Here is a 1153433-nt window from a genome sequence, read left to right on the forward strand (position 1 = left end):
ATTAGTGATGTGTAATCTCAAGGGGAGTAATACATGTTTTTCCTTGATGATGATTCTCATGCTTGTTTTTTATTTTCATACCGCTTATACTACTAACAGTTCCTCTGGTATAGTATCAATACACATGTATAGATAGAATAGACTCAGGGGGAGTTGAAAGTGTGAAATTTCACTATTTCACTTTCTATACGCGGATCTTATGAAGACAAGTCATGTGTATACACGAGTTCTGAACTGAACAATCATGTATATCTTGGTTTGATGAAGAAACAATGGGACAGACTCAGGAGAAGGGTCTAATATGCTTTAGTCAATTATGTTTTGGCTTTTCTGCTCTGATGGTTGATGGCTACAATCTATTGATGCTATTCATAAGTGCTTTTTGTCTTTATAAGTTTTTGATACCTTGATGGATGGCTGGTTGATGAAGATACATGGATGTCCTAACTGATGGATGATAGGTTAATTATGATGCTTTGATTATTCTTACTGATATATGAAATGATATGATCAGATCTAACAGTGAATAACTGGCACAGGTTTAGGGGGAGCATTTTCTATGCTTCTAATAATGCATTGTTGGAATTATGTTTGCTTCATACATAATGATTCTTTGGTGATGCTACATATGAAGTTATTGTTGGAAACAATGTTAATACTGAGAGACGGGGGTGAATCAGTATTAAGGATAATTTTTAAATTCTTTATGCCAATTTACTTTTCCTTTTTAACTTAGAATTCATCCATATAACCAGCAACAATATATAATGTGGCAACAACATAAACTCAACACACTAGCAAACAAACCAGAAGCATAATACACATAGACACAAGTTTTTTCACATGGAAACCCTTTCAGGGAAAAACCACAAAGCTTGTTGTTATTATTGATGCAAGTTAAGAGCACCCACTCACAGGAAGCACCAACTCCCTTTGATTGTTTGCTAGAACTAACTAGAAGGAAGCCCCAACTCCCTATTTTTGTAGACAACTGTCCAACTTACCAGAAGCACCACTTTAGGCACCGACATCATGGATTTGTTGCAAGCATCAACTTGTAGCTCCTTAGATTTATGCAAGCATAAACTTTCACGAGGCATTGACCCCCAAGCCTTCCCAAGCTCCACTAGAGATGGAAGCACCAACTTCTTGATTGTAGGCACCAACCCACACTCAAATAAGAACTGGTTGTTCTCTGTAGTTTAGCAGCAACTCTACCTAATAAATCTTTTGATCCCAACTCAGTTTGCTGAAATTTGCAGCTCTCTGCAACACTCTTCAGTAGCTCACTGATCTACTTAATAACAGTCTCTCATCACCATCTATGGAGCTTTATTTCTTCCCCTTCAACAACATGCACTCAGCTCTCAACCACTCTGCTCTCCACAAAACACATTCTTCTTTCAGCCTTGCTTCACACAACACAGGCTCAACTCTCAACCTTCTACTCACAGCAGGTCATAGGCTCCTTCGGCCTTTCACATAGCACATAGGAAACTCACAGCCTTTCATACATAGTAGGTTACTCTTTCCTTTCACACACAACTCACTTCTCTCGGGGTCTCTTTTTCTTCTACTTACTCGGCCTTTACACACAAAACTGGCTCTTACACAACCTCTCACAGTAATACACTTGATCAAAGCTCTTTCCTCTTGGATCTATGGAAACAATATTGTTTTCCCCCACATGTTCAATTGAGCTCCTCGGTTTTGTTCCCCTATTGTCTCCCTGATCGACGTTGCCACACTGTCCTGTGTCAACACTGCACATTATACCTTGGCATGGCCCTATATTCTATTGTCTACATTGGACTTGGTCCCTACCACTGCATTCACTTGAGAATGGGCCTCTGACTGTCTTGATTGTTTTCTCCATACTAAGAATTAATTCTCAGTCCACCTGCTTACTCAAGCTAGGCACAATCCTCTCTATCTATAGCTCTCCCATCACTGAGACTCTCCATACCTATTCAAATATCATAGAGCTTGATATCACTTCAGCATGGCTTCTTTGCTCTTCACACATGGACATTCTATGGACCATTGTCCTTGTTGCCTTATTCTCATAGATCTTTGACTAATCCATGATAGTCGCCATTCATCCTATGACCAAACCATTATTCTGCATTCACTCCTACAACTACCCACCCATATTTCATCAATACACCTCTATACTAAGATATCAAAGCTTTTCATTGCAGCACCATAGTGGCACAATGTTTCACATTTCTGATTTCCAATCTTTGATATTCAAGTCCCTTCTGCTTTAGCTCCCTGATATATCTCAACCATAGGATCAGTTGTTGTGATCGGGGGCTTTCCTTTAAGGCGCTAGGTCTTTTAGACTCCTTCCAAGGGCCCTTTTCCTTTGTTAAAGCTTTTCACCCTTGGTTTATTATTCATTTCTCAACCAAGCACTAGCACCATCGGAGCTCCCTTATCAACATTTTTCAATTGTTTCCCATGTGCCAATAATTGTAACCCTACTTCTCCAATTTCTGAGCCGCTACTTCTTAGCGCTTTTCACACATTTCTCACCATGGGACCGAGGGTCATGACCAGTCGCTTACACTTAAGGTGCTTAAGCCTTTAGACTCCCGCCGGGGGCTACACTCCCTTTGTTAATGCACTATGCCCTTTGGTTTTCTAAGTTTCCTCTAGACCATGTGCTAGCCATATATCGAAGCCCCCTTATCAGCGATTTCCATATCGCAACCAATGTGCTAAAAACTGCAAACCTCTGATCTTCGATCGTCGATGGCCCTCTATATTTAGACCTAGCCCTTGGTTCTATATCTCTTCACGACCACATGCCAACCCTTATATCTGACCCCCTTAATTGGTGATTTCCAATTGTGACCAATGTGCCAACAACCACAAACCTCTGATTGTTGATGTAACGTCATCACCTCCCACGTGGCACTCCCTGAGTGGTGACACATGTCACCTAGATATGGCCCATTAGGCCACCCAAAATGGTCACAAATGAATGCCACGTGTCCTTCCATACTGCCACATCATGCTAATGTTAGCTACCACTTGGCCTTATCAGAACCAATCAAATCCTACCATGTGTCGTCATCGGAGCTCTCCACCTACTTTCATGTGTCCTTATCAAATCTTATTAGATGTTTCTATCTATCCTTATTGGAGCCAACAAGGCTATTCCATTTGTCCTTATTGGAGCCCATCACTGGTTGCCATGTGTCCTTATCAAACCCAATCGGATGCCTCCACGTGTCCTCCTGGAGGAGAGAGAAAGAGGCCTACCAACCTTTGTTTTGCAATGAATTCCCTTGTATTTTCATTTTTGGTTCTCTTCATGATTTAACACTAGAGGCTCAAATCCCAGCATTTTTCCATTTATTGCATTGATGCCAACCACCAAGGATCGCTGATTGCGATTCGTCAGGAGCTCTGATATGCGGGATCACTAATCGTTAATTGGTGATTCAAAATGTTGTACGTTGCTCCTTAGGTTCCTCTGATCACCAATTGCTGGGATGGATTGGCCTTTGATCTTTGATTGTCGATATGGCTTGGACTCCAACCTCACTACACCTTCGATTTACGTGACTTGCGATATGGAAGATTCCTCCCCGCTTAAGGCTTTAGCACCCTGAACTTTAGCAAGTCATAACCTTTGACCCACAAGTCCATTTTTGGACTTCTGAATATCATTGGAAATCTCTTCTAGAGAAATTTCCAATGGAAGGGGTCTGATTATCCATTGAGCCCATATGATACCTCAAAATATGGCTCCAACCTCACTACCAATCTTCTACTCCTGAACTCTTCAAACAACTAGGAATCACATCCACAATGTGTCCTTAGCATGAGGCCTGCAACTCCCATGGACTTCATCCTGGGCCATCACTGTAATCATCATTTTATGGCTTTTCCAATAAGCCTACTACTGTGATGATTCTCTACATGAAGCCTGCAGCTACCATGAGATTCTTCCTAAGCCATTACTACCAGCATTTGCTGCAACAAGCATCCAAGCTTGTCTGGTTGACATCAATGCCAACACTCCTACCAACTATTAGGCCTACCAAATTCCCAACACATGTCTACATAATGACTATTGACATCAATGCCAACACACTTGTAGATGCCTTCTCTACGCCACTAACCATGCACACAATGCCAACGGTCCAACAATTCTTGAATGATGAAATTGTTATCTCATACTATGATGAATAGTTGATTATGTCTTCTTAAGTTGCATATTGATGGAATATCTCTTGATGAAGTGGTGTTGGTATGATAGTTATTCTTGGATGAAGAAAATGGGACAAGAGCATGGCATTATTGCAGGTTTCATGAAGACATGGCTATTTGAAGATATGGCATACTTAGTCACATATTGATGATGTTAAGGAATGATTATATTTCTCCCTATATTCTTTATGATGATATGCTTGTTGATTGATGCATGAGTTGCTAATCATGGTTGATGCTTATCAGATGTGGGATGTTAGAAAACTCCCTAGTGATGATACATGTATGATATGTTTGGGATTATTGTGGAAAGAACATGTAGTTCTTGCTATGATTATTTGTTGATGATGTTGTTTTCATGGATGATGATTATGGTTCTTACACATGTACATTATATGATATGGTCATTGCTGCTTGGAGATATGGAATATGCTTAGTTGATGCATGAAAGCTATGCTTTGATGAACATGGATTAAGGAATTTTCTACTAAGGGAAAAAGAGCAAGTTGACCTTGATGAGGTCAAAAAGATAAGTTGATAACAAAAAATATTATGCTACATACTTGGTCACAAGTTAATGATATTGAAGCTACATTGTCTTATCTTACAAATTGATTATGGACATATAAATGTTGTTGTTCTTGCTACTGATAGATGCTTATGGTGCATATCATATATGGTGTATGGCAGTAATTGATAACTATTATGGTCTTATTGAGGTATTTGGTCTTGGTTAAATATTTATTATCTATCATTTGATGTAAAGGTCATATAAAGACCTATGATGTACTCATTGTAAAATTCAATTATTTATTGACTATTATGGTCAAGTCATTTTCGAAATGAGATGTAATTTGTAATCCCATTATGTTTGGGAAGTTGACGTCATATATGTAAACCCACTGTGATTGGGTGATGGATGTAATTTTGAGTCCTTGGTGATAGGAAAAGTCATAGAGTAAATCAGAAATTTTTACATGGGCTTAGGGGGAGCATGATCAGTGTTCATACTTAGCAATTCATAAGTCTTCATTCAACATTAGTCAACCATTTTCCCTTGATGTCAAAGGGGGAGAGTAGCTTGGTTTTTGGAGAGTAAATTGGCTTGGTTCTTAACTTGATGTGTTTTATAGGTATCTACATGTTGTCGTGATCAAACACCAAAGTGGTTGCCATCAAGTCCAAAAGGGGATATTGTTGCCATTATAAATTATGTGTTGTCCTTGATGGAAACCTACCTGATGAATGGCAACCTACTTGATGGTTTGTCTCTTGATGGAAACTTGCTTGTTGAAGATGTAAACATGATGTGTCTACAAATGTGATAGAGTGTTTTGACAAAGGCATAGTAGTTCAAAGACAAAGGTATGATAAAGTTGAAAGTTCAAGAAGTATACCCGAGTTCTATTAAGAAAAACTATGTACACACGTGAGTATGAAGAAGTAAAGGAGCATACAGTTTCCGCACCATGGTATTATAAATACCAAGGGTCCTTACCATGGTATTGTCCTATGGTATTGAGCCCAGTAATGGATGAATTGATCCCGTCTAAGAAAACCATCGGCTAGAGTATGGTTTTGACATGTGGTATTAGATAAATGGTAAGCTATATAAGGTGATGAATATCAAAGTGGTAGTTGGTGTGCAAGCGATGGAAATCTTATGAATAGTTAGATATGAAGAAAATATGCATGTAATGGGCTATTGATGCTTTGCTTGATCTAAACTAAGTATGCACCTGGGGGTTTAATGATGGATAAGATCTAATAGATATAAGATGACAATCATGATTATTAGATGATTTGTTTTGTGTTAACATGTGATTTTTCTATGTATGTCGAGATCTGGGTATGTCTGAAGTTCTGTGTTGCAACAAAGATTTGATTTTGAATTTGCAGATATGTATGTGGGTTTGATAGCCTGTAAGGCAAGTGCACATGCTAGTGTGATTCTGGTAAGCCACGTACACACGGATTTGTTTCCTTAAAAGCATGTAAACACGCAGATATGCTTTGAAGAAAGCACATACAAAAAGTAGGGTTTTGGTGAAAAGGATTTGTAATCAGTTTAATTAGTTTTTATGTGTTTATGTTGTCTGTCAATGAAGTCTTCTTGATGATTTGGGTTTGAACAATGATTTTTTGGTTATGGATTGACTGATTAAAGAATTCTGAAGTTACTTGTTTATTGTGATTAAGTATTTTCTTCATGACCAAATTTATTGCAAATAGAACATTCAACTTCATTATGAAGAGGGGAGAAAGCATTAAAAGAAGACTTATTTGTCTTGTTTCCATTATGTTTTTTTCTTGCTTCTCTAGTCATAATCATTTTATAAGAAACATAGTGAATTATTTTCTGACCAAAGTTTTAACAAGTGAAGCATTGACCATTGAAGTAAAAGTACAAAGGATTATAATACCTTTTAGAGTACCTTGCCCTCTTTTCATGGAAAGGTTGTTTTTCCTAAGAATAGTTTGACCCTCCATTATTTTGTTGAGTCCTATAATTCTAATGAATTCTTCCTTTTACTGCATTAATGTAGATTTGTGTACCTATTTCAAAATATTTCGTAGGTTCTGATGCTTCACCATTTTCATTTGGATTGTATCCAAGACCTGTCATGATTAGTGGAGAACACAGAACTTTATTGATTTTTTCTAAAGTTTCAGATCCTTTAGAAAATTTAAGATTTAGAGCTTTTGTTTCCTCAAGTTTCTTTCTTAGGCCCACAATTTCAAGTTCTAAGTATTCACAATTCTTTTCCCATTCTTAGACTTGTTTCTTCAACTCTTGTTCTACTAATTTAGCTTCTTTTGAATAGATCTTTAGCTTGGTTATTTCTTCAACAACGGTGTTTTATTTATACATACTGATTTCCTTTTCTTGATTCTTGCTTATGACCCTGAATCTGTCAATTTTTTCTAGAGAATCCATAAAGATATCATCAGACTCATCTACACATTGTTCTTTGAATTCCATAAGTAATTGACAATCTTGATATGATTCACCATTCTCGTTATTGGAATAATATTCACTATTGTCACGAGTATAAAAACTTTTCTTGCTAGTAAAGCCTCTTTTAACATTCTTCTTTGAAACAGTCTTTCCTTTTTCATGATTTTCTTTATAAGGGCACTTAGAGGCATAGTGACATACTTTTACACAAGCAAAACAATTGAAAGGAAGCTTACCTTTGAACCTTCCAATTCCTACTTGGAGCCTCTTCACAAAATTCACTTCTTCTCCATCTGAAATGTAACTTGTTTCCTTAGGAACTTATTTTTATTTCCCTCTATTTGTGGCTTTGAATGTTACTTCTATAATACCAGTGTATCCCATTTTCTCTTCTCATAAGTTTTCAAGATCCCATGGAGTTCTTCAATAGTGAGATTCTTCAAATCCTGCATTTCTTCAACAGTGGAGACATTGGAATCAAACTTTGGGGTTAGTGATCTCAAAATATCTTCAACAACAGTAGTAGCATTTATTTCGTCACTAAGATTTTTCATTCAGTTAACAGTCTCATCTACTCTAAGGGAAATGTTGAAAAATGTGCAACAAGAAATGCTAAATTTAGAATGTCTGAAAATAGCCTGTCTAAAAATAGCAGTTTGGCTAGTGAGGTCGTTGTCCACATTGGGTGAGAGATGAAACTACTAAAAATAGAAAGTTCTAAAAATAGCATTTCTAGGTACCTTCCTATTTATAGTAGTCCCTAGTCTATCTATAGGAAGTAAAATTAATTTTGGTCTTAACAGCGTTGGAAATATTAATTAATTAATTCAGTTGAGTTAATTAGTTAAGGAAATTCGAATTTGAAGTCTTTGTGAGCATGCACATGAGTTGTTCCACTGATTTAGGGAATAAGTATGAGTTCTATAATGAGAGAATCAGCTGACTTAGTTCTAACTAGTCAAGTCCAGTTAGATTATTTTAACAAGTTGTTAAAATAATAAAATATAGTTTGTTAATGCTTGCATGCATGTGACAACTATTATTTTAGATAACTGAGAATTCACTTATGGATAACTGTTGCATGTCAGTTTTGTCAGAGACCCAGTTGAGATCAGATGTGGGACAATGTACTATCAGATGCTTGGATATTTCTAGTAAGTATTCCTTGAATGGAGAAGGATCTATTATAAGAGATTGGAGGACTTGTGGCCTATATATTGAGGCCTAGGTAGTCCATGATTTTCATCTTCTAATTGAATATCATCAGAGTATAGAGAGAGTAGGATAGCTATTGAGCTAATTCTTTTTGTATTGTGAAGAGGATTTCCACTTTATTGATAATACATGGTTGGGGTTTTATGTTGGTGCTTTCCCCTGGATATATCTTGTGTTATGTGTGATCATTTCTCTTGAACAGTTATGCATGTTTCTACTTGATGTTGCTCATGAATTTGATTATGCTTCCACTTAATGTTTTGTAGAAGTAGAACAAGTATTATGCTTTAGGACATTGCATATATCGGTTTGTTCTACAGGTGAAATTTCTACATGGTATCGAAGCTAGCTGATTTGTAGAAAAATCCTACATGGTATCAGAGCACAGGTGATCAAGCAAGAACAATATACTATTAGGAGAAATTTGAAGTTTTTTATTCAGGATATATATCTCAAGTTCTTATCACATCTATTTCATCGATGGCGTTCTATGGTTTGAGGCTTGAGTATGCCCTTAATGGCAGCTCAAACTATATAGCTTGGAAGGAGCTCACGGAGGTAGTTTTGGAAGATAATGGTCTTAAGGATTTCATTGATCAAGAAATCCCTAAGCCTATTGACAAGACAGAGTACGTGGAATGGAGGAAGTGTGTGGTTAGAGCTAGGAGAATTCTCTTGGAGGGAGTGCGAGATCACATTGTCTCGAGCCTCCATGGGAAGGAGACTCCGCATGCAATGTGGAAAACATTGAAAGATTTATATCAGAATAGCAGTGTTCAGAGGAAGCTGGCACTAAAGGACAAACTTCGAAAGATCAAGTGTGAAAGGGATGATACAATCTCTATGTATTTGACCAAACTCATCACATGTAGGGATGAGCTTACAAATGTAGGGGTCATGACATCAGATGAGGATATGGTGAGTCTACCACTCCTTGGCCTTCCTAAGAGCTGACATAGCTACCAAGACTTGATGAATGGAAGGGAGAAACTACCAAATTTGGAACGACTATGGTCAGATTTGATGCAGGAGGAGATCAGACGGAGCACCAGAGACAATTCTTCATCCATGCATGATAAGGAGAACGGTGCCTTAGCGAATAAGGTGAAGAAGTGGAAGGAGAAGGTTTCTCTTTCTGAATCCAGTTCTTCCAATGATGGGAAGAAGGTTGACAAATCAAAAGTGTGATGCTTTCATTGTCATGAGGTGGGGCATTATGCCGCAAATTGTCCACAGAGGAAATCCAAGAAGGGATCTGGGGAAGGATTTGAAGGTGAGGCACTTGCTTCACAGTTTGAGTTGGATTTCACACTCTTCGCATGCATGGTTTCATCCATGGTGGGAATTGGTTGGTTTCTTGACAGTGGAGCTTCTTTCCACATGACCGGCGACAAGAGTTTTTTCACTACTTTGGAGGAGAAAGATCTCCAGATACTCATAGTGATGGGTAATGATGAGAAGTATAGTGTCTCAGGTGTAGGCATGGTTATTTTTCAGAGGGAGCATGGATCTCGCCTTACCTTGACCAATGTCAAGTATGTACGAGGATTGAAGAGAAACTTGGTGTTGATTGTGATGCTGGAAGACAGAGGCTATGATGTAGTCTTCAGTAAGGGAAAGGTTTTCCTTAGACACATCATCACTAGACAAGTGAAGCAGATTGGTTCATGGGTCAAGAACTTGTATGCTCTTGAGGTTCAAGATGCAGCAAAGCCTTGAGCAGCAAGGCAACTGATGGATACTTGGTGGTTGAGAGGGAGGGTATATTACCTCTCAACATGCAGAGCCAAAAGAAGTCCCAGATGATTGTGGAGGAGCCACGATTGGTATTGCAGCTTCAGGAGGTTGTGGAGCAGCCATAATAGGGGAAGCTGAGAGGAAATCGAGTAGAGACATCTACTCATGCAAAGACCTCCACTAGGGGGAAACTTCGAGCCAGGTGGGCAGAGGGATCACATGCAGCCATACCTCCAGGTAGGAGGTGGGGTGATATAGAGTGATCGTCCCAAGGAGGAGGGGAAGGATCCTTGAGGTACTCAACCTCTTGGATGAGACCTTGATACGGGAGCCCGGATGTGGAGCATCAGGAACTGACTGATTGGGTAGAGATAGATGCGGTTGGAGTGGCAGAGAGAGTGACAGTGTAGAGAATCCCATCACAGTGCATAGCTAGCAAGCTGTAGCAATGCGAGAGGCACAAGTGTTTTGCACAGTGCTAGGTGGCACAGAGAGGTGTGCAATGGTGCGAGATGCATGGAGATGCTGCAGCAGCGCAGATGTTAGAGAGGGAGCACTTGTCAGCGACAGGTAGAGCTTTAGCATCAGAGTATGTTCCTAGCCCAATAGAGTGGTCAGTTGGGAGTGTTTTTGTTCCAAGTGTTATTGGAGCAAGTGGACCGGGTAGATGTGTTGCATGCAGAACATTTCGAAGTTACAGGATCGAGTTTGAGAGGAAGCCTTTCTTGTTGAGAGGGAGTGTTGAAAAATGTGCAACAAGAAATGCTAAATTTAGAGTGTCTAAAAATAGCCTGTTTAAAAATAGCAGTTTGGCAAGTGAGGTCATTGGCCACATTGGGTGAGAGGTGAAACTGCTAAAAATAGAAAGTTCTAAAAATAGCATTTCTGGGTCCCTTCCTATTTATAGCAGTCCATTGTCTATCTATATGAAGTAAAATTAATTTTGGTCTTAACAGCAGTTGGAAATATTAATTAATTAATCCAGTTGAATTAATTAGTTAAGGAAATTCGAATTTGAATTATTTGTGAGCATGCACATGAGTTGTCCCACTGATTGAGGAATTTATCCTTAATTTCCTCCATTGATTGAGGGAATAAGTATGAGTTCTATAATGAGAGAATTAGTTGACTTAGTTCTAACTAGTCAAGTCCAGTTAGATTATTTTAACAAGTTGTTAAAATAATAAAATATAGTTTGTTAATACTTCATGCATGTGACAACTATTATTTTAGATAACTGAGAATTCACCCATGGATAACTGTTGCATGTCAGTTCTGTCAGAGACCCAATTGAGATCAGATGTGCGAGAGTGTACTATCAGATGCTTGGATATTTCTAGTAAGTATTCCTTGAATGGAGAAGGATCTATCATAGGAGATTGGAGGACTTGTGGCCTATATATTGAGGCCTAGGCAGTCCATGATTTTCATCTTCTGATTGAAGATCATCAGAGTATAGAGAGAGCAGGATGGCTATTGAGATAATTCTTTTTGTATTGTGAAGAGGATTTCCACTTTATTGATAATACATGGTTGGGGTTTTATGTTGGTGCTTTCCCCTGGATATATCTTGTGTTATGTGTGATCATTTCTCTTGAACAGTTATGCATGTTTCTACTTGATGTTGCTCATGAATTCGATTATGCTTCCGCTTAATGTTTTGTAGAAGTAGAACAAGTATTATGTTTTAGGACATTGCATATATCGGTTTGTTCTACAGGTGAAATTTCTACAGGAAAATATTGCAATGATTTCATCATCGTGCACTCTAAGAGCCTCATACTGAATTTTATATGTTTGAAGTTTAGCACATTTTACCTTAGTGTCACCTTCATAGATTTGGATAAGCTTATCCCATATTGCCTTTGTGGTGTTCAGCTGCATGAATTTCACAAACCCATATTCAACTAAACTTCCCAAGATATTATTCACAACATTTTCATTATTCTTGTATTGCTTCTTTCTCGCATTATTTGTGGGAAGGGAGGTTCGGTATTGGTATCCACCTTCAACAATTTCCCATTCTTCAACTCCTAGTGCCCACAAATATGCTCTCATTCTGACTTTCCAAAATACAAGTTTAGTTCCATTAAACAAGGGTGTCTTGGAAGAAAATACTCCCTCTTGATGGCTCATATTGAAATATCTCACTTTAAGTGATCAAGCTTCTTCTGAGGGACCTAATTTGATACCAATTGTTTGAAAAATACTTTGGGGGGGGGGGGGGGGGGGGGTGAATCAGTATTTTTAATTCACTTTAACTTTCAATTTCACATTTAGAATTTTGTACACTATTATTCTTCATGTAACCCATGTGTGTACGCAACTCTAGTTAATGAAAACTATGTATATCCAAATTTCTTAATTTATCATATCTTTCATCAGTGACTTAACTTAACCATTGCATTATTAATTAATTAACCATCCAAAATCTTGTAAAGAAAAGATAAATCATAGCACATAAGAATCACACTAGAACACCAAGATTTTAGGTGGAAACCCAATTTGGGAGAAACCACTTTTTTCATCGTCTTTGTCTTCTTTCTTATTATATAAAAAGAATCTACATTACATATTGTACTGGTGCATACTCTTACCAAAACGTAGGCACTCGTCCATAAGAGGCTACGAACTCCACTTGTTCTCCAACGCCCACTGGAAGGGAGCTACAACCCCCCAATCATGTTTACCATCTCCTTCCTAAGGGGGGGGGGCCTACCCCATCACTGAAGATTACAACCCTTAGCACCTTCTAGGCCATGTTTTAGAATGTTTCACACTAGATCCACCCGTTAAACAATCATCAAACAACTTGTAGGACACTGATCCAAATGGATCCAAGAACACTCTCTAAGTCTTCATGAACTCTTTAAAAACCATGCCAAAGAACAAAATCTTTTAAAATATCAAAGTTATCGCAAGAGGAAACACCCTTAGTAGGGTAGAGAAACACTATCGGGAGGCCCAAAACCCATGAAAACAGAGAAAACAAAGTATCAGCGGTTCTAAGGCAACGTTGAATCAAATCCATCAGATCTAGCCGATCAACGGTCCAGATCCGATCGGTGAATCACTATCGGCGGTGGATAGGGGCACTTATCGACGGAATCCACATGATGGTTGCGATTGTGATAGCGCGGATCAACGAGGACCATCGATCAAACGTGCAGATTGACGGCCCATGTTAATGCGCGCTATCGCAATCAGCAAATGCATAGGAGCGATTACAATCGGCCGGGGTCATGTGTGATATGCGATATCGTGTCAGTACATGGAGTAGGGCCGATACCAATACACCATGCAACAACTAGACCTGATAGCATTATAAAGGAAATTTGATATAATTTCAAGTCTAGTTAAAGGACTTTTTCAATATTTTAATGTACTTTTAACTACAAAGGAATAGGGCCATTCCGATATGCGATAGTGACTTGTGGGCAGACCCGATAGAGGAATGAATCATATTTAAGGACTTTTAAAGTTCGGTATATTTAGTTTTGGCAGACTTTCTCTGTTAAAACACATTTTCCCTGTGTTTAACAGAGCGCGGCTATTTCAGGAATCGCAGAGGCCTAAGGAACTCTGGCATTACGAAATGGGTGGCCACCTCCTCTCTAGGCGTTAAATAATGATTGTATCATTGTTGTGGGGAAAAATGCCTATGCAGGACGATCCTATCCACCTAAGGTGTGATAGTGCCTTAGCAACAAATAGAGACAGCTATTCTAGTATTCTTCCTTTATGAATTAAGAATGAAGAGAGAGATAAATGGACTAACCGGTGTCTTCTGTTTGTCCCTCGATCCGGCTTCTCTTCTCTTGGAGAGTTCCCAGCTACTTGCCTTCTCGCTCGCCCAGTTTCAAGAGGTTTCTGCAAGATCACAAGAAGAGAACGCTACACAAGACATGGATTCATATTCATAACTAGTTCAGGATTAGAAGTAAACTAAACATACTAATGCAATCATACATCAAGAATACATCAGCATATAGGAGAAACCAAGATAGCTTTATTGATGAATAACAAGGTTCAGGAAGAGATACAACCCAGAGGGCTCCAATCCAGCATCTCCTTCCCAGCAAATGGAATTCCTATCTTCACCCCCTTCAAAGCATTAAGCACCCAATGATTCCAATCTCAAACCAACAGCAATTCTTTGCAATAACAAAATTCCAGCCCCTAGATCTCATGGAGGAGAGATCCATATATAGATGTTTGGAGAGAGGATGAGTCAGCTTGAGATCTGACTAGTGTCCTCTCCCTCTGTCAGTTCTTGATTCCACTTGGAGGTTCTTGCTTCCACTTGGATATTTGGAAGCTCTTACTCATCACCAGTCGAATTCCCTAAGGCAAGTGTCATTTTGGAAGCTTCCTGGGTTTTGACACCTTGAGAAATGAACTTGCCACATGTCCACTCTCGTTCAGCGCAGGTAGCCAGCGTTCCCTTTGACATTCAACGCAGGTAGCCAGTGTTGGCTTTGACATTTAGCGCAAACAACTAGTGGATCCACTGAAATGATCCTGAATTGACTTGTTTTTGAGCAGTTTCTAGTGGAGAACTTCTGTGAATTGTTGTGGTTTGTTAGCCTTGTTCCTCTAGGGGTAGGAACAACATGTTTAGGGACTTTGGATCCCTTAGATTATGGAAATTTCATGCTCAATGCTCTAAGGCACAAAAATGCCTATAACAGTTGCCCCCTAAAGTATGAGGCTGTTTATCGGGTGAAATGCTTTATCAGGGGGATCCGAAGTTCATCCAATGCTGGGAGGAGACCTATAATAAGATACAATACAATACATTATTTTTCATACTGCTTTCATGATCTAGCTGAGGCGGGCATTCCCATGCTCAGATTTATAAATTCATTTTTCTGTACATAGAACAGACAATCGTCTGATGGTAGACTGATAATTTTGATGAAATTATCATCCTTTGAGTAGGATGATTATCTACTGCAATGATGTACATGTCAATGTCTTTATCTTTCCTGAATATATATCGCAGCCCGGATGGATGAAACTAGATCCGAGGTCTTCAAACTCGTTCGATCTTCACTCTAAGTACAAGTCGATCCATGTGAGAAATGTTCTGAAGTCGAACATGGAAAGACATCACTTGATTACCGGTCAATGATGTAAACTGTTAACAAGCGCGAGAGGAATCACCGATAATGATAATGACCCTCAAGGTACTGCAGTACAATTCATGTGGTGTGAATAAAGGACTTGGCGTCGAACACCACGCAAAATCTTTTGGTCGAAGGTCATTGATGTATACCTGTCGCCGGAAGTGAGAAACTTGCCATTGAGGCATGCAAGCTTCAAAGTACTGAAAGGGTTGTTCCTAGATCAACTTCTTGGATAATGAGCTGATGTCAACAAGAAGCAATCCGTCAAAGGAGGTCCTTAATGAATCCCACATCAGTGACACGGAACAGAGCTAATGATTTTGATGGAGGTGAAAACGATCTGTGACATATGATTCAGGGTGGCGTTCATGAAAGGATGAAGGATAATGTATGGCAGTCGATGGGACACAGTTGACTTTTCTGAACGACTTCTCTTGAACATATGGCGACACTGATGCGATCGATTGGTAGCATTACCCCAAATATGGATGGTATGGCGAGACCATGGATGTGACTGGTGAATGAAACAATCCAACCCGATTGTGGTACGGAGGAAAAGTGTCATGTTCAAGAGTGACGTGCTACCATCAAAGTTTTCTTTAGTTTCTCCCAATTTTTCCCCAGTCATTGCTGACCAGTACCTCTTTATTTTTGTCAAGCTTGAGGAGGATAACATATGCTTCTTCTATAACCTGCCCTTCGGGCAAGCCCATGGCTATGTTTTAACGAGCTTAGCAATAGTGAAACTCGTTCTCGTCTACAGACAAGTTTGTCGCTATTTAATGATTTTAACGAGTCTAACGACAAGGATAACTCGGTCCTTTTCATTTTTAGAGAGTCTGAAAAGGTACATAAAGTTAAATCCAAATGTCCTTTTTCGTCATCTAATCCCTTAAGTTTGAAAAAGTATAAAACAATACAGAAGGGATGAGTTTTCGATAGTTTTAACGAGCCGAACAAAACAAGTGCTCGATCTTTTTGTGCAATAATCCCTCAGGTCCAAAAAGATTAAAATCTAGAGGAGGGATAGCTCTTCCGGTCGCTTTAACGAGCTAGAAGGCCAAAACTCGGCAATCTTTTCATATTTTACGAGTCAGTTGAAAAGAGCTTAAAGAAGACTCGTCTTTTGAGGAACGAGTGATAAACAGGGTTAGCAGCTGATTCCAGGTACAGGTTGGAATTTTCCAATCACGGAAGTGTCACAAGGATGGCTAGGTGAAATCACTCTTCGCAGTTGTTCCTCAAAATGGGTAAACAAACATATGGAGGTGAACGATCGGCCAAATGAAAAGTGGAGGTGACGGTGCAAACACGGCCAAGGCTTTAATGGCTGATGATATTAGATTCACAGTGGTTATTTACCGGGTAGGTTCATTTTTTATTTTAAAATGAGCTTAAACGCTGGTGGAAACACTTGCTCATTGCTTATGTTTATTTTTTAACGGGCATGAAGTCCGCGTTAAAACTGCTCGGATCTTGCGTTTATTTTTTAACGAGAATGAAATTTGTGCTAAAACTGCTTGAATCTTGCGTTTATTTTTTAACGAGCATGAACTTTGTGCTAAAACTGCTCGATTATATGGTCAAATTTTGATTTTTTACCATGACTAGCTTTTCCCTTTTCAAAGATAGTACTGTATCTTCAATTGCTGCATCAAACTAGTTAGAAATGAATAACATTTGCTTGAATATGAGATTAGAACCCTAATATTTCGCTTTGAACTACGTAAAAAACAATTAAAAGGTGTTTTTACCTCTCATTTTTCCATTTCATTTGAACTTGGTTTGTTGGAGCTTTGGAGGTGCCTCTTCCCCCTTGATTTTCATCAGCTGATCCCGGGAGATTCTGCAGATGATTTTCGGTGCCGTCTGGACCAGGTAGGAGCTAAACCCTAGCTCTTTCTCTTCATGGTTTCCTTTTCCCATTCTGTGCTTGTGGGGTTTTGCTAGGGCGCTCTGCCATCAGCGCAGGTAGTCCATTCGAAACCTGTGTTGAATGTCAAGCTGCATGAAGGCAGTTTGACCTTCAACGCAGGTGGAACACTTGCCAGTTGCATTGGGAATAGAAAAACAACCTTGTTGCACAGTTTTTGATGAAAAATTTCCCAGTTTCTCATCAAATCCAGGATCTTACTCTTTCTCTTGTTTGTTTTGCAGGGACCTTTGAGCAAAATGACCCTTACATGGCGAGAACGAGAACATGAAGAAGAGGACATGATTTCCCTCCGTGACCCTGTCACAGTGAATGCGCTGCGGAACTGTGGCCTGCTGAAGTTCTTCCGTATCTCTAGTATGAGAGCACAGATCTCCTTACTGCAGTATATTCTTGATGCTTGGGATCCAATCAACCAAGTATTTTAGATTAGGGGCAAATCTATCCCCCTGACCGTAGTAGACATTTACTTCTTGACTGGCTTGTCGAGGCGGGGTGCTCCCATTTCTTTGTCAGGTTCGGCCCGAGGGAATGACTCCGTGAGAGATTATGTCCGCCAGTATTGCAGGGAAGGATCTCAGCCGAGCAGAGACGGCAAGGTCTTTATCTGTGAGATTGCTGACAGATCTCTCAGGTCCATTCTGTATACTATTGGTCGGATGGCTGGTAGCGCATCTCTTCATGTTGCCAACAAATCCTATGTGCAGCATGCCTTGGAGTGTCTCCAACCGAAAATATTCAACTAGTGTGATGCAGTACTTCTTCAGATGAAAATTCAGTTGAACAAGGTAAAGGACGACAAGCTGAAGAAATTTGGATTTGGTTCTATTCTGACTGCCTTTGCCTTGGAGAAAATACCACTGATGCAGCCTCAGTACATCGCACTCGACTTGCCTTCTCCTACCGAGCCACGCATGCAGAGATGGGTTGATCACATGTCTAGGCATGTTGGTCAATCTCAGATTTCTTTCACTGAGACCTTCTTCAGGTGGTTCGAGCGTCAGGAGATGGTCTCTTCCGAGTATCCATATGTTGGTATGGATTTCCGAGGTGATCCGGACTTGGTTCTGCTGGATGGCGAACAGTGGGGCGCTATTGGTAAAATATTTGACCATATTATTGTTTACTGTCCTTATTTATAATGTCCTTGTGCTTTATTCTATCAAGACTTTAATCAAACTCATGTGTGCATGCAGATGTTGGTCCTGTTCGTCCAGCAGTTCGCCCGAGAGTGCCAGTCGCTGCCCCAGCAGGGGAGACTGCTAGGAGGGTTATTCTCCGCGACCTTGACATGGCCGAGACCCTTACAGCTGTGCAGGAGCAGGTTGAGAGCCTTACTCTCGGCATTCCCGATGTGAGGATTGATGAGTTATCTTTACAGTTGCAGCGGCATACTACTGGTGTGCCTAGACGATGGACACGTCTTTTACGCATGATCGCACAGGCCGTGACGTGCTATCATGAGAATCACTAGACTAGGGTGCCCCCTAGCATTTTAGAGTTTTTGGGTCATGCGACCGATTTTTGTCTTGGTTACAGAACATTATGTATGAACGATAAACAGCTTATATACATATTTTGATTTTCGGGGTTTATTTTGGTTGAGTTATATGATCCATATGTACAACATTGATGATGTGTCTCTTTTTATAAATGTCGCGAATGTCTATCTAACACATAGTTTTCTAATGAGTCGGTTAATGTGTTTAAGTTTCTGGAAATATGTTGGTATTGAATTAAATCAAATTGTCTTTCCAAAATCTTAACCCTTAGGAACATGTGATAAATAGCTGGGTTGCGAATGGAATATATACCATTGAGTTGTAGTATTACGAGTTGTGAGTCTAGCCTGACGATTAGTTGGTGTATACCATGGGTGATGGCATCAGAGAGTAGTTCTATCAACGCGCTATACTCAGCGATATTATTCATTGATTGACCAATACATACACCTCTGAAACTTACTAACTCGCCGCTTGGATCGAAAATGGCCCAGGCTACGGAGGACAGGTTCCGCGAACTACGACTTGCTCCGTCGGCATATCCAACACATGTCTCCAGAAGGTTTGACATCTGCAATAAATGTAAAAAGGTGGATTACTTGACCAAAACAAACACTTTAGCGAAAACAAAATACAACAAAAGCATACAGGTTACTATTTAGGCATAGTAACGCTTGAGGTACAACCCATTACGGGGTTGCGCCAGTGGAATTCCGTCATAATCCATTAACTCGTAGGCTCCTTTTGCTAACACTCGTTTAACAATATAGGGGCCCATCCATAAAGAATTAAATTTACCTGCTCCCAATTTATCAGATTCTTGGTCATAAAGCAAAACCAAGTCACCTTCTGAGAAGACACGGGGTTTGACATTTTTGTCGAACTGGGCCTTGACTCATTTCTTATGGGCTTCGTTAGCCAAAGCGGCGTCACGACGGGTTTCATCCAATTGGATTAATTCCAAGAAACAGGCCTCTTCTTCCGAAGTTCCGGGGAGGAGATCAATTGCGAGTTTAAGAGACGAAATTTCGCACTGGATTGGAAAGACTGCTTCCAGGCCATACACCAGTTGGAAAGGTGTGAACCCAGTCGCATTCCTTACCGATGTTTGGTAAGCCCACAAGGATGAGTACAGGATTAGGTGCCACCTTCTTTTGTGAACCCCGACCATGCTTTGCAACATACTCTTCAGGACCTTGTTGATTGCTTCAACATGTCCGTTGGCTTGCGGATAATACGGGGTAGAGCTGTCGTGAGATAGCCCTAGCTTGGCAGCTAATTCAACCATCATGTGATTGCGAAAATGCGACCCATGATCTGTAACTATAGCCTATGGTACGCCGAACCTGGCGACTACATGATTGAAAAAGAAAAGGGCAGTTGTTTCACCAAAGTTATCTAATGTAGGCATCGCCTCGGCCCATTTGGTAAAATAGTCAACGGTGACTATAATATACCCATGCCCCCCGGTCGAGGTGGGGTTACATGTCATGAAATCGATGCCCCATTTGGCGAAAGGCCCAACAACAACTATTGGTTGTAAAGATGTGGGTGGTCTTCTTGTTTTGCTATCAAAAATTTGACAAGCATGGCAACTTCTGACTGCAGTTATGCAATCTTTGAACATGGTTGGCCAGAAGTATCCTGCTCGTAAGATTTTTTGTGCTGTAGCATATCCAGATTGATGCCCCCCACACGCGCTTGAATGACACTCATTCATGGCTTTTTCGGCCTCTTCATGGGTTAGGCACCTCCTCAGAACTGTATCAATACCACGACGGTAAAGCGTATCACCGACGATCATGTAGTCTTTTGCTTGGTATCGTATACATTTCTGTTCTGAGTGAGAGGTGTCAGGCCTGAACTTTTGGGTTTGGAGATAAATGATTATATCTCCATACCACTCATTGCTTGTAGATATCAGAAACAAACTTTCGTCCACGATTGATTCTTCGAATGTTTCATCGTTGGACGACGATGGGAGATCGCACAATAATTCTACGAAGACTAAAGCTTTCTTTAATTTGGATGTTACAAATTCCAGATCAAACTCTTGAAGGATCGCTATCCATTTTGAATATTTGCCCCCCAGCAACTGTCGCGACAATATATAAGTCATGGGGTTGCAATATGATAGAATGGTAGTTTTCCGAAAGAGGACATAATGTTGAAATCTTTGTATCGCTTGAACAACAGCAAGTGCTAGCTTTTCAACGTAAGAATATTTGCTTTATGTATCATTTAAGTTTTTACTTAAATAATATATAGGATGTTTAATTCCATCGACTTCTTGAACTAAAACCATCGCAATGGTCGTATCTGCTGCAGCCAGATACAGGTTAAAATCTCTTTGATAGTCCGGGGCATACATTAATGATGCTTTTACTAGAGAATCTTTCAGAGCATCAAAAGAAGCTTGCGCCACCTGATCCCAGACAAAAGGTACATCCTTTTTTAAAAGACGAGTATAACCTTTAGCAAGTTCTGCGTAATTTGGAATGAACCTCCTCAGAAAGTTCGCTTTCCCTTGGAGTTTCTGAATCTGAAGAAAATTTGAAGGTGGAGGCAAATTAATGATTGCCTGAACCTTGCAAGGGTCGAGATGAATCCCATCCTTAGAGACCACAAAGCCAAGTAAACGACCAGAACCGATGCAAAATCCACATTTGTGCAGATTGAGTCTTATCTTGTAGTGTCGGCAACGTAGAAATATCGCTCTTAAACGCTGCGGATGATCAGTCCACTTTCGCGAATGAGCCGGAAGGTCGTCGAGGTATGGTTGAACGATGTTCTTGATGTCATGGAAGGCATAATTCATTGCCCTCTGAAATGTCGCCCCTGCGTTCTTTAAAACAAAGGGTAATTTTCGATAAGCGAATGTGCCCCACGGACAAATGAATGCAGTCTTTGACTGGACCTATGGGCGGATATTTATTTGATTGTACCCGGAAAATCCATCCATGAATGAAAAGATTTCACATCCAGCGCATTCATCAATTATCTGGTCGATGAAGGGTGTAGGGTAGCTGTCTTTCGGACAAGCTTGGTTTACATCCCTATAATCGACACACACTCTAATTGTCCCTTGTTTCTTCATAACAGGGACAATATTCGATACCCAATCGGTTAGAGGAACCGGGTAGATGAAACCAGCATGGAGAAGCTTTTCAACTTCTGTTTTAATGGCAGTGGCTTTCTTGGGGTGCACCTGCCGAAGCCGTTGTCTTACTGGTTTGACATCAGGATACATCTTAATTTCATGTTCAATGATACTCGAGTCAATGCCTGGAATTTCATCATATGACCAAGCAAAGACATCTCTGAACTCACGAAAAAGAGCGTTATATATTTCCAGTTCTGAAAGAGAACATCCTTTGCCGACATAAATATTTTCTACAACATTTGTTTTAGTCAAGATATTTATGGCTATAGTCTCTTCAATATTGGATAAGTTTCGCTCGGAATCCACTGTATTTACAGTATTTGATAGGAATTCAAAAACTGAAGGGTGGTAAAGGTCATGTTGAGTATCTTCTTCATATTCTGGAAGAAGGGAACGATGGTGGCAAGCATTCCATGGTGTCCCCTCAATCAACATTGATTGTAGAATTCCTTCGTCAGTCCCATGTACTTTCGACCAAGGATCTAATGGGGTACCATATTCTCTAGACATATCTAACCAAACGCTTGATGAGTGTTGATTTGGGTTCGCCTCCCATGCCCAAAACATTGATTGCTACAATATTTCTATAGGGCTTGGGGGCAAAACCATTGCATGATCCATGTTGATATCGTCTTCTGAGATCTTCGTGGAAGATATCATGTTGCAGGCTCCTACCAACGCTACTTCTCCTATATAGATTGGAGGTGGAAGTGCGAAAGTTCCCATTAATGTGGGGTCTTTCAGTAGGCCTACCCCGATGTCTTGAAGCGAATGGTTGCTTCCATGGATCATGGGAATGCTTCCTATAACTTGTGAACCATTAGGAAGGAAGTCTTGTTGGTCGACGATCGTAATCCCTCCTTGAAAAGGGAATGCGATCTTCCTAAAATAAGTTGACACTACAGCTGCCATGGCATAGATCCACAGTCTTCCTAGTAGGATGTTGTAGTCAAGATTCCCATCGATGACTTAAACATCTATTTCTATTGTTTTTCCTCCCATTTCAACTTTCAAGTTATTAAGGATACCGCACGGGGTATAGGTCCTTCCGTCGAATGCTTTCAATGTCGTCGAAGATCGCGACAAGGTCAGAGACCCTAAAGTTTTCCAGTAACTCATCGACATAATACATGTGGATGCCCCCTCATCAATAATTGTTCGGTGAACAGTTTTTTTGAGGGCTTTCACTTGAATAAGGAAAGCTAGTTGAGCTGGTAACTGAGGATCGTATCCTTTGTGGTCGAAGGATACAAGATTGGAATCCTTAGGATCAACCCCACCAATAGCCGATAACAAAGCCTGCCTTTGGGATGGACAATTTTGTAGTACTTCAAGAGTCGACATAGCGGATGGCGATTGGGCCAAATCTTCCACTATATTATAATGCTACGCCGCTCTGGCGCGAGGGTTAAATGTTGACTTGTGTACTACTCCCTTTGGCGGTTTTATCGTTGATTCAGGAATTATGGGCGGTACAACTTCTGTCGAAGTTGTTGTCGAACTACTTGGTTGATCTTTATCCTTGCCGTTCGACAGGTGCGGATTCCCGTAATCTTTGTTCCTTGTCGAAATCAAAGCATCATTTTGCTGTTTTGAAACCGACAACATAAGCACTTGATGAACACCATAGATGAAAGGTCATCACGTGATTCGATGGATCTTCACCCGGATTTCCATTAAATTTAGGAATGTCCGAAGGAAGTTTGTGAGGAATTGCTGGTCACCAAGGGGCATAAGCAATTGGATCGTTTGTTAACCGGTGTAAATCGGGTAACTCTAAAGTTGCCACGAATGGTAACTGGTGATTCAGGTTAGGTGAAGCATACCCAGGGTACGATGGAATTGCCTGAACAGTTGGCCTGTGCATACCAGCATAATGTAATTGATGTTGGTACGACTGATACGGTTGGTGGACTGGACCACTGTAAAGTGGTTAGTTTTGACCGTTTTGAATATATGGTTGTCCACTGTTCGCAAACATCTGCTGCTCAGAACCTTGGTATACTTGCTGGAATTGTGGTCGTTGGTATTGCACCAGCCACGGTTGTGAAGCCATGTTCTGTTGCGCTATACTAACTGTTGGACCAAGGTGCGGGGTAATTGTACCCGTTTGGACCTGTGTTGCCCCACCAGTTGGCGATCGTGGTTGTGTCACAGGGTCAAGGGGCTGTTGCATTACAACCTGAGAAAACTGAGGCTGACATACAACAGGCATCGCTTGAACTTGTGACACTGTTACAATAGCTGGTGTGGTCGGGATGTTCGACATAGGTACACATTGTTGCATAGAATATACAACCCTTGGTTTTTGAGGTAGCATAGGTACCCAACCACTTGATGTAATTCCAGTATAACCTGAATACTGTTGTGAACTCCCGTATGGATACCCTCCCGGAGGGGGTAATGAAAGGGCATACTGCCCCCCATACAGTAGCAATCCGGAACTCAAGGGAATTGTTTGTCCTTGGGGACTGGATTGCCCAAATTGACCTCCAAATGGATCAATCTGGCGAGTTTCAACATTAGAGTTGCCGGATATTATTCCGGAGGAACAAACTGGAACAGACCACACTGTCGAAATAGTCCCTGGGTGGACTCCTTCTAGCGGTTGTGAGCTAGTTGGGACAGATGGCATGCCGGCAAACATTGTCGGCGTGACGGTAGGGAGTTCTGCTGTCACTGTGTCATTCGACACAGTCCTAGATGTTGTCGGTTGCTCAGACATTTTGAGTCTATCCAAGAGATTACCTAGCGATTCTACAGGAACTTCCACTTGTGGTAGACTAACTTCTGATGTAGAAGGAAATAGAGTGACCCCTACTCCAAAATGTGTTGGAGTACTTGCTTGCGGATCCTCTACAATTTCCTCTATCGCAATCAAACCAGGTGGAAGGGGAAGACCGTCAGGTCCGTAAAATATTTCTGGTGCCAAAGAAGGGGTTGAATCGACAGCGACAGTTGTTTGAGGAGCAAGACTCTCTGAACCGGTTATAGATGGAACTGGTTCAGTGACGCAAGTATTTTCTCCCAGACTAGGATCAATGTTACTGTCCCTCTGTGGCTATTGAACTTCTTCTATAGAGGCAGGGTTTCTAAAAATGTTTTAAGTAACGGGAATCTCAGATGTCGTTGGAACACTTGTTCTAACTTTGATAGGAGATTTCGAACCGGTTAAAGGAGTCCACTTTGTCCGTACTGTTTTCGATTCCGGAGACAAAGACGGTTGACTCGTAAGCCTCCGCGAACGACGGGGTTTCAATTGACTTTCTTCCACGATTGCGGATTACTCAATCAACCAAAATACAAAAGGGGAAAGTGTGTTTCCGAATTAAATGAATTTTTTAGATGCTTTTAGACACAACTTGCTTTTTCACTTTTAAAGAGTCGAGAAAAAGCTAAAGATGACTCTAGTCTCCTTCGATGTTTTAACGAGCCCGAAGTGACAAATGCTCGGATGGACTTTTTCCGTTATAGAGTCTGAAAAATGCCAAAAGGGACTACTCTAGAGTTCTAGGCAAAGGGTGTGCCAAACTTTTCGCAAAACCGCAGAATACTTTTTAGGGTACGGGCGGTCGATCTTCCTGAATGTTGTGTTCAGTGCATTGCGATCAGTAGGGCGGCCGAGACGGCTTCCTAAGGATAAAGGTTTTATGTCTATAGGGGTCTCCCAATATATACGCAACGGTACGTGGGAGCACAATCCGTACTGGCGCTATCGTCCCTCAAGAGGAATCACCCACCATCCACGAGATCGACAGTCACCAGCCTTTACGACGCCGGAACACGTCTCTAGCCTAGACCTCTATGTTGTGCGTTATGTTGCAAAGCGTTGTTAAGTTCATTCAATTTATTTTAGGTTGATCTTTTTAGAAGTTTTCCTTTCAAGGTTCACCACGAGATGTATGATACAATTCCTAAATGCAGTCTAAATATGATAAGCAAGCTTTATATCTTTTCAACTTTGAAAATCCTAGCTACTAAGGGAAAAGAAAGACACCATCTTTTCTCAAAGAGAAATCAGCACACTCTAATGCACTTTTCCTAAATCAAACGTGCAAACTATCAAGATGCAAATGCACAATGCAGGTGTTTGTTTTCCGCTTTCTTAGTATTGATGCCTACCAAAGAAAGCTTTTTGTACAACTTTGAATTTGCTTTTAAATGACAAATACAAACAAGTTCACTTTTCCGAAATCAGAGAGGGTAGAAGAGATTACAACACTTAACGATTTTCGAAATGAATACTTGTTTCGACACTTAAAAAAGACAAACTCAAACCAATAAGCAAAAGCAAATGTATAATCAACTGTAAATGGCCAATGAACTCTCTCCTCAGATCACAATCCACAGATTTGAATCAAGGGCTACAGGATGATTATTTCACTCATGCAAAGGAAAACTGCAAATGATGCCACAAACACATAAAAACACTCACAGTCTTTTTGTACAAAAGGAGGCGGAATCTAAGCAGAGAAAAGGAGTTATCAGACTGGTACCTATGCTGGTTACAGGCTGCAAAAATCAGAGATCAAAACAAGGAAAAACATAGCAGAGAACCCCAGCTGCACAAGGCCAAACTGGTTCAGCGCAACCTCAACACAGGGGTTTTGACATTCAGTGCAGGTAGCCTTCACGGGACCTGTGTTGAAATGCAGAACCTCTTCACAGCTGTCGCGTTGAAGGAGAAACAAGAGTTTCTCACTGGGTTCTGGGTCACAGATTGCTATTTAATTCACTGTTTTAGGCCAAATAAAAGCAACAAGCAAGGTACAATCAAAGGGATGCTTTGAGGGAGTACTAAGATCTATCACAAAGGATCATCAAATCATTTGTGAGTCCATTATTCAGATCATAGACAAGTCCAGTGATTGGATCAAAGTAGCAACTGTCTACTTTGCATCTGGGAATAACAGATGCAGTTTGATTGTTGCTGTCAAGTCTATGAAACAAACAATGATAGAAACACAAATAAAATGACTAAACAGATCTCCCCAGTGGAGTCGCCAATTTTTTGTGGGAAAAATGCCTATGCAGGACGATCCTATCCACCTAAGGTGTGACAGTGCCTTAGCAACAAACAGAGACAGTTGTTCTAGTATTCTTCCTTTATGAATTAAGAATGAAGAGAGAGATAAATGGACTAACTGGTGTCTTCCGTTTTTCCCTTGATCCGGATTCTCTTCTCTTGGAGAGTTCCCAGCTACTTGCCTTCTCGCTCGCCCAGCTTCAAGAGGTTTCTGCAAGATCACAAGAAGAGAATGCTACACAAGACATGGATTCATATTCATAACTAGTTCAGGATTAGAAGTAAACTAAACATACTAATGCAATCATACATCAAGAATACATCAGCATATAGGAGAAACCAAGATAGCTTTATTGATGAATAACAAGGTTCAGGAAGAGATACAACCCAGAGGGCTCCAATCCAGCATCTCCTTCCCAGCAAATGGAATTCCTATCTTCACCCCCTTCAAAGCATTAAGCACCCAATGATTCCAATCTCAAACCAACAACAATTCTTTGCAATAACAAAACTCCAGCCCCTAGATCTCATGGAGGAGAGATCCATATATAGATGTTTGGAGAGAGGATGAGTCATCTTGAGATCTGACTAGTGTCCTCTCCCTCTGTCAGTTCTTGATTCCACTTGGAGGTTCTTGCTTCCACTTCGAGATTTGGATCCTCTTACTCATCACCAGTCGAATTCCCTTAAGCAAGTGTCATTTTTGGATGCTTCCTGGGTTTTGACACCTTGAGAAATGAACTTGCCACATGTCCACTCTCATTCAGCGCAAGTAGCCAGTGTTCCCTTTGACATTCAACGTAGGTAGCCAGTGTTGGCTTTGACATTCAGCGCAAACAGCTAGTGGAGCCACTGAAATGATCCTGAATTGACTTGTTTTTGAGTAGTTTCTGGTGGAGAACTTCTGTGAATTGTTGTGGTTTGTTAGCCTTGTTCCTCTAGGGGTAGGAACAACATGTTTAGGGACTTTGGATCCCTTAGATTATGAACATTTCATGCTCAATGCTGTAAGGCACAAAAATGTCTATAACAATCATGCTGAGAGAGGAATTTGAAGCAGATAGAGACCGGGGAGACCGAGAGACGGGAACATGAAACGAATAGGCAACGCATTTTTGGCTATAAAGCCACAGACAAAGAGCACAGGAGGAAGAGGCAGTATTGCAGGCAAATTCCAAGATGGAGTTAGCACAGAGATAGAGAGCATTGAGGGAGTCTTTATACTCATAGAGTACTTGAGAGGTTCAAGTAAGCTCTTGTTATTGTATTCTGTTGTGTGTGAGTCTCAAATAGAACTCATTGTTGTAAAAAGAACTCTGCTTGAAGACATAATAGAGAGGCCACCACTAAAGGCTGGACCAGGAGATGTAGCCCACGAGTATTGGGTGAACTCCTCATTAAATTTGTTGTGTTATGTGTTGTTTATTATGTTTTGTTTACTGCTTCATAGTCTGTGCATTTTTCAATCTTATAGATCCATTGCATAAAATGACATAGACTAATCCATGCACATAAGTATATAATACCTTATTATTGTCTTAGATCTCATTATCAGATCAAGTGGTATCAAAGCTTTAGGTTGCTAAGGTTAGACAAGCTTGTGCTGGACTATTTGTGAATGCTAAGTAGGTCAAAACTTAAATTAGGAGAAGGAGAACTGGTTGAAACTAACCTAGAAATTGGTAGAGTCTATCCTAAGAGAAAAATGACAGAAGAAATTACCTTGGAATCAGACCGTCAGTTCATGGATAGTTTCATGACCATGAGAGCCATGGTAGAAGAAATGTATAGAGAATTTAAGAAAGGTCAAAGTGAAGATTCTTCAACTTCCATACAAGACAAAGGAACAGAAGAATCTCTTATAGATGGCCATTCTGAAGGTAAAGGGAAAGGAAAAGAGACTCCTTTATCCACACCTCCTGATAGCCCTAAAAATACAAAGAAGAAAACATCTTTGATTAAATTAGATGTTAAATTTGATTTGCCAATATATGATGGGGAGTTAAATGCAGAGAAGCTAGATAACTAGATTAGATAGATTGATGTGTATTGCAGGGTGTAGAGCATTGACTCAGATAGAAGTAAAATTCAGCTAGCTAGCCTACACCTTGTAGGAATTGCCTTAGTATGGTGGGAAGGCAGGACAGACACTGACTTGAAGAAGCATGGTAAAACTCTTTCTGTCTGGAGTGAATTTGTTTCTGCAATTAAAAAACAATTCTATACACTAGCTTATCTGCAGCAAGCTATGATGAGTTGGCAAACTCTTCACCAATTAAAAGGGAAAAGTGTACAAAGTTACACCCAAGAATTTAGAAAAAGAGCTTTGATTCTAGGCATTTCTTTAGACTCACCTGAAACTTTGCTGAAGTATATCGGTGGTATACATAGTTGTTTGAGGCACACCATTCTCATGTTTAACCCTACTAGCATAGATGAGGATTTCTGTTCAAGCTACCCATCTAGAAGCAAGAGGCAAGAATGTGAACCCAGAGATTGGGGGATCATCAAAACCCACTGCAAGCAAGAACAAGGAAAAGAGGAAGCAGAAATGGAAAGAGAGGAAGGCAAATGCTGTACAAAAGGCCAAACCTTCATGCACTCACTACAAGAAGGATGGACATGATGATGAACATTGTTGGTCTTTGCATCTAGAGCTGAAACCCAAGAAGTTTGATGGCAAGAAGAAGAAGGTTGCTGCTACTGTTTAGAGATATTCGGGGTCAGACTCAGGTGATGAAACAACCATCACAGGCACAGGCATATAAGGTAAAAATTATGAAGCATCTACTAGTAATTCTGCCCAAACTATTGATGGTAAAGAAAATGAGAGAAGAAGACATGAGCTTTTTCATATTAGAGTTATTCCCAAGCATCAAAAGATTGATACTTTGTTTGATAGTGAATCACAACTTAATTTCTGAAGCAATTGTAAAGAAGCTAGGATTACTAACCACACCTCACAAGAAGCCATATCCATTGGGTTGGGTATGTGATAAAGCAAAGCTACAAGTGACTAGACAATGTAAACTTAGGTTTTCTTTTGGGTCAACATTTTTAGATGAGGTTGACTTAGATATCGTTCCCTTGGATATATGTTGAATTGTTTTAGGAAGTCCTTACTTGTATGATAGAAAAGCCATTTTCTATAGAGCTGAAAATAAGTATCAACTCATTAAAGATGGAATCGAATATATTGTAAGAGCTCATAAACTCAAAAATAATTATACTCTCATAAACTCAGGGCAGATGAAAAGGATTGTAAATTCATGCAAACAATTTTTACTGATGGTTGTGAAGGAAAAGAAACCTGATAAAACCAATATATTTGAAGGTTGTGATGCTAAACAGCAAGCTGATTTAGAAAAATTTGTTTCAGAATATGATATATTATTTTAAGAACCTAAAGGTCTGCCACACAAAAGGGAAATTGTACATGATATTAATTTGCAACAAGATGCTCCATTGCCTAACATCAGAATGTACAGGTCATCCACTTTAGAGAATGTAGAAATCAAGAATCGGGTACAAGAGCTGCTCGAGAAAGGGTTCATAAGACCAAGCACATCACCATGTGGATCTCCAATCGTGTTGGTGAGGAAGAAAGATGGTTCGTGGAGGATGTGCATTGATTACCGAGCACTGAATAAAATAACGATCAAGAATTGTTATCCCCTTCCTCGCATTGATGATCTATTGGATCAACTAAAAGAGGTTGTTTACTTTTCCAACTTGGACCTACATAGTGGTTACCATCAGGTTAGAGTGGCAGAGCAAGATGCATGGAAGACTGCTTTCAAAACAAAGCAAGGGATGTATGAATGGCTAGTTTTGCCTTTTGGCTTAACTAATGCTCCTGCCACTTTCATGAGGGTTATGAATGATGTACTCAGTCCTTTTATTGATGATTTTGTAATTGTATTTCTAGATGACATTCTTGTATTCAGTAAAACATGGGAAGAACATTTGAAGCATGTAAAGCAGACTCTAGATGTTTTGAAAAAGAAAATCTTTATGTTAAATTATAAAAGTGTGAGTTTGGTAAAACATCTTTTAATTATTTGGGTCATATTGTAGGGGGTGGTGAAATGAAGATAGATCCCTCTAAGCTTGCAATCATTGTAAACTGGCCTAAACCCAAGTCTGCTATAGAAGATAAAAGCTTCCTAGGGGCAACACAATATTGGAGAAAGTTTATTGCTAACCTTTCCTTAATTTCATCTCCCTTACATGTTTTGACAGGATTGAGCATGGTGTTTCAGTGGGGAGGAAAACAGGAGAAAGCCTTCGACACCTTGAAATAAAAAATTAGTACAGCACCAGTACTAGCATTGCCAAATCTTCAACAACCATTTGTTATTGAAACAAATGCCCGTGATTATGCCATGGGAGCAGTGTTGATTCAACATGGTAAACCCATATGCTATCATTCTGAGACTTTTAATTCTGCATTAGTTAATTATCCTACATATGATAAAGAATTGTATGCATTAGTTCAAAATGTGAAGAAGTGGAAACATTACTTAATGGGCAAAGAAACAATAATACATACTGATCATCAGCCACTTCAGTACTTGCACTCACAAACTAAATTGCAGCAATCAAGACACTATAGGTGGATGGGTTTCCTACAGAAGTTTCATTTAGTCATTAGATATAAAAAGGGCATACACAATAAAGTTGTAGATATGTTGTCTAGACCAATCATAAATGCATCTACTATAATTAAGCATGACTCAGTCATGCATGAAAGCTACATTGAACAATATGCTCAAGATATAGACTTTAAAGATGTATATGAAGCTTTAAGTAATGGAAAAAAGGTAGAAGAATTGGATTACTATATTAAGGACCAACTGTTGTATCATTTGGGAAAGCTATGAATTCCACAAATAGAGAGAATTAACATAATTAGGGAGGCACATACTTCTGTGATATCAGGTCATTTTGGTGTAAGTAAAACAGTTGCACAGCTGCAAAGATACTGCTTTTGGCAAAAAATGAATGAAATAGTTTCTAGATATGTAAAAGGGTGTACCATGTGTGCTAAAAGAAATCCCAACAATAGAAAACTAGGCTTGTACACTCCACTGCCAGTTCCTTCCTGCCTTGGGAAAGTGTTTCCGTGGACTTTGTTGGGGGATTGCCAAAATCTAGAAAGGGGCATGACCATTTATATGTTATTGTGGATAGGTTGAGCAAAAGGTATATTTTAATACCTTGTAATAAGCAAATTACAGCTGAACAAACAACAAAATTGTTCTTTCAGCATGTCTAGGTGCATTTTGGGATACCCACTTCCATAGTATCTGATCGAGACTCGCGTTTTGTTGGGAAGTTTTGGTCAAGCCTATGGAAATTAATGGACACCAGAATGAAGAAAAGAACAACCTTTCATCCACAGATAGATGGCCAAACAGAGATAGTCAACAAGACAGTGATCCAGTTGCTCAAGGGTTATTGCAGCAAGCATCCCAAGCTTTAGGATGAACACTTATGTTATGTGCAACATGCTTACAACTGTGCTAAACATTCTTCTACACAGAGATCTCCTTTTGAGACCTATTTTGGTTTCATACCAAGGTCTCCCTTGGATTTTGTCATTGAAAAAGACATAGTAGTTGCTGGACACAGTGGTGTGGACAAAGCAACCAGATTCATTGAACAGATCCAAGAAATTCACTAGGTAGTGTAGCTACAGCTGGAAAAGAGCCAAGCCAAATACAAGACAAGGCATGATAAACACTAAGTGGAGTACAGCTTCCAAGTTGGTGATCAAGTATGGCTGTATATTAGCAAAGATAGAATGCAAGGTGAAGGAAAGAAGCTGAAGCCAATAAGGCACAGGCATTTTAAGGTACTTGAGAGAATTATGAGAATTCTTTCCACCTTGCTTTGCTAGCACAAATGCACATCTATCCAGTAATAAATGCAGAAAATTTAAGACTGTTTGAACCTTCTTTAATTGAATATCCTGAAGGGAAAAGTCAATTGCCTTCCATTGATGATCTGTTGCCTGAATACCTTAATGAGCTGCAGGAAAACACAGTTCTGGACAAGAAGGTGAAGACTACATGCAGAGGGGATGTGGAGTACCTTAGAATTAGACTCAAAGGTTCAAAACCCAGTAGTGCCAAATGGATAGAGATTCGACAAGTGAGGCAGTTGTATCCTCACTTAAGTGATGCTTGAAAACCAACTTTTGGTGGTCCAAAATCCTTTTTCAATGGGAAGGCGTGATCCCAATGGATCCAAGAACACTCTCTAAGTCTTCACAAACTCTTTAAAAATCATGCCAAAGATCAAACTCTTTCAAAAGATCAAAGTTATCACAAGAGGAAAGGCCCTTAGCAGGGTGGAGGAACACTATCGGGAGGCCCAAAACCCATGAAAATAGAGAAAACAAAGTATCAGTGGTTTTAAGGCAATGTTGAATCAGATCCGTCGGATTTGGCTAATCAACGGTCTACATCCGATCAGCGAATCACTATCAGTGGTGGCTATTGGCACTTATCGGCGGAATCCACATGATAGTTGTGATTGCGATAGCATGGATCAACGAGAATCGTCGATCAAGCGTGCAAATCGACAACCCATGTTAATGCGCGCTATCGTAATTGGCAACTGCAGAGGAGCGATTACAATCAGTGGGGGTCATGTGCGATATGCGATATCGCATCGAAACATGGAGCGGGGCCGATACCAATACACCATGCGACAAGAGGACCTGATAGCATTATAAAGGAAATTTTAATATAATTTCAAGTCCGGTTAAAGGGCTTTTTCAATATTTTAATGAATTTTTAAATACAAAGGAATAGGGCCATTCCAATATGTGATAGCGACTTGTGGGTGGACCCGATAGAGGAATGAATCATATTTAAGGACTTTTAAAGTCCGATATATTGAGTTTTGGTAGACTTCCTTTGTTAAAACACATTTTCCCTATGTTTAACAAAGCGTGACTATTTCAGGAATTGCAGAGGCTCGAGGCACTTTGGCGTTATAGAATGGGTGGCCACCTCCTCTCTAGGCATTAAACAATGATTGTATCATGCTGAGAGAGGGATTCGAAGTGGATAGAGGCCAGGGAGACCGAGAGATGGGAACATGAAATGAACAGGCAGCACATTTTTGGCTATAAAGCCACTGACAGAGAGCACAGTAGGAAGAGGCAGTATTGCAGGCAAATGCCAAGACGGAGTTAGCACAGAGACAAAGAGCATTGAGGGAGTCTGTGTACTCATAGAGAACTTGAGAGGTTCAAGTAAGCTCTTGTTATTGTATTCTGTTGTGTGTGAGGCTCAAATAGAGCTCATTGTTGTAAAAAGAACTCTGCTTGAAGACATAATAGAGAGGCCACCACTGAAGGCTGGACCAGGAGATGTAGCCCACGAGTATTAGGTGAACTCCTCATTAAATTTGTTGTGTTATTTGTTGTCTATTATGTTTTGTTTACTGCTTCATAATCTGTGAATTTCGTAATCTTATCGATCTGTTGCATAAAATGACATAGACTAATCCATGCACATAAGTCTGTAATACCTTAATATTGTGTTAGATCTCATTATCAGATCAGACACCTTCCATCAAATTTTAACATTGGATCCACATAAACAATAATCCCAAAACAATATACCAATATGAATACTTAATCACAAAATATGAATACAATCACCGAATCATCGTTGAATACCAACTAAATCACTAAAGCATTGTAAACCAATTGAATCATTGAAACATCAAGTTACTAAATATTGAATCAACAACTACAGCTAGATTAAATCAATTCATAACCAAATCACTGTATATATAAACCATCCAGATCAAGGCATCATTGAAAGACATCAAAAAATATAATAGAACTCATCAACTGTCATCATCAAGTAGCACTACAAACCCTGGCCAGATATAACTCAAAATATATGCTACTTTTATTAAGAAGACATGTGCATATATCTGTTTATCATGTGCAACACCCATGTACAAGTTTGAATATATTGAAAAACATATCTCATAATATATATGCGAATAACTAGAAACAAATATGAGTATGTACACAACTATCCAAAACTAAACCTATGTATAGATCACAAATTACTAAAACATAACTCCACATTCTGCAATCTTCACTATCAAAACTACAGACTTCTAAAAACTCATTCAGATCACAACATCACTATAACCACAGATCTATCATTGTTAGCTACTTAAAAATTTGCAATAATGAAATCAATCAAGAATATATATCAACATATCTTCAGATCTTTCAAATTTGAGTCTTCTCCTTGCTTCTTGGTGCACACATGTTCCAGATCAGATCACACATGAACAAACCATTTTATTTGCACACATAACAACTTGATCCCCATCTCCTTACATATATTTTTCCTTAGCCAATACCTTAGGAAAATCCCTTAATAATGTTGTTAGTATTTTTTAACGGGATCAAATTAACATTCTCACCCCAATTACTATGGGTAATTACTATGATAATGACCCCTAGTATCCAAATTTCCATTGTTCGGATTATGCACGTGACGTTTACTCACATGACCTGCATATTTATGTGAACTTGCATCACAATAACTGCACATGCTTTTCAAACTTTACATTTTTCATCCATTTGTACTTGAACTACCATTTCTTTGTCTATATCTCAAATTCCATCTAGATACCAATATTCCTAATATCTACATTAGTTCCACAATCATCATATTATCACTATGCTGAGATCAAGTACATATTTTTCAAGTAGGTTTCCATCAGGGAAAACATATTACCTATAATGCCAACATGTGTGTGTGTGTGTGTCAAAAATAAATGTTAAAGAGAAGTAGGTATTATGGATGGGTGATGTCTAGATGTGATCGATGCTAAGGAAAAAGGTTGTGCTCATATGTGTTAAATGGTATTCATTATCCACGAGGGATAGGCCATGTGTCCCCACAATCACATGTTATAATTGAGGGAGGAACTTAGGTTCATTTGGATGGTAGAGATCCTTTCTAGAGATCTACAGTTGGGAGGCAAACGGGACCCTTCCCCTATGAGATAAGTGAGGGGAGTGGGGAGTTCTTTCCTTGATCGTGGTAATTGGATGAGTCATGGGGAGTCAATGGCTAAGATTTTGGAAAGGCCTCCCCCCCATAATATCAATGAGGGGAGGATGAGGCCTCACAAACCGTCCAATGGGTGGATTGATAGCGGGTCATCATATTGTGACCTATGAACCATGCTTGGGAACCAAAATAGCAGACCCCCTCCTTTGACATCAACGAGGTGAAGGGGGGTGTGATATTGAATGTGAGCCATCAGATAAGTTAAATGAGTAGTGACCATTGGATCATTACCTTGGAACTGTAAGGTGGAACTAGGATAACGGAGCGCCCCCTTGTAACATCAGTGATGGGAGGGGAGTCTACTATTGAATGATGACAATTGATTTGAATCTACAATGTGGGTTGTCATATGGCAAAGGGCCATAAACATATATATTTTTATGTGTGAGGTTCCTATGATCACGCCACTATATTGTGACATGCCACATGGGGACCACGTGGCAGCAAAAGATAAGTGGTTCTTTTGAATCAATAAAACTTTAAAGGGACATAATTTGCAATCTTGGAGTATAATTTGGACAAAATTTATATCACTGAAATAGTCTCATTGAGACAAATATGATGAGGATATCAAAACTGAGTTTTGGAAGCTTGGAAGAAGTCAAAAAAATCAAAATGTATGCAATTTCTCTAGCCTTACCATGGAAGTTGGGCTAGCATAGTGGACACTTCCATGAGGGTAAGGGGGTGTGTTTATATCCTACAAGAATCAGGTGGAGGCTCTACGAACTTAGAGTTCCCAAGTGAATGGAAATTTGACTAGTGAATATCCCTAAGAACTTCCCTTCACAAGCTTTGAATCGGGCTTGGGGTGGTTGGCTATAAAAAATACAATAGTACAGTTAGCCTATGGTTGGGTAGAGAGTTAGAGTCCCAATCTGAGTTTCCAGGTTTTTCTACAGCACAAGATAAGTTAGTTATTTATGTTGTTGTAAATTGTATTTCATTATAATCATTTCATTGTCGTTAGATAACATGTATGGTGAATTAGAATATCCATTTTCTTTGTGTAATTATATGAATGCTTGGATGCTTTGACATTAGATGTGTTTCCATCTTGTATCTTGAAGGTTTGGACAACCTATTATTGTGATCCTGGATGCTCGTCAACTCCTTAACAGTTGTAGGGATTCTTGTATGGTTGTATGTATGGTTATTTTCATTATACCAACATTCTTGGTCCAATGATGTGCTTTTACATGCTTGGAATGAGATGCATATGAGGATGTTCAAATGGCATATGGAATTTTGGGGAGTCCCTGTGTTACATGTATTTTCATAGCATTGGCACGATCTAACTGAATGTTTAGGTGTTTATATACATATATAACTCTACTAATTGGGGTGTGGGAATCCCATGGTTATATTTTGTAAGTGGAAGGGATCCTTTGTGGATTGGAGGTTGGTTGTTTATATAAATGCTACTTAATTATTAACATGACTTCTTTGTTTTTCTTTCCATTGATGGTTAGTGCCTTATTGCTCATGGAATGTCATATAATCCATGGAAAGGCTAGATAAATCCTATAGTAGATGTGATATTAGTGTGACTGTTTTATGTCATTATGTTCTTACATGTACAAATAATAAGTACAGTTTGTTCCTTTTATGTTTTGAATTAATTATTGAATGGGATATGTTCATGAAAGGGGAGCTTGATACTTCCTGAAATATCTACCATGCTTATGATAACTTGTGATGGGATTTGAATGGCTTAATGCTCTAGTATAATGGCTAAGAGTCCCTTGAGCAAGCTCTATATAAAACCAGAGAAGGGGGTGTGCTTGAGAGCCATTTTTAATTAATTAAAGCTCAAGAGAGATAGCTTAAACCACATCTATATGTTTATGAATATTGGGTTGAGCATTGTTTAAGCACATGAGGAACGGATGTGTATGTGTGTGTGCATGTCTGTGCGCGCTTATGAAGCTCAGCAGGGGGTCGCGAATGCTATATATATCTATATATCTATATATATATCTATATATATATATATATATTGACATGAATATGTGTCGGCTGCCCCTTAAACTCTGTAATTGTTGAGGAATAGAATCAAAGTCCTTATCCTTTATATAACAGGTAGAATTCCCATCGCGCCCTAGTGAAAATTCTTGGTAACAAGGTTGAGGAAAGAGGGCACAAGGTGAGGTGAGAGACGTCATCATGACATCGTCATGGAGTCTCAGGCCCTTGGCCCCCGGAAGGGGTTGTGGTGCACACACTAGGTAACAGGCAAGGTGAGAAACGAGTGACAAATGATGATGGGACATTCGTATTGTAAGACATAAAGTTTTATATCTTAGTCTTAGGCCTAAGCAAAGGTTGTGTCTTGTGTGGTAGTGTTGGGCGAGACTGGGGTGAGGTGACGTGGAGACCTGTAGTAGGGCTTCATAATGGAAGTGTCATAGCCTTTAAACCTAGAGAAAAAGGGGGCTAAGAAAGTTATACAGGGATGGTGCATTTACCAAGGGACCAATATCATGCTAGGACCCTAACTTGGGCCAATGTGGCGTGGTAGTGACATGGATTCGAGGGTGATCTGGCTCACAGGTGATGTGCCACATGGTTAGTTCCAATGGACATAATGGAGGGCCAAATGGCCCATAAATGGGTGACACATGGAATCCTCATAGAGGGCCATGTGGATGTCATGAAATTAGTATGAAATCTTTTTGGGACCTAGAGAGGAGTTGACATGTGAAAAGTAGCAAGGAGAGTGAGTGTAATGGAGGGAAAAACAATGATTTCCTTTGAAAATGATAGACATTTTTCTATTCCAAACCTCAGGGGTCTCATACCATGGAATAGTTTTCATGGGATGCAGGATAGTCGAGCTGTGGTTGACTGGGCTAAGCGATGGAATTGTCCCCGAAGCAAACCACAACATTTCTTGTCATGGATTTTGGGCCTTAAAACTTGAGGGAAGATGTGTTTAGAGCAAGACAGGGTAACTCAAGGGAGATAGGGACTGGGAGATGGAGGTGATATCTATTTGTTCACATTCAAATGGAGTGTTTCTTGACCCCAATGCTTGGTATATTGGAATCTACAATGTAGGGCCTAATACATATAAAAACATGTATAATGGGGAAATGATGGTGTGACAAGTTAAGGGCCCTGTTTTGCAAAGCCCTAGGGAGAGGTGACATGGCTTATGACATGGGGGCATGTTATAAGCAAGGTGTGATGACGTGAAACCTCTAGATAATGTGGGATTGACACATGGCACCATGCGGGACCATGTGGATGTGCCCTACTGACATGGCAAGGAGTTAATGGTCAATTTTCAAATGGCCATAACTTATAATTCAAGAGTTGGAATTTGATCAAATTTATATTGAGAAACTGAAATCGGATATTCCACAGTCTTCATCTTTAATTTGTCCAGAAAGGTCTTGATGATCCAGATGTGAGGGCGATGTTTATTTTTAGTTTTAAGAAAGTTGAAAACAATGAATTTTTAAGATCCCATTTATAAGACAAGACCATGGAGTTTGGGTCAATGATAGTAATGTTTTCTTTTGTCCCTTAGGATGGTATATGGGATGTATGGGGGTGTTACAATGTTTTTTTTGCTACACTATTGTTGTTACATAGTTACTACTACACAATTGTTGTTACATTGTTAGGATGTTATTATTGTTATAATGTTGCTACTACACAATTGTTGTTGCATAGTTGTTGTTACGCTATCACTACCAAGATGATGTTTTTGTTACATTTTTTCTATGACATAATTGTTGTTACATAATTTATATTTTACTATTTGATTTACATCAATTCATGACCACCAAGAAATGTCATAGATTTGGAATATCATTGATGGCTTTTGGTATGGAAATGATTTTAGAATTATGAAAAATTATTAGTTTTAGTTGTTAAAAAGTATTTTGGAATTATGTATGAGTCATTGAATTGTTTACTAATTGTTAGACAACAACATTAGAAACCTGTATATTTCATTTATTATTTTCTATTTTATTTTTAAACAAAATGGATGTATAAAAAGAGTTCCTTTTGTATTGTACATGAGGACTCTTGATCATGAGCCCATATCATGATGAATAAAAATATATTTTCTTAGTTCTTACTTTAGTTTAGAATATTATTTTATAATTTCCAAAATATGTTTTTGAAATTAAATTTTTTATATTATACATTACTTGTAAAGTAATTAATTTAAATGTAATGAGCGTTGATATAGAATAATAGGACTACGTTTAATGCAGGACGAGCTTACTCCAATGGACCATAGTGCTATGTAATTTAGGTAGTTTTATTTAATTTCTTGTTGCGTGAGTTAATCCATTTGCGTAATCAATTACTCATGTATGGTTGTATTTTATATTACCTAGTTACATATTTGGTTCATCCAATTAGATGTTACCACATAGAGGCTTCCTATGCAACTTAGATTAGGTTAGCTTTCTTTCCTTTCCATCAATTAGTTAAAATTTATTTTCTACAAGTAGTTAATTTCCTTTTAGCACGTGCATTTGTTTCCTACAAGTAGCTTAGTTACTTTCTAAAAGTGTTATTTTATTTGAAAATTTTGTAGAAACTTGCCAAAATGTGTAAAACAATGTAAGAAACATGGTTGAAAATTTAATATTGACTTTCTAGTTATCTTCGTGATAAATTAGGGAGGTAATTAGAAAGGATCTCCACAATACACTCTTCAACTAATATTTTCTTTTTACAATAATAATTTTCACCTCCCATTACATTTCTTATACTTTTATTATAATACTACCTATCTGTTGTTGGGAAAAGTATCTATTCAGAACGCCCCTATCCCACTCTAAGGTGTGATAGTGCCTTAGCAACAAACAAGGAAAACTACTTGAGTATTCTTCTTTATGAAATGTAAATGAGGAGAAAGGATGTAACTAACCTGTGTCTTTCGCTAGTTTGTTGATCCAATCACTCCTCTCTTCAATAGCTCCCAGCTCCCTGCTCCCTTAACGGCCCAGCTTCACCGAATTCCTGCAAGATCACAAGAGAGAGAAACTACACGAAGATATAGATATACATTCATAAAAATCTCAGGATCAGATTAAGCTAAACATGCAAATATAACAAAACATCATTGATACACAGCATGTAGGAGAAACTCAAATAGTTTATTGATATGATAATAAAGTCCAAGAGGAGATACAACCAAGTGAGTACCGATCCAACATCTACCTCCCAGCAAAGGAATCCCTTCCTCTCCTCCAACAAAGCATAAATCACCCAATGTACTAATCTCAATCTCAAACCAACAGCAATTCTCTGCAAAGTACAAAAATTCCCCCCTTTGGATCTCTGGGATGAGGGATCCATATATAGATGTAAGCAGAGAGGATGCGTCAGCTCATGTTTTGACTTGTGGCTTCTCTCTGTCAGTTCTTCCTTCCACTTGGAGACTGAGAGCCTCTTACTCATCACTTGGTCGAATTCAGTGAGGCAAGTGTCATTGGAGAAGATTCTGGAAGCTTCCATGGTCTTTCCACCTCGTTGAAAGACTCTGCCACTTGTCATTTCCCGCTCAACGCACCTGGGTAGGGCATTCAATTGCATTGCAACACACCTAGACAGTGTACTGGGGTGCTTTGCAACATAGGCAGCTAGTGGAGCACTTGAATTGATCCTGAATTGATTGTTTCTGAGTGGTTTTTGGTGGAGAACTTCTGGGAGTAGCTGTCATTGGTTGACCTTGTTCCTTTAGGAGCTGTAACAACATCTTTAGGGACTTTGGATCCCTTGAATTATGGACATTTCATGCCCATAGCTGTAACACACAAAAATGTCTATAACAGTTGCCCCCTAAAGTATGAGGCCGTTTATTGGGTGAAATGCTTTATTAGGAGGATCCGAAGTTCTTTCAATGCTGGGAGGAGACCTGTAATAAGATACAATACAATACATTATTTTTCATACTATTTTCATGATCTAGCTGAGGCGGGCATTCCCATGCTCAGCTTTATAAATTTATTTTTATGTACATAGGACAGACAATCGTCTGATGGTAGACTGATGATTCTGATGAAATCATCATCCTTTTGGTAGGATGATTATTTGTTCTGCAGTGTTGTACATGTCAATGTCTTTATTTTTCCTGAATATATATCGCAGCCCGGATGGATGAAACTAGATCCACGGTCTTCAATCTCGTCCGATCTTCACTCTAAGTACAAGTCGATCCATGTGAGAAATGTTTTGAAGTCGAACATGGAAAGACATCGCTTGATTACCAGTCAATGATGTAAACTGTTAACAAGCGCGAGAGGAATCACCGATAATGATAATGACCCTCAAGGTACTGCAGTACAATTCACGTGGTGTGAATAAAGGACATGGCGTCGAACACCATGCAAAATCTTTTGGTCGAAGGTCATTGATGTATACCTGTCGCCGGAAGTGAGAAACTTGCCATTGAGGCATGCAAGCTTCAAAGTACTGAACGGGGTGTTCCTAGATCAACTTCTTGGATAATGAGATGATGTTGACAAGAAGCGATCCATCAAAGGAGGGCCTTAATGTACCCCACATCAATGACACGGAACGGAGAAAATGATTTTGATGGAGGTGAAAACGATCTGATGATATATGGTTCAGGATGGCGGTCATGAAAGAATGAAGTATAATGTATGGTAGTGGATGGGACACGGTTGACTTCTCTGGATGACTTCTCTTGAACATATCGGCGACACTTATATGATGGATTGGTAGCATTTACCCCAAAGGTGGATGGTATGGCAAGACCATGGTGATGTGACCGGTGAATGAAACAACCCAACCCAACTCAGGCACGGAGTGGAAGTGTCATGTTCAAGAGTGACTTGCTACCAATAAAGGTTCTTTGAGTTTCTTCCCAATTTTTCCCCAGTCATTCCTGACCAGTACCTCTTTATTTTTGTCAAGCTTGAGGAGGATAACATATGCTTGTTCTATAATTTTCCCTTCGGGTAAACCCATCGCTATGTTTTAACGAGCCTAGCGATAGTGAAACTCGTTCTCGTCTAAAGACAAGTTTTTCGCTATTAATTTTTTTAACGAGTCTAAAGACAAAGATAACTTGGTCCTTTTCATTTTTAGAGAGTCTGAAAAGGTACGTAAATTTAACTCTGAAAGTACTTTTTCGTCATCTAATCCCTTAGGTCCAAAAAAGTATAAAACAATACAGGAGGGATGAATTTTCGATAGTTTTAACAAGCCGAACAAAACAAGCGCTCGATCTTTTTGTGCAATAATCCCTCAGGTCCAAAAAGATTAAAATCTAGAGGAGGGATAGCTCTTCCTGTCGCTTTAACGAGCTAGAAGGCCAAAACTCGGCAATCTTTTCATATTTTACGAGTCAAATGAAAAGAGCTTAAAGAAGACTCGTCTTTTGAGGAACGAGTGATAAAATGGGTAGCAGCTGATTCCAGGTAAGGGTTGGAATTTTCCAAGCACGACAGTGTCACAAGGATGGCTAGTGAAATCACTCTTCGCAGCTGTTCCTCAAAATGGGTAAACAATCATATGGAGGTGAATGATCGGCCAATGGAAAAGTGGAGGTGGCGGTGCAAACACGACCAAGGCTTTAATGGCTGATAATGTTACATTCATGATGGTTATTTACCAAAAGGATAGTTCATTTTTTAACGAGCTTAAACGCGGGTTGAAACACTTGCTCGATCTTATGTTTATTTTTTAACGAGCATGAACTATGTGCTAAAACTGCTCGATGCAGGTTTATTTTTTAACGAGCTTGAACCCTGCAGTAACACTGCTCGTGATAAGTTTGCATGCCCCCAGCATAATAACGCAAATCGAGGTGCATGCCCCCGAAGCTTCATTGCATTCAACTTGGTGGTTGGAATGAAGGTTTACCTTTGATATTTGAAAAGGGGATTTGTTTCATTTTTTAATGAGGTTGACACAGTAAAAGAACTATCCTCATGACTCCTTGTTTCATTTTTTAACGACGTTGACACGAGATAAGAACCGTCCTTGGAGCCCACTGTATTTACAGTATTTGATAGAAAACCGAAAACTGAAGGATGATAAAGGTCATCTTTAGTATCTTCTCCGCAATCCGGGAGAATGGAACGATAGTGGGAATCATTCCATGGTGCCCCGTCAATTACCATTGATTGAATGATTCCTTCGTTTGTAGAATGTACCAGTGACGAAGGATTTGAAGAGGTGCCATATTCCTTAGACCTATGTATCCAAACACTCGATGAGTGTTGATTTTGGTTTTCTCCCCAGGCCAAGAAAATTGATTGCTACAATATTTCTATTAGGGCGATGATCCATGCTGACAAAATGTTTAGGAATCTTCCGAATCTATTAGATATAGAAGATTTCATATTGTGGGTTTCCACTGTGGCCACTTTCACCAGATTTCTTAGAGGCGGTAGGGCAAAAGTACCCATTAAGGCAGGGTCTTTTCGGAGGCCAACTCCAATATTTTGAAGCGAATGATCGCTTCCATGGATCATTGGAATGCTTCCCGTAACTTGTGAACCGTTGGGGAGAAATGTTTGTTGGTCGATGATTGTAATTCTCCCTTGAAAGGGAAATGCAATCTTCCTGAAGTAGGTCAACACAACTGCGGCCATGGCATATATCCAGGGCCTTCCCAGTAGGATGTTGTAGTCGAGGTTTTCGTTGATTACTTCAACATCAATTTCTATTGTTTTGCCCCCTAGTTCAACTTTCAAGTTACTTAAAATCCCGTATGGAGTGTATGATCGTCCATCAAATGCTTTTAACGTCGTTGACGATATCGACAAGGGTGGTGAGCCTAAATTTTTCCAGCAACTCATCGACATAATACATGTAGATGCCCCCTCATCAATAATTGTTCGATGAACAATTTTGTTGATGGCTTTCACTTGAATAAGGAAATCTAGTTGAGCTGGTAACTAAGGGTCATATCCTTTATGATCAAAGGCCACAAGATTGGAATCCATTGGGTCAATCGCACCTATTGCTGATAATAAAGCTTGCTCTTGGGAGAGGAAATTTTGTGGTGCCTCAAGTGTCGACATAGCAGATGGCGATTGGGCCAAGTCCTCTATTATATTATAATTCTGTGCTACTTTTGCACGAGGATTAAATGTCTACTTTTGTACTACTCCCTTTGGCGACTTTATCATTTGTTCAGGAATGATGGGTGGCACAACTTCGGTCAAAGTTGTTGTCGAACTACTAGGTTGTTCATTAGCCTTGTTATTCGACAGCTATGGATTCCCATAATCTTTATTCCTTGTCAAAGCATCATTTTGCTGCTTTGAGATAGACAACATAAGAACTTGGGATTGGGAAGCATTTTGATTAGCAACCAGTTTGGTTCCCGGGTTTGGAAACAGATCAGTCAATACTGCTGAGGTTTTCGAACTCTTAAAAAATATTTTAAGCTCAGCTTTGTATGGACATTCATTCGTCCAATGGTCCTCATCGCATATTTGACACCCGAAAGGGGGTTTGCTTCGCCCAGAAGGGTTTGCAGAAGCTTTTTCAGGAGATGACTCATCCTGCTTCTTTTTCTTCCCTTTCTTTTTCTTCTTGCCCCCTGGTTGCTTCAGTTTTTTGCCCTTGTCGGTCGACATGGCATTTACTTCCGAGGCAAGAAGTTCGTCTTTTGCATTTTGATCTGAAATCTTACGAGCTTTCTTGGATGTAGCCTTTGTCGATTTCACGTTTGTCGTGCCAATCACGCCATCGCCAGCGTGAGAGTCATTGTTTGATTTAGGAGGAGGAGGAATTGAGAATTCTGGTCTAGGGGCGTCAGGTATTTTGTCGTAGAGCGTGCCAAACTGAGTATAGACCAAGTCTAGATATTGCGCACGAGCGATAACTTTCTCTTCCGTTACGACTCCTCCCTTTGCCACATCTTTCGTTATGGCAGGAAGTAACGACTTGATAAACCATTCAGCTAATAGCTGATCGGGAACATATGTTTTTACCATCCTACGACAACGTCGCCACTGATGTATATGATCAGATATGTGAGTGGTCGTTGTCTGTTTGAAGTTGGTTAGGAGTTCTGTTCCCGTTTCATACCTTATCGGTAATTGAAAATGGGTTAAGAAAGTAGTGGCTAAGGTATCGAAATTGTCGAACGAAGCTCTAGGCAATTCAATATACCATTTTGCCGCTAGACCCATTAACGTTCTCTGAAAAAGGAGAAGCCTTATCGAATCATCGTTTAGGGTGTTTGATGAACACCATAGATGAAATGTCATCACGTGATTCGATGGATCTTCACCCGGATTTCCATTAAATTTAGGAATATCTGATTGAAGTTTATGAGGGATCACTGGCCACCAAGGGGCGTAAGCAATTGGATCGTTTGTTAACCGGTGTAAATCAGGTAACTCTAAAGTTGCCACGAATGGTAACTGTTGATTCAGGTTAGGTGAAGCATACCCAGGATATGATGGAATTGCTTGAGCAGTTGGCCTTTACATACCAGCATAATGTAGTTGATGCTAGTATGACTGATACGGTTGGTGGACATGACCATTGTAAAGTGGTTGATTTTGACCGTTTTGAATGTACGGCTGTCCACTGTTCACAAAGATATGTTGCTCAGAACCTTGGTATACTTGTTGGAATTGTGGTTGTTGGTATTGCACCAGCCACGGTTGTGAAGCCATGTTCTATTGCGCTATACTAACCGTTGGACCAAGGTGTGGGGTAATTGTACCCGTTTGGACCTGTGTCGCCCCACCAGTCGGTGATTGTGGTTGAGTCACAGGGTCAAGGGGCTGTTGCATTACAACCTGAGAAATCTGAGGTTGACATACAACAGGAAGCATTTGAACTTGTGAAACTGTCACAATAGCTGGTGTAGTCGGGATGTTCGACATAGGTACACATTGTTGCATAGAATACACAACCCTTGGTTGTTGGGGTAGTATAGGTACCCAACCACTTGATGTAATTCCAGTATAACCTGAATACTGTTGTGAACTCCCATATGGATATCCTCCCAGAGGGGATAATGAAAGGGCATACTGCCCCCCATACGGTGGTAATCCGGAACTCAAGGGGATTGTCTGCCCTTGGGGACTGGATTGCCCAAATTGACCTCCAAATGGATCAATTTGGAGAGTCTCAACATAAGAGTTGCTGGATATTATTCCGGAGGAACAAACAGGAACGGACCATACTATCGAAATAGCCCCTGGATGGACTCCTTCTAGCGGTTGTGAGCTAGTCGGGACAGATGGTACGCCGGCAAACATTGTCAGAGTGACGGCAGGGAGTTCTGCTGTCGCTGTGTCAACCGAAACAGTCCTAGATGTTGATGGTTGTTCAGACATTTTGAGTCTATCCAAAAGATTACCTAGCGATTCTACAGGAACTTCCACTGGTGGCAGACTAACTTCTGATGTCGAAAGAAATAGAGTGACCCCGACTCAAAAATGTGTTGGAGTACTTGCTTGCGGATCTTCTACAATTTCCTCTATCGCAATCAAACCAGGTGGAAGGGGAAGACCGTCAGGTCCGTAAAATATTTCTGGTGCCGAAGAAGGGGTTGAATCGACAGCGACAGATGTTTGAGGAGAAAGACTCTCTGAACCAGTTGCGGATGGAACTGGTTCAGTAACACAAGTGTTTGCTCTCAGACTAGGATCAGTATCATTGTCCCTCTGTGGCTGTCGAACTTCTTCTGTAGAGGCAAGGTTTCCAGAAATGTTTGGAGTAACCGGAATCTCGGATGTTGTTGGAACACTTGTTCTAACTTTAATAGGAGATTTCAAACCGGTTAAACGAGTTCGCTTTGTCCGTATTGTTTTCGATTCCGGAGACAAAGACGTTTGACTCGTAAGCCTCCGCGAACGACGGGGTTTCAATTAACTTTCTTCCACGATTGCGGATTACTCGATCAACTAAAATACAAAAGGGGAAATGTGTTTCCGAATTAAATGAATTTTAGACGTTTTAGACACAACTTGCTTTTTCAATTTTAAAGAGTCGAGAAAAAGCAAAAGATGACTCTAGTCGCCTTCGATGTTTTAACGAGCCCGAAGTGACAAATGCTCGGATGGACTTTTTCCGTTATAGAGTCTGAAAAAGGCCAAAAGGAACTACTCTGGAGATCTAGGTAGAGGGTGTGTCAAACCAATCGCAAAATCGCAGAATACTTTTTAAGGTACGGACGGTCAATCTTCCCGAATGCTGTGTTTAGTGCATTGCGATCAGTAGGGCGGCCGACACGGCTTCCTATGGATAAAGGTTTTATGTCTATAGGGGTCTCCCAATATATACTCGACGGTACGTGGGAGCACAATCCGTACTGGCGCTTATCGTCTCTTAGGAGGAATCACCCAACCATCAGCGAGACCGACAGTCACCAGGTTTTACGACGTCGGAACACATCTCTAGCCTAGACCTCTATGTTGTGCGTTAAGTTACAAAGCGTTTTTAAGTTCATTCAATTTATTTTAGGTTCATCTTTCTTAGAAGTTTTCCTTTTTGGATCACCATGAGATGTAGATACAATTTCCTAAATGCAGTCTAAAGATGATAAGCAAGCATTTATCTATTTTCAACAATGAAAATCCTAGCTACAAGGGGAAAAGAAAGACACAATATTTTCTCAAAGAGCAAAGAGCACACTGTAAATGCACTTTTCCTAAATCAAACCATACAAACTATCATTATGCAAATGCACAAATGCATGTATTTGTTTTCACTTTCTTAATATTGATGCCTAAAAAGAAAGTTGTTGTACAAAATTTGAATTCGATTTCAAGTGAAAACACAAACAAGTTTCTTTTTGAAATCAAAAAGACGATTATGACACTTATGATTTTGAAGTAAACACTTGTTTCGATACTTAGAAATTCATAAATTCAAACCAAAAGACAAAAGCAAAAGCACAATCAACTGTCAACAGCAACAAACTTTCTCCTAAGATCAAAAGGGCTAGATCTAAGGGCGACAGTATGACTAGTTTACTTTTGTAATGGGAAACTGCAAATGATGTAACAAATACACAAAAACAAATACAGTTTCTTTTATACAAATAAGGCGGAATTAAGGCAGATAAAAGGGGTTTTCAGATAGGTACACACAATGATAACAGGCTGCAAAAAACAGAGATAAAACTGAACACAAGGATGCAAAGAACCACAGCTGCACAGGGCAAAGGCTGATCAGCGCACCTGTTGCACAGAGAAACTGAATTGCAGCGCAGGTAGCCCTCTCGGGACCTACGTTGAAATGTAGAGTCTCTTCACAGAGCCTGCGCTGAAGCAGAAATGAGAATTGTCTCTGGGTTCTGGGTCATGGTTTGCAGTTTGATCTGAGGTTTTTGGCCGGATAAAAGCTACCAATAAGGTACAATTAGAAGGATGATTTAAAGGAGGACTAAGACCTATCACAAAGGGCAGTTAGAGCATTTGTGGATCAACTGTTCAGATCATAAACAGGCCCAGTGAGTGGACTAGAGTAGCAGATCTCTACTTTGCATTTGTAAATGGAAAATGCAGTTCGATTCTCCACTCCTAAGTTTATGAGAAGAACAACAATAGAAACACAAATAAACTAACTAGATATGATCCCCAGCGGAGTCGCCAATTTGTTGTTGGGAAAAGTATCTATTCAAAACACCCCTATCCCACTCTAAGGCGTGATAGTGCCTTAGCAACAAACAAGGAAAACTACTTGAGTATTCTTCTTTATGAAATGTAAATGAGGAGAAAGGATGTAACTAACTTGTGTCTTTCGCTAGTTTGTTGATCCAATCACTCCTCTCTTCAGTAGCTCCCAGCTCCCTGCTCCCTTACCGGCCCAGCTTCCCGAATTCCTGCAAGATCACAAGAGAGAGAAACTACACGAAGATATAGATATACATTCATAAAAAGCTCAGGATCAGATTAAGCTAAACATGCAAATATAACAAAACATCATTGATACACAGCATGTAGGAGAAACTCAAATAGTTTATTGATATGATAATAAAGTCCAAGAGGAGATACAACCAAGTGAGTCCTGATCCAGCATCTACCTCCCAGCAAAGGAATCCCTTCCTCTCCTCCAACAAAGCATAAATCACCCAATGTACTAATCTCAATCTCAAACCAACAGCAATTCTCTGCAAAGTACAAAAATTCCCCCCTCTGGATCTCTGGGATGAGGGATCCATATATAGATGTAAGTAGAGAGGATGAGTCAGCTCATGTTTTGACTTGTGGCTTCTATCTGTCAGTTCTTTCTTCCACTTAGAGACTGAGAGCCTCTTACTCATCACTTGGTCGAATTCAGTGAGGCAAGTGTCATTGGAGAAGATTCTGGAAGCTTCCATGGTCTTTCCACCTCGTTGAAAGACTCTGCCACTTGTCATTTCCCACTCAACGCACCTGTGTAGTGCATTCAAGTGCGTTGCAACGCACCTAGACAGTGTACTGGGGTGCTTTGCAACGCAGGCAGCTAGTGGAGCACTTGAATTGATCTTGAATTGACTGTTTCTGAGTGGTTTTTGGTGGAGAACTTCTGGGAGGAGCTGTCATTGGTTGACCTTGTTCCTTTAGGAGCTGTAACAACATCTTTAGGGACTTTGGATCCCTTGAATTATGGACATTTCATGCCCATAGCTGTAAGGCACAAAAATGTCTATAACACTATCTCCTACAACTATTCTAAAGGAACATTCTAGGTGGTGGAACCTTCTACTAAGCCTTCTTACATTATTTGTGTTCACACTACTACATGAGCCTTATTTACTATAAATGTCTCTATACACAATGATGTATAAATTCCTATCTATTATTATTCCCCTAGTTACCTTCTATTCTAGCGGCTGCAACACCCTCCAAATTTTGGCCTGTATCCAATTTTGGAGCCTTCCTTGGGTTTTTTCTTGATGTTTGCAAGCACTCGGGCTCATCCAATGAGCTTATGTTGAGTCTTTACACCCTCCTCACTTGACCATTCACTAGACACCTTTTAGCGTGTTGGTCACCATGTCATGCTTGCAACCATGTTTTGGATGTGCCCAAAGTCTGTCTTCATGTGTACAAGTTGTATTCTCTATGTAAGCATCTACTACAATCACACACAAAGTTGTATGCAATGTCGCGTAAGTGTCGTTTTGGTCATTCAATGATCTATCATAAGTGTTGCACTTATCGCTCACACTTGTCAATCAGTGACACTGAGTGTATGTTGTCTTGATGGTTCAAGGTGTCTTGTCGTCAAGTCATGTTGAGTGTGTGTTTGCAAGCTCATGCATGTACAAAGTCACTCATTCAGACACTTAGTCATTTTTGTTGAAACTCTGTCAATCGAACCACCCTTCAATAACCGGACCTTTGGTGAGCTGCACTACACAGTCTCAACTCTCAGTGAACATCTACTACTCCCTAGAATTGTGCAAAGCTTGAGGATCTTTCCAAGGAAGTCTGCACTGCGAAATCCTGTAGTCGACCGGACTGACTATCACCCAGAATAGTGCAAAAGTTTCTTAACAAGCCATCTCAATCTGCACTACCCGTAAGAAAATCCATCAAGCCTCTAGCTGGTAAACCGAAGAGTTTGACCAAGTAGTGACCCCATGCCTCACTCCTCCAAAGAATTGCGTAGAAGCTTCCAAGAATGACCGCTTCCACTGACTGAAGGAATTGTACATACATGCCAGAAAGACACCCGCTACCTGTCGCTGCACTATCCTAAAAAATTATGCAGTTCTGTCAGCTAGTCATCCTGACAGTCAGCCTCCTGTTCCTCCTGAAAACTGTGCATTTTTCATGGGCAGTATCCTAGCTCCCCAGCATCTCGCTCAGTGCAAAAACTGCCGAGGGATGTCCTAGAGGCCAGCCTCCCAGCTCTACGCAGTTTTGGCCAGCAACCTCTCGCAGCCCACTACTAGCCTCCCTGGAGAATCTACGCAGTCTTCACTACCAGTGTCCCCTTACTCCCTACACTATCTCCCTAGAAAAATTACGCAGATCTTCCCTCTAGTTGAGCTAGATCTCTCAGATAGTCGTTGCTGATATAGACTGCTCATCTCAGCCTCCCGGTGACCTCTGCACAATTTTCATTGACAGTGCCTAGAGCCCGCATCCCGGCCTGAAATGTGCTCTATGCAGTTTTAGATCCTTGTCCTCTCTCATGGTCACCTGTACCCTAAGGAAAAAGATAATCCATCATGGTAGACTAGGATATTTATGGATTTGATGTCGTCTCGTCATGAGCGAGATTCGAAGGGCTTAATGTCTCTGGTAACAGGGATAGGATGCTCCAAGGCTGGCTACCTTCTAGGAATACTATATTTTATTTTCTTCTATCATATTTGTCGTATCTCTTTAAGAAAGAAGGCTCTTTAGTGATTGTAATCATGCTGGTTTCTACATCCAACTTCAAGGAAAATTTTAAGGATGGAAAATTTTCTGGAAGTTTAAAAACATTGGCGAATCTCACTAATCCCTAATATGCAAACTATAAATTTTTTAATGATATATTTGCAAAATTATTCAAATTTATAATGATTTTATATATAGTCTCTATATAATGTTGGTGATTTTTAAGATAAAATAATTTTATATTCTAAAATTTGGGCAAATCATCTTTTATAAAAATTGGAAATTGGCGAATCATTTTTTGGAAAAATCATGGAAAATTAGCCCACTGGGCGAACATTAGCCCCTAAAATTTTCCATGTCCAACTTCCTATTTCTTGTTGTTATATTTACTAAGAGATTCTTCCTCCTATCAAAGGCAATTGAATGGAGATCAGCCATCTCCTCCACTGGCTCGAACACCAGTTGGTCCCCCCAAGTGATAGGTACATGGATGCGACATGGCACGACGGCGAACGAGATGAACAAGGAGTGCATGTCAAGTACAAACGAAGGAGAGACATGTATGTGAAACATCAAGCGAACACCAATACCATTGAAGACTCCACACAACTTGCCATGATACACCAATAGCACATCCATCACTCAACAACACTGCAGCTCAACATGGACACCACCACCAACATGAACGTACTAGCTCTATTGTGTCGAGTCATGTCATGAGTCATCTCGGCCACATCACTACTATGGTCCATACTGTTGTAATCAATGTAATGTAACGTGGAAGTCCAAGAGACCCACATGTAAAGTTGAAGATTCATGTAAGTCAATCAATCATGAGGGAAATCGAACAGTCACAAGGGTTAGTTTCACCCTTGTCTATATATACCCCTCATTTGTACATGCAACGAACTTTTCACCTTGGCTCCTCCCACATAGCCTTGATAGTCTGTCGTCTTTTCTTTGAGGAGTGAGCAGTGGCTCCAATGCCATGCTATCAAGGTTAGTGATGTAATGGTGTGATAATGTGTCTTGGAACTTTTTCTTAATTCAGAAGCCTCATTACAGGCCAGCACGTTTTCACACATGTATTTTATTTGTTTGTAAGGATATTCTTTGGACACTTGCAATGCATGTTGCTTTAACCTGTATTAATAGAATTGAACTATTTAGGCTGTTCCAATACATATGCTTACAAAAATGTGTTGTATAAGTTGTTAATGATTTCCCACCCATGTGGGCTATCCCGCCGGACACTCAAAAGAACCATTCTCATAAACTTGTTATAACGACTGTTGCACTCATGTGGACTATTCCGTTGGGTGTTGTATGTGCTATCTGTTCACTGTATATTTGTGGCTTTCACATCTGTGTGGAGTAATCTAGCGGAAGTTTTGCATGTCATGTTGTGTTGTGTGTCTCTGACGAAGTTGGGACTATTCCCTTTCAACTTGAGACTCACTTCCACCCTCTCCCTCTGCAGTGAAAGAACCTTGACACAAGTAACACTAAGCGCTCACCAAGCACGTGAACCTTGATGTTCAAAGAAAAATCAGACAACTCTCATGGGCTATCAAGAAAGAGCTAAGGAAAACCTTTAAGATAATGGCAACTGAGCCATCATACTAGATGGGACTCCTACACCAAACGGTGTAAGGTCTAGCTGGGACTTCATACTGGGGAGATCCCCTGAATGTTAGCGGGTCCAACACCGTCAACATTTCTGGCACTAGAAGGAGGCTCACCAGTTGTTTATGGTTGAATGTCCTCTCACCCCCCCCCCCATCAATCATCTGGTCAAGGTAATAACTCTCACTCCCTCTCACCTACGCGCAAATATGAAGTTGTTTACTCCTCACCTCCCAGACGTTAACACGAAATTTTGTATGAGAACCTTTGCTTTGTCCGTCCTATCACCCATCAGTTTGCAAAGGCAGTCAGAATGATCCCATGGCTACAAGATCTTCCATATGCATCAAGGAAGCAAAAGATCACTCCCATAGGAGTTGTTGTATCATCAATGGAAGAAGCATTTCTTTCCACACTTGAAGGTCTAGCAGAAGTTGTTGAGAACAGAGAGGAACCTCCAGTCTTCCAACAGGGAGAATGAGACACCCTCATGATATTGGGCTCAGATTCTGGTACAGGAGGTGGAGGGGAAGGTAGTGGAGGAGGCAGAGGTGGAGACAAACCAACAGACTCAGAGCCAAAACCATTAGATTCTGAAGAAGAGGAGGAGGACGAAGAAGAAGAAGACATGGCTGACCAAAACTTGGAATGGATGACGTAGGGACCATTGGCTCTCCTAGGTGCTTTGGAAAGGATGCCGAAGAGTTCGGAGAGAATGCTCATAAAGTATGACCCTGACATAGAAGTGAAGGAATAAGATCACTTGGACAACTTCTACCTACAGCTGTAGATGCTCAAGGTATGGTACGACGATGTTGCATGCAGATTGTTCCCGTGTACCTTGGATGGTCGTGCAATAGTGTGGTATCACAGCCTCCCTGTCAAATCCATCCATAACTAGGGTATGTTCAAATGCAGGTTTCTAGAAAAATTTGCTGATGACAAGACCCCGGCCATGTTTCTCAAAGAGTTGGGTAGCCTAAAGATGGAGGCAAAAGAAAAGGTAAAAGAATTCAATCAGATGTTTTTACGCATATTGAATAAGTTTGCAGTGGACACGAAACCTCATGACTCCATCATTGTCAACTACTATACATCTGCACTGCTAACTAGTATTGCGCAGTTCATCAAGTGAGCTATGAAACGAACACTACTAGAAAATTGCAAAGAGGAAATTGCAGTGGAGAAAGACCTACGTGCGATTGGAGTAATCAAGGATGATGAACTAGAGAAAGACTCCAGAGATGAGAGTAGGAAGCCCCATGCTATGGCAAGAAAGGGTAAAGACAAGGAAGTAAGTGACATTGAAACCCTTACTCATTTTATCAAGAACTTGACAACAAAAGTATCTAAGCTGAAACAATGAATAATCGACACATCTACAAATAGCCGACCACCCAAACAACAGAAAGGAAGCATGTCATTAGGAAGCAACTTCTTTCCGACTAAAACTGCACAAAGCTACAACTCAGTGTTTCAGTTAGAACAATACGCAAATGATTAATTTTGCTCATTCCATGAAGATGATCATCCAGAAGGGTCCTGTTCGGAATGGAAACGAGTTGCACGCTCAGTATGCAATCACACACTAAACATAGTGAGCAGTATGAAGTGCCAGTGGAGAGACACAGATGATGATGAATATGTTGCACCTGATGTGGCACCCAACACTGGGCAGGTGATCAATATGTATCATTGCTCACAAGTAGTGTAGAAAACGAACACCGAGAAGCTACCCCAAAAGAAAAATGGTTGATATAATCTCAGAAGTCAAGGGGCTCCCCCTACATTTAGGGAAATGTGAGAAAATATTGAACTGTCGAGGAAGGTTGATCCACCAACCATCCAAAAGGAAAAAAACAAAGCAAGCCTAGGAAGACAACAATGAACAAGAGTGCGTCCATGAGAAGTAAACTATAGAACACTCTGCCAAATAGTACGGACACAATTCTGACCCCGAACATCTTGGCGAATCTATCTACTCTTGACTACAACATTGTGGAAGACTTGAAGAAAACTCGCGCAAACATCACTTTTTTCGAGTTGGCTAAGATTCAAAGACAGCGGGATATTCTGTTGCACGCACTGGGGTAAACATCTACAAACAAGGCAACCTCTACCAGTAAGGGAGCAAGCACATCTCCTAGTTCACTCACAACTGTGCTCAACATACTCTGAATGGAAGAAGAAAACTTTGTTTTCCCTCTGTTCTTGCTTTCATTTGAAATATTTAATTGCAATGTTCACAACTATTTGGTTTATTTAGGCTCATCAGCCAATGTCATGCAACTCTCCATCAGCAAGAAGATCAATGTGCAATGGAGCAAGACATGTGTGTATATCATCCAACTTGATCAAAAATCTCTATGAATTGCAGAACCACTTTCAGTGGCCAAGGAATAGAAAAACCCATAGCTCCACCATGATGCACAAATAGATAAACCTAGGAACAAAACAAGATTCAAATTTTTTCAATCTTGGTATGTGTTGCACACAGTAGGAGTGGCAAGCCTTTGTTCACTTATTCAAACAGTACCAAGATGTTTTCGTGTGGACATATGACGATCTGAAAACTTATGACATGTGAATAATCCAACATGTGATTCCAATCAAAGAAGGGATCAATCCATTCTAGCAGAATCTGAGGAAAGTACATTCGTCCCTTGAACCCCTCATACAGAAAGAGTTGACCAAGTTGTTGGATACAATGATCATATATAGAGTTCGTCATTCCACATGGGTTTCCAACCTTGTTCCTGTACGTACGAAGTCTGGGGAGATCCGCTTGTGCGTTGATTTCTAAAACTTGAACCACACATTAGATAAAGACAATTACCCCATTCTATCTATCGAGCATATTTTACAGACAGTATCTGGGGTAGAGATGTTTTCCTTACTCGACAGGTTCTGAGGATACAACAAGGTTCTGGTAGTGGAACCCGATGGACTCAAAACTACCTTTCGTACTAAGTGGGGTACGTTCGCATACAAACGAATGTCATTTGGGCTTAAGAATGAAGGTGCAACCTTTCATAGTGCCATGGACATCACCTTCCATGGACTCATCCGACAAAGCCCAATGGTGTACTTGGATGATGTGATTATCTTTTCAAGAAAATGGTCAGACCACATACGCCAACTAAAGAAAATATTTGAGTGATGCCAGAAATACGAGCTTTCCTTGAATCGTAAAAAGAGTGTATTTGATGTGTCTGAGAGGAACCTCCTTGGGCACATCATTGCCAAAAGTGGAATCAAGGTTGATCTAGACCGAGTTTGGACCATTACATAGATACCTCACCCAACCAATAAGAAAGCAATGCGATCCTTGTTGGGAAAGATAAACTTCCTCCAGAAGTTCATCTCAGACTATGCACAGATAGTAAAACCAATGCAAGACATGAACAAGAGGAATGCAGTCTACAACTGGGGCAAGAGGGAAAAGAACACATTCACCAGTATCAAGAAGGCTATAGAAGAAGTACATGCACTTTACAGCCTAGATTTCAACAAAGATTTCTTTCTATACACCTTCGCCTTTGACAATGTGCTTGCTGTAGTAATCACTAAGAAGGATGAGCTGAACGACGAACATCCCATCTCCTTCATGAGCGCAAGCATGCAGGTACCCGAACTCAACTACCCCATCATTGAAAAACAAGCATATGTAGTATACAAGGTGGTCAAACACTTTAGACCCTGCTTGTTGAAGAATCATTGCATATTCGATGTGCCTCACCCAACAGTCTGCTTACTGCTTGTACTTTAATAATTGGGTGAACGATGTGCGAACTAGATGATAGGCTTGCAAGAGTATGATCTTGACATCAAGCCTATTCACACTATCAAGGGTCATGGTCTCTGCAGACTCACAGCTGAAGAAATCCATGCATAGTAGGAAGAAGAAGAGTTCATTGGTTGGGAGAAAGAAATCAAGATGTATGATGTAGAGCGAGAACTACCCACTGCATGTGCAAACTCTTGGTACAAAAATGTGCACTAGTAACTTGAGCAAGGAACCATACCCTCTCACTTATCCATGAGACATAAGAGGGCACTGCACCTCAAATATTTATCCTATTAGTTGGTGCATGGAGTGCTTTACAGAAAGAACAGTAATGGAATCTTGCTCAGGTGCCTAGAGGAACATGATTAAGAGAAGGTCTTGCATGATTTACATGACAGACTAGTCAGGAACCACTTCGAGGGAAACACCACTGTGAAAAAATTTATGCAAGTCGGTTTCTGATGGACCACATTTTTCAAGGATGCACACGCTTATGCCTGCAAGTGCTTGGTATGTCAGCGATGCACCGACAGAACACGAAGGTCAGCAGCCCTGCTGCACCTTGTTGAAGTGACTGAACTGTTCCAACAATGGGGTCTAGACATTATTGGGGAAATTTTTCCTGCATTCATTGAAAAAACATCACTACATCTTGATAGCTACAAATTACTTCACGCAGTGGACAGAAGCAATTTCGCTCAAGCAAGTGAATGACTAGGAAGTCATTGACTTCCTCCAATAGAACATCATCTCATGCTTTGGTGTTCTGGTATCACTTGTTTTTGACCTCGCAACTTACTTCTCATCCTTGAAGCTTTATGATTTTGCATTGCAGTATAGTATTGTGCTTAAACACTCATCTATGTACTACTTGCAGGAAAATGGTCTCGCAGAATCTACAAATAAAAACCTTATCCGCATTATCAAGAAGACCATTTGCTTTGAACAACGTAACTGGCACTCCTCCTTGACGAATGCCTTACGGGCTGACCGTGTAACACCCAAACCCTCTCTACACACTTCTCCATACTTCTCAGTTTATGGGAAAGAAGCTATCCTACCACCAAACATCTACTTTCTTGTGCTCCAATTATCCCAAGAATCCCAAGGCGAGCCTTGTCTATTAGTTCAGCGTAGGATGGATACACTTCACAAGCTGCAAGAAGAAAGTATGAAAGAAAAATAAAAATTTACACTCCACCAGAACTATATCAAGAGATGGTTCAACAAGAAGTTTGCAGGGAACATTAACTTCAATGTTGGTGACTTGGTCTTGAAATGGGACAAACCCCATGAATAAAAAGGAAAACATACGAAGTTCTAGACCCTGTGAATTAGTTCATACATTGTACAAGAGAAGCTTAGCTGACACACATACCGTCTGCAATCACTTGAAGAGAAGATTGATAACCTTCCTATCAATGACCAAGATCTCAAACATTATTTTCAATAAGTCGGGGCCCGCGCCATGTACATAGTTTGTTTACTACTTGTTGATTTTTCACTTTGCTTAATATTTTTGTTTCGCTTTGTTTTCTTTGCTTAGTATCATGTTATTTTTGGTTTTGTAATAACTATTGCCCTCTACTGAGTTCTGGCTTTTGAATGAGTATGTCAATGAGATCCAAAGAGTCTTGTGACACTGCAGCACTTGGTCAGTCCTATGTCCGTCTTCTTTGTGCTGGTTATAACCTTTGGCCAATGAAGTCTTGATGAAAAATACGAGCCGTCTGCAATGGAATCTTGGGTCCAACTATGAACCTATGTTCACACTAGGAAACACCATGCCTTTACTCAGTCTTTTTCTCTATGTATTCAAGCTCATCCAACTAGTAGAAATGGAGAAGTGGAAAATATAAACCAACAAACCAATGTTAGAGGTCTTACATGCTTCTCTAAAGGAACAACCTCTTCTACTCTCAATAAGTCGAGATCCATATTTTGCCCCAAAAAGTAAATAAGTGCCTATGCACAGTCCTCTTAAAAATACAAAGGAAAAAGAAGAGAAACGCTTCTTGCGTAGAGACATGAAGCATGCAACTCCACCGGGGTACTGACCAGGCTTGCTGGTAGTGGAGAAATGTGTGTGTTCCTGTGTGACTCTGCTGAAATACTCTCCACGCCTGCTGGAAGCGGAGCAACACTAGAGATGAAAACTTATACTTTGAATTTTTTTTAACTCATGAGCCAAACTACCCTTCCCGTTTTCAAAACATTTTGATCAAGATGAAACCTGTTGTTGTCTTTGACTGAGTTGGTGAAAGGTGAACCATGTTTGTCCATGGGGTAAGTGGGGAAGCTGAAGTAACCCACACAATGATTCAATACTCCCTGAAAGTTCAAGGCCCTGTGCTATCAATGGACCAAAACAGAGAAGCTGGAATTCAACCAGTGTGTCGCTAAGTGTTGTAGTGGCTGCAACACCCTCCAAAATTTTGGCCCGCATCCAATTTCGAAGCATTCCTTAGGCTTTTCCTTGATCTTTGCAAGCACTCGGATTCATCCCATGAGATTGTGTTGACTCTTTGCACCCTCCTTGCTTGACCATTCACCGGACACCTTTTACAATGTTGGTCATCATGTCATGCTTGCAACCATGTTCTAGCTGTGAAAAAGGTTTGTCTTCATGTGTACAAGTTGTATTCATTAGAATCTATCGCACTGACACACGAAGTTGTATGCAATGTCGCACAAGTGCATCGCGGTTTTCAATGATCTATCACAAGTGTCGCGCTTGCCACTCGCACCCATCGGTCAGTCACACTGAGTGTATGATGTCTTGATGGTTCAAGGTGTCTTGTCGTTAAGTCATGTTGAGTGCGTGTTTGCAAGTTCATGCATGTACAAAGTCACTCGTTCACACACTTAGTCATTTTTGTTGAAACTCTATCGACCGGACCACCCTCCAATAGTCGTACCTTCACTGAGCTACATTGCGCAGTCTCTGCTCTCACTGAACATCTACTGCTGCCCAGAATTGTGAAAATCTTGAGGCTACCTCCCACTCAATTTGCACTACACAATGTTGGAATTGACCGGACTGAATGTCACCAAGAACAACGCATAAGTTTCTCAACAAGCCATCTCAATCTGCGCTACCCACAAGCAAAGCCATCAATCCTCTAGCTCGTCAACCAGAGAGTTTGACTGGGCAGTGACCTCGGGCCTCACTCCTCTAATAAATTGTGCAGAATCTGCCAAGCATGCTTGCTTCAACTGACTAAATAAATTGCAGACATGCCGGACAAACACCCGTTGCTTGTCACTACACTTTCCTCAAAAATTATGCAGTTATGTTAGCCAGTCATCCTGAGAGCCAGCATGCTGCTCCTCCTAAAAACTGTGTAGCTTTCATGGGCAGTCTCCTAGCTGCCCAAAATCCAGCTCAGCCCAGAACCTGTGCAGGAATGTCCTGCATGCCAGCTTCCCAGCTCTACGTAGTTTTGGCCAACAGCCTCCCGCAACCCACTGCGAACCTCCCTAGAGAATCTCTGCAGTTTTCACTGCTAGTGTCCACTTGTTGCCTACACTATCTCCCTAGAAAAATTGCACAGATCTTCCCTCCAGTGGAGCCAGATCTGAAAGACATTCACTACTAATCTGGACAGCCCATCTCATCCTCCCAGTGACCTTTGCGCAATTTTCATTGATAGTGCCCGAAGCCTGCATCCCGGCTTGAAATGTGCTCTGTGCAGTTTGAGAGCCTTGTCCTATCTCCCTGTCACCTGCACCCGAAAGCGAAAGATAATGCATCATGGCAGACTAGAAGATTTCTGGATTTGATGTCGTCTCATCATGAGAGATTGCAGATATAGATACATGGATGAGACATGGCGTAATGACAAATGGGATGAATAAGGAGCACATGCTAGGAGACTTGTTCACGAACAGACGAACACATGGAGCATGACAAGTACAAGCGAAGGAGAGACATGCACATGAAACATCAATCAAACACCAAGACCATCAAAGACTTCACATACCATGCCATGCAGAGGTGAAACCATGATACACCAAGAGCATATCCATCACTCAACAACACTGTAGCTCGACATGGACACCACCAGTAGCATGAACATACCAGCTCTGTCGTGTCGAGTCATGTCATGGGTCATCTTGACCACATCACTTTTGTGGGCCATACTGTTGTAATCAATGTAATGTAACATGGAAGTCCAAGGGACCCACATATAAATTTGAAGAGTCATGTAAGTAAAACAGTCATGAGGGAAGTCAAATAGTCACAAGGGTCAGTTTCACCCTTGGCTATATATACCCCTCATTTGTACATGCAACATAATTTTCAACTTCGCTCCTCCCACATAGCCTTGAGAGTATGTAGTCTTTTCTTTGAGGAGCGAGCAATGGCTCCAATGCCCCACTATCAGGGTTAGTGATGTAATGGTGTACCAATGTGTCTTGGTACTTTCTCTTAATTCAGAAGCCTGATAATAGGCCAACACATTTTCACACATGTATTGTATTTGTTTGTAAGACTATTCTTTGGACACTTGTAATGCATGTTTCTTTAACCTCTATTAATATAGTTGAACTATTTTGGTTATTCTAATACATATTCTTACGAAAATGTGTTGTATAAGTTGTTAACGTTGTCTCGCCCATGTGGGCTATCACGTTGGACACTTGACAAAACCATTCTCATAAACTTGTTATAACGACCGTCGTAATTTTGTGGACTATTATGCTCGATGATGTACGTGATATCTGGTCACTTTGTGTTTGTGACTATCGCATATGTGTGGACTACTTTGATGGAAGTTGCACATGTCCTGTTGTATTGTGTGTCTTTGACAGAGTTGGGACTATTCCCTTTCGACTTGAGACTCACTTCCACCCTCTCCCTCTACGATGAAAGAACCTTGACACAAGTAACACTAAACACTCACCAGGCATGCGAACCTTGTTGCTCGAAGACAAAGAAGACCACTCTCATGTGCTGACAAGCAAGAGCTAAGGAAAACCTTTAAGACAATGGCGATCGAGTCATCATCCAGGATGGGACTCCTACACCCAACGATGTGAGGTCTCGTTAGGACTTCATACCAGGGAGATCCCCTGAATGTTGGTTGGTCCAGCACCATCAACACCTTCATAGGCATCTTCATATTACCCGTAAAGTATACTACATAAAGAGAGAAAGAAATCTTTGTCGCCTAAAGAGAATCTTTATATATTACAATATGAGTAGATTTATAATTTCTTCTATGCTAAACATTGAGTTGACATATGTCATTTAAAAGGGATCTCTCTTTATTTTATTTTTCCCAAGGAAAAATCATAATTTTCTTCATAATGAGAAAAATTAGATGTTTTAGATGCTAAAGAGCATATGCATAATAACCAGATCCTAATTTGTTAGGATCTACAGAAAAAAACATCCAGCAAACTATTCTGTTCTTTTCTACATTTCTTTTTTTCCACTTTTCACCAACCACCAGTGTTGGGTGTGGATGTCACATTGGACATTTAATTCTCTTTTGTAGTTTTGGGGATTTCTTTATCAGAATCAGAGCCTTCTGATACATGTATTCAATTGTTTCCACTTGCCTCTTTCCCAGGGGTGTGCTGCTCATTCTGCTATTGTGGGATGGTTGACTTCAAAATTAATGTGGAGTTGTGCTCGTTCTCATTCTGCTGTGTGATGATCTGTTCATTGTTGTTGGTGGTATTTTCTGGGAGTTCTACTTCATCTACTGCCTCTTCCAGGGGATTAGTGCATTGCCAACCTTCTGGATTTTGTGATTGTTTCTTCATTCTTTTGTGATCTTTTTTAGATAATGGGCATGCACTTTGAAGGTGGCCTGTTTGTAGACATCCACAACAACGGAATGTCGTATTTTCATAATCTAGTGGTTGTATCCATTGAATATTTTTGTGAACTAATATAATGTGATCAGATAAACCTTGGCTTAGATCTACTTCACCGCAGATTATGGCAAAGGTAAAAATGGCTTTTGAAAGTTTATCACCATCGATCTTAAGAAATTTACCTAGGTAATTCCAAATTCCTTCTAATACTTTGTGGTGCCAAAAATGCAGTGGAAGATTATGTATCCTGATCCATAGAGGCATTTTGGATACCACCATGGTGGTAGCATCAAAATCTGGGAATCGAAGTGTCATGAAGAGCCCTGCATTGCTCCAGAACCATTTTCGCTCATTTAGGACATAGTCTTTACCTTTTATTGTTTTAAATTTGACAACAAAAAACTCCTTGGAACATAGACGAATATCACAGTTTGGTGTCCATGTAGAAAATATCCATTAATGTAGGGCATCTAATTTAGGTCAATATCCGTTAAATCTCTCTTTACATATATATATTAAACATTTGTTTTCTCCTAAAGTTTGGTTTTGGGTTTTTATATAGAGCCATTTCAAGAGAATGAAATGTGGAATTGAAAAAAGAAATATATATATATATATATATATCTAAAATATGTCATATATATTTGAAGTCGCTTTTTGATATATATGTCAACTCCTTGTTGATAAATAAATAAATTACACATACAACTTTGAAATGTTTGAATCATCTCTTCAATTTATATATATATAAAATGTTTGAATCATATATACGAATTGAATGGATGATTCAAACATTTCAAAGTTGTATTGTGTAATTTCTTTATTGGCCAACAAGGAGTTGACATATATATTAAAAATCTACTTCAGACCTATCATGTATATAGAGGGATCAAATTTTTGGATATGTAAAATTATTTTAAATTGCAAATCTTGATGAAAGGTTTGCACCATATCAGATTTGATCTCTCTACATGATAGATGCAAAGTTAGTAAGGATGTACACTACTTAATGTGTTGAGGGGATAGTATGGAAGAGATGTTGTAATGTGATATCTTGTTATGTTATGCATTGATTGTCAAATTACATAAAAACTAAATTAAAGTAAAATAAAATAACAAGATTAATAATTATAACTATTAATTAAAACATTTGAGTCAAATTACATAAAATAAAAGTATAAAATATAAATAATTATTAATAATTAAATAATTCTAGATCCATCTTAAAGGGGATCAAATCACTTAAGGTGCAAACTTCTTTTAGAGTGAAAAGAGATTTAATCCCTCAAGATGCTTTGTAAACTCTGAGTTAAGATTGATCCATGAATTAGATAAAATAAAAATATAAAATTAAATAATTATTAATAATTAAATAATTCTAGATCCATCTTAACCCGATATCAAATCACTTAAGGTGCAAACTTCCTTTAGAGTGAAAAGAGATTTAATCCCACAAAATGCTTTGGAAATCCAAAATTAAGACGGATCTAGACTACTTAAATAAATATAAACAATTTTATCAATAATAATAATAAAAAACAAATTAGAAATACTTAGTTGAATAGTGAGATTTAAAAATGTATTAATTGGATAATAAAATTAAAAACACCTCTCATTGGAAACTGAAGGAAAAAAAACTAAACCTATCATGTGTAACGAGGATTATTCAAAGTTGGAAATAAAGAATGATTGTTGGGTATCCATAGAAATGAATGATTGCTTTAAACATTGAGTGATTGAGAAGAGAATTAATGTCGCCCATGAATCTTGAATAACATGCTAAGAAAGTTTGGAAAAAAGGCTGTTCAGCAGAAAGCGCTAGATTTGCTCATGATAAAATTTCTAAGTGGGTAAGCAATATTTTTTACGAGTTTGTTATGAAAAAAATCGAAGAAGTGTAATTTCTGCATATACATTGATTGATGACATGACTTTCTGTATCGAGGGTGTGCATGAAAATAATTTGTTGAAATATATCTTTGATATTTCTGGTGGAATCGAGTGGCCACAGCTTTAAATATAAATTATTCTGCTCCACCCATACTGTTTGTTGGCGATGTCCAGACACATCTACATGCATTACCTGCAGTCCATAGGTAGGTTGTTGCATTATATTTGCAGTCCATAGGTTGTTGCATTATATTTGGCTGTTTGTTGGCGATGTCCAGACACATCTACATGCAGTCCATAGGTAGGTTGTTGCATTATATTTGCAGTCCATAGGTTGCTGCATTATATTAATTGGCTGTAATCTAACGGGGTGTAATCTTTGTCTCCAAAAAAATAATGGAAATTTTGGTACGATGGTAATAAAATTTTTTGGAAATTTAAATTACAATTATTTCAGAATTTTGGATGTCCATAAATTTTTTTAGAGTTAATCCATTTCTACAATTAAAAACACTATTCAGGCAATATTCTTAATAATTCTCGACCGTCTGCGAAATTGACGCTATTCCTTTTCTTACCATGTGTGCAATTGTTGCTTGGGCAGCAAGCCATTCAAAGACATGCAGTACATTTTACCGCACTTTGAACACTGGTCTAAATATATATGTTGTGCGTATCAGAGAGTGCAATGAACGAAGACTCGTGATTTTGTTTAAGACTAGCTCATCCCAGGCATGTAGAAAATGTCGATGAGCATGTGATCGACCACATATGACCATTATGGAAGAGACATGCAGTGCTGCATTGATGATTCAATTATGTTAAAGTTATGATAGAATATTTTAGGTAAATTAGATATCAATTTTTGTTGTTTACTAGTTTAAAATCACAACATCATGAATCAATTTTTGTTTACTTGTTTACTGGTTTAAAGATGATATTATTTCCTCCACCTCTAGTAACCCTATTCACTCAAAAAAAATAAATGGGGCTATCATGAAAGTGGATTTAAAAAAGGCATTTGACTGTTTAGATTGGGGCTATCTGAGACTGGTTCTTCACAAAATTGGTATACAAGCCAGTGTTCCTAAGTGGATTATGGCCTGTGTTTCAAATGTTCAATATGTTGTGGTTATTAATTGATATCCTAAGGCATTTTTCTAGGGCATTCTTCAAGGCTAAGAGAGGTCTTCGACATGGCTGCTCTCTATCCCCACTTTTATTCATTCTGGCTATGGAAGGGCTGAGTCTCCATATTAAAAATGTTGTGGCTAAGGGCCATTTCCAAGCACTCCACCTTGGCAGGAATATCCATATCCTCAACAGGTTTGCTTGGCTAATCTTTTGCATATCTTTACTAAGTTTGGGAATGCATCTAGTTTAATAATGAATCATATGAAATCTACTATAATTTATGACCAATGTGATATGGAAGTTATTGGTTACATTCGAAGGCTATTGGGGGTGGCTTCTGAGGTATTGGCTCCCTCTCATATCAAACCATGCAGTTACAAAATCAATGACTCAATGTGGCTTGTGGATAGATTCTAAAAAAAAATATTTCACTGGGAATACACATGCCTATCCATAGGGGGTCGCATCACATTGACACAAGTAGTGATCATGCAAATGGGAGTATACTGGGCACACTTATTCCATGTGCCACTCACCATCATCAAAAAACTCAATGGGATCATTTCCAAATTCATCTGGTGTGGTATGAAAAGCAAGCATAAATACCATCTTACCAAACTGGACCATCTTACCATGCCGAAGCTTTTGGGAGGCTGGGGCATTTTGAATTTGAGGAGATTCAACTGTGCATTATTACTTAAATCTTTGTGGAGAGGGATGTTTGGGGATAGTAAGTGGGGTATGATCATTAGAGATAAATACTTGAAGGACCTTGATTTTCCTATGGGAAACAAATAGGGCTCAACTATATGGCTCAGTGTTACAAAAGTCTGTCATTACTCTCTTATGCTACTTGCATGGAAATTGGGCACAAGTAATCGCATTGTCATCAGTTTGGACAAAATTCTGGGTATTGAAGCTGCTGAAAGACTACCTGATAGTCTCATAAGTGGTTTAAAACAGCCACGACATATTCTTTTCGCAACAGGTTATATCGACTTGGCATGATAGATGCCCCATCTAGAAGTGGAATGGGACTTGGGATTGGATGGACGGGCAGCAAAGGAATGGGATAGGCTTCGAACTTCCTTGCTACTTGCAAGAGTTAGTCGCAATGCGGATAGGGACAAGATCACCTGGTCTGGTAAAATGAAGGGGGATAATGTCATGGTGGCGGATACATACCTCACACTCTATCGTGTATGTTGATTCTTTAAATATTGAAAAACAAATATCCCCTTTAAGATCATTCTTTTCCTTTGGCTACTTTGGAAAAATAAAAATCTAACGTGGGCAAACCTCAAGAAGAGAAATTGGTATGGACTGAGGATATGTGTTATTTGCAATGTGGAGGAAAAGAATCTTCACCTATTCTTAACATGTCCTATGGATACTCAGATTTCGCAAAACCTTGCTTGACATATTGGCTTCCAATACATTCAGTTCAACTATTTCTGACTACTTACAATAGTGGAGCCAACAAAATACCACTCAGGGTAATATTCCTCCTATTCTCTTTTGGGAGATTTAGAGGTGGAGGAATAATATCGTCTTTAAAAATTTAAGAGAAACTGCTACAAAGGTGTTGGAACTCATTAAATAAATACACTCCATTGGACAACAACATGCATGGGATCAAAAAAACTAAACAAATCCATCTTGTATGAAGATAGATTATCCTTCTGGTTTCTTTGAGGGAGCATCACAAAGAAGTAGATGTGGATGTGGGTTTTTGATACTTCATTCATCGGATCAGAATTTTTGGGTTCAATGAGGTGCTAGCAGTGGCACAAACACTAGGGCAGAAGCCATGGCATTATGGGGATTACTCTGGTTCTCTAAATTTTTGAACATCCCTAAAATCCACATATACAAAGATTCTAATATTATTATTGATTATGTCAAGGGACATGCAAAAATATACCAACCTACACTCCAAGGTTGGCTGCAACAAATCACATATCTCTGGAGCACTCAAAAGGACTCTAAGATTGAGCATATTGGTAGAGATTTCAATCAAAGCATGGATGGACTTTCAAAGCGAGGGCTACTGGACAAGCTGGATGGGATGCACATCGAGATCAAGATGGGGGACCATTCCATGGAAGTCATGATGCTGCCACTCCCAAGATAATTCCACTTCTTCCTAGATCCATTTTGCTTCTACTAATGGAATATATCAGACATTTTTTTTGTTTATATCTCTTAATCATTGTATTGTCTTACATATAATATCTAGGTTTACAAGACTTAGCATACTGAACAAAAGAACTATTAGACTACTCTGTTTTATTGAATATTAAGTAAACATGTTTAGAACCGTGCATATAGACATGATAACTGAAAATAATAACATTACATGTTTTATAATCTAGTCAAATAGACCTGTATATATGTTGTATCATTATGATGTTTATGTACTCATTTAGAATATAAATATATTGTTTTTTTCCTACTAAAAATATTGATGATAGTGTAAAAATTTAAAAGATCATAGATAACCATAAATGATATCCTGAAAAAATTTCCACATTTCCAACCACCGTTGGGTTTAAAAAGATAACTTATTGCATTAACTTATCCATCATTAAGTTACTCAATGATACTTGACTCTCAAATAATTCCCTTGTCAAATGCAATAAGTAATCCATTATTATCTTACTCCATGATACTTTACTCTCAGATAATTCCCTTGTTGAATAAGTTTTAACGATAGTGTGAAAACTGAAAAGATTATAAGTAGCTGATAAATGATACGGTGAAACAATTCCACGTGCCAACCATCAATTTTGACCAGTTTTGCAACTGTGATGTATTCTTGGGTTTGACCAGATTTGCAACTATATTTATGTATTCTTGGTTGATGGAACTCTAATTCTACCCAACCATGTGAAAAAAGAATCATTTCATCAAATCACTGTTTCAGTTAACTCAATGGATCATGCGAGTAAACCAGTCATCTCATGCTCAGTAAGGCTGCACCTTTGTCAGTTCCACATGTGATACATGCACTATATGATAACAGTTTTGAAATCAATTGTTTAATTATATAAATGATCTCACTTTCTCGTACTTGTTCAATGACCTATATGCTGCAAACACAGTTTTTGCATTTTCCGAAGAGAGTATGACTCTACGGCATGAACAATAAAAACAATTTTGTTTATCTGAGGTTTAGAAGAGTAAAGTTTGTGGAGTGAGAACTTCTTCCAGATTGACATAACTATTCGTTGCTGTTGTGAATTTTAATGATAATATGTGTGGGATTTTGTCCTTTCATTATTTTTAATTAGTTGGATCTATTTATCATTGGGGTTTGAGCTTGGAGTTTTGTGTTGGTTGGACAAGCATTTGTGGTTATTTATGAGTTCATTGGGTACTGTTTTGTACAGAGGTCCTTGGAAGGGACTCTTAGGTTTATGCAAACGTTCATGTTATATATGAAAAAGGGAATTTAAATGGATAATCCCTTATTGATTTATAATTTATGAGTTCATTGGGTAGTGTTTTGTGCAGAGGTCCTTGGAAGGGACTCTTAGGTTTATGCAAACGTTCATCAAATATATTTAGATGTTATATATGAAAAAGGGAATTTAAATGGATAATCCGTTAGTGATTTATAATTTAGTTAGCTTTTTTGGGTATATAAAAATGTATAAATAAGGAATGTAAAGTAGTTGGGTTGATTAATTTAAAATTTTATATTTTGAAATTATTTTTTAAAAGGGAAAATGCTATTTAGCCATAATGGTTTAAACTAATGAAATAAAGAAATCTATCAATGTAAAAAGTCTTTATCAATTAAGGAAGAAAGAAAAATATGACTATCTTATTCATAAAATGAATGATTGCTTTACTAAAAGGTATTTATTAAGGAAGAAAGAAAATGGTGACTACTCTATTCATAAAATGAATGATTGCTTCACTCATTCCATGATTGAGAAGAGAAATGCCTTTGGATGAAAGAAAAGGGTGACTACTCTATTTATAAAATGAATGATTGCTTCACTCCTTCCATGCTTGAGAAGAGAAATGCTAATGCCTTTCAATCTTGAATTAAGTGAAGAAGAAGTTTGAGCAAAAGCTGCTTGTTTGAGAGATAAGTCTTAGCATAATAAAATTTCAAATTGAATATAATTTTTTTCCTATAAATTTGTTATGGAAAAAAAATTGTAGTTTTTGCAATAATTGATGAGATGAAACTTAGTGAGGGTAAATTTGATTATTCTTTAAATTTAGTTATATTAACGTATCAAACCCTAGTTTGTAAACTTACTAAAAATGGGTTAATTTGAAAAATAAGTTAATTTAATGTTGCATTTATCTTTGAAAAATGGGTTAATTTTTATTTGTAACATAATCAACTAACACTATTGTTATTGCTATAATATAAAATCTAAGTGGATACCTGAGATTTTTAAGGAAAGACATTATCATGTCAATATAGGTTTATCCTCAAAAAATGTAGACAAGGGATGTCATAATTTAAAAAAAAAAACAACTTTTTTATTATTTGTTGCAACACCTCATAGTTGTTGTAACAACTCACAATTGTTGTGACACCTCACAGAAGCTTTGACACATCACAAATGCTCCAACACCCATGTAGAAGTTGTAACACTTAACATTAAGCCACAGTTATCAGTGATGTTGCTATAAACCCTCATAGCCACATTTTTGTAACACCTATGAGTGTCGTTTTTGTAACATTTACCGATGCCATTTCTATAATGATTAGGGTAAGAACATGGAGTTGGGTTACACTTTTTGGCAAGAGAAGGTGCATTTTGGGTGAAAACTATAGTTCCATCGAGCCATTTTAAGTGCTCAATCGAGCAATGTTTGAGCCCTTGATCAAGTTGTTTGAGGGCTTAAACAATGTAACTTGGGGTTATCTAGGTGTTTGATCGAGCCATGTTTTTTAAATTTCCCACCAATACAACCCAGTAATGGAATTAAAAAAGGTGACTTGATCGACCCTTAAACCTAGATCTAGTCTTAATGCTAGATCTAGTTATAGGCTCGATCGAACTTTAAAGCTAGATTGAAACTTTATTTAACCACTTTAAGAGCTCGATCAAAGGTTTGTTAAATCCTTGATCGATCTATTTGAATTTCGAAATCAAGCGCTCAATTGAGTGTTTTAAGCGCTTCATTGAGCTCCCAAGGTCATAAAAATCACAGCTTTAGCACCCCTTTTGTATATTTCTCTGCAACCCCAATTTGTACCCTAGCAGATTTAGGGAAGAATTTTCCCTTAAGTGGCAGGGTTGATCATGTTCAATTCATGAAAGAATCCTCTATGCAATGGCATAGTTTGACACTTTCTAATTCATATGATATTTTTCATCTATATTCTTTTAAACATAATGCTTGAAATTTTTTAGGATAGTTTCAAAGGGACTTAATAATAAAAAAATAACATAAAATATACATCACAAAAAAAATCAAAAAATACCACAATCTTCATTCGTGAGTCCTCTTGAAAATGCTACTCTTGGCTTTTCAATTTATTTAAAGAGTTGAAAAAAATCTTATGTGAACACATGTGTCTTCAAAATGCAATTGAAATAATACTTCAACTTTGAAAAATAATAAAAAAATATAATTTTGCATAAAAAAGTAAAATTTTAATATGTAAAACTTAGTTCTCTCCATGCTCATATATATATATATATATATATATATATATATATATTAAATTACACATTTTACTAAGTTATGCTGCGTGAACATGCACATACCTCTTAAGTTGCGTGAAAATTTGCAAGGACAAGTATTGCATTTAATGGAAATTTGAGAGATTATACTACACTAAAAAAAATTGCAAAAAATATCATTAATTCTCCACAAAAATTTCATGCCCACATTTGGCCCAAAATGTAACCCATCTTCATTCATTCACCCTTACTTGTTACATTTTTTAACACCTATTGTTACACAATTGTTGTTACAATGTCAAGATATTGCTTTTATTATTGTGTTGTTGTTATATAGTTGTTGTTACACTGTCATGATTTTTTTGTTGTTCTATTGCTACTACACAATTGTTGCTACATATTTGTTGTTATACTACCACTACCAAGATGTTGTTGATGTTACATTGTTTCTATGACATTACTGCTACTACATAGTCTACGTTACATTCAAAGATTTAGATCAATTCACAACAATCAAGATATTCCATGAATTTGAAATATCATTGACTATTTTGAAATAATTATGGTATTGTTAGATATGATTAATTTGAGTTGTTAATATGTATGTTGGAATTATGTATTAATTGTTAGAAAACAACATGAGAAACTTTTGTATTGCATTTAGTATTTTCTATTTTTTTTCTAAACAATATGTGTATAAAACAGTTCCTATTTTATTCTATGGGTGGAATCTTAGAACAAGTACATATTAATAAGAATTAAATTATATTTTATGAGTTCTTATTTTAATTTAGTATATAATTTTATATTTTATGCAATATGTTATTGGAATTAATTTATTTATATTATAGATTAGTTGCAAAGAAATTAAATTAAATGTAACAAGTGTTGATATAGAATAATAGCAGTACCCTATTCTCTTACTCCATTAGAATATTCTCTTACTCTAGTAGAATAGAGTATTATGTAATTTAGGTAGTTTTCTTTAATTTATTATTATGTGATTTAATTCATTTAAGTAGTTTTATTTAATTTATTATTATGTGATTTAATTCATTTATGCCATCAATTATTCATGTGTGGTTGTATTTATTCATGCAATTGATAATTCATATAAAATTGCATTTATTTATTTATAATTTGACATACTTGTATTTCAAATTGTGATTGCAATCTTTTATATAATTTTCTAATAAATGTGTCCAACACAAGGATTGCATTTGCTGGTCTATGTAAAAGTGGTAATCATTTTGGCAAAGACTAGATTAAGTTATTTTCTCTTTTGCAATTTCAATTTGATTTAGTTGGGAGCTATGACATATGGTTAGATATTACAATAGAGTGCTCCTATGCTACCTAGATATATTATTTTTCCTTCTTATAATTTGGTTAGACTTTAGTTTTCTTTCTTACAATTTAGTTAGCCTTTACATATCTTGATTTTCCAAGTTAGGGGTTATTAGTTTTCTTTCATTTCCTACAATTAGTTAAAAAATTCTTTCCTACAAGTAATTAATTTCCTTTCAGAACATGTGGATTTTTTTACCTACAAGTATATTTAGTCACTTTACTTTCTCCATGTATGATTTTATTTTCAAAGTTTATAGAACATTTTCAAAACTATTGAGCAATTAATACTCTATGTGTAAAATAATAATTGGTATTACAATTACAAAACAAACCAATGAAAGTAGAAAGTGTGATCTACATTCATAGTGCAATATAACTCACAAGTTCCATATGAGCCCTTGGTTGACAATTAAATGCATAGTCTTTCTAACTATCTTCCTTAATTAAAAAGGCATCACTTAGTTGACAAGTAAATGTGTAGTCTTTCTAGCTATCTTCCTTAATTAAATAGGCAAGCCATAATACACTCCTCAAGTAATATTTTTTTTGTTACAATAATATTCTTCACCTCCTGTCACATTTCATATACTTCTATTATAAAGTGCTATCAACATGAGAGGAAAATTTACTTAGTGGAACTTTCTAGTAAGTCTTCTTACATTATTTGTGTTCACACTACTACATTAGTGTTATTTACTCGAAATGATCTTTATACATAACAATGGATAAAGTAGTGTTACTTACTAGAAATGATCTTTATACATAACAACGAATAAATGTCTATCTATTATTTTTCCCTTAGGTACCTTCCTAAGTATCACCATATTACACCCTAAAAGTATACAGCACAAAAAGAGAACAATATTTATTGTGTGAAGAGAACTAAAAGCTCTCTATAATACAACATGAGGCGATCCTAATTATTTCCATGCTCAGAGTTAACACATGTCATTTAACAAATATATGTCTCCCCACTCACCCTACACACATAAAATATTATAAGTAACCAATAAATTTGTACTCATATTATGTTCTTTGTTGAAAGCAATGTGAGGAAAATGTGCTTTTGTACTTAAAAGTGCATTCCCCACATATATATATATATATATTTCAGTATCAACTTTCTTTATATATATATATATATATATATAAACAAACATATATATATATATAATATGATTCGAACATTAAAATAGTGTACTATATAATTTCTTAATCAATTAAGAAAGACTTGATATTTTTATTAAAAATAAACTTACTTCATATTATCATATTTTTGGAAGATCAAATTTTGATATGAACAAACTTTTCTAAACTATAAACTTTGATAAAAAATTTACATTATAAAGGATTTGATTTCTCTCCATTCAATCCATGATAGAATCAAAATTATAATAAATATACACTATGTACAACCAACTTTTTTTTATGGTATAAATATTTATAAACCACCAATGCAAAGTAAATAGTTAACCTTACTAATTAATATACATATTTATTTGCTAATATGTATATTAAAACCCTAATTTTAACATTTTCGCAACATTACCTTTATTAAATTTGAATAATACTAATAATAAATAAAGTTGGTTTAAACCTAAAAGGACGGTGAGATGAAAACCTAATTATACGGAGATGAAAAGGGTGGTTGATTGTTCTATTCATATAAATGAATTATTGGTTTACTGATTGGATGATTGACAAGAGAATTGATGTCACCCTTGAACAACATGCTGAGAAAGCTGGACAATAGAGAGCTAAGATTGCACATGGTAAAACTTTTAATTGAGTAAGCAATTTTCAGTTTTTTTATGACTTTGTTATGAAAAAAAGGGATCAAATCAAAAAACTGTAGCATAGACAATGATTGATGACATGACACTTTGTATCGAAGATATCATGAAGATGAAAATATTTTTTTTTAAGAGAGAAAAAATTAAATAGATTATATTAAGAGAATATAATGAAACACATACATAGTCAGATATTCATGTTGGATGAATCTCAGCCTTCCTGAAAAGAAATAAGAAAGAGAGAAATGCAAATAATGGATGATGCACATATATCTTTGATATTTCTGGATATTTCGTGTGAATTTGGATTGAGATAGCTTTGAAGATAAATTATTCTGCTCCATCCATGGTCTTTGTTGGCAGTGTGCGGATAGATCTAGATGCGTTAACTGCACTCCGTATTTGTGCAATTGTTGCTTCGGCAGGAAGCTATTCAAACATATGCAGTAAATCGCAACTTGGCTCGATGGATCAATACGGATTCTGTGGAAACAAGTACAAATGGAAGAATGAAAATAGTTGATTTGACAGGACTAACCTGTGTTTCCTGGAGAGTTTTTAACCTTAGTTTGAATACCGTTCTAAATATATATGTTGTGCTTATCAGAAAGTGCAATGAAAAATGACTAGGGACTGTCAATATAACACTAAGAATATACGTTGGTTGGGTCTGTATCAGAAAGTACATTGAAAATGAAAAAAGCACCAGTGACTACTATTATATCACAGTATAAGTATATTTGTTTTTATTTTTGTTCTTTAAGTTTTATTACAAAGAATATACGTTGGTTGGGTCTGTATCTGAGAGTACATTGAAAATGAAAAAAGCACCAGTGACTACTATTATATCACAGTATAAGTATATTTGTTTTTATTTTTATTCTTTAAGTTTTATTACAAAGAACCAAAAATTTCTAGATAATAAACATAATATCTTATTCTCATATCCAAAGATAAAATCTTATTCTCATATCTGGTATGTTAAAATATTAAAATAAAAGAATTAAAAAATAACTTTAATGAGATTTTAAATGCATGACAAATATAAGATGAAAATGGTAACTTATCGTATGAACTCATCCATCATTAATTTGCTGCATGACAACTTCACTCTCAGTTGATTTCCTTGTTGAATAAGCTTTGATGATGGTGTGAAAACTTAAAATGGTGTAACTAGCCAATAAATGATATGGCGAAACAATTCCACGTGCAAACCATCAACTTTGACCAGATTTGCCACTGTTATGTATTCTTGGATGATGGGACTCTAAATATAAAATAAAGATCATTTCATCGAATCACTGTTTGATTCACTCACTGGATCATGCAAGTAAACCAATCATCTCACGCTCAGTAAGGCTGCACCTGTCAGTTCCACATGTGATACATGCACTATATGATAACAGTTCAGTTACCAATTGTTTGATTACGGATGATCTCACTTTCCTCTTACTTGTTGAATGATCTATATGCTACACACATAGTTGTTGACTTTTTGGTCGAATTACAGTGGAAGAGCGTAGGACTCTACAGCATGAACTATAAATGCATTTTTGTTTATCTGAGGTTTAGATGAGTTAAGCTTCTGGAATGAGAACTTCTTCTTCCGGATTGACATAACTATTCGTTGTCGATGTGAATTTTAATGACAATTTGTGGGGCTTGGTCTTTTCTTTATTATTAATTTGTGCTTGGGTTGGTTGGACAGGGCATGTGTGGTTAATTATGAGTTCATGGAGTAGTGTTCTGTAGACAGGTTGTTAGTACTTGGCATTTGGTGTTTGTTGGACAAAGCATATGTGGTTATTTATGAGTTCATTGAGTAGTGTTATGCACAGAGGTAGTTAGAACATGGGAGTTGGGATTTGTTGGAGAGGGTATCTGTGGGTATTTATGAGTTCATTGAGTAGTGTTATGTACAGAGGTAGTTAGGATATGGGAGTTGGGGTTTGTTGGAGAGGGTATTTGCAGTTATTTATGAGTTTATTGACTATTGTTTTGTATAAAAGTTGTTAAAAATGAAATTTTAGGTTTATGTAATCTGAAATGTCATCTACTGATATATTTAGAAATTAGTACATGATAAAGGGAATTTAAATGGATGGCCACTTTACATTTCCAGTTAATTAAATGTTTTAAGTGTAGAAATATGTATAAAGAATGAATGTAAAATGATATATATATATTATAACACTTTTAACATTTTAATAATGTATAGTTAAATATGTTACTCAATCAAGATGGTTTAAACCTGAAAAGATAATGAAATAAAGAAACTTGTCGTGCAATTCTTTATTAAGGATGAAAGAAAAAAGTGATGACTTTATTCATAAAAATAAATGATTTTTCCACTCATTTGATGCTTGAGAAGAGAAATGGTGTTACCCTTAGATCTTGAATTCTTCTACAGAAAAAGAATTAGAAAAACCTGCTCACTTGAAAGAGCTTGTCATTACATTAGAAAAATTCAAATTGAAAATGAATTTTTTTTATAAATTTATTATAGAAAAGTAAATTTCTAATTTCTGATTTCTAATTTTTATTTTTTTGGTAAAGTGAACCTTAGATGTAATCAAAATCAAATCAAAATAATTTGTTTAAGACATATTATTTATGATTACTGGTGCGTTGAGTTGAGACAACTTTGATGAAATGAAGCTTAGTATATAAGGTAGGAAGAAAATCAAAATAATTTGTTGAAGAAATATTACTGGTGATTACTTCTTGTGAATTAGATTGAGACAGCTATGATGAGATGAAGTTTAATATATAAAATGTCATAAAAATTAAAATAATTTGTTAAGGAAACATTATTGGTGATTACTTCTTATGAATTTGATGAGATGAAGTTTAATATATAAAATGTCATAAAAATTAAAATAATTTGTTAAGGAAACATTATTGGTGATTACTTCTTATGAATTTAATTGAAATTGCTTTCAGTGTTTATTGGTTATGTGGAAAACGCTTTTGGATCATATTTTTTCACCTTCTATGAAATTGATAAGAACAATACCTACTCTGTGAAAACTAGTAAGAAAACTAGTAAGAAAAGTTTATGATAGATTTTTTGGCGAAATTCACATGAGAAATCATTTGTCGACGCGTTTCGAACCAACCAGTGTGGTTCATCGTCAAGACAAGTTGAGAAAAGTATTAAAACATATATATTGATATAAAGAATGGAAATACTGCTTTTGTATTAACTAATATGTGTTTCTTACTAAGTTTTCTCCCGCAATTTGAAATAAAGTCTATAGACATATGTTGTCCATATCAGAGGCTGCTAATAAAGACTGGAAATAGTTGTTTTTTATTAACTAATGTGTGTTTCTAACAAAGTTTTCTCTCGCAATTTGAAGATAAGTCAAAAGATATATGTTGTCCCCATCAGAGGGTGTTAGGAAAAGAGACCGATGATTTTGGTGAAGCAAGCGCATCCGCACCCATTTAGAAAATATGGATGAGCATGGGATTAACTACAAAAGATCGCTGGAAATATTTGTAATGCTGCATGGATGACTCAATTCTCCTCATTAAAATATCATAACCAAATGAAAACTTTATGTCAATACGAATTAGTTATGGATCCAGCATGTAAGAGAATTCAGGTATGGGTACTGATTGTCTAGATAAAAACCATTTGAACTGAGTAATGATCACCCATTCCCTACGACGATGCCACTGGTGACGAGACTTTTAAGCGGTGAAAAGAACATAATTATTCAAGATGATAAAGTGAACCAATTGGATCAGTCAAATTTCCATTTTGATCAGCTTTGTAACTGTGATGTATTTTTGCCATAAAATTGTGAAAAATAGAGTGAATATATGGTAAGTATTTAGAGAGAGGTCATGTATTTTGGTGTGATTATATTAATGAGTTTTAAAATTGCTGAAAATATTTAAAAAGAAAAGTAAATAGAAAGATGAAGGATAAAAAAAACTTGTAAATATTTGGAAAGATGAAAGATGAAAGATAAAAAAAAACTTATAAAAATATAAAATATGTTCTGACAACAATTTTTGATAGAATATTTTCTGATGTGCCATGAATAGTTATATTATCTTAATGTGAAAATAGAAATATTCTTTAATATATCACAAACACAAATGTGAAAACCCCCCTCTAAATCTACCCAACTGAATAACACAATCCAAAAATGTGAAAAAATGTACAGCAAATCAGTCATCTCATGCTCAGTAGAGCTGAACCTTTGTCAGCTCAACATGTGATACATACACTACATAACAAGAAGTGAGTTATCAATGATCAGATTACAGATGGTGTCACCTTCCTCGTGCTGGTTGAATAACCTATATTCTACACACAGTTGTCAACTTTTTCCAAGTTTGGTCGAACTATAGTGCAGGAGAATATGACTCTATGGCGTAAACAACAAAAAGAATTTTGTTGATTTGAGGTACATAGGACTTAACTTTCTGTAACGACAGCCTTCTCCAGCTTGACATTACTATTGCTTGGTTGCTGATGTGATTTTTTATGACCAAGAACGTGTATGTGGAGGTATGTTTGGTCTCTATTGCTATTTGAATGTGCCGCTGGAAGGTCACACCCGATGATCAAATTAAGAAAGGCTGGACAATCAACTTGGAGAACATGTTCATATATTAGATGCCTAAAATAGTTCAATTGAAAAGCCATCCTCAACAAGAACCCTTTTTTCCTATGAGGCAGCTTAGAGGGTGAAAATGTTCAAACTAGGCATAGCACGAACCTTTTTTTTACTATGAGGCAGCTTAGATGGTGAAAATGTTCAAATTAGGCATAGCACGATTGAAGGGACTTTAAAATCCCAAATATCAAGAAAGTGAGAAGCATGTGAAAGATGGTGTATTGTTGACCATTGTCACGAGGATTCATTATCCATGATTGAGTTGATCAGGTATATGATAGGAGTTACACGGTGAAAAGTACTCCTTCCACATGAAACAACATTAAGATTCTTTAATTACAATATTTTAAGTTTATGAGTTAAGGTCATTCACGAGTTTATTTAAGGCATATCTAAGGCTTTTGTGGGTCACTTTAAAGCATTGAGATGTGGGGATTTTTCATTTTTGGGTCATATTAGAGTATTAGAGTAATAATAGCAATTTAATATATACATAAAGAGTTAAAAAAAGGGTTTGTGGTTGTTTAGTTGAGTTGATGCATTAAATATAAAAATAACTTGATTTGCATTATGACTAGATTTCTTGCAAGATTCTCTTCGTGGGACGCCATGGACTGGAATCGCAGATCTTAATTATTTTTCAAATGAAAACATTCAATCTAGCATGCTTTTTCCCGTAGCGGAAAGGTCATCATCTTGGGGTTTTATACTCATGGCTTCGAGGGTATGAGTTTACAAGACTTAGCCATATCCATTTTCGCTTGGGATCGACAAGGGCCCATGGGCATGGCCTTGTTTGGCCAGTGTTTAGAGCTTATGCTGGGTTGCGACAACCAAGTCTTACAAGGTTGTTATGTGGCCCACACAGCACTCATACTTTGGTCCCTCAAGCATATGCTACTTTGTGAGTGTTTTGATCTGTGGGGGGTTTGTCTTCTGCTTTGAAATTAAAGATTAGATCTGCAAATCACCCATTCAGTAGGCCCTTCGCAGTTTGTGGCACTATCAGATGTATGACACACATGGAAAATTTGAGTTTGGATGTCTCCTCTTCTTCAGATCAGGATAGGGATGAGGTCAAGAAGGTCTCGTGGCTCATGACGAATGTGGACAATGCCATGAAGGACTCTCCAACCTTGTTCTTCCGCATGCAGTGACTAGTTTCTCAGAATCTCTTTTTGTTGAAGGAGCAATCTTCAATAGATCTGATTCACAATAGGGATACAAGCTCCTATGAGCTTCCTCTTAGCCTTTTATCTCCAAATCTAGACAAAAGACAGACAGAGGAAGGAAAAACCAGATGTTCCTAAAAAATCTTAATTGGTCGAACTCTCTCTTTTGGATCTAAGGCTAAGATCTAATGGAAAACATGAAGCAAAGTATCAGATTAACTTGGGAATACCAACAACTCTTCAATGCTTTTTATATGAGGGGAAAGTGCTTTAGGATTCCTTTTGGTTGAAAGATTATGGCATGGGAAGAAACTCTGCCATAATATTAAATCTACGGCTACGAGGTGGAGCTTCAGGCTCTAAAAACCCTAATGGTTCAATGTCATTCAAGGATGCATTGAAATGGAATGTTCATCCCCATAGAGAAAATCCAAAACATACCATGACACTACATAGTCCAACAAATGGCACAAGTTACAACCATGGAGGTCGAAAACACACAGGTAAGCATGTTTTTTTTTTTCTGATCTTCAATCCATCATGATAATATGCAGGTTCAAAGGATTCTGGTTGAGATATGAAGATTCACCCCAATGGTTATTTTCTTCCTAAACATCCAATTGTAGCATTTACTTATGTTCCAAAGGCTTCTTCGTAGTTGAATTTGATATGCAAAAGGATCTGGAGGAAGTCCTAAATGATGGACCATGATTCTGGGGTAGGGTAGAGCTCCTTATTACCCCATGGTTCCCAGATTTCGATGCCACAAGCAAGGTGGTAGCAATAATGTCAATTTGGGTGAAATTACCAAACCTCCCACTTCACCTCTAGCACCATTAGGTTATGGAGGACATTGGAATATTCTAGGAAAATATAAAAGATAAACCGTGATAGATGAAAAAAAGGTATCTTCATTTTCGCCACAATATGTATCGAGATAGAGCTTAGTAAAGGTCTATCTGATCATATCCACTTGAAACAAGAAAAATTTCAATGTGCCCAATATTTATATTATCATAACACAACATTTAGATGTCAAATGTGTTATGAAATGAGACACTTACATAACACTTTACCACAGGCAAATAAGATCCCAAAAAGGAAAAAGAAGCAAGCCCATAAGCCAAAGGGATGGCAAGTATCAAATTCTTTACTTTTTGAGGAAGAAGAAGAGGAAGAGAACGAGGCGGAAAATCCAACTCAGGAACAACAAGCACACCATAATAGCCAAACATACAGAGGGGGTGTGGACTAGTTAGGAACCATGAACCACGTTCAAAAGGATACTAAATTAGTTGAGACCAAAACAACAGAGCGGTGGAAAGATGAAACTCTCAACAAATTGGGTATAAAGAGAATTCATGTATTTGAGATTTTAAACTCAAACAAAGAAGCCCCTGTGCACGAAGTTGGAAATGAATTGGCCATGGTAATAGTTGAACCCAGCCAAGAATTTTGCAAAATAGTTTAGAAGAAGAAAGGCAACATGGGGAAGTTAAGTGGTTTTTATCACACTTAACCCGAGCAAACTTTATGTATCGCTTATTTGTTTATTTTTATTGCTCTTCAACCGAAAGGATGACTTCACCAAATGCTTAACAACATTTGCATAATGTAACTTTGCTCCTTATTTTTTAGGTTGAATAAAATTATGATTTTTTCCATGGAAAAAAGGAAGCAGGTTTCTCGCTGATGAGATAAACTTTTCTCTGGTGCCAGTCGATATTTAATGCATAACATTTTGAGTTCAATCATTAAATATTTATTAAAAAAAATTAGTTTTGTAATTGAGGTATACTAGCAATGTAGGTGTCTTATAGTCATAGTAATTGTGTGTTAGTCAACATGCACATGCATAGAGTTCTAGAATAGCATGTCAAAGTCATCCTTCATGCAATGCAAATATATAAATTCTAGCACATTGTGAAATACTTGAAATAACTGCTAAAGATTTTAAGAATTGATAAATCATCCATTGAGAACACCCATGATCCACATAGATATCAGTGGCAACACATCTCTTCCATTGCCAAACAGTTCTCTTTATTTTTGTTAGCTTTTCTACGGTTTTTCAAGTCCAAAACTTACGAAGCCATTTTCAAGCCCTAAATGGTGTTTTCTAGAAATTTTGTGCGGAAAGGATTACCAAGACATCTCCAGCCCCATCCAAAATTTGCAATCCTTGATTAGTTGTTTCAAACAAGATATTGTGCACCCAAAAGGAGATCGCATGCAAAATTTACGTGCCCATGAATTTGATGTATAAACTAATCACCTAAGGGTATCTTATACGGTTAGTGTTTTGGACCTTTACACTACAAGGAAACGACCTTCTAGCGGAGGTTTTAATAGAACTTCATTACAACTGAAAAACTTTAGGTAGTTGGAGGTTCTAGAGGATGTTTTTTCTTTCTATGCACTTAATGAAACAATTAACACCATTGCACTACATACATAAAAGCATCAAGAAGCATACATAACTAAAATCACAGAGATGTTGAATGAAAAGAATATCAGTGTATAATATATACGATACTAGTGCTAAGAGATATAAAAGCACTGGGACGTTCTTCTAAGGAATGACAGCGGGGCATGCAAAAAAAAATTGTTGTCCTTGTGCTTTTTTTAAATTTGCAGCGCTAATGTGTATCATTAGTACAAAGGACTGGGTGCGTTAGTTTTCAAAAGGATCAGTGTTGTTAGTTATCTTAAAGCACAGGGGTGGAAATAATATGTTTTAGGATCACGAAGTTAGTTATATGAAAGCACTGCTGTGTTAAGAATTACAATGCACTGGGGCATTAATCTCAAACATGATTGGTGCTTGAAGGGATAAACACACCAGTGCTCTCATTTTCTTAAAAGGCATCAGGAATGAAAAAATATGTTATCACGGTGCTTTTATATGTTATAAATGCATTGGTTTTTTGAATGATATTTTCTTTTTTTTGAAAGATTGACTTGTGGCAGTGTAATTATTGTAATTTTTTAAATTCTTTATTCATCAAAAAATCGACATGTATCTTATAACAATATTCATATAAATTAAAATTTGATTAGTGCATTTGTATATGATGTTTGGATTAATTTGTTATATTATCAAATTTTTCATCTCTTCATTATAATATATAATCATCCATATATTTAATCAGTGGTGTAACATTTCACGCAACATTGGATAACATAATGGAATCAATTAAAATGTATTTTATTATATATTAATAAGAGGTTTTTTTTCATACAAAATGGGATTGTTATTGGTAACCCCTTTTCTTTCAATTGGGACACTATGTCCATTACATTAAACAAAATGTCTAATTTTCATAGACAATTATTTCAAAAAATACAACAGGTTGCATTGATATCCAAATCGATCATCATTCTTCACTGGAACTATTGTTAGTGCTCGAGCTACTTCCATGACTTGGGTTATTTGGAGGAATGTTTTTTTTATTTCATCAATTATTTTCGTCTTCTTCATCTTGCAGTTCCATCTACAAACATAAAAATAAAGTGTAATGACTTTATATACATTGGTGATAAAAATAAAAATTGAAATAAATAATATACATCATTGTAAATTGAAAAGAAATGTACCATAACAAGAAGTGACTCGTGAATTATACGCATTCTTTCAAAGCCAAATCTCATGCCTTATTTCAACAACTCTTCTGTTGGCGTAGTTCCATACTTTGTTTCCTGCAACTTGTATACCCCATAATAAATCATATATTTAATATAAATGATTTTTTTGTTCTATTAATTATAAATTCAGAGAAGTAAAACAACATAGATACTTGCAAATTCCATAATTAATTTTTGATATGTGAACATATACTCACCATTATTTAACCCAATGTCAATCAATTCTTCTGATGGTTCTTCTTTGCATGTTAGCACCTATTTGAAGACATTCAAGGATGCTTGTTGTAAAACAACTTAAAATATACAAATATAAAAACTTGAGTTGTTATAAGGAAATATTAACAATTACTCACAAACTTTGAAATCAACCATTTTCTTCCTTGTCGCCCTGTTTTATGTGATGAATGAGTTCCATCTTGTTTTCTTTTCTACAAGAAAATGCTTGAAAATTAATATTTAATACTAAATTATTTGTTTATATGTACAAAGTCAATCATGATTACTTACATTTGAAGCACGTTGTTGTTGAGATGGCTCCTCTTGTGATGTAATTATGTCTATTTCTTCGACCATCTCCTTATACACTTTTTTGGACATTCCCACTGGCATGTTCCACATATTAGCGTGTTGATCATTTTCGATTTTCATAATCTTCCTAAAAAAAAGTAATAAACTATTTTTATAATGATATATGAAAACTAAATATAACAAAATCGATATTAATAAATTAATGGATTGTAGTAATATATACATATAATTATAGAAAATCATTTTATACAATTAGGAATATTACCTTTTGAATGATTTTTTTCTTTATTGTTGTATGTTTTTTCTATTGCAAGTTTGACATGCCACATTGACCATTACTCTAGAAACACTTCTTGTAGTTTACATATAATTTGGTTCTTAGAATCACTGGATTGATTTTTGTATTGTAAGTGGAAAATACATTTATACGTTCATTCCACTAGATCCCTCATAGTTTTGTAAAAAAAATTCCCCCTTTCATTAACCTCCAACACCACTCCAGATGAGCTAAGGACCAATTCATTGTCATTTACATGTTCTATAATTTTTCTTTTCTTAGAAGGACATTGATATTTTCCTTCATTGTTTCTCCCTGTAGAACATTAAGTATATATGAATTAATAGATTGTTTGAAACATGTTTTTTCCCAAGGAAAAATTATAACTTTCATTATTTGGTTGAAAATTACATGTTGTAGATGGTTCAATGAAGAATATATCAAAAAATTGGTGGCCAAGCCACATACTAATATGTATGTATGTTACATTGTTGTAACTAATACACTGATAATAAATAGACAAAAATAACATGTCTGTAAAGATATGAAAAAAATGATATATGTAAGAAAGTGATGTCAAAATAAAGGTTCATCCCAATATTAGGGCAGATTTCCCCCCTATAACTACTGATCATCAAAAGGTTGATGGAAGTACTGGTAAAAGTCATGTCGATTATGATCTTGTATCATCTAGTGACCATGTGGCTAGAGCATTGCCTCCTTGGATAGGTGATCAGAAAGATGGTTCCTTTCCCTGTAAATATGTTGGCAAGAAATGGAGTCAAACTGTGATTTTAATAATAAACATTGTCCAATAGGTTTCAAAGTGTCTGCACATGACAAACAGATTGTTGATTGAGCCAGATAATGACAAGTTTTGAATCACCAAAGATCTGAAGATGCATGCATCCTTTCTCTAATGCAAAGTGGAGAAGATGTCTGAGATTGATAAGTTCTGCAAAATTATTTGTGCCACATCCTAATCCCATCCTTAGTTTGTAGTAATAATCTTCATTGAGGTATAAAATAGCACCACCACCACATCATGTCTAATGTGTGGATCCATCAAAATATTCCCATGGGAGGGATTTGTCAATGGGTTTAGTTGTATGTTTTTGTGGGATTATTTGGGTTCGTCATCAAGTATCAAGTTGTATAGTGTAGTGATATGAGTAGAAGCAAGTGAACAGTTGGGAGGTTTGCCAAGAAAAATAAGCTTGTTCTTGCTTAGCCAAATACACCAGCAAACCAGAAGTGGGATATTCCTAAGTTTTATCGGGTGTGCTTGATTCCACCACAATTCCTAGGCTGATAAAATTGTCTTTCCACTCCATCTGATGTTCAAATCCAATGATTGTTGTAATTGATTCCATAAAGCTAATGTAGAGGGACAATGGAGGAAAAGGTGATCAATGCTCTCTTCAGCATTCCTGCATAGTGCACACCACGAAGGATCCTTGAAATACTGAAGCTAAAGATTGTCCCCAGTGGGAGCTTTGTTACACAAGATGCACCACATGAAAATATTTTCTCTAGGAGGGCCTTTTAGTTTCCAAAGAGGGTGCCACCACCATACAGTGGTTGGGGGCTTATGCTCAACATAGATTATGGGGTAGCCATCCTTTGGAGAGTATGTTTTGTGCTGAGATAGGACCCAAATGAGCTCGTCTTCCTTGTCCAGGATCTTGACATGTGATTCAACTAGTTCATTTTTATATCTAGTCCATTCATGTTGTCAGGTCATAGGTATGCCGAGATCCAACATTGATTTCCAAGCCTGAGAGAATATAACATTGTTTTCCAGATCGGCAATGTGATCCAATGTTGATATGCCAGAATTCTCCATATATTGGATGAGCTCAGGAGAAAGAGATTAAGTGTTCCCACATCCTGACCAGGGATCCAATCTGATATGGACCTGATTACCCGAGCCTATTCTCCAGACCAAACTAGCTCAAATGTGGTCAATAGAGTTTAGCACCGCATGCCAAACCAAGGAAATATTGGATTTTTTTCAATTTAGTCTCCTAATCCAATAAACTGATTGGGAGTGGACTGATATAAATTTGGGTAACTACCTTGGTCCACAGATTTTTTGTTGTAAGAACATGCCAACCCAATTTTGTTGCAAGATCTTTTGAGAAAGCTACAAGTTTTTTCATACCCCAGCCTCCCCATTTCTTTGGCAGGGCAATATGCTCCCATTTAACCCATGAAAAGGTATTTCGATCCTTGTTTCCTCTCCAAATGAATTTGCAGCAAAGTTGTTGTATTCTAGATAGTATGCCTCTGGGGATCCATGCTAGCGACATCTAGTAAACAGGAATTGCTTCTAACATTGATTTGATTAAGATGAGGTGACCCGCTATAGAAAGCCATCTATGATGCCAAATATTTAGCCTTCTTTCAATTTTTTCCACGAGCCATGGCCGTCAACAATTTTATATTTATTTGGCTTGAGCTGGAAACCCAAGTATTTAAGACCATGTTCAAATTCAAGGGGAGAGAAGGGGAATCTTTGTTAAGCATACTGCACTTCAAACTGTGAGCACCTGAATGTAGACAATCTAGATTTTGAGTGATTACATACTATACCAATGGCTTTACAAAAAAGCTTGAGAGTGGTGTTAAAGACAGGGGAGTTACTAATAGGTCCATTCAGGAAAATGAAGACGTCATCCACAAAAAGATGTGACAGTACATAGTTTTCAGCAATTTTGATTCCCTTTATTCTCCCATTTTGCTTTTCCTCAGCAATTAATCTACTCAAACCTTCCATAACTAATAAGAAGAGCAAGGGTGAAAGGGTTCAACCTTACTTGAGTACATGCTCAGCTTGAAAGAAATGTGATGCAGATCCATTTATGAGAACACTGTAAGTCACAGTTGAGATGTAGAGCTTAATCCAATTAATGGCAGAAATAGGGAAGCCTAGGTGAGTCAAAAGCATCCACAAATATAACTAGTTGGTCTTGTCAAAATCCTTTGAAAGGTCAATTTTGAGAATCATGCCCTTCAAATTCTTAACTTTAATGGAGTTAACACCTTCCTGTGTTATACCTATAGTGTCATGAATCTGTCAATTTTCCAGGAAGGAAAATTGTTCCTGAGAGATATGTTGAGATATGATAGACTTAAGATGATTAGCTATGATTTTGGCAATGATCTTGTAAATGAAATTGCAGAAAGAGATTGGTCTGAAACCATTAAAGGTTCGAGGCAAGTCAGATTTAGGGATAAGTGAAATCAAACTGGATTTAAAAGCATCATACATCTGACCATTGGTTCTACAGTCTTCAATAACTCGAAGGAGATCATGACCAAGCACTTCATAGAAAGGTAGATAAAACTCCTTCGGCTAGCAATCCAGTCCCGGGCTCTTATCTTTCTTGAACAATTTGAGTGCAGTCTCTAGTTCCCCCATTGACATAAGCTTGGTGAGGTCCTCGGTTGTATCACTATCAACGAATCTCAAAATATACTAGTTATTTTAATCACTTCCACCAATGAGGCATCATGTGAGGCTTTGAGTAATTGTCCAAAGTGAGAATTTCCCAGGGAAGCAGCTTGATTGAAAGAGTGGACAGGTTGACCATCCTTATTATCTAGGGACAATATGGTATTGATGGCCTTATGACCTTTTTCAAATTGTTGATAAAACTTGGTATTTTCATCTCCATCTTGAAACAATATGGCTTTGCTCTTAAACCTCCAGGTCTCTTCTATATCCTTGAATATTCTGAGCTTATCTGCTTCTAGTTTAATTACTCAATCTTTAGATTCAATTATGTTGAAACCTCCTCCACCTGGCTCTTATATCCTGACTAATTCCTCTTCAATCGATCTGAGAGTGATGTCATCCTTATTTTTCTTGTCCTTGGCCCAATAAATTGTCTCATTTTTAAGACAAGTAAGCTTAGATGCAAAGCACTCAGTTGCAGATTGCCCATGTTCAGGGTGATGAGATTACCAAAAATCTGTAACCAATTGAATATAGGCATCATCCTTAAGCCAAGTTGAGTTGAATTTAAAGGGATATTTTGTTTAGGGTGAGGAACCGGCAATATATAAGCATATCAGGGAGTGATATGAGATTCCACTTGATCCTACCCATTACCTGAACATGGTCAGTTTGTCAAGAAGTACATATTTGATAAGGAAACGATCCAAATTCTTGGCAAGCATGGCATCCTCGGTCCTCCTATTACAGCAGGTAGGTTGTAGGTGAGCCACAGATATGTCAATCAAGTGGTGATTGTCCAAAAGGGGGCCAATTATATCTAAGAGAGGATCAATCTAGGCATGATTTCCCCAGGTTTCTGCAAGTCTCAAAGAAAAATTTAGGTCACCCCCTAGAATGATATTATGCCCTTGCATATATGATGAGTTCAAGATCATCTCCTAGAACACCTCTCGGTTATGACATGGGTCATATATATTAACCATTATAAGGTCCATCCCATGCTCCTCAGAGTCCACAACCACCACTAAAACCCCTTCCTTCCCTCGGATATTAAGGAGCTTCATAAATATGGGATTAATACCAATCACGATTCCCCTAGAATGATCACGAGCATCTAGTGCATGAAAGGTCCATCTGGGAAGTATCACTTCAAAAGCAAGAATAATAAATTCACAGACACTAAGAGTCTCATGTAATAGAATCACAACCACCCTCTCTATACCTAGGAGCCTCTAAAGGGCTATTGTTTTAGCCGAATTAGCCAACCCGTGGTAATTGAAGGAGAGCCATTTCATTAAGGAACTGAATGTGGGGCATTTATTTCTCTAGGAACCCCATTAATGGATAGTTGCCTACCTTCCACTATGTCCAGACCAGCCTTTTGAATGGCTTTGGATATGTTAGAATTTCTGCCCTGAGTGGGCTTGAAAGTCTTCAAGGGAGGGATTAAATCAAGTCCACAACCATCTGAAGCTATAGATTTGGCTAGGGAATGCAAGTTATATTTGTGGCTAGTATGTGAATAAGAGGAATCCTTATTTTTGGGGGCAATGGATAGAGAGATAGCAGGAATGGAAGGGAGAGAGATAGAGAATACAACAGGGGAGGGTGTTGAAGAACAAGTAATCGAATTAATATCACAATGAGATAAATGGATCCCTAATTGTTGTGACTTACAAGTAACAGATGGCTCATTCAAAATAAAAGGAACAGAGAAAGGGAGGGTGGAGACAATACCCGGAGGTAGACTAGATGTTGTTGATCAAGCTCTAGTGATCCCAGGCAAAGGTGGATGAGTAGGGGTTATTTCTTTCCCTTTGTCTGGAACCTTTGATTTTGACAAGCGAGCCACAACATTCCGAGTTCATGGTTCCTAAGAGGTAGGTTCCGTTTCCTTACCTGAATTTCCTTCCTTTGTTTTCGGTAGAGAATTGACTTTGGAAAGTAAAGGGTAGTCCTTGTAAAGATGGCCTACTTTGTGAAATAACTTGCACCTAAAGGGCACCCCTTCATAGTCTAGCTTCTACAATCAGATAGATTTTTTCCACTAAATTTTCAGGTTTTCCTCTAGCCCTTCGCGGGTGTCAAGATGAACCAATATGCGAGTGAAACCCATCTTCCCAGAATCAATGAATGATTTTTCGTAATCAAGGAACACTCCAAGTTCATTGCCAATGCACTTGAAGATATCCGTGAACCAGAAGTGGAGAGGCAACCCAAGTAAACAAACCCATATAGGTCCTGCCCCTAACAATTCTTGATCCTGATCAAAGAGTGGACTCCACCTTCTGAGCAGTACTAGTGCCATTTCTATATGCCAATACTTTGTGAGGACCCATGAGGCATGTTTCAGACTGTGAAAATGAAAGGGAAACCAAACACATGTCATAGTTGCTATAGATGTAAATACCTCTAGAATCTAGCCCCAAATCTCAGAGACCCATTTCCTTAATCGGGCAGTGGTGTAATTTTTTCCACACACCCGCCAACCAAAACCCTATCAGCAGTGTTGATGACTTTGTCTATCCATAGCCCTTCCCTGAGAATCAAAAAACTCCCTTTTTTGTTGACCTTAATGCACTTCAATTTCTTCCCTCTACATTTTAGTGAACCTGCATCAGAATTTACAGCATTGATAGAAGGGGAGTCTGATGAGTAACTAACCCTAGCTTCATCACATTGGTCATCCAGTTGAGGGACAGAGGCACCTTCAAACAACCCGATGTGTGGTGGGGGGAGTGACCTAAGGAGCAGGGTAGGGGGAACATAGGGTAAAGGGCGTTCGTTCATCACCAAATAAAAATCCCTAAAGGACCCACAAGCAGAGAAATATGCAGAAGGTCCAACTGAGGAATGATGTATCAAAGGATCGAGCGAAGGGACATTAGGGAGAGGAGGTTCAAGACAAGATTCCAGAAACTGCAAAGAATATGGAGAGGGAGACAGGAATCAGATTATGAAGGTAGTAGGGGTCATTAGGTGATTTGGAGCACTGGTAATCAAGGGATGTATGACAGGATGCCAAAAAGGATTCAAAATTAGGAGATTTAGGGATTTTTATGGTAGGTTCCAGTGAAACCCTAGAAGTGACAACCAGAGGTGTCGGTGGATCTTGAGCGACCAGTGGAGCCATAACGATCTGGATATTTGGAGGCTCAATCCAAATGGGCATGGACTCATAGGGGTCTTCAGAGTAATCGACAAGCACCTCATCCGTCTCAGTAGACTGAAAATGGTTAACCTACATCAGAAAACCAAAATACCGACAGATGCCTCAACCTGTGATAAAATTGTGTGATCCCCCAGGTGTAGACGTTGATCCGTATGGAGGAAAGAAGGGTGCAGCTATAAGATAACCAGGAGGATCACAGTCGAATGGCCGACCTTATTCGAAACCCCACATGAGACGCAAGATCGAAACCTTTGGCGACTTCAGATCCATCCTTTCTCATCACATCAACTATCATGCAATAACATATTATTGTATATTTCTCTTGTTATCTAATATTATTAAGTATATTTTAATGAAAAAAAAAGAAAAACCCATATTGAATAGTAATTTTTCATTCACCCGTTTCATCATTCTACAATTTTTCTATCAGGATTTTACGTTCATTTGCACTTAGATGAGAAATAATCTTATCAACCTTGTTCATTTTGTAGCTCTACATGACACCCATCAGCCAATACATATTAGTTAAACTTACATGTATCCCAAACATATTAATTTTGTAAATAATTTACAAAGAACTTGTCTTCTTTGTTTTTTTGATGTGCTATCATTGTGCTGATCGTTATTTTTGTTACTTGAGACCTTCTAAGACATTTTTTTTATTAATATAAAACATGTAAAATTCAATATAGAAGTCATTAAATATATTTTACAAATAAATCAAATAATTTTCAGCCAAAAAAGCTCTAGTAACCGGTGTGTTTATCTAAATAAATACACTGGTGTGTTTAGAACATTAAACACACATGGCATTTAATTGTTTAGGCGCACCATCATGGAAAATTAATTTTAAATTATTACAGTGTGATTTGTAAGGATAAATGCACCGAAAAAATTTAACGATGCTATTTGGAAGAGGCGCGCTGGTGTGTTATATTACACCGGGAGCAACGATTAATAGACTAGAAATAATCAAGAGCGTTCTAATATGTCGGTGTGTTGTATTACACAGGGAGCACCTGTGTGTCATATTATAGAAGGTGCACCATGAAATATATATATGTTTAAAAAAAAAAAGAGGCGGTTGATAGGATTTGGATCTAATTCAATAGTTGATTCCCCTACTTTACTTGTCAAACACCCTATATATAGTAAGTACGCAAACCTATTAAATCTAAAATCCCTAAATTGAAAAACCCTAATCGTGAAGTGGTAGAGGAAGTTAAACCCTAAGGTGAAATTTTGCCGGAAGAAGCAAGGGTTTAAGGTAAATATTGATTTTTTTTTGTTTTTTGTCTAAATTTTAATTAAATTTAATTAGGAAAATAGATTGTAAAAAATTTTACCAATAAAATCTATAGTAATTTTTTTATTATATAGGGGTTTTAATTTTTATTTTTATTTTTCTCAATTGTGAATAAATCTAATAGAAATTGTAAAATAATTTAAAAGTAAAAATTAAGATTTTTTATATCTAGGGTTTTGAGTGAACCACCATACCTTTCAACTTCTGATCTTTCTATTGATCCAATATATTTTGCAGCTCCACGGTGCTTTCAATATGTCTCTCTTACAAATGATCTCTCTTTTAATTAAACCCTAACAGAAATTGTAAATTTTTTATTAGTAAAATAAACAATAAAATTTAGAATCTTTATTATGTAGTTTTTTCATTGAATCACCATACCTTTTAGTTTCTAATCTTCTCAATAGTTTTGCTACTCCAAAGTATTTTGTTGTTGCACAGTGCTCCTGGTATGTCTATCTCACAAATCACTCACTTGCAATTTTGGGTAAAATTATAAAATGGTGAATAACTTTGTACTACTTAAAACACTTTATGAAATTAGAGTTAGAAAAATCGATTGCCACTCATTTTTTAATTTTAAAAAAGAAACAAAAACGTGTTTTTTTTTCAATTTCTCTGCACGTTGGTGCATTCAATAGTCAAGTGCACCAATGTATTTATAAAAAACTACACCAATATTTCCTAAGTGGAAAAGTGTTTCAAGATACCAACATTAGTCAAGTGCACCAGTGCATTTATAAAAAACTGCACCAATATTTCCTAAGCGGAAAAGTGTTTCAACATACCAACATGATACAATTTTTTATTATTTTTGAAATCCCAAAATGGTGCAATTAAATTTTTTAACACAATGGTGTTGTTTCTATTTAAAAGCATCAGTTCTCTAATTGTTATAAGAGCACTGAGTTGGTTGAATTCATTTCTATTTTTTTAAATCGTGAAACAAATGCTTAGTGGTGTTGTTTTTTCTGAAACTCATCGGTGAGTTTTTGTAGAAGAGCACCGATATGATAACATATTTTTTGGAATGTTAGAAACTAGTGCAGGTTTTATTTAAACACATCGATATTGTCATTATTTAAATGCATCATTGCACTTTGCTGTGATAAGCACACTAGTATGGTTTAAAAACTATCTGAAATTTAATTTTCACATAAAATGTCATATTAATCTCCAATTATCCTTTAGGATGCATCCACATGAACTATGGTAGTTCATAGTATACATTTTCTTCTTAAATTCACCTTATCCTTGAAAATTTGTTTGAAAACTATATTGAAATTCAGATTGTGGTTATATGGTTCTCGAGATTAATTTTAAATATGCACAAAAATTTTTATTTCTGATTTTTCTCAAATGCAAGGACAAAATCTCAATAATATATGCAAATGGCCAATTCTTCAAATTCCATCTCGTTCCATATTGTTGATCAAAGTCCTTCACGAAGTTCTCCCTTTCCATCTCCAGTAAGTTCAAATTTTATTTATATTTTGATTATCTAATTGAATTTATTTATTTTTAATCCATGTCAATTTGAATAAAAATGTATCCAAAATTTGTAGGAAGCTGATTTAGAATCAAGTGCAGATACTGAAAATATTACTCCATATTATTTTGAAAAATGTAAGAATCTCTTATCAGGAGTAGCATATCGCAAGAAGTTGGTAGATGAAAATGGATAGCCTCTTCACCCTACCAATTGGAACATGACATCTTCTAGCCACAATCCTGGATCAACAATGATAATAGTTGTTTGGTATAATGTAATTTTGACAAACCAATTGCACTGATGTCCTTACTAATATCATTAATATTATACTAATGACATTCAATATTTTTTAAAATTGTTTGGTATAATGTAATTTTGACAAACCAATTGCACTGACGTCCTTACACATATCGTTAATATTATACTAATGACGTTCAATATTTTTTGAAATTAGGATTCTACTGATGATGAGAAACTCACCTACCATCTTCTGGAGCACCCCACTACAAATTAAACTCGAGAGAAGGTTGCATTAAGATCAATAATCGGAGAGGAATCATAAAAAGAATGGTTGAATCAACCACAAATTCAATTCCCACTACGTACAGATTCACCAATTAGGAATGACTATAGAAATAGTAGTTCCTCATCACAAGTTGGCAATGTAAGAGGCAATCAAATGGAGGTTGGTATGGATGATTACTTACGAGATACGAATACCATGGAGGTAATGTTGTTAGATGCATTTCAAAACGATGGGCTAGGGGATGATGCTCATATCATTGATACCTTATTCGAAAGCCTGAAATCTGCTTCCACCACCCCTCTCTTTGGACTTGGAGAGAAGTCAAAGTCTACTCAGTTGGGGACAATGATGTTGTTGTACAACGTGAAAGAAAATTTTGGCATGTCAAATTCATGTCTCTCAACAATATTGAGGAATTGACATTCATGATCGATCAAGTTCCTTATATTTTGTCACAAAATCAAATTTAAAAATGGTTGATTTTATGAATGTTAAATATTGACATTGTACAATTATATTCCCCACCAACTATAGGATATTCAAAGATAAGGTTCTTCCGAGTGATAATGTCTTGTCAGGTAGTTGCGAAGAGGAAAAGAAACTATTGAAAATGTTGCATGTTGAGTACATATCATATAATGCATGTTCGAATGATTGTATTCTATATAAAGGAGAATATGCAGACAAAGAGATATGCCCAAAATGTGGGCATGACAGGTACCATAATTAAAAAAAAAAAAAGGTAAATCACATGATCCTCCTCATAAGATATTAACGTCACATCCCTATAATTCAAAGGATTCAAAGACTCTTTCATTGCAAAGAATTAGCTATGTTGCAGGGATGACATACCTCACATAGAAATGATTAAGGAGTTATGTGAATCCCAATAGATTCAACAGCCATTAATCATATAGATGATACATGGCCTGAAAACTTCAAGGATAAAGTGCAAAGTCTATGACTCAGCATAGCCATGGATGTCATTAACCCATATTCCCTCCAAAATACCAACTATTCTATTGGACTATAGAAGTGATCAATAACAATATCCCCCCATGGTTGTCTGTGAAGAATGAACATATTATGGTTGCAGTCATAATCCCTAGTAGAATACAAGTGAAGAATATGGATGTCTACTTACAACCATTGGTAGATGAATTGAAGGAATTATGGGAAGGGATACATGTGTACGATGTATCAAGACCCATTGCAATAGAGAGGAGTTTTACATTGTATGACAAATGTGCTTACACCATACATGATCATCCAGGCTTAGGAGTTTGCTCTGATCAATTACATTCTTATTCATATGTTTAGTAACAATATTGTTTCCCATATTAATTAATTTGCTGCAATTTTTCAAATCTTCATGGTCACTAATTTTCCAGCCGATATATAATAATTTCGTAGGTATTGTAACAAAAGGGTATCATGGATGTAAAAGTTTGTTTGACCTTTTTTGAAGGCTAGGTAGTCTGACCACCTATGAAATCTAGTGTATGACTTCTCCAGGGTATTCCTCCCAGAAGAACACCCTTATAGAAGAGAAACATTTGATTTCAATGGTAAACCAAACAGAACCCAAAGGCTTGCAATAATGACACCACTTGAATGGATCATATGAGAGAGAAAAGGAGAAGGAGTTTGCATAAATGTTCGATTCAAATGGGGAGCCTATGTTTGATGATCCATAATTCTTTGACACCTATGTTGATAAATTTCCCGTTGGGATGAAAAGGAAATTGTCTTTTATGTGCTCCCATATTGGGAGCATCTTAAGATTACCTACTTACTATATCCCATGCATATATTTAAAATGTTTCATCTTCCTTATGGAGGCACATATCATTGAAATAAAGTGACACATTAGCTAATAGGAAAGATCTTATTTCTTCAAAAACTAAACAGAAACATTGGCCAAGACAAAAAGCTAGAGGAGAGGTTGGTCCCTCTTGGTCTTTCAAAGAAGGTGATGTCCCATGGATTTTAAGGAATGATGATGTTTCTTTGGAAAATGAATTTATAATAAGTGTGAGGGTGCCTTGTTTATATGGGTCTTCACTACGACGTTGCTTCATTGTGGAAGATCATTTGTCGGGGATTAAATTGCATGTCCATTTGAACCTTCTAAGAGTACGTATGTCAAAAACATGATTTTATTATTATCATTATTTTTATGTAATGGGATAATTTATAATTAATCTTTTTATAAGGTAATATTTAATGTGCAATTTCATTATCCTCTGCTCGTGTTTTGTGTGTGAACCATGACTTCCCCCAAGATCTATGATGTGCCACATTTGAATTATTTTCATTTGTGTGTTGGATCACATTAAAGGAAATTCATGTCTAGTATTCCACAGTGGCATCAAGAGATAGTTGAGATTGTTTGTATCTTTAAGAAGGAGTTGTCGACGAGTTTCACGGACTTGCAAGTTCCTATTCTAATTCGCCTAGTAGATGAGGTTGAATTAGTTGGGGTTGTTTCTTGTCGTTGGATGTTGTTCTTAGAGAGGTACATGAAGAAATTGAAATTTTTTGTTTGACAAAGGGAAAACCTGAGGGGTTTATGGAAAAGGGGTTTATATCATATGAGTATTTCTATTATGCCAGTGAGTACATCAAGTAGATCAACAGCACACCAAGTGTGAAAGATTCAAACGATGAAAGGGATGAAGAGAAAAGAGAAGGGGATATTCAAGAAACGAATGGAAAGAGATGCATGATAAAGAGTAAGTGTAGGTTTATCATTTGTCAAATTAATACACAGTAACTATCCACACTAAACTTCATATTAAAACAAATTTTCATCTCATATGTACTAAATATATATATTTTGGTTTGATTTTATAATTAGCGAATTTAGACATTGAAGCCACCAACAAATTCATTCTTTACATTATGGCAGGGACACAACGTGGGTCGTATTGTACGAAGAGAAGAGGAGGAAATGGGATAGTGATAGGAAATAATTCTAATGGTTGAATGGTAGAAGTGTGCCTTATCCTAATCATTTAAAAGAAAACATGCCACTGACACGCCTTAATAGTTTGGTTCTTGATCAAGTCAGAGAGAAATATGGTGCATTTGTTCGTTACCTGCATACTGAACATGATGCACTAAACATAGGCATTGGATGCAACAACTTGGTAATTATATTCTCTTTTTGTACATTTTTAACTTCATACTGCACCTTTGAATTGTAACATACATATATTTTTAATTATGTTCGGGTTATTAGACACATGAAACTATGATTTTTTCACCTTTTTATAATTGAATTTGTTCCCATCTATATTGGCATATGGAAATCATTTTCACACGAAGGATGTCGATGATGGATGCATGACACAAGACTATGGAGTGTAAGTCGAATTCGACAAATCTAGTCGTGCTAGCCACCACGATAAAAACCTAATGCATGGGACATTAGGTTACATTAAAAAGATACAAGAGATCATTCAAGTGGACTTCTCTTCATTCCAATGTGTTATTTTTTGGTGGAAATGATGGGACACCTTTGATCTGAATAATGTAAAGGAAGCTCACGATAGTGGGCTGATATCTATCTACTCTAGAAAGATGTGGCATGAAGCTAGGGAGCCCTATGTTTTCCCAAAACATTTCAACCAAGTGGCTTTTTACCCAGATGTGTTGGATAGGGATTGGTGGTTCGTATTAAGACATGACCCTAGATCAAAACATATTTTTGAGAATAATATTCTTATCATGCCAAGTGAGGAAGATAATCAGGTGATGACAATGGAGAATGGAGAGTGATATGTACTTTTTTTTCATCATTTATACTATTGTTATATGTTTTTGTTGTCATTATTTTGCTAATTATATTATTTTTTTACTCATCATGTTGACATTTTATAATATAATTGGTAAGATTCACATACATTTTTACACCTTCTTTTGCAATGGAAACATTTTTACAATACTTAAAACTAAGTATTTCTAGTTGTGTACATTATCTATGATAATAATGATTCAAGGTCACAACCCTTCTCAAATAGGAACATATCAAACACGATTTTTGATGGAGATTAAGAGGCATTTGTTTGACTCTCAAATAGACGGGTGATGCATTTTTGTCTTCCCATTTAGATTATGTGAAATAAATATCTATTTTTTATGTATTTATAGCTAAATTATTTAAATTACATGTCTTTATCATTGTGAACATGATGTAATATTAGCTAGGAGAAATGTGAAAAACATGAATTTTAGTGATTATGTCGTGATAAGTATATGGAAAAAATAAATAAATAAAATTGAGTTGCTCATTAAGAAATAATCAAATATATTATTAGTCAAAAGATTATATCTAATTTATTATCATTTTATGTATTATTTAACTCATATTTATTATTAAAAAGAGTTAAATTACACGAGTACAATAGAAAATAAAGAACCAAAATAACATCAAATTGTTATAGCTTTATTACTAGGAAAAAATTCACTTGCCTCTTTAACGGAGAACTTCTAATAGAGGAAATCTACAACTACAAGTAACTTCACATGAATCTTTATCATGTTATATTTATTTATCCTCATCTTTAGAGAGAGAAAATTATAATTTAAATTGGTAAGAGTTGCAATAAATATTAAATTTACATTGCTTGAAAATCTCATAACTTCAGCAATAAATTAAATTTTATAAAAATATAATTTTTAAGTTATATTAAATCTAAATTAATTAAGTTATATTAAATTTAAATTTTTTAAGTTATGCTAAATCTATAGCTCACTATGGGAGAGATGTTATCACGTAATGTTACATTTAAAAATAGTAAAACAATAATTTAAATTAACAAATTAAAAATAGTAATAACAAAAGAAATTAATGTCAGTCATAATTACAATAATTCAATTTACACCTTAATCTTATATAAATTTATATAGAGATATAAAATAACAAAAAGTAACAAAAATAATTTAGCTTTTATTATGAGGAAGAAATGTAATGAGTAAAAAAATATAATTTACTTTTTACTGCAAGGAAGAAATGTAATATTTTCACATGACAAGAAATAGTATTATTGATATCACATTATGTGCAATCCATTCTATGTTCCATTTAGAGGTGATATTTAAAACAAAAATACATTTATAACAAAAAATATTTTATTGACAACCATAAGTAAAATATTTTAATGTTCATATTAAATAACATAATTTTTATAGATACTTTATATAGAGAGAAGGAAAGTAATTTAAATTGAAAATTTTCTTATATTTTCATTTTAGTGAGAAAGATTGAGATAATTGTTATTCTATTAATAGTTGCTTTCTAATTCAATGTATAATAGTTTTTATCAATTTTTCAATGTTTAACATGGATTTTATATGAAATATTTTACAAAATATTAATAATAAAAATAATTAAATGTATACATAGAGGAAAATATTTTGAGGACACATATTTTAACATTTTAATGTGGAGAATGTGAATTATAATTAAAATATTTCAATGTCAACTACATATATATAATACTAGCCTAAATCCATATCGGCCTAATTTTACAATCATAGTTTCAACCATACTAAACATTATAATTTATAAAAATATCTTTGCATTTTTTAAATTCATTTTGCATGCAATTTCATATATAAAAGTTTCATATAATTTCACCAATACATAATCTATAATAAATATTATTTTACAAAAATAAACGTCATGATGATAACCATCTAACAATCATAAACTTCAACTAAGATCTAGCACATACAAATGTCATTACCTAGCACACAAATCTAATAATCTAACAGACATCATCATTATGATCACATCTAACAAAAAAAAAAACATTCTAATCTAACATCATGAGCACACACATCCTCAAATTAATATAAATCTCATGTCAAATAACTGCTATTACATACACATCTATCTGCAAGAACATTAAATGAACATATCTAACATGACCTAACAATATACACATCAACAACAACATATAAATTAAGTACATAAACATGAACAAAATTTTGCACCATATATATATACACACACACACACACACAAACAAGTCAAATAAGTGCAACCAAATCCCTGACAAAACAGACTTAGTGCCAACCTTGTCTACAATAAAAGACGATGGATGGTCAACTACTACATGATAAACACCTATCGAACTCAACGGGGGTGGAGAAGAAGGTGCTTGGTCTACATGAGTAGAAGACAATGGATGGTCAACTACGTTTGCACCCTCAACGCAGGCTAGTGAACTCTGAGGTGGAGGAGGAGTTCGTTGGTCTGCTATATCATGAGAAACATGAGGCACATCCTCTAGCTCTGGTATCTCTTCATCAGGTAACTGAGGAGGTGTATTTCCATATGGATCACTAACAACCTAATGGCCATGATTTGATGGGTGGTACTACCAAAAGCATCATGATCAGCACCCTCATCATCATGATCATGATCATCACCTTGATCATCATCATCACCACCCTCATCTGATGTATCTTCTGTTGCATGATGTTGGCCTACATCCGTCCTCACTATCAGTACCCTACTAGCTCTGATTATATATTGCATAAGAGATGTCATCTCCCGCGGACAGTCCCTATGCAGACCCATGAAACTATGATCCATGTGACATATCGAGGCCTCACAGGGAGGGCTCCCACATCAAACAAAACTTTGGCCAATCTGTCACAGTAGTCCATTTAAACTCATAGACTAGGCCTACAGCCTTGGACACCCATGCCCCCTTGAGGATGTTGTAGAAATTTCTCTATAGATCAGCTAGCTCTGATACCATGTAGAAATTCTCACTGTAGATTAAACTGATTATGCAATGTACTAAAGAAAAATACTTAATCTACTTCTACAATCAAACCTGTAGAAGCTTAATCGATTTTGAGCAAGATCAACCAAAACACATATAACAGAGAAGAAGATTCAATCACACATGAAACATAGAAGAATACTCTGGGGAAGGCCTCAACTAAAAAACCCGCTATTTGTATTATCATACAAGTGGAAATATCTCAGGATTACACAAAGCTTTAGCTCTCAAGCTCTCCACCTCTTAGCACAATCCCTCCTTGCTGATCATAGACAGAATAGACAACACATATGCCTTCCTTCAGTCCTCCAAGCCTCCTATTTCCTTGCGCAGTTTCTCCTAGGTCCTCCAGCTGCAACCTGTGTGATTCTCACCTCACACACAACACTGACCTCTGAAATAACTGCGCAATCCTGAAGGAGTGAATTCCTTCTGCATGGATGAGTTTCCTTTATAGGAAAATTTCCCCAACTGATAGTACATTGTCCCTTCCTTTAATCTCAACTGGGTCTCTATCTGAACTAACATGCATTGGTTATTTATGAGAGAATATTTAGTTATCTGGAGAACACTAGTTGCATGCATGCATGCATTAACTAACCGAACTCACAATCAATTCCACAAACTATTTAGAACTAATCTAACTGGATTTAACTCAGTTAATTGAGCTAAATAATTACAACTCAAATACAACTCATCCTTATCTCCTGAATTAAGGGATAACTTCCTCAATCAAAGGGATAACTATTGCATGTCTTCACAAAGACTTCATGTTTAAATTTCTCCAACTAATTAACTCAAGATGAATTAATTAATTATTTTTCAAGCAGTGAGTGAGACTAAATTCAAAATTTTATTCTCAATTTTTATTCAAGGACAAATCAAAATTGGAATATATCCTGAAATGCTATTTATAGCACTGCTATTTTTAGCATTTCTACTTTTTTACTATTTATAATAGAGTTGGAGTATATCCTGAAATTCTATTTATAGCAATGCTATTTTTAGAATTTCTATTTTTAACATTTCTTGTTCCTATTTTCAACAAAGTTGGAGTATATCTTGAAATGCTATTTTTAGCATTTCTATTTTTATCATTTCTTGTTGCTATTTTCAACACTCCCTCTCAACAAGAAAGGAACTCAACTCGATCCCGATCCTGAACCTTTGGAATGTTCTGCATGCAACACTTATCACTAGTGTTGTTGCTGAAGCAACTCAGAAACAAAAAAATTATCCAACCTGAATCAGAATGATGACTCTGTCATCAAAGTCTCTCACTGCTATTTCCTCTGTCAACTGAAAACTCTGCACCTTTGTTCTCTTCAGTATCTGACTACTCTAGCCTCTATCACTTTGATCTTTGACTACATCAATCACACCGATTCCTCCTACTACATCTGTGTTGTTGCTGGTCCTATCTCCCAGCATGCATCTACACTGCACCTCCTCTCATCATGTTGCATCGTGCTACCCACTGCTACACTGCAACTCAGTTACTAAGAAGTAAGTAACTGATCTCCCAACTGACCTCCCTGTTGGGCTAGAAACACCCTTTGATGATGAATGTCCCTCTGCCGCTCCATCCGCATCTGTCTCTACCCATTCAGCCAATCCTACTACTCCTCGTCGGGGCTCCTGTAGTAAGGTCTAATCAAAGAGGTTGGGTACCTCAAGGATGTTGCCCTATTTCAGCCTTCTTTAGACTATCACTTCACATCGCCCTACCTCACACCTAGAGGTATGGCTGCATGTGATCCCTCTATCCACTTGGCTCGAAATTCCCCCCTACTAGAGGTCTCTACATGAGTGGATGCCTCCACTCGATCTCCTCTTGGCTTCTCTAGTTGTGGATGCTCCACAACCTCCTAAAGTTGCTTCACCAATTGTAGCTCCCCCATAATTGTCTAAGACTTCTTCTGGCACTACATGTTGAGGGGTAATGTACTCTCCCTCTCAACCACCAAGTCTCTAACATTTGCCTTGCTCCTTAAGGCCTTGCATGCATCTTGAACCTCAATAGCATACAGGTTCTATACCCGTGAACCAATCTGTTTCACTTGTCTCATGGTGATGTGTCTAAGGAAAAACTTTCCCTTACTGAAGACAACATCGTAGCCTTTGTCCTCCACCATTGTGATCGATACCAAGTTCTTCAGTCCTGGCACATACTTCACATCTGTCAAGGTGATGCGAGCTCCATGCTCCATCTGAAACACAACCATACCTTCACCTAAAACACAGTACTTTCCATCATCGCCCATCTCTATGTGCATCTGGAGGTCTTTCTCCTCCAAGATACTGAACAATCTCTTATCATCGGTCATGTGGAATGAGGCTCCATTGTCAAGAAACCAACCACTACCCATCATCAATGAAACCATGCATGCGGTGAGGGTAAAATCCAATTCAAACTGAGAGGCCAATGCCTCACCATCAGATCCTTCCGAGGATCCCTTCCTAGATTTCTTCAATGGACAATTAGTTGCATAATGGCCCACCTCATGACAATTAAAGAATCTCACTTTAGATTTTTCAATATTCTTCCCACCATCAGAAGAACTCGATTTGGAATGAGAATCCTTCTCCTTCCCTTTCCTTGCCTTACTGGCTAAGGCATGATTTTCTTCATCATCCTTTGATGAAGAACCATCTCTGGTGCTCCTCCTGATCTCCTCCTGCATCATATCCGACCACAGTTGTTCCCAATCTGGCAGTTTCTGTCTTCCATTCACTGAGTCCTGGTAGCTATGCTAGCTCTTAGGAAGACCGAGGAGAGCAAGACTCACCATGTCATCATCGGCTATCGTGATTCCTACACTTCAAAGCTCAACTCTGCAAGTGGTGAGCTTGTTCAAATATGTAGAGATCGTGTCACCCTTTTCACACTTGATTTTTTGAAGCTTATCTTTTTGCGCCAGCTTCCTCTAGTCACTATTGTTCTGATATAGATCCTTCAATGTCTTCCACATTGAAAACAAAGTCTCCTTCCCATGGAGACTTGAGACAATATGATCTCAAACTCCCTCCAGAAGAATCCTCCTCGCTCTCGCCACACATTTCTTCCATTCCGCCAATTCTTGGGCATTAGTTGCTGCTGGCTTGGGGACTTTTTGATCATTGAAGTCCTTCAAACCATTATCTTCTAATACCGCTTCCATGCGATCCTTCCAGGCTATGTAATTCAAGCTGCCATCCAGGGCATACTCGAGTCTCAATCCATTGAACACCATTGGTGAAATTTGAGATGTGATAAGAAATTGATTTTGTACCTACAATTAAGAACTTCAAACTTTGAACTTCGAACTTCTTTGTATATTGTTCTCCACTTTGATCACCTTTGCTCTGATACCATGTAGAAATTCTCACTGTAGATTAAACTGATTATGCAATGTACTAAAGAAAAATACTTAATCTACTTCTACAATCAAACTTGCGGAAGCTTAATCGATTTTGAGCAACATCAACTAGAATGCATATAATAGAGAAGAAGATTTAATCACACATGAAACACAAAAGAATACTCTGGGGAAAGCCTCAGCTAAAAACCCCGCTATCTGTATTATCATACAAGTGGAAATATCTCAGGATTACACAAAGATTTAGCTCTCAAGCTATCCACCTCTCAATACAATCCTCCCAGCTGCTCATAGATAGAATAGACGACACATATGCCTTCTTTCAGTCCTCCAAGCCTTCTATTTCCTTGCGCAATTTCTCTTGGGTCCTCTAGCTGCAACCTCTATGATTCTCACCTCACACACAACACTAACCTCTAAAATAACTACGAAATCCTAAAGGATTGAATTCCTTCTACATGGATGAGTTTCCTATATAGGAAAATTGCTCCAACTGATAGTACATTGTCCCTTCCTTTAATCTCAACTAGGTCTCTGTCTGAACTAGCATGCATTGGTAATTTATGAGAGAATATTTGGTGATCTAGAGAACACTAGTTGCATGCATGCATGCATTAACTAACTAAACTCACAATCAGTTCCAAAAACTGTTTGGAACTAATCTAACTGGACTTAACTCAGTTAACTGAGCTAACTAATTACAACTCAAATAAAACTCATCCTTATCTCCTTAATTAAGTGATAACTTCCTCAATCAAAGGGATAACTATTGCTGGTCTTCATAAAGACTTTATGTTTGAATTTCTCCAACTAATTAACTCAAGATGAATTAATTAATTATTTTTCAAACAACTAGTGAGACTAAGTTCGAATTTTAATTCTCAATTTTGATTCAAGGACAAATCATAATTGGAATATATCCCGAAATGCTATTTATAGCACTACTATTTTTAGCATTTCTATTTTTTTGCTATTTCTAACAGAGTTGGAGTATATCTTGAAATTTTATTTATAGCAATGTTATTTTTAGCATTTCTATTTTTAGAATTTCTTCTTGCTATTTTCAACAGAGTTGTATATCCTGAAATGCTATTTATAGCAATTTTATTTTTAGCATTTCTATTTTTATCATTTCTTGTTGCTATTTTCAACAGATGTCCCTCACCCTCTTGGGACTCACCCATCTCCTCATCTCCTCCAACATTCGGTGGGGGAGGAGGCACAGTCTCATCGAATGTCTCGATATCTACAAAATATATAATACAGATAAATAATTAGACAATTTCATTAAACAATTTAATAAAACAAGTTAAATAATGTTCTATAATCAATTCTATTCTAATTCATTAAAACAAGGAAATGAAACTTGTTGATTAATTTAAAGAAAAAAATAATATTACCGCTATCATATGGAGGCACAACATTTGTTAATAAGATGTTTGGATACCCTCTCCAATCAATCCCCGCATACAAAAATGCCAACGTGACAAATGCATAGTCATCCTCACTGGCTAGTAGTGTTAGTGCCTCATGAGAAATCTTGGTCAGAAAATTTGGTGGACCCCTCTTGGGAAACATCTTCGCCCACATGTGCAACAAGACCTTAGTGATTATCCTAGGATGGCGATAGAAAAATGTAGGCATCATCTCTGGAATCCTCTCAAAAAATAAACAAAAAAGATCGGAAGCAAAAGGGAAGGTCTCCCTCTCATGTCTCAATGTACAACATCTATCTAAATCCATGCAAAAATTCCTCAAAAAAATGGTAGTCAATCTGATGCAACGTGGAACCACAATCAAAGAATCAACATATCACAAAATAGGGCAACTAATGTGTTTCCCATTAGTACTAGAGTGTGCAATGATGGTGACTAATAACAAGAGGCACCTAACCTCCTTTGCAGCAAAAGAAGAAATTCGTAGTTGTCCATCACTAACCTAAAAAGCTGATGGATGGACCGCATGCGGCTTGACATATCTCAGAGTGTACACAAGCTAACTCTTAGCTGCAACCCCATGGGGAACATCAGGGAACTGGGGAAAATCCTCCCCTCTCCTAGATAGGCCAATGATAAAGTATATGTCCACCTCGGTGAGCCTATACCATACCCTAGGACTGACACAAAAATCTTTCTCCCGCAAATTCCATCAGCAGTTTATATGTGCTAAAAAGACAGAGTCTTCCTTCATGGATGTAGCCTCCTCATAGTACTTGAGGAGGCCTACATTCCTCAAGAGCGCTCGAGTCACTGCAGTTGTAATAATTCTATTCAAAAATCCATGTAAAAATTAATAAAGTTAAAATAAGAAATTGGTCATGGGAATGTATTCCAAGATGAATGTTGGGAAAAAATATAGTGATGGGGATCACTTGTGATTAATTAATGGCTAAGGAAATTGGAAAAGGAAATGGCTAAGGCTTTGGAAAGGAAAAGTGGAAATTGTTTGCATTTTATTTATGAAAATAATGGAAATTAGGAGAAAAGGGAGGTGAAATGTCATAGGTTGCATGTAAGGAGGAAAACAAAGGAAAATAATGGAAAATGAAGAAAATAGAGGCCTCATTAATAAAAAGTCTTTTGAGGATCAGTTCGTAGACTTTTGTCTATTCAGTTTTGGAGGTCTCTTTCTATTCTCTCTCTCTCATACTCTTGGAAACTTATAGTTTTATTGGATCACTATTGGAGGAGTGTGGCATACTTGGAGTTTTGTTGCAAGAAGGAAAAGGAAGAGTAGGAAAGCACAAGAGGATATCAGGATGATCAGTTATAGTGGGTTTTTCTTCCAGGTACTAAGTTGCATGTATGTTTTCCTCACTATTTTTTGCATGCATGGCATATGCATGTGGTTTCTTGGTTATAATTTGCAATTTGCGTGGAGGATTGCTTGGATTGATAGTTGTTTTGCCTAGCCTTTCCATTTCCTAGATAGCCATGATGTTGTGGGTTTTACTTTTGTTTACTGGTTTTTTTTTCTTATGCCTTTGGTTGTGGGTTGAGTTAATAGTTCTTGGAAGGTTTAGTTGGAAAAACACTCTAGAAGCCCTCTAACAACTTGGGTTGACTTACTCATCCTAAAAGCCTTGGTTGGACAAACACTCTAGAAGCCCTTGGAAGGTTGAGTTACTAGTCTTGGAAGCCCTAGTCAAACAAACTCTTTGGAAGCTTAATGGCAGCTATGGGTTGAGTTACTAGTCCTAGAAGGTTTGGTTGGAACAAATGCTCTAAAGCCCTGGACATCTTGGGTAGAGTCCAACCTGGTGATGGTTAGTGATGTCTGACCATGAGATGGAATCATTGGTTGAGGGTTGAGGTAGTTTCACCTCTGAAATTCTGGATGGTTTTGATTGATTTGTTTTATGAGATACCACATTCATGCATGGAATATGGCATGGGAGTGACTAAATAAAAGAAAGATTTGGTTCAACCTAGTCTACGGTCGAGTGGTTCGTGGAAGTCCCATACCTGGTCATCCTATTCAATCATCAATAAGATCTCTCTTTCTCCTTGGTATTTTATGGGTAAATATACTTATTTATATGTGGTTTATATGGCTATTATATCCTTGATATTTCTATTGGTTATATCATGGTTATGAATGAGTTTTATGACAGTGAAAATGTATGGCTCTCATCATGTTTTGGTTAATCACTAAATGCACAATGAATATATGGCATAATAGATGGTAATGCAGTTATTGTGATGATGCATCAACACTTCTTAGTGGTTCTTAGATAAGTATGACACCCCTATGCTTATATCTATTGTTTAAACTTGTATATTGTATCTTTGTGACATGTTTGAAAAAATGCTTGCCATGGCTGGTAGGGGTCCAGTTAAGTCCTTGTTCAAGTAATTACATTTGTATCATTATTCTTCTATTATCTTTCATTTATGGAAGTGTCAAGGAGTTTTGGGCAGTGACCTGTGCCCTGGGCCTGAAATAGTGACAAAAAAGTCAGAGTCATAGGCACAAAACTACTTGGGAATATCAGTAGGTGCAAGCATAGCCATGTTGTGGGATAGAATGGAGGGTCCCAGTTGCACTCATGCTCATTTCATAGGAGTGATTGGGGGGTTAATGAGGTAAAACATTAGTTTGTCTCAGGGGCTAGTTTCCTAGAAGGTTGGATGGCTCATGGGGGTTCGGTAGTGGGTCTAGAAGGTATGTGTTGTTGTGCTCTATCAGTTCCACTTCCTTAACTGACACATAGGGAGTTGAATAATATCATAGTAACTCTTTCTCACATGTTTACCCCCATTGGCTGGTTACTTAGGTAGATGTGGGAGGAGGGTGTCACAACAATAATAGGGCAAGGGTAAAAATTCCTCTCCCTCTCTATGGCCTACCATGTTTAGACCATATTGTTTGGGTCCACTTGCTGCTCCTGCTCCTGCTCCTACTCTTGTTGCTACTCCCTCTGCTAACATTTCTGCTACATGATTAACATATAAAATACATGAGCCTCATACATAAAATAAAATTATCTTAAGTAAATGAAACATGCATGTATAAATATGAAAACATAACTTTCAATTAAAAAAATAAAAAAATATTGGTGCGCACAAAACACAGTCATGAACTGGTGTCGGTGCATGTTGAAGTAAAACCACACCACTAACAATGCACACATAAGTATGACACACCACTATTGGTTCACAATTTTAACCTTTTATAATAGTGTGAAAAACTTGTGCATCGGTGCCCACTAATAACCTTTTCGCACCAGTATGGAATGTTCAAGTTATAGAACGCACTGAGCTATAGCTCTATTTTTAAATATTAAGTTTGTGGTGTGTGTGGTAAATATAAATGACCAAGTGTGACACACCGATGTATAATATGTCACATCAATCCTAGTGCATTTTAGTTTACAAAACACACCGCAACAATGGTGGTGCATTATCTTCACGCACCAATATGTGGTGCACCCTGTAAATTTACAGGGTGCATCGCTAACGGTGGGAACCAAACATATCAAATGCACTGTGCGGTGAAAACAAAAAATGAAAAAAAGTGGAAAATTTAGCCTAATTTACAATCTTGATCTGCTAAAAACTTAAATTGCAAAGAAACATATACATTACTTGGACATTTTGTCGTCAGGGAGGCATTGTGGACATGTAATGGAGAAAAAGAAATTAACGCAGTTTGAAAATTTGAAAACTGAAACAGTGAGTAGTGAGCACGATATGGAAGGATGGTGAGCAAGAGTAGCATTGACGTTAGGGCACTTGCATGTGGCAAGAGTGGAACCTGTGCTTCAAATCTCTCCCACACTGTAGATTGTAAAAATGAAAATTATGGTCGGGATGGATTTTTTTGTTTAACCCTCTTCTGGTGTATTTTCCAAAAGCACCGATGTTAGTTATATCCAAAAAAACTTCTTTTTTTTTAATTAGAAAATATCATGGTGCTTTTCTTCAGATGCCTTGGGTTGTTTCGCTACTAGTATTGCACTAGTGTTGTGTTTTTACTATAGCACTGCCATTTTTTTTTAAATTTAAAAGCTACCTAGTGGTGCTCTTAAGAGGATGGTCCGAGGTGTTTTATTAATCATACCACATCAGGGCTTTGTTGGAAAATAACATCGTATTTGTTATCACAAAACCTAACCCTGATAGGCTATTGATCAGGAAGACCTTGAGTAACTATTTCAAACCAACTTATGGCTGAGGCTTAGCCTCCTCAACCTGAGAGGGCTCTTTCACTAGGTTAAAGATTTTAGTAAAAGATTAGATGGCTAACTCTATAAAACAAATGAAGGAGTGTGAATGGTTGAAACATAGTCAATAAACATCCATTGGGCTTATCGAGTCAGAAATTTTTTAGTATGACAACAATATTAGCTTAACATGGAAGTCAGGGCATCAAGAGTCCAATATATCAATTAACACATAAGAACATGTATGAAACACAGTCTACAAATGCATGAAGGAAGTTAGAGCATTGCAAATGAGTTCTAAGTAACATACATTCATACTACTGCAAATAAGGAAATGAGAGACAATCATAAACAAGAAAGCATTGAACACTTGCTGAATCCTGAGAAGTAAAGCCAAACTCTGTATTTCATAAAAACATAGTCTTCTACAATGACACAATATGAGTGTTTTTTCACAAAAATTTCCAACCCTTGGTGCATTACATCTCTTGCCATATGTAGAGTTTCATTACAAGCCTGGATTCCTTCCTCCAGCATGAGGGGAATTCGAATTTCACTTGACCTGACACCTACTGATCCTTAAACCAACTATTAATTACAACTAGCTGTTAACTAGCAGTCCTAGAGACCTAATACAATTAGGAGTGTAACTCTTTATTATGCTGGCAAAAACCTTGACTTTGAAATAAATTCGGTTTTTGATAGTTGCTCCTTCTTAACTTCGAACTTGGTGATGTCCATAACCCCCCAGCTGGCCTCCAATAGCTTCTCCTTCATCTGCCCTAAAAACTAGGAAATTGTCCCCTGCTCTGTTCTAGCTGAAAAATAGGTGTTGGGACAAAGATTTTTTCTCATCATCAAAAATGTATTTTGAAAAACTGAAGGAGGATTTTGTAGACCACTCTGTGTTGAACAAAAACCTCTCTTGGTTTTTTGCAATACCTTTCCTACTGCCCAAAAACTGTCTTTGAATATCAGGTGTAAACTGGAAATTGTGATTTCTGAAAAACTGCTCCTACAGCAGTTTCATAGCGCAATTTGAGTCATCAATTTCTCCCAGATCATAATGAATTTGAAGAAACTGAAAGATTTTTTTGTATGTCAGCATGTTAGGAATAAAAACATCTTTCAGGTTTTGAAAATATGCTTTCAATTTCTCAAGAGGCCTCCTGGAAGTTGAATACTAAAAACAATTTTTTCTGCTGAAAAAGGCTACTTTAGTGATTTCGTAGCGCAAGGTTTGGTATGTGTATATGTCTTCATTTCTTGAATTTACCTCTTGCTTAGGGCTCAAAACTTCTCAAGTGATATTCTTACACTTCTGCAGTAGCACCCTTTCCAAAATAATCTCCTTTTCCTTTCGAAATAGATCCACAAAAAACAAAACTGGCAGCTACAACAGTTTCGTAGCACATCCAGTGCAAATTCTGGGTTTTGCGCTACGAAAACTCCTAACTATGAATCCCTGATTTCATAGCACATATAGTTTGTTTTCTGAGTTTTTTTCTACGAAAACTCCTAGGCAATTTCGTAGCACATTTTAATTTTGGAACAGCCTTAACACATGACACTTTTGAAATAATGTGGAATCAATTATAAGTAAAACAAGATTTTTGACCTTATTTGATAATGGGAACAAGACTCCACTCTATGATTTAGACGTTAAGAAACATAAAAATGACTTGACCATGTCTAACACAAAAACTTTGGAACCATGCCGGTTGTCCAAAATTTTAGAAAACGTTTTCAGTGATAACAGTATTTCTCTGAAATTTAAAATTATAGCGGTGCTCCTTACTAGTATGCACCCAAACATTTTACTATGGCAAGGGCTTTGGTGCTATTGACTATTCAAGCATAGGTGTGTTATGTTATGTATCACATAGTGTTTTTTTAATTTTATTAAAGCAAATTTTTGATAGTGCACCATGTTATTTGCAGCACTGTACTTATATGGATAGTAAAGCACTGGTGCATTTGTATATTTTAGAGGAACCTTTCAAAAAGAATCTGCAAAAACATCCACCTGCCCACCTCCACTATTGACCTTCGCTGAAAACAGATATTTGGGCTATTTTTATAGGGGCTTCCACAAAAACCTCTACTAGAAGGTCTTTTCCTTGTAGTGTTAGGGTTATTTCTTCATGTTAAAAGACCATTCTTTTAGCCTATTGTAATAGCTATGGAAAATGAGCATATCTTCCATCCCTCTCTTTCTACATAAATAAGCTAACGCTATTCTATCCAATTCATATTCTACTATTTTATTCATTAATAGAATTTGGATTATTAGTATATTATTTTTCTCTCTAATATATGTTTTCGTATGTGTGTATTATGTTTCCTTTCTTTCCTTTCATTTCATTCCTTGTACAACCGAGAGAAACAGTATTAGAACAATTCATTCCCTATTGTTTCTCAATGTATGTTCCTAATGATGTCATGGTATAGAGAGTTGTATTTCAAACTAGCTTTAATTGTGAATGATCATTCTCACTATCCCAAGCATATGTCCACAGAAAAATCAAAGAGAAATGTCATAGCAGAAGATCATATCAAGTTATTGCCTAAACAATCACTCACACAATGGAGGAATGAAATAAGAGAGAGTTTCACCTAGATCCTTTAATGACTTCCAAGGATGGTTAAAGCAACTTCAACAAGCGATAATTTCATAGGTATACAACCCTTCAAGGGATATTTTAAATTTTATCCATTTATTTGAAGGTTAGATAGACGAAAATCCTTTGGAGAAATGTTTAAGTCTATTAGAGATTTATTACTCTATCCAATAAAAAAAAATGACAATGAAACTATTTCCTTCACACTCATAAAATCTCTTCCCCACATCAAAGATTGGCGGGGAGGTTATTGGGTAAGATACAATGAAGATGAGTGTTGAGCCCTGGTATTGCACCAAGAGTGCTGCAACTCCCAAGGTCTCCTCAACTCTATTTATCAATCTGGGGTTTGTACAAACTTTGAGGTGATAGTGCTATATGAAGAGCAGATGGAATTCTACTCATGTCACCCTCAATTAGGACATCTGATCAATATTACTCCAAGACTATTCCCCCTACTGAATTAGAATGAAATTTACCTAATGATGGTTCAATTTTAGAATCTATCTCTAACTATGAAAAGGAGAATGCTATTGAATTTCACTTGCAAATGCTATAGAAACAATTCATGTAAAGGCAAGAGCTAAATTACTTGCAAAAAGGAAACTACATTATCTTGCAATCATCCATCTAGTTATCAAATCTATTTTCAAAAAATAAGTTAACCTACAAAACCATAATCCAAATTTTTGTGTACCATCTAACTATCTCATACTTGCATGTAAATCAATGTTCTATTTGTGCCAAATCTGTGATAAGGAAACTAATCACTATTCTATTTTTTGTAGTGAAGGAAAAGGAGGGTTTGGAGTGGCCTAAGAGCTTCCCTTAATCATGAAGTCACCGCTGGGGGTCAACATCCTTTTAATCCAAGTCCAAATTTTAGAAAGGATCAAAATTGGTGAAGAGACAAGCTACTACACGTGCCTTGTATTGCTATAGGAAGGCCTGTAATGCTACAAGAGGGATGCCAAGAAGGTTAACAAGGTGGAAATGATGGTTTAATTGCATGGGGAGGTGGATGTAGGCTAAGGTAAATAAGTGAAGGGTGGCTAAATCCCCTAGCCAAGATCAGAGCCTTTGGAAGGCATGTTTTTCACTAGAAGGGATCCTCTCAGTGGCCCTAGGAAAATGATCTCATGACCAGAATTTTAGGAAAAAATTTGGGGTTCACAAGAGAAGGTGAGGAAGTATAAGATGGAGCTATTGAAATTTCCCTTTCCTACAAATCCAAACATCCCTATAATCATCACATGCATATACCCATTTATCATTGACAAAATGAAACAACTAGTAGTGGAAAAGATGAGTTGAATTTAAATGTTATCTAATCTATGCCAAAACTTTGGTCTAATAAATAAACCAACTCCTAAGCTACAACAAGAACATGAAAAGTAATATTACTAACAAAACCATTCTTCCAATAAATCATAAAAATAATGCTTTTGGACTGTGGTTGTAAATCCTTTTATTCATGCTCCCATGAAAGAGATGAGTTAGAGGTTGCAATCACATATTTTGATGAGTTGTTCTCTACTGGAATGCAAGAAACTAAGAAGTAATATGAAACTAAAAGAGATACAAATACACAAGAGAGAACTAAGCCGTTGGGGTTGAGCCCAAACCCAAGAGCCTCAACCCTCTGGAACTAACTCAGTGATTAATCAATAAGCAACTTCACATTATCATTGAATTAATGTCTAATACATCACATAATAGTAAAAAATAACAATGCAAAGTACTTGAGCTCAATATCTACCTAGATGAAAACAAAACTCAAATCCTAATGAGCTCTTCTTCATGATTATTTATACAAGAGGGTAGCTACTAGAACCTCCCAAGAAAATAGGAATATTTATCTCCTACAAATCGAGAATGGTGGATCTTGTTCCTCATTACTTGCACTTGCTTAGCTGTCAATGACCTCGTTCTTGCTTGGCTGCCAATGACCATGAGATGATGGGAGAGGGTATTGTGATCTTGGGCTTATTATGGGATTTAAGGAGGTCGAAAAACCCCTAGATTCTCTCCTTATTGTCTAGTTTGAGCCCCTACATCAAAATCATCTCAAAAATTGCTCCATTTCCTGCTATTAAATAATATTATGCCACATGACATGAAAAACATCTTATATCCTTCTCACTAAGAATAATATAACAAAATATGTAAATAAGTGTGAGAAAGAGATAGTTCTAAGTCTGGAGGATGGCATTATGACCCTCATAATGTACCTATTGATGAGCCTCATCATCATCCCCCACTGAAAGTGTTTCTCATCCTCCGAGCAACTCAGACATCCATGTGTATTTCTTTCACAACCCTCATGGCCTCCTTGACATCCCAAGGCTCCTCAGATGGTTTTCCCTCTTGGGGATAGAAACTTGCATTCTTCTCTATTTTTTCCCACTCCTTCTACTCTTCTGCTTCATTTCTTCCTTCTTGTAGGCTTAGCAGAAAGGGTGGAATAAGCTTGAGTCCTATCCATTTTACCTTCAACATTTGCATGGTCCTTATTTATAAGGGTGTTCTCTCCAAGGCATTCCTTAGCCTTTCAGGAGAGAAATATTCTTTGATCTGGAGGTTGTGGTCTAATGCATGCCATCTCCTCTGGCAAGATTGCAGCCTTTTTGTTCCCAATAACCTGAATGTATCTTCAAAATCTAGGATGGATTTTTCCTAGTTGGAAATTTATTTAGGTGCTAAATCAACATTATTGGAGATGATTCCATGATTGCTAATGAAAACTATTGGGCTCACTAGCTCTACCCTGATATGTAGTGGTTCCTTTTCTTCCTTTGCAATTAATCATTTCACTTCCTCAACTTTTTCTTTCTCATGATTCATCCAGAATGCTAAGGCCATCACCTGTGTATCCCCCAATCTTGCATTGGGAACCAAAAAATTCATTATGTCAGTGTGAGGTTGTGTATGTAAAATTCAGCCAATTTTTCTTTGTTCTCCATGTTAGCTTGGTTTCAAAATTCAATGAACTATTTGTAATCATGAATGGGCATATATCCATGTTGTGCTAAGGTTCTGATTTGGAATTTCAACCATTGTTCTTTGAGAAAGATGGCATAAGAATTTTATGGTTGTCTTCAAAGTAGTGCCTCCATGGAGAGGATTGCCATGGTGGCAAGTTGTGTTTCTTTCTCCTGTAGCTTCTCTTTCAGCCTCATATTTTATTCCTGTAGCTGCTACTTCATTATAGATTCTCTCATTCTCAACTCACTCAATTCTTTGCTCATTTCAAGGACCTTTTCTTCCATGAGGCCCACATCCTCTACCTTCTTAGATTTATCAATTTTCATCCACCTGTGGGTTCTTCCTCTTTCTATTTCTAGCTCATAAAGAAGTGGGACTGCAAATTTTTGGGGAATAATCCTCCCTCCTTTAATGAATTTGTAGTAGGAGCTCAGGCTAGGTTGTGGACTAGGCTCTTGGAGCTCTAGGAAGTCCTTCTCAAATGTTCTTGGGGAGGTTGTTGCCTCCTGTAGCTATTGTGTCACATTCTACCTTTCTAGTAGCACATTCTTCTCTTCTAGTAGCACATTCTGCTCCTCCTGTAGCATCCTTTGTCCCTTCGGTTGCATACTTTGTCCCTCTATATCTTACATTGTCCCTTCTGTAGCTTCCCTTTTTCTTCTTGTTGGAGGTTTTTTGGTGTTTTGGGTTGTTTGAAGGTGGTTGATCTAGTGGTAGGCCTCCTTACATATGCTATAGGAGTCTTTGTTTTGGGTTTTGGAGAGGTGACCTCTTCAATTTTTCCTTCAGTGGGTCCTACCTCCTCTTTCTTTCTTGGGGTCTCATCAATTGTGATGGGGACCTTTGTGGGAATTTATGACATCCGTTGCTTGATCCTGATGCTTTTTCTGGTATTAAAATAGAGGGGAGTTTTCCTTTTCCTCTTCCTTTGTGGTTTTATTGGGATGCTTAAGGTAGCTAAAGTTGAAGCTACCTCATATTCAAGGGTTCCTGTGGACAAACTTGTTTTCTTTTGGGGTATCTCTATTTCTCTGGGCTTAGTATTCCCCTTAGGACTTAATGTCTCTTTTCCTTGTTTTTTCCCCTCTTATTTTTCATCTTTGTCTTCTCATACCTCTACCTCTATTTCTTTTTCTTCCTTTGTTTTCATCTTTTCTTCTTCTACTGTCCTTTCTACTTATGTATCTCTTTCTTTTTCTTCTGACTCTACTACATCTTCCTCTTCTATCCTTTCCCCTTTTTCTTCTCCATTTTTTTTTCCCTCTCTTCCTCCAACACTAGAGGTTGGGGTCTCGTCTGGTGTGAGGTTTTGTGTCTCTATGAAATTTTCTCTATCCATTTCTATGAATTTGGACCAAAGGACGGGGATTCTCAAATTCTTCAAGGCATTCACCACTATCATTTTAATAAGGCCATGGTGACCTAGGTATTGATGTTTCCCCTCTCTTATTTTTTGACTCATTTCCTTGATGAACTACAAGAGGAAGTATGGCACACTAAGTTTTTTAGCAAGAGGTAATTCTGCCTTGAACCTAAGTTCATGAAGTAATCTAAAATGGTAAGCATATACCACACTCATTCTTCCCTCACGGGATATGTACTTCAAAATATGTTAGGACACCTCATCGCAAGGATAAGGTAGGATTTCCCTCCTAACTCCGGTTTCTTCCTCAATAGGATTTTCATTAGTAGTGAAGAAATTATTTTTGGCAAGTGACACTGGTGGATCCCTCCTATATATTCTTTACGTTCTTAATTGGGTCAGGAAGAGATTCTTATTAAGTGGAAGTAGTGAGTCAAAGACTCCATGTTAATGACAATTTCCTATGTTTCTATCACTATACTTCTCAAAGAGACCTTTTAGTTACACAATTAGACTGTCATTGTCTGTATAATTGAGTAGAATTTGCATGAAATTCAATGGATGGATGAGGGAGATGGTGATACTTGCTTCTTTTCAATTATTCTAGGATGAAAATGGTAAATTGGAAATCAACTCGACCCTATGTGGCCCTTTTTAACTTTCTCAAGCTTCATGTAACAGTCTCTCAACCCTCCTATAGCAATTGCAAGCCTGCCTATACCTCCTTCCTATTGTAATTGCAGAACGGGGTTCGAAACTCCTCAATGGCACACCAAGCTTGTCCTTTCCTTATTTTTTTTTAAATGAGTGGGTATGCAAAAGAAATTGGCCCCGAGTACATAATATGAAATTTTTGAGTTGAGGCTTGGAGCATTGTGGTGACCTGGTATCACACTAGGTTTCCTCTTTTGGACCATTGTCACCACTCTGAGTAATTATTTCTCCTTCCCTCACAATAACCACCCATTATTTTTTATCCCAACATGGCTGATGTGATATCTCCATGTTGCATGAGTGCTCACTATAACATTCAGTTCACTAATTGAGCATGGCCAAGTTAGTTGACCACCTCCATCTTATTAAAGGAACCTCTCTCGACATTCATACATTTTTGTTATTCATACATAAGGAGGAGGTAAGTGTTTGCCATACTTGTGCCTACCTCATGATCGAATTACTACAAGGAGTTGCATGATGGAGTTGGATGATATCATTGGCATCAACGAAGTTGACTTGCTGACTTATTTCCTATGTAATTTTCATTTCTCCTCATGATACTTTGACTGTTGTGTTTTTTGTGTGTGTGCAGTTACCTTGTTGATATTTATGTTGTTGTTGTTGCTGCTATAAAGTCCTCCTAGGATGACTCCTCAAAGTTTTCTCATAAGCTTCCATCATCCAACCCCATGATGAGAAAAAACAAGATCAATGCTCTCTGTCATGTATGCACAGGCTGCTACAAGAGGAGGTTTTCCTTCTTGTAGCAGTATTTTCCTTTTATTCTAGGGTCTCCAATTTTCATGGGGGTGATGAGAGAAATTGTAACAAGTCTTGAGGACAATACTAAGATCATGCAGGATCAATATAGACTTGTATAAATGAAGATTATGGCTTCTGTGTTTAAAAAAATGGGTAGGACAAAGTGGACGATTTGAGTGAATTTTTTTGTGAAATGAGATGGATAAGTGATGGATGGATGATGGAAAATAATGGGGGAACCTTCTTCATCATTTTTAGATTCATAAGGTCCTTTTTGGGTTACCCTTGTCCTCAAATATCCCTCTTGTAGCTTTTCAAAACACTCTTGTAGCACTACAGAACCTTCCTGTAGCAACTACAGATCCTTCATGTAGGAGTCTAAAGAGGAGGTGAAACTTGAATTTCAGGCTACTTGTATGGTGGAGAGAGGTGATCACATGACTGGATATGATCGACAGGAAATGGATGGATGGAAGAATGAAATAAATCTTAAGAATTTTGGACTTGTAGCCATGAAATATGTCGCTGTGTATAATCCAACAAAATGGAAAACAAAGTTAGCAGACATTGTAAACTTCTTTCCTTATGCTTTCTCTTTTCTTTTTGTTTTTTTTTGTTTATTATTTTTTCTTGAGACACACAGGCTACCTCATAGGAGGTTTTCAACCTACAAGCTTTCCCTAGGTGCCTCAAGAAATATTTTCACCTAGGGATCTTTATTATTTTTTTCTCTCTTTTTTTGCCCCTAGGCTGCCTCAAAGAGGTTTTCAACCCAAGAGTTGGCATTGGATTCCTCGTAGATGTTTTCATCTAGGCATTTATTTTTTATTTTTCAAAAAAATATCTAAAAGTGTTGAGGACTAGAAGTTATGACACTCCCAATCACATTGACTTTTTTGCTGATGGTACTAATGAATTCTGCCTTAGACATTGGTTTCCTATATAAATTTAGCCTATAACCATTGACAAGAAAGGGGATCTATTCCTCATCAATGGTTCTGATTTGGACAGCTCCACTGTCATTACATTTTTCTACCAAGTATCGGCCTAACCATATTGTCATCATTCTTTCTTTAAAATATCTGAACCTAGAATCATATAATAAGGCCTAATCCCCTTCTTGAAAAACCTTTTCCATGATATGCTTATCATGCCAGACCTTCCTTTGAAATTTTATAACTTATGTGTAGAGGAGGGCCTGCATTCTAAACTCATCCAAGCCATTCAATTGGAGTCTCCTTTCTTATTGTGCTTTGGTGACATCTAAATCCAATTGGGTCACCATTCTCAAAGTGTTATATTCAAACTCAATGGAAATTAGAGCTTTCTTCCCATAAACTAAATCACATGGAGTGAACCTAGTAGTTGTCTTCCAAGTGGTGTTATAGACCCAAGTGACCTCCACTAATCTTTCGGCCCAATCATTCCTGTTGTTGCTCACAACCTCGGTGAGGATGTTCTACAATGTCCTATTTTTAACCTCTACTTGCCCATTTTCTTGAGGGTGGTAGGTAGTAGATGTTCTTTGTTTGATGTTATGTTGCCTCTGGAAATTCCCAATCAAATGTGATGCAAATTAAGCCCCCTAATCAGTGACTATCTCCCTTGGATACCAAAACTTGTAGAAAATATTTTCCCTTAAGAACTCAACCACTTTCTCCTTTGTTATTTGTTTGATAGCCTTTGTCTCAGCCCACTTTGTCATGTAGTCAATGCACACAAGGATGTACTTTTTTCTACCCTGATGGTGGATCAATTGGCCCAATGAAATCCACGCCCCACTTGTCAAATGGATCTAAGACCACTTAAGGTTGTAGAGGTATCTCATCCCTAGGTGGGGGTTTCCCCATCCTCTGGCACTGATTACATCTATTGGTATATCTTCTTCCATCTTGATGGCGAGTGGGATAATAGTAGCCAACTTCTAAAGCTTTGAAAGTTGTTCTCTTGGCATAAAAATGACCCCCATAGGGCCCATTGTGGCAGGGTGATAAGATTTCAAAGACCTCCTCTTCCCTGATACATCTCCTTAAAATATGATCTAGTCTCAGTTTGAAAATATTTTCCACAACCCAAGTGAAAGGGGGACTTTTCCTTACAATTATGCTCTTCTCCCTAGATGACATATTTGGAGGAAATCTCCCAGCAACCAGATAGTTGGCTATGTCAGAAAACCAGGGAAATAACACTGAAATAGAAAATAGGTGCTCATTTGGAAGTTGATCATTGACCATCCCTTCATCACCTACAGGCAATTAAGTAAGTCTAGAAAAAAAATCTACAACTACATTTTCTTTTCCCAGCTTTCCAATGATAGTCAAATCAAATTGTTGTAACAATAAAAACCATGTAATGATCCTAGCATTCACATCAGGCTTATTCATCAAATATTTAATAGTTTCATGGTCAGTATGCACAAAATTTTGGTATCCAATGATGTAGTGCCTGCATTTGGTTAAGGAGTGAACAATAGCTAAGAGTTCTTTTTCAGTGACATTGTAGTTCAATTTAGCCTTAGACATATTTTTACTAATGAAATAAATGGCAAAGGGTAACTTATCATCTAATTGCCCCAATGCTACCCCCACAACTTTGTCTGATGAATCAGTATGGATATGAAAAGGCAGAGCCCAATTGGGACCTCGAAGTATGGGTGCAGTGGTCAATTTCTCTTTTAATATCTCAAGGGGCTCTTGGTAGCTACCTGTCAAACAATTCTAAGTCTTTGGTCAACAATCCAAACAATGGTGAAGCCACTTTACTAAAATCTTTGATAAACCTCATATAATAGGCAGCTAAGCCCAAGAAACTCCTAATATACCTCTATTTTTAGGGGTGGGACCCTTTTGTTGATGGCAATCTTATTTGGGTCCACTTGTATCCTTTCCTAAGATATTGAATGGCCAAGGATAATCCCTGCATTCATTAAGAATTCACATTTATCAGGACTCCGTGAGAGGTTCATTTGAATGCATTTTCTTAGGACTTTACCCAAATTAGAGAGAGCCTCCAAGAAGTCACACCCATAGGGAGTGGAGTCATCCATGTAGATCTCCACATAGTCATGAACAAGCTCAGTAAAAATGCTCAAAACTTCCCTTTGAAAATTGGCAGGGGCATTGCATAGATCGAATGGGAGGAATCTATAAGAAAAGGTACCCCAAGGGCATGTGACGTCTCACCATATAAAAACTACCCATATTGTAATGTCTCACCATATAAAATATCCATGGGAAGGATAAAGTTCCCATAGAAGGAAAACTTTAATAAAATATTTATTCCATTCATAACTACTAAGTAGATATGAAGCATGCATATCATCTTGTGAGTTGTGTCCTTCCTCCCCTATGGATGATTCTAAATTCTCATCCACTTATTATTAGACCCTCTTAAGGGACTGTAGCAATATATTTTCCTATTGACGACTATTAGTTTAGCTTTGACTAATGAAAGTTATAATGTTTAACTTTAAAATATAAAAATTTATTTTTGAATATTATCAAAAAATCCATTTTTCATACATTTGATTGGGCCATAACTTTAGGGTCTTAAAATGCCACATGGATAACTACCCTGCAATGATTTATAGATGAAGTTGCAATATTCATGCCATGATTTTTAGATATTTGTGTAGTAATTTTTTATTGTTAATCCTTGCAAGAAAACCATCCAAAAATAATATCCTTGAAAATAGCTCATGCTCAAGTAAATAACATATTTACCCTCAATTGTGCCCATCATAATTTAAGCAAGTCTTTGCATAAAAAATGGATAAGAACTATTGCAACCATATAAACTAAATGTTGGTAAATGATGATAGACAACAATCCATGATAAGCATCAAAACACTTACCCCATTATACATCTCATATTACCCACACTAAAAAAATCATAAAAATTAACTAAATTATAAATGTATTTTAATTATTATTGTCATTAACTATCAAAATAATTTACGTATGTTTAATAATTTATATATGAATTAAACATATATAAATTTTAAAAAACATGAAACAATATTCTTAACTATGGAGATTCAACCCCCACCTTACCATGGAAATTCCCAACTTGTAAATAGAAATTCTTACAACACCATGAGCCAATAGCACGGCTTATCATTATGGCATTCCCAATATGTCATGTGTTGATATGACATTTTCTTTAATTAATTAATAAATTAACTAAAAGAGAATAATAACTTGGAGATAAATCTTAACCCTTCATTTGTGAATACTACTATGAATATTCTAGCTTATTAAATGGAGGTTAAAATGGAAGCATAATAAGTGGTAAATAAATATATTGTCTAAGTCCTTAATTATTTCCAGTGTTTAAGGAAGTCTTTGAATCAAATATGGATAGGAATAAGATGTAAAAAAAAAACTCATTGGATGCTTCTATTTTACAGGTTGCTTATACCTTTAGAGAGGCATTGAAACTCTAAACCATTGGCCACAATTCAATAATCCAAAGCTATTTTCTAAATATGCCTCAACTATTTTGTAATCATGTCTACACTTTCAATTTTAAATGGGTGTAACAAAGTTTATGGAAAACAAATAGAGTTTTCAAGATGTGTGGTTATACTTTGATCTATTCACCCTACACAATTATCTAACATTTTTCTTGTAAGCATATGCATACCAATCCATCCTTACATAATAATTTCTAAGGTTCATATGAATAATGATGATACATTGCAATTAAGGATAGTGAAAACTAGCATTATTAACTCCCCACACTTTGTTATGCAGCCTCAAGTGTCATTGAGGGCACTGCAATGCTCTAACCATGCCTAGGACCAGATAGCCCATAACATGGAAGCTGAGTGAGATGACCATGCTTAGGACCATATAACCCATAGGATGGAAGTTAAGTGTGACAATTTTTTTGGGAATATAGTATGTTAGAAACTTTTTGTGTTGTGATTAACACATAACCATTTAATATTTTCAATCTTCCTACATTCTCTAATTCCCCTAACTCTTCAAAATTCCTATTAATTATAGCTCAAGCTCAAATTTAATGGACCCATCAAATGATTCTAAGTTAATTTGGACAAACTATTTTATATGCAATTTTTATAAGAGCATAATTTCTAACTCGATTGGTTTCTATCTTGAGTGGCAGGGACCAAGATGTCTAACATAACTTGTTAATATGATTTATGTGTTATCTTTAAGTTATTAGAATGAATATATTTTATTAGATTAGTTTATGATGTGATAAATGTTAAATATTTTAAATTATATGTGTCATCATATTATATATTAAGATAATACTAAATTTCATGATCATCATCAAGTTAATGATTTGGATCCTCCCACTATATCACTATCCCATATTATCGTAGCCTTTTACTTTAATACCTTGGATGTATTCCACTAGATGCAAATTTTATTGCCTCATATAACCATTTTAGAATGAGAACTGTTTAAAATAGGTAAACAAAACCATTAAAAGGAACTTGTTGGAGGGTTTGTGATACTAGGATAGGTATTGACATCACTAGATAATAAGTCCATTGTTTTTACAAAGGATTAAACCGTTAGTGGTAATAGTGGTGTATGTATTACGATGAATTAAGGTTGTGTCTAATGTTTTTAAAATGAATGAGATCTTACATATTGGTTTGCACAGGGTCAAGTTTTTTCAACAAAAGGGGATAGTATCAATCATTATTTATCTCATAAAGGTGACAGTGGGACAAGTCTTGTCAAAGGTTGAGACATAGATACTCTTCTTGTTCAGTGGAGGGTTTTTTCTACCAAGGTTTGTGAAGGTGCTCATGGATAGAAGGAGGCCATGGTTTCTCAACACTTTTTTGGTGTTGGTGGTGGTAATACAATTTGGTATTCAAGATCCATGCAAAGGGATTCATGAAACATTTATATTCAAAGTGTTTGATGCAATGCCTATATGAAAAATATATGCCAATTTAGCTTGCTCTCAAGGATACTAACAAGGCACTAGTTTCTAATGCCACAATAATATTTTAGCCAATGATAAACACTTTCTAGGAAAATCATTTATCTATGGGTAACTTCTATTGATTTTGTGGTGGATATCAAGCCCAAATTGGAGCTACCACAAGGAATTCATGTGGCTCAATGTTTTCTCTATGAAGGAAAACAACTTGAGGATCAAAATCCATTCTATATCTATTACATGGTAAATATTCAACTCTCTTTTTGGTGCTATGGTTGTGTGGAGGAATGCCTATTTTTAGGGGGGTTGTTATGGTTATGAATGAACATACACAAAGGGTTGTTTCTCTATGATTTTTTCCCTGAATATTACTAGATGTATATGTGTGCAATTGGAAAACAAACAAGTAAATGACTATCTCATGCATGCATCATACATTCATGCTTTCACTACTTCTCAAGAATATGGGTAGAAAGGAGGATTATGAACCCTTATTGATTGATCTTATGTATTAATCCTAATGTGAACCAATAGATCTTTGCCCCTACATAAAGATCCCACTCCAAGAAACCTTGATCATAAACCCTGCACACATACATCACCAAATATGACAATTTTACGTTGTATAGAAGGAAGATTAGCTCATACAAAATAACAACATGAATACAGTAACCATAAAAAGATATATGTAGGAGGGGAATCAAATGATTATATTAATATCCAAAAGGTACAATTATACCTTCCAACATGAGTAATATCTTCTTCAACTTGGAAACCTAGCCTCCTCTTGCCTCACAAGATAATAGAGCTCTATGACAATGATCTCATTTTTGCTCTTACTATCTCCACTACTCTTGCCAAACTAGCTTGAGCCTTTTGAATGACTGGTATATATAGGCCTGTAGGCCTCCCTGGAGAGTGCATTGGATAGTGTTGTAGAAGCTATAACCACCCACCAAAATTTTTCATATGCTTTGATTTTGGAGCCTTCCTTCTTATCCACAGGAGCTCATCTTGAATTGTTTCAGGTATTCATGCTTTCATTGATACTTATATTTTTCATTTGTTCCTGTGATTGCTTGTTTTGACACTTAGCTAATCTTTCTAACTCACAAGTTGATCTGCCAACTTGGTCTCATAGTAGTCTTGGGCTTGCCTCCAAAAAAATCGCAATCCTTGAGGGCAGTCAACCTTAATGATGGGAATTGTGCAGTTTTGATTGGTATTCAACCTTGTGCTCAGAAATTGCACAGTCATGGAAGGCAGCCTAACACTAAGCCCAGAAGATGTGCAATCTATCATTGAGCTCAGAAACTGTGCAATGCGCTGAGATGGAAAGTTTCCCAGTTCCCCAGAACTGCACAGTCTTTCCCAGTAATATGCTTGGAAAGTTTCCCTGGAAAAAGTAAAAAGCTAAAACAAGAAAAAATTATCCCTAAAAAATAGGGATCTATTTTTAGTATCCTGAAGGAGACACTTTTCCTATTTTTGGAAACTTCTACTAAGTGTCGCTTTTTTCTTGATTTTAGGCGTGTGTGTCATAAACCCTAATTCACTCAAATATATTTAATCGACACCTCTAGAGCTCATTTTCACATTCAATCTTGGAGCTCTATTATTCTCAAGGATATTGAGGAACCTTCAGTGCAATTTTCTTCACTTTTCTAGGTGAGTTTCGCTTTTGTCGTCCCTTGTCGCCTTTTTTGTTGCTTTTTGTCATTTTGCTTGTGTGAGTGTTTATTTACCTATTTCTCTTCAAGGTTTCTAGTGTTTCAACTTGTTTTAACTTGTAGAAGTGTTGTTTTAAGTTTTTGTGTGCCTTTCACAAGTGTCGCATTGGTTTACCTATTTTTTCACTGATGGTTGTCATTTGTTTTCATAGATCAAGTGCAAAAACTAATCACATACCTGATTTTCCTTCAATTTGATTAGTTTATGCACGTGATCTACATGGATTTACTCATAATTCGTCATTTTTTCACTCAACCTCACATCATCACTCACTTATGCTCATTTTTAACACTTCCTTAGGTAGATTTGTACTCTCCTTAGCCATATCTTGACTTAGCGAACTGAGCACTATGCAATACTAAGGCTCAAGCCACAAACTTGGCCTCTAGAACTGCATAGTGCATAGTACAAGTTGGCTCCAAATATACACTGTGCAATTCTAGGGATCAACTTGTCACCTTGGCCACTGAGATTGCGTAATGTGTAATCTCTCCTAGTCTCTTCCCAAGTAGGGACTGTGCATTACATAGTCCCAAGCCTCAAGATTCCTCCTTGATTGCTGGGATTTTATAGTGCCTAGTTCCCAAATGTATCCAGACCCCCTTGTCAATGAAAATTGTGCAATCCTTCCCATCATATGCCTGGTTTGCTACTAGATCATGCATTGTAAGTAGATTTTCTTAAGACTGATATTTGCTCTCCATGCATGTCTTTTATGTCCCATAGGTACAACAATTATTCAGCACCTCTCCAGCAGTCACTTTAACAATGGACCCAAAGAGAGCTGCTTCAAAAGAGACCACTGAAAGAAATATTGGGGAAGTAGTAGAGAAAAAATTAGTAGAATTGCCACTGTATGTAGACACTTGATTGTTTATAGAAAAGGGATCACCACTGATATGGTAGCAGGTTATGCAAAGGACTTTGAGGGAGACTTAGAGGACCGGTAAGTTTATCTCAGTATCCAATAGTCAGGACTACACAAGGTTGCATGTAGATATCCATCTTTCCTGTGTGTAGATGTCATCAGTTGGATTGTCTCACACATTGATGAGAAGACTATGAGATGGAACAGTGCCAGTGGACAGAGGCTTGCCACCTTTCGAGAAGAAGATTATTAGTGCATGTATCACTTGCCCGAGCTAGTGAAGCTCATGGACTCATTTTTCTATGCCACCCATAGCTATGTGAACACAAGATACATTTTTAAAGTTTAGGTGAAAGAGCCATTGAAGTTTCGTTAGACACCAACCCATGTATATAAGACAAATTCCCTCAAGAAGGTGTACTGGCTCTTAGTTATCTTAGCTTGCAAGATCCATGGTCAGCAGAGCACAGAAACATTTCCTTAAGGGTGGGCAGTCTTATTGGACCAGGTCCTAAACGAGAGGAAGCCATTCAACTGGTCTAATTTTTTGGTTTGACAGTTGAGGGCCCATGTAGCACGGGCTCAGAGTCCTCCTGATGGTGAGCAACCAATATTCTATATTTCTGCATATTTACTAGATGCAATATGTGCACAACAACAGTTCCCTGGCATGAACTAGAAATGGACACCATGAGAATTTTTCATGAACATCTATTGCAAGTTTATTTTGGATTACAGTCATTGAGGAATAATGACATATCTAACTGACCACTTGATCATCCCACTTTACAAGCTCATCCTTGAAGAAGATCCACCTTGCATGTCACAAGGAGAAATGGAGGAAATAACAAACATCATAGATTGGTATGCCTCACCAGGTGGTACCTTCCTTAGAGTGTTCGGTTTAGAGAAGCCTTTGCATGTCTTACCAATGTATGCCACTGACAAGCTTGTCAAAAAGAAGTATCTCATATCTCGCCATAAGGTTTTTAGCATCTTTGCACAGGAATAAGAAAGCACCATGGCACATTTTTCCTTTTCAAATTAGATTATAGAGATAAAGAACTTGAAATTCACGTATTTCGAGGGAAATGAAATAGTCATATTTGCATTTAGTACTCAATACATTAATCCATATGATCCCCATGGTATGTGTAAAGACCACTATGCAAGAGTTTACTTTTCGCAGATCGACAGGGAATTCTATTGGCGAGAGGAGGAACCATGGAGGAATTACTACAATTCCTCCAAACTCTATGAGACAGTTAGTTTAGTAGAGACTTCATAAGCTACTCCACAGACGATAGAAATTTTGGAAGAAACAATAGCACAAGGAAGCAAATCCCTTTCAGGACAAGGGAAAGAGGAAAATTTTCGACAGTCTAGAGGGAGAACAAAGATGCAAGATGAAAGAAAATCCTATTCTCATGAAAGAAACTTTAGCAAAAAAAGAAAAGACAAAGAAAATGATACAAAGACCAGAGTGAAGGAAGGGAGAAAAGTAGAGGTCACAAGAGGAAGACTTGAAGTTACAGGAGATAGAGTAGAAACTGAAGGAAGAATAGGAGTTGAGGAGGAGGGAACAAGAAGAGAAGTAGAAGCTGGAGAAAGAAGAAAGGAAAGATTAAATGACAGAAGAAACAACATTGATACAAGTTGAAGAGTAGGAACAGAACCAACCAGCAGGTGATGAGGAAGGTGAACAGGTGCCGGATCAGGAGCTTTCACAGCATATTGAGCACTTGATTGAAGTAATAGACATGAGATGGAATAGGATCCACATAATGAATATGTTGATCTGATGTTGAGCACACCACCAGTCACCACTTAGTCTCCACCACCTCCAGCAGCAAAGCTAGCCTATAGCAAGGAAGGGGATGTTGTTACCCTTGATGATGATCTAGTAATGGATGTGTACAATACGTCATTTGATGAGTTCTAAAAAAGGATTGTACAAGAACATGGATAGCATTTTCTGGGTGATCATGCATGACCTACATTCGTTAGAGAATGGTTGAGAGTGGCGGACACCAAGAAGCATCCAAATGCCATTGTCAAAGCCAACTTGGCCTTTGCAGGAGCAACGAGGTCAAACATTCAATATTTGATGGCCAAGAATTAGCAATTGGCATAGAACTTACAGGTTGTTAGGAAGGAGGCAGAACAAATCCACACAGCAGCATAGAGTGCAGTTTCAGCATAGGTTTACATGCAGGAGATGAGAGAAGCAACACTTGCTAAAGTATCAACACTGGGAGAAACCATGCAGAAGCTCTATGAGGGGTTTGTGACCATACATAAATCAATTTTTCGTTTGCATGGTCCATGGCAATAGAGCAAAGAGTTTTTTTAAAATATCAAGAACATACAAGATGCCATTACTTATGTTCAAGAGTGGACAATGTGATATAATGGGGCACTAGTTGACTTGGTGAAGAAAATGAAGCTATATGCAGAGATGAAGAAATCAAAAGTTCAGATGTTGATTTGAAACAACAAGCAACTCGCCTCATTTATTGGTAACATTCTTGACTCATATGTATAGTTGTTCAGTAGTTTGGATTTCTTGGTGAAAAAACAATAGATCCCATCAGTCGGTTCACTCACCAAAGCCAAACCCAGGAACCAAGTCTAGTAGGAGATTGAAGAGTACTTGTAGTAGTTAAGACAAATTTCCACCAAGGAGGATCTAGAGCTGAAGAAACAAAACACACATAATTACATCGGTGGTCCTATCCGAATCAGAAAAATGTTGGTCATGCTTCATAAGGAACTTAAAACTGGTTCCAAGACATTGTACCTAGATTCCATGGAGGCTAGAGTCCTTTTCCAGCCATACACCATCATGCAGTTTGGGTACATCATCACACAGTGCCGAGATTGGCACCAATATGTGACCGAGAAGAAGCAAGTGAATTTTTTTTGAGCTAGAGTTTTCACAAACTCAAGTATCATAATGTTATGTCTTGTTAGGTCGTCATGTTGTCTCTACCCCATTTTTTCTTATATGGGTACAAGTCTAAAATGTGATATTATTTGTAATTATGTTGTAAGTGAAATTCCAACTGTCAATATTGGAATATGAAGAGTCATGATGTAATGTAATGATTCATTTTGTAAAGAAGATGTAGAGTCATGAGGATAGTCCAAAGGTGACAAAGGGGCATTGAAGAGCCACCCCTTCTTGTTATAAATAGAACCTCATAACTCATGTAAGAAGCTTTTGGGAGGAAAACTTTTGTCTAGGCTTAGGCTTAGAAGGAGCTTGGGAGTATTGTGAATAGCCTTGCCTTCTCCGTAGCGTAGAGTGAGTATACTTCTTTGGAGGAGTAGGTGTTCTTTATTTTAACATTCCACTGTTGGGGCTAGTTCTCCATCAGTGGTGTATGTATGAATGGAACCTTCACTTATAATAAAATCAGAATTAGCATGCTTTCATGCATATGTTGTGGATATAGTAGGAATATTCTTGTTGTATTTGCAATGTATATCATTTAACTTACGCTTATGCTTATGAACTATTTCATTTGAATTTGTATGAATCTTGTTGAATGCATGTTGTTGTATGAATTTATCACTTTAAATTGTGGACTATTTCACATCTTATATTGTGATGTCATTACACCCATGTGTTCCTTTCAAGATGCGTACTATTATAGGCTTCCAAGGGGAACACTTCATTTTCTCATCATGTGTTGGAACCTTCATGCATCGCACTTGACCTTCCACATGGTAACACACTTTCTCTCACCCAAAGCTACCATACTTCACTCTACGCTTTCTCGCAGTCAAGCCATAACATTACCACCCATTGCTGAGACTCCTACTCCAAATGGTGTGAGATATAGTTGGGACTTCATATCAGGGAGATCCCCTGAATGTTGGCTGGTCCAGCACCATCAACATTTCTAGCTCTAGAAGGAGGGCCAGATGAAAAGTTGAGCCCTTGAAGTATGTTTTGAATTTAGGCACACATTTAATGAATTCTCCAAAAATCATAATCCTAGCATGTTTTTCTAGAAACAAAATTCTACAAGTGTTGGCGAGTGTCATAGATGACTTGTCAACTAGAAAATTTGATGGTGATGGTGAAACAACCTTATTTGAGCATACTACTCATTTTCTTAAATTCTACATAGAACACAACATCCATTGTGAGGATGTTGGTCTTAGGTTATTCCTTCTCACTTTCGAAGGGTGCCTAAGGTAATGGTGTTGCACATTGTCTGATGTCTCCATACACTCTTTCAAACATCTTGTCATAGAATTGTTTCGCACTTTTGATATGTATGATTGTAAATGCCTATGCAAGAAAATTTTGCAATTGTGAAAATCACCTAATGAATCACTGCATCATTTTCACAATTGTTTCATGCATTTTTGTTTTGAAATTCCTAAATATGAAGTTGATTGGCCTTTCTTGACAGGGATATTTCAATATCTTATTCATATTTCAGAAAATCCACATGAGCTTGAATCTTTCCAACCTATCCCAAAATACCTCAGTATTAAAGCTTCTAAATCTACGATGGATGAGGTTGTTGTTCCAAGTGACCCTCCATCCCCTTCTCATCAAATAGCTCTAGCTCTATAGGTTGAGGTGGGAGAAGTTGAGAATTCATCCAATGATCTACCACCATCTTCTCCTACCTCATGTACTCATAATTTCAGTGCAGGTTTGGATTGTGAGTCTGATTGTTGTGATGAAGTGTTATCTCCTCATCGTCCATCCTTTGGTCCCTCTGATCCTCCAGATTGTGATGTGTTGTGTTCACCTATTTTGAATCTCTCTTGTGATGTTCACGAGGATCAAGTTCTTGATGAAGTTGGTGTTGAATAGCCAACTTGCAATATCATTTTTGATGAGTATGTGTGGGAGTCTGAACACAAATATGCGATGAAGGATGACCTCCTTCCTCCCACACCTCTTCTACATTATCCTGACATTCTCCTTGATTCCATCATTCCAGTGGAATCTTGTGAAAATATAGTTTCTATTAATGTTACTACTTTCAATCATTCTCAAAACACATGGAATGCCCATTTTTAATATGAATGTAGAGAGGACAAATATTTTCTGCCTAATCCTCCCAATCTCTTATCTTATCTTTCTAGAAATATAGAGGGTAAAATTTCTTGTTCTCCATCATCCCCTCTTTACTATTTGTCATATCATGAGGATGCATCTATTTGTAATATTGAATTTTCTGATTGTGGCTATCGTGATCTTTTCATTGATTCATTTGATGGTGATTCTGGTTTTTCCACTATTGATCTTTCCAAGACACTGATCTTTGATGATCCATCTTAGTGTGAATTGGAACTTCCCCAAGTTGTCTAAGCACTTCAACCCAAGATGACGATTATGTCAGGTTCTTGTAGACTTGAGGTTAGTTTCACTTCCGATCAAAAATTTGTTGAATCTTTCCAGGATCCTCATCACTCTGTTGCACACATTGAAAATCAATCCGTTTTACAATTTTCGCATCCTCCATCTGTATCACACGATCCTATCGCTCAGTCATTGGATGAGTCATATGTGGCGAGCACAATTGCAAAGTGAAAATTTTCTTCTTTATTTATGTTCACCCATTTTCGTAGTTTGAAAGTTTGTGCTTGCATGTCTTTAGGTTGCAATGTGTTTAAACACCACCGTACACTCGCAGAATGTCTTCCATGCACATTTATTTCTTTCTTTCTATGCATTCTTTCAAACTTCAAATATTTTGGTTTGCACTGCCTTATCTTTCTTGTCCACTATTTTTCTTGTATGTCTTTCTTGACATGCATTCCCTTGCCCACATACGCCATCCAATGCATCTGTGGATGTATTGGAAGTATCATTTCATGTAAGTGTGGCCTATTCACTATTAGGTTAGGAGTAGGAGAAGTTGTTTTATTTTCTTGTTTGTTTCTCTAAATTGCTTTCTTTCACTTTCTGCTCTGCTTCTTTCCTTTTGTTTGTTTTCTTTTCAGTCATAGGATAGCTTTCGTATGAGACAGTGTTTGGATTCTCAGACAAGCTCGGTGAAGTCCAAGAGGAATTTGTGTTGCTGTCAACACTTGGTTATTTTTTTATTCCCTCTCTTTAACTGAACATTGCATTTATTTTAGTCAATGATACTCTGATGGAAAATATATTCCTTTTGAAGAAAGTCACAAGTGAAATCATGAGGCTTGCACTTTTAACTAGTATCACCTACTCTAATCGGTCTTCTATTTTCGGTTAATCCTTGTCAAATAAGTCTAGTAGAGTAAGGAGGGGAGTAAAACCTTAAGAAGTATGCCATAGGTGTATATAAATATCCTTCTCTGAAGGGACAACCTCTTATGCTCTCAATAAGTCAGGATCCCTCTTCCGCCCCATGAAATAAATAAGTTCCTATGAAGATAAATTCTTCCTACACAGAGAGGTGAAGCAAGCAACTCCATCGGGATACTTTTCGGGCTCGCTAGTAGCGAAGCAATGCTTGTGTTCCTAAAGTGACTCCGTCGGGGTACTCTCCGGGCCTACTAGTAGTGGAGAAACACCAGAGATGAAAACTAAGACTCTGGAAATCTATTTTACTTGTGCATATATATACCCCTCATCCCCAATCGAAACAACTAAATCTGACTTGGCTTGGTATGTGTGTTGTCAATGAAGAGAATGGTAGGGACTATATCTTTAGCTCAAGCTAAGTGAATAAGTTGTGATAATCGATGAATTGAAAAATACTTCCAGAATAGTTAGAACTATTTTACATGAGACTAGATCCATACAGAGAGTTGGAGTTCTACCAGTGTGTCTCTAGTGTTGTAGCGGCTACAACCACCCTCTAAAACTTTACCTATGCTTTGATTTTGGAGCCTTCCTTCTTGTCCATAGGAGCTTATCTTGCACTGTTTCAAGTATTCATGCTTCGAATTACACATATCTTTTTCATTTTTTCTTGTGCTTTCTTATTTTCACACTTAGGTGATCTTTCTAACTCATAAGTTTATCTCCCAACTTGGTCTCACAGCAATCTTGGGCTTGCCTCTAGAAACTGCGCAATCCTTGAGGGTAGCCTGCCTTAATGATGGGAATTGCACAGTTCTAATTGGTAGTCATCCTTGAGCTCAGAAATTATGCATGCATGGAAGCCCACCACTGATCCCAGAAATTATGCAATCCATCACTAAGCTCAGAAACTATGCAGTTCCCTAAGACGGAAAGTAGTTCAGTTCCACAGAACTGTGCAGTATTTCCCCACAATGTGCTTGGAAAGTTTCCCCCAAAAAAGAAAAAAAAAAAAAAGGTATCCCTAAAAAATTGGGATCAATTTTTACTATCCTAAAGTGTCGGCCAGATAAATCCTTCTTGTGAACAGGACCGATCTCCCTAGTATCAATAGATATCTAGCAACAAGCAGGACAAGCAAATCTACCTTTCTCTAAATATATTGCGATTCATTAATAAAAACTACGAGGTGTTTTAGACCCTACCTTATGTCTAACGATAATTTGTGGCAGCCATGCTTCGACCGTCCAAAAGAGTTTCCTTTTGAGAACCTGCAATCACAAACAAGCACACATCAAATAACACCTGCATAGCTAATATAATAAACCATATTCATCATGGTGATCAAGGAGTCCATGAAATAAACCATAAAACACAACTTATTGAGAAAAATAAACTTGATTGTATTAATTTTGAAAATATAAGAACTTTACAACCTTTGTTGCCTTGATGTTGTACAAGCTCCTCCCAGGGTCTGAAACAGTAATCTCCTCTACTTTTACAAGCCTCACACTCTTCCAAATGAGATCAACAAGGTATGTAATCTTTCCTCACTTAAGCTCAATTAGGAAGACTAAGTTCCAGCAGCATTTCACCTCAAAAATCTTTAGCTTTCCACCCCCTCAGTAACCAACCCAATGCTTCATTTTATAGTGCAAAGGAAGGAAGTTACAGGTCCAACTATGAAGGGATAGAGTCCTCCTTCAAAGGGATAAGCTCTTCACATCAAGGGGTTAGCTCCTTAAGGTATAGGATGCATGAACCTTAAAGGAGCGAACTTGCCACCTCAAGATTCCTTCTAGAAGCTTCCAGAAATGACTCAAAGTGAGTTTTTAAGAATATACTTGCGCCTTTCTGACTTTTATAGAGTCCACACCCATTACACAGAGACAGAGCAGTCAGGTACACAGGGGACATGACCAGTAGGTGCAGGACCACAAGTAATGCTAAGAGAAAGTGCAGAACCAGAGTATTAGAGACTTTTAAGGGCTTTCTCTTATTTTCAAGGCTTGACATGAAGAACTCAGGTTTAAGACTTGCAAAGGAGGAAAGTATGAGTGGTGATAGACTCACACCGATTGCAGAATGTCATGGTGACAATATTTTTTGCAACATAAAGGAGGCACTTTGTCTATTTTTGGAAACTTCTGCCAAGGGTCGCTTTTTCCTTGATTTTAGGCATGTGCGTCATAAATCCTAATTCACTCAAATCTATTTAATCGATGACCCTAGAGATCATTTTCACATTTTATCTTGGACCTATAGCATTCTCGAGGAGATCAAGGAACCTTCAGTGCAGTCGTCGTTTCTTTTCTGGGTGAGTTTCGATTTTGTCATCTTTTGTTGTTTTTTCTACTGTTTTTTGTCGTTTCGCTTGTTTGAGTGTTGTTTTACCTATTTCTCTTCATGGTTGTTGGTGTTTCAACTTGTTTTAACTTGTAGAATATTTTTTTTAAGTTTTCTTTTTCCTTTCATGAGTGTTTCATTGGTTTTCTTATTTTTGCACCGATGGTCATCGTTGCGGTGACTCTCCTCACATACTTTATTTTCCTTCTGTTTTATTAGTTATTGCACTTGATCTACATGGATTTACTCATACTTAGACAATTTTTCACTCAACCTCACATCATCACACACTTCTACTCATTTTTCACACTTCCACCGGGCAGATATGTACTCTCCTTGGCCATATCTTGCCTTGCCCAGTTGAGCACAGTGTAATCCTAAGGCTCAAGCCACAAGTTTGGCCTTTGGAAATATGTAGTGCACAGTAAAGGCTAGATCTAATTGCACATTATGTAGTTCCAGGGGTCAGCATGCCACCTTGACTACTAAGACTGTGCAATGCACAGTTTCTCCCAATCTTTGCCCGGGCTGGGACTGCGCAATGTGCAGTCTCTCCCAGTCTCTGCCCAGGCTAGGACTGCGCAATGTGCAGTACTAAGCCTCAAGATTTCCCCTCGGCTAATGGGATTGTGCAATGTGTAGTTCCCAAAGGCATCCAGTCCCTCTTGTAAATGAAAATTGTACAATCTTTCCCATAAGATGCTTGGTTTGCTTCTTGATGATGCCTTGTAAGTAGATTTTCTTAAGAATAATATTTTCTTGTCATGAGTGTCTTTTTTTCCCACGGGTACAATAATTGTTGAGCACCTCTCCAACATTCACTATTACCATGGCCTCAAAGAGAGTTGCTTCAAAAGAGAGCACTAAAAGCAGTACTAGGGAAGTAGTTAAGAAAACATTAGTAGACTTTCCAATGTATGGAAACACTCAATTTTTTATAGAAAAAGGATCATCACTGACATGGAAGTAGGTTAAATATGCCTGTTGGCTTGGTGGGGCCTGACCCAGGTTCAGAGTTAATTAGCCAAACAAATCCATAAACTACTGGCCCTTTCGACATCAGCCTGCGGTGCACAGATTGAAGTCTCACACGAAGCAGTATGGGGGGATGCTGGAACCAAGTTTCCGCACCTTGGAGATGTCTTAGGGGTCAATTTAGTCCAACTATGAATGCCTTCACATAGGTCACTTTGCATGTTATCCTGACCTGCGATACCTTCATGATCTATTATAACCACCTTCATGCAGCCCTCGGCAGGGGATGACGTGCTTTCACGCTGCTCATGGCACCAATCTAAGCTATTTCCCCAAATTACACTTGTATCTTACTTATCTTCGTATAGATTTTAGTTAAATTTGCGTAAATAGATACTTTATCTCACATTTACTTAATCAACACAATCATATCTATTCGCGCATCATATAACAATAGAAATGTAACTTATACCCAATACATTCAATGTAGAAAATAATAAATAAATACACAGGAATGGTATAAAACTTCTCTTTATTAATGCTTCAATCGATTACAGATTTGACCCGCCCTGCGCACTCAGCTGTAGGGTTCCACACACTCAGTTGTAGACTACTAGGCCTCTGCACACTCAACTGTAGAGCCTTCTCCTACTCTATGACCCAAAAACTTAACTGTACGCTTAAATCTTCCGCTATCCTTCTATTCCATCCTTAGATCTTTTTTTTTACAACTTAGAGCCTCGCTCTACTTATACAATCCCATGGTCCGTGGACCATGGCTAGATCTCTAAAGCCAACATTACATTACAAACTTAAGGGCAGACAACCCTATGATTCATTTACAACTTCACACTCCGCACCCACAAAATGTGGAGTCTTTACATCGGATTTACATATTTTGACCAAAATCTGGGCTTTTAGCCCCAAAACTTCCCTTGGGGGATCACATGCACAACAAGCCCCCAACACAAATGTCGTGACTCACCCTCAAGTCACTCTGTTGGTGTGGAGATCTCTGCGTGGAGACCTCCCAACTCTGCCTGGACTACTGCAAGATCGGCAACGCACTGAGCAACTGCCTACCGTACCTCCAGGATGCATTGTTTAGAGATTGCAATGGCTAAACTGCTTCCCTAAACTTGTTTATAGTCCCCTGCCTCCTTTCAACTACCTGGAGTGCTAAGATTGTGCTTCTATCGGCTAGTCAGATAGTTGGGCCACTCGTGTATGGCTTCAATTGACTGCCATTCACTTTTCCTTGGAAAGGTTCTCCATTTAACTTTACCAATTGCACCGCGCCTCCGTCTGTGACCTCCTTAATAACATACGATCCTAGCCAATGCATTCTGAATTTTCTTGAGAATTTATCAAACTTACTATCATATAGTAACACCAAATCATTTACCTTGAAGGTGCGCAACTTAATATGTCGATCGTGCCAGGCCTTTTCGCACTTCTTTTGTACCTGTTAGTGAAAGCCAGCCAAAAATCATTCTTCCTCAAGTTCCTCCAACTACGCGAGCCTCTCCTCAAGGGCTCCATGGGTCATCATACTTGTGAGCACTATTATGCGTAGACTAGGCACGATGTATTCCATTGGCATTACGGCTTCCACTCCATAGTCTAGCCAAAAAGGTGTCTGTCCCATCAGATTCTTTCATGTCATCCTATAAGCCCATAATACTGCAGGTACGCCCAGGTCCTAATCACTTCACTGTGCATTCATACCTTAGTTAGTGCAGTCTCTAGTACTTTGTTAAATTCTTCTACTGTCCTGTTAGCTTGTGGGTGATATGGTGTGCTTTTCTAATGATACACCTGAAACTCTTCTGTCAATGCATTGATCGTTTCATTCAGGAAATGTGTACCATGGTCTCTCATCAAGATCTTTGGACATCCAAATCTTGTTAATACGTGTTCAAACAGAAACTTCGTGGTTGTGCAATCTTTTACCGGCTACGCTTCTACCCAACGAGTCAGGTATTCTGTCGTAGTGATAATATATCTTACGTCCGCTTTTCCTTGAGGTTTGATAGGTCCTACGAAGTTGATCGCCCACTTTTCAAAGGGTTGTAGTGTCATTTGTGGATTCAAAGGAATCTCATCCCTCTGTGATGGTTTACCTGTTCTTTGACATACATCACAGGCCTTGCAATGTGCTTTTGAATCCTGATGAAGGGTCGGCCACCACAACCCTGTGCGGAGAATGTTCTGCACGGTCTCTCTCCTTGCATAATGTCATCCTGCAGCGCCCCCGTGGGTGTCTGCGAGGATATTGCTTCATTCAAATTCAGGCACATACCTTTGCAATATCTCATCATTCCCCATGTTATATAGGTTCCCCGCAATGACAAAGAAATCTGTTGCGCGCACCACTAGTTCCTTCTTTTGCTGGACGGAGTACTCTTGTGATGCAATACTAGATGTGAGAAAGTGGATTATATCTTCAAAATTTCCATCTGCTATGCACATAGGAAAGAGATGTGAGTCAGGTAATCCTTCCTCCAGACTAGTAGGTTCCTCTCCTGTCTCAATGTGCGACAGGTGATCTAGTCCTGTGTTTAATCATCCAGGTTTTACAACTTCAAAATCATATTCTTGGAACAATAAAAGCCAATTGCATATGCGCCCCCCCAACACAAGCTTATTGACCAAGTATTTTAGTGCGGAATGATTTGTATACATTTTGAAGTGTCCCCCTAGCAAGTAGAGTTGATATTTATGGAGCGCATACACCATAGCCAGTCCCTCACATTCAGTGGTGGAATAATTCTTTTCTGCTTTAGATAATCTATGACTTATGAATGCTATAAGGTGATCCAAGCCTTCTCCACCCTCCTCTATTAATACTGCCCCCAGTGCTATGCTCGATGCATCAACATGGACATGAAACTCTTCCTCCCAGTTTGGGAAGACCAAAATTGGCACAGTAACCATCTCTTCTTTCAATACATCTAGGCTTTTCTTACAGTCATCATTCTAGCAGAGCGTGACATCTTTTTTCAATAGATTTTCCATCGGGACGGTGATCTAGGCATAGCTTTTGATGAACTTCCGGTAGTACCCTGTATGTCCCAAAGTAGCACATAGTTTTGTTAGATAATCTTCGGCATAATCAGATAACCAATCTTGTGTCGACGCGTTTCGAACCAGCCAGTGTGGTTCATCGTCAAGACAAGTTGAGGAACCAATCTGGCTTAGCGTGATTAAATAGCGTGTGCAAAGACTCCAACAGCTATAATGCTAACGTAGTTGTTGGAGTCTCTGCACACGCTATTTAATCACGCTAAGCCAGATCGGTTCCTCAACTTGTCCTGACGATGAACCACACTGGCTGGTTCGAAACGCGTCGGCACAAGATTGGTTATGTGATTATGCCGAAGATTATCTAACAATATTATGGATCACAAAAGTCTAAATACCTTAATAGCACATAGTTGTTTAACACTTTGCGGTGCTTCCAAATTTAGAATCACCGCAATCTTTGTGGGATCTACCATCAGTCCCTGTCTACAAACCACGTGTCCCAACAGGTTCCCAAAAGGAACAAGGAACATACACTTCTTGAGGTTAAGTGTGATTTGGTATCTTCGGCAGGTATCCAGCATCAAGCATAAGCTCGCTACATGGTGCTTAACTAGCCCAAATACAGTCTAATCATCAAAATAAACCTCCAAGAACTTGTGAATATATTCCTTGAATTTTGCAACAACCACGCACGAAAAGATGGCCGACACGTTCTTCAATCCAAACCGCATGACAGTGTATTGAAAGCAACCCCACTCAGTTGTGAAGGTTGTCTATCTCCTATATTCCTGTGCAATTTTCATCTGGTGGTACCCGGAGAACCCGTCACTGAAAGAATATACTTCCTGCCCACCGACATTGTCCAACACCTCATCTGTGAATGGAGTTGGGAAAGGATCAGGGACACAAGCGTCATTCAATTTTCTAAGATCCACGCATATTCTTATCTTGTCCTTCTATTTCTTTTCCTCCAACACTGTTGGACTTACCCAATCGAATTCTTCCACTGGCTCAATGATTCCTTCTGCGAGCTTTTTGTCTAGTTCTACACAGACCTTCTCTTTGTATTTCAGATTCAAGCAGTAAGGCCTCTGCTTAACTAACTTTGTGTTGGGTTTTAACGTGATCCTCATCATTCCTAAATCTTTGATGATTCCCTTTAAATCTGAAAACTTGGTCGGGAATAAGTCCTAGTACTCGTGGAGTAACTTAGCGAACTTATCCACTATCGCGTCGTCCCAGTAGTCGCTGAGGATTGCAAACTTAGGTTCGGCCTCTGTACCAATGTTCACCTACTTCATTTTTACCAGTGTGGTTATGTTAGGGTTCTCAATATGTGGTCCTTGAACCTCGCAATGGCCTTCTTTTTCTGGAATGTTAATTTTCCATGAATATTCCTCTACTTCTACAATAATTACATTATAACATTCCAGCGTGTAGCTCAGCGAAGTAGCCCATTCAGGATGAATCAATGCTACCGGCTCCTGCGATATCCTAAAGATAGCTTCTTTGACCTCTTGTAGCACTTCATCAATGTTGTCCCACCATCTATCCTCAAAACTGAAGGTCATCATGAACCCTTCACTCAGGATATCCCATTCACCTGTCCCATGGTGGAGATCCGTCTCTATATACCAATTCATGGTATAACATATGTTGGCTTATTGGGGCCTGACCCAGGTTCAAATTTCATTTAGCCAAACAAATCCTGGTACTACTTTCCCTTTTGGCAATAGTCCATGGAGTGCGGACTAAGGCCTCACCTGAAGTAGTATGGGAGGGTGCTAGAACTAGGTTTCCGCACCCTGGAGATGTATGATGGGTTCAAGTGGTCCGCAGTTCGACCCTACATGCACGTCGCTATGAGCACTTTCCCATACCTCGCAGCCCTACTCGGGGGCCGAACACTATTATTACCCAGTCCTTACTAGGATTCCAATGTTAGTTGATTATTTTAGCCTACTTGCATGCTTTAAATTATACTTAAAAACATAAATCATTCATACAGGTGTGCACAGTAAATAAACAATATATTTTCAATTTACATCAAACATGCATTAACCCAGGAACAAATACATAAATTGATAACAAAATTCTCTTTATTAATCCCTTCTTTGGTTATAGACTTGACTCTGCCCTGCTCACTCAGCTGCAGGGGTCCGCGAACTCAGTTGCGGACTACTAGGCCTCTGCGCACTTAGCTGCAGAGCCTTCTCCTACTCTACAACCCAGAGACACACTTTACCTAGTCATTTAGACTCTTTCTCTTCTCCCTACTACTTCGCTATCTTTTATACTTAGAGCCTCGCTCTATTTATACAATCCCATGGTCCACGAACCATGGGCAGGCCGACATTACATTACAAAACTAGGGCAGACAACCCTGTGACTCTAACATACTTTCACGCCCCGCGCCCACAATTCACGGAGATTTACAACAAAATTCGGTCAAAACTTGGGTTTTGAGGCACAAAACATGCCTTGGGGGGATTCCATGCCCAACAGGCCCCCAACACAAACATCATGACTCACCCTCGAGTCACTTTGTTGGCACGATGATCTTTGCAAGGAGTCCCTCAAACCGTTCTCAAACTACGCGAAGGTCAGCAGTGCACTGAGCTGCTGCTCGCTGGATCTGTTGCATACATTGTCCTGAGAAATCTGTGTCCGAACTGCTTCCTATACCGGTATCTGCTACATATTTTTACAGTCCCTCGCCTTTTTCCGAATCCTTGGAGCATGAAGACTGTGCTCCAGTTGGCTAGTCAGATAGTCAGCCCACCCATGTAGGGATTCAAGCGGTTGCCATTCACTTTGCCTGGGAAGGGTTCTCCATTTAGTTTGACTAGCTAGACCGTGCCTCTGTTTGTAACCTCCTTAACCACATATGGTCCTAGCCAATGCATTCTGAACTTTCCCAGAATTGTTTCAAAGTTACCGTCATATAACAGCATTAGGTCATTTACCTTGAAGGTGCACAACTTGATATGGCAATCGTGCCAGGCCTTTTCATGCTTCTTTTGTACTTGCTGATGAAAACTAGAAAATAACCATTCCTCCTCAAGTTCTTCCAATTTCACAAGCCTTTCTTCCAGAGCTTCGCGGTCCATCATACCTGTGTGTGTTGTTATTTGTAGACTAGGTACAATATATTCCATTGGCATGATAGCTTCCATGCCATAAACTAATCAGAAAGGTGTTTGTCTCATAAGTTTCTTGCACGTTGTCCTATAAGCCCATAGTACTGTAGGTACGCCCAGGTCCCAATTGTTTTGCTGCACGTTCCACACTTTCGTTAGCACAGTCTCCAGTATTTTGTTGAATGCTTCTATGGTCCCATTGGCTGATGGGTGATACGGTGTGCTTTTCTGATGACACACCTGGAACTCTTCTATTAGCACGCTAATGGATTCATTCAGGAAATGTGTACCATGATCACTCATTAAGATTTTTGGAGAGCCAAATTAGGTCAACATGTTTTCAAACAAAAACTTCGCAGCCGTAGCGGCCGTGCAGTCTTTGACCAACTGCGCTTCCACCTAGCATGTTAGGTACTCCATCGCGATGATGATGTAGTGCGCGCCCGTTTTTCCCTGAGGTTTGATAGGTCCCACAAAGTCGCTTGCCCATTTCTCGAATGGCTGCAGCATCATTTTTGGATTCAATGGCATCTTGTCCCACTGCGATGGTTTTCCAGTCCTTTGACATATATCGCAAGCCTTACAATTTGCTTTTGAATCATGGTGAAGGGTTGGGTACCACAACCCTGTGCAAAGAATCTTTTGCGCAATCACTCATCCTGCATAGTGTCCTCCTGCAGTGCCCCAATGTGCTTCCATGAGGATCTAACTTCGTTCAAATTCAGGTACGTACCTTCGCAGTATCTCATCAATACCCATTTTGTATAGGTGCCACATGATGACAGAAAAGTCCATTGCGCACACAACCAATTCCTTCTTTTGTTGAAAGGAGTACTCCTTCAAAGCAGTCCCTATTGTTAGAAAGTGGATGATATCTTCGAAGTGGCCATCCGCGACGTGCACAGCAAAGAGTTGTGCGTCAGGTAATCCTTCCTCCAAACTAGTAGGTTCTTCGCCTATCTCAATACATGACAAGTGATCTGTGCATGCGTTCAGTCCTCCAAGCTTTACCATGACCTCAAAGTCATATTCTTGGAACAATAAGAGTCACCTACAGATGCGCCCCCCCAACACAGGCTTATTGACCAAGTATTTGAGTGCGGAATGGTCTGTATACATCTTGAAATGTCCTCCCAGTAAATAGTGCTGATATTTTTGGAGTGCGTACACCATAGGCAACCCCTCGCATTCGGTGGTGTAATAGTTCTTTTCTACTTTAGACAACCTGTGACTCACGAATGCGATAGGGTGATCCAAGCGCTTTGCACCCTCTTGTGTTAGTACCGCTCCCAGCCCTATACAAGACGTGTCAACATGAACATGAAACTCCACGTCCCATTTTGGGAAGACCATGATTGGTGCAGAGGCCAATTTCTCTTTTAGTACATCCAGGCTCTTCATGCAATCATTATTCCAACAAAACGTGACATCCTTTTTCAATAGTTTCTCCATTGTCGTAGGATCTGGGCATAGCTTTTAATCAACTTCCTGTAGTATCTTGTGTGTCCCAAGGTAGCATGCAATTGTTTCACACTTTGCGATGCTTCCAAATTCAAAATTATTGCAATCTTCTTGGGGTCTACCATTAATCCTTGTTTGTAGACCACATGTCCCAGTAGGTTCCCAAAGGAAATGCAGAACATGCACTTCTTAAGGTTCAGCACAATCTGGTGTTATCGGTAAGTATCCAGCATCAAACATAAGCTTGCTACGTGGTGCTTAACCAATCCAAATATAGTTCAATCATCTAGATAGACCTCCAGGAATTTGTGGATATATTCTTTGAAGGCGGCAACAACTATGCGTGAAAAGATGGCTTGCGCATTCTTTAACCCAAACGGCATGACGGTGTACTGAAAACAGCCCCACTCAGTGGTGAAGGTGGTCTTGCTCCTGCCTTCTAGTGCAATTTTGATCTGGTGGTACCCTGAGAACCCATTGGTGAAAGAATATGCTTCTTTCCCGCCAACATTTTCTAATACTTCATCTGTGAATGGGGTCAGGAATGGGTCATGCACACAGGAATCATTCAATTTCCTGAGGTCCATGCATATTCTTATCTCAACCTTCTGCTTCTTTTCCTATACTACCATAGGGCTTACTGAGTCGGATTCTTCCACCGGCTCAATAATTCTGGCCACAAGCATTTTGTCTAGTTCTACGCAGACCTTTTCCTTGTAATTCGGATTCAAGTGGTAAGGCCTCTACTTAACCGGTGTCACGTCACATTTTAGGGTGATCTTCATCATCCCTAAATCGCCAACGATCCCCTTTAGGTCCATCATCTTAGTTGGGAATATGTCTTGGTACTCGTGGAGCAACTCAGCGACCTAATCCACCATGGCATCATCCCAATAGTCACTGAGCATTGCATACTTTGGTTCAGCCTCTATCCTAATGTTTACTTACTTTGTTTTACTGGCGCGATGATGTTAGGATCTTCAATCAATGGTCCTTAAACCTCGTGATAGCCTCCCGTTTCTGGAATAGTGATTTTTTGTGGATCTTCGTCATCCTCCTCAATGTTTACATTGTAACATTCCAGCGCGCAGCTTAGCTAGGTCACCCATTTTGACTGTAGCACTTCCATTAGCTCCTGAGGTATTTTGAAGATAACTGCTTTTACTGCTTGCACCGCATCATCAACAGTATCCCACCAATAATCCTCAAACGTGAAGGTTAGCAGGAATCCCTCGCGCAAGATATCCCATTCACTTGTGCCATGGCGGAGCTCCGTCTCAGTATACCAATTCATGGGTATGATATCCAGGTATGATAGAATAGGTGCACCTGCTCAGGTTGTGGCTCTTCCCCGTAGACCCTGGTCCATTTCGCAAGGTGTGCACATGGATCATCCCATTCTTCATATTTGTCTATTAACCTCATCTGAGGTTTCCCAAATCGTAGGCGCTTCATCCTTTTGCAGTCACGCGAGTCCTCAAAATTCTACTGGTGCGTACCCCACCACCTTGCAAGCATGGTGGGTAGTACCCATTTTAGAGCATCAAACCACTACTGTTCCAGTACTTCTCTTTCAAATTTTCTTAGGAAATCATCCACCATTGTCAACCTGTCATACATAGGCAGATATCTTACCTCTATTGTCACACAGTGTAGTGACCTTATCATCATGTTATAGTTGAGCGTGGTTACCTCGTGTAGCCAGTTCTACCACCATTCTACTTCTTCATTCAAATCTGAGGTGCAGGAGCTTTCGTGCTCCCATGAATTCCTGTCATCCACTGTTGGATTCACCCAATCCTGCTCCCCCGCGGTTATCTTGTAGATACAGTCTAGTTACTGTCATAGTCGCACACCAACTCTGTGTAGCGTGATCCTTCCGTAGGGTCTAAAGGAACCACTACGTGCAGTGACTATTTATCAAAAATCGTCTTGCACTTCTTTAGATTTATCACTCCATCCATGTCAATGGCCCAATCTATTCCCAGTAGCGCAAGATAGGTATTGCTGTCATCAACAATCTCTATCACTTCAAAATTTACAAGTGTGATAGCACCTTCAATATCCGCCATTATTCCTTGTAGTCTCCCCATAGGTAGGATCTTTTGCTGGTTCACCATTCACAGTTGAATAGGAGACCATTGCAATGCGGGCTTGCCCATGCGCTCCCATGTCTGCTTTGGCAGGACCTTCGCGTCTGATCCTAGATCCAAAATCACTTGATCCATCTCATATTCCCTGATTTGTGCAATCAATCTCATCTTCCTTCCTATTCACGTTGTGTGCTTTCTGAGCTTCCAGACTACACATGGTTCTCCTGGTCCAGCACATCTAGTGATGAGTTCTTGTGGTCCCTTCACCTCTTTTTTGTCACGCAGCAGCTTCATGCATGTCTCCATAAAGGTAGTCAGCATTTATGGGTCCATCTCCGGTTCTAGTTTGTCTTTACTACCTGAAGTGGAGGCCTCCATGAAGCTCTTCTTAGCTTCCATGAATGTCTCCTTAGCACGCTCCAAATCAAATTCTAGTTCCTTTGTTGGAGCCTTACAAAACCAGGCACTCCCTTCAGGCTACTTGCCCTTGTCATCTCCTATCGTGATACTGCTTCAGAGGACGATGTTTACATTTGGGTCCTCCTCGCTTGGCTCAGACCTCATCATTTGAAGATTCTGAGTCAGGGGAGGTTGGAGTGTTCCTTTATCACACAACCTCAGTATTAGTGTGGGGCAGTCCTCCATCTCATGATCAAACTAGGTACAATATAAACATGATGCTCTTGTCGGATTTGTACAATTGCGAGCATAACGCCCTGGCCCTTCGCAATTGTAATAGATCAACTGTCTGCGACCGCTTCCTGGCGCTATTCCACTTTGATCTCGTCTGCACCCCTGAAATCCAGTGTGCACCATCCCTACATTTTGATCGAGGGCTTGCATTTCGATTTGAACTCTGTAGGTAGGAATCTAGTCCATCATCAATTCATAACTTCTATAGGTACTCTCATCATGGCCTACTGACCTGCAGAAATTACAGAACAACTACTGGGATGTCTGTGTATACTTCTATAATAGATGGAAGTTATCTGTAGCATGCTTCCCTCCTATTTGACAAATCGTGCACTATAATGCAGGCACTGCGCTCGGTCCTGCTTGTGCCTCTGGTCTCAATGGCATTGGCCCTCCTCCTACCAAGTAGTTTGTGAAGACTAGATAATGGTCCTTGTCATGTCCCTGGCCTTCTCACTTTATGCACCATACCTCCTCGCGCTCTTCTGGGCGAGTTGTCCTTTCTTATTTCAAACTCTGCATCTCAAGACACAAGTTTTTAAACTGTGCATGCATCTATTGGATGCCTAGGTTAGGATCTTGTATTGGGGTTTCATGCAGTCTCATTGCGATCTCCAAGGCCTTGGCCTGAGTGGATAACTTCTACTGTGATAGCGTGGTCCTTAGATGCAGCGCTAGCGATGCTACAAACCATGCGTGGTGTTGCCCATCCGTCAAGGTCATATTGGCTTCACGAAACATACACTTCAGTCTCTGAGCCAGCACCCAGGGAGTCTCACCTAGAAGCATCGTGATTTCCTTAAATCCGATAATTAACTGTGTCTCTGATTTTGGCCTTCTAAATTCCTTGCTTAGCACAGCTTGGATATCTGTGATCCCTGCGTTTGGATTTTCATTGGAATTCTTAATGTACCACGTCAGTGCGCGATCCTGCAAGGTGCTGACCAGTGTTGCTTTCTTTATGTTGTCATCTGTGAGACCCTGCACTTCCCATACAGCCTTTACCACGAACCAAAATTGGTCTAGATCTTCATTCCCTACTCCTTTGAACACCGGAAATTTTATTGCGCTTGCTACATTGAATTGTAATGGTGGCGGAAGTGGTGTGGGCGAAGATGGGGGTGAAGATGGTGAAACTGGTTGTGGTTTTGGTGGGGGTGGTATGCATGGAATTTTTTGTCTTATCAAACTAATCGCACTTCTTGGTGAAACTTTCACGAGCTCCTCCTCGCTCTCCCACAGAGGTGAAATCAAGGGACTAGTCTCTAATTCTTCACTACCTTCGTTTCTGTAGATCCTCCCACTTCACGTAGCCCCAAAAATCAATTTATTCGCATAACCCGCTTTTGACACAGTAGCATTTTAATCCAAGTGTTCAAATATTTAATGTACTTACCTCGCAGTCCTTTGAGGAAGCGTCGTTCCACCTTGCTATAGCTGACTGAAGTATCTACCACGAACTTGGTGATAAACCCTCCTATAATTCAATCGAGCCAATGGTCCACAGCGCACATGATCTTATCTTCTGATGCTTCTAGTTTGCACACCAACTCTGGAGTCCACACAATAGGTTTGTTGAGCCTACACCTTCCCTGACTATCTGCAACCTTCGCAATCCACTCGTACAACTTAGAGGGGAAGGAAGCAAAGAAAATTTCGTGGATTTCCGTGTACAAGTAGCACTCTAACCACTCTTCCTTTGATACTCGTGGATTCATATTTTCTTGCACTGTGAACTAAGGAATCTTTATATCCAGCCACTCTTCAATTCCTTTCTTTATCGTATTCCAGCGATACGACATCAAACATCTCTTATGCAAATCCCGGTCCTAGTAACGGAACCATTTGTTGGCTTATCGAGGCCTGACCCAGGTTCAGAGTTGATTTAGCCAAACAAATCTAGGTACTACTGGCCCTTTCGGAAATAGTCCACGGAGCACGGATTGAGGTCACACCCGAAGTAGTATGGGAGGGTGCTAGAACCAGGTTTCCGCACCCTGGAGATGTATGATGGGTTCAAGTGGTCCATGGTTCGACCCTACGTGCACGTCACTACGCGTGCTTTCCCATACCTCATAGCCTGAGATGCTGCATTCACACAACCCTACTTAGGGGCCGAATGCTATTATTACCCAATCCTTACGAGGATTCCAATGTTAGTTGATTATTTTATCCTACTTGTGTTCTTTAAGTTATACTTAACAACATAAATCATTCATACAGGTGCGCGTAGTAAATAAACATTATATTTGCAATTTACATCAAACATGCATTAACCCAGGAAAAAATACACAAATTAATAACAAACTTCTCTTTATTAATCCCTTCATTGGTTACAGACTTGACTTTGCCCTGTACACTTAGCTGCAGGGGTTCGCGCACTCAGCTGCGGACAACTAGACCTTTGCACACTTAGCTGCAGATCCTTCTCCTACTCTACGACCCAAAGACACACTTCACCTAGTCACTTAGACTCTTGCTCTTCTCCCTACTACTTCGCTATCTTTTACACTTAGAACCTCCCTCTATTTATACAATCCCATGGTCTGCGGACCATGGGTAGGCTAACATTACATTACAAAACTAGGGCGGACGACCCAGTGACTCTAACATACTTCCACGCCCCGTGCCCGCAATTCACAGAGCTTTACAACAAAATTCGGTCAAAACTTGGGCTTTGAGCCCCAAAACCTACCTTGGGGGGATTCTATTCCCAACAACATCTAGGGTATGACAGAACAGGTGCACCCACTCAAGTTGTGGCTTTTCTCCATAGACCTTCGTCCACTTGGCTAGGTGTGCGCGCGGATCATCCCGTCCATCATACTTGTCTGTTAGTCGCATCTTAAGCTTCCCAAAACACAAGTGCACCATTCTCATGCATTCATGCTAGTCTTCAAAGCTCCCTTTGCGTGTACCCCACCACCTCGTGGGCATAGCGCGCAGTACCCAATTCAAGGCCTAGAAACATTGTTGTTCTGGCACCTCCCTTTCAAACTTATCTAGGAAAGTATCAACCTCACTTAACCCATCATAAGTGGGCAGATCCCTCACTTCCATCGATACACAATGCAACAATCTTTTCATCATATTACAGTTCAGCGTGGTTACCTCCTGTAACCATTTTTTCCATCGTTCTATCTCCTCATCAGAATCCGACATACAGGAGTTTTTGCGCTCCCATGAGTTTTGTCCGTCCGCAGTGGGATTTACCCAATATTGCTCTCACGCAGTTATTTTATAGATGCAGTCCAAATCATCGTCACTTTCATTGTTGCACATCGTCTCTGTATAGCGTGATCCTTCAGCAGGGTCCAAGGGTATAACTTCGCGTAGTGACTTCTTTTCAAAATAATCTTTCACTTCTTTAGATTAATCACCCCATTCATGTCAGTGACCCAATCAATTCCTAAGAGCACAGGGTAGGGATTTTTATCATCAACAATCTCTATTACTTCAAAGTCTGCTAGCAAGCTCGCTTCCTTAATATCCACAGTAATTCCTTGCAATCGCCCCATGGGTATTATTTTCTATTGGTTTGCCATTCGCAGCTAAACAGGAGACCATTGTAGCATAATCCTCCCCATGCGCTCCCATGTCTACTTCGGTAAAACGTTCACGTCTAATCCTAAATCTAGAATTACTTGTTCCATCTCATATTCTCCAATCTACGTGGTTAACCTCATTTCTCTTCCCATCCTCATCTTAAGTTTTCCAATCTTCCGGATACACACGGTTCTCCTTGTGCAATCCCAACACATATGTTAATGAGTTCCTGTAGTCCCTTTACAGCCTTACTGTCAGGAAATAGCTTCATGCATGTTTCTAGGAATGTCATAAGCATAGATGGGTCCATCTCTAGCTCCGGTCTATCTTTGCTTCCTGAAGTGGAGGCATCAACGAAGCTCTTCTTAGCTTCCATGAAGGTTTCCTTAGCATGCTCCAAATCAAACTCTGCTTCTTTTGTTGGAGCCTTATGAACCCAAGTACTATCTTCGAGTTGTTTGCCTTTATCATCTCCTGTCACGATTCCACTTCAGAGCACAATGTTCACATTTGGATCTTCCTCGTGCGGCTCAGACCTCATCATCTGCAAGTTCTAAGTCAGGGGAGGCGATGGCGCTCCCTTGTTGCGTATCCTAGCTATCAGCATAGGACATTCTTCCATCTCATGATGAAACAAGGTATGATACAGACATGATGGACGTGTTAGGTTCATATAATCGTAGGCATAATGTCTTGGCCCTCTACAATTGTAGCATATCATCTTTCTGTGACCTCTTCCAGGTCCTCCTCCACCTCGGCCTCATTTGCGCCCCTGAAATCTTGTTCGTGCCACTCCTGCATTCTGGTCTAGGGGTCGTGTTTCAGCGTGAACTCTGTAGGTGGGAGTTCTATCCATCATTAACTCATAGTTTCTACAAGTGTGCTCATTGTGTCCCACTGACCTACAAAAGTTACAGAACAATTGTTGCGAATTTTGTGTGTACTTCTGTAACAAATGGTAGTTGTCCATAGCATGTTTCCCTCCTATTTGACAAATCGCACAACACAAAGAAGGCTTTGTGCTAGGTCCTACTTCTGCCTCCTGTCTTAATGGCATCGGTCCTTCTCCCGTGAGGTAATTTGAAAACACCGGAAAATGGTCCTTATCATGACCCTGAACCTTGCATTTGATGCACCACACCTCTTCACGCACTTTTGGGCAAGCTGTCATGTCCTGTTTTAGACTCTGCATCTCAAGGCATAATTTTTTCAACTATGCGTGGATTTGCTAAACTCCCAAGTTAGGATCTTGCATCGGGGTCTCATGTAGCCTCATCGCAATCTCTAAGGCCTCTACCTGAGTCGTTAACTTCTACTTTGATAGTGCGCTCCTCAGATGTGGCATTAATGATGCTACAAACTATTTGCGACATTGTTCATCTGTCAGATTCATATTAGCTTCATGAATCGTACACTTCAACCTTTGATCCAACTCCCAAAGAGTTTTGCCTGGTAGCATCATGATTTCTTTGAACCCAATAATCGACTATGCTTCAGACTTCGGCCTACTAAATTCTCTATTTAGCGTTGCTGGGATATCCGTGATTCTAGCATTTGGATTATCATTACAGTGTTTATTATACTAGGTCAGTGCACGATCCTGCAGAGCACTGACCAGCGTCGCTTTCTTTATATTATCATCTGTAACTCCCTGCACTTCCCATATGGATTTTATCACGAACAAAAACTGATTTGGATATTCATTTCCTACTCCCTTAAACACAGGAAAATTTATCATGCTCGCCATATTGACTCGTAGTGGTGGCGGAGGTGGTACGGCTGAAGATGGGGGTGATGGTGGCAGTGTGGGTGGGGGTGGTATGCACGGAATCCTCTATCTTATCAAATGAATCACACTTCATGGAGAGACCTTCGCAAGCTCTTTCTCATCCCTCACAGAGGTGAAATCAGAGAGCTATTCTTTGGTCCCTTCCTTCATTTCTGTAGGTTTTTCTGCTTCACGTAGCTCCGAACATCAAGGTAATTTCATAACCTTATTTTCACACAATAGCATTTTAATCCAAGTATTCAAAGACTTTACTTACTTACCTTGTGGTCCCTTGACAAAGTGTCACTCTGCCTCACTATAGCTAACTGAAGTATCTACCACGAACTTAGTAATGAATCCTCCTATAATCCGATCAAGCCAGTGATCAACAACGCGCGTGATCTGATCCTCTGATGCTTCCAATCTGTGCACAAACTCTTGGGTCCACACAATACGACTTTCGAGCTTCCACCTTCCTTAGCTATCTGCTAGCTTCGTGAGCCACTCGTACAGCTCAGTAGGGAAAGATGCAAAGAAGATTTCATGGATCTCTGTGTATAGGTAGCAGTCTAACCACTCTTTTGTTGTCAGTCACATATTCCTGTTGTCCTGTGTTGTGAACCCGTGAATCCTCATGTCCAACCAACCTTCAATTTTCTTCTTATTTGGATTCCAATGATGCAACATCAGACATCTCTATGCAAATTCTTATCCCGACAACGGAACCATTTGTTGGCTTGGTGGGGCCTGACCTAGGTTCGTAGTTAATTAGCCAAACAAATCCCTACACTACTGGCCCTTTCGGCATCAGCCTGCGGTGTGCAGACTGAAGTCTCACTCGAAGCAGTATGTGGGGATGTTGGAACCAAATTTTCACACCCTAGAGATGTCTGAGGGGTTGATTTAGTCCAACTATGAATGCCTTCGTGCAGGTCACTTCACGCACTATCCTGACCTGTGATACCTTCCTGATCTATTATAACCACCTTCGCGCAGCCCTCACCAGGGGCTGAGGTGCTTTCGCGCTACTTATGGTAGCAATCTAAGCTATTTCCCCAAATTACACTACATATCTTACTTATCTTCTTACAGATGTTAGCTAACTTCGCTTAAATAGCTACTTTATCTCACATTTACTTAATCAACACAATCATTTCTATTTGTGCATCATATAACAGTAGAAATGTAACTTATACCCAATACATTCAATGTAGAAAACAGTTAATTAATACACAGTAATGGTATAAAACTTCTCTTTATTAATGCTTCAAATGGTTATAGATTCAACTCTCCCTACGCACTCAGATGCAGGTGTCCGTGCACTCAACTGCAGACTACTAGGCCTCTGCACACTCAGTTGCAAAGCCTTCTCCTACTCTACAACCCAAAAACTTGATTGTACACTTAGATCTTCCACTATCCTTCTATTCCATCCTTAGATGATTTTTTTTACAACATAGAGCCTCGCTCTACTTATACTATCCCATGGTCTGCGAACCATGGGTAGATCTCTGAAGCCGACATTACATTACAAAATTAAGGGTAGACAATCCTATGAATCATTTACAACTTCGCGCTCTGCACCCACAAAATGCGGAGTCTTTACATCGGATTTACATCTTTTGACCAAAATCTGGGATTTTAGCCCCAAAACTTCCTTTGGGGGATCTCATGCCCAACAATGCTTTTGTAAAGGACTTTTAGGCAAACTTAGAGGATTTGTAAGTTTATCTCAGTATTCACTAGTAAGGAGTACACAAGGTTGCATGCAGATATTCGAACTTCCCGTGTGCAAATGTCATCAGCTAGATTGTCTCACACATTGATGAGAGGACTATGACATTGAGCAATTCCAACAGACAGAGGCTTGCCACCTTTCAGATTGAAGATTATTAGTGCATGTATCACTTGCCCGAACCAGTGAAGCTCATGGAATCATTGTTCTATGCCACCCACAATTATGTGAACACATGAGACATTGTCAAAGGCTGGGTGAAAGAGCCATCAAATTTTCGACAGACACCCACCATGTATACAAGACAAAGTCCCTTAGCAATACCAACCGGCTCTTGGTTATCTTAGCTTGCAAGATCCAAGGCTAGGAGAGCATGGAAACCTTTCCTAAAGGGTGGATAGACTTATTAGACCGGGTTTTGAACGAGGGGGAGTTGTTCAACTGTTCAGATCTATTGGCTTGAGAGTTGAGCACCCATGTAGCACAAGCTTGGAGTTCTCCCAATGGTGAGAAAGGAATATTTTATATGTCTTCATATTTATTGGATGCAATTTGTGCACAACAGCAGTTCCTTGGAATGAATTTGACATGGACACCATGAAAATATGCAATGCATATCTATTGTAAGTTTCTTTCGGAATATAGTCACCAAGGATTAATGGCACAACTAACTGATGACTTCATCATCATGCTTTACAAGTTCATCATTAAAGAAGATCCACCTTGCATGTCACAAGAATCAATGGAGGCAATAGCATACATCACATATTGGTATGCCTTACTAGGTGGCTCCTTCCTTAGAGTGTTCGGTGGAGAGAAGCCTCTTCATGTTTAACCAAGTTATGACATTAACAACCTTGTCATGTAAGAAGTATCATACCATCTCGCCATAGGGTTGTCAGTATCTTTTCACAAGAAGAAGAAAGAACCATGGCCCACTCTTCTTTTTCAAGTTAGATTATACAAGATAAAGAACTTGAAATTCATGGATGTCAAGGGAAAGGAAATAGTCAGGCTTGCATTTAGTACTCGGGACTTTAATCCGTATGATCCCCGTGGTATTTGTAAAGACCAATGTATGAGATTTTACTTTCTGTGGATCGATGAGGAATTCCATTAACCAGAGGAGGATCCATGGAGGAATTTCTACAATTCCTCTAGACTCTATAAGCCAGTCAATTTAGCAATGATTTCATAGGCTGCTCCACAGAAGGCAACAATTCCAAAAGAAACAACAGCAAAAGGCAACAATCCCATGTAGGAAAAGGGAAAGAGGAATATTTCTGACATTCAAGAGGGAGAACGAAGTTGCAAGATGAAAGAAGATCCTATTCCCATGAAAGCAGCTTTAGTAGCAAAATAAAAGAGGAAGCAAAGGATACAAAGAGTAGAGAGTAGGAAGAGAGAAAAGAAGAGGTTGCTGGAAGCATAACTGAAGCTATGGGGGACATAGAAGAAACTAAAGGAAGAATAGGAGTTGAGGAGGATGGAAAAAGAAGATAAGAGGAAGTAGGAGGAAGAAGAAAGGTAAACTGCAATGACAGAAGAAATAACGTTGGTGTAGGTTGAAGAGGAGGTGCTGGAAGCGGGATCCCCCAAGGGAAGTTTTGGGGCTTAAAGCCCAGATTTTGGTCAAAAAAATTGTAAATCCGTGTAAAGACTTCGCATTTTTTGGGCATGAAGTGCGAAGTTTGTACATGAGTCATAGGGTTGTTCGCCCTTAATTTTGTAATGTAATGTCAGCTTTAGAGATCTACCCATGGTCCGTGGACCATGGGATTGTATCAATAGATCGAGGCTCTAAGTTGTAAGAAGGGTATAGAAGATTTAGAATGATGATGGCATAGAAGGATAGCGGAAGATCTAAGTGTAGATTTGAGTAATTGGGTCGTAGAGTAGGAGAAGGCTCTGCAGCTGAGTGTGCGGACACCTAGTAGTCCGCAGCTAAGTGCGTGAACCCCTGTAGCTAAGTGCGCAGGGTTAGTCGAGTTTGTAACCATTGAAGCATTAATAAAGAGAAGTTTCACATCAATTATGTGTATCTACTTCCTGTTTTTATTCTTTGAGTATATTGGGTATGAATTGCATTTTCACTATTTATATGGCGCACGAATATATACGATTGTGTTGATTAAGTAAATGTGAGATAAAGTATATGTTTACGTGAAGTTAACTAACATTTGTAAGAAGATAAGTAAGATACGCAGTGTAATTTGGGGAAATAGCACAGATCACTGCCATAGCAGCATGGAAGCCTCTCAGCTCTTGGTTAGGGTTGTGAGACGATGACTATAACAAATCGCGAAGGTCTCACAGGTCAGAATAGTGTGCGAAGTAACCTGCGTGAAGGTAGGCACAGTTGAACTAAATCAACCACTTAGACATCTCCAAGGTGCTGAAACTTGGTTACAGAATCCCCCCATACTACTTTGGGTGAGACTTCAATCCACACACTATGAGCTGATGCCGAAAGGGCTAGTATTGTAAGGATTTGTTTGGCTAATTAACTCCAAACCTGGGTCAGGCCCCATCAAGCCAACAGGAGGAACAAAACCAACCAGCACCTGATGAGGAAGGTGAACATATGCTAGATCAGGAGCTTGCTCAGCAGATTGAGTACTTGATTAAAGTAGCAGACATGCAGATGGAATAGGAGCCCAAGAATGAAGATGTTGATCTAATGTCAGGTGCGCCATAGGTCACCACTCAATCTCCAACACCTCCAATAGAAGAGCTAGCCTCGAGCAAGGAATGGGATGTTGTTCCCCTTGATGATGATCCGGTAGTGGATGCCTACAATCTGTCATTTGATGAGTTCTAAAAGATGATTGTACAAGCATGGAGAAAGTGTTTTCTGGTTGATCACGCATCATCTTCATTCGTTAGAGAAAGGGTGATGGTGGAAAATACTAGGAAGCATCCAAATTCCGTTTTCGAAGCCAACTTGGCCTTTGCAGGAGAAACGATATCAAACATTCAATATTTGATAGTCGAGAATGAGAAATTGGCACAAAACTTATAGGCTTCTAGGAAAGAGGAAGAAAAACATCGTGCAACATCACTTAGTGCAGTTTCCACATAGGTTTACTTGGAGGATATGAGAGCAGCGATACTTACTAAAGAATCAACACTAGGAGAAAATATGAGAAGATTTATCAGGGGTTTGTAACCGTACATAAAGTGGATGTCTGTTTGCATGGTCCACAATAGCAGAGTAAATATTTTGTTAAAAATATCAGGAAAATACAAGTTTCCATTACTTATGTGCATGAGTGGATAATGTGATACAAAGGGGAACCACTTGACTTTGTGATGACAATGAAGCCACAGGTAGAGATAGACAAAGTGAAATTTTAGATGTTGATTCAGAACAGCAAGCAGCTCACCTCATTTATTGGTAGCATTCAGGCTTCATATGTATAGTTGTTCATTATGTCTTAGTGAAAACACACTAGATCCCATCATTCGGTTCACTCACCAAAGCCAAACCCGGGAACCAAGTCCACCAATAGATCGAAGATTACTTGAAGCAACTGAGACAGATTTCCACCAAGGAGGATTTAGAGTTGAACAGAAGGGACATGCTAAATTACATCGGTGGTCATGTCCAAATCAAGACAATGTTTCTCATGCTTCAAAATGAACTTGAGATTGTTCACAAGACATTGTACCCAGATGCCATGGTGGCTAGAGTCGCCTTCTAGCTAGACACCAACACAAAGTTTGGGGACATAATAACATAGTACCAACCTTGTCACCAATATGTGACTGAGAAGTGACAAGTGAAGGTTTTTCAGATAGATCTTTCCTAAACTCAAGCATCATAGTGTTGTGTCTTGTTAGGTTGTCATGTTTTCTCTACCCTGTTTCGTCTTATATGGGTACAAGTGTAAAATGTAATATTATTTGTAATTATGTTGTAAGTGAAATTCCAAGTGTCAATATTGGAATATGAAGAGTCATGATGTAACATAATGAGTCATTTTGTAAAGAAGATGTAGAGTCGTGAGGGTAGTCCAAAGGTCATAAAGGCGAGTTGAAGATTCCTCCCTCTTGTTATAAATAGAACCTCATAACTCATGTAAGAGTATTTTGGGAGCCAATCTTTTGGCTAGGCTTAGGCTTAGAAGGAGCTTGGGAATATTGCAAAGAGCCTTGGCTTCTCCATAGCATAGAGAGAGTATAGTTCTTTGGAGGAGTAGGTGTTCTTGACTTTAATGTTCCACTATTGGGGCTAGTGGTTTGTCAATGGTGTATGCATGAATGGAAATTTAACATATAATAAAATCAGAGCCAACATGCTTTCATGCATATGTTGTGAATATAGTAGGATTATTCTTGTTTTATTTTCAATGTATGTCATTTAACTTACGCTTATGCTTATGAACTATCTCGTTTTCATTTGTATGAATCTTGTTGAATCCGCGTTGTTGTATTAATTCATCACTTTAACTTGTGGACTATTTCGCATCTTCACTTGTGATGTGATTACGCTCATGCATTCCTTTCAAGTTGTTTACTATTACAGGATTCCAAGGGCTGCACTACCTTTTCCCTTCATGCGTTGGAACTTTCATGCATCACACTTGACTTTCCATAGGGTCACACACTTGCTCTCACCCAAAGTTACCATACTTCACTATGTTCGTTCTCGCAGTCAAGTCATAACATTACCACCCACTGCTAGGACTCCTTCTCCAAACAGTGTGAGGTCTAGTTGGGACTTCATATCAGGGATATACCTTGAATTTTGGTAGGTCCAGCACTGTCAATAGACATTTAGGGGGAAGAGAAGTTAACAAACTTCCACAATTCACCCGTAGCCAGCTCATAAAGTTAATCTCTCGATTGGGTCTCCAAGGGAATGAGATATATTAGAAATCCCAACATATTTACGGGCATGAAAGGTAAAGATAGGGGAATTCTGAAAAAGTACAAAATGAATAGACTGTGGCATTAGGAATATGCACTCTGTATAGATTTTTAAGCCCGTGAAACTAGAGAAATTTGGACAAAATAAAGGTTTAAAGCTATGCATAAAGGTCAATAGTATAGAATCTCATGTAAACAGACTCATATGTGGAAAATTGGTTGATAACAAATACCCCCTAATCCATGAGGTCAGAAGAGTAACTGATGGCCGAAATACATTACAAAAAATTTAACTCAAAGCTCAAAATGGGAGAAAAGAGTGAAGACTAAAAAGTTGAATCAGAGGAACTCAAGTGTTGAAGTCTCAACTCAGTTGATAACATCCCTGAAATGGGCATACCCATGCTCAGTCATAAAGAAGAAATACGCTTGGCTACCAACTATACAATGTGGATTCATCACATATTATGCTAGGACATGGCCACGAACAATACACAATGGATCCATGTGATAATCAAAAATATCATAGCCACCAAAAAATATAATGTGGATCTATGTCATGATTTACATCAATAGGAATATGGAAACATAATAGAGGAGGTGTCCAAGAGTAGTCCTCAAAGTACATAAATGATATATAACACCAACATAGCCTATGAAAGGTGTCACATAAGAGTGAAATGTCCCTATCGTAGGGTCTTCTAAACAACCCCGATGGTACGAATCTTCAACATGCGAATATATGTGTTTATGTCAAGCATGAGAGAAACCATCTAATTACTAGTCAATGAGGTGTACCATTAACAGATGTAAGGGGACCCCCCAATAATGAAAAGTGACCCCAAGGTACCTGGCACAGTCCACTAAATGTGATAAATGAGCTGACATTGAACATTCATGGACTCAAGTGATCATTAACTAAGGACCACAAGCTCTAAGGTACAATAGGGTCCTATATCAAGCTCCTTGAGAATGAGCTGAATTTGATAGGAGAAGATATTTTAAAGGAGAGCCTTGATGTATTCCCCATCAATCGATGTGGAACATATCGAGAGATGATGTGAATGGATGAATTCATGAAGAGATAAAGTACAATTTGCATAGGGATGGCCGACAGGAAAAGGTAAACAAGGACTATAGATGGTTGACTCGGGCTAAGACTTCCCTTGAACACATAATGGCACAACATAGAATTGCTTGGTAGCATGACTAATTAGCACCACGTGATATCATGTAACAACACAAGAGGCATTGGATCACACTCCATAGTGACTGGAAGAGTAACTAGCTCGAGGAGTTTATAGACTCGTGTATGGTGTGACTCCTAGGCAAGCTAAAACCCAGCGATGAGATAATTACTCAAACAGGTTCCATGTTTAAGGGCGACATGACTGATGCTACCATTTTGACTAATAACACAAGCAAATGATTCCCCTTCCCTTTTCATTTTTTAGTCTCCTTCACGTTCTAATGAGCATGAAAGAGAAGAAGAGTAAGCTCAATGGTTCCGTTTTTGTTTAGTTTTAACAAGCCTGAGAAATAGATAAAAGGATACCATATCCCTTTCATGGTAGAAAATTCATAAGAAATACATAAAGGAAGCTCGACTTGGAGGAATGAATGGTATTGTAACATCCCTTGGTTGATTTTCCATGTAAATAAAATAAGACCAAGGTCATGGGACACGTATTCCAAGCTGAATGGTGGGTAAACATTATAGTGGGAATCACTTGTGTTTTAATAATGGTTATGGAAATTGGAAAAGGAAAAGAGGCAATAATTTGTATTTAATTAAGGAAATAAAAGAAAATAGGATAAAAGGGAGATGAAAAGACACAAATAGACATGCGAGTGAAATTAGAGAAAAATAGGAGGAAAATTAAGAAGAAGGAAAAAGGAATGGAAGGGACTAAAAATCAATGATAAAAAGGCATCAGAGAAATATTTCACAGCTTTTGTCAATTTAGCTCTTGATCACTTTTAGAATTGAGCTCTAAGAGAAGAGAGAGGAAGCACTTGCGTAAGAAAACAAGCAAAGGAAAGCAAGGGAGCACTAGGAAACGCTTGGAGTAGCAACTAAAACATGTGTACATTACAAGTAATAGGATGCATGTGTAATTTCCTTGTTGATATTTGAATGCATGGTACATGCATATGGTTCTTTGGTTGCTTTGTTTTCATTAGCATGGGATTTTCCTAGATTGATAGTGGTTTTAGCCTTGCCTTTCCATTTCCTAGATAGCCATGATGTAATGGGTTCTCTATTTGATTTAGCTTTTGATGGCTAGTAGACTTGGACCTTGGTTGAGGTGGTCTTAGGAAAATTCACAAGGGTCAAAGGTGGAGATGGCCTTTCTCCTAGAACTCTTGATGGATGGGTGGAGACAAGAAAATTCCTCTGAAGCTGGTGAAGGAAGTCGGAGGCATCCAAGTTTGTTTTTATGTTAGTGATTTCTGGATCAGTTTAGGTGAAATCATTATGGTTGATGGTTGAGGTGGTTTGGCCTTTGGAAGCCCTTGTTGGTTCTATTTCAGTTTAACCCATATGATCCCACATTCATGCTTGGAATAAGGAATGTGGGTGATTGGCTAAAAGAGAGATATGATTCAGCCCAAACTATGGTTGGGTGGTACATGAAAGTCCCTGACTTGGTTAGATTTTTCATGTGTTAATATGAGCTATTTTCTTATTGTGATTAATAAGCATATGTATTGGTTATTATTTTGATCTTATGGCTAAATTTTCATGGTTTCTATTATGGTTATATGCTTGGTTAGATGATGTGATCTTACTATGGATTATGTTTATGATTTGATAATTTATTGAATGGTTGATGAATGTATAAGCTATCAAGGGTTGTTGAAGCTACCTTTAGAGGGAATTGGACTGATTTTATAATTCTCTAATAAAGTTGAGATGTTTATGATCATATGTGAATTCATGAACTATAGCTTCTATGTTTACTATCTCCTTGACGAAATGTGTATCATGTATTAGGCATGTCTTGGTTAAGATCTTGATTGGACATTAATTTTTAAGACATGTTATCACCTTAGACTTGACTCTGGAAAGTTCTGGGAAATTATGGGTAGTGACCTGTAGGTTAGTCTTGAAAACGTGGCATAGATCTCACTATCGCATGTACAATGCTAGAATATTTCGTTCGTAACTGCATGCAGGAAGTTTTATGGGTATGGTTGGAGCCTTAGAACTGCAACCATAGTGTGTCATGGGTGTGTTTGGGGTGTCAAACTCGAGAAAAGAAATTCCAGCACAGGGATTAATCACCAGGGGTGGTTGTCAGACACCTAAGTGATATGTGGTCCCTAAGGAATGGCAATATGATTTTGGTTAGTAGGCCCCACTTCCACAATAGGAACTTAGAGGTCAGGTCATATCATAGTGATATTCAACTCATGTTTACCTTGGAGAGCTTGTAAAAGTGGGTAAATATGGGAGGAGGCATTAGAAATTGGTATCAGAGTGATTTATGTTCCCTACAACCTTTCCTCTTATATCGGTGTTACATAGTGTTATTAGAGTGAGGTTTTAGCACTGGACCTTGAGGTACATGTAGATGGTTATGGTTATCATGTGTGCATTTATTGTCGTAGTTTGTATTGTTATTATCTATGCATCATGATGTTGATATGTGCTTTTATATATATGTATTGTGATAATATGGACTAAGTTGTGCAAATATGATAGCCTCCCCTAAGATACACTAAGGTATGATTTTGATTATGTATTCTATTTGGTTTATCTAACATGGTATGTTTGCAAGAAATAGAAGATCAGATATGAAGAGCATAGTAGTGGACTACATTTCACATGACTCCCTTATAGGCCTAATGTGAAATTAGTGGAATGGGAAAAGTCAGTTGGGATGCAAGGAGAAGAGTATTCTCCTGATCTTGGAGATACACTAAGGAGCCTAAGGACAGAGATCATAAGTTGCAAGGAATATAATAATAAGTTTATTGAGGCATAGGAAAGACTTTCTAGATCTCAACAAAAGCAAGTCAAAGTCAATGCAGTGTGTTAGCACCTAAATCTGCCTTAGGCTAAAGGAAGTAAAAATTAGGGTAACCACAAACCACGCTCAGTCTGGTAGCTAGCCCTACCAGAACAGGAGAGGGCTCTCTCCGAGTCACGCTCAGTGAATATATAAGCAAAAACGGTATGAGATGATTTACAGTGAAGTATTGATCTTAGGCTAGTAAGTGAATAGGGATACAAGAAACAATTTTTATGAATGACCGAGCTTCTGGGATGGTATGGGACCAACGGTCAGCAAGGAACAAAGAATTTAATACAAAGGCACAGATTATTCTATGAGGCAAGGCAAGCGGAAAATGTAGCAATTTAGTTTGAAGTAACGCGGAATGAATAGATTGCTGAAGAGAGTGAAAAGGGCATAGTTACATGAATCCTTTTCAATAGAAGAAAAACACTGAACATGAAATTTTCCCACAGGTAGAGCAATAAAATTGAATTCTACCTAATCTCACTCCGAAAATTTCACTGGAAATGAACATGAATTGAATTATGAAACATAACGAAATACATATGAAAACATAAGAGACACATTTGCTACACTCACAACCACAAGAATCTCATGAAACAGAGCCGCTGCCTTCCATTAATTCTCTGTCAAAAATATACAGTGAAGAAACAGAGTTTCTTTCCCACAGTCTCCTAGAAGTTACAAGCCAACCAACCCTTTGCAAATAGCTTGCATACAATATATAGAATTTGTAAGGAAGAGATAGAACGCCCAAGGGTTGGGGAGTTACTCGAATCATTACAAAATGGAGATGAAGAGCCAACCATCAGCTACAGGTGCAGCGCTACAAACATGACATTTGGCTTGGGTGACCGTTTGCCTTCCTTCGCAACTTGGATAGAAGCCAATCTGGAGAAAAAATACTTTAAATTCTACCTTTGGTGCCAAAAAACCCAATTGTAGATGAGCGGGCCCACTTGGAGAAGTCGCGAACCGAAATCTCGCAAAACGGAAGCAAATTTGGCAATTTTTCCTCTGTGGGTCGCGCCATTTTCTCTCTGAACCGCGCTATGTTGGGGCATATTTTTGGGCACTTGTAGGTGTCAAAAATGTACCCAAGTGGGCTTGTTGGAAAGCCTGTCCTGTCTACTTTCTAACCCAACTGGAATTTTTGAATTTGGTTCTCATTTGCCCCTCCAAATCTTCATTCTCCCAAGCCTTCTTCCTGTGAGTCAAAAAAGGGGTAGACAGGCCATTTTTTGGGTGTTTTTGACCTCCTGGAGACTCAGATCTTGCCCAAATTTCTTGTCCGGAAACTAGTAGTCGTGATTTTCCATGCTGAATCCAAAAATGCAAACCATTCCTCAGGGAGAAAAACCCTGTGTTTTGCCCAAAAATTTGTTATGTGACCAAAATTTCCCCAAATTTCTTGAAATTTGGGCTGGAGGTTCTCTATGGGGTGCTATGCTATGCCAAAGAAGCCTCAGCCAAGATTCGAAGCCGATATTGCTCTTTTCCCTCTTTTAATTTTCTTGTTGCTTTCTTCAATTTCGCCTTCAAACTCCTTATCTGGGCCTTTGCACTCATATTTCGTGTCCTGTAATGATAAGCCATGTGTCTCAGTAAGGCAAGGTCCCGATCGGCCTTGTCCAACAGCCTCTCCAAGTGCATGTTCATCTCTCGAGATTGGCCTCCCGATCCTCATTGATTTCTTGCTCCAATGATGTGAGCTCAACTCTTCTCCTTTGAGCAGCTTGGTGATGCTCACGAATGTTTTGCAGCTCCATAATCACCTGTTGGTCCTCAAGCTACTTGTTTCTCTGCTCCTAGTACTTCATGTTCCACTTGGCCCTCTCCAAGTCAAGGGATAAGGCCTCAATCACTGATTGCTGCTCCTAGATGATCTTTGTAAGCTCTGCATTTGTTGGTTATGTATCCATCTCATCATCATTGAGGAGAACGAATTCGGTCTCTCGTTCACCTGATGGCCCTTCCTCCTGCACTGGCTCCTTACCTCTGCCCTGCTCCTGTGATGTTGATGTCGGAAGCGAGGCCCCTTCCACCCTGGGTGGAGATAACACTCGCTTTGCTGCTGCAAACAAAGGTCTACTGCCTTTCTGATAGGTGATGTATACTGGCATAGTAGCAGTCTCATGTCACTCATACTGATGAGATGGGCCACCTATCTCACGCTCTGCCTCTGATACTACCTGTGGAGTGCTGAAGAAGTCACGGGAGATGAAGTCCTCCCAAGCAATACCCTGCAATCCCAACTGATGGTCCACCAAAATCCGGATAAGAGCAAAGTGATAAACACTGTTGAGCTGCTGTCGAGGGGTCTTGTTCTTCATGAAATTTTTCATCCTCTCTATGTTCCCGCAAATGAAAAATGGGAGGTTCATCATTCGCACACTGGTAAAGTGCATGAGCAACCTGATGTGATAGGCATAAAGGCGAGAAAACATCCCCTCACAACTGAATTATTTCATGATCAATTTCATGAGCGGAGCATACTCATCTCTCAAAAATCTGAATGGGAAGACCCTTGTAAGCTAACTCAAACAATTGGCCTTAATGTAAGGCTCATAATGATGCCTCTCCACCTTCTCCTTCTTATGCCACTATTCTCCAATGTTTGGTATGCCTATTTCCACTGATACGGTTTCAGGTGTCAATGTGAAAGTGACCCCAACCAAGATAGACTGACCTCCATGTAGGTGAAGCACAAAAGGACGGGCCAACTCATGATGAACTCTGACATTTGCCACCCTTTGACAAAATTCAAGACATTCTAAATGCTGGAAACATGACATAGCAAGAGGGCATGCCTGCAACTCGGTGAGGGTGTTTGGCTCATCTCTAACATGTTTTCCACTCTAGTGATGTCTCCTGGGGACCTGTTCTCCTGAAGCTGTATCACTGTGGGTTTCCTCCTCATACTCTGATGAAACCTCGGACGCCATGACTGTTGTTTTATAAACTGAATTTAGGCTGCCCCTTTGATGATGATGAAAGCTAGGTTGTTTTGATAATCTGCCACCAAAGGGACAATGAAACAAGGGAGTATTAGGAGGGGGATAATATAATGGGAATAGGGGTTATAGGATAATTTTGTTTAGGGATATGTAGGGGGCTTTGGGGTATTTTGATAGGGTAGGGTTTGGTTTTTTGGCAAGGGAGGGTTTTAGGGTTTGTATTGAGTGATAGGAGGAGGGGTAAGGGAATAATGAGTTTGGTAGTGTTTATGGTAGTGATAGTAGGAAGAATGCAATAGGGGAATAAGGAACAGGGGTAGGGTAGGAAAAATAACCTTGGCAGCAACAACACTGTGGCACAAACCCTAGCAGAATAGTTTTTCTTTGATGTCTTCTTGTGTTTGCTTTATGAAATTTTTTTGCATTTAATTACAGGCATAAAAACCCTTATATCACCCATAAAAATTTGATGCACAAGTTATTTTTCGAGCCTACCTTGCAAATAGATGAGCTCCACAAAAGATTTGAGGTGATTTGGTAAAGTTCTAGGCGTTTTCTCCCTCTGTGTCGCACGCAAAGCCCAGTGCGTCGCGCTCTCTGGTGCGCCGCACTGGTTATGATTTAACACTACGAGCAGGCTCTGTGTGCGTTGCGCCCGGTGTGTGCGCTGCACTCCTACCTGTGTGCGTCGCGCACCCTGAAACTCCCTCCAATTGCTCCAAATCGCTCAATTGCTCACCTCACGACCTTGCAACGTTCTCCCAATTCCTTGATTGCACAATGAGTTTGTTTTGTGATGGACACTTATGTATAAGACTTCGAGGACATGATTTAAATTTACTTTTTCAAAAAACCCACTTTTCTAATGTACTGTTCAACACTTTTTTTCACTGACTTTAATAACCCTGATTTTCACTTTTTCTTTGAATTTTGGGCTCAAACGATGAAATTTTCGACACTTTTTTGCAGGGATTGCATGACAAAGCATTTGGTCGGCTCTAAGAGACATCATCATCATTATCGCCAGCATCCTTATAGGAGGAGTGAGAGGGGGTACTTTCCAGATGAGTTTAGGAAATCCAAGCCTCCTACTTTTGATGGGGAAAGAAAGAAATTAGAAGATGCAGAAGCATGGATGCTTGGGATGAAGAATTTTTTCAGATTGCATGATTATTCAAAGAACATGAAAGTCAAGATAGTTATCTTCAGTCTCAAGGGAAAAGCAGATATCTTATGGGAATATGTTAAGTGTGTCAGATGCATCAGGGAAGAGGAGTGGAGTTTGGATGAGTTTAAAAGACTCTCTAGGAAGAAGTACTTGTCTAAGAGATATTATGATGAGAAGGTCAAGGAATTCTGTGAGCTTAAGATGGGTTCCATGATAAATGAAGATTATACGACCAATTTTCTGGAGTTGTTGAGGTTTGCACACTACCTCAAGGATGAGAAGATAGAGGTCCAAAGGTTCATTAGTGCATTTCCTTTAGCATTCAACTATTAGATCAAGTATGGTGTGCCTCGGTCATTGGAGGAAGTCATCGGGAAGCTAAAGCATTGTTATGAGCAATCTAATAGCAAGCTTCAGTTCAAGTATCACTCGAAAGGTAATGAGAAGATAAAAGGAAAATGGACGAAGAAGCAAGGAAGATCTCAAGATGTAAGTGACAAGGAGAATGTGGTACCTCATAAGAATTTTAATGCAGCTAAGAGAGGACATGGGTCTCTGTTGGAATGGGGACCCACAGGTCCAATTTTGTCTAAGTTTTGAGTCAAACTTTGTAATAGTGTAAAGTCTCAGCATTTTGTGGAGCGGAGCGCACATAACGTTAAGAGTCAAAGGTGATTTTAGGTAGGTCAAAGCCCCTTATTTTGTAAAGGGATGGGTTGTTTTGATTATACAATGGAGTCCCCCCATGGTTTGCGGACCATGGTAATGTAATGTAAAATCAACAAAGGGAAGTCATCTAGTAATTATTAGAAGATGTTGATGAATGGGGTCTTGCATCTATTTTTCTATAATTTTGTATTTTGGAAAAGGGGAAAGCTCCTGCAGCTAAGTGCACGGAGACCTTGGTAAGTCTGCAGTTGAGTGTATGGGCCCTGGCTGTTGTGTGTGCAGGGTTAGAAGATGTGTATGTATTGAAGATTTGAAGTAATAAAGCATACTTGAAGCAATTATGTGCATTATGTGTATACTTATATGTTTCTATGTTTTTATGCTCAGTTATGATTCAACTCTTTGTCATATCGTTTTAATTACATCGTGAAGGTTCAGATCTACTTAAGTATATTAACTTATGCATGTTAGAACACTTAGGTTAAGTTCATAGATCTAGTTAAGTAGAAATCGCTTTAAGTCTATGATTCTGAAGAGAAGGGTTCGTGAAGGCCAAATCAAGCCCTAATTTAAGGAAATGCCTCACTGCTACATCACATAGCCTTCTGGATGCAGAAATCTGGTTTTAGCATCCCCCAACACTGCCTCAGGTGAGACTGTAGTCTGCGCTAAGAGGACTATTGCCAAAAGGGCCAGTAGTGTAGGGCTTTGTTGGTTACGGCAACTAACATTGAACCTGGGTCCAATCCCCCTCAAGCCAACAAATGGTTCCATTGTCAGGACCAAGATCTATATGTAGGATGTGTGATGTGGAATCCATGGATAACAACTAAGAAATAACTCGAGAAGTGGATAGATCAGAAGTTGCACGAGTTTGTAGCTCACGAAAATAGGAATCTGCACTGATCCAAAGAAAGGTGGCTACAAATATATCTCTACACAAAAGAGCATGAAGTTTTCTTTTCATCATTCCCTTGCGAATTACATCAGTGGTTGGTTGTCTAAGCTAGAGGATAGCGAACCTACTTGGAAACACGACAATCCTATTGTGTGGATTCCTGAACTGATCAAGCGTCTTGAAGAGTTTGATTAAAAGGTTACAAGGGTTGTCAACTATTGTATTGATAGTATTTTGGGCGATTTCATCACTGAATTTTCAATTGACACGTTTGTATCATATAGCAAAGCTGAACGTTGATTCTTTAAGGGTCTGAGAGGTAAGTACCTGAGATCAGTAAAAACTTCGAGTAAAATGTTGTTGTGTGAAAAGGGTGTTATGCCTTTAAATTGATGTTTAAAAGAGGTCAGACTAGATCAATGTGAAGTGGAAAAATATTCAAAGTCGATTGGTACAATACAGTGAAGGTGCATACAGTCCATTGTTGGGTGAAATGGACAACAAAGTAGAATGGACCATCCCTAACACACCTGGAGGTGCACCACAGATAGAAGGTTAGGGCACTTCTGGGATTTTGCATCCAACCACCCCATCTCCACCTTCATCACCAACTCATACACCTATGCTTCTGCCTCCACCTCCACCTCCAGCGTCATTCTTTAGTATGGCGAATACAGTGAAAATGCATGTATTTAAGGGTCAATGACCAAAGGATCCTTTAGTTTTGGTTCGTAGCTGAAGCTATGTGGAAGGTCCAGAAGATCATTGATAATGAAATGAAGAAAGTGCAACTGGTTACAGCACTATAGGATAGAGCACTTGCATGGTATATCAAATATAGTACAACCAATCCAAATGCTACGTTGGCTAAGACAAAGACTATGCTAAACACAGAATTTAGAAAGTTGAAATCAAAAGCTCAATGTGTTACTGAAATAAAGGAGATCAAGCAGATAGCTAATGAGTCTGCATGGGATATGGATCAGAGGTTGAAGTGTTTACTGAGACAAGCTAATCTTCAGATTTCATACGAACAACATAAGGAATGGTACATAGCTTCATTATTGCCACATTTAAGATTGCCTTTGTCTCAACAAAAGATCAGATCTCAAGCCGAAGCATTAGAGATTGAGATGAAGTTGGAGGCTTCGCCAATCTAGGATACGAATATAGCGGTCCAACAGATCCAGTCACAGTAAGCAAGCCTGCATATGGAGTTGTGGGATCTAAAGAAGGGAAATGAGGTTCAGTCAAAACTATGCCCTGAAGTTTGGTGCTCGAAGTGCAAGGATGTAGGCCACTATAATGATCAATGCCCTATGTACTGGGACTATATAATTGCTGGAGGTCCCGACCCACTGAAACCAGAGTCTCTTGCTGGATCAAGCATTGGTAAAGCATCTGGTGTAGTATCTTCCAAGTACCAGGAATGCATATGACAGACAATTGTTATCTATTACAAAAGTTTGTGCAGTCACCAAAGCAACTCTTCTGCAAATTTTGTAAATTGGTTACCATGATGAAAGATATTGTCGAAGCTATGACTTGATGATAGACAGAACCCCAATGTATAGGATGCAAGCTAGAACCCACACGTAGAATGACCAAGGCTCACCTACGGCTCATGGAGGATTCTAAGGACGGGGAAGAGAAGAAGGAGCAGATGCTAGAAGAGGTCAGGATAGATTGTCTGCTACCGCTGTGGAGAACTAGACATTTTGCACGCGACTATCAGAATCCAACTCACCCTTCTTGTCAATATTGTTAGTAATTTGATCATGTTATAGAAGAGTGTCATGTATTAATAGCAAATATGCATTAAAAGAATAACCAACAGCCAATGCAAAACATTCAAATGATGTGATCTGAACCACACAAAGATAATCCTAGTGTCAATATAGTACCATGAAGTGGTATAACCACTGGCAAAGACAATGTAGAAGGAAAATCGAATACACAGGTTCATAGGGCTGGTGAGAAGAGAGTTGGATTTGACTTACACAAAGAAAAGGAGACATTTATGGAGGCAAGAAAATTTGTTATGGATCCAGGTGCTTCTACATCTAAAACTTAGATACCAATAGTCCCACAAAGAGAGAAATCTGAAGAAAGTACTGCGACAAAGAACTCTGATCCCACAGTGTTGAAATCATTTCTACATACACGCATGAAGTTTTTGAGGGGTCTAAAGGCAGTGGAAGGACTCCAAGAACTGATAGATAATTATGCTAGAAAAGACAAGCCACTACTAGAATAGTGTGCAGTAAATAAGGTGAACCGAAGCAAGAAGAGGACTGGTAGGGAAATGTGGTTGATAGCACAAATTGGTGATTTTGATATGGATCATATAATTCTAGACTTGGGATCTGATGCTAATGTACTGCCCAAACATACATGGGAACGTATGGGGAAACCTAAGTTGTAGTGGTCACCAATCCAGCTGTGCATGGAAAACCAACAAAAGATAATACTGATGGGTCGCCTACATGGAGTGGTTGTAGATATTGAAGGAGCCAGCATGCTCTTTTGAAGTTATTGAAATAGTAGATGATACTAATCTATACCCAAAATTTCTCAGGATTGATTGACCTTTCGACATGAATGCTATTATCAATTTGAAGAAGTGAAGCTTGGTATTTGAAAATAATGTCCTTAGAGTGGTTGTTCCATTAAATGCAGCTGAAGGTGCGCGATACACAGAACCAGTCTGTGATGACTACGACAATGAAGACATTGATCACATATATATGCTCACTGCTCGAGATGAATATTGGATTAATACCACTACAGATGGATGTATTAGTTGGGAGAAATATAGTTCGTGCCAATCAGACTCAGATGAAGAATTAGAAAACTAGCAGAATTGGTTGCATGAGATCTCTACACTATGATGAAATAGACTTACAATGCTTTTGCATTGTATATCAACTAGGGTACATAAATTACATTATTATTATGGGCTAAACGATGTCAATACCTTTCTTGACCATTTTGAAAGAGACGTACCACAGGAGTACAACTTCGAGGCTCTAGATTTGGCTTTAAGAGCTACACCTACAAGATAGTAGGGAACCCACAAGGATAATATTGTCGATTGAAGGAATATCATAGACTGATGAGATTAATATTTGGCTCTGTAACAACATGTCTCAATGAAAACTACTCAGGCAAGGATGACCCATATGAACACCTACCTCGATGGAGTATGGCTTGGGGTGAGGTACCTCAACCGAAGTGGGTACATATCTTTATTCATAACTTAGATGTTATACCAAAAAACTGGTATTTGGACATGGAGCTGCGACATGGGACTATTGATTGGGATGAAATGAAGGAGAGTTTGTTTCTTACATTTGACTTTGAAGATGGGTTCGAATTCATTGATGTGGTTCTTTATGAAATTAAGGCAACGATATTCCAAACACCAATCGAACATATAAATTGGATGCAGCCTGACTGGAGCGCACAGCTACAACATCCACTAGAATGCTACAATGTTACTATGGAAGAAGGTGATTAGGATCCACAAAATATCAACATTCCTGAGTTAGAAGGACTGTGCGAAGTTGCAGGACCTGATGCAAAGATCCCTGATATATCACAATCGGTAAAGACCAAGCTAGTAAATATTGGTTCAGAAGCAAAACCAAAGGTCATGCATATTGGTGACTATTGGGATGATGACATGGTAGGCAAGGTTATTGAACTACTGCATGAATATCAGGACTTATTTCTAACCAAGTTCTCTGAATTGAAGGGCATAGTAGGTGATTTGGGTGTGATGAAGATCAATTTAAAGCTAGACGTGAAGTTGGTTAAGCAGTGCCCATATCCACTGAACCCCAAGTACAAGGAAAAGGTATGGGAAGAGCTGGATAATATACTCGCGGCAGGTATAATTGAGCCAATGGAAGAGTTGGAATGGGTCAGTCTGATGGTGGTCTATGAAAAGAAAACAAAGGGTGATATAAGGATATGCATAGATCTATGGAAGTTAAATGATGCATGTTTGCATGACCCCTTTCCTATGCCTTTTACAAATGAAGTTCTACATCGATATGTACCTGAGTATGAATGACACAGTGATTTGGCTATAGCGCATGTTGGTGTTGCAGGAGGACACTATGCAGGTAACGCAACTGCACAGAAGATTCTGCGAGCAGGACTATGGTGGCCTATGGTACATAAGGATTCTAAGGATTATTTCCGTTCGTGCGACATGTGTCAAAGGGCCGGAAGACCCTCGCGAAGAGATGAATTTCCCTTAAATCCATAAGTCACACTACAAGCATTCGATAAATGGGAAATTGACTTCAGTAGACCAATTAATCCACCAAGGAAGAAGACGGGTACACGTTATATTATCACTGTAACAGACTACTTGACCAGATGGGACAAGACATAGCATGTGAAGGATTGGAGTGTGGAAACTGCTACAAAATTTATCTTCAAATACATTCTATCACAGTTTGGACGCATAAAAATCCTAATGAGTGACCAAGGTTTGCACCTCTTGAATGACACAATTAAGGTGTTGAAAGAAGAGTTCCAAATTCACCATTAGAAGAGTACATAGTATCATGCCGAGGTGAATAGTACTGTCGAAGATTTTAACAAAATATTGGAAAATTCCTTAACGAAGATCTGTAATGTTAATAAGAATGACTGGGATGTATGCATACCAGCGGTTCTATGGGATATAGGACAACTTGTAAGAAATTGATGGGGCAAACACCGTTTAGACTAGTATATGGACAAGAAGCATTGATGCCAATGGAGTATATAGTGCCCAGCTTAAGGATCGCAGCAGTAACTGAAATGGTAAATCGTGACTGCATGGAAGAATGTTTAGCACAACTACTTGTACTGGAGAAGATCGATTTTTGGTTGGTTTAATAATGGATGTTTTGACCTAATGTGTGACAGTAAGTTCACAAAGTTTCAAGGGAAGTTTCAAATGCATTGGCTAGGACCCTATGTAATCAAGGACATTTAGGATGGTAGCGCAGTTCAGCTAGCAAAGCTGAATGGGGAGTTATTTCCTGGAAGGATTAATAGAATTAGATTGAAGGTGTATAGGGATGATCTCATTCTTGCAAGGCTACGATGACTATATGACAACAGGAAATCCTTAGTGCTTGAAGCAGCTGGAAGAAAGCGTAGGACTATAAACTACTTTGCAGAGAAATGATTCCTTTGAAGAAGGAGAGTTGCGTGATGTTTAAGGAGATGGTGCAGGTGGAGAAAGTTGTGACAATTTAGTTGTGCCATAAGGGGGTATCCCGCGCAATCTGCCCAAAATGTGACCATTGGAAAAGCTACAGTTGATTTGACTGTGATTTTTCCTTTAAAGGGAGCGGGAAGTGCATTTAAAAAACATATCTATGAAAATTTACCACCAAATTCACATTTATGAGGAAGATCTGGAGGCATTCAAGGAATTTGAAATTGAATTTTGCTACAAATATGGCCTCCCACCCTACATTCAAACACTTTTCCTATTGAAAAACTCTTGTGAGATTTTGTGCCTAAGTTTGAGCCGAGAGAAGTGTTGCATGTCTGGTGAGGATTGGCAGGACATCTATTTAGCATTTCTGGCACAAGGATTAATAGGCATCATGACTCCTACTCCTCCTATGCATGCCACAACTCCTAGATCGCTGAGACCAAAGCCTAGCGCTACCAGAGAAATAGAAACGGTGGTAGAACTAGTAGAAGCAATAACAATGAAGAAGCAAAAGAAACCACATAAGCCACCCGTGAGACAGTCACCTAGGAAGATGACTATTGAGCAGAGGAGCAAGGAGAAGTTGGAAAAAGAGAAAAATAAGAAACCAATGGAACCGATTGACTTAGAGGAGGAAGAGATTGGGACAGAAATTGAGGATATAAATGTCGACAAAGCCAAACCAATTTCGCAGTTACCTCAATATATGCTGCCAAGAAAGTCGACTGATAAGGTGACCAAAGACCCTAATGCAATGAAATTTTCGATTTGTACACCTTTTTTGCCTAAGTATGTGCCCTTTGAAGGAGCATTTCTGGCACAGGAACCGCAACTGCGCATGGAGGATTGGGATTTGGCAAACAAGGCCAAATTCCCTCATTTTGAGCCAAGCAAATACCTAACGATGGTATATTAAGAGGAGGTTGGTGTCACCCAGGTAGAACCAATGACTTGGGTAGATGGGATTCAGCACATCAGGTTACTTAACATGTTTAGTGTGCCTCACTTTAGGCAACAACATCAATACCATATGTGTTCATCGGTTTCTAACCTTGGTACACGACGAAACTTTATGGTTGGGGGAGAGGAACCCAATTGACGCTATGTTGATCAGAAGGATCACCGTGCTACCATTTGCAGGCATTAGGGGAATTTTGAGGTCTAAAATTGGCCTCCTAAGAAAAATGTACAACCAAAATTAGCTTTATAAGAACCAATAAGATTTAAAATGATGAAGTCAACCATGAGGGATGATTCACCATTTTTGGTGTAAAAAATTAAAATGTTTAAAAAATAATAAGACTAATTTTTCAACTCGTATTTTTAGCTTATCTCCCTAAGGTTTTACTCAAATTCCGAGTGGTAGTACTCATTGGATGAAAAATTTGACTCCTCATCCAAGGAGTACCCATGTTGCATACTTCTGATGAACCCTGCTACACGAAAGATGAGAAATACATGAAAAATGTGATTGAAATCACGTTTTCATGTATTTCTCATTTTTCATGTAGCAGGGTTCATCTTAAATATGCAAAAATATGCGTACTCCTTGGATGAGAGATCAAATTCTGCATCTAATGAGTGTTGCTACTCGAAATTTGAGTAAACCCATAGGGAGATAAGTTGAAAATAGTTGTTGAAAAATAGTTTTTTCTTTTTTCCCTCTAAAATTTGATGATGTAATCTAATATTATTTTAATATTTCGACTATTATTTTATAATTTCCTTAGGACACCCATTTTAGACCTCAAAATTCCCCTAATGCGCAAACCTTGTCAACGGTAGAAATTCCCACCTGTAGATCACCTGGTAATGCAATATACTAAAGAAAAACACTTGATCTACTTCTACAAACAATTTAGCGAAAGCTTAATCGAACATGAGCAACATCAATAAGAACACATATAACTGATAAGAGGGAATCAATCACACAACACAGAAGATATAACCCGAGGGAAGCCTCAACCTAAAACCCCAACTCTATATTATCATACAAGTGGAAATATAACCAGTATTACAAAAAGAGTCAGCTCAAAAGCTATCCTGCTCTCTCTGCAATACCTCTGCTGCTCATAAACAGTCAAAGGCCTCTATCTAGCCTCTGGTCTACCCTCCAAGCATCCTATTTCATTTCACAATTTTGATTGGGGTCGAGTGCAGCCACTTGTGTGAATTGGCCTCTTCACACACTCACTAACCTCTGATCCAACTACGCGGTCCTGAAAGAGATAAATCCTCATCCAAGGATGAGCTTCCTTTATAGGAAAAATTTCATCCAACTGATAGTACATTTTCCCTTCTTTGATATCAACTGGGTCTTTGTCTAAACTAACATGCATGAGTTACTCATGAGAAAATCTTCAGTTATCTGAAGTGCAGTAGTTATATGCAAGCATGCATTAACTAACTAAACTTACTTAATTTAAACAAACTGTTTAAATCAATTATAACTGAACTTGACTCAAATAACTAAGCCAACTAATTACCACTCAAATTAGAACTCATCCTTATCTCTTTAACTAATGGATAAATTCCTCAGTTAATAGATAAACTGTTGCATGTTCTCACATAGACTTCATGTCTGATTTTTCACAACTAATTAACTCATAGAGAATTAATTAATTTATTTTCAAACACCTGTTAAGTTCAAATTCGAATTTTACTTCCTATTTTTAATCTAGGGACTGACTAAAATATGAATCCATCATGAACTGCTAAAAATAGAAATTCTATTTTTAGCACTTCCATTTTTCATTCCATGTTGCCCAATCCAGCACTAGTACCCAAACTGTTATTTTTAGCAATGTTATTTTTAGCACTTCTATTTTTAGCATTTCTTGTTGCCATTTTTCAATTCTCCCTCTCAATAAGAAAGGCTTCCACTTGAACCCAATCCTGTACCTTCGAAATGTTCTGCATGCAACACTTCTACCAAGTGTGGTTGCTCCAGCAACTCTCGAAACAAAAAAAACACCAAATTGACCTCTCTGTTGGGCTAAAAACATACTCTGATGCTGAAGCTCTACGTGTTGTGGACAAGTGCTCCCTCTCTGACCTCTGCGCTACTGCAACATCTCCATGCATCTCGCGTCGTTTTACACCTCACTGTGCCATCCTGCACTGGTGCAACACACTTGTGCCTCTCGGACCGCTGCAGCCTGCTAGCTCTGCGATGTCTTGGGATTCCTGCACTGTAGCTCTCTCTACTGCTCCATCTACATCTCTCTACCTAATCAGTCAGTTATGCTACTCCTCATCGGGGCTCCCATAGCAAAGTTGAATCAAAGAGGTTGGATACCTCAAGGATCCTACCCTTCCTCCTTGGGACGATCACTCCACATCGCCACACCTCCTACCTGGAGGTATGGCTGCATGTCATCCCTTGGCCCACCTGGCTCAAAGTTCCTCCCTACTAAAGGTCTCTGCATGAGTAGATGTCTGCACTCTTTCTCCTCTCAGCGTCCCCAGTTGTGGCTGCTCCACAACCTCCTGAAGCTGCTTCACCAATTGTGGCTCCTCCACAATTGTCTGAGACTTCGTCTCGCGCTGCATGTTGAGAGGTAATTTACTCTCCCTCTTAACCACCAAGTATCTAACCTTTGCCTTGCTCCCCAAGGCCTTGCATGCATATTGTACCTCAAGTGCATACAGGTTCTTAGCTAGCACACCAATCTGTTTCCACTTTACCATTGTCACGAAATTTTCTAGTAAAAGAGATTATTTTAAATAAGCGATATCTCCCTCATACAAACTTCGATTCAGCCGATTTCTTTTTTGAATTTAGGTATTTTTCTGCAGGGAATCCAAATATTCTATCTGTTTCTGAAAATTTTGTATAGAAATTTTCAAATCTGCTCCGCAAACTCTCGGCCCAAAACTAAAAACTTTGAAATCTCCTCTCAGTATATTGTTCTCTCCTTCGATCTGATACCATGTAGAAATGTTTCTACAAATCAGCTAGCTCTGATACCATGTAGAAATTCCCACCTGTAGGTCACCTGGTAATGCAATATACTAAAGCAAAACACTTGATCTACTTCTTCAAACAATTTAGTAGAAGCTTAATCAAACATGAGCAACATCAATAAGAACACATATAACTAATAAGAAGGAATCAATCACGCATAACATAGAAGATATAACCCGGGGAAAGCCTTAGCCTAAAACCCCAAATCTGTATTATCATACAAGTGGAAATATAACCAGTATTACAAAAAGAACTAGCTCAAAAGCTATCCTACTCTCTCTGCAATACCTCTGCTGCTCATAGACAGTCAAAGGTCTCTATCTAACCTCTCGTTTTCCCTCCAAGCCTCCTATTTCTTTGCACAATTTTGATTGAGGTCTAGTGTAGCCACTTGTGTGAATTGGCCTCTTCACACACTCACTAACCTCTGATCCAACTACGAAATCCTGAAGGAGATAAATCCTCATCCATGGATGAGCTTCCTTTATAGGAAAATTCCATCCAACTGATAGTACATTTTCCATTCTTTGATATCAACTGGGTCTCTGTCTGAACTGACATGCATGAGTTATTCATGAGAGAATCTTCAGTTATCTGAAGTGTAGCAGTTATATGTAAGCATGCATTAACTAACTGAACTTACTTAATTTAAACAATCTATTTAAATCAATTATAACTGCACTTAACTCAGTTAACTGAGCCAACTAATTACTACTCAAATTACAACTCATCCTTTCTCTCTTTAACTGATGGATAAATTCCTCAATTAATAGATAAACTATTGCATGTCCTCAAATAGACTTCATGTTTGATTTTTCACAACTAATTAACTCATGGAGAATTAATTAATTAACTTTCAAATAGCCATTAAGTTCAAATTCGAATTTTACTTCCTATTTTTAGTCCAAGGACTGACTAAAATAGGAACCCATCCTGAACTGCTAAAAATAGAAATTCTATTTTTAGCACTTCCATTTTTCATTCCCTATTGCCCAATCTAGCACTGGTACCCAAACTGCTATTTTTAGCATTTCTTATTGCCATTTTTCAACACTCCATCTCAATAAGAAAGGCTTCCACTCAAACCCGATCCTGTACCTTCGGCATGTTCTGCATGCAACACTTCTACCAAATGTGGTTGCTCCAACAACTCTCAGAAAAAAAAAAAACTCCCAACTAACCTCTCTGATGGGCTAGAAACATACTCTGATGCTGAAGCTCTACCTGCTGCTGACAAGTGCTCCCTCTCTGACCTCTGCACTATTGCAACATCTCCATGGATCTTGCACTGTTGCTCACCTCACTATGCCATCCTGCACTGGTGCAACACACTTGTGCCTCTCGCATCGCTACAACCTGATAGCTCTGCATTGTCTTAGGATTCCTGCATTGTAGCTCTCTTTGCTGCTCCATACACATCTGTCTCTACCTAATCATTGAGTTTTGCTACTCCTCATCGGAGCTCCTGTAGAAAAGTCAAATCAAAGAGGTTGGGTACCTCAAGGATCCTGCCCCTCCTCCTTGGGGTGATCACTCCACATCGCCCCACCTCCCACCTGGAGGTATGGCTGCATGTGATCCCTCAGCCCACCTGGGTCAAGTTTTCTCCCTACCGGAGGCCTCTGCATGAGTAGATGTCTCCACTCTTTCTCCTCTCGGCTTCCCCAGTTGTGGCTGCTCCACAACCTCCTGAAATTGTTTCAACAATCGTGGCTCCTCCACAATTGCCTCAAACTTCGTCTAGCATTACATGTTGAGAGGTAATTTACTCTCCCTCTCAACCACCAAGTATCTAACCTTTGCCTTGCTCCTCAAGGCTTTGCATACATCCTGTACCTCAAGTGCATACAGGTTCTTGGTTAGCACACCAATCTATTTCCACTTTCCCGCCGTCATGAAATTTTCTACAAAAAAGAGCTGATTCTAAATCAGCGATACCTCCCTCATCCGAACTCTGATTCAACCGATTTTTCTTTTGAATTTGGGTATTTTTCCACAAGGAATCCAAATCCTTTATTTGTTTCTAAAAATTTTGTACAAAAATTTTCAAATTTTCTCCGCAAACTCTCGGCCCAAAACTAAAAACTTTGAAATCTCCTCTCAGTATACTGTTCTCTCCTTTAATCTGATACCATGTAGAAATTTTTCTACAAATCAGCTAGCTCTGATGCCATGTAGAAATTCCCACCTGTAGATCACCTGGAAATATAATATACTAAAGCAAAACACTTGATCTACTTCTACAAACAATTTAGTAGAAGTTAAATCGAACACGAGCAACATCAATAAGAACACATATAACTGATAAGAAGGAATCAATCACACATAACACAAAAGATATAACTCGGGGAAAGCCTCAGCCTAAAACACCAACTCTGTATTATCATACAAGTGGAAATATAACCAGTATTACAAAAAGAATCAGCTCAAAAGCTATCCTGCTCTCTCTGCAATACCTTTGCTACTCATAGACAGTCAAAGGCCTCTATCTAACCTCTGGTCTATCCTCCAAGCCTCCTATTTCTTTGCGCAATTTTGATTGGGGTCCAATGCAACCACTTCTGTGAATTGACCTTTTCACACACTCACTAACCTCTAATCCAACTACGCAGTCCTAAAGGAGATAAATCCTCATCCATGGATGAGCTTCCTTTATAGAAAAATTACATCCAACTGATAGTACATTTTCCCTTCTTTGATATCAACTGGGTCTCTGTCTGAACTGACATGCATGAGTTATTCATGAGAGAACCTTCAGTTATCTGAAGTGCAGTAGTTATATGCAAGCATGCATTAACTAACAAAACTTACTTAATTTAAACAAATTGTTTAAATCAATTATAACTGGACTTGACTCAGTTAACTACGCCAACTAATTACTACTCAAATTAGAACTCATCCTTATCTCTTTAACTGATGGATAAATTCCTCAATTAATAGATAAACTATTGCATGTCCTCACATAAACTTCAAGTTTGATTTTTCACAACTAATTAACTCATGGAGAATTTATTTATTTATTTTCAAACAGCCGTTAAGTTCAAATTCAAATTTTACTTCCTATTTTTAGTCTAGGGACTGACTAAAATAGTAATCCATCCTGAACTGCTAAAAAATAGAAATTATATTTTAGCATTTCCATTTTTCATTCCCTGTTGCCCAATCTAGCACTAGTACCCAAACTGTTATTTTTAGCAGTGCTATTTTTAGCATTTCTTGTTGCCATTTTTCAACACTCCCTCTCAATAAGAAAGGCTTCCACTTGAACCTGATCCTGTTCCTTCAAAATGTTCTGCATGCAACACTTCCACCAAGTGTGGTTGCTCCAGCAACTCTTGGAACAAAAAAACTCTCAATTGACTTCTCTGTTGGGCTATAAACATACTCTGATGCTGAAGCTCTACCTGTTGCTGACAAGTGCTCCCTCTCTGACCTCTGTGCTACTGTAACATCTTCATGCATCTCGCATCATTGCACACCTCACTGTTCCATCCTGTACTGGTGCAACACACTTGTGCCTCTCGCACCGCTGTAACCTGCTAGCTCTGCGTTGTCTTGAGATTCCTTCACTGTATCTCTCTCTGTTGCTCCATCTGCATCTATCTCTACCCAATCAGTCAGTTCTGCTACTCTTCATTGGGGCTCCCTTAGTAAAGTCGAATCAAAGAGGTTAGGTATATTAAGGATCCTGCCCCTCCTCCTTGGGACGATCACTCCACATCGCCCCACCTCCTACCTGGAGATATGGCTGCATGTGATCCCTGAGCACACCTAGCTCGAATTTTCCCCCTACTAGAGGTCTCTACATGAGTATATGTCTCCACTCTGTCTCCTCTTGACTTCACCAGTTGTGGCTGCTCGACAACCTCCTGAAGCGGCTTCACCAATCGTGCCTCCTCCACAATTGTCTGAGACTTCATCTGGCGCTGCATGTTGAGAGGTAATTTACTCTCCCTCTCAACCACCAAGTATCTAACCTTTGCCTTGCTCCTCAAGTCTTTGCATGCATCTTGTACCTCAAGTGCATACAAGTTCTTGACTAGCACCCTAATCTGTTTCCACTTTCCTGCCATCACGAAATTTTCTAAAAAAGAGCTGATATTAAATCAGCGATATCTCCCTCATCCGAACTCCGATTCAGCCGATTTTTTTTTGAATTTTGGTATTTTTCCACAAGGAATCCAAATCTTCTATTTGTTTCTGAAAATTTTATACATAATTTTTTAGATCTGCTCCACAAACTCTTGGCCCAAAAATCAAAACTTTGAAATCTCCTCTCAGTATATTATTCTCCTTTGACTAATACCATGTAGAAATTTTTCTACAAGTCAGCTAGCTTTGATACCATGTAGAAGTTCCCACCTATATATCACCTGGTAATGCAATATACTAAAGCAAAACACTTGATCTACTTCTACAAACAATTTAGTGGAGGCTTAATCGAACATGAGCAACATCAATAAGAACACATATGACTGATAAGAAGGAATCATTCACACATAACGCAGAAGATATAACCCAGGGAAAGCCTCCGCCTAAAACGCCAACTCTGTATTATCATACAAGTGGAAATATAATCAATATTACAAAAAGAATCATCTCAAAAGCTATCATGCTCTCTCTGTAATACCTCTGTTGCTCATAGACAATCAAAGGCCTCTATCTAACCTCTGGTCTGCCCTCCAAGCCTCCTATTTCTTTGCACAATTTTGATTGGGGTCCAGTGTAGCCACTTGTGTGAATTGGCCTCTTCACACACTCACTAACCTATGATCCAACTATGCAGTCTTGAAGGAGATAAATCCTTATCCAAGAATGACCTTCCTTTTTAGGAAAATTTTCATCCAACTGATAGTACATTTTCCCTTCTTTGATATCAACTGGGTATTTATCTGAGCTGACATGCATGAGTTATTCATGAGATAATCTTTAGTTATCTGAAGTGCAACAGTTATATGCAAGAATGCATTAACTAACTAAACTTACTTAATTTAACAAACTGTTTAAATCAATTATTACTGCACTTGACTCAGTTAACTGAACCAACTAATTACTACTCAAATTAGAACTCATCCCTATCTCTTTAATTGATGGATAAATTCCTCAATTAATAAATAAATTGTTGCATGTTCTCACATTTTTCACAATTAATTAACTCATGGAGAATTAATTAATTTATTTTCAAATAGTTGTTAAGTTCAAATTCGGCTTTTACTTCCTATTTTTAGTCTAGGGACTAACTAAAATAGGAATACATCCTAAACTGTTAAAAATAGAAATTCTATTTTTAGCACTTCCATTTTTCATTCCCTGTTGCCCAATCCAGCACTGGTACCCAAACTGCTATTTTTAGTAGTGTTATTTTTAGCACTTCTATTTTTAGCATTTCTTGTTGCCAGTTTTCAACACTCCCTCTCAATAAGAAAGGCTTCCACTCAAACCCGATCCTGTACCTTCGGAATGTTCTGCATGCAACACTACTACCAAGTGTGGTTGCTCCAGCAACTCTCGAAACAAAAAAGACTCCCAACTGACCTCTCTGTTGGGCTAGAAACATACTCTGATGCTGAAGCTCCACCTGCTGCTGACAAGTGCTCCCTCTCTAACCTCTATACTATTGCAACATCTCCATGCATCTCACACCATTGCACACCTCATTGTGCCATCCTGCATTGGTGCAACACACTTGTGCCTCTCACACTGCTGCAGCCTGCTAGCTCTGTGTTGTCTTGTGATTCCTACATTGTAGCTCTCTCTGCCGCTCCATCTGCATCTGTCTCTACCCAATCATTTAGTTCTGCTACTCCTCATTAGGGCTCCCATAGCAAAGTTGAATCAAAGAGGTTGGGTACCTCAAGGATCCTACCCCTCCTCCTTGGGACAATCACTCCACATCACCCCACCTCCTACCTGAAGGTATGGCTGCATGTGATCCCTCAGCCCACCTAGCTCAATGCTTCCCCCTACTAGAGGTCTCTGCATGAGTAGATGTCTCAACTCTATCTCCTCTTGGCTTCCCCAATTATGGCTGCTCCACAACCTCCTAAAGTTGCTTCACTAATCGTGGCTCCTCCACAATTGCCTGAGACTTTGTCTGGCGATGCATGTTGAGAGGTAATTTACTCCCCCTCTCAACCACCAAGTATCTAACCTTGCCTTGCTCATGAAGGCTTTGCATGCATCTTGCACCTGAAGTGCATACATGTTCTTGGCTAGCACACCAATCTATTTCCACTTTCCCACTTTCACGAAATTTTCTAGAAGAAGAGTTGATTTTAAATCAGCCATATCTCCCTCATCCAAACTCTGATTCAGCCGATTTTTTTTTTGAATTTGGGTATTTTTCCGCAAGGAATCCAAATATTCTATTTTTTTATAAAAATTTTATACAAGAATTTTCATATCTACTCCGCAAACTCTCGGCCCAAAACTAAAAACTTTGAAATCTCCTCTCAGTATAATGTTCTCTCCTTTGATCTGATACCATGTAGAAATTTTTCTACAAATTAGCTAGCTTTGATACCATGTAGAAATTCCCACCTGTAGATCACCTGGTAATGCAATATACTAAATCAAAATACTTGATCTGCTTCTACAAACAATTTAGTGGAAGCTTAATCGAACATCAACAACATCAATAAGAACACATATAACTGATAAGAAGGAATCAATCACACATAACACATAAGATATAACTCGGGGAAAGCCTCAGCCTGAAATCCCAACTCTATATTATCATACAAGTGGAAATATAACCAGTATTACAAAAAGAATCAGCTAAAAATCTATCCTACTCTCTCTGCAATACCTCTGTTGCTCATAGACAGTCAAAGGTCTCTATCTAACCTTTGGTCTGCCCTCCAAGCCTCCTATTTCTTTGTGCAATTTTGATTGGGGTCCAGTGTAGCCACTTGTGAGAATTGGCCTCTTCACACACTCACTAACCTTTGATCCAACTACACAGTCCTGAAGGAGATAAATCCTCATCCAAGGATGAGCTTCCTTTATAGGAAAATTTCATCCAACTGATAGTACATTTTCCCTTCTTTGATATCAACTGGGTCTCTGTCTGAACTGACTTGCATGAGTTATTCATGAGAGAATCTTTAGTTATCTGAAGTATAGCAGTTATATGTAAGCATGCATTAACTAACTAAACTTACTTAATTTAAACAAACTGTTTAAATCAATTATAACTGGACTTGACTCAGTTAACTGAGCCAACTAATTACTACTCAAATTAGGACTCATCCTTATCTCTTTAACTGATGGATAAATTCCTCAATTAATAAATAAACTGTTGCATGTCCTCACATAGACTTCATGTTTGATTTTTCACAACTAATTAACTCATGGAAAGATAATTAATTTATTTTCAAACAGCTATAAGTTCAAATTCGAATTTTACTTCCTATTTTTAGTCTAGGGACTGACTAAAATAGGAATCCATCCTGAACTGCTAAAATAGAAATTCTATTTTAGCACTTCCATTTTTCATTCCCTATTGCCCAATCCATCACTGGTACCCAAACTGCTATTTTTAGCAGTGCTATTTTTAGCACTTATATTTTTAGCATTTCTTGTTGCCATTTTTCAACACTTTTGTTGGAAAGTCTCAAGAAAAGAAGCTTGCAGACCAAGTGAAGAAGGATTTTCAAGTTGTCAACAAATTGCGAGGCTACACTATTAGCTCGACTTATGGTCTGGATATCACCTTTTCCACGTCCATTATTTCCAGTAAAATTATGAGGAAGTGTAGTGCTGATGAGGTGCCATCCCCAATCATTTAGTTGGCTATGCAATGCGCTCAAGGGGTATAGTTTAATTAGGCCAGCTATATCTACCAAGATTTTCTGGATGATTTTCATGAGGCCCTGGAAGAGGGGAGACCATTCCACTATGCATGGCTATTGTTGTTAATTTCTTTAACAACCTAGATAATCCTCGATGAGTCACATTTCCCTAATGTAGATCTAGACTTGTGCGAATTTATGCGGTACGCTTTGCTGTGGGCATCAAAGGATCCCAATCAGGTGGTGGAAAACAAACAATTTTGGGTGTTGTTTGAGATGGATTTGCACATTGTGGTCAGCTAGAAGCCACATATTTCACCTCTATTATTTTCTCAATACCATGGAGTTGTGAACTTCAAAGAATATTTCCACAATGTACATATATAGGTGAAGAAAGATGCAAAGGGCATATGGTATGAGTTTCCATTTTTGGTCATAGAGCGGGACATTTTTTATGCAGTCTCTAACTGGTCAAGTATGTGGCTAGACCCCAGCAACGAAGCCAAAGGATACCAGGCAGGGACTAGCAGAACAAAAGATACATCAAAGGAAGACCCCAAGAAGGTACCTCAAAAGGTCATTATGGACCTTGGGAATAATACTGCGGAGGAGACAGAGTGTGTAAACAAAGAAGAGTCAGACACGAAGGAACTAGAGCAGGGTGGAGCAAACCCTTTTAAGGAGACATAAGACATTGAGTCTCCCTTCATAATAAGGAAGAGGGAGAAATCTTCCACTAGAGGTGTGCATAAGAAGCAAAATTATGACAAGACTTCGAGCATTGAGTCGATGGTCCTCAATCAGGGGGACATCGATGAGATTGAGGACAATATGTGCTCCATCACAGAGGATATGTAGGGACAAATCAAGGCTCAGTACAATTCAGCATTGTCGGAGGTCCAACCGGGCCTCAAAGAGCTACAAGTGCAAGCGAGTGTGGTTCAGTCAAGTGAGCGTGGCAACGACAAGTGCAACACCAACATTTCCTTCAACATTGGTGGTCACCACAGAGATCTGCATAGTGCCTATTATAGGAGGTTCATTGTGCTTTCCTACCACGTTGGATCAGGTAACAGCGCCATATGGAAGGAACTCAGAGCTGAACTTAGCGGTGTTTCCCATTCAGGCATTACATGAATTCCACCAAGGAGTATCTGTTGAATTGAAAATCTGAGAAGAGCAGGCACTCTTTGTGATTAAGGAAATGAAGAGACATAATGAGCAGTTAGTTGAGGAAGTTGTCTGGGCGATGCAGGATAGAGACGTAGTTGTTGTGCATAGGAAGGAGCTGGAGGACACCATCACTCAGACTTGCATTGAGCTGCCAAAGCTCCTCATACAAACTGAAGCAGCTTTAGAAGAGAGGCTCCAAAAGCTGGTAGCAGTGAAGGAGTTGAAAGCGGAGGTTGAACGAGTCAAATTTTAAATGGAGATGAAATTCGTCGAGCTGTAGATGAAGCTACAACCAACAACACCTCCAGAATTTCGAGAGTAGCACGAGGCTGCTGTTAAGGCATATGTGGAAGTCCTAGACGCTACAGTTATGGACTATAGCCAGATATTTGAAAACACCATGGAGATGTGGGTTGTGTTGCATGAGGACCCACATGTACAAAATATTGAAGCAGACATCAAGAACAAGCAACTATATTTTGAAGATATCAGAGCAACAGTGAGGACCTTAGCACCTGTGCAATGGTTCGTTAGACTCCAGGAAGAAAAGGCCCTTCAAGTTCAAATAGATGAGTTGCAATGAAAAGCCTCACTCATTTCAACAAGAACGCAACCTTATGCCAATGAAGTGAGTCAACTCTCTCAGTCTGTCGAGAGAAAGCTGAAAGGAATGTAGCAGACGCAGAGGACCATTGGCTTTGTTGTATAGGGGCCAACTACTAAGAAATTGCTCGAGGAAGTTCGGAAGGCCGTCATGCAGCACACAGTAGAGCTTCAAGCATTAAAGGCAGAGTTCAGTGGCCTCAAAGTGTGCATCGAGGACGTACCAGTAGAGTGACTCAAGAGGAGTCACATCGTTGTCTTGGGGGCCTGTTGGGATGGGGACCACCAGGTCCAATTTTTTCTTAGTTATGAGTCAAATTTTGTAATAGTGTAAAGTCTTTGCATTTTGGGGAGCGAAGCACACAGAATGTTAAGACTCAAAGGGGATTTTAGGCAGATCAAATCCCCTTATTTTGTAAAAGGATGGGTTGGTTTTATTATATAAGAGAATCCCCATAGTTCATGGACCATGGTAATGTAATGTAAAATCTATAAAGGGAAGTCATCTAGGAATTATTAAAGGAAGTTGATGAATGAGGTCTTGAGTCTATTTTGTCCGTAATTCTATATTCTGGTGAAAGGGAAGGCTCCTGTAGTTGAGTGTGTGGAGGCCTTGGTAAGTCCATATTTGAGTGTGTGGGCCCCTGTAGCTGTGTGCGCAGGGTCAGAAGATGTGTATGTATTGAAGATTTGAAGAAATAAAGCATACTTGAAGAAAATTTTTGCGTTCTATGTATATTTATATGCTTCAATGTTCTTATGCCAAATTATGATTTAGTTCTCTATCATATTGTTTTAATTACATCGTGAAGGTTCAGATCTACTTAGGTATATTAACTTATAGATGTCAGAAAACTTAGGCGAAGTTCATAGATCTAGTTAAGTAGAAATCACTTTAAGCTTGTGATTCTGAGGATAAGCATTTGTGAAGGTTGGATCAGGCCCTAATTTAAGGAAGTTCCTCGTTGTTACATCACATATCCTTCTGGATGAAGAAACTTGGTTCTAGCATCCCCCAATACTGCCTTGAGTGAGACTACAGTCTGCGTTAAGTGGATTGTTGCCAAAGGGGATGGTAGTGTAGGTTTTTGTTGGTTACCGTAGTAGCTTTGAACTTTTTGTAGCAGTTACAACCACCCTCCAAAATTTTTCCTTAGCTTCATTTTGGAGCCTCACTACCAACCATCATCAGCAGCATGTCTTGCACTGTCAAGTACATGAGCTTCAGTGGTTTTCTAGCAGATTGCTAGCCTGTGCATGATAGCTTGTTGCATCCCCCTCACAAGTTGTTTCTCCAGACTTGCTTCATTTTGGAGCCTCAATACCAACCATCATCAGTAGCATGTCTTGCAATGTCAAGTACATGAGCTTCAGTAGTTTTCTAGTAGATTGCCAGCCTGTGCATGATAGCTTATTGCATCCCCCTCACAAGTTGTTTCTCCAGACTTGGTCCAGCTATAGGCTGAGCAACTCCCTCAAGAAATTGCGCAGTTCTAGAGGAGAACCAGCCTTCCCTCCAAAAATTGCACAATCCTGACTGCCAGCCTACTGGGCTCCAGAATTCCGCAATTCTCCCTATCAAGCTTCACTAGAAAAACTGTGCAATATGTCTTAGCAGGACTTATCAGCCCAAAAATCACACAATTTTGGGTTGCAGTTAGCTTCTCGGCCCAGAAATTGTGCAATCCCTCTGGGCAGCTAGCCAAGCTCCCTCCCAAAAATGCGCAAATTTTCCCATCAGTCAAGCAGGATGTTGCATGTGCCTTCAGGTTGATTGGTTACCTCTGGGACTGAGCAAAACTGATTTTCATGCATGGAATGCTTCTCCCAAGGTAGCATGCAAAGGCTTCCCTTGATTCAAAGATCTATTTTTACCAGCTGGAGGTTACATGAAAGGATCATTTCAGAAACCCCCCGCAAAGTGTCGTTTTTCCTAGATTTGTGGCATGCACGTCACAACCTCTATTTTATTGAAACTCATCAACTAGATAGTGCAGAGCTCATTCCTCACATTGACCTTGTAGCTCTGATATCCCACACTGCATCGAGGAGTCATCGCCACATTCAGCTCAGTTGTTTTGGAGTATGCCCGCTTTTTATGTCTTGTGTTGCGTTTTTGTCGCTTTATGTGTTTTCCTTCGTGGGAGTGTTGTCTACTTGATTTCAGTGAGTGCTTACTGTCACTTTGATGTATGTTAGCTTGTATAAGCATTGTTTCAATTTTCTTTCGCATCCCACTATTGTCACATGCATGACATTGTTTTGCATGGACAGTCGTTGTTGTGGCGACTCGCTTCACACACATGCATGCTTTCCCATTTTTTGAATCCTGCACTTGTTGTTTGCATGTATGATCATCCACTCTTGTTTGCACTCATCTCACCATGAATTCAGACTCCTCATGTTTTCAGTCGCCCGTCGGCCAGTCTGTGTTGCCTTGGCCCGAACAGTGCCCAACCTAGCTAGCATTGTGCATTTCTGAAAGCGAAGTCTCTACCTTCCCTCCAGAAATTGTGCAAGTCTGGCCTAGCACTGACCTCCAGACTTGCATAGCGCAATTCTTGGAGGCAGTGTCCTACTGGCCCTAGAAACTCCGTAATGCAGTTTACTTGTTACATGTCACTACTGATTGAAATTATGCATTTGGGAGTTTCAGTCCTCAATATGCCAGGCTTGACTATGCATTGGATAGTTCCAGTAGTCAATGCGCCTCCTGATAGCCCCAACTATGCCTTGCACAGTTTTGGCAGTCAGTCTCCCGGCCTCCCAGTGGAAATTGTGCAACCTTCACGATCAATCACACAGGTATGTTGCAAGTCAGCCCTCAAGTTTGTTTTGGGTTTCGACTAATAGATTTCTTGCTATGAGTGTTTCCATGTCTCTAGGCATCGTAGGTGTTCATCTGTCTCTCAGAAACACAAGTACAATGGCCTTCAAGAGAGCAGAGTCAAAGGACATCGTTGAGAGCACAATAGGGTTTGCAGCCAAGCAAGTGTCTATGAGCTTTCCTACCTATGAAGACATCAATTTGTTCATAGAGAAGGACATCAAGATGATATGGCAACAACATCATGATGAGCAACATCATCAGCAGCAGCAAATGGCAACACACCTGCATGTCACAAGTGCAAGAGGAAGGTTGTTGACATCATAGAGGTGAAGCAAAGTTACAAGTTCAAAGCAGATCCACTCACAATGAAAGCAGCTTTGGAGATTGAGGCTATGAGGTGACAGCACAACATGAAGATCATGTGAAGGAAGAGAATGGAACGGAGAAGGAGTTGCATGTGCTGAAGCAGTAACTAAAGGAAGAACAATAGTTGCATACATGAGAGAATGAGTTATAGCAGGAGCAGGTACAGCGAGGGGCGCAACATGCATAGGCGGATGAAACTGCACCTGTACAAGTTATAGATCCATACCAATAGCTGGCATGGAGTAGACAAGGTGAGAAGTGTTGTTGATCGCATGCATAGGAATTCAGCAACATGCATGTCATTGTGCACACGCATGCGATCCCACCCATTTGGTACACTCACCGACGCGAAGAAAAGAAGCAAGTCCAACTGGAGTTGAACATGTATTTTGAGAAGTTGATGTGCACGACCACTAGCACATGCTTGGAGAGAAGCGTAGACACTATGCACGAACATGTTGCCGGTCTGGTCGCACCCAGGATGACCATGCACATACTATTAGATGAGTTGGACAGATGATTCATATCAGTGCACCTGGATGCAGCAAAGGCAGGAGTTCGCTTGAGCAAGATGTCACCATTGAGCACACGGACACCATCACGGACGACCAATCTTGGCATCGTCTCATAACCTTCGACCATCACAAGGATGTCAAAGAGTTAGTCTCACCATAACGGTCTGAGTGTCAGTGATGTATTGCATGGATTTCACAAGCCATTTTGTCTCACATGGGCACATGTGCATTGTAATGCAACGTCTTGTCAAGTGGAAGTTCGAGTGTCGATAGTTGAATGTAACAATCATAGAGTAGTTGAAGAGTAATGAGGATAGATGAACGGTCTCAAAGGGAAATGTTAAGGGTCACCCCACCCTTTTCTATAAATAGTCCCTCATAACCCATTGTATTGGCTTTTGGTCAACCAAGCTTCCAATAGGAGTATATTAGAGAAAGCTTGGATAGTATTGTAATGAGCCTTGACTTCTCCATTATGCAGAGCTAGCATATCTCTTTGGAGGAGTAGGCGGTTGTCACTGTAACATTCCACTATCAGAACTAGTGGTTGGACATGGATATATTGTATGACTGGAACTTACACTTCTTAATATAATAGAGCCAACACGTTTCATGCATATGTTGTATTGTATTTTAGCTATCAATTTACTCTAAATGATATATTTATATGTTTTCTTACGCATGCATGTATGGCTATTTTATATATATGGATGTATGAATCTTACTGAAATGTGTTGTTGGTTTTACCATCACTTTGGATTGTTAGCTAACTTTCCTTCCATGTTGTGATGCATCTTTACTCCTGTATTCCCTTCCTAACTTGCTATCACAGGTTTCCAAGGGGTGCACTCACCTCACCCTCTGTGTGTTAGAACCACTCATGCACCTTCTGTTGGCCCTCAGTTTTGGTCCATTTTTGCTTAAGGAAATTTACTTAATCCTTATATTTTCCATCCATTTTCCATTGCATCCATCTCATTTTGATGTATTTTATGCATATTCAGGTATTTAATTTTAATTTTGCAATTTCTAGAATTTTTTATTAAAATTGAATTTCAAGTGCAATTTTGGACAGAATCGGAAATTCCCGTAATAACTATGTGGATGACATATTTGCAAGACACTTGGGCTCGAGCTGGATACATGAATGGAAATCTTGGGAACTAGGACTAAACTAACTTCAATTGGTTCAGTCAAAACAATCTTTATTAGGCCCGGTCAAGGCTGGTCAAACATGACTAGTCACCTAGAAAATCCCTAGGAAATAGGGCAGTTTTATGATTTCATGGGATTGTCCATATTTCTAGTGATAGATTGGATGGATTCAACTTAGATAGATGGAAATGAACAGATATACTTGTTAGAGATACTTTATATCAGTTTGTTTCATAATATTCTATTTAAGCCAAGACTTTGAAGGCTTATGATAAGTAATTTTGATATAATTTTATGCTGAGACATTTGGATATTGGAGATTAATTAGAAGAACCTATTCTACTTCCATTTTTCTGTTCATTGATGTGGATGAGTGACTGATGTTTCAACATTTGATAGAAGCCTCAAGTGTGCAAAACAAGGGTGGAGGGCCCCCACTCCCAGCTAAGTACACTTCATCGCTAAATTAGCTTAATTTTCATGAACTGGTTACTTTAGATTTGTTTACTTGCTTTGTTTCAGATTTTCTTATGAATTAATGTGTGATAATCTATATTATTGGTGAATCTTAGTTTGTTTATCATTTTAATAAGAAGGGAAAACAAAGTGTTCAAGTTGAATTCTCCTTCTATTAATAGAACAAAACTAGAATTCATCTTTGTTACATTCAAGCAGTTTTTATGTACTTTCAGTTTTCCAATGATAGCATAATGATGAATGAGTTGTGATGAAGAATACCCAAATATCTCTTAAGTTAAGAGTCTCCTTCATTGTTTATTTATGCATCTTCAGCTATCGTTAATTCATGATTTCTGATTTCTATTCATTAAGTGATAATTGAGAGAGAAGGACACAAATGGATCTCTTAAGATAAGAGCCACTTTATCTTTCATACATTTCAAAAGTGAATTAGAAATTGTTAAAAATAGGCTTATATTTGCAATATGTACTTCTTTAGTTCTTCAAATTTCATGTTCTAAGCTTGGCTATACTTGATATCCATACATTGTGGACTTGCCTCCAAGTTTTACAAACCTGGATTGATAATGAATACTTGTGTTAATAAATTAGCTCAACATTTTGGCATCATTGCCGGGGAGGCAGTTATCAGCATAGTCAAATAGAAAGATAAACAAAAACACTAAAATTTTGATAAAACAAAAATAAAAAAATTAGTTAAGATACATTTCTTTTGGTTATGTTTCTTTATGCCTAGAAATGGAGATCCTCAAGGTAGATTTATTAAACAAACCCCCCCATCAATAGAAGTAGGACCATCAAATCTAACAACACCAGTTGCTGGTAAACCAACAATTGAGGAATTGGAAGAAAAACAAAGAACAGGAAAAAGATTAACTTTAATTGAAAGGCAAACTTTGTTAGCCTGGGAGGTGAAAAGAAAACAAACTCCAACAATAGCACCTACTTCAGGAAAACAAAAAGAATTTGTTAAAGAAAAGTAATCCATTTTTGAGTCAATAGATCAACCTATTTTTGAACAACCTGAGCCTCAAGTTGACATTGAGACAACTCAAGCTATGGCAGAAGAGGGACATGGATCTGTTATTCTTACTCCTGAACAAAGACTTGAATATGAAAGACAACAAAGAGAGTGGAGAAGACACAGAGAGGAAGAGGAAAAATGAGAAAATGATAGGAAAGGGGAAGAAGATAGGAAAAGACAAGAAGATGGTGGTGATCAAGAAGCTACTTTTGGCTTTCCAATATTGGATACAAGTGCAGTATTAGGAGAAGATGTAAAAATGAAAAATATTCCACCTTTTATATTGCCTAACTTTTATGGAATGTCAACAGAAGATCTTGATTCCTTTATGTTTGAATTTGACATCTTGTGTAGAACTTATGGATACACCAATGACACACACAAACTTCGTCTCTTTCCTGCTACATTGAAAGCAGCAGCCTTAAAATGGTTCATGGGTTTAGGAGACCAAACAATAGCTTCTTGGGATGAAATGAAGTCAATATTTCTTAAAAAATATCAAGCCTATTGTAGGCCTAGGGACTCGAAAGAGGATGTTTTCAGAATGACACAACAAGAAGACGAGAGACTAGAAGAATATTTAGAAAGATTTGCATATAATCTACAAAAATCTAAACAACACTCTCTAAACCAAGACACCATTAGAACAATATTTATCAAAGGAATAAGAGATGAATACCTTGATATTCTGAATGTAATGGGCAAGGGTGACATTTCAAACTTTCCATTTAATGAAATTGTAGAATTATGTTAAAAATATTCTAGAGGAAGATCAAAAATTGAAAGGAGATATGTAAGTTCAAAAGCAACAAAATTAGCAGCAACAGGAGTAACAAGAGCTGAGATAGGAAGTTTTCTAGAAAACTTCAAAACTAATCTCCTAAGTACATTAGGGACACAAGTAGATGTTCTAAAAGATAGAAGAACAAGAACAAATTTTAGCAATCTTTTGTCCCAAATGTAGAAAGGAACATGCATTAAGAGAATGTCCTTTGGATAGTGTTCAAGTGTGTGGTCTTTGTACAGAAAATCATTCAACAGAAAACTATCTAAAGTTGAATGAATTGAAAATTAATCCAATGGAAGAAGTGCAAAGGAACAAAAGGTTTCTGATATGTGGCACCAAGAAGACCTTGGTAGCCAAGGATTCCTCAACAAAACTATCAGTATCCACCTCAAAATTCTTGGAATACTCCAATGCCATGGCAAGCTTGGCCTCCACAACAATATCAAAACCAACCTGCACAAGGTTGCAGAGGATATGGTTATGGAAATCAGCCACCTCAAGAATACCAGAAACAATATCAATAGCCATTTTCATACCAACAATACCAACAATATCCACAATCCATGCCTTTTCCGCAATAGAATTCTGCATATCCATTGTCCATGCCATTTCCGAAACAGAATTCTCCACCACTACTAACACAACCACAGTAGTTACAACTACCTTCAAACCAACCCAGACCAACTCAACTACCAACCCAGCCAGTGGCGAATCCAAGCAATAAAATGGATAAACCTGCATATAATGTTGAAGAAGCAACATATTTTCCAACATATTCTATTCTTCCCATAAATGATGTCCATTTAAGGTCTAGAAAGGTGCTTAAAAATAATTCTCCTTCGATCATAGAAGAACCAAACGAGCAAGGAGAACAACCTGAAACATCACATTCAGAAAAACAAACTCAGAAAGGAAAAACTATTATAACCTAAACACCACCTTATCCAAAGAGGTTAGTAGAGCAGAATATTCAAATGACCCTTCCTGAATTTGACATTTTGGATGAACTGAAAAACGCTTATGTAAAAATTCCTTTATTACAAGCAATCAAAGAAATACCAATATATGCTAAAACAATAAAGCAATTATGTATCAAGAAAACTAGTAAAAATAAGAGGGATCGTACTACAATCCAAGTCATTGGAAAATTAGCAAGCCTCATGTCAACAAAAACAACAGTAGAAAAATATATTGATCCTGGTATCCCTATGGTTACTATTTCAATAAATAATTTCTCAATTCCAAACACACCAATAGATTTGGGAGCTGTTATAAATGTAATGACTATGGATACAATGAAGTATCTACATTTAAACAACATTAAATCTACTTCTACAATCTTAGAGTTAGTAGATAGATCTAAAGTTGTGCCAGAAGGAATACTAGAAGATATTATAGTCTCTTTGGATTCATGGGAGTATCCTATCGACTTCCTCATTTTGCAACCAAAAACAAGTTTGGGAGGACATCCTCTAATCTTAGGTAGACCATGGTTAGCCGCTACTGATGCCTTTATAGGATGCAGATCTAGAAGTATGATTATTGCACATGGAGATGAGAGAAAACACATTACACTTTACTCTCCTGCATAAGCAGCTTCTTTAGTATCAATGCTTGAAGAACAAGAACAACAGCAAACCAAATCAGTTCTAAGTATTAATCAAGTCCTTGATCTTATAGAAGAAAAAGAGAATGAAGATCTAATGGATCTTTTCATCTCAAAACCAAATATTTCAAAGCATCTTAGAGTGACTCAATATGAAGCTGCAAGTAATATTTGAATCAGTGCTTTCAGGAAACTTGTACAATTCAATCCTTGCAAGAAACCTTTATAAACATTTTTCCTGTAAACGTAATTACCAATTCAACAACAAAAACAATTGAGATATATCCTGGAAAACATTTGAACATTGGTAACCATTTACAATCGTCACAAGAACAAGAGTTAATATAATTACTACAAAAATATTCAAAAGCTTTTGCCTGGGATTATATAGATATGCAATGAATTCATCCCAACACATGCATTCATCACATCTATACAAATGAACAGATTAAACCAATAAGACAACCACAAAGGCAAATGAATCCCATGATGAAAGAAATAGTGAAGGAACAATTGCAGAAATTACTTAAACTCGGGTTCATCTATCCTATTTCAGATAGTCAATGGGTCTCTCCATTAGTGATTGTGCCAAAGAAAAATGGGAAGTGGAGAATATGTGTGGATTATTGAGAATTCAACAAAGCAACATTAAAAGATCATTTTCCGCTACCATTCATTGACCAAGTTCTAGACTCATTAGCTGGGAAGAAATTCTTCTCCTTCCTAGATGGGTTTAGTGGGTATAATCATATTAGAATAGCAATAGAATACTAGGACAAAACAACATTTACCTGCCCATGGGGAACCTACGCATATAATGTTTTGCCATTTGGATTATGTAATGTGCCTGTTACTTTCCAAAGAGCAGTGCTTGCAATATTTGTTGATCTAATCCATGAAAGTGTAGAAATCTATATGGATGATTTCACGGTATATAGAAACACATATGATGATTTCTTAAAAAATATTGAGAATGTTCTAAAACGATGCATAGAGACAAATTTGTCCCTGAGTAATGAAAAATGCTACATGATGTTAACTGAAGAGATAGTTTTGGGACACCATATTTCCTCATCAGGAATTAAGGTGGATCCAGCTAAAATACAAGTCATTGTGAATTTAATGCCACCTACAACTCAAAAGGAGGTATGAAGTTTCTTGGGTTATGCAGGCTACAATAGGCAATTTATAGAAAACTTTAGCAAAATAGCAGAGCCTCTATTCAAGTTACTGGCAAAGGATGTTGAATTCCAATGGACAAATCATTGTCAAAATACATTTCATATATTGAAGGAAAAATTATCAATTGCACCCATTCTTCATGGACCAAACTGGGCTTTGCCATTTCATATTTCAACTGATGCATCTGATATTGCTATAGGTGCATCGCTTGGACAGAAGGAAAACATGTTCAATTATGTTATATACTTTATAAGCAAGAACTTAACACCAGCAGAAATTAACTACACAGTCACAGAAAAAGAAATGTTAGCTGTAGTACATGTAGTGAACAAATTCAGGCATTACATAACAGGATACCAAGTATCCACTCATACAGACCATTCAACAATTAGATACTTAATGAACATATCAATCACAAATGGAAGAATAATAAGATGGTTATTGTTAATGCAAGAAATTCACATTACAATTCAAGATCGACCAGGGAAAGACAATCAAGTGGCCGATTTTCTTTCAAGAAACATACACCCAATGATCCAAATCTTGTTGCAGATAACTTTCCAGATGAACATTTATTTGCAATAACAGTAAAAATGCCATGGTTCGCAGACATAGAAAACTATCTATCCTCTAAGAAATTCCCAACTCGGTTAATAAAGAAACAAAAATGAAAAATCATTAGAGAAAGCTCCAGATATAGTTGGGTAACTGGTGATTTTTTTTATACTAGTTCTGACTTAATAATAAGGAAAAGTGTGAGAGAAGATGAAATACTAGAAATCTTGATAGCATGTCATGACGAACCATGTGGTGGTCACTTTGCAGACAAGCGAACAGCCTATAAGGTACTATAATTGGGCTACTACTAGCCAGCAATCTTCAAAGACTCCAAAGCTTACGTCAAAATATGTGATAGTTGCCAAAGAATAGGGAGACCAATAGTATTAGATGAGATGCCACTTAAACCACAAGTGCTCATAGAACCATTCGAGCAATGGGCTCTAGATTTTGTGGGGCCAATAAATCCACCATCAAATGGAAAGAAGTACATCTTGGTATGTACAGATTATGTAACTAAATGGGTGGAGGCAAAGGCAATCACAAAGGCAACAGAAAATACAGTGGTCACCTTCCTATTTGAGGAAATATTTGTTAGATTTGGCGTGCCTAGACAGATTGTAACTAGAACTATCTGAAGCACAGTAGTAGCGGATAATAGAATTAAATCAATTGGATGAACATAGACAACAAGCAATAGAACACACAACATTGGTGCAGCAACAAAGAATGAAATGGCACGACAGATTCATCAAGAACAATACATTCAACAAAGGAGACTGGGCATTACTGTTTCACTCCAAATTTAAAGATTTCAAGGCCAAGTTCACAACACATTGGTTAGGGCCATATGAGATAGAAGAAATCTTTGACAATGGATCTTTTCAAATCAAAACAATTGATCAAGAATCTACATCATTTTTAGTAAATGGACACAAACTTAAAGTGTACAGTAAGTGTTAGGCCCCTATACTACTAGTGTAACCCCTTATTGTTATTAGTACAACCCACTTATTATATTGATGTACCCATGTAGTGCCCATATTATTACTATTGTGCCACATAGAAGCCCACTATTGTTATTATTGTGCCCTTACATTATTATTGTTATGTCGGCTCTGATTATATTATGACCCCTTAAACTCCTATATATAGAAAGGAGGTATTTTCATTTGAAATCATCCAAGAATTGCTGATTTGTGTAATGTAAGGGAGGTTTCCCCCTCAAAGAGGCTGAATTCTAAGGCGTTGATCTCTCTTTTCTATCTTTTTGTGAGCTGGTTTCATAACATTTGGTATCAGAGCTTTGGATTCTAGGGTTTCGCTGCTCCAAATAGGTCATCGTGGCATTTTCGTTATAACTTTGTTTCTGCGACGTTTCAAAAGCTAAAAAAAAACCCATTTGAGAAGAAATCGCATTGAATCTCGGGTCCAAATTTCAGATCCTTTCGCGCTATATTTGTGGAGATATGATCTGAGGAAGTGGGTCTTCTTGCAGACTCCTGAATTACATTCCAAACAGGTGACCTGGGGAAAATCGTCATAAATTTCTCTCTGAGCATCGGATTGAAATTTCGTAAGAAGGTACAGAAAGAGGAAGGACTTTAGTTTCTTGTATATATTTTTCAGAGCCAAAGGTTGAAACAATTACACGTGGCACTTCATACAACTTCGCTCTTCTGGAAAGGTCTATAGTCAGGTCATCTTGGGAGATTGTGCATAACTCTTTCTTGGAGAATCAAATTTGGATCAGACTGGTGGCATTGGAAAGAGGACATAGAGGGCTACTATAGGTCACAATTTCAGAACTTAAAGATCTGAAAGTATAGAGTCATAGTTGTTTCAAGATCAAGCTCCTAAAATCAAGAAAAAGAAAGATGAGGAAGTTTGATGGCAAGGATCTAGTAAATTGGATACTCCAGATGGAGCAATATTTTGATCTACATGGTATGCCACTATTACAAAAGGTATGTATTGCATCTTCATATTTAGAACCGGATAAATTTTTATGGTATGAAGGTCTTTGTTCTCATAAAAAAATTGTTACGTGGTCAATTTTCACGGAGGAAATGGTAGCACATTATGAGGATACAAAGAGCAACACCTTCTTTAGAGCAACACCACAACAATTGGAAATGGTAAGAGGGATTTGTGACATAGTGGAAAGTAAAATTATCGAAACCAGGAAGCATACCCCTCACAAATATAAAGATGGAAGTGTTGTTTCTCCTAGCCTTCCACAACCTACAAGGGTTACACCACAACAATTGGAAGAAAAAAGAGAAAAAGGGCTTTGTTACAATTGTGATAGAAAATGCACTAAAGGTCATAAGTGTGCTGAGAAGAAATTATTTTACATAGAATATGAAGAGGAGGAAGAAAAGGATCAAGAAACATCAAAAGAAGAGGATATACGCTAGGACCCCACCCCAGAGAAAGAAGAAATGAATCAGACCATATCTTGTAAAGCATTGGCAAGAATTACCACTCCTCAAACTCTCAAGATAGAAGGACATATCAAGAAGAAAAAGGTGCAAGAAGTGAAAGATCACATCGAGAAAGAAGAAATAAATCCAACCATATCTTGTAATTCATTGGTCGAAATTACCACTCCTCAAACTATCAAGATAGAAGGACATATCAAGAAGAAAAATGGTCAACAAGTGAAAGATCACATCGAGCATCAAGAAATGAATCCGACCATATCTTGTAAAGGGTTGGAAGAAATTACCACTCCTCAAACTCTAGAGATAGAAGGACTTATCAAGAAGAAAAAGGTTCAAGGAGAGAAAGATCACATCGAGCATGAACAACAAGTTCTCCAACTTTTAAAGGATAACGCCACTTCGGTGCAAAATCAAACGAAACAACAGGTAGATCAACATCGTAGTGAAAAATGTTTTGATGTAGGTGATTGGTTATTTTACTACTACATCTCAAGCAAGCTATTTATGAGAAGAAAATGTTGGCAATACTACATGCACTTAAATAATGGCGACCTTAGCGAACAGGAAGACTCTTCAAGGATGAGTATGTGGAAGCATTGTTTTGTGCTATTTCTATTATCCAACCAGATTGGATAAACAAAGCAAGGGATGAATGGAAGAAGGACGAAGAAGTATGGCCACTTATTCAAAAGTTGCAAAAGATCCCAATTCAAACAATATTTCCAGAAATTGAAGAGGAAGGAAAAATCATATTGGAACCTGGAGCAGTCACAGAAACAAGAACCCGACAGCTACGAAATCGATCAATTTCAGAGTATCTCATCAAGTGGAAGAACTTACCCGCTAAATATTCCACATGGGAGGACAAGAATTTTATACAGAAGCATCAAGAACTACTCAAGCATTGAGGACAATGCTTTTTGAAGGAGAGGGGCATGTTAGGCCCCTATACTACTAGTGTAACCCCTTATTGTTATTAGTACAGCCCACTTATTATATTGATGTACCCATGTAGTGCCCATATTGTTCCTATTGTGCCACATAGAAGCCCACTATTGTTATTATTGTGCCCTTACATTATTATTGTTATGTCGGCTCTGATTATGTTATGACCCCTTAGACTCCTATATATAGAAAGGAGGTCTTTTCATTTGAAATCATCCAAGAATTGCTCATTTTTGTAATGTAAAGGAGGTTGCCCCCCCCCGAAGAGGCTAAATTCTAAGGCATTGATCTCTCTTTTCTATCTTTTTGTGAGCTGGTTTCATAACAATAAGCCTATCAATAAAGAAGAATTTATGAAACAACAGACATAAGAGACAGATCTGGAAGTAATGGAACGACATAGTCTTGTACCTTCCAATACTCCAGAAGAATAAAAGAAAATGATAAATATACATACATACATATCTATATATATATATATATATATATATATATATATAAAATAAAAAAATAAAAATAAATAAATAAATAAAAAGTTTGCTAGTGAAAACCAGGCAACTGGCACCAAGCAAACAATAATTTAAAGGGGAAAACCAACTCGTTTTAGTCTGTATGAATTCACAACTTCTTGTTCTACTCTTACAACAGCTTTGTTTTGCAGAAAAACCTCCAAAGAAAAATGACTTGAGGACATGTCTTCCCATCAATAAGGGGTAAGGTCGCAAAAGAAACTTAGTTGTGCAGCTGAATTGATGATGGAACTTGTATTGTTCGCAGTTGGGACCTAAAATATTTTTGAAATAAATTGCAGAAGGGACCTAAAATGTTAGACAAAAAACATGTATATATTGCATAAAAATGTACATGACAAAAGGGAACTGAGTTATTATGAATCAATTGCAGAGGGACCTGAATGACATCAACAATCAATGAGGGATGCTAGAACAGAAGGAAGAAATAAATTCTATATTTCAATCTATCTAAGACATTTGATCAGAAGACATCATCCAATATTGTCAGGGAGTACAAGTATTGTGAGTATAAATTTTGCTCTTGCAAATTCGAAATTTTTAGAAATTTTTAGAAATTTTTAGAGCTTGTTAAAATTAAGTTAGTACCTAAATGCATATTTTATATTCATTACATTACCCTCATCCTATACCCATTATCCTATACTTAATTCTATGTACATCCTACATTTATATTCTACATTCCATTCATATATTTCATATTCACTTCATAACTTTAAATATTCCATAACCCTTATATTCTACATTCCCTTCATATATTTCATATTCACTTCATAACTTTAATAACCCTAAGTATTTTTCCATAAAGAAAAAGGGATCAACATGAGGATTTAATAAGTTGAAACCTGCACAACCATATAAAACATTAGTATTATGGAGTTAATTTTAAACATGACCTAAGGTGGTCATTTTAAAATTAAAGAGATATATTGCAATACATATGGACATGCGCATTATGAAAAGTAATAAAGCAAACAAAATCGAAATGATTTATGTGTTAAACCTATCATGGCGCATAAGAGTAATACGATTGATATGATGGCAATACAATACTATTGGGGTGTAAAGGTTATCATAATCCTCATATGATGGCAATACAATGCAAACTTAAGTGATAATGTTTGAAGGGACAGCCGTAGGAAATGGTGAAGGTGGAAGGTGAAATGTGACAAGACTATGATTCATGCAATTAACATGGCAATCAAAACAATACATAACAAAAATAAACCAGTACTCAGAAAGAAATACGATGGTATATATGTCAGTCAAAGTCAAGCCACAACAGAACTATGGGTTGGTGTGCAGGACACCCACAACGGATTGGAGGATGGCCACGAATGCAGCAAATATAAGCTAAGGTATATGGGCGGAAATATAATGAATTAACGTAGCTATAATTATAATAAAAAATGAATTCAAATGCGCAAATGATGAACCGTACAAATAATTGCAAATGGTTCCATTTCTATCAAAATAATTTCGATTTGGTATTACAATGAAGTTTGATGGTGTGGTGCACAGAATAGTCAGAGGGACTAAGCCACGAGGGCATTCCAGTAAGAGGACAGCATACCAAATAGCAAAACGGTCAAATTCATTTTAAATAACAGAGACAAGCCCTTCGCATTTAACAGTGGAAACCTCCGCCATTGAAACCACAGATCTCAGAAATTGTGAATTTTCTTTGCCATCATAGTCGTTGAGGCTCAGAGAAGATGATGGATGTTGTAAGCCATTGGCATACATTTGAGTGAGGTAAAAATAGTTTGACAAAGAAAACAAACTGAGGAAAGGGAGAAAGAGATATAGCACTAAGAAACTAGAGAGATAAGAAGGGTAAGCTGAGAAGACTGGCAGAGGAGGAGGAGTTAGTTAACGAAAATCTCGTGAAGAGATAAGGTAAGAGAAAAATCTGATTCATTTCCTTTAATGCAACAGATATTTTAGAGGAAATATCGGGATATTTTGCAAACATATGGATTGTCTCTCATTTATTTAAAATTCATTTATGCCACTAGTCAACAAATAAAGGTGTTTAACAGTGGGAACCGATATGAAATGTAGGATAATTGGGCCAGGAAACAAGGGAATCATGACACTTCAACGTAGTCAGGTAAATCGATTTCGATCTTCCATGAAATCGCCGAGTTTGTTAATAAAACAAAGTGTTTACACAGTGAGTTTAATTTCACAGACAGTGGGCTTGATTGCACAAGTAATGAACTGTGATATAGCTTCAGGTTAACATGTGATTTTTTAACGAAGGATAGAAAAAATCAAAACAAATCTTCACTGACAGATCAGATTTTCCACGAACAGAGTGTCTTATTGAAGTTTGATTGCATGTTGAGTAATGAAACAAGAATTTTAAGTGTAGTTTGAAAGCGTGTAGCTTCTGAAAAACGCAAAGTTTGCTGAGATTAAACTACACATGTGTTTACAATTACATAAACATGTGTTTTTATGATCAGACAATGTGACAGAAGAATGAGTTTCAGTTTGATTGCATGAAGGATTTGGTGAATAAAAATAGGGTATTGATCTTATATTTGAATGCGCAAAGCAAATTTGTGAAACAATAGTTTATTGCAAATTCACATTGCATGTTGATTGTATAAACAATGAAGTAAAAATGTACACACAGTGGACTCATTAAACAATCAATGAATGAAGAAGCGACTCTAATTTGATGTCATAGGAATATGTTAAGAAAAACAAAAATCGAAGGGAGGAGTTGTGATATATATATATATATATATATATATATATATATATATATATATATATATATATATATATTTCTTTTCCAAAATAGAGTTCAATTTCTTTCTTACAGAGGTGTGTATAAAGATGGATATTTGGTTTGCATGAATAGAGCAGAGTGTTGATAAACAAGAACAGTATTGTTGCAGAGAGGGACAGGGACTAAAATAGACTGGTTTGACTGTTTTAAAGAACATCAAGGGAAAGTATGCCTCCTACAAACTAAACCAGAAAGGATTTTTATGCATAAATGTTTGTTATTTGTCCTTATTAAGAAAAATGAAGTTAATGATAGTAGAAGGATATATCCACTGGTTTACAGAAAATATGACCACCAGGATAGAACTGAAATTTCAAATAGAGAACTAGAGGAAGGAAACAGTAGAAAAGTTGTATCAAGCAGGGCTCATAGGCTTCCTACAAAGATTTAATGGACATAGTGAGGGTATAACAAGGGAATTTGTGAATAATTATACTCAGGAGCAAACAATAGTAGGAAACCTAATCATTCTGGTAACTCAGGAATACATTTCCCAAACATTAGACCTTCCAATGATAGGGGAAAATTATCACAAAGGTCGACATTTCAAGGAGAAAGCATGGACTTTCTTCCTGGAGAATAACAGAAAGGGAACCTTTGACAGAGCTAAAGGTATAGCTAGGGAGTGGTTCAATGAGCCATGGAGAGAACTAGTCTTAATCATTCAAAAAAATTTCACTTGTGATAGGGGATAAAGTGTGGCACATTTGTATCATATTAGGCTCCTTCAACACATTAAAGGGGAGGTCAAGATAAAATTACCATATTTCTTCTTCTGAAGTCTCATTAAGATGATTGAAGCAGTAAAAAATGAAAACAAGCCAAAAGAAGCTCAAGTTTATCATCAAGGGTTGATAAAAAATTTAGTAGAATATCAAGTAAAAACTCAGGGGATAATTTGGAGAGAGTTTTTAAACCAAAACCAATATGAGGAGTAGGTCATTGAGGAACAAAGCAAAGTAGAGCAGGAAACCAGGGGCATTGTGAGTTCACCACTTCATCCCAAAACCAGATCTAAGAAGAAAACCAACACAGTCATGGTTGAAAAGGAAACATCCATCATGTCCACTCCTAGGAGGTTTAGGAAAAAGAGCCCAATTGAAACAGGTAGCAGGGACCAAGAAATACAAATTGTGGAAACATGTTCTATAGAGAAACAGGCAGAGGATATTATTGAGAAAGAAGCTCTAGAGAAAGATTCATATTTTGATGATGTGGCAGCAACATCATTTGTGAAAAACACACAGGAACTTGAAAAGGAATTACACTTGAGCAAAATTAGAGAATTAATAGAGCAAATAGAAATAAATAGGATTCTGGAAAAGCACTTGAAGAAGGAAAACAAGGCAAATAAGAAGAGGAATGCAAAGTTGGTTAAGGAAAATGAAAAATTAACTAAAGAAATAGGAAGACTAAAGAGAAAGAATGATATAATTTGCAAACAAGCATTCAAGTGGCTTAAGGAAAAGAACATGTGGAAAAACAAATATGAAAAATAAAAGGTTAAGGCTACTTTGTATAAAGAAGAACATAACACAGGGATGGATTATCTATTAGAGGCAGCACAGCAAGAGACATCAAGGTCTAGAACAGGATGCACAGCAGGGGTAAGAAGGTCCAAAAGGAAGAATCAAGCATGAGGACATGCTTGAAGATCAGCAAGGGGGAGATGTTGGCCCTCAGTTTTGGTCCATTTTTGCTTAAGAAAACTTACTTAATCCTTATATTTTCCATCCATTTTCCATCACATCCATCTCATTTTGATGTATTTTATGCACATTCAGGTATTTAATTTTAATTTTGCACTTTCTAGAATTTTTTATTAAAATTGAATTTCAAGTGCAATTTTGGACAGAATCAAAAATTCCCATAATAGCTATGTGGATGACATATTTGCAGGACACTTGGGCTCAAGCTGGATACATGAATGGAAAGCTTGGGAACTAGGACTGAGCTAACTCCAATTGGTTTGGTCAAAACAAGGTTTATTAGGCCCGGTCAAGGTTGGTTGAACATGACTAATCACCTAGAAAATCCCTAGGAAATAGGGCAGTTTTATGATTTCATGGGATTGTCCATATTTCTAGTGATAGATTGGATGGATTCGACTTAGATATATGGATATGAATAGATATACTTGTTAGAGAGACTTTAGATCATTTTGTTTCATAATCTTCTATTTAAGCCAAGACTTTGAAGGCTTATGATGTGTAATTTTGATATAATTTTATGCTGAGACATTTGGATATTGGAGATTAATTAGAAGAACCTGTTCTACTTCCATTTTTTTGTTCATTGATGTGGATGAGTGATTTAAGTTTCAGCATTTTATAGCAACCTCAATGTTAAATTAGCTTAATTTTCATGAATTGGTTACTTTAGATTTGTTTACTTGCATTGTTTCAGATTTGCTTATGAGTTAATGTGTGATGATTTATATTATTGGTGAGTCTTAGTATTTTTATCATTTTAATAAGAAGTGACAACAAAGTGTTCAATTTGAATTCTCCTTCTGTTGAATTAATAGATCAAAACTAGAATTCATCTTTGTTACATTCAAGTAGTTTTTATGTAATTTCAGTTTTCCAATGATAGCATAATGATGAATGAGTTGTGATGAAGAATACCCAAAGATATCTTAATTTAAGAGTCTCCTTCATTGTTTATTTATGCATCTTAAGCTATTGTTAATTCATGATTTCTGATTTCTATTCATTAAGTGATAATTGAGAGAGAATGACACAAATGGATCTCTTAAGCTAAGAGCCACTTCATCTTTCATACATTGCAAAAGTGAATTAGAAATTTTTAAAATAGGCTTATATTTGTAATATGTTCTTCTTTAGTTCTTCAATTTTCATCTTCTAAGCTTGGCTATACCTGATATACATACATTGTGGACTTGCCTCCAAGTTTTACAAACCTGGATTGATAATGAATACTTGTGTTAATTTGTGTTAATAAATTAGCTCAACACCTTACTTGACTTTCCACATATGTCACACCCTTTCTACTAGCAGGGACATCTTACTTACCTCTGTGCGAAATCACGGTCAAGGCGATATTGCACGGCCCACTACTGGGACTCCTACACCAAACAGTCTGAGGCCTAGTTGGGACTTCTTACCAGGGAGATCCCCTGACATGTTGGCAGGTCTAGCACCGTCAACATTTTGGTGCAAGAAGGAGGGCTAGATGACAAGCTAAGTCCTCACATATATTTTGAATCTTTGCATATCTATCATGACTAACTACAAAGTTTCTCTTCCGGAGTGTATGTCATATGGAAACAACTTCATTATCTTGGAAAAGCTCTCGGATAACTTGTCACATAAAACATACAATGGTGGAGGCCATGTAGCCTTGGTTAGGCACGCGGTCAATGTTGTAGGCTCATGCGAAAGACATGGAATCTTTGAAGAATACTTGACCTGCACGTTGTTCATCTGCACGCTTTGAGGGAACCCAATGCACTGGTGTGTCACGCGGCCCAAAAAATATATTCATTCTCTTGCTCGTCTGGTCGCAAATATAGATCGTGCTTTCAATCACTTTAACCATAAAGCACTCAATCAAGAAATTATGAAAAGCACTTGATGAATCTATTGAACAGTTTTACACACGCTTTTGTAATCTTTCATACCAATTCCCTGAAGATGAAATTGATTGGGAATTTCTTTATGGAATATCTGAGTATCTTCTTCACATATCTGAAAATCTGAAATCCTTGAAATCATCTGAACCCTACTCAACACATTTCGATGATGGATTTGGACAATCACAGGTAGGCCTAGTTGTTTTCACAAGTGACCATCCACCTTCACCTCATCAAACAATGCCACCACCATAGAGTGATGCGGGAGATTATGCACACACATCTATTGAACTGTCACATCCTCCCACCCCACCTGCTCTTGATATTTGTGTAGATTTGACTTGAAAGCCTATTGGTTGTCACATGGATTCATTCCCTCAACCTCTGTCCCCGTGTTCTATTGATCCTTCAGATTGTACTGTCTTGTGTTCTTCCATTCCGAACTCCTCACCTACTGTGAACGAGGATCAAGTTTTTGACAGAGTTGTTGTTATGCAGCCAACCTGTGCCATAATTCATGATGAGTGTGTGCGGGAACCTAAAGAAGAACCTGTTATCACAAAATCTAGCACTGAAAGGCTGCTGATCAGTTAGACTCTGTGTAACTATTTCAAACCAGACTTTTGACTAAGGCTTAGCCTCCTTAGTCTGAGAGGGCTCTCTCAAAGGTTATGAATGTTGACTAATGACAAGATGGCTAACTCTTATAAGACACATGAACAAGTATGTTGGCTGGACAACATTGAATTGATTCCCATTAGGCTTATGGAGTCACTCATATCTCAGTAAACAACAACACTATCTTTTCATAGAAATCAGGGCACTTAACATCTAAATGTTCAAACATAACTTTGAAACCATAGTTTGCCAAGGCATACAGGAAGTCAGAGCATGATCCATGAGTTCTGAGTGATTATGCATTAACAAAACTGTAAACAAACATTAAAGAAAATATACCATCACACATTTGAACAAGAAAATCCATTGTGAATCCTGAGAAGAAAAAACAGTCATTTGCATTACTGAAATCTGTTTATACATAAACCAAAACAGTCTTCTCCAAAACATCCAACCCTCATTACATCAAAGTTTGATCTATATATAGAGATACACCCTTAACTAATTTGAGCTTCCTCCTCCAGCATGAGGGGACCTCAATGACTGCTACTAATTACCCCTATCTACCATTTAACTAACTCATTAAATACATTGAGTGCTGAGCTGTAATTACAAAGAGTCCTAACTAAACTAAAACTCTGATTCTATTCTCCTCGTAGCATGATTCTTTCTCGATCCTTGACACCTGTCTCCTTTCAGTTTGGCCGAGATAGCTGAGATAAGGATGCAATGAACAAGCTAGCTTTGGATACTGAATGCGCTGATGGTTCATTAATCATAAGGATAAAACCCCTGTTTTTCCGGTCCTTGTCTCCCACCATTCTTCAAAAATTAAGTAGCATGTTCCCAGCTCTTTAATAGCCCAAGAATATAGAGCATCACCATGATCCTGATGTGTTGGAGGCTTTGTTGATTGAACAGGTGTATAAGCCAAAATTCTTCGTATGCATCTCCTTCCAAAACCCTAACAACCGGTAATAAAGTACCTTCATCATAGCTTTAACTTAAGACAAAAAATTTCACGTTTACAAAAAGGTACACTTGTCATTATCTGAAGGGCTAGGGTAGCCTCATGTGGTTTCCTTTATGTTCCTTGGACGTTTCCTTTGAAAATTTCTGATTATTCCATCAAACTATTTGCCTGTATTAAAAACAGCACCTACAGTAGTTTTGCAGTTTCGTAGCGCGCTACGAAACTGCGAAACTGTTTAAACAGTTTATGTTTTCCTTTAGATAGTTGAAAAAAACTTCTTAGTAACAAAACCTTCCAATGTATCAACAGTTACAATCTGGCTGGAGCTGGAAGCCTGACTGCGCGAAAGTGAACCATCTTCAAGACTGATAAATGAGCCTATATCTAGCTCCACATTCAGGGTATTTTCATTTTTAAACCTACCCGAGCCAACAGAGTCATAAGTTATCAATGAAATCTCTTTTTGTGTTCAAAAGCTTCTCAATAATAGGCTGACCAAAGCTCTTCATTACTGAGCCGAGTGAAATCAAGATCATAGTCCTTGGACAGCTTCTCGAACTCAGACCGAAGGGAACTGACATTAACCTTTTTGAATTGAGGACTAAAATACTTTCTGGATTGTTTATATTTAGCAGTGAGAAAAGCCCATCTGTGATATCCTTCAGCAAATAACAATGTATGTTTCGGTATTGTCAGACCTTCAGGAGGAGTCGTATTGATATACTTTCCTATGTTTACGTTGAACCCGGGCGAAACCCTGACATCATTTTCAGAATTCTGGACATGCCTTATCTTGAGCCTCTGAGTTCGTTTCAATCTATGAGAAGTGGTTGTGACAGAAGCAGACATAGATCCCAGAAGGTTATGCTCTTCAACGCACACAATAACATCATCACACAAATCCACTACATAACGTATGAAATTGCAAGAAACCTGTTTCCTTGATGCATCTTTGAGATGACTACCTTGATGCTAATAGAAAACAATTATGCACCGCTTCAAAAGACCAACATACAAACCTGGTTCAAATTTGTCTTCCTCCATTTGCGCATGAACGGAATGATCTATAACACCCATCTCCTTCAATATTCTACCCATCATTCGCTTGTCCCCATAGAAGCCAATTGTCGGCAAAGATTGTTGATTCAAGGAGTTGAAACTGTACAGAGACGAAGAATCTGCTCTTCTGGAAGATTAACCTTCTCTACAAAGCTCAAATCCTGCTTGTCAGATACAATTTTCATAACTTGAAAGAGAGAGACCTCCGAATCCTTGCTTGAGGCTTGATCAGTGGCAGTCTGGTTCGGTAACTCAGGTTGAGGGCCTTCAGAATTCATAAATGCGATTGGGGATTGGTTACGGGTGGTAACCGTTTGTACTAGTGAACCCAGCGTCTTATCTGGAATCAATTCTGTAGGGCTTTCAAATACCGAATTTATCAATGCACTTGGGTTTTGGTTATTGATAAAAACTGTATGAGGTGGTGAATACAGTGTCTCATCTGGAATGGCTTTTGGGTAGCTTTCCATTGCAGATTCTATCACGTTACAATAACCATGCTGTAAGGACGTCGAGTCCTCCAGCATCTCTTCATTCCCCACCCATATAGTATCATCAGAAGTAAAAAATTCAGGCCCAGAAAACATTTCTTCTTTATTTGTAGGTGAAACAGGGCTATTCTTTGCTTCCTCTGTGATTCCGGTGTCTAAGACCTCAGGTGAACTGAGAATTGCCTCCTCCTCCATTTCATTAGGAAAGGGATACCCACCACCCATTGTAAGTAAAGATAATCTGCGGAGAAGAGACGAACCAGAGTTGGTAACATAAGGCAAGACAGTACACCCTGCTACAATTTGCCTGCGAGATTCTGTTGGCCTTGGAAGCCCTGACAATTCCAAAGCAATGGAATACGTGAGAGGATAAAATTGTGACAATAATTATAATGAATATGTACAGTGGTTTGGAATAACTTGTGCCAATCCTCGCACTGCGTCCCAATTCCATCCTCCGTCTTATGCCTTGCGCTGTCTACCTTCTCCATTCACAAAGCTGCTGAATGCCCTCATTACTGCCAGCCTGGGAAAATTCGAACTTGGCTTCAGGCGCACTTCCAATGGGTGCAAGAGTAACTTTTGATTTCTCATTATCTTTGGCAAAAAGATCCATCTTCCAACCATAGGATATTCCTTTTTTCCAGTTGCTCTATTTCAGTCCGAATGTGAGGTAAGGTTTTGATCCGAACACACAGTTGTGACAGCATCATAGGCTTAGAACTATTCATTGACACTATCTGAGATTTCCTTTTCCTTCCGAAACTTTGACCCAGTTGAGCATCTAGTAAGTGCTAGCAAAAGAGGAACATAACTGTTCTTGGATCCACATCCAGATTTAGTTTGGGAAATATAGCGCTGTGGAGCTCTGTCAAATCCAACCACAAGATCTGGGAATAGATCTGAATAAAATGATTTAATACACCATTGACATTTTTCTTTTGCAGGCATCCAATACTTTCTATGTTCTATCGCAACAATGGAATAAGTAGTCAAAACAAAATCATATTGAGAAAACTCGGCCACATCTTTACATCTATTTGCGCCATGATGAACCAACTTTAGTGCTTCCTTCAGCAGTGAACCGAGCAATCTCTTTCCTCCATTGAATAACAGCTACCATGGGACAAACAACAAGGGTGCTTTTAACCTGAGGTAGTACCTTGCAATCACTAAAACTGTCACCTTCAGATTCAGAACTGATGCCAAGCATACACGCAGGAACTTGAGAGCATGCCTCCTGTAAAGTGCATCCACCCCAGAGCTATTTTGCATGACAGCTGCTATGGATTCGAACAAATCCCCAATTTTGTAGCGCAGCCTAAAACATGTTGCGCTGCGAAACTACAAAAAGGCTTTATGCGCTGCGGAAACACTTAAAAATTGTTACATGAGCTACGAAATAACCTAAAGAGCTTTGTGAGCGGTTTTGAAATTTTGGCATTAGAATTTTCAGTGATAACAGAACCCACGATGAAGGGTGACTCCCTTCCATCCTCGCCTCACTCGCTCTATCCTGACATCCCTTATGATTCTTCCACAATTGATTTCCCCAGTGAAAACCCATTTCCAGATGTTTCTACTTCCGATCATTTACAGGACACGTTGGATGTTAGTCTATCATTACATTGCAGAGAGAACACATCTTCCTCTGAAAACCTGTCCAATCTGTCTTTCGTCATTTATGAAAACACAGAGGGTGAACATCCATGATTCTCATCTACCCCTCTGCACGATTCATCAAATCATGAGGATGCCAAAAAAACATCCTAAATTTTCTGATATTAGTTGTTGTGATCTCTCCACTTCTTCATCTGATCATGATGTTGATTTAATCGTTGTTAATTTGTCTAAGACAATGTTCTACAATGATCTATCTGTCGACGAACTCGAAACCCCCAAAACCATCGAGGCACTTCAGCCTGAGTTGATGGCTATGTCAGGCCCTCGCTATCTTGAGGTTGGTTTCACTTACGATCAGGAAATTGTTGAAACACGTAAGGCTCCTCATCACTCTTTGTTTTGCATTGAAGATCAACCAAACACTCAAATTTCACTTCCTCCACTTGAACTACATGATCCCATCACTCATGCATTAGAGGGATCTTACACAGCAAGCACACTTGCGCAACATGAGTGGTCTACCTTTCTCACATTTTCTTGTATGTCACAGTCAAGAGAATGCATACACTCAACATCTGCACGCAGTGTAGCATAGCACCATGGCAAGTCCACAGAGTGCATGTCATGCGCTTTCACTTACTTCCTTTCTATGCCTGCACTTAAGCTCGGAGTGTGTTCGTTTTCATCATTATATCTTTCACGCTTGTTTGTTTACGCAACTACAAAGTTCGTGAACCATGCCTTCACCAACATGGGTCGACCAATGCACAATTAGCCGCATTGGAAATATCACTTCACGTGATCAGGCCCATGCACTGTTAGCTTAGGAGTAGGAGTAGTGTTTTCTTTTGAGTTGTTTGCCTGCATGCCTGTTTGCTTACTTACTTCGCATGTTTGTTTGTCTGCTTGCTTCTTTTCTTTCCACTTTGCTTTCACATTTACTTCTACTTCTGCTTTGTTTTCTGTTTGTTGCTTGTTTCGCACTTGTAGGTTAGTTTCGCATGAAACTGTGTATGACTCTTGAAACAAGCTGGGTAAAGTACAAGAGGACTTGTATAGCTATCAAAATTTGGCTATCTATTTCCTTCTCTCTTATGTAAGAACTTGTTACCTTCATTCCATGATACATAAATGGAAAATACATATTATTCGAAGTGAACCTTGGTTAAAACACAATGCTTGCACACTAACTAGTATCACCTACTCTAATCGGTTGTTTTTGGGTTAATCCTTGTCAGCTTAGTCAAGTAGAGTAAGCTGAAGGAGGAAACCTTAACAAGCACGTCAGAGGTATATAATAAACTAATTCTATAGAGGAACAACCTCTTCTACTCTCAATAAGTTGGGATCCCTTTTTCGCCTCTGAAATGAATAAGTGTTATGCGCAATCATGAAAATGAAAAATGAAAAAATGAAAAAGTGAAAAATTTCCAAAAAAAAATGAAAAATGAATAAGGCAAAAGAAGAGAAAGGCTTCCTATGTAGAGAGGTGATGCAAGTAACTCTGTCGGGGTACTGACCAGGCTCACTAGCAATGGAACGATGCTTGTGTTCCTGTGTGACTCTACTGGGGTACTATCTAGGCCTCCTGACAGCAGAGCAACACCAGAGATGAAACTAAAACTCTAACAACTATATTGCTTGTGCACCAATATACCCCTCATCCCCAATTGAAACAACTGTGTTGGCTTGGCTTGGAATGTGTGTCGACCAACGAAGGGTTTGGCAGATGCTACATATTACAATCAAGCAAGTGTGGAAACCAAGACGAAGAGAGAACTAAACAATACTTCTAGAGGTTTTTGACTTACTTTTCACAAACAAGGTCCATTCAGAGAGCTGGAGTTATACCAGTGTGTCGCCAAGTGTTGTAGTGGTTACAACCACCCTTCAAAAATTTTCCTTAGCTTTATTTTGGAGCCTCCCTACTAACCATCCTCAGTAGCTAGTCTCGCACTATCAAGTACATGAGCTTCAGTGGTTTTCTAGCATATTTCCAGCCTATGCATGATAGCTTATTGCATCCCCCTCATAATTTGTTTCTTGAGACTTGGTCCAGTTGTAGGCTGAACAGCTCCCTCAAGAAATTGCGCAATTATGGAGGGGAACCAACCTTCCCTCCAGAAATTGTGCAATCCTGACTCGTAGCCTACTGGGATCCAGAATTGCGCAATTATGCTTATCAGGCTTCACTAGAAAAAATATGCAATATGTCCCAGCAGGACTGCTTAGCCAAGAAATTGTGTAATCCCTTTGAGCAGCCAGCTAAGCTCCCTTCCAGAAATGCACAAATTTTCCCATCAGTCAAGCAAGTTGTTGCATGTGCCTTCAAGTTGACCTATTCCCTCCGGGTCCAAGAAAAAATGATTTGCATGTATGGACTTCTTCTCCCAAGGCATCATGCCAAGGTATCCCTTGATTCGAGGATCTATTTTTAGCAATTGGAGGTTACATGCAAGGATAATTTCATAAACCCCCCGCCAAGTGTCGCCTTTCCTAGATTTGTGGCATGCACGTCACAACTTCAATTTTATAAAAACTCATCAACTAGACACTGCATAGCTCATTCCTCACATCAACCATAAAACTCTGACATCCCACATTGCATCTAGGAGTTGTCAACACATTCAGCTCAGTTGTTTTGGGGTAAGCCCGCTTTTCATGTCTTGTGTTGCATTTCTGTCACCTTTTGTGTTTCGCTTCTTGTGAGCATTGTCTTCTTGATTTTAGTGAGCGCTTGCTCTCGTTTTGATGTATGTTAGCTTGTAGAAGCATCGTTTCAATTTTCATTTTCATCCCACTATTATCACATGCATGACACTATTCTGCACGGACGGTCGCAGTTGAAGCAACTCGCTTCACACACATGCATGTTTTCCCATTTTCTGAATCCTACACTTGTTATTTGCATGGATTATCATTCACTCTTATTTGCACTCATCTCACCATGCATCCATACTTCTCATGTTTTTGGTTGTGTCTGGGCTGCCTTGTTCCAGACTGTGCCCTACCCGACTAGCATTGTGCATTTCCAGAAGTGAAGGTTTTGCATTCCCTCCAGAAATTGCACAAGTCTAGACCAACACTGACCTATAGACTTGCATTGCACAATTCTTGGATGTAGTGTCCTGCTGGCCCTAGAAACCGCACAATGTAGTTTGCTGGTTGCATGTCACTGCTGACTGAATTTGCGCATTGCGCAGTTTCAGTCCTCAGCATGCCAAGATAGACTGTGCATTGCACATTTCTAGCAATCAGTCAGCTTGCTGATAGTCCCAACTGTGCCTTGTAAAGTTTTGGTAGTCAGTATCCCGACCTCTCACTGGAAATTGCACAACCTTCACGATCAATCACACAGGTATGTTGCAAGTCAGTCCTCAAGTTTGTTTTTGGTTTCGACTGACAGATTGTTTTCCATGAGTTTTTCCATGTCTCCAGGCATCACAGGTGTTCGTCTGTCTCTCAGCAACACAAGTACAATGACCTTCAGGAGAGCAGAGTCAAGGAACACATTTGAGATCACAACGGGGTTTGCAGCCAAGCAAGTGTCTATGAGCTTGCCTACCTATGAAGACATCAAGTTTTTTGTAGACAAGGACATCAAGATGATATGGTAGCAACATCATGAAGAGGGATTAGTGTACAAGTTATAGATCCATCCCAGCATCTAGCACGAAGCAAACAAGGTGATTAGTGTTGTTGATCACATGCAAGGGAATTCAGCAGCATGCATGTCATTGTGCACACGCATGTGATCCCACCCATTTGGTACACTCACCGAGGCGGAGAAAAGAAGCAATTCCAACTGGAGCTGAACATGTACTTTGACAAGTTGATGTGCATGGCCACCAACACATGCTTGGAGAGCAGCGTAGACACTATGCATCAACATGTTTTTGGTCTGGACGCACCCAGGATGACCATGCGCATTCCATTAGACGAGTTGGGTAGAGGAGCCATATCAGTGCACCCGGATGCAACGAAGGCAAGAGTTCGCTTCAGAGAGATGTCACCATTGAGTGCACGGACACCATCACAAATAACTAAGCTTGGCATCAACTCACCACCGTCGACCATCACAAGGATGTCAAAGAGTTGGTCTCACCACAACGGTTTGAGTGTTAGTGATGTCTTGCATTTCTTGCTCAATCCATTTTGTCTCACAGGGGCACATGTGCATTGTAATGTAACGTCTTGTCAAGTGGAAGTTCAAGTGTCTATAGTTGAATGTAACAATCATAGAGTAGTTGAAGAGTCATGAGGATAGATGAATGGTCTGAAAGGGGAATGTCAGGGGTCACCCCACCCTTTTCTCTAAATAGTCCCTCATAACTCATTGTATAGGCTTTTGGTCAGCCAAGCATCCAATAGGAGTATCTTAAAGAAAGCTTGGATAGTATTGTAACGGGCCTTGGCTTCTCTACTTTGTAGAGCTAGTATATCTCTTTGGAGGAGTAGGCGGTTGTGGTTGTAACGTTCTGTTGTCATAACTAGTGGTTGGACATGGATGTATTGTGTGACTGGAACTTACACTTCTTAATATAACAGAGCCAACACATTTCATGCATAGGTTGTATTGTATTTCAGCTGTCTATTTACTCTAGATGATATATGTATATGTTTGCTTACACATGCATGTATGGATATTTTCTGTATATGTATGTATGAATCTTACTGAAATGTATTGTTGGTTTAACCATCACTTTGAATTGCTAGCTAACTTGTATGCCATGTTGTAATGCATATTTGCTCGTGTGTTCCCTTCTTAACTTCATGCTATCATAGGTTTCCAAGGGCGCACTCACCTCACACTCTGTGTGTTAGAACTTCTCATGCACCTTCCTTGACTTGCCGCATATGTCACACCCTTTCTACCAACATGGACATCTTACTTGCCTTTGTGCAAAATCACGGTCAAGGAGATATTGCATGACCCATTGCTAGGACTCCTACACCAAACGGTTTGAGGTCTAGTTGGCACTTCTTACTAACGAGATCCCTTAAAATGTTGGCGTGTCTAGCACCATCAAAAGAACCTAGTTGCAATCCCCCTCAAGCCAACAGTCTCCGCCTGAGGAGCAGAATAATAAAGGTGATGGAAGGAAACCTTTGATGTGTTGGACTTTTGGAAGAGAGAATCACAAGAGAGATTTCCCATCACATCAGGGTGGTAGGCCTCAAATCTATAGTGCTCGGGAGGCACAGACAGATGAAGATGTAGGCTAGAGTATTCCCCATGTTTATGCAGCAGTGGATAATAGGGAGGCAGATCATTAGGAATTTATTATTGATATGGAAGGTAATCTTTGTTATCAAGTTGTTTCTATTTTGATTGATCATGGATCTGATTACATTAGTCCTGACTTAGTGGATCAATGTTAGTTGAGTAAATAAGTGCATGCAGAATCATGGTTGGTGCAATTAGCTATAGGAACCAAGAGAAGAGTTCATCATTGGGTGAGATCTTGTGGATTATGCCTACATCATCACATTTAAATGTGATTCCTTTGGGATCATATAGCATGGTTTTTGGCATGGATTGGTTGTTAATTCATAGGACCAAGGTATATTTCTATGAAAAGGCGATTGAGTGCCCAAATGATGATGGGGAAAGAAGAATATTGCAGGGGAATAAGAAGCCTATATCAGTGAGAATGGGTATAGCTATGAGGAAAAGCACAGTCACAAGAAGGGAGGTGTATTGCTTACAATTCATATTTCTAGTGACAAGGGGAAGGAGGATGAGGATGATGAAGTTCTGAAGAGGTATCTTACTTTGCAGCAGTTTTAGGATGTGTTTCTTACAAAGATTCCACAGTTCACTCCTCATAGAGAGGTGGAATTTTATATTTAGTTGATGCTAGGAGCAACACCAACATCTAAGGTACCGCATAGGATGAGTAGTCCAGAGTTGGTGAACTTGACGTGACATCTTAAAGAGATGATTGATAAGGGATACATTAGGCTAAGTGTATCACCTTGGGGTGCACTAGTTTTGTTTGTAATGAAGAAGGATGGTACTCTCAAAATGTGCATTGATTACAAGTAGCTAAACAAAGTCACCATCAAGAACAAGTATCCATTGTCACCGATTGATGACTTGTTTGATCAGCTAAAGGGAGCAGCAGTGTTTTTGAAGATTGATTTTAGATTGGGATATCATCAAGTGTGCATCAAAGAAGAAGACATCTACAAGACTTCATTCCATATAAGGTATGGGCATTATGGGTTTATGGTAGTTCCTTTTTGTCTTACTAATGCTTCGGGCACCTTCATGTGTTTGATGAATAGTAGGTTACGTCAATTTCTGGACAAGTTTGTGATAGTCTTTGTTGATGATATATTGGTATATTCCAAGAATGAGGAAGAGCATGTAGAGCACCTTGCAGCAGTATTGAGGTTGTTGAGAGAGAATTAGTTGTATTCTAAGCTCAGCAAGTGTAGTTTCTTTCAAACTTAGATTCATTATTTGGGACATGTTGTTTCCCAGGAAGGGATAGCAGTGGACCTGGAAAAGATTAAAGCTATCATGGATTGGCCAACTCCTAGGAATGTGGATGATATCAGATCATTCATGGGATTAGTAGGTTACTATAGGTGTTTCATCAAGAACTTCTCAAAGATTCGATATCCTATCACATCTCTGCATAGGAAATAGAATAAGTTTGAATGGACTGAGGAGTGTGTAGCCAGCTTTGAGCAGTTGAAGAAATTGCATACAAATGCTTTGGTTTTGAAGATTTCAGATCTTGATAAGGACTTTTTGGTTTGTACAGATACATGTAAGGAAGGACTTGGTGGAGTCCTTATGCAGGAAGGACATGTGGTTTTTTATGAATCAAGGAAGTTGAATGAGCATGAGAAGAACTATGTGACTCATGATCTTGAGTTGGAAACTATCATTCATGCATTGAAGATTTTGAGACATTATCTCCTTGGCAGGAGGTTTTTTTTTATGAGTGATCATAGTGGACTGAGGTACTTATTTGACCAACACAATCTAAATGTTAAGTAGGCAAGATGGTTGGCTACCCTCAATGAGTTTGACTTTGATATAAAGTACATTAAGGGTAAGGAGAATGGGGTTTTCGATGCTCTTGGTAGGAGAGTGCAAGTGAATCATATTTTAGTTGTGAGCTCTTCTAGGGCAGATTTACAAGCATGGATCTTGTATGCAGGGTAGCATGATGAGAAGTACCATTAGATGAAGCAGAGATTGCAGCAATAGGGTGAAGGTGATAGGGTTGAGGAGTGTCACCTCACGACATATGGCTTGGTTATATTTAAGAACAGGATTTATGTTCAAGAGAGCAATGAGCTCAAGAAGCTTATCTTGAGGGAGTTTCATGTCAAGCCATATTTTAGCCACCTATGATACTAGAGTACTTTGATAAATGTTAAAAAGTTATATCATTGGACAAACTTGAAGAAAGAGGTGGTTAAGTTTGTTGCAAGATTTTTGGACTGTCAGCTGGTGAAAGTTGAGTGTAAGCACCCAGCTAGACTATTGAAGCCTATTATGATTCCAGAATGGAAATGGGAGGTCATTTCTATGGAATTCATTACAGGTTTATTGAGGACATCAAAGAAGCATGATTCCATCATGGTTGTGGTTGACAGATTGAGAAAGGTAGCTCACTTCATTGTAGTGAATTCTACTAATTCATATAGTGAGGTAGCTCAGATATTCATAAGAGAGATAGTGAGGTTGCATGGTTTTCCCAAGAAGATCATATCATATAGAGATGTCAAGTTCACTTCCAAGTTTTTGAAGGATTTGCTTGCAAGTTTTGGGACAGAGTCAACTTTCATTACAACTTATCTTCCGCAGACACATGGACAGGGAGAGATGGTTAATAGGATTCTCGAGGATATGTTGATGATGTATGACATGCAACAACAGAACAAGTGGGAGGAGCATATTCCGCTGGTGGAGTTTTTGTATAATAATGTGTATTGGAAATCCTTGAAGATGAGTTAATTTGAGGTTCCTTATGGGTGGAGTTGTAATACTCTTATCAGCTGGAGTGATCCAGTGAACAGGGTGTTGATTGGACTAGATATGTTGGTTGAGATGGAGTAGGAGATGCAGGTTATTAGAAGGAATTCGAAGGTACATGTTATTAGAAGGAATTAAAAGGTAGTGCGGGATAGGGAGAAGAGTTATGCATATCGGTATAAAACATTCAAGGATTTTCAATTTGGGGAGCATGTGTATTTGTGCATCAAGCCCAAGAGGAGCTCCTTGAGGATTGGGCCATGTGCCAAGCTAGCACCTCAATATTATGGGCCATTTGAGATCTTAGAGAGGATTGGACCAATGGCCTACAAACTTACATTTCCGCCGACAGTGAAAGTCCATGATGTTTTCCATGTTTCATTGCTTAAGAGATATGTGTAGGATTGTGATCATGTGATTGATTGTTGTGTATTGCAGGTGGAACTAGAGGGAGAGTTATAGCGAGAGCCACAATGCATATTGTAGCGGAAATAGCTCATGCTCTACAACCAAGCAATAGATCATGTTAAAGTGCAGCAGAAGCACTTTGTACCATATGAAGCTACATGGGAGATGGATGATCAGATGTAGGCTTTTCACCCTTCCTTGTTTGTTGGTTAAGCAGATGTATTTGGTATATGAGTTTTTGGTGTGTGTGTGTGTGTGTGTTATTGTAAATATTGCATCAAGCTATGTTATAAATATCCAATAAGCGGTATGTTTTTCATGTTGGCCATGGTTTTTAGCAGTTACTTATTATAAATATTGCATCAAGTTGTGTTATAAAGCTCCATGGGAAGTAGTTTTTGTTAGTCATAAGTTGCAAGATCAAGCAAATCACTGATGATCAAAGCAACTTGGCAGACTCATGCTATGAGGTGACAGTGCGACATGAAGATCGCACGAAGACAGAGAATGGAACAAACAAGGAGTTGCATGTGCTGAAGTAGCAACTTAAGGAAGAACATGAAGTTGCACAGAAATATGAATGAGTTGCAGTAGGAATAGGAACAACAGTGGGCGTAACATGCACTCACTGATGAAACTGCGCCCATACAAGTTAAAGATCCATCCCAGTGGCTGGCATAGAGCAGACATGGTGAGGAGTGTTGTTGATCGCATGAAAGGGATTCAGCAACATGCATGTCATTGTGCACATGCATGAAATCCAACCCATTTAGCACAGTCACCAAGGCGAAGACAAGAAGCAAGTCCAACTGGAGTTGAACATGTACTTCGGCAAGTTGATGTGCATGACCACAAGCACACACTTGAAGATCAGCACAACACTATGCATCAGTGTGTGTCGGTTCAGCCACACCCAAGAAGACCATGTGCATGTTAGCAGATGAGTTGGATGATGGAACTGAACCAATGCACCGGATACAACGGAGGCAAGAGTTCTCTTCAGCAAGATGTCATCATGGGGTGTATGCACACCATCATGGATGACCAAGCTTGGTATCCGCTCGCCACCTTCACCATCACAAGCATGTCAAAGATTTGGTCTCATCACAATGAGGCGAGTGGCAGTGATGTCTTGCATGGCTTTCTCAAGCCATTTTGTCTCACATGAGTACATATGCATTGTAATGTTGAGTCATGTCAAGTGTATGTCATGTGTCAACAGTTGGATGTAAAAGTCATAGAGTAGGTGAAGAGTCATGAGGGTAGTTGAACTGTCACAAAGGGGAATTTCAAGGATCACCCACCCTTTGCTATAAATAGTCCCTCATAACTCATTGTAAGGGCTTTTGGTCAGCCAAGCTTCTGATAAGACTATCTTGGAGAAAGCTTGGATAGTATTGTGACGTGCCTTGGCTTCTCCACTACACAGAGCTAGTTCATCTCTTTGGAGGAGTAGGCGAATGTGGATGTAACATTCCAATATTGGGGCTAGCAGGTTTACATGGATGTATTGTATGATTGGGACTTACACTTCATTATATAATAAGATCCAACACATTTTCATGCATATGTTGTTATTGTAGTTGGACTGCTCCAGTTGCTTACCAATATATGTTGCTTAGCTTATGTAATTGTGTATGAACTGCTTCATATGCGATTATATGAATCTTGTTGCATATGTGATGTTGGTTTAACCATCACTTTGGATTGTCGGCTGATCTGCTTTCCAACGTGTGATGCATCTTCACTTGTGTGTTCCCTCCTCAGCTGAGTACTACTAAAGGTGCTAAGAGGCACACTCATCTCACCCCCCATGCATTAGGACCTCTCATTCACCTTCCTTGACTCACTGTAGTGGTCACACCCTTGCTACTGAAAGAGTTATCTTACTTACCTCTGTGTGACATCGCGATCAAGATATTGCTTTACGACCCACTGCTGGGACTCCTACACCAAATGGTCTGAGGTCTAATTGGGGCTTCTTACTAGGGAGATCCCCTTACATGTTGGCAGGTCTAGCACCATCAAAATTTTGGCGCTAGAATGAGGGCCAGATGACAAGCTGAGCGCTCACATCTGTTTTGAATATCTACACATCTATCATGACTCACTAACAAGCTGCTATTCTGGAATGTATGTCTTATGGCAACGATTTCATCATCCCAAAAAAGCTCTCGGATAACTTGTCTCATAAAAAATTTGATGGTGGAGGCTACATAGTGTTGGTCAAGCATGTGTCGGTGTTGTAGGCTCATGTGAAACACATGGATTCTTTGAAGAATACATGAGTTGCACATTGTTCATCTACACACTTTAAGGGCACCCAATGCACTGGTGTGCCACACAACCCAAAAAATCCATTCACTCTCTTTCTCATCTGGTCCCAGAGATAGACCGTGCTTTCAATCACTTTGATTGTCAAGCACTCAACAAAGAAATTATGAAATTATGAAAAGCACCAGATGAATTCGTTGAACAGTTTTACACACACTTTTGTAATCTTGCATACCGATTCCCAGAAGATGATATTGATTGGGAATTTCTTGATGGAATATTTGAGTATCTTCTTCACATATCAGAACCCCACTTAGCACACTTCGGTGATGAAGCTGCGCAATCACAAGCAGGCACAGTTGCTGTCACAAGTGACTGTACACCTTCACCTCATTAAATAGCTCCACATCCGTGGAGTGATGTGGGATATCATACAAACACCTCAGTTGAACTGTCACATCGCCCCACCCCACCTGCTCTTGATATTTGCTCAAATTTGGCTTACAAACCTATTAGTCGTCACATGGACTCATTCCCTCGACCTCCGTCCTCACGTTCTGTTGATCCTCCGGATTGTACTGTCTTGTGTTCTTCCATTCCGGACTCCTCACCTGTTGTGAATGAGGATCAAGCTATCAATAGAGTTTGTGTTATGCAGCCAACCTGCACCATCATTCATGATGAGTGTGTGCGAGAATCTAAAGAAGATCCTATGGTGAAGGGTGACTCCCTTCCGGCCGCGCCTCATTCGCTTCATCCTGATATCCCTTGTGATTCTTCCACTACTGATTTTCCCTATGAAAACCCATTTCTGGATGCTTCTACTTCCGATCATTCACAGGACACCTCGGATGTCAATCTATCATGGCAGCACCATAGAATGCATGTCATGCACGATCACTCATCTTTGTTTTGTGGTCACTTGTAAGCTCGGAGTGTGTTTGTCTTCACTGTTACATCTTTCTTGTTTGTTGCTTTGCACAGATGTCTTGTTCGCGAACCTTGCCTTCACCAACATGGGTCAACCAATGTGCTGGTGGCTACATTGGAAGTATCACTTCACGTGAGATGGCCCATGCACTATTAGCTTAGGAGTAGGAGTCGTGTCTGCTTTTGAGTTGGTTTATTACATGGTTGTTTGCTTACTTGATTTGTTTATTTGTTTGTCTGCTTGCTTTTTTACTTACTTGCTTTGCTTTCACTTTTTTTTCTGCTCTTGCTTCTCTTTGTTGTCCCTTAGTTCACTTGTTTCATTTCGTAGGATAGTTTCACATGAAACCATGTATGACTCTTGAAGTAAGCTGGGTAAAGTACAAGAGGTCGTGTGCTACTATCACTACTTGGTTATCTATCATCCTCCCTCTGTATGAAGAACTTGTTACTTTCATTCCATGATACGTCGATGGAAAATACGTATTATTCGAAGTGAACCTTGGTGAAAACACAATGCTTGCACACTAACTAGTGTCACCTACTCTAGTCGGTTGTTTTTGGGTTAACTCTTGTCAGCTCAGTCAAATAGAGTAAGGTGAGGGGGGAAACCTTGATAGGCATGTCAGAGGTATAATAAACTAATTCTTTGCAGGAATAACCTCTTCTTCTCTCAATAAGTTGAGATCCCTCTTCCACCTCTGAAATGAATAAGTGTTATGCATAGTTACGAAGATGAAAATGAAAAAAATGAAAAAGTGAAAAAAAAGTTTGAAAAAAATGGAAATGAATAAGGCGAAAGAAGAGAAAGGTTCTCTACACAGAGAGGTGTTGCAAGTAACTCCATCGGGGTACTGACCAAGCTCACTGGAAGTGGAGCCATGCTTGTGTTCCTATGTGACACCACCGGGGTATTGTCCAGGCCTGCTCGCAGCGGAGCGACACCAGAGATGAAACCAAGACTCTGACGACTATACTGCTTGTGCATCAATATACCCCTCAGCCCCAATTGAAACAACTGTGTTGACTTGGCTTGGAATGTGTGTCAATCAACCAAGAGTTTGGTAGATGCTACATCTTACAATCAAGCTAGTGTGAAACCAAGAGGAGCTTAGAACTGAGCAATAATTACTGAGGTGTTAGACTTTCTTTTCACGAACAAGGTCCATTCAGAGAGCTAGATTTCTACCAGTGTGTCACCAAGTGTTGTAGCGGCTAAAACCACCCTCCAAAATTTTTCCTTAGCTTCATTTTGGAGCCTCCCTTCCAACCTTCACAGCAGCTTGTCTTGCTTCATCAAGTTCACAAGCTTCAGTGTTTTGCTTGTGCAAATGCAGCCTGTTGATCAAAGCTTGATGCAATCTCCTCACAAGTTGTTCATCCAGACTTGGTCTAGCTGCAAGCTAAGTAGCTTCCCCAAGAATATTGGTCATTTCTGGAGGGAAACCAGCCTTCCCTCTAGGAATTACGCAATCCTGTCTAGCAGCCTGTTGCGCTCCAAGATTGCATAATTTTGCCAATCAACACTCCAAGTAGGAATTGCTCAATTTTCCCCAACAGGGCTGCTCAACCCAGAATTTGCACAAAACTAGGCAAAAATCAGCTGCTCTACCCAGAAATTACACAAATCTCTTGGGCAGCCAGCCAAGCTCCCAGCCAGAAATGTACATTTTCTCCCAGCAGTATAGCAGTCTCTTGCATGTGCAGCGGAGTTTACTGGTTCCCTCCTAAACCGAGAAAAACTAGCTTTCATGCATGGGCTGCTTCTCCCAAGGTAGCATGCAAAGGCATCCCTTGTTTTAGGGATCTTTTTCTAACAGTTGGAGTTTACATGCAAGGATCATTTCAGAAACCTCCCACCAAGTGTCGCTTTCCCTAGATTTGTGGCATGTGCATCACAATCTCGATGTTATAAAAACTCATCAACCAAATGTTGCAGAGCTCATTCCACACATCAACCTTGCAGCTCTAACATCCCACATCACATCTAGGAGTTGTCCACACATTCAGCTCAGCTGTTTTGGGGTAAGCTCACTTCCCATGCCTTGTATTGCATTTTTGTCGCTTTTTGTGTTTTCTCTTGTATGAGTATTGTTTGCTTGATTTCAGTGACAGCTTGTTGTCATTTACATGTATATTAGCTTGTCCTAGGACTATTTCAGTTTTCATTGCTATCTCATTGTTGTCGCATGCCTAAAATTGTTTTTCACAAACGGTCACCGATTCGGCGACTCGCCTCACCCACATGCATGTTGTTCCATTTTCGGAATCTGTCATTCTCCATTTGCATGCATGATCATTCACTTATTCTTACACTCAGTATCACCATGCATTCGCACTCACATTCACTTTCAGTTACCCATCAAAGAGTCTGGCCAACCTTGGCCCAGACTCTGCCTCACAAAGAGCCTCCCCAAGAAAACATTGCGCAATCCTAAGAGGGAAGGATTTGTCTTCCTCTCAAGAAATGTGCATTTCTGCCTAGTGATTGTCCCCTAGGACTGTTTTACACATTTCTGAGGGAGAGTGACTGCTAGCCAAGAAAATTGCGCAATGCATTCACTGAGCCTACAACCATTGCTAGCTGAGATTGGACATTGCGCAACTCCAGTAGTCAGCAGCCAGACTGGACTATGCATTGCGAAGTTCCACCAGTCAATCAGTCTCCTAGAAGTCGAGATTGTGCCTTGCATAGTCTTGGTAGTCAGTCTCCCGACCTCCTGGCCGAAATTGTGCAACCTTCATGATCATTCACACAGGTGTGTTGCAAGTCAATTCTCAAGTTCATTTTGGTTTTCGACTTGTAGATTGCTTGCAATGAGTGTTTCCATGTCTCCAGGTGTTGCAAGTGTTCATCTGCCTCTTAGCAGTGCAGGTGCAATGGTTTCCAAGAGGGTAGAGTCAAAGACACCGCTCAGAGCACACCTGGAGATGCAATTGATCAAATTTCTATGAGCTTACCTACTCACCAAAACATCAAGTTGTTCGTAGACAAGAACATCAAAATATCATAGTAAGCGGCATCATGAATAGCAGTGGAAGGCAGCATACCATATGTAGTGAGCCCAGCAAATGTAGCGAATGCAATGAATGCAACAATGAATGTAAGAGGAAGCTTATTGACAACATAGAGGTGGAAAAAAGTTGCAAGATCAAGCAGATCCACTGATGATGAAAGCAACTTGGGAGACTCAAGCTATGAGGTGACGATGTGACATGAAGATCGCATGAAGACAGAGAATGGAACAAAGAAGGACTTGCATGTGCTGAAGTAGCAACTCAAACAAGAACATGAAGCTGCATAGACAGACAAATGAGTTGCAGTAGGTACAAGAACAGCAGTGGGTGCAACATGCACTCACGAATGAAACTGCACTCGTACAAGTTAAAGATCCATCCTAGCAGCTAGCACGGAGTATACATGGTGAGCAGTGTTGTTGATCGCATGCAAGGGATTTAGCAACATGCATGTCATTGTGTGCATGCATGCAATCCAACTCATTCAGCACGCTCACTAAGGCGAAGACAAGAAGCAAGTCCAACTGGACTTGAACATGTACTTTGGCAAGTTGATGCGCATGGCCACCAGCACACACTTGAAGATCAACACAGAAACTATGCATCAGTGTGTGCCAGTTCAGCTGCACCCAAGAAGACCATGTGCGTGTTAGCAGATGAGTTGGATGAAGGAACTAAACCAATGCACCGGATACAACAGAGGCAAGAGTTAACTTCAACAAGATGTCACCATGGGGTGTATGCATACCATCATGGAGGACCAACCTTGGCATCATCTCGCCACCTTCACCATCACAAGCATGTAAAATAGTTGGTCTCATCACAACAAACTGAGTGGTAGGGATGTCTTGCATGGCTTTCTCAAGCCATTTTGTCTCACATGAGTACATGTGCATTGTAATTTTGAGTCATGTCAAGTGTAAGTCAAGTGTCAATAGTTGGATGTAACATTCATAGAGTAGGTGAAGAGTCATGAGGGTAGTTGAATTGTCACAAAGGGGAATGTTAAGGGTCACCCCACCCTTTTGCAATAAATAGTCCCTCATAACTCATTGTAAGGGCTTTTGGTTAGCCAAGCTTCTAATAAGACTAGCTTGGAGAAATCTTGGACAATATTGTAACGCGCCTTGGCTTCTCCACTACATGAAGCTAGTTCATCTCTTTGGAGGAGCAGACGGATGTGGTTGTAATGTTCCACTATTGGGGCTATTAGGTTTACATGGATGAAATGTATGATTGGGACTTACACTTATTTATATAATAAGAGCCAACACATTTTCATGCATATGTTGTTATTGTAGTTGGACTGCTCTAGTTTCTTAGCTATATATGTTGTTTAACGTACGTATTTGTGTATGAACTACTTCATATGTGATTATATGAATCTTGTTGCAGATGTGTTGTTGGTTTAACCATCACTTTGGATTGTTAACTGATATGCTTTCTAGCTTGTGATGCATATTCGCTCATGTGTTCCCTTCTCAGCTGAGTATATCTACAGGTTTCTAAGGGGTGCACTCATCTCACCCCCCATGTGTTAGAACTTCTCATTCACCTTCCTTGACTCACTGCAGTGGTCACAACCTTGCTACTAACATTGTTATCTTACTTTCCTCTATGTGACATTGTGATCAAGGCATTGCTTCATGACCCACTGTTGGGACTCCTACACCAAACGGTCTGAGGTATAATTGGGACTTCTTACCGGGGACATCCCCTTACATGTTGGTGGGTCGAGCACCATCAACATTTTGTCACTGGAAGGAGGGCTATATGATAAGCTGATCCCTCACATCTGTTTTTAATCTCTACACATCTATCATGACTCACTACCGAGCTTCTCTTCCAGAATGTATGTCTTATGGAAACGATTTCATCATCCCAAAAAAGCTCTCAGATAACTTGTCTCATAAAACATTTGATGGTGGAGGCTATGTAGCCTTGGTCAGGCACGCGGTTGGCATTATAGGCTCATGAAAAAGACATGGATTCTTTGAAGAATACATGAGTTACGCATTGTTCATCTACATGCTTTGAGGGCACCCAATGCACTGGTGTGCCATGCTGCTTGAAAAATCCATTCATTCTCTTGCTGATCTGGTTGCAGAGATAAACCATGCTTTCAATCACTTCAACCATCAAGCACTCAACAAAGAAATTCTGAAATTACGAAAATCGCCCGATGAATTCGTTGAACAGTTTTAAATGCACTTTTGTAATCTTGCATACCGATTCCTGGAAGATGATATTGTTTGGGAATTTTTTGATGGAAGATTTGAGTATCTTCTTCACATATCTGAACCCCTCTCAGCACACTTCGGTGATGAAGCTGTGCAATCACAGGCAGGCACAATTGATGTCACAAGTGGTTGTCAACCTTCACCTCATCAAATAGCTCCACCACTGTAGAGTGATGTGGGAGATCATACACACACCTTAGTTGAACTATCACATCCTCCCACCCCACCTGCTCTTGATATTTGCGCATATTTGGCTTACAAGCCTGCTGGTTGTCACATGGACTCGTTCCCTTGACCTACGTCCTCCCATTCTATTGATCCTCCAGATTACACTGTCTTGTGTTCTTCCATTCTGGACTCCTCACTTACTGTGAACAAGGATCAAGCTATCGACAGGGCTAGTGTTATGCAACCAACCTGAGCCATCATTCATGATGAGTGTGTGCGGGAATCTAAAGAAGAGCTTGTGGTGAAGGGTGACTCCCTTTTATCCGCTTCTCATCCTCTTCACCCCGACATCCCTTTTGATTCAACCACTGCTAATTTTCCCTATGAAAACCCATTTCCGGATGCTTCTACTTCCGATCATTCACAGGACACCTCGGATGCCAGTCTCTCATTACGGTGCAGAGAGGACACATCTTCCTCGGAAAATTTGTTCAATATTTCATTTATCTTTCTTGAAAACACATAGGGTGAACATCTTTTCTTCTCATCTACCCCTCTTCCTAGTTCATCAAATCATGAGGATGCCTAGAAACGTCTTGAATTTTCTAGTCTTGGTTTTCGTGATCTATTCACTTCCTCATCCGATCACGATGTTGATTCAATCATTGATAATCTATCCAAGGCATTGGTCTATGATGATCTATCTTTCCATGAGGTCGGAACCCCCCAGACTGTTGAGGAACTTCAGCCCAAGCTCATGTTTATTTCAGGCCCTCACTTTCCTGAGGTTGGTCTTACTCCCGGTCAGGAAATTGTTGGAACACTCAAGGCTCCTCATCACTCTCTGCTTTGCACTAAATATCAACCAAACACCTAGATATCACTTCCTCCACTCGAACTACATGATCCCATCGCTCATGCATTGGAGGAATCTTACACAGCAAGCACACATGCACAACACAAGTGGTCTACCTTTCTGATGTTTGCTTGCATGTCACAGTCAAGAGAATGCATACACTGAACATTTGCACGCAGTGTAGCACAACATCATGGCAACACCAAAGAATCCATGTCATGCACTATCACTCATCTTTGTTCTGTGGTCACTTGTAAACTCAGAGTTTGTTTGTCTTCATTGTTACATATTTCTTGTGTGTTGGTTCACACACCTATCTTGTTAACGAACCTTACCTTCACCACCATGGGTCAACCAATGCTCCGGTGGTTGCGTTGGAAGTATCACTTCATGTGAGATGACCCATGCATTGTTAGCTTAGGAGTAGGAGTAGTGTCTGCTTTTGATTTTTTTTCTTGCATTCTTGTTTGCTCACTTGCTTCGTTTGTTTGTTTGACTACTTGCTTGTTTACTTACTTGCTTTGCTTTCACTTTTGATTCTGCTCTTTCTTTTCTTTGTTGTTTTTTAGTTCGCTTGTTACGTTTCGTAGTATAGTTTCGCATGAAACCAGGTATGACTCTTGAAGCAAGTTGGGTAAAGTACAAGAGGTTGTATGCTGCTATCACTACTTGGTTATCTGTCATCCTCCCTCTGTATGAAGAAATTGTTACTTTAAGTCCATGATACATTGATGGAAAATATGTACTATTCAAAGTGAACCTTGGTCAAAACACAATGCTTGAACGCTAACTAGTGTCACCTACTCTACTCGGTTATTTTTGGTTTAACCGTTGTCAGCTCAGTCAAGTAGAGTAAGGTGAGGGGGAAAACCTTAATAGGCATGTCAGAGGTATAATAAACTACTTCTTTGTGGGAACAACCTGTTCTACTCTCAATAAGTCGAGATCCCTCTTCCGCCTCTGAAATGAGTAAGTGTTATGCACAATTACGAAGATGAAAATGAAAAAAGTGAAAAAGTGAAAAAAAAATTGAAAAAAATGGAAATGAATAAGGTGAAAGAAGAAAAGGCTTCCTGCACAAAGAGGTGATGAAAGTAACTCTGTCGGGGTACTAACCAGGGTCACTGCAACAAAGCAATGCTTGTGTTCCTATGTGACTCTATCTGGGTATTTTCCAGGCCTGCTAGAAGTGGAGCGACACCAGAGATGAAACCAAGACTCTAAAAACTATACTACTTGTGCATAAATATACCCCTCAGCCCCAATTGGAACATTTTTTTTTACTTGGCTTGGAATTTTTGTCAATCGACCAAGATTTTAGCAGATGCTACATCTTACAATTAAGCTAGTGGGAAACCAAGAGGAGTTGAGAACTAAGCAATAATTCTAGAGGTGTTAGACTTGCTTTTCACGAACAAGGTCCATTCAGAGAGCTACAGTTCTACTAGTGTCTCACCAAGTATTGTAGCGGCTACAACCACTGTCCAAAATTTTGCCTTATCTTGATTTTCGAGCCTCCCTTCAAACCTTCATAGCATCTTGTCTTGCTTCATCAGGTTCACAAGCTTCGGTGTTTTGCTTCCACAAAGGCAGTTTGTCGATCACAGCTTGATGCATTCCCCTCACAGGTTGTTGACCCAGACTTGGTCCAGTTGCAGGCTCAACAACTTCCCCAGGAAAATTGTGCATTTCTAGAGGGAAACCAGCCTTCCCTCCAGAAATTGTGCAATCTTGTCAACACTCCTCGCAGGAACAATGCAATTCTACTAGTCAACACTCCCAGCAGGAATTGCGCAATTTTCCCCAGTAGGGCTGCTCAACCTAGTATTTGCACAAATTTGGGTAGTAGTTAGCTTCTTTGCCCAAAAATTGCGCAAATCTCCTGGAAAACTAGCCCAGCTCCCAGCCAGAAATGTGAATTTTCTCCCAGCAGTCGAGCAGTCTCTTGCATGTGTAGCTAAGTTTACCGATTCCCTCTAGGACTGAGAAAAACTGGCTTGCATGCATGGGTTGCTTCTCCCAAGGCAGCATGCAAAGGCATCCCTTGTTTTAGGGATCTTTTTCTAGCAGTTGGAGGTTACATGCAAGGATCATTTCAGAAACCTCCCACCAAGTGTCACTTTCTCTATATTTGTGGCATGTGCGTCACAACCTCGATGTGATCAAAACTCATCAACCAAACATTGCAGAGATCATTCCTCACATCGACCTTACAGATCTGACATCCCACATCACATCTAGGAGCTATCAGCACATTCATCTCAACTGTTTTTGGGTAAGATCACTTCCCATGCCTTGTGTGGCATTTCTATCGCTTTTTGTGTTTTTGCTTGTGTGAGTATGATTTTCTTGATTTTAGTGATCACTTGTTTTCATTTACATGTATATTAGCTTATCCTAGCACTGTTTCAGTTTTTGTTTCTATCTCACTATTGTCGCATGAATGAAACTATTTTTCATAAACGGTCACTGATTTGGCAACTCGCCTCACCCACATGCAGCTTGTTCCATTTTCTAAATCTGTCATTTACGTTTTTCATGCATGATCATTGACTTATTCTTACACTCAGTGTCACCATGTATTCGCACTCACATTCACTTCTAGTTTCCCGTCTGAAAATCTGGCCAACCTTGGCCCAGACTCTACCTCGCCAAGACAACATTGTGTAATCTTGAGAGGGAAGGCTCTGTCATCCTCTCGAGAAATGCACATTTCTTCCCATTGAATGTCCCCCAGGACTATTTTGCGCATTTCTAAGGGACAGTGACTGTTGGCCCAGAAAATTGTGTAATGTAGTCATTAAGCCTGCAACCATTGCCAGCTGAGATTGCGCATTACGCAATTCCAGCAGTCACTAGCCAGAATGAGCTATGCATTATGCAGTTCTAGCAGTCAGTCAATCTCTAGTGACCGAGACTGTGCCTTGCACAGTCTTGGAAATCAATCTCCCGACCTCCCGGCCGAAATTGCACAACCTTCATGATCAGTGACACAGGTATTTTCCAAGTCAGTTCTCAAGTTCATTTTGGTTTTCGACTGACAAATTGCTTGCCATGAGTGTTTCCATGTCTCCAAGTATTGTAGGTGTTCATCTGCCTCTTAGCAGTGTAGGTACAATGGTTTCCAAGAGGTCAGAGTCGAAGACACCTCTCAAAGCACACCTCGAGATGCAGTCGATCAAATGTCTATGAGCTTGCCTACTCACAAAGACATCAAGTTGTTCGTAGACAAGAACATCAAGATATCACAGCGAACAGTATAGTGAACAATAGTTGAAGGAAGCATACCAAATGCAGTGAGCATAGTGAACGCAACGAATGCAGTGAATGCAACAAATGTAATGAATGCAAGAGTATGGTTGTTGACAACACAAAGGCGGAACAAAGTTGCAAGATCAAGCAGATCCACTGATGACGAAAGCAACTTGGGAGACTCAGGCTATGAGGTGATGGCACGACATGAAGATCGTGTGAAGAGAGAGAATGGAACAAAGAAGGAGTTGGATGTGTTGAAGCAAAAACTCAAGGCATGAAGCCACATAAACAGATGAATGATTTACTGTAGGAACAGGAATAGTAGTGGGCGCAACATGCACTCACAGATGAAACTATGCCTATACAAGTTAAAAATCCATCCTAGCAGCTGGCATGGAGTAGACATGGTGAGCAATGTTGTTGATCGCATGCAAGGGATTCAGTAGCATGCATGTCCTTGTGTGCACCCATGCAATCCAAGCCATTCAGCACACTCACCAAGGCAAATACAAGAAGCAAGTCCAACTGGAGTTGAACATGTACTTCGGCAAGTTGATGTGCATGACCACTAGCATGCACTTGAACATCATCATGGACACTATGCATCAGTGTGTGCCGGTTCAGCCACACCTAAGAATACCATGTGCATGTTAGCAGATGAGTTGGATGAAGGAACTGAAACAATGCACCAAATATAACAGAGGCAAGAGTTCCCTTCAGCAAGATGTCACCATGGGGTCTATGCACACCATCACGGATGACCAAGCTAAGCATCAGCTCACCACCTTCACCATCACAAGCATGTCAAAGAGTTGGTCTCATCACAACGAACTAAGTGGCAGTGATGTCTTGTATGGCTTTCTCAAGCCATTTTGTCTCACATGAGTACATGTGCATTGTAATGTTGAGTCATGTCAAGTGTGATTCAAGTGTCAATAGTTGGATGTAACAATCATAGAGTAGGTGAAGAGTCATGAGAGTAGTTGAACTATCACAAAGGGGAATATCAAGGGTCACCCCACCCTTTGCTATAAATAGTCCATCATAACTCGTTATAAGGGCTTTTGGTCAGCCAAGCTTCTAATAAGACTATCTTGGAGAAATCTTGGATAGTATTGTAATGGGTCTTGGTTTCTCCACTACACGGAGCTATTTCATCTCTTTCGAGGAGCAGGCGGTTGTAGCCGTAACGTTCTATTGTTGGGGCTAGCATGTTTACATGGACGTATTGTATGATTGTGACTTACACTTCTTTATATAATAAGAGCCAGCACATTTTCGTGCATATGTTGTTATTGTAGTTGGACTACTCAGGTTGCTTAGCAATATATGTTGTTTAACTTACATATTTTTGTATGAACTACTTCATATGCGATTATATGAATCTTGTTGCAGATGTGGTGTTGGTTTAACCATCACTTTGGATTGTCAATTGATCTGCTTTCAAGTTTGTGAAGCACCTTCGCTCATGTGTTCCCTTCTCAGCTGAGTACTACTACAGGTTGCTAAGGGATGCACTCATCTCACCCCCCATGTGTTAGAACCTCTCGTTCACCTTCCTTGACTCACTGCAGCGGTCACACCCTTGCTACTGAAAGAGTTATCTTACTTGCCTTTGTGCGACATCACGGTCAAGGCATTGCTTTACAACCCACTACTAGAACTGTTACACTAAAAAATGTCACCATGACTACTTACAGTTAGTATGGCTCAAATCAACAGTCATGCTACCCTCTTAGGCAAGTCTTATGCCTCTGCTATCCATCTCAAACTCAAAGAAGAGAGAAAGTCTTGTAAAAAATGTGTTTATCTCTGGGGTCGCAGGTTCTCTCTAGCCTTACCTGCGGGGACGCTCACCATGTTCACAAAAGTTGCGTCCATGGACGCTCTGTATGTTAAGGGACAGGTGCGTCCTTCTGTAAAAGGCAAAATGCGCGAGTTTCATCTTAAAAAAGTTACTTGTGGTTACTTCTAGAACCTTCTAGAGGTCGGTTTGATGAAATGGATGCGCCTCCAGTTGGTTCATGTATCTCTATTAAGGGGGAGCTTATCCCATCAATAAGGGAGCTATCCCACCCAAAGAGGGGGATTATCCCATTGATGGTGGACCTGAATAACCTCTTTACAGCACTATAAATAAAGACATTGAGCCAGAGGGAGGAGAGGTTGGAGCTATACATTTTCTTTGGGTAAACGCTGCAGGAATTAGGACTTCCATTTAGAACCTTGTGAGGAGAGATTGTCTTTGCTTGATTCTACTTGGAAGTGGGTGAGCTTTGTCAAAGTAGAGGAAAACCCTTGATGGACCCTGGGAGGAACTTGCACAACACCAAGGCCAGGTTGTAAGAGTTTCTTTGTTTCGTTATTAATACAAACTGGTTTATTTTTCTCAATAGCTTGTGTTAATGAGTTATTTCATGTGTTCCTTGGTCTGCATGTTGAATATATGTTTTATTATATGAAATGCAAGTGCTTGGTAATTGTTTGATTGTTTGTGGTTGCAGGAATTGACATGAAGGAGGAGCTCATCCGGATCGGCAAGGACGGACTACAACAACAGCGTTTTGGAATAAGGTAAGCCTAAACACTTGTAGTTTTCATGTTTTAAAAGGTATTTTTAGAGAAAGATCACTCCATTTTGTCTTGTTTGTCGCTAGAGAGTTTAGACTCCTAGGGAGGTCAGTTGTGTCCGCACAAACGACTTTTTTCGCCACGACAAATTGGCGACTCCGCTGGGGAATCCATTAATGAGAGAGTCTTTTCCTTTGTGTGAACTTTGCTCTGAGAAAATCATTTTTATTTTCTGGTTTTTTACTGTGAGAATTAGTATTTGGGTGGCTTAGCTTTAGATTTAGTTAGATTTGGTTTTTCTTAACTTTTCCAGAAGGATGCACCCTCTGAGTACTGCACAGTGCGTCTTTGGACGCGCTGTTGCCGTTTGCACAGAGCGGGCCCGCACCTGTTATAACGGGTTGCCTGCGTCTTCCTGTAAAATTTAGGAAAATTCCATTTTTTGCTTTAATTGCTTTTAGATTTTGATTTTTCTTAGTGTTTTCTGCCCAGATCCTTTAGTACCCTGTCAAAAATTTTCACCTGAACTTGTTTTGTGAGCTTTGAGTGTTTTAGTGGATTTCAACGAAGTTTAGGCCTAGGGTTTGATTTTTGGATAGGTCCTGTAGTGACTTTGACGGTAGAAAGTTGTCCAGCCTTAGATCTCTCTGGTTAGTCAGCCTTCTTAGAAGTCGGGCCTGTCGTAAAGTCTCCTTGTGTGAGCAGCTTGCCATTTAAGTTGTTTTGGGTCAAATTTCGAATTACTTGTTTATAAAGTGTTGATTTCCATTTTACAAAAGAACAAAAAGATTAGAGTTTTGTTTTGGCTAGTTTTTGATTCTGCAATAAGCTAGTCCTTGATTTGATTGTGATCAAGTAAAACACCTTAGAATAATCATTGTTGGTTTTGGCCTCGTTAAGATTGCTTAGAGTAAATTTACCTTTTAGTTTGCTTATGAGTGAATTTTCGTAGATTTTAATAGTTGTTAAGATTGATTTTTGGTTATATTAGATTTATTTGCTTTATTAAAAGAAAAATACAAAAACATCTTCTTTAAAAGTCTTGTTTCAAGTAGCTTTTTGTTTTTGAAAGAGGAAAAGAATTTTTTTTTCGTGCATGTAAAGAGCGGTCATGTTTTTATGCTTGGAAAAGACAAACGAATTGTTTCTTTGATTGTCTTCAATTAAGAAGTTGCTTTTATAAAGATTGCATTCTCTCAACTTTTTAGTTAAGCAATTCATCGAAAAAGTAAAGTAGTGGGTAAATCATCCTAGGTGCATTTTGTAGTGGTTTCGAGTCGAGTCAACACACCACTGGTTTCACTTCCATCACCTTTTGACTTAAGAAACAACCTTAAAAGTAACGCTTAAATTAAAATCAATCTAGTAATTTTTATTTTCTAGGGCTCTAAAGCACCAACATAGCTTAGGCTAGTGTCTTGGAATAGGTGAGTACTTAACTCTCCAAGGCAGTAAAACAAACAAGTAGTCGATCTTGTGATAGAATCAAATCCAATTGTTACATTTACACTCTGGGAAAGCTCCTCTTAAAGGAGAAGCACGAGCTCGTGTCCGAACCAGTGAGGGGATCATTCCTCCCTCGTTGGGAACGACGCCAGACAGTACGTATTACAAACGGTAAACCTCGGATTAACCATTGTCGAGGAGCCAGGGGTCACTTATCGGTAAACCTTGGATTACTGTCAAGGAGCCGGTAAGGGGATTGAGCTTGCTACTCTGCCCTTGCGTGCTGTCGGAGTTTAGACTGTTCCCCCAGGTGTACTTGTGGCCGTTGGTAACCTTAGTGACCATAATCTCTAGGATTCTACCCAAGGTGACGGTGGAGGGAAGGTCCCACTGTACCTGGAGCAGACGTCGGCTATACTCACTTGGATTTTCTGGGGGGTTCACTTCACTTCGAGACGGTTAAAGTGGAGGAACTTGGTCCAGTCTATTCATTAAGCAGGTTGTCGGCGTAACTGTTCCACCCGCCATTTCTGTACTGAATCCTGCGAGGTTGGACCTAATCACCAACTAGCGCTTTTGGTCCGGAAGATACTGTTTGTGTTTGGTTTGACGCTCTAGATTCTTTAGGCGTGTGCTTCAAATTTGTTTGCTTCTTTAGAAGACTTTAGGTGGTTTGATTTGAAATTTTTACTTTGTTTTCGTGTGTTGTAGTTAAAAATCTTTAATTGTGGCGGAATTACCGAGACAGTCCCGTCGACTTCGGGGCAAGTCTCCTGAGATTGTTACCGGAATAGATTTGTTAAGAAAACTCCGTAAATCACGGGGTGAATCTCCTGAAGACATTCCGGGTCAGTACGAAGGGTTAAAGGTCCTTGTAACTCCTCCTAGTGACAGTAGAGTAGGTTCACCTGAAGAAGGAGAATCTTCCTTGGTAGTCCATCCAGATTACCAAAGTTTAGAAACAGGTTACAATCCCGAAACTGTTACAGTTTCCGAGCTTGCTGGTAGTTTTTCATCTGCCAGTGAAACAGGCGAAGAACCTGAAATTTCTGAACCTGTTACTCCAACTCCTAGTGTTCCTGATTCACCAAGAATAGAAAGAATTATCACCGAAAATCTTCCTGTTGGTTTAATTGCTATAGAAGAACTTGTTCCAGAGGAAGAAATAGGCGTCTCTGATCCTGAAGATCAAATTACCCTTGATCTAAGGGAGCGTGAATCCATCTTTTACAGTCCTCCTAGAAGTACTTCTTGGTACCTTGCGTTAACCAATTTTTTAGACAACTCAGTAGGTTTTTCCACACCTCGAACTCCTTTTCCACCTAGAGGAATTCATACTCCTGTAAATATGTCTGGTCAGTCATCTGTGTTTACACAAAGTCCTGAATCTTTTTTACATGGCGGTCCTTCTGTTCCTACTGGGTATCAATCTCTTTCTGGTACCTTTGCGGGAGCATCTCCTCAACCCATTGATCATGGGTTATTAGTTGGAAACAGTGGTAATATACCATTGAGTATAGGTGACATTTACATGATGTCAGGTTCAGTTCCCGTTACCCAACCTCAAGGTGGCCAATTACCGCCTGGGGGGCAACCTTCGTTAATGCCTGGGGGGCAACCTCAAGGTACTTCATTCGTGTCTGGGGGGCAACCTCAAGGTCAGTACGCTCCTATGGGGCAATACATACCTCAAGGTCAACCCCAGCCTCAATATGTACCCCAAAGTCAACCTCAGTATCAATATCAACCTCAAGGATGGCAACCTCAAGGATGGCAACCCCAAGGATGGCAACCCCAAGGGTATCAACCCCAAGGGTATCAACCTCAAAGATACCAACCTCAAGGTCAAGGTCAACCCCAGTACCCGTATTTACCTCAAGGTTATCAACCTACGAGTCAATACTCTAGTCAAAGTTATCAACCACCTCAAGGGAAATCATATGGGACTGCACCTTACAATTATCAACCCTATCCTCAATCCGGCTATGGATCTCAGTATCCTCAACCTGTTACGGGTCAGTACCCTGGAATGTTAGTGTGGGATCCGTCACAGGGTCAACAGATGTTGCAACCAAGTATACAGTCGGTACCTCAAGCAGGACAACCTGTAGTTCCTGGTCCAACCCAGCAACCGCAACCTGTCCAGTCAAGTGTTCAGATCCCTGTAACTTCGGTAGTTACTCAGCCGCCAGTTGCACCTGGTACTCCATCTCAAACGGCTGCAGCAACTACCGCCACATCTACCATACTTACTTCTGGAGTATCGGCAGCTCCGGTTTCTACTGTCCCTGTAACCACTCCTCAGACATCTGTACCGTTGTCTGGATCTACGATTCAAACCACAGTCCAGATGCCTGTAGGCCAACCTGGTACAAGTACGGTTGTTACTACTCAACCTCAATTTGTTCAACCTCCGTACCAGGGACAGTATCAACCTGGGCAAGCTGCCCAACAACCGGTTTACCAGTATCAACCGTATCCTGGGTACACTTATCAACAACCTCAGCAACCCCAGTACGGTCCGGTTAATCCTGGTTTTCCAGAGGATATAATATCCCAAATGCGACTCCTGTTCCTAGTTATCCTGGATATCCTCCTCCTGGGGCTGGTATTGTGACCCAGAGTTTTAGAGATCCTAACCGGCAGTTACCGTTTATCGCAACTTTGGATTTACCAGACTTGACGCGCCTAACGAACGATCCAATTCAATATCTTCCGTTCTGGCCGCCAATGCCAAATAAGTTGCCCAGCGATATACCCAAGTTCGAAGGTAAGTCTGGAGAGGATCCGTCCAATCACGTGATGACTTACCACCTCTGGTGTGCTTCAAATTCCATCTCGGATGATTCGATCCGTTTACGTCTTTTTCAGCGTACACTCATTGGTCTCGCGACCAAGTGGTACATTGAGTTACCACGGGCCTCTTTTTACGATTTTAGCCAGTTAGCTACCTCGTTCTTAACTCATTTTCAGTTACCAGTCAGATACGATAACGGTACAGAGTTATTAACTTCACTAAAACAATCGACCTCCACGTATATTTCAGATCACATTCATGAGTGGAGACGTCGAAGGAGATTAGTGAAAGTTTTTATCCCGGACCAAATCTTAGCTGAATGGTTTGTTAAATCACTATTACCAAGAATTACTGAAGATGTAGCTAAGGCCGGAGTAGTTACTGAGGAGCAAGTCATTGCTCAGGCACAATACCTTGACTTAGTTTACACTCAGTCGGGTACATTACACGAGAAGATTCCGGATCTTCCAAAGTCGAACCAAATCGCTGCTGCTCCTTCGGGATCTCATGCCGCTGATGGTATGATTGGTATCGTGACTACAAAGAGCAAGAAGAAGTCTTCCAAGGCTTCAACTACTCCATTATCACTTTGCCCGATTCCCCGACAGGAGAGTCTTCTCCTGAACTTACCGCCGATATTCACGCTGTAGAGTCATCTACGGCCAAATCAAAAAACGGTGGAAAGAAGAAAGGAAAGAAGAAGGCTAAAGCAGACAAGGCTCCAAAGGAGAAAACTGAAAAGTCGGAAACCAATGACGAAAAGCGCAAACCTCGATATCCTTGTCTCATTTGTGAAGAGGATCATTTTACGAGAGACTGCCCTCATCGGGCCGAGGTAGTGAAAATAGTCAAAGGTTCTCCCACTCCTGCTGTGTTAAAAAATCCATTTCCGGAGCAGGAAAATAAGATGATAGGTTCTTCTTCGAATGCCAGTGAAGAACCCATTTTGATGATGTCTCATGTGAGGATTGCGACTCGATCGCAAGATTATGGTAGTAAGGCTCCTGTTGATGGCAAGGAAGCAGAATCTTCTCACTCTAACCCATCAACCTCAGCTCCTGGTTCCGATCCACTACAGATCGAAAAACCTAACCCAGACTTAGTGATTAAGCCGCCCGCCAAGGGTGTACTTCGAAGGTCTGCTTTCAATCCACATGCGAGAGCAGCCCAGAATTACAACATTGTTGAGGACTTAGCTGTTTCACCTTCAGCAATGTCGGCACTCGAAGTGCTGCAATCATGCCCAGCACAACGGAAATTGCTTTTGTCGGCTATCGGAGCTGTCGATGTTCAGGACCCGAACCTAATGATCTTTGATCTAGAAAATAGTACGCCACGTCTCCCCCATCAAATGGCTTTCCAAATTCCAGTGATAGTCAAAAACAGGCCTATTCATCGGACTGTGATTGATGAGGGAGCTTCTACGTGTATTATGTCGATTCAATGTTGGAGATCGCTTGGTTCTCCTTCGTTGAACCAATCCCCCACCATCCTTAAGGCCTTTGATGGCCGTGGGTTCCGTCCGTTTGGTATTCTACAAGAATTGCCTATAGGGGTTGAAGGTAAAACCGTTAGTCTGGATGTGGAAGTGGTTGATGCCCCTCTAGACTACAACCTTCTTTTGGGTCGAAGTTGGTCATATGCTATGACAGCGGTCGTTTCATCGGTCTTCAGAGTAATTAAGTTTCCACATAACGGTAAGATCGTGACTATTGATCAGCTGACATACTTTTCATCCGACCCAACCTCTTCAGAGAGTATCCAACATGTTGGTAAGACGACAATCCCTTATAGGGACGTTGGTGTAGGTTTAGTTAAGGATTCCGGTTTACTGGGAACTTTTCCTCTCCCTCCACTCAGCGTAGAACCTTCGTTTGCAACAATTCATATGATCACGTCAGAAAACATTATTTATGATGATCCTTGGTATGTTCCATCTGACTCTGAGATAGACTCATTCGGTGATGTTATGCCGTTGAGTCCGTATGAAATTGCTTATGAAGCTCTTATGTCTTTTACCGATTTTCATTCAACCGAAGTCGACCAAATGAATGTGGTCAGTGAAGAATCACTTTTCACCTCACCCTTAGAACGGATAACGTTTCCCGAAGTCGTGTCATCTGACGAACAACTTCGCGAAATCCTAAGTGTAGACAATCTACCATGGGAGGATCTCCATCACAGATCTTCGTTTTTACCTAAGGATGATGCATTTGAAAATGATTTTTCATCTATCTTTACCGCTGAATATGTCAAAGACGCTCAGGATCCAACGAAACATTCTGATTCAGAGTTGAATTTAGGGAATATTTCTCGTACTATTCCCATTGATATTTCAGTGAAGCCCGGAATCGAGGAGAACATTCATATAGGTGCCGCATGTACTGAAGAAGAAATCCAAACTTACAAGGCCCTATTCCAAGAATTCCGCGACGTGTTTGCCTGGTCTTACGAGGAAATGCCGGGAATCGATCCTGCCATTGTTGTTCATGAAATCAAAACCTACCCGGATGCTAAACCCATTCGGCAACGGTTGCGTCAGATTCACCCTCGAAAAGCGGCTGCGATTAAAGCAGAAGTCGAAAAGCTGTTGAAAGCAGGTTTCATTTATCCGATCCCGTTAACGGATTGGGTATCGAATATTGTTCCCGTCAATAAAAAACAAGGAACAATAAGAATCTGTATCGACTATAGGGATATCAATCGAGCTTGTCCAAAAGACAACTATCCTACGCCTTATATCGATCAAATTATTGATGATTGTGCCGGAAGTGAAATGTTTTCCTTCATGGATGGTTTCTCGGGCTATAATCAAATCAATATTCTACCTGCCGACCAACCAAAAACGGCATTCATTTGTCCATGGGGGACATTTGCTTATTGCAAATTACCTTTTGGGCTTAAGAATGCCGGGGCCACTTTTCAACGGGCGATGTCTTATGCATTTCATGACATCAAGCACATTGTGCAACCCTATCTCGATGATTTGCCTGCTCATTCTTTACATCGAGCTGATCACCTTGTCCACCTACGAGCAATCTTTATGAGGTGTAGGCATTATCGAATTCGGTTGAATCCCCACAAGTGTGTTTTCTGTATAGAAACAGGTCGATTGCTGGGATTTGTTGTTTCAAAAGCCGGCATTCGCGTCGATCCCTCGAAAGTCGAGGCTATCATCAAATTGCCTCCTCCTTCGAGTTTGCGCCAACTCCAAAGTTTGCAAGGGAAAGCGAACTTTTTACGCCGATTCATCCCAAACTACGCCGAGGTCACTAAAGGTTTTACACGGTTGTTGAAACAGAACACACAATTCTTTTGGGACGAGATTGCCCAACAATCTTTTGATGCACTTAAACACGCGTTGACCCATGCACCGTTATTGCATCCTCCCAACTACAACCAGGACTACTTCTTATACCTCGCAGCTTCGCATTCCACCATTGGAATGGTGTTAGTTCAAGAAGATGAATTCGGAGCGGAGCATGTGATATATTATCTTAGTAGGACCTTGAATCCCACTGAGCTAAAATATTCGCATGTGGAGAAATTGGCCCTGGCAGCCGTTCAAGCTGTCCAGCGTTTTCGTCACTACATTCTTCTCCGCAAAACTACAGTTATTTCGGATTGCAACCCTATGATTTATATTTTGACAAAACAACTGCTAGGGGGCAAGTACTCTAAATGGATTGTCATCCTGCAAGAGTTCGACTTGGAGTTCGAGAAGTCCAAGTCTAAGAAATCCTTAGTTTTTGCGGAATTGATGTGTGATTTCCCGAGTGCTGACACAGAGACTGTGGCAGAAGAGTCCATTGCGGACGAATCTTTGTTTCTTATCAGTACTGTAGATCCGTGGTACGGGGATATAATCATTTATCTCCAAACCCAAACCTTTCGGCCTGAAGCTTCCAAAGCAGAACGTCGAAAAATTCGGTTTCAATCCCAGCCATACAAAATTATTGGAGATACACTTTATCGCCGGGGGGCAGACTTAGTTTTTCGACGTTGTTTAACTCACGAAGAGGCTGAGAGGGTTTTGAATGATTGTCACTCTGGAGCATGTGGCGGTCATATGTCTGGGTATGCCACAGCTCAGAAGGTGTTGCGCGCTGGCTATTTCTGGCCGTCTATGTTTAAGGATTGTATCATTGCAGTCAGGAAGTGCCACAACTGTCAAGTGTTTGATCGCAAGATGCGCGCTCCACCTGCTCCTCTCCACCCTATAATTGCCGTTGGTCCATTCGCCAAATGGGGTATCGACTTTATTACTTGTAACCCTCACTCGGCCGGGGGGCATGCGTATATCATCCTTGCGGTTGATTATTTTACTAAATGGGCCGAGGCGATGCCTACATTCGACGCAAGCGGCAAAACAGCTGCAGTTTTCGTATTCAATCATATCATAACTAGGTTTGGTGTCCCACAAGCAATCATTACTGACCATGGGAGCCATTTTCGAAACGTCATGATGACTGAGCTTACAAGCCAGCTTGGTTTGCGCCACGATAGCTCTACTCCTTATTATCCGCAAGCCAACGGTTTGGTTGAGTCTATCAACAAAGTTCTAGTTATCATGATCCGACGAACCATTGGTGTTCATCGGTCGAATTGGCACAACATGTTATTTTCAGCGCTATGGGCATACCGAACCTCAGTGAAAAATTCAACAGGTTCACTCCTTTCCAGCTAGTTTATGGCTTAGAAGCTGTGTTACCCATTGAATGCGAAATCCCATCACTTCAAATGGCTGTCGAATTACTTCCAGCTACTTCCGAAGAGGAGAAACGTTTATTATACTTGGCTAAATTAGATGAGACTCGACGTGACGCTACATTAGCAATCGAGACTCACGCGAAACGAATGAAAGCTCAGTATGATAGAAATGTAACCCCTCGAAGTTTTTCGGAAGGAGACCTAGTACTATTATATGATCAAGCTAACGATAAGCTAGGTGCCGGAAAATTCGTTCCCATGTGGCATGGGCCCTACATTGTAAAGCGAAAGCTAGCAAAAGGGGCTTATGAGCTAGTTGACTTTGATGGGGACTCTTTGGGTAAACCCAGAAATGGACTTTACCTAAAGAGGTATTATGCTTAAAATGATGGGTATGGAGAAATTTTTAGATAGGTTAGATTTTCTTTCTAGCTAGCAAGTGTGTTAGTTTAGTCAGTGTGCTTAGCTTAGAGAGTGTGGTTTTTCGTCGTTATTCTGGCTTATCTTGGTTTTACTCTTGATATTGTAGATGTCGACGCCTCTCCAAACATACATTGGATTTGCTGATGGTGCTTGTCGTAGTACACGGAATATCTCTTCCGCAGCTTGGGTTATCTATTCGCCCTCTGACGAGTTAGTTTCTATGCATGGGGTAAGCCTCGGTCAAACAACGAACAACATTGCAGAATACAGTGCAGTGATTGAATTATTATCCGAATCTATTTCATTTGGAATTCGACGTTTGATAGTGAGGTTAGATTCTGAACTTGTTGTATTACAGCTTAATAGAGTTTATGCCATTAGGAATCCTGTGTTATTAAGGTTGTTTTTGAGAGTGCGTCTCTTGGAACGTGAATTTGATTACATTGAATATCAACATATTCCAAGGTCTTTGAATACATTAGCAGATGCAATTGCTTCTCGAGTGTTGGACAGACATTTACGATAATCATGCAAGTAAATTTAAAAACATTTCATCATACATGTTAAACAAGATAAGCCGGTAATAGTGATATATATAGATAGAAGTGTGTCAAAAATATATACATCGTCTTCGATCATAGGTTGAAAACACCTTATGATCGGCAAAATGATAGTACAAAAAGTCAAAATGTCACATGTGACTACAAAAGTGACTAGTCAATCACTGGTGGTGCTCTCTGTATGACACCACTGCGCGGGCTACCTTACGCAAAAATCTCCTAAACGGTCCAGGGACCGCGACTACGAAACGCTGAAGCCTGATAGGAATGTCGTCCATAGTAGTCTCAGGTATATCTGCCGTGAGACGCTCTAGATCATGCTCCAACTCAGCTAGTACTTCTGCTGCCGCGTCCTGTGGGGCCGGTACCGGTGCAGCTGGATGTAGTCTATCAAAAGGCCGGAGGTTGGCTGGACGCTGTGGACCAACATCTGCATTTTGAAAATTTTACTGTTAGTTTTGAGACGATATATATGAAAAATAAAAAAAATACATAATTAGAAAACTTGTGAAAATAAAAGTACCTCTGTCGTCCCATTGTTCTCCCTGTGGAAGAACCATGTCCGGATCACCTCTAAAATCCATTCCGGCATACGGAAAGTCCTGTATCGAAAAAACCTGGTCCTCTAACCAGTGAAAGTAACTATCTGAGAATCGAACCACTGTCGCACCCTCGTCAGGATGCCGGGCCATCACCGCAACCCATCGTATCAGCTTTGGCTCCCGAGGACCCAAGATATCAACAGTGAGTTGCTGAGGGATCAGCATTGGAACTCTCTCCAAGGCAAAGCTCACGACTATAGGCCCATATCCAAAAGTCTTTAGTCGTCCGTTCTTTGCCTTGGTCAGTTGGCTCTTCATATGAGCCGACACAGCTTCACACCAGTTGAAAATGGTGCCTTGGTAACAGTCAATTGCCATCCGCATTTGGGATCCGGAAGCAATGTGTAAAGCGGCCGCGCCGCAAATTCTGGTAACCGTGAACGCTATGACTTTGAGTTCAGGCAGAGTGATGTGTTTTATCTCTATGCCTTTCGAATGGTGAGCCCCAGGTGTGCACCACTCGTCGCGGAGACTATCAAGGGATTGGCCACCCGGCCTAGTCCCCGCAAGACTGAGTTGCTCGCCTCTGTTCGGCAAGCCAGTGAGAAAGTATACATCCGAGGGCTCTATCTCGAGCTGGTGCCCTCCTATGTAAAAGCATTGTTCTTGAACGTTCCATCGCTCAACCAGCCATTCCAAGAATCTTACCTGGCCCCTCATGCCCGGTATGGTCCAATATTTGTATAATCCGCATGCTCTTAGGGCATCCAGGGAAGGTTGATGATTTATTGCAGCTTCATCTTCCTCTACATGCTCTCTTTCTCTCCAATCTAACATGGTTAATGCCCTGCACATCAAAAATAGCAATTAGAAATTGATTTGGGGATTTTTGGTAGTTTTTTGAGGGAGTTGGGGTTTTGAAATGCGCACTTCTCGGAAGACGCACCCTGGCTTTGTAGCACAGGGCGCCCGGACGCGCCTGGCCTGAAGGCGGGCCGCGTCTTCCGACCATTTTCCCGTATGAGAAAAAGTCGGGGGACGCGGGTCACCCGAAGGGCACCTGCGTCCGCCGAGAGGCGCATTCCAAAACCAAAACCCCCCCAAAAAAATGAAACTAAGACCTAAAAATTGATTCTAAACGGATAGAAATGCAGAGTAGGATGTGTAAAATACCTGGATAAGACGGCGTTCGATTCCGACGGTCGGATTTTCCGCAGCGACCACGGGAAGTTTCTTGTCAAAAGCTCCTTTTTCAACCTCAAAAGTCAAACGGTAAAAATGACATGGTAAAAGGTCTTTTTATAGGTTTTTTGGATGAATTAGTTCATTTTTTACCATGAAAAGATGTTTTTCGATGTATTTTTGCCTATTTTAAACAGGTATGAGTAATGTGTTGCTTTTGTGCAGGACAAAGGGATTTCGAGGGAAATTGTAATTTTTCACAAACAAAAATATCAGAGTCATCTTTTAAGCCCTTTTCTGACTCCTAAAACATGAAAAGATCGCCGAGCGTTTCTTTTACACTCGTTAAAACGGAATTAAAAGACGGTCCCCTTTTAGCTCTTTTCTGACCGCAAAATCAGGAAAAGATTGCCGGGTTTTTGTCGTTTCAAACTCGATAAGGAAATAAAACGACGTGTCCTTGATCGCTTTTTACTTTTCAGGTCAACGACACTATTATGAAAGTACTCCTTGGTCGCAAGATCAAGCGGTTCCCCCAGGTATTATTTTATACTTTTTCGGGCTTGAGGGACACAAATTTACGAAAAAGTTCAACTTGGAGTTTCCTTAAGTTTTTCAGACTCTCTAAAATTGAAAAACGCCGAGTTTCTCCTATACTGGGCTCGTTAAACTTTTACAGTAAAGGACCTGTTCAATTACAAACAGGAACGAACCACTCCTTCCTAGGGTTCGAATTTAAACTAGGTTGGACTCGTCCGAAGGATGAGCTTATAATCAAGCATATGTTATCCTCCTCAAGCTTGTTAAAAATAAAGAGGTACTTGCCAGAAATGGTGGGGGAAAAGAGAGAAGAATGAGCCTATTTGTTACCTTTTGTCTCAAAAGAAACTTTATTACCACTCTTGAACACGACACTTTTCATTCACCTGGGTTGGGAAATCTTTTACCTCACAGTTGACCAAATCACTTTGAAAGTCTTTAACCGGGTTCTAGGGACTAACTTTGAGTTATTCGTCACCAAGCCATCTGTCGTGTCGTTATGTGTTCAAGAGGTCTGCAAGCAAAACTTTCATCTGCAAAATACTTGTCATCCATTTGACCATCCCTGAGTCAGTCCTTACAGCAACATTTCTTCAACTTGAACAATGATTTCGTGTTGCAGGCTTGCCTGCAACGGGTCGCTTTCTATCGACATCGACACATTATCTAGAAAGATGACTTAGGAATCGACAGTACCTTGAAGTCTGCATGCATCAATGGCAGGTTTCTCGCCTTTGACGTCAGTTTACATCATTGACTTTCGATCAAAGGATTCCGTGAAGTGTTCGACATCAAAACATCTATTCACATTTCACGGGTTGTGCTTGGTACTTTGAGAACCATTGACATTACTGGTGGTCTCTCTCACGCTTGTTAACAGTTTACATCATCGACTGGTAATCAAGTGGTTTCTAACATGTTCGACATCAAATCATTTAATCACATGGCTAGAATCGTACCAATTCGGGAAGTAGAAGTGAAGACCCTGGATCTAGTTTCTACCATCCAGGCTGCGAGGAGTTTTGTATTCATTATCTATGTAGACTAATCATAAACAGATGGCTGCGTCCATACTGTGTCTACAAAAGTCTATAAAAAATGATGTACTGCAAGATCATTCCTGTATCAGAATAGTTAGTCCATTAGTTAAAGTTTTGAATCTGAGTATGGGAATGCCTACCTCAGTGATGATATAATCTTATACATGTATTTTGTGTTGAAAATTGCAGGTTCCAACCAGGTCATCCACAAGACAATCCTTGAAATGATAAAGCGCTTCACCCTTCCTAGAATTACAAAACCCTAATCTATTCCAGGCTTCGCACTTTAGGGGGCAATCTGTTACACTAAAAAATGTCACCATGACTACTTACAGTTAGTATGGCTCAAATCAACAGTCATGCTACCCTCTTAGGCAAGTCTTATGCCTCTGCTATCCATCTCAAACTCAAAGAAGAGAGAAAGTCTTGTAAAAAATGTGTTTATCTCTGGGGTCGCAGGTTCTCTCTAGCCTTACCTGCGGGGACGCTCACCATGTTCACAAAAGTTGCGTCCATGGACGCTCTGTATGTTAAGGGACAGGTGCGTCCTTCTGTAAAAGGCAAAATGCGTGAGTTTCATCTTAAAAAAGTTACTTGTGGTTACTTCTAGAACCTTCTAGAGGTCGGTTTGATGAAATGGATGCGCCTCCAGTTGGTTCATGTATCTCTATTAAGGGGGAGCTTATCCCATCAATAAGGGAGCTATCCCACCCAAAGAGGGGGATTATCCCATTGATGGTGGACTTGAATAACCTCTTTACAGCACTATAAATAAAGACATTGAGCCAGAGGGAGGAGAGGTTGGAGCTATACATTTTCTTTGGGTAAACGCTGCAGGAATTAGGACTTCCATTTAGAACCTTGTGAGGAGAGATTGTCTTTGCTTGATTCTACTTGGAAGTGGGTGAGCTTTGTCAAAGTAGAGGAAAACCCTTGATGGACCCTGGGAGGAACTTGCACAACACCAAGGCCAGGTTGTAAGAGTTTCTTTGTTTCGTTATTAATACAAACTGGTTTATTTTTCTCAATAGCTTGTGTTAATGAGTTATTTCATGTGTTCCTTGGTCTGCATGTTGAATATATGTTTTATTATATGAAATGCAAGTGCTTGGTAATTGTTTGATTGTTTGTGGTTGCAGGAATTGACATGAAGGAGGAGCTCATCCGGATCGGCAAGGACGGACTACAACAACAGCGTTTTGGAATAAGGTAAGCCTAAACACTTGTAGTTTTCATGTTTTAAAAGGTATATTTAGAGAAAGATCACTCCATTTTGTCTTGTTTGTCGCTAGAGAGTTTAGAATCCTAGGGAGGTCAGTTGTGTCCGCACAAACGACTTTTTCCGCCACGACAGGAACTCCTACACTAAACAGTCTGAGGTCTAATTGGGACTATTTACCAGTGAGATCCCCTTACATGTTGGCGGGTCCAACACTGTCAACATTTTGGCAAAGAAGGAGGACTAGATGACAAGTTGAGCCCTCACATCTGTTTTGAATATCTACACATCTATCATGACTCACTATCGAGCTACTCTTCCAGAATGTATGTCTTCTAGGAATGATTTCATCATCCCGAAAAATATCTCAGATAACTTGTCTCATAAAACATTTGATGGTGGAGGCCATGTAGCCTTAGTGAGGCACGCGGTCAGCGTTGTAGGCTCATGCGAAAGACATGGATTCTTTGAAGAATACATGAGCTGCGCGTTGTTCATCTACATGCTTTGAGGGCACCCAATGCACTAGTGTGCCACGCTACCTGAAAATTCCATTCATTCTCTTGCTCACCTAGTCGTAGAGATAGACCATGCTTTCAATCACTTCGACCGTCAAGCACTCAAAAAAGAAATTATGAAAAGCACTAGATGAATCCATTGAACAATTTTACACGTGCTTTTATAATCTTGCATATCGATTCTTGGAAGATGATATTGATTGGGAATTTCTTGATGGAATATTTTAGTATCTTCTTCACATGTCTGAACCCTGCTCAGCACACTTTGGTGATGAAGCTCCATAATCACGGGCAGGCACAGTTCCTGTCACAAGTGACTATCCACCTCCACCTCATCAAACAGCTCCACCACCACAGAGTGATGTGGGAGATCATACGCACACCTCGGTTGAATTGTCACATCCTCCCACCCAACCTGCTCTTGACATTTGTGAAAATTTTGCTTACAAGCTGGTTGGTTGTCACATGGACTTGTTCCCTCAATCTCTGTCCTCATGTTCTTTTGATCCTACAGATTGTATTGTCTTGCGTTCTTCCATTTTGGACTCCTAATCTGCTGTGAACAAGGATCAAGCTGTCGAATAATTTTGTGATATGCATCCAACTTGCACCATCATTCATGATGAGTGTGTGCGAGAATCTAAAGAAGAGCCCACGGTGAAAGGTGTCTCCCTTCTGGCCGCGCCTCCTCCTCTTCATCCTAACAACCTTTGTGATTCTACCATTGTTGATTTTCCATATGAAAACTCATTTTTGGATGCTTCTACTTTCGATCATTCACAGGACACCTCAGATGTCAGTCTGTCATTACAGTGCAGAGAGGACACATCTTCCTCGGAAAATCCGTTCAATTTGTCATTTATCTTTCTTGAAAACACAGAGGGTAAACATATTTTCTTTTCATATACCCCTCTGCTCAATTCATCAAATCATGAGGATGCCGACAAACATCTTGAATTTTCTAGTCTTGGTTGTCATGATCAATTCACTTCCTCATCTGATCACGATGTTTATTCAACCGTTGTTACTAGTCTATGATGATCTATCTATCCATGAGGTTGAAACCCCCTAGACTGTTGAGGCAGTTCAGCCTAAGTTGATGGTTATGTCAGGTCCTTGTTGTCCTAAGGTTGGTGTCACTTCCAGTCAGGAAATTGTTGAAACACTCAAGGCTCCTCATCACTCTCTGATTTGCACTAAAGATCAACCAAAAACCCAGATTTCACTTCCTCCACTCGAACTACACAATCCCATCTCTCATGCATGTGAGGAATATTACACAACAAGCACACATGCACAACACAAGTGGTCTACCTTTCTGATGTTTGCTTGCATGTCACAGTCAAGGGAATGCATACACTCAACATCTGCACGCAGTGTAGCACAACATCATGGCAGCACCACAAAATTCATTTCATGCATTATCACTCATATTTGTTCTATAGTCACTTGTAAGCTTGAATTGTGTTTGTCTTCACTGTTACATCTTTCTTGTTTGTTGGCTTGCACACCTATCCTGTTCGCGAACCTTGCCTTCACGAACATGGGTCAACCAATGTAGCAATGGCTACATTGGAAGTATCACTTCACGTGAGATGACCCATGCACTGTTAGCTTAGGAGTAGGAGTAGTGTCTGCTTTTTAGTTGTTTGTTTGTTTGCCTGCTTTCTTACTTTCTTACATGCTTTTCTTTCTCTTTTTCGTTTGCTCTTGCTTTTCTTTGTTGTTTGTTAGTGTTCTTGTTTCATTTCGTAGGATAATTTCGCATGAAACCATGTATGACTCTTTAAGCAAGCTGGGTAAAGTAAAATAGGTCGTGTGGTTCTATCACTACTTGGTTATCTGTCATCCTACCTCTGTATGAAGAACTTGCTACTTTCTATCCATGATACGTCGATGGAAAATACGTATTATTCAAAGTGAACCTTGGTGAAAACACAATGCTTATGTGCTATCTAGTGTCACCTACTGTAGTCGATTATTTTTGGGTTAACCTTTGTCAGCTCAATCAAGTAGGGTAAGGTGAGGGGGAAAACCTTAATAGGCACGTCAGAGGTATAATAAACTACTTCTCTGTAGGAACAACCTCTTCTGCTCTCAATAAGTTGAGATCCCTCTTCCACCTCTGAAATGAATAAGTGATATGCACAGTTACGAAGATGAAAATGAAAAAGTGAAAAAAGTTTGAAAAAAATGGAAATGAATAAGGCAAAAAAAGAGAAAGGCTTCCTACACAGAGAGGTCATGCAACTAACTACATCAGGGTACTGACCAGGCTTGCTGGCAATGGAGCCACGCTTGTGTTTATATGTGACTATGTCTGGGTACTGTCCAAGTCTGCTGGCAGCGGAGCAACACTAGAGATGAAACCAATACTCTGACGAATATACTACATGTGCATCAATATACACCTCAGCCCCAATCGAAACAACTGTGTTGACTTGGCTTGGAATGTGTGTCAATCGACCAATAGTGTGCCAGATGCTACATCTTACTATCAAGCTAGTGTGAAACCAATAGGAGCTGAGAACTGAGCAATACTTCCAGAGGTGTTAGACTTACTTTTCACGAACAAGGTCCATTCAGAGAGCTAGAGTTCTACCAATGTGTCGCCAAGTGTTGTAGCAGCTACAACAACCCTCCAAAATTTTTTCTTAGCTTTGTTTTGGAGCCTCCCTTCCAACCTTCACAACAGATTGTCTTACTTCATTAGATTCACAAGCTTCAGTGTTTTTCTTACACAAAGGTAGCCTGTCAATCAAAGCTTGATGCATTCCTGTCACACACTGTTCACCAGGACTTGGTCCAGCTGCAGGCTGAACAGCTTCCCCAAGAAAATTGTGCATTTCTGGAGGGCAACTAGCCTTCCCTCCATAAATTTTTCAATCTTGTCTGGCAACTTACTGGGCTCCAAGATTGCGCAATTCTGTCAGTCAGCACTCCCAGCAAGAATTGCGCAATTTTCCCCAGCAGGGTTTCTCAGCCCAGAATATGTGCAAATTTGGGCAGCAATTAGCTTCTCTGCCCAAAAATTGCGCAAATCTCCTGGGCAGCCAGCCCAGCTCCCAGCCAGAAATGTGCATTTTCTCCCAGCAGTCGAGCACTCTCTTGCATGTGCAGCTGAGTTTACCGGTTCCCTCTGGGACCGAGAAAAACTGGCTTTCATGCATGGGCTACTTCTCCCAAGGCAGCATGCAAAGGCATCCCTTATTTTAGGGATCTTTTTCTAGCAATTAGAGGTTACATGCAAGGATCATTTCGGAAACCTCCCACCAAGTGTCGCTTTCCCTATATTTGTGGCATGTGCATCACAACCTCGATGTTATCAAGACTCATCAACTAGATGTTGCAAAGCTCATTCCTCACATCAACCTTGTAGCTCTGACATCCCACATCACATCTAGGAGCTCTCCGCACATTAAGATCAGCGATGTTGGGGTAAGCTCGCTTCCCATGCCTTATGTTCCATTTCTGTCGCTTTTTGTCTTTTCGCTTGTGTGATTACTGTTTGCTTGATTTCAGTGAATGCTTGTTGTCGATTACATGTATATTAGCTTTTCCTAGCACGGTTTCAGTTTTTGTTGCTATCTCACTATTGTCACATGCATGAAACTATTTTTCACAAACGGTCGTCAATTCAGAGGCTTGCCTCACCAACTTGCATGTTGTTCCATTTTCTGAATCTGTCATTTTTCTTTGCATGCATGATCATTCACTTATGCTTATACTCAATATCACCATGCATTCACACTCACATTCACTTTTAGTTTCCCATCAGAGAGTCTCTCCAACCTTGGCCCGGAATTTGCCTCACTAAGACAACATTGCACAATCCTAAGAGGGAAGGCTCTGTCTTCCTCTCAGGAAATGTAAATTTCTACCCAGTGACTGTCCCCCAGGACTGTTTTGCACATTTCTAAGGTACAATGACTACTGGCCCAGAAAATTACATAATGCAGTCACTGAGCCTGCAGTCATTGCCAACTGAGATTACGCATTGCACAATTCCAACAATCAACAGTCAGAATGGACTGTGTATTGCATACTTATAGTAGTCAGTCAGTCTCCCAGTAGCCTAAACCATGCCTTGTGTAGTCTTGGCAGTCAGTCTTCCAACCTCTGGACCAAAATTGTTCAACCTTCATGATCAGTCACACATGTATGCTGTAAGTCGGTTCTCAAGTTCATTTTGGTTTTCAACTGACAGAATGCTTTCCATGAGTGTTTCCATGTCTCCAGGTATTGCAGGTGTTCATCTACCTCTCAGCAGTGCAGGTGCAATGGTTTTCAATAGGGCAGAGTCGAAGACACCACTTAGAGCACACCTGGAGATGCAGTCGATCAAATGTCTATAAGCTTGCCTACTCACGAAGACATCAAGTTTTTCGTAGACAAGAACATTAGGATATCATAGTGAGCAGCATCATGAATAGCAATTGAAGATAGCATATCGAATGTAGCGAGTGTAGTGAATGCAACAAATGGAATGAATGCAAGAGGAAGGTTGTTGACAACACAGAGGCGAAACAAAGTTGCAAGATCAAGCAGATCCACTGATGATGAAAGAAACTTGGGAGACTCATGCTATGAGGTGACGACGCGACATGAATATCATGCGAAGATAGAGAATGGAACAAAGAAGGAGTTGCATGTGCTGAAGCAACATCTCAAGGAATAACATGAAGCTACAGTGACAAACGAACGAGTTGCAGCAGGAACAGGAATAGCAGTGGGCGCAACATGCACTCACGGATGAAACTGTGTCTGTACAAGTTAAAGATCCATCCCAGAAGCTAGCACAAAGCAGACATGGTGATTAGTTTTGTTGATTGCACAGAAGGGATTCAACAACATGCATGTCATTGTGTGCACGCATGTAATCCAACCCATTGAGCACACTCACCAAGGCGAATACAAGAAGCAAGTCCAAATGGAATTGAACATGTACTTCAGCAAGTTGATGCACATGACCACCAGCACACACTTGAAGGTCCCAAGAAGACCATGCGCATGTTAGTAGACAAGTTGGATGAAGGAATCGAAACAATGCACCGGATACAACAGAGGCAAGAGTTCACTTCAGCAAGATGTCACCATGGGGTGTATGCACACCATCATGGACAACCAAGCTTGGAATCATCTCACCACCTTCACCATCACAAGCATGTCAAAGAGTTGGTCTCATCATAACAGACCAAGTGGAAGTGATGTCTTGCATGGCTTGCTCAAGTTGTTTTGTCTCACATGAGTACATGTGAATTGTAATGTTGAGTCATGTCAAGTGTCAATAGTTGGATGTAATAGTCATAGAGTAGGTGAAGAGTCATGAAGGTAGTTGAATTTTCACAAAGGGGAATGTCAAGGGTCATCCCACCCTTTGCAATAAATAGTCCCTCATAACTCATTGTAAGGGCTTTTGGTCAGCCAAGCTTCTGATAAGACTATCTTGGAGAAATCTTGGATAGTATTGTAACGCACCTTGGCTTATCCACTGCATGGAGCTAGTTCATCTCTTTAGAGGAGCAGGGGGATGTGGATGTAATGTTCCACTATTGGGGCTAACAGGTTTACATGGATGTATTTTTTGATTGGGACATACACTTCTTTATATAATAAGAGTCAACACATTTTCATGCATATGTTGTTATTGTAGTTGGACTACTCCAGTTGCTTAGAAATATATTTTGTTTAACTTATGTCTTTGTGTATGAACTACTTCGTATGCAATTATATGAATCTTGTTGTAGATGTGTTGTTGGTTTAACCATCACTTTGGATTGTCGATTGATCTGCCTTCAAGCTTGTGATGTATCTTCGCTCATGTGTTCCTTTCTTAGCTGATTACTGCTACAGGTTGCTAAGGGGCTCACTCATCTTGCCCCCCATGTGTTAGAAGCTCTCGTTCACCTTCCTTGACTCACTGCAGCGGTCACACCCTTGCTACTGACAGAGTTATCTTACTTGCCTCTGTGCGACATCGCGGTCAAGGAATTGCTTTACAACCCATTGCTGGGACTCCTACACCAAATGGTCTGAGGTCTAATTGGGACTTCTTACAGGGGATATCCCCTTACATGTTGGAGGGTCCAACACTATCAACAGCTACCTTTCATTCTGGCACTGACCCTGGTACCAACTCAATAGAAAAGTCCACTTCTGTAACAGCCCTGGTGAAAATTTGATGTAAAATATATAAATACCACGGATGATGGGACACGTATTCCAAGCTGAATTGTGGGGGAAACATCCTAATAGGTGTTTATTTGGTTTATTTTGGCTAAAGAAAATTGGCAAAGGCAATGGAAAAGGCTTTGGAAAGGCATGAGGCATTTATTGGCATTTTATTTATGAAAATAAAGGAAATTAGGAGAAAAGAGAGGTGAAATGTCACAAGTTGCATGCGAGGAGGAAAATGAAGGAAAATAATTGAAAATGAAGAAAATAGAGGCCTCATTAATAAAAGTACTTCTGAGGATCAGTTGGCAAGCTCTTGGCTCATACTTGATCAGTTCAGTTTTGGAGCTCTCTCATTATTATCTCTCTTGCTCTCATACTCTTGGATACTTAGATTTTTCATGGAGCACCCTTGGAGGATGTAGCATACTTGGATTATTGGAGCAAGAAGGCAAAGGAAGAGTAGGAAAAAACAATAGGGCATTAGGATCAACAGCTACATCAAATTTTCTTGCAAGTACCGAGCTGCATGTATGTTTCCTTCACTAGTTTTGGCATGCATGGCATATGCATGTGGTTCATTGGTTGTGATCTATCACTGGCATGGAGGATGGTTGAGATTGACAGTGGATTACCTAGCCTTGCCATTTCCTGGATAGCCATGGTGATTGTGGGTTTACTTTCAATGTTGTTTTTTTGTTGGTTCTCATGTTTCCTTAGGCTTGGTTAGGCTTGGTGTTTTGGAGAATTTGATATCTACTAATAAATACTAATTCCCTAGATAAGTAGCCATATCTAGAACAACAATTTAAAGTGTTAAAGTCTTTTCCTATGAGCAATAGATAATATGAGAAGATGAGAAGACCTACTTGTAGTTCCGCTTTCCTCTCGTCTCCTTTGTATCGATCCCGTCGCTCTTTCCCGTACTTAATACACTTGAGAAGTACCTGTAAACACAACAGAAAACAAAGAATCAATCAAATCAAAAGATCTATTGAATATAAGTGAATGGAATTAGATACATTTCACACATATAGGCATTATAAAACAATACAAACATATGGAAGAAAGGTTCAAACACTTTATTGAATAGAAGAAGGAATTACAACCATTTGTGTCTGATTCAAAAACATTCCTCCAGCTTAGATCCCATCCACATCACATCAAAAGCATGAAAGACTTGTAGCATTACAATACTTGCTTCAAAGCCAAATCTCATAGAAACATTATCTCCTTACAATTCAGCATAATCTAGCCCCTGATCACTTAGATGAGTGGTCAATTTATAGGGAGATGAAGGAGGTTTTGTCATAAATGGTGGCATTGAATGGCCTTCCATACTTAGAATTAGTTCCATGGAGTAAGGGATGAGAGGATAGGATGCGTCTTAACTCATTCCTCATCCATTTTCGAGCTCATAGGAGTTGATAAATGAGGGAACCTTCTAGATGACTCCAAAAGATAAGAATATTCCCCAAACCCTATGTCAATTTCACTCAATATCACCTAGCACGGGTGAAAGGAAGCCTAATTGCTCTGAAAAGCACCCTGGCATGGACTTAACTGCTCTGTAGCACACCCTTACATGGGCCTACCTATGCTGGTCCCTCTAGAGGCTATTTCTGGATGTCTTCAAGTCATGGAACTATCTGGGAAGGAGGCATTCAAAGAGGTGACTTGTTTAGGGCATGTAGCAATTGAAATTAGGGTTTGATGAGCCCTAAAACACTAATCTACATGATGGGATTGATATGCCCAAATGGTTCTATAACAGCTGCCCCCTAAAGCATGAAGTAAATGCCAATGTCGAATGAAATGCCTTACGATGTGATGAGGAGGTATCGAAGTGGAAGGTGACCTACATCAATTACAATACATATATCATGATATTTGATTTTTACATGAATCGTTGAGGGAAGGCATACCCATGCTTAGCTTATAAACTTTGATTACATGTACATAAACAGTCGTCTACAGATATAGACCCATGATTGGAATGGCCATCTATGTAAATCCATTGTACATATGATCTAGTACTCCTAAAATCACAGCCCGGATGGATGAAACTAGATCTGGGGTCTTCTATATCATCCAAACATTCGCTCAAGTACGAGTCTAACCATGTGAATATGTGATCTGAAGTCGAACATGGGAAGACACCATCTGATTACCATCCAATGATGTAAGCTATTAACAGATGCGAGAGAAATCATCGATAATGATAATGATCCTCAAGATATTGCAATACATTCTGCATGGTGTGAATGGATGATTTGATGTTGAACACCATAAAAATTCTTTTGGTTTAAGGCCATTGATGTCAACCTATCGCCGGAAGCGAGAAACCTACCATTGATGCATCCAAGCCTCAAGGTACTGGAAGGGTGTTTCTAAGTCAATTTCTTGGGTAAGTGCTAATGTCAACAAGAAGCGACTCTTCACAAGAGGGCCTTGATGTATCGTACATCAATGACATGAAATGAGTGTAGTGATTTTGGAGATGGAATTTGACTGACGACACAAGGTTCAGGAATGGCGATCATGAAAATGAAGGTTTATGGTATTGCAAAGGATGAATTTTGACTGAATGACTTCTCTTGAACATGTCGGCGACACTGAAATGAATTCGAAGCATTGATCCAAAACAAAGTGATGGATGGTATGATATACCAATGGTTTTATAACCATCAAGCTAATAACCCAACCCAATTATTCATGATGATGGAGTGTGTTAGTTCCAGTCTTCGCAGCGTGTCACCAGGGATCAAAATGGGCTCTTACTATGTCTGGTTTCCAAAGATGTTTTTCACATTATCTTCAGTGCAAATCATATCCTAAGTATTTCCATCAGAAGAAGCTCGGAAAAATATTTCCAACGGTATATCACACTCCCGTAACCGGTTTCTGGATCAGAAGATATGATCGAAATGAATGATTGATTCTTGGTTATGCATGTTTTGAGGTCAGTTGCTGCACACAGGGACAAGTTTACTACAAAATAAATTTGGACAGGAATTTTACAAAATTGAAAGAGGATTTTGTCCATCACATACCAAATAACAAAAACCTCCTTCATTTTATGCACAGGTGCTACTATGTGGGAGATATGCGGTGATATTTGGATCCTACATTAAAACAAAGCAAATTTTTCATATTTTTTAATGTTTTAGTCATTTTAGTGTGGTGCCATTTTACAACATATGGAAAGTAATTTTGAAAAACCAAAGGAATTTTTTGTTAACCACGAGCCATATAACACAAACCTCTTTCAATTTATTCATAGGTGTCGCGAATTTGAATATGTAACTAGATCTTTACAGCTCATTTTGACAGATTTAAGTTTTTAATGATTTTCTGTTTTAGAGATGATTTTGTGGCACAGATTCCAAGCAACTAGAAATGAATTTCCAGAATGTGAGAGCGATTTTTCTCCAACATGACCTTATCTACAAAAACCTCTTTCAGTTTTGTAACAAGTGCTATGGTTTATGAGATACGAGTTCATCTTCAACACCTATTTTCAAAAATTCGGTCCAAGTTTAATGTAACTGATTCTATTTTGAAGAAAATGGTTGAGCTCAATTCCCTGAGTACAAGGATGAGAAAATGTATATATTTTATGAATTTCATAGTGTAGAGGTGGGATTTTTGCAGCAAAGAAGCATTTGGACTGTGTAAAGTTTTATTGAATATAATAATAAAGCAGTTTTTGCCCTTTAGGCCTAGAATTCATCATGGTGCTTAAATGTTCAGTATGTTTTTTCTCCTATTATTAATTTACACATTATGTTTTTCTCCTTTGTTTTAGAATTATCTAAGTGATATGTTAGGATTTCATCCATAATGATGCTCCTTTCATGATGATTTTGATGTTAGTTGTAATGGTAGTTTCAGCAGAATTCATCCTTTACTAGATGCTCTGTTGAGCAACCTCGTTATTCTCTTTCATCTAAAGTTGTTGTTGCAGATTCATCCTTTGTCTGATGCCTGTAGGGCAGTGGGATTTCTCCCCTATACTTCTCACACTTACAATCTTCACTTGGCTGAACATGGCACTTAATTCGCCCCAGGTTTGCCGGCAGAAACTGACATCGATTCCATGGTCCAAATCATCCTTTCTCTTACTATTTCGACCCAAAACAAATCCAATCAAATCCTCTAAGCTACTGTACCTAGCCTAAAATCCATATTTGATTCAGCCATATTGACTGAAATTCACAAGGAGAGAGCCCTCTCCCGACCTGGTAGGGCTAGCTACTAGGTTAAGCTTGGTTTGTGGTTATCTTAGGATTTCCTCCCTTCAGCCTGAGGTCAATCTAGGCTCTAACAGAGTGAAAGTGTCATGTTCAAGAGTGACCTGCTACCATAAAGTGGTTTTCCTCTTTTTCCCATTTTCCCCAGTCATTTTTGAGTAGTACCTCTTTATTTTTATCAAGCTTGAAGAGGATAGCATATGCTTGTTATATAGTTCCACCCTTTGTGTGAATCCATTTCTATTTGATGTTTTAACAAGTCTAGTGAAGGTGAAACTCGATCTTGTCTAGATGCATAAGTTTGTCACTATTTTATGTTTTAACGAGTTTAACAACAAAGATAACTCAGTCCTTTTCATGTTTAGAGAGTTTGAAAAGGGACAAAAAGAAAACTCCACAAGTTTTTTTAGTAAATTAATCTCTCAAGTTTGAAAAAGCGTGAAATAATACGAGAGAGATGTCATTTCAAATCCATTAACGAGCTGGAAAGGACAAGCGCTCGACAATATTTTCATGTTTAGGGAGTCTAAAAAGAGCTTAAATAGGACTCCACTTTGAGGAATGAGTGGTGTCTAGGGTAGCAACTGGTTGTGGTGATGTTGGAACTTCTCAAAACACGTTGATTTATGTGAAGAGGCTAGCTAATAAGACCACTCATTGCAATTGTTCCTCAAAAAAGGGTAAAACAACCAAGTGAAAGCGTATGATCATCCAAAGGGATTGTGGTGATGGGATGAAAACAACCAAGGCTCATCTGACGGAAAAGACTGATACAATGGCAATCACGAGGATTAAAAATGGAAATGGGTTCATTTTTACACAAGATTGAACCATAGGGAACTATGCTTGGGTTCAGTTTCATGTTTACACAAGCTTGAAACAACAAACTATGCTTGGATTTAGTTTCATTTTTACACAAGCTTGAAACAAAAAAGCTATGCTTGGATTGGTTTACATGCCCCCAGCATCATGAAAGGGAGACTCTCCTATAACCAAATAGAAGTCGCTATGGTGAAGCAGGATGGTTATCCAACACCTTTTTGACTCTGTCCAGATAGGGACAAATATGAATGGGGTGATTCCCTTCACATAACCTCCAGGGAAACTTAACTTTACCACTATGTGCATGCCCCCCAAGCTTCATTACATTCACCTAAGTAGACTACTTGTGACTATCAAGTGGATGGAATGAAGGTTTGTTTTCAAGATCAAGTGAAAGACTTGACTGGGATTTTACGAGATCTAATCAAAGACTCAAATTGGAACTTTTCTCTAGGGGTCCTTGTTTCATTTTTTAATGAGCTTGACACAAGACAAGGAACTCTGCTCATAGACCCTTGTTTCATTTTTTAACGAGGTTGACACAAGACAAAGAACTATCCTCATGGGAGCTGTTTCACTTTTTAATGAGGTTGATATAGTAAAAGAACTATCCTCATACCCTTGTTTCATTTTTTAACGAGCTTGACACAAGACAAGGAACTATGCTCATATTCATTTGTTTCATTTTTTAACAAGGTTAACACAAGATCAGGAACTATCCTCATATTCCTTGTTTCATTTTTAACGAGCTTGACACAAGGCAAGGAACTATGCTCTGGGACCTGTTTCAGTTTTTAATGAGGTTGACACAATAAAAGAACTATCCTCATACTCCTTGTTTCATTCTTTTAATGAGATTGACACAGGACAAGGAACTCTCCTCATATTCCTTGTTTCATTTTTTAACGAGGTTGACACAAGACAAGGAATTATGCTCATATTCCTTGATCACGACTCATAAGAGGTCATGACTTCTAAGAGGTTCTCATCAGATGGGAGAACAATGCTTTGGAAGGGATCTATATCAAGAAAACCGAGATCTGGTTCCAATGCTCTCAGTACATAATGTACAACATCACGGAATTGATCATTAGTTGATGTAGGCATGGAACAGGTTGATACATAATTGACCCATGGCGAGGATGATACCATTGGTACTAAAAGACCATTTAGGGAAGATGATTGACTGGAAGCCATATTTGAACCGGGAAATGAAAGCTGGTCAACGGTGACAATTCTGCCTTCATGTGGGAAACACATCACTCGAAAGAGTGTGGAAACAATAGCTCCCATGTCATAAACATAGTTTCACCCTATAAGTAAATTGTAATATGAGGGGCCTGGGACTACCATCACATTCAGATAAATGATTTTTCCTCCCAAAGTAATAGGCAACTAAGGAAGGATCCCTAATGGTTGACTGGTTCCTATATTAAAAGCCAACAGATTCTGGGTAACAGGTATAAGCGGCGGCGAGCCGCTCGCTTGCCAAGCAGTTGAGGAAAGGATACTCATAGATGCACCTTCATCTATAATAGTTCCAAATACAATCATATTACAAACTTTTACTATGATATGGAAAGGCACATAAGAAGGAAGACGGAATCCTACCAGTTGATTCCAATCAAAGGAAATGACTAGACTACTTGGAGGGGGTACCGTAAGAACGAGAGAATTATCCCCTTGAGTTACTAGAACAGAAGGATTTTCCTCCTGTCTTGATGGAACAGGAGGGTTTCCTCCAAGCTCATTCGAATCTGAAGAAACAAAAAGAAACTGAGTGGTATCATATTCACTCTCTTCAAGAAAGGTACGATTAACTGAAGGTGAAATTGAGTCAACTGTTTCCTCGACCTGTTGATTTGGGTCAGGTATAGACTCATGAGATTCACTTTTAGAGAGAGTGGGTTTGACCGACGGTTGATTTTGGTCAGTCAATTCATCAACTAGTGAAGGATTTAGGGAGAGTCTCTTGTAACTAGATGGAAGTCGTTGCGGTGAAGCAGGACGGTTATCCAACACTTTTTTGGCTTCATCCAAATAGGGACAAAGGTGAATGGGGAGACTCCCTTCACATAACCTACAGGGAAACTTAACTTTACACTTCCTTCCATGAACTTTACTACCACTAGTTGATGGTGTGTCACTAGCATGATCTCCAGGATTTGATGACACAGAATGATGTGAACGAGAAGACCATTCTTCTAAGATCTGAGGAATATCAGGACAATTTCAAAGAAGATGGTCTCCCACACAAAGTTTGCATGGATATCAAACTTTGTGAGGCTTGACGGATGGTTTCTCATTAGATGTTGCATTCAAATCAATGGTTGCTTGGTTTCCCCTCTGCTAAATTTACTTCTTCTTCTTCTTCTTCTTAGCCACCTGGTTATTAGTACCAATAGTTTCACAAGGTGAATAGGAAGAAGGGGAGGAAGAAACAACTGAGGAAGAAGGAAAAGGGTCAACTTTAGGATCAACTAGAGGTTGATTTTGTCTAGTTGGAGGTGTACTTGATTATGGAGAAATCATGACATTTTGAACCAAGGACGTTGAAAACAACCATACTGGCAAGCTAATGTCAAATCCCGAAAGGGACAATGTAGCCATATAAGGAGCACCAATATTTCTAAAAGGAGGAAAAGGACTAGGATTCCCATCAAAAGGAATTCCTTGATCGGTGGACTCCGGATTTGTCACCATATGTTTTAACCTAAGATCAACTAAGGAACGAGCGTGGAGGATTTTTTCCACGATCAATTAAATTTATTTTAATCAAAGTAACATAACAAAACAAAAGAGGGATAATCTAGGTAAAAGGTTTACCAAGAAACTTTGAACTGCAAAATACCTCCCGACGAACTGAGAAGTACGGGCAGGCAATCTCCCCAAATGTTGTGTTCAGTGTATCACATCGTACAAGGTGGCTGATTCGGTTACCTAAGGATGGATAGCAACCTAGTGTTGTCCTCCCATATATACCCGAAGGTACGTGGCGGCCCAATCCATATAAGCGTTGTCTAATGCAAAACCACACAGTGAGAGAATTCCCATATACTTTACGTACTGTAACATCGCCCTATATACATGAAAGTACGTGGACGAGCTACGATATACTCACGTACGTGTAATGAGGTATCACACTCGGGATGTATTGTAGACAAGTTACTGACAACTGCTTTGTTTTACAATGCCGGAACACATCTCTAGCCTAGACCTCTAAATGTTTTTCGTTAAATGAGAATGTTCCATTAGGTTAATTCAGATAAACTTTAAGTTGATCTTCTTTAGAATTTTCCTTTGAAGGTTCACCACGTGATGTATGTTTGCAATTCCTAAAATGAAACTAATATGATAAGCATTATTTTGATTCAATTGAACAATGAAAACCTTATCTAGTAGGGATAGAGCAATCAGATCTTTGACAAAGAGCAAAGAGCACATCTAATGCAATTTCCCTAGCTATTCCTTTCAAGCATTCACAAACTACAATATGAACGCTGCAAGTTTTTCTTTTCAAATCCCTTAATTTTATGATGAACAAAAAGGAAACCAATGCACATACAATCAATCAATCTTTTATGAGAATGAAGACTTTACAACAGTTCAGTTTGAATCGAAGGAAAAGAAGACTTTTACAACACTTTCTTTCGAACAAATATTAATCAACTATAATCTAACTTTGACTATGGATCGATAATTACAAAGAAAACATTTAAGAAAAATTAATCAATCAAGTCAAAGTAGGGCTGGAAAAGGAGATAAAAACTTGTTTTCTGAGACATGACATTCATTGATCAATCAGCAAGCAATCAAACAGAGGAAAGTTGGTAAAAACTCAATCCAAAGGTGAAAATTTTCCCTAAGGTGGATCAGCGCAGGTCAAAGAGGGCCTAACTGCACTGCAGAGCATTGTCTCTCACTCAAGGGTGCTCTGCAAAGCACTGTCCCTTGACCAAGCCTGCGCTGATTCCTGAGAGGCCACTCAAGAGTCATCTAACCTCAATTTTTGACCAAAATTCAATGCAAAAGAGCTGAAATACAATCAATGAACACAAGTAGGGTCTACAAGAATGTCCTAGGAGGTGGATAAGCTACTAGGAAAGGTGATAGTTCCCCAGTGGAGTCACCAATTTGTTTTGGAGAATTTGGTATCTACGGATAAATACTAATTCCCTAGATAAGTATCCATATCTAGAACAAGAGTTTAAAGTGTTTTATCATTTCCCTATAAGAAATAGATAAGATGAGAAGACCTACTTGTAGTTCCGCTTTCCTCTCTTCTCCTTTGTATCGATCTTGTCGCTCCTTCCCGTACTTAATATGCTTGAGAAGTACCTATAAACACAATAGAAAACAAAGAATCAATCAAAGCAAAAGACCTATTGAATATAAGTGAATGGAATCAGATACATTTCACACATATAAGAATTATAAAACAATACAAACATATGGGAGAAAGGTTCAAACACTTTATTGAATAGAAGAAGGAATTACAACCATTTGTGTCTGATTCTAAGCCATTCCTCTAGCTTGGATCCCATCCACATCACATCAAAAGCATGACAAACTGGTAGCATTACAATACTTTCTTCAAAGCCAAATCTCATAACAACATTATCTCCTTGCAATTCAACATAATCCAATCCTTAATCACTTAGATGAGTGGTCAGTTTATAGCGAGATGAAGGAGGTTTTTTCATAAATGGTGGCATTGAATGGACTTCCAAACATAGAATTAGCTCCATGGATGAAGGGATGAGAGGATAGGATGCATCTTAACTCATTCATCATCCACTTTCGAGCTCATAGGAGTTGATAAGTGAGGGAACCTTCTAGATGAATCCAAAAGATAAGAATATTCCCCAAACCCTATGTGAATTTTGCTCAAACTTGCCTAAGTGCTATGCAAATCACCCTGGCATGGACTTAACTGCTCTGCAGCGCACTCTTACATGGGCCTACCTACACGGGTCCCTCTAGAGGCTATTTTTGGATGTCTTCAAGTCATGAAACTGTCTGGGAAGGAGACATTCAAAGGGGTGACTTTTTTAGGGCATGTAGCAACTGAAATTAGGGTTTGATGAGCACTAAAACACTGATCTAGATGATGGGATTGATGTGCCCAAATGGATTTGTAACACTTGATTAGGTCAAGCCCTTGATCAAGTTTTGTGTTAGAGGCTTTGCCTTGGTGTCATTTATTGTCTTGGAAAGTCTTATCAATTTCTAGGCATTTTTTTGGGGACTATCCCTGAAAAAATTGGCTTAAATCACATGGTCTCTGGCATAGAACTAGCCAAAAAAGACTGCAATCTCTCCCTTGGAGGCATTATGGGAGCGATTATAGGGTTCTAGTTTCATGCATGCCTTGTCATGGGTTGGGAACTTGGAGTGGTGTATTACCTCCTGGGGGTCCTCAAGCACCTAAGGGAGGTTTGTAAGGTCTTATTTTGTTGACTCCATTTCCTTAAGGTTACCTAGGAGGTTGAGTCTTGTCATAGTGGCCTCTGGTCGCATGTTTACCCTGGCTAGTTGGTTGCTTGGGTAGATGTGGGAGGAGGGTGTTACAGAGTGGTAACAGAGCATGGTTCACCCTTTGGACTGGATGGGCTATGTGTTGGTGATGCATGCATGTCAGTTGCATGTGTGTCTCTTACACTTTCATTCCATGAGCTTGTGGAATTTTCCTAGTGTTGATCATGGTTGTAGTGATGTCGCCATGTGAAAGAGGATGATGTTGTTGTGAAGTGTGTCATCATGAGTGTATGATTGATTATGAATTGGTTATGCACGCTAGTATTCACATGTTATCAAGTGCACGTGATGTGGTTGTTGTTACCATGCATGAGGTCATGGTTTTTTTGGTTGATATGGTCATGCATTGATGACTGGACTCTAGCTAGAATGATGTGTATATGGTTTGGTACTTGTGTTATATTCTATGTGCAGTTGTTATGCATGTATGGTCTTGGTTATAGGTATGCATGAATAGAAGGTCAAACATGCCTTGTGAAGTCATTGTATGCAAATTAGGTCATCATGATGCTATTGGTTGTTATGATGCTAATGTGTTGGCTGAGATAGAGCAGGAGATGCAGATCGTCATAATGAGGCTGCAACATTAGACTTTGGGATAAGAGCAGATATTCATACATGTATTGTATGTTTGGAATATAGGTATGTAAGTTAAGGAATGTTATATGCATTAGGTTATATACATTAGGCTTATGTACATGTCTTTTGATGTTATGGTTAGATTCATGATAGATGTTAGTTGATTAGTGTAGTTATATGCACATGTGTCAGATAGTCAAGAATGATAGTATCTTGTAGTTGTATGCATTGTTATGGTTGTTTTGTATTAGATAACCCGGGGATTATGTTATATGTTGTTGATGAGTATTCTATAGGTTACTTGTTGTTGTTATATGACAGTTAGCTCGACAATTAGATTATATGTTATTGATGAGTATGATATATAGCTTATGGTTGTTATGTGCTAGTAACTTGATGATTAGGGTTATTTCATTAAGATCTTGATGTCATATGTATCAAGCTAAATTGGATTGGCCTATGCAAATGGTTAGGGTTACCATTCAGGTATGAATAGACTTATTGTGTTGCATTGTGTGGTACTAATCTAGACCGATCATACGTATGTGATTTCTATGCATAGATGACAAGTGTTTATGAGCTTATGGTGTGAATATGTTAGTTGGTTACTATTATGGATATCATGATATTATTTATGTTTAAGTTGATGTGTTGAGTTATATCATGCTAACTAGATTGATTTTGTAGACAAGATTGCCTCCCTTGAGATACATTAAGGTATGAACTTGTTTATGTCATCTACCTTGTGCTTAATTGTTTGATTATGACATATATTTGTTCTTTTAGTGCTTGGTGTCTAGTTGATTTATTTAACAAGGTATGTTTGCAAGTTGGTTGAATGTTTGATTAATTTCATAATATGAGTATGTGTTCTAATGATCTTGTTTTAAGATTATTGTACTAACGCATATGTGTTGAGATAGTTGATATGTACTTGAATGTAGTTGACAGTTGTAGCATTATGTCTAATGACTATGAGTTGACTATGGGTTATGACATTATTGTTTGTAAAATTTGATTTCAAATTGATAGATATTATTGTCTTGATGATTGGAACATGTGCTTGACAGGTGTGAGTAGTTGCAGGGTAACATGCTTGGTATTAGTAGGAAAAAGTAATGTTCTATGTGTTTATATAACTAACAGTTAGGTGATGTGATAGTACACAGTAAGCCTCTATTGAAACAAGGTAAAAGGGTAAAAGGAAGGAATTGGACAAGAATTCCTTTGGCCATGTTTGGAAACCCTAATTCCAAATGAATGAGTACTTTGCATGCAGGAAGTCTTCTTAACCTTAGTTTTGTCTGACATTATGTGGATAGGTGCTATAGTCATGAACATGTACTTGACAAGTATATTATCTAGTCTCTAGTCACAAGTGGATTTGTCAAGGGAATTGGAGTCCCTTGAGAGGTACTTGGAGCACAACAAGGTAAGGTAATTGGTGTATTGTTATATCTATTTATGCACTGACAGTTATGTGTTTATGGCAGTATGAGGCATAGGATTGCATGGAAAAGAAATTTCCATGAAATTTTGAAGAAGGCTTTGGTTGAGCTTGCCTTGGAAGCACTGGGGACCATGGGGATTTATTCATTGTGTTTATTGTCAGTCTTGTGCTTTTGGTCTTTCATGATTTGTTGTGCTTGATTGGCGGCTTTTTTATGTCTAGTGTATGGTCATACCACTTTGTTTGTGGAGTCATGTTGTTATTGGTTTTCATGGTTTTCTTCTTGTTTGTTTCTTGTGCTTTCATTTTAAGTTTTGAGTCTTAGGAATTGGTTGAGAAAGAGGAAAGTTAATGGAGCTTAGGGAGAGTTGTGTGGTACCCAAAAGGTAATGTAAGATTTAGATGAATCTCAGTGCATGAGCAAGCGTAGTGGAAGGTAAGACTATGACAGTCGATAGGACTGGTTGGGTCCATTGTGGTAAATTGAAGGTGGCAGTGCATACATGAGAAGGGTAACCATAAAATGTAAAGTAAATGGACTCGAGGTGTCAGATGGCTTGACCAAGTTGGGAACGGTGGTTCTTAATGTTGTGCATGTTGTGCACAAATAAGCAATTTCTCTTAACCTAGACCTTATGTTATCTGGTAATTATGTTATGATCATGATTATGTTTATGTTTATATATGTATAAATGTATGTATGTATGTCGTTGTATGACATGATGATCATTTTTTTATGAATGATTATATATGTATGTATCTATGTCACTATCTAATAGGGTTGTCAAGGATCATTCATGTGGAGGAATGATTTATTATGCAGGTGAACGACATGAATAGTTTCCTGGTTCATGAGGAATCAAGTGGGAAGAGTAGTTTGACACATCTATGAGGTCAGTGTCATGTGTTTATGAGTTGATATTATGTGATTATATTATGTATATGTTATGGATAGGTTATGGATAGGTTATACCAAGGGATGCATCAGCAGAATGAAATCTGTGTGGTCTATGGCATGCTAGGATAAGCATGGATGGCGGAGAGACACTAGTAGAAAGGTTACCTGGAAGAGACAGTGTGGTTTGGATGTGTGTTACTATTTTTGTGCATATGTTGTATATGTTGAATCTATGATGTTATGTGCATGCAGTGTTGTGTATATATAGTGTGTGAAGATGTTTATGCAATGTTATGTATAAGATGGTACAGTTAGTGTTGTGTGAATATTACATATGCGATGTTGTACATATTGTACTGTGTGCATGATGTATATGCGGTGTGTGTGCATATGGTGCTCTGTGCATGTTGGATATGCAGTAATGTGTACATATGATGTTATGTACATGTTGGATATGCAGTTCTATGTACATGTGGTGTTGCGTGCATGTTGTACATATGGTGTTGTGAGCATGATTGTACAAGTGGTGTTGTGTGCATGTAGTGCTTTGTACGTCTTGTACAAGTGGCATTGTGTGCTGGTAGTGTTGTGTACATGTCATGCATGTGGCATTGTGTACATGTAGCTTCATGTACATGTCGTGCATGTGGTACTATGTACATGTGGTATTGTGTACACATTGTACAGGTGGTGTAGTGTACATGTGGCGTTGTGTACACGTTGTGCAGGTGGTGCTGTGTACATGTGATGCTATGCACATGTTGTGCAGGTGGTGTGGTGTACAGGTGGTATTGTGTAAATGTTGTACATATGATACTAGTGTACGTGTGGTATTATGTGCATGTCGTACATGTTGTGTTGTGTACATGCGATACTATGTATGTGTATTGTGTAGTTGTGGTATCGTGACATGTGTACTCATTGTGTTGTACTCTGTGTGGGTACATGTATTGTGTGGTGTTGCACATTAGGTATATATATATGAGTTGTGTTGTATATCGAGTGTATGTGTAGTGTCGCAAGTTGTGTGCAGATGCATGTCTTGTGATGTACATTGTGTACGTATACATACATACACTGGGTGTAGGTGTATGTGTTGTATGTCAGGTGTAGGTGCATGTATTTCATGGTGTTGTATGCAGTGTGTGATTGTATGTGTGTGATGCACACTATGTGTATGTGCATATGATTTAGGAGAAGGCACTGGGTGTTTGTCTAGTGTGGAAACCAATCCAAAGTGCGTACGGAATAAATACATGGGTAGAAGCTAAGGATTGATGAAAGGATAAGTATCAGAATTTTATTTCCATTTTATCATGCATGTGATTTATGATTATGGTATATGATGATTATATGTGATCTATGATTCTGGTTTATGATGGTTACATGTAATTTATGATGTTGATCTATGATGGTTGTGTTCTGAGCTAACCTGATGTCATGTGTTTAAAATGATGATTTAATCAAAGATGCTAGTTTGACTTGTTGTGACAAGAAGTAAACAAGATTGCAAGTGTGCATTATTAGCGAGCCACTAATGAGGTATAATTTCAAGTTATTTCAATTTATTTTGAATCTAATGGAAATTATGTTCTTGGAATAGGAATGTATGAAAATGCCCAGCTGAGTGGTTGAAATCGATCGCAAGAATTAGCAGCAGCAGCAAAAGAATTGAAACATGCAGTAGTATGCTGGTAAAGTACTTCAGGAGCAGGGCCATTGTTGGACACTGGTAACCAGTAGTGTCCATTGATTTCCATGAGCATGCTATGACTAGTATGATGGTTTTAAGGCAGGGATATGCCTTGGTTTTTGTATCTTCCGATGCGAGGAAACCTTGCCAAGGGATGGACTGCCCGACATGGGGGTCCCAGTGGAACTTGTAAGGTGAGTGTCTACACGGAAGGGGGTGATCATATTTCCTGACGGACTGTATAGCAGAGAAGGGAAGGTCACAGATGGATTTGTTTTGGTCATTAGCATTTCCAGATGGAATCAAATGCACATTGGGAGTGTGCCCTGGAACAATGAGTCAGTAACTATTCACTGAGAGGACAAGTGGTGTGAGATTGTAGCAGTGGACATTGGATGTTGATTTGACTTTGCAGTGGATTCTGGACTTCCCAGGAAGGAGGTGAATCCTGGTATTACTTTGAGGGTGGAAGTGTGAGCCTCTAGATTCCCTTGTTGCGTATGCAGGCATTGTATCATTTTATTTTTTGGTTGAGAAAATGTGCATATGTGTATATGTGTGGATTATTGTAAACACTGTATCGAGCTGGATTTATAAAGCTCCATAGACAGTATGGTTATTTGCTAGTTGAAGCAAATCTGTTAACCCAAGATATTTTTCTTACAGATGCATCAAAATTACATATAACAGAGCTAATTAACCATGGAACTTAAAAGTACCTAAACAATTTGAAATAATTAGAAGAATAAAAAAACCATGACACAATGATTTGATTACAGAGTTCGTCCAATTTGGACTACATCTCTGGACCCTGCTCAATAGTGGTGAGGCCTTCTTTCAATTAGTGGCATAAAAAGAGATAAAAGTACAAGAAATATTCAATTACAACCCTTATACCTCCAAGCTGGAAGATGGAAAAAGAATGGAGAGCCCAAATTAAAAAAAAAATAGTACCACTAAAATCCTAGTGAAATTTAGTGAAAAAATGCCTATCCAAACTCCCAAATTGGATAATCGGGTCTTCTACACCTTCTCAGAACCTCCCTATTGCTAAAGGTGAGGTCCCGGCCTGCTGTCAGGGTCAGGGTTTGCTATGTGCAATAGAATCTGAGTTATTCGGCATGTCCTCTCTACCCTTTCCCTACACAAATAGTCATATATATAGCATGGCGGCCATCCCTCAAATCCCAGGCAGTTTTAACATAAGAAACCAAGTTAAGTAGGCGGGATTGGGCTAGAATGATACACGGCAACAACCATACAATAATGGTGAAACCCTATTCAAATATGGAAAACCCATTCAACTATTCATGAGGTTTAGTGGCATGTCTATCGGTACACAGTCCAAGGCCAAAACAACAGGCACTTTGCGATACACGGACCCGTCAGACTTATAGAACACAACATATAACATATCATATCCAGTGGTCCCCATCGCAAATCGCAATCAGTGCTTGAACCATCGACGCATCGACCCATACATTGTGGTAACAACAGACCCAACAGCGATATAAAATGTGGCATATAAAAATATCGCGTCTGGCAGTCTTATCGCAAATCGCAATCGGTGATTACTATCAGACCGCTTGCCAAACAAAAACCCTTTTTTGCAATTACGATATGTGATAAATCATATCACAGCCAGGCTTCATCGGGGCCGATTCTTTAATACTCGTCCACCTCCGATATGCAATATGCGATATCGCAAATTGCAAATCAGCGCTTCTGGGTCCGATTCTTAACCCCGCGACCTTTGTTTTTCCCCTATATGCAATATGCGGGATGCAATAGTAGCCTGCCACTTGGTGCTTCCCCATTCACTAGGACCTTTGCCATGCCATATCCTCCTGCCACCTAGACAAGTCAAACTTGAACTTTGACTTGCTCTAACTTCTTCATCTGAACTTGGATTCGAGTGTCATTCACACCGTTGGAATCAGGATGACGAGCACTTAAATATAATGCTAATTTTTTCTAGATTCTTCCACTTTGAGTTTTGAGCCTTTTACCATTCCATTGGTACTTTTCTGAAGATCCACCCAGATCCATCCTTTCCACTGAGAGATTTTGGACCGCCAAAATTCCTTTTAGTCAATTGGCAAGTGAGGAAATTGCTCCCTCACTTTTTCCTTCTCCAGCCATCAAGCTTTTCTTGGATGCATTCCTTTGAAGCCAACACAGATGTACTCCACATCTCCCCATCATGAAGTTCTAGTTTTTTGATCGAGTATGATATCTTCAGGCAACTTATCTAGATACTCTCATGCAAAATCATCCACTGTAGGAATATGTGCAACCTCCTCGGTATCCATAATCAATGGAGGTTCATAAAGCTTCATGTTTTCAACATTTACTACTGAGTACATTTGCATATAAGCAGGCAAGTTAAGATGAAAAGCATTGTCTCCAATATTTGCCAATATGGTGAAGGGACCATATTCGATAGGTCTCAACTTCTTCCCTTCTCCCTTCATTCTATCCTTGCTAATGTGGAGCCATACTTTGTCCCCAACTTGAAATTGATGGTCAACTCAGTGCTTATCATGTCAAGCTTTATACTGAGCTTGATTCTTCTCCAACTACTCATGTACTACCTGATGAGCCACTTGTATCCACTGAATAAACATTCACGCTTTGTCCCTATCATCCCATCCATCTCCATCATCCTCTTTCCCAAAGACAATGTCTAAGGAGCTCTTGGTAGATAGCTAAAACATGTCTCAAACGGTGAGCTCTATGTAAATGCATGTGTTGCTCGATTGTATGCATGTTGCACATAAGGAATATGTTCATCCCACAACTTGGGATGCTTTCCACAATAGCCTCGTAACAAGTGTACCAAGTTGCGGTTGACAACCTCTGTCTTCCCATCGATCTGTAGGTGAAATTACATACTTCTTTTCAGAATAGTGTCCATCATTCTCCACAAGTTGCTCCAAAACTCCCCAAGAAAGTGAGAGTCTTGATCTAACACAATAGATGTGGGCAACCCAAATGGACCCAAACATGATGAAAGAAAAGATAAGAAGTCTGCTCAGCAGTGACCTTCTTTTTACAAGGCATGAAAATACACATTTTACTAAAGTGATCCACAACGAAATACAAATAGTCGTGACCTTTCCTAGACATAGGCAAACCTCCTACAAAGTCCATGGACACACTTTCCCATGGTCGACTTGGAATAAGGAGTGGTGTGTAGAGCCCAAGTTTTCTATTAGAGGGATTTGAAATATAACACAACACACAACCCTTTACAAAGCGAGTCACAATGTTTTTCATATGAGGCCAAAAACAAAACCTTTGTAAATGACATAAATTTTTCTCAATTCCAAAATGACTAGACACCAGAGGGGTATGAACCTCTCGGATTCCATGAACCCTTTCATCAACGGGTATGCACAGTTTGCCAAGGTGGTACAATAGATTCCCCTGCAAGTAATAATTTTCCACCCGCGATCCACAAGTGATCGAAGTGGATATTGGTGGCCACCCGCCAATTCCACTTGTACCCCACCATTGCTTCTTTCAGTTTTTTAGTTTCCTTAATTGTAGTAGAGTTTACTATTTTTAGCAGTTTTCGGGTCCTAACTTCCGGAGCCGTTTTGACGCCCTAAACAACGTTTTTTCGGAAATCTACCACCATCGATTTTCTATCTAAAATCATCTTTTTCATCGTAGTTCTCGGAGAGATATTTCCAAAGGGCTATCATGTGTGTTAAACGGAGATAATATGACCAAGTTGTGACCCCCAGAAGTTGGTTGTCCAACTCACCCCAACGGGGCCCATAAACTCTTAGTGTTACATCTCCTTGGGTCAGGGTTTTGGTTGTTTAGGGTTTGCTCTTATTGTTCAATAATAAAAAGGCCCTTGAGCCTCATTGTAAGGCAATTTAGAGGCATGTAACCACCACATCTCTTCTCAGAGATAAGCTACCATCGCCCTAGTTGGTTTATTTCCATTCCTATTTGTAAGCATATTTCAGTATTTTACATTGATGAAATGAAGTATTATTTCCACTGCATCTCTGTGTTTATGGTTCTCTGTAATTTGTTGTGTTCCTATTTAAATTCAGATCAATGGTATCAGAGCAGCCTGTTTTTTTCTTTGTGTTTCTTTGCATGTCCCCAATGAGGTCGGGATATAAGGAGTTAGGGCTTGAACTAGTCGAACCTTTGGAATACTAGCCTCGCAAATCCCGACGGCCTCCCATGGCGGATGAAAAGAAATACAAGGGGGAAGGAGATCCTATCAAAATATTGTTTGAATAAGCCCTCGAGTGACAAAGGAACACGATGATGAACAAATTTGCCCAGATCCTTCAGTGGCTACCCAGGGGCGATGCATGAGCTTCCAACAACTACTCTGGAAACGCCACACCGTTTAAGGTATAAGTTAATTTTGAAATCCCCATATTCGAGGGTCAGATAGACGCCGATGCCGTCGATAAATGGTTAATTCTGCTACAGGGTTATTTTTCTGTTCATGATTTTTCCAGTTGGGAAAAGATTATTTTTTCTCTTCTCAAAGTAACCCCCCATGTCAAGGATTGGTGGAAAACCTATTGCGAGCAGAAGGATGAAAGTAAAGGCTCACTATTTTCAGCCATACCCACTTGGAATTCATTCCGGGATGCCCTCAAGGAGCAATACTACCCCGTCGAAAGCTATGAGGATCAATACATAAAGTGGACCACGCTGCGGCAGGGAAGGGACAAGGACGTGCCGAAGTTTACCAATATTTTCCATACCCTTTGCACAAAGTTGGGTATCAAGGATACGGAGCAACATTTGGTACTCAAATACCATAGCTGCCTGCACAAGTACATCCAGGAAGAAATAGAATTCCTGAACATCTCCTCGCTCGGCATGACACACCGATATGTCATCAAGGTCGAGAAAAAGTTTAAACAAAAGAAGTCAGACTTTGGATCTTTGAATATGAAGCAAGGGAAAGGTGCCCCCAAACTGTAGAACAAAGTACAAAGCCAAGATGAGAAGGCCCAAGACAACCCGCCAAAGCTGCAAGAAAAGAACAGCACCGCGAAGCCGAAAAAGGACATGGGAAAGTGGTGTGAGTTCCATAAGAGCTCCACTCACAACACAGGTGAGTGTCGCACCAAGCTGTCACTAGTGGTCAAGCTAAAGGTTTCAGAATCAGATGCATGTTCTGACTCTGAGTTAGAACCCGATAAGGGGAATGACAAATGGAAGCAGATTATCGATGCGGAGCCCAACACCATCGTTGCCACCACGAAGATCCAAAAGGAGAAACCTAAATATCTAGAGGAGGAGGAGAGTCTCTTCCACTCCCAGATGTGGGTAAAGGGCTCCCCGCTACAGTTCATTGCCAATAGCGGGAGCCAAAAAAACCTCATTTCAATAGAGGTCGTGAAGTGGTTGGGATTACCAACCATAACACATCCACAACCGTACACCCTCAGGTGGCTTCGCCAAGGATGGGATCTTCGCGTGAGCCAACAATGTCGCTTTCCATACAACTTCAAGCCCTTCACAAATGAGGTATTATGTGACATTGCTCCCCTTGAAGTTTGTGATGTATTATTAGGACAACCATACTTGTGGAAGTGACATGCTGTGTATGAATCAAGGCCCTGTGTTGTTATTGTTACTTTGGCAATTAAGTTGTACAGGATACCAGAGGTAGCACCACCTACTGCCATCTCTTTGGTTACTACAAAACAATGCAGTAAGCTCATTTCCAAAACCGGGAAAAAAAATTTCTTGATGATACGCCCTCAAGGAAAGAAGAAGACGGTGGCCACAACCTCTTGACAGGACCCCTCTACACGAAAACTACAAATGGACAAGGTCGTGGAGGAGTACGAGGAAATCTTCACCTCCCCCACAGGGGTTCCTCTACACTCTCAAGTCAAGCACTCCATCGATCTGACCCCAAGTGTGTCGTTGCCCAATGGAACAATCTATCAACGCTCCGTTCTAGAGAATGATGAAATCAAGAGGCAGATTCAAAAGCTACTACAAAAAGGTCACATCTGTCTGAGTTCATCGCCCTGTGGGAGCCTGATCGTGTTGGTACAAAAGAAGGATGGGACTTGGAGACTATGTATTAACTATCAGGTGCTGAACAAGGTCACTACCCATAATAGGTACACGATCCCATGGATTGATGGCCTCCTGGACCAACTGAAGGGGGGAAAATATTTCAGCAAGATCGATTTGAAGTCAGGATATCACCAGGTACCAATCGAACCCTCCGATGTGTGGAAGACTGCCTTCAAAGCCAAGGAGGGCCTTTTAGAATGGTTGGTTATGCCTTTCGGATTGACGAATGCTCCTGAAACCTTCATGAGGTTAATGGATGACATATTGTGGCCATTCACCAACTCATTTGTAGTGGTATACTTGGATGAAATCTTGATCTTCAACCAGAGTTGGGAAGAGCACCTCCACCACATCTGCCAGGTTCTCCAAACACTGTGGCAACACAAGTTATGTTCCAATTTGGAGAAATAAACTTTTGGCATGACCCAGGTTTAGTATCTGGCGTACATTATTGATGAACACAGGGTGCATGTGGATCCAGCCAAGATCAAAGTCATTTGGGATTGGCCATCTCCAATCACTCTGACATAGCTTTTCAGCTTTCTAGGTCTTGCCAACTTCTACCACAGTTTCGTGTTGGGATTTTCTCATATCACTTGGCCCTTGAGTCAAGTCACCAAGGAAGGAGCGAAAGAAAAATTCTTTTGGTCTGAATCTCAACAGAAGGCATCCACAGAGTTGAAATATCGCCTCTACTCGGCACCAATGCTCGCATTACCAGGCTTGCAACAACCATTTGAAGTTGAGACGGATGCCTCTGACTATGCTATTGGGGCAGTCCTTACTCAACATGGGAATCCAGTGGCATATCACAATGAGACACTTTCAGACACAGTCCAGAAGTATCCCACTTATAACAAAGAGGAGTATTCCATTGTGCAGGCCTACCAACAATGGAAGCATTACATTTTGGGGAAGGAAACGGTCATCCACACAGACCACCGACCCCTGCAGTTCATACAGACCCAAGGGAAATTGCAGAATGATCGCCATCAGAAGTAGTCGACATATCTGCAACAATTCCATTTGAATATCAAGTATAAGAAGGGCAGCACCAATAATGTTGTAGATTGCCTCAGTCGACCACTGATCATAGCATTAACCATCCTGCTCAACTCTTGTGAGCATGAGACTTCTAATTGGCCACTTCTCTACAAAAATGACCCAGAATTCAGCCACACATACTAGACACTCTTGGAGGGTCAGCATGTTCTAGATTTTCACCTCTAGGATGCCCTGTTATGCCACCTGGGTCACCTTTGTGTTCCTTCAAGCGAGCGTGCCAAGATGATTTGGGAAGCACACTACAATTGAGCTGCTGGGCATTTCGGGGTTGAGAAAACTGTGGGAGTACTGCAGAAGTATTTCTATTGACCGAATCTTCGATTGGATGTCGGAAGTACATCAGATCATGCACTGCCTGTGCCATTCCAGAATCGACCATCAAAAAGCAAGGCCTCTATACCCAGCTTCCTACCCCTATTCGACCTTGGGAATCCATATCCATGGATTGCATGTCAAGCCTTCCTTCCACTAAGCATGGAAATGATTGTGTTTTTGTGGTCGTTGACAGGTTCTCAAAGATGGCCATTATGGCGGCCTGCAAGAAGAATGTCACAGCAGAAGCCACTGCTAAAATCTTCTTTGAACGAGTATGGGTACACTTTGGGATACCACAGTCTATCATCTCAGATCAGGACAGCAGGTTCCTCGGTACATTTTGGTCCAGTCTCTGGTCGATGCTGGACACCAAACTCACTAAGTCCACAGCCTTCCATCCTCAAACTGATGGCCAGATAGAGGTTGTCAACAGGATGATCATACACATTCTGTGCATGTACAACTCAAAGCATCCACGCACATGGGACGAGAGCCTCCCCTATTTTCAGCACAGCTACAACCGGGCTCTCCATAGCTCGACTGGCCACAACCCTTTTTAGGTGGGCATGGGATTCTAGCCACTATGTCCCATTGATGTGGCCATGCCACTTGTAGCTACTCACATAGATTCGGATCATGTCTAGTCCGAGACAGATAAGGCAAACAGCTTCATTGAGCACATCCAACATATTCGCCAGCAGGCCCATGACATTCTGGAGAAATCAAATGCCAAGTACAAGCAAAACATGATCAACATCAGGTGCGACACAATATTCAGGTGGGCGACAAAGTCTGGTTGCATTTGCAAAAGGAACGCCTTACCGGAGCCTATTGGAAACTCAAACCACTCTGATATGGTCCTTACACCATTACCAAGACTATGGGAGACAATGCATTTGAGCTCAGCATTCCCCCATTCCTTGGCCTGCACCCAATGTTAAATGTGGACTACCTTCGGCCATACTTTCCACCATTACTAGACACATCCGACATTGAAGAACAACTCACACCCACAGAGTTAAATCCAGATTGCATGGAACAAGTTGCAACTGATCGGATCATGGACACATAGATCGAGAAAACTTGCCAATAGAATATCCAACTCTATCGAGTTGTCAAAGCAGGCCAACTCCTTCACTAGGGCAAGTGGCTCACCCGGGACCAAGTTCAGCGAAAGTTCCCTCATCTCATGGAGGAACTCAACGCAATGGGGACCATTGCTTCCTAAGGGGGGAGGAATGATCCAGGTGGATATTGGTGGCCACCCGCCAATTCCACTTAGACCCCAAGCATTGCTTCTTTCAGTTTTTCAGTTTCCTTAATTGTAGCATAGTTTACTATTTTTAGCAGTTTACGGGTCCTAAACTTTCGGAGCCTTTTTGAGGCCCTAAACGACGTTTTTTGGGAAATCTACCACCAGTGACTTTTTATCTAAAATCGTCTTTTTCATTGTAGTCCTCAGAGAGATATTTCTAATGGGCTATCATGAGCGTCAAATGGGGATAATATGACCAAGTCGCGACCCCAAGAAGTTGGTTGTCCAACTCACCCCAACGGGGCCCATAAAATCTTGGTGTTACATCTCCTCGGGTTAGGGTTTTGGTTGTTTAGGGTTTTCTCTTATTGTTCAATAATAAAAAGGTCCTTGAGACTCATTGTAAGGTAGTTCAGAGGCATGTAGCCACACATCTCTTCTCAGAGATAAGCTACCATCGTCCTAGTTGGTTTATTTCCATTCCTGTTTCTAAGCATATTTCAGTATTTTACAGAAATGAAATGAAGTATTATTTCCGCTGCATCTCTGTGTTTATGGTTATCTCTGTAATTTGTTGCATTCCTGTTTAAATTCAAATCAGTGGTATCAAAGCGGCCTGTTTTTTTTCTCTGTGTTTCTTTACATGTCCCCAACGAGGTCGGGATATAAAGAGTTAGGGCTTGAACTGATCGAACCTTTACAAGACCAGCCTCGCAAATCCCAACTGTTGCCCATGGCAGATGAACAAAGACAAGGGGACAGGAGATCCTATAAAAATCTTACTTGAAGAAGCCCTCAAGTGACAAAGGAACGCAATGATGGACAACTTTTCCCATATCCTTCAGCGGCTACCCAGGGGCGATGCATGAGCTTCCAACAGCTACTCTAGAAACGCCATACCGTTTAAGGTACAAGTTAATTTTGAAATCCCCATATTCGAGGATCAGATAGACACTGATGTCGTCAATAAATGGTTAAGTCTGCTAGAGGGTTATTTTTCTGTTCATGATTTTTCCAGGTGGGAAAAGATTATTTTCACTCTTCTCAAAGCAGCCCCCCACGTCAAGGATTGGTGAGAAACCTACTATGAGCAAAAGGATGAAAGTACAGGCTCACTATTTTCAGCTGCACCCACTTGGAATTCACTCCGTGATGCCATCAAGGAGCAGTAGTACCCTGTCGGAAGCTATGAGGATCAATACATAAAGTGGACCACGCTGCGGCAGGGAAGGGACCAAGAAGTGTCGAAGTTTACCAATATTTTCCATACCCTTCGCAAAAAGTTGGGTATCAAGGATACGGAGCAGCATTTGGTACTCAAATACTACAGCTTCCTACACAAGTACATCTAGGAACAAAAAGAATTCCTAATCATCTCCTCGCTCGGCACAACATACCGATATGTCATCAAGGTCGAGCAAAAGTTTAAACAAAATAAGTGAGACTTTGTATCTGTGAATCCGAAGCAAGGGAAAGGTGCCCCCAAACCGCAGAACAAAGGAAAAAGCCAAGGCAAGGAGGCCCAAGACAACCCGCCAAAGCTGCAAGCAAAGAACAGCACCGTGAAGCCAAAAAAGGACACGGGAAAGTGGTGTGAGTTCCATAAGAGCTCCACTCACAACACAAGTGAGTGTCAGGCCAAGCAGTCACTGGTGGCCAAGCTAAAGGTTTCATAATCAAATGCATGTTTCGACTCTAAGTCAGAACCTAACAAGGGGAATGACAAAGGGAAGTAGATTATCGATGTGGAGCCCAACGCCACCATTTCCACCACAAAGATCCAGAAGGAGGAACCCGAAGATCCAGAGGAGGAGGAGCGACTCTTCCACTCCTAGATGTGGGTAAAGGGCTCCTCACTACAGTTCATTGTAAACAGTGGGGGCCAAAAGAACCTCATTTCGATAGAGGTCATGAAGTGGTTGGGCTTACTGACCACAGCACATCCACAACCGTACACCATCGAGTGGCTTTGCCAAGGACAGGATCTTCGCGTGAGCCAGCAGTGTCACTTTCCATACAACATCAAGCCCTTCATGGATGAGGTATTATGTGACGTTACTCCCCTTGAAGTTTGTGATGTATTATTAGGACAACCATACTTGTGGAAGTGACATACTGTGTATGAATCAAAGCCCCGTGTTGTTATTGTTACTTTGGGAAATAAGTTGTACAGGATACCAAAGGTAGCACCACCTACCGCCATCTCTTTGGTTACTAAAAAACAATGCAGTAAGATCATTTCCAAAACCAAGAAATTTGTTTTCCTGATGATACGCCCTCAAGGAAGGAAGAAGATGGTGGCCATGACCTCCAGACATGGCCCCTCCTCATGACAACTATAGATGGAAAAGGTCATGGAGGAGTTTGAAGACATCTTCACCTCCCCTGCAGGGGTTCCTCTACACTGTCAAGTCAAGCACTCCATCGATTTGACCCCAGGTGTGCAACTGCCCAATGGACCAATCTATCGGCGATCCATTCTGGAAATCGATGAAATCAAGAGGCAGATTCAAGAGCTACTGCAAAAAGGTCACATCCATCCGAGTTCATTGCCCTCTGGGAGCCTGATCGTGTTGGTACAAAAGAAGGATGGGACTTGGAGACTCTGTATTGACTATCGGGCGTTGAACAAGGTCACTGTCCATAATAGGTACCCGATCCCACATATTGATGACCTCCTGGACCAACTAAAGGGGGAAAAATATTTCAGCAATATTGATTTGAGGTCAAGATATCACCAGGTACCAATCGAACCTTCCGATGTGTGGAAGACTACCTTTAAAGGCAAGGAGGGCCTTTTCGAATGGTTGGTTATGCCTTTTGGATTAATGAATGCTCCTGCAACCTTCATGAGGCTAATGGATGACATCTTGTGGCCATTCACCAACTCATTTGTAGTGGTATACTTGGATGACATCCTGATCTTCAGCCAGAGCTGGGAAGAGCACTTCCACCACATCCACCAGGTTCTCCAAACACTGCGGCAACACAAGTTATGTGCCAATCTGGAGAATTGAACTTTTGGCATGACCCAAGTTTAGTATCTGGGATTTATTATTGATGAACACGGGGTTCATGTGGATCCAGCCAAGATCCAAGTCATTTGGGATTGGCCCTCTCCAACTACTCTGACAGAGATTTGCAGCTTTCTAGGTCTTGCCAACTTCTACTATAGGTTTGTGTTGGTATTTTCTCATATCACTTGTCCCTTGAGTCAAGTCACCAAGGGAGGAGCGAAAGAAAAATTCTTTTGGTATGAATCTCAAAATAAGGCATTCACAGAGTTGAAAGGTTACCTCTGCTCAGCACCAGTGCTTGCATTACCAGACTTGCAACAACCATTTGAGGTCGAGATAGATAACTTTGACTATGCTATTGGGGATCTCCTTTCTCAACACGGGCATCCAGTGGCATATCACAGTGAGACACTTTCAGACACAATCTAAAATTATCCCACTTATGACAAAGAGATGTATTCCATTGTGCAGGCCTACCGACAATGGAAGCATTACATTTTGGGGAAGGACACGGTCATCCACACAGACCATCGACCCCTGTAGTTCATACAGACCCAAGGGAAATTACATAATGATCGCCATCAGAATTGGTCCACATACCTGCAACAATTCCATTTGAATATCAAGTATAAGAAGGGCAGCACCAATAATGTTGCAGATTGCCTCAGTCGACCACCGATCATGGCGTTAACCATCGTGCTTAACTCTTGTGGGCACGAGACTTCTGATTGGCCATTTCTCTACAAAAGTGACCCAAAATTCGGCCACACATACCAGACACTCTTGGAGGGTCAGCATGTTCCAGATTTTCACCTCTAGGATGCCCTGTTATGCCACCCGGGTCACCTTTGTGTTCCTTTAAGCGAGCATGCCAAGATGATTTGGGAAGCACACTATAATCGAGTTGTTGGGCATTTCGGGGTTGAGAAAATGGTGGCAGTACTGCAGAAGTATTTCTATTGGCTGAATCTTTGGCAGGATGTCGGAAGTACATCAAGTCATGCACTGCCTGCGCCATTCCCAAACTGACCATCAAAAATCAAGGCCTCTATACACTGCTGCCCACCCCTAGTCGACCTTGGGAATCCATCTCCATGGATTACATGTCAGGCCTTCCTTCCACTAAGCATGGAAATGACTGTGTTTTTGTGGTCGTTGACAGGTTCTTGAAGATGGCCATTATGGTGGCCTGTAAGAAGAATATCATAGCAGAAGCCACTACTAATCTCTTCTTTGAATGAGTGTGGGTACACTTTGGGATCCCACTATCTATCATCTCAAATTGGGACAATAGGTTCCTCAGTACATTTTGGTCCAGTCTCTGGTCGATGCTAGACACCAAATTCACTAAGTCCACGGCCTTCCATCCTCAAATTGATGGCCAGATAGAGGTTGTCAACGAGATGATCGTACACATTCTGTGCATGTACATCTCAAAGCATCCACACACATGGGATGAGAGCCTCCCCTATGTTCAGCATAGCTACAACCGGGCTCTCCATAGCTCAATTGGCCACAACCCTTTTCAGGTGGGCTTGGGATTCCAGCCACTATGTCCCGTTGATGTGGCCATGCCATTTGTAGCTACTTAAGCAGATTCGGCTCATGTCCAATCTGAAACAGATAAGGCAAATAGCTTCATTGAGCACATCCAACATATTCGCCAGCAGGTCCATGACATTCTAGAGAAATCAGATGCCAAGTACAAGTAGTGACATGATCAACATTGGGTGCCACAGAAGTTTCAGGTGGGCGACAGAGTCTGGTTGCATTTGCAAAAGGAACGCATTACCGAAGCCTATCGGAAACTCAGACCACTCCGATATGGTCCTTATACCATTACCAAGGTTTTGGGAGACAATGCACTTGAGTTCAACATTCCCCCATTCCTTAGCCTGCACCCAGTGTTCAATGTGGACCGCCTTCGGCCATACTTTCCACCATTACTAGACACATCCGACATTGCAGAATAGCTCACAACCACAAAGTTAAATCCAGATTGCATGGAACAAGCTGTAATTGATTGGATCATGGACACATAGATCAAGCACACTCACCAACAAAATATCCAATTGTATCGAGTTGTCAAAGCAAGCCAACTCCTTCACTAGGGCAAGTGGCTCACCAGGGACCAAGTTCAGCAGAAGTTCCCTCATCTCATGGAGGAACTCAACGCAATGGGGACCATTTCTTCCTAAGGGGGGAGGTATGATCCAAGTGGATATTGGTGGCCACCCACCAATTCCACTTGGACCCCCACCATTGGTCCTTTCAGTTTTTCAGTTTTCTTAATTGTAGCACAATTTACTATTTTTAACAGCTTTCGAGTCCTAAACTTCTGGAGCCTTTTTGAGGCCCTAAAAGACATTTTTTGGGAAATCTACAACTAGTCGTTTTCTATCTAAAATCATCCTTCTCATCGTAGTCCTCAGAGAGATCTTTCCAATGGGCTATCATGCGCGTCAAATGGAGATAATATGACCAAGTCGTGACCCCGGGAAGTTGGTTGTCCAACTCACCCCAACAGGGCCCATAAACTCTTGGTGTTACATCTCCTCGGGTTAGGGTTTTGGTTGTTTAGGGTTTTCTCTTATTATTCAATAATAAAAAGGCCCTTGAGTCTCATTTTCAATTAGTTCATAGGCATGTAGCCACCACATCTCTTCTCAGAGATAAGCTACCATCGCCCTAGTTGGTTTATTTCCATTCATGTTTGTAAGAATATTTTAGTATTTTACATTAATGAAATGAATTATTATTTCTGCTGCATCTCTGTGTTTATGGTTATCTCTGTAATTTGTTGTGTTCCTGTTTAAATTCAGATCAGTGGTATTAGAGTGGCTTGCTTCTTTTTCTCTGTGTTTCTTTGCATGTCCCCAACGAGGTCGGGATATAAGGAGTTAGGGCTTGAACTGGTCGAACCTTTGCAAGACTAGCCTCGCAAATCCCGATGGCCTCCCATGGCAGATGAAAAGAAAGACGAGGGGGCAAGAGATCCTATCAAAATCTTGCTCGAAGAAGCCATTGAGTGACAAAGGAATGTAATGATGGACAACTTTGCCCAGATCCTTCTGTGGCTACCTAGGGGCGACGCATGAGCTTCCAACAACTACTTTGGAAATGCCACATCGTTTAAGGTACAAGTTAATTTTGAAATCCCCATATTCGAGGGTCAAATAGACGCTGATGTCACCGATAAATGGTTAAGTCTACTAGAGGGTTATTTTTTTGTTCATGATTTTTCCAGTCGGGAGAAAATTATTTTCGCTCTTCTCAAAGTAGCCCCCCACGTCAAGGATTGGTGGGAAACCTATTGCGAGCAGAAGGATGAAAGTATAGGCTCACTATTTTTAGCCGCACCCACTTGGAATTCATTCTGGGATGCCATCAAGGAGCAGTACTACCCTGTTGGAAGCTATGAGGATCAATACATAAAGTGAACCACACTGCGGCAAGGAAGGGACCAAGACGTGCCGAAGTTTACCAATATTTTCCATACCCTTTGCACAAAGTTGGGTATCAAGGATACGGAGCAGCATTTGGTACTCAAATACCACAGCTAGCTGCACAAGTACATCCAAGAATAAATAGAATTCCTTAAAATCTCCTCGCTTGGCATGGCATATCGATATGTCATCAAGGTCAAGCAAAAGTTTAAACAGAAAAAGCGAGACTTTGGATCTATGAATCCAAAGCAAGGGAAAGGTGCCCCCAAACCGCAGAAAAAAGGACAAAGCCAAGGCGGGGCGGCCCAAGACAACCTGCCAAAGCTACAAGCAAAGAACAGCGCCGTGAAGCTGAAAAGGGACACAAGAAACTGGTGTGAGTTCCATAAGAGTTCCACTCACAATGCAAGTGAGTGCCAGGCCAAGCAGTCACTGTTGGTCAAGCTAAAGGTTTCATAATCATATGCATGTTCCGACTTTGAGTCAGAACTTGAGAAGGGGAATGACAAAGGGAAGTAGATTATTGATGCGAAGCCCAACACCACCATTGCCACCACGAAGATCCAGAAGGAGGAACCTGAAGATCCAGAGGAGGAGGACCGTCTCTTCCACTCCTAGATGTGGGTAAAGGGCTCCCCGCTACAGTTCATTGTCAACAGCACGAGCCAAAAGAACCTCATTTCGACAGAGGTCGTGAAGTGGTTGGGCTTATCGAACATAGCACATCCACAACCATACACCATCAGGTGGCTTCGCCAAGGACGGGATCTTTGCATGAGGCAGCAGTGTCACTTTCCATACAACATCAAGCCCTTCACGGATGAGGTATTATGTGACATTGCTCCCCTTGAAGTTGGTGATGTATTATTAGGACAACCATACTTGTGGAAGCAACATGTTGTGTATGATTCAAGGCTCCATGTTGTTATTGTTACTTTTGTATAGGATACCAGAGGTAGCATCGCCTACTGCCATCTCTTTGGTTACTACAAAACAATGTAGTAAGCTCATTTCCAAAAATGAGAAATTTTTTTTCCTGGTGATACGCCCTCAAGGAAAGAAGAAGACGGTGGCCACAACCTCTTGACAGCGCCCCTCTACACGAAAACTACAAATGGACAAGGTCGTGGAGGAGTACGAGGACATATTCACCTCCCCCGCAGGGGTTCCTCTACACTGTCAGGTCAAGCACTCCATCGTTTTGACCCCAGGTGTGTCGCTACCCAATGGACCAATCTATCAGTGCTCCATTCTAGATAATGATGAAATCAATAGGCAGATTCAGGAGCTGCTGCAAAAAGGTCACATCTGTTCGAGTTCAACGCCCTGTGGGAGCCCAATCGTGTTGGTACAAAAGAAGGATGGGACTTGGAGACTCTATATTGACTATCGGGCACTGAACAAGGTCACTGTCCATAATAGGTACCCGATCCCATGGATTGATGATCTCTTGGACCAAGTGAAGGGGGAAAAATATTTCAGCAAGATCGATTTGAAGTCAAGATATCACCAGGTACCAATTGAACCCTCCAATGTGTGGAAGATTGCCTTCAAAGCCAAGGAGGGCCTTTTCGAATGGTTGGTTATGCCTTTCAGATTGATGAATGCTCCTGTAACCTTCATGAGGCTAATGGATGACATCTTGCAGCCATTCACCAACTCATTTGTAGTGGTATACTTGCATGACATCCTGATCTTCAGCCAGAGTTGGGAAGAGCACCTCCACCACATCTTCTAGGTTCTCCAAACACTACGGCAACACAAGTTATGTGCCAATTTGGAGAAATGAACTTTTGGAATGACCCAGGCTTAGTATCTGGGATACATTATTGATGAACAAGGGGTGCATGTGGATCCAGCCAAGATCCATTCATTCGTGATTGGCCATCTCCAATCACTCTGACAGAGCTTTGCAACTTTCTAGGTCTTGCCAACTTCAACCATAGGTTCGTGTTGGTATTTTCTCATATCACTTGGCCCTTGAGTCAAGTCACCAAGGGAGGAGCGAAAGAAAAATTCTTTTGGTATGAATCTCAAAAGAAGGCATTCACAGAGTTGAAAGATCGCCTCTGCTCGGCACCAGTGCTAATATTACCAGACTTGCAACAACCATTTGAGGTCGAGATAGATGCCTCTGACTATGCTATCGGGGCAGTCCTTACGCAACATGAGCATCCAGTGGCATATCGCAATGAGACACTTTCAGACACAGTCCGGAAGTATCCCACTTATGACAAAGAGATGTATTCCATTGTGCAGCCCTACCGACAATGGAAGCATTACATTTTGGGGAAGGAAACAGTCATCCACACAGACTACTGACCCCTGCAGTTCATACCGACCCAAGGGAAATTGCAGAATGATCACCATCAAAAGTGGTCCACATACTTACAACAATTCCATTTGAATATCAAGTATAAGAAGGGCAGCACCAATAATGTTGCAAATTGCCTCAGTTGACCACCAATCATGGTGTTAACCATCATGCTCAACTCTTGTGGGCACGAGACTTCTGATTGGCCACTTCTCTACAAAAGCAACCCAAAATTTGGCTACACATACTAGACAATCTTGGAGGGTCAGCATGTTCCAGATTTTCACCTCCAAGGTGCCCTGTTATGCCACCTTGGTCACCTTTGTGTTCCTTCAAGCGAGCGTGCCAAGATGATTTGGGAAGCACACTACAATCGAGTTGCTAGGCATTTCGGGGTTGAGAAAATGGTGGTAGTACTGCAGAAGTATTTCTATTGGCAGAATCTTTGACACGATGTCAGAAGTACATCAGATCATGCACTGCCTGCGCCATTCCCAAACCGACCATCAAAAAGCAAGGCCTCTATACCTCGCTGCCTACCCTTAGTCGACCTTGGGAATCCATCTCCATGGATTACATGTTAGGTTTTACCTCCACTAAGCATGGAAATGACTGTGTTTTTGTGGTGATTGACAGATTCTCGAAGATTGCCATTATGGCAACCTGCAAGAACAATATCGCAGCAAAAGCCACTGCTAAACTCTTATTTGAACGAGTGTGGGTACTCTTTGGGATCCCATAGTCTATCATCTCAAATCAAGACAGTAGGTTCCTCAGTACAATTTGGTCCAGTCTCTGGTCGATGCTGGACACCAAACTCACTAAGTCCACAGCCTTCCATCCTCAAACTGATGGCTAGACAGAGGTTGTCAACAGGATGATCGTACACATTTTGTGCATGTACAACTCAAAGCATCCACACACATGGGACGAGAGCCTTCCCTATGTTCAGCACAGCTACAACCGGGCTTTCCACATCTCGATTGGCCATAGCCCTTTTCAGGTGGGCTTGGGATTCCAGCCACTATGCCCCATTGATGTGGCCATGCCATTTGTAGCTACTCACGCAGATTTGGCTCATGTCCAGTCTGAAACAGATAAGGCAAATAGTTTCATTGAGCACATCCAACATATTCGCCAGCAAGTCCATGACATTCTGGAGAAATCAAATGCCAAGTACAAGCAGCGACATGATCAACATCGGGTGCCACACAAGTTTGAGGTGGATGACAAAGTCTGGTTGCATTTGCAAAAGGAACGCCTTACCGGAGCCTATCGGAAACTCAGACCACTCTGATATGATCCTTACACCATTACCAAGGCTGTGGAATACAATTCATTTGAGCTCAGCATTCCCCCATTCCTTGGCCTGCACCCAATGTTCAGTGTGGACCGCGTTCGGCCATACTTTCCACCATTACTAGACACATCCGACATTGCAGAATAGCTCACACCCACAGAGTTAAATCCAGATTACATGGAACAAACTGCAACTGATTGGATCATGGACACACAAATCAAGCACGCTCGCCAATAGAATATCCAACTGTATCGAGTTGTCAAAGTAGGCCAACTCCATCACTAGGGCAAGTGGCTCACCAGGGACCAAGTTCAGTAGAAGTTCCCTCATCTCATGGAGGAATTCAACGCAATGGGGACCATTGCTTCTTAAGGGGGGAGGAATGATCCAAGTGGATATTGGTGGCCGCCCACCAATTCCACTTTGACCCCCACCATTGCTTCTTTTAGTTTCTTAGTTTCCTTAATTGTAGCACAATTTACTATTTTTAGCAGTTTTTGGGTCCTAAACTTCCGGAGCCTTTTTGAGGCCCTAAACGACGTTTTTTGGGAAATCTACAACCAGCGATTTTCTATCTAAAATCGTCTTTTCCATCATATTCCTCGAAGAGATATTTCCAACAGGCTATCATGCAAGTCAAACGGAGATAATATGACCAAGTCGTGACCCCGGGAAGTTGGTTGTCCAACTCACTCCAATGGGGCCCATAAACTCTTGGTGTTACATCTCCTCGGGTTCGGGTTTTGTTTGTTTAGGGTTTGATCTTATTGTTCAATAATAAAAGGCCCTTGAGCGTCATTGTAAGGTAGTTCAGAGGCATGTAGCTGCCACATCTCTTCTCAAAGATAAGCTACCATTGCCCTAGTTGGTTTATTTCCATTCCTATTTGTAAGCATATTTCAAGATTTTACATTAATGAAATGAAGTATTATTTCTACTGCATCTCTGTGTTTATGGTTATCTTTGTAATTTGTTGCGTTCCTATTTAAATCCAGATCAACAAGTCAGTTTTTCATATATCTCTTTAAAATCATCATCATTAGCATATTGTTTAGCATAACTTTCTAATGATAAAGAAATAATTTGTAAAACTACAGATGCGGAAGTAGGAGGGTGAGAAAGCATATCTCCTACTTTATTGTTGGCCCCCTTCTTATATTTTATTACCAAATGGAACTATTAGAGGAATCCCATCCATCTGAAGTGACGGGTTTGCTAAAGCTTGGTCTACGACTAAAGGTACTACAAGGGTTGATGATCCATATGGATGAGATTCTCCTTTCCGATCAAGTAGTGTTTCCACTTATTCACACTCTGAACCAAGGCATATAACTCCCTGCCGTATGTGGGATAATTCACAACAGCCTAGGAGAAAGTCTTTGAATGGTAACATACAGGCTTTCTTTGTTGCATCAATATAGTGCCCATGGCATATCTGCTGGCATCTGTTTCAATTTCAAAAGGTCATTGAAGGTATGGTAAGATAGCATTGGTTTTGTGTTGATCTTCTCTTTCAATTTGTCAAAAGATTCCTGTTATTTTCCTCCCCACTGAAAGCTCTGCTTCACACTGGTCAATGCATGCAAGGAAGTTGTGATAATAGAGAAGTTCGCAATGAACCTTCTCCAATAGTGTACCGCACCCAGAAAACTTCAGACCTTTGTAACATTTGTGGGCTCATGCAAATTCATAATCGCCTCCACTTTAGAGGGATCTATCCTCAATTTTCCATTACTGACAATGTGGCCTAAATAAATCAGAGAATTCTTCCCAAACTCACGCTTTGATAGTTTCAAATATAGTTTTCATTTTTCAGAACATCAAGCACTTTCTTTATATGACACATATGTTCATCCCATGTCCTACTATACAAAAGAATATCGTCCAAATACACAAGAAGAAAATGATCAATAAAATGCCTAAATAAATCATTCATTGCCTTCATAAACATCGCTGGAGCGATGCAGATTCTGAATGGCATTACCATCCCTTCGAACAACCCCTGTTTGATTTTGAACGCAGCCTTCCAAATGTCCTATTCTACAATTCTAACCTGGTGATATTCACTACGCAAATCCAGCTTTGTAAAATAAACACCATTTTTCAGCTGATCTAACAATTCATCAATGCAAGGGAGAGGGTATCGATTCTTTACCGTAATCTTGCTTAGCGCCCTATAATCTACGCACATTCTCCATGTGTCATCTTTATTTGGCACCAACACAATCGCTGAGCGACAAGGAGAAGAACTTAGTCTAATGACTCCCTGATTTAATAGTTCCTACACTTGTTTCTTGATCTCCTCCATCTCAATAGAAACCATCTTGTACATGCCAACATTTGGTAAAGGATCATCCTGTTGTAAATGGATCTCATGCTGGATTTCCTGTTTTGGGGGAAATCTTCTCGGCTCCTAAAACAATCCATCATAGTTAGAAATAATTTCAAACAATTATTTTTTATGATCACGATTACAACCTTTGAAAGCGTCATCCATCTCAGCCTCTTTCGCTCTCATTATCATGAGCATGCACCCTTTGCTAGAATTAACGAGTGGTTCAATCTGTCCTGTGGTTACAAGGCTAGCACTAACTTTCGTATGATGAGCTCTGACTATAAATTCTACCCCATCCTTCGTAAAGTGGTATTAGTTTTCATGCCGAAAGAAAAATTCCTTTATGTCATATAGATATGGGCTTCCCAAGATAAATCACATTGTCATCGGGCTTCATCGGGGTTGATTCTTTAATACTCATCCACCTTTGATATTCGATATGCGACATCACAAATCACAAATCAGCACCGTTGGGGGCCGATTCTTAACCCGCGACCTCTATTTTTCCCTGATATGTTATATGCGGACCCAATGGCAGCCTGCCACTTGGCACTTCCCCATTCACTGGGACCTTTGCCATGTCATCTCCTCCTGCCACCTGGACAAGTCAAACTTGAACTTTGACTTGCTCTGACTTCTTCATCTGAACTTGGATTTGAGTTCCGTTCACACTGTTGGAATGAAGATGACGAGCACTTCGATCTGATGCTAAGTTTATCTAGATTCTACCACTTTGAGTTTTGAGCCTTTGACAACGCCACTGGTACTTTTCTGAAGATCCACCTAGATCACGTGTATAAGTATATGTGGATTGTAAATACCATAATGAGCTATGTTATTTTAGCAAATGGCCATTGTAAATAATGTAACGAGTTGTGTTATAAAGCTCTATGGGTAGTATGATTTGTTTTCAGTGGTCTTGTTGGTTATAGGTGTCATTGAACACCGAGGTCGGTGGTCCCCCAAGGGGGAGGGTTCTGTAACAGCCCTGGTGAAAATTCCATGTAAAATATATAAATACCACAAATGATGGGACATGTATTCCAAGCTGAATAGTGGGGGAACATCCTAATGGGTGTTGATTCAATTTATTATGGCTAAAGGAAATTGGCAAAGGCTTTGGAAAGGCATGAGGCATTTATTAGCATTTTATTTATGAAAATAAAGGAAATTAGGAGAAAAGGGAGGTGAAAGGTCATAGGTTGCATGTGAGGAGGAAAATGAAGGAAAATAATGGAAAATAAAGAACATAGAGGCCTCATTAATAAAAAGGCTTCTAAGGATCAGTTAGCAAGCTCTTGGCTCAGACTCGATCAATTCAGCTTTGGATCTCTCTCATTATTCTCTCTCTCTCTCTCATACTCTTGTATACTTATAGTTTTCTTGGAGTACTCTTGGAGGGTGTGGCATACTTGGATTCTTAGAGCAAGAAGGAAAAGGAAGAGCAGGAAAACGTAAGAGGTTATTGGGATCAACAGCTACATCAAATTTTCTTGCAGGTACCGAGTTGCATGTATGTTTCCTTCACTAGTTTTGGCATGCATGGCATATGCATGTGGTTTTTTGGTTGTGATTTGTCATTAGCATGGAGGATGGTTGAGATTGACAGTGGATTGCATAGCCTTGTCATTTCCTGGAGAGCCATGGTGATTATGGGTTTACTTTCATTGTTTGGTTTTGGTTGGTTCTCATGTTTCCTTAGCTTGGGTTGAGTTATTTGTTCCTGGAAGCCTTGGTTGGAAAAAGACTCTAGAAGCCCTGTAACGGCTTGGGTTGAGTTACTAGTTCTAGAATCCCCAATTAGACAAACACTATGGAAGCCCTGTAACATATTTGGTTGAGTTACTAGTCCTAGAAGATTTGGTTGGAAAAATGCTCTAGAAGCCCTTGGTGGGTTGAGTTATTAGTCTTGGAATCCTTGGTTTGACAAACGCTCTAGAAGCCTAGAAAATCTTGTGGGTTGAGTTACTAGTCCTGGGAACCAAGTTGGAACAAATGCTCTGGAGCCCTGGAAGGCTAGGATAGAGATCGATCTGATGATGGTCTATGATGTCAAACCTTGAGGTGGAATCATTGTTTGATGGGTTGAGGTGGATGGCCTCTAGAAGCCCTAGCTGAGTTTTGATTGATGTGTTCTATGAGATCCCACATTCATGCTTGGAATATGGCACAGGGGTGAATGTTTGAAGAGAGATTTGGATCAGCCATTCTATGGTCGGGTGGAATGTGGAAGTCCCATCCTAGGTTTGGATTTTGCATCATTAATGAAAGGTTATTTCTCCTTGTATCTCTATGAGTATTATGATGGATTATATGTGGTGTATATGGTTGTGATTTCATTGATATTTTTGTCCCTATTATGTTGGTTATGTATATGTTTTACGACAGTAGCTATGCATGGCTCTCATCATGTTTTTACTTGTAAATTAATGAACAATGTATCTATGACCTAATGGATGGAATGGTAGTTAAAGTGATAAGGAAACAATGCTTCATGGTGAATCTCAGATAAGTATGAGACCCCTATGCTCAAATCTGTTATTTACACCTGTAGGTTGCATATTTACTAAGTGTTTGACAAAATGTTTGTCATGGTTAGGCTTGGTTAGGTCAAGCCCTTAATCAATTTTTGTGTTAGAGACCTTGACTTGGTGTCATTTATTGCCTTGGAAAGTCTCATCAATTTCTAAGCATTGGTTTGGAGACTAGCCCTGAAAAAGTGGCTTAAATCTCACAGTCTCTGGCATAGAACTGGCTGAAAAAGACTGCAGTCTCTCCCTTGTAGGCATTGTGGGAGCAACTATAGGGTTCTATTCGCATGCATGCCTTGTCATGGGAGAGAATTTAGGTTTAGTTCATTAAAATTCTAGGTTAACTTAGGGGTTGGGCCCCTGGAGTGGTAGATTAGCTCCTAGGGGTCCTGAAGTACCTGAGGGAGGTATGTAAGGTCTTGTTTTGTCAACTCCATTTCCTTAAGGTTACTTAGGAGGTTGAGTCTTATCATAGTGGCCTCTCACCATATCTTTAACCCAGCTGGTCGCTTGCTTGGGTAGATGTGGGAGGAGGGTGTTACAACTTCCCTGTGGGGAGGAAACTCTGGAATCTCTGCTAGAAACATATAGTGAAACTGTTGTAACACAGGGTACCTCTTGAATATTTTTTCATCCTCAAATTCCTTACCCTTGTCACTAGAGATATGGACTGCAAACATCACACACCCTATCCTGCAATTATGCTTAGCCTGCATAGTTTTGACCATCCTCATTGATGTAGGCTTCTTCTTTCCTTGCAGAATTCTCTTTTCCCCATTATCATCCAAGCACTCAATAGCCTCATCATAACAATCTACTTTGGTCTTATGAAGGTACATCCAATCCATACCCAAAAGAATACTATATGATCCCAATGGAAATACATTCAAATGTGTTATGTTAGGCATACCATTCAACTCGAATGCGCAAGATCTTACCCAGTGATGAACTCTCTTCTTAGTACCTATAGCCAACTACACCAATCAAGACTCTACATGCATTTCTTTTCTCAAGCCACACTTATCCACCAAGTTAGGATTAACATAAATATAATTAGATCTAGGATCAATCAAAATAGAAATAACTTGATCACAAAGCTTATTGTCCATCTCAATAATAGATTCTTGGTGATCCCTTGCTTGTTGTCCACAACTGCATAAATCCGAGGAATATTATGACCAACATCCCCAACCTTTTGTGCCTCCTGAGCACTATAAATCTGAGGCCTACCATCATGGTACAATGGGAAATCCTTCTTGCGATGATCTTTTCCACATATGCAACACTGCAACGATCCTCTACTATCACCTCTAATCTACTTCTCTTCAGGCTGCGACCCATGCCCCTTCACAACTATGTTGAACTTCCTATAAGGAACCACATTTTCTTTCTCACCTGCATATTGAGGTCTTCCCCGCTTCAGTGGCTACTTCCCTTTAACTTTCTTATTTCCTTTCAAGTCATGTTTAGGCTCAGCTTTGCACTTTGACTTCTCATAACAATGCTCTAGCTTCTTGATGGCTTCCTCCAATGATCTAGGCTCATCAAACTCAATCTGGTCTCTATATGTTGTTGGCAGCCCACTGATGAATCTCTGGATCTTAGCCTTCTCATCCTTGAGATAAGGCACATACCTCAACAACTCCAAGAACTTGCTAGTGTACTCATCATCTATCATAGAACCCATCTACAACTCATAAAACTCCTTAGCTCTGTCATCATAGTACCTCTCTAACAAGTACTTCTTCTTGAAGAGTATCTCAAACTCATCCCAAATCAACTCGTCTTCATGAATGGCCTTGAAATTCTTCACATCTTCCCACCAAATATATTCTTTCACTTTGAGATTAAAGGTGGTTATCTTAACTTTCATGTTCTCTGAAAAATTGTGCAATCTGATTAATTTCTTTATCCAAGGCATCCATGCCTCTGCATCTTCTTCCTTCTTCATCTCTCCATCAAATGTAGGCAACTTGACTTTCTTGAACTCCTTAGGTAAGTATTCACCCCTCCTATAAGGATGATGATGGTGATGACTGTGATGATGTCTCCTAGATGAGGAACTAGAATGATGCCCATACATATCAGTCCTCCTGTCAGGTGTATCCAATGATCTGCCACCTCTAAATGTATCCCCTCTATCCAACCTATATATGGATTGAGATGTGTTGCCATAGGCAACATTAGTTTTCTCTTCCTCTTCTTGACTGATTCTCATCTATCCCTGTTTCTGCAACTCTAATAAGATATGAAGGATCGTTGCATTAACTTATACCTGTTTCTCTTGAACCCTCGCAAGTATTTCTTGTGCCTCAACCAACCTGTCATTGTTTGATTTGCAACATCTGATCTCTTCCCTCAAGCTCCTCAATGTATCTGCTATACCAGAAGAATACTCTTCTCCTTGCTGCCCAACTGATCTGTAGGGAGAGTCAAGGGAACTGTAGCCTACCATTTTCCTCTTCATCTTTGATTCTCTTCTTCCTGCAAGTGTATCGTGTGAGATAAACCAAATAGATACCAAAATCAAATCCATACCTCAATGATGTTCAAGGGAGGTTTATCTCTTCTGCAAGATCAGTCCACATTAGCATGTACATTTATAAGCATAAGCATATCCATATAATCATATCAACACATCAACATCATAGCAACATAATAACATAATGACATCATGCATGTCCATACCAACTATACACCATGACCCCATGCATGACAACCATAACCTTGACAACATCAAACTTTACCCAAAGAGAGAGCAACCCGCTCTAATACCACCCTATAACGCCACCTCCCACATTTACCCACTTTCACCAGTTTGCCCAGGGTAAACATGAGCTTAGGGTCACTATGATAAGACTCAATCTCCTAAATAAACTTAAGGAAATGGAGTCGACCACTTAATACCTCACTAACTTCCCTTAGGTGCTATAGGACCTTTATGAGCAACCCAACCCCTCCAGATGTCCATGCCCAAAGATGACTCTTTTTCACTAACTAAAACCCCTAGTCGCTCCCTTTCCAAGGAATGCCAACAAATATGGCCCTCCAGTCGCACCGATAAGCCTGCCTCCATGCAACTGTGGACTTTTCTGCTCAGTTCTATGCCAGCAACCCTGAATTCTGAGCCACTTTTTCAGGGCTAGGACTCAAGCTTCTGCCCAGAACTCAATGAAACTTCCAAATATGATAGATGACATAGAAACAATGCTTGTAAATGTTGGGCATGGAATCCCCCCACGCCATGTTTTGGGGCTCAAAGCCAAAGTTTTGAGTTGATATTGTTGTAAAGCTCCACGAATTGTAGGCGTTAAATGTATGTTAGGTTCATAGGGTTGTTCGCCCTAGTTTTGAATGTAATGTCGGCCTACCCAGCAAGGCTCTAAGTTGTAAAGACATCTAATAGAATCGAATAGAGGATAGGTATGAAAGGTCTTAGAGAGTAAGTTGAAGTGTGAAGTGTGTCTTGTGTCGTAGAGTAGGAAAAGGCTCTGCAGCTGAGTGTGTAGAGGCCTAGTAGAGTCTGCAGCTGAGTGCACAGCCCCTGCAGCTGAGTGCGCAGGGTAAAATAGAGTCTGTAACCGAAGGAAGAGAATAATAAAGAGAAGATTTATCTGAATTCCATGTATCTGTTTGTGGGTTATTATCTGTTGGATATGAATTAAAATTATACTGTTTATTTACTGTGCACACTTGTATGAACTGTGAATATTGTTAAGTATAACTGAAGCCATACAGATAAGCTATGTTAATTAACTAATATTATATTACTAGTAAGGAATTGGGTAATAACACTGTTCGACCCCTGAGTAGGGTTGCGCAAAGGCAACATCTCAGGCTGCGAGGTATGGGTAAGTGCACATAGCGACGTGCACACAGGGTCAAACTGCAAACCACTTGAACCCATCATACATCTCCAGGGTGTGGAAACCTGGTTCTGGCACCCTCCCATACTACTTCGAGTGAGACCTCAGTCCACGTTTCGTGGACTATTGCCAAAAGGGCCAATAGTACCAGGATTTTTTTGGGTAAATCACCTCCAAACCTGGGTCAGGCCCCAACAAGCCAACAAATGGTCCCAGCACTAGGACCGAGATCTACATAAGGGATGTTTAATGTCGTGTCACTAGAATCTGACGAAGAAAGAGATTGAAGGGTGGTTGGATAGAAAGATTCACGAGTTCGCGACGCAGGAAAACAAGAATCCGCAAGTATCAAAGGAACAGTGGTTAGAGCGCTACTTATATACGAAAATCCATGAAATTTTCTTTGCATCCTTCCCCTCTGAGTTGTATGAGTGGACCGCGAAGCTAGCAGACAGCCAGAAAAGGTGTAGGCTTAAGAAACCGATGGTGTGGACTCCAGAATTGGTGCGCAGATGATGAGCCCCAATTTTTGGTACAATTTGGGCTCATTTGGCCTACTTACCTTGCTCAACCATTCATCTTTTATCACTTATGCATTCATTTCTTAGTATATTCGTGTTATTTGTAGGAAGAAGGGCAGGCATTATATCTATGTGGCTAATACATGATGATTTCAGGTTTTTGGCATTAAAGAGAGCAAAAGACCACGTAAATGGAGACAAGGAGACAACAAAGGTGACATTGCGGGTTCATAGGGAGGTTGTACACAGTCTTGATGACCTTCCTCGTGATTTTCACCTTAACTCCGAGCTCCAACAGCTCTCCCCACCGAGCTTAAAGGCAGCCAACGGATTCTACAGTATCAGCAGTTTGACTTTCAGTTGGACAGCCAAGCTCCACGAATGGAGGAAGCCAGCTTGATCTTCATTGTGTATAAATATGAAGGCCATAGCCTTTGATAGGAGCTTTTTGAACTTTTGAACTACTATTGTAACTTCTGAGCACGAGCTACAGCTCGGTGTTTGTTTTTGTAAGCTAGTTTTGGCATGACATTAGACTCTTGATTATGAATAAAGGCAAGTAGATTTGGATCTAATTCTGAGCTTTTAAGGGAGCTATAGCTCTCAGGTTAGGGCCCAAACTGAGAGCAATAGACCTCCTCTTCTTTGTAGTGTTATTTGCCTTTCTTTTCAGCATTTTGTTTCTTTGTTTTGACATGTATTTCAAGAACACAGTCTGCTGATTTGATTTCTTTAATGAGATTGAGTAGGATTAGCTTATGGTTAAATCGCTTTCAGTTGCTTAGATTAGAATAGGAGGATTGTAATTCATTGGAGCTCCAAGAAAAGGTTGATAGTGCCTTCACTGCCATCTCTGTTTAGAGATTGGGGTGCAGTCTGTACCAACCACCAAAAAACGCAGTCTTTTACTTTCATGCAAGCTGCAACACAGTCATTTTAATTATAGATCCATCCATGCACTCTGATCTTGAGCCATACTCCTTCATTCCAACTCCATGCATGACTTCCCTTCACGATTTACATTGTTGTTCATTGGTTTAATAGCACAGGTAGCACAGGTTAATGGATTCTCGTTTTTGGTGCAAGACATAAGAAATTTGTTTTATTTACACTGCTCAGTATCATTCCATTTCCTTCTTCTTCTTCTTAACCACGCCTAAAGCCACCTACTCGACCTCTGTTCAGCTCGTTTACCTTCCAACTCTTCCATTGCCCACGTAGCTCCATTTTCTTGACCTTTCGTTGCTTCCATCCTTCTATCCACCAACCAACTTCGTGCACTCTTTCTCCATCTTATTTCTCCGCCCCTGAACCATCACAAGCTCTATCTCCATCTTACCTATCCACCCATACCGCTCCATCACTTCACCATCACCCAAAACTCCCACGGTAAAACATCCTGTAGAAGTTAGCAGACTTCCTGTAGAATTCCTGAGTTTCCTGTAGGATCCCCTGCAGACATCCTGTAGGAGCCTGCAAACTTGGTTGCCGAGCACCTGAACGTTGTGGACTTCTGTGGACTGATGCTAGGGATCCCCTGGGACCTCTCCTGGCCCTCCTGACCTTTCCCAAGCTTTCTCTCCCTTCGCACCACCTCTGCACAGCCAAACCCTAATAAGAAACAAAATCATAATCACTCCAACCACTTAAGCAAAAATACAAAAACAATGTTCTTTTCAATGGAAGTAGTTTAAATTCATGTATTTCATATCACTAGTAGTAATGGCATCATTCTTAGACACTTGCACTCCCACCATTGCATCATAGATATTAAGCTAGTCAGATTAGGGTTTACTAGGGTTTCCATGTTTTGGTTGGATTTCAGTTCATTTTTGAAAAGTAGATTAATTTCCTTTGAGATAGCCTTCGTCCATCAGTTAGAAAGCTTCTTCTGAGAGCATATAGAAGTTGGCTTGAGCCCTAGCGGACTTGTGCCAGCTGACCAAGTGACAGCTGCGACAAGAGCTAGTACTTGTGCATACAGCACCGTCGCTTCCAAGTTTGTACGAACTACCGGGTTGATAAAATTAGAGATAGGAAGCCCCAGGAGTTGTAGCATTATTGCTACAATACTGGAGCCCACCATCTTTTTGGCATCGTTGTCGGGGAAGCGTCAGAGTATTAGTAATTGTTGCTTTTCTTCTATTTTCTTACTCTTGCCTTCTGCTAAGTAGTTTATTTCATTCCATTCTGCAAAAGTAGCATAGACATTTCCTGCTTTTATAGATTATCATTTCCTGCTTTCATAGATTAGCATTTCATTTCTGCAAGCGTAGATTAGTGTTTCCATTCCTGCAATTTCATTTGAGCAAAGTAGATTAGTTCTTTCCTGCTTTCAGTTTAATTCTGCATCTTTATAGTTAGTTGTAGATCAATCTGTTTCAGTTTTGCAGGTACCACAGAAAAACAAAAGCAATCAAAAAAGTATTTCCATTTCATGCCTCGTAGGAATCGAGATAAAACAGGCAAATTCTTACCCAACACCCCCACCACATCACTGAGTCACCCTTCTCTCTTCTTCGGTGACAGTGATCCAGAAGAACCTATAGGTGAACCTCCTGAGATATACGAAGATCCTATAGTAGAAGAAGAATTAGAAACCATCCCATCTGAAGCTATGGCTGACAATAGAAGAGAAGATGAGAGAATAGAAGGTGCCTTCCCCATCCGAGAGACCAATGGAGAGATGAAAATGAAGAACATTAGCCCCTCTGCTTTACCTCACTTCCATGGACTGACTACTGAAGATCCTGATACCTTCCTGTTTGAGTTTGCTGTCCTTTGTAGAACCTATGACTATACTGAAGATGAGCAAAAGCTGAAACTCTTCCCTTCAACTCTTAAGGATGCAGCATTACGCTGGTTCATGGGCTTACCTGGGAATAGTATCACTACTTGGGCTCAGATGCAGCAAGCTTTCAATACCAAGTACCGGAATTACTGTAGGTCCAAGGAAACCAAGGGAGAAATCTTTCGGATGACCATGGGAAATGATGAGTCCTTAGAGGATTATGAGGAGAGGTTCCAACTTAGCTATAAGCGGGCCAGGTGCACACTTGACCCTGAATCCCTCAAGTTGGTCCTTCTCCGAGGAGTCCCTGAAGACCTCTTAGATACCCTTCACATGTTAGCTGGGGGGGACATTTACCAACTGCCTTATGAGGACATCAAGACTCTGTTTAGAAACCACTCCAGGGCAGCACGGAAACGAGGTAGAGGAAACCACCTCTCAACTAGTGTCCCTTTCTCCAAACATGAGCTTGCAAATCAATTAGAAGATCTTAAGAGTGAGGTGAGACAGACCATTGCCATGTAGCTGGACACATTCAGGATCCAACAGAAGAAAGAAGAAGCTGAGAGAGCCTTGGCTGTCTTCTGCCCTAGGTGCACAAGGAGACACCCTAAGAACGAATGCCCATTACATTCGGTTGAAGTATGTTTCGTTTGTGAGGAGGACCATCCCACAAATCAGTGTCCAACCTTACCTAGGTTTAAAGCCATGTACCAAGGGACAGAAGCCCCCACTGAACCTCTCTATTTCATCAACCAAAGGAGGCCACAAGGATCTAGACCTTATCAGCAGGGAATGCAAGGGGCACCTCAAGCTTATTACAGCCCCAACCAATCGACTCATATGCCTTCCTGGGGTCCCCCTGCTCATCCTTCCTGGTCCATGCCTCCTCCATGGTCTTATCCACCTCAGTACCCTACTCAACCTACTTCTCATTCATATCATTCACATGCACCTCAGTCGGGGTGGAGGCCCCAGTACAATACTTCTCCCGCCATTTTGCCTCCACCACCAGTTCAACCTCAGCCATTACCTCCTGCTCCTCCAAGGCAACCTCAAATGCCTGCTCAACCGAACCCAAACCCCAACAATAGACAGGCCCAGCAGGTATACATTGGGGAAACCTCATGCCCTACCTATGTTGTGGAGATCCAGGAGATCAATCTTCGATTTGGAAAGACTCTACCAGATCGCCAACCTCCTCCCCCAGAGGATGAGGAAGATAAACAGGAAAGTGAACCAAAGGCTATTCCACCCTTTCCTGAGAGACTAACAGCCACCACACAACCCAACCCAGAGGAGGATGAGCTTCTAAGAGAGCTCAAGCAGTTGTGTGTGAAAATACCACTTCTCCAAGCCATCAAGGATGTGCCAATATACAACAAACTGGTTAAGGAAAAGTGTTTCAAACACCCAGGCAGGCGGAAGAAAGATGCCTCAACCATCAATGTCATAGGACAACTGTCTGACCTTATGTTAGGACAAGTCATCTGCCCAAAGTACCTAGATCCTGGAAGTCCTGTAGTAGATGTCCACATCAATGGCACCATCATACCACACACCTTGATTGATCTGGGGGCTGCCATTAACGTAATGACCAGGGATACCATGCTCAAACTCAATCTTCAGGGTTCCTTGAGGAAGACCTCGACATTACTGCAATTAGCAGATCGCTCCACTGTGACTCCCGAAGGGATTGTGGAGGATGTCTTGGTCTCTATCGACTCTTGGGAATACCCTGCAGATTTCTTGGTTCTGCAACCCAAGGCAAAGCTTACTGGATATCCTCTCATTTTGGGAAGGCCTTGGTTAGCCACTGCAGATGCTTACATAAGTTGCCGTGCAGGAAATATGACCATAAAAAATGGTCCTATGTCCAAGCAGCTAGTCCTATACCCTCCTGCCCAACCCTCCTTAGAGCATGACTTACCACTCTGGTTGGAGGAAGGAGAGGAAGACGAGGTGTGCTCAACACCTCTGTGCACCCTAGATACCACTAGAAGAGACCCCCCAACCGAGGATGACTTGATCGAGACCTTGATCCAGAATCCACCTTCCAGTGCACTATCCTTAGAGAAATTGGTGGAGGATGCCCAAGCTAGCACCTTAGTGGATCTTTGTACAACCAACCCTGTCACTCCCAGAGTCAAGAATGTGGAGTTTGGCCCTGAGAGAACGTTAAAGATCAGCTCCTCCATGTCTCCTTCCCAGGAAAAGGAGCTGTGTAGCCTGTTGGCCAGCCACCTAGATGCTTTTGCTTGGAGCTATAAGGAGATGAAAGGAGTCCATCCCTCGGTCTGTACCCATCACATATACATCAAAGAGGGTTGTAAACCGGTTAGGCAACCCCAGAGGAGAATGAATCCAGCCCTTAAGGACATTGTCAAGGAAGAACTACAAAAACTGTTGGATGCCGGATTCATTTACCCCATCTCAGATAGTGAATGGGTGTCCCCTCTGGTGTTGGTTCCCAAGAAGAATGGGAAGTGGAGAATCTGTGTGGACAACCGAGAACTGAACAAAGCTACCAAGAAAGACCATTTCCCTCTACCTTTCATAGATCAGGTGTTGGATGGACTGGCAGGAAAGAAGTTCTTCTCTTTCCTGGATGGGTTTAGCGGGTACAACCAGATTCAAATCAGCCCGAAAGACCAAGATAAGACCACCTTCACTTGCCCTTGGGGTACCTTTGCCTACCGAGTCCTTCCCTTTGGGCTATGCAATGCTCCTGCTACCTTCCAGAGAGCTGTCTTAAGCATCTTCTCGGAGTTGGTCCATGATGCAGTGGAAATCTATATGGATGACTTTACTCCTTATGGGGCCAACTTCCAGGAAGCAGTGTCCAATCTGGGAAAAGTCCTAACCAAATGCATTGAGATGAACTTGTCCCTTAGTCCTGAAAAATGTGAATTCCTAATGATTGAAGGGACCGTGCTAGGCCATACCATTTCTTGCCAAGGGTTACAGGTGGATCCTAACAAAATTGCTCTCATCAAGAAGGTTCCACCTCCTCAAAAGGTAAGGGATGTTCGGAGTTTCTTAGGATTAGCAGGATATTACCGGAGATTCATTAAAGACTTCAGCAAACTAGCCTCGCCATTGTTTGGCCTGTTGGCAAAAGATGTGGAGTTTAAATGGACTGACGATTGTCAGAGGGCTTTGAATGAATTGAAGGACAAGTTGGTGTCAGCCCCAATCCTGAGAGGTCCAAACTGGGCCCTACCTTTCCACATCCACACTGATGCCTCGAACAAAGCCATAGGTGTAGCTTTAGGACAAGTTGAGCAAAAACTTCCATATGCCATTTACTTTGTTAGCAAAAACTTGTCCAAAGCTGAGCTGAATTACACTGTAACCGAGAAAGAATTCTTGGCTGTGGTCCATGCACTGAACAAGTTCCGACACTATATCACTGGCTATCAAACATTTGTACATATAGACCATGCTGCCATTAGATATTTAATGAATAAACCAGATGTGAATGCTCGTATTATTAGATGGTTACTTTTGTTGCAGCAGTTTGATTTGACCATTGTTGACAAACCAGGTAAAGAAAATGTTGTTGCTGACTTTTTATCTAGATTGGATTTGTCTGCAGATGAGGATGGAACGGTGGATGACCAGATGCCTGATGAACATCTGTTTTCTATCTCAGCACTCTCTCCATGGTTTGCTGATATAGCAAACTACCTTGTTTCAGCACAGTTCCCTCCGCACCTATCTTCAAGAGAGAAGAGCAGAATCATCAGAAAAAATGCCTCATTTACTTGGATCGGGGGCAATCTGTTCAAGCTTGGCCCCGATCAAATCTTAAGGCGTTGTGTAAGGGAGGAGGAAGTCTTTGATATCCTCCTCACCTATCATCATGGGCCTTGTGGAGGACATTTTGCAGCAAAGAGAACTGCCTTCAAAATCCTGCAGGCAGGCTACTATTGGCCCACACTGCATCAAGATGTCAGAAGATATGTTAGCCAGTGTGACCAATGCCAAAGAATGGGGAAACCGACCCAAAGGGATGAGATGCCTCTCCAACCTCAGGTGACTCTTGAGCCATTTGAGAAGTGGGGTATGGACTTTGTGGGCCCAATCAACCCTCCTTCGAGGCAAATGTCTTACATCATTGTGTGCACTGACTACCTGACAAAGTGGGCAGAGACCAAAGCAATCAAAGCAGCAACAGAAGAAAAGGTGGCCGAGTTCCTAAGAGAAAACATCTTCTACAAGTTTGGCTATCCAAGAGAGCTGGTCACCAATCAAGGGAGCCACTTCACCTCCAACCTGGTTGAAGATCTACTAGCTCATCACAAGATCAAGCATAGGACTTCCACCCCCTATCACCCTCAAGCAAATGGGCAGGTGGAAGTCACCAATAGAGCATTAGAAGGGATCTTAACTAAGGTGGTGAGCAGCAGCAGAAAGGACTGGGTAGATCGCCTGGTTGAAGCCACATGGGCTTACAACACCACTTGGAAGACCACCACCGGCTTCACACCTTATGAGCTGGTCTATGGGAAGAAAGCTTTGCTGTCCATTGAATTTGAATACAACACGTTGAGGATGGCAGCTCAGCTGGACCTAGATCTCAGCCATGCACAACAAGAAAGGTTATTGCAGCTGAATGGACTGGATGAGCACCGAATGCAGGCCCTCCTTCACTCAGAAGTGGTTCAACTTCAGAGAAAGGTGTGGCATGACCAACATCTCCATGGCAAGCAATTTCAGCCAGGAGATTGGGCTTTGTTGTATGACTCCAGATACAAAGATTTCAAGGGGAAGCTGAGAACCAGATGGCTAGGGCCATATTCAGTGGAAAAATGTCATGACAATGGATCTGTTCTTATTCATACCATTGATGAGGAAGCCATCCCCATGCTTGTCAATGGGCATCGATTGAAGATCTACAGGAAGCCTCTCTCAAGACAAGAGTTCATCAAAACTATGGAGAAGGCAGTGTTGGTCATAGAGAAGGGTTCTGCCTCTGCTTTGGGCATACCCTGAAGAATCTAAAATATATATATATATATATAATAAAGATCCTTGGGTGAAAACCTTTCTGAGGCGCCCAAGGCAGGTGGTAGGGTGAAAACCTCATTGAGGCGCCCCTATTGTCTTTCAAAAAAAAAAGAGAGATTGGAAAAAGATCCTTGAGTGAAAACCTCTTTGAGGCGCTTAAGGCAGATGGCAAGGGTGAAAACCTCAATGAGGCGCCCCTGTTATCTTTCAAAGAAAAAAAAAGAGAAAAAAAAAAAGAAAAAAAAACAAGGTCAGCAGATTCATTATGTAAAATTGCATGCAGGTTGCAGGTGTTCTATGGAGGAGAGGGAGCCTCTCAACTCAAAGCCAAGGGTCCTTATCATGCAGTCAGGACACCTCACCAGCACCTCCTCCAAGAATACTCATTTTCTCAAAGGTATGTGCAATTTTATTACAGCTTGAGTCTTCTACAGGAAGACGCAGATTTTCTACAGGAGGATGCAGATTTTCTACAGGAAAGGTGCAGACTCTCTACAGGAAACGCAGCCTTTCTACAGGAAGCTCTGTATTTCTACAGGAAACTTCCTGTAGAAGCTCAGAACGGCCCAGAATTCATTTCATGAGGAGATCTAACGGCTAAGGATCGGTTTGGACGCATGCAAGCCACTGTTGCCACCCTTGCACATTACTGTTATCTTGTTCCACCATCCTTGTCGACATGCAACAAAGTTACCTGCACCAGCAAAGCAGATCGATGAGTTCTCAAGAAAAAGCAAATTTTAAATGAAAAAAACGCTGGAGATCTCACACCATATTCATCCCAGTCATCCAGAAGCTCCGGGAGAGTGATCGTGAGGTCAGATCCTTCGTCGTGCAGCATGCACCCAAGGAGGAAGAACTGTTACAAGACATCCCGTGAGAGTCATGTAACAGTTAAGCCCGCTAGAGTGGATACCATTCACAGCGCCGGCCATATGCAATGAAACGCGGGCGCATGCAACCAAAGCATCCAATCCATCGTCGATAGCCTGTAAACATGGACCTCCGGGCCTGTGTAAGTTCGCCAGCAGCAGGTAGATCCACTCATCATCGTCCAAAAAACCGAAACATCGTGTGCAGCCGCGCAGGTAAGTGTCTCGACCCTTCCTTCCATCAGATTGCATGAATTTTACTTTGAATTGATTGCAAAGTATAAAGGTGAATGGGTTGAGCGGCCGTATGGCCATTTGGCCGGCCACGTCGGCCAGTTAATGGTCTAGTTGGATGTTTGGGTGGCGGCCATGACAAAAAGAATGGGCAGCACGCACGTGAAAGCAATCCCCTCGGAAAAAAAACGAGTTTAACAGAAGAGGCGGCGGCAGATCTGCGGGAATTGATGCGACAGCAAGTGAACGCACAGTTGAATGATGGGATGATGTCGCCCAACGGTCCGGCGGGGACAGCTCACCCCCCGTGCCACGGACTCCGCCGATTCAAAATCTAATCGGCTAGATTGCACTCATGCATTTATCAACCACCGTTTTGAACTCGAGTGGCTATCCTGATCTTTCTGCAGTTCGATACGCCGAGCCCTTGGCTATCAGAACGCTTGTGAAGCACACCCAGAGCGCAGACCAATTGCAGTCTTTCCCGAAAATCGCGCGCTGCTCCTACAGGAACGTTGTTTCTAGAGGAACGCAGTTTCTACAGGAAGGCGGGTGCCTCACGTAAAAAGGTGGCAGATTAAAAAGGTAACCCTGAACTCTTCATGCAACTGGTTTTTAAAGGTGGCAAAATCGTCGTCCACAGTCTGGTCATAGAAAAGTGGTGAAATTGTTGTATGTTGTGCCTATACTGTCATTCTACAGGATGTCAGGGTAATTAAACTGTGTCAAGTTCCTCAGGGATAAGTTTTGTGGATTATGTGCATGACAAAAGCGTAATTCTACGCTCTGTCTCAGTAGACCAAATTTCTTCCACAATCACCACCTCTGGTTAAGGAAACTGTTTTATCATGCCGGGTGGGTTTATTAGACGGGAACCCACTGATTCATCAAAATTAAGAGAAAACCCGGAGGTGGTAGAGCTCTTCACACGGGCACAATGGATATCCTTTTGTGACAAGTTGCAGGGTCATGACGACGAAGTGGCAGAAGAATTTTTACAAGCCTTGAGGCCGAAATCCAAAACGCTGGCCACCGTGAACTTTAGGGGCCTAAGCCTCAAGCTCACCCCGCAGTATATCAGTCGAATTACTGAACTTCCAATGGGTTTGCCATGGGATAAGGAAGAAAGGAAGTTGAGCCAGCAGGCAAAGAAAGAATTCTTTCCACCTGAGGAGGAATTCACGGAGGACAAAAGTGGGGTGTGAAGAACCAGCTTGCTACCACCATGGAATGAAGTTAGCCTGCAAATCATGAAGTATATAACCTGTGAAGGCCATTTTAGCATCGTGTACGCGTATCACTTCAGGTTGCTCACTGAATTGAGACACCAGATTGATCTTCCTGTAGAAAATAAACTGAGCATTCCTTATTTCCTGCTACAGTCTCTAATTGAGTGTGCCACAAAGCTAAAAGAAGGCATACCAGATCAGGTAGCCCACCATGGGTTAATCAAACTTCTTGTGGAGGATGCGCTTCATTCATATAAGGTTCCCCTCTCATGGGAATCATTCAGGAATTTGACAAGAGATGGAGATATAAGGATGTTGACTGAAGAAACGGGTTCTTCCAGCAGTGAGGAAAAAGAATCAGTGGCCGAGGGAAAGAAGGAAACAGGCCAGAAGACCCCGACCACAGTGCAGAAGAAAGAACAAAAGAAGAAGCATGAGAAAAAGGATGACAAAGAAAACGGTGACACACCCATCTTGTCAGCAAGAGAAAAGAGGTTGCAGAGCAGAACGGACAAAGCTGAGATGGTCCACATCAGCCCAAGTACCTCATCAGCACTCGCAACCAAACCAAAAAGCAAAACCCATGCAGCAAAGCAAGCCAAGGTGGCGACACCTGTGTCTACAGGAAAGCAGAAACAGGCTTCTACAGGAAGCCCGAAAACCGAAAAAGGGTCTTCTACAGGAAGCCCGAAATTGGCTAAAACAGGGTCTTCTACAGGAAGCCCTGAAAAGGTGAAACCCAAGGAGAAGAAGGCGGACATTCTAGCAAGGGAGGCAGCAGCTGTACTAGCTAGCCTCAGCACGCCACCTAAGCCAAAAGAAAAGAGAAAGAGGGAGACCCCTCTATACTCCGGAGTTCGAAGAAGTTCGAGGATAAAGACGGGCAAGCCACAGCCCCCATCCAGCAGCCAAGTCACTACAGGGGATGCCCCTACTTCACCCAGTGAGAGGTCCGCCTCGAAGACATCGGTCACCTACGAGAAGGGGAGCCCAAAAGCAACCACTTGGAAAAGAAGGATAGACCAATCGCCTTCAAAAGCCCGGCTCAAGGTCAAGGAAACATAGAAGAGGGAAGGAGCGGCACCCTCATCGCCACCAAGGGCAGAACAGGCAGAGCCACCAAGAGTAGGGAAGAAAGAGCGTATTCCAGAGCCTAGTTCTCGGCCAAGGACAAGGAGCTGGGGAAAAATTGCTCAAGGATGAGCAAATATTTTAGCTGGGGGGTGATGATGAGCCCCAATTTTTGGTACAATTTGGGCTCATTTGGCCTACTTACCTTGCTCACCCATTCATCTTTTATCACTTATGCATTCATTTCTTAGTATATTCGTGTTATTTGTAGGAAGAAGGGCAGGCATTATATCTATGTGGCTAATACATGATGATTTCAGGTTTTTGGCATTAAAGAGAGCAAAAGACCACGCAAATGGAGACAAGGAGACAGCAAAGGTGACATTGCGGGTTCATAGGGAGGTTGTCCACAGTCTTGATGACCTTCCTCGTGATTTTCACCTTAACTCCGAGCTCCAACAGCTCTCCCCACCGAGCTTAAAGGCAGCCAACGGATTCTACAGGATCAGCAGTTTGACTTTCAGTTGGACAGCCAAGCTCCACGAATGGAGGAAGCCAGCTTGATCTTCATTGTGTATAAATATGAAGGTCGTAGCCTTTGATAGGAGCTTTTTGAACTTTTGAACTACTATTGTACTTTCTGAGCACGAGCTACAGCTCGGTGTTTGTTTTTGTAAGCCAGTTTTGGCATGACATTAGAATCTTGATTATGAATAAAGGCAAGCAAATTTGGATCTAATTCTGAGCTTTTAAGGGAGCTATAGCTCTCAGGTTAGGGCCCAAACTGAGAGCAATAGACCTCCTCTTCTTTGTAGTATTATTTGCCTTTCTTTTCAGCATTTTGTTTCTTTGTTTTGACATGTATTTCAAGAACACAGTCTGCTGATTTGATTTCTTTAATGAGATTGAGTAGGATTAGCTTATGGTTAAATTGCTTTCAGTTGCATAGATTAGAATAGGAGGATTGTAATTCATTGGAGCTCCAAGAAAAGGTTGATAGTGCCTTCACTGCCATCTCTGTTTAGAGATTGGGGTGCAGTCTGTACCAACCACCAAAAAACGCAGTCTTTTACTTTCATGCAAGCTGTAACACATTCATTTTAATTATAGATCCATCCATGCACTCTGATCTTGAGCCATACTCCTTCATTCCAACTCCATGCACGACTTCCCTTCACGATATACATTGCTGTTCATTGGTTTAATAGCACAGGTAGCACAGGTTAATGGATTCTCGTTTTTGGTGCAAGACATAAGCAATTTGTTTTATTTACACTACTCAGTATCATTCCATTTCCTTCTTTTTCTTCTTAACCATTCCTAAAGCCACCTACTCGACCTCTGTTCAGCTCGTTTACCTTCCAACTCTTCCATTGCCCACGTAGCTCCATTTTCTTGACCTTTTGTTGCTTCCATCCTTCTATCCACCAACCAACTTCATGCACTCTTTCTCCATCTTATTTCTCTGCCCCTGAGCCATCACAAGCTCCATCTCCATCTTACCTATCCACCCATACCGCTCCATCACTTCACCATCACCCAAAACTCCCACGGTAGAACATCCTGTAGAAGTTAGCAGACTTCCTGTAGAATTCCTGAGTTTCCTGTAGGATCCCCTGCAGACATCCTGTAGGAGCCTGCAAACTCGGTTGCCGAGCACCTGAACGTTGTGGACTTCTGTGGACTGATGCTAGGGATCCCCTGGGACCTCTCCTGGCCCTCCTGACCTTTCCCAAGCTTTCTCTCCCTTCGCACCACCTCTGCACAGCCAAACCCTAATAAGAAACAAAATCATAATCACTCCAACCACTTAAGCAAAAATACAAAAACAATGTTCTTTTCAATGGAAGTAGTTTAAATTCATGTATTTCATATCACTAGCAGTAACGGCATCATTCTTAGACACTTGCACTCCCACCATTGCATCATAGAGATTAAGCTAGTCAGATTAGGGTTTACTAGGGTTTCCATGTTTTGGTTGGCTTTCAGTTCATTTTTGCAAAGTAGATTAATTTCCTTTGAGATAGCCTTCGTCCATCAGTTAGAAAGCTTCTTCTGAGAGCATATAGAAGTTGGCTTGAGCCCTAGCGGACTTGTGCCAGCTGACCAAGTGACAGCTGCGACAAGAGCTAGTACTTGTGCATACAGCACCGTCGCTTCCAAGTTTGTACGAACTACCGGGTTGATAAAATTAGAGATAGGAAGCCCCAGAAGTTGTAGCATTATTGCTACAATACTGGAGCCCACCAGCAGACTAGAAGCATCAGAAGATAAGATTGTGCATGCTATGGACCATTGGCTCAATCGAATTATAGGAGGGTTTATCACCGAGTTCACAGTAGACATGATAGTCAGCTATAGCAAGGCGGAACGACGCTTCCTTAAAGGACCACGAGGTAAGTACATTAAATCTTTAAACACTTGGATTAAAATGCTATTGTGTGAAAAGTAGGTTATGTGAATAAATTTATGTTTGGGGCTATGTGAAGTGGGAGGACCTATAGAAATGAAGGTAGCGCAGAAATAGAAACTAGCCCCTTGATTTTGCCTCGGTGAGAAAGCGAGGAAGAGCTCGCGAAAGTTTCACCAAGAAGTGCGATCAATCTGATAAGACAGCGAATTCCACACATACCACCTCCACCTACACCACCACTGGTTTCACCATCTTCACCCCCATCTCCACCCACACCACCTCTGCCACCACCACAATTCAATATGGCAAGCGCAATAAAATTGTCAGTATTCAGAGGAGTAGGGAACGAAGATCCAGACCAATTTTGGTTTGTGGTAAAAGTTGTATGGGAAGCACAAGGAGTCATGGATGACAATATAAAGAAGGCAACACTGGTAAGCGCGTTGCAGGATCATGCACTGACATGGTACATTAAGCATTCTAATGACCATCCAAACGCGGGGATCGCAGATATCCAGGCTGCGCTGAACAGGGAATTTAGCAGGCCAAAATCGGAGACACAATCGATTATCAGGTTTAAGGAAATCGCAATGCTTCCAGGCGAGACCCCATGGGATCTAGATCAGAGACTGAAGAGTATGATTCATGAAGCCAACATGACCTTGATGGATGGACAGCACCACGCATGGTTTGTAGCGTCACTAACGCCGCATTTAAGGATGGTGCTGTCACAGCAGAAGTTATCCACCTAGGCCAAAGCTTTGGAGATTGCAATGAGACTACACGAGACCCCAATACAAGATCCTAGCCTGGGAGTCCAACAAATCCATGCGCAACTAAAAAATTTGTGTCTGGAAATGCAGAGTTTGAAACAGGACAGGACAACTCGGCCAGAGGCGCGCGAGGAGGTATGGTGCATAAAATGCAAAGGCCAAGGGCATGACAAGGACCATTTTCCAGTCTTCACGAACTACTTGGCGGGAAGAGGGTTGATGCCATTAAGACCAGAGGCACAAGCAGGACCGAGTGCGGCGCATGCATTATGGTGCATGATTTGTCAGATAGGAGGAAAACATGCTACGAATAATTGTCATCTATTACAGAAGTATACGCAGACGTCCCAATAATTGTTCTGTAATTTCTACAGGTCAGTAGGCCATGATGAGCTCACCTACAGAAGTCATGAACTGATGATGGATCAGACTCCTACGTATAGAGTGCAGACTGAAACACAAGCCCTCGATCAAAATGTAGGGATGGCGTGCACTAGATTTCAGGGACGCGGATGAGGTCGAGGTGGAATCGCGAACAGCTGATTTGTTACAATTGCGAAGGACCAAGGCATTATGCCTGTGATTGTACAAATCCGACAAGAGCATCATGTTTATATTGTACTCAGTTTGATCATGAGACGGAGGACTGCCCTACACTAATAGCGAGGCTACACGATAAATGGATACTCCAGCCTCCTCTGACTTAGAATTTGTAAATGATGAGGTTTGTGCTGCACGAAGAGGACCTGAATGTAAACATCATGCTCCAAAGCAGTATCACGATAGGAGATGACAAGGGCAAGCAACCTGAAGAAAGTGCGTGGGTTTGCAAGGCTCCTACAAAGGAACTTGAATTTGATTTGGAGCTGGCAAAGGAGACATTCATGGAAGCTAAGAAGAGCTTCACGGAGGCCTCCACTTCAGATAGTAAGGATCAACTAGAGTCGGAGATGGATCCTTCAATGCTCACTACCTTTCTGGAGACATGCATGAAGCCACTGCGCAACAGCAAAGCAGTGAAGGGACTGCAGGAACTTATCACTAGGTGCATTGGGTAGGAGAACTGCGCGTAGTCTAGAAGCTCGAGAAACATACATCGTGAACAGGGAGGGAAATGAGATTGAATGTGCAAATCAGGGAGTATTAAATGGATCAAGTAATTCTGGATCTAGGATTGGATGCGAATGTACTACCAAAGCAGACAGGGAGTGCATGGGCAGGCCTACGTTGCAATAGTCCCCTATTCAATTGCAAATGGTGAACCAGCAGAAGATTCTATTGATGGGAAGATTGCAGGGAATAACGGTAGACATCGAAGGTGCGAGCGCACTTGCAGATTTCGAAGTGATAGAGATTGTCGATGACAACAATCCCTATCCCACACTACTGGGAATTGATTGGGCCACTGATATGAACAGAGTGATAAACCTAAAGAAGCGCAAAATGATTTTTGAGAAAAAGTCACTACGCGTAGTGGTACCTTTAGACCCTGTGGAAGGATCACACTACACACAGCCAGTGCATGACAATGAGAGCGATGACGAGCTAAACTGTATATACAAGATAACTGCTTGGGAATGGGATTGGGTAAATCCTATAGCGGATGGCAGGATTTCGTGGGAGTGTGAAAGCTACTGCACATCAGATTCAGATGAGGAAACAAAACGATGGCAGAACCAGTTACACAAGGTAACCACACTCAACTGCAACATGATGGTAAGATCACTTCGTTGTGTGACAACAGAGGTAAGGGATCTGCCTATGTATCACGGGTTGATAGCAGTGGAGGAATTCCTGAACAAATTTGAAAGAGAAGTGCCAGAACAACAGGGGTTCGATGCTCTAAAATGGGCACTGTGCACTATGCCCACAAGGTGGTGGGGTACACATCAGAGAAGTTTCGGGGACTGGCGCAAATGCAAAAAGATGATGCACCTACGATTTGGGAAGCCTCAGATGCAGATGGAAGCTGGGCATGATGGAAGAAACAACCTGCGCACCCAACTTTCTAGGTGGGTACAGGTGTATGGTACGCAACCCACACGAACGCACACCGCTCTCACAATAAGAAATAGGAACAACAAGCAGAAGTACGCAAGACAAGTGTACGAACGACAAAGTATGATAAGACCTAGCCCGCCAAAAATCATACACCGGGAAGCCTTTGACAAGGTGTGCAATTTGTTGAACACGGTCCACCAGGTGAGACGTACTAACTGGGACCTACGCATACCAGCAATTCTATGGGCTTATAGGACCATGTGCAAAACCCTGTGTGCACGAGCACTTTCGAAGCTGAAGTATGAAGCAGGGACTGTAATCCCTATGGAGCAAGTGAACCCTAGTCTGCACATAGCAGCGCCCATAGATATGACAGTCCGTGAAGCTCGGAATGAAGGAATCACACAGCCACGAGAAACATAACACCTAAGACTTGAGAAAGAAATCTGACAAGGAAACCTTCGACTTCGCAAACTTGAAAATGTCGGGTACGGATGAGGGAGAAAAGTGCTTTGATGGACGCGGAGGTCAAGAAGCTGGAAAACAAAATAAAGGAATCATTTCTCATAAAAAAAACAAAGGATGGTAAGGCAACATGCGTACGATCATACTAACAAGTTGGAGAACTATCGTTGTGACCCGGTTAGTCTGATGCCTTGGCTTGGACTACATATCGCCAAACGTAGTGACCAGGGTAGTGTGTTGCAAATAGTAGAGTGCATGATGTCGATCACCACAATGAAAGATGGGGATTCTCCACAAACCATGGTGGAGGACGGGATGGAGCCCCACATGGGTAGTGCAACCACCTAACTAGCTACAAGAAGGATAGTCTTAGTGCTCCAGGTAGTTGAAAGGAAGGACGTGACTATAAACTATTCTGCGTGTAAGCTGCACGATATTGGGGATGCGCGCAGAATCAGAGCGTCACAAGGTCCGCGACTGCTAGTGAGCCCCAGTATTGTAGCAATAATGCTGCAACTCCTGGAACTCTCTTCTTTAATTTTATCAACCCGGTAGTTCGTAACAAACTTGGAAGCGACGGTCTTGTATGCACAAGTACTAGCTCTTGCCACAGCTGTCACTTGGTCAGCTGGCACAAGTCCGCTAGGAGCTTAAGCCAGCTTCTATGAGCTCTTAGAAGAATCTTTTTAACTGATGGATGAAAGCTAACTCAAAGAAGGCTAATCTACTTGCAAAAAGAAACTAGAAAGCCGAAAGGAAACGTAAACCCTAACAAACCCAACATTTACCATCTAGCCCTACTGATGCAAGAAAGAGGATGCAAGCTACTGAAAGAGATGCCATTGACTTCTAGAAAGGTAAAATGCATGTGTCTAAGCTACTTCTACAGTAACATCTGAAAAAAAAATAAAAAAAAAATAAAACATCTTTTTGTATTTTTGAATAAGTTGTTAAAACTATCATGCATGTGCTTTTAACTGGTTTTGACTGTGCAGAGGTGGATTGGCGAGAGGAAATGCTTGCAGAAGGTTGGGAAGGTTTGAAGAGGGCCTAAGGGGTCCCTAGCACCCTTCCAGAGAGTTTCACAAATTTTGGCTATCAAGAAACCGCGTTCGTGAGCTTCTACAGGAAGTCTGCAGGGGTTCTACAGGATGTTCTGAAATTTCTACAGGATGTTCTGTAATTTTCTACAGGATGTTCAGAAATGGCATTTTGGAGAATGGGTGGAGGAAGAAAGATGAAGGAGTGGGTATGAAGGTAGGATAAGGGTTGGAGGTGGTCGAGGTCTTGGTGGATGGAGTTGAGGAAAGATGTAGATGGCTGGATTTGTTCAAGGAGGACTGAAGCAATGATGCACAAAAACTAGGGTTATGTGAGCAAATGGCAAACGTAAGGCAAGAAGCTGAGTTGAGGGATGGAGCAGATGGGTTGATGGAGTATGGGTAGGTAGAGAAGCAGTACAGGTGCTCTACAAGTTGTTTTTCCAACTGAACCAACGAAGACTTGTAAAATCAAAGACCTAGTTACGTTGACCTAATCTGATCTAGCTGACAGTAAAGAGAATGAACAGAAGTTTAAACTGCAATGAAACCATGTATACTAACTTATGCAACTAAGCAAGCAAAAATCTGAACATGTAACCAACTTCTACAAATGAAAATCAAACACTAGTGATTGCATGGCAAAGCAAAGTCAGTGTTTTTGTGGGCAGCAAGGTCACCCTGATCCCAGCTCCTGATCCCACTGAGGGAGAGGTGAAATCAGAGGTGTTTGATGGCCCTTTTTTGAAGCTTTTCCCTGTTAACAACCTATCAACTCAATCTGAATATCAGAAGTCCTTTTTAATCATCAAAAGTAACCTAAACAACAAAATAAGATTTAAATCTAAATAGCAGATTTTATTTTGAGAATGCAGCAAAAACACATAAAGGTAAACAAAGGAGGTACTGGGCACTTGAGATGGGCCCAACCCCAAGAGCTACAGCCTCCTAAGAGAGATTTAGAGCTGGTGCAAAGCTGGATTCATCTTTATTGATCAAAAGAATAGTTACATTCCAAAAACAGTCCACAAGGAAAAGCTTGAAAATGTGCTGAAATACAAAGCTAATCTACTGCCTAAAAAATGACTAAAATCGAACTACAAACTAGCTAACTTCTACCCACAAAGTGACTAACTGAAATGAGGCCCTAAGCCCTCTTATTTATACAAATTGAGGACCCCAACAACCCTCCTAAACTTTAGGAACTCGGCTGCCAAAACTTGTAGTTAACAGCACTTTTACTAGCACTTGCTCTGCTACCCTTGTGATAATTGATTTGGTGGCCCTTGAACTCCGAGATGATGGTGGAGAATTCGAGGTAAGGGCCCATAAATGAAGGGGACACCTTCCTACAAATCCTCTCCCTTGTTCTTCCACAAATTTGGCTGCCAAGTGCTTATTAAAACCTTTGATTTTGTCTCAAAATTGACTAAAAATCTGCACAAAGCACCCATTAGACTTGTTGGCATAATGACTAACCCAATTCACTTTATTATCATAAATATAATAAAAAACATGCAATAAAATAATGAGAATGGCGGATTAAGTCGAATTAGGAGGTTGAATGAGCCCATATAATTATCCATTTTTGGGGCTCATCAACTGCACACAGAGGGTTGTGCTGCCATGTGGGTTGGCTGGGAAGTGACCATTGAGGTCAGTATTCATGATGGGATGTGCGATTTGAGGCCAAATGGAGTGGGCGGCAAGCATTTAAGACGCAAGTTATGGGCAATATTTGGGAAAATCTGCCGCCAAGAAAGCATTGATGGCCTGAAATTGGGGGGAACAGTCGAATACGAATTCAAAAGGCACTATAAAACACAAAGGGCTGACCAGTGAACAACACTTGGTCATTTGAGAATTGAGCACTTGAGCAGAGAACTGAGCATTGAGAGCCGAGCGATAATTGAGACCCTAAGTTCGCAAGTGATAGAATACAGCCTATCTACAATGGCCATCATAGTAGATCTATTGGTAGAAGTGCAGATCCACAGTTTGGAAACTAGAGTCCACGAGGCCAGGGAAGAGACGACAAAGGTGTAGCTGGAGCTGAATCTCCAGATCGCTGAGATGTGGTTGAAGGCACAGCCTTCCACTCCCCTAGAAATCAAAGAACAACACGCTAACGCTATCGTAGCAAGGTTGGATGAAATTGGAGGTGCAGTGCGTGACTATACTGGCATGTTGGAATAGGCACTTGAGATCCTCACGACTTTGCAGGAGGACCCCAACATCTAGCGCCTGGAGACAGAGGTGTGCGAACTCCAGCAGCAGTATGACAGTGTTAGAGGAACTATGTAGAAAGTAGCCCTCACTCAATGTCTTGTGAGGATGCAAAAGGCCAAAGCATTAAAGGAGCAAGTGGATGCGGGACACCATAAGGAAGCAGTTCTCAAAGCACACGTTCAACCATGGATTGACGAGGCCTTCACGATCATAGAAAATATCAAAGGGGAGCTTGCGCACATACAGGGGATGCACACGTAGATGCAAGAAAGTGCGTTGGCCACAAAGGTCTCAGAAGAACGGATGCAACAAGTTTAGCAAGTAGCAACTAAGTGCGTTGTAGACATCAGTACCATTCGAGAATAGTTGGAGGGACTCCGCGCCAAGATTGTCGTGCTGACAGAGTGACTCGAGGGTGAGTCACGATGTTTGTGTTGGGGGCCTGTTGCGCATGGAATCTCCCCACAGCATGTTTTGGGGCTCAAAGCCCAAGTTTTGAGTTGATATTGTTGTAAAGCTCCATGAATTGCAGGCAAGAAATGTATGTTAGAGTCATAGGGCTGTCCGCCCTAGTTTTGATTGTAATGTTGGTCTACCCATGGTCCGCGTACCATGGGATTGTCTAAATAGAGGGAGGCTCTAAGTTGTAAAGACATATAATAGAATCAAATAGAGGATAGGCATGAAATGTCTTAGAGAGTAAATCGAAGTAAATGTGTCTTGTGTCGTAGAGTAGGAAAAGGCTCTGCAGCTGAGAGCGCAGAGGCTTAGTAGAGTCTGCAGTTGAGTGTGCGGACCCCTGCAGTTGAGTGCGCAGGGCAGGATAGAGCTTGTAACCAAAGGAAGAGAATAATAAAGAGAAGATTTATCTGAATTCCGTGTATCTGTTCGTGGGTTATTATCTATTAGATATGAATTGTAATTATACTGTTTATTTACTGCGCGCACTTGTATGAACTGTGAATATTGTTAAGTATAACTGAAGGCATACAAATAAGCTAAGTTAATCAACTAATATTAGATTACTAGTAAGGAATTAGGTAATAACATTGTTCGACCCCTGAGTAGGGTTGCGCAAAAGCAGCATCTCAGACTGCGAGGTACGGGTAAGTGCGTGTAGCGTCGTGCGCGTAAGGTCGAACCACAAACCACTTGGACCCATCAGACATCTCTAGGGTGCGGAAACCTAGTTCTAGCACCCTCCCATACTACTTCAGGTGAGACCTCAGTCCATGCTCCAAGGACTATTGTCGAAAGGGCCAGTAGTACCAGGATTTGTTTGGCTAAATCACCTTTGAACCTGGGTCAGGACCCAACAAGCCAACAGTAAACCAAAACTGAAACCAGGACTTGACCTAACCTTCCCCAATTGGGACTGACATTACGTCAAACACTTGGTAAACATGTAACCTACAAGTCATGAATGCAAGTCTTAACATAAGAAGATGAAAACTTATCTGAGGTTTAACAAGAAGGATCACAACCTTCTCACATTAGATGTCATAACATCAATTAGGTCTTGCATTCATTATTCATTCAATTGCAAGTAAAACCGTGGAAAGATCCATGAATAAGAACTTTCAAATAACCATGCTTATAAACAGCATATAACCAGATAAATAACAATGAGAGAATAGTCATTAGAGCCACATAATAACAAGTATTTACTCATCAAAATCAAGAGAAACTTAGCTCTTATTAAACATGAGAGAAAGCCGACTAGGTTCAAGACTTCCACGTACCACCTAACCATAGGTTGGCTGAACCAAAACTTTCTTTCAACAAATCACCCCCGTGCCATATTCCAAGCATGAATGTGGGATCTCATGGGATAAACCAGTCCATAAAAAACCAAGGGAATCCAAGGGTTAAACTACCTCCACCCTCACCATACCATGATCTCACCTAAACCTGTGTCGAGATCATAAAACCAAACCGAGCTTGGATGCCTCAAAAATTCTTCTATGATACCTTAAGGAATTTTCCCATCTCCACCCTCACACTTTACCATGTATCTCACCATGACCGATCAAGGGATTCTTAGGCCTTTGGGAATTTTCCTAAGACCACCTCACCCAAATCCAAAATCTTCTAGCAATCCAAGGCTCAAACCGAGAAAAGTCCCATCATACCATGATGATATGAAAATGGCAAGGCAAGGCTAAAATCCACTGTCGAAACCCAGAAAATTCCATGCCAATGATAGCAAAAGAACCAAATACCAACATGCACATACCATGCATGTCAAAACCAGCAAGGAAATCATACATGCAACTTGTTACCTACAAGTATTCCTGTTGAAGCTTCTTAATCCAACTTTTCTTTGCTTGATCCTTGCTTTCCTTGTCCTTCCTTTACTTGTTTGCTTTCCTTCTCCTCTTGTTGCTCTTCTCGTCTCTAAGACTAATTCCAAAACCGAACTAACAAAAGGCTACCAATTGATGCGTTAATGTCATTTTATTATTAATGCCTCTAATTTCTTCATTTTTTTCTCTATTTTCCTTCAATTTCCTCCTCACATACAACTTGTGACCTTTCACTTCCCTTTCTCCTGGTTTCCTTTATTTTCATAAATAAAATGTTAATTAATGGCTCTTTGCCTTTTCAAAGCCTTTGCCATTGCCTTTGCCAATTTCCCTTAGCCATAAACAAAAACAAGTGATGCACACTAGGATATTTTGCCCAACATTTAACTTGGAATAAGTGTCCCTTGACCTTAGTCTTATTTTCCTTTATTAACTTTTATTAAATGAACTTTTAACCCATGGCTATTGCACCGCAACACTGGGAATCCGCACTATGTATAGAGTTTTAAGGCCACAACACTAGAGAAATTTGACCAAAATAAAGGGCCAAAGCTATGCATAAGGGTCAACGATATAGAAGCCCATGTAGACTGACTCATATGTGGAAAATACATTGATAACAGGGGCTTCAACCTCCAAACCTATGTCTTCTAAAGATGTGGTTAGGAAAAAAATAGTCCACTTTAACTCATTAATCCCCTCTTTTGTTGGTGCACATATAGTGGACAAAGATGAAGAGGAGAAAAGTGGAGATCTGAGCATGAAAGATCCCCCCATCTACATTCAATGTTTAAAATCGATGTGGTTTTTGCATATTTAATGGGTATTCACCTACTTCATTGGCTTTGTACCAATGGACCCACTCAACTTGGACAAACAATTGGGAGGTCCTCCATTATTCCAAAGGTTTTTGTATTGGTTAGTTCTATAATCATGATAATCATAAGAAAGTGTTTGAGGAGGGTCCATGTTTTTTGGTAGGAGTAAAACTTTTAATAAACCCTTGGTTTACATAATTTAATTCTAACTCTATGTCAATTATTAGAATGTCAATTTGATTTTTCCTCCCCATTTGGCCATTACATTTCTAGTATTTATCAATTTTATATTTAACAGTGGGAATACTTTGGATACCTACATAAAATCATATCTTGAGAGAGCTATGGTGAGATTGAAGTGAGATTGTGCACATAAAGCTAGTGTTTATGTTGAGACAAACCTTACTAAATGTCTTTATAAAATTATTCTCGAATTAAAAAACAATAATAATAAATAAATAAAGTCAAGTATTCAATTAGGAGAACATAACAATTTGGTGTTAGATCTATTTACGTACATGATATCTAAAAGATACTTGTCTCCATGTATAAGATCATCCTTCAAGGAAAAAGAGACCAAATGAAAAGATGATTGATTATAATGAGTTAAATTAGCAACAATAAGCACTAATTGGGGATCCCAATCTTTCCTAAAGGGATAAAGTAGAAGATGTGAATATTGAACTTTATTCCTTTAGGAGATAGTTGTGCCTAAAGCCCCTCTAAGTGGAATAAAGAGACTTCATGACATAGGTATAATTCCAATAAGGAATTGATTCATTACATTAACTCCTTCATAGGGGTGACAAGAGCTTAAAACTTAGAGGGAAATAGGTTGAATTTAGGATTATGTTTTAAAGGACCTAAAACAAACATGTATATTAGTTTTGTGAGTTTATTCTTGTAGGCATAGAATGCACCTACATCTATATTGTCTTTATAGTGTTTAGAGCACCTAATGAATGTGATTTTCATTTACAATGAAAAAGTTATTATAATCTTCTTCTTTTTTATACTGTCTTAACTAAAAGTATGTATAATACTATTTTCCCAAACTTTTTCATTTACTAAATAAAAAATGCCATAAACATGTCAATAATTATATCATTAAAATATTTTACAATAAGAAAAAAAAAAAAGTCATTATTATTATATCCTCCTCACATAATAATTGAGTAACTACAATAACAATATTAATTTACCTAACATTATCTTTTAATATTGTCTAACATTACTTTTTAATATTGTCTAACATTACCGTTTAATATTGTATTGTAAAACTTTATAATACTTTTCTCATAAATTTATCTATATACTTATTAAATAAGATAAATATATATTTATTATAATAAAATTATTTTATAATATAAATATATTTTATTTAACCTTTTAAATTTTTCCAAAAAGAATGGTCATCGCCCATCATTATTATTAACTAAATGAAATGAGAGGAAATAATCCAAAGAAATAACATTTTGTTAACCAAGAACAATTTGGTGTACTCATTTCATATTTTTTTAACTATAAATATTAAAATAAGTTTTATAACCATAAATATTAAAATAAGTTTTATAACATTTTATCTAAATATTATAAGAAAAATTTTCATTTTAATATAAAATGATATTTCATATGAGCAAAATAATTCAGTAATGAAGACAATAGCATTTCTTTAACTAACTCATTATAACACTTCTTTACATAGGTTTTAGATAATTAGGTTAAAAAAAAATTACAGTATCAAAACTTTTTATCTGAAACTGTAACACCTTCTGGTAGGTTCCTTTTTAATAATCAAAACTTTCCATCTCAAACGGTCAGGCCTTCTTTTATATGGTTTTTATAATAATTATTATATATTGAAATAACTTTTCCTGATATCAAAACTTTCCATCTGTAACTGTAACACCTTATGATGATTAAAAAAATTGGTCCCAATGATACCGAATAATGTCTCCGCTTCATGTAAATGATTGTGACAGTTTTGGTTCTCAGCAAAACATCCAATCTAAATGAAAGAAATAAATAAATAAAAAATTGGTCCTCAGCCAAAACATCCAATCTAAATGAAAGAAATAAATATAAAAAAAATAAAATAAATTCATTTTAACCTGACAGCCAAAATGAGGTTTGACATCAAAGTTTTTCTGTTTAATAATTTGATTGGATTGTTTATGAAATTTATTTAAGTTGAATGATACTTGATAAGAGAGATATTTACAGCGGTTGAAGTTATAGTGGTGTTTGATACAAATACATGATACGTCCCAGAACAGCAGTTTAGAATTCATATCGTTTTTATTTGGGAGAAATAGAAAGCATGCAAAAGCAAACCATCAAGCTTTTGTGAGGCTTGACTGTAAATATCATCACATATTGATCACTACTTGTCTGCATCGATGACAGGCTACAGGTCTTCAAGTCACTCCTCCAGTACATTACTACAACGGAGGAGGAGCAGCGACTTACCTCTGAAATGCTTACATTCTTGTAAATATTTTCTAAACATAGAAAAATCACAAATCCCATAAAAATAATTCGTCCAGTTAAGGAAAAACTAGCAGTTGGTTGTTTGATGAGTCTACAGGGATACAGCACGGAATTTCCAATATCTCCACGGACATTGGCAAGCCTTGATATCTTCTTTTATTCATACATTCATTCATTCATTCAATCAAGGTAAGGGAAGGGAAGGGAAGCAGAAGTGAAAGGACAAATGAGTTAGAGAAAATTAAAATCTTGCGTTCTCAAAGCCGTGCAAATCACTGACCCGATTCAAAGATTTGCGCATCATGGCAACCTTGGCCAGCTTCTCTGCGGCCCTCCAGGCCGAAGTGGGAGTGAGCGGCTCATCGTTATCGGTCTGCAAACGCATGACGATGTCTAGCATTGAGGGCGTCGTAGGCTCGTAATCTATCCTTCTGTAACCGTTGCTGGATCTTTGACGCTCATTATAATTACTGCTAGTCGATCTAGGCTGCCGCTCGCGAGGGATCTCAGCCGATCTCAGCTCCCTCTCGTAAGTGAAATTTTGCCTCACTTTGGCCTGAATTTCTGCAATCTCCGCCTCCACAGCGCTTCTCAACTCGTCTCCGGTTCGAGACACGGGAGAACACTGCAGCAGGGCTTTGGCGTTGTAGAGGACCTGTTGCGCGCCGTTGGTGTCGCCGGAGTCGGCCAGGGTTCGAGCCTCGGCGATGGCCTGCTCAGTGCGCACTCTATTCTTGCGCTTCTCGACCTCGAGGCTGACGGACGTGGGATATCCACGGACGCTGTCAGGGCGAGGGATGATCAGAATCTGTTCTTTGGCATACATTGTTTGCTGCGAGACTGGATCCTTGAAGGAGCATTTTACACCGAGGACAGCCATGGGGTTTGGATATTTGACGGCCGGGATTTTTAGCTCGACGATGATGTCTTTGTCTTCTTCGGCGTAAAGATCCCCCAATTTGACGGTGCCGTAATCATCCAAAACCCTGGTCTGGCAGCTTCCAGCGTGTATGTTTTGCAGTTCGACGCCTGGAGCCGAGGAGCAAGAAAGCGTCAACTGCACGTCCTGCGCGACCACGCTCAGTAAGCCCCCGATGCGCTCGGCGAAGGCGTCTTGGACTGAAGCTTCGGCTTTAATGAAGGAAAATGTACCGCCGGATTCCTCCGAAATGGTGTGCATCTTGGCCGCGTCGTGGTCATTTCCAAAGCCGAAAGCGTGCACGGGGATCTCAATGTGGCCGTAGCGTGTGCTCTGTCTGATGGATCCGGGCAGGGTTTGTCGATTCTGTAGCGTGCTTATGCTGTTCTTGTCTTGCCCGTCCGAGAGCAGCATGATGGAAGCCACCGGGTTCCGTTCCCGCCGATCTTCTAAGATTTTGGCTGCTTTCTTTAAGCCGTCGGCGATGTTAGTGCCCTCGCTGCAGGCGAGGCCGTCGATTACGCGACGGACGGCTCTCTGGCCTTTGGGAACCATACGCCTAAGGGGAAACATGCGCTTAGCCGTTGAAGAAAATGCGACGACCGAGAGCCGGTCTGCCGGACTCAGTGAAGAAATTACTAACCTCATCGCCCGCTTTAATAGCTGTAATTTGGTTCCTGACATGCTGCCGCTTACATCCAGGACCGTTACCAGATCAATAGGAGCACGGTAGCTAGGATGCGGCAGTAAAGAAGATGAAATCTGCTTCGGGTTTTTCTGCTGTCTGTCGATTGCAGGTGGAGCTTTCACTTGCAGTAATACTGTGAAGTTCTCGCACGATTTCCCCGCTGCTAGTACTCCAACTGCTGGCTGTAAAGTGACCTCGAGATTTCTGGTTAGGCCACCGTTTTTGGCATTATTGCTCACTAACCCCATAGTTTGTTCGGGTTCGACCACGAAACCTTTAAATTCAAACTCCTCCTCTTCTTCATGAATAGTACTGAATGTTCGGCCGTTTTCCCTGAGATTTGTGTCCAGCGGCTCGTCATCGTCGTAAAGGGGCTCAGAAGAAGGAATTTGACGAGTTCCTCTTGGAGTAATTGATTCTTCAGAATTTCTTTCTGGTCGCCTGTATTCAACTTGTTCCGAGGCTTCAGAAGAAGAAGTTGCGTTTCTCCTGCTGCTTCTCGGGGTCAATGCCGAGCCTCTTTCGGCTTTTTCATCCTTCTGGACTGCACTCACCGACGCTTGAGACGGTACTTCCTTCCATTTTGCTCGACAAACGGGACAAATCAGGTTGCCGTGCTTGACATTTGAAGCAATACACGGAAAATGGAACGCGTGAGAACATTCCGCAGTGAATATTGCGTGGCCTTGTCCAGGCTTCATCGTCTGCAAACACATTGCACAGGTACTCTGCAAAAGAAACAAGCGTGGAGTCATTAGAACGGCTTTTAAAAAGCAAGAAAGAATAATAACCATCAGCTTTATCAGATAATGGAAATCCAGCAGTGCTTCAATATGCGTTTGCAAAACGGAGTACGAGAGCTTCATTTTGACAGATTTTGAACTCTGTAGCCTAGAAGTTGGAACTTAGCAGTAAGTCAACTCTCGAGATTCAAAGATTGCTTCTTTCTTGGTTTCGTCTCGATCGGCATTTCAAGTTTACGAGGTAAACTCTCTTACAAAACGCACGCTTTTGTCTTTCTGGTTGAATCACCGAGAACAACGGAACATCTTTATGTCCAGTGTTCAAAATTCGAATTCGCAAAAGAAAAACAAAATATAGCATTCTAATTAAAGATCTTAACAAAAAATGCAAGAAAAAAAACACAGAACTAAGTTAGCGCCAAGAATTGTACAAATAAAACCTGAAATAGTTCGCTTTTTCAGAATTTTTGCTGGATCAACTTAGGGACAGAAATGAAGTCTGAAAGCAGCTCACTTTTTAAGATCTTTTCCAGGGTTAACTTAGGGACAGGAATTGTTCGACTGAGAAGCGTGAAATCAGTTTGCTTTACAGGATTTTTACGATTGGTAACAAGTGGATTGATTGCGAAAAAACAGTAACGAAATTTTGTTCAAAACGAGGATACTCGCTCCTTTTATGCCAAAAATAGTTTATAAAGTTTTCAAGATACTGTACTGCATTTGAAGTTTTAATGCAAAAACAATCAGATTTAGAGAAATACAGATGCCAGAAGACGCTATAATTCACCTTTCAAATCACAAGAATCTTGAAACTGAAAATCTTTAAAGCATTAGAGACTTACTCTGGAAAGCCTAATACCGGTCCTCAACATGCTTAATCTGGAGCGGGGAGACGACGGAATCGAACCTTCAGTCAAGGGAACATTTTCAATATTCCTCACCCTCGGGCTCGCACTAGTCCTGCATTGCAACCGCGGGCTGCACTGAGACTGAGAACACATCCTGGGACTTGAACCCGAGACAACCGACGAAAGAGAAGACTGAACTCTGGGACTGGCGCTCGTTTGGCACCGGAGCCTGGGGCTGGGCGCGGTTTGGCACTGCAACCTGGGGCTGTTAATGGCAATATTTTCCAATTGCTGTAATCTCGGACTAGGGACGCTTTCTGGCAAAAGCCTGGGACTCGAACCATTATCCGTCTGCGACGTCCTGGGACTTACGGAATCCAGAGAGTCCAGGGCACGAGGACTCGATGTACAAACACTTAACCCTAATGCGCTCCGAGCCCTTCTCCATCCAGTTCCCATCTCTGCTTCCAATTTCCTCTTTTCGCTTAAAATCTCTTACCAGATTGAGCCGTGGGATATAATATCCTTCCCGTCTAAATGGACAAAAAAGCGACCAAGTAACAGAGAGCCAAAAGCATGGCCTCCATCGCCTTCAACACAGAGAAACGGACAAAATTAACACAGGCTCATGATAAGCATGGCCTTCAATTCTCCTTGTTTCTCCCCGTTGCCTTGTCTTGTTCGGCTCGCAAAATCCAGATAAATTTCCTCTCCAGGAACCGTGTTTGGAAATGTCCAAGTGGCAGGGTTAAGACAAAAGCTAAATCCCACCTGCCAATATCTCTGCAAAAGCGAAGGCCTCAGTGGCTCCTCTGATCGAATTCTAACTCCGACGAGAAGATACTAGACTAGATGAGATGAGATGAGCTGAGCTTAAGCTGAGATGAGATGAGATGGGTATTGTGTCTGTTTGGCATCAAATATATCATGAGCTCAGAGGAAGATAAGGAGATGATGATGAGCAGCAGATGATGATGCTCATCATCATGGACATCATCATCTTCCTAATCATGCTAATCTTTCTTCACAGGTTTGGGGTTTGTTAATCATCTTTGCTGCTTTTTGGGGCAAGCGCGGCGGGCTTCGGTGAGCTCGAGGTTGCCCGCAACGGGCACAACCCAACCGCCACGTGCCCTTGTCTACACCCATTCATTGCAACATAGTCAACGTCCTACGGGCTCACGGTAGCCGTTGCGGGATATGCCTACGCAGCTACACGCACCTGGTCACCGGCTCCCTCCCCCCCCTATCATTGGTCACTGTCTGCAACCCATCAATCCAGAACTCTGGTTCGGACGCGGTTCCGCTAGCGGTTTCACCACGGCTACCTAAATAAAGCTATTTCAAACATGTCCTGCCCATTTTCTACAAATCTACTGCAGGATTTGCCTCGCATCCTCTTCTGTACTACAATGACATGCATCTTTCTATTTCTTCAGGCAAGTATCTGCCAGACTTTTTATCCAATCTGACAAGTTGTGGACATCGGTTAAGTTTAGCTAGCCGAGCCAAACCGCAGTACGCTAGTAATACGACATTTGCCCGTGAACTCGACGTCCAACGGCGATAAAAGAATGTCGTCTTATGGCGACAAATGTCGTCTTATGGCGCCAAAACTTTATGCCAGATGCATTATTCTCCACGAATATTTTCCATCTTGGACATAACACTGTAGTCTGACGGTGATAGTAACAAGCTACAGTAGTGGACCGGAACTTACTTACTACCCTACCTCTGCACCCCCATGTAAGTGTAGTTAATGTAACGGCGAGACGTGCCCTGCCGTTATGCTTTCACGTCAAATGATTGTGATGCGCCCTCAGGGTTTAATTTCCGTCGTCTACACCTTGTGACCAAAAGCTTCAAGGGTTTTTAGCTTTTGCGGTATGAAACAGCTGACTTTTTGTTAATAGCCGGCTGTCCGCCGGTCACGACTCATGCGGCGTGAGTTTTGAAAACCTGACCGCGCGGGTAACCTAATGGTAATCCTGTGTCCCGTACGTCAAAGTCTGAGAGGTGACGTATCTCTCAAGGTCGACGGGAATTGCGACGAAGTCGTACCGAGCGCCGAATGGTCATTCTCAATTTCTCCCTGACCATCATCCTCACTGGACGGCATCCAATGACGTTGGCGACGTTTCGGTGGGGCAGGGTTGAGCAGCCCAGCCCAGGCCCGGCCCGGGCTAGTCGGGTTTTTCTCTCCCTCCGTTTTCCGGTAACTCTGGACGGAACGGACCGACCACGTTCAAGCAAAGTGGTTCGAAGCCAACGTGCGGTGTGCTGTTAAACTCAACTGCCAATACATGTGAGGGGTTGATCATCGCCAACGTTATCGTAAATTAACGTTTAATGATATTAATTTAAAACGGGGAGAGCTGACTACGTGCATGTGGGCGGCCCCTTTCCTTGTACGGGTTCCTCTCCGTTCACATGGCGGAAATGCTAACCAGGATTTTACTTGAGCCAAAAGCATTGGCTTAACCGTACGAGCTGTTTTATATATATATAGAGTTATATATAAACTACCAAAATTTAGGTGGTAAATAAGATAACAATAGAGGATCTTGGTTAAACTACCAAAATTTTTCATGGTAAATAAGAGAACAATAAAGGATCTTGGTTAAACTACCAAAATTTAGATGGTAAATAAGAGAGCAATAATGGATCCATGACTCCAAGAGATTAAGAGGGATCTTGGTTGACCTGGAGTGTTCAATCTTCATTATTATAAAGGTGAATGTTTATCATGAGCAATTAAAGTAAATATGGAGTGTTCAATCTTCATTATATTCATTTTAATGGTGAATGTTCATCATGAGTAATCAAAGTAAAGAGAAGTAGAGATATTAAGAGGTGTTCAATCTTCATTATTTTCATATTAATGGTGAATGTTCATCATGAGCAATCAAAGTAAAGAGAAGTAGAGAGATTAAGAGGGATTTTGGATGACATAGAATGCTAAATATTCATTATCTTTTTATTAATAGTGAATGCTCATCATGAGCAATCAAAGTAAAGGGATAGTTTTATTGGTTGGTCAAAATGGAGTGTTGTTGTCATGGTTGTTATTGCTCTGTTAAAGTTATTTTTTATAATGATATGTCAGTGTCTGTGGATTCTTATAGTACCAAAAAAAATGTTATAAAAGTTAAAGTTGTCATTAAAGTTATAAGGTTGTGCGAAAAAATGCCCCACCTCTTCATATACAGTGGATACATTTTATTAAAAGCCTTAAAAAGGAATTGTCCACTTATTAAATATTTTTGGGTGCAAAACAAACCTCTTGATATACAGTGGATACTTTTCTATTAAAAAGTCTGAAAAAGACATTTTCCACTCATTAAATATTTTCTTTTTACATATTTTAGGATATCTTTTGAATTGATTCAAGGGTTGATTGCCTTCCATTTTGAATTAGAATAATTTATTCTCTATTTTGGAAAAAAGTAGTCTAAGTGTATATTGTCATATTAAAAGGTTAAAAAATAGGTATTCTCTACTTATTAAATATTTTTTTACTTACTCTAGAGTATCTTTTGAATTGATCCAAGAGGTATATGCCTTTCATTTTGAATTAGAATTATCTACTCTCCATCTTGGGAAAGAGGAGTATCTTTTGAATTGATCCAAGGGGTATCAGCCCTTCATTTTGAATTAGAATTATATGTCTTTGATCTTGGAAAAGAGTTATCTAAATCATGCACCACTGAGTGGATATTTTCATATTAAAAGTTAAAAAAGCAAAGACATTATCCACTTTTTAAATATTATGCTTTAAATCAATTGCAAGGATATTTGTTATCCATTTTGGATTAGAGTTATCTAAAGCATGCATCACTTTAATGTCTTTGATTTGCTATCTAGTAAATAAATTGTTTCATAATGACTTTGGTTATTGTATATGACACTACTAAAGTGGGTTTTGAAATTATTTTTAGGAAGATTCTATCTTTCTTGCTTTTTAGTATTTCCCTAGGTATAATTTTAATATTTTAATAGAGATATTTTAAATAATTTACTACAAACATAGTATGTGATGTAAATCGTTTTGCTCAACAACTACCATCCTTATGTTGATTAGATATTTAGCACATCCAATGGGCACATAACAAAGTCAATTATTGACTCGATCCATGCTTCTTGGAAACCTAAATGTAAAATCAACATAAACTCATAGCTCAAACATAAGTTACTTTTATAAATCCTAACTCAAGTTCAGTGTTATAGAGCAAAGTCAATTGACTTTGATACATGCTTCTTGGAAGCCTAAATGTAAAATCAACATAAACTCATAGCTCAAAAATAAGTTACTTTGATAAATCATAACTCAAGTTCAGTTTTACATAAACACAAAAACAAGACAATCCTTATAAGTTACTTTTATAAATCCTAACTCAAATTTAATTTTAGAGAAACAAAAAAACAAGCAAGACAATCCTTAAAAACTCATTTATTATGAGACTTGTCCAAAATCATTTCCAATCTAGTATAACACAATCATTTTTATGTGGATTGTAAGTTCTCTAATAATTTAGAAATGACATAAGCAAAGTCAAACAATCCTAACTCAAGTTTAGTTTTACACAAACATAAAGATGCCCACAAATAACCAGCCTACCTATGGGCCATAAATGCCGGACAGTTGTATATGCTGCAGTTGGATTAGCGGCTGCGCATTTATCCAGTGACAGGCTGGTTATTTTTAACCCATAAAAATAAGCAAGATAATCCTTAAAAATCAATTTATTATGACTTATCCAAAACAATTTTCGATTTACTATAATATGATTAGATTTTGGAATATTTTAGAAATGATATGAGGAAAGTTAATTGTTTAACTTTACTTTTATACATCATATTTCCAAAATATCATAAAATCTGCAATCTAATTACACTCATTAATATAACACTGTACATAAAAATCACATTAAATTAAATAAAAATAAAGTGTCACAAAATCCCACACAGAAATTCAAATTTTCTAAAATAAAAAAGGAAAAAAAAATAATTAATGGTCTAGAAGAATGTTGAATTACCTACTAACAATTAAAAATGATTACATGTTTATTGTATGTGTCCCACCTTTTCATAGATAGTGAATGTATCTCACTAAAATATTAAAAAGGTATATTTAAAAACAATATACGATAACACTCCTAACACTCATAGGAATAAAATAATAAATTGAACATATAAACCTACACGAAGTAGAGGGGTAATCGGGAGAGTACCGAAAAAGTGAGTTGGGGCCTAACAGCCACCAAAATATTGGAGCCATTTAACAAAGGTTTGCAGCAATCATTCAGGTTTTTGAAAACCAAAAGCACTTTAGTGATAATAGGAGAGTACTCAGGCTAAAATCCTGAAAGTATAAGGAGGAGCCTAACAGTCTCTAAAATATTAGACACAATTAACAAAGATTTGTAGAAATAAAAGTCAAAATGCATTGGTTTATGTATTAGTGAATTGTTTAGTTTAAAGGTGAATATTTTTAGTTAATTTTCTGAAAAAACAAGGTTGCACAAATCAGCGATTTTTTTTTTCAAAATCTATAACAGCAGAATTAATTTAGAAACAAATTTGAATATAAATAAAGTGATATTAGATGGTCCCTTAAACTACAAAATCTTATAGGAATTATTAAAAACTATCTTATTTCATTTCAATAATTTGTATTGTAAGCTCATGCAATGTTTAAACCAAATTAATCGTTGATATTTCCGCAATAAATGCACCTGGGCAGATGGTAAAATGGAATACGAATTATTGTGGAGAGCATCTTTGAAAGAAAGGGGCCCGTGAAGAATAGGAGCTCTATCATCTTCAAATAATTTAATTTATATTATTTATGCTGTTGTAGGATGGGCGTGAGAATTTCTTTCTTTTTCCTGCTACCCTGTGATCATGCGAGGAGAACATGGCATGTTGCAGTTACATGTTTTTATTTTATAATTAAATTTCGACATGACATTTAATGGAAGGTGCAAGGTGCAAATGATTTGGATTCTCTTCACTTCATTCTTATCAAAATAATTCTTTTTTTCCTCATGACTGTTGCTTTAGGCACGGCTTCTTTATTGTTTATCACAGGTAGAGTGGTGGCTCTGTGTTGACCTGTGGACAATGATTTTGTGTAGCAATTTCAATGCGTGAACATGATTTGGTAGGGGAAGAAAAAGAGAAAGAGAGAAGGGGGGCTGCTGCTGCTGAGTCCAAGGCGTTTAAGACATGGATATTATAAAACTTGGCAGGGGAATCTTAGGGGCAGTGAGCATATCAATAAATTCATAAATATATTTTTCTTCTTGGACTCAATCCCTTGGTTGAACTCTAGGCATAAAGCATAATAATATGCATTCCAATCATAATTATCCATTTCTTCTTAAAAGTCTATAAGTGGCCAATGTGTACAGAACACTCCAATGTCAGAATGTTTTGAGCCTCCCAATGGCTCCATGAGATCTCAACAAGTACAGTGTGATCTGATGGGGGTGAATTTTTTTAATGGCACTTGGGTTAGAAAAGATAGAAAGAATTTCAGAGTTAAGATCCACATGGTCAAGTCAATCTGCAACTTGTAAGTGATTTTTTATTTGCCTAGATAGAGGGGCCACATATGAATATTATTAGTGGGCAACACAATTTTTAATTCCCCATGGCCATGAGATGCAACGTGGGGTGTCAAGGGAGGGTGGTGTAGTTGGTGGTTTGGTATAAACACCAATCGCCACTTATCAACAAACATATTCTTAATATAGAACCCCCACCTCCTCCACATCCCAAGATTCCACCTAGAATTAGATTTCTTCTCTGTATCAATAATTTGTCTCCACCCAGACTATATAAAAATTATATCAATAAGTTTTGTCTCGACCCGAGAAAAGGAAAAAGTATTATAAATGGATAACCCCCGCCCCTCGTCTTGGCCTGTGGGGGGCGACCCTACAAATCTGAATAGTGTGATTGCAATACTCTACGGCATAAATATAAAAATTCCACCCGCCGGGGCCTCATAAAGTGCTCGCCAAATATATAATACGAGGGACGCCGAGCGGGATTTGAAATTTCCAACCCTGCATGGCCCCAATTATGCATGTGTATAAAAACTATATAAAATCCTGGACCCGCATGTGACTGTGACAGAAAACGTAGTCGAGACGTGCCGCGGAAGGCGCCGTCAGTCAGCCGTCGGCGCCCGTCACTGCCGCTAACTCATTCCTTATCCCACGCCGCTGTTGCTTTTAAAAATTCCGAACCTCGCTCTCTCACATCCACCCCCCGCAGACGGTTTCCGTCAACGGCGTCAGGCCAAACACCCACCCCCACCCCCTGCGGGAGAAAACCGACACCCGGCCTCTGGCGCGATGACGTCATCGTGTAATTATTTGACAGGATGCGCCTCTGAACCAATGCCAGAGGATGGCATTGGTCTTGTTACCTAGGCGCTTCACAGCGCAGAATCTAAGAATCGCGAACGGTGTGGTGTCACGTGGCGGATTCTTATAGGTTGGAGTGGACAGCAAGCAAAAAAATTAAACGCCGGGCTTGTTCCTTAAAGGCTCGACTGCGGTCGTCGGTCGGTGCTAATAGGAGATTCGTTTCTTCGCTTCGGGAAGTTTCGAATTCGAAAGCGGCAGCGTTAAACATTTGTTTGGTTGCAACGTTTTTAATTTATGTTGTTAATAATAATACTTATTCTAAACGTTAACTTTGTGTGACAACTTATCGTTTTCAATACGTTTCCGTCATGGAACCCCACGACCATCCTAATAATAAAGCTGCCGCAGGGAATTTCCCGAAGTTAACAAGGTCGTTGTGTAAGAATGTGTCTTTTTCTGATTACTCGAAATAACGTGAACCAGAAAATCTATTATTTTAATTTCAAATCTAATCCCAAATAATAAATAATGAACTTCATTTGAGGAATGGTAAAATGTAAAAAAAATATATATATAATCAATTTAGTTAGAGAAAGAAAGAAAGAAAAGTCCACGAGGTTAAAGATAATTTATGAGACAGATTGTTTCTTCATTTGGTTGATGTGCTCGGCCTTTTTTTGATGAAGCCTCACAATAAATACTCAAACCCTTCCCTAAATAGATTATTCCAAGAGCTAGCTGTCAGAATATCGTGGATAACTTTCCCTATTGTCTTTAAAGTCCTCCCATTCATTTATTTATTTTTTATGAAAATAATAAAAACAACACAATAAATTCTGAACAAATTATACATCAAAATTATTACATGGTAAAATAAAAAAATTCAAATATATGACATTTATATATTTAGAATATACAATCAATCTTATTATTAAACATATTTATTAAAAAAAATTGTAGGAAAATCTATAACTAGAATTTACAGTAAATCCTATAACTAGAACATACATTAATTACTAGAATCCTAAATAAAACTCTTTTGGTCAAATCTAATAGACTACAAACCATACAACCTCTCTAACTATTTCAAGAGCTCAAATTTATATTAGTAGTCTAATTGGTAGACATTTCTTCTTTTTTGGAGCATTTTTTTTTGTCAATTGTTTCTTGGAATCATTATTGTGCAATTTTCACAAATCAAGTGTCTTAAGGGTTTTTCACGGCACTAACTCTGGATCTATCAAGCATAGAGAGGTATCCAATCTGTTGAGATGCATTATAATTATTAATTTTATGTTTTATTTTATTTTATTTTATCTTTAGTTTTATGTAATTTCACAAAGTCAAAATAAGACATTACAACATCTCTATTATACTAGGTTAGAATTCGTGATCATCAATTCTAAAAAAAAAGGGGGAAACAAGTCTAGACTGCTTCTTTATATAATATTTAGTCTTAGTGAATAAACTTAATTTTATTTGTGAAAAATATTATTAATAATAATTTAGATGGAAGTTATAGTTCCACTTTATCGATAAGAATTTTTATCAAACAACTTTACCCTTGAGAATTTTGGGTTGTACTAAAATTTATTAGAATTTTGAAAAAAATGATTGGTTATGTGGGATTTTAACTTGCGAACAGAGAATAAATTATTAAAAAATTGAGTTCATCCACTTATTAATTCTTCTTTTCTTCATTTCTAACTAAAATTTCACTTTATTGATGGGAATTTTAACCACTTAACTCTATTTTTAAGAGATTTTGACCTATTTTAAAACTCACCATAATTTTGAAAAACCATAATGGATTCAAGATGGAACTTTAACTAGAAAAGAAAAAAATATGTTCACTAGAAAGATTGAATGTGCACACCCTTTAACTCTTCCTTCCCTCACGACTATAAGTTATGAGCTATCACAACTTGCTAATTAGTTTTGATGGAAGTTATAGTTCCACTTTTTCAATGACAATTTTAACCATGAAATTTTATCTTGGAGTAATTTAGCCTATTTTAAACCTCACAAAATTTTTGAAAAAAAAATAATAATAAGATAACTTTAACTAACCAAAGAAAAAATAAATTTAGAAAAATTAAAGTGATCCACTCATTAATTTCCCATTTTCTCACTACTTCAAATTATGACATTATTAATTAATATATGATTTAAATATGAAATATTATTTTCTAATAATCTTTACGGATTAAAATATGATTATAATATGAAATATTAATTTTCAATAATCTTTATTTAAAAAAATGATATAATAAGTCAGAAAAATAATTAAAAAATTAACATTTCATAAGGTTAAAATAGATGGTAAATATTTTCAAATATTAAAAATGTTAAAGAGTTTAATATTTATTGAGATTTTGTAGTAACAAGTTAAGTATGCATTATTATGAAAAAACTCTATTATTAAGTACACTTAAATTAGAAGAATTTTGGGACAAGTGACCTTTTCAAAAAGTCTTTATTACTAATTACAAGTTCTAAATAATTCTTTATAAGTGAATAATTTTGAATACACAGTTAATCTCAAAAATGATAAATTCAAGTCTCAAAAATGACTCTTAAAAGAATTCTTCATATGTAAATAATTGACAAATAATATATAGTTGTTCAAGTAATTGATAAACACAAATCTTGGAAATGACTCATTGACCTCATCTTTTCACATGAGAATGACTTTGAAAACACCATGAATCTCAAAAGTGATAAGTACAAATTTAAAAGTGATAATTAATACTACTGTATTCAATTTTCTATTTTCAAATATAATTTTGATAAATAATTGACTATAAATGTATATATAATTAAAAATCATAATCATAATTTATAATTAAAAAAAATCAAACTCAATTATTTTTCATATTTTCAATAAATATAATCTTTAAAACAAATTATTTATAATTCTTAAAACTATAAATTTAGTAAACTCATTCATACTCCCCAACACATCATAATAAGATTTTGGAAAATCTCCAAACCCAAAAAAAAATAACAAACACAAAATCAAACCAAATCAAACTAAACTTAACTTCAACCGTTACAAATTTGGGTTATTATAAAAAAAAAAATCAAAACTGAAAATCCAACACTGAAATTTGGGTCATTATAAAGAAAATATCAAAATTGAAAGCCCAAGACCAATGGTCAAGCAAAACTTCAAAAATAAAACCATAAATTTGTGAAACTCATCAACATACCTAGAACTCATAATTAGGGTTAGAAATTTCCCAAATAAAAAAAAAATACTTTTGAAAATCAAAAGACCGACATTTTGTCCCTCACAGTGATGACATGGAATTTATTGTAAAATAACATGGAAGTCCAAGCAAGTCTCAACTCCAGTGACAATAAGGGATGAATTATTAATCATTCAACAAAGAGATGAATGGGGAGGGGAGTCTGCCCCACTTGCCTTGGTTGGAGCAACATGATGATTTCATGAATCTAACTAGGATGGTGACGATCCCAACTATCTGGTCGAAGAGGCCAGGTTTGAAGTCCATATTGCCTTGACAAGTTGTCCTTATTCAAATCCCCTCCTCCCCTTCCCATAGCCTTTCGTTTGGTCATTGTCCATGTGTATCAAAAGTTAGTCACAAATTATGAAATCACTTTATGGTGACAATCCCAAAGATCTAGCATAAGAGGCCAAGTTTCCCATTAAAATCTTAACTAGCCATCTATCCTTTGAAGTCACTGTTGGGGCCACTCCCCACTTTTTCACACCCTTTCATTGAACTCTCGCGTGTTAAAGTTAGTTGCAAGCTCTCTGCCTAAAAGTTGAGATTTTTATTTATTTTTATTTTCATTTTTGACTCTAAGTGATAGTATATGATTTTAATTTCACACTGATATTGTTGTGATTTTGGTGTTATGTCATTCTCCACTTTTTATTTTTTTTTTATAGTTTAGAAAATGTTTTATTTAAAAGTTGATGGTGAATGGTCACTCATTTTTACTTAAAAGTTGATTTGGAAGATAAGTTTTTAAATTAATGTAACATATAATATTATTTTAATTCATATAAAAGTCAAAGTTCACAACTTTTTCCCTCAACTTATAAAATACACCCATGTAAAAATATTGTTTAATTATTATTAAATAGTTTTATTTAAATACGGTATTATATATAATTAATAGTTTTTATATATTATCCATAGATGTAATTATTAATCTCTTTCTTTTATAAATATCATTATTAATCTCTATCGTTTATAAATATAGAGATATTTGAATTTGAATTTATATTATATTATTAATGAATAATATTAGTATTATGAGTTTTATTTTTTATAATAAACATAAATATGTAAATAAATATTATTAAATATAATTTACATAAATATTATTAAATATTATAAATTAAGTGATATTTTAATTAATTAATTTGATTATTTTGATTGTAAATAAGTATATTATTACATTATATTCTATTAATATATTATTTTATATTGAGAAATATTTTTATATTTTAGATGAGGAATATACATGTATCAATCTTGCTTAGATAATAAAGTTCCAAATATTCATTATGAGTATAACATGTCATATTCAGGAATTAAATTTGGGTTGGGAGCATAAGAACATTTTTCCCAACCACCTAAATTGAACTTAATTGTCATTCAGCATATCATATTCAATATTCATTATTCAAATATTAACTGTTTGTCTCATATCTACTTTAATTTATTGTGATGGTGGATATTCCAAATGAATTAATGTTCATTTCTTTTGATATTAATGTTGTGTCGTGATGTAATTCTTAGACTACATTTTTATCAAACATTGTTCAATTAGTCTTTTTAGATATACCAATAATGTATGACTTAGCACAGAGATGTTGCATGGTGGGGTACTTACTTTCTGAGCATTGACATAAGGGGCCAAACATGTCTCTTGGAATTAAGTTCACAAAAGAAACATTCACAAAGGTAAATTATTTCTACTTTTCTACTGAAAAAGGTATATAGAGGTACATCATTATGTGAACTTGGTGACAAGGAAAATAGTTAGGATAACTATCAATAGTATGAAATATAACTAACCAATACCATGATCATGCAATAAAAGGCTCACATATCATCTAGTTGAATTTGCAAATAGACAACTTCATGAGAGTCAATCCTTATGAAGAAAATAGCTTCAATTTCAAGATAAAAGTCATCATCAATACATCCTTAAAAACACATTAATTTTTTGGAGATTGTAATTCGTGAATTACTCCACCAGTTTTGGTAGGCTTATTAATAGAGAAACATGATGAATGTCCCTCTGTGGCTCATTAGTAAACACATATCCTATTTAGTCATAAAAAATAAATGAGATTCAAATTCATTTAACTCGAGTAGGAGAACAAGTAATTCTTTGATTAATAACTAAAAACATGAATGAGGTAGTAATGAATAAAGAAACAACAATTGGTTAACACACTCTCTTGCCTATAATCAAATATGTTTTTTTTTCAAGTTCATATAAATTTAGGTATATTTTTTCAACTATATACTACTAAATATTATAAATATTATAAAATAATAATATATTGGAAATTGTTAACCTATTAAATATTATAGAATAATACTATATGGGAAATTATCCGACAATCTTAAACAAAATTATATTATTTAACTATATTATTTTTGATAAATTTATAGATAAAAGTCAATTTTGGTGTATCTATAATGTAAGTTTAGTTAAAAAAAATATTTAATATAGTTCTCAATTTCAATTATTAAGAAAACAAAATAAAAAAAATTATATTATGTAATATAATTATTATAAATAGTATATATATATATATATATATATACTATACTATATATATATATATTATATATTGTACTTTATTATATATTATATTTACTAAAGTCAATTTCAATTATTAAAAAAACAAAATAAAAACTATTTTATTTTATGTAATGTAATTATTATATATAATATATATTATATTATGTATTGTATTTTTTTTTGTTTTGAATAATATACCAGGTAAATGTTGGTGCAAAGTTATTTAACAAGCAAATATAACAATAAGTTAGTTAAAAGTTTAATATATAATTTAAAAATTAAATTTAAGTAAAAAAACAACAATTTTTTTTCCTAAATCTAATTAATTTATTATAATATGTTATACCTTACTTATAATATAATATATGTTAATTAAATAATATTATTATAATATGTTATACCTTACTTTATTAATATAATATATGTTAATTATAATAAATATATATATTATATAATATAAAAAAAAATAAATTATATTATTTATTAGTTAAATATAATAAGTTATATTATTAAGTCCTATATATATTATTGGTAATCACAATGCAGTGAGGTCACAAGTTCAATTCCGTGGGACTAATTGGGAGCTGTGAGAAGGGCCAGTGCAGAAAATAACAAAAAAATAATAATTTATATTACATTAATATATAATAATATTGGTTATATATATTAAAATTAAATTGTTATTTTTTATATTAATTTAATTTATATTTTAATTATTATTAATAACAAAATAAAATAAATCAATTATATTAACAATTTTAATTTAATATAATGTAACATATTTTTCATATTTTAATATTTACTTTAATTTTAAAAATAATCTATTAAACAATAGAATAAATTAAAAATAATAAGAAAAAATAAATCATGAACAACAATATAAAAATGTCTAACATAAAAATAAATAAACAAATTCAAATAAAGTAAAGATAATATATAACAAAATCATCAAACCGAGAAACCACCGACTACAATATGATAAAGAAAAGTGGAAATACAAGTCTAAAGAGTATACCAAGGGAAAAAGAAAAATCGTGAAAAGGTGCTCGTTGAATATGTAGAATTTGCTCCGTTGATTTAATCATTATTGTTTTTGCATTAATTTAGCATGTGTGATTTTCTATTTTCATAATAGAAATAGTATATTTAATGTATATATGGTCCAAGTTAAGTAAATTAAAAAAAATGTCTTGGTTATCTACTGAAGTTTAAAAAAAAAATAGAATACATTGGGTGGTTGATAATTAGGCATAAATATCACTGGACAGGTATTCAGGGGTATGATAGAGTTAACATAATTGTAAAATGTTAACATGGTTTACATTGGGTTGTTGATAATTAGGCTATACATTAGGTATAAATATCATTGGAAAGGTATTCACGGATACGATAGAGAATATTTGTAAAATGTTAACATTGTTTGATAAAATTTCTATTTCAAGTCATTTTACATTTTTTAAATTGAACTCTTCTCTTATCACGATTCGATCATGAATCTCTTTCAGTTCCTTTTACTTTTACCCGCGAAGTCCAGTTTCAAAGATATCATTGGAGCATCTTCGATGAGTGTGCTGAAAGGGGGCCCAAGCTCCTACTCCCCCTCCCTCTTTCTGGATATTTTTTTAGGGTCCCTAGCAGGCTCTATCAAAGGTGAGAAAACAAAAGCCAACTCCTCGGAATTGCCAATTCTAGGTGCAAAATGGCAAGCCAAATTACAAGGCAAATGTATTCCTCAAGCACCTCAAAACGCTACCTTCGATGTTCCTTCCAAAAGCTTGGAGGACCACTAAAAAAGGCTAAAAGACGATGCCTTCATTTGCAAATTTACAATAGGGTGTCCCTCAGAGAAAGACTTAGAACAATGGATCTCACAAAAATGGTAACCAAAGGGGGAAATAGATCTTCACTTGGGCCCCAAAGGTTTCTTCATTGTTATTTTCTCAAATCTAGAAGACAACGCTAGAATTTTCGATGGAGGACCTTACTTCTATTACAATGCAAGCTTGTACATAAGGGAATGGGAGGAGTGTTTCAACTCTGAAAAAGAGGAATTCATATTTGCGTCGATGTGGGTCGCTTGTATTCACTTCCAAATGATTTATGGATCCCAGAAATACTAGAAGGCATAGGGAATGTACTGGGATGTTTTGTGAATCTCTCAAAAATCACTAAACGAGGTTGGAATATGTCATATGCTCATCTTTGTGTCTATATGAACATCTGCCAACCTCTCCGAGAGTCCATCAACCTAGATTATTAAGGGGAAAGTAGGTCTCAACCACTTGATTATGAGCATGTACCATTTCGATGCAAGCTTTGCCATGAACATGGCCATTTATTCAATGAGTTCCCCATTCGTAGAAAAGACACTGATAGAATGGGCTTGGTGGACACGAATTTACCAAAGCTAATAATTGCAAAAGGAAGTGTAGGATGCACAGTAACATTATTCTGCCGCCACTACCTAGGAAAAATAGTTTTGAGACCCTAGCAATGATGGAAGAATATATGTTGGAGGAATTACCAAATGATATCCAAATGCGGGAACATGACCAATATGCAAAGGAATGGGATATAAAACAAACAAAAAAGCGCAAAATGCCAAAGACTAAAGAAGGGGTAACTGAGAGGATTGATGTTACCGACTTTCCATACATCAAAGAGGTTTCCTAGTTGACAAAATAGGCTTATGAATCTTTGTCCAAGGAAGAAAGCTTGCTAGTTGACCTGCTCAATGAGTGGGTGAAAAAAATACTTGGAAAACATGTCAGTCGCACAACAAGATAATTATGTGAAGGCTTTGCTTTCCTAGAAAACCCAAAGATGGAAACAAGTGTCAAAGGGTTAGGGTATACATTATGTTGCAAAATTTCAGAAAAAAAAAAAACAAATTCCTAATCAAGAAGCTAGTTAAGGAGGGGAAAAATTGGGGTAGTAAATACAAAAGGGATTCTTTGTAGGATATGGGGAAGTCCTAGTAAATTATGTTCAAGACATGTCGCTTGAGGATTATTACCCTACTATCCCCAAACCATCTCAATGAAGATTCTCACATGTAATATATGAGGCCTTAACAGAAATGCAAACAAATGTATGTAAGAGAGCAAATAAAGAAAGAGAAGCCGACAATCCTAATTTTGCAAGAAACAAAATTAGTATGGGACAAATTGAACAAGATTGTTGATTATTTTTGGAAAGGTTGTCAATTTATGTCAATTGATGCTCATGGAATTGTTGGGGACTAGCAATATTATGGAATCTAGGAGAGGTCATATTCCAAGATTGTTTGGCAAGCATTTGCGTTGTAATAGGAATATTCAGATATTTGGGTACAAAATATCTTGTGATCTTGACAACAGTATATGGGCCTCCAATATCCATAGAAAAGCTAAAATTTATAGACCATATTTTTTATCATAAATATTAGTTTTGTCACCTATTTTGGATTGTAGGGGAAGACTTCAATATAATAAGATCATTAACAGAGAAAAAAGGAGGCTCTTATAGATTGGAACCGATATCGAAAACTTATAATATTTTCATTGAAGACTTTGATTTAGTGGATATTTCTATAGTCAATGGAATTTTTACTTGGAATAACAGAAGGGGGAAAGTCCCCAGATAGCTACCAAGTTGGACTGATTCCTTATGACAAGAGAAGTGTCACTCATGGATGTATTTGTTGCAGCTACTATTCTGCCATGTTTGGGGTTTGATCATTGGCCACTTAGATTAGAAATATACCTAAAAGCAACACCAAAAAATCAACCTTTTTGGCTGGAAGGATATTTGCTGGCTGACTCAAAGTTGCTTGAGAAAGTCAAAACCTAGTGGAGAGAAGAATCCATCCATGGCAGGAATAAAATGCATATTTTCCAACTCAAACTACAAAGCTTAAAATGCAAAATCAAGGTTTGGAACAAAACACATTAAATTGGCAATATATTTTAAGAAAATCTTAAGTTGGAAGGAAAAATTCAAGACATACAATCATCATGGAAGGGTGAACTATGGATCTAGTGGTGGAGGAGGAACTCACTCTAAACCAACTTTAACAGCGACGATAACAGGAAGAACTGCTCTAGAAGCAAAAGTCTAGTGTTTAATGGCTAAATAGGGTGAACAAAATACCTAATTCTTTCATAATTCGATGTTGCAGCATAGACACAATATTAGGATATTTTCTATCATTGGGAGTGATGATCAAAGAAAGATTCTTCATTCAGATATCGAGGTTGAACTGGTACACCATTTTAGGGTTTTTTTAACAGAAAATTCCTCCCAAAGGAAACACCATATCAATAAATTCGTAAGAGGAATCCCCAAAATCATCACCAAGGATCAGAAGAAGTTGTCATGGGCTTGCCTAAGAATAAAGCACCCAAACCGAATGGCTTTACTTTTGACTTTTAACGAGCCTATTGATTGTTTATGGGACAGGAGATCTAGGAGTTAGTTGAGGAATCAAGACAAACTCAGTCATTGTGGAAAGGATTAAATACGACATTTATAACTTTGGTACCCAAACAGGGGTCTTAGAGGATCCCAATGGATTTCGACCCATTGCATTATGTAATGTTATCTATAAAATCATATCGATGGTCATAGTAAAGCATTTGAAGCCTCTGATCTCTAGTCTTATTTCACCAGAGAAATCTAGCTTTGTGGAAGGGCGACAAATCATGGATGGCATATTTGTTGCTCAAGAGATTATACACTTACTCAAAGAGACAAATAAACTTGGTATGCTGCTCAAATTGGATTTATCTAAAGTATATGATCATTTGAATTGGGATTATTTACTCAACATCTTAGATGCCTTTAGATTATCCAGTTAGCGGATTTCATGGATTTTCTCACTAATATCTTCCCCCTTTTTTCCATAGTAGTCAATGGCTCCCCTTCTTATACATTTAGGTCATCAAGGGGATTAAGGCAAGGGGACCCTTTGTCTCCATTCCTCTTTATCCTTGCAATGGAAGGCCTACGAAGATTCTTAAAGCATTATTTCTCTAAATAAATTATTAAAGGGCTCTGACTTACTTTGTTTGGGAAAGATTTACAAGTTACACATCAACAATTCATTGATGATGTCTTCTTATTTGGGTTGCAAACCTTACGTGAGGCAAAAATAAATCAAAACATTATGAGGATCTTTGCGGATGCTTCAAGTAGTATGATTAATAAAGAAAAAAACAGGCTTTTATTTTTTAATTGTAAGGATTCAGTGGAAAATCACCTAACTCGGGTGTTGGAATTCAAGAAAGGTTCCATTCTTGTTCAATATTTGGGAGTACCATTACTATTCCATAAAAAATGCCTAGATTGTTGGCAGACGCTAGTAGACAAGGTGGGGAGGAAAATACAAAATCGGGTGTTTCAAGCACTTAATTTTGCAAGGAGATCAGTATTGACTAAAGCAGTTTTGCAATTTGTTCCTCTATATCAGATGACAACCATGCCCCTTCCCAAAGCTATGTTAGGTTGTGTTATATTCTTTCCATGACTAGCATACATAGTTAACTAGGGGGCTAGAGGGGGGGCGGAGCCCCCCCTTCGTTGCACTGATTGTGTAGTGGGGGGGTCTGTTAGGTCCCTATAATACTAGTGATTACCCCATTACTATTGTAGTTGTATCCCTTATTAATATTGTTGTGCCCCTATTGTCCCCATATTGTTATTATTGTGCCCCATAGAATCCCTCTATTGTTATTTTTGTGGCTTTATATTATTATTGTTAGGTCAGCTGGGTTATATTGTGACTCCTTAGACTCCTATATATAGAAAGGAGGTTTTGTCATTTGAATCATCCAATAATTGTTCATTTGTGTAATGCAAAGGAGGTTTCCCCCTTGAAAAGGCTGAATTCTAAGGCGTTCAACTATCTTTTCTATCTTTTTGTGAGCTGGTTTCATAACATTTGGTATCAGAGCTTTGGATTCTAGGGTTTTGCTGCTCCAAATAGGTGATCGTGGCATTTTCGCTAAAACTTTTTTCTGCGACGTTTCAGAAGCTAAAAAAAAAAACATTTGAGAAGAAATCACACTGAACCTCAGGTCCAAATTTCAGAGCTTTTCACGCTATATTTGTGGAGATATGATTTGAGGAAGTTGGTCTTTTTGCAGACTCCTGAATTACATTCCAAACAAGTGACCTGGGGAAAATCGTCATAACTTTCTATTTGAGCATCGGATTGAAATTTCGTAAGAAGGTACAAAAGATGACAAACTGTAGTTTCTTGTATATTTTTCAGATAAAAAGGTTAAAACAGTGACTCATGGAACGTCGTACAAGTTCGCTCTACTGAACTAGTCTATAATCAGGTAACTGTGGGAGATTTGGCATAACTCTTCCTTGGAGAATCCAATTTGGATTAGACTGGTGGCATTGGAAAGAGGACACAGAGGGCTACTACAGGTCGCAATTTTAGAACTGGATGATCTGAAATTACAGAGATACATCAGAGGCAATATCGAGCTCCTACAAAGTCAAAAAAGGTGTGTAGATTTTTTTTTTAATTTTTCTTAAGCTTGGTTTGAAAAATTATTTTGAAGAATTAAAAGGGCATAGTAGAGCATTATTATCGGTAACTGATGCCCCGAGGAAAGAAAATGCAAACACCTAGTAAGCATCCTGAAAGCCCTAGCATGACTCATGAAGAAGAGGAAGAAATGCTACATGACATATCAAAATTACAAGACCAAGTGCAACAAATGTCACTCTCACAAAAGCTAAGATAAATGGCGTGGAATCTAAGATAAATGGCGTGGAATCTAAGATGAATGGCATGGAAGCTAAGATGGACGATTTGAAGATAGATTTGAAGACATGCATGGAAGATTTGAAGACAGATTTGACAAAGTTTCTACAAGAAATGCTTACTAATGGTGAAAGGGTAGTAAAGGAAACTCATGATGAGAACAAAAGAAATGTTAGTGATGATTTCATAGACTCTAATGTTGGACCAAAGACCCACCATATTCCAAAAATCGATATGAGGAAGTTTGATGGCAAGGATCCCGCAACATGGATATTACAAATGGAGCAATTTTTCGATCTCAATAATGTGCAAAACACACAAAAGGTACGTATTGCAACTTTATATTTGGAACCAAATCAGTTTGTATGGTATCAATGGCTTTGCTCTCGTAAACAAATTATCACTTGGGCAATTTTTACGGAAGAATTGATAGCACATTATGAGGATACAAAAAGCAACACTTTTTTTAGCCAATTGATAAGTCTCAAACAAAAGGGTTCAATAATGGAGCACATTGAGGAGTTCCAAAAATTGAACATAAGGGTAAAAAATATTCCATAGGAGCATAGGATTGATGTGTTCATAGGAAACTTAAGGATAATATCCAACATGATGTTCGCTTTTGGGAACCTGATTCATTAGAGAAGGCATTCAGGTTAGCAAGAAAAATGGAAAGCAAAATTATGGCAACCAGGAAGCATACCACTCACAACTATAAAGATGGAAGTGTTGTTGCCCCTAGTCTCCCACAAACTATAAGGTTGAGACCACAACAATTGGAAGAAAAAAGAGCAAAAGGGCTTTGTTACAGTTGTGATAGCAAATACACTAAAGGTCATAAGTGTGCTGAGAAGAAATTATTCTACATCGATTGTGAAGCGGAAGAAGAAAAGGAGCAAGAAAGGTCAAAAGAAGAGGATATACTCCAGGAACAAAGCCTAGATAAAGAAGAAATGAATCCGACCATATCTTGTAATGCATTGTCTGGAATTACCACTCCTCAAACCATCAAGATAGAAGGACAAATCAAAAAGAAAAAGGTAATAGTGTTGATTGATTCAGGAAGTACCCACAATTTTATTCATTGTAAGATAGCAAAAGAATTGAATTGTTTCCTATATCCAGCACCAGAGTGTCAAGTGATGGTTGCAAATGGAGGAACGATAATTGCTCTGGAAAGTGCCATAATATCAAGCTATCCATGGGAGAATATGTATTGAATAGCCCAATGCTTTCCATTCCAATGGGAGGTGTTGATGTTGTACTAGGAGTCCAATGGCTACAATCCTTGGGTACAATAGCTTTTAATTTTCAAGAACTTTTCATGAAATTTTCTGTGGAAGGAAAGGAAGTTGAATTAAGGGGTATTGCAGGGAACCCGGGAAAGATAATCAGCTCTAACGGTATGACAAAGCTTCTAAAAAAGGAACAAAGAGGTGTAATTGTACAATTATGTTCGCTAGATGTTTCCACATTGGAATCATCTATTTCTCCAGATCTCCAAAAAGTCTTGGACAATCATTCCAAGGTATTTGAGACTCCCAAAGGTCTCCCACCTATTCGTGATCATGGCCATGCTATTCATCTGATTCCAGGAAGTGTTCCTCCAAACATCAGGCCGTACAGATATCCCTATGCCCAAAAGAGTGAAATTGAACGTATGGTGGCAGAAATGCTAGAGGCGGGTATAATTCAACCTAGTCAAAGTTCTTTCTTTGCTCCAGTAGTATTGGTGCACAAGAAGGATGGATCATGGAGCATGTGTCCGGATTATAGGGAGCTCAACAAGCTCACTATTAAAGATAAGTTTCCCATTCCTGTCATTGATGAATTACTGGATGAATTGCATGGATCAATTTACTTCACCAAGTTGGATCTTCGTTCAGGATATCATCAAATCAGAATGAATACTAAAGACATTCAGAAAACAACATTTAGAACTCATGAGGGTCATTATGAATTTTTGGTCATGCCTTTTGGCCTTACCAATGCACCTTCTACATTTCAAGGTTTGATGAATTCCATTTTTAAACCCTTCCTTAGAAAATTTGTGTTAGTATTTTTTGATGATATACTAACCTACAACAAGTCTTGGAAGGATCATGTTGAACATGTTGACAAGGTGCTACAACTATTGGAGGAGAAACAATTATATGCAAAAAGATCCAAATGCTTCTATGGAGTACAAGAGGTGGAATATCTAGGTCATATTGTATCTCATGAAGGAGTTAAGGTAGACCCTAGCAAAATTAAAGCCATTAACGAATGGAAAATCCCCACATCCATAAAGCATCTGCAAGGATTTCTCGGGTTGACAGGGTATTATCGGAAGTTTGTTAAGAATTATGGGAGAATAGCAGCACCTCTAACAACATTATTGAAGAAAGATGCATTTTCATGGACTCCAAAAGTAACAAAGGCCTTCGAACATCTTAAAGAGGCAATGTGCGAAGCACTGGTCTTAGCTACACCGGACTTCACAAAAACCTTTATTGTGGAATGTGATGCTTCAGGAAATGGAATTGGTGCCGTTTTAATGCAAGATGAAAGACCCATTGCTTTTGAAAGTCATCCAATCAAGGGAAAGTTTTTACACAAAGCTATTTATGAGAAGGAAATGTTGGCAATACTCCATGCACTTAAGAAATGGCGACCCTACCTAATGGGAAGACACTTCAAGGTAAAAACGGATCATGATAGCCTTAAACACTTTTTAGAACAAATATTATCCTCTGAAGAGCAACAAAAGTGGGTCACAAAGATGTTGGGTTATGATTTTGAAATCATCTACAAAAAAGGGAAGCAAAATGTGGTGGCAGATGCACTCTCAAGAAAGGATGAGGATGTGGAAGCATTGTTGTGCGCCATTTCTATTATCCAACCAGATTGGATAAATGAAGCAAGGGAGGAATGGAAGAATGATGAAGAAGTGTGGGCACTTATTCAAAAGTTACAACAAGATTCCAGTACATCTGATACATTTAGCTGGAAAAATGATTCGTTATGGTACAAAGATCGCTTATACCTCTATAAGAATTCCCAACTAAAACAAAAGATTCTTATGGAATTGCACACTTCTCCCTTAGGAGGGCACTCAGGATTTTTAAAAACTTACCACAGGGTTAAGAAGGAATTTTTTTGGGATGGCCTTAAATCACATATTCAAAAGTTTGTGGCGGAATGTTTGGTTTGCCAACAAAATAAAGTTGAAACAATTAAGACACCGGGTCTATTACAACCTTTATCCATTCCAAGCCAACGTTGGGAGGAGGTTTCAATGGATTTTATCACAGGTTTACCCAAGTCTAAGGGAAAGAGTGTCATCATGGTGGTAGTTGACAGACTTACCAAGTATGCACACTTTTGTGCATTATCACATCCATTTAAAGCCAGTACAGCTTCTACTGCATTTATGGAAACAATTCAAAAGCTACATGGAAACCCAAAGATTATTGTAAGTGACAGAGATCCCATTTTCACTGGAAATTTTTGGACAGAATTATTTTCTTGTCTTGGTACTCAGTTAGCTCATAGCTCATCTTATCATCCTCAATCTGATGGGCAAACTGAGATAGTAAACAAATGTTTGGAAGGATATCTTCGTTGCTTTGTATCTGATAAACATACACAATGGGTCAAATGGTTGCCTCTGGATGAATGGTGGTATAACACTTCCTTCCATACAACAACAAAAATGACCCCATTTATGGCACTTTATGGATATCAGCCACCATCCATCACATCATATTTAAGAGAAAATTCTAAGGTTCAAGCAGTGGAACATCACATCGAACATCAACAACAAGTCCTCCAACTCTTAAAGGATAACCTCGTGTTGGCATAGAATAGAATGAAACAACAGGCAGATCAACATCGCAGTGAAAGAAGTTTTGATGTAGGTGATTGGGTATTCCTACGGCTACAACCATATAAGCAAATGTCCCTCAAGCAAGCTAAGAAGGATAATAAATTATCACCAAAGTATTATGGTCCGTACAAGGTGTTGCAAAAGATTGGTACTATGGCTTACAAATTGGAGCTTCCTGCAACTTCTCGATTACACCCAGTTTTCCATGTTTCATGTTTAAAGAAGGTTATAGGTGACAAGCTCCCAGTTCAAACAATATTCCAGAACTTGACGAGGAAGGAAAAATTATATTGGAACCGGAAGCAGTCACAGAAACAAGAACTCGACAACTACGAAATCGATCAATTTTGGAGTATCTTATCAAGTGGAAGAACTTATCTATTGAAGATTCCACATGGGAGGATGAAAATTTTATACAGAAGCATCCAGAACTACTCAAGCGTTGAGGACAACACTTTTTTGAAGGAGAGGGGCATGTTAGGTCCCTATAATATTAGTGATTACCCCATTACTATTGTAGTTGTATCCCTTATTAATATTTTTGTGCCCCTATTGTCCCCATATTGTTATTACTGTGCCCCATAGAATCCCTCTATTGTTATTTTTGTGGCTTTATATTATTATTGTTAGGTCGGCTGGGTTATATTGTGACTCCTTAGACTCCTATATATAGAAAGGAGGTTTTGTCATTTGAATCATCCAATAATTGTTCATTTGTGTAATGTAAAGGAGGTTGCCCCCTCGAAGAGGCTGAATTCTAAGGCATTCAACTATCTTTTCTATCTTTTTGTGGGGTTTCATAACATTGGGTGTTTCAAGCACTTAATTTTGCAGGGAGATTAGTATTGACTAAAGCAGTTTTGAAATTTGTTCCTCTATATCAGATGACAACCATGCTGTTAGGCCCCTACACTAGTAGTATAGGGGCCTAACATTTTAGGCCCCTATACTACTAGTGTAGGGGCCTAACACATGCCCCTTCCCAAAGCTATCTTAGGTTGTGTTATATTCTTTCCACGACTAGCCTACGTAGTTAACTGGGGGGTTAGAGGGGGGGTGGATCCCCCCCTTCGTTGCGTCGATTGTGTAGTGGGGGGGTCACAGGGAGTTTGAGGGGGGCGCTTAGCCCCCCTCTATGGGGTTCAGGGCAGTGCCCCAGAGAAACTTTTTTGGGACCCTATATTAGGTTGGACGAACCTACCTATGGTTTTGTGCATGGTTTTCGCACATGGTTTTGAACGCGATGATTTTAAGTCCATGGTATTGGATCCTTCAGCATGTATAAATATTTATTGTAACATTGAAAGGAACATAATGAAAAATCAAGCTGGTAGTCCCGGTCGCATTGTTTATTTTCTGTGTTTTAGAATTCGTATGCAAGTAATTTCTGTACGGGATTAAAACCTACTTTTGGTATCATAGTTGTTTTGGCTTCAAGGGGATGCCTTTGTTGCTAAGGGGTTTCACTCGGGCATGTGGTAGACCCTGTTCAGTGGGAGATCTGCAGGATCGATTTTGGTGCTGAAAGAAGATGACGAGCAGTGGAAAGATAGAGATCAAGAAATTTAATGGTCAGAGTTTTGAGTTATGGAAACTCAAGATGGAGGATCTGTTAGTAGATAAAGATTAGTGGATCATGGTAGATCTAGTTGCTAAACCAACGGGAGTGTCTAATGAAGAATGGAAGAAGTTGGATCGGAAGGCAAAGAGCACAATATGATTGTGTGTCTCAGATTCAGTATTGTTGAATGTATCAGGGGAAGCTACGACTAAGGATTTGTGGGACAAGTTAGGGACTTTATACCAATCTAAGTCTCTGGTGAATAAACTGTTCCTGTGGAAAAAGTTGTATAACCCAACGATGAAAGATGGAGACTCGGTGACAGAGCATATGAACGCATTTAATACTGTGGTAAGTCAATTATTGTCTGTTGATATTAAAATTTCAGATGAAGATAAGTGCATTAGTTTGTTGTGTTCTCTACCAGATTCATGGGATAGTCTGGTTATTGCAATAGGTAGCAATGCAACTACCTTGCAGTTTGATGAAATAGTCTCATCCTTACTGACAGAGGAGATGAGATGAAAAATATGGAGAGCCAGAATGGTGATTCCTTGTCTATGCGAGGACGGTCCTAGAACAGAAACAAAAATAAGTCATCGAGTGGGAGATCTAAATCTAGAGGGAGATATAAATCTCTAGGAAAACCTGTAAAGGTGGTGTGCTGGAAATGCAAAAAGGAAGGGCACTACAAAAGGGGCTGTAAATCTAAAGCTCTTGACAAAGGAAAGGGATCTGATGATTCTCCTTCTACAGAGGCAAAAACCACCTCAGATGAAGGTGGGGATGTGTACTTGGCTTCTTCAAGTACACATGTAGATCATGAGGAATGGTTGATTGACTCAGGTGCATCCTTTCACTTCACTCCCCATAGAGAGTGGTTCTATGAGTATGAGAAATATGATGGTGGTAATTTCTTCTTGGGGGATGGCAGGAAGGCTAGAATCGTTGGTCACGGAAAAGTAAAGTTGAAGTTGCAAGGTGGAAGGGTTAGAACACTTCCGGGTGTTCTGCATATTCCTGCATTGGCCAGAAATCTGATTTCCGTAAGCAAGATGGATGATGCAGGTGTAAAAATAGTGTTCGAGAAGGATACCTGCAAGATGGTTCTGGGAGCACTGGTATTGATGCGGGGAGTTCAAATTGGAACTCTATACAAGCTGCAAGGTAGCATTGTTGTTGATGGGTGCAACAGTTCTGTGGTTCCTGAAAGTGGAGCAGAAAATCTAGTGGTCTTTGGAGAGAATACCATGCTTTGGCATCAAAGGCTTGGACATATTGGAGAGAAGGTCCTTCAAGTACTTCATGGTAAAGGTATGAGTAATAGCTCTCTAGATTTTGATTTCTATGAAAATTGTGTATATGGGAAGAAGAATCGGGTAAGTTTCCCCTCTGGTGGTAAGAGGGCGAAACAGATATTAGAGCTTGTGCACAGTGATGTGTTTGGACCTATGAAGGTTTCACCACTAGGTAAGTGTATGTACTATGTATCATTTATAGATGACTTCTCAAGGAATACATGGATATACTTCCTTAAGAAGAAATCTGAAGTCTTTGACAGGTTTAAATAATTTAAGGCTTTGGTGGAAAACCAGACAGAGAAGAAAATAAAGGTGTTGAGTTCAGATAACAACGGAGAGTTTTGCAGCAAGGAATTTGAAGAATTCTATAAGAAGTGTGGTATAGCATGGCAGAAGACTACTCCATATACACGTGAGAAAAATGGAGTTGCAGAAAGAATGAACAAAATGTTGATAGAAAGGGCAAGAAGCATGCTCAGTGGTGCCAGGTTAGGACAAGAATTCTGGGCAGAGGTAGTGGAGACAGCATGTTACCTGGTCAACAGATCACCTTCATCAGCGTTGGAGGATAAGACTCCATAAGAGGTATGGACTGGTAAGAAACCCTATCTTTCACATCTGAGGGTATTTGGATGTGATGAATATGTACATGTTCCAAAGGAGAAAAGAACCAAGTTGGATAGTAAATCTAAAAAGTGCATCTTTATTGGGTATAAGGATGGTTTAAAGGGTTATAAGCTTTGGAACCTAGTAACAAGGAAGGTTGTGCACAACCGAGATGTGGTGTTCAGAGAGGTCAAAGATGTTATTAAACATGAAGTCCCATCAAAGGAACCTGAGAAGATAGAGTTTGAGCTTAAGGAGGAAGAATCAAACTCTACAGCAAAAGAGGAATTAGAAGATGAAGAGCCACAAACTTCGGGTGTGAGAAGATCAGTTCGAGAAAGAAGGCAACAAGAAAGGTATAGTCCATCTGCTTTCTGTTCAAATTTTGCTTTATGTATTACTGGTGATGATCCCAAAACTGTGAAGGAAGCAGTAGATTCAGAGGATGAAAACTATGGAAAGAGGCCATGGTTGATGAAATGGCATCTTTGCACAAAATGAGGCTTGGGATCTGGTGGAGTTGCCGGCTGGAAGGAAACCCATTGGCAGCAAATGGGTGTTCAAGAAGAAGACAAATGCAGAAGGAAATGTGGAGAAATACAAAGCTCGGTTGGTAGCGAAAGGTTATTCCCAGGTACCAGGAATTGATTTTGGTGATATTTTTTCTCCTGTTGCCAAAGTAGCTTCTATTAGGTTACTTTTATCTGTTGTCGTTGCTTTTGATTTTGAGGTAGAACAGATGGATGTGAAGACAACGTTTCTTCATGGGGATCTGGAAGAGGGGATCTACATGAAGCAACCTGAAGGCTTTGTGGTGAATGGTAAGAAAGAATTGGTATGCAAGTTAAAGAAGTCTTTGTATGGGTTAAAACAATCACCAAGGATGTGGTATCATAAATTTGATACATTTATACGGGGACTTGGCTTCACCAGAAGCAAAGTAGATCATTGTGTGTATTTTAAATTAATTGGTGATCATGTTATTTATCTTGTCTTATATGTGGATGATATGTTGTTGGTTGGAAATGACAAAGAAATTATCCAGTATTTGAAGACCCAATTGTCCTCCAAATTCGACATGAAAGATATTGGTGATGCAAACTATATTTTGGGCATGGAAATTAAAAGAGATCAGGAAAAGAGAAAGCTCTGGTTAAACTAGAGGAAGTATGTCGAGACAATACTGTAGAGGTTAATATGCAGGATAGTAAACCGGTGAAGGTTCCTATTCCTGTTGGTGTAAAGTTATCTGCTGAACGGTTTCCCAACATACAAGAAGAGGAAGAGGACATGTCCCATGTTTCATATGCAAGTGAAGTCGGTAGCCTGATGTATGTGATGGTTTGTACTAGAATAGACATTACACATGCAGTGGGAGTATTGAGCAGGTTTATGTCAAAACCGGGAAAGGAGCATTGGACAACAGTTAAGCAGGTTTTCAGGAATTTGTGTGGCACTAGTGATTATGGTTTGTGCTACCAAAGAATATTAGGATTGGACAAAGTTTTGGATATCCATGGCTTTGTTGATGTAGACTGGGTTGGAGATCTAGATCAGAGAAGATCTACAAGTGGGTATGTGTTTAACCTATTTGGAGGTGCAGTCAACTGGATGAGTAAGAAACAATTTGTACATAGAGGCAGAATACATGGCAACCACTCATGCAAGCAAGGAAGTAGTTTGGTTGCAGAGATTGTGTTCAAGTATGGGGTTAGTACAGGGAGTTATAAGGATATACTGTGACAGCCAAAGTACAATTTTCTTGTCAAAGAACCCTGCTTACCATTCAAAGACAAAGCACATTGATGTTCAATATCACTTTGTGAGGGATATGATAGAAGACAAAAAGGTGTTGCTGGTAAAGGTGGAAACTTTGAAGAATACTGCAGATGCATTGACAAAATTTGTGAGCTCTGAGAAGTTCTCTTGGTGTAGAGAAACAATGGGTGTTTCAGGGCTGGATAAATGACTAAGATCTCCTGTGGCCCCCTGTGGAAAGAAAACAGCAAGTGGGAGAATGTTGGGTTGTGTTATATTCTTCCACGACTAGCCTACGTAGTTAACCGGGCAGTTAGAGGGGGGCGAAGCCCCCCCTTCGTTGCACCGACTGCATGGGGGGGGGTCACAGGGGGTTTGAGGTGGGTAGTTAGCCCTCCTCTATGGGGTCCAGGCAACACCCCAGGGAAATTTTTTTGGGACCCTATATTAGGTTGGGTTGACCTACCTATGGTTTTGTGCATGGTTTTTGCACATGGTTTTGGACGCGATGGTTATCGGTCCATGGTATTGGATGCTTCAGCATGTATAAACATGTATTGTAACATTGAAAGGAACATAATGAAAAATCAAGCTGGTAGTCCCGGTTTTGGGATCCAAGGGAAAATCTCTGTGTATATGTGTTTTATGTGTTATGCTCTCGCATTGTTTATTTTTTGTGTTTTAGAATTCATATGCAGGTAATTTCTGTACGGGGTTAAAACCTCCAAGCTATAGCTATTAAATTCAGATCAATCTAGAGATATTTATTATGGAAAGGAGTGATAAAAGGAAAACGATGGATACTTGTAGGTTGGGACAAACTTACTCTACCCAAGTCACAAGGGGGTTTAGGGCTACGAGACCCAAATGTCATTTTCACTGCTATTGGGGCAAAAATATGGTGGCAATGGGTTAGAGGAGGGGAGAAGCTATGGATACAAATATGGAATCACAAATATGCTCAATTGTTAACACCAAAGGAAAGATTGCTAACAAATGATGATTGGGTTAGATCGATTCTATGGAATTGGACACAAAGTAGCAAAGAGATGGTGAGCTAATATGCTTTCTAAAATGTGTGCTCAAGTTATAAAGCCCATATTTGGGATAATTATTGGCAATAGATGCCAAGGCTCAATACCAATACGAAGTACTAGAGATGCAAGTACCTTTAGAAATTCTAGGTCTGATGAAAGTAAAGGATTATTGGAAAAGCTCCAATGACACACCCTTCTGGAGAACATGTAAAGAACGGAAGGACTGGCCTCTATCCCTCCTAACACTCCCATGGGATATGCTTATTCAAGAGTTATGTCAAAGAAGGATTCGATTGTCGAATGGAGAGGACATACTATGTTGGGGGACAAAGAAACTTGGATGTTTTACAGTTAAGGAAGTGCACCGTATTGCAGTACAACACTGACTAGTGGAGAAACAACAAATATGGACGTGGATTTAGTCAGGATTCTAGTGGCCCAAAATTTCTAAATTCCTATGGTTGATTTCATGGAGGAAACTATTAACTTGGGATAAGATTATATGAAGAGGATTTGAAGGGCTCTTTATTTGCTTTCTTTGCAAGGATGCATAAGAAACAATGGAGCACATTTTCATCTCTTGCACTTTTGCTATCAAAGTTTGGGAACTTATTATGCAATGTTTTCAGTGTCCCATTTTGATTATTCGAGATATGATTTCTATTTTTAGTTATTGGTATACTATTCAGTTTAAGAATAATATAGTCAATGGAGCCTAGCATTTAATCCTTGGCTTTACTCTATGGAATCTATGGAAAGAGTGGAATCATAGAATTTTTAGACAATGGGTTAAAACATCAAATATACTCAAAACAATCACACTGAAAAATATGCAAGAAACTATATTGTTGAGTGCCTAGACGCATGGAGATTAGGAAGAAAATTATACAGAAACAAGAATATTAAGAAGGTTGTAATCAAATAGTAGTCTGACCACTTCTAACCTAGTAAATCAGCTAAAATCAATTGTAACGACAAAGGACTATTACCATCCACCACCACTTAATTTCATTAAGTTGAATTTTGATGGAGCAACAAAAGGAAACTCGGGACCAGCAGGTTTCAAGCGTATATTGCGATGATCACATATTTTGCAGTTGATTGTGGTTTTTTAACAAATAACCTATTATAATTCTTGACACATAGAGAAAATTACACATTTCCGATTTTATAGGATTCAAGTTCATACAACTACATGGGGGTTCACTGTGGTGATATAGTGTGTTCGTAAAGTGCTAGATTGCAAGCCAATACAAAAACTATTCATAGATGGAGATTAAAAAACACAGTATCTAATATTGTGAAGAGGCTGCAATAATTTGATTATGTCCTCATTGGGCATACTCGACGAGAAGGTAATGGAGTGGCAGATTACTTGGAAAACTTGGGTTGTCAAGTGCAGGGTTTGGACATGGACACAGAGTGGCCAATCCAAGGTTGCGACATGGAGAAGCAAGTTCTTAAAAAGTTGTTAGAAAAGGACAAATAAGGTAGAGGATCCCTAATGGGGGTGTTAACCAACGGCATGACATCATCATTTAACACATCGCAAAAGGTTCTACATCATGCGAGGAATATCAACAAATGTCTAGAGCTCCACTGAAAGATCTAGAGAAATGAAGACCACTCTCGACAAGTGTCCCCCTACATGACTATGTGTAATATGAGCATGTTAAACATTGTGAAGTATCAAGTGGAAGTGTTCCCTAGTCCAAATGCAAAGGTAATGGGAGATGGGGGGAATTGTTTCCGATTTCAAGTCTATGCATCACCTCTAGGATGTTTGCTTCTCCGATATTTTTCCTTCATTTCTCTAATACTATGAACCATGTGAAGGAATGAAGGATGTCTACAAGCCATTAATGGATCCTCGTACTACAGGGGGAATGTTGGTATTAATTGATGTGCCATAGTACACACCTATCATACCCTCATCCTCTCCAGGTAGCATGATGATCCCTCAATAGTAAGCAACATCTCACCTTTGTGCAATTGTAGAGGACTTCAATCAACCAAGGGGTGGTGCTGGTATGTAACATTATGTAGTGAGGTTGGAAAATTTGAAAGGCCTTTGGTTTTATATGTATCTCTCATGCTTGGTACATCTCATTCAAGGAGCAGACAATAACTTTCACACCTTTGTTGGAAAATATCCCAGGAAGACAAAGATTACATATACATCCAAAGACTTTTTAGTCAATTTTTTTCATTCTATTTATGTACAACGCAGCCTTCGGGCCAGTGTTTGAACTAGTGGTTGTCTTACCCTCATCGACGCTTTAGGGTCTTAACTTCCTTGGTATCTCCTTCAATTGCCCATTTTTTGTATGGAGGGTTTGGTACACAAGTAATTTCTCTATTTGGTTTTAGTGGTGCCTTTATCTTTACCTACATAATATCACGAAGGGGTTTATTCTATTTATTTAGCTATAAAATTTGGAAGGGATCTGGTCAATTAAATGTTTTAGCAAAGTCTACACAATGGTTGTGTCTAGTTTGCAAAAAGGTCTTAGTTCATTTCCCATACAAGCTTTTCTCCCATAGTTAAGTGTCGTGTTTCCCTCTCCTCTCTTAGTAACAAAAAACACAAGTTTTAAGGTGTATTGGCAACCCATACGATCTTTAGCCCCCCAATTGTGTTTTCCTCTACGGCTTTTGAAATTGTGGTCAATCTAGTCTTTGGGCAATATAGTCATATTCCATTGTGGCGGTTTTCCTGCTATGCTAACAAGATAACCATAATTTGAAATAACCCACGTTCTCGCTTTTCCAATTCAGTTTTGTGTCAGTTGAAATATCATTACAGTTACCCTTGTAGATAAGTCATAATATCTTTCTTGTACACACCCCAAATTGGCCATGCCACCTTGACAGAGAATGATAAGTCATAGGGGAGGCTCCAACAGTAGAACTAGCTTTCACTCTAGGAGGTTGTTTGGGTGGAATTTTGTGGCAACCATGTTTGACACAACCCCCCTGGAAGTCCGAAGGGAAATTTGTCAATTGGAATCCCAGGAATTTGGAGACTACCTTTTCAGATTTCAAAGTGGGTAATTCTAACTTCAACTAGATTCCATATCCTAGTAAATTTCATAAAAGAAGATTGGATTTTCTACATTCTATTGCAAGATACCAACAGATGGACTCTTTGTTGCATATGATTATCAGGGACAAGAAGGTGGATCACTACAAGATATTTGTGCGACAAGAGGGCTTGAAAGGTATTCTCAAGAGTATAAGGTATTCTTTGGATGATATCTTAATTCAGATACAAAGGGTAGAGAGTTATGTGGTGTCCAACTCAGACTTTGACTCAAGGAATGCTTCTGACACCCCAACAATAATCAATACTCCACAAAGTAATATTACACCAATTGACTCTATGGTCAACTCTGTATCGTCTGTTCCTAACGTTCCTTTAGCAAACGAGACTCCAATGTCCCCATTAGTTACATTTGACTAATGTTATCTCTCTTCAAGTTGCTCTTCAATGCATATTGGTTCCTCTAGTTTTTAGATTTTAATGGCGAAGGATAAGGAATCTTACTCTACTTCATGTTTTTCCTTGGTATCTCATGCTATCTATGATGGTAAATGTGTGGTTATTTTTTGTACTTAGTCTTTTTGTAAATATTTCTTGCTATTGGGCAAGGCTGCCTACTCCTGAATTTTCAAGGAAGTAAATTAAGTTATGGGTGATATTTTTTGGTGGAAATTAAGTTTTGTACGGAAATAAAGGCCTTACAAGCCTCCATGGCTCAGTTTTAAGCTTTTGCAATATCCAGTATGGTGCTATCTACTTCAATGTTCTCCCTGTAAATAGTATTTTTTTATTAATAAATTATTTTGTGCCGATTTACCAAAAAAAAAAACATAATTGTGAAATGTTCATATTAGTAGGTATTTTTTAATGCATATATTGATTGCTATAGTTAATTCTAAATCGAATAATTATCAATTTTAATCACATAAAAGTATAATATTTGAATATAATACCTAAGTAAGATTATCCATGAGTTATAAACAAATTCGTTTGAGTGAGATTTAGTTTTTACCATGTTTCTAGTTCAAACCTAATGGGAGGGGTTGAGGCTGGAAGCCACTTATGGGAAAGTTAAATTTCCCAAGGGATGTCCAAGTTTGACTAAGCTTCACACAATCCTAGTGATAGCATCCCACTAGTAGATAGATCATTCTTCCATCCAATAGATAGGTTGGCCTCGAGCTATGCTCAACTTAGTTACAAAAAGAAAAGAAAAAAGATTATAAATCATTGTTATCAATTCATGGATATTCCTTAGTTGTTTATATTTACTTGTCACTAAAGTTTTAAAGTTGTGACTATTGGTAAAAGAAAGAGGCAACAAAAATAATAGTTAGCATCACACACCTCAGATGGGGTGACTAAGGTTACAAGCGAGAGGGAAGGGGGCGAGGGCGGGTGGGGGTGAGAATGTTGCCACAGCCTAACCAGCCCATGAGCCAGTGGGACATGACACAAATTCCCCCCCACTAGAGACCATTTAAATGCTACATAACATGACAATGATTGTCATAGTGCACCACCCAATGGTCCTAATCAACATTCATTACCATGGCTGGTTCCCTACACAAAAAGGTATTACAAGATAATTGTGGAGGTAGAGCTTGAATAATAGTGAAACTCCCACGAAGTGGACTAATCAATGAAATCATGTCAATCCTTTCATAATTAATGATAGGCCATAAATGGCCTCCTCGTTGGGATTATACATGCTACATAGGGTTTTTTGTAGTACACACATATGTAAAGAGCATTATCTTCGAGTGCCCCTAACAATTCTCATCCCTACTTCTCTTGTCAGGTTCCCCCTCTTGCGTGATGGGTTGTAGTTAGTTGGAGGTGTCATTCTCCATGTTGGGTTTCATGGATTTTTAATGGCCTAGCTCTATCACCAATTCTGTGTCTAGAAAGGAAAGGTTGGTACAACCACATTGTTTCCTCTTCCTAGATCAAGGAAGGCACCCATTGCATAACACTCTATTTTTTTGGGTCAATTTTGTGCCCAATCGCGTAAAGCTACACTCTGTCTGTCAGGGAAAGTAGGCAGTGTAGTTATGCCCTTTGGGAGAGCCACTTTAGTGCTTGGTATTCCATATGGGCTTAAGTATGTTTGGATCCATGGCCTTTTAGTTTCAATACTAATTCTTGGCTTGGTTTTAGTTACTCTTCCACAAATGGTTTCGATAGTGTTCCTACTCAACCGCTAGAAGACTTGGATAGAGAATTAAGGCTTTGTTGGGAACCTATTACTTTTCTCGGTTTCAATGTGCTTAGCTCTAGTCTCTCTTCCCTCTCATTAGTCGTCATGCCTAGGAAATGGGTCAGAGTTCGAAGAGGAGCTACCTATTATTAGGAATGTGGCCATTCCAAAGCTCAAGCTTGAGTTGAGAGCTTAGTTGCACACTACCTGGAGCTAACACCTCAACCAATTCAAGAAGAAATCACCTCGGTCAAATGAGAGATCTCCAACAAGTGACACATTCTAACAGACACCAATGTGCTTTTGAGGTGGCATATTGGGTTCTAAATGTTGATCATATAAGGGGAAGACACAATATATACATCTATACAATGGATATCCATTGGCATCTCAAATTCCTCTTGGGTAGAATGTTGGTAGACCATAATGAGCTCAAGGATGATATCATCATTTCTTTAAATCAGATGGAACATTCCTAATGACAATGGACCATAGGCTTGTAAGAATTGAATGACAAATGGGACCTCTTCATAATCCTAGTTACTCTCCTGGCAGTAACAAGGATCATGTCCATGTCAAGGCTATGGACTTTGAAAAATAGGCATGCATGTACTTTTGCCTCTTTACTTTTCATTTTTTTTCATGTCCTTTGTTTTAGCACCATGTAGAAGAAAAGCCACTATGGCCAAACATATTATCCAACGATTTTGTATTTTGAAGTCAAAAACTATTTTCTTCCTTTTGATATTTTGGAATAGTTAATGTTTTGGGTTTGGTTTGGTTTCCCTAGTGGCAGGCCAACACATACTTCCCATGCTTACAATGTAAATCTGTATTACCAGGAAATACAAATATTTACATCACAAAAAAAAATAATAGTTAGCATCACATATAATCCCATTCTAACTAGTTTTAACATAACAAGTCATGACTACTGGTAAAAGAAAGAGGCAAAACAAATGACAGCTAGCATCACACATAATCCCGTTCAACCTAGTTTTAACATAGCAATTAAATATTTTATGGTTTTAGAGGTTGAAGGAAGATAAAAGAAGTAACGTTAATTTTTTAAGAAATATAATTAAAGAGTGTGTTATAAGAACTTGGTCTAATGGTTAAGAGTGTATATTACCTAATAAGAAGTGACAAGTTTAAAACTAGAATGAAGTAGAATCTACACTTGCATAGATTTTGATATTCAAATTATTGCATGAAGATAAATTGTTATGCCACAGGCAAAGAGATATTATATACTAATTTAATGTTTAAAGAAATTCTATATACCAATTTGATATTTAACTTAATCGTAATTAAAATATATATATTATTATTATTTTATATTATATTTTTAAAAATAATTTTAAATAATCTTTCTTATATATATATAATAATAATGAAAAACGAGTATAATTTATATATATGCTCAGTAAAATTAAGAAATAAATATAAATATAATTTTATTAAATATTTAAGAAAAATATACAAATATTATTTTTTTTAATAATAAAATATATTATATTAATATTAATTTATGAAATTGATTATTAAGTTTCGAATCAAGTATAATTGATTTTTTTTTTTAAACTTAAAATAGTTATTAATTTATATTCAAATTCACTATTATGTATTAATGAGATGATGACATAATTATAAGCGTAAGTTGGATGGTAACATTGAAGAGTTTGGTATTAAATATGAAAAAGAAAATGTGGATATTTTTCTCCAAGAAGAAGATAACGTGGGAAGACTTTACAATAAAGTCTTCATTAAATAACTTTCAAGGTGTATTAAAGGTGATTATTTAAAAATAATTTGAGAGGGTAGTGGTTAATAAAGATAAAGAATTATTTTCTTAAAAATCATAATCATATATATAAAGAATTTAAAAAGTTAAAATAAAATGCAGTAAGAAATTGTGAAGCAACTTATTAAACAAAATCAATAATGGATAAAGAAGCAAATATTAATCCTATATGGACGTTAGAGAAATCATCGTATGTAAATAAAAAAATCACAAAGATTTTTATATTGAAATCTTATCATTAAAGGTGTCAAAAAGTAAAGTTTCCAAAAATAAGATGTATGATAGAGGGATTCTTTATCATCATTCTAGTTATAAAAGGCATCATATTATTAGATAAAGAAAACAAAGATGAAATCAATATAAGAAATTAAGTGAAGATCATATTATATTAAGAGAAATCTAAGTGTGGAATTTCATCATTTTCCAAATTATAGAAGTTGTAAATTTGAATTACTTTGATACAATATTTTTTCTCAACATTTGATAATTCATATAGTTTTGTATTTTAAACCATTACAACTTCATTCATATAGTTTTGTATTTTTAACCATTACAACTTCATTCATATAGTTTTGTATTTTTAATCATTACAATTTCAAGAACAGAGGATTATGAGCGGGTGTCTAATGATTAAGAACACATGTTTCTTTCTAAGAGGTCATGAGTTCAAATTTAGATGGTGGTAAAGTGTGTACACCTCCATAACCTATAGTAGTCAAATCATTGTGCGTAGGTGGGACCCTTGTTCCACAAACAAAGTGGTCTCCTACACTAACTTGATGTCTAATTTAGCCATGACTTCAAAGATATTAATATTATTATCATAAACTTTTTCAATAAAATATTTAAGAAAAATATCTTAAAAAAATAAGTAATATAATAAACATAAATATATATAAATGAACAACAATAAATAATTTAATAACAATAACAATAATAATAATAAAATAAAGTTACACATCCTAACTAAAAGACAAGACTTCAGTAATGAAGACAACCCATTAACCATGGTAATTTGTCAATACATATAAAAATATTATCAAGTAGCACTATATCAATTTTCTCATCTTATCATATCTATTATTCATTATTTGAATGTTAATCATTTGTCTTTTATGATTTTTTATCTTTTTGTCTTTTATATTAAGTATTTTTTATAAATTAATTATTATTTAATTCATATATTTTATAAAATTAATAGATAATAATGCAGAATTTATCTATATAATAATATTTTCATTAAATAAGAATATCTTATCACATAAACATTATCTTATTACAACTGTAAATTAATTTTAATAAATTTTTTAAAATTAATATTATATAATATATTTTTATATTTTATTATTCATAGACTATAAATCATATTTAAAATAATATAACTCTAACCCTATATTAACTAATTTAAGACTCATTTTTAGTCTAATTCTAAATGGATTCCAAGGTTTTGAAGGTCTCAAGGCCCTACCAATTTTAAAAGTACTATGTTTTAATCTATATCATAAACAAGTATTGTTACTAATTACAACTATAATGTTATTTTCAATGAAGAAAACATAATTCAAGCCTAGACAATTTGGTCTCAAAATGTGTCCTCAATTAAGTTTCAATTTTCCATATGGAGAATAATGTTGATCACACGCTCTGTGATCACAAGTCCACGCTATTTTATTTTATTAGAGAAATGGATAAACATTAAAAAGATTTTTGTCCAATAATTGAGATTCTAAAGTAAAATTTGTATGCAATAAAGTTAAGTGATAATAAAAAATTAGAAAATAAAATTTTAAGTTAACAATTATTGTATGCCAAATTAGGTTGTTTTGAATTTGTTTGTGTTCAATTTTTCTTTTGAATAATGTGATGTTGATAGGTATTATTTCTCTTATGTTTTTTGGTCTAAGTAATTTCACTTGATAATTAATTTAAAGATGTATAATAAATTTAATATAAAAAATAAAAAAAATAATATTTTTATATAATTTAATAAATATAAAGCATACGAAATTAAAGTATAGTTTAATTTATAGATGAAATAGATTTTTTCACCTAAAATAATTTCAAGAAAGAATGTAATTTTTTTTTATGTTTAAACTGTATTTTTGAATGCATAAATAGATTCAGCACCTCGTGGGTTTTTTCGATTGTGAAAGTTGTAGGAAGAATTGTGATTGTGGGGCATACATTGTCATAGAGCCAAGTAACTGCTATCAGTTTTGGTGGGAAGGGGGGCAAGGCACGAATAGCAAGGCAAAGATTGTTGCACTATGGGGAGTGTTGATTGCAATGAAATGACTGGGATTGGAGAGCATACAGATCTATGGGGAGGCTAAAGGAATCACTGATTGGGTCAAAGGCCATAATCACTTCAATCCTCCTACATTAAACAATTGGATGAAGCACATGAGGACACTGGTATGTACTTTCCAGCATACCAATTTTGATCACATATATAGGGAGCAGAACTGGACAACTGATTTATTATCCAAAAGAGGAATTGACAAGGCACCGGGTAAGTTTTTCTTCTCTGTATTTGAGCAAGGTGTTAAGACAAATGGGTGCAACATTAACTTTTCAAAGAGATAGGAGACAATACACTGGGTATAACCTAGATTCCATGGAACAAAAATTATTGTAAACATTATGTTTTCTTTGTTTGACTTTTTTTGGGTTATGGACTATGGAGGATAGATCCGAGACTACAAAACTCTAGAAAACAGAAGATATGGATATTGTAAAGATAGGAAGAGATAGGGAGCTCTTTTTGTTGTGTTTTATTTTTGTTGATGATGTAGACAAAGACTTAAAAACTATGCCAAATGTACTATCTGTCTTATGCAATTTTTTTCTTAAAAATAGATTCAACACCCAACAAAACCCGAGACCACACTAATTCCACAAACTAAACAACACTCAAGTTTTTAAAAATCTCTACCCTTTTTTAAAAATCTCTACTCTAATTTGATTAAAATTAACCAAAAAAATATCTTAAAAAAATAATCCCATTTATAAATTTAGACTACATCCAAAATTATTATCAACTAAATTTATGATTTTTTTAATTAATATTATATAACTATTTGAAAAAAAAATATATAACCTGTATTTAAAAATGTATAATATATATGTTTTTTTCTAATATTAGAACTACATCACCCACTACAGAGACATATTGCATGAATCTACAACATTTATTTTTCTCAACAATGGAATAATATGAAATATAGTCATCCTATGTCATGTGAGCAAATGCTAAGGTTTTCAATCCTTACATACTTTAAAAGTACTCTGGTTTTTATCCTTTTTATCAGTACACAGTATTACCTTTTACCATATGCTAAAAGGTGAATTTCAATAAAGAAAGAATCGAATACAAAAGTAAAAGGTAAATTTCAATAAAGAATGTATCGAATACAAACCTAAACAATGTGCATGTACCGGTCACAAAAAAGTATCCTCATATTCCGTATTAATGTATGTGTTCACTAGAGGTCTCCCTCAATTTGGAGAATAATGATAATCACAAGTATTCGGTATTAATGTATTCCTCAATGTGGAGAATAATGTTGATCACAAGTTTTGTTGTGCTAATGAGAGTTTATTATAAAAAATTTAATGAATAAATTATTTATATTTTTAATTAATGAAAAAAATTGTGATAAATGGAAACAAATTAAAGATAAAAAGAATGTAGAGTGATTGTGACCTTATGCTCATGTTTGGTTCAATTGACAATTAATTAACTAAATTAAAAATTATATTAAATTTACTAATTCAAATTAATCAAATTAAAAATTATCATAAATTTGCTAATTCAAATTTATTATAAAAAATAATATTTCTATTATATATATAATCCACATGTGTAAACTACATCATTGAATTACATCCAACTAACTTATTTTCCAATGTGATTTTGTTATAAGTAATATTGAAGTATTATCCTTCAACATTGAGTGGTGCAACCCGTTGTTTAAAATCACAACCATCATCCTGCAAAATAGTAAGAGTTAAGTTGGTGAGTTTTAAAATGTTAAAAAAATGTTTGCCATGCTATATTTTAAATGGAAAGGTTTAATTTTTTTGGTTATTAATATACTGGTTAGATATGTATGTATTAATTTTTTTTAAAGGAGTGGATAGTAATTACTATTAACAAAATTTGTAGAGGGCCGAAACTTTTATTAGGATTAAATTGTGTAAATTTAAAATGTATCATATAAAATTTAAAATAATATAATTTTTGTAATTCTTTTTAAAATTCAAGATATATTTGGTTATAATTTTATAAAAAAATTCTAAGTCTAGGAAATATTTACATCGCGGTATAAAAACAGATGATAAAAAATAAAGAAGTCTAACCAGAAAGAGCCTATCAACAAATGCCATTCCGGGGAGAGACATTCCTACACTGACAACAAAGTTTTTTTGTGTCTAGTGCTACACTGGAACCGATGCTACCATCATAATCTTGTACAAAGCCTCCCACTAAATACTCCAAAGCAATGATCATGTAATGCCACCTCTCATATCTATCCACTTTCACTGACTTACCCGAGGTAAACATGAGATGAGAGCTACTATGATATGATTCAACTCCCTAAGCGCAGTTAATGAAGTGGAACCGACGAACCAACACTTTATAGACCTCCCTTAGGTGCTACAGGACCCCCATGAGGCAATCAACCACTCCAAGTGCCCAACCCCTGATTTAACCTATCCTTTCATTGAACTAAACCCTCAATCACTCCCATGACAAGGCCCGCATGCGACTGAAACCCTCTAGTCACTCCCACAAGCATGCAAGGGAGAGACTGCATTCTTTTTCAACCAATTTTGTGCTAGAGACTACGAGATTTAAGCCACTTTTTCAGGGCTAGTCTCTAGACCAATCCCAAAACTTTATGAGACTTTCCAAGACAATAAATGACACCAAGACAAAGCCTCTAACACAAAAATTGATCAAGGGCTTGACCTAGCCAAGCCTAACCATGACATACATTCCGTCAAGCACATGATGAACATGAAATTTACAGGTCATGAATGCATATCAAAACATAGATATTTGAAACTTATCTAAGGTTTACCAAGAAGGACTAATGCCTTCTCACAATAGTTGTCATAATACTAATTAGATCATGCATTCATTAACCAGTCATTTTCAACCAAACATGATAAGAGTTATAACCAAAGTTTGTCATAAATCATGCTTATAACCAACATATAACCAAAAGAATAACAATAATAGAACAAGCATTAAAGCCACATAATAACAAGTATAATTACTCATCAAAGATAAGAGAAACTTAGCTCTTATTAACCATGTACAAAATCCAACCAAGTCAGGGACTTCCACGTACCACCTGACCATAGATTAGGTTGAACCAAATCTTTCTTTCATCCAATCACCCCTATGCCATATTCCAACCATGAATGTGGGATCTCATGGGGTAAACCAATCCACACACAACCAAGGGAATCTAGAGGTCAAACCACCTCCATCTTCACCCTTCCATGATCTCACCTAAACCAGTCCCGAGATCACAAAACTTACCGAACTTGGATACCTCAGAATTCCTTCACCATCCCTTGAGGAATTTTCCTGTCTCCAACCACTTGTTGCGGGCTTATCGGAGAAAGCCATCTCCACCCCCAACCCTTGGGATTTTCCTGAGACCACCTCACCCGGATCCAAAACCTTCCAACAATCCAAAGTTCAACGAAGAAGGAATCCCATCACACCATGGCTATCCATAAATGGCAAGGCATCGCTAAAAACCAATGTCAAAACCCAACAAAATCAATGCCACCGACGACATTGAAACCAAATACACACATGCACATACCATGCATGCCAAAACCAGCTAGGAAATCATACATGCAACCTATTACCTGCAAGTATTCTTGTTGAAGCTGCTTGATATGACCTTTCCCTACTTGATCCTTACTTTCCTTGTCCTTCCTTTACTTTACTTGTCTTTCATTTGCTTGCTTGTCCTTCCTTTTCTTGCTTGCTTTCCTTCTCCTCTTGGTGCTCTTCTCCTCTCTGAGACTAATTCGAAAACAAAACTGACAAAAAACTGTGAATTGATCCTTACCAGGGAAAATTTAAGGGGCTAATATTCGCAGGTGGGCTAATTTTCTATGTTTTTTCCAAACAAAAGATTCACCAATCTCCATTTTCCTTAAAAATGATTCACCCAAATTTTATATCATAAATTCTTTTACCTTAAAAATTGCCAAATTTTTATAGAAACTATATTAAATAATTAGAAATTTGAATATTTATACAAACATATTGCTAAACATTGTATAGTTTGCATGTTAGGGACTAATAAGATTCACCAAGGTTTCTAAAATTTAAGATAAATTTTCATCCTTAAAATTTTCCCTGAGATTCCTCATAAGCCTTTTTATTATTGACGCTTCCATTTTCTTCAATTTCCATTATTTTCCTTCAATTTCCTCCTCACATGCAACTTGTGACTTTTCACCTCCCTTTTCTCATATTTTCCTTTATGTTCATAAACTAAAATTCCAATTAATGCCTCTTTGCCTTTCCAAAGTCTTTGTCATTGCCTTTCCCAATTTCCCCTAGCCATAATAAACCAAATGAACACCCACTCTAGGATGTTTTTTCCCAACATTCAGCATGGAATACCTGTCCCATGACCTTGGTCTTATTTTTCCTTTATTAAATTTATTACATGAAATTTTATCTCGGGGTTGTTACATATCCAGGAAGCGAGAGTTGCAACTTCATCATAAGGGTCATTAAATGAAGTTTACAAGCTGCCTATAATCCTTGGAAATTTAGCCTACCCCAGGAGCTGGAAGGACTAACGTTATCGCTCAAGCATTTCATCCTGATTTTTGCTTGCAACCCTTAATACCTGGAGCACACCCAGAAGTTTGTATATTAGGCGATCCACAACATCGAGATCCAGAGTGGGAGGAGGGTCTGTCATGCCACGAGAGAAACGTAGCCACCAAAGCCTAATCACTCCAAATGAACCTACCAACTTCGCAAAACCACCAAGGTTGGAGTCACCATGAAGAAATTGAACAACTGCATTTATATATTTGTAATCAAAGGCAAGATATATCCACGAACCCATTAGAGAATGTGAATCCAAATCGCACCCAGGGATTGACAAAGGAAGCTGAGATGAATGAGGAATGAGAACACAAGATGGCATCATTAACTTAACTACATAACTCGAAATAGAATAAGCAAAGTTCCATACGACATCCCACCAAGCTTGCATAAGGTGATATAAATGTTGACGGGAGGGGGAGAAAACTTGACACATATGAGAGATAAAGGGACACTTGGAGGAGGTGTTTAAAAAATGGCAATGAAGAGGTCTAACACTCCAGATCCTTAAGTTGCTTAATGCAACGGGAATGCCTTGGAATCAAATAATTTGAAAAATGATGGTCCTTTCCTTTTGACACAAGAGAATGCCAACTAGAACATTATGTGAATTAAAAAAAAAAGACGTTTGGGATTTAATGTGGCTATGGGATATGAGCGAATTTGATTTTTTTTTGTGATCTAGCGCAATTAAACCTTGGGCCATCTCAAAGGCATGTTTGGCCAGAGAATCAACCATTGAATTAAGGTGCCTATAAACATATATAAATTATATGTGCTCAAACTATGAAGCTAATAAGAGGATCCAAAAAAGAATGGGAAAAGAGTCATTACTTAGCCCACATTTAGCCTTTATCGTTTATCAAAATATTACTATTGAATCACTGAAAGCCACATTCTTGGAAACATTTATTTTCAAGGCCATTTCCAAGCCCTTCCAAAGAGCCAAGAACTCCACCTAATTCTTTATAACATGTCCCAATCCCCACATAATTTGAACTTCAATTTTCATGGGGGCTAATGAGGAACCCTCCCATTCCTACCTCCCCAAATATGCATTAACTTTAAAAAAAAAAATACACATTTGCAATTATTTTTGAAAGTGAAAAATGTATGGTACTATAAGGTGATAGGTAAAAGTGATGTATTTTAGAAATTAGTTGGGAAGTGGAAATGTGTGAAGTTTTAGAAAGTGAAAACATATTGATGCATTTGAAAGTCTTAAGGGGCACTCTTTTTTGGTTGGTGTGCTCAAGATGTTTTAATGAAACATATATTATTGCATCCTTGGAAATCCCATCCCATTTAAGGAGAGTGTGCGTACATAAGATTTGTTTGCAAGAGTAGATCAATTTTTATGAATTTGGTATATATAGACAACATTTTTTCCTACATTTAATGAGAGAAGTGCATGCACTAATTATTAGTTATTAGCATGAGAATGAGAATTTGAAGTATAAAAAATGAAAAATGTGTAATATATGCCCGTAATTATTGTATCAAAAGATGTAATTGTATCTCTAATTCACGTTACAAATAATTGGTAGAGTTAATGGTATAGTTAACGTTATGTGTATTTTTGTAATATGGGTTAAAACTAGTTGAATGCACTATCATTAGTAAAATTTATTATGCAATGTGGTATAAAATGAAGGAATTGAAACATTATTGGAAAAAGTATCATAAGACATAAATTAGGTAACGTTAATATTGGACAACAATCATCGTAAAAGATCAATGTAATTTGATAAGAAAATATAACTAAAGTTTCCTGAGAAGAATCTTATTAATATGCATATGAAAGTGTTGTTCTAACGTATTGAAGTATTTAATAATTACAATTAAGGAAGTTTTGAGAAGTATATATGGTAGACATGTGAATATGTTATCTTGAGGTTGATGTTTTATGGATATATATTTGGTGTTGGTTGCATAGAATTTGGAAACCTTAGTAGCTTGAAGAAGATAAGGTTTACAAATGAGGGAAAAAAATAAATGAGAGTATTAAAAGGAAAATTTTAATATCGATGGAAAATAAACTATTTATAACTTAAAAAGAAAAAATACCAATTTAATATAATTCTAATAATTTTAGAATGTAGATAACAGAGTCATAAAAATATGGTAATGCTAATGCAAATAAATACAGGGTATTTATTAAAAAAAAAAAGTGATTTGGGAAGTCACAACAATACACAAATTAGATATGAAATGAAAAGAAGAAAGAAAGGAAAATGGTGAGAACTTATAGTTTGGATGGGAATTCCAAATAGATTGAGTATAAATGTAAATCTATATGTTTTTTTGAAAATGATATCTTTTGTTGATGTCCATAATGTAACGTCAAGAGACAATCGAAAGTGTATGGAATTTGTGAACTTTTGGGAACTATTATACTGCATATTTCAAGATATTTATGAATACAAATTTATATAAATTTACAATAAATAAAATTGGGTTAGAAGCCATGAAATGTATGGTTGAATTAATGACAAGTGTTTGGTAAGTTTAGAAGTAGTTACATATGTAATGTGGGTATGAGAGCTCCACTAAAGAGGAGAAATAAAAAGTGAAAATAGACTTGTTTGATGAGAAATTGTGAAGCAAGGTCACTTCTCCTTGCCTTCACATTATGTGGGACTTTTCCTTCATTATTTTATATCTTTCAAAGGTAAATGATGGGGGAGATGTGAAGGTTGTTGAAGGAAGGAACTCTGGATATTGTAATTAAGGTCAAAACTTCTCATTAAATCATATCAATGTCTATTGTAACCTTTGGTAATGTCATCCTTTGTGATTTATGTATTGTTAAATAGCATGCCATTTTTAGTGGAACTTTTGTATGTCTGTCCCTTTATATATGTTGGTTTGGCAAAAAGTATGATTTTTGGGATCTCGTGGGGGCCGATGTACTTGTTGAAGCTCACAACCACAAATGTTGGTAGTTTAGAGGTTTATGGTTTTATTCATATTATATGGTAATGATTTGATTGAGAATTCCATTAACAAGGCCATCTACAAACCATAAGCTAGATGTTAACATCATTTTTCTCTTTGGATAGATCAAGCATTTAAGCTCCAAATATTCATATTCAACCATACAAGAAACATTGTTGTTGTTGTTTTTGGCATTGAAAAGTGCTATTAGAATGTCCAAAAGGTTTGACATTTGTGGATTATGAAGTGTGGCTAGTTTGTTGGCTACAAATATGTGTGTTGAAACATAGAAAGTACATAGCTCATCTTAAACTTGGAAGCAATTTTCCCTTGACATGAGAATGTTATAATCCTCCAAAGGAGGTTGTGTATTTCTAATGTTCTAAAGGATATTCCTAAATGTGATGCAAGCTAGGTCATTCCCTTGTTGCCAAAATATAGTTTCTAGAGTGACCACCATATTAAAGTTGCCCCAAAGTAGAGGTCCATGGGATGATGTTGCATATAGTGAAATGCCCTCCCGAAGTGGTGATTGACAAAGGTATCTAACAAGAATAATACAACAACCCATGATAGGGATGCTTTTATGTTCAAGGAATGATTATTAGAGATGTCGATTGATTTGGTTGAAAAGTGTTGGCCCTAAAAGCTCATTTCATCGATGAGAATGAAATAGATATGCCTAAGATTTGATTGAAGGTGAATTTCCTTCTAAATGAAATACTTGCCTTAAAGGAATGTGAAGGGAATAATGGATGTTATATGCTTGAATGTTGAAGGATGCAATGCTACTAAAAGAAAGTAATATCAAGGGATTTTCTATGAATTATGTGGTTGAGTGAAGTGTTTCTTTAATGCACGTAATCAAGTATGGTTTTCTAGTACTAGTAGTAGCTTGAACAACCATTCTTAATGAAGGGGTATTATTTTTGTTTGTGGAGTGTTGCAAGATAATGATGAGAGATTTTATTTTGATAGGAGACATTGGCTTAGAATTGGATGGATTGGAATAGCATGACCACTTGTGGAAATTGATGGTGTAAGAAATTGCTCTTTGTGAACTATATGGTGATTTATTGCAAGCTAAAGGGGATAGATTTATTATTCTAGTGATGGTCATTGTCAAAGTGTCAATGATATAGAATGTAAAGGTCACTTATTTGGACATCATTGGTAGGGTGGAGTTGGGAGAGAATTTCCCATTCACTCAAGTCCATGGTTTGTATTTCATCTCCAAAAATATTTTCTTGTCAAGGGGAAAAGGTTCAAAGGGTTGTGGTAGACTTGCTAGGGAGTGTAATATTTCTATATCTGTAAATCATGAGTTTACTCTTGTGTAAACATATGTAGGAGCATGCATATATGGTGAGTATTGTAGAGTAAAGTGGTGGAACATGAACAATAGCCTTGGTCTCTCTTAATTTCCATTTTTTTTGTGAACATTATATCACCAAAATTTTGTAACATCTATAGGAGTCATCGATTATAGTAGAGATGGGGTGTTAAATGTATGCATCCATGAAGTTTGTCTTTTAGAAGGACGTGTTAGTTTTTGGCAAGAGATCCTTCAATTTTTTTTTAATTAGTCTTTGAGGAGAAGAAGGGTTGAAAGTAATTAGGAATAGCTTTTGAAAGATATAGCATGTTTCATATGGTCCTTTGTCATAATCAACAATTTATCTTGTAAGTAATTTTTAAGCCATAATTATGGAAAGGTCAAGAAGAGGCAAAACCTACACAATTATGCAAAACATATGATGAAAACTTGCATATTTTGTCTCTAATTTGGATGCAAACTTTATATTGTACATTTGAACAACATGGAGGAAGAGAATTGGTTTACAATCATCTTTCCCATGATAGATTGTTAGTATGAAAAGGTTATTTCTATATTTATTAAAATTCTACATAAGGTTGTAGGCATTATGCTTGTGCTCATCAATAAACATGTTATATGAGCAATGTAACTCCCAATGCAATTTATAACCGCATTCATATCTAGTTCCTTTCTTTCTCATGCAAGTACTTTATATGAATTTTGTCTCTTGTTGAATGCAATCGACTAATTCTTCATGGTCATGCTTTGGATCCATTTTTAATATGTCCTTAGTACCTAGAAAATAATTGTCTAGAATAGAGTGTGGAATGGAGGGGATCTTGTGGTGAATATCTCATGGATTCCAAGTTGAAATATATTAACTAAATTTTTCTTTTTTAATATAAAATGCATTATCCTAGTCAAGGGTGCATTTCCAACCATCTAAAACCATGAATATGTTTAACTTCTTTTTGTTTCCATTCATATCTATCGATGCAATTATTGTCAATAAATGTTTGATTATATACAATTTGATATATAGATGATGTTTGTAGAAGCGTTAAAGAATATATTTATACCAATAGTCTTTTGAATGGAGGTGTTCTTCCAAGTCCTTGTTTTGGATGATTGTGAACCTATGGTACATTTATAATGATGCCAGATGGTGGCCATATGTGGGCTAGATATAATATTTTTAATTCACCAAATTTCTTGCATCATTAGGTGGGTATTAGGCATGACTACATGTAGATTAAGCCATTTAGTGATAGTTGTACTTAGTGTAAAAACAAGATTGGGAAACCTAATTGAAGAACCATATATGCTAGTTAATTACTAAATTTTACTAAAAATATGTAGTTCCATGGATATATGAACCAAAATGCATTAGTTTTTCTACAAGCTTATCATCATGGGAGTGTTCTAGGTGGATGTTAAGACTTCATTAGGGGAATTTTAAGGTCTAAAATGGGCCTCCTAAGGAAATTATAAAATAATAGTGGAAATAATAAAATAAGATTAGATTACATCATCAAATTTTAGAGGGAAAAAAAGAAAAAAACTATTTTTTCAACTTGTATTTTCAACTTATCTCCCTATTGGTTTACTCAAATTTTGAGCGGAAACACTCGTTTGATGCAAAATTTGATTCCTCATCCAAGGAGTACCAATGTTCTATAATTTTTATGGACCCTACTACACGATAAATAAGAAATACATGAAAAACATGATTGCAATAATGTTTTTCATGTATTTCTCATTTTTCATGATGCAAGATCCATCAAAAGTATGCAACATGGGTACTCCTTGGATGATGAATTAATTTTTTCATCCAACGAGCACTCCCGCTCAAAATTTGGGTAAAACCTTAGGGAGATAAGTTAAAAATACGAGTTGAAAAAGTAGTTTTATTATTTTATTATCTTTTAATATTTTTTACTTTTTTACTCCAAAAATGGTGAACCATCCCCCATGGTTGACATCATCATCTTGAATCCTATTGGTTCTTATAAAGTTTATTTTGGTTGTACATTTTTCTTAGGAGGCCCATTTTAGACCTCAAAAGTCCCCTAATGTATGATTATTTTTGGGGAGGCTTATTCAATTTTGTTCTTGACAAAAAAATTGCTACTTAACTACAATGGAATTTTTGTGAGACTATACAAGTGATAACAAAATATTGGGTGCTTAGAAAATCTATTGTTGTGGTACCTTTGTAGGTGCAATGGACAGTCTTACATTTCAATTGATTCAAATCATTGTTTCCTAAATGTGGCAACAGTTGCAAAGAACAATGTGGGTAAGTAGTCCCTTTGTATTGTATTCATTGATTGGTGATCTATGAAATGAAATTATGTTGATATTTCTTAGATTTATATATGTGTGTTAGGGACAATGGCTACAAAAAATGATGTTTGGTGGTCATCTAGGTCTATAAATCATTACGGTATTGATCCATGTCTAAAGAGTTGTTGGTGGCATCTAGAGTAGTATTATTTGAATGGTAAATCAGAAGTGAAATAATAGTGGGGGAAGTTGGAAAATCCCTAAGTGTTGTTTGGTCAAGTTGGAGATCCTTATAATATAATTCCTTTGTTAAATTCTACTTCAAGATATTAATAACATGAGATGTATCAGCAATGTAATAATAAGATTAATTCTAAAATCTCTTGCATGTGAAAATCAAAATTTCCAAGCCCTAAACATGATGAGGTAGGTAGCTAATGATTAAACACCACTACCAAAAGTTGGTAAAGAACCATATAATAGTGGATTTATACACTTGTATTACCCGCATTTTTAACTTTTATGCAACTTGTGTGGATTTTCCTTCAAAAGCCATAGAAATCAATCAAACATGAAATGACTATTCTCAATAGCAAAATCAATATGGATAAACCTCAAGCCTTGTCCACATTAATGGGAAGAGAATTATGGTCGGTAATCATCCTCTCAAACCTAAATGGCATGCCATTCATTTTTTTACCCATTCATATTGTAAAAATGTTTGATCCAAGTAAGAAGATAGCTATAAATGGAAGGCCAAAAAAAAGTTCGGAGAAGGAATAATTGTGCATTATAGTTATGTTATTGAGATAGCCTCTTAGCATATATACTATTTGTTGGAAATAACACTGAGAGGGGGGGGGGGTGAATCAGTATTATCAAGTCAATTATTTCCTTTTTCAAATCCAAATCATATACGCTACTTCAGTTAGTGAAAACCGCGTATATACACAACTACGTATAAGGAAACCCGCGTATACCATGCAAACTTATAATTTAATTTATCTTACAGATGTTGATCATTAATCTGTGTATTAGAATCAAATAAACAGTAACCAGAAATAGTGACACAGAGCAGAAGACAATCACAGACAAGAACACAAGATATAAGGTGGAAACCCAATGTGGGTGAAAACCACCTGCTGCAATTCGTCTCTATCTTCTTTTTAATTAGAAACTTCTTTTTACAATGATTCTGTACTGGTGCAGTCTTTTACCAGTACGCAGGCTGCAACCTGCAGAGAGCTACAACCCTCTCTCGTTCTCTAGCTTCTCCTGGAAGGGAGCTGCAACCCCCTTAGCTCTTGCACTAGCCAAGATACTAGACGTAGGTGCTGGCCTACAGAAGGCTACAACCTTCTGTTTCTTCCAGGGACCACGTTTCATAAATTTTCAGACTGGATCCATGAACATCAATCAATCATCAAAAATTTCTGCATCAAACAATCTCCTTTTCACCAATTAGAACTGAATCAAGTAGACACTTCTCTGACATTTGTACCCAAAACACAGTAACAGTAACCACACACCAAATTCTAAACCCAGAACACTGCAGCAATAAACAGAAGTTGCTAGAACACAACTCAAGAGATATACGCTACTTCAATAACCAGAAACCTGCGTGCATACGCTTCTATGTTTGGACCAACCTGCATATACGCTGTTTTTACTCACAGAACCAACGTGTATACGCACCTTCGCTTCATTGAACCTGCGTACAGATCTATAAAGGATAATTCACTCTTTCAAATATTCAGACATTAATTAACCCAGATTACCAGATTTATAGATCAAGCATGCGCCACATATAACTGATCAAAATCATACAAAAGATACTATTATTCAAGCCTTAAGATTATGACCCATCAATAGAACTTATCCTTCTCTTTGCGCTCAGGTTCCTCCTTCATTCAGATCCAGATCTGCACCATAACCCAATCACCAATATTCCAGATCTAGCACTTTATCAGATATTCAATAATTCAGATGATTGTTTGCCAAATGATCTCCTTCCTCTTTTATAGTCTTAGGCCTTCCACAATACCATGGTCCAAAACCATAACAAAGCAATACCATGGACCCAATACTTGGGATCAACACTCTTGACGAGATACCATGGCCCAAAACCATAGGTTCAATTACGAAAGACTAAATACCACAGACCAAAAGTAAGTTCTCCAACATGTACGCGCTTTTCCTTGCGTGAAAGTGCGTGTATACGCATACGCGCCTTTGTAACGTCTAACCCGCGTGTATACGCACCTTCGTCTAGGTGAACTTGCGTATATATCTTTTCCTTCATTATAAGAGCCTGAACTGAGATCTATCACCAAAGTGAGTTGCCATCAAGGACAACACCTATGCCACACCAGTGCCATAGAGCCAACCTATGTCATAATGCCAACAATCTCCCCCTTTGGACTTGATGGCAACCCCAAGATCCTCAAAGTCATTCTCCCCCTTTGTCATCAAGGGAAAAGGGTTGTTCTCCCCTTGAGTACATGCTGAAATCTCTGCTCTGCTGTGTTGACCATGCTCCCCCTGACTGTAGGCAAGATCTGCAAAAAGATGTTCTTCAAGAAGAACCATGACTTATACATCATAAAAGACCTTCCTATCACCAAAAGACTCTATACATATATCCATCACCCAACCAAGTGGGGATCATCCACCCAAACAAGTGGGAATACATCAGAAATTTACATATGACAACCAAGTACATTACATCATTCATCCCAGGCATAGTGGGGAAACCAAAATAGGTCGTTACATGACCTTGACACCATAAAAGAGATACATGACATAGAGACAAAATATCTAGAGCAATACTTATGAAAGTCACCAATAACTGATATCAGCAACATCTGTCAATCACTATTCAGATCAGCAACCATGTTTTCCTTCTATTCTCCCTCTGCATTTGTTCCACCTGAGATCAACAGCTGTGAACCTGAACCAAGAGCTTCTAATGTAATTCCAACAATGCATTATCAGAAGTTTATCTGCTCCCCCTGAACCTATGACAGATGGTCTCTGTCAGACCCATATCTGACTTTCTTCAACCAGAGTTTGTCCCCACTGATTTCTTTCAAACTGCCATATATGCGACTATCTCTGCATAAACTGACGTATGTACGCGGATCCTCCTCAGGAAACTCGCGTACACCCATTTTTCTCTGAGGTATTCAAAAGTTTCCCTGGGCAGTGGTTTGGTGAGAATATCAGCAACTTGTTCCTTAGAGGGAACATACTCCAATTTGACCTTTTGTTCCAACACTTGTTCCTGGAGAAAATGATGCTTGATCAGTACGTGCTTAGTCTTTGAATGCATGACAGGATTCTTTGAGATATTGATAGCACTTGTATTATCACATAAGATGGAGATAGGTAGAGTACAAGTGATTTGAAAACCCTGCAAAGTTTGCATCATCCAAAGGAGTTGAGTACAACAAGATGCGGCAGCCACATATTCTGCTTCAGCGGTAGATAAGGCAATCGAACTCTGTTTCTTGCTGAACCAAGATAATAATCTGGAACCCATAAAGAATGCACCGCCACTTGTGCTTTTTCTGTCATCCACACTTCCAGCCCAATCTGCATCTATATAAGCATGAAGAGTGAGATCTGTATCTCTCGGATACCACAGGCCATAGTTTTGAGTTCCTTGAAGATACTTGAAAATTCTCTTTACTGCCTGAAGATGAGTTTCCTTAGGATTTGCCTGAAATATTCCAACCATTCCCACTGCATGCATGATGTCTGGTTGGGTACCTGTTAAATAGAGAAGACTTCTAATCATGGATCTATAAGTTGGTTGATGCACTGCTACTGATTCATCATTTTCACTGAGGCTGCATCCTATAACCATAGGGGTACATACTGGTTTCGAATTTTCCATGCCATACTTCTTCAAAATCTGCTTGAGGTACTTGGTTTGAGATAAAAAGATACCGCCTTCATTTTGTTGGATATGTAATCCAAGAAAATATGTCAGTTCTCCAAGCAAGGACATTTCGAATTCTTTCTGCATCACCCAAGCAAAGCTTTGACTCATAGCTTCTTCATTGCTGCCAAAAATGATATCATCAACATACACAACAAGTATTAGCAATTTGTTATTTTCAATTTTTATATAAATATTGCTATCTGCTGATCCTTTTGAGAAACCTTGTTGATGAAGATATTTGTCCAGATGATAATACCAAGCCCTTGGAGCTTTTTTAAGACCATAGAGAGCCTTCTTAAGTATGCATACAAGTTTTGGATCATTTCCAAGAATGAATCCATCTGGTTGCTCAATATACACTTCTTCTTCTAAGTCTCCATTCAGAAAAGCTGATTTCACGTCCATTTGAAATACTTTGAACTTCTGAAAGCTTGAAAGAGCAAGGAACATTCGGATGGCATCAAGTCTAGCAACGGGAGCAAAAGCTTCTTCAAAGTCTATTCCTTTTTGTTGAGCATACCCTTTACAAACAAGTCTGGCCTTGTTTCTAATAACTTCCCCATTTTCATTCAACTTGTTTTTGAATATCCATTTTGTCCCTATGACATTCTTATCTTTTGGTCTAGGAACCAACTCCCAAGTGTTATTCTTTTCAATCTGCTCAAGTTCTTCATCCATTGCCTTGACCCAGCATTCATCTTTGCATGCCTCTTTTACATTTTGTGGTTCAGTGGAGGAGAGCAATGCCAAATAGCTTGAGGCTTCTGCAATTGTTCTTCTTGTTTGTATACCTGCCTCTTTCTGCCCCAAAATTTGAGATTCTGGATGATTCTTCTGAACGTACTTGGATGGAGTCTTATCTTCTATCCTTATCTGTTCTTTTGGTGCCTCTTGAGCTTCTTCTTCATCATAAGTCTGATTTGATGTTGAAGGATAGTCCTCATCATCTTCAAAATCTTCAGATCTTACCTGCCTAGGAGTGTTTTCTTCTTCATCAACTACTACATCAATACTTTCAACAATTTTTCCAAGCCTTTTATTGTAACACTTGTAAGCTTTGCTGTGGGGAGAGTAACCAAGGAGAATGCCTTCATCTGCTCTAGGTTCAAACTTGCCAAGATTTTCATCAGTATTTTTGATATAGCATTTGCTTCCAAAAATTTTGAAATATTTTACCGAAGGAGTCTCACCATACCAGAGCTCATGAGGAGTTTGAGTGTTGTTCACCCGGACATTTGTTTTGTTGAGAATAACAATTGCAGAAAATGCGGCTTCACCCCAAAGGTTGCGGGAGTTCCAGACTCATCAAGCATAGCACGAGCCATTTTTTGAATTGTTCTATTCATCCTTTCCACTATTCCATTTTGCTGAGGAGTCCTAGATATAGAGAATTCCCTTCTTATTCCATGTTCTTCACAAAAATCAAAAAATTCATTCGAGGTAAATTCTCCTCCTCGATCAGACCTGAGGCATTTGATTCTGTGATCTGATTCATTCTCCACCAAGGCTTTGAATGATTTGAACTTTTCAAAGGCTTCGTCTTTGTGCTTCATAAGTCCTATCCAACACATCCTGGAAAAGTCATCAATGAATAATATAAAGTATTCTTCTCCTCGAGGTGACCTTTTCCTAGATGGACCACATACATCAGTATGGACAAGTTCAAGCAGCCTGCTGGCTGATCCTTCCTTCTCAGGGAAGTTAGTTCTGGTTTGCTTACCAAACTGACATGATTTGCATATTGTATTGTCTGGAATTCTGATGTCTGGAAGACCACGAACTGCCTGGTATTTGCATGCTTTCCTTATTTGTGAGAAGCTAAGATGCCCCAATCTTCTGTGCCATAGCCAGTGTTCATCATTCTTGCTTAGATAGCATTGATGTTGTCCTTCTTTGAATATGTATAGATTATTTGGAGTTCTTACGCCTTTGATCACTGTTTTTCCTGTATCAAGGTCACGAACACTACATCCATTTGATCGAAATATTACCTCAGTTCCTTGATCACACATCTGACTGACACTTAATAGATTATGCTTTAAGCCATCAACATACATGACATTTCCATCTTTGACCCTTTCTTTCAACTTAACAGAACCTTTACCTTTTATGAGAGCAGGGGTGTCATTTCCAAAAGGGACCTTCTTCTCCTTCTCTAAGGCACTATATGACTGAAGTTTTTCTTTATCACCTGTCATATGTTTCGAACATCCACTGTCGATGTACCATTGATTTTCCTGCCCTTCAGCATATAAGGCTATACCACATCTTTCTGGTTGTGGTTCTTTTATTCTCCATGATTTGGCACTTGAGGCTTGCCCCTTCTGAGTTGTCTGTCGAAACCTGCTCCTGCATTCAGAATCTTCATGACCGAAATTGTTACAAATAGAACATTCTATTTCATTTTCAAGAGCAAAGAAGTTATTGTAGGTCCTTTTCATGATCCCAGTCATACTCCTCTGTTTATGAGCTTCTCTAGTCATGATTGTCTTATAGGCAACACATTGAGCTGCTTTGTGACCAAAGTTATGACAAGAAAAACATTGGCCATTGAAGAAACTCCTGTGATTATCAAATCTACCAGCCAAATGATTGCAGTTCCTATTGACATCCATTCTTGAGGCAAATTGAGAAGGTTTTACCTGTGGCTGGATGTATCTTCTGTTCATTATAAAAGTAGATTGCCCCCGATTTATCTGATAGTCTTTGTTCATTCTTGAGGTGAATTGTCCCTAATTTACCCAGTGATTTCCATTTGGCCTTTGTTCACTTTTCCTTGCAGCATCAAGATAACTTTTGGAGGTAGATGGTTCCTGCGCTTGAGTTGTTTCTTCATTATTTCCCAGACCTGTCTTGATTAGTGGAGAACGCTGCACTTTTATAATCTCATCTAATGTTTTAGATCCTTTAACAAATCTAAGATTAAGAGCTTTAGATTTCTCAATCTCTTTTCTAAGTCCCACAATTTCACATTCTAACTTTTCATGATGTTTTTCCCTTTCAGCCAGTTGGAATTGCAGAGTATCAATAATCATATTTTTCTCTTCTAAACAAATTTTGAGTTTAGAAATCTCTTCATAAAGACCTTCTTCATCTATAGCATCCATGAAATCTTCATCTTCAAAAGCCATTAAAAGTCTATATTTATTACCTTGTTCATCTTCATCACTATTTGAAAGTCCATCACTGTCTTCATGAGTGTAATAACTTTTCTTATTTACATTCTGTTTCTTGTTCCATCTAACAGGTTCCTTACCCTTGTCAAGCTTATCTTTATGAGGACATTTGGCAGCATAGTGACCGACTCTTCCATAAGCAAAGCATTTGAAAGGTAACTTACCTCTGAATCTTCTAGCACCCCGTTGAAGGTTCTTGACAAAATTTGATTCTTCCTCTTCTTCTGACATATGTCCTGACTCATAGTAATCTCCTTTGCCTGAAGCCTTGAAAGCAGCTTCTCTCTTGTCTGATGGTCCTCCTTTCCTCATTTCGTAAGCAGTCAAAATTCTGTGCAGCTGTGACATGGTAAGGTTTCGTAGATTCTCTTTTTCTTCTATTGCAGAAACTTTAGATTCAAACTTAGAGGACAAAGATCTTAGAACCTTTTCAACCACAACAGCCTCTTTTATTTCTTCACCCAAGTTTTTCATACAATTAACAATCTCATCTACACGAAGGAAATAGTTAGCCACACTTTCATCATTGTGCATTCTGAGATTTTCATACTGAATTCTGAGGGTTTGAAGTTTTGCTCGTTTTACCTGTTCATATCCTTCATAGCTCAGAACAATCTTGTCCCATATTTCTTTTGCGGATTTATACTGCATAACCTTGACGAATTTTGATTGAGATAGACATCCTAATAGAGTATTGTCAGCCTTTGCATTTGTTTCATATTGCTTCTTACCAGCCGAATCTGTAGGAGTTGTGGATGGAAAAGTGTACCCTATGTCTATGATATCCCAGACTTCTGTACCAAGAGATTGAAGATAGGTTGTGACTCTTACCTTCAATAGACGAAGTTGGTCCCATCAAAAATTGGTGGCCTGATAGATGCTTCTCTCTTGTAGTTGCTCATGATGATGGATCTTCCTTCAAGCGATCAAGCTTCTTCAGAAGGACCTGCTCTGATACCAATTGTTGGAAATAATACTGAGAGGGGGGGGGGGGTGAATCAGTATTATCAAGTCAATTATTTCCTTTTTCAAATCCAGATCATATACGCTACTTCAGTTAGTGAAAACCGCGTATATACGCAACTACGTATAAGGAAACCCGCGTATACCATGCAAACTTATAATTTACTTTATCTTACAGATGTTGATCATTAATCTATGTATCAGAATCAAATAAACAGTAACCAGAAACAGTGAAATAGAGCAGAAGACAATCACACACAAGAACACAAGATATAAGGTGGAAACCCAATGTGGGTGAAAACCACCTACTGCAATTCGTCTCTATCTTCTTTTTAATTAGAAACTTCTTTTTACAATGATTCTGTACTGGTGCAGTCTTTTACCAGTACGCAGGCTGCAACCTGCAGAGAGCTACAACCCTCTCTCGTTCTCCAGCTTCTCCTGGAAGGGAGCTACAACCCCCTTAGCTCTTGCACTAGCCAAGATACTAGTACGTAGGTGCTGGCCTATAGAAGGCTACAACCTTCTCTTTCTTCCAGGGACCACGTTTCATAAATTTTTCAGATTGGATCCATGAACAACAATCAATCATCAAGAATTTCTACATCAAACGATCTCATTTTCACCAATTAGAACTAAATCAAGTAGACACTTCTCTGACAACTGTACCCAAAACACAGTAACAGTAACCACACACCAAATTCTAAACCCAGAACACTGCAACAATAAACAGAAGCTGCTAGAACACAACTCAAGAGATATACGCTACTTCAATAACCAGAAACCTACGTGCATACTCTTCTGTGTTTGGACCAACCTGTGTATACGCTGGTTTTACTCACAGAACCAACGTGTATACGCGCCTTCGCTTCACTGAACCTGTGTACAAATCTATAAAGGATAATTCACTCTTTCAAATATTCAGACATTAATTAACCCAGATTACCAGATTTATAGATCAAGCATGCGCCACATATAACTGATCAAAATCATACAAAAGATACTATTATTCAAGCCTTAAGATTATGATCCATCAATAGAACTTATCCTTCTCTTTGTGCTCAGGTTCCTCCTTCATTCAGATCCAGATTTGCACCATAACCCAATCACCAATATTCCAAATCTAGCACTTTATCAGATATTCAATAATTCAGATGATTGTTTGCCAAATGATCTCCTTCCTCTTTTATAGTCTTAGGCCTTCCACAATACCACGGTCCAAAACCATAACAAAACAATACCATGGACCCAATACTTGGGATCAACACTCTTGACGAGATACCATGGCCCAAAACCATAGGTTCAATTACCAAGGACTAAATACCACGGACCAAAAGTAAGTTCTCCAACATGTACGCGCTTTTCCTTGCGTGAAAGTGCGTGTATACGCATACACGCCTTTGTAACGTCTAACCCGCGTGTATACGCGCCTTCGTCTAGGTGAACCTACGTATATATCTTTTCCTTCATTCTGAGAGCCTGAACTGAGATCTGTCACCAAAGTGAGTTGCCATCAAGGACAACACCTGTGCCATAGAGCCAACCTGTGTCATAATGCCAACACTATTTGATTGATTAATCTATCTAATTGCAACCTACTTAGTTAAGTAAAGCATTTTGAGATTTCTACACATGAGATAAGAGAGAGATTGAGAAAGAGTGAATTTGGGTTAAAGAACCCTCCCAAGGAGTGTGGTGGAGATCATAAGAAAACATCCAATCTGTGTTTTTAAAGGCCTATTCATTTGTATACATACCTTATTGCTTCCATTGGTTTATTATGTCACTTTGCAGATTAATTTATGATTCTATCTTCTTTTTTTATACTTTGGATTGCAATATTTTCTTGTTTTCTAACTCTATTAATGCATTTAATTGTTATATAGCTTGCAACTTAGCCATAATCTATAGATTTGGTCATTTATGTTGAAAATTTGTAGAATAGACTAGTGACTTGACTAACTTAGAAATCCTAAATTCTCTATCAATAAGTTCTTTTTAGAGCTTATCTCTCTTTCATTATACTATAGGGAGCCAAATTGGCCTTTATAATAGCATGGAAAATTATTTCTGGGATCTTTTGCTTGTCAATTTCATTTTTTCCCAACAAGGTGACTTGTGCAACTGCTTCATCAAAATACTTGCAAATCTTACAAATGCCAACCATTTGTGTCTCAATAGGTTGCAAAACTCACATGATTATGTATAAACTCACATAAATTTTATAAAACCAAGTTTTTGGTGGAATTTTTACTATAAATGATCGAAAAACTATCGTGGATATTCCACTGGATAGTTTGCCACAATAGATCTGATAATATTATATTAAAAATATGGGATTATACACTATTACAATTTTATTAAACTTCTTAAGATCTGTATATTTAAATATAATTAATGCATGCATGTGAATGTAAATTATACAGAAAAGTAGAGAATGACAAAATAATCTCACATACACACATAAGAGAGAAGATATGCTCTCTGGGAAACCATTTCGGGAGAAACACCAACTGGAAGGTGAGGTTGCTTCGCTCTCTTTGTTTGTCTAGAAATATGGCTACAGGTATTGTTAGGTTCCTAATTTTTCATTATTATTATCACTTCTTAACATTGATTTCATCCATTTCTACTATTCGTTTATCACATTATTTACCATAATTTATTATATAATTCCATTTCATAATTATTTATTCTCTTGTGGATAAGTAATATTTGTTCTTCATTATTTTTGTTCTCTTTCACATCATAATCACGTGGTTAGCCCCTTTTCCATGAATAATGGGGGTTGGCATGACATCCTCCCGAACTATAGGTGTGAAAACAAGAAGGCAAACTTCTGAGTGGCATAACTTTTGCATACATACTCCGATTGACGTGCTTCTTGCACCATTGGAAATATATTTGTGTGTAGAATAACATGAAATGGTGCAAGGCTAAAGTGGAAAAGTTTTAACCCCCAAAAAATTTCTTTTTATGCCTCAACACACTCTCAAGGGGTTTCATACCCCGTTTTGCCAAACTAGGTCCGGTCACTAAAAATGGTCCCGTGAGATGATTCCTCCACTTTTCCCACTCCAAATGCATCAACATGGATGAAAAAAAATACAATGATCCAATTTGGATCAAACCTACCCATTTTGGGAGGCGTCTGGTCCCCAAAAGTATCTATTGAATAAGGTGAGGAAAATTTTCCTCCACTTTCTCTCTGGTGTACCGTTTAGCTTTGCTTGGAAGCTGTCCCTTCAATCCAATCTTCCAAAGGTCATGTTTCCCCTATCTTGTAGTTCTAGACCTCTTCTTTAAAATTGTATCTTCTATCAACTCTGCCTGAGCATTTGGTGCCAAATCCTCCACAGAAGGTAGGACTTGTTCCTCTTCCTGATCTAGCATGGAAGACTCATAGAGTTTCAAATTTTTTACATTCACAACTGAGTAAATGCACATATATGGTGGTAAACTAAGTCGATAGAGATTATCACCCACCTTTTCTAGTATCTCAAAGGGACCATACCTCATAGCCTTGATTTTCTTACTAGGCCCCTGCAGCCTCTCCTTGTTCAACTGTAACCGTGCTTTGTCTCCCTCCTTAAATGAATTCTTTTTTTCTGTGTTGATCATGCCTAGCCGTATACTTCTCCTGTGACTTCTGCAGTGTTTCTTGTACTTGTAGATGGATCTGCCTTATCTTCTCTATAAAATTTTTAGCCCTCAAAGCATCTCCTGTAAGATCTTCCCTCACTCCTCCTTGTTGCCCATATGAAATATCCAAAGGTGAAGGTGGAAAATATCCAAAACAAGTCTCAAATGGGGACTTTCCTATAGAAGTGTGGACTTCTTTGTTGTAAGAATGTTGTATATATACCATATTTTCTTTCTAGGTCTTCAAATGCTTTTGGTTGTATCCCCTCAAAAGCTGCACCAAAGTCCTGTTCACTACTTTTGTCTGCCCATTTGTCTATGGATGGAATGTTGTAGATATCTTCAACTTTGTGTCCATATTCTCCCACAATGTAGTCTAGAATGCATTGATAAATCTTGTGTCCCTGTCTAAAATGTTTCTCTTCCCAAAATGCATCCAGACCTTTCCAAAGAAAAAGTTTGATGCTTCTTACCCGCTGATGGTATTTTTACAGGGCATCATAACACACATCTTACCGAACATGTCAACTACCACAAACATGTAGTCATGTCCCTTTCTGGTTTTTGGTAAACCTCCCACAAAGTCCATGGAAATTCTTTCCCAAGGAGGACTAGGTACAGGTAAGGGATGATATAGACCCAGTTTCCTGTTACTAGGCTTGATCATCCAACAAAGCATGCATCCTCTTATGAACCTAGCTACTTTCTCTTGCATCTTGGGCCAATACACATACCTTTACAAGTTAGCCATGGTCTTCCCTACACCAAAGTTTCCTGCAACCTTGGAGTTGTGAGCCTCCACAATCAACTGCAATCACTCACCTTTAGGAAAACATAGTTTATCCATCTTGTAGAGTAACCCATCTTGGAGATGGTAGTCAACCATGCTATTAACATCGTGCACATGACTCTGAATCTACAACTATTGATACACCTCCTTGAAGTCCTCATCTTTTTAATATGTCTCTTTGTATGCATCATGGGTGAATGTCTCTATGTGCATAAGAGTCCCCAAAGTTGTGATATTTGATATGGGTGGCCTTGAATGCATGTCAACCAACTTGTTTGTGCTTCCCTTGTTATAATTAATCACCAAATGAAACTGTTGTAAAAACCCCATCCACTTGTAATGCATGGTCTGCTGAAGCTTACTCTGGGCCTCGAAGTACTATAACGACTAGTGATCTATGTGGATTACTGTCTCCTTTCCGATTAGATAGTGCTTCAACTTCTTCACATATTGCACTATGGCATAGAGCTCCTTGTCGTAGGTAGGGTATTTAAGGATTGCCCCAAGAAATACTTTAGAATGGTAGTATACAAGCCTTCCTCCCTGCATCATGATAACTCCCATAACATACCCACTCGCATCTGTCTCCACTTCAAAAGGTCGCTACAATTTTGGTAATGCAAGAACTGGTGCTTGGCTGATATTCTTCTTTAGCTCTTCGAAATACCTTTTCTAAACTTTTACCCACTGAAAACTCTTTCCACTTTTTATTATGGCATGGAGTGGTGCTGCTACTGCTGAAAATGAGGTTGTGAACTTCCTCAGGTACTATGTTGCCCCAATGAAAATCTCGACCTGAGAAACATTAGTAGGCACTGACCATTTCATGATGGCTTCTATCTTGGAAGGATTTATCTTCATTTATCCTTCACTGATCACATACCCCAGATACACCAAAGACTACTGTGAAAACTCACACTTCTTGATATTTGCTAGCAGCTAGTGCTTCTTCAATGTTTCTAGCACCGACATCAAATGTGACATATGCTCCTCCTAGGTAGCACTATATACCAATATATCATCCAAACAAACAATAACAAATGAATCTATAAAAGGGTACAGTAAATCATTCATTAATCTCATAAATGTAGCTGGTGCATTACATATGCCAAATGGCATGACTAACCACTCATATAAACCATTCCTGGTTTTGAAGGTGATCTTCCATGTATCTTCTTTTTTGGCTCGAACCTGGTGATATCCAAACTTCATATCCAACTTGGTGAAGAACTTTTCTTGTTGCAACTGATCTAGCAAATCATCTATCCTGGGCCAGGGGTATCTATTCTTGAGTCTGATTTTGTTCAATGCCCTGTAATCTATACACATCCACCAAGTCCCATCCTTCTTCGGCACAATCATGATGGGTGACCACTTGGTGATGTACTTGATCGAATGACACCTTGTTCCAGTAGCTGTTGCAACTATTTCTCTACCTCACTTGCTTCTATAGCAGACTTCCTGTACAACCCAATATTTGACAATAGGGAGTCTGGAAATAGTTGGATCTAATGCTCCACTTCTCTCTTAGGTTGTAACCCTTCAAGCTCTCAGAACACATCCATGTATGCCTGTAAAAACTCTTCCAATTGTTGTTTATGTTTCTTAGTACACCCCTCCAGGTATGCGTTGTCTCTTGTTGACTCATCTTTAGACCGACTTTCTCTTAAAAACATTAAAACATATTTCTTGCTGGAACTGATCACTTTCTTGGCTTCATTGGCACTTACAAGTGAGATTTTATACTTACCTTTGTGTGCGTTGATGATGAACAATTTTCCACCCTTGATGAGCTGATACTAGTTGGATCTCCTCGTGAATATTGCATCACGCATGTACATGTATGGACTCCCAAACATGACTCCACATACATCATGGGGAACCACATCTAGGTTTACTTCGTTAATAAAATCAACACTGATATCAAATCTAATTTTACACTATTTTGTTACCTTCAAATCTACATCCTTATTTACCCATCCTAATGGATATGGGTTTGGATGATCATAGACTTCCAACCCGATCTCCTTGACCAGCTGTGTTGTAACGAGATTCACATGTGATCCTGAGTCAAACAGAGCATCAATTTTTATCTTCTTGACCTATATCTTTATATGGAAGAGTTTGATAATTTCTTTCTCTTCTTATTGCTAATGGATACTTAGATTCACCTCCTTCTGTAATGACATATAGACGATCTTCTCATCCACATCTGAGCTACTTTCAACTTGGTTGCTTGAATTAGTGGCCATGAGATTCTTCTTCTTGTTATCTTTCTTCTTGTTCTTCAGGTTTAGCTCTGGATGCAACTTCCAACATTTTTCCTCTGTATGACCATCGATGTTGCAGTGGTTGGTAGTGTTATCACTAAAAATTCTGTTTCCAAAAATTGCTCAGATTAGCTTAAGGACAAAGTGTTTTCGCAGCGCATGAATCCTTTTAGCAGTTTCGCAGCGCTACCTGTTTAGGTGATTTCGTAGCGTGCTACGAAATTGGGGATTTGTTCGAGTTTTCAGTGAAGGTCCAAAATCCTAGCATGCCTATTGTACAGAGTTCTGCAGATGAGAGCAGCGACAGTGATTTCAAGGAAGCGGTGGTCTCTGCAATGTCTAAACTTGTGCACTCAAATCTTTTGAAGGCATTAAACTCGTTTGTAGATAAAGACAGAAGTAGTGCTGTCTGGTGACAGAATTGATGCATAAGGATCTTCATAGCTTCATCAACGAATGGATGCAAAGTTAAACATTGCGGGATGGGATGGTTAGAAATTATATACTGCTGAAACAACTGCTGAGGTGTATCTCATCTATAGGCGCTCGGCACTATGTATGGAGGTGATTCCAGCTCTGAAGGATGGTATTGTTGCTGGTTGGGATGTTGTGGATAGCAGATGGGATCATGCTTTTCGGGAGCGCTTGCTAATTGACCCAAAGGAGCATCCTATATTGCTAGCTGAACCATCCTCCAATTCACAACAACAAAGGGAGAGAGCAGCAGAGCTTATGTTTGAAAGTCACAAGGTGCCAGCCCTATTTTAAGCAAAGAATGCGGTATTAACTTCCTTTGCTTCAAGACGTCCCACTTCTTTAGTTGTTGACTGTGGTGGTGGATCGACAACTGTTGCTGCAGTCCATGATGGTTATGTTATTCAAAAGGCTGTGGTGTCTTCTCCCATTGGCGCTGTCTGCCGTGTACCAGACACAGTCTTTGATGAATCTTCTTATTCTAACATTCCAACAACAATCTTATGAACTCCCAGATGGACAGATATTAGGATTTGGAGCTGATAGATTCAAATTTCTTGATCTTATATTCAACCCGTCCCCACTTCAGACACTACCTCATATGGAAAAGCTTGATAATTTAGGGCATTCACTTCGCGGGCTTCCCCAGATGGTTATCGAGAGTATAAATAAGTGTAATGTGGATAATTTAGTGCTTCGTTCAGATATGTGTCAATACGCGGGTTTATATGGGAGCACCGCTTTCATATCATGGCTGAGGTCTATACAAATGGGCCGGTGGAGATTTCTTTCCGCTGTGGGTGAAACCGATTATTGGCAGGTGGAAAATTCATGGAATAACATTTATGTCTTGGGCGCAAGTGTTTGATGAAGTGCCAGAGAGAGATGTAGTTCATTATCTTCGTGGCCTAGCTCCACAAGAGTTCTTTTTCCACGCAAACGGGTGGCAGAGAAGGTTTTGTCAATGGCATGCTGAATGGTTTATCTTATGATCATGTTTTTCCTGATGCAAACAACCCAAACAGCCAGGCAATGACTATGTCCCAAAGTATTCGAGATAAATCGGTGAATGGATGGTTGGAAGCTTTTTATGCTCCATGGCCGCGCTCAAGAAACTGGATTGACCTCTTCGATGCCATTTTTGTCAAGGTTCATTTCATTGGAAATGTTCGGTATCTTCCCATTTCTCGGATAAATTCAGTACATGTTTACCTGTTACAAGTGCCACGGTGTTAAGTTGCTAAAGAGTAAGCCCGAAGTCAGAGTGCAATCGGAGAAAAAGATTTTGTCAACTTGCAAACGGCGCAGAGGAAATTGGGAAGGTTTAGAAATCCCCAGAAGAAGTAGACAGTTTGCATGGCGAGCTTCTGTTGAAATGGCAAGGAGTGGATCACAACTAGCTGTACAGATAAGGAACCTTGATGCTTGCATTAGATGGGACGACCTTTTAAATTCAGAGAATTTCTGTCAACTTAAAGTGGTAGGAGACAAAGAGTCTGCGGTCTTCAAGAAGACTGTTATTTGTGCCAAGAATTCAGAAAATGGTCTGATAAAGTATTTGATACACTTTGGGAAACAGAAAGCCATACCAACTTGCATTGTTAAACAGGGAACAAAGGTTGAGGAGGCCTTAGATGGTACATATAAGTATTGGCTTAGCGAGTATCATGTGCCTCTGTGCTTGTTGAAGGATTTTGAAGAGGAAGTGCAATTACGTGCCCACCCAAACAAAGGTTCAAAGAGATTCCGTAAGGTTCATTATAGACTCTCAAAAACTTCCAAGTTGGATGTTTTTACCATCCTCCTGGCAAAATTAAAAGGAGAAGCATTTGTACCTGGTATTGCCAAGTTATTTAAATGTCTTGTTAAAGAATGTGGAGAAACAGTACTCCAATCCTTGCAGAGCCCTTTAGAAGAGTTACTGGAAAAGGAAGGGATGGGAAAACTATATCATTGTTGCGAAAAAATTATGGATTGCCTTGCTGAACCATTACCTAGTACAGTTCCAACTCGCATGGTGGCTAAAAGGTATGAGAATCTGTTGGGACTACGCTTAGTGTTTTGAGCTCAAACATTCGTTTTTCCTCATCTCTCGGGGGTCAAATATCTGATCCAATCAGAAGACTTGATTGGAGTGCACTTCTTGTTGAAAAAGCTTCCTCTTTTACAAAAAGATTCATAGTGCTCTGTGACAGCAAGATTGGATTAGCAATAGTAATTCAATATTTGTTGACCTGGACTTGGATTGCGAAGATATGTGAGCAGAGCCATTCTGAGAGGAACATAAATTTAGATGCTACAGATGGTACCTAAGTTTGGATTTATATTTATATCAGGGCACAATACTTGTAATGCAGAGGTCTTGTTTAAAACCTAATGGTCACAAATCATCGGTCCTTTCAAGAACAGATTTAAAAGAATCAGTATAGGACCAGCATACTCAAGACAGACAGATCCAGCGAGATGATGAATATTATGATGAAGAACGAGCATCAGGCTTTCCTTCTGAAAGTTAAATGCTCCTGAAATTGGTACCATTGCTTCTCCTGACATCTCTGTTGCAATGGACACATCTGAGGATGTCCACATGGAAGTATGGTGAGGCTCGTAAGTTTTGGGATATTAAAGGAGCTGGGACATGTTGCTTAATTTTCGGAGGATGGTAGGAGACAGGGACCATAAAAATAGGGGTTTTGATCCTAATGATAAATGATCCATCAGCGCCTTCAGGTATCCAAAGTCAGCGTTCCTTGCACCTGTAGCTCAGTCATCTCAGCCTAACCAACAGAAGACAGCTGTCAAAGATCAAGAAAAGAATCATGCTACGAGGAGATGAAATTAGAGTTTTAGTTTGATTAGGACTCTTTGTAATTACAGCTCAACACTTTGTGTATTTAATGAGTCTGTTTAAAATAGATAAGGATAGTTAATGATAAGTGATCGAGCTCCCCTCATGCTAGAGGAGGAGACTCAAAGTAGTTAAGTTTGTTTTCCTATATATAGTGAAAACTCTGATGTAATGAGGGTTGGATGTTATTGAAAACAGAGTTTTACATTTGCTTATGTAAAAGACTTGTTGCAGTAATATAATAGATTACTTTTTCTTCTCAAGATTCATATTGTGTTCAAATGCTCAAGATGTATGTGGTTTTGTCTTATCTTTCATATTTTACAGCTCCATAGATGTGCAATCACTCTGAATTCACCTAGTTGCTCAGATTTCCTGTGCATATTTATGAGTTGAGGTTCCTTTGAGAAATGTTTTGAGTGTTTAGACATTATATGCCTTGACTTCCATGAATGAGTAGTTGATAGTTTACTGGAATGGTGTTTGACTCCATGAGCCCAATGGAAGAAATCTTATATTGTCTGTCCAACCAGCATGTTATTAAGTTTTCATTTCAAGAGTTAGCCCTCTTAGTGTTGATCACAATCAGTAGTTTGTTTTGAGAGAGCCCTCTCAGGTTAGGGAGGCTAATCCTTAGCCAAGAGTCTGGTCTGAAATAGTTACATAAAGTCTAACTGGTTAGCAGCCATCAGAACATGATTTTGTGATAACAGGTAGGATCACTGGTGTGTTGTGGATGTGATCTTATTATCCTTCCCCCTTTTGCTTCTTCTTCCCCTCATTAGAAGCTTCTTGTTTCTCCTTCTGCTTTGATCCACTTGATTGTGCTCTCTTCAGGCTTATGTTCTCCAAGTAATGTGTTTGTACATAAGCCTCATCCACAGATTTTGGCTTGAACAACATCACTTGCTCACATAGATGGTGGTGCAGATCCCCCAAACGCTTGAGTAGTACATTTGGGTTCTTTGGAGAGATACCCAACATTATAGCCATCTTCCTGGATTTCGTGGTGTACTCCTGCATGCTTTCGCCTGACTTTTGCCTAAAGTAATGCCACTAGATCCATTGGTCCTCCACGTAATAAATGGGATAAAATTGTGACTTAATGAGGGTTTTTAAATCCTCCTACTTAGTCACTGGAGGTTCTCCCTCCAACCTCAGGGTTTCTGTGTGGCTCTCCCATCAGGTCAGTGCATGGCCCTCTAATTTCAGTCACGCGAATGAGATATTTTTCCCTTCCTCGATCTAATGGACATTGAAATAAAATTCCAGTTGCTGCAACTAGTGGTTTAGCTTCATAGCGTCGATCTCACTGTGGTATGGCTTGAAATCGAATTTTGTTTCCATTTTAAACATGGATTTTGATTGGTTCACGACACTCGAACTGGGTTGATCTTTTTCGGGTCCTTTCTTTGACTAGTTCTCCATTTCTCCCCGACCTTCTGATCTCTGTTCTCATTTTTCCTTTGCATTCGAACCCTAATCTTCTCCAAATATCCCCAAATTTCTATTCAAGTCTACCATTAGGAGGTTTACATTGCGTTTAATATCTCGACTTGTTGTTCCAACCATGTGGCCCATAATGCCTGTGACTTGTGGGCTGTTATAGTGCACAAATCCTCTCTATATGTTCTACCTTCTATCTCTCCTGGCTATTGTTGGGCCATTAATATGTCATTATTATTATCACTTTCGAACGCTTATTCCACCCATTTCTACCATTCTTCATCATGTCATTTATCATGATTTATCATATAATTCTATTTTATAATTATTTATGCTCTTGTGGATAAATATTATTTATTCTCCTTTATTTTTAATAAATTGATGATTATGCATGATTTTACCAATGATGGTTTATTAATAAATTGGTTGTAACATTACTCACCATTTTTTGCCTCCAAAGATATTTTCCAGATTGAAGATTTGATCATTAAATGTGCCAACTCAGAAATTCGCTGAAATAAGGAGTGACAATTTTGTATTGAATGGATCAGGCAAATGGAGAAGAATTTGGAAAATCCAAAACATGGGTTTTGTTTAGAACGGACCAAATTAGTTTTATTGTAAGCAGTTTTCCAAAATTCGGTCCGTACTAAGAGAAACGGAAGGTTCTCTGAAGACGTTTTTCTCAGATTTGTTGTTGTGGTCGTTTTCCAAAATATCTCAGTTGCAATGCCAAATTCGACCTGTTCCTATTAAATGATTGATAAAGAGATATTCTAGATATGATCTTGTTTATCAATTTGTTGTGAGAAATCCAATTTTGTAATGAGAATCATATTGTAATCATCTCTGTTGTAACTGCTCTCTGCTCTCTCTGTATTTAAATGAAAATAGAGATCAGAGAAGGGGATTCAAGATTCAGGATTCATGATTCATGATGGGAGAGGATAAGATAGGAGGAAAATGAGACTGTTGCATTACCATTGTAATTCTCAAGGCTTTTGTTGTTGTAATGATTTCACAGTTTGATGATTAATTAGTAAAAGGGTTGTTGTTCATTCGCCTTATCTGAAGTAGCCCAGCAGCATTCGCTGGCGGCTAAGGGCCTAGCCTCTAGTGGATTAAGCTGCTGCTCTGTATTATATCTTTATGATTTATGCCATGTGACAGTTTGGTTTCATTTCTATTTATTGTAGTTGCATCGCTTTAATGTTTTGTATTGCCAGACTTAATGAATTGCTCTATTTTCTATGCTGTAGTTGAATTGTGTTGCTGTTCACTTCCATCATAACAAGATTATTATTCATTACAACTTAAATTGTTATGCTATTCATTAAAGCTCCGTTGTTCACTTCATATTTTGCTGTTCATTATAGATTGCTGATTTAGTTACATTTATAGTTGTTGTGTATTTTTATATAATTAGCTTTGCTGTTCAATTCATTTCCGCTAAATTTAAGCTTTGTTGTTTAGTTTTTCAATAGACTTAGTCGTTGTTCTTTTCTGCAAGGATTTGATTTCATCTTTTAATTGATATTGCAACAAGTATGTTTTTTTTCAATCAAATTGTTATTATTTGCTTTACTATGGAGGGTAAGATCAACAACTGTAAAGGACATTGGCTATCGCTGCCTAAGTTCTCAGATTGTGGATCTTGTTTATGTTTGATTTCATTTATATCAGTTGACAGAGGAAAGAGCTATCACTACTGCATCCTTGATTGATAAATTGTTGTAGTTTTCTGAGTGAATGATTTATGTTTCAGAGTGTTAAGTTTCTTTTAATTGTAGGTAGATTTTGTTTCCAGCATTCATTTACTTTTGCATTTTAAGCACTATACTGCAAAAAATTACTCTTGAGCAAGTGACTGCCTCAGACTGAGTACACTCTTGAGATAAAAAAATCATCCCTGGGTTGAAAATTAATGTGAAGATAATTAGGAGTTAAAAAGACAACTTTTATCGCTCAACATTTTGGTGTTGTTGCCAAGGAGAGTGTAGCCATTTCTAAGGAGTAGTGTGCATATGATAAGTGCCTGTTAGGAGAGAATTGGGTATTAAAAATAGAAGGTAAGAACCTGCGTACGGAGCATGTAAAAGCCCTACTCCCCTGCCCGCTTTCCAGCAGGATTGTTAAAGAACTTAGGGTAGAAATAAATGTTTGAATTTCTGTGTGAATGACTAAGAAAAAAATAGAAATTTTGAAAAAACAAAACTCATGATTTCACTCAAGTGGTGATGTAAGCACCACCCATTTCACTAACCAATTGACAGGAAAATTTGAAGAAGGAGCCTCAAATAAACACATGAAGAACATCTTCTATTATGGTAAGAAATGGCTCACATTTCTACTTTTGAATTCCCTATCAAAGATCTAGAAGGATTGACACAATTGCACATAACTCCCCCATCTTCTCTACCAAATTTTCATGGCTTGACAAATGAAGACCCAGATACATTCTTATTTGAGTTCAAAATACTTTGTAGATGATATGATTATTATACTAATGATCAAAGGTTGAAAGTGTTTCCTCTTACTTTAAAAGGCGCAGCTCTCCAATGTTCCATGAGCCTAGGTGGGAATTGCATCCAAACATGGGAGGACATGAAGAACATATTCTTGAAGAAGTACCAGGGCTATTGCAAGGATAATGAAGAAATTTTCAATATGTTACAAGGGTAAGATGAAAGTTTGGAGGACTATGTAGAGCGATTTCATTACAACCTTCAAAAATCAAAGCATAAGCATTTGGAAAAAGAGATCTTAAAAACACTCCTACTCAAAGGAATCAAAGATGAATTTTTAGAACTATTAAATCTGATAGGAAAAGGTGATGTTTTTCAGTTGTCATATGTTGATGTTTGTGAATTGTGCATAAGATATTCAAGAGGAATCTCGAAGGCGGTAAAAATTCTAGAGATGTTTGTTATTTCTTTTCCAAATCTGCTACAAGAACAGGAGACATAAGAGCTGAAATCAATGTTTTATTTGAAAATTTTAAAGTTGATTTTATTAGCTCTCTAAGTTCAAAATTGGATGCTTTGCAGGTTCAAAAAAATCAAGAATTTGATGAAGTGTTTTGCCCTCATGACCAAAAGGAGCATCTCATAGATACTCACTCTTCCTTATCTAGGATGGAAGTAGCATATCAAAGAGATGAGGAAGCTGCAACAAGGTCAAAATAATGGAAATCATGGCCTATAGGTATGGTTCAAAACACTTTTTCTCCATTCTCTTACTTTCATAATCCATTATGGAATACTAATGTGTTAGGGTAGCCATGTCAATCTCAATATAACCACCACCAATCTTGTCTACAAATTTTGCATGGTTCATTTGATGATTGCATGATTACTCTCCCTCATCCTGTAGCACAAGCATGTCCTCCATATTCTCCACCAACTCTTCCACAACATCTTGCTTGCCTATCAAAATCATCCACTCAACCCAATCAACTACATCATCAAAATGATCCACTCCGTACACAATTTCATGCTCAACTCATTCCACACCCTCACCATAATAAATCAGTACAACATGCTTACAGTGTTGAACTGCAAAATTTACCCACCCATCCCACCTATTTTATCTCACATGCGCTATTAGAGAAAACTTACAATGAGATTCAGAATGTTTCAAATTCAAAAATTGTAGAAGCTATGGAAAAAAATGAGGTTTCTTTTAGTTTGCATCAACAAACCATTTTAAAAGCTCAAGAACTTCATGATATGATGGAAATGGGAAATCAACAAAGTAAAGGATATATTGAAGATTGGTTTCATTCCATCACTTGTTTGCAACATCACTCCATACTTCAACAATTTTTGACACCATTTTTTCAAGGGAAGTTGGCTTCTCATACCCTAATATTCGTTTATATGCATTTTTCAAATTTGGGTATGTGCATACATGAAGCCTTATTTCGAAAATGGTTCCATTGGAAGTACTCCTATACGTAATCATATTCATTTTTTTAAATCAGAGTAGAGTAAGTGTAAAAAATAAAATAAATAAGGACATAAATAGATACATTTTGTTTGATGTAAAAATAGTTGTTTTTGGTACAACACGTTGTGAAAGTCAACATTGGTGATAAATGTTTTAATCCATTTGTGTATGTAGATAAATTATAATGGAAATAATAGTTCTACAAACACTCATATTCATTTTTATCACAAATTTGGAAAACATGCTTGAATATCATATTTTTTGGCTTGTGGGCTTGATGGAATTTCTGAAAATGCAGTCGGGACAGTCATGTTTTAAGAGACCAAAAGGAAATATTTTTAAAGCCTGTTTATATCATAATTAACCCTTGCTGTATACTTTCCAACCCAATTTGAATCACTCAATTTGGATTTGAAACGAAAAAGTTAGAACCAAAACATTGACAAGGTGACTAGTAGGCAGTTCAGAAACATAGTTGGGATGGTCAGTTTTTGGAGGCCTAAATGACTATATTTTTAAAATATGTTTCTATTCTAAGTAGCCCTTGATGTCTACTTTCCAACCCAGTTTGAATCACTCAATTTGGATTTGAAATGAAAAGGTTAGAACCAAAATAGTGACAAGGTGTCTAGCAGGCAGCTCAGGAACAGAGTTGGGACAATCCATTTTTGAAGGCCTAAATGTCTATATTTTTAAAACCTGTTTCTATGGTAGATTCCCCTATGAATATAGTTTACAAGGCAATTGGAATCACTTATTTTTGATATTGTATGAGGAAGTTATGATCAAAATATTGACTGTCTATCGTAAATCAACACTCTTAAAACTCTGTCTTTTCGGCTGTTCCTTAGAGTATTTGACCTATCAATTCTTCTTTTATTTAAAATCTATTTCTATTGGAGATAAATAAATGAATCTAATTTCATTTCCAATTTGATTCATTCGAATCCGACATCAAACAAAGAATCTATGCTTAAAATATCCACTGTTGTTATAAGTGGGGTAATCAAAAATGACTTTGTTATGCAGGTTGTTCTAACTAAAATTGACATATCATATCATTGAATTTTTAAAACTTGTTTCTATTGGAGATATACCTTTGAATTAGATCTCATCTGTCTTTGGGATCACTCAATTTGGACGAGAAACAAAGAAGTTGTGATTAAAACACTGCAGGTTAGCATGATTGGCCACTGCTCTCCCGCACGAGACAAATAAATTTTACTTTGTTATTTTCTCCTTGGATTTGTTATACAAAGTAACTAATTGTTGTTTTTTTGCATATTTATTAGATTAGGGGAGCCCGATCACCTCTCTTTCTCCATGATTTAATGTTTTATTGCAGGTAGACACTCGTTTTTTTGCAGGTCCTAGGAGAATAAAGAAGGTCAATTTATAGACGAGCGGTTCTTGAAGGAAATTTTAGTGAAATAAGGGAATTTCATCCAACTCATTACCCAACAGATTCATAACAGAAGAAATGAAGAATTGATTTCCATTTGAAGATTCATGTCATGTTTCTGCCGCCAAAACATTTTTCAAAGAGATCATTTTTTTTAATAACATCATAGTTTTTTTTTGTTGATAAGTGGGTGAATCCTAAAAATCACTCTTACCCTGTGGCTGAGAGGCCACGACTCAAGGGCATCTAAGTCGTCAAATTCACCCGGGGATCGCACCCAGCCTGAGCCGCACCAGCGAAAACCATGCTGGATTTTTTGGTATTGGCGAGACTAGAACCGGTGACCTTTGCATACAGAGCGCCTTAACAGCGCGCTCCTTCGCCGACTATTCTATATCTCTTTGATTTAATAACATTATAGTTGTTGTAACTTAATTTATTTATTTACATACTGTTTTTAAATAAAATGTTGTTTCTTTTCTGATTTCTCTTATATTTTGTGTTTCAGGTGTTGCTTCCTTCAAATTGTGGCCCATCCTCAGCATCAATGCAATGAACAACTAATTCGTTTTTTGTGTGACTGCATTTTATAATTGTGCATTTTTGCTGTTCCTTTTTGAAGGAACAACACTTTCAAATTTTTGCTATTCCTTTCTAAAGGAACAACACTTCTGCATTTTTGCTATTCTTTTCCAAAGGAACAACACTTCTGCACTTCTGCATTTTTTCTGTTCCTTTTCAAAGGAACAACACTTCTGCACTTTCGCATTTTTGCCGTTCCTTTCTGAAAGAACAACACTTCTACACTCCTGCATTTTCGTTGTTCCTTTCCGAAGGAACAACACTTCTGCACTCTTGCATTTTTGCTGTTCTTTTCCGAAGGAACAACAGTTCTACACTTCTACATTTTTGTTGTTCCTTTCCGAAAGAACAACACTTCTGCACTTCTGCATTTTTTTGTTCCTTTCCGAAGGAACAATACTTCTGCATTTTTGTTGTTCCTTTCCAAAAGAACAACACTTCTACATTTTTACTGTTCCTTTCCGAAAGAACAACGTTTCTACATTTTTGTTGTTCCTTTCCGAAGGAACAACATTTTCACATTTTTACATTTTCGCATTTTTACTGTCATTTTCAAAGGAACAACACTTTCGCATTTCTGCTATTCTTTTCAAAGGAAAAACCTTTTCGCATTTTTTATTGTTCCCTACAGACAACACTTTTTCACATGCATTTTTTTTTGCTGTTCCCTACAGGGAACAACACCTTTTCGTGTGTATTTTTTCTTTTTAGTGTGCATTTCCTTTGCTGTTCCCTACACGAATATCATGTGATATGAATACTACAGTCTACCATAACTTGTTGATTTGAAAAAATATTAGTATTGCATGTATACAAAAGTTTTTCTGATTGAAATTTTTGCATGCATCTTATTTGTTGTTATTCTTAACTAATAATGTGGATTCAAGAACATTGTATGCAAAATAGTGATTTGTTTACAGGAGAACAAAAACTATGGAGGGAAACTCTATTCGCAACATGACCACACTATTGCAACTAACAGAAGAGGCTCGAGAAACTCGCGAACGTAAACAATTCTTCAGACATGATTTGCTTGCTTGGATTCCACCTTTTGCATCACTTTTAGCACCAACTCTACCTACGTCAGCTTCAACAAATGCCAGTCCATATATGTCATTCCACATTTTTCTTTTTGGAGGTACAACTTGAGGTAAAATAACATAATTTTCTGATTTATTACGAATTTAGGAGAATTTCATGAAAATCCATTTTGAGCATTATTTATCATCATTCATTCCACATCTTTACCACTTCCCATTTTTCAATAGCATATCATCTTTCAGTTTGGGGAAGTGTTGCTTTCATTAATTTCTTTCTTATAACCATGTCATTAATATTATTTATCATCCATTGCTATTCTTATTCATTCTCAACACCTCCTTTATTCCATGTTGTTTTACACCAAGCATAGAATTCAACAGATGGTAGCAACCACCTCAATTTGTTTTCTAGCATTACATGAGGGCATGCTAATTCTTCAGTTTGGGGGAGGAATTGCTACGCATGATGGATGTTTTCTATTTTCTTTCTCATTTAAGGCATACAATTTCATTTTTATACAGTGCAGAAATTGATTTCCATATATTTTTAAAACTATGAACTCAATTCTTGTGATTTCTGGAAAACAGAGACATATCATTAAAATACACAAACCTAGATAATTTCATGTTAAATTAGTTCATAAAATTTTGGAAATCATGCACTATCACCTACAACCATTTTGTTTATATCTCATGATCCGTGCATCAAAACGATCTGATTTTTGGATCATAGAAGTATTAATATAGTAGAAATCTACTTGCAAAATTTCAACAAAATCTGGTTTGTAGCTTTTGAGAAAATAGTTAGTGAAGTTTGTTGTTATCTATATCATATTTTGCTGCAACTTCATACACATAAGTTGAACATCAAATGAAAAAATTGTTACGCCTTCATTAACATTGCTAAAATTGAATATTCATTATTTGAGGAAGAATTTATTGGTTGGTTAACACAGAGTCTTTGGGTTGCATGAGGACATGCAATATATTCAATTTTTGTTGCATGAGGACATGCAATACATTCATTTTGGGGGTGTGTTGGGCCGTTAATATGTCATTATTATCATCACTTTCGAACGCTTATTCCACCCATTTCTACCATTCTTCATCACGTCATTTATCATGATTTATCATATAATTCTATTTTATAATTATTTATGCTCTTATGGATAGATACTATTTATTCTCCTTTATTTTTAATAAATTGATGATTATGCATGATTTTACCAATGGTGGTTTATTAATAAATTGGTTGTAACATTACTCACCATTTTTAGCCTCCAAAGATATTTTCTAGATTGAAGAATTGATCATTAAATGTGCCAACTCAGAAATTCGCTGAAATAAGGAGTGACACATTTGTATTGAACGGATCAGGCAAATGGAGAAGAATCTGGAAAATCCAAAACATGAGTTTTGTTTAGAATGGACCAAATTAGTTTTATTACGAGCAGTTTTCCTAAATTCGGCTCGTACTAAGAGAAACGGAAGGTTCTTTGAAGACGTTTTTTCTCAGATTCACTGTTGTGGCCGTTTTCCAAAATATCTCAGCTGCAATGCCAAATTCGACTTGTTCCTGTTGAATGATTGATGAAGAGATATTCCAGATAGGATCTTGTTTATCAATTTGTTGTGAGAAATCCAATTTTATAATGAGAATCATATTATAATCATATCTGTTGTAACTGCTCTTTGCTCTCTCTGTATTTAAATGAAAACAGAGATCAGAGAAGGGAATTCAAGAATAATGGATTCATGATTCGTGATGGGATAGGATAAGATAGGAGGAAAAGGAGACTGTTGCATTACCATTGTAATTCTCAAGGCTTCTGCTGTTGTAATGATTTCACAGTTTGATGATTAATAAGTAAAAGGGTTGTTGTTCATTCGCCTTATCTGAAGTAGCCCAGTAGCATTCGCTGGCGGCTAATGGCCCAGTCTCTGGTGGATTAAGCTGCTGCTCTGTATTATATATTTACAATTTCTGCCTTGTGATGGTTTGGTTTCATTTCTATTTATTGTAGTTGCATCGCTTTACTGTTTTGTATTGCCAGACTTAATAAATTGCTCTATTTTCTATGCTGTAGTTGAATCATGTTGTTGTTCACTTCCATCATAACAAGATTATTATTCATTACAACTTAAATTATTATGCTATTCATTAAAGCTCTGCTGTTCACTTCAGATTTTGTTGTTCATTACAGATTGCTGATTTAGTTATATTTATAGTTGTGTATTTCTATATAATTAGCTTTGCTATTCAATTCATTTATGCTAAAGTTAAGCTTTGTTGTTCAGTTTTTCAATAGACTTAGTCGTTGTTCTTTTCTGCAAGGATTTGATTTCATATTTTAATTGATATTGCAGCAAGTGTGTTTTTTTCCAATTGAATTGTTATTATTTGCTTTAGTGTGGAGGGTAAGATCAACAACTGTAAAGGACATTGGCTATCGTTGCCTAAGTTCTCAGATTGTGGATCCTGTTTATGTTTGATTTCATTTATATCAGTTGACAGAGGAAAGAGTTATGACTACTACATCCTTGACTGATAAATTGTTGTAGTTTTCTTAGTGAATGATTTAAGTTTCAGAGTGTTAAGTTTCTTTTAATTGTAGGTAGATTTTGTTTCCAACATTCATTTACTTTTGCATTTTAAGCACTATACTGCAAAACATTACTCTTGAGCAAGTGACCGCCTCAGACTGAGTACACTCTTGAGATAAAAAATCGTCCCTGGGTTGACAATTAATGTGAGGATAATTAGGAGTTAAAAAGACACCTTTTATCGCTCAACAGCTATATTTTCTCAGCTATGGAACACAATGCTCTCTAAAGAATGGAATGCCTCTTCCTCCTAGTGGCCCGGTTATAGCACAACCCGATAGCCTACTAGTGGTTAATTTTGACTACATCAACTCTTAACTAGAGTTACAATATATACTCTTCTAGAGTATTTTACATCATAATCACGTGGCTAGCCCCTTTTCCATGAATAATGGGGGCTGTTGTGACATCCTCCCGAACTATAGGTGTGAAAATACGAAGGTCAACTTTTGACTGGCATAACTTTTGCATACGGACTCCGATTGACGTGCTTCTTGCTCCATTGGAAAAATATCTATGTGTAGAATAACATGAAATGATGCAATGCTTGAGCGGCCATTTTTTACCTCCAAAAAATGTCATTTGATACCTCAAAACACTCCTGGAAGATTTCAGACCCCGGTTTGCCAAACTGGGTCCCGCTGCTAAAAACGGTCCCATAATCTGATGCCTCCACTTTTTTCCACTCCAAATGCATCAAGATGGATGGAAAACAATATAATGGTCCAATTCGGATCAATAAAACTAACATTGGGAAGTAGGCTATGGTTTATCATAACCCATAGATTATAATAATCCTTCTTTTCCATTCCTCCATAGTAATTAGCTAACCTAATTAGTAAGAGGTAAAATCATTTTACTTTAGTTTGCCACATGGATTGTTTTTTATTGTTTCATACCACATAGATAGTTATATTAATTTGCAATATTTCCATTTCCATTTATTTAATTTTCAAACAAGAGTTAAATCGTTCATTCTTTTAAAAGTATGCTCTTCACCTTGCATTGAAAAGTGATCTTGTTAAACTATAAAGATTAGAGAGTTTTATTATTCTTCCTTCCTTCAATTTAACATCATATAGGATATCTAAAGGAGCAAGAACCATAAATTTTCACAATTCCTTATACAATCTACTGAGAAAAATGTTGACATCCAAATTTGTGACTAGCTCAATCACATTAATAAATCTGGTTGATAAATGTTGATGGTGTCATTTACTCCTTTTAAAAATTAATCTTCTAATGGTTAATAGAAGAAACACCTATCAACATAATTATAAGAATGTAATATTTTATTATAAAAGTGATTTAAAAAAACATTTTTTTCTATGTGGATCATGGTCCTTGAAATTTAGTGGTTATTAGGTCCACAAAATAATTTTACTACAAAGCCTGACCCCAAAAATATCGAGAGAATTGAATTTTTAATCTCTTGATCACTGAGATAATTTAACAATAAAAACTCGACCACCTAAATTAACCTTTAAAATTGTAATTAATTTAAAAATACATTATCATTTAATAATTAATGTTTTAAAATATATATATATATATATATTAATGTTTTAAAATATATATATATATATATATATATATATATATATATATATATATAAATGAAAAATGGAGGAAAAAACTAACAAAATATCACCTCACTTTGATTTCTTACCTTTGCTTTAAGTGCTTAAGCTTCCTTTTTCCAACCCAAGTTAATATGTATTACATGTCTATTTTTCATATGACCAGCAATGGACAAAGTGGTTAAAGATGCATCATAAATTAAAAATTCAAATTTAAACTAACAAATAATACCTTCCACACAATTTAATAGGTGTAAAGTATAAGGAATTAACATCAACTACATTAATAAATGGGAAAATATAAATCCTTTAATGTTGTACAACTAACTCACCCTACAATAAATGGAATATGCGGAATATATGTTTTTTAAATAACTAACCATTATCTTCTCAACACGAAATTTAAAAGAACACTGGATAATTACCAAATAATGGAATAATTACCACATAATAATGGAATAATGGATAATTACCAAATAATAATGGATAATTACCACCATTCTTTCTCGAAATAATGGAAGAATGAAATGTACTCGTCGAATCTTAAATGGTCATATGCTAAGGCCCTTAGGCCTTTAGGCCTTACAAACTTTAGTAGTACCATGCTTTTAATCTTTTTATCGGTACACATTATTACTTTTACTAGAAGCTAAAAGGTAAACTTCAATAAATAAATAAAATAGCAAATACAAAACTAAACAATGTGCATGTCCGGTCACAAAAATGTATCCTCAAATTCCATATTAACCTATGTCTTCCAAGAGGTATTTTTCAATATGGAGAGCAACGATGATCACAAGTATTTGTGATAATAAATGAAATATGTAGTCTTATCTATTTTGTAATTAAGGCAAATCTAATAAATGCAACATCAAGATAGATAGAGCGAGACATTGTTTATGTAAGGTGGTGTAAATTTATGGGACTAAAATGTTATGGAAAAAAAATTAAGAAGACATAAATTTAGACAATACTAATGAGTTATTGATGTTGGTTGCATAAAAGTTGAAAACCTTAGTAGCTGGAAGGAAATGGGAAGGTTTACCTATGGGGAACAAAATAAATGAGACCTATTGATATGGAAAATTTTAAAGTGAGTGGAAAAGAAATCATTTATGACATATTATTAAACAATTATATAATAGTAGTGAAATATTGTGAAAAATGTAAGAAGACATAAATTAAGTAGCATAAATAATGATGGATTGAAATTGGTTGCATGAAAGTTGAAATCCTCAATAACTTGAAGAAGATGACAAGGCTTATATATGGGGCAACAAAATAAATGTGCCCATTGAAAGGAAAAATCGTAAAGTTGATAGAAGAGAAATTATTTATGAATTATATTAAAAATATTAATTTGACATAAATTTCAAGAATTTTAGAATGGAGATATAGGAGCCATAACGATATGGGAATACCAACACAAATAAACACAACACATTTGTGTAACAACTTTGTCTTGTTATCTTTATTTTTGTATTTGTAATTATAATCATGAAAGTCAACGTGGAAGCCACAGTTGTTAGGACAAGTCCTATAAACAATTTAAGTGCAAAATTATTTTCTTGAAGAGAATAAAAAAAATAAAATGTTGGCCTGAAGGGAGGGACACATGGATCTAAGTTTGAGGGAGAGTAGAGAAGTGGGAAAGTGGAGAAGTGAGGATGACTCCCTCACCCTTGAAGTAGGTTAGATCTCTTTGCAGCAAGGGAAAAATCATTTTGGTTGACCTAAAGATATAGAGAGTGGTATTTCCTTGTCACTCAAGGAATGAGTGTTAAACCCCATGCAAGTTAGATGGATAACATCCATACTCAGTTGAGATTAGCATTTGATATCGATGGAGGCCCCTCCCCCTCCCCTTCATTGTCAATGTTTAACATGCAACGAGAGTGCGGTAGGGATTAGCTCTAAATTGTCCACCTCCGACTGACAACTGAGATTCATTGTGCCCCTCCCTTCCACACATTTGAAACCACCATCGGGGTGGGGGTTTGTGTTATAAATTGTATTTGGTAAATGTGGAAACATAATGAATGGGCATGAAATGGAGGATAATGGGACCAAGGCAGAACCCTGGTTATGGAAAATGCCATTGAGCCATCAGACCTCAGGGAGATTTATAGGAGCCAACTCATGGAGATCAGACTTTGACCATCGGCCCCAAAGTGCTCAAGTGTGAAGAGGCAAGGAACCCTGATGTCGAGACCCCATAAGATCTCAAACCTCATGCCTCGGTTTGAGGTTGGAGTAGAGGGAGTTGAGGAGGAAGCCCTCGATGATGAGGTGTCAAGATGATGTGGGGAAACAACCCCACCTCAAACATTTGGGTGCCACATGACATCCCTGTGATGATACGACATTTATTAATGGATCAAAACTTCTAAAGGGCATAAATTTTGATCCGGAACTAGGATTGAGGTAAATATTATACCGTCGAAAAGCTGTTGATGAGATGGTATTCATAGTGGCATTAGAATTAAATTCCGCAGACTTACAAAAATTATTTTTTTGCTAACCCCATCTTCATAATATACTTTAGGGATCTAGTCAAATATGTAACACCTTCCTCAACCTGAGAACCTTTATGTGGGTGGAAGGGGGGTGATTTCAAAGTGGCATCAAAGCATAGTTCAACACTAGACCTAAAGTGGCTCTCATGTGCATGCATAAGACTTAATATGGTAGTTTAATTATTGTGTATATTGATTTTTGATTTGTAGTTGATGTAGTTGCTAACCTTGGTAAAATATTGATATGTTTATTTTCTCTAGCATATATAACTAACATGGGTTTTGATTTTGTGAACAACTTCAAATCAACATGCTTAATGTTGATAGACCAAGGTAATAAATTATTATATTCATGCCAGATTTAACTAACAAATGTGTGTGTATGACAAAAGATAAGAAGACACAAATTATAATAAGAATTAGAGGAATGAGCAACAAAATGGTAGAATATAGAACAAACAGATCCCATCATAATTAGGAAGAGGACTTAGTTGGGAATAAGTTAGAGAAAAATTCCCCTAATTGGATGGATACTCTCAAGAGCTTGAGAGCTGAATTGAGAAGTTACAAGTTAGACAATGAAAAGATTGTCATAGCACAAGAAAGGCAAGCATAGGTGAATGCGATGAGTTTTTTAGATCTTATCATATCTGCAAATGAAAATATGACATGAGTTCGGTGCTAGCTATCTAGGAAAGAAAAAATCAAAGCACCCATTGGATATTTGAAAACAGGGATTGGAAAATAATAGGGAAGATGTCAAAAAGTCAAGGAAAAGGCATAGGCAAGCAAGTCAATACATGATGATAGGAGAAATCCCACTCAACACTTTAAAAATAGAGAAAAGTAGTTGGGAAAGGTTGCATAGTACTGGACCCAAAAGCCACTACTAGCATGGGAGAAGTGAGAATAGCTCAATGCCAAAAGAGTTCAAGAAAGAAAACCCCCCTACTTTTGATGGAGAAATAAATAATGTTGACGAGGAAGAAGCCTGCTTGTTGGGAATGAAGAAATAATTCAAAGTCCATGACTAATACGAAAAAATGAAAGCTAGAGTGGCCATTTTTAGCTTAAATGGAAAAACTAATATATGGTGGGAAGATTTGAGAAATGTCAAGGGCATTAGAGAAAAGGAACTATCATGGAGAAAATTTGAAAAATATTTCCATGAGAAGTTCCTGTTTGATAGGTAATATGACAACAAAATTAAGGATTTCCATGAACATAAACTAGGGGAGCTTACTTGGGAAGCTTATACAAGCATATTTTTAGAAATATTGAGGTATGTGCCATATATCAAGGATGAGAAATTGAAAATCTAGAGATAACTTAATGGGTTACCACAATCCTATCAAGATAGGATTGACTTTGATGAGCCATCAACATTAGACTCGGCCACCATCTGAAAGGTTAAGTATTGCTATGATTAGTCTAAACATAGGGTTTAATTTCAACCGGAAAGAAAAAAGGACATAAGAAGTCTCAAATAAAAAGGAACCAAAATCCTTAAGACACAAGTAAGGAGGGAAAAATGTTAAGTTTTCCACTCCTACCAAAGGTGAATTCTAATAAAATTTCACTATTGCCAATAGAGACGAGCCTACCAAATCAATAATAGAAGATACTAAGGAGCCCAAGAGAAGGTTGTTATAGTTTTGGGTATGTGGAGAGAACAACAAGTATAGGGGTTGTCCTCTCCAACATCAAAACAACAAGAAGCTATATAATCTACAAGATGCAACAACAATGAATGATGTAGATATGAGTGTACCTTGGATTTATGCAGCAATGGACAAAAGGAAAGTGTATCATTTAGCCTCAATTATCGAAATGGAAGGTATGTTTACCAACAAGTCTATTTCAATTTTAATTGATCCATGTTCTAATTTTCGTTATGTTAGCCCAAGGGTCATAGAGATGTACAACTTGTAAATAAAGATCCATGCAAAGTCGTGGCTGGTCCAACTAGCCATGGGAACCACAAAAAGGGTAACAGAGTTAGTAGAATCATGCCCCCTCAAGTTAGTTGGCATGTCTACAATGACTAATTTCAATATGTTGTTGTTGAGATCATATGACATTTTAATTGGCATGGAATAGCTAGCAACCACATAACCAAGGTGAACTACTATAATAAATCACTGGAGTGCCTAAATAATGAAGGAAAGGAAAAGAAATTGCAAGGAAAGAGAAATTATATCTCGGTCAGAAAAAATTCGACATTGCAAGTAAAAAATGCAACAATAAGGGGCGTGCCCTATTCACAATCCACACAACTAGTGTGACAAAAATTGAAGAACACCCTCTCTTGAAGTAGTTCAATGATGTGTTTCTATAGGGGATATTGAGATTTCCACCCAGGAGAGAAATCAACTTCTAAGTACTTTTGATTCATTGTATGGTAAAAAATTTAACACCGTTATTAGCTGGGATGACCCAGTGAATATAGTGATTCTTGGACTTGACATGTTGAAATAAATTGAGTAGGAAGTAATCAATATCATGAAGAAATTGAAAGAAACCCAGGATAGGAAAAAGAGCTATGCAGATCAGAAGAGAATGAAAATATAATTCCAAGTGGGAGACCAAGGATATCTCTGAATTAGACCAAGGAAGAGATCACTAAAAGTGAGGATGTATGCTAAATTAACACCAAGATTTTGTGGATCATTTCAGATTTTGGAAAGAGTGGGACTAGTAGCTTATAGATTGGCCTTACCACCCATAATAAAAGAATACAATGTATTTCACATTTCCTTGCTTAAAAAGCATGTATGTGATACTAATCATGAAATTGATTGACCTATGATACATGTGGAATCTAAGGGAGAATTCTAACTAGAACCATTGTGCATCCTAAATCGGAAACAAATCACACTCCAAAATCAAGTAATAGAGGAAATCAAGGCGTAACGAAAGCACTTTGGACTAGATGAAGCACCCTGGGAAGATGTCAAACAAATGAGGATACTATACCCATTTTTGTTTTATGTATAAGCGGATTTAATCCTTGTGATTATATTGCTCAATTTTGTTCTTTTTCTTTCTAGTTATAGATGGTTGATGATGGCGTTCCTTTAAGGGGGTGGGGTTTGTAGAAAATCAACATTTTACCCCTATTTTATTATATGTAATCATAACTGTGAAATCCAATGTGGAAGCCATGGTTAGATGGGAAAAATCTTATAAACAATTTAAGTGCGAAATTATTTTCTTAAAAGGAATAAAAAAATAGAATGTTGGCCTAAAGGGAGGGACACATGGATCGAAGTTCGAGGGAGAGCAGAGAAGTGGGAGAGTGGATAAGTGAGGAGAATGCCCTCACCCTCGAAGATGGAGGAGGTGGCATAACAAATTGAACCACCACTTAACATATGGAAAATACATGGGGGGGGGGATTTCCCACATTTTCTTGTTCTGCAACGTGAGGGAAAGGAAGCTCTACATTCTCATAGGCACATGAAGGGATGAAGAGAAGTAAAAAGAGAGAGAGTAAAGATACAAGAAAATTAGCAAGAAAGGAACACTGGTGAAAGGAGGAGGTGATTGGATAAATATTTGCTTGGACACTAAGCATATAGTGCAGGGAGAAATGTTGGAGTTGAAATTGAGGTTAGTGCTTTGAAATTGTGTGTGATATCCCATATATTGATGCCATTGAGGCCATTGTATTGTGTTTGTCCAAGTCTAAGTAGTTAGTAGGAGGCTTAGTGGATGTTAGAATCACTATGGTTCTTGTTGTATAACTATTAACTATCCAGACAGGGAAATATGAGTCATTGTGGTGTGTATTGGAGAGAGTTGTTAACCACCTAGATAGTGGACTACAAACCCTTATGGTAATTTCTATGAAAAGAGAATTGAAAGATCACATGGAGAGTGGATTCAACCTCCTAGACTGAGAAATGCCCAATGTTAGGGTCCCACCCTAACCCCCTTATTTATGTAGTAGGATCGAGTCATAGTTATAGTTAAGTAAGGAGTCAATAAAGCCCATATTAATAATTGTAAGTGGTTAACCCGCAATTAATGACGGGACCACAGTTAGTTGCAAATGGGCCATGGTATTAGATAGATGGTATTAATAAGAACCATGGTATTAATCCATGGTATTGCATGTATGAGTCATATATAAAGGATACAGACTCCCTGCGAGGAGCATCGTGTCTTATTTTGTAATTGAGCTCTGCTCTATTGGAGGTTGCCCCCTCGAAGAGGCAAGTGAACATTGCTTTCTATATAATAAAATACTTGCTGTTGTTTCTCACTATTCCATGTTCTGGGTATATTTCTTCGCATATTCTATATTCTGGTATTGTCTTGCAGGTTAAGAGCATAACAAGTGGTATCAAAGCTCTTTCCAAGGCCGGTGGTATCTCCATTTCTTAGCAATATTTTTTTTGGCTAGAGACATGTTCCGACGTCTTTAAACCACAGGATCTGTCATTGAGCGCATAAACTTGCGGATTTGGGGAGGCATGCACGCAGGAAATACAAGAGGTGGTCATGCTTGTTGGACTCCCTTGTAACCCCTGTGGGTATCCCTTCGAGTAGTAGCGCATTAGACAGAACCGTGCATGGACTGTCTTCCAAGTACCCTTTGGGTATATCAAAAGCCCCCTAGCTCCTGTGAAGCCTCGCCATAGATAAACCGTCGACCGTCTTTCTGCTACAGTACACCGAGAACAACACTCAGAGAGATTACTCACCCGTACGATAGGGTAGTTGGGTTGTACGGCTAAGGGTACGATTGATCCTCCTTAGTTAGAGCCCTGAAACATTGGGCCGAGTACTATTGTCAGACCCTTATGTATATTGCGATCTGTAGCACCTGACACTCCTCGAGACCATAGTTCCCTTTTCTATCTTGGGATCACGCATAATCTCTGCCAGATCAGATCTCGCAAGTGGGGTTGCAGTAGCAGCAGACATCAATCCCGCAGTTCCAAGTTAGTAGACTAGCCTTTCTGATCCATCAAATCCACAGCAGAAATCAGTGCCGCCGCTCAGAGCTCTCAGATCTCTCAAATCCACCAGATCTCTTAGATCCACCAGATCTCTCAGATCCACCAGATCTCTCAGATCCACCAGATCTGAGTAGTTGTGTGGGGTTCCTATACCGGGGCGTCATTTTCACAGGACTTTTGGCAGCATTGACATTTTGGGGATTTGGCTACTGCAGTATTCCTAAGCAAGGAGTAAAACTTCGTTAGGAGTTTTCAGGAAAAAAAAAACGAGTCTGAGACCCCCCGGGGCGCTTATTGGTGATCTAGCCCATAAGAATCAGGATGACGAGCTGAGCAAGGTGGTACCATTCAATTGTTAGTGAAAAAAATTCGGGCGGTCCCAAATTTCAAGAACATCGGATCGGTGCATGGTAGAAACTAGAGCACAAGCTATGGCCAATGAGAAGATCGAAAAAATTGAACAATCCTTGCAAACCATCCAAGCTCAGCTTGACAGACTAACTGACACATTCTTTAAGGGCAAGGAGGAAGCCCGTGAGGAGGCGTATAGTGGCAATGGACACAGTGAGGGTGAGTCTAGCTGCTCTCTTCACCTCTGGGGCACCCACCAACAATCCCGTCCGCGACCTCCCAAGCTGGATATGCATAAATTTGATGGTTCTCACCCGGCCGCATGGATAGCACAAATGGAGCAGTATTTCAATCTGAATAACATCTTAGATAATGAGACTCAGCTTATGGTGGGGAGCATGTACTTGGACAATGCAAGATGGCAATGGTGGGAATGGCATCAACGTTGCAATGGAAGTTTTCTGACTTGGGCCACCTTCAAAAAAGCTCTTACAGAGCGCTATGACCAGGAATCTTCTTTTTTGGGTCCTCTCACTAAGCTCCAACAAACTGGCACAGTGGATGAATATGTTACAGCCTTTGAAGCCTTAGCTTTCCGCACTAGGGATCTCTCAGATGCGTTCTACACAGAATGTTTTATCAGTGGTCTTAAAGAGGCCATACAAACCAACGTCCGACTACACCACCCTCCCACATGGTCGGAGGCTTGCAAGGTAGCTTGTAATGTGGAACGTGTTAGGATATTCCGACACATAGGATATAGTTAAGATCAACTTGGTCTAGTTTAGAGTTAGGTATAGAGTTAGGTAAAGTGTCTTTCTTTACCGTTGTACATATTGTAACTTACAATCCGACGGTCACGATATGTAGTGATCCGACGGTTCACTCTCACCTCGGTATTATCGACACTTGATCCGTGGCTTGACACCCGATTGGTCCATGAGTTCTATTTAAAGCGCATGGAGGGTCATTGTTCGGGTAATCCGTGCATGAGAGAAGCTTATGTAAATTTTCATTCTTTGATTAATAAATTGTCTGTACCCACGTTGGGACAGGCCGTGGACTGTTTCCCTCCTTGCACTCTGAGGGTTTTAACCACGTCAAAAATACTGGTGTATTGATTTGAGATCTGGTTGTGAGTGGTGTCCTTTTGGTATTCTTTCTGAGGAACTTACCCTGTAAATTCCTACATGGTATCAGAGCTATTTGAGGGCCGCGTCCGTTGGTGATCCAAATCTGAAGCCGGTAGAACTGCATGCGGCTGTCGTTTCCTAGATCTGCTGTTTCTGACTGCTTTCGGGCCGAGAGGACTGCTCTGTTGCGTTCGGAGCATCTGTTTCAGTGAGGAACCCCTTTCGTTTCACGCGAAAAGGTTTCCGGTAGCCCTAGCTGCGTCGTTTTTCAGATCGGGAGGTATACAGTGTTTTTTTGCAGTTTACTGTCATTTTCTCTCTGCTTATTTCGGTTTCGGTTTATTTAGCCTTTTTTTTTTTCCCGGATCTATACCTTTCATTTCTGCGTATGCTCTTTGCCCTGCGACTCTGTGCGATCTGGGCAAATCAGAAACAGAAAGAAAGGATTTTTCTCATGCGTATGCTCTTTTCCCTGCACCTTAGTGTGATCTTGGAAAATCAGAAACATTGAGAAAAATATTTAGTTTTTCGGTTAAAAGCTAACTTTGAGATTTTTTTTTAAATTCTAGTTTTTTGGCTAAAGCTAACTTTGAGCCGTAAGGTTCGTTTTTCTTTGCATATTCGTGTTGGGTTTTGTGTTTTGTGTTTTGTAGGGGAAAAGAGCCTTCCCAAGGCAAGCACGCAAATCGAGGCCCCCCCCCCCCCCCCTCTCTCTCTCTCTCTCTCTCTCTCTCTCTCAAATATTTTGTATAGATCAATTGGTTCAAAGACTTTTTAAGAGAGTAGAGGTCTTGGGTTCAAGTCTCCATTTTGTGGGGGCGGATTTTTTCATTCCCGCACATTCGCGCACTTTGCCGGCAACGTCAACAATTTTTTTTTTTTCAAAAAGCCATAACTTCTTCATCCGGAAGCCTTTTTCAGAGCCGTTTTTTTTAAAACCGCCTATTTTTTCGAGATCTATCCATTGGACCACTTACTTTCAGCATCTTCAGCTTCAGTTTTTTTTCAAAAAATGGAAAGTCCATGCCAAGTCATTCTTGACAGCACTAACTACTTCCAATGGGTAGCCTACATGGGAGATTTACTTAGAAGTAAAGGTCTCTTCAGAATAGCCACAGACCAAGAGAAGAAACCCAAAGATGAAGACAAGGCCGAAAAATGGGAAAATAGACAAGATCAAGCACGTGGTTTGATAGGAATGTCTGTTTCTCCTGATCTTAGATTCCACATTGCAGAAATTGAAACTCCTCATGAAGCATTAGAAAAACTTGCTAAAGTTTTTGGGATTAAAAATGAAATTAGAGCCCATCAACTTGAGAATGAGTTGCTTACTTTGGATCCTAATAATTTTTCTTGCATTGAAGATTTCTTGTCCAAATTCAAGACCCTTAGATATCTCTTGGAAGGTGTTAAAGTTAAGAAAGAAGATGGTAACCTTATTTATTCCATCCTTACTAAGTTGGGACCAGCCTACTCTGTATTTGTTTCCACTTTCCATTCTACAAGGGAAGCTTTCATTTGTCAAGGCAAAGACTACAAACCCCCTTCCTTTGACTCCTTTTGTGATTCCTTAATAAGAGAACAAGAAAAACTCTTACACCTTGGTCTTCTTAATCTTGGAAACTCTTCCTCGAAAGCGTTAGCCGCCCAGCAGCAACCAAATTCAAAGAATCCTAAGAAGTCTTATCCTCAAAGGAATGGTCCTAAACCAACTCAGCCTCAAGATGAAAGATCATTTCAGCAAAATGACAAGACCAATAAAAACAAATGGAAGAGGACTGACAGATATTGTAACTTTTGTAATCGAGATGGCCACTTAGAATCTAAATGCTTTAAGAAGATGGAAGCCTTGGAAGCCGCAATGAAGAAACATAACATCCATGTGGAGCCTACTTCAACTTCAACTTCCGGAATGGCACTTTCTGCATGTCGTTGTCAATCATCTCAGTCTGGTTATGCTTTAAATGTATCTTCTTCTTCTTCTCATTCTCATGAGTGGCTCATTGATTCTGGAGCCTCTTATCACATGGCCAAAAACCAAGCCATGTTTTCTTCTTTAAAAGATTGTAACACCAAAAATATATATGTTGGTGATGATAGATCTCTTAGTGTTGTAGGGACTGGAACTGTTCATCTAGACAATGGTCAGTTTAATGATGTATTATGTGTTCCAACCTTATCCTCCAACCTTCTATCTGTCTATCAGATAACTCATTCAGGTGAAGGCAAAATTGTTGAATTTTCACCTCATGATGTTGTAATCAAGGATCTAAAAGATCCTAAACAGATTCTAGCTACTGGTCTTGCTGATGATTCCACAAGGTTGTATAAGTTTCACAACTTTGGGTCATCAAATCTTCCCTCAGCATTTGTTGCTCATAATGATGAAGTGAGCAAACTTTGGCATGAGCGATTTGGTCACTTAAACTATCGCTCCCTTCAGCATCTATGTAAAGAAAATATGGTGACAGGTCTTCCTATGATATCTTGCAGAGATGGTGTTTGTTCCGGATGTGTACTCGGAAAACATCATCGGGACAGTTTTGACAAACGTGCCTCTTGGCACGCCTCAGCCCCTTTACAGCTTGTGCACAGTGATTTATGTGGTCCTCTTCCTGTTGCTTCATTCTCTGGTTGCAAGTACTTCTTAACCTTCATTGATGATTTCTCCAGACGCACTTGGGTATACTTCTTAAAACTCAAGAGCGAAGTATTTAACACTTTTTTGGCCTTCAAAGCCTTTGTTGAAAAACAATCTGGACATCAAATTCTTAAGCTACGAACTGATAATGGTGGAGAATATGTTAAAAACACATTCATCAACTTTTGCACTGAAAATGGAATTCAAATGCAACATACTGTTCCATACACTCCACAACAAAATGGTGTAGCTGAAAGGAAAAATCACACCTTAAAGGAAATGGCTAATTGTATGCTGCAATCTAAAGGACTCAGTCTTAGTTTTTGGGCCGAAGCAATTAATTGTGCAAATTATATAATCAATCGCACTCCTACTAAGGTTCTAGAGAATATCACTCCAGAAGAAGCTTGGAGTTCCATTAAACCAGATGTAAGTCACTTTCGTGTGTTTGGAAGTGAAGCATGGGCCCATATTCCAGATGAAAAGCATAAAGCTTTAGAACCTAAGAGTGAGAAATGCACTTTTGTTGGATATTCTGAAGATGTAAAAGGTTACAGACTTATTCCATTTAAGTCCAAAAATGTTATCATTAGAAGAGATGTAAAATTTGATGAAAATAAATCGGCCTGCGAGCCTAGTCCGGCGGATGTGCCACCTCTTCCTATCTCTTCTACTTTTGAAAACATTTCTTCTTCAGATGATGAAAGTGAGGATGACAATCCTCCCCCACCTTCTCAGGATCCTCAACTTCCAAGATGGGTCCGTGCTACTCGAGATGCAGCAGGTGATCTTGCCGGTGATCCTACAGATCAACGACGTACACGTTCTCAGTTTGAAAGAGCCTCTTCTTTACTGGCTCAAGCTCCAGTAAATCATGATCCTGACACTTTTGCAGAAGCTTCAGGCCATCCACATTGGGAAGCAGCTATGAATGAAGAATATCAGTCATTGATGACAAATGATACATGGGATCTTGTTCCTCTACCAACGGGACGAAAACTTGTAAGATGTAAATGGGTTTACAGAACCAAGTATGGACCAGATGGAAAAATTGATAAACATAAAGCTCGTCTTGTTGCTAAGGGCTTTTCACAGGTTGAAGGAATTGACTACACTGAAACCTTCGCCCCTGTTGCCAAAATGAACTCTATCCGCCTTGTTCTTTCCCTTGCTGCCTCTTTAAAATGGGAAGTCCATCAAATGGATGTTAAATCTGCCTTCTTGCATGGGGACTTGCAGGAAGAAATCTATATGGAACAACCCATTGGCTTCATACAAACAGACTCAAGCCTTGTGTGTCGACTTAAGAAATCCCTTTATGGTCTCAAGCAGGCTCCTCGGGCTTGGTATGCCAAAATGGATAGCTTTCTTTTAGAATCTGGCTTTTCTAGGTGTCATTCTGACAATACTGTCTACACCAAGAAAGTGGGTGACTCTCTTATCATCCTTGTTCTTTATGTTGATGATCTTATCCTTACTGGTAGTGATCCCAACCTTATAAACCATGTGAAGTCTATCCTTAAAAAGAAATTTGAAATGACAGACTTAGGACACTTACACTATTTTCTCGGTCTTCAAGTCTTGCAATCCAAGGAGGGTATTTCCCTTTCCCAGTCCAAGTATGCTTGTGATATTCTTCGTCATTTTCACATGGAAGACTGTAAGCCAGCCCCTTCTCCCTTTTAGTCTGGAGTCAAACTTTCAGTCTCTTGTTCTTCTCCTAAAGTTGATGCTACCTTATACCGTCAACTTGTAGGAAAACTCTTGTACTTAACCCATACTCGTCCTGATCTTTCCTTTGCTGTTGGCCTTGTTGCTCGTTTTATGCAAAACCCCCGTGAAAGTCACTGGAAAGCAGCCAAAAGAATACTTCGTTATGTTCGAGGTACAGTACAGTTTGGGATTCATTACAGTGCCAAAGCAGCTCCTCTGTTAGTTGGTTTCACTGATTCTGATTGGGCTGGTGACCCTGATGATCGGAAGTCTACTGCCGGTTATGTCTTCACTCTTGGTTCAGGACCTATTACATGGGCTTGTAAGAAACAGGCTGCCATTTCTCTTTCGTCAGCAGAAGCAGAGTATCGTGGTGCCGTGGAAGCTAGTAAGGAAGCCTTGTGGCTTCGTCAGATCCTATCAGAGTTTGGCTTTGAGCAGCAACATCCAACCTCCCTTTGGTGTGATAATCAAAGTGCTATTCAGCTATGCAAAGATCCAGTCCAGCATCAGCGCAGCAAACACATCGAACTACACATGCACTTCATCAGAAAACTCATTCATGACCATGCTCTTGAAGTACAATATTGTCCAACAGATGATCAGATTGCAGACATCTTCACAAAGGCTCTCACAGAGGCGAAGTTCACTAAACTTCGATATATGCTTAGAGTTCAGGAAGTTGTCACTAAGGGGGGATAGGCTCTAGTGCCTCCTTCCTTCTCCTATTGTGTCATATTTGTAAATCCTTCAATCCTATCCCAAGTTGTTCTTAAGGGGGGATGTTAGGATATTCCGACACATAGGATATAGTTAAGATCAACTTGGTCTAGTTTAGAGTTAGGTATAGAGTTAGGTAAAGTGTCTTTCTTTACCGTTGTACATATTGTAACTTATAATCCGACGGTCACGATATGTAGTGATCCGACGGTTCACTCTCACCTCGGTATTATCGACACTTGATCCGTGGCTTGACACCCGATTGGTCCATGAGTTCTATTTAAAGCGCATGGAGGGTCATTGTTCGGGTAATCCGTGCATGAGAGAAGCTTATGTAAATTTTCATTCTTTGATTAATAAATTGTCTGTACCCACGTTGGGACAGGCCGTGGACTGTTTCCCTCCTTGCACTCTGAGGGTTTTAACCACGTCAAAAATACTGGTGTATTGATTTGAGATCTGGTTGTGAGCGGTGTCCTTTTGGTATTCTTTCTGAGGAACTTACCCTGTAAATTCCTACAGAACGTGCATTAGCAGCCCAGTCCATTCGCCCAAATTTCACCGCCAAGGGTCGCCCCCCATAGGCTCACAGCACGATTCAAACACTTAAGGTTCAAAAGGTGTCACCTGCAGAAATGGCCGAAAGAAGAAAACAGGGATTATGTTACTACTGTGATGAAAAATACTCCCCAGGTCATAAATGCAAGGAGCCTAAATATTTTCAAATTGATGCCACTGATTACAGCTCATCGAAGGAAGCCCCACCACTTGAGGAACCGGAGGAGGTAGAAGAGGACAACCAGAAGGACAATGTCCCTGATGAACTGGTTATTTCGCTGCATGCTTTGGCAGGGATTTCTTCACCTCAAACTCTCAAAATCAGAGGTTTTATTAAACATCGCCCAGTAGTAGTCTTGATTGATAGTGGAAGTACACATAATTTCATCCATCAAAAGGTCGCGGAAGCAGTGCATTGTTTTGTACGAGCAGTTTCTAACTTCCAAGTCCAAATTGCGGATGGGGGAACAACGAAATGTGAAGGTCGCTGTGAAAATGTCAAACTTCAAATGGGGGATTATCAGTTGAAGACCCACATGTTTGCCATACACATGGGAGGGTACGACATTGTCCTTGGTGCTGAATGGCTTCGCACTCTTGGGCCAATCACAATGGATTTCCAGGAGTTATATATGAGCTTTAAGCAGAACAACTCCACACATACCCTCCGTGGACTCTAGGCGGGAGCTCCCTCTATCATCAACTCACATAGGATGGAAAAATTGCTAAAAAAGAGCCATCATGGAGTTATAGCTCAATTTAATGCCATCCAGGCCGTTGAACCCAATTCTCTGCCGATTCATCCTGAGATGCAATAGATTTTAAATAACCATCTGCCAGTCTTTGACAAGCCTCATGAGCTTCCACCCTCGCGAGGGGAACATGATCATAGCATCACCTTGGTTCCAGGGGCCCAACCACCAAATGTGTGCCCATACAGATATCCGTTCACCCAAAAGAATGAAATAGAAAAAATAATCAAGGAACTTTTGGAAGCAGGTGTCATTCGTCCTAGCATTAGTCCTTATTCATCACCGGTGGTCATGGTGCTCAAGAAAGATGGGGAATGGCGGATGTGTCCAGACTTCAGGGCCCTCAATAAGTTGACAGTCAAAGATAAATTTCCCATCCCAGTAGTTGGTGATTTGCTGGATGAACTCAATGGGGCTCAATTCTTCACTAAGTTGGATCTTCACTCAGGCTACCACCAAATTCGCATGAAGGAAGATGACATTCCAAAGACTGCTTTCAGAACTCATGAAGGCCATTATGAGTTCCTGGTCATGCCATTCGGTCTTTGTAATGCCCCATCTACTTTTCACAGCCTTATGAACCACCTTCTCAAACCATATCTCAGGAAATTTGTCCTTGTCTTCTTCGATGATATCCTCATCTATAGTTGCACTTGGGCCACACATCTTTAGCATGTAGATCTGCTCTTGCAACTGCTCCACAAGCATCAATTATTTGTTAAGATGTCCAAATGTTCTTTTGGCATGGAAGAAGTTGAGTATTTGGGCCACATTGTGGGGCGTGAAGGTGTCAAGGTGGACCCCAAAAGGATCCAGGCAATGTAGGATTGGCCTCAACCTAAGACCTTGAAGGGCCTGAGAGGATTTTTGGGTCTCACAGGCTATTATCGCAAATTTGTCCGCAATTATGGTCGCATTGCGAAGCCCCTCACTCAAATCCTCAAGAAAAATTCATTCTTCTGGAATGATGATGCACAACAGGCATTTACAGCTCTCAAATATGCCATGTGTTCCACTCCAGTCTTAGCACTACCCGATTTCACCAAATCTTTTGTCATTGAATGTGATGCTTCGGGTACGGGTATTGGGCGGTCTTAATGCAAGAAGGTCGACCCTTGGCCTTCACAAACCAAAAACTAAGTGGGAGGAATCTGGGACAATCTACCTATGAGAAGGAAATGATGGCCATCTTACATGCAGTAGATACCTGGCGACCTTACTTACTGGGGCAACGTTTCCAAATCCGCACAGACCATCACAGTCTTAAATATTTTTTGGAGCAACGCCTATCCTCCCTACAACAAAATAAATGGCTCGCCAAAATGCTGGGATATGATTATGAGATCATTTACAAGAAAGGGCGCGAAAATAGTGTAGCAGATGCCTTATCTCGCCAATTTGAGGAGGAAAGTACCATGCTCGCAATTTCCCTTCCCATTCGAGAATGGATTGAAGAGGCTCATAGGGAATGGTTTTCACATCCCTGGCTCTCCCAACTCATTACTCAATTACACGTGGATCCAAATTCCACCAAGGGCTACTCGTGGTAGGATGAGATTCTTCGCTACAAGGACAGAGTCGTAATATCACCAACATCCACCCTCAAAAGCCGCATTTTGGCAGAATTGCACTCATCCCCCATTGCAGGACATTCAGGCTTTCAGAAGACATATGCTCGCAGTAGAAGATCATTTTTTTGGACATGCATGAAAAAGGACATCCTTACTTTTGTAGCGGAATGTGATGTTTGTCAACGCCAAAAAGGGGAGACAGTCAAAGCACCAGGCACATTACAACCGTTGCCCATCCCGGCATTTATATGGACAGAGGTTTCTATGGATTTCATTACAGGTCTTCCAAAGTCAGGAAACAAGTCAGTCATCATGGTGGTTGTGGATTGACTTTCTAAGTATGCTCATTTCTGCGCCCTACCCCACCCGTTTACACCGACTTTGGTCGCTCAATCTTTCATGGATCAGATCTTCAAATTGCATGGCATGCCCACTTCTATTGTGTTTGATCGTGACCCAATATTCACTTGTAATTTTTGGAAGGAACTCTTCAGGCTACAAGGCACCCAACTAAAACTCAGTACTTCCTATCATCCACAAATGGATGGTCAAACTGAAGCCTTCAACAAATGTCTGGAAACCTACCTTAGGTGTTTCACTTCAGAAAAGCAACATCTATGGGTATAGTGGTTGTCTTTAGTTGAATGGTGGTATAAGACCAACTATCATGCCACCACCAAAGTGACTCCCTATGAAGCAGTTTATGGTCAACTCCTTCCTTCCGCTACTTCTTATATCAAGGGGTGCTCCAAGGTACAAGCAGTGGATCAACTCCTACAAAACCGCACAACCATGCTTGCCCATCTTAGAGAGAATCTTCATCAAGCTCAAAACCGCATGAAGCAACAGGTAGATCAGCATCGCTCAGAGCGCCAATTTCAAGAAGGGGATCAGGTTTTTTTGAGGCTGCAACCATATAAGCAAACTTCACTCAAAGACAAGGGTTGTCATAAACTATCTTCAAAATTCTACAGACCATATCAAGTACTTCAGTGCATTGGAGAAGTGGCCTACAAGCTAGATTTGCCACCCACTGCAAAAATCCATCCAGTCTTCCATGTCTCATGCCTTAAGAAAGTGATTGGGAACAATTCCAAAATTCAAACCAGTCTACCTGAATTGGATGAAGAAGGGTCAATCTGGCTCCAACCTGAACAGGTCCTAGACACACGAGAATGGCACCTGCATGGCCGCATGATCAGGGAAGTCCTTGTCAAGTGGAAAGACACCTCTCCGAAAGATGCAACCTGGGAACCGGCCACTATTCTTCAGCAGTTTCTGCAGCTTCAGCCTTGAGGAAAAGGCTATTCTTAAGGGGGAGGGCATGTTAGGGTCCCACCCTAACCCCCTTATTTATGTAGTAGGATCGAGTCATAGTTATAGTTAAGTAAGGAGTCAATAAAGCCCATATTAATAATTGTAAGTGGTTAACCCGCAATTAATGACAGGACCACAGTTAGTTGCAAATGGGCCATTGTATTAGATATATGGTATTAATAAGAACCATGGTATTGATCCATGGTATTGCATGTATGAGTCATATATAAAGGATAGAGACTCCCCGTGAGGAGCGTCATGTCTTATTTTGTAATCGAGCTCTGCTCTATTGGAGGTTTCCCCCTCGAAGAGGCAAGTGAACATTGCTTTCTAAATAATAAAATACTTGCTGTTGTTTCTCACTATTCTATGTTCTGGGTATATTTGTTCGCATATTCTGTATTTTGGTATTGTCTTGCAGGTTAAGAGCATAACACCCAATCTTACCTTAGGTCAAGCCCTATAATTGGACTTAGAGAGGTAAGTGAGTCACTATGGTGTTTAATACCAGAGGGTAGTTGTGAAACCACCTATATAGTGGACTCCAAATATTGAGTGCCTACCAAGCTTGGTGTGAATTTGCCTTGAGTAAGCATCCCTTTAGAATTTGGATTTGGTATTGTAACAAGAGTGTTGCAACTCTCAAGGCTACCAACATTAATTATCAACTCGGGGTTCGTACAAACCTAAGAGGTGATAGTGTTATATGCACAGTAAGTTATGTTCTACTAATGCCACCTTCAAGCAATGGAACATACCAAGGCATATAGAGACCACTATACAAGTTGACTCAAGAAAGGAATTTGCATAAATAGAGAGTTCTACCTTGATTGCATAAATGGAAATATTATTCAACTTACAAAAGCAATGTGAATGCTACTTGTTTAATTGAAAATTTTAACCCTAGTTGTAGGAATGTAAAAGTTATATTACTTGTAGAAATGGAGACACTAATATATTTGCAAAATGTAATCTCTATGCTACTTGCAAGAAGGTAAACACTAGTCAAATTGTAGAATATGAAAAGTTGCATTGAAAAGGAAATTAGCCCGTGCAATAACAACATTTGAAATTGAAACCCTAAAAGAAGCATAAATTCAAAAAAACAATCATAATCTACTTTGCATTGATAAATCACCATTTAATCATTGTGTTCAAGGAAACTTATCTTTAGTGACAGAGTTCAGTAAGCATTTCATAATAAAGTCATCATTGTTCTTCAAATTTGGAAATATGTCCTCTAACCCTAATTGCAGAATTGTGTTGCAGTGAAGAAAAGGGTAGGTCTAAAGTGGTATTTGGTCCTCCTCAATCATGTTTTCAGAGCCTAGGGGCCATTATTAGATCCTAAGAGACAAAAATCAAGCTTTTGGAGCAAATCTAGTTGAATTTGCATAGTGCTACAAGGTTGTTACATGATTGCCCTGTTTGCTACAAGATTGGATTTGTGAGCATCCCGAGGGTGGAAAAGGTATTCTAATACTGGGAAGGGGTATATGAAGGTATATGGAGGGTGTGTGAATTTTTTTACAAGGCTAGCACCCCTACGAGGCCCACTTTGCACAAAAACAGGTGCACACTATGTCCTTTAATGACCCAGAAATGTAGTTTCGGTCGTAGAATTTTGAGAGCACTGTGAGATGAGGAGGGAGAGGTTGATGATGATAGGAGGAAGGTAGGATGAATGTTCCAATCCTGAAAGCCACTGGTAGTACTTGCAAACCAAAAAAACAATCCTTTTTTCAACTTGAAAAGAATGCCAAAATAATTATCAAATTGCAGCAAAATGGATTAAATAAGAAATGATGAGTTGAATTTTATAAAACTAAGTGAAAGGAAAAATGAGTTGAATTCTATTGCATTAGAAGAAAATCTAACTTGCAGAATGCATTTTACCTACATCCATGAAAGCTTTAAGAAGAATGTGATTTAACTCCTAAATATGCAAAAAAATAGAGCATTGATTGAATGTCTAACAATTGCAAAAGAAAATAACCACATATTTTTGGCTTGCTAATGCATATTAATTCACCATAATTCCCACAAGAGAGGTGGTAACCAGTCTCGTAACAACAAAATTTTCAATAAAACTTCTACTAAGAAAGGAATAATGCTGCTACAAAAAGTAATGCATAGATAAGATACACAAAGAGAGACTAGAGCATATGGGTTGGGCCCTAACCTAAGGGGACTCATTCCTTCAAATCAAATCTAGATGTAAGATAATAATAACCTTTTCATTGTATAAAATAGAGTTCAGGTACATCATGCAAAGGACATGAAAATGACAGTCTCAAGTTCCTAGCTCTTAGTAGCTCTTCTCTTCTCAATAATTCGAATCCTATTGAGCCCTTGGGCTTGCTTATTTATACAAAGATCATAAACGTGAAGCATCCTTGGAAAGAGGACTTCTCCCGTCCAAAATCTCAAAAAAAGTGGATCTAGCTCGCTTATATCCTCGCAATCCCTTGAGTGCCTCGGTTTGCTAGTAGATCCCTGAGTTGTAGCTAAGTGATTTTAGGGATCAAGTCAAGTTGTAGGAGAATAAATGCAGGGGAAAAACCTCGTACATATCCACTAGCTACCTCCAACATTCCTCTGCATAGTAAATGAACTAAAAAATGCTCTCTTTGCTACACATTAGCCACATTAGGCCATGAAGTATGACAAACATCCTTCAGTCTCCCTGTTAAGCACATTATAGCCAAAAAGATGTTAATTAATGTGAGAAAGGAGGAAATTATAAGGCGGAAGATATAAAAATGGGCCTTATAATATACCTATTGATAGGACCCATCATCACCCCCATGTTGAAGGCGTTTCTCACTCTCTGAGAAACTTACTCATTGATTTATAGCCCATGCATGGCTCTAGTGGCCTCTCTGACATCCCAAGGCACCTTAGATGGTGTGCCATCTTGTGGATAGAAACCTCCATTTGCCTCTTTGGCTACCCACTCCCTTTTTTCCTCTGCTTGATCTCTTCTTTCTTGTAAGCGTAATGGCAAGGGAGGACTAAGCTTTATCCATATCCAATTGATCTTCAACCTTTAAACAATTATTTTGTAGAGTGGGGTTCTCTCTAGGGCATTCCTCAACCTTTCAAGGGAGTGGTACTCCCTGATTTGTAGACTGTGGGGTAGAGCATGCCATATCCTTTGGAATTCTTGCAAACTCTCGGTCCCCAACAACCTAAATATGTCTTCAAAATGGAGAACAACTTGTTGTTGTTTCTCTAGGTAGTGAGGGGCCAATTTAGGGTCTGCAGAGATAATGCTATAGTTTCTTATGATAGCCTTGGGACTTGTTAACTCTGCTCTGATGTATAGGGCCTCACTTGCTTCCCTGGCCATAACCTTCTTCACTTCCTCAACCCTTGTTTCCTCATGGACAAGATGTAACAACTCTGAGTTAAAAGTTCATGTAATGAATTTAATAAAGTCAAAATAAGACCAAGGTCATCAGAGACGTATTCCAAGATGAATGTTGAGAAAAGCATCCTAGTGGGTGTCACTTTCAGTTTATTATAGCTAAGGAAATTGGAAAAGGAATTGGCAAAGGAAAAGAGGCATTATTTGTCATTTTATTTATGAAAATAAAGGAAAATAAGAGAAAAGGGAGATGAAGGGTCACAAATTTGCATGATAGGAAAATTGAAGGAAAATAAAGTAAAATATAGAAAACAAAGGCCTCAATGATAAATATACTTTTTAGGACCAGTTCATATTTTTTGCTAATTCGGTTCTAGAGCTCTCTTTATTCTCTCATACCATTGCAAACTTGAGCATTGTTGGAGCACTCTAGCATTGGAGAAAGGAAGGAAAGGAAAGAAAAAGAAAGCAAAATGAAGGAAGAGGACAAGCAAGGAAGCTTGGATCAAGAAGCTTTAGTAAGAGGATTTGTAGGTAACAGGTTGCATGTGTGATTTCCTAGTTGATTTGTGAATGCATGTTACATGCATTTTTGTATTTGGTACTTTTTCTATCATTGGCATGGGTTGGCTAGGTTTGGCAGTGGTCTCAGCCTTGCCTTGACATTTATGGATAACCATGGTGTGATGGGATTCTTTTCTTAGTTGAGCTTTGGATTGTTGAAGTTTTTGGAACTCGGTGAGGTGGTCTTAAGAAAATTCCCAAGGGTTGGTGGTGGAGGTGGTTTAATCTCTAGGAAGTCCTTGAAAAGTGGGTGGAGATTGATGAATTCCTCAAGGTATTGGTGAAGAAACTATAAGGCATCCAAGCTTGTTTTGGGCATTATGATCTCTTGATCAGTTTTGGTGAGATCGCAGTAGCTTAAGGGTGGAGGTGGTTTAATCTCTAGGAAGCCTTGGTCGTTTATGTCTTGAGATCCCACATTCATGCTTGGAATATGGCATGGGGGTCATTGGATGAAATGAATATTTGGCTTAGTTGAATCTATGGTCGACTGGTATGTGGAAGTCCTTGACTTGGTTGGATTTTACATAAGTTAATAAGAGCTATTTTCCTATTATAATTGATGAGCAAGTATACTTGTTGTTTTGATGAATTGATGGATGTTATGTCATGGTTAATATTTTGGTTATTTGTTGTGTTAGTATGAAAATTATTAGCAAATGTACCAAAAATACTTCACTTAAGTCACTCGTGACAAGCGATCCTAACAACAAGATGTGGTTGTTTACACTTCATATATGCAACAACAAAATAAGAAAACCATGTAGTAAAAAGATCACATGCAACCCAAAACACATAACAACAAGAAATAACCAATGTAATAACCCAATAGAATCTTTGAATGAAAAATATTTTTATTAGAAAACACATGATGGAGAGGATTTACAACATGGGTATGCAAAATTCCCCTCTATGGGATGGGTCCTTTAATGTCCTTGTGCTTCAGCGATCTGTTTCTCTTTGTCAATATGCATAAAAACCCAAAAGCAAGATGGAACTCAAGTGGGAGCTCAAATGTGGGAAGACGATAGCAGTGACAATGATAACAATAATGGTGAAGAATGAATGGAAAACCCTATTATTTATAACAAAGTATTGAGCTAAATTAGGAATTGGAAAATAATAAAATATTATTGATCAAATCCAAATCTAATCGTTAGGAATACTTTATTATATTTTTTGGAGAGAGAAAATGGTCAAATATCTTTATTTAGAAAATGGTTGAAGTAATTAAAAAATAAAATGATTTATTAATCACTTTGTGAGGATTAAGAAAAGTGTGAATTTCAAATAATTATTAAATACTGGTTTGACAATTATTCCAAAAATAAGAATAAGGAATAATAAATAAATAGTGATTTATTTAATTATTCCAAGATGATTTGGTCAAATGTGTTAAGAAATAATTATGAAATAATGGTTTAATAATTATTTCTAGAGAAGATTAAATGAATAATGATTTATTCAATTATTCTCATGGGTATTTTAATTTTAAACATAAATAATTTAATAAAAATGGTTTACTAAATTATTTTTGATGGTGAAAGTGAAATTACTATGGTAAAATGAATCCTACATAGTGTATTTCAATCCACCTAGTTAGAAATGGGTCAGTGATCATTTTTTAGGTGATAAGAGATTTCCCCCTAATGTACGAGTGTCAGGAGAAAATCATATGAATGAAATACAATGTAGGTTACACTTCCATGAGACACCAAAGGGGAGTCAGAGAGAGAGAGAGAGAGAGAGAGAGAGAGAACTGAAGAAATGCAAGGAAGGACAGAGGAATGGAGGGTGAAAGACCTACTAAGATGATATAAGTTTCCTTTATTTTTGGAGTACATGATCTCAAATGAGGCGGGGGAAGAATACCCATACCTGTCGAGATAGCTGAGTACAAATAATAATGGCATGCTTAGCAATGAGAAGAAATTCCTTGTAGATTCAAACTGCTAATTGTAATTTGCTAAAACAATAGACCTGAATCTACTTTACCAACTGTGGAAACAATTAATAATCACAAAATGATGAAGCATCTGACACAATGAATTGATGGGGAAATCCACAGTTAAAAACCCCTCCTATCTGTATACTGCATTGGTCAGAAAAAATATGAGAAGATTACAATGCTTTTATCAAGCCTGAGCAACCTCTGCACTATCTCTATCCATGTCACTACTTCCTAGACAAGCCTTGGCCAATACTTAACCAATTTTCTACTTGCCCAAGTCCCTATTTCCTTGCACTATTTCCTTGGGAATTAGACCCTATTAGTTAGGGAAATTCCTCATCCACAAATATGCAATACATCATAGACCTTCCTCTGACTGCATGCACCCCCTGTACAATTTGTATGATTATACAACTGATAATAAACTGTCCTCACTACAAAAGAAAGGTCATTGGTGAGGGTCATGCCTATGACAGACCTTTAAGGTTTGTCACCAATGTCGCATATGGTGACGGTCCTTAAAAAAGCGTTGTTGTAAGTGCATATAATGATGTTTATTTAAGGTTTGTCACCAAAGCCATTTTTAGTGACACTTTTGGTGAGGGTTGTTAAAGGTATATCACTGATTCTCTCTTTGGTGACACTTCTAGTGACAATCTTTTATTGAACCTCACCAATTCTCTTTTTGGTTACTTTTGGTGACGGTTAAAAAATGTTCATCGTCATTGATCATTCCAATGATTTTTTTGTTGGCATTATGATACAGGTATTGTCCTTGATAGCAACTCACTCAGATGAAAGATCACAGTATAGCAGGTAAACAACAAAGAATTACAGATCAGTCTTCACAGAATGAAGAAAGAGAGGTATACGTAGGTTCACCATTGACCAAGCTGCGTATACACACAGGTTCACTATATACAAGTCGCGTATACACGCAGGTTCACTATATACAAGTTGTGTATATGTACACATGCACTTTCACAGAAGGAAAAGCAAGTAAACCTTGGAAATTTAAGTTTTTGGTCCGAGGTATTTGGTCCATGGTATTTTGATCCATGGTATTGGTCCAAGGTATCTGGTTCGAGGTATTGACCCTAGGTCTTTGGTCCAAGGTATTGGTCCTAAGTGGTTTTGGTCCATGGTATCGAGAAAGGCCTAAAAACTATAGAAGGAGGAGAAGATCATTAGGCCAAAGGGTGCAAGTATCGAATATCTGATGAAGTGTGAGATCTAGTATGCAGGTTATTGGGTTATGGTGCATTGCTGGATCTAAACCAAGGATGAACCTTAGTGGATGATGAGGGATTAGATCTAATGATGGATTAGGATATTAAGGCGTAAAATGAACTATCATTATGTGTTTTTGCTCATGTATATTCTAGATCTGAATACTGACACATATATTATTCTGTAAATGATATGATCTGGGTATAACTAAAGTCTAGAATAGCTGTAGAACTCTGAATTTATATTTGCAGATGTATACGCTGGTTGGATTTGAGAAAAGTGCGTATACACACAGGTTCGACACATGGAAGTAGCATATACCTTATAAAATATGTTTCAGTTGTTTCTCTTTGCTGTTGCAGAGTTTTTGGTTCTGGTTTGAGTTCTGATTACTGTATTCTGAATGATTAGATTGATGGGTTGTCTAAGTGAATGATTGATTCGGTTGTGGTTGGTTCAAAAGGTGATTGGTTGATGTAGATGTATTTGATGATTGAATGATGTTGTTGATGGATCCAGTCTAAAAATTTATGAAACATGGTCCCTGGAAGAAGAGAGAAGGTCATAGCCTTCTGTAGGTCGGTGCCTACGTACTAGCAAACATATCGGCTAGTACAAGAGCTAGGGGGTTGTAGCTCCCTTCCAGGAGAAGCTGGAGAACGAGAGAAGGTTGTAACCTTCTGCAGGTAGAAGCCTGCGTACTGGTATAAGTCTGCACCAGTACAAAAATTGTAAACATATTTTCTTATTATTAAAAGAAGACAGAGACGACAACAACAGGTGGTTTTCACCCACATTGGGTTTCCACCTTATATCTTGGTGTTCATGTGTGTTGCTTTATTCTGCTTTTACTGCACTATCTAATGAATTCCTGATATACTGGTTAAAGTTCAATGCATGATAAATTGGGTAAATCAAAATATCTCTCCATATACGTTGGTTGCCTTAAGTACAGTCGCGTATACATGCTAGTTCACTTAACTGAAGTAGTGTATATAATTTTTTTTTGAAAATTAAATTATTGATCTGATAATACTGATTCACCCCCCCTCTCAGTATTATTTCCAACAATTGGTATCAGAGCAGGTCCTTCAGAAGAAGCTTGATCGCTTGAAGGAAGATCCATCATCATGAGTAATCAAGAAAGTGGGGGATCCATCAGAGCGACAATCTTTGGTGGGGGAAACTTTGTTTATTGGAAGATAAGAACCACAACCTATCTTCAATCACTTGGAACAGATGTCTGGGAAATCGTGGAAGGAGGATATACATTTCCATCAGCAATTCCTACAGATACGGCAGGTAAAAAGCAATATGAAACCAATGCCAAGGTTGTCAATACATTATTGGGAAGTCTGTCACAATCAAAGTTTGCCAAACTTATGCAGCTCAAATTAGCCAAAGAAATGTGGGAAAAAATCATTCTAAGCTACGAATGAGACTCTTAGGTAAAATGTGCTAAACTACAAACTCTCAGAATTCAATATGAAACTCTTAAGATGCACAATGATGAAAGTATAGCTAGTTGCTTCTTACGTATAGATGAGGTTGTTAATTGCATGAAGAATTTGGGTGAAGAGATAAATGAAGTTACCTTAGTTGAGAAAGTTTTAAGATCCTTTTCTGTTAAATTTGAATCAAAGTCTCTGCCATAAAAGAAAAACAGGATCTACAGACTATTACTATGACACAGCTTCACGGAATCTTAACTGCCTTTGAGATGAGAAAAGGAGGCCCATCAGATATGAGAGAAGTTGCATTTAAAGCTTCAGCAAAAGGAAAATAAGAACTCAATGAATCAGGACATATTTCAGAAGAAGAAGATGAAGTAAACTTTGTCAAGAAGCTTCAATGAGGTTCCGGAAGATTCAGAGGTAAAATACCTTTCAAATGTTTTTCCTGTGGTAGAGTCGGTCATTATTCTGCCAAATGTCCTCATAAAGATAAATATGATAAAGGGAAGGAATCTACAAAATGGAATAGAAAACAAAGTGTAAGTAAAAAGAGCTACTATACTCATGAAGATAGCGATGGTTTATCAAATAGTGATGAAGATGAAAATAGTAATGACTATAGACTTCTGATGGCTTATGAAGATGATAATTTTTGGGATGCTTTAGATGAATATGACCTTTATGAAGAAATATCTAAACTAAAAATCTGTTTAGAAGAAAAGAATATGATTATAGATACCTTGACATACCAACTTGCTGAAAGAGAAAAACACAATGAAAAACTAGAATGTGAAATTGTGGGTCTAAGAAAGGATCTTGAGAAAACAAAAGCTATCAGTCTTAGATTTTCTAAAGGATCAAAAACCTTAAATGAAATTATCAAAGTGCAACATTCTCCTCTGATAAAGACAGGTCCTGGATATACTGAAGAACCATCTCAATCACAGAATTCGTCAACCTCCACTAAAAGCTATCTTGATGCAGCAAAGAACAGTGAACAATATGACAATCGTCAGCATAGGCATAAAGTATATCACTAGGTAAATCAGGCTCCATTTACTTCAAGGATGAATAGAAGCCACAACCAACCTCAGGCAAAACATACTCAATTTTCTTCAAAGATGAATATCAATAGAAAATACAATCACCAGGTTAATAGATTCGATAATCGGAGGAACTTCTTTAATGGTCAATGTTTTTCATGTCATAACTTTGGAGACAAAGCTGCTCAATGTGTTTCTTACAAGACCATCATGACTAGAGAAGCACAAAATCAAAGGAATGTGATAGGGATGAAGAAAAGTTCCTACAATAACTTTTCCCTTCTTGAAAATGAAATAGAATGCTCAATCTGTAACAACTTTGGCCATGAAGAATCTGAATGCAAGAGTAAATTTCGGCAAATATCTCAAAAGGAGCAAACTCCATTAAATCACAAAAGATGGAGAAAGAAAGAACTGCAAACAGAAAGATGTGGTATAACCTTGTACACAGAAGGACAAGAAAATCAGTGGTACATTGACAGTGGATGCTCAAAACACATGACAGGTGACAAAGAAAAACTTCACTCATATAATGCCTTAGAAAAAGAAAAGAATGTGTCATTTGGAAATGACACTCATGCTGTCATAAAAGGTAAAGGCTCAATTTTCTTGAAAGAAAAGGTTAAAACTGGGAATGTTATGTATGTTGATGGTCTAAAGCATAACCTGTTGAGTGTTAGTCAAATGTGTGATCAAGGAAATGAAGTGGTATTTCGATCAAACAGATGTGTTGTTTGTGAGCTTGATATAGGAGAAACAATGATCAAAGGTACAAGAACTTCAAACAACTTATACATACTCAAGGGAGGACAACAACAGTGCTATCTAAGCAAAAATGATGAAAACTGGCTATGGCACAGAAGATTGGGGCATCTAAGCTTTTCTCAAATAAGAAAAGCATGCAGATTCTAGGTTGTTCATGATCTTCTTGATATCAACATTCCTGAAAATACAATATTCAAATCATGTCAATTCGGTAAGAAAACCATATCTCACTTCATTGAAAGAGAAGGGTCAGTTAGTAAGCTTCTTGAACTTGTTCATACTGATTTATGTGGACCATCAAGTAAAAAGTCACCTCGTGGAGAAGAATACTTTATATTGTTCATTGATATTTTTCCAGAATGTGTTGGATAGTTCTTCTAAAGCATAAATATGAAGCATTTGAAAAATTCAAAGCCTTCAAAGCTTTGGTTGAAAATGAATCAGATCTCAAAATCAAATGCCTTAGATATGATCGAGGAGGGGAATTTATCTCAGATGAGTTCTTTGAATTTTGTAAGCAACATGGAATAAAAAGGCAGTTCTCCACCACAAGGACTCCTCAACAAAATGGAGTGGTAGAAAGAATGAACAGAACTATTCAACAAATGACTTGAGCTGTGCTAGATGAATCTAGAACTCCTGTAACCTTATGGGGTGAAGCTGCATTTGTCGCTGTCACTATTCTCAACCAAGCAAATGTTCGGGTAAACAACACTCAAACTCCACATGAACTTTGGTATGGTAAGACTCCTACTGTAAAATACTTCAAAGTGTTTGGAAGCAAATGTTACATCAAAAGGATTGATGAAAAACTTGGTAAGTTTGAACCTAGAGCAGATGAAGGTATTCTTCTTGGCTACTCTTCTCGAAGTAAAGGATATAAATGTTATAATAAAAGACTTGGGAAAATTATTGAAAGTATTGATGTTGTGGTTGATGAAACATGCAAAAATCCAAAACAGATAAAAACCAAAGATTATGACAATGAAGAAGATGAGGATCATTTTCCCACATCAAATCACACTGATTCTGAAGAAGGAACCAATGAAGCACCAAAAGAAGAGATAACGGTAGAAGAAAAGACTCCGTCAGGTATGTTCAGTAAAATCATCCAGAAACTCAAATTTTAGGGGAAAAGGGGTAGGTGTGCAGACAAGAAGAACTATTATGGAAGCCTCAAGCTATCTAGCATTACTATCTTCCACCAAACCTCAAAATGTAAATGAAGCATGCGAATATGAATGTTGGGTCAGGGCCATGAATGAAGAACTTGAGCAAATTGAAAAGAATAATACTTGGGAATTAGTTCCTAGACCTCATGATGAGAATATCATAGGAACTAAATGGATATTCAAAAACAAGCTGAACAAAAATGGATAAGTTATTAGAAACAAGGCCAGACTTGTTTGTAAAGGATATGCTCAACAAGAAGGTATAGATTTTGAAGAAAATTTTGCACTTGTTGGTAGACTTGAAGCCATAAGAATGTTTCTTGCTCTTTCTAGTTTTTATAAATTCAAAGTATACTAAATGGATGTAAAATTTGCCTTTCTTAATGGAGACTTAGAAGAAGAAGTCTATATTGAACAACCAGAAGGATTCATTATTGGAAATGATGCAAAACTTGTATGCAGACTTAGAAAGGCTCTCTATGGTCTAAAACAGGATCCAAGGGCCTGGTATTACTGTCTTGAAAAATATCTCCACCAACAGGGTTTTACAAAGGGGTCAACAGATATCAATCTATATACAAAGATTGACATTGATAAATTGCTAATAATTGTTGTTTATGTTGATGATATCATTTTTGATAGCAATGAAGAATCCATGAGTCAAAATTTTGCTTCAGTAATAAAGCAAGAATTTGAAATGTCCTTGCTTGGTGAGCTTACCTATTTCCTTGTTCTACAAGTTCAACAAAATAAAGATGGTATTTTTCTCTCACAAACCAAATATCTCAAATAGATCCTGAAAAAGTATGGCATGGAAGATTCTAAACTAGTATGTACCCCAATGGTAACAGGATGCAATCTTATCTCAAATGATGAATCAGCAGCAATACATCAACCAACGTATAGACCCATGATTGGCAGTCTACTTTATCTAACAGGTACCCGACCTAACATCATGCATGCAGTAGGAATAGTTGGAAGATTCCAAACAAATCCAAAGGAATCACACCTTCAGGTAGTCAAAAGGATTTTCAATATCTTCAAGGAATATAGAACTTTGGTTTATGGTATCTTAGAGATATAGATCTTACACTTCATGCATATACAAATGCAGATTGGGCAGGAAGTGTTGATGACAGAAAAAGCACTAGTGGTGGTGCATTCTATATGGGTTCCAAATTAGAGTCTTGGTTTAGCAAGAAACAAAGTTCAATTGCATTATCTACAACTGAAGCAGAATACGTGGCTGCTGCTTATTACTGCACACAACTACTTTGGATGATGAAAACCTTGCAAAACATTCAGATCACATGTACTCCACCCATCTCCATTCTATGTGATAATACAAGTGTCATCAATATTTCAAAGAATCCAATCATGAACTCCAAGACCAAACACATACCCATCAAATATCATTTTCTACGTGAACAAGTGCTTGAACAAAAGGTCAAATTGGAGTATGTTCCCTCCAAAGAACAAGTTGCTGATATATTCACTAAACCACTGCCCAAAGAGACATTTGAATATCTCAGACAAAAGCTGGGAGTAGTTACTACATCATCCTACTGTTAAATCCTATTTTTCAGAGAAAGGAGGTTATACGCGAGTTGCATAAAGCGTAGTCGCGTACATACACTGGCTTCTGTGGGCACAATCGCGTATATGTTGGTTTGAAGAAAAGTAGTGGGCCAGACTCAGAAAAAAAGGGGTCTGCTATGGTTCTGTCAATTATATGCCCTGTTTGATGATGGTTACAATCTGCTGAGAACATGTGGAAATATATTGGTCCTCATAAAGTTGTTGAGAACTTGATATATATCTAATTGATGATGATGTTTTGATATCTCTTACTGACAGATGCAATGATAAGATCTAACAGTGAACAGGTGGAACAGGTTCAGGGGGAGAACATGGTTGATACTCACATATGTTGATTATCAAGGTCGATGATGTGGGATGTTCCCTAGTGATGATATAATGAAGGTTCTTGTGGAAAGATCATGCAGTTCCTGATAATGATGGCTATGATGTTTTCACATGCATAAGTGCATGATTTTGTGCTACCGCTTGGAGATATGACATATTCTTAGTTGATTCATGGAAGGTTATAATAAGGGAACGAAGCAAGTTGATCTTGATGTGATCAAAAGGATGAATTGATATATGTCGACATACTTTGACACAGGTTGATTATATTTTGGGAACTAATGATGGACATATACAGGTTGCTGGTCTAGATGCTGTTGACAGATGTTGCTGATGATACAGATCATATGATAGTTGCTGATTACTATCATGGTCTTGTTTAAGATATTTGGTCTCTGTTACATATATCATGTATATCATTTAATGTAAAGGTCATAAAAAGACCTAATTTGTAACCCCACTATGCATGGGATGGATGATGTAATGTTTCTTGTTTTTATCATGTATAAACAATTGGTATATCCCCACTTGGTTGGGTGGATGAGTCAAATTTTGGTATATCCCCACTTGGTTGGGAGATGGATGTATGTATGAGTCATTGGTGATATGAAGGTCATTGGTGATGCATGTATAGAGTCAAGTTATTCTTTTAGAACATCTTTTTGCAGACTTTGCTTTTGCTGAGGGGGAGCATGGAATCGATCATGGGAACTCAATCAACACACTTTAGCATATAAGATAATTCAACATGTATTTAGGGGGAGCATGATCCTTTGCCCTTGATGTCATAAGGGGAGAGTGACTTGGTGTGGTTGTTGCCATCAAGTCCAAAGGGGGAGATTGTTGGCATTATGATACAGGTATTGTCCTTGATGGCAACTCACTCAGATGAAAGATCACAATATAGTAGGTAAACAACAAAGAATTATAGATCAGTATTCACAGAATGAAGAAAGAGAGGTATACACAGGTTCACCATTGACCAAGTTGCGTATACATGCAGGTTCACTGTATACAAGTCGTGTATACGTACACACACACTTTCACAGAAGGAAAAATGCGTATGCCTTGGAAATCTAAGTTTCTGGTCTGAGGTATTTGGTCCATGGTATTTTTATCCATGGTATTGGTCCAAGGTATCTGATTCAAGGTATTGACCCTAGGTATTTGGTCCAAGGTATTGGTCCTAAGTGGTTTTGATCCATGGTATTGAGAAAGGCCTAAAAACTATAAAAGTAAGAGAAGATCATTAGGCCAAAGGGTGCAAGTATCGAATATCTGAAGAAGTGTGAGATCTAGTATGCAATTTAATGGGTTATGGTGCATTGCTGGATCTGAACCAAGGATGAACCTTAGCAAATGATGAGGGATTAGATCAAATTATGGATCAAGATCTTAAGGCATAAAATGAATTATCATTATGTGTTTTTTCTCATGTATATTCTAGATCTAAATACTGACGCATATATTATTCTGAAAATGATATGATTTGGTTATAACTAAAGTCTGGAATAGCTGCAGAACTTTGAATTTATATTTGCAAATGTATACACTGGTTGGATTTGAGAAAAGTGCGTATACACGCAGGTTAGACACATGGAAGTAGTGTATACCTTATAAAATATGTTTTAGTTGTTCTCTTTGTTGTTGCAGAGTTCTGGGTTCTGGTTTGAGTTCTGGTTACTGTATTCCAGTGATAGTATTATGAATGATCAAATTGATGGGTTGTCTAAGTGAATGATTGATTCGGTTGTGGTTGGTTCAAAAGGTGATTGGTTGATGTAGATGTATTTGATGATTGAATGATGTTGTTGATGGATCCAGTCTGAAAATTTATGAAACGTGGTCGGCGCCTATGTACTAGCAAACATGTCAGCTAGTACAAGAGCTAGGGGGTTGTAGCTCCCTTCCAGGAGAAGCTGGAGAATGAGAGAAGGTTGTAACCTTCTACAGGTAGAAGCCTGAGTACTGGTATAAGTCTACACCAGTACAAAAAAAATTGTAAACATATTTTATTATTATTAAAAGAAGACAGAGACGACATTAGCAGATGGTTTTCACCCACATTGGGTTTCCATCTTATATCTTGGTATTCATGTGTGTTTCATATGTGTGATGCTTTATTCTGCTTTTACTGCATTGTCTAATGAATTCTTGATATACTGGTAAAATTTCAATGCATGATAAATTGGGTAAATCAAAAGATCTATGCATATACGCTAGTTTCCTTATGTACAATCACATATACACGCTAGTTCACTTAACTGAAGTAGCGTATACAAATCTGTTTTGAAAATTAAATTATTGATTTGATAATACTAATTCACCCCCCCTCTCAGTATTATTTCCAACATTTTTGATGATGAAATGTGCGTGATACTATTTGTTTTGTGAAAACATAATGATTTAAGACCATTGTTGTGGAGTGTTTTTCATTATGTGTCCAAGGCCATAGTGGTTAGAGTCAATTAATTTGTTAAGAAGTAATTAGTGTGTATCGTTTCCCTCAAGTAATGAGGATATAAATGTCCTATGAGTCAACAAATGATTCATCTCTATTAGGTTTATTAACTAACAAATTCCCTTTAGCTAAAATTCCACTAGTGTGTGTAGGAACTATATTATTTAATACATAATCAAGATCTATTAATTTTATTAATGAGAGAGACCTAACACTCCTCAGCACTCTTGGCACATCTTAACATGTTTTGGAACAAACTAACATTCCTTGGCACCTTGCATGTCTTGGAACATAGTTGTACCTATAACATCTTACCTTGACTAGGACACCCAAGCACATGTTAGCGGGCCCTAACATAACATAACACTGTCCTAGCATGTGTTGGCATGCTGTGTGGTCCCTAACATCCCTGGAACACTTTGGCATGCTTTAACATACATTAAGAGTTGGCACACATTGGCACTTGGCATATATTGGAACTTATTATTAGTGTGCTTAACATGCCCCTTTTGAAAAAGATAAAGTCTTGACTTATTAACCCTCTTATGTGTTCATTTCCTTAACTTGGTTCTTCCTTATGTTTCCTTGACACATATTGACATACCCTGACACCTTGCACATCCTAGCATGCCTTAGCATCTGTCATGTCTTGGCATGCCTTGGCACTATTTGGCACATGTTAACACACACTGGAACTCCCTAGCACACTCTGGCACTTCTTGACATGCCTTGATATTCCCTAGAATGCCTTACCAGTGCTTAGCATACCTTGTCATGCCCTCCTTGGCATGCCAGGCACTCATTGAAACTCCCTGACACACCCTCATATTCATTCACTTCTATGCATTTTGACTTAGTTCCCCTTGTATTTCCCTAGTACTCACTAACACTCCTCAACATGCATTAACACTCTTTGGCACATCTTAGCACTCTTCAACATGCCCTGCCACTTCATAACATGTGTATCAATCCCCAATAGACATTGCCACTTGGCACGTGTTGGCACTTGGCAAGTCTTAGCATGTCCAACATTCGTTGAGATGCCTTGCTATTCTTTGGCATTTTTTAATATTAAAAGTTATTTGAGATGAACTTTTGGAAAGTAGATGAGAAGTAACAGAGGAATATTTGGCACTTAGAATGCACTAAAACTTGGCACTTGGCACCTATTCACACCTAGTTTTGGTGTGCCTAGCATGACCCTATTGGAAAAGGTAAATTGATGACTTATTAACCATCTTATGTGTTAATTTCCTTGTAGTTTAACTTGTTTCTCCTTTTTGTTTCCTTGAAAATCCCTGACACGCATTGTGATAGCCTTGCACATATTATCATACCTTAACACTTGGCACATATTAGCATATTTGTCATGCCTTCACACTATCTAGCACATGTTGGCATTCCCCAACACACCTTGGTACTCACACCCTCACAACTAGCCTTACATTTTGTCACGACTTGGGAACCCATTCAAGTCCTTAGCTACTGTAGTTCATGTGACATTGGCCTGCTTTAGACTCAATAACTTGACCAATTACACCTATTACAAGTAGATTGTTCCTTGTTCACCTAAGAACTACCTATAACTCATCTTAGGCCACTCATGTCCAAGCTCAATTTTTCCCACTTAAGAACTTACCAAGAAAAGGATCACATCTAGCCATGGCCATAAAACAACTAAGCAACATAGCTTACATAGACAATATTTCACATGTATGTCTAGTTGACATAAACAATAGAGCATTAAATAAGAGTTTGCAAGAACCACAAGATGCACAAGACAGACATGATATAAGCCGGCACAAGCTGAGTGCCCCAAAAATTATACACAACAATGTGCAATGTGCAATTCTCTAAAATAATTTAAAACATGAGAATTTGGCCAAAATGTGCCACATGTCATATAAAAATAATAGATAAAGGAAAAACAGTGGTGTGCCTAGCACAAAGTCTCCCTTTGTCTAAAACTTCTCTATCAAGCTCCTTATCACAACCGTAGGATTACCTCTTGTAAATCCTATTAAGAACTTCTCCTAACACACTTCACCCTTGGCACACTTCAATTCACTGGCACTCCCTAGCACACACTCTGCTTTGTTTATTTCCATTCATTTTGACATAGTTCTTCCTAGTGATGCCTCAACACTCCTTAACACTCCTCAACATGAATTGATGTGACTGAAAAATATCCACAGAAGAAGAAGGGTCATGACCCTTAAAGTAAGGTTTATCTCTGCAATATATACCACCCTTAGAGTGAGGTTTATCTCTGCAATATAGACCACCCTTAGAGTGAGGTTTATCTCTGCAATATAGACCACGAATCTAGAAGATGGTTTGCAGAAGTATGTGTGGAGATAAAAGATCCAAAGGAGGGTGGAACCTAAGTAGAATATTGAATAGAAGAAATGTGCCATATGACATGAAGAGGAGTTGATTTTGGTGGAATATCCATAGATTTTTGGATAGAGATCTGAAGCGACCTATAAACAATTTGTCAATGGAGTGTTAGTGGATGATTTGTGACCCTAGTTCAGTCATCTACAAATTGTTAGAAGGATGATAAGGGTAGTTCAGATTTTTTCATAGATTGGAAAATAAAGAAATTGGTACACAAGAATAGTGATTTTGAGAAGACTTGAATCACGATTAGGTGGCAGATTTGAAGGGCCCTAAATGAAGGCAGTGTTATGGGCCCTAGATCGGTATAATAATTGATTATGGTTGGGAAAATTGATGGAAGTAGTAGTACAGTTGGTGGGTTGTTAGGTGACTGTCAAAGAATATCCCTAAGTCTTGTACTTGTGAAGGACAACAATACTGGTAGAAGGGTAGGTGTATTGGGCCTAAGGATGTGCATAATTTTAAGGACTAAAGTAGCAGTCAAGTGGGCTAGCCAACTAGCCCTAGTTCACTGTATTATAGAGCATTGGTTCAGTGAGAAGAAGGTTGATCTCCATAGCCATAGACTTGTCATCTTGGAGCAACAATATGGAAAAAATGGGTAGACCAAAGATTTGTTCACAAACGTAGTTGTGAATAGTTGATCAAAGACCCTAAGTGTTGCAGACCTTGAAGGAAAAAGGAGGTAGCTAGAGGGAAAATTTTGTTGAGTTGAGTTCAGTAACCTAAAGGAGTTGAGTTCATTGATAGAGGTAGATTGAGGAGTTGTAGAATGGGAGGCAAGAGGAATTTCCATAAGTGTTTAGGACACATGGATTGAAAGGATTGTGTGTGGCCACCATCAACAAGTAGGTCAAGTGTTGTCTTGTGCAAGGTATATTGGTTGTCAAAGGACTAACACCAAGCCTCAGTTCTATTCCTTGTATCAGTGTGATTGTAAAGGGACACAATCCCTAGTATAGGAGCTTTAGCCTATACTATTATAGTTTGTAATATAACGAAGAAGATTTTCAAAAATTTAAAAATTGTCATGTGCATTAGATGTTTCCTTGATGTGTGTAGATTTCGTTGTGAAAAGCAAATGTGTTGTGGCACTTGAGTATGTTTGCATCAGAGATTCTAAGACCAAAACTAGATTCTCACGTGCCGTGGAAATTCAACATATGCCTTGTTCACCTAAGAACTACATGTAGCTCATCTTAGGCTACTCATGTCCAATCTCAACTCATCCCACTTAACAAATTGCCAAGACAAGGATCATCACATCCAACTGTGGCCATAAAACAACTAAGTAACATAATTTACATCTTGACATGCCATATCACCTAACATGTCTTAGAATGCCTTAACACTATTTGGCATGTGTTAGCATCCCCTACATTTCTTGGCATGCTTTGACACTCCCTAGCACACCCTATAATTTATCATACCTTGACACTACCTAGCATATAATATTCTCACTCCCTCCTTAACACACCTAGAACTCATTGAAACTCCCTATCACACACTCCTATTCTTTCATTTCCATGAATTTTGACCTAGTTCTTCCTTGTGTTTCCTTGACACTCCTTAGCATGCATTGGAACACCCTAGTATCTGACACATCTTGGCATGTCACCCTAGAACTCTAGCATTCCTTAGCACTACCTAGCATACCTTGTCACTCTCTCCTTAGCACACTTAGAGCTTGTTGACACTCCTAGTCACAAACTCTTATTCATTCATTTCCATGCATTTTGACCTAGTTCTCCCTTGTGTTTCCTTAGCACTCCTTAATACTCCTTGGCATGTGTTGGTACACCCTAGCACCTAGGACATCTTGGCATGTCGCCCTAGCCTCTAGCATGCCTTAACACTGCCTAAAATACCTTATCACTCCCTCCTTAACACATATGGAACTCACTGACACTTCCAATCACAAACTCTTATTTGTTCATTTCCATGCATTTTGACGTAGTTCTCCCTTGTGTTTCCCTGACACTCCCAGCTAGCACTTCCTTTCACACATTGGCACATCTTGGTCACATGCCACCCTAACACTTTAGAATTCCTTAACACTTCCAAACATGCCTTTTCACTCCTCCTTAGCACACTTGGAACTTGTTGACAGTCCCTGTCACACACTCTTATTCATTCATTCCATGCATTATGACCTAGTGCTCCCTTGTGTTTCCCTAGCACTTCTTGATCTGAAAAGTGAGAACTTCGTATTTTGAATACAGAGATTGATTGTAGTGGCATTTACTAGATATGTCACCCTTAAAGAAAGGATGAGATCCAGAAGCTACCCGGCCATTTACAGACTATGCCTAAAGAAATAATAGAAGTAATCACTAATGATCTGGAAATGAAACTACTTGTTTGTTGTTCAAGGAATTCATTATCCATAAACTTATGTGTGCAAACTGTTTAATATGTTTTGCAATTGGAACAAAATGCTTTTGGTGAATTTTTGAGTCTTTTTTATGTGTAGGAAGCTTATTTCTTTTTACTGTTTAACATCTTTAACTCTGGAAAAATACAACAAATAAATCATAGAATATAACACAACATATGATAAGGTAGTTCATCCCTCCTAGACTACATCTACTGGGTCCAAGGCCCCCAAATGCGCATGTCCTTACTCTTATTATGCTCAGAAAATGGTTATATAGTGTGAAGAAATCCTAAAAAGGAAAAAATAACTGTAGAAATGAGTTCAGAACTCAGAAAACAGTAAGGAATGACTACAGTTTCACTTGCAACGGTAAACCATAATCCAATACAGCTCTCCAATCCCCAAGCCCTGGTGGCTCTTCAAGCTTCCTCGCTGATAAAGTACCTAAAGAAATGCTCCGTTGGCTCTACAACCTACACCATTAGCTCTGGAATGCTCCAATTACCCAAAATAAAAGAAAAATTCGCTCCAAAAGGTTTTTCTTAGCAAAAGTTACGACGAAATCCACTTTTCCCCAATCAGGCCTAAAAAACCTCCACCAAAAGTGGAGAAACTGCCAGTTAACATGCTATGTTTGGACTGTCTGCCAACTTTGGCGCGCTTTGCCAGAATCTCCGCACGGTTAATGGTTGACATTAAGTGCTGAACTGCGGTCACATGTCTGCACCTATCGCATTAGATGTTGGAGCCAACGGTTAGATTAACCGTGGCATTTAACATGTTCGAAACCTCCACTAGTTCCATGTGACAGCTCTGCATACATAACTGTTTGGTGTTATCTACTTCATTTAGCCCATGGTTTTCTGCGCCAGGTCATATGGGTAAGGGACTGGCCCTTAGGGGCTAGCCCCTATTTGTGCCCAAACGAAACCTTAAATAGCTTCAAATATAAATGGCTCCCTTAGATCATTAAGAACCAACGTAGGCGGGTCAATCAGGCCTGTGGGCTGGTGGCCACTTGACCCGAGGTCGAATCTCGCGAGCTCCATAAACATTTTGATAAAAACCACTTTGAAGTCTAGTTGCCATGTGTCAGTGCCCTATTGGGCCTCCCAAATAGCATATTCCTCAAATATTCTAGGGAATATTCCATGGAATATTCCTCAAAATATTCCATGGAATATTCCTCAAAATATTCTAATTTTTTTTTCTTTTTAAATTCAAATTTTGAAGAATATTTGGCTTTTTCTAACCGTTCATGGTGCCGGAATTAGGAAGACGAGATCTATCCAGTCGTTTAAGTTCCAACCCATTTTGAGCAGTTTCAATTTTGAGCATTTTTGACACTTAGGACATGAGCACTTGATCACACCTCCCAAATGGGAAGCTTTTGGACCCCAAAAGCCTTCAATTACCTGTTAAGAAGGTGAGGGTACAACTCCCTCACCCTTTCCACCTCCATCCACTTTGCCTTACTTGGTTTGGTGCCTTTAAGACCAACCCGAACATAATCAACATTTCCCCTCCTTGAAGTGCGTGTCCTTCTGTCAAGGATAGCATCTTCTTTCAGCTCCTCCAAAAATTCTGGTGAGAAATCATCTATGGATGGTAGCTAAATGTCACTTTCATGATCAACAATTAAAGGAGGTTCATACAAACATAAGTTTTCCACATTCACAACTGAATACATTTGCATATATGAAGGCAAATCTAGTTGAAAAGCATTATTTCCAACTTGTTTAAGGATCTTGAATGGACCATAACGAATAGGCTTCAGCTTTTTACCTTTTCCTTGCATTCTTTCCTTACCAATATACAACCATACCTCATCCCCTTCTTGAAACTTATGATCAACTCTATGTTTATCATGTCTCTCCTTGTACTTTCCTTGACTTTTTTCAAGCTGTTCTTGAACTTGCTGATGTATGAGATGAATTCTTTCAATGAACATGCGATCTTTGTCAATGTCACTATGCCCATCAATGGCGTCATCCTTCTCAAGAATGAAATCTAAAGGTGACTTAGGCAAATACCAAAAACAAGCTTCAAAAGGTGAAGTATTTGTAGAAGAGTGCTTGGCCCTGTTGTAAGCATGCTGAATGTAATACAAATGCTCATCCCAAAGCTTGGGATGCTTGCTGCAATAACCTCTCAAAAGATGCACAATGGTTTTGTTCACTACCTCTGTTTGGCCATCTGTTTGCGAAAGGAAAGCAATACTCTTCTTCAACTTGGTGTTCATCATCTTCCATAGGTTGGACGAAAAGTTCCCAACAAATCAGGAATCCTTGTCACTAACAATAGAAGTAGGCAAGTCATAATGAACCCATACGTGTTGAAAATATAAATTAGCAGTTTGTTCAGTAGTTATAGTTTTCTTACATGGCATAAGTATACACATCTTGCTGAATCAATCAACTACTACAAAAAGATAATCATGCTGCTTTCTAGATAATGGTAGACCTCCTACAAAATCCATAGAAACACTTTCCCATGGTCTAGAAGGTACCGGCAATGGCGTATACAATCCAAGCTTCCTATTGCTAGGCTTGCTTGTAGCACATAATGAACAACCTCTAATAAACCGTGAAACACTATCTACCATGCGAGGCCAATAACAATACCTTTGTAGATGTGCCACTATTTTGCTTACCCCGAAATGTCCAGCAATAAGAGAAGAATGAGCTTCTCTTATGACACTTAGTCTCTCTCCCTATGGTATACATAACTTGCCCAAATGAAACAGCAAGTTGTTATGCAAATGATAATCATTCTCCTCAACATGGTTCCCTTCACTCAAGTTAGCATACACATCTTTAAAATCATCATCAGATGCATACTATTCTATGTAACTCTCATGTACAATAGAATCATTCTTAAGTAAAGTAGTAGCACTAATAATAGGCCTTGAAAGCATATCAACAACTTTATTGAAAATACCTTTCTTGTACCTTATTACCAAGTGAAATTGTTGTAAGAAGCCCATCCATCTGAAATGTCGTGACTGTTGCAATTTACTTTGCGATTGCAAGCACTGTAAAGACTGATGGTCGGTATGAACAACTGTTTCTTTGCCCATCAAATAGTGTTTCCACTTTTTGACGCTTTGTACCAACACATACAACTCCTTATCATATGTAGAATAATTCACAATAGCACCATTAAACGTCTCAAAATGAAATGCAATAGGCTTACCATGCTGTAAGAGTGCTGCAGCCATGGTGTAATCACTTGCATCGGTCCGAATCTCGAATGGATGTCTCAAGTCAGGTAATGCAAGAACTGGAGCTGAACTTATTTTTTCTTTCAAAGACTCGAAATATTTCTGTTTCTTGCCTCGCCATTGAAAAGAATTCTTCACACTTGTCACTTGCATGCATAGGAGTGACTATGGCAGAGAAGTTAGAAATGAACTTCCTCCAATACTGAGCTGCACCCAAAAAACTTCTTACCTCTATAATGGATTTGGGAGTAGGCCAATTCACAATAGCCTCTCCCTTAGTAGGATCAATTCTCAAAGCACCTCCTCCTACTATATATCCCAAATAAACCAAAGAAGTCTTTACAAATTCACACTTTGACATTTTAAGAAATAACTGTTTCTTCTTCAAAATATCAAGTACTTTCTTAACATGCATGACATGATCTTCTCTAGACTTGCTGAAAATTAAGATTTCATCTAAGTAGACAATAATGAAATCATCAAGAAAAGGACGTAAGACATCATCCATTACCTGCATGAAAGTTGCAGGTGCATTGCACAAACCAAACGGCATCATAAGCCACTCAAAGAGTCCTTGTTTGGTTTTAAAAGATGTCTTCCAAATGTCGCTTTCTTCAATTCTAACTTGATGATAACCACTGCGCAAGTCTAACTTAGTGAAATATTTATCATCTTTCAGCTGATCTAACAAATCATCTATCCTTGGAAGTGGGTAACGATTCTTTACCATTATTTTCTTCAATGCCCTAAAATCCACACACATGTGCCAAGTTCCATCTTTCTTTGGAATCAACACTATCAGTGACTCACATGGCGAAGTGCTTGGTCTTATGAAACATTTGTCCAACAAGTCTTTAATTTGCTTCTTTATTTTAGCATTCTCCATTATAGACATGGGGTACATGCCTATGTTAGGAAGAGGACAATCTAGATGTAAATGGATTTCATGCTGAATCTCCCTTTTAGGAGGTAGCCCTGTTGGTTCTTGAAACATCTCATGATGTGCATCAACTACATCATATAAATCTGATTTAAGCTTGGAATCACAATTTTCAAATGACTCATGATTCACATCAACCTTAGGCTTGATCATAAGAAGTACAAAACTCTTACTTGAATTAACTAGTATTTTTACCTGTCCCGCATTTACCATCACTATATTTTCCTTCTTGCAATGTGCTCTGATAATGTACTCCTTGCCATCTTTGAAAATATGATATTTATTTTCATGGCGATGGAAGATAGATTTCTTGTCAAATGAGTAAGGACTTCCCAAAACAATTCCTGATATATCAAGTGGTACTACATCAAGTTCAATTGTGTCAATAAAATGTGTAGTAATTGAAAAGCGCAATATGCACTTTCTTTAGACTTGTAAGTTTGCATATTTGCATATCCATCCAAGTGGATAAGGCTTTGGATGTAGAATGGTATATCAAGTTTAAGCTATTTGACCAAGTCTTCTGATATAATATTTTCTTGTGATCCACTGTCAAACAGTGTGTCAATTTTAGTATGCTTTGAGACTACCCTCACATGGAACAATTCAATTCTTTCTTCTTCATAGGAGCTTGTACATGACAATTTGAAGTACTAGTGCTTGCTTTAGTTTCAGTTTCCTTTCCCTTTAAGCTTTTCAAACCCATGGCTGCAATTTTGGTTTCATCCCTTGAATCATCACCTAAATCTTGAGGTGTAGTTGTAGTTTTCTTCTTTCCCTTGTTTTTGTGGAATTGATTTCTTTTTTTTAGGATAAAGTTTCCAACAATTTTCCTCTTCATGGCCTTCTTTTGAACAATGTTTACATATCACTTTCTCACCTTCCTTTTCGACAGATGCATTTTTTTTGCCTTTTCCCTTAGATGTTTTCTCTTTGTTTTTACCCTTAAAAGGCTTTTGTCTACCCTCATCAAAAGTGTTTTTCCCTATAGCCTCTAAATGCATAGCTTGTACACAAACTTCATCTAGACTAGTAGGATTGAACATAAGGATAGTATGTCTAAGGTAGTTGTGCAAACCACCCATATACTTAAGCGGAGTGTCTTGACTTTGTAAGTCTACCCCTAATAAGAGTGCTCTTCTCCTAAACTCTTGGGTATAGTCTTGCACATTCTGTCCCTTAAGCTGTCTAAAGTTTTGCCAGTTCATTATAGCCTTTTGAGGCTGAGCAAGAGGATAAAATTATTTCTTGATTACAGTAATAAACTCAGTCCATGATAGAGTAATCTTACCATGTTTCTTGATTTCATCCCTGGTTTTGGCTTCCCACCAAACCAATGCTGCTCCATCCATCCTTAGAGAGGCTAATTGTATTTTGGTGTCATCATCATGCAGATTTTGAATCCTTAAATAGACCTCCAGTTGTTTGATCCAATTATCTAATTTCTCTGCAATAACATCACCATTAAACATGGGCAATTCAAATTTGACATCAAGCTTTAACAAAGGATTTTTACCAGTGGTTTTTGACTTATGTGACTGATTTACCGAAGTCAAAGAGGATGATGTTGAGGAAGAGGATGACGATGGAGATGGTGGATCACCATTTCCTCCATTCCCTTTCTTTGACTTATCATTACCCTTCTTTCCTCCTGAGGAATCCTCTCCTTCTTTTTGGTTTTTAGACCCTTCTCCAGCAATCCTATCATTTCTTTCTTGATAGAGGATCCTTACCATTTCAGTCATATCCAAGAAAGCTTTCCAAAAAATTCTTTCTTCTTCCTTGGGATCCATTTCTTCATGAGCTTCTTCTTCTCTTGAAGACATACTTGTAGCTGCTTCTAAGGCTATTGAGGGTGAGATAGAAGGTGGAGATAATGGCACCCTGGCCCTCCTTGGTTGAGGATTATCTTGTGCTCTAACCAATTTTCCTTCCCCTCTTTTAAGTTTAAGCCTAGTAAGCATCAAATTTGCAAAATAGTAAAATATTTCTTTGCACAAAACTCAAAACTTGAGCTCAAACCTACGCTCTGATACCAATCTGATCTGAAATGTGAGAACTTCTTATTTCTAATATAGAGATTGACTGTAGGGGCATTTACTCGATATGTCACCTTTAAAGAAAGGATGAGATCCAGAAGCTACCTGGCCCTTTACAGACTCTGCCTAAAGAAATAATAGAAGTAATCACTAATGATCTGGAAATGAAACTACTTGTTTGTTGTTCAAGGTATTCATTATCCATAAACTTATGTGTGCAAACTATTTAATATGTTTTGCAATTGGAACAAAATGATTTTGGTGAATTTTTGAGTCTTTTTGTGTGTAGGAGGCTTATTTATTTTTACTGTTTAACATCTTTAACTCTGGAAAAATACAACAAATAAATCACAGAATATAACATAGCATATGATAAGGCAGTTCACCCCTCCTGGGCTACATTTGCTGGGTCCAAGGCCCCCAAATGGGCATGTCCTTACTCTTATTATGCTCAGAAAATGGTTATACAGTGTGAAGAAAGCCTAAAAAGGAAAAAATAGCTGTAGAAATGAGTTCAGAACATAGAAAATAGTAAGGAATGACTATTGTTTCACCTCCAATTATAAAGCATAATCCAATATAGCTCTCCAATCCCCAAGCCCTAGTGGCTCTTCAAGCTTCCTCGCTAATAAAGTACCTAAATAAATACTCTGTTGGCTCTGCAACCTACACCATTGGCTCTGGAATGCTCCAGTTACCCAAAATAAAAAAACAATTTGCTCCAAAAGGTTTTTCGTAGCAAAAGTTATGACAAAATCCACTTTTCCCCAATCAGGCCTAAAAAACCTCCACCAAAAGTGGAGAAACTACCAATTAACATGCTATGTTTGGCCTGTCTACCAACTTTGGTGCGCTCTGCTAGAATCTCCGCACGGTTAATGGTTGACATTAAGTGCTGAACTGCGGTCACATGTCCGCACCCGTCGCATCGGATTTTGGAGCCAATAGTTAGATTAATTGTGGCATTTAACATGTTTGAAACCTCCGTTGGTTCCATGTGACAGCTCTGCATACATAATTATTTGGTGTTATCTGCTTGATTTAGCCCATGGTTTTCCACACCGGGTCATATGGGTAAGGGGTTGGCCCTTAGGGGCTGGCCCCTATTTGCGCCCAAACGAAACCTTAAACAACTTCAAATATAAATGGCACCCTTAGATCATTAAGAACCAACGTAGGCAGGCCACCCAACCTGGGGTTTAATTGCTCGAGCTCCATAAACATTTTGATAAAAACCACTTTGCAGTCTAGGTGCCACGTGTTAGCGCTTGATTGGGCCTCCCAAACAACATATTCCATGAATATTTTAGGGAATATTCCTCAAAATATTTTGTTTTTAATTTAAAAAAAAATTCAAATTTTGAAGAATATTGGGCTTTTTCAAATTGCGATATCTTCTTCATACGGTGTTAGTTTTTTGAACCGTTCACGGCACCGGAGTTAGGAAAACAAGATCTATCCGGTCATTCAGGTTTCAACTCATTCTGAGTAGTTTCAATTTTGAGCATTTTCAACACTTAGGACATGAGCACCTGATCACTCCTTAACACTCCCTGGCACAAATTGGCACAACTTGACACTTGGCACATCTCAACATGCTTTCTTAGCAGCCTATCATGCCTTGATGCCACTTCGCATACCTTATCACTCTCTCCTTAGCAGACCCAGAACTTGCTAACACTCCCTATCACACACTCTTATTCATTCATTTCCAGGCAATTCAAACTAGTCCTCCCTTGTGTTTCCCTGACTCTCCCTAACATGTGTTAGCACCACACCCTAGCACCTAGCACATCTTGGAATGCCTTAGCACTTGGCATGTCTTGGCATACATAACATGCCTTGGAACTTTCTAGCATGTGTTATCACTTCCTAGCATTCCTTGCACACCTTGGCACTCCCTAGTTGTCATGCCCTCATAGATAGCCTTACTTTTTTATGACTTGGGAACCCAACCAAGTCATTAAAAAAATAGTTTTGTCCCTAGCCCAAAGTTTCCCTTTGTCTAAAACTACTTTTTCCATCCCCTTATCACAATCTTAAGCTTACCTATTTCAATTCCTATTCTGAAATACTCCTAACACACTTCGTCCTTGGGACACTTGGAATTCACTAACACTCCCTAGAAGACACACTTATTCGTTCGTTTCCATGCACTTTGACCTAGTTCTCCCTTGTGATTCCCTGACACTCCCCAAAACTCCTCGACATGCATTGACACTGTCTAGCATGTGTTTTCATGCCTTTTCATTCCTTGGCATGTGCTGACACTCCTTAGCTATCATGCCCTCATAACTACCCTTATTTTTTTTAATACTTGGGAACCAACCAAGTCCTACCTCGATTACAACATCTCGACCAAGTTATAGTTACTACAACTATACTATGCCTTGTTCACCTAAGAATGTCATATAACTCATCTTAGGCTACTCAAATCTTAACTTGTCCCACTTAACAAGTTACCAAGTCAAGGCTCACGTCCAACCATGCCCATAAAACAACTAAGCAACATAGTTTACATCTTGACTTGCCATAACACCTTGAAAATCTAACAATCCCTTGACACTATGTGGCACGTGTTGGCATCCCCTGCATTCCTTGGCTTGCCTTAGAACTCCCTAGGACACCATACTACTCCTTGACATGTCCTGGCACTCTTGCATGCCTTGACATTGCCTAGCATATAAATTTGTCACTCCCTCCTTAGCACACTTGGAACTCGCTAACACTCCCTATCACACACTCTTATTCATTTATTTCCATGCATTTTGAACTAGTTCTCCTTTGTGTTTCTGTTTCACTCCCTAACACTCCCTGGCACGCATTGGCACACCCTGGCATTCGAAACATATTGGCATGTCACCCTAGCACTCTAGCATTCCTTGGCACTACCTAACATACCTTCTCACTCTCTCCTTAGGAGACATAAAATTCGCTGACTCTCCCTTGTGTTTCTCTGGCACTCCATAATAGTCCATGGCGTGCATTGGCACACCCTAGCACCTGTCACATCTTGGCATGTTGCCCTAGCCTCTAACATATCTTAGCACTGGCTAGCATAACTTAACACTCCCACCTTATCACACTTGGAATTCACTGACACTTCTTGTCACAATCTCTTAATCGTTCATTTTCATGCATTATTTTCACCTATATCTCCATTGTGTTTCCCTAGCACACCTTAACACTTCCTAGCATCTGTTTTTGATGGAAAAAACACTAAATATAGGGAAGCTTGACCTCCATTTGTGGAGAGGAAAATTCAGTTAAGTAAGTCTACAATAAGAAGTGCGAAGATAACAAACGAAGAGAAGGAAAAAAAGAGTGAATATTTTGGCGTTGTTTATGGGTCTGTTTTAAGGCTAATACCTCCACACATGCGAAGGAAGGAAGATCTATCTATTGCATAAAAGGTCGAAGGTCTTATTTTTATCTAAGAAGTCGAATCAAGGAAGAAGATAAGCAATGTTACAAGGCGAATTATAATAAGAGGTCATACCATCCAAGTGAAGAATATCAAGGTTCAAAAGGTTGGTCAACCACACATGCTAGGGTTTTTGCAGGAGGGCCAAGAACTAGAGATCTGATCTAGGGAACTGAATTTGAAGGATAACCGAGTTATTGAAGGAAAAAAATTGATCATCGCTGACTCAAGGAAAAAGAAGGAAGTTGAATCAAGGAGGATTATGACTTGGTCTTAGAGAGGTGGTTGAGTCAAGGGTCTAGGTCACGGTCTTGGTATTCTTCAATTGAAGTCTCTATAAGAAGAACATTTCGTTTGGGTTTTCCTCTCATGTTGGAGAGGTTTTGGTCCTAGTTCATCACCTATTCTCTGTGTCTCTTGTCTCATTATTTATGCATTGATAGTTGTTTGATGAATAATAACACTACAATAATCTAAGTAAAGAGAAGATTATGATCTTAAGAAGTAAAAATCATTCACAAGCAATTATCATAAGAAGAGAAATCACCTAATTACTATGCCCTAGATTTCTAAACAACCTTGGCACTCCCTAACACTTCTCAGCATGCATTGACACTGTCTATCATGTGTTATCATGCCTTTTCATTCCTTGGCATGCCCTGACACTCCTTAGCTATCATGCCCTCACAACTACCCTTACTTTTTTGGGACTTGGGAACCCAACCAAGTCCTTCCTCGACTAAAAAAACTTGACCAAGTTACAATTACTACAACTAGACTATGCATTGTTCACCTAAGAATTGACTATAACTTATCTTAGGCTACTCATGTCCAATTTCAACTTATCCCACTTAACAAGTTACAAGCTAGAAAGTCAAGGCTCATGTCCAAGCGTGGCCATAAAACAACTAAGAAACATAGTTTACATCTTGACATGCCATAACACCTTGCACGTCTAACAATCCCTTGGCACTATGTGGCATGTGTTAACACCCCTTGCATTCCTTGGCATGCTTTGGCACTCCCTAGCACACCCTACCACTCCTTGACATGCCCTAGCACTCTAGCATGCCTTGGAACTGCCTAACATATAACCTTGTCACTCCCTCCTTAGCACACCTGAAACTCACTAACACTCCCTATCACATATTCTTATCTATTAATTTCCATGCATTTTGAAATAGTTCTCCCTTGTGTTTCCATGGCACTCCCTAACACTCCCTAGCACACATTCACACACCCTTACACTTGACAGATCTTGGCATGCCACCCTGGCACTCTAGCATTCCTTGGCACTAACTAGCATACATTGTCTCTCCCTCCTTAGCACACCTATAACTCGCTGACACTCCCTGTCACACACTATCAGTCATTCATTTCCATGCATTTGAAAATAGTGCTCCCTTATGTTTCCCTAACACTCTTTAACAATCCCTGTCATGCATTGGCACACCCTAGAACGTGACACATATTGGCTTGTTTCCCTGGCCTCTAGCATGCCTTAGCACTGCCTAACATACCTTGTCACTCCCACCTTAGCACATCTAGAACTCACTAACACTTCCTGTCATAAAATCTCATTCATTTAATTCCATGCATTAATTTGACCTTATGCTCCCTTGTGTTTCCCTGACATTCCCTAATACTTCCTAGTATACATTGGCAGACCCTGGCACATGGCACATATTAGATGAATGCTGCCATAACACTCTAACATGCCTTAGTAATGATTAGCATACCATTTCACTCCCTCCTTAGCATAGTTGGAACTCGCTGAAACTCATAAGCCCTTAACCCATAACCAATAAATTCCCTATCCCCTCAACCCCCAAGCCATAATTCCTTGACCCCTACACTCATAACTCATATTCCATTAACCCATTGAGCCATTAAACCTTAATCCACTAACCCCTAACCTAGAATACATGAACACTCTAAGCCCTATCCCCTTATCCTCTCGACCAGTGATCCTTAATCCCTAACCCCTAACCCCTAAACACCTTAACTACTGATACATAAATCCCCAAACAAGATAATTTGCAAAGCCTCGATCTGAATTACTCATAATATCTACACTTCGAGTTGAGATGGAACTTGTAGTGCTCTCCCACATAAGGAGTAGGTAATGAGTAGATCACTCATAAAGAGAATGCCTCTCTAGCTCTAATGAATAAGGAGTGAACCATTGATACAAATATTTTGTTTGCTAAAAAAACTCAATTGTGTCGATGTAGAATTTTTGGCTTATGGGGTCCTAACCCAAGTTTAGTTGCGCCAACCAACAAATGCTTGTAACACTACTGGCCCTTTTGGCAACAACTTGTGTAGCACAGGCTGGAGTCTCACCCTAAGCAGTATGGGGGGATGCAAGAACCAAGTTTCTACATCCAGAGACTAGTGTGATGTCTTTTAGCTCTTCAGATCTGCTGTCACGTAGATCGATAAACTCTTAGGGCACACTATTGCAACTCTGTTAAAAAAGCCTTCAGACCTTCATGAAGGTCTACGATTAGTACTTGTGGAATCTTAACAGTCAATTTATCCACTTATGCGCATCAAAGAACAACCTTAAATTAGTGTTCACGCAAATATATTTAAGTTATTAGTAAACATTAAAGAGATCATCAGAGTCTTCGTGAAAATACATAAACATGCTTTGCGTACATCATTAACATTTATTCAACCGAATCACACAACATTCAATCAATATTCCATAAAACACATTATTCATTGACAACATATATCATAAATAGAAGTAAACAAAAATACACAAGAATTCTTCGGAAACTGTCTTTATTTATCTTCCATTCAGGATTACAGACTCAAAACTACCCTGCGCATTCAGCTGCAGGGGTTCGTGCACTTAGATGTGGACTCTACCTAGACCTCTGCGCACTTAGATTTAGAGCCTTTATTCTCCTAAATGACCCACTTCTCTTCGCTATCACTTCTCTTATATCTACCCATTTCCTATCAATTCTGCCTTATACTCTCTAAGACACCTATTTATAGCCTTTTTCATACAATCCCATGGTCCATGGACCATGGGTGGATCCCAAAACCAACTCAACATTTACATAAACAAGGGGCTAAAACCCTTTTGACTCCTAATCATATGTGCGCTCCATATCCAAAACTCGCAGAGACTTTACATTAGTTACAAAAATGTATCAAAACTTGGGTTATCTTAACCCCAAAACTGACCCAGGGGACCCCATCCCAACAAGAACACTGTAAATAAGATAAATTAATGATATTAGCCACATAAATTATTTCAATAGCCTCACAGAGCCATGAGTGGTGAGCTGGGGGGTGAGCGTGGGGCACTATTAAAGTTACACCATCTTTAATTTTCATTTACATCTTGAGGTTGTTCTCCAGTAAGGTTGATGCATCATCACAAGGGAGCATGTAGACACATTTTTGTGGGGGAGTGATTAAAGTTGTAACACAATTCAAGTGATATACACCTACAATGTAAATGAAATTATTGTATGTTTCTGTCAAGTTGTTACAACAATTATTTATGGACAATATATTCAGTGTAATTTGACTTCATCGTTTCATGGCCTTGACTCTAAGATGGATTTGTACTATGAAAACTTCATGCAAATGAGAGGGGTGCTATTTTTTAACCCACATATGTACAAGATCATTGGATGTTTCCCTTAGATTCCCCTTGTTGTGTTCGAAGTGGGTTTACATTAGCATCGAGTTGAAATTAATCATCATGATCTTCCTCTTCTCAATAACATCTGCTAGCTTTTCCATATACACGAGATAGAGTTAGAGGGTCACCTCATTTGTAGAAGCCCCATTTATTATGAGATTCAAGGAACATTATATTGTCTTTATCAAGATTTGGATGGGTCATTGTCTACATTATTTCAATACATGTCTAGCTCTTTTTACGAGGGAGGTCATTGGATTTAGATATTTATACAAGGCCTTATGTGCCCTTCCCCATTTGAACTCTTTTAAAGGGGTCACCTCCTTCCATGTTTCCTTTCCAACTAAGGGCCAAAATTGACAAACCAAGATTCAAACTTCTTCAACTATCAAATTGGTGAGGCCCCATAGCTCATCTTGGCCTGCAATGGGACATATTTCTTCAAAGATACTTTTTAGGATTTCCCATTATAAATCACAAGATGGATGTCATAGGACTTGTTACCCCACTTTATATATGGGTTTTTAGAGGAAATTTATAAATTTTCATTGTCATCTCAGCCTCTAGGATTATTATCACATTGATCATTTTCCAACTGAGATATATGCATCTATATGTAACTCATGGATGTATAATTTGTTTGATGTCACCTTTCCTTGGCCATATAGGACCCTAGGTGTAGGAAGAGGTTGCTTTAGCTACCACATTTAGCTTCATATATATGATCTGTGTGTATATGGCATCTTCAATGTGTATTATTTTTATTGGATCACTTGGGAACTTTATTCTAACTCTTGATGCTTTGGCTATAAGTTATAAGTTGGATTTCTCCATGTTGTTTCATAATTTTACTCAAAGAAATGTGTCATCTTGATGGTTTGGGAATATACTTGGTGAATTGAGTAAATGCTAGACATCAATCTTATTGTACCCCTTATTTCCTTTAGTAAAATTTGATCCCATGTCATTCCATAGGATATTCATTCATTTTTGTGGGGTTACAACTTTATGATTAAGAATTCATAGATTTCTGACAAATTATTTTCCTTTTTGTCATTCGTGATGAAAGAAAAGAAAAAATCGAAAGCCAAAATCATTAAAGATACACTAGAATTATGTATCTATGTCTAAACTCTAAGTTTGAAGTGAAAATTCATGTAAATTATATATATATGATTTGTTCCAGACTAATAAAAGCCTCATTCCCTAAGTCTTAGATATAAGAAAAAGAAGAAATGAAAATAAGGCCCAATGAATCGCAACCCATGATAATGAAACCCAAGATCTCAAAATGACAACTGAAAATATTGCTAATTGTTTCATTTGAACACTAAATGAGTGGTGTGATGAAGGAAGTATCTCGAGTAGAAATCCACTAGCCTCAGATGAATTCCAAATTCTTGAAATATAATAACAAGAAAGGGTGGCTTTTGGGTAATATCTTGGGTGAAAATTCACATTCTCTAGTTCAATGAAACATCCTTGAATCCCATTTATTTCTATTGCCACCAACATCAATATAATAGAACAAGGGTAAAAACTTAGCGTTGATGATCTATAATAATTTTGGGTTGGAGAGCCATGCTAAATGCATGGAGGGTTGAAATGCTAAATGGAATAGAAGTGGGTATATGTTGCATTTATCTTCAATGTTTATGTAATAGAATTTTGTTGTGAGGGATATAACACAAAGTAAAGGAGAGAGGACTAGAGTGGGGTTGAACAACAAATGAAGCACATAGACATTGAGAAGAACACATTGGAGTGAGGAGCTTCCCCTTTGTTGATAATGATTATATTTACAAAGTTCATCAAATGCATCGATGGGGGTTGCATGCTAAGTACTGTGGGGGAGGGAAAGTAATTAGCACTCTTGGGTGGCTCTAATGCAAAGTGTTAGACATAATACACATTAGATGTGAGTGTGGACCCAACACAATATCACTAATTTACTATTCCATTGATTATTCTTCGAAGATGGGCTAGGCGTCTAGTAGTCTTGAGGTTTAGTTTAAGTAGCCATGAGTAAGGTGTGAGATATCTCTCCCCATTTTGGTGAGGTCACAGGTTCAATTCTCTTGGTCCTCTAAGTGCAAGATACTTGGAACTTGGGAATTGATAGTCTACCTAAGTTACCATCCATCAAAGGTGGTGAAATCTATGGAAGTTTCCCATGGATATATGTATGTAAAAGAAGGCCACACATAAGGTGGGTTGTATCCTTGTGCTTTCACCCCATTGACACAAGCATTTATGTCAGACAAGGCCTCCCTTGGTTTGTTGGAAGAGTATTGTTGAAGGAGAAACATAGGAACTTGGTGGAGAAGAAGCAAAGCTCCTTGTCAATGGAGGGTCGTATTTTGATCACATGAAGGACAAGCAATGCTTGTGGGAGTATTTGGCATTAGGATGCAATGTTAGAGGTATCATTTGTATGAGAGTTCGATGGCGTTTTGTTGAGACAAGGTATGTATGCAATAGTGTAGGCATGACAAACACAACCAAATCACTTATTTATAAAAACTCTCATATGTTATGTAATACACACCCTTTATAAAAAAAAGTAAATAAATAAATACATTTTTTTTTTCTCAATTAGACTAATTTTATATTAGTACAAATAGATAATACAACAAGGCCAAAGCCTTGAAAGTTCTAGCCATTAAAATGGCATTCTAGCAAAATGCTCTTGACAAATTGACAATAAGACCTGCTTGTTTGTAGTTCAGCTGAAAACTGACCCAGACCTGCGCTTACATCGACCATACAGTAAATAAGACTGACGCTTACATTGACCATACAATAAAGAAGAACTGATCCGTGCATAGTTCCAAGACCGACATTTGCTTTGCCAGCTATGGGCATTTTCCAACCAAAGCATAGACACGAATAGACACGAGAAGACCGACCTCATTGGCATGCGAGGCCATTTTCGAGTCATTGTGAAAGGAGCTGGACTGCGGCGATTACCGATGGCACCTGTGGGCTGCCCCTTGCCCACCATCACCATCCTTATCGTACTGGCTCTCTGATCAACCCCTCTCAGCCTGGAGTGAGTAGTCCTGTTGCGCCAGAGCGGTGCATTCATTTTTGAGTTGTTCATCATTTGAATCACTGAGAGGGCCTGAGAAGTAGAGAATCTGCTGGTTGACCCCCTGATTGGCCATTCTATCTGCCACTTTGTTGGCTGTGCGCCTTATATGCTTGAATGTGATGCTCCGGGGTGTCCGCAGCCTTTCCTCCATTTGCTCCAATCTACTAAGTAATCTCCAACTTGTGGCTATTTTAGATGCTGGGGAACCTGCTTGTATTCTGATGATCGCTGCTATTATTATGAGGGAGTCTCCTTCAACCTCAAGAGGATACAAGTTTTCTTGCTCTGCTATGCAGATTCCTTTCCAAATTCCTTCCAGTTCCGCTGCATTGTTGGTATCGTTGCCAATATTTCCATGGTAGATATATCTGATTGTGCCCATTTCATCTCTGAAGACACCTCCGTAGCCAGCTGGCCCAGGGTTTCCTTTAGCCGCGCCATCAAAATTTAATTTGAACGAATTGGGAGTAGGGGGGGACCAATTTAGTGGAGAGGCAGAGCTGGAAGGGGAACTGGAGTTGATTTGGACCAGAGAGGTGAATTCCATGTTCCAGGCCTTTAAGATGAGGCGTTCCTGAGGGAGTTCTGGCAGGTCCGCTGGTTGCCATTGTCTTGTTGCCAAAGTTTCTTGGAGATTTTGCTTGAGGAGAAGCCATAGAGAGTCGATGGGTTTGCTGGTGTTGTTGAAGACTCTGTTGTTTCTCTCTTTCCATAATATCCAGTAAAAGAAACCTGGGATAAGGTTCCACAACGAATTTAACAGAGAGCTTTGGAAGGGTTGCTTTGGCCAGTTTCTGATGGTATCTGCAATATCTCCCTGTCGTTTGCCAGATCTTCTGTTGCAGTGATCAATTTTCTCCCATAATTGAGTGGCAAGAGGACAAGTATCCATTAAATGCAAAGCGGTTTCTGCGTTGAGGTTGCAGTTAGGACATCTAGAAGGTCCTATGAATCCTCTCTTTTGCAGCTTGTCCCATGTGAGAATTCGCTGTTTGCCTAGAAGCCATAAGAAAGTGGAGACCTTAGGCCATATTCCTGGTTGCCAAACCTGGTCCCAAAGCTTATCTTTGTTTGCCTGCGTGGGTGAGTAGCGTAATTGGTGTGCTTCCTTAGTGGTAAACATACCTTTAGGCGTGTGACCCCAGCGAAGCTTGTCCTATTGATCAGAGTGCTTGATTTTCCTTTGATTTAGCTCCTGCTCGATCTCTGTGTAGGTTTCCCCTTGCCAGTTGGCCTGCCAAGTGCTTGCTGATTTCCAGCACTGAAAGTCATGAGATGATTGCTGTTGCCAGAATTGATGAACGTGGATAAGATCAGCGTGATGCATATATGCTTGCCACATTGGCTTGTGAAAGAGAGACACTAGTTTTGGGAGTTGTTGCCATGAATCCTCCCAAAATCTAGCTGAGGTGCCCGAATGAACTTCCCAGAAACTGTGTTCTTGTATGAAGGCGCTGTGGAGCTTGGCAGCGTTCCAGATCAGGGAGCCTGGAGTTGTGGGGCAAGTTCTGATGAGGTCCTTCCATTGACTTCCTGGCACATATTTTTCTTGCCAAAGATGAGCCCAAGGTGTGTGTGGTTTGGAGAGCCAATTCCACCATATTCGGGCTCCCATTGTGTTGTTGCTATGGAGGGGATCCCGCAGTCCTAACCCACCGACTGCTTTTGGTTGGCAGACCTCATTCCAATTGACCAGTGCCCATTTCCTGTTGAGACCAGAGGAGCCCCACAGAAAGTTTCTCTGCAGATTGCGGATGCTTTTGAGGACCCATTTAGGAGTAGCTAAAATGGAAAAGAGATAAAGGGGCATTGCCTGGAGAACGGATTTGATGAGGATAAGTCTGCTAGCCATATTGAGCGAGCGAAAAGTCCAGGAGGAGAGCCTGGATTCCAGCTTGTCTATGAGGGTTCTCCAAGAGGCGTGTTTAATGGCTGAGTCCAAGAGAGGAGCTCCCAAGTATTTCAAGGGAAGCGTTGCAATGGAATATCCCAAAATTCTTGCTATATTTCTTTGAGTAGGGGTTGGAGTATGAAAGAAGAATAGCTGGGATTTGGCGGCGTTGATTGAGGTGCCAGAGGCTTTAGAAAAGAGAGAGAGCAGAACTTTGAAGGCAGAGGCTTCTTGAGAAGAAGGAAGAGCATGGTGTCATCTACAAACTGTTGGTGAGATAAAGGGTGGATACCCTAAAGTGGAATGCCTTTCAGGGTATGAGAGGTGATAGCTGAGTGAAGCAAACAACTGAGGCCTTCGGCCATTAAAACAAAGAGAAAAGGGGAGAGGGGGTCCCCCTGACGGATACCATGGGAAGGATGGAAGGGCTTTGAGGGAGAACCATTGAGCAGGATCGAAAAGCTGGGTGAAGAGATGAGATTCATGATCCACCTTGTCCAAGTTGCATTAAAGCCAAATGCCAATAACATCTGATGTATATAATTCCAACTAAGTTTATCAAATGCTTTTGAGAGATCAAGCTTCAGAATCATACCTGGCTTTTTTAGAAGCTTCAGAGAGTGTATCACTTCATTTGAGAGAATTATGCCGTCCATTATTTGTCTCCCTTCTACATAACCTGTCTGCTCTGGCGAGATGAGAAGTGGGAGGAGAGGTTTGAGCCTATTGGCCAAAACTTTGGATATGAGTTTGTAGATGACGTTACACAGTGCAATAGGCCTGTATTTGTCAGGCGTATTTGATTCATCCCCTTTGGGAATTAGCACTAAAAAAGTAGAGTTTAGCGAAGGGAGAATCCAGTGCATTGATCGTGATTCCTCCACTAATTCCCAAACCTCTGTGCTAACAAGCTCCCAAAATTCGTGAAAAAAGTTAGCAGTGAACCCGTCAGGACCGGGTGCCTTACCATCCTTGATTTGAACCAAGGCATCTTCCACTTCTTTCATTGAGATGGGTTGAAGCAGCTTATTGTTGTGGTCCTCCGTAATGATTTTAGGGATGAGCTGTGTAATTTTTTGAATGGCTTGATCTCTGCTTTCTGGTCGTTCCCTTAGGATTTCCTGAAAGTATGCTTGGAATTCCTTTTCCATTTCTTCATGCTTTTCTAGTTTTTCCCCTTGCTTATTATTGATGAATGCGATATTGTTATGCATCCTTCTTTGGATTGTGGATCTGTGGAAAAACTTCGTGTTTTTCTCCCCCTCCTTAAGCCATCGAATACAGGACTTCTACTACCACAAGGTTTCTTCTTGCTGTCTGCGTGTCTCAATTTCAGTCCAGAGGATCTGCTCCTGTTGCGCCCTGTCTTCTGTTCACCCCTCCATGATAATCTTCTGTTGTAAAGAGCACATTTGCTGCTCTAGCTTTTTTCGTTGCTCAAATATATTGCCGAACTGAGTACGATTCCAATTTTTGAGAACTTGTTTGAGGTTTTTTAATTTCTGTTGGAACTGGAACATTTTGGCTCCTTCAGAGGGTTTGAAGGTTTTCCAGGCCTCCTTAACCACTGCTTTGAAGTTGGGATTTGAGAACCAAAACGCCTCAAATCGAAAAGGTCTGTTGCTTTTTGTACCTGGGCGCGTCCATTGTAACATAATGGGCCAGTGATCGGATCCTCCTTGAGGCACGATAGAGGCGTGAAAATCCCCTCCAAGGTGTATAGCATTATCCGAAATGAGAAAGCGATCCAGCCTTGAAGCAATATGCTGAGATCCTCTTCGTTTATTGGTCCAAGTATAGATTCCATTTGAAGTATGAATGTCCATAAGATGGTTGTTTTGAATGTAATTTCGGAAGCCAATACTGTCCCCTTCTAATTTCGATCTACCGCCACTTTTTTCCTCCAGAGCCCTGATGATGTTGAAATCGCCACCTCCAATCCATAGCGGAAATTGTCTGTTGGAATTGAGAGCTGTAAGAGTGTCCAGAAGAGCCAGTTTCTGATTTAAATGTTGCAGAAAGTAAACATTTGAGAGATGACCGTGAATATTTGTTCCTATGAGATGGAAGGTGGCTTGGATGAAGAAATGAGATGCGTGGAAGTCTTGGAGAGTGAGTAATTGTGGATTCCAAATGATCGCTAGTCCTCCCGAGGCACCTGAGGCATCCACTGTGACTGAGCTGCAGCCTGACCAGATCTTTCTCAGAACCTTTTCTATGATAGTACTGTTGCTTTTTGTTTCTTGAAGAAAAACTATAGTGGGCTTTTCTTGCTGTATCACGTTTTTTAACATTCTGTGTTTGGGAGCGCTGTTCAGCCCTCTTACATTCCAGGAAATAAGCTTCATGAGGAACAATGGGGCTGAGATTTGTAGAACTTTGTCAACTTAGGGAATCTCCCAGATTCCATTAGTAATTCTCCTAAGATGATGGTCCTCTGCAGGTCCGTTTTGCGCCCTCTTTTTTTTGTTTCTTTTAAGATCTTCTTTCCATCCCATGGGCTTCCTGCTTGTATTCCTAGGCATTTATTGTGTTGAGCTTTGCTGAGAACTCCTTCCAGCCTTTCAATTTCCCATGGAGGAATTGTGTTGTACTCTTTCTGTTTACAAGCCGTTTCCAGTTTGAGTATATCTAAACCTTCCAAGTTAATACTCTCTGGATCTTCATCCATTTTTGAAGGAGTGTTTTGATCTTCCACGAGAGTATTTTCATGAATGCTAAGGGCTAGAGCCGCATCCAGCTCCATTGAAGAAGACTGTGCGGCAATCTCTGGTGCAGATTTCTCATAAGAGAGGGGGTTGGGAAGGCTTGAAGGATCGGAGGCAGAGGATGGCAGAGAAATTTTGGAAATCTGGGAGGGAGAAGGAGGCGCAGGGTTAGCCGGGGGTGAAGCTGGAGGATTCTTTGAAGGATCGTGGGGGGTGAGAATCATGAATCTGTTATGGGAATCAAGCTTTTTGGAGTTGTCAGGGGCGGTAGTGGATTTCTTTGCATGGCGGCGGCGAATAGGGACTTTGGTGAAACCTTCTGAGTCTTTGCTGAGATCATTTACATGGGATTTGGATTCGAGATTGAGGGGACAGTCCCTAAAGAGATGGCCATGCTCATGGCACTTTCTACAGCAAAAAGGAATGTGCTCATAATCTAATGTTTGTATCCATTCAAAGTCGTCGTGGAAAAGACTTACCGAGTCTGCTAGAACTTTGGTAAGATGCATTTGGACACAGATCCGGGCGTAAGAAGTGTATCTGCGAGTTTTAGTTTCCTCAAAAGCTTTGATGAAGGTCCCCAGGCTGTTGCCTATATCCCTTAGTGTCTCCTCCTTCCAATATTCTGCAGGGAGGGAATACATTCGAATCCAGATGGGAGCCCAGCTGAAGTCTTCCTTGTCTGGGTTGAATCTTTCTTTCCATTCTCTTAAGTACAATCCAGAAGAATTGAAGAAGTACGGGCCACCTTCAAATATGCGTGATTTGTCCTCCAGGCAGTTGAAGATTGTCGTGAAGAAGCCTTTGGGGCCAAGCTGCAGAGTAACTTGTCCCTTAGGCTTCCATTTTGAAGCAATCCAGCCATGCAAGGCCTTTTCAGTTGGCTAGAATCCGAGGAACTTGCCTATGAGTGCATGGTCCCTCATAAATTGGATTTCGCCATTGATTGCTGGCTGGGGAGGTCGACTTTGATTCTTTCTGCAGTTTTTAGTATGCATGTAGCTGAAGTCGCCTTTGGCTGTGACGTAGGGGCTTTTTGATTCACGCCTTTGTCTTTGCCCGTATCATCAAATGTATCCTTCATTAGTGGCCGGATCTAGTCCTTGATTTGTTTCTGGAAGGCTTTCTGATATGTGCAAAGGATCTTTTTTTTTTTTTTCCGAGAGTTGTCAGAGGATGACCCAAAGTATGGAGGGGGGGAGGATCCCGCCCCTCCTGGGAGCGTATTCATGAAAGAAACCTCAGCGAGGGCGCCACAGATTGAAGGCTGAAGGCCATGGGAAGCAGGGTTTCTGGTTAGTGTTCAGGGGCGATTCAGATCGCAATGCTCAACCGTCTCTCAGTTTCCCTTTCCGCTCATTTTGTTAATTACTAATTTTATTTATTAAATAAATAACATAAATACATTATTATTCTAATTAGATTTTAATTAAATCATTAAATTTATCCACACATATTACTAATTACAGTAGACACATTTTTTCTTTGTAGCTAGGCAGAGCCTAAGTTAGTGCCAACATGCTTATTGGTTGGAAGAAGACCAATCTACCCACAATGGGATGCTTATCACCAGGATTGTGCAAGGATTTGGTCAATATTGGATACCCCTTAGGAAGTTTAATTCCCCAAAAGTGGCTTCCACTCCTCAACCCGTCCCCATGAGGTTTGACCTTGTGACCTGGTAGGGACTAAACCCAACACAAACTAATTAGTCTACACTTCATGGATACAATACACATTTTAAAATAAGATAAATTATCATCTTTGACTAAGCATATAGAAGAAATTATCCCTCCAAAAAAGTTTAAAATTAAAATTAAAAATTATTGACCCTTAACACATAATTAGAAAGAATCTAGTTAGATTCCTCCCCTATTTACAACATTTCACAACCATTACCTAACCATATGTTACCTCCACGCACAATGTCTAAGGGTGGGTAACAAGAAATTTGAAAACCACTACCTGACAACCCATTACCTCTGTGCACAATAGTCTAAGGGTGGGAAACAAAGAATTTTCATGTTTAAAAATTGACTTTTCTATCAAACCATTGATTTAGAGTCCATGAAGAAGAAAATATAGAAGTTGTAGTCTACTCATTGAGTTTTGTGCAAGATGGCTTCTTACTCATTTCCTATCCTGACTGTAAAAGAATTTTATAGCAGTCCAATAGAGTTTGGGTTCAACCCATTACCCACAACTAGCTTCTGAAATCAAGCCCTAATACCATCTCCCATATCTACCATTGATTCACTCAATAAATGACCTAAGCATAGGGCTTCTATGTATGTATGTATCTACCCATTTGGACTTGAATTCACGAGAATGAGTGTGTGCTTTAGGAGTCAGGGTTTAATTTTTCTTATTTACATGCAAGAACAAGACAAAATTACCAATCTTCTATGATCTGGAAGTGTTGGAAAACGAGGAGCCACAAAGAATCTATGGGAAATGTTAATTCTATTTCAAAAATTCAAAATATAATTCCAAATTTTCTGGATTCAGAGATCCCCCTCCTTCTTTGAGCGGAATACCATGGGCATCTGAAGAATCAAAATTTGGACATTCCAGTTTCTGCGTTAGCTCGGAGCTACCCTATCTTCTTATTTTGAGCTTTTAATGGAAAATTACTACACACGTTTTGCTTTCTTGAATGCGGTGAACCCCCACATTGCTTCCTACTTCGCTTAAAAATCTAAGATACCTATTACTAATGACAATCTAAGTGTATTGGAAACATACAAAACCTCTGTGGGTTTTCTACCAAAAGAGGCTCCTTGCCAACAACCGCCATTGGTGGTCTCGTTTTGATAAGAATTGAGAGATTCTATAATACGGTTGATGTATAAGATTGATTTATAAGTATACGGGTTTATGAAGTTCATTAAAGAGTAGGTCAATCTGATCCCAATGTAAGTTGCAACTCTTCCAAAGCTTCAACAAGCATGTCCAAGCACAAAGCATCCAATCTTGTTAGTTCCATCATCAATCCCATGATTTCTCTTTAAAGGATATTTTCAGGCCCAATCACCAGCATACCATCAAGTTCTTCAAGACTCTCATCAATTTCTGCCACTACAGGTGAGTATGTTGCAAGATCCTTGTGCTATCTTTTATATTGGATTTAATGCGTTTTGACATTTTTTCTTCGTACTCAAGGAAAATAAATTATTAGGGCTAAGCCAGTCAATAATGGAATGCAACGAGGAGCTTGAAAATGAATTACTAACAGAAGAGACGAACATCGAGATTTTGTTTGGCCCAAATTCTCATATGAAAAATAATTGGTTTACTTCATAACATTTTGTAAATTTAGCTAGCTTAGTTTTGCATGCATACATACATACATACATACATACATACATACATACATACATACATACATACAGACACACACACACATACATACATACATACATACATACATACATACATACATACACATATATATCTATATATCTATATATATATATATATATATATATATATATATATATATATATATATATATATATATATATATATATATATATATATATATATATATATATATATATATATATATATGCAAATCTAAGCTAGGTAAATTTACAAAAGGTTATTTTAATCTGAGTTGGAATGAGAATTAGCTGAGATTGAGGCAGAGAGACACTCAAAGCAACCTCTAACTTAGGCATTAGAGCCTGAAATTAAGTAGTTGCAACAAAACATTTTGGTCCTGAATAAACAACAATCCAATTTATAGGCTAAAGTGTGGAATCTATAAGAGAAGATTAGTGAGTATAATAATAAGGTGCGATCTTGGAATTGATGGGCTCTTTTCTTTTTTGGAATATTACTTGTGTAGAACTTGGAAAACCTAACTTGGATTCAATTTTAGACTCATTTTATTTTTGAAACCTTTAAATCTATCATTCATTGGTTAAATGTTTTCACCCAATACTTATGAAGTTTTGGATCGTTCCCTTGACTACTCTGTATCATTCTTTCTACTATACTTTCCATTGCTTGAAATACCTCTCACTTATACTAGGAAGAAAGCAAGTAGATATTTATTCTTGCCTTGGAGTGATGGGTGTTTGAAAAACAAGATATGTTTCCATAGGTTAAAAACCTTAAGACAAATATATCACTATCTATCTAGAAATTTCTCGCAATATTTCTTCAAAATCTTGCATTTTCTTTAAGAAAGCTTTGGAAGACCTTCGTTGGTATACCTACACATAGTTACCACTACAATGACCCTAAAAAGATTCAACGAAGCATTTTTAAAGTAACTGCTAATATGAGTGATTGTCCTTAGTTTTTTTCTAACATCCCATCTTCATTCTTCTCAATTAAAACACTACGGACATCACATTTGATCAAACTTTAAGAGGTTTAGGCTTTGGGTATATATATATATATCTATTCACATTTTATAAAACTTTAAGAGGTTTGGAATGTGAATATATATATATATATATCTATATATCTATATCTATATATATATATATATATATATATATATAGATATATATATATATATATATATATATATATATATATATATATATATATATATATATATATATATATATATATATATATATATATATAGATATATATATCTATATTCACATTCCAAACCTCTTAAAGTTTGATAAAATGTGATGTCCATAGTGTTTATATGAAATGATTGTCAATGCCACATGTTTAACTACCTAAATTTTAAGCTATCTATTTTCCTTCCTTATTACTCATGGATTTTGTTAAACAATCACCTTGCACCCAAAAATACATCATTGAAGAGAGAAACTAATTAGATTTAGAGTACAAGGGGATCATCATCCATATTTTGAGTGCAACAAGTCCATTTCTATGAATTCCCTCATTTCCAACTAGCTTACTATCATTCCTTCTAGTTCAGTGAGTTTATTAAAGAAATTTAGCTCAGTGAGTTTATTAATGCAAGAAGTCTACTTTATCTGCAACCAAGATTCACAGTTCCATGCCTTGAAGATAAAACCTAGCATAAATTAGAATACATGCAAGTTTTTGCAAGTTTACATGTTGAATATCTACTTAAGATTCATAAAAAAAGAGGAATCTTCAAACAAATGTGCAACATGGGCTCCTGTCATTACATATCCTAAGAATGTTTTTCCTCTACACTCTTCATTCTATTACAGGTCTCAAAGCCCTGCTTCCAACATAATTTTGTATTGTTTCCCTCACCAATAGATTCTTTGAATAATATCCCCAAGTTTGAGGAATTTGCTTAATGTTGCATCCGCAACCCAGAGAGAATTTGAAGGCTTAAATTTGCCTCAAAACTTGTACATTTGAACAAAAAAAATTATTAGAATAGGTTCTGCATGGTAGTCATGCAGGTTTCTAGGGCATGCTACATGACCACCAACATTTATGTTCCAAGTATATATAGCCTTCCAAAATTGATTCCTTACAATTTATTTTCTTTCACCTGATAAGGATATCTCTGATAAATGATTATGCTAGTGACCGCTAGAGGTAGAGATAACAGAACATATAAAGATGGTTGTATGCCATAAAATACCTATTGCAACAAGGCAATCACTATCAAAGAAGATACAATAATGAAACCCTACCCAATAAAAGTGCACACAAGATGAGGCATGAGTGTCAACTGTTCCAAGATATGGTGCATGTTACAACATGAAGGGTAGATAAAATTGAATTTGTAAATGAAAGTGCAGGACATCATGATGTGCAAAAGCATGAAGTACTCATCACCTTTCAGACACCACCATCCTGGGTAGTTACAAGTCCAACTAAGATTCCACCAACTGCATTAGTGAAAACTGGGATCTGTAAAACAATTGCAAGATAAGCTTCAAAAATGGTGCATATGGAAGGGACCAATCTAACTTTTTGACAGTTGCCTTTAGAATGAATTTAGATAAACTTTAGTTGCAAGTTGAGAGAGAGAGAGAGAGAGAGAGAGAGAGAGAGAGAGAGAGAGAGAGAGAGAGAGAGAGAGAGAGAGAGAGAGAGAGAGAGAGAGAGAGAGAGAGAGAGAGAGAGAGTTTGTTATGTTACAATTTCATCCCACTCCACTAGAATATCTGAAACTCATCATGTTTGTAATTCTAAGTTCTTCATCAAACCTAAAATAATCCATATGATGAAACCACAAATTCAACAACACATTTTATTGACAACAAATGTAGCAAGATTGCAATAAAAGTGTAACTGTATATTGACTTATTTTAATTTATGTGACTTCTTTGTTCAAACTTTTTCTACACTGTCCAAACAAGCACCATTATCTAGGGGAGCTACTAGAGCTTAAAACACACTGCATTGGCATTATTTCAAAATCATCCCTAGTCTACAAGATCACATAAAGGTACACGATATATTTCGCAGGTTTGTTCTAATAATGAAATAGATCAAGAAGAGTATGCCATTCCATCTCTGATAGGATTAATGTTTATGTTTAATGTTGATTTTTAAGGTGAAATCAAGATAAACACAATTTTATGCCAGGTAATTACTTCCAAATTATAATCAATACTACCATACAGACCTCTGAACTATCTCTCTTAAATATAGGAGCAATCCGAAAAGTAATAAATATCCAATATGATGAAAACCTGTATACTCTCTAGAAACCAACTCTAAACCTTGACAATTTAACTGAACCATCCTGCATCTGAGCTCTTGTGTGAACCAACCTCTGACTCAATGAAAATGGTCTCTGGAATCATACTTTGAACACTAGTCTAATGAAATGCACTGGCCCTAAACCCTCCAGTATAACAAGGAGAAAATCTGGGGGTTAACAAGAGGGTAGACATGAAAGGATTGAGATGATTGAGGGAGGAAAATAATTGGTACTAAAATAAAATATTATCGATAACATCAGATTAGATGTGTACAAAGAATGATGCATAGTACAAAGAAAAACTTACATATAATATAAAATAAAACAGAGAAAAGGGAACAATTATTCTCTCTTGACTGCATTAGGAAAAGTTTGGAGAGCAATAATTATGAAAAGGTAACAAGTAAAATGTTTATATTATATGAACTTATTTCATATTTTAATTTTCTTCAGTTTGTATTTTTTTTCCCTATAATTTATTTAAATGACATGCTTCAATGGTGGCACACATATTGTCCTGGATTTTTCTTTGATTGTTTGTAACATTTTTTTGTAGATATCTTGCAATGGTTTTATATCATGTTGGAGATGTGGCAGGAGCAATAATGCAACAACATAAATATATTATCATAAATGAGCGATGCCTTGGTCTGGATCATCTTGATACAACACATAGGTTACAATTTAATTTGTGTTAATAGAGTTACATATTTTATAGGTTACAATTTAATTTTTGTATTAATAGTGTTACATATTTTACACTTTAAGTTTCTGGAATTATTGCAAACTCTACATAATTACAAACTACATATGTTCCATTGTTGTGTGTTTTGCAGCTATGGTAACATAACACTTTTCTACCATGGATTGAACCAAACAGAGCTTACATTGCAGCATATGGATTTCACATTGCTTTTACTAAATGTTTCATGTGGGCCTGACCATCCAAATGCTACTGCAACATTCATTATTATTGCTATGATGTAGCAAGATATAGGAAGGATGAATGTAGCATTGTGTTATCTCCAAGAAGCATTGAAAAAGATGAATGAATTGTTGGACATGACCACATTAAGACAACTATTTTTTATCATGCCCTTGCATTTTCCTTCAATTGCATGGGTGCTAATAAGCTATCCCTTTAGGAAAGTAGTTATTTTCTTTTAGGAAATATTTATATTCTTGGCAGTTCAACTATTTGGAAAAATGGAGATACTGAAAGATTGCTCAATATAATCTGCATTACTAGCATGAATGGAGCACATCAAATATATTGGAAAAAAAACTTGGTGAAGATGATTCAAGGACTTGGGACTTGGAAAAATGGATCAAGACTTTTTAGTTTCGTGATGCACAAGTATTTTCGTGTTAAAGTTACATTGTTGGGTATGTGGCCAATGTGAAATAAGTTTTGTAGGTCTTCTTTCATTTACTTATGCAAGCATAAAAGAAAAAAGGACAGGTCATGGATGGAGTTACTGCTCAAAAAGTCATGGATGCTCTGTAGGTAAAACTGTACCCACTTTTATCTGTGTAGATGTGTAAATAACCTATTTTTATCTATATTCAAATTTATTATCTAAGGAAAACATATTTTTAATTATTAAATTCACTTTCTAAGTACGCAATTTGAAACCAAACTCTGAGAAATATGCATCGACATTAAAATATCATACCATGTTTAAAAAAGGATCCATATTGAAAACCATAATATAGACCTAACATAAATGGCACAGTCAGAATCCAATGAATCCAGTTTACTTAACTTTAAATATGTGGACCATTAACCCTAGTTATGAAATAGTCATCACGCGTAGTTGTTTAGAATGAATGGGGTGTAATGGGCTTTAGATATTATCTGAAGTTTCACTTCAGAATTTTGTGGGGCTTGTGTACTTTGTACCTGATAAGTGCGAATAGATTTGAGCCTTGAGTTAATAATCTAAAATTTAGAAAAGTTATGCAAAATCATCTTTCATATGGGCCATAATATTTGATCGCTAGTAATAATTTTTGATGGGGAGATGATGGATCATTAATGAATTGACTCTGATGATCAAAAATTCATAAATGAATTACTTGGAATACCTAGACCTTCGAGGAAATAGTGAGAATCCAGGCTCCTAACAAACATAAAATAATGTTTGAGTCCTTAGCTTTGATAGCTTAAAATCAAAATCTATTGCTAATGCATTGACTATTGAATGACCATTAATCCTACAGTTTCCTCTCCAAAAAGGCCCCAAAAACATTACATTACATATTAGATTTAGAAACAATTCACTAAACTAAATCCAAAGCTTAAACACTGAAGTAAAACGTTGGTTTTTGTAGAACTTAGGACAAGGTTCAAGCAATGTAGCTACTTATGAATTGTTTAGTCCGCAATAATTGCTAAAAAAAATCTTGAGAAAAATAATTAAGTGTGGGTTGGTTCTCATTAGCTTCGAGGGCATAATTTTCTGAGAAATATCCAAGATTCATTGCATATATTTTCCAAGGGTAAAATGTCATCAAGAATGGCACATAAGTTCATTAAAAGAGTCACATTCTCTTAGATGTATTGAGTGTTGTTTCTAAGAATAAATTATGGGTCGAGTTGACCCTCTAAGAAAGGTGTATTAGTCAAGTTTTAGAGGGTGAATCTCCGTGTGTTGTTTATTGAGTGTTAACAAGGTGTATACCTCCTATACGGGTCGAGCTGCTATGGCAGAAGGGTGCTTTTACAGGCTGTAGATATCTCTAATTAATAATAGCTAGTTAGAGGGGTTTCATTAGCATAAAAAGGGGATCACTTTGAAGAAAATATATGGTTGCACCAACTGGTATCATTAATATTTCATGAGATGAGGGTGAAAGAAGATTTTTTAGGGTCATGGAAGTCTGAAATATAGTGGAAATAAACCCGTAATTATCACTATTTGCAAATAGAACTAAGGTGCCTATTATGGCAGGTACATACTTTTGTTTTAGAGCTGGAAAGTGGCAGAGAATAGAGGAACACAACTTTAGTTTAAGTTTGGGTGTGTTTTGGACCAATAACAATCATCTAAAATAACCATATTTCCAGATCCATACAAACAAAAAGAGGACAACTTGTAATGCATTGGTTTATAACAAAGAATTGGCCATCATCTTTGCGCAAATTGTTGTTGTGTTGGTGTATTATTGTTGGATTTTATTTATCTTGTATTTGCAATGCCATACCAAAATATAAGTTGAAACCCACAACAAAAAAGAAGAAGAGAAAATATTCAAATTGTTTGATGAAATGCGAAAACCAACAATTTTGCAAAAACAATGAGAACTTTCCAAATCTTGGAGGGATAATGGGTTGGTGCACTACAACAATCTAAGTTCCTCAGGTATTTCAGAGTGCTAAATCCATTTATGAATTAAAAAATGCATTTCAAACAATGAAAAATAACAATCTTGATCAAAATTCTATAGTCAAATTCCAACGAAAAAAGTCAAAACGTAGAACAATTAGACTTCACCATTATTAAGCCATCCAATAGTGTCCATATGTGTGGTCTAGGCCACTAGAACAACATGTCAAAAAGAAATGGGTGAAGTGAAAGCATTGGGTGACATTCACAAAGTACTTACATCTCAAAATTTGTATATAAATTGTAGGAACTCTATTATGTGGTGCAACTTGCCACCGAAAAAGTGCGTTTCTAAAAATAATTTATAAAATGGAAACATTGAGTTCTAGAAATTGTCAACACTTACATAAATCATAAGAGATGGTGCTTTGTTACAAATTCTGTGAAATTATTAATACCAAGGGAGAGAAAATATTTCAAAGTGATAGGTTCAAATTGAGGGATAATATGGAAGGTTAGTTGCTAGTTGTCAAGGTCATGTATTTATTGCAAGCGGTAAAGTAAAGGCATTGGTTACTATATTTTTATAGTGGATACATTAGAGCTTGGTTCTAGTTGAATGGTTGGTTTCCCCTTTCTTTGGCCTTTGTGAAGCTAACTCTATTGTTTCAGGTTCTTAAGATAGTTGAATTTCCCAACCATTTTTCTTATCTCCCATAATGAATGTATATTATTGATGTGGTCTATGAATTTGAATGTTCTCTGCTAGCCTTCTTAATCTAGATATCAAGAGAACTGTGGCATACAGTAAGGGTAGGGCCTGTGTATATTTGAAAGGTCATATCTGTTGGCTTTCTGTAAGTGTAATGATGTTCAATTGAGCCTCATAAAGTTCAATAAGTGCCCTTTCTAGCTAACTATACAGTCCCATTTGAATAATACTGAATGGTCTTCTAATTTTTCACAATGCGTCTTTCTTGGTAATATTATGAGAAAATTGATGAAAAGTTTAAAGTCATGCTAAAGAACCATTGGGAAAATCCTAGTGATCTCAACAATTTTTTTGATTTAATAAATGCATGGAGTTCCACAAGTAGCTTGAGTTTTCCTTTCTTGTACAAATTTACTGATTTTTTTTAAGGTGCATAGGACGTCTTCATGGTAAGGGTTAAAGCTTAAAATAGTGCAAGTGATGTCAAGAGTTAAGTCTAGTAGACAACTCATATTTACTATAAGATGAAAAAATCGTTTCTACATTGGAAGAGGAGAATGAAATCTTTATATATGTTTGAATGTGTGTTTGAGAGCTGAAAGCCAATAACCACATTATTTATTCTCCAGTGGCTCCACTCTCTCTTTTCTATGGTGTTGATTGATATTAGTATCTCTACCTTCGAGGTTATACTATATTGCATAGGGTTGATCCATTATGGAGTCACCTCCACTCTATTATGATATTAATTTTTATATTTACTTTAAGTTTATTCATGCCATTCCATCAGATTGGAGCAACAAGCGACAAACTGAGTTCCTAAGTACCATAGATCATAGAGTGGTGAGACCTAAAGCCCCCTCTTAGCCTCCCCCAAAACCTTGACTGATATGTTTGAGATTGGCTTGAAGGTGTAGGACCATACATCCTCATACTGACAGGGTTTAGCTCCAAATGGATCCAAAGAAAGGCACCTCTCACCTGTTGGATTACCTCCCAACCCCAGCAAAGCAGTCAAAGATCTATTTAGAGTTTATTTCCTTTGACCTCGGATGGTAGGAGATCTGAGCTTCCTTACTCCTGCATCACCCTGAGAGTCATATAGATGGATTCCCCTATGGTACTCAAGGACTCCAACAGTGAATGAGTAGAACCCCTGTTGCCCCCTTGCCATTGATCATCAGATCCATGAGACTTTGATCTCATTGGCTTCATCATCAGATATTTCTCTCCTTCTTGACTAGTATCAAGTTGTCCAACTCCTACCTTGGATACTCTCACTTAATATCACTACACCTATGCTACTATTATATACACTTTATTTTTGGTCTTAGATAGACTTAGTGCTTAGCCTTGTCAATTATTTACTTGGAATTTACTTTCAGTTTTCTTGTATCTTTCTTTCTCACATTATATAGGAGCTAATTTTGCACTTCCACATTATATTCACATTATATGTATGATGTATCCTTTAGTCCCACTGAGCTACTTTTGTAGTCATTTGCTCGAAATTAATAAAATAATATTATGTTAAATTATCTTTATTTGTATATTGAGGAAATTCCCTAGAAATTATTTACTTTTCTATTATTATTTGATGTATTTTTCCAATTCCATTGAACTTGTGGTCATTAATCGACATTAATTAAATTTCTTGCTAGTTTAACCATATGGATAATATATCATGTTTTCTTTGTAATATTGTCTTTGTTTCTAAAATTCTAATGAATATATTTTGCAGACTTGTGAATATGCTAAACTATATATGCAATCCAACTTACAGGGTGTCATCTTTTGACTATTTCACAAGAATGATTGTCACATCACTTTGGTAATATGGAAAGGACTAATGTGCGTCAGAGGAAGTGAATCACTAGTTGTAGTTGGGATTTTAGGTATCATGGAGCCTAGATTTAAAAGGGTGAGTCTTACGTATGAAAATTTTCAATTGAACAATGCAAATTATATTAAATAATGGAATTATTTTGTTTGTTGATAAGGTGTACTTATCAATCTAGTCAACAACTGAGAGCATGCTACACTTTGTTTTTAATTTTAGTTTTTGTAACATGATGTCCATATTTACATTTTCTATAGATGTTGTCTATTCAAACATTTTATTAAATGGTTATCTATACTTGCTAGAACTTATTTAGCTCTTCAACTGGAGACAATCTCTTTTTGGTTATCTTGGTTTTCTTAATAAAAGAGCAGTTTACAAATCACTGCTAGCTATGACCTTTTTTATGTTTTTGTTGGCTTGACTGATGGGGACTTGAACCTTGAATTTCATGATTTACATAATACTTCATAAAATGATGATTTCCAATTAAGATCCCCCTATGGGCTCACTTATGATTTTTATCATTCTTCACATTTCATGATTTCTGGAATATCCATCTCATCCCTTTTTTTCCCAAGGAAAACCTTGTAGGGAAACACTTGAGAACTTCCCATAATTTTCTGATTGTATCTAGTGGAAACCCATTGGCACTGATGATGATGCTTGACTTATCAGGGACATTGAGTAAGCAACACAACAGAAGCAATCAACCTGGGAAATTGACCCCAAAACCTCCTACATGAAGCTCAAAACATTTAACCACTTGAGCTAGCCCACTAGGCTAAGTATTCATATTCACATTCTGCACCATACATAATATTTTTTGTCCTTGTGTCTTTCAAATGAAATTAACTCAATATATTAGTTAATAACTCAATATATTTTTGTGTGACATTTATATATTTTTTGTTTTCAATGTTTTCATTTGGAGTGCCTTCAAATTCCAGATATAGGCATACTTTCTTCTATGGTGATCTAAGATCTTTTCATCAAGGAAGACAAAATGGGAGAATCCCTGTGACACAAAATTTTTAAAGTTATTTCATCTTCTATATGAGGAATGACAGTGCAACCAATTATTCAGGGTTCTTTTTATTAGGCTACAAGCCATTAAACAAGTAATTGAGAGAAGCCATAATGACTCAAGAGAAACCTTAGCACCACCACTTTTTTCTGTAAGTCAGCTTTGTAGAAGACCTTTGATGTTTATGATTTCTTATTTTTGAGTAGCATATCAAAGCATTTATGTCATTGCACCTACAAATGGATATTTTTTCATTGATTTCCTTCTAGTTTTCAAGTAGAATCTATGGCATTGTTTGTGTTAGTGGTTATTTATACAAATTATAAAACATTGGATAGATTTGCTTTCATTTTCAAGTGGTAAATTTGTAACTTTGATTTGAACTGTGTTGTTCAATTTGATTTTTGTAGCTTTTCTTATTTTGCACCAAATTGTTGTATGTTATTACCAAGATTTAAAATATAATGAACATGTGTAATTTCCTTTGAGTTACGAGGACTATAAGTTCGGGAGTAGATTTATTTTGGTGATTGCATTGGCTTTAAATAGTTCAATTTTGACAAACTATATCCTTTTTGCAGGATAATATATTGTTTTTGTATATGAGTAAAACACCCATTTGCATAGGACAAATCATTGTGTTTCAGGTTGATGTATGTATCTTTACTCTGTTTCTATACTTTATTTAATATAATTTTACATGTTCCAATCTTTTGCTGTCTATTTTTTAGATCTTGTGTTCAAATAAGCAGAAAATTTGAGCAATCTACCTAGCTTATGCTGAATGCACTTCTAGTGAAAGGGTTGATCTCTTTTGAGTTGTTCTTGAATATGTTTTTGATATGCATGTGCACATGGTGGGAAATGTGAGATAATTCTTTACATATAACTCATGTGTTTATGTATATTCATGCTTCCCTTCTTTAAAGAACTACACTTTTGACAAAATGCAGCCCAAGCTTTCTAACAAAATGCAACAACATTCCAAATGAGCAGCAAATTTAGCCTTAATGTTTGAACCCAAACCAGGAGAATACCTTAAATGAAAGTAATGTGAAGCATTCAAATACAAAACAACTTCCACACCACACTTGGGTAGATGTCCCTAGAAAGCACCATCAAAGTAGCCCCAAGAAACATCAAAATCAAGAGAATGTATAACCATATGATGAGGCTTAGAATTTATAGGTTCACATTTATATTCGTTGATCATCCTTTTAATTAAAGGAAACACCACTTCCACTTGAATCTTCTTATCATAGAAAATATTGAGATTTCTAACCTACCAAATAAAATACACATAACTACAAGGAAATGAACCATAACAGGCAATCAAAGCATTACGCAACCAATTTTTTACATCCTTCAAGAGAAGGAGAGTTCTATCCATCTTTCAAACAATCTTAGTCGACATCCGTTCATAACTCCATCCATCAGTTCGCCACGTGTAGTGCCTATACCAAATTTCTTTTGTTGTAGCAATCTATATGCCAACTGTCTTAAGCTTATCAATGTTTTAGACACAGATTTTTATGTTGTCACAACATATATACATGATACACAAGATGGGAAATCAATATTTGGTGTAATTGAAAATTTCATGTTTGATAATTATAGGTCATTTATAGGCTATAAATTTCTTCAAAGTTTCACTTCTAATTGAGTATTCAATTGAACATATTGAGTATCTTATAAGTAACTATTTTTCCCTCCAACCACTTTTCATAACTTCCATAACCATTAGGTAGGGACTTGCAACTTTGATGCTAGTTTGTTTGTTTAATAAAATATTTTCCAAGGCTATACAAAGTTTTATAATTTATTGGAAGTTGTAAAATTTACAATTTATAAAGTTTCAAGATTTATTTTTTTAAAGTCTAATTCTTTGAAGGGTGCTAGCTCAATGGAAGAGCACCTGCTTTACAAGCAGGAGGTTGGTGGTTCGATTCCATCGTGCCTTGATATTCATATGGAATTGTGATGATAAATTTTTGGTGATGAAGACTCTTTTTACCATCAGCTATGAGCTTATGGTGACATTTTTAAACCCTCACCAAAATATGAAATGGTGATGGTAAACGAACATCACCATATATATGCATCAATAGTGGCGGCCATGAAAGGTACATCACAATAAATTGTTGTTCATATGAAATGGTGATGGTCACTATCCATCATTATAATTATTATTGGTGACAGACCTTGAATGTCACCACAACACCTATACTTTTGGCGACACCACCTTTGGTGACGTTCAATTTTTTAGTGACAGAGGATAAAGTCCATCACCATTGCTCATATGAAAAGGTGTGGTCCCTATCCATCATCATAAATAATTATTGGTGATGAACCTTGAATTTTACCACAACACCTATACTTTTGGCGATGCCACCTTTAGTGACGAAGGCTCTTTTAATTGTCACCAATGAGCTTATGGTGACATTTTTCGACCTTTACCAATGTCCTTTTTTCTTGTAGTGCCTTGAACTCCAATCTCAACTGGGTAACTCGTATATCACACATGCATGAATTATTTATGGCTGATTTATCATTTAACTGGTTTAACACTGAAGTTGCACCCAACTGCTAGACCTCTTACTAGTTCCTCCAACAGTTTGAACTAGTTTAACTAACTTTAACTCAGTTAAACTGAATTAATTAATTACAACTCAAAATAAACTCAACCAGGGCTCCTATGAAGTAGGATCCAATCTACATGACTCAATTTAGACCCTCAAATCAAATTAACTGAACCAACTAAGTGAAATTAACTTAGTTGACTCTTACAAGTTGTCTTGTGATGTGGAATTACAATTTTTCTCCTAATTTAATTCAAGGAAAATTAAATCAAGATTTTCTTGTTACATTTTCAACACTCCCTCTCAACAAGAAAGGGATTATCAGATACCCCAATCCTGCCTCTATGGAACTGGAATTTTGTTAAATTTGGACAACTAGGTCCAAACTCCATGTTCTGATGCTCAGATTAAGAGGCTAATATTTTTGTTGGATTCCTCTTTCTGAGAGGTATAAAATCCATATAAAATTAGTCTTAATCCGATGAGCATAACTTATATTTTGAATTTATTATTCTTAATAAATTATATGTGCAAAGGTCAGCCAGTTTTGTAATGTAGGCTCACATGCCCAACAGATGTGTCACACACCCTCATTGATGGATATATATATACAGGAAAAGTTGGAGAGAATTGGCTCACAACACAACTCACATCTTCCTCTCTCATCCTAAAAAAGTACGAGCTACCTGGAGGACGAATTTCAGCCACACGTGGGAAGGACGAAGAGTATTTTTTCTACTGCTAGGGTTTTGCAGAAGTTTGACCAGCGTTGACTTTGGTCAACGCTTGGTCCAAAAAAGCTGAAAACTTGTGGGAGGTTCGATTTTTGAAGGTCATACTACCTGGCACAAAAATCAAGGTCAAAGGGTTGACCGTTTTGCTGCTGCGTTGACTTTTAGCTTGCTGCCCCTGCGTTGAATTTTCAGGACAGCGTTGACTTTTGTAGAACTGACTTGGGTTGACTCATCTACTAGTTGGAGGGTTGTTGTGACACATGCTGGGCTGGCTGACCAAAGGAGACTTTGCTGGTTGAAGCATCCTGTTGACCGCCGAAACAAACACATACATTTTTCTTGTTTCTGATTTGTCTTCTGTAAGATCTGCTTATATGTTCTATCTGCATTTTGCTTATCTACTTGTATGATTGCTGTGAGAAAAGTGAAATTGCTCTTAGCATAGAACATCTACAAAACTTTACATGGTATCAGAGCTGAGGTGAAGACAAACTCTATCTATAGCAATCATCATCGAAGGAAATGGATTCCTCTAAGCTTGAATTCAGGGAGAATGACAAGCTGACTGGAAGTGATGACTTCCATGCCTGGAAGATGTTATTAGATCTCAAATTAGAAGATCATGATCTCCTAGATCATGTGACAGGGAAGATTCAAGAACCTCCATCAAATGCCTTTGCTACTGTTAAACACAAGTATAAGAAGGGAGAAATCAGAGCAAAACTGTTGATCAGGGAATCCATAAATAAGAGTTTGGTTGCCTACATATCTGAACTAGGCACATCCAAGGAGATGTATGACAAACTGATACTTATGTTCCGAGTAAACAATGTGAACCAAGTGCTATTCCTCAAGAACAAGTTGAAGAATATGAAGAAGGGCCGAGACGAGTCTATTCAAACTTTCTTTATGAAGTTGACCGAAACCAGGAACAATCTGCTAGCTATTGGGGAGACAATCGCTGATCGTGAGATGGTTCTCACCGCACTTGGAGGACTTCCATATGAATGGCAAGTATTCACAACTACCATTCTCAACAATAATACCATCCCTAACTTTGATGAGCTTCTGTCTAGATGTATGCAAGAAGAAACAAGGATGAAGGAATTTGATAATGAAATAAATGCTGCCTATGTTGCTCATTCCCGAAAGAAGAACTCTGGTGGTTCCAAGGACAAAGGAAGGACTAAGACTCAAAAGAAGAAGGGTAAATGTTTCACCTGCCATAGGACTGGACAATATGCTAGAGAATGCCCCTTCCAGAAGAATTCTCCCGATAGTGACGACAACAACAACAACCGAAGGAATGGGAATCAAAGAAATGACAAATCCAAAGGAAAGAGGAAGGCTCACTTTGAAGGAAACCATCCACCTTCTAAAAGGACCAGAAATACCAGGTATGAGGAGTCTAATGTTGTTGATAAAAGAAATGAGTATATTCTAATATCTGCTCTCTCAGCTGCATCTCCGCCCGACACTATGGATGTCTGGCTAATCGATAGTGGTGCCTCAAGACACATCACCGGATTCAAGGAAGCACTTTCTGACATGGTTGAAAGGGATACTAATCTAGAAATTACCCTTGGGATAATGCCACTTATCCTATGAAAGGGACCGGGACTGTGACCCTCCACTTGTCTCAAGGGCAAGTCCTCCATCTACAAGATGTACTCTATGTACCCAAATTGAAGAAGAACCTTGTGTCTGTATCTGCCATGGAAGACAAAGGATTCAATGTAACTTTCTCTGATGGAAAGGTACTCATGTGGAAGAAGAGCTTCAAGGAAGCTATCTCAATTGGTTTTAGAGTTGGTACACTCTACCAGGTTGGAGGGAGTCCGTTGGGAGCTATGACTTGTGATACTATCCGTCAAACCGAACTATGGCACCGAAGATTTGGACACCTTCATTACAAGGCTCTTCCCGAAGCAAGGAAGGTGGTGACAGGGATGCCTGATTTTGGAAATAATCATAAAGGTGTATGTAAGGGCTGTGCTGAAGGAAAACATACAAGGGGACCTTTCCCCTCAAGTGTCACAAAGACATCTGAGATATTGCAACTAGTCCATTCTGATCTTTCCGGTATGTTGCCTGTAACATCCCTGGGGGGATGTTCTTACTATATGACATTTACTGATGACTTCTCTCGCAAAACCTGGATATACTTCTTGAAGAAGAAGGATGAGGCTTTCATGTGGTTCCGTACCTTCAAAGCCTTGGTGGAAAATATGACGGAAAGAAGATCAAGATTTTGAGGACTGACAATGGCACTGAATATGAGTCAAATGAGTTCAAAGATTTTTGCAGAGAAGCTGGCATTAAGAGGGAGACTACCACTGCATATACTCCTGAGCAGAATGGTGTTGCTGAACGCAAGAATAGGACTATTGTGGAAGCTGCCCGTGCCATGCTATGTGACCAGGGTTTTCCAAAGTTTCTGTGGGGAGAAGCTGCAAATACTGCTGTGTACATTCAAAACCGATGCCCTCATTCCGCTTTGGACTCCAAAACTCCTGAAGAGGTTTTCTCTGGTAAGAAACCTGATGTCTCACATTTTAGAATTTTTGGATGTCCTGTCTATTTTCATGTGCCGAAAGAAAAGAGAAGTAAGCTGGATGCTACTAGGAAGAAAGGAATGTTTGTGGGCTATAGTGAGACTTCTAAGGCATATAGAGTCTATGTACCTGGTCAAAGGGAAGTAGAGATAAGCCATGATGTCACTTTTGACGAAGATGCTTCCCTGAAGAAAGTAGTAGATCTTCCTAGATCTGAAGAAAACCATGAAGAAAGACCTGGAAATCTGGAAGAACCCCAGGATGAGACTATGCCTGATGTTGAAGAGCCAATGGACCCTATTGATCCTTCCCCTTCTCTAGGAAAGAGGCCATCATGGCTCAGGGACACCCTCGAAGATGCTGAGGGTCATGCTGCCCCAAGGGGAACATTCCGAGAAAGCAAGAAGCCGTGTAGATACCAAGAGTATCTAGCTGCCATGAGTACTATTATACAATCTGAACCTGGATCTTTTGAAGAAGCCATCAAGCATCAAGTCTGGAAGGATGCTATGCATGAAGAATATGAGGCTATTATGAAGAATTATCTCTGGGATGTGGTCCCGAGACCGAAGGACAAATCTGTTGTCACCGCTAAATGGCTCTACAAGATTAAACATGGATCTGATGGGAGTGCTGAAAAGTTTAAGGCAAGATTTGTTGCCCGTGGCTTCTCTCAAAAGGAAGGAATTGACTATGACGATATATTTGCACCTGTGGCTCGATATACCACCATCCGATCCATCATAGCCCTTGCTGCTACGCAAGGATGGAGTCTTCATCAGATGGATGTCAAGACTGCTTTTCTGCATGGTGCAATAAAGGAAGAGGTGTATGTAGAACAACCTCTGGGATTTGAAGTTCAAGATCGAGACACTTATGTCTGCAGGTTGAAGAAAGCCCTCTATGGGTTAAAGCAAGCACCCAGAGCTTGGTATGAGAGGATGGATAGTTACTTGATGAAGCTGGGCTTCACTCGAAGCAATGCTGATCCAAACCTTTACTTTAAGGTTGAGGAAGGAAAGCCTCTCATTCTAGTGCTGTATGTGGACGACCTCTTCCTGACAGGTGATGACCCTCTCATTCATCAATGTAAGAGGGAGCTTGCTGCTGAGTTCGAGATGAAAGACCTAGGACTGATGCACTATTTCCTAGGCCTGGAGGTCTGGCAGAGACCTGGAGAGATTTTCCTTTCTCAAGGAAAGTATATTGTGAATCTTCTGGAAAGATTTGGGATGGTGGACTGTAAGTCCGTGTCGACACCAATGGAACTCAACTTTAAGAAGTTGAGTGGCAGCGCTGCAGGGCCTATCTTGGCCAATCCTACTGAGTATCGTCAACTCATAGGAGCTTTGATGTTCTTAGTGAACACCCGTCCGGACATATGTTTTGCAGTGAATACTTTGAGTCAACAGATGGTTGAGCCTCATCATTTTCACTGGGTTGGTGCGAAGAATCTTTTGAGATATCTTTGGGGCACTATAAACCATGGGCTGAGATACACTGCCGGGAGTGTGATACTCCGGGGATATACTGATGCCGATTGGGCTGGCAGTGTGGTGGATCGTAAGAGCACATCTGGATGCTGTTTCAATCTTGGTTCTGCTTCGATCTCATGGATGAGCAGGAAGCAGAAGTCGGTGGCTTTGAGCACCGCGGAGGCCGAATACATTGCTGCTAGTATGGCCTGTTGTGAAGCAGTTTGGTTGAGGAAGCTCTTTAGTGAGCTGTTCCAACATGTGCTAGATACCAATGTAATACTCTGTGATAATCAGAGTGGGATTCGTATGACTGAGAATCCTGTGTTCCACGACCGATCCAAGCATATTGATATCAGGTACCACTTTATCCGGGATATGGTACAGCAAGGCACCGTAAGGCTCGATCATATAGGAACTGATGAGCAGGTCGCGGATATTCTCACTAAGCCCCTGGGGAAGGTCAAGTTCCTAACCTTCCGTGAGAGTCTTGGTGTCATGGAAAGACCCTATGATGTGGGTCCTATTGGACGATGAGCTCTGGGAGCTCTGGGGGGCTTTGGGGATAGCTTCTCGGAGCTATAAGCACTCATAATGCTTCTGCCCCACCCTTGTGATTATTGAGTTGGTTCGCCACTCATTTAATCTGTGCCCCGTATGCATCCTACCCATTGAGTTCAGGGCTCATGGGAAGTACCTCTGATTTGGCCAATGAGGTGTGGAAAAGCTAGAGACTATTAGCAAAGACTGATGGACGCATCAGAGATTGCCGTACTCTCTATCTAGGATGGCATGGTCCAACCACTTGATCTGGGATCAAGATTTGTGAGGTCTGGGACCTCTGGACTGATTATGTCAGTCGGGGAATGATGTCTTTGTGACTGACCCACTTCTGTTCTGAAATAAAGAAGCCAGCAAAGCAAGTTTCGGCGGGATGACTCACGATGTTAATTGCACTAATAGATGGAGTTCTCCCTAGTTGAGAGGGAGTGTTAAATTTGGACAACTAGGTCCAAACTCCATGTTCTGATGCTCAGATTAAGAGGCTAATATTTTTGTTGGATTCCTCTTTCTGAGAGGTGTAAAATCCATATAAAATTAGTCTTAATCCGAAGAGCAGAACTTATATTTTGAATTTATTATTCTTAATAAATTATATGTGCAAAGGTCAGCCAGTTTTGTAATGTAGGCTCACATGCCCAACAGATGTGTCACACACCCTCATTGATGGATATATATATACAGGAAAAGTTGGAGAGAATTGGATCACAACACAACTCACATCTTCCTCTCTCATCCTAAAAAAGTACGAGCTACCTGGAGGACGAATTTCAGCCACACGTGGGAAGGACGAAGAGTATTTTTTCTGCTGCTAGGGTTTCTGCTGCTAGGGTTTCGCAGAAGTTTGACCAGCATTGACTTTGGTCAACGCTTGGTCCAAACAAGCTGAAAACTTGTGGGAGGTTCGATTTTTGAAGGTCATACTACCTGGCACAAAAATCGAGGTCAAAGGGTTGACCGTTTTGCTGCTGCGTTGACTTTTAGCTTGCTGCCCCTGCGTTGAATTTTCAGGACAACGTTGACTTTTGTAGAACTGACTTGGGTTGACTCATCTACTGGTTGGAGGGTTGTTGTGACACATGCTGGGCTGGCTGACCAAAGGAGACTTTGCTGGTTGAAGCATCCTATTGACCGCCGAAACAAACACATACATTTTTCTTGTTTCTGATTTGTCTTCTGTAAGATCTGCTTATATGTTCTATCTGCATTTTGCTTATCTACTTGTATGATTGCTGTGAGAAAAGTGAAATTTCTCTTAGCATAGAACATCTACAAAACTTTACAAATTTCCCTCTTGACAGTGCCTTAGTGAATATATCCACATCATGTTCCTCTATAGGAATGTACTTTAGAAAAATGATCCCCATATGCACATAATTTCTGAGATGGTGATACCGGATGTAAATATGCTTGGATTGATCATGAAAAAGTGGATTCTCGGAGAGTTTGATACAACTTTGATTATCATATTAAATCAATGTAGGATCCATTTGCTGACCAAATAACCCAAAAAGTATCTTCCTCATCCAGATAGCCTCACAAGTTGCTTGATTAGCATCCATGTAATATGCTTTTGATGAACTAAGTGCAATTGATCTCTTCTTCCTATTGTAATAAGCAACTGCTACTGATCCAATGTTGAAGATTTCCCCTGATGTGCTCTTCCTGTCTAATGGACAACCTACCCAATCTGCATCTATGAAGCCTTGCAACTTCACTGCCTCTATCCGTCTGTACCAACGACCAAACTGAGTGGTGCCTTTGAGGTATCTCAACACATGTTTAGTTGCCTTCCAATAGAGTTTGGTTTGCTTAACCAATGTTTGAATAAGTTGGTTAACCGTAAAAAACATGTATGGTCATGTGTTCACCAAATACATAAGTGAACCCACAAGCTTCTTGTAAATGGCAGCCTCTACCACTTCACCTGAAGTAACATCTTCCTTCCTCCAATTCCCTGCCAGAGGAGTCTCCATGTATTTGCTACTCTCCATGTGAACTTATTCAATATCTCGTTGGCATACTTGCCCCGAGAGACAAATAGTTCCCCATCTTCTTGCAAAATTTCCAAACCAAGGAAATAATGCATGAGCCCCATGTCTTTTATCTCAAATTCTCTTGCCAAATCCTCTTTGCAATATTTTATCAGCTTCTCATCATCTGTTAGAATTAAATCATAGACATATAATACTGTAATCAATAATTTACCTTCAACCACAATATGGTAAAGGTTTGCACTCACTTCAATTTTGGTGAAGCCCAACCTGGTGAAACAACTGTCGATTCTAGTGTACCAAGCACATGGTGATTGTTTCAATCCATACATTGATCGCTTGAGTATGCACACATGTGACTCTTTGTTGAAGGTCTCAAAACCTTCCGGATGCTCTATGTACACCTCTTCCTCAATCATTCTGTTAAGGAATGATATCTTCACATCAATCTGATTTATCTTCCATCCCATTTGCACTGAAAGTGCTAGAATATATATGATTGAAGAGTACTTTGCTACTAGAGAAAAATTCTCCTTTTGATCAATTCCCACCACCTGAGAGAACCCATTGGCCATAAATTTGGCCTTGTGTCTCTCGACACTCCCATATGCTACTTACTTCACCTTGTAGATCCACCTCGAAATTACCACTGACTTGTCCTCTGGCCTTGGGATAATTTCCCAAGCAGTGTTCCTGATAATGGAATCATATTCCTCTACCATGGCATCAAACCATACTAGTTGCTACACTACTTCCTCGAATGAGGATGGTTTAGTCTCTACATTCTCACTCATCAGATCCATGTATCTAGTGTACTGATCTGGTGACCTCCTCTACCTGTGCTGTGATGTGGGTGATCCCACATTCTCTTTAGCATCATGCATCAATCTGTTAGATTCTCCAATGTTCTTCCTTCCATCTCTGGATGTCTTTGCTTGAGTGGTTTATTCCACCCTCCACTTCTCTACTTGTGGCTTCTCCACAACATCTTGAGGTTCTTCCTTTGGAGCTAAAATCTCCTCAACTACATGCAACTGAATCTCCCTCTCAAGGGAACATATCATGGCCTTCTCCTCACTGATCTTCACATCTCTACGAGAAAATTTCATCCTGTGAGATGGCAGGTACACCTGATAGTTGTGAGGTGTATTAGTGTACCTAAAAAATATGCCCAACTCTGTTGTCGATTCTAGCTTTTTTCTTGCATCCTTCGAAACATGATAGTAAACTAATGAACCAAATATCCTAAAGTGTGCCACATCTAGTTTCTTACCTGAAAAATCTTCTTCTGGTGTACTCATCCCTAGAATCCAATGAGGACTCCTATTTTGCACATATACCGTTGTGTTGCATGCTTCAACCCACAAGTGCAACGATAGGCCTTGATCATGCAACATCTCTCATGAAACTCCCACAATACTTCTTTTATTCCTTTTAGCAACCCCATTCTATTGTGGGTTATGGGGTTCTATTAACTCTCTTTGAATGCCTTTTGATGCACATAATTTCTTGAACTTATTTGACACATATTCTCCACTACTATCACTCCCGAGAGCCTTCACTTTATTACTTGTGTCTTTCTCAAAAAGTGCTTTAAATTCACAAAAAATTGAGAATGTTTGGTTTCTTTGGCATGAAGAATATCTAGCGCTTACGTGAGAAATCATCTACAAATATCACATAATACCTGTGGTTGGCCATGGAGACTATCAAGAATGATCCACAAACATTTGAGTGAACTATTTCAAGGATCGCTTGCGCTCAACTATACTTATCATGGAAGGTGGTTGTGGTGTACTTCCCCAGTGTACACCCTTTGCATGTATCTTGCTGCTGTAGTGCACCCTTGGGAAGTCCTATAGAAATCTATCACATGATCTTCAAAGCTCCATGGTGCAAATGGCCCAATATTCTATGCCATAATTCACTAATGTCTCGACTTTGCACCTTCTTTTCTTTCATGCTCAAAGCAACATAGTCTTCTACATCCAATTTGTAGAGTTTCTTCACTCAAACCCCGATCCGTTTCACTTGTCCTATGGCTATGTGATGAAGGAAATCATTTGCTTTGCTAAACATCACATTGTGGCCATGGTCTTCTAACATAGCAACTGAAACTAATTTTATTTATTTATTTATTTTCAGACCCGTAACATACATGACATATTTTAATTTCAGAGGAGAACCAATCTCCCTTTGAAAAGTAACAATATCGATGTCAGTCGCGCTATACCTTCCATCATATCCCATCTCGTTGTGCATATGGAGGTCCTTATCCTCCAAGTCGCTAAAAAATTCTTTGTTTCCATTCATATGGAATGAGTTTCCATTATCCAGATACCACACACTACCCATCACTGATGTCACTATGCATGCAATGAGGATGAAATCCAACTCGAATTATGAATATATAGCTTCATCAACCACTCCTCTTGAGGGCTTCTTGCCGACATTCTTGTGTAGACACTTCATGGCATAGTGTCCTAGCTCATGGCAATGAAAAAAATTAATTTTCGACAAGTCCTTCTTCTTGCCTGCCTGACTAGAATCTCCTTTGGATTGAGATTTCTTCCCTTTCCATTTGTTTTCCTTTCCATCCGAGGCACAATTCTCCTCCTCATCATGCGTGGATGAGGTTCCATCTTTGTTGTTCCACCTTATCTCTTCTTGCACCAACTCATACCACAAACGCTCACACTTTGGTAGCTTCTCCCTCCCATTTACCAAATCTTGGTAGATGTGCCAACTCTTGGGAAGGCCTGGAAGTGCTATGCTGAACATATCATCTTCAATAAATGTAATACCAACACTCCCAAGTGTCGAGCCATAAAAAGGGTCTTTTTCACCTCTAATTACCTCACATTAACTTGTCAATCCAGGAACGATTTGTTATATCAAAGATTGTACTCAGTTTGAGGCTGTCATTTGTCAGAGTAATGCTAGTAGTATAGCTTAAGAAAATACAAGAGTAAACGGATGCTTGAAACAAGATCTACTTACAGCAAAATACTTTAAAAACTAAATCATGCACTTGGAAAACTAAGCAATTTATCAGTCAAGGGTCTAGTAACAATAACTCATCCCTTTAGAAACTGATGTAACTAAAGGTAATCAAGGAACAGATCATCAATCTGGGGACTAGACAATGAATGCCAACGCTCACTATAGTTTCAGATCGTTCTGCACACCAAAGCAACAGTAATGCAGATAACAGGAAATGGAACAACAACTAGAAAATGCAATAGAAACGAAGTCTGATGAACAACAACACCTTAATCTACAGGAACAAGTGCAACAATCGTATCCTACAGAAATCAGATGGAAATCTTGACTTAAAGGATAAATCGGACAACAAATAGAAATGGAAAGGAAACCAATTACCAATGAAATATAGAACAACGCTTAGAGCCAATTGTGAATACACAGTACCGAAATAAATAACACACATAGCACACAGAGATATTAAGAGAAACAGTAATCTGCGTCTGATACCACAAATATTGATCTTAGTTAGAAAGGATAATGATCGCAATTCATAATGGAACAAAAATGTCAATTGAATAACAATCATAATGAAGTATAAACCATAGACGAATACAGTAATACCAACTTAAGAATATTACAGCTCGGTTACTCTGAAATTGAACAGCAATAACATTCTATAAAGAACAGTAATGTTACATTAATGACTTAAAGGAACAACAATACGCTATAAGGTCAAAATGAACAATACGACTTTCCTGTTGCAGAGAACGATATTGTAAATATAACAGAGTTGTGATATAAAATAACATAACACACCAGATTACCGATCAAAGCTGATAACAAAAACCACACACGAAGTAAAGATAATGATACAAGAGCAGGTGTTCCACCAGGGCCGGGCCCTTAGCCTTCAGGGACACACCACTTGAAATTATTCCAGGATCAAAAATGGAACAGCAACCAAATTTATATTAAAGCATTAAAATAGAGTTACAGTGAATCACTTCTCAACGAGAGTCGATGATCAAAGTTTCAAATACAGAGCAAAGTCACATAAAAATTAACAGTCTTTCCCCCGGGGCTAGCAGTGTTGCCCCTACTTATAACAGCTGAAGCAGAGATATCAAGGATGCAAAAATAGTTAAAGCAGTGATCCCTCAGGGTCAAAGGATCCTGAGGGATTCGCCAAGTTGTTAATCCTTAGTTATCCGGTCATTTTCTTGTGCTGAGTCGATATCTCCTTTTCCTTTCCTTGGCTGAGATGTTTTAATTTAGATTGTCTTGTTTGCATATGGTTCACCGCCAAAGGGACAGTGGTTAGCTTGGCCCTGTCTTTTTCTTTGAAGCGGCAATATTTAGTTTTTCCCTTTCCCTGCATAAGAAATGGAAATTATTAGTGTTTTCATGTTGCATATAAATCTTATAGATTTGTCATGATTTCCCATTATCTACCTAGTTCATGATGCAAAGTTGTTACGAGTTCTAAAGAAAAGATGACAAAATAGTCAATAAAAGCATACCTTCTTCAGTACTCCACACACCCCCCTGCTTACCCTTTTTCATGCCCTCATGAAAACATTGTAGTTGACATGTAAGGCAGTGAGAGAGTAGGCTGGAGATGGGATCTCATGTGGTGGTCTACAGCCATGATGCCTAACTAGGTGTTCAAAAAGATGGCTTGTCTAACCCTCAGGCATTTCATACAAGGCTTGGTATCCAGGTGCAGGGTGCCAAATAATCGGACTCTGAAACCTATATCCTAACCAAGATGGCCCTACCCTCAAGATAATTTCACCATAGAGGTTCAAACGATCAGCGGCTAACTTAAAGTTCTCGTAATTAAATGGTTCCCTGAGTTGGATGTTCGGATTAGAGGTCTGATATTGAAATTTAGTAGCTACAATGGCAAGGTCCTTAATGGTAAAGAAGTATTCTATCCCTTGCCGATTGATTGCTGTATGAATGGGTCCTAACGTGTCAATCATGCTCGGAGTCCTCATGAGGCTCCTGTGTTTGTTCCATAACTGTAATGGATCTCTAGGCTCAGCTCTTACCCATAAATCTAATCTGTTTTCTTGTCTTTGGAAGGCATTATAGGCTTTAATCCATTTGATTTGATTAACTCCAAACAAAATAAATGCCTGTAGTTGGATATCCCCAACGAAAGGGCCAGGGTTCTGCGCTATCTTTTGATCTAACACAAGGTTATGCAGATAGAATTCACACAGTAGTCTTTGAACCTTTACTCCATAGTGCTTACAACAATTTATAAAATCATCAATAGTATTAATTTGTATAGGGGCTCCTCCTTTGACGGCCTTAATTTTCAATTGCAAATATCGCTCCATTAAAATCATGGCATAATTCTTGGCAGGGGCTCTACATGCTAGGACATTAGTGTACAAAGAGCATAAGGTATCCATCTGTCTGATAACTACATCTAATCTATGAGTTACCTTTGCGACTTTTTCTTGCTCTTTTCGCCATCCTTCAAAGGCCTGGCTTTCGGATAAATTGACATTCCTTAGCTATTGTTGTAATTCTTCATACTTTTCTCAAGAAACCATTTGTTCCGTGATTTTTTCTACCGCTTGCTGAGCTTGCATCAAATCCTCTCATAGGGTTATTGTCCTCGGATTGCTGTCCCACGTAGTAGTGGCTAGTGGCAGATTTACTTGAATCTTCTTATTGCGTTGCCTTGTGTTTATAGTCTATATCCCTTCAGAGGATTGTGCCTCTGTCTGAACTTCCTTGTCACAAGCCGATATATCGTCTGTTTGCACTTCAACATGAGCAACAGTGAAATTCTATTCCTTTTGCTTTTGAACGGCAGTCTGCACTTTAACAAGAGTTTGAACAACATATTGTTCTTCAATAGCAGTTTGAACAAAAGACTGTTTTTCGACAGGGTTTTGAACATCATGCTGAATAGGGGTCTTTCGAGCCTTTTTCTTGGGGGGTTTCACCGAAGTGGCTGCATGTCTTCCCCCTGAAGTTCCTTTTGCTCTCTTTCTCATTCTCAAAACCCTGATTTGCTGTCGAAGTCGAGCTATCACATTTAGTAATCTTTGCTGTTATTTTTGTAATCGTTTAATTTCTTCTATTTCCTTAGAAGGAATAGCTGTCTATTTACTCGGGCCTTGACTGTCATTTTGGCCAATTCCCTGGTTTTCCTCTTAGGGTGCTCCTTCGCTGTTTTGTTTAGGTTTCTCAGGAGTAGAATCCCTAGCTGGCTCTGTTATCTCCTGGTTAACTTCTTTGTCCACCCCTTCTTCTTCATGCAATTCTTCTAGTGTAGTATGGCTGGGAGTGGATTGTTCCCTTTCTATATCTTCATCATTTTCTTCTCCCGTCATGCTTTCATCATGAATAGAATGATTCTCTTCAGTTTCCTCCTTGTCGTGAAATTCTTCAGGTGCATTTTTGTCCTGAGCAGAATTCTCTTTTGGTTCTTCCTCAATCTGGAGGCCTAGCGGGCTGAGAGGCTGGCCATATTTGCCCATATTGGCCAGAATTTTTGCCAGTTCATCCTCTTACAATGGACTCTCTTCGCGTTACTCTGTCTCCGTCTCCACCTGCTTAGGCTGCTTGGTCTCTTCCTTTGTTTCTGCTTCCTCATTTCCTCCCACTTCTTTCTCATTCTCGTCTCCTTCCAATTGCGGGGGTTGCTCATCCCCTGAGTCCTCTATCTCCATTGGTTGGTTGGTACTCCCTTGGGGATTTTCCAACCTCCCTCTAATCTGTGCCAATCTAACTGATTTTCTCTATTTTAATGGTCTATTTGGTGTACTAGAAGTATGTTTGCATTTTGGGGCTGGCGGAGTCGGTGCCCCATCTATCATAGCAATTAGCTCTTCCCAGCTGCTCTGTTGCTGAGCAAGACTATGGCTAACTATCAGCCATATCAGTCCATGGTGACTAACTACTGATTCTACATGTTGTGACATTTTCATGCTTCGAGAAAGATCATGAAGTAATGAATTTAAAAATGCAGGTAGGTTCACAGAGCATTTCTCTTTTAATATAGCTAAGAGTTTAAGGTGTCATGGTCTTACCACGTCTTTCCTGCCTTCACAGGTGATGTAGCTCTGGATGATCCTCGCCAATTCTGCCCATGGCTCTCCTAATGCTGCTGGTAGGACTCCCTTTCCTCTGACTGTCAGGTTCTGGCCTTCATCCTGGAAGATCTTCATGATCTTTTGCAGTCTCTCCTTCTTTAGAGTCCACACAGGTCCAGTGGCTAGCAGTCCCGAGACCTCTGCAATTACGTCATCAGTAACTGCTATGTGTTTTCCCCTTACTGTGGAGTGGTATTCTTGCAAGTTCTGCAAGAATTCTATTGCCACGGTCTCGTTGGATTCCTGTAAATGATTAAGATAGTCTAACCATCCCGCCCTTGCCAGGATTTCCCGTGCAGCATTAGGGACTGTCAATACTTGTGGTTCTCTTCGAATTGACCTTCCTCCCATGCTTTAGCTTACTGTAAAAACGCAGAAATGGCAATGGAATAGCAGGCTGTTCAAACTGTTAGAAACACAGAGAAAATAGCAAAATCGCAAGGCTCATTCAAATCTTACTAATTGTTGCAGACTATGATACAGAAATATATTAGGAACAACAAGGCATGCAAATTAAAAAACGAGATACCATTAAGCCTTGCTATTCCCGAGTAAGAGTTTGCTGAATAATAGCTTGACACGTATGTTAGCAAATTATGAAGTCAGCCCCCCCCCGCAATGTGATAGGTCATCCTCGGCCATCAAATGAAGGAGTGGCGGGCCAATCTATTCTAGTACAAGGTCATAAAGGAACAACGTATGCCAAGATGCCATGTTTACAAACGGAGCAGGTTACCAAAATCGAGGTGTATAATAGGATCGCTTAATAAATAAGAAAATGCAGTTACATGATGTGAGGCTGGGAGGATAGAACAACTGACATGCACAACGAGTGTAATGTGATCATTGTCTACTTTTTCCGTCATGATTGGTTATGATGGATTTTCATGTGTTTAATGGTTCGGGGAAGTGATATGCATAATCTTATTTGACAGATTACAAAGGTATAAGACAGAGAAGGGTATTAATGATTACTATTGGTGTATAAGAAATGTGACTTCAATACCATTAACAGAGCTCTGCTACTGACAGGTGTCCATAACCTTGGCAGAGTTGTTTGTTTCACCCATGGAACCATGATCCTTTGTGTATGCCTAGGAAGTATTGTTCAGTGTTAAGATGGAGGTCATTATGCTGGCCTGGTAACCAGTTAAATCATAATGCCATTCACCAAGAAGGAGTGAAAGGTGGGCAGGCCGACTCGTGATGAGACCTCCTGTTCCAAGGACTCTTTATTTTTTCTGATCTGCATCTTGGACCATATCCCTGGTGTGGTGGCCATAGTGGGAATGCCACTTCACTTTCTTCCTTATGATCATGGTAGGCTGGTTCTTGATGAGACCCCCTATCCTGCATTTGACAATTCAAAACATTCTTCTTTTTTTTCTTTTATAAAATGCTTTCCTATTTATACAAAAAGGGTGGTTTGGCCCTCCTTAAGAGTAGGAATGGTGGAAGAAGTCTTAACATCTCAATAGAAAAATATAAACCCTTTGTTCTTATTCCTTAATAATAATAAAAAAAGATTATGGGAATTTAAAAAGAACCAACATGATAAAGATGACCAATCATGTCAGTATTAGTAGGGTAATGACAGCAAAAGTGATGAATAATTGTGTCCTTTCTTTGTTCCTCTTTATCAATTCACAGCAATTTCTTGTAAAAGTAGCGATTTTATATAATTTTCTGATTTCAGTATGCTCTAGCTTTGTATCCATTGCATGAGTGTATAGCTGTGCTCCAAAATACCTGAAACAAGAGGAACAACAGGTATCTTTAAGTAAAAGGGATACGATAATGTTGTCATTCGAAAAAGGAAGGGCAAAGGAATACAAGTGTTGCTCCTTTGAAAAAGGAATAGCAAAAACCGAAAGTGTCGTTACTTTGAAAAAAGGAACAGCAAAAACCGAACATGCCATTCCTTTAGAAAAGGAACAGCAGAAAACCAAAAGTGTCGTTCCTTTGGAAAAGGAACAGCAAAAACGCAAATGCCATTCCTTTGGAAAAGGAACAACAAAAATCAAAAAGTGCTGTTCCTTTGGAAAAGGAACAACAAAAAACTCAAATGTCGTTCCTTTGGAAAAGGAATAACAAAAATCAAAAGTGTTGTTCCTTTGGAAAAGGAACAATAGAAAACTCAAATGCTGTTCCTTTGGAAAAGGAATAGCAAAAATCAAAAGTGTTGTTCCTTTGGAAAAGGAACAACAGAAAACTCAAATGTCGTTCCTTTGGAAAAGGAACAACAAAAATCAAAAGTGCTGTTCCTTTAGAAAAGGAACAGTAGAAAAATCAAATGTCGTTCCTTTGGAAAAGGAACAACAAAAATCAAAAGTGTTGTTCCTTTGGAAAATGAACAACAGAAAACTCAAATGTCGTTCCTTTGGAAAAGGAACAGCAAAAATCAAAAGTGCTATTCCTTTAGAAAAGGAACAATAGAAAACTCAAATGTCATTCCTTTGGAAAAGGAACAACAAAATGAAAAATAAGAAAGAACAGCTGAAGCAAAAGGTGTTGCTCTTTTGAAAAAGGAATAGCAACAACGACAAAAGTGTACACAAATGTTGTCCCTTCAGAAAAGGAACAACAAAACAACAACGCTGTTTCTTCTGAAAAGGAGCAGTAGAAAAAAAAATAAAAACTCAAATACAAAAATATATATACAGAACAAAGAAATTATGTACAAAGTATAAAAATAGGTGAATCACTTAATGAATCATAAGTTAAGAAGATTGCTCTTCCTCCTGTAGAATTTGAATATCGGAGTCTTCGCGTAGTTGCTGCCAGAATGATTCCCGAGTAAGTGGTTTGCGGTATAATCGAACTCGGTGGACATTTACTTTAAAGGCATGTCCAGATCCATCAATAGTGACTAGAGTTAGGGTGCCATTATCACGTACCTTCTGGATTTCATATGGCCCCAGCCAGCGATTCTGAAGTTTCCCGGTAAAATCCTGAAATCTGGAATCGTATAAGAGCGCCCAGTCTCCTTCGCAGAAGACTTTGTTTTTAATGAGAGCGTCATGCCATTTAGCTCGCTGCTGTTGGATTAATGCAGTATGTTGAAGGGTAGAGAGCCTGATTTCATCTAGCTCATTGATCTGCTGTAGTTTATTAATCTGTACCTCGTTTAGATCTAGGTCTACTTCTTGTGCTGTTCGCAATGTTTGGATTTCAAATTCTATGGGGAAAATAGGTTGCTTTCCAAATACCAATTGGTATGGTGAATAGCCAGTAGTGCTTCTCCATGTTGTTTTATAGGCCCACAAGGCTTCTGGTAGTCTTGCAGCCCAATCACGTCTATGTGACGCAATGGTTTTTGTCAAGATTGCTTCTATTATTTTGTTACTGCTTTCTACTTGACCGTTTGCTTGTGGGTGGTATGGAGTAGTAATTTTATGCTGGATATGATAGTTCTTAAGTGTTGCAGCAATATTGTTACCAGCAAACTGTGGTCCACCGTCTGTAATTATGTCTCTTGGAAGCCCATATCGCACAAATATATGAAACAGGAACTGTATGACATAATCCTCTGTAGCTATAGGTAATGCTTCTGCTTCAACCCATTTGGTGACATATTCTGTTGCCACCAGAATAATGTTTTCTGGTTCGAGGATGGGTTAATTAGACCAACAAAATCAACTGCCCATCGCTCGAATGGTTCAATAACCAATTGTGGGTTCAGGGGCATTTCGTCAGACTAGCCAGGGCGTCCTGCCCTTTGAAAACTGTCACAAGTTTGAACGAACTTCTTTGCATCTTTGAAGATCGTAGGCCAATAATACCCTATTTGCAACACCTTATGTCCTGAGTTCTCTTATCAGTAAAGTGTCTGCCACATGGTCCGTCTTGATAAGCTTTCAAAATAACAAAAATTTCATCCTCCTGGACACATCTCCTGATGTGCATATTTGCTCCTGTATGGAACAGGTAGCCCCCAATCCAGGAAAATCAAGCACTTCATTGGACAATCTATTTTCGTTCATTGGGGGTCAGATGTTTTGATAATTTACCTACTACTAAGTAAATCGCAACATCAGCATGCCATGGTGTTTTAACAATGACAACAAACAAATTCTCATCTGGAAATTGATCTTCAACTGCTGTTGCGTCCACTATTTTTGGCATTCACAAGAGAAAGTTAGCTACAAGATTTTCTTTTCCAGGTTTATCCTTGATTGTAATATCAAATTCCTGCAATAAGATCAGCCATCTAGTTATTCTACCATTTGTGATTGGTTTATTTGCTAAATATTTTATGGTAGAGTGATTTGTATACAAGATAACAGGATATCTAGTAATGTAATGCCTGAACTTATTGACAACATGTATTATAGCTAGAAATTCCTTTTCAGTAACAGTATAATTAAATTTAGCAGGGGATAAGTTCTTGCTAATATAATAAATTGCATATGGTTTTTTATCTTCTTCTTGCCCAAGGACTGCTCCAATAGCTGTATCTGAGGCATCTGATGAAATTTGAAAGGGCAGGTCCCAATTTGGTCCTCGAAGGACTGGAGCTATGGACACAAGCTTCTTCAGATCCTGAAAAGCATGGTCACATTTTTCTGTCTAAAGAAAGTCAACATTACCCGTCAGTGCATATAGAGGTGTAGCAATATGTGAAAAATGTTCTATAAACCTTTTATAATAACCAGAGAATCCGAGAAAAATGCGTACCTCTGTTTGAGTGGTAGGAGTGGGAATTAGCAAAAATATTGAATTTTGGCTGGGTCTACTTGTATGCCAGCTGTTGAGATATAATGGCCTAGAATAAGTCCTTCAGTCATCATCATATAGCATTTTTCATGGCTTAAGCAAAGCTTGGTGGCAATGCAGCGCTGCAGGACTTTTTCTAGTGTGTCCAATGCTGGGTCAAAATCATCTCCGTATGGTGTAAAATAATCCATGTAGACTTTGAGCCGCTCATTTATTAGGTCTGAAAAAATGCTGAGGATAGCTCCTTGAAATTTGGCAGGAGCATTGCATAAGCCAAAAGGTAGAACTCTGTAGGCAAATGTTCCTCGGGGACAAGTAAAAGTGGTTTTGTCTTGGTCTTTAGGGGCAATATGAATCTGATTGTATCCACTGAAGCCATCTAAGAAAGAAAAGAATTTCTTTCCTGCTAGAGTTTCTAATACTTGATTAATGAATGGAAGGGGAAAGTGGTCTTTTTGTGTTGCTTTGTTTAGTTTTCTATAGTCTACACAAATCCTCCACTTTCCATTCTTCTTTGGTACCACAACAAGTGGAGAGATCCATTTACTATCGGAGATAGGGTAGATGAAGTTAACATCTAAAAGTTTTTTAAGTTCAGATTTTACAACGTATTTTAGATGAGGATTAAGTCTCCTTTGTGTTTGGTGAACAGGTATCGCATCCTTTTCTATGCAAATGTGGTGTGTACATAACTGGGTGTCAATTCCTTTCATATCAGGGTAGTCCCACGCAAATGCTTCTTTATGTTTCCTCAATAATTGGATGAGCTTCTTTTCTTGTTCAGAAGTCAGGTTGGCATTAATGTTTAAAGTCTTTCTTGGCTCAATTTTCACAATTTTACTATTTGAAACAGAGGTAGTAGGTATTGTTTGATCATGTGTATCTTTAAGAAGATCCTCTTCTAATTCATTATCACATGTTGCTTCTATCATGTGACATTGTACGTGGGATATGGGTTCATCTTGGCTAATGAAATTATTAATGGCATCATCTTCTGTTTGGTCTTTGAAATCGAGGGCCTCTTGTATGGTTAACGGAGATCTAATATTTTCGGTGAGGTATGATACAGGATGCTTGTTAGTTTTTATTATTGTGACACTTGGCTGCACTGGGGGGTATAAAGCTAGATTATTAATATTTGTCCCCCTAGTAATGGTCATATTACCTTGTTGGCAGCCAATATAAGCATTGACAGTTGCGAGCCAAGGTCTGCCTAAGATCAATGGATGTCCATCAAGTCAGTTTTTGGGGTTTATTTCAGAAAATCAGCGAATACTCTCAGGAGTCAACAGATACCATAACATCATGTAGTGTGCCCTCTGGCCTAGCTACATATCTATCAGCTAGTTCTAATAAAGTGGAGGTCGGTTCTACTAATGTAATGCCCAGGTTTTGGCAAGTAGTGGTTGTTAAGATGTTAATTGCAGCTCCTAGATCAACTAAGGCATTTGAGAAGGTTTGACCATAGATTTGTATGGTTACTATTGGATTTCTTGGGTCTTCGTATTTAATGGGTGTTTCTTTTCCTAATAATAAGTCAGATAAAGTGCCAACTACTTGGACTTTTGGGTTATTTGTTATTGTCCTCCTTGGTTTCTTTATACATAGTTCTTTGATAGTCTTTGCATATATCGAGATGTCTTGAATGGCTTGGAGGAGCGGGATTTTTATGTACAGGTTTCGTAATTCTCCCATAATGTCAAAATGAAGATATTGTATAGGTCAAGGTATAATTAAGCGTTCTAGGAATGGAGGAGAAGATGTGGTTGCTGGATCATGACTTTGTTGTGTGGTCACGTCCTCTTCTTGTAATGGTTGTTCTACAAGCAACTGATTTTCAACTTGAACTGTTTTATCTCCCTCTGTTTCAATGATACGCCTAGATCTTAATTGAAGGTCATTACACTCCCTTAGATCGGTTCCTATCTCTGGTGTTTCGATTATTTGAATGGACTGGACCAGTCCGTTATTTGGATTGGGGTTGGGTTGGGCTGGGAGTGGTGGCCTTAAGTTAGACTGGGGGTTTTGTTGTAGGACTGGCAGTGTAGGTTGAGGGAGCGGGATGGTTCCTACTGGCTGGTTCATCGGTCTTTTCCAGTTTGTCTGCCAGATTTGACTCTGTGAAGTAGGAGGAGTCCATTGTGGTGGAAAAGCATTGTTTTGCCAATATGGTGGGTTATAGGGAAAATTTGGCCAATTGGGTTGGCTTGCTTGATTCGGCCATGGAGATGATGAAGGGAATGATTTCTGTGACCAATTCGGGAAGGGGGGTTGATTTTGCCACATTGAATTATATTGTTGAGCATGATATTGCGGAGGCTAGTAAGAAGAAGCTGGGTCTGAAAACATACCTGCTTGTCGCGACTGCCATTGACGGTGCTGATTAAGTAGATACACCGATTCTGGCTCTTCTTCTGCCTCCTTGTATACTGCTTTCAATCCAGGAAGTGAGAGGCAGCTTTTTGTGGAGTGGTCTTTTGTACAAATGGCGCAAACTTGAACTGCATCTAATGGACACTCCTTGTGGCTGTGTTTCTTTCTACATCTGGGACAGAAGATTGCCAAATTCTGTTATGGTTCTACTTGCTCTTGTTTGGCTTGCATAATATCAAGTTGTGTTGTTAGCGTCCCCAATATGTCAGTTTTAAAATTTTCTAATAAATTTCCAATTTCTGCACGAGTTACTCCTTCTGCCAAAATTCTATTATCTCTTACAAATCGATCATGTTCTACTGCTTTTAGCCTTGTGCTACCTCTCGAGCTCTTGATACATAAATCAATAATGTCAGCAAAATTTTCTTGATAAATATCTCCTTTCCCCTTAATGTTTAATGTCTCAATCCATTGTTCCTTCATTCCCCTAATTAATGCTGTTTTTAATACATTATCACGTAAAGGTAATGATGCTTAAGGAGATCTTTGAATATTATACTGGAATCATTCAACATACTCTTCTAATGTTTCATTTGGTTTAGCTACCATCTGAAATATTTCATCTTTTAACTCTTGAGACATGCAATAGTCCTGATACTTTTTTAGAAAAGACTCTTTCATTTGATCCCAATTATTTATAACACGACCACCTAATCCCATAAACCATCTTAAAGCAACTCCTTTTAATGTATAGGGAAATAATTTTAGTTTTTGGGGATCGGTAGTATAGTCATATCCTCTACATAGCACATCGAATTCAAACGGGAATGCATCCGGATCTTCTGATGTAAGGCCATGGAATGTAGGGATATTCTAGAGGGGAATTGCTTTCATAGGTGCATTAGCTGCAATATCCACAATGGGGTATTGTAGTGTAGAGGTTTGGGTGTTAGGCTAATTTTGGGCCATTTGGTCAAATATGTGCCAATAGCCTTTTGGGATATCTAGGAGGGTATTCCTAGGTTGTCGAGGGAGAATGGCTCTAATGGGGATGGCCTTGAAAGAACTTCCTTTATCTGGGATGATGAGAGTGCCAAATGTCTGGGGGGATTCAGGTTCTTGAATTTCGTTATAAATGATTTTTGCAGCACTTCCCTTATCTGGGCTGCTTAATGGCTAAATTACCCTAGGAAGAGATTTTGGTTCTTTAGCTTCTACTGTTTCTCCTCTTCCTTCACAGAGATTACTAAGGTTCCCTTCCTGCAATGATTTTAGGCTAGAATTTTCAATTTCTTGAAAATCTTGCTCTTCGGTTTGACTATGCACCTCAGCAAAGGCTACAGATGGTGATCCTGTGGCCTGAAGGGAACTAGTAGGCAGTCTAGAAGTAACTTTTCTAGGTCCTACTGAAGGATGAGATTCTGCTTTCTTAAGGATTTCATCTATAAAGGTCAATCGGCCCCTTAGCTTTATCAGACTTGGGTAGAGGTTTGAGATTCTTTTCTGGCTTTTTCTGCTTAGTCATGCACACAAATCAACTGCTAGGTTCTACCCAAACAAAATAACAATAAAGCTGTAGGAAAGCGGGCAAGGGAGCAGGGCTATTACATACTCCACACGCAGGTTCTTACGTTCCATTTTTAAAACCCAACTCTTTCCTAATAGTTTCTTACACTACTCTAGAAAAGAAACAAATGGCTACACTCTTCCCCGGCAACGACGCTAAAATGTTGAGCCGTAAAAAGGATCTTTTTCACCTCTAATTACCTCACATTAACTTGTCAATCCAGGAACAATTTTTTATCTCAAACAGTGTACTCAGTTTGAGGCTGTCATTTGTTAGAGTAATGCTAGTAGTATAGCTCAAGAAAATACAAGAGTAAATGGATGCTTGAAACAAGATCTACTTACAACAAAATACTTTAAAAACTAAATCATGCACTTGGAAAACTAAGCAATTTATCAGTCAAGGGTCCAGTAATAATAACTCATCCCTTTGGAAACTGATGTAACTAAAGGTAATCAAGGAACAAATCATCAATCTAGGGGCAAGACAACGAATGCCAATGCCCACTACAATTTCATATCGTTCTGCACACCAAAGCAACAGAAATGCAGATAACAGGAAATGGAACAACAACTAGAAAATGTAACAACAACTAAGTCTGATGAATAGCAACACCTTAATCTACAGGAACAAATGCAGCAATCGTATCCTACAGAAATCGGATGGCGATCTTTACTTAAAGGATAAATCAGACAACAAATTGAAATGCAACGGAAACCAATTACCAATGAAATATAGAACAACGCTTAGATCCAATTGTGAATATACAGTACCGAAATAAATAACACACACAACACACAGAGATATTAAGAGAAATAATAATCTGTGTCTGATACCACAAATATTGATCTCAGTTAGAAAGGATAACGACCAAAATTCATAATGGAACAACAATGTCAATTGAATAACAATCGTAATGAAGTATAAGCCATAGATGAATACAGTAATACCAACTTAAGAATATTACAGCTCGGTTACTCTGCAATTGAATAAAAATAGCATTATGTAAAGAACAATAATGTTACATTAATGACTTAAGGGAACAACAATACGCTATAAGGTCAGAATGAATAATACGACCTTCCTGTTGCAAAGAACAATATTGTAAATATAACAGAGCTATGATATAAAATAAAAAAACACACTAGATTACCGATCAAAGATGATAACGAAAACCACACATGAACTAAAGATAATGATACAGGAGCAGGTGTTCCACCAAGGCCAGGCCCTTAGCCTCCAGGGACACACCACTTGAAATTATTCCAGGATCAAAGATGGAACAACAACCAGATTTATATTAAAGCATTAAAACAAAGTTACAGTGGATCACTTCTCAACGAGAGTCAATGATCAATGTTTCAAATACAGAGCAAAGTCACATAAAAATTAACAGTCTTTCCCCCGGAGCTAGCAGTGCTGCCCCTACTTATAATAGCTGAAGCGGAGCTATCAAGGATGTGAAAATAGTTAAAGCAGCGATCCCTCAGGATCAAATGATCCTGAGGGATTCGCCAAGCTGTTAATCCTCAATTATCCGGTAGTTTTCTTGCACCGAGTCGATATCTCCTTTTCCTTTCCTTGGCTGAGATGTTTTAATTTAGATCATCTTGTTTGCATATGGTTCCCCACCAAAGGGACAACGGTTAGCTTGGCCCTGTCTTTTTCTTTGAAGTGGCAATCTTTAGTTTTTCCCTTTTCCTACATAAGAAATGGAAATTATTAGCGTTTTCATGTTGCATATAAATCCTATAGATTTGTCATGATTTCCCATTATCTACCTAGTTCATGATGCAAATATGTTACGAGTTCTAAAGAAAAGATGACAAAATAGTCAATAAAAGCATACCTTCTTCAGTACTCCACACCAAGTTCATCCCGACATTGGGTGAAATTGCTCAAGTACTGTGGTATTGTGTCACCCTTCTAAATCTTGATTTTCTAAAGCTTGTCCTTCAATGCCATCTTCCCATGGTCACTATTGTTCTGAAACAATTTTGTCAAGGCCTTCCACATTGCATATGGAGTCTCCTTCCCATGAAGGTTTGAGACATTATGATCTCAAACTCATTCCAGTAAGGTCCTTCTTGCCTTGGCTACATTATTCTTCCACTATATTATATTTTGTGCATCTGCAACTACTGGTTTCAGAAAATTACTATAAATGTATTCTTTCAATCCATTATCTTCCATGACTGCTTCCACCCAGTCATTCCAATAAATGTATTTCAAGATACCCTCAAGGGCATACTCGAGCCTCAGACCATAGAACACCATTATGATCCTGTTGGTAACTCTGGAGAATAGATCTGCAAACTCTTTCCTCCTACAAAGACAAACTCGTATTCTTCTATTCTATTGTAATTTTAGCTCCGATATGATGTAGAATTCCTTGTAGATTCAAATTGCTAATTGTAAGTTACTAAAACAATAAACTTGAATCTACTCTACCAACTATGGAAACAATTAACAATCGCAAAATTATGCAGCATACAAGAGAAATAATTCAATCAACACATTACACAATGAATTCTTGGGGAACACCACAACTAAAAACCCATGATATTTGCATATTGCTTTAGTCAGAAAAAACATGAGAAGATTACAATGCTTTACTCAAGCCCGAGTAACCTATGCACTATCTCTATCAGTCTCACTACTTCTTAGATAAGCCTTAGCCAATACTTAACCAATTTTCTACTTGACAAAGTCCTTATTTCCTTGCATTCTTTCCTTGTGAATTATCCCCTATTAATTAGGGAAATTCCTCATCCAAAAATATCCAAGACATCATAGGCCTTCCTCTGACTCCATGCGCCACCTGTACAATTATACAACTGAAAGTACACTTCCCTTGAACTCCAATCTCAACTGGGTAACTCATAGATCAAACATGCATGAGTTATTATTTATCGTTGATTTATCAGTTAATTGGTTGAACATTGAAGCTGCAACCCATTGCTAGACCTCCTACTAGTTCCTCCAACAGTTGGAACTAGTTGAAGTAACTTTAACACAGTGAAACTGAATTAATTAATTACAACTAAAAATAAACTCAACCAAGGATCCTATAAAGTAGGAGCCACTCTAAATGACTCAAGTTAGGCCCTCAAATCATATCAACTAAAAAAACTAAGTGAAATTAGCTTAGTTAACTCTTACAAGTTGTCTTGCGATGTGGAATTACAAATTTTATCCTAATTTAATTCAAGAGAAAATTAAATCAGGATTTTCTTGTTGCATTTTCAACACAATGTGGGACTGAGCTATAAAGTACATAATACACTGGCATTGATGGGAAAAAATGTGATACAATAATACAATGAGTCCCATATACATAATGTGCCTAGAAAATAGAGGAAAGGACCTATACAATAACATCTACTGATCTGAGTACATGAGAATAAATGCCCCTCAATATGACATGGTGAGGTCGAATGACAACTAAAGAAGTCCTATTGCACAAGAAAGGTCTTGGAAGATCTGAATGTATCATCTGAATGAGACATGCATACTATGGGCGCTGCAAGCGACGGGAACCAAACCCATCAAATCTATGGAATTTCATCTAAGGCTGGATCATGATTTGGTGACATCTGGGTGTGTGGGAGGCTACCTAAAGGACCACCCCCTCATGAGGTCTCAAACATCTCACACCCACCTAGGAAATACTAGTACGATTCTTGATCATGCGATAATGAGATGAAGTCAAGCACATGAGAAACAACCAAGTTAAAGGGAAATGATGATTCCCTTTGCTTGATTCTAAGCGTTAAAAAATGATGAAAGATGGAGCCAAGGTGAAGTGCCCTCTAGACCACTCTCTTGGAATAAATGTACTGAAGTCGACAGAAGAGGGCCCACCAGAGGTGAGGCAATGAGGATTCCTCAACAAAGGCATGAGGGTCATAGTAATGTGACTGATGGAATGAAACCAAGGATGGTGATGGAAGGATACAAGGTGAGAGGCAGAATGACGACTTCTCTTGTCAGAGAATTGTATGCATGGTTGACCTGGAAATGACTGACTCGATTCCAGAGGGGATGGTAAATTACTCATACGAGGGCTTTTCAAAGACAGAGCAGTATAGCTGGAGGCCAAATATGAGAAAAATGGGATGGATGTGACACAAATATGTATGGAGCATTGTCACTGGACTCAAGGGGACTCGAAACAGAATCCATAGATGCAAGGGTGACTCATCTCTGATGCCCTGAACAAGGGTGACTCGATGATGTTTCCATAGGTGAGAGGCCCGAAGGTGGACCATAAAAACATGAGAAAAAATGTTTACTCATGATGAAAATTGACACGTGAGTCAATGAGTCCAAAGGTAAAGTGGTACCAGAGTACAAACAACTCATACGAAGAAATTCGATTTTAATAGGTAGCAAAGTGAGACCTCATGGAAAAATATCGCTTCGTGGTGAAGTGTAAAATTACCAAAAACAAATAGAGACACATTATAGAACTCAGTGAGATCTTTCCAATGGTTCATTAGACCGAGCTACAGTTTGGTTGCAATGGGCGACAGAAAAAACTAGGGTTTTTCCTATGAAAAGGCTTCTTGCCCCCAAATCCAATTCATTTGCACACTGAGCTATTAGAGAATTCAGAGAGGAGGATAAGGCCCTAAATCTCAAGGAGATCGTAGTGGACAAACCAACCGTTATACTTTGGATCTGCAAGTTGTAGCTAGGTGGCCTAACCTTACTCATCAATTTTGGTGGACTAAAATTTCAAATTAGGACCTCAACTCAGTGGGAGAAACCCTTGCCTTTCCTCATGGTTGAAATGTACTTGTTTTCCCATTTTCTATGTTTTGGAACATAGAAACTGGGGAAAAAAGTGCGCCCAATGCAGTTTTGATGGCAAAAACTGCGTTTTGGGATGAAGGGAAATGCAAGTATGGGGGTCTCTATTGAGATGAAGCTAAGAACTAGGAGTGGATGCTTTTGACTATGAACTGACAAAATATAATGGTATTTTTTAGGTATGGAAGAGCTAAAGCTGGTATGGTGAGAATGAGACTTTGATACTCTTCGTGCTGAGGTTCAGGGGAACCAAGCAGTTAGAGGGACTCTGGTGCGATATGGGTGACAGAGCACGGATGACACAAGTTAGAATATTATTATACAAATGAGTGCACTGGTCTTCCCTCGAAATGACGTGGTATCACAAGGCACACAACTATGGCGAGTCAGGAAGTTCGAGACTTACGAGCTAGTGTAATGGAACCATTGGCCTGGGATCCTCCAGAGGATAATGATTAGGTATATGGACATGTGGGCCCCTATTTTTGTTATTGTTGTAAAATGCTATGGGCATGTCAGATGTATTTAGTGTAATGGAATCCAATCACTATATGTTAGATATTATGATACATAATATGGTTATGCATCTTTTGTGATGATTTTGGTTCACCATTTGTTTATGTTATGGATGTCTTATTGTATATGCATGTGATAAATGCCAATCTATAATTTTATTTGAAATGGTATCTACATAGTTATTTTGTGCTCTAGGAACATGAATGAATGTAATGGATTCAAATTCATGTGCCAAAATCTTAACTTGTAGATATTTTCTAAATAGGACATGATTACGCACATGATAAATGCCATTCAATTGCATGACAAGTAGCAAGGAATCAAGACAAACATGAAGGTGAAGGATGCGATGATCAAGGGAATCAGCTAACAAACCTATCACTGCATCATACTCAGCTTGGTTATTGGTGGAAGGTCCAATGAAGACGTTGTTGCAGTGAACTAATGAATGCAAAGGGGTGAAAATGGCCCAAGCTGCCGAGGCTAGATTCTTGGAGAAGCGACTCACACCATCGGCATAACTGATATGTGGTGTGGATGATGGATCCATTTGAAAGATGTAGGAAGACAATGAATAAGATGATGGGGAATGAAAGATACCTAAATTTAGAAAGAAAATAGGACATTCATTTGTATAGGAAATGCTATTGGTAAAATTTCTTCAGGTAGAGTGAATTACGAGGGTTAGTAAGGATTTCGCCTTCTAGACCCTCTATGAGGCATGCCCCCTTTCCCAAGAACTTACAAATGATGTAAGGACCTAGCCATAATGGTTCAAACTTCCTATTCCCTAGGACATCATGAGCTTGGTCATAGATGAGAACAAGGTCGCCTTCGTGTAAGGTATGAGGGTGGAAGTTTTAAGCGCTCGATCAAGTTGTTTAAGGATTAAAACAATTTAACCCAAGCTTATCTAGGAGCTTAATTGAGAAATAGGCTCGATCGAGCCATGTTTTTGAAATTTCCCTCTAATACAACCTAGGCATGGAATTAGAAAAGGCGGCTTGATCAAGCCTTAAAGCTAGGTCTAACTATAGGCTAGATCTAGACTTAAAGCTAGATCTAACCTTAAATCTAGATCAAGATATAGGCTAGATCGAGCTTTAACGCTAGATCGAGCCTTTATTTAACTATGTTAAGGGCTCGATCGAGGGTTTCTTAAACCCTCGATTGATCTATTTGAATTTCGAAATCAAGCAGTCGATTGGGTATTTTAAGCACTCGATCAAACCTCTTAAGCCTAAAATCCACAATTTTATCACTCCTTCTGGAAAATTTCCTGCAACACCATTTTGTACCCTAGCAGAATTGATCACGTTGGATTCATGAAGGAATCCTCTATATAATGGCATATCAGTTTGACGTTTAAAATTCATATGATATTTTTCATCTAATTTCTTTTAAACATAATGCTTGAAAATGTTTTGAACTATTTTAAATAGGTTGAATAAAAAATCAATATCATAAAATATATACAACGAAAATATTTCAAAAAATACCACTATCTTCGTGTATGATTCCTCTTCAAAAAGGGTACTTTTAGTTTTTCAATTTATTTAAATAGTTGAAAAAACACTTACGTGAATGCATGTGTCCGTAAAAGGCAATTGAAATATTACTTCACCAACTTCGAAAAATAATGAAAAATATATTTTTTCATAAAAAATATTTTTTTAGTATAAAAAACTTAGCTCTCTCCATTTAGATCATCCTCATATATATATATATATATATATATATATATATATATATATATATATATATAAATTACATAGTTTAGACTCAGTTATGCTACGTGAACACACACATACATCTTGAGATGTGTGAAAATTTGCAAGGACAAGAATTTAGCTTTGATGGGAAATTAACATATTATATGAGACTAAATATTTTTTCAAAAAATATCATTAGGACAATAACATAATTCTCCACAATTTTTTTTTTACTCCGAATCAAAATTCGTAGTGCTTATATGAATTTTAAGGGCTTTATTTTGTTAAAAGAGGAAAGACTTGAAATTTCATCGCCACATTTGACCAAAAAGTGTAATCCATCTTCAAGCTTTCACCCTTGAGAAAAAGCACCTAAGGGTTGTTGTTGGGAGTTTTAATCGATAATTAAACCTCTTACAATTAATTGTCAACCAGATTTGTAAACATGAGTTGTACTACATTTTGGTGCAAGATTTAAATGTAGAGTTTATGATTTCCTTATTATCGTTAAGTACAAAACGACTACCTAAGAATTCACCTCATAAGAAAACTGAAAGCATTGAACTCAATCCACTCTATGCCTATTCTAACTGACTCGAATCAAATGACAAATGAAACTGAAAACCTAAATGAAATTCATCTGAAGTACAAACTGAAGTGAGAATGCAAACTTGGAAAACACCTATGTGATGAAACAGAATAAAGAGGCTAATCTAAGTTTCTGAAATCAAATCGCAAACTATTACTATTGGAAATAATACTAAGAGGGGGGGTGAATCAATATTATCAAGTCAATTATTCTTCATTTCACAATCAGATTTGTATACGCTACTTCAGTTACGGGAAACTGCGTATATACCTACTGTGTCTAAAGCAACCAACATATATCAGTAAACTTATGATTCATTAAATGTTGATCTTTAATTAGTGCATCAAAACTTCATTAACCATAAGAATAGTAAACCGATGTAGTAAAACAGAATAGATCATCACACACATGGACACAAGATATAAGGTGGAAACCCAATGTGGGTGAAAACCACCTACATAAATTCATCTCTATCTTCTTTTAATAAGAAACTTCTTTTTAAAATATTTCTGTATTAGTGCAGTCTTATACCAGTACGCAGGCTTCTACCTGCAGAAGGCTACAACCTTCTCTCATTCTCCAGCTTCTCCTGGAAGGGAGCTACAACCCCCTTAGCTCTTGTACTAGATGATGTACTAGTACGTAGGTGCTGACCTACAGAAGGCTACAACCTTCTCTTTTCAACGAGGGACCACGTTTCATAAATTTTCAAACTGGATCCATCAATAACAGTAATCAATCATCAAATGCATCTGCATCAACTAATCTCCTTTGCTTCAGTCAAAACTGAATCAAACAATTACTTCTCTGAATGTTGTAACCAGAATACATTAACAGTAACCAAAAACCAATCCTGAACCCAGAACACTGCAACAATAAACAGAAGTAGCTAAAACATATTTCATGAGATGTACGCTACTTCAATATGTAGAACTTGCATGCATACACTTCTGTATTAAAGCCAACAAGCGTATACGCTGCTTTGACTTACTGAACCAGTGTGTATATGTGCCTCTGATGTGCCGAACCTGCATACAGATCTATAAAAGATAATTTACCCTTTTCACTTATTCAGACATCAGTTATACCCAGATTATTAGATTTATAGATCAAGTCATGTGCCAAATATAATAGATCAAAATCACACAAAGATACTACTATTCAAGCCTTAAGATCTTGACCCATCAATAGAACTTATCCTTCTTCTAGCGCTCAGGTTCCTCCTTCATTTAGATCCAACTATGCACCATAACCCAATGACCAGTATTCCAGATCTTGCTCTTCATAAGATATTCAATGCTTGAGTGAATGCTTTTGCCTAATGATCTCCTTCCCTTTTATAGTCTTAGGCCTTTCTTAATACCATGGTCCAAAACTAGAGAGAATTAATACCATGGACCCAATACCTGGGTTCAACACTTCAGACGAGATACCATGGTCCAAAAACCATACGTCCAAATATCAAGGACTAAATACCATGGACCAAAAATAAGTTTTCCCACATGTACATTTTTTTCCTTGCATGAAAATGCATGCATATATATATACGCGTCTTTTGATTGTCGAACCCACATGTGTATGCGACTTGGTTAAGAGGAACCTGCATATATCTCTTTTTCCTTCATTCTGAGAGCTTGAACTATGATCTGTCATTTGAGTGAGTTGCCATCAAGGACAACACCTGTGTCATAGTGCAAAACCTGTGTCATAATGCCAACAATCTCCCCCTTTGGACTTGACGGCAACCCCAAGTCTCTCAAAGTCATTCTCCCCCTTTGTCATCAAGGGCAAAGGGTTATGCTCCCCCTGAGTACATGTTGAAATCTCTGCTCTATTGTGCAGTCCATGCTCCCCCTGACTGTAGGCAAGGTCAGCAAGAAGATGTTCTACAAGAAGAAACATGACTTTATACATCATAAATGACCTTCCTACCCCCAAAGACTCATACATACTTCCATCTCCCAACCAAGTGGGGATATACCAATATTGACTTATCCACCCAAAGAAGTGGGGATACACCAAAAGTTTACACATGATAAAACAAAAACATTACATCATCCATCCTGTTAGCGCTCGAATCTGCTTCAGGCTGAAAAAGGCAAAACTCGAGGCAACATCAAACCAAGCTCAGCCTCGTAGCTAGCCCTGCGAGGATAGGAGAGGGCTCTCTCCAGTCAATCTCGATAAAATGAGCAATAGGGTGCGAGATGACTTAAAATGAGAACTGATTTTAGGCTAGTAAATAGATAAGAAAGAGTATTTTGATAAATGACTGGGTTTTCTGGGCAGTGTGGGGTCAAGGAACAACATGAACAGAGAAGTTAAATCAAAGACACATATTATCTCCTGAGGCAAGATAGGCAAGAGATTTAACATCAAATTTGAAATACTGTGGAGTGGGTGAACTGTTGAGAGGTTGACAAGGGCATAGAAGATGAATCCTTGTCAAACAGAAGAAAACATTGAATATGAACACTTTCCAAAAGCAGAGCAATAAATTGGATTCTGCCTTCCTCACTTTAAGAGCATTTAGCTGAAAACAATTATGAATGAACTATGAAACAGAAACAAGAGATGTATGAGACAGGAGAAGAAACAAATGCTAAATTCATACCGCAAGGATCTCATGAAACAGAGCTGTACCATTCAATTATTTTCTCTGTCAAATCTGTACAATGAAGCGCTGGGTTTTTTCCTCCCACACTTTCCTCAGAACTCCAGAACCCTTCAAAAATGATTTTTTATGCAATAAATAAGCTTTACTGTGGGAAAATGGATCAACACAAAGTGGGGGGTTATTTAATCATTGTTAACAGAAACAGAAAGCCAACCGTCTATTCTGAAGAAAAGGAGCATTACACTTGAAAACTTTCTGATAGCCCACGAAGAGGCAACAGCTGTAGCGTAGATACTTTGAATCATAACTGAAGTTCAACAATAGTCCGTCTGTTCCTATTTCTCTGCAGTGACAGATGTCTTTGTTTATGTTTGGCTTTTGGTAGGTGTCGATGTCTCTGAAGGTGTTTCATATCTGGAAAATGTTTAAAATGTTTCTGGCATTATTCCTTGTCTGCGTATTGTTCAAAGGTGATGCCATTATGGAATCGATTTTTTTGAATAATGCATTGTCACCTGTATTGAAGACTTGTGTCATGCTATCCTGATATAAGTGGGAATTTATTCTATCATTTTGCTGTTGAATGTCCTTTGTCCTTGGTAACCATAGTACTCATCAATAGGGACACCAGACTGGAGCTGATGCCGTGAAGAACTACCATAGCTATGACGATGATTCTGATTGTCATTATATCTTTGACCATAACTATTGAAAGCAGATACAGCATAACCCTGCTCATTACTCTGACTGCCATTATACACTCTACGGTTATATTTTTGAGAGCTATCTGAAGGATATCCATGTTCATATACAAGATTATCATCACGTTTTGGATATGAATTAGGACTATAAATCATGTTGGTACCTCCCCAGTACGAGCTTCATGCTGCACACTAAGTGTTTACCTCCTGTGAGCTACTGTTCCTTAGTTGTAGACTGTTGGAAATAAGACGCTGAGCAGATTTTCCTAGATGAGGAGCTGAGGTAGGTCCAGTATGGTGTGGCATTTTCTCGATCATGTGCCTTCCTCCCATCCTTCTGTTGCCCCCAGCACATCCTCTTCAACATTAACTTCATTCTCTCCGATGCCACTAGTCACAAGAGAGACAAGATCCAACCGATTGTTTGCACCAATAGTTGTACCTCTTAATCTTAGACGGATTCTTAGGACAGTAGGTCGTAAACCTGGGTACAAAATGGCTGCCTCAACCTGATCCTTTATCATTGTGTAGCGACCACCAAAGACAGACTCAACTTTTGATGCTCGTCCATGCATAGCTTTTGCAACATCCTTCACCTTCTGAGATGAGTTCTTGTACAAGAACGTACCACTGGGGAAAAAACACATATAGCGATAGTAGCATACCTTAAGATCTACTATAACTCTTCAGTTAAAAGATTTTTTGCCATGGAATTTGAACATCTGATGATTTCATTTTTTCATTTGTGATACTGATTACATCTGTCTTTTCTGGCAGCTGTAATTCCAATGATCTTCCAATCAATAACAAATGCACTGGATTGGTGGTTTTCCATTCTGCAATTCCGACACGAATATAGGTGTTTCGACTAACATACAGTCCATCAAAACAAAGCCTAGGACGATGAAGCCACATTTTACGCCAAGAGCCTCCAAAATCAGTTTTCAGAATCTTATAATTTTCTTCTAGTCCAGAAAGCTGCCAGGTATTAATGCATGCATTGCGCCAAAGACAAGCGGTCCGAAGGGAATTGCGCCATTTTCGACATACACATGTTGCCCTTCCTAAAGTGTAAGGTGTCATACTTTTTACATTTGGGCGTTCGGTCCTTTCACCTTCCCGCTACCGTTTGAATGGAACCGATTTTTGAATAAAAAATAGCCAATAGCCAATTTTTAAATACAATCCTAGCTGCAAGTTCTCCCTTTAAACATACACGACACAAATATGAGGTCTAAAAACTAATTCCATGGAGAGTTTTGGGTGCCATCGTGTTTTACGAGATATTTCTGATCATCAGATTTGCCAAGAATCGCTGCAAATAGAATCAAGACTGTCGCAAAAGAAATAATGGACAGTGCCAATGACAGTGCTATAGTTGCAGTGCACTTCCCCTCCTCTGTTTCTGTAACTAAAACAGTAGACCCATCAAACATTGTAATGGCCAAAATCATCTTAGACATATTTTTATAAACAATGCCCCGCACAGGCAGAGTTTGCTAGTCTTCGATTTCAAATACCACGTCAATTGCTTTTAAGGTAACCTCTCTACAAAAGCAATGTCAAAATCTTATATATGTGAATTATAATTTGAATCCAGAATGAATTGCAACTACTCCACCTGAAAGGTTCTCATATTCAACTTTCTCAAAGCCTGCTTCCTTAATCATTGCAGCGAACCTTTCCTGAGATGGAAACTTGCGTATGCTCTCCACTAAATATTGGTAAGATGCACGATCCCCAACAACAATTTCTCCAATAGATGGAATAACTGAAAGTTAGTAAAAATCATATAATTCTTGGAAGCCAGGGATGTTGACATGACTCAACTCAAGACACAGAAATCTTCCACCCCACCTTAAGACTCTGTATGCTTTGCTCAGAGCTTTTTCTATATGCGTTACATTTCTTATTCCAAAAGCAACGGTGTAACCATCCATTGACGCATCTTCAAATTTAAGGGTTTCTGCATCTCGTTCCGTGCATAGTAGTGAACGGGCCTCTCCCAGCCCAGTCACAGTATCTACATGATTTGGCATGGATTTCACCTTTAGCATTTGCACGTCTTCTACCAACATCCAGTATTGCAGGGTTGATATCACAGATAAAGACTCAAGTCTCATTTTCAACATCTTCATCCACTGCAACATCTGATAACTTTTGACGTTCAAGGGAATGGAGAGCTTCTAAAACACGAAATGCTACATCTCCTGTTCCACTAGCTACATCAAGATGCTGCATTCCTGGAAATGGACTCAGTTTTGAGACAAGTCTATCCTTCCAAAGACGGTGGAGACCAACACTCATTATGTCATTCATGATGTCATATTTGAGGCAACATTACTGAAAACATCACCAACCATTCTGCTCTTTCCCAGTACTTTACAATTACCTGGGCAATTTCTGTTTCTTCAACTTCCCTTACTTTCATATGAAGTGACTTTGCCCACGAACATCATCACTTGCAAAACTTCGCGTAATAACCCACTCCACAGGGAGAGCATGGTAGTTTGAATCGAGACGAGAAGAGTGTACAAAGGATACTTGAGCTTGTTAATTTCAAATGTTGTGTCAGCTGCTATGAGACTATTGTTACCAAAGTGAATCATTTGCTACAATTTCCATTCTGTTTGAATACCCAGAATAAAGGAACCTGTATCAGAAGAATCCTGATAGAAAAACACATTTTTTGGATGTCTTTCAACTTCAGATTTCGAACACTGGATAGATCATCCGGGTCCAATTCATATGTGGACCGCTTCTGAACTGAAGAATGTATGATAGCGCTGTCGAAAAGATGATTTGAATTGAAAAATCACCAAACAGTGATGAATGCAGGGTGAAAGGCTCAACGCGTCGCGCGCACTCCCAGTGCGACGCGCTGGTTTCGTGCACCGCGCGCACACAAAAATGCACTAACAAATGATTTGCCAAGAGTTCATTTTGTGAACGGAGCGTATCATAAAACAAATTTGACAATTTCTTCTTCAAAACAGAGTTTTGAAGAAGAAATATCTTTGAGCATTAATGATGATGAAACTCTTGAAATAAACACTTATTGAACTTCCCTCTGGCCTGCAAGCGTTACTTCACACTTCTGGAGACAAAACCCTGGACTCCAGAATTAAAATGACTCTTTTTGACCAAAATGGCATTTGATGACTGCAAATGACGAGAAATGAACCTTGGTGAATTTGACTCTGACAGAGGAATGACAAGACTGAGTCTAACATTGGCTCCAATTTGGATGGCAGCTGCCGCTCCGTGGCGGTCCCAAGAACTGCAGATCTTTGGATGAGCAGACAATGCCTTCATCCATTGGGTTATGGAGTCATTATTTTGACAACCAACACAGACTTTGACGCATTTATTGATTGAAACTGGACTCAAACCGACTCAATTGTAAATCTGAAATGACTGAAAAATTGACTCGACAAACTGTACTTAAAAACACTAAGACCTGAACTTAAAACTAAAAGCTGGGTGGCAGTACCTAGCCACCTGTGTTTCTTACAAGACAATATATCCTCAAACTATATCAAAATGCCAATGCAACCACTCAAGAAGATGGCTTCTTAACTGATTCTTCTGATCAGATCTCCAGGTCAACAATAGATACTTGTAACTGGGCATCCCAAAAGCTAATTGACCATGATATCCTTCATCTCCAAATACTTCAACAATCACCTTCACTGGTGGCTGTAACAGATTTGACATTGGATCATGAAAAACATGAAGATTTACCTCTTGCTGAGAGAACAAGGTGTCCTTTTCACCTACTTCTGATCTTTCTTCAAAATGTACTTCAGTGAAAGTATGCTCATGGGCTTCAAAAAACTCTGAACAGGTAGATGAGCAAATATCTTCTTGGAAAAACATTTCAACACATGAAACATATGAAGAGGAAACTGAATGGAAACCCTGAATGTTTTGATATTCTGTGGTGTGAATGTACTGTAAGCCATCTTGCTCTTCATGAGCTGACTAGATGACCTTGGTAGGAAAGCTGTGTTCTGATGGGATGAGGGCAGTTAGGCCTGTAACTCTGTCTTCTTCACTTGAGTCAGCCTCAACAATGCAATTCTCTTCTATGAGATCCGGAACAACATGTTTTTCCTCATCACAATCCGTCTCTCGATCTGGTTTATCATCATCTTTTTCAGAGATTGGAACATCATTTTCCTACGTATCCTCATTTATTTCAACCAGATCTGAAATAGTACTTCTTTTTTCATCATTTTCAGTCACATGGAAATCTTTAACCTTCTAATTTTGATCTTGCCGCAAAGTTTCCTCTAAGAGTTATGTAGGCTACCAAAACGGAATTTCATACAATGCTTCCATGATCTCTTCACCCATGAAATTCTCATCTTCATAATATTTCTCAAGTTTTTCAATAAAACTATGAACATGGCTACAATAGTTCTGAACTAAAGTCAAGGATGGATATTATTCTTTGTACCTTTCAAAGAATACTGCATGAAAATCCTTTAAACAATAAATAGAAGCAGGTGGCAAACTTTCATACCAAGATCGGGCTTCGTCTTCTAGGGTAGCCATAAACATTTTCATCAGACAATCTTTAGGAAAATTGATCTTTAACCTATGCACATGAATGTGAAATTTCACCAGATGAAAAGCAGCATCATTACCTTCCACATTTCTGAACACAGGCAAATTCTTTGACCAATCTACCTTGGGCATTTTATTTGGAAAACCTGGGATGTGATCTTGGCTCGTGGGAGTGTATCTTCTTGCAATCTGATCCATCTTAAGAAATCTCAAAGCTACTGATCCCTCTGCAGTGGAGTCACCATAAAGGATTGATTGCATGGATTCTTCAGTGAATGGAGTCGCCAGGTGAATGATTTTAGTCGTCTTCTTATGTCTGATCATTGTTCACCATCAACAATCAGCTCTGAACTTAAGATATGTACTGGGGCAAAACAATCTACAAGTAAACCATTTCGTTTCCCAGTATGGTCGCCACTATGTTAATGCTCGAATCTGCCTCAGGCTGAAAAAGGCAAAACTTGAGGCAACATCAATCCAAGCTCAGCCTCGTAGCTAGCCCTACGAGGACAGGAGAGGGCTCTCTCCAGTCAATCTCGATAAAATGAGCAATAGGGTGCGAGATGACTTAAAATGGGAACTGATTTTAGGCTAGTAAATAGATAAGAATGGGTATTTTGATAAATGACCGGGTTTTCTGGGCAGCATGGGGTCAAGGAACAGCATGAACAGAGAAGTTAAATTAAAGACACAGATTATCTCCTGAGGCAAGATAGGCAAGAGATTTAACATCAAATTTGAAATAATGTGGAGTGGGTGAACTGTTGAGAGGTTGACAAGGGCATAGAAGATGAATCCTTGTCAAACAAAAGAAAACATTGAATATGAACACTTTCCCAAAGTAGAGCAATAAATTGGATTCTGCCTTTCTCACTTTAAAAGCATTCATATGAAAACGATTATGAATGAACTATGAAACAGAAACAAGAGACGTATGAGACAGGAGAAGAAACACATGCTAAATTCATACCGCAAGGATCTCATGAAACAAAGCTGTACCATTCAAATATTTTCTCTGTTAAATCTGTACGATGAAGCGCTGGGTTTTTTCCTCCCACACTTTCCTCAGAACTCCAGAACCCTTCAAAAATGATTTTTTATGCAATAAATAAGCTTTACTGTGGGAAAATGGATCGACCCAAAGTGGGGGGTTATTTAATCATTGTTAACAGAAATGGAAAGCCAACCGTCTGTTCTGAACAAAAGGAGCGTTATACTTGAAAACATTCTGATAGCCCACGAAGAGGCAACACCTGTAGCATAGATACTTTGAATCATAACTGAAGTTTAACAATAGTCCGTCTGTTCCTATTTCTCTGCAGTGACAGATGTCTTTGTTTATGTTTGGCTTTTGGTAGGTGTCGATGTCTCTGAAGGTGTTTCATTTTTGGAAAATGTTTAAAACGTTTCTGCCATGGAATTTGAACATCTGATGATTTCATTTTTTCATTTGTGATACTGATTACATCTGTCTTTTCTAGCAGCTGTAATTCCAATGATCTTCCAATCAATAACAAATGCACTGGATTGGTGGTTTTCCATTCTGCAATTCCGACACGAATATAGGTGTTTCGACTAACATACAGTCCATCAAAACGAAGCCTAGGACGGTGAAGCCACATTTTATGCCAAGAGCCTCCAAAATCAGTTTTCAGAATCTTATAATTTTCTTCTAGTCCTGAAAGCTGCCAGGTATTAATGCATGCATTGCGCCAAAGACAAGGGGTCCGAAGGGCATAGTTCCATTTTCGACATACACATGCTGCCCTTCCTAAAGTGTAAGGTGTCATACTTTTTACATTTGGGCGTTCGGTCCTTTCACCTTCCCGCTACCGTTTGAATGGAACCGATTTTTGAATAAAAAATAGCCAATAGCCAATTTTTAAATACAATCCCAGCTGCAATTTCTCCCTTTAAACATACACAACACAAATATGAGGTCTAAAAACTAATTCCATGGAGAGTTTTGCGTGCCATCGTGTTTTACGAGATATTTCTGATCATCAGATTTGCCAAGAATCACTGCAAATAGAATCAAGACTGTCGCAAAAGAAATAATGGACAGTGACAATGACAGTGCTATAGTTGCAGTGCACTTCCCCTCCTCTGTTTCTGTAATTAAAACAATAGACCCATCAAACATTGTAATGGCCAAAATCATCTTAGACAGATTTTTATAAACAATGCCCTGCACAGGCAGAGGTTGCTAGTCTTCTATTTCAAATACCACGTCAATTGCTTTTAAGGTAGCTTCTCTACAAAAGCAATGTCAAAATCTTATATATGTGAATTATAATTTGAATCCAAAATGAATTGCAAATACTCCGCCTGAAAGGTTCTCATATTCAACTTTCTCAAAGCCTACTTCCTTAATCATTGCAGCAAACCTTTCCTGAGATGGAAACTTGCGTATGCTCTCCACTAAATATTGGTAAGATGCACGATCCTCGGCAACAATTTCTCCAATAGATGGAATAACTGAAAATGAGTAAAAATCATATAATTCTTGGAAACTAGGGATGTTGACATAGCTCAACTCAAGACACAGAAATCTTCCACCCCACCTTAAGACTCTGTATGCTTCGCTCAGAGCTTTTTCTATATGTGTTACGTTTCTTATTCCAAAAGCAATGGTGTAACCATCCATTGACACATCTTCAAATTTAAGGGCTTCTACATCTCGTTCCGTCCATAGTAGTGAACGGGCCTCTCCCAGCCCAGTCACAGTATCTACATGATTTGGCATGGATTTCACCTTTAGCATTTGCACGTCTTCTACCAACATCCCGCATTGCAAGGTTGATATCATAGATAAAGACTCGAGTCTCATTTTCAACATCTTCATCCACTACAGCATTTGAGAACTTTTGGCATTCAAGGGAATGGAGAGCTTCTAAAACACGAAATGCTACATCTCCTGTCCCACTAGCTACATCAAGATGCTGCATTCCTGGAAATGGACTCAGTTTTGAGACAAGTCTATCCTTCCAAAGCCGGTGAAGACCAACACTCATTATGTCATTCATGATGTCATATTTTGAGGCAACATTACTGAAAACATCACCAACCATTCTGCTCTTTCCCAGTACTTTACAATTACATGGGCAATTTCTATTTCTGCAACTTCCCTTACTTTCATATGAAGTGCCTTGGTCCACGAACATCATCACTTGCAAAACTTCGCGTAATAACCCACTCCACAGGGAGAGCATGGTAGTTTGAATCAAGACGAGAAGAGTGTACAAAGGATACTTGAGCTTGTTAATTTCAAATGTTGTGTTAGCTGCTATGAGACTATTGTTACCAAAGTGAATCATTTGCTGCAATTTCCATTCTGTTTGAATACCCAGAATGAAGGAACTTGTATCAGAAGAATCCTGATAGAAAAACACATTTTTTGGATGTCTTTCAACTTCAGATTCGAACACTGGATAGATCATCTGGGTCCAATTCATATGTGGACCGCTTCTGAACTGAAGAATGTATGATAGCGCTGTCGAAAAGATGATTTGAATTGAAAAATCACAAAACAGTGATGAATGCAGGGTGAAAGGCTCAACGCGCCGCACGCACTCCCAGTGCGCCGCGCTGGTTTGGTGCACCGCACGCACACAAAAATGCACTGACAAATGATGCCCAGTGCGCCGCGCGCACTCTATGCGTCGCACACTCTTTGTATGCGCCGCGCGTTGACTGTCAGCACAATTCCGGCCTCAAAACAAAAAAATTCGTCCTTTAACCCTTCAATTAGATCTTTTTGGATGCAAATGGCCCTTCAATCAATGAAAATATCTTGATGACTTTGATTTTGGCAAATTCACTTTGTAAAGTTGTAGAGTCTTGGCACTTTGACAACTTGGACACAAACTCTGATTTCTCGTTTCCTCTGACTTTTGGCCTTGAAATGATGACTTTTTCTTTGATTGATTTCCTGCAGGTGTTGGAGCTGCTGAAACCGTGAAGACTTATTTCGATCCTCTCTATGTGCCTTTGGCATTATTGAACATTTCTGCAAACCATTCAATCAATGTTGTCATATTTTTCACTCGGTCGAGTCTTGCCATAGAAAATATAATGGGTTTTTTATGGTCATTCAAGGCACACATATGTTCAGCTATCTGCCCAAGATTAAACAAGAGTTCCTCAATTGAATCATGTAAAGCAGTAAGGCGGCGCTGCTTTTCTGTGTAAGGGAAATAAATCTCCATGTTTGCCCCAGGAGAAACAATGTTTGAATTTTGGATCAAAAACATTAATTCCATTAACCATGCGGTAGAGACCAGGAAGGGTGAAAGCAATGTGGCTTTCATACTGTCCAACAGTATCCTTACTTCCTGCAATCTCTTGATATGTTAGTGATAATGAAATCTGCGTGATTCATTGCAATTAGATCTGTAGTAAACTGGAAAGAGAAATAGTATTTTTCCTCAAAATCCCTCCAATATTTGTCTGAATCTGGGTATTTCGTCCTCTCCAAAGAATGAGCAATGTTGCACTGAGTAATTCCTTGTTTATGTGCCATCAAAGATGCGACTAAATCCCCATCGCTGTAATTTCCAATAATCAAATCAGGTTGACCTTTCAGCTTTGCACTTACTTCATTGGATACATCCTGTGCATTTGACAATGTTTCAGTTGTCAGTGAACTTGGTCTCAGATTTCAGATTGTCCAACTTCATTTTTGTATAAGTTACTTCTGGACAGCTACAAGCCACACAGGGTTAACTTTCAAGATAATAACCATCAAACTCCACCAAAATGCTGAGCGTGTTGTATATTCGACAATTAGGATGATTTCCCAAGAGTTCATTTTGTGAATGGAGCGTATCATAAAACAAATTTGACAATTTCTTCTTCAAAACAGAGTTTTGAAGAAGAAATATCTTTGAGCATTAATGATGATGAAACTCTTGAAATAAACACTTACTGAACTTCCCTTTGGCGTGCAAGCATTACTTCACACTTCTGGAGACAAAACCCTGGACTCCGGAATTAAAATGACTCTTTTTGACCAAAATGACATTTGATGACAGCAAATGACGAGAAATGAACCTTGGTGAATTTGACTCTGAAAGAGGACTGACAAGATTGAGTCTAACATTGGCTCCAATTTGGATGGCAGCTACCGCTCCGTGGCGGTGTCAAGAACTGTAGATCTTTGGGTGAGCAGACAGTGCCTTCATCCATTGGGCTATGGAGTCATTATTTCGACAACCAACACATAATTTGATGCATTTATTGACTGAAACTGGACTCAAACTGACTCAATTGTAAATCTGAAATGACTGAAAAACTGACTCGACAAACTGTACTTAAAAACACTAAGACCTGAACTTAAAACTGAAAGCTAGGTGGCAGTACCTGGCCACCTGTGTTTCTTACAAGACAATATATCCTCAAACTATATCAAAATGCCAATGCAACCACTCAAGAAGATGGCTTCTTAACTGATTCTTCTGATCAGATCTCCAGGTCAACAACAGATGCTTGTAACTGGGAATCCCAAAAGCTAATTGACCATGATCTTCTTCATCACCGAATATTGCAACAATCACCTTCACTGGTGGCTGCAACATATTTGCCATTGGATCATGAAAAACATGAAGATTTACCTCTTGCTGAGAGAACAAGGTGTCCTTTTCACCTGCTTCTGATCTTTCTTCAAAATGTACTTCAGTGAAAGTATGCTCATGGGCTTCAAAAAACTCTGAACAGGTAGATGAGCAGATATCTTCTTGGAAAAACATTTCAACACATGAAACATATGAAGAGGAAACTGAATGGAAATCCTGAATGTTTTGATCTTCTGTGGTGTGAATGTACTGTAAGTCATCTTGTTGTTCATGAGCTGACTAGATGACCTTGGTAGGAAAGCTGTGTTCTGATGGGATGAGGGCAGTTAGGCCTGTAACTCTGTCTTATTCACTTGAGGCAGCCTCAACAATGCAATTCTCGTCTATGAGATCCGGAACAACATGTTTTTCCTCATCACAATCCGTCTCTCGATCTGGTTTATCATCATCTTTTTCGGAGATTGGAACATCATTTTCCTACGTATCCTCATTTATTTCAACCAGATCTGAAATAGTACTTCTTTTTTCATCATTTTCAGTCACATGGAAATATTTAACCTGCTGATTTTGATCTTGCTGCAAAGTTTCCTCTATGAGTTCTGTAGGCTACCAAAACGGAATTTCATACAATGCTTCCATGATCTCTTCATCCATGAAATTCTCATCTTCATAATATTTCTCAAGTCTTTCAATAAAACTACGAACATGGCTACAATAGTTCTGAACTAAAGTCAAGGATGGATATGATTCTTTGTACCTTTCAAAGAATACTGCATGAAAATCCTTTAAACAATAAATAGAAGCAGGTGGCAAACTTTCATACCAAGATCGGGCTTTGTCTTCCAGGGTAGCCATAAACAATTTCATTAGACAGTCTTCAAGAAAATTGATCTTTAACCTATGCACATGAATGTGAAATTTCCCCAGATGAAAAGCAACATCATTACCTTCCACATTTCTGAACACAGGCAAATTCTTTGACCAATCTACCTTGGGCATTTTATTTGGAAAACCTGGGATGTGATCTCGGCTCATGGGAGCGTATCTTCTTGCAATCCGATCCATCTTAAGAAATCTCAAAGCTACTGATCCCTCTGCAGTGGAGTCACCACAAATGATTGATTGCATGGATTCTTCAGTGAATGGAGTCACCAGGTGAATGATTTCAGCCGTCTTCTTATGTCTGATCGTTAATCACCATCAACAATCAGCTCTAAACTTGAGATATGTACTGGGGAAAAACAATCTACAAGTAAACCATTTCGTTTCCCAGTATAGTCACCACTATGTTAATGCTCGAATCTGCCTCAGGCTGAAAAAGGCAAAAACTCGAGGCAACATCAAACCAAGCTCAGCCTCGTAGCTAGCTCTACGAGGATAGGAGAGGGCTCTCTCGAGTCAATCTCGATAAAATGAGCAATAGGGTGCGAGATGACTTAAAATGGGAACTGATTTTAGGCTAGTAAATAGATAAGAAAGGGTATTTTGATAAATGACTGGGTTTTCTGGGCAGCGTGGGGTCAAGGAACAGCATGAACAGAGAAGTTAAATCAAAGACACAGATTATCTCCTGAGGCAAGATAGGCAAGAGATTTAACATCAAATTTGAAATACTGTGGAGTGGGTGAACTGTTGAGAGGTTGACAAGGGCATAGAAGATGAATCCTTGTCAAACAGAAGAAAACATTAAATATGAACACTTTCCCAAAGTAGAGCAATAAATTGGATTCTGCCTTTCTCACTTTAAAAGCATTCAGCTGAAAACGATTATGAATGAACTATGAAACAGAAACAAGAGACATATGAAATAGGAGAAGAAACACATGCTAAATTCATACCGCAAGGATCTCATGAAACAGAGCTGTACCATTCAATTATTTTCTCTGTCAAATCTGTACAATGAAGCGCTGGGTTTTTTCCTCCCACACTTTCCTCAGAACTCCAGAACCCTTTACAAATGATTTTTTATGCAATAAATAAGCTTTACTGTGGGAAAGTGGATCGACCCAAAGTGGGGGGTTATTTAATCATTTTTAACAGAAATGGAAAGCCAACCGTCTATTCTGAAGAAAAGGAGCGTTACACTTGAAAACCTTCTGATAGCCCACGAAGAGGCAACACCTCTAGCGTAGATACTTTGAATCATAACTAAAGTTCAACAATAGTCCGTCTGTTCCTATAAGTGGGAATTTATTCTGTCATTTTGATGCTGAATGTCCTTTTGTCCTTCGTAACCATAGTACTCATCAATAGGGACACTAGACTAGAACTGATGGCGTGAAGAACTACCATAGCTATGACGATGATTCTGATTGTCATTATATCTTTCACCATAACTATTGAAAGCAGATACAGCATAACCCTGCTCATTAATCTGACTGCCATTATACACTCTACGGTTATATTTTTGAGAGCTATCTAAAGGATATCCATGTTCATATCCAAGATTATCATCTCGTTTTGGATATGAATTAGGACTATAAATCATGTTGGTACCTCCCCAGTACGAGCTTCATGCTGCACACTAAGTGTTACCTCCTGTGAGCTGTTGTTCCTTAGTTGTAGACTGTTGGCAATAAGACGCTGAGCAGATTTTCCTAGATGAGGAGCTGAGGTAGGTCCAGTATGGTGTGGCCTTTTCTCAATCATGTGCCTTCCTCCCATCCTTCTGTTGCCCCCAGCACATCCTCTTCAACATTAACTTCATTCTCTCCGATGCCACTAGTCACAAGAGAGACAAGATCCAACCGATTGTTTACACCAATAGTTGTACCTCTTAATCTTAGACGGATTCTTAGGAGAGTAGGTCGTAAACCTGGGTACAAAATGGTTGCCTCAACCTGATCCTTTATCATTGTCTAGCGACCACCAAAGACAGACTCAGCTTTTGATGCCCGTCCGTGCATAGCTTTTGCAACATCCTTCACCTTCTAAGATGAGTTCTTGTACAAGAATGTACCACTGGGGAAAAACGCATATAGCGATAGTAGCATACCTTAAGATCTACTATAACTCTTGAGTTAAAAGATTTTCTGCCATGGAATTTGAACATCTGATGATTTCATTTTTTCATTTGTGATACTGATTACATCTGTCTTTTCTGGCAGCTGTAATTCCAATGATCTTCCAATCAATAACAAAAGCACTGGATTGGTGGTTTTCCATTCTACAATTCCAGCACTAATATAGGTGTTTCAACTAACATACAGTCCATCAAAACGAAGCCTAGGACGGTGAAGCCACATTTTACGCCAAGAGCCTCCAAAATCAGTTTTCAGAATCTTATAATTTTCTTCTAGTCCAGAAAGCTGCCAGGTATTAATGTATGCATTGCGCCAAAGACAAGGGGCCGAAGGGCATAGCGCCATTTTCTACATACACATGCTGCCCTTCCTAAAGTGTAAGGTGTCATACTTTTTACATTTGGGCGTTTGGTCCTTTCACCTTCCCGCTACCGTTTGAATGGAACCAATTTTTGAATAAAAAATAGCCAATAGCCAATTTTTAAATACAATCCCAGATGCAATTTCTCCCTTTAAACATACACAACACAAATATGAGGTCTAAAAACTAATTCCATGGAGAGTTTTGGGTGCCATCGTGTTTTACGAGATATTTCTGATCATCAGATTTGCCAAGAATCGCTGCAAATAGAATCAAGACTGTCGCAAAAGAAATATTGGACAGTGCCAATGACAGTGCTATAGTTGCAGTGCACTTCCCCTCCTCTGTTTCTGTAATTAAAATAGTAGACCCATCAAACATTGTAATGGCCAAAATCATCTTAGACAGATTTTTATAAACAATGCCCCGCACAGGCAGAGTTTGCTAGTCTTCGATTTCAAATACCACATCAATTGCTTTTAAGGTAGCTGCTCTACAAAAGCAATGTCAAAATCTTATATATGTGAATTATAATTTGAATCCAGAATGAATTGCAACTACTTCGCCTGAAAGGTTCTCATATTCAACTTTCTCAAAGCATGCTTCCTTAATCATTGCAGCGAACCTTTCCTGAGATGGAAACTTGCATATGCTCTCCACTAAATATTGGTAAGATGCACGATCCCCAGCAACAATTTCTCCAATAGATGGAATAACTGAAAATGAGTAAAAATCATATAATTCTTGGAAACCAGGGATGTTGACATGGCTCAACTCAAGACACAGAAATCTTCCACCCCGCCTTAAGACTCTGTATGCCTCGCTCAGAGCTTTTTCTATATGTGTTACATTTCTTATTCCAAAAGCAACGGTGTAACCATCCATTGACGCATCTTCAAATTTAAGGGCTTCTGCATCTCATTCCGTCCATAGTAGTGAATGGGCCTCTCCCAGCCCAGTCATAGTACGTACATGATTTGGTATGGATTTCACCTTTAGCATTTGCACGTCTTCTACCAACATCCAACATTGTAGGGTTGATATCACAGATAAAGACTCGAGTCTCATTTTCAACATCTTCATCCACTGCAACATCTGAGATCTCTTGACATTCAAGGGAATGGAGAGCTTCTAAAACACGAAATGCTACATCTCCTATCCCACTAGCTACATCAAGATGATGCATTCCTGGAAATGGACTCAGTTTTGAGACAAGTCTATCCTTCCAAAGCTGGTGAAGACCAGCACTCATTATGTCATTCATGATGTCATATTTTGAGGCAACATTACTGAAAACATCACCAACCATTCTGCTCTTTCCCAGTACTTTACAATTACATGGGCAATTTCTGTTTCTGCAACTTCCCTTACTTTCATACGAAGTGCCTTGGTCCATGAACATCATCACTTGCAAAACTTCGCGTAATAACCCACTCCACAGGGAGAGCATGGTAGTTTGAATCAAGACGAGAAGAGTGTACAAAGGATACTTGAGCTTGTTAATTTCAAATGTTGTGTCAGCTGTTATGAGACTATTGTTACCAAAGTGAATCATTTGCTGCAATTTCCATTCTGTTTGAATACTCAGAATGAAGGAACCTGTATCAGAAGAATCCTGATAGAAAAAAACATTATTTGGATGTCTTTCAACTTCAGATTCGAACACTGGATAGATCATCCGGGTCCAATTCATATGTGGACCGCTTCTGAACTGAAGAATGTATGATAGCGCTGTCTAAAAGATGATTTGAAATGAAAAATCACCAAACAGTGATGAATGCAGGGTGAAAGGCTCAACGCGCCACGCGCGCTCCCAGTGCGCCGCACTGGTTTGGTGCGCCGCGCTAGTTTTGTGTGCCGCTTGCACACAAAAATGCACTGACAAATGATGCCCAGTGCGCCGTGCGCACTCTATGCGCCGCACGCTCTTTGTATGCGCCGCGCGTTGACTGTCAGCACAATTCCGGCCTCAAAACAAAAAAATTCATCCTTTAACCCTTCAATTAGATCTTGTTGGATGCAAATGGCCCTTCAATCAATGAAAATATCTTGATGACTTTGATTTTGGCAAATTCACTTTGTAAAGTTGTAGAGTCTTGGCACTTTGACAACTTGGACACAAACTCTGATTTCTCGTTTCCTCCGACTTTTGGCCTTGAAATGATGACTTTTTCTTTGATTGATTTCCTGTAGGTGTTGGAGCTGCTGAAACCGTGAAGACTTATTTCGATTCTCTCTATGTGCCTTTGGCATTATTGAACATTTCTGCAAACCATTCAATCAATCTTGTCATATTTTTCACTCGGTCGAGTCTTGCCATAGAAAATATAATGGGTTTTTTATGGTCATTCAAGGCACACATATGTTCAGCTGTCTGCTCAGGATTAAACAAGAGTTCCTCAATTGAATCATGTAAAGCAGTAAGGCGGCGCTGCTTTTCTGTGTAAGGGAAATAAATCTGCATGTCTGCTCCAGGAGAAACAATGTTGAATTTTGGATCAAAAACATTAATTCCATTAACCACACGGTAGAGACCAGGAAGGGTGAAAGAAATGTGGCTTTCATACTGTCCAACAATATCCTTACTTCCTGCAATCTCTTGATATGTTAGTGATAATGAAATCTGCGTGATTCATTGCAATTAGATCTGCAGTAAACTGGCAAGAGAAGTAGTATTTTTCCTCAAAATCCCTCCAATATATGTCTAAATCTGGGTATTTCATCCTCTCCAAAGCATGAGCAATGTTGCACTGAGTAATTCCTTGTTTATGTGCCATCAAAGATGCGACTAAATTCCCATCGCTGTAATTTCCAATAATCAGATCAGGTTGACCTTTCAGCTCTGCACTTACTTCATTTGATACATCCTGTGCATTTGACAATGTTTCAGTTGTCAGTGAACTTGGTCTCAGATTTCAGATTGTCCAACTTCATTCTTGTATAAGGCACTTCTGGACAGCTACAAGCCACACAGGGTTCACTTTCAAGATAATAACCATCAAACTCCACCAAACTGCTGAGCGTGTTGTATATTCGACAATTAGGATGATTTGCCAAGAGTTCATTTTGTGAATGGAGCGTATCATAAAACAAATTTGACAATTTCTTCTTCAAAACAGAGTTCTGAAGAAGAAATATCTTTGAGCATTAATGATGATGAAACTCTTGAAATAAACACTTACTGAACTTCCCTCTGGCCTGCAAGCATTACTTCACACTTCTGGAGACAAAACCCTGGATTCCAGAATTAAAATGACTCTTTTTGACCAAAATGGCATTTGATGATTGCAAATGACGAGAAATGAACCTTGGTGAATTTGACTCTGATAGAGGACTGACAAGACTGAGTCTAAAATTGGCTCCAATTTGGATGGCAGCTGTCGCTCCGTGGCGGTGCCAAGAACTGTAGATCTTTGGGTGAGCAGATAGTGCCTTCGTCCATTGGGCTATGGAGTCATTATTTCGACAACCAACATAGACTTTGACGCATTTATTGACTGAAACTGGACTCAAACCGACTCAATTGTAAATCTGAAATGACTGAAAAACTGACTCGACAAACTGTACTTGAAAACACTAAGACTTGAACTTAAAACTTAAAACTGGATGGCAGTACCTGGCCACCTGTGTTTCTTACAAGACAATATATCCTCAAACTATATCAAAATGCCAATGCAACCACTCAAGAAGATGGCTTCTTAACTGATTCTTCTGATCAGATCTCCAGGTCAACAACAAATACTTGTAACTGGGCATCCCAAAAGCTAATTGACCATGATCTCCTTCATCACCGAATAATGCAACAATCACCTTCACTGGTGGTTGCAACATATTTGCCATTGGATCATGAAAAACATGAAGATTTACCTCTTGCATAGACAACAAGGTGTCCTTTTCACCTGCTTCTGATCTTTCTTCAAAATGTACTTCAGTGAAAGTATGCTCATGGGCTTCAAAAAACTCTGAACAGGTAGATGAGTAGATATCTTCTTGGAAAAACATTTCAACACATGAAACATATGAAGAGGAAATTGAATGGAAATCTTGAATGTTATGATCTTCTGTGGTGTGAATGTACTGTAAGTCATCTTGCTGTTCATGAGCTGACTGGATGACCTTGGTAGGAAAGCTGTGTTCTGATGGGATGAGGGCAGTTAGGCCTGTAACTCTGTCTTCTTTACTTGAGGCAGCCTCAACAATGCAATTCTCTTCTATGAGATCCGGAACAACATGTTTTTCCTCATCACAATCCGTCTCTCGATCTGATTTATCATCATCTTTTTCGGAGATTGGAACATCATTTTCCTGCGTATCCTCATTTATTTCAACCAGATCTGAAATAGTACTTCTTTTTTCATCATTTTCAGTCACATGGAAATCTTTAACCTGCTGATTTTGATCTTGCTGCAAAGTTTCCTCTAAGAGTTCTGTAGGCTACCAAAATGGAATTTCATACAATGCTTCCATGATCTCTTCATCCATGAAATTATCATCTTCATAATATTTCTCAAGTCTTTCAATAAAACTACGAACATGGCTACAACAGTTCTGAACTAAAGTCAAGGATGGATATGATTCTTTGTACCTTTCAAAGTATACTGCATGAAAATCCTTTAAACAATAAATAGAAGCAGGTGGCAAACTTTCATACCAAGATTGGGCTTCGTCTTCCAGGGTAGCCATAAACATTTTCATCAGACAATCTTCAGGAAAATTGATCTTTAACCTATGCACATGAATGTGAAATTTCACCAGATGAAAAGCAGCGTCATTACCTTCCACATTTCTGAACACAGGCAAATTCTTTGACCAATCTACCTTGGGCATTTTATTTGGAAAACCTGGGATGTGATCTCGGCTCATGGGAGCGTATCTTCTTGCAATCCGATCCATCTTAAGAAATCTCAAAGCTACTGATCCCTCTGCAGTGGAGTCACCATGAAGGATTGATTGCATGGATTCTTCAGTGAATGGAGTCGCCAGGTGAATGATTTCAGCCGTCTTCTTATGTCTGATCGTTGTTCACCATCAACAATTAGCTCTGAACTTGAGATATGTACTGGGGCAAAACAATCTACAAGTAAACCATTTCATTTCCTAGTATGGTCGCCACTATGTTAACGCTCGAATCTGCCTCAGGGTGAAAAAGGAAAAGCTCGAGGCAACATGAAACCAAGCTCAGCCTCGTAGCTAGCCCTACGAGGACAGGAGAGGGCTCTCTCGAGTCAATCTCGATAAAATGAGCAATAGGGTGCGAGATGACTTAAAATGGGAACTGATTTTAGGCTAGTAAATAGATAAGAAAGGGTATTTTGATAAATGACTGGGTTTTCTGGGCAGCGTGGGGTCAAGGAACAACATGAACAGAGAAGTTAAATCAAAGACACAGATTATCTCCTGAGGCAAGAGATTTAACATCAAATTTGAAATACTGTGGAGTGGGTGAACTGTTGAGAGGTTGACAAGGGCATAGAATATGAATCCTTGTCAAAGAGAAGAAAACATTGAATATGAACACTTTCCCAAAGCAGAGCAATAAATTGGACTCTGCCTTTCTCACTTTAAAAGCATTCAGCTGAAAACGATTATGAATGAACTATGAAACAGAAACAAGAGACATATGAAACAGGAGAAGAAACACATGCTAAATTCATACCGCAAGGATCTCATGAAACAGAGTTGTACCATTCAATTATTTTCTCTGTCAAATCTGTACAATGAAGCGCTGGGTTTTTTCCTCCCACACTTTCCTCAGAACTCCAGAACCCTTCAAAAATGATTTTTTATGCAATAAATAAGCTTTACTGTGGGAAAATAGATCGACCCAAAGTGGGGAGTTATTTAATCATTGTTTACAGAAATGGAAAGCCAACCGTCTGTTCTGAAGAAAAGGAGCATTACACTTGAAAACTTTCTGATAGCCCACGAAGAGGCAACACCTGTAGCGTAGATACTTTGAATCATAACTGAATTTCAACAATAGTCCGTCTGTGCCTATTTCTCTGCAGTGAGAGATGTCTTTGTTTATGTTTAGCTTTTGGTCGGTGTCGATGTCTCTGAAGGTGTTTCATTTCTGGAAAATGTTTAAAACGTTTATGGAATTATTCCTTGTCTGTGTATTGTTCAAAGGTGATGCCATTATGGAATCGATTTTTTTTAATAATGCATTGTCACCTGTATTGAAGACTTGTGTCATGCTATCCTGATATAAGTGGGAATTTATTCTGTCATTTTGCTGCTGAATTTCCTTTTGTCCTTGGTAACCATAGTACTCATCAATAAGGATACCAGACTGGAACTGATGGCGTGAAGAACTACCATAGCTATGACGATGATTCTGATTGTCATTATATCTTTGACCATAACTATTGAAAGCAGATACAACATAACCCTGCTCATTACTCTGACTGCCATTATACACTCTACGGTTATATTTTTGAGAGCTATCTGAAGGATATCCATGTTCATATCCAAGATTATCATCTCGTTTTGGATATGAATTAGGACTATAAATCATGTTGGTACCTCCCTAGTACGAGCTTCATGCTGCACACTAAGTGTTTACCTCCTGTGAGCTGTTGTTCCTTAGTTGTAGACTGTTGGCAATAAGACGTTGAGCAGATTTTCCTAGATGAGGAGCTGAGGTAGGTCCAGTATGGTGTGGCATTTTCTCGATGATGTGACTTCCTCCCATCCTTCTGTTGCCCCCAGCACATCCTCTTCAACATTAACTTCATTCTCTCCGATGCCACTAGTCACAAGAGAGACAAGATCCAACCGATTGTTTACACCAATAGTTGTACCTCTTAATCTTAGATGGATTCTTAGGACAGTAGGTCGTAAACCTGGGTACAAAATGGTTGCCTCAACCTGATCCTTTATCATTGTGTAGCGACCGCCAAAGACAGACTCAGCTTTTGATGCCTGTCCATGCATAGCTTTTGAAATATCCTTCACCTTCTGAGATGAGTTCTTGTACAAGAATGTACAACTGGGGAAAAACGCATATAGCGATAGTAGCATACCTTAAGATCTACTATAACCCTTCAGTTAAAATATTTTCTGCCATGGAATTTGAACATCTGATGATTTCATTTTTTCATTTGTGATACTGATTACATCTGTCTTTTCTGGCAGCTGTAATTCCAATGATCTTCCAATCAATAAAAAATGCACTGGATTGGTGGTTTTCCATTCTGCAATTCCGGCATGAATATAGGTGTTTCGACTAACATACAGTCCATCAAAACGAAGCCTAGGACGATGAAGCCACATTTTACGCCAAGAGCCTCCAAAATCAGTTTTCAGAATCTTATAATTTTCTTCTAGTCCAGAAAGCTGCCAGGTATTACTGCATGCATTGCGCGAAAGACAAGGGGTCCGAAGGGAATAGCTCCATTTTCGACATACACATGCTACCCTTCCTAAAGTGTAAGGTGTCATACTTTTTACATTTGGGTGTTCGGTCCTTTCACCTTCCTGCTACCGTTTGAATGGAACCGATTTTTGAATAAAAATAGCCAATAGCCAATTTTTAAATACAATCCCAGCTGCAATTTCTCCCTTCAAACATACACAACACAAATATGAGGTCTAAAAACTGATTCCATGGAGAGTTTTGGGTGCCATCGTGTTTTACGAGATATTTCTGATCATCAGATTTGCCAAGAATCGCTGCAAATAGAATCAAGACTGTCGCAAAAGAAATAATGGACAGTGCCAATGACAGTGCTATAGTTGCAGTGCACTTCCCCTCCTCTGTTTCTGTAATTAAAAAAGTAGACCCATCAAACATTGTAATGGCCAAAATCATCTTAGACAGATTTTAATAAACAATGCCCCACACAGGCAGAGTTTGCTAGTCTTCGATTTCAAATACTACGTCAATTGCTTTTAAGGTAGCTGCTCTACAAAATCAATGTTAAAATCTTATATATGTGAATTATAATTTGAATCCAGAATGAATTGCAACTACTCCGCCTGAAAGGTTCTCATATTCAACTTTCTCAAAGCCTGCTTCCTTAATCATTGCAGCGAACCTTTCCTGAGATGGAAACTTGCGTATGCTCTCCACTAAATATTGGTAAGATGCACGATCCCCAACGACAATTTCTCCAATAGATGGAATAACTGAAATTGAGTAAAAATCATATAATTCTTGGAAACCAGGGATGTTGACATAGCTCAACTCAAGACACAAAAATCTTCCACCCCGCCTTAAGACTATGTATGCTTCGCTCAAAGCTTTTTCTATATGTGTTACATTTCTTATTCCAAAAGCAACAGTGTAAACATCCATTGACGCATCTTCAAATTTAAGGGCTTCTGCATCTCGTTCCGTCCATAGTAGTGAACGGGCCTCTCCCAGCCCAGTCACAGTATCTACATGATTTGGCATGGATTTCACCTTTAGCATTTGCACGTCTTCTACCAACATCCAACATTGTAGGGTTGATATCACAGATAAAGACTCGAGTCTCATTTTCAACATCTTCATCCACTGCAACATCTAAGAACTTTTGGCGTTCAAGGGAATGGAGAGCTTCTAAAACACGAAATGCTACATCTCCTGTCCCACTAGCTACATCAAGATGCTGCATTCCTGGAAATGGACTCAGTTTTGAGACAAGTCTATCCTTCCAAAGACGGTGAAGACCAACACTCATTATGTCATTCATGATGTCATATTTTGAGGCAACATTACTGAAAACATCACCAACCATTCTGCTCTTTCCCAGTACTTTACAATTACATGGGCAATTTCTGTTTCTACAACTTCCCTTACTTTCATACGAAGTTCCTTGGTCCACGATCATCATCACTTGCAAAACTTCGCGTAATAACCCACTCCACAGGGAGAGCATGGTAGTTTGAATCGAGACGAGAAGAGTGTACAAAGGATACTTGAGCTTGTTAATTTCAAATGTTGTGTCAGCTGCTATGAGACTATTGTTACCAAAGCGAATCATTTGCTGCAATTTCCATTCTGTTTGAATACCCAGAATGAAGGAACCTGTATCAGAAGAATCCTGATAGAAAAACACATTCTTTGGATGTCTTTCAACTTCAGATTCGAACACTGGATAGATCATCTGGGTCCAATTCATATGTGGACCGCTTCTAAACTAAATAATGTATGATAGCGCTGTCGAAAAGATGATTTGAATTGAAAAATCACCAAACAGTGATGAATGCAGGGTGAAAGGCTCAACGTGCCGTGCGCACTGCCAGTGCACCACGCTGGTTTGGTGTGCCGTGCGCACACAAAAATGCACTGACAAATGATGCCCAGTGCGTCGCGCGCACTCTATGCGCCGCACGCTCTTTGTATGCGCCGCGCGTTGACTGTCAGCACAATTCCGGCCTTAAAACAAAAAAATTCGTCCTTTAACCCTTCAATTAGATCTTGTTGGATGCAAATGGCCCTTCAATCAATGAAAATATCTTGATGACTTTGATTTTGGCAAATTCACTTTGTAAAGTTGTAGAGTCTTGGCACTTTGACAACTTGGACACAAACTCTGATTTCTTGTTTCCTCTGACTTTTGGCCTTGAAATGATGACTTTTTCTTTGATTGATTTCCTGTAGGTGTTGGAGCTACTGAAACCGTGAAGAGTTATTTCGATCCTCTCTATGTGCCTTTTGCATTATTGAACATTTCTGCAAACCATTCAATCAATGCTGTCATATTTTTCACTCGGTCGAGTCTTGCCATAGAAAATATAATGGGTTTTTTTATGGTCATTCAAGGCACACATATGTTCAGCTGTCTGCTCAGGATTAAACAATAGTTCCTCAATTGAATCATGTAAAGCAGTAAGGCGGCACTATTTTTCTGTGTAAGGGAAATAAATCTGCATGTCTACTCCAGGAGAAACAATGTTGAATTTTGGATCAAAAACATTAATTCCATTAACCACACGGTAGAGACCAGGAAGGGTGAAAGCAATGTGGCTTTCATACTGTCCAACAGTATCCTTACTTCCTGCAATCTCCTGATATGTTAGTGATAATGAAATCTGCGTGATTCATTGCAATTAGATCTGCAGTAAACTTGCAAGAGAAGTAGTATTTTTCCTCAAAATCCCTCCAATATATGTCTGAATCTGGGTATTTCGTCCTCTCCAAAGCCTGAGCAATGTTGTGCTGAGTAATTCCTTGTTTATGTGCCATCAAAGATGCGACTAAATCCCCATCGCTGTAATTTCCAATAATCAGATCAGGTTGACCTTTCAGCTCTGCACTTACTTCATTTGATACATCCTGTGCATTTGACAATGTTTCAGTTGTCAGTGAACTTGGTCTCAGATTTCAGATTGTCCAACTTCATTCTTGTATAAGGCACTTCTGGACAGCTACAAGCCACACAGGGTTAAATTTCAAGATAATAACCATCAAACTCCACCAAACTGCTGAGCGTGTTGTGTATTCGACAATTAGGATGATTTGCCAAGAGTTCATTTTGTGAATGGAGCGTATCATAAAACAAATTTGACAATTTCTTCTTCAAAACAGAGTTTTGAAGAAGAAATATCTTTGAGCATTAATGACGATGAAACTCTTGAAATAAACACTTACTGAACTTCCCTCTGGCCTGCAAGCATTACTTCACACTTCTGGAGACAAAACCCTGGACTCCAGAATTAAAATGACTCTTTTTTACCAAAATGGCATTTGATGACAGAAAATGACGAGAAATGAACCTTGGTGAATTTGACTCTGACAGAGGACTGACAAGACTGAGTCTAACATTGGCTCCAATTTGGATGGTAGCTGCCGCTCCATGGCGGTGCCAAGAACTGCAGATCTTTGGGTGAGCAGATAGTGCCTTCGTCCATTGGGCTATGGAGTCATTATTTCGACAACCAACACAGAATTTGACACATTTATTGACTGCAACTGGACTCAAACCGACTCAATTGTAAATCTGGAATGACTGAAAAACTGACTCGACAAACTGTACTTAAAAACACTAAGACCTGAACTTAAAACTTAAAGCTGGGTGGCAGTACCTGGCCACCTGTGTTTCTTACAAGACAATATATCCTCAAACTATATCAAAATGCCAATGCAACCACTCAAGAAGATGGCTTCTTAACTGATTCTTTTGATCAGATCTCCAGGTCAACAACAGATACTTGTAACTGGGCATCCCAAAAGCTAATTGACCATGATCTCCTTCATCATCGAATACTGCAACAATCACCTTCACTGGTGGCTGCAACAGATTTTCCATTGGATCATGAAAAACATGAAGATTTACCTCTTGCTTAGAGAACAAGGTGTCCTTTTCACCCGCTTCTGATCTTTCTTCAAAATGTACTTCAGTGAAAGTATGCTCATGGGCTTCAAAAAACCCTGAACAGGTAGATGAGCAGATATATTCTTGGAAAAACATTTCAACACATGAAACATATGAAGAGGAAATTGAATGGAAATCCTGAATGTTTTGATCTTCTGTGGTGTGTATGTACTGTAAGTCATCTTGCTGTTCATGAGCTGACTGGATGAACTTGGTAGGAAAGCTGTGTTCTGATGGTATGAGGGCAGTTAGGCCTGTAACTCTGTCTTCTTTACTTGAGGCAGCCTCAACAATGCAATTCTCTTCTATGAGATCCAGAACAACATGTTTTTCTTCATCACAATTCGTCTCTCGATCTGGTTTATCATCATCTTTTTCGGAGATTGGAACATCATTTTCCTGCGTATCCTCATTTATTTCAACCAGATCTGAAATAGTACTTCTTTTTTCATCATTTTTAGTCACATGGAAATCTTTAACCTGCTGATTTTGATCTTGCTGCAAAGTTTCCTCTAAGAGTTCTGTAGGCTACCAAAACGGAATTTCATACAATGCTTCCATGATCTCTTCATCCATGAAATTATCATCTTCATAATATTTATCAAGTCTTTCAATAAAACTACGAACATGGCTACAACAGTTCTGAACTAAAGTCAAGGATGGATATGATTCTTTGTACCTTTCAAAGAATACTGCATGAAAATCCTTTGAACAATAAATAGAAGCAGGTGGCAAACTTTCATACCAAGATCGGGCTTCGTCTTCCAGGGTAGCCATAAACATTTTCATCAGACAGTCTTCAGGAAAATTGATCTTTAACCTATGCACATGAATGTGAAATTTCACCAGATGAAAAGCAGCGTCATTACCTTCCACATTTCTGAACACAGGCAAATTCTTTGACCAATATACCTTGGGAATTTTATTTGGAAAACTTGGGATGTGATCTTGGCTCATGGGAGTGTATCTTCTTGCAATCCGATCCATCTTAAGAAATCTCAAAGTTACTGATCCCTCTGCAGTGGATTCACCATAAAGGATTGATTGCATGGATTCTTCAGTGAATGGAGTCGCCAGGTGAATGATTTCAGCCGTCTTCTTATGTCTGATCATTGTTCACCATCAACAATCAGCTCTGAACTTGAGATATGTACTGGGGCAAAACAATCTACAAGTAAACCATTTCATTTCCTAGTATGGTCGCCACTATGTCAACTCTCGAATCTGCCTCAGGGTGAAAAAGGCAAAACGCAAGGCAACATCAAACCAAGCTCAGCCTCGTAGCTAGCCCTACGAGGACAGGAGAGGGCTCTCTCCAGTCAATCTCGATAAAATGAGCAATAGGGTGCGAGATGACTTAAAATGGGAACTGATTTTAGGCTAGTAAATAGATAAGAAAGGGTATTTTGATAAATGACTGGGTTTTCTAGGCAGCGTGGGGTCAAGGAACAACATGAACAGAGAAGTTAAATCAAAGACATAGATTATCTCCTGAGGCAAGATAGGCAAGAGATTTAACATCAAATTTGAAATACTGTGGAGTGGGTGAACTGTTGAGAGGTTGACAAGGGCATAGAAGATGAATCCTTGTCAAAGAGAAGAAAACATTAAATATGAACACTTTCCCAAAGCAGAGCAATAAATTGGATTCTGCCTTTCTCACTTTAAAAGCATTCAGCTGAAAACGATTATGAATGAACTATGAAACAGAAACAAGAGACATATGAGACAGGAGAAGAAACACATGCTAAATTCATACCACAAGGATCTCATAAAACAAAGTTGCACCATTCAATTATTTTCTCTGTCAAATTTGTACAATGAAGTGTTGGGTTTTTTCCTCCCTCACTTTCCTCAGAACTCCAGAACCCTTCACAAATGATTTTTTATGCAATAAATAAGCTTTACTGTGGGAAAATGGATCGACCCAAAGTGGGGGGTTATTTAATCATTGTTAACATAAATGAAAATCCAACCGCCTGTTCTGAAGAAAAGGAGCGTTACACTTGAAAACTTTCTGATAGCCCACGAAGAGGCAACACCTGTAGCGTAGATACTTTGAATCATAACTGAAGTTCAACAATAGTCCGTCTGTTCCTATTTCTCTGCAGCGACAGATGTCTTTGTTTATGTTTGGCTTTTGGTAGGTGTCGATGTCTCTAAGGGTGTTTCATTTCTAGAAAATGTTTAAAACGTTTCTAGCATTATTCCTTGTCTGCGTATTGTTCAAAAGGTGATGCCATTATGGAATCGATTTTTTTGAATAATCCATTGTCACCTGTATTGAAGTCTTGTGTCATGCTATCCTGATATAAGTGGGAATTTATTCTGTCATTTTGTGGCTGAATGTCCTTTTGTCCTTGGTAACCATAGTACTCATCAATAGGGACACCAGACTGGAACTGATGGCGTGAAGAACTACCATAGCTATGATGATGATTCTGATTGTCATTATATCTTTCACCATAACTATTGAAAGCAGATACAGCATAACCCTGCTCATTACTCTGATTGCCATTATACACTCTACGGTTATATTTTTGAGAGCTATCTGAAGGATATCCATGTTCATATCCAAGATTATCATCTCGTTTTGGATATGAATTAGGACTATAAATCATGTTGGTACCTCCCTAGTACGAGCTTCATGCTGCACACTAAGTGTTACCTCCTGTGAGCTGCTGTTCCTTAGTTGTAGACTGTTGGCAATAAGACACTGAGCAGATTTTCCTAGATGAGGAGCTGAGGTAGGTCTAGTATGGTGTGGCCTTTTCTCGATCATGTGCCTTCCTCCCATCCTTCTATTGCCCCCAGCACATCCTCTTCAACATTAACTTCATTCTCTCCGATGCCACTAGTCACAAGAGAGACAAGATCCAACCGATTGTTTGCACCAATAGTTGTACCTCTTAATCTTAGACGGATTCTTAGGACAGTAGGTCGTAAACCTGGGTACAAAATGGCTGCCTCAACCTGATCCTTTATCATTGTTTAGCGACTGCCACAGACAGACTCAGCTTTTGATGCCCGTCTGTGCATAGCTTTTGCAACATCCTTCACCTTCTGAGATGAGTTCTTGTACAAGAATTTACCACTGGGGAAAAAACGCATATAGCGATAGTAACATACCTTAAGATCTACTATAAATCTTCACTTAAAAGATTTTCGGCCATGGAATTTGAACATCTGATGATTTCATTTCTTCATTTGTGATACTGATTACATCTGTATTTTCTGGCAGCTGTAATTCCAATGATCTTCCAATCAATAAAAAATGCACTGGATTGGTGGTTTTCCATTCTGCAATTCCGGCACGAATATAGGTGTTTTGACTAACATACAGTCCATCAAAACGAAGCCTAGGATGATGAAGCCACATTTTACGCCAAGGGCCTCCAAAATCAGTTTTCAGAATCTTATAATTTTCTTCTAGTCGAGAAAGCTGCCAGGTATTAATGCATACATTTCACTGACACTCAGTAGATTATGCTTTAAGCCATCAACATACATAATATTTCTTGATTTGACCTTTTCTTTCAAAAGAATAGAACCTTTACCTTTTATGAGTGCAGGGGTGTCATTTACAAATGAGACGTTCCTTTCCTTTTCTAAGGCACTATATGACTGAAGTTTTTCTTTATCACCTGTCATATGTTTCGAGCATCCGCTGTCGATGTACCACTGATTTTCATGTCCTTCTGCATATAAGGCTATACGACATCTTTTTGGTTGCGGTTCTTTCTTTCTCCATGTTTTGGGACTCAATGAAGCTTGCTCCTTCTCAGTTGTTTGCTGAAACCTACTCCTGCATTCAGAATCTTCATGACCGAAGTTGTTACAAATAGAACATTCTATTTCATTTTCAAGAGTAGAAAAGTTATTGTAGGTTCTTTTCATGATCCCAGTCACACTCCTTTGATTTCGTGCTTCTCTAGTCATGATGGTATTGTAGGCAACACATTGAGCTGCTTTGTGTCCAAAGTTATGACAAGAGAAACATTGGCCATTGAAGAAATTCCTACGATTATCAAACCTTTCATCCAAGTGATTGTAGTTTCCATAGACATTCATTCTTGAGTCAAATTGAGAATGATTTACCTGCAGTTGGTTGTAGCTTCTATTCATCCTTAAATTAGATTTCCCCTGATGTACTTGGTGATATCTGTTCATCCTTGAAGTAGATTGACCTTGATTTACCTAGAGATCTGCTTTATGCCTTTGCTGTTGATTGTCAATCTGTTCACTTCTCCTTGCTGCATCAAGATAACTTTTGGAGGTGGATGGCTTCTGTTCTTGAGATGCTTCTTTAGTATATCCAAGACCTGTCTTGATTAGAGGAGAACGCTGCACTTTGATAATATCATCTAAAGTTTTAGATCCTTTAGCAAATTGAAGATTAAGAGATTTTGTTTTCTCAATATCTTTTCTAAGTCCCACAATTTCACATTCTAACTTTTCATTATGTTTTTCCCTTTCAGCAAGTTGGAATGTCAGAGTATCTCTGATCATACTCTTTTCTTCTAAACAAGAGTTTAAGTTTAGAAATTTCTTCATAGAGATCATTTTCATCTATAGAATCCAAGAAATCATCATCTTCAAAAGCCATCAAAAGTCTATAATCATTACATTGTTCATCTTCATCACTGATTGAAAATCCATCACTGTCTTCATGTGTAGAATAGCTCTTCTTACTTACATTCTGTTTCTGTTCCATCTAACTGGTTCCTTACCTTTATCAAGCTTATCTTTATGAGGACACTTGGCTGCATAGTGACCGACTCTTCCACAAGCAAAGCATTTGAAAGGTAGCTTACCTCCGAATCTTTCAGAACCCCATTGAAGGTTCTTGACAAAGTTTGATTCTTCCTCTCCTTCTGAAATATGTCCTAACTCATTGCAATCTCCTTTTCCTAAAGCTTTGAATGCGGCTTCTCTCCTATATGATGGTCCCCCTTTTCTCATTTCAAAAGCAGTTAGGATTCTGTGCAGCTGTGACATGGTAATGCTCTATAGATCCTATTATTCTTCTATGGCAGATACTTTTGATTCAAACTTAGAAGACAAAGATCTTAGAACCTTTTCAACCAAAGTAACTTCTTTTATCACTTCACCCAAGTTTTTCATACGATTAACGATCTCATCTATACGTAAGAAATAATTAGCCACACTTTCATCATTGTACATTCTAAGAGTTTGAAGTTTTGCACATTTTACTTGATCGTCTCCTTCATAGCTTAGAACGATCTTGTCCCATATTTCTTTTGCAGTTTTGAGATGCATAACCTTGACAAATTTTGATTGAGATAAACTCCCTAATAGAGTATTGACAACCTTTGCATTTGTTTCATACTGCTTCTTACTAGCCGTATCTGTAGGAGTTGCTGATGGAAATGTGTATCCCGTTTCCACGATATCCCAAACTTCTGTACCAAGAGATTGAAGATAGGTTGTGATTCTTACCTTCCAATAGACGAAGTTTCTCCCATCAAAGATTAGTGGCCTGATCGATGCCTCCTTTTCGTAGTTGCTCATGATGTTATATCTTCCTTCAAGCGATCAAGCTTCTTCTGAAGGACCTGCTCTGATACCAATTGTTGGAAATAATACTGAGAGGGGGATGAATCGGTATTAGCAAGTCAATTATTTTTCATTTCACAATCAGATTTGTATACGCTACTTCAGTTATGGGAAACTGCGTATATATGCTACTGTGTCTAAAGCAACCAACATATATCAGTAAACTTATGATTAATTAAATATTGATCTTTAATTAGTGCATCAGAACTTCATTAACCATAGGAACAGTAAACTGGTGCAGTAAAACAGAACAAATAATCACAAACATGGACACAAGATATAGGTGGAAACCCAATGTGGGTGAAAACCACCTACTGCAATTCATCTCTATCTTCTTTTAATAAGAAACTTCTTTTTACAATATTTCTGTACTAGTGTAGTCTTATACTAGTACGCATGATTCTACTTGCAAAAGGCTACAACCTTCTCTTGTTCTCCAGCTTCTTCTTCTCCAGCCGATGTACTAATACGTAGGTGCTGACCTACATAAGGCTACAACCTTCTCTTTTCTTCTAGGGACCATGTTTCATAAATTTTCAGACTGGATCTATCAATAACAATAATCAATCATCAAATACATCTGCATCAACCAATCTCCTTTGCTTCAACCAAAACTGAATCAAACAATTACTTCTCTGAATGCTGTAACTAGAATACATTAACTGTAACCAAAAACCAATCCTGAACCTAGAACACTATAGCAATAAACAGAAGTAGCTAAAACATATTTCATGGGACGTACACTACTTCAATATGTAGAACCTGCATGCATACGCTTCTATATTAAGGCCAACAAGCGTATATGCTGCTTTGACTTACTGAACCAGTGTGTATAAGTGCCTCTGATGTGCCGAACCTGTGTACAGATCTATAAAAGATAATTTACCCTTCTCACTTATTCAGACATCAGTTATACCAAGATTATTAGATTTACAGATCAAGTCATGTGCCAAATATAACCGATCAAAATCACACAAAGATACTACTATTCAAGCCTTAAGATCTTGACCCATCAATAGAACTTATCCTTCTTCTAGCGCTCAGGTTCCTCCTTGATTTAGATCCAGCTATGCACCATAACCTAATGACTAGTATTCCAGATCTTTCCCTTCATAAGATATTCAATGCTTGAGTGAATGCTTTTGCCTAATGATCTCCTTCCCCTTTTATAGTCTTAGGCCTTTCTTAATACCATGGTCCAAAACCATAGAGAATCAATACCATGGACCCAATTCCTGGGTTCAACACTTCGGATGAGATACCATGGTCCAAAAACCATAGGTCCAAATATCAAGGACTAAATACCATGGACCAAAAATAAGTTTTCCCACATGTACGCGCTTTTCCTTGCATGAAAGTGCGTGCATACGTATATGCGTCTTTTCATCATCAAACCTGCGTGTATACATGACTTGGTTAAGAGGAACCTACATATATCTCTTTTTCCTTCATTCTGAGAGCTTGAACTATGATCTGTCATTTGAGTGAGTTGCCATCAAGGACAACACCTGTTTCATAGTGCAAAACCTGTGTCATAATGCCAACAGTTACTTCTACTCACACAAGTTACTTCTACTCACACAAGTCACATTGCTTCTTAAAATGAAAACAAACTTCCTAATTTTACTTAAAATTACTTGCAAGCTAACACTACAGGAATAAGATATCAACCAAAAGTATCTAGATTTATCAAATCCTAGACTACAACGCTGGAATGTAAACTTATTCTATGACTGCATTCAATCACTCAAGACAAGGTAAAAGGAATCACACTGCAATTTAAATCACTCAATTGAACTTTCAAAATCAATCGACAAACTTTATTAAAGAAACTAAGAATCTATCGAGAAACAAGACTAAATTATCCTATGATAATTTAAGCTATTCCAATCGACAATCTGTAAAGAAAGGATCCTATGACACATATTCATGAAAATGACTAAAGGAAAATCAAACGATTTGATAATGAAAAAAAACAAGCAATGCGATTTCTATTTGGAATTAACTAAAATTCACTCAACGCACATTACCAATCAAGCTTCCTATTCTACACAACTAAACCCACACTATATCAACCTTGTTGAAACAATGAATTACATCAATTTTAGCATCCAAAGAGTGTGTTCTTCGTTTTCAAAAATGGACCAACTCATCACAGGTATTCGATTCTCAACGCAATTGAATGAGTTTCATGTGACCACAATTAGCATAGTTAAGACAAAATACCACTCATTGTTTTGGGAAAACAGAGTATGACTTTGTATCAAAGGTAGGCACACAAATCTCTCTGATGCACACAAGAACTATGCATTCATATTTCTAAATTGAAAGGTCTGAAAGTACATACAAGGTTAGCACACTAAAATCATTCCAAGCCAATGAAAGTCTCCACGCAATGTATAAAAGATTTAATAGACGAACTAGAAACAAATGAAAAGTAGTTATGATGAATTGATACACACAACTATGCTTCCTAAAAATTAATACAGAGCTATTCCTAGATGATGGTGGGCCCAACCACACCTGGGGAAGCTTAACTACTTACAGAAAAACAGAAAGATTAACACATTTAATTCACGAACTCATAACAAACCATCAAGTGAATCGATCTGAGCTTAATGCATGGCCATAATCACAGTCTTCAATTTATAAACAATATGTCTGGAAACAATACTTCGATGATACAATGACAATATTCTCTTTAGCTAACTAACTCCCTAGCTATTACAAATCAGGCCTTTATAGGCATCGATTTTAGTTTAAAACAATAATAGACCATACATAGCAAGTCCAATGACTTGGCTAAATTAATCTGTCAAATCAGATCACTGGAACGACCTTGTTCTACTTAGCATAATGAATCCTTAATTAATCGCAATATTGGCATAGGTTTAGTTCAACGAGGATGGTGAAGATCTTCATCATGGCAGATATCAAACTCGTTCGATCATAGCTGTGGGTGGCTCGATCATCTAGAAGCACGAGGCCTATTCATCCTTTATAGCATTGAGTACCGATCCTGAAGTGGTTGTTAAGTATAGAAATGGTAGAACATGGCTTGTGGAAAAGCACTCCCTTGATCTTAACCTTCTCATACTGCTGCAATACTCACACTCAATCATATTGATTAGTTAGATCGTTAGGAACAACTTAAATTCAGTTAAACTTAACCAATAAACAAAAAAATGATACAAATGAAATGCTTTACCTCATGTCAATATTTTGACAGTTTTATGACAATGAAAGTGACAGGAGAGTAGGTATAGGAGTACAAAAATGACAAAAATGGAGGTGGGGAATAGTGGAATTGGGGAAAAAACAAGGCACCAACAATTGTCTTGTATTCATGAGGTGTCCCCTTAGTTTAATAAAAATGGAAGTCATCCCCTGTTATTAAATGATTATAGTAAATGGATTAGGGAAGGGGAGAGATACACATATTGGGAAAGAACAATCCTATGTTTATTTTTTATAACCTTCTCTCATTTGCTCAAAGTGGATCTATGAAAAGTGCACTTTTAACAATTTTTACTATGATGGACATTCGATGTAAAATGAAATCCATAAACATACAATTACATGAAAATATTGTGTGATTATATTTGAATGAATGATTTATTTACACTTGTGCACAATTTGTAAGTCTCTTGGTCAAAATTCAAAACAAATGACTTAAATTCTTGAATTCTTCTATCAAGAACATAGTGCAAATGTACAAAACTAGTCTTAGGAAAATGGCCGCTTAAGAATGCACATATGTCATTAATTGGAAATAAGCCTATGGGGCTGAAGAAAAATATATTTTTGGAAAAAAAATCTTTAATGTTCCTCAAATTTTGTATCATTTTCTTGTAATTCATTTGAAAAAATGACAAATTTTCAGTTTTTAACCCAATTCTACCCAACTCAGAAAAATTCCATCCGTACTGTTATCACTAGGTTAGGTAGGCTAGGTTGTGTCAACCTCCAACCAAGTGTAACTATTTCAAACCAACTTTTGATTGGAAGTTAGCCCTTCTAATTTGAGAAGGTTCTCTCAAAATATTTATGAAATTGATTGTAATAAACTCAAAGTTCAGATGGCTAACTCTAGATTTTTATGTGACTTTTGCAGGGGAAAGAGAGTGATGGCTGCCACCATTGGGCATGGAGTATGTTAAGAGAAAATTCAATTAAAAACAACATTGTTTAAAGGAAGTTGAGACATTTTTGGCTTTGAAATGGAGTGAATTAAGCTTTTACAATAAAACACAACACATTTGAAGGAAGTTGGAGCAATATTACATTGAATTCCAAGTAATCAAACAAGCTATGGAAAATGATAATAACATAAAAACATGAAGGGATGGAATGAGCCCCATGGGTTAGCTCAATCGGTCATGTCGGGGCCTCGCCAGATGGGAGGTCATAGGGTCAATTCCCGAAAGCTCTTGGGGTCAGGTCTTGCAGTAGGTTGAGGGGCATCAGCCCAGATTTTTCAAGTGGACATAGCGCCACCCATTGACCGAAGGTTCTTTTGAACCACCCATAAAATAAAATAAAAATAAAAAATAAAAAAATGAAGGGATGGAATGAAACCAAAATGAAACTGTACTTCTTATTAACTTAAAAAAAACATACAAAATGTGGTCTTTCTCACATTCTCGATCCCCCTTTTCCAAGTGAAAAAGTTCTACATATATAGAGTGTTGGCTTGATGGGCCCTAACCTAGTTTTATTGTTAAGTAGCTAAGAAAATCCCTACACTACTGGCCCTTTCGGCATCAATCCATGGAGAGTGGACTGAAGTCTCACCCGAAGCAGTATGGGGGGATGCAGGAACCAATTTTCCACACCCAAACATGGTTGTGATGTCGTTTTTATACATTAACCCTTCCTTTGCGCAGACCTAGAAGCCCTTTAGGGCTTATCGATGTACTTTTCTTAATCGTCCTGGAGTTCTCTACGAACATCTATGACTATCCTTCATGTACCCTAAATAGATAAATCAAGCACTTACATGCCTCTGTAATTACTCTTCTGTATTTACTCAGATTACTTAGTTTCGTACAGTCTTAACCTGTAATTATGATTATCTTTGTGTAAACAAATACCTTTGCTTGCATTCATATAAAAAATAGAAACAAATAGATTCGTGCATCAGACTAGCATTGAAACATAAACCCAATGTTCAACGTAGCATAATTGCATGTAATTAACAGAAGTAAAATACATAGGTGATTCCAGAATACTTCTCTTTATTGATATTCCAAATTTCCAGTACAGACTCTGACTACCCTGCACACACAGCTGCAGGGGTCCGCACATTCAGCCACAGACTTCTACCCTAGGCCTCTGCACACTCAGCTGCAAAGCCTCTTCCTACGCTAAGACTCTTTGCTCTTAACTCTCACAGACCCAAAAAATTACTTAGAACCCTACCAAAAACTACCTTAGACTATTCTAAGACTCCCTTTTTATACAATCCCATGGTTTGCAGACTAAGGGAGGATCTCATCAAGCCGACACAAACTATCTAAACTAAGGGCAAAAACCCTTTTTGACTATTTACATCTTTGTGTTCTATGACCATAAAATGTGGAGACTTTACTTTCTTTATACAAAATTGGGCCTTTAGCCCCAAAACTTGGGCTTTTAACCCCAAAATTGACCCCAGGGGACCCGTTCCCAATAGGTCCCCAACACAATTCTGGTGACTCACCCTCGAGTCACTCTACTGGCTTGAAGATCTTGTCATGAAGACCTCCCAGCTCCAGCCATACCACTTTGACTTCGACGGTGTACTGTGTTGTCGCTTGCTTCACCTCGCGCTCTCTGCCTATATTTTCTACTCTGTCACCTGCAGACCGGTCAATTTCCCTTCAATGGAGGTACTTAGTACATAGGCTTCCTTTAGCCAAGGCCCCAATCTAGCCTTCAGTACTTCCTCCTTGCACTGAGCTGCATCCAATTCCTCCTATAATGTCTTCGCTTCCTACAGCTTCGCTAACCTTTGTGTAATGGTGACAGTGTGCACCGTCGCTTTAACCTCATCATATCTCTGCTGCAACTCCCGCACCTCTGTTTCTAGCCTTTGCACATTGGGATCCTCTTGTAGGCCGGTGACTACCTCAAGCGATTACTCGAAGAGCGCAGTGCAATCCTTCACTATGGTAACTAAAACTGCTACTGCATCTTTGACAACAGTCGTGCGCTACTCTTTAACCTCTGGTGGAGTCAAAGGCTGGGCCTTCAAATCGAGCTTTGTAATTTTAAGGTTCAGTTCAAACTGAACCTTAGCCAGCTCTATTCTTGCTTCGCACACTCCAGCAGCAAGCTTCCGAATTCTCACATCCACTTGTGCATCTTCAGGTTTATCCAGCTCTAGAACAGTCCTGCATGCCTCGACCACTACCTTGGTCCTGTGCTCATTCTTTTCCGTGATGGCCTTCGGAAGATCAATGGAAAAATTCTTCTATACATCCAACTAAGCATTGTTCACCTTCTTCTCCTTGATAATGTTCAGGGCTCACTGTTCCCAAGCCTGAAGTTCTACGATCACACCATCTTGCAAGGTGTGAAGTGCTTCACTTGGAACTGCGGCCAAATTTAGCCGAACCCTCTTGAGGGCATTGACAGTGGCCCTATTAGATTCTTCTTCTATAGTTAGCGCTCCATCTGGCAAATCTATGGCCCGAGGATCCAGCGTGTGCACCATTTCTACTGCCTCTAATGTTCTAGGTGCCAAACTAGTTGAGGCCACACTGCTTTGTCCCCCAGTGGTTTGTACCTGTGACACCTAGATTTGTAGCTCACGTAAGCCTATTTGAATGGCACCCAAGGCCTGTTACTGATGTTGCTCAAACTGCTGCTGCAGTTCCATGGTCGCATCCCTCACCACATCGCCATTGTCATTCAAATCACTTTCTGTCAAGGTGATTGGGTCGAGGAATGTTTTGTTGGCCTTGGACTTCTTTCGCAGCAGCACTTTCTCCAGCTCCCTATTGCGCTTAACTTGGAATGGAGTGGTCTCCGGGACTTCTCCTCCCTATTCGGATCACTGCTCTTCCTCTTCTATCTCCGGGGAAGTAGATTTTTTACTCTTGTTAGACTCGTGCTCCTCCTCTTCTTCTTGCCCTTCTGTCTGCTTTTTGGCAGCACGCTTCGCTTTCGCTTTGTCCTCAGCCTCTTTCTTCCTATTTTCGGCCAACTGTTCCATCTTTAGTTTGGCCTCTTCCTTCTTACGCTTTGGTGCACACTTGCTAGACCCAGCTGTCAAGTCTGAAGATGTGCACCACTCTATTGGCCAGTGGTCAAGGACCACCGTGATTGCATCATTTGTGGCTAGGTATGGAAGGTCATACCACTTTTGATCAGGGTCCTTCCATGCTCACATGGAGACATAGTGGAAGTCTGCCTTGAAGTCCACATACCCTGCTAATTGTTCGGAGACAGTCGATGATAACCATGGTTTGTGGTTGATGGCTATGTTGATACTCATCTCCATCAAGATCCAAAATATCTTGCTATCCTTAACCCTTTTTGGGTCCTTGGTGGCCAAGAGCGAAGCGAACTTCATTTCTTCTGATAAATCCTACATGACTAGAGGAAACTGACTATCCTCTGGTAACTCCCATGTGACCAGTACTATCGATAGTAGCATCCATGCATAATGAAAAGTTTTTCTTTCATCCTGCACCTCTTTGCAGTTCACGAGGAACTCGCTACAGAGGTAGCATGCCCAGTTGAATTGTATTCCCTCCGCGCAATGGGCCACTAATGATATGACCAGTGCTGACACTTCATCTGTGCGACACTTCCTCATAATTTTCCCAGCTAGGATCTAGGTGGCTACTTTGACCATGGGGTCAGTTACACTAGAAATGGAGTAGCCACACGGCTTCTTGACGAGCTTAAATTAGTCCTTCATTTTCTTGGTGAGGTCGTGCTCACCTATCTTTCCATCAAATGCCATGGCCAGATTTAATCCTGAATGCAGAAGCCAAGTGATCCTATGGATCAACATGTCAGTGATCGGTATTGGTTCAGCTAACCACATGCACCCATCGTGTACCAAGCATAGTAGCTGTTTGATCACTATCATGTTTATGGGCATGGGGTTGTAATGTGGCACCCATAGCATGTTTAGCAGTCCTACCTTGTCCGCCCCTTTTATCCACTTCCTTGGCTCCAACACTATCACACCAAAGTCCTTATAGAAGACACGATACATGAATTGATCGGTTGCTAAGTGGGGAAAGCACTCCATATCGGTCAAATCCCAATCCTCCAGCGTTAAATGGGGAACACGCACCATGCGTAGTCCTTCAAATGAAATCTTGCCCAGCAGAAATGGTGTATGCAGTGTGACTTTTCTCTCATTAATGTCCTTTCGGACCTTTGCCTTGCCTTGGTGCAGAGGAATGTATTCGAGTAGTTTAGAGATAGGGTCGAACCCTTACGTCAACATCCTCTACCCCCATGTCAATGTCTTCCCCACCCATATTGATTTCTTCACTGTCTTCCTCAAGTTCCATGTCAACTACATTGCCATTCTCCCATGCGATGGGCTTTTTCTTCTGTAGGTGTTTTTTGGGTGACGCGTGCACCGACGGTGTCGCTTTCTGATTATCTTTCTTTGTTTTTGAACCCTCTTTGGTCGGAGTAGGCTTCGGCCTGGGTGACCTCGGATATTTGGGTACCTCTAGAGGTACTTCGACATTGGCTATCTCCGGGGTAGCTTCCTCAGCTTCCATTTCTACCTCTGGGGCATCTCCCTCAGCTGCCATTGCTTCTCCAGCACTCACGGTTTCTGTGGGCACTGACATGATGCTAGTCAAAAAATCATGTGTTTCCTTCGACAACCTCTCAAACATTGAACTCGCTATCAAAGCTTCAAAGTTATCACGGTTAATACATGCCTGAGAGCTCAACACCTCAATTCTCAAAATGCCAAGTGTTTTTTGTTGGGTAGCCATCTGTAATTTATAGGCATTTTCGAATTCAAATCCAATCATTCCCCCCAAAATTCATTCATAAATGCTAGATTGGTGACAGATTTTCAAATATCTTGTCCTTAAATTCCGACTTAAATGTGCTCGCCCCACTCTATTTGGCTGTTTTTTCATTGTCAAATCATGAACAGTGACCATAACGATCCCTTTTTAGCTGCCTTGCGCGGTCCCTTCTTCGATAGCGTAGCTCCCCACACATTTCTACTATCACTGTGACATTCCTTCATTCTGCATAGTTGCCCAATTGTGTAACTCCACAACCTGAGCAATGTAGTTTATAGTCTCATGCCTCCTTTCAGCTTCCTAGAGCACTAAGGCTGTGTTTCCATCATGTAGTCATCTAGCAAGATCGCCGGTGTATGGCTTCAACCGGCTGCTATTCACCTTTCTTGGGAATGGTTCTCCATTTAATTTTACCAACTGAACTACTCCACCGTTGGTAATCTCCTTGATGACACATGTCCCTAGCCAATGCATCCTAAATTTTCCTGAAAATTTGTCAAACTTGTTGTCATAGAATAAAACTAAATCATTTACCTTGAAGGTGTGTAGTTTGATGTGCTGATCGTGCCATGCCTTTTCGCGCTCCTTTTGAACTTGTTGATGGAATCCAACTAGAAATATACCCTCTTCAAGCTCTGTTAACTGCACAAGCCTCTCCTCCAGGGCTTCGAAATCTACCATTCCTATGAATGCCACTATGGGAAGACTAGGTACAATGCAATCCATCAGCATCAGAGCTTCTATGCCATAAACCAACCTGAATGGCATTTGTCCAGTCAATTTATTGCAAGTCATTTTATAAGCCCATAGCACCGCGGGTATGCACACATCCTAGTCATTTCTTTGAGAATTGCAAACCTTTGTTAGCACGCCCTCCAATATTTTATTAAATGATTCCACCATCTCATTAGCCTGCGGGTGATAAGGTGTACTTTTCTGATGGTAAACCTGAAATTCATCCGTCAACACGCTGATTGTTTCATTAACAAAATGTGTACCACGATCACTCATAAAAATATTTGGACACCAAAACCTTGTCAGTACATACTCAAAAATGAATTTTGTGGCTTTTGCACTTGTATAGTCCTTCATAGGCTGTGCCTCCACCCATCTAGTTAAGTACTCAGTCGTGGTGATGATGTACCGCACACTCGTCTTCTTTCCTAGAGGATGAATTGGTCCCTCAAAGTCAACCACCCACTTCTCAAAGGGCTATAATGATATCTGTAGATTCATTGGCAGCTCATCCCTCTGCAAGGTTCTGCCAGTCCTTTGGCATGCATCACATGCCCTACAATACACCTTTGAATCCTTATGCAGCATCGTCCACTGCAATCCAGCGCGTAAAATCTTCCGCGTTGTTGCTTTGCTCGCATAATGTCCTCCTATGGCTTCTCCATGAGCTTTAGTGAGGATGTTGTTTCGTTCAAATTCTGGAACATAATGTCACAGTACTTCATCTGATCCCATTTAATACAAGTGTCCTACAATGACAGAAAAGTCTACCGCGCACACCACCAGTTCCATCTTTTGTTGACTTGTATATCCTTCCAGAGCCATTCCTGTCATTAGGAAATGTATAACATCTTCAAAGTGACTGTCTATGATGCACACTGCAAAGAGCTACGCATCAGGCAGTCCTTCCTCCAAATTAGTAGGCTCTTCTCTAGTTTCAATGTACGGCAGATGATCTAGTCCTGCATTCAATCGTCCTAGTTTCATAATGACTTCAAAATCATATTCTTGGAACAAAAATAGCCATCTGCATATTCCCCCCCACCCCCAATAGAGGATTTTTGACCAAGTATTTGAATGCAAAATGGTCTTTATACATCTTAAAATGTCTGCCCAATAGATAATTCCTAAACTTCTAGAGTGCGTACACCATAGCTAATCCTTCACACTCTGTCCTGGAATAATTTTTCTCAGCTTTGGACAGCTTCCTACTTGTGAATGCTATAGGATGATCTAAGTCCCCTTCACCGACCTATGTTAGTACTTCTCCCAGCGCAATACATGACGTGTTCACATGCACATGAAATTCCTTCTTCCAATACGGGAAGACTAGGATCGACGTGGTGACCATTTTCTCTTTTAGCACATCTAAGATCTTCTGACATTCTTCATTCCAATAGAACATAACATCCTTGTTTAACAATTTTTCCATCAACACAATGATCTAGGCATAGCTCTTGATGAATTTATGATAGTATCCCATATGCCCCAACATTGCGTGTAACTGTTTCACACTCCTTGGTGCCTCCAAATTGATTATGACTACGATCTTCGTAGGGTCTACCATCAAGCCTTGTCTACATACCACATGACTTAGCAAGATCCCAAAAGGGACACAAAACAAACATTTCTTAAGATTCAGCGTGACTTGGTACCTCTAACATGTATCTAGCATCAAGCGTAGACTTGCTACATGACGCTTTGCCAATCCAGACACTGTTCAATCATCAAAATATACCTACAGAATTTATGAATGAAGTCCTTGAATGCCGCAATGACTACGTGCAAAAATATTGTTGGTGCATTCTTCATCCCAAAATTCATTACATTGTATTGAAAGCATCCCAACTTGGTCACGAAGGTCTTCTTACTTCTATCCTTCGGTGTGATCTTGATCTGATGGTACCCTGAGAACTCATCAGTAAACGAATATGATTCTTGGTTGCCAACATTATCCAAAACCTCATCGATGAATGATGGTGGGAAAGGATCATGCACGTAGGCATCATTCAACTTGCTGAGGTCTACACATATCCTTATTTCATCATTCTGCTTCTTTTCCTAAACTACTATTGGGCTCACCTAATCAGATTCTTCCAATGGTTCAATAATACCTGCTGCAAGCATTTTATCCAACTCTAAGCGGATATTTTCTTTATACTTCGGATTGAGGCGGTAAGGTCTTTGCTTCACAGGTTTCATGTCCAGTTTTTAGGTGATCTTCATGACACCCAAGTCCCCTATTATCCCTTTCAGATCTAAAAACTTCGTGGGAAACAAATCTTGATATTTGTGGAGTAGTTCGGCGATCTTATCTACTGTCGAGTCATCCCAGTAGTCTCCAATCTTTGCAAACTTCGGCTCTGCCTCTGTGCCAATGTTCACATGCCTAGTTTTGAGCGGCTCGGTTATGTCTGAGTTCTCTAATTGTGGTCCCTCGACTTTGCGGTGACCTTCAGTCTCTGGGATATTAATATTCCTCGGGTCTTTGTCTTCTTCTTCCACTGTTACATTGTAGCATTCAAGTGGGTGGCTCAGCTGGGTAGTCCAATTAGGTTGAATCAGATCTAGAGGATCCTCTTCCTACCCAAGGACTGCTCCAATGGCTGTATCTGAGGCATCAGATGATATATGAAATGGAAAATGCCAATTTGGTCCTCGAAGGACTGGGGCCGTGAACTCAAGCTTATTTTGATCCTAGAAAGCGCGTTCACATTTTTCTGTCCAGATAAAATCAATGTTACCAGCTAGTGCATACAAAGGTGCAGCAATATGCGAAAAATGTTCTATAAACCTCCTATAATAACCAGAAAATCCAAGAAAACTGCATACCTCCGTTTGAGTGGTAGGAGTGGGAATAAGAAAAATTATTTGGATTTTGGCTGGGTCTACCTAAATGCCAACTGCTGAAATATAGTGTCCGAGAATAAGTCCTTCAGTCATCATCATATAGAATTTTTCATGGCTTAAACAAAGCCTAGTAGCAATGCAGCGTTGTAGGACTTTTTCTAGTGTATCCAATGCTGGATCGAAATTGTCTCCATATGGTGTAAAGTCATCCATGTATACTTCAAGTCCTTCATTTATTAAGTCTACAAAAATGCTGAGGATAGCCCTTTGGAATGTGGCTGGAGCATTGCATAAGCCAAAAGGTAGAACTCTATAGGCAAATGTTCCCCAAGGACAAGTAAAAGTGGTTTTGTCTTGGCCTTCAGGGGCAATCTGGATCTGATTGTATCCACTGAAGCCATCCAGGAAAGAAAAAAATTTCTTTCCTGCCAAAGTGTCTAATACTTGGTCGATGAATGGGAGAGGGAAGTGGTCTTTTTGTGTTGCTTTATTTAGTTCTCTGTAGTCCACACAAATTCTCCATTTCCCATTCTTTTTTGGTACCACCACAAGCGGAGAGACCCATTTACTATCGGAGATAGGATAGATGAAGTTGACATCTAAAAGTTTTTGAAGTTCAGCTTTTACCACATCTTTTAGATGAGGATTAAGTCTCCTCTGAGGCTGGCAAACAGGTCTCGCATCTTTTTCTATGTAAATGTGGTGGGTACATAATTGAGGGTCAATTCCTTTCATATCAGGATAGTCCCATGCAAATTCTTCTTTATATTTCCTCAACAGGTGGATGAGCTTCGTTTCTTGTTCGGAGGTGAGGTTGGCATTAATGTTTAAGGTTTTTCCCGGTTCGATTTCCACAATTTTACTATTTGCAACAGAGGTAACAGGTATCGTTTGATCATGTGTATCTTTAAGAGGATATTCTTCTAATTCGTTATCGAATGCTACCTCTATCATGTGACACTGTGTGCGGGATTTGGATTCAGTTTGACTAATAAATTTATTAATGGCATCATCCTCTGTCTGATCTTTAAAATCAAGTGCCTCTTGTATAGTTAATGGAGATCTAATGTTGTCAGTAAGGTATGATACAGGGTGCTTATTAGTTTTGATCATTGTGACACTTGGCTGTGCTGGAGGATATAAGGCTAAGTTCTTGATATTCGCTCCCCTCGTTATGGTCATATTGCCTTGTCGGCAGACAATATAGGTTTTCTGATTGGTGGTTCAGGTCTATCTGTAATGGTCAACCAATCAACCATCTTCTCCACTGTTCGGATCAAAGTATCCATCTTAGCATCTGAAGAAGATGCTTCCTCTTTTATGGTCACTCTATTTTCAGATCTCATTCTTGCTACATTTTCCAATAGATTTGCTTCTACACTTGCAACGTTCTTCTACATGTCTTCTAGTGTGGTGGGATCACGTTCCCGTAACTGATATGCCATATCAGCATCGAAACTGTCTGGAAACTTGAGCAAGGCTAACCCCTCTGGTGGTTTAATTTTGACTGGAATAGAATTATATACTTCATTAAACCTCACAAAATAATCTTGCACACTTTTAGCAGCATTCCTTTTGATATTTTCATACTCAGAAAAATTTTGGAGAGGGTTCTTCTTTACCTCCCACTGATCCAGGAATTGCCTATGCAGGACTGGCAAAGTGGTGATAGAGGGTACGGGTAAAGCTCTGAACCATTTTCAAACTTCACCTCCAAAGCTTTGAACAAACAATCTCATAGTCACATTTTCTACCTCTACCTCATGAAGGTCAAAGAAGTCATTCATTCTATCAACATGTTGCTGAGCTGTAATGTTTTGAGTGGCATCAAAAAGAGGTATTTTACTTTGGTAATTAGCGGGTATATCACCAAGATTCTGAGGTAAAACAAGGGGTGCATACCGAGCAGCCATGACTCGAGGTGGATTTGAAACAACGGTTGGACCACTAGGGTTTAATGGAGTGGTTGAGGGAGAAGTAGGGGTAATAGGTGTTTGATAGGATATGATAGGTTGAAGGGGAAGGGTAGGTATAAACTGAAGTTGGGAATGAACTTCAGAGATTGATGGGAATAATGATGAACTGAGGGTAGTGGATGTCGATTCAGAAAGCTCAGGGATCTTAGCAGCAGTGATGGATGATTGAGGAGAATTTAGGATATATTCGTCAATTGACCAGTTTGCCTTTTGAATTTCAAGATATGCAATAAATTCTGGGTCTAGAACTATATCGTCAAGTGCACTTTCAGATTTGATCCTAAATAGAGAAAGGTCAAAAAAAAAATCAAAAGAGATATATTCTAAGAACAACCACTCATCTAGGCAGGAACCTACTTTAATCAAAGGGGTCAAGCTGACTGAACTTTCTTGTCTTTTGACTCTTCTTGAAATCAAATATGGATTATCCACTACTGGGGTGGGATTGGGATCAGGATTGGCCCTAGTGTATTTTCTTGAAGCCAATGTGCTCAAATTTCGAAGTTTCTATATTTCTTTACAACTTTCTATTTCAGCCTATTAAATTCTAAAACTCATCATCCAAAGTTAAAGAATTTATATGAAAGATATTACCGAGGAGATTAGTCTTTGAGATTCCCAAGTATGGTCACCACTATGTTATCACCTAGATTGACCTCAGGCTGAAGGGAGGCAATCCCAGGGTAACCAAAAACCAAGCTTAGCCTGGTAGCTTTCCCTACTAGGCTGGGAGAGGGCTCTCTCCGTAAGGATCTCAGTCAAGATTACTAGATCAGGTAAAGGATTTTAGGCTAGGTGTTATCACCCAAAAATCTTTGTCTCTAAGCTTTGGAAAGTTGCCTTGTTTTTAGTCATAGTCTTATAAGTTTTGATTCATCTCATTACAATTAGAGTCATTCTAATTTACAAACCCTTCTTCTAGTCATGGTGTTAAAGGGTCTCTAGGTCATTTCATGCTTTAAGGGTTAGCTCATAAGGTTGGAAGTCTTTTAAGGTCATATCTCTTTTCCAAATAATGTTTGATAGCCTCATTCCATGTCCTAGAAGCCTCACCAGGTGTTTAGAAGTCACGTCTCACATCATTTTGGAGAAATTTTGAAACTAGCTACGAAATCACTGAACTAGGAGTTTTCGTAGCGCGCTATGAAACCCCTGAAAAGGCTTGTTTCAGCATTAAAAACTCTTCTTTCTGCGTTTACTAGTCAACTTCCAGAAGGGGTCCTGAGTAGCTGAGAACTCAATTTTGAAAATTGAAAAACACTTTTCTTCCTAACATACCAAAATACAAAAACCTCTTTAATTTTCTTCAAATTCGTTCAGAGGTGGGAGGAATTTATGGTTAAACTTGCGCTACGAAACTGCCGAAAGTCAAGCTTTGTCTTCTGGTTTTAGTAGTCTTTTTCAAGATCAGTTTTTGGTCACAGGTAAAAGTATTTTGGAATTATGAAGGAGGTTTCTCTTTATAAACTCTCCAGATACAATAACCTATCTCACTTTCTTCATAAGTGTTTTCAGTTGGGAGATAATAATATTTCTTTGAAACCCAAATTTCAGAGAACGGATTTTTCCTGTTTGACACGTGTTTTTCGAGGACAGATTTTGGACAGCTGGAGAAGTGTTTTAAAAAACCAAGAGAGGTTTTTGTTCTAGAAAGCATGGAATACGTAAAACTCCTTCAGTTTTTAAAAATGTATCATGGATGAGGATCTGTCCCACGTGCCATTTTCAGGGATCCTAAACCTAAAAACAGGGAAACATGTTCCCTAATTTCTAGGGTTTGTCTTCAATAGTCAGATGACCACGTGGGAGGCTTCATCAAATTCAACTTCTTGAGGTTGAAAGTTGTCAAAAATTCTTTAAATTCTTAGATAAGGTTTTTGTAATCATGATAAGGAGTTACACTCCTAGTTGTATTAGGTCTCTAGGACTGCTAGTTAGGTGTCATTTGCATTTAATAGTTAGTTTTAAGTATCAAAAGGTGTCATAGTAGGATGAATCTGAATTCCCCTCATTCTGGAGGAGGAATCTCAGTTATGTAAAAGGCTCTATATATAGAAGAAGATCTAATTTACAAAAGGTTGGAAATTTTCAGAGAAAGACTCATTGTGCCATTGTAGAAGATTATGTTTTTATGAATGCAAACTTTGGCTTTACTTCTGAGGATTTAGAAAGAGTTCAATGGTGCAATGGTGGCTTGTTTATGTTTGTCCTTATCTCCTTATTTGCAGTATTATGAATGTATGATACTTAGAATTCATTGGTTATGCTCTAACTTCCTTCACACATTTGTAGACTGTGTTTTCCTTTATGCCACTGATGTACCCTTCATATGTTGAATTCTAGATGCCCTGACTTCCATGTAAAGGTAATTTTATTGTCATACTAAAGAATTTCTTAACTCCATAAGCCAAATGGATGCTTACTGATCATGTTCAACCATTCATATTTCTTCACTTGTTTCATAGAGTTAGCCATCTAGTTCATTATCAAAAATCTTTAATCTTGTGAGAGAGACCTCTCAGGTTGGGGAGGTTAAGCCTCAGCCAAAAGTTGGTTTGAAATAGTTACTCAAGGTCTACCTGATTAGCAGCCTATCAGGGATTGGATTTTTTTATAACACCAGGTATAGTAGCTCGAAGGTTTTGATTGAATTTTGTTGGTTTTTTGCCAGATTAGGAGGAGCTAGGTAGTTTAGATCTGGGAAATTAGGTCAGAAATGCAGGGTGTTCTATGGGGCAAGGTAGGAAAAGGCTTTAGCACTTTAGGATTGATGATGTGATGTGTTTAAGACTAATGAGGAGCTAAGAAAGGCATGTGACAATCATGGATCCTTCTTAAATAGTAGATAACATGAAATGTTGAATGATTTCCCAAAGCAGAGCACTGATACAATGGATTCTACCTATCAAACTTGAAAACATTCAACTAGAAGCAATGAAATGAATGATGGCATACATAAAACATGTAAAAAAATGATCACAAAAGAATAAACTGTACTAAAACTCCATATCACAGGGTTCCCATAGAAATAGTTGCAAATCTTATTAATCTCCTTGCCAAACTGCTTACAATGATGTATAATCAAGCTCTGAGCATCCAACTGAGTCCAACCTCTTACAAGGAGAAAGAAGAAGAATATATAGACATTATTTCAACCTCCTCCCATCCTCAGGGGTTGAATCCCCAAGATGAGGAGCTAATCTAACTAATACTGAACAAGAAACATGAATATAGGTGTCATTAACAACTTGCCTCTAAAAGTGAAAAACTGATTCATTTTGGCTCAAACTAACTCCTAAGCAATGAATCTACCTTATATTACTATTTATCCATCATATTTATAAGCCATGACATAATTTACATAGGTAAGTCATCCACCATGAGAGAGGATCCATGATTATAGTAAAAAACTAGAAAAATAGCAACCCTGAGCAACAACTATGAAAAGCACAACACCATTGGGCAAAAGCGCAACGGCAATTTCAGGTCTCGTCTGGAGACCTTCCCAGCATACAAATTGAGCCCATGATAGCTCATTGGAAAGGTATTCAAGTCTACTTTCCAAAACACCTATAACTTCTACAATTGGAGCTCATTTGACCCCTCAAACCTTGATTCTTCCAAGACTTCTTCTTTGTGTCCAAAAAGTGGCAGAAAGGTCATTTTTAGGGTGTTTTTTGACCTTTTGGTGGACCAGTTATGCCCCATAACTTTTGACACTTGGTAGGGTGCATGTCCTCATCACTCTAAATCCAAAAATGCAAGCCCTTTTTTCAATGGGTGCCCCTAGGAAAAGTGCAGCGACGCTGCACTTTTAGGCAGTTTTTCTATGTAATGAAATTGAAAATTGCAAATGACAAAATTTGTTCAAAACTTGCCAAAAATTTTTGTGAAGCACCACCATCATGTGCTTTGATGAGCCAAGGAGGCTTCAACCAACATTCTGATTTTTTCCTCCTCTTTCTTTCCTTTCAAGGCCCACCTTAGCCTAGCTTTCATTCTCTTGACCCTCATATTGCAAATCTTGTTTCAGGTCCTTTAATGGTAGGCCAAGTGTCTCACCATTTGATTATCTCTGTTGGCTTTTCATAGTAGCTTATCAAGGTGTAGGTTGACTCTTTCAAGCCAAGTCTCCCTATCATTTTCAATCTCCTGCTCAATAGGGGTCAAAGTGACTTGTGCCTCTTTGCCACTTTGTCGTTTCATCTTGAGCATTTCTAGCTCCATGAGGACTTGTTTGTCACTCAATTGCTTGTTTTCTTGCTCCAAATATGTGATGACATATTTGGCCCTCTCCAAATTGTCTGCCAAAGCTTGTACTTGAGCTTCCCTTTCTTGTATGATGATGTCTTTGATGGTTTCTTCATCCTGAGCCTCCAAGTCAATGATATCAACTCCATGATGAGTATAACGCTGCTCCGGCTCATCATGCCTAGTCAAGTCAAAAGCTCTTTCCTCTTCATCATCATCCAACATATTTTCCTTTCCTTTTTGAAGCTACTGCACCTGTACCTGTTGTGCTAAAGAAGAAGGCAAAGCCCCTTCCACATCTTTTGGGGCTATCATTTACCTATGAGCTGATGAAGAAGGCAAGGTCCCTTCCACATCTAGTGGGGAAAAGACTCACCTATCTGCTGCAAATAATCTCCTAGTGCCTCTCTGATATGTCATGAAAATGGGCACCTCAGTAGTTCTTGTCTCCTTAGCCTCCTCATCTGTTTTAGCTGGGCTAGAAGGTCCTCCTGCTTCTTGAGGCACTGGTGGAGGAATTTGAGGACCCCCAAATATCTCATGAGAAATGAAGGTCTCCCAAGGGATGTTAAGGAGATTGAGATGATGAAGCACAATGAGCTTGATCAGGGAGTAATGATAAAGGTTGCTCATCTGATAAGGGTAAAGCTTCCTTTGGACAATAAAAGCCATCTTCTCAATACTCTTGAACAAGTAATAAGGGATGTTTAACATCCTCACCTTGGTAAAATGCATGAAGAGACTGATATGATAAGTATATAGCTTGGAGAACCGACCCACACAAGTGAAATACTTCATCATGATTTTCATCATGGGGACATACTTGTTCTCAAGAAACTTGAAAGGAAACAATCTCTTCACCTAATTTCTGTATTGGGGTTTGATATAAGGTTCATAATAGTACTCATCTAGATCCTGGCACTTGAACCACTTTTCCCCTACATTAGGAATCTTGGTATCATTTGCAATAATAGAAGATGAAATGGTGAAAGTTACCCCAGCAAGAGTCACCTTGTTGTCATGAAGATGTGCTGCAAAAAGCCTAGTGAGCTCTGGGTGATATTGCACTCTCTCAACCTGTTCACAGAATTCATAGCAGCCAAGGTACCTGAAGCATGTGACATCCAACTCTAAGGCTTGCAATTCCCTAAGGTTTGATGGCTCTTCTCTGATAATCCTGCCTCCCTTGTGTGGTTTTCTTGGTTGCATGGCTCCATCAGCTGAGGTATCACTGGCTGTGTTCTCCTCCTCATAATCTTGGTCTTCCAGGTCCATGTTTGCAAGGGAGAAATGAGGGGATGGAAAATGGGAAATGAATGGAAATGAGAAGGAGGGTTTTGTGCCTTGAGCTCTTGGGAAAGAGAGACAAAGGGAATGTGAAGGAAAAGTGGGAAAGAGGGAAAGGGGATAGGGTGATTTTAGGACTGTAGGGCTGGGTGTTGAGAGGAGTAGGAAGGAGTTAGGGTTTAGGTAGAATTAGGGAGAATTCTAGGGTTTCAAGATTACAAATGACCAATAATGCTTGCAAACTAGATTTAGCAACCCAAAACCAAGATGAAGGACCTGTACTTACTTGTATAAAGGAGAGAAAAGAAAATTTGTGGTCTTTTGGAAGCTTTGGAGGTTTTGGCCACTTCTAGGAAAAGCGTAGTGCCTTCGCTCAGAAGCGTAGCACCATGACAAAATCGCAGTGCCCATTCAAATTTGCTTTGGAAAAAATGAGGAAAAGTGCAGTGCCGGGTGAAAATCACAGCACCTTCCTCTATAAGTGTAGCACCTGTCTGTCTCGGCCAAAAGCGCATCGCCTTTCAACCAAATGTGCAGCGCTGAGCTTTTTTGCTCAAATTCACTCAAACATGAATTCATTCCTTATCCTTTTCACTTTCATGTTTGGAAAATGAAGATAATGAATTTGAAAATGAAGTATGAGTGTTTAAATAGAAGAAGATTTTAATTTTTCACTTGAAAATCCCACTTTTTCAATGTTTCTAGTTCTTCTTCAAAACTCTGTTTTAATGCCTTTTCTTCTTGTATCTTTGCAGGTGAATAAATGCTCAACTTGACTTGAGTTTTGCTGCATTTTTCGGTCTTGCAACAAGGAGAAATGATCTGATGCATCTGAGATCACTTATTACATATAAGAACTTAAAATTACATATGAAATACAAAATGAACTAAAATACTCTCTTTTCACCTCAAAAACATGTTTTGAGGTGAAAATTACATTAGGTTTAAAAGATAATAATTTCAGCAGCTATGTCTTACAAGCCATCATGCTTGATTTCTTGATCATCCTCATACCCTTGCTAACCTTTATTTACAGTTTGAAATCAGTTTCTCAACCTTGGTGATGAAACCCTAGACCTAATGAAATCATGCCCTATGACCTAATGAAATGAACTGCAGATTAATTATGAAACTCTGACTGAAGACAATATAAAGAAGGATCAGTAAGTATCGTCTATGAGGGAAAGATTTTCTGAAGAGAAAAAAACCATCAGTGGATCAGTATATCATGACCTACTAGAATGATGCAAAAATTTCAGCATGGGACTCCTAAAATGCATATGCAAAGAGTGAATTTTCATCTCTGATGGAAGTCTGCAGATACTGACACTAACAGAGCCAATCCCCATAACTGACATGTTGATCCACAAGATCTCATTATTGCTGCACTCTGGGCTAAATTTGGCCAAGGCGTTTGGTGGAAAGAGGAGCAAGCACGACTTCGCTATGAAGATGAAGGACAAGTTTAAGCTTGTCAAAAAGCTACACATGTATTCAATTCCCAGCAGTACCGACCCTACGGTCAAGATTTCCATGCAAATTCTAGCTGGCAAGGTGATGAGAAAGTGTCACACGGATGAGTTTCCAACACCAGTAGTTTCTTTGTTGACTCAATGCACGAAAGGCATACACTTCAACTGGGTGAGCTACCTGTGTAGCAAGTTCCTCACAAACTACAAAGATGCACAAAACAAGAGTAAGAATTTTCACTATTCATGGCTGCTGCTCTCAATAGTGCTGGTCATGTGGGACTTGCCAAAGGATAACCAATTTCCTCCTATGGAAAAGGATTTACCAGAAGCAGTAAAGTTCATGTCTCTTTGGGCCACGAAATATGTTGTGCGGGTGATGGAAGGCAAAGTCTTCTGGGTGTTGATGGAGGTGAGTATTCACATGGCCATCAACCAGAAGCCATGGTTCTCATCGACCGTGTTCGAGTAGTTGTCGGGGTACATAGATTTCAGGTTACAATTCCACCATGTTTACATTTGGGCGTGCAAGGACCTCAACCAGAAATGGTTTGACTTACCTTACCTAGCCACGGATGACACGATTATAGAAGTCATCAAGCATTGGCCAACAGAGTAGCACGTTCCATCCGATGAGGTTATCAGGACTAGCAGTCCGCGGAGAAAAAAAAAGGAAGTAGCTAGACAAAAGGTACAGTTGTTGGCTGAGAAGAGGAACAAGGAGACTAAAGAGAAGGCCTGAGCAGAAGTGGAGCGCACCACAAAAGACAAAGCTGAGCTGGAAGAGCGTAGCTCCAAAAGGAATCAGAAATCTCCTTCACCACAAACGAAGGAAGAATAGGGGTCAAAGCAAGGTAGTGGAGACCAACAAGAAAGCACTCCCTTCTAGGTGAAGTGGTATAGGCATCAGGAGAAGGAAGGACCATGCAAAAAGACAAAGGCCTCCAAGGCATCACTACATCCAATTACCTTGATAGAAGGCGACCTGGATGATATTGGCGATAAGGTGTGGGACACAATGGAAAAATTGCAGCAACAATTTGAGCAGTAGTAGAATTAAGAACTGGTCACCATACATTCAGGTCTGCGTGAGCTATAGATCCAAACAAATAGACTCTAGGCAGGTGGAGGGCAGAGCAACATGGCATCAACTAGTTTGGCATCGGGGACCACTCAAGTAGCAGAGTTGGTTTGATCCTTGGATCTCCAAGAAGTCACGTTGCCTGATGAAGCCCTAAGCACGGGGGTGGATGCTAACAAGGCTACTATCAACACTTTGAGTAATATTGGTCTGAGCTTGGCCACGCTCCCTAGTGAATTCCTTCGCACATTGCAAGCAGGTGTGATTGCAGAAATTCAGGCCCGAGTGCAGTGCTTGTTGAGCATGATCAGTGAGTACAAGGTCAAAAACGAACAGATGTTCATTGAGAATATGACATCGCCAGAAGCATGGAAGAAGGTTCAAGAGAAAAATGACCAAACCATAGTTGTGGTAGCCGAAGCATGCAGAACTATTCTAGAACTTCATATACCAGAAGCAACGTTGTTGGAGGCCAAGATTAGGAAGTTGGTTGTAGGTGTGCGTGACGCAACAACATAAGTCCCCAAGGTTCAGTTCAAACTGAATCTAAAGATAATAGAGCTCGAGTTGAAGTCACAACCTTCAACTCCACCAGAGGTTAGAGAACAACACGAGGTAGCTATAAAGGATGGAGTTGCAGCAGTAGATGCCACATTAGCGGACTGCACCGTGCTCTTTGAGAAATCCATGGAGGCAGTCACAACACTACAGGAGGATCCTAACCTGTAGAGGTTGAATACAGAAGCCCATGAATTACAGCGGTGGTATGATGAAGCAAGAGGGATGGCATACACCATCACTATATCACAACAATTGGCTAAGCTACATGAGGCAAAGCAGTTGTTCGAATAGGTGGAGGAAACACAAAGGAAAGAGGCGATCCTCAAGGCTAGATTGGGGCCTTAGCTGGATGAGACCTATGTTATATTTGAGACCATTGAAGAGAAGCTGGCGGGCCTACAAAGGACATAACATAAGATAAAGGAAGAGAGTTCAAGACCAACAATGGAGCAGCTAGCGGATTAGATCAAGCAAGTTGCCACATAGAGCATGGTTGAGGTAGTAGTGGCACAGGTCAAACTGGTAGGTATCCTAGTAAGATATTCGTGCCAGCAGAGTGACTCAGGGGCGAGTCACGATATTTGTGTTGGGGACCTGTTGGGACAGGGTCCCCTAGGGTCAATTTTGGGGCAAAAGCCCAAGTTTTGGGGCAAAAATCCCAAGTTTTGTTTTAAAGAATTTAAAGTCTCCTTAAAATGTGGTCGCGGAGCGTGTAGATTGTAAAGTGTCATAAATGGTTTTACCCTTCTATTATGTAAGTTGTGTCGGCTTGTATAGACCTACCCATGGTCCACGGACCATTGGATTGTATAAAAGGGAGAGTCTTAGAGAGTCTAAGGCATAGATAGTAACAAAGAATGAAGATGTAATGGGTCATTAGAAGTAAGAGCAAAGATGTCTTAGAGTAGAAGAGAGGCTTTGAAGCTGTGTGCGTAGAGGTCTAGAGTAGAGTCCACAGCTAAGTACATTGACCCCTACAGCTGAGTGTTCAGGGAAGCCTTGAGTCTATAAGAAGAACAAAAGCATTAATAAAGAGATTATTCTGGAAATATCTGTGTTTTGTCTATCTATTTCTGCTATGAATGAATTCTCTTTTACGCTAGGATGGATGATGGTTTTATGAATTATCACTGTAATGATGCACGATTTTACATGGTTTTCATTGCCATATGAACACAAGTAATAATAATTGTTTACCTGAGGAATATCTTATTGCATGTTAATATTATCAACACTTAAGCTGATCTGGGCAAATACAGACTTAAGGGTAGTTACAAAAGCACGTAAAGGGTTGATTCACATGTTTAGGGACTGTAAAAGACAATCGTAGACTTTCATGGAGGTATAGAATTTGATTAAAAGAAGATATATCGATAAGCCCTCAGGGCTTATTGATCTGCGTGAAGGTAGTTTAGGGCATAAAAGGACATCACGCTCATCTATGAGTGCAGAAACTTGGTTCCAGCATCCCCCCATACTGCTTCGGGTGAGACTTCAGTCTGCGCTCCAAAGGCTAAAGCCGAAAGGGCTAGTAGTGTAGGGATTTGTTTGGAAAACTTAACTCTAAACCTAGTTTAGGACGCACTAAGCAAACACTAGGATCTATGCCGATCTCTTGAGTTATCACATGGAGGACTCCCTCGTCAACCAAAAATCTGGAAAATTTGTCACACTATTCCATTCAAAACCTCAGACCAACCCTATAGGTCTGGATTCCCATGCTCCGCTGAGTATGTGCCTCACCCTCTTGGGCCTTGCCCACCTCCTCATCTACTCCCTTTGGTGGGGGAGGTGGCATGTCCCCTGCAAGGAATATGTCGATGTCTACAAAATATATAGTACACAACAATAATTAGAAAATTTCATTAAACAATTTAATAAAACAAGTTAAAGAACATGTTAGAATAAATTTTACTCTAATTAATTAAGACAATAAAATGAAACTAGATTAATTTAAGGAAAACACTAATATTACCTCTATCATATGCAAGCTCATCCAATGTGAAGAGGATGTTGCGACACTGTCTCTAATTAATACCAATGTATGGAAATGGAAAAAATATAAATGTGTGGTCATCCTCACTGGCCAGTAGCGCCAGTGCCTAGGAGAAGTCCTAGTCAAATAGTCTAGTAGGACCCTCTTGTGTTTAGATTTGTATCTTGGGAGGTACTCCAAACCCTAGGTTTGAGGGTTTTGGAGGATTTGGAACACAAAATTATTTTTTGGGCTTGAAACATAAGCTTGGGGTTTTGTACCCATAAGTGTTGGGGCCAAAAACCATGTAAAGAATATGACATGTCGTGGATGGAGATGATAGAGGATGCTAAGGTGAAACAGATACATAAAAATCCATTAAAATTTGAGTTTTCTATGTGAAGATATTAATTTTTGAAGTTTGTATGCAGGCTTGTTCACTATAAAACAAGTCAATCTTGTTGTTGTAGAGCCCAAGAATGGGTTCAATGTTGCACATGAGACATGTATAAAATGAGGCAATGGATACCTCATTTTACACATACAAGTGCGTCAAAATATCATCATTTCATCTGAGGCAACTGCAGAAGAAAGTGTTACGGGAAAATTTGGCCAAAGAAAGATGATTTCTTTTAACCCATTATATTAAAGAACAATCTACAAAGATTTGTGTGTGTGTTATGAAACTAGCTCACAAAAAGATAGAAAAGATAGATCAACAACTTCAAAATAAACCTCTTCAAGGGGGCAACCTCCTTTACATTACACAAATTAACAATTATTGGATGTTACAAATGAAAAAACTTCCTTTCTATATATATGAGTCTAAGGGGTCCCAATACAATCAGAGCCTACATAACAATAATATTGTAGGGGCACAACAATAACAATAGTGGGCTTCTATGGGGCATAGTAATAAAAACATGGGGACTATATGGGCACAATAATACAATAAGGGGGTTGGACTAATAATAATAAGGGGTTACACTAGTAGTATAGGGACCTAACATGCCCCTCTCATTAAAAAAGTGTTGTCCTCAATGCTTGAGTAGTTCTGGATGCTTCTGTATAAAATTCTCATCCTCCCACGTGGAATCTTCAACAGGTAAGTTCTTCCACTTGATGAGATACTTTAAAATTGATTGATTATGTAGCTCTCGATTTCTAGTTTCCGTCACTGCTTCAGGTTCCAATATAATTTTTCATTCCGTGTCAAGTTCTGATAATATTGTTTGAACTGTGAGCTTGTAACCTATAACCTTCTTTAAGCATGAAACATGGAAAACTGGGGGCACTCAGGAAGATGCAAGAAGCTCCATCTTGTATGCCATAGTACTAATATTTTGCAACACCTTGTAAGGACCATAGTACTTTGGTGATAATTTATTATCATTCTTAGATTTCTTGAGGTAAATTTGTTTGTATGGTTGTATTCGTAAAAATAACCAATCGCCTATATCAAAACTTCTTTTGCTATGACGTTGATTTGCGTGTTGTTTCATTCAATTCTGCATGAAAGTGTGGTTATCCTTTTTCTTCCCGATGTTGATTTCCATGTTATTTCATTCAATTCTGTGCGAAAGTGTGGTTATCCTTCTATTTTGAGAGTTTGGGGAGTGGTAATTTCTGCCAATGCATTACAAGATATGGTCAAATTCATTTCTTCTTTCTTTGGGGTTGGTTCCTGGTGTATATCCTCTTCTTTTGACATTTGTTGATCCTTTTCTTCCTCCTCTTCACAATCAAAGTAAAATAATTTCTTCTCAATACACTTATGACCTTTAGTTTATTTGCTATCACCACTATAACAAGGGCCATTTCTCCTCTTTCTTCTAATTGCTGTGGTGTCAACCTTGTAGGTTGTGGAAGGCTAGGAGCAACAACACTTATATCTTTATAATTGTGAGTGGTAGGATTTCTTGTTGCCATAAGTTTTCTTTCAATTTTTCTTTCCATCCTAAATGCCTTCTCCAATGAATCAAGTTCCCAAAGACGAACTTCATGTTGAATGTTATCCTTTAAAGTCCCTATGAAGACATCAATCCTTTGCTTCTCTCGAATATCATTTACCCTCATATTCACTTTTTGGAAGTCCTCAATGTGCTCTACCATTGAACCCTTTTGTTTGAGATTTATCAATTGGCTAAAGGAGGTGTTTCTCTTTGTATCCTCATAATGTGTTATCATTTCCTCCGTGAAAATTAACCAAGTGACAAGTGGTTTACGAGAAAAAATCGCTTTATACCATAAAATTGATTTGGTTCTAAATATAAATATGCAATACATACCTTTTGTAACAATTGCACATCATGTAGATCAAAATATTTCTCCATCTATGGTATCCATGTTATGGGATCCTTGTCATCAAACTTCCTCATATCGATATTTAAAATATGGTGGGCCTTCAATCCTATGTTAGATTCTATGAAGTCTTGATTAACATATATTTTTTTCTCATCATGAGTTTCATCTACTACCTTTTCATCATTAGGGGGCCTTTCTTGTAGCAGATTTGTCACCCCTTCCTTCAAAACTTCCATGTATTTCTTCAAATGTTCCATACCTTTCTTCATATCTTCTTCCATACCATCGATATTAGCTTCCATGGAACATATAAAACTATTTATCTTAGCTTCGATCGCATTCTTGAAATCATCCATCCAATTTTGCTTACTAGGTGTTTCTATTTTCTTGATTCGAGTCATTATTTTTCTTTCTTTTAGGAGCTCGATATTTAAACGAATGTAACTCTATAATTTTAGATCTTAAAGTTCTGAAATTTTGGCCTGTGGTATCCCTCTAAGTCCTGTTTCTAACTCCACCAGTATGATCAATATTGGATCCTTCAGTAAAATGTTATGCCAAAGCTCCTACAATGACCGAATTATAGGATGGTTCAATAGAGAGTACTTGTATGACATAGCACGTGTCACTGTCTCAACCTTCGGACCTAAAAAAACTACACCGAAAAGTACAGTCCATCATCTTTCTACAATGTCTTACACAATTTCAATCTGATGCTTAGAGAGAAAATTATGACGATTTTCCCAAGGTCACCTGTTTGGAATGTAATTTAGGAGTCTACAAAACCATAAATGTCTTGGCCAGTAGCTCCAAAAATATAGTGAAATGAGATCTGATATTTAGGCTTGAGTTTCATCACAATTTCATCTCAAATGGGTTTTAGTTTGAGAGTCAGAAACTTCGTATAAAAAACATTATAGTGAAAATGCCATGATGGCCTGTTTGAGATGGAATTCTAGAGCTTGCACAAACCCTAACTTCCTTAGATCATATCTCTGATAATATAGCGAGACAAGATCTGAAATTTGATTCTAAGGTTCAGAATGATTTCAGCTCGAATGGGATTTTTTGAGCTTTTGAAACTTCGTAGAGAAAAATTTATAGCGAAAATTCCACGATGACCTGTTTGGAGCAACGAAATCCTAGAATCCAAATCTCTGATATGAAATGTTATTAAACCAGCTCACAAAAATATAGAAAAGATAGATCAACGACTTAAAAATCAGCCTCTTTGAGGGGGAAACCTCCTTTACATTACAAAAATGAACAATTCTTCGATGATACAAATGAAAAGACCTCCATTCTATATATAGGGGTCTAAGGAGTCCCAATACAATCACAACCTACATAGCAATAATATTGTAGGGGCACAACAATAACAATAGTGGGCTTCTATGGGGCATAATAATAACATGGGGACTGTATGGGCACAATAATACAATAAGGGGGTTTCACTAATAACAATAATGGGTTACACTAGTAGTATAGGGACCTAACAGTGTGATCATGAAAAGGATCAAAGCTTCAAACCCCAATCATTTGCTATACAAACAAATACATTCCACACTAAGCACATGATAATATGGAGATTATAAGTTGAAATATGGTATCCTCGTAGATTTGTGAAGCATCTTGAGTGTGATGAAAAGGAAGCATGCTTACACTTTAATATCTCACTCAACCTACAATAAAATAAGACCCTACACACAACACCACAAAATGAGAAAACAATGGCCTTTCCGTAGAGGGTCTATCAGCTTAAAACCAGCATATACAAGCATAAAACATATTCAAAACATGGAAATTGAAAAGGAAAATGTATCTATTAACAAAAATGAAAGTATAACAAATGTATACCTTTCAGCAAATGAGATCCTCTTCTCAAGCTTGTATCATGGTCTCATATCCTAATACAACATAGCTCTCACAATATATCTTGGATACTAGATATAACCCCCTTTCACCTTGGTGATATTATATAGGTCCATTCTATCCTTTGGGAGAATGTATCTAGACACCTAGGGGATTGAGAAGTTAGGAAACTTTTACAATAATGGACCCCTAGCCAACTCATACACAAGTGGGTCAAGTTTATCTCCATGGGAATGGAAAACTCTAGAAACCTTTATCATAGTTATGATATTTTTCTCAATTATCTCAATTATGAAATAATTATTTTATCATAATTATAATAATTTGGAAAATTTATTATGAGAAATAAATCAATCATGTAATTCCGCCCTTTTATCATGGGATAAATCTCACATTAGTAAACGGAAAGGTGAAAAGGGGATGCATTTTAGCCAAACAATTAAGGTACGTTGATATTGTGTTTCTCTAACTATAATGGAGTGGAAAATAGGGTTATAACAAATGCCCCCTAATGCACGAGGTCAGAGCAGAAACTGATGGCCGAAATCCATTACAATAATATTCAAAATTCAGAACGGAAGGAAGGCGTCAAGACTATGAAGCTAGGTTGGAGGAACTCAAGTGCAGAAGTCTCAACTCTATTTATAATGTTATGCAACTGGCTCACAAAATAGAAGAAAAGTGAGATCAACGAGTTCGAAATCAACCTCTTCAAGGGGGAAAGCTCCTTTACATTACACGAATGAACAATTATTGGATGATTCAAATGAAAAACCTCCTTTATAAATATAGAAGTCTAAGGGGTCACAATATAATCAAAGTCAACATAACAATAATAATGTAAGGACATAACAATAATAATAGTGGGCTTCTATGGGGCACAATAATAACAATATGGGGACAACATGGGCACAACAATAATAATAAGGGGTTACTATGACAATAATAATAAGGGAATACACTGGTATTATAGGGACCTTAAGTCAACGCTTGAGTAGTTCTAAATGCTTTTGTATAAAATTCTCATCCTCCCATGTCGAATCTTTAATGGGTAAGTTCTTCCAGTTGATGAGATACTTTGAAATTATCGATTTCTTATTTCTCTAACTGCTTCAGCTTCCAATATGACTTTTCCTTCCTCGTCAAGTTCTGGCAATATTTTTTGAACTAGGAGCTTGTTAACTATAACCTTCTTCAAGCATGAAACACAGAAAATTGGGTGCTCTCGGGAAGATGTAGGAAGCTATGATTTGTATGCCATAGTACTGATCTTTTGTAACACCTTGTAAGGACCATAATACTTTGGTGATAATTTTTTATCCTTATTAGCTTGCTTGAGGGAAATTTGTTTGTATGGTTGTAGTCGTAGAAATACCCAGTCACCTACATCAAATTTTTTTTCACCACGATGTTTATCTGCCTATTGTTTCATTCTATTCTGTGCCAAAGCGAGGTTATACTTTAAGGGTTAGAGAACTTATTGTTGATGCTCGATGTGATATTCCACTGCTTGAACCTTAGAATTTTATTATAAAGATGATGTGATGGACGGTGGATGATATCAATAAAGTGTCATAAATGGGGTCATTTTTGTTGCAATATGGAAGGAAGTGTTATACCACCATTCAGCCAAAGGTAACCACTTGACCCATTTGTTTGTTTGTCATAAACAAAGAAATGAAGATATCCTTCCAAAAATTTGTTCACTATATTAGTTTTCCCATCAAATTGAGGATGATAAGATGAGATATGAGCTAACTGAGTACCCAGACAAGAAAATAATTCTATCCAAACATTTCCAGTGAAAATGGGATCTTTTTTGCTTACAATAATCTTTGGGTTTCCATGTAGCTTTTGATTTGTTTCCATAAATGCGGTAGAAATTGTACTGGCTTTAAATGGATGAGATAATGCACAAAAGTGTGCATAATTGGTAAGCCTATAAACTACCACCATGATGAGACTCTTTCCTTCAGACTTGGGTAAACCTATGATAAAATCCATTGAAACCTCCTCCAAATGTTGACTTGGAATGGATAAAGGTTTTAACAGACTTGGGGTCTTAATTGTCTCAACTTTATTTTGTTGGAAAACCAAACATTTTGCCACAAAATTTTGAATATCTGGTTTAAGTCCATCCCAAAAAAAACCTTCTTAAACTTGTGGTAAGTTTTTAAAAATCCTGAGTGCTCTCCTATGGGAGAGGTGTGCAATTCCAAAATAATATTTTGTTTGATGGGAATTCTTACAGAGGTATAAACAATATTTGTACTATAACAAATCATTTTTAAAGATAAATGTATAAGATGTACTAGGATCTTGTTGTATCTTTTGAATGAGTGCTCACACTTCTTTTTCATTCTTCCATTCATCCCTTTCTTTGTTTATCCAATCTGGTTGGATAATACAAATTGCACAAAGCAATGCTTCCATATCCTCATCCTTTCTTAAGAGTGCACCTGCAACTACATTTTTCTTGCCTTTTTGGTAGATGATTTCGAAGTCATAACCCAACATATTTGTGACCCATTTTTGCTACTCTCTAAAGATAACCTTTGTTCTAAAAATTATTTAAGACTATCATGATCCATTTTTACCTTGAAGTGTCTTCCCATTAGGTAAGGTCGCCATTTATTAAGTGCACGTAGTATTGCCAACATTTCCTTCTCATAAATATCTTTGTGTAAATACTTTCCTTTTATTGGATGACTTTCGAAAGAAATGGGTCTTTCTTCTTACATTAAAACAATGCTAATTCCATTTCCCAAGGCATCACATTCCAAAATAAAGGTTTTTGTGAAGTTTGGTGTATCTAAGACCGATGATTGGCACATTGCCTCTTCGAGATGTTCAAAGGCCTTTGTTGCTTCTAGATTCCAATAAAATGCATCTTTCTTTAGTAATGTTGTTAGAGGTGCTGCTATTCTCCCATAATTCTTAACAAAATTGCCACAATACCCTATCAACCTGAGAAATCCTCACAGATTCTTTATGGATGTGGATATTTTCCATTCCTTAATGACTTTATTTTTTCTAGGGTCTACCTTAACACCTTCATGAGATACAATATGACCCAGATATTCCACCTCTTTTACTCCAAAGAAAAAATTGGATGTTTTTTCATATAATTGTTTCTCCTCCAATGGTTTGAGCACCTTGTCAACATGTTGAACATCATCCTTCCAAGACTTGTTGTAGATTAGTATATCATCAAAAAATAATAACACAAATTTTCTAGGGAAGGGTTTGGAAATGGAATGCATCAAACCTTGAAATGTAGAAGGTACATTGGTAAGGCCAAAAGGCATGACCAAAAATTCATGATGACCCTCATGAGTTCTAAATGTTGTTTTTGGAATGTCTTCATTCTTCATTCTGACTTGATGATATCCTGAACGAAGATCCAACTTGGTGAATTAAATTTCTCCATGTAATTCATCCAATAATTCATCAATGACAGTAGTGGGAAATTTATATTTAATAGTGAGCTTGTTGATCTCCCTATAATCCGGACACATGTGCCATGATCCATCCTTCTTGTGCAGCATTACTACTGGAGCATAGAAATAACTTTGACTAGGTTGAATTATACCAGCCTCTATCATTTCTGCAACCATATGTTCAATTTCACTCTTTTGGGCATATGAATATCTATAAGGCCCAATATTTGGAGGAACAGTTCCTAGAATCAAATGAATAGCTTGAACGTGATCATGAATAGGTACGAGGAATTTGGGAGTCTCAAATACCTTGGAATGATTGTCCAAAACTTTTTGGAGATCTGGAGAAATAGATGATTTCGATGTGGGAACCTCTAGTGAACATAATTGTGCAATTACACCCTGTTGTTTTTTCTTTAGAAGCTTTGTCATGTTGTTAGATATTATTATCTTTCCCAGTTTCCATGTGATACCCCTTAATTCAACTTCCTTTCCTTCCCAAAAAAAATTCAAGAAAATTTAGACTCCTAGTGCAACATCAGCACCACCCATTGGAATGGAAAGCATTGAACTATTCAATACATATTCTCCCATGGATGGTTTGATATTATGGAACTTTCTAGAGAAATTTGTAGCTCCTCCATTTGTAATTATTACTTGACACTCTGGTGACGAATATAGGAAGAAATTCAATTCCTTGGCTATCTTATAATGAATAAAATTATGGGTACTACTCGAATCAATCAACACTATTACCTTTTTCTTCTCGATATGTCCTTCTATATTGAGATTTTAAGGAGTGGTAATTCTTGCCAATCCATTACAAGATATGGTCAAGTTCATTTCTTCTTTCTCTAGGGTTGGTTCCTGGTGTATATCCTCTTCTTTTCACGTTTCCTATTCCTTTTATTCCTCCTCTTCGCAATTTATGTAAAATAATTTCTTCTCAGTAGACTTATGACCTTTAGTGTATTTTCTATAATAACTTTAAAAAAGCCCTTTTGCTCATTTTTCTTCCAATTGTTGAGGTGTCAGGCTTGTAGGTTTTGGAACGCTAGGGACAACAACACTTCCATCTTTATAGTTGTGAGTGGTAGGCTTCCTTGTTGCCATAATTTTCCTTTCAATTTTTCTTCCCAACCTGAATGCTTTCTCCAATAAATTAGGTTCCCAAAGGTGAACCTCATGTTAGATGTTATCCTTTAAATTCCCTATGAACACATCAATCATATGCTCCTCTGGAATATCATTTACCCTTATATTCACTTTTTGGAAGTCCTCAATGTGCTTCACCATTGTACCCTTTTGTTTGAGATTTATCAATTGGCTAAAGAAGGTGTTGTTTTTTGTATTCTCATAATGTGCTATCATTTCCTCCATAAAAATTGACCAAGTGAAAATTTGTTTACGAGAGAAAATCCATCGATACCATACAAACTAATTGGGTTCCAAATATAAAGTTGCAATGCGTACCTTTTGTGTGTTTTGCGCATTATGAAGATCAAAATATTGCTCCATTTGTAGTATCCACATTACGAGATCCTTTCCATCAAACTTCCTCATATCGATCTTTGGAACATGGTGGGCCTTCAATCCAGCATTAGATTCTATTAAATCATGATTAACATTTCTTTTGTTCTCATCATGAGTTTCCTCTACCACCTTTTTTCCATTAGGAAGCATTTCTTGTAGCACCTTTGCCAAACCTCCTTTCAAAACTTCCATGTCTTTCTTCAAATATTCAATGCTTACTTCTAAACCATCCATCTTAGCTTCCACTCCATTCATATTAGCTTCCATGCCTTTCTTTAAACCACCCATCTTAGCTTCTATTACTTTTTGTGAGAGTGAAGTTTGTTGCACTTGGTCTCGTAATTTTGATATATCATGTTGCATTTCTTCCTCTTCTTCATGAGTCATGCAAGAGCTTTCAATTTTCTTACTAGGTGTTTACATTTTATTTCTTTGGGGCATCAATTAATGATAATTATGCTTCAGTGTGCCCTTTGAATCACTTCAAACTAATTTTTCATACCAAAATTATGCAAATTTTTAAAAAGACTACACACCTTTTTTTCGCTTTGTGGGAGCTCGATATTGAATCTATTATATCTCTGTAATTTCGGATCTCAAAGGTCTGAAATTTTGTCTTATGATAAACCTCTGTGTGCAATTTCTAACCCCACAAGTCTGATCAAGTTTGGATTCTCCAAGAAAGACTTATGTCAAATATCCCACAATGACCTTATTATATACGGGTTCATTAGAGAGAATGTGTACGAAGTGACACGTGTCCCTATTTCGACCATCGGACCTAAAGACAATACACAGAAAACTACATTTCGTCCCCTTTCTGTAAGTATCTACAAAATTTCAATCAGATGCTCATAGAGAAAGTTATGATGATTTTCCCAAGGTCACCTGTTTGAGATGTAATTCGGGATCCTGCAAAAGGCCTAACTTCCTTGTATCATATATCCACAAATATAGCGAGACAAGATATGAAATTCAGACCTGAGGTTCATTGTGATTTCGGATCAAATGGGTTTTACGTTTAGCTTCTGAAACTTTGTAGAAACATGGTTATACAAAAAATTCCACGATGACATGTTTGAAGCAATGAAACCCTGGAATCCAAAGCTCTGATACCAAACTTTATGCAACCAACTCCCAAATAGAAGAAAAGAGAGATGAAAGACTTCAAAATTAGCCTCTTCGAGGGGAAAACGTCCTTTACATTACACAAATCAACAATTCCTGGATGGTTCAAATGAAAAACCTCCTTTCTATATATAGGAGTCTAAGGGGTCACACTATAATTAGAACCTACATAATAATAATAATGTAAGGAGACAATAGTAATAATAGTGGGCTTCTATGGGGAAAATAATAACAATATGGGGACAACATGGGCACAATAATAACAATAAGGGGCTACTATGAAAATAATAATAAGTGAATACACTAGTATTATAGGAACCTAACATATAACATCCCTGAGGTGGGTATACCCATGCTCAGTCATAAGAAGATACTAAACATGGCCACCATAAAATACACTGCAGATCCATGACATGAAATGCTAGAAAATGGCCATGAAGACATACACAGTGGATCCATGTGACTCAACAGATATATCATAGCCATCAACAAATATAATGTGGATCTATGTCACAGTATAGAGTAGTAGGACTATGGACACATGACAAACATAGAAGTTTATCAAGATAGTACTCAAAGTACATGAATGATACATAACTCCAATGCATCCTAGGAAGGATGTTATATAAGAGTGATATGTTCCCAATCTAGGGTCTTTGACATAACGCTAATGGTATGAATCTACGTCATGAGAATAGATGTGTTGAGTTAGAAAATGGTAAAAACTGCCTAATTACTAGCCAATGAGGAAAACCGGTAACAAATGTGAGGGAATCCACCAATGAGGAAAATAGACCCCAAGGTACATAGTATAGTCCACCAAGTGTGAATAAACGAGCTAATGTCAAACACTAGTGAAATCAACGAATCAGGAGCTCATAATGCAAACCCAATGTCGATCACAAGGAAGCTTTCCACTAAGGTCTACAAGCTCCAACATATTGCAAGTTCCTAGATCAAGATCTTGGATAATGAGTTGGAGTCGACAGGAAAATACCTATCAAAGGAGGGCCTTGATGTATCCCCCATCAATTAATATGGAATAAACCAAGATGATATGATGTATGGATGACGCCATGAAGTGATGAATTAGAACTAACATAGGGATGGTCAACTCAAAAAGGTCAACAGGCTACTACAGATGGTCAACACAGACTAACACTTCCCTTGCACACATAGTGGCACGACACAAGAGTGACTTGGAAACATGACTAATGAGCACCATATGATATCATGAAACGATGCAGGAGGCATCGCTACATGCTCCAAATGACTAGAAGAGTAACCAGTGGGAGGAGTAGATAGACTCATGTGCATGGTACGACTCCTAGGTAAGCTAAAATCAAAATATGAGACAATGAAACTGATAGATGTCATGTTTAAGGGTAACACAAATGATGTTGTCATCTGATGACTAATGGAAATAAATTTTCCCTCCATTCTCTTTTTATAAGTTTTTTTTTTGTAAAGTCATCCACCAAGCCCGAAAAACAGATAAAAGTATACACGGGAGAACCTCCTAGCCATAGATAACTAGGGTATTCCTTTTTCAAGACTAGTTTATCCCATTATAGAAAAGGGTTAAACTTATACTAGGTAGACGACCCTTCAAGTACGTTTATGAGTGTGAGGGAGACAAGTTCACTCAACAATATTTTCTGAATTAAGGAGTCTAAAAATAGCTTAAAGAAAACTCCTCTTGGAGGAATGAGTATTAGAGAGGATAGCAACTGGTTATGGTAATGATGGAACTTCTCATGACATAATGAGGACAAGAGGTGGGTTAATAAGACCACACATCATAACAATTCCTCCAAGAAAGGGTAGAATGCCAAGTGAAAGTGGATGATAGTGCAAGAAGATGATGACAATGGAAGAGAGAAATGAAAGTGAAAATTGCAAAAATTGGCTAATAAAAAGTGGTAATCATGAGGGATAAAGTGTGGAATCCTCCTAGGGTATGGCCAAAAAATATGAAGAAGAAGAGGACATGAGGCTCAAATTCTAGTTCACAATGGATCAGAAGGAAGGATTTTGAAAATGAGTAAAAATGACTGCATGGACACCAATACAGAAACAAGTGACGCAACCTAAGCCACATCTACCCACATCATGCAAATAAAATTGCATGTCACACTATGTCTCCGGAATTTTAATATTCCTACCCAGTAAAACCTTCTTAAACCAAGGTTTAATGCTCTTAATTAAACTCTATGTGGAAACGTTGATTTAACTATCAAAATTTTGGACCTTTATAAACCTTTGAGCAGAACCTTATAAATCCTTCATAATCTTTGGTTAATTCTTATTACCCGCGCATATTAACCATAACATGGATTTTAGACTTTGGTTAAAACTCACTTAAACCATAATATATATTTCTCGCTTATTTCTATTATAATTTCCATATAATAGAAATATTTGATAAACCACACTTAAACCTTACCTTTCCTCCATTCCACAAACCTTTTCACATATATCAATGTGCTCCTTAGCACATTAAATCTTCACCGTCGATCTCATTCCTAAATCCGATGGTTATTGCGTAATAACTTGCGCCAACTAGCCTGGCCAATCTCCACCGTTTATTTCTCCTACCTCAATCCAATGATGATCATGTCATATCGCGTGATTATATGCACGACTGATATTAGATCGAGAGCGTACGAGAAAAGTGGTTTTCTCATGCTACATTTCAACCCCTCAGGTTAATCACATGAAATCATAGAATACCATTTATAGCTTTTAGGGTGTGTGAGATACTGCTTACCCCTTGCGAATACTACCCTGCGTCCATTAGCACATGGGTTCATATGACCTCTTCATTTCTTGACTTTATTTTGTGTGACTTAATCCTATCCATCTATCTACCTAAATCTCGTTCGTTGACCTGACTGATCTGACGATTGTACTTTCCTGCTACGTTCTTTTGTTTCTTACTGTGTAATATCCCATTCATCTTTCTGCCTATGTATTTGTTCTCGCCTTATGGTCTTGAATTTATTTGATCTTGATCTTCAGCTCTATTACTTCAATCCTTCACACCTTTACACTTCCTTCGTAAATCCTTAGGTTTTTAGGAAACCTTGCAGTTATACCTTCGCTGTAACATTAAAGGTTTTCTCCAATACTATCTGTGTGCAAGCCCATAACACTCCTCTCTGTATTTCATCTTTGGTTCTTCACACCTACAAACCTATGTTACCTAGATTTATTCTAATCCACACAAAATTTATAATTCAATCTCAATCCACACTTGCACAATTTAGAATTAAAATCTCTTTGTATATATAAACAAATAATTAGATAATGAGTCTCTCTCTCTCTCTGTGGCCTGATTTTCTAATTAGTGGCCTTTTCCATTCCTGCCCATAGGCTTACAGTCAACCCTATACAATCTCTGAACTCTAATTCCCTAACTCATTAACTCTCTAACTAAATAACTCTCTCTATGCCTTTTAGGATTACATTTATACAAAAGGTTTTGTAACCCATTTTGGTTCAGATCCTTAATCTTTTGAACTAAATCCTGAATATCCTCTAAGTCCACTTTTGAATCAACTAATCCCTAAGGATCCTCTCTCGTTCCACAAACCATGAAACGAATTCCTAATCTAAGATTTACAATTGATTCCCAAAGCTATCAATCCCTATGGAATCTTAACTAGCCTAAATCTCTCATGTTCTCCAACATTCAGGAACATTTACAAATATGCCTCACAATACTTAATTAAATCCTATTCATAATATCTCTCATAAAATTACTTAAAAACATTAAAATTACATTAATTTAATACTTAGGAAACCAACTTCTTTGAAAACACAAGACCCCCTATGTCTACTAAAATACAATGAAATTGCTAAGCTGGATGCTCCTGCATCAGACTCCCAAGGTTAAAATATTCATGATCTCCACATCATGTGTTCTCATATGTTGATAGAAAACCTCTAGGGTCCCAAACTTTAGTTTGTAGTTGTTTGAATGCTCTGTTCCTTTGTTGCTATTGTATGTTTGTTGTCTTCTATTTCATGTTCTTCTCCTTGTCAATCAGGTTCAAATTCTAATTTATCACTCTTCATGTTGTTGTCAATCTCCTCCATCCGGACTCCTTCATCATTAATTACCATAATTCTTCAATCTCTATCTCGAGCACATCCTTGGGCTAGTACATACTCTGCCATTTATTGTTGTACTTTGTCTACTCATCTTCAAAATGATGTTCATTATCTTCTCTTTGAAGTTGTTAGATTCTTACTATCACCCTTTCATCCTTACCCTCTTGCGACTTTCCAAACAACCTCTGTTCAATATCTATAAATTTACTTTCAAAAAATAAATTGTCCTCCAATTCCCCTTGTACTTGATTCTTCTCAAATACATCACTATCTTGTTCATCAATTCCAGCATATTTTCCTTCCTCTTCCATCTTTGCCTGGTTTCTCATACATTCCAAATTTTCTCCAGCATCTGCAACAAAACATGCACTCACAAAAAAATTATTAAAATGACAAACATAAGGCCTCAGTGCCTCTTCTTCTTTCGGCAACATTTCAATATGTTGCTTTGATTTTTCCTTCTCTGTTAGCACGTCAATATGTTGATTCAACCTCTTTGAAGAATTCTCTAAAGGACTCTCGAAACTATCAGCAAGTTTCTCTTCCACACCATCTGCTTCAATGATGTCTTTCTACTCTTTTCCACTGTAGTGAACTCCTTCATCTGCAATCACACTGTCATACTCTGAGTTTTCCAGCAAATATTCTAGCAATTCAATTTCTCTTTGACACTTCATAAGTATTTCATCATCACTTATAATTCCTGCATTTGTACACAAATTATTAGTTTGAAAATTACAAGGACAATGGTCTCAACTTTTGCTTCACATATCAACTCTTCAGACTGAATTCCATCTCCTTCTTTCACAAGAAATTGTTCTTGTGTTGTAACAGCTTCAAACATCAATGTATTACTAAATTCTTTCTGCTACAATAATTCACTGCTTTTCTCATTCAAGAGACATTCTCCATCATTCTTTACTTCAGAGTATTTATCTTCTGAAAGATACTCTTCCATAATTTTGACAGCTTCAAAAGACTGCTCATCTTCTGCAAAACCTGTAATCACATCAAAATTATTAGATTAAAAAATACAAGGTTTTACATCCTCCTGTTGATCCGAATTTGTCCAACAGTTCAGAAAATCATCAATAATTCCTTCTTTAGCAAAGTAAACTTCTTGTTGTCTTGAATTCACACAATGGTTCATAAGATATTTCACAGATCTTCACTCTTCATCTTCACCCAGAAGTTCACCTTGTTCTACTTCACAAATGGAAATTTTCATTCTCAACTCAGCTTCTCTAAGTTCTTCAGACTTCAATTGAACATTCATTACTTGTTCAAGCTTCAACAGGTCTTCTACTAACTCCATATTCAGCTGCTAATTTTTCTTCTCTTGTAGCCTCTGCCATTTTAATTCTTCCTTATGGCATAGCCATGCTTCTGGTCTTCTTTATTTATCTGCAACATATCCATCAGTAACTCAACATGAACTACAATCTAAGCCTTCTCCCTCTCATATTCTTCTTCACTTAATTTTCTTTGTATGTCATTTGCCTTCGAATCCTCTTTCTTCACCTTTCTTTTACTGTGGTTTTCCTTAGAACCTCTTTTATCTCTATTATGACTATTAGTAGTCATCTCCTCCTCTATCTTCATGAGTTCCTCACTCATTTACTATGAGTTGTACTAAAGCCTCTGCAACAGTGAGTCGTCCCTACTGTCACTTACCTCACCAAGCTTTCCTCTGTACTTGGTCTTTTGGCAAACACTTGGTTCTCTATTCTCTTGAACCTCTTTGAGAACTTCGCTCTACTCCTTCTAGGCTTCAACTCATCTGCACCTTTTAAGAACACAACTGTCCTCTTGTATTTCATTCACAAATGAAATACTAGGTTCTGGCCACCTCTTCTTTCACTCAGAAATTCTTACTAGCTTTCTTCATTACTGCTTCTTTTCTTTTGCTGAGATACCTTCTTTTGTCTACAACCTGAATTCTGTAACCACAATCTTCAAACCAAATTAAAACAAAAACATATCATCTCACCTTCAAGATCTCTACATGATCTTGTTCAACCATTAACCTGCACTTTGAATGGATTGTTCTTTATTTCTTTGCATCTAAAAATTCTGCTGCACTTTATCTCTGTGTGCCTGCTGTTTGTCAGATATAAAATTTGATCTCCTCTTGCATGTATACATACCTCCAAAACATAACTCTATTCTAAATTTCTCAAAGAATTCTTACACGCAAAATTTCGTTGTTTAGCTCTGATACCAAAAATGACGCAGCCTAAGCTGCATCTACCCACATCATGAAAATAAAATTGCATGTCACACTATGTCTCAGCAATTTTAATATTCCTGCCCAGTAAAACCTTCTTAAACAAAGGTTTAATGCTTTTAATGAAACTCTATGCGGAAACGTTTGATTTAACTATCCAAAGTCTGGACCTTTATAAACCTTTGAGTGGAACCTTATAAATCCTTCATAATATTTATTTAATTCTTATTACCTGCTCATATTAACCATACCATTGATTTTAGACTTTGGTTAAAACTCAACTTAAACCATAATACATTAATCCTGCTTATTTCTATTATAATTTCTATATAATAGAAATTTTTCATAAACCACACTTAAACCTTACCTTTCCTCCATTCCACAAACCTTTGCACATAAATCAATGCTCTCCTTAGCACATTAAATATTTTCCATAGATCTCATTCCTCAATCCGACAGTTATCACATACTAAATCGTGCTAACTAGCTTGGCCAATCTCCACCATTTATTTCTCCTACCTCAATCCAACAGTGATCGCATCATATCGCATGATTATATGCACAACCGATATTAGATCGAGAGTGCGCGAGAAAAGTGGTTTTCTCATGCTACATGTCAACCCATCAGGTTAATCATGTGAAATCATAGAATAACATTTACAGCTTTCAGGGTGCACGAGATACTGCTTACCCCTTGCGAATACTACCCCACATCCAATAACACGTGGCTTCATCTGATCTCTTCATTTCTTGACTTTATTTTGCGTGACTTAATCCTATCCATTTATCTACCTCAATCTCGTCCGTTTACCTAACTGATCCGATGACTGTACTTTGCTGCTATGTTCTTTTGTTTCTTACTCTGTAATATCCCATTCGGCTTTCTGCAATGTATTTGTTCTCGCCTTATGGTCTTCAACTGCTCTGATCCCAATCTTCAGCTCTGTTACTTCACTCCTTCGCACCTTTATGCTTCCTTCATAAATCCTTAGGTTTTTAGGAAACCTTGCATTTATACCTTCATTGTAACATTAAAGGTTTTCTCCAATACTGTCTGTGTGCAAGCCCATAACACTACTTTCTGTTTTTCGTCTCTGGTTCTACATGCCTACAAACCTATGTTACGCAGACTTATTCTAATCCACACACAATTTATAATTCAATTACTCAATCCACACTTGCACAATTTAGAATTAAAATCTCTGTGTATATATAAACAAATAATTACATAATGAGTCTCTCTCTCTCTGGCTTGATTTTCTAATCAGTAGCCTTTTCCTTTCTTGCCCATAGGCTTATAGTCAACCCTATCTAATCTTTGAACTCTAATTCCCTAACTTGATAACTCTCTAACTAACTAACCCTCTCTATGCCTTTTAGGCTTACATTTATACAAAAGGTTCTGTAACCCATTTTAGTTCAGATCCTTAATATTTTGAACTAAATCTTGAATATTCTCTAAGTCCACTTTTGACTCAACTAATCCCTAAGGATCCTCTCTCATTCCACAAACCATGAAACCAATTCCTAATCTAAGATTTACAATTAATTCCCAAATCTCTCAATCCCTATGGAATATTAACTAGCCTAAATCTCTCATGTTCTCCAACATTCAGGAACATTTACAAATATGCCTCACAATACTTTATTAAATCCTAATCTTAATATCTCTCATAAAATTACTTAAAAACATTAAAATTACATTAATTTAATCCTCAGGAAACCAACTTCCTTCAAAACACAAGACCCCCTATGTCTACTAAAATACAATGAAATTGCTGAGCTGGATGCTCTTGCATCAACAAGGTGCTAAACTAGGGTGTCCATGTATATGTAAGCTCTATTTCCAAGCTACAGTGTGCATAAAAAAGAGTAGCTAATGTTATAAATTGGTAGGGTCAGACATAATACACAACGTTGGCAATGATGCTCAAGAATGCATTGGTGACGGTGATATGTGGCCTACCCCTATATGCTAGTAAGAGGAAACATACCTTAGGTCTAATGGATGTCGCAATAAAAACACCACCATATCCTATAAAAGCCATCAAGAAATACTAGACCCTTAATTAAATCACACTATGAAATAATTAAACATGGATGAGGTAAAACATGACCATATATTTTGATTTTGTGAATTTTATTAAAAAAATGATTTTTGGCATAAACACGGCATGATAAATACTCACATCACACACCAAACCAAAAAATATGTAAAGCATCACACTCCTATATATAATATGCACAAGCACAACGAAATATAGTAGGTCATTCTAAAGTGTGCCCACATTCAGGCACAAGCTAAGAGTTTTTATACATGAACTCATGGAGGGTAAGGGGACGATATGGCTCACCAATGTGGGGCCATGCTGAAGGAAGTCAAACTACCCAATCCAGAAAGGTTAACCATGCCAGGGACATTCTAACATATTCACACTCTCAAAATTAACCTGAGGACATAAGGGAGGATCAAGAAATAAAGGAGCTACAAGACAGTTGTCAATGGGTTTTAAGGAAGTGGGCAATTGAAAAGTTTTGTAGTGGAAGCCCAAGACTTCACTCAGTCCATGGGTGGCATTTCCAAGGAAGTCCAATGAGGTGCCCTATGGTTCAATTCAAGATTTAAGTTTCCAAGATCTTCTTGTTCCAAACCGTGGAGACTAGAGGTAGAAAGAAGTATAACCTCCCTAACATTATCAATGGGAAGATCCATGATCTCCAATTTGATGAGTTGCGGAGGTTTTTTCATCGAGAGAGTCATGGGGAATAGGAAGAGTGGTGGCATGTGTTGGCAAAGATCCTAGTCATAGTCCATATCAGGATGTATTTTCTGACTACTCTCAAGAGGTACTGACAGGACTTCCAGAGAGGAAATATCTTCCACAAAAGGTGTCGGAGGGTGCTCACTAGCTTGATCAACTTCCATAGGATCAGTCGACACCACCCAAGGATTAGGAGGTTTATGCAACCCATAGTTGTTGAAAGAGATCATATGCATAAGAGCTTTAGAATAGGATGAATGAATGTCAGGTATTGGTCATTGAGGGAATGCCTTGATAAGAGATGAACATTCAAACAAGCCCACACCAACATTCTAATGTTGACTAGGGTTATCTCCCACAAGTGGGACCAAATTCCCCGTAGTGGAAATTTTGGACTATGACACAAAATAGTCAAGCTGGTTGATAGTAAAAACATTTCCTTCATGAGGAAAGCAAAGGACATGAAATACAGATGAGACAATTGTGGTAATGGCATAGAACCAACTACAACTATGGAGAAGGTTATAGTCCAAAGGAGTGTTGACAACTTCATCATCAACATAAATGGTTTTACGACCTAGCTTTATATAAAAATTTGGGAAGAACTCCCTTGGTTACGAAATTATGTCCATAAAATAATTGAATAATAGTATTGAACTTGGCAAGTGCTAGAGAGTTGAGATCCTTCCAACATTATGCTGACATGATACTGGTGGAAGAGCCTTCTTCCACTAAAGTGTGATCCATATTCTTATGGAAAATATGCATGATAATCTGAGAGGCTATCTAGTGGGAAAGTTAAAAGTGAATCCTGTCAACATTGAATGTAATCAGGTTCATGTTGGGAAAAATACTGAGAGGGGGGCTGAATCAGTGTTTAAACTTTCACAATAATAATTTTTGTTTTCAAACTGTATACGCTATTTTACAGAATACAATCAGTGTATGTCCATGACTATAATGAATGGAACCAATGTATATATAATAAACTTGTAAAACAACCAATTTGTTGTATGTTGAACTTAAATTAGCGTGTGATGCATTTACTAAGTAGTAAACAGATGTTGTAAAAACAGAATAAATCAACACACATAAGCAACACACATGAACACCAGGATTTTTCAGGTGGAAACCCAATGTGGGAAAAAACCACCGCTGCTATCATCTCAGTCTTCAATCTTCTTATTATAAAAAGTTTTTACAAGTTTTATACTGGTGTAGACTTTTTCCAGTATGCAGGCATCTACGTGATAAAGGCTACAATATTCACTCATTTTCGAGCTTCTACTGGAAGGGAGTTCCAACCCCCTAGATCTTGTACTGGTTGATATGTTTACTAGTACGTAGGTGTCGGCCTACAGAAGGCTACCACCTTCACTCTTCCTCCGGGGACCATGTTTCATAAATTTTCAAATTCGATACTCCTGGTACAAATCAACACAATATGTAGGCCATGTTTTATCAAATTTTCATACTAGACCCATCAGTAGATTTGAAGTTCAAAATGGATCACCACAACTATAATACAACCATCAAATACAACTGCATCAACCAATCCCTAAAATCCATCAACTTTGAAGAAAAACACAATCAATCAATCTGAATAGTTAGATCATTGTCACCAGAACACAAAGCTGAACCCAGAACATTGCATCAACAACCAGAACCAACTACAACCTCAAAAATCATATGTCAGAATGTATACACTACTTTAATGAGGCAAACCTACATGTATATGCTACTTTCTGTAACCCAACCTGCATATACCTCTAAAGATACTGAATCGTAAAACTTCTAAACCAAAAAATCTAATAACTAAAGACATTTTGTAGATCTACTATCATATTGCAGAGTTCTAAATAGATAGCAAAAAATATCACCCTTCTTACTCAATCAACCAGTCAACCAGACTCAATCTCCTTATACAATCAGTTTAACTTCAAATCTAATGAAGACATCATTAACAAACAACAGTAAAACAACAACACTGATCAAATAGATTTGTCATTTCTGAATAACAAGCCCTTCCTCTGAATACGCAACTTGGAAGTATCAAACCAGCATGTATACACACCTTCACCAAGGCGAACCTGCGTATAGATATGCAAATAATGACTTGCAACTTTGTAGCTTTTCAAGACTTTAGATATACCTAGATCATAGCATATACATGATAAAACATGTGTTAGCAATCATATCTACGCTATCCATTATCAGATCATACAATGATAAGTAATTTTAGGTCTCATGATCCTGATCCAACATTGTATCCATGGGTGCATAAGTTGTTTCAAATCTATATCATAACCATATCCCTTACAACACAAAGTATACTTCAGATAGAAGTATTCATGAAAAACCCTTTTTCTTGCACACTTAGCCCTTTGATATTTTCTTCCTTATATACTAGAGAACTTTCAATACCATGCACCAAAACCACACTTAGAATCTATGGTATTCTTAGACAGGATCAAGTAACCATTATTCTGATCAATATTGTGGACTAATACCATGGTATGGATCCTTTGTATTCTATAATGTTAATATTCCATCCCATACGTGCTTTTCTTTCTGTGAAACTGCGTGCATATGTATACGCGCCTTTTATTATGTGTACCTCTGTGTATACATGACTTGGACTACGTTAACCAGTGTATACAACTTAAAACATCCTCGTTCCTCAATTTCCTAATTCTTATCTATAATCCTCTATCCCATCATCCTGTTCTTCTGTACCATTACTCTATTACCTCTGAATATACCTATTACAATGTGAGTTTCCCTTTATCATTTCTAAACTTACCTCTATGTGGGTTGCCATCAAGGACAACGCATGTACCATAATGCCAACAATCTCCCCCTTTGGAATTGATGGAAACCATATTGATGTTGATCACTTCAATATGTAGAACTTGTTAGATATATCAAGAAACACCAAGATACTCTCCATGCTCCCCCTAAGCACATACAGAGTCTGTAGAAATATGTTTCAAAAGAATAAAATGACTCTATAACTCAACTATGTGAGTATGACCTTCCTATCACCAATGATTCATACATACATCAATCACCCAACTAAGTGGGGATACACCAAATGCTCATACATGATTGAAAATTGTAATTATTACAACATCTTTCCCATGCATAGTGGGGGTACAAATTACATCATATGTCCAAAAGGACTCATTCAAAATAGACTATGACATAAATATCTTTACATGACCTTTTCAACAAATGACATTAATAACGGGGACCACAACTGAATTTAGCAACCATGATGCCAACAATGCATAATATTTTGAAGGCTAATGCTCCCCCTGAACTTGTGCTACCTATGCATTGTCAACAATTCATTCATCAAGGTATCTTCATCAGTCAAAGAAGCATCAATGAGAAAATGATATTAGCATATTGTATCCATCAACATCGTACTGAACAACCGTGTCAGAAACTATTTTTTTTTTTAGTCTTACCCACTGTTCTTCTGTTAGAAAAAAAATATACATTACCGTCGGCACAAAAATTCGTGTGTATATGCAACTCTGTTTCATGAAATCCACTTATAGAAAACAAACCTCTGAATCTGAATAAACTGGTTTTAACAACAAGATGAGACATAAACAATTCCCATCTTTTGTCTGATATATTCAAATGCTTATTTGGGAAGAGGTTTAGTAAATATATCAGAAAGTTGTTCTATGGAGGGAACATACTCCAATTTAACCTTTTGTTCAAGCACTTGCTCTCGTAGAAAGTGGTACTTAATGGGTATGTGCTTGTTCTTGGAGTGCATAAAATGATTTTTTGAAATACTAATAGCACTTGTATTATCACATAAGATGGAGATGGGTGGAGAACATTTAATTTGAATATATTGTAATGTTTGCATCATCTAGAAAATTTGTGTGCAACAAGATGCAACAACCACATGTTTTTCTTCCACTGTATATAAGGAAATCGAACTTTGTTTCTTGTTGAACCAATATACTAATTGTGATCCCATATAAAATGCACCTCCACTAGTTCTTTCTCAGTCATCAACATTTCCAGCCTAATCTGCATCTGTATATGCATGAAGGGTGAGATCTATATCTTTACTATACCATAGACTAAAGTCTTGAGTTCCTTGGAGATATTTGAATATTCTATGTACTGCCTGAAGATGTGATTCCCTTGGATTTTCTTGGAATCTTCCAACTATTCCTACTGCATGCTTGATATCTGGTATGGTACCTGTTATATAAAGTAGACTTCCAATCATAGATTTGTACATTGGTCGATTCACTGTAGGAGAATCACCATTAGAACTAAGACTACATCCTATTACCATTGGAGTACATACTGGTTTGGAATCTTCCATTTCGTACTTCTTCAGAATCCGCTTGAGATATTTAGTTTGTGAGAGAAACATGCCATCCTTTGTTTGTTTCACTTGTAGGCCAAGAAAATAGGTTAGTTCTCCAGGTAAAGACATTTCAAATTATTTCTACATAATAGAAGAAATTTTTTGACTCATAGATTCTTCATTACTGCCAAAGATGATATCATGAACATAAACAACAATAATTAGCAGTTTATCGTTTTCAAGTTTTGTATATAACTTGTTGTCAACATGTTAGGATATTCCGACACATAGGAAATAGTTAAGTACAACTTGTTCTAGTATAGATTTAGGTATACAGTTAGGTAAAGTGTGTTTCTTTACTATGTACATTTTGTAACCTACAATCCGACGGTCATGATATGTAGTGATCCGACGGTTCATTCTCTCCTCGGTATTACCGACACTTGATCTGTGGCTTAACACTCGATTGGTCCATGATCTCTATTTAAAGAGCATGGAGGGTCATTTGTAGGGTAATCCGTCTATGAGAGAAGCATATGTAAATTTTCATTCTTTTATTAATAAATTGCCTGAAGTGGCCGCGTTGGCTCAGGCCGTGGACTGTTTCCATCTTTGAGGGTTTTAACCACGTCAAAATACTGGTGTATTGATCTGTGATCTGTTTTTGAGCAGTGTCCTTTGGTGTTCTGTCTGAGAAACTTACCCTGTAAATTCCTACATGGTATCAGAGCTATTTGAGGGCCGCGTCCATTGGTGATCCAAATCTGAAGCCGGTAGAACTGCATCCGACTACTGTTTCCTATATCTATTGATTCTGACTGCTTTCGGGCCAAGAGGACTGCTTTGTTGTGTTGGGAGCATATTTTCCAGTGAGGAACCCCTTTCATTTCACGTGAAAAGGTTTCCAGTAGCCCTAGCTGCGTCATTTTTAAGATCTGGAGGTATACAGTGTTTATTTGCAGTTTACAGTTATTTTCTCTCTGTTTATTTCGGTTTTCGGTTTATTTAATTTTGTTTTATGACCGGATCTATACCTTTCATTTCTGCGTATGCACTTTGCCCTGCGACTCTGTGCGATCTGGGCAAATCAGAAACAGAAAGGAAGGATTTTTCTCATGCATATGCTCTTTTCCGCTGCGCCTTAGTGTGATCCCGGAAAATCAGAAACATTGAGGAAAATATTTAGTTTCCGGCTAAAGCTAACTTCGAGCCGCAAGGTTCATTTTTTTTTGTATGTCCATGTTGGGTTTTGTGTTTTTTGTTTTGTAGGGAAAAAGAGCTTTCTGAAAGCAAGCACGCAACCCAAAGCATCAACCCCCCCTCTCTCTCTCTCAAACTTTTTGTATAGCTCACTTGGTGCAAATCTAATTTATCTCTCTATCTCTCTCTCTCCCTCTCTCTCAAACTCTTTGTATATCTCACTTGGTGCAAAGCTAATTTATGAGAGTAGAGGTTTTGGGTTCAAGTCTCCATTTTGTGAGGGCGGATTTTTCGTTTCCGCACATTCCCGCACTTCGTCGGTGACTTCATCAAATTTTCTTCAAAAAGCCATAACTTCTTCATCAGGAAGCCGTTTTCAGAACCGTTTTTTTTGAAACAGCCTAATTTTTCGAGATCTTTCCATTGAAACACTTAGTTTTAGCATCTATAGCTTTAGTTTTTTTTTTTTTTTTTAAATGGAAAGTCCATGCTAAGTTATTCTTGACAGCACCAACTACTTCCAATGGTGGTCCTACATTGTGGATTTACTTAGAAGTAAAGGTCTTTACAGAATAGCCACAGGCCAAGAGACCAAACTGAAAGATGAAGACAAGGCAGCTAAATGGGAAAATAGACAAGACCAAGCACGTGGGTTGATAGGGATGTCTATTTCTCCAGATCTTAGATTCCATATTGTAGAACTTGATACTCCTGATGAAGCAATGAAACAGATTACTAAAGTCTTTGGAATTAAAAATGAACTTAAAGCCCATCAACTTGAAAATGAATTGCATACATTGGACCCCAATAATTTTTCTTGCATTGAATATTTTTTGTCCAAGTTCAAGACCCTTAGACTTCTCTTGGAAGGTGTTATGGTTAAGAAAGAAGATAGTAGCCTTATCTACTCCATTCTTACTAAGTTGGGACCAGCCTATTCTGTGTTTGTTTCCACCTTCCATGTTGAGATTGCAACAAGATGATGGAGCTTAGTGAAAAGAGTCGCCTTCACTAAGTGGGCCCGCAGGCTATTTTTGGTGCAAGTCTATTTTTAGATTATGTCTATTTTTAGACATATGGATCATGTCTATGGATTGCAGGTTGCTGTTTATGGATGATTGATCAAGTTGGGAAAAAATAGATGGACTTCTATTTTTGATGAAAGTGTGAGTGATCACAGTGTGAGTGATCAAAGTCTATTTTTAGACTGGCTGTCAAAAATAGAAAAGTCAAATATTATTATCTCACAATAATATTTGGACTATAAACTTAATCTTATTCTCTTGGAGCACTTCAGTTTGAGCTACAGAGGTGGCACATGCAGCTGTCAGAAGGAAATATGCTTTTCTTATGAGTCATTTGAGTTGTTGCATACATGACTTCAGTTAGAACTCAATCAGTTGAGTTTGGTGGAGTTGATTGTGGAGTTGATGGAGTTGTGTTCAATTTAGCTTTGTTAAACTGGTTGTATTTAGTCTAATTGGCAAATAGACTAGAGATGAGTTGGGTGAATTAGTTATTAATTAATTCACAAGTTATTAACTCATAATACAACTAATGAATACATCAGTTAACTCAGTTGCATGTCAGTGCATGTTCAGTTCAACAGGGACAGGTGGTAGAGAATCATATTGCTATCAGTTGTGACTATAGTTGTGCACCAGATCTTGCACAATCAAAGGATTGAGTATGCCAATGAGTTTGCTCATGTATTTGCCCACATTATAGCTTGTGCTCACGTCCAAAAAAGAGTGAGTGACTATTTTGCAGGTGAAAAACGAGTTTGGTGAACCATTCTCATCAGTTCTTGAGCAGGTATTGAGCAGTGGAGGCAGGCAAGCAGTGGAAGAGATTTGGAGATCAGATCTGAGCTGTATTGTGTGTAACAGAGGTGGAGATACTTGTGAGAAGTATTATGCTGTGTAATGTTACATGACTCAATCATTAATATACAGATAGTTGGGGTTTTTAGCGAGATGCTTTCCCCGGGATACATACTGTGTTAATGTGTGAATGCTCTTGATGTTTTATTGTTATTGATGCTGCTATATTGATGATCAACGTAGAGGAGCTTATGTATTGTGTATGTATTCCGCAATAGTACATGATCAGGATAATCTCTGTTGAATATGTGTTAAATTATTCAAAATTTATACATGGTATCGGAGCGAGCTAGATAATTGTAGAAAAAGTTTCTACATGGTATCAGAGGTGCTTGATTTGTAGAAGAGATTTTTACAGGATATCAAGCGAGGATTGATCATCAGATCTACTATTCAGGAAGTGTTTACATTCTATTTCTTCAGGCAAAGTCTGTAATCGGGCCAGGTAGCCTCTGGATTCATCCTTCCTTTGGAAGGTGAGATATCCGGTGAATGCCCATACAATCAATCTCTGTACGAGAAATATTGTGTTCTCACGAATTTTAGATCAGAGGCGGTTGAGTTTGGAGCTGGTGGAAAATCGAATTTGTAGCAGTGTTGTTGAAATATCTTTCAATGTATTGCAAATGTTATTCCAAAGCAAGAGCGACCTGGCGCTCAAGGATAAACTCAGAAACAATAAAGGTGAGAATGGATCTTCATCAAAGGTATCTGATGAAGAGAATTGTGCTTTGGCTGCCAAAGCAAAGAAGGGGAAGAACAAGAAAGCTTCTCAGTCTGGTGCGAAAGGCAAGAAGCAGGATATGTCCAAGGTGAAGTGTTTTCACTGTCACCAGCACGGACACTATGCCACAAATTGTCCGCAGAAGAAGAAGAAAAAGCAAGCTGCTGGATCTGCAGGGGGAGAGGCCTTAGCTTCTCAGTTTGAGCTTGATTTTTCATTGATCGCATGCTTGGTTTCAAGTGTGATGGGATCAGTGTGGTTCTTGGATAGTGGTGCATCTTTTCACATGACGGGAGATAGAGATTTGTTCTCTGATCTGGAGGACAAAGATCTTGGAGTGCACATCGAGATGGGCGATGATGGTAGATACAGTGCGACCGATATCGGTACCATTTCCATTGAGAGGGAGTCTAGTAAACCCTTTGTATTGAAGGAAGTTATGCATGTTCTAGGATTGAAGAAGAATCTCATCTCAGTGGCGATGTTAGAAGACAAGGGGTATGATGTTGTTTTCAGCGAGGGAAAGGCCTTCCTGCGCAGCAAGACAACTGGTGAGACCCGGAAGATAGGGGTTCGAGTGAGGAACCTTTATCAGTTGCATGTAGATGGATGCGTAGCAATGGCAAGCAAGGCAAAAGGATTGGTGAGCCGGGATGATGGCGAGTTGTGGCATAGGAGATTGGGTCACCTTCACCATGGAGCCTTGAAGATACTGCAGCAGATCACTACAGGGATTCCTAAAGGCACACTTGCGCAGTCAGATCAGTGCAAGGGGTGTACTTTAGGGAAGTTTGTGAAAGCCACCTTTCACGAGAAGGATAGTCGTGCCACAACGATCCTTGAGAGAATTCACACAGACGTGTGTGGACCTTTCTCAGTTGCTTCGACAGCAAAACACAGGTATTATGTGATTTTTGTTGATGATTTCTCTCGTAAGTGCTGGATCTTCTTCATGTAGAAGAAGAGCGAGACATATTCAAAGTTCTGTGAATTCAAATCACTGGTCGAGAAGGAGTCGGGGAAGAAGGTGAAGGCTCTTAGGAGTGATAATGGTGGTGAATACATCTCGGACGAGTTCAAGGATTTCTGCAAGACAGAAGGGATTCGTAGAGAGCTCATAGCTCCCCATAACCCACAGTAGAACGGGGTAGCTAAGCGGAAGAATAGAACGATTGTGGGTGCTGCACGGGCAATGTTGCATGATCAGGGCCTACCCCTTCGCTTGTGGGCGTAAGCGTGTAATACAACAGTTTATGTGCAGAACCGTTGTCCTCATAGGATACTTGGCATTAGTACACCTGAGGAGACTTATTCTGGTAAGAAGCCTGATCTTTCTCATTTGAGGATTTTTGGTGCTAACGTTTACATGCATGTGACGAAGGATGCCAGGAAGAAGTTGGAGCCGACCGCAGAGGTTGGGATATTTGTGGGGTACACTGATACGCCCCACAACTATCGTGTGTATTTGCCAGACAGTGGTAAAACTGTTGTGCGACGGGATATAAAATTTCAGGAGGAGAAAGCCATGAAGTGTTCGCTTGAGAGGGAGCTACACTTGCATGCAGATGAGGAGCTATTAGTTCCTAAGGATGAGCTTCAGGACGTGGATCAGCCACAGGACGAGGTTCATGGAGTGGAAGAGACCACTCATGCAGCGCCAACCATCAGAGGGCGAAAGCGCTTGACAGAAGCTGAGCGACTGGCTCAAGATGCAGAGAAAGTTGTAGGACCACCTACAGAACAACGCAGGCAGAGACAGTCACCTGATCGGTACACTGGATACATGGCTCTTATGAGCAAGTGTGTTGTGACTGAGCCATCCTCTTTCAAGGAAGCTGTGGAGGATCCCGCATGGGTAGACGCCATGGTGGAAGAGTATGATTCTATTGTCAGAAACAGTGCATGGGAGATTGTTCCTAGACCGGAAGGGAAATCAGTGGTGGGTTCGAGATGGATCTACAAAGTTAAGCAGGCAGCTGACGGGAGTGTGGAGAAGTACAAGGCAAGATTTGTTGCCCGAGGCTTTTCACAGATAGAGGGGATCGATTATGAGGAGACCTTTGCACCTGTCGCAAGGTATTCTTCCATACAGACGATTCTTGCTCTCTCAGTGCAGATGGGATGGCACATTTGTCAGGCCAGGGTAACTCCAGAATGAATGAGCGGAAGAAAAACTGATTGCATTATTCATTAGCTAACTATCATTTATATACATAAATATGACAGATCAGTTCATCTTCTTGATGACTGTCCAGTTCACCCATCCGTTGAGGATTAGGTGTCAACATTCCCCCCCTTAATCTGAAGGGATGTTGGTGAGTCCAAGCATCGTTCTGAATCTTTCAAGCTTTTCTCTTCCAAGCGCGTTGGTGAAGATGTCTGCAATTTGCTCGTTTGTGGAACAATGACGGAGATGGATTGTTTTGGCCTCAACATGATGTCGGATCAGATGATATTTAGTATTGATGTGCTTAGTACGATCATGGAACTTTGGGTTCTTGGCCAACTTTATTGCAGAGGTGTTATCAATCATGAGTGGAGTTGATTGTATTTGTTTTACCTGCAAATCTTCAAGAATTTTCCTGAGCCACACAATTTCTTTCGTTGCTTCAGCTGCTGCCACATATTCTGCTTCTGTTGTGGAATCTGCTGGTACTGATTGTTTGCGTGATCTCCAGGAGATAGCTCCTGATCCAAGACTCATAGCATATCCTGAAGTAGATACCCCAGTTTCTTTGTCTCCATCGAAGTCTGAATCAGAGTATCCAATCAAGTTGAAGTCGTTCACCTGTGTATACTTGATTCCAAGGTCTTGAGTTCCCTTCAAGTACCTTAGAACTCTTTTTGCAGCAGACCAATGTCCCTCACAAGGCTTTTGCATAAACCTGGAGAGGATTCCAACAACAAATGAAATGTCTGGTCTGGTAGTAGTGAGGTAGATGAGACTTCCTACAAGCTGTCTATACTTTGTTGCATCCTAAAATTCCTTTCCTTCAATAGATGTGAGCTTCAAGTTTTGTTCCATTGGAGTAGAAAGAGGATTGCACTCTGTCATGCCAAATCTGTTTAACAAATCTCCAATGTATTTCTTTTGAGAAAGAAATATGGACTTTGGATGTTGGGTTACTCCAATGCCAAGATAGTAATGAACATAGCCCAAATCAGTTATTTTAAAAAAATTCTCTAATTCTTTCTTTATGGATGCAATATAGCTTTCATTGTTCCCTGTCATTAAAAGATCATCTACATATACCACAAGATATACAACTGTTTTGCCAACTTTCTTGACAAATAAAGTTGCATCATCAAGATCAAAATGATTGAAGTTGAGTTTCAGAAGATGCTCAGTTAGTTTTTCATACCAGGCTCGTGGTGCTTGTTTGAGGCCATACAAGGAATTCACAAGTTTGCATACTTTATGTTCATGTCCTTTCACAGCAAATCCTTCAGGCTGGGACATAAAAACATTCTCTTTTAGATCTCCATTCAAGAATGCAGTTTTTACATCCATTGGATGGACTTTCCAACCGTTCTGAGCAGCTAGTGCAAAGAGTGTCCGGATGGTGGCCCATTTTGCTGTGGGGGAAAAAGTTTCCTCATAATCTACCCCTTCCTTCTGTACAAAACCTTTTGCCACAAGCCTAGCTTTGTGCTTGTCAAGTGAGCCATCATCTTTGTATTTGTTCTTGTAGACCCACTTGTAGCCAATTGGTTTGGTTCCAAATGGAGGATCAACCAGCTTCCAAGTGCCATTCTTTATGAGGGCATCATACTCCTTCTGCATCACTTCTTTCCATTCATCATGAGAAGCAGCTTCTTTGAAGGAAGTTGGTTCAAAATCTGTAGACAATTTCAATTCACAATCATTAGTAACATCCATATCAACAGGTGAATTAGAGTTATCTACATCACCTCCATCTTGTCGGTTTGTATTTCTGGTTCCTGTTTTTCCAATTTCATCAGGATGAACACTTTCAAGTGTCTTTGTCAGCCACTTTGGGGGACCTTTCTGAGATGGTCCAGGCTGCTCTGTTGATTGAGTTGGGTCTGAATCAAGATTGAGTCTCCCAATTCTATCAATTACATCACTTAAAGCATCATCCGTTGTTGGAGTGTCATGCTGGTTTCTTCTCTGCTCAATTTTGTCCCATGGTAGCTTGCATGTAGAAGCATCATGTGATCCATTTCGTTTGCAGTGAATGCAATGCAGATCTACCTCTTCTGCTTGAGAATGTCTGCCCCCCCTGCCTCTGAAGTATCTTCCTCTTCCTCTTCGTCCACCTCTTCCTCTTGTAGAATCTTGAGCAGGATGCTTTTCTTTATGAGCAAGGCAAACAGTCTCTTCAGAAGATTCAGGGACTGTTTTCTTTCCAAAGGCTTTCTCTCTTTCAGCAAAATTTTTCACAAGAGACTCAAAGGTTATGTCTTTAAGATTTCCATTTGCTTGTAAAGACTCAAGATAATTAGAGTAGGTAGGATAGAGTGCTTTGAGAAAGGCAATAAGAGAGATATCCAACTCAACCTTAGTGGATTTAATATCATGCATTATAGACTTTATTTCAGATGCAAGAGCAAGGGGATCATTATTTTTCAGTTCAAGAGTGAAGAGTTTAATCATGAACTGAACAACTTCAAGTGCAGAATGTGAATCATAGAGTTCTTTCAGCTTTTGTAAAGCTTCAAAGGCAGTGGAATAGAATGAAATATGACGACTTACTTCTTCATTTACAGATGCTGCGATCAATGCATAGGCTTTGCTGTTCTTGTTTTCCCAAATGACAAGTTCTTTATCTGATGTAGGCTGCACAGGGTCTTTGTCTTCTTCTCCGACACACACTCCTTTCCACAACTCATTGTAGATGAGGGTGTGTTTTACCATCCGAGACCATTCAGAATAGTTCTCCTTGCCAGTGAGAACTATTCCGACCATAGAGATGATTGAATGCATTCTGTAAAAGAATGTCTCTGCTAAAAAAACTGTAAAAAAAAAAACTTCTGCTGAAAAAATCCTTATGCCACAGCCTTATGCACTTTTTCTTCTAACGTTTGATAGAAGCATCAACATTTATTATATCACTGCAATATTACTATGTTTTGAATGTATTCACTTCAAAACGCATAAAGGATATATTACTTCAATATATATTACTTCAATATATATCAAGCAATACTACAAAACATTCTGGAAACACAACAATGCTTTGAATCATATAAACTGCGTATATCATGAATTCAACAAACTGCTCAACCACTATACAAAAAAAACGCATCTCCACCCTATACAAAAAATGCCATACGAAGTTAAAAAATCAACTGCATAATACTAAAGTCCTAGCAGTCTTCGTAATACCCAGTGTTGCTGGCGACTGTTGAGGCTCTTGCGTTCTGCGAGTCTTTGATTGCAAAAGGTTCTATTTGAGAACTCCATAAAAAAGGTTCTCTATAAAACGGTTTTGGGTTAACAACGCCATTTTGAAGGCGACGGAATTAAGCTGAGCAGCTCGCAATGGCGCTGGATGAGCAGACAAACAAGCTCTTCAGAATCCGACGTACAGTTCTTCAGATGCTCAATGACAGAGATTATCTCGTGGGTGATTTTGAGATCAACACAACCAAAGAGCAGTTCCTGGATAAGTTCGGAGAAGACCCAAAGAAGGAAGATCTTGTTATCAATAAAGCCAAGCGCAACAATCCTTCAGAACAGTTATTTGTCTTCTTTCCGGAAGAGGCGAAAGTGGGAGTGAAGACCATCAAAACATATGTGGAACGTATAAAATCTGAGGGTGTGTTTCGACAGCAGTTGTCGCTGTTGGACAGCACACAAAGACAGCAGTCAACCTTCGACGGGGTTTGAAGGCGGCACCAAAATGCAAGTAAACTCTTCAGAGCCGAACGGTTGTAGAGTATATCCCCGTCAAGAAGTGAAGAATGATGGAAGCTCAAAAAATTTTGCAGAGAAAGGGTAACGGCTCTCTGCCTGAAGATGCAGAACGTGCCAAGGAAGCCGAGTCAAAAACGCAGAGACCAACGAGAAAATTTCCCTGAGCGTTCTCCTGTTCTGAATCGAAATTCTTCGCCTTCTCTCCTCAGGCCGCAGGACAATCAATGAGAGGCCGCAGGAGGCGGCAGACGGAGAGGGAGGAGAGCGAGAGCAGATTATGTCAGGATAGAGAGCAGAGAGCGTTATGTCAGGCAAACGCTCAGGTAGATGCAGCGTTGGTGCGCCAGAGACCAGAGGAGTTATGTCAGGTAAACGCTCAGGCAATGCGCAGAGTAGCGCTCAGGACTGAGCAGCTCTCAGGATAGTAGGAGTTACAACTATTTCTGGGACCTGTGCTCTGATACCAGTTCAGGCCAGGGTAACTCCAGAATGAATGAGCAGAAGAAAAATTGATTGCATTATTCATTAGCTAACTATCATTTATATACATAAATATGACGGATCAGTTCATCTTCTTGATGACTGTCCAGTTCACCCATCCGTTGAGGATTAGGTGTCAACAACATTCATCAGATGGATGTGAAGACTGCGTTCCTCAACAGAGTCATTGAGGAGGAGGTGTACATTGAGCAACCCGAAGGCTTTGAAGTCTTCAGCAGCGAGTCGCATGTGTGCAGGCTTAAGAGAGCGCTGTATGGGTTGAAGCAAGCACCACGTGCTTGGTACACACGGATAGACAGCTATTTCACAGGACTTGGATTCTCCAAGAGCGAGGCGGATCTGAACCTATACCAGATTGTGGTGGAGGGTAAGTTGCTTATCATTGTACTGTATGTTGATGATTTGATTCTAACGGGTGATGAGCTGTTGATATTGTCATGCAAGAAGCATCTTGCTACAGAGTTTGAGATGAAGGATTTGGGCCTCCTTCACTATTTCTTGGGATTGGAAATATGGCAGCGCAGTGGTGGACTGTTTGTTTCTTAGGGCAAGTATGCTCGGGAGATATTGGAGAAGTTCAACATGCATGGCTGCAAGCCTGTTGATACTCCTCTTCCTGGAGGTTGGAGGAAGGATGATGCCACTTCGGGAGAAGAAGTGGATGCCACTGTTTATCAACAATTGGTGGGGTCGCTGATGTATTTGGTCAATACACGACCTGATATATGCTATGCAGTTAACTAGCTTTCACAAGCTATGGTTAAGCCTACCAAGCTCTTTTGGAAGGCGGGCAAGCATGTATTGCGCTACTTGAGAGGCACATCGGGATATGGTTTGTGGTACAGACAGGAGGATGAGGTGAAGCTATGTGGCTTCACGGATGCAGATTGGGCAGGGAGCCCAACAGACAAAAAGAGCACATCAGGAGGGGTCTTCAGTATTGGATCAACAGCAGTTTCTTGATACAGCAGGAAACATAGATCCGTGGCATTCAGTTCAGAGGAGGCCGAGTATATGGCAGCAAGTTTGGCTGCATGAGAGGCTATATGGATGAGGAAGATCCTAGTTGGTTTGTTCAGTTCTCATTTGGATCCTACTGTGATTTACTGTGATAACCAGAGTTGCATTAAACTCTTGGCTAATCCTGTATTTCATGATAGATCTAAACATATTGACATCAGGTACCATCATATCAGAGATTGTGTGCAGCGGAGGATCATGTTACTTTCGTACATTCCAACGGAGGATCAGGATGCTGATATTCTGACGAAGGCTCTCAGCAGGAGCAAATTCGAGTACCACTGAGGTAGGATAGGGGTTGCTGATAATCCATATCTTGTCGAGAGGGAGTGTTGAGATTGCAACAAGATGATGGAGCTTAGTGAAAAGAGTTGCCTTCACTAAGTGGGCCCGCAGGCTATTTTTGGCGCAAGTCTATTTTTAGACTATGTTTATTTTTAGACATATGGATCATGTCTATGGATTGCAGGTTGCTGTTTATGGATGATTGATCAAGTTGGGAAAAAATAGACGGAATTCTATTTTTGATGAAAGTGTGAGTGATCACAGTGTGAGTGATCAAAGTCTATTTTTAGACTGGCTATCAAAAATAGAAAAGTCAAATATTATTATCTCACAATAATATTTGGACTATAAACTTAATCTTATTCTCTTGGAGCACTTCAGTTTAAGCTACAGAGGTGGCACATGCAGCTGTCAGAAGGAAATACGCTTTTCTTATGAGTCAGTTGAGTTGTTGCATGCATGACTTCAGTTAGAACTCAATCAGTTGAGTTTGGTGGAGTTGATTGTGGAGTTGATGGAGTTGTGTTCAGTTTAGCTTTGTTAAAGTGGTTGTATTTAGTCTAACTGGCAAATAGACTAGAGATGAATTGGGTGAATTAGTTATTAATTAATTCACAAGTTATTAACTCATAATAAAACTAATGAATACATCAGTTAACTCAGTTGCATGTCAGTGCATGTTCAGTTCAATAGGGACAGGTGGTGGAGAATCAGATTGCTATCAGTTGTGACTATAGTTGTGCACCAGATCTTGCACAATCAAAGGATTGAGTATGCCAATGAGTTTTCTCACGTATTTTCCCACATTATAGCTTGTGCTCACGTCCAACAAAGAGTGAGTGACTATTTTGCAGGTGAAAAACGAGTTTGGTGAGCCATTCTCATCAGTTCTTGAGCAGGTATTGGGCAGTGGAGGCATGCAAGCAGTGGAAGAGATTTGGAGATCAGATCTGAGCTGTATTGTGTGTAAAAGAGGTGGAGATACTTGTGAGAAGTATTATGCTGTGTAATGTTACATGACCCAATCATTAATATACAGATAGTTGGGGTTTTTGGCGAGATGCTTTCCCCGGGATACATACTGTGTTAATGTGTGAATGCTCTTGATGATTTATTGTTATTGATGCTGCTATATTGATGATCAATGTAGAGGAGCTTATGTATTGTGTATGTATTCCGCAATAGTACATGATCAGGATAATCTCTATTGAATATGTGTTAAATTATTCAAAATTTCTACATTCCATTCTATAAGAGAAGCCTTCATTTCTCAAGGACAAACCTAGAAGTCCCCTTCCTTTGATCCTTTTGTGATTCTTTAATAAGAGAACAAGAAAAAATCTTACACCTTGGTCTTCTTCATCTTGGAAACTCTTATAAGAAAGCGTTAGCCGCCCAGCAGCAACCAAATCCAAAGAATCCTAAGAAGTTGTATCCTAAAAAGAATGGTCTTAAACCAAACAAGGGTCCTAAGCAATTTCAGCCTCAAAATGAAAAATCATTTCAACAAAATGATAAGAAAAATAAAAACAAAGGGAAGAAGACTGATAGACATTGCAACTTTTGTAATCGAGATGGCCACTTAGAATCCAAATGCTTTAAGAAGATGGAAGCCTTGGAAGCAGCAATGAAGAAGCATAACATCAATTTGGAGCACTCTTCAACTTCAACTTCATCTTCAGGAATGGCACTTTCTGCATGTGGTTGTCAAGCATCTTGGTCTGGATATGCCCTAAATGTATCTTCTTCTTCTCATTCTCATGAGTGGCTCATTGATTCTGGAGCTTCTTATCACATGGCCAAAAACAAAGCCATGTTTTCTTCTTTAAATGATTGTAACACCAAAAATATATATGTTGGTGATGATAGATCTCTTAGTGTTGTAGGGACTGGAACTGTTCATATAGACAATGGTCAGTTTAATGATGTATTATGTGTTCCAACCTTATCCTGCAACCTTCTATCTGTATATCAGATAACTCATTCAGGTGAAGGTAAAATCGTTGAATTTTCACCTCACGATGTTGTAATTAAGGACCTAAGAGATCCTAGACAGATTTTAGCTACTGGCATTGCTGATGATTCTACAAGGTTGTATAAGTTTCACAACTTTGGGTCATCAAATCTACCCTCAGTATTTGTTGCTCATAATGATGAAGTGAGCAAACTTTGGCATGAGCGATTTGGTCACTTAAACTATCGCTCTCTTCAGAATCTATGTAAAGAAAATATGGTGACAGGTCTTCCAATGGTATCTTGCAGAGATGGTGTTTGTTCCAGATGTGTACTCGGAAAACATCATCGAGACAGTTTTGAAAAACATGCCTCTTGGCACGCCTCAGCCCCTTTACAGCTTGTGCATAGTGATTTATGTGGTCCACTTCCAGTTGCTTCATTCTCTGGCTACAAGTATTTCTTAACTTTCATTGATGATTTCTCCAGACGTACTTGGGTATACTTCTTAAAACTCAAGAGTGAAGTATTTAACATGTTCTTGGCCTTTAAGGCCTTTGTTGAAAAACAATCTGGACATCAAATTCTTAAGCTAAGATCTGATAATGGCGGAGAATATGTTAAAAACACATTCATCAACTTTTTCACTGAGAATGGAATTCAAATGCAACATACTGTTCCATATACTCCACAAAAAAATGGTGTAGCTGAAAGGAAGAATCGCACCTTAAAGGAAATGGCTAATTGTATGCTTCAATCTAAAGGACTTAGTCTTAATTATTGGGTAGAAGCAATTAACTGTGAAAATTACATAACAAATCGCACTCCTACAAAGGTTTTAAAGAATATCACTCCAGAAGAAGCATGGAGCTCAATCAAACTAGATGTAAGTCACTTTCGTGTTTTTGGAAGTGAAGCATGGGCCCATATTCCAGATGAGAAACATAAAGCTTTAGAACCTAAGAGTGAAAAATGTTTTTTTTCTGGATATTCTGAAGATGTCAAAGGATATAGACCTATTCCACTTAAGTCCAAAAATGTTATCATTAGAAGAGATGTAAAGTTTGCTGAAAATATATCGGCCTGCGAGCCTAGTTCGGTGGATGTGCCACCTCTCAATATTTCTTCTTCAGATGATGAAAGCGAGGATGAAAATCCTCCCCCACCTTCTCAGGATCCTCCTTCATCTCCTTATCTTCCAAAATGGGTCCGTGCTACTCGGGATTCAGTAGGTGATCTTGCCGGTGATCCTACAGATCACCGACGTACACGTTCTCAGTTCGAGAGAACCTCTTCTTTACTGGCTCAAGCTTCAGTGAATTATGATCCTGACACCTTTGCAGAAGCTTTAGGCCATCCATATTGGGAAGCAGCTATGAATGAAGAATATCATTCATTATTGGAAAATGATACATGGGATCTTGTTCCTCTACCAAAGGGGCGAAAACTTGTTAGATGCAAATGGGTTTACAGAACCAAGTATGGACCAGATGGGAAAGTTGATAAACATAAAGCTCGTCTTGTTGCTAAGGGTTTTTCACAAGTTGAAGGCATTGACTATACTGATACCTTCTCCCCTGCTGCCAAAATGAACTCTATCCGCCTTTTTCTTTCCCTTGCTGCCTCTTTCAAATGGGAAGTCCATCAGATGGATGTTAAATCCGCCTTCTTGCATGGGGACTTGCATGAAGAAATCTATATGGAACAACCTAGTGGCTTTATACAAACAAACTCTAGCCTTGTATGTTGGCTTAAGAAATCCCTTTATGGTCTCAAGCAAGCTCCTCAAGCTTGGTATGCCAAAATGGATAACTTTCTTTTAGAAAATGGCTTTTCTAGGTGTTATTCTGACAATACTGTCTACACCAAGAAAGTAGGCAAGTCTCTTATCGTTCTTGTTCTTTATGTTGATGATCTTATCCTGACTGGTAGTGATCCCAACCTTATAAACCATGTGAAGTCTAGCCTTAAAAGGAAGTTTGAAATGACAGACTTAGGACACTTACATTATTTTCTTGGTCTTCAAGTCTTGCAATCCAAGGAAGGTATTTCCCTTTCTCAGTCCAAGTATGCCTATGATATTCTACGCCATTTTCACATGGAAGACTGTAAGCCAGCCCCTTCTCCCTTTCAGTCTGGAGTCAAACTTTCAGTCACTTATACTTCTCCTGAAGTTGATGCTACCTTATACTGTCAACTTGTAGGAAAACTTTTGTATCTAACCCACACTCGTCCTGACCTTTCCTTTGCCGTTGGCCTTGTTGCTCGGTTTATACAAAACCCACATGAAATTCATTGGAAAGAAGCTAAAAGAATACTTCGTTATGTTCAAGGTACAGTTCAGTTTGGGATTCATTACAGTGCCGAAGCATCTCCTCTATTGGTTGGTTTCACTGATTCCGATTGGGCTGGTGACCTTGATGATCGGAAGTCTACTACAGGTTATGTGTTCACTCTTGGTTCAGGACCTATTACATGGGCTTGCAAGAAACAAGGTGCCATTTCTCTTTCTTCAGTAGAAGCAGAGTATCGTGGTGCCGTAGAAGCTAGTAAGGAAGCCTTGTGGCTTCGTCAGATCCTGTCAGAGTTTGGCTTTCAGCAGCAGCATCCGACTGCACTTTGGTGTGATAATAAAAGTGCCATTCAGCTATGCAAAGATCCAGTCCAACATCAGCGCAGCAAACACATTGAACTACACATGCACTTCATCAGAAAGCTCATTCACGACCATGTTCTTGAAGTGCAATATTGTTCAACAGATGATCAAGTTGCAGACATCTTTACAAAGGATCTCACAAAGGCGAAGTTCACTAAACTTCGATTTATGGTTGGAGTTCAGGAAGTTGTCACTAAGGGGGGATAGGCTCTAGTGCCTCCTTCCTTCTCCTATTGTGTCATATTTGTAAATCCTTCAATCCTATCCCAAGTTGTTCTTAAGGGGGGATGTTAGGATATTTCGACACATAGGAAATAGTTAAGTACAACTTGGTCTAGTATAGAGTTAGGTATAGAGTTAGGTAAAGTGTGTTTCTTTACTATGTACATTTTGTAACTTACAATCCGACGGTCACGATATGTAGTGATCCGATGGTTCATTCTCTCCTCAGTATTACTGACACTTGATCCGTGGCTTAGCACCCGATTGGTCCATGATCTCTATTTAAAGAGCATGGAGGGTCATTTGCAGGGTAATCCATCTATGAGAGAAGCATATGTAAATTTTCATTCTTTTATTAATAAATTACCTGAAGTGGCCGCGTTGGCTTAGGCCGTGGACTGTTTCCCTCTTTGAGGGTTTTAACCATGTCAAAATACTGGTGTATTGATCTGTGATCTGTTTGTGAGCGGTGTCCTTTGGTGTTCTATCTGAGGAACTTACCCTGTAAATTCCTACACAACAGATCCTTTTGTGAAGCCTTGTTGTTGAATATATTTGTGAAGATGATAATACCATGACCTCATAGCTTGTTCCAGTCCGTATAAAGACTTTTTGAGTTTGCATACAAGATTTGCATCATTTCCCATAATGAGTTCTTCTGGTTGTTCAACTCATACTTCTTCTTCTAAATCTCCATTAAGAAATGTAGATTTTACATCCATTCGATAAACTTTGAATTTTCGAAAACTTGAAAGAGAAAGAAACATTCTTATGGCTTCAAGTCTAACTACAAGTGCAAAAGTTTCTTCAAAGTCTATACCTTCTTGCTATGCATACCCTTTACAAAAAAGCCTTGTTTTATTCCTAATTACTTCTCCTTTTTCATTCAACTTATTATTGAATATCCATTTTGTTCCTATAACATTTTTATCAAGAGGTCTAGGAATTAATTCCCAAGTATCATTCTTTTCAATTTGGTCAAGTTCCTCATCCATGGACTCAACCCAACATTCATCTCTACTAGCTTCATTTAAATTTTGTGGTTCTATGGAGGATAATAAGGCTAGATAACTAGAATATCCTACAAGAGTTCTTCTTGTTTGTACTCCAGACCCTTTTTCTCCTAGAATTTGAGATTCTGGATGATTCTTTTGAACATACTTGGATGGAGCCTTTTCCCTATCAGATGTATCTTCTTCTGATGCTTCATTGGTTTCTTCCTCTATATCATTTCTATTTGATACAGGAAAGCATTCAGTTCTTCATTATTATCATCTTCTTTTGTTGATGTCACATGTTTCAGATTTCTACATGCTTCGTTAATTACAACATCAATGCATTCAACAATTTTTCGAAGTTTCTTGTTATAAAATTTGTATCCTTTACTTCTAGATGAATAACCAAGAAATATTCCTTCATCTGCTTTGGGTTCAAACTTACCAAGTTTTTCATCAATATTTTTGATGAAACATTTGCTTCCAAAAACTCTAAAGTGTTTTACAGTAGGAGGCTTACCATACCAATGTTCATATCGAGTTTGATCACTATTTACACGTACATGAGCTTTGTTGAGAATATTTATTGCAGTATGTGAAGCTTCACCCCAAAAGGTGTCAGAACATCTAGACTCATCAAGCATAGCTAGAGCCATTTGTTGAACTATTCTATTCATTCTTTCCACCACGCCATTTTGTTGAGGAGTTATGGCAACAGAGAACTATCTCTTTATTCCATGTTGTTCACAAAATTCAAAAATTCATCTAATATGAATTCTCCTCCCCGATAAGATCTTAGACATTTAATTTTTAGATATAATTCATTTTCAACTAAAGCTTTGAAGACTTTAAACTTTTCAAATGCTTGATCTTTATTTTTTTGTAAACCAATCCAACACATTCTGGGAAAATCATCAATGAATCAAATGTAGTATTCTTCTCCACAAGGTGACTTTTTCCTTCTTGGTCCACACAAATCAATATGAATGAGTTCAAGAGGCTTACCTACTGATCCTTCTTTGGCATTGAATTGAACTTTGGTTTGCTTACTGAATTGACATGGTTTGCAGATGGTAATTTTTGGGATGATGATATCTGGAATATCACGAACAACGTTGAGCCTGCATGATTTTGTTTTTTGAGAAAACCTTAGATGCCCCAATCTTCTGTACCATAACCAGTTCTCTTATGTTTTTCTTAAATAACATTATTCTTGACCTCCTTTTATTATAGATAGATTTCTTGGAGTTCTTATACCTATTGGCATTATGTTTCTGGTATGGCTATATGTTACAGATGTTGTACTTGATGGCAACCCCCATGACAAGGCTCTCAATTTATTGAAAAATAAGAAGGACGCAGGAAATCAGTTCAGAAGGTGCGTACCCGCAGGTACACCTTGCAGGGACCGCGTCCAGAGACGCAGGCCAGCCATTCAGGAGGTGCGTCCACCCAGTGCACACATTTCAAGGCAGAGAAAAGCTCACGTGGGGGTTTCTTGTGTTTTACTCTTGGTATCTAGCCGACGGTATTGTGTTATTATGGTGTCGGCTCGTGGTATTGTTCCATGTTTTGAGGAGGAGCTTGCCTATATAAAGCAAAGGAGATCATTTGGATTTTATGTGTCTTTGGTTGAATATCTTATGAGGTGAGATCTAGTCTAGATCTAAAAGGCGAATCTACTGAAGGACTGAGATCTCTTTGGCGCAAGATCAGATCTGTAGATCTGACTGTTTGGGTTACACTTAAAGTCTTGAAATCATTCATACCCGAAAGGACGCAGGTACAGTGAAAGGTAAGTGTGCCGGGACGCAGTGCAGTAGGAGGATACCTGCGTGGGGACGCAGGGTAGACGAAGTTTAGGTGCGTCCGGGATGCAGTTCAGTATCTGGAGATCTGCGTGGGGACGCAGGGCGACCAAGGTTCAGGTGCGTCCCTGAAGCAACAGGACGCGGCGCGATAGTGTCTTTGGGCGCGTCCCTGCAGCAACAGGACGCGGCGCGATAGTGTTTTTGGGTGCGTCCCTGAAGCAACATGACGCGGAGCCGTTGAAGGAACAGTGCGTGGGCACGCAGCGCAGCAGAAGGATCTCTGCGGGTGGTCGCAGGGAAGCAGAAGGTTAACTGCGTCTGGTCGCAGGCCACAGAAGGGAAAACTGCGTCTCTGTCTTAAGATGTTCTGTTGATTGAATTTCTCTGTTGATAAGGTGTTCTGGGTTAGTTCTGTTATTACTGATCTGATAACTGTAGTGGACTGTAACTGTTATGTACTTGATGATCATTTGATGAAAAGAAGTAGGGGGTTGTAGCTCCCTTCCAAGAGAAGACTGGAAAACGAGAGAGAGTTGTAGCTCTCTGCAGGTTGCAGCCTGCGTACTGGTAAAGGACTGCACCAGTACAAAATCATTGTAAAAGGAGTTTCTAATTTGAAAGAAGATAGAGACATATTGCAGCAGGTGGTTTTCACCCACATTGGGTTTCCACCTTACATCTTGTGTTCTTTGGTGTGACTATCTGTTTTCTTTGTTCATGCACATTATTTTATGGTACTGACATGCAAAAATAATTCAAAGATCAAATAAGGAAGGTTCATTAAAAGAATTAGATAATACTGATTCACCCCCCCCCCCCCCCCTCTCAGTATTATTTCCAACAATTGGTATCAGAGCAGGTCCTTCTGAGGAAGCTTGATCGCTTGAAGGAAAAGATCCATCAGAATGGCTAATCCAGAAAGAGAAGCACACATCAGGCCACCAGTCTTTGACGGGAACAATTTTACTCACTGGAAGATAAGAACCACTGCATATCTACAATCACTTGGAGCAGAAGTTTGGGGAATCGTAGAAGGAGGATAAAAATTCCCATCAGTAACTCCTACAGATCCAGCAGAGAAAAAGCAATATGAGCTCAATGCCAAAGCTGTTACTGTCCTATTGAGTAGTTTGACTCAATCAGAATTTATGAAGATCGTGCATTTCAAATTAGCTAAGGAAATATGGGACAAAATCGTCACAAGCTACGAAGGAGATGATCAGGTAAAAAGAGCAAAGCTTCAAACTCTCAGAATCCGGTATGAAACTCTTACGATGCGTAATAATGAAAGCATAGCTAATTATTTCCTGCGTATGGATGAGATTGTGAATTGTATGAGGGATCTGGGTGAAGAATTTGAGGAAGTTGTCTTAGTTGAAAAAGTTTTGAGATCTTTGTCTGCTAAATTTGATTCTAAAGTATCTGCCATAGAAGAAAAGGAGAATGTGCAGAAAATCACCATGTCACAACTTCATGGGATCTTAACTGCTTTTGAAATGCGACAAGAGGTACCACCAGAGGCCGCATTCGAAGTGTCAGAGGAAGAAGATGAGGTAAATTTTGTCAAGAATCTTGAACGGGGAACTGGACGGTTCAAAGGTAAGCTACCTTTCAAATGTTTTCTATGTGGTAGAGTTGGTCACTATGCTGCTAGATGTCCTCATAACAAAGGAAAGATATCTGAAGAAGATGGTAGAAGCTATTATACCCATATTAAAAGTTCATTCAATCATAGTGAAGATATTAGAAGTCTCATGGCACATAAGAAGAAGAATGCTTCATCCAATAATAGCGAAGATATTAAAAGTCTCATGGCACATGAAGAGAAGAATGCAGAAACTGAAGAAGTTGCCAAATTAAAAGAACAATTGGAGACAGAAATCAGGGTAAGGGAGCAATTGCAGGATATAGTAAAGGATCAGAGTACAACTATTCAGAAACTTGAATCAAATATCCTCTCTCTAAAAGAAGATCTTAAAAAATCAAGAGAACAGAACAGAGAAGATCTTGAAGATCAAGAACATGAAGTGACCAAACTAAAGCGACAAGTGGAAGAAGGAAGAAAAGCTGAAGAAGACCTAAGGAATCAATATCTGAAAAAGGAAGAACAACATCAAGTTGAGGTAAATATCTTGAAAGGTAAAATAGAAGAAAAAGATAAGCTTTTATGATTTCAAGATAGTACTAAAGTCTTGGATGATATTCTTAATAGTCAAAGGTCTCCTGCTATCAAGACTGGTCTTGGTTTTCACGAATATGTTGAAGGTGAATCTAGTTCACAAGGTGAGGCAAGAAACTCTAATGAGAAATCTGAAATGCTCAACAAGAAACAACCAAGGAAAGAAATTCCTCAAGGAAGATCCTTTACTCCTAACTATGGACGTGATAGACGATTATTTCCTCCACTGAAAAATGTTGAATGTTATGTATGTCATAATCTTGGACATGTTGCAGCCAGATGTAGAAGTAGAATGGTTCAAGAAAGATCATCGCATCCCAGGTATTTCAGAGGATATTGTTTTGCCTGCAATGCATATGGACACAAAGCAATTGATTGTGATAGAAGGAACATGAAAAATGTAAGATGTTATACATGCAACAACTATGGGCATAAAGCAAGGGAATGCAGGAGCAGATTTCAAAATTCAAAACAAAAGGACCATACATCATCACAGTTGCAGGAATTGAAGAAGACAGAGACAGAAAGGTGTGGCATAATTCAGACAGTGGACATAACAGACACAGGGGAATCTGAAAGTGATGAAATTCAGTATTCCATCTTGCATACGCTGATATAATGAAGGCAAGTCGCGTATATACGCGAGTTATAGGCTGCAAAGTCGCGTATATGAAGAAAGGGCAGCAGAACAGACTCAGGTTCAGTCATGGTTGGCTCAGACTCAGGGGGAGCAGAACAGACTCAGGAAATGGTTCAGTCATGGTTGGCTCACAGGTTCAGGGGGAGCATATAATGCATTGTTGGCATTATGGAGGATGGTCAGAAGGAGATCTTGGAAATAGCTGCAATATGTCTCTATCTCTTTCATGGTGGATTATGGTTCTTTGTTGCAGATTTGGTTTTTTTTTTCAGGGGGAGCATGATCTTAGGGGGAGTATACCCCTTTGCCCTTGATGTCAAAGGGGGAGAATGAAGCTGAAGTTTGTGAGGTTGCCATCAAGTCCAAAGGGGGAGATTGTTGGCATTATGTTTCTGGTATGGCTATATGTTACAGATGTTGTACTTGATGGCAACCCCCATGACAAGGCTCTCAATTTATTGAAAAATAAGAAGGACGCAGGAAATCAGTTCAGAAGGTGCGTACCCGCAGGTACACCTTGCAGGGACCGCGTCCAGAGACGCAGGCCAGCCATTCAGGAGGTGCGTCTACCCAGTGTACACATTTCAAGGCAGAGAAAAGCTCACGTGGGGGTTTCTTGTGTTTTACTCTTGGTATCTAGCCGACGGTATTGTGTTATTATGGTGTCGGCTCGTGGTATTGTTCCATGTTTTGAGGAGGAGCTTGCCTATATAAAGCAAAGGAGATCATTTGGATTTTATGTGTCTTTGGTTGAGTATCTTATGAGGTGAGATCTAGTCTAGATCTAAAAGGCGAATCTACTGAAGGACTGAGATCTCTTTGGTGCAAGATCAGATCTATAGATCTGACTGTTTGGGTTACACTTAAAGTCTTGAAATCATTCATACCTGAAAGGACGCAGGTACAGTGAAAGGTAAGTGCGCCGGGACGCAGTGCAGTAGGAGGATACCTGCGTGGGGATGCAGGGTAGACGAAGTTCAGGTGCGTCCGGGACGCAGTTCAGTATCTGGAGATCTGCGTGGGGACGCAGGGCGACCAAGGTTCAGGTGCGTCCCTGAAGCAACAGGACGCAGCGCGATAGTGTCTTTGGGCACGTCCCTGCAGAAACATGACGCGGCGCGATAGTGTTTTTGGGTGCGTCCCTGAAGCAACATGACGCTGAGCCGTTGAAGGAATAGTGCGTGGGCACGCAGCGCAGCAGAAGGATCTCTGCGGGTGGTCGCAGGGAAGCAGAAGGTTAACTGCGTCTGGTCGCAGGCCACAGAAGGGAAAACTACGTCTCTGTCTTAAGATGTTCTGTTGATTGAATTTCTCTGTTGATAAGGTGTTCTGGGTTAGTTCTGTTATTACTGATCTGATAACTGTAGTGGACTGTAACTGTTATGTACTTGATGATCATTTGATGAAAAGAAGTAGGGGGTTGTAGCTCCCTTCCAGGAGAAGACTGGAAAACGAGAGAGAGTTGTAACTCTCTGCAGGTTGCAGCCTGCGTACTGGTAAAGGACTGCACCAGTACAAAATCATTGTAAAAGGAGTTTCTAATTTGAAAGAAGATAGAGACATATTGCAGCAGGTGGTTTTCACCCACATTGGGTTTCCACCTTACATCTTGTGTTCTTTGGTGTGACTATCTGTTTTCTTTGTTCATGCACATTATTTTATGGTACTGACATGCAAAAATAATTCAAAGATCAAATAAGGAAGGTTCATTAAAAGAATTAGATAATACTGATTCACCCCCCCCCCCCTCTCAGTATTATTTCCAACAATACCTTTGGTTATGGTCTTTACTGTGTTATGATCACGAACCACACATTCTTTTGATCGAAACAAAAATTCATTTCCTTGATCACACATCTGATTAACACTCAATAAGTTATGCTTTAAACCATCAACATACATAAAATTTCCAGCTTTAACTTTTTCTTTTATATAAACAAAACCTTTAGCCTTAATGAAAGCTGGTGTGTCAATTCTAAAAGAGACATTCTTTTCCTTTTATAAAGCACTGTATGGAATGCCTTTATCTTTATCACCTGTCAAGTGTTTTGAGCATCCACTATCAATGTACCACTAATTTTCTTATCCTTCTACAAATGAAGCTATGCCACATCTTTTTGATTGCAGTACCTTCTTTTTCCATACCTTGGAGTTTGATGATGTTTGCTCCTTTTGATATGTTGGCCGAAATTTTCTCTTGCATTCAGATTCCTCATGACCAAAGTTATTGCAAAATGAACATTCAATTTCATGTTCAAGAGGATAAAAGTTATTGAAAGAGCTCTTCCCAATTCCAGTCATGCTCCTTTGTTTTCTTTCTTCTCTATTCATGACAGTTTTGCAAGCAACACATTGAGCAACCTTATGACCAAAGTTATGGCACGAAAAACATTGTCCATTAAAGAAGAAGTTTCTATGATCATAAAATATTTTGGTATTGTTTGCCTTTTGGTTGGTGCTTCTATTGATGTTCACCCTTGGAGTAAAATGATCATGAGTTACCTGGGGAGTACCTTTAGGCTTTTTTTTTAGGATTGACACATTGTTGACTGGTTTTTTATTACATCAAGATAGATTTTGGTGTTGGATGAAGACTTTTTTGGTTGGGATGTTTCTCCATTGTATCCAAGACTCATCTTTATAAGAGGACAATGCTGAACCTTGATGATTTCATCTAAGGTTTCTGATCCTTTAGCAAATCTAAGATTCAAATATTTTTTCTTCTCAAGTTCTTTTCTTAGACCCACTACTTCACATTCTAATTTTTCATTGTGCTTTTCCCTTTCAATGAGTTGATGCTTCAAAGTGTCTATGACCATATTATTTTCTTCCAAGCAGATTTTGAGTTGAGTGATTTCTTCAAGAAAATATTCTTCTTCTAAGGCATCCATAAAGTTATCATTTTCATAGGCCATGAGTAGTTTAATATCTTGTTTAGATTCATCTTCATCACTATTAGACAGGCCATCACTATCTTCATGAGTATAATAACTTCTTCTATTAAAAAATTGTTTCCTATTACCTTTTACAGATTCCTTTCCTTTGTCATGATTATCTTTATGAGGAAATTTAGCAGCATAATGACCAACTCTACCACAAACAAAACATTTGAATGGAATCTTACCTCAGAATCTTTCGGAACCCCATTGAAGTTTCTTCACAAAGTTTACCTCATCTTCTTTTGATATATATCCTGATTCCTTGAGGCATTCCTTTTCTTTTCCCTTTGTCGAGGCTTTGAAAGCGGCTTCTCTAATATATGATGGACCTCCTTTCCTCATTTCAAAGGCAGTTAAAATTCCATCAATCTGAACAACAGTAACATATTTTAGATCCTACTTCTCTTCAATGGTAGATACTTTTGACTCAAATTGAGAAGATAGAGATCTCAAATTTTTCTCTACTAAAGTAGCCTCCTTTATTTCTTCACCCAGATTCTTCATACAATTAACAATCTCATCTACTCATAAAAATTAACTAGCAATACTTTCATCACTATGCATCTTGAGATTTTCATATTGAATTCTAAGAGTTTGGATCTTAACACATTTTACCTCGGAGTCTCCTTCATAGCTCTGAATGATTTTGTCCCATATTGCTTTGGTTGCGTTGAGTTGAATGACTTTGACTAATTATTATTCTGATAGACTTCCCAATAATGCATTAATGGCTTTGGCATTATTTTCATATGATTTATTTTCTACTAGATCTGTGGGAACTACTGCTGGATATTGGTAACCTCCCTCCAAAATTCCCCAAACATTAGCTCTAAGTGATTGAAGATAGGCTCTAGTTCTTATCTTCCAATATGCTAAGTTATTTCTGTTGAATATTAGTGGTCTAATAGATCCCACTCCTTCATGATTGCTCATCTTGATAGATCCTCCTTCAAGTGATAAAGCTTCTTCTAAAGGATCTGCTCTGATACCAATTGTTGGGAAAAATAGTGAGAACGGGGGGTGAATGAATATTTAAACTTTCACAATAATAATTTTCCTTTTAAAATTGTATACACTATTTTATAGAATCTAAGCAATGTATGTGAGTGACTATAATGAATGGAACCATCGTATATATAATAAACTTGTAAAACAACTAATTAATTGTTTGTTTAACTTAAATTAGAGTGTGATGCATTTACTAAGCAGTAAATAGATGCAGTAAAAGCAAAATAAATCAACACACAAGCAGCACACATGAACACCAATATTTTTTAGGTGGAAACCCAATGCGGGAAAAAACCACTGCTCCTATATCATCTGAGTCTTCAATCTTCTTATTATAAAAAGTGCTTACAAATTTTTTACTAGTGCAAACTTTTTCCAGTACGCATGCATATACCTATTGAAGGCTACAACCTTCACTCATTTTCCAGCTTCTAATGGAAGGGAGCTCCAACCCCTTAGCTCTTGTACTAGCTGATATGTTTACCAGTACAAAGGCATTGGCCTATAGAAAGCTACCACCTTCACTCTTCCTCCAGGGACCACGTTTCATAAATTTTTAGATTGGATAGTCCTGGTACACATCAACACAATATGTAGGTCATGTTTTATCAAATTTTCATACTAGACCCATCAGTAACTTTGACGCTCAAAATGAATCACCACAATTATAATAAAACCATCAAATACAATTGCATCAACCAATCACTGAAACCCATCAACTTTGAAGCAAAACACAATCAATCAATCTGAATAGTCAAATCACTATTACCAAAACACAGAGTTGAACCCAGAACACTACATCAACAACTAGAACAGGTTGCAACCTCAAAAATCATATGTCAGAATGTATACACTACTTTAATTAGGCAAACCTATGTGTATACTCTACTTTTTGTAACCCAACTTGCGTATAACTCTAAATATACTGAATCATAAAACTTCTAAACCAAAAACTGTACTAACCAAAGACATTTTGTAGATCTACTATCATCTTGCAAAGTTTTAAGAAGATAGAAACAAATATCACCCTTCTTACTCAATCAATCAGTCAACCAGACTCAATCTCCTTATACAATTTGTTTAACTTCATATCTAATGAACACATCATTGACAAACAACAATAAAAGAGAAGCACTGATTAGATAGATCAGTCACTTCCGAACAACAAGCCCTTCTTCTACATACAAAACTTGGAATTGTTGAACGAGCGTGTATACATGGCTTCAACAAGGCGATCCAGCATTTAGATCCACAAATAATGACTTGCAACTTCGTATCTTTTCAAGACTTCAGATATACCCAGATCATAGCATATAAAGGATAAAACATGTGTTAGCAATCAGATCTACACTATCCATTATCAGATCATACAATGATAGGTCATTTTAGGTCTCATGATCCTGATCCAACTTGTATCCAGGGGTTCACAAGATGTTTTAGATCTATATCATAACCATAGCCCTTACAACACAAAATATACTTTATACAGAAGTATTCATGAAAAGCTTTTTTTCTTGCACACTTAACCCTTTGATCTTTTCCTCTTTAAATACGAAAGCCTTTGTCAATACCATGCACCAAAACCACACTTAAAATCTATGGTATTCTTAGACGGGATCAAGTAACCGTTATTCCGCTCAATATTGTGGACTAATACCATTATATGGACGCTTGGTATTCTATAACCTTAATTTTCCATCCCATACATGCTTTTCTTTCTGTGAAACTACATTCATATGTATAAGCGCATTTTATTCTATGTACCTATGTGTATATATGACTTGGACTAGGTTAACCAGTGTATACAGCTTAAAAAATCTGTCTTCCTCAATTTCTTGATTCTAGTCTATAATCTGTTGTCCCATCATCTTTTGCTTCTGTACCATTACTCTGTTACCTCTGAATAGACTTGTTACAATGTGAGTTTCCCTTTATCATTTATGGACTTACCTATATGTGGGTTGCCATCAAGGACAACACATGTACCATAATGCCAATAGTTCGAGTAAGAAGGATCTACTCAACCAATTATAGACAATAAGGCCTTGCGCTACTAGGGAAATATTTGTAAAACCCCCAAGGTAGACATGACGTAAGGTGCCCAAGAAATATATTCAACAATACTATAATGTTAAGTGACCTGGGAAGAGGGATTGTGTGTTTTCTTACGAACGACACCCTTGGGGGGGTGACAAATAGTGTCCACGGGTTTACCTAATGTGAGATTTCTAGTTGAAGTAGGTGGAGTGGGTGAGTCCTTAGGAGAATAACTTGACTCTGGTACAACATACGATTTGGCTTGCGTGGTAACATTCACATCTTCTTTACACATAAGAATGTAGGAACTGCCGGAGGGGTTGAAAAATAGCCCGACATTTCCCACTTGTGGAGGTTGAGGAGGTTGTGAAACCATTTGTATATGAGGTTATGTAAGGAATGTATGATTCAAGATATTAGGATGTTGGGTATATTGTGTTGGTGCAAGGAGCCTATGAACTTCATCCATTTGAGGGAATTAGTGACTAAGATTTTCACATTGACAAAATTTATAAGGGAAATTAATCTTTCGATGACCCTCACTATTGCCCCTTATCTACTTATGGTATTTTGTTTGATATTCTCGAGCAATTTGTTTTTTTTTATTCTTCTTATTATACTTTTTACCACCAGTTTGTTGGTTATTCTAGGTGTTGTGGACTTCACTGTAAGAATGTTAGTGGATTGCTCAGGAAAAAGGTGTTTTAGTATAGCCAGATGTACCTAATGGGGCTTGTGATTTAACAATAAATTTCCTAAGTTGACCAGAAATTTGGCTCATGGAATCAGGAACATACTCAATCACACCATCAACATGTCGGCTAGAAGCAAGTTTCGGTGGGTCAGTGGAAGGCCTAGGAGCATTAGGATGAACTTCATATAGTGTGCTTGATTGCGAATAAATCAGATCGAAATGTTGGGAAGTTAGAATAACTTGTTCCTTAGTAACATCTTTGAACATAGAAACATCCTTGGAAATATGAAGTCTTAGAGAACAAATGAACCATTTGCATAAAATTTCATCAGGAAGCTTGCTCCTAACCAATCTCTTGCAATGACGTCACTCGTGAATATGGTCAGAGATTAGGGTGGCATCGTCTTGTTTAAAGTTTGACAAGAGGTCAGAATCGATATCATATGTTGTGGGAAGCTGGAAGTGTGTTAAGAATGTATGAGCTAGAGATGAAAAATCAATGTGGAATGCAGTATCCAATTCAATGTACCATTTTGCAGCATCCCCAATTAATGAACATTGGAATAGGCATATTTTAATAAAATCGTCCACAAGAGAGTTGGATGAATACCACCATTGATACATGGTAATATAAGTGGATGGGTTTTCTCTAGGATTTCATTTGAATTTGGGTATGTAGAAGAAAATTTTGCAGGCGTATTTGGTCACCATGGATCATAGTGAATGGGATCTTTGGTCAAATTAGCCAAATATGGTAAATCAAGAGAATATAGAAAGTTATTATGAAGTTGATTGAATGGATAATAGGCAGGAGAAGCCCTTGACCAACCTTATGGTCCCCCCAAATAAGGATTATGATGCATAGTTTACTAGTTAAGGTATGGGTTCTCCTCGACATATGACTTTTGTGGGATAGCATGACTGGTGAAAAGATGTTTCCCCCCATTGTAATTGCCCCTGGAGAGTAAAGGACCCCTAGGAGCATGACTGCTGATGGGGTTGTACCCAGGAGGAAAAGACAGTTTGGCATGTGCACAAGCACCGACATAATGATAATATCTTGTATTAGCAATGACATAAGAAACAAGATTGCCCCCAAGTAAACTAGCTGGTGAGCACTAGTATTACAGGAATAATTCTTCAACTCCTGGGCTGCCTTCTTTACTCGTATCAACCCAATAGTTCGTAACAAACTTGGAAGCAACAGTGATGTATGCATAAGTACTAGTTCTTACTGCAGGTTGTCACTTGGTCACCCGACGCAAGATCACTAGGAGCTCAATGCAACTTATGGATTCCAGAAGAAGCTCTATATGTGATGAAAGGAGAGAAAGACTACTCTACAGATACTACTCTAACTACAGAAAGGAGAAAGACTGAAATATAAAGCAAACCAAGTAAATCCTACTTAACCAACTAATCCTACTTTTGCAGAAAGCACTATGAAAACCATGAAAAGAATGCGATATAACTATTCAAAGAAGTAAACAACATCTAACTAAATTATTTTTGGAAGTAAATAAGCAAAAAACATCTTTTTGGATTTTTAGGTATTTTTATGTGTATTTGACATGTATGTGATTTATTGTTTTCGAATGTGGCAGCAAATAGGTGGTGTTGAAAGGTGGTTTGGGGCTTGAGAGGATGTAGGATGGTGTGGTTGGGTCCTAGGAGGTCTCAGGTGGCCTTCTGGAGGCTTTTCCCACACTCGACCTTCAAAAGAAAGGCTAAAGGAAAATCTACAGGAGGACATAGGAAATCTACAGGAGGAAAAGCAATGCTCTACATGAGGCCTCAGGAGGAGGCCGAGAGCAGTTTTGGCTATTTTGAGGGTGTGAGAGTGGGTGGAAAAGGTGGATGAAGGTTGGAATGAGGTTTTAGGGCACCTAGGGTCTACCAAGAATCATTAGGAGAGAGAAAGATGATTGGATTTGCTCAAGGGGAGAGGAAGGAATTCTATGGAAAATGCAGGAAACTAAGGCAAAGTTGAGGGGAGACTTGGGCGACCTGTAGGGCATGGAGCAGATGGAGGATGGGATGGTTGATAAGCCGATACACTATTAGAAGATATCTACTGCATAGAAAATTGACAATCAACCAATGAGATGAAGCAAGAGATGAAATAAGTGCATCTAGAAAAAGAGAGTTTTGCATCAAACTAATCTAAATTGTGATCTATGAAAGGAAATGCTGATAACTGCTACAAGAAAGGAAAGAATGGAAGAAGACTATGGTAAATATAGAAGTGACCATGATGGAGAAGTTCTGAAGAAAAGAAATCTAGACTATTAACCAACTAAAAAGTTGTAAACGCTAGAAGTCCTATGAATGAGGAAAATCTGTGTTTTTGGGGCAGCAAGAGGGTCTTTACCTCAGATCATGGTCCCAAAGGGAGGAAGAGAGGCCAAGGCACCCTTTCTAGCCTTTTGAATCTTTTCTTTACCACTACTTATCCTGCTATAGAAAGCACAAAATAGAAGCAAACTACTGAATCATCAAAAGCAACCTATTCTTAACCATGAAAGAAATACATCTAACAACAATCTAATCTACAACTGAAATAAAACATACAAATAAAAGTAAAGAGAAGCTTGGCTGCTTGGATTGGGCCCTAATCCAAGATTTTCAGCCCTCTGAGGTAACTCAGTGCTAACTCAAAAAGGATTCCATCTTTATGTCCAAAATAATAACAAAATTACATGAAACTTTCAAAATAATAAGCTCGAAGTTGAGTAGAGTTTACATAAGAAAAAGTACAACAAAAATTCAACAAAAATCCGACCCTACTGAGGCCCTAGGCCTCTCTACTTATACAAATGAAGATAACAACATCTTCCTTAAAATCAGGGAGGCTTGGCTCCCAAAACTCGAGATAGTCATCAATCATCCTCCACTTGCTCGACTGCCTGCTAATGCATGACTTGGCTGCTTGTACTCCGAGCTGAATGAAGGGGAATTTAAAGTGAGGAGTAATAAATTAGGGGGACTCCCTCCTATAAGTCCTCTCCTTTGTCCACTTCGAGGTATTGCTGCCATTTGTCCACTGGATCCTTGACGTTTACCACAAAATTCATCAATAATCTGCATTAAACACATATTATACCACATGGCATCATAACTAACTAAACTCACTCTATAAGCATAAATATAATTAGAAAATCATACAATACACTAAGAGAATGGTTGATTTGACTAGGTTTGGAGGTAAAATGAGCCCATATAATTACCCATTTATGAGGCTCATCACTAGCCTCTCCAAGAAAAGTACTGATAGGTGGCATCCCTCTCGATAGTGAACTATACCATGCTTGTGACATGCTAGAAGCAACGTTTCCCCCAAGCTTACAAGGAACAACTGATGAGACCCCCCCCCCCCCCCCCCCCCCCACACATTTCTAAAAGTAACCATACCTAACTAAGGAACAAGAATCATTGGTTGAGAAAAGCTAGGTGAAAATACTCCTGACCCTACCAGTTGACTAGGATTAATAACCATGGTTGGCATAGATAATGGAGTGGGCATGGAAACATATGGGAAATTTGTAGGAGTGATAGAGGAAACTAGTGGAATTCCCCAAGAAGATGTGAGAGGTGTAGATGGAGGAGTAAGTAGAGCCACACTAAGTGGTGGTAATGATTACATGGTAGTTGACATTGCTGATTTAGAAGGTAAATATGTCTCAGACTACACCATAGGATATAAAACTGACAATAGTAAAAAGGTATAAGCAAGTGTGGAACCATTAGTATTTAGCCATAACAACTTAGGTCCTAGTGGATCAATCAAAGGTGGATTGGTGAGAGCAGCAAAATGATTTGCCAAAGCTTCAATGGAAATCAGATCACTACCGAAAGGACCCAGTATAGATTCCAAACTATGTGTTGATCTAATTCTTGAGCACTAATAGGCACTATCCATGCTGGAGTGAATATTTCACCTCATTTAGGAGGAAAATTGTGAATACAATGTGACTAACTATGACTATATTCATCTAGGGTGAAAAAAATAAATTAACACAATTATGTTAGTGTAAACACCCTATGACCAAAACTACTAACATGGACCAAACAACACACACTAGAAAATTCCTAAGAGGTAGTCACACAAAAAAACCAAATAGAAAGAAGTTGGTGGTGGGATAGTTATACTAGTGACCTACTTCCCAACCTTTTTAGTTGTGAACTCGGTCCAAGTGCCCTTATTAGATGTGGGGCAACCCCCGAGAGGACTGAGAGAGTATGACTAATATTCGTCTTAGGTACAAAGAAGATGAACCTGACCTTGCACCTGCATATGAGCCCTAAAAAGATTGGCCACTAAGGTTACCACCAACAATAATACATCATGGCAGATAGTTGTAATCCAAATTCACACACAAGGGTAGGACACTTAGCCAAAATGGTTAAGACCAAAACCTCCTTTACAGTTGTGTCTAAAGTGGCCCCCAAGTACTATAGTAAAATTCTAATAACACCATTTGTAATACATGAAAATTACACAATCTGTGCCACACGAAACTAAGAGCAATGGGGTATGTCACCTCCCTTAGCCCAATTTTGACCTCGTGACTGACCCTCATGTTAGAAGGGCTTCCTAGGCCGCACTACTGGAAGTGGATTTATCTCCCTAGTGCAAGTTGCTAATTTTTATTTGTAGTCTTGTAGCAATTGGCTCACGCACCTCTCTCCAAGACCCTAGCCTAAGCTAGTGTTGGTGTAGTACCAGTAGAAAGAAAAGGATTAGTCTAGTTGCTTTTATTATCATGTTAATTTTAAGTGGTTATTGTTCACATAGTTGGGATGTGGCATGAAACATAGATGGTGTGAATGACTCTTGTTTTTAAGCCTGATTCAACTATATGAAAATTCTTTCTTTCACTTCGATGAATTCTAACTATAGGAGTGTAAGAGTTTTTCACAACACACCAATGCATATGATAATGCACCTCTCACTATATTCTTAAATGAAAAAACCCCAAATTTATAAATCTTGATGACCCAAAAACAAACCAAAAAGAGGCCAAAGAAAAGTCCCCAAGCTAGAACTCAAATAACTTCAAAAGCATTAAAGCTAGGAAAACAAAACCAAAGAAGAAAACACACTAAAGCGATAAAAAAGAAAGCCAAAAGTGTAAAAGGAAGGAAATTTCAACAAGCTAGAGTTGTAACACAATGGCTCAACAAGTCCAATGTTATACAAAGGTCAAAACCATACTCTAGAGATAGGAAGGCCTAAACAATATCAAATGAGAGTGATAAAAAGCAATGGAAACACACTCAAATAAACTTTTCTAGATGGCAATTACACAATTGATCAGAACACCATAAATTGTGATGAAAATAAACAAGAGAAGAAAGAGATCACTTAGAAATAAGTGAAAAAAACAAAACAAAGGACAAAAGGATCCAAAAGGAGGCTACAAAGAAGATCTAAATAGTCACTGAATGTAGCCAAACAGATCTTAAAATGACATCTAAAGCCAAGAACACAATCTTCAACCAAAGCACCAAAAGATCTTCAAGAAAACCTTGAAAGACAAAAGCTATGGAATATCATGAATAAACCAATGAAATATGGCTTCAGATCAAACATATATCAACAACTAGTAGCAACAAAACTCAGAGATCTAATACATCCCCAGTAGATTGGAAAGAAATGAGAATAAATGCCCAAAAAAATTCAAAAACCTCTCTCAATAAAGAAAACCCAATCCAATGAAACCAAGCATTGAAAGATAGATCTAGATAGAAACAAGTCATCAAACTAAAATCTAATAGAGATATAAAGCAGAGACAAAAATTTTCAGAGATTGAATTTAAGTTTTCAAGTCTAGAAAGATAGTGGCACGTATAAGTTGTGCAACATGAAACCGTAGTCGCAGGCTTGAGACAGAAAAGTAGAGACTAAGAAGAAAATTTGGATGTGTAACCCACTGTGTGTGCAACTAGATGAAAAAATTTCAACTAGCTAACTTCAATTGGCCATAAAATATTCATACGGAGTCCATTTTTAGTGATTTAGTTTTATTTTTGGACCAAATTCTAAGAGGGATCCAGATATATGGTCAAATCATTAAAATTTTGTATAGAAAAATATATAATTTTATTTTAAATGAACAATCTTTTATTCTCTTTTATAAAAAACAAAAACAGAAAGAAGGACAAGGCGTGGAAGAGAGGGATTGTTTTGGGTACATTCTTCCTTCTATTGAAGGTATGAGTTTGTGTAGGAGGAGGCTGTAGGCTTGGAGTGAGCGTTGAATATCTATTTGGGTGTTGTTTTGTGTAAGAGTGCCTATGTTTGAGGGCCACAAAGGATAGTCACCTTACAGGGGTCCGAAAGGCCTAATTAGAGGTTTTTTAGGGCTACTGTAGGGCGTCGTAGGAGTTTGGAAGAGTGTTGGGTAGTTGGGATAGGGTTGTTAGGCAAAATCTAGGGCTGACCTCTTCCTAAGAAGCAGTGCTAAGTAGCAAGGGAAAGGGATAACATTACCGTATTTGTATTGAGAAAGGTTGTGAGGGTTGTAGCAATGGGTCACAAGCCCTGACCAGGAGAAACAAGTAAAACAATTAATAGACTTATAAGACAAGGTATGTTATGATTTTTTTATGTTGATTTCATGCTAGGGATGAAGTCCTAGTGTGGACAAACGTATTTGGTCACTTTGTATTATTGAAGGTGTTAGCCTCCTGTTGCAACAGGTGTTCATCTTTCATGATTGACATTTTTACATGCCAAATATGTCATACTTTGCATGCTGCAATGCTCCATATTTCCTAAAAGAGGCCAAAGAAGAGGCCATGAAAGTGTGCCAGTCTAAATGCCACTACTATACCCCAATTTTGATGAGTTAACCATTTTTGAAGAAGTTTTTGTTAAGGGATGTCCAAATAGCTTAATCTTGGCCTCCCTAGGTTTCAATTTCTTGTTTTAGAATATAGAGAATGAATATCTATCCAAACAGTTTAATCTTGGCAGACTTGTAGATAGGTAGAGAAACAAAGGAGCCCAACTGCTTAATCTGGGCCCTTGGAAGAAATAAGTGCAGATTTAGATAGGATGAAAAAAAAACAGAAAAAAAGAAAAGAAAAAGGATAATCAGGGTTTGCAAGTCCAAGTGCACCCATGCAAAAAGAAGAAAAAATGCTAGGTAAGTAGGCTGGGTAAGTAGTTTTGTGGTTGCAGAATCATGCTATGTGATACATTTCATCTTTTCAAGTGTTATATATATTCATATCACAGGGCAAGGCAATTTCCATTTGGAGGAGCTCAAGTGAGGCCTGTCTAACTCCCCCTTCTTCTCATTCCCCAAATCTCTCACTAACATCCCCTTGAGGACCCTGGGATCTGCCCAACCAGTCCTGTTATCACTTCATTTTTTGTAAAGCACCAAGTCAAGCTTTGACTTTCTTCTATGAAAAGAAGCCACATTTCTTGTCTAAAAACATGTCTCCACAATCCATGCACTTCTTATGTCTAAGTTTCAGCTTACAAACTTAGCCTTCCCCCTAAACTTCACCTCACAAATTCATATTAACTCCTAACTCTATTATCTAGCTCCCTAGATCATCTTCCCTATCCCTATTATACTAAAACCATATAAAATCCCGAAAATAATAATATCCCCACCCCTTGGCATTGTAGCCATATATCCTAAAAATCTGGGGAAATATTAAGTCCATCTGGGACCTATATTTAACCCATCCGCATTCATATTTTGTGATAAAGTTGGTTCGAATCACACCCATGCCGCATTAACCCATAAAAACCCACATCATTAAAGTTCCCCCCCCCCCCCCCCCCGGCCATATAAAAACACACAATAAAATGTGCGTGGGCCCCATCCCTAACCATCCGCCGCCTTATTCCTGCTGCCGACCGTTAGATCTGGCGCGCTCGAGATCTACGATGGGTGGGCCTTTTTGTGCCCCGACGTGCCGAGGGTTAACACCCAGGAGATGGGTGGTTTTCCCGTCGTACTCCCGCCATGCATCACCCTCTCGGCTGTGGCGGAGCCCCCTCCTCCGAAACTTCCTGTGCACAAAAGCGGTGTGCCCGAAACCGGATACCGCCTTCGCCCCTCCTGCATCAGCGCCACGTCATGCTGACATCATCATCCTGCGTCGGCCTCCTGCCGCTGTGTCCTTGCCATGTCACTGCCACATCACCTCCTCCACCGTACCACCACGTCACCTCCTCCACCGTACCGCCACATCACCTGGCCATACTACTGACGTCACCCTGCCACGTCACCGCCGTACTGGGACCCACCGCATGACGTCATGCTGACATCACCGTCAAAAAGCGCGAAAGGTGCAAATCGCAGCCTAGGAAGCCCAGAATCAAAATATGAGGTAGTTTTTGATGCACGATTAGCGCCTAGCGCTAATCGCACATCGCTACGGGAAATAGGCCAAAATGGAAAGCCCTTTCGTGGCTCGGCCTCCAGCAGGCCCGAAAGTCGCTAAATGACATATATTTCTTCGCAGAGATTCAGGAAAAGGGCAAAGACAGTTTTTAATGCAACAGAGGGCCGAACAGCAGCCATGAAAGGTCGATGCAACAGTTTAGAGAGTATCAGAAGTGAGAAATGCACACATTCCTTACCAAAGCATATCAAGGAAGTGGCAAAGAGTATCAGTCGAACGTCTTTAATGAAAAACTTTTATTCCCAATGCAGGTGAACATTGAATGCCCTCCAACAAAGTCAAAGAAAACAGTGGAGCTTTAATCAAGGCTCTCCCATCACAGTTAATGCACTTCAGAACCACTCAAGAGCATGGATCAAAACCCAAAGCACAGTTATGGCTAAGTGGTCAGCACAGAGCCATAAAGACAACACATTAAATTCTTTTTTGAGACAGCTGCACCCAGCGCAGCTCGAGGATATTTTCCCGCATTTATTTCAGACATATGTTAGGTTAAAGACACTTATTACAGCAGATCTATCTGAGATCTGCTTTTTGTAGATATTTTATCTATAAAACCACCCTAATTCACTGATTAAAGGGTTGGTTGGTTGTATGGCTCCAAGAGAGACTCGCTCTGTATACCTGATGTTTTACTTAATCAAAGACTGCTGAAAAGCTTGGAGGAATGACTGTGTGCTGTGTATTAATGTTTTGAAGAATTGAATGTGGAATTCTTGTGCTGCAACATGACTCAATAAGTGTTTCTTACCTTTGTTTTCCATTGATGTATCATGTAAAATAGCAGAAAGAATGAATAGTTTAGAATTGGTTTAAATGCCCTCTATGCTCAATTTTTGCTGTTTCTCTATGTTTTCATCTGAATTAGTAATGAATATGAATTCCCTGTGGCTCATATTTTCCCTAATTCACTCATCTTTGAAAATTATCTAGGGATTCTTCACTGCTCCTAGATAGAGCTCATTCACCTTCCCTCTGCTAAGCTGAATGAGAGATTATTAACTGCCTCTCATTCCTAGCCCTCATTTCATCCTTTTAAGCTTGAAACATTGTTTCATGTGCAGCTAGCTTGCTCCATATTCCCTCTTGTGAGCAAGAAAACGCACCAGCAGTCCTACTCATTGACTCCACACCCAATGGTTCTAAAACTTTCATGCTATCCCTACCTCTTTACTTGAAAGCATCATCCTTCCCACCAAAACTCAAACAAAACCCCTTGAACTCAATAACTATCCTAAAATCATCATCAGCAAAGCTAAATCCTAAAGAGAGAGCCCTCTCTGACTACTGGTGGGCTAGCACCTGCAGTCCAAAGATTGGTTTGTGGTTACCTCGGCCGTATCCCTTGAGGAGCCAAGGGACAACCTGAGTGATAACATAATGGCGACTCCACTGGGGACCATCCTCAGTTAAATCTCACAAATCAGGTTGGAAAACTCCATTGGGGAAAACAATGAATTTTCCAATTGTTGCATATTCCTTAAAACTACAGATGAAGCCTGAATGTTAGCCAAGAAGCCTTTGAAACTGTTCTTACTTTGCATTTACAGGAGTAAACAAATGTTGCTTCAGTCAATCCTCATGCTAGTTTTAAGTTATAGATAGCTATTCCAAAATTTGATCAGTTCCTTGCTAATTCTAAAAAGAATTCACAGAAAATACCAAAACAAGTTCAGAATTTGGCTCCCAAAAGGAATTCACAGTATACAAGGTCAAATCCAGACCCAAACCCCCCAGCTATTTGTGAAAATCCAAATTTAATCCTAAGGAACCTTAGGAAGCTAGAGCAAAGAGGAGATTTTGTTGACTTTAGCCCTGAAACAGTTCAGCCAAGCTGTGTTCCAACCCTTGTCAAGGTTTTATTTCGTTCAACCCCCACTTCCCCTTGTTCATCATCCACCTCTCAAATCACTCCTTCCACACCTCCATTTACTGCACATACTCCCATAACTGCTGTTGTTACAGCTGTTCCAGATGTTCCTATTGTTCCACTTATCCCCGTAAACATGGCTAATAGATATGCACCCCTACAATTACCTGTTAATCCAGGGGCTATGCCTCATGATTATCAAACTAAAATTGCATATTTTGATGGAACTAGTTCTTGCACAGTCCTTCAGCATACAAAGAAGATGCAAGACTATTTTGAGAACTACGAGATAGATGACGATAGCGTGAGAATGAAGATTTTCGTCCAAAGTTTGACAGGTGATGTTAGAACTTGGTTTAGAGCACTCACAGCTAATTCCATAGCAGACCCAGAAGCCTTATACCAGTCATTTATCAACAGATGGGAGAAAAAGAAAGACCCCTTGCACATATTATCTGAATATGACACCATCAAAAGAGGCCCTCAAGAATCTGTCTTGGACTATTGTGCAAGATTTAATAATGTTTATAATGCAATACCACAGAACCTAAGACCTCCACCTGATCTTGCTTTGTATAAATTCCCTGATGGTTTTGACACTGACATGGCTTATCAGTTAAGGGAAAGAGCCCCTCAAACCCTTGCAGACATGCAAAATGTTGTTGTTAGCGTAGAGGCAAATCTAATTGCCAAAAGAAACAGAGCTAGAACTGAGAGAAGAACCACCTTTAAAGAGGAACCCTCAACCTTAGATCAAAAGTTGGATGCTATTATCACTGGCATGCACAGGCTAGGAGATAGAGTAGAGAGTGTTGAGAGGAAATCATCATGGGAAGGAAAACAACCTAATACCATAAGGAACCCAAATTTCCGCAAAACTCAGAATACAAATGCTGGTAGGTCTAGCCCAGACCATGATGTAAGGCCTCCTTTTCATGAAAATTACGCTGAAGCATCTACATCTAGTGAACAGATGGAAGACACTCACATGAACTTGGTGGATTTGAAGTCCGAGCAACAAATTTTCCTAACTCAACAAGACCAAGATGAGCATGACTTTAATCGATTTCAAACTAAATCTGGTGAGTCTTTTGATTTTAAACAAGGCTATGATACGGCTGTGTATGAGGTCCACAAACAATATAAGCTGAGGACAAGAACCATAGATGTGCCTGAAAAGGTTAAACCAAATGATACCAAGCAGCCGAAGAAGATTAAAGAAAAGGTTGTCCTCATAGAAATTGTTGATAAAACAGTCCCTAATCCAAAGGATGTCACCATAGAGGATGTCACGGACATGCAGTCCTCTAATGATCAGCCTCTGCCACCTTCTTCCTCGAAAGAGAATTTGAACAACATTCCAAAAATCCCTCCTAAAACTGAAAAACCGCAAGCAATTACTTCCCTTAACACTGATAAGCTAGACCGAACTGCTGATACTCCAACAGAAAAAGAGAAGCCTGCCTCTCAAAATACTAAAACCCAATCTGAAAAATCATTTGACTTAGAGGTAGAAATAGGTAAACTGAAAATATCCATCCCCTTATCTGAACTTGCCAAACATGATGTGTATAGGCAACAAATTCAAAGATCACTTCAAATGCCAGAGATTAAGGATGATGTGAATGTTCTTGATGATCAGCCTGAACTGCTGTTCAGTCCAGAAGTTAATGGAAAATCAACATATGGATCTGTTCTACCTTTTTATGTCAGTTTGCACATACATGACAAAGTCTTGCATAATGCTATGTTTGAATCAGGTGCCTCACACAACCTAATGCCCAAAGCTGTAATGGAAAAACTGAACCTTGATGTTACAAGACCCTACAAAGATGTATTCTCCTTTGACTCAAGTCAAGTCAAGTGTTTAGGCCTCATCAAAGACTTGTGTGTCTCCTTAGTCCAATATCCCAACAAAACAATCCTCATGGATGTGGTGGTTGTTGACATTCCACCAAAGTATGGCATGCTATTATCAAGATCTTGGGGTGAAAAACTCCAAGGATCCCTTCAATTAGACCTCTCTTATGCCACTATATCTGTCTTTGGGCAACCAAAGAGACTATATAGAGAAACACTGACGAAGTATGTGGTAACTAGTGAGGTCAAGCCCCAAAATTTTCCTATTCACCCAATCCATTCTGATATGGATTCTTTTATTCTATTTAATGATGAAACAAATACTCTCATTAATGACAAGCCCTTGGCTTTAGAACTGAACACACACGCCGATGAGGAATTGGTTGCCCATACTGATGAAATTGTCAAAACAATCAAGGCAACCAGCATACAAGAAAAACCTCCCCAAACAGAAATTTCAAAACTGCCCAATCCTAAAGTGACTGAAACTCTTGATACTAACCACAAGCAAGAAATCACATGGTATTTAGAGTTTGATGGCTCTGTTAACAAGTTAGGAGCAGGGGCAGGTGTCTGGATTCACAATACACATAACAATCATGCAGAAGGTCATGCCTACAGACTAAATTTCAAATGCACCAATAACATGGCAGAGTATGAGGCTCTCCTTTTAGGCCTTAAACTGCTCAAAGATCTAGGAGCTGCCAAAGTGTCTATTCTAGGTGACTCTGATTTAATCATACAACAAATGAAAGGCAATTTTGTTACCAATGACAATAGAATGAGGACCTATAGGATTGCTGCTACTAATATACTCAATGCATTCACTGAATCCAAGCTTGCCAAGATTTCAAGAGATCATAACATTCATGCACACAGCCTAGCCACTTTTGCTAGTACATGCAAGCTTCCCTTTGAGCCAAATCACCATTTTACTGCTGAGATAAAACATAGGCCTGCTATCCCAAATAATGTTAAAGATTGGAAAGTGTTTGAAAGTGATGCCCAGATTAACAACTTCCTCACTCTTGAGCATGAGTTTTCAAATATTAACATTGACATGGATGCTATGACGGATGAACAACAACAAAAAAATGAAAATTAGTAGGCTGTAACTGCTGTAACAGCCAAACAAATGCTGAACCCAACTGTTTTTGACAATGCAAACATAGAAGAGCTGAAACAGATGCATTTGGAGGAAATAAAAGAAACAAAGGCCGTGATCGTTGATCTAAAAGATAACTTTCTCCCTGCTGGCCTCACTCCATTAGAAGATATGTTTGATGCCAATGATGTTCCCAAAAAGCCAAAAATACAGCCCCTAAACACTGCTATAGAAGAACACAACATTGGGATAGTAGACAAGCCCAAAATGATCAAACTATCTCAATCTTTACCACCCGATCAAAAACCAAAATATGTTGATTTTTTCAAAGAATTCCAAGATGTATTTGCTAGGAGTTATGAGGACTTGAAGTCCTATGACACCTCAGTGATCCAACACACCATTCCTTTAAAACCAAACCAAAATCCCTTCAAACAGAAACTTAGAAGAATCAATCCCGTACTCCTTCCTTTGATTGAAAAGGAAGTGAAAAGGATGTTTGAAGCAGGTATCATAGCACCCATCAGATTCTCTGAATGGGTATCCAATCTTGTTCCCACAAGGAAAAAGACAAGTGAGATTAGGCTATGTGTAGACCTAAGAAATTTAAACCAAGTCTCCCTAAAAGACCACTACCCCTTGCCAAAAATGGACCACATTCTACAAAGAGTAGTGGGGTCATCTAGAATATCTTTGATAGATGGCTTTTCAGGTTTCAATCAAATACTGGTTCACCTAGATGACCAAAACAAGACAGCCTTTACCACACCGTGGGGAACATTTAAGTATGTGAAGATGCCTTTCGGACTTAAAAACGCTGGTGCTACCCTTCAAAGGGCAATGGATATTGCATTCGCCAAGGAAATACATGATTTCCTAGTTGTCTACCTTGATGACTTAACCCCTTTCTCCAAATCTGATCAAGAGCACCTCAAACACTTGAGGCAAATATTCATGACATGTAGGAAATATGGCATTTCCTTGAACCCCAAGAAGTCCCTCTTTGGCCTTGAAGAAGGCAAACTCCTTGGCCATATCATCTCAAAATACGGTATTAGAATAGATCCGGAAAGAATCCAAGCCATCCTCCAAATCCCATATCCAAGGAACATAAAAGAGTTGCAAGCATTCCTTGGAAAAATCAACTTCTTAAGAATATTTATTCCAAATCTAGCCGAGCTAATAAGACTGTTAAGCAACATGTTAAAAAAGGATGCTAAGGTAAAATGGTCTCTTGAGACCAAGCAAGCCTTTGAGAGTATCAAAACTGCCTTAACCCAAGCCCCTGTCCTCACCAGTCCACAATTTGACAAATATTTCATCATATTTTCATTTGCATCTAAGCACACCATAGCTGCTGTCCTTTTGCAAAAGGATGATCAGGGAGATGAAAAGCCAATTGGATTTTTCAGCCGAGCCTTAAGAGATGCCCCTTTGAAATATCAAATCATGGAGAATCAGGCCTATTCCCTTATTAAAGAAATCAAAGATTTCCGAGTTTACATTTTATATTCACATGTGATTGCCTATGTCCCAAATGTTGTTGTAAAAGACATATTAACCCAAGAGGGGTTAGAGGGCAAAAGAGGCAAGTGGATTGCTAACATCCTTGAGTATGACATAGAAATTAAACCAACCAAGCTCATAAAGGGACAAGGTTTAGCCAAACTGATGTCTGAAACAAACTTTCAAGCCTTAGACATCAACCAACTGGACAATGAACAGGAGATGGCGACTCCACAGATTAGTGAAACCTTTTTTCAATCCCCATGGTATGCTGATATATGCTTTGTATTGTTAAACCAGTTTGCTCCCCTAGGATAGTCCAGAACCAAGAAAAGATTTTTAAAAATGAAGGCTTCAAAGTTTTGTGTCATAGATGGTGCATTATTTTGGAAAAATCATGAAGGTATATTGCTTAATTGTTTAACCATGAATGAAACTAAGAATGTCATGAAATACTTTCATGCAGGGGACTGTGGAGGACATCTATATTGGAAGTCGACTGCTGATAAAATTTTAAGGGCTGGTTTCTATTGGCCCTCTTTATTTGCAGATATAAAGAAGTTTGCTATCTCATGTCATAAATGCTAAATATTTGAGGGAAAAAGAAAGCTGTTACCCTTGCCCCTTAAGCCCATCTCAACCGAGAAACCTTTTCAACAATGGGGTCTTGACTTCATTGGAGAAATCCACCCCTCTTCCTCAGGCCAGCGCAAGTGGATTTTAACAGCCACCGACTATTTCACTAAATGGATTGAAGCCATCCCATGCAGACAGGCCAATGACTCCATTATTATCCAATTCCTTGAGTGCAATATCCTTTCTAGATTTGGCTGCCCTGAGAAGATCATTTGACAATGCCACTGCTTTCAAATCCAAAAAAATGATCAGTTTTTGCCATAAATTTCACATTACCTTGGGCCACTCCACATCCTATTACCCCCAAGGTAATGGCTTGGCCGAGTCATCTACCAAGAGCCTGGTTAATATTATCAAAAAGATCTTAGAAGAGAACAAGAAGAACTGGCATAAAAAGCTCACAAATGCCCTATGGGTAGACATACTTTCAACAAAGAAATCCATTGGGATGAGCCCTTATGAGCTGGTGTATGGCATGGAGGCCAGATTTCCATCTTCCTTGGGCACTCCTATCATGAAAATGTTACAAGAGATCCAAGCAAAACCAAATGATATTCAAAGAAGAATAAATCAGAGCATTCATCTTCAGCAAACCAGAGAGCAAGTTTACAACAGAGCTCAAATTTTGCAAGAGAAACTCAAAAAGATGTTTGATAAGAGAACTAAGGCTGAGGATTTCTACATTGGCGACAAAGTTCTAAGGTGGGACTCATGAAGAGAAGACAAGGGAAAACATGAAAAATTTGATTTTTTATGGAAAGGGCCATTTGTTATTTTTGTTGTTCAGGGAAATAACACATATTTCCTCAAAAATATAGAGGGCAGCAATGCTGAAGAAGGCCCTGTTAATGACCGAATGCTAAAACATTACCATGATCCCTTTTAAGGGGTACAATGCAGCCCTGTATATATCTCTTTGTACATTGATATTTGTATATATCAGCACTTTGTTTTTGTTTTTTTTTAGATAAGCAGTCTGAGTACTAGGGGAGCAGCAGCAAAGTTTGCTAAGACACAACCAATGCAAGTATTCCAGTTCTAAAAAGCTCTGTCTCTGCATTAATCTCTACAAAACAGCAAGAGTAACGCTGTCATATCACAACAATTCATGGTAAAAAGAAACTGTTTGCAACTGTTTCTAGACTAGAAGCTAACTGAAATACATCAGTTTTGATCCATATTTTGGATCTATTTCAAAGGCAATGCTCAAGCAATATGGTATATAATATCAAGCACGCAGAAGAAAGCAGGCAGTGCTATGAATTTCACAATATTTCAATTAAGGAGATGGCTGCTCCTATTTCAGGAGTTCCACACTTTTGACAACCAGCACAAGGAAATTTTTCAGTCCACAGCAACAATAGAAGATCAAGGCAGTCTGACCTGTTGTTCTTGGCTTTTCACAAGGAAAAGCCATCCCCAAGTGGAGCCACTGTTAGCCTCCTATTGCAACAGGTGTTCATCTTTCATGATTGACATTTTTACATGCCAAATATGTCATACTTTGCATGCTGCAATGCTCCATATTTCCTAAAAGAGGCCAAAGAAGAGGCCATGAAAGTGTGCCAGTCTAAATGCCACTATTGTATCCCAATTTTGATGAGTTAACCATTTTTGAAGAAGTTTCTGTAAAGGGATGTCCAAACAGCTTAATCTTGGCCTCCCTAGGTTTCAATTTCTTGTTTTAGAATATAGAGAATGAATATCTGTCCAAACAGTTTAATCTTGACAGATTTGTAGATAGGTAGAGAAACAAAGGAGCCCAACTGCTTAATCTGGGCCCTTGGAAGAAATAAGTGCAGATTTAGATAGGATGACAAAAAAAGAAAAAAAAAAGAAAAAGGATAATCAGGGTTTTCAAATCCAAGTGCACCCATGAAAAAAGAAGAAAAAATGCTAGGTAAGTAGGCTGGGTAAGTAGTTTTGTGGTTGCAGAATCATGCTGTGTGATACATTTCATGTTTTCAAGTGTTATATCTATTCAGATCATAGGGCAAGGCAATTTCAATTTGGAGGAGCTCAAGCGAGGCCTGTCTAACTCCCCCTTCTTCTCATTCCCCAAATCACTCACTAACATCCCCTTGAGGACCTTGGGATCTGCCCAACCAGTCCTGTTATCACTTTATTTTTTGTAAAGCACCAAGTCAAGCTTTGACTTTCTTCTGTGAAAAGAAGCCACATTTCTTGTGTAAAAACATGTCTCCACAATCCATGCACTTCTTATGTCTAAGTTTCAGCTTACAAACTTAGCCTTCCCCCTAAACTTCACCTCACAAATTCATATTAACTCCTAACTCTATTATCTAGCTCCCTAGATCATCTTCCCTATCCCTATTATACTAAAACCATATAAAATCCTGAAAATAATAATATCCCCACCCCTTGGCATTGTAGCCATATATCCTAAAAATCTGGGGAAATATTAAGTCCATCTGGGACCTATATTTAACCCATCTGCGTTCATATTTTTTGATAAAGTTGGTTCAAGTCACACCCATGCCGCATTAACCCATAAAAACCCACATCATTAAAGTTCCCCCCCCCCGCGGCCATATAAAACCACACAATAAAATGCACGTGGGCCCCGTCCCTAACCATCCGCCGCCTTATTCCTGCCGCTGACCGTCAGATCTGGTGCGCCCGAGATCTACGGTGGGCAGGCCTTTTTGTGCCCCGACGTGCCGAGGGTTAACGCCCAGGAGATGGGCGGTTTTCCCATCGTACTCCCGCCACACGTCACCCTGTCGGCTGTGGCAGAGCCCCCTCCTCCGAAACGACCTGTGCACAAAAGTGGTGTGCCCGAAACCGGATACCGCCTTCCCCCTCCTGCATCAGCGCTGCGTCATGCTGATGTCATCATCCTGCGTCGGCCTCCTGCCGCCGTGTCCTTGCCATGTCACTGCCACGTCACCTCCTCCACCGTACCACCACGTCGCCTCCTCCATCGTACCGCCACGTCACCCGGCCGTACTGCTAATGTTACCCTGCTGATGTCATCCTGCCATGTCATTGCCGTACTGGGACCCACTGCATGACGTCATGCTGATGTCAACATCAAAAAGCGCGAAAGGCGCAAATCATAGCCTAGGAAGCCCGGAATCAAAATCTGAGGCAGTTTTTGGTGCGCGATTAGTGCTTAGCACTAATCGCGCATCACTATGGGAAATAGGCCAAAATGGAAAGCCCATTCGTGGCTCAGCCTCCAGCAGGCCCGAAAGTCGCTAAATGACATATATTTCTTCACAGAGATTCAGGAAAAGGGCAAAGACAGGTTTTAATGCAACAGAGGGCCGAACAGCAGCCATGAAAGGTCGATGCAACAGTTTAAAGAGTATCGGAAGTGAGAAATGCGCACATTCATTACCAAAGCATATCAAGGAAGCGGCAAAGAGTATCAGTCGAACGTCTTTAATGAAAAACTTTTATTCCCAATGCAGGTGAACATTGAATGCCCTCCAACAAGGTCAAAGAAAACGGTGGAGCTTTAATCAAGGCTCTCCCATCACAGTTAATGCACTTCAGAACCACTCAAGAGCATGGATCAAAACCCAAAGCACAGTTATGGCTAAGTGGTCAGCACAGAGCCATAAAGACAACACACTAAATTCTTTTTTGAGACAGCTGCACCCAGCGCAGCTCGAGGATATTTTCCCGCATTTATTTCAGACATATGTTAGGTTAAAGACGGTTATTACAGCAGATCTGTCTGAGATATGCTTTTTGTAGATATTTTATCTATAAAACCACCCTAATTCATTGATTAAAGGGTTGGTTGGTTGTATGGCTCCAAGAGAGACTCGCTCTGTATACCTGATGTTTTACTTAATCAAAGACTGCTGAAAAGCTTGGAGGAATGATTGTGTGCTGTGTATTAATGTTTTGAAGAATTGAATGTGGAATTCTTGTGCTACAACATGACTCAATAAGTGTTTCTTACCTTTGTTTTCCATTGATGTATCATCTAAAATAGCAGAAAGAATGAATAATTTAGAATTGGTTTAAATGCCCTCTATGCTCAATTTCTGTTGTTTCTCTATGTTTTCATCTGAATTAGTAATGAATATGAATTCCCTGTGGCTCATATTTCCCCTAATTCACTCATCTTTGACAGTTATCTAGGGATTCTTCACTGCTCCTAGATAGAGCTTATTCACCTTCCCTCTGCTAAGCTGAACGAGAGATTCTTAACTGCCTCTCATTCCTAGCCCTCATTTCATCCTTTTAAGCTTGAATCATTGTTTCATTTGCAGATAGCTTGCTCCATATTCCCTCTTGTGACCAAGAAAATGCACCAGCAGTCCTACTTCTTGACTCCACGCCCAATGGTTCTAAAACTTTCATGCTATCCCTGCCTCTTTACTTGACAGCATCATCCTTCCCACCAAAACTAAAAAAAAACCCCTTGAACTCAATAACTATCCTAAAATCATCATCAACAAAGCTAAATCCTAAAGAGAGAGCCCTCTCTGACTGCTGGTGGGCTAGCACCTGCAGTCCAAAGATTGGTTTGTGGTTACCTCAGCCATATCCCTTGAGGAGCCAAGGGACAACCTGAGTGATAACAAAAGGAAGGCGCATAAGTGACCCAAGAGTAGCCCTTAATCAAAATTCATAAAGGAGATTGACAACTAAATGTGGGTTAAGTGATTGAGCCTCTGACTAGCTCCTTGATGGACAAAGGAGACTACTAGAAAAGGTAGTTTGGAGCTCAAGAATTGACCAACTAGAGGAGTAGATTTGACAGCCCATGTTCATCATTGGAGAAGTGACATTTGATTGTGATAGGTGCAACCCTATAGCCCTATGTTAGCCTTCATATAGCGGCAGTGGAAGGTTTTAGTGGGAATATGACCCAGAGTATCTAATATTTAGTGGGAATATGACCCGGAGTATTAATATTTGAAGTTTTTAGTGGGAATATGACCCAAAGTATTAATATTTGAAGATTTTATGTAGGCCTGTGCACCATAAAATAAGTTATCCCTTTTTATGGAGATCCCAAGAATGGGTTGGACATTGCACATGATTTCTGTATAAATAAGAGGAAATAGAGACATCATTTGACACATCCAAGTGCATCAAAATATCATCACTTCATATTTGAGGTAGCCACATAAGAAATAAGGACAAGTCTTGTAAGAGAGGGACTATTTTCAGCACATTCTTCCTTCTATTGTAGGTCCAAGTTTTTGTAGGGGGAGGTTGCAGGCTTGGTGTTAGGTTTGAATATCTATTTCGGTATCATTTTATGTAGGATTTCCTACGTTTGATGGAAACAGAGGATAAACACCTTGTAGGGGGGCAAAATTCCTAATTATAGGTTGTTTAGGGTTGTTGTAGGGAGTCCCAAGAGTTTGGAAGAGTGTTGGGCAATTGGGAGAGGGTTGGTAGGCCTAAACTAGGGTTGGCCTCTTCCTAGGAAGAAGTTATAATAAGCAAGAGCAAGGGAAAACATGATTGCAGTTGTAGAAGGAAAATTTGAGCAAGGCTTTGAGGGCTATAGTAGTGGGTCACAAACCATAACTAGGAGCAACAAGTACAAAAGTGAACACACTTATAAACTTAGGTATGTTATGATGAGTGTGTGTTGATTTGATGCTAGGGATGGAGTCCTAGTGTGGATAGAACTATAGGCTGCGTTTAGATTGTTTGAGGGAAGCATGTAGGCAAACCAAGATAGCCCTTGATCAACAGTCATAAATGATTTTTTTAGCTAAATGTGGGTGATGTGATTGAGCTTATGAATAGTTCCTTGATGGACAAAGGAGGCTCCTAGAGAAGGTGGTTTGGATCTCAAGGATTGGCCAACTAGAGGAGAAGATTTGACAACCCGTGTTCATCATTGGGGAAGAAAAAATTGATTGTGATAGGTGGCAACCATCCTACCCTATGTTATCCTTCATATACCAATAATGGAAGGCTATAGTGGGAAGAAGACCCTGAGTAGTTGAGGAGAAACAGGGCAGAGAGAGTTGTGAACAAATGAAGTTGTGAACAACTCAAGCAGAGTCTCAATGTGTTGATGTGTAGATGGAATTATGATTAGAATGAGAGCACCTAGAGTTGTTTTTAGTGGGTATATGGACTTGGTTCATTAATAGAGGCAGAGTTGTGATTGTTTCATATTGAAAGCAATGGAATAACAGGACAAGATATGTCATAGAGGTTGTGATTGTGCACTAGATAAGCAAGAGTTTCATTGCATCTTGTAGTTTGTACCTTTGGATATTTAAGGGCCACTATCCCTGGTACGGAAGCCCTAGACATTTATATTATATGTTGATAATATAACGAAGTTGGGTTACATTTATTGGTTTTGTTGTTCTTATTGTGCATGTGTTGATTTACTGCATTTTGTTGTTCCACCATGAAAAGTACAATTTCACTGTGATTCTTGGTTTGGTAGCATCATTGATCTAATATTCTATCCTAGACACCAGGATCATGGAAAAATAAGATCTTGGGCATCATCTAGCCCCACACACGCATCCACATCTTAGTCATCATCCTAGGAGGGAAATTGTCAAATGTAGGTCTCATCTGTGGAAAAATTTCAAAAAATAAACAAAAAATTTCTAAATCGAAAGGGAAGATCATCCTCCCATTTATCATTGCATGGTAGGCCATCTGATACATCATGGCAGTAGAATTAAAGAATCAACATAATATAAAAGAGGGAAACTAATGTGCTTCCCATCAGTAGTATAGTGTTCAATGGTGGTCACTAATAATGAGAGGCACCCAACCTCCTATGTAGAAAAACAAGAAATTCATAGTTTCCCACCATGCACCTGAACATATGTTGTATGGACTACATGATCTCCAACATATCTTTGAGAGTATACAAGTTGAATCTCTATTGCAACCCCATGGGGGAAATCATGGAACTAGGTTAAAGTCTCGCCTCTCCTAGATAGGGCAGTGATAAAATATGTCCTCCTCGGAGGGCCTATACCATGCCTTAGGACTGTCACAGAAACCCTACTCCTCGACACTCCACCAATGGATTAGATGTGCCAACAAGATAGAGTGTGCCTTCAAGGATGTTGCCTCATCATAGTACTTAAGGAGGCTTGAATTCCTCAGGAGCCCTTATGCTGCTATGCTAATAGGGTGAGGGTATAAATCCCTCGCCCTCTCTCAGGCCTCCCATGGTTAGAACACATTATATTGGTCCATTGTGCTCCTGCTCCTACTGCTTCTCCCTCTGTTGATGTCTTTGCTACATGATTTAAATATAAAATACATCAACCTCATACATAAAAAACAATTTTTTTTTATTAAATGAAAATTTTATTTATAAATATCGAAACATGACTTTTAAGAAATAAGTAAAAATTCCCGGTGTGCCCAAAAAAATTTAATGCGAATGCTCTAATGCACTAATAAACACAATTGCGCTGGAAACAATGTGTAGATACATATCATGCACTGCTTTTGATTCACATATATACGTTTTCATCACTGTGCATCTCCAACTTATGCATTGGTGTGCACATATAACCTTTTCGCACCAGTATGGAACATTCAAGTTATCAAACACACTAAGCTATATTTTTTTTATATTATGTGTGTGGTGTATTTCATAAATATAAATGCACCATTCATAACCTAAAAAGTTATAAGCTAGTTGGTGCATCTAAATCTACAAGGATTTGTTTCTCCATGATCTTGTATCAAAATCATATCACCAGACAGAAAAAGACAAGACCAGTGGAGCAATAGAGTTGTGCCAATCTCAATTGCTCAATTGTACAACAAGTAGTCAGACCTATGGTATAAAGAAAAGAGATCACACCTGGAATCCTCTCATGTCGAGAAAGGGTTTTGAGTTCGATACATATATTGCACTCCACTCGAGCAATCCAACATGTTGGCACTAAATGTCTATCCTTGCACATAATCACAACCAAACAAAGATGTTAGGTGATCTTCCTCAGAAGATCATTAGATAAAATAAATTAGATACAACCATACAAAATGTTGAATACAAATTCATGTAAGGAAGGGAACATATGTTTCCATTAATTATGAAATATCAATACAATGCTATACCTTCGCCTCCAAGATTCCTCTCCACAATCCGATAGAGTTTCCCCACTATGTCTAAGAAATGAGTATGAAGAGTAGTAGACCAATGGAAAAATACCTCACAAGCTCACTCTGGCAGTAAAATAGCAGCATAGGCTCACGAAAAATATCTCAATACTAACTCTCCAAAAAATAGTTGACCTTATCCAATGATCCAGTATAAGTAGGCAGAAGAGATGTCCCGGAAGGATATATCTGGGTGCTCACGAAAAAGAAAAGTCATAGAAGATTCTAATTGATAAGCCCTGGCCATCTTGATTAGATGACAAATTGAACTGATCCCCTACGTACTAAGGCACTCTAGAAGTCATCCCTAGATGCTGGCATTGAAAGAGGGAAAAAATTTCGTAGATGCTCTCACAAAGTAAGCCTTAGAGCATCTGGGAGGCTTTGTGTGCTCCCATAGGTTGTTGTGCCAATGTCTGGGGGGTCAAACTAGAGAAAAAGGAGTCCTGAGTATGGAAAAAACTCAATTAGACTCAAGTACTAAGGGTCACTGATCCAGAGGGGTAAAATATGCTAATAACACCAATGTACAATTTATATCTTTTCCCTGTGTGTTTTCATTTATGAAATGCACAGCAAAAATAACAGTGTGCCAAGTTCACGCACCAAACTACAGTGCACCCCATAAATTTATAGGGTGCATTGCTATCGGTGCGAGACGAAGTTGTCAAATGCACTGCGGAGGAAAAAAAAAATAAAAAACAATGAGTTTTTTGACCCATTTTGCAATTCTAATAGGCCAAAAAATTAAATTAGATAGAAACATATACATTACCTAGACATTTGGTTGTCGGGGAGGCATTTTTGATATGTAATTGAGAAACACAAATTTTACCATTGTTTGAGAAAAATGGAAAGCCAGACACTGATCATGTTATGGAAGGATGGTGAGCAAACGAAGCATCGATGTCAGGGTGCTTGCCTGAGGCAATAGTGGCAATGGTGCTTTAGAGATCTACAACACTATACATGGTAAAAATGAGATTTACGACCAACAAGTGTTTTTTAGTTTAACCCTCCTTCGGTGCATGATTATAGTGGCATTGGTGTGTCAAATATCCATGAGCGCAACGTTTTTTTTTAATTAAAGAACCTATAGCAGTGTTTTGTTAAGATGCATTAGGGCATTCAAATACATGTATTGCACTGGTGCTTCATCATGCTATAGCGGTGTATTTTTTTTAAATTAAAAGCGTCCTAATGGTGCTCTTTCGAAGATGCACTGGGGAATTTTAATACACGAACAACACTGGTGCTTCAAAATAAGATAGTGGCATTTTTTTTAATTAAAAACACTATAGTGGTTCTCTTATTAAGATGCACTAGGGCATTTTAAATAGTTAACAGCACTGGTGCTCCATGCAAATATAGCACCTAATTTTAAAAACCCCCTATTGGTGCTCTTTCTAAGGACTAGGGCATTTTAATACATGAACAACACTGGTGCTTCAATGGAGTATAGCACCACATTTTTTTGAAAATTAAAAATTATAGCAGTGCTCCTTCTAAGTATGCACCAGGGTGTTTTGCTACAAGAAGGGCACTAGTTCTATGGGCCGATATAGCACCAATAAATTTTAAAATCTAACCTTTATCCAGTGTTATCGATTATTCAAGCACCAGTGCATGGTATATTATGCTTTCGCCGAGGCGTTATAGTACTGATTTAGCAATAGGCCATCGTCACATTATAGCAAAGGACCAGAAAAATGACTTTAGCGACTATCATTTTTGTAAATTTAACTCTTTTTTGGTGCTATGTAGTAGTATACGCACCAGTGCTATTTGTTATTTAGTGCACTGCTTTTTTCTTATTTAAAAAAAATAAATATGCCATAATGCACCATGTTCTATTTGGAATTGATGATTATATGTATAGTAAATCCCCAACACATTTGTATATTATAGACACACAATAAAAAAACATTTGCTAAAACATCCTCCTACCCCCTCCACTACAAATGGATTTTTGGGCTACTTTTATAGGGGCTTCCGTAAAAACCTCTGCTAGAAGGTCTTTTCCTTATAGTGTTTCATGTCACTTTCCTCTAGTCATCATAAAAATGTAATTATTTAACCAATCAAATCTTATTAATAGCTTCCTTTAAACATGAAACTAATATTTAGAGTCATCAAAACATGAACATCAGGTTATCTCTTTGTACTGCTACCTTTTAATCCCAATATTAGGTAAACCTCTTGACCATATAATCCTTCAAGGATTACCAAAACCATCCACTCGATCCATGTATTTACTGAATTCATTTAAACAAAGTTGTAGATACACTTGCTTCAACTGCCATTATGCATTTCTATAATATCCTTCCAAGTAGCAAAAATCATATATCAACTGGATAACCAAAACAAAAACATCAATAAAATTACCTCAATATGATTCCCTCTTTGGATTTTGTTTACTTCTTAGATCAACATCCGTTCACATGGTCTATCTTCATATTTTACCAAAGATCCTTCTCTATGTAAATCACTTGTAATCAAAGTGCCCATGGAACAAAGTGACGAGTAAGTTGCATTTTCTTCTTCCTTGGAGTTTTCATTATCAACTCTATATCTTTCTTCAAGAAACCATATTCAAGGTTGATCGTTATCATAAATTATAATTCATGTCATCTTGTGGAAGAGTATTTTTCCTTAACCATTCCAAATTATGCCAAAATTCTTCTACCAAGCATCAGGTAAACATATGGAAGAACTATCGAGCACATTTTTATAACCAATTCCTTTTGCAAGATTCTTGTAGATATGAACCCTACTTTAGAGAAGAGTTACTTAAAGACATGCATACATTTTCTTCCATACAATCATCTAGTCATACTTTCTTTGAATGAGTTTGCTTCCAAACTTAATGAAAATATGATTTCCTTCCTCAAAAGGAGAAATAATTTAACTCTACCTTTCAAACTACCATTCAACCATTTGCATACCTTCATCTTGTAAGACTATTGTTTCCATACTATATGGAATATAGACCAGTCATAATGATTTTTCTAAGAACCTTACTAAATGATGGTTATTATTATAGGATCTTGATGATCCTTCTTTGCAAGATTACTACCTCTAAGAAAATACTAGGATGAAATATAATGTGTAATATAGTTCCAATCTTCTCATTCTTGTAAGCTAGATGATTCCTTCCAAATCTATTTCATCATGTAGATTCTAATTCATTGTCTATCATATGTTTATTTATATGATGCCATGGTTTAAAAAAACCAAGACTCTTCTAGAGCTACTCTACTTTCGACTATCTAATAAAAGAAAGAAAAATTGGAGATGAACTTAATAGAGATGGAGCTTCCTTCAATAATAAATATCCTTGGGATCTTCTCCTTTACAATTCTTCTTAGTTTCTTCCTTTTCTTACACTATGTGAGCTTCACTCCTTTCCTTTATTTTTTTGTTTTTCTTTATTGGAAAATCCCTCTTTAAATTTCCATACTCATTGCATCCAAAACATTGAATCTTGGACACATGTTGTTTTCCTCTGCACTTTCCAAACTTTCCTTTCCTCTTATTCTTGGATTTTGGAATAAAGATTAAGGCTTCTCATTTGATTTAGTGTCATAATTTTCCTTTATCCTTCTTTCTTCAAAGATAAATTGAGCCCATAGTTCATCAAAAGGAGTGGTGTCCTTTCTTGAGTAGACAATAGTTGCAAAACTGCACAATTTAGGTGGCAAAGCATTTAGTAGACAAGTGGTCATTTCTGAATTTGAAATGACTTCCCCAAGCCCTTGCAATTGGTCCATTATTTGTGAGATATTCATAAGAAAAGTGGCCATGTATTCATCCTTTGAATTCCTTATTCTATATAATTGATTCATCATGAATATCTTTTAACCTGATTTACTTATAGAGTAAAACTTCACCAACTTATCATAGACTGCTTTAGATTACTTCAAATCAGCAACAAAGTGAATGAGATTATCTTTTATGGATTCAATAAGAATCCTTTGTGCTCTCACTTATAACTTCTTATATCTTGCTAATTCTTGAGTCTTATGTTTCTCTAGTTGAGTAACTTCACCAATAAGATATTCCATGATGTCATTTTCTGTGAGCATCAAATCAATCCTCTTCTTCCCTACTAGGAAGTTTGCTAACTCAAAAAGATTGAGACATGGAGAATAAATACTACTTACTTCTCAAACAAGTTTCCTTCTTGATGATGTCTCCAACTATCTTGATGCTTTCAAGACCTTCACAAATATTTCAACAATGTCTTGAAATTATGACTTCTAGGATGCCTTCAATAATAGTGTCTTCAACAACTTCAAAGAGTGTATGATGATACCAATATTCTTTGATGCTTCCTTTAAATATGTCTTTTAGCGAGCCTTCAAATTTATAGCTTTCCAAGAGATCAATATCCCTTTCAAGATAAAGCAACCTTCCTTCAATATGTTCCTTTAAAAGCAATGAACCATCAAGAGAGACACAATATTGATGTCATTTCTTTTGATTAATTTCAATGAGAGATTTATGTAGTAGCCTTCCTTCCTTCATTGAGTGCTTTGTTCTTCTTAATATGATGAGGTATTCTTCCTTAATTACTTTTGTAAATGATTCCCCTTGTCAAGAAATAACTTCTTATGTCAAGAAGATTTTATCCAAGCTTCCTTATCTTTCTTCACCTCGGCTCTGATACCATGTTGGAGAATCTAGTAGGGAAACTATAAAACAATTCTCCTTAACGTTGATAAAATCTTGTAAAATTTAGTTATCTTATTATTATTATTTATTAGATCATTTCATTTAACAATTATCGAGAGAATAAACAATAAAGATAATAGACACAATAAGTAGTCTCCAAGTGTTGGGCGTCGAATCCCCCCAAGGCATGTTTTGGGGCTCAAAGCCAAAGTTTTGACCCAATCTTGTTGTAAAGCTCCGCGAATTGTAGGTGCGGGGCGTGAAAGTATGATAAAGTCGCAGGGTTGTCTGCCCTAGTTTTGTAATGTAATGTCGGCTGGATAGACCGACCCATGGTCTATGGACCATGGGATTGTATAAATAGAGTGAGGCTCTAAGTGTAAGAGAAGATGATAGTGGAGAAGCAAGAGTTTAAGTACTAAGTGAAGTGTGTCTTTTGGTCATAGAGTAGGAGAAGGCTCTGCAGCTAAGTGCATAGAGGCCTAGTAGTCTGCAGCTAAGTGCGCGGACCCCTGCAACTAACTGTGCAGGGTGGAGTCGAGTCTGTATCCAAGGAAGGAATTAATAAAGAGAAGTTTTATCATAATTCTATGTATATGTTCTTGGGTTAATGCATGTTTGATATAATTTGTGGATATATTGTTTATTTACCGTGCCCACCTGTATGAATGGTTTATGTTGTTAAGTATAACTCAAAGAATGCAAGTAGGCTAAGATAATCAACTAACATTGGGATATCAGTAAAGTCTTGGGTAATAACACAGAAGCACATTGTTCAGCCCTTGAGTAGGGCTGCTCGAAGGTAGTATCTCAGGTTGCGAGGTACGGGAAGGTGCACGAAGCAACTTGCACATAGGGTCAAATCATGGACCACTTGAACTCATCAGACATCTCTAGGGTGCGAAAACCTGGTTCTAGCACCCTCCCATACTACTTTGGGTGAGACATCATTCTGTGCCCCGTGGAATGTTGCCAAAAGGGTCATTACTACCAGGATTTGTTTTTCTAAATTAACTCTGAACCTGGGTCAAGCCCCAACAAGGCAACAAATGGTTCCCTTGCCGGGACCGAGATCTGCATAAGAGATGTTTGATTTCATATCATTGGAATCCCCCCAAGGCATGTTTTGGGGCTCAAAGCCCAAGTTTTAACCCAATATTGTTGTAAAGCTCCACAAATTGCAGGAGCGAGATGCGAAAGTATGATATAGTCACAAGATTGTCTACCCTAGTTTTGTAATGTAATGTTAGCTTGATAGACCTACCCATGGTCTACGAACCATGGGATTGTGTAAATAGAGCGAGGCTCTAAGTGTAAAAGAAGATGATAGTGGAGAAGCAGGAGTCTAAGTGACTAAGTGAAGTGTGTCTTTGGGTCATAGAGTAGGAGAAGGCTCTGCAACTGAGTGCATAGAGGCCCAGTAGTTCGTAGCTAAGTGTGCGGACCCCTGCAGCCAAGTGCACAGGCGGAGTCGAGTCTATAACCGAGGAAGGAATTAATAAAGAGAATTTTCATCATAATTTTGTGTATATGTTCTTGGGTTAATGTGTTGGGTGTGGAGCCTGATTATCTTTTATATTCAAAGGTATCGCCACATAGGACCCCAGTTCGAAATGGGGGCGGCAACACCACCCGTAAAATATTCGTTGCAGGGGGGGTCCAGGGGGGGCGGCTGCGACCTTTGGGAGCCCCCCCCTGGCGGGGGGTTTCGGGGGCAGGGCCCCCGAAGCTAAAAACAGCTGTAAAATTGCCTTGTAAAAGTATAGTAATTTCTAGTCAATCTGGGCCGTTCCTTAGGTGGATGATCTGACGGTAGAACTTATGTTTAGTTTAGGGTTTTTTGCCCTAGAAGGCAACCCCTCTCTTTGTATGAGGGTATTGTATTTGAGGCTGTGAGATAGATGTGTATTCTGTGAGCGAGAAACAGAGAGGTGAGACTGTGAGAGAAAACAGAGGATATTACAGCGGATTTGCTGTAGGTTGTGTCTCTTCATTTTGCTGGATAATAAAAAGGAAGGACTGGCTGTTCGGGGTGGACGTAGCCCAAACTGGGTGAACCACGTATATCTGTGTCTCTCTTGTTTTGTGCGTTTTCTGTGTTTATATTTCTGCAATATTTTATGTGTTCCATTGCTCTGTAATATATAATTTTCTAACAACTGGTATTAGAGCCGAAGGTCTATTTGGCTGATAAACTCGCAGGAAAGAAGGGTTCCTGGTTCGAGTGGGAGCAATGGCGGAAGATGGTAAGTTTAGGGTCGAGAAATTTAACGGCCAAAACTTCTCGCTGTGGAAGATGCAGATGGAAGATTATCTGTATCAGAAAGATCTATACCTACCATTGGGCGGAAAAACAAAGATGCCAACGGGTATGAAAGACGAAGAATGGAACCTTCTCGATAGAAAGGCACTCAGAACAATACGGTTGTGCCTTGCTGCGTCAGTCACCTTCAACATTTCGAAGGAAACCACGACAGAGGGTTTGATGCAGACGTTGTCGAAACTATATGAAAAACCCTCGGCCTCAAACAAGGTATTTCTTATGAAACGGTTATTTAATATGAATATGTCGGAAGGTGGATCTGTTGCAAACCATTTAAATGATTTTAATACAGTTACAAGTCAGTTAAGTTCTGTAGGGGTAAACTTTGATGATGAAGTTAGAGCTCTGTTATTCTTGTGCTCATTACCAGAAAGTTGGAATGGTTTGGTAATGGCCATTACTAACTCCGTTTCTGGATCTAGTACTTTAAAGTTTGATGATGTTGTCGGTGCCATCCTTAGCGAGGAAATGCGATGGAAAAGCTCCGATGAGACATCGGGAAATGCTTTGAGTGCAGAGTCTAGAGGAAGAAAAATGGAAAGAGGAAAGAGCTCAGGATATCGCAGTAAATCAAGGAAAGGCAGATCCAAGTCCAGATCGGGGATAGTGTGCTGGAAATGTGGAAAGAAAGGACACCTAAAGAAAGACTGTAGATCTCGGAAGGGAAAAGAAGGAGATGCACAGCAAGAAAAAAATCATGAAGCAAATGTGACAGGTGAGGTGTTACAAGATGCTTTGATTCTTTCTTTCGAAAATATTACTGATTCCTGGGTGGTAGATTCATGGGCTTCATTCCATGCCACACTTGATAAGAAATACTTTCATGACTATGTTCAAGGAGATTTTGGACAAGTTCATCTAGGTGATGATAAACCCTGTAAAATCGTTGGAATGGGTAAGGTTCCTGGAAAACAGCAGAATGGAAACCAATGGCTATTAAAGGAGGTAAGGCATGTTCCAGATCTAAAGAAAAATCTGATTTCAACAGGGCAGTTAGGCAGTGAAGGTTGTGTGACAACTTTCACAGATAAAGCTTGGAAGGTCACTAAAGGAGCCCTGGTAATAGCAAAAGGCGAAAAGGTTGGTACATTGTATTTATGCAATGGTATTTCTAACTCTGTTAATGCTTTAACTTCCAGAGGAGCAGATGCAGCATTATGGCATCATAGGCTCGGACACATGAGTGAAAAGGGGATGAAGATTCTTCACTCAAGGAATTTGTTGCCGGGTTTGAAGAATGTTGATTTGGACTTCTGTGAGAACTGCATTTATGGAAAACAGAAGAGAGTCAGATTTCTCAGAGTTGGGAAAGAAAAGAAGAACGAAAAATTAGAGCTTGTGCATACAGACGTATGGGGACCTGCTCAGGTATCATCTCTCGGTGGCTCTCATTATTATGTTACTTTTATTGATGATGCAACTAGAAAAACTTGGATTTATTGTATTAAGAATAAATCTGATGTATTTGATACTTTCAAGAAATGGAAAGCTTTGGTTGAGATTGAGACAGGAAAGAAATTGAAGTGTCTTAGATCAGACAATGGAGGTGAATATTGCAGCAAAGAGTTTGATAGGTACTGTTCAGAGCATGGAATTCGCAGAGAGAAGACAGTTCCAAGAACACCACAAGAAAATGGTGTGTCAGAAAGGATGAACAAAACAATCATGGAGCGTGCAAGGTGCATGAGATTGCATGCAGGATTGCCTTTACAGTTTTGGGCAGATGCTGTAGATACTGCTGTTTATCTAATAAACAGAGGGCCTTCAAGTTCCTTGGATGGTGGTGTTCCATAGGAAGCATGGACAGGTAAAAGGGTAAACTACTCTATTTTAAAGCCTTTTGGTTTTGAGGCCTTTGTCCATATTGATAAAGAAAATAGAACAAAGCTTGAGGCAAAGTCAAAGAAATGTACCTTTATTGGATATGGTGTTAATGATTTTGGTTATTGCTTATATGATTACGAAAATCACAAAATCATTAGGAGCAGAGATGTAATATTCAATGAAAAGGTCTTGTATAAGAATCAGTTGCAGGAAAAGGAAAACAAGGAATACGCAGTTCTTGATGAAATCACTGAAAAAGTAAAGGTGCCTGAAAATAATAATAATCAACAACCACAACAACAGCAACCACCACAACAGCAACAGGCACCCCAAACACCTGAAAGTGGTGTTAGAAGATCTACCAGGATAGATAGACCCCCTGAACGATACTCTCCTTCATTATATTATTTATTGTTGACTGATTCCGGTGAACCCGAATGTTATGAAGAAGCAATGTAGGTTGAAAGCAGGAAGAAGTGGGAGGTAGCCATGGAAGAAGAGATGGACTCCTTAATGCATAACCAGACTTGGGATTTAGTCAGGTTGCCTGTAGGAAAAACTACATTGAAGAATAAATGGGTTTACAGGCTGAAGGAAGAAGATGGAGGAAAACAGAGGTATAAAGCTAGACTTGTGGTGAAGGGGTTTGCACAGAAGAAAGGTATTGATTTTGATGAAATATTTTCTCCTCTTGTTAAAATGACTTCAATCAGAACTATTTTAAGTCTTGCAGCAGCTGAAGATTTGCATCTTGAGCAGTTAGATGTAAAGACAGCCTTTCTCCATGGGGATTTGGAGGAAGAGATATATATGCAGCAGCCACAAGGATATGAGGTGAAAGGGAAGGAGAAACTAGTGTGCAGGTTGAAGAAGAGCTTGTATGGCTTAAAACAGGCTCCAAGGCAATGGTATCTAAAATTTGACAAGTTTATGTCTGAACAAGGTTATACTAGATGTCACTCTGATCATTGTGTTTATTTGAAAAAGCAAAATGATGGCAGCTATATTATATTGTTACTGTATGTAGATGACATGCTTGTTGCAGGATCTAACATGCAGGAAATAAATGTGCTCAAAAGAAAATTGGCAAATTCATTTGCAATGAAGGATTTGGGAGCTGCGAAACAAATCCTTGGTATGAGAATAACTAGAGACAGGAAAAATCATAAATTAACATTGTCTCAGAATGAGTACATACAAAAGGTGTTGAAAAGATTTAACATGCACAATGCAAAACCAGTTAGTACACCCTTTGCTAGCCATTTCAAACTTAGTAAGGAAATGTGCCCAAAGACCCAAGAAGACATGGATTATATGTCTAAAGTTCCATATGCATCAGCAGTTGGAAGCTTAATGTATGCAATGGTCTGCACAAGGCCTTATATTGCACATGCAGTGGGAGTTGTAAGCAGGTACATGAACAATCCAGGAAAGGAACATTGGATGGCAGTGAAATGGATTCTCAGATATTTGAAAGGTACCACAAATCAAGCATTATGCTTTGGTGGTTCAAACATCTCCCTACAAGGATATGTTGATGCAGATATGGCAGGTGACAGAGATAACATGAGGAGCACTACAGGATATGTATTTACTGTTGGAGGAACAGCTGTCAGCTGGGTTTCAAAAATCCAAAGTGTTGTTGCACTTTCAACAACAGAAGCAGAGTATGTTGCTGCTACAAAGGCTAGTAAAGAAATGATTTGGTTACAAAGGTTTATGGGTGAATTGGGTAAGGAGCATGATATGGGCACGTTATACAGTGATAGCCAAAGTGCCATTCATCTTGCAAAGAACTCAGCATTTCATTCCAGGACTAAACACATACAGCTCAAGTACCATTTCATACGATCAGTGTTGGAAGATGGAGAGTTGAAGCTGGAAAAGATACACACTAGCCAAAATCCTGCAGATATGCTAACAAAAGTTGTAACCAGGGAGAAACTGAGAATATGCTCAGTTTCAGTTGGTCTTCAAGGATGACGATGAAGATGAGAAACAGCCAGGTCCAAAGAGGAGTCATTATCCAGCAAATGGAGCAGCGGTGGAGTTGCTACAATCAGTCTCCAAGTGGGAGATTGTTGGGTGTGGAGCCTGATTATCTTCTATATTCAAAGGTATCGCCACATAGGACCCCAGTTCGAAATGGCCGCTCGTAAAATATTCGCTGCAGGGGGGGTCCATGGGGGGCGGCTGCGAGCTTTGGGAGCCCCCCCCTGGCGGGGGGTTTCTGGGGCAGCGCCCCCAAAGCTAAAAACAACTGTAAAATTGCCTTGTAAAAGTATAGTAATTTCTAGTCAATCTGGGCCGTTCATTAGGCGGATGATCTGACGGTAGAACTTATGTTTAGTTTAGGGTTTTTTGCCCTAGAAGGCAACCCCTCTCTTTGTATGAGGGTATTGTATTTGAGACTGTGAGATAGATGTGTATTCTGTGAGCGAGAAACAGAGAGGTGAGACTGTGAGAGAAAACAGAGGATATTACAGCGGATTTGCTGTAGGTTGTGTCTCTTCATTTTGCTGGATAATAAAAAGGAAGGACTGGCTGTTCGGGGTGGACGTAGCCCAAACTGGGTGAACCACGTATATCTGTGTCTCTCTTGTTTTGTGCATTCTCTGTGTTTATATTTCTGCAATATTTTATGTGTTCCATTGCTCCGTAATATATAATTTTCTAACATAATTCATGTTTGATATAATTTTCGGATATACTATTTATTTACTGCACACATATGTATGAATGGTTTATGTTTTTAAGTGTAACTAAAAGTATGCAAGTAGGCCAAGATAATCAACTAACATTGGGATATTAGTAAAGTCTTGGATAATAATGTAGAATTGTAGTGTTCAGCCCCTGAGTAGCTTTGCGTGAAGGCAATATCTCAGGTTGTGAGGTATGGGAAGGTGTGCGAAGCGACTTGCTCGCAGGGTCAAACCGCAGACCACTTGAACTCATTAGACATCTCCAGGGTGCAGAAACCTGGTTCTAGCACCCTCCCATACTACTTCGGGTGAGACCTCAGTCTGCGCCCCGCAGACTATTTCCGAAAGGGCCAATAGTACCGAGATTTGTTTGGCTAAATTAACTCTGAACCTGGGTCAGGCCGCAACAAGCCAACACCAAGCATGGGAAAAACCCCTCCAAGGGGAAGACCTAGAAAGAATATCTTCTCTTCTTATACAATTAGTTCAAATGAGAAATCCAAGAATCCAAGACCAAATTCAAGACATCCTCCTACCACCAAGGCATCCCTCCAATATTTCCTTTCAAATTATTCAAATATTAGCTAGGTCAACCAATGTCAAACCTCTTTTAATCTTTCTCCCAGACACATTTTCGTGTTAGAAATATAGAGCACTACTGAGGGGGGTGAATTAGAACTGAAGGAACTTATATATGTTTCACCATTTAATTAATCCTTTAAAAAGTCATAAGATAAAACACATATGGAGATATCATAGAATCAAAAGCATTATACAAAACTATAAAACATTCAACACAGATTAAATAAAAATTTCTAGTGGAAAACCCCCTTCGGGTCAAAAACCACCCTTGTTTTCATTTCACTTCTCAAAATATGTTATTATCTATTAAGAAAATCATTACATAGATATATCTTTTGGATACTAGTAGTAAGGAAGCCTCTTTCAAAACTCACAACTTTGTGGACAACCATCCACTAGAAGTCTCTACAACCAACAAGCCTTGCCCACTTACAATTGGACTATGGAGAAAACTTCTCCCTATACTGATTTTGTCGGAATCACCCAACTTCTCTCCTTTATGTGGCTCTCATTTCAAAATGTTTAATATGGGAACTAATATGAACTAACCAACATGAACATACAACTTCTATTCTCATTATCTCAAAATCAACATTACAATGAAATTGATAAACACAATAATACCCACTCAACCATTGCAAATCCCAAGCAACAAAAATACGCTAGCATGCACAAATAATAATCTGATGAAAATTTTGGCAGCAACTATACAAGAAATTATATTCAATCATTCCTTACTTTATCTCATCACTTTTGCATAATATGTTGGTTGAATCATGCTTTTGCTACCATATACAATACATGTTGTTAGCACTCTATAAATTTCCCTAGTCTAAGGAGAGAAATTCCAGAGGTAACCATAAACCACTTTTAGGCTATAATCTAGCCCTTCTAGCCTTAAAGAGGGGTCTCTCACTGATGTTACTCAAATAATATGATATTAGGCTAGGTATATAGCTCAATAAGGTATGATTTTCAAAGGGTTGCTAGTAAGAAAAGAGACAGATCCATTGGGCATGGAGTCATGTCAAAGTTATAATTTGTCTAGTGAGATGATGAAGAAAGAAAGGGTTTTTCCACATGGGCACGGTAGGAATTCTTGGTGATGGAATCAAATTTAATCGTTGTAGGAGAGTGATTTAAATAAAGGTGAAAACAAAACTTAAAGCATCAAAATTGTAGATGATTTCTAAATATTTCTTTTAAAGGAAAACATGGATTAGTTAGGAAAACTAAATCAGAGAACCATTAAGATGAATTATGAATTAAAAAATTGTTTCTTCCAGGAATGAATACATAAATTCAAGATATGTAAACACATAAGAAAAACTTACAAGTAGAAATAAGCACAACACCATGAGATCTGACACATGAATCCCTACAAATCACCTTTTGTTTTTCATTCAATGGAAAAAAATATTCAGAAAATGAAATGCACTCAAGGAGTCTTTCTCTCCAATATGACAAACATAACCCTCCCTTAGCTTTTTCCATATTAAATATATATATAATTTTCCACCCTCAGCCATCAAGGTCGAATTTTCCAACAAGAAACTAGTCAAATAGCTAAATATATCAAATTGTTCACCTACTCCACATATACATGGGAACTAATTACAAAACATAGTTTTGTATTTAATACATCAATAAACTTAGAAGAAATTATAATAAACCACAAACCATATCACCCTACGGCTCTATGCCACCTAAAAACATGATTATACAACCCTGGAGACTCAAACAATTCGAAATATCAAGTAAATAGTGTGGATTGTCCAGTTTCACAGCCAAACAAAGTATCCCTCCATGTTCTGTATGGTTGCATCCCTCCTTTGACAAAAAAGAGAAAATGGGTGTTCTTGAAATATCTCTGTGATGGTGTTGAAATCTTCAGATAGGATTCATAGTGTTTGCACCTCCTCATCACCTATAGAAAACTTTCGCAACACATCGTTAAGTTTCTATTGACGGTGTTGGACCCACCAACATGTCAAGGGATCTCCCTGGTAAGAAGTCCCAATTAGACCTCAAGTCGTTTTGTGTAGGAGTCCTAATAGTGGGTCATGCGGTATTGTCTTACCAGCGGTTTCGCACAAAGGCGAGTAATATATCCCCGTCGGTATCAAGGGTGTGTCAGCTGCGACAAGTCAAGGAAGGTGCTTGAACGGTTCTAACACATGGAAAGTGGGGTGAGTGCACCCCTTGAAAACCTGTGATAGCACGTAGCTTGGAAGGGAACAAACGAGTGAAAATGCATCACAAACTGGAAAGAAAGTTAGCTAACAATCCAAAGTGATGGTTGAACCAATCAACACATTTTAGAAATATTCATACATACTTCTACAAAATAGTCCATACGTGCATGCATAAGAAAACATATACATATATCATTTAGAGTAAACAAGATAGCTAGAATACAGTACGACATATGCATGAAACGTGTTGGATTTGTTATATTAAGAAGTGTAAGTTCCAGTCATACAATACATCCATGTCCAACCACTAGTTTCGACAACAAAACGTTACAGTCACAACCACCTACTCCTCCAAAGAGATATACTAGCTCTACACAATGGAGAAGCCAAGGGTCATTACAATACTATCCAAGCTCTCTCTAAGATAGTCTTATCAGAAGCTTGACTGACAAAAAGAATATACAATGAGTTATGAGGGACTATTTATAGCAAAGTGTGGGGTGGCCCTTGACATTCCCCTTTGTGACAGTTCATCTACCCTCATGACTCTTCATTTAATCTATGACTATTATATCCAACTATCGACACTTGAACTTCCACTTGACAAGATGTTACATAAATTCTGCACATGTACCCATGTGAGGCAAAATGGCTTGAGCATACCATGCAAGACATCACTAACACTCGGACCGTTGTGGTGAGACCAACTATTTGACATCATTTTGATGGTTGACGGTGGCAAACTGATGCCAAGCTTGGTCATCTATGATGGTGTCTGTGTGCTCAATGGTGACATCTTACCGAAACAAACTCTTCCCTCTGTTGCATCTAGTTACACTAATATGGATCCTCCATCCAACTCGTCTAATAGCATGCACATAGTTGTCTTGGGTGTGACTTGACTAACAACATGCTTATTCATAATGTCTGCACTGATCTCCAAGCATGTGCTGGTGGCTGTGTGCATTAGCGTGTTAAAATACATGTCTAGCTCCAATTGGACTTGCTTCTTGTCTCACCTTGGTTAGTGTGCCAAATGGGTGAGATCACATGCGTGCGCATAATGACATGCATGCTACTGAATTCCCTTGCATGTGATCAACAACACTGCTAACCTTGTCTAATTCGTGCTAGCTATTGGGATGGATCCATAACTTGTACGGGCACAGTTTCATCTGTCTGTGCATGTTGCACCCCCTGCTGTACCTGTTCATGCTGCAACTCATTCTCTTGTCTATGCACATCCTATTCTTCCTTGAGTTGCTGCTTCAGCACATGAAACTCCTCTATTTCATTCTCTACCTTCACATGATCTTCATGTCATGCCGTCACCTCATAGCCTCAATCTCCAAAGCTGATTTCGTCATGAGTGGATCTACTTTTGAACTTGCAGTTTTTCTTTGCCTCTATGCTGTCAACAACCTTCCTCTTATATTCGTCACATACAGGTGTGCTACCTTCTGTTGCTACTTGATGTGATGTCAATGATATTGATCTTGATATCCTTTTCCATGAACAACTTGATGTCTTCGTGGATAGGCAGGTTCACAGACACTTAATCGATTGCATCCCCATTTTCACTCTTAACAATGTATTTGACTCTGCTCTCTTGGAAGCCATTGTACTTGTGCTGCTAAGAGACAGATGAACACCTGTGATGCCTGGAGACATAGCAACACTCATGGCAAAAAATCTATTAGTAAAAAACCAAACCAAACTTGAGGACTGACTTGCAACATACCTATGTGATTCAATGTGAAGGTTGCACAATTTCTGCCGAGAGGTTGGGAGCCTAACTGCCAAAACTACACAAGGCCCAATTTGGGCTATCAAGAGGCTCACTGACTATTGGAACTATGCAATGCACAGTCCATCCTGACCTGCTAAGGACTGAAACTGCACAATGCACAATTTCAGTTAGTAGTGACATGCAACCAGCAAACTGCATTGCACAGTTTCTAGGGCCAGTAGGACACTGCTTCCAAGAATTGTGTAGTGCAAGCTTGGAGGTCAATGTTGGGCCAAAATTATGCAATTTATAGAGGGAAGGTAGAGCCTTCGCTTCCTGAAATGTGCAGTGCTAGTCAGGTGACGCATGGTCTGGGCCAAGGTAGCCCAGTCTGGCCAACAGACGACTAAAAACATGAGAAGTCTGAATGCATGGTGAGATGAGTGAAAACAAGAGTGAATGACCATAGATGCTAATATAAAGTGTGGGATTTAGAAAATGGGAAAGCATGCATGTGTGTGAAGCGATTTGCCGCAACTCCACACAAAAACAGTGTCATGCATGCGAAAATAGTAATATGCGAACAAAAACTGACATGATGCTTCCAAAAGCTAACATACATCAAAATGACAATAAGTGCTCACTGAATCAAGCAGACAACACTCACACAAAGAAAAACAAAAAAAGCGACAGAAACACAATGTAAGACATGAAAGGCAGGCTTGCCCCAAAATAACTGAGTTGAATGTGTTGACGACTCCTAGATGCAAGGTGGGATGTCAGACTTTCCATGTAGATGTGAGGAATGAGCTCTGTAGTGTCCAGTTGATGAGTTTTGATAAAATTGAGGTTGGATGCGCATACCACAAATATAGGAAAAGTGATACTTGGTGGGAGGTTTCTAAAATGATCCTTGCATGTAACCTCCAGCTGCTAAAAATAGATCCCTGAACAAAGGGATTCATTTGCATGCTACCTTGGGAGAAGTAGTCCATGCATGCAAATCATTTTTTCTCGGTCCCAGAGGGAATCGGTCAACCTGAAGGCACATGCATCGGTGTGCGAGCCTGAGATGAAAATTTGGCAATTTTTGGGCTCAGTAGAGATGGTTGTCCCAAGGAACAGGTGACTGTCTCCTAGGATTGTGCAATTTTTAGGCTAGGCAGCTGTCATGGGTTAGACTACACAATTTTCTCAAGGAAGCATGTCTGACAATATTACGCAATTTCTAAGCCCATCAGGTTTCCCTAGGTCAGACCTCACAATTTTCTCAAGGAAGCCTGTCTCACTATATTGTGCAATTTTTGAGCCCAGGAGGCTACCTGGTTGGATTTACAAAATTTCTGTGAGTAGCTGGGTTGGCTATCCCAGAGGGATTGTGAAATTTCTAGGAGAAACAGGTGACTGCTGCCCATAATTACGCAATTTCTGGGTTGAGCAGGTGTCCTGGGATGAATTGCGCAATTTTTGGGAGGAAGACTGTCAGGAAGAATTGAATAATTTTGGAGCCTACCTGGGTGTCCAGCCATGTTTATGCAATTTCTAGAGGGAAGGTTGGTTCCCCTCCAGAATTGTGTAATTGCCAGAGGGAGCTGCTCAACCAGCAGCTGACACTGAGTCTGGAAAGTGACCTGTGAAGGGGGTGGAACAAGCTTGCATGCACACGCTGACAAGACTGTATGAAACAACTAAACCTAATGTAATTGATAATGCAAGACATGCTACTGAAGATGGTAGGTAGGGAGGCTCCAAAATGAAGCTAAGGAAAAATTTTGGAGGGTGGTTGTAGCTACTACAACACATGGCAACACACTGGTAGAACTCCAGCGCTTTGAATGGACCTTGTTCATGAAAAGCAAGTCTAACACCTCTAGAAATATTGTTCAGTTCTCTAGCCATCTTGGTTTCCACACTTGCTTGATTGTAATATGTAGCATATGCTAAGCTCTTGGTCGGTTGACACACATTCAAAGCCAAGTTAATAGAGCTATTTCAATTGGGGTTGAGGGGTATATTGGTGCACAAGTAGTATAGTTTTTAGAGTCTTAGTTTCATATTTAGTGTTGCTCTGTTGCGAGCAGGCTTGGGTAGTACCCTGGCGGAGTCACACACGAACACAAGCATCGCTCCACTGCTAGCGAGCCTGGTCAGTACCCCGATGGAGTTACTTGCATCACCTCTTTGCGCATGAAGGCTTTCTCTTCCTTCTTCTTATTCATTTTTTCACTTTTCATTTTTTCATTTTTCATTTTCATAATTGTGGATAACACTTATTCATTTGAGAGGCAGAAGAGGTATGTCGACTTATTGAGAGCATAAGAGGTTGTTCCTTCAGAGAATTAGTTTATTATATACCTCTGACGTGCCTATTAAGGTTTTTCCCCTCACCTTACTCTATTTTGACTGAGTTGCCAAAGGTGTTACAGGGAAAAGTGTCTACACAGAACTGCTTATCCCACTAAGGTGTGATAGCTACCTTAGAAACAAACAAAGTAAAGCTACTTTAATTTTTCCTTTATGAAGTATAGATGAGAGAAGAACAAAGAAGACCAACCTCTGTCTTGCGCTAATCTTCTAGTTCGATTCCTCTCTCTCTTGATAGTCTTTCGCTACTTGTTCCCTTGCACGTCCAGCTTCACAAAATACCTGTAATATCACAGTAGCATAGCAATATACAAGAACATGGATCTATAATCATAAACAATCTAGGATCAGATGTAAATTGACCATACAAATGCAGCAAACATAAATGATACAAGAGTATGGAGGAAAACTTGAATAACTTTTATTGATAAACAAGAAAGAGCCAAGGGGAGTTACAACTAGTTGTTCTGACCCAGCATCATCCTCTCAGCAAGGAAGCCCCTCTTCACCTCATACAAAGCTTATATCACCCAACAATCTGATGTTGTCTCAAGAAACCAACAACAATTCCTTACAATATGCAAAATTCCAGCCTTTGGATCTCTGGGATGAGGGATCCATATATAGATATCTGTAAGGGAGATGAGTCAGCTTGTGATTTGATTAGTGTCTTCCCTCTAATAGTTCTTGCTTCCACTTGGAGATTGATGATCTCTTACTCATCCTTGGTCGAATTCAGAGAGGCAAGTGTCACATGAGAAGTTTATGGAAGTTTCCATGCCTCTCCACCTCGCGGAATGACACTGCCATTTGTCACTTCTCTCCCATCGCACCCCATAGAAGGGCATTTTTGCAATGCAACGCACCCACACAGTGTGTTTAGGTGAGATGCAATGCACTTTGCCTATGGAGCAGCTGAAATGATCTTGTTTTGACCAGTTCTGAGTAGTTTTTCATGGAGAACTTCTGCGAGAAGCTGTAATCAGTTGACCTTGTTCCTTTAGGGGCTAGAACAAAACTTTTAGGGACTTAGGAGCCCTTGGTTTATGGACATTTCATGCTTGGGGTTGTAGTGCCCAAAAATGTCTATAACAAAAGGTTAACCCAAAAACAACCAACTAGAGTAGGTGACACTAGTTAGCGTGCAAGTATTGTATTTTCACCAAGGTTCATTTTGAACAATACGTGTTTTCCATCGACGTATCATGGACTAAAAGTAACAAGTTCTTCATACAAAGGCAGGATGACAGATAAACAAGTAGTGATAGCTGCACAAGGCCTCTTGTACTTTACCCATCTTGTTTCAAGATTCATGCATGGTTTCATGTGAGACTAACCTACAAACCAAAACAAGAAAACCAACAAAAACAAAGAGAAAGTAGAAGTAAATGTGAAAGAAAAGTGAGTAAGAAAACAACAAGCAGACAAACAAACATGTAAAGCACGAAAGCAAACAAGCATGCAAGCAAACAAACTGAAAGAAAACACTAATCCTACTCCTAAGCTAATGGTGCATGGGCCTAATCACATGAAATGATACTTCCAGTGCAGTCACCAGCCCATTGGTTGAACTGTGTTGGTGAAGGCTTGGTCCGCCAGAAACCCAGTTGTGAGAACCAGCAAACGAGAAATATATAACAATGAAGACAAACAAACTTCAAGCTTAAATGTGTCCACAAATCATAAGTGAGTGCAAGCACATGAAATGTAGTCCGTGGACTTATCCTAGTGCCATATGACACTGCCTGCTGCTGTGAAGCATACGCATACTCTTGACTGTGACATGCAAGCAAACGAAAGAGACAAATACAGCTTGCATCGTGCACATGTTCTTGCAATGTAAGATTCCTCCAATGCATGAGCGATGGGATTGTGCAATTCGAGTGGAGGAAGTATGATCTATGTGTGAGATTGATATTTAATACATATAGATGAGTGATAAGGAGCCTTGGGTGATTAAACAATTTCTTGATCGGAAGTGAAACCAACCTCAAGACAGTGAGGACCTGACATAACCATCAGCTCGGGCTAAAGTGCCTCGACAGTTTGGGGTGTTTTAACTTCGTCGTCAGATATATCATCATAAAAAAGTGGCTTCAAAATTTTTTTTGCAATAGAATCATCATAATGATTGAATATGAAAGTAAATGGATCATGACAGCTACAATCAGAAAAATCAACGATTTCATTGGCATCCTCATGATCTGATAAATCAAACAAAGGGGTAGATGAGAAGTGGACAAATTCATCCTTTATGTTTCTAGAAAATGCGGATGAAAAGTCAAGTGGATTTTCAATGAATAATTTATCCTCTCATTGTTTGATGATGGACTGACATCTGGTGTGTCCTACGAGTGATCAACAATGGGTGAATCCTTAGATGAAGGTACACATGCGAAATCATGGATGGCAGGTTCACCAAAGATGTCAAGAAATAATGGAGGGGGCTCGAATAGAAAGGGGTCATCTTTCACCGAGTGTTGATACTCAAGCTCCAAGTCATACTCTTCATGAATGATAGCGCATGTTGGTTGTGCAACACAAACTCCGTCAATGGCTTGATCCCTGTTCACAACAAGTGTAGAGTCTAGAATGGAAGAACACAAGACAGTATCATCCGGAGGATCATCCAGGTATGAAGATGGAGGTTGTGGTACAGAATGCGTATGACAACTCGACAGACTCACAACCAAATATGTGCAAAAAATAAGCGAAGTGATCTTGGGAAGATGTGACAGTTGAACTAATGTGTGTGCCTGATCTACCGCATCACTCTGTAGTGGTGGAGCTATTTGATGAGGGGACGATGGAAAGTCATTTGTGATAGTGACCGTATCCATCTGTGATTTCATAGCTCCATCACTGAAGTATGCTGAGCGAGGCTTGGGCTCATATTTTTTCTTAGGACTGACAGATTTGATAAGGCAATACTTGAATATTTCAATGAGATATTGAAATTTCATCTCGATTCTCGGAGCTTGAAACTGCAAAACATGGAAGTGATGCCAAAAATCATCAGGCGATTAATGCAGCACCTTCTGTTGTTGTAACAATTTTTGGTCAAGATGTTCTAGATCAAAATGATAGAAAATATCCTCAATGAGATCATAGAAGTTCTCAGGTGAGTGCAAGTTGTCAGCTGGTAGGCTACACAACCACCGATCTAGGGATTCGTGAAGTGTGTATGCAAGCAACAGACTGGCCTATTCATCATAACATCCATCTTCCTCATCAAGAATGGAAAGGAACTCATGTAAGAACTCAGGCCAGGCCACTTCGCCCTCACCGTCATACGCATATGTAGACCAGAGATCAAAAAACTCCCTCGTGATCGTAACAGGTTCGACATGTGAAACAAATCATGGAGGGTTGAGAGTGAAAGAGTCTGTTAGCTACCTATACCAATAGGTTTCATGTTTCATGATTAGCAGGGGAAGTGCCAATATGATCTGCTTTGGTGATGCAAAGATCTCATATTTTGGTGAAAGACACATGTTTACAGTTGGTTGATGCTGCCCCACTTCTGAATGGGTGATCCAACAGTCTAAGCTGGGTCATGCCATGTTTCAATTTTTTGTTGTAGATTAGAGAAAGAAATCTGTCCAAACAGTTCAATCTTGGCAGATAAAGTAGTTAGGTAGAGAATGAAGGTTCCCAACTGTTTAATCTGGGGCCTTGGAAGCAATAAGGCTAGCCTTAGATAGAAAATCAAAAGAAAAAGCCAAAGGAAAAGAAAAGGCACATAAGGGTTTGCAAGTCTAAGTGCACCCTCCTTGGAGTAACAAAAAATGCTAGGCAATAGAGTGGGTAGGTAGATGGGGTTGCAGAAGCATGATTTCTTTTATGTCACTGGCCCAAGCAAAGGAAAAACATGGTGCCAGTGCAGGTCTCTTATTCAGCAGTTTTGCAGCAATACAATGAAGCATGTCTAACTCCCTGATTATCCCCCATTACATTCATTACTAACATCCCAATACTACCTATGTTCATGAAGGTAGTCAAAGTCTTTTGTTGGTTCTTGTTTCTTTATGAGCCACATTTATTGTGTAAAATTCTTTTCATTTTGATCTACTTCCTAACTAAGTTTGTTTCCTTAAAACTTAGTATCTATCACTTCCCATTCCTATTCCCCTCCAAAACTAACTACTAACTCTATCTATACTTAATTCCCTATGTTCCCCTTTCCTTGTTACTATAACACCATGGTGTATAAAACCTCCACAATATGTATATTCCCTCCCCTTGGAACTATAGCCATATGTCCAAATATTGGACAACCATGCTGAGTCCAAGTCTGAAACAGGATGCTTTGTTCAAAGTCAAGGATTAAACTAACCCCACGTTGGTTTAATAAGCTAAGCCCTACCCCTTTTTCCCTCTACAACCCTCTGAAATGATTTACCCACTTTATTTTGCAAGCAGCCTTGTAAAAACCCACTATTACCCCTAACCCGTGCCATTTGCAAAATACACCAGAAAACCCACCTTCACCCTTTATCCTAAGTTTGTTACTATGCGCATTTGAATATAAATACATTGAAAAACCCACAAATCCGCCAAAATCCAAAGCTCCGCCTGGGCGCACATTTCCAGAAGAACAATAAAATATTCGCACCCCGCTGCCGTATTGTCCTTGCTTTTTATCGACCCGTCGACCGTTGGATCTGGGCTTTCCCATCCGACGGCCCACATCCATATCGGGTCGCCCCCGATGACCGGACGTTACCTCCCGAGAAAGTGTCAGAGGGTGACGTCAGGCCTCTGCCACGCGTCGCTCCCAAATCTTATCGGGAGGCCGCCTGCCAATACCACCACCGTACCATAAGCGGTCCGATGGAACCGCTTACCACCCTTTGTATACCACCTTCCCACGTCACCGCTACGTCATCCCCACGTCGTGCTAACGCAGCGCCGCGTCAGTGCCCGGCCCGCCACTGCTCCAACCTGTCCGCCACCTCACCAGTCCCCGTGGACCACTCGCAGGCCGCCACGTCACCTTTCCATACCCGACCCCACCCGGTGACGTCATGCTGACGTCATCTAAAAAAAGCGCCAATAACCCAAAAAGTCCATATTTTCGCCAAAAATCGCGTTTTTTGTCACTTTTGCCAAAAGAGATATTGTTCCGCTCTGCATGCGAATTACGACCATTTAGTCGCCAACCTGCAAAAATCAACTTAAGGACCATGGGCACTCTCAGTTTGCCCGCACTTGCCACCATTGCCGAAGGTTCACCAGGTATTTATCCAAGTTCTCTTCCGTGCCTGGTTTTTGTATAAATTCACCCAAAACCATTGAGAAAGGAGAGTAAAAAGCAGTGTAATTACCAGTAAATCCCCGGTGACCAGCGTTTATTTTTAGTTGTTGGGTCGAAATTCACCTGCAGAGCCCACATTTAGTCAAGTTTTCATAAATTCACAGTCAGTTCGCGCATTCGTGAACTTAAAACCCGTGCTGCACTAATTTACCGTGAAAACAGTTTTACTAGTCCCAACATTTGCTCACTCAACTCTCTTTGGAGCATTTCAACTGCCTCATCACAATTTACCCCATTTTCCCCTGCAATTTTCCTCACTCTTGCAAAAATACCCCTCTGTGTTGCTCAGTCCAGTAAAACAAGTCCTAATACAATTCAGAGTACTAGTCAACCATGGAAACACCAGTAGCACTGAACATTCCACCTTTGAATGCCCCACACAGAGAGTTAGAGTGGAAGGCCCTAGGTGATAAAGATTACCAGATGACTGAGATATTCTCAATGAATTCCAAGTTTAACATTCATATGCTAAATGACTTAAAGGCCCAACACCTCAATGGAGCTGATATTTTAGGGATTTGGGACTCCAATTTGCCCATTTTCAACCTTCCCCAAGTCAATCTCCTTCCAGACTTGATCCATAGATGCTGTGACAACTATGATCCATGTCAAAGAGCTGTTCTCAACCCGTCAGGATCAGTTTTGTTCCATATCACCCCTGAGGCCATAAATGAGATGCTGCACTTTCACACTGCAAAGCCACTAACTCCTCTCTCTATGATGGATTTGCTAAAAAAAGGGGGTAAGCTGTCCAGCGCCCAGATCATCAAGATTAATCAATTATTTATTCAGCCAAGCTTTGAAGCTGTGAGAACACCTCCTATTGGAAATCCATATCTCAATGACTTGGGCAAAATGCTGGTGGATTTGATCAGCTATGTCTTGGGTTACAGATCATGTGAGGATGTTGATGACACCATTATGGCCATGCTGTCCATATTTTCCCCTGGAATGCCTCCTACTGTGCACTATGATTATGCTGCATACATCGCCAATAAGATTCATGAGCAATTGATGAATCTAGAAAGGGAAAAGGTGTTTAGATACACTTCATACATCTACCACTTGTTCTTATTTTATCAGCCTGACAGTTTCCCTATTCCTCTCAAGAAGCTTGATGCTCAGGGAAACCCAAGGTCTGTGGTATTTTGGACTTCAGTTTTTCATCACACCTCCTGTTCACCATACACCTACTGTGAATTCATAGACCCTTTTATCCATCCAGCTATGACCTTGTTATTGGGTGTCCCTCCTCCAAGATTGACCGATGAGATGCAAAGAGTACTCCAGCTCTCAAAGGCCTACAGCATTGGTGATTGGTACTTTTACCAACACCATACAGTAATCAGAATATATGGCTGTGAGTTGAACCCTTATAGGCTGCCAAGATATGTCCCTATGAGACTCTTTGCCTTAGAGTATTTCAGTCAGTTTGGAAATGCAGACCAGGTCCATTTCCACAGTAAAAACAAGAAGGTGCAACTAAAAGTCAGGAACCAGCTAGGCCCATTTCTTTACAACAAAAGGGAGGAGGGATGGAAGGAAGCAGATAGGATCCTAGAGACCCTCCAATTGCAAACCAGTTTCCGCTGGGTACCTTATGACCCTAATCATTTCATTTCTCTCAGGAGGGTAAAATATAAATTGGGTAGCTATGATCACATCAGATTGCCTCATATTGAGAAATATGCCAATTTGTTAAGTTGGAAAGAGGCACTCTAGAAGAGGCATTTACTAGAGAGAAAATGCTACAAAGAGAGGCAAAGAATATTGAGAAAGAGGCTGACTTGGAAACTTGTGGGCAGGTTTCCTCTTCCTATCAAAGGCAACTTGGAGCAGCTGCCTCATCCTCTACAGCCCACCAACAAGCAGCTAAAACTGCTCATCAGGTATCAAGCAAGGGTAAAGAAAAGCAGATGGAGCAGGAACAACCACCTCCTACAGCAGAACATAAAAAAGAACAGCAAAAAGAAGAGCAACCAATGCAGCGAGAAGAAACAGATGAGGCGCCAAAATCCAAAGAGCAGCAGGCTCAAGAAACTGTGCCTCCTAGGAAAGAAACGACAGTGGAGGCCTCGGTGCTCCAAAGTCCATAGAATGAAGAAAGAAACCGGAAGAGGGATAGAGAGCAGGAGACTCCCCTCACCACATCCACAACTCAAGGGGAGAAAAGACAGAGACTAAATCCCCTTTCAGAAGAAGAGATGCCTATTGGGCAATCCTTGGGCATGGGCCCACCAAGCATGGAGGCATCTACCAGTTCCTTTCAGCAGGAACAAGAAAGAACCCTTGGAGGAGAGGTTAGCTCCTCAAGTCAGCAAAGGAGAGTTGAAACAGGTATCAAGCAACAATTCATTGACATCAAAAAGAGAAATGAGCCACTCAGGCTCCAGCTCTATAATAACTTGCTTAAAATGGCCCCTACAAACCAACAGAGGCTTATGTCAGCTTATGACATAACAGAGGGGAAAATGACCATTAGTCATTTCATGCCAACCATGCTGTAGCCACAGTCAGATGCAGACTATATAAGGACCAACCTTGAGGTTCTTGCAAAAGACATCCACCCTATGGATCAAATAGAACTTCACAAGCAAACGGGTGAGATGGTGTATTCGACACTTGCAGATAAGACCTTCTTGGCACATAAGTTAGAAAATAGCCTGAAAAATACAACTGCCCAACTTGAGTTGGAGAAAGCATCCTCTCAGGCCAAATACAACAGGATCAGGTCTTTAGAAGACATCATTATAGAGCTTGGGCATAACCCAAAGGATCCCAAAGCTATAAAGGAGTTGCTAAAGATAAGAGATTCAAACCTTGCAGCTTTAAGAAAGATGATAAAGATCCCAGCAACCATTCACCCTCAAACAGAAGAGGTTGCCCAGCGAAGGCAGGACCAAGATGTAGCAGCCATGCTAATATCACTCCATAAGCAACTGGTACAGACAGAGCGAAAATTGGTAGAGACAGAGGCTGCATTGCAGGAAGCCCTACAACAGAAAGAAGGAGGCCAAACATCTTAGCCCCCTCAGCAAGTCATCAACCTTGAGGAACCCCCTCAAATTTTTACTCCTCCTACAATACAGACAGTTGAGACAGCTCCATCAACATCAGCACCAGCACCAACATCAGAGCAGGCTCCAAGCCTTGACATGCAGAAGTTGATGAATGAGATTCAAGTCCTAGAAGCCCAGATGGCAGAGCTGAATGAAGCCAAGGAGAAATTAGCTACCCTGAATGAAAAATATGACAAGTCTAAGGAAAGTGTAGCTGAAAAAGGAAGGGAAATAAAAGCTCTTAAGGAGAAGATAAAAGAGCTGGAGAAAGAGCTCACTCTTGACAAAGTGGTGGCGGAGATCAAGAAAGTTTTATGGGCCAACATTGGCCAATCAATAACAGATCAATGGTAGTATATAGAGACTATTCATGAGCACATGGAGCTCATAGTCAGAGCACACAAGGAAGTCCAAAGAGCAAGGGCATCTCTAGGCAATATGCCTGAGATAGCCAACAGAATGATTAATGTTCTCAATAACCGCACAGGTCCTCAGCTAGCAGCAATAGGGATCCCCAATAGAACTGAAACCATCTTGATTGTTACACTAAAATTTGTCACCATGACTATTTGCAGTTAGTATGTCTCCATCAACTGTCATACTATCCTCCTTGGCAAGCCTCATACCTCTGCTCTCCATGTCAAACTTCAAGAAAGAGAGAAAGTCATTAAAAATCTATATATCTCTGGGTACACAGTTTCTCTTAGCCTTACCTGCGTGTATGCACTCCAAGTTCACAATACCTGCGTACTTGTACGCTCTGTATGTAAAGCAATGGGTGCGTACTCCTGTAAAGGTCAAAAGGCGCAAGTTTTACTCCAAAAAAGTTACTTGTGGTCATTTCTAGAGCATTCTAGAAGCTTGTTTGACGTGTATGAAGCGCCTCCAGATGGTTCATGTATCCCTACCAAAGAGGAACTTATCCCATCAAGAGGGGAGCTATCCCATCCAAAGAGGGGCTTATCCCATTGATGGTGGACCTGAATAACTTCCTCTAGAGCACTATAAATATAGGCATTGGGCCAAAGGGAGGGGAGGTTGAAAGCTGAACATTCCTAAGGGTAGATGCTGCTGGAATTAGGACTCCCTTGTAAAGCTTGAGAGGAGAGATTCCCATCCTTTCCTAGCCTTATTTGAGAGTGGGTGAGCTGATCAAAGTAAAGGAAAACTCTTGCTGGACCCTAGGAGGGACTTGCACAACACCAAGGCTCAGGTTGTAATGGTTCCTTTTGTTACCTTTTAATGCAAATGAACTTATTTTTCTCAACAGATTGTTATTCATGGTTTGTTTCATATACTCCTTGGTCTATATGATAGATATGTATTGTTTTATGAGTTTATCAGGTGCTATTTAATATTTTGGCTTGTTAGTGAATGCAGGTTTCGAAGAGAAGGAGGAGCTCATCCGGATCGGGGAGGCTGGACTACTACAAAGCGTTGGACTAAAGGTATGTTAAAGATCCCCTGATTACTTGTATTTGCAATGCATGTTTAGAGAAAGGTAGGATTCATTTGTCTTGTTTGTCACTAGAAAGCTTTCGCTTCTAGGGAGGTCGGTTGTGTCCGCACTAACGACTCTTTCCGCATGACAAAATGGCGACTCCACTGGGGACTCCATTAATGTGAATGTTTTTTCCTTTGTATGAACTTCTGATCTGAGAGAAGTTATTTGTTTTCTGGTTTTTGGCTGTCTGACTGTGTGTTTGGGTGGGCTAGCTTAGGGTTAAATTAGATTTTAGTTTTTCTTTGTTTTGCTAGAAGTACGCAGCCTCTGAGTGGAGCACAGTGCGTACCTGTACGCACTGTCGCTTTGTGCACAGAGCGTACCCGCACCTGTGTAAACAGGTCGCCTGCGTACCCCTGTCAAAACTAAGAAAATTTCATTTTCTCCTTTTTGCCTTTTAGTTTTAGTTTTTTAATTTGTTTTTTCTACCCAGATCCATTAGTTTTCTGCCATAAATCTTCACCTAAGCTTGTTCTGTCAGTGTCGAGGGTTTTAGTGAAATTCATAGGGATTTTGCCTTAGGGTTTGATTTTTAACTGGTCCTGTAGTGACTTTGGCATTAGAGGTTGTCAAACTTTGGATCTCCTTGGTTTTGTTCAGTCCTCTTAGGAGTCGGGCCTATCATAGAAGTCACCCTTGTGAGAGACCTACCTTTGTGTCTTCTCTTTGCGAATCTCGAAAAAGTTTGTGTTTTGAACTTTGAATTTTATTCTTGAGAAAAGAACAAAAAGATTTCGATTTTTTTTTTTGACTGGTTTTTGGTTCTGCATTAACTAGTCCTTAGTTACATTTTGACTGAGTAAAACATCCAGGAATCATCTTTAGTAAGCTTTTGACTCGTTAGATTTACTTTTAGGTGCTTTTCTCTTAGATTTGCTTTTGAGTGAAATTGAGTTGATTTGATTGCCATAGCTTTTTTAACTTTGATTTTTGTTAAAGTAAGTTTTACATGCTTTATTAATTAGGAAAAAATACAAAAATATCTTTTGAAGGAAAGTTTGCTTTGGTAGCATTTGTGTCTTTGAAAGAAAAAGGAATTTTCGTGAAGTGATTAGTGGTCATGTGTCGTATGTTTTGAAAAGATAAAGAGTTTGTTTCTTTGTTTTTCATTGCCAAGAAGGTTGTTTTTATATCAAGTTTGCATTCTCCAACTCACTTAGCTAGGAAATTCATTGAAAAAGAAAATTAGTATAAATCATCCTAAGTGCATCTTTTTAGTGGATTTCGGTCGAGTCTACACACCATCAGTTTCATCTCCACTACCTTTTGTCTTAAAGAAAAAACATAAAAAATTAACGCTTAAAGTAAAATCAACTTAGTAATTTTTATTTGCTAGGGCTCTGAAACACCAATTTAGATTAGGCTAGTGTCTTGGAGTAGGAGAGTAATTAACTCTCCAAGACAGCAAAACCAAACAAGTAGCTCATCTTGTGGTAGGATAAATCCAATTGTTTCATTTGTACTCTGGGAAAGCTCCTCTTAAAGGAGAAGCACGAGCTCATGTCCGAACCAGTGAGGGGATCAATCCTCCCTCGTTGGGAACGACGCCAAACACGCACATATTACAAACGGTAAACCTCAGATTAACCATTGTCGAGGAGCCAGGGGTCACTTGTCGGTAAACCTTGGATTATTGTCAAGGAGCCGGCAAGGGGATTGAGCTTGATACTCTGCCCTTGTGTGCTGTCGGAGTGTAGACTGTTCCCCCAGGTGCATTTGTTGCTGTTGGTAACCTTAGTGACCATTATCTTTAGGATTCTACTGAGGTGACGGTGGAGGGAAGATCCCACTGTGCCTGGAGCAGACGTCGGCTAGACTCACTTGGATTTTCCGGGGGGTTCACTTCACTCGAGACGGTTAAAGTGGAGGAACTTGTGCCGGTCTATTCATTAAGCAGGTTGTCGAGGTAACTGTTCTGCCCACCACTTCTGTACTGAATTCAGCGATGTTGGGTTTCATCTCCAACTAGTGTTTTCAGTCCGGAAGGCTACTGTTTGTGCATGGTTTGACGCCCTAGATTCTTTAGGCGTGTGATTCAAATTTGTTTGGTTCTTTAGAGACTTCACGTGGTTTGCTTTGAGATTTTACTTTGTTTGCGTGTGCAGTAGTTAAAAGTTTTTAACTGTGGCTGAATTACCAAGACAATCTCATAGACTTCGGGGCAAGTCTCCTGAGATTGTTACCGTGGCCGATTTGTTGAGGAAGTCCCGTAGATTGCGGGGCGAACCTCCTGAAGAGGTCCCGAGTCATTACGAAGGTTTAAAGGTCCTTGTGACTCCTAGTGGCAGTAAAGTAGGTTCACCTGAAGAAGGAGAATCGTCGTTGGTAGTCCATCCAGATTACCAAGGTCTAGAAACAGGTTATAATCCTGAAGCTGTTGCAGTTTCTGAGCTTGTTGGTAGTTTTTCATCTACTAGTGATATAGGCGAAGAACCTGAAGTATCTGAACCTGTTACTCCAACTTCTAGTGCACCTGATTCACCTAGGGTAGAAAGAGTCATCACTGAAAATCTTCCTGCTGGTTTGATAGCTATTGAAGAACTTGCTCCAGAGGAAGAATTAGGCGTATCTATCCTTGAAGATCAACCTACTATTGATCTAAGAGAGCGTGAATCTATCTTTTACAGTCCTCCTAGAAGTACTACTTGGTACCTTTCATTAACCAATTATTCAGACAACTCAGGGATAAGTTTTTCTCCACCTCGTACTCCTTTTCCACCTGGAGGTATTTATACTCCTGTAAATATGACTGGTCAGTCGTCTGTGTTCACTCAATCTCCTAAATATTTCTTGTACGGCGGTCCTTCTGTTCCCTTCGGGTATCAGTCACTTTCTGGTACTTTTACGGGAGCATCTCCTCAACCCATTGAACATGGTTTATAAGCTGGAAATAATGGTAATAAACCATTGGGTGTAGGAGACATTTACATGATGTCAGGTTCAGTTCCCGGTTCTCAACCTCAAGGTGGTCAATTACCGCCTTGGGGGCAGCCTCAATTAACGCCTGGGGGGCAACCTCAAGGTACACAAATTGCGTCTAGGGGGCAACCTCAAGGACAGTATGTACCCATAGTACAATACATTCCTCAAGGTCAACCCCAGCCTCAATATGTACCCCAGGGTCAACCTCAGTATCAGTATTTACCTCAAGGGTATCAACCTCAAGGTCAAGGTCAACCCCAGTATCAGTATTTACCCCAAGGTTATCAACCTCAAGGTCAATACTCGAGTCAAGGTTATCAACCACCTCAAGGTCAATGTTATCAATCCTATCCTCAATCCGGTTATGGATCTCAATATCCTCAACCTGTCATGGGTCAATACCCTGGAATGAACATAGTGTGGGATCCATCGCAAGTTCAACAGATATTGCAGCCAAGTATACAGTTGTCATCTCAAGCTGGACAACCCTTAGTTGCTGGTCCATCCCAGCAACCAGTCTAGTCTAATGTTCAAACTTCTGTAACTTCGGTAGTTACTCAGCCGCCAATTGCACCTAGTACTCCATCTCAAACGGCTGCTGCAACTACCGCAACATCTTCTCCTTCCACCACACTTGCTTCTGGAGTATCGACATCTCCGGTTTCTACTGTCTCTGCAACTACTCCTCAGACGTCTTTACCATTGTCTGGATCTACGATTCAAACTACGGTTCAGATGCCTGCAGGACAGCCTGGTTTAAGTACGATTGTCACTAGTCAACCACAATTCACTTATCAACCGTACCAGGGACAGTACCAATACGGGCCTGCTGTCCAACAGCCGGTTTACCAGTATCAACCGTATCCTGGGTACACTTATCAACAACCTCAACAACCCCAGTACGGTCCGGTTAATCCTGGTTTTCCAGGAGGATATAATATCCCAAATGCGATTCCTATTCCAAGTTATCCTGGATATCCTCGTCCTGGGACTGGCCTCGTGACCCAGAGTTTTAGGGATCCTAATCGGCAGTTACCATTTATCGCAACTTTGGATTTACCAGACTTGTCACGCCTAACGAACGATCTAATACAATATCTTCCGTTCTGGCCGCCAATGCCAAATAAGTTGCCCAGCGACATACCCAAGTTCGAAGGTAAGTCTGGAGAGGATCTGTCCAATCATGTGATGACTTACCACCTCTGGTGTGCTTCAAATTCCATCTCAGATGATTCGATCTGCTTACGTCTTTTCCAGCATACGCTCATTGGTCTCGCGGCCAAGTGGTACATTGAGTTACCACGGGCCTCTTTTTACAATTTTAGTCAGTTAGCTACCTCGTTCCTAACTCATTTTCAGTTGCCGGTCAGATACGATAATGACACGGAACTACTAACTTCACTAAAACAGTCGACGTCCACTTATATTTCCGATCATATCCATGAATGGAGACGTCGATGACGATTAGTGAAAGTTTTTATTCCGGACCATAATTTTTATGGGTCGTTTCATCGGTCTTCATAGTTATAAAGTTTCCACATAATGGCAAGATCGTGACTATAGACCAGTTGGCTTATTTTTCATCCGACCCAGCCTCTTCAGAGAGTATCCAGCATGTCGGTAAAACGACTATCCCTTATAAAGATGTTGGCGTAGGATTAGTTAAAGATTCCGGTTTACTGGGAACTTTTCCTTTTCCTCCACTCAATGCAGACCCTTCATTAGCATTCATTCATATGATTACTTCAGACACTATTATTTACGATTATCCTTGGATTGTCCCATCTGAATCTGAGATAGACTCGTTCGGTGATGCAATGCCTTTGAGTCCATATGAAATTGCTTATGAGGCCGTGCAGTCTTTTTCCAACCCAAGTTCAACCCAAATAGACCAAATGAATGTGGTCCATGAGGAATCCCTTTTCGCGTCAACCTCGGAGCTAATAATGTTTCCCGAAGTTGTCTCATCTAACGAACAACTTTGTGAAATCCTGTGTGTAGACGATTTACCATGGGAAGATCTCCATCATAGATCCTCATTTTTACCTGAGGATGATCGTTTTCAAAACGATTTCTCATCAATCTTTACAGCTGAATATGTCAAAGACGCTCAGAGTCCAATGAAACATCCTGATTCAGAGCTGAATTTGGGAAATGTTTCTCGCACTATTCCCATTGACATTTCAGTGAAGCCGGGAATTGTTGAACACATTCATATAGGTGCCTCGTGTTCAGATGACGAAATTCAAACATACAAGGCCCTATTTCAAGAATTCCGCGACGTGTTTGCCTGGTCCTATGAGGAAATGCCAGGAATTGATCCCTCCATTGTTGTTCATGAGATCAAGACTTACCCGGATGCTAAACCCGTTTGGCAACGTCTGCGTCAGATCCACCCTCGGAAAGCGGCTGCAATTAAAGCAGAAGTTGAGAAGCTGTTGAAAGCAGGTTTCATTTATCCGATCCCATTAACGGATTGGGTATCGAATATTGTTCCAGTTAACAAGAAGCAGGGAACAATAAGAATATGTATCGACTATAGGGATATCAATCGTGCTTGTCCCAAGGACAACTATCCAACGCCCTATATCGATCAAATAATTGATGATTGTGCCGGCAGTGAAATATTTTCCTTTATGGACGGTTTTTCCAGTTACAACCAAATCAATATTCTACCTGCCGATCAACCAAAAGCGGCTTTCATTTGTCCATGGGGGACATTTGCTTATTGCAAATTACCCTTTGGGCTTAAGAATGCCAGAGCCACTTTCCAAAGGGCGATGTCTTATGCATTTCATGACATCAAGCACATTGTGCAACAGTATCTCGATGATTTGCCCGCTCACTCCTTACGTCGAGCTGATCACCTTGTCCATTTATAAGCAATTTTTATGAGGTGTAGGCATTATCGTATACGGTTGAACCCACACAAATGTGTCTTCTGCATTGAAGTGGGACGATTACTAGGATTTGTAATTTCAAAAGCCGGCATTCGCGTCGATCCCTCGAAGGTCGAAGCTATCATCAAATTGCCTCCTCCTTCGAGTTTGCGCCAACTCCAAAGTTTGCAAGGGAAAGCAAACTTTTTACGCCGATTCATTCCTAACTACGCCGAGATTACCAAGGGTTTTACCCAGTTGTTGAAACAAAATGCTCAATTCTCTTGGGATGAGATAGCTCAGAAATCTTTTGATGCGCTAAAGCACGCGTTGACCCATGCACCGTTGCTGCATCCTCCCAACTACAACCAGGATTACTTTTTGTACCTCGCCGCCGCTCATTCCACCATTGGAATGGTCTTAGTACAGGAAGATGAATTCGAAACGAAACATGTGATATATTATCTTAGTAGGACGTTAAATCCCACTGAGCTAAAATATTCGCATGTGGAGAAATTGGCCCTGGCAGCTGTTCAAGCTGTCCAACGTTTTCGTCATTACATTCTTCTCCGTAAAACTACAGTCATTTCGGATTGCAACCCTATGATTTATATTTTGACTAAACAATTTCTAGGGGGAAAGTACTCTAAATGGATTGTTATCTTGCAAGAGTTCGACTTGGAGTTTGAAAAATCTAAGTCTAAGAAATCTTTAGTTTTTGCGGAATTGATGTGTGACTTCCCGCGTGCTGACACGGAAACTGTGGCAGAGGAACCCATTGCAGACGAATCTTTGTTTCTCATCAGCACTTTAGATCCATGGTATGGGGATATAATCGTCTATCTCCAATCCCAATCCTTTCGGCCCAAAGCTTCAAAGTCGGAACGTTGGAAAATTCGATTCCAGTCCCAACAGTACAAAATTATTGGGGATACTCTTTATCGTCGTGGGGCGGACTTGGTGTTTCGTCATTGCTTAACTCATGAAGAGGCAAAAAGGGTTATGAATGACTGTCATTCTGGAGCATGTGGCGGTCATATGTCTGGGTATGCCACAGCTCAGAAGGTGTTGCGTGCTGGCTATTTCTGGCTATCCATGTTTAAAGATTGTATCATTGCGGTCCGAAAATGCCACAACTGTCAAGTGTTTGATCGCAAGATGCACACACCACCTGCTCCTCTCCACCCTATAATTGCCGTTGGTCCTTTTGCTAAATGGGGTATCGATTTTATTACATGTAACCCTCACTCGGTCGGGGGGCATGCGTATATCATCCTTGCGGTTGATTATTTTACTAAGTGGGCCGAGGCGATGCCTACATTCGAGGCAGATGGCAAGATAGCTGCGATTTTCATATTCAATCATATTATTGCTAGGTTTGGTGTCCCACAAGCGATAATCACTGACCATGGGCGCCATTTTCGAAACATTATGATGACAGAACTTACAAGCCAGCTTGGTTTACGCCATGATAGTTCTACTCCTTATTATCCTCAAGCAAACGGTTTGGTTGAATCCATCAACAAAGTTCTAGTTATCATGATCCGACGAATCATTGGTATTCATCGGTCGAATTGGCACAACATGTTATTTTCAGCGCTTTGGGCGTACCGAACCTCAGTAAAAACATCAACAGGGTTCACTCCTTTCCAACTAGTTTATGGTTTGGAAGCAGTGTTGCCCATTGAATGCGAAATCCCATCACTTCAAATGGCTATTGAATTACTTCCAGCTACTTCCGAAGAGGAGAAGCGTCTATTATACTTAGCTAAATTAGATGAGACTCGACGTGACGCTGCTTTGGCAATCGAGACTCATGTAAAAAGGATGAAAGCTCAGTATGATCGCAACGTGACCCCTCGTAATTTTTCGGAAGGAGACCTAGTGCTATTATATGATCAAGGTAACGATAAATTAGGTGCATGGGCCCTACATTGTCAAGCGAAAGCTAGCAAAAGGGGCCTATGAGCTGGTAGATTTTGATGGGGACTCTTTGGGTAAGCCCAGAAATGGACTTTACCTAAAGAGGTATTATGCTTAAATGGTGGGTATGGAGATTCAGTTAGGTTAGTTAGGTTAATTTATCTTTCTAGCTGGTGTGTTTGTTAGTTTAGACAGTGTGCTTAGCTTAGAAAGTGTGTTTTCGTCGTTATTCTGGCTTATCTTGGTTTTACTCTTGATATTGCAGATGTCGACGCCTCTCCAAACGTACATTGGATTTGCTGATGGTGCTTGTCGTAGTACATGGAATATCTCTTCCGCAGCTTGGGTTATCTATTCGCCCTCTGACGAGTTAGTTTCTATGCATGGGGTGAGCCTCGGTCAAACAACAAACAACATTGCAGAATACAGTGCAGTGATTGAGTTATTATCTGAATCTATTTCATTCGGGATTCGGAGTTTGATAGTGAGGTTAGATTCTGAACTCGTTGTATTACAGCTTAATAGAGTATATGCCATTAGAAATCCAGTGTTATTAAGGTTATTTTTGAGAGTGCGCCTCTTGGAATGTGAATTTGATTACATTGAATATCAGCATATTCTAAGGTCATTAAATACATTAGCAGATGCAGTTGCTTCTCGAATGTTAGATAGACATTTGCGATAATCATAAATGTAAATTTAAAAACATTTCATCATACATGTTTAATAATATAAGCCGGTAATAATGATATATATATAGATAGGAGTGTGTCAAAAATATACATCGTCTTCGATCATAGGTTGAAAAACACCTTATGATCGGCAAAAATGATAATTACAAAAAACCAAAAATGTCACATGTCTCTACAAAAAGTGACTAGCCAATCACTGGTGGTGCTCTCTATACGAGACCACTGCCCGCGCTACCCTACACAAGAACCTCTTGAAAGGTCTTGGGACTGCGACCACATAGCGCTGAAGTCGGATAGGAATATCGTCTATAGTCGTCTCTGGTATGTCCGCCGTGAGACGCTCTAGGTCCTGTTCCAGCTCGGCTAAGGTCTCTGCGGCCGCATCCTGTAGGACCGGTGCTGGGGCAACTAGTACTCTTCTCTCAAATGGATGGAGGTTGGCCAGACGCTGTGGACCTACATCTGCATTTTGAAAATTGTCACTGTCAGTTTTTAGACGATACAAAAAACAAAAAAGTAAATAATTTAAAAACTTGTGAAACATGAAGTACCTCTGTCGTCCCATTGTTCTCCTTGTGGAAGAACCATGTCCGGATCACCGCGAAAATCTACTCTGGCATAAGGAAAGTCCTGAATCGCAAAGACCTGGTCCTCCAACCAGTGAAAGTAACCTGTAGGAAATCGAACAACTCCCGCTCCCTCATCAGGATGCCGGGCCATCACCGAAACCCATCGCATCAACTTTGGCTCCCGAGGAGGCCCTGCTGCAATAGTGAGATGCTGTGGGATCAGCATTGGAACCCTCTCTAGGGCAAAGCTCACAACTAGAGGCCCATACCCAAAGGTCTTTAATTGCCCGTTCTTTGCCCTAGTCAGTTGGCCCTTCAGATTGGCCAACACAGCATCACAAGAATTGAAAATGGTGCCTCGGTAGCAATCTATCGCCATCCGCATTTGAGACCCGGTGGAAATGTGCAAGGCGGCTGCGCCGCAGAGTCTGGTAACTGTAAAGGCAATTACCATAAGTTCAGGCAAGGATATGTATTTGATTTCTATCCCTTTCTCCTGGTTCTGATTGTTGCACCACTCTAGCCGGAGGCTAGCAAGGGATTGGCCACCCGGCCTAGTCCCAGACAGAGTCAGTTACTCGCCCCTATTAGGCAAACCAGTGGGAAAATATATGTCTGAGGGCTCTATCTCGAGCTGGTGCCCTCCGATGTAGAAGCATTGATCCTGGACGTTCCACCTTTCAACCAGCCATTCTAAGAATCGCACCTGGGCCCTCATGCCAGGTATGGCCCAGTATTTATAGAGACCGCATGTCTTCAAAGCATCAATGGAGGGTTGATGATCTATTGCGGCCAAATCGACATCCTCGTGTTCTCTTTCGTGCCAATCAAGCATGTTGGGCAATCTACACACCAGAAAACATTCATTAGAATTCATTAAATCAAAATTTGATGGTTTGGTTTTGAGTTTTAGGGTTTTGAAATTGCTTTGCGTGGAGTACGCACCCCGCGTTCAGGAAACAGAGCATATGGACGTAGCTGTTCTGAAGGTAGGCTGCGTACTCCGGCCATTTTCCCATTAACGAAAATGTCGGGGTACGTAGGTCGCCCATGGGGCACCTGCGTTCCCCGAAAGGCAGATCCTAAAACCCCAAAGCCCTCAAAAAATCAAACTAGGGCTTAAAATGAAATCCTAAATGGATGAAAACAAAGAGGAGGATGTTGTGAAATACCTGAAAGAGACGGCACTCGATTCCGACGGTCGGATTCTCCGCAAAGTCCACGGGAAGTTTCTTGCCAAAAGCCCTTTTCTCTCCCTCAACAGTAAAATGGTAAAAATGACATGGTAAAAGGTCTTTTTATAGGTTTTTTGGATAAATGAATGCTAAGTTTGTTTATTTTTCACCATGAAAGGATATTTTTCAATGCATTTTTGCTTATCTTAAACAGGTATGAGTAATGTGTCGTTTTTGTGCAGGACAATAGGACTTTCAAGGAAAAGTATCATTTTTCACGAACCAAAACATCAGAGTCATCTTTTAAGCCCTTTTCTGACTCCTAAAACATGAAAAGATCGCCAAGCGTTTCTTTTACACTCGTTAAAATGGAATTAAAAGACAGTCCCCTTATAGCTCTTTTCTGACCGTAAAAACAGGAAAAGATTGCCGGGTTTTTGTCGTTTCAAACTCGATATGGAAATAAAACGACGTGTCCTTGATCGCTTTTTACTTTTTAGGTCAGAGGCACTAATCATGAAAGTACTCCTTGGTCGCAAGACTAAGCAGTTCTCTCAAGTATTATTTTATACTTTTTCGGGCTTGGGAGACACAACTTTACGAAAAAGTTCAACCTGGAGTCTTCTTTAGTTTTTTCAGACTCTCTAAAAATGAAAAATGCCGAGTTTCTCCTATACTGGACTCGTTAATATTTCACAGTAAAGGAAATGTTCGATTACAAACAGGAACGTACCACTCCTTCTTAGGGTTCGAATCAAAACTAAGTTGGACTCATCCGAAGGGTGAGCTTATAATCAAGCATATGTTATCCTCCTCAAGCTTGTAAAAAATAAAGAGGTACTTGCCAGAAATGGTGGGGGAAAAGAGATAAAAATAAGCCCATTTGTTATCCTTTGTCTCAGAAGAAGCCTTATTACCACTCTTGAACACGACACTTTCATTCACCTGGGTTGGGAAATCCTTTGCCTCACAGTTGATTAAGCCACATTGAAAGTCTTTAGCCGGGTATTAACTTTGGGTCAAATGTCACCAAGCCATCTGTCGTGTCGTTATGTGTTCAAGAGGTCTCTGCAATAAACATTCATCTGCAAAATACTTGTCATCCATTTTGACCATCCCTGAGTCAGTCCTTACAACTACATTTCTTCAACTTGATCTATGATTTCATGTTATGGGCTTGCCTGCAACGGGTCGCTTTCTATCGACATCAGCACATTATCTAGAAAGATGACCTAGGAATCGTCAGTACCTTGAAGTCTGCATGCATCAATGGCAGGTTTCTCGCCTTTGACGACAGTTTACATCATTGACTTTCGATCGAAGGATTCCGTGGAATGTTCGACATCAACTCATTCATTCACATCTCATGGATTGTACTGGGTACTTTGAGAACCATTGACATCACTTGTGGTCTCTCTCACACTTGTTAACAGTTTACATCATTGACTGGTAATCAAGTGGTTTCTACCATGTTCGACATCAACTCATTTATTCGCATGGATAGAATCGTACCTATTCGGGAAGTAGAAATGAAGACCCTGGATCTAGTTTCCACCATCCAGGCTGCGAGGAGTTTTGTATTCATTATACAGTAGACTAATCATAAACAGATGGTTGTGTCCATACTGTGTCTACAAAAGTCTATCATTATGATGTACTGCAGAATCATTCCTGTATCAGAGCAGTAGATAGTCAATTAGTTAAAGTTTTCAATCTGAGTATGGGAATGCCTACCTCAGCGATGATATGATCATCTATATGTATTTTGTGTTGAATAATTGCAGGTTCCGACTGGGCTCTCCACAAGATAATCCTTGAAATGATAAAGTACTTCACCCTTCCTAGATGATATGAAACCCTTATCTACTATAGGCTTCGCACTTTAGGGGGCAATCTGTTACACTAAAATTTGTCACCATGACTATTTGCAGTTAGTATGGCTCCATCAACTGTCATACTATCCTCCTTGGCAAGCCTCATACCTCTGCTCTCCATGTCAAACTTCAAGAAAGAGAGAAAGTCATTAAAAATCTATATATCTCTGGGTACGCAGTTTCTCTTAGCCTTACCTGCGTGTACGCACTCCAAGTTCACAATACCTGCGTACTTGTATGCTCTGTATGTAAAGCAATGGGTGCGTACTCCTGCAAAGGTCAAAAGGCGCAAGTTTCACTCCAAAAAAGTTACTTGTGGTCAATTTTAGAGCATTCTAGAAGCTTGTTTGACGTGTATGAAGCGCCTCCAGATGGTTCATGTATCCCTACCAAAGAGGAACTTATCCCATCAAGAGGGGAGCTATCCCATCCAAAGAGGGGCTTATCCCATTGATGGTGGACCTGAATAACTTCCTCTAGAGCACTATAAATACAGGCATTGGGCCAAAGGGAGGGGAGGTTGAAAGCTGAACATTCCTAAGGGTAGATGCTGCTGGAATTAGGACTTCCTTGTAAAGCTTGAGAGGAGAGATTCCCATCCTTTCCTAGCCTTATTTGAGAGTGGGTGAGCTGATCAAAGTAAAGGAAAACTCTTGCTGGACCCTAGGAGGGACTTGCACAACACCAAGGCTCAGGTTGTAATGGTTCCTTTTGTTACCTTTTAATGCAAATGAACTTATTTTTCTCAACAGATTGTTATTCATGGTTTGTTTCATATACTCCTTGGTCTATATGATAGATATGTATTGTTTTATGAGTTTATCAGGTGCTATTTAATCTTTTGGCTTGTTAGTGAATGCAGGTTTCGAAGAGAAGGAGGAGCTCATCCGGATTGGCGAGGCTGGACCACTACAAAGCGTTGGACTAAAGGTATGTTAAAGATCCCCTGATTACTTGTATTTGCAATGCATGTTTAGAGAAAGGTAGGATTCATTTGTCTTGTTTGTCACTAGAATTCTTTCGCTTCTAGGGAGGTCAGTTGTGTCCACACTAACGACTCTTTCCGCATGACATTGATGATAAAGAGGGTCCTCACATTGAGAAATTTGGTGCAGACCTTGGATAGAAGGTGCCAGGAGATGCAAACAGAGGTGAACAAATTCACTGTTAAGTTCAGAGCATTGCACACCCGAGGCCTTCCCAGCTTACTGAATAGCGCAGGAAGGCTACTATCACATGAGAACTATGCAAAAAGGGTAAATGCATTTGCCACCAATCAGATCACTGTAGGATCAAGCACCCCAGAGGAAGCAGGGCCTGCATCTGGGCAGAGCCTTTATGAGAAAGTAGAAAATTTGTTTTTTATCATGAATGAAATCAGACATTTGTTCGAGGTGCCTCCAAATTTCTACAAATATACAGAGGCAGATGAAACCTTAGATGCAATTTTGAGACATCAATTGCCTACACAGGAATGGTGGACCAGCATGATACAGTTATTACTGTAAACAACGGGCTTTCATCAAGTTTTTTTTATCAAAAAAGAAGTCATCATGTTCAGAAAATTTGATGCATTCAGTATGACTGGAAAAGACTGGGTTGAGCCAACTCGGCAGACAGATTCGGCCACTAAAGCAACACTAACAGCTACAGGGGACAGGGCCGAGAAAGCTACAGCATGACACAGCCATAAAGACACATCATTCAGCATTAATGCAGAATGCTCAACCGACTCAGTGGCCTCCAAAGGTCAAAAAGACTTCTGACAGAATTAAAGAGCATTCATTTTGTATTTAGAGCAGCAATAACTTCCTTATCTGCTATTTTGAAAGTTGGTGAATGTATTTATTAATCAAATGACTCAGCGGTTTAGATATTTTTGTAAAACCGATTGTATATATTCCCCCTTGCATAAGCTTGCAGGGGTTGTTGATTTTCTCTTCGAGAGATCCTATGCTGTAATGTTCAGAGTTTTAATACAAAAAGCTGATGGAATTTCCAAAGTTCTGTGTTGTCTGATGCGTTATGCTGTGTTTGTTGAATGCTACAGGATTCCTGCATATTTCATGGCACAATAAGTTTCTTTAACCTCTTCGTTATGTTTGTTATTTCCTTCATAATCCATTCATGTTCTATGTTTCACAGTTTAATGGCAAAGAAAAAGAATAGTCTCAGGATTTATTCATAGAATACCCTCGACTCAATCTATGTTGTTATGAATGTTTTCCTCAGTTATGGTTATAAGAGTGTAATTCTTAATTGCTGCCACTTCAGACTGTACCTTTCACAGTGATTATTGTTCAGGAATTCAAACCTGCTCCTGGGCAATACATCTCTTTATCACACCACCAGCTTAGTGGAAAATTCTTAATTGCCTTCCACTGGTTAAACATACTTCATCATCCCAATTTCAAGTTTATGTCATGAAATATTTAAATGGCCCTGCAGTTTCAACAATCTGACTTAAACATTTCAAACAGCCTGTAACCACAGACTCCATTGCCCAATGACCTAAACTGTCTGAAGATATCATCTTAGGTACTAAAAGACATCATTCAACCAAAATATAAAGCCAAAACCCTCACCTCATAGCTAGCCTAAGATCCCCAAGAACATAGTGAAAAATCATAAGAGAGAGCCCTCTCTGATTACAGGTTGGCTAGAACTTGTAATCCAAAGCTTGGTTAGTGGTTACCCCGGCCGTATTCCCTCAGGAGTCAAAGGGAACAACCTGGGTGTTAACATAAATGGCGACTCCACTGGGGACCTGAATAAACTTCATAACCTCCTGTCTGATCCTTACTACTGTACACAAGGCTTGAATGACAGCCACACAGCCTTAGAGAAACCTCTGCTTTGCATTTGCAGAAGCATATAAAAGCTGCCTCAGTCAATCTTTGTCTGCTCTTAAGTTTCATACAATTGTGCTTTACCTGATCAGTCCTTGTAAAAAACCATTAACTTCCTTGAAATTCTCCTAAAAGGAAATCACAGAAACTGGCTCCTAAGAAGAAAACTCGCTATACAAGATCTAACCCAGATCCTGACCCATCACCTGAGTTTCAAAACCCAAACTTGATTTCAAGAATCCTTAAGAGACATAAATCAGAAGGGACTTTATCAGAATCTAGCTCAGAAGCGGGTATTCAAACTGACATTCCAACCCCTGCTAAGGCTTCTCTTCATCCTCATACCACTGGTCCACAATCTACTAGTTCATCATCCACTTCACAAGGTATTCTTCCAACCCCTCCATCAACTACACATACCCCTTTCATCCCCTTTCCCCCACTTGTCCCATTCATCCCTGTTATTCATATTGTCCCTCCAAACATGGCTAATAGATATGCTCCACTGCAGTTACCGGCCAATCCAGCTCCTATGCCTCAAGAGTACCAAAGCAAGATCTCATACTTTGATGGTACTGGCTCTTATCCAGCCCTTCAACATACTAAGAAAATGTAGGACTATTTTGAAAACTACGAAATAGATGATGATGGGGTTAGAATGAATGGGTTTGATTCAGATATGGCATATCAATTAAGGGAAAGGGCTCCCCGAACTTTAGCTGAAATGCAAGATATAGCAGTGAGTGTAGAAGCCAACCTGATAGCCAAGAGAAATAGGACAAGAACTGAGAGAAAGACTACCTTTAAAGAAGAGCCTTCAGGCTGGGATCAAAAACTGGATGCAATAATCACTGGTATGCAGAGATTAGGTGACAGAGTAGAATCAGTTGAGAGGAAGTCATCATGGGAAGCACCACAAAATAACCCTATTAGGAATCCCAATTTTAGGAGAAGTCAAAACCCTAACGTTGGCAAGGCCAGTTCTGAACCAGAGATTAGACCTCCGTTCCAAGAAAATTATACAGAAGCATCCACTTCAAATGACCAGATAGATGACACCCACATTAACCTAATGGACCTGAACGATGATCAGCAAATTTTTCTAAGTCAAGAAGATCATAAGGATGGTGACATTAAGCAGTTCCAAACCAAATCAGGTGAGTCATTCGATTTTAAACAAGGCTATGACACAGCTGTTTATGAAGTTCATAAGCAATACAAGCTAAGGAGCAGAACTATAAATGTGACACAGCCTGAGAAAACAAAGGATAGCTTGCTGCCCAAGAAAACCATTGTCACAGAGCCAATCGACAAAACTGACTCAATTACAAATGAAGTAACAGTTGAAGAAATAATTGAAGCATCTCCCTCCAAACAACAACCAATGGCTACTTCACCCTTGCAGCATAATCCAAGCAACACTTTTCAAAAGGTAAACAAGAAGGACAAGCCTCAAGATCAAAGTGAGAGTCAAGAAGAAAACTTAATTAGCAAAGAAAAGGTTGTTAAGCAAGACACCAAGACCCAATCTGAAAGACCTTTTGATCTAGAAGCTGAGATTGGAAAATTGAAGATAGCCATTCCTCTTTCAGAGCTAGCCAAGCATAGCATCTATAAACAAAAAAATCAAGAAATCCCTTCAACTCACTCAAAATAAAGATGATGTCAATGTGTTGGATGACACCCCAGAGCTAGTTTTTGGCCCAGAGGTTGATGGAAAGATAGCAGTTACAGGAATCTTACCTTTTTATGTCAGCTTGCATGTTCATGATAAGGTATTACATAATGCAATGTTTTGCTCAGGCGCCTCTCACAACCTGATGCCCAAATCAGTCATGGCAAGATTGAATCTAGATATTACAAGACCATATAAGGACCTATTTTCATTTGACTCCAGCCAAGTTAAATGTTTAGGCCTGATAAAGGATCTCTGCATGTCACTTGTCCAATACCCAAATAAAACAATCTTGATGGATGTTGTAGTTGCTGATATCCCACCCAAGTATGGAATGCTGTTATCAAGATCATGGGGGGCTAAACTCCAAGGTTCCCTACAATTAGACATGTCATATGCCACCATCTCTGTCTTTGGGCAACCCAAGAGGCTATACAGAGAGTCACTTATGAAATACATGGTGAGCAGTGAAGAAAAACCTCAAAATTTCCCTATTTACGCAGTCCATTCAGATATGGACTCCTTTATTCTGTTCAATGATGATATAAGTCAAATGGGCAATAACAAATCTATCATGCTTGAACAAGACATGCATATAAGTGAGGAATCAAGTTCCCAAGAAAACAAGGGTGTGCAATCTAGTAATGAAACTGTTCTAAAAGGCAAACCAGGTGAAAGACAAGAACTCCAACTTATAATCCCAAGTCATAGAGAAAATGTTGAAAATCCCTTAAATCAAGAGATCCTATGGTTCCTTGAGTTTGATGGATCAGTCAACAAATTAGGGGCAGGAGCTGGAGTGTGGATTCATAACAAACAAAGCAATCATGCGGAAGGCCGAGCTTTTAGGCTCAACTTCAGATGTACTAACAATATGGCAGAATATGAAGCTCTTCTACTAGGCCTCAAATTGGTAAAATCATTGCAGGCCACAAAAGTTTCAATTATGGGAGATTCAGACCTCATTATTCAACAAGTGAAAGGCAATTTTGTCACCAATGACAAAAGACTAAGGTCATACAGGTCTGCTGCAATTGAAATGCTCAAAAATTTTAGTGAATTTCAAATAACCAAAATAGCTAGAACCCACAACCTTCATGCACACAGTTTAGCCACATTTGCTAGTACATGCAAATTGCCTTTTGAACCTAACCATTGTTTTACAGCTGAGATAAAACACAGACCTTCTGTCCCAAATAGTGTTAAAGACTGGCAAGTATTTGAGGATGACACACAGATAAATAATTTCTTAACCTTGCAGCATGAATTTTCAGGTTTGAACATTGATGTTGATTCTGTGAAAGACATACAACCATTGAGTGAATAGGACCAGACAGCAATATCACCCAAAACAGCAAATCAAATGCTTTGTCCAACAAACTTTGACAAGGAGAAAATACAAGAACTTGAACAATTCCATTTTGATGAAGTAGCTGGAACAGAGGCTGGAATCATAGAGCTAAAGGATAACTTTCTACCAACATGCCTAACTCCACTGGAGGACATTTTTGACTCAAATGATGTCCCTAGAAAACCGAAAATGCAGCCCCTCAATGCTGCCATTGAAGAATGCAACATTGGGACTCCTGAAAAACCCAAAATAATAAAATTGTCTGCATCTTTACCTCCTGACCAGAAGCCTAAATATGTTGACCTCTTTAAAGAGTTCCAAGATGTCTTTGCATGGAGTTATGAGGATCTTAAATCCTATGACACCTCTGTTATCCAACACACTATCCCTCTCAAGCCTAACCAAAAGCCATTCAAGCAGAAATTGAGAAGGATCAATCCCATGCTTCTTCCTTCAATTGAAAAAGAAGTACAAAAAATGTTTAAAGCTGGTATCATAGCACCAATCAGGTTTTCAGACTGGATTTCAAATTTAGTCCCCACAAGAAAGAAAACCGGTGAGATCAGGCTGTGTGTTGATCTAAGGAATTTGAACCAAGTATCCCTCAAAGACAATTATCCCTTACCTAAGATGGATCACATTCTCCAAAGAGTGGTAGGGGCTTCAAGAATATCATTACTTGATGGATTCTCAGGCTTCAATCAGATCCTGGTCCACCCTGATGATCAAGATAAAACAGCATTCACAACCCCATGGGGAACTTTCAAATATGTTAAAATGCCTTTTGGATTGAAAAATGCAGGAGCTACATTTCAGAGAGCAATGGATATTGCTTTTTCTAAAGAGATTCATGACTTCCCTGTTATTTACTTAGATGACCTCACACCTTTCTCGAAATCTGACCAAGAACATCTAAAACACTTGAGACAGATTTTCATAACATGTAGGAAGTATGGTATTTCCTTAAATCCCAAGAAGTCTCTATTTGGTTTGGAAGAAGGTAAGCTGTTGGGTCATATTATTTCAAATGATGGCATCAGAATTGACCCAGACAGGATACAGGCCATCTTGCAAATGCCCCATCCAAGAAACATCAAAGAATTACAAGCCTTCCTGGGAAAGATCAACTTTTTAAGGAGGTTTATCCCAAATTTAGCAGAATTGATCAGATTACTCAACAACATGCTAAAGAAGGATTCAAAGGTAAAATGGACAGTAGAAGCAAATCAAGCTTTTGAAGGTATAAAATTGGCCCTTACCCAAACCCCAGCCTTAACAAATCCTCAATTTGACAGAGAATTTATCATTTTCTCTTTTGCCTCCCAGCATACCATTGCTGTTGTCTTATTGTAGAAAGATGACCAAGGAAATGAAAAACCTATTGCTTTCTTTAGTAGAGCCCTTAGAGATGCACCTCTAAAATATCAGATCATGGAGAAGCAAGCTTATGCTTTGGTCAAAGCCATCAAAGACTTTAGGATCTACATCTTATACTCCCATGTTATAGCCTATGTACCAAGTCCCATTGTGAAAGACATACTCACTCAAGAAAACTTAGAGGGTAGGAGAGGAAAATGGATTGCCAACATTCTAGAATTCGACATTGAAATAAAACCTACAAAACTGATAAAAGGGCAAGGTTTGGCTAAACTAATGTCTGAAGCAAATTTCCAAGCCTTGGATATAAACCAACTGGACAATGAACCGGAGCTGGCGACTCCAAAGATCAATGCAGCCTTTGAACAATCCCCTTGGTATTCTGATATCTGTTATGTGTTGCAAAACCTGTGTGCTCCCCCAGGATTGTCCAGAACCAAATCTAGATTTCTAAAAATGAAAGCTTCAAAATTCTGTGTTATAGACGGTAATTTACTATGGAAAAATCATGAAGGTATACTGTTGAACTGTCTGAATATGGATGAAACTAACAATGTGATGAAAGAATTTCATGCAGGTGATTGTGGTGGACATTTGTACTGGAAGTCCACTGTGGATAAGATATTAAGGGCAGGATACTATTGGCCTACTCTGTTCTCTGATGTTAAAAAATTTGCCACTACATGTCATAAATGTCAAGTGTTTGAGGGAAAAAGAAAGCTACTTCCACTTCCCTTAAAGCCTGTTGCAACAGAAAGACCCTTTCAGCAATGGGGCTTGGACTTCATTGGGGAAATTCATCCTTCATCCTCAGGCCAACATAGATGGATTCTAACAGCCACAGATTACTTTACTAAATGGATTGAAGCTGTTCCATGTAGGCAGGCAAATGATTCTACTATCATTCAATTCCTTGAGACTAATATCCTTTCTAGATTTGGCTGTCCTGACAAGATTATAACAGACAATGCTGCTGCTTTTAGATCCAAGAAGATGGTGAACTTTTTCCACAAATTCCACATTACCTTGGGCCATTCTACTGCATACTATCCTCAAGGCAATGGGCTAGCTGAATCATCTAACAAAAGTCTTATCAACATCATTAAGAAGGTACTAGAAGAGAATAAGAAAAGTTGGCACAAGAAGCTTGTAAATGCCTTATGGGCAGACAGGCTAACAACCAAGAGATCTATAGGGGTCAGCCCATATGAATTGGTTTATGGAATGGAAGCCAAATTCCCTTCATCCTTAGGGATCCCTGTCATGAAACTTCTTCAAGAAAGTCAAGCTGAACCAAATGACATGCAAAGGCGAGTAAACCAAATTATATGTTTGCAACAAACCAAAGATCAAGTGTATAACAGAGTTCAAATCCTACATGAGAAGCTGAAAAAAGCCTTTGATAGAAGAACCAAGGCTGAAGATTTCTTTATTGGTGATAAAGTGCTTAAATGGGATTCAAGAAGAGAAGACAAGGGCAAGCACGGCAAATTTGACTCACTTTGGAGAGGGCCTTTTGTGATTCAAGCAGTACAAGGAAATAATACTTATTTCTTGGAAAGTTTGGATGGCACTGAAGCTGAAGAGGGCCCTGTAAATGGCTGGATGTTAAAGCACTACTTTGATTACTTGCCATGCGTATAGCATAGCTTCTCCCCTGTACATAATCTGTTGTATATACTACTTTCTTTCAGCATGTAAATAGCTCAGTTTGAAAGGTATTGTATATAAGCAGGAAAAGGCTTTTAGTTCAGCAAGTTCCACAAAGATAGCAGATTCCAGTTTGAAGTCCAAAGAGAAAGTTTTCAAGTTTTGAAGAGAAGTCAAAAGCCAAGGCAGTGTGACCTGCTGTTCTTGGTCTTTCAAGAAGAAAAACCATCCCCAAGTGGAGCCACTGTTAGCTACCTATACCAATAGGTTTCATGTTTCATGATTAGCAGGGGAAGTGCCAATATGATCTGCTTTGGTGATGCAAAGATCTCATATTTTGGTGAAAGACACATGTTTACAGTTGGTTGATGCTGCCCCACTTTTGAATGGGTGATCCAACAGTCTAAGCTGGGTCATGCCATGTTTCAATTTTTTGTTGTAGATTAGAGAAAGAAATCTGTCCAAACAGTTCAATCTTGGAAAATAAAGTAGTTAGGTAGAGAATGAAGGTTCCCAACTGTTTAATCTGGGGCCTTGGAAGCAATAAGGCTAGCCTTAGATAGAAAACCAAAAGAAAAAGCCAAAGGAAACGAAAAGGCACATAAGGGTTTGCAAATCTAAGTGCACCCTCCTTGGAGTGACAAAAAATGCTAGGCAATAGAGTGGGTAGGTAGATGGGGTTGCAGAAGCATGATTTCTTTTATGTCACTGGCCCAAGCAAAGGAAAAACATGGTTCCAGTGCAGGTCTCTTATTCAGCAGTTTTGCAGCAATACAATGAAGCATGTCTAACTCCCTGATTATCCCCCATTACATTCATTACTAACATCCCAATACTACCTATGTTCATGAAAGTAGTCAAAGTCTTTTGTTGGTTCTTGTTTCTTTAAGAGCCACATTTATTGTGTAAAATTCTTTTCATTTTGATCTAGTTCCTAACTAAGTTTGTTTCCTTAAAACTTAGTATCTATCACTTCCCATTCCTATTCCCCTCCAAAACTAACTACTAACTCTATCTATACTTAATTCCCTATGTTCCCCTTTCCTTATTACTATAACACCATGGTGTATAAAACCTCCACAATATGTATATTCCCTCCCATTGGCATTATAGCCATATGTCCAAATATTGGACAACCATGCTGAGTCCAAGTCTGAAACAGGATGCTTTGTTCAAAGTCAGGGATTAAACTAACCCCACGTTGGTTTAATAACCTAAGCCCTACCCCTTTTTCCCTCTACAACCCTCCGAAATGATTTACCCACTTTATTTTGCAAGCAACCTTGTAAAAACCCACTATTACCCCTAACCCGCACCATTTGCAAAATACACCAGAAAACCCACCTTCACCCTTTATCCTAAGTTTGTTACTATGCGCATTTGAATATAAAAACATTGAAAAACCCACAAATCCGCCAAAATCCAAAGTTCCGCCTGGGCGCACATTTCCAGAAGAACAATAAAATATTCGCGCCCCGCTGCCGTATTGTCCTTGCTTTTTATCGACCCGTCGACCGTTGGATCTGGGCTTTCCCATCGACGGCCCACATCCATATCGGGTCGCCCCCGATGACCGGACATTACCTCCCGAGAAAGTGTCAGAGGGTGACGTCAGGCCTCTGCCACGTGTCGCTCCCAAATCTTATTGGGAGGCCACCTGCCAATACCACCACCATACCATAAGCGGTCCGATGGAACCACTTACCACCCTTTGTATACCACCTGCCCACGTCACCGCTACGTCATCCCCACGTCGTGCTAACGCAGCGCCGCGTCAGCGCCCGGCCCGCCACTGCTCCAACCTGTCCGCTACCTCACCAGTCCCCGTGGACCACTCGCAGGCCACCATGTCACCTTTCCGTACCCGACCCCACCCGGTGACGTCATGCTGACGTCATCCAAAAAAAAGCGCCAATAACCCAAAAAGTCCATATTTTCGCCAAAAATCGCGTTTTTTGTCACTTTTGCCAAAAGAGATATTGTTCCGCTCTGCATGCGAATTACGACCATTTAGCCGCCAGCCTGCAAAAATCAACTTAAGGACTGTGGGCGCTCTCAGTCTGCCCGCACTTGCCACCATTGCCGAAGGTTCACCAGGTATTTATCCAAGTTCTCTTTCGTGCCTGGTTTTTGTATAAATTCACCCAAAACCATTGAGAAAGGAGAGTAAAAAGCAGTGTAATTACCAGTAAATCCCCAGTGACCAGCGTTTATTTTCAGTTGTTGGGTTGAAATTCACCTGCAGAGCCCACATTTAGTCAAGTTTTCATAAATTCACAGTTAGTTCGCGCATTCGTGAACTTAAAACCCGTGCTGCACTAATTTACCGTGAAAACAGTTTTACCAGTCCCAGCATTTGCTCACTCAACTCTCTTTGGAGCATTTCAATTGCCCTCACCACAATTTACCCCATTTTCCCCTGCAATTTGCCTCACTCTTGCAAAAATACCCCTCTGTGTTGCTCAGTCCAGTAAAACAAGTCCTAATACAATTCAGAGTACTAGTCAACCATGGAAACACCAGTAGCATTGAACATTCCACCTTTGAATGCCCCACACAGAGAGTTAGAGTGGAAGGCCCTAGGTGATAAAGATTACCAGATGACTGAGATATTCTCAATGAATTCCAAGTTTAACATTCATATGCTAAATGGCTTAAAGGCCCAACACCTCAGTGGAGCTGATATTTTAGGGATTTGGGACTCCAATTTGCCCATTTTCAACCTTCCCCAAGTCAATATCCTTCCAGACTTGATCCATAGATGCTGTGACAACTATGATCCATGTCAAAGAGCTGTTCTCAGCCCCTCAGGATCAGTTCTGTTCCATATCACCATTGAGGCCATAAATGAGATGCTTCACTTTCACACTGCAAAGCCACTAACTCCTCTCTCTATGATGGATTTGCTAAAGAAAGGGGGTAAGCTGTCCAGCGCCCAGATCATCAAGATTAATCAATTATTTATTCAGCCAAGCTCTGAAGCTGTGAGAACACCTCCTATTGGAAATCCATATCTCAATGACTTGGGCAAAATGCTGGTGGATTTGATCAGCTATGTCCTGGGTTACAGATCATGTGAGGATGTTGATGACACCATTATGGCCATGCTGTCCATATTTTCCCCTGGAATGCCTCCTGCTGTGCACTATGATTATGCTGCATACATCGCCAATAAGATTCATGAGCAATTGATGAATCTAGAAAGGGAAAAGGTGTTTAGATACACTTCATACATCTACCACTTGTTCTTATTTTATCATCCTGACAGTTTCCCTATTCCTCTCAAGAAGCTTGATGCTCAGGGAAACCCAAGGTCTGTGGTATTTTGGACTTCAGTTTTTCATCACACCTCCTATTCACCATACACCTACTGTGAATTCATAGACCTTTTTATCCATCCAGCTATGACCTTGTTATTGGGTGTCCCTCCTCCAAGATTGACCGATGAGATGCAAAGAGTACTCCAGCTCTCAAAGGCCTACAGCATTGGTGATTGGTACTTTTACCAACACCATACAGTAATCAGAATATATGGCTGTGAGTTGAACCCTTATAGGCTGCCAAGATATGTCCCTATGAGACTCTTTGCCTTAGAGTATTTCAGGCAGTTTGGAAATGCAGACCAGGTCCATTTCCACAGTAAAAACAAGAAGGTGCAACTAAAAGTCAGGAACCAGCTAGGCCCATTTCTTTACAACAAAAGGGAGGAGGGATGGAAGGAAGCAGATAGGATCCTAGAGACCCTCCAATTGCAAACCAGTTTACGCTGGGTACCTTATGACCCTAATCATTTCATTTCTCTCAGGAGGGTAAAATATAAATTGGGTAGCTATGATCACATCAGATTGCCTCATATTGAGAAATATGCCAATTTGTTAAGTTGGAAAGAGGGCACTCTAGAAGAGGCAATTACTAGAAAGAAAATGCTACAAAGAGAGGCAAAGAATATTGAGAAAGAGGCTGACTTGGAAACTTGTGGGCATATTTCCTCTACCTATCAAAGGCAACTTGGAGCAGCTGCCTCATCCTCTACAGCCCACCAACAAGCAGCTAAAACTGCTCATCAGGTATCAAGCAAGGGTAAAGAAAAGCAGATGGAGCAGGAACAACCACCTCCTATAGCAGAACAGCAAAAAGAACAGCAAAAAGAAGAGCAGCCAATGCAGCGAGAAGAAATAGCTGAGGCCCCAAAATCCAAAGAGCAGTAGGCTCAAGAAACTGTGCCTCCTAGGCAAGAAACGACAGTGGAGGCCTTGGTGCTCCAAACTCCACAGAATGAAGAAAGAAACCAGAAGAGGGATAGAGAGCAGGAGACTCCCCTCACCACATCCACAACTCAAGGGGAGAAAAGACAGAGACTAAATCCCCTTTCAGAAGAAGAGATGCCTATTGGGCAATCCTTGGGCATGGGCCCACCAAGCATGGAGGCATCTGCCAGTTCCTTTCAGCAGGAACAAGAAAGAACCCTTGGAGGAGAGGTCAGCTCCTCAAGTCAGCAAAGGAGAGCTGAAACAGGCATCAAGCAACAATTCATTGACATCAAAAAGAGAAATGAGCCACTCAGGCTCCAGCTCTATAATCACTTGCTTAAAATGGCCCCTACAAACCAACAGAGGCTTATGTCAGCTTATGACATAACAGAGGGGAAAATGACCATGAGTCATTTCATGCCAACCATGCTGCAGCCACAGTCAGCTGCAGACTATATAAGGACCAACCTTGAGTTTCTTGCAAAAGACATCCACCCTATGGATCAAATAGAACTTCACAAGCAAACGGGTGAGATGGTGTATTCGACACTTGTAGATAAGACCTTCTTGGCACATAAGTTATAAAATAGCCTGAACAATACAACTGCCCAACTTGAGTTGGAGAAAGCATCCTCTCAGGCCAAAGACAACAAGATTAGGTCTTTAGAAGACATCATTATAGAGCTTGGGCATAACCCAAAGGATCCCAAAGCTATAAAGGAGCTGCTAAAGATAAGAGATTCAGACCTTGCAGCTTTAAGAAAGATGATAAAGATCCTAGCAACCATTCACCCTCAAACATAAGAGGTTGCCCAGCGAAGGCAGGACCAAGATGTAGCATCCATGCTGATATCACTCCATAAGCAACTGGTACAGACAGAGGGAAAATTGGTAGAGACAGAGGCTGCATTGCAGGCAGCCCTACAACAGAAAGAAGGAGGCCAAACATCTCAGCCCCCTCAGCAAGTAATCAAACTTGAGAAACCCCCTCAAATTGTCACTCCTCCTACAGTACAGACAGTTGAGATAGCTCCATCAACATCAACACCAGCACCAACATCGGAGCAAGCTCCAAGCCTTGACATGCAGAAGTTGATGAATGAGATTCAAGTCCTAGAAGCCCAGATGGCAGAGCTGAATGAAGCCAAGGAGAAATTAGCTACCCTGAATGAAAAATACGACAAGCCTAAGCAAAGTGTAGCTGAAAAAGGAAGAGAAATAAAACCTCTTAAGGAGAAGATAAAAGAGCTCACTCTTGACAAAGTGGTGGCGGAGATCAAGAAAGTTTTATGGGCCAACATTGGCCAATCAATAACAGATCAATGGCAGTATATAGAGACTATTCATGAGCACATGGAGCTCATAGTCAGAGCACACAAGGAAGTCCAAAGAGCAAGGGCATCTCTAGGCAATATGCCTGAGATAGCCAACATAATGATTAATGTTCTCAATAACCGCACAGGTCCTCAGCTAGCAGTAATAGGGATCCCCAATAGAACTGAAACCATCTTGATGATAAAGAGGGTCCTCACATTGAGAAATCTGGTGCAGACCTTGGATAGAAGGTGCCAGGAGATGCAAACAGAGGTGAACAAATTCACTGTTAAGTTCACAACATTGCACACCCAAGGCCTTCCCAGCTTACTGAACAGCGCAGGAAGGCTACTATCACATGAGAACTATGCAAAAAGGGTAAATGCATTTGCCACCAATCAGATCACTGCAGGATCAAGCACCCCAGAGGAAGCAGGGCCTGCATCTGGGCAGAGCCTTTATGAGAAAGTAGAAAATTTGTTTTTTATCATGAATGAAATCAGAAATTTGTTCGAGGTGCCTCCAAATTTCTACAAATATACAGAGGCAGATGAAACCTTAGATGCAATTTTGAGACATCAATTGCCTACACAGGAATGGTGGACCAGCATGATACAGTTATTACTGTAAACAACGGGCTTTCATCAAGTTTTTTTTATCAAAAAAGAAGTCATCATGTTCAGAAAATTTGATGCATTCAGTATGACTAGAAAAGACTGGGCTGAGCCAACTCGGCAGACAGATTCGGCCACCAAAGAAACACTAACAGCTACAGGGGACAGGGCCGAGAATGCTACAGCACGACACAGCCATAAAGACACATCATTCAGCATTAATGCAGAACGCTCAACCGACTCAGTGGCCTCCAAAGGTCAAAAAGACTTCTGACAGAATTAAAGAGCATTCATTTTGTATTTAGAGCAGCAATAACTTCATTATCTGCTATTTTAAAAGTTGGTGAATGTATTTATTAATCAAATGACTCAGCGGTTTAGATATTTTTGTAAAACCGATTGTATATATTCCCCCTTGCATAAGCTTGTAGGGGTTGTTGATTTTCTCTTCGAGAGATCCTATGCTGTAAATGTTCAGAGTTTTAATACAAAAAGCTGATGGAATTTCCAAAGTTCTGTGTTGTCTGATGCGTTATGGTGTGTTTGTTGAATGCTACAGGATTCCTGCGTATTTCATGGCACAATAAGTTTCTTTAACCTCTTTGTTATGTTTGTTATTTCCTTCATAATCCATTCATGTTCTATGTTTCACAGTTTAATGGCAAAGAAAAAGAATAGTCTCAGGATTTATTCATAGAATACCCTCGACTCAATCTATGTTGTTATGAATGTTTTCCTCAGTTATGGTTATAAGAGTGTAATTCTTAATTGCTGCACCTTCAGACTGTACCTTTCACAGTGATTATTGTTCAGGAATTCAAACCTGCTCCTGGGCAATACATCTCTTTCTCACACCACCAGCTTAGTGGAAAATTCTTAATTGCCTTCCATTGGTTAAACATACTTCATCATCCCAATTTCAAGTTTATGTCATGAAATATTTAAATGGCCCTGCAGTTTCAACAATCCCACTTAAACATTTCAAACAGCCTGTAACCACAGACTCCATTGCACAATGACCTAAAATTGTCTGAAGATATCATCTTAGGTACTGAAAGACATCATTCAACCAAAATATAAAGCCAAAACCCTCACCTCATAGCTAGCCTAAGATCCCCAAGAACATAGTGAAAAATCATAAGAGAGAGCCCTCTCTGATTACAGGTTGGCTAGAACCTGTAATCCAAAGCTTGGTTAGTGGTTACCCCAGCCGTATTCCCTCAGGAGTCAAAGGGAACAACCTGGGTGTTAACAGAGTCCACGATAGATATGAAAAGGTTCAAAACAGGATGATAGGACATAGCTTGTCATCTGGCTCTCCTTCTAGCACCAAAAATGTTGACATTGCTAGACCCGCCAACATGTCAAGGGATCTCCCAGGTAAGAAGTCCCAATTAGACCTCAAACCATTTGGTGTAGGGGTCCGAGCAATGGGTCATACAATATCACCTTGACCACGGTTTCACAAAAAGGCAAGTAATATGTCCCGCATTGGTAGCAAGGATGTGACAGCTGCGGCAAGTCAAGGAAGGTGCATGAACAGTTCTAACACACGGAAAGTGGGGTGAGTGCGTCCGTTGGAAACCTGTTATAGCACATGGCTTGGAAGGGGGAACACACGATCAAAAATGCATTACAAACTGGAAATCAAGTTAGCTAACAATCGAAAGTGATAGTTAAACCAATCAACACATTTTAGTAAGATTCATACATACTTATATAGAATAGTCCATACAAGCATGCGTAAGAAAACAGATACATATATCATTTAGAGTAAAGAAGATAGTAGGAATACAATATGACATATGCATGAAACGTGTTGGCTCTGTTATATTAAGAAGTGTAAGTTCCAGTCATACAATACATCCATGTCCAACGACTATTTCTGACAACGTAATGTTATAGTCACAACCACTTGCTCCTCCAAAGAGATATACTAGCTCTACGCAGTGGAGAAGCCAAGGCTCGTTACACTATTGTCCTAGCTCTCTCTAAGATAGTCTATCAGAAGCTTGGCTGACCAAAATCCTCTACAATGAGTTATGAGGGACTATTTATAGCAAAGGGTGGGGTGGCCCTTGACATTCCCCTTTGTGACAATTCATCTACCCTCGTGACTCTTCATCTACTCTATGACTATTACATCCAACTATCGACACTTGAACTTCCACTTGAAAAGACGTTACATACATTCTGCACATGTACCCATGTGAGACAAAATGGCTTGAGCAAGCCATGCAAGACATCACCAACACTCAGATCGTTGTGGTGAGACCAACTCTTTGAAATCCTTGTGACAGTCGATGGTGGTGAACTGATGCCAACCTTGGTCGTTCATGATGGTGTCTGTGTGCTCAATGGTGACATCTTGCTAAAATGAACTCTTGCCTCTGTTTCATTCAGGTACATTGATATGGTTCCTCCATCCAACTCATCTGATAGCATGCACATGGTTTTCATGGGTGCGACTTGACTTGGAACAAGTTGATGTGTAGTGTCTGTGTTGATCTCCAAGCATGTGCTGGTGGTCATGTGCATCAACTTGTTAAAATACATGTCCATCTCCAGTTGGACTTGCTTCTTGTCTTTGCCTTGGTGAGTGTGCCAAATGGGTGGGATTGCATGCATGTGCACAATGACATGCATGCTTCTAAATTCCCTTGCATGTGATCAACAACACTACTCACCTTTTCTTCTCTATGCCAGCTGTTGGGATGGATCCATAACCTGTACGTGTGTAGTTTCATCGTATGTGAATGTTGCCCCCCTTGTAATACCTGTTTCTGCTACAACTCGTTCTGTCACCTATGCAGATCATGTTCTTCATTGAGTTGCTACTTCAGCACATGAAACTCCTTCTTTGTTTCATTCTCTTCCTTCACGTGATCTTCATGTTGTGCCTTAACCTCATAGCCTCAATCTCCAAAGATGATTTCCTCATGAGTGTATCTATTTTGAACTTGCAACTTTTCTCTACCTCTATACTGTCAACAACCTTCCTCTTGCACTCATTGTGTGCAGGTGTCCTGACTTCTATTTACGCTTATTGTTGGGTGTGGAGCCTAATTATCTTCTGTATTCAAAGGTATTGCCACATTGGACCCCAGTTCGAAATGGGGTGGTAACACTACCCGTAAAATATTCGCTGCAAGGGGGGTCCAGGGGGGCCGGCTACGACCTTTGAGGAGCACCCCCCTTGCAGGGAGTTTCGGGGGTTGTGCCCTCGAAGCTAAGAATAGATGTAAAATTGCCTTGTAAAAGTATAATAATTTCTAGTCAATCTGGGCCATTCATTAGGTGGTGATTTGACTGTAGAAGTTATGTTTAATTTAGGGTTTTTTTCCCTAGAAGGCAACCCCTCACTATATATGAGGGAATTGTATTGCGTCTATGTAGATCTGTATTCTGAGTGAGAAAGAGAGAGGAGATTGAGAGCGAAGAGGGTGTTACAACAGATCTGCTGTAGGTTGTATTTCTTCAGTTTGCTGGATAATATAAAATGAAGGACTGGTTGTTTCTCCGTGGGCGTAACCCAAACTGGGTGAACCACATATATTTGTGTCTCTCTTGTTTTATGCGTTTTCTCTGTTTATATTTCTACAATATTTTATGTGTTCCATTGCTCCGTAATATATAATTTTCTAACACTTATGGTGCTGCTCATTGGGATTTCATTGCTATTGATCTTGATATCCCTGTCCATGAACAATTTGATGCCTTCGTGGATAGGCAAATTCATATACACTTGATCTATTGCATCCCCAGTTGCGCTCTTAAGAGTGTCTTTGACTCTGCTCTCTTGAAGCCATTGTACTTGTGTTGCCGAGAGACAAGCTGTTAAAATTGGCAACTAGGGAAAAAATTCATGTGGGTCATCTTATTCATGGCTGATAATATTTTTATTAGATTCCTCGTGTCGAGAGGTGTAGGATTGATATAAATATCATCCGATTCCAATAAGTATTCATGGAGATATGAATTTATTTTGATTATGGAATTACTATCAAGCCGACCTACAACTCATGTAGGCTTAGAAGGCCAAAAGTCGCATCTATTCAAACACCAACGTTGTGTATAAATATAAGAGGACTTTTCCTCATTTGCACTCACTCTTCTCATCACATCTCTCTCTCTCTCTCTACTGCGCAGAAATGGGTCTCTCTCTCACACATGTGAAGCTGGAAGCTGTTGAACCTGAAGTTGCAACTGCAGAAGCAAATATTGACCTATGTGGCCTAGAATATATCCTCTTTGGAACTACACTATAGGTCCATCTGGATCTCCTCTGAAAGCCGTAACTTTTGGTGGTGGAATGAAGTCAATCCGACGAACGGTTTGCAAGATATTGACTGCCCTAGTTTGAAGCCAGAAACTGCTGAAACTGAAGCTGCAACTGAAGAAGTAAAGATTGACCTACGTGGCCTAGAAGATCTCCTCTTTGGAACTGCACTATAGTTCCATCTGGATCTCCTCTAAAATCTACAACTTTCGGTGGTGGAATGAAGTCAATCCGACGAACGGTTTGCAAGATATCGACTACCCTAGTTTGAAGTCGGAAACTGTTGAAATTGAAGCTACAACTGCAGAAGTAAAGATTGACCTGCGTGGCCTAGAAGATCTCCTCATCTGAACAACACTGTAGGTTCATCTGAACCTCCTCTGGAAGCTGAAACTTTTGGTGGTGGAATGAAGTCAATCCGATGGTCGGTTTGTGAGATATCGTTTGCCCTAGTTTGATAATGAAGCCGCTAATGCTGATGCTGCTGATCTAGGGTTTGCTAGTGCTGATATGAATCAGATTTATTGTACTATTTCTCTCTGCTAAGTCATTGAAGATAAAGGAAGATTTGATCAAAGGGTTTCCCCACACATTGTGGGGTTTGTCCCTAGCTAGCCGCCACATCTTGTGTCTCTTGTCTTGGCTTGTTTTCTATCGATCGTTTAATGTTCTATCTACACTTTACTTTATGTACATGTGATTGCTAATCTATGGAATATAATAAGAAAAAGAAGTAAACTGTTATAAGCATAGAACATATCATAACTTAACGAACACCTATGATGCCTGGAGACATAGTAACACACATGGCAAGAAATATGTTAGTCAAAAACCAAAACAAACTTGAGGACTGACTTGCAACATACCTGTGTGATTGAACGTGAAGGTTGCGCAATTTCCACCGAGAGGTCGAGAGGCTGATTGCCAAAGATGCACAAGTCACAGTCTAGGATTTATGAAGGTTGATTGAGTGTTGGAACTACACAATGCATACTCTAGCTTGGCTTGTTAAGGATTGAAACTGTGCAATGCACAATTTCAGTCAATAGTGACATGCAACCAGCATACTGCATTGCACTGTTTCTGGGGCTAGCAGGACACAGCCTCCAAGAATTGCATAATGCAAGCCTGGACATTAATGTTGGGCCAAACTTGTGCAATTTCTAGAGGGAAGGCAGAACCTTCACTTCTGGAATTATGCAATGCTAGCCGGGCAAGGCACGATATGGGCCAAGGCAGCCCAGTCTCGCCTTAGGGTGATTGAAAACATGAGAAGTCTGAATGCATGGTGAGATGAGTGGAAACAAGAGTCAATTATCATAAATTCAAACAAAAATTGCAAGATTTAGGAAACGGGAAAGCATGCATGTGTTTGAAGCGAGTCACCGCAACGTCGACTGTCCATGCAAAAACAGTGTCATGCATGTGACAACAATGAGATGTGAATGAAAACTGAAATGATACTTCCACAAGCTAACATACATCAAAACAACAACAAGAATTCACTGAAATCAAGCAGACATCACTCACACAAAGCGAAACATAAAAAGTGACAGAAACTCAATGCAAGACATGAAAGGTGGGCTTACCCAAAACAATTGAGTTGAATGTGCCAACGACTCCTAGATGCAAGGTGGGATGTCAAAGATACAAGGTCGATGTGAGGAATGAGCTCTAAAACATGCAGTTGATGAGTATTGATAAAATCAAGGTTGTGATGTGTGTTGTAGCATCCATTTTCCTTTTAATTTTATTTTTAGTTTTATCACAAAAAGGGAAAAAATAAAATATTATGTTATAACAGGAAAAGGAGAAAATGTGGAAATTTAAAAGAGATGAGTTTTTTTACTTTATTGAAAACTTTTGAACATGATAAACCCGCGAGAAGATCTGAGCCATCCAATCGACATGCAACAGATCTAACAGTAGTCGTGTGGATAACAAGAACGAAGTTTAATAAAAAATCAGATGCGAGAAGTTATAAAATTGAGTTAACAGCTCAGTTGATCAGTGTCATTCGCTTGAATAATGCAGATCTGGTGGCAATCGCGTGGTTAACAAGGGCAAGGTTTAATCCAGAAAATGGACACGATGGCTTATAGAATGTGATTTAATCCATTTAAGTCCGGATTAATCATAGCCGCACATCGAGAAGCAACGAAATCTGACAAATATCGCGTCGAAAAGTGCATGAAATTTATTATAAATTTCGGACCCAAGAAATCTTTAAATTGCAATTTTGATTCCATATCAGGTCCGTGGAAAAGACAAACGTATGTGGAAAAGGCAGACGCGATCAGATTATGAACCAGAGTCTGAAGTCTTTTCAGTTGTGTGGTAAGCCATATTCTACGTAATCAACCAATTCCGTTGTTTTAGCAGAATAACTAGAATTAGTGGCAAATGATCAAAATTCCAAAGGAACGATCATTGGTCAGGTTCTTTGTGTTTCCGCCAATTGGAACACTCCCGATATACATATGGGCCATAAGGGTTTCTTTATGTTTTAGCTAATTAGAACATTTCCGATACATACATGGGCCCAATTCCACGCACAGAGTTTTGTTAAAATGTAGTTTGTTGTGTTAAAACAGTTTAATTATTATCAGAACATCTATAGAGAGACTTCATTAGCAGTCAAGCCACATATTTGAACAATGAGCAACCATCATCAGTTCTCTAATTTTTGATACTTCTTGTTATTTTGTTTTCTTGAGAATGAGGTGTATTTTACCCTCCAATGTAATATTCTATAATGATTTTTACTTTAGACAAATAGGAGATAGTTAAGCAGTTTGACAATTTTGGTGATTATCAACTGTCACATGATGTATAAAAAGAGGAAAAATTATAGAAATGGGGTTTGAATTTTGAATAACCTGGAGACTAGGCCACTGTATTCTTGATTAAACTATTGATTAATGAAAGAACCAGAAGTTTTCCACACATTGTTGGGTATGATTTTGTAACTTCTCTGTTATGTGTCATCATATGTCTTCTTTCCTTTAAGTATGGTAATGACGCTGTAGGTCTTTGTTTGCGTATGTGAATGAAGATAAATTTCCTTAAAAGAGCGATCCTATACTTGAAGTTCCTACCTCTGCAATTCTTCTAAGTTACAGATAGTAGTTTATGTTTAAAACAACATATTGTCTCTAACTTCTCTAAGCATTCTTCATTCAACAATCAAATGGCATTATGAGACTTTCATGTCACCTAATTATTGAGGGTTTAAAACCAGGTCTTTCAGGTCCTTCATTTGAGAATACAACATACAACTAAGTGACATAAACAATAAACATTAATGTTTTAAGCACAATTTCTACACAGCCAGGAAATTGGTTTCTTAAGGGACAACAGTAATTAGCGCCATTGTCAGGGACAGAAGTCAAGAAACAATTTTCCCTAGGTTTTTAATATTTTCCTCTGGTTGTTTATTGAGGAGGAAAAATTTGTCTGTATTGAATAGAAAGCAATAACTCTGGCTCCAAAGAGGCCCCATACAAAGTTAGATACCTCACAACAAAAATTTCAAGCCCTTTCAGACCCTCAGAGGTTAGTTTCTAAGAGGGTTGGAAGGCCTAAAACTCCAGTTACACCAAGTCCTACACTGTCTGCACCTGGCAGCAATTCAATACATCTTTTATCCAAACATTCACCTTTTATTGACCAAGAGTAACCTTTTACACCCACTTCATTTTAGGAGCCCAACTATCAAGAACAATCTTTAGAGTCTATTTCTTTCTCAATATATGTTATAGTTATTCAACCTGAACCTATAACTACATTTCCACCTTCTCATACTCCATTTACTCCTCAGACAAGTTCTACATTTGTTGGTACTCAAGGTTTAGTAAGTTCAGGAGAAAACATGGTAGCACCTGCATTTTTGTTGAATAGGTATGCACCTATTTACTTTCCACAACAGTTGAATCAAATGCCTCAAGAATACTTGAAGATTCTTCCTCGTTTCTCAGGAGAGGACGAAAAAACAATAGAGAAGCATATAGCAATGTTTTGTAATTTCGCAGAAAATCTAAATGTTGAACACTTGGATGTTGTTTTAAGACTTTTTGTGCAATCCTTGGATGGAGAAGCAAGGAAGTGGTTTAAAGGGCTTCCTAATAACTCTATTCCTACATGGGAAGAGATGGAGCACTTGTTCACCCAGATATGGGGAGATAAAAGAGACCATGGGTATTCACTCATAGAGTTTAATGCTATTAAGAAGAAATCTGATGAAAGTATTGTAGAATTCATCAGAAGGTTCAATAACTTGTAAAATAGTCTTCCAGTGGAGATTAAGCCCCCTCCTGCTGGTGCAAAAATAACTTTAGTAGAGGCTTTTGAATTGATTTTGGATTCACATTGAGGGAGAGAAGATCCACAACCCTTGAATAGATCCAAACTGATGCCTTAGAAATAGAAGAAAATATGGTGGCTGCAGGTAAAGCACCATAGACACCGCATACTCAAGATAAGGGAAAGGCTAAAGTGGAATCCTCTCAAGATCAAACATTAGAGGATATGAATAATGTAATTAAAAAATTATCTAATAAATTGATTAAATTGGAATTGGAGAGTAATAATTCTCAGAGGCAAGTACAACAAAACATAAATTTTAATCCTCAATATAGAAGACAACCTCTACAAATTTTGCAGAAGGAGAGAAAAGACCAAGATCAGGTTCAAGCACCACTTTACTTAGAGGCAGATCCTGATGGAGTACTAGAGCATTCCAAGGATCATGATGATCATATTTTCACATTGTATGCAGGAGATGAAGATGAACTAGGTGTTAAGGGAGAACAATATACTGAAATAGGTGTTATTTATGATGAGAATGAAATTAATGAATATTGGAAGTCGTTTACTGATTTTATGTAGGAAGAATTACATAAGAAGTATGACTTGAGATCAAGGAAAATATCTAGAAATCAAGAAAATATAGGTGAGAAACAAGTTCTAGCTCCCCTACAAAAGGCGACTCCACAAGAACCACAGCTTGCAAAACAATTAAACAAAGGAAAGTAACAGTAGAATACAAATATCAAGACTCAAATACTTCAAGGTGAGTCTTCTCAAGATAAAAGTGACAAAATTCCTTTAGAAAGAATTGTTTACATTCCATATGAAATTTTAGTGATGAAGAAAAGTGAAGATGAAAATGAAAGAAATACTAAATAGGTTCACTTGTTTAGTCTTACTAGAGAGAGAAAAAATCAGAATTCAGGTGCCCTTCACAGAGTTGGTTAAAACATCAGTTTATCAAAGAGAAATTGCTGAGTTTATCAATCTATCTCAGAATCTGAATATAAATGATACTGTGAATCTACAAGAAGATAAACCAGTAGTGGTTTTTGGACCACATATGGAGGAGGTAAATTATTCAACACCCCCTTTCTACATTTATTTATTGATTCATCATTTCCTCTTGCATAATTGTATGTTTGATTTAGGAGCTTCACATAATCTTATGTCACTATCAGTGATGAAACAACTAAACCTTACAGAGACTTGTATTCTTTTGATTCCAATAAAGTCAAGTGTTTTGGGGTCATTAAGGATATGGTGGTCTTACTAGCCTAGATCCCATCTAGAAGCTTGGTAATGGATGTAGTGGTAGAAGATATCCCTGCTAGGTTTGGAATGTTGCTATCTAGGCCATGGGGAGCTAATTTGGGTGGTGTTATGAAATTGGATTTTCCTCATGCTATCGTACCAATTTTTGGTGGGGAATAAAGAAGGCTATACAGAGAATCAATATTTGTTAAAAAAATCATGAAAGACGAAGCAAGTAATTCACCTGTATATAGCCATGAAAAATATGACTTTTCTTGCTTCATGTTGCATGAAAATGCAAAATTGGATGAAGATAATCAGAGGCAGCTTACTTCAGCCTATGTAAATACAGAGCTGCAAATGAAAGGGGTGTGGAAGTGCTCCTTTAATGGAGCCTATTCTAAAGAAGGGACAGGTGCTGGTTTCCTTTCATAGGATGAGCAGATTCAAGATCACAATATTGGAACCCAGAAGGAGCCCAAGTTGGTCAAATTACTGAAGGAAGTTTCACTTAATTATAAGGAGAGATATATTAAGAGTTTCAGGGAATACACTGATGTTTTGGCTTGGTCCTATGTGGATCTCAAGACATATGAGGAAAACATTTTCAATAGATTTGGATGCCCTCTCAAAATCACAATAGACAATGCTCAATTGTTCAGCTCAATTAAGTCTATTGCTTTTTGTCATAAGTATAATGTTATTTTACCTCATTCAACTGCTTATCATCCACAGGGAAATGGATTGGTTGAATCCACTAACAAAACTTTGATGAGAATTCTTAAGAAAACTATTGAAAAAAATAAAAAAGAATAGGACTATAAATTAAAGTTTTCTTTATGGGCTGTTAGAGTGACTACAAGAAGGTCTACAGGCAAATCACCTTTTGAATTAGTGTATGGAACTTAAACTCTATTCCCTACTCAACTTGTGAAGCCTGTGATTGCAATGATTCGGGAGGCAAAAGAAGAGCCCAATTCTTTAATAAGAAGAATGCATAAGGTAGTGGAGTTGAGTGAAAGTAGGGATAATGTAAGAGATAATTTGATTATGTATCAATCAAATATGAAGAGTATTTTTGACAGAAAAGCCATAGAAATTTATTTTAAAGTTGGAGACCTGGTATTAAGGTGGGATACTAGAAGAGAAGATAAGGGTAAACATGGAAAGTTTGATCCTCTTTGGTATGGCCCATTCAAGATCATAGAAGCAAGGGAAAATAATACATTCTTCCTGGAGAATCTTGATGGTGAAACTCTCAACTACCTGTCAATGGGCAGTACCTCAAGCAGTATTTTTAGTTTTGAAGCACAAACATCCTATCATTATAGATACCAGAGTGAATTCATTGTACAAATTCCACAGAATTTAATTTGGCTAAGAAATATATGACTCCATGCCCGAGGTGAAGGCATTGATCTGCTGTTCTTAGTGCTTCTTTGGCAAAAGCACTATCCCCAGGTGGAGCCAGATGTTGTAGCATCCATTTTCCTTTTAATTTTATTTTTAGTTTTATTTCAAAAAAGGAAAAAAATCAAATATTATGTTATAACGGAAAAAACAAAAAATGCGGAAATTTAAAAGAAATTAGTTGTTTTACTCTATTGACGGCTTTTGAACGTGATAACCCCGCGAGAAGAATTGATTTGTCTGATTGATAAGCAGTAGATCCGATGGTAGTCGTGTGGATAACAAGAAGGAAGTTTAATCAGAAATCGAATGCAAGAAGTTATAAAATCAGGTTAACACCTCAGTTGATCAGGGTCGTCCGCTTGAAGAATGCAAATCCAACGGCAATCACGCAGTTAAAAAGGGCGAGGTTTAATTCAGAAAATGGATACAATGGCTTATAGAATGTGATTTAATCTGTTGAAGTCTAGATTAATCACAACCACTCATCTAGATGTGACGAAATCAGACGGATATCGCATCGAAAAGTGCAAGAAATTTATTATAATTTTCGGACCCGAGCAATCTTTAAATTGCAGTTTTGTTTCCATATCAGGTCCATGGGTAAGGAAAACATGTATGGAAAAGGAAAAAGTGATTAGATTATGAACTAGAGTTTGAAGTCTTTTTAGTTCCGTGGTAAGCCATATTCTGCATAATCAACCAATTCCATTGTTTTAGCAGAATAATTAGAATTAGTGGCAAATGACCGAAACTCCAAAGGAATGGTGATTGGCCGGGTTTCTTTGTGTTTCCTCCAATTGGAACACTCCCAATATACATGTGGGCCATAAGGGTTTCTTTATGTTTTATCCAATTAGAACATTTCCGATACATACATGGGCCCAAGTCCATGCATGGAGTTTTGTTAAAATGCAGTTTGTTGTGTTAAAACAATTTAATTATTATCAGAACATCTATAGAAAGACTTCATCAACAGTCAAGCCACATATCCGAACAACAAGCAACCATCATCGGTTTTCTAATTTGTGTTACTTCTTATTATTTTTTTCTTGAGAATGAGGTGTCTTTTACCCTCCAAAGTAATATTCGATAATGATTTTTACTTTAGACAGTTAGGAGATAGTTAAGTAGTCCGATAGTTTTGGTGATTATCAATTGTCACATTATGTATAAAAAGAGGAAAAATTATAGTCTAAAGGGGGTTCAAATTTTGAAGAACCTGGAGACTACGACACTATATTGATAAAATTGTTGATTAATGAAAGAATCAAAAGTTTTCCACATATTGTTGGGTATGATTTTGTAACTTCTCTATTATGTGTCATGATATGTCTTCTTTCCTTTAAGTATGGTAATGAAATTGCAGGCCTTTGTTTTCTTATGTGAATGAAGTTAAATTTCCTTAAAAGAGTGCTCCTATACTTGAAGTTCCTACCTCTGCAATTTTTCTAAGTTACAGATAGTAGTTTTTGTGTAAAACAACATATTGTCCTTAACTTCCCTAAGTGTCACAAATAATAGTTTCTGTGTAAAAAGACATATTGTCTCTGACTTCTCTAAGAATTCTTCATTCAGCATTTGTATTCAACAATTAAATGGAATTTTGACACTTTCATGTCACCTAAGTATTGAGGGTTTAAAACCAGGTCTTTCAGGTCATTAATTTGAGAATACAACATACAACTAAGTGACATAAACAATAAAATTAATGTTTTAAGCACAATTTCTACACAGCCAGGAAATTGGTTTCTTAAGGGACAACATTAATTGGTGTCATTGCCAAGGGAGAAGTCAAGAAACACTTTTCCTTGGGTTTTTAATATTTTCCTTTGGTTGTTCAGTGAGGAGGAAATATTTCGTTGTATTGAATAGAAAGCAAAAACTCTAGCTCCAAAGAGGCCCCATACAAGGTCAGGTACCTCATAGCAAAAAGTTCAAGCCCTTTCAGACCCTAACAAGCTAGTTTCTAAGAGGGTTGGAAGGCCTAAAACTCCAATTACACCAAGCCCTACACTGTCTGCACCTGGCAGCAGTTCAATACATCTTTCATTCAAACATTCACCTCTTATTGACCAAGAGTCACTTTTTACATCCACTTCATTTCAAGAACCCAACTGTCAAGAACAATCTTTAGAGTTTGTTTCTTTCTCAGTATCTGCTATAGTTATTCAACCTGAACCTATAACTACATTGCCACCTTCTCATACTCCATTTACTCCTCAGATAGGTTCTTCATCTGTTGGTACTCAAGGTTCTGTAAGTTCAGGAGAAAACATGGCAACACCTGCATTTTTTTTAATAGGTATGCACCTATTTAGTTTCCACAACAGTTGAATCAAATGCCTCAAGAATACTTGAAGATTCTTCCTCATTTCTGAGGAGAGGATGAAAAAACAATAGAGAAGCATATAATAGTGTTTTGTAATTTTGTAGAAAATCTAAATGTTGAACACTTGGATGTTGTTTTAAGACTTTTTGTGAAATCCTTGGATGGAGAAGCAATGAAGTGGTTTAAAGGGCTTCCTAATAACTCTATTCCTACATGGGAAGAGATGGAGCACCTGTTCACCCAGAGATGGGGAGAGAAAAGAGACCCTAGGTATTCACTCACAAAGTTTAATGCTATTAAGAAAAATCTGATGAAACTGTTGTAGATCAGAAGGTTTAATATCTTGTACAATAGTCTTCCAGTGGAGATTAAGCCCCCTCCAATTGGTGCAAAAATAACTTTTGCAGGGGATTTTGAATCAGATTTTGGATTCACATTGAGGGAGAGAATATCCACAACCCTTGATCAGAGCCAAACTCATGCCTTAGAAATAGAAGCAAATCTAGTGGCTACAAGTAAAGCACCAAAGACACAGCCTACTTAAGATCAGGGAAAGGCTAAAGTGGAATCCTCTCAGGATGAAACATTAGAGGATAGGAATACTGTAATTAAAAAATTGGCTAATAAAGTGATTAAATTGGAATTGGAGAGTAAGAATACTCAGAGGAAAGTGCAACAAAATAGAAATTGTAATCCTCAATATAGAAGACAAGCTCTGCAAATTTTGAGGAAGGAGAGAAAAGACTAAGATCAGGTTCAAGCACCACTTTACTTAGAGGAAGATCCTGATGGAGTACCATAACATTCCAAGGATTATGATGATCATATTTTCACATTGTATGCAAGAGATGAAGATGAACTAGGTGTTGAGGGAGAAGAATATACTGAAACGGGTGCTATTTATGATGAGAATGAAATTGATGAATATTGGAAGCAGTTTACTGATTTTATGCAGGTAGAATTACATAAGAAGTATGACATGAGATCAAGAAAAATATCTAGAAATCAAGAAAATGAAGGTGAGCAGCAAGTTCTAGCTCCCCTACAAAAGGCGACTCTACAAGAACCACAACCTGCAAAACAATTAAACAAAGGAAAGCGACAACAGAATACAAATAGCAAGACTCAAATACTTCAAGGTGAGTCTTTTCAAGATAAAAGTGACAAACTTCCTTTAGGAAGAATTGTTTCCATTCCATAGGAAATTTTAGTGATGAAGAAAAGTGAAGATGAAAATGAAAGGAATACTAAACAGGTTCGCATGTTTAGTCTTACTAGAGAGTTAGAAAAAATTAGAATTCAGGTGCCCCTAACAGAGTTGGTTAAAACATCAGTTTATCAAAGAAAAATTGCTGAGTTTATCAATCTATTTTAGAATATGAATATAAATGACACTTTGAATCTAAAAGAAGATTAACAAGTAGTGGTTTTTGCTCCACATGTGGAGGAGGTAGATTCTTCAACACCTCCTTTCTACATTTCTTTATTGATTCATGATTTCCTCTTGCATAATTGTATGTTTGATTCAGGAGCTTCACATAATCTTATGCCACTATCAGTGATGAAACAACTAAACCTACAAGTTACTAAACCTTACAAAGACCTATATTCTTTTGATTCAAATAAAGTCAAGTGTCTGCGGGTCATTAAGGAAATGGTGGTGTCACTAGCCCAAATCCTAGCTAGGAGCTTGGTAATGGATGTAGTGGTAGCAGATATCCCTGCTAGGTTTGGAATGTTGTTATCTAGGTCACGGGGAACTAAATTGGGTGGTGTTTTGAAATTGGATTTTACTTATGCTATCATACCAACTTTTGGTGGGGAAGAAAGAAGGTTGTACAAAGAATCAAGATTTGTTAAAAAAATCACAAAAGACAAAGCAAGTAATTTACCTGTATATAGCCAAGAAAAAGATGACTTTTCTTACTTCATGCTGCATGACAATGAAGAATTGGCTGAAGATAATCAGAGGCAACTTATGTCAGCCTGTGTAAATACAAAGCTACAAATAAAAGGGGTGTGGAAGTGCTTCTTTGATGGAGCCTATTCTAAAGAAGGAACAGGTGCTGGTTTCCTTTCTCAGGATGAGCAGATTCAAGATCAGAATATTCGAACCTAGAAGGAGCTCAAGTTGGTCAAATTGTTCAAGGAAGTTTCACTTAATTATAAGGAGAGATATATTAAGCTGTTCAGGGAATACACTAATGTTTTTGCTTAGTCCTATGAGGATTTCAAGAGATATGAGGAAAACATTTTCAGTAGATTTGGATGCCCTGTCAAAATAATAACAGACAATGCTCAAGTGTTCAGTTCAAGTAAGTCTGTTGCAGAAGTATAATGTTACTTTATCTCATTCTACTGCTTATCATCCATAGGGAAATGGATTGGTTGAATCCACTAACAAAACTCTGATGAGAATTCTTAAGAAAAATATTTCAGAAAATCAAAAAGATTGGGATTCTAAATTAAAGTTTGCTCTATGGGCTGTTAGAGTGACTACAAGAAGGTCTACATGAAAATCACCTTTTGAATTAGTGTATGGAACTCAAGCTATGTTCCCTAGTCAGCTTGTGAAGCCTGCGAATGCAATGATTCAGGAGGCAAAAGAAGAGCCCAATGCTCTGATAAGAAGAATGGATAAGGTAGTTGAGTTGAGTGAAAGCATGGATAAGGTAAGATATAATTTTATTATGTATCAATCAAAGATGAAGAGTATTCTTTACAGAAAAGCCAGAGAAACTGATTTTAAAGTTGGAGACCTGGTATTAAGGTGGGATACTACAAGAGATGATAAGGGTAAACATGGAAAGTATGATCCTCTCTGGTATGGCCCATTCAAGATCATAGAAGCAAGGGAAAAAAATACATTTTTCTTGGAGAATCTTGATGGTGAAACTCTACAGCTACCTGTCAATGCGCAGTACATCAAACTGTATCTCCAGTTCTAAAGAACAAGCATCCTATCATTGTAGATACCAGAGTGAATTCTTTGTACAAATTCCATAGAATTTAAATTGGCTAAGCAATATATAACTCCATGCCCAAGGTGAAGGCACTGATCTATGGCTCTTAGTGCTTCTATGGCAAAAGCACTATCCCCAGTTGGAGCCAGATGTTGTAGCATCAATTGTCCTTTTAATTTTATTTTTAGTTTTATCGCAAAAATGAAAAAAATCAAATACTATGTTATAACGGAAAAAAGAGAATATGCGAAAATTTAAAAGAAATGAGTTGTTTTACTTTATTGATGACTTTTGAACATGATAAAACCATGAGAAGATCTAAGCCATATGATCAATAGGTAGTAGATTCAATGGTAGTCGCATGGATAAAAAGAACAAAGTTTAGTTAGAAATCGGATGTGAGAAGTTATAAAATCGGGTTAACACCTCAGTTGATCAGGCCCGTCCACTTGAAGAATGCAGATCCAACGGCAATCGCATGGTTAACAAGGGTGAGGTTTAATTCATAAAATAGATGGAATGGCTTATAGAATGTTATTTAATCTGTGGAATTCTGGATTAATCACAACCGCTCATCCAAAAGCGATGAAATCCGATGGATATTGTGTCGAAAAGTGCACAAAATTTATTATAGATTTCAGACTTGAGGAATCTTTAAATTGTAGTTTTGTTTCCATATTGGGTCCATGGGGAAGGAAAATGTCTTTGGAAAAGGCGGGTGCGATCAGATTATGAACTAGAGTCTTGTTGTGGTAAAAACACAACCCCCCATTTTTGACTTGCTCAACTCAAATAATGGGGACCCTTTCTATAAAAATTTGGCTAAACACCTTTTTGGATTTTTATTTAGTTTATTGCCCTACGCTTTTGTTAATTTTTCATTTTCTTTGGATTCTTTTTTGGATTGCTTTGTTAAAATCGATTTTTTTATAAGCTTCCCATTGACGCTTATTTCGCCTCATTTGGTCAATTGGTTTGAAATTGGCACTCCTTTGAAAGTCTGATCATTTATCTAGTTTGGGTTAAAAATGCTATTTTTATTATTTTTATTTTCGGAGTGGTTGTAGTTTAGATAATAAATAACTAACTTCACTAAAATAAAACCAACATAAAAAATTGATGTTCAATATTAAATTTTAAATTAATTAAATTAATTAATATTAAATATAATTAATTAAATTAAATTAAAATTTAAAACATAAAATATATATAAAATAAATAAAAAATATAATATAAAAAATAATTTTTATCGCATCGGGGGATCGGGTCGGAAGTTTTGATCGGACATAGTTTAAACAACCCCGATACCTACCATACCCCGATGCCGATTACCGACACACCTCAACCACTCAATCCTCCCGGTCATTAAATAACATAAAGTATTAAACCAACATTCGTTATAAGCTTTGATCGCATCGGAGGTTTCATGTGTGACAAGTTTAACGAATCCACGAGGACCTCCTTTCCCCGATCGCCGATGTGCGGTGGTTAAAAAGGACTTAAAGCATTAAGCTTAGTTTTCATATGACTTGTTTTTAAGTTTTAAAGCTTTCCATCTGACGTGTGAGTGAAATGAATAAGAATGAGTTAAAATATAATATGAAGTAAAGTAGGAGTGAAGGTAGGGTAGGGGTATTTAATATTAAAATTAATATTTATAATAATAAATTTTATATTAATTAATTTAATTAATATTAAAATTTAATTAAGTTAATTAAATTAAAATTATTATTTAGATTAATTAGTTTATAAATAGTTAATTATATTTTAATTAGTTAGATTTATATTAATTAATGATAGTTTATTAAATAATTAGTTTAGTTTATAATTAACAATTAAATTAGAATTAATTATTAGATAACTAGAAATTCTAATTTAGGATTAAATTTTTAATTTAAAATTCTGATTTTTAGCCCAGCAACAGAATTTCCAGATTTATGCCAGATTTGATCCATCAATTTTGGAAGCTCATAGATTGAGTTTTACTTGGCCAAATGAGGCCCAGGATGGCTCATTGGAAAGATAAAATCAAGGAGAACATTTCTGAGGAGGTTTCACTAATAGATTTGGTCATTTATTGGGTTGAAAATCATGCAGAAGATCAAGCTCCGAATTTCTAAAACAAAATCAATTTTCTGAGTTATTTTCTGCATTTTCATTTGTCCAAGCCTCTTCTAATTGCAGATCCATTCGTCAATGATATCCTTCACCAATCAAACCATCCCAAGCATCAATAGAGAGCTTATATTTTATTTTCAATTATTTATTTAAATAGAATTTGATTGGATTTGATTTAAATGCCAGCAATGCTATTTTGATTTTATTGTTGCATTTTAATTTATTTTGATTTCTTCTTGCAGGAAAACAGTAGAAGAGATATGGAGAAAAGGATTTCAATCAATGAGAATGCTCCAACAATTAAAGATTGGAATTATGAACAAATAAAATTGTATTTGGCAGATTTCTCTTCAATAAACTCTCCTCTCCAAAATTCCTTTGCAAATAGTATAAATAATAGATTGCAGAATGTAATAGGGGGTTGCTCTCCTCTGCAATTCTAGACTTCTAAAAGCACTACTGTAATAGGAATTTAGAGTTGTAGGAGAGAGGAGAGAAAATCTCAGATCTAGGGATTATTGAAGATTTTCCCTTTGTATCTTGAATTATACATGAAGGGCAAAGTTTGCACTATTGTGGCTTTAGCTTTGAAAGTAGAAGTTCAAGCAATGTAAAGAGCTGTTGGAGACCAGGGACAGAGAGATGGATGCAATAAATTGGTATTTCTAATACTACTGTTTCAAATATCAGTTTTATTCTTATGGTAACGGAAATGTGTCATTTTATTCATGTTTGTGCACTATTGTCAATATGGGTAATTTGTCTCAATCTTGTTATTATGTATCTCTGTTTTTATGGATTAATTTCTCATTTTTGAGTAACTACTTACTCAGAAATCTGTCTTATAAAACTGATTTATTGAATGGTAATGTGTTGTGAACTATTTCCACATATCATTATTCAATTATTGGATTTACTGATTTGATAATCAATATCATTTTTGTGAACTACTTCTTGAATGTTGTTGGTTTATTATTTCAGTTAAGAGGTCTCAATAGAATGTGTTTTGGTAACCATAATATCAGTTAATTGAACTACTTCATTAACTTGATATTCATTATAAACAAGACATATTTAAATCTCAATACTTTAATTATCTTGCTCTTAGTTGGGTTAGATCTATATCTGCCTAATTAAGATAGGATTTAAATTAGTTTCTTTTGCTTGCATCATAGAATAAGCTTGCATTTAGAGTAAATTTTACATTCTTTTAAGTCCTCTCCTCAAAGAGGCAAAATTTTAGTTGTGGCTTGGCTGAACCCAAATCAGCTTAAGGGTCATTCTCTTGCCTGATCAGCAAGAAGAAGTGATCTGATATCCTTGTCTATTGGTAGGTAAATATACATCATAAACCAATAGTGATAGGGAGAAGGTAACTGGACCTAGTTAAACCAGTCGGAGCCACCACACCAAACGGAAAAGGAGCTGCTTTAAGGTCTGGACCGGGTGGTTATCCCCCATTGTTGTTGCAGCGATTTTCGAGGCATCAACAATTCTGAAGTCTTTTCAGTTCCATGGTAAACCATATTATACGTAATCAACCAATTCCATTGTTTTAGCATAATAACTATAATTAGTGGTGGATGACCTAAATTCAAAGGAACGGTGATTGGTCAAGTTACTTTGTGTTTCCGCCAATTGGAACACTCCTGAAATACATGTGGGCCATAAGGGTTTCTTTATGTTTTATTCAATTAGAACATTTATGATACATACATGGGCCCAAGTCCATGCACAGAGTTTTCTTAAAATGCAGTTTGTTGTGTTAAAATAGTTTAATTATTATCAGAACATCTATAGAGAGACTTCATCAGCAGTTGAGAATGAGGTGTCTTTTACCCTCCAATGTAATATTCTATAATGATTTTTATTTTAGATAGTTAGGACATAGTTAAGCATTGTGAAATTTTTGGTGATTATGAACTGTCACATGATGTATAAAAAGAGGAAAAATTATAGAAAGGGAATTTAAATTTTGAAGAACCTGGAGACTAGGCCACTGTATTCTTGATAAAATTGTTTATTAATGAAAGAATCAGAACTTTTCCACACATTGTTGGGTATGATTTTGTAACTTCTCTGTTATGTGTCATCATATGTCTTATTTCCTTTAAGTATTGTAATGAAGCTGCGGGTCTTTGTTTGCTTATGTGAATGAAGTTAAATTTCCTTAAAAGAGCACTCTTATACTTGAAGTTCCTACCTCTGCAATTCTTCTAAGTTATAGATAGTAGTTTCTGTGTAAAACAACATATTATCTTTGACTTCCTTAAGTGTCACAGATAATAGTTTATGTGCAAAACAACATATTGTCTATGACTTCTCTAAGCATTCTTTGTTCGACATTTATATTCAGCAATCAAATGGCATTTTGAGACTTTCATATCACCTAAGTATTGAAGCTTTAAAACCAGTTCTTTCAGGTCCTTCATTTGATAATACAACATACAACTAAGTGACATAAACAATAAACGTTAATGTCTTAAGTGTTACAGAAATTTTTGGGCACTGCAACCCCAATCATACATGTCCATAAACCAAGGGCTCCTAAGTCCCTAAAAGTGTTGTTTCATACCCTAAAGGAACAAGGTCAGCTGATTACATCATCTCCCAGAAGTTCTCCATAGAAAACTGCTCAAAACTGGTCAAAGTTGGACCATACAGACTACCCAGTGCAGAGGGTGCGATGCATCCCACCTGCTCAGTGAAAAAGGTTGTGATGCATACTGATGGATCGTCATGGAATCTTCTAGAAACTTCTCCTGTGACACTTGCCTCTCTGAATTCGCCTAGGGATGAGTAAGAGATCATCAATATCCAAGTGGAATCAAGAACTATCAGAGAGAGGACACTAATAAAAATCCTATAAGCTGACTCACCCCCCTGCAATCATCTATATATGGATCCCTCATCCCAGAGATCTAGAGGCTGGAATTTTGTATCTTGTAAGGAAGTGTTGTTGGTTTCTTGGTGGAATATCATATTGTTTGGTGATCTAAGCTTTTCATGAGGTGAAAGAAGGGCTTTCATGTTGGAGGATGACGCTGGGTTGGAACAACTGGTTGTAATCCTCTTTGCTATTCTTGATATTAATAAAGATATTCAAGTTTTCCTCCACATTCTTGTATGTTTGATGATATATGCATTTGTGTGGTCAATATATATCTGGTCCTATATTGTTTATGATTGTAGATCTCTATTCTTCGATAGTATTATGCTGCTTTGATTCCATAGGTGCTCTTTGAAGCTGGGTAGACGAAGGAGAAGCGGTAAGGATTTGTCAGAAGGGAGAGGAATTGAGCAAGGAACCAAGTGCAAGACTCAGGTTGGTGTCCTTCATTCCCCTCTTATCTACTTCTCATAAAGGAAAACGAAAATAGTTTTAGTTTGTTTGTTTCTAAGATAGCTACCAGTCTTAGTGGGACTAGCAACTCCGAGTGGACACCAGATTTCCCGATAACAAAATGGCGACTCCACTGGGGAGCGAATAGATTGTTTGCTTGTCTATATTTGTTTGTTTTATAAACTTACAGATGGGGCCTGAAGTCAAGCCAGCTAGCCTTCGAACTGCATTTGTTATGCAAGTGCAAAGTAGATCAATGCTGCTTCAGTCTATCTCCAGGTTTTGTTTATAAACTGAACAATTGATTTGCAAACCTTATAATTGCCCTAGTGGTGGCTCTAGTAACCTCATTAGATCAGCCCCTGTGATTTCTATTTACTGAATATCATTAGCTCAGCCTAAATCCTTGAACTAAGCTGCAAACTGTGATCCGGAACCAAGTTGAAGTCTCATCCCTAGACCATCACACTTTCTCCTCTTGGGAATCTGGATGCATTGCACCTCCCATGTGCAATAGGTGCGCTACATCGCACTTTCCCTGTGTTGCAGGTGCGCTGATCAGACAAGACCTCTTCTGCTCTCAAATTTTGGTTTCTATGTTCACTCTCTTCAACTTTATTTAGGAGTTTCCTGTCTGTGATCAGTATACCATTGTAGAAACTCCCTTCTTTTGCATGATTCCGCCTCCATAGTACTAAGAATTGTGAATGTTTTTATGTGTTGTGTGCCATTTACAGTTCTCTTTTACAAAAAAGTAGCATAATCTATCTGTTTTCTTTTGATTTGAAAGTGTCACAAGTGTCGTTTTCAGTCAAAGAAAAGAATTCTATTGTTCTTGATGGTCGATTATACAATTACTCTTGTATTTGATTTGAATTAGTAGTTTTTCAAGTGTCGAAAGCAGTTCCCAATTCAAAATAACAAAGTGTCGTCATTATCTTCCTTTTGTTTTTGAAGAGAAATTTTTTAGTACTGTCGCTTTGAAAAGATAATTCAGATTTTTACTTAGCATTCTTCTTGTCATTCACACATTAAGAAAGCTGAAAACAAATACATGCATGTGCATTTTCATTTAGACTGCTTGTTGGTTTGATTTAGGACAGTGCATCTAGTGTGTGCTCTCTGCTCTATGTTGAAAGAATATCGTCTCTCTTTCTTTAGTAGCTAGGATTTTCATTGCAAAAAGAAGATTAAATGATTGTTTATCATCTTAGATTTCATTTTAGGAATTGTATATCTACATCACGCGGTGAACCTGAAAGGAAAATTTCTTAAGAAAGACCAACTGTAAAATAAATTTAATGAACCTAAAAACGCTTTGGAACCTAATGCACAACATCTAGAAGTCTAGGCTAGAGACGTATTCCGGCATCGTAAAGCCTGGTAACTGTCGCTTTCACTGTTGGTTGGGTGATTACTCCTCTTTGAGACGACAAGTGCCGGTACGGACTTGTGCTCCCACGTATCGTCGAGTATATATTGGGAGACCACAATAGGCTATATCCTTTATCCATAGGAAGCCGTGTCTGCCGCCCTATTGATCGCAATGCACTGAACACAACATTCAGGAAGATTGACTGTCGTACCGTAAAAAGTATTCTGTAGTTTTGCGATTGGTTTGGTAATCCCTCTATCTAGATTTCCAGAGTAGTCTCTTTCATTCCTTTTCAGACTCCTTAAAGGAAAAGGTCCATTTGAGCACTTGTCACTTCAGGCTCATTAAAAATCGAAGGCGACTAGAGTCATATTTTGTTTTTTCTCGACTCTTAAAAATTGAAAAAACAAGTTGTGTCAAAGCATCTAAAATTCATTTAATTCGGAAACATTTTCCCCTTTTATTTTTAGTTGATCAAGTAATCTGCAATCGTGGAAGAAAGTAAATTGAAACCCCGTCATTCGCTGAGACTTACGAGTCAACCGTCTTTGTCTCCAAAATCAAAACTATTTCGGACAAAGCGAACTCGTTTAACCAGTTCAAAGTCCCCTCGTCTGGTTGGAACAAGTGTTCCGACACCCTCGAAGACTCCGGTTACTCCAAAAATTTCTGGTACACCTGCCTTTACAGAAGATGTTCCGCAGCCACTAGAGGACAGTAGAACTAATCCTAGTATACCTGAATTGGCTCCATCTACAGCTGATTCGGAAGGTGTTATTCCCCAAACATCTGTTGCTGCAGAATCTATACCTTCTTCGGCAACAGAAATATTTTATGGACCTGACAGTCTACCTCTTCCACCTGGGTTGATTGCTATAGAAGAGATTGTGGAGGATCCCCCATCTAGTACTCCATTGTATTTTGGAGTTGGGATCACCCTATATCCTTCTTCATCAGAAATTACTCTACCGTTATTGGAAGTTCCTGTAGAATCGCTAGGAAATCTTTTGGATAGACTAGATATGTCTGAACAACCATCAACATCTAGGACTGTGTCATCTGACATAGCAGCGGAAGAACTTCCTGCTGCCACTCCAACAATGTTCGCCGGCGTACCATCTGTTGCAACTAGCTCTCAGTCCCTAGATGGAATCCATCCAGGGACTGTTTCGACGGTATGGTCTGTTCCCATTTGTTCATCCAGAATAATATCTGGAATCTCTTATGTTGAGTCTCAGCAAATTGACCCTTCACAATGTCAATTTGGGCAGTCCGGTCCTCAAAGGAAAATCATTCCCTTAAGCAGCAGATTGCCGCCATATGGGGGGCAATATGCCCTTTCATTGTCTCCTCCGGGAGAACAAACATACGAGAGTTCACAACAGAATTAAGGTTATACTGAAATTACATCCAGTTGTTGGATATAAATACTGCCTCAACAACCAAGAGTTGTATACTCAATGCAACAAAGTCTGCCTATGTCAAATATCCCCACTACACCGGCTATTGTGACGGTGTCGCAAGTACAAGCATTGCCTGTTGTATGCCAACCTCAAGTCTCTCAGGTCGCAATCCAACAACCCCTTGTCCCTGTGACGCCACCACAATCATCGATTAGTGGCTCCTTAACTGGAGTGACCCAGGCTCAAATGGGTACCATTACCCCTCATCTTGGTCAAACAACCAGTATTGGACAATAGCACATGGTCTCACAACCATGGCTGGTGCAATATGAACAACCATAATTCCAACAAGTTTACCAAGGATCTGAGCACCAAGTCTTTGCAAGTAATGGGCAGCTGTATATTCAAAATGGTCAACATCAACCATTTCATAATGGTTATGCCCATCAACCTTACCAAAGTTATCAGCATCAAATGCACTATGCTAGTATGCAAAGACCCACTGCTCAGGCAATCCCGTCTTATCCTGGGTATGCTTCGTTGAACCTGAATCAACAGTTGCCCTTCATGGCAACTTTAGAGTTACCAGATCTAAATTGGCTAACAAACGATCCAATCGCTTATGCCCCTTGGCCAGCGATTCCTCATAAACTTTCGTCAGATATTCCTAAATTTAATGGAAATCAGGGTGAAGATCTGTCGAATCATGTGATGACCTTTCATCTGTGGTGTTCATCTAACACTCTAAATGATGATTCGATCAGACTTCACCTTTTTCAGTGAACGTTAACTGGTCCGGCAGAAAAATGTATCGAAATGCCTAGAGCTTTGTTTGATAACTTCAGTACCCTAGCCACAACCTTTTTAACCCATTTTTAGTTACCGATAAGGTACGAAACGGGAACAAAGCTTCTTACCAATTTCAATAAAACGACGGCCACTCACATATCCGATCATATTCACGAGTGTTGACGTCATCGTAGAATGGTAAAAACATATGTTCCTGATCAGCTGGTGGCTGAATGGTTTATTAAGTCGTTGTTACCTTCTATTACAGAAGACGTGGAAAAGGGAGGAGTCGTCATTGAAGAGAAAGTAATTTCTCATGCACAGTATGTAGACTTGATCTATACTAAGTCTGGCACGCTCTATGATAAAATACCTGATGCTCCTAGACCAGAATTTTCCATTCCTCCCTCTCTTAAATCAAACAAAGACTCTCATGCCGGGGACGATGTGATAGGAACGACCAGCATGAAAACCGTAAAGGCTAAGTCGAAGAAGGCCTGTACGGTTTCAGGTCAAAATGAAAATGAAGAACTTCTCACCTCGGAAGTAAATGCTGTATCGACTGACAAAGGCAAAGAAACCAGGCAACCAGGAGGCAAGAAGAAAAAGAAAGGGAAGAAGAAGAAACAGGAGGAGTCGTCCCCTAAAAAATCTTCTACAAACCCTTCTGGAGATAGGAAACCAAATCTTCCATTCCTTATATGTGATGAGGATCACTGGACAAGAGAGTATCCATATAAAGTCGAGCTTAGAAAATTCTTCAAGAATTCAGAAACCTCGGTGGTATTGACTGATTCGTTTCCAAATCTAGGAACAAATCTGGTTGCTAGTGACAATGCTTCCCCATCCCAAGTGCTAATGTTGTCGGTTTCGAAGAAGCAAAATGATGCTTTGATATCGACAAGGAATAAAGATTACGGGAATCCACTGCCGTCGGACAACAAGGCTAATGATCAACCTAGTAGTTCGACAACAACTTCGACCGAAGTTGTGCCACCCATCATTCCTAAACTAATGATAAAACCGCCAAAGGGAGTAGTACACAAATCGACATTTAATCCTCATGCCAGAGCAACACAACATTATAATATAGTGGAGGATCTGGCCCAATCGCCATCCGCTATGTCACACTTGAGGTACTGCAAAATTGCCCCTCCCAAAAGCAGGCTTTATTATCAGCAATAGATGGGATTGACCCAACGGATTCCAATCTTGTGTTCTTTAATCACAAAGGATATGACCTTCAGTTACCAGCTCAACTAGCTTTCCTCATTCAAGTGAAAGCCCTCAACAAAATTGCTCATCGAACAATTATTGATGAGGGGGCATCTACATGTATTATGTCGATGAGTTGCTGGAAAACTTTAAGATCTCCACCCTTGTCACGATCTTCGATGACATTAAAAGCATTTGATGGATGAACATACACCCCATACGGGATTTTGAGTAACTTGCAAGTCGAACTGGGGGGAAAATCAGTAGAAATTGATGTTGAAGTTATCGATGGAAACCTCGATTACAACATCCTACTGGGAAGGCCATGGATTTATGCCATGGCCGCTGTTGTGTCAAATACTTCAGAAAGATTACATTTCCTTTCCAAGGAAGAATTACAATCGTTGACCAACAAACCTTCCTCTCCAACAGTTCACAAGTTATGGGAAGCATTCCGATGATCCACAGAAGCCCTCATTCGCTTCAAAATATCATAGTAGGCCTACTAAAAGACCCTACATTGATGGGGACTTTTTCCCTACCGCCTCCACACAATATGGTGGAAGTGGCCACAGTGGGAACCTACAACATGATATCTTCTAGATTCAGAAGATTCCTGAACATTTTGTCAGCATGAATCATGGCCCTAATAGAAATATTGTAGCAATCAATTTTCTTGGCGTGGGGGGAAAACCCAAATCAACACTCATCGAGTGTTTGGATAGATAGGTCTAAGGAATATGGCACCTCTTCAGATCCTTGTTCGCATGTACATTCTACATACGAAGGAATCATTCAATCAAAGATGATAGGAGAGGCACCATGGGAAGATTACCACCATCGTTCCCATCTTCCGAATTACCACGAAGATTACTCCAGCGACCTTAATCATCCTTCAGTTTTTTATTTTCTATCAAATACTGTAAATACGGTGGATTCCAAGGACAGTTCCTATCTTTTGTCAACCTCATTAAAAAATGAAACAACTCCCTTTCCAAATTGAGTCTTTGATTACGATCTCTTAAAATCCAAGTCGATTATTTCAAAGATCTCGAAGGTAAACCTTCATTCCAACCACCGCAATGAATGCAATGAAGCTTGGGGGGCATGCACCTCGATTTGTGTTATTATGCTGGGGGCATACAAACTTACCATGAGCAGTGTTACCACAGGGTTCAAGCTCATTAAAAAATAAACCTGCCACGAGCAGTTTTTATGCGAAGTTCAAGCTCGTTAAAAATTAAACCTTAGCAATGAGAAAACAATCCCCCAGAGTTTAAGCTCATTAAAAAATGAACCAATTTCCGGTAAATAACCATTGTGAATGCATTATCATCAACTTTTTGAGCCCTGGTCATGTTATTACCATCACTTCCACTCTGTTTTAGCCGATCATTCAACTCCATTTGATTGTTTACCCCTTTTGAGGAACAGCTGTGAAGAGTGATCCTGTTAGCCATCCTTGTGACACTGCCGTGAATGGAAAATTCCAAAACTTACCTGGAATCAGCTGCTGCATGAAATTATCACTCGTTCCTCAAAAGACGAGTCTCCTTTAAGCTCTTTTCATCTGACTCATAAAATATGAAAAGATTGCCGAGCGACTGGCCTCTCTAGCTCGTTAAAGCAACCGAAAGTGCCATCCCTCCTCTAGATTTTAATCTTTTGGACCTGAGGGATTATTACACAAAAAGATCGAGCGCTTGTTTTGTTCGGCTCGTTAAAATTACCGAAAATTCATCTCTTTCATATTATTTTATACTTTTTTGGATTTAACGGATTATATGACGAAAAAGGATTATTGGAGTTTCCTCTACGTCCCTTTTAGACTCTCTAAAATTGAAAAGGACCGAGTTATCTTTGTCGTTAAACTCATTAAAATCGAATAGCGACAAACTTGTACAAGAATTAGTTTCACTGTCGCTAGGCTTGTTAAAACATAGCGACGGGTTTGCCCAAAGGGAAAATTATAGAACAAGCATATGTTATCCTCCTCAAGCTTGACAAAAATAAAGAGGTACTGGTCAACAATGACTGGGGAAAAATTGGGAAGAAAACTTGAAGAAACTTTATTAGTAGCAAGTCGCTCTTGAACATGACACTTTCACTCCACATCGAAGTCAGGTTAGGTTATTCTATTCACCGGTCATATCACCATTGGTCCATCACACAATCCATATTTGGGGTTAATTCTACCAATCCATGTCAGTGTCGTCGGTATGTTCAAGAGAAGTCACTCAGAGAATTCACCTATGTCTAATCTGCTACAATACATTCACGCTCCATTCTTTCATGACCGCCACCCTGAACCCTGTATCATCATATCGTTTTCACCTCCAAAAATCATTTACTCCATTTCGTGTCGTAGATGTGGGATTCATTAAGGCCTTCCTACGACGGGTCACTTCTTGTCGACATCAGCTCATTATCCAAGAAGTCGACTTAGGAACAACCCTTTCAATACTTTGAAGCTTGCATGCCTCAATGGCAAGTTTCTCACTTCTAGCGACAGGTTTACATCAATGGCCTTCGACCGAAAGATTTTGCGTGGTGTTCAACACCAAGTCCCTTTTCACACCATGCAAATTGTACTGTAGTACCTTGAGGGTCATCATCATTATCGGTGATTCCTCTCGCGCCTGTTAATAGCTTACATCATTGGCTGGTAATCAAGCGATGTCTTTCCATGTTCGACTCCAGAACATCTTTCACATGGATCGACTTGTACTCCGAGTGAAGATTGGATGAGTTTGAATACCCCGGATCTAGTTTCATCCATCCAGGCTGCGATATATTCAGGAAAATAAAGACATCAAATGTACATTGTTGCTGCACAGATGATCATCCGAATCAAAGGATGATGACTCTATCAGAATCATCAGTCTGCCACACAGACGGTTATCTGTCTCATGTACATGAAAATGAATTTACAAAGCTGAGCATGGGAATGACCACCTCAGATAGATCATGAAAAATATTATGAAGATAATGTATTGTATTGTATCTTATTACAGGTCACCTTCCAGCTCGAAAGAACTTCGGATCCACATGATAAAGCATTTCACCTGACATCAAAATATTAACGACCTCATGCTTTAGGGGGCAACTGTTATAGACATTTTTGGGCACTGCAACCCCAATCATACATGTCCATAAACCAAGAGCTCCTAAGTCCCTAAAAGTGTTGTTTCATACCCTAAAGGAACAAGGTCAACTGATTACATCATCTCCCAGAAGTTCTCCACAGAAAACTGCTCAGAACTGGTCAAAGCTGGACCATACAGATTGCCCAGTGTAGAGGGTGCGATGCATCCTGCTTGCTCAGTGAAAAAGGGTGTGATGCATACTGAAAAACCCTTCTGTAGGGTGCGATGGACGAGAGTAGATAAATGGGAGAGACAGTTTGCGAGGTGGATCGTCATGGAATCTTCCAGAAACTTCTCCTGTGACACTTGCCTCTCTGAATTCGCCCAGGGATGAGTAAGAGATCATCAATCTCCAAGTGGAATCAAGAACTATCAGAGAGAGGACACTAATCAAAATCCCAGAAGCTGCCTCACCCCCCTGCAATCATCTATATATGGATCCCTCATCCCAGAGATCTAGAGGCTGGAATTTTGTATCTTATAAGGAAGTGTTGTTGGTTTCTTGGTGGAATATCATAGTGTTTGGTGATCTAAGATTTTCATGAGGTGAAAGAAGGGCTTTCATGCTGGAGGATGACATTGGTTCAGAACAATTGGTTGTAATCCTCTTTACTATTCTTGATATTAATAAAGTTATTCCAGTTTTCCTCCACATTCTTGTATGTTTGATGAATATGCATTTGTGTGGTCAATATATATCTGATCCTATATTGTTTATGATTGTAGATCTCTGTTCTTCGATAGTATTATGCTGCTTTGATTCCATAGGTGCTCTTTGAAGTTGGGTAGACGAAGGAGCAGCGACAAGGATCTATCAGAAGGGAGAGGAACAGAGAAAGGAACCAAGCGCAAGACTAAGGTTGGTGTTCTTCATTCCCCTCTTATCTACTTCTCATAAAAGAAAACGAAAGTAGTTTTAGTTTGTTTGTTTCTAAGATAGCTACCAGTCTCAGTGGGACTAGCAGATCCGAGTGGACACTAGATTTCCTAATAACATTAAGCAAAATTTCTACATAGCAAGGAAATTGGTTTCTTAAGGGACAACAACACGCATGCCACAAATCTAGGAAAATAAATACTTGGTAGGAGGTTTCTGAAATGATCCTTGGATTTAACCTCCAGCTGCTAAAAAATAGATCCCTGAATCAAGGGATTCCTTTGCATGTTGCCTTGGGAGAAGCATTCCATGCATGCAAATAAGTTTTTCTCGGGCTTGGAGGGAATCGTTCAACCTGAAGGCACATGCATCGATCTACGAGCCTTAGATAAAAATCTGTGCAGTTTCTGGGCTGAGCACAGATGGTTGTCCTAGAGGGATTGCGAAATTTCTGGGAGGAACATGTGACTGTCTCCCAGGATTACGTAATTTCTGGGTTGAGCAGTTGTCCTAGGTCAGACTATGCAATTTTCTCAAGGAAGCATGTCTGCGGTATTGCGTAATTTCTGAGCTCAGCAGGTTTCCCTGGGTCAGACCTCGCAATTTTCTAAGGGAAGCTTTTCTGACTATATTATGCAATTTCCAAGCTCGGGAGGCTACCTGGACCAATTTGTGCAATTTCTGCTAGTAGTTGGGTTGGTTGTCCTAGAGGGATTTCACAATTGCTGGGAGCAATAGTTGACTGGTGCCTAGGATTGTGCAATTTTTGGGCTGAGCAGTTGTCCTGGGATGAATTGCACAATTTTTTGGAGGAAGACTATTAGGAATAATTGTACAATTCTAGAGCCCAACGAGGTGTCCTTCTGGGTTTGCACAACTTCTAGAGGGAAGGTTGGTTCCCCTCTAGAATTGTGCAATTCCTAGAGGGAGCTGCTCAACCAGAAACTGACATTAAGTCTGGAAAGTAGGCTATGAAGAGGGTGGAACAAGCTTGCATGCAAAAGCTGACAAGACTCTATGAAATAGCTGAAGTTGATGTGCTTGATAGTGCAATACATGTTGTTGAAGATGGTCGGTAGGGAGGCTCCAAAATGAAGTTAAGGCAAAATGTTGGAGGGTGGTTGTAGCCACTACAATAGTTTTGTAGCACCTGTAAACTTTCGCAGCGCCTTCAAATTTTTGAGCATAAGATGGATTCCTCTAATATAAATTGTTGGACAGAACAAGTAGGTATTGTGAAATCCTTATAACATCCCATAATATAACCAAAAACCTCAAAAGTGAGTCATCTCCTCATCATAAAAGACTATACAAAATGTGCATCATGCCCTTGCTACGTTTTTTCAAACTCCATCAAAACTGACATATTTCTGACTTGCTGAGTAAAAAGATAAAATTCAAAACATAGTAGCATCCTCCTGATGAATATTTACCTTTGTGCTATCCTATGCTAGTATATATAACTTTCCCTTCTTCCTCTTTCTTCCATATTTCTTGGTCTCAATCAGCTGCTCCTTTACTAATCTAATCCTCCTCTTCAAAACCAAGTTCTAGACATAGAAACTTCTCACTTGCCTATGTAGAGGCAAGGTCCACTTCAACTTGTATTTAGCTTTGTCAAGGATAGGTTCAACAACTTCTAATCGTTTAAACAAATTATTTTTGTCCCTTTGATCTTTCTTTGCTAGCCAATATACCTATTGTTGAACTCCTTCAAGTTGTTCCAACAATTTTTCAAACTCCTTCTGCTCATCAAATACCATTTTATGTTCTGGTTGAATAGTCTCCTCCATTTGCATTTTCATTTTGGTAGCAAACCTAGTCCTAGGTCTCCTTGACTACTCAACAGTCACCTGCACATTTTCAACATCTATGATTTGCTTGCTTTTGTCCTTAACAACATGTGCCAATGTCTTCTTTGATGGTTCTTTTTCACTGGGGTGGGTAGTTTCTTGTGATACTTTTTGCCTTAGCTCTCTATTTTCTTGTTGTAAATAGGCCACTATTAGGTGAGCTTTGTCCAACTGATCTTGCAGGTCTTTGATTTTTTGATCCCTCTCATCAACTTCCATTTCTCCATGTGCACTTTTTGATATTTCAGCAGCTTGAACAAGTGAAGAATCTATAGGCAATCTTTTAGCTGAAGCTCTTGTTCTCAATCCCCTAGACAATTTTTCTACCTCAGGTGAGAATTGAAGCTTTTTAGCACTTCTTTTGTCAACTAGTTTGATTTCAATCAAAGGATTTTTGACCGAACTAGTTGTTGCAAGTGAGGCCTCTTTAATTGCAACTGATGGGGTATTTTTCTTAGTCTTTTGGTTGTCAAAAGGTTGTGTCATCCACCCTAAAGAGATTATAAATTCCTGCCATGAATAATCTTTCTTATCAAGTTCCTTTACCACCAGTATTTTAATTAATGAGAAATGAAACATACTAGGTTCAATAGGACTCCCTTTGGCTTGAACTCTATCAACCATTTTGCAAAGACTCCTAAATAAGTAGTAAGGGAGATTCAAAGGTTTTTTTCTTGTAAAATGCATTAGGAGTCTAATATGATATTGGTAAACTTTACTAAACCTCTCTTCACATGTGAAATACCTTTGAATTACCTCTATCTATTTACTATTCTGGTCCCGTAGGTAGTTCCTTGGAACAACAAACCCGTACCTGTTATAGACATTTTTGTGCCTTACAGCTCTAAGCATGAAATGTCCATAAACCAAGGGATCCTAAGTCCCTAAAAGTGTTGTTACTGCCCCTAAAGGAACAAGGTCAACAAATTACAGCTTCTCCCAGAAGTTCTCCACCAGAAACTGCTCAGAATCAGTCAAATCAGGATCATTTTAGCTGCTCCACTAGCTAGCTGCGTTGCATAGCACCCTAGTACACTAGCTAGGTGCATTGCAACGCACCTAAATGCACTACCAGGGTGCGCTGAGCGGGAAATGACAAATGGCAGTATCATTCCGCGAGGTGGACAGACAATGGAAGCTTCCAGAATCTTCCGCAATGACACTTGCCTCACTGAGTTCGACCAGGGATGAGTAAGAGGCTCTCATTCTCCAAGTGGAAGTAAGAACTGACAGAGAGAGGCCACAAGTCAAATCATAAGCTAACTCATCCTCTTTGCATAAATCTATATATGGATCCCTCATCCCAGAGATCCAGAGGCTGGAATTTTGTACTTTGCAGATAATTGCTGTTGGTTTTGAGATAGAGATCAGTGCATTGGGTGATTTATGCTTTGTTTGAGGTGAAGAGGGGATTCCTTTGCTGGGGGGTTGATGCTGGATCAGGAATCATCGGTTGTAACTCCTCCTGGACCTTCTTGTGATATCGATAAAACTATTTGAGTTTCTCCTACATGCTTGTGTATCAATGATGTTTTGTTATATTTGCATGTTTAGCTTAAATCTGATCCTAAGCTATTTATGAATGTAAATCCATGTCTTTGTGTAGTTTTCCTCTTCTGTGATCTTGCAGGAACTTGGTGAAGCTGGGCAAGTAAGGGAGCAGGTAGCTGGAAGCTGTCAAAGAGGAGAGAGATTGGATCAAAGGACTAGCGCAAGACACAGGTTGGTTCATCCTATTCCTCTTCGTTTACAGTTCATAAAGAAGAATACGAAAGTAGTTTTCCTTGTTTGTTGCTAAGGTACTGTCACACCTTAGTGGGATAGGGGCGTTCTGAGTAGACACTTTTCCCGTCAACAAAATGGTGACTCCGGTAACATACTCCTCCTAATGGAGGGGCGTTCCTGTTTGTTCAACCGGAATAATATCCGGAAACTCTTGTGTTGAGTCTCAACAAATTGATCCATTTGGAGGTCAATTTGGGCAGTCTGGTCCCCAAGGGCAAACAATCCCCTTTAGTTCTGGATACCACCGTATGGGGGGCAGTATGCCCTATCATTATCCCCTCTGGGAGGATATCCATACGAGAGTTCACAGCAATATTCAGGTTATACTGGAATTACCTCAAGTGGTTAGGTACCTATACTTCCTCAACAACCAAGGGTTGTGTATTCGATGCAACAATGTGTACCTATGTCGAATATCCCGACTACACCAGCTATCGTGACGGTGTCACAAGTTCAAATGCTGCCTGTTGTGTGTCAACCTCAGATTTCTCAGGTCGTAATGCAACAGCCCCTTGACCCTGTGACTCAACCACAATCGCCAACTAGTGGGGCAACACAAGTCCAGACGGGTACAATTACCCCACACCTTGGTCCAACGGTTAGTATAGTGCAACAACACATGGCTTCTCAACCATGGCTGGTGCAATACCAACAACCACAATTCCAACAAGTATACCAAGGTTCTGAGCAGCAAATCTTTGCGAACAGTGGATAGCCGTACATTCAAAACGGTCAAAATCAACCATTTTACAATGGTCATGTCCACCAACCTTATCAGTCATACCAGCATCAAATGCATTATGCTGGCATGCAAAGACCAACTGCTCAGGCAATCCCATCTTACCCTGGGTATGCTTCACCTAACTTGAATCAATAGTTACCATTCGTGGCAACTTTAGAGTTACCTGATTTAAACCGGTTAACAAACGATCCAATTGCTTACGCCCCTTGGTGGCCAGTGATTCCTCATAAACTTCCATCAGATATTCCTAAATTTAATGGAAATCCGGGTGAAGATCCATCGAATCACGTGATGACATTTCATCTATGGTGTTCATCAAACACCCTAAAAGATGATTCGATAAGGCTTCGCCTCTTTTAGAGGACGTTAACGGGTCCAACGGCAAAATGGTACATTGAATTGCCTAGAGCTTCATTCGACAACTTCAGTACCTTAGCCACAACCTTTTTAACCCATTTTCAATTACCGATAAGGTATGAAATGGGAACAGAACTCCTTACCAACTTCAAACAAACAACGGCCACTCACATATCTGATCATATACATGAGTGGCGACGTCGTCGTAGGATGGTAAAAACGTACGTTCCCGATCAGCTATTAGCTGAATGGTTTATCAAGTCATTACTACCTTCCATCACGAAAGATGTGGCAAAGGGGGGAGTCGTAACAGAAGAGCAAGTGATCGCTCGTGCACAATATCTGGACTTGATCTATACTTAATCTGGCACGCTCTACGACAAAATACCTGACGCCCCTAGACCGGAATTCTCAATTCCTCCTCCTCCTAAATCGAACAATGACTCTCATGCCGGCGATGGCGTGATTGGCACAACAGACACGAAATCAACAAGGGCTACATCCAAGAAGGCCCGTAAGATTTCAGATCAAAATGCAAAAGACAAACTTCTTGCTTCGGAAGTAAATGTCGTATCGACAGATAAGGGCAAAGAAACCAAACAACCAAGAAGCAAGAAGAAAGGCAAAGGGAAAAAGAAGAAACAAGATGATTCATCTCCTGAAAAATCTTCTTCAAACCCTCCTGGAAATAGGAAACCCCCTACAGGGTGTCATATATGCGATGAGGATCATTGAACGAGAGAATTTCCATACAAAGCTGAGCTTAAGAAGTTCTTTAAAAGTTCGAAAACCTCAGCTGTGTTAACTGATCCGTTTCCAAGTCCAGGAACGAATCTGGTTGAGAGTGGAAATGCTTCCCCGTCTCAAGTGCTGATGTTGTCGATTTTGAAACAGCAGAATGATGCTTTGATTTCGACAAGGAACAAAGATTACAGGAATCCGTAGTTGCCGAACAACAAGGATAAAGATCAACCAAGTAGTTCGACACCAACTTCGACAGAAGTTGTACCACCCACCATTCCTGAATTGACAATAAAACCGCCGAAGGGAGTAGTACACAAGTCGACATTTAATCCCCGCGCTAGAGTGGCGCAACATTATAACATAGTGGAAGATTTGGCCCAATCGCCATCCGCTATGTCGACTCTTGAAGTACTACAAAATTGCCCATCCCAAAGGCAGGCTTTATTATCGGCCATTGGTGGGATTGATCCAAAGGATTCCAATCTTGTATCCTTCGACCACAAAGGATACGATCCTCAGTTACTGGCTCAACTAGCTTTCCTTGTTCAAGTGAAAGCCCTCAACAAAACTGTTCATCGAACAATTATTGATGAGGGGGCATCTACATGTATTATGTCGATGAGTTGTTGGAAAACTTTAGGATCTCCAACCTTGTCACGGTCTGCGACGACGTTAAAAGCATTCGACGGAAGGACATATACCCCATATGGTATCCTAAATAACTTGAAAGTTGAACTAGGAGGGAAAACAGTAGAAATAGATGTTGAAGTCATAGATGGGAATCTTGATTACAACATCCTACTTGGAAGATCACGGATATATGCCATGGCAGCTGTTGTGTCGACCTATTTCAGAAAGATTGCATTTCCCTTTCAAGGAGGGATTACAATCGTCGATCAACAAAACTTCCTCCCCAGTGGTTCTCAAGTTACTGGAAGCATTCCAATGATCCATGGAAGCAATCATTCGCTCCAAAATATCGGAGTAGGTCTCCTAAAAGACCCTGCCTTAATGGGTACTTTTGCCCTACCACCTCTTAGTAATCTGGCGGAAGTGGCCACAGTGGAATATGAAACCTTCTATATCTAATGGATTTGGACTCCGAGGACGGTTCTTATCTCGCGTCAACCTCGTTAAAAAATGAAACAAGGAGTCATGAGGATAGTTCTTTTACTGTGTCAACCTCATTAAAAAATGAAACAATCCCCTTTCCAAATCTCAAAGGTAAACCTTCATTCCAACCACCAAGTGAATGCAATGAAGCTTGGGGGGCATGCACCTCGATTTGCGTTATTATGCTGGGGGCATACAAACTTATCACGAGCAGTGTTACTGCAGGGTTCAAGCTCGTTAAAGAATAAACCCGCATCAAGCAGTGTTACCATGAGGTTCAAGCTTGTTAAAAAATAAACCCGGACCGAGCAAATGTTTCCACCCGCATTTAAGCTCGTTAAAAAATGAACTATCCCCCGGTAAATAACCACCATGAATGTAGTACTTCAGCCATTAAAGCCTTGGTCGTGTTTGCACCGTCACCTCCACTTTTCATTGGCCGATCATTCACCTCCATTTGATTGTTTACCCATTTTGAGGAACAGCTACGAAGAGTGATTTCACTAGCCATCCTTGTGACACTACCGTGATTGGAAAATTCCAACCATTACCTGGAATCAGCTGCTACCCATTTTATCACTCGTTCCTCAAAAGACGAGTCTTCTTTAAGCTCTTTTCATCTGACTCGTAAAATATGAAAAGATTGCCGAGTTTTGGCCTTCCAGCTCGTTAAAGCGACCGGAAGTGCTATCCCTCCTCTAGATTTTAAGCTTTTTGGACCTGAGCGATTATTGCACAAAAAGATCGAGCACTTGTTTTGTTCGGCTCGTTAAAACTATCGAAAATTCATCCCTTCTGTATTGTTTTATACTTTTTCAGACTTAAGGGATTAGATGATGAAAAAGGAATTTCGGAGTTACCTTTACGTACCTTTTCAGACTCTCTAAAAATGAAAAGGACCGAGTTATCTTTGTCATTAAACTCGTTAAAAAGATTAATAGCGACAAACTTGTCTTTAGACGAGAACGAGTTTCACTATCGCTAGGCTCGTTAAAACATAGCGATGGGTTTGCCCGAAGGGAAAATTATAGAACAAGCATAGGTTATCCTCCTCAAGCTTGACAAAAATAAAGAGGTACTGGTCAGCAATGACTGGGGAAAAATTGGGAAGAAACTCAAAGAATCTTTATTGGTAGCAAGTCGCTCTTGAACATGACACTTCCACTCCGTGCCTGAGTTGGGTTGGGTTGTTTCATTCACCTGTCACATCACAATGGTCACGCCATACCATCCACATTTGGGGTAAATGCTACCAATCCATCACATAAGTGTCGCTGACATGTTCAAGAGAAGTCATCCAGAGAACTCACTCGTGTCCCATCCACTACCATACATTATACTTCATTCTTTCATGACCGCCATCCTGAACCATATATCATCAAACCGTTTTCACCTCCATCAAAATCATTTGCTCCATTCCATGTCATTGATGTGGGATTCATCAAGGCCCTCCTTTGACGGATCGCTTCTTGTCGACACCAGCTCATTATCCAAGAAGTTGATCTAGGAACACCCCATTCAGTACTTTGAAGCTTGCATACCTCAATGGCAAGTTTCTCACTTCCGGCGACAGGTATACATCAATGACCTTCGACTGAAAGATTTTGCGTGGTGTTCGACGGCAAGTCCTTTATTCACACCACGTGAATTGTACTGCAGTACCTTGAGGTTCATCATCCTTATCGGTGATTCCTCTCGCGCTTGTTAACAGTTTACATCATCGACTGGTAATCAAGCGATGTCTTTCCATGTTCGACTTCAAAACATTTCTCACATGGATCAACTTGTACTTCGAGTGAAGATCGGACAAGATTGAAGACCCTGGATCTAGTTTCATCCATCCGGGCTGCGATATATATTCAGGAAAAATAAAGACATTGACATGTACAACATTGCAGCACAGATAATCATCCTACCAAAAGGATGATGACTCCATCAGAATCATCTGTCTACCATCAGACGATTATCTGTCCTATGTACATAAAAATGAATTTATAAAGCTGAGCATGGGGATGCCCGCCTCAGCTAGGTCATGAAAATAGTATGAAGATAATGTATTGTATTGTATCTTATTACAGGTCTCCTCCCAGCATTGAAAGAACTTCGGATCCTCCTAATAAAGCATTTCACCTGATAAACGGCCTCATACTTTAGGGGGCAACTGTTATAGACATTTTTGTGCCTTACAGCTCTAAGCATGAAATGTCCATAAACCAAGGGATCCTAAGTCTGTAAGAGTGTTGTTCCTACCCCTAAAGGAACAAGGTCAACAAATTACAGCTTCTCCCAGAAGTTCTCCACCAGAAACTGCTCAGAATCAGTCAAATCAGGATCATTTCAGCTGCTCCACTAGCTAGCTGCCTTGCATAGCACCCTAGTACACTAGCTAGGTGCATTGCAACGCACCTAAATGCACTACCAGGGTGCGCTGAGCGGGAAATGACAAATGTCAGTATCATTCCGCGAGGTGGACAGACAATGGAAGCTTCCAAAATCTTCCCCAATGACACTTGCCTCACTGAGTTCGACCAGGGATGAGTAAGAGGCTCTCAGTCTCCAAGTGGAAGCAAGAACTGACAGAGAGAGGCCACAAGTCAAATCATAAGCTGACTCATCCTCTTTGCATACATCTATATATGGATCCCTCATCCCAGAGATCCGGAGGCTGGAATTTTGTACTTTGCAGAGAATTGCTGTTGGTTTTGAGATAGAGATCAGTGCATTGGGTGATTTATGCTTTGTTGGAGGTGAAGAGGGGATTCCTTTGCTGGGGGGTTGATGCTGGATCAGGAATCATCGGTTGTAACTCCTCCTGGACCTTCTTGTGATATCAATAAAAGTATTTGAGTTTCTCCTACATGCTTGTGTATCAATGATGTTTTGTTATATTTGCATATTTAGCTTAAATCTGATCCTAAGCTATTTATGAATGTAAATCCATGTCTTTGTGTAGTTTTCCTCTTCTGTGATCTTGCAGGAACTTGGTGAAGCTAGGAAAGTAAGGGAGCAGGTAGCTGGAAGCTGTCAAAGAGGAGAGAGATTGGATCAAAGGACTAGCGCAAGACACAGGTTGGTTCATCCTATTCCTCTTCGTTTACAGTTCATAAAGAAGAATACGAAAGTAGTTTTCCTTGTTTGTTGCTAAGGTACTGTCACACCTTAGTGGGATAGGGGCGTTTTGAGTAGACACTTTTCCCGTCAACAATACCCCTCCTGGTATTGTGGTTTCAAAAAGTATTTGAAATAAACTAAATATAACTTCATACCCTTAAACCATTCCTCCCCCAGAAAAGGGATCATAGTGGCCTCAACTATTGATTGGGTTGTGACTGGAAAATTAAGTGCACCAACCTTTGCCTGGAATCCATTAAAACCCTTGGAAAATTCCTTAATCAAATGGAAAATGTACCCCTGAATAATTTCACAAAACCTTAAACACCCCGCCTCCTCAGAATCCACTGTCATTGTTGGGTTTGCATTAATAATTGTGATATCTTGTGGCTCAAATCGAACAATAGCACCTCCCTTGTGCTTCTTCTCCTCAGGAGTTGACATATTTTTGTTTTTGCAACAGTGAATAGTCTAGGGTTTTGAAACAACTTGTTTTATGCAACAGTGGAGGAGTGGTGATATTTTTAAAACCTCTAATGATGAAAAAGAGAAAACAAACTTTACAAAAAAACTAATGAATGCAGAGTTTCTAAAAAAACCCTAACGACTTGTAAATTTGCAAAAGTTGACAGAGAAATGAAGGGGACAATTGTAACACTTTGTGAAAAACACAATGTTCTAGGAAATTGAGTTTGAAACAAGAATAACAACTGAGTGAGTGCCTTCACAAAATTTTCAACACATTGGACAACCCACACATGGAAGCTCTGCAAGGAAAAATGTGGTCTTGGCAACGAAGAAAAGTGAAGGATGAAGACTGTGTGGTATCGCAGTAGTTAGGAGAAAACACAACAAATTACCAAAAACATAGCGATTATGAATTGGATTTCTTTGTTGGTTTTGAATGGTTTTGTTGGCTCGTGCATACAAATTACAATTTCTTACAGTTAAGGAACACAGAGTGATTCAATTTTTCAGCTGAGAAGAAAGTTTGGACCTTGGATTGAGAAGCAAGATAACACTGTGTGGAAAATGCAATGACTTCAAAAAATGCAGCAAGAATTATATTATTTATCTTGCAGGCTTTCTACGGCTTTTCTAGCTCACACATGCAATTTGGGAATTCATGCAACATTAAGGAACAAGGATAAACTTAGATTTGCACCTGTGAGGAGAATTGTAACTAGGGGAATTTTGAGGTCTGAAATGGGCCTCCTAAGGAAAATGTACAACCAAAATAAAATTAATAAGAACCAACATGATTCAAGATGATGATGTCAACCATGGGGGATGATTCACCATTTTTGCAGTAAAAATGTAAAAAGTTTAAAAAATAATAAAATAATAAAACTACTTTTTCGACTCTTATTTTCAACTTATCTCCCTAAGGTTTTACTCAAATTTCAAGCAAGAGTACTTGTTGGATGCAAAAATTAATTCCTCATCCAAGGAGTGCCCATGTTGCATACTTTAGATTGAACCTGGTACACAAAAAATGAAAAATAAATGAAAAATGTGATTGCAGTCACATTTTTCATGTATTTCTCATTTTTCGTGTAGTAGGGTCCATTGAAAGTATGAAACACAGATACTCCTTGGATGAGGAATCAATTTTTTCATCCAACGAGTGTTTTTGCTCGAACTTTGAGTAATCCCATAGGGGGATAAGTTGAAACTACGAATTGAAAATATAGTTTTTTCTTTTTTTCATCTAAAATTTGACGATGTAATTTAATATTGTTTTATTCTTTCCACTATTATTTCATAATTTCCTTATGAATCCCATTTTAGACCTCAAATTTCCCCTAATGCCAACGGTTTGTGAGTGATGTAGCATTGTGTGGAAACAAAACACCCCTGCCTCCTTTGCATAGCACAGAAACATGGGCACACTATGGATTCCAATGGAAATGAAGAATAACAAAGCAATGCAGAATGAAAATTGAAGTTCAAATAATCTTCCATAGTGGCCTCAAGTGGAGTCAATGGAAAAAATATTTATTTTAAATCGTGATGATGAATGCGCAGCATCTCTTGGAAAACACAATGCTTGAGGAAATGGAAACTAATTGTCCTCGTGACACTTGTACTCCTATTGAGGTCATAACCACTCTTGAGGTGACATCTAGACTGACCTAACAGAACCTCCAAATTTGTTACCAATCATTTGTCAAAATTATTTTGATGTAGGCTCGATTTCCATATTTAGATTATGATAACGAAGGTTGATGACATGATCCCTAGACACTTTGATATTGAAAAATGACCCCTAATGATTTCCAATTCAAATCATGATTCCTTGGTACCTTATAGCTTGAATTATGGAAAACATACTCCTTTTGACTTAACATATTTATAATGACACTTTGATAAATTTGACCTCTTTATACAAAAACCCCTTTAGACCATGACACTCATGAAAACAGGACTAATATTTACAAACATGACCTCAAATGAAATAGTAAGACTAACCTGACCAAGATCCCTAAAATATAGGACCCCAACACTTGCACACTACTTTAGAATTTCTACATCATATCACTCACAGGTTGCACAAACTTCTCTTCTTTCACACTCACTCAACACTTAGCACAACCAACACATCTATCATTGATCTCTCTCCAATATATATATGATCTAAAGTGATTAACTCAATAATTACCAAAAAATACTAAGATCATCAAATCTTTGTTCATATATTCTGGAATTTTGAATCAAATCTTCATTATTGACTCGATCTGTTACTTAGTTCACTTAATAAGAGATAATCTTCACTTTAACCATATTTTAGAAGTTATTCAACCTTTTTCTGACCTTCTCATGAAAATCCTTGAACAATATAATTGGAAAAACTAATTAAACTCCTGAGATGCACGAGGAATGTGGAGAATTTCTAGTTTAGGCTTCAAACACACCCATAACACTAGTAGCTCTCAGTTGAAAGGCTTACATCCGCATGCATCACATTAATAAATCTCAGCTGAAATCTTTCAAATGCACACATGACACTCTCCCCCAACGGTTGGGGTAGAGCATAGGAGAAAACAATAAATCCTCAAATCATAACTTTGCCCAGCTGCTTACACACCTTCAACATTTATACACACCTCCAAACCTCAATAACATGCTCTGCAACTGGTAACACAACCCAAAAACCTCTGCGATAAGTCAGGGACATGAATACCTAATCTTCCAAACTCCTCAACATGGATCAACGTCTCTAATGCATGTAGTAGCATTATCAACCTGTCCATTTACCTCCAGCACATGTATCAGCATCATCAAAATGCCCAACTACCTCCAACACATATCCACTCCACCTTCAGTTCCTGCACTAGGTCATAACCATGTTGACATCAATTACAACCAACAAGACCAGTAAGTGGATCACATCATTGCAACAAACCAATGAATAAACTACCTCTGTATAATGCCAACAACACTCGTCATAATCATAAGGAGAACTAGCACCATCAGGTTGACATAAAGCATATGAAAAATAGTACTAAGGCCATGTTGACATCAGTGCCAAAAAGCTCCCCCTTTTCCATTGATGTTGTTAGCACCTAAATCTACCTTAGGCTGAAGGAAGGCAAAAATTAGGGTAACCACAAACCACGCTCAATCTGGTAGCTAGCCCTACCAGAGCAGGAGAGGGCTCTCTCCGAGTCACGCTCAGTGAATAGATGATCGAAAATGGTCTGATATGACTTACAATGCAATATTTACCTTAGGCTAGTAAGTGAATAGGGATTCTGGAAACAATTTTCATGAATGACCGAGATTCTGGGATGTTATGGGACTGGCGCTCAGCAAAGAACATAGAATTTAATACAAAGGCACAGATTATTCCATGAGGCAAGGTAGGCGGGGAAATGTAACAATTTAGTTTGAGGTACCACGACATGAATAGATTGTTGAAGAAAGTGAAAAGGGCATAGTGACATGAATCCTTTTCAACAGAAGAATAACAATGAACATGAAATTTTCCCATAGGCAGAGCAATAAAATTGAATTCTACCTAATCTCACTCAGAAAATTTCACTGGAAATGAACATGAATTGAATTATGAAACATAACGAAATACATATGAAAACTTAAGAGACACATTTTCTACACTCACAACCACAAGAATCTCATGAAAAAGAGCTGCTGCCTTTCATTAATTCTCTGTCAAAAATACACAGTGAAGAAACAAAGTTTCTTTCCCACAGTCTCCCAGAAGTTACAAGCCAACCAACCCTTTACAAATAAATTTCATACAATATATCAAATGTGTGAGGAAGAGATAGAACGCCCAAGGGTTGGGGAGTTACTCAAATCATTACAAAATGGAGATGGAGAGCCAACCATCAGCTACAGGTGCAGCGCTACAAACATGACATCTGGCTTGGTGTGACTGTTTGCCTTCCTTCGCCACTTGGATAGAAGCCAATCTGGAGAAAAATCTCTTTAAATGCCGCCTTTGGTGCCAAAAAACTGAAGTGTAGATGAGCGGGCCCACAAGGAGAAGTCGCGAATTGAAATTTCATGAAACGGAAGCAAATTGGCAATTTTTTCCTCTGTGCGTCATGCCATTTTTTCTGTGCATCACGCTACTTTGGGGCCTGTTTTGGGGCACTTGCATGTGTCCAAAATGTACCCAAGTGGGATTGCTGGAAAGCCTGTCCTGTCTGCTTTCTAACCCAACTAGAATTTTCAAATTTGGTGCTCATTTTCCCCTCCAAATCTCCATTCTCCCAAGACTGCTTTCTGTGTGTGAAAAAAGTGGCAGAGAGGACATTTTTGTGTGTTTTTTGACCTTTAGGAGACCCAGATCTTGCCCAAATCTCTTGCCTGGACACCAGTAGTCGTAATTTTCCATGCTGAATCCAAAACTGCAAGCCATTCCTCATTTGGAGCTCTAGAATTTTAGCGTCGCGCCAGTGGTGCGACGCAAAGGGAGAAAATCCCTATTTTTTACCAAAAAAATTACCAAGTGACCAAAATTTCCTCAATTTTTTTGAAATTTGGGCCGGAGGATCTCTATGGGGTGTTATGATGGGCCAAGGAAGCCTCAACCAAGATTCAAAGCTGATATTGCTCCTTTTCCATTTTTGCTCTTCTTGTTGCTTTCCTCAATTTTGCCTTCAAGTTCCTTATCCGGGCCTGTAACGGAAAGCCATATGTATCAGTAGAGCAAGGTCCTGGTCAGCTTTTTCCAACAGCCTCTCCAAATGCATGTTGACCCTCTCAAGGTTGGCCTCCCGATCCTCATTGATTGCTTGCTCCAAATACGTGAGTGCAACCCTTCTTCTTTGAGCAGCTTGGCGATGCTCACGAATGTTTTGTAGCTCCATGATCGCCTGTTGGTCCTCAAGCTATTTGTTTCTCTACTCCAGGTACTTCATGTTCCACTTGGCCATCTCCAAGTCAAGGGATAAGGACTCAATCACTGACTGCTGCTCCTGGATGATCTCTGTAAGCTCCACATTTGTTGGTTCTGCATCCGTCTCATTATCCTGGAGGAGAACAAAGTCGGTCTCTCGCTCACCTGATGGCCCTTCCTCCTGCACTGGCTCCTTACCCCTACCCTGCTCCTGTGATGCTGATGTCGGAAGCGAGGCCCCTTCCACCCCGGGTGGAGATAACACTCGCTTTGCTGCTGCAAATAAGGGTCTACTGCCTCTCTGATAGGTGATGTATACTGGCATAGTAGCAGTCTCATGTCGCTCATACTGATGAGATGGGCCCCCTATCTCATGCTCTTCCTCTAAAACCACCTGTGGAGCGCTGAAGAAGTCACGGGAGATGAATTCCTCCCAATCAATACCTTGCAATCCCAACTGATGGTCCACCAAAATCCGGATAAGGGCAAAGTGATAAACACTATTGAGCTACTGTCGAGGGGTCTTGTGCCGCATGAAATTTCTCATCCTCTCTATGTTCCCACAGATGAAAAATGAGAGGTTCATCATCCGCACCCTAGTAAAGTACATGAGTAGCCTGATGTGATAAGCATAAAGGCGAGAAAACCTCCCCTCACAACTGAAGTACTTCATGATCAATTTCATGAGCGGGGCATACTCATCTCTCAAAAATCTGAATGGAAAAGCTCTTGTGAGGTGGCTCAAACAGCTGTCCTTGATGTAAGGCTCGTAATGATGCCTCTCCACCTTCTTCTTCTTATGCCACTACTCTCCTATGTTTGGTATGCCTGTTGCCACTGATATGGTTTCAAGTGTCATTGTGAAAGTGACCCTAGCCAAGATAGACTGTCCTCCATGTAGGTGAAGCGCAAAAAGACAGGCCAACTCATGATGAACTCTGACATTTTCCACCCTCTGACAAAATTCAAAACATGCTAAGTGCTAGAAACAAGACATAGCAAGAGGGCATGCCTGCAACACGGTGAGGGTGTTTGGCTCATCTCTAAGATGTTTGCCACTCCGGTGATGTCTCCTGTGGGCCCTTTCTCCTGAAGTTGTATCATTGTGGGTCTCTTCCTCATATTTTGATGAAACTTCGGATGCCATTACTGCTGTTTGTACCCTGATTTTTATGCTGCCCTTTGATTCCAATGAAGCTGGTAGTTGCTCTGACAATCTCTCGATTTGATAGCATTCACCAAAATTTGGAGTGGTTTGGCAATGTTTTTCGGCCCCTGGTTTGTGTGCACCGCGCGCAAAACCCAGTGTGCCGCGCACTGGGTATGTGCCGCACCCTTAGAAAATTTGAACTGGGGGCAGGCTGCGTGTGCGCCGCGCCCTCTGTGTGCACCGCGCTCCTGGGTATGTGCGCCGCGCCCTCTAAAACCAGCTCCCACTCACTCAAACACTCACGATTTCGCCCTCACACCTTTGCAATGTCTTTCCAAAGATTGTAATAGCACAATGCCCTTGATTTGGATGAAAACATGTATATATAGCCTTGGAAGAGATGGGTTTAATTTTTTCTTCCTTGAAAACCCATTTTCTAATGTTGTGTTTTGCACTTTTTCACTGACTTTAAAACACACTGATTTTCACTTTTCCTTTGAAATTTTGGCTCAAATGATGAAATTTTCGGCGCATCTTTGCAGGGACTGTATGACAAGGCATTTGGCCACGGAAACCATGACTGCATCTAAAAAAGTCAACTGGCGATTTTTTGGAAAATTTTGTCATAAATGACACTGTTTGACTTTTCTTCAAAACAGAGTTTTGAAGAAGAGTCGAAGTCTATCCACATGACGATGAAGCTCTCTAAACCATAGCTATGTAAGGGCCTCCCTCTGGCCTGCATGGCTTTACTGGACATGTTTCAAAGACCAAATTGATGAATTCCTAGACCCAAACATAGAAAATGACCTTTGTCCTGTAAAGGAATAGACCTTGATTGTCATGGACTTTGGTGATTATTGACAAAAGACCTGAGCCAGCAGGAGCCAGACATGAAGGGAAATGATTAGCATGACTTTCTCTGTCAGATCATGGCATGCCCCTAGCAGAATGCAGCTGAATGAATGGATCGGGACACCTAAAGTTGAAATGCACAAAGAGTTTTGATCTCTGACGGAGGGCTGACCAGACCGACTCTAACATTGGCTCCAATGGGGGATGGTAGCTCCTTGGAGGTGCCAAGAACAACAGATCTCTGGAGGAGCTAGACAGTGCCTTTTGTCCATTGGGCTATGGAGTCATCATTTCGATAAATAGCACAGGACTCTGACTTATTTATGAAACTGAAATGACCAAGAAATTGACTCAAACTTGACATTGAAATAACTCAAAAACTAACTTTACAGACTGAAACCAAACTGAAATAAAAATGGTATTTACAATGACAGTGGAAGCAATGTTAATAAATCAGCAGTGATACTGCTTGAGCAGCCGACCGTTGATCGGCCCTCCGGGACAATCTTCCTCGTTCATTTCCTTTAGAAGAAAGGCATTTTGACCCCTATATGCTGCAATCTTGAAAGTACCTTTCCAAATATTTTCAAACTTTCCGTGCTTGCCTTTCTCTTCATTCCTTGCGTCCCACTTTAGCACCACATCATCCAACTGAAATTTATCTGCCTTTGCTTTTCTATCATAGATTTTATTTATCTTCTCCTGCAACTTGGATGTGTTCTTGAAAACCTCTTCTCTTGTTTGCTGCAAGTGGACCATTTGATTCAACCTTCTCTGCATGGGATCTTCTTCACTTCCGGCCTCCTGAAGAAGTCTGACCACTGAGGCAGCAAGAGAGGTAGGAAATACTGTGTCAACTCCGTAAACAAGCTCAAACGGTGACATACCAATGGACTTTTTCTGACTGATCTGATCTGCCCAAAGCGCATGGACCAACCTCTTATTCCAGCTCTTTTTATTTATTTCTAGCAGCTTCTTGATGATTTTGACCAATGATTTATTCGAAGATTCCGCCAATCCATTGCCTTGCGGATGATAGGCAGTTGAATGACCCAAAATGATGTGATATTTATGACAAAATTCTACCATCCTTTTTTATTTGAAAGCTTCTGCATTATCGGTGATTAATTTGTTTGGACAACCAAAGTGAGACAAGATGTTGTTTTCGAGAAATGAAATGATTACCGTGTCTGTAGCTTGTCTAGTGGGAGCTACCTCAATCCATTTTGTGAAATAGTCTGTCGCTGTAAGGATCCATCTATGTTGTCCAGAAGAGGCGGGATGAATTTCCCCAATGAAATACAACCCCCACTGCAGGAAAGGAGCGCTCACCTCAATAGGCTTAAGTGGAAAAGGCTGTAATTTCTGTTTTCCTTCAAAAATCTGACATTTATGACAGTGTTTGACCATCTTATACACATTAGCAAACAATGTAGGCCAGTAGTACCCTGCTCTCAAAATTTTGTTCGCTGTTGACTTCCAAAAAAGGTGACCACCACACTCTCCTCTGTGGAAATCCTCCATGGCTTTCTTTGCCTCCTCTTCCACCAAACAATTTAACAAAATGCCACCGAGATCTTTCCAATACAGTGCAGAATTCAAAATACAAAACTTGGCAGCCTTCAATTTGAGTGTTCTCGCTTTGTTTCTAGTCATGCCGGGCGGTGGTGACAGATTTTTCAGCACATATATTATATCTGAATACCATGGGGACAAAGCAAACATTTCAGATACCTGAATTGACGTTCCTTCCTCATTCTCATCGGACATGGCAGCGATCAGATTTATGTCCAAGGCATGCAAGTTTGATTCGGCCATTAGCTTCGCCAACCCCTGTCCTTTGACCAGCTTTGTGGGCTTTATTTCCACATCATATTCCAGCAAGGCTGCAATCCATTTTCCTCTTCTTCCTTCCGGATCGGTCTGCACTAAAACATCTTTTACAGCAGTATTAGGAACATAGGCTAGAATGTGAGAATGTAGGATATATACCCGGAAATCCTTCAATGCCTTCACCAATGCCAGGGCTTGCTTCTCAATGATGTTGTACTTTAAAGCTGCATCCCTTATAGCCCTGCTGAAGAATGCAATGGGTCTTTCATGATCATCTCTCTTCTGCAATAATACCGCTGCCATAGTGTGCTCAGAAGCAAATGAAAACAATATGAAATCCTGAGTGTAGTCTGGGCTAACTAGAACTGGAGCTGAAGAAAGGGCCAATTTGACCAGGTTGAAATATTTTACAGCCTCCTCTATCCATTTCACTTGGCTTTCCTTCTTAAGCATGTTGGTCATTTCTCTTAAGTGTTTTGCAAGATTAGACACAAAGCGACGTAGAAAATTCATCTTACCATTGAATGATTGTATCTCTTTTTTGTTCCTAGGTAGATCGATTTGCTGAATTGCTTGCACATGTGCTGGGTCTACACGAATGCCATCCTTTGAAATGATGTGCCCAAGTAATTTTCCTTCCTCCGTGGAGAACAAGCTCTTCTTAGGATTTAGCGATAGACCATATTTCCTGCACTTTTGAAAGACAATTTTTAGGTGATGCATGTGCTCTTCATCAGATTTGGAAAATACCATCAAATCATCCAGGTACACCACCAAAAAAACATCCTTCTGATTTGCAAAAGCCAAGTCCATTACCTGCTGAAATGTGGCACCTGCATTCTTTAAACCGAAGGGCATTTTGGCGTAGTGAAAGGTTCCCCATGGAGTGGTGAATGCTGTCTTGTCTCTATCATCTTCATGGACAGAAATTTGGTTATATCCGGAATACCCATCAAGCAGTGACATACGAGATGCCCCCACTACTCGTTGAAGTATATGGTCCATCTTGGGTAGTGGATAGTTGTCCTTCAATGAGACCTTATTTAGATTTCTGAAATCAATGCATAGGTGGATCTCACTGGTCTTATTGCATACATGCACTAAGTTAGATATCCAATCTGAAAATATGATGGGCACAATGATACCTGACTTGTACAACCTGTTTACCTCCTTTTCGATAGATGGCAGCAACTTTGGATTTATCCTTCTCAGCTTCTGTCTAAATGGTTTTTGATTGGGCTTGATGGGTATTGTGTGCTGAATAATATTGGTATCATAGGTCTTTAAATCAGAATTGTCCCAAGAAAACACATCTGCAAATGAAGCCATCAAACTGATGTATTTGTCCTTAATCTTTGGCAGTAATGCTTTAGACAATTTTACCAACTTTGGATTGGTAGTTGTACTGATGTTGACCTCTTCTACACCCTTCTCCGTTGGCTGCAATGCTGGCTTGTGGGCTACATCATCCTGATCAAAATGTTCCTCTAGAGGTATCAAGCCTTTAGGAATGATGTTATTTTTCAGCTGCAACATGTCCATTTCATTGATCTGCACTTCATCTGTACCATTCCCTTTGCCCTCATCGTTTTCTACATCAATTGAGGTTTCTTTGAACTTGCCTTTGTTTAGCAGAAAATCCTTAATCTCCTCATCATCTTGAAACACTTGCCAATATCGTTGATTGTCTGGAATGGTTGGACGATGCTTGGCATGGATTTCAAATTTATTGTTGGAGTTCATGGGGATCTTCAAACTGCTTGCTACCTTGGCAAGAGCATCAATGATATTATTTTTTATACGAGGCACACATGTCAAGGTGTATTCTGAAAATAACTTCAAGATGTCTAAAATTGCATTACAATAGGCCCGCATCCTAGGATGTTTTGCTTGATACTCACCTCTGACCTGCTTTATTACCAATTCGGAGTCGCCATATACCGAAATCCTTTTTGCATTCAGCTTTCTAAGAATCTTCAGGCCAGCAATCAGAGCTTCATACTCAGCTTCATTGTTTGAACACTCAAAGGCTAGCTTGTAAGAGCAAACCCTCACACTGCTAGGCACTTTGTTTGGGGCGAAGAAAGGACTAGGTACCCAAATTCCAATTCCAGTGCCATCATTTCCTACTGCTCCATCGAAATCCATGGTCCACAGACCTTCCTCCTCCTCTTGTAAGTGCTGGAAATCTGTTTGCCGTGCCTTGTCTGTTGCTGTCCATTACTTTCAGCTGGTTGCCCAACCTTTTCCTGCTTTTCTTGTCTTTCTTTCTTCAAAATTTCTCTGAAATTTTCTGTTATTTTCAGAATGTTGTCTACTTCTACTATCTAACTATCTATATCATTTAAACTATCTAAAAACAAAACAAAAGAGTCTAAATATGTATGTACATAGTTAATAGGATGATTTATAGGTTTCTCCTTGCTTGTGATCATATATTTCATTTTTTTTTCTCAATATAACTTCCTCATTTGTCCAAACATTGGGATTGTTGCATAGGAGAAATCCAGCTGTAGTGTCCCTTTCAATTTCGCTACCCAAGACCTGGAAAGAAGCATGCCAAACCTTGGAGGAATATCTGTTACCACCACATCCATCAAAACATTTTTCATAGGAAGCTGATCCAAACTCACAACCAGGTATTTGATGAGTCCTATACATCTTACTCTGCTGGAATCAAATGAATAGAGATCATGATATTGCCGGGTGATGTCCAGACCAAGCTTATCCATGATAGCCTTGGGCATGAGATTGTGAGAAGCTCCGAAATCGAACATGGCATTGTGTAACACAAAATCATGCAATCGTAAACTGATATAGAAGGGTGGCACATCACTATCAGGAGACTCACCATTCGATGCTGGTCCAAAAATCATTTCAGGTTGATCATCTTCTACATTTACCATGTCAGACATTGGGTCAAAATTCAACATTTTAGAAATCTATCCTCTATAACTGTTGTTCTTCATTATTTCAGTCAAGGGGATGGATACCTTTAACTTAGAAATCTCATTCTCTAAGCTAAAAGCGGGAGTCTTTTCTACCTCTTTGACTGGGATCTCTTTCCTTTCCTTTTCTTTTGATGTGGCTTGTTGTTGTGATTGTTCTGCTGATTTTGATTTGCTGCTCTCTGGACCAACCGCCTCCTTTCCTTTTCTTTGTGTAGCTGATGAATCATTTTTTGTTGTTTCAACCTCCTTCTTTTTCTGAATTGGTTTGGCCGGCACATCTCTGTTTCTAAGTGAATATTGCTGCTGTTGTGTGGACAAAGCATTCATATATCCCCTTTGATATTCTTCTGATTCTTCTTCCAACACAGTGTCGCTAGCTAGAATAAAATCAGTGTCTTGGTGTGCAGCTGAATTCACGGTACATTCTTCTTCTTCGGTAATGTAAGTAGGCAGCTCATCTGGAGTAAAGAGGTGGTTTTATTCACCTATTACATTCCCGTCCTCATCTGACTCCGGTCCATGCACAAAATTCTGCTGCAAAGGTGTTTGTACCGGCTGTTGTGCTGTCTGCTCTTGAGTTCGCTGATCTCTCTGTCTTATTCTATATTGTGGCTGCTGCTGGCCACGGAAGTTAGGATTCCTGACTTGTGGCTCTGGCTTGTCAAGTTTTACTCTTTCAAGCATCTGCTCTACCTTTTCGAGAAGTTGATCCATTGAAGAAGATTCTTCTTTCATAGTGGTTTTCTTCTCTGCTTTCGCTCTAGCTCTTTTGGACGACAGATTTGCTTCAACGCTGACCACAATTTTCTGCATGTCTTCCATTGTGGCTGGTTCTCTCTCTCTTAACTGGTACGCCATGTCAGCATCAAAACCATCTGGAAACTTCATCATTTCTAGTCCCACAGGTGGCTTTAGATGATCTGGAATTTCGTTATAGACTGCATTAAATCTAACACAATAGTCTTGGACTGACTTACCAACGTTCTGTTTGATTTGTTCATATTCGGCTAGAATTTGAAGGGGATTCTTTTTCACTTCCCACCGGTTCAAAAATTGTCTTTGTAGTTCAGCCAAGGTAGTGATACTTGCTGCCAGCAAACCTCTAAACCATTTCCTCACATCACCTGCAAATGTCTGTACAAAGAGCCTCATTGCCACATTCTCTGCATCAATCTCATGAAGTTCATAGAAGTCTGTCATTTTGTCTACATGTTGCTAAGCAGTAATGCTGTTAGGAGTGCCATCAAAAAATGGGATTTTACTTTGATAATCCGTTGGCATGTCATCTAGAACTTGGGGTAGAACAAGGGGAGAAAAACGGGTAGCCATCATTCTTGGTGGATTTGGCCTTGGAGGTGTTGGAGGAGTGTGCACAGTTTGCAAGGGGCTTGCAATTGGAGTTTGGGGCTGTGTTGCAATGTAATTATCAATTAACCTATTAGCTCTTTCTGTTTCGAGGTCTACAAGAAATTACAGATTGGGGACAGTATAATCAACAACCCTTTCAGATTTAGACTCAAACAATGATATCTCAAACCGTTCGTCAAACTCAAGCTCTTCAAGATACTCAAAAATGTCAGGACATGAATGGGATTTAAACACGGGAGTTATGGTGCTTTCTTGACAAAGGAGTCTTGGAATCAAATTGGGCTTTTCGTAGATATGAGGAGGATCTGGGTCTGGATTAGCTCTGGTATATCGTCTCTAAGCCAGCGTGCTATTGAGAAAAATCACAGGACATAACCAACTTACTCAACCTTTCCAATCCTAAGCTCATCATCCGGAAGCTTAGAATTATAACGAAATAAGGGGATTTGATTTCAATTCACTCCCCAGTATGGTCGCCACTATGTTAGCACCTAAATCTGCCTTAGGCTGAAGGAAGGCAAAAATTAAGGTAACCACAAACCACGCTCAGTCTGGTAGCTAGCCCTACCAGAGCAGGAGAGGGCTCTCTTCGAGTCACGCTCAGTGAATAGATGATTGAAAACGGTCTGAGATGACTTACAATGCAATATTTACCTTAGGCTAGTAAGTGAATAGGGATTCTGAAAACAATTTTCATGAATGACCGAATTTCTGGGATGTTATGGGACTGGTGCTCAACAAAGAACAAAGAATTTAATACAAAGGCACAGATTATTCCGTGAGGCAAGGTAGGCGGGGAAATGTAACAATTTAGTTTGAGGTACCGCGACATGAATAGATTGCTGAAGAAAGTGAAAAGGGCATAGTGACATGAATCCTTTTCAACAGAAGAATAACACTGAACATGAAATTTTCCCACAGGCAGAGCAATAAAATTGAATTCTACCTAATCTCACTCAGAAAATTTCACTGGAAATGAACATGAATTGAATTATGAAACATAACGAAATACATATGAAAACTTAAGAGACACATTTGCTACAATCACAACCACAAGAATCTCATGAAACAGAGCCACTGCCTTTCATTAATTCTCTGTCAAAAATACACAGTGAAGAAACAAAATTTCTTTCCCACAGTCTCCCAGAAGTTACAAGCCAACCAACCCTTTGCAAATAACTTTCATACAATATATAGAATGTGTGAGGAAGAGATAGAACGCCCAAGGGTTGGGGAGTTACTCAAATCATTACAAAATGGAGATGGAGAGCCAACCATCAGCTACAGGTGCAGCGCTACAAACATGACATTTGGCTTGGGGTGACCGTTTGCCTTCCTTCGCCACTTGGATAGAAGCCAATATGGAGAAAAAACTCTTTAAATGCTACCTTTGGTGCCAAAAAATTGAAGTGTAGATGAGCGGGCCCACATGGAGAAGTCGCGAACTAAAATTTCACGAAACGGAAGCAAATTGGCAATTTTTTCCTCTGTGCGCCGCGCCATTTTTTCTTTGCGTCGTGCTACTTTGGGGCCTGTTTTGGGGCACTTTCATGTGTCCAAAATGTGCCCAAGTGGGATTTCTTGAAAGCTTGTCCTATCTGCTTTCTAACCCAACTAGAATTTTCAAATTTGGTGCTCATTTGCCCCTCCAAATCTCCATTCTCCCAAGACTGCTTTCTGTGTGTCAAAAAAGTGGCAAAGAGGCCATTTTTGGGTGTTTTTTGACCTTTAGGAGACCCAGATCTTGCCCAAATCTCTTGCCCGGACACCAGCAGTCGTAATTTTCCTTGCTGAATCCAAAACTACAAGCCATTCCTCATTTGGAGCTCTAGAATTTTAGCGTCGCGCCAGTGGCACGACGCACAGGGAGAAAATCCCTGTTTTTTACCCAAAAAATTACCAAGTGACCAAAATTTCTCCAATTTTTTTGAAATTTGGGCCGGAGGATCTATATGGGGTGTTATGATGGGCCAAGGAAGCCTCAACCAAGATTCGATGCTGATCTTTCTCTTTTTCCCTTTTTGCTCTTCTTGTTGCTTTCCTCAATTTTGCCTTCAAGTTCCTTATCCGGGGCTGTGCACTCATGTTTCGCACCCTGTAATGAAAAGCCATATGTATCAGTAGAGCAAGGTCCTGGTCAGCTTTTTCCAGCAGCCTCTCCAAATGCATGTTGACCCTCTCAAGGTTGGCCTCCCGATCCTCATTGATTTCTTGCTCCAAAGATGTGAGCACAACCCTTCTTCTTTGAGCAGCTTGGCGATGCTCACGAATGTTTTGCAGCTCCATGATTGTCTGTTGGTCCTCAAGCTATTTGTTTCTATGCTCCAGGTAATTCATGTTCCACTTGGCCCTCTCCAAGTCAAGGGATAAGGGCTCAATCACTGACTACTGCTCCTGGATGATCTCTGTAAGCTCCGCATTTGTTGGTTCTGCATCTGTCTCATCATCCTGGAGGAGAACAAACTCGGTCTCTTGATCACCTGATAGCCCTTCCTCCTGCACTGGCTCCTTACCCTTACCCTGCTCCTGTGATGCTGATGTCAGAAGCAAGGCCCCTTCCACCCTGGGTGGAGATAACACTCGCTTTGCTGCTGCAAATAAGGGTCTACTGCCTCTCTGATAGGTGATGTATATTGGCATAATAGCAGTCTCATGTCACTCATACTGATGAGATGGGCCCCCTATCTCATGCTCTGCCTCTGAAACAACCTGTGGAGCGCTAAAAAAGTCACGGGAGATGAAGTCCTCCCAAGCAATACCCTGCAATCCCAACTGATGGTCCTCCAAAATCCAGATAAGGGCAAAGTGATAAACACTGTTGAGGGGTCTTGTGCTGCATGAAATTTCTCATCCTCTCTATGTTCCCGTAGATGAAAAATGGGAGGTTCATCATCCACACCCTGGTAAAGTGCATGAGCAGCCTGATGTGATAGGCATAAAGGCGAGAAAACCTCCCCTCACAACTGAAGTACTTCATGATCAATTTCATGAGCGGGGCATACTCATCTCTCAAAATGCTGAATGGAAAAACTCTCGTGAGGTGGCTCAAACAGCTGCCCTTGATGTAAGACTCATAATGATGCCTCTCCACCTTCTTCTTCTTATGCCACTACTCTCCAATGTTTGGTATGCCTGTTGCCACTGATATGGTTTCGGGTGTCAATGTGAAAGTGACCCCAGCCAAGATAGACTGTCGTCCATGTAGGTGAAGTGAAAAAAGACGGGCCAACTCATGATGAACTCTGACATTTTCCACCCTTTGACAAAATTCAAAACATGCTAATTGCTGGAAACAAGACATAGCAAGAGGGCATGCCTGCAACTCGGTGAGGGTGTTTGGCTCATCTCTAAGATGTTTGCCACTCTGGTGATGTCTCCTGTGGGCCCTCTCTCCTGAAGCTGTATCACTATGAGTCTCTTCCTCATATTCTGATGAAACTTTGGATGCCATTACTGTTGTTTGTACCCTGAGTTTTATGTTGCCCTTTGATTCCAATGAAGCTGGTAGTTGCTCTGAAAATCTCTCGATTTGATAGCATTCACCAAAATTTGGAGTGGTTTGGCAATGTTTTTCGGCCCCTGGTCTGTGTACGCCGCGCCCTTAGAAAATTTGAATTGGGGGCATGCTGCATGTGTGTCGCGCTCTCTGTGTGCACTACGCTCCTAGGTATGTGCGCTGCGCCCTCTAAAACCAGCTCCCACTCACTCAAACACTCACGATTTCGCCCTCACACCTTTGCAATGTCTCTCCAAAGCTTGTAATAGCACAATGCCCTTGATTTGGATAAAAACATGTATATATAGCCTTGGAAGAGATGGGTTTAATTTTTTCTTCCTTGAAAACCCATTTTCTAATGTTGTGTTTTGCACTTTTTCACTGACTTTAAAACACACTGATTTTCAATTTTCCTTTGAAATTTTGGCTCAAATGATGAAATTAAAGGCACATCTTTGCAGGGACTATATGACAGGGCATTTGGCCACGGAAACCATGACTGCATCTGAAAAAGTCAACTGGCGATTTTTTGGAAAATTTTGTCATAAATGACACTATTTGACTTTTCTTCAAAACAGAGTTTTGAAGAAGAGTCGAAGTTTATCCACATGACGATGAAGCTCTCTGAACCATAGCTGTGTAAGGGCCTCCCTCTGGCCTGCATGGCTATACTGGACATGTTTCAAAGACCAAATTGATGAATTCCTAGACCCAAACATAGAAATTGACCTTTGTCCTGTAAAGGACCAGACCTTGACTGTCATGGAATTTGGTGATTATTAACAAAAGACCTGAGTCAGCAGGAGCCAAACATGAAGGGAAATGATTAGCATGACATTCTCCATCAGATCATGGCATGCCCCTAGCGGAATGTAGTTGAGTGAATGGAGTGTGACACCTAAAGTTGAAATGCACAAAGAGTTTTGATCTCTGACGGAGGGCTGACCAGACCGACTCTAACAGATGTCAACCTCAAACTTTTCTCCAACATCTGAGGATAATCTCCATACACTCTCCAAAACTTAGAAGATGATCTAACTAACCTCCATACATGCCAAATTATCTCCCCCTTTGATACCAATGGAAAAGGGAAATACCAACATTTCCAAAAATGTGTCAAATGAGAGAAATACTACCCTTGTCATACTCAACATGATTTTGATGCAAACCAAAGATGTCTCTCCGACATTATAAGCATTTCACACAAGGAACACAACTGCCAACATGTCTCTAGCCAATGCCATGCAATCTTTGAAACTTAACATGCTCCCCCTAAGCATGTAATGGAGTTGCAACCACACTCTCTTAGTTTTTGTAGCAACCCATCCACTTCTCCTCAATAAGCCTCCTTTCCAAGTGTAATAGACTACACCTGATGGACTCCAACTAAATTTTACCAACAATATACAATGAAGTTCCATACATATACAAAGCTTCATGAAGAAAATACATGGTTAAGACATGTACATAGAATTGACATATCACTCTTCTAGAAGCACACCTATCACCAACTTGTTAATGGTGTTGGACTCGCTAACATTCAGGGGATCTACCCGATATGAAGTCCCAACTAGACCTCACATTATTTGGAGTAAGAGTCCAAACCGTGGGTGGTAAAGTTATGCCTTGATTACGAAAACGTGCAGATTGAAGTATGATAACTTTGCATGAGAGAAAGTGTGTGACCCTACGAAGAGTCAAGTGTGATGCATGAAGGTTCCAACACATGAAGGGAAAAGGAAGTTTTCCCCTTGGAACTGTATAATAGTATGCAACTAGAAAGGAACACACGAGCATAATGACATCACAATCTAAGATGTGGAATAGTCCACAAGTTAAAGTGATGAATTAGTACAACAACATGCATTCAACAAGATTCATACAAATGCAAACGAAATGGTTCATAATCATAAGCCTAAGTTAAATAGTGTACATTGCAAATACAACAAGCCTATAGTCCTACTATATTCACAACATATGCATGAAACTATGTTGGCCCCGATTTTATTATAAGTGAAAGTTATGTTCATACATACACCATTGACGGGCCATTAGCCCCATTAGTGGAACATTAAATTCAAGAACACTTTGTCATCCAAAGAAGTATACTCACTTTACACTACGGAGAAGCCAAGGCTCTTCACGATACTCTCAAGCTCCTTCTAAGCCTAAGCCTAGCCAAAATCTTGGCTCTTGAAATCCCTTTACATGAGTTATGAGGTTCTATTTATAACAGGAGGGGGTGACTCTTCAACTCCCCTTTGTGACCTTTAGACTACCCTCATGACTCTTCAACTTCTTTAAGGAAATACACATTACATTACATCATGGCTCTTCATATTCCAATATTGATACTTGGAATTTTACTTACAACATAATTACAAATAATACATTTTACACTTGTACCCATATAAGACAAAATGGGGTAGAGAAAACTTGACAGCCTAACAAGACACAACACTATGATGCTTGAGTTTGGGGAAACTCTAGCTTAGAAACTTCCATTTGATGCTTCTTGGTCACATATTGGTGCCAAGCTTGGTATTGTATGATGACATCCCCAAATTGCGTGATGGTGTTCGGTTCGAAATGGACTCTAGCCTCCATAGCATTTAGGTACTATGACTTAGAGCCAATATTAACCTGTTTCTCAACTAGGAGAAACATTCTTTTGATCTTATCAGGAACACCAATGTAATTTTTAATGTTTTGTCTGTTTAGCCCCAAATCCTCCTTGGTGGTAGCTTGTTTCAGCTACTCCAAATACTTTTCAAGATCCTGCCTAACTTGAAGTTTGTGCTTAGCTATGGTGAGTGAGCTTACTGATGCGATCTTGTGGGTTCTCACCATGAAATCCAAACTGTTGTATAACCATACATATGAGGCCTGAATTTTTCCACTAAATAGGGTGAGCTTCTCGTTGTTCTGAATAAACATTCGAACTCTTGCTTTCTCCAACTTTGCCTGTGGCTTCATCTTATTTACCAAAGTAAGTGGTGGCCCTTTGTATCGTATTTCCCATTTTTGCACGACGGTGATGGCAGCTTTCACATTCCTTTTGACGAAGTCTCTGCTCTGCTGCTGCAAACCATGCAAGTGAAAAAATGCCTTATGTATGGTTATGAGCTCCTCATAGAGGCCCCTCATGTTCTCTCCAAGTGTTGATACTTCACCAAGTATCTCTGCTCTCATTTCCTCCAAGTAGACCTATGAAGAGATTGTGTTTTGTTCTGTTGCGTAGAGTTGTTTTGTCTCTTGTTAGAAGCCTATAAGTTATGTGCCAATTTCTTATTATCATCCATCAAACACTGAGTGTTTGATATTTCTACACCTACAAAGGCCAAGTTGGCTTCGGAAATTGGTATTTGAGTTCTTGTTGGTGTTCGCCACTATCACTCTCTCTCTCGTGAATGCAGGTAATGCATGATCATCCAGAAAATGCTTTCTCCATGCTTGTACAATTCTTTTCTGGAATTCATCATAAGAGAGATTGTACAAGTCCATTACCGGATCTCATCAAGAGGAACAACATCCCCTTCTAACAATGTAAACTTTGAAACGGGAACTATAAACTCAAAAGGGGAACTCTAGCCAGAAAACCCCAAAAAAACATGAAAAACAGTGCTAAAAATGAGAAGTGTTGATGCTAGAATAACACTTAATTTTTTTCGGGTAAATTTTCAACATGTTTTAAAAATGACAGTGAAAACCAATTTTTTGTGCAAAAAATGTGCAAAAAACACCCTGAAAATGAAAAGTGTTGATGTGTTGATGTTGAAATAGCATCTATTTTTTATTTTTTATTTTTTTATTTTAATTTTTTTCAAGGTAAATTTTCAACATTTTGAAAAAATGGTGTAAATTTTTTTTTATCATGACTCAGGAAAATATTAAAATTTCAAAAGAATAATGAAAACATAAATTTAAAAATAAAAACAAAAATTAAAACAACGAAAAAAAACAAAAAAGTAATATATATATATATATATATATAGATATATATATATATATATATATATATATTAAAAAAAAAACATAAAATTTAAAAAATGACAAAAAAAAATCAAATAGATAAAACACACACAAAAAAAAACAAAATTAACCTATAAAATATAAGAAAGAAAAAAAAAAAAAAAAGGACAAAAAAAAACCAAATATATATATATATATATATATATATATATATATATATATATATAATAACAAAAAACATGCTTTAAAATAAACCTAAAAAAAAATGTAAAAAAAAAAAAATTGAAAAAATTTGAAATATTTGAAAAAAAAAGCAAAATAGAAAATTATAAAAACTAGAAAAATAAATAGATAAGAAAACAACCATTTTTAAAATCTATTTAAAAAAACAAAAAAAAAAAAACTAGAAAATTAACCAAAAAACTAGAAAATATCTTAAATAATTAAAAAAAAATTAAAGACTATTAAAACCAAATTTAAAAAATTCAAAAAAACATTAAAAAATGGTAATAAACCTAAAAAGAACTTAAATAATTAAAAAAAAAATTAAAACTATTAAAACTAAAATTATAAATTCAAAAAAACATTAAAAAAATGTAATAAACCTAAAAAAAATCAAATTTAAAAAAAACAATATAATTAAAAATTTTAAAACTACGATGTTAAGATCATAAAAAAAATATTAAAAAAACTTTGCCTGTGGCTTCATCTTATTTACCAAAGTAAGTGGTGGCCCTTTGTATCGCATTTCCCATTTTTGCACGACAGTGATGGCAGTTTTCACATTCCTTTTGACGAAGTCTCTGCTCTGCTGCTACAAACCATGCAAGTGAAAAAATGCCTTATGTATGGTTATGAGCTCCTCATAGAGGCCCCTCATGTTCTCTCTAAGTGTTGATACTTCACCAAGTATCTCTGCTCTCATTTCCTCCAAGTAGACCTATGCAGAGATTGTGTTTTGTGCTGCTGCATAGAGTTGTTTTGTCTCTTGTCGGAAGCCTGTAAGTTATGTGCCAATTGCTTATTATCATCCATCAAATAATGAGTGTTTGATATTTCTATGCCTACAAAGGCCAAGTTGGCTTCGGCAATTGGTATTTGGATTCTTGTTGGTGTTTGCCACTATCACTCTCTCTCTCGTGAATGCAGGTGATGCATGATCATCCAGAAAATGCTTTCTCCATGCTTGTACAATTCTCTTTTGGAATTCATCATAAGACAGATTGTACAAGTCCATTACCGGATCATCATCAAGAGGAACAACATCCCCTTCTAACAATGTAAACTTTGAAATAGGAACTATAAACTCAAGAGGGGAACTCTAGCAAAAAAAACCCCAAAAAAACATGAAAAACAGTGCTAAAAATTAAAAGTGTTGATGCTAGAATAACGCTTATTTTTACTAGGGTAAACTTTCAACATGTTTTAAAAATGACAGTGAAAACCGATTTTTTGTGCAAAAGATGTGCAGAAAACACCCTGAAAACGAAAAGTGTTGATGTGTTGATGTTGAAATAATGTCTATTTTTTATTTTTTTATTTTTTTTTTCAGGGTAAATTTTCAATATTTTGAAAAAAAGGCGTAATTTTTTTTTTTTTTTATCATGACTCCGAAAAACATTAAAATTTCAAAAGAATAATAAAAAAAAAAAAAAAAAAAAAAAAAAAAAAGACAAAAAAATGAAAAAAACAAAACAAAAAAAGTAAAAAAAATATATATATATATATTTAAAAAAAAAAAACATAAAATTTAAAAAAAGACAAAAAAAATCAAATATATAAAACACACAAAAAAAAAACAAAATTAACCTATAAAAGATAAGAATTAGCAAAAAACAAAAAACAAAAAAACAACAACAACATATATCTATCTATATATATATATAGATCATAACAAAAACATGATTTAAAAAAAAAAAAAACCTAAAAAAAAAAATTGAAAAAAATTGAAATATTTGAAAAAAAAAAAGCAAAATAGAAAATTATAAAAACTAGAAAAGAAAAAAAAAAAAAAAAAAACAACCATTTTTAAAATCTATTTAAAAAACCAAAAAAAAAACTAGAAAATTAGAAAAGCCCTTAAATAATTAAAATAAATAAATAAATAAAGACTATTAAAACCAAATTTAAAAATTCAAAAAAACATAAAAAAAAATGGTAATAAACCTTAAAAAACATAAATAATTAAAAAAAAAATTAAAACTATTAAAACTAAATTTAAAAATTCAAAAAAACATTAAAAAAATGTAATAAACCTAAAAGAAAAATCAAATTTCAAAAAAACAATATAATTAAGATTTTTAAAACTGTGATTTTAAGATCATAAAAAAAATATTAAAAAAACTTTTAAAAAAATTATTAACAAATAAAAAAAAATCGAGTGAGCCCTGCCCAGGGGCTCGGGGAGTGTAGTAGTGTGCGAGCGACATTGCGAGCCTGGGGGCGCGGCCCTGGGTGGGCAGAGTTGCGGGCCCATGAAGGTGAGGCAGCTCTGCCCCCCTGGGCTGTGCCCCTCGGGCACCTAGGCAGGGCTAACATCCAAGATCCAATATTGTTTTTTTTTCTTTCTTTTCTTTCTGGTATTTTTTAAGTTTATTACATTTTTTTATGTTTTTTTTTTTAAATTTAATTTTAATAGTTTAAAAAAAAATTGTTTAGTTTTAATTTTGTTTTTCAAATTATTTTAGATTTTTTAAATTATTTTGGTTAAATTTCTATTTATTTATTTTTAAATGGTTTGTTTTTATTTTTTATCTTTTTAGTTTTTTTAATAGTTTTTGGAAATGGTTGTATTTTGATTTGTTTATTTTTATAGTTTTTATAGAAAAAAAAATGTTTTTTGTTTCAAATTTTATGGTTTACAAGATAATTTTTTTTTACTTTTTTAAAATTTTTATTTTATTTTATTTTATATATATATATATATATATATATATATATATAGTTGTTTTTTAAGTAATGAACATTTTAAAAAAGAGAAATAAGACAACTATAAAATTTGTTAAGTAGTCAACATTTAAAAAAAAATGGACATAAGAAAATTTAAAGTGTCAAAAAATGTAACATTAAAAAAAAAATATATCCATAACTATTAGAAAATATAAAGTGTAAAAAATAAGCCCTCTAAAAAGGGGTTGATGCTACATCAACAAGTTTCAAAATCAACATGAAAATCACTAACATTTAAAAAAAATCTATATTCGATACATAAGAAAATTTAAAGTGTCAGAAATATGCTCCGAAAAAAAATATATGTATTCTACATCACCACTTTTCAAAATCGGTTGACTTTTTTGTTACCTCAACAAAACGGGTAATCATATCAATTCCCGTTTCAAAGTTTACGTTGTTGTCTGCACTCTGAGATAACCCTGTGGTTGGAGACTAAGTGATGACCTATGGTGCACTAAGCATCAGATCAATATCTTCATCCTGCAGCTCTGGTCCCAACTCCATGTCCATAAATTCAATGAAATCTTCAATAAGCTAAGCAAGCTCCCGTCCTGCATTTGTTAACTTTCTCCCTCTGTTGCTCATTGGTTTTTTTTCTTTTTCTTCAACTTGAATCAGCATTGTTTCTTTTTCCATTGCATCTTTCCGTTCTTCTTCTTCCTACTTCTGCTTCTCTTCTTGTTCTTTCCTCCTCAAATCTTGCTCTTCCTTCAGTTCTTGTTCTAGTTGCTTCAATCTTTGTTATGCTTCCTACAAGATTTTCTTTTCTCTCTTCCTTCACTCTACTCTTTATATCTTCTATTTCCTCTTTGCTTTTGCAGCTAAAGTTGCTTTCATAGGGATTGGATACGCTACCAAAGCAAGTGCAAATCTACTCGGTGGAAGTGTGAAAAACGAGCAAAAGTGTTCCATGATGTGAACTTGAGTGTGAAACTATCTAAGTATGAATGAATCAATGTGGATCAAGTGCATAAACTATTCAAACATAAGGAAAATCAAGTATGTGGGGAGAGTCACTGCAACAACGACCATCCGTGCAAAAACAGGAAAACTGATGCGACACTTGTGAAAGGAAACAAAAAATTAGAAAAAAACTTATACAAGTTCAAATACGTTGAACCTTGAGAAACCATGAAGAGAAATAAGCACAAGAACACTCACACAAGAAAAATGACAAAAAGTGACAAAAAAGCAACAAAAGACAATAAAAGCAAAACTCACCTGAAAAAGTGATGACGACCACACTGAAGGGGTTCTTTGATATCCTCAGGAATGCTAGAGATTCAATATCCTATGTGCAAATGAGATCTAGAGGCATCGATTAACTAGATTTGAGTAAATGAGGTTTTATGCCTGACATGCCTAAAATCAAGGAAAAAGGACACTTGGGGGGAACTTCTAAAAATAACATTTTGACTCCTTCGAGATACTAAAAATAGATCCCTATTTCCTAGGGATGTTTTTTCCCTTTAGTTTTCTTTTCCTTTTCGGAGAAACTTTCCATGCACGCTACCAGGAAAGATTGCGTAATTATGGGGAACTAGGCAACTTTCCAGTTCAGTGCACTGTGCAGTTTCTAAGTTCGGTGAGGGATTACGCAATTTCTTTGCTCAATGTTGGGTTGCCTTCCATGAATGCACATTTTCTGTCCTCAAGGATGACTACTAGTCAGAACTACGCAACTCCCATCATCAAGGTTGCTTGCTCTCAAGGATTGCACAGTTTCTGGAGGCAAGCCCAGAACTGTTGTCTGACCAAGTCAGGAGGTTAGCTTATAACTTAGAAAGATCCGTTAACTGTGAAAACAAGTGAACACAAGCACAAGTGAAAAATATAAGTCTCAATCAAATCAATAATACTTGATAGTAGTGCAAGATAATCTCCTATGAATAAAATGTTAGGCTCTAAAATCTAAGCATAGGTAAAATTTTGGAGGGTAGTTGTAGCTGCTACAACATTGGTGACACACTGGTAGAACTCTAGCTCTATGAATGAATCTTTTCTCTTTCAAAATAGGTCTCATTATTCTGAAAGTGTTGTTCAATTCATTGATTACCATGGCTTCCTCACTTAGTTTGAGTTAAATCTATAGTCCCTACCATTCTCTTCATCGGTAGCACACATACCAAGCTAGGTCAGACTAAGTTGTTTTGATTGGGGATAAGGATTATATAAATGCACAAGTAAAAGAGATTGTTAGAGTCTTAGTTTTCATCTCTGGTGTTTCTCCACTTCCAATAGGCCTCGACAATACCCTGGCAGAGTCATTTCAAGAACACAAACATTACTCCATTATTAACGAGCCTGGACAGTACCCCAGTGGAGTTTCTTGCTTCACCTCTCTGCACAGGAATCCTTTCTCTTCTTTTTCCCTTTATTTCATTTTCATTTTTTTCATTTTTATTTGCTCAAATAATTGTCCATATGAACTTATTTAGTTCATGGGGCAAAATATGGATCCCGACTTATTTAGAATAGAAGAGGTTGTCCCTTTAAATAAGGATATTTATATACACCTATGACATAGTTAAGGTTTTCTTCCCCTCCTTACTCTACTCGACTTAGTTGACAATGGTTAACCAAAAATAGAAGACCGATTAGAGTAGGTCATACTAGTTAGAATTGAAAGCATCAGGAATTCACTATGACTCTCTTTGAAACGAACATATCTTCCATAAGAGTATCATAAAAAATAAATAAATGCAAGATTCGCATAAAGAGAGGGAATAGACAAATAACAAACCATTGATAGCAGTACAACTTCCTCTTGGATTTCGCCGAGCTTGTCTAAGAAACAAAACACAGTCTCATGCAAAAGCTATCATATGATAGAAAAGAATACAAACAAAAGGAATGATCCGAATTGGTTCATTATATTGTTTTTCATCCATCTCAATGCATTTGGAGTAAAAAAAGTGGAGGAATCAGCTCACGGGACTGTTTTTACCAGTGGGACCCAGTTTGGCGAAATAGGGTCTGAAACCTTTCAGGAGCATTTTTGGGCATCAAACGAAATTTTTTAGGGACAAAAAATTTCTATGAAAATGCAAAACCTTTTCATGTTATTCTACACATAGAGATATTTCCAACAACGTAAGAATCACATCAATCAGAGTCCATATGCAAAATTTATGCCACTCAGAAGTTGAACTTCCTGTTGTCACACCTATACTTCAGGAGGATGCCATGTCAGCCCCCATTATTCATGGAAAAGGGGCTAGCCACATAAATTAATTCTTTGTATCTATAACCATATTTCCAAACAGATAAAGAGAGTGAAGCGACCTCACCTTCCAGCTGGGTTTTCTCCCAAAAGGGTTTCCCAGAGATAATATCTTGTGTATTATGTGTGTGTGATCTTATTTTGTCATTCTCTACTTTTTTTCTTGATTTAATTTTACATGCATGCACTAATTACAGTTAATTTTATAGATCTAGAAATTAAATAAAACAGTAATAGTGTAGAATCTCACATTTTTAATATAATATTATCAGATTTGTTGTGACGAACTGTCCAGTGGAATATCCATGGAAGTTTAAGTATCATTAGGTATTAGAGTGGGTTTCTTTGGTTATTTTGTGGAGATTGCAGGGATCTAGATCGGTGTTATGAAACCAGCTCAAAAAGATAGAAAAGAAAGATCAATGCCTTAGAAATTAGCCTCTTCAAGGGGGCAACCTCCTTTACAATACACAAATGAACAATTCTTGGATGATACAAATGAAAAAACATCCTTTATATATATAGGAGTCTAAGGGGTCACAATATAATCAAATCTGACATAACAATAATAATATAAGGGCACAATAATAACAATAGTGGGCTTCTATGGGACAAAATAATAACAATATGGGGACAATAGGAACACAACAATAAGAATAAGGGCTACAATGACAATAGTAATGGGGTAATCACTAGTATTATAGGGACTTAACATGCCCCTCTCCTTCAAAAAAAGTGTTTTCCTCAAGGCTTTAGTAGTTATTGATGCTTCTATATAAAATTCTCATCCTCCCATGTGGAAGCTTCAATGGGTAAGTTCTTCCACTTGACAAGATACTCTGAAATTGATCGATTTCGCACCTGTCGAGTTCTTATTTATGTGACTACTTTAGGTTCCAATATGATTTTTCCTTCCTCGTCTGGTTCTAGAAATATTGTTTGAACTAGGAGCTTGTCACCAATAACCTTCTTTAAGCATGAAACATGGAAAACTGGGTGCACATAGGAAGTTGTAGGAAGCTCCAATTTGTATGCCCTAGTACCAATCTTTTGCAACACCTTGTACTGACCACAATATTTTGGTGATAATTTATTATCCTTCTTATATTTCTTGAGGGACATCCGTTTATATGGTTGTAGCCGTAGAAATACCCAGTCACCTATATCAAAACTTCTTTTGTTGTGATGTTGATCTGCCTATTGTTTCATTCTATTATATGCCAAAGCTAGGTTATCCTTTAAGAGTTGGAGAACTTGTTCTTGATGCTCAATGTGATCATCCACTGCTTGAACCTTAGAATTTTCTCTTAAATATGATTTGATGGGCGATGGGTGATATCCATAAAGTGCCATAAATGGGGTCATTTTTGTTGCAGTATGGAAGGAAGTGTTATACCACCAGTCATCCAAAGGTAACCATTTGACCCATTGTGTTTGTTTATCAGATACAAAGGAACGAAGATATCCTTCCAAACATGTGTTTACTATCTTAGTTTCCCATCAGATTGAGGATGATAAGATGAGCTATGAACTGAGTACCAATACAATAAAATAATTTTGTCCAAAAATTTCTAGTGAAAATGGGATCTTTGTCGCTTACAATAATCTTTGGGTTTCCATGTAGCTTTTGAATTGTTTCCATAAATTCAGTAGAAATTGTATTGGCTTCAAATGGATGAGATAATGCACAAAAGTGTGCATACTTGGTAAGTTTTTCAACTGCCACCATGATGACACTCTTTCCTTCGGACTTGGGTAAACCTATGATAAAATCCATTGAAACCTCCTCCCAATGTTGACTTGGAATAGATAAAGGTTGTAATAGACCTGAGGTCTTAATTGTCTCAACTTTATTTTGTTGGAAAACCACACATTTCGCCACGAACTTTTGAATATCATATTTAAGGCCATCCCAAAAAATTCCTTCTTAACCCCATGGTAAGTTTTTAAAAATCCCGAGTGCCCTCCTAAGGGTGAGGTGTGCAATTCCATAAGAATCTTTTGTTTGAGTTGGGAATTTTGACATAGGTATAAGCAATATTTGTACCATAACGAATCATTTTTACAACTAAATGTATCAGATGTATTGGGATCTTGTTGTAACTTTTCAATGAGTGCCCACACTTATTCATCATTCTTCCATTCATCCCTTGCTTCGTTTATCCAATATGGTTGGATAATAGAAATGGCACAAAGCAATGCTTCCACATCCTCATCCTTTCTTAAAAGTGCATCTGCCACAACATTTTTCTTCCCTTTTTTATATATGATTTCAAAGTCATAACCCAACATCTTTGTGACCCATTTCTTTTGCTCTTCTGAAGATAATATTTGTTCGAAAAAGTATTTAAGACTATCATGATCCTTTTTTACGTTGAAGTTTCTTCCCATTAGGTAGGGTCGGCATTTCTTAAGTGCATGTCGTATTGCCAACATTCCCTTCTCATAAATTGCTTTGTGTAAATACTTTCCTTTGATTGGATGGCTTTCGAAAGAAATGGGTCTTTCTTCTTGCATTAAAACAACACCAATTCCATTTCTCGGGGAAACACATTCCACAATAAAGGTTTTTGTGAAGTCCAGCATAACTAAGACCAGTGCTTGGTAAATTGCCTCTTTAAGATGTTCAAAGCCCTTCATTTCTTTTGGAGTCCATAAAATTGCATCTTTCTTCAATAATGTTGTTAGAGGTGCTATTATTCTCCCATAATTCTTAACAAACTTGCGATAATACCCTATCAACACAAGAAATCCTCGCAGATGCTTTATGGATGTGGGGATTTTCCATTCCTTAATGGCTCTGATTTTTATAGGGTCTACCTTAAAACCTTCATGAGATACAATATAACCCGGATACTCCACCTCTTGTACTCCAAAGAAACATTTGGAACTTTTTGCATATAATTGTTTCTCCTCCAATAGTTTGAGCACCTTGTCAACATGTTGAACATGATCCTTCTAAGACTTGCTATATATTAGTATATCATCAAAAAATACTAACACAAATTTTCTAAGGAAGGGTTTGAAAATTGAATTCATCAAACCTTGAAATATAGAAGGTGCATTGGTAAGGTCAAAAGGCATGACAAAAAAGTCATAATGACCCTCATGAGTTCTAAATTTTGTTTTCAGAATGTCTTCAGTCTTCATTCTAATTTGATGATATCCTGAACGAATATCCAACTTGGTGAAGTAAATTGATCCACGCAATTCATCCAACAGTTCATCAATGAAAGGAATGGGAAATTTATCTTTAATAGTGAGCTTGTTGAGTTCCCTATAATCCGAACAGACGTGCCATGATCCATCCTTCTTGTGCACCAATACTACTAGAGCAGAGAAAGAACTTTGACTAGGTTGAATTATACCAGCCTCTAGCATTTTTGCAACCATACGTTCAATTTCACTCTTTTGGGTATAGGGATATCTGTAAGGCCCGATGTTTGGAGGAACACTTCCTAGAATCAAATGAATAGCACAATCATGATCACGAATAGGTGGGAGACCTTTGGGAGTTTCAGATACCTTGGAATGATTGTCCAAGACTTTTTGGATATCTAGAGAAATAGATGATTTCTATGTGGGAACCTCTAGCGAACATAATTGTGCAATTACGCCTCCTTGCTCTTTCTTGAGAAACTTTGTCATTCCATTAGAGCTGATTATCTTTCCTAGTTTCCTTGCAATACCTCTTAATTCAAATTCCTTTCCTTTTGAATAAAATTTTATGAAAAGTTCTTGAAAATTAAAAGCTATCATACCCAAGGGTTGTAGCCATTGGACTCTTAGTACAACATCAACACCACCCATTGGAATGGAAAGCATCGGGCTATTCAATACATATTCTCCCATGGATATCTTGCTATTATGGCACTTTCCAGAGCAATTTATGGTTCCTCCACTTGCAACCATCACTTGACACTCTGGTGATGGATATAGGAATCAATTGAATTCCATGGCTATATTACAATGAATAAAATTATGGGTACTGCCCGAATCAATCAAAACTATTACCTTTTTCTTCTTGATATGTCCTTCTATCTTGATAGTATGAGGAGTGGTAATTCCAGCCAATGCATTACAAGTTATGGTCAGATTCATTTCTTCTTTCTCTAGGGTTTTTTCCTAGTGTATATCCTCTTCTTTTGATGTTTCTTGTTCCTATTCTTCCTCCTCTTCACAATCTATTTAAAATACTTTCTTCTCAACACACTTATGACCTTTAATGTATTTTCTATCTCAACTGTAACAAAACACTCTTTTTCTTTTTTCTTCCAATTGTTGGGGTGTGAACCTTGTAGGTTGTGGAAGGCTAGGGGAAGCAACACTTCCATCCTTATAGGTGTGAGTGGTAGGCTTCCTTGTTGCCACAATTTTGCTTTCCATTTTTCTTGCCAACCTAAATGCCTTCTCCAATGAGTTAGGTTCCCAAAGGTGAACCTCATGTTGGATGTTATCCTTTAAAGTCCCTATGAACACATTAATCCTATGCTCCTCTAGAATATCTTTTACCCTTATATTCAGTTTTTGGAAGTGCTCAATGTGCTCCATCGTTGAACCCTTTTGTTTGAGGTTTATAAATTGGCTAAAAAAAGTGTCGCTTTATGTATCCTCATATTGTGCTATCATTTCTTCCGTAAAAATTGCCCAAGGGACAATTTTTTTATGAGAGCAAAGCCATCGATACCATACAAACTAATTTGGTTCCAAATATAAAGCTGCAATGCATACCGTTTGTGTGTTTTTCACATTATGGAGATCGAAATATTGCTCCATCTATAGTATCCATGTTATGGGATCCTTGCCATCAAACTTCCTCATATTGATCTTTGGAACATGGTGGGTCTTCAATCCAACGTTAGAGTCTATGAAATCATGATTAACATTTCTTTTGTTCTCATCATGAGTTTCCTTTACTACCCTTTCACCATTAGTAAGCATTTCTTGTAGCAACTTTGTCAAATCTATCTTCAAATCTTCCATCTCGCCTTTCAGTTTTTCTTCTATACCATCCATCTTAGCATCCATGCCATTCATCTTAGCTTCCATGCCATCCATATTAGCTTCTACGCCATCCATCTTAGCTTCCATGCCATCTATCTTAACTTGTACACCACTTATATTAGCTTCCATGCCATTCATTCATCTTAGCTTCCACGCCTTTCCTTAAACCATTAATCTTAGCTTCTGTTACCTTTTGTGAGAATGAAATTTTTTGCACTTGGTCTCGTAATTTTGATATATCATGTTGCATTTCTTCCTCTTCTTCATGATTCATGCTAGAGCTTTTATTTTTCTTACTAGGTGTTTCATTTTCTTTCTTCGGGGCATCAATTAATGATAATTATGCTTCACTATGCCCTTTGAACTTCTAACTAATTCTTCATCCCAAACATATGAAAATTTTAAAAAGAATACACACTTTCTTTTCGCTTTGTAGAAGCTCGATATTGAATCTATTATATCTCTATAATTTCGGATCTCCCAGGTTTGAAATTTCTTCTTATGGTATCACTCTGAGTCCTCTTTCCAATATCAGTAGTCTGATCAAAATTTGATTCTCCAAGAAAGAGTTATGCCCAATATGTTGGCATTATGACAAAGGTTTGGCACTATGACACATGTGTTATCCTTGATGGCAACTCACTCAAATGATAGATCATAGTTCAGGCTCTCAAAATGAAGGAAACTGAGATATATGCAGGTTCCCTTTGACCGAGGTGCATATACACGTGGGTTAGATGATCAAAAGGTGCATATACATATGCATGCACTTTCATGCAAGAAAAAGTGCATACAAGTTGGAAAGCTTGGTTTTGGTCCATGGTATTTGGTCCTTGGTATTTTGACCCATGGTATTTGTCCAAGGTATCTTGTCTGAAGCGTTGACCCCATGTATTTGGTTCAAGGTATTGCTTCTAAGTGGTTTTGGACCATGGTATTGAGTAAGGCCTAAGACTATAAAAGGAGGAGATCTTTAGGCAAAGGCACTCAAGCATTGAATATCTAATGAAGAGCAAGATCTAGACCACTGGTCATTGGGTTATATTGCATAGCTGGATCTGAATCAAGGAGGAACCTGAGCGCTTGATGAAGGATAAGTTCTATTGATGGGTCAAGATCTTAAAACTTGAAGAGAAATATCTTTGTGTGGTTTTGGTCTTTTATTATTGGAGCATATCGTAATCTGTAGATTTGATGATCTGGGTATAACTGATGCCTGATTAATTTCAAAGGTTAAATCGTCCTTTACAAATCTGTACGCAGGTTCAGTATATCAAAGGCACGTATACACGCTGGTTCGGCATTCCAAAACAGTGTATATGCAGGTTGGTCTTGGGAAGAGTGCGTATGCACACAGGTTTGTCACATTGAAGTAATGTATATCTCATAGAATATGCTTTAGCTACTTTTGTTTTGCTGCTACAGTATTTTGAGTTCTGGCTTAGGTTCCGGTTACTAGTACAGTATTTTGGTTACAGCTTTCAGAGAAGAGATTTGTGATTCAGTTTGGTTGGTACAAGGAGATTGGTTGATGCAAAAGTTTGATTGATGTTATTGATGGATCTAGTCTGAAAATTTATGAAATGAGGTCCCTGGAAGAAAAGAGAAGGTTGTATCCTTCTGTAGGTCAGCACCTACGTATTAGTAAACACATCAGCTAGTACAAGAGCTAAGGGGGTTGAAGCTCACTTCCATGAGAAACTGGAGAAAGAGAGAAGGTTGTAGCCTTCTGAAGGTAAGGGCCTACGTACTGGTATAAGACTGCACCAATACAGAAACATTGTAAAAAGAAGTTTCTTATTATTAAAAGAAGATAGAGACAAATTGTAGCAGGTGGTTTTCACTCACATTGGGTTTCCACCTTATATCTTGTGTTCTTGTGTGGGATTGTCTACTTTGTTTTTACTGTAGCTGGTTACTGTTTATATGGTTTTGATGCACGGATTAATGATCAACATATGAAGAATTAACTAAATTATAAGTTTGTAGGTTATACACTAGTTTCCTTAACTACAGTTGCGTATATACATAGGTTTCACTAACTGAAGTAGCATATACAAATCTGATTGTGAAATGAAAAATAATTGACTTACTTATTCAACCCCCCCTCTCAATATTATTTCCAACACAATATACCAAGATGACTTGATTATATAATTTTCCAGTAGAGTGAATTTCTACGACGTGCCACGTGTCACTATTTCGACCTTTGGATCTAAAAAGGATACGCAAAAAACTACAGTCCGTCCTCTTTTTGTAATTTCTTACGAAATTTCAATCTGATGTTCAGAGAGAATGTTATGATTTTTTTCCCAAGGTCACCTATTTGGAATGTAATTCGAGAGTTTGCAAAAACCCTAACTTCCTTAGATCATGTCTCTGAACATATAGTGATACAAGATCTAAAATTCTGACCTGAGGTTCAAAACGATTTCTTCTCAAATGGGTTTTTGTTTTAGCTTCTAAAACGACACATAAACAAATTTATAGTGAAAAATCCATGATGACCCGTTTGGAGCAACAAAACCTAGAATCCAAAGCTCTAATACCAAATGTTAGGAAACCAACTCGAAAAGATAGAAAAGAAAGATCAACGCCTTAGAAATCAGCCTATTTGAGGGGGAAACCTCCTTTACATTATACAAATGAACAATTCTTAGATGATACAAATGATAAAACCTTATTTCTATATATTGGAGTCTACGGGGTCACAATATAATCAAAGTCAACATAACAATAATAATATAAGGGCACAACAATAACAATAGTGCGATTATATGGGGCACAATAATAACAATATGGGGAAATAGGGGAACAACAATAACAATAAGGGCTACAATTACAATATTAATGGGGGAATCACTAGTATTATAGGGACCTAACAATTGATGAGGCAGAAAATCGTAAAACCCTAATCATGGGCAACGAATCTATAAACGAACCTTGTGATCCTACAGAGGTGAGGTTTTCAAGGCTTGAAGAACAAGTCGTGGATATAAACCGCAATTTCAACCTCCTCATGATATACCTAAGAAATAAGCTTAGGATATTTCGATAATAAGGGGGTTCAAATAGAGAGGAAAAATTAGAAGGGGGATCGAGAGATCAGGAAGACACATATAACTAGTCGAAGAAAGAACATGGAAAATATTAACCCAGTTCATGTGTCGTGAACCAATCCTTGTTTAAAGTGGAAGAAAAATATGATAGCAAGCCATGGCATGGTGATATCGATGCTCTAAATCTGAACCATTGGTTGCAACAACTAAAATTTTATTTCAATGTCCATCAGATCGAGGAATGTTAGAAGATCTCATTCGCGAGGTTGAAATTAGAGGGCCATGCACTGACTTGGTGGGAGAGCCAAATGGAAACCATGAGGTTGGAGGGAGAACCTCCAGTGACTAAGTGTGAGGATTTCCAAACCCTCATTAAGTAAAAATTTTATCACATTGGGTACGTGGAATACCAGTGGATTTAGTGTCATTACTTCAGGCAAAAGCTGGGCTAAAGTGTGGAGGAGTACACCAGAGAATTCAGAAAGATGGCTATAATGTTGGGTATCTCTCCAAAGAAGCCAAATGTACTCCTCAAGTATTTGGGGGCTCTGCACTACCATCTACGTGAGCAAGTGATGTTGTTCAAGCTGAAAATAGTGGATGAGGCTTGTGTACAGGCATGCTACATGGAGAACATAGGCCTGAAGAGAGCACAATCAAGTGGATCGAAGCAAAAGGAGAAACAATATGCTTCTAAGGATGGGAAGAAGAAGCAAAAAGGGGGAAAAGATAAAAATACAGCAGCCACAGTACACCAGTACAAATATCATAGCGACAACTGCAACATTGATGGTCATACATAGGAGAAGTGTTGGAAGTTGCATCTAGATCTAAACCCGAAGGACAGGAAGAAAGATAATAAGAAGAAGAATCTCATGGCCACTAATTAGAGCAACCAAGTTGAAAGCATCTCAGACGTGGATGAGAAGATCATTTGTACATCAGTGTGGAAGAAGGTGAATCTGAGTAGCCTTTGACAATAGGAAGAGAAATAAATGACCAAACTCTTCCATGTAAAGATACAGGTCAAGAAGATGAAGATTGATGCTTTGTTTGACTCGGGATCATGAGAAAATATCATTGCAATAGATTTGGTCAAGAAGTTGGGGCTGGAAGTTTGTGATCATCCAAACCCATATCCACTAGGATGGGTACATATGCATGCAAAGTTGAAGGTAACAAAACACTATAAAATTAGATTTGCTATCCATGTTAATTTTATTGATGAAGTAGATCTAGATGTGGTTCCCCCTGATGGATGTGGACTCATGTTTGGGAGTCCATACATGTACATGCATGATGCAATATTCATGAGGAGAGCTAACTAGTACTACCTCATCAAGGATGGAAAATCATTCATCATCAACGTGCACAAAGGCAAGTCGAAAATTTCACTCATAGGTTCTAACCAAGCCAAGAAATTGATCAGTTCTAGCAAGAAGTATGGTTTATTGTTTTTAAGAGAAAATAAGTCTGTAGAGGAGTCAATAAGAGGCAAGGCATCCCTAGAGGGGTGTACTAAGAAACAAAAACATAAATTGGAGGAGTTTTTATATGCATACATGGACGTGTTTCGAGAGCCTAAAGGGCTACCCCCTAATATAGAAGTGGAGCACGAGATCCAGTTATTGCCAGACACCCCATTGTGAGATATTGGGTTGTATAGGCAGTCCGTTATAGAAGCAAGTGAGGTGAAGAAACAACTGTAGCAGTTGTTGGAATAGGGTGTCATTCGACTGAGTACATCACCATGTGGGTCACCCATCATCATTGTACCAAAGAAGGATGGGACTTCGTGTATGTGTATAGATTTTAGGGTGTTGAATAAAATCATGCTCAAGAACAGATACCCCCTACCTAGGATAGATGATTTGCTAGATCAGTTGCAGCAAGAAAATTGTTTCACCCGGCTGGACTTGAAGTTTGAATATCATCAAGCTCAATTCAAATAAGAATATACATGGAAGACCACCTTCAAAACTAGGCAAGGTTTGTATGAGTGGTTAGTTATGCCATTTGGCCTATGTAATGCGCTAGCGACATTTATGAGATTAATGAATGATGTACTATACCCTTTTATAGATTCATTTGTTATTATCTATTTCAATGATATACTAGTATATAGTGCTACCATGGAGGAGCATATTTCACATTTGATGTAGGTGCTAGAAACATTGAAGACACACCAGATGCTAAAAAATCTCAAGAAGTGTGAGTTTGCACAGTAGTCCTCGGTGTATTTGGGATATGTGATTGGTGGAAGAGAATTGAAGATATATCCTTTTGTTGAAGCACCGAAAATTGGGTCGACAACAAGGGGGATACCTGCCCGGTCCAGACCTTGGTTGGCAGCTCCTTATCCGTTTGGTATAGCGGGTCCGACTGGGGATAATGGGACCAGTTTCCCAATCTATGGGTGTTCGTGTGTGTAGAATTGGATGTTTCTGATCTAACAGTTCCTATCTAAGCTATTCTAATTCAAACTTTAATCTGATTCTATACTATTGTAATCTAATAAACAGCACATCTAAATCTATGCTAACCCGGGATGTAATTCGTCTATTATGCGATCTAAAGAGATTTCAAATAACAACTGGTAATAAATATCATTCAGCGATTATAAGAAAGGAAATCAATTAAGATGAACTATTTCGCATAAAAAGTTAGGCGAAATAGTTGTGAACAACATATCGCATAATGAGCTATTCATACATTAAACATAAATAAATAGCTACCACCGTACAAAAGTGCCAAATGCTAACTCAAGCATTCATGCAATAACATATAAACAACTAAAAACTGTATATCACTTTAACATATAAGCAGAAATGGTCAAGAGATAAAAGTACCATTTATGACTGGTCCTACTCATAAGCTTCAAGCAACAATGATTTATCTCTCCTTGCTCTAACATTTACTAAGAGTACAAAAGTGCAACATCAATAGAAGATATCAAATGCAAACATCAACAAATCTTGATCCATTCATTCACCAAAACCTCCTCTGAGGGTGCAAAAGTGCATATTCTGCGGACAAGTTTTTGATAAATTTCTGGACCCTTCTCTAAATGCATGAGAAGGGTTTAAATACTACTAACTAAATAACTTAATTACATAGATTTAGGATACGGTTTAAATGACCGCCATTTTTCTAAGCAAAACTATTTCTAAAAATTAAATCTAATATCTAACTACATCTGCATTTGCTCCTTAATGTTGTGAGCGTTCAATATTTGCCTGGGTCGAGTCGGCTGACTGTCTTCCGCTTTTGGTTGAGCTAAGCAAACAGAAATGGTAAGAGTTGGCACCATCTTTTCAGCAAAATAGAAGATATACTTGAGAATCATCCTCTGGCTATGTGGATTTACTGTGTATGCCCAGTAATAATCCAAATTCCACTTGGTTAATCCTCGAATTGCTTCTGCCTTTGCTTTCTTGCATTTTCTGGGCTTACGAGTGACTGAGCAGTTAGGGACTTTGCTTTTTGAGCAATTTTCTCAGCGATGCGCGATTAGCGCTAGGCGCTAATCGCGCATCGGAAACTGCCTCCGTTCTTTGATCCGGGCCTTTCTGGTGCGTTTTTTGCCTTTAGCGCCTTTTCCTTCACTGGGTATAAGCTTCAAAATTTTGTAAACATACTGCTTTTGTGAGCTTCTAACCTTGAGCATTAAATCGCCTGTTGATATCAGCATTGTTCAACTACTCATTCAACCATGGCTCTGACTGAAAGATCTGTAATGGATAGCTCAGCAGTGCTCTAGAATTTGCGGCTCTGTTGCATGCGATATCCGTTCATGAGGGCATCTCTTCTCTGTTTCCGAGCATTTGGAGCTTTACCCTTTTCCTTTATCACTTCCTGCACATTGCTTCATGCTCTTTCTATTTTTCATTCTTGCTGTTCACACATGAGGAGAGAGTAATGATAATAAAAATTGACAAGAAGGTTTTACACTCTACGGATGTACAAAAACATGCCACTTGACGTGAACTGACTCTTCGAAAAACACAAAACTGTCTTTCATTAACACTTGGCGTATCATTCATTAATTTTCATTAAAGCGCGTATCCAATTTTTGGTTTATGGACAACTTTTCTTGAATGTTGAGCCGGGGAAAATCTGCGATGGACAGTTTCTGTGATTCGCATCACAGCATCGCATCATCGCAGTATCGCATTATCGCATTTTTCATTAAGATGTGTTATCGCAGGGTTGCCCGATCGCGCTTATCACAGAATCGCAGATTGCTGTATCGCGCGATCGCAGCATCACACTATCGCAATATTGTTATAATCATTAAATGGTTATGTGTTTTTATGTGATATTGTGATATGCGATATCGCATATCGGCCATCGGCGATTTTTAAGGTTATTCCAATATGAGTGTTTCTTAATACATGCGATGCGATGAAATTCGCGTTGCACTTTCGCAGTTTATCATTTTTACTCATAAGGAAATGTCCTATCGGTCTTTGCACGATGCGATGTTTTCTTAAGGAGTAAAATACATGAGTTTTAATTGAATTTTTGAATTTTTACTAAGGGTCCCCACTTACTTAGTGTTATTTCTAATACTAAATAAGGAGGGGGGTTGTTGGTGGCCACAACAATTGGCGATTCACTTGGAAGGACCAGTTATCTCTGTTTTTCTATTGGATTTTTCAAACTTCCAAAACAGAAATTTTTTCAGAAAATTAAACTTTGTTATGGAAAGATAGAGTACATTATGCTCTAAACTGTCAATGATATTTTGTTTCAACCTCTTTCTACTCTAATTATTTTCTACCTCAGGCTAGTCCTTGTATTTACGTCAGCCATTACTTGGTCTTGTAAAAAAAATAAAGTCTCCTCTGTAAACCAGTTTTAAATATGCTCATTTGTCGTAGGTAGAGCCTCTGCTCCCAGCAGGTGTTTATAGCCTCAACAAGGTTACCTGTTACCCAGCAATGATCCTGTATCCTACTTAAGGTGACTTACAACTTTCAAAGAAAAATCCATATCCACACTTATTGCTTTGATTTTCTTTTTATTCTTAAAGAACAATTTCTTGGTTTGGTAGCCAAATTATGACACAGTCATTCACTTGATTTATAACTTTGCTGAACAAGTCGGCTCATGAAGAGATCTCTCATTCTTCAAGATATAGTGTATCCTTGGATTATTCCTCTGAAAGCTGCAATTTCCTTAGCAGGGAGGAAGTCATTGCTTCCTTAAGATAGCTCTGGACGACAATAATAGAGTTTTTTGGAAACAACTGTTCTACAGAGAATCTTCATTTTGTTATTGATACCTTTCATTGTATTGAGGTAAAACAATTTCTTCACTAAAGGTTGCTTTCATCAAATTCTTTGAAGTTGAAACTAGCATCATATCTAGGTTAAAGTTTTTAATTGTATCTGTCAATAATAAAGATTACTTTTCAAAAAGATTTGCTATTTATACAAGCGAAAAGTTCAAAATCTGAAAGAGAATTGGTGTCTTCTTCGTAAATACCTAATGTAACCATTCACAACTGGTTTTATTAAAAAAGAAAAACTATTCTACAAAAAATAGAAGAATAATATTCTATGGAAAATATTTCTTGAGAATTTGTCCATTAACAGGCAAAGGATCCCTCTTACCTGCTAAATCGTGTAACACAAACGTTGATGGACTATGACTTCAACAATCTGAAAAGGAACAAGCCACATCCTTTGAAATTTTGTATGTTTTCCCTTTTCTTCATGAGCCTTGTCCCACTTTAAAACTAAATCTCCCATCTGAAAATCTTTTTTGGTCATTATGTTTGAATAAAAAGAGGATTTTACTAGTGCTTGATGATGAGCATGCGTTTTCTTAGCTTGTTCTCGTTGTTCTTCTAATTTAATTATTTCCATTTGTCTTAGCTATAAGGAGGAAGCGGGTACTTCATCAATGTATTGTACTAAAGACAAATAAGGAATGGCTAAGTGAGTCGGAAGAACCACTTCTTTCCCATAAACTAAATTAAAGGGAGAAGTGCTGATAGAAGCTTTTGCGTTATCCTATCTGCCCATAAAGTATATATCAAAGCCTTGTGCCAATTCTTTTGATTTTGTTCAACTGTTCTTTTAATAATCTTGATTAGGTTTTTATTTGTTGACTCAGCTAACCCATTACCTTGCGGGTAGTAATTGGCCAAATATTTAAGTTTGAATCCTCTTTTAAGTGCAAATTCAGTCATTGCATTTCCAGAAAAGTATGATGCATTATCAAACATTAAAGCGGATGGCAATCCAAACCTGGTGATTATAAATTGATCTATGAACTCAATGATATTTTTCATAATTAGCTGTCTTGAGCAGAACTGCTTCTACCCATTTAGTAAAATAATCCGTTGCTGTGAGGATGTATCTATGCTATTTAGAAGAGTGAGGAACGATCTCACCTATTATGTCCAAACCCCACTGACTGAAAGGTTGCTCGATGTTTACCGGCTGTAGTGGCAGGGGCGGCTTCTTTTGTTTTCCAGCAGTAGTTTGGCAGACTTGACATGTTCTCACATAACTGTGCGAGTCTTTGAACAGCGTGGGCCAGTAATATCCTGCGCGTAAGATTTTATGTGCAGTAGCATCTACAGCGTAGTGTCCACCTGCTGGCCCATCGTGGAGTTCCTACAAAACTTTTTCAGCTTCAGCTTTCTCAAGACACCTAAGAAGAACAGAATCATAATTTTTTCTAAAAAGAATATCATTTATGAGCTGATATTGTTTAGCTTTCAACCTTAGGGCTCTTTTCTTAGTATGATCAAGGTGTAAAGGAGCATGCCCATTCTTAAGATAATAAATGACATCAGCATATAATGATTCTGCATTGTTTAGGCTTACCTCACACATTTGTACCTCTTCAGATGGAATTTCAGAAATTTGCGATGCTCCGGCTAGCATTTTGCAGAAGCCTTGACCTCTTACAATGTTTGCTGGTTTGATCTCAAGGTCATATTCCTGTAAGGCAGTAACCCAATTGGCCCTTTTCTCACCCACATCCCTCTGTACTAGAAGATTCCTTACCGCTGGAAATGGTACTATGATCTTAGTATGGGTTTTAAGTAAGAAAGGTCTGAAGTATTTGACCACTTTGAAAACAGCATAAGCCTGTTTCTCCACGTCTAAATAATTTAGTTCAGCACCCTGTAAATTTGAGCTAAAAAACGCAATTGGAGCTTCCGCTTTTTCTTGATTTGCTTGAGTTAGAATCGCAGCATATGACTTATCTGAGGCAAATATGTATAAAATAAAATGTTCTGAAAAATTCGGGGTTGCTAAAGATGGAGCATTAATAATAGCTTGCTTGATCAGGTTGAATGCTTCATGTTCATCTTGACCCCATTTAAAATTTGAATTCTTTTTAATCATGGTTTGCAAAGGAGACACGATTCGTGAAAAATCTGGAACAAATCTTTTTACAAAATTGATTTGACCAAGGAAAGATTGCATGGCTTTTTTGTTATGAGGTAGGGATATTCCAGAAATTTCTTTAATTCTGTCGGGATCAATGTGAATACCGGATTTTGACACTATGAATCCTAGAAGTTTCCCTTCACTTAGTGCGAAAAAATATTTCTTTGGGTTAAGTGAAATTCCATACCTTAAACATCGTTGAAAGATTTGTTTTAGGTCTTTGAGATGGTCGCTTCGCTTCTTCAAGTACACTGTTATATCATCCAAATAAATTACTATAGATTTATTGACTAAACCTTTGAATGCAATGTCCATGGCTCTTTGAAATGTGGCACCAGCATTAATCAAACCAAATGGCATCTTCCGATATGTGTATGTACCCCATTTAGTTCTGAATGTGGTTTTCAACTGATCATCAGGATGTACCAACACTTGATTATATCCTGAAAATCCATCCAAGAAAGACATTAATTCTGAGCCCGCCACTGCCTGCAATATTTTTTCCATAGGAGGTAAAGGAAAATTGTCTTTTTGACAGGCTTTGTTAAGGTTCTGAAAGTCAATGCAAATCCTAATATCTCCGTTTTTCTTTCTAACGGGTACCATATTGGAGACACATTTGGAATTTCTGACGGGAAATATTATCCTGGCTTTCAGTAACTTATTGAGCTCAGTTTTTATCTGATTTTCTAAATTGGGGTGGATCTTTCTCAGCTTTTGTTGGACAGGTTTTTCGTTATCAATCATAGGAATAGTATGCTGGATGATAGAAGTGTCGTATGTTTTCAGCTCATCATAATTCCAGGCAAAAACATTTTTATATTGTCTCAAAAGACGAATATACGCTAGTTTCTCTTCAGGGGCTAGGCCAAGGCCTAGATTAATGTTTTGTGGTTTAGCATCGGTCCCTAGGTTTACTAATTCGTAGTTCAAGGTTGAACTTTGGAGTTTTGAATTGGTAGACCTCTTAAACCAATCTTTCAAATCGTATAAGTCTTCTAACTTGACCACCGACCTAGGTATAGCATTATTAGTGCTATTTTGTTGCAATTGTCGATCGTGCTAGTCTTCGTCAATTATTTGATTGGAGTAGGATCCTTCAGATGTGAGGAAATTTACGATATCAGGATCGTCATTGAATACTCTCCAATTTGTGATGTTGTCAGGAATGGATGGTCTAAAGATTAATTCTATTGAGAATCTATCTAGACTAAAATCTTCGGACGAAATAAGCTTAGAAGCTACGTTAGCCAAAAGGTTTGCACTTGCGTTTTGGAGTCTGGTGATTGAAGAAATATTAAACGCTATGAAATGCTCAGTCAGATCTTGTACTAAAGATTGATAGTGTTTTAAGTGACCTGATAAGAAATGTATAGTGTTACGTACCTATTTAACCATATCTCAGAGTCTCCAAAAACTTGAAGATACTTCACGTCTAACCCGATTGCTTTGTACAGGCCTTGAACCAAAGCCTCATATTCTGCTGTATTGTTTGTGCAATCGAATTCGAGTCTGCATGTGAGCATGATTTTATCTCCTTCTGGACTAATCAGAACGCATCCTGCTCCTGCTCCTTCGTTAGATCTAGAACCATCAAAAAATAATTTCCAAAACAAAGATTTATTTACAGGTTTATCTAAAAAATTGATACATTTCGAACTATCAGTTCGAGAAATTTTTTTGACTTGGGACAAAATAGAGTGTTCTAAATAGGGTGACGCATGAGCATTGAAATTTCTGAGGAAAGAATCTACCGAGTAATTGCCGATGATGTTGCTGTTATACGCTACTGGTTCATTTTCTCCCTCTAACTCCGTTACTATGTACTTCTGGTGTAGCTCTTGTTCAACTTTTATTTGATTCGGTTTACTGTTGTAGGGTAGCCACATGTGCGACCAGTCAGTTGCGAAGTATCCATGGAGTTTTTATGACCAATCCCTACTAAGAATTAAGCCATAGAATTCTGGGATATCGGCAACTAGAATGTCAATAACCTGACATACCTTCGGGTTGGATGAAAATCTTATGGTTACTTGATTTAATTCGCCAATCACTTCAACTTGAGATCGATCTAGTTGAACTATGCGCACTGTGGATTTCTGTGGTTGAACATTTAACTTGGCACATATAGATTTGGGTAAAATATTCGATGAAGCACTGGAATCTACCAAACAATTGTGCACATTTTTATTGAAGATTTCATAAGTAAGGAGAAACAGGGGAGTGTGAGATCTTGATCTTCCTCCAATTAAGGCGATGTCATTTGGATAAATCTTATTGATCACGTTAGTTGGAGGTCTTCCCATGTTATGGGAAGCTTGAGAAAGTACAGCGGCAGGCAAAGGTGCAACTGGCACGGCATGTAATTCTTTCATCATTATCTTCTGTTGATGTTTCAACTTGCTCAGTTCGTAAAGGGTGATATTAGCCCTAGTCTTCTTCATGTCATCAATAATATTGTACTCCATTTCATCTGACACTATCAGTGTTTTAGATGGAGTCATTTCATCTGCTTGGACTAGGCTAGTTTGAGTCGCTTTACATGTCGTTTTCTTTGTTGTGACTTTATCCTTTGTTGCAGAGCTTTCACTCTTCGGCTTAGGGGTAGTTTGGGGAGGATCAAGCTGATTTTTGCTTCGTGTGCTAACTGGAAATACTTCTTGATCTTCTTCTTATGGGAGGATGAAATCCCACATTCCTTGTAATTCCACAACTTCTTCGTCATCGGTCTGCCCTTCAGTGGCAATTTCCTCTTCCTCAGATTCAACATTTGAAATGGAATTAGGTGGTTTTGCATCCATTGAAGGACCTCTTTTAAAAGCTCTGTAGGGATTTTTCGAAGAAGTTTCTGCTACTTGCTTTTTTATGTCGACCATCTCATTGGACATGGTCTTTATAACTTTCTGCAATCCTTCCAAATCAAAAGGATCTTTTGCTTGTTTCTTCTTGGAGTCTTCCTTGAAGGTGACTTTTTTGGACTTACGTTCCTCTATCACGGATCTCTTTTCCAGGGCTATTATTCGTTTCTCTACTGCTATCGCCTCTTTCATGTTATCAGCTAAGGTTATTTTATTTGCCCTGTCCACGAAGATTGCTATGTTTGATGGTAGAGCGGTAATATACCATTCACATCGTACTTCTTCGCTGGGCTGGGAAGCAGTAGGAATTTTGTTGAAAATTTTGTTGAACCGTAAATTGAAATCCTTGATAGGCTCTCTAGTTTCAGCTTTAAGATTGGATAGGTCATTGATTAACGTTGCCGTCGACCTGTCATCACCAAACTTGGTTAGGAATTGGTCCTGGAAGATGTCCCAACTTGTGATGGATCTGGAGGGTAATGAAAAGTACCATGACCCAGCTGTTCCTTGCAGTGTATAGGGAAAAAGCCGAACAACAACATCTTCATTAGTAACTCCATTGAGATTAATGGAAAGCATGAAGTTGTTTATGTGCTCTTCTGCTAGCATGCCTTCCTTAGGATTGAATTTAGGCAGCCATTTCTTAGGATGGGCTGGTATTTGACTCAAGGGTGTAGGCATTAAGGCTGCCCCAGGGTTTTTCCATGGAGATTGGGCCATTATTGAACTGCTAATAGAGGAAAGTGCAGAAGATGATCCCTGTGGCTGGGAGGATGAGGATAATACGATTGTATATTATTGAAGAGGGGTTGTGGGGGTTCTAGTGGACGAATGGACGATGATCTGGAGTGGAGGTGTGGATGGTTGACTTCGCGATGAAGTAGTTGAGATGGACGATGCTGACGAAAGAGTCTCACTGTCAGACTCTTGCGGTGATTTCCTCGCTCTTTTCCTGGTGGGAAGAGGTAATTCGGTTGGTTGGACGCAAAACTTTTCACTCTTTAGCCTGGTCAGGGGATGAGCAGGGTTGTACTGCGAAGTCACGCTGCCTTGAGATTTATCAGACTTCTGAGGAGAAATGGAAAATCGCTGAAGTTTGTGAATCAGGGATTCGGCTTCAGGAAGTTCAACGGTAGATTGTTTTGAAATATCAGGGTGTGTAGTAGCGGTTGATACTCGAGCAACTTCTGACTCTGGATTTAAATTTAATGGGGAAGTCGGGGGAGATGATGTGGGCGATTTACTCTCAGAATGGTATTCAGATTTGGATTTACTTGCCATTCATAGATCAGGCCCTCCTTCTAGCGCCAAATATGTTGAAGCCCCGAAAATTGGGTTGACAACAAGGGGGATACCCGCCCGGTCCGGACCTTGGTTGGCATCTCCTTATCCGTTTGGTATAGCGGGTCCGACTGGGGATAATGGGAATAGTTTCCCAATCTATGGGTGTGTGTGTGTGTGTGTGTAGAATTGGATGTTGCTGATCTAACAGTTCCTATCTAAGCTATTCTAATTCAAACTTTAATCTAATTCTATACTATTGTACTCTAATAAACAACACATCTAAATCTATGCTAACCCAGGATGTAATTCATCTATTATGCGATCTAAAGAGATTTCAAATAACAACTGGTAATAAAGATCATTTAGCGATTATAAGAAAGGAAATCAATTAAGATGAAATATTTTGCATAAAAAGTTAGGCGAAACAGTTGTGAACAACATATCGTATAATGAGCTATTCATACATTAAACATAAATAAATAGCTAACACCGTACAAAAGTGCCAAATGATAACTCAAGCATTCATGCAATAACATATAAACAACTAAAAACTGTATATCACTTTAACATATAAGCAGAAATGGTCAAGAGATAAAAGTACCATTTATGACTGGTCCTACTCATAAGCTTCAAGCAACAATGATTTATCTCTCCTTGCTCTAACATCTACTAAGAGTACAAAAGTGCAACATCAGTAGCAGATATCAAATGCAAACATCAACAAATCTTGATCCATTCATTCTCCAAAACCTCCTCTGAGGGTGCAAAAGTGCATGTTCTGAGGACAAGTTTTTGATAAATTTCTGGACCCTTCTCTAAATGCATGAGAATGGATTAAATACTACTAACTAAATAACTTAATTACACAGATTCAGGATACAGTTTAAATGACCGCCCTCTTTCTAAGCAAAACTATTTCTAAAAATTAAATCTAATATCTAACTACTTCTGCATTTGATCCTTAATGTTGTGAGCATTCAATATTTGCCTGGGTAGAGTCGGCTGACTGTCTTCCACTTTTGGTTGAGCTAAGACAACATAAATGGTAAGAGCTGGCACCATCTTTTTAGCAAAATAGAAGATATACTTGAGAATCATCCTCTAGCTATGTGGATTTACTGTGTATGCCCAGTAATAATCCAAGTTCCACTTGGTTAATCCTCGAATTGCTTCTGCCTTTGCTTTCTTGCGTTTTCTGGGCTTACGAGTGACTGAGCAGTTAGGGACTTTGCTTTTTGAACAATTTTCTCAGCGATGCACGATTAGCGCTAGGTGCTAATCGCGCATCGGAAACTGCCTCCGTTCTTTGATCCGGGCCTTTCTGGTGCATTTTTTTGCCTTTAGCGCCTTTTCCTTCACCGGGTATAAGCTTCAAAATTTTGTAAACATACTGCTTTCATGAGCTTCTGACCTTGAGCGTTAAATCGCCTGTTGATATCAACATTGTTCAACTACTCATTCAACCATGGCTCTGACTGAAAGATCTGTAATGGAGAGCTTAGCATCGCTCTGGAATTTGCAGCTCTGTTGCATGCGATATTTGTTCATGAGGGCATCTCTTCTCCCTTTCTGAGCATTTGGAGCTTTACCCTTTTCCTTTATCGCTTCCTGCACATTGCTTCATGTTCTTTCTATTTTTCATTCCTGCATTTCACACACGAGGAGAGAGTAATGATAATAAAAATTGACAAGAAGGTTTTACACTCTACAGATGTACAAAAAACATGCCACTTGACATGAACTGACTCTTCGAAAAACAAAAAACTGTCTTTCATTAACACTTGGCGTATTATTCATTAATTTTCATTAAAGCGCATATCCAATTTTTGGTTTATGGACAACTTTTCTTGAATGTTGAGCTGGGGAAAATCTGCGATGGACAGTTTCTGCGATTCGCATCACAGCATCGCATCATCACAGTATCGCATTATCGCATTTTTCATTAAGATGTGTTATCGCAGGGTTGCCCGATCGTGCTTATCGCAGAATCGCAGATTGTTGTATCGCGCGATCGTAGATCGCAGCATCACGCTATCGCAAGATTGTTATAATCGTTAAATGGTTATGTGTTTTTATGCGATATTGCGATATGCGATATCGCATATCGGCCATCGACGATTTTTAAGGTTATTCCAATATGAGTGTTTCTTAATACATGCGATGCGATGAAATTCGCGTCGCACTTTCGCAGTTTATCATTTTTACTCATAAGGAAATGTCCTATCGGTCTTTGTGCGATGCGATGTTTTCTTAAGGAGTAAAATACATGAGTTTTAATTGAATTTTTGAATTTTTACTAAGGGTCCCCACTTACTTAGTGTTATTGCTAATACTAAATAAGGAGGGGGGTTGTTGGTGGCCACAACACCTTCCAAGATGGAGGCCATCATGAAATGGCCGGTGCCTTCTAATGTTGCTGAGGTTAGGAGTTTCATTGGTGTAGCACAATACCTAAGGAAATTCATAGCCTCATTTTTAGTGGCAGTAGCACTGCTCCATGCCATAACAGTAAGTGGAAAGAATTTCTAATGAGGAAAAGGGCAGCAAAATGCTTTTAATGAATTAAAAAAGAAGATCAGTGAAGCAGCAATTCTGGCATTACCAAACTTGGAAAGACCCTTTGAAGTGGAGACAGATTCTAGTGGGTATGTTATGGCAGTTTTCTTGATGCAAGGAGGAATGCCTGCTTGCTACCATTTTGAAATATTTCATGGGGCAATTCTTAACTACCCTACCTATGATAAGGAGTTCTATGCCAGGGTACAAGATGTGAAGAAGTGGAATCACTATCTAATGGGAAAGGAGACAATAATCCACATGAATCACTAACCGTTACAGTACATGTAGCCCCAAAATTAGATACAATAGACCAGGCATTACAAGTGGACAAGGTTTTCACAACAATTGCATTTGGTGATGAAGTATAAGAAGGGAAACACAAACAAGATGGCCGATATGCTTTCAAGGCCACCCACATAAGAGATCACAACTTTGGGGACTCTTATGCACATGGAGCCATTCACCCATGATGCATACAAAAAGGCATATTTAGAAGATGAGGACTTCAAGGAGGTGTATTAGCAATTTCAGAGTCAGATTCATGTGCATGATGGTAACAACATTGTTGACTACCATCTCTAGGATGGGTTACTCTACAGGCTGGATAAGCTATGTGTTCCTAAAGGTAAGCATTTGCAGCTTATTAGAGAGGCTCACACCTCCAAGCTTGCAACGCACTTTGGTGTAAGGAAGACCGTGCCTAACTTGCATAGGTATGTTTATTAGCCCAACATGCAAGAACAAGTAGCTAGGTCCATAAGGGGATGCATGCTTTGTTGTACCAGCAAGCCTAGAAACAAGAAATAGGGTCTATACCATCCCTTACATGTACCTATTTGTCCTTGGGAAATAATTTCCATGGACTTTGTGGGAGGTTTACTGACAACCAAGAAGGGACATGACTACCTATTCGTGGTAGTTGACAGGTTCATCAAGATGTGTTTTCTGATGCCATGTAAAAATACCATTAATGGACAAGAAGAAACAAATTTGTTCTTTGGATAGGTCTGGGTACACTTTGGTATCACCACAACAAAAAAGTTCATTGGTGAGGGTCATCCCTGTGACATACCTTTAAGGTCTATCACCAATGTCACTTATGGTGATGGTCCTTAAAAAAGTGTTGTTGTAAGTACATAGAGTGATGGTCCTTTAAGGCTTGTCACCAATGACATTTTCAATGACACTTTTGGTGAGGGTTATTAAAAGACCATCACTAATTCTCTCTTTGGTGACACTTTTAGTGGCAATCTTTTATTGACCCTCAATAATGCTCTTTTTGGTTACTTTTGGTGACAATAAAAAAATGTTCCTCATCATTGATCATTCCAATGAGTTTTTCATGACTCTATGTGCATGTTACTATATTTTTTGTCAAAATATAACGATTTAAGACCACTATTGTGGAGTCTTTTTCATTATGTGTCCAATGGCATAGTGGTTAGAGTTAGTCAATTTGTTAATACTTAATTAGTGTGTGTCATTTCCCTCAAGTAATGAGAATATATTTTTCCTATGAGTCAATACATGATTCATCTTTATTAGGTTTATTATGTAAGAAATTCCCTTTAGATAAAGTTCCACTAGTTTGTGTAGGAACTATATTATTTAATACATAATCAAGATCTATGAATTCTATTAATGAGAGATACATAACACTCCTCAACACTCTTGGCACACCTTAACTGCATGCTTTGGCACAGAATAACATTCCTTGGCACCTTACATGTCTTGGAACATATTTATACCTAGAACATATTGCCATGACTAGGACATCCATGCACATGTTGGCAAGCCCTAGCATAGCATAACACTCTCCTAGAATGTGTTTGCATGCCTAGTAATCCCTACCATGCCCGGAAACACTTTGACATGCATTAACATACATTAGCAGTTGGCACACATTCGCACTTGACATGCATTGGAACCTATGATTAGTGTGCCTAGCATGCCCCTTTTGAAAAAGATAAAGTCATGGCTTATTAGCCCTCTTATGTGTCCATTTCCTTGCATTTTATATTGTTTCTTCCTTTTGTTTCCTTGAAAATCCTTGACACATATTGGCATACCCTGACACCCTGCACATCCTAGCATGCCTTAGCATCTAACATGTCTTGGAATTCCTTGGCACTATTGGCCAAATCTTAACACACACTAGAACTCCCTAGAACACTTTGGCACTTCTTTACATGCCTTGATATTCCATATCATGCCTTACGAGTTCTTAACATAAGTTTTCAGTCCCTCCTTGGCATGTTAGCTAACACCCGTTGACACTCCATGGCACACCCTCATATTCATTCACTTCCACACATTTTGATCTAGTGCTCCCTTGTGTTTCCCTAGTACTTCCTAACACTCCTCAGCATGTATTAGCACTCTCTGGTACACCTTAACACTCTTCGACATGCCCTCCCACTTCATAACATGTGTATCACTCCCTAACACACATTGGCACTTGGCACATGTTGGTGCTTGGCAAGTCTTAGCATGTATAACATCCATTGAGATGCCTTGGTATGATTTGGCATGGTTTAATATTAAATTTATTTGAGATAAATTATTGGAAAGTAGATGAGAAGTAACAAAGGAAGATTTCTCACTTAGAATGCACTAACACTTGGCACTTGGAACCTAGTGTTGGTGTTCCTAGCATGAACCTCTTGGAAAAGGTAAATTGATGACTTATTAACCCTCTTATGTGTTCATTTCCTTGTAGTTTAACTTGTTTCTACTATTTGTTTCCTTCACAGTCCCTGACAAGTATTGTAACACCCTTTCACATCTTGGCATGCCTTAGAACATGACACATCTTAGCACATTTGGCAGGGGAAAGCTAAGCCAAGTGCTCGGGAAGGAGAGAGCCGAGCTGAGCGGAGTTTCCCAGCAAACACAAGAAAAGCAAGGATACCTACTATCTTAAGGCCGATGGCTGACTAACCTTCACGGATCACTTCATTACCTTCACGAGCAAGATCACGTCCTTCATTATGAGCTTGTACACAAGCTTCTAGAGAAACCTGATTAGCTACTGCACCAGGTGCATTTCCCCAAGGATGTCCCAAAGTTCCCCCACCAACTATCTCGCACATGTGAGCATTCCATAGTATGCCTTGACACTCATGCTTTCACAATTAGCCTTACATTTTTTCATGACTTGGGATCCCAATCAAGTCCTTAGTTACTACAGTTCATGTGACATTGGCCTACTTCAATTGAAACAACTTGACTAATTGCACCTACTACAAGTAGATTGTGCATTGTTCACCTAAGAACTACATATAACTCATCTCACACCACTCATGTCTAAGCTCAACTTGTCCCACTTAAGAAATTACCAAGACAAGGATCACATCTAGCCATGTCTATAAAACAACTAAGCAACATAGCTTACACAGAAAATATTTCACATGTATGTCTAGTTCATATAAACATGATAGAGCATTAACTAAGAGTTTGAAAGAACCACAATATTTGCAAGAGACACAAGATATAAGTCGGTACAAGTCAACTTCCCCAAAAATTATACACAAAAATGTACAGTATGAAATTGTCTAAAATAGTTTAAAACATGAGCATTTGTCCAAAGTGTGCCACATGTTATATAAAAATAACAGAGAAAGGAAAAACAATGTTGTACCCAACACAAAGTCTCCCTTTGTTTAAAACTACTAAGTTAAGCCCCTTCTCACAACTGTAGGCTTGCCTCCTTCAATCCTATTATGAATTGCTTCTAACACACCGTCATTGGAACACTTGAATTCATTGACACTCCCTCACACACATTCTTATTTGTTCATTTCCATGCATTTTGACCTAGTTCTCCCTTGTGATGGCTCAAAAATCCCTAACCCTCCTCATCATGCATTGACATTGTCTAGCATGTGTTAGCACACCTTTTCATTCCTTGGCATGCCATGACCCTCCCTGGCTATCATGCCATCACAACTACCCTTACTTAATTTGCAACTTGGGAACCCAACCAAGTCCTCGTTTGACTACAAGAGCTTGACCAAGTTACAATTACTACAACTAGACTATGTTGTTGAATTATGTAGCTTGGGAGGTGCTCCACAAACCTAGTGATATGGGTTTGTGAGTTTGATCACAAAAGGCTTTGTGGGCAAAGAACCCAAGTGAAGGGTTTTTTCACCCAAGATGGGGTTTAAAATCTAAAAGAAAATTAATATTTCCTAAGGTATAAGTGGATAAAACCCATAAGTTCTAGAGGGTTCCTAAGAGGCCTAGCTAGGAAAATATATTTAAGGAGGCCTTAGTATGAAGGCAAGAACATCAAGTGAGAAGGACCTCATTTGATCAAGGAGGTGAGGAGAGATGTAGTCCTAAATTAGGTCGAGTTAGAGGGTTGAGTAAGGCCTTATAAAGGGACACCATGATCATCCACCAAGAGAAATATCATCATGTGAGGGTTCACAAGAATGTCACATAGCTTAATGGGTTCGAGATAGGAAGTAGGATGGCATAATGTTAGTTCTCTTTTGTTAGATCGAGCTCAAGATAGGTGGCTCATGAGAATTTGGGCATGTGATTTCAGTGGTGTTTCTGTGCAAAGGCTGCATCAACTTATGAAATAGTAGATAAGGTTGAGACCTTGTCATGTGGTGGTTGGTAGGCTGCAAGTTCTATGATAAAGAACAACACAAATGGAGGAGGGTCCGCACTGGAATTTAGGGCCATAAAAAAAGTATCCATAGGTGTAATATTGATTAGGGCCATAACAAAAGTATCTGTAGGTGCAATATTGATTAGGTAATCATAGTTTAAGGGTTGTAGAGTTCTAAACTTCAAGTCAAGATTTAGTCAAAGAAATTCCCAGAATCTATGGATCCATATGAACTTATAGGTCAAGACTCTTATGGAGGAAAGAGTTGTTAATTTTTCTATGGGTGGATAGGGTTTGTTCTAAAGAAATTAGAATAAAAATATAATGTCCTAGTTAGTGTAGGTTTTAACCCCGTACAAAAATTACCTGCATACAAATTCTAAAAATACAAAATAAACAATGGAGAGAACATAAAACATAAAACATATATACACAAGTATTTTCCCCTGGATCCCAAAACAGGGACTACCAGATTGATTTTTCATTATATTCCTTTCAATGTTACAATACATATATTTACATGTCAAAGCATCCATAAACCCCAATCCATTAACCCTGGATTAGAACATAATCGTAGTTCCCTTGACTGGATCTACAAAATACCATGGACAGAAAACAATCATGCCCAAAACCATGTGTGAAATCCATGCACAAAACCATAGGTAGGTCTGCCCACCTAATATAGGGTCCCAAAAATATTTCCCGAGGCACAGCCCTAGACCCTGTGCATGGGAGCTACCATCCCCCTGCATAACCCCCAATAGGGGGGGAAGTCGTCCCACTGCTGTGCCTGTCGCAATGTACAAGGGGGGCTACCAACCCCCCCGGCACATGTGGTAGTTGTGGAATGCATATAACATGCACACCCAACATTCTACCAGTTGTTGTTTTCTCTCCACAGGGGGCCACAGGAAATTTTAGTCATTCATCCAGCCCTACAATGCCCATTATTTCTCTACACCAAGAGAACATCTCAGTGCTCACAAACTTTCGCAATGCATCTACAATATTCTTCAAAGTGTCCACCTTTACCAGCAACACCTTTTTGTCCTTAACCACATCCCTCACAAAGTGATACTGAACATTAACATGATTTTTCTTTGAATGATAAGCAGGGTTCTTTGGCAAGAAAATTGCACTTTGTCTATCACAATCTATCCTTATAGCTCGTTTTCCTAACCCCATACTTGAACACAATCTCTGGAACCAAACATATTCCTTTCTTGCATGAGTGATTGTCATGTATTCTACCTCTATAGTGTAAAGTGCCACAATAGATATTCTCTTACTGATCCAACTGATTGCACCTCCAAATAGGTTAAACACATACCCACTTGTATATCTTCTCTAATCTAGATCTCCAGCGTAGTCTACATCAACAAAGCCATGGATGTCCAAAACTATGTCCAATCCTGGTCTTCCTTGGTAGCACAAACCATAATCAGTAGTGCGACGCAAATACCTGAAAACCCGTTGCATTGTTGTCCAATGCCCCTTCCCTAGTTTTGACATAAACCTGCTCAATACTCCCACTACATGTTCAATGCCTAGTCTAGTACAGACCATTGCATACATCAGGCTACCGACTACAATTGCATATGGAACACAAGACATGTCCTCTTCCTCTTCTTGTGACTTGGGAAACTACTCAGTAGATAAATTTACACCTACAAGAATAGGAACCTTCACCGGTTTACTATCCTACAAATTAAACCTCTGGATTATTGTCTCAACATACTTCCTCTAGTTTCACTAGAGCTTCCTCTTTTCCTGATATCGTTTAATTTCCATGCCCAAAATATAGTTTGCAACACCAAGATCTTTCATATCGAATTTGGAGGAAAATTGGGTCTTCAATTCCTGGATAATTTCTTTGTTATTTCCAGTCAACAACATATCATCCACATCCAAGACCAAATAAATAACACAGTCACCAATTAATTTAAAATACACACAATGATCTTCTTTGCTTTTGGTGAAGCCAAGTCCCCGTATAAATGTATCAAAATTCTGATACGACATCCTCGGTGACTGTTTTACCCATACAAAGACCTTTTTAACTTACATACCAGTTCTTTGTTACCCTTCACCTCAAGTTCTTCAGGTTGCTTCATGTAGATATATTCTTCCAGGTCCCCATGAAGAAATGTTATCTTCACATCCATGTGTTCTAACTCAAAATCAAAAGTAGCAACAACAGATAAAAGTAATCTAATATAAGTTACCTTGGAAAGAAGATAAAAAATATCACCAACAATCAATGCCCGACATATAAGAATAACCTTTTGCTACCAACTGAGATTTGTATATCTCCACCTTGCCTTCTACATTCATCTTCTTCTTAAACACCCATTTGTTTCCAATGGGTTTCCTTCTAGTCGACAACTCCACTAGGTCCCAAGCCTCATTTTTGTGCAAATATGTCATTTCATCAACCATGGCCTTCAAGATTTTTCCATCCTTTGAATCTACTACTTCCCTCAAAGTTCCAGGATCATCATCAGCGATAGATAAAGACAAATTTGAACAGAAAGAAAATTGATTATACCTTTTTGGCTACCTTCTTTCTCGAACTAATATTCTCACAGCTAGAGTTTGTGGCTCTTCATCTTCTAATTCCTCTTCTGTTGTAGAGTCTAATTCTTCCTCCTTTTGGTAAAACTTTAACTTCTCAAGTTTATTTGGTAGGAATTCATGTTTAATAACAACTTCCACCTCTCTAAACACCACATCTTAGTTTTACACAACCTTCCTTATTTTTGGGTTCCAAATATTATAACCTTTTAAACCATCCTTATACCCAAAAAGATTCACCTTTCAGATTTACTATCGAGATTTGTTCTTTTCTCCTTTGGAACATGTATATATGCATAAGATCCAAATACACTAAGTAGAATATTCAGCAAAAAAAATGTGCCATATCAGGAATGGATTGACATGAAGAGGAGTTGATGGTGGACTGTCCATAGAGTTTTGGACAAAGATCTGAAGCAGCCTATAAACGGTTAGTGAATGGACAATTAGTGGATGATTTGTGACCCTAGTTCATTCAAGTACAAATTGTTAGAAGGATGATAAGATGAGTAGTTCATATTTGTTCATATATTGGAAAACAAAGAAATTTATACACAAGAATAGTGAATTTGAGAGAATTCAAATCACTATTATGTGGCATATTTGAAGAGCCCTATCGGAGGGCACTGTTGTGGGCCCTAGATCAATAAAATAATTGAATGTGGTTGGTCAAATTGATGGCATTCAAAGTACAGTTGAAGGGTTGTTAGGTGATTTTCAAAGAAGATCCCTACATCATGTACTTATGAAGGAAAAAAAGATTGGTAGAAGGGTAGGTGTATTGGGGCTAACGACATGCAGACTTTGAAGAACTAAAGTAGTAGTCGAGTGGGCTAGCAAACTAGCCCTAGTTCATTGTATTTTAGAGGATTGAGTCAGTGAGAAGAAGGGTAGCCACCATAGCCCTAGATTTTTCATCTTGGAGAAGTAGTATGGAAAAAGTTGGATGATCAAACAGTTATTCACAAAGGGAGTTGTGAACAGCTGATCAAAGACCCTAAGTGTTGCAAACCTTGAAGGTAAAAGGAGGTAGCTAGAGGGAAAATTTTGTTGAGCCGAGTTTAGTAGACTAAACGAGTTGATTTCATTGATAGAGGTAGATTAAGGATTTGCAAAATGGGAGGCAAGAGGAACTACCAGATGTGTTGAGGACATGTGGATTGAAAGGGTTGTGTGTGGCCACATTCAATAAGTAGGTCAAGTGTTTCCTTGTTCAAGGTAGATTGGTTGTCAAAGGACTAACACCAAGTCCTAGTTGTATTCCTTGTATTAGTGTGATTGTAAAGGGCCATTATCCTTGGTACATGATATTTAGCTTATTCTATTATAGTTTTTAATATAACGAGGAAGGGTTTGAAAAAATAAAAAATTGTCATGTGCACTAGTTGATTCCCTCTGTGTAGACTTTGTTCTGCAAAGTAGATGTGTTGTGGCACTTGAGTGTGTACGCATCAAATATTATAAGACCAAACCCATATTCTCATGTGTCATGGAAATTCAACATATGACTTATTCACCTAACAACTACCTAGAACTCATCTTAGGCTACTCATGTCCAATCTAACCTCATCCCACTTAACAAGTTACCAAGACAAGGCTCATCACATCTAACTGTGGTCGTGAAAAACCTAAGAAACACAGTTTACATCTTGTCATGCCATAGAACCTAGCATGTATTAAAATTCCTTGGCACTATGTGGAATGTGTTGGCATGTTTGACACTCCCAAGCACACTGTACAACTCACTGACTTATCAGGTGATCAAATTTTAACTCAAAAATGAAAGTGCCTAGAAAGTGTTGAAACCCACGTTAAGTCAAATTTCTCATCATTCTAAATCCAATGATGTTTATTTCACCTTAATCCAACATCGTATGCTCAAGTTATTATGTTCTAATCATTTGGCCCAATAACTAAAAAATGAGTAGGTTGTTAACTGTGCAGCTAATTGGGATTCATAAAGCTAATATCACCCATGGTGACTGTGAAGGTATGAACCAACTAGATTTTTCCAAGTGTCCAGTCTTGGTGCTTCGATTTGGGGCCTAATTTGATTTTTTTATGGGTTTGTGGACAAATGAAATGGTGCCATGTGGCCCAATCACTTGCTACCACGTGGCACCTCCAGAGCCCATTAAAATTTTATGGTCAGACAAAGGCTCGGGAAATATTCAAACCCCTGACCTCTCACTTAGCATTGCAGTGCTCTACTGACTACTCTACAGGTGTGCATTAACCCATATAGCACAAAATTTGAATATAAAGTTTACAATGCCACTCATTTGGGAAAGGGGGTCAGGCTGCTAGCCCCGACCCCCAGTCGCATCCAACATCATATCTCCATGACGTAGAAGGATGGGGCCTATGGACCCGCCCCAACCCCTGATCATGATGATCCCATACAACCGCATCCGAATTGAAAAGACATCAGTGGGAGGAGGCTCCGATTAAGGCCCTAGACATGGGCATATGGATGATGACATAGGACCTCAGGCACGAAGAAAAAAGGGGGCCCAATAGATGGCTGCTTATAGAGGGGGATGGCCCTAGGTCTGTCACAACAATGTGACAATGGTGTGATAAGAATGGGGACCCAACATTTAGGGTGGGTCGTTGGCTTGGCCCTCGGTCTTGTGGACCCAAGATGACAAAGCGCCAAAATTTTAGGTGCTAAGCTAGCGGGGGAAGGCGTTAAGGCCTCGCTTGTAGCCGTTGGCCATGTGGCCTTAATTTTCATCCTGAAGGGGTTATTGGGCAATTTAATTGTCCAACAAATTGCACCATTGGAGGGAAAATTTCTCACAACTTCAGCAGAAAACAAGATGAATTTGTAGGACAGTTAGACTGTTAGTCTAATTTCTAGGACAGATAACATCAAAACTATATGGAGAGCTTGTAGAGCCATATCTTGTGTAACTACCTAAAACTTTGTGACACACATTAGAACACCCTAAGACTTGGCACATATTGGCATGTCACCCTTGCATTCTAGCATTCGCTGGCACTACCTAGCATACCTTGTCACTCCCTCCTTAGCACACCTAGAACTCGCTGAAAATCCCTCTCACACAAGGCTTATTCATTCATTTCCATGCATTTGAAACTAGTGCTCCCTTGTTTTTCCCTGGCACTCCATAACTCTCGCTAGCATGCATTGGCACACCCTAGCACCTGACACATCTTGGCATGTTTCCCTAGCCTCTAGCATGCCTTAGCACTATCTAGTATACCTTGGATCACTCCCTCCTTAGCACACATGGAACTCACTGACAATTTATGTCACAAACTCTTAATCATTCATTTGCATGAATTATTTTTCCCTTGTGATTCCTCTTGGATTAAGGGGGCTTGACCCAGGTTTAGAGTTAATTGCACCAACCAACAAAACGCTAACTTCTGGCCGTTTTGGAAACAACTTGCATAGTGCAGGCTGGAGTGTCACCCGAAGCAGTATTGGGGGATCCTAGAACTAGGTTTCTGCATCCAGAGACCATGTGATATGTGTTCTGAAGCCCTTGTAGCTTAGATCTACCTTTACGTAGATCTGTATCTTCTTATGGTTCACTACTGAAACTCTATCCAAATGGCCTCCAGATCTTCGTGAAGGTCTACAATCAGGCTTTTCAGACCTAAAAGAACTAGAATTAAACACTTTCTCTTAGTAAATAACAACCCTAGATTTGCCTTCGCGCGGATCTACCCATTTCGACTAGTTATATTACCTGATCCTTCGCGAAACTAGTTCTTTACTTATTTTATTTATAGATATTAAATGTTCAATATATTTTCATAGAAGATACACTTCATTTCATAGAAAACATATCATTAAGAAACAATGCGTAAACTTAAATAGAATTAAGAACAAGGTACATATACAAGATATTCAGTCCAAAATCAGTCTTTTTTAGATTCAACATTCAAATTATAGACTCTTCCACCTTGCGCACCCAGCTGCAGTGGCCCACACACTCAAATACGAACTTTCCAAAGTCACCGCACAATTAGCTGCTGGAGCCTTCCCCTTTCTTCTAAGTACAAGAAATAAATCTTTCCTACCTTATCACTTTCCCTTACACTTGTTCTTCTCCAAAAGATATGATTTTCTAGACTCGCTATGACTCAAATATCTATAGACTTTCTATTACAATACCATGGCCCGCAGCCCATGTGTGAGTCTCAAAACCAACCTATCACTTACCCATACAAGGGTCTAAAGGCCCTTTGACTCCTACTTAGCTGCATGATGCGCTTCCACATTTCGAAGAGACTTTACATTCTTTACAAAATTATATTAAGAAAATGATTAAACTATCCCAAAATTGACCCTAGGGACCCTATCCCAATAGACCCCCAACACAAATATGGTTACTGGCCCTCGAGTCACTTAGTTGGCTTCTCGACTTTCTGGTGGAGCTCATTGAACTGTTGCTTCAATGCGTTCAACCCCGCGGTACATTGTACTTCAGCCTTCTTCACTTCTTTGACTAGGTTTTAGTAGTTGGTCCCTCTACTACAAGTTGCATCCTCTGATGAGTCTATTGTAGATCTCTCAACTTCTCCTGAATGGTCTGAGAAATTTGGCTGGCCTATTCTGTCCAAGGTTGAAGCCGAGCCTTTAACACTGATTCTTTTTTTTGCAATTCTTGTACTTGTGTCTGTATCAGCTTACCTTGCAAAGCGCTGGACTAGTGGCAATGTGCACGCAGTTGCCTTGATCTCATCATACTTTTGTTGGGCCTCTATGATTTTTGTGCTCAACCTTTGTAGGTTTGGGTCCTCCTACAAAGTGTCCCATAATTCCATGGCCTAGTTAAAGAGAAAATCACATCCTTTAACTGCAATATCAAAAGTATTCATATGTTCCTTAATGGTTGCATTGTGCTGCTCCCTAACCTCTGGCAGAGTAGTTGGCTATAGCTTTAGCTGTAATTCTGATATCTTCATCTGGAAGTCAAATGTGACTTTACCTATCTCTTCTTTTGATTCACGGACTACAAAACCAATTTCCTGATCTTCGTTGTAGCTGCAACATCTTCTTGAATATTTAACTCTGGGATTGAATTGCATGATTGTGTGATTGTTTTTTCCAGGCTTTGACTTCATGCTTCCAGCTCTTCCTTTACTTTCAAAGGAACATTTGTTTGTTGTTTACCTTAAATTTGTTGATTACTACAAGTGCGTGTTGCTCTATGATTCTAAGCTTTTTCGAGACCCCATGATGCAACGCATGGAGAGTCTGAAGTGGAAACGCGACTAAGTTCACCCCGATGTCTTTGATCTTGCTCAGAAGAGAGAGGTCTTCCTCGATTTTTGTGTGAACTGATCCTTCCAGTAAGGATATGACTTTGAGGTTTAGATTCCTTTCCATCTCCAAACTTTTTTTCTCCCTTGTGGTAGGCTCACTTGCACCCCGCTTTCTTTCCCTACGCTTGCTTGAAGCCTACTTGTTTAGATCTACAACTTGTGCATATCCTTCTAGACACTTTCTAGCATTTGCATGAATTATTGTTCAAATTTTTGCCACAACTCTATTGTGGTGTCTCTGAATTTATCCCCAATTTCATCAAGATCCCACTTTGTGAGTATCATTGGGTCAATGCACACTTGTTTATCTAATTTGTGCTTCTTTCTTGGTTCATAAGTTTTCTCCTTACTCCTCTTCTTTAATGTGAAGGGAGTTCTCTGCTCCTCTCCTCCATCTCCACCCTCCTCAGACAATTCTTGATCCTCGGTATGCTGGGAAGTTGATGCTTCGACTTCCTTTGTGTTAGTGCACTCTTTTTCAGCAGCTACCTTAGTAGCAACTTCTATCTTTCTCTACTCGGCCAATGCTCACAGTGCTTTCTGTGCTACTTCTTTTCGCTTCTTCACAACTTTCATCTACATAGTAGAGATTTCTCCACCTTGACTGGTACCTACACCAACATCCGTGGGTTTTCACCACTCCACTGGCTAGCTTCCCACGATTTTGTGCACATCTGTTTTTGAAACTAAGTATGGAAACTTGTGCCATATATGTTTAGGGTCCTGCCTCGCCCTGATCGATACATTATGGAAGTCGACCTTAAAATTCGCAAAGGCCCTCAACTGATCGAACAAGGCTGGAGACAACCTTGGCCCCTGATTGATTACTTTGCAGAGGTCCATTTCAACCAATATCTAGAAAATATTGGATTCCTTTATCCTCTCCAGATCCTTTGTCGCCCACAACAAAGTGAACTTCACTGCCTCTGGTAAATCTCCTTCCTATAGAGGGAACTGACTATCCTCTGCCAGGCACCATGCTACTAGTAAAATTAGCAACAGGATCCAGGAATAATAAAACGAATTTTTTTCCTCTCGCACTTTGCAGAAATTCACGAGGAATTCCTTACATAAATACTGTGCCCAATTTTATTGTGCTCCCTTCACGCACTAGGCAGCCAATGACACTACTGGTGCTAGAACTTCATTCGCACAATATTTCCTCATAATCTTTGATGTTAGAATTTAGTCAATGAACTGTACCACCTCGTCTCGAATGGAGCAGATATAATATCCATGTGACTTCTTGATCAATCAAAATTCATTTTTCATCCTATCCTCCAGCTCCTTTTCTCCACTTTTCCTTCCAAACTCCTTAGCAGGGTCTGCCCCTTTATAGGGAAGCTTTGTAATACTATGGATTATCATATCGGTGATAGGGATGGGTTCACCGAGCCATAAGCACCCATCATGCACCAGCGAAAGCAGCTGGAGCACACACACAATTTTGATAATCGGCCAGTGGAAGGGTGGTATGCAAAGCATGTGCAGTAAACCAGCTTGCTCGATGTCTTTGACTCATTTCATGGGCTCCAACCATGTAACCCTAGTTTCGTCATAGTAGATCTTATTCATGTATTTATTAGTAGCTAAGTGATGGAATTTCTCATGGCCAACGAGATCCTAATCCTCCATCTTCAACAACAGGATGTGTGCTAAGACCGTGCCTTCAAAAAACAACCTATTCTGCTAACAGTGTCATCGAGACCATAAATTTTCCCTAGTCTGAGTCTTTGGTTACTTTCGTTTTTCCTTTGCATGGAGGGATATACTCTGAGAGCTATGTGATAGGCTTGCCCTCCTCAACATCTAACCCCTCAACTCCATCATGGACTTCTTCTTCCTCCAAGTCCATGATTTTCTCCGGCTTCTTATCCTTCTTCTCCTTCTGTTGAACCTCTGGGTTTTTCCTCGATGAATGCCTCATTGGTATAGGTTTATTTTTCTTCTCCTTAGGAGTTGATTGCTTCCACTGAGGTGACCTCAGTGCCATAGGCACAGGGGGTGCATCTTCCATAGATATGACTTCACGGCCTTTTGCTTGAGAAATTGCGGCTTCAGAACTGACTGGAGCAGACATTTGTGCGAGAATAATCTGCTAGATAATTTCAAGCAATGTTGCAAATGTCAGACTGGAAACTAAGTCCTCCCAGACATTTCAATTCACATAGCTTCAAAAAGAAGGCTCACACATAGTTGACATAATGAAAAGTGTTCTTCGACGGACCAACATGCCCAATTTATAGGAGGTTTTAAATTAAAATCCGACCATTCCCTCCATCTTCTGATCATAAATGCATCTTTGGTGACAGATCTCAAAATATTTTCACCATAAATGACACCTATCTGCTCCTCTTAGTGAGACTTTTTCCATCAAATCATGAATAGTGACTCCAACGACTACATTTGGACCTCGCTACGCAGTACCTCCCTCTATGGTGCAGCTCATCCAACACAGCTTCACCTATCTCACTCCTTTCTTCCATCACACAACCTCCTTACTATATATTTTCTCCTCTTTGAGCATCGTAGTTTATAGTCCTGCAATCCCTTGCATCTTCCTCGATTACTAAGATTATTCTGCTACCATGTAGTCATTACGCAGGGGGAGGATCAACCTACTTCCATTCACTTTTCCAGGAATGGCTCACCATTCAGTTTCGCGAGCTGAACTGCACCACCATCCATGATATCTTTAATAGTATATTGTTTCTGGGAAAATTAGTGTCTTTTAAAATGACTAACCCTCTAGGTTTGGTAGCTAACCTAGAATCCAAAGTCAAAGCAATTCAATATCTTTCCTATGAGTGACAGATAAGAAAGAGATTATGAAAGACCAACCTGTAACTTTTGCTTGAATCCTCGATTGATCTCCCTGTCCTTTGGCTAATCTTGTAACTCCTCCCCATACTTAACATGCTTGGAGAGTACCTGCACAGCTAAAGAAACAAATAACTGTCAAAGAACAATGATCCATCACAGCATAAACATCATAGAATCAGAGATATGATAAACAAATGAATGCATTTACAGTTAACACAATCAATTGGGAAAAATATTGAAAAACTTTATTGATAACAAGGAGAATTACAACCCATAAGAAGTCTTATCCAGTGCCATCCTCCCAACTTCAAGCCTTCTTCACCTCATGAATCAGCAAGAACACACCAACAATAACACAATGTTCTCTTCTCAATACTGAAACTAGCAGCACTTCCTTACAACTCAGAAGAATTTAGCCCCCTGATCTCTTGGATGAGAGATCCTTTTATATATGATTGTAGGAGGTTGAGTCATCAATGGGGATGATGAATGCCTTTCTATTTTTATGAATTAGTTCCATGAAATAGGGGAATATGAGGTGGTTTCCTGATTCCCTTAGTCATCCTTGGGTGAATTCAAAAGGGCAAGTGGCACAGGGGAAGTTTCTAGAAGTTTCCATGAGCAACCAACTCTCAAACACTCCCATAATTTTGTCCTACCTTGCCCATCGCACCTACTAGAGGGCCAAATTATGATGCATGTCACTTTGACAGTGCAGTACCTGCTATACATAGCACCCTAACACAGGGCTTTCAACAATGATTCATTTTAGGCACTTTCTAGATGATTTTTGAGATGGAACTTTTGGGGAATGAGGCATTCATATGACTTAGTTATTTTAGGGCATAAAACAACTATTTTAGGGGTTGATGAACCCTAATACATCGACATGTAAGTTTGGGGTTGATGTGCCCAAATATGTCTATAACAGTTGCCCCCTAAAGCATGAGGTCATAAATGTTCATGTCGGGTGAAATGCTTTATCATGAGGATCGAAAGTTTCGAATTGGAAGGTGACCTGCATCAATTACAATATAATACATGAAAATATGATTTTTTATGATTTATCTGAGGGAGGCATCCCTATGCTCAGCTTTATAAACTTTCATTACATGTACATAGATTAGAGAGGTGTCTGTAGATATAGACTTGTAATCCATGATTGGATGACCATCTGTGTAAAGTTTGTGCACATTTGATGCTTTTGTACTCCTAAATATATCACAGCCTGGATGGATTGTTGGAAATAATACTGAGAGGGGGGGGTGAATCAGTATTATCAGATCAATCAAACCTTTTCAATGCTCAGAAACATATACGCTACTTCAGTTAAGTAAAACAGCGTGTACACGCTACTGTGACTAAATAAAACAGCGTATAAGCAGAAAACTCATAACTTAGTTAGCTTATTCTTCAGTTAAGTTCATCAGGACATTATTCAGCACATTAACAGTAAGCAGATGTAGTATAACAGAACGGATCAAAAGCCACACACATGAACACCAAGATATAAGGTGGAAACCCAATGTGGGTGAAAACCACCTGCTGCAAGTTATCTCTATCTTTCTTTAAGAAACTTCAGTTTACAATCTTTTGTACTGGTGCAGCCTTATACCAGTACGCAGGCTACAACCTGCAGAAGGCTACAACCTTCTCTCGTTCTCCAAACTTCCTTGGAAGGGAGCTCCAACCCCCTTTGTTCTTGTACTAGCCAAGATACTAGTACGTAGGTGCTGACCTACAATCTTCTTTTCTTCAGGTATCACCTTTCATACATTTTCAGACTTGGATATTCCTGAAGCACAACATTACAATCTGAAGACCACAATTCATTCAATTTCCACAACAGATCATTGAAGCATAAAACAACCAAACTCTGAATCACTGAACCACTGAACCCTGTCAATCACCAGTTACCAGAACACAGAGCAGACTACAGAACTCTGCAATAACTGTCAGACCTCACAGTAAACCCAAAAACAAGCTTCAAAATATATACGCTACTTCAAGGAGCAAAACCCGCGTATACACGCTCTTTTACTGAAGCCAACCTGCGTACAGATCTAAAAATAAACTTTCTCAATTTGCAGCTGTACCAGACATTAGTTAGATCCAAAACGTAACATTGCGACAATATGCAGATCTAGAAATACGCATAATCAACCATATCATGATAGTGCATTTCAAACCATTAGATCCCGATCTATCCTTAGATCTAGTCTTCCATCAACCAATGTGATCTCTCCTTGGCTTAGATCAAGCAACCCAGCACCTGCAAATCAGATCTCTTTCACTCTTAGATATTCAAGCCCTTGTCGAAAGATGATTTTGCCTAATGATCTTCTTCTCCTTATATAGTCTTAGGCCTAGCTCAATACCAAGAGCCAAAACCATAGTAACACAATACCATCAACTTCAAAACTAGGGATCGACACGCCCGTCGAGACACAATGGTCCGAAATCATAGGCACAACTTCCAAGGACTAACCACCATGGACCAAAGGAACCTTTCCACATACACGCGCTTTTTATGAATCTAACTAGCGTGTACACGCGACTTGGGCTTAACGAAACGGCGTGTATGAGCTTCCTTGGCATGCTGTACTGAGATCTGTCTTCTGATTAAGTTGCCATCACCTGTACCAACCTCTGAGCACCTGTACCATCCTCTGAGTGAGTTGCCATCAAGGACAACACTTGAATCATAATGCCAACAATCTCCCCCTTTGGACTTGATGGCAACCACCACACCAAGTTACTCTCCCCCTTTGACATCAAGGGCAAAGGGCTGTGCTCCCCCTGAGGACATGCTGATACCTCTGCTTGGCTGTGTTGACTCGTGCTCCCCCTGACAGTAGGCCAGATCTGAAAAAGATGTTCTTCAACAAGAACCAAGACTTATACACCATAAGGGACCTTCCTATCACCAAAAGACTCAATACATACATCCATACTCCCTACCAAGAGGGGACATATCAGAAACAACCAATTATATTACAGCATTCATCCCAGGCATAGTGGGGAAACCAACACAGGCCGTTACATGACCTTGACACCATAAAAGAGATATGACAAGAGAGATACATGACATAGAGACAATAGATCTAGACCAAGATTTAGGAAAGACACCAGCAGCATCTGATAAACATCTTGTTAGATCAGCAACCAGAATTTCTTTCTGAGCTCCTTCTCCTGAAACCAACAACCAAAACATCTGAATGCCAACAATGCTTTATGAGACTTTTGAGCTGCTCCCCCTGAACCTGTGCCTGTTGCACTCCCTGAAACTGTGCCTGAAGAATTCTGACATTCCTATTGCTGTTCAGAACTTCAGAGTTTTCTCTTGCTGTTCAGAACTTCATATACGCGTTTTATCCTGTATAAAACAGCGTATGTACGCGGATGTTCTTTCTGCAACAAGCGTCCAGCATACACGCGACTTACCCAGCATGAATCCGCGTGTATACGCTCATATCCCTTCCGTAACCTGCGTATACCAACTTTTCTGTAGAACAAACAAACTTCAACAACAGGATGAAGCATCAACTACTCCCAGCTTTTGTCTGAGATATTCAAAAGTTTCCCTGGGCAGTGGTTTTGTGAGAATATCAGCAACTTGCTCCTTAGAAGGAACATACTCCAACTTGACCTTCTGCTCAAGCACTTGTTCCCGAAGAAAATGGTACTTGATTGGTATGTGCTTGGTCTTTGAGTGCATGACAGGATTCTTTGAAATGCTGATTGCACTTGTATTATCACATAAGATAGAGACAGGTGGAGTGCAAGTGATTTGAAAGTCCTGCAAGGTCTGCATCATCCAAAGAAGTTGTGTGCAACAAGATGCTGCAGCCACATATTCTGCTTCAGCTGTAGATAAGGCAATCGAACTTTGTTTCTTGCTGAACCAAGATACTAATCTGGAACCCATGAAGAAAGCACCTCCACTTGTGCTTTTCCTATCATCCACACTTCCAGCCCAATCTGCATCTGTGTAAGCATGAAGAGTGAGATCAGTATTTCTAGGATACCATAAGCCATAGTTTTGGGTCCCTTGAAGATATTTGAAGATTCTTTTGACTGCCTGAAGATGAGTTTCCTTTGGGTTGGCTTGAAATCTTCCAACCATTCCTACTGCATGTGTAATATCTGGTCGAGTACCTGTCAAATAAAGCAAACTCCCAATCATGGATCTATAAGTGGGTTGGTGAACTGCTGCTGATTCATCATTTGCACTGAGGCTGCATCCTGTAACCATGGGTGTACATACTGGCTTTGACTCTTCCATGCCATACTTCTTCAAGATCTGCTTGAGGTATTTGGTTTGAGACAAGAAGATACCTCCTTCATTTTGTTGGATTTGCAATCCAAGAAAATATGTCAATTCTCCAAGAAGTGACATTTCGAATTCTTTCTGCATAACCAAGGCAAAGTTTTGACTCATGGTCTCTTCATTGCTGCCAAAAATAATATCATCTACATAAACAACAAGGATTAGCAATTTGTTATTTTCAACTTTTATATAGAGATTGCTATCTGCTGATCCTTTTGAAAAGCCTTGTTGGTGAAGATATTTGTCCAACCGATAGTACCAAGCCCTTGGAGCTTGTTTGAGCCCATAGAGTGCCTTTTTCAATCTGCATACAAGGTTTGGATCATTTCCAAGAATGAACCCATCTGGCTGCTCAATATATACTTCTTCTTCTAAGTCTCCATTTAGGAAGGCTGATTTCACGTCCATTTGAAATACCTTGAAGTTTTGAAAGCTTGAGAGAGCAAGGAACATTCGGATGGCCTCTAGTCTTGCCACAGGAGCAAAGGTCTCTTCAAAATCTATTCCTTCTTGCTGTGCATACCCTTTACAAACAAGTCTGGCCTTGTTTCTAATTACTTCTCCATTTTCATTTAACTTATTCTTGAAGACCCATTTTGTTCCTATTACATTCTTATCTTTTGGTCTAGGAACTAATTCCCAAGTGTTGTTCCTTTCGATTTGCTCAAGTTCTTCATCCATTGCTTTGACCCAACATTCATCTTTGCATGCTTCTTTCACATTTTGAGCCAAGTAGCTTGAAGCTTCTGCAAGTGTCCTTCTTGTTTGTACTCCTGCTTCTTTCTGCCCCACAATCTGAGTTTCTGGATGATTCTTTTGGACATATCTGGATGGAGTCTTCTCTTCTATTCTTGTCTGCTCCTCTGGTTCTTCTTGAGATTCTTCTTCTTCTTGAGGTTCTTCTTCTTCATCATTTCGCCTTTGAGAGTAACCTTCATCTTCTTCAATGTCTTCATGATGAACTTGCCTAGGAATATATCCCTTCTCATCAACCACTATATCAATACTGTCAACAATTCTGCCAAGTCTTTTATTGTAGCACTTGTATGCTTTGCTATGTGGAGAATAACCAAGAAGAATGCCCTCATCTGCTCTAGGTTCAAGTTTGCCAAGTTGCTCATCAGTATTCTTAATATAACATTTGCTCCCAAAGATTTTGAAATGCTTCACGGAAGGAGTTTTACCACTCCAAAGCTCATGAGGTGTTTGAGTGCTGTTTACTCGGACATTTGTTTTGTTAAGAATGATAACAGCAGCATGTGCAGCTTCACCCCAGAAGGTTGCAGGAGTACCTGATTCATCGAGCATAGCACGAGCCATTTGTTGGATAGTTCTGTTCATTCTTTCCACAACCCCATTTTGCTGAGGAGTTCTAGCTGTAGAGAATTCTCTTCTTATCCCATGTTCATCGCAGAAATCGAAAAATTCATTTGATGTGAACTCCCCACCTCTGTCAGATCTGAGGCACTTAATTTTGTGTCCTGATTCATTTTCAGCCAATGCTTTGAAGGATTTGAATTTTTCGAATGCTTCATCTTTGTGCTTCATAAGCCCTAACCAAACAAACCTTGAGAAATCATCAATGAATAATATCAGATATTCTTCTCCTCGAGGTGTCCTTTTCCTAAATGGACCACATACATCTGTATGGACTAGCTCAAGAGGCAAGCTAGCTGATCCTTCCTTTTCTGGAAAGTTAGTTCTGGTTTGCTTTCCAAACTGACAAGATTTGCATATGGTGTTGTCTGGAATTTTGATATCTGGAAGATCGCGAACTGCCTGATATTTGCATGCTTTTCTTATTTGTGAGAAGCTTAGATGTCCCAACCTTCGATGCCATAACCAGTGCTCTTCATCCTTGCTAAGATAGCATTGTTGTTGTCCTTCTTCAAATATGTACAGATTATTTGGAGTTCTTTTGCCTTTGAGAACTGTTTTACCTGTATCAAGATCACGAACAAGACATCCATTCGATCTGAAAATAACCTCGGTTTTTTGATCACACATCTGACTGACACTTAGAAGATTATGCTTCAATCCATCAACATACAAAACATTTCCAGCCTTGACCTTTTCTTTCAAAGGAGCAATACCTTTTCCTTTTATAGTTGCAGGAGTATCATTTCCAAAAGAAACTTTCTTTCCCTTTTCTAAAGTAGAATAAGATTCAAGTTTTTCTTTATCACCTGTCATATGTTTCGAACATCCACTGTCAATGTACCATAGATTTTCCTGTCCTTCTGCATAAAACGCTATCCCACATCTTTCTGTCTGAGGTTCTTTTATTCTCCATTTTTTGGTGCTCGTGGCTTGTTCCTTTTTCTCCTGAAACCTGCTCCTGCATTCAGATTCTTTATGACCAAAATTATTGCAAATAGAACATTCAACTTCATTTTCAAGAACCGAAAAGTTGTTATAGGTCCTCTTTGTAATCCCTGTCATACTTCTTTGTTTTTGAGCTTCCCTAGTCATGATTGTTTTATATGCAACACATTGAGCTGCTTTGTGACCAAAGTTATGGCAAGAAAAGCATTGTCCATTGAAGAAGCTTCTGCGGTTATTGAATCTACCAGCCAACTGATTGTAATTTCTATTTTCATCTATTCTTGTGCCAAACTGAGAAGATTTTACCTGTGGTTGGTTGTAGCTTTTGTTCACCTTTAAGAAGGATTGTCCCTGATAGTTTCTGTTTGTAATTCGTCCCTGCTTTACCTGATTATCTTCATTGTTCTTCTGCTCATTTCTTCTTGCTGCATCAAGATAACTCTTTGAGGTGGATGCTTTAGAGGTTTCTCCATTATAGCCCAAACCTGTCTTGTTTAGAGGAGACCGCTGCACATTGATAATCTCATCCAAAGTTTCAGATCCTTTGACAAACTTAAGATTAATAGCTTTTGTTTTCTCAATTTCTTTTCTGAGACCAACAATTTCACCTTCTAGTTTTTCAAGATGTTTTTCCTTTTCATCAATTTGAAATTGCAAAGTATCAATGATCACACTCTTTTCTTCTATGCATCTCTTGAGTCTAGTAATTTCATTATAGAGATTATCCACATCTACAGCATCCTCATAATCATCATCTTCAAATGCCATTAATAGCTTATATTTATTACCTTGTTCATCTTCATCACTGTTTGATAAGCCATCACTATCTTCATGGGTGTAGTAGCTTTTCTTATTTGCACTTTGTTTCTTATTCCATCTAGCAGGTTCTTTTCCTTTATCTTATTAGGACATTTTGCAGCATAATGACCTACTCTTCCACAAGCAAAGCATTTGAAAGGTAGCTTACCTCTGAACCTTCCAGCACCCCTTTGAAGATTTCTGACAAAATTTGATTCTTCTTCCTCTTCTTCTGGAACATGGCTTGCCTCATAGTAATCTTCTTTTCCTGATGCCTTAAAAGCAGCTTCCCTTCTGTCTGATGGACCTCCCTTTCTCATTTCATAAGCAGTTAGAATTCCATGTAGCTGAGACATAGTGAGAACTTTGAGATTTTCCTTTTCTTCTATTGCAGATACTTTAGATTCAAACTTGGGGGATAATGATCTTAGAATCTTTGAACTACTATAGTCTCTTTTATTTCTTCACCCAAATTTTTCATACAATTAACAATCTCATCTACCCGAAGAAAATAATTTGCCACACTTTCATCATTATACATCTTGAGAGTCTCATATTGAATCCTGAGAGTTTGAAGTTTAGCTTCCTTTACCTGTTCATCTCCTTCATAGCTAGTGATCATTTTGTCCCATATCTCTTTTGCTGATTTGAAGTGCATGACCTTCATGAATTCTGTTTGGGATATACTTCCTAATAGAGTACTGACTGCTTTTGCATTTGTTTCATATGTCTTTTTCTCAGCTGGATCTGTAGGAGTAGCTGAAGGAAAAGCATAGCCTGTTTCTACAATGTTCCAAACTTCTGTACCAAGAGATTGAAGATATGCAGTAACTCTTACCTTCCAATAATTGAAATTTGTTCCATCAAAAACCGGTGGCCTGATTGATGCTTCTTTCTCGTAGTTGCTCATGATGAATGATCTACCTTCAAGCGATCAAGCTTCCCTGAAGGACCTGCTCTGATACCAATTGTTGGAAATAATACTGAGAGGGGGGGTGAATCAGTATTATCAGATCAATCAATCTTTTCAATGCTCAGAAACATATACGCTACTTCAGTTAAGTAAAACAGCGTGTACACGCTACTGTGACTAAATAAAACAGCGTATAAGCAGAAAACTCATAACTTAGTTAGCTTATTCTTCAGTTAAGTTCATCAGGACATTATTCAGCACATTAACAGTAAGCAGATGCAGTATAACAGAACGGATCAAAAGCCACACACATGAACACCAAGATATAAGGTGGAAACCCAATGTGGGTGAAAACCACCTGCTGCAAGTTATCTCTATCTTTCTTTAAGAAACTTCAGTTTACAATCTTTTGTACTGGTGCAGCCTTATACCAGTACGCAGGCTACAACCTGCAGAAGGCTACAACCTTCTCTCGTTCTCCAAACTTCCTTGGAAGGGAGCTCCAACCCCCTTTGTTCTTGTACTAGCCAAGATACTAGTACGTAGGTGCTGACCTACAATCTTCTTTTCTTCAGGTATCACCTTTCATACATTTTCAGACTTGGATATTCCTGAAGCACAACATTACAATCTGAAGACCACAATTCATTCAATTTCCACAACAGATCATTGAAGCATAAAACAACCAAACTCTGAATCACTGAACCACTGAACCCTGTCAATCACCAGTTACCAGAACACAGAGCAGACTACAGAACTCTGCAATAACTGTCAGACCTCACAGTAAACCCAAAAACAAGCTTCAAAATATATACGCTACTTCAAGGAGCCAAACCCGCGTATACACGCTCTTTTACTGAAGCCAACCTGCGTACAGATCTAAAAATAAACTTTCTCAATTTGCAGCTGTACCAGACATTAGTTAGATCCAAAACGTAACATTGCGACAATATGCAGATCTAGAAATACGCATAATCAACCATATCATGATAGTGCATTTCAAACCATTAGATCCCGATCTATCCTTAGATCTAGTCTTCCATCAACCAATGTGATCTCTCCTTGGCTTAGATCAAGCAACCCAGCACCTGCAAATCAGATCTCTTTCACTCTTAGATATTCAAGCCCTTGTCGAAAGATGATCATTGCCTAATGATCTTCTTCTCCTTATATAGTCTTAGGCCTAGCTCAATACCAAGAGCCAAAACCATAGTAACACAATACCATCAACTTCAAAACTAGGGATCGACACGCCCGTCGAGACACAATGGTCCGAAATCATAGGCACAACTTCCAAGGACTAACCACCATGGACCAAAGGAACCTTTCCACATACACGCGCTTTTTATGAATCTAACTAGCGTGTACACGCGACTTGGGCTTAACGAAACGGCGTGTATGAGCTTCCTTGGCATGCTGTACTGAGATCTGTCTTCTGATTAAGTTGCCATCACCTGTACCAACCTCTGAGCACCTGTACCATCCTCTGAGTGAGTTGCCATCAAGGACAACACTTGAATCATAATGCCAACATGGATGAAACTAGATCCGGGGTCTTCAAAATCGTTCAATCTTCTCTCAATGTACAAGTCAAACCATGTGAAAATATGTTCTGAAGTCAAACATGGAGAGACATCGTCTGATTACCAGCCAATGATGTAAGTTGTTAACAGACGCGAGAGAGATCACCGATAATGAAGATGATCCTCAAGGTACGACAATACATTTCACATGGTGTGAATAGATGATTCGATGTCAAACACCATGCAAAATCTTTCAGTCAAAGGCCATTGATGTCAACCTGTCGCTGGAGGAGAGAAAATTGCCATTGATATATGCAAGCTTCAAAGCATTGAAAGGGTGTTTCTACGTCAACTTCTTGGATAATGAGCTGATGTTGACAAGAAGCGACTCGTCATAAGAGGGCCTTGATGTATCCCACATCTATGACACAAAATGGAGCAGGTGATTTTGTAGATGAAAACGACTGACAACACAAGGTTCAGGAATGGTGGTCATGAAAATGAAGGTTTATGGTATTGCAATGGATGAGACTTTAACTGGATGACTTCTTATCTGGATGACTTCTCAACTGGATGACTTCTCTTGAACATATCGGCGACACTGAGATGAATTGGTAGCGTTAACCCAAAAAGATGGATGGTATGATAGACCAATGGTATGATGACCAGTAAACGGAATAACCCAACCCAACTCGATCACGGAGATGAAGTGAAAGTGTCATGTTCAAGAGCGACTTGCTACCATTAATTTTTCAAGATTTTTCCCCTTTTTCCCCAGTCATTGCTGACTAGTACCTCTTTATTTTTTATCAAGCTTGAGGAGGATAACATATGCTTGTTCTATAATTCACCCTTCGGGCAAACCCATTGCTATTTGATGTTTTAACGAGTCTAGCGATAGTGAAACTCGGTCTCGTCTAGATGGACAAGTTTGTCGCTATTATTTTAATGATTTTATTGACAATGACTCGATCCTTTTCATGTTTAGAGAGTTTGAAAAGAGACTAAAATAAAACTCCATAAGTTCTTTTTCATAAAATAATCCCTCAGGTCCGAAAAAGGATAAAATAATACAAGAGGGATGTCGTTTCCAATACTTTAACGAGATGGAAGAGACAAGTGCTCAACTATCTTTTCTTGTTTAAAGAGTCTGAAAAGAGTTTAAAGAGGACTCTATAGTTTTCTTTTCATTTTTTAAATCAAATCTCAAAAGGAAAACAAAAAGTTTGCTTGGCGATCAAAGATGCTCAATTCACCGTTAGCACATCAGATTCTGATCTCAGTTGTTTAACCTACTCAAAACTCCATCAAAATGATTAAAAATACATATTTATGGATGAAAAATGAATAAAATCAATATTTACTTGATGTACATGAAAAAGTAAACATAAAAATAAGTTTTATCATTTCATTTTCACCATTTCATTTCAAACATTGGATTTTGGAGCTCTGAAGCGGTTTTTCCCCCAAATTTCACTAGTCGATTGTGAGAGATTATGTGGATCATTTCGCGTGCCTTTAGGACCAAGTAGGAGCTAACCTTGTGCTCTTCAATTCCATTGCATTCTTTTTCAGTTCTAGGCAGCTTTTCTCAGTTTTCTGAGCCTCTAGGGTTTAAAATCTCATTTTTCAACCATCGCACCCTTCTCCTATCGAAAAGTGCGATGCATACTGGACTGCTAAGAGCTTACCTGCTATGCATAGCACCTTCCTCAAGGGCTAAGTGCGATGGGCTCAGAACACCAAGTTTGAACAACTGTTTTTCATCAAATTTGAACTGATTTTTGCCCAAATTGGATCCTAAATTTCCTATTGATTGTATTTCAGGTATTCATTGGAACAAAATGGTTGTTACATGGCGAGAATGAGAGCACGAAGAGCAGGACATGATTGCCTTAAATGACCAGGGCACAGTAAATGCATTAAGGAACTGTGGTTTGCTAAAGTTTTTCCGCTTATACAGCATGAGACAATAGATGGATTTGCTGCAGTATCTTATTCATGCTTGGGATCCTATTGACTAGGTGTTCCAGATCAGGGGTAAAGCTATTCCTATCACCATTGAGGATATTTATTTTTTGACGGGTTTATCAAGGCATGGTGCCCCACTTTCATTATCAGGACTCGCCCGAGGAGGCGAATCAGTGAGAGATTACATTCGTCAGTTCTGTCGGGAAGGATCCCAACCCAGCAGAGATGGTAAGATTCATATCTGGGATGTTATTGATTGACCTTTGAGGACTATTCTCTTTACCCTTGCTAGATTGGCTGGCAGTGCAACTTTACATTTAGCAAACAAATCTTACATGTAGTATGCCTTGGAATGCCTAGAACCGAAGGTATTCAACTGATGTGAGGTGGTACTTCCACTTATGAAAGATCAACTATCCAAAGTGAAGGCTGGAAGGGCCAAAAATTTTGGTTATGGATCCATTTTGATTTCCTTTGCTTTGGAAATAATCCCACCTATACAGCCACAAAACAATTCTCTCGGAGTGCCTGGACCGAGAGAACCACGGATGAAGCGATGGGTAGATCTTATGGCTAGGCATGCTAGCCTATCACAGATCTCATTTTCATCTTATTTCTTCAAGTGGTTCGACCATTAGGAGATGGCCTTTTCGGAATATCCATATGTGGGGATGGATTTCTGAGGTGATCCAGATTTAGCACTACCAGTTGGGGAGTAGTGGAGTGCTATCGATAAATTGATTTGACCACACTTTTTGATTTTGAGTTTTCCATTTTTTTTTTTGTTTTTTGATTGTTACCAAGACTAAGAAAACTCATATGTGTATGCAGATATTGGACCAGTTCGACCTGTGGCACACCCATGGGAAGCAGATGCTCCAGTGGAGGGAGCTGTCGGGAGGGAAGTCCTTAGAGATTTGGACATAGCAGAGACCCTGGCACAGTTGCAGGATCATGTGGAGAGCTTAAATCTCAGCATTCCGGATGTCCAGATTGATGAGTTAACCATGAGGCTACATCGCCATACCACTGGCGTGTCGAGTCGTTGGATGAGGCTCCTGCATATGATAGCATAGTTGGTGACCTGTTATCATCAGCAGCACTAGTCTAGGATGTTTCTCTGCATTCATTTTGATTTTCTAGGTTAGATGAGCAATTTTGTCTTGGACAAAAAATATTTGTGAAAACTTTTAAATAGATATCTATTTGACTTTTGGAATTTTATTATGGCTAAGTGATGAAATCCTCTGCAAATGATAATGTGAAATCCTTTCTTTACATATGCTGCAAATGTCTATTTAACACATAGTTTGCTAAAGAGTCAGTCAATGTGTTTAAATTTTTGGAAATATGTTGATATTGAATGAAATCAAAATGTCTTTCCAAAATTCTAACTCTTAGGAACATGCAATGAATAGCTGGGTTTCGGACGGAATAAATTCCAGTAAGTTGTAGAATGACAAGTTGTGAATCTAGCCTAACAATGATTCGGCGTATGCCATGTGAAATGGCATCAGAGAGGAGTTCAATCAACGTGCTATACTCAGCGATGTTGTTTGTTGATCGACCAATACATATCCCTCTGAAACTCACTAACTCGTCGCTTGGAACGAAGATGGCCTAGGGTGCAGAAGATAAGTTCTACATACTGTGACTAGCTCTGTCAGCATACCCAACAAATGGTTCTGAAAAGTTTTACATCTGCAACAAATTTGAAGTGGATTACCTAACCAAATTGGAACTCTAAAAGGAAATCTAACACACAAACATGCAATGAAATCATATGTACAGTGAGTTTTACTACACTTAATCCAGCATAGTAACATTTGAGATACAACCCATTTCGGGGCTGCGACAATCGAATCCCATCATAGTCGACTAACTCGTAGGCTCCTTTTATCAACACATGTTTAACAATATAAGGGCCTTCCATAATGGTTCAAATTTCCCTGCTCCTAATTTGTCCGAATCCTGATCGTAAAGCAAGGCCAGGTCACCTTCTGAGAAGACAAGAGGCTTAACATTTTTGTCATATTGTGCCTTGATGCATTTCTTATGTGATTTGTTAGCCAATGTGGAATCACGATAGGTTTCATCCAGATGGATTAATTCCAAGAAACGAGCTTCTTCTTTAGAAGTTTCGGGTAGTAGGTCAATTGCAAGCTTGAGCGATGAGATTTCACATTGAATTGGTAAGACTGCTTCCAAACCATACACCAACTAAAAAGGTGTAAATCTAGTCACATTTCTCATCGAGGTCCGGTATGCCCACCAAGTTGAGCATAGGATTAAATGCCAATTCTACTTATAGACTCCAATCATTTTTTGTAGCATGCGCTTAAGGACTTTGTTGATTGCCTCAACTTGCCTGTTAGCCTGCGAATAATATGGAGTAGAACTGTCATGAGATAGTCCTAACTTTGTAGTTAACTCGATCATCATATGATTGCGAAAATGTGACCCATGATTTGTGACTATCGCTTGTGGCACATCGAATCTAGAAACCACATCATTGAAAAAAAAATAGAGCAGTCGTTTCGCCACTATTGTTCAATGTAGGCATCGCCTCGGCCCATTTGGTAAAGCAGTCGACAACGACTATAATATACCCATGCCCCCCAGCTGAGGTGGGGTTACATGTCATGAAATCAATGCCCCATTTCGTGAATGGGCTAACAACAATGACTGGATGCATTGGTGTAGGTGGTAATCTAGTTTTACGATAAAAAATATGACAAGCATGGCATTTTTTGACAGCAAGTATGAAACCTTTGAATATAGATGGCCAGAAGTAACTAGCTCGTAAGATTTTTTATGCGGTTGTGTAACCAGATAAATGCCCCCCACAAGCACCTAAATGGCATTCATTCAAAGCTTTTTCGGCCTCCTAATGAGTGAGGCACCTTCTTAAAATTGTTTCGACACCACGACAATAAAGTGTATCACCAATGATCAGATAATGTTTGGCTTGCTATCGAGTACGTCGTTGTTCAGAGCAAGAGGTGTAGGCCTAAAAGCTTGGGTTTGGAGATAAATCAGTATATCTCCATACCACAAATCACTTGATGATATTAGAAATAGAGACTCATCCAAGATTGATGCTTCTAATGTTAAATCATTGGAGGACGAGGGAAGGTCACAAAGTAGCTCTGCAAAGACGAGAGATTTCTTTGACTTGGATTTGATGAATTCCAAATAAAAATCCTACAAAATGACTATCCATTTAGAATATTTGCCCCCCAACAATTGACGTGACAAGATGTATGTCATAGGGTTGCAATCTGATACAATGGTAGTTTTGCGAAGGAGAATATAATGTCGAAATCTCTGCACAGCTTGAACAACTGCTAAAGCTAACTTTTCAACATATGAGTATTTACTTTCTATATCATTAAGATTGCGACTTAAATAATATATAGGATGTTCAATACCATTATCTTCTTGTACTAAAACCATATAAGTGGTTGTATCTACAGCGGAAAGAGACAGGTAAAAGTCTTTTTGATAGTTTGGGGCGTACAGTAATGATGCTTTTATCAGGGAATCTTTGAGAGCATCAAAGGAAGCTTGCGCAACCTAATTCTAATGGAAGGGTACCCTTTTCTTCAAAAGATGTGTATAACCCTTAGCTAGCTCAACATAATTTGGAATGAACCTCCTCATAAATTTTTCCTTCCATTCAAGTCTATGGATCTATAACAAATTTGAAGGTGGAGGCATGTCAAGAATTGCCTGAACCTTTATTGGATCGAGTCGAATTCCGTCTTTAGAAACTAAAAAGCCAAGAAATCGACCAAAGCCAACAAAAAACAAACATTTGTGTGGATTGAGTCTTATTTTGTAGTGTCGGAAACGTAAAAATATGGCTATCAAATGTTGCGGGTGATTAGTCCGTTTTGTGAATGAGCAGGCAGATTGTCAAGATATGGTTGAACGATGTGTTTGATGTCATGGAAGGCATAATTCATTGCCCTCTGAAATGTCGCCCCTACGTTATTCAAACTTAAAGGTAATTTGCAATATGTGAATGTGCCCCATGGACATATAAAAGCAGTTTTTGATTGATCTTATGGGTGGATATTGATTTGATTGTAGCCAGAAAATCCATCCATGAATGAAAAGATTTTGCATCTGGCACATTCATCAATAATCTGGTCGATAAAGGGTGTAGGATAGTTTTCCTTTGGACATACTTGATTTACATCCCTATAATCGACGCACACTCTTATCGTTCCTTATTTTTTCATCACTGGAACAATATTTGATACCCAATCAGTGAGAGGTACAGGGTAAATGAAGCCAGCACACAAATTTTTTTCAACCTCTGCTTTAATGGTAGTGGCTTTCTTTGGATGAATAGGTCGAAGCCATTGACATACTGGTTTGACATTAGGATACATCTTGATCTCATGTTCAACAATACTTGAGTCAATACCTAGAATTTCCTCATAAGATCATGTAAAGACATCTCTGAATTCACGAAAGAGAGCACAGTAATTTTCTAGTTCTGATGGTGAACAAGATTTGCCGACGTGAATATTTTCTACAACATTGGGTTTGGTCAAAATATTTATGGAGATTGTTTCTTCAATGTCAGATAGATTTTGCTCAGAATCAACTGTATTTACAGAATTTAATAAAAAATCAACGATTGAAGGGTGATTGAGTTCTTTTGAATAATCTTCATTGTCATCTCGAAGGTAGGAACGATGATGATAATCTTCCCACGACATCTCTCCTATCATCGTTGATTGGATGATTCCTTTGTCTGTATAATGTATACGAGACCAAGGATCAGAAGAGGTGCCATATTCTAAAGACCTATCTACCCAAACAATCATTGAGTGTAGATTCGGGTTTGCCACACAAGCCCAATAAATTGATTTCTACAAAGATTCGATGGGGCTTCGTGGCAATGCCTTGCAATGATCATCACTCTCAAAATAGTTGGAACTCTTCTTAAACTCAGATGATATAGAAGATATCATGTTGCAAGTTTCCACTGTTGCCACTTCCATGAGACCAGATAGTGACGACAGGGTAAAAGTACCCATCAAGGAAGGATCTTTTAGGAGACCCACTCCAACATTTTGAAGTGATTGTGAATTTCCATGTATCAATGGAATGCTTTCAGTAGGTTGTGAACTATTAGAAAAAAAGGCTAGTTGGTCGATGACTACGATTCCACCTTTGAAGTGAAATGCAATCGTTCGAAAGTATGTGGACACAACTGCAGCCATAGCATAAACCGAAGGCCTTCCCAGTAAAATATTGTAATCAAGGAGTCCATCAACAACCTCGACTTCAATATCTACTATTTTCCCCCTAGTTCTACTTGCAAGCTACTTAAAATCCCATATGGAGTGTATGTTCTTCCATCGAAAGCTTTTATTGTTGTTGGTGATCATGACAAGGGTGGTGAAGTAAGAGTTTTCTAGCAACTCATTGACATGATATAGGTAGATGCCCCCTCTTCAATACTGGTTTGATGAACATTTTTGTTGAGGGATTTTACCTGTATAAGGAAAGCGAGTTGTGTCGGTAATTATGGTGTATATCCTACATGATTAAAGACCACAAGATTGGAATCCATAGGATTGATCCCACCTATCGCTAATAATAAAGCCTGCTTTTGGGAGGGACAATTTTGCAATACCTCAAGTGTCGACATAGCAGAAGGTGATTGAGCTAGATCCTCCACTATATTATAATTTTGGGCTGCTCAAGCACGAGGATTAAATGTCAATTTTTGTACAACTCCCCTTGGTGGCTTAATTGTTAATTCAGGAATAATCGGTGGAACAACTTCTAGTGAAGTCGTGGTCAAAGTACTAGGTTGATCAGTAGCCATTTGATGATAATGGATTCCCGTAATATTTATTCCTTGTCGATATCAAAACATCATTTTGCTTATTTGCGATGGATATCATAAGCACTTGGGATGTGGAAGAATTATCAGTGGCAACAAAATGTGTTTCTGGGTTCAGAAATGGATTTGCTAGTACCGCTGAGGTATTTGAAGCCTTTAAAAGTTTAGAAACCTCAAATCAATGTTGAAAATCTCTTGTGAAATGCTTGTCATTGCATATCAAGCATGGATAACGAGGTTTCCTAGTCGCAGTAGGGGTTTCAAATGATTTTTCAGGAGTGGAATTCTCCTGTTTCTTCTTATTATTTTTCCCCTTATTCTTGCCTCCTGGTTGCTTTGGATTTTTGCCTTTGTCAGATGACATAGCATTAATCTCAGAGGCAAGAGTATTTTTAGATGAATTTGCATTTTGACTGGAAATAACAAGAGCTTGATCAAATGGTCCTCTCACTATTTGTGTGCTTGAGGAACCGATCACGCCGTCGCTGGCATGAGAGTCCTTACTCGATTTTGGAGGTGGTGGAATGGTAAAAGTTGGTCTAGGTGCGTCAGGAATCTTGTCATAGAGCATGCCTGATTGTGTATAAATCAGATCCAAATATTGGGCACGAGAAATGACTTGATCTTCTGTGACAACTCCTCCCTTCGCCACATCCTCAGTGATAGATGGCAATAAGGACTTTATAAACCACTCAGCTAAAAGCTGATCAAGAACATACGTCTTTACCATTCGATGACGATGCCGCCACTCATGAATATGATCTGATATGTGAGTGGAGGTAGTCTATTTAAAGTTGGTAAGAAGTTCTGTTCCAGTTTCGTACTTGATAGGTAACTGAAAGTGGGTTAGAAAGGTAGTGGCAAGAATGGTGAAGTTATCAAAAGAAGCTCTAGGTAATTCAATATACCATTTTGTAGCTAGACCAGTGAGTGTTCTCTGGAAAAGATGAAATCTAATCGAATCATCATTCAGGGTGTTGGGTGAACACCACAAATGAAAATTCATTACGTGATTCGATGGATCTTCTCCTGGATTTCCATTGAACTTTGGAATGTCAGACAGAAATTTATGTGGAATCATCAGCCACCAAGGGGCGTATGCAATTGGATCATTAGTGAGCCGGTTCAAATTTGGTAGTTCTAGAGTTGCTAAAAATGGCAATTGTTGATTTAGTTTGGGTAGAGCATACCAAGGATAAGATGGAATCTCCTGTGCAATAGGTCTTTGCATACCAGCATAGGGCATTTGTGCCTGGTAACCTTGATAAGGTTGTTGGACATAACCAATATAGGGCAGTTGTTGATAACCAGTTTGGAAACGTGGTTGTCCATAACCTGCAAAGCCTTGTTGCCCAGATCCTCGGTAGGCTTGATATTGACCAAATCCAGTTTGAGCTTGTGAACCAAGTCCAAACTGGGGTTGGGTTTGCTAGAATTGAGGTTTTTGATATTGCGACAGCCACGGTTGTTGGACTGTTTGCTGTTGTCCAGTACTAGAAGATTGACCAAGTTGTGGATTAACTATACTCATGTGTGCCTGAGTCATTCCTGATAAAGGAACACTAACCTTAGGTTGTGGTTGAGCCCTAGAAACAAGAAGTTATTGTATAACAACCTGAGAAACTTTAGCCTTTTGCCTTGAAACCTAAGGTTGTGAGGAAGAAGGAATAGTTTCTACCAGTTGAGATACAACAGGTTGTGCTTGTTACTATTGCACAGTCGTAACGACAGGTGTAGTAGGAATATTGGACACAGGTTGGATTCATTGTGTTGAATATACAACCCTTGGTTAATCTGGAAATATTGTTTTCCAACCACTATCTCTAACTCCATTTTGACCTGAATACTGTGGGAAACTCTCATATGGTTGTCCCCCGGAAAAAGGATGAAATGGTGAGTAAGCATACTGCTCTCCATATGGTGGCAGTCCAGTGTTTAACGGATATATCGGTCGTTGATAACTGGTTTTCCCAAATTGATATTGGTATGCAGGATCAAATTGCTAAGTTTCCATGTGAGAAAAACCAGATGGAATTCTGGACGAGTAAATGGGACTTGACCATGCTGCCGAAGCAATGCCTAAGTGGGTTCTAGCTAGTGATTGGTAACCAACTGGAACGGATGATGCACCATATAAATGTGACTTAAGTGTACCAGAAAACATCGAAGGAGTAGCAACAGAAGATTCTGCTGCAGCTACATCAAATGATACATTCCTGGATGTTGACGGTTGTTCAGACATGGTTAACTTCTCCAAAAGCTATCCTAATGATTCGACGGGAACTCGTGATGAAGCAGGATTAAAGGAAACAAACTCAGGAGTAGTAGGATACAAATTAATCCTAGTTCCAAAATGAAATGGGGTGTCAGATGGGGGATCCTCTACTATCTCCTCTATAGCAATCAAACCAGGTGGAAGAGGTTGACCGTCAAGTTTGTAAAAGATTTCTAGAGCTGAAGAAGGTGTAGTTTCTATAGTGACAGATGCTAGAGGGGTAACAACTTTTGGATACTGAAATTCAAACTCCAGATGTTTAGGTAAATGAACTACTGTCTCAAAGAAAGGTTCTTGAACAACTCCTGGTTCAAATGTAACCTCGGTTTGAACTGGAATGGGTTCCGGACCAACTCTAGATGGAGTTGTTTCAGGTTCAGAAGTATTTACCATTACACTAGGATTAGTTCTAATGTCCTCTGGTAACTGCAGAACTTCCTCTTTAAAGGTGGATGTACCAGAAATAATTGGAGTAACTAGAGTCTATGAAGATGTTGAAATGAATGTTCCAAATAACCCAGATGAACTAGACTCAGTTAAATGAGACCGCTTTGTCCGAATTGGTTTCGCTTTCAGAGGCAAAGACTTTGACTCACTAATCTCCTCGAATGATGAGGTTTTGATTGACTTTCTTCCACGATTGCGGATTACTTGATCAACTTAAAAATAAACTAAGGGAAAGTGATGTTATTTTGTGGTCAATTTATTTTAACGACACTTGGACACAACTTTGCTTTTTCAGTTTTAAAGAGTTGAGAAAAAGCTAAAGATGACTCTAGTCTCCTTCGATTTTTAATGAGCCTGAAAGGACAAGTGCTCAGATGGACCTTTTCTTTTAGAGAGTCGAAAAGGAACGAAAGTGACTACTCTGGAGAATCTAGACAAAAAGGTTTACCAGACCAATTGCAAAACTACAATATACACCTTGGTGATAAATTAAAGAGAAATTACCAAGGGCTTATGTACAGTAGTCAGTCTTCCCAAATGTTGTGTTCAGTGCATTGCAATCAATAAGGTGGCAGACTCAGTTTCCTATGGATAAAGGATTTAAGCCTATTGTGGTCTCCCAATATATACATGATGGTATAGGGAGCACAAGTCCATGCTAGCACTTGTCATATCAAAGAGGAGGAATCACCCAACCTTCAATGAAAATGATAGCCACTAGGTTTAACGATGCTAGAACACGTCTCTAGCCTAGACCTCTAAATGTGTTGCGTTAGATTCCAAAGCATTGTTAAGTTCATTGAGGTTCATTTTAAAGTTGATCTTTCTTAAAAGTTTGCCTTTGATGGTTCACCACGAAATGTGATCTAAAATTCCTAAAGATGCAATCTACAATGATAAGCAATCTTTTCATTTATTTGACCAATGAAAATCCTAACTACAAGGGATAGAGCATAGAAGTACTTTTAAGAAAACACCAAAGAGCACACACTAATGCAATTTCCCTAAATCATCTTTTTTGCAAACAAACCAAAATACTCAAATGGAAATGCACATATTTGTTTTCAGCTCTCCTTAATGTGAATGATTCAAGAAGGAAAACTAAATGCAGCAATGACTCAAAATGTTGCACACAAAATGACAAATTTAGACAATCTTTCTTTAAAGAGAGAAAGGAAGACTGAAAATGACACTTTCAAATTTGAAGAAATATCTTTTCGACACTTTGAATGAACTCAAATCAAATCAAATTCCATCAAGAATAGTTTAATCGATAGTTTATGAAGGAGGATTTGCGACACTTCACTGTTTCGACAAAAATTGAAGACTTTACGACACTTTTTCTATTGAAAACAACAAATCGATTAACACTACTTTCAAAAAAGGATTGTAAATGAAAAAAAAAAAAACATAGAGAAACATTGACCAATCCTAATCTAAATTGAGGCTGACCTAAGTGATGTAAGTTGATTTCAGTGATAAGGTATTGTTCAAATTCAGCAAGCAACCAAACAAGAATGAAAACTAGTCAAAACCCTCAACTCCTCGATGGGAAAATTGAGTTGCAATCATCCATCGTAGGTACTAGTGGCAAATAGTGTGATGCATAGCAATTTTCCCATTTAGGAACTTAGATGCATCTCACTTTACAGTTCAAGACAGTGCGATGGTCCAAGGAGCGATTTCTCAAAGTGTTTTGGCTCAAATTTGCAGCAATTTTCAATGGATTAAGCTTGATTTTGATGAAAAATGATAAGCAAAGTATGATGGAATGTCCTAAGAGGTTATTAAGCTACCAACAAGGGATTTTGGATGCTTTTGCAAATCGCATGCTCAAGATATAAGCTAAACTAGAGATTGACTAAAGTAGCATTTATCTACTACACAATTATAGAACAAAAGTGGTTCAAAAGCTTCCTAGCTAGCTTTAGACTCTGTCTATAGTTTATATAATCCAACATAGAGCAAGAAATAGCAAAAAACAATCATCGTTCCCCAGTGGAGTCACCAATTTGTTTCTAGGAAAATTAGTGTCTTTTCGAACGACTAACCCTCTAGGTTTGGTAGCTAACCTAGAAACAACAATCAAAGCAATTCAATATCTTTCCTATGAGTGACAAATAAGAAAGAGATTATGAAAGACCAGCCTGTAACATTTTCTTGAATCCTCGCTTGATCTCCCTCTCCTTTGGTTGATCCCATAACTCCTCCCCATACTTAACACACTTGGAGAGTACCTACACAGCTATAGAAACAAAGACCTGTCAAAGCATAATGATCCATCACAGCATAAACATCATAGAATCAGAAATATGATAAACAAATGAATGCATTTACAGTTAACACAATCAATTGGGAAAAATCTTGAAAAATTTTATTGATAACAAGGAGAATTACAACCCATAAGAAGTATGATCCAGCGCCATCCTCCCAGCTTCAAGCCTTCTTCACCTCATGAATCAGCAAGAACACACCAACAATAACACAATGCTCTCTCCTCAATACTGAAACTAGCAGCACTTCCTTACAACTCAGAATAATTCAGCCCCCTGATCTCTTGGATGAGAGATCCTTTTATAGATGATTACAAGAGGTTGAGTCATCAATGGGGATGATGAATTCCTTTCTATTTTTAGGAATTAGTTCCATGAAAGAGGGGAATAGGAGGTGGTTTACTGATTCCCTTATTCATCCTTGGGAAAATTCAGGAGGGCAAGTGGCACAGGAGAAGTTTCTAGAAGTTTCCATGAGCAACCAACTCTCAAATGCTCCCAGAATTTTGTTCTACCTCGCCCATCACACCTACTAGAGGGCCAAACTATCATGCATCTCACTTTGACAGTGCAGTACCTGCTATGCATAGCACCCTAACACAGGGCTTTCAGTAATGATTTGTTTTAGGAGCTTTCTGGATGATTTTTGAGATGGAACTTTTGGGGAATGAGGCATTCAGATGAATTAGTTCTTTTAGGGCATAAAAAAACTATTTTAGGGGTTGATGAACCCTAATACATCAACACGTAAGTTTGGGGTTGATGTGCCCAAATATTTCTATAACACATATGGCCCTAACCAAAGCATTCAAAATTTACCTAGAAATTTTTTGAACCTGATGTGATATAGCAACACTAAATCATCCACCTTGAAAGTGTGCAACTTAATATGCCTATCATGCCATGATTTTTCGCGTTCCTTTTGTACTTTCTGGTGAAATCCTGCAAGAAAGAGGTCCTCTTCTAAGTCCATTAGCTATGCGAGCCGTTCCTCCAAGGTTTCACAATCCGCCATTTCCATCAAAGTTGCAATACATAGACTTGGCACAATGTACTCCATATGCATCACCGGTTCAATCCCATAGACCAACCTAAATAGTGTTTGGCTTGTTAACTTCTTGTAGGTCATCCTATATGCCCATAGAACTCTTGGTATGCGCATATCCAGTCATTCCTCTATGCGTTGTAGACCTTTGTTAATGCATTCTCCAAGATTTTTGTAAATGCTTCCACCGTTCCATTCACTTGTGGGTGATAGGGTGTGCTCTTTTGGTCATATACCTGGAATTATTCAAGAATTGCACTGATCATTTCATTCAAGAAATGTGTACCCCTATCACTCATTAGTATCTTAGGGCATCCAAACTGTGTTAAGACATATTCAAACAAAAAATTCATAGCGGTGGCAGTTGTATAATCCTTCACTAGTTGTGGTTCAACCCATCTAGTTAAATATTTTGTGGCAGTAATAACATACCTCATGCCCATCTTCTTTCCTAGTGGTTCTATTGGGCCTATGAAATCAATAGCCCACTTATCAAATACCTGTAATGAAAGCGAAGGATTTAAAGGAAATTCATCTTATTGCGATGGTTTTCCTGTCCTTTGGAAAGCATCAGATGCCTTGCAGTATGCCTTAGAATCCTTATGTAATGTCAGCCACCTTAACCTAGCTCACAGAATATTTTGCGTAGTCGCTTTTCCTGTGTAGTGTCCTCCTGCCACTCCTCTGTGTGGTTCAGCGAGGATACTAGCGCGTTCAAACATTGGAACATATCTTCGCAGTATTTCAGTTGTTCCCATCTTATACAAGTGACCTGAAATCACTGAAAAGTCTATAGAGCAAATGACTAATTCCTTCTTTTTCTGAGTGGAATATATTTCCAGAGCTGTACCTGTGGTTAGAAACTGAATGATATCAGTAAAATGGTCATTCGCGATGTGCACCACAAAGAGCTATGCATTCAATAGTCCTTCCTCCAAACTATTTGGTTCTTCTTCTGTTTCAATCCTTGACAGGTGGTCAGGACCTGCATTCAGCCTTCCAGGCTTCACAATCACTTCAAAGTCATATTCTTGAAACAACAATAACCATCAGAAAATTCCCCCCCCCCAACACAGGCTTATTGACCAGGTACTTCAGCACGAAGTGATTTGTATACATTTTAAAATATCCACCCAACAAATAATGTTGAAACTTTTGTAGCGCATAGACCATTGCTAGCCCTTCGCACTCTGTAGTGGAATAATTCTTCTTAGCCTTTGATAACTTTTTGCTCGTGAAGGCTATCAGATGATCAATTTCTTCCTCTCCTGCCTATGTTAATATGACACCTAGTGGAATGAAAGAAGCATCTACATGCACATGGAATTCTTTCTTCTAGTTTGGAAACACCAAGATGGGCACATTCACCATCATTTCCTTCAATACATCTAGACTGCATTGACATTCTTCATCCCAACAAAACATCACATCTTTCTTCAATAATTTTTCCATTGGCACAGTTATCTAAGAATATGCCTTGATAAAATTTCTATAATACCCAGTGTGCCGCAATGTTGTGTGCAGCTGTTTTATATTCCTAGGAGCTTCCAAATTCACAATCACATCAATCTTCATAGGGTTTGCCATCAATCCCTACTTACATACTACATGGCCAAGAAAAGTTCCAAAAGGCACACAGAATATGCACTTCTTCAAATTCAGCGCGATCTGATACCTTCGACATGTATCCAGCATAAGACGTAGACTCACAACATGGTGCTTCACCAACCCAAACATAATCCAATCATCAAAATAAGCCTCCAAAAATTTATGAATAAATTCTTTAAATGCCACAATTACTACCTAGGAGAATATCGCAGGCATGTTTTTCAATCCAAATGGAATTACTCTATCCTGGAAGCAACCCCACTCTGTTGTGAAAGTTTTCTTGCTTCAATCTTCTGACACGATCTTTATTTGATGGTATCCCAAAAATCCATCAATAAACAAATAAGTCTCCTATCCTCTAGCATTATGTAATACTTCATCTATAAATGGTGTTGGAAACGGATCGTGCACGCATGCATCGTTAAACTTTCTTAGATCTATGGATATCCTGGTTTCACCTTTTTGTTTCCACTCTTAGACAACCATTGGGCTTACCCAATTAGATTCCTCTAGTGGTTCAATAATACGATCATCTAACATCTTATCAAGCTCTTGGCGCACCTTTTCTTAATGGGCTTTGCATCTGGTTTCAACATAATATTCATAACACGCAAGTCTCCAACGATCCCCTTCGAATCCACAAATTTTGTTAGGAATAGATCCTGGTACTCATGCAATAGTTCAACCACCTTATCAACTGTATATTCATCCCAATAGTCTCCTATCTTTATGAACTTAGGTTGTGCTTTAGATCCAATGTTTACTTGTCTAGTTTTCAAAGTTTTTGATATATCTGAGTTCTCAGCTTTCGGTCCTTCGACTTTGCATTGTCCTTCTATCTATGGAATGTTAATATTTTGTGGGTCTTCTTCTTCCTCTTCAGCAATAACATTGTAACATTCTAGCACATGGTGTAGCTATGTACTCCAATCTGGCTGAGCCCATTCGACTGACTCCTTAGGTGTTCTAAATATAGCCATTTTTATCTCCTCGAGAGCTTCATCAATGCACTCAAACCCATCCTCAAAGCTGAAAGTCAATAAGAAACTCTCTCTTAAGATGTCCCATTCTACTATCCCATGGTGAAGCCCCATTTCCAAATACCAGTTCATTGGGATTTTATTTAAGGTATGAAAAAAATGTACACCCATTCAGGTTGTGGTTCTGTTCCCAGGTCTTAGTCCATTGTGCCAAATGATTGCATGGATCATCCTTCCCACTGTACTTTTTTGTCATCCAGGTATTAGCATATCCAAACCTTAATATCATCATTCTGTTGTATTCCTTCCATCCAATGAAGCTCTCCTTATGCATACCCCACCATTGGGCAGGCGTAGCGTGTAGTACCAACTCCAGTGTTTGGAAGCGATGTTCTTCCGGTACTTCCCTTTCAAATTAATCTAAAAGCAGATCCACATCAGTCAAACCATCATAATGTAGAAGCTTCCTTACCTCAGTTGAGACACACTATAGTGATTTGGTCATCATATTATAACGGAGCGTAGATACTTCATGCAACCGATTCTGCCAGTGTTCAAGCTCTTCATCTGAGGCCGAGGTGCGGGAAATATCCCTATCCCACGCAATTATTCCATCGGCCATAGGATTGATCCAATCTTCATTTTGCACTGTGATATTATATATCTGATCCAGATCATCATCACTTTCCACAAAGTCATGAACAGGTTCAGTATAAAGTGCTCCTTCAGTAGGGTCTAGTGGTACTACAACCCTAAGTGACATCATTTCAAATGTCAGTTTCTGCCTCTTCAAGTTGATTACCACGTCCATATCAAAAGCCCAGTCAATTCCTAGTAGCATGGGATATGAGTTATTATCATCCACTATTCCAATGACCTCAAAGTCAGCTAGCCACTTGTTCCCTCAATGTCTACCATTACACCATATAAGCTCCCCATTAGAATAATCTCCTGTTAATTTTCCATGCATAGCTAAATAGGAGACTACTGCATCGCAGGTCTCCCCATCCTTTCCCGCATATGCTTAGGTAGGACATTTGCATCAGATCTGAGATCCAAGATTAACTGGTCCATTTCATATTCTCCTATTTGCACGGTCAGCCTCATCTCGCCCCCTGTTTTCTTCTCACGCTTACCAATTCTCACGGTGCATTGCTCAGTATGGGTATTTTCTTTATTTGCGCACTTGTCAATTAAATCTTGCAACCCTTCTACTGCTTTCTTATCATGTAGTAAATTCATATAGTTCCTAAAAAATGTAGCTAATACCAAAGGATCTACCTCTTGCATCATATTCGTTTCTGTCATTTTCTCCTGGCTTCCTGAGGAGGAGGCCTCAGCGAAGTCCTTCTTTGCTTCCATGAAGGTCTCTTTAGCGTGATTAAGGTCAAAGAATTTTTATTTATCAGTAGCCTTGTGCACTGACCCATTAGCCTCGGGCTACTTTCCCTTATCTGTACCAGTGGCCATACCACTACCTGTTACTATATTTATGCTCTGATCTTCTTCACAAGGCTCTGCCCTCATCATCCAGATGTTCTACGTAGGCTGTTGGGGTTTCGTCTTCTTCTCTTGCATATTTCCCATAAGGAACGAACATTCCTCTATCACATGGTCAATATTTCGACAATACTGACAGGATGGATGTGTGGGGTTTGTGTAATCTCGCGGGAAGTGTCTTGCTTCGCCACAGTTATAGCAAATTATCTACCTACATCCTTGACTAGTTCTGGCCCCTCTTCCTCGTCCTCGGCCTTGGAATCCTTTGTGCGCTACTCTTGCACCCTAATCTTGAGGTTGAATCTCTGCTTTCATTGGATAGGTAGGGTTTCTATCCATCATTAGCTCATAACTCCTACAATGGCATTCATCATGTCCCACAGATTTACAAAAATTGCAAAACAACAACTCAAAGGTCTGTACAAACTTTTGTAGTAAATGGAAATTATCAGTCGCATGTTGTCCTGTAACCTGACAAGTAGCACACCATGGCACATCTCCCGCAATCAACCCAATGCTATTTTCTAGTTTAAGGGGAACAGGTCCTCCCCTAGTAAGATAGTTCTTATAAACTGAGCAATGGTCCTTATCGTGCCCATGGCTCTTGCATTTCAAACACCAGACTTCAGCGTGCACCTATGGCTTGGCTTCCTTTCCTTTCTTTAGGCTTTGCAACTCCAAGTGCAGGCTTTCCAGTTGTGAGTGAATTTGCTGCACTCCAAGTTTTGTATTATGTATGGGCGAGACATCCAACCTCATCACAATTTCTAAGGCTTCTGCTTGCATTGCTATCTTTTGTTGAGACAAAAGGACTCTTAAGTGCCACAAGAGTGATTCTATATACTAGTCGTGATGTTGGGAATCAGTAATTGCCATATTGGCTTCCCTGATTAGGAATTTCAACCTTTGATTGAAATATCAAGGTTTCTCATCTGCCTTTTGTCAAATTTATTTAAACTCAGTCACCGACTGCACCTTTGACTTGAGCTTTCTAAACTCCTTGTTCAGAGCTTGTTGGGTTTCTACCAATGCCATGGTGGGATTATTGGTGTAGTACTTGATGTAACATGTCGATGCTCGATCTTGTGAGGTTGTGACCAGCTGTGCTTTTTTTATACTATCATCTGTAATCTGTTGTGATGTCCATACGGCTCTTGCAACAAACTAGAACTATTCAGGATATTCACTCATTATCCCTTTAAAAACTGGCTTCTTCATCACGTTCACCATGTTGAATGGTGGAAGTGGAGGTGGAGGTGGAGTGGACGGATGGGGTATCCTCAGGATACTGCTTAATTAACTAAACTTCACTTCGGGTGTAGTCAATATCGTCCCTTTGTCGACACTTGAAGGGGGTTCAATGAGCAGACTATACTCTAAGCTTGTTCCTTTATTTATTCTAAAGAATCTCCCACTTCATGTAGCCCCAAACATCAAGGTAACTGCATAACCCTCTTTTCACATAACAACATTTTAATCTAAGTCTTTAATGATTTCAAATACTTACCTCAAAGTCCCTTAAGGAGCATATGTTCTTCTTCACTATAGCTAATACTTCCATTGATTGCGAACTTAATCAAAAAGATTCCAAGTGTGAGATCAACCCAATGATCCACGTCCCACGTGATATTGCTTCCTAATGTTTCTAGATGTTGCACCAGTTCCAGAATCCACACTATAGGGTCATCAATCATCCACGTCCCTTGACTATCGACCAATTTAAACAACCACTCATTTAGTTCGTTAGGAAAGAAATAGAAGAATGCTTTGGTCTCATTTGTGTATAAATATCTCGGCAACCACTATTCTTTAGATAATTTAGGTCTCATATTCTCTTGAGTCGTAAATGCTTGTACTTTTTGGTCAATCCACTTCTCAATATCTTTCTTTGTAGGAAACCATTTATCACACATCTCTTAGATAGATCCTGGTCCCATCAACGAAACCATTTGTTGGTTTAAGGGGGCTTGACCCAATTTCAGAGTTAATCATGCCAACCAACAAAACCCTAACTGTTGGCCCTTTTGGAAACAACCTGCATAACACAGGCTAGAGTCTCACCCAAAGTAGTATTGGGTGATGCTAGAACCAGGTTTCTACATCCAGAGACCATTTGATATGTGTTCTGAAGCCCTTGTAGATTAGATTTTCTTTCGCGCAAATCTGTATCTTCTTATGGTTATCTACTGCAACTCTATCCAAATGGCTTCCAGATCTTCACAAAGGTCTACAATCAGGCTTTTCAAAACTAAAAGAAGCAAACTTACAACTTTCGCTTAGTAAATAACAACCCTAGATCTGCCTTCACGCAGATTTACCCGTTCTGACTAGTTATATTACCATATCTATCCAATGTCTTTGAGAAACCAATTCTTTACTTATTTTATGCATAGATATTAAAGATTCAATAGATTCATGTAGAAGATACACTTTATTTCATAGAAAATAGATCATTAAGCAACAATGCATAAACTTAAATAGAATTAAGAACAAGGCACATATGCAAGATATTCGATCCAAAACCAGTCTTTATTAGATTCGGTGTTCAAATTATAGACTCTTCCACCCTACGCACCCAGCTGGAGGGGCCCATGCACTTAGCTGTGAACTTGCGAAGGTCTCCATGCACTCAGCTGCTGGAGCCTTCCCCTTTCGCCTAAGTGTAGGAAATAGAGCTTTCTTGCCTTAGCACTTGCCCTTAAACTTGTTATTCTCCAAAAGATATGATTTTCTAGACTCACTATGACTCAAATATGTATAGCCTTTCTATCACAATACCATGGCCCGTGGCCTATCGATGAGTCTCAAAACCAACCTATCACTTACCCATACAAGGGGTTAAAGCCCCTTTGACTCCTACTTAGCTGTGCGCTCCGCTTCCACATTTCACAAAGACTTTACATTATTTACAAAATTATATTCAAAAATTGATTAAACTATCCCAAAATTGACCCTAGGGACCCTATCCAAACATTTACCTAACACTTCCTAACACTTCCTAGCATATGTCGGCACACCCTGACATTGGCACATCTTGGAAACTAATAATTTTCCATGGTTAGATTGATAGGAAAAAGGGCATTGTAGGAAGTCTTATGCATTTTTTATAGCATGATTAGATCCATAGATCAAATTCCATTTGTACATGTTGATGTAGAACTTTGATGGTGATGATAAAAATGTCTTGAAGTCAAAATTTAAAAAGTGTATTGAGCTTAGTTAACCCAATATGGGAGTGCCATCATTTTTCTAAAGTTCATGATTCTAAAAAATAAAAGGCAACATATGAATATCCAATATGAATGTTGAATCCATAATTTGAAGATGTATATGAAGACACCAAGTATGTTCATGACCCTAGAGAAATATGTAGGGAAAATTATTTAGTCACATGTACCATTATCTTTTGTTGATTATTGTAGCCTTGCAATGAAACATTTTTTGATGTAAAGGGAATTATTGGGTTTGCTTGATATGGCATGTTGTAGCTAAAAGGAAAATATAACAAGAGGTTGTATCTCCTCTAGTTTTTCATTGATGAAAGGTTGTTTAATGAATGTGGTTTCATAAGTCCTTAGATTAGTAGGTATAGAGTGCAAGACCAATTTGGATGCATTCTATCTCTATAACATTTTCCTAGAGAAATAGTGGGAACATTATTTGGGTACATAAGTGTCTTGATAGATGGAATTATGTTCATAAAATGCACTATTGTTCAATGTTATAGTTAGGTTGATGTTAGATCCTATAGTACAATAATTTCCTAATTATTTTGTGTGGTCCCAATGTTTGGCCAAAATGTTTGATTGGTCTCCAATTGATATTTTGTTTGAGATGAAAATCCTATAAGTAAATCATAATGGAGGAGCATATATGAGGAATTTGTTTTAGAGATGCTAGAATGTTTCTACAATGAATAACTAGTGGTTGGTTATTATAATGGTGAAAGATGAATTGAAACATTATTTTATGCCCAATGTTAATGGTAGATATTTCTTAGTTGTAATTATGAGTTTTCAACATGGAGGACATGATGTTGTAGACATAATAGAGTTTCTGGAATTTCATCCAAAAGCATAGAAATGATATTCCTTGTGGTAGCAATGGAGATTGGTGGGAGATGGATAAATAAGGTACACCTTTTATTATATTAAATCAAAACCAAGACCACGTGGAAAGATGAATCACATCTTATATTTGGAGGAATTCTAACATGTTGTGTGTAGATTATGTATATTGGTCATTGATGTTTTTGAGCTTGATCTTAGCTAGAGTTGGTACTTGGGAGGAGTGTTGTAATAACATGCGACATTATAAAAGCTTTTACTTATTGCCTGCATGATATGGAGCATGTAAATAGTATGTAACCATATCTATCTATGTATTATGTAAAGGGTGTATCATTGTATGACTCTTGTAAGAAGGCATACCCATTATCCATGTGTCCTTGATGATTGGGATAACTTGTTTAATATAGTGCACAACCTCTGATAGAGTATGGGCCATGTGTCAGTTGAATTCTCTACAGGTGTATTATGTTGGTTGTAAACTCTATGGGGCATGATATGTCTAAAAGCCTAAAGTTTCCTATACATTTAGGTGGATTCATTGAGAATATGAATGAACCATGTACTCAAAGGAGATATTAGTGGGTTAGTAGTTGTAATAGTTAGAAACCCATGTATTTTGGTGGATTGCCACTCCCTTATGTGGATGCTAACAGTTTTGTAATGTCCGCATGATTAAGGAATGAGACGAAAATGTCGAGTTAGATGATATATATACTTTATTGATCAAGAGTGTTGATGATGCATTTAACCAATGGAAGATGATGATGAAGACTTACCTAACAAAGATAAAGCCAAGTCCAACTAACTAAGGGTGAAAGTTGGGATTATTAACTCCTACCTATTATATATAATATTTTTTGAAAACAACAACAAGAAATGCTAAAAATAGAAGTGATAAATTTAGCACTGCTATAAATAGCATTTCGGGATACCTTCTTATTTTAGTTAGTCCCTGAACTAAAATAAAGAAGTAAAATTCGAATTTGATCTTAGCAGTTGTTTGTAAAATAATTAATTAATTCATATTGAGTTAATTAGTTGTAGAAAATCAAACATGAAGTCTATGTGAAGACATGCAATAGTTTCTCCATTGATTGAGGAATTTATCCCTCAGATAAAGAGATAAGGATGAGTTGTAATTAGTTAGCTTAGTTAACTTAGCTAAGTCCAGTTAAATTAGTTCCAAACAATTGGAGGAACTAATTGTGAGTTCAGTTAGTTAATGCATGCATGCATGCAACTAGTGTTCTCCAGATAGTTGAATATTCTCTCATAAATAACCAGTGCATGTCAGTTCAGTGACAGACCCAGTTGAGATCAGAGGAAGGGACAATGTACTATCAGTTGGAGGGATTTTCCTATATAGGGAACCCATCCATGTAGAAGGATCTCATCTCCTTCAGTATTGTGTAGTTAGATTAGATGTTAGTGAGTGTGTGAAGAGGCCAATTCACACAGGTGGTAGCACTGGACCCCAAGGAAAACTACGCAAGGAAATAGGAGGCTTGGAGGTCATAGGATAAGGTTTGTGAGAAGCCTTTGACTATCTATGAGCAACAATGAGGGATTGTACTGAGAGCTAGATAGATTGTGAGCTAAAGCTTTGTGTAATCCTGAGATATTGTCCACTTGCATGATAATACAGAGATTGGGGTTTTAGCTGAGGCTTTCCCCAGAGTATTCTTCTGTGTTCATGTGTGATTGCTTTCTCATTCTCAGTTATATGTGTTCTATTTGATCTTTCTCAAAATCAATTAAGCTTCCGCAAGTTTGTTGTAGAAGTAGATCTTGTATTTTAATTTAGTATATTGCATAATCTGTTGATCTACAGTGAGAATTTTCTACATGGTATCAGAGTAAAGGCGATCAAAGCGAAGAACAATATACAAGAAGGGAGAAGTTCAAAGTTTGAGGTTCATGAATATAGAAATTGAGTTCTTATCACATCTCAATTTCACCAATGATGTTTAGCAGTTTAAGACTCGAGTATGCCCTTGATGGAAGCTTGAATAATATAGCCTAGAAGGATCACATGGAAGCAGTATTACAGGATAATGGTCTAAAGGACTTCATTTATCAAGAAGTCCCCAAGCCTGCAACAGCTAATGCTACAGAATTGGCGGAATGGAAGAAATGTGTGGCTAGAGCAAGGAGAATACTTTTGGAGGGAGTTCGAGACCACATAGTCTCGAGTCTCCATGGGAAGGAGACACCATTTTCAATGTGGAAAACATTGAAATATCTATATCAGAACAACAACAATCAGAGGAAGCTGGCGCTGAAAGACAAGCTTCGGAAAATCAAGTGTGAAAAGGGAAACACGATATCTACATATCTGAACAAGCTCACCACCTACAGGGATGAGCTTGGAAGTGTAGGGATCATGATAGCCAATGATGACATGGTGAGTCTTGTGCTCCTCGGTCTTCCTAAGAGCTAGCATAGCTAGCAAGACTTGGTAAATGGAAGAGAAAAACTGCCAGATTGGGAACGACTTTGGTCGGATCTGATGCAAGAGGAGATAAGAAGAAGCATCAAAGATGGATCCTCATCAAAGCAAGATCATGAGGAAAATCTAGCCTTAGCGAGTAAGGCGAGGAAGGGGAAAGGGAAGGTGTCTCATTCCAAATCTAGTTCTTCCCATGGATACAAGAAGTTTGACAAATCGAAAGTGTGATGCTTTCATTGTCATGAAGTGGGCCATTATGCTACGAATTTTCCACAAAAGAAATCCAAGAAGGGAGCCTCAAAGGGATCTAATGGTGAGGCACTGACCTCACAGTTTGAGTTGGATTTCTCTCTTATCGCATGCATGGTTTCATCCATGGTGGGATGTGTGTGGTACCTAGATAGTGGAGATCATTCCACATGTCAAGTGACAAGAATATTTTCAATACCTTGGAGGAGAAGGATCTCCATATGCAGATCGAGATGGGTGATGATGGAAAGTACCATGTTTCAAGTGAAGGTACGATTGTGTTTCAAAGGGAGCATGGATCTCCTCTTACACTGACTGATGTAAAGTATGTACCAAGTTAGCAGAAGAATCTTGTGTCCATTGATATGCTAGAAGATAAAGGCTATGATGTAGTCTTTAGTAAAGGAAAGGTATTCCTGAGGCATATCAGCACTAGACAGACCAAGCGAATTGGGGTTCGAGTAAAGAATCTCTACAAGTTGGAGGTAGATGACTGTGCTTCATTGAGTTCCAAAGCTAAGATGGTGCAAAGCCAAGATGGTGGCAAGCTATGGCATAGAAGACTGGGCCACTTGAACCATGGAGCCCTGAAGATCATGCAACAGATTTCTACTGGACTTCCCAAGGGAAAGCTGGAGTAGACGAATACATGCAAAGGTTGTACCTTGGGTAAGTATGTGAAATCTTCCTTTCTGAATCAAGACAGTAGAGCTGGACCAATCCTGGAGCGAGTTCACTCAGATGTTTGTGGACTGTTCTCTACAGCCTCCACCACTAAACAAAGGTACTATGTTATTTTTATTGATGATTTTTCTCGTAGATGCTGGATCTACTTTATGCAAAAGAAGGATCAGACCTTCTTGAGGTTTTATGAGTTTAAAGCCTTGGTAGAGAAAGAATTTAGAAAGAAAATAAAAGCCTTACGTAACGTTAATGGTGGAGAGTATGTCTCCCAATAGTTTAAGGACTTCTGCACTGCAGAAGTAATTAAACAGGAGTTGACGGTACCCCATAACCCACAGAAGAATGGGGTGGCCGAAAGGAAGAACAAATCAATTGTGGGAGTAGCTCGAGAAATTTTGCATGACCAAAGCCTACCACTGCATTTGTGGGCTAAGGCATGCAATACAATAGTATACTTGCATAATAGAAGCCCGCACCATATACTGGGAATGAAGACACCTATGGAGGCCTTTTCAGGGAAGTGACTAGATTTGAGTCACTTCCAAATCTTTGGATCATCATTTTACTGTCATGTGACCAAAGATGCCTAGAAGAAGGTAGATCCAACAGTTGAGTTGGGAATACTTGTGGGGTACACTGATACACCCCACAACTATCGGGTGTACCTACTTACCAGTCAGAGGACAGTGGTACGTAGGAAGTTCGACGAGCAGAAAGCATGTGAGTATCACTTGAGAGTGAGTTCAAGTTGCATGCAGAGAAGGAACTTTCAGTTCCTAAGGAGGAGGAGCCTCAGATTGATGTGGAGTAGGTGCATGCAAAGGATCTAGGAGTGGAGACATCCACTCATGCTGAGACTTCCAAAGATGGGCGGAAACTCTCAAGGGAAGCTGACAGGTTGATGCTGGATGCGTGGGAGAATGTGGGACAACCATCTTCTCAGTGCAGACAGAGGAGGTCACGTGAGCGGTACACTAGTTACATGGCCCTGGTTGGGAAGTGTGTAGAGTCTGAGCCTTCTTCATTCGAGGAGGTAGTGCAAAAACTAGTCTGGGTTGATGCAATGGTAGAGGATTACAACTCTATCATCCGGAACAGTGTGTGGAATGTTGTCCCAAGACCTCAGGAAAAGTCAGTGGTGAGTTCGAGATGGTTTTACAAAGTAAAGCAGGTAGATGATGGCAGTGTTGAGAAACATAAGGCAAGGTTTGTTGCCCGTGGTTTCTCACAGGTCAAGGGGATCAAATACAATGAGACCTTTGCTCCTATAGCAAGGTACTCATGTATCAGATCAATGTTGGCACTATCAGCTCAGATGGGTTGGAAGATCCATCAGATGGACATGAAGACAACATTCCTCAATGGGAAGATTGAGGAGGAGGTGTACATTGAGCAACCAGAGGGTTTCGAGACCTTCGATCGTGAGTCGCATGTGTGCTAACTCAAGAGGGCTTTGTATGGGCTGAAGCAAGCACCCCGTGCTTGGTACACTAGGATCGACAGCTATTTCACTAGGTTGGGCTTCACCAAGAGTGATGTAGATGTGAATCTTTACCACACCATGGTAGAAGGTAAGCCATTGATCATTGTTCTTTATGCTGATGATCTAATTTTGACAGGTGATGATCAACTAATCTAGTCTTGCAAGGAGGACATTGCAAGAGAGTTCGAAATGAAAGACGTGGGTCTTATGCACTACTTTCTAGGCATGGAGGTGTGGTAGAAAGATGGTGAAGTATTTGTTTCTCAAGGCAAGTATGCCAATGAGATACTCAGGTGCTTTCACATGGAGAAGTGTAAGCCCATGAAAACTCCTCTACCTGGGAACTGGAGGAAGGAGGATGCTACTTCAGGTGAGGTAGTAGCTGCTACTGTTTATTGGCAACTTGTGGGTTCACTTATGTATCTAGTGAAAAAACGACCCAACTTATGCTTTGCAGTGAACCAGCTGTGTCAAGCTATGGTTCAGCCTACGAAGCTGTTTTGGAAGGTAGCGAAGCATGTGTTGAGATACCTCAGAGGCACATATCAATTTGGATTGTGGTATAGACAGACAGAGGGAGTGAAGCTTCAAGGCTTCATAGATGCGGATTGGGTAGGGAGTCCATCAGATTGGAAGAGCACTTCTGGAGGAATATTCAGCCTTGATTCAGCTGCAGTTTCCTGGTACAGTAGGAAACAAATATCAGTTGCACTTAGCTCAGCAGAGGCTAAATACATGGCTGCTAGTCAGGCTGCATGTGAGGCCATTTGGATGCGGAAGATTCTAGTGGGATTGTTTGGTCAGAGGATGGATCCAACCATGATCTACTGCGATAATTAGAGTTGTATCAAACTCTCTGAGAATCCAATTTTTCATGACAGGTCCAAGAACATTGATATCTGGTATCACCATCTTCGAGATTGTGTGGTCAAGAGGATCATGTTGTTGTTGTATGTTTCGACCAAGGAACAAGATGAATATATTTTGATGAAGGCATTGTGAAAATGAAAGTTCAAGTTCCACAGAGACAGGAATGGGGTTACTGATAATCCCTTTCTTGTTGAGAGGGAGTGTTCAAAATAGCAACAAGAAATGCTAAAAATAGAAGTGTTAAATTTAGCACTGCTATAAATAAAATTTCGGGATACCTTCTTATTTTAGTTAGTACCTAAACTAAAATAGAGAAGTAAAATTCGAATTTGATCTTAGCAGCTGTTTGTAAAATAATTAATTAATTCATCTTGAGTTAATTAGTTGTAGAAAATCAAACATGAAGTCTATGTGAAGACATGCAACAGTTTCTGCATTGATTGAAGAATTTATCCCTCAGTTAAAGAGATAAGGATGAGTTGTAATTTGAGTTGTAATTAGTTAGCTTAGTGAACTGAGTTAAGTCTAGTTAAATTAGTTCCAAACAGTTGGAGGAAATAATTGTGAGTTCAGTCAGTTAATGCATGCATGCATGCAACTAGTGTTCTCCAGATAACTGAATATTCTCTCATAAATAACCAGTGCATGCTAGTTCAATCAGAGATCTAGTTGAGATCAGAGGAAGGGATAGTGTACTATCAATTGGAGGGATTTTCCTATATAGGAAACTAATCCATGCAGAAGGATCTCATCTCCTTCAGGATTTCACTGTTAGATCAGAGGTTAGTGAGTGTGTGAAGAGGCCAATTCACACAGGTGGCAGCATTGGACCCCAAGGAAAACTGTGCAAGGAAATAGGAGGCTTGGAGGGCAGAGGAGAAGGTTTGTGAGAAGCCTTTGACTGTCTATGAGTAGCAGTGAGGGATTGTATTGAGAGCTAGATAGCTTGTGAGCTAAAACTTTGTGTAATCCTGAAATATTTTCCACTTGTATGATAATAGAGAGATTGGGGTTTTAGCTAAGGCTTTCCCCAAAGTATTCTTCTATGTTCATGTGTGATTTCTTTCTCATTCTCAGTTATATGTGTTCTATTTGATCTTGCTCAAAATCGATTAAGCTTCCATAAGTTTGTTGTAGAAGTAGATCTTGTATTTTGCTTTAGTATATTTTATAATCTGTTGATCTACGGTGAATTTTCTACAATATTATGAGATGCTTATGATAATACATGAAAGGATCATGGTTTGTTAATGTATTGATCATTGCGATGTAGAGTTGGTCTCAACATGTGGATTCTTCTTATGTGTTTTTAGGAGGTTATTGGATCATGACTTGATGAAAGATTTTGGTCAAATTTTTTTTTTTAGTTAGTGCATAATTGAAATTTCCTCAACAAGTTTTTAATCTACGAAGATAACATGTCCATGTAAAAAAAAAACTCTTATTTATTTATATATGTACTATTACATTGTTAAATAAACTGAACACACACAATTTTGGTGTATAAAATATGTTCACTCTTTTATTATTTAGATTAAAATTTCAAATTTTTTTTTAATATATATAAAGAAAAAGGAGACAAATTAATCGTACACGAATTTAATTCTATCACATGCATCCATAGGTTATTCATCCATAGTACCTATACAAACCCATGAAAAGAGAACTCTATGGTTAGGTATATCATGATCCAGACAATTTTCCTTGTTAATGCTCAAACAAGCCATGTTGGGAGAAATAAGTGGGAAACAATTAGGGTAGGCCCACAATCCATATGGATCCATATGTTTATCAAGCGGGTTCACTTTAACATATTGATGTCACTTTTAGAGATGGTGTACCAACTACCCTCTATAGAATAGAGATTAAAAATTTAACCACCCATAGGTTTTTTATTGTTTTATCTAGATGGGAAAAGAGAAAAATGTCATGCATGAAAAATAGTATGTAGGTCTCTCCGCCATGAAGGAGACATGTGTGGAAAAAAAGTAGCAGAAGAAAAAAACAAGTGCAAGTGTTAACTATGCAAAGGCCAAGAGTAGAGGTGATATATACATTATTTTCACCTACAATATCTCCTCCCTCTACTCTTATCAACTTTCATTTGCACCTTTTGATGTAATTGCTAGTTTTAATAGGTTAAAATATTAGACAAATAAACACTATAACAACTATTTTGAAATTAAATCACATTAGGAGAGAAATTTTTATATTCCATTAAAAAGGAAAAACATCCCTTTATCTTAACTTTTTAATTAACTATCTCACTTTTTTGAAACCTTCACATCTTTGGTCCAATTCATGGCGGTAGACATTTTTTTCCCTCCTATCACCTACTTTCAAACCCTTTTTTTATGTGGTTATAGTTTTGATCTACCCCATTTTAGGAAAATATGATCCTTTTTATCAACACACAACAACTAAAAATCTGAAAATCTTCGCTCTATTTTCATTATACTACGTCGATATCGTGTTTGATTGCAAAGGAGCCTAGCAGAGCAGGTGCACCAACTCTATGTACTCAGTAACAAAGATGACACATATGTTGGGGTTATGAAAACCCACAAAGTTCGGTAAGAAAAAGGAATCTGATCTCTTTCCTGCAAGTCCTAAAATTCCTTCCACTTCTACAGTTGCAGGTTCAACTAGCCTGACTAGGTAGTTGAGTTCGGTTTAATGGAGAAGTGGGTCCAAGCCTAAGATTCCAATGGTAGTTTCCCTAATTTCAATGATAGGAATTGGATTTGAAAAATGTGCCTGATGTTTTTAACTTCTTTCAACTTTCCCATTTGACAACATGTTTATGCCCTTATTTGAATGCTAGAATTTAAGTCATTTTTCCAATAATTTTTTATAGTATTTTATGTTCTATTTGTAGCAGTAATATTTATTTATTAGGGTTATTCAAATTTATAGGTTCATGTTTAAAGACATTTATATTTTAGTTCCATTGGGTCTAGTTCATTTTATTTCATCCTTCTCTTATATCAATCCTTGTGTTTGTTGGTGATTTACAATTTGGTGATATTAGTTTCTAGCTACAACACCTTGTTGGATTTCTTAAAGATATTTCCTTGGCTTTATCTTATTATCTTTCCTGCGAAGCATCATTATTTATTTTCATATTTAGGGTTTAATTTTAAGTAGTTGGTTCTGCATTTGAAGGATTGTTTTCTTATATTATTTGGTTATGTTTGGCAGGTATATCAACCTCCAGAAGAAGAAGTGATGATATTTTTTGATCCCTATGCAAATATAATTTGCTTAGATTGTAATGAGATTGGTGATGATGCTCTTTTATTATTGTGTGATCATTTTGATTCAGAATGTCATACATATTGTGTTGGCTTTGGAAGGGCTATCCCTGAAGAATACTGGTATTGTCAAGGCTATCAAACATCTATGCCTGGACAATCCAGCACAGATGATGAAGATGTTGAGGATTTTGTGCTTGATTTTGACAATGTGGATGAAGGCTTAAGTATCAGAGGATTTATGAAATATGATCTAGTTGGGATGGTTGCAGAAAGAATAAACTTAGATCTTAATTTATCACCACTTTCTTCTTCTTCTGCTCCTCTTGCAGATAAAATTCCAACTCATGTAAGAACAATTCGCAGAAGGATTTTGTGACGAAGCATTCTAAATCCATCTCCTAGATTTCCAGATCCCACAAGGGATTCACCTAGGATAAATGAAGTATCTGGGTCTACATCTGAAGTATACATTCTATGCGCAAGAACTCTCTCAGGTCAGCGCATACTTCAGGAGTGTGTACATGTTTTACATGACAATTCATCTACACTAGAAAGAGGCTTTCAGCAGTTTTCACCTAGCTCTTCCCTTGACATATTTGGCATTAGATATGGGACTTATTCAATTGTACAACCCACACCCATAAATAGGTCTCTTATCTTTCATGAATTAGCTCGGAGAAGTAATTTATCCCCTGTTTTAGAGATGGAAAATGATGCAGTTAAATCTGATTTTGATTAGGCGTGGGTAATGTTGGAACATGCTATAACATTAAGAGAAGGTAATATAAGTTTGGCTAATTCTCAGAAAGATGGAATACATTGCCAAGGATCAACTTCTAGTCATAAAAAATGATTTATCTTAGTCGATGGCAAATGAAAGGTCAAGTTTTGTGAGTGGAAACATATTAACTACCCCTCTATGATCAAGAACTAGCAATAGTCAAGATAGAGATAGTCCTACAACTGTTAATTACACTGCCAAGATTCAAGGACTACGCGGTAGGCTGGATGTGCAAAAAATGATGGACTCATATTAAAAGAAGCTGTTCACAGGAAGTTGTGCTCTAGAGGGAGGTGCCACGTAGCACAACTAGAAAGTGACAGCTGAAGTCACTGTTCACAATTTAATAGCCATAAGATGGTTAAGAGGAGTGGGTTGGTGGCATTTAAGGCCAAAATATTTGAAGATTTGTCGCCAAAACAACATTAATGATCAAATTTTGGGGGGAATGGTTGGATTTGAATTCAAAAACCCCTATAAATTACATGTGTCGATCCAGCAGAGAACACTTTGCACCCTTAGAGTTTTTGAGTTGTGTTGTCTGTTGCTTATGAACCGCTCATTCTTTGAGGATTTGGTCGTGAGCCCTACATTTTCCAATTTATCAGAGTTGAATCAGAAGTTCATCCTTGACACCATGTTACAACTAAGCCCTACTGAGACTATGAGCACTGGGTGAGATTTCGTGTCCGAAGGAGCTACTCTATAGGTAGTGAGTATGGAAGCTTCGGCTCATGTGCCTATAGCTTCAAGGTCGCATAGGGCGAAGCCTACCCCTATTCAAGAAACCCAAAAGCTGAAGATAGATAAGAAGAAGAAGTCAGTGCCAGTCTGGAAATCACCCAGGAAACATTCTACAACTCAAAAGCAGAAGAAAGAAAAGCAACCTAAGAAGGTTGTTGATTTGGAAGCCAAGGAAGGACAGGGCACCGAGGATATAGACATTGAGGGGTTGGAGCCCCTTACCAAGTTTCCTAACTATATCCCTCCATGAAAGGGAAAGGAAAAGGTCACCAAAGACCCAGACTCAGACACGTTTGTTATTTTTACGCCCCTGCTGCCAGAGAAGGTTCCCTTCAAAGGTCTGCGCCTTGCGCGGATCATGCTGCTAAAGATGGAAGATTGGGACCTGGCAGACCATGAACGGTTACCTCACCTGACGACAACAAATTATATGAAGGGCATCTATTACCTAAACTTAGGTGTCACTGAGATAGAGACGATGGAATGGATCCACGGAGTGGAGAATTCCGAGTTGTGGAACCTACTATGGGTGCCCCATTTTCACTGCACCACTATCAACACAACCTGTGTGCGTTAATTGCTTACATTGGTGCATGATGGGTGCTTATGGCTCGGAGGGCCTATACCCATCACTAACATGCTTATCAATAGAATCACGCACTTGCCACATAAGGGTTTAAATCCGGCCAAGGATTTTGGCAGAAAGGAAGGCAAAAAGGATTTGGCCAACAAGATGGAGAAATAATTTTCTTTTGTCAAAAAGCCACGTGGATACTCCATCACTTCCATAAACAACCCTGCAATGCATATTGACACACAAATCCTAGCAGGGAAGGTCATGAGGATGTACCGCGCAGACGAAGTTCTAGTGCCTGTGGTTTCTCTAGCTGCACAATGTGTGAAGGGTGTGCAGTTCAACTGGTCGTAGTACATATGTAGTGAATTCCTCGCGAATTTCCATGAGGTCCAAGATGGGACCAAGCCATTCCACTATGCTTAGTTGTTGCTCTCCATCATGTTCGTAGCATGGGAGCTACCGAAGGAGAACTAGTTTCCTCCATTGAAAGAAGGATTGTCAGAGGTCACAGAGTTTGCCTCCCTCTGGGCCATAAAGGACCCTGTGCGGGTCACAGAAACAAAGATATTCTGCATTTTGATGGAAGCAAGCATCTACATGGCCATCAACCAGTACCCATGATTGTCTTCGACTTTGTATGAGAAACTGTTATCTTATGTCGCATTCAAGGCTGACTTCCACCGCATTTAAATTCAGACATGGAAGGACCCACAATAGAAATGGTATGATTTACCATACTTGATCACAGATATAGACATCCAGGAGGTGATCAAGCGATGGAAAGAAGAGTGGTGCACCCCATCAAACTTGGATGTTGGAACTAGTAAGGGTGGGGGAAGCTCGGTAGAAAAGAAAAGGAAGGATGTAGCCAAGTAGGCTATGCAAAAGTTGGCCGCACAATGGAAGAAGGAAGCCGCAAATAAGGCTAGGATGGAAAAGGAGTCTGATGCTAAGGAGATGGTTGATCAAGAGCACCGCGAATTGGAGAGAAGTGGCAAGTCCCCTTCACTAGTGACTGAGGAGGAAGAAAAATCCGAATAGGGTGGCGACGGAGATGAGGGGTAGAGCACCCTATTTTGGTTAAGGAAGCACATACAGGAGTAGCAATAAGGTCCCTGGAAAAAGCAAAAATCGAACAAGTCGCTGGTTGACTCCATGGTGTTGATGGAGGGTGATCTCAATGAGATCGATGACAAAGTTCGGGATACTACAACTGAACTGCTGCAACATTTTGAGAAACAGTACATGAAGATGCTGGGGAGCGTCCAAAAGGATCTACACAAGTTGCAGATTCAAACTAGCCGGATACAGGTGGGTGTAGATCAAGCGAGCGTAGCATGAGTGAGCCTAGCACTAGGGACGAGTCAGGCTGTGAAATTGGTAAGGACCCTGGACCTTCATACAGTTTCCTTATTGGAAGGTTCCCAATGTATAGAGTCAGATGATGACCGCATAATATTAAGTACCCTTAAGTACATCGAGCTGAACATTGCAGCGCTCCCTAATGAGCTTGTTCATGCATTGTAGGCAGGGGTGATAGAGGAATTGAGAGCTCGGGAGGAGCGTGCTCTCAATTTTATAAGCGAATATAGGGTGAACAAATAACATATGTTTGCTAATAAAATGCATGCCTTGAAATAAAGAGATACAATGCAGGCACAGAGTTCCAAGCTGGAGGCAACGGTTGCAGAGGCATGCAAAACATTTCTTGTTGGCTTAGTGGGTCCTAACCCAGGTTCAGACTGACTTGTGCCAAAGAAAACCATACACCACTGGCCCTTTTGACATCAACCCATGTAGCACAGGCTGAAGTCTCACTCGAAGCAGTATGGGGAGATGCTGGAACCAAGTTTCCACATCCAGAGATTAATGTGATGTCTTTTATTGCCCTAGATATACCTTCGTGCAAATTTATAAGCCCCTAGGGCCCATCTCCATAGCTCCCTTTAATGGCCTCTAGACCTTTGTCAAGGTCTACAATAGGTCTTTGCAAACCATTAATAGATGAATCATCCACTTACCTGCATCAAAAAAGACACAGAGATATGAGCTCGTGCAGATCTACTTAAGTATTTAATAAACATAACAGAATGTATTATAATCTTCACAAAAGTACTTCACATGCATTGCATATAGTTAATAATACTTACCGCATAGAGTCACGTGTCAATAGATCAATATTTGATAAAGACATTATTCCACCTCAACATATATCACAAACATAAATAACGGAAGTAACAGATAAACATAGAGATTCTTCAATAGTCTTCTTTATTGATCTTCAATATGGTGTTATAGACTTAAAATTTCCATGCGCACTCAGCTGTAGGGTTTTGTGCACTCAGCTGCGGACACTACTCTAGGCCATCGTGCACTCATCTAGACCACCTTTTCCCTTCTATCTACTTGCTACTTACTTGCCCTTTCTTTTTATCTCAGATATAGACATGCCTTAGACTCTCTAAGACACACCTATTTATAGCTTCTTACATACAATCCCATGGTCCACGGACCATGGGTGGATCTCAAAATCGACTCGAATTTACATAGACAAGGGGCTAAAACTCCTTTTAACTTCTAACTATCTACGCAATCTGCATCCACAAATTGTAGAGACTTTACATATTTTACAAAAATTTACATAAATACTTGGGGTTTTAACCCCAAAACTGACCTAGGGGACACCATCCCAACAAGCCACCAATACAAAGGTCATGACCTGCCCTTGAGTCACTCAGCTGATGTGGAGATCTTGCTCCAAATATTCGCCAACTCCACCTGCACAACTGCAACCTCAATAGTGCTCTACGTAGTTGCCTGCTTGACCTCTTCTATGAGATGCTCTATAGATGGTCCTTCTGTGACCAACTTCATCATTTGCTATGTTTGCTGCAAGCCTGTCATCTTCTCTTGAATGTTTGTTGATACTTTGTAAGCTTCTTCTAACCAAGTTCCCAACCTAGCCTTAAGCATGACCTCCTTCTTTTGATCTAATTCTACCTGTGCGAGGAGCTGCTTCCCCTCCTGCGACTTGGCAATGCGCTGTGTTGTAGCAATTGAGCACGTCATCACCCTGACCTCATTGTACTGCTTCTCAAGCTCACGATATTTTGTATTCAATATCTGTAGGTTTGGGTCTTCTTACAAGGTCATTACCAACTCCATCAAATGTTAAAACAAGGTCGTTTAGTCAGTGACTACAGCATCCAAAGTGGCCATCCCTTCCTTGATGGTGCCTCCATGCTGCTCCCTAACCTCAAGTGGAGTCATAGGCTATAATTTGAGTTGCAGCTTCATGATCTTCATATTGAGTCTGAATTGAACACAGCTAACTTCTGCTTTCACCTCACACACTCTTGCAGCTAATTTCCATATCTTGGCTTCCGGCTAGGGTCTTCTAGGATGTACAACTCTGGAATTGTTTTGCACGCCTCTTCTACCGTGACCTCCAGCCTGGAAGTCTATGCCTACATTTTATCCTTTTCCTTCAAGGTCTGCATTTGCTTAGCGAACATCTGTTCATTGTTCACCCTATATTCACTTAACAAATTGAGAGTGCACTTCTCCAGAGTTCTCAATTCCTCATTCACGCTTGCCTACAGTGCATGAATATGATCATTGGGAAGAGCTGCAATGTTTAGCATGATGTTCTTAAGGGTACTTAAGATTATGCGGTCATCAGCCCACTCTGTGTGGAGGGACCCTTCTGGTAAAGCAATTGTGCAAAGGTCTAGGGTCATTACCAATTCCGTAACCTGACTCGTCCCTGATGCCAAGCTCACTTGTGTTGTGCTCGCTTGACCTGCACACACCTATATCCTGCTACTTTGGATCTACAACTCACGCTGGTCCTTTTGGACGCACCTAGTGTTTGCATGTACTGCTACTCAAACTATTGTAGCAATTCGGTTGTAGTATCCCAGACTTTTTCGCTGATCTCATCGAGATCACCCTCCGTCAACACCATGCGGTCAACCTACAATTTTTCCGATTTTTACCTTTTTCTAGGGACCTTCCAACTACTCTCGTCCGTGTGTCCTTAACCAAAATAGGGTGTTATGCCCCTCATCTCCACCATCAGTGTGTTTGAACTGTTCTTCTTATTTAGTCGCAGGTGAAGGGGACTTTTCGCTTCTCTCTGATTCGCGCTTCTATTGCTCAGCCTGCTCCTTAGTAGTGTGCTCCTTTTCCATCCTAGCCTTATATGTAGCTTCCTTATTACATTTCACGACCAACTTTTGCACAGCCTGATTGGCTACATCCTTCCTTTACTTTTCTGCTAAGCTTCCCACGCCCTTACTGGTTCTGGAATCCAAGTCTGATGGGGCATGCCAATCTACTGGCCATCGCTTGATCACCTCCTAGATGTTTGTATCTTTGACCAAGTATGTTAAATCATACCATTTCTTCTATGGGTCCTTTCATTCCTGAATGTAAATGTGGTGGAAGTCAGCCTTCAATGCGGCATAAGCTGACAATCACTCGTATAAAGTCAGAGACCACCGTGGGCACTGGTTGATGGCCATGCAGATGCTTTCTTCCATCAAAACCCAAAATATCTTTGTTTCTGTGACCCACACGAGGTCTTTTGTGGCCCAGAGGGAGGCAAACTGTGTGGCCTCCTGCAATCCTTCTTTCAATGGAGGAAACTAGTTGTCCTCCAGTAGCTCCCATGTTACCAACGCGATGGAAAGCAGCAACCAAGCATAGTGGAATGGTTTGGTCTCATCTAGGACCTCACAGCAATTCGTGAGGAATTCACTGCATAAGTACTGTGACCAGTTGAACTGCACACCCTTCGTGCATTGTGTAGCTAGCGAAACCATGGGCGTCAGAACCTCATCTACACGACAATTCCTCATGACCTTCCTTGCTAGGATTTGTGTGGCAATCTGTACCGCAGCATCATTTATGGAAGTGATGGCATGTCTACACAGCTTTTTGACCATGGAAAATTCTTTCTCCATCTTGTTGGCCAAATCCTTTTCACCTACCTTTCCACCAAACTCCTTGGCCAAATTTAAACCCTCATGTGGTAGGTGTGTGATTCTATGGATAAGCATGTCAGTGATGGATATATGCCCTTCGAGCCATAAGCACCCATCATGCACCATCTTAAGAAATTGACACACATAGGCTGTGTTGATGGTGGTGTGGTGAAAATTGGGTGCCCATAGCAGGTTCAACAACCCAGAATTCTCCACTCTGCGGATCCCTTCCACCATCTCTAACTTAGTAACACCTGAGTCCGAGTAATAGACACACTTCATATAATTTTCTATCGCGAGGTGATGGAAACGCTCATGGTCTACCAGGTCCCAATCTTCCATCTTTAGCAGGGGGATTCGCGCAAGGCACGGACCTTCAAAGGGAACCTTCTCTGGCAGCAGTGGCATAGAAATAACAAACTTGTTCGAGTCTGAGTCCTTGGTTAACTTTTCCTTCCCCTTGCATGGAGGGATATATTCAGGACACTTGGTAAGGGGATCCACCCCCTCAACATCTATATCCTCGGTTTCCTGTCCTTCCTCAGCTTCCAAATCAACAACCTTCTCGGGTTGTTTATCTTTCTTATGCTTTTGAGTTGCAGAATGTTTCTTGGGTGATTCATGGACTAGCACTGACTTATTCTTCTTATCCATCTCCGGCTTCTAGGTTTCTCGAATAGGGGTAGGCTTTGGCCTAGGCGACCTCGGCACCATAGGAATAGGAGCCATAGGTTCCATACTCACTAACTCTGGAGCAGCTCCTTCGGACACGACATCTCGCCCAGTGCTCACAGTCTCAGCAAGGCTTGGTTGTAACATGGTTTCAAGGATGAAATTCTAATTCAACTATGGTAAATTGGCAAATGCAGGTCTCGCAACCAAATCCTTAAAGAATGAGCAATTCATAAGCAACAGATAGCACATCTCAAAAACTCTAAGGCTACAAAGTGTTCTCTGATGGACTGACATGCGTAATTATAGGGATTTTTGAATTCAAATCCGACCGTTCCCCCCAAAATTGGATCATTAATGTTATTTTGGTAGCAAATATTCAAATATTTTGGCCATAAATGCTGCTAGCCTTCTACTCTTAACCGTCTTCTGGCTGTCAAATTGTGAACAGTGACTTCAATGGTCACTTTCCAGCTGTGTTGCTTATCCCCTCCCTCCATAGTTCATCTAGGTGGATAGTGGTGGCCACCCGCCAATTCCACTTGGAACCCCACCATTGTTTCTTTTAGTTTTTCAGTTTCCTTAATTGTAGCAATGTTTACTATTTTTAGCAGTTTTTCAGGTCCTAAACTTCTGGAGCCGTTTTGAGGCCATAAACGATGTTTTTTTTGGCAATCTACCACCAGAGATTATGTATCTAATATCATCTTTTCCATCGTAGTCCTCGGAGAGATATTTCCAATGGGGTATCATGCCCATCAAACAAATATAATATGACCAAGTTGCGACCCAGGGAAGTTGACTGTCCAACTAACCCCAACGAGGCCCATACACTCTTGGAGTTACATCTCCTCGAGTTAGGGTTTTGGTTGTTTAGGGTTTGTTCTTATTGTTTGATAATAAAAAAGGCCCTTGAGCCTCACTGTAATGCAGCTCAGACGCTTGTGGCCACCACATCTCTTCTCCAAGATAAGCTAACATCGCCTGAGCTAGTCTTATTTCCATTATGTTTGTAAGCATATTTCAGTATTTGATATTAATGAAATAAAGTGTTATTTCTACTGCATCTTTGTATTTTTGGTTGTATTTGTAATTTGTTGTGTTCCTGTTTAAATCTAGATCAGTGGTATCAGAGAGATCTTCTCTTTCTCTGTTTTTCTTTGCATGTCCTCGACAAGGTCAAGATATAAGGAGCTAGGGCTTAAACTGGTCAAACATTTGCAAGACCAGCCTTGAAAATCCCAACTGCCTCCCATGATGGATGAAAATAAAGACGAGAGGGTAGGAGATACTATCAAAATGTTGCTCGAAGAAGCCCTTGAGCGACAAAGGAATGCAATGATGGACAACTTTTCCTAAATCCTTCAGCGACTACCCAAGGGTGACGCATCTACTTCTGATAGCTACACTGGAAGTGCCACAACCTTTAAGGTACAAGTTAACTTTGACATTCCCATATTTGAGGGTCAGATAGATGCAGACTTTGTAGATAAATGGTTAAATCTACTAGAAGGATATTTTTCCGTTCATAATTTTTCCAGTCAGGAAAAGATCACTTTTGTACTTCTCAAAGTAGCCCCCCACGTCAACGACTGGTGGGAAACCTAATCTGAGTAGAATGATGAAAGTATGAACTCATTGTTTTCAGCCGCACCCACTTGGAACATGTTCTAGGATGCCATCAAGGAGCAGTACTACCCTGTCAGGAGCTATGAGGATAAATACATAAAGTGGACAACACTGCAATAGGGAAGGGACCAAGATGTGCTGGAGTTTGCCAATTTTTTTCATACCCTTCACACGAAGTTGAGTATCAAGGATTCTAAGAAGCATTTGGTTCTCAAGTATCGTAGCTGCTTGCACAGGTACATCTAAGACGAGATGGAATTCCTAGACATCTCCTTGCTTGGCATGACATACCGATATGCCGTCAAGATCGAGCAAAAGTTTAAACAGAAGAAGTGAGACTTTGGATTCGCAAATCCAAAGCAATGGAAAGGTGCACCCAAGCCTTAGAACAAAGGATAAAGCCAAAGCGGGGTGGCCCAGGACAACCCACCAAAGCCACAAGAAAATAACAATTCCGCAATGTCAAAGAAAGACATGGGAAAGTGGTTGAGTTCCATAAGAGTTCCACTCACAACACAAGTGAGTGTCGCGCCAAGCAGTCACTAGTGGCCACACTAGAGGCTTCAAAATTAGATGGATGTTCTGACTCTGAGTTAGAACCTAATAAGGGTAATGACAAAGGGAAGAATATTATCGATACAGAGCCTAATGCCACCATTGCCACCATGAAGATCCAGAAGGAGGAACCCAAAGATCTAGAGGAGGAGGAGCTCCTCTTCCACTCCCATAGGTGGGCAAAGGGTTCCCTGCTAAAGTTCAATGTCAATTACCAGAGCGAAAAGAACCTCATTTCGATATAGGTCATGAAGTGGTTGGGCTTACCAACCACAACACATCCACAACCATACACCATCGGGTGGCTTCACCAAGGACGGGATCTTCTCGTGAGCTAGCAGTGCCACCTTCCATCACATTTTGGGGTTGGAAATGATCATCCACATAGATCGCCAGCCTATGCAGTTCATACAGACGCAAGGGAAGTTGTAGAATGACCACCATCAAAAGTGGTCCACATACCTGCAACACTTCCATTTGAATATCAAGTATAAGAAGGGAAGCACCAATAATGTTGTAGATTTACTTAGCCGACCATTAATCATGGCGTTAACCACCGTGCTAAACTCTTGTGGGAACAAGACTTCTGATTGGCCACTTCTCTACAAAAGTGACTCAGAATTTTGCCACACATACCAGACACTCTTAAAGGGTCAGCAAGTTCCAGATTTTCACTTCCAGGATGCACTATTATGCCATCTTGGACACCTTTGTGTTCCTTCAAGCGAGTGTGCCAAGATGATTTGGGAAGCACACTACAGTTGGGCCGCTGGGGATTTCGGGGTCAAGAAAATGGTGGTAGTACTGCAAAAGTATTTCTATTTGCTGAATCTTCGACAAGATGTCGGGACGTACATCAGATCCTACATTGTGTCATTGCCAAACTGACCATCGAGAAGCAAGGCCTCTATACTCCGCTACCTACCCCTAGTCGAACTTCAGAATCCATCTCCATGGATTACATGTTGGGCCTTCCTTCTACTAAGCATGGCAGTGATTGTGTTTTTTTGGTCGTCGACAGATTGTTGAAGATGGCCATTATGGTTGCCTGCAAGAAGAATATCATAGGGGAAGCAACTGCGAAACTCTTCTTTGAACAAGTGTGGGTACACTTTGGGATCCCACAGTCTATCATCTCAAATTGGGATAGCAAGTTCCTCATTACATTTTGGTCTAGTCTTTGGTCGATGTTCGACACCAAACTCACTAAGTCCACAGCTTTCCATCCAAAAACGGATGGCCAGATAGAGGTCGTTAGTGGGATGATTGTACACATTCTGCGCATGTAAAACTCAAAGCATCCACACACATGGGATGAGAGCCTTCCTTATGTCTAGCACAACTATAACTAGGCTCTCCGTAGCTCAACTAGCCACAACCCTTTTCAGGTGGGCTTGGGATTCCAGTCACTATGTCCCATTGATGTGGCCATGCCATTTGCAACTATAAAGGAAGATTCGTCTCATGTCCAGTCTGAAACCGATAATGAAAACAACTTCATTGAGCACATCCATCATATCCACCAATAGGTCCATGATATTTTGGAGAAATCAAATGCCAAGTATAAGTATTGCCATGATCAACATCAGGTGCCACACAAGTTTCAAGTGGGCGATAAAGTCTGGTTGCATTTACAAAAGGAACGCCTTACCGGAGCCTATCGGAAACTCAAATCACTCTGATATGGTCCTTACACCATTACCAAGGTTGTGGGAGATAATTCATTTGAGCTTAACATTCCCCCATTCCTTGGCCTACACCCAGTTCTTAATGTGGACCGCCTTCGCCCATATTTCCCACAATTGCTAGACACATCAGACATTGCAGAACAACTCAGTCCTACATAGTTAAATCCATATTGAATGAATAAGCCACAGATGATCAGATCATGGATAGACATATCAAGCACACTCAACAAAGAAGATCCAACTGTATCGAGTTGTCAAAGCAGGCCAACATCTTCACGAGGGAAAGTGGCTCACCAGGGACCAAGTTCAGTAGAAGTTTCCTCATCCGATGGAGGAACTCAACACAATGGGGACCATTTCTTCCTAAGTGGGGGAGGAATGATCCAGGTGGATATTGGTGGCCACCCACCAATTCCACTTGGACCCCCACCATTGTTTCATATAGTTTTTCAGTTTCCTTAATTGTAGCATTGTTTACTACTTTTAGCAATTTTCGGGTCCTAAATGTTTGGAGCTGTTTTGAGGCCCTAAACGACATTTTTTTGGCAATCTATCTCTAGAGATTTTTTCCCAAAATCATCTCTTTTGTCTTATTCCTCAGAAAGATCTTCCCAACAGGGTATCATGCACGTCAAACAGAGATAATATAACCAAGTCGCGACCCCAGGAAGTTGGTTGTCCAACTAACCCCAACGAGGCCCAAAAACTCTTAGTGTTACATCTCTTCAGGTTAGGGTTTTGGTTGTTTAGGGTTTTCTCTTATTGTTCAATAATATAAAAGGCCCTTGAGCCTCATTGTAATGTGGTTTAGAGGCCTGTAGCCACCACATCTATTCTCAGAGATAAGCTACCATTGCACGAGCTCGTCTTATTTCCATTCTGTTTGTAAGCATATTTCAGTATTTGATATTAATGAAATGAAGTGTTATTTCTACTGCATCTTTGTATTTATGGTTATATTTGTAATTTGTTACATTCCTGTTTAAATCCAGATTAGTGGTATCATAGAGGTCCGCTCTTTCTCTATTTTTCTTCACATGTCCACGACGAGGTCGGGATATAAGGAGTTAAGACTTGCACTAGTCGAACCTTTCCAAGACCAGCCTCACAAATCCAAACAACGTCCCATGGTGGATGAAAAGAAAGAAGAGGGGGTAGAAGATCCTATCAAAATCTTGCTTGAAGAAGCCCTCGAGTGACTAAGGAATGTGATGATGGACAACTTTTCCTAGATCCTTCAACGACCACCCAAGGGCGGGGCAACTACTTACGACAGCTACTCTGGAAGCACCACACCCTTTAAGGTACAAGTTAACTTTGACATTCCCATATTTGAGGGTCAGATAGATGCAGATGCTATAGATAAATGGTTAAATCTGCTAGAAGGATATTTTTCTGTTCATGATTTTTCCAGTTGGGAAAAGATCACTTTTTCACTTCTCAAAGAAGCCACCCACGTCAACGACTGGTGGGAAACCTACTGTGAGTAGAAGGATGAAAGTAAGTACTCACTATTTTCAGCCACACCCACTTGGAACTCATTTTGGGATGCAATTAGGGAGCAGTACTACCCTGTCGAAAGCTATGAGGGTAAATACATAAAGTGGACAACGCTGTGACAGGGAAGGGACCAAGATGTGTTGGAGTTTACCAATGTTTTTCATATCCTTGGCACGAAGTTGTGTATCAATGATTGTGAGAAGCATTTGGTTCTCAAGTATCGCAACTGCCTACATAGGTACATCTAGGAGAAGATGGAATTCCTGGACATCTCCTCGTTCGACATGACATATTAATATGTCATCAACATCAAGAAAAAGTTTAAACAGAAGAGGCGACACTTTGGATCCACGAATCCAAAGCAAGGGAAAGTTTCTCCCAAACCACAGAACAAAGGACAAAGCTAAGGCAGGGTGACCTAGGACAACCTGCCAAAGCTGCAAGCAAAGAAAAACATCTCAAAGTTGAAGAAGGACATGGGAAAGTGGTGTGAGTTCCATAAGAGCTCCACTCACAACACAAGTGAATTTCTGGCCAAGCAGTCATTGGTGGCCAAGTTAAAGGCTTCAGAATTAGATGCATGTTCTGACTCTAAGTCAGAACCCAACAAGGGGAATGACAAAGGGAAGCAAATTATCGATGCAGAGCCCAATGCCACTATTTCCACCATGAAGATCCAGAAGGAGGAACCTGAAGATCCAGAGGAGGAGGAGCGCCTCTTCCACTCCCATATGTGGGTAAAGGGTTCCTCACTACAGTTCATTATCGACAGCAGGAGCCAAAAGAACCTCATTTTGGCAGAGGTCATGAAGTGCCTGAGCTTACTGACCACAACACGTCTACAACCATACACCATCAGGTGGCTTCACCAAGGATGGGATCTTCATGTGAGCTAGCAGTGCTGCCTTCCATACAACATCAAGCCCTTCACAGATGAGGTATTATGTGACATTTCTCCCCTTGATTTTTGTAATGTATTATTAGGCCAACCATACTTATGGAAGCGACATGTTATGTATGAGTCAAGGACTGATGTTGTTATTATTACTTTGGGAAATAAGTTGTACAGGATACAGAAGGTAGCACCGCCTACCGCCATCTCTTTGGTTAATGCAAAACAATGTAGTAAGCTCATTTCCAAAACCGGGAAATTAATTTTCTTGATGATACACCATCAAGGAAAGAAGAAGACACTCGCCATGACCTCCAGATAGGGCCCCTCCATATGACAACAATAGATGGACAAGGTCGCGGAGGAGTACAAGGAAATCTTCACCTCCCCTGCAAGGGTGCCTCTGCACTGTTAGGTTAAGCACTCCATCGATCTGACCCTTGGTGCACTGCTACCCAATGGATCAATCTATTAGCGCTTCATTCTAGAGAATGATGAAATCAAGAGGAAGATTCAGGAGATTCTGCAGAAAGGTCACATCCGTTCGAGTTCATCATCCTGTGGGAGCCCGATCATGTTGGTAGAGAAGAAGGATGGGACTTGGAGAATTTATATTGACTATCAGGCGCTAAACAAGATCACTGTCTGGAATAGGTACCCGATCCCACAGATTGATCACCTTCTAGACCAACTGAAGGGGGAAAAAATTTTCAGCAAGATGGACTTGAAATCAGGATATCACCAAGTACCAATTGAACCCTCTGATGTGTGGAAGACTACCTTCAAAGCTAAGGAGGGCCTTTTCAAATGGTTTTTTATGCCCTTCGGGTTGACGAATGCTCCTGAAACCTTCATGAGGCTGATGGATGACATCTTGCGGCCATTCACCAACTCATTTGTAGTGGTATACTTGGATGAGATCCTGATCTTCAGCCAAAGTTGGGAAAAGCACCTCCACCACATCCGACAGTTTCTCCAAACATTGCGCAACACAAGTTATGTGCCAATTTGGAGAAATGCACTTTTGGCATGACCCAGGTTCAGTATTTGGGATACATTATTGATGAATGGGGGGTGCATGTGGATCCTGCAAAGATCCAATTCATTTGCAATTGGCTAGCTCCAACCACTCTAACAGAGCTCCGCAACTTTCTGGGTCTTTCCAATTTCTACGGCAGGTTCGTGTTGGGATTATCTCATATCACTTGGCCCTTGAGTCAAGTCACCAAGGGAGGAGTGAAAGAAAAATTCTTTTGGTCTGTATCTTAACAGAAGGCATTCATAGAGTTGAAACATCACCTCTGATTTGCACCAGTGCTCACATTACTAGACTTGCAACAACCATTTGAAATCGAGATAGATGCCTCTGACTATGCTATTGGGGAAATCCTTACTCAAGAAAGGAATCCAAAGTCATATCACAGTGAGACACTTTCAGGCACAGTCCGGAAGTATCCCACTTATGAAAAAGAGATGTATTCCATTATGCAGTCATGCTGTCAATGGAAGCATTACATTTTGGGGAAGGAAATGATCATCCACATAGACCACTAGCCCCCACAATTCATACAGATGCAAGGGAAGTTGAAAAATGATTGCCATCATAAGTGGTCCACATACTTACAACATTTCCATTTGAATATCAAGTATAAGAAGGGAAGCACCAATAATGTTGCAGATTGCCTCAGCCAATCACTGATCATGGTGTTAACCACCGTGCTCAACTCTTGTGGGCACGAAACTTCTGATTGGTCACTTCTCTACAAAAGTGACCTAGAATTTGGCCACACATACCAGATGCTCTTGGAGGGTCAACAAGTTCCATATTTTCACGTCCATGATGCCCTATTATGCCACTTGGGAAACCTTTTTGTTCCTTCAAGTGAGTGTGCCAAGATGATTTGGGAAGCACACTATAGTTGGGCCTTTGGGCATTTCATGGTTGATTAAACAATGGCAGTACTGCAAAAGTATATCTATTGGTCAAATCTATGACATGATGTCGGGAAGTACATCAGATCATGCATTGCCTGTGCCATTTCCAAACTGAACATCAAGAAGTAAGGCCTCTATACACCACCACTTACCGCCAGTTGACCTTGGGAATCCATCTCCATGGATTACATGTCGGGCCTTCCTTCTACTATGCATGGCAACGACTCTATTTTTGTGGTCATCAATAGATTCTCGAAGATGGCCATTATGGTTGCCTTCAAGAAGAATATCACAGCAGAAGCGACTGCTAAAATCTTCTTTGAACAAGTGTGGGTACACTTTGAGATCCCACAGTCTATCATCTCAGATCGGGACAACAGGTTTCTTAGTATATTTTGGTCCATTCTCTATTCAATGCTGGACAACAAACTCACTAAGTCCACAACTTTCCATACCAAAACTGATGACCAGATAGAGGTTGTCAATAGGATCATCATACACATTCTGCGCATGCACAACTCAAAGCATCCAAGCACATGGGATGAGAGCCTACCCTATGTCCAGCACAGCTATAACTGGGATCTCCACAACTCGAATCACCATAGCCATTTTCAGATGGGCTTGGGATTCCAACCACTATGTCCCATTGATGTGGCCATGCGATTTGCAACTACTCAGGCAAATTTGGTTCATGTCTAGTCTAAAACTGATGAGGCAAACAACTTCATTGAGCACATCCAACATATCTGCCAATAGGTCCATGACATTCTGGAGAATTCAAATGCCAAGTACCAGAAGTGACATGATCAACATCGGGTGCCACACAAGTTTCAGGTGGGTGACAAAGTCTAGTTGCATTTGCAAAAGGAACGCCTTACTGGAGCCTATCAGAAACTCAGATCACTCCGATATGGTTCTCAGACCATTACCAAGGTTATGGGAGACAAAAAATTTGTGCTCAACATTCCCGCATTCCTTGGCATGCACCCAGTGTTCAATGTGGATCTCCTTCGACCATAATTCCCACCATTTCTAGACACATCAGACATTACAAAAAAACTCACACCTAAAGAGTTATACCTAGATTGCATGGAACAAGCCACAACTGATCAGGTCATGGACACGCAGATCAAGCACACTCGCAATAGAAGATCCAACTGTATTGAGTTGTCAAAGCAAGCCAACTCCTTCACCAAGGAAAGTGGCTCACCGTGTGTTAGTCTCCTATACCAATAGGTTTCATTTTTCATGATTGACAGTGGAAGTGCCAAAAATGTTCATATTTGATGCTACAAAGGTTCCATATTTTGTGAAGAGAAAAGAGAGTTAAAAAATGTAAAGAGGGTATGCCTTAAAAGAATGATCAGAAGGCAAGAAAATGAATTGGTCAGAAAAAATAATTGAAATGAACCCCAAAGAAAGACCACGAAAGTGGCTAACCAAAATGCCACTGCTAGCTTGCTGGATGGCCCAACAGTTCAAACTGGACCATGCCATGATTTAAATTGCTTGTTCTAGACTAGGGAATGAATATCTGCCCAAACAGTTCAAGCTTGGCAGATGAGTAGCTAGGTAGAGAAATAAAGGAGCCCAACTGCTTAATCTGGGCCCTTGGAAGAGATAAGGGTAGATTTAGATAGGAGGGCAGTCAAAAGAAAAGAGGATTATCAGGGTTTGCAAGGTTAAGTGCACCCATTCAAAAGAAGAAAAAATGTTAGGTGTATTAGGCTGGGTAGGTAGTTTGAGGTTGCAGAAGCAAGGTCTGACCACCTGATATATTGAAAATCATATCTTATCTCATCAATAAGAGAAGGGTCAGAGCAATGGTCTAAATAGTAGAACTATCAAAGCATGTCTAACTCCCCTCACTCCCCTTAAAAAAGTTTCTTACTAATATCCCCTTGAGGACTTTAGGATCTGCCTAACCAGTCCCAATTGCACTTCCCCCCAGAGAAAATCATGTCAAGTTTTGACCTTCTTCAATAAAAAGAAGCCACCTTTCTTGTGTAAAACCCTCATTTCATATTCCATCCATTTTTTGTATCTAAGTTTGCAGTTCACAAGCTTAACCTCTCCCTCACACTTCACCTCACATACCCATATTAACTCCTGACTCTATTATATAGCTCCCTAGTTACATCCCCACCCCTATTTTCTACAAAAAGCTACATAAAATTCCCCAAAAACATATTAACTATCCCATCCCCTAGCATTATAGCTAGGTAACATAGTTATGGGAGATATTAGTCCATTTGGGGCTATTATCAACCCCTCTGCATCCTAACCCCGAAATTAATCTAACCTCTGGTTAGGATTAATAACCCATGACTAAACCCCCACCCATCTAAACCTTGCAATTTTGCCCCCACAGTCAAATCCCAACGTTTAATGTTAAAATGTTTTAAATTAAAACATTAAGCTACATTACCCTGCACTAACCCAACCCACAAAACCCACCTAAACCAAAGTTTCAACCCATCGCAGCGCAATATTATTTAATATATGGGAGGGACCTGCGCCAAAGCTGCACGTCGCTTCAAAACGCCCCGCCGCGCCAGATCCAACGGTGGGCGGGTGTTTTCAGCCCACAACACGCCGGGGGTTAACGTCCGGGGGATGGGTGGTTTCCCTGCCGTACCCCCGCCACGTGTCGACCGCCCAGGGTGTTCGGAGGCCCCTCCCCCAAAACCGCCTCTGCTCAAAGGTGGTGCGGGGAAACCAGATACCACCATCCGTCCCATCACGTCAGCAATCACGTCAGCCATGATGTCACCACCCTGTCTCCGCCACTGCCCCACGTCACTCGCCACTTTGTCCGCCCGCGTCCACGTTGTGCCACCATGTCCCGCCACGTCATCATCCGAGTCAGCGTCCACGTCACCCGGCCGTACCCAGGACCCGCCGATGACGTCATCACGGGAAAGCGCCAAAAGCGCATATGTGCCAAATTTTTATTAAAAACGCGCAAAGTGACCATTTTCGGTCATTTTCATTGCAAATATTGGAGAGCGTCGTTTTGCTGTTCATGCCATATTACCTCTAGATTTCAAATTTGAACAATTCGAATGCCGCCACCTGCAAATTCGACGTCAGTACTCGCCATTCAATCAGCTCAACCACCCTCGGCGCTAGCTAAACCAGGTATTTGCCGAATTCCATCTGTTCGCCCCTGTTCTTCCCGTTTTCTCGAATTTGTTCACTCAATTACCTGCAATCTCCTAAGTTAATGGTTCTGTCCCTCATAAATTTGGCCTAAATTCACTGATACACCCCCTGTTTAAGAGAACCACGGTCCATTCACGATTTCACCGTGCCAAAATCCATTTTCGAGCTTGAATTCCCGATATAATTTTATACCTGCTCGGCATTGTTCCCTTTTGCCATGTTTCACTACAAAACCTCAGTGCATTGAGTTGTGATAATCCCTTTCCCCTCTACATTTGGCCCTCACAATCTCTAAATTCAGAGAAATTGCTAAAAAGAAACCAAATCTTAAATCAAACTCTGCAAAGTTTGTTCTTTTCACCACAGCCACAAATATTGAAGACTTTTGGTTCAACTAAACTCATTCTGCCACCCCTCTACAAATCCTCACAAGCAGTTATCCTCAGTCTGTTTATATTCAAAAACTTCACTCTAAAGATAACATCTGAAAAGTTCTATAATGGTTACTCCATCAACTCTTAGTGTCACTCCTATGAATCCACCAAACAAAGAGCTTGAAGCCATGCCTCTTGCTGATAGAGATTACCTTATTCAAGATCTAGTTGGTGATAGAAATCACTTGTAGACCTTCTGCCAGATGAGAAACAGCTATCAAAGCAACTGTGACATGTATGGTATATGGGAGTCCAATTTGCCTTATTACTTCCTCCCATCTGTCAATATTTTTCCTGAGATCATCTGCTTATGTGCCGAGAACTATGAGCCAACTTAGAGAGCTGTTAAGTCTCCATCTGGGAGCATACTTTTCCATATTACTCCTGACTCCATCAACCAAATGCTCATCTTCAAGCAGACTCAGCTATTATTTCCCTTTTCCATGAACTATTTTCTGGATGCAGGCTCCAAACTCTCCAGTTCTGACATTGAAAAAATAACCAAGACATTCATGAGGGCAGACCGCCAGCCTACAGGGCCACCTCCTTTCTTATATGTCCATTTCAATGAGGTGGGCAAAGTACTAGTTGATATGATCTCTTATGTGCTGGGTTTTAAAACAAGTGAGCACATTGATGAAACAGTGTTGGTGTTATTAGCTGCATATAGTCCAGGACAACCCCCGGCTTACAAGTATAACTATGCCAAGTTCATAGCCAATAAAATACATGATCAGCTATTGAAAGTGGATAGGGAGGGAGTATTCAAATATTCATCATATATCTACCACTTATTCATGTATTACCAGTCTGAAAGCTTCCAATGCCCCATCAAGAAATTGGATTCTAGGGGTGAAAAGGGGTCTGTCATCTTCTGGTCATCAGTTTTCCATGAAGTTCAAAACTCCCCATTTTCTTACTGTGAGTTTATTGACCAATTTGTATACCCAGTCTCTTGCCAATTAATGAGATCCCCTCCTCCCAGATTGTCATTTGAGATACAGAAGACCTTGCAGCTGTCCAAGAGTTATAAAATAGGTGATTGGTACCTATATCAAAATCACACTGTCATTAGAATCTATGGCTGTGAGCTCTCTCCTTACAGGCTTCCAAGGTATGTACCAATGAGACCGTTTGCCTTGGAATACTATAGGCAACTCATTAGTTCTGTTCTTACCCATTTTCATAGTGCCAAAAAGAAAGCTCACCTCAAATTCAAAGACCATCTAAGCCCCTTCATTATGAACAAGAAAGAAGGTTGGCAAGATGCTGATCAATTTCTCAAGGATAAATATAAGTTAAAGAGGAGCTTCTGGTGTGTCCCTTATGACCCGGAAGGTTTTATCAGTGCCGGAAGAGTTAAATACAGGCTGCTAGGTTATGACCATTCTAAATATCCACAAATTGAACAATATGCCAACCAAGATGAGTGGTTGCAAGGCACATTAGTTGAGGAATTGACTCAAGAGGAAATACTGGAGAAAAATGTCAAGGATTTAGAAAAAACTCTTGACTTGGATTCTTAGCAGCACGTAACATTCAAGTTGCCACATCAAATTGGAGAAGGCACATTCGCTGCTGCAGCCACACAAGCCACCCAGGGACCATCTACATCAGCAACAGGCACGGCAAAAGGAAAAGAGATAATGGATGCAGAGAAAGAAGTGATTACAGAACAGCCTGCCTCTTCAATGGAGCAACCTCAAGTACAGGCTCCTCTACAAAAAACAGAAGCACCAACAGTGCCTGCCTTACAGACTCCTACCCATGAGGAAAGAGGCAGGAAATGAGACCGAGATGACTCCACACCTGCTAGTGGGTCCACTCAGTAGCCCGAAGCCAAGAGGCAAAAGGTTGATTCTCCAATTGTGGAGGAAGTCAGTGAAGAAATCCTTGGAAGTCCAAGGAAAGATAGAGAAGACAGTCAACAAACAACTACAAGCTCTTTCCAGCAAGAGCAAGATAGGCAGCATGGCATGGAGGTGTCCTCGTCCACACAGCAAAGCAAGAGGCCAGCTAGCATAAAGGCCACCTTTAAAGAAATTAAGGCACAAAATGAACTGTTAAGAGTACAGTTATATGACCAATTTCTTAAAGCAACACCTGCCAAGCAGGAAAGGTTGATGGCAGCATATGACATCAAAGAAGAAAAAATGATTCTTAGCCATTTTAAACCCAAGGTTCAGCAGCCTCAGTCAGCTGCAGATTATGTCAGGACAAAGTTAGAGGTTATGGCAAAGGACATTCACCCCATGGATCAAATAGAATTACATAAGCAAACAGGGGAAATGGTCTATGCCACACTTGTAGACAAGGCCACACTGGCCCATGAGTTAAAGGAATCTTTGAGAGACACAAATACTCAGCTTGATTTAGAAAGAATGTCCTCCATAGCCAAAGACAACAGAATTAAAACATTGGAGGACATTATTGTGGACCTGGGGCATGATCCTAAGAATCCAAAAGCTATCAAGGCCCTAATGAAGAAAAAGGAGGATGATATTGCTGCTCTGGAAAAACAAATGAGGCTCTCCTCGACTATGCACCCACAAATGGGAGAGCTGGTGAAAGAGAAAGAAGATGAGGATACATTGGACTTGCTAATGCAAATGAACTAGAGAATGGTTCAAATGGAGGGAGAATTGGAGAGAGAATTGCAAGACAAGTAGGGAGAGTCGACCTCCCAGCCACCTCAAACTGCCCCAACTACTGCTGCAGCTACAGAAGCAGCAGTGACCCCTCCTATTACTACAGCAACTACAACAACTACAGATGCTGTAGCGGCAACAAAAACAGCTCCTGAGACTAGCATAAGCATGGATGAATTGACAAAATATGTCAAGGAGCTAGAGCTTCAGGCAATAGAGATTAAATAGGCCAAAGAAAAATTGGCTGAGCTAGAAGCAAAATATGATAAATCTAAAATGACAGTGGCTGAACAGACCAGAGAAATTAAGGCCCTGAAGGACAGAATAAAGGCCTTGGAGAAGGAGCTGAATTTAGAAAAGACTCTGGCTGAAATAAAGAAGATTTTGTGGACCAGGATTGACCACTCTATCACTAGATAGTGGAAATCAATCCGAACTGTGCATGAGCAGATCGAATTAATAGGCCAAGCCCAAATTGAAAGCCAAAAGGCCAGAGCAGCACTAGGAAATATGCCTGAGCAGGCTAGCAAGATGATACACTTCCTGAACACTCACACTAAAGAGGAGTTGGCAGCCCTAGACATCAGTAACAGAACAGAGACTATTTTAACAGCAAAAAAGGTGTTGACCCTTAGAAATTTTGTGCAAAGTTTGGAGAGAAAATGTCAGGAAATGTAGGCAGAGGTAGATGATTACAAGCTGAGGATGGGAGCATTGCAAGGTAAAGGATTGCCTAGCCTATTGACCGGCGCTGGAAGACTGCTGACCCGTGAGCAGTATGCCACCAGGATGACTAATTTCATTTCAAATCAGATCACAACATCCACAAGTACCTCAGAAGGAGCAGGATCTCCATCAGTGCAGAGCCTCTATGATAAGCTGGAAAATTTATTTTACATTGAACATGAAATTAATCACTTGTTTGAGGTCCCACCCAATTTTTATAGATTCACAGAGGTAGATGAGACTTTAATAAAAATACGAAGACACCAACTGCCTAAAGAAGATTGGTGGCAAGCAATGCTGCAAATTTTGCCAAAATAATCTCGGTTCTACCTCTTTTGGTCAGCCTCAGGTCTACAGAATTGAATACAACATGGAGACAACAGGCAGAGCGAGTGAGAACAGTGACTTAGCAAAATACTGGGACAGCAAGCCCAAAAAGGAAAAAACACAGATTTTAGACAGTGCAGCCCCAACCGACTCAGTTGGTCACAAAAGTCAAAACTCTCTGACAAATGGACATCTAATGCATTAAATATTTACTGCAGCATTTACTCTTTCAGCTATAATTCCTCAAGAGTTGGCATAGAAGTTATGAGCTATTAACTCATCAGCTAGATATTTTGTATCTTATTTTTGTATATATACCTCCCCACAGAACGTATTTGGGGTTGGTGATTTTCTCTCCGAGACACTGTCTTGTAAATTTTCGGACTATCTAATACAAATGGCTGGGAAAGTTCATGATCTCTGCACTGTTTGATGTCAAAGTGATGATCTGTGTTCTGCTACAAAATTCCTGTGTTGTTTGATGGAGCAATAAGTTATTCTAAACCATGTTTTGTCTTTCTATGTTTGTTTAATTCAAATATATGTTTCATTAACTTAGCAAAAGAGAAAAAGAATAGCTGAGGACTTGTTTGAATGCACCCTCTGCTCAATCTCTGTTGTTAACTGTGTTTTCTTCAGAATTAATCATAAACATGAATTCTTAACTGCTCATGTTTGTATTCATTCTATCATTATGGATGTTATACAGGAATTCTTAAATGCTCCTAGATAATGTTCCCACTTTTTCCCTCTATCAGTATAGTGAAAGATCCTTAGCTGCCTTTCATTCCCTGATCTCATGCCATCATATTACAGATTTGAAGAATTGTTTCATGAATGCTTGTCTGGCTCTGTAGCATAACCCTTTTTCTCAAGAAACATTTCTAGCAGTTCACCATCATCGAATCCATGCCCAATGGCTTAGATTATTATGAAAGAACATACCAGTTCTGACTGAAATCATCATCCAAACAAATTCAAAACAAAATCATGTGCATCATAACTAGCCTAAATTTACACCAAAACAAAGCTAAATCAGAAAGAGAGAGCCCTCTCTGGTTGTAGGTAGGCTAGGACCTGTGGCTAAAATATTGGTTAGTGGTTACCTCAGCCATATTCCCTTTGGAGTCAAAGGGAACAACCTGAGTGTTAACATAATTGGCGACTCCACTGGGGACCAGAATGAATTTTTCAATTGCTGTCTATTCTTTAAAACTACAGATGAAGCCTGAATGTTAGCCATAAAGCCTTTAAAACTATTCTTGCTTTGCATTTACAGGAGTAAATAAAAGCTGCTTTAGTCAAACTTCATGCTAGTTTTAAACTCTAGATAGTTGTTCCAAAAATTTGAGCAGTTCCTTGTTAATTCCAAAAACATTCCCAAAAATACCAAAAACAAATTCGGAAGCTGGCTCCTAAGAAGAAAACTAGGTATACCAGGTCAAATCCTGACCTAGATCCTCCAGTTGTTTTTGACAATCCTAATTTAATCCCGAAGATTCTTAGGAAGCAAGAGGAACAAGAAGAGCTTGCTGATTCTAGCCCTGAAGCAGTCCAGCAAAGTTATATCCCAACCCCTGCTAAACCATCAGTTCGTCCTCACATAACTCCTTCTTCTCCTTCTTCCTCATCCACTTCTCAAAACATATTCTTCACACCTCCATCCACTGCACAAACTGCCGTTGTTGTCCCTGTTGTTCCAGCTGTTCCCTTCCTTCCTGTTGTCCCATTTATCCCTGTAAATATGGCAAATCGTTATGCCCCTTTATAGCTACCTGGTAATCCTAGGGCTATGCCTCAGGACTACCAAAGTAAGATCACTTATTTTGATGGTACCGACACATATACTGCCTTACAACATACCAAGAAAATGCAAGACTACTTTGAAAATTATGAAATAGACAATGATGATGTGAGAATGAAAATTTTTGTCCAAAGTTTAACAGGTGAAGTAAGAACTTGGTTCAGAGCACTTGCTGCAAATTCCATAGCCGATCCGGGTGCTATTTACCAATCCTTCCTAAATAGATGGGAAAAGAATAAAGACCCACTGCATATCTTATCTGAGTATGACAGCATAAAAAGAGGTCCACAAGAAACTGTCCTAGATTATTGTGCAAGATTCAACAATGTTTACAATGCCATCCCTCAAAACCTTAGACCTCCACCTGATTTAGCCTTAATCAAATTCCCTGATGGATTTGATTCTGACATGGCATATCAATTGAGGGAAAGAGCCCCTCTAACCTTGGCAGACATGCAAAACATAGCTGTTAGTGTAGAGGCAAATCTGATTGCTAAAAGAAATAGGGCAAGAGCTGAGAGAAGAACTACTTTTAAGGAAGAACCTTCAACATTTGAACAAAAGCTAGATGCAATCATCAAAGGCATGGACAGACTTGGGGACAGGGTAGAAACCATAGAGAGAAAATCATCATGGGAAGGTCAACCAAGTACTGCTAGAAACCCAAATTTTAGAAAGAATCAAAATCCAAATGTTGGAAGGGCTGATCCCGACCAGAACATTAGACCTCCTTTTCAAGAAAATTATGCTGAGGCCTCAACATCTAGTGAACCGACCGAGGACCCTCACATCAACTTAATGGGTTTGGACAGTGAACATCAGGTCTTTCTAACACAAGAAGATCAAGAGGCCCATAATTGCAATCAATTTCAAACCAAATCAGGAGAGTCATTTGACTTTAGGGAAGGCTATGATGCAGCGGTTTATGAGGTACATAAACAGTATAAACTAAGGAGTAGGACCATAGATGTGCCTGAACCTATCAAACCAAAGGAAGATAAACAACCAAAAAAGACAAAAGATAAAACTGTTCTTCCAGAATCCTCTAATAAAACAGACCTACATCCAAGAGAAGTCACTGTGGAGGATATATCAGATGTACAGCCCTCGGGAAACCAACCATCCCTCCCCTCAAAAGCAAGTTCAAACAACATTCCTGAAAATAAATTTAGGACTGATTCCATTCAAAATCATACCAATCATGAAGAAAGGGTTACTGAAAATTCAGCTGAAAAGGAAAAATCTGCTGCACTTAATGCTAAGACTCAAATGGAAAAACCCTTCAACTTGGAAACAGAAATAAGTAAGCTGAAGATAGTTGTTCCTCTTTCTGAATTGGCCAAACATCAAGTGTATAGACAACAAATTAATAGGTCACTCCAAATATCAGACAATAGGGATGCTGTGAATGTTCTAGATGATCAACCTGAATTACTGTTTGGTCCTAAGGTGAACAGAAAGACAACAAATGGAGGGGTTCCACCATTCTATGTCAGTTTAAACATTCATGACAAGGTGTTACACAATGCAATGTTTGATTCTGGGGCCTCACACAACTTAATGCCCAAATCTGTAATGGAAAAACTAGACCTAGATATCACAAGACCATATAAAGATCTGTTCTCATTTGATTCAAGCCAAGTCAGGTGTCTAGGCCTAATTAAAGATTTGTGTGTTTCCTTGGTCCAATACCCAACCAAAACAATTTTGATGGACGTGGTGGTAGCTGACATTCCACCCAAGTACGGTATGCTTTTATCCAGATCTTGGGGGGCCAAACTCCAAGGATCTTTGCAACTAGACATGTCCTATGCCACCATTTCAGTCTTTGGACAGCCAAAGAGGTTATACCGTGAAACATTAATGAAATATGTGGTGAGTAGTCAAGAAAATCCCCAAAACTTCCCCATCTATTCAATACATTCGGACATGGATTCATTCATTTTCTATAATGCTGACATGTGTACCAAAGCTAATCCCAAACTACTAGTGGCAGCACAGACAGAGGGGTTGAATGAACAATTTTCTTTTCAAGATCAAAAAACTTTTGATATAATTGATACAACAAAGGAGAATGCCACATCAAATGACTTGCAAGAAACCAATCTGCCCATGGTCCAACTTTCTAAAAGTCTCAATGCAAACCTTGACCATGAAACCTTATGGTATTTAGAATTTGATGGCTCTGTAAACAAGTTGGGAGCAGGGGCAGGGGTCTGGATTCACAATATGTAGAATGACCAGGCTGAAGGCCATGCATATAGGTTAAACTTTCGATGCACAAACAATATGGCCGAGTATGAAGCCCTTTTTTTATGTCTCAAACTCATCAAAAATCTAGGTGCAACCAAAGTTTCAATTCTAGGGGATTCAGATCTGGTCATACAACAGATGAAGGGAAACTTTATCACAAATGATCTTAGGTTAAGGGCTTATAAAGGAGTAGCTATTCAAATACTTGACACCTTCTCAGAATCTCAGTTAACTAAAATTTCTAGAAAGCTCAATTTACATGCTCATAGCTTGGCAAACTTTGCCAGCACTTGCAAGCTACCTTTTAAACCCAACCACAGTTTCACTGCTGAAATCAAACATAGACCTGCAGTCCCGGATAACATCAAAAATTGGCAAGTCTTTGAAAGTGACACACAGATAAATAACTTCCTCACTTTAAAGGAAGAATTTTCGGGCATGATCATTGATACTAGCACTATGGATGATCAATAACAGGCATACACAATTAAGCAGAATATATTAGCTGAAACAACGAATCTGGTTTTGCATCCTACTACCTTTAATAACGAAAATGTACAGGAGCTGAAGAAAATAGATTTTGATGAAATAACTGAGACAGAAGCCTAAGTAATTGATCCAAAAGACAATTTTCTGCCCATAGGTTTAACCCCTTTGGAGGATTTGTTTGATTCAAATGATATCTCAAGGAAACCAAAAATGCAACCACTGAATGCTGAAATTGAAGACTGTAACATTGGAACCACAGAAAACCCCAAAATGGTAAAATTATCCAAGGCATTACCAGCTGATTAGAAGTTGAAATACATTGAATTGTTTAAAGATTTCCAAGATAGCTTTGCCTGGAGTTATGAGGACCTCAAGTCCTATGATACCTCAGTCATCCAACACACTATACCTTTGAAAGAAAACCAAAAACCTTTTAAACAAAAGCTTAGGAGAGTGAATCCTGTTCTCCTTCCCCTCATTGAAAAAGAAGTTAAACGTATGTATGAAGCAGGAATCATTGCCCCAATCAGGTTCTCATAGTGGATTTCAAACCTAGTGCCTACTAGGAAGAAGACGGGAGAGATTAGACTGTGTGTTGACCTAAGGAATTTGAACAAAGTCTCTCTCAAAGACCATTACCCCTTACCAAAAATGGATCATATCCTACAAAGGGTAGTGGGAGCCTCTAGGATCTCATTATTAGATGGATTCTCTGGATTCAATCAGATTTTAGTACACCCGGATGATCAAGACAAAACTGCCTTTACAACACCTTGGGGAACTTTTAAATATGTCAAAATGCCTTTTGGGCTTAAGAATGCAGGGGAAACTTTCCAAAGAGCAATGGATATAGCCTTTGCCAAAGAAATCCATGATTTCCTAGTAGTCTACCTTGATGATCTCACTGCCTTTTCAAAATCAGATCAAGAACACTTAGAACATTTGAGGCAGGTTTTCTTAATTTGCAGAAAATATGGCATATCTTTGAATCCAAAGAAATCACTGTTTGGCCTAGAGGAAGGCAAGCTCCTAGGTCATATAATCTCAAAAGATGGCATTAGGATCGACCCAGATAGAATTCAAGCTATCCTTCAAGTGCCTCATCCGAGAAACATCAAAGAACTACAAGGCTTCTTAGGAAAGATCAACTTCTTGAGAAGATTCATTCCTAATTTGGCTGAGCTCATAAGATTGTTAAACAATATGTTGAAGAAGGATTCTAAGGTCAAATGGACCATGGAAGCTAAAAAAGCCTTTGAGGATATCAAAAGAGCGTTGACAAACACACCAGTCCTCACAAGTCCTAGGTTTGATAGGGATTTCATAATTTTTTCTTTCGCATCTGAGCATACAATTGCTGCTGTCCTATTACAAAAAGATGACCAAGGGTGTGAAAAACCCATTGCATTTTTTAGCAAAGCCCTTAGAGATGCTCCCTTAAAATATCAGATTATGGAAAAGCAAGCCTATGCCTTGGTAAAGGCCATCAAAGACTTCAGAATCTATATTTTATACTCTCATGTGATTGCCTATGTCCCAAATGCAGTGGTTAAGGACATTTTAACCCAAGAAGGAATTGAAGGCAAAAGGGGCAAATGGATTGCCAATATCTTAGAATATGACATTGAAATCAAGCCTACCAAACTGATAAAAGGACAAGGGCTAGCCAAACTAATGACTGAAACCAATTTCCAAGCCCTTGATATTAATGAAATGGACAACGAAGAGGAGATGGCGACTCCACAGATCAATCAAGCCTTTTTGCAATCTCCCTGGTATGCTGATATATGTTTTGTATTCTTAAACCTGCAAGATCCTCCAGGGTTGTCCAGAACTAAGAAAAGGTTCTTGAAAATGAAAGCATCAAAGTTTTGTATCATAGACAATGTTTTGTTTTGGAGAAATCATGAAGGAATTTTACTTAATTGCTTAACATTGGATGAAACTGACAATGTCCTCAAGGAATTTCATGCAGGTGACTGTGGAGGACACTTATACTGGAAATCCACAGCTGATAAAATCCTAAGGGCCGGATTTTATTGGCCATCCTTGTTTACTGATGTGAAAAATTTTGTAATGTCTTGTCACAAATACCAAATTTTCGAAGGCAAAAAAAAGTTGTTACCTTTACCACTCAAACCTATTTCAACTGAGAGACCATTCCAGCAATGGGCTTTAGACTTCATTGGTGAAATCCACCCTTCGTCCTCTAGCCAGCATAGGTGGATTTTGACTGCTACAAATTACTTTACCAAATGGATAAAGGCCATCCCTTGTAGGCAAGCCAATGACTCCATTATTATGCAATTTTTAGAAATCAACATCTTGTCCAGGTTTGGCTGTCCAGATAAAATTATTACAAACAATGCTCCTGCTTTCAAATCCAAAAAAATGATCAACTTTTGCCATAAATACCATATGACCTTGGGCCATTCCACAACCTATTATCCTCAAGGCAATGGCCTAGCTGAGTCTTCCAACAAAAGCCTCATCAACATCATCAAAAAGGTCTTGGAGGAGAACAAAAAGAATTGGCATAAAAAGTTAGTAAATGCACTATGGGCAGACAGATTGACCACCAAAAGATCCATTGGCACAAGCCCATATGAACTAGTTTATGGAATGGAGGCAATATTCCCTTCATCTTTAGGGATCCCTTTAATCAAGTTGCTGCAAGAAATACAAGCTAAGCCTAATGATATTCAAAGAAGGATCAATCAGACAATTCACTTACAACAAACAAGAGAGGAAGTGTATCATAGAACCCAAGTACTGCAAGAGAAGCTCAAAAGAATGTTTGACAAAAGAACCAAAGCTGAAGACTTCTTCATAAGAAGCAAAGTGCTAATATGGGATTCCAGGAGAGAGGACAAAGGAAAACATGGCAAGTTTGATTTCTTGTGGAAGGGACCTTATGTCATTTATGATGTACAAGGTAATAACACCTATTTTCTGAAGAGTTTGGATGGCTCAAATACTGAGGAAGGCCCAGTCAATGGGAGGATGCTCAAACATTATTTTGACCCCCTTTGATGAAACACAACACAGCTATATATTGTACATAAATATTTGTATTTCCAGTATTTTCATTTACAGCGGTTAGATAAAGGACCAAGTGAAGCAGATTTTGAGGAAGATCAGGGTACTGCACCATTTTTTGATATATGTTTTGATTCTATCATTGGAAAGCAAGAGAAAACACTTGGGAGCTATGAAGGTGGTGATGAATACTCAGAGAAACCAGTAAAAACAGAGCTGTAATTTCACAGCAAATCAGCTCAAAGGGTACTTCATACAAGTTACAAGGATTCAGATCAATGGTCTCTAACAGAAGGAAAATTCAGACTGCAGCAAGAATGGAAAAATAAGGCGATCTGACCTGTTGTTCTTGGCTTTTCATCTGGAAAAGCCATCCCCAAGTGGAGCCACTGTTAGTCTCCTATACCAATAGGTTTCATTTTTCATGATTGACAGTGGAAGTGCCAAAAATGTTCATCTTTGATGCTACAAAGGTTCCATATTTTGTGAAAAGAAAAGAGAGTTAAAAAATGTAAAGAGGGTATGCCTTAAAAGAATGATCAGAAGGCAAGAAAATGAATTGGTTAGAAAAAATAATTGAAATGAACCCCAAAGAAAGACCAGGAAAGTGGCTAACCAAAATGCCACTGCTAGCTTGCTGGATGGCCCAACAGTTCAAACTGGACCATGCCATGATTTAAATTGCTTGTTCTAGACTAGGGAATGAATATCTGCCCAAACAGGTCAAGCTTGGCAGATGAATAGCTAGGTAGAGAAATAAAGGAGCCCAACTGCTTAATCTGGGCCCTTGGAAGAGATAAGGGTAGATTTAGAAAGGAGGGCAGTCAAAAGAAAAGAGGATTATCAGGGTTTGCAAGGTTAAGTGCACCCATTCAAAAGAATAAAAAATTTTAGGTGTATTAGGCTGGGTAGATAGTTTGAGGTTGCAGAAGCAAGGTCTGACCACCTGATATATTGAAAATCATATCTTATCTCATCAATAAGAGAAGGGTCAGAGAAATGATCTAAATGGCAGAACTATCAAAGCATGTCTAACTCCCCTCACTCCCCTTAAAAAGTTTCTTACTAATATCCCCTTGAGGACTTTAGGATCTGCCTAACCAGTCCCAATTGCACTTCCCCCCAGAGAAAATCATGTCAAGTTTTGACCTTCTTCAATAAAAAGAAGCCACCTTTCTTGTGTAAAACCCTCATTTCATATTCCATCGATTTTTTGTATCTAAGTTTGCAGTTCAAAAGCTTAACCTCTCCCTCACACTTCACCTCACATACCCATATTAACTCCTGACTCTATTATATAGCTCCCTAGTTACATCCCCACCCCTATTTTCTACAAAAAGCTACATAAAATTCCCAAAAAACATATTAACTATCCCACCCCCTAGCATTATAGCTAGGTAACATAGTTATGGGAGATATTATTCCATTTGGGGCTATTATCAACCCCTCCGCGTCCTAACCCCGGAATTAATCTAACCTCTGGTTAGGATTAATAACCTATGCCTAAACCCCCACCCATCTAAACCTTGCAATTTTGCCCCCGCAGTCAAATCCCAACGTTTAATGTTAAAATGTTTTAAATTAAAACATTAAGCTACATTACCCCGCACTAACCCAACCCACAAAACCCACCTAAACCAAAGTTTCAACCCACCACAACGCAATATTATTTAATATACGGGAGGGACCCGCGCCAAAGCTGCACGCCGCTCCAAAACGCCCCGCCAGCCGTCCGTTCCCCGCCGCGCCAGATCCAACGGTGGGCGGGTGTTTTCAGCCCACAACACGCCAGGGGTTAACGTCCGGGGGATGGGCGGTTTCCCTGCCGTACCCCCGCCACGTGTCGACCGCCCAGGGTGTTTGAAGGCCCCTCCCCCAAAACCGTCGTTGCTCAAAGGTGGTGCGGGGAAACCGGATACCACCATCTATCCCATCACGTCAGCAATCACGTCAGCCATGACGTCACCACCCTATCTCCGCCGCTGCCCCACGTCACTCGCCACTTTGTCCACCCGCGCCCACGTTGTGCCATCGTGTCCTACCATGTCGTCATCCGAGTCAGAGTCCACGTCAGCCGGCCGTACCTGGGACCCGCCGATGATGTCATGCTGACATCATCGCGGGAAAGTGCCAAAAGCGCATATGTGCCAAATTTTTATTAAAAACACGCAAAGTGACCGTTTTCGGTCATTTTCATTGCAAAGTTTGGAGAGTGCCGTTTTGCTGTTCACGCCATATTACCTCCAGATTTCAAATTTGAACAATTCGAATGCCACCACCTACAAATTCGACGTCAGTACTCGCCATTCAATCAGCTCAACCACCCTCGGCGCTAGCTAAACCAAGTATTTGCCGAATTCCATCTGTTCGCCCCTGTTCTTCCCATTTTCTCGAATTTGTTCACTCAATTACCTGCAATCTCCTAAGTTAATGGTTCTTTCCCTCACAAATTTGGCCTAAATTCACTGATACACCTCCTGTTTAAGAGAACGACGGTCCATTCACAATTTCACCATGCCAAAATCCATTTTCGAGCTTGAATTCCCGTTATAATTTTATACCTGCTCATCATTGTTCCCTTTTGCCATGTTTCACTACAAACCTCAGTGCATTGAGCTGTGATAATCCCTTCCCCTCTGCATTTGGCCCTCACAATCTCTAAATTCAGAGAAATTGCTAAAAAGAAACCAAAGCTTAAATCAAACTCTGCAAAGCTTGTTCTTTTCACCACAGCCACAAATATTGAAGACTTTTGGTTTAGCTGAACTCATTCTGCCACCCCTCTACAAATCCATTTCAATGAGGTGGGCAAAGTACTAGTTGATATGATCTCTTATGTGCTGGGTTTTAAAACAAGTGAGCACATTGATGAAACAGTGTTGGTGTTATTAGCTGCATATAGTCTAGGACAACCCCCGGCTTACAAGTATAACTATGCCAAGTTCATAGCCAATAAAATACATGATCAGCTATTGAAAGTGGATAGGGAGGGAGTATTCAAATATTCATCATATATCTACCACTTATTCATGTATTACCAGTCTGAAAGCTTCCAATGCCCCATCAAGAAATTGGATTCTAGGGGTGAAAAGAGGTCTGTCATCTTCTGGTCATCAGTTTTCCATGAAGTTCAAAACTCCCGATTTTCTTACTGTGAGTTTATTGACCAATTTGTATACCCAGTCTCTTGCCTCCTAATGAGATTCCCTCCTCCCAGATTGTCATTTGAGATACAAAAGACCTTGCAGCTGTCCAAGAGTTATAAAATAGGTGATTGGTACCTATATCAAAATCACACTGTCATTAGAATCTATGGCTGTGAGCTCTGTCCTTACAGGCTTCCAAGGTATGTACCAATGAGATTGTTTGCCTTGGAATACTATAGGCAACTCATTAGTTCTGATCTTACCCATTTTCATAGTGCCAAAAAGAAAGCTCACCTCAAATTCAAAGACCATCTAGGCCCCTTCATTATGAACAAGAAAGAAGGTTGGCAAGATGCTGATCAAATTCTCAGTGACAAATATAAGTTAAAGAGGAGCTTCTGGTGGGTCCCTTATGACCCGGAAGGTTTTATCATTGCCAGAAGAGTTAAATACAAGCTACTAGGTTATGACCATTGTAAATATCCAAAAATTGAACAATATGCCAACCAAGATGAGTGGTTGCAAGGCACATTAGTTGAGGAATTGACTCAAGAGGAAATAATGGAGAAAAATGTCAAGGATTTAGAAAAAAATCTTGACTTGGATTCTTTGCAACAGGTAACATTCAAGTTGCCACATCAAATTGGAGAAGGCACATCCGCTGTTGTAGCCACACAAGCCGCCCAGGGACCATCTACATCAGCAACAGGCACGACAAAAGGAAAGGAGATAATGGATGCAGAGAAAGAAGTGATTACAGAACAGCCTGCCTCTTCAATGGAGAAACCTCAAGTACAGGCTCCTCTACAACAAACAGAAGCACCAACAGTGCTTGCCTTACAGACTCCTGCCCATGAGGAAAGAGGCAGGAAACAAGACCGAGATGACTCCACACCTGCTAGTGGGTCCACTCAGCAGCCCGAAGCCAAGAGGCAAAAGGTTGATTCTCCAATTGTGGAGGAAGTCAGTGAAGAAATCATTGGAAGTCCAAGGAAAGATAGAGAAGACAGTCAACAAACAACTACAAGCTCTTTCCAACAAGAGCAAGATAGACAGCATGGCATGGAGGTGTCCTCGTCCACACAGCAAAGCAAGAGGCCAGCTAGCATCAAGGCCACCTTTAAAGAAATTAAGGCACAAAAATGAACTGTTAAGAGTACAGTTATATGAAAATTTCTTAAAGCAACACCTGCCAAGCAGGAAAGGTTGATGGCAGCATATGACATCAAAGAAGAAAAAATGATTCTCAGCCATTTTAAACCCAAGGTTCAGCAGCCTCAGTCAGTTGCAGATTATGTCAGGACAAAGTTAGAGGTTATGGCAAAGGACATTCACCCCATGGATCAAATAGAATTACATAAGTAAACAGGGGAAATGGTCTATGCCACACTTGTAGACAAGGCCACACTGGCCCATGAGTTAAAGGAATCTTTGAGAAACACAAATACTTAGCTTGATTTAGAAAGAATGTCCTCCACAGCCAAAGACAACAGAATTAAAACATTGGAGGACATTATTGTGGACCTAGGGCATGATCCTGAGAATCCCAAAGCTATAAAGGCCCTAATGAAGAAAAAGGAGGATGATATTGCTGCTCTGAAAAAGCAAATGGGGCTCTCCTCGACTATGCACCCACAAACGGGAGAGCTGGTGAAAGAGAAAGAAGCTGAGGATACATTGGACCTGCTAATGCAAATGAACTAGAGAATGGTTCAAATGGAGGGAGAATTGGAGAGAGCATTGCAAGATAAGCAGGGAGAGTCGACCTCCCAGCCACCTCAAACTTCCCCAACTACTGCTGCAACTACACAAGCAGTAGTGACCCCTCCTATTACTACAACAACTACAGATGCTACAGCGGCAACAACAACAGCTCCTGAGACTAGCATAAGCATGGATGAATTGACAAAAGCTGTCAAGGAGCTAGAGCTTCAGGCAATAGAGATTAAACAGGCCAAAGAAAAATTGGCTGAGCTAGAAGCAAAATATGATAAATCTAAAATGACAGTGGCTGAACAGACCAGAGAAATTAAGGCCCTGAAGGACAGAATAAAGGCCTTGGAGAAGGAGCTGAATTTAGAAAAGACTCTGGCTGAAATAAAGAAGATTTTGTGGACCATGATTGACCACTCTATCACTAGACAATGGAAATCAATCTGAACTATGCATGAGCAGATCGAATTAATAGGCCAAGCCCAAATTGAAAGCCAAAAGGCCAGAGTAGCACTAGGAAATATGCCTGAGCAGGCTAGCAGGATGATACACTTCTTGAACACTCACACTAAGGAGGAGTTGGCAGCCCTAGACATCAGTAACAGAACAGAGACTGTTTTGACAGCAAAAAAGGTGCTGACCCTTAGAAATTTTGTGCAAAGTTTGGAGAGAAAATGTCAGGAAATGTAGGCAGAGGTAGATGATTACAAGCTGAGGATGGGAGTATTGCAAGGTAAAGGATTGCCCAGCCTATTGACCGGCGCTACAAGACTGCTGACCCGTGAGCAATATGCCACCAGGATGACTAATTTCATTTCAAATCAGATCATAGCATCCACAAGTACCTCAGAAAGAGCAGGACATCCATCAGGGCAGAGCCTCTATGATAAGCTGGAAAATTTATTTTACATTGAACATGAAATTAATCACTTGTTTTAGGTCCCACCCAATTTTTACAGATACACAGAGGCAGATGAGACTTTAATAAAAATACGAAGACACCAATTGCCTAAAGAAGATTGATGGCAAGCAATGCTGCAAATTTTGCCAAAATAATCTCGGTTCTACCTCTTTTGGTCAGCCTCAAGTCAACGGAATTGAATACAGCATGGAGACAACAGGCAGAGTGGGTGAGAATAGTGACTCAGCAAAATACTCGGACAGCAAGACCAGAAAGGAAAAAACACAGATTTTAGATAGCGCAGCCCTAGCCGACTCAGTTGGTCACAAAAGTCAAAACTCTCTGACAAATGGACAGCTAATGCATTAAATATTTACTGCAGCATTTACTCTTTCAGCTATAATTCCTCAAGAGTTGGCATAGAAGTTATGAGCTATTAACTCATCAGCTAGATATTTTGTATCTTATTTTTGTATACATACCTCCCCACAGAATCTATTTGGGGTTGGTGATTTTCTCTCTGAGACACTGTCTTGTAAATTTTCAGACTATCTAATACAAATGGCTGGGAAAGTTCATGATCTCTGCACTGTTTGATGTCAAAGTGATGATCTGCGTTCTGCTACAGAATTCCTGTGTTGTTTGATGGAGCAATAAGTTATTCTAAACCATGTTTTGTCTTTCTATGTTTGTTTAATTCAAATATATGTTTCATTAACTTAGCAAAAGAGAAAAAGAATAGCTGAGGACTTGTTTGAATGCACCCTCTGCTCAATCTCTGTTGTTAACTGTGTTTTCTTCAGAATTAATCATAAACATGAATTCTTAACTGCTCATGTTTGTATTCATTCTATCATTATGGATGTTATACAGGAATTCTTAAATGCTCCTAGATAATGTTCCCACTTTTTCCCTCTATCATTATAGTGAAAGATCCTTAGCTTCCTTTCAGTCCCTGATCTCATGCCATCATATTACAGATTTGAAGAATTGTTTCATGAATGCTTGTCTGGATCTGTAGCATAACCCTTTTTCTCAAGAAACATTTCCAGCAATTCACCATCATCGACTCCATGCCCAATGGCCTAGATTATTCTGAAAAAACATACCAGTTCTGACTAAAATCATCATCCAAACAAATTCAAAACAAAATGCTGTGCATCATAACTAGCCTAAAATTACACCAAAACAAAGCTAAATCAGAATGAGAGAGCCCTCTCTCATTGCAGGTAGGCTAGGACCTGTCGCTAAAAGATTGGTTAGTGGTTACCTCGGCTGTATTCCCTTTGGAGTCAAAGGGAACAACCTGAGTGTTAACACCAGGGACCAAGTTCAGCAGAAGTTTCCTCATCTCATGGAGGAACTCAACGCAATGGGGACCATTGCTTCCTAAGGGGGTAGGAATGATCCAAGTGGATATTGGTGGCCACCTGATATTTCCACTTGGACTCCCACCATTGTTTCTTTCAGTTTTTCAATTTCCTTAATTGTAGCACTGTTTACTATTTTTAGCATTTTTTTAGGTCCTAAAATTCCAGAGCTGTTTTTGAGGCCCTAAACGACGTTTTTTTGGAAATATACCGCTAGCGATTTTCTACCTGAAATAATCTTTTCCGTCATATTCCTCAAAATATCTTTCCAATAGGCTATCATGCACATCAAATAGAGATAATATCACCAAGTCACAATCCCGGGAAGTTGGCTTTCCAACTAACCCCAACGAGTCCCATAAACTCTTGCTGTTACATCTCCTCGAGTTAGGGTTTTGGTTGTTTAGGGTTTTCTCTTATTGTTCAATAATTAAAAAGGCCCTTGAGCCTCATTGTAACAAAGTTTAGAGGCCTCTAGCCACCACATATATTTTCAGAGATAAGCTACCATTGCCCAAGCTAGTCTTATTTCCATTCTGTTTGTAAGCATATTTCAATATTTGATATGAAATGAAGTGTTATTTCTATTGCATCTTTGATTCTTTGTATTTATGGTTATATCTATAACTTGTTGTGTTCCTATTTCAATATGGATCAGTGGTATCAGAGAGGTCTACTCTTTCTCTGTTTTTCTTTGCATGTCCCCAATGAGCTCGAGATATAAGGACTTAGGGCTTGAATTGGTCGAACCTTTGCTAGACCAGCCTCACAAATCTCGACGGCCTCCCATGGAAGAGAAAAACAAAGACGAGGGTATAGGAGATCCTATCAAAATATTGCTCAAAGAAGCCCTCGAGCGACAAAGGAACACGATGATGGACAAGTTTTCTCATATCCTTTAGCGACTACCCAAGGGCGACACATCTATTTCCGGAAACTACTTTGGAAGCACCACACCCTTTAAGGTACATGTTAACTTTGACATTCCCATATTTGAGGTTCAGATAGATGCAGATGTTGTATATAAATGGTTAAATCAGCTAGAAGGATATTTTTTCGTTCATGATTTTATTAGCCGGGAAAAGATCACTTTTGCACTTCTCAAAGCAGCCCCCCATGTCAACTACTAGTAGGAAACCTACTGTGAGTAGAAGGATGAAAGTATGACCTCACTGTTTTCACCCACACCCACTTGGAACTCATTTGAGGATGCCATCAAGGACAAATAATACCCTGTTAGGAGCTATGAGGATAAATACATAAAGTGGACAATGTTGCAATAGGGAAGGGACCAAGATGTACCGGAGCTTACCAATGTTTTTCATACCCTTCACATGAAGTTGAGTATCAAGGATTCTGAGAAGCATTTGGTTCTAAAGTACCATAGCTTCCTGCACAGGTACATCCAGGATGAGATGGAATTCTTGGACATCTCCTCGCTTGGAACGACATACTAATATGCCATCAATATCGAGCAAAATTTTAAACATAAGAAGCAAGACTTTGGATCCACAAATTTGAAGTAAAGGAAAGGTGCCCCAAAACCGCAAAACAAAGGACAAAGTCAACGCAGGGCAGCCTAGGACAACCCGCCAAAGCCGCAAGAAAATAAAAATTCTGCAAAGCCGAAGAAGGACACAGGAAAGTGGTGTGACTTCCATAAGAGCTCCACTCACAAGACAAGTGAGTGTCGGGCCATGCAGTCACTGGTGGCTGAGCTAAAGGCTTCAAAATCAGATGCATGTTTCGACTCTGAGTCAGAACCCAACAAGGGGACTGATAAAGGGAAGCAAATTATCGATGCGGAGGCTAATGCCACTGTTGCCACCATGAAGATCCAGAAGGAGGAACCAGAAGATCTAAAGGAGGAGGACTGCCTCTTCCAGTCCTAGATGTGGGTAAAGGGTTCCCTGCTATAGTTCATCGTCGACAGCAGGAGCCAAAAGAACCTCATTTCAGCAAAGGTAGTGAAGCGGCTTGGCTTTTTGACCACAACACATCCACAACCATACACCATTCTGTGGCTTCACCAAGGATGGGATCTTCGTGTGAGCCAGTAGTGCTGCCTTCCATACAACATCAAGCCTGTCATGGATGAAGTATTATGTGACATTGCTCCCCTTGATGTTTGTGATGTATTATTAGGCCAACCATACTTATGGAAGTGACATGTTGTATATGAGTGAAGGACTCATGTTGTTATTGTTACTTTGGGAAATAAGTTGTACAAGATACCGGAGGTAACACCACCTACCACCATTTCTTTAGTTACTAGAAAACAATGCAGTAAGCTCATTTCCAAAACTGGGAAATTTGTTATCCTGATGATATGCCCTCAGGGAAAGAAGAAGACGATGGCCATGAACTCTAGATAGGGCCCCTCTACATGAAAACAATAGATGGACTAGGTCATGGAGGAGTACGAGGACATCTTCACCTCCCCCGCAGGGGTGCCTCTGCACTATTAGGTCAAGCACTCCATCGATTTGACCCTAGGTGTGCCACTACCTAATGGACTAATCTATCAGTGCTCCATTTTGAAGAATGACAAAATGAAGAGGTGGATTCAAGCGCTTCTACAGAAAGGTCACATCCTTCTGAGTTCATCAACTTGTGGGAGCCTGATCATGTTGGTAAAGAAGAAGGATGGGACTTGGAGACTCTGTATTGACTAACGGGAGCTAAAAAATATCACAGTCCAGAATATGTACCCAATCCCATGGATTGATCACCTTCTTGACCAGCTGAAGGGGGGGGGGGGAATAAATCAGAAATATCGACTTGAAATCAGGATATCACCAGGTACCAATCAAACCCTCTGATGTGTCGAATACCACCTTCAAAGCTAAGGAGGGCCCTCTCGAATGGTTACTTATTCCTTTCAGGTTGACGAATGCTCCTGCAACCTTCATGAGATTGATGGATGACATCTTTTGGCCATTCACCAACTCATTTGTAGTGGTATACTTGGATGACATCCTCATCTTCAGCCAGATTTGGGAAGAGCGACTCCACCACATCCAACAGGTTCTCCAAACACTACGACAACACAAGCTATGTGCCAATTTGGAGAAATACACTTTTTGCATTACCTAGGTTTAGTATCTGGGATATATTATTGAAGAATGGGTAGTGCATGTGGATCCATCCAAGATCCAAGTCAATCAGGATTGGCCAGCTCCAACCACTCTAACAGAGCTCCGCAACTTTCTGGCTCTTGCCAATTTCTACCATAGGTTCGTGCTGGGATTCTCTCATATCACTTGGTCCTTGAGTCAAGTCCTCAAGGGAGGAGCGAAAGAAAAATTCTTTTGCTCTGAATCTCAACAGAAGGCACTCATAGAGTTGAAACATTGCCTCTACTCTGCACCAGTGCTCACATTACTAGACTTGCCGCCGCCATTTGAGATCAAGATAGATGCCTCTGACTATGTTATTGGGGCAGTACTTACTCAACAGGGGCATCCAATGGCACATCATAGTGAGACGCTTTCAGACACAGTCTAGAAGTATCCCACTTATGACAAAGAGATGTATTCCATTGTGTAGGCCTACCATCAATGGAAGCATTACATTTTGCGGAAGGAAACAAACATCCACATAGACCACCGACCCCTACAGTTCATACAGACACAAGGGAAGTTGTAGAATGATTGCCATCAGAAGTGGTCCACATACCTACAACAGTTCCATTTGAATATCAAGTATAAGAAGGGAAACACCAATAATGTTGTAGATTACCTCAGCTGACCACCGATCATGGAGTTAACCACCATGCTCAATTCTTATGGGCACGAGACTTCTAATTGGCCACTTCCTTACAAAAGCGACCCAGAATTCAGCCACACATACCAGACGCTCTTAAAGGTTCAGAAAGTTCTATATTTTCACCTCCAGGATGCCCTATTATGCCACCTAGGACACCTTTGTGTTCCTTTAAGTGAGCATGCCAAGATGATTTAGGAAGCACACTATAGTTGTGCTGCTGAGCATTTCTCGATCAAAAAATTGGTGGTAGTACTACAAAAGTATTTGTATTATTCGAATCTTCAACAGGATGTTGAGAAGTACATCATATCCTGCACTTCCTGTGCCATTTCCAAACTGACCATGAAGAAGCAAGGCCTCTATACTTTGCTACCTACCCCTAGTCGACCTTGGGAATCCATCTCTATGGATTAAATTTCGGGCCTTCCTTCTACTAATCATGTCAATGACTATGTTTTTGTGCTCGTCGATAGATTCCACTGCTAAAATCTTCTTTGAGCAAGTGTGGGTACACTTTGGGATCCCATAGTCTATCATCTTAGATCGGGATAGCAAGTTCCTTAGTACATTTTGGTCTAGTCTCTCGTCGATGCTAGACACCAAACTCACTAAGTCCACAACTTTCCATCCCAAACTGATGGCCAGACAGAGGTTGTCAATAGGATGATCGTACACATTTTGTGCATGTACAACTCAAAGAATCCATGCACATGGGATGAGAGCCTCCCCTATGTCCAGCACATCTATAATCGGGCTCTCCACAGCTCGACTGGCCACATCCCTTTTCAGGTTGGCTTGGGATTCCAGACACTATGTCACATTGATGTGGCCATGCCATTTGTAGCTAGTTAGGTAGATTCGGCTCATTTCCAATCCAAAACCGATAAGGCAAATAGCTTCATTGATCATATCCAATATATCCGCCATCAGGTCCATGACATTCTAGAGAAATCAAATTCCAAGTACAGGTAACGACACAATCAACATCGGGTGCCACACAAGTTTCAGGTGGGTGAAAAAGTCCAATTGCATTTGCAAAAATAACACCTTATCGGAGCCTATTGGAAACTCATACAACTCTAATATGGTCCTTACACCATTACAAAGGTTGTGGGAGACAATGAATTTGAGCTCAACATTCCCCCATTCCTTGGATTGCACCCAATGTTTAATGTGGACCGCCTTTGATCATTCTTGCCACCATTGCTAGACACATTAGACATTGCAGAACAACTCACACCTACATAGTTAAATCCAGATTGCATGGAACAAGCCACAACTGATTGGATCATGGACATGCAGATCAAGCACACTCACCCTCAGAAGATCCAACTATATCAAGGTGTCAAAGCAAGCCAAATCCTTCACCAGGGAAAGTGGCTCACCAGGGACCAAGTTCAGCAAAAGTTTCCCCATCACATGGATGAACTCATCGCAATGGGGACCATTTATTCCTAAGGGGGGAGGAATGATCTAGGTGGATATTTGTGGCCACCCACCAATTCCACTTGGACCCCCACCATTGTTTCTTTCTGTTTTTTAGTTTCCTTATTTGTAGCACTATTTACTATTTTTAGTAGTTTTTTGGGTCCTAAAATTTTGTAGTCGTTTTGAGGCCCTAAACAATGTTTTTCTTGCAATCTACTGCCAACAAGCCCTTAAGCATAATTGTAACGCAGTCCAGAGGAATGTATCCATCACATCTCTTCTCATATGTAAGCTACCATCACCCGAGCTAGTCTTATTTCCATTCTTTTTGTAAGCATATTTCAGTATTTGATATTAATGAAATGAAGTGTTAATTCTACTGCATCTTTGTATTTATGGTTATATCTGTAATTTTTTTCATTTCTATTTAAATCCAGATCAATAGTGTAGCTTCTTATACTACAAGTCCACCATTTTCCACGCTGCCAGCCTATGTTGTAGTTCTCCAATCTTGGTAGTGTAATTTATAATCTTGCGCTCCCTTGCAACTACTTGGAGCACTAAGACTGTCTTGTTGTCATATAGTCATTGAGGCAGATCCCCGTATATGGTTTCGATCAGCTTCCATTGACCCTTCTCGGAAAAGATTCTCTATTTAGCTTTGTGAGCTGAACTGCGCCTCAATCTGTAATTTCTTTAATAACATATGGCCCAAGATTGTGCATCTGAAATTTCCCCAGAAACCTAGTGAACTTACTATCATATAATAAAACCATATCATTTACCTTGAACATGCGTATCTTGATATGTCGATCATGCCACACTTTTTCATGTTTATTATGTACTTGCTAATGGAATCCAGCCAAAAATATGTCTTCTTCAAGCTCCATCAGTTGCGCAAGCTGTTCTTCCAAGGCTTTGCAATCTACCATACCTATGAAAGTTGCTATGTGTAGACTAGGCATGATATATTCTATAGGCATCACAACTTCTACGCCATACACCAATCTAAAAGGTGTCTGTCCCATCAGCCTTTTATAAGTAGTCTTGTATGCCCATAGCACTACAGGATGATATTAAAGGCCTCAATTGTTCCATTAGTCTGAGGATGATATGGTGTGCTCTTCTGATGATAAACCCAGAACTCTTCAGTTAACGTACTCATCATTTCATTTAGGAATTGCGTTCCTCGATCACTCATCAAGACTTTCAGGCATCCAAACCTAGTTAATACATACCCAAACAAGAAATTTGTTGTTGTAGCTCCTGTGAAACCTTTAATCAGATATGCCTCTACCAATATGGTTAGATATTCCATCATGGTGATGATATAGAAAGCACCGGTCTTCTTTCATGGGGGCTGAATCGGCCCAATAAACTCAATCGCACATTTTTCAAAGGGCTGCAATGATACTTAAGGATTTAGTGGAAACTCGTCCCTCTGTGATGGTTTTCCCATTCATTGACATGCATCACAATGTTACAGGGAAAAGTGTCTATGCAGAACTGCTAATCCCACTAAGGCTGGTAGCTACCTTAGAAACAAACAAAGTAAAGCTACCTTCATTTTCCTTTATGAAAGATAGATGAGATAAGAATGAAGGAGACCAACCTCTATCTTGCGCTTGGTTCCTTGATCGATTCCTCTCTCTTCTGATAGTCCTTTGCTACTCGCTTTCTTGTATACCCAGCTTCACAGAGTACCTGTAGAATCAAAGCAGCATAACACTATACGAGAACATGGATCTATTATCATAAACAATCTAGGATCAGATGTAAATTGACCATACAAATGCATAAAACATAAATCACACAAGAGTATGGAGGAAAACTTGAATAGCATTATTGATAATCAAGAAAGAGCCAAGAGAGTTACAACCAGTTGTTCTAACCCAGCATCATCCTCTCAGCAAGTAAGCCCTTCTTCACCTCATGAAAAGCTTAGATCACCCAACACTATGATGTTGCCTCAAGAAACTAATAGCAATTCCTTACAAGATACAAAATTCCAGCCCCCTGGATCTCTGGGATGAGGGATCCATATATAGATGTCTGTAAGGGAGATGAGTCAGCTTGTGATTTGATTAGTTTCTTCCCTCTGATAGTTCTTGCTTCCACTTGGAGATTGATGATCTCTTACTCATCCCTGGTCGAATTCAGAGAGGCAAGTGTCACAGGAGAAGTTTCTGGAAGATTCCATGCTTCTCCACCTCACGGATTAACACTGCCATTTGTCCCTTCTCGCCCATCGCACCCCATAGAAGGGATTTTTGAAATGCAACGCACCCACTGTGTGTATTTAGGTGAGATGCAACGCACTTTGCCTATGGAGCAGGTGAAATGATCCAGTTTTGACCAGTTCTGAGTAGTTTTTCATGGAGAACTTCTGGGAGAAGCTGTAATTAGTTGACCTTGTTCCTTTAGGGGTTGGAACAACACTTTTAGGGACTTAGGAGTGCTTGGTTTATGGAAATTTTATGCTTGGGGTTGCAGTGCCCAAAAATGTGTATAACAGTTGCCCCCTAAAGCATGAGGTCGTTAATCTTTTTGATGTCGGGTGAAATGGTTTATCATGAGGATCCGAAGTTCTTTCAAGATGGAAGGAGACCTGTAATAAGATACAATACAATAAATTATCTTCATAATATTTTCATGATCTAGCTAGGCGGGCATTCCAATGCTCAGCTTTATAAATTCATTTTCATGTACATAGGATAGACAATCGTCTAAGTGTAGACTGATGATTCTGGAGGAGCCATCATCCCATAGATTGGATGATTATCTGTGCAGCAATGATGTACATTTGATGTCTTTATTTCCTGAATATATATCACAGCCTGGATGGATGAAACTAGATCTGGGGTCTTCAATCTCGTTCGATCTTCACTCAAAGTACAAGTCGATCCATGTGAGAGATGTTCTGGAGTCGAACATGGAAAGACATCGCCTGATTACCAGCCAATGATGTAAGCTGTTAACAGGCACGAGAGGAATCACCGATAATGATAATGATCCTCAAGGTACTGCAGTACAATTCACGTGGTGTGAATAAGGGACTTGGCATCAAACACCACGCAAAATCTTTCGATTGAAGGCCATTGATGTAAACTTGTCGCCGGAAGTGAGAAACTTGCCCTTGAGCCATGCAAGCTTCAAAGTACTGAAATGGGTGTTCCTAGATCGACTTCTTGGATAATGAGCTGATGTCGACAAGAAGCGATCTGTCATAGGAGGGCCTTAATGAATCCCACATCTATGACACGGAATGGAGTAAATGATTTTAATCGAGGTGAAAACGGTCTGGTGATATAAGGTTTAGGGTGGCGGTCATGAAAGAATGGAGCGTAAATGTATTGCAGCGGGTGAGACACAGGTGAATTCTCTGAGTGACTTCTATTGAACATACCAGCGACACTGACATGATGGATTGGTAGCATTAACCCCAAATGTGGATGGTGTGATGTGACCATGGTGATATGGCCGGTGAATGAAACAACCCAACCTGACTTGGATGCGGAGTGAAAGTGTCATGTTCAAGAGCGACTTGCTACCAACAAAGTTTCTTCAAGTTTTCTTCCCAATTTTTCCCCAGTCATTGCTGACCAGTACCTCTTTATTTTTGTCAAGCTTGAGGAGGATAACATATGCTTGTTCTATAATTTTCCCTTCGGGCAAACCCATCACTATGTTTTAACGCGCCTAGCGATAGTGAAACTCGTTCTTGTCTGCTATGGACAAGTTTGTCGCTATTAGGTTTTAACGAGTTTAATGACAAAGATAACTCGGTCCTTTTCAATTTTAGAGAGTCTGAACAGGGACTTAAAGGAAACTCCAAAAAACCTTTTTTGTCATCTAATCCCTTAAGTTCGAAAAAGTATAAAACAATATAGAAGGGATGAATTTTCGATGCTTTTAACGAGCCAAACAAAACAAGCGCTCAATCCTTTTATGTAATAATCCCTCAGGTCCAAAAATATTAAAATCTAAAGGAGGGATAGCACTTCCGGTCCCTTTAACGAGCTGGAGAGGCCAATGGCTCGGCAATCTTTTCATATTTTACGAGTCAGTTGAAAAGAGCTTAAAGGAGACTCGTCTTTGAGGAACGAGTGATAAATTTGGGTAGCAGCTGATTCCAGGTAAGGTTTGGAATTTTCCAATCATGGCAGTGTCACAAGGATGGCTAACAAGATCACTCTTCGTAGCTGTTCCTCAAAAGGGGTAAACAATCAAATGGAGGTGAATGATCGGACAATACAGAGTGGAGGTGATGATGAGAACACAACCAAGGCTTTAAAGGCTGAAGTACTACATTCACGACGGTTATTTACCGGAAATTGGTTCATTTTTTATTGAGCTTAAACGCTGGGGGAAACATTTGCTCATTGCTTATGTTTATTTTTTAACGAGCATGAAGTTCGCGTTAAAACTGCTCGATTAATCCAGTCGCATAATAAGGATGTCTCATATATAAAAACCGGCAATTTTTCAAAGTTTTTCCCCACATCCTTTCTTTATGCAAGTTAGGAATCGACTAATCCTACGAGTTTAAAGGGTTAGAGGACCTACAAATTTAAAAAAATAAATGGTCACTCTTCGCTTGCATGCCAAAAGGTTTGCATGCCCCCAGGTATAAAATAGAGTTTCAAGGTCACCCTTCAATCTACCGACAAAACATTTGTTTTATCGGGAAAGGTTTACCTCTTTCAGGTTACCAAAGATTGTCTTATCTACACCACAAACAAAACACTTCTTTGGTGATTCCTACCGAAATAAACAAAGGCGAGTGGTGCAGATGCCGCCACCCACATAACTTTGACAAGGGAATCTTATTCCAGTCTAACCCCCTTTTCCAATTATGGACGGGAGTGTCAGACTAGTCATATATCTCTCGCGGAAACCTATCCTATACCTAAAGTTTTCCTGCCGAAGCAGACCAGGGTGCATGCCCCCTGGGTTTTACTCATGTCCCCCGAATCACTCTCGCTCATTAGGTGGATGGGCTGGGGATTGATGAGACATTCCTTGCGTGAAAAGACCATTCAGGGATGGTATATGACTATTTGCCATGTGTGAACTGGGAAATGAAAGCTGGTCTACGAGCTTGACCACTCTTCCTTCGTGCGGAAAACACATTACTCTAAAGAGTGATGAGACAATGGCTCCCATGCAATAAATATAGTCTCGTCCAAGGAGTAGATTATAATCCAGGGGTCCTTGGACTACCATTACATTCATTTGAACGATTTTCCCTCTCAATGTTATGGGCACATTAGGAAGGATCCCTAACGGTTGACTGGTTCCTTTGTCAAAGCCTGTTAGATTTCTCATCACAGGAAAAAGCGATGGCAAACCAAGCACTTTCCAAGCAGTCAAGGAAAGGATACTCACAGAAGCCCCTTCATCTATGATGGTACCGGCAATAAACATTCTATATATTTGAGCAATGATTCGGAATGGTACACTAGCCGGTAAATGGGGTCTGCCTAGTTGATTCCAGTCAAAGGAGACAACCAGGTTGCTTGAAGGTGGGACCGAATAGACGGCTGGGTACGACTCTGACAAACTTCCTTCCTGTGGTAAAGGAATGGGTAAATTGCCCCCATGTTCATCGGAGTCTGTGTTTATGAAAAGAATTTGGACGGTGTCATCCTTGTTCTCTTCGGTGACTGTATCATCTGAAGATGGAACCTCTGAAGGCAATATCGGGTCAACTGCCATCTTGACTTTTTTACTTTTGTTTGGTATGGGTTCAAATGGTTTATCTTCAATGATAGACGCTTCAGCCAACCACCTGAGCGGGTCAGCCGGATTTTCAACTAGTGACGGACTCGGCAAGAGTTTCTTATATCCAGGAGGAAGTCGTAATGGTGAAACCAGACGATCGTCCAAAACTCTTTTAGCATTGTCTACTAAGGGACAACGGTGGACGGCATGATCACCTTCACACAGTTTATAAGGAAATTTGCACTTTCCTTTTTGTCCAGGGGCTTCACTTTCACTAGTCGACGGTGTGTTTTCAACATGATCATCAGAGGTTGACGACACTGGGTTGTGCAAACGAGGAGACCAGTCCCTTAAGATCCGAGGGATGCAAGGACAATCTCTATGATAGTGGTCTCCTTTTCAAATGACACATGGTGATTTAGGCCTGGTCAGTGCAGTGTGTGGATTTTCGCTAGACGACGCTTGGTTGCCCCTTTTCGCCTTTGGCTCCTTCTTCTTCTTCTCTTTCTTCTTCTTTTCCTTCTTCTTCTTAGGTACTTGATTTTTGGCTTTACCAGCCTCATCAAGCGAAGAGGAAGGAGGAGAGGAAGAATTGGATGAAGTAGAGGGTTGGGGGGTAACTCTGGAATTGTCTAGTTGCTGACTCGATTGTTCAGGAATTACGGTGTTCTGAACAACGGAGGTTGAGAAAAGCCATATCGGCAAGCTGATTGTCAATGCTAGAAGCGACAATGTGGCCATATGGGGTGCACCAACATCTCCCCAAGAGGAGAAGGGACTAGAATTTCCTCCAAGGGGAACTCCTTGGTTGGTGGAATCCATTTTCTCAACCTAAGACCAACGTAGGAAAGGTGATTATTATTCCATTTAAAATAAATTTTAGACGCTTTGACACAACTTGTTTTTTCAATTTTTAAGAGCTGAGAAAAAACAAAAGATGACTCTAGTCACCTTCGATTTTTAATGAGCCTGAAGTGACAAGTGCTCAGATGGACCTTTTCCGTTAAGGAGTCTGAAAAGGAACGAAAGGGACTGCTATGGAAGTCTAGACAGAGGGATTACCAAACCAATCGCATAACTACAGAATACTTTTTACGGTACGGTAGTCAATCTTCCCGAATGCTGTGTTCAGTGCATTGCGATTGATAGGGCGGCAAACATGACTTCCTATGGATAAAGGATTAAGCCTATTGTGGTCTCCCAAAATATACTCAACGGTACGTGGGAGCACAAGTCCGTACTGGCACTTATCATCTCAAAGTGGAGGAATCACCCAACCAACAGTGAAAACAACAGTTACCAGGCTTTACGACGCCAGAATACGTCTCTAGCCTAGACTTCTAGATGTTGTGCGTTAGGTTCCAAAGCGTTGTTAGATTCATTAAATTTATTTTATAGTTGATCTTGCTTAAGAAATTTTCCTTTCAGGTTCACCACGTGATGTAGATGTACAATTCCTAAAATGCAATCTAAGATGATAAACAGTCGTTTTATCTTCTTTGTGCAATGAAAATCCTAGCTACTAAGGAAAGAGAGATAATATTCTTTCAACAAAGAGCAAAGAGCACACACTATATGCACCATCCTAAATCAAACCAATCAAACAGTCTAAATGCAAATGCACATGCATGTATTTGTTTTTAGCCTTCTTAATATGTGAATGATAAAAGAAAGCTAATGCGCAAATCTGAATTATTTTCAAAGCGACAATTACTAACAAGTTTCTTTTCAAAATCAAAATGAAGACAATGACAACACTTTGTGATTTGGAAATGAAAAATTGCTTTCGACACTAGACAAACTACTAATTTAGATCAAATACAATAGTAACAGGGTAATCGACTATCAAGAACAATCAGATTCTCTTCTATGACTGAAAACGACACTTGCGACACTTTCAAATCAAGAAACGACAGTACAATTACGTTACTTCTTTGTAAGGGAGAACTGAAAATGACTCAACAAATACACAAAAACATTTACAGTTCTTTGCACAATGGAGGCGGAATAACAGCAAGGAAAGGGGTTTCAAATAGAGGTGTACTAACTACAGGCAGCAAAACTCCTGAATAGATCTGAAAAGAGTGAACACAAAAACCAAAATTCAGGAACAAGGCCTTGTCTGATCAGCGCACCTGTAACACATTGAATTTGAAATGCAGTGCACCTACTACACTCAAGAAGTGCACTGAATTTGAGATTCATAGAACAGACAGTGCGTTGGACGAGGGACGAGACTTTGATTGGGTTCGGGTCATGGTTTGCAGTTGAGTTCAGGGATTTTGGCCGAGAAAGTGGTAATCAGTAAATCAATCACAGGGGTAGATCTAAGGAGGTTACTAGAGCCACCACAAGGGAAATTAGAGAGTTTGTAAATCAGTTGTTTAATTCATAAACAAAACCCGGAGATTGACTGAAGCGGCATTTATCTACTTTGCATTTGCATAGCAAATGCAGTTCGAAGGCTACCTGGCTCAACTTCAGGCTCCGTCTGTAAGTTTATAAAGTAAACAAATGTAGATAAACAAACAACCTAGTCGCTCCCCAGTATGGTCGCCATTTTGTTACAGGGAAAAGTGTCTATGCAGAACTGCTAATCCCACTAAGGCTGGTAGCTACCTTAGAAACAAACAAATTAAAGCTACTTTCGTTTTCCTTTATGAGAGATAGATGAGAGAAGAATGAAGGATACCAACCTCTGTCTTGCACTTGGTTCCTTGCTCGATTCCTCTCTCTTCTGATAGTCCTTTGCTACTCACTTTCTTATATACCTAGCTTCACAGAGTACCTGTAGAATCAAAGCAGCATAACACTATACGAGAACATGGATCTATTATCATAAACAATCTAGGATCAGATGTAAATTGACCATACAAATGCATAAAACATAAATCACACAAGAGTATGGAGGAAAACTTGAATAGCTTTATTGATAATCAAGAAAGAGCCAAGAGAGTTACAACCAGTTGTTCTGACCCAGCATCATCCTCCCAGCAAGTAAGCCCTTCTTCACCTCATGAAAATCTTAGATCACCCAACACTATGATGTTGCCTCAAGAAACTAACAACAATTCCTTACAAGATGCAAAATTCTAGCCCCCTGGATCTCTGGGATGAGGGATCCATATATATATGTCTGTAAGGGAGATGAGTGAGCTTTTGATTTGATTAGTGTCTTCCCTCTGATAATTCTTGCTTCCACTTGGAGATTGATGATCTCTTACTCATCCCTGGTCGAATTCAGAGAGGCAAGTGTCACAAGAGAAGTTTCTAGAAGATTCCATGCTTCTCCACCTCACGGATTGACACTGCCATTTGTCCCTTCTCACCCATCACACCCCATAGAAGGGCTTTTTGAAATGCAACGCACCCACTATGTGTATTTAGGTGAGATGCAACACACTTTGCCTATGGAGCAGGTGAAATGATCCAGTTTTGACCAGTTCTGAGTAGTTTTTCATGGAGAACTTCTGGGAGAAGCTATAATCTGTTGACCTTGTTCCTTTAGGGGTTGGAACAACACTTTTAGTGACTTAGGAGCCCTTGGTTTATGGACATTTTATGCTTGGGGTTGCAGTTCCCAAAAATTTCTATAACACACATGCCCTACAATAGGCTTTAGAATCTTTATGCAACGTAGGCCACCACAAACCTGGGCAACAAATCTTCTGTGTTGTCACCTTTCCTACATAATCTACTCCCGTAGCCCCTCCATTAGCTTCAGCAAGGATGCTATTCCACTCTAAATCTAGCACATATCGTCATAATATCTCATCTGCACCCATATTATAAAAATTTCCTACAATCACTGAGAAATCTGCCATGCACACTACTAGTTCCTTCTTTCGTTGACTCGTGCAACCTTCCGGTGTCATCCCTGTAGTAAAAAAGTGAAAAATATCTTCAAAGTAGTTATCTACTACATGCACCATGAAGAGATGTGCATCAGTCAACCCTTACTCCAAATTAGTAGGCTCTTCTCCTGTTTCAATTTGCGATAAATGGTCAAGTCCTGCATTCAACCTTCCTGGCTTCAAAATAACCTCAAATTCATACTCCTGAAATAGCAGCAACCATCGGCAGATCTTCCCCCCCAACATAGGCTTATTGACCTAGTATTTCAAGGCAGAATGATTTGTGTACATTTTGAAATATCTGCCCAATAAGTAGTGACTGAACTTTTGAAGCCTGTATACCATAGCCAATCCTTCACACTCTAGCATTGAGTAATTATTCTTTGACTTCAATAATATCCTACTTACAAAGGCTATGGGGTGGTCCATTGCTCCTTCACTGGCCTGTGTTAGCACTTCTCCCAACGCAATGCAAGAGGCATCAACATGTACATGGAATTCCTTCTTCCAATTTGGGAAGACCAAAATTGCCGTGACGACCATCTTCTCCTTTAAAAAATCTAAAATGTCCTAAAATTCTTCATCCCAATAGAATGTAGCATCCCTCTTCAGTAGTTTCTCCATGGGCGTGGTAATCTGAGCATAAGCCTTGATGAACTTTTTGTAATATCTTGTATTCCTGAGCGTTTCATGTAGTTGTTTGACACTCCTTGGGGCCTCCAAGTTCACTATTACCATGATCTTGGTAGGGTCCACAATCAGTCCTTACTTGCACACCACATGACCTAGCAAGATCCCAGAGGGGGCACATAGTAGACACTTCTTCATATTCAACGTGATCTGGTATCTACGGCACATATCCAACATCAGGCACAGAGTTTCTACATGTGCTTCACTAAACCAAACACTGTATAGTCATCAAAATACACCTCCAAGAACTTATGAATTAAATCCTTAAATGCTGCTATGACTGCGTGAGAGAATATCACAGGCACATTCTTAAGTCCAAACAACATTATAGTATACTGGAAACAACCCCATTTTGTCGCAAAGGTTCTTTTTGCTCCTATCCTCTGGCGCGATCTTGATCTGATGGTACCTTGAAAACCCATCAGTGAATGATTAAGCCTCCTGCCATCCCACATTGTCTAATACCTCATTAGTAAATGGTGTCGGAAAAGAATCATGGACACAGGCATCATTAAGTTTCCTTATATTTATGCAAATCCTTATTTCTCCCTTTAGTTTTTTTTCTTGAACCACCACTGGGCTCACCCAATCAGATTTTTCCATACGTTCGATGATGCTTGCTTCTAGCATCTTATCCAACTCCAAGCGAGCCTTTTCCTTGTATTTGGGATTAAGGTGATACGACCTTTGCTTAATAGGCTTCACGTCAGGTTTCAAAGTGATTTCATCACACCCAAGTCACCAATGATGCCTTTTAGGTCTGAAAGCTTTGTAGGAAAAAGATTCTGGTACTCGCGAAGTAACTGAGAAACTTTATCCACTGTGGCATCATCCCAGTAATCCCCAATCTTCGCAAATTTTGGCTCTGCTTCAATGCCAATGTTTACTTTCTTGGTTTTCAATGGTGCGGTGATGTCTGGTTTCTCTATTTATGGACCTTCGACCTCACGATGGCCTTATGCCTTTGGAATATTAATATTTCATGGATCTTCATCCTCGCCCTCAGTAGTCACATTATCGCATTCCAGCACGTGGTGTAGCTGGGTGCTCAATCTAGTTGAACCAACTCCAACAGATCCTGCAAAATTCTGAAGATCGTGGCCTTAATCTCATATAGATCTTCATCAATTCTCTCTAACCCATCTTCAAAACTGAAGGTAATTAAGAATCCTTCCCTTAATATATCCCACTCTGTAGTGCCATGGTAGAGCTCTGTTTCCAGATAACAATTCATAGGAATGGTATCCAAAGTATGATAGAATAAGTGCACTCACTTCGGTTATGGCTTCATTCTATAACATTTAGTCCACTTCGCTAAATGATCACGTAGATCATTTCTCCCATTGCATTTCTCACTCATTCAAATTTGAGGATGACCAAATCGCAACCTCATCATCCTTCTATAATCTCACCACTCATCAAAGTTGTCCTTGTGCATACCCCACCATCGTGCAGGTGTAGCATGCAGCGCCAAATCTAGTGCTTGGAAGTGATGATTCTCAGGGACCACTCATTCAAAAGCATCCAAAAACTTATCTACATAAGTTAAACCATCATAATAAGGTAAATTTCTTACCTTCGATGACACATGCTGCAAAGATTTAGTCTGTAGAAAATCTGAATGTGTAGGTTAACCCGATAATGCAATATAAATCAAAGAAGAATACTATAACCTACTTCTACTATCAATTTGTGGAATCTTAAATATCGAGCTGAAAAATATAACCAAAAGAAGAAGAATCAATGCACAATACACATGAGAATACTTTGGGGAAAGCCTCAGCTAAAAACCCCACTGTCTGTATTATCGTACAAGGTGGAAATACATAGGCATTATACAAAGCCTTAGCTCTCACAGCTATCCAGCTCTCAATACAATCCTCACAAATGCTCACAAGAAATCCTAGCTTCTCACAAGCCTTCCTCTATTCCCTCCAAGGTCCTATTTCCTTGCGTTGTTCCTAGTGGATGATTCTCACCTCACCAAGTGGAACACTGCTCTCACACACTATCAGTACTGTGCAATCCTCAAGGAATGATTCCTTCTACATGCATGAGTTTTCTTTATAAGAAAACACATGCAACTGATAGTACATTATCCTTGTCTTTAATCTCAACTGGGTCTTTCTCCGAATAGACATGCATGAGTTTCTGACGAGGGAATCTTCAATTAACTGGAGTACACTAGTTGAGTGCACGGATGCATCAACTGATTATTAACTCTTTATTAGTTCCTTAAACAGTTTGGAACTAATTTAACTGGACTTAACTAAGTAAACTGAGTCAACTAATTACAACTCAAATAAAACTCAATCTTATCTCCTTAATTTAAGGGATAACTTTTGCATGACTTTAGAAAGACTTCTAACTTGAATTTCTCCAACTAATTAAGTCAAAATAACTTAATTAATTATTTCCAAGTAGTTGTTAAGAGTAAATTCGATTTTAATTCACAATTTAATTCAAGGACAAATTAAATTGAAATATTCTTATTGCCACATTTCAACACTCCCTCTCAACAAGAAAGGGATTATCTGCCACCCCGATCCTATCTCTATGGAACTCGAATTTACACTTTGACAATGCCTTTGTCAAAATGTTAGCATCTTGATCCTCTATCGAAATATACTGCAGCAACATGATCCTCCCATCATTAGCAACTCACAACTAACTTGTTCTCCGGTCATGGAACCATGTCCCAAACACTATTATGAACTATGGAATCATACTCCTCCACCATAGCATCAACCCAAATTGGCTACTGCACTGCATCCTCAAAGGAAGATGGCTCGGTGTCAACAAATTCCCCAGCAAAGGCCACGTATCTAGTGTACCTCTCAGATGACCTCCTCTGTCTGTGCTGAGAAAATAGTGCTCCCACATTCTCCCTCGCATCTTGCAACAAGTTGTCGGCTTCTCTTGTGCACTTTTGTCCATCTCTGGAAGACTTTGCTTGAGTATATGTCTCTGCTCCTGGAACCTCTGCATGCAGCTACTCTGCATCAGTCTGAGGCTCCTCCTCCTTAGGAACCAACAGTTCCTCCATAGCCTGTAGTTGGAGCTCCCTCTCAAGGGAAACTCACATGGCCTTTTGCTCATCAAACTTGAAATCTATGCGAACCACTCTCCTTCGACTGGTAGGAAAGTACACCCGATAGTTGTGAGGTGTATCGGTGTACCCCACAAGTATCCTAAACTCTATTGTCGGCTCAAGCTTCTTCTGTGCATCCTTTGTCACATGGAAATACACTAATGAGCCAAAGATCCTGAAGTGACCCACATCTGGTCTCTTCTCGGAGAAAGCTTCCTCTAGTGTCTTCATCCCAAGTATGTGATGCGGGCTTCTATTCTGCAAATAGATCGATGTGTTGCATGCCTCAACCCATAAGTGAAGTGGTAGGCCTTGGTCATGCAACATCGCCTGTGATGCCCCTACAATAGTTATATTCTTCCTCTCATCTAACCCATTCTACTGTGGGTTATGAGGTGCCGTCAACTCCCATTTAATTTCTTCCACTGCACAAAAGTCCTTAAACTCTTGAGAGACATATTCTCCACCATTGCCACTTCTCAAGGCCATGATCTTCTTCCTTGACTCTTTCTCGACCAAAGCTTTGAACTCACAAAACTTTGTGAAGGTTTGGTCCTTCTTCTACATGAAATAAATCTAGCATTTACGAGAATAATCATCAATGAAAATCACATAATACCTTTGCTTTGCTATGGATGCCATCGAGAATGGTCCACACACATCAGTATGAACTTGCTCTAAGATAGCCTTTGCTCAACTAACTTGATCATGAAAGGAAGACTTGGTGTACTTTCCCATGGTACAACCTTTGCATGTGTCAAATTGCTCAATTTTACCTTTGGGAAGTCCTGTAGATATCTTTTGCATTATCTTCAAAGCCCCATGATGCAAATGGGCCAATCACCTGTGCCACAACTCGCCAATGTCTTGGCTTTGCACCAATTTTTATTTCGTACTCAATGCTGCATAATCATCTACCTCTAGTTTATATAGATTCTTCAACCGAATCCCTATCCTCTTGGTCTGACTTATGGCTATGTGTCTTAGGAACACCTTTCCTTTACTGAAGACAACATCATAGCCTTTGTTGTCCAACATTGCGACCGATACCAAGTTCTTCTTCAATCCAGGCACATACATCACATCTGTCAAGGTGAGAGGAGCTCCATTCTCCCTCTCAAAAGCAACCATGCCCACTCCTGAAACACTATACCTTCCATTGTCACCCATGTCTATGCGCATCTTGAGGTCTTTCTCCTCCAAGGCACTAAATAAACTTTTATCACCGATCATGTAGAATGAGGCTCCACTATCAAGATACTAGACACAACCCATCATCGCTGACACCATGCATGCGTTGAGTGTAAAGTCCATTTCGAACTGAGAGACTAATGCCTCACCTTTAGATCCTTCTGAGGATCCCTTCTTGGACTTCTTCAATGGTCAATTAGTCACATAATGTCCCATCTCGTGACAATTAAAGCATCTCACTTTAGACTTGTCACCCTTCTTCCCTCCATGAGAAGAATTCGATTTGGAATGGGAAGCCTTCCCCTTCCCTTTCCCTGCCTTACTCGCTAAGGCCAAATTTTCTTCATCATCATTCTTTGATGAAGAACCATCTCGTGTGATCCTCCTAATCTCCTCCTGCATCATATCATACCACAGTCGTTCCCAATCTGACAGTTTCTACCTTCCATTCACAGAGTCGTGGTAGTTATTCCAACTCTTTGGAAGACCAAGGAGAGTGAGGCTCACCATATCATCATCGATAGTAGTTATTCCCACACTGATAAGCTCATCTCTGTAGGTGGTGAGCTTGCTCAGATATGTGGAAATAGTATCACCCTTCTCCATCTTGATTCTTCAAAGCTTACCCTTGAGCACCAATTTCCTCTAGTCACTACTGTTCTGGTAGAGGTCCTTCAATGTATTCCACATTGAAAATGGAGTATCCTTCCATGGAGACTTGAGACAATATGGTCTCAAACTCCCTCAAGGATGATCCATCTCACCTTCACCACACACTTCTTCCACTCAGCCAACTCTTGTGCATTAGTTGAACCTGGCTTTGGGATTTCTTGATCAATGAAATCCTTCAAACCACTATCTTCTAATACAACCTCCATTCTATCTTTCCATGCTATGTAATTCGAGCTACCTTCCAAGGCATACTTAAGTCTCAAACCATAGAATGCCATTGGCCAACCTTGAAGTATGATATGAATTCTATTTGCACCTGCAACCCCGAACATCAAACTTCGAATTCTCTTCCCAGTATATTGTTCACAGCTCTGATAATCCTTGCTCGGATACCATATATAAAATCTTAATGTGTAGGTTAACCCAATAATGCAATATAAATCAAAGTAGAATACTATAACCTACTTCTACTATCAATTTGCGGAAGCTTAAAGATCGAGCTAAACTATATAACTAGAAGAAGAAGAATCAATGCGCAATACACATGAGAATACTTTGGGGAAAGCCTTAGCGAAAAACCCCACTAACTGTATTATCATACAAGGTGGAAATACATAGGAATTATACAAATCCATAGCTCTCATAGCTAGCCAACTCTCAGTATAATCCATACAGATGCTCACAAGCAATCCTGGCTTCTCATAAGCCTTCCTCTCTGCCCTCCAAGCTCCTATTTCCTTGTGTTGTTCCTAGTGGACGATTCTCACCTCACCAAGTGGAACACTACTCTCGCACACTGTGAAAATTGTGCAATCCTCAAGGAACGATTCCTTCTGCATGCATGAGTTTTCTTTATAAGAAAACACATGCAACTGATATTACACTTTCCTTGTCTTTAATCTCAATTGGGTCTTTCTCAGAATAGACATGCATGAGTTTCTAATGAGGGAATCTTCAGTTAACTGTAGTACACTAGTTGAGTGCATGCATGCATCAACTAACTGTTAACTCTCTATTAGTTCCTCAAATAGTTTGGAACTAATTTAACTAGACTTAACTCAGTAAACTAAGTCAACTAATTACAAATCAAATATAACTCAATCTTATCTCCTTAGTTTAAGGGCTAACTCTTGCATGACTTCAGAAAGACTTCTAACTTGAATTTCTCCAACTAATTAAGTCAAAATAACTTAATTAATTATTTCCAAGTAGCTGTTAAGACTAAATGCAATTTTAATTCACAATTTAATTCAAGGACAAATTAAATTGGAATATTCTTGTTGCCACATTTCAACATAGTCATCATGTTGCAGCACAACGTAGATACTTCATGTAACCTATTCTACTAATGCTCAAATTCTTCATCTGAATTTTAGGTACAAGAACTTTCCTGGTCCCATAAAATCCGTCCACCAGCTTTTGGATTAATCCAGTCTTGATCATGTGCAGTTATTTTATAGATCCGGTCGAGGTCATCATCACTTTCTTCATAGTCACAGACCGGTTCAGTATAGCGCAGTCCTTTTGCAGGGTCCGATTTTACTACAACCCAAAGTGATTTCCTCTCAAATGACACTGTTCTTTTCTTCAAGTTGATGACCCCATTCATATCAATGGCCCAGTCAATTCCAAGGAGTGCGGGGCATGGGTTGTTGTCATCAACGATCTCTACTACTTCAAAATTAGCCAGCATGCTCACACCTTCTATATCCACTGTTACTCCATGTAGTCATCCCATAGGGATGATTTTTTGTTAGTTGTCCATTCTAAGCTGGATCGAAGACCACTGTAGCACAGGTCTCCCCATTCTTTCCCATGTCTGTTTAGGAAAAATGTTCGCATCAAACCCCAAACCCAGAATGACCTAGTCCATCTCATAATCTCCTATCTGCATAGTGAGCCTCATCTCACGTCCTGTTCTTGCCTTATGTTTGCCAATATTTCTAACCATGCAGTGTCCATCAGGGGTGTTTTCTTTACCAACACACTTGTTTATCAATTCCTGCAGGCCTTTCACAACCTTGCTATTGCACAGAAGTTTCATGTAGGTTTCCAAGAACGTGGTAAGTATAGAGGGATCAACCTCTGTGGACGCGCCAGTTTCTGGTACTTTTTTCTGACTTCCTGAGGTAGATGCTTCAGAAAATATTTTCTTGGCTTCCATAAACATTTCCTTCATGCTTTCTAGATTGAAACCAACTTCCTTCTCTGAGGCCTTGCGGGCACATCCTTCCTCTTCAGGCTGTTTTCCCTTATCATCGCCAGTGTTTATGCCGCTCCTCATCACTATATTCACATTATGATCTTCTTTGCAGGGCTCAAATCTCATCATTTGTAAGTTTTGCGTAGTTTTCTTAAGGTTGTACCTTTTTCTCCTGCATATTGGATATCAACATAGGGCATTCTTCTATAGTGTGGTCAAACAGGTTGCACTATTGACATGATGGGCATGTTTGATTCTGACACTCCCATGTGTAGTGCCCTGGTGTCCCATCGTTATAGAAAATAACCTGACCACAACCTCTACTAGGTCCTCCTCTTCCTCGGCATCATCCTTGTCCCTGATATCCTCCACGCGCTCCTCCGACAAACTAATGAGGAGGCCGAGTCTCTTCTTGCATTCAGTAGGTAGGTGTTCTTTCCATCATTAGTTCATAACTGTGATAGTGGTGCTCATCATGGTCCACTGATTTGCAAAATTTGCGAAACAATTGTTGTGGCGTTTGAACAAACTTTTGAAGTAAATGACAATTATTCATTGTGTGTTTTCTAGCCACCTAACAAATAGTGCACCATAGTGCGGTCCCCGTACTTGGTCCTGCTGGAGCTTCCCGTCTCAAGGGAATTGGCTCCCCTCTTGTGGTATAGTTCGCAAATACTGGACAGTGGTCTTTATCATTCCCCTGACTCTTACATTTTAGGCACTAGACTTCCTCACGCACCTCAAGTTTTTTCTCCTTCTCTTTCTTCAAACTTTGCAATTCCAAGTAAAGGTTTTGCAACTGGGAGTGAATCTATTGTACCTCCAAGGGTTCATCCTACATGGCCATCGCATGCAATCTCATCGTGATTTCTAAGGCTTCTGCTTGAGTTCCTATTTTCTACTTTGACAAAGCAATCCTCAGGTGGGGCAGAAGCAAGGCTATAAACCACTCACGGTCCTGACCATCTATGAGCTGCATATTATCTTCATGGATCACACATTTCAACCTTTGTATAACTCCCAAGGCGTTTCATCAACCCTCATCATGATTTCCTTAAATCTAACTAATGACTGCGAGTTAGACTTAGGCTTACTAAACTCTTTGTTCAAAGCATCCTTAGTCTCTACTAATGTCGCTAGAGGATGATCAATGCAATACTTAATATACCATGTCATCACACGATCATGCAGGGAAGTAACTAACTGTGCCTTCTTTATGTTATCATCAGTGATCTGTTGTGCAGTCCATACATCATTTGCAACAAACTAGAACTGATATGTATCTTCGCTCCCTATACCCTTGAAAATTGGTAGCCTGATTGAGTTCGACATGTTGAATGGTGGTGGTGGTGGCGGAGGTGTGGGCGAAGGGGTATGTTGTGGAGGTGAAGGTGGAGGTGGAGTGGATGGATGATGTATCTACAAAAACCTTGTCTTATCAGCTAGACAACACTTCGTAGCGAGGCTTGTACCATCCCTTCATCATCACTCGAAGGGGGTCCAATCAACGGGCTATATTTAGAACCTTCCTTCTCTAAATTTCTAAAGAGTATTCCACTTCGTATAACTCCAAACACGAAGGCAATGGCATAACCCTTTTTTCACATAAGAGCATCTTAATCCAATTATTTAGAGATTTCAGATACTTACCTCGCGGTCCCTTGAAGAAGCATCACTCTGCTTCACTATAGCTAACTAAGGTATCAACCGCGGACTCTGTAACAAATCCTCCTATAATTCCATCGAGCTAGTGGTCAACAACACACATGATCTTGTCTTCAGAGGCTTCCAACCTTTGCACTAGCTCCGAAGTCCACACTATTGGACCGTCAAGCCTCCACCTTCCTTGGTCGTCTACTAACTTAGTTATCCACTCATATAGTTTGATCGGAAAGGTGCAGAAGAAAATTTCATGTACTTCTGTGTACAAACATATGTCCAACCACTGCTCCTTTGATAGGCGCGGGTTCCTATTCTCTTGCACCATGAATTCATGAATTTTTCTATCCAACCATTTCTCAATCTCCTTCTTGGTCGAATTCTAGTGATGCGACATCACACATCTCCTTAAGTAGATCCCAGTCCTGGATATAGAACCATTTGTTGGCTTAGTGGGTACTAACCCAGGTTAAGAGTGAATTGCGCCAAAGAAACCCTACATTACTGACCCTTTCATCATCAGCCCGCATAGGGCAGGCTAAAGTCTCACCCGAAGCAGCATGGGGGGATGCTGAAACAAAGTTTCTGCATCCAAAGATTAATGTGATGTCTTGTATTTCCCTAGATCTACCTTTGTGAAGATCTATAAGCCCCTAGGAGCCAACTCTACAACTCCCTTTAACAACCTCTAGACCTTCGCGAAGGTCTATGATAGGTCTTTGTAGACCCTTAACAGATGAATCATCCACTTACACGCATTAGAAAACACCCCTAGATCCGAGCTCGTGTAGATCTACTTAAGTATTTAATAAACATAACATAATGTATTATAATCTTTGTGAAAGTACTTAACATGTATTGCATACAGTTAATAAGACTTACCCCATAGATTCATGCATCAATAAATCAATATTTCATAAAGACATTATTCCACCTTAGCATATATCACAAACATAAATAATAGAAGTAACATATCAACAAAGAGATTCTTCAACAACCTTCTTTATTGATCTTCAATATGGTATTACAGACTCAAAATGTCCCTGCGCACTCATCTATAGGGATCCACGCACTCAGCTGTGGACACTACTCTAGGCCTCTGCACACTCATCCTTGGAGCATTTTCCCTTCTATCTACCTGCTGCTTACTTGCCCTTTCTTTCTATCTCAGACATAGACATGCCTTAGAATCTCTAAGAGACACCTATTTATATCTTTTTACATACAATCCCATGGTCCGTAGACCATGGGTGGATCTGAAAACCGAATCAACTTTACATAGACAAGGGGCTAAAACCCCTTTTAACTCCTAACTATCTACACACTCCGCATCCAAAAATTGTAGAGACTTTGCATATTTTACCAAAATTTACATCAATACTTGGGTTTTTAACCCCAAAACAGACCCAGGGGACCCCATCCCAACAGTGTTAGAGTTGCACATCCGGAAGCCAAGAACAGGAAATTAGCTACAGGAGTGCGTGAGGTGAAGGTTTGTTTTGGAGAATTCGGTATCTATGGATAAATACTAATTACCTAGATAAGTAGCTATATCTAGAACAATAGTTTAAAGTGTTTTAGTCTTTTCCTATAAGAAGTAGATAAGATGAGAAGATGAGAAGACCTACTTGTAGTTCTGATTTCCTCTCATCTCCCTTGTATTGATCCTGTCGCTCCTTCTCGTACTTAATATGCTTGAGAAGTACCTGTAAACACAACATAAAACAAAGAATTGATCAAAGCACACGATTTGTTGAATATAAGTGAAAGGAATCAGGTACAATTCACACATATAAGCATTATGAAACAATACAAACATATGGGAGAAAGGTTCAAACACTTTATTAAATAGAAGAAGGAATTACAACCATTGGTGTCTGATTCAAAGCCATTCCTCCAGCTTGGATCCCATCCACATCACATCAAAAGCATGACAAACTTGTAGCATTACAATACTTGCTTCAAAGCCAAACCTCATAGCAACATTATCTCCTTAAAAGTCAACATAATCTAGCCCTGATCACTTAGATGAGTGGTCAATTTATAGGAAGATGAAGGAGGTTTTTCATAAATGGTGGCATTGAATGGCCTTTCATACTTAGAATTAGTTCCATGGAGGAAGGGATGAGAGGATAGGATGCAACTCGACTCATTCCTCATCCATTTTCGAGCTCATAGGAGTTGATAAGTGAGGGAACCTTCTAGATGACTCCAAAAGATAAGAATATTCCCCAAACCTTATGTGAATTTCGCTCAATCTCACCCAGCGTAGGTGAAAGGAAGCCTAAGTGCTCTGCAGAGCACCCTAGCAGTGGACTCAAATGCTCTATAGCACACCTTTACAATGGCTTACCTGCGCTAGTCCCTCTAGAGGTTATTCTGGATGTGTTCAAGTCATGAAACTGTCTGGGAAGGAGGCATTCAAAGGGGTGTCTTGTTTAGGGCATGAAGCAACTGAAATTAGGGTTTGATGAGCCCTAAAGCACTGATCTAGATGATGGTATTTATGTGCCCAAATGGATCTGTAACAGCTACCCCCTAAAGCATGAAGTCGGAAAAATGCCAATGTCGAATGAAATGCTTTACGATGTGATGAGGAGGTATTGAAGTGGAAGGTGACCTGCATCAATTACAATACATATATCATGATATTTAATTTTACATGAATTGTTGAGGGAAGGCATATACATGCTCAGCTTATAAACTTTCATTACATGTACATAAAAAGTCGTTTACAGATATAGACCCATGATTGGAATGATTATCAATGTAAATCCATTGTACATATGATTTAGTACTCCTGAAATCACAGCCCGGATGGATGAAACTAGATTTGGGGTCTTCTATCTCGTTCAATCGTTCACTTAAGTATGAGTCTAACCATGTGAATATGTGATCTGAAATCGAATATGGGAGGATACCATCTGATTACCAACCAATGATGTACGCTTTTAACAGATGCGAGAGAAATCACCGATAACGATAATAATCCTCAAGGTACCACAATACATTCTGCATGGTATGAATGGATGATTTGATGTCGAACACCATACAAAGTCTTTATGTCGAAAGCCATTGATGTATGTCTATCACTAGAATCAAGAAACCTGCCATTAATGCATGCAAGCCTCAAGGTACAGGAAGGGTGTTTCTAAGTCAACTTCTTAGATAATGTGCTGATGTCGACAAGAAGCGACTCGTCGCAGGAGGGCCTTGGTGTATCCCACATCAATGACACGAAATGGGTGTAGTGATTTTAGAGATGGAATTTGACTGACGACACAAGGTTCAGGAATGACAGTCATGAAAATGAAGGTTTATGGTATTGCAAGGGATGAATTTTGACTGAATGGCTTCTCTTAAACATGTTGGCGACACTGAAATGAATTGGTAGCATTGACCCAAAACAAACTGATGGATGGTATGATAGACCAATGGTGTGATAACCATCAAGCTAATAACCCAACCCAAATAGTCACAGTGATGGAGTGAAAGTGTCATGTTCAAGAGCGACCTGCTACCATAAAGTGGTTTTCCCATTTTTCCCATTTTCCCCAATAGTTGTTGACCAGTACCTCTATATTTGTATCAAGCTTGAGGAGGATAACATATGTTTGTTGTATAATTTCACCCTTGAGGTGAATCCATCACTATGTGATGTTTTAATGAGTTTAGCGAAGGTGAAACTATGTCTTGTCTAGATGGAAAAGTTTGTCACTATTTGATGTTTTAACGAGTTTAACGACAAACATAAATCGGTCCTTTTCATTTTTAGAGAGTTTTAAAAGGGAAAAAAAGAAAACTCTGCAAGTTATTTTTTGTAAATTAATGTCTCAAGCCTGAAAAAGCATAAAATAATACAAGAGAGATATCATTTCCAATCCGTTAACGAGCTGGAAAGGACAAGTGCTCGACAATCTTTTCATATTTAGAGAGTCTGAAAAGAGCTTAAAGAAGAATCCAAGGGGTTTCCTTTTTATTTTTTAACAGAGCTTGAACAAGAGATAAAGGTGTGCTCTATGGTTAAAGGTACAATTTACAATCGAGCACATTGAATTCTGTAAGTTAGTTGCAAAACTTGCTCAAAACACCATGAAATGGATTAAAAATACATGTTTCATAGGAAACAATAGGTAAATACTAATTTTTACTTGATTAATGAACATGAAATAAAAATAAAACAAGTTTTTACCATGAAATTTTTACCATTTGGCTTACCATTCAATTTTGTGCTCTGAGCTAGTTTTTACCTCGATCTTCACCAACTGATTGCGAGAGATTCTGTGGACCATTTCTCAAGCCGTTTGGACCAAGTAGGAGCTAAACCTCTCTACTTTCTTTTTAGGTCATTGTTTTGTCATTTCATGCAAGTTTTAGGGTTTTTTGGGGCCCCTAGGGTTTCATTTTTTTTGCTTTGGGATCAGTGCAAACTTTCACATTGAAAACTACACCAAAGAGAACCTAGATAGAAGGATGCATGCTCTGCAGCACACTGTCTTTGTGCATGGGCTACGCTAGGTGAGTTTCCCAAGTTTGATTTAGTTGTTTTCTCTAAAATTTGTCCTGTTTTTTGCATGGAAATGATCCTAATTAAGATTTTGATTGTGTTTTAGTCTTTCATCAGATCAGAATGCCAATTACATGGCAAGAAAGAGATAACGAAGAATAAGACATGGTTTCCCTAAACAATTCAAGTACAGTTGAGGCCCTCAAAAACTGTGGATTACTCAAATACTTCAAATTGTCCAGAATGAGGAAACAAATAGAACTACTGCAGTTCCTTGTTCATGCATGGGATTCAACAGATCAGACTTTTCACATTAGGGACAAGATGGTCCCTATTACCATTGATGATATTTACTTTCTTACCAGACTATCTAGGAGAGGCGACCCCATGTCACTTTCTAGATTTGTTTGTGGAGGTGAATCAGTGAGAGATTATATTAGGCAGTTTTGTCACCTAGGTACACAGCCTAGCAAGGATGGGAAAATAAACATCAGGGATGTAGGTGATTTTCCTTTGAGAACGATCCTCTTCACAATCGTAAAATTCGCTGGCAGTGTGACACTACATCTGGCGAACAGATCTTATATGAAATATGCATTGGAGTGTCTAGAGCCAACAGTTTTCAACTGGTGTGAGGCTATGATTTCCTCATTAAAAGAACAACTAACCAAGGTAAAAAGTGGTAAGACGAAGAATTTCTGCTATGGTTCGATCTTAATCGCTTTTACCTTAGAGAGAATCCCATTGATGTAACCACAACATGTATCACTAGGTGTAGCTGGTCCTAGAGATTCATGTATGTAGAGGGGGGTCGAATTGATGGCTTGACATGCGGGTTAGTCAACAATCATTTTGTCCACTGCATTTTTTAGTTGGTTCGAATGACAACACCTTGTTATCGAGGAGCATCCATACTCAGGGATGGATTTCCGTGGAGATCTAGATTTGATTCTACCAGTTGGAGCACAATGGGGTGTTATGGGTAAGTTGTTTGACAAAATTGTTTTTTTATTTTTCAAGTTTCTACATGTTTTTTGTGTTTTTAATGTGTTATCACCTAGATTGACCTCAAGCTGAAGGGAGGCAATTCTAGGGTAAGCACAAAACCAAGCTTAAGATGGTAGCTAGCCCTACCAAGCTAGGAGAGGGATCTCTCCTTTAGGATCTCAGTCAAGGTGACTAGATCAGATAGGGATTTTAGGCTAGGTATAGTAGCTTGAAAGGTTTTGATTGAATTTGTTGGTGTTTGCTGGATCAAATGGAGCTGGGCAGTTTAGGTCTGGGAAATTAGGTCAGAATGCAGGGTGTTCTATGGGGCAAGGTAGGTATAGGCTTTAGCACTAGAAATTAAGTGAGATGAGGTGTCTAAGACTGGTGAGGAGGTGAGGAGGGCATGGAGCAATCATGTATCCTTCTCAAACAGCAGAAAACATAAACTACTGAAAGATATCCCAAGGTGGAGCACTGCAAAAAAATGAATTCTACCTATCTATCTTGATATCATTCAGTTAGAAGAAATGAAGTAGATGATGGAATACATAAAACATGTAAACAACTGATAAAGAAAGAATAAGCTATGCAAAAACACCATACCATAGGTATCCCATAAAAATAGCTGCAACTCCTATTAATTTCCTTGCCAAACTGCTTACAATGATGTACAATATAGTTCAGAGCATCCAAGAGTATCCAACCCTTGCAAATGAGAAAGAAAATACATAATATAGACATCAAAACCACTCTTCCTGACCATCAGGGGTCGAATCCATGAGAAGAGGGGTTGTTTCAACCATTTCCCAACTAAGAACTGGAATATAGGCAGTCAAACAACCTGCCTCTAAAAGAGTGGAAACATATTCATTTGCCTCAAAACCACCTCTAACTAATGAATCTACCCTCTAACACTATTTTACCATTACATTTACATACCATGTCATTAATTACATCAGTGAAAACATCCATGAGGAGATAGAAATCAGATTCCAGTCAAAACAGGCGAATTTTGGCTTACTGAGCAAAATGGTCAAAAGCGCAGTGCCACTGGCCAGAAGCATAGCACCACTTTCAGCATACTTTTGGAGGCCTTCCCCTTAGCCAAATTGAGCCCATGATAGCTCATTGGAAAGGTATTCAAGTCTAGTTTTTGGAACACCTAGAAGTTTTGAATTTGGAGGTCATTTTCCCCCTCAAAACCTTAATCTCCCAAGACTACTTCTGTATGTCCAAAAAGAGGTAAAAAGGTCATTTTTTGTTAGTTTTTGGACCTTCTGGTGGACCAGTTCTGCTCCAAAACTTCTGAAAATTTCCAGGGTGCATGTTCTCATAATTTTAAATCCAAAAATGTCAAATTTTTCTCCATTGTATGCCCCAGAAAAAGAACAGTGCCAGTGCCGCTGTGCTTCTGGGCAAATTTTCTACGTTGTGAATTTCAAAATTTCAAAAATGCAAAAAGTTATCAAAATTTGCCCAAATTTGGCATGGAGCACCACCATCAAGTTCCTTGGTTGGCCAAAGAAGCTTCAACCAGTATTTTGAGTCTATCTTCCTCCCTTCTGTGGTTTTCTTTGTTGCCTAGCTCTGCCTGCTGAGGTGTCACTACCTATGTTTTCCTCCTTATAGTCTCGGTCTTCTTGGTCCATGTTTGCAAGGTTGAAGTGTATTAAGGTAATTAGTGAAAGTTTTTTTAGGAATGAGGGGATGGGAGATGAGCTTATGGGCTAGAAAATGAATGAGGGAGTAGGAATCATAAAATGAGAGGGAGGGCTTGGCTTGTTTGAGAAATTTCCCTTTGGGAAGAGGGATAAAGGGATAGGGATGATATGGAATAGGGATAAAGGGATAAAGGGATAGGGAAAATTTTTAGATCTGTAGTGATAGGTGATAGGAGGAACAATGGGGGTTTTAGGGTTTAGGCATAACCAAGGGAGATTTTTAGGGTTTCACACTTGCCATGGGAATGATGCTAAAAAGTTTGAAATGCAAACCAAAAATGTAGTAAGGGATGTTAACTTACTTGCATTGAAGGGAAGAGAGGAAAATCTTGAGGTTTCTTGAAGTTTTGAGGCCTTTTTGGCTCTCCTTCTCAAAGCGCAATGCCACCCTCTCAAAGAACAGTGCCTTTTTACAGACCACTTTTGGAGGCCTTCCCAGTGTCCAAATTGAGTACGGGATAGCTCGTTGGAAATATTGTCGAGTATAATTTCCATAAAATCTTTAATTTTTCAATTTGGATTTAATTTTCCCTACAAAAAGTCCAATCTCCCAAGACTTATCAAAATGTGTAGAATAAGGCTGCCAAAATGTAGAGTGTTGTTTCAGTTAATGTTGCGAGGTCTTCTGGAACTCCAAATTGAGCTCATGATAGCTCATTGGAAAGCTCTTTGTGTCTAGTTATCATTTGACTCATAAAGAAAGTCATTTTGTCACCCTATCTAGGAGAAATCTTGATTTCCCCAAGGTCAGTACAAAAATGCATCAACTTTCTTGAGGCAACTGTATTTTTGACATTTCTCTAAAACCATGACACCTGTGTAAAAAATGAAGGAATTTTTTCTTCTTCAATCTATGATGGACAAAAACCTTTATCATTTTTATCATATTCATCTTTTCTTGCTCAGAAACATAGTTTGAAGAAAAATCATCCCTTACCTATGGTTAATGGCTTGTTCCTTAGAATGACTTCTCAACAAATGATGGAAACCTAATGTTTGATGATAAGAAATGGTCTCATACCTTCTAATATCCCTTATGCTTCCTCTGTTTAGATATCTCTAATCCCATAGACAACCCTAGCTCGGTGGTAGAGGAAATTAGGGTTTTAGTGCTTGTTTCTCTTTTGCTTTTGCAGGTGAATTGGTGCTCATGATGACTTGAGTTTTGCAGTGGAAGGTGCTTGGCAACATCACAAGATGTTTAGGAGCAGCTGCGAACCAATATTACATATGGAAACATAAAATTACATAAGAAATGAAGATAAAAACAAAATACTCTGTTTTCACCTCAAAACAAGTTTTGAGGTGAGATCTACCTTGAGCTTTCAAAATGATAAATTATGACTTTACCAATCATTATTGGCTTCCTCATGTCCTTTCTGATCATTATTGGCATGTAATAACTGGATTTGACCATGGTGGGACTCTAAAACCTAATGAGACCAAACCCGAAGACCTAATGAAATGAATTGCAAAGGGAACATGAGCCATGACTAAAATATATGGAAGAGGATCAACAAGTACAGATCATGAGGGAATATTGAAGTAAACCCTACCATCAGTGAATCTATGACCTAATGGAATGCAAACTCATCAGTATGGGACTCCCACTATGAAATGCAAAAGAGAAGATTTTGATCACTGATGGCAGTGTGAAGACACTGACACTAACATAATGTTTCCAAGACTAAACTAAAATCACTCTTATGCATGCAGATGTGGGTACTGTTTGACCTGTGGGAAACCAACAGGTTGTAGGTGGGCCAACACAGAGAAACATTGGGAGAGCAGTTCTCTAGGACTTGTATTTGGCCGAGACCTTAGCAGAGTTACATGATCACATAGAGGGATTAACCCTTGGTATTTTGGATGTCCAGATCGAGGAGTTACCTATGAGGCTGCAGCGCCACACTATTGGTGTTCCTAGCCACTAGGCAAGGCTTTTGCACATGATAGCACAAGTTGTGACCTATTACCATGAGCACCACTAGATCTACTTAGGATGTTTTGCATGCATTTTGAGTTTTTGGGGTTAGATGACCAAGCATGTCTTGGACACAAATTTTGTAAAAACTTTTAAAACACCTATCTATTTTACTTTCAATGTTTTCTATGTTTATATGCAATCCTATTCAACTAATGATGTAAATTGAAAATATTACTTTTACATGTGTCACAAATGTCTATTTAACACATAATTCGCTAGAGAATCAATTAATGTGTTAATATTTCTGGAAATATGTTGATATTGAATGTGTTCAAAACATATTTCCAAAATATGAACTCTAAGGAACATATGAAAAATTGTTGGATTTCGGACAGTATAAATGTTTGTTAGTTGTAGTACAACAAGTTGCGAGTCCAACCTAACAATGATTCAGCGAATGCCAAGCGAAATGGCATTAGAGAGTAGTTCAATCAACACACTATACTCAACGATGTTGTTCGTCGATCGACTGATACAAATCCCTTGAAAACTCACTAACTCACCACTTGGAGAGAAAATAGCCCATGCTATAGAAGACAAGTTCTGCGTACTACGACTAGCACCATCAGCGTAACCAACAAAAGGTTCCAAAGACTCCGACATTTGTAACAAATGCAAAGTGGATTACTAACTAGATAAAAACTCTAAAAGATACACACACACACACACACACACACGTAATGAGAGTATATATACAATGAGTTTTACTACACTTAATCAAGCATAGTAACGTTTGGGGTACAACCTATTTCGAGGCTACGACAATGGAATCCCATCATAATCTACTAACTCGTAGGCACCTTTTTCCAGAACACATGTGACAATATAAGGACCCATCCACATTAGTTTGAATTTCCCTGCTCCAAGTTTATCAACTTCCTAATCGTAAAGCAAGACCAGGTCTCCTTCTGAGATGATACAAGGCTTGACATTTCTATCAAATTGCGCCTTAATACATTTCTTATGCACTTTGTTAGCCAATGCAGCATCACGATGGGTTTCATCCAGATGGATTAATTCCAAGAAACACACTTCTTCTTCAGAAGTGTCAGGTAACAGGTAAATTGCGAGTTTGAGCAATGAAATTTCGCATTGTATTGGTAAGATTGCTTACAAACCATACACGAACTGAAAGGGTGTGAATCTAGTTGCATTTCTCACCGAGGTTCAATATGCACACAAGGAAGAGCAGAGGATTAAGTTCCAATTTCACTTATGAACCCCTATCATTCTCTACAACATCTGCTTCAGGACTTTGTTGATGGCCTCAACTTGTCCATTCGCTTGCAGGTAATAAGGGGTAGAACTATCATGTGACAGTCCTAAATTAGTAGTCAACTCAGCCATCATGTGATTGCAAAAATGTGACCCATGATTTGTAACTATGGTTTGTGGTACACCAAACCGGGAAACCACATGGTTAAAAAAGAAAATAGCACCTGTTTTGCCACTATTGTTCAATGTTGGCATTGCCTCAACCCATTTGGTAAAATAGTCAATGGCGACTATAATATACCCATGCCCCCCGACCGAGGTGGGGTTACATTTCATAAAGTCAATGCCCCATTTGGCAAATAGACCAACAACAACGACTGGATGCAATGGTGCAAGTGGTAATCTGGTTTTTTGGTCATATATCTGGCATGCGTGATAGCTTCTGACAACAATAATATAATCTTTGAATATAGTTGGCCAGAGGTAACCAGCATGGATAATTCTTTGTGCAGTGGCATATCCAGATAAGTGTCCACCATAGGCACCTGAATGGCAATCATTTAATGCTTTCTCGTCTGTAAAATCGTATCGACACCACAACAGTAAAGAGTGTCACCAATGACAAGATAATCTTTGTCTTGGTATCGAATATGTCATTGTTGCAAGTGAGAGGTATCAGGCCGAAAAGTTTGGGTCTGGAGATAGATTATTATATCTCCATACCACGTGTCAGATGATGATATTAGAAACAGAGAGTCATCCAAAATCGATGGTTCAGATGTTGAATCAATGGAGGTCGAGGGAAGGTTGCAAAGTAACTATGTTAAAACTAGATATTTCTTTGATTTGGACTTGATTAATTCCAAATCAAATTCCTACAAAATAACTATCTATTTTGAGTATTTCCCCCCCAGCAATTGATGTTACAAAATGTATGTCATAGGGTTGCAATCCGAAATGACATTATTTTCCATAGCAGGATGTAATGGCGAAATATTTGAACAGCTTGCACAACTTCCAAAGCCAGTTTTTCGACATAAGAGTACTTACTTTCTGTATCGTTGAGATTACGACTCAGGTAATAAATTGGATGTTCAATCCATTTTCTTCCTGGACTAAAACCATTCCAATGGTTGTATTTGCGGTGGCGAGATACAGGTAATATTCATTTTGATTATTTTGAGAATACATTAATGAAGCTCTAATCAAGGTATCTTTAAGAGCATCAAAAGAAGCTTGCACGACCTGATCCCAATGGAAGGGTATCTCCTTTTTCAAAAGATGTGTAAAACCTTTAGCCATCTCATCTTAATTAGGAATGAACCTCAGAAAGTTTGCTTTCCCTTGGAGTCTCTGTAACTGTAAAATATTTGAAGGTGGAGGCAAATCAAGAATTGCCTGAACCTTTAATGGATCGAGTCGAATCCCCTCTCTAGACACTACAAATCCAAGAAATCAACTAGAACCAACACAAAACACACATTTGTGTGGATTGAGTCGTACCTTGTAGTTTCGACACCATAAAAATATTGCTCTTAAATGTTTCGGGTGATTAGTCCGCTTTCATGAATGAGCAGGTAAATCATCAAGGTAAGGTTGAACAATGTTCTTGATGTCATGGAAAGAATAGTTCATTTCCCTATGAAATGTGGCCCCTGCATTCTTCAAACCAAATGGGAGTTTCCTATATGCGAAAGTGCCCCATGGAAAAATAAAATTTGTTTTCAATTGGTCCTATGGGCGGATATTGATTTGATTGTAGCCGGAAAAACCATCTATGAATGAGAATATTTCACATCCGGCACATTTATCAATAATCTGGTCGATAAAAGGAGTAGGATAATTGTCCTTTGGACATGCCTGATTTACATCCCTGTAATCGATGCACACTCGAATTGTCCCTTATTTCTTCATGACAGGAACAAGGTTGGAAACCCAGTTAGTAAGAGGTACGGGGAAAATGAAACCAACTCGCAAGAGTTTTTCAGCTTCTGCTTTAATTACAACGGCTTTGTTTGGATGAACAGGTCGAGGCCGCTGTTAAACTGGCTTGACATCAGGGTACATTTTGATTTCTTGTTCAACAATACTAGAGTCAATGCCTGACATCTCCTCATAAGACCATGCAAAGATATCTCTAAATTCATGAAAGAGAGTACAATAGCTATCGAGTTCTGATGGAGAACAAGATTTGCTGACATGAATGTTCTCTACAATATTAGGCTTAGTCGAAATATCGATAGAAATTGTTTCTTCAATATTTGACAGGTAGGTTTCACTCAGAGTCTACTGTGCCTATGAAAACTAAATTCGAAAGAAAATCAACAACTGGTGTGGTTTAGTTCATTTGAATAATCTTCGATGTCATCTGGAAGATGGGAACGATGATGATAATCTTCCCAAGGTTCTTCTCCTATCATCATTGATTGGATGATTCCTTCATCCGTAGAATGTATACGTGAAAAAGGATCCGAAGAAGTACCATATTCTAATGAACGGTCTACCCATACAATTGGTGAATGCGGATTTGGGTTTTCTGCACAAGCCCGAAAAATTGATTGCTATGCTAGTTCAATGGGGCTTAGCAGCATTACCTCAATATTACTATCAACTTCAAACTTGTTGGTAATCCTCCTTAAATCAAATGAGGTGGAGGAAATCATGTTGCAAGTCTCTACTCTTGCCACTTCCGCCAAATGAGATGGTGACGGTAGTGTAAAAGTACCCATTAGGGAAGGATCTTTAAAGAGACCTACTCCAACACTTTGAAGTGATAGTGGGGGTCTATGTACCAATGGAATGCTTCCTATAGCCTGTGAACTATTGGAAAAGAAGGCAAGTTGATCGATGATAGTGATTCCACCCTTATGAGGGAATGCAATAGTACGAAAGTATGTAGAAACCACAGTAGCCATAGCATATACCGATAGCCTTCCCAGTAAAATGTTGTAATCGAGGGGTCTGTCAACTACCTTAGCTTCAACAGTAATTGTTTTTCCCCCTAGTTCGATTTGCAGGTTACTCAAAATCCCACAAGGAGCATATGTTCATCTGTTAAAAGCTTTTAACGTGGTTGGTGATCGTGACAACAACGGTGAACCAAGTGTTTTCCAGCAGCTCATTCACAAAATGCAAGTAGATGCCCCCTCATCAATAATAGTTTGGTGAACATTCTTATTGAGAGATTTTACTTGAATTAGGAAAGATAAGTGCACCAGTAACTGTGGTTTATATCCCACATGGTTAAAAACCACAAGATTGGAATCTGTGGGGTCTATTCCGCCAATTACTGACAGTAAAGCCTGCTTCTAGGAGGGACAATTTTGTAACACCTCGAGTGTTGACATAGCAGAAGGTGATTGAGTAAGATCTTCCACTATGTTATAGTTCTAAGTTGCTCGAGCCCGACGGTTAAATGTCAATTTATGAATAATTCCCTTTGGTGGTTTTATCGTCAATTATGGTACAATATGTGGCACATTTTCAGCTGAAGTCAAAGTCGAAGGATTAGGTTGATCAATGGCCTGATTATTCGATGGTGATGGTGGATTTCCATAATCCTTATTTCTCATTGACACCAAAACTTTGTTTTGTGGCTTTGTGATGAATAACATGAGTACTTCGCGTTATCATTCATAATTTTCTCTAGAATTTGTCAGAAGAAATAAAATGACCGAGGTAACCACAAACTAACTTTTAAGCATAGGCTCTAGCCAACCTACAGCTCAGAGAGGGCTCTCTCTATATGATTTAGCTTTGTTTGCTGGGATTTCAGGGTAGTTCTGAATGTTTAGGGGGTTTTTGATTTGTATTTGAAGATTGGATGGTGGAATCCTTAAAACACATGGACAGAATGATGTCTTTAGACCATTGGGCTATGGAGTCAATAGAAGGGCAATAGGACCGGGATTAACTCACTAAAGGGAGTGTTCAAAGGGAAAGCCAACAGATTACAGTGCAGGTCTATGGGCCAGATGGGTGAAATGGTCTTAACTAGGGTGAGAGAGCAATTAAGAATTCCCATATCGGGATTAAAACAAGGAACAAGGGGTAATTGGAAACAGAGGGCAATTAAGAATCCTTTGCTCTAGATTACATAGAGACAACCTAAACTAAGGAGAAATTAATAATTCCTTAACTTAGATGATTAGTAGAAAACATTTAAATGCATAACAATTAAAACAGAGTGCAATTAAGAAAATTCCGAGATATCATTCCATGCTATAACATTCAGATATAGAAATACATTAAATATTGTGGAAAAACTTTAAGAAAGAGAAAAACAATATGAGAAAATACTTGTTTGCACTTCACTCTACACATGAATCTTGTGAAATATCTGTCTTTATTCATCAATCAAGCTTGCTAGTCCAATCAGTGATACAATAGCTTTACAGTCTTTTGATCAAAAAGGTCTATAGAAATGTCTAAGAATCCACCCTACATACTTCAAATTGTGAAGTATTTATACAAAACTTAGTACAAAATATCTCAAACTAACTTGATATTTAATCCAGGAAATACAAATATCTTCTTGCAAGAACATAGAGACAACTATTGAATTGTTTTCACGTTGTCCTTTTTATTGTGGTGCTGATGGCCTTTATAGTTTGGTTTGTAGCCCATTAAGCTGGCTTGCTGTTGTGGTCTTTTATGCTGGAATCTTCTTTAAATTTTAACTTTCACTTGATACTCTTTGACACTTATACACTTTGGCATGCTGACCTGTTTTCATATCTTTACCTGGCTGTTCTACTTTTAATACACAATAACCTTTTTACTGTAAATTTCTTATAGTAATTCAGTCATCTTTTCCCACCATTTATCATCAGGTAACTTGACATTCATCATTCGCCTATATATCTCATCAGCCTTGGTATACTTGGAAAAATTGGGCTTGGTGATGAACAAGTGTTCTATCTCATGCTGTATAAAAAACAAGTTCTCAAATGTATTATACAAAACTTTGCCTGTTGGCAATGATTTTATTGTTGAAGTGATAGTTTGTTCTTTAGCCAACTGCCTAAGTCTATTATCATAGTCCTACTGTGTCATATGTTTTTCATTAATGACCAATGGACTGGGCAATCCTTTCTCCTTCAAAATATGGAACTTAGCCATGAATCTATCAATGGCTACCTGCATGTTTTGGCACTTTTCTTCCAAGTTTAGCATTAGGTTTCTCTTGGGAAGGACCTTCCTTATTTCCAAAATGGTTTCAGTTTTGTCTTCTATATCCAGCTCATGAATCTCATACATGGTTTTGCTGTTAAGGAAGTCGATGAGTCTATTGGCATCCTTAGGCATGTATGCCAATTCCTCCTTGACTTTTTATATAGCTTCTGTAGCTATCTTTATCAATTTTTTCTGCTCAAAAATAACTTGAATAGATGGCCAAATATCATTGACAGAGTCAATGATATTGGCCCATAACAGTTCCTTGGCTTGCCCAAGGGGTTTATCCAATGTTAGGTCTTTCTCCATAGCTTTGCCTCTTTCACTCATTCTATTGGCCTTTTGTGCCTCTTCCTTTATCATAAGTTGGGCAGGTTTGTAGTAAGTTTCTAAACTTGCCACCTTTTCTCTTAGTTTGTTCATTTTGATAGCCTATATTGACATTTCATTCATGGCTCTGATTAATTTGTTCACCTATTCTCCTGATGTGCCTACTATTGTAGACTTTGTTGTGACTGGCAATGTTGTGGCAAGTGGAGTTGTAGGCGCTAGTGAAGCTACCAGCGTTGAAGGGACTACTATTGAGACCGTTGGGATGACATTTGAATATATAGCGGTAGTATCACTTTGCTTTAATTGAATTAAAGTGTCTAGTTCTTTCTTCGTCTCTTTCAACTGACCATTAAGTTTTAGGACCAAGTCCATCAACTCTTCATGTCTGGTTTGGCTCCCTAAGACCTCCTATGTTTGGGGATCTTGCAACTGAGGTATCTTCAATTGTTTTTTCAATGTAGCAATGTCATCATTCTTTCTTTTAATAAGCTTCTTTGTGGCTTTAATATCTTTAAGATCATGTCCCAATTCAATTCCTAAGTCTTCCAAAGACTTGATCCTAGTATCCTTGGCCTATGATGATGCCTTCTCTAATTGATATTGAGCTGAGATATTGCTCAATGAATTTTGTAACTGATGAGCAGCTATGGTTTTACCTGTGAGGGTGGAGTATATCATTTCTCCAGCCTGTTTGTGCATTTCAATTTTGTCTATGGGATGAATATCCCATCACTTCAAAATCAACTCTCTTGAAATTTGTTGATGTCCTTGGCCATTGTGTAGTTGGTTTTATGAAGGACATCTGTAGTTTTCCCTCTTTGATGTCGAAAGTAGACATCAACCTTGTTTGATTGGTAGGTGTGAGTTTGAGATACTAAGCATAAGTTTGAGCCTTTAGTTTCTCATTTATCATCTTGATCTCTTTATATCTATCTTTTATATCCTTATCCTTATTAGCAGGCCTACTGAATGAGGATACCTCTACACTTAGCTGTCTTCCCAAAATCTAGGTTTGTGATGTGGATGGCCCTTATGTTTCCTCAGATAGAGTTGTGCATTTACTTCTGTCTAGCTCAGTATCAGTTATTTCTACTGATCCTTTTGTGTCTTCCTGCTCTGAAATAAGATTTAGCCTAGGTATTTTTCTCTTACTGGTCCCATACTATATATTTGATGTGCCCATTCCTAACTTGAGGGTTCCTCCTTGGTCCTTTTGGGGTTCTTTTCCTCATTCTGAGGAGTTTGCATGATAGGAAGGGTGCTCAGGCTGGGTCTTGCTGTTCAGGTACCCACAGAAAGGATCTCTCATCAAACTATCTTTCTAAGTCACATAAGGCATTCTCTACATATATCTTTGTACTATCTTTGTCTACAAGTGTAGTGTTTTCCACCCACGTAGATTGATTTGCATATCTTTCTATCTCTGGTATGGGGTGGTGAATATAAGGTCCAAACTTGGCCTTCTTTCTCAATCTAGTCATAAATTCTTGAGGGTCATACCTCCACATGAAACTCTTTTGGAACTTCATTTGCTATAAAAAAAATTCTGCCTCCTTTCCTGCCTCTCTAGAATTGCAAATGAAGGGGCCTAAATAGTTTTTTACTTTGAATTGTGATATTTTCTTGGCCGAGACAAAATTTATCTCATCAGAGTTCATTATTTGTTTATATTACTCTAGAGCAAATAACCTCATGGGGAGGTATTTGGGTAGTTTATATGGTGTAAGTTGTCAACCATAAATTCTTATCTCTGTGTGGTTTTGGTAAAGGTACCAATCTCCCACTTTTCTTTTTTTAGACAACTGAAAGACACTTTTGATCTTTGGACTTATCCTGGGTGGAGGGCTTCCTTTCATCATAGTCATGACTGGATGAACAAAAGAATCTATGAAACCTGAATAGGTATTTGGTGACTTGAACTTGTGGAATAGTGGGGTCCAAACATTGACAGACCTCGGCTGGCCCTTGGTATCCAGCTTCTGAAGCAGAAAAGGAAATTTGTTTGGCTGATAATATAAGAACATATGGTAGAGGATAGATGATTATTTGAACACACTTTCATTGTGCATTCTGGTGAACAGTTCATGCATTCTCTTAGTTATGAACTCAGCATAATTGTATAAAACAGTAGGAGTTTGTCCTGGGGTATAGATTGTCATGAAGGCAAGGACAAGCTCATCAAAAAATTCATCAGTGGAGCAGCCTAGGACACATGATATCATGGTGATGATTTGCTTGCCCCTTTCAGAGAACATGGAATAATAATATGGGGGGGATTTTAGGAATGTGTTGCTCTTCAACAATGAAATCTTGGAACAATTGGGCCAGTCTAGAGGGACTTAACTTGGAATATTGGTATAACAAATCTCCAATTGAGAGTGGAGTCAGGTTTAGTCCTAGTTGGAGCTACAACATTTCATTTATGGAATCATCTGTAATGGTGAATAGAATATTTTGGTTAGGGGACATAACAACTCTCAGGTTGGGAATGTAACAGGCATGGCACTGGTGGACTATTTCAGGGAAAAAATGTACCTGTGGGAATTGGTATTTGGGAAAATATGACTCCCAAAGGCTAATATCATCAACATGGTTGAGGTATATGTCCCTACTTAGAAAATGGATTTTAAGTAGGAGCCCTGGGTAGATGTATCCTTAATTTGGAAGTCCTTGTCAGCCAAGGGAAGGTGGTCGGGGTCCAAATGGGGAGTTGTGATAGGTCTAACGTCCAAGGCACTAGGGGCAGCCATAATTTAGTCCTTGTGGATTTAAATTAGGCCTTATAGGTTTATTCAAAGGTTTTGAATGGAAATTGGAAACTTTCAGAGGGTTTGGCCACATGTTTTTAAATTTAAAGTATTTCTCAATTAATTTTACTTAATGAAAAATACTTGGCAGGCTGAATGATTCCAAATTTGAATGGGTAGTAGTAATTCTTGGTAAAATACTTGGAATTGGGCATATTGGCTTCAAGTTGATGGTTCACGAAAACTGCAAAGGTTTGTATAGTTCTGGTATAGACTGAGAGGTAAGTTCGGTTGTCTGTAACGTCTTCTAGAGAAAATTTGGAGCTCTGTTGGCAAGTTCGACATTTGCAGGAGTTGCAAAGGTTTTCAGATTTTACAGATAAAATGAGTGAAAAGGGGTGAAAATAGGGCTTCACGGCCTTTTATAGAAAAACAATTACTTTTGGCGGGTTCATTTATGAATGAACAATTGCAATTTTTTCGGTTAAGCGGGGAAGTGGTTTTGCTTGGCCATTGCACCACTTTTATGGAGGGGGCAATATTTGGGAGGGGTCACCCGATGTACTCCAACGTTTGACACGTAGTAGTGGGGGGGTCGGGGAAAATTGCTTTATCGAGCGGGTAAAGATCAACGATCAGGTTCGACCAATATGGTTGTAGGCCGTCGGATGAGGGGGGTGATGATCAAATGGGAGTCGGGTGAGGGAATTGCATGGGGGATAAAGCAAAGGCTTTTGGGGGGGCCCATAGCTTTAATCTTTGGCAGTATGGGATTAGTTTAGGATTTAATCACTGGATTAGTAGATCGGGCACTGCTTAATGACAGGATTAGGCGATCAGGCAAGGTTAAATGTCGGGATTAATAAATTTTGTTAGGATATGGGGTAAAGTGTATAGTTTATAACTAAACTAGGGGTTGGGTTATTTATATAAAGGAATTAATTAATACGGGATAATGGAACTTTGGGGATTATATAATAAAATTAAAAATTAATATGAAGTGAATGAGCGGAGTGGGTAATATCCCTTAAGCATAATGTAACATGTAATATTTGCACGCTTTACATACACTTAATACTTAGGATAAAATTCTTTTGTGGGTTTTTGAATGAAATATATTTAGTCATGGGGGGGGGCTTACTTTTCCTAGGTAAATGAAGTTTAACCTTAGGAAAAGGGGTTTTATGAAGGGGAATGAATTGTTTGTAGGGGATTTTAACACTTGGTGTCCTTAAGTCATTAAGCCGAGGGTCCGGTCCCACCAAAAGTCAGAGAAATGCTTTGAGCCTCTTTGACTTAAAGGATTTAAGTACTTAGAACTTATTTATGGGAAATTAATAAGTATAGGGGTGAAATTATTGAGGGGATGTTAAATGAACCAAGTTGTAAACCATTGTCCTTTCTTTGTTTACTACTTATGCACATTTGAAAGATGTATTTAAACATGACATAAGTTCTTTTGTGTAATCACTTGATATTTCTGCAACCTTCCTTCTACTTACCCGTTTACTCACCCTACCATTTTTTCTTCATTTTATTTGGGTGCATTTAGGCTAGAAAACCCTTATCAATCCTTTGCTTTTACAAAGTAGGCTATCTAATTCTAACCTTATATCATCCAAGGGCTCAGATTAAGCTTATGAGCTCCTTTTATTTTCTCTACCTATCTAATGATCTGCCAAGATTAAATTGTTTGGTCAGATTTTATTTCTCTAACTATAAACATAAAATTCAAAGCATGGTATAATTAATATTAAACAATTTGATCACCATGGATTGTGGCATGAATAACAAGCTCTACACAATCATTATTATGCATAAAAGTAAATAGTAGTGGCATTTTAACTTGCACACTTTCATGGTCTCTTTTGTTTTTTGGGGTTCATATGTTTTCATTTTTTGACCTTTTCTCATTCTTTTTGTCCTCTGATTTTTCTTTTAGGACATACCCTCTTTACATTTTTTAATTTTTTAATATGGAAAATATTTTTAGAAAGCAAAGGTATGTATAATATTACAAGGCTTAACCTTAGTCATTCAAAATTATGACTCCTATTGGTATAGGAACCTAACAGTGGCTCCGCTTGGGGATGGCATTTTCTAGTGAAATGTCAAGAAATTTAAAGATCAGTGGCCTTTGAATTGTTATTGATGTTACCTTGCAAAGTGTTCCTCTATGCATTTGCATTATTGATACTTATGACAGTAAATCTTTCAAAGCTTAGGGCCTTCTCTTCAGGCTTCAACTTCAAAAATCACCATCCAATCCAAGCTTGACTTTTGAAAATAGAAGATGTACAAATGGGAAATGAAAGTTAGTAACTAGGTTCATAGTGTTTTAGCATCCAACCATTCACTGGCCCACCTTTTGCATCTGTACCATCAATTTCTCTAAGGAAGAAAGCATTATTTCCTGTGTAAGCATAAATGACATAGGGACCTTTCCATAGGAAATAAAATTTCCCATGTTTACCTTTGTCTCCTTGAATCCCACTTGAGCACCTTGTCACCTAAGTAGAAATCTTCAGCCTTGGTTCTCTTATCAAAAATATTTTTAACCCTTTCCTGCACAACTTGAGACCTGATATATATCTCTTCTCTGGTTTTTGTAGATTAATAGTTTGGTTGATTCTTCTTTGGATACTATTTGGCTCAACCTGAAATTCTTGAAGTATCTTCATTACTGGTACTCCCAAAGAGGATGGAAAGATAGCTTCCATCCCATAAACTAGTTCATAGGGAGAAGTACCAATTGATTTCTTAGTAGTCAATATGTCTACCCATAAGGCATTGACTAGCTTTTTATTCCAAGTTTTCTTATCGTCCTCTAATAACTTCTTGATGATGTTTACTAGACTTTTGTTTGAGGATTCTTCCAGTCCATTTCCTTGAGGGTAATAGGCTATATAATGGCCCAAGGTGATATGATATTTATTGCAGAAATCTATCATTCTTTTGGATTTAAAGGCTGCTGCATTATCATTAATGAGCTTAGTTGGACATCCAAATCTTGATAGAATATTGGTTTCAAGGAAGGTTGTGATAACAGTGTCTGTGGCTTTCCTTGAAGGTATGGCCTCTATCCATTTTGTGAAGTAGTTTGTGGCTGTGAGGATCCATTTGTGCTGGGAAAAGGAGGGTGGTTGAATTTCACCAATGAAGTCTAAACCCCATTGTTGAAAATGTACTTCAGCAGAGATTGGCTTGAGGGGTAAAGGTAAAATCTTTTTCTTCCCCTCAAAAATTTGACATTTGTGATAGAAGGTTACATATTTTTCAACATCAGCAAACAAAGTAGGCCAATAGAAACTAGCTCTAAGGATTTTATCTGCAGTGGTCTTCTAGTAAAGATGTCCTCCACAGTCACTTGCATGAAACTCTTGCAAAACTTTCTCAAATTCATCTTTTAATAATCAATTAAGAAGAATACCTTCATGATCTCTCCAAAACAAAGCATTGTCTAATATACAAAATTTCAAGGATTTCATCTTTAAAAACCTGCTTTTAGTCATAGATAATTGAGGAGGAGCTTGTAAGTTCTATAAAACATAAACAATATTAGCATACGAAGGTGATTGAATAAATGTTTGGCTGATTAGTGGAGTCACCATCTCCTCTTCATTATCTATTGATGCAATAAAGTTTATAACCAAGGCCTGACAGTTTGATTCAGCCGTGAACTTGGCTAAACCTTGGCCCTTGATTAACTTAGTAGGTTTGATTTCTATATCATACTCTAAAATGGTAGCAATCCACTTTCCCCTCTTTCCGTTAGGACCATCCTGAGTTAGGATGTCTTTGACTACTGAATTTGGAACGTAGGCTACTATATGAGAATATATGATGTATATTGTAAAGTCCTTAATGGCTTTGAATAAAGCCAATGCTTGTTTTTCCATTATATTTTATTTGAGGGGGGCATCTTAGAGAGCTTTGCTAAAGAAAGTAATGGGTTGTTCATAGCCTTGGTCATTTTTCTGCAATAGAACTGCAGTAATTGTGTGCTCAAAAGCAAAGGAAAACAAGATGAAATCTCTATCAAATTTAGGACTGATTAACACAGGTGTTTTAGTTAAGGCCAATTTAATGTCTTCAAAGGATTTTTTAGCCTCAACATTCCATTTTATGGTGGAATATTTTTCAGCATGTTGTTTAGTGATCTAATTAATTCTTCCAGATTAGATATAAATCTTCTAAGAAAAATAACTTTTCATAAAAAGGCTTGTAACTCTTTAATGTTCCTAGGGTGTTGTATTTGCAAGATGGCTTCTATTCTCACAGGGTATATTCTTATACCATATTTTGAAATTATATGACCTAACAACTTTCCTTCTTCTAACCCAAACAAGGACTTTGTGGTGTTCAAGGAGATTCTAATTTCCTGCATTAAATAAAAACTTGTCTTAGATGATTGAAATGTTGATTGTTAGATTTTTAAAATACAGTAATATCATCCAGATATATCACAAGGAAATCATGAATTTATTTTGCGAAGGCTATATCCATAGCCCTCTGGAAAGTGGATCCTACATTTATTAGCCCAAAAGGAATTTTCACATACATAAATGTGCCCCAAGGAGTAGTAAAGGTGGTTTGGGGTTGGTCATCAGGATGAACCAAGATTTGATTATAACTAGAAAACCCATCCAACAATGAGATTCTGGTTGATCCAACTACTCTCTGTAAAATGTGGTCCATTTTGGGGAGAGGGAAATTGTCTTTTAGTGACACTTTTTTGAGGTTTCTGAGATCCACACAGAGTCTGATCTGACCAGTTTTCTTTCTAGTTGGCCCCAAGTTTGATACCCACTCATAAAATATGATTGGTGCAATTATTTTGGCATCATACATACTCTGAATTTCTTTTTCAATTGCAAGTAATAAGACAAGATTGATCCTTCTAAGCTTTTGTTAGAAAGGTTTTTTTATTTTCTTTAATAGGAATTGTGTGCTGGATGATGTTCGTGTCATAGGATTTGAGGTCCTCATAATTCCAATCAAAGACATCATGAAATTCTTTCAACAACTCAATGTATTTTCCTTTTTCAGTTTGAGGTAATTATTTTGAAAGTTTGATTAGTTTAGGATTTTCATTGGTGCCTATATTACATTCCTCTATATCAGACCTTAATGGTTCCATTTTAGGTTTCCTAGGGACATCATTTGAATCAAATAAATCTTCCGGAGGGGTTAATCCCTCTGGTAAGAAGTTATCCTTGAGATTAATTACTTCGGTTTCTTTACTGATTATTTATTTCATCAATTTCAATTTTCTCTAAGTTATCTACATCTGATTTAATAAATTTAGTTGGGTTGACACTATCTAGTTGATCACCTTCTATCTCATTTATTTCTATCTCATCCTTAGTGTCAGGATCTATGCAAGTATCAGTGTCTATATTATTATTTACACACTCTTCTTCTGAAAGTAAAAAGCTATTTATCTGTTTGTCATTAGAAAATATTTTCCAATTCTTCAAATTATCTGGAATTACAGACCTGTGCCTAACTTCAATAGTGTATTGATGGTTAGGTTGGAAGGGTAATTTGTCGGTTCTAGAAAACATTGCTAAACTATGGGCTTGCATATTGTGTTTTCTAGGGATCACTGCAAGCTTTGTTTCTAGGAAAGTATTAAGTATTTCTACAATATTTCCCCTATAACAACTTAATCTAGGGTCCTTTGTCATATATACAGCATCAATCTGTTTTATAATTAGTTCGGAGTCTTCCACGATAGAAACTGTTTTAGCTCCTATATTCCTAACTAATTTAAGACCTAAAATTAATGCTTCATACTTGGCCGTATTATTGGTACATTTAAAATTCAATCTATACGCATGGCCTTCTGAGTGATTATTTTCCAAATTATATGTCCACACTCCTACTCCTGCTCCTAACTTATTGACTGACCCATCAAATTCTAAATGCCATAATATCTCATGCTCATAATTTTCACTATTTGGTGCAACAAACTTTTCATCATTTATAGCAGTTTGACCATGTTGTTCATTGAAAGTTTCTGTAGTTTGGTTAGTTTCATTTTGTGTAGAAACTGCAATTTCTTTTGGTTTTGTATTAATAATGTCTGAAATTTCTTCTTGTGTTTGATCAACATATACAGGATAAAAGGATCAATATCTAAGTGTATGGAGTAGATGGGAAAGTTTTGAGGCCGATCCTGGCTACTTACCATATATTTAATTAAGGTTTATCAGTATAGTTTCTTAGGTTGTCCAAAAACAGAGATTGTTGCATATGGCATATCTAGTTGTAAGGATCCCTGAAGTTTAGCTCCCCATGATCTGGATTACAGCATGCCATACTTTGGTGGGATGTCAGCAACTACAATATCCATAAGGATGCTTTTGGTAGGATATTGGACTAAAGTGACACACAAGTCTTTGATCAATCCTAGACACTGTACCTGACTGGAGTCAAATGAGAATAAGTCTTTGTAAGGCCTTGTAATGTCTAGGTTTAATTTCTCCATCACTGATTTGGGCATTAAGTTGTGAGAGGCCCAAAAATCCAACATTGCATTGTGTAGAATTTTTTCATGGATACTAAGGATAATGTAAAAAGGTGGAACTCCTCCTTCTAATGGTTTTCCATTAACATCTGGACCAAATATGAGTTATGGTTGGTCATCAAACAAGTTGACAGAATCCTCATTTTCAGCAATGTTTAAGGTCTAGTTTATTTGTGATTTGTAAGTTTCATTCTTGATTAGTTTTGTTAAAGGAACTGAAATCTTTAGCTTTGCTATCTCTACTCCTAGATTGAATGGCAAAGAGATTTTTTCTATTTGAAGGTTTTGAATTTTTGCAGTAGGGACTTGAGTAGGCTTATCTTCTTTTCCTTTATTGGGGATCTCCTTAGATGGATTTTCAAATCTGATGTTTTGAGCTTTGTCCACTGGTTCCTTAGGTGGAATTGAAGTGGATGGTGGATCAACAGAAGGTTGATCAGAGGTTATATCTACAATTGTGGGGCCAGAAGGATTTGGGTTCTACCTAGGGAGAATTTGGAGGATTTTTGAAACAGGGGCTTCTTTTATTTTCTTGGGTTGACTTTGCATTGTTTTCTTGGTTTGGTCAGGGACATCAACATTCTTTTTTCTTCTTAGATTATACTGTTTATGTACTTCAAAAATGGCAGAGTCATATCCCTGTTTGTAATCAAATGACTATCTAGACTAGATTTGTAATTGTTGTAGCATATGTAGTTCCTACTCATCTTAGGTTAGAAAAATAATGTCATCATCATTTATTCCCATTAGGTTAATTTGTGTATCTTGTTCTGGATCTTTAGGATGGGATGTCTCTACATAATTTTCTTGAAAAAGAGGCATAATCTTCTGATCCGGTCCATTTTTACCAATGTTTTGATTTTGGTTTTTCCTAAAATTCGGGTTTCTAACTGGAGGTGCTTGTTGGTTATCCCATTGGGGTTTACTTTATATTTTCTCTATTCTATCCATTAGTATTTCCACACTTTTGGCTAAACTATCTATTTTAATGTTAGATGGTGAAATTTCATCCTTAGCAGTTCCTCTTTTTTCATTTCTAACTCTAGCCCTTTTAGCTAACAAATTAGCTTCAACGCTAACAGCTAGACTTTGCATTTCTTCTAATGTTGGTGGGTTTCTTTCCCTAAGTTGGTATGCCATATCTGTGTCAAAACCATCAAGCAAATTTATTAATGCTAATTCAGGTGAGGGTCTAAGATTAACTGCGATGGTGTCATATATATTTTGTCTTTGAGGTTTTTGCAAGTCTCATGTTTATGTATCTTTTCTTCCAGATCCATCGCATTCAATTTCTTTTTAGATCGACATTTGGAACCAGCAACGGTGGTTCATCTTCAAGAAGAATTATTGAAATACTGGTCTTATTTTTCAAATATATAGAGATGTATGAGATGCTTAGCCGATAGATCTTTAAATTATTTTTAATTGTTCTATTTAATTGTATTATTGTGATATTTCATTATCTTAATTTTATTGGTACTAATTATTTCATGTTTTAATTCTTTGATGAATATTTGATTATTAATGATTTTCTCTGCATCTTTTCAAGAATGTAAGGTCAGTATTCTTTTTCGTTAAGATCAACCTGTGTCGTTCAAATCTGTGAACTTCTTTCAAAATCTCCCTTCTGTATTGGGTGAGCATTTTGTCTTTGAGGTTTCTGCGAGTCTCATGTTTATGTATATTTTCTTCTGGATCCATCGCATTCAATTTCTTTTTAGATCGACATTTCGAACCAGCAACGGTGGTTCATCTTCAAGATGTGAAAGAATTATTGAAAGACTGGTCTTATTTGTCAAATATATAGAGATGTATGAGATGCTTAGCCGACTGATCTTTAAGTTATATATATTATTGAATCTAGTGCACTAATATTGAACAGTTTCATTACGTCCTCTTCTAATATTCTCATATTCTGAAAGGATTTGTATGGGATTCTTTTTCTTTTTCCATATGTTCAAAAATTGCTGGTGAAGCGCATCTAAACTATCAATACTATTAGCAGGAAATGCTCTAAACCATTTCCTAACATCACCAGCTAAAGTTTGGGGAAAGAGTCTCATTTGAACATTATTTGTGTCAATCTCGTGCAACTCAAAGTAATCTATTATCATGTTGACATGTTGTTGGGCAGTGTAATGTCGTGTGCCATCAAATTGAACAATTTTACTTTGGTAGTCTGCTAGCATAGCACCAAGTTGGGCAGGTAAAAAAATAGGAGTATATCTATTTGCCATGGCTGTAAGCTAGGAGGGGTTAAGATGTGGATGAAGAACTAGGACTAGTAGGTGATGAATGGGTGATGATAGGTTGGTGAGGGAGAGTAGGTATAAATGGTGGTGAAGAATGGACTTCAGAAGGTATTATTGATGAAGTTGAAGGGAACAATGGTGAACTCAAAGTAATGGACGATTTCTCAGAAAGATCAGGGGTTGTGGCAATATTAATGGATGATTATGGAGATTTCAAAATGTATTCATCAATGGATTTGTTGGCTTGTTGAACTTCAAGGTTTGCAATAAAATCAGGATCTAGAACAGTTTCACTGAGTGCATTTTCAGATTTTTTTTATAAATAATGAAAGATGAAATGGCACATCAAAGGGAAGTTCTTCTAAAAATAACCACTCATCAGGACATGAATTGGCTTTAACTAATGGTATCTAGCTAACTAAACTTTCTTCTTTTTTGGATTTTCTTGAAATTAGGTTAGGATTATCAACTACTGGGGTAGGGTTTGGATCTGGGTTAGCCCTAGTAAAATGAGTCTTCCTTGAAGCTAGAATTTCAAACTTTTTAATTGTTTTTGTGAGATTTTTTCAAGATAACTTCTAACAAATGAATTTAAGTGGCTCATAATGAAGATTTAGGATTTTATTAAGGCTTTATTAGGACTGAGGATTCGATTTCCCCAGTATGGTCACCATTATGTTATCACTTAGAATTTTCTCTAGAAGATATTAGAAGAAAGAAAATGACCGAGGTAACCACAAACCAACTTTTAAGCATAGGCTCTAGCCAACCTATGGCTCAGAGAGGGCTCTCTCTATATGATTTAGCTTTGTTTGCTGGGATTTCAGGCTAGTTTTGAATGTTCAGGGGGTTTTTGATTTGTATTTGAAGAGTGGATGGTGGAATCCTTAAAACATATGGATAGAATGATGTCTTTAGACCATTGAGCTATGGAGTCAAGAGAAGGGTAGTAGGACTGGGATTAACTCACTAAAGGGAGTGTTCAAAGGGCAAGCTAGCAGAGTACAGTGCAGGTCTATGGGCTAGATGGGTGAAATGATCTTAACTAGCATGAGAGAGCAATTAAGAATTCTCAGATTAGGATTAAAACAAGGAACAAGGGGTAATCGGAAACAAAGGAAAATTAAGAATCCTTTGCTATAGATTACACAAAGACAACCTAAACTAAGGAGCAATTAAGAATTCCTTAACATAGATGATTAGTAGAAAACATTTAAATGCATAACAGTTACAACAGAGTGCAATTAAGAAAATTTTGAGATATCATTCCATGTTATAACATTCAGATATAGAAATACATTAAATATTGTGGAAAAACTTTAAGAAAGATAACAACAATATGAGAAAATACTTGTTTGCACTTCGCTCTACACATGAATCCTATGAAATATCTTGTCTTTATTCGTCAATCCAGCTTGCTGGTCTAGTCAGTGATACAATAAATTTATATTCTTTTGATCAAAAAGGTCTATAGAAATGTCTAATAATCCACCCTGCATACTTCAAAATTTGAAGTATTTATACAAAAATTATTACAAAATATCTCAAACTAACATGAGATTTAATCTAGGAAATCTAAATATCTTCTTGCAAGAAGAGAGAGACAACTATTGAACTGTTTTCATGCCGTCCCTTTTATTGGGGTGCTGCTGGCCTTTATAGTTTGGTTTGTAGCCCTTTATGCTGGCTTGTTGTTGTGGTCTTTTATGCTGGAATATTCTTTAAATTTTAACTTTCACCTAATACTCTTTGACACTAATACACTTTGGCATGTTGACCTGTTTTCATCTGTTTACCTGGTTGTTCTATTTTTACTGTACAGTAACCTTTTTACTGTAAATTTCTTACAGTAAATCAGTCATCTTTTCCCACCATTTATCATCAGGTAACTTGACATTCATCATTCGCCTATATATCTCATCAGCCTTGGTATACTTGGAAAAATTGGGCTTGGTGATGAACAAGTGTTTTATCTCATGCTGGAGAAAAACAAGTTCTCAAATGTATTATACAAAACTTTGCCTATTGGCAATGATTTTATCGCTGAAGTGCTAGCTTATTCTTTAGCCAACTTCCTAAGTCTCTTATCATAGTCCTTCTGTGTCATAAGTTTTTCATTAATGACCAATGGACTGGGCAATCCTTTCTCCCTCAAAATTTGGAACTTAGCCATGAATATATCAATGGCTACCTGCATGTTCTGGCACTTTTCTTCCAAGTTTAGCATTAGGTTTCTCTTGGAAAGGACCTTCCTTATTTCCAAAATGGTTTCAGTTCTGTCTTCTATATCCAACTCATGAAGCTCATACCTATTTTTGTTGTTAAGGAAGTGGATGAGTCTATTGGCATCCTCAGGCATGTCTCCCAATTCCTCCTTGATTTTTTGGATAGCTTTTGTAGCTATCTTTATCAATTCTATCTATTTAAAAATAACTTGAATAAATGGCCAAATATCATTGACAAAGTCAATTATATTGGCCCATAATAGTTCCTTGGCTTGCCCAAGGGGTTTATCCAATGTTAGGTCTTTCTCCATAGCTTTGACTCTTTCACTCATTCTATTGGCCTTTTATGTCTCTTCTTTTTGCATAATTTGGGCAAGTTTGTAGTCAATTTCTAAACTTGCCGCCTTTTCTCTTAGTTTGTTCATTTCTGTAGCCTGTATTGACATTTCATTCATGGCTCTAATTATTTTGTCTGCCTCTTCTCCTAATGTAGCTACAGTTGTAGACTATGCTATGACTGGCAATGCTGTGGTGGGTGGAGTTGTAGGTGCTAGTGAAGCTGCCAGTGTTTAAGGGACTGTTGTTGAGACTGCTAGGATGACATTTGCAGATGTAGTGGTAGTATCACTTTGCTTTAATTGAATTAAAGTGTCTAGTTCTTTCTTTGTCTCTTTCAACTAATCATTAAGTTTTAGGACCAAGTCCATCAACTCTTCATGTATGGTTTGGCTCTCTAAGACCTCCTGTGTTTAGGGATGTTGCAGCTAAGGCATCTTCAATTGTTTTTTCAGTGCAACAATGTCATCATTATTTCTTTTAATCAGCTGCTTTGTGGCTTTAATATCTTTGGGATCATGTCCCAATTCAATTACTAAGTCTTCCAACGACTTGATCCTAGTATCCTTTGCCTGTGAGGATGCCTTCTCTAATTGATATTGAGCTGAGACATTGCTCAATGAATTCTGCAACTGATGAGAAGCTATGGCTTTACCTGTGAGGGGGGAGTATATCATCTCTCTAGCCTATTTGTGAAATTCAATTTGGTATATGGGAAGAATATCCCTTGCCATCACTTCAAAATCAACTCTCTTGAAATCTGCTGATGTCCTTGGCTGTTGTGCAGTCGGTTTTATGAAGGACATCAATAGTTTTCCCTCTTTGATTTCCAAAGAAGACATCAACCTTATATGATTGGTAGGTGTGAGTTTGAGATACTGAGCATAAGTTTGAGGCTTTAGTTTCTCATTTCTCATCTTGATCTCTTTACATCTATCTTTTATATCCTTATCCTTATCAGCAGGCCTACTGAATGAGGATACCTCTACACTTAGCTTTCTTTCCAAAATCTGGGTCTGTGATGTGGATGGCCCCTATGTTTCCATAGATAGAGCTGTGCCTTTACTTCTGTCCAGCTCAGTATCAATTATTTCTATTGAGCCTTCTGTGTCTTCATGCTCTAAAACGGCATTTATCCTAGGTCTTTTTCTCTTACTAGTCCCATATTGTATATTTGATGTGCCCATTCGTGAACTTGAGGGTTCCTCCTTGGTCCTTCTGGGGTTCTTTTCCTCATTCTGAGGAGTCTGCATGATAGGAAGGGTGCTCATGGTTGGCTCTTGCTATTCATGTTCCTACAGAAATGAGCTCTCATCAAACTGTCCTTCTAAATCACATGAGAGATTCTCTACATCTACCTTTGTACTATCTCTATCTACAAGAGTGTTTTCAACCCATTCAGATTGATTTGCATATCTTTCTATCTCTGGTATGGGGTGGTGAATATAAGGTCCCAACTTGGCCTTCTTTCTCAATCTGGTCATAAATTCTTGAGGGTCATACCTCCACATGAAACTCTTTTGGAACTTCATTTGCTGCAAAATTTGGTCTGCCTCCTCCCCTGCCTCTCTAGAATTGCAGATGAAGGGGCCTAACTGGTTTTTTACTTTGAATTGTGATCTTTTCTTGGCCAAGACAAAATTTATCTCATCAGAGTTCATTATTTGTCTATAGTACTCTAGAGAAAATAACCTCATGGGGAGGTATTTGGGTAGTTTATATGGTGTAAGTTGGCAACCATAAATTCTTATCTCTGTGTGGTTTTGGTAAAGGTACCAATCTCCCACTTTTCTTTGTTTAGACAACTGAAGGACCCTTTTGATCTCTGGACTTATCCTGGGTGGAGGGCTTCCTTTCAGCATAGTCATGACTGGATGAACAAAAGAATATATGAAATCTGAATAGGTATATGGTGACTCAAACTTGTGGAACAGTGGGGTCCAAAAAATGACAGACCTGGGTTGGCCTTTGGTATCCATCTTCTGGAGGGGAAAAGGAAATCTGTCTGGCTGATAATACAGGAACATATGGTAGAGGAAAGATGAGTATTTTAACACTCTTTCATTGTGTATCCTAGTGAACTGTTCATGCATTCTCTCAGCTATGAACTCAATATAATTATATAAAACAATAGGAGGCTATCCTAGGGTATAGATTGTTATGAATGCCAGGGCAAGTTCATCAACAAATTCATCAGTAGAGTAGCCTAGGACACATGATATAATGGTGACGATTTGTTTGCCTCTTTCAGAGAACATGGAATAGAGATATGTTGGGGGGGGGGAGATTTCAGGAATGTGTTGCTCTTCAACAATGAAATCTTGGAACAATTGGGCTAGTCTAGAGGGACTTAACTTGGAATATTGGTCTAACAAATTTCTAATTGAGAGTGGAGTCAGGCTTGGTCCTAGTTGGAGTTGCCACATTTCATTTATGGAATCAGCTGTAATGGTGAATAGAATCTTTTGGTCAAGGGACATCACAACTCTTAAGCTGGGAATGTAACAGGCATGGCACTGGTGGACAATTTCATGGAAAACATGTACCTGTGGGAACTGGTATTTGGGCAAATTTGACTCCCAAAGGCCAATATCATCAGCATGGTTGAGGTATCTATCCTTAGACAATGGATTTTAAGCATGAGGCCCTGGGTAGATGTATCCTTAATTTGGAAGTCCTTGTCAGCCAAGGGAAGGTGGTCGAGGTCCAAATGGGGAGTTGTGATAGGTCTAACATCCAAGGAAACAACGACAACCATAATTTAGTTCTTGTGGATTTAAATTACGCTTTATAGGTTTATTCAAAGGTTTTGAATGGAAATTGGAAACTTTCAGAGGGTTTGGCAACAGGTTTTTAAATTTAAAGTATTTTTCAATTAATTTTACTTAATGAAAAATACTTGACAAGACGAATGTTTCCAAATTTGAACGGGGAGTAGTAATTCTTGGTAAAATACTTAGAATTGGGCGTATTGTCTTCAAGTTGATGGTTCACACCAACTGCAGAGGTTTGTACAGTTCTGGTACGGACTGAGAGGTCAATTGGGTTGTCTGCAGCGTCCTCTGGAGCGATTTTGGAGGTTTGTTGGCAAGTTCGGTGTTTGCAGGAGTCACAAAGGTTTTTAGAGTTTACAGAGAAAATGAGTGAAAAAGGGCGAAAAGAGGGCTTCATGGCCTTTTATAGAAAAAAAATTACTTTTGGCGGGTTCATTTATGAATGAATAGTTGGCGATTTTTTCAGTTAAGCGGGGAAGCAGTTTTGCTTGGCCATTGCACCGCTTTTATGGAGGGGGCAGTATTTGGGAGGGGTCACCCGATATACTCCAGCGTTTGACATGTAGAAGTAGGGGGGGTCAGGGAAAACCGTTTTATCAGGCTAGTAAATTTCAGTGATCGGGTTCGGCCAATATGGCTGTAGGCTGTTGGATGAGGGGGGTGATGATCAAATGGGAGTCAGGTGAGGGAATTGCACGGGGGATAAAGCAAAGGCTTTCGAGGGGGCCCATAGCTTTAATATTTAGTGGTATGGGATTAGTTTAGGATTTAATTACCGGATTAGTAGATCAGGCAGGGTTAAATGCTGGGATTAATAAATTTTATCGGGATATGGGGTAAAGTGTATAGTTTATAACTAAACTAGGGGTTGGGTTATTTATATAAAGGAATTAATTAATACGAGATAATGGAACTTTGGGGATTATATAATAAAATTAAAAATTAATATGAAGTGAATGAGAGGAGTGGGTAATATCCCTTAAGCATAATATAACATGTAATATTTGCATGCTTTACATACACTAATACTTGGGATAAAATTCTTTTGTGGGTTTTTGAATGAAATATATTTAGTCGTGGGGGGGGGGCTTACGTTTCCTAGGTAAATGAAGTTTAACCTTAGGAAAAGGGGTTTTATGAAGGGGAATGAATTGTTTGTAGGGGATTTTAACACTTGGTGTCCTTAAGTCATTAAGCCGAGGGTCTGGTCCCACCAAAAGTTAGAGAAATGCTCTGAGCCTCTTTGACTTAAAGGATTTAAGTACTTAGAACTTATTTATGGGAAATTAGTAAGTAGAGGGGTGAAATGACTGAGGGGATGTTAAATAAACCAAGTTGTAAACCATTTTCCTTTCTTTGTTTATTGCTTATGCACATTTGAAAGATGTATTTAAACATGACATAAGTGCTTTTGTGTAATCACTTGATATTTTTGCAACCTTCCTTCTACTTACCCATTTACTCACCCTACCATTTTTTCTTCATTTTATTTGGGTGCATTTAGGCTAGCAAACCCTTCTCAATCCTTTTCTTTTACAAAGTAGACTATCTAATTTTAACCTTATATCATCCAAGGGCTCAGATTAAGCTTATGAGCTCCTTTTATTTTCTCTACCTATCTAATGATCTGCCAAGATTAAACTGTTTGGTCAGGTTTTATTCTCTAACTATAAATATAAAATTCAAAGCATGGTATAATCAAGATTAAACAATTTGATCACCATGGATTGTGGCATGAATAACAAGCTGCACACAATCATTATTATGCATAAAAGTAAATAGTAGTGGAATTTTAACTTGCACACATTCATGGTCTCTTTTGTTTTTTTGGGTTCATATATTTTCATTTTTTGACCTTTTCTCATTCTTTCTGTCCTTTGATTTTTCTTTTAGGACATACCCTTTTACATTTTTTTAATTTTTTAATATGGAAAATGTTTGCAGAAAGAAAAGGTATGTACAATATTACAAGGCTTAACCTTAGTCATTCAAAATTATGACTCTTGTTGATATAGGAACCTAACACTTGGGATGTGGAAGCATGGTCTGTTGCAGCCAAATGTGTGTTCGGGTTTGGAAATGGATTAGTCAACACTGCATATGTGTTTGAAGTATTTAAAAGCTTAGAGACCTCTGAGCCATGTGGAAAATCACTTGTAAAATGCTCGTCATTACAAATTAGACATGGATAATGAGGTTTCCTTGCCAAAGTAGAGGAATCAGATGATTTCTCCTGAGGGGGATTATCTTGTTTTTCCTTGTTTTTCTGCTTTTTCTTGCCTTCTAGTTACTTTTGATTTTTGCCTTTGTCAGATGACACGACATTAATTTCAGAAGCGAGAGTGTTTTTTGATGCATTGGTAGTTTGATTGGTAATGGAAAGAGTTTGACCATATGGTCTTCCTGCCATTTGCGTGCTTGAAGAACCAATCACACCATCGTCGGCATGATAGTCTTTACTCGATTGTGAAGGAGGAGAAATAGTGAAAGTTGGTCGGGGTGCATTGGGAATTTTGTCGTAGAGTGTGCCGGTTTGTGTGTAAATAAAATCTAAGTATTGGGCATGAGCAATTACTTGCTCTTCTGTGACAACTCCACCTTTTGCCACATCCTCGTTGATTGATGGCATCAAGGATTTTATGAACCACTCAGCCAAAAGCTGATCAAGAACATATGCCTTAACCATTCGACGATGATGCTGCCACTCATGAATATTACCTGATATATGGGTAGCAATAGTCTATTTAAAGCTGGTTAGGAGTTCTGTTCTAGTCTTGTATCTGATAGGTAACTAGAAGTGGGTCAGAAATGTGGTGGCTAAAGTCGTAAAGTTGTCAGAAGAAGCTCTTAGTAACTCAATATACCATTTAGTAGCCAGACCAGTAAGTGTTCTTTGGAAAAGACGGGGTCTAACGAATCATCATTTAAGGAGTTTGATGAACACCACAAATGAATGGTCATGACATGATTTGATGGGTCTTCTCTGGTATTTCCATTGAATTTTAGAATGTCAGAAGGTATCTTATGTGGAATCACCGGCCACCAAGGTGCATATAATATTGGATCATTAGTGAGCCGATTTAAATATCGTAATTCTAAAGTTGCTACAAATGGCAACTGTCAATTCAGGTCAGGTTGAGCATACCTAGGATATGATGGAATTGCCTGAGAAATAGGTCTTTGCATACCAACATAGGGAATCTACATTTTGTAACCTCGATAAGGTTGTTTTTGAACAAGTCCAGCATAAGGTGGTTCTTGATAACCAAGTTGAATTTGTGGTTGTCCATAACCTGCAAAGCCTTGTTGACCAGGACCTTGGTAAGCTTGATACTGTCCAAACCCAGGTTGAGCCTATTGGGCAGGTCCAAATAGGGGTTGGAATTGCTGGAGTTGTGGTTGTTGAAATTGAGGATGCCACCGTTTTTGAATCAACTATTGTTGTTGTTGGTACAACTATTGTTGATTTAACAGTTGTTGTTGCCCAACAATGAAAGGTTGGCCAGGTTGTGAATAAACTATACCATTGTAAGCTTGGGTCAATTCAGATAAGGGTATACTAACCTAAGGTTGTTTTTGAACCCTAGAATCAAGTGGTTGTTGTACAAAAACCTGAGAAACTTAAACTTCTTGACCTGAAACTTGTGGTTGCGAGGTAGAAGGACTAGTTTGTACCGATTGAGATACAATAGTTTAAACTTGTGACTGTGGTACAATAGTAACAACAGGTGTAGTAGGAATAGCTGACACAGTTTGCATTAGCTGCGTTGGATACACAAGCCTTGGTTGAAATAGCATTGTTGGGTTCCATTGACAAACTCGAATTCTAGGTTGACCTGAATACTATAGGATATTACCATATGACGGTCCTCAGGAATAGGGAGGATAAGGTGTGTTAGTCTCCTATACCAATAGGGTTTCATTTTTCATGATTGACAGTGGAAGTGCCAAAAATGTTCATCTTTGGTGATACAAAGGTTCCATATTTTGTGAAAGAAACAGACAGTTAAAAAATGTAAAGAGGGTATGCCTTAAAAGAATAATCAAAAGGCAAGAAAATGAATTGGTCAGAAAAAATAATTGAAATGAACCCCAAAGAAAGACCAGGAAAGTGGCCAACCAAAATGCCACTACTATCTTGATGGATGACCCAACAGTTCAAGCTGGGCCATGCCATGTTTTAAATTGCCTGTTCTAGACTAGAGAATGAATACTTGTTCAAACAGTTCAAGCTTGACAGATGAGTAGCTGGATAGAGAAAGGAAGGAGCCCATCTGCTTAATCTGGGCCCTTGGAAGATATAAGGGTAGATTTAGATAGGAGGGCAGCAAAAAGAAAAGAGGATTATCAGGGTTTGCAAGGCTAAGTGCACCCATCCAAAAGAAGAAAGAATGTTAGGTCTATTAGGCAGGGTAGGCAGTTGGAGGTTGCAGAAGCAAGGTCTAACCACATGATATATGGAAAATCATATCTGATCTCACCAATAAGAGAAGGGCAAGAACAATGGTCTATATGGCAAAACTAACTTCCCTCATTCCCTTCAAAAGATTTCTTACTAACATCCCCTTGAGGACTTTAGGATCTGCCTAAACAGTCCTCCTTGCATTTCTCCCTTGTGAAAGCCATTACAAGTTGTGACCTTCTTCTTCAAAAAGAAGCCACATTTCTTGTGTAAAGCCCTCACTTCATACTTCATCTATCTCTGGTTTCCCACTTCACCTCACATTCAAACCCATATTAACTTCTAACCCTATTATATAGCTCCCTAGTACATCCCCACCCCTATTTCTTACAAAAACTATAGCAAATTCCCAAAAATATATTAAATATCCCCCCCCTTTTAGCATTATAGCTAAATAACATGGTTATGGGAGACATTAGTCCATCTGGGGCTATAGTCAACCCTTCGGCGTCCTAACCCTGGAATTAGTCTAACCCCTGGTTAAGACTAATAGCCTAGGCCTAAACCCTTGCAAAAATTGCCCCCTCAGTTGAAATCCAATGTTTAAATGGTAAAAGGTTTAAATACTTTTTATTATACCTTGTGGCGCCATGACCTGCATTAATTCGAACCCCCAAAACCCACCCGGACTATAGTTTTAAACCCGCGCCACAAAATATTATTTAAATAATGGGCGGGTCCCGCTCCCAAACCTGCACGCCGCACCACAGGCCCCGCCAGCCGTTGATCTCCCACCGCACCCGATCCAACGGTGGGCGGGTGATATGAGCCGCCAACATGCCGGGCTTTAACGTCCGGGGGATGGGCGGTTTTGCCGCCGTACCCCCGCCACGTGTCGGCAGCCCGGGGTGTTCGGAGGCCTCCCCCCCGAAACCGCTTCTCCCCAAAGGCGGTGCGGGGAAACCGGAAACCACCTCCCGCAAACCGGCCACCCCCATTACGTCAGCGCTCTCGTCACTGTGACGTCACGCCTGGGCCCCCGCCACTATCCCACGTCGCCTGCCACGCTGTCCTGATGCCCCCGCATTGTGCCACCGTGTCCCGCCACGCTATCATCCCAGTCAACATCCACGTCACCCGTCTGTACCCGAGGCCCGCTGATGACGTCATGCTGACGTCATCATGGGAAACAGCCAAAAGTGCGTATGCGCCAAATTTGTTGTTAAAAGGGCCGAAAGTGACCGTTTTTTGTCATTTTCACTATACAATCGCGTCTGTGCTGTTCTGTTGGTCACCTCCAACTACCTCGAGATTTCAAAATTTACTGCTTCGGATGCTGCCACCGGCAAATTCAACGACAGTCTTCGTCCTCCAATCAATTCGACCACCCTCGGCGTTGGCTAATCCAGGTATTTGCCAAATTCAACCTGTTTTCCCGTGTTCTTCCCATTCTCTGCAAATTTTTCCACTAAAGTGCCTACAAAACTCCTTAATTTAATGGTACTGTCCTGCAAATGTTGGCCTAAATAATTTAAAGCACCCCCTGTTTTAAGATAGCCGAGCAGAATACATAATTTTACTGTCACAGAATCGTTTTCGGGCTTGAATTTCCAATATACTCTCACACCTGCCCGGCATTGTTCCCTTTTGCCGTGTTTTGATTCAAGCTCTCATTATACTAAGCTGCAATCCTTTTCTCCTCTGCAATTACCCTCACTGTCTCTAAATTCTGAGAGTTCACTAGAAGAAACCAAAGCTCAAATCAAATTCTTCAAGTTGTTCTTTTCAAAAAGAAACTTTGGCTCCAGCTACACTTGTTCTGCCACTCCTCTTCAAATCCTCATAAGCTATCATCTTCAGCCTGTTATACTCAAAAAATTCATTCTAAAGATAACACCTGAAAGTTCTACAATGGCTACACCATCAGCTCTCAGTGTCACTCCTATGAATCCACCAAACAAGGAACTTGAAGCCATGCCTCTTGCTGATAGAGATTACCTTATCCAAGATCTTGTTGGTGACAGAAACCACTTACAGACCTTCTGCCAATTGAGAAACAACTATCTGAGCAACAATGACACATATGGTATATGGGAGTCCAATCTGCCTTATTATTTCCTCCCATCTGTCAATATCTTTCTAGAGCTCATCCGCTTATGTGCTGAGAACTATGATCCAACTCAGAGAACTGTTAAGTCTCCATCTGGGAGCATACTTTTTCACATTAATCCTGAATCCATCAACCAAATGCTCAATTTCAAGCAGACTCAGCTGTTGTTTCCCTTCTCCATGAACTATTTGCTGGATGCAGGCGCCAAACTCTCCAGTGCTGACATTGAAAAGGTCACCAAGACATTCATGAGGGCAGACCACCAGCCTACAGGGCCACCTCCTTTCTTATATGTCCATTTCAATGATGTAGGTAGGCTCCTAGTTGATATGATCTCTTATGTGCTGGGCTTCAAAACCAGTGAGCACATTGATGAAACAATGTTGGTATTATTAGCTGCATATAGTCCAGGCCAGCCCCCTGCTTACAAGTATAACTTTGCCAAGTTTATAGCCAATAAAATACATGACCAGCTATTGAAAGTGGATAGGGAGGGAGTATTTAAATATTCATCATATATCTACCACTTATTCATGGATTATCAGTCTGAAATCTTCCAATGCCCCATCAAGAAATTGGATTCTAGGGGAGAGAAGAGGTCTGTCATCTTTTGGTCATCAGTTTTCCACCAAGTTCAAGACTCTCCATATTCTTACTGTGAGTTTGTTGACCAATTTTTTTACCCAGTCTCTTGCCTCTTAATGAGATCCCCTCCTCCCAGACTATCATTTGAGATTCAGAAGACCGTGTAGCTGTCCAAGAGTTATAAAATAGGTGATTGGTACCTATATCAAAACCATACGGTCATCAGAATCTATGGCTGTGAGCTCTGTCCTTACAGGCTCCCAAGGTATGTACCGATGAGATTGTTCGCCTTGGAATACTATAGACAACTCATTAGTTCTGACCTCACCCACTTTCATAGTGCCAAGAAAAAGGCACATCTCAAATTCAAAGATCATCTAGGCCCCTTCATCATGAACAAGAAAGAAGGTTGGCAAGATGCTGATCAAATTCTCAGGGATAAATACAAACTAAAGAGGAGCTTCTGGTGGGTCCCTTATGACCCAGAAGGCTTCATCAGTGCTAGAAGAGTCAAATACAGGCTGCTAGGTTATGATCACTGTAAATATCCACAAATTGAGCAGTATGCCAATCAAGATGAGTGGTTGCAAGGCACATTAGTTGAGGAATTAACTCAAGAGGAAATAATGGAGAAAAATGTCAAGGATTTAGAAAAAACTCTTGACTTAGATTCTGTGCAGCAGGTAACTTTCAAACAGCCACATCAAATTGGAGAAGGTACATCCACTGCTGCATCCACACCAGCCACCCAGGGGCCATCTACATCAGCAACAGGTACAGAAAAGGGCAAGGGGATAATGGGTGCAGAAAAAGAAGTGGTCACAGAGCAGCCTGCTTCTTCAATTGGGTAGCAGCAAGAACAGACTCCTCCACAACAAACAGAGGCACCAACAGTGCCTGCCTTGCAGACTCCTACACATGAGGAAAGAGGCAAAAAACGAGACCGAGAGGAGTCCACACCTGCTAGTGGATCCACTCAGCAACCTGAAGCCAAAAGGCAAAAGGTTGATTCTCCATTTATAGAAGAAATCCTTGGAAGTCCAAGGAAAGATAAAGAAGATAGCCAGCAAACAGCCACAAGCTCTTTTCAACAAGAGCAAGAAAGATAGCATGGCATGGAGGTGTCCTCCTCCACTCAGCAAAGCAAGAAGCCATCTAGCACCAAGGCCACCTTCAAAGAAATTAAGGCACAAAATGAGCTGCTAAGAGTGCAGTTATATGACCAATTTCTCAAGGCAACACCGGCCAAACAAGAAAGGTTGATGGAAGCATATGATATCAAAGAGGAAAAGATGATCCTCAGCCATTTTAAACCCAAAATACAGTAGCCTCACTAAACTGCAAATTATGTTAGAACAATGTTGGAGGTCATGGCAAAAGACATTCACCCCATGGATCAGATAGAACTGCATAAGCAAACAGGGGAAATGGTCTATGCCACATTGGTAGACAGGGCCACAATGGCACATGAATTAAAGGAATCACTGAAGAACACTAATACTCAGCTTGATTTAGAGAGAATGTCCTCCATAGCCAAAGCCAATAGAATCAAAACATTGGAGGACATTATTTTGGACTTAGGACATGATCCTAAGGATCTTAAGGGTGTGAGGGCCCTTATGAAAAAGAAGGATGATGACATTGCTGCATTGAAGAAGAGATTGAGATTGCTTCCTACTGAGCACCCTCAAACATCAGAATTGCAGAAAGAAAAGGAAGCTGAGGATCAATTGGATCTAATGATGAAGCTGAACCAAAGAGTAATTGATTTTGAAGGGGAGCTAGAGAAAGCACTGCAAGACAAACATGGAGAATCAACCTCCCAACCTCCTCAAACTGCCCCAACTACTGCAGCAACTACAGAGGCAGCAGTGACCCCTCCAACGGCTACAACAACTACAGATGCTGCAGCGGTAACAACAACAGCTCCTAAGGCTAGCATAAACATGGATGATTTGACCAAAGCTGTCAAAGAGCTGGAGCTTCAGGCTATAGAGATCAAACAAGCCAAAGAAAGATTGGTTGAGCTGGAAACAAAATATGACAAATCCAAAATGACAGTAGCAGAGTAGAACAGAGAGATTAAGGCCCTAAAGGACAAAACAAAGGCCTTGGAAAAGGAATTAAATTTAGAGAATACTCTGGCAGAGATAAACAAGATTTTGTGGACCCGGATTGACCACTCTATTACCAAACAGTGGAAGTCAATCAAAACAGTGCATGAGCAGATGGAGTTAATAGGCCAAGCACAAGTTGAAAGCCAGAAGGCCAGAACAGCACTAGGGAATATGCCTGAGCAGGCCAACAGGATGATACATTTCCTCAACAATCACACCAAGGAGGAGTTGGCAGCCCTAAACATCAGCAGTAGAACAGATGTTGTTCTAACAGCTAAAAAAGTGCTGACCCTCAGAAATTTTGTGCAAACTTTGGAAAGAAAATGTCAGGAAATGCAGGCTGAGGTGGATGACTACAAGCTTAAAATGGGAGCATTGCAAGACAAAGGATTGCCCAGCCTATTGACCGGCGCAGGAAGACTGCTCACCCGTGAGCAATATGCCACTAGGATGACCAATTTTATTGCAAATCAGATCACAGCATCCACTAGCACTTCTGAAGAAGCAGGACCTCCATCAGGGCAGAGCCTCTATAACAAGCTAGAAAATTTATTCTACATTGAGCATGAAATTAATCACTTGTTTGAGGTCCCACCAAATTTTTACAGGTACACAGAGGCAGATGAAACTTTAATAAAAATACGAAGACACCAACTGCCTAAGGAGGATTGGTGGCAATCCATGCTGCAAATTTTGCCCCACTAATCTCAGTTCGGTCTCTTCTAATCAGCTTCAGGTCAACAAAAATTAATGCAGCATGAAGACAGCAGGCAGGGCGGGTGAGAATAATGACTCAGCCAAGTACTGGGACAGCAAGCCAAAGAAAGGAAACGCGCAAATTTTGGACAGCACGGCTCCAGCCGACTCAATGGGTCACAAAAGTCAATATTTTCTGACAAAGATGGACAGCTAATGCACTAAATAGTTATTTCAGCATTTACTCTCTCAGCTGTAATTCCTCAGGGGTTGGCATAGAATTTATGAGCCATTAACTCATCAGCTAGATATTTTTGTACCAAAATTTTGTATATATACCTCCCCACACAACGTATTTGGGGTTGGTGATTTTCTCTCTGAGACACTGTTTTGTATATTTTCAGACTATCTAATACAAAAGGCTGGAAAAGTTCACTATCTCTGCACTGTTTGATGTCTAAATGATGATCTGCGTTCTGCTACAGAATTCCTGTGTTGTCTAATGGAACAATAAGTTATCCTGAACTATGTTTTGTCTTTTTATGTTTGTTTAACTCATATATGTGTTTCACTAGCTTAGCAATAGAGAAAAAGAATAGTACAGGAATTGTTTGACTACACCCTATGCTCAATCTCTGTTGTTAAATGTGTTTTCTTCAGAATTAATCATAAACATGAATTCTTAATTGCTCATGTTTGTATTTGTTCTATCAATATGAATGTTATTCAGGAATTCTTAAATGCTCCTAAGTAATGCTCCCACTATTCCCCCTATCAGTTCACTGAAAGATCCTTAGTTGCCTTTCACTCCCTGATTTCATCCCATCATATTACAGATTTGAAAAAATTGTTCCATAGATGCTTGTCTGGCTCTGTAGCATAACCTCTTCCTCAAAAGGACACTTCCAGCAATTAACCATCATGGACTCCATGCCCAATGGCCTAGATCATCCTGCAAAAACATACCTGTTCTGACTGAAATCATCATCCCAACAAATTCAAAACAAAACCCTGTGCACCATAACTAGCCTAAAACCACATCAAAACAGAGCTAAATCAGACAGAGAGAGCCCTCTCTGGTTACAGGTAGGCTAGGACCTGTGGCCAAAAGATTGGTTAGTGGTTACCTCGGCCGTATTCCCTTCGGAGTCAAAGGGAACAACCTGAGTGCTAACAAGGTGAATAAGCATATTGCTCTCCATATGGTGGCAATCGAGTATTTAATGGATACATAGGTCTTTGTTGACCAGATTTCCCAGCTTGATGTTGATATGCAGGATCAAACTATTGAGTTCCCGTTAGAGAAGAACTAGGTAGAATTCTGGTTGAAGGACATGGATGATGACCATGATGTAGAAGCAAACCCTAAGTGGGTTCCAGATAAATATTGGTAACCAACCGGGGTGGATGATTCACCATATAGGTGCGACTTAGGTGTGGTAGAAAACATCAAAGAAGTTGCAATAGAAGATTTTGCCACAGCTGCATTAGATGATATAGTCTAGGATGTTGACGGTTGTTCAGCCATAGTTAACTGACCCAAAAGTTGTCTTAAAGAATCAACGGGTACTTCAAAATAAGCAGGATCAAATAGAGTGATAAAATGAGGAGTATGAGGGTAAAGATAAAGCCTAGATCCAAAGTGGAATGGGGTTCCAGGTGTAGAATCTTCTTCCAATTCTTCCTCTATAGAAATTAAACTCGGTGGAAGAACTTCACCGTCTGGTCCATAAAATATTTCTGGTGTTGATAAAGTTGAAGTTTCAGTAGTTACTGATGTCTGAGGGGTAACCGGTTGATTGTCTTTCGGTAAAGTAACAACTTCTGAATGTTCAAATTCAAAGTCTAGATGTTCGGGTAAAAGAACAATAGTTTCAGAAAGAGGTTCCTGAACAACTTCAGGTTTAGATGTAACTTCTGTTTGAACTGTGATAGGTTCTGGATTAACTTCTGGTTGAACTAATTCAAGTTCAGAAGTAATTTCTTGTTGAGAAACTTCAAGTTGAGGATCAACTTGTTGTTGAACAACTTCAGTACTATTTTACTAGGATTAGTGCTAATGTCCTCAGGCAATTGTGAAAATTCTCCTTCAGAAATGGATGTACCAGAAATGATTGGCGTAACTGGAGTCTCAGTACTTACTGGAATAGATGATTCAGGTAATTCAAATGAAGAACTAGAATTTCTTGATGTACTTGACTCAGTTAGGCCAGATCACTTTGACTGAATAGGTGTAGCTTCAGGTGGCAAGGGCAGTTTGCTCACTGCTCTCTGCGAACGACGGGGTAAGGGTTGATGTTCCTCCATGATTGCTGATTAATTTTATTATCAAAAAATAAATAAACAAAAAGGGGCAAGCAAGGAAAAATGTTTACCAAGCAACTGTGAACTGTAGAATACCTCCTGGTGAACCAAGAATTACGAGCAGGCAATCTCCCCGAATGTTGTGTTCTGTGTATCACAGTGTACAAGGCGTCCGACTCAGTTACTTAAGGATAGATAGAAACCTAGTGTTTTCCTCCAATATATACCCAAAGGTACGTGGAGGCCCAGTCCGTATAAGTGTTGTCTAATGCAAAACTGCACAGTGAGAGCATTCCCATATACTTTACGTATTGTAACACCGCCCTATATACCCGAAGTTATGTGGACGAGCTATGATATACTCATGTACATGGAATGAGGTATCACACTCCAGATGTATTGCAGAGAATTTAGCAACAACTGCTTTGTTTTACAATGCCATAACACGTCTCTAGCCTAGAAACACTAAATGTTCTCGTTAATGACAATGCTCCATTAGGTAAATTGATGCTAATTTTAAGTTGATCTTGCTTAGGAATTTTCCTTTCAAGTTCACCACATGATGTATTATGAAATTCCTAGGAGTGAAACTATTATGATAAGAATTCTTTCCATTCAATTTAATGATGAAAATCCTAGCTACTTAGGGATAGAGCAATCAGATTTCTTTCGATCAAAGAGAAAAGAGCGCAATCTAATGCAATTTCCCTAAATTATTCCTATGAGCACACACAAACTTTTTCAATGCAACATGCATGTATTTCTTTTCTATTTCCTTAATGTGAATATGAACAAAGGAAATATGCACATAAAATAAATCAATAGTTCATAAGAATGAAGACTTTTACGACAATTCTAATTTAAAGGAAGAGAAGACTTTACGACACTTTCTTTCGAATGAAGATTAATCAAATATATCCTAACTTTGACTATCAATCGATAACGACAAAGAAAACATTAAGAAACATTAATCAATCAAATCAAGGTTGGGATAGACAAGGAGATAGAAACTTGTTCTCTGAGACATAACATTCATTGATCAATCAGCAAAAAAACAAACAGAGAAAAGTCGGCAAAAACACTTTCCAAAGGTGGGAAACTGACCCTAGGAGGATCAGTGCGGCCCAGAGTGTGAGACAGTGCACTTCAGAGCACTGTCCCTAAGCCAGGGGTGCTCTGCAATGCATTGTGTCCCTCACAAGCCTGCGCTGGTGACAATAAGCCATTTCAAGAGGCAATTTGACACATTTTTAACCAATTTTCAATGCAAAGAGCTGAATTACAATTTATGAACACAAATAAGGTTTGCAAGGATGTCTTAGGAGGTGGATAACCTACTAGGAAAGAGGATCTTCCCCAGTGGAGTCACCAATTTTTTTTGGAGAATTTGGTATCTACAGATAAATACTAATTCCCTAGATAAGTAGTTGTATCTAGAACAATAGTTTAAAGTGTTTTAGTCTTTTCCTATAAGCAATAGAAAAGATGAGAAGATGAGAAGACCTACATGTTGTTCCGCTTTTCTCTCATCTCCCTTGTATTGATCCCGTCGCTCCTTCCCGTACTTAATACACTTGAGAAGTACCTGTAAACACAACAGAAAACAAAGAATTGATCAAAGCACACGATCTATTGAATATAAGTGAAAGGAATCAGATAAAATTCACACATATAAGCATTATGAAACAATACAAACATATGGGAGAAAGGTTCAAACACTTTATTAAATAGAAGAAGGAATTACAACCATTGGTGTCTGATTCAAATCCATTCCTCCAGCTTGGATCTCATCCACATCACATCAAAAGCATGACAAACTTGTAGCATTACAATACTTGCTTCAAAGCCAAATCTCATAGCAACATTATCTCCTTACAATTCAACATAATCCAGCCCTTATCACTTAGATGAGTGGTCAATTTATAGGAAGATGAAGGAGGTTTTTTCATAAATGGTGGCATTGAATGGCCTTCCATACTTAGAATTAGTTCCATGGAGGAAGGGATGAGAGGATAGGATGCACCTTAACTCATTCCTCATCCATTTTTGAGCTCATAGGAGTTGATAAGTGATGGAACCTTCTAGATGACTCCAAAAGATAAGAATATTCCCCAAACCATATGTGAATTTCACTCAATCTCACCCAGCGCAGGTGAAAGGAAACCTAAGTGCTCTGTAGAGCACCCTGGCAGTGGACTCAACTGCTCTACAACACACCTTTACGAGGGCTTACTTGCAATGGTCCCTCTAGAGGCTATTTCTAGATGTCTTCAAGTCCTGAAACTGTCTAGGAAGGAGGCATTCAAAGGGGTGACTTGTTTAGGGTATGAAGCACCTGAAATTAGGGTTTGGTGAGCCCTAAAACACTGATCTGGGTGATGGGATTGATGTGCCCAAATGGATCTGTAACAAGGTTGAAGTTGGGCGAGTTCTATTTGAACTCAATATGAAGATCACGGAGTTGTAGCTCAAATTACATCCTACGACTCCGTTGGAGGTCAGGGACTAGTGTGGAGCCTCCATTAAGGAAGGGATGACCACTCTGGATGCCGCAATCGCTGACTGTACGACCTTGTTTGAATAGGCGATGGAGTCGGTAATGACCTTGTATGAAGACCCAAACCTGCAGATATTGATTCCAGAGATTTGCAAGCTCCATAAGTAGTACGATGAGCTCAGGGTGACAGTGTGCTCAATTTCTATAGCGCAGTGCCTCACCAAGTTGCAGGAGGGGAAGCAACTCCTCGCACAGGTAGAAGCAGCTCAAAAGAAGGAGGCTATGCTTAAGGCTAGGTTGGGACCTTGGTTAGAAGAAGCTTACCAAGTATCAACCAACATTCAGGAGAAGCTGACGGGCTTGCAGCAAACACAAAAAATGATGAAGTTTATCGCAGAAGGACCAACTACAGAGCAATTCATAGAAGAGGTCAAGTAGGTAGCTATGCATAGCGCTATCAAGGTTGCAGTTGTGTAGGTGGAGATGGGGGATCTTCGCAGCAAGATTGCCATGCCAGCCGAGTGACTCGAGGGCAAGTCATGGCCTTTGTGTTGGGGCCCTGTTGGGATGGGGTCCCCTAGGTTAGTTTTGGGATTAAAAATCCAAGTATTGATGTAAATTTTTGTAAAATATGTAAATTCTCTGCAATTCGTGGACACGGAGCATGTAGATAGTTAGGAGTTAAAAGGGGTTTTAACCCCTTGTCTATGTAAATTCAAGTCAATTTTGAGATCCACCCATGGTCCATAGACCATGGGATTGTATGTAAAAATCTATAAATAGGTGTGTCTTAGAGAGTCTAAGGCATGTCTATATCTATAGGAAAAAGGGGCAAGTAAGCAGTGGGTAGATAGAAGGGAAAAGACTCCACAGTTGACTGCATGGAGGCCTAGAGTAGTGTATGTAGCTGAGTGCATGGAGGCCTAGAGTAGTGTCCGCAGTTGAGTGCACGAATCCATGTAGATGAGTGCGCATGGTAGTTTTGAGTCTATGATACCATATTGAAGATCAGTAAAGAAGACTATTAAAGAATCTCTGTGTTTATCTATCACTTCTATTAGTTATGTTTGCGATATATGCTTAGATGGAATAAAGTCTTTATGAAATATTGATCTATGGACATGTGACTCTATGGATAAGTATTATTAACTATACACAATGCATGTTGAGTACTTTCATGAAGATTATAATACATTCTGTTATGTTTATTAAATACTCAAGTAGATCAACGCGAGCTCAGATATAGGGGTATTTTCTGATGTGTGTAAGTGGATGATTCATCTATTAAGGGTTCGAAAAGACCTATCGTAGACCTTCATGAAGGTCTAGAGGTCGTTAAAGGGAGTTGCAGAGCTGGGCCTGAGGGGCTTATAGATCTGCGTGAAGGTAGATCTAAGACAATAGAAGACATCACATTAACCTCTGGATGTGGAAACTAGGTTCCAACATCCCCCCATACTTGCTTGGGGTGAGACTTCAGCCTGTGCTATGTGGGTTGATGTCAAAAGGGCTAGTAGTGTAGGGTTTTGTTTGACGCAATCCACTCTAAACCTGGGTTAGGATCCACTAAGCCAAAAAGCCCAAACCACATGGAAGCAAGCTTATTATTGTAGTTATAGGCCTCCAACCGCACATAAGAAGGCCTACAAGTGTGCTTGAGCCTATAGGTTATAAAATTTAAATCCTTATGCATGAGACTAAGAATGCACCAAGTAGGGAAATATGGAAGTTTTACATAATGTTTGACCTGTTATAGAGATTGTGAATGTCTTGTCTAATCTTGTGTTTGCAGGAGACTGAAATATCCATATCAATATGTTATTTTCCTTTACTTCATCATTTCAGTTAGTGTATAATAGTATTGGATTGAATTAGTTTAGATGAGAAAAATTGTCGTGGATAACTGATGATGTCTTAAAACTTTGACATGATGAATGATAGTTTATAGATATGTTTTGTCTTATCGATTGATTGAATTCACAATGATAAAAGGTTAGAGTTTTGATTTGTTTTGGTACTTGATAATGGTGATTCACCTTGATGTGACATGAAAGTATGGGCATAGTGACTCTTAATGATTTTGTATTGACATCATTGTCATTTGGCACATTAATTAAAAAATTATGATTCAATATACAGTAATTTTATGGATGGAATAAACTTATATGACTTATCCTTGGTGTATGCATTTATAATATGATTCATATTATGATCATGAGGTTGGATTGATAAATTTTGGCTGTATACTGCTTGGTAAATGATAGTTGTTGACATTACAATAGATAAGGTTGTAACTTGATATTTGGATGAGAACTCTACCTGTCACTTGACCTGAAGAGTTTTGATAGTGACATTGGTAGGAAATTTTAATGGCTTTGATATTATTTTTGTTTTGGCAATTAAGGATTAATAATCGGACTTAGTTTATTTGATTTCATTTGAGGATAAGTATATTGGTTTCGTCAATGTTATGTTTACATATAGCATTGTATGATTCAAAGCAAGCCTCCCGAGCCTGGTATGTCCGCATTAATAGTTACCTGGTGAAGCCAGGAAGATGTGACAATCCAAACATTTACTTAAAATTGGTCCAAGGTATGCCTTTGATTTTGGTTTTATATATTGATGGTATATTCTTGAAAAGTAATGAGTCTTTGATGATCTAGTGTAAGAAGGAGCTAGTCTCTGAATTTGAGATGAACGACCTTGGAATCATGTACTACTTTCTAGGCCTTGAGGTGTGGTAAAGTCGCAGGCATATTTTCCTCTCTCAAGGAAAATATGTCATGAAATTGTTGGAGATATTTGGAATGATAGAACACAAGTCCTTGCCCACACTGATGGAAATGAATTTTTGGGAATCACGATTGTCATTATACCAAAACCTATAGGTATTAGTCAACAATCGCATTGCCGTAGATACTGATCCATGAGAGGTGGTTAGTACATGTCACAAAACACATGGGGAGCATTGGTTTATCCAATGTCCAACAATATTTCCCCAATGCGAGTCAGTTGTGTATTGAACTCATAACCTATGCTCTAATACCACTTGTTGGGAATCATGATATTCGTTAGACCAAAACTTGCATGTGTTATCCAACGATCACATCGCCAGAGATAAGGATCCATGTGAGGTGGTTATTCCATGCCATGAAATGCACGAGGAGTGGTAGTTGGTCCAATGTCCAACGTGAATTTCAAGAAGTTGTGTGGAGAAGTTACAAGACCCGATTTGGAAAATCCATCTGAGTAAAGACAATTGATTGGGGCTTTGATGTTCTTAGTGAACACCCATCCATACATATGCTATGCAATGAACATGTTGAGTCAATTCATGACTAAGCCTCTCCATGCACATAAAATTGTTTCCAAACACACTTTTAGGTATTTGCATGGTGTTATCACATTAACTATGTTTTTAAAAAAATCAAAAAATGCTGACAGTTTCAGTGTCACCATTTTATTTGTAATAAACAGGGAAATCGTTGTGAGTGAGATTATCAGCTTATTGATGGTTTCACTATTTTTCCTTAGAACAATGTGCTGAAAATGGGGTTATTATCATTTATCATCTGTAGAAAAATGATTGACAGGAATACGATGACAATGGGCTTATTAGCATTTTCTATAAAAATGGCTAGTTAAAAAACTTTGTTTTTCCTATAGAGCACAATAATTTTGGGAACACTTTCCAGAAAAATGAAAATGAATTTTATGAAACCAAAAGGGGTTTTTGTCCACAACGACCTCATTTAGAAAGGCCTCTCTCATTTTTCTAACAGGTGTTATAGTTTGGAATCTTTAAAGGTATATTTGAAAGGTTTTTTTTAAGGATTTTGCAATCTTGTTTCAATAATTGTTTCCAAAATCATATCCCAAAAAAATGAGAACAAATTTTATGAACCCGTAAGAGTTTTTTTTCCAAAATGAACTGATTTGGAAAAACCTCTCTCGGTTTTCTAACCTCTATAACGGTTTTGTATTCTCAAAGGCATCACTAGACCCTATTTTTCAAGATTTCGTGAGGAAGAAGCTCATGGAAAATTATTGACTTGGATGCCACCTCACCAAATTCGACCTGTTGATCCTTATCACTAGCCATGAATCCAACAACAACATGATCTTTAGATGCAGATAGGATTAGGAAGTTTTCTATATGAATGTACTTGATAAAGTACATTATTATTTTTGTATTTTGTAATTAAGTTTGGCTAGAAACTTGTTTTAGTTTTGCAGTCTTTTCCACAAAGACAATTTGTATAGAAGAAGAAAAGGTTGGAATTCTATTGAAAAACATATTTTCATTTTGGTATATTTGAGAAGTATTGAAGATATTTACAGTTTTTAATGACCATTTTGTAGGAAAATCATGTGTTGTAGCTCCCTTTGTTAGGGTCCAACCCTAACCCCCTTATTTATGTAATAGGGTCGAGTCATAGTTATAGTTAGTTAAAGAGTCAATAAAGCCGATATTAATAATTGTAAGTGGTTTACCCGCATTTAAAGAAAGGGACCATAGTTAGTTGCAAACGGGCCATGGTATTAGATAGATGGTATTAAGAGAACCATGGTATTGACCCATGGTATTGCATGTATGAATCCTATATAAAGGATAGAGAGTCCCCATTGAGGAGTGTCATGTTTTATTTTGTAATCAAGCCCTGCTCTATTGGAGGTTTCCCCCTCGAAGAGGCAAGTGAACATTGCTTTCATCTCTGAATAATAAAATATTTGTTGTTATTTCTTATTTTGTTATGTGTTCTGGGTTGTCTTTCTTCATATATTCAGTATTCTAACATCTTCTTGCAGGTCTATAGAATAACAAGTGGTATTAGAGCACTTTCCAAGGCCAGCGGTATCTCCATTTTTAGCAAAAAAAAATTTGGCTAGAGACATGTTCCGGCGTCTTTAAACCATGGGATCTATCATTGAGCACATAAACCTGCAGATTTGGGGAGGCATGCATGCAGGAAATACAAGAGGTGGTCATGCTTGTTGGACTCCCTTATAACCCCTGTGGGTACCCCTTCGAGTAGTAGTGCATTAAACATAACCGCACACGGACTATCTTCCACATACCCTCTTGGTATATCGGAAGCCCCCTAGGCTCACCCGAAACCTCGCCGTAGATAAACCATCAGTCTTGTTGCTGCTATAGTACACTGAGAACAGCACTCGAGGAGATTACTTGCACGTACGATAGGGTATTCGGGCAATACGGCTAACGATACAGTTGAGCCTCCTTAGTTAGTGCCCTAAAAGATTAGGCTGAGTACTACTGTTGGACCCTTATGTATATTGCAATCTATAGCACTTGACACCCCTTGAGACCATAGTTCCCTCGTCTCTCTGAAGATCGCCCATCATCTTCTTCGCCAGATCAGATCTAGCAGTTGGGGTTATGTCGCCGCTGCATCAATCTGATCCACTAGTTCAGGGTCTACCACCACAATACCATTCAGATCTAGGAGCTGGGGTTCGGTTACTGCCACAGTCGAACTCACATTCAACAATTGAGTGTTTCACAGATAGATCTGACCATTTGTGCAGGGAGGCTTGTGGCTCCTATAGACTGGGGCGATTCTTGTAGGACATTGGGCAGGCTTAGCTTGTTTGGAAATTGGCTATTGCATTATTGATAAGAGGGGAGTAAAACTCCGTTCAGAGTTAAAAAAAAAAAATTGAGGCCTGCCTGGGACACTTATAAGAGACTTAACCCATAAGAATCAGGACAACGAACTAAGTGCGGTGGTACCATTCACTTGCCAGCTTCAATTTTTGGGTCGTCCCAAATTTTTTCACAATGATGATAAGTGACCCAGATCTGTGTATGGTAGAAACCAGAGCTCAAGTTATGGCTAATGAGAAGATGGAAACCATTGAAAAACACTTGGCAGAGTTAATGAAGAAGATCCAGACATTACAAGACACCATCACAAAGGTCAAGTCAGCGTTACAATCGAAGGCATATGCTTTTAATGAAGAAGACCATGAAGGAGAATCTAGCCATCATCTTCACTTCCATGGAAATCACCAACATTCCCATGCTCGACCTTCGAAGATGGATATGTACAAATTTGATGACACTAATCCGTCAATATGGGTAGCACAAATGGAACAATATTTCACTCTGAATCACATCGTAGATGATGAAACTAAACTACATGTGGGAGGCCTTTAGTTGGACCAAGAAAGATGACAATAGTGGCAGTGGCATTATAAATTCTATCTAAGGACAATTACTTGGAAGGTGTTCGCAAAATCCATTTATGAACACTTTGACCATGAATCTAATTTTTTGGGTTGTCTTACTAAGCTTAGATAGATGAGCCTAGTAAATGACTATATTACAACCTTTGAGAAATTGGCCTTCCACATAGTAGGTCTAGGAGATGAATTCTACTTGGAATGTTTTATAAGTGGTCTCAAAGACGCCATCCAATCCCACATTTAGATGCACCACCCAGCCACATGGATGGAAGCTTGCACAAAGGCCATCAAATTGGAATGTGCTTTAGCGGCCCAGTCGCCTTTTCCAAATTTCATAGCCAAGGGACATCCCACCCAGGCTTAGGGCACTACCCAAACACTTAAGGTTCAAAAGGTATTCCCCGCAATAATGGCTGAAAGAAGAAAGAAAGGATTGTGTTACTACTGTGATGATAAATTCTCCCTGGGGCATAAATGCAAGGAACCCAAATTATTTCAAATTGATGCTACTGATCACAGTTCATCTAAGGTAGCCCCACCCTTTGAGGGACCAGAGGAGGAAGATGAGGACAACTAGTAGCACAATGAGCTCCCAGATACACCAAAAGAACTAATTATCTCATTCAATGCTTTGGCAGGCATTTCTTCTCCACAAACTCTCAAAATCAGAGGTTTTATTAAACATCGCCCTATAGTAGTATTGATTGATAGTGGCAACATGCATAACTTTATCCATCAATGAGTCACAGAAGCTATGCATTTTTTTGTCAGAGTAGTCTCTAATTTCTAGGTCCAAATTGCTGATGGGGGGACAACGAAATGTGAAGGCCGCTGTGAAAATATCAAACTTTAGATGGTAGATTACCACCTAAAGACCCACATGTTTTCCATCAACATGGGTGGGTCTGACATTTTCTTGGGTGTTGAATGGCTCCGCACACTTGGCCCAATCATAATGGATTTCTAGGAGTTATATATGAGCTTTCAGCAGAAGGACCGCACACATACCCTCTGCAAACTCCAGGCAGGTACTCCTTCTATCATCAACTCGTATCAGATGGAAAAGTTGTTATAAAAGGGCCACCATGGAGTTATCACCCAATTTAATGTCATCCAGGCCTTCAAGCCCATTACTCTTCATATTCATCCTGAGATGCAACAGGTCTTAAATAGCCACCCACAGGTCTTTGACAAACCTTATGAGCTTCCACCCTCTAGAGGGAAACATGATCATAGTAGCACTTTGGTCCTAGGGGAACAACCACCAAATGTGCACCCATATCGATACCCCTTCGCCCAAAAGAATGAATTGAAAAAATCATCAAGGAAGTCCTGGAAGTCGGTGTCATTCATCCTAGCATTAGTCCTTATTCATCACCTGTGGTCATGGTGCTCAAGAAAGATGGGGAATGGCACATGTGTCTAGACTTCAAGGCCCTCAATAAGCTTATGATCAAAGATAAATTCCCCATCCCAGTTGTTGATGATTTGCTAGATGAACTAAATCAGGCTCAATTCTTTACTAAGCTAGACCTTCGCTCGGGCTATCACCAAATATGTGTGAAAGAAGTAGACATTTCGAAGACTGCTTTCCGAACTCATGAAGTGTAGAAAATTTCTACACATCCATCTTTGATACCATGTAGAAATTCTGGAAATTCTCTACAAATATCACTCTAAGACTATGTAGAAAATATGACTGTAGATTAACCCGATATTACAATATAACTAAAGAAAAATACTATAACCTACTTTTACCATCAATTTGCTTTGCGGAAGCTTAAAGATTGAGTTGAACAATCAAGCTGAAAAATATAACCAGAAGAAGAAGAATCAATACACAATACACATGAAAATACTTTGTGGAAAGCCTTAGCTAAAACCCCCACTATCTGTATTATCATACAAGGTGGAAATACATAAGAATTATACAAAGCCTTAACACAGCTAGCCAGCTCTTAGTACAATCCTCCTGGATGCTCACAAGCAATCAAAGCTTCTCACAAAACTTCTTCTCTACCCTCCATGCTCCTATTTCCTTGTGTTGTTCCTAGTGGATGATTCTCCTCCACCCAGTGGAACACTACTCTCACACAATTCTCTAACACACTATCAGAACTGCGCAATCCTCAAGGAACCTTGGTCCTTTTGCATGCATGAGTTTCCTTTATAAGAGAAAAAATGCAACTGATAGTACATTGTCCTTAACATTTAGCTCAACTGGGTCTTTCTCAGAATAGACATGCATGAGTTACTGATGAGGGAATCTTCAGTTATCTGGAGTACACTAGTTGAGTGCATGCATGCATCAATTGACTAATAACTCACAATTAGTTCCTCAAACAGTTTGGAACTAATTTAACTGGACTTAACTCAGTAAACTAAGTTACCTATTTACAACTCAAATATCACTCAACCTTATCTCCTTAATTAAGGGATAATCTCCTTAATTTAAGGGATAACTCTTGCATGACTTCAGAAAGACTTCTAACTTGAATTTCTCCAACTAATTAATCCATAATGAATTAATTAATTATTTCCAAGTAGCTGGTGAGACTAAATTCAATTTTAATTCACAATTTTAATTCAAGGACAAATTAAAATTGGAATTTCTGGATTCTATTTTTATCTTTTATTGTTGCTATTTTCAACACTCCCTCTCAACAAGAAAGGAATTCAACTCGATCCCGATCGTGAACCTTTGGAATTTTATGCATGCAACATTTCTCTCTAGTGTTGTTGCTCCAACAACTCTAGAAACAAAAAAACATCCAACCTGAATCAATATGATGCATCTGTCATCAAAGTCTCTGACTGTTATTGCCTCTATCAACTGAAAACTTTGCACTTCTACTAACTCTGCCTTTCTAAACTGTTTTCAATCCTTCTCTACACTCTTCAGTATTTGATTGCTCTAGCCTCTGTCACTTTGATCTATGACTACATCAATCCCACTGATTCCTCTCGCTACTATGTACTTTGGGCTCTCGTAGCAAGGTACGATCCATAAGATACAACTTCTCAATGGACCCTACCCAATTTCAGCCTTCTTGGGACTATCACTTCACATCGACCCACCTCACACTTGGAGGTATGGATGCATGTGATTCCTCTACCCACTTGGATCGAAATTCCCCCCTAATGGAGGTATCTACATGAGTGGATCTCTTCACTCGGCCTCCTCTCTACTTCTCCAATTGTGGCTCCTCCACAATCATCTGAGACTTCTTTTGGGACTACATGTTGAGAGGTAATTTACTCTCCCTCTCAACCACCAAGTCTCTAAAATTTTCCTTTCTCCTCAAGGCTTTGCATGCATCTTGAACCTCAAGAACATACATGTTCTTAACTCATGGACCGATCTGTTTCACCTGTCTCTTGGTGATGTGTGTAAGGAAAACCTTTCCCTTACTAAAGACAACATCGTACCCTTTTTCCTCCAACATTGCAACCGATACCAAGTTCTTCTTCAGTCCAGGAACATACTTCACATCTATCAAGGTGATAGGAGCTCCATGCTCCCTCTGAAAAGCAACCGTGTCCACTCCTGAAACACTATACTTTCCATCGTCACCCATCTCTATGTGCATCTTGAGGTCTTTCTCCTCTAAGGCACTGAATAACTTTTTATCACTATTCATGTGGAATGAGGCTCCATTGTCAAGATACCAACTACAACCCATCATTGATGAAACCGTGCATGTGATGAGGGTAAATTCCATTTCGAATTGAGAGGCTAATGCCCCACCTTCCAATCCTTCTAAGGATCCCTTATTGGACTTCTTCAATGGGCAATTAGTTGCATAATTTCCCATATCAATTGAAGTATGATATGAATTCGATTTGCACCTGCAACCCCGAACTTCCAACTTCAAATTCTCTTCTCAGTATACTATTCATAGCTCTGATAAACTTTTCTCTGATACCATGTAGAAATTCTACAAATTCTCTACAAATCTCACTCTAAAACTATGTCGAAAATTTGACTGTAGATTAACTCGATAATACAATATAACTAGAGAAAAATACTATAACCTACTTATACATCAATTTTCTTTGCGGAAGCTCAAATATCAAGCTAGACAGTATAACCATAAGAAGAAGAATAATTACACAATACACATGAAAATACTTTTGGGAAAGCCTCAACTAAAAACCCGACTATCTGTATTATCATACAAGGTGGAAATACATAAGAATTATACAAAGCCTTAGCTCTCAGTACAATCCTCCTGGATGCTCACAGGCAATCAAAGCTTCTCACAAGCCTCCCTCTCTGCCCTCCAAGCTCTTATTTCCTTGCGTTGTTCCTAGTGGATGATTCTCCTCCACCCAATGGAACACTGCTCCAACACACTGTCAGAACTACGCAATCCTCAAGGAACCTTGGTCCTTCTACATGCATGAGTTTCCTTTATAAGAGAAAACATGCAACTGATAGTACACTGTCCTTGACATTTAGCTCAACTAGGTATTTCTCAGAATAGACGTGCATGAGTTACTGATGAGGGAATCTTCAGTATCTAGAGTACACTAGTTGAGTGCATGCATGCATCAACTGACTGATAACTCACAATTAGTTCCTCAAACAGTTTGGAACTAATTTAACTGGACTTAACTTAGTAAACTGTGTTAACTAATTACAACTCAAATATAACTCAATCTTATCTCCTTAATTAATGGATAATCTCCTTAATTTAAGGGATAAATCTTGCATGACTTCATAAAGACTTCTAACTTGAATTTCTGCAACTAATTAATCCATAATGAATTAATTAATTATTTCCAAGTAGTTGGTGAGACTAAATTCGATTTTAATTCACAATTTTAATTCAAGGACAAATTAAAATTGGAATTTCTGGATTCTATTTTTATCATTTCTTGTTGCTATTTTCAACATGAAGGCCGTTATTAATTCCTGGTCATGCCATTCGGTCTCTGTAATGCCCCATCCACTTTACAGAGCCTCATGAATCACTTGCTCAAACCATATCTCAAAAAACTTGTCCTTTTTTTCTTTGATGACATTCTCATCTATAGCCTCACCTGGGAAAAACATCTTCAACATGTAGACCTACTCTTGCCACTGCTCTGGAAGCATAAATTATTTGTCAAATTGTCCAAGTGCTCTTTTGGCATGAAAGAAGTCAAGTATTTGGGCCACATTGTGGGGCGTGAAGGTGTCAGGGTGGATCTCAAAAAGATCCAAGAAATGCAAGATTGGCCCCAACCAAAGACCCTGAAGAGTTTGAGAGGATTCATAGGTCTCACCGGCTACTATCACAAATTTGTCTGCAGTTATGGTCACATTGCTAGGCCCCTCACTCACCTTCTCAAGAAAAATTCATTCGTCTGGATTGATGAAGCACAAAAAGCATTTACAGCTCTCAAACAGGCCATGTGTTCCACTCCCATATTGGCACTACCTAACTTAACCAAGTCTTTTGTGTTTGAATGTGATGCTTCAAGTACTGGTATTGGGGTTGTCTTAATGCAGGAAGGTCGACCCTTGGCCTTCACTAGCCAACAACTAAGAGGGAAACATCTAGGACAATCTACCTATGAGAAGGAGATGATTGCCATCTTACATGCAGTGGATACCTGGCGACCATACTTATTGGGGCAGTGTTTCCAAATCGGCACAGACCATCAGAGCCTTAAATATTTTTTGGAGCAACTTTTATCCTCGCCACAATAAAATAAATGGCTAGCCAAAATGCTAGGATATGATTATGAGATAATTTACAAGAAAGGGTTCGAAAATGTCATAGCGGATGCTTTATCACGCCGATTTAAGGAGGATAGCACCCTACTAGCAATCTCTCTTCCCATTCCAGATTGGATTGAAGAAGCTCGCAAGGAATGGTTTTCACATCCTTTGCTCTCCCAACTCTTTAATAACTTGCGAGTAGATCCTAATTCGATAGCGGGCTACTCTTGGAAGGATGAGATTCTTCGCTACAAGGACATAATAGTGATACCACCGACATCGACCCTCAAAACGCGCATTTTGACAGAGTTTCACTCATATTCCACTGTAGGCCATGGAGGCTTTCAGAAGACTTATTCTCACACTCGCCGTTCCTTCTTTTGGATAGGCATGAAAACGGAAATTCTTATTTTCGTAGCTAAATGTGTTGTGTGTCAGCACCACAAAGGAGAAATAATCAAGTCCCTAGGCACTTTACAACCATTTCCCATCCCTACCTCAATCTGGATGGATGTTTCTATGGATTTCATTATTGGTCTTCTGAATTTAGGCAACAAGTTAGTCATCATGGTGGTTGTGGATAGACTTTATAACTATGCTCATTTTTGCGCCCTACCCCACCCTTTTACACCCACTTTGGTGGCTCAATCTTTCATAGACCAGATCTTCAAATTGCATGGCATGCCCACTTCCATTGTGTCTAATTGTGACCCAATCTTCGCCAGTAATGTTTGGTAGGAACTTTTCAAGCTATAAGGAACCCAACTACAACTAAGTACTTCCTATCATCCCCAAACTGATGGTCAAATTGAAGTCGTCAACAAATGTTTGGAGACATACCTCAAGTGTTTCACTTCAGAAAAGAAACATCAATGGGTAAAGTGGTTATCTTTAGTTGAATGGTGTTATAATACTAACTATCATGTTGCCACCAAGATGACTCCCTATGAAGCAGTTTATGGTCAACTCCCCCCTTCACCTACTTCTTATATCTCGAGATGCTCTAAGGTGCAAGCGGTGGATCAAATCCTATGGAACCGTGCAACCATGATAGTCCATCTCAAAGATAATCTCCATCAAGCTCAAAATCACATGAAGCAACAGGAAAACCAACATCATTTGGAGCACACATTTCAAGAAAGGGATCAGGTATTCTTGAGGCTGAAACCATACTAGCAAACATCCTTCAAAGACAAGGGTCACCATAAATTATCACCAAAATTATACGGACCTTATCAAATACTTTAGCGCAAATGCAAAGTCACCTACAAGCTAGCCTTGCCACCCACTGCAAAAATCCATCCCATCTTCCATGTATCATGCCTCAATAAAGTGGTGGGGAACAATTGCAGAATTCAAACCAGTCTACCTGAATTGGATGAAGAAGGTTCAATCTAGCTCCAACCTGAATAGGTCCTTGACAAACGATAACAACATTTGCACAGTTGCATGATCAAGGAAGTCCTCGACAACTGGAAAGACACCACTCTAGAAGATGCAACCTTGGAACCAGCTGCTATTCTTTAGCAGTTTCCGTAGCTTCATCCTTGAGGACAAGGCTGTTTTTATGAGGGAGGGCATGTTAGGGTCCAACCCTAACCCCCTTATTTATGTAATAGGGTCAAGTCATAGTTATAGTTAGTTAAATACTTAATAAAGCCCATATTAATAATTGTAAGTGATTGACCTGCATTTAAATAAAGGGACCATAGTTAGATGCAAATGGGCCATGGTATTAGATAGATGGTATTAAGAGAACCATGGTACTAACCCATGGTATTGCATGTATGAATCCTATATAAAGGATAGACACTCCCCACTGAGGAGCGTCATGTCTTATTTTGTAATCAAGCCTTGCTCTATTGGAGGTTGCCTCCTCAAAGAGGCAAGTGAACATTGGTTTCATCTCTGAATAATAAAATACATGCTGTTATTTCTTATTTTGTTTTATGTTCTAGGTCGTCTTTCTTCATATATTCAATATTCTGGCATCTTCTCTCAGGTCAAGAGCATAACACCTTGTCAGTTTCCTTTTTGTTATACAAAATTTCTTTCATGTCTGAAAATGATAGTATCTATGATTGGATTTCATTTATGTTCCTTTCTTGTATTTATCATCCATTAGTATTTGTTGCCTCAGTCAGTTATAAACTCTGTCTCACTTCAATTCTTTTCTTCCAATTTCTCAAATAGTCAAAGGATTTGTTGCTATCATGCTTTTTATAGCTTTCTCATTAGATCTATAACCTTACTTGTTTAGAACTAGACTCCATGCCCAATGGTATGTTTTGTAAACTACCCAACCAATTTTATCCTATGATCTAAATCTGGCCACCGAACTCAATTGTGAAACCTTCTACTACAATGACCATAGAGTAGTTGAGTTTTACAGAGAGATCACTCTCTGGGTTGAAGGGCCAACTTTCAACTTAAAAGAGGTTTTGAGGTTACCTGAGGGTTTTTCCCGGAGCCATAATTTTCCCTAAGTGATAACACATGTGATGATCATTTTTTGATATGATATATCCTTCCTATGATATGTGACTACATGGATGTACTGATGTTGTTTTGGATTGTTATAGATAAATTGCGCACATCTAGGAGTTTCTGTAGTATGAGATATGCCATGATATTTTTTGGATGAAATCTCATCACTTTAAGCACAACCGAGGTTGATTACGATGTTATTGGCATAACTAGTTGTGAGACAAGTTGAATAATCTCTTTGAATACTTGTTTGAGTAGGTTCTAGATATGATAGGGATACATTTCGATAATCATGAGTGGGAACTGTCTCATAGAGAATCCTATATATAGGTGGGACTGAGATATTTTTGGCATTATGATGCATGTGTTGTACTTGATGGCAAAAAACTCATAGAAGATCAACTCACTTATATATATATCAGATGACAATTCTCAGTATGACAAGTCCAAAGGGGGAGATTGTTGGCATTATGAGACAAGTGTTGTCCTTGATGGCAAATCACACAAATGATAAATTATAGTCCAGCAAATTTATTTGATAAATTATAGTGCAACAAAGTTTCCTTCATGTAGAGAAAAGTTCACGCACTTTTATGCAGAGAAAAGTTTATTCCATGTAGAGAAAAGTTCATGCACTTTTATGCAGAGAAAAGTTTATTCCATGTAGAGAAAAGTTCACGCACTTTTATGCAGAGAAAAGTTCATTCCATGTAGAGAAAAGTTCACGCACTTTTATGCAGAGAAACGTTTATTCCATGTAGAGAAAAGTTCACGCACTTTTATGCAGAGAAAAGTTTATTTCATGTAGAGAAAAGTTCACGCACTTTTATGCAGAGAAGAGTTTATTTCATGTAGAGAAATGTTCACGCACTTTTATGCAGAGAAAAGTTTATTTCATGTAGAGAAAAGTTTACGCACTTTCATGCAAGAGAAAAGTTCACACACTTTCATGGTTGGTTCATGGTATTAGTCCGACAGTTTTTGATCCTATGGTTTTGGCCCGTGGTATTGCATCCAAAAGTGTTGATCTCACGCACTTTCATGGTTGGTTCATGGTATTAGTCCGACAATTTTTGATCCTATGGTTTTGGCCCGTGGTATTGCATCCAAAAGTTTTGATCTCACGCACTTTCATGGTTGGTTCATGGTATTAGTCCAACAGTTTTTCGATCCTATGGTTTTGGACCGTGGTATTGAGAAAGGACTAAGGCTATAAAAGAGGAAGGAGATCATTTGGCAAAGCATCATCTGAATTATTGAATATCTGATAAAGTGCTAGATCTGGAATACTATGATTGGGTTATGGTGCAGATCTGGATCTGAGCTAAAGAGGGATCTCACCGGTTGATGGAGAAAAAGATCTAAGGATAGATCGGGATCAAATGGTTTAAAATTGTAGAGTTGTAACTAGGGTCTCCCACACCACTAATTATCCCACATTAATAAGTCAATCCGGGAACGTTTTGTTATTGTAAGGAGTAGCTCAATCCGAGGCTATTTGTCTGAGTAATGCTCGGTAGTATAGTGTCCTAATGATTTGAAAGGAAACAGATGCTAAGCTGTAACTAAACTAACCCAAAAGATAGAATCACACAAGGCGGTTGATCAGTCAAGGGTACGGAAGCAATAACCCATCCCTTTAGAAACTGATAAAGAAAGGAAATCAGAGCATGGACTTATAGGTCTGGGGCTAAGCAGCGTCTTGCTGAGGCTCACTACAGCCTTAGGCCTGCTCTCACACTAAGAACAACAAAGGCAGGTAAATCAAGCAGCGGAAAGTAAAATGGAACAGCAGTCTGGAAATGGAACAGCAGTAAAGAAATGGAACAGCAGTAATGAAATGGAACAACAATAATGAAATGGAACAGCAGTAATAAAATGGAACAACAATCCTCAACCGTATGTACACGTTCTATACTACTATAGCAATCTGAGAGTAATGGATGATATGACTATGTTTCTGAACGAAGTAATATTGCTTTCAAGTCTTACAAATACTATTTCACATGGATCTGATAACAATAACATTCATACCAACATTTCGTTACAGAAGTGGCTGAGAGATGCAATTCAAATAGATCCACTTATACAATGCAGAGACATGAGATAAAGAACTCATTCAGATATCAATTATAATGAAGCATAGTATATCATATAAAAGATGTATCAGATTACTTAAGTAATGGAAATAAACAAACCACACACAAATCACAGTATAATACAAAAGCAAGCGTCCTTCGGAGCTGGGCCCTTAGCTGCCAATGGAACACTGCCTTAAGTTACTCCAGATGCAGAGACGAAATGAACACCAAGTCTTTTATATTAATCACATCAACAAAAGTATAACAAAGTCAGGTCTCAGCGAGACTCAATGATCACAGTTGGTTCTGAAACTTAGAATTACAAAAACAGTCGTCCCCCCGCTCAATGGCGTGGTGCCTTTATATAACAGAAATGACGGAGGTATCTAGATGATCAAAAGATAAGTTAAAGCAACGATTCCTCAGGATCAAAGATCCTGAGGGATTCGCTAATCGTTCGATTCTTCTCTTTCCATTCTTGTGTTCTCCGACTCAGTATCCTGCATTCTTTCTCTGGGCTATTCGGCTCTAATTTTACTTGATCTTGTCCGCATCTGGTTCCCCGTTGGAGGGACAGTAGTTATTTTCCCTTTGCTTCTTGCTTTCAATCGTCGATCCTTTGTTCCCATGTCTTCCTGCATAGAAAACGTCAATTATTAGCACTTGAGCTTTCTTTATCTATTGTTGCACATTTTATCAAAACCCTTTATCTTCTTTGAACTCATAATGCAGAAAAAGTTACAATTATTATTGAAAAACCACTAGATTGCTAGTCAAAAGCATACCTTCCAGGTGCTCCACACACCCCCCTGCTTACCCTGTTTCATGGCCTCATGAAAACATTGTAGTTGACATGCAAGGCGGTGAGAGAATAGGCCGGAGAAGGGATCTCGTGAGGAGGCCGGCAACCGTGATGAGCAACTAGATGGTCAAAGAACTGATCTATTTGATCTGCAGGCATCTCATATAAGGCCTGATATCCGAGTGCAGGGTGCCAAATAATTGGACTGCGAAATCGATACCCTAACCAGGATGGCCCTGCTTGCAGAATCCATTCCCCATAAAGGTTCAATCGGCTGGCAGCCAGCTCAAAATTCTCATATTTGAATGGTTCCCTGAGCTGGATGCTTGGACTAGAGGTCCGGTATCGAAATTTTGCAGCATCGAGGGCAAGATCTTTAATAGTAAGGAAATATTCCAGACCATTTCGTATCAAGTCTTCGTGCATGGGTCCTATTATCTCAATGACACCTGGGATCCTCATAAGACTCCTATGCTCTCTCCATAGCGTCACTGGGTCTCTAGGTTCAGCTCGTATCCACAAGTCTAGGCTATTTTCTTGTCTCTGAAAGGTGTTATAAGCTCTGAGTCATTTCACCTGATTAACCCCAAATGAGATGAAGGCTTGGAATTGTATATCGCCAAAAAAAGGGCCAGGATTTAAATCAGTTTCCTGGTCTAGCACAAGATTGTGCAGGTAAAACTCGCATAATAACCTTTGAACTTTAACTCCATAGTGCTTGCAACAGTCTATAAAATCATTAACAGTGTTGATATGGATAGGTGCTCCTGCCCTAATGGCTTTTATTTTTAATCTCAGATATCGTTCAAGCAAAAATAAAGCATAATTTTTAGCAGGGGCCCTACAAGTCAAAACGTCATTATATAAGGAACACACCGTGTCCATCTGCTTAACAACACTATCTAATCGACGAGTTACCTTAGCAACCTTTTCCTGCTCCTTCTGCCATCCTTCAAAGGCCTGGATCTCAGACTGACTGATGTCTCGAAGTTGCTGTTGGAGCTCTTCGTATCTTTCCTTGGGGACTGTCTGTTATCGCAACTGCTCGGCTTCCTGCTGGGCTTCCTTCATCATTTTATGCAAGGTTCTAGTTTTTGGGTCCTTCTTCCACACAGCCGTAGAGGCTGGAAGTTTAACCTGGACCTTCCTATTACGTTGCTTGGAGTTTAGGACCCGAATTACGCCCGAGGGTGGTGCTTCTGTTTGGACTTCTTTGCTTTCTGTTTCCTTCTTAATGCGAACGAAGGGTTGTTGTGGTCTTCCTACCATCGGAGCCTCTTGTTGTTCCATTGGAATATCCATTCGTTCTTCAAAGGCCAGATGGAACAGCAGTCTGTCCCTCCGCACTATTTGGAACAACAGTTTGTTCCTCCATGTCATTTGTGACAGCACCCTGTTCCTCATTATTATTTGGAACAGCAGACTGTTCCTCAGCAGTAGGTCTCCTGATGGGGTTTCGACCATCAAAGCGAATTCTTGTCCTCGGGGTTCTTGCTACCGTGGTCCTCCTCCTTTTCCCTGCAGTCTTTTGTATTCTCAGACTGGCTTTCAACATTCGAATTTGCTGCCAGAGTCTGGCTATAGTGCCCAGCAACCTCTGCTGCTTAATTTCTCAATTTCCCTTGTCTCGGCAGAGGGTTTGGTTCTCAAGCTTGCTTCTTCTTTATCCGCGATATCTTCTGGCATCCTGGGGATAGATTGTCCCGGATTGTTATCTTCCATTTCATTATCATAACCAGGCAGGTTTTCTTCCCCTGCCTCTTCTGCATGCATTTCCTCGGGTAATTCTTCTTCTGTGGGACCGTCAGGGACACCTCCTGTGTTGGAGGCCTGGCCATATTCTCCCATATTAGCCAGAACTGCTGCCAATTCCTCTTCACCTGGAGGGTCTTGCAACGGGCTACCCCCTGGCTGTGAAATTTCTTCTTCCTGATTGCCCTGTTTGGTGGCCTCTTCTCCCTCAGAGTGTTCATGTCCTTTTTCAATTTCTCCTTCCGGCTGGTCAGTCCCGGCCTCCGATTGCTCAGCATTTCCTGCAGAGGGTCCTCCCTCTGATTCTGGAGGTTCATCCACAATTTCAATTGGCTGGGCCGTTGTTCCCTGAATTCTTTCCAACCTTCCTCGTATCCGGGCCAGCCGACCTGACTTTCTTGGCCTCTCAGTTTGGTCGGGTGTACCAGCAGGTTCTGTGGGTTTCTCTGGTTGTTCTGGCGTATCGGGATGTTGTTTCCGTTTTGAAGCGGCATGTCTTTCTGCTGCTGACTTTTTGCGTTTCTCTAATCGTTCCGGCGTGCTAGAGGATTGTTTATGTTTTGGGGGTGGTGCAGCCGATCCTCCTTCGACTATTGCGACCAGTTCCTCCCAATTGCTTTGCTGTTGAGTGAGACCGTGGCTCACTATCAACCGAATCAGCCCATGGTGGCTAACGACTGTATCTATGTGCTGGGCCTTTTTCAGGCTTTGGGCTGCGTCATGTAGTAGCGAATTTAAAAGTGCAGGGAGATTTACAGAACATTTTCCTTTTAAAACAGCGAAAAGTTTCAGGTGACGAGGTCTTACCACGTCCTTTCTCCCTTCGCAGGTGATGTAGCTTTGTATTGTCTTCGCTAGCTCGGTCCAGGGTTCCCCTAGTGTTGTCGGCAGAACTCCTTTCCCTTTGACTGTCAAGCTTTGGCCTTCGTCCTGGAAAATTTCCATAGCTTTTTGTAATCTTTCCTTCTTCGGCGTCCATATGGGTCCAGCAGCTGGTAATCCTGAGACTTCTGCGATGATATCCTCTGTAACCTCTATCCGCTTTCCTCCTACTACGGAGTAGTTTTCCTGCAAATTCTGCAGGAATTCCAACGCTACTGCTTCGTTTGATTCTTGCAGGCGGTTGAAGTAATTCAACCATCCTGCGTTTTCCAGAATTTTGCGAGCAGCAGCGGAAACTGTCAGCTTGTGAGGTTCGCTTCGGACCGTCTTTCCACCCATGATTCAACTCAGAAATGGAACTCAGAAATGGAACAGCAACTGTTTGCGGTATTTGCGACGTAGAGGGGATGATCGATGCCAATTTTGGAAAGGATCACACAGGGCATGCAACAAAAAGAAAAGATCGTGGACGGCAGTCTCCGTGGGATGGAATCATCATACCGTTAAACCATGCCGTCGGACATTATCTTGCCCGAATGGTATGCAGCCACGTAATCCATGGAGTAATGAGGTTACTTCCCCCCCCCGCGATCTGATAGGCTGCCCACAGCCGTCAAAGAGAGGAGCAGCAGCCAGTCAGGAGTGTAATCATCAAGTACATCATATGAAATTATGCCATGTTGTAAAAAACAACGAAATGCCGAAACCGAGGCAAAAAGGTGGATCGCGTTTTATATAAGCCTGCGGGATATAATGAGGAACCGGGGGATTGGACGTCTGTCAACTGTATGAAGTCTCCAGTAGTCATTGTCAGTTCCGTTGCCATGATCAGTGGTAATATTCATGCGATAGATATATCGGGGTGTGACATATGATACATGCAAAGGATATAAGAGACAGAAAGATTTGATATCATACTTGCTGGTGTAAATATTACGACTTCTATGCCATTAACAGAGCTCTGCTGCCAACAGGTGTTCATAACCTTGGCAGAGTTGTTTATTTCACCCTCCGGAACCATGATCCTTTGTGTATATTCGAAAGAGTGCTTTGTCAAAATGCAGGCCATTATGCTGGCTTGGTGACCAGATAGCCATAATGCCATTCACAAGGTAGGCGCAAAACGTGGTCAGGCCGGCTCGCGATGAGACCCCCTGTTCCAAGGTTTGCTTGTTAATTTACCTTCGGACCATATCCCTGGTGTGGTGGCCGTTATGGGAATGCCACTTCGCTTCCATCCTTATGATCATGGTAGGCCGACTCTTAATGAGACCCCCTATCCTGCATTTGACAATTTTCATATTTTGTTTTTTTTTTCTTTTGCAGAGCACCTCTCTTGTTTATTTTCACATAAGGGTGGTTCCGCACTCCTTAAGAGCGGGGAATGGTGGAAGAAGTCTTACGATCCCAACAGATAGATATAAATCATTTGTTCTTACTCCCAAGTAAGGATCAAAGAAAGATTTTTAGGGGAATCGTCATGATAAAGATCACCAATGACAATGGCACCGGTAAATGATAATGACAGCGAAGATGAAAAGTTCACGTCCCTCCTCTTGTCCTTTTATACATACTGGCTTCATAGTGATAGCGATTTATGATGTGCTGATTTCGGTATCTCATGGTTTATGTTCACCGCATAAGTTCATTGTTGTATCTAAAAGATTGAGGAGACCATGGTCGCAAAGCATCCTCCATAAGGGCGAAAACATGTCAATGGCATTCCTGAGAGAAGAATTCATTCGTAGGATACCATTTCTTTGAGAGGAACAACGGAAAATCGCAAATGTTGTTCCTTTTGAGAAAGGAACAGCAAAGACACTCAAATGCTGTTCCTTTTGACAAGGAACAGCAAATGCACTCAAGTGTTGTTCCTTTTCGCAAAGGAACAGCAGGACACAGAAGTGCTGTTCCTTTTCGCAAAGGAATAGCAGGAACACACAAGTGATGTTCCTTTTGACAAAGGAACGGCAAAAAGCACAAGTGCTATTCCTTTTCACAAAGGAATAGAAAAAACACACAAGTGTTGTTCCTTTTCGCAAAGGAACAGCAAAAACATGCAAGTGCTGTTCCTTTTCGCAAAGGAACAGCAAAAAACACGCAAGTGTTGTTCCTTTTCACAAAGGAACAGCAAAAACACACAAATGTTGTTCCTTTTCGCAAAGGAACATCAAAAAGCACAAGTGTTGTTCCTTTTCACAAAGGAACAGCAAAAACACACAAGTGCTGTTCCTTTTGACAAAGGAACAACAAAAAGCACAAGTGTTGTTCCTTTTCACAAAGGAATAGCAAAAACACACAAGTGCTGTTCCTTTTCGCAAAGGAACAACAAAAAGCACAAGTGTTGTTCCTTTTCACAAAGGAACAGAAAAAACACACAAGTGATGTTCCTTTTTGCAAAGGAACAACAAAAAGCACAAGTTTTGTTCCTTTTCACAAAGGAACAGCAAAAAAACACAAGTGTTGTTCCTTTTCGCAAAGGAACAACAAAAACACTTGGAATACAAGTAAAAAAAAATCAAGGAAACATATATACAAGATGTTATGTACAAATTATGGAAATGAATTTCTTAAATTATAGGTGAGGAAGATTTCGCTTCCTCTCCTAAGATTTCCATATCAGTATCTTGTCGCAGCTGCTGACAGAAGGATTCCCGAGTGAGTGGCTTCCGATAAAGGCGAACTCGGTGGCCATTTACTTTGAATGCATATCCAGAACCGTCAATTGTGATCAGGGTAAGGGTCCCATTATCGTGTACCTTCTGGATTTCGTATGGTCCTAACCATCGAGTCTGGAGTTTCCCCGGGAAATCCTGAAACCGAGAGTCGTATAACAGAGCCCAGTCTCCTTCATGAAAGACTTTATTCTTGATAAGTGCATCGTGCCATTTAGCTTGCTGCTGTTGAATCAATGTTGTATTTTGTAATGCAGAGAGCCTGATTTCGTCCAATTCATTAATCTACTGTAATCGATTGATTTGTGCCTCACTCAGATCTAGGTCGACTTCCTGTGCAGTTCGTAGCGTCCGGATTTTGAATTCTATGGGGAAAATTGGCTGCTTTCCAAACACTAATTGATAAGGTGAATAGCCTGTAGTACTTCTCCATGTGGTTCTGTAGGCCCACAGTGCCTCAGGTAGTCGAGCGGCCCAATCTCGCCGATGCGATGCAATGGTCTTTGTTAAAATTGATTCTATTACCTTATTACTACTTTCTACTTGCCCATTTGCCTGCGGATGGTATGGGGTAGTGATCTTATGTTGGACATGGTAATTGTTAAGTGTTGCAACTAATTTATTTCCAACAAATTGTGGTCCACCATCGGTGATTAATTCTCTCGGAAGTCCATAACGTACAAACAAATGGAACAAGAATTGTATCACAGAGTCTTCTGTAGCCCTAGGTAATGATTCGGCCTCGACCCATTTAGTAACATAGTCTGTCGCCACCAGAATGTATGTCCTCTGATTTGATGATGAATTGATGGGCCCAACGAAGTCCAGAGCCCATCGTTCAAATGGCTCAATGACCAATTGTGGTCTCAAAGGCATTTCATCGACTTGGCCAGGTTTTCCTGCTCGCTGGCAGCTGTCACAGGCTTGTGCAAATTTTTTCGCATCCTTGAAAATTGTAGGCCAATAGTATCCAGTCTGCAATACTTTATGTGCTGTTCATTTTTCAGCGAAATGTCCCCCGCATGGCCCGTCATGGCAAGCTTTTAGAATGTCGAAGATTTCGTCTTCTCGAATACACCTTCTGATTTGCATGTCTGCCCCTGTATGGAACAAATGGCCTCCAATCCATGAAAACCGAGTGCTTTTCTAAACAATCTGCTTGCATTCCTGAGGGGTTAAGTGTTTTGGTAGCTTACCGACTGCAAGGTAATTAGCGACATCAGCATACCAGGGTGTTCGAACAGCAACAGCAAACAGGTGCTCGTCAGGAAATTGATCTTCCACTGCTGCTGTTTCAATTTCTTTTGGTATTCGTGAGAGGAAATCAGCTACAGGGTTCTCCTTGCCAGGTCGATCCTTGATTGTGATGTCGAAATCCTGCAATAAGATCAACCACCAAGTTACTCTAGCATTCGTAACAGGTTTATTTGCCAAATATTTGATAGCAGAATGATCTGTATATAACACAACAGGATAGCCTGTAATATAATGTCTAAATTTGTTAACAGCATGTATTACAGCCAGGAATTCCTTTTCAGTAACAGTATAATTGAGTTCGGCAGAGGATAAATTTTTGCTGATATAGTAAATAGCATATGGCTTCTTATCCTCTTCTTGCCCCAGGACTGCACCAATTGCTGTATCTGAGGCATCAGATGAGATTTGAAATGGCAAATTCCAGTTGGGTCCTCGAAGGACTAGGGCTGTTGATAGCAGGTTCTTCAATTCCTTAAAAGCCTGGTCGCATTTTTCTGTCCACAAGAAATAAACATTGCCAGTTAAAGCATATAGAGGTGCAACAATACGTGAGTAATGTTCTATAAATCGTCTGTAATACCCAGAAAATCCAAGGAAACTGCATACCTCTGTTTGAGTAGTGGGAGTAGGGATGAGCAAAAGAATCTGAATTTTGGCAGGGTCTACCTGGATGCCAGCTGCTGAAATATAGTGCCCTAGAATGAGCCCTTCCGTCATCATCATGTAACATTTTTCGCGGCTCAGGCAAAGTCTGGTAGCGATACAACGTTGTAGGACTTTTTCCATGGTATCCAGAGCTGGGTCAAAATCATCTCCATATGGTGTAAAGTCATCCATGTACACCTCAAGTCCATCGTTTATTAGGTCTGCAAAGATGCTGAGAACAACCCTTTGGAATGTAGCAGGGGCATTGCATAGGCCGAAGGGTAGTACTCGATAGGCAAATGTTCCCCAAGGGCAAGTAAAGGTAGTTTTATCCTGGTCTTCAGGGGCAATTTGGATTTGGTTATATCCGCTGAAGCCATCCAGGAAAGAAAAAAATTTCTTTCCTGCCAAAGTGTCCAATACTTGATCTATAAACGGGAGGGGAAAGTGATCCTTCTGTGTGGCCTTATTTAACTCCCTGTAATCCACACAAATCCTCCATTTCCCATTTTTCTTGGGTACCACCACTAGGGGAGAGACCCATTTACTGTCAGAGATGGGGTAAATAAAATTAACATCTAAAAGTTTCTGAAGTTCGGCTTTTACTATTTCTTTTAGATGGGGGTTGAGTCTTCTTTGTGGCTGACGAACAGGTCTTGCATCCTTCTCTATATAAATGTGGTGGGTGCATAATTGAGGATCAATCCCCTTCATGTCAGGGTAATCCCACGCAAATGCTCCCTTATATTTTTGTAACAGATTAACAAGCTTCATTTCTTGATCTGGTGTAAGGTTGACATTAATATTTAGAGTCTTACCAGGTTCAATTTCCACTACTTTACTATTGGCAACAACAGTTACTGGTATTGTTTGGTCATGTGGATCTTTTAAAGGGTCTTCTTCTAGCTCACTATCAAATGCTGCCTCTATCATAAAACACTGTGTGTGAGATCTAGATTCGGTTTGACTAATGAAGTTATTGATGGCATCATCTTCTATTTGATCTTTAAAATCTAAAGCCTTCTGTACAGTCAATGGGGCTCTGATATTGTTAGTAAGGTATGACACAGGATACTGATTGGTTTTGATCATTAGCAGGCTTGGCTGTGCTGGAGGATATAGAACTAGATTTTTAACATCTGGTCCTTTAGTTATAGTCATGTTTCCCTGCCGGAAACCAATGTAGGCATCGGCAGTAGCAAGCCAAGGTCTTCCTAATATTAGCGGATGTCCATCTAGTCGGGTTTTTGGATTAATTACCAGGAAATCAGTTGGATATTCCCAGGAATCTACGGAAACCATGACATCATATAGAGTACCTTCGGGTCGGACTACAGATCGATCTACCAATTCTAACAAAGTAGAAGTAGGTTATACTGATGTGATGCCAAGCCTTTGGCAGGTGGAAGTTGTCAAAATATTGATTGCAGCTCCCAAGTCGACTAAAGCGTTAGTCAGGGTTTGACCATAGATTTGGACAGTTAGAATTGGGTTCCCGGGATCTTCGTATTTGATAGGTGTCTCTTTTCCTGATAACAGGTCGGATAAAGTACCAACTACTTGGACTCTAGGGTTAGTAGTTGTATTCCTCCTTGATTTTTTTATGCACAGTTCTTTTATAGTTTTTGCGTATATAGGAATATCTTGAATGGCTTGGAGGAATGGAATCTTTATGTACAGATTTTGTAACTCTCCCAGAATGTCAAAGTCTGGAGTTTGTACAGGTCGCGGTATGACTAATCGTTCCGGGAAAGGAGGAGAGGATGTACTTGCTTGTTGATGGGTCTGCTCTTTACTTTCATCCTTTTGTTGTAGCGGTTGTTCTATTGGTAACTGGTCTTCAATGTAAACTGTTTTGTCTCCCTCTGTTTCTATTATACGTCCAGATCGTAACTGAAGATCATTGCACTCCCTTAGGTCAGGTCCAATTTCTGATGTGTCTATGATTTGGATGGATTGGACTGGTCTATTATTATTAGGATTGGGATTGGGTTGGGCTGGGAGTTGCGGTCTCAGATTAGACTGGGGGTTTTGTTGTAAGGCTGGCAGAGTTGGTTGAGGGAGTGGAATAGTTCCTGTTGACTGATATGTCGATCTTGGCCAATTGGTCTACCAGGGTGAACCTTGTGAAGTAGGGGGAATCCATTGCGGAGGATATGAATTGTTTTGCCAATGTGGTGGGGTATAAGGAAAATTTAGCCAACCGAATTGGCCTGTCTGATTCATCCATGGATTCGGAGAAGGAAACGGCTGTGATGACCAATTCGGGACTGGGGGTGTAGATTGGTTTTGCCACATACCATATTGCTGAGCATTATACTGTGGAGGTTGAAAAGAAGAAGCTGGGTCCGAAAACATACCTGATTGCCTAGGTTGCCATTGGCGACGTTGGTTAACAAAGTATGCTGGTTCTGATTCTTCTTCTGCTTCCTTGTATACTGCCTTCAATCCAGGAAGTGAGGGGCAGCTCTCAGTAAGGTGGTCTTTCGTACAGATAGCACATGCTTGAACTGTATCTAGCGGACATTCCTTGTGGTTGTGTTTTCTTCTGCATCGGGGGCAGAAAATTGCCAGATTTTGCTCTGCCTCCATTTGCTTTTGTTTAGCCTGCACAATATCAAGCTGAGTATTTAATGTCCCTAGGATATCAATTTTAAAATTTTCTAATAAATTCCCAAGTTCTACACGTGTTACCCCTTCTGTTGATATTTTGTTATCTCTAACAAACCTATCATATTCTGTTGGTTTTGTCCTTGTGCTACCTCTTGAACTCCTAATGTATAAATTAATGATATCAGCAAAATTCTCTTGGTAAATATCCCCTTTTCCCATGATATTCAACGTTTCAATCCACTGTTCTTTCATACCTCTAATTAATGCAGTTTTCAACACATTATCAGGCAGAGGTAATGATGCATAGGGGGATCTCTGTAAATTATACTGGAAGCGTTCTACATATTCCTCTAGAGTTTCATTTGGTCTGGCCGTCATTTGGAAAATTTCATCTTTTAGTTCTCTTGACCTACAGTAATCCTGATATTTCTTGAGAAAGGACTCTTTCATTTGCTCCCAATTGTTTATGACTCCACCACCTAGACCCATAAACCATCTCAGAGCTGCTCCCTTCAAAGTAGAGGGGAACAACTTTAATTTCTGGGGGTCAGTGGTGTAATCATACCCTCTACATAACACATCGAATTCAAATAAGAATGCATCAGGGTCCTCTGATGTGAGTCCGTGAAACGTTGGGATGTATTGAAGAGGAATCGCCTTCATGGGGGAATTTGCAGCAGAATCTACTATAGGATATTGCAATGTAGAAGTTTGGGTATTTGGCTGATTCTGCGCCATGGGATCGAATATGTGCCAATATCCTTCCGGAATTTCTAGGAGGGTGTTCCTAGGTTGAGAAGGGGCGGCCTTGGCAGGGGCTGTTTTAATGACACTTCCCTTATCTGGGATTTCTATCTGAAGGAATGGGGTGCCTTCGGTATTGATTCTAGCCGCGTTCCCCTTATCTGGGCTGTTTAACAGCTGGATTATCCTAGAAGGAGATTTTGGTTCCTCTATTTCCCCTGTTTCCCCTTCTCCTTCACAAAGGTTGCTTAAGTTCCCTTCTTGCAGCCGTTCTGACACAGGATTTTCAATTTCTTGGAAGTCCTGTTCATCAGTCTGACTATGCACCTCAGCGTAGGCTCCAGATGGTGATGTTGTAGCCTGAAGGGAACTAGTAGGCTGCTTAGAATGAATCTTTCTGAGGCCGACTGACGGCTGAGATTCAATTTTCTTATAGATTTCGTCTATGAAGGTTGTTCAGCCAAGGGTCACCGGTCCTTTGGCTTTTTCAGGTTTGGCTGGGGGTTTGATATTCTTTTCTAGCTTTTTCTGCTTAGTCATGCACTCTGAAAACTACTAAATCCTATCAACCAGCAATTCTACTAAGAGAGCGGACGGTGGAGCAGGGCTTTTACATGCTCCGTACGCAGTTTCTTACCTTCCATTTTTAAAATCCAACTCCCCCCTAGCAGATTTGCGCACTACTCTGTACAGGGAAAATGGCTATTACTCCTCCCCGGCAACGGCGCCAAAATGTAGAGCTGTAACTAGGGTCTCCCACACCACTAATTATCCCACATTAATAAGTCAATCCGGGAACGTTTTGTTATTGCAAGGAGTAGCTCAATCCGAGGCTATTTGTCCGAGTAATGCTCGGTAGTATAGTGTCCTAATGATTTGAAAGGAAACAGATGCTAAGCTGTAACTAAACTAACCCAAAAGATAGAATCACACAAGGCGGTTGATCAGTCAAGGGTATGGAAGCAATAACCCATCCCTTTAGAAACTGATAAAGAAAGGAAATCAGAGCATGGACTTATAGGTCTGGGGCTAAGCAGCATCTTGCTGAGGCTCACTACAGCCTTAGGCCTGCTCTCACACTAAGAACAACAAAGGCAGGTAAATCAAGCAGCGAAAAGTAAAATGGAACAGCAGTCTGGAAATGGAACTGTAGTAAAGAAATGGAATAGCAGTAATGAAATGGAATAGCAATAATGAAATGGAACAGCAGTAATAAAATGGAACAGCAATCCTCAACCGTATGTACACGTTCTATTCTACTATAGCAATCTGAGAGTAATGGATGATATGGCTATGTTTCTGAACGAAGTAATATTGCTTTCAAGTCTTACAAATACTATTTCACATGGATCTGATAACAATAACATTCATACCAACATTCCGTTACAGAAATGGCTGAGATATGCAATTCAAATAGATCCACTTATACAATGCAGAGACATGAGATAAAGAACTCATTCAGATATCAATTATAATGAAGCATAGTATATCACATAAAAGATGTATCAGATTACTTAAGTAATGGAAATAAACAAACCACACACAAATCACAGTATAATACAAAAGCAAGTGTCCTTCGGAGCTGGGCCCTTGGCTGCCAATGGAACACTGCCTTAAGTTACTCCAGATGCAGAGACGAAATGAACACCAAGTCTTTTATATTAATCGCATCAACAAAAGTATAACAAAGTCAGGTCTCAGCGAGACTCAATGATCACAGTTGGTTCTGAAACTTAGAATTACAAAAACAATCATCCCCCCGCTCAATGGCGTGGTGCCTTTATATAACAGAAATGACGGAGGTATCTAGATAATCAAAAGATAAGTTAAAGCAGCAATTCCTCAGGATCAAAGATCCTGAGGGATTCGCTAATCGTTCAATTCTTCTCTTTCCCTTCTTGCGTTCTCCGACTCAGTATCCTGCATTCTTTCTCTGGGCTATTCGGCTCTAATTTTACTTGATCTTGTCCGCATCCGGTTCCCCATTGGAGGGACAGTAGTTATTTTCCCTTTGCTTCTTGCTTTCAATTGTCGATCCTTTGTTCCCACGTATTCCTGCATAGAAAACGTCAATTATTAGCACTTGAGCTTCCTTTATCTATTGTTGCACATTTTATCAAAACCCTTTATCTTCTTTGAACTCATAATGCAGAAAAGGTTACAATTATTATTGAAAAACCACTAGATTGCTAGTCAAAAGCATACCTTCCAGGTGCTCCACAAAATTGAACTATCTCTATATATTTGATTATGCTTATTCTAGATCTGTATATTGAAAAATGATCTGAACTAGGTATAACTTAAGTTTGAAATCGCTGCAAGTCATGTTTGAATCTGTACGTGGGTTAGCTTTGGTGTAAGTGCGTATATATGCAGGTTTGGTTCATTGTAGTAGTGTATACAATTTGAGCTATGATATTTGAAGTCATAGGTGATTCTGGTTGTTTAAAGGTGTCAGTATTCTGCATATACTGTTTGGTTGATTGTGTTTAGCTTCAGTATTGATGGATGAGAACTAATATTGGATCAGGATCATAATGACTCATATTCATGTGATCTGATGGACTAGATCTGGGTGCTAACACATATATTATCCTTGTATATGTATTGATCTGGTGTTTGGGTGATTTAGAAGATTGATTGATTATGTGCTTCAATGTTATTAATGGGTCCAGTATGAAAATTGGATGAAACGTGGCCTTTCCGATTATGTGTTGTGCTTCAGGTGTATCCAGTCTGAAAATTTATGAAACGTGGTCCCTGGAAGAAAGAGAAGGTTGTAGCCATCAGTAGGCCAGCACCTACGTACTAGTATCTTGGCTAATACAAGAGCTAAGGGGGTTGTAGCTCCCTTCCAGGAGAAGCTGGAGAATGAGAGAGGGTTGTAGCTCTCTGCAGGTTGTAGCCTGCGTACTGGTAAAGGACTGCACCAGTACAAAATCATTGTAAAAGGAATTTCTAATTGAAAGAAGATAGAGACATATTGCAGCAGGTGGTTTTCACCCACATTGGGTTTCCACCTTATATCATGGTGTTCATGTGTGTGGCTTATGTGTGATGATTTGTTCTATTTTACTGCACCTGTTTACTGTTAATATGGTTGATAATGTTCTAATGCACTCATTAAGGATCAAATAACTGAATCATAACAAGTTGTGGAAGTAGCATATATGAATCTGAATATGGAAATGAAAAAGTTTTATTGATGTGATAATACTGATTCACCCCCGCTCTCAGTATTATTTCCAACAATTGGTATCAGAGCAGGTCCTTTGGTAGAAGCTTGATCGCTTGAAGGAGATCCGTGGAACAATGGGAAAGAAGCTTAAGAAGAAAGCTCGTAAGAAGAAGAAGACATCTCAGCAGAACTATGACAGTGGGAGAATCGATTGGGGATTAGGTATAAGAAGCTCTTCAAATTCAGATTCAGATTCAGAATCATTTCAGAATGAAGATGAACTATCAGGTATGAATTTGCTATCCTCTGATGTTCTAGCTATCTATCCATTTGGAAAAGATGGAAGTGATAACGAAACAACTGAATGTGCTCCTATGGGTGAGGAAGAAGGATATCAAATAGAAGCAGAATTTAATAGGCTGACAAACAAAATTAGTGAACAAGAAAGACTTCTGAACATAAAGAGTGGTGCCCTCAAAGAAGCTGTTACTAGACAAAAGGCTCAACGAGAGTTATTCAAGGAGAAATATCAAAAGTTGCAGGTTGAAGCAACATCTCTAAGAAATCAAGTCAATGAAAATAACACAACCATCAAGAAACTGAGAGATAGATCCAGTTACTATGAAAGTCTTGAAGCCACGATCCGCTCTCTAAAGGAATATCTTGAAGAATCAAAGAAGCAGAATAAAGATCTAGTCCAAGATATTGAAAAACAGGGAAACAGAGTTATCAACTTTAAATCTCAGCTAGAATGTGCCTTCAGAATTCGTCAAATGCAACAGGATCTGAATGAAGAACAAGAAAAGAAGATTCTCAAGCTAAAGCATCAGTTGGAAGAAGAAAGGAAAGCTAAAGAAGACATGAAGAAGCAATATCTAGAAAAAGAAGAACAACTTCAGGTTGAGGTAAATATCTTGAAAAGTAAATTAGAAGAAAAGGATAAGCTCTTACGTTTTCAAGATAGTACTAAAGTCTTGGATGATATTCTTAATAGTCAAAGATCTCCTGCCATCAAAACTGGTCTTGGCTTTCATGAATCTGTTGAAGGTGAATCTAGTTCACAAGGTGAGGCAAGGAACTCTAAAGAGAAATCTAAAATGATCAACAAGGAGATAAGAGAGATGAAAGGTCAATCTCATCATCAACCAAGGAAAGAAATTCTTCAAAGAAAATCTTTTACTCCTCCTATGAATAATGTTGAATGTTATGTATGTCATAACCTTGGACATGTTGCAGCCAGATGTAGAAGAAGAAGGGTTCAAGATCATCAAACAAACAGATCATCTCAGTCAAGGTACTTTGATGGATATTGCTTTGATTGCAATATGTTTGGTCACAAAGCTGTTGATTGCTACAAAAGGAATATGAAACATGTAAGATGTTATGCATGTAACAAGCTTGGACATATAGCAAAAGAATGCAGGAGCAAAGCACGGACATCACACCAAAAGGAGAAAACATCATCACACTTGAAGATATGGAAGAAAAAGGAAGTTCAGTCAGAAAGTGGCGGCACAACACATTATATAGACATAACGGAGGGAGCCAGAAGTGTAAAAATTCAATCTCCTACGCCAGCTTGATAAAGGGAAGTTTCATATATACGCGAATTTGTTACTGCACAGTCACATATATGTTTGTTTGAAGAAAGGCAGTAGGGGCAGATTCAAGAAAAGGATCAGTTTTGCTCTAATTGATAATGGTTGCATTTTGCTAATGATGTGTGGATATGATGGTTAGAAGTATTTTGGTTCTAACTTGATATTGCTGATGTCTTGATACTTCTTATTAATATGCATGATCAGATCTGACAGATGGCACAGGTTTAGGGGGAGCATATGCTCTTAATGCATTGTTGGCATTATGGTTAATAGTCCTTGGTGATGATGCTTATATGGATAAATGATTCATCTTGCTATGATATGGTTATGAGTTGTTCAGATGATTCTTGGGGTTACATAGTTGATTTTTAGATCAGATTTGTGGTTGATTCTCTAATGGTGCTTACATGGTGATCTTCATAAGGATAAGGAGAAGTACATAGCTTGAATTCACATCTTCTTTACTTGATGATGAGTCACTCATATGCTGTTGTCGTCATATGCATAAAGATCATATATTACAGTTATGATGCAGGATTCCTATTGTTCTTGGCACATATATGGATGAGGATTGTTGGCTGGATACATGGATGATTATTCAATGTTGCATTGTTGGAGACATGATGATGATGAGTTCTTACCTATATGATGATAGGGTGTTATATTCCCAATTGATGATACTTGGTTCATGCAGATCTGGATGGCTATGGTGTTTCTCTCATATGATAGAATGTGAATGTTCCTATATATACAGAATTCTGTTAGCTGATACAGGCATACCTTGATGATTCATGCACTAATACAAGTTGCTGGTCTAGTTGCTGTTGACAGATACTATGGAGCAGATCATACAGTGTCATTGCTGATGTTTATCATGATCTTATTTAGGTGTTTGGTCTCTATATAAATGTCATGTATATCATTCGATGTAAAGGTCATATCAAGACTCATGATGTAATAGTGTGTCTCTATCTATTGTAGTCATTTGATGAAATATTTCAGTCATATCAAGGTCATGTAACAGCCTATGTTGGTTTCCCCACTATGCCTGGGATGAATGATGTATTGTACTTGGTTGTCATTTTCTGGTATATCCCCACTTGGTTGGGAGATGGATGTATGTATGAGTATTTGGTGCTAAGAAGGTCACGTATGATGTATAGAGTCATGTTCTTGTAGAACACCTTTTTGCAGACCTTGCTTACATACAGGAGGAGCATGAACAACACAATTCAACAAGAGCAGAGCTTTGAACATGTAGCATGAACAGATTGGTACACCTTGGCATTACAAAGGGGGAGCTCATTCAGAGATTTCAACAGGTACTCAGGGGGAGTATGAACAGCGGAATGCCTTTCAAAGGGGGAGAGTGATTTGGTATTGTTGCCATCAAGTCCAAAGGGGGAGATTTTTGGCATTATGATGCATGTGTTGTACTTGATGGCAAACAACTCATAGAAGATCAACTCACTTATATATATCTAGATGAATCTACGGAAGAGATATCAGATGACAATTCTCAGTATGACAAGTCCAAAGGGGGAGATTGTTGGCATTATGAGACAAGTGTTTTCCTTGATGGCAAATCACACAAATGATAAATTATAGTGCAGCAAATTTATTTGATAAATTATAGTGCAACAAAGTTTCCTTCATGTAGAGAAAAGTTCATGCACTTTTATGCAGAGAAAAGTTTATTCCATGTAGAGAAAAGTTCACTCACTTTTATGCAGAGAAAAGTTTATTCCATGTAGAGAAAAGTTCACGCACTTTTATGCAGAGAAAAGTTTATTCCATGTAGAGAAAAGTTCACGCACTTTTATGCAGAGAAAAGTTTATTCCATGTAGAGAAAAGTTCACGCACTTTTATGCAGAGAAAAGTTTATTTCATGTAGAGAAAAGTTCACGCACTTTTATGCAGAGAAGAGTTTATTTCATGTAGAGAAATGTTCACGCACTTTTATGCAGAGAAAAGTTTATTTCATGTAGAGAAAAGTTTACACACTTTCATGCAAGAGAAAAGTTCACACACTTTCATGGTTGGTTCATGGTATTAGTCCGACAATTTTTGATCCTATGGTTTTGGCCCGTGGTATTGCATCCAAAAGTGTTGATCTCACGCACTTTCATGGTTGGTTCATGGTATTAGTCCGACAGTTTTTGATCCTATGGTTTTGGCCCGTGGTATTGCATCCAAAAGTGTTGATCTCACGCACTTTCATGGTTGGTTCATGGTATTAGTCCAACAGTTTTTTGATCCTATGGTTTTCGACCGTGGTATTGAGAAAGGACTAAGGCTATAAAAGAGGAAGGAGATCATTTGGCAAAGCATCATCTGAATTATTGAATATCTGATAAAGTGCTAGATCTAGAATACTGTGATTGGGTTATGGTGCAGATCTGGATCTGAGCTAAAGAGCGATCTCACCGGTTGATGGAGAACAAGATCTAAGGATAGATCAGGATCAAATGGTTTAAAATGAACTATCTCTATATATTTGATTATGCTTATTCTAGATCTGTATATTGAAAAATGATCTGAACTGGGTATAACTTAAGTTTGAAATCGCTGCAAGTCATGTTTGAATCTGTACGTGGGTTGGCTTTGGTGTAAGCGCGTATATATGCAGGTTTGGTTCATTGTAGTAGTGTATACAATTTGAGCTATGATATTTGAAGTCACAGGTGGTTCTGGTTGTTTAAAGGTGTCAGTATTCTGCATATCCTGTTTGGTTGATTGTGTTTAGCTTCAGTATTGATGGATGAGAACTAATATTGGATGAGGATCATAATGACTCATATTCATGTGATCTGATGGACTAGATCTGGGTGCTAACACATATATTATCCTTGTATATGTATTGATCTGGTGTTTGGGTGATTTAGAAGATTGATTGATTATGTGCTTCAATGATATTAATGGGTCCAGTATGAAAATTGGATGAAACGTGGCCTTTCAGATTATGTGTTGTGCTTCAGGTGTATCTAGTCTGAAAATTTATGAAACATGGTCCCTGGAAGAAAGAGAAGGTTGTAGCCTTCAGTAGGCCAGCACCTACGTACTAGTATCTTGGCTAGTACAAGAGCTAAGGGGGTTGTAGCTCCCTTCCAAGAGAAGCTGGAGAACGAGAGAGGGTTGTAGCGCTCTGCAGGTTGTAGCCTGCATACTGGTAAAGGACCACACCAGTACAAAATCATTGTAAAAGGAATTTCTAATTGAAAGAAGATAGAGACATATTGCAGCAGGTGGTTTTCACCCACATTGGGTTTCCACCTTATATCATGGTGTTCATGTGTGTGGCTTATGTGTGATGATTTGTTCTATTTTACTGCACCTGTTTACTGTTAATATGGTTGATAATGTTCTAATGCACTCATTAAGGATCAACTAACTGAATCATAACAAGTTGTGGAAGTAGCATATATGAATCTGAATATGGAAATGAAAAAGTTTTATTGATGTGATAATACTGATTCACCCCCCCCCCTCTCAGTATTATTTCCAATAGATATCTTCAGCTAGTGTTGTTGTATGAGACAAGACTAGGGTTATGGTTGCTGCCTTTATGAGAGGGAGGATAAACAAGGTATCCTTTTTGGGATATATGTGTGTGTGTGTGTGTGTTTAAATATAATATTTGATTTAATGGCCTAAATGAACAAGAGGCTAATGTTATTGAGACCTGATGATTAGTTGATATGAGCACAATGATATGTTTCTAATCTACAGAGAGTGGGAGTAATTGAGAACACTGAGCCAGCTCTTCTCCCTTGTTTGACCTCCTAGGGTGTGGAATTGAGATGGAGGGCTCCTATGTTTGAGTGAAATCTGAACAGTAGGTGTGTGTGATCACTACTCTTGCAGTAGGTCGAGTATCTCCCCTACTATCACCCATAGGGCATGTGTGATCCTTGTCTATTTTGAAAAGTCAGGTATCTCCCCCTATCTTAGTTTATGCAGAGTATGCCCCACTTGGTATCATACCCACCAATTGGACTTGTTTGGATTGTCCCTCCCCTTCTGGCCAAAGGGTTGAGGAGGCTTAGGGGTGTGATCCTTACCTTTGGTAAGCCAGGTATCTCACCCAAGCTTGGATTATGATGCAGGTGTTCTACCACATTACTATTGAGGATCATTGTTTGGAAGATTAGTTGGAAATAGGATGGTCATGATCCTTTCCTCGTATAGCAAGTCGTATCTCACCCATTGACTACATAAAAGAATGGTTGTTATCCTTACTTGCTAAGTGGTATCTCGCCTATTTCTTGACATGGGGTGAGAGTGCCCAATAGGACCTTCCTCATTATAATTAGTTTTTAGGTTGAGACTAAGCTCCCCTATGTGGTTCCAAGTTGATATGTGCTCCCTAATTATAAGCTCTCTGACATTTGTCGGGTGATAGCATTGGGCTTCCCACTGGTATTGATTCCGGGTGGTAGAAATGGATTCTCGCTGGTAGTGATTCCAGAAGGTAGAAGTGGCTCCCCACTGGATAGATGGTGGTATCTTAAGCTCCCCCCAGATGAAAAATTCTTATTGTTTTACATTAAAAAATGTTCAACATATGAGAAGGAACAATCAAGAGATAAGGAGGAATAAGCATAGATGAATTGATATGAGTAGTGATGACATTTGATGATGAGATACTTGAGAGAAGATATGATATGATGACAGGAAGCTTGCGATGATTACATGATGCAGATGGAATTTCTCCCTAGCTGAGAGGGAGTGTTAATTTTGCAGCTCAATGACAAATTCCAACCCATTGATGGTGCTAGAAATTCATCAACCAATGGGTCTACCTGATGTTAAGTCACAATTAGACCTCACACCTTTTGGAGTATGATCCCCATCTGGAATATTAGCCTGGTTGCCATGTATTCTTATATATATGCCTTGGATCTAACTCTTATAAAGAGAGAGGAGTGCACATGCGCCTTCAAAAAGCAAGGTGGTGTGCCTAGTGAGTGTTCGATCATATGTGCATAAAATTTCTTTCACTACGGAGGGGAGGAGGAGTGAGCCTCTAAGAGAGAGGTAGTAGCACCACCCTAGTATAGACACACATGAACACCAAGGGTCCATGCATCATCAAGTGGAATAGTCCATAGAGATGTGACGGTCATTGAAAAAATAATGACGAAGAAGATTTGGCTAATATCCAGCAAAATAGTCCACAAGGATGCATAGTGATAATAGAAATTACAACACATCCTCAATATGGTAAGTACCAAAATAACCAAAAAAGTTCAACTACTTTAGCATAGATGAATGCAAACATGAATTACAAACATTCACAAAATAATTTTACAAATATCCATAATCCATGCATGAAGAACATGTTAGCCTTGAATGCTTCTGTTATTAAGTAAAATTTCCAGGACAAATGTATACAATGAACATCACTATCTCCATTAGTGAAGCATTGGAGCCACTCCTTGATCCTCAAAATAACTGATCTTTCTCTCTAATTCCTTGTGGGAGGCGCCAAGGTGAAAATTCATTTTCTCATACAATGAGGGAGTATACATAACCAAGGGGTTATGCTTCCTCTCCCATGTGACTCTTTTACTATCCTCATGATTGTTTGACTTCTTATGACTTTTAAACTTACATGACTCTTTAAATTCCATGTGTGTCCTTTGGAATTCCACTTTAAAATACATTTTGAATACAATTTACATGATTCATAATGACAATGTGGCATATGACAACTCATGACATGACATGACATGACACTAATGACATGGACTGCCTGATGATGTGGCAATGGCAAGCCATTGTTGTTGTTGAGTGCTGAGTGTCTGCTTCTTATTTTCACCTTCATATGACTTGGTGATAAGGAACCTTCAATGATCTTAAGTCTTGAGTTGCAATTGCAAATTGATGTCCCTTTGCTTTATTGTGATTAATCAACTTGCATGTTCATCTACAAGAGTTTATTTTGGAATGTTCCCTCCTTCATCTCTTTCCTCATCATCTCATAATAGCATGGTAAGGTACCTGTATCTCTAATTCACTCATGACGAGATGACATCAGTTCGATAAACCCATAGTCTAAGATGGTGCATATTGACCCACTTGACTAAGCTAGAACCGGGTGACAGACTGGGAAAGAGGCTCAGTAACTACACAATTGTTTAGCTCAGGTAGTTAGGGGTGAAGCTTGAGCCTTGAGACTACGCAATGCACAGTTCAGGCTGGACTGGGGGAGAAAAATGCGCAATTTTGGGAGACAAAGAGGCAGGTTGAGTAGATGGACACAGAGTGACCACACTGCGTAGTTCCAAGAGACAAGGGAGGTTGGGCTATTATAAAACTATGAAATTCATAAGCTCTAATAATGGGCTTTTGGCTTGTGATAACACAGTGCATAGTTAAGGCCAGGTTGGGAGAAAGGATTGCACAATTCTAGAGGTCCAGGCCAAAGCTTGAGCACTGAGATTATGAAATGTGCATTTCTAGGCATGAGGACTAAATTTTCGAAATGCACATTTCTAGGCTTGAGCATTGAGGTTGCGAAATGCATAAATCTGGAGGTCTAGATGAGGCTAAGCTACCAAGAATTTTTCAAAATTTGGCGAAGTGTGGAACTGTAGAGATTGTTTTAAATAGTGATACGACTTAACTGTGATCACACACTTGAAGCACTTTGACGACACAACAACATAGATCATCTATAGCATGTTAATAACATATTTCCCTCAATGTGACAGGTATGCCACTAAAGGTACACTTTGTGATGACCATGATGACACTTGTGTGACAGTGCTTAAAACATTGGGAATGAGTGTGATAGATGTTTACATAGTTAGAAAAAATCATATACACAAAGATAGGCCCTCGGAACCATCATAATAGGCTTCTACACATTGTGCGATAACCAATCATGAAAAAATATGACAGTTTACCCAACTTGCAAATGGGAGAAAAACACTTCAAGGAAGTACATGAAATGAGTTTTGGTATTTGTGACAACAATGTGCAAGACCAAGGAAGGCTCTGAAATTGATTGTAAGAAAAAAATTTGGAGGGTGTTATAGCTTCTATGACACTTGGCAACAGAGTGGTAGAATTTCATCTTCTCCACATCAGTTAAATTATTGTGTAGGGCCTTGGTTCTTCAGGGAGTATTGATTCATTGTGTCGATTACTTTGGCCTCCCCACTCACCCCATGAATAGACATGGTCCCCTTTATGCCTTCTCATTTGAAGAAAGCATAAGATTCAGTGATATCACAATGTTTTGAGTTGGGAATGGTAGTGTATCTCATGAGATTAAGATTTTCAGATTATAATTTTTCATCTCTTGTGTTTCTCTGTTACCAACAGGCATTGACAGTACCCCGACGGAGTCACGTAGGAACACAAACATTGCTCTACTCCCAGCGAGCTTGGACAATACCCCAACCTAGTTTATTTCTTCAACTCTTTGCACAAGAAGCCTTTCTCTTCTTTTTTCTTTATTTATTTATTTCAAAGAGACTGTGCATCGACACTTATTCATTTTGGGGAATAAAAGGGATCTCGACTTATTTAAAGCATAAAAGGTTGTTATTTCAGAGAAGCATATATAGGCCTTTGGTTTATGTTTTCTTGTTTAGATTTTCCCTTTTTCCTCTTCTACTGATTTGATAAGAATGAAAACACCAAAACACAAAATTGATTGTAGGCATAAGGTCTCTTGAGTAGGCACAGGTTCATGGTTGGACCAAAACTCTCATTACGGACGGATCATATTTTTTTCATAACTTCATCGAATAAATGACGGAATCGACATAAGGAAGATGGACTAGAGGTTACCCAAATTTTTAAGTGTCACAAGACTCTTTAGACTTTAGCCACACACGTAATAAGAATCCAAAACAGGTCCAAGCACAACACTTATTCACATGATGCAAACAAAAGGAAATAAACAACAAGAAAAAAACAAAAGAAACAGAATGAAAGGAAAGACAACACACAACAAGGAAACAAAATCAGATGATAAGCAAAAGAAGTTAAACCAAATCATAATGCAAGTGAAAAGTAAGAAAATACAATAGAGACTAAAAATAACAACAAGGGATGGGTGCAAAGAAGGAAAACTAGGATGTCACTGATCCTACTCCTAACCTAACAACTAGAAGGTTGAGGTCACGTATAATGGAATTTCCTATGTAGCCACCGTAATCCTTCCTAACTTGTAATCACAAAGAGACGATCGATTAAAAAAGATATAAAGCAATGTGCAAGAGAAAAGATAATATTTTCAATAATTTGTATAAAAATTTGAAGGTCTTCCTTGTGGGAAAAAGGATGTGTCACAACCACTACTTTCATCCAATTCACATTCTTACCTCTCCGACAGAAATCATAATCAAACAAACCTCGAAGACTTCTTGCAAATGCACCTTCCTATGTGTCATCCTTCTTAGCAAGCACGAGAAAAGGCCAAAACCTTTATATTGTAATGGAGCTTTCCGAGTAAGATTTCTCCAACCATTCAATGATTGGATCATAAAATTCATGACGATCCTCTTGAAAACCTAGAAATATTTGAAAATATATATTTTCAATTAAAGGCATGGGATTATAATTATAATATTGTGAGGAAAAATAGATCTAATAATATTCAGCAGTCATGTTGAGATAGTGAGCAACTGACATAACTGTCAGTGAAGGCTGATGTACCTCAACTACTCTAAAAAATACGAATAGTGAGATGTTGAAAAATGAAGATCAAAGGATGTAAAACAACTGCCATTAGATATACTACTAGGAAAATCATAACATGAATGACAGTCATCAAAGACAAAATAATGATCATATGAGATTATTAAAGCATCAAATTCCCAGTTTATAATAAATGAAGATAAATCAATTTGAACAGTTTGGGGATTGCTCTGAAAATTTGAACCAAGTTCCTCGCAAGCCAAATGTGACAAACTATTTTCGTATAACTGGTGACAAATTGTGCAAGCATCGTAATCATGAAAAGAATTTAAAAGGGATTCCAGCATTAAAAATACATGAGACCAGTCACGACATGGTGAATGAAGAAGAACTTGATTCGTGAGATAACTCATGCATTCATTGTTACTCAACAGGATTTTAGGTGTGTTGAAGGGGAAGATTTGCAATATAACAATTGCAAGAAAAAACAGGAGCTGGATATTAGGAGATGAATCTGATAGGCATGATTTCTTCAACCAAAGATAGTCTTTGAAATGATCAATTTCGCAATTCCATAACTCTATGAGAGGTACACATTCCAAACCCATGTTTGATGCGAGAGATTTGCATGAAGATGAATAAACTGAAAAATAATATTGAATCCTGTTAGAAGTAAAATCTTGAAAATTTAAAATATCAAACATGAAATACAAAACATTTTTTAGAAATAAATTTACATTGAGTTAAACCATGCAGAGAGAAGGGTTGTGGGTTAAAAACTAGATATGTCTTAGTTCGGGGGGCTTATCAGAGTCGTAAGATCCTCACACAACCATCAATGGAATTTGAAGTGCCTCAACTCCCTTGCAAGTCCCAAAACTTTCCAGAATTGTAAAATTTCATTTTGAAGATTATACTAGATCGTGCATTGTGTGAGGATAGTTGCTACCACTGGTTTCAGTAAGACCACTTCTCATTGGATGGCAGCCATCTTTGTCACTGGTTTGACTAGATTCTTTCACTTCAACAACCATATTACTCAAGTGAAAATATTCTTCTAATTGCAAATTCGAAGGTGAATGAATCAAAGAAATTTCATGAGAAAGCTGATTTGAAGAGATGTCTTCATGAAAGAGAAGAGACGATGAGGGATGGGAAGAGTACTCAATGATTTAATTTTTTGTGTCATGGATAATCCCGTCACCTTGTGCCAATTGTGAAGTTAATTGATCGATTGAAGGGCTTGAAGAACATGGAGTATCCATGTCGCAAGTAGATGTATCACAAATGGTAGAGCACAAGGGATAGTGAGATGAAGAGGAAGTTTCGATAAGCACATCTTCCTTGACCGAATCAGATTCTGGATCTAAAGTAAAATTTTTGGCATTATGACAGATTTGCTGTCCTTGATGGAAACCTACTTAATAAACATGTCGACATGATAGTAGCAGAATGAGTCTTTAGGCCAGTACAGATGTGAAAGTAAGATTGAACAAAGGAATATCAGTTCAGAGATAGAGGAATGATAAAGATGAAGTTTGGAGAAGTATATGCAGGTTACATGAAGAAAAATTGCGTACATACACATGTTTTGTGAAGAAAAGTTGCATACAGTTTCTGCACCATGGTATTCTAAATACGAGGGGTCTTTACAATGGTATTAGCCCCTAGTAATGAGTGCGACAACAAATATTTGATCCCATCAAAGAACACCATTGGAATTACTAAGGATTTGACCTATGGTATTGGATAAGGCCTAAGCTACATAAGGAGATTAAGATCAAAGTGTTTGAGTGTGAAAATGATGAATATTTCATGAATAGTTAGATCTGAAGCAAGTGTGCATGTAATGGGTTATTAATGAATTGTTTGATCTGAAGCTAAGTATGCACCCAGGAATTTGATGATGGATCAGATCCAAAAGATCTAAAATGACTATATTGATAATGATCTGTAATATTTATGTTCGATGCATTTTTTATTTTGTATGCCGAGGGATGGGTTTGCTCTAAAGGAATGATGTGTAGTGAAGATATAAGTCAATAGTTGCATATCTACATGTGGGTTTGATAACCTAAAAGAACATGGTTTTAATGTTGATAAGTCGTGTATTGATTCTGCACTTTGTATAAATATGTACGCGGGTTTGATTCCTGAAAAGCACGTTTACACATGGAAATTTTTTGTGGAAAGTGTGTATATAAGCTAGGTTTCTACTAAATAAATGTTTGATCAGTGTAATCAGCCTTGCTATGTTTCTGTTGTCTACCAATGAAGACTTACTTGATGATTTGGGTTTAATAGTGATTTTTGAAATTGAATTGATTGATTGAAGAGTGAGGATGTTGCTAGTTTTATGTGATTGAATATATGTGATGGTTCTGTGATTATTTTAGAGTAATTCAATGGTTTAGGTTGTAACTCAGTGCTTGTTTTAGAATGGCAGTGATTCAGCTTCAGGGTTCAATGTTTTGAGATCTATACGCAGGTATGCTTGAAGGAAGTCACATATACACGCAAATTTTCTAAAGTAAAGTAGTGTATATATTCTGAAATTTTATTGGTCAATGTTTTCATTTGGTTTAGCAAGTTGATGCAGTGTTTGGGTTCAATATTCTTATTCTGGTTACAGTAATCTAACTACTTTGGTTGTTTGAGAATAAGTTAATTGATTTGGATCTCACTTGGTTCAGTGATTGGTTTATTCAGTTAGTTCAATGATTGAATGATTTGTTGTATTGATCAATTTCATTTTTTGACATTTGGTATTGGGCTTAAATGATGGTCATGGGTCGAGTCTGAAAATTTGATGAAAAGTGGCCTATAAGTTGTGATGTTTTGTATCAAGTGGATCCAGTGTGAAAATTTATGAAACATGGTGCATGGAAGTGCTGAGGGTTGGAGCCTTCAGTAAGGGATTCAAAGCTTCCTTCTAGTGGTAGCTGGTAAATCAGATCAAGGGGTAGGAGCTCCCTTCCGGTGGCTGTCGGGAAACAAGATCAGGTGGTTGGAGCTCCCTTCTAGTGTGTGTTGGAGAATGAGAGAAGGTTGTAGCCTTTCACAAGTGGGTGCCTGCGTGCTGGTATGAGTCTGTGGCAGTACATTATTGTAAGATGTTTTCTTTATAATAAAATATAAAGAAAGAGATGACAATAGCGGTGGTTTTTTCCCACATTGGGTTTCCACCTAAAAATCTTGGTGTTGATGTGTTGATGTGTTGCTTATGTATTCTATTCTTACTGAAAATGGTTAATGTTTAATTAATTCCTAATGAAGTATAGATACATTGGTTCAAGTTAAACATATGATGGATTAACTAAAAATTTACTTAATTGGATATACGCTAGTTGTCTGCATAACAGTGACGTACATACATAAAGTTTCTTCATTATAATCGCATACAGAAATTTGGATAAGAAAATAAAAGTTTAAGTGAGTTTTAAAAATATCGATTCACCCCACCCCTCTCAGTATTTTTCCCAACAATTGGTATCAGAGCAGGTCCTTCAGAAGAATCTTGATCACTTGAAGGATATCCCTCAAGATGAGTATTCAACAAGGAGTATTTTCTATCATGTTGTTGTTATTTAATGGAACTAACTTTGTCTTTCAGAAATTCATGATGATAGCATACATACAGTCATTGGGAGCTAATGTATGGGAAATTTTTGAAAGTGGATACCAATATCTAGCCACCATTCCCATAGATACTGCAGGAAATAAATGATATTAAATCCATGTAAAGGTTATGAATGCCATTTTGGTAAGTCTGGGTGAGACCGAGTTCATGAAAGTAATGCAGATGAAGATAGAAAAGAACATGTAGGATAAGCTTATCCAAAATTATGAAGGTGAAAAAAAGGTAAAAATTCTTAAACTCCAAACATTCAGAATACAGTATAAGACACTGAAAATGCATGATGATGAAAGCATTGTAGCATTTTTCCTTAGAGTAGATGAAATTGTTAATTCCATGATAAATCTTGGTGACGAAATAAAATATGCTACTATTGTTGAGAATATTTTGAGGTCACTAACTCCAAAGTTTGATTCCAAATTCTCGGCTATTGAAGAAATGCAGGATCTGAAAAGTCTCACACTTGATCAACTCCATGCAATATTGATAGCATTTGAGATGAGGAAAGGTGGTCCTTTAGACATAAGAAAAGTAGCCTTCAAAGCCACAAATAAAGGGAAACATAAGGAAACACCCATAGACATGAGCTTCATATCATATGAGGAAGAAGAAAACTTTGTAAGAAAGTTGCAAGTGGGTACTAAAGATTTAGAGGTAAGATTTTGTTTAAGTGTTTTTCTTGTGGAAGAGTAGGCCTTTGTGCATCTAAATTTCCTTATAGATAAAATCATAAAGCTAAAGGAATGTTGCTAGAAGGAAGTTCTCTAATTAGAAAAACTTTTACTCTAATGAAGAAAGTCATAGAAAATTTGATGATCAAGAAAATTCTAATTCAGATTCTAATAGTTCTTATCTAGTACCCATGGCTCTTAAAGATTAGTCAATTAATCAATCAGATAGTTGTGAGGTAGATGATTTGTTGAAAGCTCTAAGGGAGAACAGTAAACTCATGTTTGATGATTTATTCTATTCTTACTACACATTTTTAATGTTTAATTAATGCCTAATGAAGTATGGATACATTGGTTCAAGTTAAACAAATGATGGATTAACTGAAAAGTTACTTAACTGGATATATGCTAGTTTTCTGCATAACAGTCACGTACATATCCAGAGTTGCTTCATTATAGTCGCATACAGAAATTTGGATAAGAAAAGAAAAGTTTAAGTGAGTTTTAAAAATATTGATTCACCCGACCCCTTCTCAGTATTTTTCCCAACAATTGGTATCAGAGCAGGTCCTTGATAAGAAGCTTCGTCGCTTGAAGGAGATCTGTCAAGATGAATATTCAAGAATGAGTATTTTCTATCATTTTTTTGTTATTTAATGGAACTAACTTTTTCTTTTGGAAATTCATGATGAAATCCTACTTACAGTGATTGGGAGTTGATGTATGGGAAATTGTTGAAAGTGGATACCAATATCTAGCCGCCATTCCCAAAGACACTGAAGGAAATAAATGGTATTAAATCCATGCAAAGGTTATGAATGACATCTTGGGAAGTATGGGTGAGGCTGAGTTCGTGAAAGTAATGCAGATGAAGATAGAAAAGGACATGTGGGATAAGCTTATCCAAAATTATGAAGGCAACAACAAGGTAAAAAGTGTTAAACTCCAAACATTCAAAATATAGTATGAGACAGTGAAAATGCATAATGATGAAAGCATTGTAGATGAAATTGTTAATTCCATGAGAAATCTTGGTGACGAAATAAAATATGCTACTATTGTTGAGAAGATTTTGAGGTCACTAACTCCGAAGTTCGATTCCAAACTCTCGTCTATTGAAGAAATGCAGGATCTGAAAAGTCTCACACTTGATCAACTCCATGCAATATTGATAGCATTGGATATGAGGAAAGGTGGTCCTTCAGACATAAGAGAAGTAACCTTCAAAGCCACATATAAAGGGAAACAAAAGAAAGCACCCAAAGACACGAGCTACATATCATATGAGGAAGAAACAAACTTTGTAAGAAAGTTGCAAGTGGGTACTGAAATATTCAGAGGTAAAATTGCCTTTTAAGAGTTTTTCATGTGAAAGATTAGGCCATTATGCATCTAAATTCCCTTATAGATAAAATCATAAAGAGAATGGAAAGAATGTTGCTAGAAGGAATTTCTCTGATAATAAAAACTTTTACTCTAATGAATAAAGTCATATAAAATCCGATGATCAAGAAACTTTTGATTCATATTCTAACAATTCTTATCTAATACTCATGGATCTTGAAGATCATCAATTAATTAATCAAATAGTTGTGAGGTAGATGATTTGATGAAAACTCTAAGGGAGAATGATAAACTCATGAATGTTAACAAAGAATTGGAATCAAAAGGAAACAGTATGATTGAAGAAATAAAGAGATTAAAAATGGAATTATAAGCAACCAATAAACGAAAAAAAAAAGCATAAGAAAACAAATCCAAGAAAAGGAAAAGCAGTGTGAAACACTAGAATCCAAAAATATGACCCTAAAGGAATATTATGAGAATATCAACAAATGGGTAAAATATTTTGAGTCTCTAGAGAATATTATTAATGAACAACATTCTCCTTTGGTTAAGGCTAGAATTGGGTATGATCATACACAATGCAATGGAAAAAATCAGTATAGCGTTGTGCAAAGAAAAGTTGAATCAAATCAAACATCTGTAAGAAACTATCCTATTTCAAGGTCAAGATCAGTCCAATGGCACAAAGGATTATTTTATGGATATTTTTTCTCTTGTAACTCATTTGGGAATAAGTCCACTAATTGCAGGTCAAGTATACAGAACAGAACTAGGAGATGGGATAAGTTTCAGCACATAATTATAAATTGCAAGCAGATCTGGAGGAAGAAGGAACCTCAGTCAGAAACGTAGGGAAGATTGTCCTAGTTGCAGTCCATTGATTCTTGAAGCTTACATCTCATAATGATTGCAAAAGTGATGTGAGGTACATGACCTCATAAGATTAAAAGATGATTATCAGGTCCTCAGGATCAATGACATATAATCTCTAGGGGAGAAATACATGTTTTGTCTTAATGATGATTCCCATGATTGCTTTAATATTCATGCTTCTTATATTACTGAAAGTGCATTTGGTGTAGTAACGGTGAAAAGATACATACAATAAAATCTCAGGGGGAGATGAAGTTGTGAAGTTTCAATATTTTACTTTATGTACATGGATCATATGAAGACAAGTCATGTATATACACGAGTTCTGATCTAAATAGTCATGTATGTTTTTCTATGATCAAGAAACAATGGGACAAACTCAGGAAAAGGCTCTGATATGCTTCAGATAATTATAATTTGGCTTTATTGTTTTGATGATTGATTGTTACAGTCTATTGATGTTATTTAGAAGTGGTTTCAGCTTTTATGATTTGTTGATTCCTTGATGGATAACCGATTAATGAAGATAATTTGATGTCCTTATTGATATATGAGATGATATGATCAGATATGACACTGAATAGTTGGCACAAGTTTAGGGGGAGCATTTTCTATGCTTCCAATAATGTGTTGTTGGCATTATGTTTCCTTTAGAATTCCTTGGTACACAATGATGTTTATAAATGGTGATGTTATGTTACTAAAGTTCTTGAATGGTGATGCATGAGTTGCTAATTATGGTTGATGCTTAGTAGATGTGGGATGATAGAAAAATCTCTAGTGATGATACATGTATGATATGTTGGGGATTGTTGTGGAAGGAACATGTAGACCTTGCTATGATTATTTGTTGATGATGTTATTTTCATGGATGATTCCTATGGTGCTTACACGAGCTACATGTACATGATATGATGCAAATGGTTTTTAGAAAATATGGTTATTGATATTTCACTGTTATATCTACTGGATGATACCTGGAGACATGGCATAAGCTTGGGTGATGCATGAAAATATATGTTTCTTTAATGAACATTGGTTGAGGATATTCCTACAAAATGAAAAAGCAAGTTGACCTTGATAAGGTCAAGAGTATGAGTTGATAGTTGTTCTCTACATGTTGGTGTTGCATACTTGGTCACATGTTGATATGCATGTTCCTACTGACAAATGCTTATGGTGAAGATCCTATATGGTGTGTGATACTTGTTGATGACTATCATGGAATTGTTGAGCTATTTTTTTTTGGTTATAAATTCCATATGTTTCTCTTGATGTAAAGGTCATGTAAATACCTATGTTATAAATGATTGTAAAATTCATTCATGTATGGATTGTTGTGGTCAAGTCATGTAATCCCATATTTTTGGGCATGATGTAGTTTGTAACCCCACTATGTTGGATGATAAATGTAAGCATGATTCATTGGTGATAGGAAAGATCATGTCTAGTTGAGTTATAAAGTCATGTAGCTCATAGGGAGCATGGTCAGTATTCAATATTCATACTTAGCAGATTAGATCTACAACGCTCATGTCAACAAAGGGAGAGAAGCTTTCATTCAGCATTGGTCAACCCTTTTCCCTTGATGCCAAAGGGGGAGAGAAGCTTGGTGTTTGTATAATAATTGGTTATATATATGTGTGTGTGTGTGTGTGTGTGTGTTTACAGGTATCTACAGGTGGTGGTGACCAAACACCAAACTAGTTGCCATCAAGTCCAAAGGGGGAGATTGTTGGCATTATGAAAAATGTGTTGTCCTTGATGGAAACCTACTTAATAAACATGTCAACATGATGGTAGAAGGATGAGTCTTCAGGCCATTACAAATGTGAAAGAAATATTAGAAAAAGGAATATCAGTTCAGAGACAGAGGAATGATAAAGATGAAGTTTGAAGAAGTATACATAGATTATATGAAGAAAATCTGTGTATGATGAAGAAAATTCATGTATAATTTTTGCACCATGGTATTCTATATACCGGGAGTCTTTACCATGGTTTTGGCCCATAGTAACGAGCACGATAATGGATATTTGATCCCGTCAAATAATACCATAAGAATTAATAAGGGTTTGACCTGCGATATTGGATAAGGCCTAAGGCATATAAGGAGATTAAGATAAAAGTGTTTGAGTGTGAAACTGATGAATATTTCATGAATAGTTAGATCTGAAGAAAGTGTGCATATAATGGGCTATTAATAATTTGTTTGATCTGAAACTAAGTATGAAATTGGGATTTGATGATTGATCAGATCCAATAGATCTGAAATGACTATATTTATAATGATATGTAATATTTATGTCTGACGCATGTTTTATTATGTATGTCTAGTGATGGGTTTGTTCTAAAGGTATGATGTGTAGCAAAGATATAAGTCAATAGTTGCAGATCTTTATGTGGTTTTGATAACCTAAAAGGTACATACATATGCAAATTTTAATGTTCGTAAGTCGTGTATCGATTCTTCACTTTGGACATATCTGTACACGGGTTTGATTCCTGAAAAGCTCATATACACGTGGAAATGTTTTGTGGAAAGCGCATATATAATCTATGGTTTTGCTGAACAAGACATATGATCAGTCTAATTAGTCTTTCTATGTTTCTATTGTCTATTAATAAAGTCTTACTTGACAATATGGGTTTAATAGTGATGGTTGAAGTTGAATTGATTCATTGAAGAGTGACAATGCTGCTAGTTGTATGTGATTGAAGATTTGTGATGGTTCTGTGAGTATTTCAGAGTAGTTCAGTGGTTTAGGGTGTAACTCAGTTTTTTTTTTTCAGAATGACAGTGATTCAATTTAAAGGTTCAATGTTTTGAGATCGGTACACAAGTATGCTTCAAGGAAGTCATGTATACACGCGGATTTGCTAATGTAAAGTAGTATATATATTCTGAAATTTTATTGATCGAAGTTTTCAGTTGATTCAATGAGTTGATGCAGTGTTTGGGTTCAGTGTTGGCAATTTTGTTACAATGATATAACTACTTTGGTTGTTTGATAATAATTTGATTGATTTGTGCCTCAGTTGGTTCAATGATCGAATGATTTTTTGTAGTGATCAGTTTTAGTTTTTGATGTTTGTTATTGGGCTTAAATGATGGTATTGGGTCGAGTTTGAAAATTTGATGAAAAGAGGCCTACAATTTGTGATGTTTTATATCAGGTGGATCTAGTGTGAAAATTTATGAAACGTGGTCCACGAAAATGTTGAGGGTTGGAAAATTTAGTAAGGGAGTTGAAGCTTTCTTCCAGTGGTAGCTAGTAAAGCTAGTAACATAGATTAGGGGGTAGGAGCTCCCTTCTAGTGGGTGTTGGTAAACAAGATCAGGGGGTTGGAGCTCCCTTTCAGTGGGTGCTGGAAAACAAGAGAAGGTTTTGGCCCTCTTTAGTTGGGTGACTACATGTTGGTAGGATTTGGTGCCAGTACAAGATTGTAAAATGTTTTCTTTATAATAAAAGATAAAGACAGAGAGGAAAACAATGATGATTTTTTTCCACATTGGGTTTCCACCTTAAAATCCTAGTGTTCATGTGTTGATGTTGCTTATGGGTGATGATTTATTCTCTTCTTACTGCACATGGTTACTATTTAAATAATTCTTAATGAATCACTGATACACTAATTCAAGTTAAACAGATGATGGATTAACTGAAAAGTTACTTAACTGGATATACGCTAGTTGTCTTCATAATAGTCGCATACATACATAGGTTTTCTTCATTATAGTCATGTATAGAAATATGGATAAGAAAAGAAAATTTTAAGTGAGTTTTAAATATATTGATTTACCCCCCCACTCGGAGTATTGTTCCCAAAAAAAATATTCATGAGAAACCAAAATATCAGCTAGTATAACTAGGCATTTATGATCACATACATCAATAGAGTCATCATCATTATAATGATTATTTCCCAAGGCTATGGATTGATTGAAATAATTAATTACATTTGATTCACTACCGAGATTATCAAATTGAAGATCATCTAAAAATGGAAGTGCATCATGTTCACGTGGAGGATTTTTTAAAATAGAAGAAAGATTCAAAACACCTCAACCTTCCTACTCCTCCACCTATGTAATGTGACTGCCTTATATCTAGTCGCAATTTGAACTAGCAACACGAAAATAAAGAGAGTGTGAAAGACTAGTTGGTGGAGCAGATTTATTAGGAAGATCACAGTACAAAGATTCATGGCATGTATTGATAGAGGATCACATAAATCTAGATCAAATTGAAGGCTAGAGTTGTGAATGATAAAATAATGTTGTGGAATGGGAAAGTTAGTCTTCCCCATGGGCTTCATTAGTCATTATGGGATTTCCTCCATTGAATTTGAGTCATGAGAGATAAAAGAAGAATGAGAAGATGGATTAGGAATTTGATTTGCATATTTTCAAAATTATTACCATCACACAAAGGCACCTTCATCTGAACTAGAAAAGGAGGGGGACAAAGAAAAAAAGGAGTAGTAAATTCCTCCTTTGAACTTAGAGGTGTCTCATGGTTCAAAAGAGTTGGGGAAGTAGGAAAATCAAGGGGTTTAGGTTCACCGTGTAAAGAGATAAGAACCAAGTGCACAAGCTCTTGTTTCAAGAACTCCTAACTCATGACTTCTTCAAGAATTTCACAACAAAGGTGAAGGAATCGATCATAAAAATCCTCAATTGATTCATTAGGCTTAATTCTTAAGAGATTGATTCTTTTACAAACATCTCGATAATTAGCCTATGAATGGCTTGATGAAGCTCCCCGATGAATTGATGAAGGGAATGGATGGAAGCAGGTGGCAAGGTATGACACGATCGATTAACACGACCTTCAAGGGTGAGAAAGAAAAGAACACAAGAAAACTCTTCATCATTTATTTCGTAAGATTCACAAAACTTAAGAAAATCCGAAATGTTCTCGATTATGGATGTTCCATCCTCAACATAAAAATTTAAAAAGGAAAAGTGATAGAGAGGCTCATTGGAGATTGAAAATTGATAAATGGAAAAAATAGAGAAACACATCGGGAGTAAGATTTAAGTATGAGCAATTTTAGATAAGACGTTCAAACCAGATTCAATAGGCTCAGCTTGTCATCTACACCTCCTTCTAGTGTCAATGTTCACATTGTTGGAAATATGTCAACCAAGGGGTCTCCTTGATGTGGAATCCTAATTAGACCTCACAATGTTTGGAGTTGGAGCCCCATCTAGAATATCGGCTTGATTGCCATGTATTCTTATAGATATTCCTTGCCTCTAACTATCAGCAAGAGAGACAAGTGCACATGATCCTTTGAAGAGAAAGAGGGTGTGCCCAGTGAGTGTTCGCTCATATGTGTTTCAAATTTCTTTCACTACAGAGGGGAAGAAGATTGAGCCTCTAAGAAAGAGGTATTAGTACCACTCTAGTAGAGACACATGAACAAGAAGGGTTTGTGCATCATCAAGCATAATAGTCCACAGAGATTCGATGGTCATTGAAACCAATATGATGAGGAAGACTTGGGTAATTTCCATTGGCATAGTCTTCAAGGATGTGATAGAAATAATAGAAATTACAACACATTCTCAATATGATAAGTACCAAAATAACCAAAATAGTTCAACTACTTTAGCATAGATGAAAGGAAACATGAATTACAAACATTCACATAATAGTCTTAGAAATATCCATATTCCATGCATGAAGAACATGTTGGCCTTGAATGCTTCTGTTATTAAGTAAAATTTCTAGGAAACATGTATACAATGAACATCACTAGCTCCAATAGTGGAGCATTGGAGCCACTCCTTTCTCCTCAAAAGAATTGATATGTCTCTCTAATTCCTTGTGGGAGGAGCCAAGGTGAAAATTCATTTGCTCATACAATGAGGGAGTATATATAACTAAGGGGTGATGCTTCCTCTTCCTTGTGAATTTTTTACTACCCTCATGATTATTTGACTTCCAATGACTTTTCAACTTACATGTCTCTTTATATTCCATGTGTGTCCTTTGGACTTCCACTTTACAATACATTTTTGAATACTATTACATGATTCATAATGACAATGTGGCCTATGACTAATAATGACATTACATGACATGACACTAATGACATGGTTGCTTGATGATGTGGCAATGTCAAGCCACTGCTGTTGCTGAGCGTTGAGTGTCTGATTTGTATTTTCAACTTCGTATGACTTGGCGATAAGGAATCTTCAATGATCTTAAGTCTTGATTTGTGATTGCAAACTGATGTCCCTTTGATTTCTTGTGATTGACCAACTTGTATGTTCAACTACAAGAGTGTCTTTTAGCATGTTCCCTCCTTCATCCCTTTCATCAGCATATTTCCATAGCATGGTAAGGTACCTGTATCTACAATTCACTCATGATGAGACGATATCAGTCCGATGAACTCCCAATCTAAGATGGTGCATATTTATCCACTTGACTGAGCTAGAACTGAGTGATAGACTGGGAAAGAGGCTTAGTAATTATGCAATTGCATAGCTTAGGCAATCAGGGGTAAAGCTTGATACTTGATACTATGCAATGTGTAGTTCAAGCTGGATTGAGTGAGAAAAAAGCGCAGTTCTTGGAGCCAGAGATGCAAGATGAGGGGATGGACACTGAGTGAACACACTACACATTTCTGGGAGACAAGGGAGGTTGGGCTATTGTGAAACTGCACATTTTAGAAGCTCAAGGAATGAGCTTGTGGCTTGTGATTACGTAATTTGAAGTTAGGGGCAAGCTAGAAGAAAGGATTGCGCAATTTTGGAGGTCAAGGTAGGAGCTTGAGCACTGAGATTTCAAAATATGCAATTCTAGAGGGTTGTATGAGGGTAAGTTGCTGGGAATTTTTTTAAATTTGGCTAAGTGTGGGACTGAAGAGATTACTGTGAACAATGAAATGACTTAATTGTGATCACACACTTGAAACACTTTGATGACACAACAACATAGATCATCTAGATCATGTTAACAACATATTTCCCTCAACGCGACAAGTGTGACACTAAAGATACACTTTGTGATGACCCTGACAACACTTGTGCAACACTTGATTTTCCAGAATTTTCTATTAAAGGAATTTTCACGTGATTACAGGAATTCACGTATGATTGTAGAAATTCATAGTGTGATAGTAAAATATTGACTTTGAATTATTTTGAAATTGGATTATTGTATTCTCTACTCTAACATTCAATAACAATCCAATAAGAAGAATAATTTGAAAGGATTTTCCCCATAGTGGTTTTTTCCCTGGTCTCTGACCAATCCTAGTGTCTCTATGTGTGAATGTTTTTCTTCGATCATTCCTTTTATGTTTTGCTACATTGATGATGATATTGTTCTTTCTATAGGATTGTTATGACGTTGAATAATGTAAAACTTAATAATGATATGATGTTGTGCGGTTAATTAAATATGTAAATGAGGGAATGCAATTATCTAAAGCAAAGAACAATATATCCCTAGGATAAATTAACAGAGCCTACAACGAGCAATTTCTTGCATCTTTTGAGGTTGGCAGCTCAATTAAGTTGTAATCTACCACAAGTGGTAGCTTGCATATTTTGGGGGTAGTTTCCTCCAGCAAGTTGAATCCTGAAAATTGGTGTAAAGAATTGAAGACAGAGCAAAAGAAGAGTTAGTGTTTTTATCCCATTTTGGTTTCCACCAAAAAACATTGTCTCCTTATGATGTGATGCGTTGTGTTGTTTCTAGTTATGATTCTTATGTGATGATGCATTGTAATAAATTATGATATAATGTTTATGGTCACTTCTAAATGAATGTAAGAATAATTGAGATTGATAAATTGTAAAATCAACTTCACACTTATTCACCACCCCCCCTCTCAGTATGACTTTTGGGCCAACAAGTGGTATGAGAGAAGGTGCCTTTAGGAATAAATGAGTGGTAGAAGGTTCAAGATCAATAACAAATGGCCACTACTAGAGAAATGGAGAAACACCCTATGTTTAATGGAACCAATTATGGATTATGTAAGATAAGGATGGATACATATTTCATCTCTTTGGGATCAAAAGTTTAGGAAATTGTAAACACGAAACATAAATTTTTGAATACAACTATTCAAATGGATGCAGTAGAGAAGGAAGTTTACACATGTAATGCAAAAACAAAAAATCTTATCTTAAGTGGCTTAGAAGAGTCAGAATTTGTCAAAGAAATGTAGTGCAATTTTTCTCATGATGTATGGGTTAAAGTGTGGAAATTTTGAATAATTTAACACATATTCAATGGAGATTATCCTGATCATGTACTATTGCGGAATACATACACAATACATAAGCTCCTCTACATTGATCATCAATATAGCAGCATCAATAACAATAGAACATCAAGAGCATTCACACATTAACACAGTATGTAACCCAGGGAAAGCATCTCGCTAAAAACCCCAACTATCTGTATATTAATGATTGAGACCATGTAACATTACAAAGTACAATTATTATCACAAGCAATCCAGTACCAGCTCCACCTGTTACACACAATACAGCTAAGATCTGATCTCCAAATCTATTCCACTACTTGCCTACCTCCACTGCTCAATACCTGCTCAATAATGAATGAGAATGGTTTACCAAACTCGTATTTCACCTCCAAAGAATCACTCACACTGTGTAAGACATGAGAAGAGGCTATAATACTGGGCAAATACATGAGCAAACTCATTAGCATACTCAATCCCTTGATTGTGCAAATCCTCATGCACAACTATAGTCACAACTGATAGCAATCTGATCCTCTAACACCTGTCCCTGTTGAACTGAACATGCACTGACATGCAACTGAGTTAACTGATGTATTCTATAGTTGTATTATGAGTTAATAATTAGTTTAACAACTCATCATTAGTCTATTTGCAGTTAGACTAATTACAAGTAGTTTAACCAAGTCAAACTGAACACAACTCCATCAACTCCACAATCAACTCCACCAAACTCAATTGATTGAGTTCTAACTGAAGTCATGCATGCAACAACTCAACTGAATCATAAGAAAATCGTAATTCCTTCTGACAGCTGTGTGGGCCACATCTGTAGCTCAAACTGAAGTGCTCTAAGAGAATAAGATCAAGTTTATAGTCCAAATATTATTATGAGACAATAATATTTGACTTTTCTATTTTGGACAGCCAGTCTAAAAATAGAATTTGATCACTCCTGCTGTGATCACTCCTGCTGTGGTCACTCCTACTGTGATCACTCCTGCTATGGTCACTCCTGCTGTGATCATCCCTACTGTGGTCATCCCTACTGGGATCCAAAAATAGAACTTGCGCCATAATTTTCCTGCGGGCCCACTTAGTGAAGGCGACTCTTTTCACTAAGCTCCATCATCTTGTTGCAATATCAACACTCCCTCTCGACAAGATATGGATTATCAGCGACCCCTATCCTGCCTCAGTGGTATTTGAATTTGCTCCTAGTGAGAGCCTTTGTCAGAATATCAACATCCTGATCCTCTGTTGGAATGTATGAAAGCAACATGATCCTCCACTGCACACAATCTCTGATATGATGGTACCTGATGTCCTTGCTGCCATATACTCGGCCTCTTGAGCTCCCTGCCCAATCTGCATCCTCCTGTCTGTACCAAAAACCATATCCCGATGTGCCTCTCAAGTAGCGCAATACATGCTTGCCCGCCTTCCAGAAGAGCTTGGTAGGCTTAACCATAACTTGTGAAAGTTGGTTAACTGCATAGCATATATCGGGTCGTGTATTGACCAAATACATCAGTGACCCCACCAACTGTCGATAAACAATGGCATCCACTTCTTCTCCCGAAGTGACATCCTCCTTCCTCCAACCTCCAGGAAGAGGAGTATCAACAGGCTTGCAGCCATGCATGTTGAACTTCTTCAATATCTCCCGAGCATACTTGCCCTGAGAAACAAACAGTCCACCACTGCGTTGCCATATTTCCAATCCTAGGAAATAGTGAAGGAGGCCCAAGTCCTTCATCTCAAACTCTATAGCAAGATCCTTCTTACATGACAGTATCAACAGCTCATCACTCGTTAGAATCAAATTATCAACATACAGTACAATGATAAGCAACTTACCCTCCACCACAATCTGGTATAGGTTAGGATCCGCCTCGCTCTTGGAGAATCCAAGTCCTGTGAAATAGATGTCTATCCATGTGTACCAAGCACGTGGTACTTGCTTCAACCCATACAGTGCTCTCTTGAGCCTGCACACATGCGACTCACTGCTGAAGACCTCAAAGCCTTCAGGCTGCTCAATATACACCTCCTCCTCAATGACTCCGTTGAGGAACACAGTCTTCACATCCATCTGATGAATGTGCCATCCCATCTGCGCTGAGAGACCAAGAATCATCCGTATGGAAGAATACCTTGCGACAAGTGCAAAGGTCTCCTCATAATCGATCCCCTCTATCTGTGAAAAGCCTCGGGAAGCAAATCTTGCTTTGTACTTCTCTACACTCCTGTCAGCTGCCTGCTTAACTTTGTAGATCCATCTCGAACCCACCACTGATTTCCCTTCCGTCTAGGAAAAATCTCCCATGCACTGTTTCTGACAATAGAATCATACTCTTCCAGCATGGCGTCTACCCATGCGGGATCCTCCACAGCTTCCTCGAAAGAGGATGGCTCAGTCATAACACACTTTCTCATAAGAGCCATATATCCAGTGTATCGATCAGGTGACTGTCTCTGCCTGCGTTGGGTTGTAGGTGGTCCTACAACTTTCTTTGCATCTTGAGCCAGTCGCTCAACTTCTGTCAAGCGCTTTCGTCCTCTGATGGTTGGTGCTACATGAGTGGTCTCTTCCACTCCATGAACCTCGTCCTGTGGCTGATCCACGTCCTGAAGCTCATCCTTAGGAACTAATAGCTCCTCATCTACATGCAAGTGTAGCTCCCTCTCAAGCAAACACTTCATGGCTTTCTCCTCCTGAAATTTTATATCCCATCACACAACATTTTTACCACTGTCTTGCAAATACACACGATAGTTGTGGGGCGTATCAGTGTACCCCACAAATATCCCAACCTCTGCAGTCGGCTCCAACTTCTTCCTAGCATCCTTCGTCACATGCATGTAAACGTTAGCACCAAAAATCCTCAAATGAGAAAGATCAGGCTTCTTACCAGAATAAGCCTCCTCGGGTGTACTCATGCCAAGTATCCTATTGTTGGCATTATGGCTAAAGTGTTGTCCTTGATGGCAACCCATTCAGGTGACAGGTCACTGTACTTCAAGTCAGCAGCAGAAGTTGATGATCAGCTACCAAATATTGAAGGAAATAAGGAGGACGCGGGTATACCTTACAGAAAATGCGTACCCGCAGGTACACCATGCAGAAGCCGCGTCCAGGGACGCAGTCCAGCCGTTCAGAAGGTGCGTCCACCCAGTGCACACTTTTTAAGGCAGAGAAAAGCACACGTGTGGGTTTCTTGTGATTTACTCCTGGTATCTAGCCAACGGTATTGTGTTTTTAAGGTGTCGGCTCGTGGTATTGTTCCTTGATTTGAGGAGGAGCTTGCCTATATAAAGCAAAGGAGATCATTTGGTTTATGTATGTCTTTGGTTGAATATCTGATTGGGTGAGATCTAGTCTAAATCTAAAGAAGGCGAATCTACTGAAGGACTAAGATCTCTTTGGTGCATGATCAAATCTGTAGATCTGTGTGTTTGGGTTTCTCTTAAAGTCTTGAAATCATTCATACCCGAAGGCACGTAGGTACAGTGAAGGGAAAGTGCGTCGGGACGCAGCGCAGCAGAGAGAGACCTGCGTGGGGACGCAGGGCAGACGTGGCTCAGGTGCATCTGGGACGCAGTTCAGTAACGGGAGATCTGCGTGGGGACGCAGGACAGACCAGGTTCAGGTGCGTCCCTGAGGTAAAAAGATGCGGCACGATAGTATCTCTGGGTGCGTCTTTTGAGCAACTGGACGCGGCGCGATAGTGTTTTTGGGTGCGTCTCTACAGCAAAAGGACGCAGAGCAGTTGAAGGAACGGTGTGTGGGCACGCAGTGCAGCAGAAGGATCTCTGCGGGTGGTCGCAGGAAAGCAGAAGGTGAACTGCGTCTATACGCAGGCCACAGAAGGGAAAACTGCGTCTCTGTTCTGTTGATTGTATTTCTCTGTTGATAAGGTGTTCTGGGTTAATTCTGTTATTGCTGATCTGATAACTGTAGTAGACAGTAACTGTTATGTACTTGATGATCATTTGATGCTTTATGAAAAGAAGTAGAGAGTTGTAGCTCTCTGCAGGTTGCAGCCTGCGTACTGGTAAATGACTGCACCAGTACAAAATCATTGTAAAAGGAGTTTCTAATTTGAAAGAAGATAGAGACATATTGCAGCAGGTGGTTTTCACCCACATTGGGTTTCCACCTTACATCTTGTGTTCTTTGGTGTGACTATCTGTTTTCTTTGTTCATGCTCATTATTTTATGGTACTGATATGCAAGAATAATTCAAAGATCAAATAAAGAAGATTTGTTAAATTGCTAGATAATACTGATTCACCCCCCCTCTCAGTATTATTTCCAACACCTATAAGGACAACGGTTCTGCACATAAACTGCTGTATTGCATGCTTCCACCCACAAGTGAAGGGGTAGACCCTAATCATGCAGCATTACTCGTGCAGCACCCACAATCGTTCTGTTCTTCCGCTCAACTACCCCGTTCTATTGTGGGTTATGGGGAGCTATGAGCTCTTTTCGAATCCCTTCTGCCTTGCAGAAATCCTTGAACTCGTCCAAGATGTATTCACCACCATTATCACTCCTAAGAGCCTTCACCTTCTTCCCCGACTCCTTCTCAACTAGTGCTTTGAATTCACAGAACTTTGAATATGTCTCGCTCTTCTTCTGCATGAAGAAGATCCAGCACTTACGAGAGAAATCATCAACAAAAATCACATAATACCTGTGTTTTGCTGTTGAAGCAACTGAGAAAGGTCCACACACGTCTGTGTGAATTCTCTCAAGGATCGTCGTGGTGTGACTATCCTTCTCGTGAAAGGTGGCTTTTACAAACTTCACCAAAGTACACCCCTTGCACTGATCTAACTACGCAAGTGTGCCTTTAGGAAGCCCTATAGTGATCTTCTGCAGTATATTCAAGGCTCCATGGTGAAGGTGACCCAATCTCCTGTGCCACAACTCGCCATCATCTCGGCTCACCAATCCTTCTACCTTGCCTGCCATTGCTACGCATCCATCTACATGCAACTGATAAAGGTTCCTCACTCAAACCCCTATCTTCCGGGTCTCACCAATTGTCTTGCTGCACAGGAAAGCCTTTCCCTTGCTGAAAACAACATCATACCCCTTGTCTTCTAACATTGCCACTGAGATAAGATTCTTCTTCAATCCTGGAACATGCATGACTTCCTTCAATACGAAGGGTTTAACAAACTGCCTCTCAAAGGAAATGGTACCGATACTGGTCGCACTGTATCTACCATCATCACCCATCTCGATGTGCACTCCAAGATCTTTGTCCTCCAGATCAGAGAACAAATCTCTATCTCCCGTCATGTGAAAAGACACACCACTATCCAAGAACCACACCGATCCCATCACACTTGAAACCAAGCATGTGATCAATGAAAAATCATGCTCAAACTATGAGGCTATAGCATCTCCTGCTGCCGATCCAGCAGCCTGCTTGTTCTTCTTCTTCTGCGGACAATTAGTGGCATAATGTCCGTGTTGGTGACAGTGAAAACACTTCACCTTGGACATGTCTTGCTTCTTGCCTTTCACACCAGACTGAGAATATTTCTTGCTCTTCCCCTTCTTTGCTTTGGCAGCCAAAGCGCAATTCTCTTCATCATCTCCCTTTGACGAAGATTCGTCCCTGGTACTCCGCCTGATCTCCTCCTGCACAAGATCTGACCATAGTCTTTCCCATCCTGGCAATTTCTCCCGACCATTGACAGAGTCCTGATAGGAATGCCAACTCTTCGGAAGACCAAGGAGAGCCAAGCTCACCAAGTCCTCATCATCGACAGTAACCCCCACACTTCCCAGCTCATCTCGACACTGAGTGAACTTCGTGAGATACTTGGGCATACTGTCACTCTTCTCGCATTTGATGTTTCTGAGTTTATCTTTGAGCGCCAGCTTTCTCTGATCGCTCTTGCTTTGGAATAGATCTGTTAAAGCCTTCCACATCAGATATGGAGAAGTCTTTCCATGTAGGCTGGACACAATGTGGTCCTTCATGCCCTCCAACAGAATCCTTCGACATTTTGTGGTCTTCTTTTGCCAAACTTCCGCCTCAGCAGCATCAGTGGGTTTTGGGACATCCGTCTCTATGAACTCCTTTAGCCCGTTATCATCCAATACTACCTCCATCCTATCCTTCCATGCAATATAGTTTGAGTTGCCCTCAAGAGCATACTCCAATTGCAATCCGTTGAAAGACATTGTTGCGTTGCCACCAAGAAAACACTGCGGCAAATTTGAATTTCCACCAACTCCAACTCAATCGCCTCGAATCTAAGATTCGTGAGAACACAATATTTCTCATACAGAGATTGACTGTATGGGCATTCACCAGATATCTCACCTTCCAAAGGAAGGATGAATCCAGAGGCTACCTGGCCCGATTACAGACTCTGCCTAAAGAAATAGAATGTAAACACTTCCTGAATAGTAGATCTGATGATCAACAGCTCTGATACCATGTAGAAATTTTGAATAATTTAACACATATTCAATGGAGATTATCCTGATCATGTACTATTGAGGAATACATACACAATACATAAGCTCCTCTACATTGATCATCAATATAGCAGCATCAATAACAATAGAACATCAAGAGCATTCACACATTAACACAATATGTAACCCGCGGAAAGCATCTTGCTAAAAACCCCAACTATCTGTATATTAATGATTGAGACCATGTAACATTACAAAGTACAATTCTTATCACAAGCAATCTAGTACCAGCTCCACCTGTTACACACAATACAGCTAAGATCTGATCTCCAAATTTATTCCACTGCTCAATACCTGCTCAAGAATGAAAGAGAATGGTTTACCAAACTCGTCTTTCACCTCCAAAGAATCACTCACACTGTGTAAAACGTGAGCAGAGGCTATAATACTGGGCAAATACATGAGCAAACTCATTGGCATACTCAATCCCTTGATTGTGCAAATCCTCATGCACAACTATAGTCACAACTGGTAGCAATCTGATCCTCTAACACCTGTCCCTATTGAACTAAACATGCACTAACATGCAACTGAGTTAACTGATGTATTATATAGTTGTATTATGAGTTAATAATTAGTTTAACAACTCATCATTAGTCTATTTGCAGTTAGACTAATTACAACTAGTTTAACCAAGTCAAACTGAACACAACTCCACCAAACTCAACTGATTGAGTTCTAACTGAAGTCATGCATGTAACAACTCAACTGACTCATAAGAAAAGCGTACTTCCTTCTAACAGCTTCATGGGCCACATCTGTAGCTCAAACTAAAGTGCTCGAAGAGAATAAGATCAAGTTTATAGTCCAAATATTATTATGAGACAATAATATTTGACTTTTCTATTTTGGATAGCCAATCTAAAAATAGACTTTGATCACTCCTACTGTGATCACTCCTGCTGTGGTCATTCCTACTGTGGTCACTCCTGCTGTGATCATCCCTGCTGTGGTCATCCCTGCTGAGATCCAAAAATAGAACTTGCGCCATAATTTTCCTACGGGCCCACTTAGTAAAGGCGAATCTTTTCACTAAGCTCCATCATCTTGTTGCAATCTCAACATAAAGTTCAAACTTATTATGAAGGAGATAAAAAATTTAAAGGATTTTGATTGCAAGCACTTTGGAGACATTTGAAAGCTTCAAGGTGGAAGATGATGAGGAAATTGCTTCATATTTTCTTTGAAAGAGAAATATAGCCAAATCCATTGAAGGTCTTGGTAAAGAAGTCTCAAATATTTATGTTCTTTGAAAAAAAATTAGATCACTTCCATCAATATTCAATCCTAAAGTCTCATCCCTTGAGGAACTAGTAGAGTTTGACAAGATGACAATAGATCAACTTCATGGAACTCTTTCCACATATGAGTTAAGAATCAAGGAAGAAAATTCAATAGTCAAGGAAGTAGCTTTCAAGCCAAGAAAAGAAGACAAAAATAAAAAGGATCAAGAAGAATCTAATTCTAATGAAGAAGAATCCAAGTTTATTCGAAAACTCAAGATAGGAATCGGTAAGTTCAAAGGTAAGCTCCCTTTCAAATGTTTGGAATGTGGAAGAATTGGTCATTATTAATCTAAATTTCCTTATGCTAAGATGATGAAAGTGATGATGAATTGAAATTCAAACCCAAGAATCAAACAAGAAACTTAAAGTATACTCAAAGGAACAAAGTGACACTGAAAGCAATGTAAGCATGACTGATGAAGAAATGAATGAAATAATATTAATTGATAAGGTTAAAGAACCTGAAACAGAAGTGGATATTGAAGGATAAATTAAAAGTGAATTAAAGGAAGTAAGGATTCTTAGGAAAAGATAAAGTACGTTGATTTAGTAGCTACAAGGCAAGAGTCTAAATGAATACACTATTAATTCCTTTAAGAGAATAATTAGAGAAACTTAATTCAAAATTCAACAAGGGGATAAAATCGCTAGGTCATATTCCTAACATGCAGAGGTCCTTACTTATCAAGACATGTCTTGGTTATCAATAATGTGAAGAATCCAAAAACAATGATCGTCAATATCATCAAATGAAAGACATCCCAAGAAGATTTGAGCAATTTTATACAGAATTGTTATGCTTGTGTTTTAACTATTTGTGACTATGCAAAGGTTTGGTGGCGAAGGGGGATGGAGTTGGTTTTTGCAGGAGGTTGGGAAGGTGTGGAGAGGACCTAAGGAGTCCATAGTACCCTTCTAGATATTTCCACTATGATCAGACTTCGAAAAATCACTCGCATGAACTTCTACAGGTGGTTGCAGGGGATGTACAGGAAGTTCTAAAGGAGGTTCTACAGGAAGAGGCCAAAAGTGGTTTTTGGAGGTTTGGAGGTGGAAAAATGGTGGGAAATTGGAATGAAGGCTGGATAGAGATGTTAAGGGGTCTAGGACCTTGTAAATGAAGATCATGAGTGAACGAGATGGTTGGATTTGTTCAAAGGTCAAGGAAGCAATTTTGCACAAGAATGTAGAAATTAGGGCAGTTTGGGAAAGTATGGAGAATGAGTGAAGGAAATATTGAGAGATGGATATGAATAGGTTGTGTGATGAAAGAATGATAAGCTGGAGTGTCTTACAAGTGAGTTGCACACTTATTTTCAAAACTGACCCAAGCAAGAACTAAGAAAACAGAGTTTTACCTATTTTTGACCTAATTCTGACCTAAAAACCAAAAAAGTGCTGAACAGAACTTTATGGACAGGAAGTTATGCAAGAAAGCTATGGAAACTAAACAAGAATAGATCTAAGCATGTAAATACAACTGATATCAACTTCTCCAACTCAAAATCCCACACTAGCAATTGCATTGGAAAGCAAAAACAGTGTTTTGGTGGTAGCAAGAGTGCCTTCGTCTCAGTTCATGGTCCCAAGGAGGGAGAAAGGAGATCAAGGCATTCTTGGTAGCCTTTTTATGGATCTTTTTCTGTTCTCAAACTATATAATCAACTTGAAGAAAGAACAACTATTCTAATCATCAAAAACAACCTAAGTAACAAAGCAAGATTTAACCTAAATAACAGAAATTATTTCATGAATGCAAGAAAAACACATATAAATACACAAAGGAGGTGCTAGGCACTTGGGTTGGGCCCAACCCCAAGAGCTACAGCCCCCTAGGAAAGATCAGTGCTGGTTCAAAGCTGGATTCATCTTCACTGATCAAAAAATAATAGTTACATCACAAAACTATCTGCAAAAAGAGCTCGAAAATGAGCTGAGTACAAGGCTGCACTAAAGTGCGAAAATAGACTATCAAATGGCTAACCTACTAAGGCTTGAAGCCTTCTTATTTATACAAGTGAGGACTCCCAACAGTCCTCCTAAACTTTAGGAACTCGGCTACCTAAAACTACAGATAACAGCCACTTCACTAGACCTGCTCGGCTGCCCCTTGAAATCATCTTTTGTGGGTTGTTGAACTCTGAGCTGTTGATGGAGAACTTGAGGAAGGGGTCATTTAATGTAGGAGACACCCCTCCTATAAGTCCTCAGCCTTGTTTCTTTGATTTTGGCTACCAATCTGTTCATAAATGCCTGGTCTTGGTCCAAAAATGTCCAAAAATCTGCAATAAACACTCATTAGACTTTGTGGTAAAGTGACTATCCCCATTCACTCAATTAACATAAATATATTCAAAAGCATGCACAAAACTATGGAGAATGGTGGATTAAATGAAAATAATAGGTAGAATGAGCCCATATAGTTACCCATTTCTGGGGCTCATCATCACCCCCCTGCTGAATGTGTTGCTCATCCTCTGAGCAACTAATCTAGTTCTTCATCTTTGATAGCTTTCACAACCTCCCTAACATCCCAGGCCTCTAAGGTGATGTCCTCTTCTTTGTCATGAAAACCTGCCTTTCTATCCACTTCCTCCCATTGTTTCTGTTCCTCTTCTTCCTTAACCCCTTCCAACAGTCCTAGCAGTAGTGGAGGACTGAACTTAAGGCCAATTCAGTTGGCTTTCAAGTTTTGCATTGATTGTTTGTATAGGGGTACCCTCCTCATATCTTCCCTCATTCTGGTTGGGGAGTGATACTCCCTTATCTTTAGGCTATGGGACAATGTATTCCATCTTCTTGTGTAAGCATGAAGACAATTATCACCAAACAGTCTCTCCATATCTTCAAAGTGAGCAATAGCCTGTGCTTGCCTTTCAACATAGTCAGGTGCAATTTGAGGGTTGTCTGCAAGGTGCTAGTGGGCATATATGAGAGTTGAGGGATCTTCTAGTTCTGCCCTTATGATGAGAGGCTCACTTAGCTCCCTGGTCATAATCTTCTGAATTTATACTACCCTCTTTTCCTCATGGCTCAACCAAGAAGCCATAGCCATGAGTTGTAGGTCTCCTAATGCAGCGTTTGGATCCCATAGATTCATGTTAGGAAGTTCCAGGTTGTGTAAATAGAATTCTGCTAACTTGGCCTTATCTTCAACTGAGCTACTATCACACAAATGCATAAACTGATTATAATTATGGAATGGGATTGTGCCCCTTTGGGCCAATGTTTTAATTTGGAATTGAAGCCATTGGTATTTAAGATACAATGCATAAGATCTAGCTAGTTGTTTACATTGCAAGGCTTCTATTACCTAGCTGGCCATGCAGGCCATTTGGGCTTCTTTTTCCTGCAACTATTGTTTTCAAGTCTCCACTTCATTTGATGCTTGAGACTCTTTTTATTACAGCAGTTTCATTAGCATTTCAACATTAGTTTGTGGCTCTCCCTCTTGCTATTGTTTCTCTGTTGCTTCATTGTCAGTTAGGGGACCTTCTTGCTATTGCTGCCCTCCCAAAATGAACAACTTATCTCCCTTATGAATTTCCTGTTCCTGTAACTGCTTTTTCAGCAGATCATTTTCTTCCTGTAGCTGTGCTATTTTACTGCTCTCTATGTGCCTTACCATAGACATCTCCCCTCTTAAGTCCTTTAGCTTGTCCTCCATGTGCCCTATGTCTTCAACTCCTTTAGATTTAGCAATTTGCATCCATGTGTGGGTTCTGACCCTTTCTTTTTCTAATTCAAAGAATAGAGGCACAACGAATTTTTGTGGGATGATCTTCCCACCCTCTAGCAGATTGTAATAGGAGCCTAAATTAGGTTGAGGTCTTGGTTCAAGTATTTCTTTGGCCTTGCCTTCCCCTTGTGACTGTTCTGTTGCCTTCTCTTCCAGTTTTTTAGTTTCTTTCAACTTGGCTAGTGTTTCCTGTAGAACTACTTTTGAGTCCATCGACTTGATTCTTTCCTTCTAGGTGGATGTTTTGGGACTTCCTCTCTCATAGGTGATAGAGATCTTGGAGGGAGATTCTACCTTCTTTTCAGTGGGTGTATCCTCAATGACAATTGGTTCCTTTGATGGTGGCTGGGGTTTGCCTACTTTGATCTTGGTGCTTCTTCTGGATGTAAAAGACATAGAGGTTTGTATTTTTCTTTTTCCTTTTTGTTTTGTTGGTATGCTTAATGCAGCAAGCACAACTACTACTTCCCTTGCCAATGTTTCAGGGGATGTTTCTTTCTGTTGTTCTTTTTCTTGATTTCCTGCAACCTTTCCTATGTCTACTGTTTTTGCTTGTGTCTCTACCATATTTGGTGGTGTCTTCTCTTTTTCTTGTTAGGTCCCTACCTTGCCTGTGGCAGTCTTATTTTAGGCTTTCTTGACCTTTTTCTTCTCAACCTTTGTCCTTTTTCTCTTCTTTGTTTTTGAGGTTGTCTCCTTTTCTTCCTTAGGCTCAGCAGTAGTTTTGTCAAATTTCTCCTTTTCTTCCTGTTTCTCCTCTATTTTTTTCCTTCTGTTTGAATGTCTTGTGCTTCCTCATCACTATGCTTCTCAAGTTCTTCAGTTTTCTCCTCCTCTTCACTGTTGGATGGGCTAATGTCCTCAGTCAAAGTTTTCATTTCATGCTCTCTAAACATATTTATGAAAATTTCCCAAGCTATGGGGATGGTATATGTGTGTAAGGCATCTTCTACCAATAGTTTGATGAACCCATGGTGGGCCAGCTGGTCTGGGACCCCTGCATTTAGCTTGGTGCCACATTCTATCAAAGAATGGAGGAGGAAATATAGGAGGCTCAGTTTTCTAGCTAGAGGTAGGTCCATCCCATATCTCAATTCATGGAACAACCTGAAGTGATAACCATAAATTATGCTAAACCTCCCTTCACATGTGATATATTTCATTATTTGGTAGTTGACTTCACTCCATAGAGGAGGCAAGCTTGTCCTTCTGACCCCATTTTTATCCTATATAGGATGCTCCTCATGCTAAAAAAATGTCTTCTTAGCAATCTATCCCAATGATTTCTCTTCCTTGCTCCAAGGGAGCCCAAGTGGAAGACTTGTGATTCTACTGATGAACTCAGGTGTAAGCTCTAGGGTCAAACCCCTAAAACTGACTGTAGCATGTGTTTTCGAATGGGGTCTTAGGGACATAAACATTCTTCAGTCACCTCCTCATCATATCCTTCAATTCTTTCAAGGAAGGGTATCTAGTTTGCCTTGGAGAAGAGGGCCACCACCTTAGGGTGCTCATGCAATTTTCTAGAGTTCAGAGGTTCTTTTCTCATGAATCCTCCTGGCATGGTGTTGAGTGCTTTTTTTAACAAATTCTCAGGTGAGAAAGCAGGCAAAACTGAAAATAGAGGGATAGCTGAATTTTTGTCTTTTTCTGAAACCAAATAAGGAATTTCCCATGTGCTTCTCCTTACAACATCAAATTGCAATATTTCCCCTATTTTAAACTGCTTTTATCCTGAATTTGACTCTCTGCTTTTGAAAAGATTTTTTTTTTTACAGAACAGAGGATAAATACACAAGTTCTTTTCAGAGAGTAGACAGATATGCAAATTCATTTTTTTTCACACAGGCTGGTTTCTATGGTTGCATGTATTTTCTTTACAGTATAATTTGAGAAAGAAGGAGACAGATTTCAAATGCAGAGAAGAAAACAAAGAACTGTGTAGAACTCAGGGAAAATATGCAGGCAGACTTTTAAGCTTCACTTTTTTTTTCAATCCACTGCTTTGTTTTTAATCCACCACCTTATTCAAATAAGTCATATGTAGAGAGGTTTCCCGAGCCTACCTCGTTTCAAGCTCGAATTTTGACAAAAATCCCGGGTTTTCCTTCTGCAGAGCTGTTCTCTGCCTTTCCTGTAGAAATCTTCTTGTAGAAATCTTTCAGCTCCTGTAGAATGTAATAGTGCTCCTATAGAGCCCGATAGGTGAGAGGGTTTTAGAAAACGGGCAGAAAACTGGTGGAGGATGACTGGTTTTCTGCTCTAGAAGTGGTAGGTGATTACTGCAGTCGAGAATGTCGTGAATGAAGAATGAAACAAAGGGTGGCAAAGGCTTCGACCACGTTGTCCTCTAACTGTTGGCGTAATCCGTGGTGAGGAGATGAGGTGGCTGGATGGGTACGTTATCTCCATCCGGACGGTTGGTCCTATGTTATGGTCATAATGGTTCTGCATGCCGCCTGACCGCCATCAACTCCCTTACTCCCGTTATATGCCACCACTACTACCAGTCCCGAATGTTTCTTCCTGAATTGACATAACACACGTGCTGGCTGTGTATCTGATCGGTAGTTTGAATTTGACGAGGCTCATTTGAATTCCACGAGGGTGTGTAACTGAGTTAGCTTGTTAGGCCCCTATACTACTAGTGTAACCCCTTATTGTTATTAGTACAACCCACTTATTATATTGATGTACCCATGTAGTGCCCATATTGTTACTATTGTGCCCCATAAAAGCCCGCTATTGTTATTATTATGCCCTTACATTATTATTGTTATGTCGGCTCTGATTATGTTATGACCCCTTAGACTCCTATATATATAAAGGAGGTCTTTTCATTTGTATCATCCAAGAATTGTTCATTTATGTAATGTAAAGGAGGTTGGCCCCTCGAATAGGCTAAATTTTAAGGTGTTGATCTATCTTTTCTATCTTTTTCTTGAGCTGGTTTCATAACATTTGGTATCAGAGCTTTGGATTCTAGGGTTTCGCCGCTCCAAATAGGCCATCGTGGAATTTTCGATATAACATTTTTTCTGCGATGTTTCAGAAGTTTCAAAAAAACTCATTTGAGAAGAAATCGCGCTGAAACTCAGGTCCGAATTTCAGAGCCTTTCGCGCTATGTTTGCGGAGATATGATCTGAGGAAGTTGGTCTTTTTGCAAACTCCTGAATTACATTCCAAACTGGTGACCTGGGGAAAATCATCATAACTTTCTCTCTGAGCATCAAATTGAAATTTTGTAAGAAGGTACAGAAAGAGGACAGACTGTAGTCTCTTTTAGATCTTTTTCAGATCCAAAGGTCAAAACAGTGACACGTGGCACTTCATAAAATTTCGCTCTTCTGGAAAGGTCTATAATCAGGTCATCTTGGGAGATTTCGCATAACTCTTTCTTGGAGAATCCAATTTGGATCAGACTAGTGGCATTGGAAAGAGGACACAGAGGGCTACTACAGGTCACAATTTCAGAACTTAAATATCCAAAAGTACAGATTTATAGTCGTTTCAAGATCGAGCTCCTAAAATCAAGAAAAAGCAAGATGAGGAAGTTTGATGGCAAGGATCCGATAAATTGGATACTTCAGATGGAGCAATTTTTTGATCTACATGGTGTACCATTGTTACAAAAGGTATTTATTGCATCTTCATATTTAGAATCGAATCAATTTTTATGGTATGAAGGGCTTTGTTCTCGTAAATGACTTGTTATGTGGTCGATTTTCACGAAGGAAATGATAGCACATTATGAGGACACAAAGAGAAACACCTTCTTTACAGCAACACTACAACAATTGGAAAGAGTAAAAGGGATTTGTGACATAGTGGAAAGCAAAATTATGGAAACCAGGAAGCATGCCCCTCACAACTATAAATATGGAAGTGTTGTTTCTCCTAGCCTTCCACAACCTACAAGGGTTACACCACAACAATTGGAAGAAAAAAGAGAAAAAGGGCTTTGTTACAATTGTGATAGCAAATGCACTAAAGGTCATAAGTGTTCTAAGAAGAAATTATTTTACATAGAATATGAAGAGTAGGAAGAAAAATATCAAGAAACATCAAAAGAAGAAGATATATGCCAGGACCCCACCCCAGAGAAACAAGAAATGAATCAGACCATATCTTGTAAAGCATTGGCAAGAATTACCACTCCTCAAACTCTCAAGATAGAAGGACATATCAAGAAGAAAAAGGTGCAAGAAGTGAAAGATCACATCGAGAAAGAAGAAATGAATCCAACCATATCTTGTAATTCATTGGTTGAAATTACCACTCCTCAAACTATCAATATAGAAGGACATATCAAGAAGAAAAATGTTCAAGAAGTGAAAGATCACATCAAGCATCAAAAAATCAATCCAACCATATCTTGTAAAGGATTGGAAGAAATTACCACTCCTCAAACTCTAGAGATAGAAGGACATATCAAGAAGAAAAAGGTTCAAGCAATGAAATATCACTTTGAGCATCAACAACAAGTTCTCCAAATTTTAAAGGATAATGCCACTTTGGTGCAAAATCAAATGAAACAACAGGTAGATCAACATTGTAGTGAAAAATGTTTTGATGTAGGTGATTGGGTATTTTTACTGCTACATCTCAAGCAAGTTATTTATGAGAAGGAAATATTGGCAATACTACATGCACTTAAAAAATGGTGACCTTACCGAATGGGAAGACTCTTCAAGGATGAGGATGTGGAAGCATTGTTTTGTACTATTTCTATTATCCAACCAGATTGGATAAACGAAGCAAGGGATGAATGGAAGAAGGACGAAGAAGTATGGCCACTTATTCAAAAGTTGCAAAAGATCCCAATTCAAACAATATTGCCAGAAATTGAAGAGGAAGAAAAAATCATATTGGAACCTCGAGCAGTCATAGAAACAAGAACCCGACAGCTACGAAATCGATTAATTTCAAAGTATCTCATCAAGTGGAAGAACTTACCCGCTGAAGATTCCACATGGGAGGATAAGAATTTTATACAGAAGCATCAAGAACTATTCAAGCATTGAGGACAACGCTTTTTGAAGGGGAGGGGCATTTTAGGCCCCTATAATACTAGTGTAACCCCTTATTGTTATTAGTACAACCCACTTATTATATTGATGCACCCATGTAGTGCCCATATTGTTACTATTGTGCCCCATAGAAGCCCACTATTGTTATTATTATGCCCTTACATTATTATTGTTATGTCGGCTCTGATTATGTTATGACCCCTTAGACTCTTATATATAGAAACGAGGTCTTTTCATTTGTATCATCCAGGAATTGTTCATTTATGTAATGTAAAGGAGGTTTCCCCCTCGAAGAGGCTGAATTTTAAGGCGTTGATCTATATTTTCTATCTTTTTCTTGAGCTAGTTTCATAACATAGCTGCCCACCAATTCCATTCAATCGTGACCATTCCCATAGTTCATGTAGTTTTGAAATATTATTCATGCAATCGAGGAATAGGTTTATGCACTGACCTGCTCAGTCGTTGTTGTGTTATGCATATCTCAGACTTTGACACTCCATTCCTTCATTGTTGTTGCTACTTGCGCTTCGCATGCTTAGCCTTGGGCTTTTGCTTATGATCTCACGTTCAAACATTGCTCCTTGCATGTTTCATACGTCCTACTGCACTGAGCCTGTCTCTAGAGTATGTTTTTTAAAGGGATCAGCTGCTACAGGAATCTTGTAGGATTTCCTGTAGCTGCTTCTCGTTTTGAAATTCAAGCTAATATTTGAGTAGGGCTACAACTGCTAAAGAAGGTCTCAACTGAAAAGAAATCATAGTTGGAAGGTATTAGGTAGGAATGAGTAAAAATGCTGATGTTTTATTTATCATCATTTTTTTTTGTTTTCAAAATGAAGGAAATAGAATTTCTATGTGTGGTTGTGTAGGGACATAAAAAAACGAGTGGAATGTAGGTGTATAGGGATGGAATGGCGAAATAGGAAGATGGATGGTGGTTGGGAGGTTCATAGGCCTCATAGACAAATTTCCAACCCTCGGGTCCTCCTCTAAGATTGATTTTGGCCTTTTTGTAGTTTCTACAGGATCCTCCTATAGAATATACAAAGTTTCCTGTAGGATGCGAAATTTCAGACCAAATGAGACCAAAACTTGGGAAAGGATAATGGTGATGGGGGGATGGACTGTGAAGGGTGCATGCAGCCTAGTCATGTCTTTTTTCCTCTTGTGCGACCCTCCTACAACCTGCAATTTATTCAAAAGAAGTTAGGTTTTTCTTTTTTTCCTTTTTTTTTTTAAGTTTGAGACAGTTGGGGCACCTCCAAGAGGTTTTCACCCTCACTACCTACCCTGGGTGCCTCCAAGAGGTTTTCACCCAGGGATCTTTTATTCCATTTTTCTTTTTCTTTTTTCTTTTTTCCTGTGTTTTTTTTTTCTTTTTATCTTTTTTTTTTTGTCTTACTCAGGTTGTAGGTGGAGTGGAGACAGGGACCTGCTCCACTACCAACACTGATTTACCCAGAGTCTCAATGAACTCTTGCTTGGAAAGGGGCTTCCTGTAGATCTTCAATCTTTGACTATTGATGAGCATGGGGATGGCTTCTTCATAAATGGTCCAAATAAGGACTGAACCATTATCATTGCATGTTTCTACTGTATATGGTCCCAGCCATCTTGTCCTTAGCTTGCCCTTGAAATCCTTATATCTTGAATCATACAGCAGCGCCCAATCTCCTGACTGAAATTGTTTCTCTTTGAGGTGCCAGTCATGCCATATCTTTCCTTGAAGTTGGACTACATCTGAGTGGAGAAGGGCCTGCATTCTCTGTTCATCTAATCCATTTAGCTGAAGCAATCTTTCCTATTGTGTATGGCTGAGATCTAGGTCCATTTGAGTTGCCATCCTCAATGTGTTATATTCAAATTCTATGGACAACAAAGCCTTCTTCCCATAGACTAGCTCATAGGGTGTGAAACCTATGGTGGTTTTGTAGGTAGTGTTATAGGCCCAGGCGGCCTCAACCAATCGATCTACCCAATCTTTTCTATTGCTGCTAAGTACCTTAGTCATAATCCCTTCCAAAGCTCTATTAGTGACTTCCACCTATCCATTTGCTTGCGGATGATAAGGGGTAAAAGTTCTATGCTTAATCTTGTGATGTGTGAGTAGATCCTCGATCAGATTGGAGGTAAACTAACTTCCTTGATCTGTGACTAATTCTCTTGGGTAGCCAAACTTGTAGAAGATATTTTCTCTCAAAACCTCAGCTACTTTTTCTTCTATTTCTGCTTTGATTGCCTTTCTTTCTGCCCACTTTGTCAATTAATTTGTGCACACAATGATGTAAGACTTCTGTTTTGAAGGAGGGTTGATAGGACCCACAAATTCCATGCCCCACTTCTCAAATGGCTCGAAGGTCGCTTGAGGCTGCAAGGGCATCTCATCTGTTGGAGTAGGTTTCCCCATCCTTTGACATCGATCACATTAGCTGGTGTATCTCTTGACATCTTGATGAAGAGTGGGCCAATAGTACCCGGCCTGCAGAATTTTGAAGGCAGTTCTTTTTGCTGCAAAGTGGCCCCCATAGGGCCCATCATGACAAGTTAGGAGGATGTCAAAAATTGTCTCCTCCCTAACACATCACCTCAAAATCTGATCTGGGCCAAGTTTAAAAAGATTGCCCCCAATCCAAGTGAATGGGGCACTTTTCCTCACGATCTTGCTCTTCTCTTTTGAGGATAGGTGTGGCAGAAACTATGCTGAAACCAAATAATTTGCTATATCAGCAAACCATGGAGAGAGTACTGAAATAGCAAATAGGTGTTCATCTGGCATTTGATCATCCACCATTCCTTCTTCACCTGCAGGCAGATCTAGTCTAGACAGAAAATCAACAACAACATTTTCCTTACCTGGCTTATCAACAATGGTCAAATCAAATTGCTGCAATAAAAGTAACCATCTAATGATACAAGCATTTACATCAGGTTTATTCATCAAATACCTAATTGCAGCATGATTAGTATGTACGAATGTTTGATAGCTAGTGATGTAGTGTCTGAACTTGTTTAGGGAATGGACTACATACATGAGCTCTTTTTCGGTTACAATGTAGTTTAATTCTACCTTGGACATGTTTTTACTGATAATATATATGGCACACGGTATCTTCTCTTCAACTTGTCTTAAGGCTGCTCCTATAGCTTTTTTCGAGGCATCTGTGTGAATGTGGAAAGGTAGGGCCCAGTTTGGACCTCTCAAGATTGGGGCAGTTATCAGCTTACCTTTCAAGGCATCCAGAGCCTCTTGACAGTTGTCAGTCCATATGAACTCAGCATCTTTTCCCAAAAGACCAAACAATGGAGAGGCTAGCTTACTAAAATCTTTAATGAATCTTCTATAATACCCTGCTAAGCCTAGAAAACTCTGAACATCTCTTACCTTTTGAGGAGGTGGGACCCTTTGGATGATAGCAATCTTGTTGGAATCCACCTGTAGCCTTTGCTGAGAAATTGTATGACCTAGCACGGTCCCTTCAGTCATTAGGAATTCCCTTTATTAGGACTGAGGGACAGGTTCATCTCAATACACTTGGCTAAAACTTTCCTCAGGTTAGTCAAAGCTTCTTAGAAGTTAGAACCATAAGGGGTAAAGTCATCCATATAGATTTCCACTGAATCATGAACCAGCTCAGCAAATATGCTTAGTACTGCTCTTTGGAAAGTGGCAGGAGCATTGCACAACCCAAAGGGAAGGACCCGGTAAGCAAAGGTACCCCATGGACAAGTGAAAGCGGTCTTATCTTGGTCTTTCGGGCTGATTTGGATCTGGTTGTACCTGCTAAACCCATCTAGGAAGGAAAAGAACTTCTTCCCTGCCAGGCCATCTAACGCTTGATCTATGAAAGGAAAATAGAAATTGTCCTTCTTGGTGGCTTTGTTAATTTCTCGATAATCTACATAGATTTTCCATTTCCATTTTTCTTTGGCACAAGAACTAAAGGAGAAACCCATTCACTGTTAGAGATGGGGTAGATGAATCTTGCATCCAGCAACTTTTGTAGTTCTTGTTTGACAATATCCTTAAGGGCTGGATTCATCCTTCTTTGAGGCTATCTGACTAGTTTACAATCTTCTTTAATGTAAATGTGATGAGTACACACTGAAGGGTGGACTCCCTTCATCTCCTTATAGCTCCAAGCAAAAGCATCCAAATGGTTGTTCAATAAGCTACACAGCTCTTTCTCCTGAGAGGTGGATAGGGATGAGTTGATCTTCAAGATTCTTTCTGGGCCAAATTCCACATTCTTAACTTAGAGAGAGGTCAGATTAGCCACACAGAGATCAACTAAAGCATTGGCTTAGGTTTCTTCCACCAACTCTTCTAATGGAAACACACTAGGGGGTGGATTTTGAATCAAATTCTCAATAAGATAATCCACGGTTTGATGATCCCCTTTGGTGGCTTCCACTGTGCACAATGGTGTGGAGTAGACTTCATCCTCATCTTCCTCCTCCAACCAGAGAGGTAAGTCATGTTCTAGCGGAGGTTGGGCAGGAGGATATAGGACTAGCTGTTTGGACATATGCCCATTCTCGATGGTCATGCTCCCAGCTCGACAACTGATGTAAGCATCTACAGTAGCTAACCAAGGCCTTCCCAGGATGAGAGGATACCCAGTGAGCTTTTCCTTTGGTGGAAGAACCAAGAAGTCAGTAGGGTACTCCCAGGAATCAATAGAGACCATGACATCTTCCACAATCCCCTCAAGAGTCACAGTGGAGCAGTCTTCCAGATGCAGTACTATTGAGATATTTCTTAGCGAACCCTGAAGGTTGAGTTTGAGCATATTTTCCCTGGTCACTACGTTAATGGCAGCCCCTAGATCAATCAAGGTGTGGGGGATTATGGTGCCATGATGTGGACATCGACTACAGGACTCCTAGTGTCTAGATATTTTGGATAGATTACCTGTCCCAACATCAGGTCAGACAATTTTCCTATGACATTGATATTTGGGGCATCTATCTTGCACCTGTCTGGGTGCTTGAAACACTTCTCTTTGATCAACTTGTTGTAGATTGGTATATCTTTTATGGCCTGGAGAAGAGGTATTTTTACACATAACTGTTTTAGTTCTCCCAGAAGTTCAGTTTCGTTTGGGGTCGGTTGTGTGGTTCCAGTTAGTCTCTCAGGAAAGGGTGGAATGGCTTTTGGTTCACTTTTCTGCTTCTCTTCCTCATCCTCCTTAGGAGGAGGTTGGCTATCTGGGAGGACCTTCCCAGATCATAAGTTGATCTCTTGAATCTCCACAGCATAGGTAGGGCATGTTGTTTCTCCAGTATATGCCTGCTGAGCCTGTCTATTATTGGGGTTCGGGTTCAGTTGAGCAGGTATTTGGGGTTGTCTTGGAGGAGCAAGAGGTAATGGTTGTGGTTGAACAGGTGGTGGAGGAAAAAGAGTGGTAGGAGAGTTGTATTGGGGCCTCCACCCCTAATGAGGTGCATTCCACTGAGGTTGTGGTTGAGTGTGAGAATGAAACGAATGAGTAACTAGTTGAGTATGGTATTGAGATGGATACGAGCAAGGAGGGGGTGTGGACCAAGAAGGATGAGTAGGGGGACCCCAAGAAGGCATGGAAGTGGCTTGATTGGGGTTGTAATAAGTCTGGGATGTCCCTTGCTTTCCCTGCTAGTAAGGTCTGGGTCCATGTGGCCTACTTTGGTTCATGAAGTAGAGTGGTTTAGTGGCTCCTTCAGCCACTTGGTACATATCTTTAAATCCAGGCAAGGAAGGGCACTAATTTGTAGGATGGTCTTCTTCACAGACAAAACACACTTCTACGGAGTGTAATGGACATTCATTCCTAGGATTCTTTCTAGTGCACCTGAGACAAAAGATGGCCAAAGCCCTCTCCACTTCCTCTTGCTTTTTTTGGATTTGCAAGGTATCCATTTGCATGGAAATAGTCTGTCTCATCTTTCTTTTGAAATATTCCATATGATTTGAAAATTCGTTTTTAAGGAATGAACTAGATAAGTGGGTACTAGCTAAAAGTTTACTTCCCCTACCTCTTTTTCTAGCTGCCTTAGAATGGTTTCTAGACATAGTCTTTATGTCATCATAAGGTAGCTGGTAGATGTCTCCCCCAGCCATCAAATGGAGGGTATCTAGAAGGTCTTCAGGGACTCCTCTAAGCAGAACCAACTTCAGAGATTTGGGGTCAAGTGTGCACCTGGCCCTTTTATAACTAAGTTGAAACCTCTCTTCATAGTCTTCTAAAGATTCATCACTTCCCATGGTCATTCGAAAGATTTGTTCCTTTGTATCCTTTGACCTACAATAGTCCCGGTATTTGTTGTTAAAGGCTTGCTGCATCTGAGCCCAAGTTGTGATACTGTTTCCAGGTAACCCCATGAACCAACGTAGTGCTACATCCTTGAGGGTAGAGGGAAAGAGTTTCAACTTTTGTTCGTCTTCTGCATAGGCATAGGTTCGACAAAGGACATCAAACTCAAACAAGAAGGTATTAGGGTCTTCAGTAGTCAATCCATGGAAGTGAGGTAAGGTTGAGGGACTTATGTTTTTCATCTTTGTGTCCCCATTGGTCTCTTGGATGGAAAAGGCACCTTCTATGCTCTCCCCATTTCCTCTACCGTTTCTGTTTTCAGCCATGGTCTCAGAAGGAATGGTTTCTTGCTCTTCTTCCATTATAGGATCTTCATATATCTCTGGAGGTTCACCTATTGTTACGGGATAAATTCCCCTAGGGTCTTGGGTTGATACCCTAGTAGATCAAAGGTTATTTACAGAGAGAAACACACATTCCATATAGCCATGATGCTAATATAAAAAAACTATATGAAAAAGGGATGCACCTGAGGGTCCTTCGTTTGAGAAGATCCAGTTAGGGTCCAAACCATCTTGGAGTTCCTTTTAGTACTTCAACCTGCAAAAAAAACAATTTCAGAAAGTACAGCAGTATATTGACCAAGCATCATAAAGAAATCATCTTCATAACATAAGGAAAGGTAGTTAGTTATACAATTAAAAACAACCATTCACATATGAATTATAACATTGACATCATGAACATGAAGAAGATTTATATCAGGAACAAGACAAGTGTTTTTTTTATTATAAATAACTAAAGTACAGAAAGGAATGATTTCACCTTATTCATCCTTTCGCAAGCTCCAAGTGGAACCATCCTCCAGATTCGTCCAGTCTCAAACCTTCAACAAACTCCTTCCATGACTTACTCCATGATTTCTAAAGTAGAAAGACATCATCACACAAGGAAACAAGGGTTTCGTGTAAATGGGGGAAGTGCTAGAAGCACAAGGATCTTCTGACCTGGTCAGGGAAAATCTCAGCAAAGTGATATTTCTCTCTCTTCTCTCCTCCCTTACGCCTACCCATTGAAGCCTTTTTATACTTCTCCCAAAGTAGTTTTTTAGTTGGGAATTCGTTGGGAACAGTTGGGCCATAGGCACTAATAGGTAATCAATAGGTAAAACCCATTATCTCCACCTGAAATTAAGGAGTTTTAAATTTTTTTAAGTGTTTTAAGACATATACGCAGGTTGGGTATACAAAGACCTACGTACACACACATTTAGCTCAGGGCAATGTCACGTATAGGGAGTAAAACACTGTTTTTTGAATATTTGGACCAGGTCTGGAAGGAGGGGTTTCCCTAGGCCATGAGTGCAACATCAAAAACATCAAGAGTGAGGTTTGGAGCTATAACATATGCCCCCTAATATATGAGGATAGAAGGGGTACATGATGGCCAAAATGTATTAAGCAAGTTCATGGAAAGGAAATCTACCAAAAACTGAGAATGACTTCACTAGAGTTCAGTCTGCCAAGCCACAAAAGGAGATTAGAAAGAAACACTGTCTAAGGAGGGCATACCCATGCTCAGAGAAAGTAAAGCATGTCCGCATATCAAGTACAAATAGATCCACTAAGTATACAAGTATAAAGAACTGGAAAATACATAATGGATCATCTGATCACGATCAAACAAGTACATGTCTGAATATCACATATAAGAACATCAATGATGTTGAAGAATGAACCGGATCACTGATATCAAATACTGATCACAAAAGGTACCAAATGGACATGATGGAGTAGGATGGTACTACACTGCAAACTCAGGTGCCAGCATATAGAATGTTGCCATGAATGACTGCAACATATAAGGTAGAGTGGTATCAACTAGCAGCAACAAGAACAACTGTCAAGTGACCCAATGAATGTTGATGCAACCTGAGGTCTTCACCGACTGCCATGGTACATTTCTACACTATGGGAATAAATGATCTGGAGTCGACCATGTGAGAAATCATTTGATTACCGGTCATTGATGTATACCATTAAAAAACACAAGACTACTCACCGATAATGATAATGAGCGTCAAGGTACCCAGTACAATCTAACAAGTGTGAATAGATGAGTTGGAGTCGAACACCTATAAGAATCTATCAATCAGGAGACAATGATGGCTTCCCACTGTCAATAGCAAAGGATCTGCCACTAATGATTGCAAACCCCAAGGTACTACCAAATGGACTCTAGGTCTTTGCCCCAGAGCAATGAGTCATAATCGATGGGGAAAGGTCTGCTAGAAGGAAGGCATTAAGGCATACTTCATCAATCTAGCACGAGTGTAACCCGTAGGCCAATAATGTGGAAGGAATCAGACAAAAAAAGATGTAGTAACCCAATCGAAGCACGTTTTCGGCATACAAGATGTGGCTAGTGCACGACAGAGACCCTCTGAACCAACCAATAATGAAAGCTGAGACAGAGGCAAGGTATCCACCAATAGGGTCAAATGGAAACCAAGGTACTGCACAAATCCCAATGTGTGATAATGTAAGCTAATGTCAAACACAAGGGAAACCACTCAGTCAAAGACCAATGATACTGATCGATGCTGAGCACAAGGTGACCTATCAATAATGAAAATAGGGCTAGGGTGTATCTCTAGGGTTGTCCTCAGAGCAAGATGTCATTGTCGATAAGGACAAGACCCGCCAGCAAGAAGTCGATGGGGACCTTCTCAAACTGGCATGAGTAAAGGACCAATATAGCTGATGTGATGATAGACATGATAATGACAACTAGGGATGGCCGACTAAAAAATGAGTCAAGAGACACCGCAGAGAGGCCGACTCAAACTAACTTCCCTTGAACAAAAGCACGACTCAATGTGACTATGTGGCAGCATATGATGATTCTGTATAAGTTCGTCATGCAAGAAGCATGAACGAACCCTCCATATGATTGGAAGAGATAACCAATCGAGGGAGGACTGACTCAATAACAAGGTTAAGGCATGCCTAGGTCAAACTAAATCCTACCCAAACGGAGGAGACTTTGCTTTGAGTGCTTTGTTGAAGGGCGACACGACTGACTCTAGCTACCAACAATAAGTGGAAATATTGTCCCGTTCCCGCTCTTTTTTTGGAATATATAATTTTTTGTCTTTTTCTTTAAGCTGGAAAAAGAATAAAAGAATGCTATAGTACAGTGGAAATAACGAGTGTCAGTGAAACAAACGATCTAGTTCCTGTGATTGGAACGTTCCTATGCTCAATGCAGGGAGGTGAAAACTGGTCAAAGACACTCAAAGGTGTGTTCCTTCCACATATCAAGGTGTGTCAAGTTGTAGAAGGCAAGGGCATGCAAGTTTGATTTTGCAGTAGTCATGGTCAAAAGTTGGCTTAAACACAAGTACAAGTGAAGTTGCCTTAAGGCCAAAAGGGTGCACATGGTCAAAATGCAATGCAGTAGTACAACTCAACACAAAGGAGCCTCTAGGGTATAAGGCCAGAACGAAGCGAAGAAGTAAAGGGGAATGAGTCTTCATCGCATAAGTCATGGCGGGACTATAGAGGACTCCTGAGCCTACTCAAATCGGAGCAGCATGGGAAACAAATGTCAGGGAGGTGCTAACTACGATGCCCATGAAAAGGATGGCTCTACCATCGTGTCATGATTAAAAAAATTAGCGAGTGAATGTGATTTACGAACCATAACACGATGGGATCGACCCTATGGAAAGTGTATCAACAAATGGAGGCTAGTGTGCATAATGCAACGGAAAAATGGCTTCCCTAACCTATATGCCAGTGAGAAAACGATACCTACCATGACGGGTCAACAGTCATGGAACTGACTCGAAACTGTCAAAAAATGTCCAAAATGTCCTAAAAATCAAACCATTCTCGACATTCTAAGCTTCCAAGTTAAAAGTTACATGAGACCAAACAAAATCATGTTTTGAAAAAATTTTGCATTTTCAAAGCCTATAAAATAGTTTTTGGACTCACCATTTTCACCATTTGAGTTTGAGAGCAGAGGAGTGGAGCAAAAGACAAAAACTTTTCCATACACCAAATTCAACCGTTCAGATCCTTCCAAAATCACCAGGTAACCTTTATACTTGTCTTGCATTCAATTGTGACTAGTTTTAGAATTTTTAATTTAAGTTTTACCGTTGAATTTTTTGTCAAAAATTTCACCATGGCATATACGTGGGTTGGATATATGAAACCCATGTACACGCGGGCCCTACATGTGACTGTGTGTAAATGGACCCGCGTATATGCCGTGAACATTTCAAACAAAAAAACTAATGGTCTAAAATCATTTTTTCTTCAGGATGCCAGTCACTTGGCGAGAAAGAGAGCATACCTCAGTGGATGATGAGGTTATGAATGATCCCAATGCTTTGGATGCCTTACGAGGATGTGGTTTGATAAATTTCTTCAAAATGCCAAATATGAAAGCAAACACACGCTTGCTTGAGATGCTCATTCACTACTGGAGCATCGAGGATGATTCATTTATGATTGACCAGATTCCACTCACGATAGAAGTGGAAGACATTTATTTCATCACAGGCCTTTCCCAAAGGGGAGAGGTAGTACATTCGAGGGGTGGGACACAAGGCAGTCTCTCGATCGAGGACTACGTACATATATATTTCCTGGGACATCTAGAGAAGATTGGAAGTCAAATTCCAATCAAACATGTGGAGATTTTATCGCTGACGATAATCTTGTTCACTATAGCTAGAGTGAACGGATCAGCTTCTCTACACCAGGCATCACGACCAGCCATGAGCTTGGCGGTAGATTGTCTCACCACCATATTTGATTGGTGTACTCCTCTTCTGGCCAGCTTGAAAAGCCAGCTTACTTCCATCAAGAGAGGGTAGACCAAAAACTTCGGATATGGGACTATTTTGTGTTCTTTCTTTTTTGAGAGGGTCCCTGCACTTCGACCTAGAGTACTGGTTTCAATTAGTGCCCCATGAGATCCACGAATGGGTAGGTGGGCTTACTTGATGAAACGTCTAGGAGGTGGGGACATCCCACGGACTGCATTTGACAATGACTTCTTCTCCTGGTGGGAGCAGCAGATCATTACCATAGATGACTACCCTTATGTTGGGTTGGATTTCCGAGGGAATCCCAATCTAGTATTACCACCGATTGCAGCATGGGGTGACATAGGTAAGTGCTTTTATTTTTTTATGATTTTTTTTGTGATTTTTTTGAATTAATGAATTTTGAAAAATGTTTTTGAGAGGATTCAAATGATTAATATGATGATCATGTGTTACAGGGAAAAGTGTCTACTCAGAATTGCTTATCCCACTAAGGTGTGATAGCTGCCTTAGAAACAAACAAAGTAAAGCTACTTTCATTTTTCCTTTATGAAGTATAGATAGAGAGGAACAAAGAAGACCAACCTCTGTCTTGCACTAATCTCCTGGTTCGATTCCTCTCTTCCTTGATAGTCTTTCGCTACTTGTTCCCTTGCATGCCCAGCTTCACAAAGTACCTGTAAGATCACAGTAGCATAGCACTATACAAGAACATGGATCTATAATCATAAACAATCTAGGATCGGATGTAAATTGACCATACAAATGCAGCAAACATAAATGACACAAGAGTATGGAAGAAAACTTGAATAGCTTTTATTGATAAACAAGAAAGAGCCAAGAGGAGTTACAACCAGTTGTTCTGACCCAACATCAACCTCTCAGCAAGGAAGCCCCTCTTCACCTCATACAAAGCTTAGATCACCCAACAATCTGATGTTTGTCTCAAGAAACCAACAACAATTCCTTACAATATGCAAAATTCCAGCCTCCGGATCTCTGGGATGAGGGATCCATATATAGATATCTGTAAGGGAGATGAGTCAGCTTGTGATTTGATTAGTGTCTTCCCTCTGATAGTTCTTGCTTCCACTTGGAGATTGATGATCTCTTACTCATCCTTGGTCAAATTCAGAGAGGCAAGTGTCACAGGAGAAGTTTCTGGAAGCTTCCATTGCCTCTCCACCTCGCGGAATGACACTGCCATTTGTCATTTCTCGCCCATCGCACCCCATAGAAGGGTTTTTTGAAATGCAACACACCCACACAGTGTATTTAGGTGAGATGCAATGCAATTGGCCTGTGGAGCAGCTGAAATGATCCTGTTTTGACCAATTTTGAGCAGTTTTTCATGGAGAACTTCTAGGAGAAGCTGTAATCAGTTGACCTTGTTCCTTTAGGGGTTAGAACAACACTTTTAGGGACTTAGGAGCCCTTGGTTTATGGAAATTTCATGCTTGGGGTTGTAGTGCCCAAAAATGTCTATAACAGTTGCCCCCTAAAGCATGAGGTCGTTAATCCTTTGATGTCGGGTGAAATGCTTTATTATGAGGATCCGAAGTTCTTTCAAGCTGGGAGGAGACCTGTAATAAGATACAATACAATACATTATCTTCATAATATTTTCATGATCTAGCTGAGGCGAGCATTCCCATGCTCAGCTTTATAAATTCATTTTCATGTACATAGGACAGACAATCGTCTGAGTGTAGACTGATGATTTTGATAGAGCCATCATCCCTTTGATTGGATGATTATCTGTGCAGCAATGATGTACATTTGATGTCTTTATTTTCCTGAATATATATCGTAGCCCGGATGGATGAAACTAGATCCAGGGTCTTCAATCTCGTTCGATCTTCACTCGAAGTACAAGTCTATCCACGTGAGAGATGTTCTGGAGTCGAACATGGAAAGACATCGCCTGATTACCAGCCAATGATGTAAACTGTTAACAGGTGCGAGAGGAATCACCGATAATGATAATGACCCTCAAGGTACTGCAGTACAATTCACATGGTGTGAATAAAGGACTTGGCGTCGAATACCACGCAAAATCTTTCGGTCGAAGGTCATTGATGTAAATCTGTCGCCGGAAGTGAGAAACTTGCCATTGAGGCATGCAAGCTTCAAAGTACTGAATGGGGTGTTCCTAGATCGACTTCTTGGATAATGAGCTGATGTCGACAAGAAGAGATCCGTCACAGGAGGGCCTTAATGAATCCCACATCAATGACACGGAACGGAGCAAATGATTTTAATGGAGGTGAAAACGATCTGGTGATATAAGGTTCAGGGTGGCGGTCATGAAAGAATGGAGCATAAATGTATTGTAGTGGGTGAGACACAGGTGAACTCTCTGAATGACTTCTCTTGAACATATCGGCGACACTGACGTGATGGATTGGTAGCATTAACCCCAAATGTGGATGGTATGATGGGACCATGGTGATGTGACCGGTGAATGAAACAACCCAACCCGACTTGGATGCGGAGTGAAAGTGTCATGTTCAAGAGCGACTTGCTACCAACAAAGTTTCTTCAAGTTTTCTTCCCAATTTTTCCCCAGTCATTGCTGACCAGTACCTCTTTATTTTTCTCAAGAATGAGGAGGATAACATATGCTTGTTCTATAATTTGCCCTTCGGGCAAACCCATCGCTATGTTTTAACGAGCCTAGCGATAGTGAAACTCGTTCTCGTCTATAGACAAGTTTGTCGCTATTAAAATTTTAACGAGTTTAACGACAAAGATAACTCAGTCCTTTTCAATTTTAGAGAGTCTGAAAAGGAACGTAAAGGAAACTCCAAAATTCCTTTTTCGTCATCTAATCCCTTAAGTCCGAAAAAGTATAAAACAATACAGAAGGGATGAGCTTTCGATACTTTTAACGAGCCGAACAAAACAAGCGCTTGATCTTTTTGTGTAATAATCCCTCAGGTCCAAAAAGATTAAAATTTAAAGGAGGGATAGCACTTCCGGTCCCTTTAACGAGCTGGAGAGGCCAATGGTTCGGCAATCTTTTCATATTTTACGAGTCAATTGAAAAGAACTTAAAGGAGACTCATCTTTTGAGGAACGAGTGATAAAAATGGGTAGCTACTGATTCCAGGTAAGGTTTGGAATTTTCCAATCATGGCAGTGTTACAAGGATGGCTAGTGAGATCACTCTTCGCAGCTGTTCCTCAAAATGGGTAAACAATCAAATGGAGGTGAATGATCAGCCAATGCAAAAATGTAGGTGACGGTGCAAACACGACCAAGGCTTTAAAGGCTGAAGTATTACATTCACGATGGTTATTTACCGGAAATTGGTTCATTTTTTAATGAGCTTAAACTCTGGAGGAACATGTGCTCATTGCTTATGTTTATTTTTTAACGAGCATGAAGTCCGCGCTAAAACTGCTCGATTAATCCAGTCGTATAATAAGAATGTCCCATTTAAAACGGCAATTTTTAGAATTTTGCCCCACATCCTTTCTTGATGCAAGTTAGGAAACGACCAATCCAAAAAACAGATAAATGATCGCTCTTTGCTTGCACGCCAAAAGGTTTGCATGCCCCCAGGTATAAAACAAAATTTCAAGGTTACCCCTTCTTCTTTCCGTTAAAACATTTGTTTTACCGAGAGAGGTCTACCTCTTACAGGTTACCAAAGATTGTTCTATTCACGGCGTAAACAAAACACTTCTTCGGTGATGTTTATCGAAATAAACAAAGGTGAGTGGCAATGCCTGCCAACCCACATAACTTTGACAAGAGAATCTTATTCCAGTCCAACTCCCTCTTCCAATCACGGACGGGAGTATGGAGGTCATATACTCTCGCAGAAACCTACCCTATACCCGAAGTTTTCCTGCCGAAGCAGACCAGGGTGCATGCCCCCTGGGTTTCAGTCATGTCCCTCGAATCACTCACACTCATTGGGTGGACGGACTGGGGATTGAGACATTTCTTGCATGAAAAGACCATTCAGGGATGGTGTATGACTATTTGCTATGTGTGAACCGGGGAATGAAATCTGGTCTACGAGCTTGACCACTCTTCCTTCGTGCGGAAAACACATTACTCTAAAGAGTGAGGAGACAATCGCCCCCATGCAATAAATATAGTCTCGTCCAAGGAGTAGATTATAATCCAGGGGTCCTTGGATTACCATTACGTTCATTTAAACGGTTTTCCCTCTCAATGTTATTGGCACATTGGGAAGGATCCCTAACGGTCGACTGGTTCCTTTATCAAAGCCTCTTAGATTTCTCATCTCAGGAAAAAGTGATGACAAACCAAGCGCTTTCCAAGTAGTCAAGGAAAGGATACTCACAGAAGCCCCTTCATCTATGATGGTACCAGCCATAACCATTCTATATATTTGAACAATGATTCGGAATGGTATGCTAGCTGGTAAACGGGGTCTGCCTAGTTGATTCCAATCAAAGGAGACAACTAGGTTGCTTGGAGGTGGGACTGAATAGACGGCCGGGTATGACTTTGACGAACTTCCTTCTTGTGGTAAAGGAACGGGTAAATTGCCCCCATGTTCATTGGAGTCTGTGCTTACGAAAAGAATTTGGACGGTGTCATCCTTGTTCTCTTCGGTGACTGTATCATCTAAAGATAGAACCTTTGAAGGCAAGACCGGGTCAACTGCCGCCTCGACCTTTTGACTTTCATCTGGTATGGGTCCAGATGGTTTGTCTTCAATGATAGATGCTTCAGCTGACCACTTGAGCGGGCCAACCAGATTTTCAACTAGTGACGGACTTGGCAAGAGTTTTTTATATCCAGGAGGAAGTCGTAACGGTGAAACCAGACGATCATCCAAAACTCTTTTAGCCTCGTCTAAGAAGGGACAACGGTGGACAACATGATCGCCTTCGCACAGTTTACAAGGAAATCTATATTTTCCTTTTTGTCCTAGGGCTTCACTTTCACTAGTCGACGGTGTGTTTTCAACATGATCACCAGAGGATGATGACACCGGGTTGTGCAAACGAGGAGACCAGTCCCTTAAGATCCGAGGGATGCAAGGACAATCTCTATGATAGTGTTCTCCTTTGCAAATGACACATGGCGATTTAGGCCTGGTCGGTGCAGTGTGTGGATTTTCGCTAGACGACGCTCATTTGCCTCCATTCACCTTTGGCTCCTTCTTCTTCTTCTCTTTCTTCTTCTTTTCCTTCTTCTTCTCAGGTACTTGACTTTTGGCTTTACCAGCCCCATCAAGCGAAGAGGAAGGAGGAGAGGAAGAATTGGAGGAAGTAGAAGGTTGGTGGGTAACTCTGGAATCGTCTAGTTGTTGATTCAATTGTTCAGGAATTGCGGTGTTCTGAACGACAGAGGTTGAGAAGAGCCATACAGGCAAGTCGATTGTCAGTCCTGGAAGTGACAATGTGGCCATATGGGGTGCACCAACATCTCCCCAAGAGGAGAAGGGACTAGGATTTCCTCCAAGGGGAATTCCTTGGTTGGTGGATTCCATTTCCTCAACCCAAGATCAATGTAGGAAAGGGTAATGAATATTCCCTTTAAAATAAATTTTAGACACTTTGGCACAACTTGTTTTTTATATTTTTAAGAGTCGAGAAAAAACAAAAGATGACTCTAGTCACCTTCGATTTTTAATGAGCCTGAAGTGACAAGTGCTCAGATGGACCTTTTCTGTTAAAGAGTCTGAAAAGGAACGAAAGGGACTGCTCTGGAAATCTAGGTAGAGGGATTACCAAACCAATCGCAAAACTGCAGAATACTTTTTACGGTACGACAGTCAATCTTCCCGAATGTTGTGTTCAGTGCATTGTGATCGATAGGGCGGCAAACACGGCTTCCTATGGATAAAGGATTAAGCCTATTGTGGTCTCCAAAAATATACTCGACGGTACGTGGGAGCACAAGTCCGTACTGGCACTTATCGTCTCAAAGTGGAGGAATCACCCAACCATCAGTGAGAACAACAGTTACCAGGCTTTACGATGCCGGAATATGTCTCTAGCCTAGACTTCTAAATGTTGTGTGTTAGGTTCCAAAGCGTTGTTAGGTTCATTGAATTTATTTTATAGTTGATATTGTTTATGAAGTTTGCCTTTCAGGTTCACCGCGAGATGTATATGTAATTCCTAAAAGGGAATCTAAGATGATAAACAATCTTTTTACCTTCTTTGTGCAATGAAAATCCTAGCTACTAAGGAAAGAAAGATAGAATCCTTTCACAAAGAGCAAAGAGCACACTCTAAATGCACTTTCCTAAATCAAACCAATCAGACTGTCTAAATGCAAATGCACATGCATGTATTTGTTTTTGACTTTCTTAGTATATGAATGATAAAAAGAAAGTTGATGCAAAAATCTGAATTTCTTTTCAAGCGACAAATATCAAAAAGTTTCTTTTCGAAATAAAAAATGGAGACGATCACAACACCTTATGATTTTGAAATGAATACTTGTTTTCGACACTAGAAAAATTACAAATTCAGACCAAAAACAATAGTAACAGGATAACCGACTATCAATAGCAATCAAACTCTTTCCTATGATTGAAATCGACACTTGCGACACTTTCAAATCAAAGGACGACAGTGCGATTATGTTACTTTTTGCAAAGGAGAACTGAAAATGACTCAACAAACACACAAAAACATTTACAGTTCTTTTGTACAAAGGAGGTGGAATAACAACAAGGAAAAGGGGTTTCAAATAGACATATACTGATCACTGGCAGCAAAATTCATAAATAGAACTAGAAAGAATGAATCACAGAAACCAACACTGCACAAAGCCTAATCTGATCAGCGCACCTGTAACACAGGGAATTTGAAATGCAGCGCACCTTCTACACTCGGGAAGTGCGCTGAAGTTCAGATTCTCAGAAAAGTACCTGCGCTGGGCTAGAAACGAGACTTTGCTTGGGTTCCGAGTCACAGTTTGCAGTTCAGTTGATGGGTTTTGGCCGAGCAAAAGGTAATCAGTAATGCAACAATCAGGGGTAGATCTAAGGAGGATCTAAGAGCTACCACAAGGGGCAATCAGAGAGTTTGTGAATCAGTTGTTTGAATCATAAACAGATCCCGGAGATCGACTGAAGCGACATTTATCTACTTTGCATTTGCATAGAAAATGCAGTTCGAAAGCTACCTGGCATGAATTCAGACTCCATCTGTAAGTTTATGAAATAGACAACAAGGAAGATAAACAAACAAACTAATTCGTCTCCAGCGGAGTCGCCATTTTCTTACAGGGAAAAGTGTCTACTCAGAACTACTTATCCCACTAAGGTGTGATAGCTGCCTTAGAAACAAACAAAGTAAAGCTACTTTCGTTTTCCTTTATGAAGTATAGATAGAGAGGAACAAAGAAGACCAACCTCTGTCTTGCGCTGATCTCCTGGTTCGATTCCTCTCTTCCTTGATAGTCTTTCGCTACTTGTTCCCTTGCACGCCCAGCTTCACAGAGTACCTATAAGATCACAGTAGCATAGCACTATACAAGAACATGGATCCATAATCATAAACAATCTAGGATCAGATGTAAATTGACCATACAAATGCAGCAAACATAAATGACACAAGAGTATGGAAGAAAACTTGAATAGCTTTTATTGATAAACAAGAAAGAGCCAAGAGGAGTTACAACTAGTTGTTCTGACCCAACATCAACCTATCAGCAAGGAAGCCCCTCTTCACCTCATACAAAGCTTAGATCACCCAAAAATCTGATGTTTGTCTCAAAAAACCAACAACAATTCCTTACAATATGCAAAATTCCAGCCTCCGGATCTCTGGGATGAGGGATCCATATATAGATATCTGTAAGGGAGATGAGTCAGCTTGTGATTTGATTAGTGTCTTCCCTCTGATAGTTCTTGCTTCCACTTGAAGATTGATGATCTCTTACTCATCCTTGGTCGAATTCAGAGAGGCAAGTGTCACAGGAGAAGTTTCTGGAAGCTTCCATTGCCTCTCCACCTCGCGGAATGACTCTGCCATTTGTCATTTCTCGCCCATCGCACCCCATAGAAGGGTTTTTTGAAATGCAACGCACCCACATAGTGTATTTAGGTGAGATGCAACACACTTGGCCTGTGGAGCAGCTGAAATGATCCTGTTTTGACCAATTCTGAGCAGTTTTTCATGGAGAACTTCTAGGAGAAGCTGTAATCAGTTGACCTTGTTACTTTAGGGGTTAGAACAACACTTTTAGGGACTTAGGAGCCCTTGGTTTATGGACATTTCATGCTTGGGGTTGTAGTGCCCAAAAATGTCTATAACATCATGTTTCAGATATTGGGTCGATACGACCAAATGAGTTCCCACGGCACAGACGTCGCAGCCGAGGGGCCGAAGAGGCAGCTACAGACATAGAGCGACTACTACACACAGTTCAGTGGCACTTGGTGAGACTCACTCACGGAGTACCGATCGCGGCCATAGAGGATCTTCCTATAGATATGCAGCGTCATGTGGTTGGCATGCCACGTGACTGGGTTCGCACTCTTAGGCGTGTGGCCAATGTGATAGTTACCTACTTAGCCGCTCATCCTGAGCTGGGGCATTAGATGTACTGGACATGATTATGGGCATTTGAGTCCCAATTTTTGTATATTATTTTGGACACACTTATGTACACTTGAGATGTTTTATGATATATATATACAGTTCGACTTTTTTATGCTTGATTTTATTGTGATGAATGATTGATGTGCCAGTCTAATGCTTGATTAGCGATAGAATAAGCTAACCAATTATGAGATCTTGGAATGTGCAAACAATTAATGTAAGTAAATGATCTTTGCAACAACCTCACCCTTAAATATTGGCAATATAAACATGGATCCCTTACCCGATAAATGTTATTCAATTGTGACACTATCAATTGTGAATCAAGATAGACTACTAACAAATCAATTTCATAAGAAATGGCTTCGGATAGTAAATTAATGACGATAGTATACTCAGCCATATTATTTGAAGTGGGACCAATGCATACTCCCCTTGACAACATCAATTGACCAGTTGGATAGTAGAGTACCCAAGCTGCGGAAGCAAGGTTCCGAGTGTGCCGACTAGCACCATCGGCGAATCCAAAATAGACCAAGTCATCCATCAACTCCTGCCACAGCAGACCAAAAGTGTCAATATCAAAAACTCTCGATGAGATATGTACCAATATACAAAATGTACAAAGAAGCCATTGCCTAGTTACTACTTAAGCAAAGTACTTCTTGAGGTAGAGCCCATTTCAAGGCTTCACCAACTTGTTTACTTCAAAATTGATTAACTCATACGCCCCTTTTTCTAAAACTCGTTTAACAATGAAGGGACCATACCACATAGGCTTGAACTTGCCTACCCCCAAGGTGTCCTTATCTTGGTCATAGACCAAGACGAGGTTGCCTTCAGAAAAGACTCGAGGATAGATAGCTTTATCATACTGCATTTTAACCCTTTTCTTATGAGCTTCATTGATTGTGGCGGCATCTCGGCGCTGCTCATCGAGATGTTCCAAATGAAGGAGGCACTCTTCAAGACTAGAAGTCTCTAGAAGGAGCTTGACAGCTAACTTAAGAGATGGAATTTCAGATTTGATAGGAAAGATAATTCCATCCCATAAACTAACTGAAAAGGTGTAAAACTAGTAGCAGTCTTTACGGAGGTTCGGTATGCCCAAAGAGCCAGATACAACATAATATATGCCAATTGGACCGATTTTTGTCGATTTTCCTTTACAAGATCGTCTTAAGAGTTTTGTTGACTTCCTTGACCTGTCCATTGGCCTGAGGATGTTAAGGGGACGAATGTTCTTGGCGGAAACCCAATTTAAGAACCAATTCAGACATTAGTTGATTCTGGAAATGACTGCCATGGTCAGTGACAATCTCTCTTGGGATACCGAATCTTGAGATAATCTGATTAAAAAGGAACAATGTTGTCATTTCACTGTCATTTTTATAAGTGGGCATGGCCTCGGCCCACATTGTAAAGTAGTCTATAGCCACGTTAATGTACTTGTGATTTGCCGCTGAAGGCAGATTACAAGTTGTAAAATCAATACCCCACTTAGTAAAAGGACTGATAGTGGCAATGGGAAAAAGAGGAGCTGGATGTGTATGCATCTTCCGAGTATAGATTTGACAGGGGTGACAACATTTGACTGCTTCAACACAATCTTTGAAGAGCAAAGGCCAAAAATAGCCGGCACATAAGATATGCTGGGCTGTAGCAAGCCCTGAAGGATGACCACCACAAGCTCCACTATGGCAGTCATTGAGCACTGACTTTGCTTCCTTTAGGGTTAAACAGTGCCGAAGGATTGAATCAACCCCTTGACGGTATAATGTATCACCTATGATAACATAGTTCTTGGCCAAGTGACATAATTTTCGGCATTCATCCTTAGAGAAAGTAGAGGGAAACTTTGAAGTCCGGAGATAGAAAATGATATCACCATACCAAGGGTCAAGTGAAGAGATGAGGAATAAATGTTTGTCGGGAAAACTTTTCTCATAAATAGTATCCTCTCCACAAGGCAGCTCAAAAATTAGCTTGGCGAAAACCATGGATTTCTTAGAATTGGCAGATAAGAACTCAAGATCAAATTCTTGTAAAATGATTATCCATCGATTATATTTGACCCCAATCACTTGCCTACTGAGGACAAACTGAAATGGATTGACCACCGCTAAGACAAAAGTTTTGCGTAGCAAGATATACTGATGGAGCCGCTAGATAGCATGGACAGCTGCCAAAGCCAACTTCTCCATCGAAGAATAGAGAAGTTCAGGACCTATCAAGCCTCATCTCAAATAATAAATCACATGCTCCATGAGAGCATCGTCTTCCTGAATGAGAACCATACCAATGGTTGATTCTACTGTAGCGAGATATAAAAGGAAGTCCCTACCATAATCTGTTGGACTCAAAAGCAGGGCAGAGACTAATGCCTTTTTCAAAGCATCGAACGACCACTGCACAAAGTCGTCCCATACAAATGGAACTCCTTTACGTAGCAAATGCATAAATCCTTTAGTGATCTCGACATAGTTTGCTATAAACCTTCTTAAGAAATTAGCTTTCCCTTGAAGACTTTGAAGTTGTCGAATTGAGGACGGGGGAGGCAACTGAATTATTGCCTCAACCTTGAAGGGATCAACTCGAATCCCTTCATTTGACACGATGAACCCTAATAATTGACCAGATGTAACCGTGAAAACGCACTTATTGGGATTCAACCGGATCTTATAAAAACGACATCGCTCAAAAACCAATCGAAGGTGACTAGGATGATCAGTTCTCTTTCGAGAACAAGTAGCTAGATTGTCCAAGTATGCTTCGATGATATGTTTAATGTCGTGGAAAGCATATGACATGGCCCGCTGGAAAGTAGCTCCAGCATTTTTAAGACCAAAAGGCATCTTTCTGTATGCAAAGATACCCCAGGGACATATAAAAGTTGTCTTATGTTGATATTCAGGATGGATAGAGATTTGATTATAACTGGAAAAACTGTCCATGAAGGAAAAAATCTCATTACCCACACACTCGTCAATAATCTGATCAATAAATGGTGTGGGGTAATTATCTTTGGGACAAGCTTTATTTAGGTCCCTAAAGTCAATGTAGACTCGAATTTTTCCTTGCTTTTTATCCAAAGGGACTGGATTAGAAACCCAATCGGTAAGGGGAACAGGGTATATAAAACCCGCCTTGAGCAACTTCTCTACTTCAGCTTTAATGGCTACTACTTTCCTAGTATTAACCAGATGAAGCCTTTGCCGAACTGGTTTGGTGTTTTCATACGTCTTGATCTCATGTTGAACTATAGATGGATCAATGCCAAGCATTTCTTCATAAGACCAAGCGAATACATCTCGAAATTCCTTGAAAAGGTCGGTGTAAACTTGAATTTCTTTAGGGGAACATTCGACTTCGATGAAGAGATTCTGGATCACGTTAGGGTTTGTAGAGATGTGTATAGATATCATTTTTGAAACACCGAAATATTACCTTCGGCACGAAAGTGTGCTGGAGCCAAAGGATTTGATACCATACAAACATCACTAGTAAAGAGCTCGGAGAACCTAGATTCTACTTCTTGCAATGGAGGAAGAAAATATGAACGATGGTGTAAGTCTTCCCAAGGTCAATCTACACCCATCATTACTTCTAGGATTGCTTCTTCAGAAGGAAAAACTATATCTAAGTAGTCCAAGGTAGAGGTATAATCAAGGGTCCAGGCCAGGGCCACATCACCATCTAGCTCCTCCTCAGAAAAAGGAGTAGGGTGGTTGTCTGCAGAGTTAACGATAGACTGGTATCTAAGCTCAGTTGCAGACATAGGGAATGCCATTCCATTCACTTGTCCTTCAGCTAATGTGGTCGTAGGTGAAGGCAAGGTCCAAGGGTCTAAAAAATAATGAGTTCAGAAGAAATCTTTTCGAGGAGACTCCGTAGATGATGAAACAACATTGATTCTAGCGATAGGAGAGGGAAGATCAAAGGTACCCATCAATGAAGAGTAAATCCCAACTCCTAGATTATCAGTAGGCAAACGAGGGTTATCCACTAAAGGGACAGCAGAGTCAGAAGTTGCTTGAGGATCGATTGGACAATAATCCAATTGATCAACCTTAATGATTTTCCCTTCATGAGGAAAGCAAATGACACGAAATAGAGTCGAAACAACGGCACCCATTTTGTATACCCAGTTCCTTCCAAAGAGGAGATTGTGGTCTAGGTTAGCATCAAGGACTTCTACTTCAATATTAATGACCTTCCCCCCAACACATATCGGAAGGGCCGGGATAATCCCATGTGGCTTATGAGAATGTCCATCAAATGCAGTCAGGAGGGTAGGTGAAGGAACAGCCGAAGGCGATCCAATAGCCTTCCAGCATGACATCTGCATGATGCATGTGGAAGCTCCTTCATCAATAACGATATGAAAAATGTTAATTTTCTAGTATGTAGACTTTATTTGGAAAGCCATATGATGAGGGAGTCGCTTTTTGACATTTAACATGTTGAAAGTGAGCACTAAAGAGTTAGTTGGATCAACTGCCCCAATCGCTGAAAGTAAAGCACTTCATTGAGTTGGACACGACTGGAGAACCTCTAAAACGGACATGGCGCATGGAATCTGAGCCAGATCCTCAATAATGGAGTAATTCTAGGCAGCCCTAGCATTAGTATTAATAGTCGCGCGTTTAGTGGAACCTTTCGGTGTTCGTGGTATAGTCTCGACAGGGGGTCGCTCAATATGAAGGTCAGCATTTCCGGGAGCAATTTTTTCCTTGGAAGTTTTTGCTTCGCCATAATCATGTGACTGAGTGGCCACATGGACATTGGAACCCATCATGAAAACATTTGATGACTTTTCCCCTTCTTGGTTGCCCCCTACGGAGGTACCAGGGTTTGAACTCGCGCCAGCAAGAAGTTGTTGCCCTTGGGGAAAAGGGTTGGTTAACACAGCTTGAGAGCTAGAAGTCCCTTGCTGCCCTAACAAGTGCTGAGCGTCTTGAATCTTGGGGCAGAGATGAGTTAAATGGTCTCCACTGCATAACTTGCATGGAAACTTGACTTTCTTTTTAGACTCATTTCTACCACCACTAGCATTATTGTTGGATTTATTTGTGTCAGTCTTCTCATCTTGACTCTTTTTCTTACCTCGTCCTTTCTTCTTCCCATTGGAATTTTGATTTCCTTTGGGGTTGGCAGATTGGACGGCATTAACTGAAGAGGGTTGGGAAGATGAAGGGTTAGACGATGTGACCTGGTTGTTAGAAGCAGTTTGTAAAGACAACTACTGCAGTTGACTCAACAGGTTCACCACATTTGTGTCTACCGATCCAACAATACCATCTGCGTGGGGACCTGGCTTTGAATTTGCTATATCAACCTTAGTCTCGGGAGCATCAGGTAAGATTTTTTGTAGAATCCCAGACTGGCAATAAATCAACTCTAATTGCTGGGCTCTAAAAATAGCTTGCTCCTCAGAATAGACTCTGGACAGGGAGACATCCTTAAATATTTTTGGATCACTGCCACCAAAGAAGAGAGAAGGGTGACTTAGTGATGTGGTGGGGGTGTTGGGTAGGAATTTTCCAGAATTTTCTCTATTCCTACGTGGCATGAAAGGAAATCTCTTTTTTGGGTGATTTTTTCTTTTTTCTACTTATACCTGCAAAAACTGAAATGGATTGAATAGCAAATTGCAACTAACTAAAATCTATCTTGCTAAAATAAAAATGCAGAATTGAAATTAAAGCAGGAAATGACTGACCTATTTTTCTTAAATGAAATTGCAAAATTAAAATGAAAGCAGGAAATGACTAATCTATTTCGCTGAAATGAAAATGCAAAATTGAAATGAAAGCAAGAAATAGCTAATCTACGCTTGCTGAAATGAAATTGCGGAATTGAAATGAAAGCAGGAAATATCTAATCTAGACTTGCTAAAATGAAATTGCGGAATTGAAATGAAAGTAGGAAATTTCTAAACTACTTTTGTGGAATTGAAATTGCAGAATTGAAATGAAACAACTACTCTACTCTTGCTGAAATAAACTACTTAGCAGAAGGTTGCAGCAGAAAATAGAAGAAAAGCAGTAATCGCAAAATACTCTGACACTTCCCCAGCAATGGTGCCAAAAATATGGTGAGCTCCAGTATTTCAGAAATGATGTTGCAACTCCTGGGACTCCCTACTTTACTTTTATCAACCCGGTAGTTCGTAACAAACTTGGAAGCGACAGTGCAGTATGCATAAGAGTACTAGCTCTTATTGCAGGTTGTTACTTGATCAACTGGCACAAGTTCGATAGGAGCTTAAGCCAAATTCTATGAGGTCTCAAAAGAAGCTTTTACTGTGATGGAAGAAAGATAACTCAAAAGAGACTAGTCTACTTGCAGGAAGAAGATGAAAGATGAAAGGAAATGAAAACCCTAGCAAAACTTAGCTACTTTTGCAAGAAAAGCGATGGAAACTATTGAAATGGATGCCATTGACTATTGAAAAGGTGAAATGCATGTATTCAAGCTACTTATGAAATAAAATATGGAAAAGACATCTTTTTGTACTTTTGAGCAATTTTATGCAGAATTGTTATGCTTGTGTTTTAATTATTTGTGACTATGCAAAGGTTTGTGGCGAAGGGGGATGGAGTTGGTTTTTGCAGGAGGTTGGGAAGGTGTGGAGAGGACCTAAGGAGTCCCTAGTACCCTTATGGAGATTTCCACTATGATCAAACTTCGAAAAATCACTCGCATGAACTTCTACAAGAGGCTGCAGGGGATCTACAGGAAGTTCTACAGGAGGTTCTACAGGAAGAGGCCGAAAGTGGTTTTTGGAGGTTTGAAGGTGGAAAAATGGTGGGAAAGGGGAAATGAAGGCTGGATAGAGATGTTAAGGGGTCTAGGACCTTGTAAATGAAGATCAGGAGTGAAGGAGATGGTTGGATTTGTTCAAAGGTCAAGGAAGCAATTTTCAACAAGAATGTAGAAATTAGGGCAGTTTGGGAAAGTATGGCGAATGAGTGAAGGAAATCTTGAGAGATGGACTGGAGCAGGTTGTGTGATGGAAGAATGATAAGCTGGAGTGTCTTATAGGTGAGTTGCACACTTCTTTTCAAAACTGACCCAAGCAAGAACTAAGAAAACAGAGTTTTACCTATTTTTGACCTAATTCTGACCTAAAAACCAGAAAAGTGCTGAATAGAACTTTATGGACAGGAAGTTATGAAAGAAAGCTATGGAAATTGAACAAGAATAGATCTAAGCATGTAAATACAACTGATATCAACTTCTCCAACTCGAAATCCCACACTAGCAATTGCATTGGAAAGCAAAAACAGTGTTTTGGTGGCAACAAGAGTGCCTTGGTCTCAATTCATGGTCCCAAGGAGGGAGAAAGGAGATCAAGGCCTGCTTGGTAGCCTTTTTGTGGATCTTTTTCTATTATCAAACTATCTAATCAACCTGAAGCAAGAACAACTATTCTAATCATCAAAAACAACCTAAGTAACAAAGCAAGATTTAACCTAAATAACAGAAATTATTTCATGAATGCAAGAAAAACACATATAAATACACAAAGGAGGTGTTGGGCACTTGGGTTGGGCCCAAACCCAAGAGCTATAGCCCCCTAGGAAAGATCAATGCTGGTTCAAAGCTGGATTCATCTTCATTGATAAAAAAATAATAGTTACATCACAAAATTGTCTGCAAAAAGAGCTTGAAAATGAGCTAAGTACAAGGTTGCACTAAAGTGTGAAAATAGACTATCAAATGGCTAACCTACTAACACTTGAAGGCTTATTTTTTATACAAGTGAGGACTCCCAACAGTCCTCCTAAACTTTAGGAACTCCGCTGCCTAAAACTGCAGATAACAGCCACTTCACTAGACCTGCTCAGCTGCCCCTTGAAATCATCTTTTGTTGGCTGTTGAACTTTGAGCTGTTGATGGAGAACTCAAGGAAGGGGTCATTTAATGCAGGGGACACCCCTCCTATAAGTCCTTAGCCTTGTTTCTTCAAGTTTGGCTGCCAATCTGCTCATAGATGCCTGGTCTTGGTCCAAAAATGTACAAAAATCTGCAATAAACACTCATTAGACTTTGTGGTAAAGTGACTATCCCCATTCACTCAATTAACATAAATATATTCAAAAGCATGCACAAAAATATGGAGAATGATGGATTAAATGAAAAAAATAAGCAGAATGAGCCCATATAGTTACCCATTTCTGGGGCTCATCAATGATCTCAGGCAGAGTACAACAATAGTGGATGTTAGTATGAAAATTCTTAGTATGTGTACCAAAAATGCTTCACTTAAGTCACTGGTGACAAGAGACCCTAACACTAAATTATGGTTGCTTCTATGCTTCAGATTTGCAATAAAATGTGAGAAAACCTTGCAAGAAGATATATGATGCAAGGCCAAAACATATAACATCAGCAAATGAGAGTGCAATAACCCAATGGGGGACTTCAAATGAGTAATAATTTTATTAAAACACCTGGCGAGGAATATTTACAACCTGGGCCTATAGAGCTCCCTCTGTGGGATGGGTCCTTTTGATGTCCTTGTGCTTCCGCGATATGTTTCTATCTCTCAACTTGCAATGGCAAAAAAACAAAAAAAATAGCTTGAACTTAAGTGGGAGATCAAATGTGATGAGACAATAGTGGAGACAATGAGAATGATAAAGATGAAGAATGAATGGAAAAACCCTCTATTCATAACAAAGAACTGAGCTAAATTAGGAATTAGAAAATAATAAAATATTATTGACTAATTCAAAACTAGAAAATTGTGAATACTTTATTATATTTGTGAGAGTGAAAAGATAATCAAAATGGTAAAATACCTTTATTTAGAAAGTGGTTGAAGTAATTAACAAATAAGAAAAATATTAATCACTTTGTGAGAATTAAGAGCATTGTGAATTTGAAATAATTATTAAATAATGGTTTAACAATTATTCCAAAAATAAAAATAAGGAATAATAAGTAAATAGTGATACATTTAATTATTCCAAGATGATTTAGTCAAACATGACAAGGAATAATTATCAAATAATGATTTAGTAATTATTCCTATAGAATATTAAATAAATATTGATTTATTTAAATATTCTTATGAGTTTTTTTTTTTTTTAAGTTTTAATGAGAAACAATTTAGGAAAAATGCTTTACTAAATTATTTCCTATGGTGAAATTGGCTTTACCATGGTAAAATTAATCCTACACAGTGTATTTCAATCCACCTAGTAAGAAATAGCCAGGTGATCATTTTTTTGGTGATAACAGATTGCCCCTTAGGATAAGAGTGTCAGGATAAAATCGTATGACCAAAATACATTGTAGGTTCCACTTTCATGAGACACTGAAGGGGAGTGAGAGAGAGATAGAGAGAATTGAAGCAAGACAAGGAAGGACTGAGAATGAATGGGGTGAGACCTAATAATAAATATAAGTCTTCTTTTATTTTGGAGTATATGATCTCAAATGAGGTGAGGGAGGCATACCCATGCCCACCGAGATAACTAAATACAAATAATAATGGTGTGCCCAACAATGCGGGTGTGAGAAACAAATTACATGATACATAATATGTTGGCATCAATGGGCTAGAAAATGATGCAATGAGTCTTATACACATAATGTGCCTGGAAAATAGAGATTATGACTGAATACAATAACATCTGCTGATCTAGGCACGTGAGAGATAATGCCCCTCAAGCTTACATGGTGAGGGGAGATCACAACCAAAGAAGCCTTGTTGAACAAGAAAGGGTTCTGAAGAACTAAATGGATCATCTGAAGGAGACAGATCATGTTGTGAGCATTGTGATCGGTGAGGACCAAAATAGTCAAATCTATGGAACTGCATATGAGGCTAGATCATAAGTCGTTGACATATGGGCATGTAGGGGGCTACATTAAGGGTATCCCCCTCATGATGTGTGAAATATCTCACACATGCCTAGGAAAGGGCAGTACAATCTATTGGATCACTGAATCATCAAGTGTGCAATTCTCAACTGTGCGATAATGCATTGGAGATGAGAACGTGAGAATCAACCAAGGCAAAGGGAAATGAGGATTCCCTTTGATTCATTTGAGGCACCAAACAATGATGAAAGTTGCAACCAAGGTACACTGCCTTCTAGACCTCTCAACTGGAATGGATGTGCTGAAGTCAACAAATGAGGGTTTTCCAGGGTTGAGGCAATGAGGATTCACCAGAAAAGGCATGAGGATCATAGTAATGTGACTAATAAACTGACACCAGAGATGATGATGGAAGGATGAGATGAGTGGTGAATTGAAAACATCCTTTATCAATACATATTATGCTATGGTTGACCTGCCTGTGACTGACTCAATTCTGGAGGGGATGGTCAATTACTCAGATGGAGGATTTTCAAAGATAGATGAGTATATTTGTACGTAAAAAATGAGTAGAATTGGATGAATGCAACACAAATATCGATGATAGGACTCCATATAACTCTGAAAATACTCCATGGATGCAAGGTTGGCTCATCTCAGATGCTCTGAACAAGGGTGACTCAATAATGCTGCCACATAGGAGAGGCCTAAAAGGGACTATAAGAACATGGGTAAATAATGGTTACTGATGATGAAAATTGACACATGAGTCAACAAGTAAAAAGGAAATGTGATATTAGAGTACAGGTGAATCGTATGAGGAGAATCTATTTTGAGAGGCAGAAAAGTGAGACTTCATGGAAAAAATGTCTTTCTAATGAAGTTTCGAATTACCAAGACAATTATAGAGCTCGGTGAGCGCCTTCAAATAGTGCTAACATCGGTTTTCTTGTAATGGTCGATGAAAAAATTAAAGTTTTTCCTATAATAAGGATTCTTTCCTGACATCTAATTCATTTTCACATTGATTTTTTGGAGAATTTGGAGAGGAGGAAGAGGCCCTCAATCTTAGTGAGCTCGTAGCGGACAAACTGACCATTAGAATCTCAATCTGTGAATTTCAGGTAGGTCACCTTACTTGTCTTAAAATGGCTTTAATTCTTCTTAGAAGGATGATTACTCATGAAGAATCAAGGTAAGGAAGGGATACAAGAATTAAATACTAGAGGAGGTCTAGGATAATCCCTTGCCACTAAGTAAAACATGGAGACCGAGAGGTAAATGTGGTATCACATAGAGTATAATATTTGAAGATATGGGATCAAGCATCTACAATATGCGATATGGTTATGGCTCGCTGGAGAGGCCGATAGGACAAAATATCTATGGAATGAAATGATAATCAACCATGCCTAGATCATTGGGGTCTAGGTTGAGACTTAATAAAGTGAGGAGGTGTCTAGGGGACATCATGCCCCCAAGCATGGGATAATCCCCCGTAACATATGTGATGGAGGGAATTGATTGGGTATGAAAATATGGGAATGATGCCCCTAGTTGGATGAGTTTCTAGAATGCCATTGTGTTCCAAGTGCTCACATAATGGATTCAAGTATCTTGTTCCACAGGCACAAGATCCTAGACAGGATGCTAATTAGATGTAGGGGCATAAGTGCCGCATAGTTATAGATCTATGGATATAGCATACTATGGAAATTCCATATGTATTTTGAGTAGTATAATCCAAACACTATATGACAGATATTTGGATACATAATATGGTTATGCATTATTTGTGTGTTGTCGCCATTTGTTGTTTATGGTTGTCTTTTTATGAGAAGAATGGATGGATGTAGTAGGAGAAAGGAAATGGTGGATTACCAATCCCACATTAGCACTGCATATATGAGTCAAATGAATGAAATTTTTGGGTTTGCATACGTGGTGTCACCATACCAATGAGTGGCTTTAAATATAATGAATTTATACTCATCTAGACGACACTGTGGTTGACCAACAATAATGTCTAAGGGACTAGGTTGTTGATGTAAGATGGGGGAATGATGAAGTGGATCATCCCCACGATGATCTAGAGTGATATGAGACTCTAGAGGTTATTCTAAATAGGGAATAATAATGGTGCTAGAGTTGACACTACCAGATGCGCTGGGAGGTTTGGGAATAATTGCTTCTCCTAGACTGCAAAAAATGAATACCCCCTTACCTAAACATTGTGTGGTAATGTAATGGCCACAAGGTGGATGTGGTTCAAATTCATGGGTTCTGTTAGTGTCTGTCTTTGTAGCTTTCCTCCAACGATCAAACATGCTCTTACAAAGTGATTTTAAGGTGTCAAGGTCAAAATTTGTCATTTCAGTGAGTCTTTAAGTAAAATTTGGTCACTAGGTATTAGGTCTAGGGTTTGCTTTTACTCCTTTCAAAGTTGTCCAAATTTTTGTCCATGTCACCATTCAGCTAAGTGTACCATCATTTAGAGGGTCGTCATCATCATGTCAGGATCCAATGGGTCATTTTACACCTTGTTCATGCTTCAGTTGTGCCTAGGTAAGGTTCATTTCCCTCTCCTGGGGTTTTGAAGGTAATTTCTCTTGGATGGTCAAATCATCAGCAAAACTTCTATCCTGATGTTCATACACCTTCTGCTATCCTTAATGTACCTTATTAAACACTTCCCATCACTGATATCCCTCAAATTCTTGATTTTCGCACAAACCCTAGTTTCTTGCTACAACTTGACAATTTTCTAGGCTAGGCCTGTGTTTTTCCCTTTTATACCCCTTCCCCTCACTCAATATTTTAAATTCCACTTTCCCATGCTTCCTAGAATCCCTCCCTACTTCCCAAAATTTTCTCAAGAATTTAGAAGCCCCTTATCCACTTCATTTCACTTCATTTCGACAAATCCCCTGTTCCACACATCGGGATAGGTTTTACTCCAATGATGTTTCTGAGCAAGAAATGATGAATTTGGGAACATTGAGAGATTTTTTTCTCCACAATAGGCCAAGGAATAAAACCCTCCTTCACTTTTTACACAGGTGTCATGGTTTTAGAGAAATGTCAAAAATATAGTTGCCTCAGGAGAATTGATGCACCTCTGAAGTGACCTTGGGAAAATAAAGCTTTCTCCTAGCTTGGTTGGCCAAATTACTTTTTTGATGAGTCAAATGATAGCTAGACACAAATATATTTCCAATTAGCTATCATCAGCTCAATTTGGAGTTGAGAAAGACCTTCAAAAGTTGACTGCAACAGCACTCTACCTTTAGGTAGCCTCATTTTTCACATTTTTACCAGTCTTGGGCTATTTGACTTTTTACAGGGAAAGTGAACTCAAAATTAAAAAATTCAAGTTGTATTGGAAAGTAGACTCAATACACTTTCCAACGAGCTATCCTGCACATAATTTAGACACTAGGAAGGCCTCTAAAACGGGTCTGTAAAAAGGAACGGCGCACCTACTTTCTTAGCCCAAATTTCACTCAAGTCATCTTGCAAAGCCTCCAAATCTTTCAAAATTCTTCCTTCCAAGTAAGTGAAACATCCTAAAGTTCCTTTACAAGATTTTTCATCCTCCTTGATGGTGTTTAGATAGGTTCAAATTCAAACCCTAGTTTGTTGCACAATCCATTGAAAAAGTTGTATAGGGTTTGCAAAACCTGTCATTGTTTCTATTTGCTCCCTACAATCATTTTCACATTCTTCCACTACACTCCCCTCATTTCATATCCCTTACCCCTCTCATTCACACGAGTCTATCCCCCTATCCCCAAAACCCTAATACATAATTCCTACTATTCCCAAACCCTAATTGGCACCCCCAAACCCTATCATTCCCTAAAAACCACTATATCCAGCATCAAAACCCCTTTTCACTCTTTTATTACCCTAACACACTCCATTTATCCTATTTTCCCATATGTTATCACAAAATCAACCTTGATAGACTGCCAATCAGGTAGACCTTGAGTAACTGTTTCAAACCAACTTTTGGCTGAGGCTTAGCCTCCTCAACCTTAGAGGGCTCTCTCACAAGTTTAAAGATTTTGATAATGAGTAAGATGGCTAACTCTATGAAACAAATGAAGACGTGTAAGTGGTTGAAACAAAATTAGAAAATATTCATTGGGCTTATGGAGTCAAAATGTTTCAGTATGACAACAATGTTAGCCTTACATGGAAGTCAGGGCATCTAAAATTCAACACAGGGAAAACACATCAGAAACATATAGGACAACACAGTTTATAAATGTATGAAGGAAGTTAGAGAAAAATCAGTGATTTCTAAGTAATCACACATTCATACCATTGTAAATACTGAGAAGAGAACAATACAAGACATTCTGAACATTGAATTCCTTCTGATTCCTAAGAAGCAAAGCCAAATATTGTATTACTAAAAACAGAGTTTTACACAAAGCACAATATGAGAGTTTCTCTAAAAATTTCCAACCCTAGTTACATTGGATTTTATCCTATTTATAGAGCTCTTTACATAACTGAGATTCCTCCTCCAGCATGAGGGGAATTCGAATTCTTCCTATTATGACACCTATTGATACTTAAAACTAACTATTAAATGTAACTGACTGTTGACTGGCAGTTCTAGAGACCTAAAACAATTAGGAGTATAACTCCTCATAATGTTGGTAGTAGCATTGATTACAATCCAAACTCGTTATCTGACAAATGGCATTCTTCAGTTTAGCTTTGGTAGTGATTCGAAACTGCCTGCTAACCCTTGATGCCTTATCCCTTTAATATTCCTGGAAGTTAGGAAGCTGCTCCTGTTTTTCTGCCTTTGGTCTCCATAAGGATTTTCGAAGTCAATTATCCCTGTTGTTCTTCTTAATTACATAAAAATGTATTGGACTATCTTGTTTTCCATGCACTGTAGACCTTGCCCATATACACGTGTGAAGACAAAACCCCTAAGATGCTGCCTGAAGCAGGACAAACTGTCTGAGCTATGAAATGATGACCATCTTCATAACATAAAGTTTGGAGTTCATAAATGTCTTTCCTTTCCTTGTTTTTCCCTTGCTGGATGTTTACACTTTGTAAATGATCCTTTTCAGAGACTCCTCTTCAAAAAGATTTCCCTTTGTGTCTCAAAATTGGTCCACCAAATCATAATATCCAACTACAGCAGTTTCATAGCACACTACGAAACTTCTGAGCATTAGGCATCACCTATAGTAGTTTCATAGCACACTACGAAACTGCTGTGTAATTTCAAAAACACAGTTTAAGGCCAAAATTTAGCTTTCTTGAGCTTTCTTTTCCTTGAAATAGCTTTTCCATCTGTCAAGAAGCTGTTCAACACTTGATACATAGACACCATTCTTCAAGGTAAACATCAAAAGGTAATCTATCAAAATTTCAGACTCAGCCTTACTTCTGATTCTAGCTCTCAGTTTTGCATTGACCCTTCTAATGTGTCTTGCTTCTTTTATTGCAGGGACTGTCCAGGTGTAGTATTGATCATGACTACTCACTACTTCATATCTTGGAACTTTCCCATCTTCTCAACTAGCTTTTACTCTTTTGAAATTTGCCTTTTCAATTGCATGTTTTCTTGCCCTTTCCTTGAGTTGGGCAATCTCAAGATTGGTAGACATCAGTTTATTTTTTTTGACTTTGTCAAAGCTACATTCTTTTTCTTGAGTGCTAACTGTCTTGCTTGAGTTGAAATGGAGAACTGCCTCACTTGAGCCTTCAAAGAACTCTGATGTATGTTGACCCTGAGCTTTCCAAGTGCTTCTTATGCATGAAAGGAACACGAAAATGACCAAGACCAATTCTTCCTCACCTTACCATTTTTCTTTGAAATTTTTTAGTGATAACACCATATCCCACTCCCCTAAAGTAACTAATTCCCTCATAAAACCCTAAATCCCTCACTAAACCCTAATCTCCCAAAAATATTCTGTTCTTTCCCCAATTTTATTTCCCAAGAGTAAAATCTCTTCATACTCATCACCATTGTCCTCTTTCATCCCTCTTTCATCATCATTTTTTCCACCATACCTTCATCTCATCATTTTCCTAAGACAAGCACTATGAGGAATAGACACTCAGTGATAGTTCTATGGAGAAACATAAGCAACAAAGCAAAGGCAAAGAGAAGATGCACAAGGATGATATAGATGACAAACAAGAAAGAAACAAACAGTTAGAAGATCAGCAAACCATCATGGAGCTCCAAAACATAAGAGAAAACCGGCAAGCTACCAAGAGGAGGAAAACCAAGTTGACACCACTTGAAGAAGAAATTGAATCTGATCGTGAATCTTGGCTTGAGAGGACAGACATGCACTTGGAAAAGATGTTGGAGAAGGCCAACAAAGAGAAAAAGATGTTGAGGCACATGGTCTACCACTACTTGGCGAGAAACAAGGTTTGCAAAGTGAGAATTAGGACTTTGAAAGCCAAGTTGAGGAAGAGAAATGAGCAAGACAAGCTCCAGATCTTGGATGAGGCTTCCTTAGCCCAAAATATCACTTGATGCAGGACACTCAGCCCAAATTTCAAGAAATTTGGGACACTTTTGGTCAATTTTGAATTTTTTGAGTAAAAACAGGTTTTTCTACCTGGTGCGCCGCGCCACCTGGCGCGTGCTTTTTCTAGGGACCTCCTTTGGAGGAAAACTCATCATTTTTGGATTCCTCATGGAAAAATATGAATGCCCTCACATGGCCAAGAAATTTTGACAAGTTTTGGGCTTCCAAAAGGGTCAAAAACACCTCAAAATGCCCTTTCTACCCCTTTTTGGCCACACAAGAAGTAGTGTTGGGAGAACTCATTTGTGGAGGGAAAAATGGACACCAAATTTAGAAATTCCACTTGTTATGGAAAGTAGACAGTAGACCTTTCCAAAAATCCAACTTGGAGCAAATTTGGTGCATGGGAAGGCCTCCAAAATCAGCTCCAAAGTAGCACGGTGCACAAGGACCGGAGCACGGCGCACAGGATGAAATTTTGTCATTTGGCAAAAAAACTTTATTTTTCACCTAGTTTTTTCTTAGTTTGACTTTTCTCTCTAATAGTCAAACTCATGATTTAATTTGATGTGACTTGATGGGTTTTGATGTAAATATGCTAAATTTTCACTCATGGAGGTAGATACATCATGAAAAGGTAGTTTGCAACTGAATGAATCAGTTTCCTAGGTTTTTGAGGCATGCTGTTCCACTGCCTACTTTTCAGTTCTTAGTTTAGATCTTGTTGAAACAGCTCCTAAACTCATGAATTAGACCCCTAAAGCCTAGAATAAGTTGTTTATTGCCTATATCTAGTATTTTTTCAGTCATTGGTAAAGGTTGGACTCTTGTGAATGCTTTGAGCATTATTGTACATTCATCTCTGCAGTTTGGCAAAGGAATAGACTAGGGTTTGCAGCACTTTGTGGGATTCTTGTGGCAACTTGATTTGGTATTGTTTTTCCTTCTGTAATGCAAGTTTACATGTGTTTATGTATGCCATAATCTCTCTCTGTTCATATTAACTAAATGAATCAAGGATAAAGGTAGAATTCATTGATGTTGCAATGCTCTACCTAGGGTTTGTTTAGTTATTTATGTTTTCAGTTGTTTGAAGAGGATCCCTGAGACTTTCATGCCCTCTCCAACTCCTCACTAGTCTTAAGACTCTCCATCTCACTTATTTCAAAGTACTAGAACATTTTCCTACCTCGCCCCATAGAGATCTCTACAAGATTGTGTCCATTCCCCGGACCCAAATCTGCCTTTCACATTTTAGCCAGCAAACCAAAAATTAAATTCAATCAAACTCCTCTGAGCATATACCTAACCTAAAATTAGTCTTTACATCAGTCATCTCAAACCTCATTGATCATATTTTCCTGATATTGACAAGGAGAGAGCCCTCTCTTGACCTGGTAGGGCTAGCTACTGGGTTAAGCGTGGTTTGATGTTACCCTAGATCCTGCCTTTATCAGCCTGAGGTAGATTTAGGCCCTAACATATTGGCAAATTTATTGGGGAGAAAAGTTTATTATCATTATTTTGATTTGTAGACTACAGACAGAGCCTGAAGTTAGCCAGGTAGCCTTCAAACTGCTCTTGCTCTGCAAGTGCATAGTAGATGAATGCTGCTTTAGTCAATCTCTAGTTTAGTTTATGAACTGAACATCTGGTTTCCTCAGTAAAATGTAATCAAGTTCAGATCTGATTGTTGATGGTGGACAATGATCAGACATCAGAAGGCTGAAATCATTCACCTAGTGACTCTAGTGTCGAAAATCCCAAGGTTCAGACTTTTTATGGCGACTCTACTCTTCAAGAACCAGTAGCCTGAAGAATTTCTTGGTGAATTCATTGTTATCAAAATGGTTTCGTTGGATCGAAGGTATGCTCCCATGAGCCGAGATCACATTCCAAGTTTTCCAAATAAAATTCCGAAGGTAAATTGGCAAAGGAATTTGCCTATGTTTAAAGATGATGATAGGAATGATGTTGCTTTACATCTGGTTAGATTTCACATGCATATTCACAAGTTGAAGGTTGATTTTCCTGAAGATTGCTTGATGAAGATATTCATGGCCACTCTAGAAGGTGAAGCCCGATCTTGGTATGAAATTTTTCCGCCTACTTGTATTTGTTGTCTGAAGGATTTTCATGCCATGTTCTTTGAAAGGTATAAAAAATCTTATCCATCATTTAATTTAGTTCAGAACTGTTGCAAACATGTTTATAGTTTTATTGGAAATTTTGAGAGAATTTATGAAGATGATAACTTCATGGATGATGAGATCATGGAAGCCCTGCATGAAAATCCATTTCAGCAGCATAAAGAGGATATTTATCAAGATGTGCAGGAAAATTTGCAGTTGGATCAAGATCTTACTACAGTGGAAAATTATGAAAGAGAAGGTTTTATTTCAAATTTGTCCATAGAAGAAGACAGCATGCAGGAAAGTCAAGTTTCAATTTCAGAATGTGATAAAGTCAAGTCGGCTATTTCAGATCTAGATTTAGATCATGATGATCAAGAGTACCTTGGTCTGAATCCCATGAAGGAGAGCTCTGCTATTGAGATCATCTGGAATGAAGAAGATAGAGTTATTGACCCAAGTGTTCTCATTTCATTAGAACAAAGCCTTCATGAGGAGGTAATCCAATCATTTTATGAAAAACAAAATGAGATCTTTGTTCAAGTAAGTGAAAAATCTGCTTTCGATAACCCAGTGGTAAATGATAATTTGATTTCTATGTCATATGAAGATGATCAACAATGTTTTCAAATTTCAGAAGATCAGGGAAATGAGGACTGTCATTCAGGTTTTTCATGTTTTTCATGTTATTTCAAGAAGAAAATAATCTCTTGAGCAAAAGAAAACAAAAAGTAGTATCTCCTTTGTCTAAAGATGAGATAGATCAACTCCCGAAAGGTCAGGTTACAACCAAAACTAATGCAGGTCTGCAGTGTGCACATCGTTGTTATAGAATTTTTTGTGCCTTACAGCTATAAGCATGAAATGTCCATAATCCAAGGGATCCAAAGTCCCTAAACATGTTGTTCCTACCCCTAGAGGAACAAAGCTAAAAAACCACAGCAATTCACAGAAGTTCTCCACCAGAAACTGCTCAAAAACAAGTCAATTCAGGATCAATCCAGAAGCTCCACTAGCTGCCTGCGTTGAAATGCAGAGGCTACACTGGCTAGTTGCATTGCAACGCAGGTGGAAGCACTACCAGGGTGCACTAAGCGGGAAATGACAAATGTCAGGGTCTCTTGTGAGAGGTGTCAAGGCTGTGGAAGCTTCCAGAATCTTCCTCCATGACACTTGCCTTGCTGAGTTCGACTAAGTGATGAGTAAGAGGCTCTTAGTCTCCAAGTGGAAGTAAGAATTGACAGAGAGAGAGGACACTAGTCAGATCACAAGCTGACTCATCCTCACTCCAAACATCTATATATGGATCTATTCTCCATGAGATCTAGAGGCTGGAATTTTGTTATTGCAAAGAATTGCTGTTGGTTTGAGATTGGAATCATTGGGTGCTTAATGCTTTGAAGGGAGGTGAAGATAGGAATTTCATTTCTTGGGAAGGAGATGCTGGATTGGAACTCTCTTGGTTGTATCTCCTCCAGAACCTTTTTATTTCATTAATAAAGCTATCTTGGTTTCTCCTATATACTGACGTGTCTTTGATGTATGATTGCATTAGTATGTTTAGTTTATTTCTAATCCTGAAATAGTTATGAATATGAATCTATGTCTTTGTGTAGTGTTCCCTTCTTGTGATCTTGCAGGAACCTGTTGAAGCTGGGCAAGCGAGAAGGCAAGTAGCTGGGAGCTCTCAAAGAGAAGAGAAGTCGGATCGAGGGACAAACGGAAGACACCGGTTAGTCCATCCATCTCTCTTCATTCTTATTTCATAAAGGAAGAATACTAGAATAGTTGTCTCTGTTTGTTGCTAAGGCACTGTCACACATTAGGTGGATAGGATCGTCCTGCATAGGCATTTTTCCCCACAACAAATTGGCGACTCCACTGGGGAGAAATGTTTGTCATTTTATTTGTGTTTCTATCATTGTTTGTTTCATAGACTCAACAGCAACAATCGAACTGCATCTGCTATTCTCATATGCAAAGTAGACAGCTGCTGCTTTGATCCAATCACTGGATTTGTCTATGATCTGAACAATGGACTCACAAATGATTTGATGATCCTTTTGTTGGCATTATGAGATAAGTGTTGTCCTTGATGGCAAACCTCACTGATGACAAATCATAGTACAGAAGGTCAGCAGCAAGGAATTGATGATCAGACTATAAGAAGAAGAGAAAGCTCATACACGCAGGTTCGTTAAGCCCAAGTCGCGTGTACACGCAGTTTGGCTTCAGCAAAAGCGCGTGTATGTGGAAAAGTACCTTTGGTCCATGGCGGTTAGTCCTTGGAAGTTGTGCCTATGGTTTCGGACCATTGTGTCTCGACGGGCGTGTCGATCCCTAGTTTTGAAGTTGATGGTATTGTATTACTATGGTTTTGGCTCTTGGTATTGAACAAGGCCTAAGGCTATATAAGGAGAAGGAAATCATTAGGCAAGTGCATCTGAAATGTCTTGAATATCTGATGAAGCATTAGATCCAGTATGCAGGGTTATGGGTTGATGATGCATTGCTTGATCTGAGCTAAGGAGAGATCTCTCCGATTGATGGAGAACTAGATCTAAGGAGAGATCGGGATCAAATGGTTTGAAATGAACTATCTTTATGATGCTTATTCTAGATCTATATACTGACGCATGTATAGTTCTATAAGTGTTATGAGTATGACTGATGTCTGGTACAGCTGCAAGTTATGAGAAATTATTTTTAGATCTGTACGCGGGTTGTCTTTTGAAAAAGCGCGTATACACGCGGTTTTGATTCATCGAAGTAGCGTATACATTGTAAAGCTTGATATTTGAAGTTGCAGATGGATCTGATGGTTATTACAGAGTTTTGTGTCTGCTCTGTGTTCTGGTGACTGTTGTTAACAGGGTTTCAGTGATTCAGAGTTTGATGATTGTTTTGAGCTTCAATGATAGTTATGGGTCCAGTATGAAAATTGGATGAAAAGTGGCCTTACAGATTATGTGTTGTGCTTCAGTGTATCCAGTCTGAAAATTGATGAAACGTGGTACCTGGAGGTGAGAAGATTGTAGGCAAGCACCTACGTACTAGTATCTAAGCTAGTACAAAAGCTAAAGGAGATCTTTGGAGCATTGTAGCAGGTAGCAGCCTGCGTACTAGTAAATGGATCGGCTAGTACAAGAGCAAAGGGGGTTGTAGCTCCCGTACTGGTATAAGACTGCACCAGTACAAATATTGTAAAAGGATTTTCTTATTAAGAAGAAGATTGAGATGACTTGCAGCAGGTGGTTTTCACCCACATTGGGTTTCCACCTTATATCTTTGTGTTCATGTGTGTGGCTCTTGTGTGATGTTCTGTTCTGTTATTCTGCACCTGTTTACTGTTAATATGCTTAATAATGATCTGATGCATTTACTGAAGATTAAGCTAACTGAATTATAAGATCTCTGGATATACGCGAGTTTCATTAGACTCAGTGGCGTGTACATGCGGGTTCACTTAATTGAAGTAGCGTATATGGTTCTGAGTATGAAATTTAAAAGTTTGATTGATCTGATAATACTGATTCACCCCCCCCTCTCAGTATTATTTCCAACAATTGGTATCAGAGCAGGTCCTTTGATAGAAGCTTGATCGCTTGAAGGAGATCCGTGGAACAATGGGAAAGAAGCTTAAGAAGAAAGCTCATAAGAAGAAGAAGACATCTCAGAAGGACTATGACAGTGGGAGAGTCGATTGGGGATTAGGTATAAGAAGCTCTTCAGATTCAGAATCAGATTCAGAATCATTATCAGGTATGAATGTGTTATCCTCTGATGTTCCTGCTATATTTCCTTGTGAAAGTGATGGAAGTGATAGTGAAACTACTGAACATGCTTTTATGGGTGAGCAAGAAAAGTGTCAAATAGAGGCAGTATTTAGAAGGCTTGCAGACAAAGTTAAAGATCAACAAGATCTATTGAACAAAAGGGAATGTGCTTTCAAAGAAGAAGTTACCAAACTAAAGGCCCAACTAGAAGAAGGAAACAAGGTAAGAAAGCTACTCAAGGACAAAGAAGACCAATGTCAAAAATTGCAGCATGAAGTGACATCATTAAGAAAAGAAGTCAACGAAAGAAGCACAACCATCAAGAAACTCAAAGATAGATCCAGCTACTATGAAAATCTTGAAGCTACAATCCCCTCACTAAAAGGAGATCTTGAAGAATCAAAGAAGCAGAATACAGATCTACTCCAAGCTATTGCAAAACAAGAAAACGAAGTCACCAGCTTAAAATCTCAACTAGAATGTGCCTTCCGAGTTCGTAAACTGCAGCAGGATCTAAATGAAGAACAAGAAAAGGAGATTCTCAAATTAAGGCATCAGTTGCAAGAAGGAAGGAAAGATGGAGAAGACATGAAGAAGCAATGTCTAGAAAAGGAGGAACAACTTCAAGTTGAGGTAAATATCTTGAAAGGTAAATTAGAAGAAAAGGATAAACTTTTGAGATTTCAAGATAGTACTAAAGCCTTGGATGATATTCTTAGTAGTCAAAGGTCTCCTGCTATCAAGACTGGTCTTGGTTTTCATGAATCTGTTGAAGGTGAATCTAGTTCACAAGGTGAGGCAAGGAACTCTAAAGAGAAATCTAAAATGATCAACAAGGAGATGAAAGGTCAACCCCATCAACAATCAAGGAAAGAGACTCCTCAAAGAAAATCTTTTACTCCTCCTATGAATAATGTTGAATGTTATGTATGTCATAATCTTGGACATGTTGCAGCTAGATGTAGAAGAAGAAGAGTTCAAGACTATTATGCGGACAGGTCATCTCAATCAAGGTACTTTAATGGATATTGCTTTGCTTGCAATATGTATGGTCACAAAGCTGCTGATTGCTACAGGAGGAATATGAAACATGTAAGATGTTATACATGTAACAAGCCTGGACATATAGCAAAGGAATGCAGGAACAAAGGATGGACATCACACCAAAAGGAGAAAACCTCATCACACTTGAAGATATGGAGGAAGAAGGAAGTACAGTCAGCACAATGTACTGAGACACAGCACAGCACAGACATATCAGACTCAGGGGGAGCTGAAGGTGTAAAACTTCAGTGTTCTGAATCTCATACGCAAGTTCCTTAAATGGAAGTTGCGTGTATACGCGAGTTAGACACTGCAAAGTCGCGTATATGTCAGTCTGAGGAAAAGCAGTGGGGACAGGATCAGAAAAAGGATCTGATATGATTCAGTCTATTATTTGCTCTATTGGTTACAGTCTGCTGAGGATGTGTGGAAATGTTTTGTTACTTGTATAATGTCTAGAAGTGCTTTTGATCCTAACTTGAGGATGATGATGTTTTGATGCTTATTGCTGATATATACATGATCAGATCTAACAGATGGCACTGGTTGAGGGGGAGCATATGCCTTTAGTAATTCATTGTTGGCATTATGGTTAATAATCCTTGGTGATGATTCTTATATGGCTAAATGATATATCTTGCTATGATGTGGTTGTGAGTTGTCTATGATAAAATCTCATATGATTCTTGGGGTTACATAGTTGATGTTCAGATCAGATTTATGGATGATTCTTTGATGATGCATATATGGTGCTTACATGGTGATCTTCATAAGGACAAGGAGAAGAACAAAGCTTGAATATACATCTTCCTCACTTGATGATGGGTCACTCATATACTGCTGTTGTCATATGCATAAAAATCATACAGTTATGATGCAGGCACTCTTGTGGATAAGGATTGTTGCTGTTATCAAGAAGTTTTGTCAAATGAGCTTGAGCTCAAGATACATAATGCTGATACATGGATGACTACTCAAAGTTGCTTTATTGGAGATATGGTGATGAGTTCTTATCTATATGATGATAGGTTTATACTTACATATGTTAATTGATGCAGATGTCCCCAAGTAATGATACTTGGATCATGTAGAGCTTGATGAAATGGCTATGGTGATTTCACACATGATACAATGTGAATGACTCTGAATTCTGTTCAAAGGGATGAATTGATGCAGACATACCTTGTTATAGGTTGATGACCTATTCTCTATAGGACATTTACAGGTTGCTGATATGGAAATTTGTGTACGCGTGTTGTTTAAAGGATATCCGCGTGCATACGCCGTTTTACAAGGGGATTGTCGCGTATATGGTGTACGCGTGTTGCGTAAGGGATATCTGCGTATATATGCTTGTTTATGTGTATACAGACGCGTATATGGAGATTTGAAGGAAATCAGCAGGGACAGATGTTGGATGCAGAAAGTCTGATATAGGTCTGACAGAGATCATCTGGCACAGGTTCAGGGGGAGCAGATAATCTTCCAATGATGCATTGTTGGCATTATCTTAAAGCTTTTGGTTCTAGTTCACATTTGGTGTTGATTTCAGGAGGAACAAAGGCGAAAGGAGAACAGAAGGATCTCTTGGTTGCTGATCTGAATTGTGATTATCAGATGCTGCTGGTGACTTTCATAAGTCTTGGTCTAGTTATTTCGTCTCTATGTCATATATCTCTTTTGTGGTATCTCTTTCATGGTGTCAAGGTCATGTAATGGCCTATTTTGGTTTCCCCACTATGCCTGGGATGATTAATGCAATGTGATTGGTTGTCATATGTAAAATTTTGATGTATTCCCACTTGGTTGGGTGGATGAGTCAATTTTTGTATATCCTCACTTAGTTGAGAGATGGATGTATGTATGAGTCCTAAGTGATAGGAAGGTCCTTTATGATGTATAGAGTCATGTTCTTCTTGAAGAACATCTTTTGTAGACCTTGCTTACAGTCAGGAAGAGCATGATCAGCACACTTCAGCAAGAACAGAGATTCAGCATGTACTCAGAGGGAGCATGGACAGATTGGTACACCTTGGCATATACAAAGGGGGAGATCATTCAGAGATTTTAATAGATACTCAAGGGGAGTATGGACAGTGGAATGATTCAGCAATGGAAGAGAATATATTGGTCCACCCTTTGCCCTTGATGTCAAAGGGGGAGAGTGATTTGGTGTTGTTGCCATCAAGTCCAAAGGGGGAGATTGTTGGCATTATGATGCATGTGTTGTACTTGATGGCAACCCTCTCATAGAAGAATATCTCACTTATGTATAACTGGATGAATCTTCAGACGAGATATCAGATGTGACTGATGGAGGATAGCTCAAAAGAATCAGATGATGAATCTTCATAAGAGATATCAGATGTGACTGATGGAGGACAGCTCAAAGGAATCAGATGCTAATTCTAAGTGTGACAAGTTAGCTTTGCCATCAAGTCCAAAGGGGGAGATTGTTGGCATTATGAGATAAGTGTTGTCCTTGATGGCAAACCTCACTGATGACAAATCATAGTACAGAAGGTCAGCAGCAAGGAATTGATGATCAGACTATAAGAAGAAGAGAAAGCTCATACACGCAGGTTCGTTAAGCCCAAGTCGCGTGTACACGCAGTTTGGCTTCAGCAAAAGCGCGTGTATGTGGAAAAGTACCTTTGGTCCATGGCGGTTAGTCCTTGGAAGTTGTGCCTATGGTTTCGGACCATTGTGTCTCGACGGGCGTGTCGATCCCTAGTTTTGAAGTTGATGGTATTGTATTACTATGGTTTTGGCTCTTGGTATTGAACAAGGCCTAAGGCTATATAAGGAGAAGGAAATCATTAGGAAAGTGCATCTGAAATGTCTTGAATATCTGATGAAGCATTAGATCCAGTATGCAGGGTTATGGGTTGATGATGCATTGCTTGATCTGAGCTAAGGAGAGATCTCTCCGGTTGATGGAGAACTAGATCTAAGGAGAGATCGGGATCAAATGGTTTGAAATGAACTATCTTTATGATGCTTATTCTAGATCTATATACTGACGCATGTATAGTTCTATAAGTGTTATGAGTATGACTGATGTCTGGTACAGCTGCAAGTTATGAGAAATTATTTTTAGATCTGTACACGGGTTGTCTTTTGAAAAAGCGCGTATACACGCGGTTTTGATTCATCGAAGTAGCGTATACATTGTAAAGCTTGATATTTGAAGTTGCAGATGGATCTGATGGTTATTACAGAGTTTTGTGTCTGCTCTGTGTTCTGGTGACTGTTGTTAACAGGGTTTCAGTGATTCAGAGTTTGATGATTGTTTTGAGCTTCAATGATAGTTATGGGTCCAGTATGAAAATTGGATGAAAAGTGGCCTTACAGATTATGTGTTGTGCTTCAGTGTATCCAGTCTGAAAATTGATGAAACGTGGTACCTGGAGGTGAGAAGATTGTAGGCAAGCACCTACGTACTAGTATCTAGGCTAGTACAAAAGCTAAAGGAGATCTTTGGAGCATTGTAGCAGGTAGCAGCCTGCGTACTAGTAGATGGATCGGCTAGTACAAGAGCAAAGGGGGTTGTAGCTCCCGTACTGGTATAAGACTGCACCAGTACAAATATTGTAAAAGGATTTTCTTATTAAGAAGAAGATTGAGATGACTTGCAGCAGGTGGTTTTCACCCACATTGGGTTTCCACCTTATATCTTTGTGTTCATGTGTGTGGCTCTTGTGTGATGTTCTGTTCTGTTATTCTGCACCTGTTTACTGTTAATATGCTTAATAATGATCTGATGCATTTACTGAAGATTAAGCTAACTGAATTATAAGATCTCTGGATATACGCGAGTTTCATTAGACTCAGTAGCGTGTACACGCGGGTTCACTTAATTGAAGTAGCGTATATGGTTCTGAGTATGAAATTTAAAAGTTTGATTGATCTGATAATACTGATTCACCCCCCCCTCTCAGTATTATTTCCAACAATTGGTATCAGAGCAGGTCCTTTGATTGAAGCTTGATCGCTTGAAGGAGATCCGTGGAACAATGGGAAAGAAGCTTAAGAAGAAAGCTCATAAGAAGAAGAAGACATCTCAGAAGGACTATGACAGTGGGAGAGTCGATTGGGGATTAGGTATAAGAAGCTCTTCAGATTCAGAATCAGATTCAGAATCATTATCAGGTATGAATGTGTTATCCTCTGATGTTCCTGCTATATTTCCTTGTGAAAGTGATGGAAGTGATAGTGAAACTACTGAACATGCTTTTATGGGTGAGCAAGAAAAGTGTCAAATAGAGGCAGTATTTAGAAGGCTTGCAGACAAAGTTAAAGATCAACAAGATCTATTGAACAAAAGGGAATGTGCTTTCAAAGAAGAAGTTACCAAACTAAAGGCCCAACTAGAAGAAGGAAACAAGGTAAGAAAGCTACTCAAGGACAAGGAAGACCAATGTCAAAAATTGCAGCATGAAGTGACATCATTAAGAAAAGAAGTCAACGAAAGAAGCACAACCATCAAGAAACTCAAAGATAGATCCAGCTACTATGAAAATCTTGAAGCTACAATCCCCTCACTGAAAGGAGATCTTGAAGAATCAAAGAAGCAGAATACAGATCTACTCCAAGCTATTGCAAAACAAGAAAACGAAGTCACCAGCTTAAAATCTCAGCTAGAATGTGCCTTCCGAGTTCGTCAACTGCAGCAGGATCTGAATGAAGAACAAGAAAAGGAGATTCTCAAATTAAGGCATCAGTTGGAAGAAGGAAGGAAAGATGGAGAAGACATGAAGAAGCAATGTCTAGAAAAGGAGGAACAACTTCAAGTTGAGGTAAATATCTTGAAAGGTAAATTAGAAGAAAAGGATAAACTTTTGAGATTTCAAGATAGTACTAAAGCCTTGGATGATATTCTTAGTAGTCAAAGGTCTCCTGCTATCAAGACTGGTCTTGGTTTTCATGAATCTGTTGAAGGTGAATCTAGTTCACAAGGTGAGGCAAGGAACTCTAAAGAGAAATCCAAAATGATCAACAAGGAGATGAAAGGTCAACCCCATCAACAATCAAGGAAAGAGACTCCTCAAAGAAAATCTTTTACTCCTCCTATGAATAATGTTGAATGTTATGTATGTCATAATCTTGGACATGTTGCAGCTAGATGTAGAAGAAGAAGAGTTCAAGACTATTATGCGGACAGGTCATCTCAATCAAGGTACTTTAATGGATATTGCTTTGCTTGCAATATGTATGGTCACAAAGCTGCTGATTGCTACAGGAGGAATATGAAACATGTAAGATGTTATACATGTAACAAGCCTGGACATATAGCAAAGGAATGCAGGAACAAAGGATGGACATCACAACAAAAGGAGAAAACCTCATCACACTTGAAGATATGGAGGAAGAAGGAAGTACAGTCAGCACAATGTACTGAGACACAGCACAGCACAGACATATCAGACTCAGGGGGAGCTGAAGGTGTAAAACTTCAGTGTTCTGAATCTCATACGCAAGTTCCTTAAATGGAAGTCGTGTGTATACGCGAGTTAGACACTGCAAAGTCGCGTATATGTCAGTCTGAGGAAAAGCAGTGGGGACAGGATCAGAAAAAGGATCTGATATGATTCAGTCTATTATTTGCTCTATTGGTTACAGTCTGCTGAGGATGTGTGGAAATGTTTTGTTACTTGTATGATGTCTAGAAGTGCTTTTGATCCTAACTTGAGGATGATGATGTTTTGATGCTTATTGCTGATATATACATGATCAGATCTAACAGATGGCACTGGTTGAGGGGGAGCATATGCCTTTAGTAATTCATTGTTGGCATTATGGTTAATAATCCTTGGTGATGATTCTTATATGGCTAAATGATATATCTTGCTATGATGTGGTTGTGAGTTGTCTATGATAAAATCTCATATGATTCTTGGGGTTACATAGTTGATGTTCAGATCAGATTTATGGATGATTCTTTGATGATGCATATATGGTGCTTACATGGTGATCTTCATAAGGACAAGGAGAAGAACAAAGCTTGAATATACATCTTCCTCACTTGATGATGGGTCACTCATATACTGCTGTTGTCATATGCATAAAAATCATACAGTTATGATGCAGGCACTCTTGTGGATAAGGATTGTTGCTGTTATCAAGAAGTTTTGTCAAATGAGCTTGAGCTCAAGATACATAATGCTGATACATGGATGACTACTCAAAGTTGCTTTATTGGAGATATGGTGATGAGTTCTTATCTATATGATGATAGGTTTATACTTACATATGTTAATTGATGCAGATGTCCCCAAGTAATGATACTTGGATCATGTAGAGCTTGATGAAATGGCTATGGTGATTTCACACATGATACAATGTGAATGACTCTGAATTCTGTTCAAAGGGATGAATTGATGCAGACATACCTTATTATAGGTTGATGACCTATTCTCTACAGGACATTTACAGGTTGCTGATATGGAAATTTGTGTACGCGTGTTGTTTAAAGGATATCCGCGTGCATACGCCGTTTTACAAGGGGATTGTCGCGTATATGGTGTACGCGTGTTGCGTAAGGGATATCTGCGTATATACGCTTGTTTATGTGTATACAGACGTGTATATGGAGATTTGAAGGAAATCAGCAGGGACAGATGTTGGATGCAGAAAGTCTGATATAGGTCTGACAGAGATCATCTGGCACAGGTTCAGGGGGAGCAGATAATCTTCCAATGATGCATTGTTGGCATTATCTTAACGCTTTTGGTTCTAGTTCACATTTGGTGTTGATTTCAGGAGGAACAAAGGCGAAAGGAGAACAGAAGGATCTCTTGGTTGCTGATCTGAATTGTGATTATCAGATGCTGCTGGTGACTTTCATAAGTCTTGGTCTAGTTATTTCGTCTCTATGTCATATATCTCTTTTGTGGTATCTCTTTCATGGTGTCAAGGTCATGTAACGGCCTATTTTGGTTTCCCCACTATGCCTGGGATGATTAATGCAATGTGATTGGTTGTCATATGTAAAATTTTGATGTATTCCCACTTGGTTGGGTGGATGAGTCAATTTTTGTATATCCTCACTTAGTTGAGAGATGGATGTATGTATGAGTCCTAAGTGATAGGAAGGTCCTTTATGATGTATAGAGTCATGTTCTTCTTGAAGAACATCTTTTGTAGACCTTGCTTACAGTCAGGAAGAGCATGATCAGCACACTTCAGCAAGAACAGAGATTCAGCATGTACTCAGAGGGAGCATGGACAGATTGGTACACCTTGGCATATACAAAGGGGGAGATCATTCAGAGATTTTAACAGATACTCAGGGGGAGTATGGACAGTGGAATGATTCAGCAATGGAAGAGAATATATTGGTCCACCCTTTGCCCTTGATGTCAAAGGGGGAGAGTGATTTGGTGTTGTTGCCATCAAGTCCAAAGGGGGAGATTGTTGGCATTATGATGCATGTGTTGTACTTGATGGCAACCCTCTCATAGAAGAATATCTCACTTATGTATAACTGGATGAATCTTCAGACGAGATATCAGATGTGACTGATGGAGGATAGCTCAAAAGAATCAGATGATGAATCTTCATAAGAGATATCAGATGTGACTGATGGAGGACAGCTCAAAGGAATCAGATGCTAATTCTAAGTGTGACAAGTTAGCTTTGCCATCAAGTCCAAAGGGGGAGATTGTTGGCATTATGGGATAAGTGTTGTCCTTGATGGAAAACCTCACTGATGACAAATCATAGTACAGAAGGTCAGCAGCAAGGAATTGATGATCAGACTATAAGAAGAAGAGAAAGCTCATACACGCAGGTTCGTTAAGCCCAAGTCGCGTGTACACGCAGGTTGGCTTCAGCAAAAGCGCGTGTATGTGGAAAAGTACCTTTGGTCCATGGCGGTTAGTCCTTGGAAGTTGTGCCTATGGTTTCGGACCATTATGTCTCGACGGGCGTGTCGATCCCTAGTTTTGAAGTTGATGGTATTGTATTACTATGGTTTTGGCTCTTGGTATTGAACAAGGCCTAAGGCTATATAAGGAGAAGGAAATCATTAGGCAAGTGCATCTAAAATGTCTTGAATATCTGATGAAGCATTAGATCCAGTATGCAGGGTTATGGGTTGATGATGCATTGCTTGATCTGAGCTAAGGAGAGATCTCTCCGGTTGATGGAGAACTAGATCTAAGGAGAGATCGGGATCAAATGGTTTGAAATGAACTATCTTTATGATGCTTATTATAGATCTATATACTGACGCATGTATAGTTCTATAAGTGTTATGAGTATGACTGATGTCTGGTACAGCTGCAAGTTATGAGAAATTATTTTTAGATCTGTACGCGGGTTGTCTTTTGAAAAAGCGCGTATACACGCGATTTTGATTCATCGAAGTAGCGTATACATTGTAAAGCTTGATATTTGAAGTTGCAGATGGATCTGATGGTTATTACAGAGTTCTGTGTCTGCTCTGTGTTCTGGTGACTGTTGTTAACAGGGTTTCAGTGATTCAGAGTTTGATGATTGTTTTGAGCTTCAATGATAGTTATGGGTCCAGTATGAAAATTGGATGAAAAGTGGCCTTACAGATTATGTGTTGTGCTTCAGTGTATCCAGTCTGAAAATTGATGAAACGTGGTACCTGGAGGTGAGAAGATTGTAGGCAAGCACCTACGTACTAGTATCTAAGCTAGTACAAAAGCTAAAGGAGATCTTTGGAGCATTGTAGCAGGTAGCAGCCTGCGTACTAGTAAATGGATCGGCTAGTACAAGAGCAAAGGGGGTTGTAGCTCCCGTACTGGTATAAGACTGCACCAGTACAAATATTGTAAAAGGATTTTCTTATTAAGAAGAAGATTGAGATGACTTGCAGCAGGTGGTTTTCACCCACATTGGGTTTCCACCTTATATCTTTGTGTTCATGTGTGTGGCTCTTGTGTGATGTTCTGTTCTGTTATTCTGCACCTGTTTACTGTTAATATGCTTAATAATGATCTGATGCATTTACTGAAGATTAAGCTAACTGAATTATAAGATCTCTGGATATACGCGAGTTTCATTAGACTCAGTAGCGTGTACACGCGGGTTCACTTAATTGAAGTAGCGTATATGGTTCTGAGTATGAAATTTAAAAGTTTGATTGATCTGATAATACTGATTCACCCCCCCCTCTCAGTATTATTTCCAACACCTTTGTGATAGATCTTAGTCCTCCTTCAAAGCATCCCTTTGATTATACCTTGCTTGTTGCTTTGATTTGGCCTGAAACTGTAGATTAAATAGCAAACCGTGACCCAGAACCCAGTGAGGAACTCTCGTTTCTCCTTCAGCGCAGGCTCTATGAAGAGACTCTGCATTTCAACGTAGTTCCCGTGAAGGCTACCTGCGTTGAAATTCAGTTTCCCTATTATACAGGTGCGTTGATCCAGTTAGGCCTTGTGCAGCTGGGGTTCTCTGCTCTGTTTTTCCTTTTTTTGATCTCTGATTTTTGCAGCCTGTAACCAGCATAGGTACCTGTCTGATAGCCCCTTTTCTCTACTTAAATTCCGCCTCCTTTTGTACAAAAGACTGTGAGTGTTTTTATGTGTTTGTGGCATCATTTACAGTTTCCCTTTGCAAGAGTGAAATAGTCATCCTGTAGCCCTTGATTCAGATCTGTTGATTGTGATCTTAGGAGAGAGTTCATTGGCTGTTTACAGTTGGTTATACATTCATTTTTGCTTTTGGTTTGAGTTTGTCTCTTTTGAGTGTCAAAACAAGTATTCATTTCGAAAATCGTTAAGTGTTGTAATCTCTTCTACCCTTTCTGATTTCGGAAAAGTAAACTTGTTTGAAAGCAAATTCAAAGTTGTGCAAAAAGCTTTCTTTTTAGGCATCAATATTAAGAAAGCGAAAAACAAACACTTGCACTGTGCATTTGCATCTTGATAGTTTGCATGATTGATTTAGGGAAAGTGCATTTAGAGTGTGCTGATTGCTCTCTGAGAAAAGATGGTGTCTTTCTTTTCCCTTTGTAGCTAGGATTTTCATTGTTGAAAAAGAGATAAAATTTGCTTATCATCTTTTAGATTGCATTTAGGAAGTTATCTATACATCTCGTGGTGAACCTCAAAAGGCAAACTTCTAAGAAAGATCAACATAAAATAAACTGAATGAACTTAATAACGCTTTGTAACATAACACACAACATAGAGGTCTAGGCTAGAGACGTGTTCTGGCGTCGTAAAGCCTAGTGACTGTCGATCTCGCTGATGGTGGGTGATTCCTCCTGAGGGACGATAGCGCCAGTACGGACTGTGCTCCCACGTACCGTCGCGTATATATTGGGAGACCCCTATAGGCTTAAAACCTTTATCCTTAGGAAGCCGTGTCGGCCACCCTACTGATCGCAATGCACTGAACACAGCATTCGGGAAGATTGACCGCCCGTACCTTAAAAAGTATTCAGCGGTTTTGCGAGAAGTTTGGCACACCCTCTACCTAGAACTCCAGAGCAGTTCCTTTTGGCCTTTTTCAGACTCTATAACGGAAAAATTCCATCCGAGCATTTGTCACTTCGGGCTCGTTAAAACATCGAAGGAGACTAGAGTAATCTTTTGCTTTTTCTCGACTCTTTAAAATTGAAAAAGCAAGTTGTGTCCAAGCATCTTTAAAATTTATTTTAAACGAAATAATCATCAACTTTTCCTCGTTGATCTTCGAAGTTAATCTCCCTTCATCACAAGTTCTTGTAGAATCGCTAAGAAATCTTTTGGATAGACTAGATATGTCTGAACAACCGTCGACATCTAGGACTGTGTCATCCGACACAGCAGTGGCACAACCTCCTACTACTACTCCAACGATGTTCAATGGTATACCATCTGTCCCGGCAAGTTATCAACAACAAGCTGGGGTCCCATCAGGGACTGCTTCGACGACATGGTTAGTTCCTATTTCTTCATCTGGATTATCATCTGGTATTTCTTATGTTGAAACTCAACAAATTGATCCAATGTGTCTTCAAAGGCCAATCTACCCTTTAAGTACTGGATTGCCACCATATGGAGGGCAGTATGCCTTTTCATTGTTCCCTCCCAGAGAGCAACCATATGGGAGTTTACAACAAAGTTCAGGTCAAACTGGAATTACATCCAGTGGTTGGGTACCAATACTGCCTCAGCAACCAAGGGTTGTATATTCAATGCAACCAGTCCACCCTGTGTCGAATATTCCCACTATACCTGCTATGGTGACTGCGTCGCAAGTACAAGCACTACCTGTTGTATGTCAACCCCAACAGCCTCAGGTTGCAATACAATAGCCTCTTGTCTCAACGACTCAATCACAACATCAGGTTAGTGCCTCCTTATCTGGAGCGACTCAGGCTCATAAAAGTACTATGAATCCTCATCTTGGTCAATCATCCAGTATTGGACAATAGCAAATGGTCCAATAACCAGGGCTGGTTCAATCTCAACAACCGCCATTCCAGCAATGATATCAAGGACCTGAGCAACAAGTCTTTGTAAGTAATGGGCAACCGCATTTCCAAAGCGGTTATCAACAACCATATTATAATGGTTATGCCCATCAACCTTGTCAAAGTTGCCAACAAAATGCTGGTATACAAAGACCCATTGCTCAGGCGATTCCATCTTATCCTGGGTATGCTTCGCCTAACCTGAATCAACAGTTGCCCTTTGTAGCAACTCTAGAATTACCAGATCTAAACCGGCTGATGAATGATCCAATTGCTTATGCCCCTTGGTGGCCAGCGATTCCGCATAAACTTCCGTTAGATATTCCTAAATTTAATGGAAATCCGGGTGAAGATCCATCGAATCACGTGATGACATTTCATCTATGGTGTTCGTCAAACACCCTAAACAATGATTCGATAAGGCTTCACCCTTTTCAGAGGACGTTAACAGGTCCAGCGGCAAAATGGTATATTGAATTGCCTAGAGCTTCGTTCGACAACTTCAGTACCCTAGCCACAACCTTTTTAACCCATTTTCAATTACCGATAAGGTATGAAACGGGAACAGAACTCCTTACCAACTTCAAGCAGACAACGGCCACTCACATATATAATCATATACATGAGTGGCGACGTCGTCGTAGGATGGTAAAAACGTACGTTCCCAATCAGCTATTAGCTAAATGGTTTATCAAGTCTTTACTTCCTACCATCACGGAAGATGTGGCAAAGGGGGGAGTCGTAACGGAAGAGCAAGTTATCGCTCGTGCGCAATATCTAGACTTGGTCTATACTCAGTCTGGCACGCTCTACGACAAAATACCTGACGCCCCTAGACCAGAATTCTCAATTCCTCCTCCTCCTAAATCGAACCATGACTCTCATGCCATCGATGGTGTGATTGGCACGACAGACACGAAATCGACAAAGGCTACATCTAAAAAGGCCCGTAAGATTTCCAGTCAAAATGCAAAAGAGGAACTTCTTGCCTCGAAAGTAAATGCCGTGTCGACCGACAAGGGCAAATAACTGAAGCAACCAGGGGGCAAGAAGAAAAAGAAAGGGAGAAAAAGGAAACCCCCACGGGGTGTCATATATGCGATGAGGATCATTGGACAAGAGATTGTCCACATATAGCTGAAGTTAAGAAACTCTTTAAGAGTTCAAAAATCTCTGCAGTATTGACTGATCCGTTTCCAAGCCCGGGAACCAAACTGGTTGCTAATCAAAATGCTTCCCGATCCCAAGTGCTTATGTTGTCTATCTCAAAGCAGCATAATGATGCTTTGGCAAGGAATAAAGATTACGGGAATCCACAGGTGTCGAATAACAAGGCTAATGAACAACCTAGTAGTTCAACAACAACTTTGACCAAAGTTGTGCCACCCATCATTCCTGAAAAAATAATAAAGTCGCCAAAGGGAGTAGTACACAAGTCGACATTTAATCCTCGTGCAAAAATACCACAAAATTATAATATAATAGAGGACCTGGCCCAATCGCCGTCAGCTATGTCGACACTTGAGGTACCGCAAAATTGCCTCTCCCAAGAGCAAGCTTTATTATCAGTAATAGGTGGGATTGACCCAATGGATTCCAATCTTGTGGCCTTTGATCATAAAGGATATGACCCTCAGTTACCAGCTCAACTAGCTTTCCTTATTCAAGTGAAAGCCCTCAACAAAACTGTTCATCGAACAATTATTGATGAGGGGGCATGTACATGCATTATGTCAATGAGTTGCTCGAAAACTTTAGGATCTCCAACCTTGTCGCAATCTTCGACGACATTAAAAGCATTTGATGGACGGACATATACCCCATATGGTATTCTAAATAACTTGAAAGTTGAACTAGGAGGGAAAACAGTAAAAATTGATGTTGAAGTAATCGACGGAAACCTTGATTACAACATCCTATTGGGAAGACCCTGGATATATGGCATGGCCGTAGTTGTGTCGACCTACTTCAGGAAGATTGCATTTCCCTTCCAAGGAGGAATTACAATCGTTGACCAACAAACATTTCTCACCAACAGTTCACAAGTTACGGGAAGCATTCCAATGATCCATGGAAGCAATCATTCACTCCAAAATATCGGAGTAGGTCTCCTAAAAGACCCTGCCTTAATGGGTACTTTTTCCCTACCGCCTCCGAGTAATCTGGCGGAAGTGGCCACAGTAGAATATGAAGCCTTCTATATCTAATGGATCTAGACTCCGAGGACAGTTCTTATCTCGTCTCAACCTCGTTAAAAAATGAAACAAGGAGTCATGAGGATAGTTCTTTTACTGTGTCAACCTCATTAAAAAATGAAACAATCCCCTTTCCAAATCTCAAAGGTAAACCTTCATTCCAACCACCAAGTTGAATGCAATGAAGCTTGGGGGGCATGCACCTCGATTTGCGTTATTATGCTGGGCGGCTATTTATTTTTTTAAATTTTTAGGTCCTTCCCTTTAAACCTGTAGGTCTAACCCTTTAAACTCGTAGGATTAGTCGTTTCCGAACTTGCATAAAGAAAGGATGTGGGGAAAAATCTAAATGTTGCCGTTTTACATGAGACATTCTTATCATATGACTGGATTAATCGAGCAGTTTTAGCACACAGTTCATGCTCGTTAAAAAATAAACGCAAGATCCAAGCAGTTTTAGCGCATAGTTCATGCTCGTTAAAAAATAAACATAAGATCGAGCAAATGTTTCCTCCCGCGTTTAAGCTCGTTAAAAAATGAACGATTCTGGTAAATAACCACCGTGAATGTAATATCATCAGCCATTAAAGCCTTGGTCGTGTTTGCCCACCACCTCCACTTTTCCATTAGCCGATCATTCACCTCCATATGATTGTTTACCCATTTTGAGGAACAGCTGTGAAGAGTGATTTCACTAGCCATCCTTGTGACACTGCCGTGATTTGGAAATTCCAATCCTTCCCTGGAATCAGCTGCTACCCCTTTTTATCACTCGTTCCTCAAAAGATGAGTCTTCTTTAAGCTCTTTTCATCTGACTCGTAAAATATGAAAAGATTGCCGAGTTTTTGCCTTCCAGCTCGTTAAAGTGACCGGAAGAGCTATCCCTCCTCTAGATTTTAATCTTTTTGGACCTGAGGGATTATTGCACAAAAAGATCGAGCGCTTGTTTTATTCGGCTCGTTAAAACTATCGAAAATTCATCCCTTCTGTATTGTTTTATACTTTTTCGGACTTAAGGGATTAGATGACGAAAAAGGACTTTTGGATTTAACTTTATGTACCTCTTTAGACTCTCTAAAAATGAAAAGGACCGAGTTATCCTTGTCGTTAGACTCGTTAAATGCATTAAATAGCGACAAACTTGTCTTTAGACAAGAACAAGTTTCCCTATCGCTAGGCTCGTTAAAACATAGCGATGGGCTTGCCCGAAGGGAAAGTTATAGAACAAGCATATGTTATCCTCCTCAAGCTTGACAAAATTAAAGAGGTACTGGTCAGCAATGACTGGGGAAAAATTGGGAGAAACTCAAGAAAACTTTGATGGTAGCAAGTCGCTCTTGAACATGACACTTTTCCTCTGTACCACAATCGGGTTGGGTTGTTTCATTCACCGGTCACATCACCATGGTCTCGCCATACCATCCATACTTGGGGTAATGCTACCAATCCATCGCATCAGTGTCACCATATGTTCAAGAGAAGTCATTCAGAGAAGTCACCTGTGTCCCATCCACTACCATACATTATACTCTTTCATGACCGCCACCCTGAATCATATGTCATCAGATTGTTTTCACCTCTATCAAAATCATTAGCTCCGTTCCGTGTCATTGATGTGGGATTCATTAAGGCCCTCCTTTGACGGATCGCTTCTTGTCGACATCAGCTCATTATCCAAGAAGTTGATCTAGGAACACCCCCTTCAGTACTTTGAAGCTTGCATGCCTCAATGGCAAGTTTCTCACTTCCGGCGATAGGTATACATCAATGACCTTCGACCGAAAGATTTTGCGTGGTGTTCGACGCCAAGTCCTCTATTCAAACCACGTGAATTGTACTGCAGTACCTTGAGGGTCATCATCATTATCGGTGATTCCTCTCGCGCTTGTTAACAGTTTACATCATTGACTGGTAATCAAGCGATGTCTTTCCATGTTCGACTTCAGAGCAATTCTCACATGGATCGACTTGTACTTAGAGTGAAGATCGGACGAGATTGAAGACCCCGGATCTAGTTTCATCCATCCGGGCTGCGATATATATTCAGAAAATAAAGACATGGAAATGTATAGCTTTGTAGCACAGATAATCATCCTACCAAAAGGATGATGGCCCTATCAGAGTCATCAGTCTATCATCAGATGATTGTCTGTTATATGTACATGAAAATGAATTTATAAAGTTGAGCATGGGAATGCCTGCCTCAACTAGATCATGAAAAAAGTATGAAAACAATGTATTGTATTGTATTGTATTACAGGTCTCCTCCCAGCATTGAAAGAACTTCGGATCCTCCTAATATAGCATTTCACCCGATAAACGGCCTCATACTTTAGGGGGCAACTGTTATAGACATTTTTGTGCCTTACAGCTATAAGCATGAAATGTCCATAATCCAAGGGATCCAAAGTCCCTAAACATGTTGTTCCTACCCCTAGAGGAACAAAGCTAACAAACCACGGCAATTCACAGAAGTTCTCCACCAGAAACTGCTCAAAAACAAGTCAATTCAGGATCAATTCAGAAGCTCCACTAGTTGCCTACGTTGAAATGCAGAGGCTACACTGGCTAGTTGCATTGCAACGCAGGTGGAAGCACTACCAGGGTGCACTGAGCGGGAAATGACAAATGTCAGGGTCTCTTGTGAGAGGTGTCAAGGCTGTGGAAGCTTCCAGAATCTTCCTCCATGACACTTGCCTTGCTGAGTTCGACTAAGTGATGAGTAAGAGGCTCTTAGTCTCCAAGTGGAAGTAAGAACTGACAGAGTGAGAGGACACTAGTCAGATCACGAGCTGACTCATCCTCACTCCAAACATCTATATATGGATCTCTTCTCCATGAGATCTAGAGGCTGGAATTTTGTTATTGCAAAGAATTGCTGTTGGTTTGAGATTGGAATCATTGGGTGCTTAATGCTTTGAAGGGAGGTGAAGATAGGAATTTCATTTGCTGGGAAGGAGATGCTGGATTGGAACTCTCTTGGTTGTATCTCCTCCTGAACCTTGTTATTTCATCAATAAAGCTATCTTGGTTTCTCCTATATACTGACGTGTCTTTGATGTATGATTGCATTAGTATGTTTAGTTTATTTCTAATCCTGAACTAGTTATGAATATGAATCTATGTCTTTGTGTAGTGTTCCCTTTTGTGATCTTGCAGGAACCTATTGAAGCTGGGCAAGTGAGAAGGCAAGTAGCTGGGAGCTCTCAAAGAGAAGAGAAGCCGGATCGAGGGACAAACGGAAGACACCAGTTAGTCCATCCATCTCTCTTCATTCTTATTTCATAAAGGAAGAATACTAGAATAGCTGTCTCTGTTTGTTGCTAAGGCACTGTCACACCTTAGGTGGATAGGATCGTCCTGCATAGGCATTTTTCCCCACAACAATGGTCAAGAAAGTGTTGGTGAAACTTCTTCCACTTTTGAAAATAATGATAGTCTTGAAATTAGCTTTATTTATCAATAAAAAGATAATGTTTTCCTTCATGAAAATGATAAGACTGTCATGTTTGATAATCTTGAAGATTGTTTTCTGTTTAAGAATGACCTAGACCATGAAGTTGAGGAATATGAGCTTGAGAGAGACAATATGCCAAAATTTCTCATGGTCAAGGAATTTACAGCTAACACTCAGATAACAGAAGATTATACCTCTCTGTGCCTTCCTATCACTCAGCAACCAGTTGTTCTTTCAGATCAGAATGAAGGGAGTACTTGTATTTTTTCTGCTGGATCTCAAGACAAGCTAGTGCTTCAGGATTTTCAAGATCCTTTCGGCATTATTTTCCAAGAACCAGAGAAGATGAATGTTGCCTAGTTCATTAGCATGAGCCTTGGTTTCAATTCTTATTGTGAGTTGCCTACATGTATATCATTCTGCCTGCTCGGGGAAAGTGAGAGCATAATTTCAGTATGTAGCCATCTGCTGGATTGGTTACATTGGAAGGCCCACTTCACATGATTGTACATATTTCATCAGTAGGAAGGTGGTTGTCATCATGATTTGAAGCCCTCAAATCTTGATGGTCTGCTGCCATTTAAAAGCTTTGTAAGTACTTGTTTCAGTTAAGTCAAACTTGAGTCATTTTTTGTTTCAGTCAGTTTAAAGATAATTTTAGCTAAGTGTCCAGTTTCAGCTTTTGAGAGTCTTGTTTCAGTTTTGAATTATTCAGTTCAACTATGAGTCTTGAGTCAAAGTTTCATAGTAATTGGTTTTTGGGTGTTTTGAAGTTATTGACTCCATTGCCCAATGGATGAAGGCACTTCTCTGCTCTCCCAAAGATCTGCAGTTCTTGGCACCTCCAAGGAGCTACCATCCCCATTGGAGCCAATGTTAGTGTTAGTATTTGTAGCCTTCCTCCAGTGATCAAACATGCTTTTACAAAGTGATCTTAAGGTGTCAAGGTCAAATTTTGTCATTTCAGTGAGTCTTTAAGTAAAATTTGGTCACTAGGTATTAGGTCTAGGGTTTGATTTTACTCCTTTCAAAGTTGTCCAAATGTCGGTCCATGTCACCATTCAGCTGAGTGTACCATCATTCAGAGGGTTTTCATCATCATGTCATGTTTCAATGGGTCATTTTACACCTTGTTCATGCTTTAGTTGTGCCTAGGTAAAGTTCATTTCCCTCTCCTAGGGTTTTGAAGGTAATTTCTCTTGCATGGTAAAATCATCAGCACTTGTATCCTGATGTTCATACACCTTCCCCTATCCTTAATGTACCTTATTAAACACTTCCCATCACTGAAATCCTTCAAATTCCTCATTTTCGCACAAACCCTAGTTTCTTGCTACAACTTGACAATTTTCTAGGCTAGGCCTGTGTTTTTCCCTTTTGGACCCCTTCCCCTCAATCAATCTTTGAAATTCCAGTTTACCCTACTTCCCAACGTCCCTCCGTACTTCCCAAAATTTTCTCAATAATTTAGAAGCCCCATTATCCCCTTCATTTCACTTCATTTCGACAAATCCCCTGTTCCACACATCAGGATAGGTTTTACTCCAATGATGTTTCTGAGCAAGAAAAGATGAATTTGGGAAAACTGAGAGAGTTTTTTCTCCAAAGTAGGCCAAGGAAGAAAAACCTCCTTCACTTTTTACACAAGTGTCATGGTTTTAGAGAAATGTCAACAATATAGTTGCCTCCAAAGAATTGATGCACCTCTGAAGTGACCTTGGGAAAATCAAGATTTCTCCTAGCTTGGTTGGCCAAATGACTTTCCTGATGAGTCAAATGATACCTAGACACAAACATATTTCCAATGAGCTATCATGAGCTCAATTTTGGGTTGACGAAGACCTTCAAAAGTTGACTGCAACAGCACTCTGCCTTTAGGTAGCCTCATTTTGCACATTTTGACTAGTCTTGGACGATTTGACTTTTGACAAGTCAAATGAACTCCAAATTTAAAAATTCAAGTTGTGTTGGAAAGTAGACTCAATAATATTTCCAAAAAACTATCTTTCACCCAATTCGGACACCAGTAATGCCTCCAAAACTAGTCTACAAAAAGGCGCGACACCCCTGGGTAGTGGTGCGACGCACCTGCCTGCTTAGCCCAAATTTCACTCAAATCATCTTGCAAAGCCTCCAAATCTTGCAAAATTCTTCCTTCCAAGTAAGTGAAACATCCTAAAGTGCCTTTTCAAGATTTTTAATCCTCCTTTATGGTGTTTAGATAGGTGCAAATTCAAACCCTAGTTTGTTGCACAATCCATTGAAAAAGTTGTCTAGGGTTTGCAAAAATTGTCATTGTTGTTGTTTGCTCCCTGCAATAATTTTCACATTCCTCCACTACACTCCCCTAATTTCATATCCTTTACCCCTCTCATTCACACTCATCTATCCCCCTATCCCCAAAACCCTAATACCTAATTCCTACTATTCCCAAACCCTAATTGGCATCCCCAAACCCTATCACTCCCTAAAAACCACTATATCCAGCATCAAAACCCCTTTTCACTCTTTTATTACCCTAATACACTCCATTTATCCTATTTTCCCATATCCCACTCCCCTAAAGTAACTAATTCCCTCATAAAACCCTAAATCCCTCACTAAACCCTAATCTCCCAAAACTATTCCCTTCTTTCCCCAATTTCATTTCCCAAGAGTAAAATCTCTTCATACTCATCACCATTGTCCTCTTTCATCCCTCTTTCATCATCATTTTTTCCACCATACCTTCATCTCATCATTTTCCTAAGACAAGCACTATGAGGAAGAGACACTCAGTGATAGTTTTATGGAGAAACATAAGTAGCAAAGCAAAGGCAAAGAGAAGATGCACGAGGATGATATAGATGACAATCAAGAAAGAAAAAAACAGTTAGAAGATCAGCAAACCATCATGGAGCTCCAAAACATAAGAGAAAACTGGCAAGCTACCAAGAGGAGGAAAACCAAGTTGACACCACTTGAACAAGAAATTGAAGCTGATCGTGAATCTTGGCTTGAGAGGACAAACATGCACTTAGAAAATATGCTGGAGAAGGCCAAAAAAGAGAAAAATATGTTGAGGCACATGGCCTACCACTACTTGGTGAGAAACAAGGTTTGCAAAGCGAGAATTAGGACTTTGAAAGCCAAGTTGAGGAAAGCATTGAGGAAGAGAAAAGAGCAAGACAAGCTCTAGATCTTGGCTGAGGATTCCTTAGCCCAACACAACACTTGATGTAGGACACTCATCCCAAATTTCAAGAAATTTGGGACACTTTTGGTCAATTTTGAATTTTTGGAGTAAAAAACAGGTTTTTTTGCTTGGTGTGCCACACCACCTAGCGTGCGCTTTTGCTAGGGACCTCCTTTGGAGGAAAACTCAGAATTTTTGGATTCCTCATGGAAAAATATGAATTCCCTCACATGGCTAAGAAATTTTGACAAGTTTTGAGCTTCCAAAAGGGTCAAAAACACCTCAAAAATGCCCTTTCTACCCCTTTTTGGCCACACAGGAAGCAATGTTGAGCGAACTTATTTTTGGAGGGGCAAATGGACACTAAATTTAGAAATTCCACTTGTTCTGGAAAGTAGATAGGAAGACCTTTCCAAAAATCCCACTTGGATCAAATTTTGTGCATGGGAAGGCCTCCAAAATCAGCTCCAAAGTAGCACAGCGCACAGGGACAAGAGTGCGGCACACAGGATGAAATTTTGTCATTTTGGCCAAAAAACTCTATTTTTTGCCTAATTTTTTCTCAGTTTGACTTTTCTCTCTCTAATAGTCAAACTCATGATGTAATTTGATGTGACTTGATGTATTTTGATGTAAATATGCTAAATTTTCACTCATGGAGGTAGATACATCATGAAAAGGTAGTTTGCAACTGAATGAATCAGTTTCCTAGGTTTTAGAGGCATGTTGTTCCACTGCCTACTTTTCAGTTATTAATTTAGATCTTGTTGAAACAGCTCCTAAACTCATGAATTCGACCCCTAAATCCTAGCATGAGTTGTTTGTTGCCTATATCTAGTATTTTTTCAATCATTGGTAAAGGTTGGACTCTTGTGAATGCTTTGAGCATTATTGTACATTCATCTCTGCAAATTGGCAAAGGAATAGATCAGGGTTTATAGCACTTTGTGGGATTCTTGTGGCAACTTGATTTAGTATTTTTTTCCTTCTGTAATGCAATTTTACATGTGTTTATGTATGCCATCATCTCTCTCTGTTCATCTTAACTAAATGAATCAAGGATAAAGGTAGAATTCATTGATGTTGCAGTGCTCTACCTAGGGTTTGTTTAGTTATTTATGTTTTCAGCTGTTCGAAGAGGATCCCTAGACTTTCATGCCCTCTCCAAATCCTCACCAGGCTTAAGACTCTCCATCTCACTTATTTCAAAGTACTAAACCATTTGCCTCCTCGCCCCATAGAGATCTCTGCAAGACTGTGTCCATTCCCCAGACCCAAATCTGCCTTTCACATTTGAGCCAGCAAACCAAAAATTGAATTGAATCAACCTCCTCTGAGCATATACCTAGCCTAAAATTAGTCTTTACATCAGTCATCTCAAACCTCATTGATCATATTTTCCTGAGATTTACAAGGAGAGAGCCCTCTCTCGACATGGTAGGGCTAGCTACCAGGTTAAGTGTGGTTTGATGTTACCCTAGATCCTGCCTTTATCAGCCTGAGGTAGATTTAGGCCCTAACAGTTTCAAAGTAAGGGGTGATGGAAGCAATCATCATCATGAGAGACATTTTTCACATGTGTAACATCTACTATGGTATATTGATGACAAGTCGATACAACGTCCACCAATGTTGAGACCAAAGTTTCCTCTAAAAAGGGTTCGAAAGAAACACAATAGGAAACTCCTAAAGAGTCTCAATATATTGATCCCATGGATGAAGATAGATAGATAGTAGGGGTTGAACTATCTGTCATCTCAACATCAGGAGGAGGGATCACAATGGTGGGTTGAGAGACCTCTTATCCTGGAAAAGCATTGATGCTAAGACCCTAAGGTAGAGGGAAAGAGGAATCACTACAAGTGACATCTAACTCGAGAAGAACTTGGAGTGTAGCATGAAAATATTAAATATGGGGTTAGTGATGGAAATAATTTCCATACTTTTCACACAAAGGACAAGGGTGATTCGTTCATAAATTTTTGTTCTTCATGGTGGGCTTGGGTAAGGTAACATGGACCTCAAGAATGTTAGGGCCAAGAAAAGTATCAGAGAGAAAATTCTTAATATGAGGGAGTTCAGGACAATTATTGGTGGCATGCCCAACCACATCACATAAAGCACATGGACGGGAAGACTTTGGTATTTTAGGAGGAGTGGGAGTTGGTTGAGGTACCTTATCTTTTTTTTCCCTTCTTCTGGGCTTTGCCCCCCTCACCACATGCTTTCGTAATAGGAGTGACTCCCTGTGGAGGATTTTGTGGAACTAAAGCAAAGGAAGGGGGAGGAACAACAGGTTGAACCAAAGTCAAAGTTGTATAAGGTTGGAGTTTGTTGGGAGGAGTGTTTATGGGAGGATCAATGCACCATACTGGGATGCCCAAAGTGATGATAGGTAGACTCAATGTAGCCATGACATGGGTAGAAAAGGTTATTAGTGGTAGGAATAAGAAAGGTATCTAACCAGAGGGGTAATGACCTAGGGAAACTGCTCCTGGGTGGTTGGGTCCTAGAGGAATAGTCCCTAGTGGAAAAGGACCGAGAGATATACTAGCAGGAGGAAAATGGCTTGGAGGAATTGTTTCTAAAGGGTGAGTTGAGTCTAGAGCAGGGGGTTGCAGAGGGTTTATCCACTGTGAAGGCATAGTAGACAATTTGGAAGTAGCCCGTAACGCTTGAAGCATGAAAACACTCGAAGAGATGGGCTCAGAAGGGGTATGCGGTGGGACATAATAAGCCCCAAGTAGCATGGAATATTTATAAACTCTAGGACAAACATCAGTAAAGCTAGGAACTATTATATTTCCAATCATAGATGAAATAGTTGTCTGAGGAGAGGTCTAATACTGGGGACATAGTAAGTCAATTGATTAATAGTGACGATATTTTCATTGTGAGGAAGTCACATATTGCGAAAGGCAGTGGATGTGAAAACAAACATACCATAGTGGTAACTATGACCCAAAAATATGTTATAATCTAAATGGGCATCAATGACTTCAATATCAATCGAGACTGTCTTTCTAGCAATGGTAATGGGGTAGTTGCGATATAAAGGGAGGGGTTGTGAGGGGTGATCGTCCCAAGCATGAAGAGTGATAATGGATGATGACAAGTCAAGGGAACAATTTTCTTCCAAACACTAGTGACCATCACACAGGTGGAGGCACCTTTGCCTATGATACATCGTTGGACAATGGTGTTCTTTATGGAGATAGGTATTTGGAAGGAAATGGGGGAAGGAAGGGGGGATGTTCCACTTTATCAAAATCAATGATAATAAAATGATCATCAAGAGGTTCCACAACACCTAGAGCAGATAACTGAGCTTTTCGTTGGGATGGGCACGTATGTAGGACTTCCAGAATTGGCATGGTAGTAGGAGACTTTGCTAAGTCATCTATTATGCTATATGTATGGGTGGATTTAGAAGAAGTAGCATTTTGTCTTAATGGACCTTTGGTGATCTTAGGAGGCACCTCTACCTTAGGCTGAGCGATCTGTAAGGTACCATCTAGTGATGATAGGGGTTCAATGGAAACTTTGGGTTGTGACACAGTCATTGACTTCGAAGGAAGTTGGTCCTACTGGTGCGACTGATTCTAGAGGTGAACTTGTTTGGTGTTGACTTATTAGGAATTCAACATAAGAATCTAGTAATTATTATGACCATATTATGAAGGCTGAGTGACTGCAAAATTTTGTGTGGGTTTGGCAACCACATATCCTTGGTGAGGAAAAGGATTGGTAAGCATTGTTGGTTGTGATGAGTCGGGAGGGGGAGGAGGTGGAGAAGTGGGTTGAGGTACTCTAGAAGCAAATACTTCATCTTCCCATACCTAACAAATTTGAGGAAAAAGGGGACATTCATGAGTATAATGGCCAAAAAATCTACAACAAGCACAAGTTTTATTTTTTCCAAGAGCCTTGTTATGCTTGGGTTGTATCCCCTATTACTGGGTTGTGGGATTAGTCTGGTCACCCTTATAGGAATTAGGTTGTGAGCCTTGATTTCCTTGGTTACCTTGGGATTGTTGGTTCTAGTTACATTTCCCCATATTACTCCTCTTGGGCTTGGGGGAATTGGTAGTACTCTATTGAGTGTAGACTTGACCTTGAGGAGGTGTTCGTTGTTGTGGTAGAGGTGGGGGAGGAATGAGAGTTTGAGGTGCTAATGTCGGTGAGGCTGGAGTGCTAGGCGGTGGATACAGATAGTAAGGATTCATGGAAACATGTGAATAACCAGGTTGACAAAAATCTGGCCCTAGCATAAGTTGATGCAGATGAGGAATGCATATAGTGTGTTGGTACATTGGTAAGTGTTGAGACGTGAAGGATCAGGAGGGGGATAGGTGTAAGCAGAACTGGTCCCCCCATGGGGTTGACCATAACTCATATGAGGTGGAGCATATGGTGGAGTTTAAGTGTGGGAAAGAGATCCAAAAATACCTTCAACAACATGAGATGCCCCCAGTGCATTAGCGACACCAGGACAAGGTAGATCGAGGAGGATACCATAAACATAACCTGACTAAGCGTAGATCATATCATATTTCAAGGCTATCTAGAGAGAGCTTCTTCCTCAATATGAGGGAAGTGGTAAGTGACATATTTACCTATGGGGACCAAAATAGTTCTTAAAAACCAATCCATATAGACATGGTCTTCAAAATCAAGGGCTCTACATAGGCTCCTCCTTTTGCGCCATTCTTTTACATGGTCAGAAAGGTGGGCGACAGACGTTTGACGAAAGGAGGTCAGGAGTTTGGTACATATGTCATATCGAAGAGGTAATTGGAAATAGGAAAGGAATTATTTATCGAGATTCATGAAAGTGAGATGGGAGTTATGCAATTGATCCACATACCATTTGGTAACAGCTCCAGTTAAGGTGTGTTGGAAGAGATGAAGACGGATGGAGTCTTTAGTAACGGAATTTGATGAACACCACATATGAAAATAATGAACATGATTTGTGGGGTCTTCTCCAGGATTACCTTCAAACTTTGGAATGTCAGAACGAAGCTTAGCATGCATAGGAGGCCAATTAGGGTTATGGAGAAGAGGATCATTGATGAGTTGGCTAAAATTAGGGAGGCTCTAACTAGCCATATAAGGAAGAAAGGGAGGATTAATGACCATACCAATAGAGGTTCTATTGGTGGGGTTACCTTGGTTACCACCTTGATTTCCACCACGCACATTGGTGCCTGACATGGTGGCAATGTGGGGTTAGTAAGACGTGGAATCAGAGGAAGAACTAGATGAATCAGAAGAACTAGAGTTAGTATGGGAACTCAATGGAGGACTAGGAGGATGAACTCTAACTCGACGAAGAGGAGTAAGATGTGATAAAGTAAAATGGGGGTGAAGGCAATGAAGTCTCTGTGGTAAACACCTAGGAGGAACAATGGTGTCAATACAAAGATGACTCAAGAGACTAAAGGGTTGTGATATGATAAAAAAAGCAACAAACAACAAACAAACACCTAGTTCTATTGTTCAAAGTGTAAACTAACTATAATTATATGTTACTCTAATTCAATCAAACATGTCCTATCAAATACAAAATGACCTCTAGACTAAAGGTGATCTAAATCCTCAAAAAATTCCTAATTCTACTGTTTCATATGGCCTTCTAAAAGACTACTTACTTGACAGAATTGGATCTCTGCAAGTAGAGTTGTCTAGAGGAAGGTGGGGTAGAGGACCAGTTGCTTGCCCACATATAGTCCTATAGGGTGTTTTCCTAAGATTGGCCACTAGGGTTACCTTTTCCCCACATGGTTGGTAGAGTCTTTAGCTTCTTTGTAATCAAGCATGGAATGGAATTTCCTACCACTAGTTGGGTAGCCCCGAGGAGAACTGCTCGCACCATGATCTAGCTTAATGCCCTCTATATCACATTTCTGACGCACTCCGAGTTTGGACTGTGGGATGGTGAAGGATTTTAAATTCCCTAATATGTCAAATTTTTTTCTCAATGTAAGCAATCAATGGGTGTTATTGGAATCCTATCCCATTGATCCTACACCTAACTACAAAGATTCTTTTGGCCCTGACACCCAAGTGGGCTTAACTTGTGTGAGTTGAATTGTTATGGTGGCTTGTTTCAAGTCTTGGCTTGGCAGTGTTAACCAAGCTCATGTCTGCTTAGGGTGTGTGCGTGTGAAATAATGTGTCAAGTGGATGAGTTAATTAATTATGTTTTGATGATGACATGTGCTATTGAAAATGAAGTGCTGAAAATTGTAAATGATGTTGAAAATTGACTAACCCTCATCAAATAAGGATATCAATCAGTTAATAAAGTGAAGGAAAAAAAATCAAATCAAAGACATAAAAATGGCCAAAAGATCTAATGTCTAAGGGACTGGGATCTAAAAGCAAAGGGTTGCTGAAAATGTTGGAGAAAGCTAGCAAAAATTAGAGTTGAAAATGTTGTAAAAGGACAAGCAAGAAGCTTTGAAAACTAGGATACACAAGGGGATCCTAAGGGGGAAAGGAAACACCAAAATCTAAATGGAGTAAAATGTTGAAGAAACCTATCCAAAAGGGTTGCAAAACAGTGGAAAAAACCCTAAAAAATAGTGGTTGAAAATGCTCCAAACTACACTCCTCAACTCATTAATTCTCTTTCTAAATGAAGGAGGTATACTCTAAACTCTAGGGAAATCTTTCCTTCCTCTATGAGAAAACAATAAGTGGATATAGGCCTATATGTGCCTCAAGAAATAACAATAACCCTTCCTGGCACACACACAATAGTCTTAGCAAAATTTTAAAAAATCGAAAAAACTATGGAGTGCAGAAATTGACCTAAAAAGTGTGTTGGCACAATTTTTAGGCTGAAAAGTGTGCTCTAGGTACAGAAAAAGGGCCAATTTTTTTTTTTGTTCCCTCTTTTCTCACTTGGCAAATCTGGCCTAGAATGTGTCATCTCTTACTCGGTTGGTACCTGTGACATGTTGAAAGATGTGGAACCCAAACAAAAACATAAAATTTTCCAAAAAAGAAAGGAGGTGTGAAAATAGAAATTGGGAGGGCTAAAAATAGTTGTAAAAACACTAAAGATAGCTAAAACAATAGTCACAAGGTTTTGAATTACTACACCCATTGACTCACCATTTGTTAGTGACTAAGTAGCTAATTCCCCAACAGATTTTCCATTTGTTAGTATGAAAATTCTTACTATGTGTACCAAAAACACTTCACTTAAGCCATTGGTGACAAGTGACCCCAACAACAAAAAATTGTTGCTTCTATGCTTCAGATCTACAATAAAGCATGAGAAAACCATGCAATAAGATATATGATGCAAGCCCGAAACATATAGCAGCAATAAATGAGACTGCAAGAACCCAGTGGAGGAGTTCAAATGAATAATAATTTTATTAAAACGCTTGGTGAGGAATATTTACAACATGGGTCTGTAGATCCCACTCCGCAAGATGGGCCCTTTTTCTTCTGTGGTATGTTTCTCTCTCTCAACTTGCAATGGAAAAAAACCCGAAAATAGATTGAACTCAAGTTGGAGCTCAAATGTGATGAGATGATAGTGGTGACAATGAGAATGATCAAGGTAAATAATGAATGAAAAAAATCCTCTATTTATAACAAAGTATTGAGGGAAATTAGGAATTAGAAAATAATAAAATATTATTGACGAAATAAAAAATTAGCCGTTGTGAATACTTTATTATATTTGTGAGGGAAAAGATATTTAGAATGGTCAAATATCTTTATTTAGAAAGTGCTTGAAGTAATTAACAAATAAAAATGATTTATTAATCACTTTTTTATAATTAAGAAAAGTGTGAATTTGAAATAATTAGTAAATAATGGTTTAAAAAATATTCTAAAAATAAAAATAAGGGATAATAAATAAATTTATTTAATTATTCCAAGGTGATTTAGTCAAAACGTGACGAGGAATAATTATCAAATAATGATTTAATTATTATTCCTATATAATATTGAATAAATATATATTTATTTAAACATTCTTATGAGTTTTTTTTTTTTTTTTTCCTTATAATTTTAATGAGAAATAATTTAGGAAAAATGATTTACTAAATTATTTCCTATGGTGAAAGTGGCTTTACCATGGTAAAATTAATCCTACATGGTGTATTTTGATCCACCTAGTAAGAAATGGCTAGGTTATCATTTTTTGGGTGATAACAGTGGAAGCATGGTTCCATGGGGAGAATATAAACAATCATAAGTATGCAATGGAAGCATGGTCTTAGGGGGAGACTGTATCTTAGTAAGAAAGGAGCTTGGTTTAGTCAAGTCCACATGATCATCCATGAATAGGTACCCATACAAGATCATCAACACAGAAACTTTCTATAGATATATGTGACCTTTTTCCATTGATGTCAAAGAAAGAGAAATTGTAGACATTGATGTAATAAGAGGAAGGAATATGAATAGGGATATGTTACAAGCATTACACTTACACTTGAGTAATGAGAGATTGTAGCACTTCAAGAGGATATCTTGAATTTTTTTTACATTCAATGACCATCAATGTCTAGGGGTGTTTCCATCAATTCTAAAGGGGTATATTTTTGCACATAATGTTGTCATTGATGACAATAAGATGCCATTGGTGTCAAAAGGGATGTATGGGATAGCCACAGTAGGACCATTCTTGATGATTAAAGAAGCAACAAGACTCTTTGTGAAGCAATATGACATTTGGACCTTTCGCAAGGTCTTATTACATGAAGATATGGGTGCTTGAATTTATTCAAGTTTTTTATGAAGTTACGATAATAAAAATATCCTAAAAATAGCATGGCTTTGTATAGCTTATGGATACCTTTCCAATGTTATATCCTTCTCAAAAAAACTCCTCTTAGATGAGAAGTTATGGATGGTTTAAAATTAGCATTGGTTGGGACAAATTTAAAAGGGAAAATTATAGGGTAAAACCAAAATTATTAAAAGTTTCAATAGTGGGAAAGTTTTAAGCATATCCACCATTGTAAGTGAAGATAAATGGCCTCGAGAAAAGAAATGTGTGCATGTTTTAACATTGTTAAAGGGTGTTCATGTTCAGGACATATCAATGGTACCTCTAATAAGTTAACGTTTAAATGAAAGAAACGTAGCACAATGTTTAACATATTTGCCAAGACCAACTCGATATCAGCACGTGGAAAAACTATATTAAATGATGACATGGATCTTATTGATGTCATCGTGATAATCTAGTTCCACCAGGGGCTATCATGTGGCATTGAAACAATAGCACTTTTCGGTTGGAAATAGGTTTAAATAGGTTTGAAACAACATGACATGTGACATGCCTCAGAAGTTGTCACATGGATCAATGATGTCATGATGACATCATCAGAGGAATGACCAAATACACTAAGGTTATAGTCATACGGGCATGGTCACATAGAGCTTGAGCTCTGGATGGTTACTGAACTTGGTTATATTGTTCCATTGGTTGGTTAGTTTGAATTGTAAGTTTGATGGGCACTCAGGGTCAACCCAATGAGGGCTAGGACCACTAGCCTTATATAAATATAAATTATACTTTGATTCATTTAAATTTCAATTGAAACCAAAAATATCAACAATATTTGTGAATTGAAGTTGATTCATTTATGAAAATTTGGTTTCAAAAAGAGTATTTGTCTTCACCATAAAGATTGTGGATTGAATTAGTAGAAGTCTAGTTTCATTTTGAGAACTCATCAAATAGAGTATTGAATCTTACCGAAGGAGATTGGTGGAATGATATGATATGCTCACACATTGAGTCTAACTTGGTTTGGTTAATCGAATTGTTTTTGAATGCATCGGTACTGAACTCATTGAGATTTCAAGTGGTGGATCGAACCGTGTTTAGATGTTTTGGAGCTAGTGGATTGAACTGGTGAATCTGACTTAGAGTGAGGGGGTGATTCATGTCCTAGTCCCGTAAGGTTGTGATTAGCAGTTCAAATGCATTGAGTCTGACTTGGCTCGATGGGGTGGTCCAAATCCTAAACCCCATTGCGGTCACAACATACAATGTATAGTGAATTGATTTGAATGGCTTAACAAGCCCCATTGTGGAGTAGAGTTGGTAGAACATGCGCACGTCGCGAGTTCAACCCTCAGCAGTGAATAGGATGGGTTCATTATGTGTGTGTGTGTGTGTGTGTGTGTGTTTCTCTTTGTGGGTGTGTGCCCATTATGTTGAATTATTAGTTGACCTCTAATGGCCATTATGTAGATCTAGCGCCTGAATTTTCCAATTTTTCAAATGCACCCAGAAAGTGAGTATTTGTATAATAGTTAATGATTTAAATGGTTTAATGTTCATAAGAATATATCTAACCCAAAATGTATCCTAAATAAGAAGAAGTTTAAAAATTAATTAATCTATAATTAGGGGCGTTAATCTCAAAATTAGTCAGACTCATCATTCCACCAGAAATTATTGGCATTATGATGCATGTGTTGTCCTTGATGGAAACTCACTTGTAATAGAACAAGTATATGGCAACTAGATGAATCCACAGGTCAGCTCAGAAGTGACAGAGTAAGGGAATAGAATAACAGAATGATCGGACAAAGTTTTACAGATCAGAATCACAAGTTTGATAAAGGTGAATATTTGAAGATCTATACGTGGATTCGTCAAGGCCAAGTCGCTTATACACACACGTAAAAAGAAGAAAAATTGCGTACAATCTGGAGAACTAATTTAAGAATACCAAGGGTCCTTTCCATGGTATTATCCCACAATATTGAGTGGAGTAACAGTTACTTGATCCTGTCCAAGATTACCACAGACACTAGTGTAGTTTTGACTCATGATATTGGCTAAGCCTCTAAATATATAAAGAGGTGAAGATCAAAGTGATAAGTGTGCATGTGAAAGGGTTTTTGATGAATACTTCAATCTAAAGTATATTTGCATTGTAAGGGCCATAGTTGACACATAGATCTGAAATAATTATGCACTGATGAATACAATGATGGATCAGGATCATGAGACCTGAAATGACTTTCCATTGTATGATTTTCTCATGGATTGACTAGATATAAGTATTGATGCATGTTTTTATCTCTGAATATTATGATCTGGGTCTTTCTGAAATTCTGAAGAGTTACACAATTTTAGGTCAAAATTTGGAGATTTATACATAGGTTGGTCTCAATTAAGTCATGTATACACGCGGGTTCATTTCTTCAAAGTAACGTACATAAATGAAGGGTTTATGTTCATAAATGATTGATCAACCTGATCATTGTTGTTGTATCTCTATTGTCTATCAATGATTTCCTCATGTTGATCTGGGTTGAGTGATAATGTTTGAAGTAGAACTGATTGAATGATGAAGTTGAATTTGGTTACATGTGTATTGGTTGAAAAGATTATTGATTTTGTAAACTGTATGAGGGTTCTATAAGCTAATATAATATTTCAGAATATCTCTGGTCAACTCTGTGTCTGATTCGGAATTATAAGTTTTTTGTATATTAAGATCTGTACACAGGTTGCTCTACAGAAAAGCATGTATACATGCTAGTTTCCTTAAGTGAAGTAGCGTATACATGTTGGCATATGAATGATCAGGGTTGCAGTTGATTCTGTGTGTTGATGTAGTATTCTGAGTTTAGTTATGTGTTCTGGTTACAGTCATCTCACTGTTTTTTTTAATTAAGTTGGTTTTTTCTTCAGTTGATCTACAAGTTGTGATGTATTAAAGTAGGTGGATCCAGAGTGAAAATGTATGAAACATGCTCCACATATGTTGTTAAGGGTTAGAGCCTTCAGTGAAGAAGTCAAAGCTTGCTGCTAGTAGTAGTTGGTAATTAGATCAAGGGGTTGGAGTTCCTTTCCAGTAGGAGTTGGAGAACAAGTGAAGGTTGTAGCCTTCAGTAGGTGGGTTCCTGAGTACTAGCATGAGTATGCACCAGTACAAGAATGTAGAAGTTTTTGATATTAATAAGTTTGAAGACTGAGATGACAACAACAGTGGTTTTCTCCCACATTGAGTTTCCACCTTAAATATTGGTGTTCATGTGTATTTATTATGTGTGATACTTTATTAGGTTCATAATGCACCTTCTTATTTCTTATCAAATGCCTGATAAATCTCTTACATTCTGGTTTAAGTTTAATAGATTAAAAATTAGTTCTTTTATAAGTTTACTAAGATTACGCTAGTTTCTTTTACAAAATTTTATACATATGCAAGTTGGGTTCAGTAAAGTCACGCACATATTTTAGAAAAGAAAATTATTATTGTGATCTTTAAAAATATTGATTCACCCTCCCCCCCTCAGTATTTTTCACAATAATTGGAATCAAAACAGGTCCTTCAAAATAAGCTTGATTGCTTGAAGGAAGATCTCCCAAGATGAGAAATCAAGATGGAATGACATCTATAAAACCACCACTCTTCAATGAAAATAATTTAATATATTGGAAGACAAGAACCAGATCTTATCTTCAGTCCCTTGGAGTAGATGTTTGGGAAATTGTGGAAGGAGGTTACCAATATCCAATCGTAGTTCCCACAGATGTAGCAGAAAAGAAGATGTATGAAACCAATTCCAAAGTTATTGATGCATTATTGGGAAGTCTAACATAATCATAATTTGTCAAATTTATGCAGTTAAACACAACAAAGTAAATATGGGACAAAATCATTCAAAGCTATGAAGGGGATACCAAGGTAAAAAGTGCTAAACTCCAAACACTCAGAATTTAATATGAAACTCTCAGAATGCATGATGATGAAAGTATTGTTAGTTTCTTTCTACGTATAGAAAAGATTGTAAATCACATGAAAAATATGGGTGAAGAAATAAAGGACACCACTTTAGTAGAGAAAATCTTAAGATCTCTAACTCCTAAATTTGAGTCAAAAGTGTCTACCATTGAAGAGAAGCAGGTGTTGGAAATAATACTGAGAGGGGTGGGGGGGGGGGTGAATCAGTATTAGCAAGTCAATTATTTTTCATTTCACAATTATATTTTTATACACTACTTCAGTTAGTGAAACCTGTGTATATACGCAACTGTAGTTAAGGAAACTAGCGTGTAACCTGCAGACTTATAATTTAGTTAATTCTTCAGATGTTGATCATTAATCTATGCATCAGAACCATATAAACAGTGACCAGGTACGATAAAAATATAGCAGACAATCACACACAAGAACACAAGATATAAGGTGGAAACCCAATGTGGGTGAAAACCACCTGCTGCAATTTGTCTCTATCTTCTTTTAATAAGAAAATTATTTTTACAATGTTTCTGTACTGGTGCAGTCTTATACCTGTACGCAGGCTTTTACCTGTAGAAGGATACAACCTTCTCTCATTCTCCAGTTTCTCCTAGAAGGGAGCTTCAACCCCCTTAGCTCTTGTACTAGCTGATGTGTTTATTAGTACGTAGGTGCTGACCTACAGAAGGATACAACCTTCTCTTTTTTTCCAGGGACCTTGTTTCATAAATTTTCAGACTAGTTCCATCAATAACATCAATCAAACTTCTGCATCAACCAATCTCCTTGTACCAACCAAACTGAATCAACCAATCTCTTCTCTAAAAGTTGTAACCAGAATACTGTACCAGTAACTAGAACCCAAGCCAGAACCCAAAATACTACAAAAACAAAATAGAATGAGCTAAAGCATATTCTATGAGAAGTACACTACTTCAATGCGACAAACCTGCTTGCATAAGCACTCTTCCCAAGGCCAACCAGGATATACGCTGTTTTGGAATGCCGAACGGGCGTGTATACGTGCCTTTAATATACTGAACCTGCGTACAGATCTGTAAAGGATGATTTGATATTTGCAATTAATCAGACATCAGTTATACCCAGATCATCAGATTTACATATTATGATATGCGCCAATAATAAAAGATCAAAACCACACAAAGGTATTTCTCTTCATGTTTTAAGATCTTGCCCCATCAATAGAACTTATCCTTCATCAAGCACTCAGGTTCCTCCTTGATTCAGATCCAGCTATGCACCATAGCCTAATGACCAGTAGTCTAGATCTTGCTCTTCATTAGATATTCAATGCTTGAGTGCCTTTGCCTAATGATCTCCTCCTCTTTTTATAGTCTTAGGCCTTACTGAATACCATGGTCCAAAACCACTTAGAAGCAATACCTTGAACCAAATACCTAGGGTCAACACTTTGGACAAGATACCTTGGACCAATACCATGGGTCAAAATACCAAGGACCAAATACCATAGACCAAAACCAAGTTTTCCAACTTGTACGCGCTTTTTTTTGCGTGAAAGTGTGTGTATATGTATAAGTGCTTTTTGGTCATCTAACCTGCGTGTATACGTGCCTTGGTCAAAGGGAACCTGCGTATATCTCTATTTCCTTCATTCTGAGAGCGTAAACTAAGATTTGTCATCTGAGTGAGGTGCCATCAAGGACAACACCTGTGTCATAGTGCCAAACCTGTGTCATAATGCCAACAATCTCCCCCTTTGGACTTGATGGCAACCCCAAGTCACTCTCCCCCTTTGTCGTCAAGGGTAAAGGGTTATGCTCCCCCTGAGTACATGCTGAATTGTATGATTTGCTGAAGAGTGTTGTCCATGCTTCCCCTTTCTGTAAGCAATATCTACAAAAAGATGTTCTTACAAGAAGAATAAGACCCAATATTCATACATACATCCATCTCCCAACCAAGTGGGGATATACCAAAAGTTTATATATGTCAAAACAAGAACATTACATCATTCATCCCAGGCATAGTGGGGAAACCAAAATAGGCCGTTACATGACCTTGATAATAAAAGATATACATGACATAGAGATGAAATATATAAAACAAGATTATGATAGTCATCAATAACTATCATCTGCAACATTTGTTAGACACCATTAACCATTATCTACCTCTGCACTTGTTCTACGAAAAAAACTGTGAAAATGTATCAAGATCTTCTAAGATAATGCCAACAATGCATTTAGAAGTATATGCTCCCCCTGAACCTGTGCCGGATGGTCTCTGACAAAACTATATCAGACTTTGTTCATCCTGAGTCCGGCCCACTGATTTTCTTCAAGTCAACAAATACGTGACTGTACACATAGAAATCAGTGTATGTACACGGATACGCTTCATGAAACTCACGTACAACCATTTTCCTCTAAAACAGATAAATTTCAGTAGCAAGATGATGGATCAACTACTCCCGGGTTCTGTCTGAGGTATTCAAATGTCTCTCTGGGTAGTGGTTTGGTGAATATATCAACAACTTGTTCTTTGGATGGAACATACTCCAATTTGACCTTTTGTTCAAGCACTTGTTCCCGGAGAAAATGATATTTGATAGGTATGTGCTTAGTCTTTGAATGCATAACAGGGTTCTTTGAAATACTGATTGCACTTGTATTATCACATAGAATGGAGATGGGTGGAGTACATGTGATCTGAATGTCTTGTAAAGTTTGCATCATCCAAAGAAGTTGTGTGCAGCAAGATGCAGCAGCCACATATGCTACTTCAGCTATAGATAATGCAATTGAACTTTGTTTCTCGCTGAACCAAGATACTAATCTAGAACCAATATAGAATGCACCACCACAAGTGCTCTTTCTGTCATCCACACTTCTTGCCCAATCTGCATCTATATATGCATGAAGAGTAAGATATGTATTCCTAGGATACCATAACCCAAAGTTTTGAGTTCCTTGAAGATATTTGAAGATCCTTTTGACTACCTGAAGGTGTGATTCCTTTGGATTTGCTTGGAATCTTCCAACTATTCCTACCGCATGAATGATGTCTGGTTGGGTACCTTTTAGATAGAGTAGACTACCAATCATGGATCTATAGGTTGGTTGATGAACTGCTGCTGATTCATCATTTGCGCTGAGGCTACATCCTGTTACCATAGGGGTATGGGTTTAGAGTCTTCCATACCATATTTTTCCAAGATCTGCTTGAGATACTTGGTTTATGATAGAAATATACCATCTTTATGTTGTTGAACTTGTAAAACAAGAAAATATGTGAGTTCACCAAGTAGGGACATTTCAAATTCTTTCTGCATTACCAAGGTAAAGTTTTGACTCATGGCTTCTTCATTGCTACCAAAAATAATATCATCAACATATACAACAAGTATTAGCAATTTGTCATTGTCAATTTTCATATATAGATTGCTATCAGTTGATCCTTTTGAAAAACCTTGTTGATGAAGGTATTTGTCAAGACGATAACACTGGGTCCTTGGAGCTTGTTTTAGACCATAGAGAGCTTTTCTGAGTCTGCATACAAGTTTTGGATGATTTCCAAGGATGAACCCATCCGGTTGCTCAATATATACTTCCTTCTTCTAAATCTCCATTAAGAAAGGAAAATTTTAGATCCATTTGATATACTTTGAAGTTCTGAAAGCTAGAAAGAGCAAGAAACATTTTTATGGCTTCAAGTCTAGCAACAGGTTCAAAATTTTCTTCAAAATCTATACCTTCTTGTTGAGTATATCCTTTACAAACAAGTCTAGCCTTGTTTCTAATAACTTCTCTCCATTATCATTCAGCTTGTTTTTTAATATCCATTTGGTTACAATGATATTCTTATCATGAGGTCTAGGAACTAATTCCCAAGTATTATTCTTTTCAATTTGCTCAAGCTCTTCATTCATGGCCTTGACCCAACATTCATCTTTGCATGCTTCATGTACATTTTGTGGTTCGATGGAGGAAAGAAATGCTAGATAGATTGAAGCTTTTGAAATAGTTCTTCTTGTCTGCACACCTGCCTCTTTCTGCCCCAAAATTTGAGTCTCTGGATGATTCTTCTGAACGTACCTAGATGGAGTCTTTTATTCTTCCATTCTCTATTCTTCTAGTGCTTCATTGGTTTCTTCTTCAGGATAGTCCTCATCTTCTTCATCCTCTTCAGTTTTTAGCTGCTTTGGATTTTTTCTTGCTTCATAAACCACAACATTAATGCTTTCAACAATTTTCCCAAGTCTTTTATTATAGCACTTATATCCTTTACTTCAGGAAGAGTAGCTAAGGAGAATGCCTTCATCAACTCTAGGTTCAAACTTGCCAAGTTTTTCATTAGTCCTTTTGCTGTAACATTTGCTTCCAAAAATTTTGAAATATTTTATAGTAGGAGTCTTACCATACCAAAGTTCATGAGGAGATTGAGTGTTGTTTACCCGAACGTTTGTTTTGTTGAAGATAGTGATGGCAACAAATGCAGCTTCACCCAAAAGGTTGCAGGAGTTCCAGATTCATCTAGCATAGCATGAGCCATTTGTTGAACCGTTCTATTCATTCTTTCTACCACTCCATTTTGTTGAGGAGTCCTTGTAGTGGAGAATTCCCTTCTTATTCCATGTTCTTCACAAAATTTGAAGAATTCATCCGAGGTAAATTCCCCTCCTCGATCAGATCTGAGACATTTGATTTTACGATCTGATTCATTCTCAACCAAAGCTTTGAAGGATTTGAATTTTTCAAATGCTTCATCTTTGTGCTTCAAAAGTCTTGTCCAACACATTCTATAAAAATCATCTATGAGAAATATAAAGTACTCTTCTCCACGACGTGACTTTTTCCTTGAAGGACCACATAAATCAGTATGAACAAGTTCAAGAGGCTTACTAGCTGATCCTTCCTTTTCAAGGAAATGTGCCCTGGTTTGCTTACCAAATTGGCATGATTTGCATATTGTATTCTCTGGAATGCAGATATCAGGAAGATCACGAACAACTTGATATTTGTATGCTTTCCTTACTTGAGGGAAGCTTAAATGCCCCAATCTTTTGTGCCATAGCCAATGTTCATCAATTTTGCTTAGATAGCACTGTTGTTGTCCTCCCTTGAGTATGTATAAGTTATTTGGAGTTCTTATACCTTTGATCACAGTTTCACCTGTATCAAGCTCATGAAAAACACATCCATTTGATCGAAATACTACTTCATTTCCTTGATCACACATTTGACTTACACTCAAAAGGTTATGCTTTAGACCATCAACATACATAACATTTCTAGCTTTAACCTTTTGTTTTAAGAGAATGGAGCCTTTACCTTTTATGAAAGCAGGAGTGTCATTAGCAAATGAGACCTTCTTTTCTTTCTCTAAGGCATTCTATGATTGAAGTTTTTCTTTATCACCTGTCATGTGTTTCGAGCATCCATTGTCGATGTACCATTGATTTTCTTATCCTTCAGCATATAGAGCTATACCACATCTTTCTATTTGCGGTTCTTTCTTTCTCCATGTTTTGAGACCCAATGAAGTCTGCTCCTTTTGAGATGTTTGCTGAAAATTACTCCTGCATTCAGAATCTTCATGACCAAAGTTGTTACATGTAGAGCATTCTATTTCATTCTCAAGAGAAGAGAAGTTATTGTAGGTCCTTTTCATGATCCCAGTCACATTCCTTTGATTTTGTGCTTCTCTAGTCGTGATGGTCTTGTAAGCAACACATTGAGCAGCTTTGTGTCCAAAGCTATGACATGAGAAACATTGGCCATTAAAGAAATTCCTGCGATTATCAACCCTACTAACCTGGTGATTGTAGTTTCCATTGGCATTCATTCTTGAGGCAAATTGAGTATGATTTACCTAAGGTTGGTTGTAGCTTCTGTTCATCCTTGAAGTAGGTTGGACCCAATTTACCTAGTGATCTGCTTTATGCCTTTGCTGACGATTGTCGAACTGTTCACTTTTCTTTGCTGCATCAAGATAGCTTTTGGAGGTTGACGGATTTGGTGCTTGAGATGCTTCTTTAGTATATCCAAGACCTATTTTTATCTGAGGAGAACGCTGTACTTTGATAATTTCATCTAAAGTTTTTGATCCTTTCACAAATCTGAGATTGAGAGCTTTTGTTTTCTCAATATCTTTTCTTAGACCCACAATTTCACATTCTAATTTTTCATTGTGTTTTTCCCTTTCAGCAAGTTGGAATGTCAGAGTATCTATAATCATATTCTTTTCTTCTAAACAAACTTTAAGTTTAGAAATTTCTTCATAAAGAACATCTTCATCTAAAGCATCCAAGAAATCATCATCTTCAAAAGCCATCAGAAGTCTATAGTTATCACTATTTTCATCTTCATCACTGTTTGATAGACCATCGCTATCTTCATGCGTATAGTAACTCTTCTTACTTACACTTTGTTTTCTATTCCATTTTGTTGGTTCTTTACTTTTATCAAACTTGTCTTTATGAGGACATTTGGTAGCATAATGACTGACTCTTCCACAAGCAAAACATGTTGGCATTATGAGACAAGTGTTGTCCTTGATGGCAAACCTCACTGATGACAAATCATAGTGCAGAAGGTCAGCAGCAAGGAATTGATGATCAGACTATAAGAAGAAGAGAAAATTCATATACGCAGGTTCATCAAGCCCAAGTCGCGTGTACACGCTGGTTGGCTTCAGTAAAAGCGCGTGTATGTGGAAAACTTATTTTTGGTCCGTGGCGGTTATTCCTTGGAAGTTGTGCCTATGGTTTCAAACCATGGTGTCTCGACGGATGTGTCGATCCCTAGTTTTGAGGATGATGGTATTGGATTTCTATGGTTTTGGCTCTTGGTATTGAACAAGGCCTAAGGCTATATAAGGAGAAGGAAATCATTAGGCAAGTGCATCTGAAAAAGTCTTGAATATCTGATGAAGTATTAGATCCAGTATGCAGGTTATTGGTTGATGATGTATTGCTTGATCTAAGCTAAGGAGAGATCTCATCGGTTGATGGAGAACAAGATTTAAGGAGAGATCGGGATCAAATGGTTTGAAATGAACTATCTTTATATGGTTGATTATGCGTGTTTCTAGATCTGCATACTGACGCAATGTTATATTCTGGGTATAACTGATATCTGGTACAGCTGCAAGTTATGAAAAGTTATTTTTAGATCTGTACGCAGGTTGTCTTCGGTAAAACCGCGTGTATACGCGGGTTGCCTTAATTGAAGTAGCGTATATCTTTTGAAGCATGATTTTTGGGTCTGCAGTTGGGTCTGACTGATATTACAGAGTTCTGTAGTCTGCTCTGTGTTCTGGTGACAGGTGTTGACAGGGTTTCAGTGGTTCAGTGATTCAAAGATTGATGATGCTAGTATTGGTTGTTTTATGCTTCAATGATTTGTGAATGAATCATAGTCTTCAGATTGTAATGTTGTGCTTCAGGAATATCCAGTCTGAAAATTGATGAAAAGTGGTACCTGAAGAAAAGAAGATTGTAGGCCAGCACCTACGTACTAGTATCTTAGATAGTACAAGAGCAAAGGGGGTTGGAGCTCCCTTCCAAGGAAGTTTGGAGAACGAGAGAAGGTTGAAGCTTTCTGCAGGTTGTAGCCTATGTACTGGTATAAGGTTGCACCAGTACAAAAGATTGTAAACTGAAGTTCTTATTAAAGAAAGATAGAGACGACTTGCAGCAGGTGGTTTTCACCCACATTGGGTTTCCACCTTATATCATGGTGTTCATGTGCGTGGCTTTTGTGTGATGATCTGTTCTGTTATACTGCATCTGTTTACTCTTAATATGGTGAATAATGACCTGATGCACTTAACTGAAGATAAACTAACTGAATTATAAGTTTTCTGGTTATAAGCTGTTTTCTTTAAACACAGTAGCGTGTACACGCCGGTTCACTTAACTGAAGTAGCGTATATGTTTCTGAGCATTGAAAAAGTTTTATTGATCTGATAATACTGATTCACCCCCCCTCTCAGTATTATTTCCAACAATTGGTATCAGAGCAGGTCCTTCAGAGAAGCTTGATCGCTTGAAGGTAGATCGTTCATCATGAGCAACTACGAGAGAGAAGCATCAATCAGGCCACCGGTTTTTGATGGGACAAACTTCAATTATTGGAAGGTAAGAGTTACTGCCTATCTTCAATCTCTTGGTACAGAAGTTTGGGACATTGTAGAAACAGGCTACGCTTTTCCTTTAGCTACTCCTACAGATGCAGCCGAGAAAAAGAAGTATGAAACAAATGCGAAAGCAGTCAGTACCCTATTAGGATGTATATCCCAAACGGAATTCATGAAGGTAATGCACTACAAATCCGCAAAAGAGATATGGGACAAAATTGTCACCAGCTATGAAGGTGATGAACAGGTAAAGCGTGCTAAACTTCAAACTCTCAGGATTTAGTATGAGACTCTCAAGATGTATAATGATGAAAGTGTGGCTAACTATTTTCTTCGGGTAGATGAGATTGTTAATTGTATGAAAAATTTGGGTGAAGAAATAAAAGAGGCTATAGTGGTTGAAAAGGTTCTAAGATCATTGTCCCCCAAGTTTGAATCTAAAGTATCTGCAATAGAAGAAAAGGAAAATCTACGAATTCTTACTATGTCTCAGCTACATGGAATTCTAACTGCTTATGAAATGAGAAAGGGAGGTCCATCAGACAGAAGAGAAGCTGCTTTCAAGGCATCAGGCAAAGAAGATTATTATGAAGCAAGCCACGTCCCAGAACAAGAGGAAGAAGAATCAAATTTTGTCAGAAATCTTCAAAGGGGTTCTGGAAGGTTCAGAGGTAAGTTACCTTTTAAATGCTTTGCTTGTGGAAGAGTAGGTCATTATGCTGCAAAATGTCCTTATAAGGATAAAGGAAAGGAACCTGCTAGATGGAACAAGAAACAGAGTGCAAATAAGAAAAGTTACTACACTCATGAAGATAGTGATGGTCTATCGAATAGTGATGAAGATGAACGAGGTAATGAATATAAGTTGTTAATGGCATTTGAAGATGATGATTATATGGATGCTATAGATGTGGATAACCTTTATGATGAAATTACTAGACTCAAGAGATGTATAGAAGAAAAGAATATAATCATTGATACTCTGCAATTCCAAATTGATGAAAAGGAAAAACATCTTGAAAAACTAGAAGGTGAAATTGTTGGTCTTAGAAAAGAGATTGAGAAAACAAAAGCTATTAATCTTAAATTTATTAAAGGATCTGAAACCTTGGATGAGATTATCAATGTGCAGCGATCTCCTCTGATCAAGACAGGTCTTGGATATAATGGAGAAACATATCAAGCCTCTACCTCTAAAAGTTATCTTGATGCAGCAAGAAGAAGCGAGAAAAGGCCAAATAAAGGTAATCAGGTGAATCAGGGACAGTTTACCTCAAGAACAAATAAAGACCATCAAGAAATTTGGGGACAAACTGCCTTAAGGACAAACAGAAGCTACAATCAGCCACAGGTAAAATCTTCTCAATTTGCTCCAAGAATAAATAGAAGCTACAATCGGTTGGATGATAGATCTGGTTATCATAGGAGTTTCTTTAATGGCCAATGCTTTTCTTGCCATAACTTCGGTCACAAAGCAGCTCAATGTGTTGACTAGAGAAACTCAAAAGCAAGGGAGAATGACTGAAACCATGAAAAGGACTTATAACAACTTTTCGGTTCTTGAAAATGAAGTTGAATGCTCTATTTGTAATAACTTTGGTCATGAAGACTCTGAATGCAGGAGCAGGTTCCGGAAGACAATTCAGAAGGAGAAAAACTCAAATGTCAGAACATGGAGAATAAAGGAACCACAACCAGAAAGATGTGGGATAGCCTTTTATGCAGAAGGTCAAGAAAGTCTATGGTACATTGACAGCGGATGTTCGAAGCATATGACAGGGGACAAAGAAAATCTTGAGTCATATACCGCATTAGAAAAGGGGAAGAAAGTTTCCTTTGGAAACGATATCTCTGCAGCCATAAAAGGAAAAGGTGTGGCTCCATTGAAAGAGAAGGTCAAAGCTGGAAATGTTTTGTATGTTGATGGATTGAAGCATAATCTTCTGAGTGTCAGTCAGATGTGCGACCAAGGAACAGAGGTAATATTTAGATCAAATGGATGTTGTGTTCGTGATCTTGATACAGGTAAAACAGTGATCAAAGGAAGAAGGACTCCAGATAATCTATAAATATTTGAAGAAGGACCACAACAATGCTATTTGAGCAAGGATGATGAACACTGGCTATGGCATCGAAGGTTGGGGCATCTAAGCTTTTCACAGATAAGGAAAGCATGCAAATATCAGGCAGTTCATGGTCTTCCAGATATCAAAATTCCAGACAACACTATATGCAAATCTTGTCAGTTTGGAAAGAAAACCAGAACTAACTTTCCAGAGAAGGAAGGATCAGCTAGCATGCCTCTTGAGCTAGTACATACAGATACATGTGGTCCATTCAGAAAAAGAACACCTCGAGGAGAAGAATACTTGATATTATTCATTGACGATTTCTCCAGGTTTGTCTGGTTAGGACTTATGAAGCACAAAGATGAAGCATTCGAAAAATTCAAATCCTTCAAAGCCTTGGTTGAAAATGAATCAGGACACAAAATTAAGTGCCTCAGATCTGACAGAGGTGGGGAGTTTACCTCAAACGAATTTTTCGATTTCTGTGAAGAACATGGGATAAGAAGAGAATTCTCTACAGCTAGAACTCCTCAGCAAAATGGGGTGGTGGAAAGAATGAACAGAACAATCCAACAAATGGCTCGTGCTATGCTTGATGAATCAGGTACTCCCGCAACTTTCTGGGGTGAAGCTGCACATGCTGCGGTTATTATTCTTAACAAAACAAATGTCCGAGTAAACAGCACTCAAACACCTCATGAGCTCTGGAGTGGTGAGACTCCTTCGGTGAAGCACTTCAAAATATTTGGGAGCAAATGTTATATTAAGAATACTAATGAGCAACTTGGAAAACTTGAACCAAGAGCAGATGAAGGCATTCTTCTTGGTTATTCTCCATATAGCAAAGCATACAAGTGCTACAATAAAAGACTTGGCAGAATTGTTGACAACATTGATGTAGTGGTTGATGAGAAGGGATATATTCCTAGGCAAGTTCATCATGAAGACATTGAAGAAGATGAAGGCTACCCCAAAGGCAGAATGATGAAGAAGAAGAACCTCAAGAAGAACCTCAAGAAGAACCAGAGGAGCAGACAAGAATAGAAGAGAAGACTCCATCCAGATATGTTCAAAAGAATCATCCAGAATCTCAGATTGTGGGGCAGAAAGAAGCAGGAATATAAACAAGAAGAAGAATTGCAGAAGCCTCAAGCTATTTGGCATTACTCTCTTCCACTGAACCACAAAATGTGAAAGAGGCATGCAAAGATGAATGTTGGGTCAAAGCAATGGATGAAGAACTTGAGCAGATCGAAAAGAACAACACTTGGGAACTGGTTCCTAGACCAAAAGATAAGAATGTCATAGGGACAAAATGGGTCTTCAAGAATAAATTGAATGAAAATGGAGAAGTAATTAGAAACAAGGCCAGACTTGTTTGTAAAGGGTATGCGCAGCAAGAAGGGATAGATTTTGAGGAGACCTTTGCTCCTGTAGCAAGACTTGAGGCCATCCGAATGTTCCTTGCTCTCTCAAGCTTTCAAAACTTCAAGGTATTTCAAATGGACGTGAAATCAGCCTTTCTGAATGGAGACTTAGAAGAAGAAGTATATGTTGAGCAGCCAGATGGTTTCATTCTTGGGAATGATCCAAACCTTGTATGCAGATTGAAAAGGCTCTTTATGGTCTCAAACAAGCTCCAAGGGCTTGGTATTATCGGTTGGACAAATATCTTCACCAACAAGGTTTTTCAAAAGGATCAGCAGATAGAAATCTCTATATGAAAGTTGAAAATAACAAATTGCTAATACTTGTTGTGTATGTAGATGATATTATCTTTGGTAGCAATGAAGAGGCTATGAGTCAGAACTTTGCCTTGGTTATGCAGAAAGAATTTGAAATGTCATTACTCGGAGAATTGACATACTTTCTTGGATTGCAAATCCAACAAAATGAAGGAGGTATTTTCTTGTCTCAAACCAAGTACCTCAAGTAGATCTTGAAGAAGTATGGCATGGAAGATTCAAAGCCAGTTTGTACCCCCATGGTTACAGGATGTAGCCTCAGTGCAAATGATGAATCAACAGCAGTTCACCAACCCACTTATAGATCCATGATTGGGAGTTTGCTTTATTTGACAGGTACCTGGCCAGATATTATGCATGCAGTAGGAATTGTTGGAAGATTTCAAGCCAACCCAAAGGAAACTCATCTTCAGGCAGTCAAAAGAATCTTCAAGTATCTTCAAGGGACCCAAAACTATGGATTATGGTATCCTAGAGATACAGATCTCACTCTTCATGCTTACACAGATGCAGATTGGGCCGGAAGTGTGGATGATAGGAAAAGTACAAGTGGTGGTGCTTTCTTCATGGGTTCCAGATTAGTATCTTGGTTCAGCAAGAAACAAAGTTCGATTGCTTTATCTACAGCTGAAGAAGAATATGTGGCTGCGGCATCTTGTTGCACACAACTTCTTTGGATGATGCAGACCTTGCAGGATTTTCAAATCACTTGCACGCCACCAGTCTCTATCTTATGTGATAATACAAGTGCAATCAGCATTTCAAAGAATCCAGTCATGCACTCAAAGACCAAGCACATACCAATCAAGTACCATTTTCTTCGGGAACAAGTGCTTGAGCAGAAGGTCAAGCTAGAGTATGTTCCTTCTAAGGAACAAGTTGCTGATATTCTCACAAAACCACTGCCTAGGGAAACTTTTGAATATCTCAGACAAAAGCTGGGAGTAGTTGATGCTTCATCCTGCTGTTGAAGCTTGTCTTTTCTATAGAAAAGTTGGTATACACAAGTTACGTAAGGGAAATCCGCGTATATACGCCGATTTATGCTGGGAAAGTCGCGTGTATGGTGTACGCGTGCTGCAGGAAGCATATCCGCGTGCATACGCTGTTTTATGCAGGAAAAGTTGCGTATATGGAGTTCTGAACAACAAGGGTAGACTCCGGTTGGAGAAGATCTAAGATGGGTATGCCAGAATTCTTCAGGCACAGTTTCAGGGGGTGCAGCAGGCACAGGTTCAGGGGGAGCAGCTTAAAGTCTCATAAAGCATTGTTGGCATTTAGATGCTTTTGGTTCTAGTACACAACTGTTGTTGGTTTTAGGAGAAGGAGCTCAGAAGGAAATCTTGGTTGCTGATCTAAAAGATGTGTATCAGATGCTGCTTGTGACTTTCATAAGTCTTGGTCTAGATTTGTTGTCTCTATATCATGTATCTCCTCTGTGATATCTCTTTTATGGTGTCAAGGTCATGTAACGGCCTATGTTGGTTTCCCCACTATGCCTGGGATGAATGATGTAATATAATTGGTTGGTTCTAATGTATCCCCTCTTGGTTGGGAGTATGGATGTATGTATTGAGTCTTTTGGTGATAGGAAGGTCCTTTATGATGTATAAGTCTTGGTTCGTTTGAAGAACATCTTTTGCAGATCTTGCCTACAGTCAGGGGGAGCATGTTCAGCACAGCAGAGCAGAGAAATCAGCATGTACTCAGGGGGAGCACAGCCCTTTGCCCTTGATGACAAAGGGGGAGAATAATTCTAAGGATCTTGGGGTTGCCATCAAGTCCAAAGGGGGAGATTGTTGGCATTATGAGACAAGTGTTGTCCTTGATGGCAAACCTCACTGATGACAAATCATAGTGCAGAAGGTCAGCAGCAAGGAATTGATGATCAGACTATAAGAAGAAGAGAAAATTCATATACGCAGGTTCATCAAGCCCAAGTCGCGTGTACACGCTGGTTGGCTTCAGTAAAAGCGCGTGTATGTGGAAAACTTATTTTTGGTCCGTGGCGGTTATTCCTTGGAAATTGTGCCTATGGTTTCGGACCATGGTGTCTCGACGGACGTGTCGATCCCTAGTTTTGAGGATGATGGTATTGGATTTCTATGGTTTTGGCTCTTGGTATTGAACAAGGCCTAAGGCTATATAAGGAGAAGGAAATCATTAGGCAAGTGCATCTGAAAAAGTCTTGAATATCTGATGAAGTATTAGATCCAGTATGCAGGTTATTGGTTGATGATGTATTGCTTGATCTAAGCTAAGGAGAGATCTCATCGGTTGATGGAGAACAAGATCTAAGGAGAGATCGGGATCAAATGGTTTGAAATGAACTATCTTTATATGGTTGATTATGCGTGTTTCTAGATCTGCATACTGACGCAATGTTATATTCTGGGTATAACTGATATCTGGTACAACTGCAAGTTATGAAAAGTTATTTTTAGATCTGTACGCAGGTTGTCTTCGGTAAAACCGCGTGTATACGCGGGTTGCCTTAATTGAAGTAGCATATATCTTTTTAAACATGATTTTTGGGTCTGCAGTTGGGTTTGACTGATAATACAGAGTTCTATAGTCTGCTCTGTGTTCTGGTGACAGGTGTTGACAAGGTTTCAGTGGTTCAGTGATTCAAAGATTGATGATGCTAGTATTGGTTGTTTTATGCTTCAATGATTTGTGAATGAATCATAGTCTTCAGATTGTAATGTTGTGCTTCAGGAATATCCAGTCTGAAAATTGATGAAAAGTGGTACCTGAAGGAAAGAAGATTGTAGGCCAGCACCTACGTACTAGTATCTTAGCTAGTACAAGAGAAAAGGGGGTTGGAGCTCCCTTCCAAGGAAGTTTGGAGAACAAGAGAAGGTTGAAGCTTTCTGTAGGTTGTAGCCTGCGTACTGGTATAAGGCTGCACCAGTACAAAAGATTGTAAACTGAAGTTCTTATTAAAGAAAGATAGAGACGACTTGCAGCAGGTGGTTTTCACCCACATTGGGTTTCCACCTTATATCATGGTGTTCATGTGCGTGGCTTTTGTGTGATGATCTGTTCTATTATACTGCATCTGTTTACTCTTAATATGGTGAATAATGACCTAATGCACTTAACTGAAGATAAACTAACTGAATTATAAGTTTTCTGGTTATACGCTGTTTTCTTTAAACACAGTAGCATGTACACGCCGGTTCACTTAACTGAAGTAGCGTATATGTTTCTGAGCATTGAAAAAGTTTTATTGATCTGATAATACTGATTCACCCCCCCTCTCAGTATTATTTCCAACAAAACATTTGAAAGGTAGTTTACCTCTGAATCTTCTGGAACTCCGTTGAAGGTTTTTGACGAAGTTTACTTCTTCCTCTCCTTCTGAAATATGCCTTGATTCTTCTCTTCCTGCAACTTTGAATGTAGCTTCTCTCATATCTGATGGACCTCCTTTTCTCATTTCAAAATTAGTTAATATTCCGTGCAGCTATGTCATAGTAGTAGTCTGAAGATTCTGCTTTTCTTCTATGGCAGACACTTTGGATTCAAACTTAGTAGACAACGATCTTAAAATCTTTTCAACTAAAGTAACTTCTTTTATCTCTTCACACAAATTCTTCATGCAATTAGGAATTTCATCTACTCGTAAGAAGTAATTAGCTATACTTTCATCATTGTGCATTTTGAGAGTTTCATATTGTATTCTGAGAGTTTGTGCTTTTACATGTTTTACCTGAGAATCTCCTTCATATCTTAGAACGATCTTGTCCCATATGTCCTTGTTGGATTTGAGATGCATAACTTTGACAAATTTTGATTGTGACAGACTCCCCAATAATATATTGACATCCTTAGCATTGGTTTCATATTGCTTTTTGCCTGCTGCATTTGTAGGAATAGCTGAGGGAAAGGTATATCCTCCTTCTATGATCTCCTAGACATCTGTTCCTTTAGACTGAAGATATGTCATGGTTCTTACCGTCTAATAGACGAAGTTGGTCCCATCAAATATTGGAGGTCTGATAGATCCTTCTTTTTCTTGGTTACTCATGATGATGGATCTTCCTTCAAGCGATTAAGCTTCTTCTGAAGGACCTGCTTTGATACCAATTGTTGGAAATAATACTGAGGGGGGGGGGGGGGGGGGGGTGAATCAGTATTAGAAAGTCAATTATTTTTCATTTCACAATCAGATTTGTATACGCTACTTCAGTGAGTGAAACCTACGCATATATGCAATTGTACTTAAGGAAACTAGCGTATAACCTGCAAACATATAATTTAGTTAATTCTTCAGATGTTGATCATTAATATGTGCATTAGAACCATATAAACAGTAACCAGGTACAGTAAAAATAGAGTAGACAATCACACACAAGAACACAAGATATAAGGTGGAAACCCAATGTGGGTCAAAACCACCTGCTACAATTTGTCTCTATCTTCTTTTAATAAGAAACTTCTTTTTACAATGTTTCTGTATTGGTGTAGTCTTATACCAGTATGCAGGCTTTTACCTGCAGAAGGCTACAACCTTCTCTCATTCTCCAGTTTCTCCTGGAAGGGAGCTTCAACCCCCTTAGCTCTTGTACTAGCTGATGTGTTTACTAGTACGTAGGTGCTGACCTACAGAAGGCTACAACCTTCTCTTTTCTTCCAGGGACCTCGTTTCATAAATTTTCAGACTGGATCCATCAATAACATCAATCAAACTTCTACATCAACCAATCTCCTTGTACCAACCAAACTGAATCAACCAATCTCTTCTCTGAAAGTTGTAACCAGAATACTGTACCAGTAACCAGAACCCAAGCCAGAACCCAAAATACTACAGCAACAAAACAAAAGTAGCTAAAGCATATTCTATGAGATGTATGCTACTTCAATGTGACAAACTTGTGTGCATACACACTCTTCCCAAGGCCAACCTGTGTATACGTTGTTTTGGAATGTCGAACCAGCATGTATACGCGCCTTTGATATACTGAACCTATGTACAGATCTGTAAAGGATGATTTAACCTTTGCAATTAATCAGACATCAGTTATACCCAGATCATTAGATTTACAGATTACGATATGCGCCAATAATAAAAGATCAAAACCACACAAAGATATTTCTCTTCAAGTTTTAAGATCTTAACCCATCAATAGAACTTATCCTTCATCAAGCACTCAGGTTCCTCTTTGATTCAGATCTAGCCATGCACCATAACCCAATGACCAGTAGTCTAGATCTTGCTCTTCATTAGATATTTAATGCTTGAGTTCCTTTGCCTAATGATCTCCTCCTCCTTTTATAGTCTTAGGCCTTACTAAATACCATGGTCCAAAACCACTTAGAAGCAATACCTTGAACCAAATACCTAGGGTCAACACTTCAGACAAGATATCTTGGACCAACACCATGGGTCAAAATACCAAGGACCAAATACCATGGAACAAAACCAAGTTTTCCAACTTGTACACGCTTTTTCTTGCGTGAAAGTGTGTGTATATGTATACACGCTTTTTGGTCGTCTAACCCGCATGTATACGCGCCTCAGTCAAAGGGAACCTACGTATATCTTTGTTTCATTCATTCTGAGAGCATGAACTAAGATCTCTCATCTAAGTGAGTTGCCATCAAGGACAACACCTGTGTCATAGTGCCAAACCTGTGTCATAATGCCAACAACGGGATCTACAAACTCTTACTATTGTTCAACTTCATGGGATCCTGACTTCTTTTGAAATGAGGAAAGGAGGTCCCTCAGAAGTCAGAGAAGCTGCATTTAAAGCATATACAAAAGGAAAAGAAAAGGAAGAACTAAAGGAATCAGGATATATATCATAAAAAGATGAGGTTAACTTTGTAAAGAAACTTCAACTGGGCATTGGAAGGTTTAAAGGTAAGCTTCCCTTCAAATGTTTTTCTTGTGCTAGAGTTGGTCATTATGCTGCTAAATGTCCCCATAAAGACAACCATAACAATGGGGAGGATACTGCAAAAGGTAATAGGAGACGGTTTGATAATAGAAGAAGTTATTATAGTCATGAAGATATTGATCAATTGTCATATAGTGAAGAACGAGCATCAGATCAAGATCTTGAATTACTCATGGCTTTTGAGAAAAATACTAATGAGTCTAATGATAACTTTTTGGATGCTTTAGAAGAAAAATATTTCTTTGAAGAAATTACTCAACGCAAAATTTTCTTGGAAGAAAACAGATTAGCCATAGATATATTGAAGCATCAATTCATAGAAAAGGAAAATCATAATGAGAAGTTAGAATGTGAAGCAGTAAGTCTAAGAAAGGAACTTGAGAAAATAAAAACTCTGAATCTTAGATTTGCTAAAGGACCTGAAACCTTAGATGAAATTATCAAGGTACAATTCTCTCCTCTTATGAAGACAGGTCTTGGATACACTGGAGAAACATCTCAAATAGAAAATTATTCAACCACCATTGGAAAATATCTAAATGTAGCAAAAACCAGTCAACAAAAGCTTCAATCCTTAGCAAAAGAATAAAGACATTCCACAGGAAAATCATGTTCACTCTAATCCAAGGATGAACAACAACAGAAGCACCATTCAAAAGGTAAACAACACCAGAAGATTCTATGATCATATAAATTTATTCTTTAATGGACAATGTTTCTCATGTCATAATTTTGGTCATAAGGTTGCTCAATGTGTTGCATACAAAACCATCATGACTAGAGAAGCAAGAAAACAAAGGAATGAGATAGGAGTCAAGAAGAACACTTATAATAACTTCTCACCTCTTAAAGATGAAATTGAATGATCATTTTGCAATAAATTTGGACATGAAGAATTTGAATGCAAGAGAAATTTACAACCAACATCTCAAAAAGAGAAAATACCAAAAACTTCTAAGGTATGGAAAAGGAAGGAGTTACAATTTGAAAGTTGTGGCATAAAATTGTTTGCAAAAGGACAAGAAAATCAATGGTGCATTGATAGTGGATGCTCAAAACACATGAAAGGTGATAAAGATAAACTTATTTCATACAATTCTTTAGAGAAAGAAAAGAATGTCACTTTTGGAAATGACTCACCTGCTGTCATTAAGGGTAAAGGTTCTTCTTTTCTAAAAAAAAAAGGTTAAATCTAGTAATGTTATGTATGTTGATGGATTAAATCATAACTTGTTGAGTGTTAGCAAAATGTCCTACCAAGTAAATTAGGTGGTATTCTAATCAAAAGAATGTGTGGTTCGTGAACTTGACACATAAAAGACCATAATAAAATGAACAAGAACCCTGAGAAATATGTATATATTGAAAGGTGGACAAGATCAATGTTATCTAAGCAAGGCAGAGGAAAAATGGTTATGGCACAGAAGGTTGGGACATCTAAGCTTCTCTCAAATAAGCAAATCAAGTAGGCTCAAAGTTGTTCGTGATCTACCGAACATCACCCTACTAGAAAGTACCATATGTAAGTCATGTCAATTCTGTAAGAAAACTAGAGTTCAATTCAATGAAAAGAAGGATCAGCAAGTAAGCCTCTTGAACTTATACATACTTATTTGTGTGGACCAGTGAGGAAAAAGTCACCTCGTGGAGAACAATACTATATCTTATTCATTGATGACTTTTCTAGAATCTGTTGGATCAGTTTATTGAAACACAAATATGAAGAATTCGATAATAAAATTTAAGGTCTTCAAAGCATTAGTTGAAAATGAATTAGATCTAAAAATCAAATGTCTCAGATCTGACCGAGGAGGAGAATACATATGAGATGAATTCTTTGATTTCTGTGAACAACATGGCATAAACAACAATTTTCTGTAGCTAGAACTCAACAAAATGACGTGGCAGAAAGAATGAATAGAACTATTCGACAAATGGCTCGTGTTATGCTTGATGAGTCTAGAACTCGTGACACCTTCTAGGGTGAAGTTGCACATACCGCAGTAAATATTCTCAACAAGGCTCATGTTCATGTGAGTAGTGATAAAACTTTGTATGAAATTTGGTATGGTAAGCCTCGCACTATAAAGAATTTTAGAGTTTTTGGAAAAAAAAAAATTCATGAAAAGTAATGATGAAAAACTTGTTAAGTTTGAAACTAGAGCAGATGAAGGAATACTTCTTGGTTACTCATCTAGAAGCAAAGGATACAAATGTTACAAAAATATACTTCAAAAAATTGTTGAATGTATTGATGTTGTGATTGATGAAGCATGCACATATCCCAAAACACTAACATTAGCAAAAGAGGATGATGATGATGAATGTTTTCCCACATCAAATCACAATGATATAAAAGAAGAAACTAAGGAAGCAGCAAAATAATACACATCAAACAAAGAAAAGGCTCCATCCAGGTATGTTCAAAAGAATCATTCAGAAACTCAAATTCTAGGAGAAAAGGAATCTAGGGTACAAACAAAAAGAACCATTGTAGGATACCCTAGTTCTCTAGACTTATTATCCACCATTGAACCACAAAATGTAAATCAATCTAGTAAATATGAATGTTGGTTAAAGGCCATGGATGAAGAATTTGATTAAATTGAGAAGAACGATACTTGGGAATTGTTTCCAAGATCTCATGATAAAAATGTTATTGGGACAAAATGGATATTCAAAAATAAGTTGAATGAAAATGGAGAGGTAATTAGGAACAAAGCTAGACTTGTTCGTAAAGGTTATGCTCAACAAGAAGGTATAGACTTTGAAGAAACATTTGCACCAGTAGCCAGACGCAAAGCCATAACAATGTTTCTTGCATTTTCAAGTTTTCGACATTTCAAAGTTTATCAAATGGATATAAAATATGCTTTCTTTAATGGAGATATAGAAGAAGAAGTATATATTGAACAACCAAAAGGATTCATTTTGGGGAATGATGAAAAACTTGTATGAAAACTCAAAAAGGATTTACATGGGCTAAAACAAGCTCCACAGGCATGGTATTATCGTCTTGACAAATATCTTCAACAAAAAGTTTTCACAAAAGGATCCACAGACATCAACTTGTACACAAAAATTGAGGATGATAAACTACTAATTTTTGTTGTTTATGTTGATGATATCATCTTTAGTAGTAATGAATAATCTATGAGCCAAAAATTTTCTTCTGTTATGAAACAAGAATTTGAAATGTCTTTACTTGGGGAACTAACCTATTTTCTTGGTCTACAAGTGCAACAAGAAAAAGATGGCATCTTTCTCTCACAAACAAAATATCTCAAGTAGATTCTGAAGAAGTATGGGATGGAAGATTGCAAACATGTATGTACTCCCATGATGACAGGATGTAGCCTTGGTTCTAATGATGACTCTCCCATAGTAAACCAACCAGAGTACCGGTATATGGTTGGAAGTTTACTTTATCTAACAAGTACCCGACCAGATATCATGCATGCAGTTGGGATTGTTGGAAGTTTCCAAGGCAAGCCAAAGCAATCACATCTTCAGGAAGTAAAAAGAATATTCAAATATCTCCAAGAACCCAAGAATTTGGTCTATGGTATCCTAAAGATGCAAATCTTACCCTTCATGCATACACAGATGCAGATTGAGCTGGAAATGCTCATGACCGGAAAAGAACTAGTGGAGGTGCATTTTACATGGGGCCCCGATTGGTATCTTGGTTCAGCAAGAAACAAAATTCCATTGCCTTATCTACAGTGGAAGCAGAATATGTGGTTATTGCATATTATTTCACACAACTTCTTTGGATGATGCAAGCATTACAACATATACAAATCAAATTTTCTCCACCCATCTCCATCCTATGTGATAATACAAGTGTTATTATTATTTTGAAAAATCATGTTAATATGCACTCCAAGACCAAGCATATTCCAATTAAGTATCACTTTCTACGAGAACAAGTGCTTGAGAAAAGGTTTAAATTGGAGCATGTTCCCTCCAAAGAACAAGTTGTTGATATATTTAATAAACCTCTTCCCAAAGGAGCATTTGAATATCTCAGACAAAATCTAGGATTTGTCTCTACCTCATTTTGCTATTAATCTAGTTTGCTCAGTCTATAGGTGAAAATTCATAATGCTGCTTTCTGTACATGGGTTTCATGAAGTATAGTCACTTACATACGTGAGTTTCTTTGCAGACAGCCATGTGTGTTTTACTCTAATAGAAAGATAGTGGGACAAACTCAAGATCAGCCTCTAACATGCTACTGACAGCTATGATTTGATTTTTCTTGGTCTAGTGTTGATGGGTACAGTCTGCTGATATGGTATTGAGTTATGTTTTTCTCATTGATATTTATCTTATTGATGAATATGCTTTAATGAATGAGTTGTTGACAATGAACATATAGCATAGGTTCAAGGGGAGAATTAGCCTTGCAAAATATAATGCATTGTTGGCATTATGGTTGCTGAATTGTGCTACTATTAAGATCTTTTGGTCTTAGTTATTAATTGCATATATATCATTTGATGTAAAGTTCATGTGGATATCTATGATGTAATAATTGTCATATTCAACCATGTATGGAATTTTGAGGTCATGTCAAAAATGTAATCCCACTTGGTTGGGTGGCAGTGTCAAAAATGTAATCCCACTTGGCCACTTGGTTAGGTGATTGATGTGAGTATGAGTCCTTGGTTATAGGAAGGTCATACTCAGTTGAGTTATAGATTCATGTTCTTCATTTAAAAACCTTTTTTAACATTCAACATGTGCTCAGGAGGAGCATGGACAATATAGTGCAAATCAAATCCAAAGGGGGAGCTTTGGTCTGTCCTTTGCTCTTGATGTCAAAGGGGAAAAGTATATTGGTATTTGAATAACAATTATTTGATGTATCTAATAGGTTTCTACAGGTTGAGGTGATCAAAACCAACATGGTTTCCATCAAGTTCAAAGCAGGAGACGGTTGGCATTATGATGCATGTGTTTTCCTTGATGGAAACTAACTTGTAATAGAAAAAGTATATGGTAATTAGATGAAACCACAGGTTAGTTCAGAGGTGACAGAGTGATGGAACAGAATAACAAAGTGATGGGACAAATTTTTACAGATCAAAATCTAAGTTTAATAAAGGTGATTATTTAAAGATCTATATGTGGGTTTGTCAAGGCCAAGTCGTGTATACATGCAGGTACAAAGAAGCAAAGTCATGTATATGATGGCGCACTAATTTAAGAATACCAAGGGTCCTTAGCATGGTATTAGCCCACAATATTGAGCACTCTAATGGTTACTTGATCCCATCCAAGATTACCACCAGCACCAGTGTAAGTTTGACTCATGGTATTGGCTAAGGCTCTAACTATATAAGGAGGTGAATATCAAAGTGTGAAGTGTGCATGTGAAAGGATTTTTGATGAATAATTCAATCTGAAGTATATTTGCATTGTAAGGGCTGTAGTTGACACATAGATCTAAAATAATTATACACAGATGAATACAATTATGGATTAGGATCATGAGACCTCAAATGAATTTCCATTGTATGATTTGCTCATGGATTTACTAGATCTAAGTATTGACACATGTTTTTATCTCTGAATATTATGATATGGGTCTTTCTGAAGTTTTGAAGAGTTGCGCAATTTTAGGTCAAAATTTGCAGATATGTTTGCAGATGGGTCTTTGTTAGTCGCATATACATGCAGGTTCATTTCTTCAAAGTCACATACATAAAGGAAGGGTTTATGTTCACAAATAACTGATCAACCTGATCAATGTTTTTGTATCTCTATTGTTTGTCAATGATTTCATCATGTTGATCTAGGTTAAGTGATAATGTCTAAAGTAGAACTGATTGAATGATGAAGTTGAATTTAGTTACATGTTGATTGGTTGAAAAGATTATTGATGCTGCTAATTGTATGAGGGTTATGTAGGCTAACCAATATTTCAAAATAACTCAGGTCAACTTTGTGCCTGATTCAGAATTATAAGCTTTTTGTATATTGAGATCTGTACGTAGGTTTCTCTACAGAAAAGTGCATATACACACAGGGTTCCTTAAGTGAAGTAGCATATACATGTTGGCATATGAATGATCAGGGTTGCAGTTTATTATGTGTGTTGATCCAGTATTTTGAGTTCAGTTCTGTGTTCTGGTTGTAGTGATCTCACTGTTCTATTTGAATTAATTTGGTGTTTTCTTTAGTTTATCTATAAGTTGTGATGTCTTAAAGCAGGTGAAACCAGTGTGAAAATTTATGAAACGTGGTCCACAGATGTTTCTGGGGGTTGGAGCCTTTAGTGACAAAGTCGAATATTCCTGCCAGTAGTAGCTTGTAATCAAATCATGGGGTTGGAGCTCCCTTCCAGTAGGAGGTGGAGAACAAGTGAAGGTTGTATCCTTCAGCAGGTGGGTGTTTGTGTACTGGCATGACCTTCACTAGTACAAGAATGTAATAAGTTTTTTATTTAATAAGTTTGAATATTGAGATGACGACAGCGGTGGTTTTATCCAACATTGGGCTTCCACCTTATATCATAGTGTTCATGTGTGTTGATTATGTGTGATACTTTATTCTGTTCTTACTGCACATGTTTACTGCTTATCAAATTCCTGATAAATCTCTTACATTCTGGTTTAAGTTTAACAAATTAAGAATTAGTTGTTTTACAAGTTTACTAAGCTTACACTAGTTTCTTTTACAAGAGTCGTGTACATACGTGAGTTGGGTTCAGTAAAGTCATGTACATATTTCAGAAAAGAAAATTGTTATTGTGTGTTTTTAAAATATTGATTCACCCCCCACCCCAAGTATTTTTCCCAACAGAAATCTTTCCCAGTTACACAATTTAAAATTTCAGGTTAACTCATGAGGTTTGCACATATAATGATGTGAGGTAAACTAAAAAATTTGAATTTTCATTTCGTGGGTTATTTTTCTTCCCATTTCTACTTACCTAAGTGAAAATTTGTCGTCAGTCTTCCCTACTCTAATCCCACCTTCGTGACCTCACTCACAATCTCCCTAGTTGAATTTAGGATGCCATTCAAGATCAAACAATATTGGATGTGATTCTAGATCAAACTAGAAGAGATTGCAAGATGATGGCACTCATTGGTAAGATACATTTAAATTTATTTGTGGAATGATGTTTTTTTGTTTTATATATGGTTCTATTCGAATTCTCCATGGGGGCTTCACTCAGCAAACCTATGACATATCACATGTGTTCATGGCATACTAAACATTACTCTTAATTTGACTACATATTGGAAAATACCTCTAAAATCACATTATTTAACCCCCTACCAATATGAACCCAATACGTCTTCCCAATTTAAAAGGCCCCTATTTTCACTAGATATTATAGGTATCCATTTTTTCATTAACATTTTTTATACCCCTTTATATTTTTTCTTTAACTTTGAGCTCCATTTTTTGTAGTTACCAATATAAAAACCCATTACCATCTATTATATGCTCAATATACTATATCATTTTTTCCTCAATATATACCTGTAGGTTTTAACCCCATATAGAAATTACCTGCATACGAATTCTAAAACACAGAAAAATAAGCAATGTGAGAGCATAACACATAAAACACACATACATAGAGACTTTCCCCTGGATCCCAAAACTGAGACTACCAGCTTGATTTTTCATTATTTTCCTTTCAATGTTACAATACATATTTATACATGCCGAAGCATCCAATACCATGGATCGAAAACCATCGTGTCCAAAACCATGGATCAAAAATCATAGGTAGGTTCGCCCAACCTAATATAGGGTCCAAAAAAAAAATTCCTGGGGCCCTGCCCCAGACCCCGTAGAGGGGGCTACCCACCCCCCTCAAACACCCCGGACATGGGGGGCTACTGCCCCCCCGCTGCGCAATCAACGCAACGAAGGGGGGGCTCCATCCCCCCTCTAACTCCCTGGTTCACTACGTAGGTTAGACATGGAAAGAATATAACACAACCCAACAATATCCCACTTGTTGTTTTCTTTCCACAGGGGGCCACAAGAGAGCTTAGTCATTTTTCCAGCCCTAAAACTCCCATTGTTTCTATACACCAGGAGAACTTCTCAGAGCTCACATATTTTTTCAATGCATCTGTAGTATTCTTCAAAGTGTCCACCTTTACCAGCAAAACCTTTTTTTCTTCTATCATATCCCTCACAAAGTGATATTGAACATCAATGTTCTTTGTCTTTGAATGATAAGCAGGGTTCTTTGCCAAGAAAATTGCACTTTGGTTGTCACAGTCTATCCTTATAGCTCCCTGTACTAACCCCATACTTGAACAAAATCTCTGCAACTAAACTGATTCCTTGCTTGCATGAGTGGCTGCCATGTATTCTGCCTCTGTAGTTGATAGTGCCACTACACATTGTTTCTTACTCATCCAACTGAATGCACCTCAAAATAGGTTAAACACATACCCACTTGTAGATCTTCTCCAATCCAAATCTCCAGCCCAGTCTGCATCAATAAAGCCACGGATATCCAAATCTTTGTCCAATCCTAGTCTTCCTTGGTAGCACAAACCATAATCACTAGTGCCATGCAAATACCTGAAAACCCGCTTCACTGTTGTCCAATGCTCCTTCCCTGGTTTTGACATAAACCTGCTCAATACTCCCACTGCATGTGTAGCGTCTGGTCTAGTACAAACCATTGCATACATCCGGCTACTAACTGCACTTGCATATGGAACATGGGACATATCCTCTTCCTCTTCTTATGTCTTGGGACACTGTTCAACAGATAACTTTAGACCTACAGGAATAGGAACCTTCACCGGTTTACTATCCTGCATATTAAACCTTTGCAGTATTGTCTCGACATACTTCCTCTGGTTTAACCAGAGCTTCCTCTTTGCTTGATCTCTTTTAATTTCCATGCCCAAAATGTAGTTTGCAGCACCAAGATATTTCATGTCAAATTTGGAGGACAATTGGGTCTTCAAATCCTGGATAATTTCTTTGTCATTTCCAACCAGCAACATATCATCCACATACAAGACCAGATAAATAACACAGTCACCAATTAATTGAAAATACACACAGTGATCTGCTTTTCTTTTGGTGAATCCAAGTCTCTGCATAAATGTATCAAATTTCTGATACCACATCCTTGGTGATTGTTTTAACCCATACAGAGACTTATTTAACTTGCATACTAGTTCTTTCTTACCCTTCACCGCAAAGCCTTCCGTTTGCTTCATGTAGATCTCCTCTTCCAGATCCCCATGAAGAAATGTTGTCTTCACATCCATCTATTCTACCTCAAAATCAAAAGCAGCAACAACAGATAAAAGTAATCTAATAGAAGTTACCTTGGCAACAGGAGAAAAAATATCACCAAAATTAATTCCTGGCACCTGGGAATAACCTTTTGGTACCAACCAAGATTTGTATTTCTCCACCTTTCCTTCTGCATTTGTCATCTTCTTGAACACCCATTTGCTACTAATGGGTTTCCTTCTAGCTGGCAACTCCACCAAATCCCAACCCTTATTTTTGTCCACAAATGCCATTTCATCAACCATGGCCTCTTTCCAGAGTTTTCCATCCTCTGAATCTACTGCTTCCTTCATAATTATGGGATCATCATCAATAATAGATAAAGAAAAATTTGAACAAAAAGTAGATGGACTATACCTTTCTGGCTAGCTTCTTTCTCGAACTGATCTTCTTACACTCGGAGTTTGTGGCTCTTCATCTTCTGATTCGTCCTACGCTGTAGACTCAGATTCTTCCTCCTTTAGCTCAAACTCTATCTTCTCAGGTCCCTTTGGTTGGACTTCATGTTTATAACATCTTTCACCTCTCTGAACACCACATATCGGTTGTACACAACCTTCCTTGTTGTTGGGTTCCAAAGCTTATAACCCTTTAAACCATCCTTATACCCAATAAAGATGCACTTTTCAGATTTACTATCCAACTTGGTTCGTTTCTCCTTTGGAAAATGTATATATGCATCACATCCAAATACCCTCAGATGTGATAGAGAGGGTTTCTTACCAGTCCATATCTCTTGTGGAGTCTTATCCTCCAACACTGATGAAGGTGATCTGTTGACCAGGTAACATGTTGTCTCCACTGCCTCTTCCCAGAATTCCTGTCCTAACTAGGCATCACTGAGCATGCTTCTTTCCCTCTCCATCAGCGTCTTGTTCATTATTTCTGCAACTCCATTTTGCTAAGGTATATATGGATTAGTCTTCTACCATGCTATACCACACTTCTTACAATATTCTTCAAATTCCTTACTGCAAAACTCTCCACCGTTATTTTTCCTCAACACATTTATCTTATTCTCTGTCTGGTTTTCCACCAAAGCCTTAGATTCTTTAAACTTGTCAAAGACTTCATATTTCTTCTTAAGGAAATATATCCATGTATTCCTTGAGAAGTCATCTATAAATGATACATAGTACATAGAATTACCTAGTGATGGAACCTTCATAGGTCCAAAGACATCACTGTGCACAAGCTCTAATATATTTTTCGCCCTCTTACCACCAAAGGGGAAACTCACACGATTTTGATTCCCATATACACAACTTTCACAGAAATCAAAATCCAAAGAGCTATTACTCATACCTTCTACCATACCTTTACCATGAAGTATTCTAAGGCCCTTCTCTCCAATATGTCCAAGCCTTTGATGCCACAGCATGATCTTCTCTCCAGATACCACTAGATTTTATTCTCCATTTTCAGGAACCAGAGAACTGTTGCACCCATCAACAATAGTGCTACCTTGCAACCTGTACAGGGTTCCAGTCCGAACTCCCCACATAAATACCAGTGCCCCCAGAACCATCTTGCAGGTATCTTTCTCAAACATTGTTTTTACACCTGCATCATCTAGCTTGCTTACAGATCAGATTTCTGGCTAATGCAGGAATATGCAGAACACCTGGAAGTGTTATAACTCTTCCACCTTGCAACGTCAACTTTACTTTTCCACAACCAATGATTCTAGCCTTCCTGTCATCCCCCACGAAGACATCACCACCATCGTATTTCTCATACTTGCAGAACTACCCTCTATGGGGAGTGAAGTGAAAGTATGCACTGAGTCAATCAACCATGCCTCATGATCTACTTGTGTACTTGAAGAATCCAAGTACACATCCCCACCTTCATCTGAGGTGGTTTTCGCCTCTGTAGAAGGAGCATCATCAGATCCCTTTCATTTGTCAAGAGCTTTAGATTTAAAATCACTTTTGTAGTGCCCTTCCTTTCCACATTTCCAACACACCACCTTTACAGGTTTTCCTGGAGATTTAGATCTCACACTCGATGACTGATTTTTGTTTCTGTTCTGGGACTGTCCTTGTACAAACAAGGCATCACCATTCTGAATCTCCATATTTTTCCATCTCATCTCCTCTGTCAGTAAAGATGAGACTATTTCATCAAAATGCAAGGAAGTTGCATTACTACCTATTGCAATAACCAGACTATCCCACGAATCTGGTAGAGAACACAACAAACTAATGCACTTATCTTCATCTAAAATTTTGATATCAACAGATGATAACCGACTTACCACAGTATTAAACGCATTCATATGCTCTGTCACTGAGTCTCCATCTTTCATCCTTACGTTATATAGCTTTTTCTACAAGAACAGTTTATTCACCAAAGACTTAGATTGGTACAAAGTCCCTAACTTGTCCCACAAAGCCTTCGCTGTAGCTTCCCCTGATACATTCAGCAATACTCAATCTGAGACACACAATCCTGTTGTGCTCTTTGTTGGAAATAATACTGAGAGGGGGGGGTGAATCAGTATTATCTAGCAATTTACCAAATCTTCCTTATTTGATCTTTTGAAATATTCTTGCATATTAGTACCATAAAACAATGAGCATGAATAAAGAAAATAGACAGTCACACCGAAGAACACAAGATGTAAGGTGGAAACCCAATGCGGGAGAAAAACCACCTGCTGCAATAATGTCTCTATCTTCTTTCAAGAAATTCTTTTTACAATGATTTTGTACTGGTGCAGTCCTTTACCAGCACGCAGGCTGCAACCTGCAAAGAGCTACAACTCTTTCTCGTTTTCCAGACTTCTCCTGGAAGGGAGCTACAACCCCCTACTTCTTTTCATGAAGAATCAAATGATCAACAAGTATACAACAGATACAGTCTACTACAGATATCAGATCAGTTATTACAGAAACAACCCAGAACACCTTATGAACAGAAATATACAGTTAACAGATCATCTTAAGACAGGGACGCATATTTTCTTTCTGTGGCCTGCGACTGGACGCAGTATACCTTATGCTGTTCTGCGTGCAGACGCACTGTTCCTTTTTGCTTGTCTGCGACCGACGCACACATCAACACTATCGCGCCGCGTCTTTCGCTTCAGAGACGCACCCAATACCACAGTCGCGCCGCGTCCTTCGCTTCAGAGACGCACCTGATCCTTTACTGTACTGCGTCCTGGCGCACTTTCCCTTCACTGAATCTGCGTCCCTTTAGATATAGAAGATAAGAGGACTTCAGAACCAACCCAAACACTCAGATCCACAGATCTGATCATGCGCCATATAGATCGTAGTCCATTAGAAGATTTACCCTTAAAGATATGGACTAGATCTCACCAAGAGATTATCAACCAAGATGATCCTTAATCCAAATGAACTCCTTTGCTTTATATAGGCAAGCTTCTCCCCAAAGCGTGGAACAATACCATGAGCCAACACCATAGAAACACACAACCGTCGGCTAGATACCACACAAGAAACCCCCACGAGCTTTTCTCTACCTTGAAATGTGTGCACTGGGCGGACGCACCTTCTGAACGGCTGGCCAGCGTCCCTGGACGCGGGTTCTGTATGGTATACCTGCGGGGACGCACTTGCTGAACAAATTGCCTGCATCCTTCTTGATTTACCACCTGAAAGAGTTTGCCATCAAGGACAACACCTGAATCATAATGCCAACAAACTCCCCCTTTGGACTTGATGGCAACCACATAATCTTTAGCTTCATCATTCCACATAATCTTCAGCTTCATCATTCTCCCCCTTTGACATCAAGGGCAAAGGATATGCTCCCCCTATGCTCATGCTTCTCCAGATCTGTAACCAGAAATCCATCATGAAGGAGACAGAGACATATTGCAGCTTATTTCAAAGATCTCCTACTCCATAATGCCAACAATGCATTATGTGCTCCCCCTGAGCCAATACCATCAATAGGAAGATGATCAATAGTGAGATGATGCATCAACAACCCCCAGCTTTTGCCTGAGGTATTCAAAAGTGTCCCTGGGCAATGGTTTGGTGAAAATATCAGCAACTTGTTCCTTAGAAGGAACATACTCCAACTTGACCTTCTGTTCAAGTACTTGTTCCCGGAGAAAATGGTACTTGATTGGTATGTGCTTGGTTTTTGAATGCATAACCGGATTCTTTGAGATGCTGATTGCACTTGTGTTGTCACATAAGATAGGAATAGGAGGTGTACAAGTGATTTGATAATCCTGCAAAGTCTGCATCATCCAAAGAAGTTGGGTGCAACAAGATGCAGCCGCAACATATTCCGCTTCAGCTGTAGACAAGGCAATTGAACTCTGTTTCTTGCTGAACCAAGATACCAGTCTGGGACCCATAAAGAATGCACCACCACTTGTGCTTTTCCTGTCATCCACGCTTCCGGCCCAATCTGCATCTGTATAAGCATGAAGAGTGAGATCTGTATCTCTAGGATACCATAGGCCATAATTTTGAGTCCCTTGAAGATATTTGAAGATTCTCTTTACTGCTTGAAGATGAGTCTCCTTTGGATTTGCCTGAAACCTTCCAACTATTCCAACTGCATGCATGATGTCTGGTCGGGTACCTGTCAAATATAGAAGACTTCCAATCATAGATCTGTAGGTTGGTTGATGAACTGCTGCAGATTCGTCATTTGCACTGAGACTACATCCTGTAACCATGGGTGTACATACTGGTTTTGCATCTTCCATGCCATATTTCTTCAAAATCTGCTTGAGATACTTGGTTTGAGATAAAAGGATTCCTCCTTTCTTTTGTTGGATTTGCAAACCAAGGAAGTATGTCAGTTCTCCTAGCAAGGACATCTCAAATTCTTTCTGCATGACTGAGGCAAAGCTTTGACTCATAGCTTCTTCATTACTGCCAAAAATAATGTCATCTACATACACAACAAGTATTAGTAATTTGTCATTTTCAACTTTTATATAAAGATTGCTATCTGCTGAACCTTTTGAAAAACCTTGTTGATGAAGATATTTGTCCAACCGGTAGTACCAAGCCCTTGGAGCTTGTTTGAGACCATAGAGAGCCTTTTTTAATCGGCATACAAGATTTGGATCGTTTCCAAGAATGAAACCATCTGGCTGTTCAATGTACACTTCTTCATCCAAATCTCCATTCAGAAAAGCTGATTTCACATCCATTTGAAATACTTTGAAGTTCTGACAACTTGAGAGAGCAAGAAACATTCGGATGGCCTCAAGTCTTGCAACAGGAGCAAAAGTTTCTTCAAAGTCTATTCCTTCTTGCTGTGCATACCCTTTACAAACAAGTCTGGCTTTGTTTCTAATTACTTCTCCATTTTCATTCAATTTATTTTTGAAAACCCATTTTGTTCCGATAACATTCTTATCCTTTGGTCTAGGAACCAGCTCCCAAGTGTTGTTCTTTTCGATTTGCTCAAGTTCTTCATCCATTGCTTTCACCCAACATTCATCTTTGCATGCTTCTTTCACATTTTGTGGTTCAGTAGAGGAGAGTAATGCCAAATAACTTGAAGCTTCTGCAACAGTTCTTCTAGTTTGTATACCTGCTTCTTTTTGTCCCATGATCTGAGATTCTGGATGGTTCTTTTGAACATATCTGGATGGAGTCTTTTCTTCTATTCTTGTTCTTTCTTCTGCTTCTTCGTGAGGTCCGTCTTGAAATTGTTCTTGCGGTTCTTCTTCTTCATCATTCTGTCTTTGAGGGTAGCTTTCATCTTCTTCAATGTCTTCACGATGTATTTGCCTAGGAATGTATCCTTTCTCATCAACCACTACATCAATGCTTTCAACAATTCTGCCAAGTCTTTTATTGTAGCATTTGTATGCTTTGCTATGTGGAGAGTAGCCAAGAAGAATTCCTTCATCTGCTCTAGGATCAAGTTTGCCAAGCTGCTCCTCAGTATTTTTGATATAGCATTTGCTCCCAAAGATTTTGAAGTGCTTTACCGAAGGAGTTTTACCACTCCAGAGCTCATGAGGAGTTTGAGTGCTGTTCACTCGGACATTTGTCTTGTTGAGAATAATAACTGCCGCATGTGCAGCTTCACCCCAGAAGGTTGCAGGAGTTCCTGATTCATCAAGCATAGCACGAGCCATTTGCTGGATTGTTCTGTTCATTCTTTCCACTACTCCATTTTGCTGAGGAGTTCTAGCTGTAGAAAATTCTCTCCTTATTCCATGTTCATCACAGAAATCGAAAAATTCATTTGAAGTAAATTCTCCACCTCTGTCGGATCTGAGGCACTTAATCTTGTGACCTGATTCATTTTCAGCCAAGGCTTTGAAGGATTTGAATTTTTCGAAAGCTTCATCTTTGTGCTTCATAAGTCCTAACCAAACAAACCTGGAGAAATCGTCAATAAATAATATCAAGTATTCCTCTCCTCTAGGTGTTCTTTTTCTGAATGGTCCACATACATCTGTATGAACTAGCTCAAGAGGCATGCTGGCTGATCCTTCTTTTCTGGAAAGTTAGTTCTAGTCTGTTTTCCAAACTGACATGATCTGCACATGGTGTTGTCAGGAATTTTGATATCTAGAAGATCGCGAACTGCCTGATATTTGCAAGCTTTCCTTATTTGTGAGAAGCTTAGATGTCCCAACCTTCGATGCCATAACCAGTGCTCTTCATCCTTGCTTAGATAGCATTGTTGTTGTTCTTCATAAAAAATGTATAGATTATTTGAAGTTCTTTTTCCTTTGAGAACTGTTTTACCTGTATCAAGATCACGAACAAGACATCCATTTGATCTGAATATAACCTCGGTTCTTTGATCACACATCTGGCTTACACTTAGAAGATTATGCTTTAGTCCATCAACAAACAAAACATTTCCAGCCTTAACATCTTCTTTTAAAGGAGCAATACCTTTTCCTTTTATAGTTGCAGGAGTATCATTTCCAAAAGAGACTTTCTTTCCCTTTTCTAAATTAGAATAAGATTCAAGTTTTTCTTTATCACCTGTCATGTGCTTTGAACATCCACTGTCAATGTACCATAGATTTTCTTGTCCTTCTGCATAGAATGCTATCCCACATCTTTCTGTTTGAGGTTCCTTTATTTTCCATGTTTTGGTGCCTGAGGTTTGTTCCCTTTTTTGTTCTTGTACCTTTTTTTTCGGAAACCTGCTTCTGCATTCAACATCTTCATGTCCAAAATTATTGCAAATAGAGCATTCAACTTCATTTTCAAGAGCTGAAAAATTGTTATAGGTCCTTTTTGTAATCCCTGTCATGCTTCTTTGTTTTTGAGCTTCCCTAGTCATGATTGTTTTATACGCAACACATTGGGCTGCTTTGTGACCAAAGTTATGGCAAGAAAAGCATTGTCCATTGAAGAAGTTTCTGCGATTATTGAATCTACCAGCCGACTGATTGTAATTTCTATTTTCATCTATTCTTGAACCAAATTGAGAAGATTTTACCTGTGGCTGGCTTTTGTTCACCCTTAAGCTGGATTGCCCCTGATAGTTTGAAGTTTGTCCCTGCTTTACCTGATGATCTTCCTTGTGTTCTTGCTCATTTCTTCTTGCAGCATCAAGATAACTTTTTGAAGTGGAAGCTTGAGAAGTTTCTCCATTGTAGCCCAGACCTGTCTTATTTAGTGGAGACCGCTGCACACTGATAATCTCATTCAACGTTTCAGATCCTTTGACAAACTTGAGATTAATAGTTTTTGTTTTCTCAATTTCTTTTCTAAGACCAACAATTTCACCTTCTAATTTTTCAAGATGTTTTTCCTTTTCATCAATCTGAAATTGTAGAGTATCAATAATCATGTTCTTTTCTTCTATACATCTCTTGAGTCTAGTAATTTCATCATAAAGGTTATCCACATCTATAGCATCCTCATAATTATCATCTTCAAATGCCATTAACAATCTATATTTGTTACCTTGTTCATCTTCATCACTGTTTGATAAGCCATCGCTATCTTCATGGGTGTAGTAGCTTTTCTTATTTGTACCCTGTTTCTTGTTCCATCTAACTGGTTCCTTTCCTTTATCCTTATAAGAGCATTTTGCAGCATAATGACCTACTCTTCCACAAGCAAAACATTTGAAAGGTAGCTTACCTCTGAACCTTCCAGAACCCCTTTGAAGATTTCTGACAAAGTTTGATTCTTCTTCTTCTTCTTCTGGAACATGACTTGCTTCATAGTGATCTTCTTTGCCTGATGCTTTAAAAGCAGCTTCCCTTCTGTCTGATGGCCCTCCCTTTCTCATTTCATAAGCAGTTAGAATTCCATGCAGCTGTGACATAGTGAGAACACGGAGATTTTCCTTTTCTTCTACTGCAGATACTTTAGATTCAAACTTGGGAGATAAAGATCTTAGAATCTTTTGAACTACTATAGTCTCTTTTATTTCTTCACCCAAATTTTTCATACAATTAACAATCTCATCTACCCGAAGAAAATAATTAGCCACACTTTCATCATTATACATCTTGAGAGTCTCATATTGAATCCTGAGAGTTTGAAGTTTAGCTTCTTTTACCTGTTCATCTCCTTCATAGCTGGTGATCATTTTGTCCCATATCTCTTTTGCTGATTTGAAGTGCATGACCTTCATGAACTCTGTTTGAGATATACTTCCTAATAGAGTACTGACTGCTTTTGCATTTGTTTCATACTGCTTTTTCTCAGCTGGATCTGTAGGAGTAACTGAAGGAAAGGCATAGCCTGATTCTACAATGTTCCAAACTTCTGTACCAAGAGATTGAAGATATGCAGTAACTCTTACCTTCCAATAATTGAAGTTTGTTCCATCGAAGACGGGTGGCCTGATTGATGCTTCTCTCTCGTAGTTGCTCATGATGATCGATCTACCTTCAAGCGATCAAGCTGTTCTGAAGGACCTGCTCTGATACCAATTGTTGGAAATAATACTGAGAGGGGGGGGTGAATCAGTATTATCTAGCAATTTACCAAATCTTCCTTATTTGATCTTTTGAAATATTCTTGCATATTAGTACCATAAAACAATGAGCATGAATAAAGAAAATAGACAGTCACACCGAAGAACACAAGATGTAAGGTGGAAACCCAATGCGGGAGAAAAACCACCTGCTGCAATAATGTCTCTATCTTCTTTCAAGAAATTCTTTTTACAATGATTTTGTACTGGTGCAGTCCTTTACCAGCACGCAGGATGCAACCTGCAAAGAGCTACAACTCTTTCTCGTTTTCCAGACTTCTCCTGGAAGGGAGCTACAACCCCCTACTTCTTTTCATGAAGAATCAAATGATCAACAAGTATACAACAGATACAGTCTACTACAGATATCAGATCAGTTATTACAGAAACAACCCAGAACACCTTATGAACAAAAATATACAGTTAACAGATCATCTTAAGACAGGGACGCATATTTTCTTTCTGTGGCCTGCGACTGGACGCAGTATACCTTATGCTGTTCTGCGTGCAGACGCACTGTTCCTTTTTGCTTGTCTGCGACCGACGCACACATCAACACTATCGCGCCGCGTCTTTCGCTTCAGAGACGCACCCAATACCACAGTCGCGCCGCGTCCTTCGCTTCAGAGACGCACCTGATCCTTTACTGTACTGCGTCCCGGCGCACTTTCCCTTCACTGAATCTGCGTCCCTTTAGATATAGAAGATAAGAGGACTTCAGAACCAACCCAAACACTCAGATCCACAGATCTGATCATGCGCCATATAGATCGTAGTCCATTAGAAGATTTACCCTTAAAGATATGGACTAGATCTCACCAAGAGATTATCAACCAAGATGATCCTTAATCCAAATGAACTCCTTTGCTTTATATAGGCAAGCTTCTCCCCAAAGCGTGGAACAATACCATGAGCCGACACCATAGAAACACACAACCGTCGGCTAGATACCACACAAGAAACTCCCACGAGCTTTTCTCTACCTTGAAATGTGTGCACTGGGCGGACGCACCTTCTGAACGGCTGGCCAGCGTCCCTGGACGCGGGTTCTGTATGGTATACCTGCGGGGACGCACTTGCTGAACAAATTGCCTGCGTCCTTCTTGATTTACCACCTGAAAGAGTTTGCCATCAAGGACAACACCTGAATCATAATGCCAACACTCTTTACCTTCTGATCCAACTTCTTCCATTCTTCATCGAACACTCCCGTTGGTTTAGTACCCAGATCTACCACGATCCACTGATCTTTATCCACCAATAGATCCTCCATCTTGAGTTTACACAACTCAAAACTCTGACCATTAAATTCCTCGATCACTATCTTTCTACTACTCATCATCTTCTTTCACCACCAGAATCAATCTCACAGATCTCTCACTGAACAGGGTCTACCACAGGCCTGACCGAAACCCCTCAGCAACAAAGGTGTCCCCTTGAAGCCAAAATAGCTCTGATACCAAATGTAGGTTTTAACCCCATACAGAAATTACCTGCATACGAATTCTAAAACACAAAAAAATAAAAAATGCGAGAGCATAACACATAAAACACATATACACAGAGATTTCCCCTTGGATCCCAAAACTGGGACTACCAGCTTGATTTTTCATTATTTTCCTTTCAATGTTACAATACATATTTATACATGCCGAAGCATCCAATACCATGGACCGAAAACCATCGAATCCAAAACCATGGACTGAAAACCATAGGTAGGTCCGCCCAACCTAATATAGGGTCCAAAGAATATAACACATCCAACAATACCCCCCAATATGAATGCACACGGTATAGTATTTTTTCCCAGTGAAGCCCCTTGTGGGATTCTCATGACCTTTATCTAGTTTTGTTGAGGAAAACCACTGGAAAGTCTTTGTTACATTTTTTTTATTTCCATTCTGCATTTTTTTCTAACTAGGTTGGTTATATTTTATGCAGAAATATTTTAGGACTCAAACAATTTATCAAGCCATATCAAATTCTCTAGGTTGTTTTCCTTGCTTGACCTCCTATGAATAGACTAGGCTAGAAACTGACCTAAAATCGGATGTGATTCGATATCAAAACAATAGGGATTGTAAGATGATGGTAGTCACTAGAAAGAGACATTTAAATTTACTCGAAAAATGATGATTTTTGTTTTATATATGCTTCTATTTAGGATTCTCGTGACCTTTATCTAGGTTTGTTGAAGAAAACCACTCAAAAATCTTTGTTACATTTCTTTTTTAATTTCCATTGTGCTCTATTTTTCTAACCACATTGGCTATATTTTATTGTATAAATATTTTAGGAATAAATTTATTTTATGTACATATTGTATCTGACGCAAGGAGAAATGAAATCGAAGATTATATTAAGGTCTTGTATAGCATTTATATCATGCATAAAGAAACTGATTGCTTTACCCATTGTTGGTTTCCAATTCAAAGATCTCATGTGTAATTTGTGTAGCCCTATTGACCATATTTTCATTACCGCAAATTACATCATTTTATAGAATAAATCATGTTCAATACAAACTCTAACCCATTGCCACATAAAGAATGAAATTCATTACCTCCAGAAGTTGTAGAAGAGCCATTTCAAATTCTTGTCGAAGAAGATTCTAGATGAGAAAAACAAAGACAAATGAAGTAGAAATCAACCATACAATGACGGAAGTCATAGAGATTATCTAAAAATGCTAAAAATGATTCTTGGAGTGGTGATGAAGTAGAGTCCAGTGGTAATTATGTCCAAATCCAACTTAATAATACAAGAAAACCTTATGAACTCTGATGTTGTTCATTTATACAATTTGTTAGGGGCAAGGCTCCAATGTTTGATACAGTTTCTCTTCTTAGAGGAGAAAAATATTTAAAAGATATCATTATGTACAAAGTTATTGATAAGTCCCATACAGGAAATGTAAAGTTAACATGCCTAGTTCCTTGTAGTAATGACCCAATTCTTTACATTGTTGGTACCAATGGCATATGGACATGTAGCATGGATGATGTTTTTCCCATTCAAATGGTGTATGTAGATGAAAGTGGGAATTTTATGCTACACCACCCTTCATTGTATGAAATAAAATCATAATTATCTTTGAGTGGGTCAGATAAATACTGTTGGGCCACTAATTTTTCATTATTATTATCACTTTTTAATATCTATTTCATCCATTTCTACCATTCTTTATCATGTTATTTATCATAATCTATCATATAGTTCCATTT

General features: G+C 39.0%; 3 protein-coding genes and 6 pseudogenes across 3 annotated transcripts; all 9 read right to left on the bottom strand.

The window, feature by feature from the left end:
- Nucleotides 1-328317: 328317 nt before the first annotated feature.
- LOC149260302 (Zinc finger (C3HC4-type RING finger) family protein) lies at nt 328318-332502 on the bottom strand. Its single transcript, XM_089420194.1, has 2 exons — nt 331466-332502; nt 328318-330608 (listed from the first exon to the last, which is right to left on the bottom strand). Exons 1-2 carry the CDS (start codon nt 331928-331930, stop codon nt 328515-328517), a joined length of 2559 nt encoding a protein of 852 aa, XP_089276320.1. The 5' UTR covers nt 331931-332502; the 3' UTR covers nt 328318-328514.
- Nucleotides 332503-471325: 138823 nt separating this feature from the next.
- Nucleotides 471326-472300, bottom strand: LOC149260303 (uncharacterized). Its single transcript, XM_089458006.1, has one exon. It carries the CDS (start codon nt 472298-472300, stop codon nt 471326-471328), a length of 975 nt encoding a protein of 324 aa, XP_089314132.1.
- A 52058-nt stretch (nt 472301-524358) lies between these two features.
- LOC149260304 (2-methoxy-6-polyprenyl-1,4-benzoquinol methylase, mitochondrial-like) lies at nt 524359-526523 on the bottom strand (annotated as a pseudogene).
- Nucleotides 526524-529668: 3145 nt separating this feature from the next.
- On the bottom strand, nt 529669-530452 carry LOC149260305 (2-methoxy-6-polyprenyl-1,4-benzoquinol methylase, mitochondrial pseudogene; annotated as a pseudogene).
- A 5144-nt stretch (nt 530453-535596) lies between these two features.
- On the bottom strand, nt 535597-536363 carry LOC149260306 (F-box protein 7 pseudogene; annotated as a pseudogene).
- Nucleotides 536364-536746: 383 nt separating this feature from the next.
- Nucleotides 536747-537286, bottom strand: LOC149260307 (2-methoxy-6-polyprenyl-1,4-benzoquinol methylase, mitochondrial-like). Its single transcript, XM_089379775.1, has one exon. The coding sequence runs from the start codon at nt 537218-537220 to the stop codon at nt 536864-536866; it is 357 nt and encodes a 118-aa protein (XP_089235901.1). The 5' UTR covers nt 537221-537286; the 3' UTR covers nt 536747-536863.
- Nucleotides 537237-537644, bottom strand: LOC149260308 (2-methoxy-6-polyprenyl-1,4-benzoquinol methylase, mitochondrial pseudogene; annotated as a pseudogene).
- A 6598-nt stretch (nt 537645-544242) lies between these two features.
- Nucleotides 544243-545061, bottom strand: LOC149260309 (2-methoxy-6-polyprenyl-1,4-benzoquinol methylase, mitochondrial pseudogene; annotated as a pseudogene).
- Nucleotides 545062-550416: 5355 nt separating this feature from the next.
- LOC149260310 (F-box protein 7-like) lies at nt 550417-559912 on the bottom strand (annotated as a pseudogene).
- Nucleotides 559913-1153433: the final 593521 nt, after the last annotated feature.

This window comes from Pinus tabuliformis, chromosome 6 (genome assembly GCF_031772625.1).
Source record: "Pinus tabuliformis cultivar Carrire ecotype Pingquan chromosome 6, CPIR1, whole genome shotgun sequence".
Classification (NCBI taxonomy): domain Eukaryota; kingdom Viridiplantae; phylum Streptophyta; class Pinopsida; order Pinales; family Pinaceae; genus Pinus; species Pinus tabuliformis.

Excerpts from the sequence above, each read along its gene's own strand:
- LOC149260302 (XM_089420194.1), bottom strand. The coding sequence starts at position 331,930 with ATGGGAACTGGATGGAGAAGGGCTCGGAGCGCATTAGGGTTAAGTGTT. Across the intron at positions 330,609-331,465 it reads CCGGTATTAGGCTTTCCAGA|AGTACCTGTGCAATGTGTTT; the intron begins GTAAGTCTCTAA and ends TTTCTTTTGCAG.
- LOC149260303 (XM_089458006.1), bottom strand. The coding sequence starts at position 472,300 with ATGAAGCTTATTTCCTGGAATGTAAGAGGGCTGAACAGCGCTCCCAAA.
- LOC149260307 (XM_089379775.1), bottom strand. The coding sequence starts at position 537,220 with ATGGATGGTTACACCGTTGCTTTTGGAATAAGAAATGTAACACATATA.